At 42.7% G+C, this 1,153,433-nt stretch overlaps 1 protein-coding gene, 2 non-coding genes and 1 pseudogene across 13 annotated transcripts; 1 reads left to right on the top strand and 3 right to left on the bottom strand.

Moving 5' to 3' along the window:
* Positions 1 to 48,860: 48,860 nt before the first annotated feature.
* On the bottom strand, positions 48,861 to 625,208 carry LOC126325899 (protein muscleblind-like). Of its 11 annotated transcripts, XM_049995462.1 has the most exons (12): positions 624,954 to 625,183; positions 397,010 to 398,264; positions 108,681 to 108,851; positions 107,093 to 107,146; positions 103,325 to 103,507; positions 101,723 to 101,938; positions 99,346 to 99,423; positions 97,115 to 97,156; positions 82,085 to 82,211; positions 76,875 to 76,933; positions 76,180 to 76,264; positions 48,861 to 54,077 (listed from the first exon to the last, which is right to left on the bottom strand). In XM_049995462.1, exons 2-12 carry the CDS (start codon positions 397,193 to 397,195, stop codon positions 53,860 to 53,862), a joined length of 1,419 nt encoding a protein of 472 aa, XP_049851419.1. In that variant the 5' UTR covers positions 397,196 to 398,264; positions 624,954 to 625,183; the 3' UTR covers positions 48,861 to 53,859. The 11 variants fall into 11 exon arrangements, with proteins under 11 accessions (XP_049851419.1, XP_049851364.1, XP_049851348.1 ...); XM_049995407.1 differs by lacking the exons at positions 48,861 to 54,077; positions 76,180 to 76,264; positions 76,875 to 76,933 and adding an exon at positions 535,589 to 535,665 and having other exon boundaries at positions 79,740 to 82,211; positions 624,954 to 625,208; XM_049995391.1 differs by lacking the exons at positions 48,861 to 54,077; positions 76,180 to 76,264; positions 76,875 to 76,933 and having other exon boundaries at positions 79,740 to 82,211; positions 624,954 to 625,189.
* Positions 173,822 to 173,939, bottom strand: LOC126337146 (5S ribosomal RNA; annotated as a pseudogene).
* Positions 378,373 to 378,456, top strand: Trnaf-gaa (transfer RNA phenylalanine (anticodon GAA)). Its single transcript is given in 2 exon segments — positions 378,373 to 378,412; positions 378,422 to 378,456. It is a non-coding gene; the product is annotated as a tRNA-Phe (tRNA).
* Positions 625,209 to 1,098,913: 473,705 nt separating the features above from the next.
* Positions 1,098,914 to 1,098,986, bottom strand: Trnat-agu (transfer RNA threonine (anticodon AGU)). Its single transcript has one exon. It is a non-coding gene; the product is annotated as a tRNA-Thr (tRNA).
* Positions 1,098,987 to 1,153,433: the final 54,447 nt, after the last annotated feature.

Consider the following 1,153,433-nt stretch of genomic DNA (forward strand, 5'->3'; position numbering starts at 1 on the left):
GTTCTACAAAATGAATCATGATCCAGGGAGTGAAAACAGTTTCTTTTACAGCCAGCCATACTCTCCAACATCAGGTCATCTGGGATTTTGTTGGGATTAGAATCAGGTAAATTGCCCAAGTCCCTACCAATTTTTCACACATTGGGTCAACTACTGTCGAGAATGTCAACAACAGAATCAAGTTCATCAGTCTGTAAGGACCAATTTCACCTGCAGTTGCTGTGTTTCACCAGACTGGAATTAATCTAATGGAGATATTTCAAAAGCTGACAAATGCGAATAAATGAACTGTAGTGTGCAGTGACTATCTCGCCCACTGTGCTGTTTCCAAGGCTGCACAGACTTACAAAGCTCTGAAAAATGCCAGATTTCTTATCAAAGACATAATTTTGATGCATGGAGCACTATGTGCAGTAATGTATGACCATGGAAAAAATGACTTAGTTTAATTTGGTGTTTTTACAATGTTACATCATCCACAGGATGACTACTGGCTACTACCTGAAGACAGTGGCCACAAGGTATGCCTCAGTGTGTTGATATTGGACAGGGATACTAGGATAAAATACTGCCTGTTTGACTTTCACATACAACTGAGCAAAGCAAGATACTACAAATTGTATGTCATTTTTTGTGATCAGTAGGCTAAAATAACACTGGATATTATGTTCCTGTTTCAATCTGTTAATGCTCATAATGATTCCCTCAAACAGCTCATTAGTAGAACTGAAGAAGCTTGACAGCTGGCACAAACACAGACCTTGGATGCCTATGATAAGGACTGCAAAAGTTATAATGCCAAACACAAATCTGTAAGCTACCACCAAGGTGACCTAGTATGTATTTTTAAACCCATGCAGAAGATCAGGCTGTCAAAAAATTATTAAAAACATTGCTTTAGCCAGTAAAGATTCCTAAGTAGGTTGTCAGGCATCACCTACAAAGTCAAAAATGGTGATCTTAGATCTAGGAAACAAATTTCCTGTGCGTGAAGTTCTATCATAGACCTAAGACACAGGTCAAAGATAAGGGCTTTCAAAACAAGAAACTTGAATATTTGCCCAACAAATGAATTGACATGATGAAAGCAACTCCATTTAACTATCACAGTGACCATAAGAGTGTGACAAAATCACCAAAGCATGATAATCTTCCTATGCCATTATACAAAGGTCAAATGACTAGTTCCAGATCCAGAAAGCTGTAGCTCACTCCAAAACAGTAGGCCGATGTTCTGCCAGGAGGGCAATAATAGTGTGTGCTGTATATCATCCACTGTGGTGTGGTGGTTGTAGTCTCTGGCTGGTGAGTTACTGCCCACAGGTTTGATTCCTGTCTCCACGACTCATGATGGTTTGATTTCTGGAAGATTCTGGGACCTAATGAAAAATTGTAATTTGCTGGCATACTCCATGTATGTATAAATAGGAGCACTCTCTTCTGAAGCAGGTGATGCTGGTCTACATATACCTTGTGTGTGATCTATAAATGTAGTTTCTTTGTGAAATGTTTTTTCTTGTTGATGACTCTGCTGTCATAGCTGGTACTTGATTCAGAATTTTGTGGGACGTAGATACTGTATATTGATATACTTTCCTGTTAAACTTGCTACATTTTCTGTATTGGTTGTGAGCTTGTTTATTTGTACATAACTTATCAGTGAGGTTTCTTGTATAATCTGGATCTACACCTATGTTCTGCAAACCACCGTGAGGTGCATGGCAGAGGGTATGTCCCATTGTACCAATTATTAGGGTTTTTTAACATTATATTCACATATGAAGTGCAGGAAGAATGATTGTTTCAGTACCTCTGTGTGTGCAATAATCATTCTATTTTATCCTCACAATCACTGTATGAACGATATGTAGGGGGTTGTAGAGTCATCATTTAAAGCTGGTTATTGAAATTTCAATACAAGACTTTTTCAGGATAATTTATGTCTATCTTAAAGAGCCTGCCAGTTCAGTTCCTTCAGTATTCTGTGACACTTTCCTATTGGTCAAACAAACATCTGACTGTTCGTGCTGCCTTTCTGTTTGTATGTTCAATATCCCTCCATTAGTTCTATTTGGATCCCACAGTATTGAGCAATATTTTAGAAATGGTCACATGAATGATTTATAAGCAATTTCCTTTGTAGACTGATGGCACTTCCCCAGTATTCTACCAATAAACCGAAATCTACCACCTGCTTTACCCTCCAATGAGCCGAAGTGGTCATTCAATTTCATATCCCTCCAAAGTGTTACAATCAGATATTTGTACGGGTTAGCCGATTTCAACAGTCTCACATTTATATCATAGTCATAGGATACAATGTTCTTTTGCTTTGTAAAGTGCTCAATTTTACATTTTGAAACATTTAAAGCAAGTTGCCAATCTTTGGACCATTTTGAAATCTTATCAAGAGCTGACTGGATATTTATACAGCTTCATTGTAGATAACTGCATCATCTGCAAAAATTCTGAAGTTACTATTAATGTTGTTTGCAAGGTCATTTATATACGACATGAACAGCAAGGGTCCCAACACACTTTCCTGGGACACACCTGAAGTTACTTCTACATCTGACGATGATAAGATAGCATGTTGCGTTGTCCCTACTAAATAGTCCTCAATCCAATCCCAAATTTCACTTGATACCCCATATGATCATACTTTTGACAATAAACATAGATGTCGTATTGAGTAAAATGCTTTTCAGAAGAAAAAAAAAATACTGCATCTATCTGACTGCTTTGATCCAAAGCTTTCAGTATGTCATGTGAGAAAAGTGCAGGCTGGGTTTCACATGTTCAATGTGTTTGGAAACTATGCTGGTTGGCACCGAGGAGGTCATTCTGCTCAGGAAAACTCATTATTTTTTAGCTCAGGATATGTTCTAAGGTAATACAACAAATCAGTGTTAGGGATATTGGGTGGTAGTTCTGTGGATCACTTCTACTACCCTTCATGTAAACGGGCATGACCTGTGCTTTATTCCAAGACCTGGGCAGCCTGGTTTTTGTTCACAGGATCGGCAATAGATTATTGTTGGAAAGTGTGCTAACTCAGATACAAATTTGGTATAAAATATTAGAGGGATTCCATCATGCCCTGGAGCTTTGTTTAATTTTATTGATTTCAGCTTTTTCTCAATACCACTGATGCCAATACCTGAATCATCTTTTCAGTGGTAGGAGAATGAAATTGGGGACATTATTGTTGGTTTTCCTTTGTAAAAAGGTCTATTTGAAAACAGAGTTAAGCATTTCAGCTTTTGTTTTGCTATTCTCAGTTTCAGTTCCTGTCTTATTTGCTAGGGACTATTCTGCTATAGTATCCATTGAAGGCATCGCTCATTACTCACTTGACAGCCAAACACATTTAATTCAGCATGTCACTATCTAGAGCCATATGTTTTGTTTTATACCTATTATGCAGTAATCTCTGTTTTCTTAGAAGTTTCGTTACAGTGACTTTATACCATGGAGGGTCGCATCCCAGTATTGTTCTACTGTGTACATATCTACCCAGTGCATGGTTAACTATTCTTTTAAACTTGAGCCATAGTTCCTCTACATGCACGTGCTGTGCGCTGAAAGTTTCAAGTTTGTCAATGGGATAGGACACTGCTGATTTTTTTATCTATACTTTGGTAATTGTTGCCACAACCTTGTACTGGTTACTGAAACCAGATTTGATGTGGTCATCTTCAAAGAGGTCAGTTCTATTTTTTGCCATTAGATCCAATATATTCTCCTCATGAGTGGGGTTCCTGACTATCTATTGTTGGTAGTTTTCAGAGAAGGCATTTAGTAATTTTCACAGAATGTGTTATCATGCCCACCACTAACAAAACAGTAATTTTACCAGTTAATTGTTGGATAATTTAAGTTTCCACTGATTATTAGAGTATGATTGGGGATCTTACGTACAAGTGAATTGAGATCTTCACTAATGTTTTCAGTCACATCACAAGATGAGTCTGTCAGATGACAAAAGGATCCAGTTATTAGTTTATGCTAACCCCTGATATTAAGTCGTGCCCAAACAGTCTCTCATGCAGCTTCAGTTTCTATCTTGGTGGATTTGAGTTTCTTGTCTACTGTGACAAATACACCAGCTCTATTTCCAGTTTGCCTGTCCATTCGATATACATTCAGAGTGTCCCCAGAAATCTCACTGCTATTGATTTTGGGTTCCAACTAGCTTTCTGTGCCTAATATTATGTGAGCTTCAATACTTTTTAGGAGTGCTTCAAACTCAGGCACTTTGTTGCGAATGCTTTGGCAGTTAACCATTAGGATTTTAATTCTCTGACCTGTGGGAGACCTTTCTTTTGATCTTACACTGATACTTCTGGGTTTCCTACAGCTATTGTTATCTAGATTGAGTGGAGAGCCACATAATCTACAAACACCTTGTGTGCAAACCACATGCTGTCAGCTACCTGAGTAGCAGCCTCTGCTGTATAGTGCACATCTGACCTATTTAGGGGGACCCTGCACTTCTCAACCCTATGGCACGAGTCCAGGAAGTCGCATCCTAGCTTGTCATAGAACCTCCAAAGTCTCTGGTTGAATCCTTCCATTCAACTCAGAACCAAAGGCCATGATCAACTGTGTGGACAGTGAGCAAATTGTGAGCTTCATTGAAACTCCATGCACGAGGCTGGTCTTCTCAACCTCCTCTGCCAGTTGCTGGAATGACCACAGTTTTCAGGTAGTTGTACCCTGTTCCGCCAGTGAGTGCTGGAACAGCCTTGTCAACAAGTTGAATTAGGCTCCCAGTCATACACACCGAGTGCACCAGGCACTCTTTCCTGTCCCTTGCTGCCATATCCTGAAGGAGTACCATCATTTACCATGTTTTTAACTGCTAAAAATTAACAGACCCCTATCCTTTTGTGTTTACCTCCTCTTGACACCAGGCAAAATGGTTTTCCCCAAAACAGGTTAAGTGAGTTCCACTGGCTCAGTTTCAATGAAAGACAGCACCTCAAACTTGTTGGTTACAGAGATCGGTACAACAACCTGAGTCCTCCCTGGTCCCTCTTGACAGTAGTCAGGGCAGTTTCCAGCTGTGTACAAACATCAACCACTTCATCCCATGTTCGAGAACAGTGTTCACAGTGGGCCGCATTTTGGGTGGTGCATTGTATTACAGGGCAGTGAACAATTAACTTCAAATTAAGTCTGCTGATTATCTTTTGAGCTGTTAAGCTAAAAAGTTGCCCATTCCTTATAAGAATGGAAGCAAATATGCAAAATGAGATTTATATTAAGGCAACACAAAAACCTGTGATAAAAAATTACTAGTTTCCTAAAACATTTTAAGGCTAATTATAATTGTTTGCAAACTCGAAAACAGAGTTAATTTACAATAACTGTGAATAAACAGGGTTCTTCCTCTTTAAGGGAAAACTAGATGTAATACAGTATGTTAGAATACCTGCTACAGTAAATCACAAATGCCAATTTACTACATATTGCTCATAGATTATGCAAAGGACAGTGGTAGCTGTGAAAATTCTCAAAAATGCATGTTTATTTTCATTGATATAGAATAAAATTCAGGGTTGATGTTTTCTTTGGCAGTAACTGTGAACCACAAACATTGATTTGCTATGAAATAAATTACGTATCCAAAACACTCATACTGATGAGTTAGGAAAATAAAGTTTTGTAAACATTGCAAAAATTCTCAAAAATAACGTGTTACTCACATAATTTCACAGTGAAATTAGGGAACAATTTTTCTGAACAAGAATAGGCCTACTGTTCTCAAAAATTTTAAAAGATCACAATTAAGTTTAAGCCTACAATTGACAGTAACTGCACAAATTGTTTCCCAGCACTCATGAATGCTCAAAATTTAACAGTATTTCACAATACAAACAGCTGTTAATGCAGAAGTGACGTGAACAGTGAAATTTTGCAAGTCTAGAACTTCAGATCAGTACACGGTTCTCGTACACACAGTCCCACACAAAGGAAAATTCCAAAGTTGGCTTTTATATATAAATAAATGTGTGTATTGCAGAGATTTTTTATGTAACTGTTTCTGTGCACATTTCTGCACTGGAATGACAAAGAAGAACCATTGTTCTTTGCTGTTTTTTTACTGTCATTTGTTCCCGTTGAAGGTTATTCTGTGTGAGGGGGAATGAAAATGCTCTTTGCAACATTGATGTAAAGGCAGAATATTTATGTTTACTTAGGTGATGAGATTTGTTGCATATAGTTGTGTAAGTGGATGGTTACTGTGAATGTAGAGTATGTGTTATTGGTGTTCTTTACTGACTGTCAGAAAATAATTTGGTTGTTGTCTTCATGTGTAACTGGAAATTATTTTTATTTCTTTTAATATGTTGAATTCACAGAGTAACTGCTGTACTTCTTCTTGCTTCCATCAAACAAGAGTATTGTGTCATTAACTTATCTCTTATTACACAATATTGTAAGCAAGTCTGTTATCTTTATTGAAACACTTTTTGAGCAATTTGTGAAGATTTCTGCAAGAAAATGAGGTGTACTACTTCACATGGCTAGACTTTCCTTTTGCTTATAAATTTTATTATCCAAGACTACATAATTGTTCACGTTAAGTTCTGTCATTGTCTTGAGTTTTCAAAAGTCCTTGATATGTTGATATTGATTTTATATTACAATGTATGCTTTTTATTGCAAAATTTATTAATAAAAGGAACGAGCAGACATGTTCCATAATTTATCTTCTTCATTATTCTTTGTATGAAAAACAATTCTTTTAAAGTAGATAGTTCTTTGGCCCAGTTTCTGAGGAAAGAGCCCTTGTGTCAGTTGATTGGGTTTGTGTACTACCTGCTCAGGCTGAAGTATACTGACTTCATACTGTCATACCATGAGTTTTACCGTAATGAGTAAGTAATGTAATTTCTGACAGAGGAAGATGAATCAGAATTATCAAGGTGAGGGTTACTCCTGCTCAGGAAAACATCATGTACAGTGCTTACATTATCTGCTGCTTTTTTAAAATTTATTGAGAAAATGTTAAAGCTCTGGCAGTGCCCTTAAAAAAATCATATTCTGTCTGCACCGTCTTACACTTTGCTGTTTATATATATATATATATATATATATATATATATATATATATATATATATATATATATATATAAGATTCCAAGACTTACCAAGCGGGAAAGCGCCGGTAGACAGTGTAATGTAACGGACTACTGAAAAGTGCGATACCACCCTTATAGTCGCATCTACCTATGCAGGGTCAGTGCTCCAATTTCATTTTTATGATTTTTTTATTTAACATTATTGTATGTAGTATTTAATTTTGCCCAAATCTTTTTTATTTTATTATTCTATAATGTGAACTTTATTTGTTTATTTATGGAGAATATGTTGGCACCAGTGTGAGCCAAAGACATTCATGTGTGAATGGTAGAGAGTCGGACATTGTTAAGGTGAATGAGTTAGTTGGACTGTTGTGGGGAGAGCGTGGTTTTTGTGAGGTGGAGTGTTGATGGGAGTACGGAAGGAAGTCTGTCGTGTTATATAGAGAGTATCTATAAATAGTATGTGATATGAAGATGGAAATTATTGTGAAAAAGTTAAATTAATAAAAATGAAGAATAAATAGTAAAACAAAAAGCGAGTACCAGTTTTCATTAGCACACAAAGACCCGGACCTAATATTAACAATGTTAGATGGATTGAACGCACCCTGGCGAGAATCAAGACAATGAGACCAAATTCAGCATCTAAAGGTAAGGTATTTTAATTAGTTTTAGTATTCTGGGATGTATCATTCTTTTGTCTAAATATTAAGATTAACATCGTCTGTTGTAGATACAGACCACCCAAGCTGGCGGGGTGTCGTCAATTGATCATCATAATCTCAGGGTTTGAAATAGCATTTAAATGAATTGAAATTTTGTCGCTTGATATTTGATTTTCACCCCGGACGAAAGAGGGTACATTACAATTGGGGGCTCTTGTCCGGGATCCATTGCATTATTGGACTGATACTCGTTTTATGTTAACAGGTATGGACTAATAATGTTTTAGAAAGAAGAGGAAAACGATCTAAATGAAAGGAAATATAATCTACTGACAAATGAAAGTAACAACCCAACAAGAATAAGAAAAGTAAATAATAACGGACGTTGGACCACGCGGAAAAACGAGATAAGTACACCTATTAAGTTATTTGTATTGTTGACATTTTGGGCGTTTTGTCGGAGCAAGAGTTTCTTAGTTCGATTAAAAATGACCGTGACAAACGAGTTGGAACAAAATCAGCAGGGAGATAAAAAGTCTATCGAAACTGTTCAAGCAAGTGCTAGTACAGAAATGGCAGGTAAAAAATCGGAAGGAAAGGTTGAAGAATTAGATATGTCCGCTATGTTGCAATTACTGTTAACACAGAATGCTGAACAATTCGATACTTTGAACAAACGGTTTAGTTGTTTGAATAAGCAATGTTCTGAACAATTTAGTTTCTTGAATAATGTAATTACAGAAAACGCGAAAAGTATGGAAAAGAAAGTGTCTGATTTAGAAGATAAGCTTTTAAAAGAAAATAGCCAATTGGCTAAGGAATTCTTTAATGAATTTTCAACCATCAGATCGGAAATGAAAGAGACGAAAACCAGTCTGGAGGAGCGAACAGACGAAATTGAAGAAAGGTTAGACAATGTGGAAGATAAAGTCAAATTAACAATCAAACGGGAAGTGGAAGAAACAGCGAAGTATTTTGGATCATTTTCGAGTGAGAGAAAAATTAAAGATAGGGAAATGATTACCAGAATTGACTTACATACGAAAAATGTCGATGACAAATTGTCATTGTTCGAAAACAAGGTAACAGAAAAAGTGAAAATTATTGAACATAATGTAGATTCTTGTAACAATGTAATTAAAGACAATGAGCATGAGGTAGTTCGACTACAGAAACAATTAAATGAAATTCGGGATAATTTAGCTATAAAATCGGTAGCGACTTCATTCAACGGATTTTGCCCGGGTACAAACGTGCGTAATTTTCCGGCAGACGGAAAATTACACCCATTTGATTTCATTATGAACTGTCGTGACAATTTTTCGTTCGAAATGAGTGACACTGTAAAGATCAAATTTGTTAAAAAATTCTTAGATGGAGAAGCATTGCCGTGGGCTAATCTAACCGCCAGTTCTGATTTAACCTATAGTCAATTCGAAAAAAAGTTTTTTGAACAAATTTTTCTCAGCGTCTGTTCAGGCCAAAATCAAAAGCGATTTTCTTAATGGGGCTAATTATAAAGAATGAGATGGTACAATGAGGGAATTTTGCGAGAAACAGCTAAGAAAGTTGGCGCATTTAGACAGACCTTTTGATGAACTAACGCAAATAGACGCTCTAAAAAGGAGAGTTCAGTGGGACTGGTATGTGGGCCAGATGATTCAGTTGAACAATTTCTGAATTACGTGGAGAAATTGGATCGTGCATTAGAAAGAAGCAAAAGATTTAATGGGCATCATTATGAACAAAATCATGGAGGGTGGAACCAAAATTCTAATAATGGGAATAATGGTAGGCGAAATAATCATAATGGGAATAATCAGCAGGATCATCAAGGTAATTTTCAGGGAGATTTCAATAGAGGAGAGAATAGCAACTGGCGTCAACATGAGAAAAAGGGAGGTAATTATTATGGTGGGAACAGAAATAGACAATGGGAAAATCCAGATAGAAGACAAGATGGGAATGGGCAAGGCCGGTTAAACTAAGAGCCGTCCCAATGAGGGCCTGTCAGTTTGGGACGAACAGATATAATGCTAGAAATCAGGCTAAGTGGAATCAGAATAGGTATGGGCAAAATTATTACAGAAAAAGACATAGTAATAACATGACAAGAGCACCGGAAATTGATAAGAGACCATTTGATAAACAGTTTTGGCAGCAAGTCAGTGAGATGGCTATGAGCACAGATAATTCTAGACACATTAGTAATGAAGATTCAGAGGTTAGTCGGGAGATAATGAATAATTTGTTTAGGCAGGAAGAAAGTGATGTGAGGGGGGATGTAGGTGGTTGTTCCTATGTTAATAATAGTTATGATACCTTCGGAATAAATGCATTAATGTATTCTGATGAAATTGCAGTAAATCGAGATCTGAGTGATGTAAAAACTGTGGGTGAGAATGTCAATCAAGTACTGAATAATAAGGTTGTAGAATTAGAAGAAGTAGAATGTGATGTTGATGTGAGAAGTCGTGCTGAAGTAGCTAATGTTAGGGAAGTTGAGTCAAATGGTGAGATGTTAAATGATGCTGAAGAAGAGGCAGTTGATGATAGTGATGATATGGAATATAGAAGTGAGATAAGAGTATTTGTTGTGATTAAGAATGATGCAGATGTAGTTATGAAGGAGGAGGGTAATAGTGTTAGAGAAAATAATCATTCAGTACAAGAGGATCAGGCTGCAGTCATGTGGGTTAATACATCACCAGTAATCGAGGGGATAGACAGGGATGACATTAATATTGCGAATGAAGAGATGATACATGAAGATGTTGGTGAGCAGGAGAGTGAAATTGTAGGAAGCCCATACATGCATATTTGTATTAATGATTGGACAGGTTATTGTTTGATTGATACTGGAAGCCCGATATCAGGAATCAGTGAAATATTGAGGGATAGGATAAATAAAAACCATGAATTTGCAGAATTACCAGTAGTTGGGGTTAAAATTAGGGGAGCGACAGGAAGATTCAGTAAAACAGTAAAATGTCAAATTCTTTTGTCTTTCAAAGTTGGAGATGTGGTCTTTGATTAGGGTTGTCTTGTCATTCCGTACCTGAGTGAGGACATAATTCTAGGTATGGATTGGATAGTAAAAGTGGATATGGGATTTAATTGGAAAAACAAAACTGTCAAATTTAGGGAACCAAAGATAAAAATAAGTTGTATACAGAGAGCTTCATTGAGAAGAATAGTAATAGTCATAATCAGATCGGAGGGTGGGGGGGGGGGGGGGGGTGGATTATTTAGATGATGGGAGATGCACTGATCCTTTTGAAAACAGACATCTATTGATGACAAAGATTATCAAAGCATAGTAGAAAATAAGATTGCTGAAGCAGAGAGTTTAACTAGGGAACAACAATCTGATCTCATGGAACTTTTATAGGAATATTCTGATGTATTTAGTGACAGACCATTCATAGTGAAAGGGTATGAATGTAAACTTGTACTCAAACCGCATGTTCCATTTTTCATTAAACCGTATGGTATTCCATTAAGCAGGAGGAAAGCTGTAGAGAGGGAGTTGGAAAAGATGCAGACTTGGGGGGTTATTCAGAGGTGTAATAGCGAATATAATAATCCTATCATAGCCATTGCCAAGAAGGATAATAGTGTAAGACTTGTCCTAGATTCTAGGTTCCTCAATAAATTATTATGCAGGGAAACTGATCATCCTGAAAACATTGATGAATTACTACACAAGTTTGAACATGTAAAGTTTATGTCTAGCCTCGATCTGACCTCTGGATTTCATCAAATACCATTAGCAAGGGAATCTCAGAAATACACAGCATTTTTATATAATGGAAAATGTTATACTTTTAGTGTAGTACCATTTGGGCTGAATGTATCTGTTGCAGAGTTTATCAGAGCTTTAGATTATGTGTTGGGAAAGGAATTGTTACATAAATTAACTATATATGTAGATGATATTTTGGTATCCAGTAAAAGTTGGGAAGAACACATAGGGTTACTTAAGGAAATTTGAGAGGAGTGTAGAAAAGGAGGAATGTCACTGAAGTTATCGAAATGTAAATTTGCAGTGAAACAACTAAAATTTTTGGGGCACATTATATCTGACAATGGAATTATGCCAGATGATGAGAAAATTGAAGCAATTGCAAAGTTTCCACCACCTAGGAATAAGAAACAGCTAAAGTCATTTCTCAGACTGTGTGGATTCTATAGGAAGTATTGTGCTACTCAGACTCTTAATGCACCTTGTTTAGGAAATTTGCTTAAAAATAATACTATATGGGATTGGAATAAAGATTGTCAGATTGCTTTTGAAGAGATTAAACACCAGTTGGTAAATAGTAAAATCTTATGTAGGCCAGATTTTGGGTTGCCTTTCTGTATTATGACTGACAGTAGTAACTATGGTTTAGGGGCACACCTTTTCCAAGTGAGAAGTCAGAATGGGGTGGAAGAACATAGATCTATTGCTTTTGCCAGCAGGACATTGCAGAAACACGAGAGGCAGTACACCATTACAGAAAAGGAACTATTAGCCGTTCATTGGGCTTTCTCCAAATTTAAGAATTATTTATTGGGTCACGAGGTGATAGTCTTTTCAGATCATAAAGCACCATCCTACTTACAAGAATGTAAATTATACCATAGCAGACTCATGAGATGGGCACTTTTTCTTCAGCAGTGTAACTACACCATCAAATATATTAAAGGTGATGAAAATTGCATAGCAGATGCTCTTTCAAGGCATCCTTTGGGAGAATCTATTGGTGACAATGGTGATGAAGGAGGGAATGAATTTAAAATTATGTATTTAAAAGGGATAAATGAGGAGAAAGATGTCGTGAAAATCCGCAGTGACATTAGACGGTTTCAGAATCATGATGAAGAGTGGAAACTTGTGAAAAGTTATATTGGAAAGAAGGGAAAAGAAAAAGTAGGGCAGTATTACAAAGTTCATAGGGGAATATTATTTCGGAGGATGAAGGAAGATAGTGAGGTATGGAAGTTATGTTGGCCATATGAAGTTGTCAAATTACTTGTAAAATATACCCATGAAAGTTATGGTCATTGTGGGGCAGCAAAATGTATACAAAAGATTCAAGAAAACATTTACTTTTACAATATGGCGAGGACTGTGAGGAAAATCTTGTCCACTTGTGAATTGTGTCAGAGAGTCAAGGTAACCAATCAAACGAGTAGAGGTCAGATGCAAAATATACTTCCGAAACAGCAACTTGATGTTGTAGCAGTTGACTTGTATGGGTGACTGCCAACCACTAGAGGAGTGTTTATGTATGTTTTTGTAGTGGTGGACTTATTTTTCAAATTTATTAAGTTGTACCCATTGAGGAATGCTACTAGCAAAAAATATTATTTCATGTTTTACCCATGACTATTTTAAATGTGTAGGTGTACCCAAGGTAATTCTTAGTGACAACGGATCACAGTCTACATCCAAAAGTTGGGAAACATTTATATATAGAGAGGAGATCAACCACATACTTATTTCAGCTTATCACCCATCCAGCAACCCAGCCGAAAGATACATGCGTGAAATTGGGAGATTATTTAGGACTTACTGTCATACTGACCACAACACTTGGATACATTACATTAGCAAACTTGAAGATGTGATGAATAGCTTACAGCACAGTTCAACAGGATTCTCTCCACATGAGATACTTTATGATAAAAAGCCACCAAATCTTATTAGTGAATTGATTGAGTTTCCAGCATGTAACAGCTTGTCAAAAGAAGAAAGAGAGGAGATTGTAAGGAACAACATGAAAAAGCAAGGGGAAATTAGGAAAAGTAGACATGATAAGAGAGGGAAAATGTGTGAGTTTGATGTGGGAGATTTAGTCCTAGTGAAAACAGTAGAAAAGTCAAAATCATTGTGTGGGGAACTTAAGAAATTCTTTGATATTTATATAGGACCATTTGTGATATCTGAGAACCCACATCCAAATGCCTATAGGTTGATCTATCCTGAATCTAGAAAACTTTTTGGTCTACATAACATCACGGAGTTGAAGCATTATAAAAGTCCAAGCTAAGTTTACAGTGTCACAATTTTGAAAACTTGGGACTCTGTCTTGATCTGTTTCTTTGCTGTTTAATCTTGCATTTTGCTTTGTATATATTTATGGTTATTACAATGAATATCTTATGCTCTTGCCTTGCACGATGAGTGCAAAACTTAAATGTTTCTTTATACTCATGTGATTTGAAAATATAAATTTTTAATCTTAGTATCATTGTGTTGTGCTCAAAAGAGCTTATTCATTTAGACATTATGCTTAATATCTTTGTTATTGATATTTATTATACACAGTGTAAACTGTTTGTAACATTTTGTTACTGAAGATCCTTTATGAACCACACTTTATGAGTAACTGACCAACAAACTCTTATGCTAAGTATTTGTGTTGGGGAGAGAAGTTTTCATGTTTCTATTCTTGTTTATGCTTATGGAGTTTTAACTTTTGTATTATAATTTTTATTGCATAACTTTGTCTTGTCCAATAACTATGGACTTTTAACGCAGTATTGGGCCATGTTGCTTCAAGACAGATAACTAGTCTTATCTTGTTTGAAAACATGTGCACTGTGCACATAAGTAGTTACCTGGACAGGCATTTACTCTTGAACCAATGAAACAATTATCATTTCTGTGAGAAACTTACCTGAACTATAGTTTTAGAACACTTATATATGCTATACATTGTTTTTCTTGTTGAGGCATAACTCACAGAATATGAGTACTTAAGAATAATAATTTGTACCATTGCCTGTTGTGAGGCTTATCTACTATTACCTCAAGTATATATGGATTTAATAGGATACCATACCCTTTAGAAATGTACACTTTGATTTACTGATACCTAACATAAAAACACAATGATAGGACTGGAGAGAAATAACAGTAGATGAGATTTTTCAGTAGTAAACTTTTATTCGTGAATCCTTTTTATGTAATATTTAAATTTCTTTATGCCTTGCATTATTACTTAGTCAAAATTCCGGAGGTGTGACGTTTGTTCTATACCACTGAGACATCTCATTCGAAACTTATCTTGCCACTGACAATGTTGTGTCTGTAATACACAAACACTTAGGTAATTCTGTTAAGATTTGATTCTGAGATCTATGAAATAACTGTGAAAGCAGTCTATATATGATAAAACTGTACACTCTAAATGACATTAGAAATCTGCAATTAATCACTTACTGAAGATATACATTGAAACTGCAGATATCAAAATGCTGACTATTTCACTTCCTTATGCACAAAGCTATGAAACTTTGGTTTTGTTGTGTGGTCAGCTCAGTAGGGGTTAATGAAATGGGGAGTAGACGTCATGTCTTATGACATAGGCAACTACACTAACCACAAATTTACACTTGTGAAGTGACTTATATGCTACGATATGGATATGTGACTGCGAGAAGTTATGACCAGAGTAACCTGCCTTTACTACAAACTATGTGAGTTGAAGTATGAGGATGAAAAACTGCAATTAATCTTGAGTGAACAGCGTTCATACTCTAATAGTGATGGTGATCCTGTTTTGCCACAGTTGTGTATACTATGTGGTTCTCATGGAGACACTGAGACACCGTGCGCCTTGGTACTGGTTGGTCTTCTGCATACTGTTTAGTCTTGCGTCCTGTGCATATGGCCAAGATTGATTGAAGGCTGAGTATTGGTGGCAGAAGGTGGATGATTCTGCAATATAATTAACTAATCTACATGTTTTATGTGACAAAGGAACTGGGTATGGAGAGAGGACTACACACTGTACATAGATGTACACTTTACATGATTACACATTGCCTATGCCATGAGTAGAGGGAATTTATATATATATATATATATATATGTCTTTATATTTTCTTTGAATTTTAGGATTAGAAGTGTGTTTGCTATTTTATTATCTTATATTGAAAAACTGACCTGACCAAGCAATTGCTAGCTTCTGTTCTGATCAGTTGAGAAAACAACAACACTTTTATGTGGATGGAGCTCTGTATCTCCACAGATTTATGTTTTACTGACTAACTCTGAAAAAAATTGATCTTGTATAGACACAGAATATGAGATAAGGGTAGGGTGAATGAGTGTCAGCATGGAGTGGATTAGGATTAGAGGATAAAGTACATGCAGGAACTGACAAACACAAAACTTTGTGTAATATTTACATGTATTCACTTTATTACTATTTAATTTATATTTGTGAGAAAAGTATTTTCCCACTACATTTGACAGGGTTTACAGATTCCCATTGCAATGCCACCTCTGAATTTGTACATTTGAATTATTTTATACATATGTACAAGTGAAGCATGATACCACTGATGATGGCTGGGTTAACATGATCCCATTGCACTGCCATTTCTAAACTCTCACTTTTTAGCTATTTTACATTATATTATGGAAAACTTATTGATATGAGGACACTGAGACGCTTATTTAACTGAGATTGTTCAAATGATACACTTTACATCAAGAAAAATATTAGCCACATATTTCTCAGTAGATGTCTGAACTAAATTGAAAATAACCTTTTTAGCTGATGTTAAAACCAAGTCGATATAAGACCACATTTATCTATTTTATATCTTACTTTTAGTGTCTAATATATTTGTACAATCATTATATAAATATGTAAGTGAACTCTGGTAATCAAACCCAGTATGGTAGGGAAAGAGGCATCCTGGGTGAGATACCAGTGTATTTATATGTGACTAATTAAGTGTTGTATGATTTCAGGAAAATTACCATGATATAATTTGACAGATGAGGCGATTAAGGGGACAAATTCAAGAGGAGAAGACCAGCAGAAATTGAAGATCACTTGCAAAATACTTTTGCATGAAATCTCGAGGGGTGTGTGTAATGTAACTGACTACTGAAGAGAGCGATACCACCCTTATAGTCGCATCTGCCCTTGCAGGGTCAGTGCTCCAATTTCATTTCTATGATTTTTTTATTTAATATTATTGTATGTAGTATTTAATTTTGCCCAAATCTTTTTTATTATATTATTCTATAATGTGAACTTTATTTGTTTATTTATGGAAAATATGTTGGCACCAGTGTGAGCTAAAGACATTCGTGTGGGAAAGGTAGAGAGTCGGACATTGTTAAGGTGACTGTTGGAGTGAGCTAGTTGGACTGTTGTGGGGAGAGCGTGGTTTTTGTGAGGTGGAGTGTTGATGGGAGTACGGAAGGAAGTCTGTCATCTTATATAGAGAGTATCTATAAATAGTATGTGATATGAAGATGGAAATTATTGTGAAAAAGTTAAATTAATAAAAATGAAGAATCAATAGTAAAACAAAAAGCGAGTACCAGTTTTCATTAGCACACAAAGACCCGGACCTAATGTTAACAATGTTAGATGGATGGAACGCATCCTGGCGAGAATCAAGACAATGAGACCAAATTCAGCATCTAAAGGTAAGGTATTTTAATTAGTTTTAGTATTCTGTGATGTATCATTCTTTTGTCTAAATATTAAGCTTAACATCGTCTGTTGTAGATACAGACCACCCAAGCTGGCGGGGTGTCGTCAATTGATCATCATAATCTCAGGGTTTGAAATAGCATTTAAATGAATTGAAATTTTGTCGTTTGATATTTTATTTTCACTCCGGACAAAATAGGGTACATTACAACAGGCACAATAAATAAAACACACACACAGAATTTCTAGCTTTCGCAACCGACGGCTGCTTCTTCAGAAAAGAGGGAAGGAGAGGGAAAGATGAAAGGATGTGGGTTTTAAGGGAGAGGGTAAGGAGTCATTCCAATGCACATACACAGACACAAGCAGACATTTGTAAAGGCAAAGAGTTTGGGCAGAGATGTCAGTCGAGGCGGAAGTACAGAGGCAAAGAAGTTGTTGAAAGACAGGTGAGGTATGAGCGGTGGCAACTTGAAATTAGCGGAGGTTGAGGCCTGGCTGATATCGAGAAGAGAGGATATACTCAAGGGCAAGTTCCCATCTCCGGAGTTCGGATAGGTTGGTGTTGGTGGGAAGTATCCAGATAACTCGGATGGTGTAACACTGTGCCAAGATGTGCTGGCCGTGCACCAAGGCATGTTTAGCCACAGGGTGATCCTCATTACCAACAAACACTGTCTGCCTGTGTCCATTCATGCGAATGGACAGTTAGTTGCTGGTCATTCCCACATAGAAAGCGTCACAGTGTAGGCGGGTCAGTTGGTAAATCACGTGGGTGCTTTCACACGTGGCTCTGCCTTTGATCGTGTACACCTTCCGGGTTACAGGACTGGAGTAGGTGGTGGTGGGAGGGTGCATAGGACAGGTTTTACACCGGGGACGGTTACAAGGGTAGGAGCCAGAGGGTAGGGAAGGTGGTTTGGGGATTTCATAGGGATGAACCAAGAGGTTTCCCATGTGGAAGTTTCTTTCTATTATATATATAATACACTCCTGGAAATGGAAAAAAGAACACATTGACACCGGTGTGTCAGACCCACCATACTTGCTCCGGACACTGCGAGAGGGCTGTACAAGCAATGATCACACGCACGGCATAGCGGACACACCAGGAACCACGGTGTTGGCCGTTGAATGGCGCTAGCTGCGCAGCATTTGTGCACCGCCGCCGTCAGTGTCAGCCAGTTTGCCGTGGCATACGGAGCTCCATCGCAGTCTTTAACACTGGTAGCATGCCGCGACAGCGTGGACGTGAACCGTATGTGCAGTTGACGGACTTTGAGCGAGGGCGTATAGTGGGCATGCGGGAGGCCGGGTGGACGTACCGCCGAATTGCTCAACACGTGGGGCGTGAGGTCTCCACAGTACATCGATGTTGTCGCCAGTGGTCGGCGGAAGGTGCACGTGCCTGTCGACCTGGGACCGGACCGCAGCGATGCACAGATGCACGCCAAGACCGTAGGATCCTACGCAGTGCCGTAGGGGACCGCACTGCCACTTCCCAGCAAATTAGGGACACTGTTGCTCCTGGGGTATCGGCGAGGACCATTCGCAACCATCTCCATGAAGCTGGGCTACGGTCCCGCACACCGTTAGGCCGTCTTCCGCTCACGCCCCAACATCGTGCAGCCCGCCTCCAGTGGTGTCGTGACAGGCGTGAATGGAGGGACGAATGGAGACGTGTTGTCTTCAGCGATGAGAGTCGCTTCTGCCTTGGTGCCAATGATGGTCGTATGCGTGTTTGGCGCCGTGCAGGTGAGCGCCACAATCAGGACTGCATACGACCGAGGCACACAGGGCCAACACCCGGCATCATGGTGTGGGGAGCGATCTCCTACACTGGCCGAACACCTCTGGTGATCGTCGGGGGGACACTGAATAGTGCACGGTACATCCAAACCGTCATCAAACCCATCGTTCTACCATTCCTAGACCGGCAAGGGAACTTGCTGTTCGAAAAGGACAATGCACGTCCGCATGTATCCCATGCCACCCAACATGCCCTGGAAGGTGTAAGTCAACTACCCTGGCCAGCAAGATCTCCGGATCTGTCCCCCACTGAGCATGTTTGGGACTGGATGAAGCGTCGTCTCACGCGGTCTGCACGTCCAGCACGAACGCTGGTCCAACTGAGGCGCCAGGTGGAAATGGCATGGCAAGCCATTCCACAGGACTACATCCAGCATCTCTACGATCGTCTCCATGGGAGAATAGCAGCCTGCATTACTGCGAAAGGTGGATATACACTGTACTAGTGCCGACATTGTGCATGCTCTGTTGCCTGTGTCTATGTGCCTGTGGTTCTGTCAGTGTGATCATGTGACGTATCTGACCCCAGGAATTCGAAAAAAGGTATTGTTAAGATGATAAATTAATTCAGCAGTAGAGAATGCAGGTGAAAGTACATTGTGAATGAATAACTGACTGGACAGTAAAAAACTGACCAGTTATGACATGCAGGGAATAGTATAATGTTTATTTTATTTCTGTATTTGTTTCACATTCTGGTGATTGATATTGTGATTGTATGAGAGGATATGGAATGTGTCAGTTTTACAAATTTGTTATGGTATTATGTGAGTGGCACAATTATTCATATTTAAATATCTACAGCTTAGGTTCTAGGGCAGAAAAATAAGTTTTACAGTTAAATAAACATTACATAAAATATATTATAGAAAAATAAATATGTTTACAATAATAAACAAACAGTATCACAAATGAAAATCTTGGAATGTATCTGAGGGGTACAGGTACTGTTCATTGTGGTTCAGGAACTTTGGTGTAATATAAAATTGCTGCAGAAACTGCTATGAAGTTGGGTTTTTTAAGAAGAGTCATCTACTAAACTCTTAATTTGTGAAGGGATGGCATTAAATGTCTTACAGCCACTGAAGTTGACCTTGCATACCATACTCAGGTTTGCATGATCATACTGGATACTGGCTTTTCTTCTAGTACATGACTATTGATACACACTATTAAGCTTGAAAAGGGGCTTTTTTCCCTTGTAAAACACAGCAGGGAGAATATGTATATGTATTCTGCAGTGGATGTGAAGAATTTGATTTCTTTAAATGGGGTTCTGTATGTGGCCCTAGGGTGGACTCCACCCATGATTCAGATGGTTCTTTTCTGTGCACAAAGTGCTTTTCTAGAAAGTGGCTGATTTCCACAAAATATGATCCAGTATGCCGTAATAGCATGAAAATAACCATATTAAGCTAATTTAATTTTTTCCATATTGCTATAAGACCAGACAATGCATGAAGTGTAAATTGCAGAATTCAGTCTTTTGCACAGATTCAGGATGTGGTTTGACCACTATAGTTTGCTATCAATTTGTAAGCCAGATGTTTTGAATTGTCCTCCATAGCTATCTGCAGGTCACCTAGTTTTCCTCCTATTTCTTCATCTTATGAGATTGTAAAACTGGATATAGTTTGTTTTGCTGTAGTTAACAAAAAGATTATTTATGTTAAACCAGTTCACAATATCCCTAAAAACCTTTTTAGCTGATCCACCAAGTTTGTCTAATGAATTATCAATAAGAAGCTTAGTGTCATCAGCAAAGATGATGAATTTACAATGATCGGTAAAAGAGGTAGATCAGTAAAAAATAATAATAAAATGTAGGGGGCTCAGATCTGAGTGCTGAGGCCCTCTACATATGTTGGTACCCCATTCCAATGATGCTGAGACATCTTCTCAACTATCCAGTGCAGCTTTGTTTTCTGTTTGAAGGATATGAATAAAGTCACTTCCCTGATGCACCACTTATTCCTACACATTTAGCTTTATGTGAAAGTATTTGGTGACTGGCACAGCAAAACACTTTTGATAGGCCACAAAGTATTCCAATCATCTTCATCTTTCTACTGATAGACCCTAGAATATTGGCGGCAAATGCAAATATTGCATCTCCTGTTAGTAACCCTTTCTGAAATGCAAACTGACTTTAGCTGATGATATTGTTTTCATTGAGGTGGTTAACAATCCTGGCATGCATTAATTTATATAAAACCTTGGAAAAACTTGTTAGTATTGAGATTGGCTGATAGCTTGCAATATCTGCCTTATCTACTTTCTTATAAAGATGTTTCAAAACTGCATACTTAAGCCTTTCGGGAAATGTTCCTTGCTTAAGTGATGCATAAAATTTTTTGGAAAGGATGCCTCTTATATGATTGCAGCAGTATTTTAATAATTTGCTATACAGTTTGTCAATGCCAGTAGAGTTTTTACTTTTCAGAGATTTAATGACTCTTTCTATTTCTCAAATAGTGACTGTTGCTACTTTGATCTGTTGTACTGTGTAGGTACACTGGCTTGCAGAAAATTTGTGGCTTTATTTATGGAGCCTTGTAATCCTATTTGTTCTGTTATTGTTAAAAAGTGTCTGTTGAATACATGAGCAACTGTTTTTGGATCACTAACAACATTATCCTCATTTTTTATTTGGTTATTTTCATTGTAAACTTCACTTTTCCCTGTTTCCTTCTTTAAAAATTTCCAGATAGTCTTTACTTTATTGCTTGCATTACAAATTTATGCCTTCAAGAACATGTCTTTGATGCCCATATGGTTTTGTTAAGAATTTTATTGTACAATTTGTAATGCATAATCTTATTCAGATCATCTGGTCTCTTGGCTACTGCATAGAGCTCCTTTTTTGTTGTATAAGAAATTTTGATGCCATTAGTGAGCCAAAATCTATGACCTGATTTAAACAAATTTTCATTCACTAACTTTTTAGGAAATGTTTCTTCAAACAGAATTGCAGCCTGACTGATAAGTACATTAACTTTAGAGTTTACATCAATAGCATCGCATACAGTAGACCAGTCTACATGCTGTAGTTGTTGATTAAAGTTTTCCATGGTATGTTTGTTTATAATCCTGATTTTTTTTCGACATGAAATTTACCTTTATTTGTATGTTTATTTGGCTTATGGTTAGGAACTTTCCAACATGATCAGATAGGCCACTTATAATATGTTTCACGGTTAAATTATTGTATGCATCCTTATTTATAAATATGTTATCTGTTAAATAATTAGCAATGGCTGACTCTAGTTGGCCTGTCTAGTACTAATATTAAGTTGTCAGAGCATATCAGGTGTTCAGGATCTGTTCTGTTTCTGTTTTCTGTTAAGAAGTCCACATTATAGTCACCCTTTCCAAAGAATGATTTAGTTTTTCTAGACAGGCAAGACAAAAGTAATTCATTATGCCTCAGAAAAACATACAGATTTCCAGCAGGTTTCCTGTCAATTGACAGCACAATAACTGTTGCACTATGTGCTGTTATCTTGATGCGACACACCTCAAAGTGCTGTTCTGTACAGTATTTGCTTAAATGTAGAGGTTTATATACTACATTATTTCTAACAAATATTGCAACACTCCCTTCCTCATACTAGATTTATAATAATGAACTGCTGAACAGAAGTTTTCAATGTATATGTTATGGATCCTGTTCATGACATGATGATCAGAGAAACACAGTATACCTGGTTCACTTCTATATTTTTCATCTTTTAGGTGTGTTAGCGGTTGCTCTTTTTTATTCTTCTATTTTGATGAACTACAAAGCTTGAGACTTCGTCACCACTGCATTTGTGTATTTATTTGGAGCAGTTTTTGCTCAATAGACCATTTAGTCCTGCTTGAGGCACTGGAGGCCTATTTTGAATACATGAGACTGATGTTTCACATTGTTTTGAATGCTTTTCTCTCGTGGGACTCATCATAAAAAATGCTGAGTTACCTTTCTGTTGTATATGGCACAAGTTGCTGCTTCTGCTGTGTATTGTATTGTTTCAACTGCAGGTTTTGGTACTGATGGCACTGCTGTTTCTGAGGATGATGCTGCTTCTGCCAGTGGTGTTGTTGGTCCCACACATGGAATTACATTGTTTATCTTCTCTGTGCATGCAATGATGTCATTTATTATTTTACATATGAAGTTCTTTCTTTCATAATACAAATTCATTCCATGCCTGGTATGCTGGCACCTGTCCAATTTATCTATATTGAGGATGCTGCATTTTCTGAACAAGGAACACATTTATTATTATTATTATTATTATTATTTTAATGTTAGTTTGATGGAATGTACCCCGTCAGTCCAAAAAGTTTCAAGACTAGATTAATATTAACTGGAGAAAAGTTAACGCGATGGCTTTAATGCTTCAGTTGTTCTACATCTTCTCCCCCATTTGAGTATAACACACAGAACATCCATACAGTGGAACAGCCAGAAAAGTCCTTCTCTGGGATGTTCGACATTGGGTTGATAGTCAGTTATTTTGCCAAAGTGTTAATCCTTCATGTGAATTTCTGCACTTTGTCATTCTGTAGTAGGTTCATACTGAGAACACCAACCCACCAAGTCTCATCAACCATGATGATTTTTCCAGAAAAGAGTTGTCCATTTTGCATTTCAGTCACGTTGCAGAAAATATTCACACACTAGTTATTTTGTTCAGGACTCAAGATGTGTGGGACAAACTTTACATTCACTTTTCTCCACTTCAATTTGATTCAGAGATGTTGCTCCATCTGTTCGCTGATAGGACCTCATCAAATGAACAGGAATTTTGACCAAATAATTGCATCAAATTTTGTGTGATTATCATTCTGTTGCTAGATACTTGACCAAGCACTGGATAAATATGTACCTACAACAGCTCATCATGGAAGTGACCCTCCATGGTATAGTATGGTAAATAAACTTCTAAAGAAACAATGGCTACTGCCTAATGGGCTTAAAATGAAGTGTAACACAGTAGCCAGAGAGATACTGAATGAATTGCATTTGCCCATGACACCTTCAATGACTTCCGTAGCAGGATGTTGCTGACAGATCCCTCATGAAACTCAAAGAAATTCTGTCTCTGTGTAAAGCATATCAGTGACATCACACTTATTTTACAGGCCCTCATGGATGACACAGGAACCAAAGTTTTTGGTAACAAATCAAAAGCATAAATACTGAACTCTGTCTTTAAATGTCCTTTACAATGGCAGATACAGGAGTACTGTCAAAGCAGTGTGAAGGAAAAAGGAATAATACAGATGTTAGTATCACTGACACAGATAAATAGCTAAAATCACTAAAATGAAATGAGGCTTCAGGAGCCAATGGAATCCCTGTCAGTTCTATGCAGAATCTGCAGCTGAGTTGGTTCCTGTCATAATCATAATATACCACAGATCACTCAAACAAGAGACCGTGCCCACTGCTTTGAAGAAAGCACAGGTCGCACATGTCCACAATACAGATAGTAGAATTGGCCTGAAAAACTTATCCAATGTAATTGATATCTTTTTGTTGTATAATCTTAGAACTTAGTTTTAGGTCAAAAATAATGAGGCAGCTCAAACAGAATGACATTTTCCATGCCAACCAGCATGTATTACAAAAATGCTAGTCATAGTGTTCAACTTGTGCTGTTCTCAAATGGTTCTGGAAGCTAAGGATTAAAAGTTATTAGGTGGATTCAGTGTTTATTTAGTCCCCAAAAAAATTACACTAGTTCCACACTGACATTTATTAACAAAAATATTACCATGTGGGGTATCAAACAAAATTAGTGGCCAGATTGAGAATTTATTGGTTGGGAAGATGCAGACTCTCTTGGATTGGAGAGTCATTGACAGAAATACAAACAGGGATGCTACAGAGTAGTGTATTAGAACTATTGATGTTTATGTTGTATATTAATGGTGTAGAACATAATATTAATATCACCCTCAGACTTTTTGCAGGTGACACAGTTACCTGTTGTGAAATACTATTTGAAAAAAAGCAGCACAAATTCCCAATCATATCTTGATAAGATTTCAGAGTGGTACAAAGATAGACAATTACTTTAAAAATTCAGGAATGCAAATTTGTGTATTTCACAAAATGCAGAGAAATGGAATCCTTTGAGTACATCATCATTGGGTTACAATATTGGAATGTATGGTAGATTTATCGATCTTGTGAAAGGGATCTCAAGGAAAAACATCCCAAGGGGTTGCCGTACCCAGTACATCCAGGGTCTGACCGGCAGCAGCAAGGTCTTACTTGACAGGTACCAAAAGCTGTTCACTCAGGACCCCTTCAGCGAAGATACGATGGAGGCTGGGGAGGAACTAATGCAGGCTATTGCTGAGAGATCACGGTGGTGCAAACTAGTCGAGAATCTTGACATGAAACAAAACAGCAGACGTGCATGGAAATTACTGAAAAACTTAAGTGGGGACCCAACTGACCACCAGCAGAAGAACAATGGGGTAACAGCAAATCAGATTGCTAGCCAACTTCTGAAGAATGCGAAAACCAAAGGCAAAAGAGAAAGGGAAAGAGTTATACCCCAAGAACAAAAAGAGTGCAGACTCCTCAATGCTTCATTCACAGCAACCGAACTGGAAGACACCATTCAGAGTATGAAACTGAATAAAGCTGCTGGAACTGATGACCTTAGAACGGAGCAGATAAAACAGTTTGGGCCAAAAGCTTGAAACTGGTTACTACAAATGATGAACACCTGTATTAAAGAGCTGAATATTCCAAAACTATGGCGGCAGGAGAGAGTGGTGGCTTTACTAAAACCTGGCAAGGAGATAAAGGACCCCAAAAGTTACAGACAAGTGTCACTTCTATGCCATCTCTATAAGATGCTGGAGCGGATGATTCTCAACCGGGTGGCAGAAACTATAGATGGAAAGCTCATAAATGAACAAGCCAGTTTCAGACCAGGAAGATCTTGTTGTGGGCAAATACTTAATCTGACGCAACATATAGAAGACGGGTTTGAAAAAAAAATTAATAACTGGAGCAGCTTTCATAGATCTTACTGCTGCATATGACACGGTAAACCACAGAAAGCTATTGCGCAAATTATATCACCTCACAGGGGACTGTAGGTTGACAATGGTTATTGGTAGTCTTCTGCAGAATCGAAGATTTTATGTCTCCCTAAATGGTAAGAACAGTAGATGGCGACTGCAGAAGAATGGCTTACCACAAGGAAGTGTACTTTCTCCCATCCTTTATAACGTGTACACTAATGACCAACCTATACCTCAAGATGCAAGACTGTTCGTATATGCTGATGACACAGCTGTGGTGGTCCAGGGGTCCAATTTTGATGCAACATCTGGAAATCTCTTTAGAGTTCTTGAAGAACTGGCTCAATACTATGACGCCAATCACCTCAAGCCAAACCCTGACAAAACCCAAGTATGTGCTTTCCACCAGCACAATAGAGATGCTGGAGTTGAGCTTGATGATACATGGCAAGGTAAGAAGCTAAAGCACTGTCCAACACCTAAATACCTTGGGGTTGTACTTGACAGAACGCTTTCCTTCAAGCAGTATTGCCTAAACACCAAGGCTAAAGTCTGCTCCAGAACAACATCATCCGCAGGCTGACAAACTATGAATGGGGAGCTCAACCATCAGTACTGAGAACATCAGCACTTGCTCTGTTTGTTTCTGCAGCAGACTATGCAGCGCCAGTATGGGAAGCATCTGCACATGCTAAACAGGTTGATGTAAGTGTAAATGAGACAATGCGAATTGCTACAGGCTGTCTCAGACCCACACCAATGAGTAATTTGTACCTACTTGCTGGAATTGCCCCGTCCAAGATCAGAAGGCAGGTGGCAGCAGACGCTGAGAGAACAAAGAAAGAAACAGATTCTCGACACCCACTGAATGAGCACGTCACTCAGGCTCGGAGGCTTAAGTCTAGAAATAGCTTTATTGCAAGAACCAAGATCCTTGACGGTTCACAGGAAGATAATAGAGTCCGTAAATGGGAGAATGAACAAACCGCACTGCAGATAATACCAAAAGAGGAAATGGCACCTGGAAACAAACTTCCCAATACAGTGTGGAGAACACACCAGCCTATTTAGGCTGAGGGCTGGTGTACCCAGATGCAAAACTAATATGTGCAAGTGGGGACTGCTGACTAACGATGACTACGTTCTATGCGGATGTGGAGAGGTACAAGACGAGGCACATCTGCTCATGTGCCGACTACTGCCGGAGCCCTGCAGTTTTAGTGACTTGCTACACGCCAACGACAAAGCCGTAGCGGTGGCTAACTATTGGAAAAATAAAATTTGATCTGGACACGGAAAGTAAGTAAGTAAGTAATATTGGAATCAGTCATCTTATAAAAATTCCTGGGTGTAACAATTTGTGGGAATATGAAATGGAATGACCACATAGACTCAGTTGTAGGCAAAGCAGTTGTAAGACCTTAGATCATTAGTAGGATACCAGGAAAACGCAGTTAGTCTAAATGGAGATCACTGACAAAAAACTCATTCAACACATCCTGGAGTACTGCTCAAGTGTGTGGAATCCATACAAACTAGGACTAGCAGAAGATATTACACATATAGACAGAATGACAGCACAAATAGTGACAGGTTTGTGTGACTCGTAGGAGAGCACAGAAACCCCCCCCCCCCCCCCCCCCCAAAAAAAAATTGACTGATGCTAGAAGAGAGATGACAATTAGCTCACTTTAATTGTTCTCTGGGGTGCTTCTGATCCTGCCAGGCAAGTTATTATTTTGTGGTGAGTACACCTTTACAAACAATAATCTGTGACTTCAATAAAACTTAGTTCTGTGTGTCAAATGTATCAGAGCTGACAATTTTTCATCATGTACTCACTTAAAAACTGCGACAGTCTGAATACCTGCACAGAATCCTAGGATGATACGTGCCATCATAAGGATCAGTTCACACTCAGAAATGGGATGGAAAGTGGTAGGATGGAGGGACAGATCTACAATGTAACGTGCAATCAGAACCACAATGTGACTTTATTTTCTTGATACACAAATCATTGTTTGTTGCAAAGGAGCAGTCAAGCACAAGAAACTAGATAGTGAATGCCAAACTCCTATTAATGTAATGTCAAGTTTAAATATAACATCATCAATAAACTGATAAACACAATCAGTTGGATTTTTATATTCTGAGTAAACATAGTGATAATAAAAACTGGAAAAGTTATTTTGTCAAATTTCAAATTGACCAGGTTTGATTACCTTTGGCATAAGACCAAATGCGTGCTTTGAGTGTATAGACATGAGTGTATAGACATAAAGCAATAATATGATAAAATAACAGTAAAATTGAAATTTCATAGTAATAGTATTTGGATGGTTCCAAAGTAAAACCACTGGGTCTTCTGATGATTTTCATGGCTACATTTTTTTGTGAAATTTTATGAAAAAGTTCTTTGTTTTCGTTAAACACAAATCAACATTGCATATTTCACACATTGATCTTGTGTGATGCAGTACTTTGGCAGTTCCATAGTGTGCACATCTTTGAGATTGTCCTCTTTCTGGCATATGGGATGTATTGTCAAAACACTTAGCTGGTGCAATGAATGGCTTGAATCTGTTCTGCTGGGTCTGAGACCTCTTGCGATGAGGATATGACGAAGATGCTCCAACTAGACTGTCAGCTGCAGAGAATCTGAATTGCTTTGAGTATATTTGCTCATGACTGCAATGTTCCATATAAGTGATGAAGGCATAGTATAACAGTGACATCAAGAAAGTGCCAGAAAATTCTGTGCCACCACTTTTTGCTTTTTCTATCGATCTCGTAGACTGATTTTAACATGTCGGATTTGTCTGCAAGCCTCACGTAGGCTGTGAAACGCATTACAATATCTGGTCATAAAATTTCTACCTGGGAACCATCTTTACACTTCTGAGATGTATTACTTACATATTCAATATTGCGGAAATTTGAGGGAAACTGTATTGGGTTGCGAGCTTTCCATGCAATTTCTGAAATACCTTTGCTGCTACATTAAAACTGGAATTCTCCCCAGTTCTGAAGTAAGGTGTTTTACAACTCAGGAACCAAAGCACTTTTCTCTCCCCTGGCCTATTTTGCCTATAGAGTTGATAGTTGGAAACATAACCAGGCACATACTGCTTGAGGGTTGACCACCAGTGAAATAATCATTGATTCATCCACAGTAAAATGTTCTGTTGGCTTATAACTTTCCGAGTACCTCTTGCTAAGTCAATCCAGCAATTGGCATATCTTGAGCAGCTTATTGTAGCCTTTCTCCTCCTTTTTTGGTTACTGATCATTATCATTTGCATGTGTATGCCATAGAAAACATGAAAAACAGTTTTGAGGCATGAGAACTGAAATGTAGGAATTATGGAGAGCTAGGTCTGAAGACCAGTAATCCCTATGTGAGGATATTTCTTGATACCAATTAATAAATTGATGGCAATTAATTCCTTCATTTATCATTATCAGTTGGTCTGAAAGCTGTGGAAACTCCAAGCTTTTGAGTTGCATACATATTGGTTTGAAATATTAGACGGTCTAGTAAATCATTACCAAATAAGCAACCAATAATGTCATTGGAGTTTGCTTTGTTAAAATGGATATTTGAACCATAATTATCTGAAAATTCAATAGTTTCTTTTGCAAGCATCTCTTGCACCCATTCGATATGCTCCGTTAGTTTAGCATTTACATGACATACATCATCGTCACTTTCAACACAAACATTTTCACAAACATCCCCTCCAAGTTAAACTACACGTTTTCTTCAGGTGGAATAAGTTGTGCTTGTTGATAAATTTCTTCTGATTCACTTTCAGTATGTGAAGCAGCTAATTCTGGATCACTTGGAGTTTCAGTAAGTACGTCCATTAGCATATCTGTGCTGAGGTTACAAGCTCTAAATCTCTGGTCTCCTCTGTGGTTTACCATTCATGCTGACACACTATAAAGAAAAAAAAGTCTGCATGTTGGTTACAAGTATGGGTTCCACACCCTGGCACTCAGCACAACACTACACTGAAAAGGTGGGCAACTTTAAACAACCACTTTTCTGCTGCAAGTAGTTATCAGCACTGATGCTAGGTGCCACCAGCAATCAGTGTGCAATCACTTCAAGATAAAAGTAGTTGGCCACAAACAGAAGCAAAGTAAAAATATGATTTCAGGCTGAAACCACTGGGCCAGAAGGAGTTAAGAGGCTTTATATCCTGTTAATTGTTTTATTTTAGAATAATTATTCATTTAGACAAAATATGATTACTGCACATCAGAAATTACCTGCAGTTACGTCCAGTATTCTGCAAGAGAACATCCTCTGAAATAAAAAATAATAAAAACAGCCTCACACTATGTGTCAAAATGAAAAATTGCCATACACAAGACGTTTCTCCTTGACAGCTCCTTCTGTTCATAATTGGTTATTGTATAGGATCAAGTAAGTAATATGTTTGTTTCACCATAAAAGCCTCAAAACATATAATGTATAGTATGTGCTTGTACAAATTTTTAAATTTCACATTGATGTGTGTAATTGATGTGCAAATGACACGTGTGAATTTATAATGTGTATTGTAAATAAGTCTAGGAGAGATGTAACCAATTAATTAACTGATTTTCCTGGATTTATTTATTGGAGGGGGGGGGGGGGGCAATGAGTACTCAAGGTATTTTTCTCAGATACTTGTCTACATTCAGCACTTGTTTGGATTGTATATATAATTGGAAAGTGATTAATAAAGCATACTATTAGCCTTTTTTGAAATTTTAATTTATTTACATTGCACAGAAACAGTTCACTGTAGATTTTATAAAACAGCTTGTTTTTCTGTTATGCATTGGAAAGGAAATTATACCTTTTGGTCAATGCGAACATAATTTTCTTCAGTATGATATCTTTTTATATATGAAATAAATTTCAATGAAAACAATTTCATATATATGAATGAAAACTGAAATATCTACAGTTTGCGCTCTTCATTCTTAAGCAGTATATCTACATCTACACGAATACTCTGCAATTCACTCATAAGAGCCCAACAGAGGATTCTTAGAAACACCTAACCATTTAATTGTTATCATGTTGACATTAATCAGAATGTAAAGTGATGCAACTGTTTTGGACAATAAAATTGTAGGAATGAACAATATGTTCTGCACATCAGACATAAGTGTAGGCTGTGTATTTCAAACTATTTTCCCAAAATCAGATTACCTCATATATCACCACTCTCTGGGGACCTACTAATGTACTTTTAGGGAGATTGGAAGGATGAAGGATTAACAAACATGTAGTCTCTGTTATACTGATCTGGCTGTATAATGATGTGATTTTAGTGGAAATAGACAGAATAAGATGCAGGCAGATTCACATCAGAATTTAAATATGAAAGCTTACATTTAGATCTAGATGGAGGTTGTGTGCTTCTGAATGTTTTGGAAGTGGGAGCTGTATTTTTCGAAGGATGAGAGGAGAATACTGGCTGAAAGATATGTTTGTTTATATTATTTGTGTAGTAGTTACGGGAAAGGAATATCTGGGAGAGAGGTAGTTGGTGTAGAAGGTAATGGATTCAGTGGTGGAGCAGTTACATCTGCAGACTCAATATCACATAAGGCTGGTGGAAATCCCTCATGAATTTAATCAATTAATTAATTAATCAATTGATTTAAGACTGACTTATCTCAAAAACTTTGTGTTACATGCAAATTTGTGAATGATACATTGCCAGCCTGCCTCTAACAGGATGGCCTCACAGTTTTTCCAGTTTGGTGAAGTTAGATTCTGCTTGACGTGGGCTGACTCAGCTGAGCCAATCACTCAAAGGTATTTCAACAACCCTGGCAGCATTGCAAACTCACCAGAAGACATACTAGGTCATACAACTGCTGATGCGATTCACATTTTGTGACAAGGTGATTTTTAGCATGTGTCCTGGTTCATACAGTAACCGACATTGTTGAGATGCTTCAGAATTAAGAATGAAGTATAAAAATCATTGATTGTAAAAAATTACCGAGTTTTCTGTAGTTATCTAACTGTAAATGAACTGTGCTGGTGCTCAATGTTTGGCAGTTCATCATGAAGAAAATGTTGCTACTCTGTGGGAATCCTCATGCTTATATCAGCTTTTCACGTAGCTATCTGTGGTATTCTAATGTGATGTGTTCTCATGGATTAAGCATAAAAAATGAGACTGGTGTTGTTAGTTCTTAGACACTTTATGGAGCATTGTGCACATTCTTTCAATTGTTTTGCTGCACACATTAGAGAAGGAAACTTTAAGATACAGTACTCCAGGTGTGCCACATGTTCTGAACATATGTAGCAATTTAACTTTGGTTAGAAAGTTTGTCAGATTTACAGAGCCACTGAAGATCTACAAGCCAATAAGCATCTGATGATTGAGTTTATAGCAATGTGTTACGATAAGTCCATATGTCTTACTGATCCAGTAAGTTTTTGTGTGTGATTTAAAGTTTAGGAACAAGATATATTATCTCCATTTTAAAGAAATACATCTTGTGGTGAAATAAGTAAAATCATTCCTGGCAAAGAAACTTGAAACAAAACACAAACATTTGGTTGTGGTGTACCTTGAGCATTAATCTTGGGCATAAAAAAAACAATTGTTAATAAAGGAAACTGAGGTCCAACAATTTATATCTGATCGAAACTCTCAAAGAGACATTATATAAATATCTTCAAAGGAGGAATTTTTTGTGTTGCCAATAGATATTTATAAAAGCAAATAAAATTATCCTAGCTTTTGAAAATAGTAGTTCCTCCCTCAGGGATGAAAGAGGGATAGGTTGGAGAATATTAAAAAGGTCACTCGGATGCCAAGATGAGAAAAGCCCACCTGTTGTCAGGATAAGGAGAGACAAATGTGAAATGGGGGGTGTCAGAGGGAACAGGTGAAAGAAAGTGCATTTGGTAAGTACAGAGCCAGTTTTATCCCAGAGATGATGAGGACAGAGTGACAAGTAACAGTAGACTAAAGTGATGAGAAACGAAATGAATAGAACAATTACAGTGTAAGAGGAAAATGATATTTTGGGGGGAATGAAGATGAAAAGTGAAAAATTAAAAAATAATTAAAAAGGAAGTATAAAATTAAAAAAAAGATGATGATAAAGAAACAGGAAGAGAGGTTTGTATATTAAAGGATGTGTAAGTCCAGAATGGTGTTGGAAATCCAAGAATTTGTTGAAGAAAAAAAAATCTAGTATCAAGTGGGAGGATCCAAATAGCCTCTATGGTGTAGCCAGAGCTCTTGACTAATTAGGTACTGCCTTCAAACCTCTTATCAAATGCATCTCACCTTTGGACCTTTGGCTGACCAGCATCTCCAACTCATCACAAAGTACCTTCTGTCCTACTTATAAGACATCAACCACTTGCTGGAATCTCTCAAATCCATTCCTATTCCTCCACCACCCGGCACCTCCTTGTGGCTATCAATGTGACCTCGCTGTAGACAAATATCCCGCACACATGGACTCACTATCTTTCCCAAGGCCCATTTGAAACTTTCCCTAAAACATTATTTGTTTTCACCACCCTAGCCAATTTTTATCTACTCATAACTGAGGACCAGGACTACAAACAAATCAGAGAGACTGCTATGTAATCTATGATGATCCTGTCAAGTACCAACCTTTTATATGGACCATATGAAAAAAGTATTCCTCACAGCCTACAAAGTGGCCCTCAGACTTCTTGCAGATTTATCAATGACATCTTTGTGGTTTGGACTCATGGTGAAGAAAAAACCCCATTACTCCATGCAACAGCTTTTCCCAACTCAAAGTCTTGTAATCCTTTCCCAGAGACAAAGCCACCTTCCTTGACTTTGACCTCCATCTCATTTAAGCCCACATCAAAATCTCAATCCATACAAAAGCAACCAATAAGAAACTATGTCTCCAATTTGGCAGCTGCTTCTCATTCCATATCAAATGATTCTTTCCCTACAGTTTAGGCACTTGTGGCAAATGTATCTGCTCCACCACTGAATGCCTTAACTTCCGAACCAACCAACTCTCCAAGGTCTTCCTCTCCTGCAACTACCATGTAAACATTATTTGCAGACAATTATTTCAGCCAGTGACTAATACAGCTCCCACTTCCAAAAATCTCAAAAATACATGCCACCATCCAACCCTCTTGTCACCGAGAACTGACCAGGTATCAATACATTACTCAGTTAAGCCCTAAAAAGCAATCCTTTTTCACTGGTTCCCTCCCTACATGACTCATTTTCATCTTCTGTCACCTCCCTAGCCTCCATGACATCCTTGTCAAGACGTATGATGAGATATGACATTCCCAGACCATAATCTCTGCACCAACACTGTTATGCCTGCAGCAGTTCCTGCTGTAAAACCTGTCCCATACACCCACCCACTTCTACGCACCCCAGCTCCATCACTGGTAAATTCCACTATTTAAAATGTAAAGAAACTTGTGAAACAAGGTATGAAGTCTTCCGCAGCACACAATTTTATATAGGAATGACCACCATTAAATTTGCTGAATATAGGAATGGGTACTGAAGTACTGTCTGCCTTGGGGACACCCAGTATCTCATTGGTGAGCATGTTCTACAGTGTGACTCGTGATCCATGTACCTTATTACACCACATGGCCTGTCTGGATCCTATCATCTGATAATGGTTTCCCTGGACTCAGCAAATAAGAACTTGTATTCCATGTATATAAACTGGCATGATTTATTTATTTTCTTTATTGCTTTTTATTTTTTATCTTATTGCTCCATCTCTAACCCCTTTCTGCCTCTCTGATTGCTTTTTATTCCAATCTCCACTTACTTCTACTTCTTAATTGCATTACTGATTTCTCTTCCCCATTAATCTATCTTTCTGCCTCAGTCACTCCTAATCACCTCTGGACCAAAACTGGCAAAGTGCTTAAAATAGCATACTACACACATCAAAAAAAGTTTTGCATCACCTTGGTTCTCAAAGTTCCGGAACCTGTACAGAAAACTGGAATAGAGATCAACATAAACATCATTTCCGCCCTTTTTATTGCTCATGAAAACCACACATTGCACGTTGTACCATCATACAGTGAGACCTTCAGAGGTGTTGGTCCAGATTGCACAAATCGTTACCTCTAATATCCAGCAGCACGTCCTCTTGCATTGATGCATGCCTGTATTCATCGTGGCATACTATCCACAAGTTCATCAACGCACTGTTGGTCCAAATTTTCCCACTCCTAAATGGCAGTTCTGCGTAGATCCCTCAGAGTGGTTGGTGGATCACGTTGTCCATAAACAGCCCTTTTCAATCTACCCCAGGCATGTTTGATAGGGTTCATGTCTGGAGAACGTGCTGGTCACTCTAGTCGGGCAATGTTGTAATCCCGAAGGAAGTCATTCACAAGATGTGCATGATGGTGGCATGAATTGTCATCCATGAAGACGAATGCCTTGCCAATATGCTGTGATAATGTTGCAGTATCAGTCGGCGGATGACATTCATATATTGTACAGCCGTTACGGCGCCTTCCATGACCACCAGCGGCATATGTCAGCCCCACATAATGCCACCCCAAAACAACAGGGAACCTTTACCTTGCTGCACCCGCTGGACAGTGTGTCTAAGGCATGTAGCTGGACCGGGTTGCCTCCAAACACGTCTCCGACAATTGTCTGGTTAAAGAAACATACGACACTCATCAATAAAGAGAACATGATGCCAATCCTGAGCAGTCCCTTGGGTTGTTGGAACCATCTGTACCAAGCTGCATGGTGTTGTGGTTGCTAAGATGGACCTCACTATGGATGTTGGGAGTGAAGTTGTGCTACATGTAGTCTATTGTGCACAATTTGAGCCGTAACATGACTTCCTGTTGCTGCACAAAAAGCATTATTCAACATGATGGCGTCGCTGTCATGGTTCCTCCGAGCCATAATATGTAGGTAGTGGTCATCCACTGCAGCAGTAGCCCTTGGGAGGATTGAGCGAGGAATGTCATTGACAGTTCTTGTCTCTCCGTATCTCCTCCATGTCCGAACAATATCACTTTGGTTCACTCCTTCTGGGCACAAAGTAACAATGTGTACACAGTCAAACTGCAGTATTGACTGGCTAGGTATGGTTGATCTACAGACAACACAAGCCGTGTACCTCCTTCCTGGTGGAATGACTGGAACTGATTGGCTGTCGGACCCCCTCCGTCTAATAGGTGCTGCCCGTGCATGGTTGTTTACGTCTTTATCTCTGAACAGTCAAAGGGACTGTGTCTGTGACAAAGTATCCACAGTCAAGGTCTATCTTCAGGAGTTCTGGGAACTGGGGCTATGCAAAACTTTTTTTGATGTGTGTATCATTGACCATTTACCCACTCTGTCACCTCCCACTTCATCTTTGTTTCCCCTTGTCCTCACCACAGGTGATCCTCTCCCATCCTGGCATCTGAGTGACCTACCCTTCCTTTTTAACCATCCCCAACCTACCACTCTTTCCTCCCTGAGGAAGGAATGAATAGATCCAAAAGTTAGGATAATTTGATATAATGAACAGTGGAAAATCCGTGATGGAATAACAATAATGTTATGAAATATTATGGTGTGTACTAGTTGTACCTGGTGAACGTGTGTATTTGCCCTATTTAGAAGAAAGCCTTTTGGCTGAAAGCTCAGATGTGTAGCACTCTTTTTGTTGTGCATGTCTGTGACTCAACATCTCCTGTGCGTGAGTGTGTATGTGTGTATTTGGTAATTCTTCACATTTCATGTCTTGAAGGCACTTCAGTATTGCTCAGTTATTCTGTCTCATAATTTTCTGAGTTTTCCTTTCGATAAAATTAAGAGCATGCAAATAAACAATTTTATACTTAAAAGTGTGCAAGTAATCCGAAAAACCATTCCAAAATTATTGATACAAAATAAAATATATCTATTTTTGCATACAGTGTAAGTGGACACAAATAATTTGTTACTGTAATTATTAAAATTGATGTAACATGATAATCTGGTGACACAATTGTCATGATAACTGCATAAAACATGTCCCATATTCTTGCAGATCATGTGTCCACAATATTTCACAGTATGTATGAAGAATTACATCAGCATTTACTTGATTGAAATATAAATTTTTTATGGAATTTTATTGTGTGAGATAATTTCAGAATTGCAAAAGGTTAAGAAATAAATGTAAGTCTGTTATTTGTTTTGAATGTTTCAGCCAGTAGATCATGATTAATTGTAATTCAGTCAGCTGGTTTTTAATTTGGATTGCACATCATGAAAAGTAGATTTGGAGATGGAACTTTAAAGGATGGCACATGAGAGAACTTTTATATATACCAAGACTTACCAAGCGGGAAAGCGCCGGCAGACAGGCACATGAACAAAACACACAAACACACACACAGAATTACTAGCTTTCGCAACCGATGGTTGCTTCTTCAGGAAGGAGAGGGAAAGACGAAAGGATGTGGGTTTTAAGGGAGAGGGTAAGGAGTCATTCCAATCCCGGGAGCGGAAAGACTTCCCTTAGGGGAAAAAAAGGACAGGTGTACACTCGCGCACACACACACACACACATATCCATCTGTCTGTGTATGTGCGGATGGATATGTGTGTGTGTGTGTGCGCGAGTGTACACCTGTCCTTTTTTTCCCCTAAGGGAAGTCTTTCCGCTCCCGGGATTGGAATGACTCCTTACCCTCTCCCTTAAAACCCACATCCTTTCGTCTTTCCCTCTCCTTCCTGAAGAAGCAACCATCGGTTGCGAAAGCTAGTAATTCTGTGTGTGTGTTTGTGTGTTTTGTTCATGTGCCTGTCTGCCGGTGCTTTCCCGCTTGGTAAGTCTTGGAATCTTTGTTTTTAATATATTTTTCCCATGTGGAAGTTTCTTTATATATATATATATATATATATATATATATATATATATTCAGTAGTTCAGGAAATGTTTCATATATAAAAGTGTACCATAAATAAGACATCTGTCTTATAAGTTATTATTTGGTAAAAACTTGAGTTTCATGTTCTATGTTCTAGTACTATTAACATGATGTTTATGTAAATTAGATAAATGTTTAGTTACTGATCATTTAATTTCTTGTATGGAAATGTGCCAGTACATATACTGAGATGAAAAAGTCAAGGGATAGTGTTATGCACGTATACTGGTGGTGACACTATTGAGTACATGAGATATAAAAAAGTAGTGCACTTTTTTGTGTGTGGACTGGATACAAACACACCTCTATCACATAGTCTTGTAATCACTACAAGTAGAAGGCTGTGTTGCGGCCTAACTACAGATCTGCAGCTGTACATTAGCCAGGTTTGATGGGTTGCCAGGTCAGACTACCACAAGAGCTCACAACTTGAGAAAGGCTGAAGCCACCCCATAAAAAAAAATAATGCGTCAGTGGCAGGGTGAGAGGGCAAGCAGTCCGTAGTGCATAATTCTGTGACAAGTTGGCACAAACTGGCCTTAAATTACTGTGCAATATTGCATTAGCAGGGCTGTGATTTATGTGAAAAGTTTCCTGGTGTGGGTGTGACCGCACAATGGGAATTAACATCTTTGAATGTGGAATGGTAGTTGGAGCTACATGCATGGGACATTCCATTTTGAAAATTGTTAGGGAATTCGATATCCTGAGATCCACAGTGTCAAGAGTGTGTCGAGAATACTAATTTTCAGGCACTATCTCTCACCATGGGCAGTGCTGTGGTTGATGACATTCACTTAAAGATCAAGAGCATCAATATTTGTGTAGAGTTGTCAATGTCAACAGACAAGCAACACTGCATGAAATAGCTGAAGAAATGAATGTGGAATGTACAACAAATGTATCCCTTAGGAGAGCATGGCAAAATTTGGTATTAATGGGCTATGGCAACATACAACTGATGCGAGTGCCTTTGCTAACAGCACTATATTGTCTGTAGCACCTCTCCTAGACCCGTGGCCATATCAGTTGGACCCTAGACCACATGAAAACTGTAGCCTGGTCAGATGAGTCCCAATTTCAGTTGGTAAGAGATGATGGTAGGACTTGTGTGTGGTTTAGACTCCACGAAGCCATAGATCCAAGTTGTTAACAATGCATTGTGCAACCTGTGGTGGCTCCAAAATGGTGAGGGCCCTGTTTACATGAAATGAACTGGGTCCTCTGGTCCAACTGAACTCATTGACTGGAAGTGGCTATGTTTGGCAACTTGGAGACCATTTGCATCCATTCATAAACCTAATGTTCCCAAACAATGATGGAATTTTTATGGATGAAAAAGTGCCATGCCACCACACCACAGTTGTTCACGATTTGTTTGAAGAACGTTCTGGACAATTCAGGCGAATGATTTGGTCACCGAGATTGCCCAACATGAATCCCATTAAACGTTTGTATGGAACATAATTGTGAGGTCAGCTCGTGCAAAAAATCTTGCACTGGCAACACTTTTGCAATCATGTATGGCTGTAGAGCGAGCATGGCTCAATATTTCTGCAAAGTACTTCCAACAACTTGTTGAGTCAATACCATATGAGTTGCTGCACTGTGCTGGGCAAAAGGGGGTCCATCACAATAAAACTAGGTATCCTGTGACATTTGTCACCTCAGTGTATTATGCTATAGCAAAGTGCTAATGCATCCTTACCCACCCAGATAACGAAGCACGTTGAAGTGCTCACTTCCAGGACCTAGAGTGACACATTGTCTCCAGATTGAATGTGCCATTTGGATTCACAACAGGTTCTAGTGTGCAGGCAAGCCTAGAAATGATGTTTAGGTGGTTTTCCATAACCATTTAGGTAAATAACAGACCAGTTTCCAGGTCTCACCTCAGTTACATAAAGTGCAAACAAAAACACTGTCTCATTTGGCCATGCAATATACACTATATGCAGATGAGCTCCTCCATGTGGAATGGGTAATGAGATGGCAGTAGCTTAAAAACACCTTTGAGAGTAGTAACCCCTTCATAATAATCATCTCTATACAGGTGTGGTTCTCCACAAAACCAGAGAAATACTGTACCAATCCTGACATGACATGGGCTAGATATAGGGCACCATAATGAATGGATGGACTAAAGCATCCTTAGTTTGTGTAATTCACTTGGTAATATTACATAAAATGCTACGGAACTATAAGATGAGGATCAGGTGCCACAGTGCAAACACATATGTATCACGTAGTGTTTTAATCACTACAGGTGAACGGCTGTGTCATGGCTTAACTGCAGCCCAGCAGCTGTACATTCGACCCCCACAAGGACTCATGGGTTGAGAAAGGCTGAAGGCACCCCAGAACAGGACAATGAGTCAGTGGCAGGCTAGGATGGGCAAGCAGTCCATAGTGCATAATTCTGTGATATGTTGGCACTAAGTGGCCTTAAATTAATGTTTCTATCTCAAGGCACATCACAATAATGATTTCAAACATAATTTTAAAAGTGGTTTTGGCTCTCTTCAACTGTTTCCTTTGTATCTCATACATGAGATTTATGAAGACTGTGAAAACTAAATTGCAGTATATGTCAAAAAACCATAAATGTATATTTTCAAATTCTCGATTCATAAATAGAAAGTACATCAGTGTTACCAAATGGTGTTGAATTTTACCCAGCAGTTATTACTGATTTCACAGATGTGCACTTTCAGACAGACTGGATTTACTTTGGTTATTGTTTATATTTTTTATTTTTTCTGTCATTCCAACTCTCCTTGAATCTAAACCCATACTCACTTTCACAATTCTGAGCAGTATATTTGCTGCTTTTTTGTTTGCCTTCCTGCAATCTGATCTATGCGAAAATGAACCACAGCACGTTAATACTCTGTATATTAGACACAATGTGTTTAATACATGGTAGCATGCTTTCTACTTCCTTTGACACTGGGATAATATTGATTAATATTTGTAAATCCCTCTATGGAGTGGAAGGAATCATCAGTTGTTCTTGAATCATTCCTAGTGTGACAATGTTTGTGGGTTTTGGGCACTTTACAATGCTGTCAACAGGACCCTATTTCTATTGTCTATCATAATATTTTATATACTGAAAAAAATTGCCCAGTATTTGTATAGGTACATAATTTGCTCATTTCTGTGTCAGATGTAATCAAGTCATGATAGAGGACTTCACTATTTTACTTAGCATCATAAATTCACTGCTGTTTTCAAATTGTAATGTATTGTGATAGTCCAGCTTAGTGAAGAGTAAATCTAAAGATCCATGTTAGAGCAAATTAAAATCAATATATTATGTATGACATTTTACAGTCTTTATTATTCTCCTCTCTAGAGACAGGGCATGAAAAATATGTAATAAATACATCTTGGGCATACCGTATTGTGTCCCTTTAAGTATGCACTTCACTACAATGGAGAATAATGGCAGACTGCATGAGAGAGTAAGTGTATTGCGAACATTTGTCAGTGTGCTTAGAATCAAAATGGTGTAAATTAAAAGATAAAAGTGATTTACTAAGTTTCAGCAACATACAATATTTACGACACAAATATACTTTCTTATCTAGTTGTTGTGGGAGGTCTAAATATGCTCATCACAAATCAAATTATTATATTGGCTAGTTGCAGATCAAAAATTCACTCTGGAAGAAAGAGTCATTCTGTAAACAATTTCTGGGTCATGGATTATCCACTTCTTCACTAAATCCTTTATTTCCTCAATAGATGCTGGTCCACAAAGGTAGGAAGGCGAGCTTCTTTGAAGTTACTAAAGTAGGAGAGAGGTATTGGTAGGATTGATGTGAAGATGGTTCACAAGGCATGCCTCAGCCAGCAAAAGTACTGTCCACAAAAGGCAAAACTCGCAAGTTCAATCCTGGTATGGCACACATTTTTATTCTGTCAAGAAGTACCATAACATACACCCCACAGCAGTGTGGAATATTACTTCTAGCAGGAAGATTTACACTGAAAAGAAATTTTAGGAGGTGGCTAAGCCATTTGTCAGCCATATAATTTCTTCCATAGGGCTTGAGCAGCAAGGTATGTAGGAGAACTTCTGTGAGTAGGAGAGAGGAACTGGAGCAGCAAGAGTTGGTGCGAGTTGTTCCTGAATAGTTCAACTGGTAGAGTGACATCTGCTAAAGGGAATGTTTTTGGTTTGGTTACAGTCCAGCCCACAGTTTTATTTTGTCAGGAAGTCCCACTACTCTGTCTGTTGTCAGCTCTTAGTTTTCAGTGATCATCTGACTGTTATGGGGCTTATAACCCAAAGAGACTTTATCAACCAATCTTTTGTGTAGGGTTGTGAGTTGTACTGCAGTTATACTCAAGTAACAGTGTGTAAAAAGCTATCAAACATAATAATCTCAGAAAATATTTGCAAGCATACAAACTTGCACTATGCTTCTTCAGCTTCCTCTACCCTCTTGTAACGTATTACAAGGAGCTTGATTTTTCTGTTCTGAAGATGAGTTGGTGGAAAGTCTGACAGTAAACAGCTAATTTTCATTGAAGCTCATATCCAATTTGGTGATGATTTTTAAGAGTTACATTAACCAAAAAACAAATCCTTAATTTTACAGTGTTTACATAGGTGGCTTCTCCCATTTATTCTCTGTCATTGTAATTCAGTTTAGTTGATTATTATGAAAAAAATTGATGCACAAAGAATTTAAACAGTTTCAGCAATATTATGATATCTATGACATAAACTTTTTTTAATCTTTTCTCTAATGGAACACTTGTGTTGTTATACTGAAAATTCTACTATCAGAAGATGCTGTGTTGGTATGCACTAGATACCCTCTGCCAAGCACTTAAATGTGAATTGCAGAGTAGTCATGTAGATGTAGATACAGATAATGCATTTTTGTTGGCTGTGGAAGTAGCATTATCAGATATTGTATCATTTGGATATATTGTACCACATTTTGTTTCACATTTTATCATAACGAACACAAAACTCACTTTATTTGTAACCATCGACAATATGTTGGAATGGCACAAACATCATTGTAGGCATTCTGCAGATTTGTGAAATGATGGAAACTTATAATATTCTCAAACGCATAAAAAATAATCATATTGATTAAATTAATTTTTTTAGAAAAAGAAAATTATATAGGGTACCACTTGCTTGAAGTTGAACAGAAAGTCTTTTTACTTTATCTGATACTGTGTTTCTGAAACAATCCATACCAAACATTTCACTATCTGCCATGCATTTATTTCTAAAGAGAAAGATGAAGCATCTCCTGACTTGGTAGTAGTGTCATGGATAAAAGCATCCATGGTGACAAGTATCAATGGAATACAAGTTGTTATCACATTCTCCTTCCTAACAGTGTAGTTGTCATGATTACTAATGTATAATGCCTCCTGATGTAAAGAGACATAATAGTTAACAGAAAACCTGTGGTATTTTTTAATATTGGTAATGTGGTCGCAGATTTTTTATTACTACTATCTTTAGGAACCTGTCACCTGTGAGCCAAGTATAAATAACTTTTGCTAAAATAGTTTTGTGCTGTATGTTTCCACACACACCTCCACTTTACTATCCTGGCTGACTATATTGTGCCAGTTCCTGGCTGACTATATTGTGCCAGAACTGTAGAACAATTGGTGTGAGGATTTGTGTATGGTGGAATGGGGGAGGGGGGAGGAGAGAAAGGAGGTGTGGAGGGGAAGGCTGTTGGCTGGGAGGGAGAGGCAGCAAGTGGCACCAGTAAGCTCTTTCTGGTCGCTACCAGGGAAAGTTATGCACATTTCACAATGAGGAATGGGGTGGGAAGAGGAGATAGAACAGAGGAAGCAGTCATCTACATCTTCATCCATACTGCACATGTCACTGCGTGGTGCCTTGTGGAGAGCACTTGGGAACCAATCACTACCACCCTCCTCCCCCCTTCTCTTCCTCTCGCCAATGGTCCATGGGAATAACAATTGTTGATAAGTCTCAGTGTGAGCTCTGAACTCTCTAATTTTACCTTCAAGATCTTATTGCAAACAATTTGTAGCAGGAAGCAATATATTGGTTGACTCTTTTAGGAACATACACAGTCATCGTTTTAACAGTAACCCACTTGGTATGCACCAAATCTCTTTTGTAGCATCTGCCAGTAGACTTGGATGAGCATCTCTCTGAAGCTTTCATACTTACTAAATAAACCTCTAATGAAACATGCTGCGTTCCTTTGGTTCTTCTCTATGTCCTCTATCATTTGTATCTGTTGTTGATCTCAGACTGATGAGCAGTATTCAAGTATTGGTGGAATGATGGTTTCATAAACTACTTACTTCACAGTTGGACTGCACTTCCTGAGTATTCTTCCAGTGACCCTTAGTCTAGCATATGTCTTCCCTGTGACTAGTTATGTTTGGTCTTTCCAATTTAAATCACTCCATATGGATACTCCTGTACATTTAATGGATGTGACTGCTTCCAATGATCGTCTACAATAACATAATTACACAACAAGAAATATTTCTGTCTATTTATGTACAATACAAGACATTTGTTTATGTTGAGGCTCAGTTGCCAGTTCCTGGATCAAGCTTTGATTCACTGCAAGTCTTACTGCAATTTGCTACAATTTTCTTGCATTGTGATTTCTCAACAGCACATCTCAAAAAGCTTCATGGAACTTCATATGTTGTCCAGTAGGGTATTTATATATATTATGAAAAGTAATGGTCCAATAAGACTCCCTTGGGGTACTGATGTTACTTTTATGTCTGACTGTACTGAAACAATCTGGGCACCAGTATTTACTGGCTTCTGGGTCTCATGGAGAAACAGAGTTAGCTGGGTTTCATGGAATTCTTGTTTGCAGAATCCATGCTGATTGCTACAGGGGTATTTTTCAGTCTCCGGAAATGTTATGATACACTCTAAGGCAAAAAAAGATGATGCACCGAGAAGAAATTATCCGAAAGGGATGGAAATTAGCAGAAGTGATGTACAGGGTGATTTTAATTAAAGTTAAACTTTCAAAATGCTGTAGAAATAACACCACTGGTCAGAATGATGTCAAATTGCAACAGAATATCATTGGAGAAGGTGGAAAAGTATGACAGAAGAAGAAAAATAGTGTTAAAATTGATCAATAGATAGCGCTGTATGTGTCAGAATACGTATATGAAAACACCTAACATGGGCATGACCCATGGAAGTTGATATAAACATCCCAAGTACATGGCGTTTTCTTCTTTCACGTCTGTGATGTTGGCCATGACTGTCTCAATGCAGGATCGTGCCCTGCTTTTTAAAGCTGTATAACAAGAATGATGACTGTGCGCATGTCACTCTGCAGAAGTTCTGGACACTGAAGGGTTTGAAAAAAAGGCATTGGCTTGATGACTGCAGTGGGTCTTGAGAAAATGATTCGGAAATTCGAAAAGACGGGTTCTTTTGGTGTGCAACCTGGTAGAGGGAGGAAATGAACTGATTTAACATCAGTGGAAGCAGTGACCATAGCAGTGCAGGAGGAGATAAGTGGTGGTGTGCAAACATATAGTGTATGGAGAATTGCGGACATACCCGTGAGCATGGTGCGATCAATCAATGCCAAGCTGAATAACTGCTTGCATAAGGGTCAGAGGTGAGCAATGTATTATTGACTTGCTCAGTTCATGAAGCTCTTTCTCTTGAATGAATCATCTTTTTCTTCTTTTTTAGGATTCAGATGGGTCGGATTGTGAAGCAAATTCAACATGCTATCGTCGGCAGCATATTCCACCAATTGTTAGTCAACTCTGCTCTTGTCCGCAGTTTGACAGTGGCCATTCACTTGGATGGACAGTGGTTGGTGGTCCTGTCTTCATAAAATGTGATGTAGAAATTACTGTGGAGTTGGTATACAATATGAGTGCTTCAGCAGGGCTCCTGCCTCTGATAGGATAGGATAAGCCTACAGTGGGACCGGAGAAGGATGTATTAAGTTTTTGAGTGTAGTGCATGAGTTTTGCACCTAGGTCTTCCACAGGGATACGATCCCTGTGTCAAGGGTTTGTGAGTAGATACGGCATAAAGGTGGACTAAGAAGTTATGTAATGTCCTTCAAATGGGCCTTTTTTTAGCATCATTTCAAGAAATGAGGAACATCCTAACCGCAACCTCTCCTACACCTTCCAGTGTGATATTCCAATGTGAACCCAACCTACAAGATATTTAGTCCATCCTTAGACCACATATACTCCCAAACCCTGGTCTCATGGGTTACATCCCTATGAAAGATCCAAGCCAACTATGACCAAGAGAGAGGTGACCACTCATTGTCAGAACACATTGCTGAACACAACATGCTCATTGTCAATGGCTGCTTCATTACCCATGTCATGTGGATCCTTTTCCCCAACAACAGCTTCTCTGAATTACAAAAACTAGAGTCTGCTTTTTCCTCTGTTTGATCTTTTCCTCCCAGTCCACATATCCATATCACTTGTGTGCTGTGCATGACTTCCCCTACCTGTAACTAGAATAGACTAACTGATGCCAAACTCCTATCCCATGCACACACTCTCCCAGCCATCAGTCACCCTTTCGTAACTTCCTTCCTCCCCTCCCCCAGCTCCTTCCTTGAGTTGATTTGTAGTCACCACGCTGTAATCAGCTAGTGACAATGTATCTGTGATCTCTCTCTCTCTCTCTCTCTCTCTCTCTCTCTCTCTCTCTCTCTCTCTCTCTCTCCCTCTACTGCATGTATGTGTGTGTTTTAAGGATTCATCTGAAAACTAGCAAAGTTCTGAATTCTCAATCATGTTTATGTGCACCTATCAATGAGACAGCACCTCAACTATTCAGTGAAATGCTGCCTGTACTCCTACAATTATTTATAGTGGCCTGTTAATAAGTTTCTGTTTGAGGGCATTGCTGCTGTGTTTATGTAATGTAGCACAACTCCAATGTGAGTATATATGCACTGACATGTAGCTAAGGGATAAATGTGGAACTTGTGTCTTTTTGACGTACATATGGTAAATGTGGAAATGTGAACTGTGGCGGCATGCTGTTATTCTTTTCTTGATTGCCAAAGGACAAAGGCCAGCAGACATCCAGTGGAGAATGAAGAATGTGTATAGGGCAGACTGTCTGCCGAAAAGTGTGTCGAAAACTTTCATTGTCTAATTAGTGTTGCTACTCCATGACTGTGCATGTACCCATATGCAATTGTGTAATGCAGGAACTACGCCAACTCAATTGGAAGATGACACTCGGGCATCTGCCCTAGAATCCTGATATCTCTCCACACAATTATCACAACTTTGGTCCCTTAAGAAAAGGCTGTGATGTTTGACAATTCCTGTCGGATGAGGATGTGCAGCAGGTGGTTACGGACTTCTTCATGCAGCAGGACATGGTGTTTTACCACATATGTATCTTCAACCCGTGCATTGGTGATTTTGCCTGATTGGCATACCAATTCTGGGCTGCACAACCTTCAAACAGAACCTTTCTGTTCATCCCTTATATATTCACTTTATTAAATTAAATAGCAATTATGAAGCATAAATTTGCTAAACAAGCTGTTAATGTTGATCTCAAGAACAGGAACAAAGTAAAATGTTGAACATGTATCATGTGCAATGGATTTACTTTTATATATTATGCAAGAAGTAGCAGAAAAGTAGTACAAATGAATGTGGCGGTTATTTCAGTGGAGGCTTTCTGGTTGGCACATAGTCTACCTACAATAATTTATCCATTGTAAATGAAGTAATTATATGGCAATTCTTAATTTTAGATTGTGTTGTGATAAGAGTAGCCAGTCACAACTACTGTAGCTTCATTTCTGTACATCACTAATTTCAGTCATTTCCAAATGACAGGACTGCATAATGCCAGTCACAGTGTAGAGAAATTCATCTCTTTCAACACATGGCTGCTCCCTGTTATTCCATACAACCAGTCTGCCTCAGTTTTAGTGAAGGAGATTCTGTAGTTTTCTTAAAATTGGACAGGATTTGTTCAAAACCCCAAAAATATATATTCTATCATCAGGGGTACACACAAAAAAGAAACTTAAATCCATATCTCTTAATTCTTCATACATTTCTCCGACACAGAATATGTAAAGCTACCAAGTGTTCTCCAAAAGTGTGAATCTTCTGAATGTCACTATGTAGTAAGAGTGAAAGTACTATATTCCCAAGATAATACTGACAAATTGATGCATAATGTGTCTTAAATGTACATTCACATGGCTTCCCCTGTTGCAACCTTTTGCACTTAGCCCCTTTCTCTTTTGACAGATCCCAATCTAGGAACCATCATCAGCACAGAATAGTGCCTGACCATAATAGTTACATTTATAAAAGTTTTTCATCATATGAGAAGATAGTACCCATTACTGTGACAATCACAGAACTTTTACAATAAAGATAGCAGAAGTATTTATCATAATTAACAATGTACATAGATGAACACTAGTCAAAATTGTATCTTAGAATACTGTACAGAAGTAGGCTTCTTCCTGGTAATGAATAAACTGTCCCATTCTGCATCCTTGAAGGGTTTCCAAGTACATGAATCCAAATTAAATTGATCTAACCTGCTGCTTTAAAATATGAAGACAAGACAATGAAATGTTGGATGTATATTACCGAAAATCACGCTGTGTCATACAAAAACATATGTCTGGTGATAATTCCATTTCAAATGGTTGCAGGACAAAATCACGCTAACATGCTAGTTGGTACTATTTTCTGGTGGAAAGTTTTATTTCTTCAGGTAAACTTACTAATAAAAGAAAGTGATCATGAAGAGGCACAATTAATAAAATCTCAATAGAAGGAAAGTAGTGGTCTTAAATATAATGAAATAAAAATGCAATGGTTCTCTTTATTATTTATTAACTACTGTATTCAGAAAATGGGGAATAGGGATACTTTATATTTACTTTTGTCACTTCCATCACAGTTACATGTGTGTTTAGATGAAAGTGGTTTATACCCGATCATGCATCTGAAGGAGTAATATCTGCCTCATTTCATGGGGTTAGACTGTGTTTACCTATTCAGTAATATGTGAAGACAACTCATGAATAACAATAAAGATTAAATATTAATTTAAGTGAACAAAGACATAATGAGAACAATATATAATGTTACAATTATCATCATAATTTGATGTGGAATGTAAGATTGGCACAGAAAAAACTGATCATTTCTCAATTGAAACTATTACTATTATCAACATTAACAAAAAGTATAATGGGGTCAGAGATGTCTTCACAAAAACCGACTTAAAATTCTTTCAAGATATTTTTGATGTAGGTTAAATGTAGGTCAGTCAAAAGTTTGTGAAAATTGTTAAAATGAGTTCCAGTGTGTTTTATGGCAGGAATGCATTATACCTCAGACTGTGGTATGACCCCTCTAATATTAAGAGGAATTTACAAATTTAGTACAATAGTTGTGTGTCATCAAACACAAGTTTCCACTTCCTTAAAATATACTTAAATCTGAGCAATCTGAAACATTTGTTGTATTCATTATGCCGAAAGTGTCTCCTTTTTTCCTATAATTTCTGCCCATGTGCTGTATGCTTTAAAGAATATTTAAAGAAAACTACACACAAATATTTCTATGTACTAATATGAAAAAAAGCAGTTCACTTCCCACTTCATGCCACGAGTGTTCAATGCTGATTCTTTGGCACAATCAGTACAACAAATTAAATGTTCAGTCTATCCATATTTCACATGCAAAATATCTTGAAAGACATATTCTTTGTATAAATAACCATTTTTTAAAAAATAATCACATTTTGGAACTTTGGTGTGATCAATATTCTATCCACTCATTGCAGATATTAACTTCCACAGAGAATAGGTGCATATGTGTTATACACATTGCAACACCTAATTGTTATACATGTTATTCAGTAATAAGGAGAAAATCAGGTATGGAATGAGAGTCAACACTCAAACTTCTCACCTATTTTTAATGACATTACGTGAACATCTGAGTAATTTCAAAAAATAAAATATTTCTTTTACTGTCCATTTTCTCCTCATTTCTAAATACTGTAATATAAATTGTATAATCTAACAATAACACAACAAGGTACAATTAATGATTATAGTGATACTTAAATAACAACCATACTAAAAATATCACAAAATGATGGATGAAATCAAAAAATAATGAGTCACTGTCACATCCTATATGAGATCCACTTTTCCCAAAAGTGACCCATGTTTTAAATCTTCTTTGATCTTCAAAAATAGATTCAACTAGATACAGTACACTGGACTCAAAGACAATCAGCCTACAAGACAAGTGAAAGAGTGGGAAACAGGCCTTGATTTCTTATAGTCAAGGGGGGAATTATGCTTTTGCTAGTAATGTTCAAACACAAATACAACTGTCCAAGGTGCAACATAAAGAAATTGTATGATGCCTCATATATAATTATTTACATGTTCATTGTTGTTTTTAGTGCATAAACATACAATTTACATTATGATGGTTTCCTTAGATTCAGTGTTTGTTAGCTGAGCCTGGGATAGTTAAAGTAAATAATGCATGACCTAATCAAGCTGCTTGCAGGGTTGCCAAAAAGCCTGATGAAAGCTAAATCTTTACCAAAATTAAAGAGAAAACTTACTCTCTACATTTTCGGTATGTACAAATTATGGTGTACAGTCCTCCTTTCCCCTCTGTAGGATGTGTTTAACCTAAGCTTGTATCATCTATGCTTGTAACAGTGGACTTCTGAGCCCTAGTGGTGAATGGACATTATAAATTTTTGTATTTCAAACAAAAAGGAATCTTTTCAGAATTAAAGTAAGGCATGCAAGTAAAAGCTATGCATATGTGAAAACTGGCTTGATATTAAGTTTGTCTGAATGTGTACTGTGTCCAATCTTAAAATTTATGAAATTAATAGATACATTTTTTAGGCTTAATCTTGAGGTGTAAATGAATGATGAGCAAGTTTAACATGACATTGAAAAGATCCCTTCTATTTGAATCCACTGGAAATTGAAGACAGTTACATTATTTTATAATTTCCTTTATACGTGTAACATATATATATTTATATATATTATATATGAGCCAAAATAATTATGATAAAAATTTATATTTTTAATCTATATAATGGTACACAAAGTATGTATATTACATCTGTCACTTTCCAGTGGAACAACATGCACATTAAAATATATCTCTAAATGTACTGAATATACTGATAGCCTAGGAAGTGTAGTTTTGAATAGCTATGAGATCTCTAGAACATTACAATGAATCATTCTCTGTCCTGAAAAGCAGTCTACACACACACATGTGAACGAATGCGCGCATGCACTGCATTATACAAGGAATAATCCATATAAAGCTCTGTGTGGAATTCTGATCTACATATACCCACGAGAGCTTTTTCGCAGCCAAACTAAATATTTTATTTGTGGCTGGGTCAGTTATTGGATCTAAGCATACAGAAAGAAAGCTAAAACTACATCTTCACACTCAAGTAATAGGTTACATGCTATGTAAAAATGCAAGGGTATATATTGCTTTAAACAAAGCATGTCCATTCTTGAATGAATACACAAGTACTCTTACCTACATAAATAATTACTGAGGGAATACATTATCTACCTTTATCACATTACATTTTATTTTATTACATTACTAATGTATAACTACAGCATAAACTCTATATGATAAAAAATCTTACAACATCTGTGAATGGAGCCATGGGAATCTAATCTGTGGCACTTTGTTTGTTTAGTGTCTATGTGGAATATGGGAATTTATTTAAAGGTAATGGGTAGCAAGAATGGAAGTGCTTTGTTTCCCAGTAAGCCACAGTGAGGTTTGAATTAAGGAGTAGCAGAATGCTCTCGAGTCCCAGGTGCACGACAACAACTGTCTGAATCTGGGAAATACAACCTGCGGACAACAAGCTAGCAATGCTCAGTTTTCCATTGTGTCCTTTATCTTACGCATTTGTGACTGGGATTAAAACAAGTGATCAAAGCCATTATTATGGTAACATCTAGAAGCTAGCAAGCAGCGACTCAAGCTAACCCTGCTCTGCCGGAACTGTTCAGTAAAAATGCTGCCTAGACCCTTGACTACAGTCAATTTTGGAAGCTCACTCTTCTAAACCTTGGTATTAAAGGGAAAGACTCACTTCAACAACATGGCCTAAATTTTCATTAGTCACTACTTCTAACTCCGTAATAAAAGCAACAATCATTTCTCAAAAATTGTTCATTATTAACGTTAGTTCGTGTATTCTTGCACATATACATATATATACATAGAACATTCCCTTGTACAACAACACCAGATCTGTGGCCTATATGTTTATAAGATGTGGATGATTTGTGATGAGGATCAGTTTGTAATACTGAAGGCTACTACAAACAACATAATTAATATAAAAACAAGATGACAGAAGAGTTTCATCCACTAAAGAGAATTTATTATTATCTCAAATACTTCATTATCACATTTCTGTTTCAACAAGGTATGTGACTGTAAAAGATTTTACATATATACAGTAACATCTTGCCCTTTAATACCAAATACCAATTCACTGACATTGGGCAACTTGACTGTTTACCGACAGAATCCAACCAAAACAACACACTATTGAGCCTGCTATGAAGGAAAAATCTTTCGCCCTGATGTAACTCTGATTCTTAAATGCTGTACAGGAACATTTACTTCAGTTTTAAAAAATGTGGCACTTCTTTCATCTGAGAGATATCACGGAGTACAGTAAAGATTTAGTGCAAAGAAGACCTCCAGATTACATACATTCATTCTTGCGAGGCTCTTTGGTCCTGTTTGCACTATGTACAATTTAAGGTAAATATCCAAATATGTTTTTGTCACAGCCTCTAAGGACAGAACACCAGTTAGAGACTGAGTTACAATCACTCATTTGACTAGAACCAATGACTGATTTTTTTTTTCTTTTCATCTGCACGTATGTCCTGGCAGGATATAACAATAGAGAATAGTACAGACACATGACAAATAAAGCAACACTGTGGCAGTGACTTTAGACAGTCTTTTATATCATATTTTAATGAAAAATTACTTATACAGATCTTACACAAATTATTACAAATAAATATCAAAACATTTTATAAAGTCAGTATGTTGATGTTTGCATTATTTAGGTTTCCTGCCAAGTCATACAATCAAATACATTGTAATCTAATAAACAATAAAATTATATTTTATCTGTATATTTCATTCAGATTAATTGAAATGTGGTGACTCAGTCTGTAACCTGCCAGTGCTGATAATCCCCGTCTATCTCACTTACACCTTCATTTCTTCTTTTGTTCTCCCACTGATAATAATATATTTATGTCCAACTTTCACACTCAGTGGGAGACTCTCAGGCCTTAAGCTTCCCCACTAGTTACTTCAAGACCTAGGAGCACATTTGTTAAACTACTATTCTATACAGGGAACGATACAAAACAATATTTTCGTTAACCACCCCTTTAGAAGGGAATTATTTATGTAATACAAAAAGAAACTAGGACAGTGAGTATAAAAACCTTCCCTCTCAGTGTATCTTGTGGACTTGAGCGCTCCTACAGAAGGACAGGCCTCTTCCATCGGCTGCCCACTGTGTATCTGCACACTCCACATTCACAATGCCTCGGCAACCTGTCATGTTAGAACTATATAATGCAAAATTAACGTTATGCATCAAGATATTCTTTGTCATTTTATGACTTTATAATTGTTACAATAATTATAATGATATAAACATTGTAATAAACAAGTTGATTTCTTTGATAAGTAAACAAAACACTCTACAAATCATGTAACAAATATCATCATATTAGTGTAAACTAGGAATTAAACGCAAATACTTGTTGAGAAAGTATGCGATTTGATGGAAGGACATTATCAGATGTAGTTGTATGTCCTTGATCCTCCAGTTGCACCATCTCATTAGCCGGGGGCAGTGGAATAGGGATGTGATAATATTTACACAGTGGGCGAACACATTTCCCCTTCACTGCATCCCGGCAAACAGTAACTTTCATGTCCACAACCTCCACGTGACCTGCAACAAAAATTTCACAATGATAAAACTCTGTGGCTAGTTACAAATATAGCAGGGCAGAAAGACATTCACATTTTCTGTAACTGTTTGGGAGTAATGTCTGCTTGTCGTGCTGTTACACATTACCAACAAATGAAAATTTTGTACATCATGCTGCACACTAGCAGACTAAATATGAGGAGTTATAGATGGTGCCTAGGATTCAACTGTAGCTATTCCTTCACGCAGTTTTGATAAAGTGCATTTACAATAAGAGAGAAATGGAATCCCAACATTACTGTCAAATTATTTTCTTCACCATGACAGCTGCATGTACAGCCAACAAATTTCATCAACTCAAGTCATTTTGGCACTACAGAGATAATGACTACAGTAAACGTGTTCACAAATCTTGCTTTCTAAAATTAGAGAAAAATCACAAAAGCAGCAATAAGCCAAGAAAATCAACTGGTCGAAAATGTAAGTATGGTGTTAACATGGTAATGGTTCTTAATCAAATTCCCTTGAACCATTATTTACTTGATACAATGGAAGGGGGCCATTAACAGTTCGAATGCAAGTGCAACAAATGTAAAGGTAGATAAATATTTGCTGTTCAAAAATGATGACAACAAATTCTCATTTAGGTTTGGACTCCAGAAGGTTCAGACAGAAAAGGTCTGTGATAGGTACCAATTAAAGATATTTTATATCATGCCCTCAAGTAAACAGGACTGTAGCTCTATTGCATTTAGTGTTCCTTTGCTGTAGACACCATAACAGTAATATAATAGAGCACTGAAATCAGAAAGCTTTTTGAAGGTGGTATGTATGTGAGGTGACTAATCACATATTTACAGCTTATCACCTAGCAAAGGGGGGAGAGTATTTGTAACAGGCACTTTAAGATGCTAACTGGACTGCTCACAAATCGAGACCTGCTCCTCAAAGTGACAGCCACCATCTTTCAATTTGACATGATGCTGGAACCTATTATTGTCCATAAAACATGCTTAAATAGATGTGTGTTTGTGTATGTTGGGGGGGGGGGGGGGGGGGGGGAGGGAACTGAGAGCCAATTACAGGGTAAACATCTTCAACAGGACAAAATTTTCCAAAATATGGTCTCACAACCAGAATTTTATAGATCATGTCTGGAATTCTTTTCAGAAGAATTTTGGTGCTCACAGTACTCCTACCTCAATCCTTGCTGAACTGGGTACCACTTTTCAAGGAGAATAGCTTTCACTTCCTGTAGACCTCATAGGCACCATTCAGTTGCACCATCATTTACTAGTTTATGTACTGTGTTGATGCCCATATGAAAATTAGTTGTGCTATATCAAACTGAGACAACCAGCTCTTTATTCCTAATATGTTCTAGGCTCAAATACAAAATCTTTCTCTTGAACTATTTCGTTTAAGCCATACCACATGTTCTAAACTTTCAATCAAGTTCATCCTATTTGATATACAATCTATGAGACACAGTGACCTTTTTGAGTTATTTTTTGCTCTGGAAAGCAGTATAGTACTATGTATGGTACGTGGTCTCATTCTTATAATGAAGCACATGTAATGTGTGTGTTTCAGTTTCACAATAATGCAAAAACTTCATCTACCTTGGTTATTTCCAAATAGAGATAATACACTGTTTTGCACATTGGGATGCGATGGTACTGAAATATGAAACAGAAGTATACATCAACAATCCACTGATAATCATACGATTACTGTAGCCATTCGGCAGAAAGGTTAAACATATCAGTGGACAAGAATAATATTGGAACAGATACAACAAACATATCTCTCAGCTGTAGGATTCTGAAACACCTGTTTGGGATCACTGAAACTTTGTGGCCATTTTGGATGCATTTCAACAAGCAACATTCACAGTTGGACAATCAGGAATCATAAACCTAACATTCTAAATACATATACGTAGTTGAGCCAAAAAATAACAGTGGATGGAGAGGTTCTGGAGACAGGATCTCCATCTAGGTGGCTCTACTACTCACTGATTTAAGTCAGTTGGCCAAATGCTCTCCATGCAGACACGTCAATAAGGTCAGAGAGCTTGTTTTCAACAATGCTCTTTCACATGTTCAGTAATTTTTCAGTGGCAGATGTGATAGAACAAACAGTTAGCATAAGGTATTAATCAAAAGTTGATACAGGTGATGAGACATAGTGTTCTGTTGAGGCCCTTGAAACAAAATGACATTTAAGCCAATACAAGCCATCTTAATTTTCATGACTGAAGTGAACACTCTAGCATGAATTTGATCTACAAAGATATAACAGTTAAATCATCAGCACTTTATTCAAGTACTAAAATGGCTGTATGAGGCTCCTCTAAAGAAACTGCCTATATTGTGGTCAAAGGTTTTACTTCATCACTGTAACCATGATAATGATCACTCATCACTGAGTTTCAAACAGTTTATACTAGGTATGGATGCAAGTGATTCGTTTTGTTCAAAAAAAGTAACTAAAAGGGAAGTATCGAGGACAAAGAAGAAGTGAAACAAAAACTAGCTAATACATAAGACAGCATATACAAGAACTTTGACCCAACTGAAATTTCTACACATACAATATTTGGTCAACAGACCCAAAACAGTTTGGCATCAGAATGCATAGTTAAACCCATCTATCAGCAAAAAAGAAATTCTTGCTACTTTTGTGTCACCCTCTACACTACCTCAATGATGCAATCATGTTTGAAAATAGAGGTCAGACCTGCAGCTGTATGTGTTACTCCTCCAAATCATTAGCTTTTCAAGTACATTTTAATCAATTTGCATTAAGTCACACAGAAATTCTGGTGTTTGAGGGAGAATAAGGAGAAACAATGAAAGTTGGTTGACATCATTTATGTATTATTTCCTGACTCTTTAACCTAAATTTGTCAAATAACTGTTTGTATATCATTCTGGCACTCAGTTATTGGCAATAATATGCATCTAAAATAAAATGTTGTATTCTATGCTTGAGGTGAAAGTAATTCATTAGTCTTCTTCGCTAAACTCAGTCAGATGTGCATAACCTAATGAGCATTTATGATTTGTCTTTATTCATTCATCACTTTTCTTTTTAGTATTACGGTTCCCAGTTTTTAGAAACTCGTAAAGTTATTGGTCCTGGCCCTGAATTTCTGTCTGTTTTATTGATCGAGTCCTTTCTCTTTTTTTTAAAAAAAAACTAAAATATTGAAAAGATTTGCAGTCCTAATCTATCAGGTACTCAAATAAAATGGCTTTAATTCTCCAGTTTGCATTTGAGAGTTCTACGATTTTTCTACAGAGATCTTCATTATTTCTTCATATGTAGTTGACACTTCACATTATTTTCTGCCACACAATTTTTGAAGAGTTTTCTTTTTATCCTTGCTCTGACTTTATTTTTATTGTTTTGAGTGTTGCAGTGTTCCTTGCTATGTTGAGTGCTTGTGATTTTATTACTGATCTTTAGCTAAGGAGATGATTTTTGATTCTGGGTATCCTTGAAGAGTTGTTACAACTTTGTTTTCTTTTTCGGTGTCTCCATCTGTTGTTAAGACTGTTAGTTGAGGTACTACAGATTCAGAAAAGTAATTATAAACATGCTCATGACCAAAGTATTTCAATTATTCTTCTGTTGATAACATTTCTCTCTTCAAGATATGCTGTTTTATACATGGCATGTCAGTGTACTAAAATTCTCTCATAATCTATGAAGTGAAATAATGTAGAATCTCTCAGAAAAGATATTTCAAAATATTATGTGGTCTATATACAATGGATAAGAAAGTCAGACACCACTTTGTTTAAGGAACTATGCTGGCATTTGGCAGAAGTTATTTAGAGAAAAAGTACATCTGGATGGGAAAGTGGTGACAAAAACTGCATTATTGAGATGTTGATTGCCTTCTAGTGTCAATTTGCTCTGCCATTTGTTTCAGTGGTGCTGTTTAATATTTGGAGAATCTGAGGATGATTACTTTTGTTATGTATCTTGCCATGAGTTGTGTATGTACTTATCGTATTGGACACTGAACTGCACACATTTCTCTGCCAGTCTTCCCACAAACTAGTTCCAGCGAAAAGGTATCTTTCAATCACTTAACACTCCAAGTGTTCAAGAATCAAAGTATGCATTAACATGTGGGAAAAATCATTAATTTTTTAATTGTGTTGAAAGTTAATGTTCAATGTGCTTTGAGGTAAAAACCAAAAGTTGAAGTTCCAGCCAATAACTGAAATCTATTTTCTTAGATGATAAGGTGATATTGTCAATATAAGTCAATCTTTTCATGCACTCACTGTAACATTAATGACAATTTGATGCTATAGAGAGAAGTATACTTTTGAAATTCATGTGCATCTGGCATAAGACTGCCTTGAATATTTTAATAGCAATAGTGAGTTGTCATTTAATCATGGCAGGACATGTTTACATTTCACAAGCAGAGAGATCTGATTGTTATGTACGGTCATGCAAATGATAATTCGAATGAAACTGTGAGGCTCTACTAAATGAATTCCAGAGAGAAGACAGCCAAACCAATGAATCCTTGCTGTTGTTTATTTCTATGTCAGTAAGATGGGATCCATAGTACCACAAATTGTGGATCAAGGTAGACCAAGTTTTGCTCATATGGCTGACTGGGACGACTGCATTCTGCAAGATATCAAAGGAGATCTAGATGTCAGCACATGAAGGAAATATCATGTGCAGTTCAAGTAACTGCATCATGTTCAGTGAGTGCAGAGACTTTCAGTTGCCAATCACTAACAATGGGAGAACTTTTGTAGATGGTTTATTGCTTTATCTGTTGAACCATTGCTAATGTCTTCAGTCTTATTTGCATATGAAACAATATTTTGAATAGCATATTTTTCCAACAAACATTTGTGGGTGAATAAAAATCCTCGTGATTCAATTATAGCTATATGCCAGCAGCAATTGAAGATCAAAGGAAAGGGCTGGAATTTAGAAGATTGTCAGGTCTATGTGTTATCCCAGAATGTTTTAAAAGTGATTTCTATAAAGACTTTATTTATAACATATGAGAGGCCTGCTGCAGGATGTGCCCAGCAGACAAGAGGAAACACAGTTTATATGTTACAGTGCTCTGACACATTTCAGCTGCATTGTTTGGAATGCACTGAATGATACTTGCCATGACATATTTAGACATAGGGGAGAACCAATTCAATGACTTGCGTGTTTCTATAGCCTCAAATCTTTTAATAGTTATCTGTGGAGCAACTTAACAACTGGTTTAAGCAGCAAACATTCCTAATGTAAGGAAACTTCACCAACATACCGTGTAAGCATTAAACATCATTATGATGAAGCCATGTGGATGTGTAGAGTGATTCAGTGTGTAAAATGACTCTAAATATGAATCAATCAGTCTTTTATTAACCAAATAAATAAATAGATAACATGAAAACACTACTCACCAATTGGCGTATCCTGTAAATTATTTTATTTGCTAGAGATGTGGTCATTCTTTGTCAGTCATAAAAAAGTCTGACAGATGTGTCAATAAAATAAGCAATTCAGACACAGACATAACCTCTTATTATCACCCCAACTTGAGACTCATTATGAATGTTACATGACTGGCCAAATATCTGGCAGATCAGACCACCACGTTGTTGTAGTCTTGAGTCCAAAGAATGGTGTTGGTTGGTTCATTCAGTGGAAGGGGACCAAAGAGCAAGGTCATCAGTCCCATCAGATTAGGAAAGGATGGAGAACGATGTTGGCCATGCCCTTTCACAGGAACCATCCTGGCATTTACTTGAAGCGATTTAGGGAAATCATGTAAAACCTAAATCAGGATGGCTGGAAGCAGGTTTGATCCATCGTTCTCCCAAACGAGAGTCCAGTGTGCTAACCACTGTACCACCTCACTTGGTAAGAATGGTATTAAGAAGCTCTCCACACTAATCTATCCTCTGCAAGCCTGTTCATCTCTACTAACTATTGCAGCCTACATACATTTGAATCTGCTTACTGTATTTCAATCTTGATCTCTCTCAACCTCCTCACCTTTTCCATAAATCCCTCCATTACTAAACTGACAATACCTTGTTTCTTCCAAATGTGTCTTAAAAAATCTTTTTTCAGTAAGATAGTGCTGCAAATTTATTTGTCCCCAATTTGATTCAGTAGTTATTCAGTTTACTCACCTAAGCTACAGTATTCATGTGTAGCAACACATTTCCAAAGATTCTATTCTTTTCTTGTCTAAACTGTTTATTGTCCATGTTTCAGTTCTGCATAAGGCTATAATTTAACCACATATCTTTAGGATAGACTTCCTAATAATTTAAATTTTATATGTTAATAAACATTCCTTTTTTAAGAAATGTTTTTCTTGCTATTCCCAGTCTGTGTACTATACCACCTGTACTTTGGCATCTGTAGTTTGGCAATCATGTTATTTTGCTCCCAATCTCCTATTTTTACTTTCTCATTTCAAAATCTAATTGCCTCAAAATTGCCTGATTTAATTTGACTATATTCCATTGCCTTGTTTGATTCTTTTTGATGTTCGTCCATAATCTCTTTTCAGGACTACCCATTCCATTCAGCTGCTCCTCCAAGAACTTTGCTGTCTCTGACAGAATTAGAATGTCATCAAAAACCTCAAAGTTTTATCTACAAAATTAGGAATAAAATAGATTGCTTCTCACTGCAGAGATGACCCATTGAGCTGCAGGCAGACACAATGAAAAAATTATAGATGCCAGCCAAAGCCTTCTTCAGCAAAGACAACACACACATATTCACACAGGCAAGCAAACCTCAAGCACATATAACCACTACCCTTGACAACTCAGCAGGTCATCTTTATGATTAGTAGCAATCTATCCTGTTGCTGATACTCCAACCTGGAGTTTCCATTGTTCAAAGTTTTTATTTCTTCTCCCTGAACAATAAATCCCTCTCCAAATTTCTCCCTGGTTTCCTTTACTGCTTGCTCAATGGACAGATTGACTAACATTAGAAATAAGCTACAAGGACACGGAATGTAAGGGACACAGTAGTTGAGACAGGAATGAGACTGTCTTCCACACTGTTTCATTCACTTATCAACTACTGCTTTGCTTCCCTGTCCTTCAGTTCTGCTAACTGCAATCTAGTTTCTGTACAGGCAGTAAATAACCTTTCTCTCTCTTTATTTTATCGCTCCTACCTTCAGAATTTCAAATGATGTATTCCAGTCAACATTGTCAAAAGCTTTCTTTAAATCTACAAATGTGATGAATGTAGATTTGGCGTGTTCTTACATTTCTGTGGAACCCAAACTGATCTTCCCCAAGGTTAGCTTCTACCAGCTTTTCTATTGTTCTGTAAATAATTCATGGCAGTATTTTGCAACAATGACTTATTAAACTGATAGTTTTGTAATATTCACACCAGTCACCCCCTACCTTCTTTTTGGAACAAGAATTATTGTGTTACTGTTGAAGTCTGAAGGTATTTTGCTTGTATTGCACACTAGGTGGAGTAATTCTTTTGTGGCTAGCTCTCCCAAGAATATCAATAATTCAGATGGAATGTCATTTGTTACCGTGACCTTGTTTTGTCTTAAATCATTTATAGCTCTGTCAAATTCTTTTCGCAGTATCATGTCCCCATCTTCTCTTCTTCTAGTTTCTCTTTCTTTTCTATGAAACTGTCTTGCATATCCCATCTATATAATCCATCAATCTTTAAGCTTCCCCCTCTTTTCTTACTAGTGGCTTGCCATTTGAGCTCTTTAATTTTTTCTTGTAGGTGCCATCTATCTTTTCACTTGTCATGCATGCTTAAACAACCTTGTAACATGCATACCCATTTTGCACTTTCTATCAGTTTCATTTTTTGATGCCTGTATTCACTTTTGCACACTTCATCTGCTGCATTTTAACATTTTTTCCACCTTTCATCACTGAAATTCAGTATCTTGTGTGGCATCCAAGGATTATTTCCAGGTCTTGTCATTTTGCCTATTTGATCCTCTGCTCATGAACTAGTTCATCTCTTGAAGTAGCCCATTCATTTTCTACAGTATTCCTTTCCCCTGTTTCTGTCTTTCATTGCCTAATGTTCACTTAGAAACTCTCAAGAACTTCTGTTTCTTTCAGTGAATGCAGATACCATCTTTCTAAAATTTCTTCAGTTCTAATAAGTATCTACAATGGACATTGTACAGGATTTGAGTATAAAATTTTACTTGTGTACCCTACAAATGGAGGCAAAATTATAAATATGCTCCTCACAAAGATAGCCAAATGCGTGCATAGGCTTACTGTATAAAGGGAAAATACACACAAAGTTGGAGACAGTATCAAGTTGAGTTATTAAATATTTGATTTTTAATTATTGCAGTACTCAAGTTTTAGCACTGACCATGTCCAAATGGTGTCTTGAACTTCCTGGGCTCCAGTTTCAGTGGGATCTGGTCATTAAACACACTTACTGCTTTAAATGTTGTAGGAAAGCTCTGGTATAATGTAAATACTTTTGAAGTAAAGGAGGCCACTCACTGAAAAGCAGAATCATTGAGACACACACATTTGCATGTGCCCATCGATGACTCAGCACTTATTGCTTTAGCAATACAAGGCTATACATTCAATGTTAAGAGTCAAGCAAGAGTCAATTAGAAGAATGAGGGATTCAAGTTACTTCAATAAACTGAGATATTCAGGTAATAAGTTACACAACGGAAAAGGAATTATGTTAAAAGAAGTAGGAAAATATTAAAACAGTAACAATCTACATTATAGCAGAAATGGTGGTTTACATGTCAATGAATGTTTCAAGGTATCGATCACTTTCACTAACAAGAAATGATGTCCACCAGTTAAAGTACATAGAGTAAATTGGGAAAAAGAAAACAGTAGAAGCAGACAACTGAAATAAGACTGTCAAACTCTGTAAAAGTACTTCAAGGTGCATATGGGTACTCACTGGTGCTGAAGAGAAGAAATCTTGTTACATTCATGTAGCTGTGATAAGCTTCCAGAAAAGTATCTGTAGAACTAGGGCACCATTTTATGCACTGAGAGATAAAGCTTGCATCACTTATGCCTTAAATGGAAATATCAGTTTTATCCGCTGCTCTCCAATTTCTTTTGCTAGTGAGACCTTTGACTTCATAGAGAGAATGAATACTGTGGCATTCGCACAACCAGATTTGATCATCACCTACTCATTATTTCTAAAGTCACAGAAGTAGTACTCATAAAAGGTGGTCTGGAATAGTGTAAACCCATCAACTTGAATACTGACTGAAATAAAATATTTAGTAATAACAAATGTTATCCCCAGATTCAGTTTCTTCTTAATGGGTATTATAGATTACTTGACTATATGTTCCTTAATTTACAGCTGTTGATCATCATCATCATCATACTGTGCAGTTCCCAGCTGCTTACCAAGTCTGTTTGGCAAATAGGCCTCTACATCATCTTCTGTCTTCCCTCCAACTCTGTGCCTCCACTTTCATCCAGTCTTTTCATTTCTTTCATGCACAGTCCTTCACTCCTTTCAGCTGCTTGGCTCTTGGCTTTCTTCCTGGTCTTTATCCCTTCTCTTTCATCTTGTATATCTTTCTGAGTATCCTCTCCTCCTACATTCATTTGACATGTCCATACCATCTAAGTCTTGATTCCTCTGTCCTATCCTGTAATGGTTCTCCTTTAATTCCCTGACCCTCTCAGTCCTTATCCTGTTTGTCAGACACTTCAGTACTGTTTCTCAAGAATTGCATATGACTAGCTTGTATTTTACTTCTCTCTCTTTCATTTGATATATAAAAAGAAACTTCCACATGGGAAAAACATATTAAAAACAAAGATTCCAAGACTTACCAAGCGGGAAAGCGCTGGTAGACAGGCACAATAAAATAACACACAAACACACACACACAAAATTTCGAGCTTTCACAACCGGCGGCTGCTTTGTCAGGAAATAGGGAAGGAAAAGGAAAGATGAAAGGATGTGGGTTTTAATGGAGAGGGTAAGGAGTCATTCCAATCCTGGGAACGGAAAGACTCACCTTAGGGGGAAGAAAGGATAGGTATATAATCGCGCGCGCGCGCGCGCGCGCACACACACACACACACACACACACACACACACACACATATCCATCCATACATACACAGACACAAGCAGACATAAAATATATAAAAAATATTTTATGTCTGCTTGTGTCTGTGTATGTATGGATGGATATGTTTGTGTGTGTTTGTGCGAGTATATACCTAGCCTTTCTTCCCCCTAGGGTGAGTCTTTCCACTCCCGGGATTGGAATGACTCCTTACCCTCTCCCTTAAAACCCACATCTTTTCATGTTTCCTTTTCCTTCCCTCTTTCCTGACGAAGCAGCCGCCGGTTGCGAAAGCTCGAAATTTTGTGTGTGTGTGTTTGTGTGTTATTTTATTGTGCCTGTCTACTGGCACTTTCCCGCTTGGTAAGTCTTGGAATCTTTGTTTTTAATATATTGAGGGATATCCTTGCTCCATATCAGGTTTCTGACACTCTTCCAGAATGCTTATGCTCTGCTCCTCTGCTTATTTCTTTCTCTGTCAGTTCTTCTTGGTTCTTGTACACATTGTATATATATATTACCCATCTTTCCTTATAGCTTACCCCTATTTTTCTCAGAATTTTTAACTTCTTGCACCATTTTACGTTCTTCATTCACGGCAGCAACTTGAATGCATGAGCTGTTAAGCTAATTGTGCAAAAATTATCACACTTGTCACCTCTTGCTGTCTTCATAACTGTGTTGATGATGTTTTGTCATAAGTCTGATGGTATATCTCCAGTCTTATACAGTCTACACACCAAGGCGAATAGTCATTTTGTTGCCAATTCCCCCAACAACTTTAGAAATTCTGATGGAATGTTATCTATTCGTTCAGCCATATTTTATCTTAATCATCCAAAGATCTTTTAAATCCTAATTCTAATACTGGATTCCCAATCTTTTCCCTATTGACTACCATTTCTTCTTCTATCATATCAGACAAGTCCTCCCCCACATAGAGGATTTCATTATACTGTTTCCACCTTCCACTCTCTCATCTGTATTTAACAGCGGAATATCCACTGCACTCTTGATGTACCTGTCCGTGCTTTTAATTTCACAGAAGGTTCTTTTGATTTTTCTATATGCATAGTCAGTCCTTCTTTTTCGATTTCTTCACATTTTTCATGCAGACATTTTGCCTTGGCTTCCTGCACTTCCTGTTTATTTCATTTCTAACTGACTTGTATAGCTTTATTCCTGAATTTCCCTGTACATTTTTGTACTTCTGTCTTTCGTCAATTAACTGAAGTATTTCTTCTGTTATCCATGATTTCTTCAGAGTTATCTTCCTTGTACCATGTTTTTCTTTCCAACATCTGAGATTGCTCATTTCAGAGAAGTACATTCCTCTTCAGCTGAACTGCTTACTGAGCTATTCATTATCACAGTATCTACAGCCTCTGAGAACTTCAAGCATTATCTCTTCATTCCTTAGTACTTCTGTATTCCTCTTCTTCACACTTCCTTGTCTTCTTTCCATTCCACTTCACTATATCTTGATTAAGTTGCAACATTTCTCTTTTCAAGTTTTCTAGCTTCCCTACCACATTCAAACTTTGACATTCCACACCCTGACTCACAGAACATTACCCTTTCATTGATTACTCAAACTTTTTCTCATGGCTACCTCCCTTTTGGTAGTCCCCTGCTGGAGATCTGAATGGGGGACTTGCCCTGATAGTCCAGAATCTTTTGCCAACTGAGAGATCACCATGACACTTTCTCAATTATGGGCCACAATGTCATGTGGATACACATTATGTGTCTTTAATTCAGTGGTTTCCATCGCCTTCTGCATCCTCACTGTTAATAACTGCTGATTCTTCTGCCTTTTGGGGGCTGTTTCCTAACCCCAGGGCAAGAGAGAACCCTGGCTTGACAAAGCCATTGGCAGATGAAGGGTGACTTCTTATGCCTGAAGTCTTTGGCTGTCATTGTTGATGATTTTCACTCAAGGTTTAAGCAGTGGAGAGGTTTGAACCCAGGACTGAGAATTTTTTAATTACTAGTCAATGACCATACCACCAGTATCCTCCTCCATCATTCTAGTCAACTCTTCTATCCAACTTCATCTCTCCTCTGCCATCACTATTTTTGCCTTTCTTTCTTATCTGGTACTTTTCTCTTGTCTGTATTGCCCTATTCTAGAATCATGATCTACTTTTACTTCTGCACTATGTCTTTGACTTCTTCATTCTATCATTGTGGTTCCTTCCATCTCTTTTTGTTATTTGTCCTCCCACATACTACTTCCATTGCATTTATTAATGTCGTCTTACGTCTACCTCATTCCTCTTCCAATAATGTGAGAAGTATAGTTTGCTATGCACCATATAGAAGAGGCACTGACTCGCAGACAGGCACAATGAAAAAGAATGCTAGAGATAATCAGATTTCGGAATTAGTCCTTCATCAGAAGTTGAACACACACAAGCACAACTCACACACATATGGTCACTGTTGTATCCGGATGCTAGTGCCCCATTGGTTCCATCACCATTTTATTTCTATCTTCATTTGAAACAAGCATTGTGTTTTTCTCTTGTATCGTGTATTCTCAAGCTTATCGTGAGCTACCTTTTTGTAGCCAATCAAAAGGGAAAAATATAGACTACTATCAACATTCTCGCTTAAGTGCCACCTTTAAAAGTTGGCATACCACTTTTCATTTCCATAATATCCCACAAACTAGATACAGTTGTTGTCTTCTCAGGCTTTTTAAATCAATTTCTGCTGCACAACTGTCATGAGATACTTTTTTTTTAATTACAAAATTTAGTCCCTTTATCATTCAAAAACATTCCAAACATACCAGACACATACAGATGACTGCTTCTGATAGGTAGACCTTTCTTTTTTCTGTCCCCTTTTCCTAGGAGCAATATGTTCAACTCTGAGACAAATAAGTAGTAAACCAAAAACTGTTCTGTTCATTTTTAATTTAATCTTTTCAGAGTAAAGTGAAAATATTGAAATATAGTCACCAATTTCTTCTAATTTTTTATGCTGTACACTACATACTTGTTTTTAGTTAATTGTATCTTGCCAGTTTCTGCAGAGTTTCTTTGGCTTAGTGAGAGGAGTTGTGTCGTTATTTCAGGTTCCCCATATTCTAACATGACAGCTTAGAAGCCATTATCAAAGCAGCCACATAGATGCAATACTTCTTAACATCCAAAAAGCATTTGATTCAGTACAATACTAATGCTTATTAATGAAAGTAAGATCATATGGGATATCAAACAAAATTTGTGACTGGATTGAGGATTTATTGGTAGAAAGGAAGTAGCTTGTTAGCTTGGATAGAGAATCATTACCAGAAGTAAAGTCAGGCATTCACATGGGAAGTGTGTTATGACCAATGCAACTGACATAGTACCCCACTGCACAGTGTCAAAGAAGGTACAAGCATAGAGACTAGGTTCCCAGATATGTGAGTGGCTTGAAGACTTCCTAAGCAATAGAACCCAGTATCTTTTCCTCAGCAGTGAGTGTTCATCAGAGACAAGGGTATCATCAGGAATGCCCCACCGAAGTGTGATAGGACAGTTCCTATTCTCTGTATACATAAATGATCTGACAGTCAGAGAGAGCAGCCATCTGCGATTGTTTGCTGATGATGCCGTGGTGTATGGGAAGATGTCACAGAGTGACTGCAGGAGGATAGAAGAAGACTTAGACAAAATTTCCTGTTGATGTGATGAATGACAGCTTGCTCTAAATGTAGAAATATGTTAGTTAATGCAGATAAGTAGTAAAACGGTCCCATAATGTTCTAATACAGCATTAGTGATGCACTGCTCGACAGTCACATTGACTAAATATCTAGGCACAATGCTGTAACGTGATATGAAATGGAACGAACATGTAAGAACAGTAACAGGGAAGGTGAATGCTCAACTTCAGTTTACTGGGAAAATTTTAGGAAAGTGTGGTTCATCTGTGAAGAAGACCATGTACAGAACACTAATGTGACCCATTATCGAGTAATGCTGGAGTGCTTGGGTTCCTCACGAGGTTGGATTAAAACAAGACATTGAAACAATTCAGAGGTGGACTGCTAGATTTGTTTCCAGTAGGTCTGATCAACAGGCAAGTATTACAGAGATGCTTCGTCAATACAAGTGGGAGACCCTGGTGATAAGACAATGTTATTTTCATGGAACATTATTGAGAAAATTTAGAGACCTGGCATTTGAAGCCGACTCCTGAATAATTCTGCTGCTGCTGATGTACATTTCACGTAAGGACCATGAAAGTAAGATAAGAGGGAGTAGGACTTTTATGGAAGCATATAGACGCTCATTTTTCCATTTCTCTATTTGCTAGTGGAACAGTAAAGGAAATTATTTGACTAGTAGTGGTACAAGATATCCTCTGCCATGCACCATGCAATGACATATGGAGAATGTATGTAGATTCCTGTTCCTGTTGTGAATTAATGATCTGGGAGACAACATTGTTAGTAACCTCAGCTTTTGCAGACAAATGTGGTTATCTACTAATGAAGTACTATCTGAAAAAACTACAAAATGTTCAGTCATATCTTGCAGAAATTTTAAAGTGGTGCTAAGGTGGTCAACTCGCTTTTGATGTTCATAAATGTAATGCTATACACTTTATTAGAGAAGAGGGGGGAGGGGGGGCATCCTGTGACTACAGTATCAATGGATCAAAACTGAAATCAGACAATTATTAGCCAAGTGTAACAGTGTGTATGAATATGAAATAGAATGACCACATAAGCTCATTCATAAGTAAATGTAGCGGCAGGCTTTGATTCAGTGGTAGGAATCAGTCTGCAAAGGAGACTGATTACAAAACATTCATATGACTTATCCTAGAAAACAGATCAAGTGGGTGGGTCCTATACCAAATAGGACTATCAGGGGGTGTTTAATGTGTACAAAGGAGGGCATCACATACAATCACAGGTTCATGTGAGCCACAAAAGTGCATCATGGAGATACTAAAGACTTGAAATGACAGATGCTTGAAGATAGATACCCTTCCCTCAAAAGTCTAATTAAAAAGTTTCAGGAAACAGCATAAAATGAGGAATCTGAATATGTGGTACAACCTCCTACTGATCTCAGAGGGAATGAGAGAAGAAAAGTAAATCCAGAAAAAAGCTGCAGAAAGAACTGTCAGAAAATAACAAAATACTCATATGTGCTGACTGCCATGGAAAAGGAGTCTTGGAGTTATTACATAAAAATTTGGATCGGTATATGATTCATCCTGATGCTCTGGATTGTGTTGTGGATAATATTGTACAGTAGTCTGGGGGATTGAGTTAAAAAGACTGTGATCCTTATTGGCAGTGCCACGTAATTTTACTGAAATGTATAGGAAATTGGCAGCAGGGCATTTTACAAAGGCTTTCCACAACTTTTACCATAAGTATCTAATTATTCTTGATGTACTTAAGTGACATGACTTCCCTATTTGGTTCTGGGGCAATGATGAAATAATAAAATTTAGTAATGACCTCTGAAAAATACCTGGTACATAAAAAGTATGGGGTTTAAAAATCTAAGTAATCAGTACAAAGATCTTGGAAGTCACTGCTTCACATCTATCTTATTGGTAAGATGTATATAACTGCGTAAAAAGAACGCTGGGGAACAAAAAGTTTGCTTGGTTGTAGCATGAAATATAAGGAACAGTTCAACCACAAAAGCTGTCAAAAGGAACCTGCTCACTATGTAGTTAGTTCACATTTAACACAAAAACAGTAATTAGAACAGGCACATACAACATATATATTGCTATAATTATATTAATATTTAATTAACTACTAATTATATTACTATTAAGTATATTACTATTAATATACTGTCAATAACAAATAAGCTCCTAGAACTCCAGTACTGGCTGGAACATTTAAATTGTAATGGATCTTTGGTAAAAAAAACATTGGAAGTCAGAAACTAAGCTATGAAACTATAGATGTATATTGGCTCTGTATGGAAATAAATTCTGCAGCTGTGACTATATTGTTTCCAAAACTAAAATAGTAGCTTTCTATCTCTCCTTGAGAATAAAAACTGCAGAGAGCTATTTACCTGAAACATTAAGATCACTAAAATTTTACAGTTTAAATGACAAGTATATGAGGCTGACTCTATAGCTTCATTGATGTATAGGGATTTGTCCTAGGCATTCCTCCTTAAAAAATTAGAAATTCTGACAGCAATATTTCAACATATACACTTACTGATGTGTTTTATTTTTAAGACTTAGTTCCCATACATATCACACAACTCGTGTTGCAACCACAATACAAGGAAAACACTTGGCCTTATATTGTGTACTATAAATCCTTAGTATTTTAAAAAAGAAGTGCATTACACAAGTACAAAAGTCTTCAACGCTCTCTCTCCTTAAAGCAAACCTGCTGCCAGTGAACCTTAAACAGCAACTTAAAAAGAGCCTAACAGAAAAATTATTCTATACTGTAGATGATTATTTATGTCAACACTAACAATTTCTTTAATTGGTTATAATCTGCAGTTCTGTTCCACTTGTAGTAACTTAATTCTCAGGAACTTCGTTTTGTGATAAAAGTGGGTTAAGTAATATTTGTGCTTGTAACATTCTACATTTTAATACATATGTAGTTGATTGGTTATCAGAATCCTTTAGCTATCAGTAAATATCTGTAAACATTGATTAGTCAATGTTTTGCAGATTCTGTAAATATCAATTAATCAGGTTCATTTGCAAAAATATTTCACTGAACTGTTATGACTGGACTATGTTTTACATTTTATTTGGTATATTTCGGTTTACATTGTAATAATCTCTGTGAAATGTATTTCTTTATTCACTTATCCTACATTCAAGCAAGTTCCTCACTAATTAGGTACATAGGATTAAAAATAAATAAAGCTAACACAACATAATTTGTAATTTTAAATTTAACTGAATGAAATTTACTTCAACTGCTAGGTACATCTGATCATGAAGGATCCTGGCTTTGGTTATCTACATACAATAACACAGATGGCTGTTTATTTGAACAGTGAAGAGTAAATAGACACATTAACAAATTAAAGCTAAATCAATTAAAAATCCAGATTAAACGTGTGAATGTAGACTTTCCTGGCACACACTGCTGATGAAATTTTCTCAAGCTTCCAGCCAGGTGGCTGCATTGAAATTCTGTCACATATATATATATATATATATATATATATATATATATATATATATATATATATATATATATATATATATATATATATATATATATATATATATATAAAACAGAAAGAAACTTCCACATGGGAAAAATATATTAAAAACAAAGATTCCAAGACTTACCAAGCGGGAAAGCGCCGGCAGACAGGCACATGAACAAAACACACAAACACACACACAGAATTACGAGCTTTCGCAACTGGCAGTTGCTTCGTCAGGAAAGAGGGAAGGAGAGGGAAAAATGAAAGGATGTGGGTTTTAAGGGAGAGGGTAAGGAGTCATTCCAATCCCGGGAGCGGAAAGACTTCCCTTAGGGGAAAAAAAGGACAGGTGTACACTCGCGCACACACACACACACACACATATCCATCCGCACATACACAGACACAAGCAGATGTGTGTGTGTGTGTGCGCGAGTGTACACCTGTCCTTTTTTTCCCCTAAGGGAAGTCTTTCCGCTCCCGGGATTGGAATGACTCCTTACCCTCTCCCTTAAAACCCACATCCTTTCATTTTTCCCTCTCCTTCCCTCTTTCCTGACGAAGCAACTGCCAGTTGCGAAAGCTCGTAATTCTGTGTGTGTGTTTGTGTGTTTTGTTCATGTGCCTGTCTGCCGGCGCTTTCCCGCTTGGTAAGTCTTGGAAATCTTTGGAGAAATATTTCCCAGACACCACAATTAATGCTGCAGGTGGGGCACCCCACATCCTTTTAAATCAGTAAGTCTAAGTCACTTGTACATAACAGAGGTACATAATATTTACATTGCTAATGCAGTATGATACATTATGAATCTACTATAAATGTAACACAATTCTTAACTGCAGAGAGATACAGTCTTAGCATATTTTTTATAAGAAACTTTTAAGTATCCGTGGGTGGATTCTCAGGATATGATATGTCTTATGCAGCAACTTGATGTCAATGGAATTTGTCATTATTGGAAATTAAATGTCATCTAGTTCTTTATTATATTCTTATTTGCCTTTTGTCATCAGATTGTCAATCCTAGATTCAGTCTGGGGCACATCTGGAATTCACCGTTACAAATTTGCAGTGAAGCTGGGTTTATAAACTTTTGGAGCACATTTAACTGTATTCATCACTCCAATTCTCATTATATTTTTGACACTGCTTCTACTTTGTTTGCTGCCAACTCTACAGATGTCAGTCTACTATGGACAAATAAAGTAATCTTTGTGGTTCCAGACTCTCCTTTCTTTCTAGATTATCTATCACAGACAGTAAAAAATACTGCCATCAAAATTCTTTTTGCAGACGAAATACTAAAACAAACATTCCATCTTTTTACTGTATTTGCTTCACACATGTACAGCTTTTATAAAGATAGATCAGTCAATAAGTGACTGCTGTTCTGATGTGAGTTACAATCTATAACCTGCATATATCTACTACATGGTTCTCTTAGGTCATGCCTTAATATTATGGGTATATAACTCAATATTTTCTACATTTTAAATGTGTTATTACACTTATGAAAAAATACAGATATTTGCTAAACTCTGTACAATAGTGACATATCTTCATACCATGGGCTCAAGATTAGAAAGAGCTCTAAATTTTTCTACATCAGTTTAATTCCTCCTCTTTAGAAAGACTATCTGGAACTATTGTTATTTTTCATGTATAGAAGTTATGAAAGACTGCCCTCAGATTTCAATATGTTTTGCACTCATTGTAATATGAGAGTTATCAATATATATTCCTCTCACAGTCAGCCTGTCTGAATTAAAAATAAGCTGTTTTCATGCAGAAACTCTTTAACAAAAGTGTTGTCAACATCCATAAACCTGACTCAGAAGCATTTATCATTTTCATTCACAACATAATTAATTTTTTGCTCAAACAGCCCAACCAATTAATGAATTATTAAAGTTGGTGAAACTAAAGAACATAATAATTATTATTAAATTATTGAAGTTATTGAATGGTTCTGTTGTTTCCTGATGCAGATGGAAATAACAACACATACTATGTTCAGTTATACACATAATAATTTCATGCAGATATCTGCAATTCCTGTTTCTGTTCTCCCACTAATGACATGACACACTTGGTGAGATACTATAGAGGGTTATTATAATTAAAGTTATAGTTTCAAAGTGCTATAAAAAAATGAATCACTGCTCAGAATGACACCAAATTTGAACATCATAGTACTGACAGAGGGGGAAACATTATGCAAGCAAAAAAAATTTAAGGAAAATTTTACCACTACATGGCACTGTAAGTGGCAGAATATGCAAAATGAAAGATGTGTCATACATGACTGTTCCTCAGCACATGCCTGTGATTCTCAGCTTGATTGTCTCAATGGAAGATCCACATTGCTGAAAAGCCTTTTTACAATGATGGTGACTGTGCACCAGTAGCTCTGCAGACGTTCCCGACCCTCAAGGGCATGAAAAAAGGCATTGGTCTGATGTCTGCCAAGGGTCTGGACAGGTTCTTTTGAAGTGCAACGTGGGAAAGGGAGGAAAACAACTGATCTGACACCAGTAGAAGATAACTTATGTTCAGAGGTTTCTTCGTGCTGACATACCAATAAAATGGCTCTGAGTACTAAGGGACTTAACATCTGTGGTCATCAGTCCCCTAGAACTTAGAACTACTTAAACCTAACTAACCAAAGGACATCACACACATCCATGCCGAAGGCAGGATTCGAACCTGTGACCATAGTGGTCACACGGTTCCAGACTGAAGCGCCTAGAACCGCACGGCCACACCGGCCGGCACATGCCAATAAGACAAATGTTTCCTCTGGAATTTCTTGCTTGAATGGAACTGAACAATGAATGACCATGGAATGTTCTGTGGATGGACAAAGCCCATTTCCATCTTTAAGGACTTATAAATACAAAGAAGTGTAGAATACGGGTCAGGAAAAATCTGCTCACACATCAGTCATTACAGCTTCAATCTGCAAAGGTAATGGTGTGGTGTGGGTTGATAGCATTGTTTATCAAATGACTGTATTTCTTCAAAGAGATGTGTCCTGCTGGTCTTGTTACCTGTACCAACACTTGCTAATGCTGTAACAGTCTTTTGTACATCGATATCATTACAATCCTTCAACAGTGTTGATGTATGAGTAGGATCATTTTTATGTCCAGCTTGCACAATCTTAATTCTTGTGACTTCTGGCTGTGGTGTTATCTGAAAGAAGTTGTGTTCAGTGCTCTGATTACAAATGCAGCTGATTGAAGGCAAGCACTGAGCAATGCAATCTGAACATGACCTGTAAGACACTCTGATCTGCTGCGGAGTAAGTTGTTTCTTGATGTAACTTGCTGCAGCATACTGAACATGTCTTGTGCCAATCTCACAACAATTAAAAAGGACAATCAAATACTGATTTTTTCCATCCAATGTGGTACAACCTTGCCATGGTGGATGGCATTATGTAAATAACAGTGCCGCAACTGTTGAATGCCAAACTTATGCAGTCATACACATTGCACAGTATGGTTTGTTTAATGTACAACTCACATCATAGCTGTTGTATTGTGATTCATCTGTCATTTGTAGCCAAACCCATTTACATTATGACAGTGTTTTGAAACCAGAACTTTAATTATAATCACCCTGTATATTCATATCTTTATGGTATGGCATGTGATGCATTGCTTACTTCAAATCATTTGTTCTCTGAATCTAACAATAGAGTCAACAACACACCAAACCACACAACAGTGCTATCTGTCAAAACAGAAGAAACAGCAACCTGTGACTTCTTATTACACAAGAGAACAGTAAATATTTGAGATTACACTTTTCTTTGGAGTGTGGGGCTTCACTGACATCAAATTGAAATTCAAGTGTCAGTAATTTGATTCTGAAGGAATTTGTCTGGAGGAAGCTTTGTATGGAAGTGAAATGTGGAGAATAAACAATTCAGAAATGGACAGGAGCTTTTGAAATGGAGAAAGCCATAGATTATGTGGGCAGATTAGGTAACTAACAAAGATGTACTGAATCAAACTGTAAGGAATGGTTTGATAAGACACATTCTGAGACATCAAGGAATCACCAATTTGGTAATGGAGAGAGCTTGGGAGGCAAAAAGCACAGAGGGAGACCAAGACTTAACTACAATAAACAGTTTCAATTACATGTAGGTTACAGAAGTCATGCAGAGATGAAGAAGCTTGCACAGGATAAACTACTGTGGAGAGATGCATCAAACAGTCTTCATACTGAAGACCACCATCACAACAACAACAGCTTCTTATAATGGTACTCCTCAATAAACATGACCTACAACATACATCATGTTCTAAGGATTTAAAAAGTGTAAAATTTGCATGTTTTTAAAAGGAAAAAGTATTGTGGTGCTTAATTATTGAATCAGTTCACTATAATTGATCCAGCTTGAAACCACAGTCATAGTGTTCTTATCTGTATTTCTGTTCATAGACTCTCTTACAGTCATGACCAACTCAGTTGTGATAGGTTAAGGTATTAACGATAATCCACATCAGCTTTTCTTTTACCAATATTTGCAGAGTGAACTGAAACAGAACAATTTTGCAGTTCCATGCAAGCAACTTGAAATTCTTGTGCTTGAGCATCTATGCATCTGCCAACTGTTACTGAGGGAAAAAAAAAGGGGGGGGGGGGGGGCTGGAATGTCATGGTGGTGGTGAGTCAGCTTACTTGTCATCATGAAACAAATTTGTTTAGACAATCATTATAGACATATTAAAAACAATGACAACTTGATATTCCATCTTGAAACAGCTTCAAGCTGAAATTTTACTTTAACAAGGAAAAAGCACCATAAAATTTATGGAAGTATTCTGCTTGTACCTTCCTGAAGATGAACAAATCTGCAGGCAGGCCGATTACACAGTTGTCGGTTAAAATCTTGGCACACCGGGAGGGTGTCCAGTAACTGAAACAGGAAATTTATAGTACAGAATGTAACAAGACTCCAATAAAAATTATGCTCTCATTTAGCAATAACAAATTAGATGATAAAAAATGTTTCTTCACTCTGTTATATTATATATGATATTTCATGTGATTCAAGTCACAGCTATATTTGACAGGAATGTTTACCAAGCTACGGAAACATGTAACGTGCATTTCTTAAATTCATGTAACAATTAAAAATGCAGATATGGACATGCGTTACTATATATTTATATACTACTCTGTTTCTGAAAACCTCACCATAACTATTGCTTCTCAGCATTCAACAAGTAACATAGTTTCCTTGAGGGTTAATATAAAGCCAAAACCAGACAAATTACAAAGAAGTATCACATGCATCACTGCTTAATCTGAAATTTGCTGTTCAGATTTTCTAAGAAATGTGCAAAAACAGAGATTCTTAACTGTTCAAAGCGCATGTTAAGTCCTACCATTAAACTAAGGAATGACAGATTTTTTTCTGTAAATATTAAATCTGTTTTTTTATGTCTTTTGATCTCTATATAAAACAATATGAATTTGGATAAAAAACAGTAACATGAAATACGATGAAATAAAAGCTCAACTACCTGTCCTTGATCATCTGTGTAGACCACAAAAGGAGCATTTGCGGGCACTGTGGCTAGAGCTTGGTGCCCGAACCAAACGACATGCAGCGTAACAAGCATGTGGCGGGCGTACGTGAGAAGGCAGCAGTGCAGGCCAAGGGGAAAAGCACAGCCAGATGCGCATCAGCGTTCATTACCATTTTATGTTTCCCCACACCGCAGCAGCACATTCCGAAGATGGTGTACGTATTTCAATAATCCACAGCGGCACGACAATCCGTTGCATTCCATCAAGGCACACCAATGTTTAAACCACCAATACGCACACACATAACACAAGATAACGAAATAAAGAGTTGTTTTATTATGTAATTTTTGAAGGAATGACAGTTAACCGCCACACAGTAACAATGAGAGGATATTAAAAATTTGATATGTCGAGGAAAACGGAACAGTTCCGAGGTGTGGGAGTAGAGCGATTGTTGGCGTGCGATGGGAATCGTTATTCAGCCAAAGTGTAGGAAAGCATGAAAAAAAGAGAAATAGCAGAAAAATTACATAAGGCATGCGAAATATTAAGAAGATAGAAAACTTAATATCAAATACTAGTGTTAATTTGGCTATAGCTGTAAACATATTATCTCTCTCAAAGCTGGTTTATCACAGATAAGAATTACTGCTCAGTCCAAGTGAAAAACACTATTCTTTGCCCAACGTCACATAAAGCTACTACTGTTTTATGTCATGCTCTTTTCCTTAAACAGAAAAAAGTGTTTGGTTTGAAGAAGTTCAGGATCTTTAAAAGGAAAACCGGTTGTTGCAGAATCTTTTGCATATAACGTGAATTTAATAGAAAAAAAATGCTCTAGATATAGGATAGTTAATCTTGTGTAACATGTATGTATACAAATATATTATATATAAACAAGAAGGATCGAATATATTGGCAGGATCATTAGGATACAGTATCATATCTGAAGTACTTCATCTTAAAATTCAGTCTTTATTGACTCAATGTTGACAATTCAGTTCAATTAAGAGTGTTGTGGACACACACAATGTGATGTTTCTTTAAATGACTGTGAGGTACATTACTTACAAATCTCATTATCTGAATGATAGTGGAAAGTGTTAAATACATATGAAAGAACAAATACAAATCTTTACAACAGTAATATCAAACACGAAATTACAATTCAGTGCTCCACAGCAAGCTGTACTACATGGTTAATATGTTTCAATGCGCTTACCAACTAAACACACAACAAAGGTCTGAACAGTACACGCCATGAAGAGAAAATAGCAAAAAACAAACCTACTGCGTGGTACTGCTAGTCATGCTCCAGTCTATAAAACTATTTACCTTGGCAATACTAGTTATAGAATAGTGTTTGCTCAAAAACAGCTATCATGTACAGAATGTATTCATAAGCAGTGAAATAACAGCAATGTAATGATAGAAGAACTGTTATTTATATAAAAATTCACTCAGATATAATTGTTATTTTAAGAAACACACAGTAATGAGGGACTGTTTTGCAGACAATGTATAAATGCTCCAGGCTCGATAACTGACTTGTGTTGTTTCAGCATTTCCTTAAGGAAACTGGCATTGATGTTAATAAGAGGCATGAATGAATTAATAAAATGAATGTGTAGAATGTTAACAATACCATTTGAGTGGTATAACAGATGTATACAAATAACCCATTTTGATTATATATTCATATTTAAATATATGTACATATAAGTCAAACAACAAGCACTGAAACTCTCTGTCAATACATACATGACCAGAGATATGGACATAAATTTATTTCATTGTATGCTGCTGTTCAAGTTTTTGGTATATATTTATTAACTTAAAAAACAGTAGAAATGAGATTGTGGGAGTAATGTTCAGAAAAAACTGCATTATAAATTTTCAGAAGTTTCTGAATATTTTACACTCTTCTCTATTAAATTGCTTTTTTTCCTGACATATTGTATTCTCAGCACATGAAAAACAGTGTTTACTGGAGAGAAAGCATGAAAAGTGTTTCTCAAATTTGCAAAAGCCACAAATGCATTCATTTTTCCAATAGTACGCTTTCCACATTTATAATGTACATAGCAGACAGTGCACTGAAGATGTCAAAAAGCAATATTTATACCCAAAAAGTCAATGAGAATAAATGACCATCTCTGTGATTATAACTTAATCATGCAACCATTACATAAATGTTGATTTCTGTGCTAGCATTCTAGAACTGTAGTTTGTTTCTTTTGTTGTAGACAGCTGTACATGTGACAGATACTTTGTTAACAGATTAGCTGTTACTATGCGTAGTAGCCCATTTCTCACACTGTTCCGCATTTCATTCACCCTTACTCCTTGAAATAAGCAGATTGTTTTACAAAGATGCAACAGATGTAAAGCTACAGGATAACAACAATCATTTAGCAGTTTGATATGAAGTTGTAATGCTACAGGTAGTGTGAAATATGACATCAAGTGCATTCACTACGCAAATAAGGACTTAGAGACAAAGACTGGTAGTAAATTAAAACTTGGACTTATAAATATATTTATATCGTATAGAATGAGTAATATGCAACAAATTATCTCTATAAATTTCAGAACTCTCTACTATTGCTAACTCCTGCAGTTCTGAACATTTGAGGAACAGGAATGAAGGTTAGTATTAGAAAAGGAATCTAACTGCCTTACCTGATGGTGCCGCTCTATAGACATGTAGAGAAAGGAACGGAACACTGGAAAACTAAAAATTTATTTTTATGGTTCTGTAATTAAATACTTTATTTATTTTGTTTCATGTAAAACTAAAATGTAGGAATATGAGGGGATGAGAAGACTGAGAAAAGAAGCATTAATAAAACAAATAATCATGCATTTCCAAGCATTATTATTACAAATACTGGCTGGTGTTTGTTTCTTTACATACAAAGATCAGCAGGATTAGACAATACAATACACATTTGTATGGAATACAGTCAAAACTCAGTGATGGCAATGGCAAATAAGCGTGACAAGTCAGGCAGACTGTAATAAAAACCCAAATCCTTAAAAATCAGTACAGGACAGTAGCAGAAGGCACTTTCTTCGGTATGCCACGAAATGAAGCGAGCATAATAATGCTGCAGTGTGTGACCCAATGCCCACTACAATTGTCTCTGTTGGGTAAGCACTTCCACAAGCATCTGATCAACATTACATTATAAGTATAAACTGGCAGACACTTCAGTGGTTACACAAAACTTTAATAGCACTTGAAATAAGGACAGAAATTAGATTTTTTTGTTATAGCTTAAAACAACATCTTAGAAATGCAAAATGTTTTCATAATTAGTAGAATAAAATTCTCTTTAAATATTATATATTTTTATTTATATATCTTTCTATATCCTACTTTAAAAGAAATTATTTCATTTTAACATTAATACCAAAATATTAAAAACATAGGTCAATGACCATTAAGATACTATACTAACTTGCTAACATAGGAACACTTAAAAAGTAGAACTGTATGAATTCATTACAGCAGCACCATTTTACTTTAAATTTTTTAAAGAAAGAATGCCCCTTTAAGCAATTAATTATTTGTCAAGGTGCTGTACAAATATGAGGAAGCATACAGTTCTTTATGAATTAACTACAAATATAAAAGCTCTCTACATAACAGATTATGTACTGGACAAGATTCCAATAATAAGAAGATTGACTAAAAATAACAAACAGATATACAATAATAAAACTACAACATTAAATAAGTGAATACATAGCCATAAATATGTGGCACATAGTGAACAGGGAACAGCATAACCCAAAAAGCCACCAGATGAGTTTGTATTCTTTAGAAGAGACTGAATATTATTATTCTTTTACAACTTGATATCTTTAATGTTGCTTATATGTACAGATAAATGCGAGTGCTTTGGATAGTAAGAAATGGGTCTTCTTGGGTTAATAACAGACAACTACTGTGGCACTAACTAACAGATTTTAAAAAGTATACAATGTCCATATATCTACCATGCTAAATTTCTACTGGTTTTGTTTATTTTATGCCCCACTGCATGCAAATCAGGGAGACAGGGAAATTTCATTGTCAGAATACAGTTCTCTCTGGCACTTAAAATTCAAAACATTAAACATAGTTAAAACTTTAACTGCCTTTTACACTGTCTGAGTGAAACGGCACAGAAAACTGATACAAGGAACTATGCTGACAGAAGAACTGTTTATTTTCATACAGCACCACTGTCATACATAATTAGTTCTACCTAAAGTTAATTTATCACAGCTCGTTACAATGTCAATGTGACTACGAGCCATAAATGAGAGCCTCCCTTGGGTGCCCTCATGTGGCAGCATTCCTCCCCCAACATATATTAGCCACACACTTTTTGGTCCATTAGTGGCAAATGAATGACTTTGTCATAAGACAGGAGAATTTTTCATTTTCCCCTGTGACCTTTATTCCTCATAATTTCAGCTGAATTTTGACTAGACATTTTAAATGTTTATAATACACAAATGTATACAAAAATTTATGTAGTTTTCATCTTTTTGTATGGTTGAAGTGCTACACTTGTAATGACATTATTATTGTTTGATGGGGTTGTAAGTGTGCCATAATGAGCCATCATATGGCTGAAAATACCATTACTGACCACAGGTGTGGGAGGCTGTGATACAACAGCGTATGGTGAAGGCATCAGTTGTGGCCTCAAAAACTGGTACTGGGGCATAAGGGCAGATGGATTAGGGGCTCTGTTAAAGGTAAACAGCCCAGGTTGTGGTTGTGGATAAGCCACAGGGTGTCCAAGACTAATCCCAGGTACTGTTCCAGGTGACGGAGTTGGAGGAGCAAATCGTGGAGGTGGGGGAGGCATTACAGCTACAGCCTGTTTGTTGAGTGCAACGCCAGTATAATTGAGTGCCATCATGGGGTTTATTCCAGATGCAGCCATCTTCACTGCTTTTGCATAGTTCTGTTGCGCTACTTCCTTTGCAGCAGCGGCAGCAGCAGCCGCGGCGGCTGCTGCTGCTGCAGCTGTCCCCGGATCAGAAGACTGAGATGGGGCAGGAATGCTACTTGCTGAGGGCACCTTCTCTGGTTCGTCCGACTTTGAAGCTTCAGCCACATTCACACTGCTGGTTCCAGGTGAATCAGTAGGGCTGAGGGAGGCACTAGTCACAGTGGCAGTGGGGGTACTCGAGTACTCACATGACACTGGGACAAATGGCTGCTGCAACTGCATCAGCTGCTGGTAAGTTGTGGTGTTGGGCTGGTATACAGGCATTCCAGATTTATCTGCAGCTGGTCGCTTATAGGGGACCATTCCAGGGAAGCCCTGCAAAAAGACTAACTTTTACTCACTTCTTGAATACAAATTGTGCATGTAAAATGTGATTAACAGACACTGACAACACACACTTATTTCTGAATAAATATCTTCATTTCTACAGATTACAAATTAAAGAATGTATGGATCTTACAAATCTGTCAGAGCAAAGACAAAAGACATTTAAATTCAAATTGGCACCATTTACATTCATAGTGATAGTTCTCAGTACTGCAATGATATGCCACACATACCAAAAGTAATCACAAAAATCCGTATGCACTAGCCACACACATTTACTTGAGTGTAACAAGTGAACATTAAATCATCAGCATCAACATATTCCTATGATCACATGTGAAAGTCCATAAATGGAACTTCATTTACAAACAAGACATTCAGAAAAAAATATTCTTGTATATGTTAGCTTAGAAGGCAGTTTGATAAAGTTTTTACCCAAAAAATATGCAGCAAATAACAGTTTTCACTTCAAATGTGCAGTGGATGTAAAAATCTTTGCTACAATTCATACACTTATGTGCAACATTTTAAGAGCGTTGCTTAATTGAAAATGAAGATTGTACACAAGAGCAAAATGACTTTTCAACAAAGTTGTTAAGAGGAAACTGTACGGTGAACCTCAAATTGCGTTAAAGCTGCTGGAAAATAAAAAAGAAGTCAACTTTAGAATTTCAAATGAAAACATAGGACAAAATTATGACTTTCGAATAGAGCTCTCAAAATTGAATTTTTGGCCTAAAAAGGTTTATGGTACTTCATGCCAGTTCACTGTCATCAAAAGCTTACACCATTTCACACCAGCTTAACAAGAAAGTGGGAACTGTTCCTACTAGAAGTGTAACTCAAAGGCTCTCACTTTTGTGTCTTCACTCATGTCTAACAAACAGAGTTTTGATAGTACATTGTCAAAAAGTTCATGTGGTGGTCTTGTCTATGTTTATGTTATTTGTTCAGTAACAGGCATTTGATATGCTTGTAGTAGTCAGACAATGTGACCAGAATTGCCAGGAAGCAAAGCAGGTTTATGCAGAGAGATAGCTAGATTGCAACATGGTTTTGGTGGTTGGAGGCATAAATTCACAATACTGGCTGCACACAATTGACTCCTGATCATAACTAGTGACTCAGAGTATATTTTAGAGATGATAGGGATCCAGAGGTTCTTGCTGCAATAAATCTCAAACCACATCTTTCCACACAAAAATTGACAGTGCATTCTGAAAAGTAATGCCTCTGAATTTTTATAACTCTTAAAGCTTTTTAAAATAAAATAAAAATCTTTAACAAGCTACAGGCTACATATTTATTTCTCAACAAAGTCACCCTGGTAATGAACACATTTCTCACAACAAGAGACCAGTTTGTTGATACTGTCACTGTAAATGTTTGAGACTGTTGATGGCACTATAACGTCGCCTTTGCTTGACCACTTCACCACTATCAAAGTGAAGTCCTCAGAGGTGTTCTTTAAGTTCTGAAAACAGTCAAAAATCAGACTGGGCCAAGTCAGGGCTGCACAGAGGTTGATCGAAGACGGTGAACCCAAGGCAACAGATCGTTGCAGATACAGTGACACTACTGTGTGATCTGGCAATGTCATGCTGAAGGAGAGAATGCTCCATGTGTGGTCCAACTCTTCAAATTTGAAAATCATGCTGTTTCTCATGCACCAATGTAGTTACTTTACACACCTCCATGTCACACACTACAATTCAGAGCCCTCTAGCTGCAGAGGGCTGCAAATATGTAGAAATGAAGAACAAACACGTAGAATGTTAATGTTTGTTTTATTTAAATAGCTTTAAGGGTTTTTTGCATACAAAATTTGGAGGCATTACTTTTCATGATGATTTCAAAGTCACATTCATCAGAGGGGAAATGATTTTGACAAAAGAATCATCCACTCCAACTGATTTACAAATCAAAATTTCGTCTTCCAGACTTCCATTCTTTGGACTACTGAACACACTTCCAAACTCAATAACAATGTAAAAATTCATAAGGTTATACCAGCAAGACAATCAGCATCTCTGGAACACAAATGTCTGGTGTAGCTTCATCCACAATCAAGGTACTGAACCTTCTTTACAGTCAGCTGCATGGTCAGAAATTTTCTAAATTTCTTGTACATACATTGACATATTTGCTAGAAGATGTTCCACTAGCTGTATGAATGTTAATGTGATTGCAGTAATATGGATATCTGGCACATCTGGTCAGATTTTTGATTAACGTAATGGTCATAAGATTTAACTCACCTCGATTATTTATTCTGCCTACGTCCACAGAAAAGAGAATTAAATTGTAACCAGTTGCCAAGATGGAACAGCCTTCTATCATATTCAAGAAATAGCTGATTCTTTATTGATCTTTGCTGTTTTTATTTAAAAACTAAAATAATCAAATTACCTAATGAAAAGAAGGCTTATAATATCCCAATATGATCCTGAATATTGCACAGTGATGTATGTCACATGACATGCTTGTCGAACTAATGGCATTAACTATCTGGTAGTAGCTATTGGTAATCTGAAAAATATCTAATGTGTGTTTAGGTAAACACATACTACAGTCAACAGTCCTATGGAGCTACACAAGTGTACTAGACTGGAATTCAAACCTGGATCTTTCCCTTTTGTAGGCAACACCTCAGAGATTGAGCCTTCAAGTATACCACTTGACTTGATTTTAATCTCTATTCTGACAGTATTTAACCCACACTTTTCCAAACACCATAGTGTGTGTCACCATACCTAGTACCACCTCAGAAAGAAACAATGTGATGTGGAATGTGAAATGTAAATTGGATTCTGGAATTTCGAAGGTTTCAGAGTAATGGTTCACTTCTTAATTTATCATGGAAGATATCTATTTTTCCTATTTCATATGTGACAGAGCGAAGTGAAAATTTCTCAACATGTTTGCCATTATCAAGGAAACTCAGCCTGAGAGAAATTGTGGAAGGTGATTTAACATTCTTTCTACGTGCCAAGTTTGTAAGATGACATCCTACACAATAGAATCCAGTTCTAGAACTACTGACTGATCTTAAGAAAAAGTCAACGTAGAGTATCTCTTAATGTGCTGTTCAATACTAGCTTCAAATATTTCATCCTACTTTTCCATTAGAATTAGAATTTTATGAGATCATACGTGGAAATGAGGAATGTGCTGCCCACTGTTCTCTGACTCTGCTCAGGGAACCATTTGTAGTGTCTGCATTTGAAATTTTCCATCCACTGTCAGTACTTGAGGACTACTAAAAAATGAGCTTGTTATACAGTGTAAACATTATTCAAATCACCTATATGGGAAAAGTTTATCCAAAAGTATTCTAGTCACTGTTTGCAACCTTTCCACCCTACTGCCCATTTCAACCATCATTTCCCCATTTCTTCAATTTATTATTTTTATAATTCACTGGATTTACTTGGTTGAGTGATGCCAAAACTTCAAGAACATAGTCAAGACACCAAAGGTAAAAATTATTAAGTGACAGAAAATCAGTAATTTTTTTAAATTAAAGGGTATGCACATTTAAAAAAACACATTTTATCCTAAATGCTAAAACTGATCTAAACTGTCTTGACAGGAAATGTCCCAATGTTTAAATCTAGAATAACTAAAATACACTAAAATTGTACACATTTATGAAGTGAAAACTGACAAGAAACTTCCTAGTAAAGTGACTTCCAAATGCTTGACATTTTTTGAGAATGTAATTTGCAATGTAAAGCAGCCACTGTTCTCACAGCAGTCTCTCAATAACTTCTCTGGATAGAAAAACATACTACACTCCAAAGTTTTGACAGAGTTAAATGTGGTTTTTGATTGGCCTTGAACCATTGACTTTGGCATAGTGGGGTGGCTTGTGTGTCTCAGTGATAAAGATACCTCTGATGTATGCGCAACTACATGAGAGAGATATATCAGTGGGGAAATCTCACTAGCATATCATTCCTGCAAACGGGCAGCAATCTTTTCAGTAGCTGAAGGGACAACATTCAGAATGATTGATGATCTGTCCTGATAACATTAACCAAATTGCCCTTACAATGTAAGTACTAAGAACAGCAGAAAGTAAGGGGGAAACTGCAGCCGTTATATTCCCCAAGGATATGCAGGTTTACTCTATAGATTAAAATGATGACACCTTATTGGGTCAAATATTCTGGAGGTAAAATAGTCCCCCATTTGAATCTCCAGACTGGGACTACCCAAGAGGATGCTGTTATCAAAACAAATTAATTAGGCAGACAGATTAGAGAATTTAAGGAAAGAAGTGGACAACTGAAGTTGGATAAGTCGGAATTAGTGAAGTGCAGTGACAGAAAGAACAGGACATCAGATCAGGTAATTACAAGGTTATTAACAGAAAATGAAATAATGGTAAAGCATGAGTACATCCTGTATTATATGAAATTAGCTAATTCAGGTGAGCTACTGTGAATGGAACAGAGAAAGCATTATCACCCTACTAGATCCACACATGACGAGGAGACTGAGAGAAGGTATGATGGTGGCATAAAAGAAATTATTCAGATCATTAATGAAGATGAAAATTTAATTGTGATGTGGGGTACCAATGTGATAGCAGGCAAAAGACGAGAAGGTAAAATATTAGGAGAACACTGACTGCAAGAAAGTAGTGGAAGGGGAAGCTATCTGGCAGAATCTTGCACAAAGCACAATTTATCACTGTTACCACTTGGTTTAAGAATCTTGGGAGAAGGTTGCCTGATGGAACAGACCTAGATATACCACAAGGTTTCAGACAAATTATAATGGTAAGACAGAACTTTGCACAGCAGATTTTAAATTGCAAAATATTTTGAGGTGTAGATGTGGACTCTGACCATAATTTATTGGTGACAAACAGCAGATTAAAACTGAAAAAATTATAGATAAGTAAGAACCTATAAATTGAAAGAACCACTGGTTGTTAAGCAGCAAAGGCAGCATTAGGCAACAAATGATTGAAACAATGGAAATGAATACAATAGAACATAAATAAGCAGCTTTGAGACACAAAATAGTCAAGGGAGCAGAGGATCAAATTGGGAAAAGGATAAGGTACAGCAGAAATGATTGGAAACACATGAGACGTTGAATATAACTGGCTAAAAAGAAAATATAAAAATGCACCAAATGAAGCAGGAGAAAAGGGATACAAATAGCTAAATAATGAGACTGACATAAAGTGGAAAATGGGAAACAGGAATGGCTAGAGGAAAAACTCAAAGCTGTTGAAGAGAGAGATGTTGCCAAATTAAAAATTAAAGAAACCTTTGGAGAAAAGTAAGGTAGCTGTGTACCTCACACAGGAAAGAACAGAAGGCTGGAAGGTAGAATTAATACACTGCAGGGCTGCACAAAGGAAATGAACTTTAAGATAATATTGTGGAAAGGGAAGAGGAATTAGATGAAGATGAGATGGAAAGTATTATACTGAGAGAAGAATTTGACACTGCACTGAAAGACCTAAGTTGAAACAAGGCACCAGGAGCCGATCAGTTTCCTTCACAATTACTGAGATCTTGGGAGAACAAACCAGCACAAAGATAAAGGAAACAGACAAAATACTTTCAGACTTCAAGAACAGCATAGTAATGGAATTCTGAAGAAGGTGGGTGTTGACAGGTATGAATCTTACTGAAGCATCAGTTTAATAAGTTATGGTTGCAAAATACTGATACGAATTATTTACAGGAGAATGGAAGATTGATACAAGCCAATCTCATGGAAAATTAGTTTGGGTGCTGAATAAATCTAGGAACATTTGAGACAGTACCAACCCTACAACTTATCTTAGGAAGAGACTGAAGAAAGGCAAACTTATTAAATTTGTTGATTCAGAGAAACTTTCAGCAATGTTGACTGGAATGCACTCTTAGAATTCTAAAGATAAAAGGGAAAAAATACAAGGATTTAAAACTTGTTACAAAACCAGACAGTAGTTATAAGAGATGAAGGATGTGAAAGGAGAGCAGAAGTTAAGAAGGGAATGAGACAGGGTTGCATTCTGTCCCCAATGTTTACTCAGTCTTTGAAGAATGTGAAAGGGAAGCAGGACTGAAGTGGAGAGTGAGACAGGTTTGTAGCCTAACTCCCTTATTATTCAATCTGAATAGTGAGTGGCAGTAAATAAAACCACAGAGAAATTAAAAAAGAGCATTAAATAAGCTTTCCAATAGTATTGGACTTCTTTCAGAGATGCCAAGGAAGTTAGAAGATCAGTTGTACAGAATGTATGCTACTGAAAAGAGGGACTATACACATATATGGGAATGAATGTAGTTAAATGAAAGCAGGAGATGTAGAGAAAATTAGATTAGGAAATAAGACATTAAAGGAAGGACACTTTTTGCTAGGTGCACTACAAAATATCTGATGATGGCCAAAGTGGATGGGATATAAAATGTAGACTGGCAACAGCAAGAAAAGTGTTTCTGAAAAAGAGAAATTTCTTAAAATGGAATGTAAATGTAAGAACTGGAAGTTATTTCTGAAGGTATTTGTGCAGAGTGTAGCCTTGTATGAAAGAGAAATTTGCTTGCTAAAAACTTCAGACAAGAATAGAATACAAGCTTTTGAAATGTGGTGCTGCAGAAGAATGCTGAAGACCATAAGTGTCAATAAGATAACTAATGAAGAGGCACTGAACCAAATTTGGGGAGGGGGGGGAGGTCGATAGGAAATATTCTGAGGCTTCAAATGATTGCCAATTTGGCAACAAGAGGGAAGAATGGGTGATAAAATTGTAGAGGGAGACCAAGGCTTGATCACAGAATGCAGGTTCAAATTCAGCTGTTATGGAGAGATGAAGAGGCTTTCACAGGATAGACTAATGTGGAAAGCTGCACTAAATTACTTTTGCACTAATGACTACAAAAACAGGTCTATTACTTCGGAAACTGTGACACTGTGGTATTAGTGACACACCAAACGCATGGCTGAAGTCTCATTGGATATTTTACCACAATGCAGCAAAAATATGAAACTAAGCTCATAGAAGAGGAAAAATGAAATCTGACTTCCTTCAGTGAGATCATTAGATGCAGCACTTCTATTTCTGATCTACCTAAATTACTTATGAGAACCTTTCAAAGACTATTAACAAATGGCCCAATCTACTACAGTTGAGACAGTTTTAACATGTTCATAATTAAATCAAGGCAAATAGCTTAACTCTTCTATTTTTGAAAAAATTATTCATTCCTCAGAAAAAAAACCTATGTGCAGGCCACAGAATTAAATATGGTTGATCCCTCATAGACTGAAACTCTGTCTGTGAAGCTATTTCATGTTTAAATAGTACAAAATAAATAAATAAATAAATAGTGATCAAAACAATGAAGAAAGCTGGCCAAGAAGTCTGATCAAAATGTACAGTTCAGCATTTCAATCAGTAGTTATAATGTTAATGTCTTCACAACTTTTCTGACAATCTGCTCACAGATGTAAGACAAGGGTTTGGAATCTCCTGTAATTCAAGGCTACACTAATTTAAAAATTCCTCCTAAAATTGTAGGAAAGAGTGTTCACTGTAAATAAGTCTCCATTCCTGTATGATACAATTAATAACAGTGATAGTCAGTTCCCACATCCCTGAGAAGTATATTCTGTGATGGTATCTACTGAGAGCATTTGTATCAGTATACATGGGTGTGTGTGTGTGTGTGTGTGTGTGTGTGTGTGTGTGTGTGTGTATTTCTACCTCCCTTGACCTCAAATTCTGAGTGATCAGTCTCTTTTGCCAAATCAAAGAACCTCAAATTCCAGATGCTACCATTTTTGTCACCTTTTGTTTGTGTGTATGCCTGCAGCTGCCAAGTTCATACAGGTAAGTAAAAATTTCATGTGAAATAATATCAGTTTGCTACATTTATAAAAGGGGCAAAATTAAGTAATCATCTTCACAACTGATAACCAACTGTAATATATAATCACATTGTTTTTACTGGTGCCTTGTAATGATACAAAGTTGTTATGTGATGTACAGTTTGCTGCTCTTCACCGCATCACATTGAGGAGTGGGCTTCCATCCCCATTGGTACAGCAATATTCTGCATTTGCACTGGTCAGTTCTGATGTGATTCAGTATTCACCAGTGTTATTGGGATAGATGAAAACCTGCTGGTTGCTCCCAGGGAGTTTTAATTATTTGGTGATTAACCAAGGAAATCTGCTCCTGCCACTCTCTGATTGATACAGTCATGTTGAAATGAATGTTCTGCAGACTGATTGCTGTGCACAACAATGGTTTTCCAGACCTCATTCCCCAGAGTTCTGATAATGAAAATTCTGAATGAACTGGCAATTCTGGATTTTTTTTAAAAATTATTATTGTCCACACATTTAGAAATTACTGTGGTCTTCTTTGCCTAGTCAGCATTGCGGGTCTCCTGTATCATTCCCTATGCTCCTCAGAGTACGAGACATCATCATCATCATCTTATGGATGGTGGTGGAATATTACTAAGAACTGGTGGTCAGTGCATGTTTGTGGCGTGAATACACCATGTAATGAGGTACAGTGCTTTATTGAACTCTGTGTCAATTATTTTAGAGTGAGCACTGTTTAGCGTTATGGAGCAGTAGTACTCTGCAACTGAGTATGAAAGAGCTAAGGCTGATGATCTGATAACTGTTGCAGTGGCACCCCAGGAGTTCCTGTTAACTGCTGGAATATATTGTTCTGAGTTTTGATTTTAGCTGCCACATTCCAAAGAGGTGTTTTAGTTGTCAGTTATCTACCTATGATCACACCTAAGTTTTTTGGAGAGTATTGGAAGGCCTGATCTCTAAATGTGATGTTATGTCTGTCATTTGATTGTTTATTCCACAGACAGAAAGTTGATACAATGGTCTTTCCACAAGTCAATCAGAGAGAATTATGTTTGATGTATCCATCCAACATATTCAGGTCTGATATTAGTGTTGTTTAATCAAAGTAATATTATCAGTGTAAATAAATTTCCTAGACTTTGTTTCTGGAAGGTTGTATGTATACAAATTAAAAAGGAGTGGACTCAAAACAGAACCTTGTAGGATACCATGATGTATTTTGTGAACTCTACTTTAACTGTTCTATGAGGATGCCTGGAAGTAACTGTTGTTCAGCATGTTGCCAATTAGTGTGGTTAGTTTCCAATATGGAATGACATTTATGACTCTGAGGAGGAGTCACACCAGATGATTTCATCGGCTGCAGTTAGGTCTAAGAATACCTCTACCTTCCAATGTTTATCTTCTGCTTTCAAAGCTGTTATCAATATAGGTTGCTACTGTCAGCACCTCTTCTCATATCTTCTTCCTGGTCAAAGCCCAGCTTGGTTTATAGTGACGTGTTTATTGATGGCACACCAGATTCTGTTACGAATGATCATCTCCAAAAGTGTCAATGTGATACTAGGAAGAGCAATGTAGCAATAGTTTTCAACTTTTGAGGGAATGTTATTTGGCTTTAATCTAGCAATGATCTTAGATTTTTGATGAGTAGAAAATGTCCTATCTCTTAGATGACTGAAAAGAAGTTGTTCAGTCATTTGACAGCAGAAACTCAGGGTAAATACCATAAATGCCTGCTTCCTTTCCAAATATTATGATCACTGTAGCTTCTGTGTTCTCCTATAACTGAAATGAAATGGAAAACTTGATGTTTTTGGAGCTGTCTGTTTACTTAGTTTTAACTTTTAAGGGATGCCTAACTTCTCATTTGATGGGCTTATCTTTTGTTGGCTTGGAGGTGGAGATCACATAGCTGCCCGTACAATCAATATTTACAATGCATTTTTGTCTGGTGATGGTGTTTGCTTTCTGATTAAGGCCCAGGCCTTCCCAATGGAGTAGGTATGGTCCAAGAAAGCTGAAGTTTCTTTCCATCTGCTTTGAGTGCTCCAATTTAGTGATTGTAGAAGATCATAGGCAGTTTCAGGATTAACACTGTCTTTTCTTTCCTTGAGAAGCTTTTTGCTGTCTTCTTTCCAGCCAAAAATATTCTTCATGGTAAACTCTTGGTGTGCATTGTCTTGCTGTTCTTTTCAGTAGTCCAATGAATCTGTTGTTGTTAAAGGTGAGTTTTTATCTCTCTTATGTTGGCATCTGTTTGTTTTAAAAATTAAAAGCTGGCTTTTTTGAAGTTATATCTCAGTTTTGGATAGGAGAGGCTAACAGGAATGAACAATTCTGTCTGAGAATTATTGGACAATGCTGACTGTGGAGAAAATGGTTACAACTCTGCAGCACTCTTGAAGACTGTGTGATAAAGCATAGGTCAAGTCTGCAGCTCGTTTTCCATCAGATGAAAAAAGTTGCCTTGACTTTTGTACTCTAAATCAATTTGAGGATTTCTGTTCATGTCCAGTCAACATGTTTTTGTGCATTTGCATCGCTTTCTTGATATTCACAGCGTATATGGTGACTGTTAAAGTATCCAGAAATGATACATGGTTTCTGTGGTGAGAGCAAAGGTGGAGACTGTCAGTTACATCTTGGTGGTCTATCATCAAGTTCTCCACAGGTTACTAATGGATATTTAGGGTGACTGTCTGCAGTTACTAGCTTAAAGCCTGAGATTCTTCCTCTGCTATGAAGTTATTCATTACCTTCCACTGCATTTCTTGGAGTAAGAAAATGTCAAATTGGTGCTCTTTCAATGTTTTGAATAAACATTTACTACTCTTTGCTTTGCTTATGCCTTCTATGTTCAGTTGGTAAACTGATATTGAATCTTACACACCTGGCGGTCTTGAGAAGATACTCTTTAGATGTATTTCCTTTTTAATCTCTGACTAAGAGGTCATTTAAGGTAGTCCACTCTCATCTTAGGAGTTGTCAGTTGTTAACAAAGCTGTACTAATAAATTCATGGAACTTAAAACACTTTTTATAGGTTCACCCAGTTGGAAACCTGATAACTTTACGTTAAGTGCAATATGTTTTCCAAATATGGTTCTTCTATTTACTATGTTAATGTTTAATTGTCAAATCTTCAAGTATTAAAGGATTCAACTCCAGTTTGCTCATATATAATATTCCACATAAATGTGATTGCTGTTTTAAATTTCAGTAAGGGTCAATAAGTTTTTATAACTGCCATAAGTTGTTCTCCAGACATTGGCATGGAATTCAAACACTTCTGCATGATGGTACTATGGTCAACCAGAACTGTTATAGCATCACAAGGCTTCATTAAATACTTATAAATCGAGTTTATTATTATTATTATTATTATTATTATTATTATTATTATTTTGTTTACACAAAAGCGTATGTTCTGCAATGGCTGATTTGTTCAGTTGGAGCTTCCTTGTGTAGGGCATATGTTTCTCCAGTCTCTCTTACAACACTCCTATTATCTGTCGTTTGTACTTCTTTCCACAGTTGCATGGGATTCAATAATATACTTCTGGTTTTCAAAGTTTGAGGCCATGTTTGACCATGTCAAGGTGCATTCCACAACACAGTTAAAGACTAACTCAAACTCAGAAAACCAGGACTATACCACATTCTGAGCAACATCAGGCACACCATAAGAATAGTGTAAGAGAGACTGGAGGAACACATGTAGCCCAAGAAATCAGTGGAACCTGTGACCAAGAAATATGGAAGGTGTTTTTGTCTGGGGGATCAGGGAAACCCCTCCCTCTATGTTGTACTAGTTGCTGCTCAGATGTTCTTCAGTACTTAGGAGTAAAGATTACATGTTGTTTCCAACAGCACTTGCAACCATCACACTTGATGTTTGTCTACTATGGCACTCCACAACGAAGGCTGCCAGATTTTGGTAACCAAGGTAATGTTTAACTGTCTAATACAATATGGCCATTTCTGTTACTGATGGGTTAAAACAGACTCATAAAAAAGGCTACCTTTGTTACTCGGAATGCCCACTGGCATTTGAGGGCTGTGTGGTTTATGAAAAATGAAACCCAAAAAATGGCATGCATGCCACCAATCTGGCATACAGCAGGCAGCCCTGATCAGTTTGTGTACACAGGTTCACAGTTCTAGATGTGCTCCAATGGAACACTTGCAGTGTTTAGGTATGTTACATACTTGTACATAATATGACACTAATTACATTCTATGGTCATATTTGATGATTGTTGTCTTCACACAATGTAGAATGATCTCCTAGTTGCAGTTTTACACATCCATCATTGTCAAAGCAACAAACCCTGGATGAACTCACAAGTTACAGCATATGAAATCACTTTCCAGGATTCCAGTCATTCCATCCTATTCACAAGCTGATGTGGAAACCTTTGACACTGAGGATATATACAGGAATTTGCTTTCCATTTTCATTTTATTTCACTGAATCAGTTTGGAATAAGCTCACTTCACAGTCACACAAGAGGTGCATTTCTGGGCGCAAGTTTCACCAATGTACTACTTTACAAAACACCTAATGTTCAGATACATTCAGGACATTCATTCAGTGTGTTGGAATTTTTAAAAATGTTGTTTCATTTACTGTAGAAAATGTTTCTTTTACTTTTTAAAGGAAAAATGTGGAATAAATTTTCTTAAGAAGTTGAAGATAGTTTGAGCTGACATCTGATGAGAGAGTGACAAGCCCTGAAGAAGTATTAGTTGTTGAATGAAAGAGAGAACACATTGCAACAATTTAGAAATACCAAAGAGAGACAGCTGTTATTTCAAGAACCACAAATAAAATTATATACAGCAGTAAATTTTCAATACAAAGGTAAACTCAAAAGTTAAAAAAAATGAATAAGTGAACAGAACTTGATGACTTACAAGACATCAGGACTTTGCTTTGTGTGAAATAAAGCAGTGAAGTAAGTCAGACAGTTCACACACTCAAAGGAGATTTTCTGGCCATTTTAGTTAAAGCACTAAATTATTCAGAACATATTTTAGTTAGAATGTGTAATCAGTAGCAATAAAACAAACATACCAAAGGAAATTACTGGTCTATAATACGTAACTATTCATGCATTTAAAGAAAACAAAATGCACAGAGGTCAAGAATGTTATCAAACACAGCTGGGAATTGGTTGCAGTAAAAATAAACAACAGAAGAAATTATAGCATTTGAGGGAAGAGATGCTACTGTGGCAGAATATGTGGCAAATTGAATGACCCACAAACTATACAGAGTATTTCAGCACACTAATCAAACCAGACTATTCTGTTGCAGTAAGCTGCCAGATCATGGTAATACTAGTATAAAATTGAGAAGAAAGACAGAAAAATGTCTCAGGAAATCTTAGAAATCAAAGGAAAATAAAAATTTATAAATCAGAGGAACAGTTTACAGATACAGAGAAGAGAAAATGCACAATGACATTCGATGTCCTGAATTTCCATTTTATATAAACATAGATAAAAGCAAGATAGCTCTCATATGAAAAATAAAGAACTTAAAAGCATCAGATTACAGCATAGCAATAAACCTCTAAAGCTTGTCAAATAATATAAAAATTTGGGGATATTATCACAAAGCAATATGAACTTGAACAAACGTGAAATCAATAGTACAGAATGCCAATGGAGACTTAGTTTTGACAGAGTTTTAAGAAATGGCTGAGCATCTGTTAAGGAAATCACATACATGACCCCAAAGTAATCTCTTCTAGAGTACTGCACTTACTTCAATCAGTCTTAAGGAAGAAATTTAAAAAACAATCAGACTATACTACTAATACTGAAATAAGGTTTGTGTAGCCTATACAAAAAAGTAACAGACAACTTAAATGGAAATCCAAAGAAAGTTGTTCTTGCAGAAATAAGTTGAGTAAATTTAGAGAACTGATACTGAGAACGGTTGTGCAATAATTTTACTGATTTTGTTATGCATCTCACAGAGTTATGAGAATAAGAAAGATTAGAATGTTTACAGAGACATATAGTCAGCATTTCCTTATTCAGTGCTTGACTGGAAGAGGACAGGGAGTAACTACTACTTGTATACAATACTTTCCATTAGGAATCTATTGGGGCTTCCAGAATACACATGCTAATGTAGAAGAAGATCAGAGACATAATGAAGAAGAGCCAGTCAAGGTCAGGGAAGTAATCAAAACTTTTTTTCTTTCAAAGGCCTATATGAAGGATTATCTAAAAGTTGATCACATTTTCCACAATAAGCCATAATACTACATGCAACATTTTGAACATGTTTGAATACAATACAAATAAAGATGCTGTTCAATAGCTAGTGCTGCATTAGGGCTGCTGGAATGTGTTTAACAATGCAATAAGAATAGACTACAGAAGTGAGGGGATATTTGGGATTTAGTTCCCATCCAGCACAATGTTTTGAACTATCATGAATGATCAGCTTATAATTTTTACTCTGAGTCAAAAGAAATTCAGTTCACCAATAATGGTGAGAAACACAAATAAATAAATATCTAAAACTTGTGTTGAGTGCAGGAAGGGGCTAGGGCCGAGGGGGCAGATAGCTGAAGAGGAAAATATACTACTATTATCTTCTGAAAAAATTGAACACAGAGAGAAAAGTAAGATTTAACCACAATAACTGTCTTGCTGCTTAAATAATATGCAGTCAACCATTAAGGAATAAAATAAATAATGCATGTATAAAATGCAAACAAATGATCAAAACAAGGATCAGCACATAATTTTGAAACATTTTCATCTTGCCTTAAAATGAAATATTGAAATAAAAATTAAAAATCTTTGCTCTGACTATGAAACATCCATCAGCTAAAAGAAGACTAACCCGACACCTGAAAAAGTATGTAAGACAATGTGATTTCTTGCATTCATAGCATAACTGTTACTTAGTTGAGCAATTTGTGTAATCTATTAATGTCATGAAATATAATGATGTACTGGAGAACTAAAATCATGATGATACTGAAAGAAGGGAAAAAAATGTTAACATTAACTTACAAAGTTTTCGTAGTAGAATGATCCAACAGTCTTCATATCCATCTGAAAAAGGAAAATAATGTAGTAAATTAAGCATCAGATCACAATAAAATATCACCATTTAACTGATTAAAATACAATGCTGCTTAAGATTCAATATCACTATATGAACATTAAATGCTTATTTGCACAGAATGTAGAGAAACCCTAAATTAAAACTGATTTCCTAATACTCTCATATTAGCTTACAAAGGAGCAATAAAGTAGAGTCTAACATTTGTCTGATCTAAACCCTTTCCAGGTGATGATTTGGATTTGCAAGAGTGCTTCATTCTGGACAACCGAACATAAATATGATTTTTCATTAATTACCTTAAATATAACACATGTTCTTTGAGGTAATTAGTAGAGGACAGTCATCAGTATTCATACTGGTAAAGTAATTATAACTGAAAATGTTCTAAAAGTGAATATTTATGCAGATCAAATTTAGTGTTCTGCTTCTGGCACCAAAATATTTTAGTCCAAAAACATATGCAGCTCTGGCCATTGGGTACCTGCATTTAACCCCCTCCCACCACCAATTTCCCTCTCTTTCCTTGTGGCCATTACCCATTAACAACCAGTTTGTTCCTAAAAATTATCCATTTTGAGAACCAGGAAGAAAGGGAGGGAGGTTGGCAGAAAAAGCAACAGAAGAAGGAGAACAAATGGGAGCATGGAAAGGGTAGGGCCATATGGGTAATTGTTTTAAATTTGATGTGACAATATGCAGTAAAGCAGTACAATTCTAGCAATGTTTTGCAAAGCTTGCTGTTCCATTCCAGCATGAAAACTGATGCACAGGAATAGGACTTGATGTGAATGATTACATGACTTCACTTACCATATGAATAATTAGTAGCAGTTTTATTACTTTAATCTTAAAAACAGGAAATTAAGGTAACAGGTGTATATAAGGACTGAAACAAATCACAAGAACAGAACACAGATCAGAGATTTACATCAGTTTGGTCCAATGACAGTTACTGAATGTTTTGCCTAGATAAATTTATCATCAGTGTTCCACAACAAGGTAAGATGGTGCCAAGGATTGCATTTACTACAGTGCAGCAAAGCGTCACTGGGAGAAGAATCACTTAAAACAGTCAACGAGAAGGAGTCGAACAAATTCAAATCCATCACCATAGGCACTGTTCCCACCATTCTCTGCCAGCAATTACAACTGATTCTTTTTTTTAAAAAAGCTTTACATGCATTTTGAAAATTATCAGATCCTAATTGTCTGATACTCAGATGAAAGTTCCTATATTCCAGGGACAGACTGTATAATTTTTTATTTGGACAGTTAGGAAAAGGCAACAAAAGTTGAAGAAGTTGCTAGAATGTTGTGTCTTACAATGTGATTCTGATTCTAAAGGGAGCAGAAGTAAATTGATAACATGCCAAACACGCGCGGAAAACACTAAGCCATTATTTCAATAAGAAGCGATTTTGTTGGTCTTTGGAAGGATCGGAAGCACACCAGCATTGCAGGCCTTGCACAACATGCTAACAACTTATGTTTCCTCTACTATCTTTTTTATACTACATGTTATAAATTAACATCTGAGCTACATAATTTTGTACTTTGATATATGAAGCGAAGTGATAAGTTTACTGTGCAAAGTACGTAATTAAAAGAGCATGAAGCATGATCACATGACAGTAAAGCAATATAATCTTCTCCTTGCAAACTACAGCAACAAATTTTAGATTAGCATTACAAATTTGAAGAGGCATTTGAAAGAGTGACAGAAAAAAAGGAAAAGAAAAAAGTGACCACAGCTCTATAGTGCTGTATTTGGCATACTGTTGATGTTCAGAACTAAAGCATCAACAAATTAAGAATTGCTCACAATTACAATTAAACAACTACCCATCCATTCAGTCCTTTCATTTCTTCAGCCAGTGTTATATCACAATACAGATGTAACCTGTAATGCAATTCACAGATAAATTTTTATGAAATAGCATGGGAAATCCATAACAAACATACAAATGATTTTTATATGCTTGCGAAAATTTCATCTCTCTTCTGAATGTGTCCACAGATTTTTAAAGGCTTACACATTAGTAAATAGCCTATTCATTTGTCAGATTTAAATTAGAAACTTAGTGTCTTTCGACCGATAGCCATGTGACCCTGCTTACACTCAAGTTGAACTACATCTACTTGGGAAATCAAAGTGACATGCAAAGCATTATGGTACCAGTAGTATGTCATCACTAGGGTCGCGGGCGCGTTTCTTCCCCACTTCCACGCCGCCAACAGTTGCCACGGAAACGGGCTATTAGTAGCAGGCAGACAAGCAGCCAAGCATCGGGGAGGCCCGAGTGGGAAGAAAATGAGCACAACAAATCAGAAAAAAAATAAAAACTTTAGAAAGGCAACCATCAATTAATCAAAGGTAATAATGATAATAATAATAAACTATAATGAACCAGCACAGAAGTGATCACTCAATCACACTGTGTGAAAAAGTGCTGGGCAATAATAAGACATGGATATTGCACAAAATGATAGAAGAGCACATAAAAAGAGATGTAAACGAGTGTCTTTAAGTGAAACAAGCCAACCGTATGTTGGTATACACACATACAGTAGAAGAGGTGTGGTACATGCAGCTCTTTGTTGTTACTGAAACAGAACTGGCTGAGATGAATTCTGACACAAGAGCAGTAAAAGTGAAATCAACATTTACATTCATTTAAGTTAACTACACACGTGACAGTATATGTCTTCTTAGTTTCACAGTTAAAATGTCCCATTACACGGTTAGAATGCGTTAATAAATTTCATTCAGAAATTCATGCTGGAGACTGGTTCTATGTGAAATTAAACAAAAATCTGTAGTCATTTCAATATATTCTGCTACCATACAAAATATATTTCATGCTCTTGTGTTTTAATGCATCTGTCAACAGCAGGGAATATAAGAGACATGACTTGATGTGGCCCATAACCTACAGCACAGTTTAAATTTAAATAATGGTAGCAGCATGCACACCTGTAAAGCAAGGAAACACAACAACAATGACAACAACAATCATTAACAATCAAAGCACCTTTGCCAACTGTTCAGCACTCAAGCATATACTTAATTCAATACAGCGTGTAGGATCTAGCTATTGTGGTGAGCTGGATACAGGGATTGGTGATGAGTTTTAGTTGATGAAAGGAAAGAGAAATGAAGACTGTAGGTGTATATCAAATCTAACTTATAAAGACATAAAACTGTAAAAAAAAAAGTTTACTTTCTTTTAGATTTCAGATGTCCACAATCAGGCACAGTTCTGATGACTGATGTGAAGGCATTCATAAAGTGTGGGTTCTGTGGTATGCTGTCTATCAATGTAAAATAATTATGAAATATATTAATTAGACAAACTTCAGAACCATTATTTATATACTACATGCCTTCACATACCCTGAAAAACAGAAATAATTTAGACCTTAACAAAAATTTAACATAGAGACAGGAATGCCACAATAAAAATAACTACAATATGGAATGTAAGTATAAAAATCATTTATTTTATAGTACAAATAATAATTCTATAAACAAACTCATGAAAATTTGTAGCAGCACCTTTCACTGCTAACAAGCCCTTCGCTGGAGCAACACAGCATCTCTCTACCTTCAGCTTACCTACTGTTGAAAAATTTATGGATGGTGCACTGCCCAACTTCAGAGTGGTTTACTGATGGAGCAGCTTGCAGAGGTGATAGTAAAAATTGGTACCTAGATATTACACATGAATTTTATTTGCTAACTAATCAGGTTCAGGTGGAAGAGATCAGTCTGACCCTCCACTAAAAGATCTGTACTGGGTAATTTTGCAAAGGCCTCTGAAAGTAATAATTTTATACAGTGGCTAACAATTATCTAAGAGGGTGGCACTGACGCAAACTTGATGGGCAAAGAGAGCACTCAATAACTACAGTGGCAACAGCTATACAGAGTGACCAAGAGAGACAGAAAAGAGAGAGACTGCAAAAGTGCACGCGCACACGCACCAAGCTGATGATGGGCTAGGCAAGCCAGGGGTGGGGTGCATTACAAACCAGGTGCAGGACATATGACCACGGCCCCAAAACCTTGTGGTGATCTGAGCGCAGGGCTTGTCAGCACAGAGGAAAAGGACAGTGTGCAGCGCACGAGAGCTCCCGGGGTGAAACGTCTCGTGCCGAGCCTACGGTAAGCTACAGTTAGTTTTACAGGTTGCAGGAACAATTGGGACAGGTAGCACGCTACATTTCACCCCGAGACAGAAAGAGACAACAGGTTTAAAAAAATTCAGAAACATATGGGAAATGGTACTTAAAAACAGTCTTCTGTTGGAACACACCCAGTTATATGCTGGAAAGAAATAGTGTAAGATAGAAGAAAAGAACAGTAGTGATTTGCTACAACTAACATTATAGAGAAGAGGAAAAAAATGATAAAAATGAACATAATTTTCTGCATACTACTTGAAAAATGAAACTAATAAGGCACAAGACACAGAGAAAAATAAAAAGAAAAAAAAAACACATGTGACAGCTAGGCGAGAGCAGAAGAGCGCGGGGGCTCCGTGAATGCCTACCGGGCTGGCCCGAGACTGTGCGGCCTTGATATGGGCTTGGAGGTGCAGAGGGGGGTGGAAATAGCGGCAAGGGTCGCGGTTGCATCGCCCCTTCACTGCGTCCATGCAGACCGTGACAGTGCCGTCTTCGTTGGCCGTCACGGTGTCGGGGGGATGCGCAAAGCGGCACTCACTTTCAGCACGTTTGCACGCCCCTCGTTGATATTCACGACAGACCTATAGCAGAGACGAATGAAGCAAGGCTACAGCTACAGCCAGGTGATAGGAAAGGGCAGAGGGGCAGGTCAAGGCTTCTATTCTACAAGGATAATTGTAGTTGGGCGATTTGTGCAGGCTTGCTTAAAATAGCATTGCGATTGTGATTCAAGCAACATATTTCGATTACTTCAACACAGAGAGATAATGAAATCATGACTTAGCTATTCCTGATATTCTGAGTTGCCAAAGTTATTCCATTTCCAGCATTTTATTGATATTCAGTGAGATATGTCTTGCAGAAAGTGAGCTAACTGAAGTTATCACATTGGCAAACTGTTAAAATACATAAATAGAAATTCATTAAGTTTATTATTTAATTAGTATTTGTGAAGTGATACAGTAAATATTTAAGGATAAGCTTCACAATAACACAATTTAATTTATTAGCATTTCAGTGACTAAAATACAATTGATTTTCAGCATGTTTAATTCCAGTCACTTTCAGATGGATAAAAATTAGTCATTCTGTTAGTTGAAACCGAGTTAGTGTGATAATAATGTGGCTGGAACGTATTTTGGAGATGGATATTTCTAACTAAAGATTTGGAGACTGCTAAGAGCAATGTTGCAAATGGTTAGTTGATAATGAAAGGGTAAGCATATAGGTGCAACTGCAAGAACCCTCGCAGAAATAGAGCACAACAGAAAGTGAAAGTCTAAGCTCAGGTTTACACAAGAAACTACTGTACAACTGCCCTCAGCATTTGCCACCACCATAATATACTGGTCCCTTGGCACACTCAAAGACACGACACAGGAATGAGTTCCACCCAACAGTTAATGTTAATTTCTAGTTCAGATTTCATAACTGTGTTAGACATTTCTTCTCTGTTGATAAGTTATCTTTATCAGTTATAAATTTAAATGCACTTACTAAATATAAATAGTTCAGAAACAACACCAAGATTAGTGTATTTATAATGCCATCTGAAAGAAACAATACACTGAAATAAAACTACCATATAAGAAAGTGCTGTTAAGTACAACCAAAACGAAATTTTATTACAACAAAAAAAAAACCATGCAGCCGAAGAACACAATCACCAAACAAGGGCCCTAAAATAAAAACAAGTGTAAAAAATACTGCTGAAGGCTGGAGGGCGAATCATCTTTGCGGCGATTGAGCTGCACTCGATGAAATAAAATAAAAACATACGAGTCAAAAATTAAAATACTAATTACATACAACATGAAACAGGCTACAAATAATTAAACAAACAAATTACACAAGAAATAAAGTAATAGAAAATAAAGCTTATTAAAAAACCAAATAATGCAACAAATGAAATCTACTGTCCAAAACAAAGCTACAATTAAAGAATGAAGAACAATGTCAGCACATACCTCTAGCCTATCAGAACGGGGCATCTTCTGTTGTGCAACAACTGTTTGTGGCACAACTGAGAGCGGAGAGCCAACTGATGCAGGATCTGGGCCCAGAATTGCAGGCATCACTGGCCCCGGTGTGAAGTATGGACTGAAAGTGCTACCCACCTGAGGCATTCCGGTCAGGTATGGACTGGTGGCCTGCTGGGGCAATCGCACAAGGCACAAAATTTTTAGTGAAAATAAAATGAAAGATATTTACTTTGGAAGTTTAAGCATATAAGTATATATTTTTATTATTCTAAAATAAAGTTCCCACTTGTGAATGAACTGAAGGAACATTGAACAAGAAACTGAAGTGCAGTGTAGCAATCATATAAAACTGGATCAACTTTTTTCTACAGTGCACTGGATAAAGTGTTCTTCTCTAAAGTAGTATTTAAAATAATCTGATAAACACAATAGAGTCCCTGAAATGATATCTCTTGATACACAAAGTGTGTGAAATAGTGATCTTAGTGATATTACATAACAATTTTAAGTTACTGACAAAATCAGGAGTCTAAGATTCATGCATATGATGTAAGCTTATAGAAGTCAGTTTTTACAGATAATCACATTAATATTTTTTGTTGTTTCCTAATATTGCTATTTTGTAATTGTTCTTCTTTACAGAGTAGTTACTGGCCATTCCCTTAGCACTGAAATCATTTCAAATAGTTTTCATTGTTAAAAATCTTAGCCATACAATGGCAATATTTGCACATTACTAAAAACTGGACCAGAACTCTTACCATTAAGAAGCAACTGCCAAAAAAAGCTGTTCATTAAGCATACACTCAATATAAATCTAAGCTATAGTGTGAAAGCCACTACACAGCATGTAAAACAGGTGAGTCTCTCAAACTGAGAAGGCAAAGAAGTTTCATCAGTATTAAATTAATACCAGTAGTGTAGTTTTTCCCTGGGAAATGATTACCCAGCATTAACTTAGCAGCAGGTTTTAATCTCATTTATGTGCCTGCTGAACACACATTGCCTCACTTATATGGTTTGCAGTTACATTTACTCCTTCTATTGTTTGTATGCCACCCAGGACATTCCCCTATGATATTAACATTTACTTTGCTGTTTCAACTGTTCTCATAAAGTATGTTATGGGGAAAAGAGATTATTGGAGTTGTATGGAAAAGAAAAAATTCTGATCAATATTTCCAAAAATACAAATGAAACTCACGTAAATGAGCATTCGCTTAACAATCTACCAGCTCCCCGTATTCTCCAAACTAGTATAATACCAAACAGGCAATCTCTTATTGTTTAAGAAATTCTTCTTTGGCTTCTATAAGTTAATCAAATTTAACAGCTTTTCACATCTATATGTACATATGAAAGAAATTATGGAATATATTTCAATTAAAGCCCATCATATATCATGTGACTTCCACATATACCAAGAGTGAAGAAGGAATGTATAGATGACATGGCAAATATCAGCAAGAGCACCCCACTAGTAACCATATCATACAACAGCTAAGTGATACAACAGTGTATTGATTATATCCTCTGTGGCACAAAGAACATCATAACCATTCATTCAGCTTGCACCATGAGTGAACTGATCCTCTTTATCACAATATGTTGAAGCATACATATATAGATAGGCAATGAAAACCGAGGAACAGCTCAATGATTCACTAAGTAATTCTTAGCATTTTTTCCCCTGAGAGATAATAGTACAGTATATTATTATTTCTGTTGACCCACCTTCCTCACTCTACACAAAACAAAATAAAGCCAAAAGATGTTGCACTGACAATCTAAACAAAATACACGCAGAAGTACATGTTAAAGGTTCCATGGCTCTATTAGTACAGGGCAGTTTTTCTTTTTCTTAAATCAATACCCCTCCCCACCATTAAAGGGAAGGCAATGCTATTTCAGTTTCTTGACTACTTCATTAACATGATACTATAAATGGAGATTACACAAATCTAAACAGACACACTGGAATTTAAGCTTTTCTCCTTCAAAGTGTGCAACAATGTTTTGACCACTATGTTACAGCCATAGTGAGAGAGGAGGTAGGCTGTGCATTTGTAAGCAAACCTGTCTGAAAGAGTTGGTGGTACAATTTACAACCAATCACTTTAAAGAAACTGACAGGCAAATTTTTTATAAACTACTTATAATTAATGGAATGCTTTCTGTTGTTCATCTGAGTTGTTGATTCCATTTTATGCTTAAAATGGAATAAACAGCTCAGCTGAATACTTGAAGGAATACCATTAATCAGTCATGGAGAAAGCCTGAGATGTTACTTATATTTACATTACAGAAAAAAGGAAAATAATGAATCCAGTTATCCACTCCTAAACCATTTTAGGAAAGATAAGCCCCACCACTTGTTCACTTTAAACTAGATTATAAACTCAATCTTCCACCCATAACTGATTTGGCAAGACAACTGGATATGCAGCACAAACATATTATAAATTTCAATATCAACTGTTTTTTCTTGTTATTTGATATTTTGTACTCTTATTTCCTCTGCCAATTATTCCAATATGTTGTTTAAGTAGTATGTTCTCCACAGGCTCTATCAAATGATAATACAATGAATATGTATCATTTACCACTTCCTAATTTTATACTTTCCACTTACCAAAATGATCCTCTACCATGTACTGCAGAATTGTATTATAACCTTTATTATAAGAGTATTCCGCTCGTATTATAATTCTCACCACTAAAAAGCAATGCACCTATGCTGGTACCTATTATCAATGTTCAGACTGCAAACATTCCAGTAACTGAATAACGCAATAACAGCACAGAAATAATAATTTTATTTTAAGGGCACTTATTTCAATTCACATATTGTTAATGAGCTGATCTGCAAATATTTGATCCTTGCTTTGAAGGCTCTACATATGACTTGTGGCCTATGAGTGTGGAACAGAGCTGGGAAACAAATTTTCTAACTTCTCATACCCAATTACTGTGATCTAATTTGTCTACACTGGCATATGTACAATGGAATGCAAAAAAGTCAGTATCTGTGGGCACATACTGCTACAGTCTTCTTGCATAGTAGCCTGACTGGAATAAGTAATGTCCACAATGAAGCAGATGTAGTGAACATGGAAGACGCATGGAGAAGTGAGGCAAAAGGGAGAGGGGGAACAAGGACTATAGAAAGGAACCTTAATCAAGGCTGTCTCCCTCTGCTTATTTATCATTTTTTCTGCCCTTTGATCCCTCAATATTCATCTCATTCCCTCCATACAGTCACACTGACACATGTGTGGATACAGTGTTGAAGTTTTTTTTATGTGCCTATACAAAGTAGAATACTTCCATTTCCTATACAGTGAGTGCATATCTTTACTCATTCCACTGTTAGTTTTCAATCGAGAATTTCCCATTATCACATTCATTTTGTTTGCACTAATTATGATAGTCAGTGCTCCAAGAGCTAGAGCACAGTTTTACAAAAAGAATCTTCAAGAATGTCTAATAAAACACATACTCCATTACTGAAATATATTTCCCAAAGCATATTAATGATCCAATGTTAAACTATATACGACTCTCTGTGAGTGATAAATGGCTGTACATGCATAGTTCATTTGTTAAGAGTTATAGATTAATAATTGTGGCACCAAACTTTATAATAATACATTGTCATTGGTTCTACACATTAAGACACAAGCCACTACAAGCTTTGATAGAAAAGATAAGAGAGCTGACAGTGAGAAGATTACAGAAGCCAAACCATGTTACCATTAAAGGCTGCCCAAGCGTCAGTGGGGTAGCAAACGGCAACTTCCCGCCAACCTCAAAAATAAAGAAAAATGTGAAAACATAGCAAAAATATCACTTAAAGTAATTAGGAGTGCAAGACATGGTGAACTACAGCATTCCACAATACTGTTACACTATTATGAAAAAGAGGGATAACTCTTGTCAAACTAAGCAAAACAAATCATACATATGGGGTATATCAGAACCATGCTATGAAAAGAACTTTCAGGAAAATGTGTTAAATAACATTTTCTATGTCTACAACAGTCTCAGTGTTTCACACTCTGCCATATTATACAACTCATAACATGGCTTGACATGAAAGCTAGGTAACTCAGGCAAACTTAGGCTGCCTGCAGCATTACTTGGATGTTGTTGCAAACTACATTCTTAAAATTACAACTTTTTACCAAGAAGTGGAGTGTTCTAATTGCTAGAAGTACAGTAAGGCTACCTAAACCAACATGAAAATATTAAATTATGGTAACAACTAATATATTTATTGTTGAAACAAGTGTTATACTTAAGCTGCCAAGTACAAGCGAAACACAGTTTTTCTTCTTATTTGCTATTAGTCAGTAACAAATACATGCCATGATAAATCTAAGTATGTACACAAATCTCTGTACTTAATCATTCTTTCGTCATCACTCTGAAGCTGGGCTATTCCTACTGCAACTGACCCTGCAGAGCACCTCAAAATACTAAAAGGAAATATAAAACATATTGCATATTGAAGGACAACATCACTCAATAGTAAGTGAAAGTACAGCTGCTGAAACAGAAAAATAGAAGAAAGGAAAGATGGAAAAAATGTGGCTTGTAAACGGACCTAAACCATGATTCAGATTCATGGTCAGTTATACTGTAAACTGAAATAATTGCATTGTGAAAGTCTTCTTATTTAGCTTAAAAATTTCACAAAATTATTTAACTAGATCTTACTGGTTTTCTTATTGGTTGGAATCACTTCATATGAATTCATACCAAGCCCCATGATAGCACAGTATCATCAGGGAGAGGGAAAAAAAACAATAACTTCCCCATATCCCTTTATTTTATTGTGCTCATTATCAAAATAAAAATTCCTTGTGGATGTCTTATTTCAACAAAAATACAAAGTTATGGTGATTTCTTTTACAGACTAGAGTTCAAAAATTAAATGCAATGTCAAATTTGCTGAGGATTTATCGGACGAGAACTACAATCTTCTTTTTGTGGCTTCTGGGCTCAGCATCAGTTGCAATTCTGTGGCGAATCACATTATTCCGTATAGAACCACAGACAGCCAGGTTGCAGCAAATAGTGCTATTGCTTATGTTACAGGTGAATCATAATATTTTTTCGATATACCTCATGTTATTTAATATGCCAACTCTCTTGACCAAAAAGAGAAAAAGAGAAAATAACTGCAAGTTCAGCTGTGAGTGCTCACAGAAGAGATGTGTCTAAAACAACAATAAAGCAGTAACAGAGTCGGCAATAGGAGGTAACAGAGGGGATGGATCCAAGGATAAACAGAAGCGCAAGCATGCTGGTGAGTCTAGCTATGGTGGTCTGCACTTACCACAGTGACCTGGCCTGGGATAATGGGCTGCCCAGGAGGCGTCAGCCCCATTTGCTGCATCAGAGCGTTCTTTAAGGCCAAGTGATTGCGACCGTTAATCAGCAGCTGATCCTTCAGGTGCTGTGGTGGGTGGAAATACTTGCAAGGAGGCTTCTCTCGGTTACACCGCCCCTGAAACAGTACACACAAATTACAATTAGCTCATTATCAGCAAACCCAGATTCCTTAACGAATTTCACTCCCTTGCATAAAATGGCTTCAAACATCTGATCACTTTACAAGTGAGTTCATGTATTCATTTTTTTTACTTCAAGTGTGTAAGTGAGAAAAAGTTATTTTTTCTCCCAATAGATAATATTTTACAATGATATCAGACACGTCACATTGGCAGTTCTTCAAAATTTGTCACTGGCACATATAGCACCTGCACCAATGATTTTTATGGACTGAATACCACCGCACAAAACTGAGATAAGTGATGTAATAATAATGCCCTTAGGAAATTTGCATGTTAATTTAAAATACAGTAGACAAATAAATTGCAATGACAAGTATCTCTCTGTATACCACCAGAATGTCAGGTCAGTCACAAACAAGATATCATCAGACATTGAGATTTTGCTAAACACTAAACTGCATTTTGTCAATGTTCTATGTTTCTCAGAACGTTAGTTAAAGGCAGATCAGATTGCTTCATTTATAATACCAGGTTACACACTTGCAAACCACTTCTGTAGAGGAAAGTACAAAAATGGAAGTACTGCTATTTTAATTGAAAGTGGGCTGAAATTCAAAACTATTGAACTTTTCAGTACCTCAATACAGAAAGAGACTTTGAAGCAACAACTGTAGAACTCAGTGGTGCAAATACAGTTGTCATGTGTATCTATCGCTCACCGAATTGGAACTTTGAGGTATTTATCAATAAACTTAAACATTACTAAATAGGATACATGTGTGCAAGAAATCAATAGTGCTGTGTGGGGATTTCAACACTGACTTTCTTGCAACAAGCAGGAGAAAAGGACTGTTGCTCAGCCTATCAGATACTTTCAATTTAAAGCAAACAATCACAACCCCAATAAGAATCACAAAAACTTCTGCCCTACTGTGGACCAAATATTTGTTAACACATCCTATACAGCAAAATGTGTAAATACAAATTTTAGTGATCATGAAGCTCACGCGGTAACCCTCTCAGACTGTTTACTATCAAGAGAAAATCATAAAAGTACTGTGACTGCAAGAAGTTTCAACACACATAGCACAGAAATATTCAATCACTTGTTATCAAGACAAAGGTGGGAAAGAAGTTTCTCAGTTGCGTGACACCAACAAAAAGTTTGAAAAATTCTCCGACATCTTCAACTATTATTTTGAAGCAGTATTTTCCTCTCAAATCACGGGTGGTAAGAACACAAACCTAAAAGCAAAGTCATGGACAACAAGAGGCATAAAAGTCTCAAGCTACACAAAAGAAAATTGCTCAGTTACAGAAAAAACCACAACATAGCCCCTCTCCTTAATAGTTATATCACAAAATAATATATGAACTAAATGATAGCAATAGAACATGTTTTTCAGATGCAGGCAAAATAAAAACTGGAGTCCCTTAAGGTGCATTCTTGAGCCTTCTTACAGGGGAAACACAAACACAGTACGAGAAAATATAAATCAAGCTACAGACCAGATAAGTGGTTGGTTTGGAGGGAATAAATTAATAATAAACACTTGCAAAACAATTGTGCTTAATTTCTGTTTGAAAGAGGAAGCCTGAAACACTTCTCTAACAATAAATGCCAATGGAATTACACCCTCACTGGAAACAAAATTTTTAGGCATATGGTTTCAAAATGATTTTAAATTGCAGAGGCATATAACGAAAACAAATACAACAATGAAAAAAGTATGCTACAGCCAATGCTTACTTGCACAAAATACAAGCTTCCACACTGTTAGAATTGCATACTTTGCCCAGTTCCACAGTATTCTACAGTATGGAATTATATTCTGTGGTAGCACAGCTGGCCAAGCGGTTCTAGGCCCTTCAGTCTGGAACCGCACGACAGCTACAGTCGCAGGTTCGAATCCTGCCTCGGGCATGGATGTATGTGATGTCTTTAGGTTAGTTAGGTTTAAGCACTTCTAAGTTCTATGGGACTGATGACCTCAGATGTTAAGTCCCAAAGTGCTCAGAGCCATTTGAATCATTTGGTAGCACAGCTGCTAGCTCAGTAATCTTCCTGGCTCAAAAATGAGCTATAAGAGCAACACACCATGCAAAACAGACTGCCTCATGTAGGTCCCTCTTTCAGAAGTCTTCCATCCTCCCTCTCCCCTGTCTTTATGTTCTAGAAAATTGTAAATATCTGATGAAAAATATCAAAGAGAGTAATAAAAACTGCAATGCACATGAACATAACACGAGGCAAAAAGACAAACTCCATGTTTAGTCAGTAAGGACAACAGTCTTCAAAACCTCCAATACAAATTGTGCAATACAAATGTGTAATATTCTGCCACATAGAATTAATGTTATTTCTTCATTTTCTCTGTTTCTCAAATCCCTAAGGGCATTCCTATTGGATCACTGCTTCTATTCAGTGGCAGAATTCTTAAACCATGTGAAGCACAATATACATGAAGCAAGAATATTAAAAAAACTACTACTGCTGCTACAACAAGATCAAATATAATGAATTTATTGTACTATTAAAATAAATTTTGAAGTTATATGTAACTTGTGTGTGTGATGAGCAAATGACACCCCACAATCTGTAGAGACATACTGGATGAATAAATAAATAGATAAATAAAAAAAATTAATAATAATGTTAATAGATAATCAGTAGTAACCAGCTACTGCAGATATGGTAAAAAAACTGAGAGGAAACTATATTTTTAGTAATACACAGTTATGATAAATACTAATAACCTGCACTAATTTATGTTACAGTCTTGGATAAATAAGCAAAGTCGACTAAGTTATATGTTTTTCCATACTGCAAAAAATACTAATAGGTTTATACAAATTGAAAACTAATTTTTTAGATCATACATATTAGGCATACTGCAGAAAATATTTAGGCATTTTTTATATCTGGAAAACTCTTTAAAATCATATTTGCACTAATACACAGAATCAGGCACAATTTTCAACTTAGTCTGCACGTTCTTTTCTGTATTTGCAGCGCTACAAGGTGTCTTCCATTTTTCCTTCCTTTGGGGAATTTGTTTCCACATAAAAACGAAATGTTTTACTCCATTTCCAACTTCAAATTCACATTTGTCCTGTGGTAGATAACCACCAGCACTGCTTCCCCCTAGACCAACATCTGGGGAAGAAATGTGTCTTCAGTTTTCTTTTGAAGATGCTCGATTCCTTTATGCTATTTATGTTAGCTCTTGGCCTGTTAGAAAATGAGCTCCCTGTATCTGTAGGGTGTTTATTTGTCATTTTCAAACTTTTGCTGCAGATATGTTAATTTTCTCCAGTTCTTGTGTTACTGCTATGAAAATCTCTGTTTAAAGGTTGTAGTGCCTCAAGAATTTCAGGATAAATTCTAGAAACACTCAGCCTTCCATCGTCTTGAACACCTGAGATTTTAGGTACGAGTGCGGGAGAGTGAGAACGTTTCTACCAATCCACCTACCTGTCTCTATGTGCAGGTCGGAAGTTTGTTGTCCATTAATTATTGGATTGTTACAACATATGATATTGTACTTGTGTTTATTGATTCTGACATTTAAAGACACTAGTTGGCTTGCCAGAGTTTACTTAATTATGTGAAAAGGAGAAATGTTGCTTTGTGTTGAGAGATGAAAATCTATCATGAACGAACTAAAAGTGTTCCACAAGTACACAAATTATTTCAAGAATAGAGAAGTATCTTAATAAATTCCTGTACTCACTGTAGTCTTCGGAGAAGAAGCTTTTGGGGGATCGATATAGCTGATTAGCCGGAGAAGAGGATCGGCTCCACACAATACATAAGTCAACTGCGAGAGATGTGTGAGTCTTGCACCCCAGTAACACACTGTCTCATGTTGTCAGAGAAATGTTAGAACATGCTGTGCAATTTACTATTAAAAAAGTATAGTCTGTATACGTACAAAATTGGCACAAATGATATTTAATATTCTTTTCATTTCTTTTCACAAGAGTCCTGTGGTGTTTGTTTTGCTAAGCATCTGATTGTTTTCTTTTAAAGTTTTAAAATTCTCTAAATGTGTAAATCTGCTATTCCTCCCCATATTGTCATACAGTACAATATATATGTCAGAAGATAAACCAATATTACATTTTTAACAATGTTTCTGTATCCACCTTATGGCATTAAAAATGTATTTGTACTTATTTTTAACATATCTTAAAACTGATGTTTCCTCATGTCAGAAATTTGTTAACCTTTATTCCCAGGAACCTATTGCAGTCCATTTCATCTAAGTCAATGATTAGGATAAAATCCTCTGCCCTGTTGGTTTGTTTTAAATTTTGTAGGCTGCCCCCCCCCCCCCCCCCCAAAAAAAAGGCGTTTTTGGCATTTACATGCTGAGAAGTGTTTCTCTTTTCAAAGTCCTTCAGTGAGTGGCTACATACTAGAGTTGAGTCACTGGTATACTTAAATCACTTTTTCGTTTACTGCAATAGGCATATCATTTATATACAAGATAAAGAGTGAAGGTACTAGTAATGAGCCCTAAGCTATCGTATTCCACATGTTACCTGCAGTAAATCTGAATAGACACTTTTCTTTGCATTTCCAGATTTCATTTCAATATACTGTAGTCTATTTTCAATAAAGGTTCTTATAACACCCACAGATTTTACTTTTATGCCTGAGGAGTCCAGTTTCTCTACAACAATTCTATTACAGACAGAGTCAAAAGATTTGGAAAGGTCTAAGTATACACTAGATTATAAGGGCTGATTAAAAAGTTTCTGTCTGAGGACACTGTTACACAAATATGTAACAGGGTACGACTACAATGCACCAACATGTAGGTGTGGGATTGGTGTGGCTTTTGTGTCTTTTGATGTGCATATGAAAGACACAGAAATATGAACTGTGGCAATGTTAGTATCAAATGCTGGGCGCTGTTATTCTGCTGAAGGGTAAACAGTGACAGACATCCAATACAGAATATGTATTGGTCAGCACGTCTGTCGAAAACCACTGTTGTGGAATGGTTGTTGCTGCTTCATGATAATACACACTCCCTTACTGCAAATGTCATAATGCAGATGTTACGCCAACTCAAGTGGGAGACACTCGAGCACCAACCTTAGTCCTGATTGCGTCTCATGTGATTATCATACCTTCAGTCTCTTGAAGGACTTAAAGGGTCAATCATTCCTGTCAGATGAGGATGTGCAGCAGCGAGTTAAGGACTTCTTCACACAGCCAGATGGACAGGGTGCCTTACCAAACAGGTATTTTCAACCTGGTGTGTTGGTAGGCCTGACTGGTATACTAGTTCTGGACTATACGAGCTACAAATGGAAACTTTTTGATCTCCACTTATATTTCCTTTCGATGATACCAGGCCTCAATGATGCATGTTATGAAGTTTTCCAATGCAGTCTTAGTGTTGTGTCTCATTTAACATGTCTTACACTTCTATATTTTATGATTGTTTCTACTACTTTCGATAGAACAGTTGTGACCGTTATGGGTCTATAGTTTCCTGGATCTACTTTACCCCCTCCTTTAAATACTGACAGTACCTTGCAGCTTTTTAATCATTTTAGAATACTACTTCTACCATTACTAAATTTATCAGGAATGTCAGAAGTTTTTTTTAAGATACCTAGCACAGCGTTTTATCACTTTTGTTGATATGCCTTTCAGATCTTCTATATTTTTATTTATATTGATACTGTTTGCAAAATAGGAATTGTGCGACTTAAACGAAAGTTGGTAGGCATGTTTTTTAAAAGATCATGTCTATTCAAGTTTAGCGTCAGTCGTGTAGGATTAGCGCTAGTAGCGCCCTATGTAGACGCAGATCAAGTCTCCTTTCAAATACACAATGTAATGGCCGTGAGCGTTATTTACTAGAGACTGGACGCGGTTTGTTGAAGTTCGTCAAGAATCCCTTTAAGGCGACAAAGACGCCACTATCAACAACTCACTGAATTGAACGAGATCATGTAATAGGGCTACAAAAGCTGAATGTGTGAAATTGCGCCGGCCGCGGTGGTCTCGCGGTTCTAGGCGCGCAGTCCGGAACCGTGCGACTGCTACGGTCGCAGGTTCGAATCCTGCCTCGGGCATGGATGTGTGTGATGTCCTTAGGTTAGTTAGGTTTAAGTAGTTCTAAGTTCTAGGGGACTAATGACCACAGCAGTTGAGTCCCATAGTGCTCAGAGCCATTTGAACCTTTTTTTTTTTATTTATTTATTTATTTATTTTTTTTTTGTGAAATTGCGTAAACACTTGGCAGGAATGTAGTCCTGCATCTGCATCAGCAATTGGCTCCACCGTGATAACAAACTGTTACAAATCGGTTACTTCAAGAACAGCTCCGAGCCAAACGCCCAGTAGATAGCATTCCACTGATCAGAAACCACCGCCATTTGCGACTTCGGTGTTGTCAAGCGAGAACTTATTGGAGGGCAGGGAGGTCTGTTGTGTTTCCTTATGAAAGCTAGTTCTGCCTCGGTGCCAGTGTGTTGGTTAGAAAGAGACCAGTTGAGGGCGTGCAACCAACCTATCTGCGTGATAGAACCACGTACACCTGGACCTACGGTCTGGGGTGCGATTTCATATGACAGCAGGAGCACTCTCGTGGTAAAAAAAATGGTTCACATGGCTCTGAGCGCTATGGGACTTAACTTCGGAGGTCATCAGTCCCCTAGAACTCAGAACTACTTAAACCTAACTAACCTAAGGACATCACACACCTCCATGCCTGAGGCAGGATTCGAACCTGCGACAGTAGCGGTCACGCGGTTCCAGACTGTAGCGCCCAGAACCGCTCGGCCACTCCGGCCGGCCTCTCGTGGTTATCATATGCATCATGACTGCAAATCTGAACGTCAATCTGGTAATTCGACCGGCTGTGCTGTCATATGTTTTCCAACAGGGCACCGCTCGCCCACAAACCGCTGTTGTAACCTAATATGATCTACTGAGTGTCGATATGTCCCTTTGCCTGCTCGATCACCAGATCTATCTCCTGATGGGCCTATATGGGACATCGTCAGACACCCTGGTAACGCTAAATGAACTAACACAACTGGCGGCAGACAGAACGAAGAATTCCTGCTCCACATCACAGTGAAACAGAACGACAGACAAAGCGCTATGCTAGACACATACAACGGTCCCTTTAGGGACCAACTGACTAAGGATCTCGGACCGTGCATCCGAATCTGCCATTTCAACATTGAGGGCATATTGCCTTCGCAAAGTTTGGTCAACTCTTAATCGCATCACAAACTGTGGGAGATGCGCCGATTCCTTACACAGATGGGGTAAACTTCCTTCGGCCGCTTGCGACTGTGGCGCTGAGAGACAGACGGTCAAACACATCGTGCAGGAATGCCCACTAAGAGCATATGAGGGTGACCCGCAGGATTTCCTAATGGCGACCCAAGAGGCAATCGACTATATATTATATAAGCTGGACGTTTGTTTGTTGATTGCTCTTCTGTGAGTGTAAATTTACAATTGGTGGTGTCCTTATATACAAACTGTTATTTATTGTTCTGTTTATACATATGTGATTTTTTTAATCGTGTTGTTTCTGTAATTTTTACTGTGATGTTATGAGCCATACGCTAAATAAATAAAATCCAGCACCATCCACAAATACCATTAACCGCACCTGTATTGATTGACCAAGTGCAACAGGCTTGGAACTCCAACCAACAAACTGACTTCCGACATCTGTAAGACACAATAAATGCCCATTTGCATTCTTGCATTCAACATTCTACCAGTTACAACGGTTAATGTACCTGAAGTTCGCATTTGCAATAGATTATCTTGTGCTTGCATTGACCTGTGATCTTGCAATGTCAATCACTTAATTATGTTACCTAGACAAATGTATTCCCGAAATTCTTTACTCTGCGTTAACTATTTCGCGGAGCTTCGATTTTTTTCCGTCAGAGTATATTTTCACTTCCACTATTGCAGCAGCTCTCGGGTGTGGATTACTCTAAAGCCTAGAAGACACGTCTTCAAATTCAACACGGAGACTGGAAGTATATTTGGTGAATGGAACGGGGATTTTTGCGGTAGCAGTGAATGTATCTGTCATGCGTTTCTCACAACGCCTTATCGGGTTTAATTTTACTTTCTCACCGGAATTTTTTTCAGAAAATCCGTGTAATTTGAACCGGGATGATATAAAGTTGCTTCTGGCAAAACTGAATGAGCCTCTCTACTGCGAAATCATTGGTTTAGCTCTTAAGCTAGCTTCGCGGCCATTTGCTGCCCACCACCACGAAATTCAGTGTTACTGACAAATCTTAAACACCATCTTTCTAAGGATGGACTGAGGAGTATAACTTTCCATGCAATAGTCACTATTTCACTGCTCAATTCCTCAGTATAGTTTTCGAAAACTTTCAATGCTTCACTGGCTTGTATTATACTTACAGTGTCATCTGTGGTCAAATTTGGAAGATCCCGATAAGCGATAGTTATAAGCGACATCAGGAAATTCTTGACATCAGCTGTTCTTTGCAGCATATCAAAGGCTGAATTCTACATTGTAATGGTATTCTGTATTAATGTATTTAAAATTTCAACAATTCCTGAGATTTTTTGATTTTCGTGCTGATCTGCGAATGTTTCTCAAAAACCTGTTTTTTTTTGCTTTATTCAAAATGCGTTGAATGTTCTGAAGGCCATTTTAAACAATTAAATTCAGGCAGTGCGCAAAACAAAGTATGTGTTTCCAATCCAAATATTAGCAGCATTGTCGCTAACTGCACACACGACTTTATTCTCCGAAGCTCCATTACCGTTAATACGTTGCGGTTCTGAAGTGTGCCTTTCATTCTACGAGGGAAGAAGCCAGTTTTAGGTCTTTAACAAAGTGTGCTGTCACCGACAAACAGCTCTCATTTCTGACTGAAGTACACACTGCACTGTTAGTGCGACCGCTTCTGCAGAATTAATTTTGGTTTTCGCCACTTCCTTTGTCATGGTGTACTGTTGTTGGAGAAGTGTGTTGGAAATGCTCTTCCATGCTGACTGCTGACATTTTGTGAGCGCCGTTCAGCTTACCTATGAACTTTTGAAAATGCTTGCTCTCAGCTATGCTGAGGGGCAAATTATCTTTCGCCATAGCCTTTACAAATGCGACATCTCGGCTAACTACTGCTGAAGTGGTACTGCATCGAAAGGTGCAGAAGCAGGCGCTAAACAACTGTCAGACAAAGACTCTATTGGATGCCTCACGCGAACAACACGAACAAGATTATACGTATTTCCTCCTTTTTATGAAAGACTTTGAACAACAGTTGGTTTTGGCTTTCCCATCACCTAACTCGGCGAAGAAACTCAAAATTTCACTTTTCCGCTATCGTGACTTTCTAACTGTAGAATAAAAGCGATCAGATACAACTGCCTACCGAATAAAAGAAAGTGGGATTTTACCTGAAATCATACCAATGGCTCAACGTGACATTTTACTTTTTGAATCTGAAGGATTATTACTATAGATAAAAATAAAATCGACAGGAAAATTAATGAAAAATTAATTAAGATAGGTATATAGATTTAATGACAAAACATATCCATTCTGTTTATGACTGAATTTTAAGACAAACATAACATTATGGCGCATATCGTTGGTGAACCTAATGTTTTTTTGCCAGAGAGTGCAGCAAACAAAGTAAAACTTTTGTTGGGCTATCACACGAAAGTAACGAGTAAGGTTAAACTCATTTCGTTCTTCATATGAAATAGCCCTCTCTGTTTCTCTTTTCCTTGTCCCCTTCATCTGGTGAAATTAGATCAGATGCTGTTAAGTGCGTGAACCATTGGGTGCCCACAGTTACACAGTTCTGACATTATTGGTAATAATGTTAAGTATTCCGATGATTTATTGAGTTAGCGAGGCGTTTTGAACGAAGTCATTGCCGAATGACAAACTGAGCAGTTTCGTCAGGCTTTAGTACTTCATGAACGATCTACTGCAACTGAACGCTTCACAGTAAAGAGTTTGACAAATTTCTGAGCCGTAAGTGACTACAGGAAGATGAAAGACTTTGTATACTTTTAGTTTAGTCTTGATGTTGAGTTAATCACCTTTCAGCAGCGGGTACATTTGATATAAGGATTGAGTACCTTTGCTACAGATGTTAATTTAGAGCCGTTAATGAGATGTAGGTATTGGATATTGTTTTTCCACTGTAGGGTGGTTCAATTTGTAATAATTTGATCATCCTGTGTTATTCGTTTGTTGGTAAACATAATAAACCGAGTTTTGTATTTATTAATTGCAATTTTCCAAAGGAGAGCACCTTTCTGAATTTCTTCAAGGTGTCATTGTAATTTGCGGCGATGGTTTAGGTTTGAGTAGCGTCTATAAATAGCTGTATCGTATGCAAACAACAATAGTCGCTGCCAGGTGTTGCGAAATGTCGTTAGTGCTGACAGAGTAAAGAATAGGGCCGGCCGGAGTGGCCGAGAGGTTCTAGGCGCTACGATATGGAACCGCGCGAGCGCTACGGTCGCAGGTTCGAATCCTGCTTCGGTCATGGATGTGTGCGATGTCCTTAGGTTAGTTAGGTTTAAGTAGTTCTACGTTCTAGGGGACTGATGACCTTGGACGTTAAGTCCCATAGCGCTCAGAGCCATTTGAACCATTTTGAATAAAGGGTAGGGTTAATAACGAATCCTTGGCGTAGAACAGCTTTCTACTATGTACAAATGATGATGCAATTTTACTAAAAGGCAGTTGAGTTGAAGTAATCCACAGATGAATCCTAATGTCACACTTGATTAAATCCTTTTCTTGTCCTGTGGTTTATTTTCTAGGCTATGTAGTTGTGTTCAAAAAGTCTCACTGCTTGATGAATAGTGCTGTGGAATGATGATTCATCTTGAGTTTTGGAAATCGCGGAAAAAATTTAGGATAATTTTTTAGAATTTTTCCAAGACAGCTTAAAAGATAAAATGGTCGATCAGTTTGCAGAAACAGCTGATCCTTCCTGATTTTGGTTGGGTTATAACTTTAGCAAGTTTCCATAGTTTGAGGAAGTAAAAATTGTGAAGTACAGGTGCTGTAAATATTTGTAACGAAGTCGCTACTATTTGGAGGCAGATGCTTCCCAGAGATTTAATTGACCCGCCTGGCATATGACGGATTGTGAGAATACAGTTGTAAGAGGAGGGTAGGGCTCGAAACCGATCTGATGACCGACTGGCTCAGAGTCAGTCGAGGTGCAGTTAAGGCGTGAGGGTGGCCTGCCGCAGCATGCAAGTCTCGAGCTGTTACTATGAAGAGCAAACTATGACTTCAATTGACACAACGTGTGATACACGCGAACGGAGTGACTAATTATAGGAGAAATAAACTAAGGTGACAAAAGTGATGGGATACCTCCTAATATGGTGACGGACCTCCTTTTGCAGATACTGGACATGGCATGGACTCAACAAGTCGTTGGAAACCCCCTGCAGAGATACTGATCCACGCTGTCTCTATAGCCGTCCTTAACTGCGAAAGTGTTGTCGGGGCAGGATTTTGTGCACGAACTGACCTCTCGATTATGACCCATGTCGGGCGATATGTGTGTCCAGATCATTCACTCGAGTTGTCCAGAACGTTCTTCAAACCCGTCGCGAACAACTGTGGTCCAGTGACATGACGCAATGTCATCCATTAAAAAGTTCCATCGTTTTTTTGGAACACGAAGTCTATGAATGGCTGCAGATGGTATTCAAGCAGCCGAACATAATCATTTCCAGTCAACGACCTGTTCAGTGCCATTTAAATAAAAACCACATCATTATGGAGCTACTACCATCTTGCACTGTGCCTTGTTGATAACTTGGGTCCATGGCTTCTTGGGGTCTGCGCCACAGCCGAACTCTACCATCAGACATTACCAACTGAAATTAGTACTCATCTGACCACGCCACGGTTTTCCAGTCGTCTAGGCTGTAACTGGTATGGTCACGAGCCCAGGAGAAGGAGTGTAAGCGAAGTCATACTGTTAGCAAAGGCACTCGCGTCGGTCGTCTGGTACCATTACCCATTAACTCCAGATTTCGACGCGCTGTCCTAACGGATACGTTCGTCGTACGTCACGCATTGATTTCTGCTATTATTTCAGGCAGTGTTACTTGTATGTTAGCACTAACAACTCTACGTAAATGCCGCTGCTCTCCTCGTTAAGTAGAGGCCGTTGGCTATTGCGTTGTGCGTGGTGAAAGGTAATGTCTGTAACTTGTTATTTTCGGTACACCCTTGATACTGTGGATCTCGGAATATTGTATTCCCTAACGATTTTCGAAATAGAATGCACTATGTATCTAGTTGCAACTACCGTTACGCGTTCAAAGTGTGTTAATTCCCGTCGTGCAGTCAAAATTACCTCAGAAACCTTTTTACATCAATCAGTGGAGTACAAATGACAGCTTCACTAAAGCACTGGCATGTTATGTCTTGTATACGCGATACTATCGCCACCTGTAATATGTGCACATCGTTATCCCATGACTTTCGTAACCTCGGTGTATTTACGCACTCATGCAGCACTGAACACTGCCAGTCAAGCGATATGATCAGACAAACAAAAATGACCACATCCGTAGCCGAATGGTCGCCGGAACGTAAAATCAATGTGTTAGGTCAGGGGACGAATCACGCTTGTAATAGAAAAAAAAGAACTTCTCACCGACGAAATTTGAAAGATGTATTGCAGCATCCGCACAGAACCACTGAAGATTAACGACGAAAAAACTGATCTAAAGAAAGACGATAGAAACGGAAGAAAAGTTAGCGTCACTGCCTTTGTTTATGAAGGACCCGGATTCGATGCCTCAGATTTTTCAATGAGATATGGAGGTTTGGTACGGCACCCACTCAGCCCTTTTGAGGCCAAGTGAAAACTGCTTGAATAAAGAATAATCATCATGATTGATCTATTGGCAATAACACATGGAGGGTTTGGCGATATATTGATCACATTTTCCACGATCATAGATGATGCCTCGCTTTGTCTTGTAAGCAGCAGTCGGCCATCGGAACAGGCGTAATTCGTAAATAGTACTTGCTTTTATTTTACAAGCAAGAAATAAGTACTTAAGGATACAGGGTACTTATAAATGGTGGAAAAATCGTATTTTTTATGGCTTTATTAAATTCTATAGTCTTTCCTGATTACATTGATCTATGCATTAAAGAGTTTCAAATGAAAAATGAGCTCTATATACCAAATTTTAAAGTTACAGTCTATTAAAGGAATCAGTATAATTTCGAAAAGAACTGTGAACTTCCTGTTTCCAGCGATTATACGTGTGATACATTGTATGTGCTGGTAACAGTGCAGGTTTCTAGTGTCTGAGGCGCTGCAGTCAGACTGTGCAGCTGGTTCCGGCGGAGGTTCGAGTCCTCCCTCGGGCATGGGTGTGTGTGTTTGTCCTTAGGATAATTTAGGTGAAGTAGTGTGTAAGCTTAGGGACTGATGACCTTAGCATTTAAGTCCCATAGGATGTCACACACATTTGAACATTTTTTTTTTTTTTTTCGGAAGCGGGCTGTTAGATTTGTTAACGGTAGCTTTGATCAGCAAGCAAGTATTACGCAAGTGCTTCCTGCACACAAATGGAAATCCCTGGTGGAACGCTGGCGCTCTTTTCGCGACGCACTATTGCGGAAATTTAGAGAACCAGCATTTGAGGGCGAGTGCAAATCGATTTACTGCCCTCCGCCCCCCCAACGTACATTTCATTTAAAGACCACGAAGATGTGATGAGACAAATTAGGGTTCGTATGGAGGCATATCACTCACTCCGTCTTCAGGCCACAAATGGCCCATCGGGACCATCCGACCGTCGTGTCATCCTCACATGAGGATGCGGATAGGAGGGGCGTGTGGTCAGTACACCACTCTCCCTGTCGTTATGATGGTTTTCTGTGACCAGAGCCGCTACTATTCGGTCGAGTAGCTCCTCAAATGGCATCATGAGGCTGAGTGCACCCCGAAAAATGGCCACAGCGCATGACGGCCCGGATGGTCACCCATCCAAGTGCCGGCCACGCCCGACAGTGCTTCATGGAGGCATATAATAGTCATTTTTCCCTCTCTCTACTTGCGATAGTAAAAGTAAAGGAAACGACTAGTAGTCTGATACCTATTACCCTCCATTATGCTCTGCACGGTGGCTTGTGGAGTATGTGTGTAGATAAGGATGTAGATGATATACACTGAGGTGACAAAAGTCATTGAAACGTCCTTATATCGTGTCGGATCACCTTCTGGCCGGGTGGTGCAGCAGTTCAACGTGGCATGGACTCAACAAAGTCGTTGGAAGTCCACTACAAAACTGTGAGCCACCTTGCCTCTATAGCTGTAAATTGCGAAAGTGTCGGTGCAGGATGTTGAGCACGAGCTGAGTTCTAGACTATGTGCCATAAATGTTCGGTGGCATTCATGTCCAGCGATCTGGGTGGCCAAATTATTTACTCGAATTATCCAAAATAGTCTTCAAAGCAACTGTGAAAAATTGTGGGCCAGTGACATGACATCGTTATCTGTTAACATGAAATCCACGAACAGCTGCAAATGGTCTCCAAATAGCTGAACGTAATTATTTCCAGTCAATGATTGGTTCAATTGGACCAGAGGACCCAGCCCATTCCATGTAAACACAGCCCACACCATTATAGAGCCACCACCATCTTGCACAGTGCCTTGTTGATAACTTGGGTCCATGGCTTCTTGGGGTCTACACCACAATCTAACCCTACCATCAGATCTTACCAACTGAATCGGAACTCATCTAACCTGGCCACGGTTTTTCGGTCTTCCAGGTTCCAATTGATGTGGTTACGAGCCCAGGAGAGGCGCTGCAAGTAATGGCGTGCTGTTAGCAAACAACTCGCGTCGGTCGTCTGCTACCATAGCCCAAATTTCGCCGCTCTGTTCTATATGGATACGTTCGTTGCACGTCACACATTGATTTATGCGGTTTTTTAACCCAGTGTTGCTTGTCTGTTAGCATTGACAACTTCATGCTAATGCCGTTGCTCTGGGTCGTTAAGTGAAGGTTCTCGGCCACTGCATTGTCTGTGGTGGGAAGAAATGCCTGAAATTTGGTATTCCCTCTTGACAATGTGCATCTCGAAATACTGAATTCCCTAACGATTTACGACATTGAATGTCCCATGCGTCTAGCTCAAACTAGAATTCCACTTTCAGTGTCTGTTAATTCCCGTCTTGGGGCCATAGTCACGTCGGAAAACTTTTCACATGAATCACCTGAACATGAATGACAGCTCAGCCAATGTGCTGCCCTTTCATACCTCGTGTATGCGATTCCGCCGCCATTTGTATATGCGCAAATCGCTATCCCATGACGTTTGTCACCTCATTTCATACACATACTGAGAGAAGCAAGTCAAAAGCAGAAATGCTATCCCTATTTTCAAATGTTTCTTCGCGGAAGAAAACCCACTCACACCACTTCAAAGATGAGTGATACACACATAATTATCAGCGGAGTCGACAAACTGTTGCACTGGTTAAAACTGGACGAAACTCCAGAACCGCATTGAGTTGTTGCCAGTTTCAACACAGAATGTGCAACTGAGTTAGCCCCTTTTTTAACCATAATATTCTGTAAATCCCTCGAATAAATACAGTGCCCAGTAGTTGGAAGAAGGCACCGAACACGCAAGTCTACAACAAGCATAGTAGAAGTGAAGCAATAAACTACCATCTATTGTAGACTCTTAGAACATAATTTGAGCTCAAGAGTAATGAAGTATCTGTGCCACTGAATGTTCGCCACGCAATGCGATTTCAGCACGATGGTGGACGACCTCACTTCTCTTGAGCGATTAGGAGATATCTCAACAGATGATATGGTGAAAGATAGACAGGCCGAGGTGGTCCAACGGCGTGGCCGCCGCGATCGGCGGATTTAGCTCCTATGGATGTCCGCCTGCTTAGCTGAGTGGTAACGTGCTTGCCTCCCATGCAGCGGTCCCGGGTTCGATTCCTGGCCATGTTGGAGATTTTCTCCGATTGTGGACTGCGTGTTGTGTTGTCCTCATCATCATTTCATTCTCATCACCGGCACGCAAGTCGCCCAATGTGGCGTCGACTGAAATAAGACTTGCACTTGGCGGCCGAACCCGAATGGGGGGCCTCCTGGCCAACAATGCTATACGATATTTTCATTTTTTCACTCCTATGGACTACTTCTCTTGGGGACCTATGTAACGTTTAATTTACGAGACTCCTGTAGGGACAGGGGAAGATCCGGTAGTGTGAGTTCTGGCTGCCGCGCGGTTTGAGGCGCCGTGTCACGGACTGAGCGGCCCCTCCTGCCGGAGGTTCAAGTCCTCCCTCGGGCGTGTGTGTGTGTGTGTGTGTGTGTGTGTGTGTGTGTGTGTGTGTGTGTGTGTGTGTGTGTGTGTGTGTTATTCTTAGCGTAAGTTAGTTTAAGTAGTGTGTAAGTCTAGGGACCGATGACTTCAGCAGTTTGGTCCCTTAGGAGTTTACGCACATTTGAACATTTGAGTTCTGGCTGCTGCATTAGAAACTGAAGAGATATCAGGTGGGATATAGTGTACCAGAACATGCTTCGTAGATACAACAACGCTGGTGGTCGCCACATCGAGCCGCTGTTGAAATGCACCAGTACTTCTCTATAAGTACAGTAAGCTGGGTTCTTTTACGTTTTGGAATAATATAAACACGCAGTGTAAGTGTTGATACAAACGAATGTGCTTAAGTGATAATTGGATGTTTCGTGACGTTTCCTTTCGAATTTTTACCTAATGACTGTATTGCGCCACGAACTAATTCAATACCTCAAGCGGAAGTCGATCAGCTAAACACCTGAATTGAAACCGTCGTAGAATGGAAAGTCTACATTTCCGGACATGGGTTCCTGCTCAAAATATTATGCATTCACTCTCGCCTACAAGTCCTAGAAGTTTGTAACGTGAATTTCCGAACACCCCGTATAGAGTCCAATCTACAGATTGACTTTTAGTGTAGCTCACAGAGTTAATTTATCGCTGGAACATTATTTGGACAACGCAATTGGTACAGCGCTATCGCAGGTCGCGTAGGATCGTTGGTCGCTGGAGACCGCGTGCAGAACGCAGCTCGGGGGGCCCGCTGTACTGGAGGAACGTGAACTGGCGTGCGAGCAGCAGCTCGTGCTCGGACGGCCCCAATCAGCTAATTGGTCGCATAAATCTATCCAGCGCGGGGGCGCGCCCCATCGCTTCCGCTGCAATCCAATTTATGCCGTGCCGGGATGCCACGGAGACTTCCGCCAAGGGCGGTGACGCACGAGGACTCCATCGCCTGCAGGTCACGTCATCCTACTCTCAAGTGTGTCGTCTCTCCGATATCGATGCCGCTGAAGATACGGCTCTTTTGCCCCGACAGTGGAGGCCTTGGGAAAAGATCCGTGACCACTAATCTCTGACTGATTCGAGAATGTTCGCAAGCTCTCCGGGGGAATTTTTTTGCATTGTATTTAAGTTACCTTGCACTTAAAGTGAGGTTTTTCCCAAGAACGAAACGATTAAAATTACAGAAAATACTAGGTCATTCGCAATGGAAGACGTAAAACTATAGCTGGTTGCATCTTTATGGGATGATATATACGATTTACAATGGCATGCAGTATTAGATAGTTTTCAGAAGGTTGTTGGTCCATCAATTTTTCTACTGTCCATCTAGTTCACGCACTTGCCTCCAGAAGCGCTGCTGTTGTTCATTCGCATATTACATCAGCCTACATGATAGGAACGATGTCTAAGACAGGCGCGGATCCAAAGTTCGGTACTGAGAGGAGGGCTCAGATGTTTACTTCGTAATATCACATACCATCACATCCATATTTAAAGTGGCACAAATGCCTAGGAGTTTAATAATAATAAAAATAAAATATATTAATGTAATCACAGTAATTAGTTTACATTGGAGATTACTCTAATGCTTCTGCTTTTTTCTTTCGGGAGGGGAAAGAAATGACCCCCATTAACCCCTCCCAGAATCGTGCCTGCTCTAAACAGTGGTGTGTTTGGTCCAAATACATCTACATCTATGAGAGTGGTCAAATGGAAACGAGCCAGATGTAAAAAGCACGTAAACTGTTTATTTTTCAAAAGTAATTACCGTAACTGTAGATACATTTACGCACTGTAAGACAGACGCTCAATCCCATCATGGAAAAATATTTGCGGCTGCCTAAAGAAGTGATTGTCCCCAGTCATGCACATCGGCCACAAATATCGTTCTTCATGGCATGAAAAGTGTGAAGATGTGTAAGGGCTTCCCAGCAAAACTACTGCACCGTAGGTCGAAACAACCATCTCAACATGTGGGCGGCCATTTTGAGGGCAGGTTGTTTTGACTACGCTGTAAAAGTTTCCCTGGGAAGCCCTTACACATCTCCCTTGTCTCACAATGTGGTAAATGCATTTTTGGCGATTCCTTCGAAACAGTGTGCTAAACTTACTTAACTGTTTTCCATCTGTCTTGTTTTCTTTTTACTTATACGTCTATAGCATGAACACCACTGTGAAGTAGATGGCAGAAGGTACTTTCCATTATACCAGTTATAAGAACTTCTTCCCCTTCCATACACGTATGGCTTCTTCCCGTTTCGTTCAGGTACTGACCGCCGGGAGAATGATTGCTCGAATCCATCTCTGTGCACTGTATTTGTTCTCATCTTGTGTTCGTGATACCTCTCTCAAAGCTGGTTTTGAAACTTCGTAAGTAGGCTCTCACAGGATAGTTTGCAACTTCCTTCAAGCGTCTTAACGCCTAAAATTTTTGAGCTTCACCTTGACGCTCTCCTATGGGTCGAACAAACCTATGGCCATTCTCGGTGCCCTGCTTTGTGTACTTTCAGAATTCCCTGTTAGTCCTGTCTGATATGGATCCCACACACTTGAACAATACTCTCAGAAAGGGCTGCACGAGTGTTTTGTAAGCAATCTTATTTGTGGGCTGACTGGATTTTCGCAGTAACCTGTTAATGAACCCTAGCCTGCCACCCGTTTTTCGTATGACTAAGCCTATGTGATTGTTCCATTTCATATCTCTACAAATTGTTATCCGAAGTGTTTTTATAAGTTGGCTGATTTTACTCGTCAATCACTGATATCGTAGCCATACGATATTATGTTTTTTTTTTTTTTTTCCTTTTGTGGATGGTACAATTTTACATTTCTAAACATATAAAGTGAACTGCCAATCTCTGAATCACTTTCAGATTTTATCACTATCTGATAAAATATATGTACAGCTTTTTTTGGATGTATTTCATTACAGATAACCTCATCGTCTAATAAAAATCTCAGGTTACTATTAATATTGGCAGTACGAACAGCAAGAGTCTCAACACACTTCCCTTGGACACACCTGACGTTACTTCTACACCTGTCGATAACTGTCCATCGAAGATGACATGCTGCGTCCTCCCTACCAAAAAATACTTAATTCAGATACAAACTTCGTTCCATACACTGTACGACTGCAATTACGATAATAAACATTAGTCAGGTAGTGAGTCAAATACTTTCTGGAAGTCATATCACCGATTATTCGCTCCACTGCACCAGAGATGCTGTTTTTCGAAATTATCCATGTGTACTGTTAAAGGTGCAACACATACAAGATCACTGACATATCTCCACAACGAGAAATCGCCGGGAGGTTAAATTAGCTGGCAGAGCAGCACCGGCGTATGAGATTACCAGCAAAGCCACGCCAGCGTCATGGTAGAATAGCATTCAGGCGATCACGAGGAAAATTAGCTAAATCACCTTCTAGTTGACGTAGTAAATCTGTGTGTGCTAACCGCACCAAAAACACTGATTTTTGCAGAGTCTCTCTCTTGCTTAAAAGTAAATATATAGATTTTTGAGTCTCAGATCCGAAAATTTTCGTCATTCAACTTCCCGCTCAGGTTGAATGTTGTCTCTTTACTGAAAGTTATCTAATCAGGCTTGTTGAATTAATTACTGCTAATCAATACGTACGTAGGAGAGTATTACCGCGTCTTTAACATCACTTTTCCAGTCCATAATCGCATTCTCTGAATTACGCGGAATCTGACTCTAACGAAATTCTTTAAACTAGTGAATAATTATACCAAGTGACGTCACATTGGTTCCAAAATAAGTGCAGTTCAAAGGCAGTCTATTTTATGCCATCGAAGCTAACTCAGAACCAGTCATAGCACTACGAGAAATGCAATGGATATGGTATTCAAGAGTGGGTAGTTCATCATACGCTTTTAGACAAAAGCATTCAGACTATGCTTTTGAGTGAATGGTTTTGTAGGCTATAGTGAAGCTTTCATTTATTTATTTTTACCATTGGCATATTTAAAAATTGGAAATTTGTGGTAAGGTCTTATGGGACAAAACTGCGGAGGTCATCGGTCCCTAAGCTTACGCACTACTTAATCTAACTTACGCTAAGGCCAACACACACAGCCGCTACGGTCGCATGTTCGAATCCTGCCTCGGGCATGGATGTGTGTGATGTCCATAGCTTAGTTAGGTTTAAGTAGTTCTAAGTTCTGGGGGACTGATGGCCTCCGATGTTGGGTCCCATGGTGCTCAGAGCCTTCTGAACCAACAACACAGACACCCTTGCCCGAGGGAGGACTCGAACCTCCGACGGGGCAGCCTCGCGGACCGTGACAAGACGCCTCAGAAGGGCTACCCCGTGCGGCAGTCACTACGACTCAAAGTATGATTGTTTTTGGTAAATAGCTTCTTACTTAGTTTGGAAAAACGCATATTTAATCTGTCCGAGGAAAATATATCATGCACTATGAGAGAAAGGAAATGTGTAAAATTGATTGTTCAAAATTGCTGAGTCTGTGTATAGAACATAACTTATTGTTTGCTGGACCAAAAAAAAAAAAAAAAAACTGCATTTTACTGCATCCAGGTCGGGTCACGTGATGTTCCTGACTTGCTAGTTTGGAGGCCCCTGTATTGGATTTAATCGTATTTTTTTGTTTCTGTATTATAACTTGCTTGTTACAACAGTACGCCGTTTCAAGGCAATGGCACACTGAGGATTTACCACAAACGTCACTGTTGGTACCATTTGTTACAAATAAATGTCTGTTAACGACACATCGGCGGCAAAAAGCCTCTAGGAGATTAGAAGATAAATAACAGCAATGTTCTAAATTGTATGTGGTCTGGGTGGTCTTGCGGTTAGAAACGTCATAGGATATAGGGCCGCGTCCTGTTACATCTTCATATATTTTTTCTTATCTTCGCATTAGTCACAGATTGTGGTTCTTTCTTATTCATACAACAAAAGTATGTTCTATAATATTTGATGTTATTTACGTGTAAGAGCGAGCTCTCTTAGGAAAGAGAACCTTCAATTTTGTGACTTCAGTCTGATTAAAAAACGAAACATGAAACTCCTGTAAGTAAAACGGCCAGAAGTGATATTTGTGTTCTTGATTGTCACAAAAACTTCTTCACAGCCGGCCAGTGTCGCCGAGCGGTTCTAGGCGCTTCAGTCTGGAACCGCGCAACCGCTACGGTCGCAGGTTCGAATCCTGCCTCGGGCATGGATGTGTGTGATGACCTTAGGTCAGTTAGGTTTAAGTAGTTTTAAGTTCTAGGGGAATGATGACCTCAGAAGTTAAGTCGCATAGTGCTGAGAGCCATTTGAACCATTTGAACTTCCTCATATGCGCGATTTCCGAGGATGTGATTTGGCAGGAATCTAAAAGGGCAGCTATAACTGCCGTAAGTGAAATGAGCAGGAATGACATTCATATTCTTGCTTGTCACAAATATATAGCTACGACCGAATCGTTAAGAACGCTTTCGTAAATTCTACGATCAAGACTAAGCGAGCGAGGGCCATCACGTGACCTCAATGCCATCGGAATGCCGGTTGCAGCTTCCGAATTTTAGTACTCGTCCCCACAGAGGCTCCACCGAAACGAAGAAGCTCTATTGGGTTTCGCTACCCTGAAATGTTACTGATTATTGGTGTTTCGGGCCGAGTTTTCACTAGCGATAAGTTTGATCACATTATACAGATCTCCTCGAACGCTGAAGTATAGCAACAGTTGCTCGACATGTAGCTACTGCTGAAAGCATTAGTAAATTTGCGTACTTTGCATTCATCAGTGTCAAATGGAACAATGTTTTGAGGCAAGTCCGCACATAATCACAAAGTATTCACTACACAAAAACGTGCTTCTAGGATAACATCCGGCGTCGATCCTTGCACGATTAATCGTTTGATGTAAGCTCCTTGTTGGTAGTAGTTTATTTTACGAACTAGTTTCTGGCGTTCGCCAATCATAGGCGGTATCTTGTACGTAATGCTTTTTAGAGTATGCCAGTGATGATATTTCGTAATAATCGTGTAATAATACGATTATATGATTTACAAATGTACATATATGCCATCAGAATAAGGCATTTTTTACGAAAGTGCATGCAGTTGTCACTGGCAATTGCCGTACAAGCAATTGCCAATTACAACTTTTTGTACAAGAACTTTTTCCAAGTTTTCACAAAAATTCTTATTTAAAATGACTGTTAATTATTTGTTACAATTTTGCAACTGTTTTTCACTTTCTTTTCATAGAGCGTAATCAGTTTTCTTATACTTCACGTAGCCATTTATAGAGATCGGCGAGAACTAGGAATGGCGGGAACCAGGATCTGCCCTGTGGAACGTCTCATCTTGCCCCGTAACCTGTCTGCAAGAAGCATATTTGGCTTTGCCCTTGGTGGGGAAACACTTGTTTATCGAAATTCCATTTATTTTAAATTTTCACCAGCTTTCGAGTAAATAGCCAGCAGGCAATTTTTTCATTGCACAAACTGACGAGTGACCAGTTACGTGAGATGGTGAATTTTGGCGCTTGAACCACCTTTATCACAAAGGCATCAGCAACTACGAGACACTCCCCAAACTTACGAACGCTAAGCAGTGGATGATCCCCTCCCCCCTCGCTTCATCAATCCCCCCTGTTTCATTCACGGATGCTACATGGATCGAACTGTGGAGGGTACGCTCCTGGATAAGACCCGATTTTCTATGTGGGCGAAACTGATATGCCTTTTAGCTCGTCTTAGCATATTGGCTCACGGAGTTTCCTAGCTATGTTTTTCTGGATGCACAACGCCTGTCTACTCTCGACTACCGCTTGGGTTCGTCAGCATTTCTGTCATGCTTGCGCTGACAATAGAAGCCCTCAACGTAACTCTTTTCTGATATTCCATTAACCCAACATGCTACGAGACCAAGTGAAACGAAGAAAACCTAAAAATTGGTGGGACGAAATACTGTAGACTATCGTTTTCGTACTCGTCTAATGAATATCAGTGTTTTTTCTATAGCTAGGTTTATGTGACCATTTAACTTAAAACTGTTCGGGATCGGGAACTCCAGGTATTTGATGGAAGTGTGATCAATGATCATTGATGGATAGATCAAACTATTTAGAGACTTTTCGTTCGTTGACTGTGTGTCATCACGCTCGTTTCGGTCCTCTCTCGTGCTGGCAGCTGATGTTTCTGGCGCCGTTTCGACTTTCGAAATTACATATTTGTTCTCGAAGACGGCCCCCGAGCCGTGCTGGCTCCGCAGCTAGCGCTCGGTCCTCTCCTGCGACTGAGGAATTCGTTCATTACACGACTGCGCTTTCGTGAGAGGCTGTCGCAGAGGGCTGCCGGCTTATTAATGGTCGTGTTTTTCGCGCGGCGCCCAGAAGTCAAGTATTATTCGTTTCGGCGAGCACCCATTTATCAACGCCTCTCGCCGAGGATGTACTTGTTCCTATACGCAGAGCCCAACCTAATGCGAGTTCTGTGCGGTGACAAATTCGCCCAGCGTATCTTGCGACAGATAGTTCTCCCCTCTTACGCCTTAGAGATACTGGGTGCACATGTCACTAAAGAATGATTGGCTAACAAGGAAAAAAAGTCTTCCTCGTGAAAATATCCATGTTTCAATATAGGATACACTCGATTATAACATGAAGTAGCTGGCCCATGCCACTCAGGACCTGGTTTGTAATTTTCTAATTTATTTTAATAGCTCCACGTAGTGACAGTTTTTCATTCGTGTTAGAAGAATTTTAAGTTGATAATTGAAGAACCAAGCAGTCATAGGATCGGTAAAATGAAGATTTCGTTGAGATATGTAGTTCTTAACGCCAACGAAAGTCGAGTCGGCAGCCATTACGATCGCAGTGAATAGCCTTCAGTGTCACACTTCGACAGAAATGCCTTCAGTGTCACACTTCGACAGAAATTTAAGGGCATACGAATCAACGTTTCGATTGCTTCTAACAGCTATCGTGGAAAATTTTCTGCAGCTTTACTCTTGTCTACTATGGAGATTACTTTGTACGTGAATAAAGATGTTAATTTTGTATATTTTGTTTGCTTTGCCTTATGATGCTCGTACTTTTTAGACGCAGCTGCGATGGCTGGACAAAAACTGTTTCTTTTTTTTCCTTTGTAGGTCAATTTTTCACTAAATTAAAAAAAGAAAAACGCTTCTGGACAGACGTCCCTGCTGGATTTTCATAAGTCTGCGAATAGAAAATTAATTACCTTCATCAAGAAATCGTACAATTCTTAGGTCGGAACCAGACGAAGTGTAACGCTGCCAGTAATATCATACCCTTTTTCTTCTTAACCTAAGTCGACGAGCACGTTCCTTCGCATATGTCTGTAGTATCTGTCTGCCCTGCTGCATAGCATAATGCAAAAATCGATATGTGATTCTATCGGGAAATAAACGTTGTTTAGTATTACGGAATCTCCGCTGCTCTTCTCAGTTGGAAGAGGACAGTTGTGTACTCTACGTGTCCTCTGGTGTTCTCAATGTGTAAACAGATCGCCTTCGATGCAATGTGATAACAGTTTCATCAAGTATCCCTAATATTACGCGCGTCCACCCTCTGATGTGCAGTTATACTCACACCATTAAGGTATCTTCTTTGTATTCAGCTGGTTTACTAGAGCTTTGGCAATGCTGTACCATGGCTGTTTTGTTTATGCAGTCCTCGTCATACTATTTTCTTTGACACTGTACTCTATGCACGTAAATAAAGCTTAGCTGATGCCTTTGTTGCACAAGTCGTCGTATTAGAAAGTGACATTCCTTAGTACTTCCCTCATTTCCGTATCAGGAAGTTTTGTTTTTCTTCCATTACTGTGATTAACAGGCGAAGTTATCAGTTGTTTTCTGCCATGCAGCATCACCACGTACCTCTAGGAAGATGTCCGACTATTTTCATGGATGCATAACGTAAATGGGCATCGACAATTAGTCCTCGCCAAGAGTTCATATTGTTTGTCCAATTCTGAATGAATGCAAAAGTATTGCGAATCTGTTAAAGAAGTATTGTTAGCGTTTGATCTACTCTTATATATATATACAAATACACTAAAAAATAATGGTGTTAATTTAACGCACCGATACCGGATGTAATCTTTGATCCATGACGTAGTGATGATGTGACGCTTGGCGTCATTAGTGTGCATACAGGGTATGAACAGAACACTAACATTATTTAGTTTGAATCTACACTATGGTTCGAAATGTAGGTACTGGCGACAACGGATTTCTATAACAGCCCGTATTATAGGCAAAGCTGAAAACTGATGGTCTGGTTGTGAGCTGGTGTTGTTCACGAGTGCAATGCCCCGAGAATAACTGTAGTTCTTGTGATCCTCGTTGAAGAAACAATATCGCGTAATTGACTCCGTACAATTTGCCACGTAAATACAAAATCGTGATGTTGCTTGTTACGAATTTTTCCTTGCTGGAAAGCAGTTATTGGGTCAACGCTCCAGTTGACCTTTCACAAAACGATATTTTCAACGAGTAACAAATCGTTGCTTACCTGAAAGTAGCGCATGCAAGTGGAGATTTATTTCTGTGTGACTGACAGTGGCCAGCCTATGCTGGTGGCAGACATTGCGAAGCATCAAACTACGACATCTGGATAATCGTGGTGTTGTTTCGTTTCTGTTTCAAACGAAATTTTTTAGAATGAGGAATGAATCTCATATTTTTGTGATCCACTTTCCTGCGGCTAAATAAATAAATAACGTCTTGTTTGCACTTTCTATTTAGAGTTCTACAACTTTTGTTGGCCGCAGTGGTCTAAGCGATTGGCTTCTGATCATTCGTCCGAGATAGGTCAAGGTTCGAATACCAGTGAGGGGCCTGCCAGGTTGGCCGAGCGGTTCTAGGCGCTACAGTCAGGAACCGCGCGACCGCTACGGTCGCAGGTTTGGAATCCTGCCTCGGGCATGGATGTGTGGGATGTCCTTAGGTTAGTTAGGTTTAAGTAGTTCTAAGTTCTAGGGGTCTGATGACCTCAGATGTTGAGTCCCATAGTGCTCAGAGCCATTTGAACCATTTGAACCCAGTGAGGGAAAGACTTTGCGGTTGTCTAAAGGCAGCGGCTCTTTCCGTTGCTAAAGTTTCGAACTTAGTAACGGCTGTTGTAGTACTGAGGTAGGTAGATTCAACGAGTTTACTTTCGTTCAAGTAAGTAAAACTTTATTAAGTACCTGTCCCGTACGCTTTTGGAAACAGTTCGGTGTTTCAGTTTTACATCTTTTCCATTTTTTTCCTCATCTGCTCACTTTTTTTCGCTGACCGATTTGAAATTAAATTTTTTTCCTTCCTTCGCCGCCTCTAAAATTTTTCCGCTCCAGGCGGCCGCCTAGACTTGCCTAGTGGTAGAAACGGTCGTGACCACAGCTATGGGATTTCCCTGACCCATGTCTTTCAGGATGTCATGTGAGAAAAGTGCAATTTGGGTTTCACACGATCGACGTTTTGGATATCCCTACTGGCTGGGGTGTCCTGTTTCGAAATAATGCTGCTCACGTGTGTGAGGAGAACAGCAGCACAGCTGTTCGTGACTGAGGTGGGGCGGCAGTGCGCAGCGGTATTCTGGAGGAAAGCGAGCCGTCTCTGCCGCGTTCGGCCTGGCGGGCAGCAGCGGAGGGCAGCCGGGATGTATTCTGCGCACACGAGGGACGCGGGCGCCTGCCGAGAATCCTAAAGGAAGCCACCGCGCCGCTCCGGTGAATAGAAAATGCCCAACTGATCAATAACGCATCAACGGAGCGCGAATTACCCTCCGTGGTTCTCGGAGGCGGTTTCCGCCCTTACAAATTACCTTCACTAATGGCGTTGTAAAGGATCACGTTAATAATGCCACGTATCCTTCATTGAACGCCAGAGGCTTTGGACCTAAGTTTCGAAAGAACAAATCTCTCGTAATCGGTATCATTTTGATTCTTACTTTGAGTGAAAATTATTTACGATAAGAGCCTGTCCTTAACGAAAGTAACAAAAATATGTACTCTTATAAAGAGGCACTGGGAACTAAAAAGAGATAATTGAAGCAGCAACTGCAACATTATGCAGATTATAGCGTAGGTGTATAGCACGTAGAAGAAATGCGAAGATTTTTTCCCTTAACGGTAGAAAAAAATTTCCTAATGCCACTAGGCGAACTGAGTTACGCCGCAAAATTAGAATATACAATACAAAACCCAGGTGATTCTCCACCAAAAAGGGTTGCACAAAAATATGTAAAATACGTAAACACCGCGAGAAATGCATGCTTGAACGTAAATTCAGATGCTAGCCAAGCCTGCAGTTTGCGCTGTTGTATTTGCCTTACGTCCTCAATACGCTTTTAAGTGTCAGTGGAGCTCAAACAGTGTTCTCTGTAGCTGCGACTACATTACGTCGGAGGCCAGTGCATTCGAAAGTCAGCAAGTTGTTAGCGACCGTATGGTGGGTGCTCCTGTAACCAAAGTACTGGAAGTGTAGGAAAAGCGGAAAACCGTCGACTGCTAAGCCACTAAGCGGAAGAAAATGTGATTGCGACAGACGGTCATTGAAGAGGATTATGACAAAAAAATGCGACCACCGGGCACTGAAGAGGACTATGATGAAAAACAACTGGATAACAGCTGCAAAAGTTGCAGCAGAACTGAATTTCGCACTCGTAGCCATATCGTGGTATTCTAGGGGCCACATGATCGCGTACTTCCAAGCATTATGTGACTATTTTGGATGATCAAGCCCATCCCATGATACAATATTTGTTCCCCAATGGTAATGCTGTGTTCAAAACGACAGTGCATCTGTTCATACAGCTCGCATCGTCCAGGTCTGGTTTTGTGAGCACGAGCATGAATTGTCCCCTCTTCCGCGGCCACTAAAATCACCAGATTACAATATTATTGAGCATGTGTTGTCTACTTGGGAGATCGCTATCCACCTCCATCATTGTTATCTGAAATTGCCACTGTTTTCCAAGAAGAATGGTATAAGATTACCTTGAAAACCTTGCAGAACCTGTATTTATCCATTCAGAGGCGACTGGAAGCTGTTTTCAATACCAACGGTTTCCCTGCAACGCATTAGGAATGGTAATGTGTTGTGCTTTTGGTGTTTCGATATTTTTGTTCATCCCTTTACTGTCTCCACGTGCAACACTACTTTTTTCAGCGTTGTTATGTAGTGTCCGATCGTCGTTCGCTCTAACTTCTGTTATCGTTATCAAACAATTGGCTATCACATCTTCATCTCATCTTAAATTCTGTCACCACTCCCATTTCTTCCTATTATGTATGCCTCTAGGTACTTAAAGTGTGCTACGTTTCAGCGGTGCCTTACAGAGGTTACCAGTCTCCAGGGGTGTTCAGCGTCGTTTCCTTACTATAGGCTATTCTTAGTTCTATATTCTACATCTACATCTACATGGATACTCTGCAAATCACATTTAAGTGCCTGGCAGAGAGTCCATCGAACTACCTTCACAATTCTCTATTATTCCAATCTCGTATAGCGCGCGGAAAGAATGAACATCTGTGTCTTTCCGTACGAGATCTGATTCCCCTTGTTTTATCGTGGTTATCGTTTCTCCCTATGTAGGCCTGTGTCAACAAAATATTTTCGCATTTGGAGGAGAAAGTTGGTGATTGGAATTTCGTGAGAAGATTCCGTCGCAACAAAAAACGCCGTTCTTGTAATGATGTCCAGCCCAAATCCTGTATCATTTCTATGACACTCTCTCCCATATTTCGCGATAGTAAAAAAACGTGCTGCCTTTTTGTGAACTTTTTCGATGTATCCCTTCAGTCCTATCTGGTAAGGATCCCACGCCGTGCAGCAGTATTCTAAAAGAGGACGGACAAGCGTAGTGGCTATATTGTTGAAGTTGTTAATCCACAACTTCTTTTCTCGCACTTACCACGCCTATGTAGTCCTCGAAGGGTAAGCAGTCCACGTGTGCTACCGTAACTATCTTCCCCTGCGGTTTTCTGGAATACCTATTCTCTCTTCTGTTTTATCGCTTCGCCCAGTGTTGTGGCAAAGATCTGTCCCGGCTTGACGATGGATTTTTTCTCAATTTTTTCTGATTCTGCTCTCCTTACCTTTATGTTCGACAACATCACGGTTATAATTTCGCATATACTGCTGTCTAGTCCTATTTTAATTAGTAGATTCCCTGCGTGTATCTGCTAATCGACTATTGCGCCGCGAAGCTGACAAACATGTTTTTCGCTTCTAAGCCCTGTGGAATGTAAGCTGCTTCACGGTAAAGATCTATTCTGCGCACCCCCGTCCTTTCCCAGAGCCAGCGTCGTCATTTCCTAATTACTGCTCTTGTTTTGTTTAGGTGAAGTCTCGACACATATTCTAGCAGGTTTTTAGAAGCAATATTCATCTGTAATTGTTGAATCCCTCGTGCTGTTCTTGATATATACTGATATTATGGTCGCATTCTTGCTGTACTTTACTTTTCAACAAGATCTGGTAAACGTCCTTGGCCATTCTGTCTGCCAAATCCCCGTCTCTCCATTTTTGCCAGACACCCATACCCAGCTACAATATCCTGAGGATACGCAGACTTTGTGAATGGGACCGAAGGCTTTCATATCAGTGTTTCACATCGGCTGACATCGAGAGAGGTGGCGCAGTGGTCAGCAAACTGGACTTACATTCGGGGGAGGACGAAGGTTCAGGTCAGCGTCCGGCCGTCCAGGTTTCGGTTTTCCGTGATTTCCCTAAATCGCTCCACCAGGCATATGCCGGGATGATTCCTTTGAAATGGCAAGGTCGGTTTCCTTCCCCTTCCCTGAAAAGTTCCGAACTAGTGTCTGTTTCTAATGACCTCGATGTCGGTTAAACCATAATATTCCTTCCTTTTCCCAAATGGTTTCGTAGTAGATGGGACGTTAAACACCATCATTCCTTCTTTTAGATATATTGACGTCAAATGACCTATGTACGAAGATCTCGGAACATAGCCCATGATACAAAAAGAATACAAGTAGGAAACAAACACCTGTCCGAAAAGTGCCTAAATAAGAATCGGATGAACACCAAAAATTAATTAATTCCGGGAATACATTTGTCTAGGTAACATATTTAAATGATTAACATTGCACGATCATATGTTAATGTAAGTGCGAGATAAACCATTGCTAGAGTGAAATGTGTAACCGGGAGAAAGTTGAACGCAAGCATGCAAACATGCATGCTTTATGTTATACAGGGCCGGATGTCAGTTTGTGAAATGGAATTCAATGCCTGTTGCACTTGGTAGGTCAATACAGGGACGGTTAATGTTGTTTGTGGGTTTTTTGTCGATGACGCCGGAGTTGATGTCTGATGATGTCCCATATGTGCTCGATTAGAGACGGATCTAGTAATGGAGCGGGCCAAGGGACATGTCGACACTCTGTAGAGGGTGTTCGGTTACAGCAGCGGTATGTGGGCGAGCGTTATCCTGTTGGAAAAAAGCCCCTCGAATGCTGTTCACGAATGGGTAGCACAATAAGTCGAATTACCAGATTCATGTACAGATTTGTAATCAGGGTGCGTGGGATAAGCACGAGAGTGCGCCTGCTGTCATACCGGCCTCCTCCTAACCAACACACGACCATCACTGGCACTGATGCAGATCGACATTTCATCAGAAGACCCAACAGACCTCATTCTTGCCCTCCAACGAGTATCGCTTGATACCGCTGATGTTGAAAATGGCGGTGACAAGGAGTCAGCGGAATACACGTTACAGGGCGTCAGGCTCGGAGCTATGGTTGAAGTGACCGATTTGTAACAGTTCGTTGTGTCACTGTGGTGCCAACTACTGCTCGAATTGCTGCTGCAGATGCAGCGCGATGCGCCAGAGCCATACGCCGAACGTATGGTCTCTTCTTGCGGCCGTATATCCTCGTAATCACAGTTGCTAGTAATAATGTACAGTGGCTACATTCCTGCCAAGTCTTTCTGCAGTATCGGAGGAGGAACATCCAGCTTCTCATAGCTCTATTACATGGACTGGTTCAAACTCAGAGAGGTGGAGGGTGATAACGACGTTTTTGTAGCCTTAAAGTCATTCTTGACTAGCATCTACTCACCACGTCCAGTCTCTTAGGTAACTAACGCTCACGACCGTTATAACGTGTATTTAAAGCAAACCTGATTTGTATTCTCATAGTGGCACTACTAGCGTCCCTGTTAGGCGACTGGCACAAAATCTAAATAGACATCATCTTCCATATGTACAAACACTTCTGGGTGCTGCGACTTTTTTTTCCGTCTGTGAATTTATAGTTGGACTTTCTGCAAAATATAAGGCGCAATCAAAATGTTTCCTTTCGAAGGCCGCACATCCCAGAATTGGTATGCCAAACAGGCAAAATCGCCGTGAGCATTGAGGCAACTATCCCAGTGCCGAAATGGCTTGAAGATACACGTTTGGTAAAACACCGTGTTTCGCTACGTGAAGAAATCCATAACTGCTTGCTATACGTTCTCATTCGACAGGAATCATCGACACTTCAAAGCCTTTTTTGAGGGACCAAAGATGTGATTATCACTTGAAGGAGAGTTCAGGAGTGGGTGCTCCAATATTTCCCACTTGAGTTGGCGCTCTTCTGCTTCACATTTTCGTAGGGGGACGTGCGTTACTATGAAGCAGCAACACCCCTTGTCGTAGTTGGTTTTCGGCAGACATGGTCCCCATACATATTCTTCTTTGTCCGATGGATGTCTACCGGTGTTTGTCCTTCGGCAACCAAGAGAAATGTAACAGCACTTTGGTCCTGTTTGGATGCATTTGATAACAACGTCACCATAGTTCACGTTTCCGCATTTACCGTGCGCACGTCGGAATTACACGAATGCCACACCAGTCCAGTTCCTTCATGTCGGTGCTTTATGGACCCACATTAGAGTCTCGCTACGTTGCATATACACTGCAGCAAAGCCCTCAAACGGAAAGTTTTCGATGGTCCGTTATACCAACCTACACCCCAAAGAGGAAATGAAATTAGGGCAACAATTGCAGTATAGTACAGGGAGAGCACTGAATAGACTAATGACATGAGTCGCTGTAAAGTAAACTTGATTAAATGGGCCTACTCTGTAGATGACCAGTGTAAACACGGAGAAAACCAGACTTGCTCATGTGCCTAAGGATGGAGTGTGCTTGCACAGCAGATCTATTTTTATGCAATGACAAGACTGCTAAGGCACCAGAGTTTTGGAAGAAGGGAATTTAGATGTCCTTGTCCGGACACGGAAAGTAAAATAAAGTAAGTAAGTATGGCGATGTAGAGGGAATTAATTAGAAAATGAGTTTTACTATTTGGGCGGAAAAATTGCTGATGTTGACAGAGGTTGAAGGGGAAAAAACACAACCTGGTAGCATCAAGGAAAACTTCCCTGAGAAACATTAATATTTCTATACTTATTAATAAATTAAGCGCCTGCTGCAGTTTTTTGTCTGTATATTACCGGTAATCTCAGGTATTACTATAAGGATTTTGATACGGTTTCCACTATTAGCTAGACTGTTGACGAGGAAGGATTGTGTAAATAATTTGTTGTCTATAGTAATACTGAGTGTGTAATGTATGTAACGTAATGTGTTCCATACATAACTGTTGTTTGGAGTGACATCGCGTGGCAAAGACGGGGGCAACGGCATGGTTAACAAGAGAGCAGGCGCTGTCTGGCGTGTAAAGCAATCCACAAATGCCTCAATTCCAGAGGGCAGCGAAGCTTGTTACACATACGTATTATTTCTTTATACATCTTGTTTTGTTGACATTTTTAATTTAAACTTGCGCATGAGGGCAATAAAAGAAAAAAGACATTTGTGCACGCTAAGCAAAAGCCGATTACGTTTACAATTGTATCTCTATGTAACCACTACAAACACAGTAGTCTCGTAATGAAAAGGCCAGACAAACAAAATGATTTAATTGATTTTTTACACTGTTAAAACTAACTACGTTTTGTAGCCTAGTTTGAGCTCGTTTCCCTGCTTGATAGACCACAAATGTCCTGTATCAAAAACTGCTTCATTATTCACTTCGCAACAATAAACGAACTAACTGACAGTACAACAGTAATTACGTAATGGGCACTACACTTCCATATGTCTATACTGTATTGTTATTATTGTTGTTGTTATTAGTATCAGTGGCGGTGGTCAGACACAAAGCAGTGGCAGCTTGAAGTATACAGTTTCTGCCACTTCAAAAGTAAGGAGTCGAAGACAGAAGTGACTTACGAATAGTGGACCTAAACATAGAGTACACGTTTTAATTTTAATGAGGATGCATGTTGTGCGAGAAGCGAGCGCCGCTAGAGAGAGGAGTCTTGCAGAGGAAGCATGATCTGTAACAAGTGCCTACCCTGAATGTGGATAATTGGCTTTCTTTTCGGAGGAGGTGGTTTAGGTCACACTCGCAATGCACCGACAATTACTTCTGCTTCATCATTCTATAAAAAAAAGGTCGTTACAAATAAGGGGTTTCAATTGACTCTTTGTTTAATAATGCACCTACCAAAACTACCATTTATCTTCCATTATTTTGAAAACTGATGAAAGACATTTCTTTTTAATTCTTAAGTTTAGTTAGGCGTTGAGCTTCATACGGAGAGAGGAGGAGGAGGAGGAGTAGGAGGAGGAGGAGGAGGAGGAGGGAGGGAGGGAGAGAGAGAGAGAGAGAGAGAGAGAAGACGAGGAGGTGTTAGCTAATATCTGACTGCATTCTGGGGTAGTGGTCTCAGAAAGGTTATCAACCATTGGCCCCAGTAGGGCATAACCAGAGACATCATTGAATCGTCAATTTCGTAATGGAGGGAAGAAGATCTCATAGAGAGGAAGCTTAAAAATTACAGAGGAAGACCGAGGATTGATTACAGTGAGCGGGTTCAAATCGCTGCAAGTCGCAGTTGTTATGCAGGTGCAGAAGCTTGTAAGGGCTAGTCTAACGTGGAGAAACGTACCAAACGAGTTTAGGGGCTGTAGACCACAACAGCAAGAAAGTTGGCCACTGGCCAAGCAGTGTAAGATGCGTGTTTATGAAGTTTCGCCCGTGGCTGGAGCGTGACAAGTTTGAGTTGTCGTCGGCAGCGGCGCGGCCCGCCGCCTTCCGGCATACGCCGTGGCTCGCTCAGCTCTCGTTAGCCTGCCGGCGCGGTAACAAGCACTCCGGGGAGGGCGCCACGTGAGTTACGCGGACACCAACGGCCGGCTGGGGACCTGTTCGCCCGCCAGCGGCGCTGCCTGCCGCCATCCTGATTGGCTGCCACTGCGCCCGCCTCTCATCTCCTCTCTTCCAAGACTCTTTTTTCCATTTTCCGTTACATTGCTATCCGTCTGGTTCTCACAACCAGAAATGTTTTGGATTTTGAGATACTTTCGAGAACACACTTTAGTGGATGAGCGACGCTTTGAACCAGTCTATTAGATCTGTTTGGATATTTCCCTTAGTAGCACAGTCCTCCTCCCTTTAAACCTATTCTCTCTCCATACTTTCGGAAAGCAAATACAATGGTTCAAGTTCCGCGCGTACACAACCAGGCTTCTTGATATCAAGGCTCTGAGCCCAATAAGAACGTAGGATTTCGGGGCTGTTGTCGATGATGTTAGAAGTTATTGCGTATTGATACGGCGTCATCCTTGCATTATTTTCCGATCTAGCTTCTTGGCCTTCTTATTCGGCTGCAGGCCGTATGTAGCCGGTTCCCAGGAAAACGTAGGTTTCGAAGACTCTGCAAGAATGACGCGGTATCAATACCTAATAACATCCAACGCGTTCTCTACCTACTTGCACCCGGCAGTCTATTTCATTTCACTTCTGAGTCCAAATCATATGTTCCCTGTTCCTAGGCTTCTAGTAGCGAGATAATGACGTTGATAGAAGGCTATGTTTGTTGTTAAAGATTGACGGGTGCTTCTGGCAACTTCCACGTGCCATTTGCTTCAGAAAACTAGATTTCAAACTGGGATTCCACAACGTGAAGATCGTTAAGGCCTGAGCACTACTTTACCTGGAAGACGATAGGGAAGCGATATGCCGTTGCTTATCGAAGAGCCAGCCCCATAATTCGCAGTAGTTGATTTAAGAGAAACCACGGGAACTTGTCGCTGCACAAAAATAAACTACATTTAATTTCCTACACAAGCGTTCTAGGACTAATAGGTTGTGCGAAGATAGCACATCATAGGTAGTTGTTGTAGGCCAATTTGAAGTAGTTTCCCGACTCGATAGTCCGTAGTTCTCCAGGATCAAACTGTTCGTCTCAACTTCCTCTACACTGCTGTGGTTACTTAAAACAGCGACAAGGTCTGGATAATACAGAAAACAAATAACAACATACATTAAATGTGTTATATCTCGCCGGCCGCTCTGCCCATGCGGTTCTAGGCGCTTGAGTCTGGAACCGCGTGACCGCTACGGTCGCAGGTTCGAATCCTGCCTCGGGCATGGATGTGTGTGATGTCCTTAGGTTAGTTAGGTTTAAGTAGTTTTAAGTTCTATGGGACTGATGACCGAAGATGTTAAGTCCCATAGTGCTCAGAGCCATTTGAACCATGGTTTTTTTGTTATATCTCGGAAACCATTCAGAACAGGGCACCTGTCCTTGAGAAGTTTTTATTTGTTCAGTATCACCATAATACTATCACCCCTCAAACCATGTACCTTTCCTCCTGACTCACCCTGCATGTAATATTAACATCGCCGGTTTCGGCACCAAGCTGCAATCTTCAGTTGTGATTAATGCACTAAGAAGCATAACCAAGATATTTAACGGTTGTTGTTACATACATTGAACACCGCGACGTTTAAAATACTTCGGTGAATATATATGACGTCGTCACAAGGTAAATTCCATTTTGCAATGTGTCAATTTTTTAAAAGTACTTCGAGGAAATGGGACTTGCGAAGAACACGTCACGAAACAAAAGTTACTCTGACCTGATTTCACACTGAGAGCAACACATTTTTACATGACGCACTCACTGGTACTCGTCAGAATTCCTCAACAAATAATACAAATCGTCACATCGCGTGATGCTGCACCATATATTAAGAGCTCACCGTCGTTGCGTATCACTGTATGTACGACGGGTTTTCATCTGTATGAGATGGTTATTTGGTGTAATCCATGTGTGTTTGTAAGATGTAAATATATCTTTAGGTATGGAGTGTAATACTTGGTCAGTAACCACAAATTTTTCCAAATTTTGTTGATTTTGATGTGACGAACTCAAGAGAGCCGAAAAATTTCAGTATCCAGCAGCAAAATGCTACGTGTGAAGGAAAGACTGACATGCCCTTTTTCTGACAGTGACAGACCGTGGAGTTTTGTGTCGAATGGGCACTAAACGTAACGTCGATGTGAAAACGGTGCTGCTTATGTGTACCACACTATGAGATATGCTGTGCTTTCCCTTGGAAAGGGTCCCTTTGTCATTATGCCATAAATGTCTCATTCTACAGTCGTAGTACTACCAGACAGATGACAGACAGATGAAATACCAGCAAATGGGATTTTTGTTTTACACCTGGTGTAGCCTGCCTAAATCTGATTTAGACAAAACCGTAATCGAATCGTTGCTACGGTTTTCATCCGGTCGCGACAGTAACCTGTGCCGCATGAAGCTATCTCTACAACGCTAAACCCCAGCTGCATTACGTCCGAGTGCACATCATTCACAGAACATCTGAGCATCGATGTTCTCTAGCAGACGGTTTTATTCAACTACGTCACGTTAGTAGCTTGGCGGGCAGTATGGCGACGGATTGCCGTCCTTCACGCCGAACTGAACATCCCACGCATTTCCGATCACATCACATATGTATCGCCTTCAGGGAATCGATGAACTCAGGCCCACTACCCGACACTCGGAATACACTGGCTCTATCGCACCACAACGGTGGCACCGAGTGCGGGTTCCTCGTGCAATCATCGAGACCCCCCAATAACTGGATTCAACGATAACAAGCACCTTTAGTAGGGCAACGGGCTACGAGCCCTCCCCCCTGCTTACCTCTGAATAAAGCTTGAATAAATTCCTGTATCAAGCCATCCCAGAAGTCCAGCCGTAATGCAAGGTAGTACTTCGTTTCATGTCACACACGCAAAAAAAAAGTATGCCGGACACACACCCATTATTGCTCTGAATGTGTAAATATCGACGTAAAAGTAAGTGAAGTTGTCCTCAATCGGAATGTTGGTTTGAACAGCGCGTTGCTTTACTGAGCATCAGCCTAGCGGATGTGTTATAGCGTTGCCTTCTTCCGCCAGGACCTTAGTTTAACGTGTTATTCAAAACACGGCTCAGCTCGGTAGTTTTCACTTTAACAGATCATTACCATAGCTGAAAGAAGCGACAAGTGACAGAAAAAGCCTCAAGACCGACGGGAGATCGAACCGGGACTTCCAGCTTTGCACTTCGATACTCAGCCACTAAGCCCTTTCTTTGTCTCCTTCCTCCCATTCTATCTCATCTTTCACCCTCCATAAATAGCAACCGAGACACACATAACCATGTTAATTGCAAGCAGTGACAGCTTAAAATTACCCAGCCCTCTCTTTATATTTGTTTTTACTTTATTCATTTATTTGTAAAATTATTAATTATTTATGCCATTCACTTCACGTTTCTTTGCTATAACCCTCGCAGCGTTTTTTTTTTCTTTTTTTAAAACTAAGTAATACAAGCCGCGGGAGTATCGATAATGTAGTGAAGTGGTTAGCCCAGGATCAAGTGCTAACCATAATTCCATAAAAAGCGGTGTTGTGGTAGAAAGGACTGAATAAAACTACAGTGCACTTATCACACATAACGGAAACGAATGATGGTAGACTGAGAACTTAATGTACGAAAACAGAACAGATAATTTACAAAATTAATAGAGGACAACCACAAGAAATTATCGACAGTATGTGTTTCGGGCCTCAAATGGAAAACGAACTGTCGACCAGAAAAGTATGTACGAAGCACACAAGACGTAAACAATTATTTAAATGAGGCATAAAATGCAGAGAAACCTCGTGGCAGAAGCATAAATCCTAACGAATGTATCGGGAAGATGGCGGAACACACGAGTAACCGACCCAGTATTCGCTGAAGACAGTGATACTCTCAGTTCTATCACGACAATACTGAGCATATTGCTGCTTCACTACCTGCCAGCGCTCTAAAACCCACTCGATAAATAAAATCATAACACTGCACTCATCTAAAAGTATTCCTCGTAGAGATTTAATATTTAGACGCACCTGCTAAACTGAACACAAATAACGTCGCCCAGCTCATACATGCGTACGGGAGTTCTGAAACGTAGACACTTCGACAACTCGCATGACGAACATTTGTTCTACTGCAAGCAAACACGTGTAGAACATTCCTTGTATGTACTATTTAGTTCCGTACTTCAACTGGTTGGTGCCAAGCTTTCAAGTACTTGCAAAGTCGTCCTATAATAGCGTTAAAAGTTCACTGCTAAAATGATTGCTGAAACCTTATCGACAAAAGACAATATGGGAAAGGTCTGCGAGGGAGTGGACAGCCGTCGTCGGTTCACAAAAGAAGATTGTAGGATCCAGCCATAGGCGGAATGAGCCCTGTTGTTTGTGCTCCTCTCCTGAAACTGGGATCGATCGGAGCAAACAGTAAATTATTCGCGGGCTGTGGGCGTGGCACCGGTCACGCCTCCATCTACCGGTGACGTCAAAAAGTAACAGCCTGCTATGAATAGCCGCAGCAGTTCTCTCGAGCAAAGGTCACCAACTCAGAACGAACAAGCACACGCCCACTCCCTCGAGCCTTTCATACTGCCTCGGTTTGCTTAGCTAATTGTTCTTCCGATCAGACATTAAATGAACCGCTGAGAGAAAGGGCAAATGTGTGGTGGTCTTAGAACATCGATGCCCTGAAATGATTACAAGGGGATTGTCAAACACATAAAACACTGGCTTCGATAACAATATCATGTGAACAATTATCATTGTGAACAGAAATGTAGGCTGTGCGTGGTTGATAGAAAGGATTCTTACAGCACTCATATTACCGATATGAAATCAAAATTTTGCGAGGCTTTTGCGAACTGCAAAGAGCTTCTTTTCGTCATGAAAGGGAGGGGCAATGCTTAGATTCTAGCAGGCTCCAAAGAACACAGATATACCAGCTACTGATCGACCACAATCCGTCCACACCCAACGAGTGATATCTCGCAAAAGACAGGCCAGGTAAGTCGTGACATATGTTGCGACCTGCTGTTAAGACAAACTATTATTGCTAGTAATATTCGCAGCAGATGATACCTAAATGCTTTTGCCATTTGGCATGTTAAGTTACTTGCGTATCGAACTCTCCACAACATCAAATATATGGGTGCTCTCCACTGTATAGACCAAGAGCAACTGAATGATCTGAAAACACGATCTGGTGCCAAGTGCAACACTTCTGTCCGTATTCATGAGTCTTCCCCAAAAGGTGAATACTTTCAGCAGCAACACATACCTCATGGAAGTTGTACAGGAGAAGCCGTCATTCAATTATCTGCTGAAGATATCTCAGGACAACACCACGTCCGAAACACATTGCTCGAAATGTTCAATGGTATTTCCACTACATCGCTAGGATTCAGTCTCTTGGTAATATCTATTTTGCTGACAAACCTGATGTCACAGAATTTGTTTATAGACGTACCCATGATGAAAAACACAAAGAGCAGTCTGAAACTAAAACATCTAAAATGCGAATGTCAGTGCCAGTCAATTCGCTTAATCAAGTACAAGATTATCTGCTAATGGCATGTGTTGATTTTAAAGCATCTCCGCATTGTCTTACGTTGTGAAAGTTGGTACCAGCTTTCACTCACTTTCGTTGTTTCATTCCATTCTCACTCGTAACAACACAAACGTAGCATTAGACTGTACAATCTGTACAGTTGTCACAAAATACATTCGATTATCTGCATCACAATTATTCACATGTAGTACAAGTTCATACTTATCTGGTAGTTTATTAAAAACGTTGCCATTTTTCTTGTGGTTAGAGTATACGATAGCTGTGCCCACGTAAATACACTGGGGAAAAGTAATTTACCTTGACGATACAGCTAAAATATTACCCGTAACTATAGCGCTGCGGGTTCCGCGATTACCAACGTAAGGAGATATATCTCCCTTCTCACCCTCGAACAATTTGACGTCAAGATTGCGTCATCTTAAAGATTACTTTCTGATTCCTGTTTTATATTGTCGTTCTTAATCGACTTTTTAATGACTGTTATTAAATTTTTAATGCTGCTGAAAATATTTTTAGTGTAGTAATATCTTCTAAATTACTTGGCTGGTACTTAAACTCTCTCTCTCTCTCTCTCTCTCTCTCTCTGGGAGGGAGAGAAAGAGAGAGCAAAGAACAACTGAAGCAGTCAAAAGTTCTATAGCGATAAACAGGAATAGATGCATCTTTCGCAAACATAAGCGATAGAAGACGGAAGTTTTATCCTACATATGATGCAAAAAAAATGAAAAAAGGTTAATAACTGATCGTGAGATGGGAATGGGAAGCAATACAAGTTATCAAGCAAAACAAACCATGACGCCAAGATCAGACAGTATCGTTAGCTACACTCTCTTTGTCGTTGACTTCACGAACTTCATGCTTCAGCCGCTGGAATTTTCAAAAAATGGCTCTGAGCACTGTGGGACTTAACATCTGAGGCCATCAATCCCCTAGACTGTAGGTACCTACAAAGTCAGTTTTGTGTTACGTTTGTAATAACAGTTGATGGCACCGTAATTCTGTCAAGACGCCAAACGAGTTGGAACGTAGCTACACCAACTACTATGGTACATGTTATTTCCTATGTTTTGAGGAGAGGAAGTGGATTACCAAATAAAAAATACAGTACTCTGTTTAAAAATGATGTATTGCTATCATACCTCCATAACGAACAAAGTTACAAGAAATGAAATTTTGCTACTGCTGATATGTTTTTTTTTATTTTAATTCCGGGTAAGGAATTATCTGGGGTAGCTAAGTTAAATGGGACAATGTATATACGTTATTGTGAACGGCATTTGATGTAATGCATACTAAAATAGCTATAGCGGACGATCAAAAAGTTTTCGTTTGGGGACGTTGCTGTATTGTATATGCAACGTAGTGCGTCTTACATGCGGGTCTATAAGTACCGACATGTAGGCAACGGATTAGTGTGGCATTCGTGTCTTTCCGACATGCGTGCGGCAAATGCGGAAAAGTGAACAATGGTGACGTTATTACCAAATGAGTACAAACAGGGAAACGTGCTGTTTGTTATTCCTTTCTTCGCTACCGAAGGACAAACACCCGTAGATATCTAACGGAGAATGAAGAATGTGTGTGGGGCAGCATTTCTGTCGAAAGCCACCGTTGTGAAATGGTGGTTCAAATGGCTCTGAGCGCTATGGGACTTAACATCTGAGGTCATCAGTCCCCTAGAACTTAGAACTACTTAAACCTAACTAACCTAAGGACATCACACACTGTAAGTAGGGTGTTTAGGTTTTTTATATTGGTAACGCCACGTAGCGCTCTCTATGAAAATCACTGGCTGTGCTGTGTGCAGTTTGTGGCTGGTTGGCATTGTTGTAATACTCATCATTGTAGTGTTGGGGAGCGGCAGCTGGATAGTAACAGCGCGTAGCGTAGCGCAGTTAGAGGTGAGCCGCCAGCAGTGGTGGATGTGGGGAGAGAGATGGCGGAGTTTTGAAATTTTTAAGACTGGATGTCATGAACTGCTACATACATTATGACTTTTGAACACTACTCAGGTAAATACATTGTTTGTTCTGTATCAAAATCTTTCATTTGCTAACGATGCCTATCAGTAGTTAGTGCCTTCCGTAGTTTGAATCTTTTATTTAGCTGGCAGTAGTGGCGCTCGCTATATTGCAGTAGTTTGAGTAACGAAGATTTTTGTGAGGTAAGTGATTTGTGTGTTAATGTTAGTCAGGGACATTCTTTTGTAGGGATTTTTGAAAGTCAGATTGCGTAAGCTAAGAATATTGTGAGTCAGTTTAAGCACAGTCGTGTATAAATTGTTCTAAGGGGACAAAATTTCAAAACTCCGCCATCTCTCTCCCCACATCCACCACTGCTGGCGGCTCACCTCCAACTGCGCAACGCTACGCGCTGTTAACATCCAGCTGCCCAACACTACAATGGCGAGTATTACAACAATTCCAACCAGCCACAGACAGCACACAGCACAGCCAGTGATATTCATACAGAGCGCTACGTGGCGTTACCAATATAAAAAAACCTAAACAGCCTACTTACAACACATCCATGCCCGAGGCAGGATTCGAACCTGCGACCGTAGCGGTCCTGCAGTTCCAGGCTGAAGCGCCTTTAACCGCTTGGCCACACCGGCCCGGCTGGAATTTTCATTTGACAGCCAAAGGAGCGCCGTTAAAACGACTATAAACCGTTTCTTAGTGGATGAACTTCATTCTGTACACATTGTTAAGAGTATTTTTTTTCAACTGAACATAGGTCAGTAAATAGAGAAGATTATAGGACGGGGTTGTTCATATTTACAATTTCGAGGATGGTTTTGGGTACGTGAAAGTACGTATTGTCATTTTGCCTCTGTGTGGTAAACTGCGTGATGCTAGAAAAAGTGTTGAGGAACACCTCGTGAAAGAAGTGAGACAAGTGAGCGACATTACACTGCTTTGCATCGTGCCCCCTGCATATTGTGTCACCACGTCACAGTCAAATGTCACCTGGGTAAAACTTTAGTTGGCAGTAGAAGACCGAAAAGAAAAACTTGAGGATCCCAAGCCTACAGATGCAATACTGTTCGAGTATCTGTGAATTACAGAGGGTCTTAAAGCTGACGCAGGTACACCACAACGTTGAAGGCACTAGATATCACGAAACCTGTGACTATGACAATTAGTGTGTCTGTGTCCATCGAAATCACGGTTGTTGTTTGGTACTGTACTGGTGCGTTTGAAGATCGGACTTTATAGCTACTCTTTTAGATATATTGACTTCAAGAGATCGTCTTTTAAGATCATTCACATTCACTCATCTGATCTTGTCATGTTACATTTCTGTATGATACTGGAGAGGTTACGATCTGGAATGTAATCGAAATTGGATGTTTGACCTGTTCACACACTACAGAGGACTGTGAGGGGTTAATTAACTATTGTAACTGACAATGGAGGTAGCAGCACAAGAAATGACAACGCAGTAAGAGTTAGTTAACATCCAGGTGTAAGCGGACTCGAGTCTGCGGCTCGCCACAAATAAAATTATGTTACCAATTGCATCCGTCATTTTCTCTAGAATGTCAATGCTTCTGCGACGCTAGCTGCTCGTTCCATCAACTGGGTGTATCCAGAGCCGCGCAGATACATACCTGAAACAAGAAAAACACTGGTTAATCTCACGTGTGTCTTGTAAATAAAAATACAGTGAAAATTTAACAGGCAGGTTCCAGTTACCAATATCGTGACAGAGTTCGAGAGCCTGATATTCAAACTAAATAAGCATACGAGGTACGAACGATATCTTCTACAACGTACCGCTGTGGTGTAGGTCACACTGAGACAAACAGTTTGATACACGACACTTGTGGTCTAGCAAGCCGGGAAACGACCTCAAACTGGGCTACAAAACGCAATTAGTTTTAACAGTGTAAAAAACCAATTAAATCGTTTTGTTTCTCTGGTCTTTTCATTAAGAGACTACTGTGTTTGTAATGGTTACATAGAGATACAATTGTAAACGTAATCGGCTTTCACTTAGCGTGCACAAATGTCGTTTTCCTTTCATTGCCCTCAAGCGCAAATTTAAATTAAAAATGTCAACAAAACAAAATTGTTAAAAAAATCTGATCGATTTAGTTGGTGCTATAAGAGGGCGAGAGGACAATCAAAACCTCACGCGGTGTGTGTGCATTGTAGTTTGGGTGTTTTTTTTTTTTTTTTTTTTTTTTTTTTTTTTTTTTTTTTTTTAGGCCAGTGTGAGGTTGTTTTATAGGCCATGGGTGTCCTATATCAAACTGTCTGTCTCGACTTCCTCTACATCACAGTTGCACGTTGCATGCTTTTATCGTTTACACCTTGGATGTTCTTGTAAGGGCGATATTTTCCGTGGACTTGTTTCATTTACTGTACCGGAATCCACTCGAACCAGGACAGTCAAAGAATTTTGAAAGAATGGTCCTCACTTGTGACATGTTATGGTTTGAGTACGAGGTGTGCTGAAAACGGAACGCAGTAAAGATTCATCGTAAATCTGTTGCTTACGTTAGCAAAAAGAGTCAGTGACAGTATGTATGAGATAACGATGACTGATTTATATATACTTTCAAGTTACTACAGGCCTTAAGGAAAGAACGACGATATTGGAATACATGTACAGTTTCGAGCACACACCACGTCCGAAACACGCGAAAGCAATAGATAGTTCTCGCACTTTAAGAAACGTTACAAATTTTGCTTTTCTTTATCTGTTGCCTTCCTCAAAATCCACGAAGTGGATAGATAGCCTTCTTCCGAAGATGTGAAGTACATCCCTATGCTATTTCTTAAAGCGTTTTGTGAAATTTATGTCTTTAAGCAAATCAGTTATCAACTCGAAGGTTTGTTTAGAGTGTTTTAGTAGAGAAGGAGCTATTTGAAATTGGTGTGTCTTTTTCTTCGGCCGGTCTAAGAAGGTGCTCAATGTGGAAGTTATACGGGGACCTATAGTTCAACGGTGAATGAGGACCATAGTACAACTTGATTTTCCACGTAAATGAAGTATTTTCGGAAGTATCGTTAAGTGTCGTCAACAGTCGTAGCACCAATAGGGGTTTCATGTCTTGAATTGTAGTGTAGTAGTTACCCGCAAACTGAAGACTGAATGGCATTACAAGACTCAAGGCAGAGATGGTGAGTGAGCATTCGTCTGTTGCAAGTGTAAGGTAAAATAACACGACAATGCGGCGCAGCTCATCATCATTTGTTCCTAAAAGGGACAGACAGCTTCCTGTTGTTGAGCAAAGCTGATGGCTTTATCCTTATTTTTTTCGACCTATCTGAAGGATAAGGTCGTTACTGAAATGGGCGAATGACATTCACAGCCGCTCAGCCAAGCGATAATTAGGTGAAGAAAAAGCGTGAAGTAAAATAAAAACGGGAGCCGAAGCATGGAACTCTGCAGGAGGCAGAGCACACGGAGAAACGGCTGCGGGCAATTCGCCGGCAACTTGAAACTTGCATGAAGGCGGGCGGTGTCCGCCCGGCCGGCGCAGCCAGGTGGGGCTCGTTGCAGGCTCCCGCGGGAGCAGTTACTCACCCTGAGAACTTCCAATGCATTTCAGAACACGAGCCCTCCTCCTTTACCAAGTTTCTAATTTCGTAGCGTACGCTGCTGCCGACGCGCAGCGTTGGGGCGAGACGAAACGTTTCTCGCCGTTGTAACTCTCTCAGCTGCCACCTAAGCCAGAGTCTGGTTTACATAAGACTCGTACGCAGTGAGATGCTTAAAAATTCTCTGTTTAGCGAAGCTCTTAAATCCAAGTCTCGTTTCAGTCACGGGACTCAAAGCGTGTGGTATCATTCCCAAGATGTCTGTGCGAATAAAACTTTTGCCCAAAATCTTGACCAACGCAACCGATACGTCTGCTGACAGATCTTCTGAAGTGTCAACATCTTATTCTCCGTACGGCGAAAGAAAGTTCCCGTCAGTTGCCAGCTTACAAGTGCGAAGCGCAAACGGCTTTCGCAACACCGATTGCGACGCCGAGACGTTGAAATAGAAACGTAAACAAAATGCATTACATTTCTTCGGGCTGCTACTAAAATGAAATGGCACTTCCACCATCGACTATAATTACTGTTTATTTCCCACTGTTGCCCAGTTTTGGCTATTACGGCGACGTCCAACGATGGTTGGTGTGCATGCGGGTAGGTCGCCATGCTGTCCGTCCAACAGCATGTGGCGGGAAAACATTAAAACGAGCCACTTTACACATGACTATTGTTATAAGTGTATTGCTGTAGGCATGGGGTCATAGAGATTGGAGTGCGGGTCAGGGGGAAAGTATCGCTTGTCCGGATGAACGTTTCTTGTTGCACCGGGTCGATGGTCGTGTTCGTGTATGTCGTCATCCAGCCAATCGGGTGCTCGGAACGTACCTGCGCCAAGGATGCAGGCCTGTGGGACAGTACTATGCTGTGGGGGACATTCACGCCTGGTCTTCCATAGGACCGGTGGTTAAAGGCCTCATGACAGCTGCCGACTACGCGAATATTATTGCTGACTACCTGTATCCCTTTGTGGTTCATGTGTTCCCTGACGGCGATAGCATTTTCCGGCAGGTTAACTGTCCGTATCAGAAGACCAGAACTGTACCGCATTGGTTTGAGAAGCGCGATAGCGAACTCACGATGATGTTTTTGCCACCAAATTCACCGTATATTAAAACGATGGATTACATATGGGACGCTACCGGGCGCCAGCTTCCCGTTCTGCAACTACCAGCCCGCAATTTATAAGGGGTGCATACATCTAGCGCCCCATATCTCCGGAACTTATCAACGATTTGTCGAATCCATCCTATGCTGCTGTATTGCGCTCCAAGTGTATGTCAGCGCGTTATTAACTAGTTGGTTATAGCGTTTTCGATCATCAGTGTATGTAGGGTGTATCAAAAACAAGGAACAGCTCTTAAGGATAAGATTTCTCAAGTAAAAATAAGAAGAATAGTTGGAATCAATAAGGCCCCGGAAGTTACGAAGTAACGTACAGCAAATCAGTTAATGTAACTTTTCATTACGAATAATTCACAATAGCTCACATGGAGTGTTCAAAGTGGCCACTACCACACGAATACGAGCTGCATGAAGTTCTAACACACTCGGACACCGGCATAGTGTGTAGTGTCTCGACTGGTTTCAAGAGATGTTTATTCATTCAGAGGTGTATCTTAAGGCATCGACCGGACTTAACTAAACACGAAAAGGTCTAATAGCCTTAAGTCAGGTGAGTTTGGAGATTAAGGAATCGCTTGATCTACTAAATTGAACAGCGCTACCTAGCATAAAGTACATCTTTCGATAGATTTCTAATAGTACGTCATCCAAGTTCATCTGTTTATTGAGTTAATGAATACCCTACAGAATAGTGTTTTAAAAGTGCATACAATTAAGTTAATATAAGCTGGATATAATACACTAAGCAGATTCAGAAAGATGTAGGTTGCAGTAAGTACTGGGAGATGAAGAAGCTTGCACAGGATAGAGTAGCATGGAGAGCTGCATCAAACCAGTCTCAGGACTGAAGACAACAACAACAACAACAACAACATAAATACAGATATTTTTATTCGTTACTGGGGACAGTGTACTGAACAACATTACATCAGTATTTACTTTATTTGCAGACTAATAATGATAGTTATTAGGAGTAGTATGTTTTTAGGTTGGTTAGTACCTCCAATGACATGTGGCAAGAGCAAGCCATTAATGTTTATTTTCCCTGGTCAGCACGTCTTGATTGTGTTGATGTGTGGATCAAAATGATTAGCTGTACTGCAGGCGCAGTCCACTTTGTGGTGCAATTATCACCGCGCAGAAAGCATTAGGAAGACAGTTATGTGATGTGTTTGTAGGAAGACAGTTTGAGGCAAAGAAATAACAATCAGCACACTGTAGTGCGTACATATAAAAAATACCTGCCCTTTACCTATTACAACATATATATCGGTTGTATGTTTAGGTAATAATGAAAGCTGTGGAACCAGCACTAACTAAACGAAAATGAAACACAGTCGGACATCCAAAGACTCCAGTCAGTTAATTGCTGCAGGCATTGCGTCTACGAAGTGTTTCCAGGTACTCATGAATTTTGTTTTTGAGCAGTCGTGCAGAATGTGCTACAATGTTAGTTCAGATATTCCGCAGCCGCATTGGTCGTCATCGGTAATTCCCCACTTGTGTAGTGTTGCTTTGGTCACAGTGTGGCCAGTTCTGATATAGTTGAGAGAGCTCCATATTTTTCTTGGTTGGTCAGCTCCCAGGGGTTGGATCTATATTATTTAATTTCTTATGATCATGTGGATCCTTGAGCCAATTTTTTTTTTTTCGGTGCAATTCCCAGTCTGCTTTCCTAAGATTCCAGCGTGGTTCTTGGGCTGTTGTTGTTAAGGGAATTTGTATGCCAATGTATTAAAACTGTTTTGTGTCGGGAATGCAGGAACCTAGGTGGGACTTTCCTTGAGTTACCTACCGGCATCCTGTGGATGTCAGTAGTTACTAGGCAGAGATCAGGGTTTGTTTCGCTATGCTATCTTGCTGGCAGGAACGTTGGAACGTTTTTAGATCTTTAGCAGTGTAGACAATTCGTTTTCTTCCATGCATTTCACTAATACTTCGCTGGTTGTGTCGCTTGAGGTACATCCCCAGTTGGTATGATGACAGTCAAAATCTCAAGTGTAGGTCACTTGGTGCAGCAAAGTTGACAATGGCTGATTTGTTCAGTGTTAGGTAGTTTGTAAATGGACATTACACTTAAACCTTGATCATTCGAGGGAGACAGACTCTATCTTTTGTTATCTGTTAATGTCAATAACTTTATATTATTTAATATTGTTACAAAGATACATTATGGAGCCGTGGCTTTCTGAGGCTATGCTTCCAACAATTTTAATCCAGGAACTTTTGCTCTGGATGACTGTTCCTCGTCCAGTGTGAAGTATAGAGAATCAATGGAACACACAACGAAAGGAGACAGAAAGTATAACTGACTGTATCGTAGCTCGAATATTAAGCACTTCCGAACCCATGTCTACACTGTATTTTCTTCTCATTATCCGATTCGCAAGACCTGCTCAATGTTGTCATTACACCCTCCATATTCAGTTGAGCCAATATATCACATTTAAACATTTATGTTGTACCAATAATATGTGAAACGTCAATTTATATTATACATTATCATGCGGCCGTACACCACAAAAATTTGACTGAATCATTGAGACTCGTTAACAGCGTCTCAGAATGCGATAAAAAATGAAGCAAAACACCTTAATTTTCCAGAGAGCAAGAAATGGTGAAATCTGTCTTTAAGAACTATGCTTCCACTTACTGCTCGCACTCACGTATTTTTTATTCTTCTGTCGGCTGTTATCTATTGCTAACAAGCGTGTAGTAAGACATGAGAATGCAGAGAATGAGGGGGAAAAAAAAGTTGTGTGTGTTGTGCAGACTGGAACGCACGATCCTCCGCGGCACGTGTGTTATGCTAAAGCAGGGCCGCACAAAAGAAACCTGGCTTCTGTTAATTGCTTGTTTTTGCGACAGTGGGATTAGGGTGTACGCTGCCGCGTACCTAGCGCTGCTTCCTTCACAATTAAAAGCCAGCTGGCGTCGGCGTCGTTGTCGCCAATTTAGCCGGACTCGTGCTTTTAGTCCACTGCATTGTCTCCATGATAAGCTCCATCGCGCGCTGCCGTCTACTCATACGCTTGGAAGACGAGTCCCAAGCGGTAAGATACGCATTTACGCTGTCTGAATTTATTTTTCCACAGTAGTTCTCTTAATTTAGAACAGAATATCAAAACCAAAATAAAGATAGCGGTACCGGAAACACTAATATTAACCACACAAAAAGAAACCGCCCAATTTATTATACTATGGCAGTGATTCCACTGACTGCAGGCAGATATTAGCTAGTACCCTTCCTCCTCCCTCAGCCCCCCTTAATTAACATTAATGCTAACCAAGCTTCAGAATGAAAAAGAATCTTCTTTGAACTATTTCTTTTCTGAAATGACGGAAGGTAAATGATATTTAGTTTTTGTAACCTTTAATTAAACCACGAACTAATGAGTCAAAGTGACCAATCGGTGCTGCTTATTTCTAACAATCATTTCTTATTGAATGATGAAGCAATTCTCAGTGCATCGCAAGTGCCACCTACAAATTCTTCTCAGAAAATAGGAACGGAAGGTTCCAAATGATTGGAAAAGAGCACAGGTAGTTCCAGTTTTCAAGAAGCGTTGTCGAGCAGATGCGCAAAACTATAGGCCTATATCTCTGACATCGATCTGTTGTAGAATTTTAGAACAAGTTTTTTGCTCGCGTATCATTTCATTTCTGGAAACCCAGAATCTACTATGTAGGAATCAACATGGATTACGGAAACAGCGATCGTATGAGACCCAACTCGCTTTATTGTTCATGAGACCCAGAAAATATTAGATACAAACTCATAGGTAGATGCCATTTTCCTTGACTTCCGGAAGGTGATACAGTTCCGCACTGTCGCCTGATAAACAAAGTAAGAGCCTACGGAATATCAGACCAGAGCTGTGAGGCTGGATTGAAGAGTTTTTAGCAAACAGAACACATCATGTTGTTCTCAATGGAGAGACGTCTACAGACGTTAAAGTAACCTCTGGCGTGCCACAGGGGAGTGGTATGGGACCACTGCTTTTCACAATATATATAAATGACCTAGTAGATAGTGTCGGAAGTTCCATGCTGCTTTTCGCTGATGATGCTGTAGTATACAGAGAAGTTGTAGCATTAGAAAATTGCAGCGAAATGCAGGAAGATCTGCAGTGGATAGGCACTTGGTGCAGGGAGTGGCAACTGACCCTTAACATAGACAAATGTAATGTATTGCGAATACATAGAAAGATGGTTCCTTTACTGTATGATTATATGGTAGCGGAACAAACACTGGTAGCAGTTACTTCTTTAAAATATCTGGGAGTATGCGTGCGGAACGATTTGAAGTGGAATGATCATATAAAATTAACTGTTGGTAAGGCGGGTGCCAGGTTGAGATTCATTGCGAGAGTCCTTAGAAAATGTAGTCCATCAGAAAAGGAGGTGGCTTACAAAACACTCGTTCAACCTTTACTTGAGAATTGTTCATTCTCCAGGTCGGGTTGGCGGAGGAGATAGAGAAGATCCAAAGAAGAGCGGCGTGTTTCGTCACAGGGTTATTTGGTAAGCGTGATAGCGTTACGGAGATGTTTAGCAAACGCAAGTGGCAGACTCTGCAAGAGAGGCGCTCTGCATCGCAGTGTAGCTTACTGTCCAGGTTTCGAGAGGGTACGTTTCTGGATGAGGTATCGAATATATTGCTTCCCCCTACTTATACGTCCCGAGGAGATGACGAATAAAAAATTAGAGAGATTCAAGCGCGCACTTAGGCTTTCCGGCAGTCGTTGTTCCTGCGAAACATACGCGACTGGAACAGGAAAGGGAGGTAATGACAGTGGCACGTAAGGTGCCCTCCGCCACACACGGTTGGATGGCTTGCGGAGTATAAATGTAGATGTAGATGTAGATTTCTGTACTCCTTACTTTTGAACTGGTGGAGGACTTCAGGCTGCCAATGCCTTGTGTCTGATCATCGGCACTAACAACAACTAAAATAATAATAATGATAATAATACACCGTCCAGTCACATTAATGCGACCACAATTCAAAAGCCTAAATAACCACGTTTTGCATCGTGGACCGCTACGAGACATGCAGGAAGAGTCAACGAAGTTCTGGAAGGTACCGCCACTGATGTGGGGCCATGCCAACTCCAATGGCGTGGCCAGCCGCGTTATGTTTCTCGGTTGAGGATCCATGGCGCGTACAGCCGGTCTAGGTGGTCCCACAGATTCTCGAGTGGCCTTAAATCCGGATAGTTTGGTGGCCAGATGGGTACGGTAAACCATCCTCGTGCTCTTCAAACCAGGCATGTACACTGCGGTTTTTGTGACGCTTCGCATTGTCCTGATCGTTGGTGCCATCGTGCCGACGAAAAACGAACTGCGTGTTGGGGTGGACAGAATCATACTTGCGTTGATCCATTCTGCCTTTCAGAATGATGAGACCACCCAGGGAATGCAAGGAATACATTTCTCAGACCATAACGCCGCCTCCTCCGGTCTGAACACTTCCAACAATTGCTTTCACACGTTTAATACCGTACACACTAACGGCCTTCTGTCGGATGCAGCATAAAACATGATTCTTCTGAAACGGTCACCTGTCGCCACTCAGTGGACGTACAGTTGCAATATTGGCGTGCTCATTCCAGCCTTCGTTGCCAATGAATAGCATGGATGGATGCATGTAACAGGTCCCTCCTGCGGAGGCCCATACGTAGCAACCTTCTTTGGTCGGTCGTCGACGAGACACTATTGGTAAATCCTCGGTTCATCTGGGCAGTCATCTGCTCAACAGTTACGCGTCTACTCGTCCGTACACAGCTCCACAGATTTCTTTCGTCCCTGTCAATTACGGTCCGTGGTGTACCACTGTTGTCTCAGCGCCGGTTTTGGACAGCGCCGTTTTGCCATGCACCACGATATGCTCTAACCACGGCAGCAAGTGAACAGCTTACAATGTTAGCTTTTTCGGAAACGTTTTCACACTTGTCCCGAAATCCAATGATGGTTCAAAATGGTTCAAATGGCTCTGAGCACCATGAGACTTAACATCTATGGTCATCAGTCCCCTAGAACTTAGAACTACTTAAACCTAACTAACCTAAGGACATCACACAACACCCAGCCATCACGAGGCAGAGAAAATCCCTGACCCCGCCGGGAATCGAACCCGGGAACCCGGGCGTGGGAAGCGAGAACGCTACCGCACGACCACGAGATGCGGGCAAAATCCAATGATCATGCCCCTTTGTACGTCAGATACATCACTCTGTTTCCACATTAAGACAACGACTAAACTGTTTTCCGCGTCGCCCCGATACGTTTTATATTCCCTCCAATGCTAGTGCTGCCACCTGCGGTCTGTGAGTGGTTACTGCACGTTGTCCTCGAACATTATTGCGCGGTGGTTACGTTAATGTGACTGGACCGTGCAATACAGTGTAGGCTCTACAGCAGTGTAAAAGCCATTACATGGTTACTATTGTGTTGTGCTGTCAGTTAGTTCGCTTATTATTGCGAAGTGAATAATGAAGCAATTTCTGGTCTGTTTCTGGAGGAGGTATTTTCATGAGATATTTTAGCACACGTGGTGCAAAGTATGTGTGTAGGGGATTGTTTGTTGTGGTCTTCAGTCCATAGACTGGTTTGATACAGCTCTCCATGCTACCCTATCCTGTGCAAGCTTCTTTATCTCCAAATAATTACTGCATCCAACATCCTTCTGAATCTGCTTACTGTATTCATCTCTTGGTCTCCCTCTACGATTTTTATCCTCCACGCTGCTCTCCAATTGGTGATCCCTTGATGCCTCAGAACATGTCCTACCAACCGATCCCTTCTTCTAGTCAAGTTCTGCCACAAACTCCTCTTCTCCCCAATTCTATTCAGTAGCTCCTCATTAGTTACGTGATCTACCCATCTAATCTTCAGCATTCTTTTGTAGCACCATTCTCTTCTTGTTACACTGTTAATCGTCCATGTTTCACTTCCATACATGGCTACACCCCATACAGGTACTTTCATAAAAGACCTCCTGACACTTAAATCTATACTCGATGTTAACAAATTTCTCTTGTTCAGAAACGGTTTCCTTGCCATTACCAGTCTACATTTTATATCCTCTCTACGTCGACCATCATCATTCATTTACTCCCCAAATAGCAAAACTCATGTTCTACTTTAAGTGTCTCATTTACTAATATACACTATCTAGGGGATAGACTATGTGAAAAAGACAACGTTCATACATTCGTGCCACAAGCTGTAACTCCACCATATTGCGTCACACGTTAATGCTAGTGTTTGAAAAAAATGTAATTGTTGGCAAGTTCCCTACTAGCAACATACCTTTACAGAATTATAACAATAAATCACAGCTGTGATGCAGAACGACTCGCTTGTAGAGTCTACCACTGGAGCTGTATGAGCACCTCTGTGACGCTTTTGGCTTTCCAAATGACTCCGTGATAAAGCGCTCCGCTTCTTCTTTGTATCTTCTCCATTTCATCTACGAACCACTGAAAACCGGTGCTCAAGAACCGGTGGAACGAAGGTTTTGTAAGCTAACTTTTTCGTTAGTGGACTAGACTTCCTGAGGATTTTTCAACGAATCTCGATCTGACATCTCTCTTCCTATGATTAGTTTTAAATGATAGTTTCACTTTACATCGCTCCATCGCAAACGTCCAGATATTTAATGGATGTGACTGTTTCCACTGACTGTTCGGAAATCGTTTAATCAACCAATAATATGTCTTTCCGCCTGTTCGTACGCAGTACATTACATTTATGTTGAAGGTCAACTGTCAATCCCAGCACCCTGTGTCGATCCTATGTTGTTTCCCCTATGTTTTGGTACAATTTCTCAACTTTGCGGCATTTCTATGTACAAGATCATCACCCGCGAAGAGCCTCGTGGAGCTACTGACGCTATCCGCTGGGTCATTCACACAAATTGTGAACAATTGTGTTCCTACAATTCTCCTCTGGAAAAGTCCGAAGCTGTTTTTACGTCTTAAGGTTTTTATACATTAGGAACGACGTATAATGTTCTATATGTAAGGAACTCTTCTGTACTTTCATAAAGTTCGTTTGATATTCCAGAGGCTCGTATTTTGTTCATTAGGGCAGAGGAACGCGGCACGAACCTAGATACCGGTATCTACTGCTTTCAGGGTCTAGTGGCCAAACAGAGCGTGCCGGGTTTCACAAGATCCTTGTATGCGGCATTTTACGATAGTATTTATCACTTAAACATAACTTACATTCATTAAAATAATGTGGTACTTTCGTACAGAGTGAATAAACGTATCGCTTTCTGACACATAGAGCAGTAAACAATAACAATAACATTGCTTACAGCTATACAGAACTATGTTCAAAGTGGAGTTGAAAATGATTGTATTGACAACATACTGAAGCTGAACAAGGATATTTATATTCTTTTTGTAAATAAAAACTACCTTTTTCTTGCTACGATGTATTTTATTGGTCCAGACGCTTCTCGCATGTTACTTTAAGGAATCTTCAGTGGAACTGTTATTCGAATTTTTGAGTGGCATCTGCGTTTCCTCTCATCTGGTCGTATGCTGGACGCAGATGTCAGCCATAAACTCGAATAAGCACTGCACTGAATATCCCATAAAGTAAAAGGCGAAACGTGTCTGGAACAAACAAAATACATCGCAGCAAGAAAATGGCGAGTTTTGCTAAAGAAACGAATATTTCTGTGCTTGCTGCTTATAATGGCCACGCAACAAACTTGTAAAGAAAATTACTTGAATTAGTGTAACAACTATCAGCACAGACTGAATGTTTTTCTAACAGTTATCACAAAACATATTACATATATTACGAAATATTCAATTTTATTAAGAATCGGCTTGGGCGTTATACAGATGTTTATGTTTTTACTGAAGCAGTGAATCAGGCACTCAGTTGTGGAAAAGTTATTGAAAATGATCCATATTATTTCTTTCTAGCTTCTCATTCATCAATTTATGAAGATTTCTACTTCTTGGTATAAGTCCACTCGATAAACTTTGATAATATGTCACGTTAAAAAAGATTATGATTGTAACCCACTGAATTTCTCCATAGAACTTCACAACCTAACCTCACTGGCACACACAACAAAAACATCTTAGCCGTGGCGTAAGTAATCACACGAAATAACGTGTAAAAATTAGATGTGCACCTCAAACAAGTCGCTGGGAAGTAAATATTGCTATTAAACGTGACTGGATCAGCAATTGTGTCGCTTGTAAAATTCTTAAGTTAATCGGGGACGTCAACCAAATCCATGTGACATGGATACATTCAAGCTGTTACGGAAAAACACACTGCTCCCTTAAAAAAGTAAATTAAAAATGAAAAATAAAAAAGCGTTGTCGCATTAACATCGTTTTGGAAACCTTCAAACGCATTAATCACACATTAAGTTAATTTCGCTTTCGCGATTACTAAATGATCCTGTAACGAAGCGCGCTGCTCTCCGTTGGATCTTCTCTATCTCTTCTATCAACCCTATCCGGTACGGATCCCACACTGCCGAACAGTATTCAAGCAGTGGGCGAACAAGCGTACTGTAACCTACTTCCTATGTTTTCGGATTGTATTTCCTTAGGATTCTTCCAATGAATCTCAGTCTGGCATCTGCTTTACCGACGATCAACTTTATATGATCATTCCATTTTAAATCACTCCTAATTCGTACTCCCAGATAATTTATGGAATTAACTGCTTCCAGTTGCTGACCTGCTATTTTGTAGCTAAATGATAAGGGATATATCTTTGTATGTATTCGCAGCACATTACACTTGTCTACATTGAGATTCAGTTGCCATTTCCTGCACCATGCGTCAATTCGCTACAGATCCTCCTGCATTTCAGTTCAATTTTCCATTGTAACAACCTCTCGATACACCACAGCATCATCTGAAAAAAGCGTCAGTGAACTTCCGATGTCATCCACAAGGTCATTTATGTATATTGTGAATAGCAACGATCCTATGACACTCTCCTGCGGCACACGTGAAATCACTCTTACTTCGGAAGACTTTTCTCCATTGAGAATGACATACTGCGTTCTGTTATCTAGGAATTCTTCAATCCAATCACACAATTGGTCTGATAGTCCATGTGCTCCTACTTTGTTCATTAAACGACTGTGGGGAACCGTATCGAACGTCTTGTGGAAGTCAAGAAACACGGCATCTACCTGGGAACCCGTGTCTATGGCCCTCTGAGTTTCATGGACGAATAGCGCGAGCTGGGTTTCACACGACCGTCTTTTTCGAAACCCATGTTGATTCCTACAGAGTAGATTTCTAGTCTCCAGAAAAGTCATTATACTCGAACATAATACGTGTTCCAAAATTCTACAACTGATCGACGTTAGAGATATAGGTATATAGTTCTACACATCTGTTCGACGTCCCTTCTTGAAAACGGGGACGACCTGTGCCCTTTTACAATCCTTTGGAACACTACGCTCTTCTAGGGACCTACGGTACACCGCTGCAAGAAGGGGGGGCAAGTTCCTTCGCGTACTCTGTGTAAAATTGAACTGGTATCCCATCAGGTCCAGCTGCCTTTCCTCTTTTGAGCGATTTTAATTGTTTCTCTATCCCTCTGTCGTCTAATTCGATATCTACCATTTTGTCATCTGTGCGACAATCTAGAGAAGGAACTACAGTTCAGTCTTCCTCTGTGAAACAGCTTTGGAAAAAGACATTTAGTATTTCGGCCTTTAGTCTGTCATCCTCTGTTTAAGTACCATTTTGGTCACAGAGTGTCTGGACATTTTGTTTGGATCCAGTTGGTGGTGTTACGATTTAAGTGTCTTACACTGTATACTGCCCGATATGTGTCAACACACGGTGGGAATGCGTCCCATAAAGCTAGAAGGTTTATTTTTACGAACAATCTGGAAGAAAAGTTGAAAAAAAATTGAAATGCTACTACCTGGTGCAAGGAAGTAAAGCAAAGTTGGGTTTGGAAGAGGCGCTGACACGTGGAAGAAGATAACAGGCAATAAGGAAACAACTGCAATTAGCGAGCGGGGGAGGGCGCTGGTGTGGGGGCGGTCCCGGCGCCAGCCGTCTGGGCGCCGCCTCCGGCGCCGCGGCGGCACAAACAGGCGGCAACCTGGCGGCAAGCCCGCCGATGACGTTCGAGCCCCCGAATCGATATCGTGGTCGCCCCTGGCAACGCAACTACACTCCAACTATTGCGAGCGGGGCGCGACATCAGCTGGTCGGCCCTCTCCTCCCCCACTCCCCCACTAGCGCCGCTTTCCGGAAGGGACGCGGGCACGCCCCCGCCAACGTGGCGGTTGCTTTGCAGGCGCCGGCGCCACTTCACGACATCGCGGTGCAATGGATGGCACGTGAGCGTCTTCGTGACACTCCTCTGCGCATACAACGTGTCCCAAAAGCACACAGCTGCTGATTAAAACTGTAATACCAGGAGGGACAGGGTACAACTCATTGCGTGTGTACTTGGCGGGTGGTGGACTTTATCAGACCAGCCAGGAAACTAAATAAAAATAAAGGAAAAACAGTATAAGAGGAAAATTACATGTTTATTTATATGCAGACTGAAGCGACGGATGAAAATTTGCACCAAGGCCGTGGTCTAAACCCGGGTCTCCTGCTCTCTAGGCAGATGCACTAAAAATTACGCCAGCTTGGTACAGTAGCTTGGAACTCCTGCACGGACTAGCCTTAGTGTGCCTCCCTCCTCAACCCGGATTTTATTCATGTGGTTACCGCAAGTGCCTAGTGAGCAGGAGACTTGGGTTCGAATCCTAGCCTTGGCAAAAAACTTTCAATCATCGGTTCAGTCTCGATATATACATCATAGATATTTAAGACTTGAGAAGGCGTCTGACAGCATATCGTTTTGTTTGGTTAAATTTGTAGCTAATTTGATGGTATATGGTGTGCGAAATTTATTACACAGTGCTGTCACCTATGGCAACCTCAACAGCACTAACCCGGATGGGCCTCGAGTCGAAATGAACTTCGGTGGTAGCTGCTTCAACCCCACGTCCGACGTCTTCTATAACAGTGGTTGGCGTTTGGTGGTAAGCCAGTGTTTCTGCAACCCCACGCCGGCCGAAGTGGCCGAGCGGTTCTAGGCGCGTCAATCCGGAACCGCGCGACTGCTACGGTCGCAGGTTCGAATCTTGCCTCGGGCATGGATGGGGCATGGATGTGTCTGATGTCCTTAGGTTAGCTAGGTTTAAGTAGTTCTAAGTTATAGGGGACTGATGACCTCAACGTCTCATAGTGCTCAGAGCCATTTGAACCTTTTTTTTTTTTTTTGTTAATTCGTTGGTGTCGTGGCTAAAGCGCGAATTTACAACTAAGAAATGAATTCAGCTGGAAGTAACCACCTACAATAGCAAGGGAAAAAATGAAAGTGAAAGAGGATCAAATTGATTCACAAAGAAATAATGGCAAATTACTAATTCAGAATTTCATGAAAACTTGTGATGGCCGTGTCCCATAGTCCCATAGTGCTCAGAGCCATTTGAACCATTTGAAAGATAACATCGCGCAGGCTTCAGAGATAGGAAACGACTGATGGGTCTTAACACGTCAGAAATGTAACGCCTGCTGTCCAAATTACCGGCTACGTAAACCAGAAATGATCGTATTGCGTACCCAATCGCTCTCTATACCATCGCGCCAGGTGCTTGGACCATAATTATGACGATTACGCACGCAATCAGTCAACGTTCGTTCTGCGCCTGAGTCTCTAGTCGATGATACGTCCATCGTGATGCGGTAAACAGAACCAGGACTCGTTTGAAAAGACGACATTATGTCACTCCTGTATCAAGTGTTGTCGTATGGCGCGACAAGATCGGTGTACCATCCTCATCTGTCGCACCAAGGGAAAAGGCAACAATGGTCACCGTGCTGATAGTACGTGGTCCTCCAACCGTCGTCGCACTGCCCGTGTGGATACTTTTTCTTGCTGCAAAATTACCTGATTCAATGAACGTGACGTGGCTGGGATGCCAAAGAAATAATATTGCCGTCCTATAGGGCGCTAGACGCGTGGGGTTGAGTACGGCCCTTCTGAATCCCTAGTTTCCATATTGGCATAGCGGTTGTAAGATCCCGACCTAAGTGACCATCAGACATCGCTGAATGATTAACCCCAGTCTAAAAAGACCACTATCATGCGCTTTATGGCACTAATCGTAGCAACTTTGTGAAGTTATTCTAAAATGCTAATCGTTGCATATCCAAGCGTGTACTTTACTACATGCTATCGCCTTCATGGTGTTGTAGTTTTAATAGGCACCGATATTTTATAAATGCACATCAATTGTGTGGAAGAATGAATTGCAATTGATCCAGTGTGAACCACACTAAGACAATAAGCGCAGGAGAAATTAAAGGTGTCTCACATTGCCGTCATGGGCAATGTCCTAACGGAGGTGCTTTCCACTACCTTCCTTCGCACAGATATAAAGCGTGTACTTATTCTCATATAGATGACTGCGATGAGTCACTCTGCAATGCAATGTTGTGTTTGTTGTTACGGACGAATTTGGAATGAGACGAAGAAAGGAAGAATGGGGGAGTGAATGTACATGAAAGGTGCTGCCGAACATGACATGTCCATATGCTCTTATTCCATGACACGCTGCGGGGTTCTTCCGAATTTAAGCATATGACTTCAGTGCAAAGTCTGATGATCGGGAACTTTGCGTAACTACCTCTCTTCACCCTGCGGGTCAAATGTTGGCGACGGAAACAAAACTAGATTTTTAAATTTTTTTATTTCATTTGTTTGATGCAGAGTTCACTTGACTAGATATGTCACAATGTGAATTTAAACACGACATCTGTTGGACTTCCATCGCAAAACATTAGACAAGATTTATAACTTAGAACCAAATTATGTGAAGACATGAATACAATTATGTGAGTTATAATAAAAGCCGTTAAACTTTTAATGATCCCTTTTACAGAGACGAATGAAGTGGCAACTCCATTTAGCCAGAGAACTATTTCAGAAAGTAATAGCTACTCTACTGTAAGAGAAGAATAATCAGTGGTTTTAAAACATTTTACAGTGTAATTGTTTATGGATGATTGTATTTATCTTATTCTATTAAAATATGGACAATGTCCTTTTGAGTGGGGCAGGACTAACAACGCGGGAATTCGTACAAGATAGCAGCATTCGAGCGTCGCCGCTCTACCGTGTGTTATGATGTCTTCATCAGCAGAGTTAATTCATTGTTGACTGGAGCCTTATCAATCATTTTGACAACCGTCTGGTAAATACTGTCTTCTATGGAATCCAAAAAAATCAGTCCAGTGCTGGAAGGTGATGAGGCCTGAGAGACCTGAATTAGGCGACATTTACCATTTTAAGGGGCCAATGCGTTAGTTCATCAGCCTGCTGGGGAAAGACCTGCATTTGATGGTCATCTCACTGAAATACAGCGTACAAATAAAGTACATCAACATAGTTTCTGGCATTAACTGTTCCTTATGTGTGAAAGAGAATCCCAGTAATACTATCAATTACAAGGTATATACTTTTTCGGTGACATGCACCACTACTCACAGAGCATTTGTGTTCGTTGGGTCTTAGAAGTGTATGTATGTTTATTTGCGTTTCCATGCTCGTGAAAAGTTTACTGCAAGGAAAACTTTCCCTACTTTAGGAAATGTTCATCATTTTCAACACCAACTGCGTGCGGCCCAGGTTTCCATCCGGTTTGACTGAAGTCGGTATAGGTAAGGTGTAGATGAAAACGTTTTCCCAGTGCCCTATGATGTGTACTGTCGTACGAGACGTATATATTTTCGGTGATACTCTACGAAAAGGTTTATGTGGCGATTGCTGGGAAGTCAGTCACACGTGTTCGATGTCTTACTATGTCTGTCACTGTGGTGCTTCACGTCAACACTTCCCGTCTCCAGGAACTGGTGGCATCAGTATTGTGTTCCGAAGTTTTCTGGCTGCACATGCTATGAAATGTACTTACAGGCATTTATCTTCCTTCTTATTTCAGTTTTACTTTGTGGGGACTAAAGCATGCTATAAAGTATTATTTAGGATCTAATGCAATTTCTCTCAATCGGTTGCAACATTCGTGACTCGTAGACTTTCGTCTTTCGGACAACAGTTTGCTGCGAAATGAATGAAGCATTGTCCTGAGCTAATCGGGTGCAGCATTCTACACATTCCTTGGCACGAAGCCATCCGTCCTCTGGACATGTCACAACAAACACTTCTTACGCGAAGGCTTGCGTACCTGTTAAATCACCTTCTTTCGCTTTCATTCTTACTAGCAGTTGTTTTAGTCATACGTATTGAAGCTGATCTTATGCACTACATTTTCTCTCTCTGCTGCGGTGGTTAGTTACGTGCACTAAGGCGAGTTATCCGGAACCAAACAGAGGATTACACATCTACAATCACGAACAGTTGTCCAGAGTAATGTGGGAAATGATAAACAATGACTCCCATGCGACTGGACGAGGTTTCTACTCTCCTTCCGTGAGATCTGCTCTCTGAGGATGTCTAATAACTACTGAGGTCGCTGATATGGAGTACCCGGCAGCAGGTGGCAGCACAATGCAACTAATATGAAAAACGTATGACGTAAAAGTAGATATCCTCGGTGTAGCAGAGCAGCTTACATCACTTAATAAAGGCAAGGCTTCTGGTCGAGACTGTATACCATCAGGTTCCTTTCAGAGTATGCAGATGCAATAGCTCCATATTTAGCAATTATATACAACCGGTCGCTCACAGAAATTTCCGTACCAAAGAAGGGAAAGTTGCTCAAGTCACACCAATACCCAAAAATGGAAATAGGAGTAATCCGCTGAATTACAGGCTCATATCACTAACGTCGATTTGCAGTATGGTTTTGGAACATATATTGTATTCGAACATTATGAAGTACCTAGAAGAAAATGATTTACTGACACATAGCACGGTTTCAGAAAATATCGTTCTTGCGGAACACAACTAGCTCTTCCTACACGTGAGGTAATGAGAGCTATTGACAGGGGTATCAGAATGACTCCATATTTTTAGATATTCAGAAGGCATTCGACACCGTTCCTCAGAAGCGTCTTCTCACCATACTGTGTGCCTATGGAATATCACCTCAGTTGTGCGACTGGATTCGTGATTTTCTGTCAGGAAGGTCACAGTTCGTAGTAATAGACGGAAAGTCATCGATTAAAACAGAAGTAATATCCGGCGTCCCCCATGCATGTGTTATAGGCCCTCTATTGTTTCTGATCTATATTAACGGCATAGAAGACAATCTGAGTAGCCCTTTCAGATTATTTGCAGATGATGCCGTCATTTACCGTTTTGAAAAGTCATCAGATGACCTAAACAAATTGCGAAATGATTTAGATAAGATATCTGTATGGTGCTAAAAGTAATTGACCCTGAATAAAGAAAAATGTGAAGTTATTCACATGAGTACGAAAAGAAATCAGATAAATTTAGATTACGCGATAAGTCACACAAAACTGAAGGCTACAAATTCAACTGAATACTTAGGGATTACAGTTAAAAATAACATAAATTGGAACGATCATATACATAATGTTATGGGCAGAGCAAACCAAAGGCTGCGATTCATTGGCAGAATACTTAGAAGGTGCAACAGACCTACTAAAGAGACTGCTAACACTACATTTGTCCGCCCTGTTCTGAAGTACTGCTGAGCGGTGTTTGATCCGTATTAGGTGGGACTGACGGATGATATTGAAAAAGTTCAAGGCAGAGGAGATATTGCCATAGACATGAAGGTGAATTGGAGTGGCAATCATTAAAACAAAGGAGTTTTTCGTTGCGGCGGGATCTTCTCATGAAATTTCGATCACCAGTTTTCTTCTCCGATTGCGGAAACATTCTGTTGGCACCCAAATAAATAGGGATAAATGATCATCACGATAAACTAAGATAAATAAAGGCTCGCACAGAAAAATTTAAGTGCTCGTTTTTCCCGCGTGACGCTTGAGAGTGGAACGGTAGCGAGACAGCTTGAAGGTGGTTCATTGAACCCTCTGCCAGGCACTTAATTGTGAATAGCAGAGTAATCACGTAGATGTAGACAACAGGCCTCTATCCTGTCTTCCAATGAGCTCTCGTTTTATACCATTAAAGTTGAAAATGGCGATGGTTTGCGGTCAGTGGAATGCGCGCTACAGGGCTTCTGGCTCGCAGCTGTGCCTGCAGTAACCGCTTTGTAATAGTTAGTTGTGTCACTGTGATGCCAACTGCTGCACAAATTGCTACTGCGGATGTGGTACAATGCGCCAGAGCCATAAGCCGAACACGGTAGCACTCCCGTCCAAAGTCCAGTTTTCTTGCGAGCGTACCTTCTCGTGACCACCGCTGCCAGCAGACATGTACAGTGATTACATTCCTGCCAAGTCTTTCTGCAATTTCGCAGAAGAAACATCCAGCGTCTCGCACCGCTATTACAAATCCTTGCTGAAATTCGGTGAGGTGTTGATAATGGTGTCTTTGTCGCCTCAAAGGCATTCTTAATTATCAACTAACCACGTCCAATCTCAAACCTAACTAACGTTCACGACCGTTACAGCGTGAATTAAAAGCAAACCTCATTTGCATCCTCCTAGTGGTGCCATTAGCACCACTCTCGTGCGACTGGCGCGAAATTTTAATAGACATCATCTTTAAGATGTAGAAAAACGACTACTGGCTTTCGTGTATGTTGCACAACTCCTTCTTGGTGTTGCGATTTTTTTCCACCACTGTACATATCACTACCGCGACGACTGTAGCGCATTGTCCCGGATTGTAAAACTCACAGAAAGATGGCAGCTACTGGTTGTGAAAAGGAAGATTACAGCTTTGGGTGCCGTTGCATCACATATGGCTTGCAAGGCAGCGGTCAATAAGACAGGGGGATTAGCACTCCGTCATCAGGCCACAAGTGGCCCATCGGGACCATCCGACTGACGTGTCATCCTCAGCTGAGGATGCGGATAGGAGGGGGTCAGTACACCACTCTCCCGGTCGTTATGATTGTTTTCTTTGGCCTGAGACGCTACTATTCGGTCGAGTAGCTCCTCAATTGGCATCACGAGGCTGAGTGCACCTCGAAAAATGGCAACAGTGCATGGCGGCCCGGATGGTCGCCCATCCAAGTGCCGGCCACGACCGACAGCGCTTAACTTCGGTGATCTGACGGGAACCGGTGTATCCACTGCGGCAAGGCCGTTGCCAAGACAGGAGGATTAGCTGTGTCAAAAATACATTAGAGTCTATGGGCTACGCCAGGAGAAAGAAGACCAGGGACCTCCAGTAACATCTATCTGGTACAGATACTGCAATATATTACAGATCTTTCTTCTCTTAATGGAATATCAGCACGATGCGTCTATCTTTAATATACACTGTGTAGGGTAAATGAGAATAAGTGGTCTTCACTTTTAGCAAATCGCAACAATATTTTTCCGAAACGTTTCAATCAGAAAACTGACAACTGTATTATCAATGTAACCGTCTTTCGAAGAGCAATGAAATGTTATTAGAGAAAGTGTTCCTTAAAAATCGTGTAGTTCGTGTAGTTACTACTGTATTTCGTCAAACAAAAATTGTGAGTATGAAACATACAGCAACGAATCGCTTTGCATACTATTACTTCACACGTCATTAGTTTGATATCTTGGTTGCAGTCACATTGCTTTGGTCATACTGTTTACTTGGTAAGTGTCGCAGGTTTGGACTTGCCATAAGGAAAACATTCTTTCCATGTGTACTATAGTATGCAGTTGTTTTATTCTGCTATATTTTGTATGATTTAATGCAAATCTTACCTTTTGAATTTTTATATTTTCCATATTTCTGATTTTTCTATTAGATGGTTTCGAATTGCTGTTAAACTCTACACTTTTGTAACATCAGGGTTTGTATTGAAATGGGAGCTACAACAAAATTCCAAGATCTTGCGATCCGCTATTTTAACCAAGAGAGCAGGTCACACAGTTACTCAGCAAACAGAAAGCTATATTGGTAAACATAATGCATTAAATATAAGTTGATGAATAATCTGCCTTCTGCACACGGGAGTGTGGAAGGTGGGAAAACATTTGTGTACACAGCCAAATTCCTGTGAAGTGAGCGCGCCCATAACTTTTACAGGGCACCGTCAATTAGCTGCCCATCTTTTAACGTCCGAGGTTGAATTCTGTCACTCAGTTTGCCATTCCTAGTAGCATCTTGCACTGTATTTTGCAATCTGACGCGTCGGCCTGTCCAGTACAATCAACTCCATGTCGAGAGCTGTTGAAACTATGCTGTGTGCGCTTACCTGTAACAGCCCCTTTGTTTAGCGCCGGCGCCTCGTTCTCAGCCAGCCAAGCACCGTACAGAGAACATTTTAAAGCATTTACGAGAATAAAGGTACAAACATACAGGCACTATGAAGTGTTGCTGACACTCGCAAGTAATGCGATACGTATAACCTTCAGAAGAAGAGCACAAAGTGCTCGAAACCGATGAAGAAATTAAATTTCTTTTATACAACTGGTTCCTTATTATATCGTTATATACACTACATTCAGTGGAAACAGGGGCGAGGGGGTCAGGAGTAGGAAATGACTCCTTTTACTCTACGCAGGCCCAAAGGCCACAAGTGAACAATTGCGTACATCTGAGTAGACAAAGCAAGGACTTACTCGACATCTGAAAAAATAAATTGAATGTGAGGTATCCTGCTCATATAACGTGTCACTATACGCGCCCTGCATTTTCCAAAATTTTTATTTTAAAAGAAACTATGTTAAACGAATATAGCAAGCTAACATATATACAGAACGCAATAATGACTGTGTAGAGACCTGCTGCTAGCTAACCATTCAATAGAGCTGCACAAGGGTATATACTATGTCAAAACTAGCTGTAATCGGAGCTGCTGAGCGATGTGCAGTTACTGTTTGCCGCTAACGCTACGGGCGCACGAATGATATACTTGCGCCAACATGCAAACACAGCATTTCATGAGTGCGCGAGTATATCTGATTACCGACAGAAGCGAGTGAATCATGTAAGCGTGAGGCCATAATTTGATTCGATCCAGGAGCAATGGTGTAGAGAGCGCTCTGAAGAATGAGCGAGATGCAACGATGTATGGTCCTCTGACGTATTGGCTAATGCTAAGAGCGTTGCATATGTCGCAGCAACTACCCTTTATCGAGCGAACTAGATTATGCAGTTCCGTCTAACTGTTCTTCATAACTCCACAGAACAGTGGCTTCAAAATGAACTGCAAAGGGCAATTCTGCATTCTAAAGGTTGGTTAGCTAATTTTTAGGGTACCACAGTCGTCTCACAGTAATTACGAAATTGGGAAGTAGCCATTAGTCCTAATTTCCATTTTCCTCGTTCGCTTAAACAGCACAGCGTAAAGGCATGATCCAGCTAGACATCGCGCGTCTACAGAACATATCTCTTGGCAAGTCAAGAGAGAGAGAGAGAACGAACGAAAAAATAACACAAAGGGGAAGTAAAGAGACAACTATTAACTAAGAGAAAGAACTATTAACTAAAATACTGGGCGGAATTTGCAGTGGTGGTTTATCTTGTTGGAAAAAAATGTGCCACAGATTCACACGAATTTATCGAAGGTGACTGTTTATCTATACGGATAACGACACTGTAAAACCGGATCATCTCTCTCTCTCTCTCTCTCACTCACTCACTCTGCACATGCTAGCTAATATCCTATTTACATTGGGTTTCCTAGGTACCTTGGCCGTAGCTTGGGGCAACTTACGGGCTGAATTTGATCAAAATCGGACCACGTAAAAAAAAAAAAAAAAAAAAAAAAAAAAAAAAAAAAAAAAAAAAAAAAACCATAAAAAAACATCTTGATTTAAATTTTTATCTAAAATCGTGGTTATTTAACTCAGTGACAGATGTATTTTCGGAAGTTTACGTCGGAGACAAAATTAAGCGCCGAAATATAATCTTTACGAATACAAACTAACAGCGAATTTTCTTGGATAGGATATAGGGATTTATTGATTTCGCTTTACGTATTAAAAACTTAGTGACATTAATTTGCTTCTTTCGATAGATTTTATTTGTATCTGCTTTTTTTTCAAGAAAGGGTTTTTTATAATCTCAGTGACAAAAGTATTTTCGGAAGTTTATGTCAGTGACAGAATAAGGGCTGCAATCTTACCTTCACGAATACAAACTAATAGCGAATCTGCTTGACTAGGATATACGGATTTACTGATATTGCTTCGTGTATTAAAAGCTTAACAACATTGATTTGCTTCTTTCTTATATTCTTTGCTAGGAAAAACGAATTTATTAGGTTTGATTTGTATTTCGCGTGCCAACTTATTATATTTTGATTTAGTTTTGTCAAGTCTATGAATAAAAATGCCAAGGAAATGGCACATCTTTCTGAATACACCAGAACAACTAAAAGACTGAGGACTATGCGATCCCAAGAATCCAGTCAGGTGAGACTTGCCGCGGCTCGAGAACATCATGATTTAAGTCGCCCTTTGGAAACTCCTTCCGAAAGCAAGGCGCGACGTAGCTCTAATCGAGAGCGTCATGCATTATCTCGTTTCCCATAGCATGCACTCACAGAGGCTTAAAGTTACTTCTCTCCAATGTTACATCATAGAAGCAAAAATTTTAATGAGAAAAGGCGCAGCCGAGCGAATTTTTTTCCCGCAAAACCCCCTTATTCCTAACAGTTTACCATACCGCTTTGAACACGTACAATTCCTGGTGAGATTATGTTGTGTCATGACAACAAACAAAGCATAAGGCCAGACGCTGCGTGTTGCCGCCATGGACATAGTGTCAGTGGCTCTCTACCGCGTTAGTCAAGTAAACAAGCTCTTCATTCATATCCCCACTTATACTAATTCAACGGTGTATCCAAAGAAGCTTTATAAGTCAAAAATAAATTCCACACGCACGGAGTCTTGGACACAGCTGTAAATAAATACGCGGGCAACGCCGGGTTTGCTCCCCGCGTCGGATGTTCGAGTCCTCCATCGGGCATGGGTGTATGTGTTTCCTTAGTGTAAGTTAGTTTAAGTTAGATTAAGTAGTTTGTACGCCTAGGGACCGATGACCTCAGCAGTTTGGTCCCATAGGAAGTTACCACAAATTTACAACACCGGTTTTCTCAGCTAGTATTGACAATAAACTGCATGATTTGCGTTTGGTGAAAACAGTCAACACAAAGTGCTTTTGCAAATCTCAGTCTGAAGAATGATACTGGTTCTCATTGTAGAGCTATTGAAAATAACTTTTCATTCAAAACTGATTAGCCTCTAAAGACTTTAGGCGAGTATGGGTTTGTAATAATCTTTACAGTAAAATGATGGTGGTGTTAATTTAATGACTGATTTCATACATTTCGTACGCGTGAATTGCTACCAACACAATTGATTTGCAGTCATAATCTCGATTTGCTTTCTCAGACGGTGTTTGGCACACTCCTTCCCGTGAAATCACAATTTTTATTTATGCCACAGAGCAGTGTGTGACATTACAAAGCGGTGGCGTCGTAAAGGCGCACAGATAACGTTGCAGTTTAAAACATACAGTCTACTGGTCGCTGTGTGAGAGGAAGCTCAGAAATCGCTGCAATAATCCTGCTGAGCATTAACACAGCGAGAGTAGTTACTTCGAGATAAGGCGACAGACGTTTCTTAGTCCAATTTGGTCTGTCTAGTACACGTTTATACAACACAAATTGAGATACATCGTCAGTAAAACAAATTCTTCGGAAATAAAACCCGAAGTTATTTCCGCGATAAAAATTACATATTTGGAAACATTAGAAGAAATATTTTTTCTGATTTAGAATTTAATATATCATCAACAGCGATGCGTAAGTTAAGACTGGGATCAGTATGGCATCCTATTATTGATGGAAACATCCTGTTTTTTTTTCCTGAAGCGCTTACTGAAATTTCAGAAAAAAGAAATTTCACTCTTTAGAACGACTACTCTTTTCGCTTCGCGCACTGAGAAAGGTGTTACTCTCTTCTCGCAATCTACTGTATTTTGGTAATGTATAAAACACTGCAGCAATGACAGTAGTGTTTTTAATTAACCAGTTTCTCTGGCAACGAAGAACAGTTTACTGTAGGCAATATGGCATTAATTTTTAGGGGAAGGAAAAGTAAATAAAACAATGATATTCATAAAGTAACACACTGAGACAAAGAGGAATGGATGATGGTCAGAAATAAATAGAGCAAAGGAAGGTCGGATCTCAGGACAGAGTTCATTGGCTGGGAGAGAGGGATTGTTGCAATTGCGTTGGGAGGGAAAGTGGAGAGTGTGAAGGTGGGACGTTTTGGAACAAACGCGATAGAGTACCAGTATTGCAGTTTGTTTGTGGTGTTGAGACGGGGGGGGGGGGGGGGGGTCAGGGATGGAGGGAAGGGTCGAGTTTGTGAGATGTACACGAGAATTGGCGCTATTCAACGTGGATGAGGAGCAAGTGATTGAATTTTAGTAGAGTCTGAAGCGAGACGAAACTGGAGTACGAGATATCGCATCAAGGCTTTGTAAAGTGTGAAGGTTGGTGGGGTGATGCGAGACTCATGTTTATCCAGCTAGTAGTTTTCCTTATTTTGAGCATTCTATTGAATGGCTAAGAGCCCGGTGTTTGCTGCCACCCCTCAAAAGAGGCTTTACAAATCTCACTACAGTGCAATTGAACGTTAAGAGTTCTGTACAACGGACTCAAACGTAGCCTATATCGAGCCCGTGGTCCTACGACGCAGCGAGTAGCGGGTTATTTCCGGAACACTAACACACCAGCTATCCGCTCAGTGCACGCATCACACGCACGTTATAGCGACAGCCATCCGCACATATTGGTGCGCGCAATAAAACAGCACTGCCGTCGGCTCTTTATTCACGCGGACTCGTGTGTATTCGGAGCCATGCAAATGAGACGCTATTTGCAGTGTACATTGCGTTAGAGCTGTCACAATCCTCTGCGCAATACCTTCTCAATTACGTTCCGGCCGGAAGACACGTGCGTAAACAACGACACAAACATTGCTCCCGTATCAGCTTCCGCAGCCACGCCATGTGATACAAGCGGAGTAAACGTGGTCATGAGATCGTACTTAACAGAGAAGCTCCACCCTCTCCCTATCACAGCGCCGCAGCTGCCACATACAAACGAGCCACCATTCCAGCACGATTTTGTTGGTCACTCGTTCCTTTCCGCATTATTCAAATAGACAAGCTGCAGAAGTTGGGTTCAGATCTCCGTCCGACCATCCAGATATAGGTTCTTTGCGGTTTCCCTAAATCACTTCCATGCGCCATGGAAGAGCACGTCTTAATGCCATAATATGGCACGTGGATTGTAGATGGAGATGTCTAAAAGAATCTGGATGCGATGCTGAACCTCTACCTCCTCTGTATCAGCGCTATGCATCTGTTTCGTAACTTCTCCGAAATTATTGTTTTTTGTGAAACAGCCAAACCCAGGAAGGACTTGTATAAGGAAGGCCTTAGATTCGACACTTACACTGACATCTATAGGTTCAAGCACACAGCTTCTCATTAAGTTCACAGCCTTAACTTTGAGGCACTGTCAACTGATAACCAAGATACGATCATACGAGGGATAGTCAAATGAAGACGAGACAGATGGAAACGAGTGAGCTATGCATTGTTTAAAGAGTAACCTCCAAACTCTTAAAACATTTATCCCACTGCGAGACAAGACGGTCAATACCTTCATAGAAATAAAATAGGTCGGGGAGAGGTGGAGGCTATATGGAGGATGTGTAAGGGCTTATCAGCGAAACTTGTACAGCTTAGTCGAAATACCATGCCAAAAAAATGCCGCCGACATGTTGCCATGGTTGTTTCGAGTACATTGCAGGAGTTTCGCTGCGAAGTCCTTACACATCCTGCATACAGTGTCGATCTCTCGACATGCGATTTCCATATTTTTGGAGCCCTGAAGAATGACATCCGTGGCCTTCGATTTGCTTCCAACGAAGAGGTGCACGCCTGGGTACAATCATGGTTCCGTAGGCAATCGCAAACATTTTTCTATGAAGGCACTGAGCGTTCCATCTCACAGTGGAACGGAGATTACGTTTGATATAATAAGCAGTTTCCAGAAGTTTCATATCAGCGCACACTCCGCTGCAGAGTGAAACTCTCATTCTGGAAACATCCTCAAGGCTGTGGCCAAGCCATGTCTCCGCAATATCCTTTCTTTCAGGAGTGCTAGTTATGCAAGGTTCGCAGGAGAGCTTCTGTAAAGTTTGGAATGTAGGAGACAAGGTACTAGCAGAAGCAAAGCTGTGAGGACGGGGCATGAGGTCGTGCTTGGGTAGCTCAGCTGGTAGAGCACTTACCCGCGAAAGGCAAAGGCCTCGAGTTCGAGTCTCGGTCTGGCGTACAGTTTTAATCTGCCAGGAAGTTTAATACGCAGTTTACTCACTTTTTCCTTCTGACTCGTTTTCATTTGACTGCCCTTTACATAGCACGAGGATGTGCTGAAAAGGAATGCTCTGAATTTTTCATATGAAAACTCTTAAAGCTTTTCAAATGAAACAATCATTATTTTCACTCTAAATCTTTATTGTTCAGAGCTACAAATTTATTTTTCAACATGGTCACCCCGGCGACGAGCATATTTCTCCCGACGAGAAACCAGTTTATTGATACCGTCACTGTTGAATGTTTGACTCTGTTTATCGTACCACAATCTCACGTCGGCTTGGATCGCTTCGTCACTATCAAAGTAAAGTCCACGAAGGTATTCTTTAAGATATGGAAACAGATGAAAATCGGATGGGGCCAAGTTGCGACTGCACGGAGGATAATCGGTAATAGTGAGCCCAAGGCGTAGGACTGTTGCAGATGTCGTGTGTGGTCTGACATTGTCATGGTGAAGGAGAGGGTGCTCCATGTGTGGTCCAACTCTTCAAATTCAAAACTCGATTACAGCACACTGTTTCTCACGCACCTGCATAGTTATGTTACGCACCGCTATGTTACACGCTACAATTCAGAGCCCTCTAGCAGCAGAGGGCTGTAAATATGTAAACATGTAGAATAAATATGTAGAAAGTTAATAACGTTTGTTTTATTTAAAAACGTTTAAGATTTTTCACGTAAAAAATTCGGAGGCCTTACTTATCAGTACCCCCCGTAAATTTCTTATGTTTTTCAGTCTAATTGGTTCACGTGTTTGACTGCTATGCAGAGAACCTAGCTTGAATTCCTGGTAGTGTCAGGCATTTTTTTATTGGTGTTAATATTGGAAAGTGATATACTCAGCCTCGTGTTGGCGATTCAGGAGCACGCCACATGAAAGGCACAGCGGAACGTTGCAGCTGTCCCCGATCCAGACGACTTCTTACCGCCTAATCGCAATGGGCACGTGCGTCATGTGTCAGCATGTCTCCGGGACAGCATAGCAAACAGTGAAAACCTGTGGAATCGCAACCACCGAAAAAGCAGAAGATAGTTTTTGCGTGGAAGGGGGTGGAGGAGGGAGGGAGGGGGAAGGAAGAGGGAGGAAATGTACTTCCACGGTGAGGTGCTAAGAGATTATGCTCCTAAGGGGCAATCCCGTCACAGGAGCATACTATCTAACTCTCCTGAGGAATTTACGGTAGGTCATCAAGAGCATTATTAGGAGGATCGTTTTACTTCACGACAATGCCCCAGCTCATTCTGTATACGACTCACTCACAGATACAGCTTGTTTGGATTCTCAAATTTTGCCTAAGCCGCCCCTCCCTCACCCAGTATTCAGCTGACACGACACCAAGCGTTCCTACCTCTTTCCTCAGATGAAGAAACTGTTGTGATACAGGTACTTCCAGAATGACGACGAGGTGGTTTTCCAGATGGAACGTTTACTAAACGGCCCAAAGGCAGACTTCTACAACCAGTGTTTCCGTCAAGCCATCCATCGTGGAGGAAAATGTATCGCACTGAAGGGTTGTTTGGTAGAGACCATACCGTGTTAGATGGTCGCAGTTTCATTTTTGGGTGATATCTACTCCTCGAATGTGGACGAAAATGTAGGTAAAAATATTTCGGAACAGGAGTGTAAAGACGAAAATGTAAACAATAAGTAAATATTTTGTTGGTAAGATGTAGCATCCAGAGAGTTAACTGAAGCTCTTGTGTGTGTGTGTGTGTGTGTGTGTGTGTGTGTGTGTGTGTGTGTGAGGTATGGTATACACAGTAAAACAGCAACGGCGAAGGCTTACAAAGGCGACACGGCAAGCTTATTTACGACCTGGAGGAGGCAGAGGTCTCTGCCTCGCCCAGGCACACCCTGGAGATCTGCAGTCCCATCGCATCGGGATTATATGATATCTGTGCGCAGCAGAATTGCGGTCTCTTCAAGATCGGGGAGGAACGCCCCCTTTCCTTTTCCCTATCTCTTTTTCGACTCTCATCTCTTCCTCTTTTGCCACTTCTCCTGTTTCTCTTTCACTTATTTCCTCTTTTTTCCCTCACTGCGGAAAAGCCGACGCAGCAGCAACAACGGCGGTGGAGGCGTGCCGCCCAGTGTGAGTGAGAGAGTGAGCGGCGGGGTGAGTGAGTGAGTGAGTGAGGGAGTGTAGGGTCGAGGCGAGACGAGGGCCGCGCAAAAGTTTGAGGCGCCCCAACCCCGGCGGCCGGGGCTGTACGTCCGACGAATACCGAGTGCCCGGTAGCCTGATTAGCGGGAAGGTGCGTCGCGAGCGGTCTCATGAATTTTACATCGCCGCCAGCGTCTCCAGGGCTTAAACGCTGATTGATGCTACTTCCGTCACTACTGGGTCAAAAAACCGCTGCCAACTTGGCCAAAACCAACTACACAGCCAATTTTGTCTTCGATACAGTTCGCTTCGTACTGTTATTCTATAAAAAAAATCCATCACCTTCGTTATATATACTATGCAAGCAATGTTTTTTTATTTATTTAATTGCTTATTTAGCCTGATCACATTAGCGTCTTAAGGCTGTCTCTTCCACTGGACTAAGAATAAAACATGTCAACATATACACTTACAGTAATAAACATACATATGCAATCACAGTAACTGGCTTTAACCTATACAAACGTAAGTATGTGGGTACGTACGCGCGCGCGCGCGCGCGCGCGCGCGCGCGCGCGCGCGCGTGTGTGTGTGTGTGTGTGTGTGTTACACAGTTCCTCCGAAACCACTGAACCAACTTCAAACAAACTTGGTATACGTATCCCATACTGTCAGGTAACAATCGCTGTAGGGTTAAGAACCATCTACCTATTATAGTTCAGGAGATATGACTTCATAAACAATGAGATGCGTGGAGAAGCTGCCGCAACATCAATAAGTTTAAATTTATTCTTTCTGTGCAACTAACTCTATTCGCAAGAAACTTCGCAGGCGGTATGCGCATATGTCACAAAATGAACCTACGAACTTGTATTATCGTACCCGACATAGTGCAGAAGATCTGACGTTATAAAAATTGAAATGCGTGAAAAACTACCGCATTATGCACGACGTTTAAATGTATTGCTTCTTTGCTACTAACTTTATCCGCAACACATTTTTCAGACGGATGCCGCTGGATGTACCTACAAAATTATATAGTTTCATGTCACATAGGTCAGAACATATGTCGGCATAAACACTGAGAAGCACAAAAAAATTCCGCATCATGCGTGAACTTTTAATAAATTCATTCTCTGCTACTAAGACACTCGACAGACGATTCAGCTTAAGGAAATTGCTGGCACCTGAGAGCGCTTTTGACAGCTTCAACTGCAAAGCGCAAACGGCTGTTGGCGAAAAGAATAGCCGTCTACAGAGCTATAAAGAGGCGTTGCCATAGAGACATTTACAATATCGCGTTGAAGTGTCCGGGATCATCTCACATCGAGTCTATTGCACGAGTACTTAAAAGGATGCGTTTGTAACAGAAAACTGGAAAAATGAATACCCCGGATTGTCAGCTAGTAATGCTAATAACTACAGAGCGTTAAGAATAACAATATTATTTTCATAGCATATTTGAAGCAGTGTTTAGTATTTTCATAAACGGAAAGGACAGTGAAAGGGAAGAAGACTAAAAATGGGACTGACAGTAGCTGCTGAGGAAGAGCAGTCTTTCAATAGAGGATTATATGACAAAGGGGGGGGGGGGGGGGGGGGGGAGGGATGAAAAAGTGGAAGGGTAAGGGGTGTTGACAAGAGTGAGATACGAACAGGTACCGCGTCGTTAAAGTGCAGCTGCTGACAGAGGCCTAAGTGTGGGCTGTAATTATCGCATGGCAGCTAAACTTGGTATATATTCTAATGCATCAATGCGGAATCGATTTACGCTGAGAAAAAATTTGTTCGTCTTCAGGTGCAAATCTGTCGCTGTGATTGCAAGAAAGCCGTATAAAAATGTTTCCATACGTAACGGGTTTGGAACTGCATGGGCAGAAAATGTTAAACAAGTAAGGAAGGCATAAAGTTGATTTTATTATTAACCTGGGCCGTCATAAAAACAGTGTATAGCGCCAGATTCGCTCCTGACGGCCAAAGTTGGAACATTTTTTTTTTTAAATCGGTTCCACATTAAAGCATTAGCATACCTACCACGTTTCGCTGGCGTACGACGATTACAGCCCAAATTGGACCTCTGTGAGTAGATACACTTAAATTATAACCACCCGGTATGTGGAGATTTGGCTTTTGTGATAGAAGTTGCACCATTAGCTGTCTGTCGTAGTTTGAAAGGGATATAATTTCTCTGATATTTTGAAGACGACCATCCCAAAGTCGAGTTCGTGGCACATAAAATGATTTTAGGAAGATGGCTGTGTTACGTAGTGGTACAGAGAGAATATTACTGTGTTGAGAACGAGTATTTCTGCGGTGCTGTTCAGATAGTAGTATAAGAGTTGAACGTAAGTAAGAGGGAGTACAATGATTGAGAACACGACAGAGTAAAGTCAGGCTATGACAGTCTCTACACCTATCAGCATTTAGCCATAATAATTGTTTGTAGACACGGGTCATATGACGAAATGGCGAACTTCACAAATGTGTCGCACACAAGCATTCCAGCCGCCGTAAGTTCTCATACGAAAGAACTTGAAGACTATAATCAAGTATGGGGAGTATTAGTGACACTTCGGGTTGCTTGTTAGGTCCGAGAGGAAATACTTTTCCAAGTGGCACCTTCTTGCAGACTGCAGTTGTGTATTCAGTCCAGTCTAAGTGATGGTCCAGAATTATCCCCAAGTTCTTTGCAGAAGGCAAACCTTATTTCTGTGCCATTTATCATTAAGAGTGGAAGAGATTCTCTGAACTGAGGAGTGATTAGGCTTCTGTGAGCAATTTATTGTGTTTCGGACGGATTAAGTTTCAGATGTTTTGCGCACACTCCGGAAAGGGAAGTAAGTCGCCATTAACAGGCTCGATGGCTGTGCACATGTTGGATGGAAGACAGCGGCTGCGACACAAGTTTGGCTATTGGAAATCAATAAATGCCTTAACCTTTCACTCTTCCCGTTTAATTAATCATCGACGACCCTTTTCTAGCAGATCTCTTCTAATCTTCAGGAATTTTCCTGGCAGAAATGTAATTACTTTTAAATATTTGAAACAGATAAAAGAAATCTAATACTAAGTAGCACAAGCTCCGTCTCGGCCTACCGTCCCTGGTCAACTATTCACTGCCAACTGCCAATGGTGTCATTCTGATACGTCATGTGGGGACATGCGGTCGGCACAGCGCTCTTCCGGCCTTCGTCAGCTTCCCAGGCCTTGGAGTCGCTACTTCTACCTCAAGTACCTTTCCCCCCATTTCGCATTGCGAGGCTGGAGACACCATATTCCTGTCTTCTCACCGATGAAACATTCCTACCAGTACCGGGAACTGAACTCGGGTTTTCCGCTTAGTAGGCAGAAGCGCTGACCACTTAGATAAAGAACATAAGCGGTTTATATAATTATAAACTTCAGACCCACGTAACTGATCTAAAGCGAGAAACTCAACACAGACGTCAAAAATAGGACGTAAATAAAATGTTATCCACCCAAAGATTTGGAGATATCTTCTACAACCATGTCGTGGATAGCAGAGGAAACGTCAAAAAGGGAATAGTTGTAATGGTTATTGGCGTGGATAACAGAAGAAATGTCAAAAAGCGAATAGATGTAATTGTTATTGATTTCCAGCGAATAATAGAAAAAACATATTAACCTCAGCTGCTCCATTCCAGCTTTTCAGATTCTCTCCTGTGTAACCGAGGTCGCTGCCGCTAACAAATGCTTGGGTAGTGACCAATTCAGTCGAATTCAGTCGAATAGAATGGTTGCCAGTTTTATACTATTTCCATTAACGATATGTAAGGAGGAGAGTAGTGGCCTAAGATTCCTGATTGCAGGACGTTGCGCCAATGCTCATTATCAACATTGCTCCAGTGTCTCATGTGGTGAAGTCATGTGACATTGTTGTTGATAAATCGTCAGCTGAAGGAAAAGTTAAGCTTTCCGGTTGCCTAAATGCAACATCCTGTTTCAGTCATTCCTGACTCAATGTTAAGCCCCATCTTCATGCATGAATCAAAATAACAAATACCTAGAACCACACATCTGTAACGTTGGACACGTAAGTTGCCAATACGCAGAACAAATGAACCATTTACGCCGGACGATGAAGAACATGGAAGATATGGACCATCTAACATGTGATTGCCTGATAGAAGAAAACCTTAAAATTAAGAAAAAAGTCGTCAACTGTCCGCTGGCTAACATATTATATATATGTCCGCTGCGGACATGCACCTGATCTACTGAAAGAAATCTTTCGATTAATCAGTACTTTCAACGTTCGCCATTAGAGTGGCGAGCATAAACGAAAGTTTGGAGTTGAACGTTTCGTCGTTATTGAAGATTCAACACTAATGCAGCTGCGCGTGGGTGAACCAGATTAAAGGAAGAATCGCGCCATTAGCCTGAAGTTATTTACAGAAATCACGGGAAATCTAAAAGAAAGTATACAAAGAAAATGTAAACAGGCGATGTTAATATTGTCCAGCTATTGTAGTACTGCGTAGCTCACCATTTTATAACCATGCGGATAAAAACTGATTAGCTCAAACCCATTCGCAACAAAATAAATCCTTCTCTCCGAAAATTTAACGTAGGCGCGACCGTCAGAATTATTTCATTTAGTGTTCTATTTTTTCTAAACAGTTATCTCCTGTTTTTATAATGAAACCACGGTCATCTGGAAACCCAACAGCAGGGAGTTTTAAGGGAACAGAACGAAAGGACCCGTTATTGGCGAAATAATTTTTAAGAAGATAACATTCAGAGCTGAAATAAAGTATGTATCATATGGAATCTCTGCAGTGTCAATGAGGGAACGCAACAAACAGCAATAATAATAATAATAATAATAATAATAATAATAATAATAATAATAATAAAAGCAAGGGCGGACATAGTGTCTCTAACTTCTCACCCCAGTCGTGTTTTCTGTTGCCACTTTCGACTTCTCGGAGAGACTGCAAATGGAAACGCCAATAGTATGTGTTACCAAAAAGAATACAACGACGGAATGAAAGAAAACGGAGTAGAAGGCTGCATTCCTATGATGTTCGTCACGAATTTCGATAAAATTTATTCCTCGTCGTAAAATTCCAGTGCGTTGACAAATTTTACGCTAAAAAGTTGTAGAGAATGTCTCACCAAATACTTTGGAAATTGTTCCTTCAGTTCAAGCATTTCCCATACTGTAAAACTTTCTTAAAGAAACAAACAAATAATAAATAAAATAAAATAAAATAAAACTGTTATCTTATCCATTCCACCAAGGAACTTTATCTTGCGTGTCACATGCTTCGCCGTAGTCTCAAAGAATTTTTCCGCCACATTCGCCACGGAGAGGCATTAGCCCGACTTTGCATTCCAATGCAGTTCCACAAAAATCTCGGCGGCCTCCCGCGAATACAAATGCGTTGCGCTTCTGAAGCAAAGCTTGTTTCTGTGTCTCGCGTTCCGCGCATGAATGTATGTATGCTTCTGTCCGAGCCAAAGAAAAATGTAGTAGCGTAGGGACATTAGGCAAATGGTGGAATTGAAGGAAAAGCGGTACGTAACCCTTGGAGGCACTCGCTTAGGGTACTGATGAACCATCGCGAAGATGGATGAGACCAGTTCGCCGAAGTTTCTCCGTGTAAAGACTTCGCACTAATGCACCAGACCACGCGTTTCTATTGAGCAAGTTAGCCACAGCTAGAAAGCTTTTCAAGACAATCAACCGACCAACAAATTCACAATTTCAGAACTGTTTTATCTTTAATTATAATCAGTCCTCAAACATGTGAAAGGCATGACAGCGTATTTTTTCGCGGCAGCATTACTATTGCTTCACGTATTTCTTGCCACGTCAAATTTGAACGCAATCTCAAGTTTCTAACTTCCTCTGTTGTTATCCTCAGTAGTTACGTGTACGATCTGTCGGCAAATTCGGCCAAAAATAAAGTATCACAGACCTTCTGCTTATCCAAAGATTTTTGAATGGTTGCGTTAACATTGTCCTTTCCGATACCCAATCCTACCTTTGTTACCTCGAAGATAGTGGAAAATTTCTTCCCAACACATGTTGTATGATGTTGACCGTTATGAAACTTAGCGGTTTACCTATAAGCACGAGCGGAACTCCCATGTAAAAGACAGCTAAAAACGTATGATGAATTTAAAAATGAGTTAATGTATTAAATGTTGCAAGGGAGATAAAGTTTATAAAAGGTTAGAAATTATCTTTAAAGTTTCTTGGACGTCGCTAAGTGCTCTCATTAGCAAACAATGGATGATTGTATTCCGAGTAATCTGCGCTCCGTTTTAAGCAAAAGCTAGTTATGCAAGCGTCTCAACGTTTCTGACGTCATATTTCCCGCAATATGTTTCGTACGTTGATATAATTTTGCAGCTGCTTTCAGTAGTACATGTGAATACTGTTTGCAAAATGTGCTACTAATGGCGTTTGTAGTAAAGAAGTAATAAATGAAAACGTCAGATCTGATGCTGAAGTGTTACTGCATAATTTTTTTACCATTAGTGTGAGACGTCAGCGAGAGAAAGTTTCACAGAAGTTTCAAATTATGTGTAAAAGTTTCTTCGAAATCACGAAGTGCTCTCTTTCTTAAATACTGGATGAACATATTCTGGGTAATTTCCTCGCACTGAATGACGCTCACTCACGACATTTGACGGGGTGCTACTGCATTAAGTAGCTTTTAGCGTTAAACCTTTAACATAAGATTAGACCTCTAATGAGTAGATTAAGACAGCGTTTGTAATGTTTAAATTCGGGCAATAATTTTATGAAATATCGAAAATCAAATTTTTGTTGCGGCTGGTAGCCGTTAGATGGGTAACTAACAACTGGGTTTTTTGCACCATCAACCACGTAGCGTGTTAGCCGTTTAGTAATGTATATATAAGAACTCTAAGATTACGTGTTGCTCCACCGAGCTACTACAATGACATTCACACACACAATGTCTTACCTATTTAATACAGGGTAGTTTAATTAAAGTGAGAAAGCTATCGTGAAAACCGAGTGACCACAGGACAATGAAACTTTGTGGTAAAATTAATTGTAAGGACATGCGGAAGAGGACTAACGAATAAATCCTTGAAAGAAAAACATTTTAATTTTTACGTGAGAGGGTAACATTTGTTAGCTACCTGGCAATTTACGTTCTAGATTAAAATCGTTGTTCAGTGAGACGACCATCTGCATCCACGAGAGCCTGGAAACGCACTAGAGATACCACTTCGCAATTATTCGCACCAGTTTTCGAACTGAGGGCCATGGAGTGTTCAGCTGTTGTGACTCAGCTCGTGCACTGCCTGAAGTCGCACTTTGCGTCCAGCATTCTCAGCCATAGCAAAACAATTTGTGGCGCAATTTGTCACCGGCCCCTCTGAGGAGTATTTACCAAATCGCCAGCTAATTCGAACTTCCGAATCACGTTCTTCAACACTGGTACGAAAAGAGGACCTCTCCGTATTCCTTTAATGCGGAAAAGGACGCGAATGGCAGCAGCGCTACTACAGTTGTTTCAATAAAACAGCATTAAGAGTAAAGCTCTGCTCACCTCATCCACATCCATGTTGGCTGTCGCAACTATAATTCACACAGATGCTTGTGTTTCAGCCTTACGTCGACGCACCAGTACCGGCGCCTAAGAGAAAGTCATGACACTAACGCTACTAATTACGCAAAACCTGCAGCGCACAGTCTGAACATCATTCCCATAAAGTCGGGTACTGAAAGGGTAAATAGTTTTCCATCTACACTGGCTCAATTAGCGAAAGTTTAATTATAACCGCCTTGTAGACTTCTGCTGGTCAGCTTTTTGTTGCCACAAGTTCTGCTGTGAAAGATTAATTAAGACGACGTCCCTAGACGGATTACAAGCCACAGTCGAACTCGCTGTGCGATTAGGACTGGAAAGAAAGTTGCTTTATCGTGCAAACTGCTTCATCTCTGACAGAACATGAGCAGATACGTGCGACAAAGAACTAGCGTGCAGCAGCAACAAAGATCGCAACTACAAGGGGCGTTCAATAACTAACGCAGCACACTTTTATTCTCGGTCACTTTCGGTTGAAAAAATGCAGAATTTGTTGAGGTACATCAGCGAATATTCTCGCTTCGATCCCTATAGTTTAATAAAGTTCCGATAGTTGGCGACGCTACATGTAACCTTCAAAATTGTGCCTGTAACACACATACGTTCCAAGCAGAGAGCTTTCATCGTGCTTCTTTTGGCGGGAAACCAGTGCATCGGAGATTTTCATATGCGCTTGCAGAATGTGTAGGAGACATGACAGTGAACAAAACCACGGTGAGTCGTTGGGCGAGGCGTCTGTCGTCATCGCAAAAACGTCGCACAATCCTACCCGACCTCCCACGTGCCGGCCGGCCGCACATAGCTGTGACTCCTGCAATGTTGGAACATGCGGACACTCTCATTGGAGGCCATCGACGGATCACAATCAAACACCTCACTGCTCAGCGGACGTCTGTATTGGTAGTGCTGACACACCCAACTGGGATACTCAAAGGTGTGTGCCCGCTGGTTTCCTCGAGGCCTAGCAGAAGATCATAAAGAGTAACGAGGGACCATCTGTGTGGAACTGCTTCCGCGTTACGGGGCTGATGGTGGCAATTTTTTGTCGACACATCGTCTCTGGCGATGAAACATAACTTCATCACTTATAAATCGGAAACAATACGGAAACCCATGGAGTGGCGTCACACCACCCCTCTTCCGAAGAAAAGCTTCAAAGCCGCACCCTCAGCCGACGAAGTCATGGCGACTGTCTTCTGGACTCTGACGGCGTTTTTCTGTTGGTGTCGTCCCTCACAGTGCAACGATCAACTCTGAAATGAGTCCTGCCTTCATGACTATGAAGGTACGACTTCAGCGCGTTCGTCACCACAAAAAATGCAAACAAACTTTCTCCTCCTCCATGACAACGCAAGGCCTCACACAAGTCTGCGCACACGACAAGAGCTCATAAAACTTCATGGGACTGTTCTTCCTCATCCACCCTACGGCCCGGATCTCGAACCTTGCGACTTTCATCTGCTTGGCCCAATGAAGGATGCAATCCGCGGGAGGCAGTACGTGGATGATGGGGAGGTTACTGATGCAGCAAGACGTTAGCTCCGACGTCATCCAGTAGAGTGGCACCACAATGACATAGAGACCCTCCCAGTAAGATGGCGAAAGGCCGTCGCACTGAACGGGGATTATATTGAAAAATAAGGTTTTGTAGCGAAAAGAGTGGGGAGGAATATGGTGTACTGGAATCCTGAATAAAACCAACCTGATTCCAGAAAAATTTCTTTCATTACTTATTGTACGCCCCTCGTACTTTCCACATGCAAGCTCTTGAGTCAACCGACTGCGGTTCGCTGCGGACGAAATGGAGCGTCGAGCGGGCACGGGCTGGCGCTATCTGCGCGGCCGTTCCCTTGTGGTGTTCATTTCTCTAATTAGCGGCGAGCAGAGAGCGGCTACTCGTAAAGTTGGGAAGGCCAGCCTTCTGCGGCTGACGTAATGAATTGCCCTGTGGTTGGACATTTGCGGGCTTTATACTACCGGCCCTCGACGCTGACTCCGTGAATCCCGGAGCGGATGACATGTCAGATAGGCTTGTTGTGCTGTTACTCATTCTGTCGCGCAGACCACTAGCTTCTACAACAGTCAGCGATTGGCTTATTACGTAATAGATTATATTTTGTAGGAGTTTACCAATAGTATACTACGAAATGTTACACAAAAAATTTGGCTGGAAAATACACAAACGTGTTCGGAGTTAGCAGGTTCGAAACGTGATCGTTGAAGAAATTTTCATGGTCAATTCTAGGCGGAACAGGAGATGAAATGGTGGCATAAGTTTCTTCCTCATAAGACTTAATGCCCTTGGGTAAATTTAAAATATAACTACGACGACAATACTCCTCACTGCGGCATTACGCTGTATCTGACACTCGTCAGGCCGATGTTGGGATACGCTGCCGTAGTGAGGGATAAGACTGCTGACACACGGATCAAGAAACTGCAGAGGTTAGAGAACAAAGCCCTCACGTTTGCACTTGCCACGCAACTTTCCAGCCTGGGACTTGCACCAAATTGCCGGAATAGCGAAGCTAAGGCATTGATTCCGGCAAACAGCAACGAGATGCTGCGTTACTTTGCGGGAATCTGACGATCAGTTTGCCAGTGACCTGGGCAACCAGGCGTATTGGCGACCGAGCAAAGGTGTCCGGACCTGCTGCGTGAGAAGCGGAAACTCGCACCAGCAGCGCGAGATGGGAAAACAGCAAGTGAGCAAGAGCTGAAGAACCATAACGAGAGGCCGCAACGAATCATCCAATGGGAGAAGTAGGCAAAACAGTGGAGCTGCTAAACTTGTGAAACACCGAGACTAGGAAGTCTCGAGAAGTCACGGCGACGATGGTGGCGTATATTTCCTGCTCATAGGACTTTGCTTAATGCCCTGGGTTAAATTTCATTTCTGTCTACAATGACCCATGCAATGAAGGCATGTGACAGTCCTGGTTGTGATCCGTGTCAAGTACAAATACATTAAACTCGGCTGTGGTCCTTCTCGAGAGTAAAGGGGACCGGGTTTCACTACCTTCCTTCCTTTTCATCTTCACCAACAAAACAAACACATTCTACATGCCTTCATCACAACTATCGCCATTATACAGTTCAACATCTCACATGCCGAAATGGCGTCTACATCTACATCTACATTTATACTCCGCAAGCCACCCAACGGTGTGTGGCGGAGGGCACTTTACGTGCCACTGTCATTACCTCCCTTTCCTGTTCCAGTCGTGTATGGTTCGCGGGAAGAACGACTGCCGGAAAGCCTAAGTGCGCGCTCGAATCTCTCTAATTTTACATTAGTGATCTCTTCGGGAGGTATAAGTAGGGGGAAGCAATATATTAGATACCTCATCCAGAAACGCACCCTCTCGAAACCTGGACAGCAAGCTACACCGCGATGCAGAGCGCCTCTCTTGCAGAGTCTGCCACTTGAGTTTGCTAAACATCTCCGTAACGCTATCACGCTTACCAAATAACCCTGTGACGAAACGCGCCGCTCTTCTTTGGATCTTCTCTACCTCCTCTGTCAACCCGACCTGTTACGGATCCCACATTGATGAGCAATACTCAAGTATAGGTCGAACGAGCGTTTTGTAAGCCACCTCCTTTGTTGATGGACTAAATTTTCTAAGGAGTCTCCCAATGAATCTTAACCTGGCACCCTCCTTACCGACAATTAATTTTATATGACCATTCCACTTCAAATCGTTCCGTACGCATACTCCCAAATATTTTACAGAAGTAACTGCTACCAGTGTTTGTTCCGCTATCATATAATCATACAATAAATGATCCATCTTTCTATGTATTCGCAATATATTACATTTGTCTACTTGAAGGGTCAGTTGCCACTCCCTGTACCAAGTGTCCATCCGCTGCAGATCTTCCTGCATTTAGCTACAATTTTCTAATGACGCAACTTCTCTGTATACTACAGCATCATCCGCGAAAAGCCGCATGGAACTTCCGACACTATCTACTAGGTCATTTATATATATTGTGAAAAGCAATGGTCCCATAACACTCCCCTGTGGCACGTCAGGGTTACTTTAACGTCTCTAGACGTCTCTCCATTGAAAACAAGATGCTGTGTTCTGTTTGCTAAAAACTCTTCAATCCAGCCACACAGCTGGTCTGGTCTGATATTCCGTAGGCTCTTACTTTGTTTATCAGGTGGCAGTGCGGAACTGTATCGAACGCCTTCCGGAAGTCAAGGAAAATGGCATCTACCTGGAAGCCTGTATCTAATATTTTCTGGGTCTCATGAACAAATAAAGCGAGTTGGGTCTTGCATGATACGCAAGCAAAAAAATATGTTCTAAAATTCTACAACAGATCGATGTCAGAGATATAGTCCTATAGTTTTGCGCATCTGCTCGACGACCCTTCTTGAAAACTGGAACTACCTGTGCTCTTTTCCAATCATTTGGAACCTTCCGTTCCTATAGAGACTTGCGGTACACGGCTGTTAGAAGGGGGCCAAGTTCTTTCGCGTACTCTCTGTAGAATCGAATTGGTATCCCGTCAGGTCCAGTGGACTTTCCTCTGTTGAGTGATTTCATGCTTTTCTATTCCTTGGACACTTATTTCGATGTCAGCCATTTTTTCGTTCGTGCGAGGATTTAGAGAAGGAACTGCAGTGCGGTCTTCCTCTGCGAAATAGCTTTGGAAAAAGGTGTTTAGTATTTCAGCTTTACGCGTGTCATCATCTGTTTCAATGCCATCATCATCCCAGAGTGTCTCGGGGAAAGGTTTGCACCAGTACATTAGCTGCAAGGAAAACAAGAAAAATAACAGTACAACTTCTCCTAGTCCACAAACAGCAGGTATCCTATGGTTCAGTCATTGTCACAAGAGCGTTAAAATTTAAGCAGTGATTCAAACACTAAATTTACGCGATTACGTAGAATGGGTTGTGTTCTTCTGTCCGAAAGCTGGTTTTATGCACCTCTCCATCAACTCTCTTTATCACTGCTGTAGACCCACACAATTTTCGTATCGACATCTCCTTGAACTTGTGCACATTAGCCAAGTCTCTGTCTGTCTCCACAGCCCCCCCCCCCCCCCACCAAAAAAAAGAAATAAACACAGATACATAGAAACACACTTCCCTTCAGTAATAAATCATACGTTGATAAGCAGAAATGTAAAACTGAGGTTTATGAGAAAACCGTCGTCATTCATTCGATATAATCATAGCCAGTTCCTTCTCCTGTAACCATCAACTGCTTTATAGAAGGAACGTTAATGGAGTAAAAAATAAATGAACCGAGATGTAGCAGTGTCACCCACTGCTCAGTACTAAAATCTCGTCAGACTAGTAATATTTCCTCCCGCTGCTCTGTGCTGCCTCTCCAAGCATAATGCACACTACATCCGGCAGATGGATATAGTGGTCGCATATAAATGTGTCATCGGGTTTATTCGCGAGTGGCGAGCGGAGCGGTTTCCAGGGCGGAGAGGTTTACCCCATTTCGTGCACTTGTGCTATTACGAGTATTGCAGCCAAGAGCAAGGCACGTTGGCGTAGAATAATAAAGGAGCAAGATTGCTTTCAGCACGCGAGTATTTTCAGATGCTTCTCGTATATTTTAGCGCAGCTTAAATGGGAGTCCTTGACGCATGAGATATGCGGCACGTGTCGGCCGACGGTCGGCACGCACGGGAATAACACATAACGCGCAATTTCCATGCCAAGTGGCGACAGCCAAGTTAAGAAGTTAGTCAAGCGGCGGCTCCCTCCGCCGGAAGGTTACCGTGGGATCTGCTAGCACGCGCGTGAGTCAACGCTGCCGAGGTGGTCTCTGTCACGTCACATGCCAATTTGCCTTGTTGCGAGTCATTCGACGTACATGAAGGAACTGCCCAAAAGACATTGTTATTTGTTACAACGACATTTCTTAATAAATCGATAGAATTACTGTGTACGAATTACTGTAACATTGCTTTCGAGGCCGAGTTCGCTACCACGCAGCAGTGGCTCTGAGCACTATGGGACTTAACATCTGTGGTTATCAGTCCCCTAGAACTTAGAACTACTTAAACCTAACTAACCTAAGGACATCACACACATCCATGCCCGAGGCAGGATTCGAACCTGCGACCGTAGCAGTCGCGCGGTTCCGGACTGAGCGCCTTAACCGCGAGACCACCGCGGCCGGCACACGCAACAGTGCGGTGGCAGTCTACCGCAGGCGATTCGAGTCTTTGCGGTGCAAGAAATTTCATCACGATTATTTCGACGCCCTGGTGGTGGCGTTAAGAACCTCATCACCGGATCTTACGCCAGTGTCCTTACGAAAACCTCGTTCTGCCTATTCTTGAGTACTGCTCGGCGTTCTGAGGTCGTTACGAGGTAACATTAAAAGAGATGCAAGTGAAGATTCAAAGAAGGGCGGTGCGTTTCGTCACCGGCTCGTTCAGTGCGCGAGAGCGTTGCAAAAAATGGTTCAAATGGCTCTGAGCACTATGGGACTTAACATCTATTCGCGAGGACAACGGTTCAATTCCGCGTCCGGCCATCTTGATTTAGGTTTTCCGTGATTTCCCTAAATCGCTCCAGGTAAATGCCGGGATGGTTCCTTTCAAAGGGCACGGCCGACTTCCTTCCGAGTCCTTCCCTAATCCGATGAGACCGATGACCTCGCTGTCTGTTCTCCTTCCCCAAAACAATCCAACCCAACCCCAACTTAAAATCTGAGGTCATCAGTCCCCTAGAACTTAGAACTTCTTAAACCTAACTAACCTATGGACTCACACACATCCATGCCCGAGGCAGGATTCGAACCTGCGACCGTAGTAGTCACGCGGTTCCAGAGTGAAGCGCCTAGAACCGCTCGGCCACACCGGTCGGCCGAGAGCGTTGCAGAGATGCTCTTTAAACTCCAGAGTGTTAGACTATTAAAGTACGAGATCATGCGTGCCAGAGAAGATTTAGGGAACATATTATGTCGGTCAAGAAACATCTCACGAAGTCAGAGAAATTAAAGCTCTCCTTTCCGCGTACCATCACGAAGAAGGAAAATAACAGTGTTAGTCAAAATATCCCTCCACCACATATGAGGACATGTTTTGCAAGATAAGAGAAATGGTTCCCTTACCAAAGAGATGCAATGCCAATCAGAGTAAAAATATAGGACACTTAGTTTTATAAGCCACGTTACCAAGGCTATGCCGGCCGCGGTGGTCTCGCGGTTCTAGGCGCACAGTCCGGAACCTTGCGACTGCTTCGGTCGCAGGTTCGAATCCTGCCTCGGGCATGGATGTGTGTGATGTCCTTAGGTTAGTTAGGTTTAAGTAGTTCTAAGTTCTAGGGGACTAATGACCACAGCAGTTGAGTTCCATAGTGCTCAGAGCCATTTGAACCATTTTTTTTTACCAAGGCTATGAACAGAATAGTGCTGAGAAGAATAGGAAGGAAAATAGAGGAGAATATAGGACATTATTTAGGAAGTAGAAAAAGGAGAGGGGCCACAGGTGCTAATGGGTGTCTGAGGAAGATGGCAGAAAGATTTCTGGAAGTGAGTAGAGAAATGTGTGTTTGTTTTGTCGACTGGGAAAAAGTATTTGACAGCACTGACTGGTGTTCACTACTGAAAATTCCGAAAGCTACTGGTATAGACTGGAAAGGTCGAAGGTTGTTAAAATAACTCTATATGGGACAGAAAGTGGTAGTTCGAGTACAAGAAGATGAAGCTGAAGAGGTGGGTATTTTAAGAAATGTGGGACAGAGTTGCTGTGTACTACCAGCACTCGTCAATATATATGCTGGAAAACTAAGGCCTTGAAGAAATCAAAAGGACCTGACGATAATGACTGTGCTATCAGAAACGGAGAATGAGCTCCAGGCAATGACAGATAATATTCTAAGTGTGGGTTAAGAATTCAGAATGAAACTTAACACTGGCAAGACCAAAGTGCTAAGAATCGGAAAAGAAGACGACGCGATTAATATGTCACTGGAAAGAATAGTATAGAACAGGTTCAGTCAATACAGTATTTGGGAAGTTTGATACCTTGCAGCGGAAGTTGTTCAGAGGAAGTGAGACGCAGAATCTCCATGGGAAAGAGAGCTTTGAGGAGAGTGAAAGGTTTTAAGAACAACTTCTTTTACACCCTCTTGTCCCTCAACATTTTGTGTTATTTTCTCAGTCACAAACATTTCAGGTAGACGTGGATATAGGAGAGGGTTTGGTGCATCCATATTTCGCATGGGAACATTTCCTCCAAAGATCGCTTCTGTTAGATAGCTTTCTTTTAGCCTACTCTTTACGTGAAGCAATATCCTCAAGTTTGATGGAGCAATTCCAGACTGTGGTGAGCTAACTCAACCATCATCAGCCGAGGACTTCCCAAATTACTGTGCTGTATTTGGAGTCTACTGCTGAAGCGTTGTGCTGCGAAACTGACGTAACTTCTGTTGAGCGTTAATGGTTTTTTCCGAGAACTGGGCAGGTTACGTATAAGGGCGATCAAGAAGTTTTCCGTTCGAAGGCCATACAGTTCAGAATGGATATGAAAATCAGGCAAAATCGCCGTGAGCATTAATACAATCAACCCACCGACGCACCCCAGGTTGAAGACATCCGTTCGGTAAAATATTGTGTCCAGCTGCGTGAAGTAGTCGGTAACTGCCTGCTGCACATTCTTGTCCGACGTGAATCGTTGACCCTTCAAGTCCTTTTTAAGGGAACGAATGCCCGATAATCGCATGGGGAGAGGTCAGGACTATAAGTCGGTTGCTCAAGTTTTTCCCGCTTGAGTTGGCGTAACTTCTGCTTTACATTTGCGACATGGGGACGTGCGTTATCATGCAACAGCAGCACCCTTTGTCTCGCAATATTCTGCAACGCTGGTTATCAACAGACATGCTGTTCCCTATAGATTTTTCAGTCTCTGCTGGAGATCTACCGGTGTTCGGCCTTCTTCAGCCGAGAAAAATGTTAAGGCACGCTGGTCCAGTTTGGACACATTTGGTTAATAATGTCGTTTCGGCATTTGCCGCGCGCACGTTGGAAAGACACAAGTGTTACACTAATCCCTTGCCTACATGTCGGTGCTTACATACCCGCTTCGGAGTCACGCTACGTTGCATACACCCTACGGCAACGCTCTCAAACGCAAACTTTCTGGTCGGCCCTTATACTAAATTAATAAATAGATGTAGCTGCCTTCTACATTCTATGCATGATTCTCACTAAGTTCCACGACAATAAACAGGGGTAGTCTTCTTTTGCTTCCCTCCTCTCACTACCTTATCGTTTGTCATTTCAGCCATCATAGGCTCCTTATCTTCAAGCACTTAGACGTGTTACTGTACCTTAATTTGTCCGCCATAGCCATCAAGCTTATGTCAAACATTTCTCTCACTCACGCATCACACAGAAACACATTCCATGTTGAGTTATACAGGTGTTTCAAAATTAATAGCGACAACTGTCACGGGCGAAATTAAACGATAATAGAAGAAAAAATCGTTAAATATGGCTCCGAACTCGAGCTTTTCCCGAGACAGTTGAAAATGGGTGGTTAGGATTCGCCACTGATTTCAATAGAATATTGTCCTAGTTAGTGCATATGTATTTGAAATGTAAACTTCTCGATTAAGTCCCCATTTAATTGGGCTTGAATTTCGCCTATGGTCCATGGTTGAAGAAAGTGTTACATGCACGACGGATGTGTGACGTCTAACGCGCCAGTATGGTCAAAGCAGAGCCTGCATTTCGTTCACCAAGATCTGAAAAGTGAAGAGTTTAGCGCTCCCTTTGGTACGGTTGAAGAACTTGAACAGCAAACTTCACAATTTTGTCAAGAATTATGAGATGATCTGTGGCTGTTTGATATAATTCATAACTAAATGTACAGAGTGCAAGGACGACACGTGGAACATCTCCTTCCAGTATATTGTGACACATAATGCACTTATGTAGTATGTTACATCTTGCTAAGGTAGGTTATGGCTGAAATTTTGGCCCAATTAACCGAAAAAATTACGTTTAAAAGGACAACACGAAGGCAAATACTCACGTACTACCCGAATAAAAATACCGCGTCTGTTGGATCAATAATAAAACGACTTTCACCATGTACTACCTGCATAAAAATACCGTGTCTGTTGGATCAATAATCAAACGAATTTCAGCTAGCTCGTGCTGGCAGCATTTACTTTCTCTCTAACAAAGAAGTATATTAAATGAGGCTGTTCTTTGAACAGTCTCTGGTCTGAAATTCCCTCTAAGGTGATTGATATAACATGAACATGGTAGTAACGACCGGATCGACGCTCGAACAATTTCTTTTCACTTTTCGACTTTTTGCCAGCGAGCATTTTAGCGCCAGAGCTCCCGCTGCAAAACTTCCCTAGCAGGTTGATGCACGGAAGTGTGCGTGAATGTTGTGCTGAAAGATAAAGTTCCGCGTAGGAAGAAAAAGAGGGCCGGGTCGCAGGTCGATGGCTTGCTGGTGGCGCAGTGCGTGACGGTAGCCATTTCCACGCGGCGCGCCGCGACGCCAGACATCGAGACGCTGCCCTTCCGAGCACTTATACCGGTAATTTACATGCAACGTCGCAGTCGTAGCGCCCGCGAGGGGAGGGCAAGTGCAACGCTGCGCAACGTATTGCCCCCGATGGAAATAAACAGAATGGTAGTGCCTGCGCGCCGCTGCCTAGCAACAAACAAGTTGGCGCCGACGCCTGGTTCGCGCATGCGCAGATCTGTGCACCGCGGTGCGGGGATTAAAGCCGCCAATTTATATTCGCCAGTGCTGCAGCCAGCAGCCCGGTTCCCAACATTTCACGCACGCCTGCAAAACAGTGCCCGCGCGCACGTCGCATCGAATGCAGCCGCAATTAAAACTTGTCCCGTCGAACTGGCAATCGATGGTGTTCGAGACGGAGCGCTCTGACGCGACATGCTAACCATGACGGTGCAATACCTGCTTACTCTCCAATGTGCCAACAGGAGTTACAAGTCACCTTCTTCTTTTCCACTAACAGTCTACCCTATCTTCTGCCAAATGCTAGCTCGGCGGCCGCGCGGTTTAGGGCGCCTTTCACGGTTCGCGCGGCTCCCCCCGTCGGAGGTTCGAGTCCTCCCTCGCGCATGGATGTGTGTGTTATCGTTAGCATAAGTTAGTTTAAGTTAGATTAAGTAGTGTGTAAGGTTAGGGACCGATGACCTCAGCAGTTTGGTTCCCTAAGACCTTACCACAATTTCCAAAAGAACTCTTTTTTATTGGTCTCTGAAGTAAGCGTCCAGGGAATGATTTGGTGCCAGCAGGAGTGGCCGTGCGGTTCTAGGAGCTACAGTCTGGCGCCGAGCGACCGCTACGGTCGCAGGTTCGAATCCTGCCTCGGGCATGGATGTGTGTGATGTCCTTAGGTTAGTTAGGTTTAAGTAGTTCTAAGTTCCAGGGGCCTGATGACCTCAGATGTTAAGACCCATAGCGCTCAGACCATTTGAACCATTTGAACCAATGAGTTGGTCGTAACTGCAGGTCAAACACTTGTTTGTCAGTCAGGAGTACGAGCCAGTCAAGTGTCGTACACCTAGACGTTATTTCCAGGTGGTTAGCAATGGTCTACCTCCCGTTTCCACCCACAATAACATCATGAGAATATTACCACAACTACAAGCCACTAAAATGCGTCCTGAAGTGAGAAAGCTGATCATGAACATAAGATACAACAATTTTATTTACATAGCTAGCTGAGGACCCCGCGTTGTCTATGCTTGTATTTATTGCAATCTTCTATTAGTCCCTCTCCTCTTGCCCCACTCTCTGCTCACCTCCTCCTCTCCCCTCTCTTTGTCCTTCTCCTCCTCCCTCCTCTCTCTATCCAACTCTTCCACTTCCCTCTCTCTGTCCATCTCTTCTTCCTCCCTCAGGCTCTCCATCTTCTCTTCATTCCTTTCTCCGTTCATCTGCTCCTCTCCCCTCTTGCTATGTCCAGCTTTTCAGCATCTCAGTGGTTGTGAAGTTAGATCCCCTGAACCATATGTCGTACAGTGGTATAATTTTGTAGGTATATTCAGTAGCCTACGTAGATAACGTGTGTTGCAAACACAGTTAGTAGTAAATAATTAATAAATTAAAATGTCAAGCTTGATGCGGCAGTTTTACTGCATTAACAGCGAAAACGTAGTAAGCGTCAAACTTTTTTTCTTTCATCTTTTGCGGGGATTGTCAAAGAGAATAAGTTTCGTTAAGGTTTTAAATGATGAAGTTTGCTCCAAGTCACTAAATGTTCTCATTCTCAAATACGGGATGAATAAATTCTGGTTATTCGCGCGTATTGAGCTACACTACTTCTTCACACCCATCCCCATCCCTTGACAGCTATGTTGTTCTTACCACAATAGTGATTCTCTCCACACAGCACGTGTAAGTGTGCCAAATTTGGTTGAAATTGGTCCAGTGATTTAGGAGATATGAAACAAACATCCATCCATCCATTTTGATAATATGTGGGGATTCAGCCATCGTCATTTAGATTTTCCAATGACCTTCCCAAATCATCCCGGGTGAATGCCGTAATGATCTCCACTAAATCGTCAAAACCTTTCTCTTTCCTTGCCAGTTATTAAGAGATATGAAATGAACTAAATACTTACGTATAATCTATTATCATAATCGTCTTGATTTTCAGTGTCATTTCCATTCCGGAATTTCATGATTACACGTTTCATTGCTCTGTTTTGTCGTCTTCCAACAAGTTCTTTGCATTTAATGTAGTAGTACTTTTTCGTGGTGTTCTTCCTCACACAGAGATTTTGTATGCGGTAAGCTTTCTTTATCTGTAACGCAACTTACTTCGCTGATTCGAGTATTCGTCTTGTTCATTTAATCCCATTTTTCTCTGGTCTTTACAAGACTATTGTCAGCTTAGTGGACAGAGGTCTACCTCATCTTTTTTTATTGTGGCTTTGGACAGGAGTTCTTCATACAGAAATCATCTTATGTCCACAGGACGTGGCTGTATCACCTCAATCCAGACTCTGGTTTGATTTTCCTTATCCTTGAGAGTAGTCATGGAAGACCAACGAGCTAAGGATTGGGGCTTGAAAGTGTTGCCCATGACCGAGGAATTCCCAATAAGCGCGAGTCATAAGCTCGCTTCTACCCATTCAATAATTTAGTGAGGTTTTCGGATGGGAAGGCACGAGTGACTCCTTCGTTGCTGACGTTACCAGATATATGGTCAAACTTGATAATTTAGGTGAAGTAATAGTCGTTTCTCATTCCCAACGGCAAAAAAACATAGTGCGCTCTACCAACTTTTACTACGAAAACGTATGGTCTGCACAAACACAACATGTTTTCTCCTAGTAAGATCTCTTTCTCACTTTGTGTTAAGGCGTGTGTAAAGGTGTTACACTATTGCGAGTATAATCATTCAATTCAGTACTTACAGTGGCGTTATGATTTGTTCTGTGCCGGTGCTAATATAGGAAGTGTCTGTGGACTAGTATACGAGTTTGTTAGGTAGCCCCGAAAATATTTATGTGCGAGTACAAAAAAAATTTGAAATGTAAGTGCGAGACTGCTGGACAAATAATATTATTTTGTTCTGGGTAAAGGCTGTCTATTTATTACGTAACTATTCCATATCGGTCAAAAACAAATACAATTTGAAACGGTATTTTATTTCGACCCGTGCGGATCACCAAACACGTGGTGGATAAGTACGAAAATATTAAATAATAAATTAATAGGTACTCATTCACTACATTATAAAATTTATGTAGAGATTTGCGGTATTGCATGGCCTTTAATGGCCGAACGTGGAATTTGTAGCAATGTAGAGCTTTTTACCAGAGCATTAATTTTTAAATAAATGAAATATGAGCTAGCAATCTACTTTAATTCATTTAACATTAATTTGTTTTATACACTAATTTGGACTAGTTCTTGATACGGATTTGGCTCCCGAACTAGATAATGTTGCTAAATCCCGCTTTACAGCTGGTAATTGCTCATCGAGATACAAAATATTAGAGAAGCAAGAGCTGTTTAGAATCAGTTTTGAGAGCGAAAGCGAACCCGCTCCCCCTACTCCACCGTCCGCTTCAGCTGGCGCACTCTCATCTTCCACGCTTCACTTTACTACTCAGTTACTAATATTAAAAATTAATGAAACATATCCACGTGTTTTTTCTTGAAAATGTAAGTACTGAATATTAACCCCCATCAAGCGCATCACTGAAAAATGTTAGTTTCGTCAACTAGATTTTTTTAATAGAAAGTTAACTCGCTTCAGAAGTTCGTAGACAAACTTTGTTTTTAAAATTCATGGGAAAACATCAGCTATTTTTTAAAAGTTTTTTCATAAAATAAAAATTGAGATAGTTAAAAAACACACCCATCAAAAGCGCAAGTTTTTCAAAGTCGATTTTTGATCCTTGCAATTAATAAAATCGTAAAAATTACTTAGTAGCATGATAGCACGACTCTTTTCCGAAGAAAATAACGTAAAACTGTTACTGTACGTTCACCCACTGTGAAGATCTAATTATCGAGTGCGCCTTTTTTTCAAAAATCGATGTAACTCGAAAAACAACTATTATTTATTAATTTTTTAAACGAGTGCTTCTTTAACTTACCTTGGAAAGTAAAAGCAAGTATGGGAACGTGAATATTGACGGTTTATACAGACCCCCACTTTAGCGACTTTTCCGATGTATCTCGAAACGGAAGAAAGGAATCGATACTTATAAAATAAAACATAAAGTAAAATAATCCAACTTTCTCATTTAACAATTTTCTGTCACAGCTATAGCTGTTTACTTTTTTACGAAAAACAGTTTTTTGCAACTTCTCGAATTTTTTTGTTTTTTTGTTTCTGCCATGTTCGCCATCTTGGGTCGAAGTCGCGTAAGCGGTATGCGCTCATTTTAACATAATTTGGATGTTGTATCAGTGCTATAATGGACACTATAAAAATAGATGGAAGCCATAAGTTGTGCAGTGACTACTTTCTTAAATGAAGCATTTCGATTTATACATCACCAGATTAATCAAGGTTAAGGAGAAGACGTCATAGTCACCGCGCAACCTGTGACTTGCATGTATTATTTATAACGCCCATTATAGCAATGGATACAATATCCAAAAATTTCTAATTTTTTGTTTTTAGGTAATAACTAGCTCTGCAGATGATGAAGAAATTGAAGAAATGTACGATGAAATAAAAGAAATTATTCAGATAGTGAAGGGAGACGAAAATTTAATAGTAATGGGTGACTGGAATTCGAGTGTAGGAAAAGGGAGAGAAGGAAACATAGTAGGTGAATATGGATTGGGGCTAAGAAATGAAAGAGGAAGCCGCCTAGTAGAATTTTGCACAGAGCACAACTTAATCATAGCTAACACTTGGTTTAAGAATCATGAAAGAAGGTTGTATACGTGGAAGAACCCTGGAGATACTAAAAGGTATCAGATAGATTATATAATGGTAAGACAGAGATTTAGGAACCAGGTTTTAAGTTGTAAGACATTTCCAGGGGCAGATGTGGACTCGGACCACAATCTATTGGTTATGGCCTGTAGATTAAAACTGAAGAAACTGCAAAAATGTGGGAAATTAAGGAGATGGGACCTGGATAAACTGAAAGAACCAGAGGTTGTACAGAGTTTCAGAGAGAGCATAAGGGAACAATTGACAGGAAAAGGGGAAAGAAATACAGTAGAAGAAGAATGGGTAGCTCTGAGGGATGTAGTAGTGAAAGCAGCAGAGGATAAAGTAGGTACAAAGACGAGGGCTGCTAGAAATCCTTGGGTAACAGAAGAAATATTGAATTTAATTGATGAAAGGAGAAAATATAAAAATGCAGTAAATGAAGCAGGCAAAAAGGAATACAAACGTCTCAAAAATGAGATCGACAGGAAGTGCAAAATGGCTAAACAGGGATGGCTAGAGGACAAATGTAAGGATGTAGAAGCTTATCTCACTAGGGGTAAGATAGATACTGCCTACAGGAAAATTAAAGAGACCTTTGGAGAGAAGAGAACCACGTGTATGAATATCAAGAGCTCAGATGGCAGCCCAGTTCTAAGCAAAGAAGGGAAGGCAGAAAGGTGGAAGGAGTATATAGAAGGTTTATACAAGGGCGATGTACTTGAGGACAATATTATGGAAATAGAAGAGGATGTAGATGAAGACGAAATGGGAGATACGATACTGCGTGAAGAGTTTGACAGAGCACTGAAAGACCTGAGTCGAAACAAGGCCCCCGGAGTAGACAACATTCCATTAGAACTACTGACGGCCTTGGGAGAGCCAATCATGACAAAACTCTACCAGCTGGTGAGCAAGATGTATGAGACAGGCGAAATACCCTCAGACTTCAAGAAGAATATAATAATTCCAATCCCAAAGAAAGCAGGTGCTGACAGATGTGAAAATTACCGAACTATCAGTTTAATAAGCCACGGCTGCAAAATACTAACGCGAATTCTTTACAGACGAATGGAAAAACTGGTAGATGCAGACCTCGGGGAGGATCAGTTTGGATTCCGTCGAAATGTTGGAACACGTGAGGCAATACTGACCTTACGACTTATCTTAGAAGAAAGATTAAGAAAAGGCAAACCTACGTTTCTAGCATTTGTAGACTTAGAGAAAGCTTTTGACAATGTTGACTGGAATACTCTTTTTCAAATTCTAAAGGTGGCAGGGGTAAAATACAGGGAGCGAAAGGCTATTTATAATTTGTACAGAAACCAGATGGCAGTAATAAGAGTCGAGGGGCATGAAAAGGAAGCAGTGGTTGGGAAAGGAGTGAGACAGGGTTGTAGCCTCTCCCCGATGTTATTCAATCTGTATATTGAGCAAGCAGTAAAGGAAACAAAATAAAAATTTGGAGTAGGTATTAAAATTCATGGAGAAGAAGTAAAAACTTTGAGGTTCGCCGATGACATTGTAATTCTGTCAGAGACGGCAAAGGACTTGGAAGAGCAGTTGAACGGAATGGACAGTGTCTTGAAAGTAGGATACAAGATGAACATTAACAAAAGCAAAACGAGGATAATGGAATGTAGTCAAATTAAATCGGGTGATGCTGAGGGAATTAGATTAGGAAATGAGACACTTAAAGTAGTAAAGGAGTTTTGCTATTTAGGAAGTAAAATAACTGATGATGGTCGAAGTAGAGAGGATATAAAATGTAGACTGGCAATGGCAAGGAAAGCGTTTCTGAAGAAGAGAAATTTGTTAACATCGAACATAGGTTTATGTATCAGGAAGTCGTTTCTGAAAGTATTTGTTTGGAGTGTAGCCATGTATGGAAGTGAAACATGGACGATAACTAGTTTGGACAAGAAGAGAATAGAAGCTTTCGAAATGTGGTGCTACAGAAGAATACTGAAGATAAGGTGGATAGATCACGTAACTAATGAGGAGGTATTGAATAGGATTGGGGAGAAGAGAAGTTTGTGGCACAACTTGACTAGAAGAAGGGATCGGTTGGTAGGACATGTTTTGAGGCATCAAGGGATCACAAATTTAGCATTGGAGGGCAGCGTGGAGGGTAAAAATCGTAGAGGGAGACCGAGAGATGAGTACACTAAGCAGATTCAGAAGGATGTAGGTTGCACTAGGTACTGGGAGATGAAGCAGCTTGCACAGGATAGAGTAGCATGGAGAGCTGCATCAAACCAGTCTCAGGACTGAAGACAACAACAACAACAGGTAATAATTTTTACAATCACTTCTCCATAATGCTTGGACTATTAATGAAAGGAGGCAGCACAACGGCCAGCGGTAAGAACAGCACAAGCATCACGCCTTGTAAGTTAGTCTGCACTGTTAGCCTTCTGTGCGCGGGGTTCGCTCCGGCACGCACCGCAGGGAAACCGAGCACTCGGGGGCGCGTCACGGTTTGGGATTCGCGACAGTTTCCCGCGGGCCTCCCGGGACCAGCAGCACGACGGACTGCGCTCATTAAGTGCGAAACTTTCCTCGGGAAACCTCTTCCCGTCCAATCAGGACTGCGACGCGGAGCGACGGGTCGGGGGCTCACCTTGATGAGTCGCGCAGGACAAAAGGCGGCGTAAGCAGCGACTAAATTACGAATGTTATTCGATAAAACTCGAGAGGCCGTAACAAAGGGCTCGGCGTTGATTACGGCGACGAGCGATATGCGGATTCGATTACGTCTCGATTTCATTAGCGCGCTTCGCCTCGTCTCTCCTCGACTGGAGTGACGTCCAGGGACGCGCCGCCGGAATGACAGCTTGCGCCTTATCGCCGGCGAACTAAATGTGGCGCTGCACACGGCGCCAGATGAAATTCTCCCCGTCGCGACAACTTCTTGCTGTACAGCCTCCTGTCACTCCACATTTCTCCGGCACTCACAATTACACGCGTCTCATCATCCTTCTCCCTCTTCCTCTCCTTCGTCGTCTTTCTCTTGGAATGTGGCTGACTGACTGGAATCTTGAATTCAATACTCTGCAGACCACAATGTGTAACGCCTCCAGCGAGCGAGGTGGGGCGGCAGTTAAGAACCTGCACTCGTATTCGAGAGGAACCAAGGTGGGAACTCCTACTTTGATTTACGTTTTTCCCTGCAATACTTCGCACGTTGTTCGGTCCTGTATAGAGGATGTGTTCTTGGTGTACACATTCAGTCAGTGCGTTTCGTCGCTCGACAAACAATAACGCAAATTGTCTGGAGACGTTAAGGTGGCATTCGGCCGCGTCCATAAGCGAACTAAAATTTAGACTGCTGGAGGAGCAGGATGGAAAGAAGCAATCACCCCAAACGAGGCATTCATCCTGACTCCCACTGCTTCGACGACTGTCTCCACAAGGACAGTATCAGCACTTCTATTTACCCGGGGAAGAAACCACCTGAACAGGGAATGAAATTGGACGCCCAGCTACTAAGCGGTTTCAAATTTACTATGGTGACAAATAAAACCCGCCCTTGCAGCTCACAAGACAATGACCTTGTCGCAGTGGCAACACCGTTTCCAGCCCCATCACCGAAGTTAAGTGCTGTGGGCTTGTCTAGCATTTGAATGGGCCACTGTCCGGGCCTGCAGAGTGCTGTTGGGAAGCGGGGTGCACTCATCCTCTGTGAGGCCAATACTAAGGAACTACCTGACTGAGAAGTAGCAGCTCTGGTCACGAAATCCGGCAACGGCCGGAGAGCGGTGTGTTTATCTTATTCGCACCCAGAAAATGACACGGCGGTCGGTCGGTACCGCTGGGCCCTAAGAGGCTTGTTCAAATGGGTTCAAATGGCTCTAAGCACTATGCGACTTAACTTCTGAGGTCATCACTCCCCTAGAACTTAGAACTACTTAAACCTAACTAACCTAACGACATCACACACATCCATGACCGAGGCAGGATTCGAACCTGCGACCGTAGCGCTCGCGCGGTTCCAGACTGTAGCGCCCAGAATCGCACGGCCAGAGGCCTGTTCGGATGGAGAGTTTCCGGCTTACATAGTTCAACGACGGGAGGAAAAGCTTGCTGCACTCGAACCAGAAACACCTCCAAGGGATTTGTGCGTATGTTCACGTTCGCGAGTGCCGCCACTCGACACGCCACAGAGGCTCGTTTACAAACCCACTGACAAGACAAACGCCTTTGCGTGTGTCTCTGAGCGAAACTTCCGGTCAACAGAGCAACCCGTCAACCAGCTTTACAATCAACTGGTTGACGACAGATTCGTGTTCCTACTTGCTGACGAAAACGAAGAAGAAGGTATCACACCTACAAGTGACCGAGAGCTGATTGCACATCAATGTCGACCAAACAACGAAGCAGCAGGACACAATGACACTGATGGCAGGACTCTCAAGCATCTCGTCCTTTATAATCCGGATCTTCAATACCATCATCGCTAAGAAACTACGCTGACGCTTTGAAGCGTGCAATTTTTGTGGCAATCGCGAAGGCAGGCAAAGACTGTGCAGAACCTACAGATTAGCTTCCTATTAGCCTACTTTCGACTAATAAGGTCTTCGAGAGTACTTTTCTTACTTGCCTCAACAGACCGGCTCCAGCCGGCCCCGGTGGCCGAGCGGTTCTAGGCGCTTCAGTCCGGAACCACGCGGCTGCTACGGTCACAGGTTCGAATCCTGCCTCGGGCATGGATGTGTGTGATGTGCTTAGGTTAGTTAGGTTTAAGTACTTCTAAGCTTAGGGGACTGATGACCTCAGCTGTTAAGTCCCATAGTGCTTAGAGGCATTTGAACCATTTTTAGACGGCTCCAAATGGGAGCAACAACAATTTTCTTTCTGTCAACACCCTTCAACCACCCAGCAGATATTCCGCGTTGTAGATGAGGCCACCCTTGCATTCAGTGACAAGGAATACTGTAGCGTCATATTCCTTGATGTTTCGAGGGCTTTTGAGAGTATATTGCGTAGGGGGCTGTGGATCCAGTTATTTGTTCAACGCCCTCCACCAAGCTTCGTCCACCTCATCGCAAGCTACATCCATCGAAGAACGTTCGCAGTCCGTGTTCGTACCGGGCTCTCGACTGTAAGAGAAACCAGACCTGGTGTCTCACAAGAAAGTGTGCTCGGTCGCACTCTCTTTACCACGTACACGACAGACCTATCTACGTCACCAAGTGTTAGCAAGGTCATGCATGCTGACGATACTGCTCTATTTACCAGGAAGAGACAGGCTGAGGCAAGCAGCGGCGACTGCAACAGACTTCCCACGACTTGGAACAGTGGGCTGTAAACTGAAGAGTTGGATTTAACACCTCTAAATCCCCAGGAATGGTGATCACAATGAAGTACCCAGCGGACATTCCAAATATTGAATGGACATTGAATGGACGAGGACGGACATGCAGTTTGGAGTAGTACTCAGGTGTAAACGCACTTGCCGAGAACACATCCACCTCGTGCACAAGAAGACAGCAGAGTGTTCTGTAAACACTCATTAATGAACATTCGCCCTGCTGATAAGCAATGAACTTTTACCATTCTGAATGTGTATAGGAACTGTCATGGACTATGTCTGTGAAGTATGTAACAATGCTATAGCATAATACATTAAAAAACTGCAGGGACTGCAAGATAATATTCTCAGAAGAGTGTTCCACGTTCCCAATATCTTCCCACATCAATATCTTGAGGAAGATGGTGAAGAAAAACTCGTCAATAAGCTGTTTCGATAATGGGCACGAAACTTCTGCTCTCGATCCAGGAAAATGTGTTTGCCGACATAGGGTAACTGAGGCGGAATAAGGGAAACCAGCCCGCATTCGCCGAGGCAGATGGAAAACCGCCTAAAAACCATCCACAGATTGGGCGGCACACCGGACCTCGACACTAATCCGCCGGGGACCGATACGTCTTCCCGTGCGGAAAGCAGTGCGTTAGACCGCACGGATAGACGGCCGTGCTGGCAGAAGGTTACTCTTCAGCGATTTGGTAGGAAACACTGCAATATCCTCCGTACAGCCCGAATCTTTCACCGTGTGATTTTCACATCTTTGACGATCTGCAGAAGCAGATGTGTGGATATCGGTTTCAGTCGGACGAGGAAATGCAAGAATGAGTGAGGTTGTGGATTCGTCAGCGGCCGACCGCGATCTCTGAAACAAGAATTGGTGGTGTCTTCTCCCTGTAGGATAAATGTCTGAACACATGTGGTTATTACTTTCGAATGGAATCATTCGGTGGTCCCGTTATGCACGTGTTCAGTATTCATTTAACTAGCCCTAATAATTGTAAAATACACCAAACTCAGATTATTTCACAGTGGCCGGCCGCTGTAGCCGGACGGTTCTAGACGCTTCAGTCCGGAACCGCGCGACTGCTACGGTCGCAGGTTCGAATCCTGCCTCGGGCATGGGTGTGAGTGATGTCCTTAGGTTAGTTAGGTTTAAGTAGTTCTAAGTTCCAGGGGACTGATGACCTCAGATGTTAAGTCCCATAGTGCTCAGAGCCAGAGCCATTTCACAGTGGCTAAAGTTAACCTTTAAAATTGTTCCGAGAGTTTTCCACCATGTAACAACCTAAATTTCATGAGTTTTTTATTTGAAACAAATTTGTTGGCCGCAGGTTGCGCTGAAAGTAATTTGTGGAGAATAAACAGTGCTTGCATCAAAGACGGATCCATATCCAATATCGGTCTGGGCCGCTGCAGTCATGGACTGTGCGGCTGGTCCCGGCGGAGGTTCGAGTTCTACCACGGGCATAGGTTTGTGTGTTTGTCCTTAGGATAATTTAGGTTACGTAGTGTGCAAGCTTAGGGACTGATAACGTTAGCAATTAAGTCTCATAAGATTTCACACACATTTGATCATTTTGAACTTGCTTTCACAAACACTGCTGCTTTGAAGCATGCAAACGCAATCAGGCTACTGCACATATTGCTTCACTTGTTATCCAAAACTGAATTTCGTGCTACTTTCAGATCGTGCCAGACGTCTCACGGTACACAACCTAATCAGTATGTCCTTAACACAAAAACAATAATTTACTGTATTACTAACGGCTATCCCGGTTCGTGGCTTATAGTTCACTGTCACAGCTGAGGTTGGCTATCTAACGGTTCCCAGGGGCAACGAAAATTATGATTTTCAATATTTCGCATTACTATTTACCGAATTAAAAATATAAAAAGCTGCCATAACCTATTCATACGAGCTGTAATCTTATGTTAAAGATTTAACGCAGTAAGGCAAGTATCACAGCTAGAAACTGTTTACATGTCTTGAGGCAGGGCACGGAGCTCAAATTATCCAGACTAAATTCATGCAGTATTTCCGATCGACAGCAGGGCCCACGGGAAACCAATACGTCAATTAAAAGGTACCCACTAGGGGTCTCAACTGTCTTTCTCGTGGGCCTCGGACACGTGTAAATGAAGTTGCATCGCTCATTACCGTTGAGCAGATTTTCCGATCCGTGCGATAAAACGTAAGTGCAGATCCCGGAAGACAGCGGAAGAGTAGCGAGCACGCACCTAGGACCGGGGGCGACGGGCTGGCGCGTCGCATTGTCCCGCGCCGTAAGCAATTACGCGCCGGCCGGTGGCGTGCGCGCGTGACTTATGGCTGACAGGCAATATCTCATTATCGCTGACGCGGAAGCGGCCGCTGACAGCCGCGGCCACGCACGCCGCTAACACCCCGATTTAAGCCTGCTGCTAGCGCCTCCCTTATGCTAATTTAGCGCCTGCGCGGCTGCGGTGCAGGTGAAGTTTCGCACGAATGCACCATTTATCGTATTCCTTCTACGTATGTAAAGTACCTTAACTCACAACTTCGCGCGAATCTGATGATGGGAATGCAGGTGCGCCTAGCGCGTTAAACAGATGACCACCCAATTCGTGTAGGAGAGCGGCAAGCAGAAGACTGGTGGGTGGTCCGTCCTCACTGTAGCACGACGAGGACGGCGAATTGTAGTGGCGAGTCTCTCTTGACGTAACTATCCGGTGTTAACTATGTGTCAGTGAATCTTCTTCTTCTTTGTAATTTTTCTGTTTCGACTTTGCGTTTTACTAGCGACCCCGGCAATGCTTCGCAATTGCTGAATGTGTATTGAAACTGGATGTACGTCCTAATCTCCTTCTCCCTCCTTACTCTGTCCGTCTGCTTCTCGCACCTCACTCTCTCTGCATCTCCTTCTGCCCCAGCTTTCATCTCCCCACCCCCCCTCCCACTTCGCCGCACTCCACTCTCTCATAACTTGAGCTTTGTTTACTATTGAAGCAAACGAGACCTTCACTGGGAAATGAAATCGCTTAAAAAGAACCGGTAAATCGATTGATATCACTGGTATATCGCCGGCAGCTGTGGCCGAGCGGTTCTAGGCGCTTCAGTCCGGAACCGCGCCCCTGGTATATCCTGAAGATTGACGTTGACTGTGGATATTGTATCACAGACACACTCCCTTTGATTACGCCGAGATGTCACTAAACACGTCCGAAGACAAAAACCATGCATGAACAGCACCTATTAGACGGAGGGATCAGTTCCAGTCATTCCACCAGGAAGGAGGTATACAGCTCGTGTTGTCTGTAGTTCAACCATGCCTAGACTGTCAATACCGCGGTTCGATCGCATTCGCATTGTTACTTTGTACCAGGAAGGGCTCTCAACAAGGGAAGTGTCCAGGAGTCTCGGAGTCAACCAAAGCGATGTTGTTCAGACACGAAGGAGACAGAAGAGACAGGAACTGTCGATGACATACCTCGCTCAGGCCGCCCACGGGCTACTACTGCAGTAGATGACCGCTACCTACGGATTATGGCGCTCCGGCTGAGGTGGCCGAGGGGTTCTAGGCGCTACAGCCCGGAACCGCGCGACCGCTGCGGTCGCAGCTTCGAATCCTGCCTCGGGCATGGATGTGTTTGGTGTCCTTAGGTTTGCTGGGTTTAACTAGTTCTAAGTTCTAGGGGACTGTTGACGTCAGAAGTTAAGTCCCATAGTTCTCAGAGCCATTTGAACCATTTTATTATTATTATTATTATTATGGCGCGGAGGAACCCTGACAGCAACGCCACCATGCTGAGTAATGCTTTTCGTGCAGCCACACAGCGTCGTGTTACGACTCAAACTGTGCGCAGTAGGCTGCACAATGCGCGACTTAACTCCCGACGTCCATGGCGAGCTCCATGTTTGCAGCCACGACACAATGCAGCGCGGTACAGATGGGCCCAACAATATGCCGAATGGACCGCTCAGGATTGGCATCACGTCATCTTCACCGATGAGTGTCGCATATGCCTTCGACCAGACAATCGTCGGAGACGTGTTTGGAGGCAACCCGGTCAGGCTGAATGCCTTAGCCACACCGTCCAGTGAGAGCAGCAAGGATGAGGTTTGCTGCTGTTTTGGGGTAGCATTATGTGGGGCAGACGTACGCCGCTGGTGGTAATGGAAGGCGCCGTAACGGCTATAAGATACGTGAATGTCATCCTTCGACCGATAGTGCAACCACGTCGACAGCATATTGGCGAGGTATTCGTCTTCATTGAGGACAATTCGCGCCCTCGTTGTGCACATCCTTTGAATGACTTCCTTCAGGATAACTACATCGCTCGACTAGAGTGACCAGCGTGCTCTCCAGACATGAACCCTATCGAACATGCCTGGTCATGGACTGTGCGGCTGGTCCTGCCGGAGGTTAGAGTCCTCCCTCGGGCATGGGTGTGTGTGTTTGTCCTTAGGTTAAGTAGTGTGTAAACTTAGGGACTGATGACCTTAGCAGTTAAGTCCCATAAGATTTCACACACATTTGAACATGCTGGGGATAGACTGAAAAGGGCTGTTTTTGGACGACGTGACCCACCAACCACTCTGAGGCATCTACGCCGAATCGTCGTTGAGGAGTGGGACAATCTGGACCAACAGTGTCTTGATGAACTTGTGGATAGTATGCCACGATGAATACAGGCATGCATCAATGCAAGAGGACGTGCTACTAGGTATTAGAGGTACCGGTGTATACAGCAATCTGGACCACTACCTCTGAAGGCCTCTTTGTATGGTGGTACAACATGCAATGTGTGGTTTTCATGAGCAATAAAAAAGACAGAAATGATGTTTATGTTGATATGTAAAATTTTGATGTGTATATATGAACTCATTTCAAAATCCACAAAAGTGTTTACGGAACCTGCGGACTTTCACAGTCAGCGTCTTGAACCGACCTCGGTGAATGTGCACAGGTGCTTCACAAGGATATTGACTTCAGATGCACCACATGATGATGCAACCCGCAAGCCAAAAGCAGATAAAAACCTTACAATAAAGGTAGCAGTCATTCTTTGTGGCAAACAGGCATTGCGACTACTCATTACAGCCAGCGGCAACTTGAGTCTAGCAGCTAGCAGTCACTGGCGTGTGTCTCTTAGTGATTAAAATATGACTCGCGGAAATCTCACACAAAACTTGGGCTACATCTAGACGCACCGTAACAAACGTTAAGTAGAGAGTTCTGAAATGAGATTAGCGACAATTACCAACAGAGAAAGCCACAAGATAGGACGAAATCTGACTTGCTAACGCAGTATCTGGCGTGCGCCGGAACAGAAAAATGCGGCGGACGTAAAATCTCCGGACGGTGAGAATTTAAAACAGTGCCCTGGTAGCCGTGTTTGTTTTTTGAGTTGTGGCGCTGGAGGCGGCGCAGCAGGAATACCTAATGATGTGTACGCCTTCTACTGCTGTGCTCATCCGGCATCCGATATAATTAAGACGCAAGTTTTAACTAATGTAATTTGCCCTGATGAAACTGAGACTAATAAGGAAGTTCTGCGCAACCCTGCCGGCAGGATAGTTAACCAGCACGATGCGCGGACTCAGTGATAGCCGAAATCGAATCACGAAACACGTGACCGACCTCTGGTCGGCAAGTCCCGTGAACACTTACTTGAGCTGAACTGGTCCCACATTAACTTTTTGTATAAGTTCACACGCTCAGAAGAATGTCGGGCGATTCGGGCAGGTAGTAAATAAGTGCGGCAAACACGCTGTAATCTTGCATGAGTAGTGAACCAGGTGCGGATAAATGCAGCACCACGAAAATCAATATATACATACGTGGCTTAAAGGAAGACTTATTAGATATTCTTCGATTAGTAGAAATAGCATGATAATTCGAACCATGTGGTCAACAGATATTTAGGTGTTTGCTTAGAAATTTCAGGCACAAACAGAATATGCAGCAAGGAGAGATGTCGCATAATGAACAGAATTATTGATATAGGACAAAGGAGGTTCCGTTTCCCTCTGAATGTAATTAGACTTTACCAAGGATCTATATCAGTTGGAGTTTTTGGCTATGCTGTCAGTGCTTGGGCGCACAGCCTACGGCTAGTCAGACCTGCTGCTGCGTTCTGGAAGCACAGCCAGGGATGGTAATAAGCCAGTATAGATTCATCAGCAACACATCTACAGACATCTCCACTATATTGGTGGGCGTTTGTCTGTTGGACCTACAAATCAAAAAAAGGGCTGCCATCTATTGGGCAAAGAAACAACAATATGAAAAAATACACGACGTCATTGGTGAACCATCAACGAATTCGTTAGTTAAAAATAATTTAACATTTATACAATGGCAGCAGATATGAAATTTCCCAGATGCAAAAAGGGTAAAAAAAATTCAGTTTCTTTCTGATATAAATTAAACGCTTTAGCTAGCACATTTTGGGTCAAAAACCGGACATGGGCCCTAATAGAAATAGCAGGAGAACGACGATCAGCTGTTATTGTGGTGCAATTAATAAGTGTAAGTCGAAAATCATTCGATGTTAATACTGTTAGGTTCCAATTATAATAACGTCCATGTGCAGGAATTACCGAAACGCTAATCTTTCTTCCGAAGAAATAAACATTTCTTGCTGATAAACTTGGGGGAAAAGAAAAGACGAGCAGAATTTCGGGAAGTCACCGTCAAATAAACAACGCAGCGGCAGCGCGCCTGCCACACGTTACTCCTACTAAAATCTCGAAAGGTACGTTTTCAGCCCTCACTGCTGATTTACAACGCCTCTCCACGTTTTCGAGCGTTAATGGCGGAAGCGGAACGCCATGTTTACGACGGACGATCTGCAAGTGGGACGAAGAATACCTGCCATATCTGCGCGGCGCTCGTAAAACCAGTTAACAAGAGCGTTATCGTCGCAGCCGTAAAAAACACCAAGTTTTCTGGTTACATATCTGGTGACAAAAAATATTTATAGGGGGAATGTGCGCCAATTGCGACAGCAGCCGAAAAAAAGAGCGTAAAAAAGGCGGCGGCGCCGTAAAAATGTCGGCTGGCGGCGGATCTGATAACGGACAGCCGCTCGCTGCGCCCTGCGCTCCGCTCCCACGGCACGGCCTTCGCACTCCGCGTCATTATGGCCAGGGCAGCCTCCGGCTGCTGGTGCGTGGATCCGGGACACACACAGCGCCGTGCCGTTTCGTAAACGGAACTAAAACCGGTGAACGGGAGTCACCGCGATCACTAAGGGGCTTCTAAAGAGAACCTTCTACACTACTGGCCATTAAAATTGCTACACCAAGAAGAAATGCAGATGATAAACGGGTACTCATTGGACAAATATATTATACTAGAACTGACATGTGATTACATTTTCACGCAATTCGGGTGCATAGATCCTGAGAAATCAGTACCAAGAACAACCACCTCTGGCCGTAATAACGGCCTTGATACGACTGGGCATTGAGTCAAACAGAGCTTGGATGGCGTGTACAGGTACAACTGCCCATGCAGTTTCAACACGACACTTTTTTTGTATCCAGAAAGGCTCGTACAGGACCTGTAACATGCGGTCGTGCATTATCCTGCTGAAATGTAGGGTTTCGCAGGGATCGAATGAAGGGTGGAGCCACGGGGCGTGACACATCTGAAATGTAACGTACACTGTTCGAAGTGCTGTCAATGCGAACAAGAGGTGACCGAGACGTGTAACCAATGGCACCCCATACCATCACGCCATGCGATACGCCAGTATGGCGATGACGAATACACGCTTCCAATGTGCGTTCACCGCGATGTCGCCAAACACGGATGCGACCATCATGATGCTGTAAACAGAATCCGGATTCATCTGAAAAAAAGACGTTTTGCCATTCGTGCACCCAGGTTCGTCGTTGAGTACACCATCGCAGGAGCTCCTGTCCGTTATGCAGCGTCAAGGGTAACCGCAGCCATGGTCACCGAACTGATAGTCCATGCTGGCTTCAAACGTCGTCGAACTGTTCGTGCAGATGGTCGTTGTCTTGCAAACGCCCCCATCTGTTGACTCAGGGATCGAGACGTGGCTGCACGATCCGTTACAGCCATGCGGATAAAATGCCTGTCATCTCCACTGCTAGTGATACGAGGCCGTTGGGATCCAGCACGGCGTTCCTTATTACTCTCCTGAACCCACGGATTCCATATTCTGCTAACAGTCATTGGATCTCGACCAAAGCGAGCAGCAATGTCGCGATACGATATACCGCAATCGCGATAGGCTACAATCCGACCTATATCAAAGTCGGAAAAGTGATGGTACGCATTTCTCCTCCTTACACGAGGCACCACAACAACTTTTCACCAGGCAACACTGGTCAACTGCCGTTTATGTACGAGATTTCGGTTGGAAACTTTCTTCATGTCAGCACTTTGTAGGTGTCGCCACCGGCGCCAACATTGTGTGAATGCTCTGAAAAGCTAATCATTTGCATATCAAAGCATCTTCTTCCTGTCGGTTAAATTTCGCGTCTGTAGCACGTTATCTTCGTGGTGTACCAATTTTAATGGCCAGTAGTGTAATAATACTTCGCAATACTTGCGTTACGGCCAGGGTGGGCTTAAGGTTCGAGCGAAACAGGCAATTGTGATTACGAGCAGCCAACGTATTCAGTACGGAATGTTATCGTAGTTAATATAAAATGTGTCTGAAATCGAAATTTTTCTATTAACAACGTTTATAATTGTGCTCAAATTTCACCCAAGTTCCATTTTAACCCCTTGAGCCCCTGTGTTGTCTGCCGCTACCCATCATTTGCAATGGGAAGAAAATAAAAACTTTGAGGTATGCCTATGGCGCTGTAATTCTGTCAACACAGAGAACTAATTGGAACGTACCTTCACCAACGAAGAGAAGGTAGAAATGTTAGTACACTATTTGACATACATGTACCCGTATTGTAAACAAGAAATCATTGTTGAAATTTGAGAATGAATTTTTACTCTGTGGCGAAGTGTGCGCTGGTTTGAATCTTCCTCGCAGATGACAACTAACTAGCAAAGACAGCCAAGGTTTGACTCCCGGTCCGAGACACAGTTTTAATTAGAAAGTTTCAATTATTGCAATTACAGTTCTGCTAACTTATATTGTCCACAGACGAATAGCATTTCTACCATCCTTTCGGCAGATGAGATTGTGCTTATAAAAACGTTCAACTGAATGACAGGTGTACATTTTCCTTGTGTTTCCATTTGTTTGCTGCCAATTACAGCACAAGAACGACTTAGTTTATCCCAGGTACCTACAAAGTCAGTTTTGTGTTACGTTTGTAATAATAGCCGATGGCACCGTAATTCTGTCAAAGACACCAAACGAATTGGAACGTACCTGCACCATCTACTATGGTACATGTTAATTCCTATATTTGAGGAGAGGAAGTGGATTACCAAATAAAAAATACAGTGCTTTGTTTCAAAATAATGTATCACCGTAACGAACAAAGTTACAAGAAATTAAATTTTGTTGGTTAATGTCCCCTTGGTAGCAAAACAACAATTGCTACTGTTGATATGTTCTTTATTTTGATTCCAGGTAAAGAATTATCTTGGGTAGCTAAGTTAAATGAGACAGCGTATATACGTTATTGTGAACGGCATTTGGTATAATGCATATTAAAATAGCTATAGCGGGCGATCTAAAAGTTTTCGTTTGAGGGCGTTGCTGTATTGCATATGCAACGTAGTGCGTCTTCCATGCGGGTATATAAGCACTGACATGTAGGCAAGGGATTAGTGTGGCATTCGTGTCTTTCCGACGTGCGTGCGGCAAATGCGGAAAAATGAACAATGGTGACGTTATTACCAAATGCTTCCAAACAGGGCAACGTGCTGTTTGTTATTCCTTTCTTGGCTGCCGAAGGACAAACACCCGTAGATATCTAACGGAGAATGAAGAATGTGTGGGGGCAGCATTACTGTCGAAAGCCACCGTTGTGAAATGGTGGTTCAAATTGCTCTGAGCATTATGGGACTTAACATCTGAGGTCATCAGTCGCCTAGAACATAGAACTACTTAGACCTAACTAACCTAAGGACAGCACACATACCCATGCCCGAAGCAGGATTCGAACCTGCGACCGTAGCGGTCACGCGGTTCCAGTGAAATGGTGCACCAAGTTCCGTGCTGGTCGCGATTCAACACAAAACGCACGTACCCATGTAGCAGATGCCGTAATGTAGACGTTACGCCAACTTAAATAGGAGACATTCGAGACCCGACCTACAGTCGCGATGTCTCCCCATGCGATTATCACGTCTTCGATTCCTTAAAAAGCTCCTTGAAGGGTCGACGATTCCTGTAGGTTGAGGATGTGCAGCACGTGGTTACAAGACTTTTTCACACAGCATGACACGATGTTTTACCAAAAGTATCTTCAACCTGGTGCGTCAGTGGTACGTTTGACTCAATACTCACGTCGATTTTGCCTGACTGGCATACCGAGTTTGGACTGTATGGCCTTCGAATGGAAACTTTGAGACAGCCCCTTATATTAAGAATTTGAGAGGGGGCGGCAGGATATACATCCCATCCCACGCAAACTGAAACGCAATACTTTGAACGAGTTATATTACTCGTAAGGTTTCCGTCTCTTACTATGCCATTGTTGGGTTTAACTGCAAAATTACCGCTACTAGATTCAGCAGCACTTGTACTCGCTCTTGAGGTGTCCATTGCCATTACGAGACACCAGCGCCATACTTTCCTGAATACAAACAGGGCAGACAGACTACGGACACCGTTGTAAGATACACGGCAGAATATAATTTATGTGCGATAAAAATAGCTAGGGTGGCGTAGGACGAGCCTGAGGGGTTATCGAACAAGGACATGGGAGAAAAAGAGGGGGAGGGGGCAAGGAGGGGTCACCGACTCTGCGGCGGAATGGGATAGTGGAAGCGCGTGCGAAAAAAAAGAGGGAAACGAATATGCAGGAGCGCGTATTTGCGGATGCAGTGTAAGAGGCGAACAGGGGAGGAAAGCGTGGAAGAGGCGGCAAGCTGGCGCGGGGAGAATTACTGCGTTGTCCGGTAAGAGAGGGCGAGGGCGTGACATGGCGCCGGCCATTAATTACGGCGACGCTGGCTGGCGCTCGCAGCGCGGGGGCGACGCGACTGGCGACAAATTAACGCCGCCGCTGATGGTCGCCGCCGCCGCCACCGCTCCAATTTCTGACACAACAATTCCCCGCTGCCTGTATTTATGGCCGCTCCGCGCTAAACCTATACGGCCCGCGGCGATCGGCCTCGGATTTACCTGGCGGCACGCCGTATCTGTCTTCATTCCGCGCTGATCTGCGCCCTAATGGACTACGCGCCACGTGACACAACTGGAATTAAACCCTTATCGCTGCTGGCTCCCTCGTAGTGCAAAGTCCCTGCATCCCGTTTGCCGATGACAGAGGAGCATCGCCGCTCGCTACGCACTAGTAACTAGCTCAACTGCAGAGTAAGACGCGGGCACATTACAGTTCAAAGCAACATCTGACTGCCTTAGCGCTTGACCTGGACGTACCTGGTTCTCCAAGTAATGGAAGAAATCTATAGCACCATTATTTGTCCGGCAGGAAGAGAAGAGGTGAGTATATCCGCTCTGCGCAAAATACCTCAGTGTCTCGTGGAATGAAATCACAGTTGTAGTAATTCGTCCGTCAGACTAAGATGTTAACCTCGTCTGCCCTCTTGGTGTGTAGAAGAAATCGGCTACATAATAGCCTATGCTTCGGAAGACAACCAAAGGGGTCCTGCTATGAGAGGAAATGGTTTTGCAGACTATTATCCTGGTTGTCGGGCAATATGGTGGACAAATTGGTATCCCATCGCCGTCTGGGGCATCTTAGCTGTTCATCGGGGCTCAGATCGAAGCGGAACTCATCACTCGCCATACAGTTCTGCTCCAGTCAATGGTATTCCAGGCAGAATGTGCTCGACGTCACAGCAAACGAGCTTGTTGGTGTACAGAAGTAAATGCTAGCGGCGGAAGAGGCGCCGTGAGCTCAACCCCCTTTCTGTGAGACGCCCATTAATGGTCCTTGTGGTCACTGAAGCACCAGTTTCAAGTCGGATCGGTGGTAATGATGAATCCGCGGCTCTGAGTGCCGCTGTGGCGTCTCTCTAGGTGGGCCGCTTTCTTCTTGACGATTAGTGTGGCCTGGTTCACCTATTCCTGTCAACATCGTCGAATAGTGGTATCCCTCCTACAGAACTGTCGGAGGTTTCGCCGGTTACTCCAATCGGCTTCTTTGAGCCCAACTATACGTCCTCTCTCTAATGCTCTGGCACCTGCGTATATCGTTTACACGCCTGTCTGCCAGGCACAGTTACCGTCCAGCAGAGTACGTGGAAAGAAATTCGCAAAGACTTTATGCCCTGGTAGCCACGTCTCCTCTGTTCACTGTCCATACCAGCGGCGCGGTGAAATTGCGATACAGCGTCACACATTCATTCACGGGCCGGCAAAGTGTACAATTTTGCACTTACCGTCGACATTTGTACGAATATCAGTTTGCGACCAATTTGCACAGTTTTTTTGTCTTAGACAACATTTCTATTTCACATAGAAAACGGACCAACTAACGCCAAAATAACAGTTTTTTAAGAATTTGGCGACATAACCTTTGCAGACCTCTCAGTTGACAAGAAATCATCTACGTTCTTAACGGGAAAACGATACAGTCTTTGTTAATTACTGACATAAAACCATAACCAATGACAAATAGTCGACTGGTTTTATGTACTAACTTCGTTACTGAAGTAAGAATAGCTAGACTGCATTTTGACTTCAAAAGTTTTGAGTCAGTGCTCACACGGTATTGTTTACTGGCAACACCGGTTCCAAACGTCAATCTATTTCAATAGCCCATACTACTTTTTAGCCAGTGGATGTGTCAGAACGCAAGAGCGCACTATGAGTGAGCATCTCCAGGGCTCCTACTAGAGGAGTGTAACAGGAGCCTTGAGGAGACTATAATTCCTACTAAGTTGTGACGCAGCTATCGGCTAACAAGCAAGACTATTGAAAATTACAAACGTGTCGAAACCGATTTACCGATAAATAATATTGTGTGAGCATCACTTCAAAATCGTTGCAGGCAAATTTAGTAGTTCACGGGCGCCTAGGTGTATACTACAGATCATAGTTGGACATGGCGAATCTACGAAGAGAACCTTTAAAATTACGTTTGACGTACTCGTGAAAACTCTTATCAGCAGCATCTTTCCAACGCTCTCTAAATAAAAAGATATAACGAAATCATATATGCACTGAAATTTACGATTCCTTGAGTTGGCGTTGATTTGGGGGAAGAGACCAGGCAACGAGAACATCGGTCTCATCAGATTAGGGAAGGATGAGGAAGGAAGTCGGCCGCGCCCTGTCAGAGGAACCATCCCAGCATTTGCTTGAAGCGATTTAGGGAAATCACCGCAAACCCAAATCAGGATGGCCGGACGCGAGATTGAAACGTCGTCCTCCCGAATGCGAGTCGAATGTGGTAACCACTTCGCCACCTCGCTCGGTCTACGATTCGTTAATTTAGTCACTACGAGAGATACAGATGTTCAGAAAATTGACATGGGGAAGATACACTGCATTCGGGTAAACCGGCACACAACATTTCGAGAGCCAATGTTCGAAATAAATGCTGAAAGGTTTTAAATACAGCAATTTCGTAGATGTACAAAATAGCACTGAAGGCACCATTTAACAGGTATTTAAATTTTCCAATTCTCTCCATTTATAAACACTATGTTTGGATAAAAACATACAATATCTTCATTATTTCAGAATTTAAAGCATTCTTTTAAGTGTCAGAGTAACGCACATGGACTGCTCCGTGATGCAGCAATTGAAGACCACAATTATTCTCCGAAACGCTTCCTGTGGAATAAAATGATCAAAACGGTGCTTGTTTATAGCTTTTTCGTCGTATGCAAACGCATGGTCTGCCGAAATTCTGAGATACGTTGTCGGACATATACTACTCGCAGGTGTTTACAATGAGATGAAATTTTCATCGCCTTTATTTAGTCGGCAAAGGGAGAATAGCTGGCAGCGTGAATTTAGTAATGAGTAGACTCTTCTCAGTGTCCTGGGCTGCATTCCAAGCTAGTCGACAGTGTCTCCATGGTAAGGCCTTGCGACATTGTTGATAGTGACCACTAAGTTGGATGGGAACGTTAAAACTCGCTGGCTTTCTCGGTGCTATTCCAGACGACTATGTTACGTGCCGGGGCCGAGTTCCAGTCCTTTCCCCTTTTTGACATCATCATAAACAACAACACCACCACCACCAACAACAACAACGCCAACGCGACGGTAGACCGTATATTCGTACGCACTCATTATAGTCTCTCACGGAAGACAGCTGCTCTCACGAGACCTGAAACTCAAGTCGACCAAGTGTCGTAAACCAGTAGGACTTCCACCGGGCCAAGAGCAACGTGTGTGTGTGTGTGTGTGTGTGTGTGTGTGTGTGTGTGTGTGTGTGTGTGTGTGTAATGCAATCTGGATAGTCACCTGAGAACAAGCTGAAGTTCGTTACGCGAAGCAACAAATTTAACACAGTAATAACTTGCATGTTGTCTGAGAAATTATATTTTCATCTAATACATGCAATTTAAAACAACGTCAGTGCACTAAACAACTAGTTAAGGTAATTAGGGAGATATCTGAAAAATTAAAGTTTAGAAATAAAAACTTTAATGCTTACACTAATCATTTCAGACACAGTAGTGAGCTTGGAGTTTCTGCTGGATGGAACTGATAGCTTCTTGGTAAGAGTTTATGAGATGAGTATTAATAAAAGTAAAACAGGATAGTAGAATGTAGTTGAATTACGTCAAATAATGCTGACAAAATGAGATTACAATATTAGATAACAAAAGTGGTAGGCGAGTTCTGCTATATCGGCATATAGGAGAAATAAAGAGGGTATAACATATAGACTACCAATATCAAGAAAAACATTCTTGAAAAACAGAAATAAGTTAACATCGAATATCTATTTAAGTATTAGCAAGTCTCTTCTGGCAGTGTTTGCTTCAAGTGAGGCGAGGTATGGAAGTGAAACATGAATGAAAAATTTTGAAAATTTTTGGTAAGGTCTTACGGGACCAAACTGCTTACGTCACCGGTCCCTAACCTCACACACTACGTAATCTAACTTGAACTTACTTACACTAAGGAAAACACACACACCCATGCCCAGGGGAGGACTCGAACCTCCGACGGAGGGAGCAGCGCGGACCGTGGCAAGGCGCCCTAGACCGGACAAGACGCCCCAGACCGCACGGCTACCCCGCGCGGCGAAATATACGGCAAATTTGGGCCAAAACAAGGGGACGGTTGATAGGAGACACTAGAAGACTTCAAGGAATCGTCAATTTGTTCATGGCGGGAATTGTGGGGGATGAAAATCACAGAGCAACACGAAAGCTCGAATACAATAAACAGATACAAATGGATGTAACTTGCACTGTATATGCAGAGATAAAGAGACTCGCATAGGATACTCTAGCACGGAGAGCTAGTTTCGGAACTGATGGCAACAAGTTTTGTTCCCGTATAATTTCTCACCTTTCAACACGGCAGGGTATCGATTATCTGAATACCTATTAATCGAACTATCCCTTAACTGAAAGAGTTGCACTCGGCTGATTTGTATTTGCAAGCGCGCCATGTAGAAGTTCGATGGCGCTGGGTTGACCAGTTTCGCCTCCTGCCAAATGACATTGTTGCTGTTCTATGTAGACGTCTGGAACTTCGTCTCTGAAACTGAAATGGTCCCAATGGCGACTGAACTTAAAACCTATTGCATTAAAGTCAGATGTTAGTTCCGCCATCGTTCGCCGCACGTCCTGTTTTACCAGTCTGTTCACCCTACCTCATCCGACTTCTGTAATGATGTCTCATAAGTGCTCGATTGGAGACAGATCTGGTATTTAGCAAGCCGAGGCAATATACCAATAGTCTGTACAGCATATTGGATTACAATAGCGGTATGTGGGTGAGTGTTATCCTGTTGGGAAACATCTCCTGGAATGCTATTCATGAATCGCAGCACAGCAGGTGTAAATACCAGACTGGCATACAAATTTGCAGTCAGGATGCGTGGTATAACCACTAGAGTGCTCATGCTGTCACACCGAATCCCAGACCATAACTCCAGGTGTAGGTTCACTGCACCTAGCACGCACATTGGTTGCAGGCCCTCAACCAGTCAGCATCTAACCAACTCATGGCCGTCACTGGCAACGAGGCTGAACCAGTTTTAATCAGAAAACACATCAGATCACCATTTTGCCCTCCAGTGAGCTCTCGCTTGAACCATTCATGTCGCAAATGGAAATGGCTTGGCGTCGGCGAAATGCACGCTACAGGGCATCTGGCTCGGAGCTGTCCTTGAAGTAACCAATGTGTAACAGTTCGTTGTGTCATTGTGTCACTGTGCTGCTGAAGTTGTTGCTGCAGATACAGTACGACGGCCCAGAGACCCACGCCGAAGGAGATGGTAATGGCAAGTGGCTGTGCAGAGCCCGCTCGTCGTTCGACTGTACATTCTCGTGACCACCACTGCCACCAAGTCTTTCTGCAGTAGCGCAGAAGGAAGAGCCAGCTTTCCATAGACCTATTACTCGACCTCGTTCAAACTCAGCGAGATGTTGATAATGCCGTCTTTGTCGCCTGAAAGGCATTCTTTACTAACATCAACTCACCACGGCCAATTGCAAATGTAACTAAGGCTCACGACCATTACAGGGTGTATTTGAAGCAAGCCTGATTTGCAGCTCGAAGTCTCGCGGTCGCGTTCTCTTCCCGAGAACGGGGTCCCGGGTTCAATTCCCGGCGGGGCCGGGAATTTTCACCTGCCTCGAGATGACTGGGTATTTATGTTGTCCTCATCATTTTATCATCATTCTTGAAAGTGGCGAGTTTGGGCTGAGCAAAGATTGGGAATTTGTACGAGCGCTGATAAACGCGCAATTGAGCGCCCCACAAACAAACATCATCATCATCATCATCATCATCAAACTTGATTTGCATCCTCATAGAGACACTACTAGTGCCACTCTTAAGCGACTTGCGTGAAATTTGAACAGACGTCATTTTTCAGAAGAAGAAATTCGCCTACCATCTTTCGTCGTTGTCGCACAAGTCCTTCTTGGTAATGCGATGTTTTTCCGTCAGCGTACTTGCTGCTGAGTCCATTTGCAGCATTCGTCTTATTTTAGATGTTTGGGGAAGGAAAAGAGAAGGAATAGAAGTATGCACTTCCCTATATATGCTGTACTGTCAGTGAGTAGCACATCCGGGAAAATGTTGGCACAAGCGAGACTTTCACAATCAAGTAAATCAAGTGGGCGGGTCACATAATAACGGTGGCAGAGTAACGATTTCCTTTGCGCATCATTTAGAAAGTACGTGCGCAGATAGAGAAATATGGTGGCCGGGCTGGCGGCGCGACGGCCGCGAGCAATCCGCAGTTAAGTGTGCAGGCGGGCCTTTGTGGCGTTGGCAACACAATGAGGCCGGATGTGCGCCGATCGCCGCCCACCATTGTCGCTGGCGTGGCGCGCAGGCCTGCTCTCACGGTGCCAATTCACCTTTCGGACGGGTTCTTGCCGAATGCGACAAGCCGGATATTTCGTGACCAGAATCCAACGGCAAAATTTACGCCCACAGCCATTAGTTTTCCAAACGGCAAGCTGACAGCGCGTTACAAAAATGCTCTGTAGTAGAGTACATGCAATTTCGCTGCGGTGGCAGACATTAAAAGTTCAGAATGTCAGGCTCTCTATAACGCAATGTCTACACCTTCACCCTTACTTTACGAGCGTCATTACGAAACTAATCCTTTTTTATATTGAATTTGAACGACCGAGCCAGATTGTGTTGGGTTAGTACAAATTTTTGAATCTTCCCGCTAATGTCTGGTTAGTTTCGTTGTCCCATGGCAGACAGCAACAGCAGGGGCGGGATCTAAAATGTAACTTGGAGACATGTCACTTAATTCTTTACTGGTGAACAAATTACGCCGACTGAAATCCATAGACGCTTGTTACAGCTGTATGGTGAGTTATCTGAGGAGGTGGATACTGCACTTCAGCAGTGGTGCAAACGATGTGCACGACAACCTGAACCCAGACCGATCCTGGTCAGCTGCCACTTCTCGTAATGAACAGCGTCTCGATTAACCCAACCGTCATGATACTAGGGCCAAACAATTATGTGCATAGCTGAACGTCGGCTGCAGTGTCTTAGCCAAGATAAAAGTGGTTCAAATGGCTCTGAGCACTTTGGGACTTAACATGAGGTTATCAGTCCCCTAGAACTTAGAACGAATTAAACCTAACTAACCTAAGGACATCACACACATCTATGCCCGAGGCAGGATTCGAACCTGCGACCGTAGCGGTCGCCGGTTTCAGGCTGAAACGCCAAGAACCGCTCGGTCACCGCGGCCGGCACTAAGCGTATTGGGTGTAAGATGCGAAATGGAAGCAAAGTGCAATGAACAAAGCATGTAGATAGTGACGTAGCTAATTCGGAGGAAGAAGCTAACATTCCGCCACAGCCGCCGGTGCATAAAAAGTGACTGTAACTTTTTCTTGCACTCGTATAATACTGACTCTCGGACTTCTCATAGAAGATAAGTTAAGGAAAGATACACCTATGTTTGTAGCATTTGTAGACTTAGAGAAAGCTTTTGACAATGTCGACTGGAATACTCTCTTTCAAATTCTGAAAGTCGCAGGGGTCAAATATAGGGAGTGATAGGCTATTTACAATTTGTACAGAAACCAGATAGCAGTTATAAGAGTCGGGGGGGGGGGGGGGGCATGGAAGGGAAGCAGCGGTTGGGAAGCGAGTGAAACAGGGTTGTAGCCTATCCCCGATTATATTGAGCAAGCAGTAAAGGAAACAAAATAAAAATTTTGAGTAGGGATTAAAGTCCAGAGAGAAGAACTAAATACTTTGAGGTTTTCCGATGACGTTGTAATGCTCTCAGCGACAGCAATGGACTTGGAAGAGCAGTTGAACGGAATGGACAGTGTCTTGAAAGGAGGATACAAGATGAACATCAACAAAAGCAAAACGAGGATAATGGAGTGTAGTCGTATTAAATCAGGTGACGCTGAGGGTAGATTAGGAAATGACACACTTAAAGTAGTAGAAGTTTTGCTATTTGGGAAGCAAAATAACTGATGATGGTCGAAGTATGGAAGAAATAACATGTAGACTGGAAATGGCAAGAAAAGCGTTTCAGAAGAAGAGAAATTTGCTAACATCGAGTATAGATTTAAATGTCGGAAAGTCCTTTCTGAAAGTATTTGTGTGGAGCGTAGACGTTGGCGCAAGAGACTGCTCAACCGTTGGCTCAGGTTCGATCCTTACTACCACCCCCTTTCCAATTATTGTATCAATCTCTTGTGCGGTTTTAAAAAAAAACAAACGAAGAAAATGTTTGGTGACACCGACTCTGGCTGGACCCTTGAATTCGCGCGCTCAACGGCCTCACTGGCTAACTTTAATGCTAATTAACTTGCAAACGAAGCAACGCAACGAATTTTTTCTTGTCTGTCGTATTGATTTATTCATTTACTATGTCAGAACCATGCAATGTAGATAAAAAAAATACACAGATGAACTAAGGAAAAGAGGGGTTGAAGAGAAGAAATAGTTAAACAACCCTAGACCTAATTTTGCCCAGATAGAATCGTAATGAATATTACTGTCAGTGTATGTGAAAAAAATGGTCAAATGTGTGTGAAATATTATGGGACTTAACTGCTAAGGTCATCAGTTCCTAAGCTTACACACTACTTAACCAAAATTATCCTAAGGACAAACACACACACCCATGCCCGAGGAAGGACTCGAACCTCCGCCGGAACCAGTCACACAGTCCATGACTGCAGCGCCTTAGACCGCTCGGCGTATGTGAAAACATACAGAAAAATGTTATTCGTTGGAGAAAACGGACGAAAACAATTGTGCCAGGCGGTCATTCCACTTAAGCTGTTCTTCTAACTCGAGTTTGTAGCGCAACCATCGTTTCCACACTTTTGAAACTGTGCGTTCTTGTTTATCCGAGCGAACTCAACCGTAAACAAATGTATCATGTGATTTGAGAAAAGCATGCAAGCCGTGTGACAATGAACGAGTAAAGCGGAAACCGGCAACGGTGAGTTTTCAATAAAGAAAACCGAAAACAAACTGTAGCTGGTTGCTGGTGTACGGTATCGACACTCTGTAACACGCAGTGACGCTGTGCCAGGGAGGCACAAAGCAACAGTCCACGGCGGAGCTCGGCCGTGTTTCAATGATTCGCGACTGACGTGCATTCCCCGATCGGCCAATGACCACCAGCAAGGAAGCGCCAACCGCGATGTTTTGGGTGTAAGAGCGATGAGACTGGCCTCGGATGCAGGGTGCGGGGTGCGTGTGCAGCGGGGTCACTGACCCCTGGCCGGGCCGCGGCGCCGTGAATGATTGAAGCGGCGGCTGCCCACGCGGGGCCGGTTTGTTCTCGGCTGGCCTTCAGGCAGCGCTGACTCAGGCGCGCAGCCCGAGAGCTCGTCCCGCCGTTTACACAGGCTGGCCGACGCATGAACGCCCAGCTGACAAATCACATTTCAGTCTAAATTCAGTATTTCACACAGTCTCAGCTGCAAGGTAATTCTGGTGAAAATTATCGCTTTCAGTCTACAGTCGTCATGTACAGATTTATAGTAGACTAGTTGAGAAACCTGGCGTTGTCCAGGTACTTATTTGTAGCAGTGCCGGAGGCTTTGTACGCGTGGAATTTATTTTTTTACTTGTAAAGCTTCTTTCTTTACAGCCGGCCGGAGTGGTCGAGCGGTTCTAGGCGCAGAGGAAACGCTCGAACACTATGGTTGCAGGTTCGAATCCTCCCTCGGGCATGGATGTGTGTGATGTCATTAGGTTAGTTAGGTTTAAGTAGTTATAAGTTCTAGGGGACTGATGACCTCAGATGTTAAGTCCCATGGTGCTCAGAGCCAAATTTTTTCTCTCTTTACACTGAGCTAACAAAACTCATGGAATACCTCCTAATATTGTGTTAGACCTCCTTCTTCCCGGCGATGTTCAGCAGCTCGGCCTGGCATGGACTCAGGAAGTCCCTGCAGAAACATTGAGTCATGCTGCCTCCATAGGCGTCCATATTGCGAAAGTGTTGCCGGTACAGAAGTTGTACACGAACTGACCTCTCGATTATGTTCCATAAATGTTGGATGGGATTCACGTCGCACGATCTGGGGTCGCCAAATCATTCGCTCGAATGGTCCAGAATGTTATTCAAACCAATCACGAACAATTGTGGCCCGCGACAATGCCCCGGTGACATGGCGCATTGTCATTCATAAAAATTCCATCGTTGTTTGGAGACATGAAGTCGTAGAATGACTGCAGATTGTCTCCAGATAACCAAACACAGCCATTTCCAGTCAATTATCAGTTCAACTGGTCAAGACGACCTAGTCCACTGAATGTAAACAGACCCCACATCTTTCTGGAGCCACCACCAGCCTGCACACTGCCTTGTCGACAGCTTGGCCCCTTGGCTTCGTGCGGTTTGTGCCACACCCAAATGCTACCATCAGCTGTTACCATCTGAAATCAGTACTCACCTGACCAGGCCACGGGTTTCCAGTCGTCTAGCGTCCAAACGATGTGGTCACAAGTCCAATAGAGGTGTTACACTCGATGGCTTGCTAGTAGCAAAGGCACTTGCGCGGATCGTCTGCTACCATAGCCCATTAAAGCCAGATTTCACTGCAGTGTCCTAATAGATACGTTTGTCGTATTTCTCACAATGATTTCTATTGTTTTGCGCAGTGTTGCTTGCCTGTCAGCACTTACAATTCTACGCAAACGCCTCTGCTCTCGGTCGTTAAGACAAGGCCGTCGGCCACTGCGTTGTCCGTGGTGAGAGGTAATACCTGAAATTTGGTATTCTCGGCACACTCTTGGCAGTGTGAATCTCGGTATATTGAATCCCCTAACGATTTCCGAAATCGATAGTCCCTCAAAATACCATTACGCGTTCAGAGTCTGTTAATTCCCGCCGTGCGGCCGCAATCGCGTCAGAAAACTTTTTACATGTATACTCAGAGTGCAAATGACAACTCCACCAATGTACTGTCCTTTTATACCTTGCGCACGCGATGCTACCACCATCTGCGTGTGTGCATATCACTACCCCATGAATTCTCATCTCAGAGTACATCTCTACCCGGCAAACTATTGTGAAGTGTATGGCAGAAGCTACGATCATTGTACCAGTTATTTGGACTTTTTCTCGTTCCACCAACGTGTGGAGCGCTGGAACAAAGGTTGGCTAAATGGCTCTGTGAGCGCTATAGTTAGTTTAACGTTGTCTTCGTGATTACTATGGGACTGATACGTAGGGGTTCATTGGTATGTGGAAATACGAAAGCATCTTTCGCATGATATATCACTGCTAAGTAACCTATCTCAATGAAACTTCGATCATAGAAGGAACTGCTACAGTACAGAACAGAAGGTCCTGATGGAAATACACAATCAGATGAACAAAAATGATTCTTTTATTCGAAGACAATAACTACGTGGAAGGTACCGCTATTTACTGTTAATGGTCCCCTAAACATTACAAAAGATGGAGCATTATTCTTAATAGAGTGTTTGATCACCACGGACACTCATACATGCTCTGTAAAGTGCTGCCATGCTGTTAGGTCGCAACATGTCCACATGCACGTCATATTAACTTCGTAGACTGAAGGTTCTTTTTTCGATTGTAATGGATATGCTTGAATGATGGGTCAGGTTCGCGGCTTGTTAGAATGGAGAGACAGAGTAAACAAAAGTTTTGGAATGATAGCTGAAACAACGCAAGGTGGTCTCCGGGAAATTTCAAAGCCATTATCTTTGACCATGAGTCTTTATTGGTTGCAGTCACGCCCGTGGTTATTTGTTCCCTGGTAGGATGAGATCTTTCAGCAAGAGAATGGGAGATTTCGAGGCAGACTAAAAGTATGTGCCGGACCGCGACTCCAATCTGGGACCTTTGTCTTTCGCGGGCAAGTGCTCTACCGATTGAGCTAGCCAATCGCGACTCAACACCCATCTTCAAAACTTTGTTTCTGACAGTAGCCCTCATCTCTTACCTTCCAAACTTTACAGAAGATCTACTGCTTACCTTGCGAAGAGAACTTGCGTGAAGTTTGCATAGAGCAGTCCGCAGAGCACTCTTCCGCGAAAGGTAAATGTTCCAGGTTCGAGCCAGGCACACAGGTTTAATCTACCAAAAAGTTTCAGATCAGCACACACTCTGCTGCAGAATGAAAATCCATTCTGGAAGAAAATGAAAGTTGGCACATACTTTAGAAGAGCTCAATAGAAAAAGAAACACTTCAACGTATCTCCATAATGTCTAAAGTTCTGAAATCTAAATTGAGTAGAACGTATGAGATCACTTCCCTATGTAAGTCCTCCGCCACGCTCCTTTTCTTCGCTCCGGCTGTTTCAGAACTTGTCAGACTGCTCTTTGAAGCCACTTGGGTTTAATGGTTTCTCTCTTTTGCGCCTGTATGTTGGCGGTAGGTGATGAAATTGGGGGAGGGGGGGGGGGGAGTTGATATTCTCCATACTCCACACTCGCCTCCGCCACGCAGTATTGAACTGCCGACAGTATGACGCCGGATCGTCTAGTTCGTGGTAGCTGGACAACAGTGCAGCAGATGGCAGTTTGTTTCGACAGTGTAATGCAACGCTTTGCCTCGCCTGGGAGGCGCAGCACGGTGCCACAGAGGCTACAGTGAAATCGGCGCAGGAAGGAAAGTGTTTGGCTGACAGTGAGACGCAGAACGGAGCGCGGAGCGTGTCGGCAGCGGTTTCCCTCGGCTTCCCACCAGCGCCAGCAGCTGCGCTGCGCTCAGGCCTTTGTTCGGCCAGCGCATCCTTTCACGCCGGGCGCCAAGCAGCACACGGGGCCACCGACAAGCCACCTCTTGTTTAGACTGAGGAAGACAGCTGTACAGATCACCACCGGAAGTCCAGATCCCGACCAACTGCTGCGAGAACGTAAACGTCTTACAACATACTCTGAGCTAAAACGTAATGAAGTCTATCAAACCGAATGACCTCTACCGTGACAACATAACTCGTTTTCCTCACGTGAGGTCATGAAACCCATTGATCAAAGCACTCAGATACATACAATTTTTCTTGATTTTCTAAAAATATTTGACTCTTTACCATGCCAACTCTTACTACCGAAACTACGGTCCTATCGGCTTTCAAACTAAATTCTTGACTGAATTATGGATTTATTGGCAGGAAGGGCGCAGCAAGTTATCTTGGACAGAAGTCATCGATGGATGTAGAAGTACCAGGTAAGTGTATTAGGACACTTGCTGCTGACGTTGTGTATTAATGGCAGGGAAGATATTATGCAGATGATGCGGTTATCTACGAGGTGTCTCAGGGATAATGGTCGAGATTCAAAGATACGACAAAACGATCTTTCGAAGCAAAGTGGTCTAGTAAACATCGGCTTTAAAATGCGCACCTTAAAAGCTGTGAGGACATTTTCATCTTTGATGCTGGAAATCTTGTCTACTGGAAGCTTTTTACCTTCCATATTTTAAGAGGTGGTAGTATGGACAATAAAAGGAAAAATATCCAGTAAACATGGGCTCTAAAGTGCATATTTTATGAGCATTTATTCATCTGCGCTAATTCGAAACATATCTCTTTTACTGAACAGGTACTCTAAGTTCTTAAGGTATGCACTTTAGAGCCTATGTTTACTGGACTTTTTTTTCTTGTTTTGGTCGATACTACCTCCGCTCTAAATATGGAAAGCAAAGAGCTTTGTTTCACAGTATCGAAGATGTGCACTTAGCTCTTAGGGTGTGCATTCTAGAGCCCATGTTAGCTAGACTTTTTTTTGCGTCGAATTATCGTTCCTGTTATAGCCTCGAATACTGACCTTTCGTCGCGCGGGATTAGCCGAGCGGTCTTGGGCGCTGCAGTCATGGACTGTGCGGCTGGTCCCGGCGGAGGTTCGAGAACTCCCTCGGGCATGGGTGTGGGTGTTTGTCCTTAGGATAATTTAGGTTAAGTAGTGTGTAAGCTTAGTGACTCATGACCTTAGCAGTTAAGTCCCATAAGGTTTCACACACATTTCAACATTTTTTTTTGCACTGACCTTTCGTTCTTTGAGACCCTGTATAATGAAGCACTGATTCCAAAAAGCTGCACAAATATTCTACATCTACATCAATACTCCGCAAGCTACTTGACAGTGTGTGGCGGGGGGTGCTTTGGTACCTCTGACTGATAACTGATCTCCCCCCCCCCCCCCCTTTCCCTGTTGCACTCGCGAATGGCACGTGGGAAGAATGATTGTCGATAAGCCCCTATTTGGTTCCAATTTCTGGTTTTTCTCTTCGTTGACATTTCGCGAGATTTATGGGACGAAATAATATGTTGTCTGTCTCTTCCCAGAAAGTAATCTCTCGAAATTTCCATAGTATACATCTCCGTGATGCACAACGCCTCTCTTGTAGCGCCTGCCACTGAATGTTCTTGAGAACCTTTGTAACGCTCTTGTGCTGACTAAGCGATCCTGTGACGGATCTCGCCGCTCTTCTCTCTCTCTCTCTCTCTCTCTCTCTCTCTCTCTCTCTCCCTCTCTCTCTCTCTCTCTCTCTGTCTTCTATCAGTCCTGTCCTACCTGGTAACGATCCCAGACTGGTGTAGAGTGCTCACGAACCGGTCAAACAAGCGCCTTGTAAGCCACCCTTCGTGGGTGAGTTACATTTGCTTATTAAGATTATTCTTATTCATCTCGGTGTGGCATCTGCTTTTCGTACTGTTTGTTTTACGTAGTCATTCCATTTCAGGTCACTCTGGATAATTACTACTGGATATTACGCGGTAGATACTGTCTCCAGCAATTAGTCGCGGGAAGGTTTCATGTGACACATTTCTGTGAGAAGGGTTTCCTCACGCTGCTGTGCATTGTTCTGAAGGAAGGTAGACCTGTTGCCACAGAAGAGATCTTGGAACTCAAGTAGCGTCTCCAAGTTCCTGTGGGCACTTTCTACAGAAATATCTTTATAAAATTGAGATAAGTGGAGGACAGCTGTTTCCAAGATTCACTTCAGCGGGAGCAGGATAGTACACGGAACTCTAACGGATGATTAACAATGATATAACTGACGAACAGCGTTTTCCCCTATTTTTACCCTACACGTCAGATTCTTGTTATCAAAATCTGAGATAACGTCTGCTTCTTTATTTTGATATTATTCTGCCTTTTGTGTCTGCCTTTCTTTTTTATCTGCTCTCCTCTCTCACATTTTTCTTTAAAGACGTGCCTGTTTGGGTTTTACACATACTATTTGAGCTTTACAGAAGATATGGAGTGTCTAACAAAGGTGCCGCCGCCAAAACTCAGAACACGGCTTAAATAGACCCATAGTTGCTCAGTCTTGAGCTGCTGAATATGCATTTTAACTTCCTCGTCACCTCAAATGTTTGTATTTAACAATAGCTACTACTGACTATAGTCAATGGAACCGATAAGCTTTGAAAATTACATTAAAACACTTGTTTTCTTTTGTATTTCTGGAAAGATTCTATTGAAAGAGAGATGCACAGCCGCAGCTGAGACTTGTTACGGTTTGTATCTACACCTACATCTACATGATTACTCTGCAGTTCACAATTAAGTGCCTGGCAGCGGGTTCATGGAACCACCTTTAAGCTACTTCTCTACCGTTCCACTCTCGAACGGCGCGCAGGAAAAGCGAATACTTAAATTTTTCCGGGCGAGCTCTGATTTCTTTAATATTATTATAATGATCACTTCTCCCTATATAACTGGGTGCCAACAAAGTATTTTCATACTGTGAGGAGAGAGCTGGTCATTGCATTTTCGTGAGAAGGCCCTGCCGTAGCGAAAATCGCCTTTGTTTTAATGACTGCCACCCCAGTCCGTGTTGCTTATCAGTGGCGATCTTCCCCATATTTCACTGTAATACAAAACGAGCTGCTCTTCTTTGAACTCTTTCGACGTCATCCATCAGTCCTGTCTAATGCGGATCCCAAACTGCACAGCAGTACTCCAGATGAGGACAGACAAGCGTTGTGTAAGCAATCTCTTTAGTAGAGCTGTTACATTTTCTAAGTAAATGAATCAGTTTAATACAAAATAGTACCAGCAAAAAGAGACAGAAGACATGGGCATGTATTTTGCAAATTTACGTTTCTCTGTCTAACATTCCGTGCAAGCTTCGTACTCGAAACTGGCCCTTAAAATACAGGGCTGTTGGCTTACGTCTCCTTCGCTTTATCCTTGACTTCTAACACTGCTGGACAGACATTCACTTTACGCATTTTTTCACGGCCGCACTAAGAACTAAAGACATTAAAAAAAGAATATAAGAGGTGACTCAATTTAAAGAGTGTCGTCGTTCGTGCTTCTCGCGGGCTTAAAGAGGCACGACTCTACGGCTAGCAGCACCTCTCGGTTCTTTCGAGCGAATCCGTTGCTGCGAAAGCCGCTACCTTTGCAAACTGCACGAGTACAATAAGGTTTAGTCGACACGAGCCAATCTTGCGAGCTACACGGCAGCAAATAATAACTGGCTCACGGGGAAAGAAGACGGGACGGTTTATTTAATTTTCCTCTTTTCACCGCAAGCGTTATTGTGCTCCTCACTTCAATTACGGCGGGTAAACGCCAATTCTGGCCGATTGTGCGCGTCTGCGGGGCGATATTGAATTGTGCCGACTGTGAATAGGCGCGCTCGCCGACGTCTGTGTCAAAGGGGCGCGCCACCTCGAGGGCTCTCCGAGGAAACATACTTACCGGCCTCCGAGATGCCGCCCTGGGGCCGAGGAGCGTCGAACAAGGCACTGGTCCGCTTCTCCGCTCTGTCACACGACAGAAATTAACTACACTGAAGGGCCAAAGAAACTGGTATAGGCATGCGTATTCAAATACAGAGATATGTAAACAGACAGAACACGGCAACGCCTATACAAGACAACAAGTGACTGGCGCAGATATTAGACAAGTTACTGCTGCTACAATAGCAGGTTATCAAGATTTAAGTGAGTTTGAACGCTGTGTTACAGTCGGCGCACGAGCGATGGGACACACCATCTTTGAGGTAGCGATGAAGTGGGGATTTTCTGTGTGTCAATATCACGAGTGTACGATGGATGTCAGGAATCCGGTAAAACATCAGGTCTCCGACACTGCTGCGGTCGGAAAAAAGATTCTGCAAGAATGGTACCAACGACGACTGAAGAGAATCGTTCAACGTGACGGAAGTGCAACCCTTCCGCAAACTGCTACAGGTTTCAATGCTGGGCCTTCAACAAGTGTCAGCTTGAGAACCATTCAACGAAACATAATCGATATGGGCTTTAGGGCCGAAGATCTATTCGTTTACCCTTGACGATTGCACGACACAAGGCTATACGCCTCGCCTGGGCCCGTCAACACCGACATTGGACTGTTGATGACTGGAAACGTGTTGTCTGGCAGGACGAGTCTCTTTTCAAATTGTATCGAGCGGATGGACGTGTATGGAGACAAACTCATGAATCGCTGGACCCTGAATGTCAGCAGGGGACTGTTCAGTGCAGTCCGGAACCGTGCGACTGTTACGGTCGCAGGTTCGAATCCTGCCTCGGGCATTGATATGTGTGATGTCCTTGGATTAGTTAGGTTTGAGTAGTTCTAAGTTCTAGGGGACTGATGACCACAGCAGTTAAGTCACATAGTGATCAGAGCCATTTGAACCATTCACGTCCATTGTGCATTCCGACGGACTTCGGCAATTCCAGCAGGATAATGCGACACCAAAGATGTCCAGAATTGCTACACAGTGGCTCCAGGAATACTATTCTGAGCTTAAACTTTTCTGCTGGCTACCGAACTCCCCAGACATGAACATTATTGAGCATATCAGGGATTCCTTGTAACATGCTGTTCAGAAGAGATCTCTGCCATCTACATCTACATTTATACTCCGCAAGCCACCCAACGGTGTGTGGCGGAGGGCACTTAACGTGCCACTGTCATTACCTCTCTTTTCTGTTCCAGTCGCGTATGGTTCGCGGGAATAGCGACTGTCTGAAAGCCTCCGTGCGCGCTCGAATCTCTCTAATTTTACATTCGTGATCTCCTCTGGAGGTATAAGTAGGGGGAAGCAATATATTCGATATCTCATCCAGAAACGCACCCTCTCGAAACCTGGCGAGCAAGCTACACTGCGATACAGAGCGCCTCTCTTGCAGAGTCTGCCACTTGTGTTTGCTAAACATCTCCGTAACGCTAACCATCTCGTACTCTTACGGATTTATGGATATCCCTGCAGGATTCATGGCGTCAATTCCTCCAGCACTACTTCAGGCATTAGTCGAGTCCATGCCCGTCTTTTTGCGGCATTTCTGCGTGCTCGCGGGGGTCCTACACGATATTAGGCAGGTGTACCAGTTTCTTTGGCTCTTCAGTATATTTCCTAAGTATCAACTAGACACTGGTTCAAAATAAAAAATCAGCACTTTGTTACGTGTGAAATTTATTCACATACTAGCTTATTACCTGACATTTTCCGCTCATTTCTTTATCTGAGTCTTATAGTGATATGAAACGAAACACAATCAGTTTACAGTTCTGCAGTCTGTGAAGTTTCCTCGGCGTGACTGATTAATGGTGTATTTTCGGGTGTGTAGCCCAGTTACTGATTTCATTTTTCTCTATCATATATCGATGACCTACCTAGGCCACTTCTTCAGGTGCTACAAGCGTACTCGCTGCCTGGATTTCAACCAGCCTGCGACGATGATCATTTTTTTTTTCTTTAGAGCCTGGTGAATGGAGTTCGGTTCCGATCATTTTTTCACGCCACCGCCTTCAGATCCCCATCCAAACCCTACTGGTGCTAAGGATATCTTAGCCAAATAATATATCTTTACCAAATGGTAAGCCATACACCTCATCTTAGAAGGTAGGTCGATAAAAGATAAACCTACGTTTACACACTGCCTGATAAAGAAATTGGAGCACTCGAAACATATGGTCGGATGGCAATTTAACGTCATGCAAGAGCACAGCATTGCTGGGTATGTGAATGATTAGAGTTGCAATTCTCTGTAGCAGGTAGAACAGACACCAGAGTGCTCTAGTGCTATTTACCAGGCATGTTAGGGTATAGAAGGGTAGAGTATACAAGGGTCCTCAGTATTGCGAGATGTTGAGTGATCGCTGTAAAGGAGATGTACATCTCATACTTCAGTGAGACGACGTTGGCACCTCCTAACCGACTTTGAAAGGGGCATCACAGTGGGTCTCCATTTGGCCAGCTGGTCGAATTTTGCAATATACAGATTAGTCGGGCTACGAGAGATGTGACAATGGACCGATGTTGGACTTGATGACAAAGTTACGACCGGAATACTCGTCGTCAAGAGTCCGGTGCACCACGTCTGACTACAACAACTGCTCCGGCTGATCATCGTCGGTGAGCGCGGCAGCCAACTGGAGAGAAGTTCCATTCTTCCAATGTTTCATAGAGGCACAGTGGTGTTACTCCTGCCGTCACGGGGCGGGGAGCCATTGGATACGCTTTCAAGTCACGACTGGCACAACGGCATGCCATGGACAACCTTCGCTCTCACGTGTTACCTATCGTAGGCCAGAATTGTTGTGCCACTTTTCGACAGAACAGCTCTTGTCCACGCATGGCACGAGTCTCTATGAATTGTCTACGGGATGGTTAGGTGCTCGCAAGGCCAACAGCATCCCCAGATCTGTTCCCAATAAAACATTAAAGAACATTTGTGGAACCAGCTCTTAAACGTCTTTATGAAACCCTTTGCAACCTAACTAGAGCGTGCATCCATGCCGCAGGAGGTGCAACATCATACTGATAAGTGGGCCCATAGCGCTAAGTTCTTTGTAAGTCTGACTCGATATGGTAGTCAGTGAAATCACATTACATACCGTGAAATTTCAATGCGTTTCGTCCTCCATTTCTGGGGCTTCACTTTTTATGTCAAGCAGTGTAGCGTTTGTACAATTAGAGAAAGCTTTAACAGTACCGAAACTTTTTGAAACTGTGAGGGTATCAGAGACAAAATACAGAGAGCGAAAGGCTATTTACAACTGGTACAGGTAATAGACTGCAGTGATAAGCGTCAAGGAAACGAAGGGGAAGCAGTGGTTGAGTGAGGCAGGTTGTAGCCTATCCCCAACTTCAGTAAGTGCCTTGAGCAAGCAGTAAAAGAAACCAGGCAGAAATTGGGAAACGCAATTAAAGTTTAGGGCGAATAAATAAAAACTTTAAAATTTGCCGAAGACATTAATTCTGTCAGAGTTCATAGCTCTAAGAATGATCTTCGACTGTCGAATCGTTAAGTTCGACTTAGTTGACAATACGACCATTCCAAAAACGGAACAACGCAGCAAATGAATGCGTGATTAATGGAATGGTGTAACTATAGAAGTGAGAAATAAATTGTCGCTGCGCCAAAAACAGGTTTTCCCGTTTGCGAGTGAGGCAGTAAATGTGAGCGTGGTGCGAAGGGATGGGAGCGCGGGTAGCAACATCTCCGGCGAGCTCCTCGGACGCTATTCTAATAACACAAGTCGAGGCGAGCGACGCCAATATAGGCGGCCGTGGCAGTGTTAACATGTGCAGCGGTCAACTTTTTAATTACAGCGGCTCAGCTCCGCGCCGCGCCGCGCCGCGCCCGAAGCAGTAATCCGGCCGGCAGCAGCGAAGGCGCGGGCTGCGGGTTGAGAGCTGCGGGTTGCTAGCAACAAGCAACGGCGCCCATCCTCTGTAGGGGCACCTCCTACCTCCTCCCCGACGTCAGCTGCCCTCTTTCTACACTGTGTCGCAGATACCAAAAATGAAGCGAGTCCACATCTTCGGAAAATTTACCTTGCATCCAAGCCACGGTGCCAACTGCAGTAGACGGCTACATTCTATACAAGAAAAAAAATCGAAGACTATCTGTACTTGAACGCTGCTCCGCCTGTTATGAGGGCACGAAACGTATTATTTAATAGAGACGCGTACACAAAAGAGATGGGTTGGCAAGGTGCACTTATACAGATGGCGGTAGTATTGCATACTCAAGGTATAAAAGGCCAGTACATTGGCGAACTGTCGTTTGTACTCAGGTGATTCATGTGAATAGGTGTCAGATTGATAATGGCCGGAAGATAGGAACTAACGTTGAATGCGGGATGGTAGTTGGAGCTAGACACATGGCACATTTCGTTTTGGATATCGTTAGGGAATTCAATACTGCGAGATCCACAGTGTTAAGAGTGTGCCGAGAATACCTTATTTCAGGCATTAGCTCTCACCACGGCCAACGCAGTGGCCGACGGCCTTGACTTAGCGACCGAGAGCAGCGGCTTTTGTGAGGAGTTGTCAGTGCTGACAGACAAGCAACACTGCGTAAAATAACCGCAGTAGTCATAATGGGAGTGCGACGAACGTATCCGTTAGGACACTGCGGTGAAATCTGCCGTTAATGGGCTATGGCAGCAGACGACCGACGCAAGTGTCTTTGCTAATAGCATGACATCGAATGTAGCGCCTCTATTAGACTTGTGACCGTATCGGTTGGACTATGGACGAGTGGAAAAACGAAGCCTTGTCAGATCAGTCTCGATTTCAGTAGGCAAGAGCTGATGGTAGGGTAGGGGTGTGGCGCACACACCACGAATCCCAAATTGTCAACAATTCACTGTGCAACATTTGTTCGTGATTGGTTTGAAGAACATTCTGGACAGTTCGAGCGAATGACTTGGCCACCCAGATCGTCGGACATGAATCCTATCGAGCATTTACGGGACGTAATCGAAAGGCCTGTTCGTGCACAAAGTCCTAAATTGGCAGCACTTTCATATCTTAAGAATCGATTTTATTGGTGGTTTATTATTGAATACTGCGTGGAAAACTTAGGGCGAATATAATTTTCACATGATGTGTCACTGCGAAGTAACATAGCCCAACGAAACTTGGGCCACACGAGTACAAAGAACTGCTACAGTATAGCACATAAGCTAATTGAAAGAAATTCGCAGTGATACGAACAGAAATGACACTTTTATTTATAAGCAATAATTATACAGAAGTCAGCGCGATTTATTATGTCCCCTGGACATTACAAAAGGCGGAACATGGTTCTTATTATGGTGTGTGATCGCCATGGATGGAAATGCATGCTCTGCAACTTGCTACCAAGCTGCCCGCATGTTTGGTAGGGAGGGCGTTCCATGCCTCCACCAGCGCGTTTGACAATTGATACATGGTCGCTGGTGCTTACAGATGTGCTGCAGTATGTCTCCCGCAAGAGATCGTAGGGATTTACATCGGGGCAACGTCCAGATCAGTCCAATCGACGAGTTCCAAGAGGCCCTCCATCTGGTCTTTCCAATGTATTCGCGCATTGTCATCCATAATAATGAAGTCAGAGCCGAATGCACATGTTGCAGCAGTACAGTGTCACGATAGCATTGATTGGTGAGTGTTCTAAGACATGGGGGTCAGTATGCCGACACAATATTATGCCTTCTCATACCATAACATCTGGACTACCACAACGATATCGCTCGACAGTATTCCTCGGTGCATTATGTGTTCCCACCTCAAGCCATTTAAGCGTGCGTAATACAACCAGGAACAATGTCGACCATCATCGTATTGGTGGTCCAGGTGTTATAGTGTGGGAGGCAAATGTTGCACGGCCATATTGACCTCCAAAACTTCGAACACGGTACACTCATAGCTCAACCTTATTGTGACATTGTACTGCTTTCCCATGTGCCTCTTTTCAGGGCTGAATTCACCTGTGACTTAATTTTCATGGATGACAATGCTCATCGCAAACAACAGCGTAGATGGAGGTGCTCTTAGAACGGGAGGATATTCTGCAAATGGTCTGGTCTGCCCGCTATCCCGTCTTAAATCCCGGCGAGAACGTGTAGGCTGCATTGAGAGAGCTACTACAGCTCGTCCACATGCAGCAACGACGATCCTGCAGTTTTCAACCTCGCTGATGAAGCAATGGAACGCCCCACCAAAAGAACTGCTTATACTTGTCGTCTGTGGTGTCCACACATCCTATTAAGAACTATGTGACAACTTTTAACACCCATGGAACCATCATAAATCGCGGCGAATTAAGTGTAATTATTGTTTTTGAATTAAAGTGTCTTTTATGTTCATGTCATTGCGTATTTATTTTAGTTACCTACTGCATTATAATGTAGCAGTTCTCTCTATGTATGGTCCAAGTTCCATCGATTTCATCGAGCTAGTAGTGGCACATCATACGAAAGTTACTTTCGTCATTAAGTTATCCACACCATTGTATGGTGTTGAATATGTTGTAGTTTCACAGGGATATAATGTCTGTACATGTGAGAGGTGTCTGTGTAGATTACGTATCCGAAATCCAAATTAAAATAAAACTAAAAAGCTGGACGTCTGGATTACTGCTTCCGTACGTAACCAAGTGAGCAAGTCAGCTCTTTGCACCATTTATATGGGATTAAAGAAAAGATGTGAGGTTTTAGCGTTATTGCGTGCACGACTTGTATGTTTTCTGAAACTCTCGAGAGACTGATGCCTCTCAGTGCAAAAAAATCTTTCCTGAGTGGCTTGCTGTTCCAGCAACCTGCAGGTGGAGGGGTGTACAGCGAAATCAACTTGAGTTGTAATCCTACTGTTAAAAGAAAGTGGTGGAAGAGATGCTGAAAAACCATTATTTGTCACTGAATAGAGAAACAGAGATAGGACGGAGGTAGATAAAGATCTAATACGAATAACAAGAAGAAGAAACAAAGAAGAGGCAACTGGTAAATCGACAAATTTTTATTTTATCGGTCCCCCCCCCCTCCCTCTTTAGTCATCGACCTTTCGGCAGGTTTAATGGTCCTTTCCACCTCTTCTTACGTAGCGAAACTGTCTTAGTCTTTTTTATCTTGTAATATCAGCTGCAATGAGGATCCTCAATATTCAATCTAATTCAGTCTGTCTTTTGCTGAATCAGCTGCTTCTTCCTGTGTCTTAGCACATGTTCCATTAACCTCTGCTTTCTTCTGGGAAGGATTCTTCTCTGATTTTAGAACGACCCATGTTTTTCTCCGACAGAATGATGTTTTCAGAAATTCCTTCTTCAGCCGTATGTAAGAATTTGTTAGTAGATCTCTTCTGTTCAAGAAAGTATTAAGTTCTGTCAGTATCAATACTAACACATTTTTCTAATTTTGCATCCAGGTGCTCAGGGGAGCTTATGGGCGCTCAACATCGAGGTCATCAGCGCAGGTGCTCAGTGCTCCCTCTTTTGCAGGAAAGATCTGAAGAGCGCACATAACTGAAAGAATGTTTGCATGAATGTCTAAATTTTTATATTTTGAAACATATCATCTGAAAGCTATCTAGCAAAGTTCCATGAAGTTATCAAAAACTTATCAGATAATTGTCATACACATATGTCTGCATTTCGACAACGCACAACAGTTAGCAGTTAAAAACATGTGCATGAATTTTGTGTAGGACTGAAAGTCTCAAAATATAATCAAAAGTTTCATAGAGGTAGCAGAATGCAAGACGTTTGTCACTGCCCAAATTTTCTATTTTTATTGTTATTTCACCACATTTTCAGAAACTGGACGGAGGGGAAAAAAAAGTGAGGACTGACATTCGTACAACGCTATATGCTCTTCGGCAAGCGCTTCAAAGAGATTTAAAAGGCATTTTAAAAACACAAAAATGTTGATAAAATACTGTATAGAGTTGCATTAGAGTGACTGTGTAGTGTGAGACCGGATAGGAATTTTTAGACGTAAAGCCTGTGTTGATGTTTAGGAATCAGTTCCATTATATAACTCGTATCTAAAATCACACAACGGCCAGCTTGTAATGTCCAAATTTCAGTGTGACCAGGATTCAACAGTAAGAAAGATACACACATGCCACTCATACATAATCGTACACATCACATGCCTCTGGAGCTGGTTATCCATCCTACTCGTTCAGTGCTGTAGATGGGATGTAAGTTACAAAAATGGCATTCGTTTAGGAGAAGGGAGAAGAGGTTTTACTATTTTGCTGTGAGATGAATTTTCATCCATTATCATGGTGCAACGGGCGTATCGTCGTGTGTGTTGCAAACCAAATAATAAATAAATAGAAGCATTATCAAGATAATTTCCAATCACTGAAAAGGTGTATGAAACGCGTGAAGGATGACAGTGTGTCTGTAATGGACAGGTGGACCAAAACTTCTGACGAAGGAAGTCCATTAGCCAGTCTTCGCCCAAACTCGGTTGAACAAAACAACTGTATATCATGTTCTGAAAAAGTGTCAGAAGCCCCTTTGCGAACGAAGGCATTTCCTTTGGAGCCAGTAGCCAACAGACAAGAAACAACGATGCGACCCTTCATATAGTATTTTGAACAACGTTGGCAGAAACAGTTATTTCCTGAAATGATTTTCTGAAAACCATTCCGCCTTCCGAAATACTACGTTAACCATTTTGGGGACAGTTAATAGGAACAAGGTCTGCCTGTTATACAGCATCCCCGCTATTTTCAAGAACACTCGTCCAAGGTAACACCTGATGCGAAATGACGTGCAATGTAGCAACTGAGCCTTTTTTTTGCGCAGAGAGCAATTATAGAATGAGTGCACACAAAAATGCTGACAGAGTACTCTATTCGACAGCTTGCATAACTGCAGCCACAGGTCTAATTGCAGCAGGACGATTTGCCACTTTCGTGGGTGCTGGAAGTGCAGGATGATCCTGATTGACATTCTGATGGGCCTAGTCGTCTACCATAGTGGCCACCGCTTCCTCTGTGAATTACGTCCCTTGATTACTTCTCACAGGGTTACATCAATGATCGGTTCTACCGGACTATAATAGGTGATGGTAAAGAACTCAGCGGCTGGATCGTTAATTACTGGAGATGTATTGTTTAGAAACAATAAACAGCCGATCAGTTGAAAAATGGAAGATTTATTTAAATCCCTTTGCCATGATTTCAACGCTTATAAAAATGTCTTCTTCAGAAGGAAACATTGACAACGGTATTACATGTTGTGGCAGAGGTACGTTAAAATACAGCGGCAAGGTCACAGTAAAATATAAAATTTCACCTTCCTACTAATTAAAACATGTACAACATGGTTGTTGCTGCTCCTGCCATGTACAAAAATTTAAAAGTAGAAGTAATATGTTGGTCATAAGTTACAGCTGCAAAATACTAATGTGAATTCTTTACAGACGAATGGAAAAACTAGAAGAAGCCGACCTCGGGGAAGATCAGTTCGGATTCCGTAGAAATGTTGGAACACGTGACGCAATACTAACCTTACGACTTATCTTAGAAGAAAGCTTAAAGAAAGGCAAACATATGTTTCTAGCATTTGTAGACTTATTTGACAATGTTGATTGGAATATTCTCTTTCAAATTCTGAAGGTGGTAGGGGTAAAATACAGGGAGCGAAAAGCTATTTACAATTTGTACAGAAAGCAGATGGCAGTCATACGAATCGAGGGGTATGAAAGGGAAGCAGTGGTTGGGAAGGGAGTGAGGCAGGGTTGTAACCTATCCCCGATATTATTCAATCTGTATATTGAGCAAGCAGTAAAGGAAACAAAAGAAAAATTTGGAGTAGGTATTAAAATCCAGGGAGAAGAAATAAAAACTTTGAGGTTCGCCGATGACATTGTAATTCTGTCAGGGACAGCAAAGGACTTGGAAGAGCAGTTGAACGGAATGGGCAGTGTCTTGAAAGGAGGATATAAGATGAACATCAACAAAAGCAAAACGAGGATAATGGAATGTAGTCGAATTAAGTCGGGTGATACTGAGGGAATTAGATTAGGAAATGAGACACTTAAAGTAGTAAAAGAGTTTTGCTATTTGGGGAGCAAAGTAACTGATGATGGTCGAAGTAGAGAGGATATAAAATGTAGACTGGCAATGGCAAGGAAAGCGTTTCTGAAAAGAGAAATTTGTTAACATCGAGTATAGATTTAAGTGTATGGAAGGCTTTTCTGAAAGTATTTGTTTGGAGTGTAGCCATTTATGGAAGTGAAACATGGACGATAAATAGTTTGGACAAGAAGAGAATAGAAGCTTTCGAAATGTGGTGCTACAGAAGAATGCTGAAGATTAGACGGGTAGGTCACATAACTAATGAGGAAGTATTGAATAGGATTGGGGAGAAGAGAAGTTTGTGGCACAACTTGACCAGAAGAAGGGATCGGTTGGTGGAACATGTTCTGAGGCATCAAGGGATCACCAATTTAGTATTGGGCGGCAGCGTGGAGTGTAAAAATCGTAGAGGGAGACCAAGAGATGAATACACTAAACAGATACAGAAGGATGTAGGTTGCAGTAGGTACTGGGAGATGAAGAAACTTGCACAGGATAGAGTAGCATGGAGAGCTGCATGAAACCAGTCTCAGGACTGAAGACCACAACAACAACAACATGTTGGTCGAAGGGGGGGGGGGGGGGGGGTGCTGTCGTTGAAGCGTTACGATTGTCGTTGTAAAATAAAGTATAGTAGTATGTGTGAGCTGCATGTCAGTATCTTTATTAGTATGAACACACTGCACACTGCAAGTAGGCCATTGAGAGCCGGACACGCTGTACTACGGCCCGTGCGCTGGAGGCTGACAGCGTGGAAAGACTCACCGCGTGGCTGGGTCCCGCCGTCGAGGGCAGTGGCAACAGATGCAGGCTGCACTCACCTGGAAAAGAGAGAAGGCGACTCGTAAGAGACAATGCAGTTGGGAAGCCGCCAGGAGCGCGGGTCGCGGGTTAAACGCGGAGCCCATTCATCGCCGCGCCGCGCCTCGCGACCTCGCTGTCCGCCTGACGCGGCCGCACCTTGTACAAAGCGCTCAGACGCATTGCGCGCGCACCACAGCGCCCAAAGGCCTGCGCCGCCTTTTTGGAGACGCGGTTCATTCGCCGTGTACGATGGTAAGCAATCGCTTCGCACATCCATCTTACGCTCCGTACAGCGTCCTCTCCCGACAAATGCCCCTACGTCAAACTGTCGATACTTCCCTTAGATGTTCAAGCGCTGTCGGAAATTGTGAACATGTCCCTAATAGGAGGCGTCAAACAGCCACCACCCCTCCCGACGCTCCCCGAACGTTTCCCCCCCCCCCCCTAAAAAAATGTGATTTACTCAAATGAAGTCGCTTTTTCAAATATGAGTACAGTGCGCGCAATTCGCTCTTATTTGGGCAGAGGGGCAGTAGTGTAACCTAAACAGTTTAACTGGACACATATCCTCCTCAAAACTTAAACTCTGTCCGAACAGACCTCGAAAGGCCCAACGGTGCCAGCCGATCACTTATCATCCATAGCCAATAGGCGTCAATAGATGCGGATTTGGAGGGACACGTGGTCAGCACACTGCTCTCCCAGCCGCGACGAGAGTCACCACTTCTCGATCAAGCAGATTCTCGTCTGGCCTCACAAGGGCTGAGTAAACCCGCTTTCCAATAGCGTTCAGCAGACCCGTACGGTCACCTATCGAAGTAATATTGCAACGAGGCTTTTGGCACACATCCTTCTACCTGAACGTTTTTTATGCAGGGTGTCCCCAGAAGGAATGGGTCAATATTCAGGGACACGACAGGAATGCTCATTTGAAGCAAAATACTTCATATAGACGTATGCTACATTCCGAATGTTTCCGAAACAGAAGATATTTGATGTACATGTTGACAAGTCGATTCATTTTAGAAGATCGAGTATCGGGAGACAATTACTTTCTTGGAAAATCGTTTGTCGAACGCATTGAGTACGTTCGTCTGGCAACCCGGACTGCACTGTACTTCTAGCATGACGAATCCCAATCACATTTTAACAGACGTGTGAGGAGATATCTGAATCGCACTTACCCTAATCGCTGGATTGGTCGTGGTGATACAGTCAACTGGCCACCAAGATCGCCTTATCTTATGCCGTGAAATTTTTGTTTATGAGGTGGGATGAAGTCACTGGTGCACAAACAAAAAGTGAGTACACGAGATGAACTGCTTGGTCGCGTCACGGACGCTCCAGCCCTCATCAAGGAACGTGCAGAGGCACTCAGGCAACACAACATGTTACACTGGAAGTGCACAAATGCAATGCATATCCGAATATTTATTTTGAGCAGCCGTCAACTGACATTTACGATATTTCTAAGAGCTCGTTTGTGTTCAAAATACATATTTTTCAATTGATACTTTGTAAAACGCTTGTTGTAATGTCTACTAACTATTGTACATGTGTGAGCCTAGCAATTTACTGAATAATACAGAATATAAATAACAATGTACATTAAATGTGTTCTATCTCAGGAACTACTCGGGATAGGGTACATGTCAATTTGAAACTTTTTGCTTCATATCATCGTTCGTGTCATATCCTCGAATATTGACCATTCCACCTGGGAAATCCTGCAGTTATGAACATAAACCTTAAATCCAAAAAAAGAGCACTCCTGGTTAACACTGACTAAAAAAGACTTTCTTGTTAAAGTGTTAGGATAGTCTCATATCATTCTGCTTAAATAAAGCTGTACTATTCCCCGTAAGAGAGTCATCTTATGGCTTTTTTTCTACTTTTGAAATTATACCTTTCTGTCCTACGAAGGAAGAAAATTTCTTTTCTGGTATGTCGAGTGTGGGGGCGGGTTTCAGGTGCAGAAAGCAGAAGAAGACGCCACCGTGCCACTAAGTTCCTCTTCCCTTACCATGTAGCCATTCAAAGAAGTTGCATACATGGCAACTAACTTTCAGTTATTTCATAAATCACACTCCTAAACAATATTGCTATAAATAAAGTTCCACATAATACTTAATATGTTAAATAACACGTTGATCTAACGCGCTCTGGGTGTTAATATGCTGCAAAACTCATACAGATGCAATGTTTATTTAGCGATTTCAGAGTTTTCGAATTGAGACTGGGGAGTCAAGGTGTCAATAAAAATGTGTGACGAGTATGGCCCAACCAAGGGAAGCTATTGCTACGAATAAAAGGGGTGTATTTTGGTACTGCCTTAGATGTAGTACGTTTAATCTGTAATAGTGCGCAGTTTTAAGGCCTATACTTCGTGTTCCATTTTTTGTCAGCTACCCTAGAACACCATTAGTTTCACCTGTCTCCCGTCCAAAAACGACAAGGTACAGTATTTTCCGCATCGGCAGTCACACAATACACATCATAGCGCCATAGCTTACGTGATTTAATTTGAGCGAAATTTAACACTCATTTAAAAGTACATCTACGAATTATTTTAACTAAGTCAAATTGTTATAAAATAGTTATGTTTGATGTTTACACGAAGCTCCCGACAAAATCACATTATCAACTCTAATCCCACTTACGTACTGCTGCTGACCCTTAGAGCGAATTACGAAATAAAGCTCATTTGCCATTCTTGTATGGTATTCATATACCGTTACGTTTTATTATTGTAAAGTGCACAACATAATCTCTTGTAATTACTAGCTGAGGTAAAAGAAACAAGAAGAAGTAAATACAACGTTAATGTAAAAGTAATATCAGGAATGTTATCCAGTTTCGAGAATAATGTACAAAAAGGCATAGAATTTCTTTACGTTCATTAAATAAATATTGACGGAACAGTGATTTCTTTCAGCGAAAGATAAAGTTTAATTTGAGCAAGTAATCTGTGTACTGATGCAGCGAGCCTCAGAGTAGCGTGCATTAATACTTTCAGTAAATGAAAAGTGCACTCCTCGTCTGCCCACAGGTCGTTTAACAGCCAGATTACCTTATTTTACGTTTTTTGCACTCAGTATTTTTTAAATAACATTGGGCGACAGCCGTGGCGGGTCGCACAGCAACCTACCGGTGAAAAATGTAACTATACGAAGAATAAGTATTTTCATTGTCAAAGTGTCCCACGTATCCCTGTGTATCACTCTGGTGGCAGTACTTTACGAATTATTCTTTTCCCGACTTTTTTCCTCACTCTTGGACCACTCGATATTTTTTACTGATATTGTTGTAAGTATACTGACTTCCTTCTATATTTTAAACATAAAGTTATTTTAATTACTTAAGTATCTATATTATTGGGCAGTTAACCCGATGCATGACACCCGGTCCCAGTCGAAGAATGCGTCTCTAACGGCATCCAGGGCAAACAAAATTTTGCTTTTCAAAATTTCGTTTAGTTACTGACCGAAGCAAAAAATTCAAAATACTGTTATTAGTAATTCATTAAGAGGTATAATCTTACATTACAGATTTAACGTAATAAGACAAGTATTCCAGTTAAAAACTTAGTGAGTTCCAACAGAGGCTCTTACCATATTTACTGAGATGAAAATTACAGAACACATGAAAAGCCTTGGATAAATTTACATCTGAGAAGACAAAGCAATGGTCGCTTATTTTTATTACAATCTTCGCATTAAAAGATCCGAAGTACTAAAGTAGGAACAGAAATGTTAAATGAAGAACGAAACGACACAGTCCTTATGCCCGAAATAAATTAATGAACTAATTTTATTATCATCATAGACCGCTTGTGGTTTGTTACAAACTGCGCATGTCATCCACTGTTTGTCTTTGCATTTGGACTAAGGCCTGACCATTCAGCGAAAGCCTCTAGGTTGATACGTAAAAATGCTTATGTAGTGAAACGTGCTTTAAGATAATGTGCTCAAATACATTTTTGGCATTGAAGACACCGTTAATTTGTGATCTTCGGAGAACAGGAAATCAAAACATATATATTACCTAGTCCCATTTCGGAAAAAAATGTAGCTTGAAACAACGGATTAAATTACCTAAGTGTTCTTCGTTGTTGTTGGTTTATGTTGTAGCATATATTTATTTGCACACTTCGTATAACTACAAAGACTATTAAATCGTTGCGCACATCAGACGAATTGTTAAGTATTGCCAACTAAGGTAAATCTCTCTGAACAGAGCGGCTTTCAGTGATTCGCCATTACTGCATTCCGAAATACTACTACTTTTATTTATGGAAGGCGACAACAAGCTGTTGGAAACAGTGACGATTTTTTTCTGACTTTTTTTAATGTCAAGATGGAGATGAAAGAGAAGGGGGAGAGGAGGCGTACGATAAGGAAGAGGTGAAGACTGGAACTTTTCTTTACTTTGCTTCTTTTGTATCTGTTTCAAATCGGTAAGAATCTCATTAACGGACCAGGAGAAAGCATTTCGCAGATGAAATACTCTGAAGGAAGTTCGATTCGGTTTTACTCGAAAAAGCCATTGCCGTCCAAGTTTTTTTCCTGCGCGGAAAAATGTGAACAGGGAGCAGAAGGGGTGACAATGCGACCGACTCATTAATACACAGCCGATGGTGACTGAGTCAATTTGCTGGCGGCTGAGCGAGCCAGACATAACAACCGACGCCGCTCCCGTCTCCTCATGCAAATTTAATCGCCCACAGCCGCTCCTTACTACCTCGACTGTCGTGCGAAGTATTCCCCGCGGCTTAGCAGTACCGAATTTCTAGAAATAACTTTCTGAATACACTGCCGGAGAGAGCCAGATATCGCAAGTGGATGCGAAATAATGTATTTATTTTTCAAACTGACTACGTGCGGAATACAAGATCAAGTTGTGCGTCTAAAAAAATGTACTACAATTACAAAAAGGTATCTCGTGGAAGAAATCAGTGTTTGGGCGCACTACATCCATAACTGTCCAAAAACGTAGTAAATTCCCATAAGGCATGTTCTTTTCTTATCGTAAGATGTGGCTACATTTTAATGCTCCGCATTTTAAAACCAACATTTTCACGTAATTAACAAGATCACTTGACATTGTGGATAGTATAGTAAGTAACCAAGGAGGGACGGGATGGAGTAGGTGGGGGGGGGGGGGGAGACTGGTTAACACGAGGGCGTGTTGAAAAGTAATGCCTCCGAAATTTTTATTTGACAACTCTTAATACTTTTTAAATCAAGCAAACGTTGTTAACTTTCTGTAACTTTGTTCTTCATATCTACATATTTGAAGCTCTCTGCAGCTAGGGGGCTCAAAATTGTAGCGTGTAACATGGAGGTGTCTAACATAACTATTTCGGTGCGTGAGAAACAGCGTGCTTTAATCGAGTTTCGAATTCAAAGACCCTCTCCTTCAGAATGACAACGCCAGCTCACACACGAGTGCGATGCCATCTGCAACATTCCAGCGTCATGGGTTTACCGCCATCGATCATCCTCCATACAGTCCTGACTTGGCCCCCACTGATTTTCATTTGTTCCCAAACCTTAAAGAACATCTTCGAGGATCTCACTTCGATTGTGATGAAGCGGTGTAAGCAGAAGTGAGGTTGAGGTTCCGTCAACAAAGCCAAACTCTTTTCAGTCCAAACTGAAGAGTTTCCTCATGGCTCACTTCTACTATTCTGTCGAGGAGCTCCTGGAAGAGCTAAAAATTAAGCAAATTTCAGTGTTACATTATTGATTTTCTTTATTTAAACTTACGACTTGTCACCTGAATATGTTTTTTTATTTATATTTCATTTTATCTGTTTCTAATCTCGTGCTATAATTTCATGTATTGACTCGTTCCATGACCATGGAGACTTCTCCTTAATTTGGTCCCACGGAACAATAAATAAATAAATATTCTTCAGTGACGGTATCAAAAAGGAGGCCTCTCGTTGGCAGAAATATGTCCTTCGCCAGGATGACTATGTTGAGAAATAAATACGTAGACTCGAAGAATAAAGATGTAGAATGTTAATAACGTTTGGTTTGTTTTTCACATAAAAAATATGAAAGCATCACTTTTCAGCGCGCCCTCGTATATGGATTGGCAACATGTATTAGTTTAAATTTTTATTCCACTGTTGTGATGGAGACATTTTAATACCGTTCAGTCTTTCTGTACTGATGCGTCCCTCTCCAATCACTGCGCCAAAACCTGGTATTAAATCTTCTAGACGTGTACATTTCTGCCGGGATGCTGCAGCTTTATAGCCAGCAGTGTAGTCCGTATTTAGATCAGGTTATTATTCATTGCTATTATTGGTTTCGAACCAAGAAAAAAAATTTGGAAATTTGTGGTAAGGTCTTAAAGGACCAAACTGCTGAGGTCATCGGACCCTAAGCTTATGCACTACTTAATCGAACTAACTTACACTAAGGACAACACACACACACACACACACACACACACACATGGCCGAGGGAAGACTCGAACCTCCGACGGCGGGAACCGCCCGGACCGTGACAAGAAGCCTTAGACCGCACGGCTCGAACCAAGATATTTCATCTTTTGCTGCAGCTGAAATAAATCCAGTTTTCCGCGAAACTCTGTATAAGTATAGCACTAAATATAAGCAGAGCTCTAGAATGCCGAGTCTCTTCATTTTATTTTCTGTTTTCAGTACCAGACAGCTCCTTGTACTGTTCATTACCAAGATAGTGTTGTTAAATTTTTTACTCGCAAATTATATCCCACGTGGCTTATTAATTGGGGTATCTTACGATTGTTTTACTAGAAGCAGTGAGCACAACGACAGATGACTCAACTTAATATTTTAGTCTTATATGTGAAAAAGAGCTTCACTATTTCTCTGGTACCGCTGAACTAAAACAAATAACAAACTGTTATGCCATGTGGAAATGAACTGTCTTGTTTAGAAAACGCTCGTACCCACGAATAATAAAATAATTTAATACAAGTAGTATGTCTGCGACTGCGGACAAAAGAGGCCGAAAAATAAAGAAGATGATGATTTCAATATTTCGTTTATTTAGTGACTGGTAACTGTTTTATGGTTCAAATGGCCCTGAGCACTATGGGACTTAACATCTGAGGTCATCAGTCACCTAGAACTTAGAACTACTTAAACCTAACTAACCTAAGGACATCACACACATCCATGCCTGAGGCAGGATTCGAAGCTGCGATCGTAGCAGTCGCGCGGTTCCGGACTGAAGCACTTAGAACCGCTCGGCCACCTCGGCCGGCGGTAACTGTTTTACAAATATTTCTGTCCTACTATACCGCCAAGATTATCTACAACAAACCAGATTACAAACATAAATGAATCCCACGTCGATACAACACAAACTCAGATTTATTTTGCGGTGAAAAGCCTTCGACAATTTTATTGCAAAGTTGTTGTGGTGATAGTGAGTAAGCGACAAAATAAATAATTATGGTAATATGAACGTAAAACATAGGGCTCGTTATTTTCTAGGACGAAACATGGAGTACTGTGTCGGAGTTGCATCTGTCCAGTGGCCAGAGTAGACGAAGGAGCAGATATGAACTGACGCATCACGTAATACACTGCTAACGCGAACGAGAATGCCAGTGTTTTGCAATGAAGCACGATGCCATGAAAGCGGGCTAGGGGAGGGCCGGGCTCGGCATTTCTTAGCGACGGGAAAGCCCTAAAGCGCGGCCGGAGCGGGCAGTGGCGGCGCGCGCTGCCTTAATAATGAGGCTTTAGCGTGCGGCCGCCTCGCAGCCGGGCTGCACAGCGCTTCAGCGGATCGCGCATAACGCCGCTGCTTACACAGCGCCAAGCCCCGCAGCTAATAACCTGCCCGCTACCAAAATAAAATGAGCATTTATCCACTTCAGCATCGAGTATTAATATCGCGACTCATTCACCGCGACGTGCGCTATCTTACAAACATTATGACACGGATAGAAGCGAGGCAGGTGAGCCGGCCATTTAGCACACGGAAAACAACTATGCGTTTGTCGTCAAAGATCAAGCAAAAGAAGGTAATCGTGTTCAAAGCTATCAACGAAATAAAAATGAAAGGCAGTCACTGTACAACAACTGAGTGCTTTAAGCCGAAACGCCACAAAATAACATCCATTACAATCCAAAAAAACCTTCATTACACAATGTTAATAAAACGTGCATGTGGACATGCAGCAACATGTCTCTCCAATGCATATCAATCGTGCTTTACGGGATTTAAGATGGCAGTAAGTGCAGGGCAGTCCAGTCGTCGAATTTCCTCTCGTTGCAAGAGGTCCTCCACCTCCGCTGTTCTATGGGGTCGCGCGTCATCCATAAAAATCCGCCAAACGCGAGTAGGGCCCGCATTCTGAAGATTCCGTACAAACATAGTTATCTATATATATATACCGAAGCTCCAAACAGATATGTAAACAGGCAGAATACGGCATCGCGGTCGGCAACGCCTATATAAGATAACAAGTGCCTGGCGCAGTTGTTAGATCGGTTACTGCTGCTACGATGGCAAGTTATCAAGATTTAAGTGAGTTTGAACGCTGTGTTATAGTCGGCGCACAAGCGATGGGACACAGCATGTCCGAGGTAACGATGAATTTTCCCGTACGATCATTTCACGAGTGTAACGCGAATATCAGCAATCCGGTAAAACCTCAAATCTCTGACATCATTGCGGCCGGAAAAAGATCCTGCAAGAAAGGGACCAACGACGACTGAAGAAAATCGTTCAACGTGACATAAGTGCAACCCTTCCTCAAGTTGCTGCAGATTTCAATGCTGGGCCATCAACAAGTGTTATTTAATATGGGCTTTCGGAGCCGAAGGCCCGGTCTTGTACCCTAGATAACTCCACGACATAAAGCTTTACGCCTCGTCTCGGCCCGTCAACACCGCCATTGGACTGTTGAAGACTGGAAAAATGTTGCCTGGTAGAACGAGTCTCTTTTCAAATTATATCGAGCGGATGGACGTGTACAGGTATGGAGACAACCTCATGAATCCATGGACCCTGAATGTCAGCAGGGGACTTTTCAAGCTGGTGGAGGCTCTGTAATGTCAAGAGCGTGTGCAGTTGGAGTGATATGGGACTCCTGATACGTCTATATACGACTCTGGCAGGTAACACATACGTAAGCATTCTGTCTGATTACCTGCATCCATTCACGTCCATTGTGCATTCCGACGGACTTGGGCAATTCCAGCAGGACAATGCGATACCCAAGATGTCCAAAATTGCTACAGAGTGGCTCCAGGAACACTCTTCTGAGTTTAAACACTTCCGCTGACGACCAAACTCCCCAGACATGAACATTATTGAGAATGTATGGGATGCCTTGCAAGGTGCTGTTCAGAAGACATCTCTACCCTCTCGTACTCTTACGGATTTATGGATAGCCCTGCAGGATTCATGGTGTCAGTTCCCTCCAGCACTACTTCAGACACTGGTCGATTCCACGCCGCATCGTGTTGCAGCACTTCTGTGGCTCGCGGGCCCTACACGATATTAGGCAGGTGTACCAGTTCCCTTGTCTCTTCAGTGTATGTAGTTCATCCATCCCGGGAATGAAGAATCCCGTTGACTTTTGTCCGTTATCGATATCCATACTGGCAAAATATCGGTCCCGGGATACCAAAAAGATGGAGAATGTTTTAATTTTAAGTTTCAAGTTTAAATGTTCTGTGCAATTTTTCCATTTTCTATTTAATTCCTGAGGAAAAGGGGTCTTAGGAGACAGACAGACAGACAGACAAAAAGATGAATAACAAATGAAATGCAAAAAAACTTGATGTGACTGAAGTACTAAATAACAATTTTCGGATTCTTTTCCTTTTTCTCTACAGTGAAACCTTGCTGATACTCAAATTACTTGATCCAAGTGAACACGGAGAATGACATAGGTTTCGATGAGTGAATTCGCGAGTATCAAAGTATGTGACATAAATGGCTGTATCTTTTGACTGCACTGACTTAGAAGATCTCAGTAAGAGAACGTAGACCTCAGTATTTGACAACTTGACATGTCTACCCGTTTCTCAGAAAAAAGTTCATCACAGTCGCGCAGATAGAGAGACGGACAAAAAACGATCCTGTAACAGTTCCGTTTATACCGACTGAGTTACCGGATCTTAAAAATTCATTCTCGATGGGATTTAAGTCCGGATGGCGGGCAGACCAGCCCATTTGGAAGATAAACCTCCCCTTCCAAGACCTCCTCCATCTGCGCTGTTGGACGCGGCTGCGCATTGGCATTCATAAAAATGATGCCAGGGCCCAATGAAACTCCAAAAAGACGCACACGTGAACAAGTACAGTGTCACAGTATCGTACACCGGTGAGTGTATTGTATTCAGAGATTTGGAGGCCAGTACGCTCGTGCAGCATTATGCCTCCCCACGAACATAAAACGTGCACCACCAAAACGACCATGTTCGGCAATGTTTCTGGATGCATTACGAGTTCCCACCTCTCGCCATGTGAGGCTACTTTCAGCGGTGTCGAACATGATCGTTTTGGTGTGTCTAAGGCGTTCAGCCTGACAGGGTTGCCTCCAAACACGTCTCCGACGATCGTCTGGTTGAAGGCATATGCGACACTCTTCGGTGAAGAGAACGTGATGCCAGTCCTAAGTGGTGCATTCGGCAATGTTGTTGGGCCCATCTGTGCCGCACTCCATGGTGTCGTGGTCGCAAAGATGTACCTCGCCATGGACATCGGGAGTGAAGTTACGCGTCATGCAGCCTATTGCGCGCAGTTCGAGTCGTTAACACGACGTCCTGTGGCTGTCCAAAAAGCATTATTCAACATGGTGGCGCTGCTGTCAGGGTTCCTCTGAGCCATAATCCGTAGGTAGCGGTCATCCACTGCAGTAGTGGCCCTTGAGTGGCCTGAGCGATGCATGTCATCGACAGTTCCTGTCTCTCTGTATCTCCTCCATATCCGAACAACATCGCTTTGGTTCACTCTGGCACAGAGTAACAATGCGGACGCGATCGAACCGCGGTATTGACCGTCTAGGAATGGTTGAGCTACAGACAACATGAACCGTGTACCTCCTTAGTGGTAGAATGACTGGAACTGATCGGCTGTCGGATCCCCTCCGTCTAATAGATGCTGATGATGCATGGTTGTTTACATCTTTGGGTGGGTTTAGTGACATCTGAACAGTCAAAGGGAATGTGTCTGTGAAACAATATCCACAGTCAACGTCTATCTTCAGGAGTTCTGGGAACTGGGGCGACGCAAAACTTTTTTTGATGTGTGTATATTAACTGAATGTGATGAGTGAAGATGTTACGTAACTAACTGGTAGAGAAAATTGATGAAAAAATTATAAAAACCGGCGTCGAGAATTTTTGGTGGATTTTGGGTTTGTTTTACACGAAATAATGACTGAACAATTAGGGTTGCAACACTAATTCTCTGTGCGTTGAGTTTCATAGCTCTCCGGCAGCACAATTTTATGCAGAGGTAATTCGTCAGTTCATTAAGACATATGTTAATTCTTAAATCGGAATGGTAAATATGTAGATCACAATACAAAGGTGTAGCTTTAATACTGTCTAATAAATTTGCTTTAGTGTTCTGGTATCTGATAACTTGTCTAACGGAGTTTGCTTTCTGGATAACTGTTGTAACTGAAAGCGTTTTATTCAAATTCTGAAAAGAAGAAGCAAACGCTGCTGCCTGCTTGGCAAGATAAGAGTATTCAGTTTTCATGTCTTGGCTAAATTTTCCATGAGACATCACGGACTTTTATTTGCACCGTGTCGTTACATAGTATCTTCGCAAAAACTTAACTGGCTGGAGGAGTATTTGACTAAGAGAACGCAGTATGTTATACAAGACGGCGAGTGTACCACAGAAATGAAAAAAAAACAAGGAAGAGTAAGAGGACCCCTAACATCTATATTGATATTAGATCCGTAAAACTATATTACCTGTCTGTTTGAACACGTTTCCCCAAAAATGCTAGACGAATTTTCATGAGGTTTTCGCAGGTAACTTTATAGTAGCTCGGGGCACCGTATAGGCTTTAGTTCATCAGAATCAGATCACAGAAAAAAAAGACATATCAACTGAAAGTTTTATCTATATTAATGTTATAAACGAGAAAACAATTCTGTCTGTTACGTTTTCACAACCTACCGCTGAACCGATATCAATGAAATCTGATATGGAGATAGCTTGAACCGTGAGGAAGAACATAAGCTGCTTTAGAAATGATGTAGTACGAGATACTTATTTATTTATTTCAAGAATATTACGTGACTTAGGAAAAATGTATTTGCTTTTTGGATTTTTATCATATTTGTGAAAATGCTTTTATAGGTTGATTTGTGCTAGGTGATACGATCCAAAGTAAAGAATACAATGCTTATACAATCTGCAGTGTGTTTAATCCATGCTTCCACACTATTTGTTGCATAATGTGCACGTTATACTGTATAATGTATAGCTATTTCAATAGCACGATGTACAGGGATGCGCACTCCTGCCCATCCTCCTCTGTACACACTGCTCGGCAGCAACAATGCGCAAACCGACTCATTGTGCGTTGGAATAGCTTTGGTGGGAAGAGAGGGGGGGGGGGGGGGGCGCACGTCATGAGCCACACGTAAGGGCAGCTAATATTACTGCACGTACAGTAGCTTACTTACTCACCATCACTCATCATGACAATACTACTGATATGCCAGCGCAGCTGCGGGTAGCAGCTATCTTTCCACTCACACAAACGATTTAACAGACAGGATCAGCAACACTGTAAGATCGTTCACCGACAGTAGAGTCGTATACAGGACAGTATCGTCGTTGGAATTGCAAAAAGAATTGCACAAAATTTCCACTTGCTTTAATGAATGACAACTCTCTTTACATGTGAAAAAAATTAAGATAATATTTATGGCAAAGAGGTAATTACTACTTTAATGATGAAAATTTTGAACACGTCACTTCGTATAAATCGAATCCACCGGCCGGATTAACCATGAGGGTCGGTTTTCACGATTCGCAAACATTTATGAAACTTTCGCTCACTTTCAGACGAAAACACTACACGATGGCAGTTGAGTTAAGATATATTCCGTCCTGGGAGGGAGGAGGGGTGGAGTGGGAGGGGTGAGGAGGGTAACGAGATGGCGACAGAAAGGACAGCCGGCCATCTCCTAACTAACCGTGCCAAATCCGTTAATAAACAGGCTAATCCTGCGGTGATGAAAGCACATAAAAAGGCGAAGATTAAAAAACAAGGTGAAATAGAACAATCACGTAAAAAAACTATATTAGGGAAGGCGAATGGAAGAATTATATTTGCTGACCCCAGGCTGCCTCGCTCAAGAAGGAGCTTCCTTCGAGCGTCAGAACCAATCAGCTTTACCGACGAAGAGCGAACACTTCAGCCATGGAAAGATGCAATACCAACTCCTGTAATGGAGCTAAAGGAAGAACTTGCGGCTGGAAGTAACAAATCTTTCAGAACCTGGAAAGTTCTCAACAGGCTGAGAACTAGAGTTAAGTGAAGTCTTGCCGGACGGGGCTACTTCGATAGGGAATCACTATGTGACTGTGGAATGTCCAAATGAACGGACCACGTACTGCTGTGTCCAAACTCAAGCACAAGCTGTACCCCGTTAGATTTACACGGTAAATAAATAAGTTCGGTACAGCCCATAAGGAAGTGTAACAGAAATGCTTGAGGAACTTAAATGGGAATCCTTGGATGAAGAGTTCTCTCGAAACCTTTTCGGGTAAATTGAGAGAATCTGCACTCGATGAGGACTATTGGACCATTATGCTGCCTCAGAAGCATATTTCGCGTAGGTGTCACGAGAAAAAGATTGGGTATTATGGCGCGCACAAAGGCATAAAGCACTTATTTTTCCCTAGCTCAATACGCGAGATGAGAAGGAAGAGAAACTGATAATATTTATACGATGCACCCTCCGCCATGCACTGTACCGCTTTCGGAGCATCTACGTGGATATTTTGAGAGAGCAACAGTTTTCAGCGCATGTGAAGCTCCCTTTGAAAGACGTACGTGCTCACAGAGCGGCCACTTAGTGCACGGGGATGCTAGGCGCGATCTAACGTACCCCTGACGACCCCTTCTTTGGGCCGCAGGCCAGCTCGTAATTACAATGAGAAGCCGGGTAGAAGGCGGAGGTGTTCTGCCAATTAACGCCCAAATCCGGCGCGTCCTCGGGCTGCGGCTAAGTGGCTCTTCCGGCTCTCTCCGGCTGCTTAACGAGTTGCGCAACGCCGCGCCGAGGACCGCCGCTTAGAGTCGCTGGCTTACATCACCCTGTCGCTGTCGGCCTGGCCAGCGCTCCCTGCATTACGTTACCCCGTGGCGCACCTGCAGGGGTTCGCCGAAATAGTGCCAACACTCTGCCGTAAACACTTCATTTCCCGTCCTTGTTTCCCGACTAACTAGTAAAGCACTGGTCTTCTCTGTTCTATTCTCCTTTTGCCATGACACCCCTGGACGTGTTCTCTACCGGATTCACGTCTGTGATAACTTTTGTGTTCGCTCTCTACCGGATTTATGCCTGTGATAGCCTTCGTGTTTCGCTAGCGCCTTTTCGCACTCTACAACTTCCAGAGAAATACTTTATGAGAAAGGACGGATTTTATGTCCGATCGTTTTAACAAACACATGGTTGTAATTGGGTTTTAGGTATCCACATGGTTGTTTTCTTTCTACACGTACTTAACTGACATGCATGTCGTTGATATAGAGACAAATCATCTAAGTAGACTTATGTTCCTGCTATTAGATAAACAATTATCACATTTTGGAAATTGATGTACACACAGCTGTTTGTTCCTCTGTGTCAGATACCACTGTCGATGGGTTACACACCCGAATGCATCCGAATACGCTGTTGTAATCTGCCAGAACGTTGTGTATCAGCACACACACCGCAGCAGAGTTAAAATTTCATCTGGACTGCTTCAAGTCTGTTTCGGGAGAACATACCCCGCCTGCCGCTGTGGCCGAGCGGTTCTAGGCGTTTCAGTCCGGCACCGAGCTGCTGTTACGGTCGCAGGTTCGAATCCTGTCTTGGGCATAGATGTGAGTGATATCCTTAGGTTAGGTTAGGTTTAAGTAGTTCTAAGTCTAGGGGACTGATGACCTCAGATGTTAAGTCCCATAGTGCTTAGAGCCATTTGAATTTTTTAGAACATGCCCCACATAAACATAATAAGATTCAGTACGTGTCTGTGTATCTGTTCGTGACAGCACAAGAGTAAATGGTCTGACTTGCTGGACGTTTTCAATATGTGAAATTTATTTGTTTTTTTTTTTCCACCTTAAGGGTCAGATGTGGCTGTTCGAGATCCGACTCATTGTAAATATCAGTTCTTTTCACCCAAGCTGAATTACAGGCGTTGCAGGTGGAGATGTGCATAGGGTCCCGATTGTCGATATCTGCGTTTAATAACAACAAAAGCATATCTGAATTATTGTTCAATATCAAAGACAAAATGAACCTTTGGCTCAGAGTGACGTGGAATAGTATCTATTGGTTAGTTAACAGAGCTGTGTTACTTTGGTTATCAGAACATATGAGAAACTTCAGACTACGATCTTTGTGGAACCATCCAAATGATGTACATAGTCTTACATTCAGTTAACAAAAGCTGGAAGCTGACACTACAGGAAATACTTGAAATCGACAAACGTATGACACAGAATGCCAGCTTAATGTTAAATGATCAAACAGTTTGCCTTATACTCACTGTTAAATTAAGTTTCAATTAATCATATGTTACATTTCAATAGCTTATTCAACTTTATTTTTCATTTCTGTCGTCTGACTAAAAATAATAATACTTTCCTTTGCAAACACTCCCGTTATTTCACAGTTCTGTGTATGTTCTCTGTCTGTGTAAGTAATATCTGAATAAGTCGTCAGTCATTTATTTGTGGTTGTTGCGTTCATTTATAATCTGACGATGTTATACGAAATCGAAGGCCAGTTCACGGTCAAACAAATAGTATTTTGCAGAACACCACGAAAGAGCTTCCTTTTTAATATTGGTTTCATGTTCTGTCACGTACCGACCGAAAAGAATCATTAATGTTAACAGTTGCTGCATTTTTCTTGCAACCAAAGGGAACCTTGGTCGGAACCGGGGGCACTGAAGCAAATTTTAATTTATTTCGGGGACAATACGTTCCAGATAAAAATATAAACATGAAACATGGTTGACGATATATGCAAGTTTGGGTCTGGCCGTGAGTCGTGATCGCTTAGCCAAATGGTAAGCCGACCGCTGGAAGTTTTTGGAAGTTTGTCGTAAGGTCTTTTGGGACCAAACTGCTGAGGGGGCCGGCCGAGGTGGCCCAGCGGTTCCAGGCGCCTTCAACTGGAACCGCGCGACCGTTACGGACGCAGGTTCGAATCCTGCCTCGGGCATGGATGTGTGTGATGTCCTTAGGTTAGTTAGGTTTAAGTAGTTCTTAAGTTCTAGGGGTCTGATGACCTCAGATGTTAAGTCCCATAGTGCTCAGAGCCATTTGAACCATTTGAACTGCCGAGGTCATCGGTCCCTAAGCTTACGCACTACTTAATCTAACTTAAACTAACTTACGCTAAGGACAACACACACACACATGTCTGAGGGAGGACTCGAACCTTCGACGAGGGGAGCCGCGCGAACCGTGATAAGGCGCACTAGACCGGATCGCTGGAGATAAGCGGGAAATTCGGGGTCCAGTCCAGGTCCGACACAAATTTTCATTGTCACCATTCCATTATACAGCTGATGATTATCCATATGCGCAATTCCGAATACATTTGATGGAAAAATATAAATGCCCAATACGTGTGTGAGTACTCTTTTATTCGTTTAAGAATGTATGTTTGGTAAATTTGTCGACATGTGCACCGACTACTCGCCTAAGTGACTTACATGGGACAACAGCCGTGAACGAACTCCGGGAAGCTATAGGTACTGTATACCGTCTCACAACAGTACCCATACATCGTGGGAAAACTTCGTTCGGTAAGCTTAAGAGTGCGAGAAAAACCAAAGTCACTGACAGAGCCAAGAAGACATTAAAGAGAATTGTTACATTTACTAATAGGAAAGGAGGGGTAGGATTTAATGCCGACGTCGAGGTCATTAGAGATGGTGCATCAACTTGGGCTAAATAAAGTTATTGCATTGTATTTTCCGATAGAAAGATACTGAATCTGCATTAATCGATTTAGGAAAATCACAGGAAACCTGAGTCTATAAGGCTGGACAGGGATTCGAACTTCACTATCAGCGCCTTAATTACTTCTTGCCGCCCGTCGCGGACACCAGTTTTACGCATTACGTCTCCAGGAAACAAATATTCAGCTATAGTGCGGACGTTCATTATGTTTTTCAGTAGGAACATGAAATTTCAATTACTTCTTTGAAAGATAACAACAAACGGAGTCAAATGGGAAGAGATATTTCAATGAAAATTGTAAACTAAGACGGTAAGGACTGTAAGTGACGTTACATAGTACATTATGTTGGGTACCCCGATTCCCTTGCAAACTCTTTTTCTTCAGTGATTCCTGTAACTTATTTCCTTAACACAAGACACTGCCGATTTCCAGTAGGAAGAAGTGTCCACCGAGGTGCTGCGAACGATTAGCCTTGCTCAAGTGAAAAGCTGGTGTTTCAATTAACTGGTCCGATATCGAGTGTCCATCGTGTCGAATTCCTGGGGAAAGTTTGCGGTACAAGCGACACAGGTCGGATTTGTGCCGTCACGCTTCTCGCCCATTCAACGGAAGCGTGTTTCACGGACGGCAGGGGAAAGTTTACAGGACACCGCTCTTCGCTACGAGCTTAGAAAGTACAATTCTCTCGTCGCAGGTGACGTTGCCAAAGGTGACTGACATGTACGTATTCTCAATAAGATAATTATGTACTTTTGATAATTAATGTGAAGAAAAACGCATTTTTATTACTTGCTGCGAATTGGTGCACAAAATCTCATCATTCTCCTCATCGGTTGGTTTTAAACCTTTAACAGCAGCCGTGCTTATAGAGTAAATTATGGAGCAAGTTTGTCTGCGTGGTCATTAAGTTGCCATTTACGTTAACAAATAAAATAAAATTTCCCGCGTGCGTATAGGACTCGCTCACTGAGGGCTTCGTACAAATTTAATTATGTATATAGACATTTCATACATTCCGGAAATCGAAACTCCCGACCTCTCATACCTATTATCGACTGGCAAGATATCTGTCCCAGAGATTCTACGACTTTCGGGAATGTTTTAATTTCAAGCTTAACGTCGGATAACAAATGATAAAAGAAATATTTTTTCGTGTGATATAGTTACAAATCAACAGTTTTCTTATTTTTTTTCGCTTTACTTGTACTGCGCAATCTTGTTTCTTGCCAAATCTCATGATTCTACCTCAACAGGAAATATCCTATTCGTTTTGATGAGTGAATTTTCGAGTATCAAAATATGTGACCTAAATGGCCGTATCTTTTGATTGCATTGACTTAGAAGCTTGTTATGCATCCCAGGGCAGCATAGATCTTAGTATGTTACATAAATCTGATGCGTTTACCTGTTCCTGACGAAAAGGGGTCTTAACAGACGGATGGAAAGAGAGACAGTTCGATAACAAACGACAATTTTTTTTTTTTTTTTGGTTACATAATTACAAATTTACAGTTTTCGGACTTCTTTCCTTTGGTTGTACTGTGAAACCTTCTTGAGTGCGAAATTTCATGTTTTTAGGCCAACGCTAAGTATCCTGAGTTCTGATGAGTGAGTTTGGGAGAATCGAAATATTATACATGAGTGAGTTTGGGAGAATCGAAATATTATTCATAAACAGCCGTATCGTTTGCACTGACTTAGAAGCTTCAATTTTTTACACCGGCAAGGTCTTAGTATATGACGTACACTGGGTTTGATACGTCTATCCGTTCCTGAGAAAAGGGGTTTTTAACAGACAGATTGACTACTACGTGACTCTATAAGGGTTCCGGTTTTACCAATTGAGGTATGGAATCCTAAAAGGAGGCACGGAGTAGACTTCACTCGATTCTCGCAAGAAAACTCTGCAGTTAGTACCAGACCAGTATAGGTTTTTCATGCTGTTAGCTTACGAAATATGAGAACTACAAAACAAAAAAGAGCGTGAAAATATGTCGATGTTTTGCAAGGAAAGTGACAGTCTGACCTCTAACCTATGATGCGATACGAGGAAACACATATTTCGGACTCAAACATGAATTATTGTAAGTAGTAGTTTATTTACAAAAATTATGACGTGAACTGTTTTTAATCTATAGGTATCGCATATAAAAAATATTGCATTATTCCATATTAAATCGATTGCAGATACCTCAATGTAAAGGTGAAGCGCGTATTGAACATAAATAAATATAAACTGCAGCAAGAAAAAAGGTGTTCTGTATTAAAAACAAAATTAAGGGTCAGCTAATGCTTTTACTACCCAAACAAGTTTCTGCTCATTGTCGCCACCATCTGTGGGTATTTTTATACAAGTCTGCAAAATAATAATAATTACCGGATCGAAAATTGTGGCTGAAACGCGTTATGTCTGTTGTGGATATAACCCTACTCTCTATAATGTTCTTTACATTATTATATAGTTTGCCATTTGCAACGAAATGTTCTTATGAGGTAAAGAGATTTGCTAATCCACTAATCAACTCCACAAAAACATAATTTTGTTACGATGGTAAGCCACATAATCAAATAAAGAAAGTCCTACAGAATATAACTTTCTATACAATAAGGCAACAACTTGAACGGACATAAAACGTTGTACGCCTAATTTTCGTTCCAATAATTATTACTTAAAATATGTTTGTATTTTACAGACCTGAATAAAAGTACCCAATGATGATAGCACAAATGTGCTGAAACATGATTATTTGGTTGCACTGTAAGCGAACCTTTGGTCTCATAATTCCCTCATTCTTTTTGCCGTAATATCCCAGTTGAAAAAGAGCGTAGTCTTCTTTGATACATTTCTGAATCTTTTTCCGTAAAAATCTGTTTGCGACCCACTCCCCCTTCTTTCTTTTTCCCCTAACTACATAGCCGTGCCGCTTCCACCACTCCTGTTTAATCTGAGAACGACTATGTAAGCTCGAATTTATTCTATTTTTACCGTCACTGCTTTTTTGTGGGGTACATGTGTGCGGAAGTAATACGTTGGCGGAATTTTCTACGAACAAGGACTCGGAGAATTCTACCATACTCGAGATGTATGATCCCTTTCCTGCACTAGCAGTCACGCGTTGGGTACGCATCTGCGTGAAGCTGAGCAAACGCTGTATAACTGTTCGTGGTATTGACACTCCACACAGACGTTATTTGCGCTTTACCAAATTCATATTTCCATGACGTCCATTTCAGACGGTTTGTGTATGAACACATTTGACAGTTCGTAAATGCATTTTCGTGTCTTCTTACAGTCGCGACATGAGCTACAAACTGTCACCACGTCCCCCGACACACTTATACGAGTATCGCTATTTTGTAGTTTATCCGTAATTTACCGAAGCATATATCCTAAGGGGCTCGGAAGTGAACAGGAAGTATTTTCACTCTATGGTTTTAGAGTACATTACTCTTTATCTGTAACACTTAGAAAGTTGATGTTTAATGTCAACAATGAATGACATTAAGTGAAGCAGTTTTAGGAAAAGTGTTTATTACAGGAAGTTGTGTACGAGATAAATTATGAAAGCATGCTTAATTTTTGGTACAGGTTTCTGAGGTATCGTGTGTCTCATATCACTGAAACTGTGACAAGCCTTTGCCTACATCCATAGAAATATTTTGTGTCCAACATCTTTTAGTTCGGGGTGTAAGGAGGGATGTGACAAAAAAAGTTTCACTTGATCATTATTTTGTTTAAGAATTACCACTAACAGCGATATGCAGTATATTCACATCAGCATATTTCTCGGAAGTATTAGGCATAATACAAAAATAATATCATAAGCCAAGTCCCAGTGGTGGGACTTACACAACTGGATGTCAACCCACAGCAAAAAAATTAAAATAGCTCTTTGGGACCCTCTGAATAACATGTCAGCATATTTTATCAGCCGAATTAACAGTCTTAGACTTAGTGAGGGTGACATTATGGTCAGTTTTGATGTGGTGGCGCTGTTGACGAATGTACCCATCAGACCTAATATCCCAGTTCTTTGTAAGTGACGTGGTCGAGCTATTTAGGCACACTCTTACGTCTTATTATTTCTTTACAACCGCCAGCATTACGATCAGGCAGCAGGCTTTACAATGGGTAGCCCGATGGCTCCAGCGGTTGCAGACTTTATCCTGGAGAATTCTGAAGATATTGCCGTAGACACGACGTAGCTGCTAAGCTTTGTTGTTTCTTTCGATACGTTGACGACACGTTCGTCATTTGGCCCCAGCGACGCGAGAAACATGACGAGTTCTTTGAATACCTCAACGGCATTAACTGTAACATCCAGTTCACCTCTGAGACAGAAAAAGACAATGCATTGCCCCTCCTGAACGTCCTCGTCCGCTGCAACCGAAATGGATACCTTGGCCACAGCATCTATAAAAAACCCACCCATACTGGTCTGTACTTGCATGCCATCACCCGTCATCAACCAGCACGGAAGTGTACTGTGTTACACACATTGGTGCGTCGTGCAAAAATGATATCAGACGCTGATAACCTGCCTTATAAGCTGAGCCAGCTACGGAAGGTCTTCAGGAACAACGGCTATAACGTTCATCAAATAAATGAAGTGTTTTCAAACAAGATTCACAGTAAAATCACCGACGAAGATGAGGAAAAGAAACTTCCTTTGTTGCCATTCTGTGGATCCATGTCAGGCAAGATATGCCGCCTGCTGAAAAGACACAAGGTCAAATAAATATTCAGGCCTCCGACAATAATCCGTCAATTACTGAGACCACTTAAGGACGCAGCATGTCTTAGGACACCTGTGGTCTACAAGATACCTTGCGAGTGTGGCCACTTATACGTTGGACAAACATAAGCACTGTGAAATAACGCAGGAAGGAGCGTGAGAGGTTTTATCGCCTGCGCAACTCCGAGAAATCTGCTTTATCCGAGGATGCTTTAGAAAACTGTCACCGGATAAAATTTGACGTATCATCCGTTGTGGCTCGCACTAACGGCTTCTGGGTCTGAGTAATTAAAGAATCTATTGAAATAAAACTCAACGATAGCAACCTAAATAGAGAAGGTGGCCTGCAGCTCAACATGGAATGAGATCCAGCTACCGCGTGGCTGAAGCGGACACACCGAAAGCCGAGTTAACGTATGGCAAAATATGACGATTCCTCTCGCACCGGTGAAGTCACAGCCGGCAGCTAGTGTATATAAGGAGCGTACCATCAGCCTACTGGCAGTCGTACCACTTGACGATGGAGAAGGTGAACTTGGCCGAAAGCTGGACGCGGCTGGAAACCATAGATCTTTTTATTCAATGCTACCGCCGCCAGACTCCGCATTCTTACAAAATGTTTTTTTTAACTGTATTAATGGTTATCAACTTTTGAACACATTCGTGGATCCGTTCTGGCAATGTGACACCCAGCGCCCAAGATAATCAATTTCTACACTCGCCATGCATCGTCAATGAGTTGAAAGGAGGCATGGTTTATACAAAGATATTAGGAGATATGCCTTGAGTATTGTCACTTTAGTATATAGTGTCGTGTCTACAGGTACCAGCGACAATATCACTGATGAAACCACTGTCCTCAGTGAATGGTTCAAATGACTCTGAGCACTATAGGACTTAACATCTGAGGTCATCAGTCCCCTAGAACTTAGAACTACTTAAACCTAACTAACCTGAGGACATCACACACATCCATGCCCGAGGCAGGATTCGAACCTGCGACCGTAGCGGTTCCAGGCTGTAGCGCCTAGAACCGCTCGGCCACCACCGCCGGCACACATTGTACCGAGGCAGCACTAAAATCATATCCGCACACTTGAGAAACGCATCTTTTTTTCGTGGTATCAGATTTCTGGGAACCTATGAGTAATTTCCTTCTGGCTGAACGAGATTTCTTCTGTTGTAGAAAATGCTGTTTTCTTTTTCCTCTTCCCTCTGATTTTTCTTCTCCTCCTTATCTTTTTCTTTCTATTCGAGAGTATTTTTCACGGGTAGTGTGGTTAGGATTTCCGACTTTTGGACACTCCAATTCCTCCTGCCAAATGACGACTGTTTTGGCAGAGGGTATGTCATAAATGGGCGGTTGCATGCTTGCCGCTCGCTCTGAACTCTACAACTCCCGTAGAAGTTTCTGGCTGGGTCTCCATTGGTGCACCTCTGTCTCCAGCACGTTCAAGACCAAATAGTGCACATTTTAGTAATTTACAAATTTTTGAAATTATAATAAATTGCTTGTTCTCGTGGGATACAAAAGAAAAATGCGATTTTTGTCTTTTTAACGTCAAGGTCCCAGAAAAGAAGAGGGACCTCCCTAGGCATACGTTGAGTGATTCATCTCGGGTTAGCTCACACCGTTTGCACAGAATGGGTTAGCACCTCGTGAGGCCTTAGGTGCGAACCCCTCCCAAGTCTTGTCCGAGCTTACGACTGACGAGTGAGGAGGACGTTATTGTGGAGAGTTGGAGACGCACGCTCGGTGGCGTCATTGCGAATTGTGGGCGTGCCCGTGGCGGACGCCGTGAAAGCCAGCTAATGAGGTGACGGCTGCCATGTCGAGTGCCATTGTCGACAACACGCCTGTCGCGTCGCAGGGCGGTGATTAATGAGATCAGGCCACGGAATGAGCGCCCGCCGGCCCCAATGGCGAAGCTGCATTATGCTGCGGCGCAGGTGCGCGGAATCCGCCTAAAGCTCGATATCCGTCCGCGCGACACAACTGAATTGCTGCCACCGTGTCCCGCCGATAGCGGCTTGCTTTCATTCCACAAATCTGCAGCTCACACAAAAGAACTGTAGCTCTGAAAGAAAAAAAGAAGTAACCGGCAAAAAACGAGCAATGGGGCGCGTTGCTTAAGGGATGGGATCTGTTATTTACACATAAGGAAATTCCGCCTGAAGTACGCGAGGTATAAGAACATGTTCTACAATTTTATTTGTGTTGGCTGCACTCGGCAGGAAATTAAAATTGGCTAGTCGTTGTAGATCAGATGTTTTCTGTTGCTCCCCTACTCATTCTTAGTAACCAGGTAAAAAGCATTTTTGTTAAAAACGAGACTAAGATACGCATATTGCAATGTAAGCAGTTTTCACCAACAGTCAACGACGTTCAATTTATTACATTGATTGTTAATTAAATCTACATGGTACTGCTTCCTTGCACATACGGTAGCAGCCATGTTTCTGTCATGTAGTGGGATCTAACTACATATTTGTCAACTAATTCTCGCAGGGGGTGGGGGTGGGGGGGGGGCGGGGGGTATTCAGGATAGCTACTGTTGAACAGCAACAGTAGAGAGGAAAGCAAAAGCATTTGAAGTAACGGAAACATGTCGGTTCAGTCCTAATTTTATTCGACGGGGGAGTTTTGTCCTTCTCGTATAATGGCAAGAGATGAAACTACAGTTTATGTCATCGATTATAATAGCCCGACTGGAGACAGAGGTGCACCTATGGAGATCCAGCCAGAAACTTCTACGGGAGTTGTAGAGTTCAGAGCGAGCGGCAAGCATGCAACCGCCCATTTATGACATACCCTCTGCCAAAACAGTCGTCATTTGGCAGGAGGAATTGGAGTGTCCAAAAGTCGGAAATCCTAACCATACTACCCGTGAAAAATACTCTCGAATAGAAAGAAAAAGATAAGGAGGAGAAGAAAAATCAGAGGAAAGAGGGAAAAAGAAAACAGAATTTTCTATAACAGAAGAAATCTCGTTCAGCCAGAAGTAAACTACTCATAGGTTCCCAGAAATCTGATACCACGAAAAAAGATGAGTTTCTCAAGTGTGCGGATATGATTATAGTGCTGCCTCGGTACAATGTGTGCCGGCGGTGGTGGCCGAGCGGTTCTAGGCGCTGCAGTCTGGAACCGCTACGGTCGCAGGTTCGAATCCTGCCTCGGGCATGGATGTGTGTGATGTCCTCAGGTTAGTTAGGTTTAAGTAGTTCTAAGTTCTAGGGGACTGATGACCTCAGATGTTAAGTCCTATAGTGCTCAGAGTCATTTGAACCATTCACTGAGGACAGTGGTTTCATCAGTGATATTGTCGCTGGTACCTGTAGATACGACACTATATACTAAAGTGACAATACTCAAGGGATATCTCCTAATAACGTTTTTCCTGGCGTAGTGCATATGGACTCAACATGTCGTTGGACGTCTCCTGTTGAAATACTGAGCCATTCTGCACTGTAGCCGCCCTAAATTGCAACAATACTGCCGGTACAGGATTTTGTCATGAACTGACCTCTCGATTTTCCCTATAGATGTTCGATAAGATTAAAATCGAGTGAACTTGGTGGCCAAATAATTCGTTCGTATTGTCCACAATGTACATCAACCAATCGCGAATAATTGTGGCCCGCCGACATCGTTCTTTGGGAACATGATGACCAGGAATGCAAATGGTCTCCAAGTAGCTGAAAATAACCATTTCCAGTCAGTCAACCAGGGGACGCAGTCCATTCTGTGTAAACACAGCCCACGCCATTATGGTGACACCACTAGCTTGCGCAGTGCCTTTTTGACAATTTTGGGCCATTGCTTCGGGAGGTCTTTGGCACACTCGAACCCTACAATCAGCTCTTACCAAAAGAAATCGGGACTCATCAAACCAAGCCACAGTTTTCCAGTCGTCTATTGTCCATTTAATAAGGCCACGAGCCCAGGAAAGGCGCTGCAAGCGATGCCGTTCTGTTACCAAATGCACTCGCTTCGGTCGGCTGCTACCGTAGCCAACTGACGTCAAATTTCGCCGTACTGTCCTAACAGGTACGTTCATCGTAAGTCCCACATTAATTTCTGCTATTATTTCACGCATTGTTGCTTGTCTGTTAGCACTGAGGACGCAAACGCCGCTGCTCTCCGTCGTTAAGTGGAGGCCGTCGGCCACTGCGTCATCCGCGATACGAAGTAATGCCTGAAATTTGGTATTGTCGGTACACTCTTGACACTGTAGGTTTCGAAATATTAAACTCCCCAAACATTTCCGAAATGGAATGTCCCATGCGTCTAGCTCCAATCACCATTCCGCGATCAGAGTCTGTTAACACCCGTCGTGCGGCTGCAATCACGTGGGAAACCTTTTCACATGAATCAGGTGAATAAAAATAACAGCTCCGCCAATGCACTGTCCTTTTAGACCCTGTAAACGCGACACTACCGCCATCAGTGTATGCGCATATCGCTGTACCATGGCATTTGTCTCATCAGTGCAAAGAGAACGGCCGTGTTTGGAGGAATGAAGCTGCAGTGCGAGACGGTACTCCCACGTGAAACAGGAAGCTATTACACCGGCCCACTCGGTCAGTGTGGCTGGTGTTGGCAGGCGCTGCGAGCGCACGGCAGCTGCTCGCGCCGGCGTGTGCTTTAATATTCCCGCGAGCCACGGGCCATCGATCAACCCCGCATCCCCGTTGCAGCCCAGCGCGGGCACCTGCTACAGCCAGCCGGTCAACTCTGCCGCTCATATGGCTGACCCGGCTCTCCAGATTAGCCGAGGCCCACACGCGGCAATATCCCGGATGAATGCCTTCATCGCGACGTTCTTCTCTATTCTGCGATAAGAATACGTGCAAGCTAGCTCATTCGCTGATCTCGGACGAAATCACTCTGCTGCACACACGTTGTGAGTGTCGGGTACTCACTCTGACACTTGATAACGTATGATTTCAGCCCAAAGATGATGATTTTTATTATAAAACAGGTGGTTACACCTGTTTTCTCTACTCGCTTCAGTGAGCCATTTGTCGAAATTTTCTGAACTGAGGAAACACGACATAAGGTAGACGAGAAGAAAATTACAGCAGGCCTGAATTTAGCAGTGATTTTTGCGTTATGCAGAGTGTCAGAAAACGGAAAGAAAATCTGGTAAGTTCTAAACAACCCTATGTTGTTCGCAGAATGTCAGATTACATATAAATAATTTTCTTGTTATTAGGATTCACAGTTATGTAGAAATGGTAATGCTAAGCGGTGTTGCTTTTGCCATTTGATTGTTATTTTCTTTCCTTTTCTGGATATATCAGTGAAATTTCAGCCTTTATAGCAATTTTCACATGATAGATTATTGTCCTTTCGAACATATCATTAACTGTCCATGAGAGGTTCTCATGTAAACGCCACTTTTTAAGTGTGCTGCAGTTCTGTAAAAGACACTTATATATTAGGTCACAGTTCGATGTATCAAGAACCAAATAAAATTGCAGTTAAATGGCGAAAGCATTGTCATTTCGACGACAAATATCAGCACCTGTTTTAAAAATGACGAATGGAAATGTAATGTTGTAATGAGAAACGTTTGATACTGTGTTTGTTTTCTGATTCAAGTAATTTAAAATCACGACGCACGTCAATTTCAATAAGAAAAGCAACAGCGAAATGGGTTTCAGAGACAGGCAACAGTGTTTAAAAAAATAAATATTCTGGCAGGAAGAGAGAAACAATTATCAGTCAAGCCATTTACACGGAGTGTAAAAGTAAGTATCTGCCAGGAAATAGAAGGTATATAAAAAGAAGGGAAGTATATATCTGGAAGGGAATGAAATTACCACAAGTTGGAAGAATGAAGGTAGGACTTTACAATGAAGCAATCGAAATAAAAAAATTAAATCAAAATTTAAAAAATTAACAAAATAAAATAAAATACAGAACACTAACAGTTACCATACGGAAACGCAAAACCAGATCATTACATTTATTCAGATACATCAGATTTCAAATTAAGGTATGTGAAGATAATTCTTGATAGACACATGAAAAAAGGGTAAATGCAAGTTGATGTTGAATTTATAACGCAGGTCGCATTGGAATTGCCGCAAATTAAAGAGAGGAGGAGACGGGTTTATTGAACAGGGTCGAATTACTCCCCTAAAGAAGCAATACTTTTTCGGATACTCTTCAAATCAGAGACTCGGCTGTAAACTGCAGTTCCCGTCTTCTGAAAGTATGCTTTGCCTAAATATCTTAATTCTCTTCATCACCAACAGATCAATTTCAAGCGTAGAAACGCTCGACCAATGAGAACCAGGACTTCCATACGTATTAATGTATGTGGTTTACGTGCACTTGTGCTCTTATTACTCTATTTCGTTACTACAGTCTTAATCCAGCACGTTTGAGTAAGTAAAACAAATTGCCATCACTGTTTCGCAGTACACGGTCCTCTGTCGATGGGTGTTAAAATTACTTTGCAAGCATCCGAAACGCTGAAAACAAAAACGTCCTGATTTTTACAACTGTCCCTATATGTATGCAGTGTTATCAAGCGCAGCATCACTGCTGTATTGAAGAGATTTTAGTACATGTAATTTTTGTTCCCACATGATGTATCGTTAAATGTAAAAACATGAAAGAAATATCAAAAATAATAGAAAACGTGTCGCTGAGCAGTTAGAAACCGTCCCGCGATTCGTTGCGAAACGTGATTATCGTCTCTTTTACTGTAAATCACGCTGGCGACATTCAGTATTCTGTTCATAAAGAACGACTCCAACAACGGAAATTTATCGAGAGCAGCGGGAGCTGGTTAGTAATAATTTTGCATCAAAAAATTTTCGAAGTCACTGGAAAGCGGAGAGAAAAAAGGAAAAATAAGTCTATCTGCACATTAGGAAAAAGATCCCAAACTCTGTCGATGAAACGCATAAATCACCGGTCTGTTAAAACTGCGAAAACTTCCTTTTTCTTTTGAGAAGGGTAGAGCTAATGCTCTATAATACATTCTCCTTGCACCGTTACCAACTTGATCACATCGAACGTTGCAGTACGGAAGTTATCTATGCCGTAAAGAAGTGAAATGGCTTCACTAACGAATGGTCGTAGATGCGAACTAGCTGTGCTTCGCACAATGTTCGATTAACTACGTAATAGGGATCCAGCGCCTGTGGCAATTTTCTCCGAGAGAAACGCAGTGCTGTTCGAAGGAGGTCGTTTCCTTGCGGAGTGTACGTCTCTCCGCGATTTTCAAATGTTCGAGAAATTCACCGGGCAGCGAAACTTTAAATAGCGTTTTCCAAGCAAGTGGTACCTTCTGAAGATCGATCTTCGAAAGCTGGCTGTTCCTTTTACTGTCGGCTTTAATAACACGAGAAGGTGGAATGAGATAACGTCACCAGTGCGAGGGCCTGCCCACGCGGCGGTATCTCGAAAGCGACGCTGCGAGAAAATTCCTTAGCTCGGCTCAAGAAACACAGTCGTATTACTGCTTAAGTTCTCCTTATCTTCTTAGCCCGCGAGGATTTACATACATTTACCTTATCCCTTGAACTTAGGCTGCAAAGAAAATAATTTATGTGCGCCCCAGAAGCGGTCCGCAGAGACAAAGGTCGGTGGGGTGGAAGCTGGGGATGCAGTGGTCGTACGGGCGTGCTCTGCGCCACGGCTCGACGCCTCCCAGTTGTGTCCGCTGCAGTAAACAAGAATTAGGACCGCTGCGTGCTCATTACCACAGCTGCGTGTAAGCTATGCGGGCATTCCGTGCTGAAACGGCGCTCCCCATCTTGCTGCCCACCTTCATAAATATTAGTGGCGCTCAAATAAAAATGGGGCAATCTACAAAAGGTGTTACAGTTACAGTTGTAAAACTACCTTTCGCTACCGTAGACTATTACAAGCAACCGCACACTACGATAGTTTTCCTAGTAGCCTCGATCCGTATTACCTGTACGTTAGGTGTGTTGTGTACCCTTCGGGCATTATTTCATTTCGATCAAATGTCGCGTATGCGAACAATGTCGTACTAGATTCCCTTAGAAACCAGAAGCAGTGAATCGTGTGGAAACTGAGTGAGGATGTATATAGGGCCACGTAATCTACAGAACATTTTTGTTCTACATAGTTATCCTCCTGTCTCTTGCCGCGTGGGATTAGCCGAGCGGTCTGAGGTGCTGCAGTCATGGACTGTGCGGCTGGTCCCGGCGGAGGTTCGAGTCCTCCCTCGGGCACGGGTGTATGTGTTTGTCCTTAGAGTAATTTAGGTTACGTAGTGTGTAAGCTTAGGGACTGATGACCTTAGCAGTTAAGTCCCATAAGATTTCACACACATTTTTCCTGTCTCTTACTTAAAAGTAAACAGAATTCATAGTAAAATTGAAATTTGGAAATTTGTGTTAACCAAACTGTTGAAGTCATCTGTCCCTATGCTTACACACTATTTAATCTAACTTAAACTAACTTACGCTAAGGACAACACGCACATCCATGCTCGAGGGAGGACTCTAACCTCCGACGGAGGTAGCCGCGCGAACCGTGACAAGGCGCCCATAGACCACCTGGGTGCTCAGCTCAGCAACAAAATTGAAATTGTCCATGTTTGATCCAGGTTTTATTCGAAGACTGTTGGTTTGTAACATGAAAGGAATGTCATAGTACAAATAAAAGAACGCAATACAGATTTATCATATAGTGCTTGAAAGTGGATTTTTTCTCAAAAGAAGGGTAAAATAATAAAAAACGTAAAATAAAAACATATCGAACATCGCTTCAGAACTGCTTCGACCTTACATAAAACATGTTTGAGTTATTCACAAACAGCTTTCGCAGCCGCGCGGGGTAGCCGTGCGCTCTGAGTGCCTTGTCGCGGTTTGCGCGGCTGCCCCCGTCGGAGGTTCGAGTCCTCCCTCGGGCATGGGTGTGTGTGTGTGTGTGTGTGTGTGTGTGTGTGTGTGTGTGTGTGTGTGTGTGTGTGTGTGTGTATGTGTTGTCCTTAGCGTAAGTCAGCTGAAGTTAGGTTACGTAGTGCGTAAGCCTAGGAACCGATGACCTCAGCAGTTTGGTCGCATAGTCTTTACCACAAATTTTTCCCATTTTCGCACTTATCAGTAATAACGGTAAACTCTTGCCTTTGACCGTGATGAAGAAGATTATACTGAGTACAGAATAGCAACAATACTTATATAGATTTTCTTATGTTTCTGCTTGTACAGTGTACTTGCATCAAATTTAATTGCTTTGGTTGCGTAACAGCGAAGAAGTTACGCGATCAACTAATTTTTGTTACGTACAAAAAGCAATCTTACATTTTGCAAGGCTATAAAATACACAGTGGGCTAACACGGAACGATGTGTGGTTCTGCGTATGTGCAAAATATATATAGAAACAAAAGACGAATCGTCGGCTTCCAGTTTCTCTCACACATATCATTTATATTTCTTTCCCTGCTAGTATTGCCAATACATCCGATAATCCTGCCATTCACTACGTCATTTATGTGCTGTACCAAAACTACAGGACCGCAGTTTTAGTACAGCGCAACTCTAGATACAGTAAATTAAAAGAAAAGCCCTTCACTGCCACGGCAGGTCGCTTCCCGAGAAACCTTCCGGCCCCTCAGGAGTCTATAACCGTAAGGAGTTCCACATATCCGCATCCGGGCCAGACGATGTCCGCCACTGCGTTTACATCTGCGTACATACCCGGAAAGCCATTGTGTAGTGCACTGTGGATAGTGAATTCCTAAATTCACAAATAGAGAGAGAGATTAATTGGTGTACTTGTACCTCCGTTGGTACTCTAATCTCTCTTTTCTGCTGTTATGGCCCTTCTGCTATAACTTATATCGATGGAGGCAGTATGATGTATCTCTAATATTGAATCTTTAAATTCGACCAATGGCGTTTCGCGAGGAAAGAAAATAGTCTGCAAAATTAATTTCTTTTATTTCCGTCAATGGCCACAAAACTGACCTTAGTCTACCGGTTTCGGTCAGCAGCGACCATCTTCAGATCTGCAGCAAAACATATATTCCGTGGTCAATTCAGTCCACAAACATTAGGGATTACAGACTGTAATACACTCGTGATCCTATAAGGAACATAGACCTGGAGCCTGACTCAAAAGATATAAAAAGAAATCCACACTTGGGAGAATCCTGTTCTGAGACAGATTTTTGAACCAGTCAAGGACATAGATGACTGGAGAAAAAGGAAAACCGCAAAATCCAGGAGCCGCACAAATAGCTGGACATTGTGGCAGTGATTAAAGAGAAAAAACAGAAGTGATTTGAACACTTAACTGATCGAGAAGTTCAGATCACCAGGCAGATTGTGGAAGAAGATATCAGGGATAACAGGCCAAGGGGAAGACCACGGCTGAGATGGATTTACGGGATCAGAGAGGATATGAGTATGATAAGACTCTGAAGAAGAATAAATGGACTGATGAATTTGGAGGACGTTAAATGGCGGGGCCAAATACTGACTGCGGTTCGTGTGGTATATCTAGTAAGTAAGTAAGTGGTAAATTCGAAGGAACCGTGTCGTCATTCGTCCAATTTCATTTAGGGAAACCGTGAAAAAGTAAATCGCGACTACTTGACAGGAATTTTTTCAAGATTGTCCTCATTACCCGTCCAGTCTTTTAAACAGTAGGTAAGTTCATGAGTATTCACATTTAACTTGTAAGTTGGATGAAATGGTTTAGAGAGACTACGGAAAACAAGGATTTTGGACTGCTGGACGTGGGTTAGATGTTCAGTCCTTCCATATATAGATCCAATGTCAGCCACATCACTTCACTTAAACTTCGGAGTGTAAGTCTAATGGCATGTCGTCACGAGCAACATCGGAAACCGAGCTTTTAGTTTGCACCGTATCAGGGTATGCTATTGGCAGATAAATTTAACACCAAGAAACTTAATACGTTTTACTGTGAGAAGTATCCTCTTCCACGAGTGCTACAGCGAGTTGCAGAGTAAAGCTATAAATGTATGCAAGTACGAAGGGCAACAAGTTGATAAGGATTCAGGTCGCAGATATACATAAATTTTCTGCGAGGGACACTCAAGGCCAATTTCAAGGTATTTGCTTACTAACTTTATTGAGAAAAGAAACCAGTATGAGATCAACGAAGTGTTACGGATAGGGTTTTCTTTACATTCTCGAGGAGAGAAAGATTACTAAGAGACGTGGCGTAAGCTCTGCTGGTGAAGAATCGGGAAGGATTTTGGCCTTGACCTCTCTGAAGGGACCACCCCAGCGTTCACCCAAAGTGTACTGCAAAACCGCAGAAAATCTGCAGCAGGATTACGATACAGAAATTTCGATTCTGCTACTTCGGCAAATGAAGTTCAGTAGTGACGAACAAGACATTTCGAGCAGATAACTAAATGAAATCACCACCTGGCAGTCAGCAACGGGAGAGAACTAAGTTACCCGATTTCACATTTTAACCAGCTTCTACAAACACGGGAAAATGCTTTTAGAAGCGAGTGAAATTTTTGACAAACGCCACGTGGTAATTCCACACCCGCGTCCGCTGTATTATGTTCTATTGTGTGTTCGACGGGAAGAAAAGAGAACAAAAGCGCACGTGCAGTGCTCGGTTGACGACAGTATGCACAACATGCGGCATAAAAATTCCTCTGTTTCAGCGGCGGTAGGTAGTAAAGAGAGTGCAGGGGCTGCAACCATTAAATCTACGTTTAATGGCCGCTGAGCGTGTGCCAAAAGCGTGCGGGATCGCCGCCCTTGGCGTGCCACTACGGGTCCGCGCATCAAAAGGCCTCTTTTACGCGCTGCTTCAAAACACTCCACCTGCATGTTATTAAAACTTTTGATTAAAATTATTCCTACGGGCTATTCTCATTTCGTACTTCTACGTAAAAAAGGAATACGATCGCGCGGAAGATTTTTCAGGAACTTTGTTCGTTAAGTTTTAACTAGTTCCACGGGTTCCGCGAAGTAGGAAAAAGGTTGTGTGAAGATTCGCCCAGATCTTTGATTCTGATGCCAGGAATCCAACGGACGGTAACAGTATTCATTTCGTGGATGAAAGAGGCTACCCGAGTAGAGCGGATTCGAAGTACAAATAACACAATAGCGGCAGTTTTTGATACAACACGTGCTCTTCGTTGAGACAAAGAACAGGCATAATTTTTTACCGATAGTCTGAAAATAAGGACAGTCCACTGACAGTCTCGATGGAAAACGTTTAAGTTACTGAAGCTGACTTCAGTTCTTTTCATTCCTTTTCTCCTTTGCCTATTCCTTTTTTCTCGTTTCTCTTTTTGGCTGTAATTTTACCTTACTGAAGTCACAAACGGAATACAGACGACGCACAAACGAAGACATCAGAGTAAACTAATGTGGAGTATTTCTTCACACACGGTACAACCGTAATGAGACGTATGATACCTAAACTGTATCGGTCGTTTTCGTGTTTTTTTTAGCTACAATTTTTAAATGCCTAGTCTTAAATACTTAGAACATTATCGTGACACATGTAAGGCATTAAATATTTCGATAAGCAGCAGACATTTCATGTTGCATGTGTCCCTCTGACAAAGATATCCTACAAAAAGCCTTCTAAACAAGAGGATTACTTCAGTTTGCTGCAAGATTCATCACGTGACTGTAATTCATGGGATACGCCTAATCACTTGCTTTTAGGTATCCGGTAATTTAGAATTTTCCAAGAAATCGGTTTTACAGAGCAGCAGGTCTGTGTTGGCTGTGAGGAAAGGCATTTATCACTTTCCTTGTGGTGTTGATGGGAAAGCCAATTTCGTTGCAGCTAACAAAGCATAAGTCAGGATTTGAATCCTTATCCCAAGCAGCTGACCTGAAAGTGCCTTGATCTTTGGCATCAAATACTAGATGAAGATTATTCTCTTCGATACATTCTGCAAGCATGCTCCCATTTTCATCATTTTGAGAGTACTTCCAAAGTTCATGGTGACTATTGAAGTCTCCTATGTAAATTGCAGGATTTTCTGCTGTGTGTAGGACAAAATCGGGCCATGTTGTTTTGGGTGGTTTGTAAACATTTGTAATAGTAATGCCGTGCAATTGTATGACAACTGTATGTATATCTGCCTCCACATTTACAGAAATCAGTGAAGCTTCGTTTATGTTGTTACGGACATACGTAGCAATTCCATACACCTCTCGGTAAGTTACACCAAGTGCAGAATATCCAGGAATTCGACCTCGGCTTCGGAATATTTCTTCGCTGGAAACACGAGTTTCTTGAATGGCGACGACATCGATATTGTTGTCCAGCAAAAATTTTGACAGGTAGTCACACTTTGCCCTGCTAATGCTTTCGATATTCAGTTGAAGGAGTCATAGTTGGTCCAATGTAGACCTGTAATAATACAAATCGGCTGCACTGTTCCTGTCATACGATCAACTCCGCATGCTCGATGGAATTTCCAGAAAACCGACTGGATGAAGTTTTCAACGGAAGTGGATAAGACCATTCGATGGATACCTCCATCACATAATAACTATCAACGCTTCATTGGTGCAGTAACAGCAACAACTAAAAAGTGTATGCCAAGAGGGTACCGAAAAGAATATGTTCCAGGATGGAATGAGGAAAATGAAACACTGTACCAATATTTCCAGCAAAGTGGCGACCCAGAGATAGCTACGGAACTATTGTCCAGCTTGGACATGTCTCGGAGGCAGAAATGGGCAGAAACAGTCACAACTATGGGCTTTACCCACTCGAGCAGGAAATCATGGAGTCTTCTGAGAAAACTGGGAGGAAGTGCACCAGCATGCAGAAAAAATTCCGAAGTAACACCAGACCAAATTGCTTCCCACATCATTACTACCTCAAGAGTACCTCCTGACAATAAACATACAAGACATATCAGACGACAGCTTCGTGACCTGAAAAAGAAGGCATCTCCCTCGTCTGAGTATACCCATCCCTTCAGAGTTTCAGACATTGACTCTGGACTGAAGGACCTCAAACCTCTTAAAGCACCTGAATTCGATGGTATCCATCCAGAATTCCTGATCCATATGGGAGAAAAAGCTAAGAAATGGCTGGCAGAATTCTTCACTGACATCCTGCTGACTGGTCAACTTCCATTTGAGTTTAAAAAGGCGAAGATAATATCTGTACTGAAACCTGGCAAACCCAGCAACAAGGTAGCAAAACTATCGCCCCATTTCCCTACTCAGCTGCTGCTACAAGATTTTTGAAAGGCTAATATATAACAGAATAAGTAGCGCTATCTTAGAGAACGTTCCAGTTGATCAGGCAGGCTTCAGACCAAGGCGTAGCTGCTGCGACCAAGTATTGTCTCTCACATCCTTCATAGAGTCAGGATACCAAATGAAGCAGAAAACATCTGTGGCATTTGTTGATCTAACTGCCGCCTTCGACACTGCGTGGAGGGAAGGCCTTATCTACAAATTTCTCCGCATCATACCCTGCAAAACAATGGCTCGACTCATTAACAGCATGCTAAGTGATCGGAAGTTCCAGGTAATCACTGGAAGCAACATAAGTAAGGAGAGGAAGCTGAACAACGGATTGCCTCAAGGATCAGTTCTCTCACCCTTACTGTTCAACCTATATCTATCTGATCTACCTGACACTTCGTCCAGAAAATACTGCTATGCCGATGACCTGGCTCTAGCTGTCAAACACCAGGAGATGAAGACAACAGAAGAGATTTTAGCCAATGACCTGTCTGCATTAGACAATTACTTCAAAATCTGGAGACTCCAACCCAGTGTGAGTAAAACAGAAGTGTGTTGCTTCCATCTAAATAACCAGTTGGCGAACGTAAAACTAGAAGTAAGTTTCAGAGGCAGAATTCTTCGTCACAGTTGGAACCCAAAATATCTTGGCGTCATCCTGGATCGTACACTATGCTTCAAACAACACCTTCTTAACTTAGCTCAAGAGCTGAGGACTCGAAACAACATCCTCCATAAGCTTTGCGGAACTACCTGGGGATCTTCAGCAACCACCCTGCGAACTTCAGGTCTGGGCTTGGTGTACTCAAGTGCTGAGTATTGTGCACCTGTTCGGATGAATAGTCATCATACAAGGCTTGTTGATACCCAGCTGAATACGACAATGCGCATAATATCTCGCACAATCAGATCTACTCCAGTTTATTGGCTTCCACTGTTAACCGGTATAATGCCTCCTGATCTACGCAGATGTGCTGCCCTTATGAGAGAATTCCACAAGATCTCCAGGAATTCTAACCTACCCGTGCATGGCGACCTGCCACTTTTAAATCGCAAGAGACTGAAATCACGCCATCCAACTCTGTGCGATGCTGCTGACATAGTTGCTAAGAATTTCAAACCTCTTGAAAAATGGAAAGGTCGGTGGGAAGCAGTGACAGTTGTGTACCTGCATAACATCTTCTCAGATGCTAAACTTCCAAGTGGATTCGTCTTACCACGCAAGACCTGGTCTACTCTCAACAGGATCCGTACCAGCCATGGGCGATGCAGGGATGCTCTCTTTAAGTGGAAGAAGCTGCCTGATCCAGCTTGTGAATGCGGGGCTCCATACCAGACTGTTCACCACATTGTCAGTGAATGCAGGATTCGAGCCTATCACGGCGCCAAAGACAACTTCCTACTAGCAACTCCAGATGCAGTGCGCTGGATTGAAGGACTGGATATTCAGTTGTAAAGACAAACTTAAGTTTCTTGTGTGTCAATATGTACATATGTATATGTAATTTCATGATATGTCTGTATTAGCCATACGCTAAATAAATACAGAGCAGCAGTTTTACGACTATAGGAGGATGTTGGTATGCGACTCTCGTGTAATCTAACCACCATGATATTTAATAAAGCGTTAAATATTCCGAACGTAGAGGTAGTCAATACGTAATTTTAGTTTACACGTTAGAGGCGAACACAAGAAACCGTTCCGACTACGTTGGTGGTCGACAGGAGACACAAAATTCTGTAATGGAGTAATGGCACATCATACCCCGCCAGTCCAAAACGTTTCGACGCTGGATTAATAAAAACTAGACAAAACTTAATATGGTGGTTTTAATGCTTCTGCTGTATTACATAGTCTCCCTTACTTTGATAGCACCAAGTCTCGTAATCTGTGATGACTTTTTCCAGAAAAGAATTATCCGCATTTTTTTTTTAATCAAGTCGCGGCAGGCGTCCACGTGTCTCTTTTGTTTGGGAGTCACGGTGTACAGGATAAACATTGCACACACTTTTCTCCTCTTCGAGATATTCTGAAGAATGTCTTGAACACTTGATATAAAGATTTTTCGGTCGTTGCCCCATTGCGATTTGTGGCACAACGAAGGTGACACATCCATTACTTAACAACGTCTGCTCAAAACTGACTGATCCAATGCGTATCTGTTATTTACAGTTGTTAGCTCAAGCTACCACCGTAGTTACTGCGCTGTCGTCGCTTAGACACCAGGATTAAAAGCAGTCTCGGAACTTTCTGGACGGACGGTGTGTATTCCGAAGGCAGTATACCGTTGCAGGTGTTACAAACGCCTTTTAAGCGAAACCCAGAGCAGCAAGTTCAAATCGAAGAAACTCAAGACTGTACTGAAATGGGTTGACTGGATACTGGAACAGGACAGGGAGGTAGGCGGGAAATGTGAAAGAAATTGATATCAGTAAAGCTAGATTGGCACTTAGCCTCGTGAGGCCAGTTGAGGAGCTGCTTGACAGAGTATTAGCGGCTCCAGATCACGAGAACTGTCAACGGTCGGGAGAACTTCCTGTGGCGCCATTGGCACAGGGTAACACGGCGGTCGGTCGGCGTCGATGTTCCGTCGGGACCGGTTGATGAATGCGGATTGTGGTCCCTCTCTCAACAAATTGTGAAAAATTTGTTTCATTTATTATCAGTTTTGTGAAATAGAAGATTCCAGAATTATGGGCAAGATTTGGTGACGGTCTGATGGCGTTACATACATTCAGAGGGTAACTGATATAAAGCGAAACAAATATTATAAGATTATCTGACTAATCGAACATTCAACGGCAGCATGTTACACCAGAATCTGAAATAACAATATGTAGAGCAGTTATTCTGCGTTTTTGTACAACAATGTAATTGCGGGAGTCAATTTAAGAGTCATGTACGTTTTGACTATTTTGTACACGGAATACTTTGTGTACGCAACGAGACGTTAAAACTTAATCATCGTCTTTTTTCCCTCTATTCTTTATAATTTGTCGCTAACAAAGACGCCGCGGAGGCGTTTTCGAAGAATTAGTGTCAAAAGGACGTATGGAGCATCTCATAGTGTCAAACTCGTTAACGGAATTAAGACGTAATTAAGGCCACTTCTACCGCCTGTACTGTCCGAGATCAGTACATGCTATACCAATAAACTGTCCGTTAAATTGTAGACGGGATGTGTTCTGTAAAATGTTGAACGTAGAGAAAAGTCAGCATAGTGACTCATTTATTTCACGTACGTACAAATCCCCGAGAAGTGAGTGCAATACTTTCACGCGATGGTAAAGTATCCATAGGAGCATTATAACATAATGGGCTTGTGGTGCGGAAAAGAATCGTGTCAATGTCCAACGATAAAAACGTAGAATAAGCCGCAGCGTTCGAAGCCACCAACAACCGTTATTGCATGCAAAAGCAATTCACAGCATTAAGTACTAGTGTATAGTCAATAATCAACTACCCTCAAATCGAGTTATCTCCACCTAAGAGGTCACAGAGCTGTGAGTGTTGTTCATTATGTGATGTTCTTTTTTTCCCAACCCATTGGCACTGTGCGTTACGTATTCAAAACAACAGACTAGTTCGCATCTTACAGTAACTACTTCACTATTCGTGGGACTGCATCACTAACACAGAGCTGATTTTATATTTGCTTATTATGCTTCAGATGTGGTGACTGAGGTCCCAAATAATTATGCATTGTGCTTTCTGCGGGACTACTGACAAGTTCGAGGATATTTCTTAACGTTAAACCATGACGTAGAGAGAAGGGTAAATGGAAGGCTGCTAATGCAGGTAATAGCAGCCCGTAACTGCACCATCCTTTAAAATATTTGTCGTTTGGTTCCGACACAATTAATTTCTAATCCTGGGTTTTGTCAAGTTGATATATTCGTACAGGATTATCTTCTGCCACGCAAAGATTCAGCATTTACGTCGTGATCATCTCGTGCGTACATGTATATTGCCAGATATCGCTACCATAATCCAACTCCCGGAATTTATTTTTATAGAGTAACGAGGCGCGTCTGTCGTGGATACTTCCCCTGTACTGAAAGAAGGAAGGAAGGTAGATTTCGATTTAACGTCTCGCCAACGACGAGACTGAGATGAAAGATAATAAGACCACACTGGAAAAAGTTGGAAAATGAATTTAGCCGTGAGAGTAAATCGAACTATTCAGAAATTCGTCTTAACGTATTTAGGGAAGACATGGTAAACTTAAAGAAGAGTGGTCGGACGCGGATTTGAATCATTCTCGTGCCGGAGACGTGTCCAGTGCGTTTGGCAGCTCATTGGTGATGGCTAGGGGTAGGTCACTCTAGTGCCATTAACATGAGATGACTGTAAACACTGTCATCGCCTACAACATAAACAACTATGTAGTGAACGAACGTCTTAATCGTGCAGCACGGAAAATTTGTACGATGAAAATGCTTAAGCGTGTAAATAGGTGTGTTTAATCATACTTAACACAATACGACTTTTGGCTGTAGCAGCGCTTTCTCTTTCTGAGAAAAATAATAATTCTGCGGTCAGGTTCAGAAGTCTACGCTCTGCCGACCGCCAACTGCGCCATTCTCTGCCATGTAGTGTCATCTGGATGCATTATGGAGGAGCCTGATGTCACCACACTGCTATCCCGGCCGTTGTCAGCTTTCGCCACCTTGCTTGGCTCGAAACATCTATTTGTCATTCAGACAGATGCTCAGTTGGCCTCCCGAGGCTGACTGCACCCCGTTGCAATCCTTCCACCAAGGAACAATTCCTGGATGTACCGAGAATTGAACCCATGTCCTCCGCAAGAAACCGCTCGGCTACTGAGCAAGATCTCTGCTGTTATTATGAAAATTAAAACTAAAAATCCAGTGAGATGGGATTACAAATGCCGAGAAAGTCCTCTGAAGTTTGTGTCTGAGACTATGTGGTTCGTTGTCTTGGTCGTCACAATACGTCTCAAAAAGGAGACCAGATAACACCCTTTCGCTGCTAACGATACTAAGGTGGTATTTAGAACTAAAACTGAGGCATCATCACTTCTCAAATCCAAAACACGCACTCAGTTTGAAATTCAAACTGGAAGACCGAGGAAGTGACGCTATACTTGTAGTGAACCCAGGAGAACACCGTGTCACTGAGAAATTGTAGCTGGTCGCGTTGTGGCAACTCCCTAACGCATAGCGTGTCGTTTCCCGGAAGAGCGCAAGTTGCGTGCCAGAAGCCAGTAAAGGGGAGCCGCTTGCTACAGTCTGGTAGTCGGTCGGTAGTCGCCACCACACACTGCATGGGATCCTCAGCTTGTTTATCTGAATCGAGAGACGCGGAACCTTCTTCTGGGAACGTCAGTATTTCTTGCAGATGACGCACAACGCGACATATCAAAGAATTATCAACACCGCCTTTCTCCAAACTCACACATATCTCTTCCGTGAACATGTCCCTCGACATTGATAAGCAGCTGTCAGGAACTACCTACGATTTTAATATAAGACAAAGAATACGTTCTGAATAGGTGGTGTTATAACAAGAATACGGGACAGATAGAGAAAGCGCACTGTCGCATAGCATATACCGATCCCCCAGGTGCTTCTCCGCTACTGCTTCGACATCACTACGTACAAAAGCTATCCCCATCTGGTTACACATTTGAATTTTTGTAAAACACAATGAATCTCCGTCATAGCACCTTACGTTCTCGGGCTCGACAGCGGACATAGTTTACCGGAGCGTCTGTTTCCAAATTGATTCCATTCAAACACGAGGCGTGAAGTACAACAATGACTCAATTAACGATGCGTGTGTACATGTTTAGACGGTCTGTGATGTATAGAGTAACAGCACAACACGTGTAAAACTTTTTGAATCTGTACACGAAATCTGAGTGTTGGTCACGGGAGAGACAAGCGCTGAAATATCCCTGTAAAGCAGAGCAAATGGAAATCAAACGAGAAGCTGTGCCCAAGGATAGAGGCATTGGAGTGTAGCCGTCAGAACGTTTGCTGGTATAGCAATTTTATGTTCCAAGATTGCTAGCGAGAAAGACATTCCACTTCATGCTTCTGTGTTACATCGTGCTAGTTTCAAGTCGTAACACGTCTGACCTCTTTTATACCAATGTGTAACTTACTTTTTGAAGAACTTATCATTGAAAAAAGAGGGGCACGACACCTCCTATAGAAGCATGCCTAGTGAAGTACTGTAGTGTTCAAAACTGCCTTCGAATTATGGACGAATTAACCAATACAATGCACACTACAAAAATGGATGTATGTATGTGTGTGTGTATGGTCCACATCTCCTCCCAAAACACTGGACCGATTTCAACCAAACTTGGTACACATATCCGTTACTGCCAATTAACAATCACCATGGGAGTAAGAACCACATACCTACCAGAGTTCAGGCGGTATGACGTCATAAACAATGAGACGTTTTAAAAACATTTGTGTGACAGGCAGATCAGGAAATAGGACATTATGAACACCGAGGTGCGCAAAAAACTTTTGCATCGTGCATGACGTTTAAATTTATTACTTCTTCGCTTTTATCTCTACATTCGCAACATATGTTGCAGACAGTATTCACACATGCTGCTGAATGTACTGCACAAATATATCATTGTACGACACACGGTCCAAGAGATATGACGTTATAAACACTGAGACGCCTGAAAAATTGCCGCATCATGTATGAAGTAGTAATACATATTTTATTCTGTACTACTATTCTAGAAAATCCTTGGCACCTGACAGCGTTTTTGACAGCAAACGGCTGTAGGTGAGAACAATAGCCGTCTACAGAACTATGAAAAGGTGTTGCCACAGAGAAGTTTACAATATCGTGTTGTAGATACGCGAAGCAGCTGCGCTCAACGTACATAATCTGTTCAGGAACATCTCACGTAGAGTCTACTGCAGGAAAACATATAAGGTGAGAATAAACGAAAAGCCGGCGTCTGCGGCTGAGCAGCTCTAGGCTCTAGGCCTGCCTCGGGTATGGATGTGTGTGATGTCCTTAGGTTAGTTAGGTTTCAGTGGTTCTAAGTCTAGGGGACTTAGATGTTAAGTCCCATAGTGCTTAGAGCCATTTGAGCCAATAAACGAAAGGTAAATGTTCATCTTGATCAGAGGTTCAACATGTATCACTATTGTAGACATGCTGTACTAAACATGTAAAGTTTACATGTCAGCAGCGGAATGTAATGGTGACCTTTCGTGAATTTTGCATAACGTTTTTCTTAATTGAGATACTGTACTTACACATTTCCACATTATGCATATTTCTTTGTATGACCGTTTCATAATTTCAAAGGTGTTTTCACGAATACATGGAAATGAATTTTTTTCGATATTACACTACAAACATATTCATTTTTTGTTTTCGTTTCTAATTGAAAATTGCAAAATGAACAGGGCAGTATGGAGTTTGACAGAAAGGTACTGCATAAAGACCAGATTGCGGTTTATCGATAGTGAAACACGGCAATCGAGCCTGTGGGAGCCACAGTGCTCATGTACATTCAGGCTCTCCTCTTAATCCAGGGAATCAGGAGCTGCCGCCGGTTCATCATTTACTGAAAATGTTTACGTTTCTCAGAAGCGCTGAAGAAAATCCTGTTCACTAACAGCAATATCAAATGTGGTACTTACACCTTACTCATCTTCTTCGCAGAGAAGGAATATAAGCGTTTTAGGAACAAAGACGTCTAGAAAACCCTGAAGGCGATAATTTGCTGATGAGAAATGTCAAAAACATATACGGTAATAGTAACCTTGAAATAAAATTTAGTTTCTTGTTCAAAAAATGTTCAAATGAGTGTGAATTCCTAAGGGACCAAACTGCTGAGGTTATCAGTCCCTAGACTGACACACAAACTAACTTGTGCCAAGAACAATAAACACACACACGCCCGTGGAAGGACTCGAACCTTCGGCCGGAGGGGCCGCGCAACCCGTGGCAGGGCGCCTGAACCCGCGCGACCACTCCGCGCGGCGATTCTGGTTACTGTGCGTCTTTTGCAGTTTTTTGAACACAACTTTAAGAGCAGAAATGTTATCGATAAGTTATCGATCTATTTCTTGAAGCTTTCCGGCGGATCGAATATTACATCAATTTTCGGGCGTGCATGCGGGATATTTTTAATACATGTTCCAATATTTCGGCTGACAGCCTTTCACCTATTCTCAACGTGAGCCGCTTGCAAGGTTTTAAACGGCGTTACACACTGTGGAGTAAACGCGAGCATGCGTCAGAGATAACATTGTTGGTAACAACAGCGTCAGTCACAGATTAAACTCGATGCGTCAAAGAGTAAAATAAAGCGAGCGCAAAATCAGTCTATTCTACTGTGATTCAGTGGGCAAAGAAGCTGTGGAAATACAATTAGAAGACAACCTGCTCAACAGAGACGAGGGTTTCCAGTTCGACGAATTACGAAAACCTCTAATTTCAACTCTTCTCTCTCAAAGGAAATATTTTAAGTCTTCATGCCATCCACAATTATCAACACATTTTGCAAGCACTGCGGATTAGCCGTATCTGTGCTTGCTTTGTTTTACTCTTTGACGCATCAAGTTTAATCTATGACTGAGGCTGTTGTTACCTATAGTGCCATCTCTGACGCATGCGCGTTTACAGTGTGTAAAGTTATTTAAAAATTCGTACTTGACTCACCTTGAGAATGACTGAGAGGTTGTCTGCCGAAATATCGGAACATTAATTAAAAATATCCCGGGTGCAAGCCCGAAAAATGATGGAATAAAATATTGTCGATGTTTTTCATTAGTGTAAAGAAAGTTTCAGAAATGAACACTTTTTCTGCATTTTTCGTGTGTTATGTACTTTGGCTTATATAAAACGACACTATAATTGGAAATTTCAATATGACGTCTACTGTAAGAGGAAACGTATAATACATGATATTACAACTTGTGAAAGTAGGCATTCTGTTATGATTCTATTAAATGAACGATTCTAATACTGTTATCGACATTGTGTCCCAATTACGTCGTTCATTTAGCCTGTAACAAATGTTTAATGTTAACTGCCTTATTGGAAATAATTTTTCCAGTGTTAAAAACTGATGAAACATTTTTACCTAACGTGTTTCCCATTCTTCACACGACTGACATTGTACTATTTTCCTTTTTAAATGACTCCCTCTTTGCATCTCTCATGTACTATTACATGTACGTCTATTTAAAAAAACCTGGAAAATATTTATTATTATTCATGAGACTGCTGCCATCTGCTGAAACTCTCTGTAGTACACTATTAGCCAGACTGGTATTCGGCAGCATGCAAGCGGCAGCCAACCCATACATATGCGGCACTTCTTGATGTACCCCACTTGTATGACTATCTTGCTACGAAGATACAGCTGTATTTTTAATTTTCTACCCTCTTTTTATTGTAAGGTAATGTTATCTTAAGCACATATTGGAATATGTGTATTTACTACAATAATAACTTACGTAATGAAAATTTTGTTTTATTTTAAAATCCATAGGCCATTACGATGGTAAGAAATCAGTGAGGTTTATCGCACACCAAGATTTCTTAACCCGGGTACGTCAAAAAGAAATTACGTAAAATTATTATTTTACAACTACAGCTACAACATTGTAAATATTTGTGTAATTTTTTTAACCTTGCAGATCTGAAGATGGCAGCTTAGTTCTAGCAATCTAGTGTTCATACAAGCAGTCAAGGCAATAAAAAACTTCATTTCAGAAGCTTTCTTTACACTGGATTAACTGATCGCTCTCCATCCGGTAATGTCAGGTACTTATAATATTTTTCATTAGTATTGAAGGATTGTCTCAAGCTGGTTTTTCTCATTGGCATTGTAAGGAACTAATAACAAACATTAATATGGAATTGATAAGGCAGAAGTAAATGAAGAAACGACATAGACACAGTAATTACACATAGTATAAATGGAAGAATGGTTACGTCGACGTTGATTTGCCGTATGCCGCTTCGGCCACATTCGCCAACAGAAACAAAGTGCAGCTATTATTCAGGACGAATCACCGCATTAGGCTTTCTCATGCAATGGTCGTAAAGGATGGATCTTGGAGTTAGTGCGTACAGTCTATCTGTAATAACTGATAATTTTTTGCCAACTAATCATACTTTTAAAAACGCAAAAAAACTACATAACGCAATGAAATAAAGTGATTAATTTCTTTCTTCTGGAAAAAGCTTCTCATACACCAACGGTGCACACAGCATTTTCATTGGAGGATGTCACGCGTAACTTCAAGAGAGAGAGGGAGGGGAGGGGGGGGGGGGGGAGCAATACTTCACGAGAGGTCCCTGAGACATTCGGCTGCGTATCTGTTATTGAAAAGCTGCACGATTCTACCGGCCATCACAAACGAATCACTTCGACACACAGAACTGCGGTCAAGCCCCCCTAGTAAATGATTGCGGGCGGCTTGGTTTCGACAGCAGGAGTATTTAAACCGCGTCGTTAATGGTTACTGTCATTGTTGGCGTGTGACACACGCGTGGTACAGAGCAGATAGTCCCTGTGTGCTACTCGTCGAAAACAGAGCTCCCACATCACACACATTATGACGTCCATGCCGCTATTCGCGTAGATGAGTGTCAAATCTGGATTTTCACAATTTTCAAGAAAAGAAGGAAAACACATTATCGTGTCGTCTGATAATTTGTTTCCAGTGTCGATGGATCAGATTAAAGAGAACGCCACACCCAAGAGGAAAACACGGTCTTGCGACAGCGGTTCTCTTCATCAAGCAGTAACGACAAACCTATTCGGACTTCAGCGTTACGTGACAGCGCAGCTGTTTTGCAAACCCATACGGACACTCACCGGCGACAGGCTTGAGTTCTTTGCGCACGTGGAATGTTGGCCAAGAGCAAGAAAGACAAGATTCGACCAATGTTATAGGCAAGCCTTCACCGTTTTCTTACGGTGCTAGGAAGTTGACAACCAAGACGAATGACATTGGAATGTGTAGACAAATTGTGACTTAACTGTCTCCTGTGCTAAATATAGAAACCTTGCACTTCACAATACTGAAACCAAAGATGACTTCTATACGCTAAACCCTTTGGGCATATCAGCTCATTACGAAGCTTCACAGAACTCTATAGGACACTGCCAAAGAACGCGAATGTGTTATTACGTAGAACCCATCGAATTAAAAAGATGCTTATGTGGTTCGATCAGACACTGCACATAACAACTAATGACTACTGTGCTACCATGCCAGCCATTACTTTTGTGATATTAACATACAGCAAACTTCAGGAATGAAACTCTGTGATTTGTTTCTGTTAGAAATTGTCCATCTAACGAAAGTAACCTCGTACATTCCGTATTCTTACATTAATAAAGCAATACAGTTACATTTTCGATGTCTGAAGTAAGAAATGTGACTGAAACCTAGTAAAACACACACACACCAACTAAGAGTGGGAGGAGAGAAGGGAGGGGAGGGGAGGGAGGGGAGGGGAGGGAGAGAGAGAGAGAGAGAGAGAGAGAGAGAGAGAGAGAGACTATTCACAGCAGTCTTCGCTGAAAACTTTTAAACAACTTTGGATAACTTGTGAGAACACATAATGAATCAAGACTATAACGTTTGCGCATTAAAAACTGAATCATAAAAAAGTCTAACCTACGATTTTTCTCCTCAGGATTGCTGTGTATCTGCGATGATCAGGAAAATCCGTACAAAAAAATATAAACCTCAGGCAATACCGCATTTTTTCGTGCGCTGACTGAGCTGCAAGAAAGATATCATTGGCTCTTCATTAAATTGCATCAAATTTGAAACTCCAATTCTGTTGTCGTATACTGTCCTTGATGCATATCAGTAAAGTTTACTGGGGTTGCTAGCCTGAGCGTGGCGTTTAATTCGATGTACACACGCAACGAAATAATTGCGAAAAACTTTTAATGGTATCCATGAAAACGGCTAAGGATAAACTGAACTCGGCAGACGTCAGCCTGGAAATGAGAACTTTACTTTGGCTTTGCGCCTTGCTCCTGAAAAGTTGTGTCATGAATGTAATTGGCAGAATAAATCAAGCACTAATAAAATCGTACTTCTATCTCTTCTCCTCAGTTACTAGATAGGAGTTTCGTAAGAAAGTCATTTTTAATTTTACACATATAATTGAAGTCTACTGTTTTTATACTGTTCTCAAATCACTACTTGTTTAACTTGCGAAGAAATCATGTTCATAAACTACTCAAAAATTAAAAATTTCCTGAAAGCATCTTCAGAGATGATCGTGAAAAAATTGTATACTGCAAAATACAAAAAAAGTTTAACCCTGTTCACGCCGGAGGGAACAGAGTGATAAAGCGTTTCTAACTACGTAAGAACTGGCGGTTTTGATTAATGGATGACTACTTTGTATGTGAGTAAATGAGGCCTTCCTTTATCTGGTCGTTTAAACTATCCATAAACTTTGCGTGGCGGCCTCTTACTTTCATATTTAATGCATTCGCTCCCATTTTTGTGAAATGTTTCTTTGAGAATTAAAACAAATGGTTTATCAAAGTACTCGTCTTCTAAAGGGCTCTACAATATCACACAGTTAAAATGTGTATTGTTCCATCGGGAAACATAGTTCCCTAAAAGTGTTGACCAATTTAAAAAGTCATGAATTTGACAACACAGAAACATAATAGTCCATTATCGTAATACCATTTGCCAGAACACTTATTTATATATCTTATTTATATATCCATATCTTTGTTGGTACAGGAAATAGCTGAAGTTCTTAAATAAGGTGACTCGGTGGGTGTCAGGCGGAACTTATAACCTGAACCAGAAATTTCGACGTCCCAAAAAAATGTCGGCCGAAACATTAGCTCTTATTCTTGTTACTTTCACAGTTAGACGCATCATTATATCCAAAAGTGATTCCATCATGTTAACTCATTATAACAACGAAGTGCTCAATCATCATCACAGCCAGGGAAAGTAGGCCACGTAGGAATGCGTACAGATATACACTTCGCTTCGCAGATAAGTTGTGGAGGGCACTTGGTACGAAACTTATCTGCGACTCCAAATGGTAGCTTGCAGGGTATGATGTAGGCATGTCACATTTTCCATGATCATTTGTGAACTTAGCCCTCATTAAGCCATCATTACAGGACGTAGGTACATGTGGAAGCTCGACTGTTCCTGGCGTATAAACTGTCGGAAAGGAGAAAAAAAAGCACCCAAAAGAGAAGGGGGAAATGAAATGAAACTTCACGGTTGGGAATGTTTGTGATGTTATTCCAGTGATTACAAAATTGAGTTAAATTTGCAAAGAACTTAGCAATATGAACCGACTTATCAGTGTCATATTAGGCCACATGTTCTTTTGGGAACAGATCTGGAGATCTTGCTGACCACAGGAGCAATTTAATATCACGCAGACAGTTCATAGGAACATGTTTCATCCGTGGACGAGTAATATCCTGTTGAAAATGGTACCACGATACTGTCGTATGAGGAACAGTACATGAAGACGTTGGGTTTCCGCGACGTACCGTTGAGTCGTCTAGTTCCCTTAATCGCTAGCCACCGTGACATGAAGTTATAATCGATGGCTTTCCACACCATGACGAACCGGCTGGAAATCGATCCCAGGACCCGTCACGATCCTGTTGTACCCACACCAACAGAAGGTTTGCGTCACCATCACCATTTATTTCGAAATTAATGGCACAGAAAACAAAAACTGCTCTGAGGTAAGGGCAAGTATTCATTTTCATTGTGTCCAGAGCACTAAATAAAAAAAGAAACAAACATCTGTGTAACGAAGAAGAAGCCTGTTTTCCATGGGAGGGGGAGGGGTGCGCGGTTTCATAAAGCTCTTCAGCAACGTTAATGCGTGGTGGAACGTCCCCTTGCTCGCATGCCGGCTTGAATCGTCGTGCCATACCGTCGACGAGATCACCAAGCCAGCCCGGGTCAAACTGTCAGGCTCTTCAATAGCGATTCTATATAAGTTCCGGAGAACGTAGTCGTTATCGACGTCGGAAAAAGCTCGTTTCAGTCGATGCCATACATGTCCAGGGAACAGGGAGGCCATTCCCTTCTGTTGATCTTAGCATGCTGAAGTAGCGTGTTCACGAGAATAGCACGATGAGCAGGCGAGTTGTCACACATCAAGATGAAATTGTCACCAAAATGTTGGCAATACGTTCTCACTACTGGTTGCAGAACCTCGTCCCTGTACCGAACAGCAGTGAGATTCTCCTCCACAACCACGAAAGGTGTATGGTGGACCCATGTATTGCCATGCCAAAACATCACTCCACCACCACCTTGTTGGCCATACAGGACGCAGTGTTGGAGGCGTTAAGAACCTCGTCCCTGTACAGCAGTGGAATTACCCTCCACAACCACGAAAGGAGTATGGTGGAACATGTATTGCCATCCCAGAACATCACTGCACCACAACCTTGTGGTCCATGTGGGACGCAGTGTTGGAGGCGTTCTGTATTAGCGGGTTGTCTCCGAACAAGTTGTCTGCGATTATCAGAGTTCAAACTGATCCTAGTTTCGTCCGTAAATGGCACAGGAGGGCATCCTGGGACGTCCGTTCTGTGTGATTTTTTGCCCATCTGTAACGGAGTCAGTGGTGATGTGGTATACGTCGTGGTGCTCGTCATTGTCGTCGGTAATGGGAATTCTCATCATGGAATCGTCTCCTAATAGTTTGATGCACTCAGCCCATCGTTTCTTTGACTCAAAACTAGTAGATATCGATCATCATGTGTACCTGTCGAACGTGGACTACTTGTGCGTTGTATGTCCTCAACACTACCTGTCAATTTGAACCATTTCCGTGGTCACAACACATCACTTTGATTCCGGTGCATACCTCGATTAACGTCCCTGGTTGACAAGCCTTCAGCACACAGTGTGATGATGCTGAGCCGACCATTGGTCGCGATTGCCCTTCGTGGAATGATGGATTTTCGTTCTGTTGTTTCACGGAAGCCAATAGTGCGTCGCTCCTGCTGCTTTTCTTAAAATGCGGCAATATATTGGAGTGCGGCGTTCCATGCGTGGGAAGCGCTCACGGTAATTATGTGTATGTTTACAGAAAGTGTTAGGAGTGAGTTTCCAATAGTACAAGAACAGTCACCATAGCAACACACCTGAACGATATATCGGGATAACGCAAGACTTTCGTTGTGTGGATCATGAGGGAAGGGAGAGGATGACACCCAGTGCGGGTACACAGTTTACCCTTCTCGAACAGCACAAAGGCGGCCGCCGAGCATAAGCACCACATCTGGCGGACGGACCACCGTCTACAGTGTCATATGCGCTCACATCATGACACTGCGGAGAACTTTGGAATGTAATACAGGAAATGGCGCTAACTATGCTGATACGTAAGCCACCAACTCTCCTCTCGATGGGGGTCAAATGCTGATGGTAAAAAATTCTTGGCCCATCAGGGTTCGAGCCGTGTCGAGCGCCACCAAAAAGTTGCGTGTTAGTAACCTCAGCTACAGAGACGAATCTGTTACCGCTGATTGTCTGGCAAGCGGCTGGTTCGGCCTTTTGAGCGGAAAGCTGTGGTGTAGAGGATCATTTACCCTTTCGTGCGTCCTGTAACACGCCCCTTCGAACGAGGTGCTCGGAGCGCTCGGCATCATTTACACTGATTTTAATGTGCTGAAATTCTTCTAAAGGAGTCAACAACAAGGGAGTTTCTGAGTAGTCTTCGCGAACGTCGATTTCCTGGCCAGTATAAACAACGACAGAGGTTGGTCGCTTTAATAGGAATCAAAGGCAGACGCCGCTGCCTTCAAAGGTGTGCGTGCACCAACACTTGCGTAGGATTTTCACGGGACTTTCCTAATAACTATCGTGTTCCATCCGAGTAGTATACACTTCTGAAGAAAATCGTGTTTCTAGGATGAAATGAGGGGGCAGACCGGACATGCGGCCCTTCGCTGGCAGGGGAGCATGCACGTGCGAGGGGCCGCTTTATCCGCAGTACGGCAGCGAGTCGCGTGCAAAACAGGCCGGCGCCGGGTCTAATGAGTGCAATCAGAGCGGCGCCTAGCCGCCGTAGTTGCGGGAGCCCCGCCGCCAGCAGCAGCAGCAGCAGAGGGCAGGTAGGCAGGAGGGCAAATTTGATTTGGGGCACGGCGGGCGAGGCGTGGTCTATTCCTGTAATGGTCGCGTGCCGGGCCGGCCGCTGGTACGGCGTGGCTGCGCCTTCCTCCGCGGAGCGATCGATGCTCTGGCGCCAGCAGGGCCGTCGCCGCTGCCCAGTCTAGACTCGCCGGCGCCACCACGCCGCTACTGGGTCACACTGCGCCATCGCCGCTAATGCACACCACCAACGCAAACGACATCCGATACTTAATTTCCCTCCGCGTCCTCGGAACTTGTCCCGCGAGTGGGCGCGGTCCGCTATGCGAGGAGCGCTTGTTCGCTTTGGATCATGCTCTTGTTTCTGAGCTCATATAACCTTTATGTCTGGGCTTTGCCTCGACGCGAACAGCAGAGGCGAGACGAGTACGTCGTATTTCAATGAAGCGCAATAAGTTCTGATATGTGTGTCTTTTCTAATTTAATTTCGTTCTGCATCCAGAATCTTGTTCAAAAATGGTTCAAATAGCTCTGAGCACTATGGGACTTAACTGCTGAGGTCATCAGTCCCCTAGAACTTAGAACTACTTAAACCTAACTAACCTAAGGACATCACACACATCCATTGCCGAGGCAAGATCCGAACCTGCAACCGTAGCGGTCGCGCTTCCAGACTGTAGCGCCTAGAACCGCTCGGCCACCACGGCCGGCGAATCGTGTCTTCGTTGGACTGTAATGTTCCACTGACCAGAGACGTCGACGACACGTCAACCTCAGAATTTCAACATTTCCATCACTCATCTCCTAATCGATACTAGTAAGACACAGGACCTGTCTGCCCAGAGTTATGTCACTCAGAGCAATAGTCTAGCTGCGTCCTTTCTAAAATGCCGTCACATCAACCAGCCGCTCAAGGATCGTCACCACTGCTGGAGCCAATGGTTATTCTGGAACATTGTCTGCGATATCTGCTAGTATTTCTATTGAGCCCATTGACGGTCTGTGTTTCAAATCTGCAAAAAAATTATCAGGTCTCTGTGACAGGTACAACATCCACCAGAGTGCAATAGTGTTGTTACCGGATCAAGAAGGATGTATACAGGGCGTGAAGAGCGTTAGATATTGAGTGATCACCGTGAATGACACGGAAATGACACGACCTCGTGTGAGACAGCATTTAAATGCCTGACGGAGTTTGAAAAGGATCTCATTGTGAGTCTGCATGTCGAATGGTGCAATATCCAGATATTTGGGCACTCGAATGTGGCAGTGGTCGGATGTTGGGCTGTATGGCAACGTGTGTCAAGGTTCCTATCCACCACGTCTGGTCACCAAAAGGCAGTATCGTCGTATTGTGCAACAAACGCCTCGTAACACTTCGTATCCACACCTCCCTCCCTTTTTCTTCACGTAAAAGCCCCTGCAACAGTGTCATCCCGCAGCAATAGTCCGAGTTTAGCACCACTTGACAAAGGAATTACCGTCCCGTGAACAGCCTGCCGTTAATATCACAACACAAATGGCTCCTTTTTTAGTGGTGCTGTGAGCGGGAAACGCAGACAGCTGATCAATGGTGTCGTATTGTGTTCAGCAAAGAGTCGCGGTTTCCATTATACCGGATGGAAATCGTCGGCAAGTATGGCAATGTCCTGGGGATGCGTCCCGTTCTTCCAGTGTTTTGGAAAGGCACAGCTGACACGGCAGTGTTACTCCTGGTGTTATGGTGTCGGAAACCAATCGGTTATGACTTACGGCCACCGCTGGTAGTGACTTAGGGAACTCTGGCGGCAGAACGCAACAGCACGTGCCGCGCTTCTCTATGAACTATCGGTGTGAAGTTGGGGCAGCAAGATTTCCAGATCTGTCACAAAACACGATTTGGAGTAGCTCGGACGTCAACTCCGTCCCAGGCCCAGAATCCAGGATATAAAGGACCAGTTTCAACAGTTGTGGCCATATTGCCTTAGCAGATGATATAACAGCTTTACGACACCTTTCCCAAACGAATCCAGGAGGAGCTGCAACGTCATACTTCCAAATTCTTTGCAAATCTGATTCAAATTTGTAATCACTGCAGTAACATCACATAGCGTCTAAACGCGTGAATTTTTTATTTCGTTTCCTCCTCCCCTTCTAGGTATTCTACTCTTTGTTTCAGGCGGTGTATTTTTATGACACCAACCGCTTGTCTTGGACTTTATCAAGAACAGTCCAAAACTGTTGACAATTATGAAATTGCTTCTGTCAGGATTTGGGAGGAAACAGTAAAGCGTAATATGCCTCCGAATATAAAGTGCGTAGGAATAATCGTAAGACGGACTTCGGCAATGCACAAGATTGAAGCATTCCCCTGAACAGAATCTGTCGCCTTTCAAGCGCTCTCAGTCCTAACAATGGGCTTTTGATCGCAGTTACATGCAATTCCTTTTATCTATGTTCAACTAAGCACGAAATTAGCATAGTGAATGTTGTCTCGATTCTTCGACATCAGATCTCATTCTACTGTTATGAAGAAGTCTGAAACAGGTTCCAATCAGCATCGCTAGGCACAACGTCAAGCTGATTGAATAAATAAGCAGCGACTGAATAAACAAGCAGCGACATTCAAAAATGGCTCTGAGCACTATGTGACTGAACTTCTGTGGTCATCAGTCACCTAGAACGTAGAACTAATTAAACCTAACTAACCTAAGGACATCACACACATCCATTCCCGAGGCAGGATGCGAACCTGCCAGCGACATTTATTGACAAGAAAAAAACGAGCACACCCAAAGAAGGGCGCTGTGCGTTATCACGGGCTAGTTTGACGCGAGTGTAACAGAAATACTGCATAATCTGAACTGGCTGATTGTTGTAGAAGGACGCCCAAAATTGACAGAAAATCGCTTAGAAAATTCCTATACCCGTTTTTCGGGGAGGGGTCAACGATATGTTTCTCCGAGTAAGACAGCAACGGTTACATCAGAAAAGTAACGGCTCGCACAGAGGCATAACAGTTGCTTCTTCCGTCCAATAAAGAAAGAAAATAAAATTCAACGAGCCACAAAATAAAAAATGCTCCAAGCCTAGCACTACACAGTGGTTTGCAGACTACAGGTAGTTATGCAGCTTTAGATAAACGGTAGAAATGTAGATTCAGAGCAGGATTTGACTAAAAATAATTGGGAAAATGCCGGAAAATGACATACTACAATGAAATTCATTCACCCAATACTCGTACATGACTGGCGGCGTTCGCTTACGGTGTGGCACGTTTCTCTTTACAAGGTAAATTTCGTGCGAATGTACCTACAAAGTGTGTGAGTACATAATCGTTCATGACAAAGATTTATGAACAAACCTTCATACCACCGACAGTGGAGCATCAAATATATTTTTATGGGCTAATTACGTGGTACCGTTAGACATTGGCAGCAACTGCTCAAAATAAGTAATATCGAAAGAGACAGAAGAACAGTAACAAAACAGAACAATAATTACAGTTGAATCATTGAAACAGAACTGAAGAGATCATTTATGAACAAAATTAATGTGTATGAAGCATTGCCGTATACCAGCTGCCCGACGAGTGGTATCTTGTCAGCAGCAACGCCGCAGTAGTGCAGTTTAAAAAAATCATTCATGAAAGTGAAATAGCGATTCAACACCCCCTTGCACGCCACTCGCTATCCAAACCAGCTAGTCACCATCTTAAATGAGAGTGTTATAATTTGCCACTTTCGAAATAACGCTTACGTTACATACACGCTGATTCTTTAAAGCAACGTGCGCTAATAAATCTTCACATTAGATATAACGAAAAGAGGCGCCCAGAATATAGAAAAAGATGCACATTATCCGCTGCAGAAGACGTCCAACCTTTCTCTTCACATGACTTGCAGTTGCACTATATCGTTCCTGCAATATAATCATTTTTTTAATGGATTGGGTTATGAACCTAAAATCAAATTCCTCCTATTACTGGGCTTAGAAGATCTTCCTGCTTGTTATCACCAAAAACGCCTAAAGCTGACGAGTAACTAACTTGACGAAACGTAACATCAGATCGACGCTGTCCACCTTAAATACTATACGAGTGGCGTAAGATTCTTTATGCTGCGTTGAACTAGATGAATTTTACCGGAGCGATTGTTAAATAATGGAAATCCATTACATAATGGTTCTAACAGTTACTAAGATTACGTCAACTTCACGATTTCAGACAGTACAATAACGTTTTACTATCTTGCAATACCTTCTCGCTTATTAAGAGAGGAATTTAAACCGTATCACTCTGCAAAAGCCGATAAATAACTTCGAAGGGAGTCGTTGCTTTCAAACTGGAATATCCTGTTGTTCACATTATGTCAAATGTCGCAGAACACGTGATATCTTAGAGAGTTCACGCGTTCAAATGATGTCTCCCTTCTGTCTGCCACAGCAAAGTGTGTAGGTCACTTGCAATAAACTACTATTTTCTTCAGTTTTGTACTTTGTATTTACCTCCTCTTAGATGCATATGCCCTCAAGCCACGGTTTGATATCACTCGTATTTGTTCTTAAAGATGTAGATGCTGCCTCTGGAATAAGCAAGTTTAATACAGAAAGTGAGGAACGCATTGCTATAGAAAGACCATTCACACAACTTGCAGAAGTGTGAGTCCAACACAGCTATTAGTCACGAAGTAGATTCCAACTTACAGTGGATGGGAGGATTTCCTCTATAATATTTTCCGCATACAGATCACTCTGCAGTTCATTGAAACAGCTAATTACCTTACAGGAATTCGCAGTACACTTATATTTGACTCCATTGTCCTACGATTCTGCTTCTTTTTGAAACTTAAAATATATTGCAAGTGAAGGAAGAATTTGAAAGGAATGTCCTCGGATACCATTTAGAGTACCGGTACTCCACGTTATTTTAGACATTCTTAACGCTGCTTTTCTCGACAGGACACGCTTGGCAGTCATGGCGTAGGAGCGTCACAACGACTGTTTTTCCCATTTCAGCTCAAAATTAAAAGAAATAGGCAAGAATACTACACTGCGTTTGATTTACTTTACACAGCAGAAGCGAGAACAGGTAGGCAAGCAGCGCAGACGTACCGTGCGTGGTAGCGTTCCGGCGACCTGGCTGTCTCCAGAGCGGCCTGTGCAGGAGTGAGCGCACGACAAAGTGTGTCCAAAGCGCTTACGTGCCAGTAATTCACTTTGCGCCTCCCCGCCTCCCAACCCTCACCAGTTGTCAGGTTTCCCGAAGCGTCTTCAAAGCGACATCGGCGCCACGGCACAAAAACGCAATAACTCTCTTACTGCAAAGGCAGTACCTGGACCTGACAAAGCACTTCTGGTTTTTATATACTCTTTGACATCATTAAATCGACAAGAAAATTTGATTGCAGCCGATTGCGTCTTTTTCATCGTATTAACTACTACAGAGTTGATCTGCTTCAACGCAGGGCAAGGAATCGATAATGTCTGTTTCTCAGTACGCCATCCGTTTAGGCGTTACTACTGAAAGGAATCTGAAGATTTACTTAACGACTAAAGCTCTCTTAAGGGTCCGTAGAACAACTCAGTTCTCTTTGAGAGTGATGTGAAATATTTTATTCTAACTTGATGCATCCATACTCTGCGCAGTGTACTGATTTATCCATACTTAACGCAGTGTATAGTAGTAATGATGAAACGTGACATTTTCTCTCGGCGAGTTCCAAGACCGAGCAATACAGTGAAATATCACTGCCTTTCACAATACTTTGACGTGGCACATATATAAAATGTGGGAGACTCCAACGAGTATGTCATGGACGCAGTCTGCCCTTGTTATTACAGGTAAGTATGAAAATGAAAGAACGAGAATTGCAAAATCGGAGCCCGCATATGGGGTTCTCTAGAAATGTTGCGACGCAATTCCAAGGATTGTGGGGGATTCTTGAGGAACAAACAGAGGATAGGAACCTGTTATCGGAAACGTCATCCAACGACGCTCGGCAGTAAACGTGACTTTGTACGCTCACGGACTGTAGGCAGAACGTCTCGCAATGTTGGTTGATAGTCAGAGATCGCAAGTGATTGCCACGGCTCGCCAGCTGGGAAGAAGCTAGCTGCTGTGCAGAAAAGCCTTGTCTCCTATGAATGCAATACACTTACGTCGTGGTTGATGACGGCTTCGGACTCGGGTTTCCATCTGCAGTTTATTTTTATCCTGGAACTCTTGAAAATCTCCAGCGTTTTTCAGTATGGAAGAGAAAAATAAACTGCAGATGGAAGCCCGTGTCCCAAACTGCCATCCATCACGGCAACAGAGTACTGCAAGCGTAGGAGATCGGGCCTGTCTGCGCAGCAGCTATCTACATCTTCTCCACTAGCGATCGTGGCAATGAGTCGCGTTCAATGCATAACAAACAACATTTCGAGACGTTCCGCCTACGATTCGTCAGCCTACGAAGTCACCTAGCCTAGTGGCAGGCGCCGGCGCATATAACTTCGACGCTCTGCAGCGTTGTTGGATGCCGTTCCCGATCACGGTTTCCTATCTTCTGTTTGCTTCTCAAGACACCCTCTACAATCCTTGGAATTTTGTCGCAACATTTCTGGGACATCCTGTATAGTGGTAGCAAACAAAAAAATAGAGCGAAAATAATATCCAGTCATAATTTAGTTCACCGATATTGCACGATACCTTTTGGGGTTTGAATGCCTCATCTTTAGGCATGTATAATCTACAATATCTTGGTGACCATCCGCCTGGGTAATATTATTATAGCGTTCTGGCACGACGAAGTGAAGTTACTAAATGCGAGTAAGTTATATTTAGGAAAAGTTACCCTATTTAAACATAGGCTAACAAAAATATACCAGTAAGATCAGCTGCGAATGTATTTACTAGCAGGATTTGTATGGTACAGACACGAAAAAAGCTATACGAATACATAGGAGAAGAGTGGAAGAAGGATTTGAGCTAAGTGGTCCATCGACGCTTAGGCAGTTGGAAACGAAACACTATATTAGTAGGACACAGATGAGCCACATGAAGGAATCATACTGGCATTCGCTTGAAATGATTTGGGGAAACTACGGGCAACTTAAACCTGTGTGGGAATTCAGCTCCTCCTGAATACGAGCAAGGCAATCGAGATCCACTAAGCATATACAGTCAGGACCAGCTGTTATGAAATACCCAAGCTCTCATAAATTATTTCAGCAATTGCATGCGTCCGCAGCTCGTGGTCTAGTGGATAGACGGCACGGTAGCTCAGCGTGTTCGGTCAGGGGGTTAGCAGCCCTCTGTAATAAAAAAAAACCTGAGTTAACCGATCAAAGACGAACTTCAACGGATGTCTTACGACGTCCGCCCCGAGGACATACAACGAACGAAAACGAACAAAATGAGAATTTAAAAAAAAAAAAAAGTGGCTAGGGTTGCTGCCTCTGGATCATAAGGACCCGGGTTCGATTCCCGGCAGGGTGAGGCATTTTCTCCGCCGCGGGACTGGGTGTTTGTGTTGTCCTCATCGTTTCATCGTCATTTGTGACTGTAGCTAGATTGGACTGTGTAAAAATTGGAATTATGTACGGGTGCTGATGACCACGCAGTAGAGCGCCCCACAAACCAAACATCATCGTCGTCAATTACCTACAGATATTTCTTATTTTATCGAGTACGAAAATATAGTAGCATGCTATTATATATTCAGTAAACATTTGAGGAGGCTTTAGGACTCCCTTATTTTGCTTAACTAATCAGAGCAAACGTAAAGAACTACGGATATAGTCTACCGGTTATCTATCAAAGACATTCAAATTGTTATTCAACGACACGTGTGGGTGCTGCTGACAGTGAATAACATTTGACTTAAACTTCTATAACTGTCAGCAATATGTTGGAGTTAAATAAAGGCAGCATGTAGCATGTCCTCTCAATACCAGCACAAAATATACATAAATAAATTTCTTTTGTCTAAATGGTTCAAATGGCTCTGAGCACTATGGGACTTAACATCTAAGGTCGTCAGTCCCCTAGAACGTACAATTACTTAAACCTAAGGACATAACACCCACCCAAGCCCGAGGCAGGATTCGAACCTGCGACCGTGGTGGTCGCGAGGTTCCAGACTGAAGCGCCTAGAACCGCTCGGCCACACAGGCCTGCATGTTTTGTCTAACTTTTGTGGTATTTTCTAAAAATGGAAATATCCATTTTAGAGAATTTCAACAAAAAAAGCTTCTTGTGTGACACACATCAGTGATGACTCTTTAGTTTACACGAAACAGTTCATTTAAGCGTGCCATCTGGTTTCAAACAAGTTATTGCGAGAGTCCCTCTGTGATTTAGCGAATTCACAGCCACAGTACGCCAAAACAATGGTAAATTCGCGCCCGTTGTAACTGAAATTACATTTCCCGTACGACGAAACGCAGAGCAGTAGCCCGTATCGTAGCCAGTGAACAAAGCACACACAAATTAAGTTTGCTGTCAGAATGACAGTTGGACAATCCTCACAGCAACGAAATTAACGGCTGCCGATATCAATTACTATTGGCACCTAAGGCAAAATCGAACAGAATGTCCTGTCTTATTGTTAATGACAGCGATTTAACCAACTCTGCACGCTGAAATAAGTGATCGCGGGAAACAAATTCTCTGTCAGATTTAACCATAAATGATAGGGAATAACGAGACAACATTCTACACCCAAGCACTCTCGTGTAAGACACAAGTGATTGCAAACAGTGGCTGCCAGGTAGTGGATTTGCTTCAACTCAGCTCATAAACAGGAGACAGCATGCGACGGCAGTTCTAGCCACACTGCACAGACATGTGACAGTCGCCATAAATTACTAAAAGCCCGCAGGGGACCTCCCTGCCAACTGCACGTGCCGTGTACATTAGTTTACAACGTTGCCAGGCTGTGACAGAAGACACAGAATCCATTTTTAACAGTTAGTGGGCCACACGAGAGTATTACTCACCAAAATACCGACAGGGCTAACTTAATTTTCTATATACGCACTGTTTCATAACAGGTCACCCGCTTTTCAGTGTAATGACTGAATTCAAATGCAGCCCTGACAATAGATACAAAGAGACATCTGTCATTTTCAGTGGCATAAACAGAAAATCTAAAAAAAAATAAAAAATAGAACAGTCTTTTGGGCTTTTTTCAGTGACGGAACTCCATCAGTTCATTTCGAAGTGAAATTGTTCAATAACGAATACTTTCTGTTGGGTCTGATACTCCGCGAAGAGCGTTAAAGAAAAGTGGCATTATTATGAAGTAAGTCAGCCTTGCAGCCTCAATCGAAGAAATCGTCCTACAATTCGCTTGAAATGTAGAAGAGGTACAGGTCTCCGGAAAAAAAAGACACCATAAGTACCATAATTGACCTACTTCGTTCTAAACAGGAAACTAACGTTTTGCCGATGTGTCACCGCAAGCCACTTGATACATAAACGCAGAAAAGGAGTGCAGTTAATGATTGAAATGGCTCTGAGCACTATGAGACTTAACATCTGAGGTCATCAGTCCCCTAAACTTAGAACTACTTCAACCTAACTAAACTAAGGACAGCACACACATCCATGCTCCAGACAGGATTCGAACCTGCGACCGTAGCAGCAGCGCGGTTCCGGACTGACGCGACTAGAACCGCTCGGCCACAACGGCCGGCGAGTGCAGTTATTAAAGATTTCTTTTACTTTCTCACCGATTTTTATCTTCGCACCTTCCATCTGTAAGTAGGCTGTTTGGGTTTTTACATTGGTAACGCCACGTGGCGCTCTGTTTGAAAATCACTGGCTGTGCTGTGTGCAGTCTGTGGCTGGTTTGTATTGTTGGAATCTGCTATTGTAGTGTTGGGCAGTTGGCTGTTAACAGCGCGTAGCGTTGCGCAGTTGGAGGTGAGCCGCCAGCAGTGGTAGATGTGGGGAAGTGAGGTGGCGGATTTTTGAGAGCGGTTGATCTGGAAGTGTGTCCATCAGAAACAGTACATTAGTAAAAAGGGATGTCATGAACTGCTATATATATTATGACTTTTGAACACTATTAAGGTAAATACATTGTTTGTTCTCTATCAAAATGTTTCATTTGCTAACTATGCCTATCAGTAGTTTGTGCCTTCAGTAGTTTGAATCTTTTATTTAGCTAGCAGTATTGGCGCTCGCTGTATTGCAGTAGTTTGAGTAACGAAGATTTTTGTGAGCTAAGTGATTTGTGAAACGTATAGGTTAATGTTAGTCAGGGCCATTCTCTTGTAGGGATTATTGAAAGCCAGATTGCGCTGAGCTAAACATATTGTGTGTCACTTTAGTGAATGTCTGAGTACGTACAGTTTTGCTCAGCTGTTTGAAAAGCAAATAATGTAAGGGGTTTACCAGAACAGTAATTCACTAATTTTTCTAAGGGGACGTTTCACATTCGTTAGAGGATCAGCCGGTCTGAAGCTTAGAGGCCCAGTCTGTATGACAATTTCTAAATTATTCACGGCGAGGCAGCAGAGGAAAAAGGAAACCAGAGATGAAATACAACGTAGGGGGAAATCATGTTAGGTTTGGATTACGAAAATTATATCCACACAGCAGAAATTTATTTCTGTCCTGGTTTAATACTGATCAAACCGCCAACGCCTAGCAGCCTTAGTGGAAAGCTATAAGCGACTGCTGGCTACGTACTGGGGTAGAAATTCTTACGGTTAGGTACAGTAGCACCATCGTGCGATAAAGAAGATACTATGCATGTGCGTTAGCTCACCGAGGAGGAAGCGCGGCCTGTGGATAAAAATAATCTTGTGTATGACTCCGGATCAGAGCAGTACTACGACACTCATGGTAACATGCAAGGAAATCATTTTTCTACAAGAAAATATTTCATGATTGATATAACAGTAGCATTTGTACGTCACAAACACAGAAACGTATATCTGTCTGTCAGTATAACTATCATCTTTTTGCAATCATAGACAAGCGCGTTACAAAGCAACATAACCATTGTCATCATCGACAGGAGAGAGACAGAGGGAGAGAGAGACTAGAAAAGCTAGAATTAACGCCCCATAAAGTTCGAGGTCATTAGAAGTGGATCATACAGTGTGTCCAACAAAGAACTCTAATTTTAAAATTAAAGAACATGAAAACAAAGATCGATAGAAGAATGCAGCAAACGGTATGTTTTCCGAGAACCTATAATAATTTTAAATGCAAGTTTCGAAACAGAAGTTACAGAAGCTGCTAGCAAGAGGCGCTGTTCCTTGTGACTGAAATTTAAATGGAAACATGTGTAGACTGGTTTACAGTATTGCATGGACGGCTTCAAACGGGTGTCTGTTGCAGCTCTTCGGATGGATTTCTTCGGATGTCGCTAAACAAATCGAGGAAGTGAGGCGACGTGTGCAGCAGTAACTACAGTTGGCGTAGGGCCAACATTCCCCACTAGATCATCAGCCACTCTGCCTATCCATTCGAATTTGCCGAACAGCTTGCGAATGGTTTTCGCATGCGGTCCGACCGGAACACACAAATCGTGTTCGAGAGCTGGCTTTGATGCCGTAATACTATGTTCTAAGCCGTCATATTCCACTACTAGAAACACAGAATGTTCAATGTGATACACGATTTCAACCTTTTGCTTCGATACGCTAACCTGCTTTCACGTATCAACGGAGAAATGATCGTTCTGGACTTCGGAGTACTGTTTATAGGCACTATGTACTGCGATTACAGCACCATATCATAGCAAATTTTGTTGGACGCCCTGTATCAAAACAATACATAAGTTCTGTGTAAGAGGCAGCGATCATTTACGTACTTTAATGAATAAATCTTTATAAATATTTTATGGAGGTGGTGTGGTACAGCTTTAATGAATGTTAAGAACTGCATTACGCAATACACAGCTATAAGGTTATATTCTATTAAAGACGACCGATTCGGTCTAGGATCAGTCTGTCACCGAGTCAAACAACTTTCTCACCTATGCATTTGTGTAATTGGAATAACAGTTATCAGATGTACCTTGTCCCATTATTGGTTCAAATGGCTCTGAGCATGGGACTTAACTTCTGAGGTCACCAGTCCCCTAGAACTTAGAACTACTTAAACCTAACTAACCTAAGGACATCACACACATCCATGCCCGAGGCAGGATTCGAACTTGCGACCATAGCGGTCACGTGGTTCCAGACTGTAGCGCCTAGAACCACTTTGTCCCATTGTTCCATTATTGTGTTCAATTATTGATATTAGCTGTATATACCTAGCATTGCGTCCAATTAACCTCACAGAACTTTTTTTGGGCGACGTGCATGAGTATGGATGATTATAATAACAGAGATGGATCTACGCAAGTGCGTGCCTAGCACTGGATTATACTGTCTATTACACGAGTTAGAAATATTAAGGAGAAGCATTATTAGTTACGTTTTAGGGCAAATAAGTAGCAAAGAAACCGGGAAATTCAAAAGCAGTAATGAAATACATCAAATTATAGCAAAAATAATAGAAACAATAAGGAAAAGAAGACTGATGATTCTGGACATTTATATAGCATTAGTGACAATAGGATGAAAAACAGCTCTTCAAATACCTCTGGGTAAATAAGTTAGCAACAATTTGGAACCGAAAAATTAAAAACAAGATTTAGGAATAGACAACAGCACAAAGAGGTATTGTCATTACGAAGTGGGTGAACTGAGTAGGATTCAAAAGTAGAAGTAATAAAACAACTGATGTGAAATTATCTGAAGAAAGAAAGGCAAGTCGTGCGAGCATGAAAGAGCTTTGAAAAGGAGTTGTTGCGTTGACCAAAACAGCTGATAAAGATAGTAATACATCAACAGATCAACAGCAGTCTTTTCTTGTTTGTGATAACCGCATTATTTTGTGATTGTAACTGGATCTATTACAGAGAGGCTACAGCTCTTGTAGCTTCAACGCTTCCACACCCTTCGTGGAGTAGTGATTTGCTACCGTTTGCTCTTGATGCGGAGTGCGCACCTTTTACTCTTTATAACCTTCTTCGTTTCTTTTCTGCCAGGGAATGGTAGTACCCTCTAAGCACTGAGAGGCCAATGTCTAAATCGAGAAATCGTTGATGTGGCGCCAAACTTAAACACACTCCACGCCGCGAGGTGCACCAAACAGGCGGACGCTCCGTCGCGCGAGGCGGCTTCACCTACTCGGCAACTTTGTCCCGGAATGCGGCCAGAGTCCGGCAAGCTGTGGGCAGAGACCGCAGCCGTATTTCAGACGGCGGGAGTTGTTCCCGCGCGCGCGCTCCTAAGCCGAGATCGGAGCTGCCGGTAAGTGCAGCGCAGGTTGCGGTCTCGCAGCGACCCACCTTCACTTCTGTTTACGAGGGTACTCCGCGCTAATGCAGATTTATCGTCGGACCGCTCTCCCGGGGGACGGGCGCGCTACGCGCCGGCGTGGCCACTATTCTAACTAAATAAGCGGGAAAAAGAAGGGAATCGGAAGGAAGCAACAAGAAGAAAGCCCCAGGGTCTTGCGGCTTTATACGGATTCCAACTCCGCGCGAGAGGGCCCCTCCCGCTACAGCTCAGGACTTGGTGCGAATTAGGAAAGTTCAGAGAGTAGGCGCTGCCGAGGGGGGCGGCTGCGCAAATACACGCCACCTGCCCCTCCCCCCTGCCTCTCACCCTCTTCCTGCGCCGCTGCTTGCTATAAATCCTGCCACGACAAATTACAAACTCCGTACTTTATGCGGGTTCCGGAATTGATCACGATTTAGGAGCCGCACAGTTTCGAACTGCAGCAAGGAAGTTGCAGGTAGTGCGGCATGAAACGAACAGGTATTTGCGCAGATCACTGAGCCGCGGAAACACTGCGAGAAGAACGGGCTTCGGGAGAGCGAAGCTGGATGTGCAGTCGTTGACGCAGTTGGTCACCCGCGCTGCCTCATTTAAACTGCACTCGCAGCGACTGCAAACACCTTCCTGCGTCTTAACTTTACCTATCATAACAGATAGTGCCGCAAGTCCGCAAGTCGCTAAATATAAGTTCAAAAGTTATAAATTACTATATCATTAATTTTTCTCTTCTTTTCTTTTCTTCTTCTGAGTTTCCGAATCGAGGGGTGGTATAATACTTTATTCCTAATCTGTATTGTGAACCATATTTTCAAGAACGTTATCTCTGTGGGCGTGTGTTGATACGCAGATTTTTTTAGCTGAGTGACCTTTTATAATTGCATTACAACTGAGAAAGTTACACAAAATTTAAATGCTGCTTGTACCTACGTGAGAAATTAATGCTGCATGGTAACAAGTTTGTTTACGTGGGCATTATCTGCAGAAAGCACAGAAATATTCGTTTTGTAAATACAAATCGCCTTTGTCTTGCTGCAATGTGTTTTACTTGTTCCAAATGCATTTCGCCTTTTGCTTTAAGGCATCTCCAGTGGAATATAGAATGATACAATTTTGCACTGCTATGCGATATATAATGTGTGTCATTCTAGAATTCACTGAAGATGCCTTAAAGTAAAAGGCGAAACGCGTCCGGAACAAACAAAATACATTACAGAAAGAAAAAGACGGTTTTTATTTTCGAAATGATATGTTTAGTACAAGACTTCATATTGTAGAACTACGAAATGATTATTTCACACAACGTTTTCCACAATGTTAAAATTTTCAAAACTTCTCGGCAGATTAAAACTGTGTGCGAGAACGGGACATAGTCTGAGACCTTTACCTTTCGCAGGCAAACAGTCTACCTACACAAGTCATGCTCAGTCGGTGTATTTTAGAGGACAGAGCTTTTAGTTTGTTTTTGTTGGATAATTGGTGTCGTATATCGACAAAAGTAAAACTCAAATACTTTTTTTTAGTTTTGAGGCACACCATTTGTTTTATTTTTAACACTCAAGGTTTCACTTCTATTACCGATGTCTTCATAAGTGATTACTGCTATACAGATGCGAGTCTACTGGTGAAAAAGACACTGACACGTTCCTACAATAAGAGACATCTCATTTCTGACAGAGGTCATCCATCTGCTGAGACAGATCCCAGCCTAGGTGCGGGAACTGTTGAATGTCACTCGTCTCAGGAGATCGGATTTGCATCGTCCTTATTCCTCTAGTGGGGCCGAAAAATGATTACAGTTTTAGCTATTTACCGTATGCTCATTTGTTGTCTTTTCTTCAGTATTATGCCCTGAAACCAATTTCCGGTACAGTCGATGTGCTTACGATATGCGTTCCAACTGTGAGACACATTAGAATTTAACGTCCCGTCGACAGCGAGGTCATTAGAGACGGAGCAACACTCGAAATAGGGAAGAAAATCGGCCCTATAATATCTAAGGAACCATTCCGGCACTCATCTTAAGCGATTTAGAGAATTCGCGGAAAGTTCAAATTGGGATGGTCAGGCGGGGATTTGAATCCAGCTTGAGTCTACCATCTTAACACTGCCTCCGCCCGCTTCTCTGTGTAAAAGAACGCAAGTATCCATAGCCTGAAAATGAAACGATAGTGATTTACAAAATTAGTTCAAATGGTTCAAAGGGCTCTGAGCACTATGGGACTTAACTTCTGAGGCCATCAGTCCCCTATAACTTAGAACTACTTAAACCCAACTAACCTAAGGACATCACACACATTCATGCCCGAGGCAGGATTCGAACCTGCGACCGTAGCTGTCGCGCGGTTTCAGACTGTAGCGCCTAGAACCGTGCGGTCACCCCGGCCGGCAACAAAATTAGTTCTCCATGGCTTTTTTTCCCAAGGGATTGCGACCTTTGCAATTCTCGTCGCCTATTTATCCGCGTAAATTCCGTTTGCATATTTTTTTTCTTACTGTAGGAATGAGCAGTGTGTTTTCTAGAATACTGTTTACAACAGATACATGTGAAGCTAATTACCATCATTATACTTGTTTTGTATTGTTACTGTAGTAAATCAGTTGTTTGGGAAAAATTTTTAGAAACAAGTTTTTCACTATCAAATGAAGATAAGAACGCACGAAAACAGTAAAACCTATTTTTGCATGAACTACTGCAAATGCTGGGATAGTTATTAAGGAAAAGCTATAGCCATTTCCTTTTTTTAGGGTTGTTAAAGTGGACCTAAAACTTTAGAAATGCAGACCAGGGCCAGAGATTTGTTAATGACAGTACGATTAATTTCATTCACACTCCATTTCAGCAATTAAAAACATCTGAAGTGTAATGCTACTCGCATTGGAGAATGGTGAATTTTCAGTCACTGCTCCTTCCTCCTTCACGTTTAGATAGCTGCACTCTGCCACATGCAGCGTTCATATTATACGTCGCGTGTCGAACTTACTGAACGCGACGGAACAGGTAACTGGCAGATCATCCCTCTAAACAAACAGCCTCTGCTCTGGCAATATTATAAAGGAAAAATTGATTAAATGGCAAAAGGCTACTGTTGGTCGAGCATAATTAGTAAAGTAATGACCAAACACGCAGAGAATAAAATCAGCCTACACAACGGAACATTATTCAAACAGAAGAGGCGACATTTACAGAGCGAAATGGATTTCCATTGATGGGCAGACAGAGGGCAGATTCGGAACATGTGTTCCAAACACAAAGCGCAACTAAAGTGGCGCGCAACGGCTACTCCATTTGTCGCGTTAACACCTGAATGAACGCGTCGCCGGGAACAAAGCCATGTGTTGGATGTCTCTATCAGTACTAAAAACTTAACGGTCGTCTGTGGATCTCTGAAAAAGGCCGCAGATTTTTTTCACTTTTCCCAATATCGATTTTCTCGACATTCCTGTCAACATCACAAACAACTGAAAATCATTTGTTTCAACACCACGACTCACGAGACGACTCACTCGAATTACTACGCTCTTTTTCGTTCCTCAAAAAAATTAGCTCAGGCACACATTTTAGGAAAGGCTTAAAAATACTTGTCAGAAATTTTCAGTTTTTCTGTAGTAGGAAAACTTCCAGGATAAACATTAGCCCTAGAATATCAGCTGTCGTGCGATATTCCAATGTTTTGTGGCAATGTAGTGCAGTAGAAACAAAGAACTGTATCTTTGGTGTCTGCATCTTACCGAGCTCGAGAAAACGAAAGAAAAATGTATGCATATCGCCTTGATAACCCTGAAGGAAAACAGCGAACGCACATTATCCAGAGAAACTATAACTGCAACTGTCTGCGTCCCCAAATAAGGTTCGGTGTAGTCTGTTTTCAACTGGACGTGTATATATCATTTTAGCATAGTGCTGCTTTACACGATAAGATACTATAATATAAACTATAGATTTAAGCGTCAGGAAGTCCTTTCTGAAAGTATTTGTACGGACTGTAACCATGTATGGAAGTGAAATATGGACGACAAGAAGTTTAGGCAAGAAGAGAATAGAAGCTTCAGAAATATGGTGCTACAGAAGAATGCTGAGGATTGGTAGATCACGTAACTAATGAGTAGGTACTGAATAGAATTGGGGAGAAGAGAAATTTGTGGCACAACCTTATTAGGAGAAGGGATCTGTTGGTAGAACACGTTCTGAGGCTTCAAGAGATCACCAATTTAGTATTGGAGAGAAGCGTGAAGGGTAAAAATCGTAGAGGGAGACTACAAAAAGAATACACTAAGCAGATTCAGAAGGATGTAGGTCGCAGTAGTTACTCGGAGATGAAGAATCTTGCACGAGATAGAGTAGCACGGAGAGCTGCGTCAAAGCAGTCCCTGGACTGAAGACCACCACAACAACAACAGTAACTATGGCGAAAGGTGCGACGTGTAATGCACCCAGAAACATTGTCAAACATGATTGTTTTAGTGGTCCAGGTGTTATGGTGTGAGGAGGCGTAATGTTACATGGGCGTACTGACCTCCAAATCTACGAACATCGTACATTTGCCCACGTGCATTTTTTCAGGGGTGCATTCAGTCCTGACTTAATTTTTAGGGGTTCCATTGTGCGAGCGCATCGAACAACGCAAATGGAGGATCTCTTGTAACGGAGGACCTGCGCCGAATTGACTGGCCTCCACGTTCCCAACACAACGTTCCCTGCACAACACTAACGATCACGCACCAATTGTCAACCGCGCTGGTAGAGGAATACACCGCCCTCCCACAGGACCTCCTCACCAACTTTGGGACCAAGGAGGGAGCAGGTTGGAGAGCTTGCACTGCCGTCACTGGTGATCGCACACCATATTTAGAACCATGTCGTGCCAGGGTACCATCACAAATCACGATAACTTCAATGTTATTATTTTCTTTTAATAAAAGTCTAATTCTGATCATCTCTCTGCTTATTTATTCAGTTATCTTGTATACTATACTGCAGCAGTTTTAAACCTCCGGCAGCGTAGTGCTGTGCGGCAGACTTGTGGAACCATGGTCTCCACCAACACGCGTGACGATACAAGGGTTTTATCGTCTATGTGCATTCTACGTATGTGTGTATTTCATTAATTGTGTGCGTTTTATGAACTGGATTTTTATCAAGACATGTAGATGTGGGTAGCGCTTTTTATGAAAGATTAGATGATGACAGCATAAGACTGTTGAAACCAGTCATCCTGGAACAATAAAAGGCCGAAGCTGCCTCCTTCGAGAGTGGAGTACAAGTGAAACCTATATGAGAATGCAGTCACGGAAAAAGTGCGTGCGTGGTTCGTGGTGTTACGAGTGACAAAACAGACAACTTCGGATACTGAGCCCTCACTAGTTTTATCATGCTAGTACCCTACAGGACGCTTATGGAAGTAGTCCAGAATGGAACAGAGAACAAAATCTACTATTATACACTGACGAACCATAACATTATGACCACCTACTTAGTACCTTGTTTGTTCGTCTTTGGAACGAAATACATCGCCGATTCAGTTATCAGGGACCAGACAGTTTGCCGGCCGTTGTGGCCGAGCGTTTCTAGGCGCTTCAGTCTGGAACCGCTACGGTCGCAGGTTCGAATCCTGCCTCGGGCATGGATGTGTGTGATGTCCTTAGGTTAGTTAGGTTTATGTAGTTCTAAGTTCTATGGGACTGATGACCTCAGATGTTAAGTCCCATAGTGCTCAGAGCCATTTGACCCATTTGAACAATAAAGTGCCTACACCACGGGGTTCGAAATGTGTTCATTTTCTATGTGTGATCCAAGATTCATCGAGTTACGTTATTTGGTAGTGACACGTCACACGGAATTTACTTTAGTGATGATGATGTTTGGTTAGTGGGGCGCTCAACTCCGCGGTCAAAGTCCCAATTTCTATACATCCAATTTTTTTTCACAGTCCAATCGAGCCACTGTCACATATGACAATGATTGTAAAATGATGAGGATAACACAATCACCCTGTCTCCGGGCTGAGAAAATCCGCAGCCCGACCGGGAATCGAAGACGGGACCACGTGATCCAGAGGCAGCAACACTAGCCACTAGACCACGAGCTAAGGACGAATTTACTTTCGCTCTTCAGTTTTGGACACCAGTGTATTATAAGAAATATTTGCCTTACGTAATAACGATATCGCCAACGATGGGTGAACGCCCGAAGATAGCCCAGTAAACATAAACTATTATCAAAAAAGCAGCTAACGTCAGTTTCATAATTATCAATAAGAGTAAAAAATAAATGTCGTATGACTAGGGCCTCCCGAAGGGTAAACCGTTCGCCGGTGCAAGTCTTTCGATTTGACGCCACTTCGGCGACTTGCGCGTCGAATTAATACGAGTGACACATCTGTAATCCATAAGTATTTTTGAGTTTCGCTGTGTTCGACAGATGTTTCTTCCCAGGACATAAGTGAAATACCACTTTCTACCTGTTCCTCCCATGTAAGAAATGATGTTCGCTTTTTCATATCGTATGTTTTGAGCTTGTTGCTTTTATAGTGATATGTGGAGCTGCCGACAGTTTCTGCGCACTCAGATATCTTGCCTCAGACAAAGACTCCAGTTACACGAGCACCTGTCTCATTGCGGTAGCTAATTCGGGCAAGTTGTGTGTGCCCCAGACTCGCAGGTCGGGCGTCCGATACGAGGCTGGGCTAAGCGACGCATTCCTGAGCAGCCCAGCCTCCTCTCGGTATCTGGCCAAACTGGCAGCACGGAGCACGGCCGGTTGCGCCCCCCGGGTGCTGGAAATCAGCGCCGAATGTGGACTGTAATCGTCCCGGCCCACAGCTCCGATATCCGCGTCGCTATCTCGCCCGTTACACATTATCGGAATCTGCGGCCAGCGGACGCAGCCGCCGTTGCGCGCCCCTACTGCACCTGCTCGTGCCGCTGATGAATACTGAGTCCAGTTAGCGTTTCCGTGCCCACGCGTCACTAAAGCCGAACGGCCTACTGCGTCAACTTGTGGTTACTATACCAAGCTCAACGGGAAACTGTTTTCAATTATATTAACGAGCGAAGTGGCGCAGTCGACTCGCTTTCGGGAGGACGACGGTTCCAAATCCCGTTCGGACGTCCCGATTTACGTTTTCTGTGATTTCCCTAAATCGATGCATGCAAATTCTGTGATTGTTTCTTTGAAAAGGGGCCGGTCGATATCCTTTCGGAATCTGAGCTTGTGTTCCGTCGCCAGTGATCGTGCTCTCGATGGGTCGTTTATGTTACTCGATACTGCAGTATTTTAATGAAATCAAGAGGCCGCGATTATTAGTGGGATAGACGAATAACAGTTGAGGACGAAATTAAAGCAGTAGCTCTCATTAAAGTCAAGATGTGGATTCGTAAATTATCTTGGTTTGCTGGATTTGGAAGCCAGCCGTGGTGGCCGAGCGGTTCTAGGCGCTTCAGTCCAAAACCACGCGACTGCTACGGTCGCAGGTTTGAATCCTGCCTCGGGCATGGATGTGTGTGATGTCCTTAGGTTAGTTAAGTTTAAGTAGTTCTAAGTTCTAGGGGACTGATGACCTCAGATGTTAAGTCCCATAGTCATCGCTCCCATCGGGTTAGGGAAGGATGGGAAAGGGAAGTCGGCCGTGCCCTTTCATAGGAACCTTCCCGGCATTTGCCTGAAGCGATTTAGGGAAATCATGGAAAACCTATATCAGGATGGCCGGACGTGGGTTTGAACCGCCGTCCTCCCGAATGCGAGTCCAATGTACTATCCATTGCGGCACCTCTCTCTTTGTTATTTCGGTCTTTCTGTTTTAGCTGGCAAATAAATTGACAGAAATCTTTTTTTCCGACTTGCTGCTGGATTCGGGGCTAGTAGTCCCTGTGTCTGGAATTCACTCTTCGGTTTGTTTTATGTACAAGTTTGAGAATATTTTGATAGATTTGGGTGCTCTTTATTTACCACTGTTTCACTAGTACTTATAAAGAAGCTCTTTCACTATTGTTTTCATTTTAAAAATACTAGATTGCAAGCCACTCCACAACCAACTCCTTTCGTAATTGGTTTTGACGGCATGTATTTCTCTATTGCTGATCTTTTCAGCCATTGGCGTAATGTACAAACATATTTTTTCCATAAACAGTCCTTCTGTTCAAATTTTATTATATCTAAATATATTTAATCTTGCAATAACAGGTATCTTCAGTGTGATATTAAATAAAGAGAACGATATTTTAGGTTATGGTTCAAAAATGGTTCAAATGGCTCTGAGCACTATGGGACTTAACATCTGTGGTTATAAGTCCCCTAGAACTTAGAACTACTTAAACCTAACTAACCTAAGGACATCACACACATCCATGCCCGAGGCAGGATTCGAGCCTGCGACCGTAGCGGTCACAAACTGAAGTGCTTAAAACCACACGGTCACACCGACCGGCTTTAGGTTATGAATCCCTATTTAGGCACAGATGTATTTTTTTACCGTTTATAATAGTTTCCAGCAGCAAACAGTCTAGGCCTCTAACTTTATCAACACATATTGCTACTTTCAGTGTGTGCTCACTGTGACTTACTCCACTGCTCAGCGTTTGCTTCTGTTCGCTGGTGTTTCTATAAGACGAACCTAAACATCATGCCACCACCTAATATGATCATGTCTAATAATGCGCTACGGAATTCAAGTCAACTTCCGGACTGTGGAAAGCTTTTTAATGTGTCATAAGTGATCACAGGCAGTGTTTAGTCGTATTAGGAGATAGCACTCTACGCTGCAGGTTTCGAAAAAATTAAAAGGCGCGACGTGGCGGGAAGGTATCGTCGTTGGTGCATCACCCTCCCCTCCCCATCAGCCGTTCACTGGCATCGCAAACGCGGCTGCGTTTTGGAAATGGAGCAAACAGAGGGCTGCTTTGGGCGTACGGCCGTTACGCGCCGAGCCGCGGCCCGGTGGGGGAGTTAATTTCACGTGGTCCGAACTTCCGGTGGAAGGAAGCAGGCGAGGGAATCGAGTTTCCACTGCAGCAGATGGTCGGCCCTTTATGCCGGCCACCCGCGCGGCCCGCAAAAACTGTTTGCGCAAATACGGGTGTGCGCTGAATCACTGTTCCTGCAGGAGGTCTCGCAACCGCGGCGTCTATGTGTTAATTAAAGGCAGCTCCTGCTAATTTCTGAACACACGGGCGCGGGTCGCAGTGCCCCCTTTCAGCTGACGCCAGGCGACTGCTGCCTCCATACGACGCTCTGCTTTCACAGAAATTTTCTGTGGTAATTGTAGTGAAATTATCATTGCGATAGGTGCGCGCCACGCACTTCCTTACCATTTGGACAGTGTGAAAACGTTACAAGTAGGAGTGCCTGGAAGTAAAGGACAACGAGCTGCGATTTGTGAACACTACTCTCCGTCGTAGGAGTGCCTCTCTAACGCATGGGTTTCTTCTCCAACAAAAGGAACCTCGCAATGTATACTGCTAGTGACGTACAGCTACTTATATATGAACATAGCACCCAGTGACTTTTGCGCACAAACAAAAATCTGTGAAATTTGCGCTCAATATAACTGAAAAAGGCCTTTTCACTATGTCAGGGCCAGCCTGAACTCGGAGAGTGCCCGTCCACCGGGTACGTTACCTATGAGTCGCGGTCCATCTGCTCTCCGAAAATCCCCGTCCACGCCGGTGGATGACCACTTGAACAATCACCCTTAGCACGACAACTTGGGTTGGCATTTTGATGTGGAGAAACTCAGCATAAATAACATTGAAGATCAAATGAAAATTATGCATAAAATAGAAAAAGGCAGTCGACTTGGCGCTTTAGAACAACTGGAGATCTTCTCAACATTTTAAAAAGAGAGGAGTCTGCTTAATGTGCAAAATGAATTTCCTACTGCTTTAATTTTTTTAAAATTTATTACCTTTCGGAATGTGCTCATACAGCCATCTCAACACTGCAAAGGTTTTACTACAGATTATAGTTTGTTTTGACAGTACAAAGCACACATTAGTTTAAGTCGTGCCCTGGTACGAAGTCACATAGGCTGTTGGTCGGTACCCGCAGTGAGGCCCTGTGCTACCCCGTCCTAGCAGTGTCGGCGCCGACATGCAAACGACCAGCAACATAAGCGTCCTGCTGCCGTAAGAAGAGCCCGGTTCTACAGTATTCCCTTGTACGTACGCATATTGCAATGGCCTTAGTTCTTTTGACGTTAACATCCTGATTTTTCTATTTTTTATGTTCTACAAGCTGTTCTAACATGAAAGAAACATGTTATTCATTATCAGTTTAAATTTTTTGTAAATTTATTTATACGTTTTCTTGTGGCTTTGTCCCACACCAGCGTAGGGTTATTAAATGGATGTGGCGGTTACTTTATGGGGTGGCCGGATACCGTCCCGTTGTTCGGAGCAGAGGCATGAACCGCGATAAAAACGGTGAAACAATACCTGGAAAGTTTTGAAATATAGTGTTGTAGAAGACCAGAGTAGATCAAGTGGACAGATTGGGTGACAAACAACGATGTACTGAGAAGAGAAGGATCAGAGAAAGATCAACTTGATCGGACACATACTTCGACACGCTGGGCTCATACATGGCGACATCGAAGTGGACATCAGGGGAACTACAGTACGAGGAAAAAGAAGAATTCAACATATTGACTGACGTGAACGGTGGAAGGAGATGCAGCAGACTGAAGGAAGAAGCTGAAGACAGGGAACATCGACGTCAGAAACTCGCCGCACGAAGACACGGACCTGCCATTCGCCAAAATACTACATAATAAACACTGATTTTAAATGTACGTGTACAGATTCACTCTCGGAAGCATGAAACACTAGATTACAAATCGCGTTTCTTTTCGCTCCTACATCTAAAATACATGTTTTGTTGCCAGTCCCATTTCCCTGACATTTTACATTTATTAATCATTTTTCAGTGTACTAAAGTAATTTAACTGGAAAATGCATGTCGTTAAATCGTGCTTTGAATTGCACAATATACAACAGATCAATGTCTGAAAGCGGTTCGTGTGTCGTTGGATGTATGGAGTAATTTTACACAACTTACGACTGCGTAGTGCGAGCAAATACATAACGTCAGAATGGGTTTTAGTACTCAAATGCAAATCCACAACTTCCGATAAGCAAAACACACTGTTTCGGATACTCAAGAGCAAGAGTTGTTACCGATAGCGAAGCGATTAGATTACGAGCAATATAACAGACGTGCCATCTGGTGACAGCAAATCAAGGTTAGAGCGGAACTTCCTTATTACCTACTAATAGGAACCTCTACTTACTCCTCTTGCAGCTGCGCGGTCAGCGCGACGGATTGATAACCGAAAGTGCATTCTTTCGGAAGCGTTATTGGCTACTGGGTTATGCCGGCCGAGTAGTGTGGAGATTTTAGTGAAGGAAGGCCGGCCGCACCTTGACGTTGTTCGTTAAGTCCTGTGGAGAAGCGAAACGCGCCGCTGGGACGGGGGAAGGAAGGCACGCTGGCGGCATGTCGAGGGCTCGCTTGGCTGCACAATGAAACCGGCTTAGGAAGCCCGCCGCGCCGCTCTGACCCCAGCGCGCTGCAGCAATGCCATCGCTCGCGGTCCTCCGTACTCCGGACTGCCTTACATTCCTTCGTCACAACCTACTAACACTTTCAGTCATCAGGCTGGGTAACGGCTGTTATTCTTCACATCATTATGGGATGAAAGTTCTGCCATGACCGAAGTGCATCCAACTGCGGTATAGACCTGAACCATGTGACACTAAGTGTTCACGCAATGATAGACAAGTTTGTCAAGGACTCGATCAGAGTAGGAATGCCGCAACATACATCTACAACGGGACTGTTCCGCCAGCTGTCCACAACGGGCTGTGTCAGAACTACCCGGTTTCTGGAAGAAGCGGATAAGTCGGACACAAATGATCCAGAGTGAGAAGTTGTGACATATGGATTATGCTGAGTGTGTGAATGTACACAGAGTACCGTGAAATTTAACTGAAATTAATGTCATTTCTGCTGTATACATGATATTGTTTACTAAATGTGAAGTTACTCACTTTTCTGGGATTAATGGTTAATATCAAACACTCGTAAATTTAAAAAAGAAGACGAAACAGTTTCAGTCTCCCGTGCACACGAGAGGGAGATTTTAGAGGCGTGCTTCTGGATTGACAGCCATTTGTACACTATGTTTCGACGACCGACCCAGACGTCGTCTTCAGGTTCTACGAGCTGTGTTATTTTGTGTACTCGCTGTGTACTCGCTGCCAGGATTCCAAGCAGGCTGTGAAGTATTGTTGGCGGCCGAGATCTTTAACGAAGTGCCGGACCCCAAACATTGTTCACGTTGAAATCTCTGTCACGATTTATTACGTTTTCCAGCATCCACCAGAGCTTTGAACGCATTTACAGAATACGCATTTCACATAAAAACAAATGTGCCTCAAAAGCGAGAGCAGGGAGTCGATCTCGACAATAAATAGTGGCGCTATATCAACAGCACTTCGCCGGCCGCGGTGGCCGAGCGTTTCTAGGCGCTTCAGTCCGGTACCGCGCGACTGCTACGATCGCTCGTTCGAATCCTGCCTAGGGCGTGGATGTGTCTGATGTCCTTAGGTTAGTTAGGTTTAAGTAGTTCTAAGTTCGAGGGGACTGATGACCTCAGATGTCAAGTCTCATAGGGCTCAGAGCCATTTGAACCAACAGTACTTCATAGTCTGGTTGAAGTCCAGGCAGCGAGTAGGCATAACAACTCGCAGCACCTGGCGAAGACGATTGCATATGTTCTCGAAACAGTGTGCATAATATGGAATCGACAACTCAGTTGTACACCCGCAAGCACACCATTAACACTTAGCGTGCGGCTGACGCAACAGTAACGCGCTTGCGAGAAATGGGAATGGGCGGCGGTCGTAATATTACGTCACGGCAGTTCTGATGATTGTCCGCTGCGTCAGGCGTATATTTACGGCTCCGGAGAACGTCTGTCAAGTCCGCATGATTCGTAGTTTACTTCCAGGTAGTTGTTTTTGAAACCTTTGGTATCTTCTTTTCTTTCGTAGGCGTTAGCTGACATTCAAGTTCTCTCTGTTTCGTTCGTTATGTGTGCTTTTGTGTTGATTTTGTGTTGTAAATGTACAGTGAAGAAGATATACGTCTGGAGAAAATGCTTTACAAAGTCCTTGACGTGTCTGCAGATGATGAAAGCTAAATATTTGATGACGATTAAGATTACATGCTTGTCGCATTTTTTTCGCGGATTATGTTATTATGAAGCATTTTCCTGCAGGTAAATCAGGAAACTAATCCAAGCATATGATTCCGGTGAGCGTAGTCATGGACTGTGGATCTCTCCATGTTCCAATTTGTATCAAACCGTGCTCCACTATGAACGCTAAATTTTGCTTTTTCCTTGTGTTTTTTGTGTTTCTTTAGATTTAAGTCAGCTTTAAAAGAAATTTAAACCGAACGATCACTTGTTTGCTTACCGGAGGTGTGTATCTGAAAACCAGAACTTCTTTTCAATTTTTTTCTATAATAATCATGAGCCTATTAAATTGAAATTTCATCTGTGGATTGTAATTTAACACTAGCAACGCCAAAATAAGTATATTTAAAGCGGAAAGTTCAATAAAACTATTTTTTTTCAAATTCCAACTACATATTTGTACACACGAGTTATAACTTTCAATAAAACACATATTTCAGCCAGTTCGCAGGACATGGCAGTTACATTTAAGACAAGCACTACAAGTCACGTCGAGAAGATCGAGACAAGAATTTTAAAGATCATACATGTGACCATTTGGTTCAGCCACTGTGACTGATACTTTTCGAGTGAGCAGATTTCATTCTTGCAGCGCGAATTTTGATTATCTGGAAAATACACATGTACAGTTGCTGTTGGTCTCCAAAGGCTACGCAACCGCATATTCATCTAGAATTAGAAACAGATAGAAAACAGAAAGCGCCAAACTTGGTGAAATGGGGGCTGTTTTCCCACTATCAAAGCTCCTTTACGGGCCAGTGCTTGGTTTTTATATACAGGTTGTGTTATATCTAATGCAGTAAGCACATATAATTGAAGATACATGGTACTAGAAGCAACAAGAAGCCTCCGTAAATGTGGGCTCTAAAACGCCTATCTCAAGAACTATGGGCATTTCATCATTTTCGATACTGTGAAACAGATCTCTTTCCTTCCCATATTTTGGGAGGAGGCAGTATGGATAAAAAAAAAGGAAAACTGTCCAGTAAATATGTGCTAAAAAGTGCATACCCTAGGGGGGCGTACGAGAAAATACACAGGCATATGTAAGCTAATGCAACTTTTACTGTTTGAGAGATAACTGAACCAAATTTTGCACATGGTGTCATTATGTTATTGGCTGCAATCTGAATTTTACAATTTTTTGTCAAACAATTTGATCAAGACGTTACTGGATACTTTTAGAACACATATTATCATAGAAAATTTTTTAATAGTTACTTTAATTATCGCCAATAAACTATGATATCTTATTCTTAGTAATGAGGTAAACAAATGTGTGTGCCAGTTTTTAATTAAGAAAAAATTTGTGTGTATGATACATAGCAGTTTGTTTTACAGCGCATGTTGATTGATTTTTTTATTTCTAGCACCGTGTACTTTCAACTTCATGCGTTTGCGACAGTATTTATGATACACCCCGTATAGGGTAGGTAAAATGAAACTAGTCCCGCAAGTATTTACAGAGACTAAAGCGGAATTGTGCCTACTAAACCCTTTCGCTGCTGTGGGCGTATATACACGCCCTGCTACGCCGTTCCCCAGGTGTTTTGGACATGTATACGCGCGCCCCTTGGTTTTCCTGCAGTGCTTTGTATGTCTGAATGCATCCTGAGCTGCTACCCTCTCACTGTTGCGGTATAATTACTTCTCTATGTCGGTACAATAAAAAAGTTTCGATTATTTATAAAAACAACATATGTGTCTCATTGCGTGCTATCATTTACAACAAAACCCGTTTCGATATCTTGAATCTTTTATGAGATATGACGATTGTGATGACTACATGATTCGCGATGCACAAACACGTGAATGGGCAACCAAATGACTCGAGAACGAAATGAGATATCCTTCGGTTCTCAATCTAAAATAAAATTTTGGTATCTTATCTACATTTCATTCGCTGCAATGTATGAGCTAAAATCAACCATACACAAATTTACGCAGTGCGTTTTCAGCTCTGCAAACTCTTTAAAATTTCGCGCAATGTTTTACTTAATTCGATGCATCGCAGTAAGTATGATGAGTAACGGAAAGAAATTCAATTCCTTATCGAGAGAAGGCATCAGACTGTAAGGTGTGCTAATCGAATTTTTCCACCAAATAGTATTCGAAAATCGGATGATGACTATTTCATATCGGTCAAAAAGCTGTCTCTCAGCACAGACTCCAGACAGCCATAACAAAAGCAGCCACAACGTGGATTGCATAGAGCTCGTCTATAGCAGCGAAAGAGTTAATGAACAGGACAACTTCGCGTCATAGAAAATGCTGGAAACCGTGATAGGGTTGTTGTCACATTTCTGCGCATGTGCATTCTCCGAATGCTCTGTCCCGAGTGTTCTACTGTGCCATTACATTTGGATGAGTGGCAGGTGCAGACGTGGAAAACCTGTACAGAGCTGTTTGAGCAAGACTTCAAGGCTGGAAATGTTCTGGCAAAACCTCCAGCAAAGTCCCCAATGCAAAATTTATGACAAAATCGGCTAAGTGGGCACTGTAGCGAATAAAGCTGTAACTATTCGAAAGGAATCAAATACCAGGAAACACTTCGGATGAAAGTAAGTCTGGAACAAAGTTTGGCGAAATCTTAACGTTGTTTATCGTCGCAAGTGGAACTAAGAGATCGTCGTCTCGAAACATTATCAAAAAAGTTCTTCATCCGTAACTTCCTACATTTGCTGTTGTAAATGAATTGAAGCGCCCAGACAACCTTCGCTTATTAAGTTTTACCGGTGGTTTCGGAGAAAACTAGAATCAGTACTTTTGGATCCTCAGTTATTTATTTCGTCACCAGAGGGTTGCCTTACCCTGCCGGGGTATGTGAACACATAGAATAAGCGCCACTGTGCATCGAAAATTCCCATCAGTATTTTTAAGATCCGTTGTATAATCTCAAAATCGGTGTTCGGTGCGCAATGTCTGGTATCCCATCGTAATGCTATTCTTTCATTAAATTGTTAGTGCAAACCAGTATATCAAGAAACTATTTAATCCATATGCGGTTCAACACCCACAATATAAACCACTGTATGGATATTTTCAGTAAGACGAAGCAACAGCAAACACCGTCTATATTCTCTGGTCGCGATTGCAGTGATGTGTTTGATGAGGAGAGGACAATGGGCAGAGGCAGTGCAATCTCCTGCTAATCTCTACCTCGTTATTTCTTACCCTGTGATTTTTACATGCAGGGGAAACTGAAGCGACAGGTGTTCTCAAACAATCCTAATACACTGGAAGAGCTAGAGCAGAACGCTGAGAACACGTTTGCTGCTATCCACCAGGTAGAGCTACCTGCTATCCATCAGGTAGAGCTAACACGAGTCTCACAGTTTGATAAATCGAGCAAAGTGCTGCATCGACGTCAAAGGTGACTCTTTCAAGCATCTTCTGTGATGTTCTTAAACAATGACCAGTCACGCGTCAATCTTATTGTAAATTTTTTCCGGACCTGTTTTATTCTCCCCACCCCCGTATAATGTTACCAAGAAAACTTGCGTAGTGTTCTTTGCAAGGAAATCAGCATCCATTTTTCATCTCAGAAAACAATGACCATAACCATTCAAACAGATGAAATCAGTGTTTTACGTAGATCCATCGTATTCCTCAAACTAATTATGCTAGACTGGTGTTACTTTCTAGAAGAAGTGGTGGAATCAAGTACTTGAAAAAGGCCTTAATTAATATTTGCATTTCTTTGTGACCAGTACTCAATAAATGGGAAATCCGTATTTTACAGTTTTGTCATCGTCAGTTCTTCCTGTGAAGAGTACCGTTCTTATGTTTTTGAGTTGCTTATGCTACCACATAATTTTTACACTTGTAATCGCTCATGCTTCTGTGCTATATTTTCATTAATGGTTGTACTTGGCTTCTTTTGACATGAATAACGTTCAAGAAAATAACGTTTAAGACGTTTGAATTCACTAGTCGGTAAGTGTTGCAAATAAAGAAGCTGACTTGTTATAAACCTCTATCAACTTTGGGGGATAATTTTCGTTTGCAATAAACCATAGAGGAGAAAGAATTTCTCGACCGCACATTACTCCAGTTCATTCCTTGAACGAAACAAAACGCGACTGCCTTCAAAAGCCGAATACACAAAGCTCTCCTCCAAGTTGACTATGATGTATCTTTTTATACAGTATATAACAATATAAAAAAGTTAATTTTCATACAAAGAACATAATTTTTAACTTCCATTACTTTGATCTTCACTACCTGTGTACAGTATGTATGTCATTAAAACTTAACGTTACGATAGTTTGACAGATGGAAGCAGGAGCAACTGAGTGGGACATATACATCTAATACCCTAATAATCAATATGCAGTCCAGACTTCAATGTTTGGTAGAGGGTACAAGATCCCACTTTAAAACTATTGCTCTATCGTTCCACGCTAGAATATTACATGGGAAAAATGTACAGCCCAGTCTTTCCATATGTTTTTGTTGTTGTTGTTGTTGTTGTGGTCTTCAGTCCTGAGACTGGTTTGATGCAGCTCTCCATGCTCTTTCCATATGGCCAGTGATTTCTGCTAGTTTATGGCACTGGTCATTTCTCCGTATGTAGTGGCAGCTAATAAACCATTTTGGGATTCATATGAGAAAGATTTTGCCAGAGTGAAAAATGCTTTTGTTTTTATGTTTGTTATCTATATACGCTTATCATATCGATGGCATACTCCCTCCCGTTTCCTGAAAAGCAAACAAAGTCTTCTTTGAAAATTTTCGAAGTCTTTTTTCAATCGTATCTGATAAGCGTCCAGTACTGAGCTGCAATACTCTAGAATATGATAGACAAGTTTAGTGTCATCAGTTTCTGTGGTATATTTGTTGCTCCTTTTAAGTTTCGTATCAAAATTCGGTCTTTGGTTCTCCTCACGTGTAACATTCTCTATATGATCGTTCCAATTACAAGTTGTTGCTAGCTGCAATGCCTAGAAGTTTGGAAAATAAAAAACGATGCTAACAATTTTAATGTTAATACGCCGAAAATGCTCGCAAGTGATTTTCAAGTGCTAATTTCAATCCGCGGACACACAAGGAGAAAATACAAAAGCTGTCAAAACCTCGAGGACCAACTAATTATAAAGAGTGAATATGGTTATTAAATAAAATAATATATGTCAATATTGCAGCAGACAAAATACACTTTGTTTATAAATCAATATTTACGACTGGAAAGAAGTCAAGAATTGACTGATGATGGTACATCATCATCATTTTCTTGTGTCTGTCCGACATAGGCGCAGGGTCGACATGGTTATTAAACGGATGATTTGGCATGGTTAATTTAAGGGGTGGCCGGATGCCGTTTCTGTCACCACCCAGTTGCCGGACGGAAAATGTGCACCCCAACTGTCTGCAACTGAGCGGAAGTTGTTTTCTAAATTTTTGCGAACTGTGTAACTGAGGCGGGACTTGAGCACAAGCCCAGTATTCACCTAGGGGGACGTGGGCAACCGCCTAATAACCACATCGAGGCTGGCTGGCTCACCGAATCTCGTCGTTAATCCGTCGGGCGGATTCGATACGGGGTCGCCGCATTTCCCGTCCTGCAAGTGGCTCTTTAACACCCACGGCTATTCAGGCGTGTTCGCTGATGGTGGTTCATAGTATTTTTAGCTTGGTTTCGGTATTGTTAAAGAAAAATTCTTTTCTCAGCAAAAAAGAAAGTAATTCGACAGTTGAAAAAGACACCAAGGCGGTAGATACAAGTAAGTTTTCCTCTGGAATCGCGTGTCGCGAAAGAAGTAAGCAGCAAGCCGATTTTTAAAGTTTTTGAGCTGCGCTACCTGTTACTTCTTCGACACCTCACCAGCCGTTAGCCTGCGACTGATCGGTAACCGATATTATAAACGTAAATCCGTAGTCTGGAGGGAGCTGCCTAGCCGGTCGACCCAACACGCGTGTGAAAATGCCATTCTCGGCGGAGCCCCCTCCCTGTCGGCTAAGACGGCGCTGGGCGTAGCGGCCGGAAAGAAAAGGCCCTCTCGCAATCGATAGCGGCTGGCAGCGCCTCGGGCCGGGGGCGGGGCCGCGAGGAAGGCGGGGGAGGGGGCGACTACCTGCGACCGAATGCAAAACCGTGCAGAAACCGCATTCCGACGGTCACGTGACCCAAGAGGAGGGACAACACGGGGGCCAGCCAATGGCGAGTCAGGGTTTGTACCCCAGGCCTGCCCTCGCCATACTACCTGCACTCTACGGGAAATTCCTCTGCGCTTTTCTTGGCGGGCCGCCTCCTACCCCACCTGGCTCCTTCCTCTTGTTCCGTCGCCTCCTCCTGCTTACCTCGGCCACCCCGGGGAATAGAGGCATAACTCTTCCGGCGCAAAGGCCGCGCTATAAAACCGAAAACTATCAACACAAATCAGTTTTATGGGATGACGCGGGATTCACCTCTCTGGGCTTCTTTCCCTGAGATGGCTCACAAACCGTGAGGAGCCAGCCGACGATGAGGACTTTTAGAGCGGTCCAGCGTTACTCCGGTGTACAACAACTTTAACAGGAGGCTATAACAACGCCCTCCTTGTTTACTCGAAACGCAATACTGTTCAAACACGAATGGGTGAATTTCAACATCGCTTGCGGGATCGTCGCCTTTATGTTCACAACAATATGAGATTATACGAGACCGAGGCTCTTTACGCGGAAGTCCTTCCACCGATGCGAACGTTGAATCTAGAAGTGCTAGACAAGTGAGAGAGACGGTTTATGCCTGAGAAACATAGACACACGTCGTAAAACGTAGATTCTGGTATTCTGACAGTCTGAGCACTGACTCACGCCAAACTTTGGAGGAGGAGCTTAGTGCGCTCAATACCGAGGTTATCAGGGACGCTTAACGTCTATCACCGTTAATACCATTCTTACAAAATTTTAGCCATTTGCAAATGCATGCAACTTGCTTATAATGTCGATAAAGGGAAAATGGTGCCCTACAACAAATCTTTTATAATAATACTAATAATGATAAAATAATAAACCAGTCGAACTGTCGTGCCTGTCTCTATATTTGAATATAATATGCAAACCACTAGACGAATTTTCATGGGGTTTTCATAGATAATTTTAGCGTAGCTTGGGGCAGCTCACAGGCTTCATTTTGTCAAAATCGGATCACAGAAAAAGAAACATATCTTTATTTCAAGTTTTAGATGTCTGGTCAGCTTAGTAGTTCGTATGATATCTTTATGACAGCACAGTACATCAAAGAATCAATAGATGGCGCTGTTGGTTTCGTAGTACCCCAAAAAACCAGTAGCTGCCGCTGTTAGTTTTATTTTTACCTCAGTGACAGAAGTATTTTCGAAGTTAACTCCACAGTATATCTCAAAACTTTCATTTTATTTTTCACCTTTAGGAAGTTTTAAATTCAGTGTATATATCTCCGCTATCTGTCGCAAACAGTCGCGAAATTATTTACTCCCTTTAATGGCATTTTTTTTTAATTTGCTAACTGGTAGCATAACTTTTTCCTTAAGTACACGAATGAGTTGTGAGCGACATGTATTTTGTCAGCTTCTCCTGTCGTCTCAAAATTAAGTGTTATTTTTTTCCGAGATCGCTCGATTTGCTGGGCCGCAAGTGGCTCGAACCTCAGTACCTCCAAGAGATAACTTTTGTGATGGCGCTTACTCGAGGACAGTAAGTTTCGCAGGTAACATGTCTTTATAAATAACTGTTTAACCGCGGGTAACATCATAAAGCGCAGTTAGTAGCGAGTATAATTATCGGAAGCAGTGAAGTGGAAGAGGAGTAGTGTAACCTGATTGCCAATACCTCCACAGCATAATTAGACGCAGTGAGAAATCCTGTGAGTAGTTTACTTTATTCCATGACTTTGGATGTGCTTGACTTTAATTGGCACCTTTGGGAAAACAAAGAAGCTTTATCTGAAGTTAGCTGAAGCAAGAAAGAATGGCTAGAAATGAACGTCCCTTCGAATATCAAAACAAATCAACGAAAACAAAACATGAGGAAAATGTCAACTGAGTGCTTTATGAAGAAACTATTCCATAGTTCATCTGATGTAAGTTAAACCAAAGAAAACCTAAAGCAGGATGGCCAGATGGAGATTTGAACCCTGTTCCTCTAGAACAAGAGTCCAATATTCACCCAAAGCTGCCGGCTAGTGAGTCTCCGAAGACGATGACGATTTAACGCCTCCCATATCGACGTTGTGCGTCATCTAATGCCTAGAACTTTAGCTAACACTCATGTTCGCTGTCAGTAATTTATCCTTCGACAGGATAACTTATTCATCTGCGAACCTGCCTCTTGTTAACCCTAGAACACTAAGGAGGGGGAGGGCGGGGGGGGGGGGGGACGTTACATTGCTACTGAACCATAGTGGAGCGTACTACTCCACATTTTGTTTAAAGGAGGTCATTGTTTATGTGTTATGCATTAGTCAGCTACAATTATTAGATCTCCAACGGTATGTTACATACCATACTAGGTAAAGAATGTCTTGGTTTACACCCTACTGCTATCGTAAATTTTATGAGGATTGAGTTATCTGGGGTTAAGAGCACACACACTTGCTTGCAAACTCGTTGTTGCGCAAAATTTTTCAGTCGCCCGGTGCGCACTGAAGTCCGCATCTCGGCTCACAAAGCAAAGTTCGAACTTTTAACGCATCACCTTCGACAGCATTTGACTAAAGCGGAGGTGAAGTGTGCGAAGATTCTGGAGCGCTGAAATTCTTTCGCCCCCTCCGCAGAGGGATAAGGCAGTGTCAGCCTGTATTGATTGTATTGGAGGCTCGAGAGGGAGCGAATTTGATGGAACCGGCGAAGAGGGTGGAGAAGAGTGGCGTGGGGAAAGCGGCGGCGCTCACTTTACAGACAAATGCTCTGCTTACGGAGAACATCTGTTCCGGCGCGCTGGCGGCGACTGCGAGTGCCTGCCTGCCTTCGCCGCCGCTCCGGAAGGCAATCTTGCTTTTCCCACATCCTATCGGCCGGCCTCATGCCGCGCTCTTATTGCGTTACCCAAACTCAGTTTTGTGGCTGGAAATGAAAAGGTGATGGAATTAAACGTAATACGGCGAGGACACAATGCTATTGCTTTGTATTGCTCACCGAAGTGGGTACAAACTGACTTATCTCGGGCTAATTCCGGGTCGCGTAGCGCCATCTCCCGAACAATGTTACTAGACGCGTTGCCTCCAGTATTAAGGGGAGTCGACGATGCAGTAATACTACAGACGTCGTGCTGAAAGCCGGTTAGCTACGGGGCTACTTTATGAGCTGCAACAAAAAGCTGTAAGTCGAGATCATTGGGAAACTCTTACAGACGCCTAGTCAGATATAATACCTGGTCATGCACGAAATTGTTGTGTGTATGCTTTGTGAAATGGAAGACACGATGAAAATCTCTGACCTTAACGAAACTCTTGTTGCTGCAACATAACTAATAGTTAATTTAAAAAATTTAATATGCTATAAGACATGATACTATTGTGGTCTTCTATCCAAAGTCTGATTTGATGCAGGCCCCATGCTAGTCTATCCTGTGCAAATATCTTATCCTATGTAACTACCTCACCCTACCTCCACTTGAGCCTGTTTGCTGTAGCCACTTCCTTTTATTATAAAATTAATTATCCTTTCATCTATCAAGAAGTATCCTATCAAGTCTCTCTTCTTTGAGTCGTATTATGCCACCAAGAATTCTACCCAATTCTTTTCAGTGCCACTTCATTAATTATCCGATCTCTCCATCTAACATTCAGTATTCTTTTGTAGTACCAGAGTTCAAAAGCTTCGGAAACGAATTCTTAACATTTACATTCATATTAGAACTTAACATGTTTCTCTCATTTAAATAGCACTTTCGTATTTCTAGGCTTCACTTTTCTTTCTTCCCTCCATAGTCAGTTAGTTTTCTGTCCAAAAGCAAAACTCGTCCACAACTTTTACTGTCTCATTTTGTAATGTAATTTCTTCAGTAACATATGATTTAATTCGACGACACACCTATACCCGTGTCTCCCATTAGCTGATGTTCATCTGTTAACCTACTTCTCTGACAACTGCATTTTCTCTGGCAAATCCTAAAATCATTATTTCTTCTCTCTGAATTTTAACCATCTTCCCAAATTTATCTGTGATTTTCTTCACTACTCTCTCAAAGTACAGGTTGAATATCATCGCCGGCCAGGGTGGCCGAGCGGTTCTAGGCGCTACAGTCTGGAACCGCGCGCCTGCTACGTTCGCAGGTTTGAATCCTGCCTCGGGCATGGATGTGTGTGATATTCTTAGATTAGTTAGATTTAAGTAGTTCTAAGTTCTAGAGGACTGATGACCTCAGAAGTTAAGTCCCATAGTGCTCAGAGGCATTTGAACCATTTTTTGAATATCATCGGGGACAGGCTACCACATTGTTCACTCCCTTGTTAACTACTGCTTCCCTTTCTTTTCCTTTGACTCCTATAGCTGCCATCTGGTTTCCACACAAGTTGTAGATAACATTTCGCTCCCTGTATTTTATACTTGTTAACTAAGAATTTTCAAATAGTATATTCTAATCAAAAGCAGGCAAGACGCGCTGTTTCACAGACAAGGAACGTATCTCAAAGAAGGTTCATCATTCCTCAAAAAACGTTTGCGTTAATAAACCAAATCAACATGAAATGAGAATGTATTCATATATTTTATCGAAATATTTTCCGTACTTTTTGTATTTCTAGTTTCCACTTACTCAAGACGAAAAATATTTAATGTCTTTTTTTTTCCTTCAAGAAGCCTCCCACTTTATTAACCACGTTATAGGTTGATCCTCATCCTTCCAAAACCGCCCATGCTGTTTGTAAGTCCGTAATGAAGAAGCTTCACGATTTACTCACAGTTTCATTCGAATGAAGACAGAGTGCTGGTTTTGCCGGCTGGCAACTAAGTAAGTACGTGTTTACATGTGAAAACAATTACCTATAAGTTGGTCAGGTGACAGCTTGCTGATAAACCCTATTTGCCGCTAAACCGGTAAGCCGGAAATTAACTGGCGAGGGCACTTTCACAGCATACATTCACAGCCTGCTAGTATTGCAGCTCGTGAACTAGCATAGTGAGAACGAAGCTTTAAATTTTTTTTATTTGTGGGAACAAATTCTTCAACACGTTGGTTGAATCCTTCCATGATGTCTGATGCTGTAGTCCGACAGGTTTTAAGATCCCCAATTGGAGGGAATTCAGATTGCTGTTGTTCTGAGCTGATGTTAAACTGTCTCGACGTGTGTAATCATGACATTGTGAGACTTCTGGTGAATATCATGGGTTTTAGTTTCAATTCCTAGCAGGGAGTATAACAGTTCTTGCACTAATAACTTGAGATCTTGAAACTCTGTAACATCTCTCATTACTAATGACTGAAGAGAGTTACTGATCAGGAGTCAAATCTCGCTGATAAAAGAAACGACATATTATACTAACACAGTGTAATAACAAAATAATGTTGGAATTAGCTATTCTACATCAGTTTGAAATCGAACAAATTTATTTTTGTAGAAGCACTGGCTGAATATTATTATATCCAAGGTCTGTAGACAATCATGATATTTGCATGTGTTGAGTAAATGGCAGGAGCTTCTCGCTAAGCGAAGGGACAATTTATGACAACACAAACTGCTTTCTTGCAAGGACCTCATTCCGGCATGTGAAAGGTGTGTTGGGCGACTGATTAATGAGTTTCCCCTGGCGTATATAATTTTCAAACAACTTACGGGAATTCAACCAGGTAATGTTTATATCGACTGCCGATATTTCGGCGGAAGTACACTCCGCCATTTTCAAGCCACAAACTGCAGTTGAAAATGGCGGGGTGTACTCCCGCCGAAATATCTTAGGTCGCCGTAAACATTACCTGGCTGAATTCCTGTAAGTTGTTTGAAGACTGATTACAGGCTGCGCAATTTACGAGTCCACCTGCATTTGTCAAAAGAAGGGAGAGTGTGAATCACAATACAGGAACCCAGACTACTACTCTCAAGTAGTGTCGAAGGGTTTGCTATTCTAGTATCTCCACCTGACAGCAAATAGCCCTCAACAGTGACACATGTCCTCGGTAGGCGATACGCTGCTCAGAGATATCGTATTTAATATTGAACGCTGGGACAATGTATGGCGAACGTAAACTGTACGCTTCAACTTGCTGGTCAAATACTGGTGAAAATAGTTTCTTCTACCGGCGTGATTTGAGCAGGCAGCTTTCTGTTCGAGATCACCAAACAAGCGTCATTAGCTATAACGGATGGAGGCGTGAGTCATAATGGGGAACGACACAGGAGATTTCTTGTACATGTGTGTGAGTTCCTAAGGGACCAAACTGCTGAGGTCATTGGTCCCTAGACTTAGACACTACTTAAACTAATTATGCTAAGAACAACACACACACCTAAGCCCGAGGGAGGTAGAAATGGCTCTGAGCACTATGGGACTTAACATCCGAGGTCATCAGTCCCCAGAACTTAGAACTACTTAAACCTAACTAACCTAAGGACATCAAACACGTCCATGCCCGAGGCAGGATTCGAACCTGCGACCGTAGCGGTCGCGTGGTTCCAGACTGAAGCGCCTAGAAACGCTCGGCCACACCGGCCACTCCCTACGGAGGGCTCGAACCTCCGGCGGGAAGAGCAGCGCAGTCCGTGATATGGCGCCTCAAACCACACGGCCACTGCGCGCGACCCATGTACATGACTGTTCCACTCTCACAGTCAGTGCTTTTTAATATTTATGACTTTCTCGACGAAGGAGACTGAAGCTCAATACCAGCATTATCTGTAGTAGGCTGCTGGCGGAAGAGTGAAAAAAGAAAAGACTGCTACCACTGAAAGTGCCTAAGCTATTTTTCCATAAGGGACGCTGTTCAGTGTTCATCTACGGGAAGGCAATGGTGGAAAGGCGTAATCCTATCTGAGCAGTCGCAAGTCGGCCAGCCACGTCAAACGATATGCAAAATGTTCCCGGGCGAGTTTCAACTGCCATTAGAAGAAAAGAAATGGGGCCACGTGTTTGATGGCGCGATGCAAATTCGGCGCGAAGTTTAGGGCAAACCCTGCAAGCGGCTTGTCTAGATGCCGGGAGAGATAATGCTAATGGACGAACGGACAGCCGCTTTATTACGGCGGCAACACGCGAGCCACGGCGGGAGGCCGCGTGGACTTATAAGTGCAGCGGGGGCGGCCGGCGGCCGTGAGCCACGCTGCACTGCCGAATACTGCGCCACTGTCCGCACCTGCACATACGGTACAGCCGTTTGAACGCCTCAGTCCTGTGATTTGCTTGCAGACTTATCCGAAACGCGAGGTAGTTGTCTTTCGTTTCCTGCTTGTACCATGGCCGCACCGTAAGACGGGTAGTCATAATGTTGTAATTACCATCTCGAAAAAATAGAGTTGCGTAATTAGTTATCTGTCAGTTTGCAGGGACAAGTTTGTAGTCTTACGGTTCAAATGGTTCAAATGGCTCTGAGCACTATGCGACTTAACATCTGTGGTCATCAGTCGCCTAGAACTTAGAACTAATTAAACCTAACTAACCTAAGGACATCACACACATCCATGCCCGAGGCAGGATTCGAACCTGCGACCGTAACAGTCGCACGGTTCCGGACTGCGCGCCTAGAACCGCGAGACCACCGCGGCCGGCTGTAGTCTTACGGCACAGTTAAATATCGGAGCAACAGTATTGCACCAGACTGCATAGGAACTAAAAACTGGCACGGTTCATCTCCTATTCATCAGTACATCATTTTGTTTTGATTCCTCTAGTGCGGTGGTACGGTACTGTGGTGGAGGGATTTCGGTGTGTACCAGGACTGCAAGCATGTACCTGTATAGAACCAAACAATTATGACTGTAAATTTAGCTTTTCGAGGTGATAATTAAATAAACCTACCCCTCGCGCTCCTAGCCGGCCGGTGTGGCCGTGCGGTTCTAGGCGCTTCAGTCTGGACCCGCGTGACCGCTACGGTCGCAGGTTCGAATCCTGCCTCGGGCATGGATGTGTGTGATGTCCTTAGGTTACTTAGGTTTAAGTAGTTCTAAGTTCTAGGGGACTGATGACCACAGATGTTAAGTCCCATAGTGCTCAGATCCATTTTTGAACCTCGCGCTCCGAGCCGCCAGTAGACCAGCGATTGTTGTCTTGCCATGCTCTACTGTCACCTCAAAACTTACTGCGAACAAACGTATACAAAGAAGGGCAGCACGAATGGTCACATGTTTCTTTAGCCCATAGGAGAGCTTCACAGAGATGGCGAAAACCCTGAACTGGCAGCCCTCTGCAGAAAGAGCCCAATCAACCCACCGAAGACAACTTACAAGGTATCGGAAACCAGCACTAAGTCAAGAAACTGAGAATATACTACAATCCCTTACATATCACTCCAAAAGCGATAGTGAAAACAAGGTCAATTACGACGTGCAAAGATGTTTTTAAGTAAGAAATCTTCCCCCGCTCGGCACGGGAATGGAGCGGTAATAGAGACTAAAATGTGGTAAAATGAGAAGTATCTTCTTCCATGCACTTCAGTTGTTTTCAGATTATAGACGTGAATCTGTATTCTTTACTTTTTGCGTCCGTGACAACAGTGGAAAACGCACTAACAACATCTAGAGGTAATGTATCTGATGTCACGAAGTTCATGCGAATACACTGTCCCCTAAACACAACAGAGGGGAAAAAAATCACTAATAGAGGAAGGTACTTAAGAGAAATATTATTGTCAAGATAGTGAATGCTGAATTTAATACGAATCAATAAGACTTTGTCAACGAGAACAGAGACGACACTGCACAGTCAAAACATTCACGATGTAGCTGCTAATGTCGTGCCTCTAAGACTTTGCCCAGAAGATGCTTCAGCAGAGCAAGGAACACCAAATCTGGCCCAACCACCAATGGAAACGTAGAATGCGGTCTGACTTTTAGACTGATCTTTACCATTGGTGAACATCCAGACAAGTGTACAATACAGACTATCTATCCTGTTTCTCACTGTGAACATGGTGGAGGTTTAATGATTTCGTAGTATCGTTGTTGGCAGCAGGTATTACGGTCTCAATGACAAGAAAAATATTACGTAAGGTCTACGCTTCGCAACTACTTTACGTGTCCATGTTTGTTGCGGAGACACTATTCCCAACAGAAGATCCGAGCTATGAAGATGACGAATCTTCTACTCACACTGATGACAATATCCGACATTGATTTAATGAGAGTAAGAATCGTATAAGGCGTCTTTATTGTGTCCAAAATCACCAAATGTTAATGTTCCTGAACAACTGCCATATGTTTCGTAAAAACAATTACGAGTATATCGCACAAATTTTAACAGTTATTTTGGTAAATCACACAAAAATCATTGTCTTTCAGGTCTTAAATATTACGATATCGGTTTGGAAGTCAGAAGTGAACTTACACCACATTACGTGATTTTTTCCCTATTTTAATGCTGCGTTAACAGACGCCTATATCCACAATTAATCAGTTTTGAAAAGTTCGATTCCACATAATTGTTGTTTTGTTAAAATTAGAAAAGCGTAAAGACCGCTCAAAGCGCTGACGCACTAAAAAAAGGATAAACCAAAGCATGTAGATTAATTACTACTTAAAATCAGTGATGGTAACCAATACTAGTTACAGTGTAGTAACAGGGCACAGCAAGTATTTGCTATGATAACTGTTTCTTTTGCTCATTTTTTTAATCGATCGCTTGAAATGGACAGCTAACAGACTGTTACCTTTTTTTTTAATGAAACGTTTTTCGCAAGCACGTTTGCTACTGATAACTGTGGAACAGATAGCACATCACTAATATTATAAGCTGCATGTAGTATCTATATTGAAACGTAACCCCAACTGTTTAATCTTCCACTAAAGCATGGTATTTGTTGCCACGTTTTCTGACCCCTTCGTCAATCAGTAATAATGGTTATAAAATATATGTGAAATTTACTCCCAATTTTTTACTCATAAACCTCTTAAATCTCTCGAACTGTTTGTTATAAATAAAAAGTTACAATTTTAAAAAGGATAACGCGTTTCGATTAGCATTCAAGAGCTGGCCCCAAATGGAGATCTACGATGCAGTCTAACTAAAACAAGTAGTTCCAGGGTCGTGAAATGCCTAAGTAGTGGGGCGTACATCTGGCGGCCTGCCAGCCTTAAAGACCTGGAGTGGGCAGTGAGATAGTGGATCGGTAACTGGAGGTCAATAAGGTGAGTTGAGCTAAGCTGCGCGTTGGCGACAGGAATATCCTCCCACGGAAGTCAGCGGCAGCGTTCTATTGGCGTTACATCAGCCCAGCTAGCGGTGAGTCAGCCGGCATGTATCTGCGCTCCAAGTTGACCTGATTCTGCGCTCCCGTTCCAGGCGGGCACTCCGCAAGGTGCGGTTACTGCTGCACGACCACAACAGTAGGCCTTATGAGACGTCACCTTCCAAGAACCCGCGACAGCAGTGGCACGATTTTATTAGTAAACCCTCCACCCCCGATTGTTCAAAGAATCGAACTCCCATGTATAGGGTGTTTCACAATTCATGTTGCACACTTCTAGAAGTTGTGGGGGGGGTCTCACTAAATGAGGTTTTACATAGGAATCCATGCCCAGAAACGACGTTCAACGACGCTACAGAGCGTCAAAGTTATAGGCGCCGGCCAGGGTGATTCCGTGATGGTATTAGAAATTTTCTAGTATTATGGAGAAGGATAAATGCATCAATTTGATGTAAGGGTCCCTGTACCGGTAACAAACGAGTCGAAAGTTCTAAGCGAAAACGGCTCTGATACCTCTGACAGAAGAGTAAGTGTAATGGTACTGTTGTTGCCCACGTCTGTAGGATAGGCCACTTTCAGAGGTGTTATTATGGACCAAAATGAGGAAAAAATGTCCAGTAAACATGGGCTATAAAATGAATACCTGAGGAGCACTTGTTTATCTTCGCTACTGTGAAACACATCTCCTCTATTGAACAAGTAGTCATAGCTCTTAAGGTATGCATGTTAGAGCTCATATTTACTGGACGTTTTTTCTTGTTTTGGTCCATACTACCACCTCTTAAAGTTGCCTACCCTACAATCTTAGCAACAACAGTACCATTACAAGTATTCCACTGTCAGAGGTATCATAACGGTTTTCGCTTGTAACTTTCTACTCGTCTTTTTCCATTACAGGGACTCTTACCTCAAATTGATATATTTAACCTTCTCCATCTTTCTAGAAAATTTTTAACACCAGCAGGGAATCACCCTGTATATACACACATTTTAGGCGCCGGTGGCTATAAGTTTGACACTTTGTAGTGCCGTTGGATGACATTTCCGAACAAGGGTTCCTATGTAAAACTTGATCTACTAAATCCCCTCTACAACCTCTAGTAGTGTGTAAAATGAATTTTGCACACTACATAAAAAACGTGATATCTCCCGATCTATATGACGTAAAATGGTATAATTTTTCAGGTACATGGAAATGATATATGTGCATAGGTTCTATAAATGTATTGCGAATAGAGTAGGTAGTAAAGAAGTATGAATTATAACGTCGCTCCTGTTGCTGTGGTTTTCTGCATGAACAACGAAAATGTAGCAAGCGAAAACGCTTTTCCTTTTATATTTTGAGGGGTATGTCCGCAAGCAAAAGTATCTAGAAGTTTGAAATTATATCAAAAGTTTGTTGGAAGTCGCTAAGCATTATCAAATACTAGACGAATATAATCTGAGTAATTTGCGTGCAGTGAGTTACGCTGCTTCACGACATATGCATGGTTTCCAACAGTAAAGCTTGTCTTAAAGTTATGAGTAGATTATGACAGCACTTTAAATTTTAGAATTATGTCAATAACTGCATAAAACACTGGAAATCAAATTTATGTAGTCCCTGGAAACCGTTGTGTAGGCAACCTGCAACTGGGACCGTCACCCGGGTTAGCGTTATAGTAACACCGACAGTAGCACCAGTGTATTAGCGAGAACTCGTGTAAAGTAACTTGTAGAGTGCAGGGAGGAGGACTAGCATCGAATCTCATTGTTGTGTTGTGTGAGCGATAGCTATTCAGTGGGGGAAACGAAGAAAAGATGTCGACGACGAGATCATTACAGGCGGAATGATAGCTTAGGTGCAGAAGGGCCTCCCTCGCCTTCTCTTAAAATGGGGAAACAAGGAAAAACAGTAGTCGGTATACATCCTGCTGCTCCCCCTGTCGAATACGTGTAGAGCGCCTAAACCACAGCGACACCTCTCTCTGTCCTTGGCATATCAGGCAGTGCGAGTAAGGCTTGCGCAAATGACAGAGCGGTTACCCAGCCCCACTACGCTTATTCAACAAGCAGACACTTAAACCGTGCAAATACGGAAAGCCGGCCCAGCCCGGGAATTTAGTCACTTGCAGGATATTGCGTGCGGATCCACAAAGGCGGGAACAACGCAGAGTGTTTTAACGTATTACGAAAATTCGCTTCAACAGACGCGGTGAATTATTAAGCGAGTGGAGAGGCGTTTCACATTAACCTCGTCCGACCACCTTGACTTATTAGTTCTCTGCTTTCCCTACATCGCTTAAAGTTCCATCTAAGCTAACGTTCTGTTAAACTTGATAAGTGAAATGACGTTCTCCTTATATGTCCTTCGAGATTTTTCTCTTTTTCGTACGTATTTCGAGGCTACCATGGCGGTTATTTCGCACCTTGATGACCGTTTAAGTCTTAAAAGACGCAAATATTACCTCATTAATATCTGCTAAGTAATTCGTTAAGTGAGAGGAAAGTTCAAAATGATGCGTTCCACTAGTCCTAGCCAATTTTCTTGTCCATCTTAGTGGAAAAACGCATATTTTCCATCTCTAATAAGCATGTCATAGTCGGATATTAAAACTAGAGAATTCTCTCTTACTTGAATAGCAAGTACGAACGATTGCTCTGTTGGACTCTTAACTGCAGCTCTTGAGGTATACCATATTCATAGGATTTGAGCAACAGGCGGGCATACACTTAAGCAATAGCTGTCAGAATTATGATAAGAGAGTGCTAGTTGTGCTAGTTTCTGTGTTCTTCAGCCGGCCGAACTGGCTTGCCACATAAGCGTTAACGTAAGAAAAGCGTAAAGTAACGACTGCAGCAGTAATGTTAGTATTACCGTGACATTTATTATGATTTGCTAACGTGCCACTCGCTAGAGAAACAACCTACAAAATTCACATCTCATTGTATGTCTGATTACGCAGATGAATCAAACAGAAGTAGGTATTTGGACGAATTACTAATTTAAAGAATAAGCATAAAAAACCTTATAGTTACTTTATCGTGGTATTCACTAAGTTCAGCGTCGGGCCTGGTGATCTAGCGGCAAAGCGCGTGTCAGAAAACCGAGGGGTTGCAGGATCGAATCCTGGTCGGGCCTCGAAATCTGCAGTCTGCTTTTAATCGCCGGAAACAACAGTGGTTAGGATTCCAGTTAAACTGTAGGTCCCATTTCAACGGTTAGATAACTGGAGTAGATTAAGCACAAGCAGTTCGACGAAGTGCTGTCCACACGAAATTATTGTTACTCTTACACAAAAATAACAGCCCTCTTAGTGCGTAACACTGAATACACTCTGAAAAAAGTATGCTAGTTAACAGTTTGTTTTCCAAAAGTCCGAAGAATTATTCGCTTTACAAATGAAATTTGTACTTGAGGAGGGGTGCATAAAGATGGAGGCGTCTTTGATCAAAGCTATCGCATGTATCAATGAACAAGCATCTAGTTACAGAAATCCTTAACCGTGTTCATAACTATCAGAGTCACTCAAGTACGACGAGGACTTCTATATCAGTAAAACTGCAGCCACAGTCAGTGTTCAAGAAAAGATACTTTTTTTAAATGTTTAATACCAGAGCTGCTATTTATTTCCTGGCTGACTACGAGATAATATCTTAAGGAATGAATTCCGCGACGTGATTGGCGAATCTATGAATAAGGAATCTGAAACTGTATATGCAATAAGAAAAAATTCAGCAACTTACGAAGATAAGCGCACAGGACATGTCAACCGCATGAGACATTACGACAATAATGCGAGGAAAAGAGGTACAACTTTCAGCAATTAAGCCATAACCAGATGAAGCCAGTAACTGATGATTATATCCCGCAGAGCTACCAAATTTCTGGAATTTCGGTTGCTACACTTCACCCACTGTTCCAAACAGCCCCAGACGTTTTCTAAGAGATTAGGATCGAGTTATTTAACGTGGCAGTCGAGGTGCAGTAGGGCATGTCGAGCGTTCGTCAAACATGTAAAGTATGCGTGCCGGCTTGTGAACACAACTACTGCCATCTGGTAAGACTGGAATGTACACAGCATATTCGCCATGACGATGTTCCACGACTTCCTGAAAGAATGAGTCGAAGTTATGGATCGAAAGAGACTTCCACCACATCACAGAACTACCTCAGGCCTCCACCTCCATTCTCTGCAGGTTAAACGCCTCTTTTGGCCGTCAGTGTATCCGGTGTCTTGCATCACTTGAAACAGAGGAAAAATAGCGACTAGATGGTACTGTCCAGATTCTGTGTTGTTTGCTATTTGTGCCTTTTGCTAGGTAGCCTCACTTACAGGGCCTGGCGGGGCCACTTGTATATATCGACTGACCGTCGTGTCATCCTCCACCATTGGCGTCATTGGACGAAGCACGGAGGGGTGCGGGTTCAGCACACCGCTCTCTCTGCCGCTGTGACTTGGAGCCACTGCTACTCGGTCAAGTAGCTCCTCAATTGGCGCCACGAAGCTGAGTGCACACCGTTCCAGTCATTCCACGAAAGGAAAAATCCCAGGCAGCACTGGGAATCGAACAAGGGTCCTTTGCATGGCAATCAGTCGCACTGACCACTAATCTACGGAGGAAGACACAAACGAATTAGAGATATTAGCTGCCGGTCGGCACTGATTTATATCAATGGGTGAAGTTGAAAATATATGCCGGACCACGATTCGAACTAGGTCTCCTGCTTACAAAGCAATCGCGCTGACCACTACGCCATCCAGACACAGTGGTCAACACAACTGCACGCACTGCCCTAGCACCCATCCCGTTACACTCAAATTCACAACTTATCCACACACTACTGATGTAGTGCCCCTGCTCGCTACCTTCACTACTACCGGCAACTCGTCGATCCCCGTAAGAGTTCGAGCTTATCTGCACTGAAAAGATCATTGGCGGTCATTGCCATAGTCATATACGTGTGGTATCTGTTCTTTAGCACATGTCCGAGAGGACAGACAACACACATACATCATCTACAGAGCCGGACCTTCTGCCAGGTATCTGACACTAGACTTCCATTGCACGCAGTTTCCTTGGCAACGTGGTTGAGATGGACCACCATTCACTGGCATCAGCAATTACTGTCGTTTGTCACTGACAAGGCGTGACTCTCATCTCCGATCGCTGTAGCTTAGAATCTGTTTATGACCGCTGTTCAGCGAATGGTACACCATTCTTTTGTGGACATATGGGACAGCTCGCGCTGGTACAGTAACCAATCGGACAGTTCGTTCACAGTGTGGCTATGGGCTCGTTCAACCGATAGCTGCCACTCTGTCACGTGAGCCATCTCACTAAACTGATTCCGTACCACATATTGGCACGTACAACTTCTCTGCCAGTGCTTACGTCAGCATTGGAAGTTCAACGATCTCCTGCTACTACTTCTACACTGCATACACCGCTCCAAAGCGACCGCTGGGCTCTTTTAACGGAGTGATTAACACTTTGGCTGTGGAGCTTACCACGCGTTCAGATGTTGGTGTTTTCTTTGTGAGTGCTCAGGGCGTGTACCCAGTGAGGTGTCCCTTTATCGAACTGCAGAAGTGAGCGCTGCGTCAGCGGGAGGCGAGTTGAGGGTGTCTCCTGGCGTAGAGTAAAGGAGGGGCAGACGGCCGCACGCAGCTGATTAATGTGCTGACGTCAGAGCGCAGTTCATCACGCGATCTATCAGGCCGAGCCGTGTGGGGCTCCGCTTTCACACCGTCACCTCTGCGCTGCTGCCTGCGAGCCGAGCACGTAGCGCTGCAGTCCGCATTCCTGCCGTCTTGCTCTTCACCCAGGGGACACGCGAGCAGTAAATTCGTCTGACCGAAGGAAAAGATAAAGCACAGACACGGTATAACGTTTATAAATCGCGTTCAGAATAAAAGCTGTGCACAAGGAGTCCGGTGAATGCGCCGGTAACTAACCTGCAATAAGAACGCCCATGCGTTGAAATGTGCATAGAAAGGTATATGGAGAAAAGAACCATGTAGCATTGCAAATCACAGGCAACCCGCCTCTTTACGGGAGATAACATGAAGTAAATTTGCCTATTGCGGACATTCGTAATAAGTATAAAGACCCTTGTCATGGTTACAGATTGCAGAAACGCCTCACGCAATACATTTTTAACTGTACGGACTAACATGCGTGCACACCACTTGTTCGAACTCTTCCTGTTGCCCTACACATAACGAGGGCAACATTAAGAGTTGTTGATTGTGTGTGTGTGTGTGTGTGTGTGTGTGTGTGTGTGTGTGTGTTAGAGAGAGAGATAAGCAGAACGTAATGCTGCAGACTTCACTGATATGTATGACCGAAAGTAAGACTTGGAGCTAGCTGTTCGACCCGGAATAGACAGCCATCACGGCCACATTGCACAGCTGTCTGCATTGTATGTCGACGGATATACACTGCGTGTTGTATCAGTGCTTCATTCGTTAAAAAATTAGCCTTCCCTTACAATTTCCAACAGCTATTTAAGTGATGACAAAAGTGTATGGCTGGCAGTGAAGATATTTCTAATGCGTATTACGGACTTTTGTTTTTATCTTTTGTTGCTCCTCATTACAATATCACACTGCGTCGAGTCGCGTGTCATAACAAAGTGATGCACTGGACTCGCATTCGGGTAGACAACGGTTCAAACCCCCGTCTGGCCATCTTGATTTAGGTTTTCCATGATTTTCTTAAATCGCTTCAGGCAAATGGCGGGGTGGTTCTCTTCAAAGAGCACGGTCGACTTCCTTCCCCATCTTTTCCTAATCTCATGGGACCAACGACCTCGATGTTCAGTCTCCTCCTCCAAATCAACCAATCAACCGAAGTGATGGCGCAATAAATTAGCATGCCGAAGGAGCAGGTCCGTACATTAATCATGCTGTAAGTTTTATTTCGTTACTCTATATCACTTGAAGTTAGTTATACGTGGTTCCCTCAGAAAAGTCCCTAGCTGATACCTTCCCCCATTCTTCTCCAAAACTGCTTATACTCCTCGAACAATAACCTCAATCGCAGCTGACCGTTAACACGGGAGAAGCCATAATTCTCTCATGCAACATATTTCATAAGTAAATCGGTATGAAAAGGTAGAATTCGTTAACTGCAACCAATTGAGGTTTGAATTAGTGCCTAACTTAATTAAACAGCATTCATTTTGGATTTACTCATAAGCTTATGTATGTGGCTGACACGACAGATCAGACATACCTCAACAAGAATGACGATTAAATGATCTAGAAATGTGACGCAAAAAAAAATAAACACGAAGTGTTTTATCTTTCATTTAATTATCTTACAGTGTGAAAACTTTTAGAAAAACGGAAATAACGAAATTGTCGCCACGAGGAGAAGCAAATGACAATAAAAGTTTCCTCGAACAGAAAAAATATTGTTTTCCTTCTAGAACAGCTCCAAATGTATCACGAACAACTAAGTCATTATAAATCAAACCAGCCGACGTGGACAGTCAGCTCTAACTCCACACGGAAGCTAAATATAGACACGCCATCTCTTTCATTCACAGCTCATCCATCGTATGTCTTTAGATGGAAAACAAAAGAAAACAGGGAGAAAGCGTATGAACTATCTTACTGAGCAAATAGTCGAAGAGTCGATGCCCTGTTTGCGCCTGACATTCCCAAACACGCACTGCCGCCAAGAATTAGCACTAATGAGACCAGAATTAGAGACGGGAAAGCGAGAGTTAGGTAATTAGTAGAACGGGACAATGGAAGTGTTACGGGACTCCACAAATGGCGCCAGTACAGCCAAGTTTTAGGGCGAACTTGCTGACAGGCCTACAATCAACGGCGCAGAAGCTGTTCTGAGAAACAAATTAATATATCGACTAGCTTCTACGCTGGTGTTTCCCTTCTCTGAGGTTGTCACTGATACTACTCCATTCGGAGAGATTAAAAATTATTTGCTTTTGTCGTCTTCCCAAGTGTTTTCCACATATTACAAGGCGAGTTATGATTTATATTTTGGGCCAAAAGCAGCAAGTCTGATAACTATCGGAACCGTCAGCTATTTTAACGATTGAGTTATGTTCATTTTAGGCACAAATATTGATGTTAGCCCTATAATTATACATATTACTAAGAACTGTTACAGAACCCACCGACAGTCGCAGGTTACTTATTTAACGGCTTATAGGGTATCAAAGATTTGATTTTCAGTATTTCGCTTAATTATTGAACGATTTCAAAATTTGAAATGCTGTCGTAGTCTACTAACTGAGAGGTATTTTAAGCTCAGGTTAACATTTTAACACAATAAGAGAAGTATTACACTTAGAAACTGTGTCTGTCTTGAGGCTACATAATTGCAAAACTCAGGCTATATTTATCCATTATTTCAGTGTGAGAGCAGTTAGCGACTTACAGAAAACTTTACACATAATTTCAGATCTTTACGAAACTTTTTCTGGATGACACCTCCCTCCCCAAAATGACGAAAGGAAAAAAATTATTGCTTACTACATTTTTGCTGTTTATGCGTAAAACTACATCAGGCATGTCGTATAATTTAATACTTCTTTACTACCAGTTCTGTTCGCAACGCACTTTTCAAGTAGTATCTACATATATGACTGGATGTATCTGCAAAATTATATCCTTGTACAACACCATGTTTAAAAGACATGACGTTTTAAACACTGAAATGCATGAAAAACTAGCTTCTGCTTACAACGCAGAGCAAATTACTCAGACTGTACTCATGTAGCGATTCATAAGGAGAGCACTTAGAGACTTGCAACAAAAATTAAGCTTGATTTCAAACATTTCCTAACTTTTTTCTCGCTTACACAGCCAAATATTTAACACATTAACTCATTTGTAATCACACCTTTGAAGCTGTTTTACACATGGGAGTTTACTGTTTGTTACTGCTTCGATAGAAAGAGTTGCCTAAGAGTTAGTTGATCACAATATTATTAAACCCGGGAGTGAGCGATATTCGGTCGGCTTATCGTGAGCCAGCGCGTAGTTGGGGTTTATAGTATATTCACAACTGACCTGAAATCATTGACAGTGCGATGCATGTTCCTTGCTTTCCTAGTGCTTGTCTACTGTAACGTCGCCGCTTGTTTCCGGCAATGGAGAAGTGCAATAATATCGTGTCTGAGCAGTATCCGTATCATCCTGGGGTACGTTTTTTTTTTTTTTAACTTTTGTGTGTCAGCGCAGGAATCGTTTCGATGTGAAAACAGCGTGTAGACATAATATTTTCACAACAGAAATTGAAATACAAGCAGCGTTACTAGACGGATACAGTCGAGGGAGTGAAAGAGTTAAGTGATATTACTGATTCGGACGATGGTGCATCTACAAAAGCTTGTGACTACACCGAAATGACCAGTCCGCTCATGAGTCTTCATACAGCTTGACGGAAAATGCAGCCAAATGTTGTCCAAAGAAGAAATAGTGTAGTAGCAAAAAAACCTGTCTGGAGAAGACGTCCGTTGCTGACAACATTGTGATCCATATTTCGTTGGTGAATGGCGCAAAAACTCTAATGTATGCGTATAATACTAGGATAAATAATACTGTATCCCTCCCAACAGTGACAATATACTTAAACCTCACTCTGGGGGCCAACTCAATAAATTCTCTTGTGCTTCCGTGAATTTGATTCCTTGTATTCATATATTGAGGAGCACAGTAAATCAGCTCATCTTAGGCCAATGTATGAATAACACTACCAAAAAAATGAAACAATCCCGTTTTATCAGACATTCGTACCTTAAATCTGTGATCGAATTAGTTACGTTTGTGGAGTAGCTATTCTGCTCATCTCGGAAGCACGTGCTGGAAGCGCTATTGTAACAGAGGAAGAGAATCCTACACAACTTCATTAAAATTCAGTGAAATATGATTATTTCGTCTGCTCTTTCATATTGGCACCATATGGTGTAACTTAAGAGTAATGAAAAAAGTCTTAAATTAACAAAAAATTGGGCTCTCGTGACAACGTAAGCGCACACAGAAAGAACCTATTGTAACTGAGTATGAGGAGATACGGGTGAAATATTGAATAGGAATTACGAAAAAAAAGGACTAATTTTGCTTCACCGGTTCGCCTCCATCACTGTGTGTGGCTGTTACATGGAAGACCCCGGTTCGATTCCCAGTACTGACCAAATGTTTCCGTTTGTTAAGGGTCCTGAAAACATTAAACTCTTCTTCGTGACGAGGCTAAGGTGTTACCTGTGTAGCGGCTCCGGAACGGAAAAGCCGAGATTAATGTCTGGAAAGATAGTGTGCTAACTACAAGCCTCTTCAGAATGACGTCCGTCAGAGGATAACACATCAGTCGACATCGCTCCGTGTCCTGCACATGATCGTTGGATTTAGTTCTTAATTTTGCTTCAGCTCCTCGCTGATAACAGATACGTGACAGCGTATGCTCACTTCATATTATACTTTCGTTCTGCTTATATTTTTGGTATCAGTATTGTCCGTGACGAAGACAGTTTTCAAATGGCAGCTATGAGTGTACCTCCGAAACGGCTCTTGTGTTATTACCGCACGTACACTGATGAGCCAAAACGTGACGACCACTGCCCACCACGACGCTGCATGCCGCATGGTGGCGTTGCGGGCACGTGACGAGGTAACAAAAGTATGTAAGCGGAGTAGACACAGGCGCCGGATCATCCTAGCGAAAATATGGGTTGCGGATGGGAAATGCATCGAGATAAGTGAGTTTGACAAAGAGCATATTATTATTACGCAGGGCCTGTGAACGGGTACCTGGAAAACGGCAAAGCTGGTCAAATGTTCACGTGCTACTGTCGTGAGCATCTACGGCAACAGGTAGGACTGTGAAACTACAACTAGGCGCTAAATGGTTGGACGTTCACGACTCCTCACAGACCGTGGGATTCAGAGACTTGTCTGATCTTTAAACTAACACAGATGGGGTTTTTGTGGCATCTCTGCCGAAAGCGGAGATTGCTGGTGCACGCACAAGTGTTTCGCTGCACACCGTTCATCGCAGTTTGTTGAATACGGAGTTCCACAGCAGACCACACCTATGTGTTCCCATGTTGACCCAATGGCATCGACAATAGACATGTCTTCTCTGAGGGTAAATCACATTTTTTCCACACTAGGTCGAAGACCGGATCCACAAACGCTATCATCGAGATGAACGGCGGCTTGAAACGTGCAGCGCGCCACGGACGTCCGCTGGTCGGAGTGGCATTATTCTATGGGAGGCATTCTGTTGCGCTTGCATGGGACCTGTGGTAGTAATCGAAGACACGCTGACAGTTGCGAACCACCTGCATCCCTTCATGCTTCGTGTCTTCCCCGACGGCGACGTCATCTTTCAGCAGTATAACTGTCCTTGTCTCGGAGCCGCTCCTCGCTGCTACAGTGGTTTGAGGAGCATTATAATGAACTCACGCTGATGTATCGGTGATCATATTCGCCTGATGTAAATCCTATGGAACCCATCATGGGCGTTATCTAGCACCATCACCACGTATGCAAGTCAGGAGCCCGTTATTTAGCGAATTACATGACCTGTTCATAGACGTCTCCACAAACCTAACTACAAACTGGCGCATCCCTGATATGCCGAATCACTGGTGTATTTCGTTCCAAAGATGGATAAACAAACTATATGTTTTGGCCCACCAGTGCATAAGAATACATGTGAATGCCCCTGTGTGAACAGCAGAAGATCGTGTTTTGCGCACGGTAACACTATCCCCACTGTGTAGCTTTTGCGGTGCGCTGACCGTTATGCTAATGGACACTGTGAAAAAGTTGCTCGAGGCCGCTGAGTGCTGATGTATAGAGACTGACTGTTGCGAAACACTTGGCAACTGTGCGCACGCAGTATCTTCCACATATTGCCCGTGAGATTACGCAGGCGGTGGCCTTCCTCTCGTCTCCTTTCGCTTCAGTCTGCGCGGCTCAGTCCCGCAGCGGAGAAGTGATCACAAGGCGCAGGCGGTTGAGTGGGCGGAATGCCATTTTAATGGCCAGAAAGGAAACTTTTAGAAAGGACTCTTCAAGCGAGCACAATTTGTGGAATACGCTTAAAGACACTTCGTCCAACTTCCCCACTGCCGCCAGCCGGCAAGGGACACTGCTCAAGTCGTTAAATGAGAGAGAGTGCCGTTGAAACGGGACAAATCCTTTTACATCGAGACCGCCTCTACCACGCCTGGTATCCGGGTGCCACTTAACAAGTGTGTACGTCTCGCCTTGCAAGGCCAGCCGGTTGACAGTTAAACTGAATCGTCGATACAGTTCCACGAAATACGCGATACGTGTAGTATCTATGGCGCCTGAATAACTTTTGTTTTCATTTCTAAGACTTGCGTCATCCACTTGAGTGAATAATTGACGAAGAAAGCTCTACACCACTGTCAAATGATTCATCTAACCCAGCTTCCAGTGAATGCCAGATCTGACAGCTCATTTACTCAATCTTTGTGCTTGTATTTTTAGATATACAAGGGTTGGGCAAAAATATGGAAATACCGCGAGAAATGCATGTCGAAACAAAAAATACAGACGCTTACCAAGCCTGCTGATTGAGCTGTTGCATTTGGCCTCGAATGGTACCTGTGCAATGTCCGCAACACGTTCCAAGTATCAGTCGTGAGTGCATTATGTAGGAATGAATTCTAACGTAGGCAAATGGCTGGTTCTCGTATGTATGGTGTGTGCTTCCGTAACCGGGGGTGATGAAGTTTTTAGTGTTTCAAGAGGCACCGTATCGAAGATTTATACTGCCTACGGGGAAAGCGGGAAAACATCAGTTAAGTCACAACGCGGACGAAAGTGTGTCTTGATTGAAGTTATGGACCATCACTGGAGAGGATCGTGACGAAAAATAAGACAACGCAACAGCAAAAGTCATTGCAGAAGTTAATGGCGAACTCTGTCAACAACGAAACAACACGAAGCAGGAAATCGCAGCGAGAACTGAGATTCCAAACCCAGTCACCAATGATTCTAATGCCCGTAACAGGAAAACGTGGTGCCGATTCTATCAAACATGGACTTTGGAACAATGAAAGAAAGTCATTTGGTCTTTTTTCTCACTTTTTACAACTTCTGGAAGGTGGTCGAGTTTACATCCCAAGAGTGAAACATGGCGGGTATTCGGTGATGACTTGGTCAACGATATCGTGGTGTTCCACGGGCCCCATGGTTACTGTGCAAGGTCGCATTACTGTCAAGTATTATGTGACCACTTTCGCTGATCAAGTTCATCCTATTGTACAATGTTGTTTCTCAGTGGTGATGCTATACTCGAAGACAAGATAACAGGACCCCTGTTCACACAGCTCACATCGCCCAGGACTGTCTTTGTGAGGAGGAGGATGAATTGTCGCACCTAATCCTTACTACGACAGTCACTAGATCTCAATATTATTGAGCCTTTGGGTCTACTTAGGAGAGAAGTGTGCTTGGTCGCTATCACCGTTACCTGAACTCGACACTGTCTTGCATGAAGAATGGTATAATATTCCCCTGAAAAAACTACAGGACTTGTATTCAACCATTCCGAGAGGACTGGAAGCTTTTTTGAATTCCAACAGGACTCCTACGCCATATTACGCATGGCAAAGTGTTGTGTTTCGATGTTTCTGCATTTCTGTCCAACCCCTGTTCCTCTAGTGTTGCATATTAATTTGCAGCTGGACATCCTCTCTGGCAGTCAAGCCTGAACCACATACCTCACACGGTGTACTATCTGGGCCTCGATGTTTCGATTGTATTTTGCTGCTACTTCACCCCAACAAATATTTGGGATAATCTTTTCAGATGATTACTTTTTTAGTTGCGCCTGATGAGAAGCAAATTAGAACTGTCCACAACCAATTAAGGTATTTTACACTTTATATTTTATCTCTATATGTAAAAGGAAATGTCCGACTAATTCACTGACTCATAATCGTCTACCTTAATCCGCTAAGAAAGCAACTGTAGGCATCGTTTAAGAAGGGTTTTTTCGAAATGCCACCCCTAAGGAGTTGAAATAGGGGATGAAACTTTTTATGAAAAAATTTCCTTATATTACAAAAAAGGGGGTATTGATCTTATACTGTAGGCGTATTAAAGAAGGTATTTTTCGAAATTTTACACATAAGGAGTGAAAGGTTTTTTGAAAATATGTCACAATTAAGGAAATTTTGAAGCTAGAATACGAAAATTGGTACTTTGTCTCTCGGTCCGAAATAAAAAAAAATGTGTTTCAGCACTTTTGAAAATTCAATCCCTCAGGTGTTGAAATAGTGGATGAAGATTTTTAAAAAATAAATCATTATTAAAGAACTACTAAAGCACATTTAAAGCTACATCTATGAAAACTGGCGTTTGACTTCTCTGTTAGAAATAAAACAAAAAAAAAAAGAATTTCAATGTGTTTGGAAATTCAACCCCTAAGTGGGTGAAATAGGGGATGAAATGTTCTACGAAAATATTTCGTTACAAAAGCAGAATCGCTTTTGGACAGAAGTACATTCGAAAAGGACCATGCTTTTATAGCCTTAATTACTGTGAAAAGTTTAGAAGGTGTTGCAATTTGTGAACTAAATCAAAAACAGCTATTTTAACAGTCACCACGACAAATCGGCTTTGTCAGAATTACACAGAGAAGAAACATCTTCAATATATTAATTTTTCAGTTTACCTAAATTACGTTTATAAAATTATTTTGGTAGTAATTACTATGCAGACTAATCATTATTGATGACAAAATAGGTACCACATTTAATTACGATTCCATGCACAGGTATATCCGTTTGAGATTACAGAAATCAGTACAGGTTGTGAGACTGGCGCTAATAACTCTAGACCAACTTATCCTCTGCCCCTCTATCTTGATTTAACTTGATGTGTGAAATTAAATTAAATCTGTTGGGCCACTTTAATTATACAAAGGCTGGCAGCCATGTAAAGGGTCACTAAGTCTTTTACAGTGCATAGATTTATACACGAGCAATGGGCGAAACAACAAACAAATTCGATTTAAAAAAATCTGTGCAGTTCTTACAGCGTACGCGGCGGACTTTAAGCTGGTAGGATATAAAATCTGCAAGACACACATGTAATGCTACAATTTTAAACCAATAGGAAACTTATAAAATAGTAACATAAGCAACACAAGAAATATTCATCTGGTTGAAAACAATATAAGTGCTGAATGTAGAAGTAAGTGAGTCATGAAGGACGAAGTGAAGAAATGAGTCACAAAAGGAGCTTGTCGGGGCGAAACGCACATCAGATTAATGAGCCAAAACATTTTATGACTTACTCCTGTACTCTGGGCGTGGATATATGCCTTCTTTTGTCTCTCCCTCCTACCGCTTGGCCCCGAAAGCAACATTAGTATACATTTTGCTTCTGATGAGGAGTTTGATCTTAATAAATTATGTTGTTTTGGCGATGTCGCAAACTTCTAGAGAGATAGAAAGGAAAACAATGTCTGTTTGAGGCAAGGCTATTCGACAAATGTTTTTTATTCCAGTCTCTGATCACAATATCAATTCTTTAGACGATGACCGGTTTCAGTCCGTAATGACCATCCTCAGATCTTTTTTACACCATGTCCTAAAGTGATAAGGCCATAATGGTATCTTCAAAACATTGGTTCACAGAATATAACCTCTGCAATTAATTTGAATGCTAGACCCAAAATCGTCATTGGGAAGCCTCTTTTAGTGAAACTGAGGGTGATAATATTTTTACTACTTTTCTCAGATACGAACGACTAGAAATGAATATAGAACAGCTGTGTCACCTTCATCTTGGAAGCACACTTAGGAAAGGTTATGTATAACTCAGATAAATTTTCTCAAATAACCCTACAGGCGTCTTAGGGAAAAGGCAACAATATCATCTTAATCCTACGTATGTATTTGTTAGATAAGACATTTGCGTGACAGCAGAGAAGGCAGGGAAAAGGCAGATGTAGTGGCAGCTTAAGATAACTATCTGGCAAACACGTATAATATCCTCTTTCTAACCTTTGTTGTTCAATGAAACTTGTTGAGGTTTTTACAAGGTTAAAGTGCGTAAATCTCCTGGTCTCTATCAGCATGGGTAGACTAAAATGGGATGATCTGCTTGTCCCCCACAGTAAGTTTTTCACTTGTGGCTTTAGCTAAAAAGCAACTGAAACGACTGCGATACAAACCACGGACGGATCCGACATTTTTTTCTGACTTGTAATATAATGGCTCTCAAATGATTCAAATGGCTCTGAGCACTATGGGACTCAACTGCTGTGGTCATTAGTCCCCTAGAACTTAGAACTACTTAAACCTAACTAACCTAAGGACATCACACACATCCATGCCCGAGGCAGGTTTCGAACCTGCGACCGTAGCAGTCGCACGGTTCCGGACTGCGCGCCTAGAACCGCGGGACCACCGCGGCCGGCTACCAATTTAAATTGCCTGAGTGGTTGAGTTCATAGGGCGAAGAAAGACAAATGCATACTACCTCTAATATAATAATTGTTGTCCGCACGTACCTTCAGGTAGGTAGAGATTATTTTGATTGTTTTAAAATTTCTAAAAAGCAAGGCTAGGCTGTTGCAACTCTGCTGGATCTGTCTACACTAAATGAAACTCGTTCTCTTCTCGCTCACACTACTAAGTTTTTGACAACGTCTTTGCGATGCCTCACATATGTCCTCGTAAGGCTTTCGAACAGCTATCGTGGGGTGCAACACTCAAATAGTAAAGGGAAATTGCGGACAAGCTACAGAGTACACAAGCAGAGTCGCACGGCACAGCAGCTTCTGGTTAAAATCAACAGGCGAACAGCAGACACTAAGTTTCCCGCAGCTACGGTAGCTCTTAGAACAAGTCTTACGTCACGTGATGATTTTTTTCTAAAACGTGCTTCGTACGCAGGTCTGGAGTAGCAACACGCGCCCCTCCCCGTCTGCTGATACGACTATCAGCAAGGCCTGGTCCCACATCGGCAAGGTTGCCAACTCGCACAGCGGACCGTAGTGCACACACGACACTGTCACTAGCCACTGCGGCCATTATCGTTATAGCCACCGTGTACTGCAAGTGTCTGTTGAACTGTTCTAAGATAAACATCGCTTCTTACATGCAGGATGAGCCAGCAGTTCCCAATTTCTGCCACAATGACATGAGATCGGAGCAAACTGATGCAAGGGAGAAAGTGAGTGTAGGGTTCTTTCACTTTTTTTTCAATTTTTTTTCTTAAAGTGTAGCATACTCGTCTGAATCTAAATTACCCTAAACTTCTTCACAATTTGTCAAGTATAATGCTGCATTTATTCGGTGTTAGTACCTCTGTAATGTTTACTGGAAAAGTGTTTTGCTTTCATGGTTTACTATAACTCTACAAACGTTTGTGGTTAAATGCACCTCGGCTCAACACTTCCTTAGTTCTCGGACTTCTTTTAGTACTTAACGTGACTTTCATCACTTCAAACATCGGACCTAGTGGTCTGGCGGTAAGGCGAGTGCCTGGAAACCGAATGATCACGAAATCGAATCCAAATTGGACCGCGAACATTTTCTGTTTGTCTTAACCTCTCAACGATGTTATGAGTCTCCAGAAACGACATGGAGTTCGGATTCCACAATTATACTGTAACCTCTCCTCTCCCGGTTGCACAACTGGAAGGTAGACAGAGGCGCGCAAATCGGCGAAGTGGCGTCTAGTCGAAAGACTTGAATCCGGCCAATGAGCCACACGACATCATAATATAATCTTACGAAATGCTTTGCGTACGTGTAAAACTCTACTTGCAGCGTGGGTCGACTTCACTGTAGTTTCCGATAACTGTTTAAATGACACAACTCGCAATTCGAGGGACGGCAAGGGCACCCCATTCCCAACAGCGCCGTTTCTGGTGTTGAAATTATCCGTCGAGATGATGAATGCTGACGAAAAGCAAACTTTTCTGAACATTCTGGAACTGACAGGCTAAATATCGTGCCCTCCGGCCTCATTTTTGTTTTCTATTATTTTTTGAAATCTTTCAACGCAAAACTGAGACTGGTCAGTAGTTTACTACCTTCTCCTAATTTTCAAACGAGCAGAAACAAAGTTTTTTACGAAGTGTATTCAGGGATGACTTGTTCTTAACGGAGACTCTAGTTCGGTTTCCCAGTTTCGCAGGAGAGGAAGATAAGACATCGGCACAGTATTGGCGCATTTATAATTTTCATCGTAAACAGTTCTGAAAATCGATACAAGAGGTGAATTCTGGAAGAGAGCAGTTAAAGTGGGATTGTATGTGAATACCACCGTAGGAGTGAAGTACTGCACATTTTAAAATGAATTGTGAATTTGCTTGAACTGACTAAATTGTATGAGGCTCTCGTACGTATCAACCGTGTCCCAACGTATAGTGTTGCCCTCAGACACACAAGAAGTAAGTACCTTAACCCTTCAGTTATTTCATAATGGTATAGTTTTAGGTCTCTTATACCTTCAGGAAAATAAAAACTACAGACTCGAAACATTTTGATAAATTTTATTCAAGTATTCACTCCAATGAACGAAGCCAGATGACAGTCTAGCGTACACTTCATTTCGTGATAATCTCGAATGTAATTAAATTAATTAATTTGGAATTTTTTACTATTAATTCACATTTAATTGGACTTGACAATCCGAACAGATATTTCTGTTTCAAGTTCCATTTTTTCAAAATTATTCATCAGAATGTATTTAAGTTATTGTATAAAACCCCGTTTCTGAAATGTTGCATAAAATAGCTCTTCAAACTCAGATCCCTTGAGCACTTTCGCTAGTTGAATGTATGAACTAATCTCTGCAGTTCCTAACTCAAGATGTAACTGCAAACGACGGACCAAAATGCCATAACTGCTATCTTTAAAGAACTAGCTGAAAAGCATAATAAATCGCGGATTCCCAAAGGAAATGTCACAATAAACGAAATACGAGTGCGTGCTGAATAGCATTAACTCCGAAATTTTTATGTAAAAACTGATAAAGCTCTTAAAAAAATAAACGCTATTAACATTCTAGATCTTTATTGTTCGTGTCTACATATTTATTACTCGACGTAGCCACCATGGCGACGAACACATTTCTCCCAACAAGAAAAAATGGCTCTGAGCACTATGGGACTTAACATCTATGGTCATCAGTCCCCTAGAATTTAGAACTACTTAAACCTAACTAGCCTAAGGACATCACACAACACCCACTCATCACGAGGCAGAGAAAATCCCTGACCCCTCTCCCAACAAGAGACCAGTTTGTTGACACTGTCACTGTAAATTTTGTGAAATTGTTGATGGAGCCACAGCCTTACCTCTGATTACACCGCTTCATCACTATCAAAGTGAAGTACTCCAAGATGTTATTTAAGTTTTGAAAACATGGAAATCGGATCGGTCGAGTTGGTACTGCTTGGAGGATGATCGATGACAGTGAACCCAAGGCGTAGGGCTGTTTCAGATGTCGCACGCTCTTGTGTGGTCTGCCACGCTAAAGGAGAAGGTACTCCACGTGTGGGCGAACTCTACGTGTTCGAAACCCTCTTACAGCAAGCTGTTTCTCACACACCGACATAGTTACTTTACACACCGCCATATGAAACACTATAATTTAGAGCCTTCCAGTGGCAGAGGGCTGCAAATATGTAGGCACGAAGAGTAAAGACGTAGAAAGTAAATAACATTTTCTTTTGTTTAAAAATTTTTAAGAGTATTCACATAAAAACATCAGAGGTATGGCTTTTCAGCAGCACGCCCTCGTAAAAGTGTCATTCAGACAGCAGCTATTCACTTAAAATTATGCTAGGTATCTGTGACCGAAGTTTGGCGACAAAATATACACGCCTTTGAACCAATGGCTGGTGTTCCTTTTTCTGGTAGACTCTTTGGTCTGTTCCTCTTATTGTATACAGGGTGAAAAGTATTTAAACAGACAAACTCTGGGAGGTTCTAGGAGACATCAAAACAAATATTTTTCCCTAATGCCATTTTTTCCTATAAGGAGTATTTAAGTCAGTAGAGGAAGATTTCTCTGGCGGCAAATTAATTAAACCAACAAACACTTTTCTAATTTTTTTTATGACCAAGAGACAATACATTAACACAACCCAATTTCGATTACAGTAGATTTTCAAAAATGCCCCCATTGACACGTAAACAAAGGTTACACCGTCAGATCATGTTCTGTCTGACACGGGCAAAAACCCCAGGAGTATCCTGAATTGATCCTGCTGCTGCTACTATCCGGGCAACCAGATCCTCTTCTGATGCAACAGGAGTTGCGTAAACAAGGTTGCGCATCTCTCGCACACAAAAAAGTCCAGAGGGCACATATCTGGGGATCGAGCATGTCATGGTACAGGACCAGCTCTGCCAACCCACGTTTCTGGGAACCGTCGGTCCAGGAATCGACGCACACGACGACTGAAATGTGCCGGCGCTCCGTCATGGTGGAACCACACGCGTTGTCTTGTAGGGAGCGGCACGTCTTCCAGCAATTATGACAATGCTCTAGCGAGAAAATTGTAATAGTGCCTGCCATTTACTGGCCTAAGTAGCAGATACAGTGCAGTTAAACAACCCCCAACAACACCGTCCCACACGTTAACGAAGAACCGCACTTGATGAGCCCTAGTAGCTGTGGCATGTGGTTTATCCTCACTCCAAACATGCGAATTGTGCATGTTGCAGACTCCATCACTCCCGAATGTTGCTTCGTCGGTAGACAACACAAAGTATTGTAATGTAAGATGCATTTCACACTATTCCAGGTACCATTGCGAAAACTGTGCTCTGGATGGATAAGTAACTGGTTCCATGTTGTGGACACGCTGTAAGTGAAGTGGACCTAACACTTGCTCTCACCGAGCGAGGTGGCGCAGTGGTTAGCACACTGGACTCGCATTCGGGAGGACGACGGTTCAATCCCGTCTCCGGCCATCCTGATTTAGGTTTTCCGTGATTTCCCTAAATCGTTTCAGGCAAATGCCGGGATGGTTCCTTTGAAAGGGCACGGCCGATTTCCTTCCCAATGCTTCCCCAACCCGAGCTTGCGCTCCGTCTCTAATGACCTCGTTGTCGACGGGACGTTAAGCACTAACCACCGCCACCACTTGCTCTCGAAGGACTGTTCTTACATTCGTCTGTTTCGTTCCCGTGTTACGTGTAATTGCACGAGTGCTGATTGAAGGATCCCGCTCCACATGCTGCAAGACAGCTTCCTCAAATTGCAGCGTTCTTACCGTGCGACGGCGTCCCTGTCCAAGTAACCTGCAAAATGACCCGGTATCACGCAGACGTTGATACACAGCAGCAAAGGTCGTATGATGCGGGATACGGCGACTAGGATATTGTTGATAAATCCGCTGTGCAGCTCATCCGTTGTGGTGCGCTACGTAGTGTACTCACTCCAGGTGTATCGCTCCATTAGTAAACAGAGACAATGCACTACTACACTGGTGGACAGCAGTTGCCTACAACTGAAGAGCGTAATACGCCCTATAACAACCGAAGAGCTATTAAGTCCTCCCCCGGTTTAAATAATCCTCATAGGATAAAATGACACTAGGGAAAAATATTTGTTTTGATGTCCCCCACAACCTCCCAGAGTTTGTCTGTTTAAATACTGTAGAATACTGTAGAATCTGATACGCGAATAATCATTATGAATTTACGTACGGTTGCAACTGATGACATTACGAAACGTATACTTGTATAGAGAAATATAACTGATTGTTCTTAAAATTAGATATGATCTTAGAGCGGAGATCAAGTCGAGAATGAGAACCAAAACAACTCGCCGAGGAGACGAGAAGAGCACTGCAAAGGCGGCAGGAACTTAGAGCACAAGCGTCCTCAAGTTACGAGCACAGCTCCGACGGGGAACAGAACAAGGCGAACGCTGTTCTCAAGCGACTGGCAATCTGCCAACACCACTCGTTTTCTGCTTTTTGTCGGAGAGCTCATGAAAGTTACGCGCCACAGTTCGCGCTTGCTGCTTGTGATCAATGGATCAGTAATAAGGTACGATCCCCTCCAGGTTACTGAATTATGTGACTTTGCAGTGTACCAATCTGCAGCAACGCAAGTACTTTATGTAGTTCTGTTGCGCTTTCCGGCAAGAAAAACGAGAGTCTGCAATGAGCAGCGATAAGGCCGACGTCGAATCGAGTGAACTGAGAATGTAGGGCTGCTTCCATAAGTTTTTAAATCTTTATTTATTCCCCAAGGCATTTTACACTACTTCCAGCCTGACGTTTCTAATCTGAACTTACGATAAGCAGATATTGTGTAGCAACACATTCGTCGTTAAGAACTTGCTTTCCCTGGAGCTAGTGTTCCATCAGAGGGAAGTTCAGATTACATAGTTACTGCTACTCATCTGCCAAATACTGAATTTTCAACGCTTTATATTTCCAGCGATAAATCACTTATTCCTCACAAGCAAACGAACATCTTTTAAGATGTTCAAGCGCAGCTTTTAACAGTCCTTCGAACTATCCATAGCACGCCTACGATATCAAATCTATGAACAATCGTCACAAAGGTTTTAGTTTCTTCCTGCTACTGTTGGATATTGAATCTGCTTGCATTATTCTTACGGTTATCTGTTAAGCGGCAAAATTTGTCGTGCAACTTACTTGTTAGTAGTAACGTAATATCTTGTACATTGTGCAGTTGGCATTGGATGCTGTTCCAGGCGAGAACCCTGTCGTAATTTTTTTTCCCCGAGTGTCAAGAAATCGACTAGACCACAGGGGTATCAGAATTAATAAAATAAATTCTCCCATATTATGTGTACTAGTACCGAAAGATCGAAAGCTACCGACAAGTTTTCGTTTCTTACGTTATTCCCCATAGAGGAAAGTTTAGCGTCATCCCAAGCATCGTATGCAGTTTGTAATTTACGAATTATTAACCAAGCCTTCCATTTTCTATCAAAAAATGGTTCAAATGGCTCTGAGCACTATGGGACTCAACATCTGAGGCCATCAGTCCCCTAGACTTAGAACGAGTTAAACCTAAGGACATCACACACATCCATGCCCGAGGCAGGATTCGAACCTGCGACTGTAGCAGCAGCGCGGTTCCGGGCTGGAGCGCCTAGAACCACTCGGCTACCGCGGCATTTTCTATCGCTGGGTGTAAGTGGACTAACGAACCGCCAGCACTAAGGTTTCAGGAAAGAAAAAGTGAATATGGAAATAACATCTACTTCATTCACATACATTTTTCTCAATCATTTTCCTTCTTCTTTGATCTTCCAAATATTCTTTCAATGGAGCACGAATTCATTTAGTCTTCTCAGAGAGAATGCTTTGGTGATTGTATGTGACAAAGTTAAAACAGCTTATCGGCCCAGGATTCGAACTCGGCCGCTGGCTTTCGTTGCCAGCGGACTGCCATTAACCCCATCTAAGCACGTTACACGGCCAACTCAATGCCTCTACTTACCACAGGCAGAGCCCCTTTCCACCCAAACTCGGCCACTTTAATGGGTGAAGAGATTTCAAATCTACGTAAAGTCACGCCCATTGCAAGGTGATATTATTGTGAAGTTGATATTATTATGAAATTAACTGCTACGACCGACATTTTCTAAAGCTAACATTGCTAGGTACTCTTATTGGTTATTTCTTAGTACTCCAATTACATTTTCAAGCTCCGAGATCAGTGACAGAATATGTATCTAGCGGTAATAGGAACCAGGTTTCCAGGATCGTGCTGATATCCAGAAACGACTTATCTCAAGAACGAACGCACGACATCTCTTAGAGTACTAGTATTGCAAACAGGCGCTATTGTTTAGTGAAGCAGTGAAAGATCAAGGCGATGCCAAGCGAACTGTAATTACCTAACTGTGTTGTGGCATTGGTGAAATTCAGTGGAGTTGGTATGATGGCTATGAACTGTTTTACATGCATGGGGTCCGAAAATTAGTTTCGGTCGATGGCTCACTTAAAGCGTCGTCCTGGACGTTTTGCCTTGACTTAGCCTCTTCAGCGTTCTGACTTGGAACTCATGGTATAACTTTAGGGTGGACTAAAGCGTCCGTTAGGTTCCAGAACGTTTTGCTCAAACACAAGGCAACTACTATTTACCAAGTTTCAGTATGGAACTAAAATGTGGACGATAAACACTACATGCAAGCAGAGAGTAGAATCTTGTGAAGTATGGTCCTACGGAGGAATGCTGTAGATTAGATGGATATAGCTAGTAATTAAGAAGTCATAACGATTTGAAAAGTTAGGAAAGAACTATACGACACAATACTAAAATAAGAGGTAAGTTGATAGGACACGTCGTGATGCATCAAGGAATCGTAAATTTAGCAGTAGGAGGAAGATAAAAGTCCTAGGTTTGAATACAGGAAGAAGCTTCAAATGGACGAAGAGCGCAATAGTTATGCAGATATGAAAACTATGACAACAAGATAGACTGGCGGGGAGAGCTGCATCATCGCAGACTTCGGATGGATGAATACAACATCCGTTGTGAGGAACATGGCTTTTATCTCTGGTGCGAAAAGAATTTGTATCCACAGATTTTTGCCCATTCATTGCGCTGTTACGCATCAAATATGAGGGGGTATTCATTTCAGAACATTCGTCAGCAGCAGCATTCTGCCTAATGTAGCTAACTTACGAGAGTTAGTCCTAAAGTTTTAATTGTTGTTGTTGTGGTCTTCAGTCCTAAGACTGGTTTGATGCAGCTCTCGATGCTACTCTATCCTGCGCAAGCTTCTTCATCTTCCAGTATCAACTGCAGCCTACATCCTTCTGAATCTGCTTAGTGTATTCATCTCTTGGTCTCCCTCTACGATTTTTACCCTCTACGCTGCCCTCTAGTACTAAATTGGTGATTCCTTGATGCCTCAGAACATGTCCTACCAACCAATCCCTTCTTCTAGTCAAGTTGTGCCACAAGCTCCTCTTCTCCCAAATTCTATTCAATACCTCATCATTAGTTATGTGATCTACCCATCTAATCTTCAGCACTCTTGTGTAGTTTCTTTTAATTGTCACCTCTAATAAAAAAGCTAATTTTTGTATGTTTGCAGGTACATATCTGAAGTCTCTGAAATTCCTGCTCGACAGTACAGTAGCACGTTACTAAAGGAGCCATCACAAAACATAGTTCGGAACTATTGCACGGAGATTTGAAAATGTACCAATACTGCTGACATATAGCTCCGAAAAAGCAAAAAATTAATTACGCAACTTTATTTCTTTAAAGTTTCTGTAGTTCCATTTCATGTACATTTAAAGGGGCCTGCGACTGATCAAAGACTTGAAAAAATTAATATCGACCAGTGTAATTCTATTAATTATTTCATTTGACTGCCAGTAACGGTGCCTTATTGGCTTTGTTTTCAGGACCCGACACATGTAGCTAGATAAGTCATCAAACAGTCTATGATATTATAGAGACCACTAATTTCAAATGGTTTTTGTAGATTTCTAAAACTCCTCTGTAGTTATAGGCCTGAAGAGTCCACATCTATAGTGCTTAGAGCCATTTGAACCATTTGAAGTCCACGTCTACGGAGAAGTTTTAGAAATCTACGGATACCAGCCGAAATTAGTAATGCGTATTAACATCACAGACGGTTAGATGACTTATCTAGCTACGTGTATAGAGGCCTGATGATGGCGCCAGTGAGGCACCGAAACTGGTAGACCAATAAAATAATCAATAAAATTGCGGCTGTCGGTATTCGCTTTCTTCAATTTTTTTTCAGGTAGGTAGTTAAAACTTTATGACAACCCCTCGCAAGTTACGTGTATTAGAAAGCATATTAAATCACGCTGCTGCTGATGATGATGATGACGATGGTCATGAAATGACCGTCAAACTGTCTCCCGCCTCATAAGTCTACAGTACGGAGCTGGTCGGGTGGCGCGGACGCCAACGGAAGTCAAAGTTGGCGCTGCGTGTCTGAAGAATACGGCGAGCGCTTCGCAACCCATTTCCCGCAAGGATATTATCTGCGGGAGCAGCGGAGCGCAGCAGCCCAGCGGCGCCTGAAATTCGCGCGATTCCTGTCCCATCCCGCGGCCGGCCTGGAAATAATACGCGCCATCTCCCGGGAAACTTTATCAAGACACTGAGCAAACCCTGAGATCTGATACGTTCGTGCGCCGCAGCAGTCGATCGAGATGGAACTTATGAAAGCCCGGAAACCTTAATAAAAAGGGCCACGCACCCTTTTTTTCCAGGAGGAAGTCGACGCAGCTGCTAACCCCGTATCACATCTCTTCGGCATGTTCCACATATACGTAGAAGCGGGGTAACTCCAGAAACTGTCTCCAGGCAACAAGAAGGCTCCGTTTATATGACTTAGAGTTAACGCAAGTCTCTCTCATGAGAGAACTTCGTTGCCAGCCATTGTCTCGTACATTACACGCAATGAGCAAAACAGTATCTAGTGCCTGTGAAATATAGTTCGTGATAGAACCTGCAGCAACAGAAACAATAAAAATTCAATTCTGAACTTATTTTAATTTTAGAGTTGCACATATCTTTATCTGCTCGAGTTTTATTGCATGCCATTGCCAAAAGAACAGAAAAAATCCAAATATATAATAATTTATGTTTCAAACTGGCTCTGAGCATTATGGGACTTACCTTCTGAGGTTATCAGTCCCCTAGAACTTAGAACTACTTAAACCTAACTAACCTAAGGACATCACACACATCCACGCCAGAGGCATGATTCGAACCTGCGACCGTAGCGGTCGCGTGGTTCCAGACTGTAGCGCTTAGAACCGCTCGGACACTCCGGGCGGCAATTTATGTTTGCAACTATGTACATATGTATGTATGTGTCGATATATATGTATGTTGTACAACTCTTCCTAAACCACTGGACCGATTTCGACCAAACTTGGTACACATATCTATTACTGTCACGCAACAATCGCTGTAGAACCGTCTACCTATCATAGTTCAGGACATATTACCTCAAAAACAATGAGATGCGTGAAAAATAGCCGCATTGTGCCTGAAGCTTCAACGTATTTCGTAGATAGTAACCACGTATGCTATTAAATACACCTATAAAATTACATCAAAGTACCAAACGTAATTCAGGACGGGTCCAATGAGTTATATGACCCCCCCCCCCCCCCCAAACCCACAACGAATTTGTGATGTCACACTAGTTCCCTTGTCCACCACATTTCGCGAACGCACGGATTGTTTATAGTAACGATGGGAGTGTAATATGCATATTGTTATCTGTTCTACATTTAATTGGCGTTTGGAGTGACATCTCGTGGCAGTGATGGGAGCTACGAGCTAGTCAACTAGAGAGGAGGCGGTATCTAGCGGGAAGAACAGTAAATAACCGCCGCAGCTCCTAAGAGCAGCGACACTAGACTTGAATCTATCCATATTATAAGGTCAGGCACTACTGCACGGATTTTGATACGCTTTCACTTAGACTGATTAACAAGGAAGGTTTGTGCATCAGTACATACTGTACAATTTGTGTATATTACTATGTATTATGCACAAGTTGTCAGCCCAAAGGTACTTAGTCCTAATATTCATTAAATTACGTAACTCACCCAGGGCTTTGAACCCAGCTAATCCTGACTGTGGATCCTGAGGGAACTGCTGAGCCGACTCGCTTGGTCTACTGGAAGATTCAAGTGAAAAGGACTAAACGTCGAAGTTCAATGTGCGTGTCCATTGTACCGAGAGTCGTGGAGGATTTTCATGCAACTGGTTGAACCCAATGAGAACGCATCGTATTAGAATCAGTGTGAATCAAGTCACCACGCTAAATTCTTTCCTGGTTACGGTTATTTTGATGCCGATAATAGCTACGGCCCGCGTTCGTAAACAGTCGAGCTGAGCAGCGATCTCTGTTTGTTTGTACGACACCTGTTTACGTGTCGCGTGGACGCTTTTCCGAGCTCCGTAATTTTTTCAGCAGCTCACTCTTACGCCTGGGGGTCGTAAAGTGTCGTCGGTGACTCAGGCTGAATAATTTTGACCGGCTCCTGCTGTCTGCACAAAAAAAAAAAAAAAAAAATAGAAAAGAGGGGAAAAAAGTTTCCCTTTCGTTACACCGAACTGGCGTTCCGCTAAAAATACAGGAACGCGGGAGCATGAAAAATAGGTTGACACGTTACAGACGGGGAGATGGGCAGCGGCTAGGCGAGCTAAATCAGGAAGCGTGGACAGTTCCGAAGTTGGCACCACCTCCGGCCCCTGTTGAAATAAACTAATTGCCGCTCAGAAGTCTCAAAGCCCGGCCAGCTTCGCGTTTCCCTTTTCAGCAGCGTGTGTTTACCACGATGTATGCTCTTTTCAGAAAGTGAAAGACGATGTTACCGTCACAGGAGTTGTTGAATCACCGGCGTTTGGAAAGTTCGCGACGCGTGCTAGTGAGATATCGAGCAGTATCAATGCACGGAGAGCGATAAGAGAGCTGCGAAGCAGCCGCCTGCTAGCTGTGTGACTCGTGAGCTGCTCGCTTGACTAACCGCGCGTGACAGCCCAGAGCTAGCGAGCAGCGGGCTGTGATGCAAGCAGCGAATGCTCCGCGCAACACGAGGACAAATTCGTTTTATACAATGGCAGTACGTATAAAGTCAACAACAGTTTTACGAAAAGACATCACCTAGGAGCGAGTGATGCCCTTTTGTGCACACGTGGAGACGAAAAAGGTATGAACTAAATAACTGTAGGCTGACAGAAAAAAAGTCAGACGGAACAAATATTAAGATGTAAGTGTCTAATGGGGTGCAATTCTCCAAATGGTTACCACATTGTTAGAAACGACAAACATTAGAATTCACACTTCTGAAGAAGTTATGAGCTTTGATATGAATAGCCAGTAGGTGTCAGACCTTCCCCCAGCAAACTTTATAGAGAAACCAGGAGATTCGTACGAAATTTGCGAATATTAATAGTTTTAAAAAGATAACAGTATTTGGAATAAGTGCCGTTTGGATAATAAAGGGAAAACGTCTTTAAAAATAAACTGAACGACGTGAAATGATGATAATAAATTTATGATACAGCCCAGTATATGCATTTCCATGTGTCCAAAAATGTGTTTTGATTCGGAATGTATGTCCAGGCTTGTATGGCGCGCAGAAATCAGGGACTGCCACGTAACCTACAACGTTAGCTCGACAAACATTTTCAATTACAGTAACCACGTTAGGCGTTAGCAGCAATAGGTAAAGCACAATTCAAAGCGACAGTGACAAATATGTTCGTCGTTTCGGGAAGTATAATTGTTTAGCGAAGTCAATTTGTACGACGGTGGAGTTAATTGTCTCGGTTACTATCTATGACAACGCTCTACACAAATTATCCAGTTAATAAATACTTTTAAAAATAAGATAGTATTTACAGTAAGATAATGTGTAAAGGAATCTCTTATTCAAGATAATATGAAAAGGAAATCTTTTATTCGCGATAAGTTATCTTCGTACAGTATGGATATTTCATTATCCCCTTTTGGCTACTATAATTAGAAGTCTCTTTTGCGTTAGCATTTTCCACAAACAGCACGTTTTATCGCAAAATCGGTATGCAATGTCAGAAGTTGGTTTAAAAAACCTATATAACGATACCTCATTTATCCCTATACGCCGCGCGGGATTAGCCGAGCGCTCTGACGGGCTGTGCGGCCGGCCGAAGTTGCCGAGCGGTTCTAAACGCTACAGCCTGAAACCGCGCGACCGCTGCGGTCGCAGGTTCGAATCCTGCCTCGGGCATGGATGTGTGTGATGTCCTTCGGTTAGTTAGGTTTAAGTAGTTCTAAGTTCTAGGGGACTGATGACCACAGATGTTAAGTCCCATAGTGCTCGGAGCCAGTTGACCCATTTGACTGTGCGGCTAATCCGGAGGAGGTTCGAGTCCTCCCTCGGGCATGGGTGTGTGTGTTTGTCCTTTGGATAATTTAGGTTAAGTAGTGTGTAAGCTTAGGGAGTGATGACCTTAGCAGTTAAGTCCCATAAGATTCTACACACATTTGAACATTTTTATCCCTATACGATTAGTATGTGTTGGTTTGAAAAATAACATATGTGATAATTTTGATACCATGTTAAATATGCGAATAAAATGAACAATCTCAGTACAGGTGGCAGAAACTACCCTGACTCAGGACAATAAGAAATTGGCTCACTCTCTGTTGTCGTTCATACTTCTCCCAATGGAAAGATACTTTTTCGTTTTATATCCATCTTCTTTGGGTGGTAGTAGTATATTTACATCATTGTATGTTTATATCATTGTACGTGAGTAATACTTAAAAGCAGAATATTTCTGAAACATATGAATCATGAGTGGATTGCTTTCTCATGAAATCAAAAGCCGCTAAAAATATTAAAAAGTCTTATTTGTAATAAGAGTTGTATAGAATGGTGCAAGTTCTTTTTGTTGTTAATATTACTATTGTTATTAATGAGCAGAACAGCTAAAGATGCAGAACAGGTAAAGGAACGTGCTTCAAAGGTGTGAAAGTATCTCCAGATTAAATTAGAGACATCTGCCTGATCACTTACTTTTGCCCTAATGATTAAAGTGACGTGTAGTGGCAGGATTCCACGAGACACCAAAAGCTTCGGGCAAGCAGCATGATCCATGACTGCTCATACGTCGCCTAAAACGCATAGAGATAGCCCCGGAACTGGGTATCAGATTTTCTCAAGAGTGTTGAAGACAAGTGACCTGGGGGACGACACAAGCTCGTTCATATCCGTTGACTGTTCTCCAAACCATACTAACATAATAAGGAGAGTCTTACTGAAAGTGCAGGATACATGAAGGCTGCCACAGACAAACAAATAACTGCACGTATAGGACAGTAGAATCCTCTATCGTTCGCCGGTATATGCAACAAACAGCTAAATATGATCAGACAGTAGGTTTCTGTGTCGTTCGCCGATGTACACAACAGATATATCGTTCACCAGTATACACAACAAATACCTGCACATTATCAGAGAGTAGCTCCTGTATCGTTCGCCGGCATACAAATTTATAACTGCACGTGCTTTGTTTGTAGGTTCCTATATCATTCGTCGGTATACACAACTGATGCATGTGACCGAACATTTTGTTCGTGTGACGTTCACCGGTATACAGAACAAATAACTGCAGGTGATCAGACACTAGGTTCCTGTATCGTTCGCCGATATACACATCAATTAGTTGCACCTATTCTGACAGCAGGTTACTGTATCGTTCTGCAACAGGAAATGCACTTACAGGAGATTATGCAAACGTGTTACGCGGTATTTGTAGTTCCCAAACTGTTGCAGAATAAGGAACTAACATTTTTGTACAGAATGAGCACTGTCGTGTTGCTTCATTCCGTGGACTTACGGTTTCGTAGAGTTACATTTAAGACAAATTTATCGCTTGTACTCGGTTCTGAAGCCGAGCTCACCAAGCACGCCTTTGCGGTGGTGCTCATATCGCAAGTAAGCCGGTTAGAATGCTGGTAGTGGATCAAATTTTCACTGCCAGTAGTTGGTAGACAGGCGTAAAGTTCCTGATGACCAGTCTTTGCGTCATTGTCCTGGATTAAATTCCAAACGTCTCCGCAATGTCTCATAAAATGAGGGCACTCGAAACTGTTGATGGTGATCCGTCCGTCGAATGTGGGCGTTAAGTTTGACGGCTCCCTTGCTGCTATTCGAGAGAAGCAGCCTATGTACTGGCACCGGGTTTCAGCATCTGCCTTCTCTCATCGTCATCGTGCAATACAAAGAGAACACTACGCTATACGCGAATCCATTACGCTCGTCGAAACTCGACAAATACACATACCACACAAATCTTACATATCTGCATGCATAAGGGCAATTGTGCATGGAGAAGAAACACCCTTTCCGAAAGGCGGCTGAACCCACTCATTGGGATTTTCCAACCAACAATGCCATGCAACATTCGCATTGTTCTTTTAAGTGATTACAATAGAAGAAAGTAAGATTAGGGTTAAAGGTTCCGTGGACGTCGAGGTCATTAGGGACGGGCACAAGATCGGATTGGAAAAGGGAACTAGCCGTGTAATACTTCAAAGTAATTATTCCATCTTTTGCCTTAAGTCGATTAGGAAAACGACGAAGAACCTAAATCTGGATGGCCGGACGGAGATTTAAACGGCGGCCTTCCTGAATGCGAGTCCAGGATCTTACACACTGTGCCACCTCCCTCGGTGATCACCGATCAGGACAAGAGCAGGCTGATATTTCCGGCGTACAACTGATTTTGATACGCGATGAACGTGACGAGGTAAGCAGCATGAAGATCAAATGGCAACTCATGCTGAACTACAATAATGTACTGAGAGAGCCTTATGAGAGTAAGTATCATAACGATGTTACGATGAAAAATCTTACTAGTAAAAGCTGTGGTCCAAATTTGTTTACTTTTTGAACCTGCCCAAAAAGAACTAAAAAACAATAAAAGGAAAAAATATTAATTCGAGTTCGCTGTGTAACAGAGCGTCACCCTCGCTAATTGACCAGCGTAGATGATACAGAACTGTAGTGAGTCCACCCACAGAGGCCGTCCTCAGATATGCACAGGGGAAAATGAAGGATATCATAACGGGGAAATTATGCTTGACCAGGTCAGGATTTTCCACATTTTCCCTAAGTAATAAGGGCGCTTCCTTTTCAAGCAGTGACTCCTGTCTTCGGCACGTATGGAGATGTAGAACAAAGTGCACAACATCCGCTCGAATATTTTTTCTTTCGTTTTAGATCAGCAACCGTTGTCACCCTATAAAGGCAGAAACTCTGTTTTTTTTTTTTTTTTTTTTTTATAAATAAGACGTGCTATGCTCTTGATTTCATTAACATGTTAAGAAAACAAGAGCCGGCCTGAGTGGCCGAGCGGTTCTAGGCGCTATAGTCTGAAACCTCTTGGCCGCTACGGTCGCAGGTTCGAATCCTGCCTCAGGCATGGATGTGTGTGATGTCCTTAGGTTAGTTAGGTTTAAGTAGTTCTAAGTTCTAGGGGACTGACGACATCATAAGTTAAGTCCCATAGTGCTTAGAGCCATTTGAACCATTTTTTAAAAAGAAAACAAACAGAGAAGCTGTCGTGACATCTGAAACATTCTTCCGCCGATACTTTTTTTAGCTGAGCAACGAATTTTTGGGATACCTATAGAGGTGACTGGGTGTAGTGTGCTCCTAAGGGCTACTACTTCTGGCATTAAACCGGTCCAGAGAGAGTGCCACGGGTTCGCGGTAGCAGGCCAGTCTATCGGGCAGGAAAGCGAGAATGGAGAGCTGGCGGAATGCGCGCTATAAGAAGCGGATATTGATTGAATGCCTGACGCGGGCCCGCCCCCGTACATTCCTGGTGGGCTTCATAAAACGCGCTCCGGACGCGCGCCGCTGCCGTTTTATGAGACGGACGAGGAGCCACCGCGCCGGCATTCCGGCCGCGCTACCCACTACCCACCACCCACTAGCCGCTCATCTCGCCTGCCCACCCTATAGGTCAACTGCAAGCCGTTCCCTTAACCGCTGCAAGTCTTCGTGTCGACGTCATGACCAGCAAGGTGTGATAACGACGAGATTGTATGGAGCACCAACTTCTTCGGCAGTTATGTAACTCTCGGGACTGCGTTAGGCCATTCTGGCATCTAAAAAACCAGCCAGTGTAGTCTGCCTACGTAGCTGAGTTGTCAGTGCAATTGACTGCCACGCGAAGGACATGGGTTCGACCTCCGGTACTGTCAGAAATTCTTTCTTGGTAGGAGGACTCGATCGCAGTACACATAGCCTCTTGATGCCAAATGAGGAGCTACGTGACCGAGTACTAGCGGCCCCATATCATAAAAACTGACAACGGCCGGGAGAGCTCGTCGGCCGCGTTGGCCGAGCGGTTCTAGGTGCTACAATCCGGAACCGCACGACTGCTACGGTTGCAAGTTCGAATGCTGCCTCGGGCATGGATGTGTGTGATGTCCTTAGGTTAAATGGTTTAAGTAGTTTTAAGTTCTAGGGGACTGATGACCTCAGATGTTAAGTCCCATAGTGCTCAGAGCCACTGGAACCGGGAGAGCTGTGTGCTGATCCCACGCCCCTCCATGCTGCATCCAATAACGCCATTGTCAGAAGATGGAAGGGCGGTCGGTCGGTATCGATAGGCCTGTCAGGGCCTGTGGACGGATTATTTTATTTATGTATATACACTGGTGACCAAAATGAAAGCAACAAACCGCTATTTCCCCTTCTGTATCTACGAGGGTCGGTCAAAAAGTAATGCCTCCCATTTTTTTCTACTTAAAAAAATTAAGGTAAGTGAAAAATTTGAATTTGGCGCCATTCCTCAAACCTTCTTCTGCAATCCACTGCAGTAGTAACTTTCTGTGTCAACAGGTGGCAGCACAGCAGAAGTTTGTAAGATGACCGACATCGATGTTCGTTTGAGACAGCGTTGTGTGATTGAATTCTTGAATGCAGAAGGTGAAACGCCCATACGCATTCATGAAAGACTGAAGAAGGTGTATGGTGTTGTGACAGTGGATGTCCAGCACTGTTAGACGATGGGTTCGTCGTTGTAAGGAAGCTGAAGGGCAAACACCGTTGACTGACGAAAAGCGGAGCGGCAGGCCGGTGAGTGCAGTGACTCCACACAACATTCAGCAAGTTGATGACATCATTCGTGGTGACCGTCAGGTGACTGCAGATGAAGTGTGTCGCATTATTTCTCTTAGTAAAGGCAGTGTGATCACGATTATTAAACAATTGGGGTACTCAAAAGTTTGTGCACGGTGGGTTCCAAGAATGTTAACCGATCAGAATAAAGAGGCAAGGAAAACAATAGCCTCCCAACACTTGCAGCGCTTCCGTTTGGAGGGAGATGAGTTTCTGAAAAAAATTGTGACCGGGGACGAAACATGGGTGCATTTTTTTGAACCCGAATCAAAGAGGCAGTCAATGGAGTGGCGTCACACAAGCTCGCCGAGGAAGAAAAAATTCAAAACTGTGCGATCGGCAGGGAAAGTTATGGCAACAGTTTTCTGGGATACAGAGGGTGTGATTCTGGTTGATTTTTTGGAGCAGGGATGCACAATAAATTCTGTTCAATACGTCACAACCCTCAAAAAACTTAAAGCACGTCTTCAGCGAGTTCGCCCAACAAAATCAATGGCAGATGTTCTTCTTTTGCATGACAATGCAAGACCACACACCAGTCGTCACACCTCTGACGAGATTGTCAAAATTGGATGGGAAGTTTTGCCTCATCCCCCATACAGCCCTGACCTGGCACCATCAGACTTCCATCTGTTCGGGCCACTAAAAGAAGCTCATCGTGGGATTCATTTTGAAGATGAGGAGGCCGTCCAAACATCCGTGCGTCAATGGCTTAGGAAGCAGAGCTGTGATTTTTACCGTGCTGGGATACATGCCCTTGTTCAAAGATGGACCAAAACTGTAGAGATGGGCGGAGATTACATTGAAAAATGACAAAATGATCCTCAATGTTGTGGTTTTCAACCTATGTGATTGCATTTAAATTTCCTGACAATTAAACGTAGAAAAAAAATAGGAGGCATTACTTTTTGACTGACCCTCGTAATTCACTATATAATCATACAAACTGTCACCCAGATGTCCTCATTATCGTGTTCTGCATTGAAGGTGGCATTCCAATCACCGGACAACCGTGCCAACAACGTCAGGGCCCATATGAAACGAGGTAGTCTTTGCCGGGTAGCCCCACATTCACAATCCCTGTGTACACAGTCACAGACGGTGCAATGTGGCACGGAGAAGATGCCTACCAGACTTTCTACGGTGGAGGGCCAGAGAAAGAAAGGAAGCAGGACAGTCGCAAACTGATGTGGCCCGATGGCTTAGGTGAATCGCTCTGTTGTTTCTAGGTTGTGGCGAAAGTGTATAGAGACCTAAACTGTATCCTGAAGACAGGGCAGGACCGTTATTTGGCTGAGGGCACGATAGTACCGCCTTATTGCTTATCACGTGGCAACTGGCATGTGCGCTCGCAGCAATCCACTGAACATGTTGTATCGAGGCAAACGGTGTGTAGAAGGCTTCGCAGAGTGGCCTCAATTTTCGGTGACCTGCTGTGTGTCAACCTCTGTCACGTCTTCACAGAAGGAACGTCTGGAGGAGTTATCAACATGTCACATGGGCGGTCGAACAGCGGCCCAATGTTTCATAGATGAGTCCCGATTTAATGATACTCGGTGGATTCGCTTCTGAAGGGAACGTGGAACACGATTTCGGGACCCAAACTTTGCGGAAAGAGACCGATATCGAGAAGGATCCCTAACGGTGTGGACAGGGATTATGTTGACCGCTCTAACACCTCTTCATGAAGTTGTGTGGGTGAATCAGCAAGTTTTAACTACTTTCAGATATCGTGACGAGATCTGGGACTTCATCTGCGGTTGTTGCGAGGTGCTATGGGCCCGGACGTCGTACTGATGGACGATAATGTTCGACCTCATAGAACATGGGTGGTTGATGTTTTCTTGGAAAAGGAAGATATTGCTCGTGTAGCATGACTTGTTCACTCTTGAGATTTGAATCCCATAGAGCATATCTGGAATGCACAATGGAGACGGCTTGTATCACGTCAGCATTCACCAACCACTCTCCAAGACTGGGCGTAGCTCTGCAGGAAGAATGGGCGTTACTGCCTCATCATGAGACTGATGGAATCATTCAAAGCATACCACGTCGTTGTCAGGCCTGTATTCCTAACAGAGGTGGTCACACCCCATACTGAGCGCATTAACCAGTTGTCAGAGTGTGTGTGCAAATCCGTTAAACTCGAAAAAACGAAGAACATTTCTGTGTACCGTTATGCACGTTGTAGTTGTTTACGTTCTGTATTCGTTACAACTTTACTTTCATATGTTTATATTGTTTTGCCGCAAAATAAATCTTGCAAAATTTCCGTTTGTTGCTTTAATTTTGGACAGCAGTGTATATAAAAAGGAAGCCAGTAATAGAGATTCTAGTCAAGTTTTACCATTATCTAGGTCGTTCTGCAGGCCCATTATCCTAGCACTTTCGTTCCCGTATCTCGATTCTGTCTTTTTCAAATGAACTGTGCAGACAATTGTCTTTAAAAATTTACGGAAACCATGGTAATCGTAAATCTGGACGATCATATGGTTATGTGACCCTGCTGTTTCGGAACGGAATAATTCTTCATCACAAAGAATGATTTTGTTCATCATCATCATTGTTCTCCCTGATTTCGCCTCCCTTTCAGAAACGAACTGAAATATAATATTCTGCATGTGTGTTGAGGATGTGTTTTGCCCATCAGGCAGACCTATCACTGTCAAATCCAGCATTCTCCAGTCCTCTCGCTTTTCCGCCATCGTTTTTGTAGCTACTCCTGATGCATTTATCTTGATGCTGCCAATTATCTGATACGTTCATTTACCTCTGGCTCTTTTCCTAGTACCATTCCTTCCTGTGCGTCCTTTATTTTGCAGATTATTATGCCATGAACTGAAATACAACGTTCTGCATGTATAAGGGAAAAAGTTGACCATGCACCTATCAAATACTTTTGTTTTCCAAATCGATTTCGGAGCGTCTGCTTTCAATGCAGTCGATTATTCCATTCATTTGGAGTTGCACAAATTGTGTAGCACCACCACGTCAGTTCACTGTCATATCGGCAATCAAAAAGAGTACATGCATCCTTGAAAACTGTCAGATGATGATCCAGATACAGACAAGAATATACATATATTTTAAAAAATTGAGATACACATGGCCATTGGCGCACGTACTCTTTTTGATTGCCGATAACACAGTGCTTTAGCATGGTGGGAGTGTACTACTTCTGCACCCCAAATGAATGAAATGAATCGTTTGCGTTGAAAATTGAGCCGCAATGCTCTGAAACGGGTACCGGTGTGCAAATTCGATGTATACGGTAGACACACGGTGAAATTTATTCCCATACGCAAAGAAAGTCGCAACTGAATATCCTGTGCACCTCATCACAATGTGGGAAAGCCCCAAGTTCAGCATGTAGTTTCGGGGAGAAACAGTCGACCACTAACGCAGTCTCTAAAACTATAATACTACTATCAACATAACTGTGACACTACTGCTCATAAACCCTCCTCTGAAAAGAAAAGTCTGAATGATAATTTAAGTCACTTTTAACCCAGTATACAGTCAACATACTTCCTCGAGTTCACGCTTTAAAAACTGGACACATTGTGTCATCTCAAGTTATCATCCACTTCGTGTAATAGAGGCAGAAGATATCTCGTTATTCATAGTAAAATTATGAACTGAACAGACAAAAACTGTCAATAAAGCGTGCTTTGAGTAGCCAAATGCTTTACCAGGTAGGTATCGATCCTTTTGGATGTGACTGCACTTCCCTCCTCCCGACGTACGAACCACATCACGCAACTCATATTGATTTATAATTTAAGGTTCGATAAAACAGCCTACTGATGAGTGATTTTTTGCTGGGATTTCCACATACACGGTGTATTACCGACATTTAATAGGTATTGCTTCGTAGGTTGCCACGTGAAGGGACCTAGGAATCGGGCACCCCCGAATTATCAATTATTAATCTATCGTATTTCCACGTGAGACATCGAATCACACTCATCCGCAGGAGTCAAATATTAGAAGAGAATATTTTTAAAAAAATGTCACAAATGGCTGCTATTTTACAACAAAAGATTGTCAGGCAAGGCAGGAAAATGGGAACGTTCGTTGTGCTGAAAATTTACAGGCGGCAACAGGGAAAAAGTACACAGTGCAATAGGGCCGTCAGCGTTATCGCGTGCAAAGCGGAAGCGGGGACTATCAGCGGAAGGAAGCTGTGGCCACCCTCCGGCGATCGCTGGGGCCGCAGCCATGCACCTCCTAACTCTCCACTTTAAAGAAACGACAAATTCTTCATTTTTCGATCTTATTACATGCACTTTCCCGTCCGCTGCCAATTTTTCACCATTTTATAAGTCGTCATGTTCGTCGAGCACCGGTGCAAACAATAAAGTCAAGCAAAGTAATTAATGAACGATCACGTAATGAACTACTTGGGGCAAGAACGGATTATATACTTTACTACGTTACAGAGATCTCGTAAGACGAGTAGTAACTAAGAATGGCAATTCCTGTTTCCCGTTCCAATTACAGCACGATCTGACGCGTATAGGTAGCTGAAACGTTAAACAGCTGACAGCTCTTTCGCAATGCAGCAGCAATTAAGAGGCCGAAGAATATCCTGTGGTAATTCACCACCTCTTTCTCTTCAGACTCAGTAGTGCAGCCATGTATTGCAACAACTGTTAAGTCGTTGGTGTCGTGGCTAAAGCGTGAATTTGCCACTAACAAATGAATTCAGCTGGAAGTAACCATTTACAACAGCAAGGGAAAAAATGAAAGTGAAAGAGGATCAAACTGATTCACAAAGAAATAATGGGAAATTACTAATTCAGAATATCATGAAAACTTGTGATCGACGTGTTTCATTATAATTATGGTCGACACCACACCTTCTTACGTAAATGCAGAAACTCTAGTGAATAAAAGCCTTAGTATATGAAAACCAAACCACCAGTGTTTTGTGAACTATACACCAAAGTATATTTATGTTTTTTATAGTTTACTGCACGTCGAAATCAAAATAGTATGGTGGGCGGGGGGTGGGGGGGGGGGGGGTGGGGGGGTGCAGGCCTTACTTCACCTGCTTCACCTGGATAAGAAGACACATAATAACTAGACGAAGGCATTCACTAGAAGAGTTTCAGGGATATCAAGACTGGTAAGAAAATTCACCTCCTCTCAAATACTGCATATGTTCACTGTCAGGCCAGTTCTCCCTATGTACAACTGACTCCAAAATTCAGCCTGCAAGTCACCTCTGTGTGAGAGAGGCGTCACAAATGTCTCTCCCCTTCTTTAGCACAATTTGCAGAGCATAAACAGTGATTTACCACACCTGAAGGTAGTTGAAAGAGACAACAGCACTATATTCAGTATACAAACAGCATGAGTCTCACGACAGGTTTCAATATCGTACAAGAAAACTGCTCAGACCATGACTAGCTAGATCTGCAATCTTTTTGATTTGTCAGCGTAACAAGTCTGCATCTTCACTAGCAGACTGAACAGTATTATACACCATTACAGATCCAGCTTTTAATCAAGGAGATCCGAAGCTCAATTTTTATTTATCTTCACCAAAATTTCTAACCTCTAATTCACCACTTACTAGTCAATGAGGTCACGATAGGGATAAAGAATATATTACGACATATTTTTCATTATATATAATGCAGAAATAACTTGCATCAACGTTCAACTTAAATTTTTTAAATAAAAAAATAAAAACAACACCTTCCCAGCACCTGGGGTACTGCACAGGTGGAATGCACCTCAATGATGCTGCTACATCATCCGAGCATTTCCTAGGTGAGGTGGAGGCTTGTCCAGCGCTCCGATCCCTAAGGAAAGCACAGGTGACAATCCACCTCCAAGTTTCCACCTTAACACTCTACTATGCTGTCTTCAGCTCCGCTGACGTTTGAATGCGAGACAGCAGCGATCGCTTACTGTCTTTACTCCACGGATAGGCGGTAGGCACAAGCTATGGTTGGTGTGTGTGTGTGTGTGTGTGATAGATCGGAGGGCCCTATGCAACGCCGCAACCGTGCACGGTAATAACCTTGGTCCAGCCGCTGTCCGGGCAAACCGGTTGCGGAAGGTCAAGCCTTCCCTAGCTCAAAGCACGACTCGGCTGAACCAGTCGCCGGCCTGTGACCAAATCCAAGCTAATTGCTGTCGCTCCCCTCTATGTTCGAAGCCCAAACTAGCTGCCTTATCGTCCCTGTCCCCCGCGTTCTGCCCATCGCTCCGCAATTGGGGCCAAGAAGTAAAAGCTATGTCAACAAGCCTCTTTCTGCTAGTTTACTGAATCTGGAAACTATCATTTCAAGGTAAATCATGCAAACTGACATAGAACCAAATGAAATCAATAAACTTGTTTGTATTGTCGCAGTCAAAAGTTTCCACTGGAGAAGAAATATGCTTGCTGCTCATAATGATTCAATGTAATGATCTCATTAAATCTATAATTTAGTCTTGGCACTGAACTTTTACATAGAGAGTCTGTTCTGTGAGCTGCGACGATGTGGCACAAAAAAAGATCAGGATCTGTTTTTTCTCCTAGAGCTAAAAATCCAACAGAACGAGTGTGCTCATAGGTCTCGCATGTCACAAAGACCAGCACTCGACAATATACCAGAATAACCACCCCAGCCCCCACATGGAGACACCGAAAGCAATGAACACGTACTATTGTACAACGAATGGCATTGGACACTTCGTGTCCGCTGTATTCTCGTGCAGAGCGAAAACACAAATGGTAGTGTGTCACTGAACGTGCCTTAATCTTTTGTATCTTATGCGAAATATAAGACGAAAACGGTAGAACCATTATGGATACTATATCAAACAACTGCTCTCTGAATCAAAGCATTGACGTTGCGCGAGAGGGACACTGCCATTTTACCAAATACTCTAATTTTGAAACGGTGAGCATCTTCGAAACACTTTCATACAGAATGAACCGACTGATACCAATTCTAGTAGCACATCTCTGACTTTTTTTCTAGTCAATACTTCATGTTATCTTGTTGAACAGTATTCAAAAACTGATCGCACAAGTGAATTCCATGCGCAATTTCCTTCCATTTGCCATCAGCAAATCTGTGTACTACATTCAATGAATGGAAACTCCAGTTCGAGGAATACAACCTCCACATCAGGGAAACTAAGACAGTGGTGATGGCAGTCAACCGAGATGAGCATCCCACAATGGTGGAGCTAACGCCAGCTGAAGCATATGAACGCTTTTCCGTACATCGAAAGTATATTCTCCAGGTAAAGTATGATTAGACAGCAGATAACCAACAGGGTGCGGAACAATTCTGGATTCAGCCAAAACGTAAGAGGCTTTAAATGTGCCGACATGATTGCAGAACACGCGAAATCACTGATGTTCAATAGCTACTTCATACCAATATTGACATATGATATCGATCATGCCCCTGATAGAGAAAGATTCATCGAGACTTCAGACATCAGAAATGAAATCCGTTAGATCAGCTACCCAGAAAACAAGATGGATAAATTAAAGACCGAGGAGGTAAGGAAGAAAATGTGAGTCAAAACATCCCTTTTAGAACGAATCAGCACATTCAGACTACAGTGGTACCGCTATCCAAAGAGGTTGGACAATACAACAAAAGCCCGAATAAATTTGGAAAGAGAGGTGGAAGGAAAACGTCCTTTAGGAAGACCCGGAACCCATTGTAAGGATATAACCAAGCATGAACTCACTGCCATGGGAAGTACAATGGATGGTGTCCTTCTCCGTTATAGATGAACGGAAAGAAGTACAAGAGACTCATTAACACCGCCCGGGAAACTGGAACTGTACAATCATGGTTACGTATTTGTAATAATACATACATTTGTAATAATACATGATTTTTTATTCTGTTTTTTGATACATATAAAGCTGCCTATAGGTAATTAAGTACGGGAATGTTAGCTCCTATAGAAAACAATGATACAGTGATTTAAAAAAAGATTAAAGCTACACCATAGTTGCGAACCTCTAAGTACGGGAACAAAGCTTGCATATTTTGAGAAAGTTCAAATCAGAACAATAATTTTTCCGATCTTTCCGAAATTGAAATCCTTTTTTATTATTTCAGTAAGGAATCGTAATAGGGCCTGTTTATGTGGATAAATTATAACAGTTCTTCATTGAGACAAATGGACGAAGACGTGCAAAAGTTTTTTGATGACCGATTTCTCGTCTCAGGTCAGTGGACTGGTCGCAGAGAATCAGTTTCGTTGTCTTCATGTACTCCAGACTGGTCCCATCTCGATTTTTAAAAAAACAAGTCAGGTAGAGACATTGATGCGGAGGAAAGAGGTGGCGTATTTTCCAAAGGAACCATCCCAGTGTTTGTTATTCCATTTACAGATATCAAGAAAACCAAACACCTGTATGGCCAAATGGGAATTTGAAAACCGATTCACTCGAATGCGGATCCACACCTGAAGTACAATGTCACTTCGCTTTGAAATTGCAGCAAATACGGAATGTTTGTTTATCTTCTACAGCCAAACGCGCTGAGCTTAAATGTTGAATTCAGACCGCATATGAAATGACATCTGATTTACAGAATCGATCGTAGTCAGAAAACGACTCAGAAAATATATTTAGTATGTTACAAAAGTTATTTACGTAAGGCAAAAGATAATATTTTATAAAAAATATTTCTGGCTTTGAATGACAGTTCAATAGATACGGGTAATGTAAATCATATGAACGTTTTCATATGCTTTCAAAAAAAAAAAGAAATTCTTATTCATAACTATTATGTGTAGTCTTATAAAAGTCTGCTTTAGTCAAATGTCTTTGTAATAAATAAAATATACTCGACCAACAACAATATCGCGTCATTTTACAGTTTAAATTTTATCCTTCTCTCTTTTAAGGTGGATAGTAAGACTAATACAAATTGTGAGAACAGGACTATGAACTAAATCGAGAAGATTCTGAGTTGTTTTTATTTTTAAATGACATAACACTAGGGACGTCCAGTTTGAATGACATATCTCCAGTGCACTCTCGCTTAGCAATACCTGCCACAACCTGCATTATTTATGTAGGTGCGACTCATTTCTGCGAACCTGTAGCCAGAATGTCGACAGTGTGCTTGTCAGTGCACATGAAAATTATCTCACAACCTAAAAATAATTTAGAATGCGTTAGTATGTAAACTACTGGTTCCTCTGAAAAGGCGTGAGGTTGTGTCTACAACACAGACTTCGATACGCGGATCCAGTTACAACTGCTTGAGCGTAAATCAGCGAATCCTCATTACATAGTAAGTAATCTGCTCCACTCCGACTAGAACAAGAAGTCATCATTTGTTCTTGATGTCCGAGAAATGGAAGACAAAACAACCGTTAATTACAGAGATTAAAATGTCTCATAATGGAAATAGAACCTTTTATTGCTCGTGTGTTATAATGAAGTTTTACGTCATCACGTTAACGCCCTTTCATATATTGTTTGCCGAATGATTCTAACAGCAACGGAACCATGTGAACAGAGAAATACAATGTTATTCTAGGCATACCCTCTCACCTTTCAATTCATAATTCTTCCCTTGTTGGATGGTGAAGAATAAATTTTCCTATCCTAAATGCTACTGCAGTATATAAAACTATCTGAGAGCACAGCGTTTCTTTCAATGACATTGTCTAATTCTCAGAACGATAACGGAAAGGTCATGTAGGATTATATTGAACACGGATTCAAAATATCAGCAAGTGACACCCAACGCGGCTCCCAGAAAACAAGAAAATGGCTGTAATTTTCTCCGAGGGAGTACTATGGTCCCTCTGTTGTTCTTAATATGGATAAACGATTTAGGAGACAATCCGAGCAGCCATCTTAGGTTGACTGCAAATGTTGCTGTTATTTACCGTCTTGTAAAGTCATCAGAAGATCAAAACCAATTACGAAATGTTTTAGACAAGATATACGTATGGTACGAAAAGTAACAATTGACGTTGAGTAACGAAACGTGTGAGGTCATCCATATGAGTACTAAAGAAACCCTTTAAATTTGTTACACGATGAATTGCACACAATTTCAAGGGCTGTCGATTCAGCTAAATACCTTGGAGTTACAATTACGAAAAATTTAAACTTGAACGATGACATAGATAACGTTGTGGGAAAGGTACATCAAAGACTGCTGTTTACTGGCAGAACACTAAGAAAATGCAATATTTCTATTAAAGAGACTGCCAACATTACGCTTTCCCTTCCTCTGCTAGAGTACTGCTGTGCAGTATGGTATTCTTACCGTAGTGGATTGACAGAGAACATCGAAAAAGTTCGAAGAAGAGCAACTCGTTTCGCATTATCGCGAAATAGGGAAGAGAGTGTCACGGGTATGATAAGCGAGTTGGCGCGGCAATCATTTAAACAAAGGCGTTTTTCGTTGTGGCGAGATCTTTTCAAGAAAACCTAGTCACTAACTTTCTCTTCCAAATACGAAAATGTTTTGATGACACCCGCTACTTAGGGGGAAACGAATCAGTGTACTTGTAATAAATTAAGAGATATTTGAGCTCGCACGGTACGACTTAAATGTTCCTTTTCCCGCGCCCTGTTGGAGAGTGGAACAGTGGAGAAATAGAGCGAAAGTCGTTCGATGAACCCTCTGCCAGGCACTTGCATGGGAATTGCAGAGTAGTTACGTAGCTGCAGATGCAATCTGTCTCTGTTCTATTGATGCTTTCTCAGACAGGGATTTCTGAGAATGTGGAAGCTCTTCTACAAAGTCACTAGGTGACTAAAAAAAAAAAAATTAACAAGACTTTTTCACTTGTCCAGGGAGAGAGCGAGTATGATAGTCCTGTAAGTAATGAATAACAAACTCAGGGTCATTGGCATTACTTAAATGATCCTTTACAGAGAAAAGAGTATCTGAAGTTCAATAATTAGAAATTACGAGATGGGCAATGCTAAAAATTGAAACATTTTATCTAACACAGTTGTCATTCGTCTTTAACTTTTACTATACATATGGAACGAGCATCGGGAAACGACAGATAACGCTGCAAGAGAAAGGACGGATGGTTGCAAGACTAAAAGGGGCAAGATAAATTTTGAAGACTATGTTGCTGGTAAAAAGAAATGACTGGATGCAAAGATAAATACATCAATTAATACTGCACCAAAAACTAACGTTTATTTATTATTAACGTGTGCAGAGGAACTTAAGTTCTATAACATCGCATCTCACATATCAGGTGAAGTGCTGGGCTTGTGCAATGACTTAATTTTGCCTTCTGGCAGAAAGTTTTATTAGCATAACACAGGCGTCGCTGCGATCACGAATTTTGTCTCTGGGCAGTTGGCAGCAGTGTAACAGGACGCACACGGCTGCAGAAATGGCTGCCACGGCCAGCCGGAAAGCGCTGAGCAGCGGTCACTTTCTCCAGTGCACTCCCGCTTAGCAAGTAATAGCTTCGTGCCTTCTCGCTCAAATAGGCTACTTTGCTCTTGCGCAAGTACGCATGCCAGCTACGCTGGCGCATAAAAGACTTTGTTATCTTCCTGCGCAGATAACAAGTATGTAGTTCGTTAATTGTCTTTCTCCCTCGAGTGCGTGTGCGCTCGTATGTATGTATGTGTGTGTGTGTGTGTGTGTGTGTGTGTGTGTGTTTGCGCAGAAAGGGAAAGGGGAAGGGGGATTGTGAAGTTGGATGAAAATGTTCGAAGCTGGCCAAACCACGACGAAGATTGTCACGGTGCAATCTGTATATGTAAAAGTAAAGGTATGATTGTATTATAAAAACCGAAATATGCTGGTGGTGGGGAGAGGCGAGAAGGGGGAAATGTAAAAATAAGCGTGACTGAAAAACGCGTTGAACAATTTCAACTAAATTTGGGGACTATCTACCTAAAAATATTTTTTTTTTAACTTTTGAGGGTTAACACACCTTTACCACCGTTAGGAAAATGGGTCTGCGTCGCGATGGGAAGGGGTTAATACCTTACAGAAACGTAATTCAAGAACGTCTGGTACGTTTTCAACCGATTCTGCTATACATCGGATTTACTACATTGAAAAACAAATACTGTTCGGCGTAGGACACACATGACAGCCCTAGGTGGCGGAATTGAGGATAGGAAGGGTATGAAATGTGAAAGTGACCGAAAAAGCCCGATAATAGCGTCGAATTCACAGGTTTTGAGTTTGCTAAGGTGCATCTGCTGATAGTCCTAATGGCATTTACGTACTGGGTATAATAAGACATAAGAAGTATAGTAACACGAATAGAACTCTGTAACACCTCACGGACACATAAGAAACGGACAGACAGATCAGAGCAAGAAATTATCTTTCATTTTCGTTAAGAACAGACATAAAGAAGCTCATATTTTCGTAGTTCAAATGGCTCTGAACACTATGGGACTTAACATCTATGGTCATCAGTCCCCTAGAACTTAGAACTACTTAAACCTAACCAACCTAAGGACATCACACAACACCCAGTCATCACGAGGCAGAGAAAATCCCTGACCCCGTCGGGAATCGAACCCGGGAACCTGATTTTCGTAGTAATGTGGCACACTAAAGCGCCATCTACTAACTTAACGGGTCTATGCTAGTTCTACAAATCACTTGAATCTTACCAATAATTAAAGATATGTGTATAAAAATTTCGATGGGAACGATTACCAAGTTTGGATCCATCTGAAGGGTTGTGGATCATTTTATTGTATTCACTGGTTAGGAAGGCAAATTGCTTTCCATTGCGTCAACGATTTGCTTGAGTGACCATATAAATTCCAAGTCTTCGGAACCAGATATATGGTTTTCTATCTCGGATGAACATCTTTGACTTCAAGAAATCAGAAACTATAAAAAAATGGCAGTAGCCCATTTAACAAACTACTAGATAAATGAAAGGATAATAATAACGGTTAAGGGGGTTACTACTCGAACATATCTTCAGTACACAACACTTTCGACAATTTGCAATATCAATGCAGTGACTTGATTCTGTTTTTCTCATATATATTCGAGGCACACAACTGAAGAAATACAACTTGAGACAAGCTCTCTTCTAATGAATAGCTGCAGGAAGTACAACCGAATGACCGTAGTAGGGTTGTGGCTCAAACCGCTCATCAGGAATTTCAAATCTATTGTTTTAGTCTCACAGTAATAGTCATTTAGTTTATTGACATCGACCCATGACGCATGTTTTAGTTTATTGACATCGACCCATGACGCATGTTCTAATTAACTACAGAAACATTTTACATTTATTCCAGAAGAAACGAGAAGCCATACAGACGACCCAAGACATGACTACCAAAGTGGCGTTGTTGGTTGATTCGGGGGTGGGGACCAAACAGCGAGGTCATCTATCCCACAGGATTGGGGAATGACTGGGAAGGAAGCCGGCCATGCCCTAGCACAAAAGATCCATCCCGGCATTTTCCAGAAGAGATTTAGGGAAATCACGGAAAAACTAAATCAGGATGGCCAGACGCGTATTTGAATCGTCGTCCGCCAGAATGCGAGTCCAGTTGTGGCGTGACACTGCGTTACAATGTTTTTTATACCCTGACACAGCAGCAGTGAAAAATGCTTACGCAAGTTCGCAGAAGTCATGACAAAAGTCATTGAGAAGACGATGGAGAAGAGGGGGAATGAGAAGAAAAAGATGAGGCAGGCACAATTCTGACGTCCTGTGACAGTGGAGATGCTGCATGCCACAACAGCTTCTAACGAAACAACCAGCTACCGGAGTAGTTCCCTCAGTTGCAGTTGTTACCGTTATAAATAACTCGCTGATTTCGTTTTAGGAAATGTCTTCCTGTCCTTAGTTTTGACAGTGATGAGAAAGTGGAAAAAATGTGCTCTGATAAAGACTGATGTACTGTTCGATTCGATTCGTTATCCTGAATCAGCTATTAAAACGAACTTGCGTGTGAGCGCTAACAGTTCAAGGCATTTTGTGCAAATGCGTAGCGTCTTGGCATCAAGCAGTCTACCGTCCATCACTGCTGCCCTTCGTAACTCAGTGTGATCTCGCTTGATACGAACGAATTGCAACTGATTTCAAAATTTTCTAGTATGGTTGTTCGAACTCTCAATTAAGACGATTATTAACTACAAACGGGTACATGTAAAAGGCGAATGAATTTAGAAATCACAAGAATGTGGGTTGAGAAGGATGAGTAATATATTAATGGAAGTTTCTGAAAAACATCGATCCAGCTTACGACGTGGGAGCAAGTGAAACTTTTTTGCAAAAGGAAAGAGAATCATTCCTGAAATTTTTTAAAAAATTATTGGAGTGGGGTTTTGGCTTTACCGGCAGTGCTCAACGCCAAACGGCTTCCAGCAAGGCAATTTATCCACTCAAAGGAACGAGTGCGTTGAACGACAGATAGAAAGTATTATCCTTGAACCCTTTACAAGTGTGTTTGACGTTTCTGCCAACAAGGAAGTGAAGAAAAGAATTCTTTGCTTCAACTAACGGAAAAGATCCATTAAGATCACAGCAAAATTTCTGTCTGGTTCAAAGACTTATTGCTGACTCTTAATGTAGAGAAACTGAAGTTTAGTATTTCAGGGAACGTATAGTAGCATTCAACGGAACCGTTAGTGAGGTGCAATCTCCAGTAGTATCCTACAAGAGCTCGAGAGAAAAGTGTGTTAGAATACCAAGTGGTACGCTGACATACTCAGTTCGAGGTTAACCAAGAAACAGACTTGACTCATTGTTGGGACTCTAAGAAACCGCAGTTTGTCTACGAAAGAAATTGCTTATAAAACACTTACAGTCTTCAGTCATATACTGTTCAGTTTGGTTTGGAGGGGAACCATATCATCTTGTTCTTGTATTAGATGCGTAACATGCCTTGCAATCTTCAGACTTTTTACAGATGGTTCAGTCATAATGATGAAGAAAAACACTTCCTTAAAAAATGGACTACGTGTCGAGACTGTACGTATCGATTTTTAAAGTACTTTTTGACAGACCGCTTTCTTAACGAGAAACGTTCTCAAAAATTACTTACTAAAAATAGTGCGAATACCCAGTAAGATTACGATAAATATCTGCCATTACGTACATTGTCAACAAGTTCCTAATGTAGGGAAAAGAAGTTGTGAGCTTCACGAAATCTAGCAGCCTCTGACCACAAAGTTAATGAGTCAACACTACAGTTGCATAGTAACAGTGTGAATGTAATCAAAAAGAGCAGACAATTGAACATTTAGTCCAACGCTGTCCATTTCATTCATACCCTGGAATTCCCCATGACTTGTTCACTCTCACACCCAGCTTAATTGACTGGTAGAAAACGACAGACTTTAAGGTCTTATATCATATGTATATTGTATAAAATCATTTGCCTTATATCAATTCTATTTTGTATAAAATCACCATACTATTAAATAAATAAACACTACAGTCGGTCATGATATGCAAATATATAAGTGGAACGAGCACGTAAGTTCAGTTGTGGGTGGAGTAAGTAGGGTGCTTTCATTTATTAAAATACCGGGTGATCAAAAAGTCAGTATCAATTTGAAAACTTAATAAGCCACGGAATAATGTAGATAGAGAGGTAAAAATTGACACACATGCTTGGAATGACAGGGGTTTTATTAGAAAAAAAAAGTATTGCTAGACGCGTGAAAGATCTCTTGCGCTCGTCGTTTGGTGATGATCGTGTGCTCAGCCGCTACTTTCGTCATGCTTGGTCTCCCAGGTCCCCAGACCTCAGTCCGTGCGATTATTGGCTTTGGGGTTGCCTGAAGTCGCAAGTGTATTGTGATCGACCGACATCTCTATGTATGCTGAAAGACAACATCCGACGCCAATGCCTCACCATAACTCTGGACATGCTTTACAGTGCTGTTCACAACATTATTCCTCGACTACAGTTATTGTTGAGGAATGATGGCGGACATATTGAGCATTTCCTGTAAAGAACATCATCTTTGCTTTGTCTTACTTTGTTATGCTACTTATTGCCATTCTGATCAGATGAAGCGCCATCTGTCGGACATTTTTTGAACGTTTGTATTTTTTTGTTTCTAATAAAACCCCATGTCATTCCAAGCATGTGTGTCAATTTGTACTTCTGTATCTACATTATTCCGTGATTTATTCAGTTTTCAAATTTGTACTGACTTTTTGACCACCCGGTATATTGTGACCGCCTACAAAAGAGATTGCTCACAAAACACGTATACGGTCAATAGTGTAATATCTCTTTAGATACGTGACATCCATTTCAGGTCGGAGTAACAGAATCTTGAGCGTGAAACAAAGAATGACAAAGCAAATGGCCTTAGACATCCTTGCCTGATGTGACACTGAAATACAAGTGCTGAGAAATGTGAAACGCCAGACCCTTTGAAGAAACGTGTTTTACTATGGCTCGTCAAAACAGTAGCGTCGTGTAAGCCGTCACTTTTCACTGATAAATGGAACATACTGTAGTCTCTAACGAACGTTACAGTTCTTAGGTGAAAGTAGTCGCAGATCTAAAGCTCGAAACACGCGCTGGACGAAGCGAACGAGCGACCAGATCTCGTTACTGCGTACTATTCCGAGCGTGCAAGTGGACAATTTTGGCGCATGCGCAGAAGAGTCAGCGTGCTTATTGGCCAGTTTTACACGTGAGGTAAACTGCATAGTAACGAGATGGTAGTAGCTGATTCGCTCGTAGGCGGTATCGTGTATTTCGAGCTGTACGGCTTTGGCGAGATGGGCTAGGCGGAGGAAGAGAGGGAGGGAGGGGGTAGGGGTAGGGATAGAGAGAGAGAAAGAGAGAGAGAGAGAGAGAGAGAGAGAGAGAGAGAGAGAGAGAGCGGCGCGCAGCTGGGCAGCTGGCTGGTTACCTTGATGCTGTCGTAGCAGGCGGTGACGCGTCCATTCTGCACCTCGACGTTGGCCGGAGGGTGCGCGAACTTGCACTCGGTGTCGGGGCGCGTGCACTTGTTGCGCTGGAACTCGCGGCACACCTCGAGCTGCAGCCAGCGCGAGTCCTTGCCGTTGAGCAGGTTGTTCATGTTGACCATGGCCATGTTGTTGCTGGCGGGGATCTGAGGGGGGAGGGGAGGGCTCGCTAGCCCGCCGGCGAGCCGTGTGGGATCTGCTTGCACTAGGGCTGCCACCTTCGCGGCAATGGCTCGCTCTTTTTGTGAAATCTACACGACACGCACGGATCCGGGTTACAAAAATTTCACTCGCTTCTTTACAAAATTTATACACTTAAAGTCTCTTCTCTGTCGATTATATCAATCACAAAAAATGTCTATACTTTCGATATATATATATATAATATATTTTATATATTTCTTAATATATTTACTTGGAACGTGATTCTTTTTATAATATATATATATATTTGTTAATATATATATATGGCAAACGAAGACTAGTAACGAGAAAAAATGTTAAGATTAATAATTATATATTATTATCACTGGACCATAAATTATCACCGTTTTCTTGAGGACTACCAACTGTCACACAGGGTATCCCCGAAATGTTCCAGCACGATCGTCTTCGACAGTTCTTTTAACAAATTCGAACGACACTACTTCAATCGCCTCCTTCCTGGAAGGAGTTAGATACTAGAATAGATTCCTCTATGTGTCCGTATATATATATATATAAAGTTCAATTTTACACGCCGTTGCTTTGTTTTATATCGATTTCTTTGTACAAATGCGATTTTTTTCTTTTCTTTCAGCTGGGTGCGCAGGAAAAGATGTTTCTTTCAGTCCCGAAAGCTTCAGATGCAGTTCTACGTAGCGACTTGAGGTTTCCGTATTCTCTTTTTTCTTTCCTTTCCTAAGCTGAGCTTTGAAGTGTGTTACTGGGAAGTTATTTCTTGAGTAGGTACTGTTGATGCTTTTTTGTAGTTGTTTCAGCCACACAGAAAAAGAGTTGAGGTAAGCAGAAAGCAGCCCACAAGCTAGTTGTCTAAAAGCAACGCACGCACGCACCTTCTTGAAGTAGGGGGTAGGGCAGAACAGGGGGGTAAAAATCTGAAGCTAGCGCATGTTTGGCTGAGAATGTCTGGGCCGGGTGGATGTAGCAAAGCAAGCTGGCTGGCTGACGGTGTAGCACTCTTCAAGGGTTAGAGGTCTGCAAAAAAACGGAAGAAAAAACACCTATGTTTTAACTGGCATATTAGACCAACCGAGCTCTACATTATAAAAGAAAAACAGCCACAAGCAGACACACACAACATACTCCGCCCTCCGAGCTGTCGCTTCCATACTCCAGCTAAGATGTAAATGCAAGGAACAGAAACACACACATACGCACATACACAGAGCAATTAAAAGGTTTAGTAATCTATTTTATCCTATAAGGTTACTAAACTAGTAAGGCAGCTAACTGTTTAAAATACCCAAGACAGCCACAACTTATGGAAATCAGTCAAGGACAGCATACTGCACATAGGCAAAAAGCTCTAGGAAAAGTTACTAAGTACATGACACTGTGCAATGTGGAGAGAGAGAGAGAGAGGAAAAGATCATAACGGACATTTCTGAAATGGTAAATCGGGAGAAGGTTAATATACGTGTCGTCCACATCTGGCTCGTACTTGGTGCGCGACTGGCGTTTGATCTTGGCGTGAACGCGGTGGCAAGTAAAGTCAGTGCCTGTCGGAGCGTAATCACTCACTGGCAACACATTTAAGAACGTTGTGTTACTGAAATAAAAGCGAGAAGCTCGAAAGTGCGACGGTCATCCCGCGGGCGCTTCCTGGTTACGAATCTGGCAGTACAGCACACAGACGTTCGCCGAGAAGGCCGAAGCTCGCCACCGTGTCCAGGGGCGAGAGCCGGAGCGATTTACCTGAAGGCGCAGGCGGAGTCCCGGTGGTTAGGCGCCGCCGCGGGGCGATGCACTAGGCGCGGCCGTGAGCGCGAGAGGCGGCGGCGAGGCGCCGGCTGGAGTCATGGTATATGGGTTGCGCAGAGGACGCGGGGACGGGCGGCGCACTCTTTGCGGTCTGGAGGCTCGGCTTGGACTGCTCCCCCACCCCGCGGCCGCTCGCGCGCGGCGCCTTGACGCCAGAGACGCCTGGCGGAAAGACGCGGCGCTGCGCCAAACCCGCCACCCGTGGCTGCGGCTGGCTGTTGCAGGCGCCGTACGCTACACTGCTTCACACTATTTCGCGGGAACTGGTTTCTGCGCCTCTATCCCTTTGTCGGCATCGAAACATTTCTGCCCTGAAATGAGAGGGGTGCCGAATCATTTCTGACCCTCGCGGAAGAAACTCGTCACAAATGCGTGTTCGAATCCCATTCGTCTGTATGTAAACGCAATTTTCCGAAATGCAACCGGTGCATGATTCTGCATAAACATCCACTGACAATCTTTTGGTTTGTGAAGACGGGTACTTTCGGTACAACTACCATGTGTCCCCTTCCCTGATTCATTCGCTAATGGTGCGTGGGAATAACGACATTTATGGTACTCTTCCAATTCCCTCCGAGTCTCCAACTTTCTTGTTCCAGTCCAAACTCTTTCTTCATCAACTGGGCTTGATCGAGTCAATTCACCTTGCTCTGGGTCTCCCTCTTGCCCTCAAATTTGGCCTCCGTCATTCGGTTTAGCAGTCTTCCATTTTCCATTGCCTTTACATGTCCAGACCATTTTAATCTGTTCCTCTAAATTCTCTCATTCAACTTTTCTACACCAGTTACCTTCACAACATCACTATTTCTCACTCTGTCTCTCCTCGCTTCCCCTAACGTGCTTCTCATATTTTCATCCCCCTTGTCATTGTCCAGGTTTCGATGCATATGTCAATGTGGGTGTAAAGAACGTGTTGTATTGCATTTCCTTGTGTTTCATTGGCACATCCCTTCCTAAGCCCCTCGTACACCTGTAAACCGCATTGCTCTTTTGCATCATTTTGTTAATTTCTATCACCATCCTTGCATTCTGCCTTATCTCACTTCCAGCCGGCCGGAGTGGCCGAGCGGTTCTAGGCGCTTCAGTCTGGAACCCCGCGACCGCTACGGTCGCAGGTTCGAATCCTACCTCGGGCATGGATGTGTGTGATGTCCTTAGGTTAGTTAGGTTTAAGTAGTTCTAAATTCTAGGGGACTGATGACCTCAGATGTTAAGTCCCATAGTGCTGAGAGCCATTTGAACCATTTGATATCTCACTTCCTAAATATTTGAATTTGTCCATAGTTTCAGTGTTCCACTCTGTAATACTCCTTTGTCTCTGCCCTTCACTTACTCCGCTAGTTACCACAGTATATTATTATCAATAATAACGGTGACACCAAACTTTTTGTGTCAGCTCTGAAACATTCCTAAACTAAACAGTTCTTCCAACTTGGGTCTGTTGATAAATCTCCGTATGAGCTGTAATTTCCCTGATTCACTCGTCGTGATCTCTTTGCGAGGCATAAGTCTATTAAGTAAGATCGTGATCGGGTAAAATACTAGAAAACGTACATCATTTATGGACAAAATAAAAATATAATTACAGTTAATAAAACGTCCAGTCAGCCGCAGCGTCGGTAATTGCTTGAGGCGTTCCTGAGGCGTGCTTGAAGCCAAGTTTTCCACATATTCTCGAGGAGGGGCTGATGACCTCAGAAGTTAAGTCCCATAGGGCTCAGAACCATTTGAACCATTTTTGAACTATTCTCGAAGAAGAAACCTACTTCGTTAGCGGGTGTTTCAAAATGAAGATATTTGTTTCTTGCAACTTCTTTTTGATATAAAACCATACATTTTCAATAATATTAGCGACTGTGAGGGCCAACCAGGGACCTCCACACCTCTCTCCTTTTTCCAGTGGCTGCAATGCCTGCTGCGTTGATAAATTTTAAACACCTTCTGTGCATTTAAATTGACGATAAACACAGGCTAATCTCAGTCAAGAATTCAAAGCGAACTATTGCTTTGTGGATGTTGCATGAATGACAAAGGTTCCGTCTTGTGGGCTGTGAAAGAACTAACGTGATACCTTTTACCATCCATGTACAATTCCGACCATTGTAAGTGGGAAGAAATAATATGTTACCGACTTTTACTGCAACGTAAGCGCTCGAAATTTAAACAGTAAACCTATCCGTGATACACAAAGCCTCTCCTGCAGCGTCTGCTACTGAACTTTGTTGAATATACCCGCAACTCTTTCTCGCCGACTGAACGATCCCCCGACGAAACGCACCGCACTTCCTCTCTAGCTGTGCTGTTTAGGCTACCTAATAAGCAGTCCAGATTTACAAGCAATATTTAAAAAATCTTACGATGTTTTGCGAGCCACCTATTTTATGGATGAATTTCATTTCCTTAACATGCTTCCAAAGAACTTCACCACCGTACTTGTTTTTCCTACAGTTAGTTTCATGTGGTCATTCCACCTTACGTAGCTTCGGACGATTGGTCCTAGGTATTTTGCGGTTGTTACTGTCTCCAGTGGTTTATCGGCAATAGCATATTCGAACTAAACTATGCGCAATCTACCCACAATAGCAATGGAAACATTGGGGACTTTTGCAAGCTGAACAATACGCCAAGCGTAATTTTAATGAATAATGGCATCTTGTTTTTGGAATTACTTTCGCTCAGTCTGCCACTGAAAGGCTGTCCTTCCGAAATGGTAAGTGGCTGGTAATGGGTTCGATAACATGAAATCGTGTTACTATCTAGACGACGGTACGTATAGCTCACTCGTTACTTACAAATGAAAATCTGTGATTGACAGCATTCTCAGGATGGTATCTGGATACGATGCATTGAAACTTGTTTCCGTGTACCTGACGACATTGACGGGCAACAGTAATAGCGCATTGCTGCAGGACCTCTCTTCCCATCATCGATTTGAGATGGTGCTGTGGTTGGCAAACTATTACCGCATTCTGTACGAGTTCGCCACGGATTCCCATTAGGGTATTCACTCTCAAAATTTCCGCTATTTTACTAAATACCTTCAGATCAATAAATGGTAGATTTTCCCCTTTCCCAGCAGAGCTAGTGCTTGAACTCTAAGGACACTGTCGTCCCTTATTTCTGGGTATTAATTTCAATCTTTGCTACACTACGATTTTATTCTGTTCGTGGAACAGAATGAAGTCTCACTTCTCCGGGGTAACTCATGACAAATTCCAGTTTGTGCTTCTCACTTATACCAGGCGAACTATGGTTATGTGAGGAACAGAAATAGCACGGAAAAGAAAAGGAAATTTTTGTGGTCAGTGTCGGACTACCATAAATTTACTGGTTGATTAAGAACATATAAATGTGGAATTTATGTGCACGAGTGCACTACGACCACTGTGGTGATGGCGTTCAAGCAAGCTGTATGGTGTTATGGTTAATCAAACCCAAAGTGCATGCAAGTACCAAAACGAATATTCCTTAAACTTTTAGGGAAAAAAGGTTATGAGATAATTTTCTAAAGTAACATGAATTACCATTAGTGGCATTACTGGTAAAAATAACTTCGGCTACTCTAATTTCACAAAGAAAATTATGTTTTAAAACCACCCAAGACGTTGGAAGAATATTATGAAGTTTACGTTAGTTTATGCCGTCAAAAAAACACATCCTTCCAATTTTTTTATACATCTCTTATACCTTTGTTTTAGCTCCCTTCCAGGAGAGCATAAGGGGCTATTGACTGCGCGAGAGGCTTAGAATTACGAAGTACTAGTAACTGCTGGTCAGTTTAATGTACTACGGAATAAAATGTTCATGTTCATAAATGCAATATTTATGAACATGATATTTTTCAGCAAAAAGTTTCAGTTGGTAGCCAATGGCACCTGCAGCTATGATTAAATAATATTTATTTTGAAGACGGTTAACGTTTACGTAAGATATTTTATTGTAAGGAGTTATGTGTTCCACTGACACGGAGAGCATTATTTACCACCATCATGAGTTCGACCTCCTCTTCTGCATTAGCGAACGCTATACCTCTGATGGAGTCAAGAATTCGTTTAGTTTTGCCATCGATGGAGTTGGTGACACGTTTGTTGAAGGATGTAACCCAATCCTCCGTTTCTCTTGGAAGGCTGGTGCCTGGAATTTCAAAAGAAATTCTTTCTGTCATACTTGAACCATCTATTTTAACCTCTTCCTATGTAACTTGTCGAGTACATGTGTGGCGTTCTTGCTCTGCCTTAAAGAACCTTTGTGGAACCACTCAGCTACTGTCTGAAACTTTCTAAACTCTCCTGTGAATCCTCTTTGATTACGCTTCACTTTTACTAGGAACTCTGCGAATAAACAATAACCTAGTCTGGCTGCTGGCAGCAAATACATTTGTTTGGTTGTTTCATCGGACTTGACCGCCTCCTCACAACTCGTCGTCGTGACGGATTTATAGCAAACTGCGTGTTAGAAAGTATAGGACTTTTCTGTTGTTCTTGTGTGTTGCACTGATTGTGTTTGTACTAAGAGCTAGGTGCAAAACTTCGCACCAAACACTGATAAATCTTACTACACTTCATTACCGAATTTTACTGATATTACCTTATGATCCGGTAGCTCTATAATTACCCGTTTCTGTTCCGTATTTTCATGGTCTTTCTCTTCTCTCTCTCTCTCTCTCTCTCTCTCTCTCTCTCTCTCTCTCTCTCTCTCTCTCTGTAGGAGGACTCTCTACCTGCAACTCATTTTCCGTTGAATTTAAATGTTCACTATATACTACCTTTAGGCACGCAGGACACTAAAGTTGGTTTTTAATGGTGTCGCCCAACGGAAGATAATAATTCCGCCTAATGTTGTAACGCAAAATGCATACGTAGTTAAGTCTAAAATAATATCACACTTCATTTACCTTGAACTATACTAGAATTCGACTGAAATAGATGTCAAATAAAATGTGGGGTATCCGTTCTGGAATAAGTTTGAATATGTGCTGTGTCTCACTCTTAACGTCAATATAATAACGTCAATCTACATGTGAAAATGAAGAAGCCTGTGTTAGAAAAATGGTGCTGTGGAAGAGACATCAGACAAGGAGACGCAATCTCACTTAAGTTATTCACCTTGGCTCTGGAGGATATGTTCAAGTGTCTACCCTGGCGACAGAAAGACATCAACATAGATCAACTTCGCTTTCCGGATGATATCATCCTTTGTACACAAAAAAACTATCAAGAATGAACTTGAAAACTCAAAAATGCTTCCCAAGTTACACGCCTCATAATCAGCCATCAAAAGACGAGAATCATGTGCCGCGTCAACGTCACAGTCTCCATCGAAAACCATGCTCTGGAAGATTAAATGAATACACTTACCAGGGACATAAAATCCAACTTGATAAGATAACCAGACAACAGAGGTCACTCGACGAATTGGCCTCATCTGAATGACATACGAAAAACTTCATTAAATACTTCGTAAACCAGCTATCCCCATAAAGCATATATCCCTATAAGTATTGTGATACATTCATCCTAACAGTAACAGCATAAAGGCTCGAAACAACAAGCAACGCAAATCGACTCCGGGTTGCCAAAGGGCAATAAGAGATCAATGTTTGTAATTCGTCTGGGAGACTGGATCAAGAACGAAGAGATAAGGAGAAGAATGGGAGTCTATAACGTTGCCGAGCTGATAGCGAGGCTGAAGAGGCGGTAGGCAGGACATGCGTCAGGGGTAACTTCAAATGGACCAAAGTACTGATGCAGTGGCGTGAAATGGAATCAAAGAGAAGTGTTGGACGTCCTCTGGAGAAATGGAGAGACTGGGTGTAACGACATAAAAACTGGACCCAGACCATCCAGTAACTGGAAAAAGCCTATGTCCAGGACTCTTGATCTACAGACTGAAGAAGAAGAACGGCATTTTATCAGATGCTGGTGATGATTTCAACTGTCCTTATTACAACGATGATGCGGGTCTTAGAAATCTCTGACGAGGTCATCGTATGAAAGGATGTCATCGCAGAGAACTTGATGGCCCATGTTGTCACTGGACGCTATTTGATTATTCTCATAAAATTCGTTAGGGATAAAACTGACATTATGCCTCCAGCCGGAGCGCGTCACAGGCTTGGGACGCAGATCCTTGTCATTTTGGTTCCAAGATTAGGATAAAGTTGCCGAAGTGGCGTTCACGACGCAACTACGGCGCTGAAAACACGTTAAGACCCAAATTACGGTGGATATTAATATTCAGCGGTGGTCGGCGCTTCGCAGCCGCCCGGCCGCCAAGAAGACACGGTTGTCAGTGCGCCCGGTACCGGCCCTGTGCTTGTACGAGTAAAAATATCTTCCACGCGCCGGCGCTTCTAACAGGCAGGGCGGAGTAATTAGAATTAATGGCACCGAGTAATCAGGCTTTGCTGAGGAAAACGCTATCACGGCCCCCGTACGTAAATCAAGAATTATGCGTGCCGTGATTACAACGTACTACCAAGGAGGGGTGAGCATCCAGACTCGGCCCGACGCTCCCAAGTGCTGCGCACAAACCGCTGGGGAGCGCAGAGTCGCTAACGGCCTCTTTTCGGAAGACAGGATAACGATTCACCCTTCTGAATTAAACACATAGCGCACAGTCGAAGGTCGAGTGGTACTGTGTATCTAGAAGTTCGGCTTCTCATGTACATTTTCTGTAATGTGTTATGAAGTGATGAAGTAGTAAGGAACTGGAATTGCTGTTTCACATGTACACTTTCCGAAATATATTAACAAATAGTTACGCCTAGAGGCAAATAATTATTAGGCCAAAGATTCAAATCTTGTCCATTCTCCGAGCGCATTTCATTTAGTGGCTGCTATATTACAGGACGGATATGCCTATACCTACATCTGTACCTACAGGTACCTGTTTGCTCCGCAAGATACCTTATGGCGAAGGGAACTTGAGTAACATTACTTCTTCCCTTTCATGTTCGAGTAGAGATTGGTTCGCAGAAAAACGATTGCCGCGTGAGTTTGAATCTCCATCGTTTTACCTTAATGGTGTTTTCGCGATAATACACAACGCCTCTTTCGTAACGTCCGCCACTCGAAACACGATGCTCTTCTTTGGATCTTTATGTCAATCGCATCTGGTAAGTGACCGTGACCGACGCGCAAGACTTAACTAACGGTCGAAATAAGGTTGTGTAAGCTGCCTCCTTCGAGAGTGGAGTACATGTGACACCTATATGACAATGCAGTCGCGGAAAAAGTGCGTGGCTGGTGGTGTTACGAGTGACAAAACAGATAACTTCGGATGCTGAGCCATCACTAGTTTTATTATGCTAGTACCTTACAGGACGCTTATGGAAGTAGTCCCGAATGGAACAGAGAACAAAATCTACTATTATGCACTGACGAACCAGAACATTATGACCACCTACTTAGTACCTTGTTTGTTCGTCTTTGGAACGAAATACATCGCCGATTTAGTTATCAGGGACCAGACAGTTTCCTAGCCGTTGTGGCCGAGCGGTTCAAGGCGCTTCAGTCCGGAACCGCGCTGCTACTGCGGTCGCAAGTTCGAATCCTCCCTCGGGCATGGATGTGTGTGGTGTCCTTAGGTTAGTTAGGTTTAAGTAGTTCTAAGTCTAGGGGGCTGATGACCTCAGATGTTAAGTCCCATAGTGCTCAGAGCCATTTGAACCATTTGACCAGACAGTTTGTTGGTAGATTTGCGAATGTATGGGTTCAAATGGCTCTGAGCACAATGGGTCTTAACTTCTGAGGTCATCAGTCCCCTAGAATTTAGAACTACTTAAACTTAACTAACATAAGGACATCACAAACATCCATGCCCGAGGCAGGATTCGAACCTGCGTCCGTAGCGGTAGCGCGGTTCCAGACCGTAGCGCCTAGAACCGCATGGCCACTCCGGCCGGCTGAATGTATGTGTCATTAGATGTTTACGCACAGGTCACATAATCCGCGTAAACAATGGGACGCTGATCTGCGTACGCGGTCATGGCGCCCGATAACGACCCAGATGGGTTCTATCGGGCGAATTTGGTCGCCGACACATCGATGTGTGTAAACTATAATGCTCCTCAAACCACTGTAGTACGGTTCTGGCTCCGATACAAGGACAGTTATACTGCTGAAATATGACGTCGCCCTTGGGAAAGACATCAATCACGATGAGATGCAGGTGGTTCGCAGCTGTCGTCGTGTCTTCGATTACATCACAGGTCCCATGCAAGCGCAGGAGAATATCTCCCGTGGCATAATACTGCTCCCACCTGCCTGCTTCCATGGCGCTCAACACCTTTCGAGCCGCTGTTCACCTCGGTGACACTGTTTGTGAATAAGACCATCGACCTCATGTAGCAAAAATATGGTTCCCCCAAAGAGCCGACACGTTTCCATTGATCGACGATCGAATCCCGATGGCCCCGTACCAACTGTAATCGAAATTGATGATATCGTTGGGTCAACATGTGAACATGTAGGAGAGGTCTGCTGCGGAGCTCCATGTTCAACAACGTACGATGAACGGTGTGCTCCGAAACACTTGTGCGTGCACAAGCATTCTGCTCTTTCGGCAGAGATGCCTCAGATCACCACCTGTCCTGCTTTACAGAGCAGACAAACCTCCGAACCCCATGTTCTGTGAAGGAACGTGGACTTCCAACCACTCATCACCTAGTGGTAGTTTCACTGTTCTTCTACCTCTTACCGTAGATACTCACTATAGTAGCACGTGAACATTCGACCAACTTCGTCGCTTCCGAGATACTCGCTTACAGGCTCTGCGTAGTAAAAATCTGTCCTTTGTCAAAGTCGTTTGTCTCGACGGATTTCCCCATTTGCAGCCCATATCTTCGTTAGGGTGATACCCTGTCCGTCTCTGCTACGCTTACATACTTTTCTTACTGCGTACCTGCAACGCCACCAAGCGGCTTCCAACGTCACCGTATGCAGTGGTCATAATGTTTTGGCTTATCAGTGTTTCTTGTAGTGTAAAAATGGTTGGAGACATACAAGAAGCAAAAAGAAAAGTGACGCTATGGTTTCAGAAAGTTGCTGAAGCCGGCAGTTCAAACGGCAGCGCAGTTAGAGATCTCTGGAATCAAACAACCAAACTGCCTCATTTCTTGCAGAAGATGTAAAAATTCTTTGTTACAGTTTTTTAAGAAGTGGGCGGGTCCGCATGTTGCCAATGTTGTTCGACTTCGCTGCAGAAGTTTCTCTGAGAAGCCCTTACACATACTCCATACAGACCCGATCTTTCCTTTGCGACATCTATATTTTTGGAGTCCTGAAGAAAGACAGTCGTGGCCGTCGATTTGCTTAGGACGAAGAGGTGCATACCTGGGTACAGACACGGTCCCGTAGGCAACAGCAAAATTTTTCCACGAAGGCATTAACCGTAGGAATAAGGGGTGATCAAGAAGTCTTCGTTCGATGGACGTACATTCCAGAACCAGTATAGCAATCACAGTCGCGTTGATGCTGAAGGAGTCATCTCACCTCTGCATCAGGTTGAAGATACCCTTTTCGCAAAACATCCTGTCCTGGTGCTTGAAGAAGTGCGTAACTGCCTACTGCACACTTTCATCCGACAGGAATAGTTGGCGCTTCATGGACTTTTTTGAGAGACCGAAGGCGTGATAATCGCATGGGGAGAGATCAGGTAGGGTGGATGCTCGAGTGTCTCCCACGTGAGGTGGCGTAACTTCTGCGCTATCATGGAGCAGCAGCACACCCCTTCTCCCTCCCCCCCCCCCCCCCCCTCGCCCGACGGAGTTTTCATGCCACAACGGTGGTTCCGATATCCGATGCATGTCTACCGGTGTTTGTCCTCCGGCAGCCAAGAAAAGGATAACAGCCCGTTGATCCTGTTTCGACGTATTTGGTAAAAATGTAACCACAGATCACGTTTTCGCATTTATCGGCACTCACGTCGGAAAGTTTCGAACGCAACACCAACCCCTTGCCTAAATGTGTGTGCTTATATACATGCATCATGGTTTCGCTATGTTGCACAAACGCTCCAGCAACGCTCTCAAACGGAACGGTTTTGGTTGTCCCAAATATTAACTGTTATGGCTATTTCTTTTGGAATAATAAACAGCTTCCCTTTTTTTTCAGCTGTCTCGTTTTCATGTGACTGCCCTTTGTAAAAGGTGTCCCTCGTTACGTGGACATCAATAACATTTTACAAATGGTTCACGATACCTAAACAGTGTTTCAGTGATATCACTCTAATGTGCCAAGAAATTTTTTCCTTGTTGTTAACAATCGTAACTTTTTAGCTAGTGGGATACGAACATAATTGTGTTTGTTTAAATGAAATGTGCATGATAAAACTTTGCAATGAAACGGTAGTAAATCTGAAGGCAACGAAACGAGGGCAGTACAGAAACCACCCTGTTATATGACGTTGCCGTGACAAAATAGGTGGAGCTACGCTGCGTCAGCATTCTTGGGCTTCATAAAGAGCACATTGGTCGTATCTTTCTCCAAATGATTGTCCTCAAATCATCACCAGTAACGCGTTACTTAATATCTGCTGCTCTCCGCGCACTATTAGTTACCGGGAACATTGGATATCTTGAGCCGCATATGAAATAACAGTATTCACCGTACCTGCGAGAGCGAATACGAGTATAGAATTCGAAGAAAGTGAGAAACTTTGACATTAATCGAAAACATATGTAGATCGCAGGGGAAAAGAGGGTAAGTTATTTCTTTGTCAGAGTTAGGTTATCCTCCATTAGTGTGCTTGAGTTCTGTACATTACTTTGAACAAATGATTTTGGGATTTAAGAGGTTAGTTACGAAAATATTGACTATTACTTGTACACGTGAAAAAGCGATAAAAGCCAATGAATATTGGGAGAATAAGAAGGCCTGTTTGCAAATATCTCACTGTGCCGTGCTAACGGAGAAAATTTTTGATTTTGATATAGCCAACCTGCACTTACCTAACAGACACCTGATCTATTCTCCTTTCCTAACCTCGTACCATATGCTCAGCTTTTTGTGTTTGTTATTTTGCTGGCATAATTAGTCATGGACCATGGACAACTTCCCTAACGACATCATAACAACCAAGAACGTCTCTGAAAGCAATGAAGGAAATACTCCGACAAAGCCTACGACTATACTGCTGGTCATTCCCTCGTGAGTATTGTCTTCTCTACATTACCACACGAGCGCCGTAACAGTACTTTCAAAATTTTTAATAATGCAGTTCACTATAAGTAAGGAAATGAATTCTTTTTTGTTGTTGTAAGCATATTCATTCCCACAATGTACAAAATGTGTTTTTGAGCATATGATTTAATACTACCTCTTTTGCCCCTGAGCTGGGTCATGCCACAACAGTCTCTTTTGTGTTTTATTTTTGTTATAAAGATGCTCGTATAAAAACTAAAAGGTGTGCAATTATTCCCAATACGTACTACTAAAAAGGGAGGTCTGAGAAACAGAATGTTGATATATGAATTTCTGCATTTCATTTTCTGAAATGCCTTTCCGGTAAAATGTATTCACATTGTCTTACATGCTTTTCTTTCTCGTGAGCACTACTGAGTTGGAGTACATGAGATCAAATTTCTTGGGCGTTTATCCTGTTAACGTTTGCACACACGTCATTATGTTATTTACACGCAGATTACAGGTTATTATGCCTGAATCTGCACACGAAAATGTACCACCAGTAGTCACTGCTCGTACTTAGCATTCACTCTCCGAGTCGTACTGTTAAAGCTCGGCCGTGCGACCGACTGAGTTTAATTGAGTACAGCACCAGTTCATCCGTTTCGCAGCTATCGACTCCGGAGCCCTTCGTTCCTACAGAACGCGCTCGCGCGAAAGCGTGAAATGTGCGCGGTCGCGGTCAACGAGCTTAAAGGAGAGATCCGGCGGGGACGGAGTAGAGCTGCTCCGGGCAGGCCTGAGTGCGCCAGACAATGGCCGCGCGCGTTCGCAATTTATCTCGCCGTACGCGGGAAAACTGCGCCTGACGAGCACAATCATATGGCGTAAATCCTCTGATGGCGCTCTCCACCGTGTTCTGAATAATATCCTGACCCTCCCCAGGTGTTCCATACAGTATTGAAAAACACGGCGGAATTGATTTATTTTCCTTCTGGCGTAGTCACGGCTGTGTCGTGAAAATGCATAACACACTAATGGAAATGTATCTCTACATAGATGACGTCGACACGTTGAACATAAAAACATATGATTGAGTATCAGAATTAGCAACACGCAGTAGTTTCAGAAGGCTATTTCTGTACCTCCAGACTACGAAGCTCTAATAATGATACCGGATCCTTGAAATCGACTTCTAGTCTTGAAAGCGTTTTGCAACAGTTTTTTCTTTTTAATTCTCTTTTTTTGTTTTGTTTGCGGTATTTATACATACATCACTTCACAACTAGTTTTTCTGTTGCTTTGTTGTCAACATTTGAAAACGGTATACCATTATGTGGAGCATTCAGGATCTTAAATTTATCAAAGTATAAATTTTTGCATGTAAAGCTCAAAGTAAGAAACCCGCCTGTACCACGTCCCGCCCCAGTTACACCACAAGCCAACATTTAGAGAGACAAAAAAATAAAAAAAATATCGTAGGCTTTCACTTGTGTAACGCTACAGGCAGGCACTTGGGGTACTCAAATTCCTTCCCGGTGGAGGGTGGGGAGGGGATAGGTGGGTGGCGATAGGAAGAGCATACAGTCACTCTCTAACATTAACAATACCAAACCGATTAACAACCAGGCCAATCCCTGAAGGTAAGGGATAAAAGAAGAAGAATGTTTAAAATAAGGAGTGGTTAGATGAAGAATGTGTTAAACTGATATACTGATAAACTCACTTTCCCTATTGCGTAGGTTCTTTGCATCTCAGTCTATATTAAACGCAGACTATAAGCCTTTAGTTCTCCGTCTTAGATGTATGTTATAAGACGAGGTGCAGCGGTCATCAACCGGAAGGTTGTTCTGAAGAAACTATTGCTTCTTTAGAAACCACCTTACTCGCAGTGATATCGATCAACTTTCATGCTATTTCCTCTTTCACCATCCAAGCAGAGTCTCACACATCCACCAAAGTAGGGGCCGGCCGCGGTGGTTAGCGGTTCTAGGCGCTCAGTCCGGAACTGTGTGGCTGCTACGGTCGCAGGTTCGAATCCTGCCTCGGGCATGGATGTGTGTGACGTCCTTAGGTTACTTAGGTTTAAGTAGTTCTAAGTTCTAGGCGACTGATGACCACAGATGTTAAGTCCCATAGTGCTCAGAGCCATTTGAACCACCAAAGTACATGAAATTAAACTCTTATACTGCATATAAATGCACCGATACACAACAACCCACAAGTGTGCGTCCACGTCCTCTGTCCCCTCCCCCCTCTCTCCTTCCGTGCCGCCATCACCCTTCTCTCTCTTTCTCACCCCCCCCCTTTCACACACACACACACACACACACACACACACACAAGTTCTTCAAACCCTCTCTTTTATCGCATCACTGCAGTATATAATTTGGATGGCACCATGTCACTGCTTTTATAGGTATTTCCTGCAGAAGCTATGGCTGTCAGCGAGTATGAAGATCTTCAATCATCTGGGACATCAATGCTTTTCGTGCCAGAAGGTAGTGAGCACTACCGCTTTTATTTCGGCATAATTCCTTATTTTGTATCTGGAATACTGTATGTCATTATCACATCTATTTGTTTGGATAAAACACCTTTAAAATGTTATGTAGCTAGTACTGCTATAGTGCTCTTTCTCCATATCAAGCGATTATTTAACTACCATTTCGGCTGCTTCATCTCCTGGAATGCCGTAAAGAGCTTTCACCTAGTGTAATATAATTCCCTGAAACCTACTTGTCAATTTTAATATCACACTAATGGTTTCGACTTAGACTGAATGATTCTTTTTCTGCTGTAGGGATACCTTAGTAATTTAAATGCTGATCTGCAGCCGGGAAGGACTCAGGGTTTCTACCCGAGGTCTTAGATATCATACTTCTAATCCAGGAAGCACAACCTTATAGAATTATCGTACAAGAACGACAAGTATTCAGCTGAGAGTCCCTCGAATTAGAATTTTTACAAACAGGACAAGTCGTATGTCATTGCGATTCGCTAGTGCTTTGGGTTTAGTCGAATTAAGTCGTGTTCAGACATGTTAGCTTTCTTCACTGCATAATCTACATCAGTTAAAGCTGTAATATGAGTACCTGTATGTACGTAAGTATCTCAGAATGAATATTTTCAATAAAAACATGTTTACAAATTTTTGCTATGAATTCTGACAGACATTATGTCTAAAATTCAGAGTTACGATGTGCTATGATCTGCTACTTAACCTTTCGACCACGGGGTAAAATGTAAAAATTTCAATCGTGTAGAAAATCTGATATCAATCGGTATTATATTTCGCAAAGGATTGCTAATGCATGACTTAATGTTCAACGCTAACAGTGTAATTAACACTAGATGGTGAACCCTCAAAAAATTTACGGTTGCATTAGGATGTAAAACAGGCCATTCTGTACTTAATTTAGTTTGTAACAGACCATTGGAGATCTAATAAAGGTAATTAACAAATGGAGAACCTATTAATAATGCATCCTTTCAATAAATTTTGCAGTAGTACGATTTACGATGGTTTAGTATAAATCTAACATTTCTCTCTCTCTGATATTCTAAGTTTAATATGAATGTGCGTTTTTACTCGTTGTGATATTTGTTCTTAGGGACAACAGTACCATCAAGAAACTAGTACTTTCTTAAAAAAGATGAGGAGCAGAACAACCATGAAAATGAAAAACTTATTATCAAGAGCCCTCATACAATCAATGCTAAGCAGTGCTTACTATCGCTGTTATACGAAAAACAACGGAAATGTGTGCAGCTCGATCTAACAACAGGATTCATCAGTTAGGTCACAACGATAACTGTCTCAAGGCATATTTTCATTACATATTGTGCTACTTATGATGATAAAGTTATAAATCAATGGACAACCACAAAGAAACCACAGTCCCATGCTTTTGGTTCTACTTGTGAATCAGGATGTACGAAGGGGTCAGATTTGTCACAGATAGCCGGCGGGGGTAGCCGAGCGGTTCTAGGAGCTACAGTCTGGAATCGCGCGACCGCTACGGTCGCAAGTTCGAATCCTGCCACGGGCATGGATGTGTGTGATGTCCTTAGGTTAGTTAGGTTTAAGTAGTTCTAAGTTGTCGGGGACTGATGACCTCAGAAGTTAAGTCCCGTAGTGCTGAGAGCCTTACAGCGTTTTTCTTTGACTTGAGTTAAGGAAAACAGTTTCTCCGTACGACAAAATCAAAACGATTCAGTTAACAACTGTAACTGAAAATAGCAGAACCAGTTCTTCATGTGTTTTGTTTCCCCTGTATGTTTAATAAAAGATAGTGGCGTACTGCATAAGCGAGCATCGTTACAAAATTCATCCTCCGGTTCGTTAACGAAGCATGCACGCTCGCGTGACGCACACTGAGGCAGGCAAAATGTCGGACGTACTGCGAGTCATGCGCCATTTATCAAGAGGAATGGCTCCATGTTGCGTCCGCTGGAGCGGTGTCAGGCGCACAGTACAGTATATGTAGGAGGCTGGGCTGCCCGTTAATGACTCGTGCCTGCCTTGGCATCATATTCTCCCAAGCCCCAGCCTGAATGTCACGATACAGTCCTTCCTGAAAAGCAAATGAGAACTTATCTGGAGAGACGATCAAGATCTGCTGTAATTGCTCTAAGGGAAATAAATAGTTTAAACAACAGCAGAGTTAGATCCATCTTCGCCTCAGGAACGTAATAAAACAACATTTAAACATTAAAACACAGTTAAAAGTTTACGCTGTTTGCAGACAGATGGTGCATACGATCTTCCGTTTGGATTAAGGCGATGTGGTCGTTGTAGCAATACCCACTGACATATACAAACGGAAAATTCATGACAGGCAAGTGCGGAGCAAGCAAATCTGGGTAATACTAAGGGAAATAAAATCGTATTTGTTCATCCTTATCGTGAATGTGGGCGCTCCCGGTCCAGAAACAAAACTAGGAAATTTGCTGGTAAACCAGGTCTTTGTTAGATCTCTTCCCTCAAAATATACGATCTTCCAGAAGCGTTCGCCGGAACCTGGTCAGCTGAACTATATTTTCGTCATAATGTTGATATTCATTGATGCTTATCGAAATTTAAATCTGAAATTCAACTATACTGTAATAAATTTAGATGTAATGCCTAAAACGACATACGAAAATTTGTGCCGGATCGGGACTGTGCTCGGATAACCTAAGTGGTAAGGTGACCGCTCGCGGTTAGAGGGAAATCCAGGTTGGAGTCCTAGCCTGTCACAAATTTTCATATGAATTTCAGGAATAAAAGCCGGCCGCGGTGGCCGAGCGGCTCTAGGCGCTTCAATCCGGAACCGCACGACTGCTACGGTCGCAGGTTCGAATCCTGCCTTGCTTGTGGATGTAGGTAATGTCCTTAGGTTAGTTAGGTTTAAGTAGTTCTAAGTTCTAGGGGACTGATGACCTCAGATGTTAAGTCCCATAGTGCTTAGAGCCATTTGAACCAGGAATAAAAAAAAATGGTTCAAATGGCTCTGAGCACTATGGGACTTAACATCTGTGGTCATCAGTCCCCTAGAACTTAGAACTACTTAAACCTAGCTAACCTAAGGACATCACACACATCCATGCCCGAGGCAGGATTCGAACCTGCGACCATAGCAGTCGCGCGGTTCCGGACTGAGCGCCTAGAACCGCTAGACCACCGCGGCCGGCACCAGGAATAAAAATGACAAATACGTATGACAGAACGTTTCTCTGATTGATGTTACGAAACATTTCTAAGTCGTATTTGCTAAGCTTTCTGCACTGGACATTCCAAGAAAAGTCACAGTTCAGGTATATTTGAAAATGATTATCGAGAGGATAATGTTGTTGTCAGATAAGCAGCTATTTGCACATGTCGTTCTTACTGCGTGAGCCACCGAAACTTCCTAGAAAGGGATGTGTGTAAAACAATGAATTAATCTGCGTGCCTGTTTAGCGTTCAATGATGCAGTAAATAGGTCAGCAAGGGCGTTATTTTTATGCGACTTTCTAAGCGTGTTTACATGAATGCTTCTGATTTTCGCCTCGAACAAACAATATGAAAAGATTTAAAAGGGAAACGCGCAAGACAATGTGTTCAGCGATGCACGGAAGCGCAGCGTGCACAACACTTTCTCCGAAAGCTATTGCGCAAGTCTTAGCCCCCCACGGGGGCTCTGCGCCAGATGCGGGTGTTGTCCATATCCGGGGAATGGGTGGCGACCTGCAGGCGCCATACCTCTTCTGCGATTCCACTGTGCAGCGCTTTTGAGAAGTGCGATAAGCAAGGCTATCTTTATACAAGGTACGGCTTAAGCGTTCGGCGAACTGACAGCATCTTAAACTGGAAGCGTTTTGAAAATGTGTACGTGTGCATACACAAGCACAAACAGGTCGATAAGCCCCACGCAGCATACAAAATATCAACCTGAAGTGGTCTTTTATATTGATACTATCGAAAGTATGGATCTTCGTGTTGTAGTGCAATGAGACAGCTCACAAGCAACAACTAATTTTACAGATTGTGATAAATGGAGACGGAGATGCATGCACTGATGTTAAAAGTGTACAGCTTAGGACCCGCGAAGAAAAAGGTGTTTTTCGGAAAAGTAGGAAATTTTCGAAAGGCAACTGTTAAGGAGGTATGACGCTCACCCAGGCCAAATTTTAACTCGAGCAAATACGACAGACATTGGCGCGAAATCGTTCAAAATCTCTGAGACTGGTAGCGGAGGAACTCACGATTATCAATGACATTATTCACACCGGAATCTTAATAGTCTGGCAGGCGAAATATTTATTTTTCATTGGTGCCTCAGTAATTGACTGACGAAAAGGAGGCAACATCGACGAAATCACTGGAGATATCATTGATACGTGTGATCCATACCCAGTCTTGACGTAAGCCATGATCACACAGTGTGAGACATAATTGGCTACCACTTCGATTCATATTTCGAGGGGCATCCAAAGAGAAGTTTCAAGAAGATACTTAGTTTCTACGGGGGCGTGCTGAAAACTAATGTTTACAATTTTTTACGTGAAAACACTTGAAGATTTTTAAATAAAACAAACTTTGTTAACATTCTACATTTTTATTCTTCATGTCTGTGTATTTGCAACCTTCTGCCGTCAGAGGGCACCGAATTGTAGCGTGTAACATGGCGCGCTGTGTAACGTAACTATGTAGGTGCGTGAGCGACAGTGTGTTGAACCGAATTTCGGATTCGAAAAGTACGTCCATACATAGAACAGCCTCTCCTTCAGAATGACAACGTCAGGTCACATATCTGCAACAATCCGACGCCTTGGGTCCACCATCATTGATCATCCTCCATTACAGTCCCGACCTGGCCCCATCCGATTTTCAACTGTTTCCAAAACTTAAAGAACATCTTTAAGGATTCACTTTGATAGTGATGAAGCGATGCAAGCAGAGGTAAGATTGTTGCTCCGTCAACAAAGTCAAACATTCTACGATGACAGTATCAATAAACTGGTCTCTCGTCGGGAGAAGTGTAGTCGTAGCCAGGGTATCATCAAAAATAATTAAGTAGACATGAAGAATAAAGATGTAGAATGTTAATAATGTTTGTTTCATTTGAAAAGCTTTAAGAGTTTTCATACAAAAAATCGGAGGTGTTTTTAGTTTTCCAGAAGCTTTTTGTTTCAATATGTCATTTAGTTTCAAGACGTTTCTGTGTTGAAAGAGCATTTTTAAATTTCAACCAGTTTTTTTATTTAGAATTTGATTTTCAGCTCTCAGGATAAGTTCAGTTTAGAAAGTGAGTTTTAATTTTGTTTTCATTGTTTTGAGGTTCTTCTCAGACAGAGTCGCAAGGGCCTTTAATGGGTTAAGTTACGCATTACATTTCATTAGAAAGAACACAGGCTGGGCAGCGCGGGTAAAAATATGTGAATTGTCGAGTTCAATGACAGATTATGAAAAGTATATTGTACTAATACAGAAGCCCTAAAACGGATGTATGTAGTTTATCTGTGTCCTCTGTTTTCTTCGTTTTACGATACCATGAAGCGACCTATTCCTGTGAACCTCACACGTCACGACTGCAGCAGTTGTGTTTGTACAGCAATACCAACACTTACAACACGAATGCGCCAATTCAGCAAGCGGTGGACAGGATGCGGGCGGCCACCCAAAAGGGCGAGCACTGGCCTGCCGAAAGGCGCTTTCACCTGTGCGGTAACAATGCTCTTACGTCACGAAACGCTCTCTGGCCGTCCGTGTACTTACCGTCACGAGAACAGCCAGCACAATCAGATAACTTAGGTGGAAGATACGCCCAACAGCTAAAGGTATCAGAATGTGAAATCCTTGCAGAATCGAAAACCTGCCGATGAAAATACTGAAACATTTTGGATTTAAAGAGTATCGGATGCAAATACAAGAAATTCACGTCGTCTTCATTTCATATATATATTGGTTTCAAATAATGCGACCTGTCGTATTGCCTGAGTTCGTGAAGAAATCAGAAGCACAGTACGAATAGAAAATTTTAAGCATTTCTTCGCTCGTATCCATAGCTCTCTGGTGAAAAGCATTCCGCATTGCAGAAATTTCTTCTCGTAGGGTAGTAATGCAGCTTTTAGTTCGTTCTCAATACAGCGCAGGCTACGAAACCTCTTTACAGTATTTTGCAAAGACAACATGTAATGAAGCAATGGCAGAGGCACAAAACCAGTATCACTAGACATTCATTTCACTCGTGACTTGTCAATGCCAAGGTTGTGTTGTTCATCTCATCGGTTTGCAAGCTGGAAGGTAAAAGTGATTCTAAGTTGACGAGAAGCCGTCCACGGGCTATAAAAAAGGCTACATCAACATTAGTGAAGACAGTCAGTTGCTCCTGACGATGATGATGCAGGTAGTCGTCGAAAGCTTAGATTTTATCCCGAATGACGCGCCAAGAAAACCGAGAATGTTTTACATATAAGTGCCATCGCGAAAGACTTCGTTCCCATATTAAATAACCTGATAGTAATTATATGGCCACTGAAATGCCCTGTGATGCGTAAAATAAATGAGTGAAGCATAAATCGCATGGTTTTTATTTATGTTAAAGGTCCTACAATGAGAAAGGTACATTCAACTGCCAAAAAACCAAGAGTTTCTGACAACTTAGCACTCGCGACAGCAATGGTGAATGCAAAGAACGTTAGAACTCAATGGCTCGTTGACACTGAAATCATTAGAGACGAATGGATGGATAAGTATGATGGATGAATAAGGCTGGGGAAAGAAACCACAGTTAAGCCGACTGAACGGGTCGGAGAGGTATTAGCGCCCCACACTTTCCGAATACGAGTCCCATTTCTTCAGAATTGCACCACAGTGAAGATCCGAGTTCACTACATGTGGGGAAAACCGGCACGAGATTAATTTTCACCAAATACCTTTTTACAGCGACTATGACAAGTGCATTAGAGATATGATGGAAAAATACGCTTGCATTATTCTGGTAAGTGCAAAGATAGAACTACATTGTAAAAGTATTTCACGAACTTAGGAACCGCTCGACCACTACGGTTGCAGGTTCGAATCTTGCCTCGGGCATGGATGTGTGTGATGTCCTTAGGTTTGTTAGCTTTAAGTAGTTCTAAGCTCTAGGAGACTGATGACCTCAGATCTTAAGTCCCATGGTGCTCAGAGCCATTTGAACCATTTTGACAATAAAGGAGGAATATGTCCATATTCGTTTACTTCATTCTGTAGGTCATTAGCAATAACAAAGAGCTTGCAGTAGAAGACATGCGTTTCACGCATCTCTATAGCGAAGGTGAACAAGTGCCCAAGACTCTAATTACTTGCGTTAATTGGACTTTTTTCTTGGTTTGGACCATGCTACCATCCCTTAAACCCTATATGTTGTCAACATACTGATGTTATGCAATATTCAGTTTTAAACTGCAGATTAATTTCCTTGCAGTTTTAAAAATGTATATCTGTTAATTATACACTATCGAGTCACATTAACGTGACCACCTGTCAAAACCCTGAATAACCACCTTCTGCAGCGCAAACCGCTGCGTGTCGTACAGGAAATCAGTCAATGAGATTCTGGAAGGTACCGACAGGGATGTGAAGTCATGCCGACTCCAGTGCCGCGACCAGCTACACTAGGCTTCTCAGTTGATAATCCATTGCACGAACGCCCCTATCGAGGTTCAAATGGCTCTGAGCACTATGGGACTTAACATCTGAGGCCAGCAGTGCCCTAGACTTAGAACGAGTTAAACCTAAGGACATCACACACATCCATGCCCGAGGCAGGATTCGAGCCTGCGACTGTAGCAGCAGTGCCGGCAGGAGTGGCCGAGCGGTTCTAGTCGCTACGGTCTGGAACCGCGCGACTGCTACGGTCGCAGGTTCGAATCCTTCCTCGGGGATGGAAGTGTGTGATGTCCTTAGGTTAGTTAGGTTTAAGTAGTTCAAAGTTCTAGGGGGCTGATGACCTCAGAAGTAAAGTCCCATAGTGCCCAGAGCCATTTGAATCATTTATAGCAGCAGCGCGTATCCGAACTGAAGAGGAGGAGGAGAGGATATTAGTGCCATTTGCCTGAAGCGATTTAGGGAAATCACGGAAAACCTAAATCAGGATGGCCGGAGACGGGAGTGAACCGTCGTCCTCCCGAATGCGAGTCCAGTGTGCTAACCACTGCGCCACCTCGCTCGGTCCCGAACTGAAGCGTCGAGAACCGTTCGGTCACAGCGGCCGGTCCCTTTCGAGGTGGTTCCACAATTAACGATTGGCTTAAATCCGGGCAGTTTGGGTGGTAAGTGGAGTAAGGTAAACTCGTCCTGGTGCTCTTCGAACCACGCACATATGCTGCGGGCTGGGTGACACATTGCATTGTCCTGCTGGTAGATGCCATCGTGCCGAAGAAAACCAAACTTCATATAGTGGTGGACTTGCGGACTTGTGTTGGTCCACTGCGCTTCCGGAATGACGAGATCACCCAGGGAATGTCACGAAAACATTCTCCAGATCATAACGCTCTCTCCTCCAGCCTGGACCCTTGTGGCAATTGTTGCAGCGTGTTTGCTACATGTCCGATTGAGTATAAAATGTGATTCATCTGAAAAGGCCAGTTTCAGCCACACTTTCCGCCACTCAGTGAACATCCAGTTGCGATTCTGATGTGCTAGTTCCAGCCTTTGCCGCGGATGAACGGCAGTAAGAATGGATGCATGAACAAGGTGCCTGCTGGCTGAGGAGGGAGTTTAGGTAGCGCCATATTGCCATGCACGATATGCTTCCGTCACGGCAGCATGGGAACAGTTTACAGACGTAACCGTTTCGCAAATGCTTCCTCTCTTGATCCCTAAGCCAGTGATCTTTCCCCACTGGACATCAGATATTCGCACCGTTTCAGCATTACGACAACGACTGCACTGTTTTCCGCGTCCCCCGACTTGCTTCACATACCCTGCAATGTTACTGCACGTTGTAGTCGAACATAGCCGGTTGTCACGTTAATGCGACTAGACCGTGTACCAGCGCAGCTCCACGCCTTCATTTCACGTCGACTAATGTACAAAACACCCTAAAACCACAAAAATCTGACAGTGTAATTGTGAGTGGATTTCTGGCCAGAATGCCGCTTGTGCGCCACCTTTGCCTTGCACCGCGGCGCAGTGCGTGCTCACCGACAGCCGGCGCGCGGCTGATTGTATAAACTGTAGGCCAGGTAGCGCGGATGTGACACGGTGTGATCATAAGAGCGGCCAGACGCGTGACCGTCGTGCGCTCGCATACGTAATGCGCCAGCCTCCATCCGCCGCGCGACTCGCCGGAAGGCTCGCAACAACACCAGGCGGCGCATTTACATGTCACACGTGCTGCGCCAAATGAGCGACGCGTCCTGAAAGGAGTTGCAGCTTACGAGATTCTTATGCAAATCCCCACCCAGTTACGTCATAATTAATATTTCAAATCACAATTCCATCCCATTTCAGCACACAGCCACATGCCGTACTGAGAGATAAATCGTTCTTCCTCGAACCAATTGTCTACAGTCGACTAAACGTTCTTTCGGATTTTTTTAAAAATAAAGCTGTACAAAGTCGGAAACAGTTGGGTGCGAAATGATGAAGGGAACTGATGTTTCGAAAAAGAAAGACAATGAAAAAATCTGCAAAGCTCTTACGAAATGCGAGGTTTTCATGGCGTGGCGCGCGCTATTAAAATTCCTATTGAGCATCATATATTATGATGACGTGTGTTTTACTTGAACAACAAGTGAGACGCTGTTTTAATGGTAACAAGTTGTTCTTGTGGACAATAGCCAGCTTTGTGGATGGATCTACAGGGTGTCTCTCCTATTGGTCGTCAGGCGCATTTTCTCTGGTGTTTCGGCAGATATTTGCAATTTTGCTCTTTCAGTGTGTAGCTGGAGTGAGCCGAAACAAATATTGCTCATCAAGTCAGTCGTATGACACCAGTGGCGATAGAATGTGTCAGTTTGTTCCCGTTACAAGCAAAACTGTTCTTTAAAGCGGAATCTTACATGTCCATTCGACTGAGCGGTCCCAAATCAGTTTAGCAAGATATTCTTTTAATCGATGTGTATTAACAGGGACAGTGAAATACGAAGAATAGCAGCGATAGCACGCCCTAGCCCACGCTGACCGCTACCGTGATGCAGCAGCACTGCTCGATAACTGCTGGTGGACAACTCATTATAACTGTCCCTATCAAAACATATCGATAAAACAAATGTCGCACTAGACTAATGTGGGACTGATCAATCGAATGGGCATGCAAAGTTCCGATATAAAAAACAGTTTTGCTCCTAACGGGAAAGAAACCGAGTCTTTCCGTCCGTACTGGGCGTCGCATGAAAAACTTGTTGAGCAGTATTTGTGTGGGCTGCCTCTAGCTACAGCTTGTAAAAAAGAAATTGCGAATACCTGACGAAACACCTGCGAAAATGCGCCTGATGGCAGTTAGGAGAGATACCATGTATATCAAGCATATGTCGTATGCGGTAAGAAGACTGGGAACTAGGTGCACTTTACTTCGACGCATTACAAGCACTGAAAAAGCATCATGCGCTCTATGTTCGTCAAATATATCCTAGTACAGATATTCCATAGAAGGCCGTGTGTGTCTAACGGCGATAAAGTGGCAAAGTGATAAGCAGTATCCTAAAAAAGAAGAGAAACGTCTAGCATTTTCTGTTTCGAGAGCGGAAAATTTTTACGTCTTTTATCAAACTTGTAGATCTGAGACCTGTTAGTGATCTACGAGTAACCCCCCCCCCCCCCCCCTCCACCGATTCCTTGAGGAATCCCGTGTATAAAACAGCTTCAATCGTTTGATTGCTTTGGAAATGAGATAATGTGTTAAATACGAGGGTTGGAACTTTGATAGTGACAACTATTTATTTACAGCTCGTACAAAATAGATACGTGTTTCAAAGTTTCACTGACCTTCAAAGTAGTCACCAGTATTGTGTATAGCGTAATGCCAGCGATGTGGAAGTTCTAGGATACTGTTAGCCGTGCCAGTTGTGTTGACAGTTCGAGCGGCGCGGTTTATTGCCAGGCGAATTTGTACCAGTTCTGAAGCGAATGACGTGAAGTGTTTCCTTCAGTTTAGAAATCAAATCAAACTCAACGAGAGCTTAAGTCAGGGGAGTGCAGTAGGTGGTTTTGCACTTAGCAACCCCATCAGTCAAACAAATCAGTAACAGCTTGCACTGCACGTGCTTGATCATTGTCCTGCAAAATGATGGTCAGGTCCTGCAGAAAGTGTCATCACTTCCGTCTCTATGCTGTTCATATTTGGAACACAACCTATGACCAGCTTAGAGACAGAAGTGATGACAGAGGTGCTCACATCCCATACTGAGCAGTTGTCGGAATGTGTGTGCAAATCAGTTAAGCTGGAAGAAACGAAGAGCATTTTTGTCTACCGTTGTGCACGTTGCAGTTGTTTACGTTATTTATTTTTTACATGTTTCTACTTTACTATCACCTGTATATACTGTTCTGTGGCAAAATAAATGCAACCTTACAAAATTTACGTTTCTTACTTTAATTTTGGACTCCACTGTAGCTTTGCAGGTACAGTCAATTGTGTGTGTGACGACTGTCTAGAAAATGTGTTGCTAAAAAATTAGTAGGAAAGAGGTAATAAAAACGTCATGCTTCATGCAAAAGAGTGAAAATGCATAAGCGATAAAGTTTCCTCTTTCATCATATGGGGGAGGGGGGGGGGTTGCTAGAAAAAGTCTCGTAAATGTTTGAAACTATGATAAAGTTCGTTGCAAAAGTCACTAAATGTTCTAATTCTCAAACACTAGATGAATACAGTCTGGCTATTTGCGTGTTGTGAGCTATGCTTCTTTTTCACCCCTACCTTTTTGAGAGGTAGGTGGTTTTCACCCCTACAGTTGTTCTTTCCAGACAGTTAGTGGCATGTGTGCCAAGTTTGGTTGAAATCGATCGAGTGCTTTAGGAGGAGACATACATACAAACATCTTCTTTCATAATATGTGTGGATAGAATTGTTTTTGTCTTTTCCATTTACCGGAGACAAGTTTCTCGTACCACAGAAATTTTCTCGCGTTTATAATTTGGCATCGATTTGTGGAACAGAACCCCATCCTAAGCGCGGAGCACATTTTCCTGACTGTTTCGACCGTTAGTATCGACGAATTTGCTCCTCGTTGCCGAGGAAACAACTTTCAGTACCATGTCACGCCCGCGCTAGCAATAGACGCGGAATACAATTTTCTGGACGACTTAACAAAATACCCCGGCGCTATAAAGTAATGCGTAGAAGAGATACAGCTGAGAAGATTGATTCCGAGATTCCAAAAGGGTTCGGAACTGAACGTGAAATGCAGTTATACAGTGGAGATTAAAAAGCTCCAGACACAGAAGTGTGAGGTGGACGTGCGAGTCCGGAGGCGAGCGCGCCTCGTGCCGGGTGAGCAGACAGACAGTGGGAATTTAATATGATAGGGGCGCAGGGCGGCGCAACGCTGGCGCCATGTCCTTCGTTTGCCTATCGATTGCGGAAGCCAAACACGCGATACAACCGCCGAGCCGAGCCCGCCAGCCTTTCATCGCATGAATCATGCAACGGCCGGCAGCCGCCCAGCCGGGAAAGCGAAAAGGGGCTGCGCCGCCGCCACTGGCGCCAGCGCGCCCGCGGCTAATCCGGAAACCTGCTACGCCTCCCACAAAGACACGGATTACTGCGGCCGCGTCCGTCTCGCCCTCGAACTCCCAGAAGTGACGTTTCTGCTCTGATTTGGCCTGCACGCGGGGAGAAAAGTGGTCAGGAAAAACACAGCCAGTATCCGTCAGGTCTGAACGGCACCCAGGTGCAGCACCTTACTCCGGATTCATCCTCGTAGGCAAGGGAAGAGGCAAAAACATAAAGCACCTCATAAAGCGATTCAGTGCTACACACAACTACGCTCAAGCTCATGTGTAAACCCCTTTTATCCGATGATCTTTTCTGCCACTCTCTGCAGGAGAAGCTGTTCAGGCTGCGTCCCCTCTAACAACTCGTCCTCTTGCGACCGCCGTCTCTGGTTCAAATGGTTCAAATGGCTCTGAGCACTATGGGACTTAACATCTGTGGTCATCAGTCCCCTAGAACTTAGAACTACTTAAACCTAACTAACCTAAGGACATCACACACATCCATGCCCGAGGCAGGATTCGAACCTGCGACCGTAGCAGTCGCGCGGTTCCGGACTGAGCGCCTAGAACCGCGAGACCACCGCGGCCGGCTCCGTCTCTGGTCTTCCACGTTTGTAACATACAGGGTATTACAAAAAGGTACGGCCAAACTTTCAGGAAACATTCCTCACACACAAATAAAGAAAAGATGTTATGTGGACATGTGTCCGGAAACCCTTAATTTCCATATTAGAACTCATTTTAGTTTTGTCAGTATGTACTGTACTTCCTTGATTCACCGCCATGATTTCATACAGGATACTCTACCTGTGCTGCTAGAACATGTGCCTTTACAAGTACGAAACAACATGTGGTTCATGCACGATGGAGCTCCTGCACATTTCAGTCGAAGTGTTCGTACGCTTCTCAACAACAGATTCTGTGACTGATGGATTGTTAGAGGCGGACCAATTCCATGACCTCAAAGCTATCCAGACCTCAACCCTCTTGACTTTCATTTACGGGGGCATTTGAAACCTCTTGTCTACGCAACCCCGGCACCAAATGTAGAGACTCTTCATGCTCGTATTGTGGACGGCTGTGATACAATACGCTATTCTCCAGGGCTGCATCAGCGCATCAGGGATTCCATGCGACGGAGGGTGGATGCATGTATCCTCGCTAACGGAGGACATTTTGAACATTTCCTGTAACAAAGTGTTTGAAGTCATCCTGGTACATTCTGTTGCTGTGTGTTTGCATTCCATGATTAATGTGATTTGAAGAGAAGTTATAAAATGAGCTCTGACATGGAAAGTAAGCGTTTCCGGACACATGTCCACATAATATATTTTCTTTCTTTGTGTGTGAGGAATGTTTCCTGAAAGTTTGGCCGTACCTATTTGTAAGACCCTGTATACCATTTCCGTGCATCACCTGTGTAGTCGTAGGGATGCCACTGCACCCGTCGGAGACAGTATCCGGGGGAATGGGACGTTCTCCATCCTGGAGGTGATCAGCTGTTCTTTACCCAATCCTCCCAGATGGGTTGTGGCCGGAGCCTACAAGGTTGCGGGGTTGGGGTTGCTATGGGGAAGTAGACCAGACAGCGAGGTCATCGGTCTCATCAGAGTAGGGAAGGACGGGGAAGGAAGTCGGCCGTGCCCTTTCAAAGGAACCATCAGGGCATTTGCCTGGAGCGATTTAGGGAAATCACGGAAAACCTAAATCAGGATGGCCGGACTGGGGATTGAACCGTCGTCCTCCCGAATACCAGTCCAGTCCTACAAGGTTGGCTTAAAGATATGTTATCTCCCATGATGACCGTTTTTTTTTTTTTTTTTTTTTTCAATACTCGCTGTAGGAAATGTCCTAACAACCTAAGGTGAAGCAGCACCTTTCCGAGAGCAGGATACGGCCAATAAAAATGCCTACATTCTGCTCCTGTTTCAGATTGGCTGGAAGATGTAATTCCACACGTACTACAAAAACAGATGTGTTTGTGTGTGTATGTGTTTTCCAAATCGAGTACTAACCACTGGAGTGATTTCAACCAAACTGGTACACATATTCTTTACTGTCGGGCAACAATTGCTGAAGAGGTAAGAACCACCTACCTAACGTAGTTCATGAGGTATGACGTCATAAGCATTGAGATGGGTGAAAAATCGCCACAACATGACTGAATTTTTAATTCTTTTATTCTAAGACAGACGTACAGAAAAGTCAAATGAAGGAAATCCCTGACACCTGGCAGCGCTTTTGGCACTTTTCAACTGCGAAACACAAACGACTGTAGGCCAAGGCACTAGCTATGTATAAAGCTATGAAGAGACGTTGGCACAGAGACGTTTACAAAATCGCGTTGTAGGCACACGAAGCAACTGGGCTCAGAGAACAAAAACTGCCCGCCGTCATGTTTCCTAATACGAACGCTGTAGTTACACGTTTGTACAATGTGCATTCTTTGTACGACTGTTTCGTAATTTCATAGGTGTTTTCACGAATACTTGGGAATGAAATTTTTTCGATACTTCACTACAAACACAGTTCATTTTTTTCCCATAGAAAATTGGCAAAATGAATACCCAGGCCGAGGTTTGTCAGATAGTGTTCTGTAATTTCGTGGCGGTTTGGCTCTCGCGAAGTCGGGTGGCAGCCCTCATCAGGTGTAGAGGTTGTGTGTCTTCTGGGGCAGAATTGGTGTTTTCGTAGTTAACTCGTATTTCAGAAATCGGGAAAGGCGATCGTTCGTGACCAACCGAGTTCTTTCTAGAAGTAGAGAAATTAGAGATTTCGAAAGTGCGGTCCGGTGCACGGGCGTGAATTTCGGGTTGTATTTTCCAGTGTTCCACAGCCTGCCTTTAGGTGAACATGCACGTGCCCATTAAGCAGAGACCTAACAGAAGATCGCAGAGCCAGCAGCTAGCCACATGGTAGTGTTTTATTGAACAGATGGAGTTAGCAAGCTTTGACAGGAGCGCGTGCTGAGAAGTTCAAAATGTTCAAATGTGTGTGACATCTTATGGGACTTAACTGCTAAGGTCATCAGTCCCTAAGCTTACACACTACTTAACCTAAATTATCCTAAGGACAAACAAACACACCCATGGCCGACGGAGGACTCGAACCACGGCCGGGACCAACCGCACAGTCCATGAATGCAGCGCCTGAGACCGCTCGGCTAATCCCGCGCGGCTGAGAAGTAGTCCTTCGGAATTTTATATGTGAAAACTCATAAAGCTTTTTAAATAAAAGAAACGTTATTAACCTTTTGAAGGTAATCCACCATAATTACCCCTTGTGCATCCCAGAAAAGCGATCCATCACCTTACCGGCTAATTTTTGCACCGGGAACTTTTTTGGGTAAGGGATGAAGGATGTTCCCATTGTTGTGACTCTTGTTTTGTCTCAGGATCAAAGTGGTTAACCCAAGTTTTGTCCGTTGGCACATACCTCGCACGAAAGGCATCTTCGTCCGCTTGAAGTAGGCGGACGATTTCTTCACAGCACTGCACACGCTCCCGTCTCTGACTTCCATTCAAGTCTTTCGGGACCCACCGAGATGAAACTTTTCGCATGCCCAAAATATCCACAACAATGTCATGAGCACGCGCATGGGAGATTCCAAATGTGGTTTCAATGTGCTGCAACAACGTTGTTCGACAATCCTGCAAAATCGTATAGTGAATTGCAGTCACTGTTACATCAGTGGCAACGATGAAAGACCTTCCGCTTCTTGACGCATCTCCCACACTCATTCTTCCACTTTGATCTCGGACACCCAGTTTTTCAGATGGAGCATTGTGTCCTTAAGTGTATTTCGCATGTCCTCCGCTATTTCCTTGGGCCTCATTCCCTTCAAATGAAGTTATTCAATCACAGCACTGTTCTTGATTCTCTCGATATTCACCATTCTGCTTACACTACGGTATACAACGCATCCTAGCGGCAAAACTAACGAAGCTGGAGCGCGAAATCTGACTTGCATACCCATCAAGGGTCACCATAAAAGTAGGTGGCGGTGTTTGTGCGAGACATGACGGTAACTATTTCAAGCTTGAAACTTTTTGACGGCCCTCGTATTTTATCCCCACTACCTTCGGAATTTCAGAGAATGGTAGATAACCTTGAATAATTGACACATAAGTGTCAGAACACGGTAGTACGCTCGGTTTCTTGTCGATCGAATATATTGATTTGCAGTCTGGAACTCGCGGCGTCGGCTGACTCAACGGGGCTATTGGCCGCACGCAAGGCGTTTACAGACAGGAAAGCGGACGGCAATCAATGGTGACCCAGGGGCAATTCGCCATCAGCACCCGCCAACTTCGCTGCAGGCCGAATGTGGGTCGCCGGCTTGTCCCTTCCGACAGCGCTATTCCATTTCTTTGTCTGTTTACCGCACTCGATCGTGTTCAAACAGTCCATCGAAAATTTCTCTTGATGTTAACGCCTGTTCCGTTTCTCAGCTTTCTTTCTTCTTCGAGTGACGGAAAAACTCACTTTGTATTGAACCGTGAGGCGCATCGAATACAGCCTACGTCGAAAAAGAAGAGATATAATTTTGCCCAATTGTTCCCACGGAACGTTCTACAGGCACAGCTAGATACATATATATTCCATATCCACTGCAAAATACATCGCGCAGGGTTTACTGTCCCAATATTATCGAATTTCTGACCTATTCTATTCCATGACGTCGCGCGAGATTAGCCGAGCGGTTTAGGGCGCTGCAGTCATGGACTGTGCGGCTGGTCCCGGCGGATGTTCGAGTCCTTCCTCGGGCATGGGTGTGTATGTTTGTCCTTAGGATAATTTAGGATAAGTAGTGTGTAAGCTAAGGGACTGATGACCTTAGCAGTTAAGTTCCATAAGATTTCGCACACATTTGAACATGTCTCTGTATGTCTCTGGACTTACCATAATTTTTCTTTGGTCTTCCCACCCAGGTCGTTTTCAAGTGGACCTGAAGTTATAACACCTGTCGACAATGTTATACGCTGACGATGCTATTCTTGCGGCGGACACCACGGAAGAACTTGATACTAAAGACCAAGAATACTAAACCCGGGCAAAATCTATGACTAGCACTGCGACAGGCCAAGAATACCACAATTTGTGTGAAGGCGTCTGCTGTTTCCAGTGGCCCCTAGTAGGCGTAGGAGGTACACAGTAGACCAGACGTCCTGTCAGCCAGATGGCTGCGGGCAGCAGAGACGAGCGTGACCCAGTTGCCGGCGTTTATATTCCGTGCCGACTAGATTTAGGCGCTGACAGACAGCTGGGCGGGCCGCTCACGGAAAGCTCAGCAACAGTGGCGCCCTGTTCACGAGCCTAGATACGTCTGAGCATACGTACGGACAACAGCTCACGAGACGTAAGCGGTTTACGTCTTGTTGTTCAACACCCCGTATCGAGTCCTCAGACATTAATCATAATCATTTCGACAGCACAGAAAATACAGAATTATGAAAAGAAAAAAGAACTTCTTCTATTTTTGGTGATGATCGTTTTATGGGCGTGAGGCCCTTGTGTAAGGCATGTTTCTGTGACTGAAGTTTCGTCTCGTCCTGCGTGAGACATCGTCGATGACACTTGGTTTATTTTCAAACTTGAGCTTTTTTAGTTAGCTGAAACTGCCAAACTGTTTCTTGATATACCACAAAGGTAGACCTGTGTCGCCATCCGACCGCTGCAAATGATCGCGAAGTCATGTAGACGTATAATATGGGTCTTGTAAGGCATGTACATGGTGTTAACAAAAAATATTCCATAATTTGGGGGTTGGTATTATGGATGAAAACAAGAAAAAAGTCCAGTAAACACGTTCTGTAAAATGCATACCTTAAGAGCTATGAGCACTCGTTCATCTTCGCTACTGTGAGACACACTTCTTCTACTACAAGCTCAAAGGCTATTACGAACGACGCACGGAATGCTGTAAACAAATGAGAACCAACTACTCTATTACTGTGAAACAGCACAGCTTCTAATGCAGTCTTATGAGCCATCGTTAAACGAGGTGCTCAATATGGTGTCCATTCATAATAAAGCATGCTTCTGTTCGACGCCTTAGAGAATCAAGCAGTCTGTTTAAGACGGCTGAACAACTGTGCAGATGGCACCCTGCGTTCACAGGAAACGAGCACGACAGTTGCTTTCATTTTCCAGACCATAACATTAAAGCATGTATGCCATTTCAGGTATGGGATAATAGGAGTGCAAAGATAAAACTACGACGTAAAAGCATTTATTGAACTTACCAAAACACAAATCGGTTACATTAGAACTAATGTATTCGCTGCAGTTACCCGGAACTGGAAGCATGGTTTACGGTAACAGCACTAACAGATGTTTATTGCAGGCTCTATGCATGGACCATAAAAGAGGAATGTGTCCTCATTTGTTTACTACATTCTGTGAAGTTGTTCGTAATAGCATAGTGCTTGTAGTAGAAGAGACGTATTTCACAATAGTGAGGATGAACAAGCTTCTTGTTTTGGTCTGTAGTACCACCGCTCATAATATCAAATACTTTTTTAACACCCTGTATATAGGTTTATAAAAAATCAAAAGGTAATGTAGCTTAAGAAGGAAGATACTCGTTTTCAAAAAAGGTGTGTGAAATCTTATGGGACTTACGTTGGTTCTGAGCACTATGGGACTTAACATCTATGGTCATCAGTCCCCTAGAACTTAGAACTACTTAAACCTAACTAACCTAAGGACATCACACAACACGCAGTCATCACGAGGCAGAGAAAATCCCTGATCCCGCCGGGAATCAATACTTAAACTACTAAACTACTTAAACTAAAGTATCCTAAGGACAAACACACACACCCATGCCCGACGGAGGACTCGAACCTCCGCCGGGGTCAGCCGCACAGTCCATGACTGCAGCGCCTTAGACCGATACTCGTTTTGAGGAACGCCATGTCTTCTTGACTACCGGCCCGGGGTGGCCGAGTGGTTCGAGGCTCTACAGTCTGGAACCGCGTGACCGCTACGGTCGGAGGTTGGAATCCTGCCTCTGGCGTGTGTGTGTTTGATGTCCTTAGGTTAGTTACGTTTAAGTAGTTCTAATTTCTAGGGGACTGATGACCTAAGAAGTTAAGTCCCATAGTGCTCAGAGCCATTTGAACGAATTTTTTCTTGACTAATTTTGTTACATTTGATAATTTTTCTTCATTATTTGTTTAAATTGTTGTTTTAAAACGCATCTGGAAGCATTAACATATGTATTTTCACCATAAGCTAACATTTCACAACGATTACCCGCAGAATTCCAGTGTGCTGACACATGTAGCAAACTAGTCCTACGTAAGTACAAACTTGGTATGTTACTTTCTTCCAGATCGCGAACCAGAACCGCATTTCTTCTCACTGAATACGGGTGCAGGTCCAAAACTCCGAGCTATCTCGTTGGTTCATAGGCTCGAGACACTAGAGAAAAGCGACAGTGAGTAGTCTGTAATACATCCATTTTTATTTCTGTGGCTCAGAGAAAGATCCAGTTTCATCCACCGCACGAGGAAAACCGAGAACGTAGCTCGAGGAAGCGGAAAGTGATGTCCCTGTTGCACAATGCATGACGGCAGCTTCTGCGCCGCTGGCTTCCGACAGACCTCTTTCTGCAATCATCAGTGGTGAGTGGAGAGACACGAGTGCTGTTGGCGTTCCCCGTGGAGTGGCAGAGAGCTCCCAACAGGCGGGCCGTACCCCGCGCTCCACAGCCACGTCTCGCGTCTGATGTGCGAGACGGCGCTCGCGGTCCGGCGGGCGGACGCGGGGCAGAACAGCCCGGCGGGGCCGCTTCGCCGCAGCCAGCCTGCCCGTCACAATCGGATTACGGCGCCTGCCGAGCGTGCAGTTCCCGTCTTCCCCGCAGCCGGCCGGCCCGTAATTACACGACGCGCAGGTTGCAGAAAAACTCGCCCTGCGAGCGTCGCATTCCGGCCCGTGGCCAGCCGCCGGCGCGCTCCCCTTCCTCTCACAGGCACACTCGCGACGCAGCTTCCACACACAGGCTGAAATGTGCGACTCCGAACAGTCTCTCTTCACCTGCTGGGCGTCGCCACTTGCGCGGACATTCCGCTCCCTGATATGATTGTTTAACGTGCTGTTTGAGATGAGACCCGCGTGTTATGGTCTTCAGTCCGGAGACTCGTTTGATGTAGCTCTCCACGCTAGTCTACCACTTAAAAGGCCTTTTCGTCTCTGCATAACTACCGCAACGTACATCTCCTTGAAACTGCTTTCTGTGTTCAAGCTTTCGCCTCCCTCTATCGCGCCCCCTACTAGCGCAAACGCTACCCTCCATCTGTAAATTGTCATTCCGTTGGTGCACAGGATATGTCGAATGAGTCTACTGCTTCTAAAGCCTAAAATACGAGGGTCAGTCAAAAAGTAATGCCTCCTATTTTTTTTTCTACGTTTAATTGTCAGGAAATTTAAATGCAATTACATAGGTTGAAAACCACAACATTGGGGATCATTTTGTCATTTTTCAATGTAATCTCCGCCCATCTCTACAGTTTTGGTCCATCTTTGAACAAGGGCATGTATCCCAGCACGGTAAAAATCACAGCTCTGCTTCCTAAGCCATTGACGCACGGATGTTTTGACGGCCTCCTCATCTTCAAAATGAATCCCACGATGAGCTTCTTTTAGTGGCCCGAACAGATGGAAGTCTGATGGTGCCAGGTCAGGGCTGTATGGGGGATGAGGCAAAACTTCCCATCCAATTTTGACAATCTCGTCAGAGGTGTGACGACTGGTGTGCGGTCTTGCATTGTCATGCAAAAGAAGAACATCTGCCATTGATTTTGTTGGGCGAACTCGCTGAAGACGTGCTTTAAGTTTTTTGAGGGTTGTGACGTATTGAACAGAATTTATTGTGCATCCCTGCTCCAAAAAATCAACCAGAATCACACCCTCTGTATCCCAGAAAACTGTTGCCATAACTTTCCCTGCCGATCGCACAGTTTTGAATTTTTTCTTCCTCGCCGAGCTTGTGTGACGCCACTCCATTGACTGCCTCTTTGATTCGGGTTCAAAAAAATGCACCCATGTTTCGTCCCCGGTCACAATTTTTTTCAGAAACTCATCTCCCTCCAAACGGAAGCGCTGCAAGTGTTGGGAGGCTATTGTTTTCCTTGCCTCTTTATTCTGATCGGTTAACATTCTTGGAACCCACCGTGCACAAACTTTTGAGTACCCCAATTGTTTAATAATCGTGATCACACTGCCTTTACTAAGAGAAATAATGCGACACACTTCATCTGCAGTCACCCGACGGTCACCACGAATGTTGTCATCAACTTGCTGAATGTTGTGTGGAGTCACTGCACTCACCGGCCTGCCGCTCCGCTTTTCGTCAGTCAACGGTGTTCGCCCTTCAGCTTCCTTACAACGACGAACCCATCGTCTAACAGTGCTGACATCCACTGTCACAACACCATACACCTTCTTCAGTCTTTCATGAATGCGTATGGGCGTTTCACCTTCTGCATTCAAGAATTCAATCACACAACGCTGTCTCAAACGAACATCGATGTCGGCCATCTTACAAACTTCTGCTGTGCTGCCACCTGTTGACACAGAAAGTTACTACTGCAGTGGATTGCAGAAGAAGGTTTGAGGAATGTCGCCAAATTCAAATTTTTCACTTAACTTAATTTTTTTAAGTAGAAAAAAAATGGGAGGCATTACTTTTTGACCGACCCTCGTATTATAAAACTGTATTACGTACGTATTTATGTTTGTGCGCGCGCGCTCGTGCGCGTGTGTGTGTTCCACTTCTCCTCCTAAAGCTACGGTCGCAGGTTCGAACCCTGCCTCAGGCATGGATGTGTGTGATGTCCTTAGGTTAGTTAGATTTAAGTAGTTCTAAGTTCTAGGGGACTGATGACCTCAAATGTTAAGTCCCGTAGTGCTCAGAGCCATTTGAACCAGTTTCTCCTCCTAAACCACTTAACCGAGTTCAACCAGACTTGGCATACATATCCCTTACTGTCAGGCAACAACAGCTGTCGGGGTAAGAATCACCTACCTATGACAGTTAAGGAGATTGTTGTGTACATAGTTCTGCGTAGTCAGCGCGTACACAAGTTTCCCACTAGAGCGCGCCCCGCTAAGCACAACAGCGCAGGCGCAGCGTTCGTCCGTCTCCGCACTACGAGATGGCGCTGCCTTAGAGACGGACCAAATTCTGCTTCCGCCGATCCGCGTATTAATATGTAACGCAGCCAATGAGATTGCTGCTAACGTAGAAGTTTTTCTCCTCGCGGATCACACTCGCGCAGTGATACATGAACTCGCGAGGTATTAAAACGAGTGTATAGACCTCCGATCAGCCAGTCTGTATTTGTCTGCATCAGTCTGTACCGCTCTGCATTAGTCTGTACCAGTCTATAGTCAAGTATCAGTCTGCGCCTAATAAGATTACCATATTCCTGTACATAGCCATGAAGATAAATGTATAGACACTTTGTCAAGTATCAGAGATATGTAAGAATAAGATTAACGTACCAAGACCAAAGGAACTTCAGACTGTCAATTGTAAACAGCATCCAGAATCAAGTTACGTAATGTCTATGCTTTTTTATTATTTTAATAAATGTGTGTGAAAATTAATCAAGTTCTGTTTAAAGTTGGTCACCGTCAATCTGCTACTCTAAGCGTGCAATTGGCATTTCTATCGTCTGACCTAATGGCAGAAGATAAACAGGCCACGATAAGACCACGAGACATATTGCTGACACTCGCCTACTTCGTTAGAGCGACAAGTCAAATAATCTGATGGTGTTTGTACCGTAGGGCTTACAGTACGCACACCACAGAAATATGACGTCATAAACAATGAGATGCGTGAAAAGCTGCGCATCTAGCACGACGTTTAAATTTATTTCTTCTGTGCTACTAATTCTATTCGCAATAAATTTTGCAGACATCATCCACATATGCCGCTAAATGCACCTACAAAACTATATCCTAGTGCCACACATAGTTTAGAGGATATGACGTCATAAACAATTAGATGCGTGAAAAACTACCGCATCTAGCATGAAGTTTAAATTTATTACTTCTGTGCTACTACCTCTGATCGCAACTTATTTCGCAGGCAGTATCCACGTATGCCACTGAATGTGCCTTCACAAATATATCACTGTACGACATACAGCTCAGGACGGGGCCCACGAGAAATACGCCCCCCCCCCCCCCCCCCCGCAACGAACTTGTGACGTCCAATAGTCGGCTCGAGGCGTACGAGAAAGACAGGCCGCGGCGCGTACGTCACGAAGGTAGTCCTGCGCTCGCTCGCTCCCTTAAATTAGTGACCAACTACGTTTCTACACCTGCTAACTCATAACTAGGCGTGTACGTACAAACGAAATCTGAGTCTTCTACTGGAATCCGCTATTATGGAATCTTACTGTTATTAGTCCTACAATGACGAGAAGTCCACGAGCCTACTTGTAATTTGTTACGGCTGTACTGGCGTATAAAATAAAATCATGCTAAAAAGATAATCAGTTGCATACGGAACACTTCCAGATGTAATGAGTACTGTTAAGCAGAAGAGATAAATGCTATACGCCGTTATACCATTTATATCGAGTATTGATCTTAAATTAAAATTTGCTGTAGTACAGTTAATCAGTAAGATTTCATAATAGCAGATTGCAGTGGAAGATGCAATTTTCGTTACTACTTACACGCCCAGCTGCGAGTTAACAGGTTTAGAAACGCATTTTGTCTGCTGAGCTGAGCGAGCGAGTGAGTTCAGGACTACCTTAGTGACATACGAGCCGCGGCCTGTCTTTCTCGTGGGCGTCGAGTCTCGGCTCCGTGCAAGGGAAATCAGGACGTAATTGATTAGGTACCCACTAAAACTCTATCGATAGTTTGTATGCATTTAAAAGCGCCATCAAGAATTATTAATCTCATCTGAAATCGTTACTTTCTTCCCGCCGGAGATGGCTGCTGGCACTCGTAAGACCAGCAGTGTCACGTGCCGTGACGTACGCACCACACGGCCTGTCTTTCTTGTGGGCCTCGGTTCAAGAGATATGAAGTCATAAACACTGAGATGTGTGGAAAAATGCTTCATCATGCATAAAGTTTTAATATATTTGAGATGTGTGGAAAAATGCTTCATCATGCATAAAGTTTTAATATATTTGAACTTCATTGCTGAGACACTCCTGCAATCGAGTCAACTCAAGGAAATCCCCGACAGCTAGCTGCGCTTTTGACAGCTTTCAATTGTGAAGCGCAAATGGCTAGAGGAAAAAAATCGCCGTCTATAGATCTATGAAGAGGCGTTGCCACACATACGTTTACAAAACCGTGTTTTAGACAAGCGAACCAGCTGCGCCCAGCGCACAGGAACTGTCTGAGATATTACACTACACAGTTCTTTTGTTTTCGTTTTAACAGAACATTCGGAAAATGAATGCCCGGGCAATGGCTAGTTTGTCAACTAGTATGCAATAACGCCCACTGACAAACGCGAAGTGGTCAATTCTACCCTCCTATCCCCATCCCAACCCAGGAACCGAAAGGTAAGTATACCGAGTGATTTTTCTAGACGGGGCAAACTGCGAGAAATGATCCATTACAGCATGAAAAACAAAAAAGTTCATATGGACATAGAAAACTAATGTGTTCTAGTGGAAGTAAACCCACTTGAAGGTGGAGATAAAAGTGACCCCAGTACAGCACCAGACATGTGGCCCTTCAGCACTGGGTAAGACGGATGGCCGTGTGGAACATTCTCCACGACCTACAGACTTGTCTCCGTAGAAACGGGTTTTTCGCTGGTTCGTCGCACAGGCTACCATCGTGCTGGGATTTCTGTCCTCCATCCTATTCACAGATGAGGGTATCTTTACAAGAGGCGATATCATCAGTCTTCGTAACATCTACCTGTGGCATACGCAGAATCCCCTTGGGATGACGGCAGCGAACCGTCAGCACTGGTTCAGCCTCAATGCATGGGCGGCTATTACTGGCGACCGCCTCATGGGACTGGTCATCCTTCCACAATGCCTCATAGGCGAGTCATATCAGTACTTCCTATGGATGACGCTGCCTCCCCTGCTAGAAGACGTGCTTTTGCTGGTATGAAGGGTAATATGGTTGCTCCATGATGGTGCTCTGACTCACTACCCATTGAGTGTGGTGCTGAAATACTAGTACAGAGAAAAAATTCCCACTTGTATGATGTCTTCTCATGCGTACTTTCAATCACTGAAAATTGCATTGTCCGAGACCTTTTATCTACCTTTGAACGCGTTTACAGACAATTTCTGTGTGTTGTCCTTTTTTGCTTCTTATCATCTTAGCGATCGTTTCCTGCAGTTTGTCCCTGTTTATCAAAATCACCCTATGTACTACCGTAGATCTCATTACTCTTTGCTACAGAGACCTCTTCTGATTACTTACTTTCTGAAGGTGAAATTACCACACTGTCTGCTTGGTACCCCCCAATTCTTTGTAATCGGAACCTAATCTATTTGTCTTTGCATACAGCTTTGCTTTACGTACTGGACATTCCGTTTTTATGTTCCAAATTACTTTCAGCCAACAAACTTATTCCAATTGTCTTTCTATGACGTAAGCACTCGACTACGAAGCAATCTGATATGTAACATCCAGGAGGGTGTACATTATTCTCGTTTCATAAATAAAATAACGACTTGTCTCTTAATAATGATAGCACTGCTTTTGCTTCTCACGAAGTGCACTTTGATCTCAGTTAGCTATATCAAGATCGTTGCCCAAAATCAGAAAAGCTTTAGCTAGTTGCACCCGTTCCTTTTCTTTCAATTTCTTCTACCTTCCCATGGAAAGTTTTGAATATATATATATATATATATATATATATATATATATATATATATATATATATATATGGTGTAAGAGCGAACCCTAAGTATGTAATCTGGCCAAGATAAACAACGAAATAAATAAATACTAAAACATGCCTGTTCCTTCTTTAATTATTGCTGATTTCACCGACGCCTATGATTATCTCTCCCCACTCTGGATTTACCATTTGTTGCTTTCTGTAACCTTATGCCATTTCCGTCAATTTTTAGGGTTCTGTATTTCGATCAGTAAAAAAAAAAAAAAAAATTAAAAGAAAAACATTGGAAATTTGTGGTAAGTTGTTATGGGACCAAACTGCTGAGGTCATCGGTCCCTAAGCTTACACACTACTCAATCTAACTTACTGTAAGGACAACACATACACCCATGCCCGAGGGAGGACTCGAACCTCCAATGGCGAAGCCGCGCGAGCCGTGACAAGTGCCCAAGACCGCGCAGCTATGACAAGTGCCCAAGACCGCGCAGCTACCCCGCGGGGCATCGGTAAAAACGGAAGCCTTATAGGATCACTATGTTCTTCATCTCTCTGTCAGCCTGTCCGACTATTAAAAACCCTTCTTCTCAGGAACAGGTGGACGTATCAAGCTGAAATTTCTGTCAGGTACTAAGTACGGCACCTTGGCGGTGTAAAAACTTTAAGCTTCCAAATCAGCGCAATCAAAAGACACGACCATTTATGTAATGTACTTTGGTACTAGCAAACTCATTCATCAAAACCTATAGGATACTTCCCATTGACTCAGAATATAAAATTTGGCAAGAAGCAAGGCTTTGTAGCACACGTTAAGGAAAAAAAAATCAAAAGAACTGTTGAAATGTAATTATATCACCTAAAAAAATTATTTGTCTTGTTATCCGACTGTCTGTCTGTCTGTTAAGAATCGTTCTGCTCAAGAACGTGTAGACGTATTAAGTTGAAATTTATGTCATGTAATAAGGTCTACGGACGCTCTTCGGTGTAAAATATTTAAGCTTCTACGTCAACGCGATCAAAAGATACTTCCATTTATGGCATATATTTTGATATCTTGGCAGTATCAGTATCGATAACAGACAAAAATCGCCGAAATTCTCGATATCGGGGATGGATGAACTATCTACATACATAATTAAGTTTGTGCGGGACCCTCGGCGCTCGACTCGTACTCACACTTATTCGGACAGTAACCTAAATTGTGTGCTTGCAAATCTTGTAAATTTTCCTCAGCATAGTTTTTAACTGTTAGTGTGTTGTTTTTCCGTGGTAGTAATCGGGAACCAAGCTGGAAATTGGCTGGAAGCATTTGGGAAACTGCCTAAAGACCACACACCCCGCTGCACCACACCAGCGGCCGATGGATTGCCGTGCGCATTGGGCACAACTCTTCCTCAACTCTTCCTCACCTTCCTGTTTACCGAGCCGAAGAGTTATAAATTACTCCGCATAAACAAGTATATTTCTCACATTCTGTAGGTACACAATTAATAGCGATTAGTTAGAGCTTAGTATTACAGTAAGTACAGTCGCCGGCCGCGGTGGTCTCGCGGTTCTAGGCGCGCAGTCCGGAACCGTGCGGCTGCTACGGTCGCAGGTTCGAATCCTGCCTCGGTCATGGATGTGTGTGATGTCCTTAGGTTAGTTAGGTTTAAGTAGTTCTAAATTCTAGGGGACTGATGACCTAAGCAGTTGAGTCCCATAGTGCTCACAGCCATTTGAAGTTCAGTCATCCTGGCAACTTAGCGCAAACAGCAAAGGGTTTGAGCTGCTTTGAATATTGTGTTATTCTTATACAATTTACGAATTTTGTATTCAGGAGACATACTCTGGTGTATGATAAAAACCGCTAAGGGAAACGTAACCACTGAAAGTTTTATATGGAGTAAAACGATGCTCATGTAGTGACGAAGAACGCATTTTTGTTCTGTGCAGGTGCTTTTGTTAACAGAATGTTTGTCATGGCATCTGCGGGTCGATTTACCTTCGTGTCATACTGAAGCAGCATACCTGCAATTGAGCAAAATAACATCAGACGTGCGGTTTAAAAAGGGAGGAAGAAGTACGCTCTATTTGTCACAGAAAGTCAGCTTTGTAGCTCAGGTAACAGACATTTTTAGCCCTTCACTCTTTCGTTGCGAACGTTAACATCTCTCTGGAAATCGGCAATAGAACTTATCCAAGCAGTTGCTGCCAGAATCAATCAGACATAAGAAAGAAACAGTCTCACGGAGTACAGAGAAGCTCTGAAAGCGAGGAATGGTTCTGACTTCTCGCGGTGTAAACAAGCACTGTGGGAGGTGCTGTGCCAATATAAACAAGTATTTCAGCGCGCAGATTTGGGTGACGTAAAAATAACGGCGTAATGTTTAAACTGGAAGCCGTTTACAAGGTAGGTATCGTGGTACAGTCCCCGCTGGCAATTCACAACTGCAGAACCCCCTTTGGCTTCCATCCTAGAAAATTCTAAATATACTCTTTTAAAAACAAGCTAGGAACATAGAGGACTGTTCATTGCACTGCAGATTTGTTCTAAGGTCGTCTGTGGGTCCTTATCAAGATGTTCGTTTCGTTGCTTTATTAATAGGGAAGAATAACGTCCATTTTCGGTCCTTGTGTTTTCAAGATCGTCGATTACTTCTCGAGACGCCAAGGCCTATAAAGACGCGAACCGGACACTGTGTAAAAATGAAGAAAGATCCTAGTTTACTGTCCAGTTGAGGTTAGGCCAGTTGTGATGGACTGGTACCTCAGGAGAAGGAAGGGGACAGGAATCAGTCCCCACGTTGCTAAAGGAAAATGTGTGAGTATGTGGATGGATGAACGAATATCTGAGTTTCTCCCAATAATACGTCTCTGATTAACTGCTGCGCCACCACGGGCATCAGGCTGCGGAAAACGGATCCAAACAGGAGAGGCTAGTAGTGTCGAAATTTGTGGCGTTGAACGTTGTTTATGTGTCTTCATTATTCAAACGCAGCTTATCATTCGTTATAAACGAATGCAAGAACAAATGTATTTATCAGATAATATGTATACAACTGTCATATTAAGAGCAGACAATTGAAGGAATGCAAATAATTACTCTAAATGAAGGGCCTTCTATGCTGTTTACAATAATTTATTGCGCTGGATGATGTTTTGATGGAATATCTTTTCCAACGAAGCCCAGAGAGGTTTCGAAAGTAAATACGGAGTTCTAATACCCGTCAAACCAAATAAATCACGTTCTGAGTTATAATCGTTAAACTCTTGTATACGTGATGTCTGATTCATTGTATCACCTACTGTATGAGCGATATGTCTCTGACAAATTCGTTATCGATACGATGTTAAAACCTAATCTCGCATCCTTTATATCAAGTACTAAATTGAGTTAACGTGCACAGAGGGTAGCGATGCATCCAGGATGAAACATCTGCCACTTTGGATGATACTCACCCGTTGAGTATTATGAGAAAGTTTGCATTTCATTTTAGAATGAACATGCACAAGTTGACAGAAAAAAATTAACTGACAACACATCATTGTCATTTATAAAATTGAGCTGCCATTTTAATGACAAAATTCTATAGAAACAGGCTGACGAGAGTGGGGTATCGTTGTGAAACTGTGTGATTGCACAGCACCTCTGAGATAGTCATACATATAAGTCACGTTTTTATCTTGACGTACGGCTTATAACATCGTGAGTACGATTTAATTGTGGAGTGACTGAGTGTGCATGGAGTTCATTTCATCATAGATTCACTATCACACTAAACAAAATTATTAACTTATGACAACATACCACAAGCGACAGCACAATTTTCACACAGGGCATACATTTACTGTCAGTCTGCAACGTAGTTCATTTTAAATGCCAATTTCAGCCGTAGCTGAGATCGTAAACAAATGCTTGTGCGTTGTCCGGGGTAAATGGTTCGAATCTTGGTGGTGGAAATCACGAGAATATAGCCAGAAAGGACAGATGATTTGGTGGTGTAACGCTTTCGACCACTGGACTTTGCACAAATGCACAAGATTGAGCTCAGAACGTTTCTGGTGTGTCTCACGAGCTAAGGAGCCGGACGGAGTGGCCGTGCGGTTCTAGGTGCTTCAGTATGCAACCGCGCGGCCGCTATGGTCGCAGGTTCGAATCCTGCCTCGGGCATGGATGTGTGTGATGTCCTTAGGTTAGTTAGGTTTAAGTACTTCTAAGTTCTATGGGACTGATGACCTCAGATGTTAAGTCCCGTAGTGCTCAAAGCCATTTGAACTATTTCTGAACGAAGTATGGGCGTCCGTTACTGTTGACAGTGATACGCCCATCGAATGAGGGCGTCACGTTTTGTAGCTTGGTTGCTGCGACTGGAAAGGTATAGGTTATGTATGTATCTGGTTTCACACTCTCCTTCTTCTCATCATCGTCTTCATCATCACTACCACCACCACCAACATCACTAGCAAAAACATTACTACTCTAACAAAAAAAAAAAAAAAAACGATCCTACGCTCTACACGTATTCAACAAAGTAGCCTAAACAGGTAAGGCTCAAGACAGGTCGCGCCACACGTGAATAAATATATGAAACTTAAAAAAATTGCAAGAATAATGTGCCCTCTCTTGGAGGCTTAAATGTAGTGGCAGTTGGTTCCAATCTGTTACTTACGAGAACATTGAGGGTGTGTCACAAAGGAATAAGTGAAACGCCCTGTGCGTGTGACGGTGAGCACAGAGGTTGGGCGGAGAGGCTGAAGACGTTAAAAAGCGCGGCGCGTCGCGTCCCCGCTCAGGGTCGGAACACAATGCGGTCGCTCAGAGCGCGCTGCGCTGGTGTCATAACGCGCTGACATCACTCAGCTGAGTCAGAAGCAAGTGGCCTGGCCGCTCTATTCCCACTGAGCCATGCTTAAATATTCATGGAGTCCTCTCAATCTGCCATCTGGCGAAACATACACTGTCCGCTCCAGATTTTGTCGTGTTATTCATTAGTGGACTATATCATCAATGGAACATTCCACTGTGAGTCACGTGGTTTTGCCAGTGTTTGCGGTCTCTTCCAACACATCCAATTTGTGGCTGACATCGTACGATTTTGGGTTCGATCTGACGCCTCGCCGTATGTAGTCCAATAGAGTGCAGAGAGCTTAACGACATTCCTACCAACGTACATTCTGAAGGCACAAATGAAGGATGATTGGGATTTAACACTCCGTTGGCAACGAAGTCGTTAGAGATGGAGCAAACGCGCAAATTGGCTAAGCGGGAACGTGGCAGCGAGCCGGCCTTTTCAAGGATGTAAACTCCGTCCACAGGCCCTGGTAGGGCCATCGAAACCGACCGACCGCCGTGTCATCCTTCACCAATGACCTCGCTTGACGCCGTTCGCATGGGCGTGGAATCAGCACACCTCTATCCCGCCTGTTGTCAGTTTCGTGACCTACAGGTGCCACTATTCGGTCAAAGAGTCCCTCAGTCGGCCTCAAGATGCTGAGTGCACTCCCTTCCCGTCCTCCTACCGAGGAGAAAACCCTGGCAATACCGGGAATCGAGTTCAGGTCCTCGCTTCGCAATTGCAATACCACACCAGTTTGCGTCGCAAGAGATTTAAGGTAAGGATAGAAAATCTGAATCATGATGTTCGCACAGATGTTTAAACGCCACATCTCTCGAATGAAAGTGCAATGCCTTAACCACAGCGACACATGGCTCGGTGCAAATTCTGCCTATTGACTTCAGTGAAGTAACGAGACCGCTTCCTACATTGCCAGTCACTGAGTGACACGTGTCCTATCGGTTATCACCAATGAAAACATATTTGTTACTGAGCGAATGTACAGCCACGACAGTTGAGTGAGAATTGCCGCCCGTTTCTATAGCTGACACGTCTGTATATACGGGCGGGTGATAAAGAACCCAACCAGATACAGATACGCCATACCTCCCACTGTACATTCGCTCTCCGCACACAGCTGTCAGGGGCTACCGTTTCTGGTCCCTTGACATTTCATGAACAGGTTTCTCCTTGTTGGCAAGATCCGCTTCAGCAAGTAAGCAGTATGATGCAACATTAAATGAATATGGAGAAAAATTACACTGACTGCACCAAATGTGAGGGCTACTTTTTTCTTAGGTGCAAAATGCGAAATGGAAACCACAGTGAGAATCTATAACGTTTTATTTGCGACGTTTATCTATACCTTCCAGCTGCTTCTCTAGCTAGTCACCGATCCGACTTAAGACATTTGTCCTAGTGAGACAAAAACTTTCCAATGTCCTCATAGATGACAGCCGTGCGTTTTTTTTCCATCAGTTCTCTATGTCGGTCTGCATCTCGTTGTCTGTGTCAAAATGCCGTCCTTGTAACAAACGGTTCATGTGAGCAAAGAGGGGAAAACTAGAAGGAACCAAGTCCGGGCTGTACGGTGGTTGATAAAACACTTACCATCATAAATGCGTCAGGAGCGTCTTTGTTGCGGCTGAACATTGTCACTTAGGACAACGCATGATGACAATACTACTCTTCGCATTTTCTGAACTGCCCTTCGTAGACGATTTTCTCGAAAGGCCTAATCCACTCGCTCAAGAAGGTCATCGTTTGACACCTCGCTTCCTTCCCTGATTGCCTGCAACACGAACGTCTGTATGTTGTGCCTCAAGGTTCCAGCACCACTGCCACGCTTCGCTGTCACGCATGACAGCTACATTACGTGGGCTGCATGAAATCAGGTGTAACCACTCAACATAAAGGAATCAAATGATAGCACGATTTTCACATTTGGCAGGAGACTCTATTGTCCTGGGCATCTTTGTGCGCTCACTATGCGCTCAGAACTATAAAGTGCGACGTGGTGCGATCGACGGGCTTACGAGAAACATTGCGCAAAACATCTGCACAAAGCTTCATTGGATTTTCACTGTGGTTTTAACTTCGTGACCGATCAGACCGTGAAAAAAGGATATCCCTCGTATACCCTCTGTGGCAGAAAGTGAACTGTGTGGCTATTTTTAGCTTAAGACATTATATTACGCGCTCCTAACCAGAGTAAGACAGATGGCGTACCTCAATGAGGCGCAGACCTATTTCCTTTACTCTGCAATCACCTCACAAGAAACTTTCCTCGCTAAGGGGTACGCTCTAGCGGCAACCTGTCTCTACAATTAAGACGCGGGTGGGTCGTAGGCATCACGGCCACAATTTTGCCATGTATCATATTCACGGAAAATGTTGCGCAATGCTATTGAAATATTTTCACCTCACTTCCAGCTAGACTTTCACCGACGTACAGTGAAACATAGTTCTTTGAGATGCGCACCGCTCATGCTTTAACGTTCTAAAGTACAGCACACATTTACCTAAAGCAATAAGGGTGAATTCACGGAGACTCGGAAAGTAAATTACACACATCGTCTCATTCTAAGTCAACTGCGCACCACAAGTACCTTTTGTCAGAATAGAAAGCATGTTACGAGTTTCCTGCAGACATAGTTTTGATACGGTACGGATAACAGGTGCGTTATAGTGCGCGACCGGACTGGAGTAGCAACTGGAAACATTCTCCGCAGCTGAAGTACGCGTGACAAGAAGATTCTTCTGCGCAAAATGTCTAAATTCCACGCATATTTACCGTGAAATTCTGGTGGTGTATTGACCGAATTAATTGTCCCGTCTAGCCTTAGTGAAATGGTTCAAATGGCTCTGAGCACTATGGCACTTAACATCTGAGGTCATCCGTCCCCTAGACTTAGAACTTCTTAAACCTAACTAACCTACGGACATCACACACATCAATGCCCGAGGCAGGATTCGAGCCTGCGGCCGTAGCGGTCGCGCGGTTCCAGACTGTAGCGCACAGAACCGCTCGGCCACCGCGGCCGGCTAGTGAAATGGTCCCAACAGTTGTACGGACGTGGGCCGTGTTGATCGGGAAGTCCAGATTTTGCAACATACGATCTCTGTCTTTTCCGTAAGTTGAAAGAAAGTACGAGAGGGAAGAGATTTTCCAACAATGAGGGCGTTCACACAGCGGTTCTCGAATTGCTGCGTGATGAAGGCACGGATTTCTATCACGAGGGCTTGAATTACTGGTAGAAAAATTAGAGATTCGAGCCCACACGGAGTCTTACCAGCAATAGCTGTTTCCGCGAACAATGAGCGACTGGAACAGGGGACGAGGGAAATGACAGTGGTAACACAGAGTAGCTTCCGACACACAACGCGAAGTGGCTTCAGGAGTTAAACGTAGATGTAGAACGTTTAGATCATTGATAACAGAGACTTGGTGACTATGCTGAAAAGTAGTATCATGTATCTTTGTCACTTGCCATAATAACGTGAAACTTACTTTTTGAAATCGCCTCGTATTTGCAGTGGTATCTTAACGGAGGCTCGGAAATCTAACGTTTATAAACCTTTCATTACGGGAGTTCTCTCCTGTGTCAGGAATGAAGGGACAACAGGAGGAAAGATCATCGGTCGCGTTCCTCTCGCAAGAATGTGGGTATTAATAAACATGTGCGGTAGGTGCTTGGTGCAAAGTTATTAACCCCTTAAGAAGGCAGGGCAAGTCCGTGGGGAACGGTAATTCAGTGCGACTTACATTCCTTGCTAACTCCATCGCTCGTAACGCACACACGCACGCCCTCCTCTCTCTCTTTACCCCACGCCGCAGTCTATCATCAGACTCGTTAATAAACATAGACCGACAGAAGGTTCCAGTACTCCAGTCGCACTATCGTTATTCAAACGGAGATTATTTTCTTTGTCGACGCTTTTTTTAGAACTTTGTATTTGTTAAACAGTCTCAGTACACATTCTTGAAAACCATTATAAATCTTCCCACGGAATTAACACCGTATTTCAAGATTAACTCCTATGCAATCAGTTAATGTTTAATAACTGGACAACGGTACTGAGAAATTCACTTTCTCAACTTTAACTGCTAGTTACACAGATTTAATAAGTTTCAGTATATGCTTTCCTTCTGCTCAGCATCTATTCACTCACCGTCTAAAGTTATAATTGTCCTAAATAGTATTCACGTGAATTCAAAGTAATTGCTTTAGAGACTGTGATCCACGAACTAACTGTATAAATATGAGCTGCAACCATTTATGTTACTCGGTGGCTTCTAATGAAATGGCATTCGATATCAGAACAGAGATGGAAAAATTCTTTGTCAGAATTGCAGTGGCTGTTACGAATGTAACTGATTTATAACGTTGCCAAAATACACATCTATAGCTTCGGAGATTGATCCCTGAACGATCAGGGACTTAACATGACTTTCATCTCTAGCAATAATTTGTGATTATAAAAAAATCGAAATGTTCCCCGATAAAAACTGTTGAACTTACATGTGGCAGTCCAATTCTTACATCAGATAAAGACTAAGATTACATGTGGCAGTCCAATTCTTACATCAGATAAAGACTAAGACGTTCTGAATCTGTTAGGAACAAGCCAGTCTTTAAATTGACCACTGTGTTATTACTTATCCCTCTATTCGTATCTGGGAATTAATTCAGAGGAATATTGGGACGGCTCCTATTCTGTATCTAAATGAAAATTGCATGCTTCACCTCGATGCAACTTTATCGCTGAATACAAAAAAATCTGTAATGTTTCTGTTGCTTTCTCTAAGCATGGGCATTGCTTCTGTGTTTAGACATGAGAAGAGTATTATTAAGTATGTACTACTGGAGAAAAAAAACAAGCGTGATATCTCGTTACTCCTGCCTCGGACAAGAATATGTGGGTATTAATTGTGCCGTTACTATGGCTGCACTCTCCACATACTGGATTAAACACAATTATTCCGAATCTAAATGAAAATGTTATAATGTTGTACTAAGCACAAAGAAGGTTGGTTTCAAAGTGATTGGGTTGGCTGTATTTCCTAGTAGCCAAATGGCATTTTAAATTACGTGAATAAAAATTCCTTTATGAATGTGAGGAAACTTCATCAGCAACATATATGCTGATCAAAAGAAATCGGCTGATGAAGAAGTAAGTTACGTGCACTAAAATAAATCGCATTTGAATGAAAATGTTACAAAGGACCCAAAAATCGCAATGTCAAACACTCCTTTTAGACCATTGAAACATTAACTCTAGTGGTCTTTCTTGACACCCAAAATGCGCAAACGCCCTTGTTAAACGCCCGGCACGATCTGAAAATAACGCATGTGAATGACGTGTTATTGACAGATGCCTCACAATAAATCCATCTGCTACTTGCTTCGCTAATCAATCAGATGCCTGAAAACTCATTAATATTTGATCGGACGTGGTGAATCCCTCGGCACGTATATCATACGTCTATCACAATACATCTCTGCTCTGTAACAAAATTGTCTCCTCCTTCACCCAATAAAATTTTACGTGTCTATAACAGATGAATTTAGAAATATGACAATCATTTCACGAATACTGATTGTTAGATTGAGGCAAGTGGACATCTCGCAGAGTTTTTATTATTATTATTATTATTATTATTATTATTATTTTACAAGCACTTGGTAGGACATTCTGTTGGTAAAGGCGCATTTATTGCAGGTAGTGGAAATACAGGTATATTGCTGTTTTCAGACAAAAAAAAATGGCTCTGAGCACTATGGGACTCAACTGCTGTGGTCATTAGTCCCCTAGAACTTAGAACTACTTAAACCTAACTAACCTAATGACATCACACACATCCATGCCCGAGGCAGGATTCGAACCTGCGACCGTAGCAGTGTTTTCAGACAGACTTTGTTCTTGATAATAACTAGTTTGTATCTTACGTTGATGTTCTTACAATTCTTTTCTCTACGGACTTCGGGTATTGTAAAGCTTTAAACGCTTGATGATAACGATCGAACGAATCGGGTCATATTAAGAAATGCGAACGTCCCTTAATTGTACAGGGCGGGGCAAATAAAAGTGGCTCGTACGAGTTAACACTGTTGGACGTGAATCTGTGGCAGCATTAAGGGAGGAAGGAACACCTACAATTAATTTCAACAGAATGGAACAACTGCCAATATAGCCGGGCGAACCTTGGAGTACATTTATATGGTCTTCACCCCTGACAGCGTTGATAGCAAAAGTCAGTATAGTCGCGGCAATAGCTGGCGATCCAGGTCACCTGATCTCTCTGTTCAAATGGCTCTGAGCACTATGGGACTTAAACGTCTGAGGTCATCAGTCCCCTTGAACTTAGAACTACTTAAACCTAACTAGCCTAATGACGTCACACACATCCATGCCCGAGGCAGCATTCGAACCTGCGACCGTAGCGGTCGCGCGTTTCCAGACTGTAGCGCCTGGAACCGCTCGGCCACGGCGGCCGGCGATCTGTCTGTGTGCAACTACATTGTGTGGAGAGCCCTCTTGTCTCAGATGTATCGATAGAGCCCTCTTAGTCTTTTAGAAGTGCAGCAAAACATTTCGGATACGAATGCAACAATTCCAGTAGTCAAGATTCGGCCGGTCTTCAGCAGCTTGCTGACCATGGCCCAAAGGAGCCAAGAGATGAATGATTCTGTTATAGTCACATTTAGTACTATATTTCCTTTCCTCTACTGTATTTCTTTGTACCCTGTAACTCTGTTCTCCGGGCCATTTTTATTTGCCTCACATTGTATATGGTAGCATCCCTACAATCATTTAGACAAAAGAAAAAGGAAAATTATGGTTTTAACGCCCGTCGACAACGATGCGATTAGAGACAGAGAACAAGCTCGGATTGAGAAAGGAAAACGCCGGTGTCCTTTCGAAGGAACAATCGCTTTATGTGATTAAGGGAAATCACGGAATACTTTAATCAGGAAGACCGGATGGGGATTTGGACCGCCGTCGTCTCCAGTATGATAGCCGTGTCATACCACATCTCCTGCGGTTCCTTTCAGACGGAAGCTCACGTCCATTTTCTTCTTCATATTGGTTCCGATCTTTGCGAACCGCTCTAAATACCCACAAGGTCTGAAAGCCATGACTATGCCGTATCACAGCTTCCTTATAGCACTTCAGAATAACTTGTACTTTCAACGCCGCATTCTATAAATAACTTCACATTTCTTGCATTTCTCATTCGTTTTGTTGTGGCTTTGTTAGATAAATCCTGAAAACGTCTAATGCCTACAAGCTGACGAATGGGACGCTGTTTTCCATGTTTTCCTTATATTTCCATAGTTTACAAGATAAACGTATATCACTTGCTTTCTTTGTTTGGCCGTTTGTTACACCAGTATCCTGCGTGAGTGAGAGCAAATGAAAACCTGATTGGTGGAATATTATTTTGTATGCAGAAATCATGCATTCTCGCTCGCTAGCTTCACAGAGAAAAAAGCGCAGGAGAAAAACCTAGCGCATGACATGCACACTACTAACAGCAAACTAGACGTTATAAAAGAGAGCCCGCTTTTGGCACTTGAAGAATGAATAGATGCAGCCTTACTCTTTCTGGTCAGTGAAAGGAAATGGCTGAGATACAACGCGAGTTAATGTTGCGCTTGTGAGTCATCAAAATCGGCTCAACTTTAAGAACAAGGAAAACGACCGCAACTAAATAAACCACTATATAGGCTTGTTGTTTAGGCATATAATAGATAAGCTAATCTATAAGAATATACTGCCAAGTTTTATCACCGAGCGACGGGTGGAGCTATCAGCATAACGCCAATATACGCTTAATATGACTCCAACCTAGAATCTGGGATATGAAATGTTAGCAGCCAATAAACGTTCCTGAGGACTTATTAGTGTGAGGTAGCCCGCCAACAAGCAATAACATCCTTTACGACCTGAAGCTATAAAAATGTTTATGGCGCTGCACTATTGAATGTTCTCCACAAATATCATGTTCTTTGTTTGTGAAACAGCTGTTCGTCGCTGACAAAGGATTTGGCAGTTGATAAAACAGAAAGTGTGAAAATAATGAAGCGTAAGTAGACTCAGTCAAAAAGGGAGCTTTCTAGATCAATATTGAGAGCAGTGTTGTAAAATTCCTTTCGTAACGGCACGAAAAGGCTTACTTACCGCTTTAACGCATTCAGCAAGTGCAATTTGTCAAAAAGATGCACTACTAGAGAAATTAAACTATCCTGTGAGGAGTAGAAAGATATATAGGGTGTGCAAAAAAAAATTGTTGGAAAATTTTTTCATGCACCGTAAGATAGCCGACCCAACTTAGACAGTCCGCCTCAGATGTGGATGATGTAAGGTTGGTTGCTTATCTTAAGGTATATAAAGTATTTTTCCAGGCAAGTTTTATGTTGCCAATCCTGTATTAAGGAAACGTTCCTGTGTTCAAGGCAATGACGAAACATCCATTTATTGCGGCAAAAACGTGAAGAAAAATACCGGATGGTCAAAGATTTATTGATGTTTACGACTGTAAAATTAGTTTCGACTTTTTAATAGATGCTGGCGAATTTCGCAGTTGAGAAGGCTAGCGTTGATGTGTCTTCTGACGAAAAATTTGAGAATAGCACACCATTTCCGCTCAAGTACAGGCGGCTCTGATAAAGGCTTGAAATGTTTTGTACTGACGAAGCTCGAAAATCAGGCGTTTATTGTTTTGTTTTTAAGGGCGTCGTACCGCTTTAGGGCACTGATGTGCAGGCACTGACCCTCACATCCTCGCTGATAGTACTACGCATGTACTATCTCCAGACTTGTTTTCTGTTGGCAGCATAGATGTTAAGCTACATCTGTATCACATCTTCCTGAAATTATTTTCAACATACGTCTCATCAATTCCTAGAGAAGCCAGTAAGTATCTCCGTTGGCTGCGCATTTAATCCCGAAAACACGACGGCGCTGTTCGCACGGAGCGCCCGCCCTTGCGCCCCTCTGCTCTGTGTCTCCACCCGCCTAGCGCCCGCTATCCGCGCCAGCCAGAATCAGATTTAGTGCCGATCATTTACAACGTGCTGGGAAACTGGATTTTAAATTCGATTTGCAAGCGCGTCGGCTCAGAGCCGGCTCGCAATAAAGAAGGCACGTTCGAAACGTGCTCCGTACGTGATCGGGGACGCCGGCAATCAGTGAACAATGCGCCAATTTGTTCAATTCGGCGTAAACTTGGTGGGGTGTGCAACCGTGATTGTGAAAAGCTTTCCTCGGTTAGTGAGCGGCCTGCGCGTAGCCGAGTCCAAGCCGTACTCGAATCCCACCGTAAAGCTTGCAACGTGACATAGATTTCACACTGCCTACGTAAAAATGATTCATGTTAGAAAAATGTAACTCGTTCTTCGCACACTGAATGTGTAGCGTAAATTTCGGCATCTCTGGCAGAAAAATTTTGGAAATCTTTGTTAAAAATCATGTCATAAGCAAATCCCTTACTCTGAAGGGTCGGTATTTCTTTGGTATACTTGACTTTGAAAGTGAGACAGATTAGGGTCGTGGAAATCTCCTGAAAGGTGTTGAATCCCTGTCTGAAATTTCTGGGGGCAGTACCGCTAATTTTATATTTCAAAAGTGTCTCAAGACTGAATCGCCATGACGTATTATGAGTGGCATGTCACTTTCGAGCCGGCCGCTGTGGTCGAGCGGTTCTAAGCGCTTTTGTCCGGAACCACGCTGCTGCTACGGTCGCAGGTTCGAATCCTGCCTCGGGTATGGATGTGTGTGATGTTCTTAGGTTAGTTAGGTTTACGTAGTTCTAAGTCTAGGGGACTGATGACCTCAGATGTTAAATCCCATAGTGCTTAGGGCTAATTGAACTGTTTTTATCACTTTCGAGATATAATCAACGCCATGAGTTCAAAATTACCGTCAATAGAAGCGAGAGTCCGTACTTCAGAAAACATTCACTACTACAAATGAAAATTCAATAAGACACTTGGTGGATTAAAACTGTGTGCCGGACACGGACTCGAACTCATAGCTTTGACTTGGTGGGCTATGCTGTTACCGCATTAGCTATCCCGGCCAGACTTGTGACCCGTCTTCATAACTTCAGTTCTGTAGTAGGAATAATGAACACGAATGATTTTGGGTTCGAGTTCCGGTCCAGTACACAGTTTTATTGTGCTACGCAGCTTCAAAACAGTGCACCTACTGAGCTGCTACTGAGTGGAAACATTTAACATTCTCGTGCCTGTTATCTACACCGTCTATGGAATGCAAGACACTGACCAAGAGATCACTATATCGCACGTTCCTCATCATCGGCAGCACTTCCCCAAGAACTAGTATGAAATGTGACAGAAGCCGAAGCACAAAGCCCCTTGCCGGTTTATGTTCCAATCGTTTCTGGTTTGTTTACTGGCACTGTTATCAGTATTGTACTTTACATTGTGTTAACGAACAGAAATCTGCTTTTTATCGATTAGTAGTCCTGTGTTCGCTATTTCATTCATTTTATATTTCTAAACTACGCCTTGGTTGTCTCTGACTTCGTAAACAAAATAAAATATTTTTTATTCATTCCGGAACGATCTGTTTTAGTTTAGTGATTTGCTCTTTATAAAATCTTGAATAATACTCTTAGATACAATAAGACGTTATTGCTTGCACTGTCTCACTTGGTGCGATTCATATAAGGCCGCAATGACACAAAAATATCCAATTTTATGATTTTCGTAATCTTGTAGAAAAAAACACTTTCGTGTTTATTATATCCCATCGTTTCCTTTATGATTCGGAAATCTTTTTTGTTAGTGTTTAACGTTCAAAGACATCAGAGTCAGTGACAGAGTAATGCTAGCTCCGTACGGAGTGGACGAAGAAGAGCATCATTGGTGATTTAGCTGAACCAACCATCCGGTGTTTGCAAGGAGTGTGCCAGAAAAAAGACATAGAATACATTACGAGAACTGTAGCGAGAATTCAATACCAAATCCACGTGAAAAGAGTCTACGATTTTTCACTGCTTCAGTTACATCGATATGCGGGAAACACAAGCTGTAAGTGTGTAAAATAGATTGGTGATGACCTTCATGAGTTTGGTCTGGTGAAATTGGACAGACAGAGAACTAATGAATACCGACTAATGGTACTATTACACTGAAAATGAAAATGACATCACAGGTATGCATGGTTTTGTTCATCTCAGAAACTATGAGTGTCCCAACTAATGCGAACACTTAGTATCACATAAGCCGTTCAAGATACCGAATTGATTTTTAGCATGTACTAATACGACAAATAAGCTAGTGTTTTGATCTATGGTTAATATTTGTAAGTTTTTAACTACTGAGAAATCGTAGGAATTATAGAATAACATTTTGTCCAGTTCGAGAGCTTTTGAAAAGAGAGGAATAGAATATGACAAGAATACTGCTGTCCAACTTATCGCCCATAAGGTGGGAAATGTGGTACCTACTAGAGTCAAGAGGCCCGGTACATCACTGTTTCGCATCCACTAATACATAAATGTCGCATGACTGGGAGAAAACATCGATGTGGCAAGCCTAGCCATCAATTTATTACATTTTCCGTTTTTCGTAAAAATGCTCTGTACGAACTTCATGAAATATTATATTACCGTATCTCTCTTTTTCGAGAGCTTTCGAATGCAACTCGGGAACAGTACATCTTACCGTCTAGAAGGAAAGTCACTGCCGTAGGAATAATAATCACATGGCAAAATACTGCGTGCATTTGCTACTATCATTTGAAGATCACTTGCTTAGGCGTCTTGAAATATTTGTATAGCATTAAACGTTCCAGTCCATACTTAGGAAATGAGCGTTGCAATTCCAATATTTACAGCAATATTTATATTCGCATGAGGTATCATTCAAGAAACAATAGATTCGTCGGAAGTTGGTGGCAATTACAGAAGGATTATTTCGTAAACTACGTTCAATTGCACTGTTCTATCAGTGTCAAAAATGGATGAATTTAGAAGAAATTTATTAAAATAACAACGACCATAGTATACAATTTGTTCTATGTATTGACATATTATGTCTAAATTAAACAGTTTTTCCAGGTGGTTCAGTAAATAATGTTTCTGGAACTGCTGTCGTCTGCCATTGATTATAAATGGCTTGAAATGGTGCTATCTCTCAGGTTTTTTCGGAGTTTTTGATTAATAAGATGCTTCTGGGTGTTCAACTGAACTGTTTTCATTTTATGTACAATACAGCGACAACTCATCTAGCCGTCTTCTCGAGTTTGTGCGAATTGTGCTTTTATGTGTACTCGCTGTCAGTTTGGTTGAAGTCCTGGCAGTAAGTACAAATAACACCACAACTCGCACCAGCTGAAGAAGGCGGATGGGTGAACGTCGAAAACATTGGGCATAAAATGGAAGCAACTTGGCTGAACAGCCAGAAGTACCCACTAGTGGCGACGTCAGCTCTTGGAAGAATAAATATTACAGAAGAATATGAAAATCGCGTTTGGTTGTTGTTATGTCCATGTCATCCCATATTGACGTTCTCAGCGTCATTCGCATGGTAGCGTCAGAAAATGTTGGCAGAGGCAAGTGGACGATAACACCTTTTGCAGACAAAGAAGATTTGAAAATGAAACTGAATTACTTAATTGTCAGTAATGTATATGTAAGACTTCTGGCAGATTAAAACTGTGTACTGGACCGAGACTCTAGCTCGGGACCTTTGCCTTTTGCAGGCAAGTGCTCTACCGACATTTTTCCGACCTTAGGCCAATTTGGATACCCGTTCCCTACGACACTGCCTCGAGTCATTTTTTTTTCCATTTTGTTCATTATTGTTTGTTGCATTTCTTCTGCACGAACGTCATATGACACCGGTTTCTGTTCATTGTTGATTCCTGCACTTAAGTTTTTTAAATTATTATTGTTATTATTAACATAGTTTGGACAAGAAGAGAATAGAAGCTTTCGAAATGTGGTGCTACAGAAGAATGCTGAAGATTAGATGGGTAGATCACATAACTAAAGAGAAGGTATTGAATAGAATTGGGGAGAAGAGGAGTTTGTGGCACAACTTGACTAGAAGAATGGATCGGTTGGTAGGACATGTTCTGAGGCATCAAGGGATCACAAATTTAGTGATGGAGGGGAGCGTGGAGGGTAAAAATCGTAGAGGGAGACCAAGAGATGAATACACTAAGCAGGTTCAGAAGGATGTAGGTTGCAGTAGGTACTGGGAGATGAAGAAGCTTTTACAGGATAGAGTAGCATGGAGAGCTGCATCAAACCAGTCTCTGGACTGAAGACCACAACAACAACAGCAACATTATTACAGAGGGCCGCCAGCCCTCTGACCGAACACGCTGAGCTACCGTGGCGGCGCCGACTCAGCTATCCAAGCACGACTCACGACTTGTCCTCATAACTTCACTTCTGCCAGTGCCTTATGTCGCCTACCGTCCAAACTTCACAGAAGCTATCCTACGAAACTTGCAGGACTAGCACTCCTGGAAGAAACGGTATTCGAGAGTCATGGCTTAGTAACAGCCTGGCAATGTCCAGAATGAAGTCCGCAGCACGTGGTCGTGCGGTAGCTTTCTCGCTTCCCGTGCCCGAGTTCCCGGGTTCGATTCCCGGCGGGGTCAGGGATTTTCTCTGCCTTTTGATGACTGGGTGTTGTGTGATGTCCTTAGGTTAGTTAGGTTTAAGTAGTTCTAAGTTCTAGGGGACTGATGACCATAGATGTTGAGTCCCATAGTGCTCAGAGCCATTTGAACGATTTGAATACAGAATGAAATTTTCATTCTGCAGCGGAGTGTGCGCTGATATGAAACCTCCTGGGAGTTTTAAGCTATGTGCCGGAACAAGACTCGAACTCGGAACCTTTGTCTTTCGAGGGCAAGTGCTCTACTGACTGAGCTACCCAAGCACGACTGACAACCCGTCCTCACAGCTTTACTTCCGCCAGTATCTTATCTCTTACACAATTTTAATCTGCCTTGAAGTTTCATATCGGCACACACTCCACTGCCGAGTGAAAATTTCAGTCTGAATGTAAGTGTAAGCCAGAAATTGGTTTCCAATATACGTAAAAGAAACGCCGGAGTTTAAACGACCACAAAATTTTTATAACCGCGTCTGTCACTTTACGCCGTGTAGAGAGGCACCACAGGACTGGCACGTTCGGTTTCCATTACGGCCACACCGAGCTCGCAGTTGACGGCGCAGATAATCTGTTCGGCGGAAGACACTTTCCTCTTGAGTTTGGAATCCTGTTTCTCAAACGGGGGTTGCGGCGAGGAAGCGGCGACGAGCTGAGCCGCACGCCTAGCAGCTGTTTCCGGCAAAGTGAGCAAATAAGGCGGCAGGCGAGCGACGGGCTCCGCAGAGTTCCCGACAGACGGCGATCGGCCGGAAAATGGCCCGCCGCGCCAGCCGCTGCGCCGGCGCGCCTTCTTAACCGCACCGAAATAAACGGTGACAAAACGTGGCAGGCGCAGCCGCCCACTTTCGCAGCTACGTTCATTCTCTCCGCGAGACGGCGTCCCCGCAAACTGTGTCGCCGTATCTGTGACTGGAGTGAAAGTGATCCTCAGAGATTACTCTTTTTGGTATCCTTAGGCTTGAGGAAAGAAGAACACTGACATACTGCAGACTGCCGTTGGCGCGAAATACACTGAAGCGCCAAAGAAACTGGTACAGGCATGCCTATTCACATACAGAGATAAGTAAACAGACAAATACGGAGCTGTGGTCGGAACGCCTATATAAGACAAGTGTCTGGCGCAGTTGTTACATCGGTTACTGCTGCAACTGTAGCAGGTTATCAAAATTTAAATGAGTTTGAACGTGATGTTATAGTCGGCGTACGAGCAACGGGACACAGCAACTCCGAGTTAGCGATGAAGTGGGGATTTTCTCGTACGACCATTTCACGAATGTATTTTGAGTATCAAGAATCCGATAAAACATCAAATCGCCGATATCACTGCGGCCGGAAAAAGATCCTGCAAGAACGGGACCATCGACGACTGAAGAGAATCGTTCATTGTGACAGAAGTGCAACCCTACAGCAAATTGCTGGAGATTTTAATGCTAGGCCCTCAATAAGTGTCAGCATGCGAACCATTCAACGGAACATCATCGATATGGGCTTTGGAGGCCGAAGGCCCACCCGTCTACCATTGATGACAGCACGACACTAAGCTTTACGCCTGGCCAGGGCCCGTCAACACCGACATTGGACTGTCGATGACTGTAAACATGTTGTCTTGTCAGACGAGTCTCGTTTCAAATTGTATCGAGCGGATAGACGTGCACGGGTATGGAGACAACCTCATGAATCCATGGACCCTGCATGTCAGCAGGGGACTGTTCAAGCTGATGGAGGCTCTGTAATGGTATGTGGCGTCTGCAGTTGGAGTAATATGGGATCCCTGACAATGTAGACATGACTTTGACAGGTGACACGTACGTAAGCATCCTGTCTGATTACCTGCATCCATCTATGTCCGTTGTGCATTCCGATTGACTTGGGCAATTCCAGCAGGACAATTCTAAACCCCACACGCCGATAATTGCTACCGAGTGTCTCCAGGAACATTCTTCTGAGTTTAAACACTTCCGCTGGCCACCAAACTCCCCAGACATGAACATTAGTGAGCATATCTGGGATCTACATCTACATCTACATTTATACTCCGCAAGCCACCCAACGGTGTGTGGCGGATGCACCTTACGTGCCACTGTCATTACATCCGTTTCTTGTTCCAGTCGCAAATGGTTGGCGGGAAGAACAACTGCCGGAAAGCCTCCGTTCGAGCTCGAATCTCTCTAATTTTACATTCGTGATCTCCTCGGGAGGTATAAGTAGGGGGAAGCAATATATTCGATACCTCATTAAGAAACGCACCATTTAGAAGCTACACCGCGATGCAGAGCACCTCTCTTGCAGAGACTGCCACTTGAGTTTGCTAAACATCTCCGTAACGCTATCACGCTTACCACATAACCCTGTGACGAAACGCGCCGCTCGTCTTTGGATCTTCTCTATCTCCTCCATCAACCCGACCTGGTACGGATCCCACACTGATGAGCAATACTCAAGTATAGGTCGAACGAGTGTTTTGCAAGCCACCTTCTTTGTGGATGGACTACATTTTCTAAGGACTCTGGCACCCGCCTTACCAACAATTAATTTTTATATGATCATTCCACTTCAAATCGTTCCGTACGCATACTCTTAGATATTTTACAGAAGTAACTGCTACCGGTGTTTGTTCCGCTATCATATAACCATACAATAAAGGATCCATATTTCTTTGTATTCGCAATACATGCATGCCTCTCAACATACTGTTCAGAAATTCTCTTACGTATTTATGGACAGCCCTCGCCGAATGCCCTTCCTGTAGCTACCCCTTCGCCGCACCCCGCCCCATCACCGCCAGGGACGAAATTTGTGAACCACTCTGTCTGCACCAAATGTCTGCATCTAAAGTTATTCCATGTGAATAACGCACGAACGTTCCCCTTGGTAACGATATTTTATACTAGCAATCTAAGTTCTGTTTTGCTAAACTAGATCGTTCCAGTTTATATCGCCTTGAATGGATGTGATAAACGTTTGACGACTGAAACTGATTGATTAGCGTTGGTCTTCTAACACAGGATCGCGCCTGTTTCTTATTTACGCGTATTATTTTGTACAGAGTGATCAAAAAGTTTCCGTTCGAAGACCGTACGGTCCATGACTGGCAAATTCGCAGTGAGTGCTGAGGCCATTATCCCACGGAGGCACCAGGTACAAAATACCCATTTGATAAAACACCGTGTTCTACTACGTGAGGAAGTCCGTAACTGTCTGCTGCACATCCTCGTCCGGCAGAAGTCGTTGACTCTTCTAGGCCTGTTTTAGGGAGTCGACGGTGTCATAATCGCTTGGGAAGATATCACGACTATTGAGCGGATGCTTGAGTATCTCGTACTTGAGTTGGCGTAACTTCTTTGTTACATTTGCGATAAGAGGACGTGCATTATCATGAAGCAGCAGCCCCCCCCCCCCCCCCCCCTTGTCACAGGTTTCCCGGACGCTTCGCATTAATTACACGCCAAAATTTCTCCGGTGTTGCGCAGTACCGGTGTCCCCAGTGATTTGAAATCATTCATGGATGTGGCTGGGCTCCAAGATCGAGCGGCGTCTCGTGTCGAATAGCGACCAGTGCGGAACTTGACGCACATTCCACAACGGTGGTTTTCGACAAACATGCTGCCCCTTACCCATTCTTCATTCTCCGATGGATGTATACCGGAGTTTGTCCTTCGGCAGCCAAGAAAATAATAACACATTGGTCCTGTTCGGTTTCATTTGGTAATGATGTCGCCACAGTTCCCCTTTCGTCATTTACCGCACGTGCGTCAAAAGACAGGCCCGATCTTTCGAAGTATAAAATAAAAACTATTGAAGTTTTTATCGTCAGTCTGCCTCGCAAGTCAGAAACAGCAGTCCGTTAACTGCTGGAATAGTTATCTCAAGAAATACACTACGTCACCTGGAGTAATATTTATTTATGACTAGCGCTACAACTAAATAAATTGTTTAATTATTGACCACTTACAATTATAATTCTAAACTGTCGCTCACTGATCTACCAGTCATGAAGAGGACGCTGTCTACGAAGTTTCGGTACATGTAAAAAGGAAAAAAAAACATAAATTAATCTTGATAATTGCATTATATCTAAAGTTTTAAGGGTACAATCTGTGCACTATTGAATTTTTGGAATCCAGTTTTGAAAACAATTTTTTCCACTGGTTTTTTCACAGCAGTAAATTTCTCAGGCGTTAGAAGCTTTTGCAGAACTGCAGAATTTTCTCACATGATGCAATTTTTCGTTGTTTTCACCAATCGTGATAGGATTGTTGTGACAATGAGTAGTAAGTTTGACTTCTGTGGACTCCAGAAGCTAAAAGGCGATATTAGTTGTATGGGTGAGAGTACCGTGTGGACGCATGGCGTCTTCTCAAAGCCCTGTGTTTGGTCGCTGTTCTCAAGGTTACTCAAAAAATTAATTATGCGTAAGATTTTGTATCACTGAGCAGCAACAGTTGTTTGTCGCTCCAGAGATCCAGTTAGAACACGATCACTTTTCGAGTAGAAAGCTGTCTCTGACTTGTTTTACTAACTTTCATCGGTGAATCTTCGCGGGGAAAAACTGAATGACCTTAAGTTTCTAGATCGAATTGGTAAACACAGGTTTGCTCATAATAACAACGCGAATACCTTGCATTCACGGATTCTGAGCAGAGTTTGTTTGCACAACTAATTAGATATCCTTTTACTCATGTCAAAGAAAGGAGCAGCCATAACGACAATTTGTTTTAATTGGAAGGCAATAGTACAGGGTTTTGAACAGTTCCGACGTCCTTACATTTCCTCAGACAGGCAGCGATATTCTCGACAACGACTTCTCTTCTTGTTTTCCAGCGATGTTTTACTTGTTTCAGATACGAGAAACAACAAAGCTGTTGTTGGAAAGGAAAGAGGAAGCTTCGCAAAATACTCTAGCAAACTTTCAGTCTCACTTCATACACTTCTGATATCGTAAACTCTTTTTCTACCAGAGTGCTCCCTGAGCGTTCCACTTGCGGAAACAGTCACAGGCGTTCTAGAAAGATTAACACGGTGCACTAGGTGAGTCTTCCATGTATTAAATGTGCCGTATCACTACATGAGCACGACAATGCCTGGCCAAAGACGTTCACATTAACTGTTGTAAATTAATTTACTTCCAGATAGTGAGTTTCAGCAGAGTTACGGAACTTCCTTTGCCGTCCAAAACAGTGAATCTGTCTGGCATAAGTTCAATGTCGCTTATATAAGTGGAAATACACTATCTAATTCAAAGTATCTGGATACATGTTAGTGAAATTTTAGTAAGAGATTTATCGACACTTTGCCTTTTTGCTGTCTTGAACCCTGCTAGGGCACTTTTATTAAGGTACGCCAATGTCTGTGGAGAAATGGCAGCCCATTCTTCCTCAAGACCCGAAACCTGAGAAGGTTTACGCTGCGGTCTGAAGCAAAGTCGTCCTAACTCATTCGAAAGACATTCCGTTAGGTTCAGATAGGGACTCTGGGCAGGCCAATCTGTTTGAGCAATGTTATTATCCACAAATCATTTCCTTACAGATGCTGTTTATGACAGGGTGCATTGTCATGTTTATACAATCATTGTCTCCGAATTTTTTCTCTACTGTACGCAGTGGAGAATGCTGTAACATGCGTTCGTTTCCAGCATTTAACATTTTATTGAACGCAATAAGAGGAACACACCCTAACCACGGAAAACAACCCCTTACCGCGACACCACTTCCTCCTTACTTCACTGTAGACTCTAGACATGATGGTAGGTACGGTTCTCTAGCCATTCGCGAAACCCAAACATATCCATGGAATTGCCCCAGGATGCAGTTTGATTCATCACTCCGAGTCTCCAGTCTCCCGCTGTACTGGGACGTCGCTCTTTACATCACCTCTTTGTGTCGCTCAGCACTGCCCACAGAAATGTGTGACTTATGAGGAGCTGCTCGACCATTGTACGCCGACCTTTTTAACTCCCTAAGCACGGTCACGGTGCTAGTTGGACTACTGGCTGCAATTTGAAACTCACGAGTGATTCCTTCCGCAGATTTCAAGCCATTTTTTACACCATGGTCGGCTGTCCCTGTCTGTAAGTATACGAAGTCTGTCTGGTCGTGAGAATTAACTTAGCCGTGGTAGTTCATTCCCATTTCCACTTCACACTCGCATTACCAACAGAGACATGGGCAAGTTTAGAAGAATTGAAATGTCCCTGGTGGACAAGTTACTCAGGTGACATCCAGTGACTAGGCTACGTTCGAAGCCACTGAATTCTCATGATCGACCCATTTTGCTGTTAGTGCTTCTGTATTGTCAACACAATACTCCCCGCCTGCTTTCACACTATCGCGTCTACCTTTCGTTACATCTAGTGGAGAATTCCACATTACATGTGGATAAAAAAAAATGGCTCTGAGCACTATGGGACTTAACTTCTGAGGTCATCAGTCCCCTAGAACTTAGAACTACTTAAACCTAACTAACCTAAAGACATCACACAAAGCCATGCCCGAGGCAGGATTCGAACCTGCGACCGTACCAGTAGTGAGGTTCCGGACTGAAGCGTCTGAAGAGTCTCGGCCACTCACGCCGGCACATGTGCATATCTGGATAATTTTGATTAAGTGGTATATTTCGCGTTTGCTCTGTTAGTAACAGTATTTGATGCACACCTGGTGGTCAGTGACTAGCACTGGGGACTAGCACACGTTTTGCCAAAATGACGACTCGCCGTCGCCGAGGCAGCGTCAGGCTGAATGTAAGCAGCGGTATGCGAGCGCCGTAAGCTATCTGCAGGAGGCAGGAGAGCTGAACGGGGTGCGTGCCCACCTCGCCGCGCCGCCGCGCGGGCTGCCAAAGCAAGCGCCGGTATTCTTAGCCCGCGCCGGCCGATGCCAGCGTGGGCGTAACTTGGCCCACCAATTCTCGGCCTCGGTTTACTCGCGTGCGGCCGTTATCTGGGATGGGATCCCTCCGACGTGGGATGCGAGGCGGCTTTCATTCTGCGGCCGCAGGTTCTCTCCCACGACCCGCCAGAGCTTACAAACTCACCGTGTATGCCGCCACAAACAATGAGCCTATTAACCTTTGTCAATTTGCATAATGATACGGCACACAGCTCGGCAATCTAAGTTCCCGGGATGGATACGTAAGAACAGACGGAACCTAATAGTAGAAATTAATTTCTTAATTTATTTTCCATTCAGTAACAACACATTCAGCGAATTCCAGAATGAGGCTAGGTCGGTACGTGGAACTTCATTCAAAATAGCGGACATCGGCAACGCAGTGAAATGACTGCGCTGAAAGACAGTGACATCTCGTTTCCCTAGGATCTAGTAGTTCATAAGCTTTCCAACTATCGAACAATGTCCCACCAAAAGATAGAACAACAAGGGACGAGCAGTGTTAATACTCCTAACTACTTCATCTACAGATGTATAAAACCACCTACTTTCTTAAATAATTTCTTGGTCGTTCCTGCTACACTTCTTGCACTTCACCACCTCCACGTCTCAATCAAAGCATTTTTTCCATTTTTACCTATATGAGTGGTGTCTGTTCTTTCGAGCATGTCCGAAAGAACTGACACTACTCATATAGCTATGTATTAGCCGTGAAGGCTAACACGATCTCGTGCGGAACTTCACATTATGTGACGAGCGTAAAGAGAAAAAATGACTAAGGGAGCTATTTTGATAGTATGTGACAAATGGGAATATGGATTGAGAGGGGAGGCGTCCTTGAGTTGTACGTGCAGTTGTGTCTAACCAGTGGGTCCAGGTGGATGACGGCACGGTAGCTCAGCGTGTTCGGTCAGAGAGTTAACTGCACTCTGTAATAAATATAAAAAAAAGCTAGTGAACAAATACAACGAACAATAACAAACAAAATGAGTGGAAAAGAAGGTGGCGGATCTCGCTAACACATCTGCCTAGTGAGCAAAAGACCTGGGTTCGAATGCTGGCGTTAGTACACATTTTCATTTGTCACCAATGAATCTTTCGTTGCCCAAATGCGGTAGAGACTATAATTTCTTCTTCTGAACATTTCCATTTTAAAAAGAAGATATTAGATGATATTTGTCAGACACTCAATCGGAAGAAAGCGCAATAAAGGTTACTTTTCTGTACGCACACATCGTAATTTAGCTGACTGAAGAGATCCCTAGCAAGATCTCAGATGCGTTGGCGAAGAGAAAAAAATGACGTAGCTTAACAACCTAGAAAATTTTACTGTTTTCTCTGTGAATGAACCGATGTCTTTTACCGGCGTTTGAGAGCCTTTGAATAATCGAATATGGTGATAAACTTCATATTAGTGTTAGCGATGGAGTGACTGACAAGTTTGATGAATGTGAGAAATAATGTGTCACAACAAAGCTTCTTGACACCTATTGCTATAAAGCGATGGAATCATGTCTCACCCCTCTACAAATTATATTTCCGAAAGAGTTCGTTTACCGAGTTTTATACCGTCGTAATCATCTGTTCAAGGGCTTTCAAATTCTTTTAATCTAAGTACATTGTTCCATTAAAAATATAGCTGCTTCAATAGGTAAAATAGTTTATAGTAACAATCGTACAACCATATACTCGCACATTCCCGAGCTATCAGCTTGTCTCGACATTTATATCACATTTTGGTTCACGTTACGTGCAACATCCAGTGCAATAGCAACAATAGTAATAACGTTGTGTGCGTCATAAATTACAGATTTCAGCCAGATAAGTATACTTGAATCGGTAGCCCCAATAACAGTTTGTAAAAATTAAAAACAAATGAGGATAGAAATAATGCAAAAACTATAATATAAATCTGATATAGGAACCTACGGCCGGCCGGGGTGGCCGAGCGGTTCTAGGCGCTACAGTCTGGAACCGCGCGACCGCTACGGTCGCAGGTTCGAATCCTGCCTCGGGCATTGATGTGTGTGATGTCCTTAGGTTAGTTAGGTTTAAGTAGTTCTAAGTTTTAGGGGACTGATGACCTCGGAAGTTAAGTCGCATAGTGCTCAGAGCCATTTGAACCTACGACCAGGATAAACTAAAACAGGAAAGCCAAAATGTAAAAGGAAATTCAGCTGATTTTCGCTTCAATCAGGGTTCGGCACTTAATTTGTACTCTTTTTGATTCCCTAAATGGCCATTATCGAATTAAATTAGAAGATAATTTTATTTTATAAAATAAAACAAAGCAATATGATCTAACACGTAAGAAAGGAGCTTCGTCGCAACGTGCACATTGACGGCCAATGATCCAAATAATATCGATAATTCCGCAGATTTTCAATTTTCCACCCCTGCGGACGTCTTAGTTAGTTAAGAGTTCTAGGTTATCATTTTTCGCAACGGAAAGATTTCGTCTAGCAGCTAAACTGCAGATTTTGATATCGACCATTTCAATCCTTCGTTTTATCAGGTTACGTGGTGTTGTTTCTGTCAAGAACAAAAATATGAGCATGAACTATGAAAAGATAAAATGTATGTGAATGGCGATGTTATTACTGTAACAATCACATTTCCTTATCACACTTTGGACCGTAATTTCGCGTTTTGAGTGAGTATGTTCACCGTTACATGCCTTTACTGTAAATTGGTGTCTGATTTGTTTCCAGGTGTTAATGAAGAAAGGTCAGTCACATTTTGAAGACGAAACGAAGGGGGAAGAGAAATAAAGAGAGAGAGAAAGACTAAATAAAAATAGCTGAACTTTATTTAAACGTGCAATGAAGACGTTCATAGGTCCAGTAACTGAGCAGTTTCCCAATCAAAATGACGCTGCATTTTTGTAATGGTACATAAGTAGGAAAACGGACGTCTTGTGAATTTTAAAAGTATACACTAAGCAGATTCAGAAGGATGTAGGCTGCAGTACGTACTGGGAGATGAAGCAGCTTGCACAGGATAGAGTAGCATGGAGAGCTGCATCAAACCAGTCTCAGGACTGAAGACCACAACAACAACAACGCACTGTGTGGGCCGAAGAAATGTGTTATCCCATTTAAAAAATGTGCTATAATACTGAATGACACAGTAAATGCATATTCATTCACTTGAATATACCATCAAGGAGTTTTGAGCTCGCATACACGCGATAGAGAAGTTAGGAAAATCACATACCGAAAGAGTAGAGCGGATGTATGACAGTATTTCTGAACATTGATAATCACTGATATACATTGTGGCATACAGAAAGACAGGGTTACCGATAGGCGGTGACTGGGAAAGCGAGATACTCATCCGTCAAACGTACTTGAAGCGATCTATAGTGCGGTTTTATTGGGAGTGCGAAACTTTCTGCGGCGGATACTGTTTACCGAGCCATCCATTTCTTCTCGCGGAAGACGCCTCTGCCACTGGCTCTGACGAGCGAGCTGATAAAACCTTTTCTGACAAAGGGAGTCGGTTTGAAGCCGCAAGAAAAAGAACAAAGGACGCGGCCCGGACGACGTCACTCATCTCCGCAGCCGCTGCCGTGGGGGCCGCCTGTGTGGACGCCTCACTACACTCCGCAGCCTTTGCCGCAAAAATTTGAGCGTCGATCTCCACCGGTCCCTCGGGCACTTCTGAGAGGCCAAGTCAGTAGCTTCCCAGGTGCAAGCAACCTGCCCGCCTCGCGGGGAAGCCCTTTGTCTGTTCCACTTCTTAAAGGAAAAGGCAGAAAAGTATTTCATCTAGACTGGATACAGTTGCATGGAAGCTCCACTGATCTGCTCCTGTTCACTGAGGTGGCCCACCTACCCGACGGAGTTGCACACATCAATAATGAGAAAGTACAAAGCATAATGCAGGCCAAAGGAGAAACGTGTTCGTAGTTTCACAGGTCTAAATTAACTTATTCGTCTGCCATTAAAGTATTAGTTATTAATTTTTGCTAAGGAAAGCGACTTGGGATCGCGTTGGATTCTCGTTACTTTTAAGCTGCTTGCGTTACAAAATTAGCATCTTCCTCTTGCATTGGGACCGATCCTATGTCTTTGCAAGAAACGTCTGGCCGTTCCCATAAATAAGACAGAATATAGCACTCGGTTAATACTACTAGACATAATTCTACATTCAAAGTAGACACGAAGAGTAAGACATTTACTAAAAAACCATCACGCGTTCAATTACCATATTTTATGGTTAAACATCGCCATATTTCTTCAAATACGAAATTCTGTAGGTTACCAGAATAACTTTAAAAATACTGTGATTCGATGCAGACTCGCTATGCACCGACAGTAATCCATGAACAAGCATTTAAAAAGATTGGAAATTCCTTGGTAAGTTCATCAGCGCATTTTATCATGTACTATGAATGCTCGTCGTCACCTTAAGATAAGTTGTACAAGCCACAAGGACACGTGAGGACCTTTCAAATTAACAATCTGTTCATAAGGTTTGCAATGCATGGACGGCTAGAACCATAGCTAGTTAATTAGTTTCATGTTCCATGGGTCAATTGCACGATTAATCTTAATTGTGTGGAACGAGTCATTTTACATTCACATTACACCTACACTTGTCAACTACATGCTAACCATTTACAAGATGTTTTTTCCTACCCGCCACTTTCTACAGACTACAAAAATAATTCTCCTATGGAATAAAAAGAGTTCTCAAGGCAGAAATGTTTCCGTTAGTTTTCAGATTTAACTTCAATGTGTGTCGGACAGTTTACATCAATGGGAAAGTGACCAAAGTTTTGTTTGAAGTACTGTCACCCCTTTTTGTGCTAAAGACAGTGAATGAAAGGACGTCATTTTTTCCTGGCATTGCAATTACATACATCGTTGTTCCTTTTGAACTGCAGCGATTTATTTGCAAGAAACTTCATGAAGGAATAAATATACTGTGTAGCAGTAGTCAAAATGTCGAACTCCTTAAACAAATATCTACGCGATAATCGTGGATCAACAGCACATTCTTACAGTACATTTTTGGGCAATGAAAACTTCTTTTCTGCAATATGGGTTACGCCAGAACATTATTTCATATGACATTACCCGACGAAAATACGCGAAGTATGTCAGCTTACTGATTTTTCTCTCCCCAAGATTTGCATTGATTTTGAACTGCTAATGTGACTGTACTAAGCTATTTTAGGAGTTCCAAAACGCATTTTTTTCGGTTTCAATCCTCATCAATATGGATACCTAAGAATTTTAACGTTTCCACCCGAGTCATTATGTCCTTGCTATATGTTACGCTTATTGCTGGTACAGAAATCTAGCTCTGCAGAACTAAAGATGTTGCTTTTTCTTCTTCTTCTTCTTCTTCTTCTTCTTCTTCCAACTGAGAGTGTGACGATTCATAGAAAACCACTCAAGTGTACTTTTAAGAACATTGTCTACCATTTGTTCTGCCGCTGTCTGTTTGGAATGATTACAATACTAATATCACCCAAAAAATTTTACAGTTAATTATCTCAATTTTTACCACCGTTTTTAATAGATTTGAAAAAATCTAGAGTTTTTCATTAAGTAGTTTGTGCTTAATAAGGATACCAAGTTTGAAAGTATTAGGATATTTACTTTGGATGCTACCTAAGTACAGAAATTTGTGTTTTGCGGAAAATGGCAGTTAAAGTTTCTGCTTACATTTGACATTCTTTTAGAACTGTCCAGCACCATAAACAAGTTCTTTTCAATTTTCTAAATCAGTTTTCTTTTTTTCTCAAATTCCTATGATGCACTCTTCTTGATTTTATCACCTCCAAAAATTATTTATCTGATTTCACTACATGCTCCCTATCTATCGCACACAAAGCTTTGTGTGGTTCACTCCGAGCTTAATTCCCATTTTCTGTAAAACATATTTCCTGCTTTGCACACCATCATTAAAACATGAAACTGCATCATAAACTGGTTTTTGGCGATCTTTCATATATACATTCGTTAAGTTTCATTTGGGTTTTGGGTACCGTCATGAAGACATTTCTTCAGAGAAAGTATTGCCATCAATAGTCCTTTGTTTTGCTTATGACAGTCTCTGTTTATCTTTTTTTTTTAATTTAATCGTATGGGTAGGGCCCCAGACAGTTCGCCGGGTGCCGCTCTTTCAATTTGACGCCACTTCGGCGACTTGCAGTCGATGGGGATGACAGGATGATGATGAGGACAGCACGACACCCAGTCCCTGGGCAGAGAAAATTCCCCAACCCAGCCGGGAATCGAACGCGGGCCCAGAATATTGATAATCCGTCACGCTGACCATTCAGCTACCGGGGGCGGACACAGTCTCTGGTACAAATACAAATATTCGAATTCTACAGAGGGAAATACACTTACGTATGACAGAAGAATGCTCTGGAAAGGGGTGAGGAGCTGCATCTGGGTACACTTAAGACCAAATAATGCGCCGTAAAATATCTCAAATATATATGTTTTATACATCAAATTATTGAGGAAGAGGTCCGCTACAAAATAGGCATATTTTTGAAAAATTGATTTTTTTAAAATTTTTGACATCGTACTCCCCCGTAACATATATAATTGTCTTTGCACAATACATATAAGGAACCGCGTGACCGCTACGGTCGCAGGTTCGAATCCTGCCTCGGGCATGGATGTGTGTGATGTCCTTAGGTTAGTTAGGTTTAAGTACTTCTAAGGTCTAGGTGACTGATGACCACAGATGTTAATTCCCATAGTATTCAGCGTCATCTGAACCATTTGATTCATTATTACAGGCATCTAAAGTTAGTTAATCAGAAACAGACGATTACCTTAAAGTGATTCACAATTTTCAACTTAAATGCCTCTGCAATGTATGCCCAAAGATAGCGCTGGCCAGAATTTCACTACACTTTCTCTTTGCTGTATCACTGTAGTACAACAAAATGCAGGATTATAGAAAGTAAAGCAGTGGCTATAACGAAGGATAGGAATACAGCAATCAGTCGAAATCTCGTTGTTTTATTTTTATATTATTATTATTCTTGCATACGCAGATAGCTATACATAGCCATTTTCAGTGCATTTGAATGAGTTATAATCCAATAAAAAGTCCCTGTGTACATATCACTACAGAGTTTATTGGAATACACACAGCAGGAAACTCAAGCAGTTAAACAAGATTAATAAAAACCCAGTGGGACTGTGACTGATTGCTGTGTTCCTATCCTTCCTTACAATAAGCTATAGTCGCTGTGCACAACGACTCCGTGTGGAGTCAAAGTTGATAAAGCTGTGGCTGTTACAATGCATGGAAGACAACAGATGCATAGGGACACATCTGCGTCTATGTTCCGAAAACGCCTGAGTGAGAATGTACGCTCCTCGCTGCCGACACTCTTCCCCGAGGACCGTTGAAAAGAAAAGACGAGCATAAACGAAGAACTTGTCTGTTTTAGCGTGCTTTCAGTGAGTTCATGAATTCCGCAAAAAATTGGCCGAAAAAGCTAGACGGAGAAACAGTAGCGGGCAGGCTGGCGTTGCGGCGAAAAGTGTTCCTCCTCGTAATTAACATTCCTTTCCCAGGAGACACCGAATGTAATAACAAGAGTGCGCGCGTCCTATGTTTCATACATACAAATTGGGCGGTGTTCGTGCAGAAAGGGCGGCAGCCAGCCACGCGATGTTAACTCGCAAAACAGGGCGGGTCGCTAGAAGGGTCCGCGTGTGCACGGCAGCTCGCTGTCTCGCCAGCGCTCATCTCCCGGAATAACATCTACCTGGCTCACTATTAGCAATTCGCAAATGCGCAGGTTACCGCCAAACCATTTTCAGATACATGGTGACCAAGAGTCCTGCGTAGTATAAAACCATTTTTATTCTCCTTCGTCCAGTTACTCTCGATTGCATTATTAAGTACGAGGGTCATCAGATTAGTCATATGGTACAGGGAAGACAGAAAATACGTCTGAAACGTTCAGGGAACGGGCCGACATATAAATGTAAAAATATGTTGAAAACGAGCTGTTGCGGTTGGACAGATAAGTCGAGAATGCCACCAAACATCAAACACAATGAGCTGTAGCAGTCTGTTGCCTGTTGTGCTCATCGTATATAACAAATGTCGCACTTCACCGGAGCAACGAATAAAGGACGTATTTTGTTACACATTGTGGGAACAGCGACGGAGACCGCTTTGGGCGATGGGACAAGTACACTGAAGAGCCAAAGAAAGTGGTACACCTGCGTAATACCGTGTAGGCCCCCCTGAGCATGCAGAAGTGCCGCAACACGACCTGATATGGACCCGACTAATGTCTGGAGTAGTGCTGGATGGAACTGACGTCATGAATCCTGCAGTGCTGTCCATAAATCCGTAAGAGCACGAGGGGGTGGAGATCTCTTCTGAACAGCGCGTTGCAAGGTATCCCATATATGCTCAATAATGTTCATGTCTGGGGAGTTTGGTGGCCATCGGAAGTGTTTAAACTAAAAAGAGTGTTCCTGGAGCGACTCTGTACCAATTCTGGACGTGTGGGGTGTCGCATTATCCTGCTGGAGTTGCCCGTCGGAATGCGCAATGGACATGGATGGATGCAGGTGGACAGGCAGTATGCTCACGTTCGTGTCACCTGTCAGAGTCGTATCTAGACGTATCAGGTGTCCCATATCATTCCAACTGCACGCGCCACACACCATTAGAGCCTCCACCATCTTGAAAAGTCCCCTGCTGACATGCAGTGTCCATGGATTCATGAGGTTGTCTCCATACCCGTACTCGATACAACTTGAAACGAGACTCTTCCGACCAGACAACATGTTTCCAGTCACCAACAGTCCAATGTCGGTGTTGACGGGCCCAGGCGAGTCGTAAAGCCTTGTGGTGTGCAGTTATCAATGCTACACGAGTGGGCCTTTGGCTCCGAAAGTCCATATCGATGATGTTTGGTTGAATGGTTCTCACGCTGACACTTGTTGATGCCCTAGCATTGAAATCTGCAGCAATTTGGGGAAGAGTTACACTTCGGTCACGTTGAACGATTCTCTTCAGTCGTCGTTGGTCCCGGTCTTGCAGGATCTTTTTCCGGCCGCATCTTGATAACCTGCCATTGTAGCAGCAGTCACCGACCTAATAACTGCGTCAGAAAGTTATTATCTTATATAGCCGTTGCCGACGCAGCGCCGAATTCTATCGGTTTAGATGTCTCCGTATCTGAACACGCATACCCATAGTAGTTTCTTTGGAGCTTCATTGTATATGGAACAGAAGTCGTGAGCAGTCGTAATGCTAGAAAATTGTGACGATATACAGCAATCTACGCTTGGTACAGGGATTACGAGTTGAACATCAACATAAACAAATGCAATATATTGTGCATAAATAGGCGGAAACCCCATTTATTGCCAGACTCTTTGCAAGGTTCCTTACCGAACAGTCACTGGAAACAGTAACATTCATTAGATATGTATCTGACAGTATTCGTACCGAACAATTTAAGGTGGAACGACCACATAAAATGAATCTAGGGAAGGTTGAGGCCAGAATGAGATGTGTTGGAAGAATCCTCAGGAAATGCAGTCCTTCCACGGGAGGTAGCTTAGATAACCATCCTTCGACCGATATTCGAGTATTGTTCGAAAGTCAGTGACCCTTATCAGATAGGATTGGTAGAGGAAGATACAAATGACAGCAGACAGATTCGTCACAGGTTCGATTAGCAAACGTGGAAGCTTCACGGAGATGTTCGGCTAACTCGATTGGCAGACACTACAAGAGTGGCTTAGCGCATCACGGCATAGTTTATTGTCAAAACTCCGAGAACAAATTCCTGGAAGAGTCAATCAATATATTGATTTTTCCTATGTATAGCTCATGAAAAAAGCACAAAGGGGAAACAGGCAGACCCGAGCTCACACGGAAGCTTAATGACAATCGTTTTCCTCTACCGTCATTCGCGCTGAGAAGTGACAATTGTAGACAAAGTATTCTCGCCATACAGTACAAAATGGCTCGCCGAGTATAGATGTAGATGCAAGTGTAGAACAAAAAAGAAGTTCGTAAGTGTTTGAAATGCTTTCAGGGCGGAAGCCGGTGATGATGAGTCACGTTTGCGTTGATCATCTACAACGGCAAGCTGCAACGACTATGTATGATAGACGTTGGCACAAAATCAGCGGTTGTCTCTGATACTGGTAGAAGAAGAACTTGGTATTAGGAAAGATAGTGCTTAATGACCTCTGTGGCAGCGGCGTAGCGTAGCTGTTCGTGTTCCACCTTGAACAGTCATGCAGTTGTGATGCTGTATGTACTGTGAGTGAGTGCGGCATCTGTACTTGAAGAATCAAATGAAAGAGGATTTCAAAAATGAAATAATACAGCAATCTTGTCTAACATAGTAATGTAACATTAATGTGTGATACTTCAAAACAGTTCATATGATAGATGTATGGTCTAGTAACAAAAACCACATTAAAAATATAAGGGCAATGTTGAGTCCATTAAATACAAAGGTCTGGCTGAGCGGAAGATCTGTTCCCTACATAAACAGTTCAAACTGGTTGATGAGCAAAAGGCAAAACGCTTGGGAAATGCTTCTGATACCACTAAGACGTGCGGCGGATTTACACAAACTACCATCATACAAGATGGCACCCACTTCAATCCCTAGAAGGCTAGGCAACCATCAACGTCGCAAAACATAGCTGTCTGCTTCACACGCCGATGGACATCCACAGGCAAGTGATTTCAACGCTTGGACTGATTCCAGATGAAACGTTCGAGGACAGGTTCCAGCATCTTTTTAAAACGTTGCCGGTGATCTATTGTGGACAATAGAGATAACTTTGAAAGCAACAAAAAAAGGTATTTAGTACTTATCTTCTGCTTTCTTTTTAAAATGCCACTCACTTAAATTTTAGGCACATCGTGTACGAATCTGTATGAATCTGCAGAAATGCAACACTGACGTAAGCTAGATAAGGTTGTGGATATAGAAGACATCAACGTTCAACAGATTTTGCACAAAAAATATAATATGGCTACTAACATACATTCACAGAAGTTTGTCGAACTGTTCATAACGATCCTTCCAGTTTTCAACTTACTTAGTTAGGGTGAATCACCTGAATAAACCGATACTGAGGTTCGTAGCAAATGTCCATCACGTCATACACAGTTAATGCTCGGTCTTGAGTGTTTTCATTTTGGAAGAAGGAGATACGACTTAATTCGTTACTGAGATGGGCGGTTTTCAGACTGCCAGAATTTGACGTTATCTTCTGAAATAGAAGCGCAATCACAGAGTCTTTCAAAACTGTTTGACAACTGCAAAACGTTATAATATCACTTAATGTAGAAGAATCAATTACAACCTGTAAGTTTGAGGAAGCACAAGAAAAAGCGCAATCGATGAAGTGCTATATTTAAACCAGATCAGACTCAATCACGCACGGAAATACCATACTGAAAACACAGCACAGGACCATCATTTCTGTTGACGATACGCAAGTGGTACAATGGTTGTATGGAATTGGGTAGCGTAGATATGAAGGCCTCTAATGCTAGAAACATGTGGAAGACATCTAACTTCCCAAGCACTCCAAGGCACAAAATGTATCGTATCGATTGAAGAAAACTGAGCCGTACGATAGGGCGAAAAGAAGGTAATTTGCTGAGAAGATTATTTCACATTTGAAAAATGTTAAATTTCCAAAATGATGTGACTATTTCCAACAAATAAACGCTTCAGACTTGTAGAATAGTGAACAAAATTAACGTCCGTGCAAGTAGCTCTGTTTCAAAAGTTAATGTGATACTGTAAAAGTTAATGCAGGGTGTGGTTTAGTGAATGAGACAGAAGTTTTTAAGTTGTTGGTGCATCTAAACACCCACTGATGATTCTACTACATGAATTATGCGTCATATCAACGAGACGTCAATCTGTAAAACATCTCTCGCTGCACTCCAAAAACTGCAAACTGAAGCTTAGAAACGAGAAACTAAGATCAATATTTAATGTCATTTCTACGATGAAGTCATTGGAGAAAGAACAAGAGCTCAGTCTTGGCTAAGGACAGATCCCAGAAATGACTTTAACTGGTTTAATGAAACCGAGGAAATTACAAATCTGAATGACTGAACGGAGATCTGGAATCCCTCTTCCTAAATTCTCAATCAGAATATAATTTGTTCTCAGACAACACTCTGCCTATCTCTGTGTTAGAGAGCTAGTGCTTCGTCCACAATGAGACGAGAAGCTTAACAAGTAACGAGACATTTCGATTACCGTCATTTGGTAACTGTGCCGCAAGAGTTTTCACGTTGATTCACTGTTCTTTGACATTGGCAAAAGATAGATCTCGTACATAAAACAATGGCTAAACGGAAATGCTTTCACTAAGCGTTTGGTCTCTACATGTCACGGTGTGTATGTATGAGTGTCATTCGAAAAATAAAGAATGTTTCATTTTGACACGTGACCGCAGCCCCCCACCACCACCGCCGCCGACCGTCCGCTGACCTTGGTACTCATCCGCTCCAGTTTGGCGGCAGATATGAACCAGTACGGTTGCATACTGCTTCGCTGTGCGACTTCAACATTTGTGACGAAACTGGCGACCCCACCAAGCGTGAGGTGCGCAGTGTTATCCGCTTTTTAAAGGCACACAGAAATTTATTACCAGGTAACTGAGGTTTACGGTAATGTGATGAACTAAGCGTCAGTTCGGAAGTGATGTATCACGTTTAATGGCGCGTGGAAGAATGTGCATGATGAATATAGCACGGCCGATCCTTAGTGGCGACTGACGAACTCAAAGCAAGGATTAAAACAAAAATCCAAGAAGATGGGCGTTTTACAATTAGTGGAATGTACTCATTTTTTTCCAGACAGTTCAGGAACTATGTTGTACGAGACTGTAAGGGCAGATTTGGACTGTAGAAAGCGTGTGGCAGATGGGCTCCTCGAATTTTGTCAGATGAACACAAAACCAAACGAATGGGAGTTTCACTGATATTTCTTAGTCGCTAGGAAAAAGATCGTGATGAGACTTGGATATCACATCACTCAGTGGTATGGCATCATTCGTAATCCCCGACGAAACCGAAAAACAAGAAATTTTGGCCATCACAAAAATTGTGGCTACGGTGTTTTGTCATCGTAATGGTGTTCAAAATGGTTCAAATGGCTCTAAGCATTATGGGTCTTAACATCTGACGTCATCAGTCTCCTAGACTTGGAATAGTTAAACCTAACTAACCTAAGGACATCACACACATCCAAGCCCGAGGCAGGATTCGAGCCTGCGACCGTAGCAGGCGCGCGGTTCCGGACTAAAGCGCCTAGAACCGCTCGGCCACAGTAGTCGGCCGCAAGGTGGTCACGCTCATCGACTAGATGCCTAGAGGTGAGACTATAAATGCAGTGGCCTATGGTCAGACGCTTCAGCGACTTCGCCTCGCCAATAAAACAAGTGGCACGAAATGCTAACCAGTGGAATGATCGTCCTTTACGATAATGCACGTCCGCATGCAGCGGGATTGACGCAGGACTTGGTTCAGCGGTTTCAGTGGGAAATGTATCAACATCTGCCATACTTAGCCCCAGGTGATTATCATTTATTCCCCAAATATAAATATTTTTTGAGTGGACGAAGCTACAGAAGTGATGATGAACTTAAAGAAGTGGCTCAATAACTTGAGAGCAACTGACTATGCAGAAGGCACAGAAAATCTGATGAAACGGCACGAAAAGTGCATAAATTTGAACAGTTGCTACGTAGAAAAGTAGTTTGGGAGTCAAGTTGTATGTAGAGTATTGTTTCGTTTAATTGTACCAAATAAAGATTCCGTAGGGAAAAAAGTTTTCTTTACTTTCCGAACGATCTAGGAAGGACACAACTGTTTTCAATCTTAATTCATTGTACTGGAACGTTCCGAACGCTACTCATAGTGTAACATTGCACTTACTAAGCCTTTATTGCATTCTGCAAAAGGACTCCGCTTGTAGAGAAAAGACTGACGGTATCGAGAAAGTTAGAACTGCGCGGCAAATACAGCCAGGCTCGCAGACTAATGGCTTCTTTAGGGCACCGTAATGGCTCATGGACAGGTAATTGTCGAATATTTGGCCGCTTTAATTTGCTGCTGCGCAAACAGGAATAATTGCAGCGCATTAGGCGCAAGTCGGAGCCCGTGCGCGGACACGGCTGGGCTTGTTTCCATGCAAATAGGGCCGGCTCGATAGCTCCGTCCCTGCTGCAGCCGCTCCGCCAAATCTTCTTAGGGCGGCTCGCTGCAGGTGGCTGACCCGCAACAACGTCACTGCCCTCCCCCTGCAAGCGTAGCCCAGCATACAGCCTGTGCAGGCTGCCCTCTACCAACGTGCATTGATATCCCACTTTGAAAATATACCATTTCTGTGGAGGCAAATGTACATAAATGTGACTCGTTTACTGTACATTACCAATCTGTCAATCCGTGTTTGTAATAACCATACGCAAGATGTACATATTTGGACTTGCACTGGCGTTATGCTTCTGTTCTGAAGATACTAACATCTGCTAAATATATACTAACGCGGACACATTAATCTGTTGAAACCGGTAAAGCGAAGTGAAAATATGCGTGCAAAGAAAGACTGAATTTTATTCTGAAACATAGCGTTTCTCTTTCAAAATAAGGAACAGAATCATTTAATACGCTTATTCGACTGATTTCCAACACTTGTTGCTCTATGATATCCTCTATTGTTTATCGACTGTGGATGCGGTACATGTATCCATTTATTCCGAATATCGGTTCAAATGGATCTGAGCACTAGGTCATCAGTCCCCTAGAACTTAGAAGTACTTAAACCTAACTAACTTAAGGACATCACACACATCCATGCCCGAGGCATGATTCGAACCTGCGACCGTAGCGGTCGCGCGGTTCCAGAATGTTGCGTCTAGAACCGCTTGGCCACCCCGGCCTAACCTAAGGACCTAAGAACATTACACACATCCATGCCCGAGGCAGGATTCGAACCTGCGACCGTAGCGGTCGCGCGGTCCCAGACTGTAGCGATTAGAACCGCTCGGTCACCCCGGCGGTCTATTCCGAATATTAAGCGGATGTATGTCGAGAAACATATTTCCGAACTTTACACGTTTTAATTTATTCCCTTCAGGTAATACCAAACACAGTAATTATACGAGTACATTACACCTCGCATCAAGTTATATTATAAACAACTCAAGAAAAACATTTTTAATACAAGGCACTGAAATTAATAAAACGCAAATTCATTTCATCTGAGACAGTTTCTAGTGTCAAGGTAGTTAATATTGATGGTTTATTTCTTTGTCGATGAATAAGTCTGATCGGCTGCAGGATGACGTACAAAGGAGACTGAGGACATAGGCCTGCTAATTTCGAATAATCTAAAGCGATGCCGCGAACACTCAAAGTAGATTGCAGACCTTCTTTTCCAAGCTGCTCGCGAGAATCTTATAACGAAAACCGACTCTTAACGCACTTTTGTTTGGATCTGGACGCACAGCAAAGGCACTGCAGAACCTTGGCTATAAACTCCGCTCCCTTCAACCCTGCAATACGGCCGACAAGCTCACTTTACCGCTCCGGGTAGACCACGTGTAGGTCGCAGCAGCTTAATGTATTCCACGCGGATGCTTAATTTATTCCACCTAAGCCCAAGGGAGTCCCAGCAGTACATCCGCCGGTTCTGATCTCCGACCGGGAATTGTGATACATTCAGTACAAGGTCCCTAGCGTCGCTCGCTATGGTTTACAGCTATGGACGAGTATAAAGAAACAGAAGTCGCTCACAAGAAAAAAGGTGGCTGTTTTTAATCTCTCCGCGTTGTTGACGATGGTATCTCGGAGGCACGTAACGGCAATGTATTTTATTATATAAAGGATTACAGACTACCTAAGGCTGTACTTTACTGTTTTTGACTATTCGTTCAACGAACTTAATTGATATAGGAATAACTATTACATTATCAGATGTACTTGGGAAATCAGTCACATCTATATCCATTTAGAAGAGTACGCCTATCCATGGATAGCCTATAACAGCCGGTAACTTGGCATGCCAATTTAACCACTTTCCTACGTGGGAAAATCACGTAAATTTATGTTAAAACTTTTTAATTTATTTTACAACATACATGAAACCAAGACTAACAGTCGAGTGTACCAACAAAACTTAGGTCTACCGGTAGGCGAACGTGCCCAGCGTGGCATATCAGAGGGAACACGGTTTAATCTTTCCCGTATCTTGGAGATTCGGTGCATCTACGAAACTAAATGAAAAGTCTGCTTGTTTTGCGCCATACGCGTTTCTCTTCTTTTTATTTATAGTGCACAGTAGGTGGCCCGTAATATATTTTGCTTTACGTGTATAACAACTGCGTTGTATAATTATTCCAGATATGTTACTATATTACAGTTTTTTAGTTGTTCTCTTGTTGTTAGGTAATTATGTACATAAAACAAACAAGAATTACAGGCCACATATAATGATTCAAAAATAAAAGGATGCCGAACTCGTGTACCACAAAACAAATAGCGTTCCTTTGATTGCATAGATAGACCACTTCTGTAAAAATAGAGAAGCAACTAGGAACCGACGGAAAACACGAATAAATGCTATTATGTATGTTGCATCAACAATCAATATCAAGAAAGTGCATTCTGAGGGAATCTGAAATGTCTTACGTAATAAGTAGATGGGTCTTTTGACTGTCATGATCTCAGGAGATAATATTTTACACGACATGGTGAAACTTGGGAGGGACTATATGATTTTTGTTCTGGAAATTGTTAATACGGAACTAGAATTGTAAGGTACAATGCATACTCATAAATAACTTCTGAGAGACACTATTCACCGCTCGTTAACTACTAGACTACCACTGAGACTGTCAGACTCTCAAATACGACAAAAAAAAGCCCCACAACGTAACACGTATGTCATGGTAATGTTAACTTACCAGAAGTAGCAATTACACTTACGAGGGAGAAACCTTTGGGTTAAACGGAAAAGTTCTGCAGCTTTTAACCTATTAAAGAGGTCGTTTATAGGGTAGGATGCGGAAGAAGAGTCTGTCAGGAAACATGCAAACGTGTATAACAAATACAGATGACAATAAAAAAAAAAACGCAGGACGAGTGCGACTAGGAATCGTGGTCTGAGGGTCTGTGCAAACTTAATTATGATTATAGACAGTTCATCTACAGGTTTTGATGAGTGAGTTTACGACTGCCAAAATATGTGACATAGATGGACGTGTCTTTTGATTGCCTTGACTTAGAAGCTTAAATTTTTTACATCACCAGGGGAACTCAGACCTTAGTGTTTGACGAATTTCAGATTGATGCCTCTAACCGTTCCTAAGAAAAAGGGATCTTAACATGCGGACGGACAACGACATGGTCATACAATGGATCCGTTTCTACCGATTCAGGCACGCAAGCTTCGAATATAGTGGTATAAACTGTGTCCTACGTAAATTCTAGCGAAGAGAAGATGAGCAAATATGTACGTAATACTAAGAAATAAGAATAATGAGGAGGAGAGGAAAGAGGAGATTAGTGCTTAACGTCCCGTCGACAACGAGGTCATTAGAGACGGAGCACAAGTTCGGATTAGGGAAGCTTGGGCAAGGAAATCGGCTGTGTCCCTTCAAAGGTACCATACCAGCATTTGCCTGAAACGATTTAGGAAAATCAGAGGAAACCTAAATCAGGACGGCCGGACGCGTGTTTGAGCCGTCGTCCTCCCTCCAGATTGCTAGCCACTTCGCCATGTCGCTCGATAATAAGGATGATCAGTGAGATATGTATTCCTGTGCAGTATGAAATGTCAGGTCGAGTATTTGAGAGGGAGGAAGGATAGTTGATGATTAATGTTATTCCGCGATTGATGTCATTAGCGACGGAAGACTATTTCAGTAGGATGATGGGAAAAGGATGTAACCGTTATTTGAACACACAGCAAGCATCTAAGCATTCACTTCAAGTGCTTCTGGGGAAACTAAGGAATACCTAACTATAAATGGCCAGGCGGAGACGTGAACCCGGAGTGCATCGCCCTAGTTCAGCTCTCTCCCGCTCCATGGTGCGAATGGAGTCGGACTTTTGTAGAACACATGCACAAGGACACAGCATTGGGCCTCTTTCACCTAGACGTTACCTTCTAGCGGAGTTCGGTGTTGAAAGCTGGTTTCGTAACCTCGCTGTCTGGAAAGGCAATTCAAGGACCACCGTGTGGTTGCAGATTCGTAGAATGTCTGTGACGTTGCGTATTTTAATTTATCTTACGCGCAACACAAACAAAATCGCAACCCTCTCGTGCTCCCTCACACTTACTCACCCACCCACAGAGAGAGAGAGAGAGAGAGAGAGAGAGAGAGAGAGAGAGAAGGGGGGAGGGGGGGAGAAACAAAGAAAACTGGTTTTCTGTGAGGTTGCGCGAATGTACATATCCGCGCGTACATACACGTACGTACGATACACACAACGATAGTCAAGATAACGTTAAATTAACTGCTCCATGCACCGTTGTACATGAACAATTATTCTTCCACTGCCTTCTCTGTTAAGTGGTATGGAAAAAAATTGCGTACTACCATACAATGACAAGTACTTTCTCACATGCAGTTTGCATTGATTTATAGGCTACTGGCGTACAAGTAGAAAGTGAAGAAGAGAGAGAAAATTGCCTTGAAGCTCGGTGCAACGTGAATGTAAATACGTCTGAAATGAAAGTGAGTACAAAAAGGTGGGGGGGGGGGGGGGCTGGGAGAATAGGGGAGCAAACAAGGTTAAGTCCCGCTGCTGAACGCGAAGAGTCCTGCAAGTGTTGAAGAGCACATAATCGTACGTAGGTGACTAATGTTTGACGAACAAAGTGGAAAGGGTTTAGAGAGCGCATAAAAAAAGTAGTAGCATCGTTCTATGAAAGGAAAGTACAGTTATCTTCCATAATGTTAGTCACTGAGTTTCATCTTGATCATTCTCCTATACGGGAGAAAGAAGTGGAATACTGAAGCGCCAGAGATGAGACAAACAAAAGGTTATGAAATGCGTTGTTTATAAAATAGGCACAAGATTAATTGGAAAGAAATTACGACAGATGAATTGATCTACTGAATGTTGGTCGTCACTGAGGCTGTGGAATGCCATTCTAAAAAAAAAAAGAGTGATACATGGATGGCAAACAAGTCGACGCATGAATGTCTACTACACACCTGATTGGAAACTTTGCAGAAGGAAAAAATGTGAGAATTCTACCAAGTAACGTGTGTATGTAATACTAGTCACGAATCCCGAAAGGAAGGAAGATTAGGATTTACGCCTTGTCGATGGCGATGTCATTAGAAACGGAGCGCAACCTTTGATTGGTAAAGGATCGGCCGTGCCCTTTCGAATAGGTCATCCTGCCCTTCATCATAAGCGGTTTTTGAGTATCACGGAAAACCTGAGTCTGGATGATCGAATATGGATTTGAAATGCCGTCCTGCCGAATCACACTTCGGGGTGTTAAACACTGCACCATCTCAGTCGCCCCATGGCTTAACAGTGAAACGACTTGGCGCACCTCAAGATACTAGCGGAGCATTGCAATAGGCTAGAAAACTGAGACAAATGAATTAATGGATTATTAACCAGGGCAGCAGTAGTAACTGTAGACTTGGGAGTACAGAGATTCGGCAAAGTAATACGAACCCTCCCCCCCCCCCCCCAATAAATCCCCCCCTGCCGTCGGTGGGGTGGATTGGGTGCGACACACATAGCCGTACTGTAGGTGCAACTACAACGGAGGGGTATCGGTTGAGAGGCCAGGCAAACGTGTGGCTCCTGAAGAGGGGCAGCAGCCTTTTCGGTAGCTGCAAAGGCAACAGTCTGGACGATTGATCTTGCCTTGCAACATCAACCAAAACGGCCTTGCTGTGCTGGAACTGCGAACGGCTGAAAGTAAGGGGGAACAATGGTCATAATTTCTTCCGAGGGCACGCAGCTCTTCTGTATGGTTAAATGATGATGGCGTCCTCTTGGGTAAAATATTCCGGACATAAAATAGTCGGATCTCCGGGCGCAGATGACTCAAGAGGATGTCGTCATCAGAAGAAACAAAACTGACATTTTATGGGTCGGACCGTGAAATGACAGACACCTTAATCTGGCAGGTAGGTTAGAAAATTTAAAAAGGGAAAAGGGTAGATTGAAGTTAAATAAAGTGGAAATTGGTGAAGTTCGGTGTCTGGAGGAATAGGACTTCTGGTGATGTGAATACAGGGTTATAAATACAAAATCAAGTACGGACAATGCAGGAGTGGGTTTAATAATGAATAAGAAAATAGGAATGCGGATAAGCTTCTATGAACAGCGTACTGAACGCATTAACGCATTTAAGACAGACACGAAGCTCACGCCCGCCACAGTAGTACATATTTATATGTCAACTAGCTCCGCAGATAATGAAGAGATTGAAGAAATGTATGGTGAGATAAAAGAGACTATTTGGGTAATTAAAAGAGACGCAAATTTAACTGTGATGGCAGACTGGAATTCGATAGTAGGAAAAAGGAAGAGAAGGAAAATGAGTAGGTGAATATGGAGTGGGGGGGGGGGGGGGGGGGAGATTGAAAGAGCAAGCCACTTGGTAGTATTTTGCACAGAGCATAATTTAATAATGGCTAACAATTGATTTAAGAGTCATAAAAGACGATTGTTAAACGTGGAAGAGACCTGGAGACACCGGAAGGTTTCAGATTGATTATATAGTGGTCATACAGAGATTTAGGAACCAGATTTTAAATTGTGAGACGTTTCGAGGAGCGGATCTGTACTCTGACCACAATTTATTGGTAATGAACTGTAGATTAAAACTGAAGAAACTTCAAAAAGGTAGGAAATTAAGAAGCCGGAACCTAGATACGTTGAAAGAACCAGAGGTTGCTGAAAGTTTCAGAGGGAGCATTGGTTGACAGATACCTAGAACAGGGGAAATGAATACAGCAGAAGAGGGATAGGCAGCTTTAAGAGATGAAATAATGAAGGCAGCAGAAGATCAAATACGTAAAAAGACAAGGCCTGCTAGATATCCTTGGATAACATAAGATATATTGAATTTAACCGCTTCGGCTATCCGTGCACGAATCACGGCCACACTGAAACTTCTATATTTTGTCGTCCATTTGTCACAACGTGCACTCGTACGTTACCTATTTGGTCCAGGAAGCCCATATTTATAGCGAATCGAGAGGCTGGTATTAGTGAATAAATACGAAACAGTAGTGCTTGTCTTATTAGGAAGTACAATGCATGCCTATCCGAAGGAGCACTGCTATTTCGTAGTTATAGAGGGACCTATAGTTTAACGCACATCCAGAACTATGGTGCAACTCGGCATTTTTCACTACAAAAACAACCAGAAATAAGAAGTGAGGGGTGAAAGTCGTAGGATCAACCGAGGCGCGAACCGAGACCATTGAGAAGTGAGGAGGGGGGGAGGTGGGGAGACGGCGACCACTGAGCCACCGAGAACTGTCGAAACCGCAACTTGGAGGACAAGAGGACGCTAGAGAAGGTAATAAGACGAGAGTGGGGCAGGAGGCGTGGGCCAGGCAGGACGGCAGAAGGCGCTGCTGCTGCGGCCCCAAGGCTAACCGCTGTCGCTGGCCGGCAATATCGCCTGGCCCTGCGCGCCCGCCTCGGCTCGGCTCGCCTCGCCTCGGCCAAATTAATTCGGCGAGGCGGGCGGGCGAGACGCGCTGCAGCCGGCAGCCGGCCACGCCGCGCTGTCCCGGCGTTGCCAGCTCTCGCGCCGCCAGCGCCGCCGCGCTGCAGCCCCGCGAAGCGCAGCGCCGGCTCTCGCGCTCGGTGCTGGCGGTATTCGCTCGTGGTTGCGCCTCATTAGCATCGCCACTGGTCGGTCGCCTGGCCGCTTTCGCTGCCAAAAGCCCTCAGCCTGCTTAAAGTATCCGCCACTGTCGTCAGTCAGTACTCTTACGAAACACCGCCGAGATTTAACTGCAGTAGTGACGTCACGTTGACGCTGTTCCGTCGTTGCAGAGTAACAATCGACACTGTGGCCATATCGTTACCGCCTTACATTGTGGCGACAAGTCACCGGATAGCGAGGTGCACATTTGCAGATGGCGGCAGTATCGCATACACAGTGCTTTGCCGGAGTTGCCATCTGCACACAGGTGATTCACAAAGAAAAGATGTCCAACATGATTGCGGCCACATGACGGGAATTAACAGAATTTCAGCGTGGAAGATAGACGCGTCGGGTATTCCATTTCGGAAATCGTTAGAGAATTCAATATTCCGAGATCGACAGTGTCGAGAGTGTGCCGAGAATACCAAATTCCAGGCATTACTTCTCACCATAGATAACGGAGTGGTCGACGGCCTTCACTTAACTACCGACAGCAGCGGCGTTCGCGTAGAGTTGTCAGTGCTAACAGACAGGCAACACTGCGCCAAATAACCGCAGAAATCGATGTGGGACGTACGACGAACGTATCCGTTAGCACAAAGCGTGGAAATTTGGCGTTACTTGTCTACTTCAGCAGACGTGCCTTTGCTAATTGCACGACATCGCCTGCTGCGCCTCTCTTGGGCTCGTGACTGTATCGGTTGGATTCTAGACGACTGGAAAACCGTGGCCTGATCAGATGAGTACAGATTTTAGTTAGTAAGAGCTGATGATGGTAGGGTTCGAGTGTGGCGTAGATCCTACGAAGTCATAGACCCAAGTTGTCAATAAGGCACTTTGCTAGCTGCTCCTGGTGGATCCATAATCGTGTGGGCTGTGTTTACATGGAATGGATTGAATCCTCTGGCCCAACTGCACCGGAATCCTCTGGTCCAACTAAACCGGTCACGGAATGGAAATGGTTATGTTCTGTTACATACATGGACTCCATATTCCCAAACAACGATGGAATTTCTATGGGTGACAATGCGCTAAGTCAATGGGCGACAATTTTCCGCGACTGGTTTGATGAACTTCCTGGCTAATTCGAGAGATTGAGTTGACCACCAGACAGTACGACATGAAACCCATCGAACATTTACGGGACATAATTGCGAGGTCAAAATCCTGCAGCGGCAACGCTTTGGCAATTATGGATGGCTGTAGAGGCAGCATGGATCAGTATTTCTGTTGGGAACTTCCAATGACTTGTCGAGTACATGACACGTCGATTGTTTCACTACGCCGAGCAAAGATGGTCCGACACGGTATTAGGAGGTATCGCACACCTTTTGTCACCTCACTCGTCGTTGAATAACAATGCCGAGTAACTTACTCAATGTCGATATGCCGCAGAAATGCAATAGCGCGCGCGTCTGCACCACGTTGTTACTGTTTGTTATGTTTCTGTCCGTGTTTCAAGGGTAGTTCCTTAGTCTTCAATAGAACTGGACTGAGGTTCAGTTGGCATTCTTTTCACCGAGAAAGGAATCTTTGCAGACTTGAAAGTAGTGTGTGAAAGTGGAGATTTATTTTTTGAGAGTAACTGACAGCTGTGGCCATTGCACTAATCGTCGACCCTCCGAAACCTTCGCTACAATTTCTGGCGTTGCAGCTTCCCTCTGGGCAACACTTTCGTCAGCGGTCAGCGCTCGGAGCTTCCGTCGCTCCCGTTATATGGCACTTCGTTCTTTTGCAGATAAACGGAATTCATATTTTTTTACTTTGTGTGACGTGCAAGGTATTCTTAGAGTTCATTTTCACTGTAATGAACTGAAAAGTCGTTATTCCCACGGTAAAAGCCAGTGCGCGAGTCAAGTATGTTAACTGACCGAAATTTCAAAAAGTCAGCTTCGCGGTAGTGTTTCTTCAAGGGCGAAATTGTGATTAAAATGGGCGTATGTTTTAAAGTTATTTTAAACAAAGTGCAAGAGTCAGCAGCATTTCCTGCACGTCACTGGAAATTCAGAAGTTACATCCACTCTACCTTCTTGTAATTTAGCAGTGCGGAAGAGCTTACTTCGAATACCCGTAGAACCATCATACTTTTTTCATTGTTTCTCCCATCACCCCGAAAGGGTACAGGCGATTTCTGCTCTCGATTCTTCTTCAATTATGACGCGATGAGTAGTTAACACACATTGCGGTAGGATTCCGAGTTTATTCGTGTTTCTCGCGCCATCCGTTACAGAGGGATCTCGAGATAACTCGTATTTTCTACTCGCTATCTACAGATGCCATTTACCGTGAAATATTTTAACTATTTCCTCTGTTTAGGTGTATACCTTAGTAATCAATGTATCAAACTCGACTGCCTTCGTGTGCTCGTTCCTTACTTAGCATTTTGATTGTACGTCGATACTTGAAGTAGCTACTATTTTCTTCTTGAAGTGCCTCCTACTTTTTCAGAAAACAGAAGGAAGTAAACGAATAAGAAATACCTTTGGAGGGACGATGATTATTCAGACGTTCCTAATGACAATGAAAAGCCGGATGACTGTGTAAATGAATGTTTTTATGGTTCTGGGGCGATGCCAGTGGCAGTGACATCATTAGAGCTGCAAAGAAGAGTAAGGTGGTAGTATTTCCAATTGATTTCGACAATAACGATGAAGGTGATTCTGTTCTTGTGAATGATTCGCTTAGTCAGACTATTAAAATCCATCCCTTTTATCAGGCACCATGGGTTGAGCTGAACGACAGGCATCAAATAACATTCTGAATCGCCGGCCGCTGTGGTCGAACGTTTCTAGGCCCTTCAGTCCGTAACTGCGAACTGCTACGGTCGCTGGTTCGAATCCTGCCTCGGGCATGGATGTGTGTGGTGTCCTTAGCTTAGTTGGGTTTAAGTAGTTCTAAGTCTAGGGGACTGATGGCCTCAGATGTTAAGTCCCACAATGCTTAGAGCCATTTGAACCGTTTTTTAATATTCTGATTCTTGTTGGACTCAAGCCTACAGTCCGTAACGCACCGAATGCACAGGATGTTTGAGATCTTGCTTAGCGCTAGATTAACTACTTTTTTAAGTGGGCTTCGAGATAAAAATCAGATTATATAAAGAGAGTCAGGAACCGGTCTGCTCAGTTTCGCGAGATCAGCTTTGGAGGAACTGGAGCGAGGAAACTACAAGGAGAGTGGTGACTTTGCTGTCTAGCCGTCCAGTGAAGCCTGAGGCAAAGCGTGTGAAGCAATCAGTGGGCACAGTCAGCTCCACCTGATAGCGGACCTAGCTAGTCTTTACAGACACATAACCTGCGGGAATACAGGTTAACGAACAAGACATGTCTGTCCACATTCCACACCTTGGTGTCATCTTGCGTAAAGCAAAGTCATGCCAATCTATTACAACTTGTGTTTTCATTTTCAATATGTGTGTAGACGAAAATTAATCATAAAACGTTCTCTTAAATGAGGACAGCCTTTGCCCTCCAATGCTAAATTTGTGATCCCTTGATGCCTCAGAACATGTACTACCAACCGATCCCTCCTTCTAGACAAGTTGTGCCACAAGCTCCTCTTCTCCCCAATTCTATTCAATACCCCTCCTCATTAGCTATGTGATCAACCCATCTAATCTTGAGCATTCTTCTGTAGCATCACATTTCTAAAGCTTCTATTTTCTTCTTGTCTAAAATATTTATCGACCATGTTTCACTTCCCTACACGGCTACACTCCATACAAATACTTTTAGAAACGACATCCTGACAATTAAATCTATACTCGATGTTAACAAATTTCTATTCTTCAGAAACGCTTTCCTTGCCATTGCTAGTCTACAGGTCCGCGGCTCGTGGTCGTGCGGTAGCGTTCTCGGTTCCCACGCCCGGGTTCCCGGCTTCGATTCCCGGCGGGGTCAGGAATTTTCTCTGCCTCGTGAGGACTGGGTGTTGTGTGATGTCCTTAAGTTAGTTAGATTTAAGTAGTTCTAAGTTCTAGGGAACTGATAACCATAGATGTTAAGTCCCATTGTGCTCAGAGCCATTTGAACCATTTTTGTTAGTCTACATTTTATATCCTCTCTACTTCGACCATCATCAGTTATTTTGCTCCCCAAATAGCTAAACTCCTTTACTACTTTAAGTGCCTTATTTACTAATCTAATTCCCTCAGCATCATCCGACTTAATTCGACTACACTCCATTATCCTCGTTTTGCTTTTATTGATGTTCATATTATATCCTCCTTTCAAGACACTATCCATTCCTTTCAACTGCTCTTCCAAGTCCTTTGCTGTCTCTGACAGAATTACAATGTCATCGGCGAACCTCAAAGTTTTTATTTCTTCTCCATGGATTTTAATACCTACTCCGAATTTTTCTTATGTTTTCTTTACTGCTTGTTCAACATACAGATTAAATAACATCGGGGAGAGACTACAACCCTGTCTCACTCCCTTCCCAACCACTGCTTCCCTTTCATGCCCCTCGACTCTTATAACTACCATCTGGTTTCTGTACAAATTGTAAATAACCTTTCGCTCCCTGTATTTTACCCCTGCCACCTTCAGAATTTGAAAGAGGGTATTCCAGTCAACATTGTCACAAGCTTTCTCTATGTCTACAAATGCTAGAAACGAAGGTTTGCCTTCATAATCATCGTAATCAAGCTCTTAACATGCAGTGCTGGACAAAGACATTCAGCTTTACTTATGCATAGTTCCTCTGTTTGTTTACTAATGTCACCTACCCATTGCCCATTAACCAGTCGTCTCCATCTTTCCTTGCCTGCCGTAACCTTTTAGAGAACTTCCTTAGTGCAGTAACCATCAATTTCCCTGGCTGCACTCCTAAACCAGGTATTTTTTTCATACATCTCCTATTAACTTCCTACATGAAACTATCCACTGTTCGCTCTGCGAATTTCTGTTTTTGAATGATTTTTTCAAATTAAAAGTCCATGTCTAACTTTCATAAGTCAAAACTAGTAACACGTATTCTACTATTTATCAAAGTATATAATTCATACAGAAAAAGTACTATTACCTTTCACTGTGTGCCTTGTTCCGCTAAATGCAAATGTTTTTTTTGTTTGGCAAAGCTCACATAATGCTTGATGTGCAGATTGTATACGTGATCATAACCAGATCAATTTTTAGGCCTGAAAGATGTCCGTGCAATTCAATATTCACTCTAAACTTCCTGAAAGATTAAAGTTGTGTATCAAGAAGGAGCTCGAACGACGTTCAACGTTCATTACTAATTTTTTGCATAACTGCTACCAATAATTTAAGCTTAGGCGGAAAATATGCGTTTAATCGACTTTCAAACTGTAGATTATCAAAGTTACTTGGGAAAAAAAAACAAAAACAAACTGTTGCAAAGACGCTCTGAAAGTTTTATCCTGCCACTTTTACCAATAATACAACGTCTATAACTCTCTTTTACAGTTTCTTTGGAATAAGGATTACAAAAATATAAAAATGAAGTGGAGGGATACTTCGCAGTTTTAAAGACGTACAAAAATGAGATTTTAAGAGTTTGAATCATGATTTAAGAATTGTTTCTTGTTTTTGAATGCTCATCAGTAAGAAGTCATCAGTATATAACTGTATCCTGCTTCTTCTGTGATTCTTAATAATTTATGTAGTTTCAGTCTCCGGTATCAGATAGCATTGAACGTTATGCAAAATTCTGTGCCACAAAAAAGATGAGTATTCCTTCCAATTTAATGCTTTATTATTGCATTAGTAACACAGTCAAGGAAGAAACACTGCAAAAAATGGATAAAATTAAGTTACATGCTAATCTGCTGTATTGAAGATGCACGAATTACTAAGTTAGCAGCAGCAGGCAGTTTGTTTGTAGGATCCATTTGCACCATATGGCCCACTTGTTACCTTTCAGTATCTTTCCCCTACGCATTCGTTCAAGAAAAAGAGCTTTGAATCGCACAAGAGCCATGCTCACACTGCGCAAACGCTATATCGCCCTCCAAAAAGGGCAAAATTCGGCTTCTGGTTTGAGTCCGGCATAGAGATTTGGTCTCCCACAATAAGTTCTATTCTAGATGACTTGCTTATTCAAAGGACGCAACGAGTCTGAATAAGTATGTAGTGACGGGCGAGCACGTAATACCTTACCAGTACGTTTACTGCAAATACTGTTAGGCCTCCGGCGCATGATTCGGACCGTTTCGCGTCGACAGCCAAAACCGTAGTGACCGGCGAAGAGAAAATGCCTTGTCGACCAGTACACTTGCTGAAAATACTGTTCGGCCTCCGGCGTATTGTTCACGGACCGTTTCGCGTCAACAGCCCGTGTCTGAATAGCGCCGGTGGCATGCCGCGACCTTCCTATGTCAGTTAAGACATCTATCTGGTCTGCCTGTGAAGGTCCTTCCGGTGCCGACTAAGCATTCAGAGACGCAATACATTTGTCTGCAACAACGTATCTGAATCCTTCACGAGCTACCCGTCTCTCTACAAACTACTGCTACCACTTAGGGACAGTCATATCTGTAAATCCCGGATGGGTTGACAACACTTACCAAACTTTTAGCGAGTCCTGGGCAGTGACGCCTTTATAAAAACGGAGCACTAGGGTCAGACTGGAAACGCTCTGAGCGAGGCACATAAGTTAATCCACTAAAAATTTCATAAAATCTATTGTAGTATAGGATGAGGAGGGTCGGTGAGACTGGAGCAAATACAATCAAAAAAAGTGTTGCATCACCTTGCTTCCACGCTCTCCTGAACAGTGACGTTGAATACGTATATTGCATCAATAACCAAGTCCCTTAGGTTGTTACAAAGATGTAATCAACTATGCGTGCGCAGTATTTATCAGACGGAGTGGGTGAGGCAGCCGATCAGTTCCAGTCGTAACACGAGGAAGGAAGTACAGTACTTGTGTTGTCTGTAGTTCCGGCATGTCTGGAAGGTCAATTCCGAAGTTTAATTAGTACCCAAATTGTTCCGTTATGTCAGGAAGGGCTTCCGTTCAAGGGAAGTTTCCAGAGGTCTCAGAATGAACCAAGGCGGTGTTGTTCGGACATGGAGGAGGTAGAGAGAAACAGGAACGGTCAATGATTTGCCCAAAGGCTGCTGCTGCAACTGATTACCTTTACTTGCGGATTTCAGTTCGGAGGATCCCTGAATGGAACGCTACCATGCTGAATAATGATTTTCGTGTAGCACAGGACTCAAACTGTACGAAATAGATTTCATGAGTTGTGAGTTCCCTCCCGACGTCCACGGCGAGATCCAGCTTTGACACCTAGGTACTATGCAGGGCAGTACAGATGCGCCCAACAACATGCTGATTGGACTAGTCTGAATTGGCATCAGGCTCTGTTCACAAACGAGACTCCATATACCTTCAATCAGACAGCGTCGGAGACATTTTTGGAGGCAGTCTGGTCAGCCCGAATGCATTACACACACTGCCCAGAGAGTGCAGCAAGATGGGGGTTCCCTGATGTCTTGGGGTGGTTTTATGTGGGACCAACGTACGCCACTGGTACGCCAAGATATAACATGATACAACAGACTAGGGTATGTATAAGAAGATACAATCAGTTTCCATCGCTCAATACCCGCACTCACTAGGGTAGACGTTGACTAATACTGATAAGAACCCCCATATATGACTGTACAGTGTCTTGCGGGGTACACTATCTGATCAGAAGTATCCGGACTCATATTAGTGGACATTAACGAGGTGTGTCCACTCTTTGCCTTTATGACAGCTTGACCTCTGCTGAGGACACTTTCATTGACGTGTCTGAAAGTTGGTGGAGGATGGTAGCCCATTTTACTTCAAGCACCGAAGCCAGAGATGCTAGACGCTGGAGGATGGGGGCGAAGTCTGCGATCTAACCCATCCAAAAGGTTCAAAAATGGCTCTGAGCACTATGGAACTTAGCTTCTGAGGTCATCAGTCCCCTAGAACTTAGAACTACTTAAACCTAACTAACCTACAGGCATCACAAACATCCATGCCAGAGGTAGGATTCGAACCTGCGGTCGTAGCGGTCGCGCGGTTCCAGATTGTAGCGCCTAGGACCGCTCGGTCACCCTGGCCGGCCATCCCAAAGGTGTTCCACTGGGTTCAGGTAGGGACTCTGGGCAGGCCAGTCAATTTTAGGAATGTTATTGTTGATAAACTAGAATCTCACAGATACTGTTTTATAACAGGGTGCTCTGCCATGCTGATACATTCATCGTCTCTGAGCTACTCCTCTACTGTGCACAGTGTACAATGCTTTAAAATGTGTTCAGATCCATTCCGCATTTAGCGTTTTCTCAAACGTAATGAGGAGAGAACACCCTAACCACGGAAATAACCTCATACCCTAATACCGTTCCTCCGTGGTTCACTGTTGGCACTAGAGTGGCAGGTATACATCTACATCAACGTGATTACTTTGCTATTCACAATAAAGTGCCTGGCAGAGGGTGCAATGAACCACCTTCAAGCTGTCTCTCTACCGTTCCACTTTCGAATGGCACGCGGGAAAAACGATCACTTAAATATTTCTGTGCGAGCTCTGATTTCTCTTATTTTATCGTGATGATCATTTCTCCCTCCGTACGTGGCTGCCAACAGAATGTTTTCGCAATCGGAGGAGAAAACTGAAATTTCACGAGAAGATCCCGTCGCAACGAAAAACGCCTTTGTTTTAATGATTGCCACTCCAATTTACGTATCATGTCTGTGACACGTAACGTTCTCTAGGCATTTGCCAGACTCACGCGCTTCCATCGGATTGGTAAAAGCTATAACGTGATTCAGTACTCCGTATCTTCTTTTCCACTGGTGTTGCTCTTTACAACGCCTCAGGCGTCGCTTGGCATTGACTGCTGACATCTGTGGTTTATGAAGAGCTGCATCCCGCACTTTTAACCCCCTACGCACAGTCACTGTGTTAGCTGGACAGCTGACAACAATATGGAGATCACGAGTGATACCTTTCGCTGATTTCATGTGATTTTTCACAATCAATCCCCGCAGTGCTCGAAGGTCCCTCTCCGTCAATAGATAAGGTCTCCTTGGTCTTGGTTCAGTCATGGTTGTTCCCTCTCCTTTGCACTTCACAATCGCATCACCGACAGTTGACTTGGGCATCTTTAGAAGGATTGAAATGTCCCTGGCTAATTGTTACTCAGGTGATATCCAACGACTACTCCACGCTCGAAGTCAATGAGCTCTCCTAACCGGCCCATTTTGCTGCTTCTCTGCTGATAACACATTTCCCACCTCGTTGTTTTGCTGGTGAACAATTCCACTCTACATTGGGGTGTCCAATTACTTTTGATCAGAAAGTTTACACATGTACATTGATAAGTAGTATTGATGAAATTGTGACAGTTCCAATGGCGAATTATGGTATTTGCAAGGGGAGGAAACATAGAAATAACAGGAGAAACGGGAAACCAGAAAGAAGAGAAACTGAAACGAAATGAAAGAATTTATCATATCGTCCTGGTAGATTGAAAGGATGCACTGGAATATTGGACTGGCTCACTCTACGCTTTAATGCGAATTCCTCTGGGTGGGCTAGTGGTTTGGATCAGAAGCTCTACCTTATAAACTAGCTTCTCTGAACATTGACAGTTTTATTGTAAATTTGGGAAACTTTCTTGATTTAACAGTCCGCAGCTCGTGGTCGTGCGGTAGCGTTCCCGCTTCCCACGCACGGGTTCCCGGGTTCGATTCCCGGCGGGCCAGGGATTTTCTCTGCCTCGTGATGACTGGGTGTTGTGTGATGTTCTTAGGTTAGTTAGGTTTAAGTAGTTCTAAGTTCTAGGGGACTGATGACCATAGATGTTAAGTCCCATAGTGCTCAGAGCCATTTGAACCATTTTTTTTTTATTTATTTAACAAGCCTGTCTGACTAGTAACGTCAGTAACAAAATATATGTGGAGTGCTGTAGTACTGTGCCCAGTGCATCAGAATAGCTCGCACTAATGTTTCTTTTACAGATGCAAAGACGTTTCTCAGAACTATCCCAACAGGTTGTCTAGTGATTCCAGTATGCGTTTCAACCATACGTAGATTTATGGGAACACAGGAAGGAATCTCCAGAACAGTGGTTTATGGAAAAGATATTGGAGAATCCTACAGCTACACAACCATAGTTATCTTATTTTAAGTATGTAAACAAACACGTATCAGGTTTTCTTTATTGCATTCTGAGCACACCAATGAATAATTGCCCGCTAATGGACGAATAACTGTGTTTAGAAACGGAGAACCAGCTTCTATATAACTGCAAACAGCAGCCTATAGATTCTACGAATCTCGGCAAGTTTTTGGTTAGAGGTATCGAATTCACAGGCGTATAAATCAGACCAGCCATAATTCTGTTGAGGTTGGATCCAAGCACCGTAATGAACGATGGTAGCTTGACCTTTCACTGTGTCACCCCATTCATCAAGAAAGTAGATTGGAAAAATTGATTCCACGTTCAGTGCTGTGCTTCCAGCAACTAGTCATCTCAATAACAATATCGGGAGTGACACACAGAAAAATATGACGCTTTACTTCGACTGATCCAATTCACTCATAACGAGAGAAAAACTTATGAGACAGCTTGAAAGAAACTTCTAGCACTGTGCATTATACTGTAAAATAACGAAAAATACACAGGAACATACTTATAAGAAATTATGAAAGTAAATTAATTCATGCACGTAGACAATACTGGAATAGCTGTTTTATTACGTAGTTCAACCGTGTTGACCGGAATCTCCCTTTCGAATGTCATCAGCTATTACTATTAGTGTCGTTACTGTCGTTTAACTGGTACCTGTTTTACAAACGTCACCTGAATTTGTATTACGATTTTCAGTGTCCACTACAATCTGTGAGTTTTGTTATTTACTGCAGCAACAAAATAAGGAATAAAATATGGGCAGCAGAGAAACGTTGTCCCCGAAGGTAACACCTATAACGCTTAACAAAATGTATTCTATATTGCAGTGCTTACTTACGTACATTATTCTCGACAAAAGTTAGTGTTGCAAGAAACAAAATTATGATAGTAGCTCTTGCTTGCTGAAGTGGTTTTTAATCTTTGAAAGCGAGTAATTAAGAACATTTGTCAACGTACGCAAGTCTGTTTATTGCAAACATTTAGTAAGCTTTAGTTAAGCTCATGACAGAAGAACCCACTACGCTGTTGAGCCGGCACTGCTATCCAAGGGCAATACATTGAAGAAAATTAAATCATATTCCATGTACGACGATTACCTTGTATCTAATAAAATTATCCATCGTATTTTTGATCACACCTGGTACACGTTGTCTAGCGAAGGTGGCGAAACGTGTGTGTTCAAACGAAAAACATCAGTTTTTGTAGCACCAAATAAGGCTGCGATAGAGATGTGGTTACTAGTCTTCAAAATCCTGACAGAAACAAATAGTACGCTAACTCCTGAAAGCCGTACTCCTGCATGTGGGCCCATCGCCGAAGCGGCGCTGTAGGCGTGAGAGGAAAAAAAAAATCACGATTCCAGACTGCAGATTTTACAGACGACTCGGAGAAAGTGTTTTCGTAAAATCAGCATCGGAGTGGCTTTGGATGAAAGCAACTTCTCATCTCCCGAATTCCCTCTATTATCACCTTCCCCTACCGAAACGAGAAAAAGAGGAATACAGAAAACAGAGTATGGCGTCGGAATCACACGGAAACGGTAAAAAAGAAGAAAAAGGAACTAAGAGGGAGAAAAAACGGGGGGGAGGGGGGGGGGGGGGGAATCGCGTGGCATCCAGCTGTTAAGAGCTCGGCGCCTCAGCTCCGATTCGACGGCGCGCCTAAGTGGAGAGCGTCAGTTTTAAATGAGAGTGTACAGGAGGAGCAAGTGCGTATCTGCTCGGCGGCAGGCACGCTCGGGTATTAGCGCCGCTCCGCTCCGCTCTTTAACAGCTCGCTATTAATTTGCGATGCGCCGTCTTGTCTTGCGCCGCGATGCACTGTTTTCTCATCTCGCCCGCCGCGCACATTACGGCGCCCCTGTTTAGGCGCGAACGCCCCCTCCGCAGTCTGTACGGCGCCGAATATATCGCGATTTCTTTTTTTCTCTCTCTCTCTTTTTTTTTTTTTTTATTACCTGTCGCTAAGCAGCCACCGAGGAAATACGCTCACTCTTTTCCGTGGTGATGAAGAGTTATCGGGTGACCCGTGGGAGTGCTGTTGCTGAAGTTACTATGGCAGGGGAGTGGTAGGGTTGTGTGTGAAAAAAAGCAAGCAAATAACAAGGCCCAGAAAACAGTGGCGGAGGTTTTCGTGGAACGAGTGCCGGAGAGCAGAGGAGCGAGATGCGTCAGGCGCCGCGAACGGCCGCCGCTTTCATCTGGCTCTGCCCCTCCCTCGCCCACTTGTTCGCACTCTTGCTACAAGCATCTCTTCATCCCTGCGCCGTCTGTTAAACCATGCGGCAACAGGCTATGGCCGCCGTACTTCCTCTCAGTTGCCGTCATTTACTTTCTCGTGGCGTTCAGTCCCGTTACAACCAGGGAGCGTACTATCTGACGGTCAAAGTCTCGATTAAAATAAGTTGGCAACTGTCTGAAAAGTTAGGGAAAGATACACGGGGAGGCAAAGCAAAAGATTTTCGACAGTTTTCGTGGAATTTGGCTAGCATTTCGTTACAGTTCTGAACAAATCTCTCTCTCTCTCTCTCTCTCTCTCTCTCTCTCTCTCTCTCTCTCTCTCTCTCACACACACACACATACACACACACACAAACACACGCGCGCTCACAACAACTACAAAGCAGAATGCTTAGAAAACTTCTGTTCGTTAGAAACTTTGATCAATCTTAAAAGAATGGCAGAGAAAACTTTTGACGGCCTTTGAGAATAGATGCGAACTGTTAAACCCTTGGTTCCGGAAAGGCGACAAAAAGTCAAGGTGAATTTCTCAACAAATTTAGATTCACATCCTCGGATTGTGAAGGGTCGTAAAGGTTTCTCCACAAAATTAGATTCACGTCCTTAGATTGTGAAGGTATGTTAAAAGAACCCGATTCCAATCGCGTACTAGAATAAAGAACCGAATTTCCACGATAATAAAGGGGGTGCATCTTTTAAGACTATCATGGCAGTTTCGCCTGTGATTCTTGTCAATCGACGATAAATAGTTGTGGTTTCGCCTGAGATTCTTGTAAATCTGCGAGAAACTGTTGTGGAGGTACCAGGCTGTCACCAGCAGTACAGAAAACACTAAATGGAAGCAGTACTTACATCTACAAAATGTCGCCTAATCGACGTTAGGCGAAGGTTGTAGTTCGAAATTATAGTCGCAATTTCAAGGTATGTTGCGCTGTGCTAGAAAGACTTCAAAAACGGCTTACTTACTGTGTTCGTTTATGAATTATCGTGTCAAAGTTTGCTCTAGTGTCAGATAAAATTCTAATCAGTTCTCTAGCCTCTTCCCTCCTCAGTACTTTGGAATGTGATTTCAGTCCATTAAGTTCTACACAGAGGTAGACTCGTTTCATAGTACGTTCCGTCAACCATTCAGAAGAAATTAAGGAGGATAGTTTGATAATAGGCGTCTCCGAGACAGGATCTGAAATTAAGTACGTGCAGCTGTCAAATAAGGAAGGAGAATGTAGAGGTGATTCAAAAATGGTCCAGTATATAGTTATTAACACATAGTAAGGAATATCTGCCGAGATGCAAAATGTTAGTATGGACGCACTGGGAAACGGAGAATGCAGTAACGCAAGGTGTATAGCGTCTAATGCAGATTATTCAGAAGGCTATTTATTGTGCAATGTGTCAGCCTCCGTAGCTGAGCGTTCAGGGAACTGATTGCCAAGCAGAGGACGCATGTTCAAAAGCTGGTTCAACCAGGGATTTTTCGTTGGTGGAGGTATTGGAAGTTCGTGCTCTCTGCTTCGTGATGCTAATTGAGGAGCCGCTCGAACGAGAAGCAGCGTCTTCAAGCTCTGAAAAGTTGACGACGGCGGTGAGATCGATGTTCTGGCCATATGACACATCCAAACGTCGCCATTGGTGGAGGATGACACGACGGCCGGTCCACACAGTATGGTCGTCAGGGAAGGAACGTGGAGTGTGTAGCCATGATAAACAGAAAATGATATGAAGAAAAAATGTAAAATTGTTGCAGAGAGTCAACACAAAGCTGGAAACATTAGTGCAGATGAAGCAAGCTTTAGAATGGGCAAATGGTTGGCGGAATTTGGCAAAAATGTGATCTCCCACGGGTGCACGTTGATTTTTTCTAACATTGTTTCACAGAGGAAGATCGCACTGTAGTGCCTCCTTTAAACCGACGCACGAACTACAGAATGGCTGTTATCGAAATAAGTGACCATCGGATAGAAAAGCAACAAAATCGCTCAATGGACGGAAGGCCACCGAACCTGAGGGGATACCAACACGATTCTACACAGACTATGCGAAAGAACTTGCCCCTCCTCTAGCAGTTCACTGTAGGTCTTTTGAGGAGCGAAATATTCCTGGTGATTGGATAAATGCACAAGTCATTTCCTTATTCAACATGAGTTCTCGAACAGACGCACAAAACAACAGGCCTATGCTTCTGACGTCTGTAAGCTGTAGAATTTTGGAACATGTTTCATACCTACGCACTATGACGTTTCTGGATACCGAAAAGCTCCTCTGTAGGAATTAACACGGATTCTGAAAATAACAATCGTGCGAAGCCTCGCTCGCTCTACGCTAGAAAAGTGTAGCAAATTGCAGGAAGACCTGCAGAAGATCGAGGCTTGACGCGGGGAGTAGCAATTGACCCCTAATATAAACAAATATGACGTATTGTGTACACTTAGGCTGAAAAACCCATAAATGTATGATTACAAGATTGTAGCACAATCACTGGAAGCTGTTACTTCCATAAAATATTTGGGATATGCATACGGAGCGATTTAAAGTACAACGACCACATAAAACTGATCGCAGGAAAGCATATGCCAGAATGAGATTCATGGACGAGTCCTAAAGAAAATGTAGTCGATCAACAAAGGAGGCAGCTTACAAAACACTGTTAAACCAATACTTGAAAACTGCTCGTCAATAAGGGATCCGTACCAGATAGGACCGACAGAGGAAATAGAGAAGGTCCAAAGAAGAGCAGCGCGTTTCCTTGAAGGTTCATCCGGTAAGCGCGAAAGCATGAAGGACATGATCAATCCTCTGCAAGAGAGGCGCTCTGCATCGCGGTCCAGGTTTCGGGAGGGTGCGTTTCTGGATGAGGTATCGAATACATTGCTTCCCCCTACTTATACCTCCCGAGGAGATCACGAATGTAAAATTAGAGAGATTCGAGCGCGCACGGAGGCTTTCCGGCAGTCCTTCCCGCGAACCATGCGCGACTGGACCAGGAAAGAAAGGTAATGACAGTGGCACGTAAACTGCCCTCCGCCACACACCGTTGGGTGGCTTGCGGAGTATAAATGTAGATGTAGATGTAGACGCTGCAAGAAAGGCCATTTTCATCACGGTGTGGTTTATTGTTTAATTTCGAAGAACGTGCGTTCCTAGAAGAGTACCCTCAGCCACACACCGCAAGGATACTTGTGGAGTATAAATGTAGACGTGTTGCGACGTCCTTGTCCTGTGGTCCTGAAAGTAGTTTGTTAGACAGTTGTGGTCAGCGATTGCGAATATCCGCTTAAATCATTTCCAGTGAGGATGCAGACTCATTTTTGAGCCGGAGTCATTTAGGGATAAAGTTAACAAGCCGAGGCCTGTCCCTAACACGGATGGCTAACTGAGCTGAACGCAATGCATGAGAAACAGCTCGTTAGCAGCGTCATTACGGCCAGCAATCAGTGCAAGCGGCAATTCATTTCAGGGACAAGCTTAACAAATCACTGGGCATCTCTTCTGCTACCCCCCCCCCCCCCCCCCCCTCTTTTTGTAATGTAGACCTTTGCACGAGTTTCCCGTCCCAGCAACAGCGTCTGCAACAGGCTGCCACTGAAATACATCATCTGGGTTATCTAGAGATTTTTTTATCTTTTACAGTCGTGGCTCTCCTAGTAACCACACGAAACTAATATCCACTCATTTACCGTATATAGTAGCACCATCTATCACATCAATAACGCAATGTGTGGTCAATTTTCCGCACACAACAAAGACAGTGTTTAACAGGTTAAAGCCGTATTTGTTGCTATTCAATCGTGACTGATGTTTACAAACACGTTTCTAGGGAGTTCACAGTGTTGCTGATTATAAAAAATGTTCAAATGTGTGTGAAATCTTATGGGACTTAACTGCTAAGGTCATCAGTCCCTAAGCTTACACACTGCTTAACCTAAATTATCCTAAGGACAAACACACACACCCATGTCCAAGGAAGGACTCGAACCTCCGCCGGGACCAGCAGCATAGTCCATGACTGCAGCCCCTAGACCGCTCGGCTAGTCCCGCGCGGCAGCTGATTATAATAGATTGCGAGTTGTTTGTGTGCTTTGTGGATTGACAAACAGTGAACAACAACAAAAAATTTAGAATTCCACAGGGATGGAAGAAAAAGAATAAGCTCCAAGTGATCAGCCATTATGATGAACAGAGCAATTATCAACACAAGCCAAGACTGAAAACTATTACGCTAAGCATCTGAATATACGGTTTCGGCATCCTCAGCTTAGATAAATGACGGAAATATTTTTGAAAAAACTATTGACGTCTCCTAGAAAGCTTTAGGTAGCCGAATTAGCTGTTAGTGGTTCCTTTATTGTAGGATCATACACATCCGATAATTTAGCATTGGTTCGTAAAATATACACGTTCGCAGAACGTTCGGATGGTGATCGAATAGACAGAGCCGCCTAAATTGGATGGTTACAAGAACACACATAAAAAATTCCAATGAGTAGCAGGCGCAGGCGATGAACATGAGCAGTGAGAACCTCAGGTGTGGACCAGTGATGAAAAATCAACAAATGACCGCAAAAACCACATTTTTATTCTTCGTCATCGGTCCATACCCGCGGCTCCCAGTGCTCGTGTACACTGCCTACGCTTGCTTCCTATTGGAATTTTTGAGGTTTCTTCTTTTAACCACCCAATTTACGCGGTTCCGTCTATTGGAACGCCATCTGAACGTTCGGCGACAGTGTATTTTTAACGAACCAATGCTAAATTATTTATACGTACCGAGGAGGCGATTAAATCATCACGAAACGGGTCGTGTGTGATCCTGAAATAAAAGAACTGCTAATAGCTATTGCTTCTACCAAAAGTTTTTTAGAAGATTTTTATTGAGTTTTTTTTTAATTTTTAAAATATACTTCTGCTACATTAAGATCTATTTTTAATCACGTCACATGTTTTGGTACTGGCATTTTTGCCTGATGATGAAGCCATGTTAACAAATACTTGCGACTTGCAGTGATCTCAAGCTACACGTTTTGAAAAGAGTTCATGACGTTAGCCATTACCGTCTCGTTTCATTTATTTTCGGAACATCCCCAGTGGTTCGTAACACACGATTAACATTTGTCATAGAGAACTCCAGAAGCGCTAAACTGTATTTCTGGGCAGCTTTCTTACTCCTGGATTTTGACGTTATGCTCTGTTTATATGTTGTAAACAACTTTCGATGCAAAATGTTCAGTTGTTACACCCTGTCAATTTCATTTACAATTTTCAGCGATCATTTGTGTTGTATAAACTTGCTCGTATGAACGCAGCAGTAGACTGTTTTTACATCACCTGTATGCTCATTTACTAGTTTTATAGCTTCAAATGCCACTAGTTACGCCAGCGTCCTGTCATTTGAAACCGATTATCTAATTTTACACAGTGCACGGAGATTAAGGTGTTACAAATTCTCCTTGTAAATGCTCGAGCCTTTTTCCAGTTATAAAAATGTTAGAGTGTAAAACATGAAAGGACAGTTAATGAGTTACCTTGTTACCAATAGGGGTGAAAACCGGTTAAGGCTATACACACGGATCCCTACGTTCGTAAGCGATCTCTTTCGAGTCACAGGCTAGTTAGGCCCGGAATGGTTGTGCGTGTCCCACAGTTCGTGAATGAAGAGACGTCATTTTCCGCACGCAAAGAAACTGTGGCGTGCAAAGAATCTATTTACTCGGAAACTTCTTCACTACTTGTCTAACTCGAGCAGCAGACACCACAGGTTCCGACTGATATATTGACATACAACTGCTAAGAGCAGGTGTGACCCTCAGTACTGTGAAATTCACATTCACATTTGATTTTTCATTGCTTCTGGGGATTTCTAGTGAACATTAATTTAAATAATTATTTGGAGTTTTCGTATTATTAAGTTGGAAACCAGTTTCCATAGCTCTGTGATTATTCAAGCGTACCAGTTATTACGCCTGTTTATCCACATGTTTCTGCTTTCTTCATTCTGTATTCAATAATGGACCGTTATTTGAGATTATTCGATAAGTTTTGTATGAGAAACTGTCGCAGTGTATCTGTATATTACGCCCGTTATCTTTCTGAAGAGGTTTCTGGTATTCTTGCATGCATTCGGCAGAATCTGGATACTCATGATTTCTATTGCGCACAGTAGTGGACTGATGTTCGCTTCTCAAGTAAGACATGTCAGACAATATTAGCAAAAATAGTATTTCAAAATCTTTCCATCTGCGGCGGATTCCACGTACGTATGACACTTTCTGATAGATCAAACTTGTCTTATCCACAGTTTCCCAGCGCTTAGAGATAGGAGCGCTGCAGGGGAAAGGCAAGAGTTCAGGACTAACTTCTGTTACGGCACGTAATACTAATTTATAAGGAAATTTCTTAAATTGGTTGCATCTTCGAACACGAGAAACGTGACAGACCAGATGAACTTCTAAACAATTGCACCACTGTTCGCTTCCATTAAAAATGAGCATTTACGTAGTATGTAGGATACAGCACCGGTCTCTTCCTAATAGAGCATAGTGCAAATCATTAACCTGGATTAATAAGCACGTGACTAAGTACTAATCTCTTGTCCCAGCAAGAACCAGATTTTAATTTACGCCACGTTTGCTTATCGTTGTTTCGCATACCAAAACTTTCAGATTTTGTTTCTCATGGTGAGCCGTATACTTCGGAATACAGCATAAGGAGAGTAGAACAGGGAATCAAAACTTACAAAATAATTTATCGTGGAATTCAATCTTTCAACAAGTTCTTTAAAAGAACTAACTGATGCTTATCTCAGTTCAGTCGTCTCGATTCCAAAGATTACATTTCTGTTATATTCCACTGAGTTAAGTGTGGCATGGTTTTTAAGACAGTTTACTTACGCATCGGAGGACTGGAATTGAAGTCCCCAAGTGTCATCCTGATTTAGGATTACCATGGTTCCCTACGATTTCTTCAAGTAGCAGACGACAATGTTGCTTTCCTCCCCCAATAGGATCTTGTGCTCCGTCGTCGATGGGACGCCAAACCGTTCGTTATTATATTTCATTTAATCTTACGCGCTCCGTATTTTATTTTTATTACGGCCTTGACTCATTTCAGATCCAACAGTAGACGTACAGCGCTGCGTCTGATTCACTGTCGAGAATTATTCTTAAATTTTTCATCACTATTACTTGTGGAATGAAGGAAGCACCAAATGCTCACTACGTTTCGTGTCTTACAACGGCAGGAAACAATGTCTCCGAAATTGAGGTGACGAAGGTTCTACCATTCTCCTATTATATTAACCGAGTTCGTATGAAGTTTTGACGTCTAGTACTGATCTCAAATGCAACACAATATAGCTGAATAAAAGAAAGCGTATTTGTACGTCTATATACTGTCCTTTTACAGATTTGCAATTGGCTACTTATTTCTACTCAATAATTTCTCTGTAGTTCGGTTTCACGAGAAACAACCTTAATTTGCATTTTAAACCTCTGTTTCTTCTGGTCAAACTTGCATTTCTGCGGATAGACTGTCAAAAGACCTTCATACATCGTGAAATTCTTTTCCTTGTAAGTCAAAGCTAGACACATTTGAGATCAGTTTACTTTCTTATTTTATATTTATCTGTACGTGTCTGTAGTACTCTGAGACTCAAACGGTCGAGAACAAACATCACAAGTGACCAAGCATGTTGTCAAGCTGCAGTGAATATTTCCAGCTTCTAAAATACCTACCTACACAATATACATATACGACGATGTGATATAGCGCCAATTATTAAATTCTGTACAACGAACACTTTTATCTAGGATATGTAACTTACTGATTCCTGACCCGTCCAGAACTTCCGGGATTCGGGGAGGTGAGCCTGCCCCGTATCGAATCGGCCTCATGGATTGACGAGGGCTAGTGAGCCGGCCAACCTGGATGTGGTTCTTAGGCGGTTTCCCACAGCCGACAAGGTAAATATGGGGCTGGTGCTCAGGTCAGATACACACAACGCAAACGTTTAGAATAATGTTCTCAGACTTCAGCATGTGACAACTCTCGACGCAGACAGGTGGGATGCATAAGTTCCGACGCAGGGGGAGTGGTGGTGTCAGTAAGGGCGTTTGGCCACGAACTGCCACTAACGTTGCCACAACCCGTAAAACAATGCCGACCCCGCAAGAGAAATGGCAGGTGGTAAAAGAAGAAGAAGAAGAAGAAGACTAGGCGGAGGACGAAGAATACGTTAAATTGTTTCTGTTTCCTCAACAGCTGGGGGAGTTATCTTTGCGGGAAAATAGGATACCTAAAGTTTCGCATATCTGCTACATGGTTTTATAAGTTATGCTTTCGTCTATGTGTACAGACAAGAACTTAGAATTTTATACCATTTTTCCTGTCTTTTACAGGCCTTTAGAGTAGCCGGGCCTGGTGGTCTAGCGGTAAAGAGCACGCATTTACTCTAACCACCAGCTCTCAACGATGTGACGATTAGCCAGGAACGACAGTTGGTTCGGATTCCAAGTTAAACTGTAGGTCCCCTGTCCCCGGCTGGATAATAGGGTAGACTGTGCACACACGTTGCCGAAGTCGCGTCAAATTGATGCCACATGCGATTATTATTACGTGGGACAAAGTCTTTAAATGAAGCCATGTCTCGCTTTTGGCTGCAACTATTTTTATTTTTATTGTACTACTACAATTTCGGCTTTCGTACCACTGTCAAGTATTTACAAAAGTACAATACAACGGACTAGAAAAACATAGGAGAACTACCGTACGTATAACAGAATTAATTTTAGCAGACTGCAAGTTTTGTTGTACATAGTGTTGTTCTCCTCTTACATTTTCCTACGGCGTACCGCTATATGTTTGTAGGAGCTTGACATTGTCGCATAGGCCGCAACTGCGAAAACACGATTAAACAGCCAAGAGAGGAAAATGGCGTCATTTAAAGAATTTATACAGGCTACGACCCTGTAATACGAGATATCATATTATGTTAACTGAAGGTGTATTTTTGATGCTAGAATTCGGGATAAGCTGTGGTTTTCCAGAACTGAAATCAAAGCCATTGTTAAAAATTAGTTATAAATTGCATATAAATGTCATTCATTTTACTCCTGTAAATATTCCTTTTTTGGGTTAATAGCAATGTGGATGTCACCACCCTACCGATTAAAATGAAACAATAGATGATTCAAACAGAGCAAGAATCGTACAAACACACCGTCATTTGACCATCGGACAGAGTTCCGTATGGACGACAAAGTATAAGCACCCCTGGCTTAGAGAAATAACTGGAAGATTTAAAAGTAAATAAGTCACCAGATCTGGATGGAATCCCAGTTCGGTTTTACAAAGAGCACACTATTGCAATGGCCCCTCACCTGGCTTGCATATGTCGTGAATCTCACGTCCAGCACAAAGGCCCAATCGACTGGAGAAAGCCGCAGGTGAGTCCAGTATATAAGAAGGGTAAAAGAACGGACCCGCAAAATTACGGAGCAATATCCCTAACTTCTGTCTGCTGCAGAATCTTTGAACATATTCTCAGTTCGAATGTAATAAATTTACTTGTGACTGAGAAGTTTATGTCCACTAATAGGTATGGTTTCATGCGAAACTCAGCTTGCCATTTTCTCACATAGCATACTGCGACGTGAGGATGAAGGGTAACAGGCAGATTCCATCTTTCTAGATTACCGGTAAGGGTTTGATGCGGTGCCTCATTGCGGGCTGTTAACGAAGTTACGAGTGTATGCAATAAGTTCACAGCTACGTGAGTGGCTCGAAGACTTCTTAAATAATAGTATCCAGTATTTTATCATCCACGGTGAGTGTTCATCAGAGACAAGGTTATCGTCAGGAGGAGTGCGGCAGGACTATTGCAGTTCTCTACATACATAAATGATTTGGCGGACAGGGTGGGCAGGAATCTGCGGTTGTTTGCTGATGATGCAGTGGTGTACGGTAAGGTGTCAAAGTTGAGACACAAGACGACAAAATTTGTAGTTGGTATGATGAATGGCAGCTAGCTCTAAATGTGTAAAAATGTAAGTTAATGCGGATGGGTAGGAAGATCAAACCTGTAATGTTCGGATACAGTATTACTAGTGTACTGCTTGACACAGTCAGTTCGTTTAAATACCTGGACTTAACCTTGCAGTGCGGTATGAGATGGAACGAGCACGTGAGAACTGTGGTAGGGAAGGCGAATGGTCGACTTCGGTTTATTGGGAGAATTTTAGGAAAGAGTGGTTCACCTCTAAAGGAGACCTATTCTTGGGCACTGCTCGAGCGTTTGGTCGGATTGAAGGAAGACATCGAAGTAATTCCGAGGCGGCCTGGTAGACTTAGTACCTGTAGGTTCTAAAAACACGTAAGTATTGCGGATATACTTCGGAAACTGAAATGGGAACCCCTGGAGGGAGGGCGACGTTCTTTTCGAGAAGTACTACTGAGAAAATTTAAAGAATCGGCGTTTGAAGCTGATTGTCGAGCGATTGTACTGCCGCCAAGATGAATTGCGCGCAAGGACCACGCAGACAAGATAAGAGAAATTAGGGCTCATATGGAGGCATTTAGACAACCGTTTTTCCTATTGATACAGGATGCCGTCCACCACGCACCGTACGGTGGCTTGCGAAGTACCTATGTGGATGTAGATGCAGATGAAGAACAGCAAAGGATGTGGGACAAGCCCTGCAAGATACCCATTGTCATTTCTCTGCACGAAGACGTCATAATGGCGTGTTTAGGTGCTATCGTGCATCGCCGACTTAAGCTACGTGCCGCGTCACAATCGGTTCAACAAGTTGTACATCATACCAGCAGCCGAGTTCTTACGGAAACGTCGCTACCAAAATGCGTGAGTGATCGCTACACGGAGACCCAGGGACGGTCCATTCTAATTTGGAGGGCGGCGGCAGAGGCGGGAGCGGCCAGAGTAATGCGCGGGACAGCACATTTATGACGGCCGTCGGGTCAAGCAAGAATGCACACCGCCTATAAATAGGTGCGGAGGCGGCCGGTCGGATTCCTTAACGCTTTTAGCCGCCCCAGCGGACGTCACGCGCGCTCACAGTCGGATTTCCCGCGCCGCCTGCGCCGGAAAGCGAAAACTACAAAACTGCGTGTCCGGCGCTACTCTCCCTCCTCCTCTCCTGCTACGCCGGTCGCGCTCTGATTCCCTCCCACCCTTTTTGCTCCTTTTCAAAGGGGACTGGAAAATATCAGGTACGCCACGTCCAGCGGAAGCCGACGTGATGTTTACAGTGACATTCTCTTTCCGCTGAAAGAGGAGTTCTCATTGGGACGAAATCAGGTTAGACCACTACAGTGTTTCATTAGACAGCGGGAGAAAGCGGACGTGTCTGTCTCGCTGTGAACCGACAGCCGGCTCGCGCGGACGGTTGTTAGGGGACGGCACGGGCGTCGCCGAAGCAAAGTGCGACATGACATATCGTGTACCCACTGGCATCTGAGTTCTCCATTCAACGACGGATCTCTTCAAATTTACTCGACCCACCCACCTAACACCACAGGTTCAAATACGCCGGCTACCATCCTCATTTAGGTCTTGCGAGGTTTCCCTAATTCAGGAAGACATAGTTGATAATGTCGTTTGATATAATCATCTCGAGGCTGAAGCTTTTCTGTTCGCCGGCCGCGGTGGTCTCGCGGTTCTAGGCGCTCAGTCCGGAACCGCGCGACTGCTACGGTCTCAGGTTCGAATGCTGCCTCGGGCATGGATGTGTGTGATGTCCTTAGGTTAATTAGGTTTAAGTAGTTCTAAGTTCTAGGGGACTGATGACCACAGATGTTAAGTCCCATAGTTCTCAGAGCCATTTGAACCATTTCAACTTTTCTGTTCGTGTTTGCTTACAGAAAGGATTGTTTTTCTACAGGATTCGCCTTGACCAAAACACAATTTTTTTCTTTTCCTTTTAGTCTCCAGACATGTTTCGCTGAAGTCTCAGCATCACATGTGGCTTTCTGTTATCTTTTATAAAACAGGAAAAAATACTTTCTGGAACCGGTACACATATAAACTTCATTTTTCGAAGAAATTATTTACATATATGAAAAACAGAAGATTTTTTGTGTATATATACCTTGTTATCACATGCTGCGGATTTCCTAGATTTTGTGTAAAATAATTCAATTTCCTTGCTTCACAGTTTGTCATCTGCGACCATATAGAGCTTAATGTGGAACAGTTACAATTATCTGTATCGAAAATTTACGACTGGACATGTTATGATTGTGCCTACCATTAACTAATATTCTGTGGAGGATTGTATGTGTGTGTTTTTACAATATGTTTTACTTACTTTTACTGAAGATAATGGGGAAAAACAGCACAAGTAACAGAAACATATTGTAAAAATACACACACACATAAAGACACAATCTTCCACAAGTATTAGTTAATGGTAGGCAAAAACCATAAATGGCTAGTCGTACATTTTCGATGTAAATAACTGTTCTAAATTAAGTTCTATATGCTTGCAGATGACAACAAAGCAACTGCATTAAATTACGTAAATTCTAGGAAATGGTAACAAGGTACATACACACAATTTTTTTGTTTTTGATATATGTAAATATTGCATTTAAAAACTGAAATTTATATGTGTACCAGCAATACAAAGCATTTTTCCAGTTTCATAGCAGATAACAAAAACCCACTGATGATGTTGGAACTTCAGCAAAACATGTCTCGGGAATAAATAGAAAAATAAAATATTGTGCTTGGCTCAAAGCGGATCTTCTCCAAAAACAAATGTATGTTAAGAAATAATCTGACAGCAGTATCAAGGTTTCGATATTTTTTGTGTGTGTGTGGGGGGGGGGGGGGCACAATTTGTTAACGCCCCCCTCCAATATTGTCTTTCCACAGTTTCTGCATCTTCTTAATTTATAAGGAATAGAATCGTAATGTGCACTCGTCATGGACATTGTTTGATTGAGCTCTAAGACTATGAACTTTGGTCGGCGCTATATGACTATGAGAGTGTGTAAATTGGGAGAATGTTGTAGGTTTCCGTCGTTTCCAGCAACATTTGGGAAAGTCTTGCTGTTGTTTTTACTGAGTGGAGCATCTTTCGCCTTCTGCCTTGCCTTCTCCCACCTTTCTGTGGTTTGCCAGTCCCACCTGTGGATTTACGAACCGTGTCAGATTTGTTGTTGGCAGCTCGTACGATCAGCATTTTACTGGCTAGTATGATTTTTACGGCCAATCTGGCCACTAAACAGCCCCGTGAGCTATCTCTCAAGAGTGCAACTGAAAATCATCCCGTATTAAAGAAACCTCGTCTTTTTTAGGGTTCCGTATTACAATTGTTACAATCGGCACCCTTATTGGATCAGTTTGTTGTCCGTCCGTCTATCTGAGTGACCGACTGTCCGACAGCTAAAAACCCTCCTTTCTCAGGAATGGGCAGACGTATCAAGTTGAAATTTATGTCGCATACCAAGGTCTATGGTCCACTGGCGATGTAATCAAAGGATACGATCATTCATGTCACGTATCTTGGTATCCTGCCAGTATCGGTATCGATAACAGGCAAAACTAATCGAAATTCTCGGTACCCGGAATGGATGAACTATTTATATGCACAACCAAGTTTCTACGGAGACCTACTCGCACTTGATTTCTTTTATTTTTTTTTTTTTTTAGTTTATTGCCGATATCGAGTATCGCGTACACTTGACAGTATTCCGCGAAAGTTAGCTAGAAAATTTGACAATTAATATGTGTGAAAATATAACGAAAGTCAGTGCGAGGAACAACACTATTAGGAAAAAGACCGGCAACAACTGGGGAGCACACCCACTGGTCCTCCGCACAACTGCCCTCGCTTTGTGCTTCTCCGCTGCTGAATATGCAGCACCTGTATGGCAGAACTCAAGCCATGCCAAACAGGTAAATATTGCCCTAAATGAAACAGGACGAATTGTAACCGGCTGCTTGCGGGCAACCCCTGTTGGCAAAATCTACCACCTCATGGGCGTAGCACTTCCAGACATTCGAAGGAGAACAGCAGCTGAAGTGGAAAGAAAGAAACAGAAGACGGATCAGAGCATGCGAACACCAAACACCAAGACTCAAGTCGAGAAAAAGTTTTCTCTGGACAACGCAACCAATCCAGACATCACCTGCAGACCATAGGATACAACTCTGGCGCAGCTCATCATCAGAGGAATACTGGGACAACCCCAAGTAGGAACTTGCTACTGGTCATCATCTCCCATACACGACATGGGAGGTTCTCAATAGACTGAGAACTGGAGTATCTCGGTGCAAGGAGAACCTGAAGAAATGGGGATACATCTCAGGGGACTAACTATGTGAGTGTAGTGAACCCCAAGACCCTCAGCACCTACTCAGCTGCAAGAAACTGTCGGAACCTGTGTCCATGGACGATCTGGTTATCGCCAATGGTAAGGCAGTCAGTGCAGCGCTATTTTGGGCAGCACATGGAATATAAATATGCACATATTCTCTGTAATACTTGAAATGTATATGTATGATATGCTATGTATGGTAAACTATATTTAATGTGTTATGTTCTGGACACGTATAAATAAAAAACGCTTTTAGTCAGATGTTGTTTGACTTGTCATGACCCCTACGACTCAATCCATCTCACTTCTTGGAAACCCGTCTGTATCAGCGAACGACCTTTTATCGGGAAGAACGACTAAGAATGCGTTACAATAAAAACATAGCCTTGTGCAACTAGGTCACAATCTTCCAAACAAATTTATACGGTCATATAGATAGAAAAGGGTAAACTAATAGTGTTATACTCTACTTATCTATGAAATGTGCTCTAATTAACATTTGAGAGTAGTTAAAAAATTCTAAACTCTTTCCGTACAGGCCTCGGAAGGCCCAGCACTACCGACCGATCGCTCGCCTTGTCATCCTAATCCGATAGACGTCACTGGATGCGGATATGGAGGTGCATGTGGTCAGCACACCGCTCTCCCAGCCGTTGTCAATTTTCATGACCGGAGTCGCTACTCCTGAATCAAGTAGCTGCTCAATTGGCCGCACAAGGGCTGAGTGCACCCTGCTTCCCAACAGCATCCAGCAGACCTGGACGGTCGCCCACACACGTGTCAGCCAAGCCCGACAGCGCTTAAGTTCGGAGATCTGACGACAACCGGTGTTACCACTGCGGCAAGGCCTCTGGCTAAGAGTAATTCAAAGGCCGCAGAAATGGACAGAGGTTGAACAGCAAGTAACGCCTCGATCCATTAGGACGTAACGGATGCAGTGTATTGTTGCCTATCTGCGGGTAACTGTCCTCTTGTACAATTTAACGGAGGTGGTCAAATGGAGCATAAAACTAGCCTGAACAGTATCTCAGAAGTTCTTACGCCACTAAAACGACAGGGCACTGGAGACAATCTCGGATTTAATAAGGATGGGACTGGAAATCGGCCGTTGCAGTACGTCTGCACAGGGATCTTGAATGCCTGAAGAACATGGGAGGAAGGTCTCTATAAGGAAGGAGACTGCGTGACTAGAAAGAAGTGCAATGTGGCAAGCGAGTAGTGGCGACAACGGTGAATAACACTCGCGATATGATAAATAAATTCTGCTCTTTATAAGGATACTTCTCTAAGGAATGACGTGGCACTATTTTCTAAGTCACCGATGTTGCTTTCAAAATTAATACTGCTACGGTCGCTTGTAATGTTACCTATCTGTGAAGAGTTTTACCCTCTTCCCAAGTATGTTATCAATTATTAACCCTAAAAAAATTCTATAAGCGAGGAAGCGACATCACGCTAATGTCAGATTACGTACACACTGTGGTATGACATACCTAACAGTTATATATGAAACTGTAATAAACAGAAATGTGATTCCTCCACACAAAGTACGGATGTAACAAACATGTTTGTCAACTTCCTACTGCAAATAAAGACTATCAGTACTGAACGTAAGTCGTCAATAGTAATGATGGATTTAAGAAGTCAGAGGACCACCTAAAGGGACTAACCTATCTGTACATTCTGAAATTTTTACTAAACAAACGATTATGCTAAATATATCTGGTAATGTCATTAATGTTATTAAAATATCTCATTATCGGTCATTGCCCGGCCTGTGACATGTGTCACAGAACGTGTAAAGAATGGTCTTACGAAAGACGATTGAACTTAGACAACTGCCTTCTCTAGTGCACTGCCGGCCAGAGTGGCAGAGCGGTTCTGGGCGCTTCAGTCTGGAACCGCGCGACCGCTACGGTCGCAGGTTCGAATCCTGCCTCGGGCATGCATGTGTGTGATGTCCTTAGGTTAGTTAGGTTTAAGTAGTTCTAAGTTCTAGGGGACTAATGACCACAGCAGTTGAGTCCCATAGTGCTCAGAGCCATTTGAACCATTTTTGAGGACACGAACTCCTTATTATACCTGGACGCAATAATATTTATAAACCACAGAAGGCGGAGAAACTGAAAAACTGGGACGCACTTCGTTAAGAATAAGTGTAAACATCCTCTTCGCGTTTTCCCACAACAGTTACTGTAAAATGACGCTCGGTTGAGGTCAGAAACCAGAATTCTACACAGATCCGCGACTGACTAGTAAAAGAGAAAGGGAATTCAACAGTCCCGTTACAAAGATGAATGACACCCACAAGCGAGCAACTGTTCGGAGTTGTCGGTTTTCGTGAAACAGGTAGCGCTAATGAGTCAGCTTTTATTTTAGAAGTGATGCAGGCAGACGAGTTCCCAGGCAGGGACTTAAAAAGCGTGCAGATTATTCATGCTGCGGGAACTGAGTCACAGGGTCACGCAAGCTTCCTGTGGCCTCGCAGAGCCCCGGCCGCCAGGGGCTCACCACAGCATGTGCCTTCACACACTTACTGCTGCCGCAAGTCCCTCCAGACACACAACGGTGTCAAGAATATTTAACAAGAAAAGTTACGTCATTCGTTTCAATAGTTGTCTCAAACATAACCACGTTGTGCAAGTATTCTCGATGACTTTGACTTTACGCATATCGGAAAATACTAAAAGATTTGTGAAAAACATGAAATGTATTCGCAATTTCAAACGCACTTGTGTGTTTTGTAACGGCTGTAGTCGCCTGTTCCACTGGACTGGCATGTCCAAAGAAACACTGCACCTTAATTCGGAATAACACAGGCACTACAGTATTGTAGAAAGATTTCTATTGATCCTCTAATAGTTTGGCATGTATTTTCGTGAACAACTTCCATCATCACGTGATACCTCGATCTTAGATCAGTCAGTGTGCCATCCCAAGCACATCGATGTGCTATACGCTCATTATCCAAAATTTTACGACCACTGCTCACCATGAGACTAAATACTGCCTAGTGGAATGGCGGCTACATGACGATAAGGGAAGTATGTAAGCATTTCAGAGGTGAATGACGAATCATTCTAGTGATGGTATGGGCCCCAAATGGAGAAATCCACTGATATAAGTGATTATGAAGAAGGGCAGATTGCTATGGCCTGGAGCGTGGGAACGAGCATTTCATAAACAGTGAATCTGCTCAGCTGTTCGTACGCTACAGTTGTGAACATATGTGGAAAGTGTTTGAAGGACGGTGAAACCACAAGTAGGCGACATGTTGTTCAGTATCCATGTCGCATCACAGAACGTGGAGTTTGGTGGTTGTCCCCCTCTGTAAAGCATGATAAGCGGCAATATTTGGCAGATTTTATAACGGAATACAATGCTGGAGTAAGCACAAGTCTTTCTCTGAATACCATTCAGCACATATTGTTTAACTTGGGGATCTTCAGGTGGCGACTTTTCTGTCTTACAATGTTGATCATATTGAGACTAGAGTTGGCTCTGGATCATTGAGATTGGACCGTGGATCAATGGAATAATAATGCATAGTCAGAGGCATCACATTTCTTCTTTCACCAGCTCGATAGTCGTGGCTGGATGTGCTGTTACTCAGGCAAATGGCTGCTCGAATCATGCACCGCACATGGTTGCCTGCTGGTGGAGGCCGTATTATACCGTGGGTGAACATTCACCTTTGATTCCATGGCACCCGTGGTAATAATCGGAGGCATCAAGATAGCTGCGGACTGTGTGAACGTTACTGCGGACCACCAGCATCCCATCATGTTTGATGTTGTCACTGATAGTAATAGCATCATCCAGAAGGATAACTGTCCTTGTTCTACGATCAGAATTGTCCTACAGTGGTTTGAAGTGCATGATAGTGAATTCATGCCTTGGCCAACTTGTGGGATGCTTTCGGGCAACAGTTCCACGCCCACAAACAACCTGCCGTAATTTACGGAAAATGCATAACTTGTGTGAAGCCATCTGGTGCCACATACTTTGAAAAGCATACCAAAAACCTGTCGAATTCATGCCAAGCACAATCGCAGTATTATTGTGTTCCAAATGTCAACCATGTTGCCATCATGCTATTAAGCAGATGTTCATAATGTTTTGGCTCGCCAGTGTTCATTCTGAAGGACTAAAGATACTGGGAGTAAGTTTTTAGACAGAAGGTTGGCTCTGTGCACTATGGGACTTAACATCTGAGGTCATCAGTCCCCTAGAACTTAGAACTACTTAAACCTAACTAACATAAGGACATCACATACATCCATGCCCAAGGCAGGATTCGAACCTGCGACCGTAGCGGTCGCGCGGTTGCAGACTGTAGCGCGTAGAACCGCTCGGCCACACCGGCCGGCCTTAGACAGCAGGAAATCTTACGCATGTACAGAAGGGAACACTATTTTAAGACACGTGAAATCAATATTTTCGTAACTAAAGGTCTACACAGAAATAAACTGCATCTGTTTTTCACAGATGACAATTATTTTCCATCAGCTGTAAAATTTGTACTGAACAGACAGGCACGGAAGACATTGATCTAATACAAACGTGGTGAGAAACGGAAGTAACAGCATTGAAAGCCAGTGCGCGAATACTAGGCTAAAGTGAAGGCGCAGGTGCACGGAAAACGAAAAGAGTGCAGTTGAAAATGTGTGGTTCGGAGGTGGCCAATACGAGAGTAATAATAATAATAATAATAATAATAATGGCATCAGTACGAAGGATCACCAGGGGCAAGAGGTTGGTTGGAGGTGGCAGACAGGCACACCTGCGGCCTGGCCAGAGTGAACCCTGGGACGCGGTGCTGGTGACAGTAGCGACAAAATGCGGCCGTGTTCGGGCGCGGCGCGGCGCGGCGCGGCGCGCAGGACAGGGGCAACTAGCGACAGCGGCGCTGATAACCGCAGCCCAGCCGCCTGTGCAAACACAGGCCCAGCCGGCAATACGAGCGGCGCGCGCAAACACCATTACACGACTGCATTATTTCCGTAACGCAATCTGCACTGCGCAACCTGATAGTAATTGCCGGGGAAGCACGCGCCACTGCGCGTTTCTCACGACGGCGGGAGGGCGCTTGATTTAGAAGGTGTGTCCGCAGCGGCCGCGATCATCAACACACCCGTGCAAATATGACTGCGTCGGCGTGACGTGTTTCAGCCACAGCAGCGCTTTCCATCATATGTACAGCGGATGCCAGAGAAAGCGTGAATAAACTCTGATGGGTGTGTCCTTTTTCTTTAAAAAAAAATCTATTCAATATCAGCCTCCATACTACTCATTTCAAGCAGACTTGTTTTACAGGCTAACCATGCAGTTCACAGAACCAGATTTACATCCACAACTAAACAATCCACACATGCAAACGACGTAGATATGGACTTGCTTATGTTCAGATATATTGACAAAGGTACAGCTAAACGAGAGGAAGTCGTAATTCTTTGCGTTCTTTCAAAGCACACACTGGTATGACTCAAACGAAATTCTATGAGTCCGTTACAGACACAAAATGGACAGTATACCTAAATTAAAAATACCGTGGCGTTTTATCGCGCTAGTATGAGCCATAACACGTTTAAGAACATTTAGATGCAATACCGGGTTCATCGGCATATAAAAGTCGTAATCACAATAGACGGGAAGAGCAAAAAAATGGTTCACATAGCTGACCGATATGGGACTTAACATCTGAGGCCATTAGTCCCCTAGAACTTAGAACTACTTAAACCTAACTAACATAAAGACATCGCACACATCTATGCCCGAGGCAGGATTCGAACCTGCGACCGTAGCAGGTTCTGAAGCGCCTAGAACCGCTTGGCCACCGTCGCCGGCTCGTCAAGAGCTTTCTGAACAGTGGCGGAGCAGTGCGGCCGAATTAAATTGGCCACCGTTGACAGAGACTAGAAACCGGCCTTGGCCTAGAGACCTTCAGACACCAGGAAACTTCGTCACGTAACATGACAACTGGGAATTATTTATTGGCCAATGAATTGTGAATGTATTCACCGCAACACGATGCGCAAGTCTATTAGGGCAACACCGACACAGTAATAATTTTTTTGTGTCACAGAAGGCTCCAGAACGACAACGCGAGGGTCTAAATGACGTACAGATCTCCAGGCGCCGAATCAACAGTATGACTGTGGGAAACGAGGAAGCAGATAGACGTGGTGTACAGAATGGCAGACCTCTTTGAATGTGGATAAATGTAATATAATGCCTACAAGAAGAGAAAGAATCCGACAGAATCCGATTACAAGGCTAATCGAAGGAGCTTGCCACGTTTTTTAAATACTAGGTAGTAATACTATGAAGTTGCTTGGAATGAAACGAACACGTGAAATCATAAATGGATGGAGAATTTTGGAAAGTGCGGTACCCCAGTGAAGGAAACTGCATATGACGCTTTTCTGGACTATCTTTCGGTCCTTATCTAGATTGTTTAGCAGCAAACGTTGAATGTAATCAGAGATGTGCTGTAAATAATGTAGGTATAGCCCACACAAAGGTGCAATACATGGTACCATAGAATTTAAATGGAAGCGTTAACAAGAAATAAGGCACTGTTCTCTTTAAACACTGCAGAATAAATTTGGAGGACAAGCATTCGTAGTAGACAGTTCAGCAGCTCTGCTGTCTCCACAGAATATCTCTCGCGGGGATTATGGGACTAAGTCATGAGATATTATGTCGCTTACAGAGGCATACAGACTGCCATCGTCTGTGAGGGTGTGGCACTCTTTAAAAAAATACCCCTATCTCATCCCCGGATGCAATAGGACAGTGGGTGGATAATATTCTCTACAGTACCTTGCGGAGCATAATGAGTAGGTTTAAAAGATGCAAATTACTAATCAGATCGTCACGACTATGCAGGAACTCGAGACATTCGAATAACCTCTTTTCTCAGTATCTGGGAAATTATGGTCACATCCTTAGGTGGAAACATAACCGACAAAAATACTCTTTTCTAGGGAGGACATAACCACCTACGTTGAGTTCGAACATAACTCAAACAACATGATGTCGGCAAGACACTGACTCTCATAAAACTTGATTGGCTCTGCCATATATATTCATGCAGCCCAGCACCCGGCTGCAACAGAGAAGCCGGATAATACGAAAATCATAAATAACACACACACACCAATCTGCACTGAGAGGCCGATTTTGTAATCGAACTGAGTCTTTTGAAGACGACTTTGGCATGTCACCGGAATGAGAACGCTGTGGTCGGCCCTGCAGACACCGTATGTGCCCAGTAACAACGGTAACTTCCTAATTATTAACAGATCCATGCACCAATGCATTAACTGTCGGTGCTGACAAGAATAACAGACCAGCAATCCTAATAGCCGAATAAACTGGCGCAGAAGTCTTTCCCCCGCCTTGGGACCCTTCGCAATCTTCCTATCTACAGTTTGCCATAGGGGGCCTTCTTAACACGCATACACACCCAGATGAGGGGACAGCGTGACAGGAGCACAGTGGCGTTGGGAAGAATTGTGGTGAAATGTGGTGCCAATGTGACATCATTAATCCGTCTTACACATCACATGAACTTCTGAGCTCTGTTCTTTTTCCGCATCTGTCAACACCCTTTTGTTTGAAGCGTTGCCGAGCCCGAGTGTGACATCACAGGGCGCTAGGCCTTTGCACTCTTACAGAGGGAGGTTTTAGAATAAATTTCAAACTTCTGCGTCACGATGGAAGGCAATTACGGGGTTATGAAAAAGTGACCCTTTAGTTCTATTTCGCAGTGTATTTGCTCCTGCTGGAACTGTTTTATTGCACAATGGATGACGCTACTAACTAAACACTCAAACCTTCATTAACGGTAAGTGAAAAAAGAAAAGAATACAGAAATGTGGTTTACCTCTAACTGAATGTAATGGTGTGGCGATGTTTCGTGGACAAACTAGCGACTTCCTCTCTACCTCCAACACACTTTAAGTTTGCCGCCCCACGGGCAGCAATGACAGCACAGTTTCCGACAGGGAAGGCAGCGCATTGCTGGGAAGCCCACCCAATTACGGCAAGTGTTTGCTCTTTCTATCGGAGGACGCGCCAAGTTGTCCGCCGCCGCGATGGCGGCTGCGGAGCTGCCGGCCGACGCTCCTAACTCCTACTCCGGGCGCGCAGATCTCTCTAGCGGCGAGAGGGAGGCAAAAATATGCCTGCGAGGTAAGCGAAGCTTTGTGGAGGCCCGCGCTGCGCCATCAATTTGGCGAAGCCGCCCCCGCTCCCGCTCTGCCGCTGGGAGTATAGCGCGGGAGGCCCCTCCCTTTTCATTACCGCCGGCGACCAACAGCACAGCAAAGACTGCGGCGTTCCGCGCCGCAAGCTGTAAGCTGTACTGAAAGCGCTCCCGCTGCCGGAAACAAACTGAGGGCTCTCGTCATAATGCGGCAGCCCTCCTCAGTCCTTGTGTCGAGCAACTTCCCAGCAAACCCTAACGCTCTTCCTTGCTATCGTCTAAACACAAAGATTTTTCAGCCTCGTTTTTATACGTACGCAACTGAACTATTCACACACACAGCCACAGTAGATATGCACTTTATTTATGTTCATATATACGGACAAAGGTCACACAAAATCCGAAAAAAGGCATTCCTTATTTGGAATTCTATGAGAAAGGAAGACGCCATGTTCCGTAATGACATGTGATGATAGAAATAAGAATCTAGCATTGTTTAATTGCTAAAACATACGAGGAGGGGTACCACCAAATCTAAATCTTATTCTAGCAAATAAATGTCTTCACATTCTCATATTTCCAGAAATAATACTGTTTATTGATGATCTCTCTGGAATTTAAGGCACTCACTGCCACATTTCTGGACCACGTCATATCTCCAGACTCCTGGAGACTCTGCTCCATAAAGTCCAACACATGACCTTCTTATGTCCTTTCACACGCCGGCCGGAGTGGCCGTGCGGTTCTAGGCGCTACAGACTGGAACCGAGCGACCGCTACGGTCGCAGGTTCGAATCCTGCCTCGGGCATGGATGTGTGTGATGTCCTTAGGTTAGTTAGGTTTAATTAGTTCTAAGTTCTAGGTGACTGATGACCTCACAAGGTAAGTCGCATAGTGCTCAGAGCCATTTGAACCATTTCCTTTCACACGTTATCTTCTAGTAGGCAATCAAACTGTGGTGCACTGAGATACCACACAAGAAGAGTTTGCGACAGTACCGTGGCCGTCCGTCCGCAACAGGAACAATGATGCGCGCAAACCAATCACGTCGCCTGCGAGAATTACGCTCCCTGGAGCGGCAGCACCGCCAAGATGAGAGACGCGCGCCTAAGTAACAGTGCACGAGCAGTTGTCAGTTGCACGCTCTAAAACAGCCCGAGTCTTGCTAGGGAGTTCTTTCAGAACGTTCGTCGTGTCTCAAGTCTGCAAGTAGTGGAGTGAAATCGAAACAGTGGCCCATAGATAGACAGAGATTAGTCTCCAGTAGAAACAGAACAGTGAATAGAATTATCGTGTATAGGCAGAGACTGTCGGCCTAGATATTTAACTGAATAATGTTAGTTTGGAACTGTTCTTCGAATAGTATATCAAGACAAAACATTAGTTTACCTCCGACTTTAGCTCAGAGAACATTATTTAGTTTGTGTTTGTGGACCTGTAGTCAACGCAAGACAGATAGACTAAACCTGGCATCTATTTTATTTATTTATTTACACGTCAAGTTCCGTAGGACCAAATTGAGGAGCAAATCTCCAAGGTCATGGAACGTGTCAGTACATGAGCTTACAACATAAAAGTAATAACAGATAAAAATAAATGTTCATGAACCTGAAAAAAAGGTCAGTCCATAAGTTTAAGTAAAAGCTATGACCAATACAATAAGAATCAGCTTAATTTTTCAAGGAATTCCTCGACAGAATAGAAGGAGTGACCCATGAGGAAACTCTACAATTGCTGTAACACCGTTAAGAAAGTTAAGTAATATATTTTACTATTCCCTATTCTGGGTTACTTTCATTGTGTGTGTGTGCCCTAGAGCTCATCAACAGGCATATTAGAACATCTTTATTAGTCTTTTCTCAGTGGCAAAGAGATTTTCATCAAACTGGACGCCCCCAGGCCACAATACGGATTACATCATTTCCTCAAATTCCTTTTACATCGCAGAAGGTCGAATTCCTCCCAAAACTAGAATACCAAAATCCTACTGCTTCCGTAATTCTCTCAACACTATCGAAGCCTCACTCCAATCCCCACCTGAAATCCTGCACTGACTTCTATCAGCCACAGTTTCAATCCCATGTATCAGCTTTTAAGCAAAGGTGCGATAACTGAATCCTAATTCCATATTCCAGCTCCGATATGCTGCCCACATACATTTCAGTGTTCAACAACTAATCCCAGATGTCAAATATAGAGATCCCTCCATATCTTCCTTCACCCCTCCAGACACATTTCCCATTTTTCTCATTCATACATGGTTCTAACCATTAAGTACAACACAACGTCTACTGCCTACCTGTAAGAAGGAACACAGCAGCACCAGCCAAGTCACTGCTGTATCTGTATAAAAATGTCATCAGGAGGAATCATCTTTCACTGTATTTTAAACTCATCACTTTGTTTTTATTATGAACATCTACGTGTACACATCAAATGCCGTTAGGCTGAAGAGCCATCGCAGTAGGTGTGAAGCTGTGACGAGTCTTGTTTGAACCAGCCAACAGGCAAGGGTCTCGATTCAATTTCCAATTCCGTACACAGTTTTAATCTCTCAGGGAGTTCGAAAGCGCCTCACTTTACATTGCATAGCGAACGATTCAAAAATGGTTCAAATGGCTCTAAGCACTATGGGACTTAACTGCTGAGGTCATCAATCCCCTAGAACTTAGAACTACATAACCTAACTAACCTAAGGACACCAAACACATCCATGCCCGAGGCAGGATTCGAACCTGCGACTGCAGCAGCAGCTCGGTTCCGGACTGAAGCGCATAGAGACGCTCGGCCACAGCGGCCGGTCGCGAACGATTCATTCTGGTAAGCAGTATGTCTTCGACTTGGAATCTTACTGAATGAAGTGGAATTGTCTTCAGTGATTCCTGCTTCGAACTAATCTCTGATGACCAGCGAAGACGTAGCTCGAGAGGTCTCGGACTGCGATGCGATACCACCCTGACTGTCGTCTGCAGTACGGCCCGACAACCAGGAATCATGGTCTCGGGTGCTACTTCTTTTCAGAGAAGGACCCCTTTGGTTGTCATCCGCGGCACCCTTTCTGCACAGCGGTACTTCGGTGATATTCTACTCCCCATTTTGTTGGCCTTTATGGCAAGTCATCTTGGACTTACATTTCAGCAAGATAATGCTCGTCTACACAAGGTGAGAGTTTCTTCTGTTCGTCTTCGTGCTTGCCAACCCCTACCTTGGCCAGCAAGGTCGCCGGATCTCTACCCAAATAAGAACGTTTGGAGCATTGTGGGCAGGTCCCTCCAACCACCTAGGAATTTCGACGATCTAATGCGCCAGTTGGACTGAATTTGGCACGATATCCCCCAGGGGAGTATCCAACAACTCTGTCAGTTAAAGCCAAGCCGAATAACTGCTTGGGAAGCATAAGGGCTAGAGGTGGACCATCGCGTTATTGACTTACTCAATTTGTGAAGCTCTTTCTCTTGAATAACTCAGCCAATTTTTTCTGAAACTGTAATCATCTATTTGTCTGTGCATGTACGTGACATCTACCGATTTATTGATTAGCGACTCCATGAAGTGCTGCGTGCACAACGACCATATATGTTAAATTAAAAGGAAGGTCAGTGTTGGCCGTAATATTGATGTTTTATTGATAGCAGAATCGATTTTCGATCACGTTGTAATCATCTTCAGTGCTGTACAAATTAAACTCAGACACTGGTATCAAGTTATCAAAAACCAGTGTCTGAGTTTAATTTGTACAGCGCTGAAGATGATCACTACGTGATATAAAATCGATTCTGCTATCAATAAAACATCAATATTACGGCCAACGCTGACGTTCCTTTTAATCTACCGATTTCCTTCCCATTTAGTGGTGCGTCGTTTGTTTTGTCTTAAAGTGTATTTCTTACCGCGCACCAACCGCTAATGTAAGAGGAGGTGCGCTAAATATCATTGGCACAGTCGATATATCATGAATGAAAATAAAAGGTAAACGATGGAGAAGAGGAACTTGGTGTTGCACTGAAGTGATGAGAAAGAGAGAGAGAGGGGAGAAAGCAGACTGAACAACGATTATTTCGTTCGCTGAAGTGGCATTCTGTGGCTGTATCAAGAAAGATCAACCGAAGGGGATTCATACTCTAAAAAGAAATACGTCTGTGTAAAGTACATCCACTAAATACAGCAGCTTTAACAGAGTGCCACAGGGGAAGAATGAATACAAATGAACACATTAAGCGAATATAGGATAAGGGTGCAGGTCGGGCAGATAAATTCGTGAAAGCGGAATATAGAATTAGTTTCTCTCCGGCGCTACTTCGTAAAATGGCAGTATTGATTTCGAGAACCAGTCCCGACGTCTGGAAGGAAGAAAGAGGCCGCGCAGTAATTACTGGATCGTCTCGCAAGAAAGGACAGGCGGCCGCGATGTTTGTCATTCTGTACTCCAAAAGAGATGCCAAATTAAACGCTTTAAAACCCAGATGCTGAGCGAGAATGAAGCGGCCCTTTAATTGCATTGTACACTTTCTTTGGTATCGGCGGCCGGTGGGCAGGGCGCGCGGAGGACGCAGTGAGGGCGCCGGCGCTTAATCACCAATTAAGGAAGGACCAGAGGCCGCTCGGGCCGGCCCGGACCGGGACGCCGGGGCTGCAGCCTGCAGCCCGACTCGTTAGGCGCAAGTGGGGGCAGTAACGAGCTGCGCGACCAGCCGACAGCTTTGGCAAATTATACAATTCCTCCGCGAGGAACCGCCGCCGCCGCCGGCAGCCGAACCCTTTGACGTGAACCGCCCCCATTGTTGTTATGACGGTACTTCTCCGGCTCGCGGACACAACGGAACTTTGAGGGCACCACTAAATAAGGCACACGAGCTCGCAAATATAGTTGTGGCATCGAGAGTAAGGTGAACGGTGGTTCGCTAGGATTACTGCAAATCCCGAGGAAAGTGAATTCCAAGAGACAGGGAATTACCGATCCGGTGATCCATAAAGCGTTTCGTAACTGTCGTGATAGTGTTCCAATAGGTTGCTCTCGTCTGGTCGAATCGGTGTCGGCTCAGACTACCGAATACCACGAGCTCCCTATGACTCTGCTGGATACGTTTTAATACTTTCACTTACGGGTGTGGTCTGTACGAACAGTATCGATACTCTGCTCGTGAGTAGTATCGTAAGAAAACTGGCCAACTAGTAAAAGTATCGATACTTTCAGGAACACTTTATTAAAATATTAAAGCAGATTCTTCTGGCTAATCAAACTTATCATGGCATTAGCATTGCTAAGACGTGATTTTCTAAGAGAGCTAGTTAATGCCGTAATTTCTGAAACTCGATCGTTTACAAACTACATTTTTTTTTATCTCTGCCCTTCTTCCATCCACTTCGTCACGACTTTGTTCTAAGAAATATGTAGCACTCTATTCACTCTCTTAATATTGTTTTAAGCAAATAAACTGTGTGACAAAAAATTATGGAGCACCCAGATACAGGTGGTCGGTTATGAACTTCAAAGATCAAAATAAATTGCAAAACGATTTAGAAAAGATATCTGAATGGAGCGAAAATTGGCAGTTGACCCTAAGTAACGAAAAGTGTGAGGTCATCCACATGAGTGCTAAAAGGAACTCGTTAAACTTCGGCTACATGATAAATCAGTCTAATCTAAAATCCGTAAATTCAACTAAATACCAAGGTATTACAGGGGAAGGCTAGCCAAAGACTACGTTTTATTGGCAGGACTCTTATAAAATACAACAGATCTACTAAGGAGAGTGCCTACACTACCCTTGTCCGTCCTCTTTTAGAATACTGCTGCGCGGTGTGAGATCCTTACCAGATACGACTGACTGAGTGCATCGTAAAATTCAAACAAGGGCAGCACGTTTTGTATTATCGCTAAATACGGGAGAGAGTGTCACTGAAATGATACGGACTTGGGCTGGACATCACTAAAAGATAGGCGTTTTTCGTTGCGACGGAATCTTCTCACGAAATTCCAGTCACCAACTTTCTCCTCTGAATGTGAAAATATTTTGACAACGACCTACATAGGGAGAAACGATCACCACGATTAAATAAAGGAAATAAGTGTTCGTTCTTTACGCGAGCTGTACGAGAATGGAATAATAGAGAATTGTGCAAGTGGTTCGATGAACCCTCTGCCAGGAACTTAAATGTGATCCATGTAGATGTAGATGAGCAGGAACATATCATCGGTCGGTTTGTATGTGATTACAGTAGCAACTCTCTGTGTCAGGTACAACGGCTAGCAGAGTGCTTTAGCGTTGTTCATGTTTAAAGCTGCTACGGGCCTGGCAGGGTGTATGAGGGGCGTGAATAGCATCAGATGCGTTATCAGCACCTGACAGTTTGAAAGGAGCTCCATTGTGTCTCCAGTCGGCCGACTGGTCGAATCTTGCAATATCCAGACTTGTCAGGCATTCGGCATCTCGATTCTGATCGACCACGTTTGATTACCCCAAAGAAGCATTGCCGTATTGTGCACCAAGCACTTCGTGCGCCCTTCGCAACTACGCCTGCCATTCTAGAATTAGTAATGTACTCCCTGCAACATTCTGTGTTAGAGCGCACTTTTAGTCGGAGACTAGCAGCATTTGGACTACGAAATTAGCGTCTCAGTCTGTTAACACCTCGTCCGCAGCTCGTGGTCATGCGGTAGCGTTCTCGCTTCCCGCGCCCGGGTTCGATTCCCGGTGGGGTCAGGGATTTTCTCTGCCCCGTGATGACTGGGTGTTGTGTGATGTCCTTAGGTTAGTTAGGTTTAAGTAGTTCAAAGTTCTAGGGGGCTGATGACCATAGATGTTAAGTCCCATAGTGCTCAGAGCCATTTGAACCATTTTTGTTAACACCTCAACACAAACGTTTGCGTTAGGAGTGTTGACGTGCCCGAACACGTGGACTGCAGATGAATGGCGTCGCGTGGTGTGCGACGATGAATTGCGGTTGTGCACTGCCTCACATGACTATCGTCTGTGAGCATGGTAGCCGCCTCGGGAGAGGCTCTATTATTCCAATGTTTCGAAAAGGCACGGCGGTGTTATTGCTGGCGTCATGGTATGAGGAGCCGTCGGGTGAGACTACAGGTCACGTACGGTGGTGACTGCGGGAACTCTAACTATGCAACGTCACAGATATCTGCATCCTCATTTGTGATTTCTCCTGTGAAAGTATTTTGGAGTCATTTTTCAATAGGGCGATATTCGTCCACACGTGGCACATGTCTCTATGAACTGTCTGTGTGGCGTTGAGGTAGGCCAGTGACCAGCTAGTTTGTATATATGTCCCCTAGGCCTATGCCGGTGTGGCAGCAGCTCGGACATCAAGTACGTCTCCTTGCCAGTATCTAGGATATCGAGAGCCAGTCTCAATAGTTGGGGGCCAGCTTGCTTCAGAAGACGATAGAACAGCTTTGTGACAGCCTTGCGAACTGAGTCAGAGCATGCATCCGGGTCAGAGACTGTACAACGTCCTACTGATAAATGGGCTCGTACCGCAATTTACTTAATAAGTTCGACTCGATTTTCTAATCACTGAAATAACATCACACCCTCTCTACGCGTGAAGTTTCATTTAATTGATTCATCGCCTTGTGACTGTTTCTCTTATTTTTATCAGGCACTGTAATTTTACCTTCTGTTGCGGTGGGCATTTTCTCATATGCTTTTTTAAAGTTTGAAGAATGAGGTTCATTCAAATGAAACCTGGGCAGTGCGTATACCTTCGCCTTATACACACATCAAAAAAGTTTTGCATCACCTCGGTTCCGAGACTTCCGGAACCTGCACATAAAATTGGAATAGAGATCAACGTAAACATCATTTCCGCTCTTTTTATTGCTCATGAAAACCACACATTGCATGTTGTACCGCCATACAGCGAGACGCGCTGATTTTAGAAGTGGAACGTATTCTGAGCAGCCAAAATCCAGATTTCCACAACCACGGTCTCCGTGAATGCCCATCGTTATAACAAATGTGTTTCACTGAACGCAAATATTTAGAGGAGGACTAAAATCATTCCAATGTTTCTAGGGCGCAACTTCCTTTTTCGAGATGGTAATTAAAATTTTATGACCTACCTTTTCTCGCTGTGATCGTACCTAACCATCGAATTTAGACGGCGAATTGTAGATTACTGTATAAATTGGTGCTGCTAACGATTTAATCGGGGAATTTATTACTGGTATATTACAAAAAGCAACGATGCTCAACAGTAATCATAAGAAGTGTGATCAAAAATACCCTGAATAATTTTATTAGAAAAGAGTAATAAGCTCACATGGAATCTGATTTAATCTCCCTCAAGGTACTGTACTTGACTAGCAACGTTGAATCCGTGACTGGAAGCATTTCTGGAAGCCTTTTTTTGGAATGGCGTTCAGCTGCTCTGCCTTGGCCTTCTCAATGCCAGGAATGGTGTCAAAACGTTTTCCTTAAAGCATGGTTTTAATTCTTGGGAGGAGCCAGGAGTCTAAGTGATGCTAAATCCGGTGAGTAAGGCGAATGTGAAGAGACAGGAACACTTTTCCCGGCCACAACCTCGCGAATCACAAAGAAGGCGTGATGAAGAAGGAAACTACAGGCTAATTATTCTGGTCTCTTTCTTCGTACTTCGTTTCACAAGCGTTGCAGTATATCCATGTAAAGTCCCAAATTTCACCTTCAGTTACAGTTTTGGACATGAAGTCTGAATCCGAATGAAGACGATCCTTCAACTCCGTGCAAACTGACACGCCGCTTTTGTTCTGTTCATCATTCAAAAACCTGGAAGTAAATTTTACATTCACTCGTATCATTTGCAACTTATCGTTTAAAATACTTTACACGGACTCGTACGAGATGCTAAGTTCTTCGGTAAGCTCTCGGATAATTATTCGCATGTCCGAACGAGAGATTTTTTACACTTTTTGCATTTCTTGATCTGTTTTTAGGATAACAGACGTCCCGAACGTTGCTCATATTCTACCGACTCATTTTCGCTTTTAAATCGCTCAGACTACCTGTAAACGGTCTTTAGAGTTACAGCATATCGGTATACACCGATTTGAACAAGAGTTTCTTTGCCAGTTTTCAAACTTGAAACAGAAATTAATGTTCTCGTGTTGTTCGGAATCCACAATGCGCGTCACTGAATGCTGACTGATAAGTCTGAAAGATGTTTCAACTTGACGTTGCCTGTTTCAACGGATCAGGCTATCGGACGAATTACACGGAACGGTTGTATCGTCAGCAGTTGCTGCTAAAAAAAAAATTCATTCGCCGTATTTTTTTATCACACCTCATAAACGTATAGCTGTCCTGGACTCTAAGGTTGATTTATTCCCCACAGTGCCTTACTAGGACGATCCTATTGGAAATAGTACGCTGTGGACCTCCCACCTATACAGTGACATTTTCGGCGAGTTGTAAGAGGCCCTGCAGTTTCTGAGTTACTTAAATCACGGGTATGTTTGACAATGACAAATCATAGCAAGAGGTGAAAAACGTATACGTGATAGAAAAAAATCATACGACTGACCGATTCCCGGACGTTTGGATTGGCAGAGTGGCATTTAACCACTCACCCACTGAGCGACACTGTCTAGTACAATTACAATTGAGGTCTCATCATGAATGTGTAATAATATACGCTGTATATACAAACATCTTCTTTTAAATTTCTTCGCCAGTCGTCTCACACACATCTGTGGGTGCGGTAACTGAAGCTAATAAGCAGGAACTGACGAAGGCGTGAGCCATGCAGTGTGAGCGACGCGTGTATTGCCGGACTTCGTATAGCACACCAGAAATGTGATTTAAAAAGAGGGTTACTGTTTCTGCACGATTTACGAGCGCGTGTTACGCTCAATAAAATTTTACATTACTTATTTGCGTAGCTAAGTTACGTATGCAGATAATAAAAAAAAGATCGTTCATTTTTGTCTCTTATGTGAATAGGTAGGCCGGTAGAGAGCAAGATCTTTTCAGTCATAGATGTTGTTATACTTAAGGGTCACAGATTACATTATAAAATAGGAAACTGTTTTGTTTAACTTGTTTCTCTGTTTCTGGCATCTGATAGTTAACGAATATGACCGTTGCCTAACGGGTGACGAAAACTAGTCTAAAGTCTCACCTAAGAGGACGTATATTTTTGTTTATTTTTGTTTCACTTATAATCCCGATTTCTTAATAACTTTCTAAATCTTCTTTCTTTTTTCTCTTCCAGTAGCTCTTAGCAATACGTGACCTGTCACACTTGGTGGACCTGTTGGCATTTGATTTGCGCCGTCGTCTAAAAATTGTCTGAAGTACTGCGCAACTCAGCGAGCTTAGCAAAGGAATACCTGCGGTCATGCTGATCAATGGTAACGTCCTGCCAGATTCGTTATGCGTGATGCGGATTGGTGACGAAAGCAAGTACGTGTTGGGCAGTGCTGAACGCACACGGTTCAGAACTTAGCCGCTATCCTCACGACCCTATCGTTCATCTACTCAGTGGCAGAGTGCAGTGACAAGGCGTCCATACCGCACTTAGGGTGCTGTGTGAAGCTAACCAGGCGTGTAAGTACATAGTGTGGCCTTCGCAAAGTGCTTGTGAAGGGCGGAGCGGTGTTTGTGTTGTTACGGATGAGATGGCAGGAAGGGGGAGGGTGAACTCACTGCCGGCATTCAGTAAGTCATTTCGAGGGGAGTCAGAAAAACACGCCAGACTTCTGCGATGGGCGCTAAACTGTGAGTTATCTTGGAAGACATATATTCACGACCTCCCACATAAACTGAATGCAACAACTTCTTGGAGAAATACAAAAACCAGTCACTTTTGCATGGCTTTAGCAACATGCGTTTTGGGTTTCACACATCATCAGTTGGTACAATAAGTCTATTTCGTCGTCAGTGCAAAGTTTTTATCGACTGCGTTTTGAAAGCTGCACCTGCCCTGCGAAAAGAGTTTTTATTTTTATTTTTGTAAGGTCGTCAGTCTTCTGGCTGGTTTGATACGGCCTTCCACGACTCTCTCTCCTGTTCCAGCCTTCCTCATCGTAGCAATTACATCCAACGTTGTCAATTACCTGTTGGACGTATGCCAATCTCTGTCTTCCCCTACAGTTCTCACCCTCTATAGCTTCTTCTAGTACAATGGAAGGTAATTCCTGTTGTCTTAACAGGTGACCTATCTCGGTATCGGGTTGTCGTGGAACCGATTAATGAGACATTCCACGTGGAACAGCAACCTGTCTTCAAGACATCATTTGAGTGTTTACGACATGGACGAGCAGTGGGACGGTTCGAAGCCGGTCAAGGTGTCTCTACTGTGGCCACAATAACGAGTAAGTTCGAAAGCATCATCTCGCCGTTAAAAAAAAGGCCTGAAGGAGGAAATGATATGTCGTTTGTCGTAGACAGACCACCACACCGCAAGAGGGCCGATAAGCAGACCAAGTAGGCAGATTGCTGCAGACCTTGCAACCGCTACCGGTACACGTGTCTCTGCCAGAAACATTCCGCGGCCATTAAATCAGGCTGGTTTGTACGCTCGGAAGCCTGTTAGATGCATCCAACTTCAGCGACCTCATCTTGGAGAAAAAGTTCGTCGGTGAAGACAGCATGTTGCTTGGGGTTACAAACAGTGGACCTGCATGATGTTCGCCGACGAATCCTGATTCACTGTGACTTGTGATTCTGGCCACTAGTTAGTGTGGAGAAACAGAGGGGGAGGGGGGGTGGACACGTTTAACACCACAGAATGTTCACGTACGTCCTTGGTATGCCTAGGTGTTATGGCGTGGGCAAGCACTATGCACATTGGCCGAACACTGCAGTATACCTTTGCGCGAGGTAGTGTTACAGCACTGCGGTAATGCAGGGAGTTTGTTCTGGATCACGCTCGTCTGTTTAGGTGTGCAGTATGTCCTGACTTTCTATTTATCGACGACAATGCCCTCCCACATAGGAGGACTGAGGTATCAGACCCAATGCAAAAATGATATTGAATGTATGGAATTGCGTGCGTATTTCCCGGACCTAAACTTTATAGCGCATGTCTGGGATGCTCTTTGCAGATGTTTCTCAATGAACACCCTCTCCCCGAACCGTGCAAGAACTGAAAACTGCCTTGGGAGGATAATGGGACAAAATCCCCCAAAGACTGCTCAACAGTTTGAAGCCAGCATGGATAAGAGGCGCATTAGTGCCTAAGGGGATCACATTCCTTACTGTGACTCCGATATCTACCTTTACACTGGGAATAAGGCCGGTGTCAAACATGAAAGGTATTTATGGCCGTCATCCAGCTTTTCCATGTGACGAAATCTGTACCATTTTTCGTTATAAATATACCACTCCACATTTATTAAGTATGCACTGTGTTTCAGTTTGTCCATCATTCCCTGTGGTTATTCCTGTCTAACAATGTCTCTGTTTCTTAGCAATTCTAGAGCAGTTTATATGCTAGATAACTGTATGGAAGTGAATAATCTGACCGTCGAATGAGGTTTTAGATTGCGTGTGATAACACGATAGAGATGCCGAGACTGATCGACGGTGCCGGATATAATGTTTCTTACCCTGGGATATGCGCACGTTGCCATGGTAACACGTGACACAGGCGACAAGCAAGCGGCATTAGGGTATCGATCACCAAGCACGCATCACGTGTAAGCCACGCAGCGGTTGCTGGCGACGCACTGCACGAGGGACATGTAACAACATACGTATCGAAATGAAGAAAGCGGTTACGAATTTGTCGGAGAGATATCTTAAATCGGCGCATTCATTCACTGCATTCAAATACCAAAAGAAGAAAAAAAAACGTATTTCCAAAGCCGAGTAACGTAGTCATTTCCGTAAAATGTTGTGTGGTAACCAGGTACATTCGGAGAACCAAAGAAAACGGAAAAAACAGGCGCTTGTCCTCAACAGCATTGTAGTGGAATTATTTGTCACCATCTTATACTAAAGTATTATCTTATGCCTGGCATTCTTCAGAGAGTAGTGCGTGCAAGGTAGGAACAAAGAAAGCATAAAGGAGCCCTTTGCAGTCACGATAGATTTTGTAATTGGGACCGTGTTGCAGCTCCGCAACATGTTATATAAATGTCATAACGGCGCAGAATTACCTTTACGTTCACTAAATAAGGAAAGGTTTTCTCTTCTCCACACAGACGTAGGCGGCTGAAGCCTCCTATTGTTTATAGAAGCTTAGGAGAAGCAACACTTAGAGCAGTGACCTTTCACCCCTGATCTTAGGATTACTGATCCATAAGTTTTTTGATTATGCGAGCAGCTTTTTATATTCACAAACTCCATTTAATCAACGAGAAAAATATAAAACAAAGTAGGAATATTAAAAGAAACTGTAAACCTGTCATTAAGAAATTTTTGCAAGAAAAGGCAGAAAAAGCTCCATATACAATCAAGGTTACTTAAAGATAACATGAAGATCTGCCGGTGCACCTGGAGAGGATGACCCACCACCGACCTTCGTCTTACATATAATTTACAATTTACTGCAAGAAATCAATGTGATTATTAGCAAATTCCAGCCACAGATGTTACAGTGAACTGCAATCGCTGGCGAGAGCTCCTCTGTAGATATTTTCAAAGGTTACAGCAGGTACAAGTATTTGTGTTACAATAGAATTTAATAACTAGTTCAGTATAATATTCCTTATACTAACTTTGTCTTAATTCTTCTACTTAGAAATTAACATAACATAGCAGAAACTGGAGTATGGTCTAACGAAGCGCTTCTGTAAGCAAGTATGTTTCATTGCGCAGAAATAGCACTACAGCAGCCCCAAATGGCTGCGTCCGAGATAACAATACTTACATGAATGTCTGTAGATAACAGATTTCTAGATAATGGATTTCTTTTTAAAGAACATTTCCTTTCCATGGCGTTCTCATTAAAAAGTCATTTTAAAATATAATTAATATGGCGCCTTCCTCCTTCATCAAGTTCAGAACGTCGATGTGAGGTACCTACCCACTAAGTAATTTGTTAACTGCTTACTCTCATTTACCTTATACAGATCCACAACAGTAAAAGGCAAATAGATTTCCACCCGTCGTAAATAATAAGAATATTGGTACGCAAGTCGTTACAAGGGCGTGCAAACGGCCTTATCTGAACAGATTGTTACAGTTTCTGCTTTGTTACGTTTACTGTTAGGTATTTTCCACTCACAAGTTTCAAACTCGTACTCTAGGATGCTCGCTTGAAACTGCTTCCAGTAACAGAAGGACGATGGCTTGGAAACCAACCTGCAACAGAAGAAATGATTATTTATTATTTTTATCCAGGCGCAATCAGTATTCTTCACATACTTAAAACTATATAACTAAACGGCTTAACCGACGCCAATATAAGTAGCATAGTTTCACGGGCAACAAAATTTTATTTTACATCTTTCGCATAATTATTGACCGAATTTAAAAACTCATTGTCGCACGGGGTAGCCGACAGGTCTACGGCACCTTGTCACAGTTCGCGCGACTCCCCACGTCGGAGGTTCGAGGCCTCCCTCGGGCATGGGTGTGTGTGTTGTCCTTAGCGCAAGTTAGATTAAGTTAGATTAAGTAGTGTGTAAACTTAGGGACCGATGACCTCAGCAGTTTGGTCCCATAAGACCTTGCCACAAATTAAAAAAAAATTAAAAACTCATTAAGAGGTATCAAATTATGTGAAAAGCAGTATTACAGCTAAAATCTGTGTGTTTGGCTAGAGATAGCGTAACTGAGGGCACGCAAATACCAGGACTTCATTCATCCAGTATTTGATAATGAGAGTCCATAGCGACTTCCAACAGACTTTACATACTCGTATAATTTCAAATATCTTTTCGATACTTTTTCTCTCTGGCACCACCCGCAACATACCGAAAGGAAAACGTTTGTCACTTACTATATATTTTAGGTGCTTATGCCTTAGAACTTCAGCATCCGACGTTAAATTTTAATATATTACTTTTCTAACTGTTATTAATAATTAAAGTGCAGGTACTCACGGAGGTTCCGTGTCGGCTGCAATTATCGTAGACATGTTAACGCATTAATGCGGAACCGACTTGCGTTGGAACAAAATTAGTCCCAATTTTGGCCAACAGGTGAAAATCTGGCACTGAATAGTTTCTCGTCGACGTCAACGGTGCCCTTATTGAACAAACCGTGTAGAGGCAGCGGTTAATAATAAAATCAGCGTTATACCTTTCTCATTTGTTCGAACTTTTCTGTTCACGTCCTAATCCTAATCCAATATATATGGAAGCATTTCTATACGTCTTTTTCTTTTTACATTCACAACTTCAGATTTGCACATGGTGGTTAAAACTGCAACTTTTTTTAAAGCGTAAATCGGTTCTCCATTAACACATTAGCATACTAATGTTACATTAGCTACTACACAATAATTATAGCCCACACAGGGCCTCTTTGAGTTGCTGCGTTTTGATTATAACCACCTGGTACTTCCAGCTCTACTCGCTACACATTTTGTAGATAGTATCCACATACACCACGGAACGTACCAGTAAAATTACAGCACTATAAGACACATAGTTCAGGAGGTATGATATTTTACACATGACAATTCGATTCTTTAAATAACTGGAAGTGATAGGGATACTAATGTGATACTACTCCTGCTGTGTAAAAACCTAAGTAACATCACAAGTAGACAAAATTGTTGTGTTTTCTGGAAAAATTTTGATACGTAATGTGCAGGTATTTTTAATGCGACTGGTTCTGGTGGTATAATACTAATAATGCTTCAAGCCCAGGAGTATTACTAACTCGGGAAGGCACCTACCAGAGAGCATCTGCAGGCATTTTAGGACCCACCGATAGCATCACGTGAGTCGCAACCCAAGCAGTTCTCAATTATCTCGAGCGATATCCCCGCCCCCTGTCGCCAACTTAAAATTCTGCGACTGCTTTTCGCCGGCCGTTGTACGCCGAGCACGAATTAGGGGCGCTAATCTCATGAAGTTGCCGCACGTGGCGGCTGCTAGCCGCCGGCGCCAACAAATACGACTCCGGGTCTTACTCTTGTTCACTTCTGCCTTCTGCGCCAGACAATATACTCTGCTGCAATGTTCTCTCGAATTGCAATAAAGCCCTTTATATCTTCAACGCGCCTCATTTGTTTAGCCTCGCGCTCTATCGTTTGTTGTGTGCGCGCTGGTGAACACGTTCCACTTCAACGCGCTCGCATTTGTCATATCGCCAGAACATACTGTGCAAGTGGCACATTAGAAGACCGACACGCTCAGAGACGTATATTAATGAATAAAAAAGGTAGAAAAGGAAGGGCAACAGAAACAAAAATAAAAAAAAGCGAGTATGAGGTCCAAAGTATAAAATCGCCCATATCTTGGACGCTGATCTGTCTTTAGCCTTACATCTTTTTACAACAGGTGACGTTTCGCTTCTAAGAAAATGTTCTTCTTTTTCTTCTTCTTCGGGGTTTCCCGCTAGGTGTTAGCAGCTTTCGACCACCAAGGACTCTTTCGTTCCAGTCATCCAGTCCTAAATTTTTGTATTCCGTTGCTTCTCTGTGTATTTTTCCCATCTTACCACTGCCCAACCTCTCCTTCTTCCGGGTCGCTCTCGGTGTAAAACCTTCGTTCGCCACCTATGGTTGGGCATTCTCTCTCCGAAGCTTTTGCTACGAGCATGTTATCTCCATTAGCCTTCTTATCTCCTCATTTCGTACCCTGTCTCGCCTTGTTAACTGTCGACATCTTCTCAATAGTCTGTTTTCACTGTTCTAATTTTCCCCCTAACCCTTCTTCTTCGAGGCCACATCTCAGCTCCGCATTGAACTATGTTCTTCAGCACAAGGTGAAACATTCTTTTATTGGTGTCCTTCCGTATATTATTATTTCTTTTTACCCCATGCGAAGCTTTAGTAGCTCTCTTCCCTACTGCTCTGTATTGTTTGTGAAATCTTATGGGACTTAACTGCTAAGGTCATCAGTCCCTAAGCTTACACACTACTTAACCTAAATTATCCTAATGACGAACACACACACCCATGCCCGAGGGAGGACTCGAACCTTCGCCGGGACCAGCCGCACAGTCCATGACTGCAGCGCCCAAGACCGCTCGGCTAATCCCGCGCGGCCCCCTACTGCTCTTATGAAGCTTATATCCTTTTCACGTGTACCAAAGTTACTATCGTTGTTCCCAAATATTTGCATCTTGTGTAGGATTTTATTTCTCCTCCCTCTGAGCAAATTCTTTCCCATACACAAAAATACTCAAACAAATACACCACACACACACACACACACAAAATATCTTATCCAGATTTATAGCCAAATACCATTTGCTGTACTCATCTTTACGCTTTCACAGTATTTTCCACATCTTCAACTTTAGAAAATTTTACCTGGCCATACGCAAATAAAAGAGTGTGAAGAGTATCGCCCCTGATCATTATTCCAGTGCCTGTTCATTTCCTGTTCCAAATAAAAGTTAAACAAAATAGGTGACATTCTTCAACCCTGTTTTAGGCCTTCGTCAACGAAAATACTACGGATAAACTTGTTTCCCATTTTAATCATTACCTTTGTGTTTTTGTATAACTTCTTAACGAGTTTAATTAATATTTCTCTCACATTAACTCTTCTCATTGCGTCCCATAATTTTATTCTCGGGACATTGTCATGCGCTTTCTACAAGTCTACAGAGGTCATATACATGCCTTATTTCCAATGTTGCATTTTTATAGTAACTCTCTTATAGAGTGAATGTTTTCAAGATGTTTATGAAACCGGTAATCTGTTAATAAAACGTTTGTGACCATAGACGTAAATTAAAGGAAAGTTATTGTATATACGGGTCACTGTTTTATTCATGACAATGTCGCAGCTTGTGAAACGTGTCATCTTTTTTATACATCGAGGAGTTATATCATAAATTTCACTCTATACGTGTATATCCTCCCGCTGTGTTTTCCCAAACGTTTTCTGAAAATATCTACATTTCCTTCACATTTCAGAAGTTCCCACATATTTCTGAGGAATCTCAAAATTCGCCTTCCCTAAAAGAAATGCCAAAATGGCAGTCATACACAAGGAAAGAGAGAGAGAGAGAGAGAGAGAGAGAGAGAGAGAGAGAGAGAGAGGCAAGAAGAAAAGAGACAAACAGAGATCGGGTGAGAGAAAGACAAGCAGCATGAACATCGGTTCTTCGATCGTGCATGATCCTAAACGGTGCATTAAGTCAACAAGTCCTCATATGATGTACCGACTCGACGAGTCCTCTACAATCGTTTACGAGGGCAGCCGAAAGAAAGACTATGTGTACTTTGGAATACTGTATCCTGAGAAGTTTCAACAGAGCAAAGGAGCTACATCAACTAATTTATCTACAATGTTTGCACTAGGCGGAATGGACGTGTGGGCCAAGTGGTGAAAATGATGCAGAGCGTCTAGTTCGTAACGAAGTAACACACAATGATAATCGCCAATCAAGCAAAAATGTAATGGGATATGTTAGTGGGCTTGGACTGTAACGTCAAAGGCACGTAGCACTGGGCAGCTGAGCAACAGATTCCTTGCTGTGCTTGGTTTCTCAATTCGGCGCTCATGAGAAAAGCAGCTGTTATTATTAACAGACTAAGAGCAGGTTGAATTAATACTGATAAAACAAGACATTTGTTAAAATTAATACCCTACCTAAAGTACGATGACTGCATCATTGAAGAGAAGGACATGGTGCTTATGTTAATAGAATATGGAACCTACAATCATACAATAATGAAAGTACTCGGAAGAACACTTCCGACGTTGTCGGGTGGTATACTGGGATAATGTTAATTTCTTTTGTACTTTTTTTTTAGATTTGGTCTGGCAATTCGCAGAAAATACCATGCCATCATTATAAAAATGGATGTAGAGGTGAAGACACATCAATGCACTGCAAGAGGATGTGTTCCGTCAACCTAGCATTCGTACATTTTCACTTCCGCCACAGAGAAGTCATATTAGCAACCTGTTTCGCTGGAAGTACCTCCCACTAACATGTGGCAGCCCGCAGCAACCATTACTGCGCTGGTGAGAGAGGGTAATCTTTGCGCCTCGGTGTAAATTACGCTTGCTCCACGGCCCGAATGCAAACATGAGCGCAGTACACTGGCGGGTAAATTCTAATTTTCGTAGGTGCGTCTCGGGCTATAAAATTCCGTCGGCCTTTTCATAATTACACAATAGGGCGGAAAGGCGCGCCGTCGCAGATAAGGAATATATTATTTCGCGCGAGCGATAGCCGGCTCCGCCGTAACAAGGCGTATTTCACGTCTCTTAACGCGATCCTAGCGCAGATACGCGCCGCGCGGTGTAATTAACAAGACGCGGTGCGCATACCAACTGTCTGCTTCGTGGTCCACCTAAGCCCGACTGCATTACGGCGGAGATCTCAGGGGCTTCATATCCTCGCAAACATCTCGCCGCTCAAAACAGTTGGCCTACCGCCCACAATCGTGCAGATAAAGTGGTAAGTCAGTTCACGGTATAAGGAAGAATGGAAGGTAAGTAAGTTACATCTCGTCATTGCCGAGATAATTCCGAACAAGGTGAAAATTTCTAGGCCTGACTCAGTAAGAATGAAAGGCATTTGTTTTTCAACATATACCCCTTTTAGTGCAACACATACTGTCCAAGGTCTCTGCTTTAGTGACTAGATTCGAGCCCTGAAATACGATTTTAGATATTTTGCAAATAACCGCTGCTGCCGCAAGTCTTCACTGAGATCAGAATATTTTTAAAAATAATCCCTTAGATATGAAAATAAGTGAAAGTCAGAGACAACTAAATTTGTTAAATAGGATGTTTGCGTCAATAATTCGTAATTCAAATTCTTCAGTTTCCCAGTTATCCGGAGTAAAGATGATTTATTTGTTTTACATTATAGACCATCTCTTATTACTTTTTCGTGCCATCGGTCAGGTACACTCGTGTAGTGTCTATCAGATACTGTTTTGACTTTGGAAGGTAATCAGTAATACGTGCCCTTTTTATGTATTAAAAATATTAGGCATATCTTTTTCTCGACATATGAAAATATTTCGCCTCTATCGGTGCAGTCCACCAGCTTTCATCATTTGATTGTTGTTTTATTTCTGGAGTCTCTGTTCATGTTGTACCGCCAGTGAAAACTCGGCGCACGGAAATCATTTGGATTCCTTTTCCCACGGCACATTTATGAGGAGAAATTGTATTTGCATTTCGCTTTTGAATTGTTCAACTTTGGGATTTCTTTTCAGTGAATTACCCTCACATAAGTAAAAGATAACTCGTCGTTTTCTTGCAATTTTCTACAACATATTTGAGTGAAGGTGTATTTGTTATTATTATTAATATAAAATCAATTAAACATTAAAGTTTGAGGAAATGCTTATGAATTTGTCTTTCATCAGAGCTAATAAAAGACAGGCTTGTCCACTTGACTCATTGAATTCAGGATAGTGTTGAAAAATTTGTATCTATGTATAGGTTTTAATGTATGATTATACGTACTTAGAAATGAAATACAAAAATGAATAGCTTTTTAAAGTGCCATATTTTACAACAGAAACTCTGTTACTAATATTAGTGAAGTGGTGTCTTGTGAGACTGAACGGTATGTATTAGAAGGATGTCGCCGTGAGGGAAAGTTCGAAAAGCTCTACCCTAAATACAGTCTTTTCTTCTCGAGTCAGTTTTTATAGACCTTTCTCTCCGCCTATTCTGTGCATAATCTGTTTATAGTTTCATAATTCAGGAACCCCTTTTCCCTGCTTTTCTTCAGTCTACACTTAACATCGATACGAGTAATGTGTTTAGCTTAAACAGCAAAAGCTTGTTTTCAATCAATAGTCCCTTACGTGACAATTGTGGATTTATTTTGTTTGGAAAAGCTTTTTCCCTTGTGACAGTCAGCCCTTTGCCATTTTCCTGTATCGAATACGTTAATTTCCACACATCGTTTTTTTTAAATAATGTATTCTTTTGTATAATCCCGAAATATTCTCCATCCTGCTGTTGAATATAATTTTTGCTCTAATTCTTCTTATATTTAACATGGTGTCTGTGCTAAGACCTCTGCTCATTCCTGTCAATTATGAACCTCGAATTTGTTCTCTGTGTGCATGTATGTCTATTGTGAAATTTTCTTTTAGTTTCTCCACTCCATTGAGACATGCGGGCTAAACAGCAGAAATAATGATTTGCAATTTACATTATTTTCAGCTCTAGTATCTTACTTGACAACACACTGGTACAATACAAGTAATTAATTATTCGATTGCCTATGTTCTTATCCTTACTCTGTTTCGTAAATAGAACAAAGTAATCACTTCGCAAAGGATACAGTCAAGTTCACAACCGGAAAAACTTCAAGAACCTACGAAAAATCTAACTCAGGAATTCTGAATATGAAAATCGACGCATACTAGTGCAGTTATCAAGTATGCTCTTCTTCATGGCATTAGTAGCGTCTAATTTGATTTTGTTGAACTACCGAATGAGAGGTTTTGTCGTATTTTCTGCTAAAATACGTAAACTGGAAAACTAATGGGATAGTGAATAATATTTTGAGTCTTAACATGACGTCTTATTTTCAGAATATGATTGTATTAGGAAGCTGACTATATCGTTCTGCTAAACGAGCAATTCAGAGGTAAAAGGTGTATGAAATAACTGATGCCGTGAACATGTACCGTGCGAGAGTACGGTACTTTTTACATGAAGAATTAACTATGTCAAAGGGTTTGTGGAAGGTGGGTTCCACATTTGATGGATGATATTCAAAAGCGAAATCTCGTCTTTCAATTACACTAACTGGTCATGCCTCGATGGTTGGAAGGAAGTGAGAAAAGGAAGACTAGTTTTAACGCCCTTCGACATCGAAGTCTCTAGGAGCGGATTGTGTCAAGCATGGAGAAGGAAATCGGTCGTGCCCTTGCAAAGGAACCATCCTGGCATTTGCCAGGAGCGATTTAGTGAAAAACAGAAAACCTCAATCTGGATGATTGAGGGTTTGAACCATCGTCCGACCGAATGCGAGTCCAGTGTGCTAACCACTACACCACCTCACTCGGTAATCAATGGTTGTATTTTGTTTTTAACTGCACATTTAGATGTCAATGAAAAAAATTCAAAATTGCTTTCTTTTGTTTTTCTCAGCCATATCTTGACTTTGTCTCTTAAGGCTCCAATTTTTTGCGTGACGGCAAGAGGATTTGAAACCATACCTTGTAGACTAGCATTTGTATTGTTGATTTTTTTTTTGTTACATCAGAAAGGAAAATTAGCTTTGTGCTCCAGAGTTCGTCTATTAATGCACCAACAAACTCAATTTTCTTTTCCTGTTCAAATAACTGCAGCATTTCCATCTTAAGTACATATCCACAGTTATTCTCCCTGTGGATATTCAGCGGACTTCTGTATGAGGGGGGGGTTACAGTGCTGTGTTCCTTACTAGTCACATTTTTGATCGAACATTCTTGACTTGAGAGGCTTGTTCCAAACATAATTTATCATTTTAACAGTCTTGTCCAAAGTTGATTTCAAGCCCTATCGAATAGTTTTTTGTAACGCAAATACCGTTCAGCTACGTTCCATTCGTCAATGAAACGAATAAAAAACGAACTGAGCTAGCCCACTTACATCGGTAGGTCCTCCCAGCTGAACTGCAAATATTAAATTTGTTTAATCGAATCGAGTTTTAACAGAGGGTCCATTGTTTTGAAACATATACTGACAAAGTCACCCATCTGTACTTTCGCCCTAGCGAATTTTTTTCGCGTCACGTTAATACTCAGGGTCAAAAAATGTTTTCACTTTAGCGCAGCAAGCGCGAATGATAACTTTCTCCGCAACTACTGAGATAATATTACTTTTTTTGCGGTAGTTTCAGATAACTAGCGTATCAGACGTCTTAAATTTGTTACTAAACAAAGAACTCTGATTATTCTTCTGGCTTAGATTATCTTAAAAATAGAATCAACTTTTTCTTTGTAAATGTTTGCGTTTTGTTGAAATACGGGGTCAATTTATTCTGTACCATGCTTGTACTGGGAAATTTCTCTCCACACATCGCATTCTCTGGTGTAGATATAATTCATCTCCACACAATGTGATCCCTACATTTAAATATTCTTCAATATATGGCCTCACTTTGTATTATTGTTACTGCATAATGGCGCAAAATAAACGGCAGTTTGAGAAGCAGTATTTCATTGTTGTTCTGTTTCTACTGGAGTTCCAGACACACTGTTTAACTGTTGCTCTGCACCTGGTGTTTCACAAATTGAGGAGGGTCTCTTTCAGACAGTAAATTCATCCCTTTTTGATGACTTCTGTAAATTATATCAATTTTAAACAAGTAAAATGATGACATCACGAATTAAACAAAGAAACATACTTAGGGGAACGTCTACAATATCACACTATCGCTCATCGAAATGCCTGTTAACACAGATCGGGAGAGAGAGCTACAACGTACAGCGGCACAAAAGTGCCATAACTGGAAGCTATAATGTGGTGCTACAGAAGAATACTGAGGATTAGAGGGGTAGATCACGTAACTAATGAGGAGGTACTGAAAATAATTGGGAAGAAGAGGAATTTGTGGTAAAACTTGATTAGAAGAAGGGATCGGTTTGTAGGATACGTTCTGAGGCATCAAGGGATCACCAATTTAGTATTTCAGGGCAGCGTGGAAGGTACAAATCGTAGAGGGAGACCAAGAGATGAATACACTAAGTAGATTCAGAAGGATGTAGGTTGCACTAGGTACTTGGAGATGAAGAAGCTTGCACAGGATAGAGTAGCATGGAGAGCTGCATCAAACCAGTCTCAGGACTGAAGATCATAACAACAACAACATCATGAAGAACCTACTGGAATTCAACATACCGAACACTCATTATATATATAATCTATGGTTACAATAAACGAAGAGACGGATGATTTGTATTTTTTATAGCAAGGTTTTCATTTGTTTTACACTGTGAATTTACTAGTCTGCCGACGAGCTTGATGCTACCACTCGACACCTCGGTGTGTCGAGGCACACTCCTTGGAGAGGCCTAACCTAGAGAAAGGTAATACGAAAACAAATCTGTCAAAAGAATCGTAAATCCAAAATAATAATACGTAATAAAATTAATGAGAAAGCTTGGAAGTGTGACACATTAAAATGAGAAATTAACGTAAGCAATGTTCACAGTTTCTAAAAATCGTAAACTTTCACGTTTAACGTCGAAAGGATGGCCCCTACAGAGAAAGCACAGGAACTTGGGTCGTAGTAAATTTTTTGTGTCTTTTGCAAGAGACATCAAAATTTCTTTTCGTGCTTAGTAGGGCGTTTTTTCCGCATTTTTTTTTATGTCAGGCTTGCTGATTATATAAAATAACTTATTTTCTTACTTATTGTATTGTGCAGTTTGTTATGCTTCGCGTGAAAGGGTCAGCTTATATTCAAATGCCACTGTTCAGCCCAGGCAACAAGTCGATACAACACTCGTCGCGAAGTACGAGCTTTGGACGGAACTGGGCTACAACTACATCAGTAACAATACTGATGCAGCGGTTGGGGTAACAACAACAATAGCTAACATTTTAGTGCTTCGTTTTGGCACTGTGGTGGCGTTGTTCGCGCACGCCTCCCGCCTCCCGCCTTCCGCCGCCGTGTCCGGAGCAGCTCCGATCGGACGGTGACGACAGCTCGTGGCATTACCTCACAGGCGAGAGTGGCCGCAAATGCTACTAGCCTGCCTTGACGGCGGGGCAGACAGCTCACCCAGGACCCACGTGACTGTCGCACAGGGCCTCGTAATGCTGCAAAGGCCGCCGTCTCGGCTAACGGTCTCTGTGCTGTCGTAGGGAGTCGCTCCATGCAAATCGGGTGGAGTCACATTACGAGACCGCGCAAAGTAACACTGACCGGATCCACGTGAACCACAATGAAAGTACATCTTAAAACAGTCTTATATATTAGTTCACCGTATTTCAAGGTCATCACGTTCTACATGTTGTGCTTGTTGATGTAGTCACTCTTTTTTTGTCCTTTGCGATTTATGTCAGCTCGTTGCAGTTGTGACATGTAACTCCACTGGTCATACTTCGTAGGGCAGTGGTGTGTGTCTAACCCTTGAATTTTTGCCTAGATAAGCTACAGGAAACCGTAATAGTAATTTAAGTGTGCTGCTGGTATTAATTCTTTTTCTATTTTACGGCGATAAACTACACCCTTTCTTCACTAATTTAGTCAAGTGTTTTCTCCATTTAGAATACTCTTGTTTTATTATTCCAAATCTCTGTTATTTCCTTTCGATTACCTTTCAGCTTGATTTAAACGCACAGCTTTCGACAAGAACACAACGTGTTTTAACAAATGTTTTTCTTGGCCGTATAGCAAAGTGACTGCTTTTCAGTAGATTTCTTTGTTTTTAACTGGTTGCCTGGTCAGTGCAGCTCATTTTTCTATACCCATTATGGTCCTGTTGTCGCTGGTTGTTTTGTTAGCAAAATAACAGATTTCATTTACAGGACTTGGGGGAACGTTTCCTACTTTGACATATGGTTCTTTCAACAAACTAACGGACGCTTCCTTAAGCATATGTTTCCACGCCAGTCTATAAATGTATATCAGTAAGTTCGTTTACACGAATTCTTTGACCAGTTTCAGCACAATGAAAGAAATATTAGCTGTATCATTGCTCTTGTATATGCACTGAAGTCTAAGCTCAATTTCTGCATTTACATTTCACATTTAGTCCTTGTAAATAACAGTCCATAATGTGTATAGGTCGAAAACGATTGTTTAGAAATTCAAAAAAAATGTGTGTGAAATCTTATGGGACTTAACTGCTAAGGTCATCAGTGCCTAAACTTACACACTACTTAACCTAAATTATCCTAAGGACAAACACACACACCCATGCCCGAGGGTGTACTCGAACCTCCGCCGGGACTAGCCGCCCAGTCCACGACTGCAGAGCCTTAGACCGCTCGGCTAATCCCGCGCGGCATTAAAAATACAACTGGGCCATTAATGCTGAGAAGTGAGAAAGAGTGAAAGCCTTGGAAATTAACGAGTCTAGAATAATTACAGCCAATTAATTTCGAAGTCGTCAGTTGGCTGCAATTCACATGGATGAACATAAGGGAAAGCGGCTAATCACAATTTATCGTACAACAATTGAAACAAATCATCTTGATTGTCGAAGAAGTTGAATCGGGTAATAGAAATCTTAATAGGGTCCTTCTCTTTGCCAGATGACAATAACTTACAATCTTTTCTCTATAATTCATTTCTCGCACTCGAGTATGAGCATCCGTAATGAGCCCTGCAGATACATAAAAGCCTACACGGGAGAATATTTGTAAACCGAAAGCAAAACAATCAATATAAGTTTAATCGCAGTCACCCTTAGGCAAATCAATACGTGTAACTCTGTTACAGTAAGCTAATAGTACGTCCCGTAGTCAAATAGAGGCTATATGGCAAAAGGAGGAGGAGACAGTAACCGAAGAAGCACGGCTGTAGATATTCTGCCGACAGCTTTCATTCGATATTCAGTAAACGATTCTCGTGGAAAGTTTCAATTAAAGTGCAACTCCCCCGAACGGCAGAAAGAAACAAAGTTCAATAAGAAATTTTGAAGAGCAGCAGCTGCTGCTACTGCTTCGCAGTGAGGGAGCAGCGCTCCCCAAATGAGGAAATGATATTGGAGGAGGAAGAAAGTTCTGATGGATGTATGACGCCTGCTCTGAAACTTCTGAGAAGGACAGGAGGTAAGGACAACAGGCAATAGCCGTAGCAGAGATCACACTGCACCTCAGTCGGGTCCGGCATTTCAGGTGCAGGCGAGTCGCTGGTTTTCTTAACGTCCTCTCAATACGAACAGTATTTATGCAGCTATCGACTAATAATTAAGTACTGTAAGGATTTACAAACGGCAGAATACACACACCGAAGAATAAGAGCAAGTTTCCGTTAGCTTCTCTACGGAAAATCTACATCAGGTACTGAAATAAAGAGACTAAGAATTCCAGTAATCGTCTTCATTTTCTATTTCTACGAGTTTCTTATCCTAGAACTCCAATCTTAGATGAAACCTCTTTTTGTGGAAAATAACTGTTAACAACCTATACAGGAAACCCAAACGAAATTTAGTAAGGAGATTATAGTTCAAGGATTAGCGACGAAATATTAATTATACCGGGGACGGCAAATGACTTGGAAGTTCAGCAGAACAGGATGGATATTCTTTTGAAATATGGTTATAAGATAAACATCAAAAAGCAAAACAACTCGAATTAAATCACGCAATGCAGAGGGAATTAGATTAGGAAATGAGACACAGACATTACTAGACTATTTTTGCTATTTGGGCGGAAATATAACTAATAGAAAAAGTAAAGAGGAAATGAATACAGACTAGCAATAGCAAGAAAAGATCTTCTAGAAAAGAGAAATGCAGAAATATCTAATATAGTCTAAGTTTAGGTGTTATGTAGACACTTGTCTGGAGTATACCCTTATATGGAAGTGAGTAAAGGCTTTGTCAGAGAAGCTCTTTTTAAGGGATGCAATCGCTCACAGAGTAATGTAAGTAATCACATGTAATTGTGATAGTTTAGAGACAGAATTATCCGCCAAAAATGCGAGGAGGACATTTCGTGTTTGCTCTGTTTATCTTTTCAGTAGATATAAATAAAAAAACTGATTTCGGAGAACTATAATTTTCTCTTCTTATTATAATAAGAAATGATATTCAATACCGTACCCACAAAAAAGACAATTTTTTGGACGCGTGTGAAGAAGAAAACTGATGAATTTAGCTACACATGTTCCCTAGTAATTTCCCTGCAGCCGTGTTGTTTCAGATAGTTCTGCTATTTCCCAAGGTGCTATTAATTTATAAAAGACGAAGAATAGCCTTGAAACAATATACAGTATTTGGTTGTCTTCTGGATACCTCAGTGCGCCAACTTGAAATATATATTTATAAATAATAACTTTAGAAAATATCTCATAGCGGTACGTGGACGAACCCCTGATACTAGCAGTTTCAACGACGGTTTTCGACACACCAGAACGTAGACCTAAATCCGTAAGGTTGTGGAAAGGTATATACCCAGCTGGATACGAATTTGGGAATAGCACTGTTCTTATCCTCGTTCAGCCATTCTGCTTTAGGCTTCCCGTGAGGCCTGTAAATCTCCACAGGCTAGTTCTGGGATGGTTCCTCCGATAATGCCTCAGTCGATTTGCCCCGACCATCTACGCATCACCCCCCCCCCCCCCCCTCCTCTCCTCCTACACCTCCACCATCTCGCTGACCAATAGAGCTAATGATCAACACAAACGCTCATACAGCGCAAGCTCAACAATAGTTACAAACACGAAAATAAAATGGATGTGTGTGGTCATCAACATATACCGTAAAACAGACTCCTGCAGTCGTGTTAAGTATTGGGATCCCCTCCCTGTTCGGGCTCCGCCAAAGTGAAGTCTTGCACTGATTTGGGGAAGCACCATTCTAATGCTACAAATAATGAAAGGGAAGAGAGGTGAATATAAAGGAGCGGAAATCGGAAGTACGAGAGAAAACTAAAATGAACAGCTGATAGTGTGTGACTTTAAACTCGCGAAATTGAAGTAACTGATTGGAGTCGTTGCTTTGCACAGGCTTGCTGCAGCATCCAAACTGCTGTCGAGATTGTACTACTGTAGTAACTGAAGATCCATGTAATTTGCCAGCTGAAGATGGGTGCAAACCCGAAATGCATATTGGCGTAAATAAAAAACGCATTAAAAAGTGGCTGGTTGCTGTATTTTTTCAGTGAAATACTATTATCCACGGCCACGGAGCTCAACAGTCCAAATAAAATGGACAAATTGGTATTAAAACTAACCACGATGGCAGGGTAGCGCGTGCGCTTCTTGAATGAGCAACGTCGCTTACTCGCTGGAAAAAAAGAACTCCGGCATTCGCAGTATGCTAGCAAAAAGTCGACTACCTCGAATGACTGGCTCAGTGCAGTAACGGAGCAAAAATAGGTGCGTCGGCCTCAATCTTGCTGCGTATTTTTATGCGCGCGGAATGTGTGCGCAGGCAAGGACGAATGCCACGATTCTCTGCTGCCACAGCTGGCACGCCAGCTGCTGAGACACACGTCACATTTACTCAGCAGGCGAAAGTCGGTTAGCCGGAGTTCACAAGTGTCACAGAATTTCTTGATTACCCTTGCTCGGTTGACCTGCCGAGGAAAGTCATGGAGGGCGTATTGTCACAATGACACGACAGGCGTACTAAGCACACTTAGAAAATTAACACCACTATTATGTAAAAGGTATGTCTCGTGAAAACATTACAAGCGTTTGCAGAAAGAAAAAGCGAACTGAAAAGGGTCTTAGCCACGTTCTCGGCAACATCAGCGGAACGTTATCTTTCGCCACGCTGTTGGTCAGTGCCGCCTTGCGTCACTACTTAGTTTGGAATTGAATTTATTAAGAGACGACAAAATATGGAGAGGTCTAAACAATTATTTTTAACCGGGCAGGATTAGCCGAGCGGTCTAGGCGCTGCAGTCATGGACTGTGCGGCTGGTCCCGGCGGAGGTTCGAGTTCTCCCTCGGGTATGGGTGTGTGTGTTTGTCGTTAGGATAATTTAGGTTAAGCAATGTGTAAGCTTAGGGACTGATGACCTTAGTAGTTAAGTCCCACAAGATTTCACACACATTTTTGATTTATTTTTAGCATGGTATACTCGCAGATAAGAATATTAACAGCCAGTATTTTAAAATCAAATTGTTTATATCTTACTTCCAGTCTACATCTAACTAATCAAACCTGAATCAAAATTTTCTCGGGGATTCGGCCTTCTGTTGCTGAAAGTATGCTTGTTAGGTGTATTTAATTCCACTTTTACTTTTCGTGTAGATAACAGGATAATACGCATAAATCTCCACACAATGCAGCTCAAATACCTAATGAGCAGATGATAATTGCAATTTTCATCCGTTATATTAATATCTAGAAGAAGGGATAACGTTTGCTACGTATATAATGAAGAATGGGTAATAAACCTGGATAGGATGAATCTTATGTCTCATCTTTGATTTTTATTTGTGCGTTTGGAAACGAGACACAGAAAACGTACTTTTTTATATGAAAGAATCTTAAGCTGACTCGTCTATGTTTCATTTAGCTCGAGAAAGTGCAGTACTGCAAGCCTGATCAAAGTCAAATGAAATTTCTTCTCATATAGGATAGTCTACCAAACTGAAGACATACACATTCGAAATGCAAGGCCTAGTAGCAACAACGTCACCGTAAGGCTCTTTAGAAATCCACCGTGACGTATGAACCTAATCACGAAGGTATCCAATTCTGTTCGTAATCAGGATACTCAGACCGCTGTTTATGATTAAATAATAACAACGGAATATTGTAACTAATATTGACGTAAGATTTGACATGAATAATGATTTCAAAGGTGCACATAATAATAATTTGTGTCAGAAAAATTCCCCACCTGTATTCCCCGCCGATGAAAGACAACAGTAAGCATCAAACTGAAATCTGTCTTCCTGTCATTGCATAAAAATACTATCACGATGCTGTGAGTCTATCAGTATTACATTACAGTTCATTCACACGGATTAAAAGATATCAGATTGCGTCACATTCCACAAGGTTTACCTAGCTATTTGCACTTAACACTTCTTTGTTGAAAAAAAAAAAAAAGAAGCGCGGCCACATAATGGAACTTCGTCGAAAACAGTGTTCACTACAAGCAGCTCTTAATTCGCCCGCTACAGTGAAGGCTGTAGAACTCGTCTTGAGCGTTATTATGTCGCAGGGCAATGGACTGCTTTCTAAAATGCAACAGCTCTTGGCGAGAGGGTCGTTTAAGTATTTGAAGAAATGGAAGTTCGCATGAATGAGCTTGCGCGTGCTTTGGATCGACGGAGAAGGATATTAAAATCCTTCTCCTCTTCGCTATTTATTTTTGTAATCTCCCCTGGCACAGAGCCCTGGCTACACTAGTCTCTACACCTGTTTCGTTCTAAAACAAAATAAGACTTTTGTAGCTAATGGAGGTGGGTACTTACGAGCCGTTACATATCCTGAATCTTTATTTTGGGGTAAAAGTGTTCGGTCCATAGTGTCTAAAACTCGACGCAGTGCTTACTCGGAATGGACAGTTCTGTACATGTAACGTTATCAATGAAAGGTAGTATATACACTTAACTTTCGATACAAATATAGGTAAGGATCGATGAACATAAGTGCTCCAACGGTACTAATTCTTCAACACGTCCGAATAAATACATCCCGTGTTTGCTGCTACTAAGCATGCAATTAAACAATACTTTATTGGACGAAAAATTAAATGAAGGTAAAAATACAGCACTAAACTGGAGGTGGTAGATTGCTTTAGAACTCAGGTCTGGTAGAGAGATTCATCCAAGAGTGAAGGTCATATGGTTGATGATGGTGAAAATACATTTACTGACATCGTCTCCGGTAGGCAGTAGCTCGTTTAAGTTATCGTAGTATCACACAGAAGGGTACAGTCGGTTTTCATCATTCGGAAAAGTGGACAAACATTTCTTCTTCCATCCAAACCACAAGGCTCTTATTTCTTCCATGCACGTAAAGAAGCGTAGACGCTGCTGTGATTGTCGTTACCAAATGACTGACAAAGAAACGTTATAACCTGTTCAGCACTCATGCTACAAAAATACATCGATTGTGCAAAGCAACAAAGTCACCCGAATGTCCCACTGATTTTATCTGAAATCGTAAACTAATGATTTTCTGTGCCTTTATAAGATCTCGGAGTATTTCATCATAAAACAGTTTCGAGGCAAAGTTCATGTTTGCACACGTATGACAACAAGACATGGAAGTTAACACTCACTTCCATTTGGAAACAGAAGGAGTAAAGGTTCTCATAGCGTTAGTTAAGAGTGCAGAAAATTATCACAGAAACAGCAGATGTGCCACTTTTGTTGTTTTATCTGACTCTTTCTTCGACGTCCATGGTACAGAAGTATTTCGGAGTACATTTACTTTATTCTGCCTTCCTTCTAGTACGAATAGTGCTTTCCCACAGCAACTTCTCAGGGTTGATTTGATTAAAAGTCTAACAAAGCATTTGTGTACTATACGCACAGTATAACTATTTTGAAAATGATGTCACACACCACGTTGGAAAGATAATTGCAATAACATAATAAACATGACAAGTCCACCGCAAACCTTTTCATATTCTGGACTTTTTACTTTTTCACATGCACATTTCAGGTTGCAGCTATGAAAATTATAAACCAGCATAAATTATGGAAACATAACGTTTATTCTGAGGGAACAGGAGAAACATCGAACCAGAGATGTGTATAACTGCACTCCCTAGTCGTGTCGGAAGCACAAATATTGACTTTAACGTTTCCTTAGATTCATGACATGCAGGATATGCCATACATGAATTCCTTTTTATGCGCTGTACAGTATAACATTACAAGATGGTTCCTAAGTCAAGTGTCGAAATAAAACAATGGAAAACAGCCTCCACAGCTTCCGCAGTGCTGCGTACAAAATGTGTAAAGCTCTGCGGGTGTAACTGTTGGACGATAGCCATACGAGGAACAGCGCCATTTTAGGAAAATGGTGCCAAATGCAAGGCTGAAGTGCCAACGCCATTCGGTCACGTTCCGTCCCAAATAATGACGTGTTGGCTGCAGCTTTTTGCGACAGTATTTTCTATTTACCTGTGTACGGGTTTGTGTTTACGAGCACAGCCGCTGTAATCAGCATTCGTACGCTGCACGACAAACACAGAGCCAGGAAGCTTCACACGGCATATCTAGCGAGTTTGCGACCACTCTCAAAACTAGTTTCCATGATTAGCGTGTGGAGTAGCGACGTCTTTTTTCACTTAGTCTGGAACAGTCGGAATTATTTTAAAAGATCTTTCATTCTTGGAATTGCATGCGAAAAAAGTTAGTGTAGTGAATAAAAGAGAAATGGTCATCGTGCGACAGCGGAAGTACCTCAAGAGCAGCTTGTGTACCTGTTACTAGCACACCTTTAAAGTGAAATATTACAATGCAGTTCTGCAGAGTAAGTAAGTTTCCTTTTGAAAAATAGTCAGCATAGAAGAACTCGTAAACTACATTTAACTTAAGAGGCACTGAAAATCGGAACACTTTCCATTTCTATTTTCGTTACTACTGTGAAGAACATTCTCCGCACTTCAATACCGAACGCAAACGCAGAAAACTACAATTCCGGAAAGACAAAAAGTTAGTTTTTTATTTTTATAACGAAACATGTTGTCTTGTTGTATGTAAGTATTGGTCACAGCCGCGCGGAGTAGCCGTGCTGTCTCAGGCGCCTTGTCACGGTTCGCGCCGCTCTCCCCTGTCGGAGGTTCGAGTCCTCCCTCGGGCATGGATGTGTGTGTTGTCCTTAGCGTACGTTAGTTTAAGTTAGATTAAGTACTGTGTAAGCCTAGGGACCGATGACCTCAGCAGTTTGGTCCCATAGTCCTCACCACAAATTTCCAATCTTTATTGGTCACAGCTTTCATATTTTTCCTTATCGAATAAAATGCTTGTTGTAGTTCTCCTGCGTCATCTGATGTCTATTAATGACACAGAAATACCCCGATCTAGGATTACTGAGTAACATAATATGGCGGGGAAAAAACGCAAAATAATGAAAATGTCTCACAAGACGACTGCCAAATATAGTCCTCTACACTCTTCGTTCACTCTTCATACGCCAGGAGTCTGGTGTATGATTTACTTATCCTTAGAGAAAATTGTTGCCATAATGTGTGAAGTCCTTACGAAGCTTTCCAGTTTCCCCTTTGGACTACAAACTGTAGCTCCAACGCAGAACAAGTTGTCCACGGACATATGAGGAAATCGTCCGAATTGGACTGTTGATGAAAAGAGATGCATACATATCTTATCTTAGAGAATGTGATTTCAAGCAGCTGAGAAAATAACCCGCTCGTGGACGTAACAGAGATATTTCTTGGAACACGCAGCGTTATCTTATCAAAGAAACGCAAAGCAAACATTTACCGGAACTACACAATGAATCTGCTGAGGCCAGTGAAGAATCATCACAACCCGTCCTTTACGTACTTCGCCAGACTCGTAACCGTGGTAACCTAGAGCCCTAAGGAATTTAAAGACACTGATCTTTACTTCTATCGATAATATAAAGTAACCTATATGATTTCTTCAGTAGCGAGCGAAGAAGTGCAACGGTTAAGACATTGTGCTCATCTTGGAGTAAGAGACATCAAATCGTCGTCTGATCACCCTGGTTTAGGTATATCTTAGTTTACAATGATAATTCGAGTAGGTAACTGTCAATTTCTACGGCAGTCCTCAAACTAAGCTGTTGCTTCAGCTGTAATGAGAGGTATATTCTAACTTGCCTTTCCTTCTTTTAAATGTGGATATACCTCACAAATGACGCAACCACATCAACAGTACATAGGATCTCTAAGAGGCCCCGTCCTAATTGCTGGCCACCAGCTTGAACTACACGATTTCGAGTTTTCATAAGCAACTACTAGAAATCCATCCAGTGCCGTTGTCCGTCTCAGTGTACATGTAGTTGTTCGGTATTTTAGTTATGAGTATCTCATCCTACTGCAATGCTACCGCATTACTGCTTTGTTGAACAACATCTGTAGGGCAATGCTCTGCGAACGAAGGCAGCAATCTGATCTTTATTGATTGAGTAACTCTGTGCGATAACATCACCACTCAAGGCAGTTATCTGCTTCGTGTGTAGATGATCTGAAACTTTTCATTAAGTGACAGATACACGTCTCTACCGCGGCATTACATATGTATGATTTAGGTAGTACTATATTCATAAGTTAAGTATAGGTGGGCTCTCGTATCTACATCGATTTACAGAGCTGTATCAAGTAAAACACTCTGATCGCTCTAGCCCAGTTTCAGCTGCATCACTCCTGCCAAAAAGCAATGAGAACTACATTAAAACTGAAATTTAATACTTTCCCGGCGCCTAGACTGTTCCGTGAAATTTCGGGCATAATGCCGGATGTCAGTAACTTGCTGCACGATATTTCGGTACAGAGTCTTCTGCCCATATTCAGATGTAAAATGGCGGACTTATCCTTACTTCCCCTATTTAAGGCCCCGCCGGAGCATGCATAGTATACCCAGTTGTTATTCGATAATGTGCGGAATCCTGGTCTGCGTGGCCGACATCGTTCTGCAATTTTACCATGTGAAGATGATCGATCTGATATCGATGTGAGTTTTAGCCATGGAGAGTTTTCACCATGGAGAGCCCTCTCAGCAGCCCACAGACTTGAGGCGGAAGGTCAAGCACCCTTGCGACGAATGCGAAGCGAGAATTGAAGTGATTAGTATCGTGAGGGGGCGATCAGGTACTTGATTAGATAAATGATTGGATTTAATTTGATATGACCTGTTCAAGATGTACCCATCGCATGGATACCGACAGCTAGTCACAAGGCGTCAAATAAGCTTTTAATGGCTCAAATGGTTCAAATGGCTCTGAGCACTATGGGACTTAACATCTGAGGTCATCAGTCCCCTAGAACTTAGAACTACTAAACCTAACTAACCTAAGGACATCACACACATCCATGCCCGAGGCAGGAATCGAACCTGCGACCGTAGCAGTCGAGCGGTTCCTGACTGAGCGCCTAGAACCGATAGACCACCGCGGCCGGCAAGCTTTTAATGTGACAGTTTTCTTTTCAGTTACCAAAAATTCAACAGCAGCCGTCGTTCATTATATCAGAAAAATTTTCTGTAAATCGGCAAGGAAAAGTAGTTGCATTATTTATTAATGTTACACACGAAGTGGAAGTTTTAAGAGTCTCCAGAAAAGAGTAGTTTATACAATGAGTTCCTTAGAGATACTAGCTCTTATACTCAGTTTATGGTCTCGAACCGGACCGTTTCGAAACAGGACTGTAAACGAATAGTTTGATTCCGTAATTAAAATCTACCCTTATCTTCTTCATACGCAGCAGAAAAACCAAAGAAGACAGCAGCAGTTTTCAATTTCCTTTCAAAATTGTTTTCAGTGTGTTAAGTCAGATTTAGTGCTTAACTACAACGTGCTTTCCCTGTTTTGACTGGCTGTTGTTATGGTAGTGTCCTGTAAACGAATATACATTCACTTGCTATTGTTCCCACGGCATTACTGACACGTTATGCGGTATGACGAGCGAGCCTCTCCCTTAACAGAATTAGATTATACGAAAGAGCAAGTCTCAGATAGATGGACGCAGACATGCAGGGAGCACGTGCATCAAGCTAAGAATCTTAGTGGCAAATGAGTTTTTGAGATAGAGAGCGGCCGGTCTAAATACGCAGTAAAAGCTTATGCGAGCCGGGAAGCGGGCGGGGAGCGCAGAACAAATGTCAGCCGCGAGATAATCTTGCGAGGGCCGGAACGGAACGCCGAGATGATAGAAGCCCTGCGGGCCGCGGCCTGCAATGGCCCGGTCGCCCGGCCGCGACGTGCAATAACAGTTTGCGAAGAAAGGCACAGTGGCCGTTGTGGCGCACGGCTGCGGCGGATATCGCGCGCCTGCAGGAAGCGCCGGGGCATTCAGATAACTCGCGTGGGGAGGCGCGGCCCGCTGTGCGCGTTATCTGCGCGCCGCGAGGGCGACACACTGTTTCTCCACTTGCAGAGGCCAGCCCACGCCCGCCGGACGCCCAAATTGCGGGGAACCCACAACCCAGCCAGACTGCCAGAACATAGCGCGGCCACGAGCGCGTTGTTCGACCTGAGTTCTGTTGTTACACCGAGGTGCCAAAGGTCATGCGATAGTGGCATAAATACATACGGCGGTCTTAACGCGTACACAAGGTATGAAAGGGAAGTGATTGGCGGAGCTGTCACATGTACTCAGGTGATTCATGCGAAAATGTTTCCGACGCGATTGTGTACGAAAATGTTTCCGACGCGATTGTGGCCCCACGACGGGAATTAACAGACTTTGAACGCGGGGTAGTAGTAGGAGCTAGACGCATGGGAAATTCCATTTCGGAAATAGTTGTTGTTGTTGTGGTCTTTAGTCCTGAGACTGGTTTGATGCAGCTCTCCATGCTACTCTTTCCCGTGCACGCTTCTTCGTCTGCCAGTACCTACTGCAGCCTACATTCTTCTGAATATGCTTAGTGTATTCATCTCTTGGTCTCCCTCTACGATTTTTTTCAATCCACGCTGCCCTCCAGTACTAAAATGGTGATCCCTTGATGCTTCAGAACATGTCCTACCATCCCATCCCTTCTTATAGTCAAGTTGTGCCACAAACTCCTCCCCAATTCAGTTCAATACCTCCTCATTAGTTACGTGATCTACCCATCTAATCTCCCTCATTCTTCTGTAGCACCACATTTCGAAAGCTTCTATTCTCTTCTTGTCTAAACTATTTATCGTTCATGTTTCACTTCCATACATGGCTACATCCATACAAATACTTTGAGAAACGACATCCTGACACTTAAATCTATACTTGATGTTAACAAATTTCTCTTCTTCAGAAACGCTTTCCTTGCCATTGCCAGTCTACATTTTATATCCTCTCTACTTCGAACATCATCAGTTATTTTGCTCCCCAAATAGCAAAACTCCTTTACTACTTTAAGTGTCTCATTTCCTAATCTAATTCCCTCAGCATCACCCGACTTAATGCGACTAAATTCCACTATCCTTGTTTCGCTTTTGTTGATGTTCATCTTATACCCCCCTTTCAAGACACTGTCCATTCCATTCAACTGCTCTTCCAAGTCCTTTGCTGTCTCTGACAGAATTACAATGTCATCGGCGAACCTCAAAGTTTTTATTTCTTCTCCATGGATCTTAATACCTACTCCGAACTTTTCTTCTGTTTACTTTACTGCTTGCTCAATATACAGATTGAACAGCATCGGGGAGAGGCTACAACACTGTCTCGCTTCCCTCCCAACCATTGCTTCCCTTTCATATCCCTCGACTCTTATAACTGGCATCTGGTTTCTGTACAAATTGTAAATAACCTTTCGCTCCCTGTATTTTACCCCTGCCACCTGCAGAATTTTAAAGAGAGTATTCCAGTCTACATTGTCAAAAGCTTTCTCTAAGTCTACAAGCTGGCCGTAGTGGTGAGCTGTTCTAGGCGCTACAGTCTGGAACCGCGTGACCGCTACGGTCGCAGGTTCGAATCCTGCCTCGGGCATGTATGTGTGTGACGTCCTTAGGTTTAAGTAGCTCCAAGTTCTAGGGGACTGATGACCTCAGATGTCAAGTTCCATAGTGCTCAGAGCCATTTGAACCATTTTTTTATAAGTCTACAAATGCTGGATACGTAGGTTTGCCTTTCCTTAATCTTCCTTCTAAGAAAAGTCGTAGGGTCAGTATTGCCTCACGTGTTCCAATATTTCTACGGAATCCAAACTGATCTTCCCCGAGGTCGGCTTCTACCAGTTTTTCCATTCGTCTGTAAAGAATTCGCGTTAGTATTTTGCAGCTGTGACTTATGAAACTGATAGTTCGGTAATTTTCACATCTGTTCATCGTTAGGGAGTTCAAATACCAGATTTCAGACATTACCTCTCACCTCAGACAACGCAGTGGCCGACGGTTTTCACTAAACGACCGAGAGCAGCGGCGTTCGCATAGAGATCTGAGTGCCGACAGACATACAACACTGCGTGAAATAACCGAAGAAATCAATATGAGACGTACGATAAATGTGTTCGTTAGGACAACGCAGCGAAATTTCGCGGTTATGGATTATGGCAGCAGTGCAAGTGTCTTTGCTAACCGCACAACATCGCTTGCAGCACCTCTCCTGGGATGTCGGTTGGACCCTACAAGACTGGAAAACCATAGCATGGTCATATGAGTCCCGATTTCAGTTGGTAAGAGTTGACGGTGGGGTACGAATGTGGCGCAGGCCTCACGAAGAAATGGGTCCAAGTTGTCTCAACGCACTGTGAGAGCTGTTAGTGGCCTTATAATAACGTTTTGGGCTGTGTTTACATGGAATGGACTGGGTCCCCTGGTTCGACGGATCCGATCATTTACTGGGAATGGTTATGTTCGGCTACTTGGAGACTATTGCAGCCATTCATGGACTTTATGTTCCCATACAACGATGGAATTTTTATGGGTGACAATGCTCCGTGTCAGCGGGGCACAAGTGTTCGCGATTGGTTTGAAAAACATCTGGGCAATTCGACAGAATGATTTGGCCACTTAGATCGCCCGACATGAGTCCCATCGAACATTTGTGGGACAAAATCGAGAGGTTAGTTGTCCACAAAATTACGCACCGGCAACACTTTCACAGTTATGGACGACTATAGAGGCAGCATAGATCAGTATTTCTGCAGAGGATCTCCAAAGACATGTTGAGTCCATGTCACGCCGAGTGGCTGCATCTACGCCGTACGAAATGAGGTCCGACACAGTATTAGGAGGTATCCCATTACCTTCGTCACATCAGTGTGTTGTGCAGATAGATTCAGTGGTACTGCGGATCCTATCTGCCAAAAGGTGTTGTGAATGGAGTTACTTTCAAATAAGTAATAAATTTATACCTTACGCCTGATGGTGAAGTTTTAGTACATGACTGTAGCGCCCGCAGACCGCTCGGCTAATCCCGCGCGGCAGGAATATGTGTGCCCCATGTGTCTACATTTATAGTAAATCTGTGCTCAATAGTGCGAATATTGCTTAAATGTTTGCGTAACGTGTATCGATGGCGGTACTTGGATATCAGACCGGTATTTACCACATCCACACTGGCCGACTCGCCAGCCTTCGCCGTTAATCTGCGAGGTGGATAATAATCTCAGAATCTCTCCCCATGCGGCACTCGAATGCACTCGGCTATCCAAATTACCCAGCACATGTTCATGCATTATTTGATAATGAAGACAGTGACTTGCAACAAACTTTCCACATAACTTCACCTTTTTCTCGCTGACACCACACACAAAACGATGCAATGCAAAAAGTTTTTCCCTTACATTTTCACAACAACACATCCCCTCCAAAAAAATAAAAAAAAATGATATAAAACTGCTTCGAGCAGTTAGTGATGCAATGCAAGATCGATCCGCCCACGCCTCACGACGATCCATCGTTTCAATGGCGTACTCTAGACGGAAATTACCCCTCACAGGTGTAACTGAACTGGAGAAATTGAAACGGAGAGTTGAAAATGCCTTTTGCTGCTGTGTCATCGCTGTCTTGACTCGACGCACACGGGCAATTGGGCGAGCGAGCGAACCAGCAGCAGAGAGACCTCTACCGGCAACCACATGAACCAGCAACTCAATGTACCTCAGGTTTCTGTCTTCACTCGTGTGCAAGATACAGTCTTGTGAGATCGAATGAAGCTCGTTGATATACCCTTCATAATTTATTATCACTGGACAATGCTATCAAGCACATCATAGCGAACTGCCGCAACAAATCATTCAGCGGCACCCAGGCGACTTCCTGTTTGCGGCTTTGGAGTCCTTAGCCTTTAATTTGCTCTCAAGCAACACTGATTTTCAAGTGGCCATCGTACGAGCACTAAGAGCCCTTAATGCATTTTAACAGACAGCGTTCCTTACGGTCATCCACTGGCAATGCATAGCCGACAGCGCCTAGTTTTATAGTGTGGTATTTTGTCACAAGGTAGTGCACATATACGATATTTAATGTTTTCTTTTGATGAATGTGAAGATGTGAGGTTCGCGTTTGAGGGAAGACTTCCACGCAAGGTTATCAGTCCCTAAGCTTACACACTACTTAACCTAAATTATCCTGAGGACAAACACATACACCCATGCCCGAGGGAGGACTCGAACCTCCGCTGGGACCAGCCGCACAGTCCATGACTGCAGCGCCCTAGACCGCTCGGCTAATCCCGCGCGGCTTTGCCAGTTCACTTTTAGAAAACATATACATATACATTCACATAGATTTACATAACAATAAAGTAATATTTTTTGGCCTAAACTCACTTAATTGCTTATGAGCAACATCCCACAATCTTTAAAATAAAATCGTTACATTCTCTAAGTCCCATTTCCTGGAAAACTAAAATTATAAAAAAAAACTATAAAACAATTCTCAAAATTTATAGCGGTGCCAAATACAGTTTGGTAGCATTTTATTTTTAAATTTAGTGTTACTGTCAGTGTATTAGGTTGTGTTCCAATTTTGTAACCAAATGTGCTGAATAAGCGATAAGTTACATTAACAATGTTGACAATGTCCCCTCAATAATGAAAAAGTCAAAATACCTCTAAGGTCATCATGGACAGATCGTGCAACGAGCTAAACATAAAGGTAACAGGTTCAAAATTCGTCGGTGAATCGTCATTTGGTCAGGAAATGGACGAATAGAGAATAGGAGTGCACAGCTTCCAATCCTCAGAGACTGGGCACATGTGCACATAAATGTCGTAATGCTGCGATGTCAGTGTAAGCTTTCTTTTCAGCGTCACTTTCGCAGCTAGTGTGTCTTATTTCATATATCAGCTTCTCATTTGGCCTCATGAGACTGAGTGAACACCCAAGCAAACATTCTCACCCCAGAAAATCCGAAGTGTTCACGGAAATCAAAACAGGTACGTTCAAGTCAGTAGCCAGCAAGATGCCGTATAACAGTGGCCACAAACTAAGTGTAATATGAATATTTAAAACATTGACAAACGAAATATCAAGAACGGTAAGACGTCCTCAAATAACTGCAAGATATCGTACTACAGCAAGTTATATTAATGACTCTTTTTAAACAAAATTTCATGGTCAGATGATAAAAATAATGGGGCCAGTAAAAGATGTGGCGACTCAATCTGATAATTACGGTGGTCAGATGGTTCCGTTGGCAGCTGGTACGATGACTCCCGTATTAGATAAACCGTCAATGGTGAAGGCAAACATCTACGAGGCCGTGCTGAAAAGTAATTTCTCCGAATTTTTCATGTGAAAATGTTTAAACCGTTTTAAGTGAAAGAAACGTTATTAACATTCTGCATCTATATTCTTCATGCCTACCTAATTAATATTAAAGTGAATCCTCTAAGGTCTTCTTTAAGTTTTGGAAATAGATGAAAATCAGATGGAGCCAAGAAGGGAAAGTATGGATGACAGAGGACAGTAAATACAGGGGGTCAGATTGTTCAAATGTCACAGCAGTTGTGTGTGCACTGGCATTGTTATGCTGAAGAACGGATGGGGGAGGGGGGGGGGGGGGGAGTGAGTGGGGTGCTCCACGTGTGGACGAACTCTTCGAATTCGAAACTCGATTTCAGCTCGCTGTTTCTCATGTACCGAAACAGTTAATAAAGATGTAGAAAGTTAATGACATTTGTTTTATTTAAAACAAACACTACTAGCTTTCATTTAAGAAATTCGCAGGCATTAATTTTCAGCACTACTTCATAAAAACATATCACTAGCAGTCCGCAAGATTTACGTCTGCCTTCATTTTCGAAGCCCATTCATTCAGGTTTCTGCGCTCTGCGCAAGCATTACCGCCCAGAAAGACGACTGCTAGTCTTGTGAGTTTTTTTCCTCTCTGTCCTTCCGCACAGTACTAATAATTTTCATATCGAATAAATACAGCGTTGCTTCTGACAGCACGAACTGATCCTATCCTTCTAAGTTCATGTTTTAAAACTGAAATAGAAATGATACCAGGAAAGAACTCCCTCTTTACATTCGATGATAAACTCTATTCTAAGATTAGAAGTAACTTATAGTTGTGTCGACTCAGATTCTGCCTGAAACGATTTTCCTGGACGACCACTTGCGAGACTATGATGAAAATCTCCTGTCTCGAAACAGTCGCTACATCGGGCAATAGCACACTGTGGCACATAATCCTAGTCATCCGGTGTTTCCAAGGGACTGTTCCACAGACCTACACCCTTGTACAGCAGCCACGACTTTGGGAGTGGCAGCTGGCACTGCGAACAGATATTTATATGAGAATGTAGTTAATTATTATGTAATATTTTTTTGGAATCTTTTTATCCATTCGTCATCGAACTATTTGGAAATGTTGTTGTTGTTGTCTTCAGTCCTGAGACTGGTTTGATGCAGCTCTCCATGCTACTCTATCCTGTGCAAGCTGCTTCATCTCCCAGTACCTACTGCAACCTACATCCTTCTGAATCTGCTTAGTGTACTCATCTCTCGGTCTCCCTCTACGATTTTTACCCTCCACGCTGCCCTCCAATGCTAAATTTGTGATCCCTTGATGCCTCAAAACATGTCCTACCAACCGATCCCTTCTTCTAGTCAAGTTGTGCCACAAACTTCTCTTCTCCCCAATCCTATTCAATACCTCCTCATTAGTTACGTGATCTATCCACCTTATCTTCAGTATTCTTCTGTGGCACCACATTTCGAAAGCTTCTATTCTCTTCTTGTCCAAACTAGTTATCGTCCATGTTTCACTTCCATACATGGCTACACTCCAGACAAATACTTTCAGAAACGACTTCCTGATACATAAATCTATATTCGATGTCAACAAATTTCTCTTCTTCAGAAACGCTTTCCTTGCCATTGCCAGTCTACATTTTATATCCTCTCTACTTCGACCATCATCAGTTATTTTACTTCCTAAATAGCAAAACTCCTTTACTACTTTAAGTGTCTCATTTCCTAGTCTAATTCCCTCAGCATCACCCGATTTAATTTGACTACATTCCATTATCCTCGTTTTGCTTTTGTTAATGTTCATCTTATATCCTCCTTTCAAGACACTGTCCATTCCGTTCAACTGCTCTTCCAAGTCCTTTGCCGTCTCTGACAGAATTACAATGTCATCGGCGAACCTCAAAGTTTTTACTTCGTGTCCATGAATTTTAATACCTACTCCAAATTTTTCTTTTGTTTCCTTTACTGCTTGCTCAATATACAGATTGAATAACATCGGGGAGAGGCTACAACCCTGTCTCACTCCTTTCCCAACCACTGCTTCCCTTTCATGCCCCCCGACTCTTATGACTGCCATCTGGTTTCTGTACAAATTATAAATAGCCTTTCGCTCCCTGTATTTTACCCCTGCCCCCTTTAGAATTTGAAAAAGAGTATTCCAGTCAACATTGTCAAAAGCTTTCTCTAAGTCTACAAATGCTAGAAACGTACGTTTGCCTTTTCTTAATCTTTCTTCTAAGATAAGTCGTAAGGTCAGTATTGCCTCACGTGTTCCAACATTTCGACGGAATCCAAACTGATCCTCCCCGAGGTCTGCATCTACCAGTTTTTCCATTCGACTGTAAAGAATTCGCGTTAGTATTTTGCAGCCGTGGCTTATTAAACTGATAGTTCGGTAATTTTCACATCTGTCAGCACCTGCTTTCTTTGGGATTGGAATTATTATATTATTCTTGAAGTCTGAGGGTATTTCGCCTGTCTCATACATCTTGCTCACCAGCTGGTAGAGTTTTCTCAGGACTGGTTGTCCCAAGGCCGTCAGTAGTTCTAATGGAATGTTGTCTACTCCGGGGGCCTTGTTTCGACTCAGGTCTTTCAGTGCTCTGTCAAACTCTTCACGCAGTATCTTATCTCCCATTTCGTCTTCATCTACATCCTCTTCCATTTCCATAATATTGTCCTCAAGTACATCACCCTTGTATAAACCTTCTATATACTCCCTCCACCTTTCTGCCTTCCCTTCTTTGCTTAGAACTGGGCTGCCATCTGAGCTCTTGATATTCATACACTTGGTTCTCTTCTCTCCAAAGGTCTCTTTAATTTTCCTGTAGGCAGTATCTATCTTACCCCTAGTGAGATAAGCTTCTACATCCTTACATTTGTCCTCTAGCCATCCCTGTTTAGCCATTTTGCACTTCCTGTCGATCTCATTTTTAAGACGTTTGTATTCCTTTTTGCCTGCTTCATTTACTGCATTTTTATATTTTCTCCTTTCATCAATTAAATTCAATATTTCTTCTGTTACCCAAGGATTTCTAGCAGCCCTCGTCTTTGTACCTACTTTATCCTCTGCTGCCTTCACTACTACATCCCTCAGAGCTACCCATTCTTCTTCTACTGTATTTCTTTCCCCTATTCCTGTCAATTGATCCCTTATGCTCTCCCTGAAACTCTGTACAACCTCTGGTTCTTTCAGTTTATCCAGGTCCCATCTCCTTAATTTCCCACATTTTTGCAGTTTCTTCAGTTTTAATCTACACGTCATAACCAATAGATTGCGGTCAGAGTCCACATCTGCCCCTGGAAATGTCTTACAACTTAAAACCTGGTTCCTAAATCTCTGTCTTACCATTATATAATCTATCTGATACCTTTTAGTATCTCCAGGGTTCTTCCACGTATACAACCTTCTTTCATGATTCTTAAACCAAGTGTTAGCTATGATTAAGTTGTGCTCTGTGCAAAATTCTACTAGGCGGCTTCCTCTTTCATTTCTTAGCCCCAATCCATATTCACCTACTATGTTTCCTTCTCTCCCTTTTCCTACACTCGAATTTCAGTCACCCATTACTATTAAATTTTCGTCTCCCTTCACTATCTGAATAATTTCTTTTATTTCATCGTACATTTCTTCAATTTCTTCATCATCTGCAGAGCTAGTTGGCATATAAACTTGTACTACTGTAGTAGGTGTGGGCTTCGTATCTATCTTGGCCACAATAATGCGTTCACTATGCTGTTTGTAGTAGCTTACCCGCATTCCTATTTTCCTATTCATTATTAAACCTACTCCTGCATTACCCCTATTTGATTGTGTGTTTATAACCCTGTAGTCACCTGACCAGAAGTCTTGTTCCTCCTGCCACCGAACTTCACTAATTCCCACTATATCTAACTTTAACCTATCCATTTCCCTTTTTAAATTTTCTAACCTACCTGCCCGATTAAGGGATCTGACATTCCACGCTCCGATCCGTAGAACGCCAGTTTTCTTTCTCCTGATAACGACATCCTCCTGAGTAGTCCCCGCCCGGAGATCCGAATGGGGGACTATTTTACCTCCGGAATATTTTACCCAAGAGGATGCCATTATCATTTAATCATACAGTAAATCTGCATGTCCTCGGGAAAAATTACGGCTGTAGTTTCCCCTTGCTTTCAGCCGTTCGCAGTACCAGCACAGCAAGGCCGTTTTGGTTAATGTTGCATGGGCCAGATCAGTCAATCATCCAGACTGTTGCCCCTGCAACTACTGAGAAGGCTGCTGCCCCTTTTCAGGAACCACACGTTTGTCTGGCCTCACAACAGATACCCCTCCGTTGTGGTTGCACCTACGGTACGGCCATCTGTATCGCTGAGGCACGCAAGCCTCCCCACCAACGGCAAGGTCCATGGTTCATGGGGGGGGGGGGGGGGGTATTTGGAAATACCTTTGCAAAATTACTCGATATTAAAACACCACAGAAAAAATGTTTGTAGTCTCAGAACACTGGCCAAGCCCTCAGTATTCGTTGCTAGAGTGCACACAGAGAAGAATGAGAGCCGTAATGAGAGGTCAGCTCGTTGCTAGTTGCAAGAGTGTCCGGTTGCAAGTGGCGAGACACAGTCAGGACGAGATATTCAGTCACGCGGCGATTGCACCCAGAATCTGGCGCAGCAGCTCATTACCGCCCGTCCTGCGCGGGAGGCACTCACAGGAAGTATCCGGCTTCCGGTTCCGCCAGCAGTTACAAAACCGGAAACCGAGCACAATATACACTGTCGTCAAGGTTGCGTCACTTCGCCCGGAACGTTCCGCTTCCTCGTCTGTTTCTGCGCTTTTCCCCTTTCAAGCTGGTATATACCACGCAGCACAATACGCCGTGGAAACAGGTGGTCCCGCAGTCATTTTGCGAGATGACACTTTCCAGCTTTAGGGAACAAGTGAAAATACTCGAGACATTATACACTGTCGTCAAGGTTGCGTCACTTCGCCCGGAACGTTCCGCTTCCTCGTCTGTTTCTGCGCTTTTCCCCTTTCAAGCTGGTATATACCACGCAGCACAATACGCCGTGGAAACAGGTGGTCCCGCAGTCATTTTGCGAGATGACACTTTCCAGCTTTAGGGAACAAGTGAAAATACTCGAGACATTAGAAGGCTTATCGCTTATGATTTTGCGGATTCATTTCCGGCTATCAACAGGTTTTTCCAGTGCTAGTAATTCTTTAATTGTTTCGTTATTATACAACACGGGTGCCTATTAGGCTTGTCGTGGATTCAGTTTTCCCGTGCCCAAAAACGTCTCTACATTGTTAATGGCCAAAGAGCTTATAGAATACTTGGCTCATTTCATGGCAAACGACTGCTAGCATGAGGAGTTACTCTTAGTTTTTAAAGGATAAGTAAATAAGTTGCGATAAAAAAGCAATGAGAAAGTGAATGAGGAAAAGCCATTACATAATAATTGTGAAAAGAAAAGTAACAAGCGGCATAATTCTCTTGAACTGGATTGAACAGCGAAAACAATATAAACCTGTCTACTGTGCACTTTCATTGTTTAATGTTCCTAGGAATAAAGGAACAGCCAGTGAATGTTTGCTTGCAAGGCATTTTTTCTTTCCAAAAAGCAAACGCTTTCGTGCAAGGGTAGTAGCGTTATTGAATCCCGACCAGTTACATCTGTGCCTAGAGCATACCATTGATTACAGTAGGAGACATAAGGGGTGGGGGACAGAGCTCATGATCATTTCGTAGAAAGAGGAGGGTGGAGGAAACTAAGCACTATTTCTTACATAATAAAAGTCAAAGTTACTGCAAAATTTGGCTTACTACTCGCAAAATACGCCAACGGCCTTGCCGCATTGGTCACAGCGGTTCCCGTCGGATCACCGAAGTTAAGCGCTGTCGAGCTGGAATAGCATTTGGATGGGTGACCATCCGGTCTTCCGAGCGCTCTTGGCAAGTGGGGTGCACTCAGCCCTTGTGAGGCAAACTGGGGAGCTACTTGATTGAGAAGTAGCGGCTCCGGACTCGGAAACTGACATACGGCTGGGAGAACGGTGTGCTGACCACATGCCCCTCCACATCCGCATCCAGTGACGCCTGTGGGCTGAGGATGACACGGCGGCCGGTCGGTCACGTTGGGTCTTCATGGCCTGTTCGGGAGGAGTTTCTTTTTTTTGAAAGTTTAATCGCCAAGTACGCTAATACCACCACTTCGCAATAGGTTCATGCTATTTACAATGCGCTTCACTGAGATAATTTGTCTGAATGAGATCTGTACATAACATTTTAATGTCAGACAGGTATCTTTCCCATAAATATGAGTGCTTCCTTTATTTATATTTCAGTATTTTTTTATATTTAACACTAATATGGGGGAAAACGTTCTGCCACAGAGATGTTCTAGTGTAACTCACAAGGAATTAAAATATATTCAAGCTTCACTTCCTTCCAAAGAGCGCGACTTAAGCCTTTGCTACTGTAAATCAGAGGGTCGTGACGAAGTCCATGTGGTAGCCATTAACATATCTCTCAACCGATAAGGAATTAGTTGCATGAGCATATTAAAGGAAATAATTCAATTTTTATTTTGTTTAATTTTTATTTATTTAGATGGCTTATTTTCATGCACAAACATGCAGAGACTAATTTCATTTATCAAGTCAGTTGTTAATTCGAAGGCAGTGAAACAAACAAAATACTCATTTCTGTCTTCATTGATTTTATTTCGGCATCGACGCAGATTGACACGTAGTAACGACACATTTAAAACCCAGACACTATGACTGAGGTGAAATTTGAACCCTAACTCCGCTTTAAGCGGTAGCAAAGCTATCCCGAGATCATAAGTGCCAACAGAAAATCAGGGTTTAGTGTCACATTAATGACGGGGTTTTTGGGAACAAAGCACAAGCTCTTTCAAGGGGGACATCCAGGTATTGACAGATCAGTTGGTGGACGGGACTGTCACAACTGTAGAAATCTGTTTGGATAAAAAATAACAGATACACTGCCGTGAGAAGATTTATTGACCTGCTTTAGGAGTGATTTACTATTCAAATCCAGGAATTCGACTGAAGCGATTCACATGAGCTACAGAAACTAAGGCTTGGTGGACGGTGGGGGATTTAAATCGTGCATGCTACGCCAGTGTCCACCTGCGATCGGCGTATTTATCATTACATTATGCGTTCAACTATTTTCTTATGTACGGATTTGAACGTTATTCAACCAGAAGGAGATGAAAACAGGTTTCTCTGCTGCGCATCAGTCCCCTAAAGTACTCTAATTTGGCATGTTGCTCTTTGGTCGCTCACATATTTTTTACCAGTGAACGATGTGGACACAGTTCACAAGCAGGCGATGGACTCGTCGGGAGTGACGGGGTTCAAATTCTTATCCAGTTGTCCGACTTTAGTTATTCTCTTATTTTGCTAAATCATTTAGTGTGCCTGAAAGAATATATTAGGCGAATTATTTCTCGCAGAATCTCAGCTAAATAATACACAGAAATCTTGAGAACCCAGATCAGTGGCCGAAGAAATCGGTTCAAGAGGAATCTAAACCACCTTGCAGCTAATGGTTGTCTGGTAAAACCGCCAGAAGTACATCATTCGTTTGCTATAATTCTAGCGCTGAAGGTGAATAAAAGACCCATACCTGCCGCTAACTAATCTGATAGCCTATTGAGTCAAAACTGTTTGCTATCGATAGTTCACTGTACGCTCCTATGTGTGTTTCCTCTTCATGAAATAGCTAAAACGAGAACAACAATGCTATATTTCAAATAGCAATTATATAAGGTACGACAGTGACAGCATGAATAGGGGAAGCTGTGTTAAAATGCATGGACAGAGGATAAAAAAAAAAGAAAAATCAGAGCGATGGAACTCGCCAGAATCAAATCGCTAGAGAGAATTACGAAAAGGACGAGTTGTGCAGTTTTTTGGGGAAACGCGAGATAACATATATCTGTGTGACAATTAACGTAGACAGGTGATGTGAAAACAGTAACACTGAGTGACACCTGGCTGTCAAAAAATGCGATGTCTGTAGGAAACATACATGGTGTCTAATCTGTTAAGATTAGGTAGAAATCGGAGACAAGCATTAGCCATCCACTGCAGCTGCAAAAATGGCACCAGAGACGATCGTTTGAAATAATCACTGATAGTGCAGCATAAAAATAAGAAGAATAATGAAAGCTTTCGGTGAAATTGAAATGTGACGGGGCTATTTTCGAATGAAGTCTGGCACGTACTCGTAACGCGTACCCCGACCGCTACAAAAGAGCCATCGTGTGATAATGAATGGCAATGACGTAAAGCAATTGGTGTCTAATTTGAACCAGTGACCAGCGAGTATAATCCGTTCAGAATTAGAGTTATTAAGTGAAATGAAACTGATGGCCACACTCGAGCAGTTTTACTGCCGTGTTTTAGCCGTCTTAATCTTCGGCTTCAATTAAGAACAGTTGCGTTCATCAGCTGGCGTTGTTACAACAGCAACAAAACTCGACGACCACAACTAAAACATATAGTACTGCGTGACGAAAATAATCTTCGACGGATCGTGAATTTCGGAGCACAAAGACGGAGCCGCGAAATTAGTAATTACGTCATAGCCCCATATCAGGTCCATATTGTTTGCTTTCCCCTGCGCTGCCATGGGAGAGGCCTGCTCCCCTACTTCGCCGTAAACAATGTTGGGCAAACAGATATAACGTTTTAACTGGCCAGCACCCTGCGGCACGCACAATGAAGCCTTGCGATCGGGTCGCTAAATTTTAGCCCGCAACGCTGTCCTATATGTGGTCGATGGTCTCTAACACAACTCAGCGACGCCTGTGGGGCTGGCTCTACACGGTACTCTCATTATACAGCCACGAAGTATTTAGTGTCAAATTTACAGAATTAAACCAGTTCTAGCAAATGATGTTACGTCACTACCGAAGTATAGCATGTGAGGACAACACGTCCTCCAGTCAAAATATACCGCATGTATCGTTTCCAATTTAGATTCGTCGACACTTAAGATTATGGGAGCCCAATAATACATCTGCGTCTCATACAATATGATGTCATTTAAGCTGTTTGTTCCAAATGAAAATTAATTTATCTTTAAAAAAAAGCTTGCCAAAAACGTGACTGAAGAGTTTTGTTTATACCTGTCTCTTTTAGTAAAAGTAATCTTATGATTTATGAAACATAGAGGTGTATTTTATTTGTTTTTTTTATTACACCTGTGGTCCAACCGTGGGTTCATGATACTCTATGGTTTCTAGTGTGGTGCGAGTTACTCAATAACAACCCATTCGTTACATTTATAGAATGATCCTACTGCGGCATAATTGATCCTTCACTGAATAATTATAGATTTTATACCCGTATACTGGATTGCAGAGAAAGGTTAAACGACAGTGGACAGTTCACGTTAAAAATAGAAGATGAGCTAAACAAGTTTGTCAATTTAGTTCCGATATCTGGGACCTGGGTCGACCTTAGAAATACTGCACGCAGAAGCAGACCATTAATCAATCAAGCCGAGAAATTCTGAGAGCTCACAGTACGTCAAGTACCATTCACCATCTTTTCGCCGGCCGCTGTGACTAAGCTGTTCTAGGTGCTTCAGTCCGGAACCGCTCGCCAGCTACGGTTGCAGGTTCGAATCCTGCCTCGGGCATGGATGTGTGTGCTGTCCTTAGGTTAGTTAGTCTAGGTGACTGATGACCTCAGATGTTAAGTCCCATAGGGCTTAAGAGTCGTTTAAATCATTTGAACTATCTTTTCCTTCTTTCATCTTCGACGGCGTATGTGAAGAACGATCGTTGGTAAAGTTCCATCTGCGCTTTAAATTATCTGAAATTCTCGCAGCTCCACGTCATCTAAACGATCCCGTGACGAAACGCGCCGCTCTTCGATATACCTCGTGTACCTCTTCCATTAAACCTACTTCGTAAGGGTCGCAGATTGATGCAGAGTACTCACGAATCGGTAGAATGAATGGTTTGTAAGCAATTTCTTTCGTGGATGAATTAAATTACCTCAAGATTTTCCGTACGAAGCTCAGCCTGGATTCTGCTTTTTCTGCAATTTGTTTTATGTGGTCACTTCATATTTCAGATTCAGTCTTTTTACTAGTGTCGCGACACGTATATTCAGTGAAATATGTTAAATTACACCATGAAGTGCAAAGTGTTTAAATATGCTAGTTTATACAGGGTGTCTCAGAAGAAACACAGCCAGTATTCAGGGATATGACAGAAACCATCATTCGAAGCAAAAAAGTCTAGTAAACATGGGCTCCATAATGCTTACCTTAAGAGTCATCAGCACTTCTTTTTCGATAGTGTGAAATAAATCTCTTCTACACCAAGGGCTTTACTTTTCGTATTTTGGGAGGAGGAGGTAGTACGGATGAAAAGAAAACAAAATTAAGATGTACGAGCACTTCTTCATTTTTGATACTGTGAAGCGAATCTTTTTGCTGCAAGAACTTCGCTTTTCATATTTTTGCAGAATGCAGTATGGACCAAAATAAGAAAAAAATGTTAAATAAACATGGTTTCTAAACTGTATACCATTTGTTCAATAGCAGAGATGTGTCGTACAGTAGCGAAGATAAACAAATGCACATAGCTCTTCAGGTATGCCCTTTAGTGTCAATGTTTATTGGACCTTTCTTCCTTATTTTTGTCCATACCACCACCTCACAGAATATGGAAAGCAATGAGTCTGTAGTAGAAGAAATTTGTTTCACAGTACCGAAGACAGCATTATGCAGCCCATATTTACTAGACCTTTTTGCTTCGAATGATGGTTTCTGTAATATCCCTGAATACTGGCTGTGTTTCTTGTGAGACACTCTGTATAAGCTAGTATATTTAAACACTCTGCACTTCATAGTGTAATTTAACATAGGTATGGACTTTAGAGCCCATGTCTGCTGCACTTTTTTTCTTCGAATGATCGCTCCTGCCATATCCCTGAAAATGGACCTTTCCTCTGTTGACATCCTGTACATCTCTACGAACTTTTTTAAGCGAACTAAGCACATCGAAAGATGACAATTATGCCGCATCGATAGATGACAATTATGCCGAAACCGGTTAGGTGATTGTTAGTTGTAATTATCGTATGATATCCAAACTTGGTAGATATGCTAGCGCGTTAACGGGGAACTGATTTACGTGCAAAAAGTAGTTCCAGTTTCGGCCACCAGGTGCAAATCCAGCGCTGTGCAGTATATCGTCGACGTCTCCTGTGGTCATATTGAACAATTTGTGTGGCGGCAGCGCTTAATAATAAAATCAACATTATGCCTTTCTCATTTGGTTCAAATGACTCTGAGCACTATGGTACTTAACTTCTGAGGTCATCAGTCCGCTAGAACTTAGAGCTACTTAAACCTAACTAAACCAAGGATATCACACACATCCATGCCCGAGGCAGGATTCGAACACTTCGACCGTAGCGGTCAGTCTGGCCCTTCTATATTTGTTTTAACCTTTTCTGCCCGCGTCCTGTTGCTAATCTATTACATATCGAACGACTTCTATGCGTCTCTCTTGCATTCATAACGTCAGATTTGCACCTAGTGACCAAAACTGGTACTCATTTTTTTCCAGCGTAAATCGATTTCGCATTAACGCATTAGAATACGTATCAAGTTTCGCTGCCACACGATTATTACAGCGCATAATGTACCTCTGTGACTAGCTGCACTTCTTCAGTTGTAACCAACCGGTACATAAGCGATCGTGACTAAATAAACTTTTATATTGTCATTTCAGTGTAGATTGCTACGGATGGCTACTCCTAGGTATTCTGTTTCCAGAGATTTGTCGCGAATAGTTAGCTTTCCTCTGGAATCCGCGTCGCTGTAATTTGCGCGACGCTGCGCCGTGGCGGACAGAACAGGACTCCACGTGGCCAGGAGCCGGCGGAGTCACGTGGCAGCCATCTGAACGGCGCCGGCGGGCCCGGTTGGCTGGCTGCACTCGCGACAAGGTGTGTGGCATTGAGCGCCGGGGCGCCATTGTGCGCATCTGTCAGCCGCAGACGCTCGTTTAAGTGGCTGCCAGCGCCGCCGGCCGCCTCGCTCTGTATACAAGATGTTCACGACACTAACTTAATGAATTCCTCCTCCCTTCCAGTTCATATACATCCCGGAGGGGGCCACGATAAGACTCTGCATTTTCGCCGGGATCCAGTAGTAACGATCGATTTTCGACGAGTAAACAATGCGCTCCTGACACTTTACTTCACCTACGGATCGCGAAATTCCCGGTAATTGCTACGTAACAATAGGTGCTCTTCCGGCCTCCTGCCGATGGGGAGGGCAGACAGCTTCAGAGCGAAACGAGGTTCAGCACCGACGTCCCCTCAGTCTCCTCTGCGGAGAAATACCGGGGCTAACCAATTCCCAAGAGGGCCGCGGAAAGAATGCGGCGAATGCGCAAGAAAATGCCTGGCACAAGTAATGCCTCCTCCCACTGCCTCCCCAGAGGAGGCCTTTGTGTGCGACGGCAGTGGGGGCGGCCGGCATTTGATCCGCCAATCTCAACTCATCCTCCCGACTGCCACCCTGCCCACATAATCAACTTCCGCCCACCTTCGGTTCTGTCCGGTCGACGTCGATTCGTCCAGTCCCCCCGATGGACAATACTGGAGACGCTCTTAGAGGACGCTGAAGCGGATTTTGTTAACAGTATATATAGGAAACGTAATTCATCCACCAAATTTGTGGCTTATAAAATACTTTATACGTATTTATCATCAGACTGGGACCCTTACAAGTTGGATTAATAGAAGATATACAGGGTGTTACAAAAAGGTACGGCCAAACTTTCAAGAAGCATTCCTCACACACAAATAAAGAAAAGATGTTATGTGGACATGAGTCCGGAAACGCTTAATTTCCATGTTAGAGCTCATTTTAGTTTCGTCATTATGTACCGTACTTCTTCGATTCACCGCCATGATTTCATACGGGATACTCTACCTGTGCTGCTAGAACATGTGCCTTTACAAGTACGAAACAACATGTGGTTCATGCACGATGGAGCTCCTGCACATTTCAGTCGAAGTGTTCGTACGCTTCTCAACAACAGATTCGGTGACCGATGGATTGGCAGAGGCGGACCAATTCCATGGCCTCCACGCTCTCCTGACCGCAATCCTCTTGACTTTTATTTATGGAGGCATTTGAAAGCTCTTGTCTACGCAACCCCGGTACCAAATGTAGAGACTCTTCGTGCTCGTATTGTGGACGGCTGTGATACAATACGCCATTGTCCAGGGCTGCATCAGCGCGTCAGGGATTTCATGCGACGGAGGGTGGATGCATGTATCCTCGCTAAAGGAGGACATTTTGAACATTTCCTGTAACAAAGTGTTTGAAGTCACCCTGGTACGTTCTGTTGCTGTGTGTTTCCATTCCATGATTAATGTGATTTGAAGAGAAGTAATAAAATGAGCTATAACATGGAAAGTAAGCGTTCCCGGACACATGTCCACATAACATATTTTCTTTCTTTATGTGTGAGGAATGTTTCCTGAAAGTTTGGCCGTACCTTTTTGTAACATCCTGCATATAGCCTCTCACTCGTAATTGTCTAGCGCAGTCTACTGTGATAAATGGAAATGTGTTATGCCATTAATGGTTGGCAAATCCTCTGGGATTTTACCAATCTAAACTGGATTGTTGTTAATTAACTGCACCCACGAAATGTATCTGTTTTCTGTACCAACCCGAGGTGTATAGGTTACCTTTGCTGCCTCTAGATTCTGCAGTTCTGGGATCGATTCCAGGCCGGCTCGGAGATTTTCTCTGCACGGGACCAAGGTATTTGTGTTGTCGTCGACGTTTCATTTCATCATCATCGACACACGGGTTGTCGCAGTGGCATCAAACAGAAAGACTAGCACTAAGCGGATGGATTACTCCAGCCGGCGGCTCCCGGTCATTAATGACATTCGATCATTTCTTTTACTTGTTTTCTGAACGTGGTTATTTGGAGTGTACTGTGAAGTTTGTGTTCTTGGGACAAAACAGAGGAATAGGTTGCAACCCTTTACTGTCATGAAGGAGGTTACGAAACTTAACGACCCTAATGTAGGAATATAACCATACCCTCCTTCCATGAACCACCGCGGAGTTTTGAGACAGGACTCAATAAATTACTCTACAGTCTAGTGTGAACGAATTTTGAACTGCAATCTTTGATCGCCGCATCGAGTACAAACTAGAGAATCACAAATCTTCCAACGCCAAGAGTCGAAATGCACATATTCGGGTTCAGCTCCACGTTATCGCTGCGCATTTACGATCTCGGCGAGAAAGAGGAGTGTAACGAATGGGTACCAATCGTGGTGCTATGCTTCTTACAGGGGAGATGCAAACGAAAGTAAGACAGATAATAAAGCGCCGGCAGGTTCCTACCCCTGCAAAGTACAGTCAAACGAGGAGCTACGTCTAATAATACCTTCCTATCACGAATACCTCTAGTGTTCCACGTCCTCTCTGTTAAATAGAGATGAGATTAGGGGCTGGAAGGACACCAATATCGCACTTTTATTAGAGGCTATGCTAGTTTACTTGAACGAGAATGAGAAGAAGGGTACGAAACAATTTTAGGTGAAGAACTGTTGCAGTAATGACTTACATATGTTAAAGAAATCCTAAACGGGGAATAGTGGCAAGTAACCTCCAACTCTCGGTATGTATCCCTCCTCCGCAGCCGAAATCGATCATCGACGTTAGTGCTGTTCGACCGGAGGTAGTCGGTTCAAATCCAGGTAGTGTAACTTTTCCATCATTTCCACGATCATCGACAACGTCACATACGAAACATTAAATTGCAGAAGCGGTCAGCTGAGCCAACTATGTGATACACATCTAACACCGCATCCACAGATGGCAGGAATGCAATGCTTAAATCAAAATCTTGTAAACTGGCAATGGAAAATGTCTCATATTGTCACCATCATACTAACGAAGACTTAGCAATGTCATACCCTCCTCAACAGGGCACCATTCTTTTTTTTTGCCAACTGCGACATCTAGACCTAAAACGGAGTTGATGTATAGGATGCAGGCTTAAATTCACGATTCTGGAGCACGGTCTTGTGAAAGGGAATTGTATATCCAAGGATGACAAGTGAGGAAACGAGATTTAGCAGATAAGACCATAAAGGAAGTTTTAAAGAACAGAAGAAACCTGAAACTCATTTACTAAAAACCACACTAATGCCTGTGAGTGATGTTTGCTTTCTCATGAATCAATGTCTGTGTTTCCTTCTTCCAAGCAAAGCTTCTGAGGAACAGATCACTTAATCTATTATAATTTACCTTACGATACAGATTCAAGAAAATACACTCCTGGAAATGGAAAAAAGAACACATTGACACCGGTGTGTCAGACCCACCATACTTGCTCCGGACACTGCGAGAGGGCTGTACAAGCAATGATCACACGCACGGCACAGCGGACACACCAGGAACCGCGGTGTTGGCCGTCGAATGGCGCTAGCTGCGCAGCATTTGTGCACCGCCGCCGTCAGTGTCAGCCCCAGTTTGCCGTGGCATACGGAGCTCCATCGCAGTCTTTAACACTGGTAGCATGCCGCGATAGCGTGGACGTGAACCGTATGTCCAGTTGACGGACTTTGAGCGAGGGCGTATAGTGGGCATGCGGGAGGCCGGGTGGACGTACCGCCGAATTGCTCAACACGTGGGGCGTGAGGTCTCCACAGTACATCGATGTTGTCGCCAGTGGTCGGCGGAAGGTGCACGTGCCCGTCGACCTGGGACCGGACCGCAGCGACGCACGGATGCACGCCAAGACCGTAGGATCCTACGCAGTGCCGTAGGAGACCGCACCGCCACTTCCCAGCAAATTAGGGACACTGTTGCTCCTGGGGTATCGGCGAGGACCATTTGCAACCGTCTCCATGATTCTGGCTACGGTCCCGCACACCTTTAGGCCGTCTTCCGCTCACGCCCCAACATCGTGCAGCCCGCCTCCAGTGGTGTCGCGACAGGCGTGAATGGAGGGACGAATGGAGACGTGTCGTCTTCAGCGATGAGAGTCGCTTCTGCCTTGGTGCCAATGATGGTCGTATGCGTGTTTGGCGCCGTGCAGGTGAGCGCCACAATCAGGACTGCGTATGACCGAATCACACAGGGCCAACACCCGGCATCATGGTGTGGGGAGCGATCTCCTACACTGGCCGTACACCTCAGGTGATCGTCGAGGGGACACTGAATAGTGCACGGTACATCCAAACCGTCATCGAACCCATCGTTCTATCATTCCTAGACTGGCAAGGGAACTTGCTGTTCCAACAGGACAATGCACGTCCGCATGTATCCCGTGCCACCCAACGTGCTCTAGAAGGTGTAAGTCAACTACCCTGGCCAGCAAGATCTCCGGATCTGTCCCCCATTGAGCATGTTTGGGACTGGATGAAGCGTCGTCTCACGCGGTCTGCACGTCCAGCATGAACGCTGGTCCAACTGAGGCACCAGGTGGAAATGGCATGGCAAGCCGTTCCACAGGACTACATCCAGCATCTCTACGATCGTCTCCATGAGAGAATAGCAGCGTGTATTGCTGCGAAAGGTTTATATACACTGTACTAGCGCCGACATTGTGCATGCTCTGTTGCCTGTGTCTATGTGCCTGTGGTTCTGTCAGTGTGATCATGTGATGTATCTGACCCCAGGAATGTGTCAATAAAGTTTCCCCTTCCTGGGACAATGAATTCACGGTGTTCTTATTTCAATTTCCAGGAGTGTAGATCTAGTAATTTCTGTCACGTGGCCGAAAAGGAAGAAAGCGCACTCTTTGGCTCTTGCTATTACTCTTCGAAGTTAATCCCAAATCGGCTTCCATATTTCTGTAGCCATTGTAATATGGAAAATACCGGTTACCGATAAACCAAGTTGGCGAACAGGCTGTTAGATACACGTAAAGTGCAGATCACATGTAACTGCTGTGTTCACTGATACGTGTGGACTCATATGCTCAGTCTAACAGAAAAAATCGTACATTCTATTATTTGGGCGCTCTCTAAGGATATCGAGCGTCTTCTGTAAGAATCCAGGAACGGTACCTTTTTAATGGATATATGTCGGAAAGAAGTAGTACCTCAGGCCATTTCTGAGTTCGCTCATTGCAGAAACAGTCAAGATCAGAACATAGTACGTCTTATTTTCTTAGATATTTACTTTGTAAGTTGACAGAATTTTTTTGCGCAACGTTCGACTAATTTCTGTTTCGGCACTCACCATTAGAAGAATCAAAGCAATCTTCCTCTTAAACACAGAATGTCCATTCTAGAGTTAGCGTTGAAGGCCGTTTACTGGTCCTTAAACTCCAAGGCTACGAACACGACACCTTCACTAAGTTCAGTGAGGTCAGTGTCGCTGAAAGGCGCTCAGCAGTAAACACTTTACCGCTGTAATACTACGCACGTAATTAGAAGTTACACAAGCGCGACTAAACTACACCGCTATAACTGTTGTACGTAATCAACAGGCATACCAGCCATTATATGCCACGTTGTCGTTACTTTCGACAAATGTCATAATGTCTGTTCGAATTATACAATTTTGAGTATTACTTGGTGTCGTGAGTAACCGAAGCTTCTGCAAACACAGAAATTAAGACAAACGATCGTTTGTTAGAGCAGTGCAAAAAATGATGACGCAGTGTGGCTCGGAGAGAGAGAGAGCGAGAGAGAGAGAGAGAGAGAGAGAGGGAGTTTGTGGTTGTGAGAATTAATGGTGCCGCGTCTGCTGCGACGAAACACAATCAGTTCCGCCGCGCGCAAACATTCTACCTTAAATAAAAATAAAAATACTCGTAAAGTATAACAAATACCGCGAAATTTGTTCGTGTAACACGCGGGCAATGTATAAATTACAGCATTCGGGCCGGCGCGAATTTATATATAAGCTGATAACTCCGCGGCGTGCATTAGGGGCTGCTGCTCGCATTCCGAGCGCGCAGTATAAATCTTGCCCTCATGCGCGGCCACCTAATTTAAATTTTAATTATAACTGTTAGAATTTAAGCTGATGACACAACAGCTTAATATATCAGAGAGAGCGTCGCATGGGCGGGCGTGGGCGGACGAGCGAGAGAGTCGCAAGCGTTGCTCTTTTCATTTCCTGCAAGAAATGCCGCGGCAGGTACACATTGCAGCTTCCCTGTGAGCTGAGCGCCGCCGTGTTCCTACTACAGCACTTACAGTTCTGGACTGGCATAGCGCGGATATTCAGGACAGTGTACCAGACACCGAGAACCAAAATACTTTTGGAGTACCTCTTCTGTCGTCCTCAGCTCTCTGATTTTCTCAGTTTCATCTAATACTAATTGAGAAACCCGCCATTGTCCGGCCACTCATTTTGTCAATTTTCTATTACAAGCGAAAACAAAACATGAATTGTGTTTCTAACGTAATATGCCGCACATTTTTTGTGAGCCGGGCGCAGCTGCTTCTCGTGTATACAACGCGTTTTTGTAAACATCCCTATGGCAATGTCTCCTCATAGCACCACAGACGGCGACTGTATTCGACTACAGCCGCTTGCGCTGTCATGTGTCAAAGATTTCCTTAAGCTGACTCGACTGTAGGAGTGTCTTAGTAGTAAAGAATAAATGTATTAAAACTTCATACATGATGCGGCATTTTTTACGCGTTTCATTGTTTAAGGCGTCGTATTTCTGGAACTATGAGTGGTACAATAATATATTTGTGTAGATACATTCAACACCATAGGTGGCCGGCCGATGTGGCCGTGCGGTCTAGGCGCTTCAGTCTGGAACCGCGTGACCACTCCAGTCGCAGGTTCGAATACTGCATCGGGCATGGATGTGTGTGATGTCCTTAGGTTAGTTAGGTTTAAGTAGTTCTAAGTTCTAGGGGACTGATGATCACAGATGTTAAGTCCCATAGTGCTCAAAGCCATTTGAACCATTTGAACAGCATAGGTAGGTACTGTCAGGAAAATGAGTTGCAAATAGTTAGCAGCTAGCAATGAAGCAATAAATTTGAATGTGATGCACGAAGTGGCAGTTTTTCACGCATCTCAATGTTTATGACGTCATATCTCCTAAACTATCTATGGTGCCATTATATAACTTTGTAGGTGCGTTTAGCGCCATGTATGGTTACTGCCTGCGAAATTTATTGGGAATAGAGTTAGTAATACAGAAGTAATACATTTTAAACGTCATGCGTAATGTGGTAGTTTTTCACACGTTTCATTGTTTGTGACGTCATACCTCTTGAACTTTGATAGGTAGGTGGTTTTTACCCCACAGAGACTGTTGCCTGACAGTAAGGAATATGTGTGCCTCAAATGGCTCTGAGCACTATGGGACTTAACATCTATGGTCATCAGTCCCCTAGAACTTAGAAATACTTAAACCTAACTAACCTAAGGACATCACACAACACCCAGCCATCACGAGGCAGAGAAAATCCCTGACCCCGCCGGGAATCGAACCCGGGAACCCGGGCGTGGAGAACGCTACCGCACGACCACGAGATGCGGGCATCATGTGTGCCAAGCTTGCTTGAAATAGGTGAAGTGGTCTAGGAGGAGATGTGGAAAACACACACACACACACACACACACACACACACACACACACACACACACACACACACACACACACGTACGTCCATTTTTGTACTATGTATGGTTAGTTTTAACCTGCCCTGTACGGTTCCTGGTGTTAAGTATTAACTTTGGCTTAAATCAGATCCAGTATGACCCTAGTAATCCTGATTTTCCTCTTGCAAATACCAATGATGGAAATTAACGCAACCGCTACGGTCGCAGGGTCGAATCCTGCCTCGGGCATAGCTGTGTGTGATGTCCTTAGGTTAGTTACGTTTAAGTAGTTCCACGTTCTAGGGGACTGATGACCTCAGAAGTTAAGTCCCATAGTGCTCAGAGCCATTTGAACCATTTTTGAAATTCAGGATTTTCCAAATTTCTGAATTGTTTACCCATTGATTGAGAAACCCCCAAACAACCCTCGCATTCCCTAGATTTGCTGGGTTCCTCCAGTCTCTTGTCCTCGTGGACCCTCTGCCAGGGTCAAGGGTGGCAGCGTGTACTACTACCACCAAGTGGTGGTGAGATGCAGTGGTAAGATACTGGATTTTGTATCCGGAATGATCCGGCTTCAGTTATTAGTAAAACCAGTAAACTTTGAAGTCTTATTATTTCCCTTAAATTTATTTATATTTTGAGTATTTCAGCATCACAAAAGCATGTACTAATCACACAACGTATAAAATATGCCATTAAAAATAAATGTAAAAGTCGCCTAACTCCAAATAACTGCACTAATTTTTTTCGGCCAGTTCAGCGTTCGTCTTGCGAAACTGTGCAAATCTGTTACGTCTCTCTCCAGACTACAGATGTCGTCCTCCAGGAGGTGTTTCATAAATTGCACGTATCCACAGTCACGGTGACGGCCACCTTTAGGGTCACAATTTCACCATCTTCCTACATCTATGTTTGGTGGAGCTCATATCTTCCATTCCCCTTGTGGACGAAAGTTTACTTTGCGTGTCTATCATAACGGCTGTCCGAATAGGAGAGTAGTGCCTATGTGACACTGAAGTACGAATATCGGAATGACCCTTGACGTTCTGTTTTCCTAGAAATGCCAAATGCGTAAGTCGTGACCTCAGAGCGAAATACCTGGGAGTCACACTAGAGTGAATGCTGTGGTATAGAAGCAGAACTTGACAACTGTAATCTGTTTTGGCCACACTGTCGGGTACGTTACAGGACTGTGTTGGATATAAATTAAGGAACTTGGCTCTGGTACTGCGTATCTGGCTGGTACACCTGTTTCTATACAGACGGAGAAGACGTCTAATGGATACCAGGAGAATAGTATCAGATGTACTTAGAGCCGGACAGCTCCAATCAGTTCTGTCCCGGTGCACGTCAGACTTCCCCAAGTTAGCATCCGGACAACTAAAACGTACAACAAAGTACCCCATAACCATTCTAGATGAATGAGAGAACCGTTCCTGTAATAAAGACACAGTCGATTTATTCATCGGGTACCCCGCCGCAATAACTAACAATCTTGATCGACTGAGAAATTTTAATTAACTAAGAAATGTCCGAATATTTTTGCAGCTGCATAATTTGACCTTATTTTTTGCAAGAGCAAATAGTGGTGGTCATTTTATTTCTACTTTTATATTCATGAGCGAACTGTTGTTTTCAAATTCTAGCTCGAAGTAAAATAATGAACAGTCCTGTTCATTTTACGTAATATTCCTCCGAGGTTGCAACAACGCTCGTTTCTGATACTACGTGGATACCCAAAGTTGAATTTTGCGGTCAGCTGTAAAAAGAAGAAAAGAAAAATGTGGTAGATAGATTAAGATTTAATTTCCCGCCTACGACGACGTAATTTTGCTCAGTGGTATCATTATAAACACTATGTGAAACAACTTTTAACGGCAGCGTTATTCTGTTGATAATTTACTTAAAATGCTACATATAGGGTAACAATAGTCCCATATTCACTTCATTTTTCCATTTTGTGTTCATTCTGAGGGCCAAAATGAAAAGAAGTTATTTCCGACAACACTGGAAACAAAGCAGGCAGGAGGGTACACACCTCTGTCGTGCCCGTGGCTCCTGACAGTCTACAGCTGGCTGCCGTGAAAGCTAACAGCCTGCGACCCGACGCCCGTCTGACCCCATTAGTAAAAGAAGCACCAGAGAAAGTCTACAAGGCCCTCACTTGCTTCACACTCAACATGCAACGTGTATTGGCGTGCGGTGCGGTCGCTATATGAGTGTTAATATATACCACGAGGCGCCTGGTTGGACAAGAAACATCACCAAGTTACGCGAACATGTCGCGGAAACAGAATATAAAAATTTCCAGCCCGATATACTTTTAGAAGTTTGTTATACGTCATTTTATTACCTTGGGAACGGAATTCCGAACTGCTTATGGATGTCTTTGATATTTTTGTGATTGTATTACGTTAACATCAGTCGCAGTATTTCTGGAGAAACTAATTGCTTCGCTCCGACCATGATGCCACTACTATGTTTATGAAGTTTTTAATTTCTTTTACCTATACCTTTTTCCATATCTCGTTTAGGTTGGGTATTTTCTCAGCTCGGGGACTGGGTGTTTGTGTTGTCCTCATCATTTCATCGTCATCATCATCATCATTCGTTACAATGGCTCTAGTGGACTGTGTACAAACTGGACGGTGTAAAAATTGGGACTTTGTATGGGCACTGATGACCGCGCATCTGAGCGCCCACAAATCAAACATCATCATCATCAGCAGCAGCAGCAGCAGCAGCATATCTTGTTGTGCAGTAGGCAACTCGTTCCGGTGATAGAGAAGATAAACTTCTTGATTGTAAATAAAATACATTCTCTGACACGATGCGATCACTGTCCTACACGAAGCCAGTAAAAATTAATTTGTACAGTTTGCGGATGACTAGGGATATTCCACACTACTGTAATATGTGGAATGGTAGAAAAATCACATTACTTTTACTATTTACAGAGAATACCACTCAAATTACCCGCCTCCGTATCCAAAATTGCTAACTCACAACTGTACGGTAAAGCTCGACACTGACACTGGTAGTGGAAAGCTTTCGCTGCCAGTATTTGGCCGGCAAAGCGTGCAGAGTTGGTGGCGTAAAGTTCTTAATCACCAATCTTTGCGCCAAGGCATTAGCTTAAATTCCAAACATCTCCGCCGTGCCTCATGAAGTGAGGACCTGTGGGTCTGCTGATGGTGATCCGGATGAACACGGCGACCCACTTGCTACTGTTCGCAAGGCACAAGGTTTCACCCTCTCCCTTCCCTTTATCCATAACAACACATACTCACCACACACTCATCCACACGAGATCACCTGACACTACATAATAGGCAATGACAAACCACCTCCACTAGACTCTTGTCCAGGACGGCGATGCAGTATTCCTGGACCTTCTCCCCAACTCTCTCCCTGAGCATAAGATTTTATGCTATGTATTTAGAACAAATGTAATAATACGTTGTGAACTGAAGTAGAACATTATAAGGAAACCATGAAAGCAGTATAGAATAAAATGTTGGAAGTCATCAGTATGCGATTTTCTAATATATTAGAAAGTTACAACTAAAGCAAGTACAACGCAGGAGCGAATTTCTATGAGCATTAACAATATTGCTGATGTACGATGATTGACAATATTGCTGCAAGGATACCACACATTAGATGATGAACTACAAGCTTAACGCCAATATTATTTGAGTAAACACACTGAAGGTCTTACTCATCAGGAATTATACGAACTAGAAGATGATAACAGATAGTCACCTAATGGTAGCAAATGTTTTAGAAGTCGATAACAGCACATTATTAAGAAAACCATTAAAGCAAAGGTAACGACACTGCTGAAACTTCCTGGCAGATAAAAACTGTGTGCCGAACCGAGACTCGAACTCGGGACCTTTGCCTTTCGCGGGCAAGTGCTCTACCATCTGAGCTACCCAAGCACCACGACTCACGCCCCGTCCTCACAGCTTTGCTTCTGCCAGTATCTCGTCTCCTACCTTGCAAATTTCATAGAAGCTCTCCTGCGAACCTTGCAGAATTAATACCCCTGGAAGAAAGGATATTGCGGAGACATGGCATAGCCACAGCCTGGCTGATGTTTCCAGAATGAGATTTTCACTCTGCAGCGGAGTGTGCGGTGATATGAAAGTTCCTGGAAGACTAAAACTGTGTGCCGGACCGAGACTCGAACTCGGGGCCTTTGCCTTTCAAAAGTGCTCTACCATCTGCACTACCCAAGCACGGCTCATGACCCCTCCTCACAGATTTGCTTCTGCCAGTATCTCGTCTCTTACCTTCCAAACTGCAGAGTGAAAATCTCTTTCAGAGAACGATACTGTTGTTTTCTCTTCATCAAACAATGTATGTTGCGCATTGTTTCCTTTGAGATGTGTTGTTTTGCCAGACCACTAAGTTAAATCTACATTTTATGTCTTTGTGTGTTGAGAATTAGATGCTTTGTCATTAAAGAGCACACGACTTACTTGAATTAACGGCAACAACAGAGACAGTGAAAACAGAGCTGTTAGCATACACTGGCGTAAATAACTTCAAAAGATCGTTTAAAAGATGTAGATAATATCTGAGGTAGCTGCTTATGTTGCTGAGTGGTTACAGACTTAAAAAATGGCGAACTGCTTGTAGAACTCGAGCTCTGATGGTTCCGTACAAAACTGATTCTAGATGTAGAGAGTTCATCCATCACGACATCGAGAATCTCGACGATATTTGCTCGTTATTGATAACGATAATGGCAAGGTATCAGTCCCGGGAATTCCATGACTTTCGAGAATGTTTGAAGTTTAAATTTTTGTGTAATTTCGCGTTTGCTATTGTAATTTTTCATTTACTTTATAAATTCTAGAGTTATATTAACATGCTATCCTAATTAAAAAAACCAGTTCTTTAAACTTTTAAAAAAAATTCCTTACTGAATAGGGTTTGAGTTAGCTGAATCAAAGTAACTTTTTTTGCCATCCTATGCCCACAGTCATCATTTAAGTTTTAAATTATAATAATTAAAATAACGTAATTATGACAGATACTGACAGATACTTCAAACCACAGAGAATATCGCCTAGAACCGCTCGGCCACAACGGCTGGCAATACACAAATCAAAAAAAGTTTTGCATCACCTGGGTTCCGAGAGTTAAGGAACAGGTGCAGAAAATTGGAACATTTTACATTTTGAGAGCCCTTCCTGGCACAGAGTAACAATGCGGACGCAATCGATCCTCAATACTGACAGTCTAGGCATGGTTGAACTACAGACAACGCGAACCGTGTACTTCCTTCCTGTTGGAACGACTGGAACTGATCGGTCGGCTGTCTCTTTCTAATAGGCGGGGCTCATCGCATGGTTGTTTACATCTTTGGGTGGGTTTAGTGACTTTTCTGAACAGTCAAAAGGACTGTGTCTGTGATACAACACCCACAGTCAATATCTATGTTCAGGAGTTCTGGGAACCGGGATGATGTAGAACTTTTTTTGATGTGTGTATTTTGAAAGAACTGATCTGCTATTCTTCTTTAGTTTATGTCTTGTGGCTCTGATTGGCTATAACCTAAAGTCATAGGACAAATTGTACGTATTTATACTTATTAGCTTCAAAATTACTGCCAAGAACATTTAAGATACAGTAATAAAGAAACGTAGCAATCAGTAAATAAGAGAGTAAGTGTGCCGTAGGTGTCAAAGCATTTACTTTAGAGAAGAGTGGCAGTTCATTACTTGATTTCATTCTCGTTAATTCAACAATTTTGTGAGCACGGAAGGAAATGTAGTACGAGTATACTGTTGAAAAGTGTAATATAAGGGTGGAAGGTGCATTAGCAGTCGGATCTGTAAATAGGTGTACTTCTTAATCACATTTTACGTTATTGTCATCAAGGGAAATATTCTACAATCTTTACCGCAAACTAAATTTACGTCCAATGCATGAGTTCTGAAATGTCTAAAAAAATTTGTCCGTGTTGTTTAAGCATAAGTACGTCATTTTCTGACACCAACAGTCATGTTCATCAGAGAAGTCATTATTATCTGGCAATATTTCCTCCAAGGGATCGTAGTCAAAGTGTGAGGGAAGGTGAATCATTGATTCGTCGTAAAAATAAGACTGTTCTGAATAATAAGGTCAGTCTGAAGACTACAGTACATTACCGGACATGGTCCTACTGCATTTGCTATGCCCTTATCTTCTTCCGAGCTGCGAACTATCTTATTCAAAAAACTTCACTTGGAATTGGAGTCACAGTCCAAGTTGGCCTTTCATGCAACACAAATCGCCTCCATTGATGAAGAATGCGATAAAAGACAGAAAAAACCTAGGATACTAAACTTGAGATTTGAAATCTTGACACCCTTTCAGTCAAACCCTACACTGATGAACGCGAAAAGCTATATGGTGGTGCAGCATTGTATAAATTAAGTTAATAGTAGAAGTTATTCTAATGTAATCATGTTTCAGCATTATTATTCTCTGAGCTGGTAAGATATTTTTTTCATCCACGTCTGAATGAATGCCTCATTCACACTGATACCTACATTATGTTCTCTGGTTATATGCATTCAAGTTTATTCTCCCTGTTTACTGAAACTGCATATGCTTCCGCCGTAACTTCATTATATAGAAAGTGTGCTATAAAAACGGATCCAACAAAGACGTCTCTTACTACATCGTCGGTTAGTTCATCCAACTAATGCATGATGAAGTGTGATTGTCATTCAATGACATTAATGGGGAAGTCCTCAAACCCTATCTATTTTCTTTATCTGTTTGTCTTTCTGCTCTTCCTGTTATTCTCAAAATATATCTTTCCATTTTTTTGCCTAGCTCCCAGTTCGAGGATAATTAGCACAACTAATTTTTGTGATAACTGATACAGTTCGCAATCCGTACTGTCTCACAAAATTAATAATTATTGTGCTTTCCTCTTTTTCTGGCGTTATAAGTATGGCACTGTACAACGCTTAGTGCGGAAACTCTCGGTATCGTTAACACAGCAGCATATATTCTTCTCGATCCTGTGAACCATGAACCTTGCCGAGGTAGGGTGGTTTGCGTGCCTCAGCGATACAGACGGTCGTACCGTAGGTGCATCCACAACGAAAGGTGTCTGTGGAAAGGCCAGACTAAACCGTGGTTCCTGAAGATTGGCAGCAGCCTCTTCAGTTGCAGCGGCAGCCATTGACTGATCTGGCCTTTGTAACATCGGCCAACATGATCTTGCTATGTTGGTACTGCGAAGCAAAAGGAAAATACAGCAGTTACTTTTTCGAAGATATTCCACTCTACTGTATGCCTTAAAGAAGAGGGCATCCACTTGGATAAAATATTCCGGAGGTACAATAGTAGTCGCCGACTTGGATCCCCGAGCGGGGACTACTCACGTAGACTGTGCGGCTGGTCCCGGCGGAGGTTTGAGTCCTCCCTCGGGCATGGGTATGTGAGTTTGTCCTTAGGATAATTTAGGCTAAGTTGTGTGTAAGCTTAGGGACTGATGACCTTATCAGTTAAGTGCCATAACATTTCACACACATTTGAACATTTGACTACTCACGAGGATGCTGTCAACAGGAAAAACAAAACTGGCATTCCACGGCTCTGTGTGGGTGGGTTGGTTAGATAACTTAAAAATGAAAATGAATAGGTTGAAGTTAGATATAATGGGAATTAGTAAAGTTCGGTGGCAGGAATAACAGGGCTTCTGGTCAGATCAGTTCAGGGTTATCAACACAAAGTCAAATAGGGGTAATGCAGTAGTAGGTCTCATAAGAAAATAGCAAGGCTGGTAAAGTACTATGAACAGCACAGTGAGAATATTATTGTAGGCAAGACAGACAAAAAGCCTACACTAACCAAGTAGCTCCACAGATAATGAAGTTACTGAAAAATGTATGACGAGATAAAAGACATTATGCAGATAGCTAAGGAAAAGGAAAGTTTAACTGTGATGGGGTACTAGAAAGAGAAGGAAGAGAAGGAAAAATAGTAAGTGATATGGATCTGGCGAATACAATGAAAGAGGAAGCCGAAAGGTAGAATTTTGCACATAGCATAATTTAATCATTACTAATACTTGGTTTAAGAATCTTGTAAGACAGGGATTTACGCGGAAAAAATCTTGACGAACTGTAAGATTTCATATTGATTACGAAATGATAAGACAGAGATTTCGAAACCAGATTTTAAATTTTAAGACGACTCCAGAAGCCGTTGTGGTCTCAGACAGTAATCTATTGATTATGAAGAGAAGATTAAAACCGTAGAAATTATAAAAATGTGGCAATTTAAGGAAATGAGACTTGGATAACTTGAAAGGACCAGAGGTTGTTACAAGTTTTAGTGGGAGAATTAGGCAATGTTTGACTGAAGCAGGGAAAGGAGTACAATGGAAGACGAATGGACAGCTTTCAGAGAAATAGTGAAGGGAGCAGATTACCACATAGGTAAATTGACAATGCCGAGTAAAAACCCCTGAATAACACAGGAGATACTGAATTTAACTGACGAAAGGAGGAGATATAAAAATGCAGCAAATGAAGCAGGCGAAAGAGAGTAAAGACGTCTCAAAATGAAACTGACAGGAAATGCAAAATGGCTAAGCAGGAGTGGTTAGAGGACAAACGCAAGCTGTAGAAACATACGTGACTGGGATTAAAGTGGATGCCACCATCCGAAAATTAAAAACGCATTTGGAGATAAAAGAAGCAGCTGTGTAAATATCTAGAGCTCAGATGGCAAACCAGTACTAAGCAAAGAAAGGAAAGCTGAAGGGCGATGGAATATACAGAGAGTCTATATAGCGGAATTAAACTGAGGGCATAGTGTAGAAACAGAATATAGTGTAGGTGAAAATAAGGTTCGAGATACGATACTGCGATAAGACTTTGACAGAGCACTGAAAGGTCTAAATGGAAGGAAGGCCCCTGGTATAGGCGGCATTCCCTCAGCGATACTGAGATCCTTGGGAAAGGCGAAGATGACAAAACGTCTCAATCAGGTGTTTAAGATATGGATGTAAGTTGCAGCTGTTTTTCAGAGATGACGAGGATTACGTAGAATAGAGTAGCACTGAGAGCTGCATCAAACCATTCCTCGGATTGCAGGCCACAACAACAACAACCGTTCTTAGTCGGGGAGTGCAGTGCACTGCACAGCTATTCTATGAGGGAAAAACTGTCCAATGCAGCTGTTTCTTTCGACATGTGAAAGAGACGTCTGCACATGTTAACTAAGTGGCTAGACATTGAGTTAACGGCACACGCAGTGCACAAAAGTTCACACGAGCGACGAAACGGCGAAACCCCGAGCGGAAGAATCTGTGAATTGAGCAATGAGACAACTGGGGGACAAACACGAACTGATTGCAGGTAATGACTCTAAATTACGGTGGTGGTAGAGCAATTGTAGCTGTGCAGTGCTGTGAGCGCTGCTGAAGGCTACACAGTGATACGTTGAGTTCGCTCACCTGCAAGGCACGAACTGGAGCGCCGCTTCGACGGAGCTATGCAAATTGCATTACCGCTGTCGCACCTCGCCGGCCAGACCTGCGCCGGTCGCACACAAAAGAGAGCACACAGTTCCAGCAGCTCCTGCACGTCGCAGGCGACATTGGATGCGGCTTGGTTCATTTACAAACCGCGACAACATTCAGAAAAGAACTGCACTTTGTCAATCTCTACTCACAATTCGACGCATTATCAACGGTACATTGCACTCATCGTAGCTTTACAGTAAAGTAAAGTAAAGTTACACAATTTACAATTGCAATAAACGTCCTGTTACTAAAAAGATACCGAGCGAGGTGGCGCAGTGGTTAGCACACTGGACTCGCATTCGGGAGGACGACGGTTCAATCCTGTCTCCGGCCATCCTGATTTAGGTTTTCCGTGATTTCCCTAAATCGTTTCAGGCAAATGCCGGGATGGTTCCTTTGAAAGGGCACGGCCGATTTCCTTCCCAATCCTTCCCTAACTCGAGCTTGCGCTCCGTCTCTAATGACCTCGTTGTCGATGGGACGTTAAACGCTAACCACCACCACCACCACCACCACCACTAAAAAGATACTCATTCACCACAGACATAACACAATCATCACAGCTGCAGTGCGCTTATGCCAAAGTTGTCTGTGGCAATGAAAGTACTTAGTCAATGAATCCGTAAACAAACCAGCCAACTCACATTTAGAAACGATAGTCAATATCCCATCTGATTTATGAGATTATAGCACAGGCCAACAATGAAATACTTTATTCAGTGAAAATGGTGTAATGTTGAGGATTTTAGTGTGCTGAATCCCATACGATACAAAAAAAACTGCCTCACCCACAATTTTTTAAATATCGACACTCAATATTTCATAAATTATTTTTTTCTCACGAGTTTTGAAGATATAAATTACAAACACTATTTCAAATACCAATAATATGAAGTTGCTGTTTTGGTGACAGTGGTTGAACTTGTTAGTAAATGTGACAGCTACTATGAGTTCGGCTCTCGTTCTTGCCTAAAACCATTGTGGATCAACGATACTTGTGTTTATTGTACTGGCCACCAATACAAAGAGTGCAGATTAATAAAAAAGAAAAATTTGGATCATATGCTGGCCTAGATGATCGAGCGTGACGTGTATTCGACTACTGCACTTCACTGATGTACTTTCTTCAGTACAGTCAGCTCATTAACCATCTTTCCCTCGTGTATGTTCCGCATTCCGCGATTCAGTGGACGTAAAACAACGAAGTAGCTGTGTAGGCACTCTATCTACACAGGTAATCTTTCCGCTAGGTAAGGCTATCAACTCTTTCCGTGTTTCACCACGGTATACAAAAAAATGATAGAAGCGCTACGTCGAAACGCTAGAGACCGCAGACGTAGTCTTCCACCTGTCAGTGAAACTTGAGCGTGCAGAATGAATGGACATCGAAAGGCAGAGGTTCCGTGGAATACAGTACACAGTAGCCTTTTTGCCGATGGGCTGCTTCGACGAAATCATAAAGAAGTGACTGTGTCATTCTGATTTGAAAGAAACAGACTAGTGTCCAATGACACAACGCTTGGTGAATCAGCTTAGTAGGCATTAGCCTACTTGGCATCGGCATTGACTTAAAATCTGAGGAATTCCAGTTTGTGTAAAAATTCCCATTTGAATAAAACTCTCTTTTAGTCCATTGAAATTCTAAGCAACTAATAGAAGTGAATTGCATTAACTGGTGCTGTTTTCAACCCCTATGACTTGTTCTGTAGTTTAGTAGTTCCATTATTACGAGGGCAGTTCAAAAAGTAAGTAACAAATTATCATGGCAGACGAAGTAACTTGTAATAGATGCTGCGCTATCTTGGATGTGATACAGATACATGAAACTATTTTTTAACATAGTCACCAGGTATTTGTAAAGAATGGTCGGAATGTTCTGCCAATCGTTCAGTTCCTCGACAGTAGAAATCCGCTCTTTGGGTCACGAAAGCATTCAAGAAACGTGTGAACGCCCCCTTCGTCGGAAACACTGCAATTACTGCGAATCGGTTCCTCGATTGCTTCGACATTGACGTCTGTATCAATGTCGATGGCCTTCCTTCCGGATCATTATCACTGACGTCTATGGCCTTTTGGTCAAATATTGGCACCATTTCACTACGTCTTGACGCGAAATTTCACTTAGTCCATAAACAGCCAGAATTTCAGTGTGAACCTGTGAGCAGTTTAGACGTTTTGCCAACAACAATCGTACTCTCCCGCGTACTTCAACTTTGAAGTACGTTTCCAGTTGCCGCGCCTCGCACTATGGGGCACCTGTTACACATGATCCAGTCACACTAATGTGACCACCTGTCAAAAGCCTGAATAACTACCTTTTGCAGCGCGGTCGTGCAGAAAGAGAGTCGCTGAGACTGTGGAAGGTACCGACAAGGTTGTGGAGCCACGCCGACTCCAGCCCCGTGGCCTACGATATGTTTTCGGTTGAGGATCCACGGCACGAAAAGTCCAATCGAGATGGTCAAATAACACCATATAGCGGCGGAATTGGTCCGTACGGATAGATGCATAACTGTGTTGATCGTGGCCGGCCGCTGTCTCCGAGCATTTCTAGGAACTTCAGTCCGGAACCGCGCTGCTGCTACGGTCGCAGGTTCGAATTGTGCCTGGGGCATGACTGTTTGTGATGTACTTAGGTTAGTTAGGTTTATGTAGTTCTTTAAGTCTAGGGGACTGATGACCTCAGATGTTTATACCATAGTGCTCAGGGACATTTGACCCATTTGTGTTGATCGTCTGTGCTTTCCAGAACGCCGAAATCAACCAGGGAATGTCACGAAAACGTTCCCTAGACCCTAACTCATGCAAGGTGTTTGATTTCAGACGTTTCACGCCGGACACGCCAACGGCCATCTGTTAGATGGAGCAATGAACGCGATTCATATAAAAAGGCCCTTGTCGCCACTCAGTGGCGTGCAAATTCCAGCCATCGTCGCTGATGAACAGCAGAGAGCATGGATGGATGAAATGGGTGCCTGTTGCAGAATCCCTTACGCAGCAATGTTAACTGAACAGTCGTTGGGGGACACTAGTGGTATCCCCTTCGTTCATCTGGGCTATCATTTGCTCAGCAGTTGCACGTCTGTTCGCTCGTACACATCTCCGCTACCGTCGTTTACCCCTGTCATCTATGGCCCGTGGTGCATCACAGTTGCCGCGCGGGATTAGCCGAGCGGTCTAGGACGCTGCAGTCATGGACTGTGCGACTGTTCCCGGCGAAGGTTCGAGTCCTCCCTCGCGCATGGGTGGATGTGTTTGTCCTTAGAGTAATTTAGGTTAAGTAGTGTGTAAGCTTGGGGACTGATGACCTTAGCAGTTAAATCCCATAAGATTTTACACACTTTTTTTTATTTTTTGCAGTTGCTTCGGTGCGGCTTTTGGATAGCGTCACTTTGATATCCACGGTATACTTTAATCACGGCGGCACTCGAAGTTTACAAACCTACCCGTTTCGGAAATTCTTCCACTCTTGGCCCGAACGCTAATATCATGCCCTTTTGGACGTCAAATAAATCGCTCCTTTTCCGCATTTCGACAACAGCTGCACTGTTTTCCGCGTCCCCCTGACAAGCTTTATAGACCTTCCTCTGCTAGTGCTGCCACTTGCCGTCTGTGAGTGGTTATTGTACGTTAACGTTGAGTATATATCGCAGCAGTAGTGCGCCTGCAGGAACACAGAAGATGTTACTGACAATGCGCTGTTCTTGTTGTGCAGTTGTGTTAGCGTGGGACGAAATGTGCACCAGTTCGTATACAAATACGTCGTTTCAGACTTTTTCAGGTCTGGAGATTATCTTTCGACGTTGCTTGGCTGGCTCTGAGCACTATGCGACTTAATTTCTGAGGTCATCAGTCGCCTAGAGCTTAGAACTAATTAAACCTAACTAACCTAAGGACATCACACACATCCATGCCCGAGGCAGGATTCGAACTTGCGACCGTAGCGGTCGCTCGGCTCCAGACTGCAGCTTTCGACGTTGCTACTTCTCCAGTGAATCAAGCAGTTTGGAGTACATGGTGACCGTTCTGGTTCCAAAATCACAAGCGATTATTAACTTCGGTGGACAAAAGATTAGTTGAATAGCCATTCCCGTCGACTGCGAGAGGGGTCGATTTACGCAAGTCTTTCACCTGATCGTGCATCTCGATACGTAGCACACTAGCGAGCCACAGCTAAAATGATTTCGAACGTCGAATTAACTACCTTTGTTTTAAATGCATTTAACACCAGTGTGGTCTTTAGGCGGTATCCCACATTCGTCCAAGTAGTTGCTAGGTCTGTTGTCCCATGTCACCTTATAAACCTTATACAAAGAACATTTAAAGAAACACGAAAACTCATACAATGATGTTTGCACGATTGACATACAGTGTGTAGGACCATACGGTGAATAATGATATCACCAACTGCATCCTATCCCAAAAGCACAATACTTGCCAAGACAATTTGCGATCTGAACGAGACGGCTTAATGGTTGCGCATTCGACAGGACGGCAGTTCCAAATTCACGGCAAGCCACCCAGACTTTGATATCCCGTAGTTTTCCTAAATCACTTAAGGCAAATGCGGGAAGTAGCTGGTTTCATTCCCCAGCCCGAGCTTATGCTCTAACGACCTCGTCGTCAAACCCAAATCTTCCTTCCTATGGGGAATATTTATTAATGTTTCATTCCAACTGCTCCATCCTGCAACAACAAATCGACTCCCGGGCGTGCACACGAGACAGCCACAGCGCAGATGACAGCTTGCATATTCCTAGTTGACAGGCTAGCAGGAACACGCCCAGAGGTCGGCAGAGAGGCGGCGACGAGGTCAGACGTGGCGCGGGGCTGGGCAATGTCAACAGAGTTGGCTTTAACCTTTCTAAGGTTGAAGGGGATTACAGCGGCCATAAAGCATAAACGAGCAGGCGCTTATAAAAGGGCCACCAAGCGACGCCGCTGCCGCGAGGCTCGATATCTGGCGGCGTGCAGGCGCGATACACCGCTGCACTCCGTAAAAACAACGGCGCGTGAGAATGGCCAGACACGCTCTTACCTGCTGCCTCAGGGCGCTATGCTGGGTTGCTGTATTGTATAGCTCTGAACGATCAAGGCATGTTGGTAACGTAAAAATATCTCAGTCTGCCAGTCAAAAAGGGTTTCTACGTCAAAACGGCTCATTTCACTTTTAGATCGATGCCCTCTGTCAATGTTTTTCCGGTAAGCAGACTCCATTCCCGAAGATCTACACTTCAAAATATAGTACCACTAACTAAAACAAACATTAGTGGGTAAAAAGTATATTCTGTCATTTTTCACGTCAAGAAAGTGTACTGCTGCAAGTCAACGCAAAATAAGGCGGAAAACGTCAGTGGTTGGGTTAGGTTAGGTTAGTTAAGGTTAGGGTAGTGCAGGAAAACCTGGGAAGCGGGCACGCAGACGACATTTCCAGATGTAAGCGCAAGTTGGATCAAAATTGCTGTAAATAAAAATGTCTTGTGTAACGAACCGTTTTTAGGTCTCGAAATCAAATCAAAATTGCAAATTTGTTCCATTCCAGACCACTGACATTGTTTTAACTGAATAAAACGTAAATCAAATTGTAATATAAAAAATAATATAATAATATATAAAATATAAAAAATATTTTTTCGTAGCTGGAAAAACGGATTTTAAATACCACTGATAGGTCTACAGAATACCAACACCGCAAGCATTAAAGAGGAATTACTCGCTGTGGCTTATTAGTACGTGTATGTGTTTCTATCTTGAAATTTGCCTTCTGCTGTGACAAGTTTAAGCAAAATCGAAGTATTCAATAACATTGGGCGAGCTAATAATTAAAAACCTCTTATTCCACTTCACCAAAACTAAAATGAGTGATACTGAAATTTTTTCCCTTCTAAATATGTTCAATTAGTGGTTGTCGCTTTCAGAGTAGGCCAGTTTGAGTAATTTATGACGTTCTCAGGGCAGGAGAAAGTAATCTTACGTGATTTGTTAAAATCAGAAAGATATTGTTTCAACAATCTTTTAATTACCTACACCGCATGCATGTACAACAATGAAAATATGATGAATAGACTAGTTTCAGTTGCCAATGCAACCATCCTAGGATCATGCTCGTATTAGACGCACATTGAATAAAAACTAGATGTACCAGTAGAAACCACATCTTGCAGTAACTCGCATTAGTATACGATCCAAGTTCATTAAAACAATGTTGGTTGTAACAGCACAATAAAAATAAGACCGGTTATACACCACGGATAATAAAATCGAAGTGAAAGGTAAAATAAGAACAGGCCATCGTTGCATCACTTAACTTGTCCACAGCAGTATAAAATGTTTGTTGTCGAATCGCATAATATATGGCTTACGGGTTTGCATGGGTATTAGTCAAGTTAGTCCGATTGGACTTGTCTTTCATACAAGCACAGGTTGTTGCATGATATCGTTATTACCGGTAAATCCAGTTTTTGTTCAACTTGCGTCCTATACGAGTATGATCTGACAGTTGCACTGAAACTAGTCTATTCATCATATTTTCATTGTAATGTATGTACGCATTCTAGGCAATTAAATGATTATTTTACATTTTAGCGGACAAATTTGAGTCTACACACCACTGCGCTCATTCCTTCTACTGCTCAAAACATTTCTGCGTGTCGTTGGCCGTAAGCAGCGTAGCAGCTCCGTCTTTTTTTATGTGTGTGTGTTTCGAGGAGACTAAAAACACGTTTGTAGTAAACTGCTTGCCCACTGTCACTGATTCTATCGTTTTTGATAATACTTATCACCGAATAAAGACACAGTTAAGAGATCTGAAAATAGTCGCCTGCTAATAAGTCGCAATAAACTGTTCCTTGGAAATGATATCAGTTTCACTTTTTTAAAAAAAGGAGACAATGTATGCCAATATAAGACAACCATAACCCCTTCATTCGACGCAATACTTTTGACGTTAAAGTCACAGGAAGCCAAATGAGTCAACCGCCACTTGTTCTCTGCTGTTAACATGTCACTGCGAAAGAGGGATGTCTATTTTACGTGTTCTTAGCGATGAATGAAAGTCAACGAACTAAAAAAATAGCTGTGAAGTAACTATTATACAGGAGAGCATAACTATTGGGCGGACTTGTTGTTTTATTTACATGTGAACAACAATGCTAGGAGCTATGCTTTGCATATCGCAGAAACTTCGCGACAGGAAATATCTGCACAGGTCAATGTAAGAGCTCCTTGAATCGCTGGCGTACAGGGAGAAGCGTGAAGTTCCCGGAATAAATGCTTGAAACGATGACAGTGGAAACACTGATATTAGAATGGACTTTTTCTTGATCGTTGATTCTGAATCCATCGTTCTACTTAAAGACTTGATGTAATGGTTTCTAGTTGTGTGTTATGACTGTACTCTGGAGTTATATGAAGAATGTTATACATGTTTGTGGATCAAAAGTACCTGAATAATCGTCCAAGAGAAGTAAATATAGTTATATTACTTTTATCTCCAGCGAGAATTGGTCAATCAGGAGAAGAAATCTTTTATCGCCATATCGGAGGCAACAGCCAACTAAAAACACGAAGGAAAGCAGAATGACATTAATTTTCCACTAACTGAAGTATATCAAACCTAAATCGGTACTACTACAGTTCACATCGTACCTACAATAAATATCCCGCTATTCCTTTATTCCTAAGCAGATTTGTAACTGCTACACCGTGCCCAAAAACTAGAGTTCTTCTGGTTTTGAAATATCGGACATTTCTCAAGTATTTTTTAATACAGTGGACCCAGAATAATTCCGTAGTTTTCACTAGCTATTGTTTATTTAATCAATAAGAAAAATCCCTATCACGCCTCAGACATCATTAGCCATAATATCCCTAGCTAATTATATCTAATTGTTTTAGGGCCATGTTAATGCATTAGTTTCTTTGGTTACTGTTTCTCTCTGGCGTGAAGCGGTGCACCAACCTCCTGTCCACAGCAGCAAACTGGAACATAAACTCACTTTGAATCTTTTTAAGGCAGTCTGAAAATTTCAGAGGATTTAGTTTTAGGTTTCGGCTAATATTCAGCAAATGTAATCTGAAGCTTGCAGTTTTTTTCGTAATTAAATCTTAATACAACCAACCGTAGTGAGTTTGTTATTATTTATGTATACTTTCAAACGGCGATTAAGCAGTACCATATTGAACACTTTTTCGATGCTTTCATCTGTGTTTAGAGTTTTTGGACGAGCTTCACAGGGATCATCTTCGAGAGAAGTAAGGTACGTTCAGAATCAGTCACCTATGTCTTAACTGCTGATAGCTTATAAACTTTTATGGCGAGTTTCCATTAGCGCTAAACCGTTCAGACCAGTGAAATTTATGACGTTTAGGTACTCCAGCTGATACATAAGAATGAAACAAATTCAACACGACTATTTTGAAAAGTCATTCAAACAAACATTTTCTGCAGATCACCCTGAGATTTTACTCACGTCTTTGCGCATCGTGTACCAACCTATGTATATCAACGTGATGTGTGGCATAGGCCTACGCATATTCCAAAATGCTGGGTGTGCATGAATGAGTTGATGAAAGCAAGCACTCATTTCTGTTTATATCGGTAGGCTCGATATTACCTGGATGCAGAACTGTAGTCTCGAACGTAGAACTTCACCATACCTGCAGATTCGTAACGTCTTCCTTGTCTGCCCTATCAAAGGTAGGCAAACACGTTCTATCGGCTAGCAATTAAATATTATTTACTTATTTCTTGTCATAAAAATATGTCATTGGTTTGTGTCCTCGGAGTCTTTCGCGGTGGCATACGTGAATAAAATCTTCACTGAGTGTCACAATATTTGAAGTAGGTAAGTGTTAAGCCAGTACAATACTGCACTTCGTCATGAGATGATTCCTACACAATCACAATAATTCTCTTCTTCGTATAAGCTAAGTTTTTTCAGTCCCTCACATGCTTTTGCTCCTGCAAATCATAATAGATAATTATGGCCAATATATTACAGCAAAAATAAAAACTGTGAAGGTGAATGTAGCGTGTACATCATGCACGAAACTGACAGCACTATTCATGAAATCCATAACCTGTCGCCATGTTGCACATATTCCTCCGTTGTCAAAAAAGACACATGTACTGATCGGAATTGCAGATTATATTCCTGAAAAGTCGACGTTTAGCGTCCTGTTGTGCAAAATACATAGTCATATTTGCAGTGCTTTACTCTGTGGCAAATGAAATGCAGACCCTCCACTTCAGATACCCAGTAAGTAAAAATGCATTTTGCTGTAGTTCGAGAAGTAGTTACCCTTGCAGAAATATCAGTTGATCAGTATACTAGCTTAGTTTATACGTAATTTTTATCATCAGTAGTGGCACGTCTGAACAAACTACGTCAACTTTGTTCAACAGGCGTCTGCATTATTTCAGACCCTTGATTTTACATGATTCATCGCGGACGGCAGCGTCTTTAGTCTAGACGACTAAGTGGCGGACGGCTACTTCTGAAAGAAACCTGACCATTTCTATGAGCCTTGCGGCACAAAAAACCACCGGACACAGCTAGGCTTTCTTCACTCTAGGGTAAATCTTCGATAAGAGCAGTCGATAGATAATTGAAAGTAAATGCAAACAGAAATCAGACGAAGAAAATTATATTTAATAATCTAATAATTAAAACTCTGCCAAAGTGCAAACAATTGTTTTCACACTTTCATATATTAGACGAAAAGGAGTTGTATTTGTTCATTAGAGTTCCATCAAAAGGGCATGAAAGAGCTTGTCTCTTTGCTGTAAAACTGTATGGTCTACACAGCTGTTTTGTTTTCATTTAATCGGATTTTTATGTAGTTCACAAATTGCAGCACCTTCTGAACTTTTCACAATAATTTAGCCCATAGAAGCATTGTCTTTTCCGAATGTATTTCTGGTCAAAAAGCGATTCTGGTAACAGGAGTCTTAAGGTTTTTATTAATCGTGCCTTTTGCGTTCTTGCGGTGATCCTGCCATAGAAACTTTCATCTCCTAACACATATTTCTTTATATCTAACCAAGAAGTGAAACACCAGTTTTCATAGATTTAGCTTAAATTTTTTTGTAATATAACGAAATATTTTCTTAAAAATTTTCATCCCCTACTTCACCCTCTTAAGTGTTGAATTTCCAAAGACAGTGAATAACGAATTTTTGTTATTTCTAACCGAGAAGCCAAATTCAAATTCTTACAGATTTAGTTTTGAAATAGCTCCACAAAACATTTCATCCTGTATTTCACCAGCTTAGGAGTTGAACTTTCAAAAACAATGGAACATTTATTTCTTTATTCGTAACCGAGATGTCATATACCAATTTTCATAGATGTAACTTTAAAATACTTCAGTAGTTCTTTAATAACGATTTATTTTTAAAGAAACTTTTACACACTACTTCAGCCCCAAAAAGGTTAAATTCCCAAATATGGTGAAACACGTTTCTTTATTTCTGACAGAGGAACAAAATAGTAGATAGTTTTCGTAGGTCTAGCTTCAAAATTGCCCTGATAGCGACCTTTTTCAGAAAAACCTGTCACCCCTATTTCACTCCCTTATAGGTGGAATTTCCTGAAGTCCTCTCTTAAACGACACCTGCAGTATAAGATCTACACTCTCGGCAAATTCCAAGTTTCTATCCTTATTGGTTTGGTCTGGACGATGCTGAGTTTGTGAGTCAATAAGTCGGGACATTGCCTTTTATACATAGAGATTTAGTCACAGGATGGGAACCTGTTATTAACCACGGGAAAGAGCCAAAAAAGACGGCGCCTGTAATTAAAATACGATGACAATTTCCATTATGCTATGGAACACGCCACCACCTGGTCGAAAAAAAAACAAAGAAAAACAATAACACCGTTGTTAGAAATACGTTAAAGTAGAACAGACGACTAATCAGAGGTGCTAAATCCACCGACAGGGCAGCTCCTCTGGGTCGGGTCTCCTTGCAGAGGAAGAGTAGAAGTTTTCTGCAAAATCTCCATCTTCGTAACAGCTGTGCCTAATAAAACTCTGCTCTTGTGCCAGCGACACGGCAGGTCGGCTGATGATAAAAGTTCAGCACCGCCGCAGTGCCGCCACGTTGCTTAGAATATTCTGCACCATTCGCCAAAATTGGCCGGGAGGGACGGTCTTTGCAATTTTACTACGCGCCTTGTAGTCAACGCCACGAATCTGCAAAAAAAGCCACTGCGGGAAAAAGAGACATCTCGCTCCGTTAGTAGCCGTGCTCACGTTCTCTCATTTTCCAAAGTAATTTCACGTTCGTACCGCTCAGCATGATTACTGGGTGACAAATACCATTCCATTCATTAAAAGGAGTCGTGCGTCAAATTCACATTATCTCCTCTTTCCTCAAAGCGCTGAAAATTACGTCGTTCATTACTACTACTTGTTGCCATAATAGAAGCAGAAGGACAATGAGAGCTTCGGAAGCAGCATTGCAGGAAATAACTGCCCGACAAACGTTCCGTCTCACTAACAGTTATATACTTATAGTTTATAAACTTCGAAACACTCTTTTCTGCAGCGTTATTAATATATGAACAATTTATTTACGATCTTTTTGTTTCACTTCTGCCAATTAAAGAGAATCTTGGGATAACATAATGTTCCCTCCAATATTTAACTGTTCTCCGTAACTAAATTTACAATTCAACATATTTTCCACGTAAAACAGAATGGGTTTCAGCATATTCTTATTCTAGATGACTTAAAATATTTGCACCTTTCCTGAATTTTTAGAGCTTTTAAGCATTTCTTTATCTTAAAGCACAATCATACCTCACCTGCTGCTTCTAGCTAACACAAACGAATTTTCTGACTCTATGGCCTCAAAAACACTCTGAGGTTCCCCGTAGTCCACTTTGTCTACGAAAGGTTTCTTGGTCTCATTCGCGTTACTACAATTCATATTACAGCTACAGCGTGGAATCGCCTTCTCGCGCACTGGGTAACGCACTCAGTCTGGCAGTACCATCTCTGTGTTAGTTTAAGTCGTCTCTTCACTCTGGTACTTCTGATGCTGCCTGACCTTGCCGAAATACATGTAACGCAAATTGCACCTCGACAGCAGCGTTTATTTTACTTCTTGGTCAGATGTATTCGGCTTGGTCAAATGTATTCGGCTTTTCATACAGAACACAATGCACTGCGATAAAAGTCTGTTTTCGTACTTGGATTCGAAGGTAATGAAAACAAGGTAAATGAACACTGATGCGCCTTTGGATAGCTGTCCTATTTATTACCAGATTTCCAGTGAACCTTTTTTCTTTTTAATAAACGCTTGTTGTGTAAACGTAGCGTCACATTCTTATAACTAGTTTGTGTAAGCCAATCGCCTCTTATTTATTTGGGTAACGCAGTACGTTCCAGATACATTTTGTAGTTCTTGAAGGAGCGATGTGGCGAGGTTGGAAGACAATGGTTCAAACACCCTCCGGATAGGCAGATGTAAGTTTTCTGTGATTTCCCCAAATCACTCACGGAAAGTGCTAGCATGGTTTCTTTGACAAGAACAGGCCAATTACTTTGCTATCCTCGTTCAGTCCAAACTTTAATGACTACGTGTTTGTGATACTTATCGGATACGGAGTACTATGATGTTAACTCGCGTCCAGTTCTTATTTTTTACTACCAAGCGAGAACGAAGTCACTTGTCTTCAGTTGCATATCTTGATTCACAAAATGTCTCATTTCCGAAAATCCGATATTCCTTGCATAGCTTTTCTACAACATTTATTAAGTTTCACTTCAAATTTTGTGATGACATATTCAAGGAAAATCAAAACTTAATTTCTATTTGGTGTCTATTTTCATCTCCAAATTACTTTGAAATCGAAAAATTCGGATGAACCACTCTCAAAAAACTTTAATTACCCCATGAAATAAAGGATGCGAGTTTCCAAGCAAGGTGTTACTGCAGGTCAACCATACCGGTTTCTTCTAAAGTATTTAACTTCGGGTTCCCCCAACGTGCAAGAATCGTTCTCTACATCGACAGAAGAAGGGAAAGAAGAAAAGCGATTAAAAGAAGAGAGGCAGAAATACGTACTGCAATTGGTAAAATGAGAGGATTTTATTTGATGTTTACCGTAGCTGTTTTAAAGCACGATGTGTGTGTGTGTGTGTGTGTGTGTTGTGACATTTTCTCGGTTGTGAGTCTCTACTACACTATCTTCGAAATTTCTTAACCTCAGGCAGAGATGAAGAAGATCAATTGCGCCTTGATGGATGTTATCTACATAAGACGCAGTAATTACTCGACAGCACCACACAATTTGCCGTCTTAACATAAAGAAATATTCTAGCTCCTACAAGCAATAGAATTTATGTTTTTCGTAGGATTCCCTTGTGCACCAATCTTGGAATTTTTGTAAGTAACTATAGGCTTACTGAGCCAAGCTGAGCGAGGCGGAGCAGTGGTTAGCATAATGGACTCGCATTCGGAAAGACGACGGCACAAGCCCGCATCCAACCACCCAGTTTTAAGTTTTCAGTGGTATCCGTAAATCGCTTCAGGAAAATGCCGGGATGGTCCCTTTCGAAGGGTACGGCCCATTTCCTTTCCCATTCTTTCCTAATCCGAGCGTTTGCTCCATCTCTAATTACCCCTTGTCGACTTGACATTAATTACTAATCTCCTCTTCCTCCTTGACTGCGTCAAGGGTTTTTTTTCCAACATGTATCACACACAACAATACACATTCTCCATCGCAGTAGCGGCAAAAAAATTTATATGAACACAAGAACATTGCCTTCTCACTTTTGTTGGCAAATGTTCGTTTGGAAAGGATATTAGAAGTAGTAAAAGAAAAATCTAGTGGCGATGTGCATCTGGTATGTCAATCATTACGAGAATTACAGACATACAAGGATAAAGAAAATACTTTATGAGGAACAGGTATAAAATGTTGATGGAATGAAATAAAAGCATAACAAGAAGAAACTGCTCTTGAAGAGAAACAATATCGTCGATGTTAAGTCTGCAAGCGAGCAACATTTCATCACACTTCCATGTTAATAATTCATTTAACTGTTAGAAATAGACCGAAGCTCTCACAAAAGTGTTTGACAGGCAAATATCTAGTTAACAGAAATTGATTTGTCTCTGTAAGGATTGCTTATGTCTGTGTACCATGTACTATAGAAATACAAACACGCCATACTGGATCTGTGACACAGAAACTGGGAGATTCCTACTCGTAAGTTTAGCTCTAGTGAGTAACGTTTCTCCGAAACTAAACGGCATTAGTTACAGGTCAGCGACGTGACAGCATCTCCAGAAAAGAAAAAAGTGTATGCAAGTCGTGGAGAATGCGTTCTCGGTTACAACTGATTCGGCGACTCAACGCAAGAAAGGCACGTCGGATACAGTTTTGTCCTCTTTTCTACGCTGGGACGGCAATGAAAATAAAGCGTCAGGCAACCGTGACGAACAGGGGAAGCTGGGAGAGCCACGGAACGAAAACGAACACCGAGCCTACGCCAGAACTTAAGGTATTTTTTCCTTTTAGCTACATTTTGAAGTCGAAGATCTGAGCTCGAGCTTGTTGATCGCTGACGATGCTCTGTATTCAGTGTAGTAACTAATAACTCCTTAACGGCAAAAGTGACAGCTCAATCAACGTAAGGCCAAAGCAGTGGTGAAAGTTACTATCCAAACATTGCGCAAACAGTAATGAAAGACATTACAACGTTTTTCCTGCGTACTATTAGTTTCAAAAGTTGTAATGCACCAGTATAAGTGCTGGTGCGCGGAAACACTTTGATTCAAATAGACACCAATAACGTCCAACTGAGTACCGACTTCAGCACAAAATTCTTGAAAGAAATTAGTTTCCTGAATTGACTGTTCTTACATCCATTTTATTTTTATTTTGTATACTACAACATTTCGTCTGTGTAGCCGTTTTCAAGCAAAATGTTTAACCTGTTCAACAGTCATAACTTTTGAATTCCAGTCATACAAGTTCATGGTTGAGATTGAGAGCTGTACCATGATGTCCGGTTCAGTACAAACAGTACCACATATCCAAGGTATTTACTGGTGTGAGGGAACACTGGACTGTGTGCAGCAACATCTCTTGGCAAACAGGTTAAATGAAACTAATTTCTTTCCAGAAGTTTATCTTGGCTGGGGATCCGTCGCAACTTAAATCTAGTATGAAACACTAAGTTGGGGCAATCCGGAAAGTATCTAAAAGACAATCGCCAGTATTTATTTATTTTCTGCACTTTGGGATCTAATGGTTTTCTTTATTAGTGTTTCTACCTTCTATTTTATTGTGTCCTACTTCTTGTTACTTCTAATTACGTGTTCAGAAAGCTCTACATTTCTAAACACCACAAGTAAGTTGCAGTGATGCCTTTGAGCACAGCTGGAAGTTGCACTTTGTACACACAATGTTGTTTGGAAAGGGTGTTTTGATTGGCGCCCACTATATTCAATGCAAGTACCCCACTAGCGTACAAAAGCGCGGTGCATTTCTAAGTGCATTATGTAGCGCACGAAACGTCTCACGTACTGTGAGTATCCTTGGGCAGTGTGTTCTGGGTCTAACATTAACGTTACGTTCACAAATCTTCAAGCATGCACCAACAAGACCACATGCAGAACACAGGAGCAATAATCTAGTTTTATGGAAACTCGTGTACCGAGTCTACGACGGAAATATGTCCGTGCGATTTAGTATGTTACCTCCCGGGAAGCCACATGTTCAGCGTGTATTTCCTGTGTCGCGCTTAGGGGGATGAAATTTCGCACCGTTTCAGCACAATCACAGGCAGATCCACAGTCGAAGTCTCTCCAGTTTCTTCGCTTAACTGTTCAGGTCATAACGACAAACGTAGACATATGGGAAACTCAGTGCGCTTTGTTACCACGATTGGACTCAGAGCATACTACTGGACTTGGCGTCGGATCGAACTCGCACTTGGTGCTATCCACCATTTCGCTCTGTGGTATTTGTGCCTTTACATGTGATGATGACGAGTCCAATAAAGACTGTTTTCACGAGCCAAAACAACGTCACGATCTGCGACAGAACATCTCGCCCCATTCAACTGTGGTGTCAAAAGGGTCCCTTTCGCTTTAGGGTTTACATTCCTTGTGCTAAGTGGTTGTAGCTGCGCCGCACGATCTCCGGCTTACAACTCTACACCTGCATGTACATAGCTACTCTGCAATTCACACTTATGTGCCTGGAAGAGAGTTCGTCGAATCCCTTTCTCACCATTTCTCTACCGTTCAACTCTCGAACAGCACGCGGGAAAAACGAACACTCAAATCTCTCCGTGCCAGCTCTGATTAATCATATTTTATTGCAATGACTAGTTCTACATGTGAAGGTGGGCGTCAACTGAATATTTTTGAATTCGGAGGAGAAAGCTGGAGACTGAAATTTCGTGAAAAAATCTCGCAGCACCGAAAACTTTCTTGTTTTAAAGATTGGCCCCGCAACTCGCGTATCACACCCGTGGCTTCTCTCCGCTGTTTCACGATGGCACAAAATGACTGCCCTTCTTTGATCTTTTTCAGTACCCTTCGTCAATTCTATCTGGTAATAATCCCATACCGCATTGTAATACTCTAGAATACTACGGGAAAGTGTAGTGTAGGCAGTATCTTTAGTGAATTTGTTCTATCTCCCTTGTGTCCAGCCACCAAAACACAGACTCTAGTTTGCTTCCCCACATCAGCTACGTGATCTTCCAGTTTAAGTTGTTCGTAATTGTTGTTCGTATTTAGCTTAATTGACAGTCTTTAGATTTAAGTGATTTATTGTGTAACAATCTAAAAGAATCTTTAATAATCGTGTACAGAACCAGACCTTTTGTATTATTTAGGATCGATTGCTACTTTTCGCACCATACAGATGTTTAATATGAACCATTTTGCAATTGTTTTTACCTTATGATGACTTTACTAGACAGCAAACGAGATCATAATATGCAAGCAATCTAATGGCTGCTCAGATTGTCTCCTAAATCGTTTATGGAGATTAGGAACAGCAGAAGGCCTATAACGCTTCCTCGAGATCGCCGGGTATCTGTTACGTTTTATTCGATGACTCCGTTAGTTACTACGAACTGTGACCTTTTCGATAGGAAATCACGAATCCAGTCATACAACTGAGACGATACGCTGTAGTCAAGCGCTTTCGTTAGAAGAAACTTGTGAGGAACGGTATCAAAAGACTTCTGGAAATTAAGAAATATGGAATCAATTTGAGATCCTCTGTCGGTCTTGTGAATCACACTATACATATCAATGCAGTGAATGACTTTCTACACCACCTATCATTTTCGTACATTGTCTTATTATAGGTACGCATTTACACGTGTAAAAAGGGACATGACTCATCTACGTTAGCAGTGGCGAAGCAGGATACTGTGTTTCATGGAGGCGATACGTTGCGTCAGTTTTTCGTACTCATCGAACACCGAAAGATAATTGTACCTGTATCATCACCTTTCTCAGCAGTAAAACAAGAGACACGTGTGACACTGGAGAAGTTTATTAAAGGAAAATGCCAAGAAAAGTGGCGCAGGCATTAAGACACTGCACTCACATTTGAGAAGATCGGGGTTCAAATCCTCGACTGGCCATGCAGATTAGGTTTTGCCCGGTATCCCCAAATTGCCAAAGGCAAATGCTGTTAGTGTTCCCTTGAAACAACCACGGTCGAATTTTTACACTGCATTTTCCCAATCCGAAGGTGAGCTACGGTTTCTAACGACCGTGTCGGGAATGGGAGATTAAATCCTAGTCTTCCGTCCTTCCTCTCTTCCCGCAAAAAATAATTAATTATTTGAGTCAGACGACGAGTTCACGTTAGTAGGTTACCAGTAACGTGCCCTTTAATGAGATGAGTACTCTACTTAAAATCTTGTTACGGGGAAGCCAGCAGGTACATCGGTCACCGACGCAGTCTTGCGTGCACGGCGCACTTGGCGACAGGAATGCAAACAATTTCCGCGAGAGAAGCAAATGCAAGCAAACCATCTATCAGAGAGAAGGGGTCAGGCGACAGGCCAATCAATGTGCGGGTGGGCGCCGCGGTGACGTGGCCAGGAAACCCTGGGGGCAGACACGGCCGGCGCTGTCCGACTGCCCGGCCGTCCATTTCCCTCTCGCCACGTCTCGCCGTCCCGCGCCACAATTAAAAGCGCGCACGTTGTTAAACACGGCTGTATCCGCCTGAATGGCTTTATGCGCCGTCGAAGCAGTGATTGCACGGTTCTGCGACGTTTGTTCGATCAGCAGCTCTGTATGTCCCTGCGTGTTGGCATTGCCAGCCATAAAATATACGTTGGGCAAAAGGCACAAACGAAAGAAACACAGGTTCGTAGCGAATAATACCACCTGAAATAAATGACGACCTGATAAGCGAAAACGAAAATGTCTCATTTGCCAGAACAACAAAGAGATTCGTCGGCTCTCTGTTTCTCCCGTATACATTCATTTGCGTTTCTTTTCCTATCAATTCTACCAATACTGCCGGTAATCCTACCGTTTACTACATCATTTATATGGTTTACACGACTGTAATTTTGGTAGAGAGAAAGTCTAGTTGTTATCATTATTAGTGTCATCACTTGCCGTTAGGCGCCGTTACTGATCCGGCGACGCAGGGTTGAAAAACAAAGATCAGTATGCATTACAGTTGCAGACAGTCAACATGGGTCTGGCCAAGGTGAGCAGGACTTTACTCGTAAAGCTGGTCTAATTAAGCATTAAAGTATCGATGCATTAAAGAAATACGGAGAGGTCCTCTTTCTGCACAGGGTTGAAGAACATGATTCGGAAGTTCGAATTAACTGGCGATTTGGGAATCGCCCCAGGGAGAGGTCGCCAATCAATTGCGTTACAAACTGTCGAAGAAATTACTGTTGACACGGGTGAAAATGCTGGACGCAATGTGCGGTCTTCAAAGAGTGCATTAGCTGTATTCTGTCGTTTCAGCTGAATATTCCATGGCCCACCGCTCGAAAAGTACTGCGAACGATTGTGAAATGGTATCTCCAGTGCGATTCCAGATTGTCGTGAATGTAGGAGGTCGTCATGTTGAGCAACGTTTGTAACATGCAACGTAAACTTGGTTCGCAATTGACAAACATTACTCTTTCATGTGGAAATTAAAATATGTTTCTTTCAATGGTGTATTCGTTATTTCTCTTTCGCATGTACTTACAAATGTTTCTGCAAAGTTTGACTGTACTACGGTCGCACTTTTTTCGTGTGTGTGTGTGGGGGGGGGGGGGGGGGCAGAGGGGCTCATATAGTAAAAGTTTAATGCAACCACCCTGTACGTACATTTAGAGGTACAGTGTAAAATGGTCAGGATTTTGCAACTTGTCACATTTTGAAAACTGGTATCTCTGAGCATACGCTCCTCCAACATATGTATAGTTAATAATGCAGGGTCATTACGAAGGACTACTTCATTAACAATAATTTAAAAAATTATGCTTTGTGCTTTCTGAAGAAGAGAAATTTGTTAACATCGAGTATTGATTTAAGTGTCAGGAAGTCGTTTCTGAAAGTATTTGTGTGGAGTGTAGCCATGTATGGAAGTGAAACATGGACGATAAATAGTTTGGACAAGAAGAGAATAGAAACTTTCGAAATGTGGTGCTACAAGAGAATGCTGAAGATTAGATGGACAGATCACATAACTAATGAGGAGGTATTGAATAGGATTGGGGAGAAGAGGAGTTTGTGGCACAACTTGACTAGAAGGAGGGATCGGTTGGTAGGACATGTTCTGAGGCATCTGGGGATCACCAACTTAGTACTGGAGGGCAGGGTGGAGGGTAAAAATCGTAGAGGGGGACCAAGAGATGAATACAAAAAGCAGATTCAGAAGGATGTAGGCTGCAGTAGGTACTGGGAGATGAAAAAGCTTGCACAGGATAGAGTAGCATGGAGAGCTGCATCAAACCAGTCTCAGGACTGAAGACCACAACAACAACATGCTTTATTCTGCAAGATTATTAAAAATTTTAGGCTTTATTCTGCATGTTCTTTTTCAATAAAGATTCAGTTGAATTGAAAAAAAAAATTAGGGGCTAAGTACCGGTTTTTGAATCTAAAGTAAAATGTTCCCGTGCTGCTATTCCTCCCAGTTTGGCGTAAACCCATCGTACTTATTTTATGAACGGCCTCCGTAGCTGAGAGGCCAGAGTAGATGCTTATCTTGTGGAAGAAACGGGCTCGATTCCCGGTACATTTTTCCTTGATGGGAGGGCTGGTACGGAGAATACTCAGCCTTGAGACGCCAACTGAGGAGCCGCCTGACCGAGTAGTAGCGCCTTAACGGTCTGGAAAGTCTGCAAAATGGCCGGGAGAGCGGTGTGCTGACCACATGCCTCTCCATACCGCATCCGCTTAACAGTGCAAGGCAGAGTATGAAAGGCGGCCACTCTACATCCCTTAGGTCCTAAAGGCCTGGACGAGGAGCTTGTCATTTACTTTCACAGAATCTTCATTTCGGATTTTTATATTTCTTTTTTAATTAATTTCGTTATTCTTGTTTCTAGACAGGGTGGAGAAAATCAACCTGCTAATAACGTCAAACTGATAATGATCTCAAGGGAGAGTAGGAGAAATCGGATCGAGCGAAAATTCCCAAATGTCCTTATGTCGTAAATACATCGCCGTGGAGCTACGGTCATAACACGGTAACCAACCAGCGACGAATGTTAGCATGTAAACTCAATGACTGAAAAGAAAACTGAAAGTAAATTGCAAAATTTTTGAACTCAGATCACATATTTTACAGCAAATGTTCGAAATTCCTGCCTCCAATATCACTACCAAGTTGACAACAACCACAATATAAGACAGTGGCAAGTTGGACAAAACCGCAGCACTGCCAGACCAGACAAAACCGAACACGTTCGCTTACCGGAAAAACTTCCGCGCGCGTGTCGGTGGTTTTGTGTCGTTTGATGGCGTGTGCATTTCACACCTATGAATGGAAAATGTTGCTCGAGTAGACGTCTTCTATCCTGCTGTGTTCTTATTGTCGACTGTTTTTACACAACCTGTATATGCCACCTCTTTCCATGACCTCTTTGGATCGTGCGCTATCATGGAATATGAGGGAGTAATTAAATAAAAACAACTCCTTTTGAAGTCAGGAGGTAATAATCGCCTCTTCTGAAGCAAGTGGTCCTCGTGACCTTGCATCTGTAAATCAGATTGTCAACATTTCATCTAAAATTAATATCTGAAGTCAATACAGGGTAATAGCGAATTCAGAAAGCACGCATATGTAGTGAACTCTAGTGTACTGATTGTTTCCCCGCAACTGATCTTTAGTAATCACTGCATTTCGTAAATTCCCGAACTGTAGGCACAGCGTTATCGTAAACATAAGGATTTGAGAATTATATTAAAATCAAATGAAAGAAACACTCATTTCATAAGAAATAAGCTTCATAATGTTGAGCACCACAGTTGACAATCTTATTGATTAATAGAAACCACCACAGATGTTAGTATTGCCCAAATATTGTGTTATGACCAGAAGCTGTCGAACGAGGTGTAGTAATACGGATGAAATGATTTTAATCCGTCATTATCATTTCATAAGTACGAACACAAGCAATATTTCCAGCATTCTGAACAAAGCCATATGAAACAACACATAGTTAACAGAAAGACATACAGCATCAATATGACCACACATTTAATACGTTACAGTTTTTCGTCTACGCAGAACCCTCCAGAAAACAACATTTGTTGGGGATTTGACGTTATCATGTATCTACTGAGATAACATGGATCAAAGGAGTTATCTTACACAGTATAGAACTGCCTCACCTGAAAAGCGTGCAACGTACAATTTTAACACATAATTCTACAAGTTTAATTGCCATTGCAAGTCGAAGAGGCAACCACAAGAAAACAAGAACACCATTAAATGTTTAGTTTACATATGTACAAAGTGCTGACGTAAACATTTCGTAATTTTCTGTATTTAAACGGTAACTATTCATTTACTGCATTTGTCTTTCATTCGTATGTACGTTACTAATCATATAGAAAAATTATGTTTTAAATTTATTGAACAAATTCATACAACAACGCCTATTAACATTTTTTCAAACGGGATGAATTTGACTTACAATCTATATGTCATCTTCATATGGTTGCACCAGAACTCAACAAAAATACTCCAAATATCATCGAAATACTTTGTACTGCTGTCCAAATGTTCACACGTATTGCTGAGTACGAAAATATAAATTAAATTTTGTATTAAGACGATATATTTTTATGTCAAGTTTTTAAAGTCGTTCTGTCGACATATTTCTGGGTCACAACATAAAATAAGACGGTACAATCAGTTCATTACAGTCGTGATTATTTAGTAATGATACTTTCTGATAAATATTGCTCCGATACAATCTCAGTCTGTGCTTCATTGTCATGCTGAGAAACGCAAAACAAGAAAAGTCACACAAGTGTGCTACAAGTTATTTAAATCATCAAGGAAACGAAACCTACTCCAATAGACCGCAGTAAGGGGACATTTTCCCCGCGAGTTTAATTTGCGACCAGTGCACGGGAAGGAAGATTGTCGGTACCCCTCCGTAAATGCCCGGATTTCTCTAAGCATACCTTAGAGGTCAGTACGCGAGATATAAGTTGGATGAAGCAGTACGTTTTAGACTCGTACAGGAACACGACCTCGGGAAATTCTGACTAAAGTTCTCCGAACGCACCCTATTCTTACTGTGGAGTATCCTAAGACAATTCGTTGGGCAGTGTGCAATTTTATAACATTCTCTTGCTGACAAAACGAACCGCTGAACAACAGCACAAGTCTTCTTTGAATGTTGTCCATTTTTATGGTTCCACAACTAATTCGGAAAGAACGAAAGCATTATAGGTTGTCCCTTAGTCTGTCTGTCCATCTGTTAAGACCCCTTGTTTTCAGGAACGGATAGAGATATTAGGTTGAAATTTGTGTAAAATACTAAGCTCGAAGGTCTCTTGCGGTGAAAAAATTAAACTACTAAGTCAATGCATTCAAAAGATATCGCCATATACACCACGTCACACGGAAACACAGTCATCAAAATCAGTAGACGAACCGCCTACGTAGATGCTAGGGCTTGGTGGCCGAGCGGTAAAACGTGTGCTTGGAACCGAGAAATCGAGGGATCGTATCTCGGTCGGACCACGGATTTTTCAGTCTTCGGTTAATCTAGCCTTCCCACCCCAACGATGTGAAGAGTCACCGGAAACAACACTATGTTAGAATTCGGCGTCAAACTGTAAGCCCCCTTTCTTCCGTTGGGTAACGGGTAGGTTATGGACACAAATAAACAGTGACTGGTAACAGTAAACTTATTGTTTCATTTAATGTCAATAACAGTCACGGTAAAGCCTAACCTAAAAATGTTCGCATTTAAAGACACCCAAATCGCCGAAGTGGCGTCCTGTAGAAAGTCTTGCACCATGCCATTGAACCACACGAAATTCATTATCATCTATATACACAATTAAGTTGGTTCGGAACCCTAAGAGCGCGAGTCTTCCATATATGTTGTTTAGTCAGTTCAACTAGGTAAGAGTTTTCGACCTAAGAACTGTTTTTGTGAACTATATCCCTTACCAGTGACCATTTATTTGTCGTTTGTACAGAGCTAAGAGGAAGGTAATGGCGCAAAATGATAATTTCCTTCAATCGTTTAGGAACATATTACTTTCTAAACAGGTGGAAATGAGGACGTTATATCTTATATCAAGTGACACGGGAACTGAAATGAAAAATATTGTGGCCAGTAAGACCTGTTGAAGACACAATGTGCTATCTTCCATCGTTTTAGATCAGTCTCCGAAACATATTGACCTGTGCAGGAGAGATGACCACACATTTAATACGTTCGTCTATGCAGAACCCTCCAGAAAACAACATATGTTGGGGATTTGACGTTATCATGTATCTACTGAGATACAAGGATCAAAGGAGTTATCTTACTCAGTACAGTGCTTTATAACCCACGGTAGTGCGGTGAAGTAGTGAATAGTACACTCACCGCAATAATCGTATAATTTAAAAGACTTCATTTGTATTCTGACAAGAGGGTAGCTAGAATGTTTCTTGACGAGTAGTCCCTCCACTATAGCCGCCGATTTCCTAATTTTCGCCAAGTTTTCTGAGGGAAAAGTTGAGGGAGGAGAATTCATGGTGTTTCTGGAATACATTCCCGAGGAATTTTTGGAAACTATACAAAGGGATATTACCTGCCATTGTTTCAGTCTATAGTCCGCGTTTACTTTTATTATAGCATTGCAGTCTGACTGATAGAGGCTAGTTAATTCAAGTGATCACACATTCAAGTCCATCCTAGATTGTTTTAGGTTTTGTTTAATAATTAACATTGTACTTTCAACAATAGGGCCTATCTCTTATGCGAGCATGGTTCATTCACTTTTTAAAATTACGAACAATTCGAAGTTAGCCGAAGCAATATTGTCTAGTTTTGTTCGGTAATTTTTACTGTACTTTTATGATGTATTTAACGCAGAGTACGAGCATTCATTCCTGTAGGCAATTAACTAGACACATTTGTCGGGTGAACTGATTGAATTCTGCTGAGATACTTTCATAACGCAACACAATATGTTTTATGCAAACCTAGTTTCATTTATTTTGCTTTAGTGCTGCTTGGGGGTGCCCGTTTGTATGATTTTGCTGTCGTGATTACCATTAATATTTATCAACTGCTAATTTTAGTTGTTACTCTAAAAACTTACAATTCTTCTGGCAACCATTTGTCTTACTTTTGTACGAGTAGAAATTGCTGCTCTATAACGTGCTTGAGGTGCTCAGTAATGTATCAGATAAACACCCTTCATCATTTTGAGTTACGCAACTGATTCTTTTTAGTACTGTGGAGGATTTTTTTTATCAAGGTTGTTGGTAGTGTGTGAGTTGCATATCATTTGTTATGTGTAAATTAATAGCTTTTAACCTGACTTTTGTTTTTCCAACTGCAGATCACTTAATGATGTTCGTAGAACGAAACCATTCATGACATATTAAATATACATTAGTACAATTTTGATGGTTCCTATTAGCATTAAGTATCAAATCAACCACCAATTTACGAGAAGTAATCCTACTACTCACATTAATTGTGTACTCTCTTTCAGTCACCTCGCTTAAATTTACCTGTCAGCTACTTGCTTTACTACGCTAGTCTTTGATAATGACGATAGAAGGCAGTGGAGTAATTAAAGCAATGATTTCGTATTAGTCGGTGGTCTCCCTTCTGATTTCCCCGGTACAGATTTTCGATGTATATTTCCTTACATGAATTCCAGAATAGTTTCTTTAACTAAAGGCCGATTTCATTCAAACCTTCTTGTACAACAGAACCAGTGTTCTGCATTTTATCAGACAGATATCGACAGAAATATATGCTTCAATCTTTCCATCCTTGGCTATCCAAAACCATATCACGCACTATGAATTAAATTGTACGATTAAGAAGTAACACATAATATATCACTAAAGGAGCTGGAAATGGATGCGGGAACGGAAAAAAAACTGAGAGTTGAATTACAATTTGTTTCGGTTCGTCACCGACCTGCATGCAACGCAGAAAGCGTTCAAGAGTTAACTACGCTCATACGAAAGTATTTACGTGCTTTCCAATTCGTTCACTGTCTTGTTTGCATATTTTCTGTCCCACAATTAAAATGAGGAAGATTCGCGTGAAAATGTGGACCACGGATGTTGAGTGAACGACACTTCAGCGTCTTTCACATATTTTCTGTCAGCGTGATCGGTGAAACGTCACTTTCTGTATGTCTACTCTGTGATACAACTAGGAATCGAAATCTATGTAGATGCCTTGAAGTTTTAATTTATTTTTGATCTGTTTTATATTTACTGTCACGTGAATGGTTAAATCAATACGCACGTAAAAACCGAAAAACACTCAGTCCATGCAGCGTCTACATGCATTACGAAGTGACTCTGAATTACCTTACAGTAAAATTAAAACGATTCAACTATGACGATGAACACAAACAAAACAAAAAAGATTTGAAAGCACCTTATGCAACAGCCATTTCGAGAGTTCGGGTGCGCTTCAAGATATTTCACATCGAAAGTCGTCTACCGTAGAAGATTCGGTCTTGTGCACTATAAAATGGTTCCGATGATTATAAACTGAATAACATCGCGTTATGTCTGTTAAAATATTTTCAGTGTCAACACTGAAGAACTTCCACTTTTCTCTCTGTGATATCTGATCCTGATAATACAAGTGTGTACGCTTTTTGGACGTACGTTTCCACTTCTAGTCACTTGAGAGGTGTATTTGAATCATTCTTCTTTTGTCAGTGAAACTTTGGATCTGTGTATTAACCTTATTTTCTTGGATAAATGTTGTCATAACAGGACAATTTTATTCCGTATAAACTGAAATACTATACTGCCCAAAGCCCAAAGCCCAAAAATTACGGAATATTTGATATTATTAATTTACCAATTTTCGAATGTCACGGGCGTCAGTAATTGCAGGAATAATTAAATACAATTTTTAAATTCATTCTGCAGTATTTTTGACATGAATGGTTACGATTCATCACATTTTTGTACAATTAACCGACATACTTGATATGATACGCACTACCCAGTTAATTTTTCAATTCTATATTTGTGCTGTCATCTCGCGTTATTCTGATGCACGCAGAACCGTGAATAGTACACAAAAACGATCAAATGGAGTTATCGATGAGGACTCGCCTAACGACGTAAACAGACGTCGAAAAGAGGTAGTTTTATTTTACTGAACACACGCAGTGAGGTTTCTAGTGAACCGTGATTGTTACCGCCTACTCAGTTGGTGACGGCAGAAGACTGTGTGGAGGATTTACACTATGGAGCTCTGAATTACAGTCATAATGGACTTTCACCGTCGTTTGGAGTCCACTTAAACAGTAGCTCCCCCTAGAACTGGCTACATAAGTCAGTTAAAAGGTCGGAGGAAGGCAACGGCATATCACCAATTAGACCATGCCAAGTAAAGCACTGTGCTGCTCACAACAGACTTTCAGGATAATTGCAGCTTTAGCTTTGCCTTTACCTTAATGAATATGCCACGAGGGAGACGGCGAAATAAGGATCTACTATATAAACTTCAGGGAACTCGAGAGGTTAATGGTAAAATATGCTTACCTCCTATTCGTTGTGTATAGTTGTAATAATCAGGTCAAGACCTCGCAATTTACCTCTCTAATTTCTGTGGAGGTTGTTATTTAGACTGGTAGACCATTAATGTGATGGCGTGTAACGTCACAAATGTTTGTAGCGTTTAGTCGTATATTGTAAGCTACCTTCGACGCCGAATGAATCAGAGCAGTTTGTCCCACCTGCGTGCTCCGTAGATCGAACTATCATTCGATCGATTCGGCGGCGGCTGGTTTGCGAGCGGGCGCAGAGGGAAGGCCCGGGGACGGGCACGGCAGAAATCGATCTGGAGGTTAAATGTCACGCGGCAAGAGCTTGGGGCTCCCCGTAGGTTGCAAGCCAGCGGCAGCACGTGAGCGGAGCCCACCACTAGCCCACATAGGCTGCGAGCCGCCTCGCCCACGCGCTTTCTAACTCGCAACAACGCGTTCATGGTCGACAGCGCTGCCAACCTTGCAGCGGCGAACAGGACGCGCAGTCGGCGCGACATCCGCGGCATGACATCACCTTGCGCCTACGTCACTGGCTGTGTCCACGCAACAACTGCGCATTATGCGCTGCTTATGGGACCAGTAAGAAATTAAAATTAAGGAGCCCCTCGTCGAATATGGCACTAAAGCAATTCACATAGCTCTGAAAGTTAGATACGACCAGTGAATCAAGATATACATGGCTGTAAAACTGTTAATGTTGTCTCTCTTCAACTGTGGCTGAGAGATGGTGCAAAACAGTTACCAATAAAACGGGCTTCCCTACAATTAACTCCTTTAAAGCATTGCTGCACGTATAGCTGTTTGTTATCTTTGGAAACGAACCGAAAACTGCAACCTAAAGATGAGATAGCGGAGGCAGACACGCATTTCGACAAATTCAGTCCATCCTTCATTAAGATACTCTACAAAGATATTGTAGTCCTATACAAGCACAAAAATTCTAGACACATTCTTTATTCCAGATACAATAAAGGGCAGAGTCATCATTTCGTCTGTAATGTGAACATGGTAAGTGACACTGTAGGTTTACTTTGTAATGTCTTTTCCTTACAATAACAATTACGATTAATGAAAACAGTGACGCAAAAACTTCCTTTTGTATTAAGAAATGCAAAATAATGTTTGACAGTAGTGATGAATTTTGTTACGTGCATTCGTATCGCATAAAATAATGATTTTTTTACGCTGTTACATCTGCTCAAAACAGTTTCGTAGACATGTGAATCGATACTGTACCAGCTAAGAGCCACCGAAGTAAAAACACAACCTGTACTCCAGCGCCAAGGCCAGCTTTTCCAATGATTTTCTACAGTGTGAGAGCAGTTTCTGAAATACGGAGTTAAATATTTTATTCATAAATGACTTCGTAGCGAACCTTATCTATCGAGTAGGACGCACAAACTGTCACACTAAATTCAACCGAAATCCGTGGCTCAGATTAGATGAAGCAATCTACATGGACAAATGGGTCTATGACCACAACAGGGAAAATTTTACTGAAATTGTCATGGTATTCGTAAGTATGGACGTAGTTAAGAAACATTCTGGGCAAAAATGCTTAATTCCAAATTCATACGCAATAACGACGTTGTATTCTAGAAAAAAACGAGTAAACCCAATAACATAACAAATTATGCCAAAACATTTCGTCTGTAAGGAGAAAAGGTGGTTGTGCTGCCGAATTAAGTTGCTTAGGATCAACGACTATATATTTATAGTTCAATGTTTGTCTGTACGAGTACGCCAATTACAGCTTTTTTCTTTTCTTTTTTTTAACTAACAGGACACTGTTAAAAGTCGAGGTCGTGTAAATATTGTTGAACATTTATCTGTCTTGTGTACCACAATTCAGGAAGTAAATTATTATGAGATAAAGTCAAACCAACCCATGATAATTAGGTTGTTTAAAAGTAATCAGCCAGCCTATCGTAAGAAAGGGATTTAAACATCTGTAAACATTTTTTTGTATTATCAGCGAGCTATCCTGTTGATGATGCATGCTCGATATGATACACTGATTTCAGTAAGGCAGTTAACAGCTGCAAATCACAAAATCCGAAAGACTCCAAATACCAATAAAGAACAAACTAAGAAGTCTGAGAGACTCGGTTTTGGACAACAGAATGCACTCTTTAAAAGACAAAGACTGATAGTTGTTTTCATGAATGCCTTGCCTGCCTTCATACGCATATTCACCTGTTTTTCGTACCAATCACTCATTTCGTAATACGTATTCGGTGATGAGAGCAATAGTAAATGTTGCACTCGCAGTTACAAACTAGTTTACACACAAGTGATGACAAATGGAGTTAACATTGAACGCTACTGCAGTTATTTCACACACTGATAGTTATGAACAGCTTTTCAAAGACATAGTATTGTGTTCAATAAAATTACAGATTATATAAAGTTATGTTTTCTAAGTTGAACCTGAGTTGTGCAAAACGCAGTTACGTTTACATACATACATACACGTTTAGCAGTTGGTGGTGCAATTTCTTTTTTATTCAGAAATTATCATTATTTGACAAACCAGGTGCATTATTTGTTTTTATACTTGTATAAGAGTCTTATATTTTTGTCCCTACTGCACGGCGCCATGAGTATTTCGTCCGTGATGGTAATATCTATAATACTCTACGGCAGAAGACATGAATTGGGACAGTTAAGGTAAACATAAAGAAAAACATGGAAGTTTACATCAACATGATTAAAATTTGTTGATAATTTCAGAATAGAGAGTAGTACTCTTCCATGATGAGACAAGAAGTGAAAAGGCTGAAGTGAATATGAACATAGTTGTGTTTCGACAATGCAACACCAAAGAGTAGAAAATATTGTTATATGCAATATGCAGAAACAGTGCTGAAATTCAGTTACAACATCTCTCGTTGATTATAATGTCTACAACTAGCAATTCCACACGCATAGCTATCCCTATAAATCTGAAGTTATCTCACGTGCTCCTGATGTACGTAAAGGTACGTTTACACGTTTCCAATACACTTTTTGAAACGGAAACCAGTAATGAAAATATGTAGTTGATTTTAAAACATGCAGTACAAAAAATTTGACGAAACATACTCAGTCGCAGTGACATACTGTCAGAAACGACACTGTCACAGTAAACTAAAAAATTAATTACAATCATTTATCTTTCTGTCATTATAAAAATAACAAGTTGTCTTACTTCCCTCGACATTAAAAATCAATAGTGATAACACACGTGGGTTGATATTGTTTATTACAAAAGGAAATTGGCTAGACTGAAGAAGACTTAACTACATTATGCGTTGTTTTGGAGATTCGAAACAATTTATTTTGAAACCTTACAACCCATAATAAAACAAAGAATACACATCTATGAATCGAATACGTGATTATTATGTATGTGTTTTACATGAAATGCGGATTTAGTAAATGTTAATATATTTCGCCAGAATTGCCAAGCAGTGATAAGTCTCATCAAAAGTCTTACTAAAGCGTTGCACTCTTACAATAAAATCATTGCAGAATGATGCGCATCATTTTAATGAGCCAGTACGTCATATTCTAATCAAACGGACAAACATGCAACGATTACGATTTATATTTTTATCCTGACACATCCTAAAACCAGTTTTTTTTTAAATTTCTATTTGCTTGTCTGCAGAGAAAGCAGCAATGAAAAGTAGTAGGCTGATTTTAAAAATTTAAAAGGAAAATTCGCTATGAAATTAATGTGCACTTCAGAATCAAATCATTTCTGAACGATGCGCATGGTTTTAATGAACTAGAGAGTCATTTTCTAATCAAACAGAATCCTCAGAAACAGAAGAGTTCAAATGATTTCCGATATGCGATTCTCTCCGTAACAATTCCACACGCATAGCATATGTTGTACTTCGAAATGTTTAGAGCCTTTACTGATGACATTTCTCGTGTACTGTAGAAAATAAGATGTGGATGACAAATCTTATTCAAACAAGAAAATTCTAAAGTATTTCAAAGTTAGAACCATACGACACATAATGAAGAGTTGATGGAAGAAGAAAAATATTTCGCCTTTAATTTACTTCTGTTGTATCTTGCTTTTTTATTAGTGTGTGTGTCCTGATTTTATGACAATCAAAGCAGGTAAAGACACTTTATCTTCATTTTAACATCTGGCGTTTGACCTTTATCCCGGCCTGAGCATTTTGTATCAGAAGTTACAGTATTTCTTAGTGGGATTCATTTTATGAAGTCTTCAGAGCTTGCCCAAAAAATTAAAAAAAAAAAATAGAAAACGGAGCTGCCAGCAAATTTTACACATACACCACGCAGCATCGATAGCACTACAGTTCGCAAAAATTAATTTCATTCAATGGCTTAAGCAAAAAATATTCATGCAATCAAACTTAAGACATTTATCAGTTCAATTACTGATATGAATGTGAATTAAAGGTGAACATCCGATGCCTGCTACGCTACACCCAAGTGAAAAAAGCAAATTACAATCACTGTTACGTATGGAGTTCATGATGGAGAGCCAAACTTCCGAAAAGATTAAAGAATATACGTAGAATACTAAAAGCACAAATAATTTCTTTCAACTGCTGCATATCGTTTAGTCTGGCGAATTACTATAGTTGTGAACGTTGTCACTTTCCGACGCCAAAAGTGAAAGTACTAACGTCTCACATCACAGCTGGGAATCACCGTGGCCGTATCCTTTCTGTTTCGATAGATGGCGTTGTTTCCATTCACTTTCTTGAGAAGGAAAACAGAGAGCAATTTTGGCGTTGCGTAAACTTCATTATATAATCTCCTTCATTGCATCATCACATCAGCATTACGTGGATCACACGTCTGCACGAAACGTCATCACTGAAACGTCGCATAGTATGCTGACAACACATTTCACTCGGACACACCACATCCTTCTTTACTGTAAAATTCACTTAATCACTTTCACGAAGGACGGAATATATTTCGTTGATAGCTCTCTTTAAATAATTGTCTCTGTTTCGTCAACGCACTGTATTCTCACACACGAAATTTTAATTGACGCTCCGTCGAGAAAAGCTACAGTCGGCTGAAAGAAGGCGAAAAACGCAAAATTTCTGTTTGATACTGTAATCTTCTTCCACAAGCACCTGAAAAAAACTGAAAACACGTAGGAAACAAGTAGGTACTCGCACAACTAACCTGTACAAAAATGCCGCATAGGTTCAGAATGATAGCACAAGCTTAAAAGGCTTCTCCATTGGCGTTGCAGCAGCAGCACAAGCGGCGGTGAAGATAAAACACAGTAAATTTGATGAATACAACACGCACAACGGGGACAAAGTTCCAACCAGCCAGCCACCTAGCAAGCACGAACCTACTGCTACGGCACTCCGCTGGGCAGAGTCAAATCCCCAAGCCTTTGCTTCGGGCGACATCGGCTGCTCCGTTCGGATTAATTCGGCGTATAGCGTTGAATGCGGAGGAAGAAGGGAAACTGCCGAAGTGGTGGGGAGCGCCGCGCGCTGGAGGGGAGGGCGAAGCGGAGGGACGGCAGGAGAGGACGAACGCTGAAAAAAAAAGGAAAAAAGAAGTCGTTCCATGCGCGACTGCTTCACCATCCAACAACAAAATGAACGACCAGCGAGATTCATTAGGTAGGGAAGTTGGGAACAGAAAAGATTAATTTTTGTCGAGCTGCACCACTCGATGCCGTGCCGTGCAACGTTATCCGCGGATCGGCTGAACAGTTATTATTGAGCCCATTTCAACAGCTCACCCCTCTAAGTACGTTTCCCATCTATCATCATTTTTTCCGAACTCCTCGAGGCAATATCTCCTCTATTCTGCATCAGTTCTAATATTCAGCTTCTTTCTTATTCGACTTCCCGAACACTGAATCGAAGCCTAGGATGCATTTATTTCAAATTTGTTCGTTTGTCTTCGTGTCTCCCCCTTCCTGGGGACACTCTCCGGTCATTAGAGAATGCATGGAGAACGCGAATGATAAATTATTGTGAATGGAACGGTGTAATAAAATCGGCTGTGATAAAATCGATGGAAACGAATGCCCTCTCCCAGCCGAAGTTAGAGGACACAGTCTACTGACCGTCCGGGTTTCCTTCCAGCGTTGCATTTAGGACCTGTTACGCAATAAATTTATGAAAGGTCCATTTGTTTTACTAACGTAGCCCAGAAATGTCAAAACAGGAATCTAAAGAAAAATCTGTTCCAACACAACAGAAAACGCCCGAAATGACAGTATCAGCTAAGTGCAATGACGGTGAAAGTGACTATTGCTGAATTTGAATTGTCTGGCCATCACTACGGCCAGTGATTCTGCTGTGCAGTATTGCCTATATTGCGACTTTTCTATGCCACATATGGAACCTCTAACACTGCGCGGCACGCATGCTAAGTTGCCGGTTTATGGAAAACAAGAGCAGAAAAGTGTGACCGTCAGCGCACTGTCTCCCCTTAGTAGCAGGAACTTTTGTCGGTCTTCGCACTTTATTGCCAAGCATTTCGCTGTTCTTCACTTCGGTATATTTCATTACCACTTAAACAAGTGTTAAAGGAAAAGGGAGGAAGATTGGGTTTAACGTCCCGTCGACACCGAGGCCATTGGAGAAGGAGCACAAGCTCGGATTGCGTCAAGGATGGGGAAGGAAATCGGCTATGCCCTTTTCAAAGGTACCATCCCGGCATTTGCCGGGAGGAGCAAGTGTTCTTGCTTGCAGACAGATTACGAATGGCGCCGCTGACAGGACGTGTCTTGCGTTGCTGATAATCTAGGCAGCAAACAATTAACGCAAGGGAGTTTTTTTTTAATTATCTGCCTAGGTTCGGGCACGCATGTCAACTGAACTGCTCCCTAAGATCGAGATAAAAAGACAACAGGATGTATCGAATTTCACCGAATGCCATCGAGACAGTACTTATTATTACCTCAGCATTTAAAACAGCGCCATTGCACCTCAATAAAGAAATCTGTTTACAGAAAACCAGCAATTTTAATTAACATAAATACAGAATTAATCGAATAAGAGGAAATAAAGTTAAATTAGTCTATTTAATAATTGAGCGCTGTAACTATTGAAGTGCCCATGAATCACATACTGTAAACGTAATAATCTATTTAAGAAATGAAATCGAAACTCGAGCGAAAATCACAGAGGCATCGGTCTTTTAAGCACATATGACCTAAATGATATTCAGGAAAGATAGGATGGTCAGAAAAACTTCATAAAAATAACAGAATCTAAAATCTTGGATAAGGCTGATAATTATGATATAGTTTTTCTCTGGATAAAAATAAATATTTCTCGGGTAATTATGGAAAGACGAGGTTTCCCATGTAGATAACAATGTAGTTAAAGGTTATTTTTAAAAATGTCAATTATTATGATTTATATGCGAATAGAAAAAAAGAAGTTTAAAACTACATAGTTAATAGAGGAAAAGAAAAGAGGGCAGTTTACCAACTCTTTTATTTACTGTATATTGACGCTTCATGACAATGAAATGTATAAACAGATTTATCCCAAGAGAGTATAATGATGATGATGAGGTCCCATACTCCGAGGAGCGTAGGGGACGATGCGGTAGACCCGTACCGCTGTACTAGGCAAGGTCCTAGTGGAGGTGGTTTGCCATTGACTTCCTCCGACCGTAATGGGGATGAAGGATGAGGAAAACCCAGAAAAACTGCAAAACTCAGATTGTTGCTGATGACAATCAAATAATACAAAAATATATGCTAGATTACCTACAGTGTTTAATGCATGACTCAAGCCAAACATGTGTGAACTGTAACTTAAATACTTCAAATGTATTCGCTGTTGCTAATTTAGACGACCATTAACCGTATAATGGAATTACGACAGTGAAAATTTGTGCCAGGCCGAGGCTAGAACGCAGATTTTCCGCTTATCGCAACATGTTGGAAGGAACATTCCACCGTAATTTGGAATAACACCGGCACTGCAATATCATACTTATCCACCAACATCGGGCGAGCGACTTGGAAATAAAATGTCTTCCCTGAACGGGAATGTACGTAATGGTTGTACGAGTACAGGCTGGCATATGGAAGTTTGGGTATTCTGCCCTAAACGTCATCGAACGCCGCCTTGTTTCACTTTTGGCATGTAAACTCAGCCTATTGGCTTCGGCACCCTGTTTTACGGGCCTATGGCGCTGGACAGCAAATCTGCTACCGTGACGGGTGAGAGGTTACGCCTATTTGTTAAAGAATCGCATCATCCCCAGCCTGGCTGATAAACACCTGCTGGAACGTACGATGTTTATGCAGGATGGCGCTCCGCCCCATAGTGAAAGATCTCTTGCGCGCGTCGTTTGGTGATGATCGTGTGCTCAGCCGCCACTTTCGTCATGCTTGGCCTCCCAGTTCCCCAAACCTGAGTCCGTGCGATTATTGGCTCTGGGGTTACCGGAAGTCGCAAGTGTATCGTGATCGACCGACATCTCTAGGGAAGCTGAAAGACAACATCCGACGCCAATGCTTCACCATAACTCGGGTCATGCTTTACAGTGCTGTTCACAGCATTATTCCTCGACTACAGCTGTTGTTGACGAATGATGGTGGACATATTGAGCATTTCCTGTAAAGAACATCATCTTTGCTTTGTCCTACTTTGTTATGGTAATTATTATGATCAGACGAAAAAATGAAATGAAATGTCGTGTGGCTAGTGCCTCCCGTCGGGTAGACCGTTCGCCTGGTGCAGGTCTTTCGAGTTGACGCCACTTCGGCGACCTGCGTGTCGATGGGGATGAAATGATGATGATTAGGACAACACAATACCCAGTCCCTGAGCGGAGAAAATCTCCGACCAAGCCGGGAATCGAACCCGGACACTTAAGATTGACATTCCGTCACGCTGACCACTCAGCTACTGGGAGCGGATGAAGCGCCATCCGTCTGACATTTTTTGAACTTTTGTATTTTTTTTTGATCTAATAAAAACCCCTTGTCGTTCCAAGCATGTGTGTCAATTTGTACCTCTCTATCTACATTATTCCTTGATTTATTCAGTTTTCAAATTTATACTGACTTTTTGATCACCCAGTATTTTGGCACTGACAAGGTTCGCAAATGTGTCATTCAGTTTTGCAGTGACATTAGCAGCTGTTGCCCTTTTATTTTTATCTCAGTCCCACTCAATGACCCCCGTCACGATCACTCAACGCACACTTTCGTCCGCTTTCTCACTTAACTGTTTTTCCGCTTTCCCTGTATACTGTATAAACCTTCAGTACGGTGTCTCTTGAAACACCAAACACTTTGGCTCGCTTGGTAACGGAAGCATCCACCATACGAGCTCCAACCATCTTGTCCATTATGTTGGAATTCACTTAGCTCGGACATAATGCACTCACAACTACACAGCTCACTGTTCTGGTTTCGACTGTCACTTGCAACGTATTGAAGACATTGCACAGGTGCCGTTCATGATCAAATACAACAGCGTAAGCTACAGATTTGGATAGATACTTAATTTTTATATTCAAACATGTATTTCTCGCAGTCTTTCCATATTTTCGTCCAACTCCTGTAAATAACAATTGTACTGTGTATTGCGCTTAAGACCACACAGACAATTATATAAATTCTGAATTAGTTATACAGCATTTTTTCCATAGATTGGTGAAAAAAACGTTACCACAAAACGTCGCTCGACAGAAGCATTAATATACATCTACATCTACAAGGATACTTTGCAAATCACATTTAAGTGCCTGGCAGAGGGTTCATCGAACCACCTTCACAATTCTCTGTTATTCCAATCGCGTATAGCTCGCGGAAAGAATGAACACCTGTATCTTTCCGTATGAGCTCTGATTTCCCTTATTTTTTAGTGGTGATTGTTCCTCCCTAAGTAGGTCGGTGTCAACAAAATATTTTCGCATTCGGAGGAGGAAGTTGGTGATTGGAATTTCGTGAGGAGATTCCGTCGCAACGAAAACCGCCTTTCTTTTAATGACTTCCAGCCCAAAACCTGTATCATTTCTGTGACACTCACTCCCATATTTCGCAATAATACAAAACGTGCTGCCTTCCTTTGAACTTTTTCGATGTATTCCGTCAGTCCTATCTGGTAAGGATCCCACACCGCGCAGGAGTATTCTATAAGAGGACGGACAAGCGTAGGTCTGTTATTTTCTATGTGTCGTACCAATAAAACGCAGTCTTTGGTTAGGCTTCCCCACAACATTTTCTGTGTGTTCCTTCCAAATTAAATTATTCGTAATTGTAGTTCCTAGGGATTTAATTGAATTAACGATTTTCAGATTAGACTGATTTATCGTGTAAGCGAAGTTTAACAAGTTCCTTGTAGCACTCATGTGGATCACCTCACACTTTTCGTTATTTAAGGTCAACTGCCACTTTTCGCACCATTCAGATATTTTTCCTAAATAGTTTTGCAGTTTGTTTTGATCTTCTGATGACTTTATGAGTCGAGAAACGACTGCGTCATCTGCAAACAACTGAAGACGGCTTCTCAGATTGTCTCCAAAATCGTTTATATAGATAAGGAACACCAAAGAGCCTATAACACTACCTTGGGGAACGCCAGAAATCACATCTGTTTTACTCGATGACTTTCCGTCAATTACTACGAACTGTGACCTCTCTGACAGGAAATCACAAATCCAGTCACATAACTAAGACGATATTCCATAAGAACGCAATTTCCCTACGAGCCGCTTGTGTGGTACAGTGTCAAAAGCCTTCCGGAAATCCAGAAATGAGGAATCGATCCGAAATCCCTTGTCAATAGCACTCAATAATTCATGTGAATAAAGAGATAGTTGCGTTTCACAGGAACGATGTTTTCTAAACCCATGCTGACTGTTTCTCAATAGACCGTTTTCTTCGAGGTAATTCACAATGTTCGAATTGGAAGATAAACTGTATTATCATACAAACAGTGCTATTTATAGAATGTTAATATTATGATTTCGTGATGCAGTGTTCAACTACATCGCCCTGTTTGTGGAACAATGATTCCCGGCTTTGGTTTATCGTGTTAACAGATCCATTGGAATCAAATGGAGTATCACAAATGTAATCTTTTCCCAATAACTACTCATAAACTCTTCATGCGATGTTGAAATAAGAGCAGGATTACTTTGCATCTCGATTGTATTTATCGCATTTTATGACTATGAAACAGTTTTGTCACGACCTGCTCTTCAAGCTATTAGCATAGCGACCAAAGTTCGTCTGATAGCGGTAATTGAATTTCACGAAGTGAAATAATTATTTAGCAATTCAGCTTCATTTTAACTTTTAAATAAATGTAGGTGATGTAGCCTTTCAACCTAGTGTTCGAGAACATATTAACCGAGGATAAAAAAAAACGATGTGCGAATTATATTTATCTCTTGAATCACAAATAGCGTGAATGTTGTTCTCTGTAGCATACACGGGACCGCAATGCGGGCTATTGCTCCCAAATGGGTTATTCCGTTATATATACGTTTATAGCTGAAAGATCATTCTACGGCCCACTGGAAATGTTTACAAAGTTTAAATGGACGTGCCGATCATTTGCGGTCGAAAGTTGGACCACAGTAGAGCTATTTCCACGGCGGTGAGTTATTAACAATAAGCTGTCAATGCACGGAGACAGTTATTTGTGGGCTATGCTTAAACTTTTATTTGATGTTCCAGACGCGCTTATAGTCACTCTAATAAGTTGTAAATGAGACATTATCAAAATGTACTTTGGTAAGAGAAAAGTAATATACTTTCAGTGTCCTCTGTCTTTTCTCCAGTATTAGTATGCAAAATGAAGACGATAGGAGCCTGTTTTCGATTCAACTGACACTCAGTATGAGCACAGTTTGGCTACTGGTGTTCTAAGTCAGTGTAGAACTATTTGCTCAAGAATTTTCTAGCTCAGTAAAACGGTAGAAGAGGGGCTTACTTAAGATACAGAAATAAATAAAATGTAAGAGTGTATATTGAGAAAGTCTCAATAGTTAACTGTGATACTAAGCGATTTTTCATCATAGGGACTTCATCCTCAAGACAGAGAAGTTGTCATGTTATCGGAAAAGTAACTTTCGTCTATCTTTGTAAAATTCGCATTCTGTCATGGAGTGATCATTTGCTCGTGGTAGGACGAAACTTTCTTTGCACAGCCTTAATTTTGAAGCAAGGGAGTAGGAATAAAATATATACAAGAACGTAGAACTATTTCTAATCCTAGTTGATGTAGTTCCACCACTGGCTACTGGAATCTTGGCTGGATATTTGTCCCGATGAAAGAGCAAGGTCTTGGATGTTAGTCTTTTTCAGTCAACTCTAGTTTCCAATGGGCCAAAAACTGTGACCTAAAAATAGACTTTTTCTAGTTCTGGATAATTACATTGTGATTATATCCGTACTGCAAACGCTGAATTCCAATCGATTTTTAAGTTTTTTACCTTGGAAGTAATCACACTTTTGGTTTTATGTTTCTGATACAGTCCATGACACACTAAATGTAATTCGAGAATCGCTTCGGCCTTTTTATGATGTCACTGAGTTTATAGTGTATAGGGAGGTCGGAAGCTAACACATAGCACAATATTCTCACAGTATTCGCTTTATTCTGAATTAATATTTTATAGAAAATTGGTAAATAAGTAGCCCCGTAAAGTAATACTGCTTAGTTTTTCTGTCTTTCTTGTCTCGAATCATACTCCAAAGCCAATCCGCCAGCACAGCAGATACTTAATTTCCTTCATATCACCTTTATATAGTAGAAACGTCTTTCGGAGTCTTCAACAGGTTAATTTGATGCTTCATTACAACTCTCTGCAAAGCAGTCCTGGTGAGATACACGTTGTACCTTATACCTCGGAATACTTCGATAATATCATGCACCATCGCTTTATAGTTGGTAGCTCTTCCTCTTCCGAATACCCATGCCCTGTTTTCTTTTGGTATTACCTGTGCTTCAAAACGTGCATCTCTCTACATCACCTTTATTTCCAATCCCATCGACACCTTCCTTTATCTTTACGTCTGAGAGCAGAGGAAACCTTTCGTTTAGATATGCAAAACCTCGCCAGTTGAATCCATGTTCTTTACAATTTATTTCATTACAAATAGAGGGTGTGAAGTGTTGGTAGCTAACAAAGTTTCACATTGTAAATTTTTTCCGCCCTCTTTCCAACCCCGCTCAGGTCGTATGTCCTTAATGTCACGAGATTTTCGGTCACGAGATGTCACATGCAAAGAAAGCATGTGAACTTCGTGTGGTTTGCATTTCTACCAAGAAAATTTCTACTTTGCAGTAAAAATGTAAATGTCATGTGACTATGGCCTCCCGTCGGGTAGACCGTCCGTCTGGTGCAAGTCTTTCGATTTGACGCCACTTGCGCGTCGATGGGGATGAAATGATGATGATTAGGACAACACAACACCCAGTCCCTGAGCGGAGAAAGTCTCCGACCCAGCTGGGAGCCGAATCCGGGCCCGTAGGATTGACATTCTGTCACGTTGACCACTCAGCTAACGAGGGCGGACTCTACTTTGCAGTAACAGCATATTTTCTATTAGTCTTCATTATACTATAGTGCATTTCGCACGCTGGACCAATGCTCGGGCCGTCTATAATAATTCACCACTCCCATAAAGTAAATTAAGAATATGCCTGATGATGAAAATATGTTTCCTGATATGATTTTTCCTGGTACGTTTATTTCGAATCATCCACTTAAATACCAAAAATAGGACTCTTATAAAACAGTGAATGAAGCGCATTAGGAACCATTCATCCAAACCGTTTTAGAATTCTTTGATGAAGCCTCACGAGACTTTATCAGTAATACTTCGACTGCACAATCCAAGTTTCAGTCATGGATTGTGACGAAATGTTGCCAGATTCTGGATTGAAATGCACTTCTGCGTCACCTTATCTTCAATGGTCAGAAAATGTGACACGACATGCACACTTTATGATGTCATATCTTGGAGACTGTAACTTACTCGCTCACTTGGGACGTCGTCCCAACATCTGTGTTTGTCCGACAACATTTTAATTATTTCATCCATAGGTAACTAATTTAACACACCAGTGCAAAAGCCACAGGACCGAGCGAGGTAGCGCAGTGGTTACCGCACTGGACTCGCATTCAGGAGAACGACGGTTCAAATCCGCGTCCGGTCATCCTGAATTAGGTTTTCCGTGATTTTCCTAGATCGCTTCAGACAAATACCGGGACGGTTCCTTTGAAAGGGCATGGCTGACTTCCTTCCCCATCCTTTCCGAATTCGATGGGACCGATGACCTCGCTGTTTGGTCCCCTCCCCCAAATAAACCAACCAACCAATCCACAAGAATTCAACACAGTTTGTTTCATGTGCACAGCAGCCGAACGTTACAAATAAAAAAATTTAATCACAACTTTGAAATGGTTTTTCCTCGTCTTCTACGCTGCACATTCCATTAATAATTCAGATGGATATTAACATAGAACTGCAAGTATATTCACTTGAAAATTTCAGTAAAAGCGATGAGAAAATTACTTTTACCAACAACGGCACTATTTTCAAAATATCTTTCCCTCATAGAAACTAACCAAGATTATCAATTTACTTCAGCTTAGAAATTGATATCCTGCGTTTATATAAGGAGAGATAGTAGGTAGCCTGTTGTTGAAATATTCGCATCTCCAATTTTGTAACGGTAATGTGAGCGAGGGCAATGGAATAATATGAGTGGCCGGCCGCTGTGGCCGAGCAGTTCTAGGCGCTTCAGTCCGGAACCACGCTGCTGCTACGGTCGCAGGTTCGAATCCTGCATCGGGCATGGATGTGTGTGATGTCCTTAGGTTAGTTAGGTTTAAGTAGTTCTAAGTCTAGGGGACTGATGACCTCAGATATTAAGTCTCATAGTGCTTAAAAGCATTTGAATAATACGAGTGTGTTTGAGTGTAAAGTGACACGAGTGGGTGTAATGTATATTTATAGTAAGTCCGTTGTGCAAAATATACCTCTCAAGAATATGACATACAGGCGACTTTAGTAACAGTGTGGGATTAAAAATTCTGTTTTTCAAACACGTAGTAGCAGCAACAAGCGATTCGCAGCAATCTGGAACGTGAACATTGAGGTACAGACGGTTAAAGGCACTCAGTAATCATGGAGCAGGGAACAGGCACGATTACGCTTTCACCACAAAAATGTTTTTAAAAAACAACGGCTGTTTGGAAGTTGTGCAGAAACAGTGCCGAAGTGTTTCTCGGCAGGGGCGTCAAGGTCTGGTGCCCTCAAAGCAGGTATAAAAAAAGTGGATTGCTAACTTTGGAGTGACTGAATCGGCTCTGAGAAAGAAAGCTGCTTCAAAGAATGACGAGGCAGTACGTGTTTCATTCTTACGGAGCACTCAGCGTCTATTCCGTAAGCAAGCAACTGCCTTAAGTTTATCTCTAAGCTAGTGTTTGTATATTTCAATATTATGATTTAAATTTCTATCTGTAACAGTTACAAAACGTACAACAAATAAATAAGAAAAATAACCAGCTGCGGTCTGAACGCTGACAACAAACGATGACAAACGTAAACGGTGAATCTATGTTAGTGGCGATTATTTTTAAAATAATAAACAGTTTACTTCCTTTTTTTCCATCTGTCTTATTCTCGTTTGACAGAAGACGTTCAGTGCTCTCATTCCCAAATAGTAGTTGAATATATTCCGAGTATTCGCTCGTCGTCTATTGCGGCAAACACGATGTAAGATAATATCTGTTAATCGATATAGTATGGCAGCATATTTTTACTCGGTTAATAATTACGCGTTATACTGGATATCAAATTTTTGTTACCACTCAAATCCTTTAGATAGGCACCAGCAAATAGTTTGGATTCCGAATTAGTCGGATCGCTCTTGAAATATCTACACAAAAGTGTAAATGTAAACGGTGTATTATTTAGAAACAAACTTCTTTTATTAGAACAAATGTTGTACAATTTTTTAAAAACCTTACAAAACTTTTTCCCCGCTGACAGCTCCCACAGAAAGATGAAAGAAAAACAGTTTATCCCTTACTATGTTGTCGATTTCATAAAGTCAAACTTCAACATCAGGTACGATGTATTTAGTACTTCTTTACTATTAGCTCTATTTATAAAACGCTTTGCAAACAGTATCTACAAATATCCCTGAATGATAATGCATTGATCGCTCTGCGAGACAAGAGGGTAGGTGCCTCCATCGAAAAATATTCGCGATTGCCTATTGAACCATGATTGTACCCAAAAGTGCACCTCTTTGTCTGAAGCAAATCGACGGCCACGAATATCTTTCTACACATGTTGGCAAGGTTGTTTCGCCTACGCGGCAGAAGTTCCGTTGAGAATCCCTTGCACAGCCTCCACATGGACCAGTTCTCTCCCCACGCAATTTCCACATTTTTGGTGCCCTGAAGAAAGACATTTGTGGCCGCTGACTTGCTTCGGACGAAGATGTGTACTCCTAGGTACAATCATTTTTCTGTAGGCAACAGAAAATATTTTTACATGAAGGCATTCACCGTCTTTTCTCACGGTAGCATAAATATTTCCACAGTTATGACGGTTACTTTGAAATAATAAACAGTCTACTTACTATTTTCCATGTGTCTCCTTTTCATTGGACTGTCACTTACACACGCAAAATTATTTCATTGTACGATACATGGTTCAAAAGACATGACATCATAAACACTGAGTGAGTAAAAAATTAGCTTTTTTTTTAAATGGAGCACAAATTATCCAGACTATATTTATCCAGTGTTAGATAATGCCAGCACTTACCGACTTCCTACAAACTTTAAGCATAGAGTTGTAAAACTACTCTAGGCTACCATAAATAAGCGTAGACTACGGTAGGTTTTCCTAGTTCTTTGATCTTCAGTTAAGGTCTTGCCCATGTTACCTGTATGTTGGGTGTGTTGCATACCTATTGGGCGTTACCCCATAACGATCGATTTCTTTACTTATGCGATCAGCGTCTTACTAGTTTCCTCTAAAAATAGTTTACAGACTGAGAGAGGGTATATCAAATGCCGCGTAACCTATGGAAATATATCAAACATCGCTTCAATAGTTCGTTGAACTAATATAAAATATGTTATGTTTGTGCATGTCAATTTTACTTGCATCAAAATCAAATGGCTCTAAGCACTATGGGACTTAACATCTGAAGTCATCAGTCCCCTAGACTTAGAACTATTTAAATCTAAGTAACCTAAGGACATGACACATATCCATGTCCGAGGCAGGATTCGAACCTACGGCCGTAGCACCAGCGCGCTTCAGGACTGAAGCGCCTAGAACCGCTTACTTGCATCAAAAATAAATGCTTTGGTAACGTTATAGTGTAGAAGTTAGCAATCAACTAATTTTTATTACTTATAAAATGTAATTTACATTTTGTAAGGATATAAAATACACAATAAACTAACACTGAATGATGTGCGGCTACAATTACGTGCAAAAAAAAAAAAAAGAGAAAAAGCAAAGAGAAGTCGTCGGCTCCCAGTTTGTCTCTTACACATTCATTTATATTTCTTTCCCCATTTACGCAGTGAACAAGAACTACCAAACCACAATTTTGGTGGAACATAACTGTATTTAAGAATAATTTCAAACCTTTGCTGAACTTATTCTCTCATGCATGCTTAACGGCAAATACACTGAAGAGCCAAAGAAATTGATGCACCTATCTAATATCGTGTACAGCCCCTGCGAGCACGCAGAAGTGCCGCAACAAGACTTGGCATGGAATCGGCTGATGTCTGAAATAGTGCTGGAGGGAACTGACACCATGAATCCTGCAGAGCTATCCATAAATGCGTAAGAGTATGAGGGGGTGGAGATCACTTCTGAACACCACGTTGCAAGGCGTCCCAGACATGTTCAATAATGTTCATGTCTGGGGAATTTGTTTTCCAGCTGATGTGCGTAAACTCTGAGGAGTGTTCCTGGAGTCACTCTGTAGTAATTATTGACGTGTGGGGTGTCGCATTGTCCTGATGAAATTGTCCAAGTCCGTCGGAATCCACAATGGACATGAATGGTTGCAAGTGATCAGACAGGATGCTTACGTTGGTGTCACATGTCTGAGTCGTATCTTGGCGTGTCAGTGGTCCCATACAATCCAACTGCACACGCTCCACACCATAACAGAGCCTCCACCAGTCTGTAGAGTTCCCTGCTAACAGGCAGGATCCGTGGATTCATGAGGTTGTCTCCATACCCGTACAGGACCATCAGCTCGATACAATTTGAAACGAGTCTCGTTCGACCGGACAACATGTTTCCAGTCATCAACCGTCCCAAGTCGGTGTTGACGAGCCCAGGCGAGGAGTGAAGCTTTGTGCTGTGCAGTCGTCAAGGGTACGCGAGTGGGCCTTCGGCTCCGAAAGCACATATCGATGATGTTTCGTTGAATGGTTCTCACGCTGACACTTGTTGATGGCCCAGCATTGAAAACTGGCAATTAGAGGAAGGGGTGCGCTTCTGTAAATTTGAACGATTCTCTTTGGTCGTCGTTGGTCCCGTTCTTGCATCATCTTTTTCCGGCCGCATCGCTGTCGCCGGCCGCATCGCTGTCGGAGATTTCACTGCACAATCGTGAAATGGTCGTACGGGAAAATCCCCACTTCACCGCTACCTCAGAGATGTTATGTCCCATCGGTCGTGCGCTGACTATAACACCTCGTTCAAGCTCACTTAAATCCTGATAACCTGCCATTGTAGCAGCAGTAACCAATCTAACTTGTTGTCTTATGTAGGCGTTGCCGACCGCAGCGCCATATTCTCCCGTTTACAAATGTCTGTATTTGAATACGCATGCCTATACCAGTTTCTTTGGCGCTTTAGTGTATTTAACATGCTAACACATTTTTAAAGTAATCAAATACTTGAAGCTGTTTCATACTTTGGAGTTCGATTCCTTAAAGAATTGAGGGTTTACTGGCATAAAGGTAAAAGGCATGAGAACTCAATCAAATGCAGTTACTCTGTAACGAGTCACTGGAGAGCACTGGTCCATTGTTCCAAAATACTCATGAAATATTCTCGAAGAACGTCCGAAATTTTGTCGACGGAGTTCGGGTTCACCCGGTAGATGGACCGCATAGCTGGAAGGCGCTGATTATTCTTGGCGCGGGTAGAGTCGCAGCTCGAGCATAATGTGGCGGCGAGCAGCAGCCCGTGGTCTAGACTGAGCCGAGCACGGCCGGACGGAGGTGCAATTACGCACGCCGTCCGGGGATCTGCGCTGAATGGAGCGCCTCGCCGTCCTTTGTAAGGAGTAAGGCAAGACAGCGCCCGGCGCACATCAAAGACGCGCGTCCGGTGTTCCCTCATAAGATATACGCCAGCATGGACCTTACCTTCTCGTTTGTCGTCCAACCGTTGTCTCCCGCTTTGTATCCGATACTTAGTGAAAATCCGGTGCGTACATCGTCAAGTCAAATTCCGTCCGTGTGACGATCCGATCCGTGCGCCTACAAAGAAGCGAATGTTTCGCATTTTTTCTGCTATGGAGCGAATCGGTCCACGGTCAGCGAACAGGAGGAAGATAATGTAATATATCAACCGCTTGAAGCTAAGGGCACAAAGGAAACAATCCCCTACTTTCTAAATATTTAAACAAGTTGCCAGTTCTTCTAAAAAAACGATACAAGAAGCAGCATATTGTCGACAATGAGAAGACTAGGTTGGCTTTCGAAGTGAGAGGTACTGCTCCAAACAAATTTTGTTCTGCGAAACGTAATAGAGCAATACATACAGTACATACAATGTAACTGTCCACTCCATCGTTGATATTAAAAAAAGGTTTTGACGGTATACACCGAGAATCAAGTGGTACATTGTAAGCCTGTATGGATTTCCTGTTCATCTCGTCTGTCCTTTCAAATACCTGTATCTAGAATCGATTTGCTGTATACGAACGGAAGATGGAAACAGCCCTTTCTTTAGCATTCTGACAGAGGTCACACAAGGATGCATTTTGTCAGAATTCATTTTCTTATTAGTTGTAGATTTCATAATGAGAAAAACTATGGACAATACCTACATGGACATAAGAATGAGCAACCTACTTTAACGAATCTGGATTTTGCTGATGACATCTTTCTTCTGGCAGAAACGCCACAAAGCTTGGGCATCGAACTGGATGAAAATACCTGTTCTGTAGGGCTAAAAGTAAATAGTGATAAAACAAAAACAATCTGCATAAAAAGAGGAAATTTTTCTACTCAAATTATAGGGCAAGAGAAAGTACTACAAGGCGTGGAGTGATTTCCATACCTCGGCAACCTTATATACGATAAGGAAGACGCAGACGTAGAACACCAGCAGAAATGGGAAAGCTTTTGCAGTCTTTCAACGAATGCGATCCATATGGCATTTAGACGCTGTAACTATGTCCACAAAGATTCGTCTCTACTCCCAGATCATCCTACATAAGGCCACGTAAGCATGTGAAACCTTAAAAATGTCAGTAAAATCAGCATATAAGCACAGTGTCTTGTAGCAACATTGCCTGAGACGAACCTCGAAAATCAGTTATCTCGACTACGGTTCAAATGATGTAGTGCTGAGAAGAAGAACAAAAGCATTCCCGAAAGAAGGTGCCGGATTGCTCCACGCATGAAAGCTGGAATAATCCCCAAATCTCCACTGTTGTGGAAACCGAAGGATGTATAGAGTAGTAGAGCAAGATCTCGACACCTGGAAACGTACTTTTGCAAAGGATTTTCAGTGCATGGTCATATACTGGGAGGAAGTTCAAAACCTGGCAGCTGATTGAGTTCGCTGAAGAAAATCTGGTACCGATACACATCTTAGCACCGGAGGAACTAAGAGAGTCAGGAACGTATTCGTTTTCCCAATCCACTACATGAATTCTAGTTTCACTGTAAAGAAATATTCGAATACTTTTCGTGTAGTCTCACTATTTGTATTAAGCAGCGCTATCAGCCATCCTGAAAGACTGGAAGAAGTGTTTACGTACCTTGGATGTCTGTTTTATTTTCTTCATACTGTTGTTTCTAACGTCACTTCATCCACCTGTCCTAATACTTTTTAGGCATGACCAGATTCCAGTACTCGTGTGCTACCCTAAAGTATTTAAATTTTTGACAAAGTGAAGACGGCGTAGCTAAATTAATTTGCACTTAGCTTTTTGGCGTTGCTGAAGTTTTGGGCTATGTCTCCCAGGCTGCCGCTGATTCTTGTGCAAGTTTATAAAAAAAGGTTCTGGTAAGAGGTTTGAGGTTTGTCTTTAAATAGAAGACCTGATACCATTTTCCACCACACAGATTAATTCCAATTCCTGATTACACTTTCACCACTGGCTACAATATTCACAAATATTAGTGATAACAACAGTTTTTAGCGGCCCTCAAAACACGTCCACTAACTACCCTCCCTGACAAGCAAGTGCCTCGTGTGCGTCGAGACGTCAAGGACCTTGTAAAACCTCCAGTTTCAGGCTGGAGTTGTTATTCTGATTTTTGTTTACATGCTTTTGGGACAGGTTAATATCCTTACATAAACTAGAAAAAGAATGCTTACAGTAACTATTGGTAATTTTTTACGGAAATATGTTGTTTATATCGTGTTGACAATGATATAATTAATTCGATTTTGGCGTGTTTTCCACTCTGATAGTCAAACAGGTGTTTTGCAGTTTTGTGTGTTCTACGAATAGATTACATCTCTTTTACGTTTCCTATCAGGATATACAAATAATAAAAGTAATTTTGGTATGAACAGTTTTGTGAATCAATGATGCTTTTTAATTCAAAGTTACGATGCAATTTTCGTATTTCAAATTTAGCTATTTTCTATTTGGGATAGAACTGACAAAAACTAGGAAGCATTTCAGTGACGCTATCTTCTAAGTTTTCGGATGAGACATAAAGTTCCAAAAGATAATATAATCAATAATTTGACAATATGGCACGATTTATAATTTTCGTCTCTTGGTTTGTTACTGAAATTAACAAGGTTATTTCTATGATGTCACTGGTCAGAGATTTATTTACATGTACTATGCATTTCGTCTGTTCCAAAAACTTTTGTTTTCTTGATAACTGTATGGTTGTAAAACTTCGTTGTAAGTTTACATCGAAGATAATTTTCGATAAGCTGTGAAATCTATCCAGTATTTCTCGCCTACAGAACTTACAGAGTATCTACAAATGCTATTTGTCGAAATACTCTGTGAACAGTTTGAACAGATTTTAAAGATGAACCAGAAAGTTTTTCTGAATCTACCGATACCATCTCCAAAATGTTACAAGTTATTATTTCATTTTCGGAACTTTTTTTGACGTAGTATAGTGAACATTCTTATTGTGAAACGTATCAGGTTGCCCCTCTGCTATGAGTCACTGCATCCACTTTGACGGAGAGCCACTTTCAAAACACTGTGTCATGAGCTGCCGAGGTGGTCAGACGTGGCATGTGTCACGTGTTAAGGTACGGCGTATATTGCGTGTTTGAGCAGGGACTGTACGATTACTGGTGTGCAGAATGCTAGAGAGTGCTTCTCGATCAATGTTTCGCACATGTCATTAGATGCCGACCGGAGTGACCGTGCGGTTCTAGGCGCTACAGTCCGGAACCGAGCGACCGCTACGGTCGCAGGTTCGAATCCTGCCTCCGGCATGGATGTGTGTGTTGGTCTTAGGTTAGTTAGGTTTAATTAGTTCTAAGTTCTAGGCGACTGATGACCTCAGAAGTTAAGTCGCATAGTGCTCAGAGCCATTTGAACCATTTTGTCATTAGATGCGGTAGGTAAAATAAAGTTGGCTGGGAAAATATTTCGTGAACCTAAAGGTAGGCAACCCAACTTACCTTATTCGTACATGGGGCAGATGAAGTAATTTGGCTTGCCTACCTTAAGGTTCACGATGTGTCTTACGAGCCAGTCTTATTTTGCCCACCCTGCGTACAGGGTGTCCGAGAAAGGTTGCGACAAACTTTGAGGGGTTGCACAGGGTTCTTGAGGAAAAAGTCGAGGATAGGAACCAGTGCCTGGAAACGTCAACCAGCGACGCTACGGGGTGTAGAAGATATAGGCGCCGGTGCCAGCCAATAGTATACCCTTCGACAGCAAACGTTACTTTGTACGCTGACGGAACGAAACCAGAATTTCTTGCAATGTTGTTTGTTATTCAATGATCGCGACTGATTGCCACGATCACCAGTGGAGACGATGAAGCTAGCTGCTGCGTAGAAAGGCCCTGTCTCCTATGAATGTGATGCTGTGTTGCTTCGGTGGACGAGTTTCGGACTAGAGTTTCCATCCGCATTTTATTTTTCTCTTGTATGTCGACAAACACTGGAGATTTTAGAGGGTTCCAAGAGAAAAATAAACTGTGGACGCAAACTCATGCCCCAATTCGTCAGACACCGACGCAACAGAGAATGTCATTCATAGGAGACAGGACCTTTATACACGGGAGCTAGATCCATTTTCTCCACTGACGATTACTGAATAACAAAAAACATTGCCAGACGTTTCATATACGGTCCATCACCACAAAGTCACGTTTGCTGCCAATGGGGTAGCCTATTAGCAGCACCAGCGCCTATAACTTCGACACTCGTTAGCGTCGTTGGACTACGTTTCTGAATAGGGGTTCGTATTCTTGATTTGTTCTTCAGGACACCCTCTACAACCTCTCGAAGTTTGTCGCAACATTTCTGTGACAACCGGTATATATGTTTTGAAGTGCATGCAGTGTTTATCTTTTATCCTTTGTCAAGGGGGCTATGTAAGGTATGAGACGCCAGTGACAGTGTGTAACATTGTGCGATTTTAGGGACAGTGAAAGATAGATAACAGGCAGACAAAGTGGCTTAGTCAACCGACCTCAGATAGCAAATGCAAGAATGGTAACATCGAGATAATAAAGTTCAAATTCATTAGTGGAAATGGCACACTTAATAAAATATTTCCTGCCATTATGCCTGACTCAGTTGCGAGCCAGTGTGTGCACTGGATCTTCGAAAAAGCTCCAAGCACCCATGAAGCTATTCTCTAGAGATGGGCGTAAAAGCTGGATTTCAACAAGAAATACATCCGATCACGGCACAATAGCCCCATATATTTTATTAAGTGTGATAAGGGAATTAGTGTGCACTTAACGCACTAATCTACAGCTACACTTCACTGTTGTTGTTGAGTGAGCTGTAAAGTTGTTGTTGGTGTTGTGGTCTTCAGTTCTGAGACTGGTTTGATGCAGCTCTCCATGCTACTCTATCCTGTGCAAGCTTTTTCATCTCCCAGTACCTACTGCAGCCTACATCCTTCTGAATCTGCTTAGTGTATTCATCTCTTGGTCTCCCTCTACGATTTTTACCCTCCGCGCTGCCCTCAAGTACTAAATTGGTGATCCCTTGATGCCTCAGAACATGTCCTACCAACAGATCCCTTCTTCTTGTCAAGTTGTGTCACAAACTCCTCTTCTCTCCAATTCTAATCAATACCTCCTCATCGTTAGTTAATTATCTAAATTCTCGTCTACTATATGTTTCACAAGATCAAGCTGCAGATTCTGGATTCTCTAAGGCTTTAAACTAGTTCGTGATTTTTGTTAGTACTGTTCTTCTATTATTCTTAGATTTTCAAAACAAATTAATTTAGATATGTATTTAATTAGTTTTATTCTTGTTTCTTACAGTATTATTCATTCTTAACTGGTTGGATATAGAAATGCCCTACGTCATTCTTTCCAAAATACTCCACAAAAGCCGAGATATCGACAGTCCAGGAGCTGGCACGCTGCAGTAACTCGCCAGACAACCTATCCGTGATATGCCAACTGCAAGGCCATTTGATTTACGTGAGACTCATGACTAGTACTGCCTCTCGACAGAATGTCTCCCACTGTATCTTACTGATACGCTAATAGCTTTCCACAAACAGTACATACATTGGCTGTTTACGGGCAAAGCATTATTTTTTTATGTTAGTAAGGAAAAGGACATTGTAATTTTGGCAGGCACAGCAAAGGAATTGGAAGTGCAGTGGAATGGGGTGGACAGTGTCTTGAAAGGAAGATATAAGATGAATGCTAGTAAAAGCAAAGTAAAGGTAATGGAATGAATTGGAATTGAATCAAGTCATGCTGAGGGAATTAGATTAGGAAGTGAGACAATAAAAGTAGTAGGTGAGTGTTGTTGTTTGGGTAGTAAAATAACTTACGGTGGGCGGAACAGAGAAGATATCAAATGTATACTGGTAATGGCAAGAACAGTGTTGCTGAAACAGAAAAATCTGTGTCAGGAAATCTTTTCTGAAGACATTTGTCTGGAGTGTAGTCTTGTATGGAAGTGAAAAATGGAAGATAAGCATCCCAGCTCAGGCAAGAAGAGAGTAGAAGCTTTTTAAATGTGATATTACAGAAGAATGCTGAATGTTATATGGATATACCCAGTAACTGATGAGGGGGTAATGAACAGAACTGGGGAGAAAAGAAATTTGCGGCGAAACTTGACTAAAAGAAGGGATCGGTTGATAGCACACATTCTGAGACATCAAGGAATCTTCAATTTAGTATCACAGGGAAGTGTGAAGCGCAAAAATTACAGAGGGAGCCCAAGGGACGAGTACTGCAAGCAGATTCAAATGGATGTGGGCTGCCGTAGTTACTCGGATATGAAATGGCTTGCAAAGGATATAGTAGTGTGAAGAAATGGATGAAATCAATATTCAGAATGAAGATCACAAAAACAATAATAACAAGAAAAAGACAGTTTTCTTTGACAGACGTAAGCGTAATCTGTATGAAAGACTGCAAATGTTTACCTCCTTTTATAAGTAAAATGTGTGCGGCTTAGGAGGCTACACCGTTAGTTACGTTGCTAATAGCTCTCAGCTTAGGGTCAGCACGCACGCCTCTCCAATCTCACTGAAAGTAGCATGTTTAGGGAGTGCGAGGCCCATCGCACAGCGACAGTTCACATAGTTATCATCCGTCGATACCGACGACGTGGGAGGGTGCGGAATAAGCGAACAACGTAGATTTCAATTATCTTAACGTACGATTCATGTGTGCTGTGGTATTTCTGTTGTATGATGTTAAATTAACTACGGCAAACATTCGGCTCGTTTATGTGTTTTGCCAGAGAATTTTCGTCATGCACAGCTGTATCTGTTTCAATAGTAATCAGTGCCGTAAAATAGCGGAACAGTGATTGCGTACTGCACCCAGCGCAATCAACTAACATTTCAGCTGCCGAAGCGCAGGAACGCTACTGAGATATGTACAGTCGCTTCTGAACAGTCAAAACGATGGCCACATTTGGTTCATTTCCATTTTGCGAAGAGAGAGGAATCACATGTAGCCAGATACGGGCTATAAGGTGGATACGAAAGGGTTTCCCGCTATCCAAGGATGAGCGTAATCGTGGTGGAACAAGATTCCAAGTAATACCAGCTTTGATAGCGTTTGTTCAGTGTTTGAGAAAGCTTAATACGGAGTTGGCCATTTGCAACTGAATGACCTATCTTCGCCAAACGTGAATCTGACAACGCGTTGACAATGAAGACAGTACACATCATTTGTCCACACCGCTTGACGTCTTCATTTATATTAGGTGAGCATCGCAATGGGAGATCAGAAGGCGTGAGTGGGGCTTTCTTTCTAGATTAAAAATAGTATAGACACGTTTCATTGCCACGTATATTGTTGAATATAGATTTTAAATCGTCGGAGTTAAATAAATTAAACATCTATTTAAGGAACAGCAAACGTTAAGACGGCGTGGTATCCACCGACTACAAACTTCAGTGTCACGAAGACTCTCTCGTTTAGAGGTTATGAGACAACGCTGATCCAATCTCCAGAGCACGCTGATTGTGCTGGTACATGCAGCGAGAGTCCTCTGCAATCATTTTGCGAACATGAAACGCAGTTTATTCGATAATGGCTGTCGTAAGGCACAAAAATCGACTTCAAGAGATCATTTTCGTGCATAAGTTCTTTGAAGCAGCAAATGAGCGAAGACACTGTGTAACTTAGAGACTTTTCGAAGATTGGTTCAAATGGCTCTAAGCAGTACGGGACTTAACATCTGAGATCATCAGTCCCCTAGATTTAGAACTACTTAAACCTAACTAACCTAAGGACATCACACACATCCACGCCCGAGGCAGGATTTGAACCTGCGACCGTAGCTGCAGTGCGGTTCGGTACTGAAGTGCCTAGAACCGCTCGGCCAGAGAGGCCGGCCTTTTCGAAGACAAGTGTAACATTTGGCGAACTCTCAGCGGGCGCCCAGTCTGGTCCTGTTACAGTGAGAGAGAAAGGGAGAGTAAAACAAAAATATAAAAGTGTTTACAATCCCAAATTCGGTCTACTCATATAGTTACAAATTAAATGGTATGAGATATGGGTCTGTGCGACAATTAATTGAAAAGTCGGCGAATTTAATCAGATTATTTACACATTAAAATTAATTTTCTCAAGTCAGTTGAAGTCACCGATAGCTTGCCCAAGTAGACGACAATGGAAAGATGGAGGAGGAGCAATTTCGAGATCACCCATCATTTAATTCATAAAATATTCAAGATGGCGTAAATTTGCAGAAGTTCTAGTGGCCATTAGTATCACATTCAAGCCAAGGCAAGGCGCTGCGAAGGGACAGCAACTCTTTCCGCTGTCAGGGTGTTGGCGCCACCCCAGGATCACCAGCCTGAGCGTGGGCGCGACGAACTGCCCCTCGCCAGAAAGCATAGCTAGCGAACATCTTCACGACTAAGCTATAGGAGCCATTTGCTCTAGGAAAAAGCACACGCTTGTGCGGCGTCCGAGGTAACAAAACTAGTGAGAGACCTCCTCTTCGTCTCAGTTCGTTGCTGCTCTTGGCTAGTATCGCTTCGTTCCCGACTTTTTGGCGATAAGGGAACAATTGGCAAGAATGGGGGAAAGAAATACAGTAGAAGAAGAATGGGTAGCTTTGAGAGATGAAGTGGTGAAGGCAGCAGAGGATCAAGTAGGTAAAAAGACGAGGGCTAGTAGAAATCCTTGGGTAACAGAAGAAATATTGAATTTAATTGATGAAAGGAGAAAATATAAAACTGCAGTAAATGAAGCAGGCAAAAAGGAATACAAACGTCTCAAAAATGAGATCGACAGGAAGTGCAAAATGGCTAAGCAGGGATGGCTAGAGGACAAATGTAAGGATATAGAGGCTTATCTCACTAGGGGTAAGATAGATACTGCCTACAGGAAAATTAAAGAGACCTTTTGAGAAAAGAGAACCACTTGTATGAATATCAAGAGCTAAGATGGAAAACCAGTTCTAAGCAAAGAAGGGAAAGAAGAAAGGTGGAAGCAGTATATAGAGGGTCTATACAAGGGCGATATACTTGAGGACAATATTATGGAAATGGAAGAGGACGTAGATGAAGATGAAATGGGAGATATGATACAACGAGACGAGTTTGACAGAGCACTGAAAGACCTCAGTCGAAACAAAGCTCCGGAAGTAGACAACTTTCCATTAGAACTACTGATAGCCTTGGGAGAGCCAGTCCTGACAAAACTTTACCATCTGGTGAGCAAGATGTATGAGACAGGTGAAATACCCTCAGACTTCAAGAAGAATATAATAATTCCAATCCCAAAGAAAGCAGATGTTGACAGATGTGAAAATTACCGAACTATCAGTTTAATAAGTCATGGCTGCAAAATAGTAACACGAATTCTTTACAGACGAATGGAAAAACTGGCAGAAGCCGACTTCGGGGAAGATCAATTTGGAATCCGTAGAAATATCGGAACACGTGAGGCAATACTGACCCTACGACTTATCTTAGAACCCAGATTAAGGAAAGGCAAACCTACGTTCCTAGCATTTGTAAACTTAGAGAAAGCTTTTGACAATGTTGACTGGAATACCCTCTTTCAAATTCTGAAGGTGGCAGGGGTAAAGTACAGGGAGCGAAAAGCTATTTACACTTTGTACAGAGACCACATGGCAGTTATAAGAGTCGAGGGACATGAAAGGGAAGCAGTGGTTGGGAAGGGAGTGCGACAGGGTTGTAGCCTCTCCCCGATGTTATTCAATCTCTATACTGAGCAAGCAGTGAAGGAAACAAAAGAAAAATTCGGAGTAGATATTAAAATCCATGGAGAATAAATAAAAACTTTGAGGTTCGCCGATGGCATTGTAATTCTGTCAGAGACAGCAAAGGACTTGGAACAGCAGTTGAACGGAATGGATAGTGTCTTGAAAGGAGGATATAAGATGAACATCAACAAAAGCAAAACAAGGATAATGGAATGTAGTCGAATTAAGTCGGGTGATGCTGAGGGAATTAGATTAGGAAATGAGACACTTAAAGTAGTAAAGGAGTTTTGCTATTTGGGGAGCAAAATAATTGATGATGGTAGAAGTAGAGAGGATATAAAATGTAGACTGGCAATGGCAAGGAAAGCATTTCTGAAGAAGATAAATTTGTTAACATTGAGTATAGGCTTAAGTGTCAGGAAGTCGTTTCTGAAAGTATTTGTATAGAGTGTAGCAATGTATGGAAGTGAAACATAGACGATAAATAGTTTGGACAAGAAGAGAATAGAAACTTTCGAAATGTGGTGCTACAGAAGAATGCTGAAGATTAGATGGGTAGATCACATAACTAATGAGGAAGTATTGAATAGGATTGGGGAGAAGAGAAGTTTGTGGCACAACTTGACAAGAAGAAGGGATCGGTTGGTAGGACATGTTCTGAGGCATCAAGGGATCACCAGTTTAGTATTGGAGGGCAGCGTGGAGGGTAAAAATCGTAGAGGGAGACCAAGAGATGAATACACTAAGCAGATTCAGAAGGATGTAGGTTGCAGTAGGTACTGGGAGATGAAGAAGCTTGCACAGGATAGAGCAGCATGGAGAGCTGCATCAAGCCAGTCTCAGGACTGAAGACCACAACGACAACAACAACACGCTTGTTTCCACCTCCACGGAAGCAATCAGCTCAGTGTCATACAACATTAGCTTACACCTTTGCAGTCGAATACTCGTAGCACATCCGTCCGCGATTAAGGTGCAACTTCGCGCTTCGCACATCGATGAGTGTTTCACGTATCTACAGCGACAGAATGACAGTGATAGATCGGTAATCTTCGTCCCGCTTCCCCGTCTGCGTGCTCGCAATTCGTGATTGCTCATGCTTCATTACTTTCGTTCATGATTCTAAATTCTCCACGTTCTTGTCTGATTTTCTGATCGATGCTGTCTCTAGGGACTGGAGTATTCATCATTATTCCCATTGTGTTTCTGCTCCTTTTAATGTACATGGGCTTGATCCACAGCAAGCCTGCGGATCGTCGTAAAGTCCAAAATTTTCGGCTAGCGAATTCCCAATTTGTGTAATGAGACTGCCAAGAATTACTGTGCTGTATCATGAATACATCAAATTTAATTACCTTTGTCCGTATGTTAACAGTCTGTAGTCTGCCCTCGTTCCTCTCATTAACCAATTTATTTATTTATCACGGCAACTGAATCCTCTGCAGGAAGAGATCCGCTGCCTTCACAAATCGGAGATCAATGGTATGGGAACCATTGACATGCAGAGCTCATTTATTTCTCGCAGTTCAGATCCGACAAATTTGAAACATGTACAACTGGAAGTCTTTCTGTAGTCTTGTTTAACCTAATTCTGCGTGACCTGGTTCATTTAATAGGCAAGAGAGACACAATAGTAATAAATCTAGCCAGTCCTGTGCACATCACGACGTCATTGCAATTCTGACAAGAGGAATAAATAACCTCAAAAATATATGAACTAATGTGGCAAAATCAGCGAAAACTGGACTCCGAAGTAAGCTGAAGTACATAAATCTATAATTCTAACAACAGAACATCACACGATATGAACATACCCAACAGAAGTAGTTTTCTTCTATGAAAATAGTATACGACAAAGTAGCAGACAAAGGATACAAGAAACAAACGGAGACAATTTTGCAAAGGCCAATTGTGTGACCAACTGCTACGTATTGTTCCTGGCCATGCAAAGCGCCGTCAGGGATCTGAACGTAACACCCTGCATAAAATCGTTGGGTCAATTTCAGGAGAGGAATAGTAAAATGTAGCCACAAATTACAGAAACTGATAAATATGAAAGACATAGTAAATGTTATCAAATCATGGTTAATGCATTGGTTAAAAAACCTGAGGTCACTCTCAGATCACCGGATGCAGAGAAGAATGATGAAAGTAAGAGTGTATTCCACCAGAATCAAGAGACGGAGACGAGCAAGAGAAGTGAGCAGTTTGTTGGCAGGCCTTGCTAAGAGAAAGATCTGAGACGAGAAAAAAGCTGAACGCATGGACGTAGACTGTTGTCAATAACTGAACAGCCGAAGAAGAAGAAGAAAAGAAGAAATGACTGTGGACACTTAAAGTGAAGAAAACGAAAACACCAAGTATAACAGCTAAATCACCGAGTCCATCTCAAATCCAGTATGACTATATTTCGAAGAATTTTCTTGCTTCGACTTCACAGCTGACAGCGATTGAATAGCTTGCAGGACACGACATGCCATTAGAAACAGAGCACTTATTTTGTTGGAGAAGGATTAAGCGTGGAAGTGACAGCGGTATTTTTTTAAGGAACCGCTCTGACATTCCCCTGTTGCAATTTAGGGTAACGACGTAAGCCGTGATGGCCGTACGTGCATTTGAGTGCTGCTCCTCTCGTTACTAATTGAAAGTGCTAACGAGGTGAATGGCGCAGAATGCAGTCATTTTTCAATATTTCAGAGTGATCCCTGTGTGTACTCACAAGAGGAGGCAGAATTAGCGAAGCATCTCTTTTCATATAGCAGTGCCGGATAATTCTCTTCATAAACGTTCGGAAAGTTATACTCTTAAGTAGAAAATATCGAATTCGGTGCTTTCTGAACAGAGAGGTCATTATTTAACGTATACTGCAATATGAGAAGGTCAAATGGCAAGAAATATCATAGTATTTCTGCATCAGCTGAAACGGAAACATCGTCATATCTGCTAGTGTCATTTCGATGGCAAAACGCTGCCTTCTGCAGACACTAGGCCGTGTTAATGTTTAGTATGGTTCCATGGCAGTGCTTAGTTTCCAACTTCAGGTTACAGAAACGCGTGTAAGAGTTACTAAAGTTAAGACAGGTATTTCATTGTAGCGCCTACTGCTCTCACCAAAACTAAAGGGGGAAACGTTCAGAAACTAATCTACCGCAATATCAGTATCACATGAGCCACGATCTGAGGACTCTGTTATACATAGCACTATATATAATCATCCTACTGAAGTGTTTAACTTTTCTGATTTAACTTTAACACCTTTTCTCTGGCCCTGTCTGTGTTTATAATGAACGACATATCCGCTGCCACTGATCCTGCGTTCCCAACAGAAGTACAAACTGAGTACTGGAATAAGATGAATCGACTAGAAACAACTGGTCTCTGTTAATGCCGGTGGGGAAACACAAGAAGCAACATGTAATGGCTACAACTGTAATCTCCCTTACTCAAAGGAAATAAATTGGAGCAGAAATGTAAAAGAAAATAAATAACATGATAAATAAATACAGTAAAAAAGCAAAGAAAAAATATAACAAAAAGACGCGGAACGAAATGGTGAAAATTAACCAGCGCCGATAAGCAGTAAGAGGTAGCAGTAAACATATCGATACGATAACACAAAGAGAGAGCTGGGGCGTAAGCGGTACTCAACCTCGAAACAGAGAAAACAAGACAAGCCTGTCTACTACAGTTGTCGCCTGTATCTAACTGACATATTTCGTCTCATGTTTTGTAAGTGTCTAATCATACTCAACACCTAGGGCTGGGTGGAAAGGAAGCTAATTCTGAATTGACAGCTTACGGAAAGGGCATTCAAAACTTTAGGTTAGCAATCAGCTTACAGCACTGTATGATTATTCGACGGTAATGTCTAACGTGAAAAAGATTCACTCTCGAACCAAATAATGCGATTTGTGGGTGAGACATTGTGCTGGCGTTAATTTTATTGAGAACGATGACATGCCACTGTTAGAGGAAAACGACAAAACCGGGAGCAAAAAAATTAGCCGTAAATAATTAAAAAGGAAAAAAAGGCAATTACCGTTTGTTTATTGGAAGGGTTCTGTGATATAAAATTGCTGGAGATAATGAAACCGCGCAAATATGTGTTACAAAATGAATATGAAGTCAATTCTTTTTCGATTTTTGTTAGGATTCCCTGCCGATTATTAAAATTCTTTGTAATTAACTCAAGCATTCAATTTTTACAAACAACAATGATATGATTCACGTTGCCAATCTCCTCAATGCCACAAAATAAATCTGTGCCATATAAATAAACAACAAATTCGTAGAGATAACTGTCTGACATGCGTATAACTTTTTCTCGTTAAATTTTACAATCTACTGGTCAATGGGTGTAATTATTTTTCTTTCGTTTATGGCACAATCTTTCGTGATTTTCTCGTTTACTGTTAATAGGTTCTTGTGAGTATTATATTTTCTGTTAGTTTAAAACATTGTGTTATATAACAATTTTTTTCTGATGAGTCAGCTATTAACATTTTCCTACCAAACTGGTTGCAACGTAGAATGAAGTTTCAGCTGAACTATCAACTACTTGCTAACGTGCTATAGGTAATTACTATAATTAACTTTTCGTTGTTATTCGCATCAAACTCCAGTAAATTGCGTTATTTAGTTACCAGTTTTCATTTCACAAAAAAATTTTGCTTTGAGAAGAAACAGTATTTATAAGTATCAACTGACATGTGTGTTTCTTGGAAATGCACATCTTTAGGTCCAAACAGAAATAGTATTTTTTTGAGTCACACACCAACACACGCGCTCGCACATACACACTCACACACCCACATCCATCCATAAACAAACAAACACACACACACACACACACACACACACACACACACACACACACACACACACACAAACACACACACACACACACATGCACACGCACGCACGCGAACACAATGCTCCAATATGTGGGCTACGCCTTGCGGTACAGAGACGCATGCGAGTGTTTCTATAGTAACAAAGAAATTGATGCAACATGCAGCTGAAACGTAGCAGAGTGAATCGTGATAGAGTGTTCTCAGTTATGTCTGAACTAGTGACCAATTTATTGTAATAACTGTGATCACTATTTCTCAAAATTCGCTTCTTGAAGTCGACATCTGGAAGATCTCCGCTACTTTCCCTTCAATTAACAAACATGTAAATTTGAAATTTTTGGTAAGGTCTTATGGCACAAAACTGCTGAGGTCATCGGTCCCTAAGCTTACACACTAGATAATCTAACTTAAACTAACTTACGCTAAGGTAGACACACACACATCCATGCCCGAGGGAAGATTCTAACCTCCGACGAGGGGAGCCGCGCAGACCGTGACAAGACGCCTCGACCGCTCGGCTACCCCGCGCTGCTTCACAAACATGTCTTACTAGGTGTAAATGAGCCCATGAAGATTCATTTCCCACACCTGTTAAGTTCCCCTTTGTTAAAAGATTAAAGGTAAACGCTTTTCTAGTCTGCGACAGTTCTGATTCTTGCCTCCTTATTTTCAAATTTTATAATACGTATTCTAAAATAAAAGATATCGGTGTTGCGGCTATTTCCTCGTAAATTCCCACTTATTTTTATCCATATATAACGTCTTCATATATGCAAACCTATTAGAGACAATATTCTTAATCATCTTTGGCCCACGTTCCTACCTTTCATTTCCTACAATTACTGTACTTCATAACCTCCTCTGTCAGCGTATTACACGATCCGAAAGTGCCCGTTCCGACGGCCTACCACCTATTTTGGGTAAGTAATTAAATAATGTTCTTCTCTCACCTCTCAATAACAACTCTTGTTTTGTTTTCAATTCATTCACTTCATTTCTACCATTTACCTATAAGACCACATTTCTAGTGTTATTATTCTACTATTCTCTTCTCGATGTTTCCATAAAGATCTGTTTGGAAACGTAACTGCAGAAATTTCTGTATCAGTCGTAGAATATTCGTCAACAACATGTTACCATTGATAGAGAAAGCGTTGTATACCGATATGAGTCCATTTCTCACACCTTAGTTCTGCCTATTGGTCTGAGTCATTCTGGTTCCTCATCTCCCATTTTTTTCTGTTGTATTTCTCGTAAGTCTTATTTTGTTAATTTCGTATCCACTATATTTCATTACTTTTACTATTGTTTCACTTAAACTGAATGTAACCTCTTAACCGTGTAATATGTTAATTTTACTCAATAATTTGACATCATTACCATCATTAAGGCTATCTTTAATATCAAAGCTGACCCAGCACTGCAGTTCTGAATGTATCTTCCGATCTATCGGTTATTTTCATTGAAAAAGTAAAAGAGAGTTGTGAGAAACTTCGTCATTTAAATGTAATGTCTTTTCCCACATTTCGTTAGCTCCTAAAATGTATCATACGTATACTTTTTATCTTCTACTAGCGGAGAAACCCAGCGTTGACCAGGTATTTATTTGTATAAAATTAGTAAAAACCAGTCTAGATCGCAATGGTTATTTTATTTGAAATGACTGGTTTCAGCCTAGTCTTAAGCCATATTCAGAATAGCACCATCAGCTGAAGTTGACGATGTCCAGAACCGTCAGTATACCTCAGTCACTGAAATTTGAGTAGTTTCAGCGACTGAGATCTACTGACTGTTCTGGAAATCGTGTACTTCAGCTATTCTGAAGATGGTTAAAGACTAGGCCGAAATAACCATGGCGATCTAGACTGCTTTTTACTAATTTTATCTAGCTTACAAGATCTCTGTTCTCCGTAAAAGTTACCAAAATTTTTTAAGTATTTATAGTTATGCGTCCACACTCGTACCACGCAGCGTCTGCCCTTGTGCTTAATGTTTATGACGACATATCTACCGAACTATGTGTCGTACAATGATATCATTTCGTAAGTATATTCAGCGGCATGTCTTGTGAATGTAGTTAGAAGCCCGTCATGCACGACGCTGAAGGTTTTCACGTATCGCGTTGTTTATGACGTCAAATGTTGTACATTGATATAATTTTGTACTGACATTCAGTAGTGTATATGCATAGTAGACACTACCAAGTTCGGTTGAAATAGGTCCAATGGTTTAGGGGGAAACGTGGAACACACACACACATACACACACACACACACACACACACACACACACACACACACACACACACACATTCTCTCGCTCTCTCTCTCTCTCTCTCTCTCTCTCCCACGTACACACACACACACACACACACACACACACACACACACACACACATACACACACACATTTTTGTAATATGTGTGGATTTCAGAGGCGAGGTAGTGAACCTCATCAACAAACAATTCTGTTTTGGGAAATATTCTACCACCAAGTTGTCTGTTAATATACTCAGTACCTCATTCCCTTATTCATGATCACTTAATTTTGGTTACATCGCTCACTGATAATGCAATCATTGACTTACAGCGGTCTTTCCAAAATATTTCCCCCATGTCCATTTATCTTGGAGAATTCCAACCACATCTGGTTTCGCCCACTCTAAAAAGTAAGTAAATTTTCGTAGGACACTTCTTGTACTTTACGTAAATGTGTGACCAAATTTTTATCATTTATATTTTATCATTTATATTTTCATGTCGATACAAGTGTAAAAGGTAACTGCAGGATACTCTAGCTACTCTAGAAACGAAAGTGTAACAAAACCAGCTATCAATGTGAGTTAGTTTGATCTGGCACGTAGTCGACATTGGAGAGTACCTGTCGACGTTTGTTTGACTTCCCATCATAATCTGAGAGGGGCGCTTCATAGATGGTTTGTCAGATCATTTCCTTTATAAACAACGCTGTTTAAATATTACGATACCACAATGTTGTTTATGCAAGTGTTGTTCGCAGATGGGCATTTATACCCGATCAGGAGAGCGTTGTAGCATCTTTGCTGTAGCAAAGGCATGGGCGCGCAGCAGCCCCACTCCCACCCTTCATCACAACAACGCTCCAGATGCCGAACTGTCGTAGTGCGCCGGCCGTAGTGGCCGAGCGGTTCTAGGCGCTACAGTCTGGAACCACGCGATCGCTACGGTCGCAGGTTCGAATCCGGCCTCGGGCATGGATATGTGTGATATTCTTAGGTTAGTTAGGTTTAAGTAGTTCTAAGTTCTAGGGGACTGATGACCTTGGACGTTAAGTCCCACAGTGCTCAAAGCCATTTTTATTTGTCGTGGTGTTACAAGAATGCACCGACGCAGTGTGGCGTTTTCAGTGAGAATGGCGAATTAAGATTGCCCATTGAAATCGCCAATTTATATTTGTGAGATTAGCAACGATCTACAGAATTTGAAGGTAAAAGACCCAAGGTCTTTTTGGACACTTTGGCCTACAAATGTTTCACGATTTTCCATTGCACTATGTCACTGAAAAGTGAGAAACAGAAAAAAATAAGATACAGTAAATAAAATAAATCAGAGAATTAAAACACACTTGTCCAAAAGATTGCTACACAGGTTCTCGCTACCGACTTTTGACGTTTAAGGTAGTTCAATTGACTTTTCGATCAAGCTAAATATGTAGGCCTATGCGCAGGCCCTCCGAAAAGATTCTGAGACTGATTTTATTCCGGGCGTAAAAGCGACCTCAGTGCCGTTACTACGGCGGCAGCAACTCTAAACTACAGATGTTGATTCACTATTCGTTTGTGAGCACGCGATATTAAGTAGTAAACGTACGGCGGTTGTGTGTGAACGCCGTAGTGTTGCAAATAGTAAAGGATCAACATCTCTAAATCAAGTGTTCAAGACATTCTCCAGAATGCTCTGAAGAAGAGAAAAGTGCGTGCGATGTTTGTCCCTAACATCTTGAAACCAGAACAAAAATATCGACGCGTGGGCTCCTGCCGCAGCTTGATTCAAGTGCGAAACGCGGGAAATTCTTTACGGAAGAAAATCATCACTTGGCGTTAACAATACGAGCCTACCACACCACGAAACGACAAAGCGCAGAAGTTCACATAAAGGTTCTAACCTGTTACGACATAACCGACGCCCGAGCCAGTGTGAGAAGCGAACTGCACAACATCGCAAACAAGGACACTATTTTATAATTTCAGGTGGCTGTATGAACGTTCTGAGCGTTGACCCAAGTGGAGGGAGAGTATGTAGAACACCTGAAGCATTAAAATCACCGCCCTACCGTTTATCTACTTTTTTTAATCTAGTCTCGAAACTTTTTGAACTGACGGGGTTAAGTCTATGCGGATTATGCTCTAGTTGTAACAACAATCGAAGTAATGACTGCCAGTGTGATATAGCACATAAATTAATTATACTCGTTGCTACTAGGAAGCGGATTAAGAGACATGATGCGAAGTAAATAAATGAATCGCAATTAGTTTCTTTTATAATTCAGTGAGAGCTGGCGGGCGCTTATGTTACCCAGTATTATAACGCAACACTAATTTCATGACACGTTCATATGCAGTAATTCTGCGCACATCCGTTATGGCAACATATCAGCAGATACAACAGGCTAGAATATAGCGTGAGTTTGTGCTGTTTTCATTAATTATGAGGGGAAAAATAATCTTAATTACGGATACTGATACAGTTAGGAAAGAGATAAACTACTGCAATTTATTTCCAAATTGAGTAAAGGGAGTTTCGTACAGCATTTTTAAAGTATTTGCGACCCCTAGCGGATCATTTTTCTTCTGAGATTATCTTGCAGCAGTTTCATCAAGCGCTCGAGTGAACTGCCCGTATGTGTTTTCATCCACATGTTATTCCACTTACTAACGCAGTCGGCAGATTCTAAAACAATTATTATTTCACTGAACATTGCATCACGTAGAAAGTTTCAAGGAGAGTAACAGCGATATTTTTCAAGTAACTTCATGCGAGGGACAATGTGAAAATTTTTCTGTCTTTCAGTAAAGATTGAATTTTTTTAGTTAAAATGCTCTCATTTATAGACTTGGTTGGTTTTTAGGTCAATATATGTTGTCTAACATTTTGCCAGTGAATATACGCCATCCCTGGGGTGATGTGGCTCTGAGCACTATGGGACTTAACATCTGTGGTCATCAGTCCCCTAGAACTGTTTTGTTTAAACCTAACTAGCCTAAGGACATCACACACATCCATGCCTCTCTCCAGCCTCAGTTGTCTTTAGGCTTGGTAAAATAGGTGGAAGTCAAATGGTCCGAACTCGGGGACTTGGATTTTCCAATAATTCGTAGCTCAGATCTCTCACTTTTCCCACTGTCAAAAGATTTCGTGGAGAGGTGCATTATCGTAACAGGACTTCATTAATTGCTGTTTTGTCTTTGAAGTGAACTTGAGTGTACACATTACATATACAGTAATAAATCAACGCATCATGTCTGTCGGATTCTTTTTTAAAAAAAAATTTCAAACACTTTTGAGATATTCATTTCAGCAACTGCTTATAGTCATCATTCAACAAATGGGGAATCCTTGCACAAAGCTTTCCCGTAACTGTGTATAATGTACCGTACTCTTTTCTCTAGCGAAAGTATGGCGTCCTCTCTTTCATGTCTTTAATCGCCGATGTTTTTATCTTTGGACGGAGTTTTAGAATGAACGTCATTTGGTTAGTTTTCAAGAGAAGTGCGACCACGTTTCAATTCAGCTGACTGTTTCTTAACTGTTAAAAATGGAAAAGCACGTTCGTTATAAGCCTTTACTAATACTTGGATGAATTTTCATCGACATTTAAATACAAGGAAAGCATTTTTTAGGATGTGTCCATTTGAACGAAATATACACAGCATGACTCTTTCAATAAGCAACAATAACATAACTATTCTGCGCTCCCTAATGGCAGGTTTACAGTTGAAGAAAAATGAAGAGCGAATAACGAAAAAGGAAAAAAAATGTTACTATGCCTTTATAAATCCTAAGGGCCTCTGCCAGCCTAGAAAGCTGTTTAGTACGAACCACATATTCGGAGTTACAAGCAAGAACCCAGCTAGAAGTCTGGATTGTGGTACATATGCTAAATGAAGGTAGTTCGGGCGAGGGTTGTTGTGGAAGAAATATTCAGCACAAGTGACTGCTAACGATGACGATGATAGCTATTCTGGTACCTTCATGTGCGAGTTGTGTAAAGGCTACAAGTAGTAAGATCATCACCAGCAGCTTTCGAAAATCTGAAAAAAGTGGCGTACATCGACGTACCAGAATTTCAAGTATTAGCTATTTTAGGAGTATCTGGCCTAAGAGGTGTCCGTAAAAGTTACACGCAGCAAGTGAAATCCTTCACATAGTGCGATATTATTGCCTCTGGTGCTTTTCTTCTTCCATGTGAAGGTATTAGTTAATATTAGTTAACGTTATACGAAAGACTTTTTCAAATTAGGGCGGTACGCGTCTGGGGTAATAAATATCAATAATTTAGCATGTAAACGGTGTTTAATTTGTAAAAAAACTTTTATTAGTCACTACAAAATATTGCTTCTCGAACAAATTTGTTAAAAGCACGTTCATTCAAAGGATTAGGAAGGAAGGTGAAAGAAAGTATGTATAGTCAAAGTTCAGGAAGGTATAAGGAAATTCGAAGAAAAATAATCACTGTGCTACTTACACGACGTGTTTCATTAATGCAGCAGGGCAGTGTCTCAAATGACTAGGCACGGGTGCACAATCAGGCTGCATGATAGGCGATTTCATTACTGGTACTGGCGTTCGATCTGGTTTTTAAGTTAACCTTCACGTCAACAGAATCGCCGTTCAAATTATCATACGTTTCTTATCTCCTTCCTAAAAACCTCAAATAACTCCCTGTTATAGTTGTGCTTGACCTACGAGCGTAACGACATTTCATTATCATCCTGCTACTTCATACTACAAACACTACATTTTACAACATCCCCTAAAGTTATGCAAGCATTGTGGTGTCACCGCCTGACACCAAACTTGTTAGGTGGTAGCCTTCAAATCGGCCGCGGCCCTTTAGTATACGTCGGACCCGCGTGTTGCCACTATCAGTGATTGCAGACCGAGCGCCGCCACACGGCAGGTCTAGTCTAGAGAGATCCACTAGCGCTCTCCCCAGTTGTATAGCCGACTTTGCTAGCAATGGTTCACGGTCTCCACACGCTCTCATTTGCATAGACGACAGTTTAGCATAGCCTACAGCTACGTCATTTGCTACGACCTAGCAAGGCGCCATATTCAGTTACTATGTATCCTGAACAGATAACATTGTGAATCATGTACCGTCAAGAGCGACGTTCATCATTAATGGATTAAAGTTAAGTATCAAACTAATTACGTCCGCTTTTTGAATTCTAATTCCTTGTCACGTTCCAGACCTCACGTCAGTATAGTTCTTCGCTCCTCACGCCAGCCTCCGTGAGCTAAAACGCGTGTATATCGGCTGCCTCTAGTAACACGGTGTTGGCTCTTCTGCCAACACTACAAGCATTCTGTCGCTATTTTGTACGACATTCTTACGGGATAGTGCGATAAACGGATTGTTTTCTGTACAAGGATTCCTATATAAAATTTCGTTACTTCTGCTATTATGTTGCAGATGGAACACAGTTAATACTAAGTGATAAAAGACGTTTTCCTGTCTTTATAAGTACTCACGGCACCTTTAACTGAGAATATACTCCAATTCCTACTCGTAAACAAACGTTCAAATGGTTGAGGATTATTCACAATAGTTTAGTTCATGTATTGTTTCTGCATGCTTGTAAGCCATTGGGTATTTCAGGAGATCTACATGACAAAGCTAAAAAAATTAATAAATTAAATAGCGATGTTACTCGAACTCAAGTGTATAGTGGATAAATGACTGCATTTTTGCCAGCTTATCTGTCCGATAAATTCTTCGTCAATGAAGATGACTGAATCTGGTGCTCATTACTCTCTCGATTTCTTTGAATTGCAATGTTATTCATTTGTAGCGTTAAAATAAACCACAAAACTAATTAGTAACAGTCAGGCATGCCCCTCTTCTGACAGCGCTTCGCCACTGGAGGCTGTCACCGAGCTATAAGTGGTAGCAAGCCAGTGCCGCCTACACGTAATGAACCTTGCTTCTGGAAATAAGACTTCCGTCATACCACGTGGGACGCATGAATATGACACGGAGAGGTCGAGATACGGCTCCAGATAAAACAGGCGACTTCCACAAATCGAAATGTGAAACTGAGACACTCCGTAAGAGTGGAAAGAGGGAGAACGAATATAATTACCAGGCAATCAATGTGCTGTTTAAGCCATTAGTGTGCAAATTAAAATGTGGAGATAGTCACTGTGGAAATCAACGCAGCCGCGCAACGTGTCGGGAAGTCAGAATAAGCACTGTGATGGTAAATGCCGTTTGCGGTAGTTATCAAGTATAGATTTCATTTCTCGTTACGGTTATAATCAAATTATACAAAAAACGTGGTCCTGTGCTAAAACATACGCGATGTTAGAGTTAAGCTGAGGTTGTGAGTATCATGTAGAACACGAAGCACATAGTACTCAGAACTGAGAATGTTACGCACCCAGTTGTCACGTGTTTAATATATTTACCACAACATGTTTCGGTACTATATTATCCCATTATGAAGTGGTATAAAAAAAGGAAACAAATTAATACATCGCATTACTACGGAGGCTGACATCTAAAGATGAAAATACATATTTATGATGAACCTCAGGGTTCTTTCTACTGGAACATATGCGAATTGAAACTCAAAATAGGCAACAGGCTGCATCTATCAAACAAAAATTTAATGTAATCCACTAATCAATCTGAAGATGACTGTGTAAGCTCTCGAAAAGCGACATGGGAGAGAATAATAAAAATGACTGACACAGATAATTACTTTATTTTATCTTTTATTGTCATCAACAGTCGTATTTTCCAACATAGACGACACAAGGCCATTAACTTTACTGCGAAGGTTACAGGAAAAGGGACGAAAGGCTGACGGGTGGTTAACTTCTTACCTTGCATTATGTGAATTTCCGATTTGGGTCTCTGCAAGTCCATAAGCCCAAGTAACATGAATTATGGGAACCCCGCGCAACTAAGAAAATGCAAAACGTAACAACTGGGAAAAAACCGCTGGTTAAAAGCGATAATTAGCTGCATTAAAGCAACGAGTGGAACTACGTTATTGGTTAACGTGGTACGAACTTTTATGTATTTATAGCAGACAGTGACTTTCAAGTATTATTTAATATATTTAAGAAGATAAAGCTGCACGAGTTTTCATTATATTCATATACGTTAACGCCTTGTGATTACCGAAACGTAAGTGCTTTTGAACTTCTACGTTCAGAAGGTCTTCCCTATTAAACAGACACTGTACGTAATGTCTATTATCAACGAAAATAGTAATTATGGGCGTTCGTCGCTTCATGACAGTGTGCCACCAAGTTCGTTACAGTTTAAAACGAGTTTTCGTTCATATGATTCCGGCAGAAGGACGCTTCTTTCATCGGCAACATACACTTAAGTTTATTGTTCCAATTCCATTTGCCGTTTGAAGAATACAATAATCATTGTGACAATTGGATTTTTCTTCTTTATATTTTTAGAGTGTAGAAGAAGTGAGGTGATCTGCGTCATATATCCAAAGAAGTAGAACTTCGACTTTGTTGACAGCATAAATATTGTAGTAAGTATTATAATAATGACGAGTGGAGAAACTTCAAGAATTGAAAAATGTAATAAAAATTTCATGAAAATTAAAAACCCGTTTCTCTGAAAATGAACTCTCATTGAAGAAGATAAAACACAAAAATTGCAATTATATACTAGAGAAGACCTTCCCGCACCATTAGAAACACTGCAGGAGGGAAAACCAGAAAATGAAACAGAATATTCTATACCCGTAGATGTTTACATTGATAAGAGTCTGATTGTTACAGACTTTCTTAAATGACTGAGCTATTCACTTTTGCAGTGCGGATAATATCTAATTTTGGAGATGAAAATAGGAAAAGTTGGTCTCATTTTGACTTTTTCGTTCACTAAGATGTCTGATGGCATGCTATACAGGAGTAAGTGATCATTGAGTGGCAAAGATAACATGTGGCACCCGCTGTAGAGCCTCTTATAGGAATCTCTTTAAACAGTTGGACATACAGACAACAGCCTCCCCCTTCCTCTACTCCTGTATGAAGTTTGTTCGCAACAATCAATCACAGCACTCAGTCTTAGTGTGTCACAGAAAGTAGTAAGGAATTCAGCCACAAAAAACATCTACGCGGTGATGTAAAGAACTTAACAGATAATAAAATTAAGTTTAAACAGAAACTGAAATCAGGTGTGCTTAAGAGCTCCTTCTATTCCATAGAAAAATTTCTGAATTTATAGTAACATGTTGTGTGTGTGCGTGTATTCAGAGAGGGAGATACCTTAAGAGAAATATGTAAATGGTTAGCACGTTGTTATATCTTTTATAGAGAACGTGTACTATGAATGTACAGAAGGAGGTGTTTTATCATGGAACATGTGAAAGTTTCAAATTAACTGAGTTTCGTTTCTGTGTGATCAATTTTACCTGTTTTGAAAATGGAAATTTGTGTTAGTGTCCAATACCTTCAGTCTCAAAATGTATTGATAAAACTTCTTTTCTTAACTTCAATTACTGATTATCATACAACAGACCTGCGACTAAATACAGTACTGACAGGATTTTCTCGATACCAACGCTTGTAAATCCCAAATGAATATTTGTTCCCAGGTACATGGCCATTTTGCACTTTGAAACATTTTTCATATTTCGAAAAACCTGGAATTACCGGAGTAATTTTTATGATTTCAGAAAAAGTTTTCAGCGCATAAAATCGAATGCCGCCATTTAAAAATGTAAAAAGAAAATATATTAAATTTCAGTTACAGGGCTGGCTAATCGTGACGTCTGGAGAGGGTTCCATGGTACAACACTTTCTCCTATTACAGCAGTTACTAAAACATCTACCTCTACGTAACACCTGTACTCCACTGTTGTTGCTGTTGGATTAAGGGCGCATGACGCAATAAATCCACTTTGAATTAGAACAATATAAAATTACGTTAGTAAAGACTTCGAATTGAAGCGTATGTGTAAAAACAGCCAGTTTGAAATGACGTTACGTCCTCCTCTCTGCTACATTAGATACAATACATATTTCCCTTGCAAACTGTTGATTGTACGACTCTTCCAGTATCATCGTCTGAAATAGAAACCAAGTCATCAGGTTGAGAGGAAGATGTCCTGAATAATACTTCTCCATTGGTTATATTTCCTGAACTGTCTAAAAATAACGCAGATATCCGGAACAGATGAGGTACTTAAATGTATGCTGATATAGTATATGCAACTTATTAAATCCCCATGGTGAGATTCACCAGTGTTTCCCACTGAAAAATTAAGTACATGTTTCATATATTCCGGACTATTTGTCAATAGGTACGGACTGCAGTTTTCACCTTGAAAGTAAATAATTCAAAATTAAGACTGCTCCTGGTGAAAGGTGACTGCTTGAATCAATACTACGAAAGGAGCCTCATCCGATTTACGACGCATTCGTTCGTTGAAGGCCAACGATTTTGCAGCGCTTGGGTGAGAAACATAAATCATCGGAGGGGTGGCAGTTGGTGACATTTGTGTGTAATGACACTTGGTTGGGGTCGGAATATATTGACATTTCTGCGGAGCACACACTCTTCAGGCAGTTTTTTGATTTCTCTTTCGTTGACATCGCCAACTCATAACCAAAATGATACAGTCAAACATAACCTACACCTCGGGTTAAGCTACAGATTGGTATGTCACCACAACGAGGTTTCTTGTTTTTCGCATACTCTGGGTTCGCCAGCTCCCAACCAAACTTCCACATTATAACCCAACTAAGCTACAGATTAGTCTCTCACCACAACCACGTTTTTTGCTTTCCGCATTCTCTGGCTTCACTAACTCACAACCAAACTGACACGTTGAAACATAACCTAGACCTCAAGCTAAGCTGCAGATTAGTCTGACACCACAACCAGAATTTTTGCTTTCACATTCACTGACTTCGCCAACTCACAACCAAACTCTCACATTCCAGCCTAACCCAGATCTCAAGCTAGGCTATAGATTAGTCTGTCATCAAAACCAGGTTCTTTTTGCTTCCATAATCGTCAGTATCGTCAAAGCGCTACCGAATTCTCACATTCCAACCTAACCCAGATCTCAAGCTAGGTTATAGATTAGTCTGTCATCAAAACCAGGTTCTTTTTGCTTCCATAATCGTCAGTATCGTCAAAGCGCTACCGAATTCTCACATTCCAACCTAACATAGACATCGAGCTAAGTTACGGTCTAGTCTGTCACCAAAACCAGGTTTCTTGCTTTTCATATACATTGGCTTCGCCAGCTCGCAACCAGACTCTCACATTCCAACCTAAACTAGATTTGTGACCAAGCTACAAATTAACTGTCCCAACAACCTCGTTTTTTGCTTTCACTTTCATTAGCTTCACCAACTCCCAACCAAACTGACACGTCCAAACTTAACCTAGCTGGCTTCAGATTGGTCTCTCACCACAACCAGGTTTTTGCTTTCACACTCGCTGGCTCCACCATCTCAGAACCAAACTCACACGTTACAACCTAACCTAGACCTCGGGCTAAGCTACACATTAGTCTGTCACCAAAATTGGGTTTTTTTCTTTCACATTTGTTGGCTACAACAACTCACAACCAAACTCTCACCTTCCAACCTAGTCTAGAACTCGAGCTAGGCTACAAATTAGTTTGTCACCTCAACCACGTTTGTTGCTTCCACTTTCGTTGGCTTCACCAACTCAAACAGAACACCTGCTGAAAGCCGCTTATCCCAGCAACAGCCCCAGGCTCCAGACAAATATCACTCCACGAAAGTGTCGCTCCGTACTAGTGTTCCAGTATGGTGGTGGTAATGGTGGTCGATGGGTAGGGATATGCAGCGCACTAGTATAATTTTCTCCATTTCTATTCCATCTGCAAACAGCAGGCTGCAACAGCGACTATTATACACCTCAGTACGATTCTGAATGTCTCTAATTTGCTAAAAAGGTCGCTATGTTAAGCGATAAATCAGTCTAATCTGAAAGCCGTAAATACAACAAAATACCTAGTAATTACAATTACGAACAATTTAAATTGGAAGGAACACGTAGAAAATGTTGTGGGGAAGGCTAACTAAAGACTGCAGTTCACTGGCAGTACACTTAGAAAATGTAACAGACCTACTAAGGAGACTGCCCACACTACGCTTGTCCGTCCTCTTTTAGAATACTGTTGCGCAGTATGGGATCCTTACCAGATAGGACTGACTGAATTCATCGAAAAAGTTCAAAGAAAGGCAGCACGTTTTGTACTGTCGCGAAATATGGGAGAGAGTGCCACACAAATGATACAGAATTTGGGATGGACATCACTAAAAGAAAGGCGTTTTTCGATGCGACGGAATCTTCCCACATAGTTCCAATCACCAATTTTCTCCTCCGAATGCGAAAATATTTTGTTGACACCGAGTTACAGAGGGATGACACCGAGTTACAGAGGGAGGAACGATCACAAAGATAAAACAAGGGAAATTAGAGCTCGTACGGAAAGAAATAGGTCTTCATTCTTCCCGCACGCTATACGAGATTGGAATAATAGAGAATTGTGAAGGTGGTTTGATGAACCCTGTGCCAGGCGCTTAAATGTGATTTGCAGAGTATCCATGTAGACGTAGATGTATATGTATCTGGGAGGATTCACACTGGAACACGTGTCCCAGAATTCCAAGAGTAAAGTTCTCCATGATGCGAAATAACATTTCCTGGTCCCGGAATTTCGACTATCCTTGTCTCTCGGAATCACATGCATATAAGAAAGCAAATGAAAACGAATAACACAAATCCAGTAAGGCGACTGTTATAGGTAGTCGTGCGAAAAGGACTGGTGAAGTGGATAAACGCCGAACTTGGCGAGCAGTGCGCGGTGCATAGAGCTTCAAAGTTAGGCGGCAGTATTTTAAACAGCGGCAAGTTCGGATCGCGTGACAAGTGCGCGTCGGGAAATTCCTGCTCTGCGGAATTCGTGCGGAGGCTGGCTGTCACGTGACTTCCGGGAGTGGAGCCGTCAAACTGTCTCTCACAGCGCTCCGACCGCAGTGCGGCGTTCTCACGTTTATCTCCTTTGTTTCTCCTCTTTCTCGAAACGAAACACCGAAAAAGATACCGAAACTGGAAGGCGGCGCGCAGCCGAGGGTGAGGTAAACGGCGAGGCGGGTTTCGGCGCGCAGTTTGTCTCCTAATGTGAATAACGATGAAATATTCAGGCGGCGCGCAGCCGCCAGCGCCGTCGCCTTGTCCGCCGGTCGAACTGCATAAGCAGACCAGTATTGTGCATTAGCGGCTGATGACATTTCATTAGCGGCCGTCCTGCCCCCCGTGTTTGCGCAGCGAGCACACCGCCCATATTTCACCCCGCTCTGCGAAACTGGTTATTGTTAGCTCTAATGTCTTCCGGGATGACTCGAGTTTTTAGGCCGTGCGACGTCAGCCCGGCCTCGTATTACCTCGGCCATCCGTCTTCGTAATTACGCTGACCGGTGGGCGTCGCAGGCAGTTTCGGGGTCATGTCGCCGAATATAAGCGCGGGCTCCGCAGTGTAGAATGACTCTGCACAAGCCACAATCCTGCGAGCGTCGGCACGATTACATCGCGCTGTAGCCGGGAGTGGCACGCCGGGGAACTATAAAATGAAATAGACTCCGGTCGACTTTTTATAGCTCGACAAATTGGAAAAGCTCGTTTCAACAGCCATCAGTTCGTAGCTTGGTGCTATACTACACGACAACAGTAATAATTACTCTTCTCTGGCTTGAATACCGGCTGGTGTTCTCGACTTCAGCCTTTTCGTTGACTATCAGTGAAATGTGTTGCTGCAGCAGAACGCTGAAGATCAGATGACCAGATCGGATGTACTGCATCGAATCGGGGAGAAAAGTAGTTTATGGCAAAATCTGATTAAAAGAGACCATAGGTTATTAGTACAAATCCTGAGGCACCAAGGTATAATCAATTTGGCAGCAGAGTAGAGCAGCGGGATGGTGGTGATCGGGGAGGATATGCAATGGGAGGCTCAGGTTTGGCTATTGTAAGCAGTTTCAAATGGATGTAAGTAAGAGCAGTTACACATAACTAGGATAGACTAACCTTCAGTGGTGCATTAAATCAATCTTTCAACTCGCAACAACAATATCATATGTGGCTCCATCGAAAGTAAAGCAAAAGTGGTTGGTATCTCTTTATTAAGCGATGTATGCACATATAGTTCGAGTGACTCTTTCTCTATAGAGATGCTTCAGACTTTTTTCAGTTTTTCCTTTCAGTATAAACATGTATCACAACCAGCAGTATTGTGCTGTCATAAAATTTCTGACCAGGATCGGGTATCCGCTGTCCGATGTCTAAAAAAGGCTACAAGACATCTACGGAGTTCCCACCATTATCAGGAGGAAAGTGCACAGATGGAAGAAAATAAGCCGGCCGGAGTGTCCGAGCGGTTCTAGGCTCTACAGGTTCCTGCCTCGGGCTTGGATGTGTGTGATGTCCTTAGGTTAGTTAGGTTTAAGTAGTTCTAAGTTCTAGGGGACTGATGACTTCAGAAGTTGAGTCCCATAGTGCTCAGAGCCATTTGAACCATTCGAAGAAAATAATTTAGAGCACAAACTAGCACTAAAGATCAAGAATGAAAAGGAGAACTACGACCACTGACATGAATCGTCAAACAAGCGTACGAGTTCATTGGAGAGTGTTCACCGCGCGCATGAATCTTGCCACGCAATGGAATACAGGGTACACAGTATTGGAAAGTGAGTGTGAAGTCTGTATCTTGGCAGCTGACACCCAAATTGGAGGAGACGAGTGTGTATGACTCCTATGGTCCGCTTGAAAAGTTCTAAGCCAATAACACATCTTTTTTATCTGGTTACGGGACAGAACACTTGACGAATTTTTATGATCCAGTAGCGAATAATTAGTTCACTGAATGGTGTTACATTTACTCTCAAACACTTAAGAATTTAGCAGCCACCGATTAGCACAGAGTATTGAAATCATGGTGATGACAAAAGCGTCATCCTTTTTCATGTATCAGAACTCACCCGCATCATTGGCTCCCAGTAATACATTAAAACTTTCCAGCAGTCTAGAGAAGCCATTAACAAGAAGGTATTGTACACGAAATTGAAAAGAAAGTAAATTTGTAGTGATAACACGCGACCACACTTTGCTGACTAATCAGGTGATTAGCAAACTGATGCGACATTACGTACTTTACTTGTTGCGAGGAAAATTAGAGAACACACAAATGTATTGTTTCTTTCTCAGTCTTCTCAGGTCAGTATCGGGTTGGTATCTAAAAGAGAGCAATGGCCAATTTCCTTCTCATACGTTTTTAAATAAAATATTGCCGCATCTCCAATGACCTCGTCGTTGACAGGATATAAAACTTCAATCAACCTCTGTTTATAGCTGCTGTTGATAGTGTTCTAGGTACCCGAAAGTGGGGATGAATTTAGCTACTAGGGTATTATGTCTACAGCAGTAATCGTTATTCATAGGTTGCTTTTTTATGGTTCGTTGATCTATGTAGACTTTTTCATTAGCACAATAATTTCGATTTTCCTACAAGTCTCTGTATATAACAGGGGACGTAATGTATTTATGACTTTTCATTTCAGAATAGCAGCGCAGAAAACTTTTCTGTAATTTAGCTACGTTTGTGAGCAACGAAGCGGCTACTAGCAAATTACATTCTTTAATATAGCTTTCCATATACCGTTCCTTACGTGCTGGAGTATGTCATATGGTTCGACCACAGTTTTCTTTACAGCTCCCGAGTACATACACTCATCTCTCTTTTGTTATCAATGAAAACTGGCATTTTTTCTTTAGAGTCATGCGTGCTTAAAATTCAAATGACCTGAAAATCTTAGTCTCTTCAGAAATATGAGTTAACAGCTACAACTTTGTGACTGAGCGAGGTGGTGCACTGGTTAGCCCACTGCACTCGCATTCGAAAGGACGACGTTTCAAACTCGTGCCCGTTCATCCTGATTTAGATTTTCCGTTATTTCCCTAAATCGCTTCCAGGGAGGTTCCTTTGAAAAATCGACGGCCGATTTCCGTCCTCGTCATTCACTAATCCGATAGAACCGATGACCTCGCTGTTAGGTCCCCTCAATCAACCAACAGACAATTTTCTGTGCCTCTGAGAAATATTAATTTCCATCCAGTCACGAACTTCTTAAGAAAATTCTGATATCTTAGCATTCTCCAAATAAACTTTCTGCCAGTTCGAGATGGTACCTAGCCTGGATATCTGTGCTCACATCGATGACCACTGCTGGTACGTTATCTGATGAAAAGTATCTACATACGCCTACGTAACGAGAACTGACCATCCCAGATGTCACGAGTGGTGGATCCGCCAGTATAAAAAGAGACGGGGATTATTTTGTTGCCAGTAGGAAAGCAGAAACAGCAGAATGGGGCCGTCAGGAGTGCTCAGTGACTTCGGACGTGAGCTCTGCATTGGAGGTCAACAGAGTAAACCAGGAGCAGTTCTAGGCTTCTAGGGTTGCCCAAGTCGACTATTGACTGTGAAGTGGAAACGCGAAGGAATAACTACAGCTAGACGAAGACCTGGCAGAGAATTTTCGTAGGGTGGTTGCAAAAAATCGCATGAAATCAGCAGAAGGAATCACTGGTGAGTTCTAAAGTGATACCAGCAGAACCGAGCTAACACAGTGACTGTACTTAGGGAGCACCTTCTCATAAGCTACACATTACTGCAGTCAGTGTTAAGCAACACTTGGAGGTGATGTAAACAGCGACGATACTGAATCGTGGATGAGCGGAAAGGAGTGATTTTGAGTGATGATTCACGTTATACCCTTCCGATGAAAGAGTTTGGGTTTGGCGAATGCCTGGTGAACATTAGCTGCCATCATGTGTAGTGCCAATAATGAAGAACGGAGGAGGTGGTGTTACGCAAGGGCGTACTCTTCGTGGTTAGGTTGTTCCGGCGTAACATCAAGCACCGGCCTGGAACTTAACAGCAAAGAGGGCCATGAGACGGCTTCAGCCAATAGTAGGCTGATTAGGACGTCGCCACGACAGGAACGGTCCCTATACGAAGAGAATATAAGCACCGCTCCGCCTAGGCACGGCCGCGCTAGAGGGCGAGCCGTCATCCAAACGCTTAAGCTATGATTTATGAACAGTTGTGTTTTGCTTGCATTGATATTGTGTATACCAAAGGACATTGATTAACTGCAGGTCGCCGATTGCTTGTGACACCTCTGTGTGAAAACGCAAAGTATTGTTAATTTAACTTACTGTAATAAACTCTACTAATAAGATTTTCTTGAATTGTTGTCTGCCTATACGAGGAAACAGCTTCCTAGGCACTCTATGCTAGACGAGTGGCAATGACACAACATAGGTCGTGGTGCCCTTGCTGCGCTTCAAAAAATGCTAAAACCAGAAGGATATGAACAAATTTTGCGGCATTGTGTACTGCGTACTGTAGAGGAACAATTCGAAGACGATGACTGATTGCATAAACTTGACAGCGCTCCACGCCACAAAACAGCATCCAGTAACATTCCTGAGATGAACTGGCCTGTCCATAGTCCCGATCTGAACTCGTGCAGCACCTGTGCGATGAGTCAGAACATCGACGTGGCTCCAGAACCAACGTTCAGCACCACTACCTTCTCTCGTTTCGGTTCTCGACAAAGAATGAGCTACCATTCCGCCTCAGGTATTCAGATCCCTCATGGAAAGTGTCCCCAGCGTATCTCAAGCCGTCATAAAGGCGAAGTGTTAACACAACCCATATTCATATCTTTAATAGATATCGGTACACTTTTTATCATTTACTATATCTACTAATAAGTTATCCTTCGTCTACTGTTTATTGCATTCGTCGTAACACGCGAAAAGTGAACAAATTGCCAACGTGTTCGCCCGTTTGAGGATGTATTTTACCCCGCGTCGTCAGTCGTTAACTTCGTATATCTAACTAGATAAATGGTTTCAGGCATGGTCGCTTTAATGCAAAACACGTAGTAATTTACTAAATAATGGAAATATTTTGTATGGAACCATGTATCATGAAAGATATCTCTCAGCAATTTGTTGGCATCTGAGAAAATAAAGTAATTTAAAGCTGAAACTGGTTCGCGTAAGAGAATGAAGTTGTTTGCATCAGGGCTAATAACAAATCGGGAAAAACAGCAGGAAATATTCAAAATATGCCGCCTTTTTGTTTTTGAGGTCTGTCGTCGCAGCCACAGTGTTACAAATAATATAAGAGTTATGTCGTCTTCGGCGACAGTGTAAACTATTATTTGGAAAAAAAAGCGTTACGGTTTATTTAAAAGTGTCATCAGTGTTCAGTATTGGTTCCTTTAGTATTCCCACGTGTTCTCCCATACAGAGGCAGCCAATATTTAACATAATGCTCTGCATTTGTCACGGTATTATATTTTTTGCATATATTTGTAAATCCACATTAACCTCGTGGTCACGTGTATTTTGTTTCAAATGTGTCTTTGGTCCAAATAAGATCTTATACACTCGCCAAAGACGGCTTGACTATTACATTATTTCTAAATATTTGAGGATTTGACATTAATGCTTACCTGTACATATCTTTTGTGTTTGGTTTCAGGAGCATGGACTGAGAGGTCAACGTTGGACAATATGAAACGTAACGGATTCCTCAGAAAATATTTAATGTACAGCAAACTTCTTATGAGGCGAGTAATTAATTTTATAATGATGTACCTCCTAAAATTTTTCTGCACCTATGCGATATTCCTGAAAGTCAACGTTTCTGACTCGGGTCTCTCATTCCGGTAGTTGTGCTCTCCAGCTCAGAAATAATCCAAACTAAGCGGAGTCTATTTCTAGGAGAGGAACTGTGCTTTTTGGAACTACTTGAGGTGCACTATGCACAGAGCTTATTTGCTCTGCGTTCTTTTGTATTCTTTCTCCAGAACGGAGAATAATGCGGATTATAAAAAAACATCTTACTCAGCATTCCATTTTTCGTTTACCCTGAGTACACGAATAGTTCCAGCTCTTTTCACCTGAAGCAGAAAATGGCTGCGCTCTGCCTTGATCGCCGTGCACACATCACGCTGCCCTGTGCACTACTGGCGGCAGCGCGTTTATTAAATATCCGTTGATAGCTCCCCTTTTTATTTTGTCGCTAGCACAGCTATTGTGTCTTCATTTCCATGCCCCATTTCTTTCGCACGGAACAGATTTGTTATGCGGAATATACATTTATGGGCCCAGCGTTCAGTCTGTGAAGAATATTTTGGAAATCGTCATCGTCGAAATGCCACGTGGCGGGGCGCTATTTATGAGTGTTTTTTTTCCGACAGACAAGCTATGTCCCGTGATCCTCTTTCAGAGCGCCTAATTTCCAGTCAGAGTCTAGTAAGGAACACATACACATGCATGGATATCTACCAGAAGTGCGTGTGTTTTGAATTGACTTATACGGACGGATGTTAAAATGAAGAAACAAAGATTTTCCGTAATTTAACTACTTTCTCTTGTTGTGTGATGATTGAGCTGATCAGAAACGGAATACTGCATGTGCGTTCAAGGATGGGATGGCCCTGGACATCCCAGCATTCATTTAGACAGGGTAATGGTGGATTTAATTAAGGTCCCACGTTGTGAAACTAATTATTTTACTATGATATTGCAGTGATGTGTTATTCACATTTACAGCGCAGAATTCCTTCGGACATGCATGTATATCCAAAGAAACTTGGCATTGCAGCTCGGAATAAGAAGATTATAACAGGCCTATGGTGTTGAGATTTCACTGGCAATTTTCTGCGTTTAGTTATCAATGAAACCCCGCCCTCGATTCTTTAGAGAATCGAGATCCCATATATGGAACGGCTTCAAACTCGTGATTACTTTACAAGTAAGTTAACCTGGTATATATCTGTCCTTAAGCGTGTAATCGAGAAAAAGCTTAAAATGTTTGAAATTAAGTTCGAAGTTTGTTGGAAATCGTTAAGCGCTCTCATTACCAAACATTAGATAAGCAAACTATGGGTTGCGCCCCGTTTTAAACACCAGCTAGCTTTTGACGCAGGTCAATGCAAATGACGCCATGTCTCCTGATAATTTCCGTACAATGATATAATTTTGCAGCTACCATCAGCGGCTTATATTTGGATGCACTCTGCAAAATGAGTTGCGACCAGAGTCAGTAATAAAGAAGTAATAAATTAAATCGCCTTGAAGTTTTAGTGCATGGACAGTGAAAATGTAGTAAACAATAAACTTTTTTTCTTTCGATATTATCAACGAAAAAATGGTTTATAGAAGATTTGAAATCATGTGTAAAGTTTGTTGCAAATTACTGTTGGCGTTATTTGGGGCCATAAGGGACTCGTTTATTTTTTAAGATAGGTAACTTCTGTCAACGCTACGACTCACGTTATCTTACATCGGAATGCCTGCATCCTGGAGGAGCTTTGTGCAAGCTCACCTACCACGAAAACTGCAAGATGTTGCAAATCTGAAGCAACTAACTTTTGTGGCGACCTGAATAACGACGAATATTTTTTACATATATCATTCCGCCGAGACGGGACTTTTATTGCATTAATGTTTTCTGACCTAAAATCATCTTTGTGTATCCGAATTTTGCTTTTCTAATGGAAAATTTCTCACAAATTATTTTTATACCTAAAATTGCAGATTATTTTATCTGTCACGATGGAAAAACTAATTACTGATTCGACAGGATTTTCTGCAACAATTACTTAGTGTTGATGGCTCTGTTTTCTATTCCTTCTTGCGGAATGTTTTACGTTATTCGGGTACCAAGATTCTGATAGTAATTTTTGGTCCTGTAACAGTTTTGGCAACAGTATTTTTTTTGTCTGTTCCAGATCTGCCTTTCACTGTGCCATCATAAAATGAATAGATCATTATTTGATTTGCCTCTTCCATACTCTAAACAGTGCCAGATATACTCCCGACAGATGATGGATTAGTTTTTCATTTGTATCTAGAAGAACTTGCCTACTATCTAAATTATGCTTTTTGTGCCTTCTACAATATACCAAATAAACAATTTTTTCAGATCTTTAAGCATATGTATTATGTTGATAATAATGAACATGAATATTTCATTATACAAAAGTGTGTCAGCTGTAACGAAGTTTCCAGTGACTTTTTCAGACATACTCTTAGTGACATTGCTTCCATTATGCGTCCACCCTACTCCCCTTCCTTCCCACTGCCTGACTCGCAATGCTTTCCTGCATACAAACTCTGTTCTGTATATTTTCTTGATTAAGTCTTTTGTGTACTGTATTTAAGGTGCAGATGAGGAATCAACCTGGAATTTTCATACAATTTTGTAAAAGATTCAGAGAAACTTTTTGATCCTCTTTTAATGCCATCTTCGCGAAAAAAGCACTGACCGAAACTACAGGAGCATACTCAAGAAAACGTTCATCAGTAGTACATATAACTTCATTACAATAACCAGAAATATGAAAAATTTAGAACTGAACGGTGACTTATGAAAAGACGTTCCATATCACCACATCAAAGCAATCACAGAAGATATCTTCAGATCCTTGCTCAGTACGAATGAAGAAGAAATATGTGCGAATGTAAAGGACCTGTACAACCTTTGTTTTATTGAAGACACTGTACTATTTACCCCTAGTAAAGATAAACTGCAACAACGAATGGAGAAAGTTAGTGGAGAAATTTTGAAAGTAGGTCTGGCATTTAATTACAATAAATCAGGATGTTTGAGGAAGGGAAAATTCTGCACTGAACATATTTTTAACTTAAATCAATAATTCGCCATAGAATGTTAACTAGCAAACCTATAATAGTACCATTTATTATTTCAGACAACAATTGATAACATTAACAAATCAAAGAATCTAAGCATTAAAGAAAAGGAAGATATGATTTCTTTGTTATGTGGACATACAAAAGTATTTTCAACATGCACAGGTGTTATTAAAGACTCCGTTTGTAGATTGAAGATTAAACCACACAATCGATTTTCCATCAGACCCTACAACATACTAGTATGCCATTAGTTCAAAAAGAAATTGAAATAATGTTACAATGAAATATTGTAGAAATGTCCAATAGCTGTTAAGACAATCGATCAGCTGTTGTTTGGAAACCAGATGGTAATATACATATAGCGTTGATGCACGAACGGTAAATAGAGTAACAGAGCCAGAGAGAGAGATAGATCCCCTATTATATAGGAACTGCTTGCTAAGTTTGAAGGAGTGAAATACATCAGCATAATGGATCTGATATCAGGTTATTGGCAGATAGACCTGCACAAAGGTTCATAGAAGTATACAGCATTCTTGTTTGAAGGAAGGTCATATCAATTCCAAGTGCTAAATGTATCAGTCTCAGTTGTCACAAGAGCTTTGGATAAAGCATTAGGAAACGAGTTAAGAAGCAAAGTGTTGTTACATGTTGATGACACAGTTGTAATATCCACAAAATGGGAAGAATACCTGAACACACAAGATGATTTTTTTATGAGATTAGGTTCCCAAGGTGCCACCATTTTATTGTCAAAATCGTAATTTCGTAGAAAAGAGGTGGAATTATTGGCATATATTGTAAATACTATGGGTATTCATCCAGATACACACAGATCAGATGTGATCATGAAGTGCCCAGAACTTACCAATAAAAAAACTCAAATCAATTTTAGGTATGGTAGGATTCCACAGAAAATTCATTGCCAATTAAATGCTTAAAGCAACAAGTTTGATGAGCTTATTAAAAGAGAACACAATGTAGAAAGGGAGTACAAACTGTAATGACGGATTTTCAAAAATAAAAGAAGCATTGACAACATGTCAACTATTGATTCACCCGAATTTTGCCATTCCTTTTCATATGGCAGTCGATGCATCAGATTATGGATTAGAGTGAAAAATATGGAAAATTATAAACAAATTTCACACTTTATATGAGGGACCAACCATAATAGCTAAGATGCCACACTCAAATACGGCCATTTTAACTGACTGGAAGCAGGGAAGCTTAAAGCCAGTCATCAGTGAATAAGAGAAGAATAATAACAACATAAATGGTCTCAAAGTTGTCTGCTGTAATTAGTAGAATATACAACCTCAGAAATTTGTTAATCCAGGGAGAATGTATTCACCATTTAGTTGAGTCGATAGATTGGGAAAGGTCATAAATATTAGCAGGTTGTATACTATGGAAGCTTTGGAAGAAAGATAACCATAAGGAAGAGACAATATGTGATTTCAGTATGACAGTAGGGCAGTGAAGTAGCAGTAGTTCTGAAAGAGGGCTCTGAAAAATGAGTGGCAATAGGCGTGTGCTTACAATATTAAAGGTGTTAGTGTGGTTGTTGGGAATCAACTTTCAAATGTTTTGTTGTGTTGTGTTGGGAAGTGAACAAATGGAATTGACTTTACAGTGTGGTTTAAAAGGGTAGCTCAATCCAAAAGGTGTTGACTGCATATAGGTCGAAGTGTACACGGAGACAGCAAAATTTGGGAAAGAGGCTGTCCGTGCTGTAGAAAATGTTCCAATCTGTAATCCTTGCATGAAGAGTACTAAAGATGTATATAGTATCGATCCTGGTAACAAAGAATGACAAAACGATTGTAAGAACCTTTCTATGCTTTCTGATCTATACAAATCTTGTCCTAAATGGCCAAATAATATGGAATATTAAGCTAGACCTATTACTGGATCACCAGAAAAGATAAAATTTTGTGTAATTTTGAAGTTTGTAAAATTTTGTGGTTTAGAGGGAATCTTTATGCTCTTTCTCAAATGCTGGGGGAGGATTCTATGTTTTTATGGGAAAGTAGAGGCAGCTTGAACCATTATTGTGGGGAAAGGCATTATATCTTGTGCCTTTTTTGAATAAAATGGTATGGGTAGTACGAGGTTTTGTTTGGTAAGGGTAGTTGTTAAGTCGAACCCATTCCTGTTCTACATAAATGAGCAATTGTCTCTGAAAGCTTTGAAGACGCAGGCGTATGATTTAGTACAATTGTCTCAAGTTTCATTATTCCCTTGTTTTTCTCCGGAAATCGTACTAGGTAACTGCACTATACTTTCCATCAGCATTCCATAGTGGAGGGTAGGGACCACTTTTCAGGGCCTGGGATGGTGAAGCTGGTGGTGTTCATTCTGTAGAATCGACGAACACCACTATTCTCGGGACCATCAGCGAAGAACCTCCCCTAGGAGGGCAGCCGGGGAAGGGGAGATGTGAGTGGGTGGGAGGAGTGGATAGGGTACCAGGGAATAGTAAGTTACACATTATTGTGGCATGCCACATGAGATTGACTGAATGCTGCAGCACACTTCAAAGTGACACAGATACATGTCACAATTTTGCAGCATCGTAATCAAGTCTCTGAAAACGACGGTCGGAACATTCCACCAATCGTTCAGTTCCTCAACGATAGAAAAACGCTAATTGGTCACGTAGCCTTTCAGGAACCGCTGTGTGAATGTCCTCATCGTTGGAAGACAGTGATTGCTGCGGATGAGTTCCTCGATTGTCTAGACATGGTTGTCTGTGGTCCATATCGATAGCCTTCCTGTCAATCGGCGTCACCTCGATCAAATTGTTGGCGCAGTTTCACTACGGCTGGACGGTACATTGCATTTGCTCCATTTATAGCCAGAATTTCACAGTGAATGTACGTGCACTTTCGTTGTTTTGTACGTAAGTATAATGCTACAGCTTCGAATCCTGCCTCGGGCATGGATGTGTGTGATGTTCTTAGGTTAGTTAGGTTTAAGTAGTTCTAACTTCTAGGGGACTGATGATCTCAGCAGTTAAGTCCCATAGTGCTCAGAGCCATCTGAACCATTTTTTTTTATAATGCTACACCGCGTACTTCAACTTTGAAGTAAGTTTCCAGTTGCCTCGTCACTTCAGTCCCACACTGTAATGCAACTGTTGTCAGTACCGCTACGTAAATGTGTCTACAGGAAACCCAGAACATGTATTGAAACCCCTCGTAGACCTCGATAAACAATCAGCCTGTTGTAATGCTTAGTAATAACCTTTTACTGTAGAGAAATACCAACTTGTGGTCTTCACGTAAGGTAAAAATATACTAGTCTCTGACAACACAATCAGTATCAAGCGGTTAGTGGAACCATACATGTCATCCAAATACGTTGGTGTAACTGTATCTATCATACGACCAAGTTTACTTTGATGGTAGAGAAAATAGGAGGCTCCATTTTTTGTTGTCGTTTTTTTTTAATGCTGTGAAACTGCAGCATTGTTGACGGCGGAAGAAAGTAATAGAAATTCTTTAAAAAAATAAGTAGCAGACGTTCAAAGAATGACGCAATTTATCACGCAAAAACTTGCATGGAAATTTTCAAGCAACGGCTTCCAGGACAGAAAAATTTAAAGCTGTCCAGTCCATTCATAAGAATCCCACAGAGTGAGTGAATACATATTTATATTATTAACAGTTCGTGCAGGGAGTGCATGCTATTAAGTCTTCCGAGATTCTAACAGTGAATGCAAAACGTAGAAATCTCTATGCATGTAACAGTAAAAAGTACCGTCTGCCGTAAACTTTGCAGTAGATGCAGACGTAAACAAACGGTGCTTAGCGTAACATATTCAACCTAGGGATGGCTCCTGTCATTCGTAAGGTAATACAGAAGAAAGAATGCTAAACAGAAGAAAGTTGACCAGCTCTGTAGGCAGAAAAAACCTGTCCAGCAGGTCGAGAAATGGAACATCGGCAATAGGTATTGCAGAGCCTGGTTCGATTTGCGGTTTGAAAGTAAAGGCAAAGGTTTTCCCAACCAAACAGTGATTCACTGCACATGATAAGACTGGAGGCAGTATGCTCTTGGCTTCCTTCGTTCTATGAACTGACTTACCAGTCAGTTATAGGAAGACATGCACTTTAACATGTAATCTCATCCATGAGAGCCGGCCGCGGTGGTCTCGCGGTTCTAGGCGCGCAGTCCGGAACCGTGCGACTGCTACGGTCGCAGGTTCGAATCCTGCCTCGGGCATGGATGTGTGTGATGTCCTTAGGTTAGTTAGGTTTAAGTAGTTCTAAGTTCTAGGGGACTGATGACCACAGCAGTTGAGTCCCATAGTGCTCAGAGCCATTTGAACCATTTGAATCATCCATGAGAATTATTTTACTTGCCCCCGAAAGGTGTTAGATAGGCAACATGCAACTGGGAATGTGGAACCGTGAACCGAGACGCTGTTTAGAAATGTAGATACTTACGGGAAAGTCATTATTTGGTGAGTTTGGACATCGATAAACACTAGACTAGTACATGGTTTTCCCATTCGTAAAGTTGCACTAGACGCCAAGAGCATTTTCAAGTGGACTGCGCAAAAAAGAATGAGTCGTTTTTCGGAGCTCGTAATCCAGCGGATAGCGATGCTGGTGCTAGATCAGGGGGTCGCCGGTTCGATTCCTGACCGACTCTGATATTTTATTCGCTCGGGGATTGGGCGTCGTGTTGTCCTCGTCATCATTTCATCGGCGCAAGAAGCCGAAGTGCCCTCAAATAAAAAGACTTGCACTCTACCGCCGAACAACTCAAGATGGAGTCTCTTGGCCAATAACGTCATGCGATCATTTCATTTCCAATGAGGCATTCACGCTAAACTAGTCTTCCACAGCAGCACTGGTCGTTCGCAGTTACTCTTGACCTCTTCCCTTTGTATTTTCCTCTTTTTTCCAACATCACTAATTTTTGGGCACTAGTGTAGCGTGGAGAGATTAATGCGCCTGAATTTTCTTGTTCTAGCTCTGACTTCGCTGTCTGAGTTCCGCTCTTTGTTTTAAACAAATGTAAATTTCAAAGAAACGCTTAATTTACAACGAAACCATTAATTCATGGCGAAAGGTCTTTTTCATTATAACATGAATTTTCGCTTAATAAGAGTTGAATCTAATATACGAAACTACTTCCGTTATTACAAGATATTAGTTGAAACTATCCGTCACTTTCCAAATAGATCTTTACTTATACTTGCTTTTTAATTTATTGATCTGCGAGTTCGTGGTGAAACATTGCATATTGTATTAACTAAACGAAACACTTTTTTAGGCTTATTTCACCAACTTTATTATTACTGTGCGACCTAAGTTTCTTGATATAAGGTCATTTTCTGGTACATCACTGATCCCAAAGATGAGAATCAAGCAAAACCAAAAAAAATTAAAGTATAGATTCAGGTGTAGAAGTCATCTCTGATAACACTTTTGACAAAATTACATAAGGATGTACAAAATTCATAAAAGCATTTACAATAACTATGACAAAATATGTGGCTCTGTAATCATCATATGACAAAACATATTTACAAATTTCTTTGGGTTAGCATTTACGCTAACCATGACTAAACATTCATTGGAGTAGAGATGTGCACAGGAATGTAGTTTTGTCAAGTGAATGAAGGCACCAACGTTTTTCTTCCATGTATGGATTACAATATTTTCCAAATGAGGCGAATAACTGAACGGAATTTGCTCACTCAGTAACACATGTGTGGATAGATACACTTATTTCTTAATTTCTAAAACTTCTGAGTGAGCTTTGCACCCTTTCGCTTTGTGCGTCAAAATTGTCAACAGAAATAACTTGTACAGTTTAAGTCAGGAATCGATACTTTAAGAGTTAACATGTTTATCTTGGGTTGATTCTCATCTTTTGGATCCTTTATGTACTAGAAAACGGGGATAAAACCAGAAACCTAGGTCGTACAGTAATCACAAAGTCTGGGAAACAAGGCTAAAAAAAGTGTTTCCTTTATATTTATCAACTTTCTAGTCATTCAGGTCTTCGTACTTGGCTTCCATCCTAGAAATTATCCCCATTATTATAAAAACATTCATTAAACATCAAAAAACTTATTATTCGCAATGACATAACAGATTTTGTGGTTGGTAGCTTGTAAGAACTAATCCCTGAATCTCTGTACGAGAGAACTGCTTAACTTACTTTTCGTCACTTTTTTAGACAAGCATTCGGAAGAATTTGAGATACCACAGTCGATTTACAAGGTCGAAATGCATCGATGCAAATGATTTATTTCATACAGATGATGATGTTTCAATTTATATTAATCAGTTAAAATATCGATAATTTATGAAATATTTTGCCGAGTCTACATTTGTAATTAATGTATTTTGACCCTTTCAATATGGGACAAATACGATTTGCACGTGAACAGAAACGGCAATCTTTCACTGTCCCCGCATTTTAGTTTGATCTACTGAATCATACCGAAAATTGTTTTCATTGTCGTTGACAGTTGTACAAATGATCATTTGATAAACAAAACACTTCCTAATTCTAACGTGGGACTAGGCTGATGCCATAAGAATGACGTCGCAAGCCACCATAAAAAAAAAGAAGGCGACCCAGCAAAAGATGGACAGGTGTGGGCAGTTCTAGAGAGTTTTCATTGAGTTAGACTAGTTACTAGCGGTGATTGGGAGGCATTAGTTTCAGAAGATTCATTTCTAGTAAACAGTCTGACAATGCCAAACTCAAGTGAAGCAATATGTTTTATTTCGTTCAGAAAAATTTAGATATCACGTAGTTTTTTCGTTTGTTATTTATAAGTTTCAGACCACATTAAACATTGTATGAAGCTTCGACAATCTACGTATGAGTGTTCGCTGATTAGGCCAAAATACGAGTAATATACGTAGGTAGATCACAACGGTCAACACGGTTTCTGTGTACAGATGTTGTATGTTGGTACGCCTTCTCGAAGGAGGCGTGCTGGGGGGCATGGCACAAACACGGGCGGAGGGTGGACTCCCCACCCTAGCAGAAGCTGGCTCGCGATTGCCAATCGCCGAGAAGTGTGCACGCCACTCCCGCCTTTGTCCGCAGAGCGGCAGGGCGGCCAAGGAATCTGCCCGCAGTAACACAGAAACGCCCCTTACGTCGTTTACTTCTGATTGTCTCTCTGGATATACTCACTCTCTTGCGTATACCGTGGATGTTGAAAATATAACGTGGTGAGTTCTTTCATCGGAAGAAAAAGCAGAAATAACTGCTACAAATTATAATACACTGCTTGACGCTGCTAAGGAGCATAGTCTTTGTTGGACACGGATAATCACAGGCAATGATGGGCGACATGAAAAACGGGACATTTTTATTTATTGGCCACGATATCTTGGTAGATGATTGTTGCAGTTCTGCGTGTTTATGGGTTGCATTTTTTCATATGACTTGTTCAGCCAATGGCAGCACGGCATCTCTTGCCGGCATTTGTCACAAGTGTATCTGGCTGCTGCAGGAGCAGTGGTAGCACTGCGAAGCTTTTTCTGCCTTAATCTGTCTAACAAGCCTTCATCATGCTTCGACATTCCAGATGATATATCATCACGCCACTCTGGTCTCATGCTAAACCGTGCCTCCCATCTGTTCGTGTCGATTCCAAAGCTCTCCATATCTCGTATACAGGAGTCCTTGAACCTCAATAAAGGACGCCCTACAGCTCTTTTGGCTATAGAGATCTCTCCAAGCCACTGTAAAGCCAGCGGAGTCGTCTCTGTTTCAAGACAGCTGAAATACTGTTGCAGTTAGTTTTAGATAGCGGTGCTTCGTTGGTCACTCGGTCCTTCCACGTTACTCCGAGGACGGATCTCAGGCACCGCATGTGGAAAGCATTAAGGCGACGTTTACATAGGAAGTCCATGTTTCCGATGCATACAAAAAGATGCTGAGGACGCAAGTTTGATATACAAGAATTTTGATGGTCAAAGAGAGTTTGTTGTTTTTCCAAACACGTGTAGAGAGTTTGCCAAAATTTGCCGCAGCTCTTCCAATTCGAGCATCAATTTCCTTGTCAACAGACATGTTTGATTCTATAATAGATCCAAGATACATACCTAACAAAGATTGAGTGTTACAGGATGTTTCACAATTCATGTTATACACTCCTTGAGGATGTTGGGGAGGGGGGGGGGGGGTCTTACTTGATGAGGTTTTACATAGGAAGCCATGTCCGGAAACACCATCCGACTACGCTACAGAGCGTCAAAGTTGTAGGTACCAAAGCTGCAAATGTATGTACATACAGGCTGATTCCGTGATCATATTAGAAACTTTCTAGGATGATGGAGACAATAAATGTATCAATTTGAGGTAAGTGTCCCTGTACCGGAAACGAACGAGCCGAAAGTCATAAGCGAATACCGTTCTGATATCTCTGACAGTGGAGTACATGTACCGGTATTCTTGTTGCTAAGAATGTTGGTTAGGTAATTTCCAGAGATGATAGTTTGGACCAAAATAAGAAAAAATGTCACGTAAACATGGGCTCTAAAACGCATAACTGTGCAGCTATGAGCACTTGTTCATCTTCGCTGTTGTGAAACACATCTCCTCTATTGAACAAATTCTCATAGCTTCTCAGGTATACATGTTAACTGGACGTTTTTTTCTTGTTTTGCTCCATCTTACCACCTCTGAAAATTACTTACACTACAATCTCATTAAAGACACTACCAGTACATGCATTGCACTGTCAGAGACTCAGAGGTATCAGAACGGTTTTCGCACATAACTTTCCACTCGTCCGTTTCTGGTTCAGGGACACTTACCTCAAATTGATACGTTTGTCCTTTTCCATTATCCTTGAAAGTTTGTAACGTCATAGCAGAATGAGAGGCGTTAGCGTGTGACGCTCTGTAGCGTCTTTAGATGACGTTTCCTGACACGGGTTTCCTACGTATAACTTCATCTGCTAAGTTCCTTTACAACCTCTAGAAGCGTGTGATATGAATTGTAAAACACCCTGCATATTTATAACGAAAAATGGTACAGATTTCGTCACATGGGAAAGCTGGATAACAGACATAAATAAACCTAAAGGTCAATAGCGGACTCTCAGGCTCTAATGCATATTTTGCACCTGTTTTCATGCCGTCAATCACACTGCTGAGTAGTCCTTGCTGGATAGTGTGTCACTTCTCTCTCACGACGATTTTCCATTCTTGCGGGTTCGGGAGGCGGTGTTCGTTGAGAAACACGTCTGCCAAGAGTATCCCCGGCTTTCTCTATAAGGTTTAGGTCCAGAGAGTACGCAGGCCATTCTCACTTCGCTTTCTAGTGTGGTCGACAGCTGAGCGGTCATAAGTGGGTGGGCATAGTTGTCCTTACCCTCTCGCTACGGTGAACTTCTGTAGAAGTCGAGAGCGAATTTGCCGCTCTGTCGGTGGACTGCTGTTGCAGTTCCGCTTCCCGTCACTTTCTCCGCTTCACTACGATCGACTTGTGTGGAAGTTAGACCTATGCACCATCTAGCGGATTTGCTTGAGTTGCACTGCTCATTTCCCGCCTTTCTTCTAATCTGAAGTGACGTGTTGTTAATCTCAGTTAGTTTTCTACAAGTGATATGGCAGATAAGCGATGTACTGTGGAGGAAGCTTTTTCTCTCATACTGGGAGGTGACTTCGAAGATGAAAACGAATCATTGTCCGAATCTGACGATGAACATGAACCACCTATTGTACTTGCTTCTATATCAGGTACGCGCGCTACTCTAGCTGTTCCAATTACAGCCCCAGACTCGGATTTGTTCACAGAAGATGAATCTACAGATAGTGAGGTAGATGAAGAGGCATCAGAACCGCCGAACAAGAAAAAAATAGCGTGGGAAAATCACAACTTGAATCCGAAGAAACACGTGCGTGAAGCAGCTACTTCTGGACTGAAAGGTATCGTAAACAATGACAGCATGCTCAGTTTCTTCTAGTTGTTCTTTAGCACGGATATCATAAACATTTTGTGTGAGGAAACTAACAGATACTTTTCTCAAATGGTGGCTGCTGGTTGCTTTCCAGAGAGGACCCAAGGAGTATGGAGTGGCCTGAGTGTAAACGATATTTACATATTTATTGGCACTACGTTTATCATGATAAGGGTAAAGAAATTGAGCCTGTCTGAATACTGCTCTGAGAATCCAGTTATTCATACACTGTACGTTTTAAATAATAAAACACCCACCCCACCAGAGCTGAATCCAAAACACGGATCTTATAGGATGTAAGAAAAAATTAAGAGAATTATCTGAAAGATCCAAGAAAACTATTTTTATTCAAAATGAATATAAAAAACATGTCTGATTTGTATAAATCTTTTCCTGAATAAATATGAAGTCCAATAATTGCGATAACACTATGAGTGTGAAAGCAGGACAGAGTAGCACCGCGAGGAACTCGAAAACTTTGCCGTACAGGGGGGACTGCCGCTCGCCCACAGCGCTCCACGCAACAATCACGGCGCCGGCGTGAAAGGGTTAAACAGAAAGGTGGGACCTACTGCACCCCTAAACAGACGGACATAACCCACAGTAATTTTCCTGCAATACTGCTATGTTGTACCGGTATCTCGCACGAATATATGCATTGGTATTCGGCCATTGTGCATAGTGCTTGCCCACACCTTCCTAGGCATACCGATGACGCTCATGAACATTCTGTGATGTGTAACGTGCTCCCCTTTCACACTAACACTTTTACCGGCTTCGAGTAGCTCAACTGTTCATCACGACCATAAGTTCTCAAATAATGCTTTGACCAACCATGTTGCCGTACCACTAGGAAAGTGGCACTTATCGGTACCACAACAATATTTGTCAAACGCCATACTGCATGAACTTTGCAATGCATACGGAGCGTTCATACACCGACTGTGCTCCAGTTAAGACATTCCACTCTCTATATTTCCTATTACTATTATTGGCCGGAGTGCAGCAAGTGTCAGTTGTTCCTTAGTATTTGTCAAGAGTACTTAATCGTACAAACGCCAACGATATTAATCCAAAACGAAATCAATGGGCGAAATACCTGACCGTTGTGTAACACAGCGACAGTCCGTCTCCATTCTCTTAACATCGTTCTGGATAGAAAAACAATTGAAAATTTAAAACTTTCTGTAACCCATATAACTTAGAAAGATGTTATCAAAATATTATGCCTAGCCTTTCCAGACGAACTGGCAACTGACGAAACAGAAACCTTCAAAGAAAGCGGAAACTCGATTCATGTGTTCAGAACTCGGCATCCAAAAACTGTCCACAACGCAGGGTCAGATCTAATGAATCCCGCAGTCAAATATCTATGCGAGATCGTTTAAACCTACTGGGAAGGAAAAATATTATAGCTGAGAAATCATCTACAGAAACACATGAGGATCTACAAAAGAACTCGCGATAGCTACAGCAAATAAAATATCTCCATACTTAACAACTATCAGCCACTACAACACAGTTATCCAAGCAAAAACCCCACCTGCGAGCGAAACTCTCACACTTCATGCAAAAGGAGCCATGGGGAACGTTCTGTAAGAGGAAAGCAAAATGATTCATTGCTCTAACAGAACGGAAAAGGGCTACAGGCTAAAATCCCGGGAAACAAAAGAAAAATTATCCAACACCACTGCGAAAAAATTATAAAAATTTTTGGACATATCCACAGGCTCATAGCAGCAGGATTTACCCACAAAATTTAAGTATAAGCAGATCGTTGAAAACTGTACCCTCGGTTCAACAAGAAAAATAGGGGATCTAAATGAGCCCAAAGAAATTCCTCGGAAGTTTTAGACAAACATTCAGAAACAAAAACTGAGAGCTGGAACGTGTATCGGAGAACAGAACTGTGAAGGGAAAAGAGACAACATGGAGTAAAGGAAGAAACAGAATTCATGGAGAAGTAAATGAGAGCAGCTTGGAAACTCAGAAAATTGATTTATAAAACTTTGTAAGCCAATAGTGTCCCATTACATTTAATAACAATACTAAAATAAAGAAAGATTCAGTACTCGGAGAATATTATGAGAGGCGAGAAATATCACGTATTACAACTAATTATTGACGTAATACACGTGGCAAAAGATCCATTTGCAGACGGAGAATCTGGTGGCTGAAGTACATTCGAAGGCTGCGCGGTTGTTCATCAGAAGAATCTTTCCATGCATCATTACTGACGTAGCGGTTAAATATAAATGCTTTTTCGTTAATTTAGCAAATTGTGCATATAACTGTACGGGTGAATGCGTTATTTAAGTGTGTTTCTCTTACCAGAACGGATTTTTCTTTTCCGCATACTGACGACCAGGCAACGTGGCTGTACTGGTGTGAATGATTAACTGTTGAAGTTGCGAGACTTGGACTCGTAATTATATAAAAACAAATCCAACAGAGACATTTCAGCCCTGCCGAAGCTTCCCCATTCGACTGCTGTTGATGTAACTGTGAAGTGGAAGCCGACCGCGGTGGCCAAGCGGTTCTAGGCGCGTCAATCCGGAACCGCGCGATTGCCACGGTCGCAGGTTCCAATCCTGCCTCGGGCATGGATGTGTGTGATGTCCTTAGGTTAGTTAGGTTTAAGTAGTTCTAAGTTCTAGGGGACTGATGACCTCAGATGTTGAGTACCATAGTGCTCAGAGCCATTTGAACCAATTTTGAAGTGGAAACGCGAAGGAACAAACACATTTGAACCGACACCAGGCAGACCTCACGGACGGCAACCGTCGAGTGTAAAAAATCGCACGAAATCAGCAGAACGAATCACTCGTGATTTCAAAATTTCGGCCAGCAGCCCAGCTTGCACAATGACTCTGCCTAAGAAGTTAAAAACAATGAGTTACAGTGGTCGAGCAGCTCCTCATAAGGCACACATCTCTGATGTCAATACTAAGCGACCCTTGCGGTGGTGTAAAGAGTGACTCCATTGGACAGTGGATGACTGGAAACAACTGGTCTCAAGTGGTGAGTCACCCTATATCTTGTGGGCGTCCGGTGGAAAGGGTTGGGTTGGTCGTTTGGCTGGGGAACGTTACCTGCCATGATGTGTAGTGCCAACAGTCAAGTACGGATGAAGTGGTGTTACTTTAAGGGGGAGGGGAGGGTGATGTTATGTCTAGGGTGTGGTCCCCTCACAGCACTTAAGAAAACGCACTGCGTAGGGGAACAGATACGACGACTGCTTGCATCAGCATGACAAGCAGCCTGTCCTAAGGCACCATCTGTGAAGAAATGGTTTGGGGACAGTAACATCTACATCTACATGACTACTCTGCAATTCACATTTAAGTGCTTGGCAGAGGGTTCATCGAACCACAATCATACTATCTCTCTACTATTCCACTCCCGAACAGATACGACGACTGCTTGCATCAGCATGACAAGCAGCCTGTCCTAAGGCACCATCTGTGAAGAAATGGTTTGGGGACAGTAACATCTACATCTACATGACTACTCTGCAATTCACATTTAAGTGCTTGGCAGAGGGTTCAGCGAACCACAATCATACTATCTCTCTACTATTCCACTCCCGAACAGCGAGCGGGAAAAACGAACACCTAAACTTTTCTGTTCGAGCTCTGATTTCTCGTATTTTATTTTGATGATCATTCCTACCTATGTAGGTTGGGCCCAACAAAATATTTTCGCATTCGGAAGAGAAAGTTGGTGACTGAAATTTCGTAAAAAGGTCTCGCCGCGACGAAAAACGTCTATGCTGTAATGACTTCCATCCCAACTCGTGTATCATATCTGCCACACTCTCTCCCCTATAACGTGATAATAAAAAACGAGCTGCCCTTTTTTTGCACCCTTTCGATGTCCTCCGTCAATCCCACCTAGTAAGGATCCCACACCGCGCAGCAATATTCTAACAGAGGACGAACGAGTGTAGTGTAAGCTGTCTCTTTAGTGGACTTGTTGCATCTTCTAAGTGTCCTGCCAATGAAACGCAACCTTTGGCTCGCCTTCCCGACAATATTATCTATGTGGTCCTTCCAACTGAAGTTATTCGTAATTTTAACACCCAGGTACTTAGTTGAATTGACAGCCTTGAGAATTGTACTATTTATCGAGTAATCGAATTCAAACGGATTTCTTTTGGAACTCATGTGGATCATCTCACACTTTTCGTTATTTAGCGTCAACTGCCACCTGACACACCATACAGCAATCTTTTCTAAATCGCTTTGCAACTGATACTGGTCTTCGGATGACCTTACTATACGGTAAATTACAGCATCATCTGCGAACAGTCTAAGAGAACTGCTCAGATTGTCACCCAGGTCATTTATATAGATCAGGAACAGCAGAGGTCCCAGGACGCTTCCCTGGGGAACACCTGATATCACTTCAGTTTTACTCGATGATTTTCCGTCTATTACTACGAACTGCGACCTTCCTGACAGGAAATCACGAATCCAGTCGCACAACTGAGACGATACCCCATAGCTCCGCAGCTTGATTAGAAGTCGCTTGTGAGGAACGGTGTCAAAAGCTTTCCGGAAATCTAGAAATACGGAATCAACTTGAGATCCCCTGTCGATAGCGGCCATTACTTCGTGCGAATAAAGATATGGACCGGCCCGTCCAAATTCCACACCTGAATCTAATGGAACAACCTTAGATTGAGTCAGTACTTCGACTTTGCTCCATACCCAGCGTACAACACCACTGCCTTCCCTAGTTTCGGGTCCTGAGGAGTAATGGCCTGCCATTCCTCTACAGACTATCTCACACCTCACTATCCCCAGCAGAGTTCAGGCCACCATAAAGGCAAAGGCTGGAAACGTCCCACGTTAATGTCCATTAATAGGTATCCGGATGCTTTTGATCAAATAGTGTATGCCCCTACAGGCAGAGCCGGCCGGTGTGGCTGAGCGGTTCTAGGCGCTTCAGTTTGGAACCGCGCTGCTGCTACGGTCGCAGGTTAGAATCCTGCCTCGGGCATGGTTGTGTGTGTGTCCTTATGTTAGTTAGGTTTAAGTAGTTCTAAGTTCTAGGGGACTGATGACCTCAGATGTTACTTCCCATAGTGCTCAGAGCCATTTTGAACGTACAGCCAGACTCGGCAATTCTGTCGCCCGAGTACGGCCTCTGCCAGTTGTAAGGCACGGCGACACACGAATACCGCACGGCAGTAGCTGTTCCGACTGCTTGCCATAACAGTTTTAAGAACCCCGTTGGTGACTGCCGAAAAGTCGGCGATTTTCCATACGGCGGAGACAGTAAAAATAATTGGACAATTACGAATACCACCGACTCTGCCCGAGTCGGTTACGAAGTGATGTGTGGCAGAAAACAGGGCGAGTGAGAAAATGAATTTAGTATTCAGTGTCATCAACGACTTACTTCTTTGAGTAGAAACTGGCGAACTATCGAAGCTATTGAGTCGGCTGAAACGTGCCGGAAAGAAGACGGGCGATTAACAATAGGTTTCTGTTGCTCCCAGTCTGCCTTGGGCAACGAATTTGAGAAACACGGAAACTATCGACTTGACCCGAGTCGGGCTTGAACAACGGGGTGGTTATTATTCAAGTGCAGCTACTCACTGAGTTCCAGTAGGGGTTGTAAGTACGGTATTGCAGCGAAACTTGGTAGATATCCTAAGGCGTTAATGCGGAATCAATTTACATTGGAAAAAATAGTTCCAATCTTGGACACCAGGTGCAAATCTGGTGCTGATGGCCTTTCCCGGAAGCACTCTACCGTACAGAGACACCAAGAACCAATTTCACGTCTAACAAAGTGGTGAATCGGGCGTTGATTTACTTACTGTTACTTTCAACTCGTGTGAGTTTCTTGTGCAGGTTCATTAGTTACGTATTTCTGTATTCTGAATATTGTCAATGTATTTAATATGTGTGCACTACAAAAGGGTCAATATAGTCTGTATGTCCTTCTTGTGAAATAGTTGCGCGAAAGGAGTGACGACTCGGTTGCTCGCTCTTCAGTTTGAAGACAGAGGATAAGGGTGAATGACAATTTTGCTTCAGAACCTGCAATTAGACAGAACCCACCTGTATGTATGTGTGTGTGTGGAGGGGGAGTGGGTGGGTGGATGTGTGGGTGTGTGACAGGTATTTCCCAGCAGTTTGATTATAAATTCCTAGACAATTTCAGTGAATTACATTTTCTGCGAAAATGAATGTAAATACCTCATCTCCCACTTCTGCTTTATGATGGCCACATATGTAACTGCAAGATCGACAAGCATGAATGATCAAGCATTTTCTGAAAGTATGCACAAATCTCCAAATCTCTCTTCCTCTTCACAGAACAAGCATGTTAGTTAAAACATCAGTTTCTATTTCGAATATGTCGAGCTTGGAAGACGACGGTACTTTGTTTTGTTCTTGTTGGACGATAAAAAGTAGAACCTGAAGAGGAAACACCGATATGTGGTATAAACCCACTGATTGACATGAAGATGATATCTACGTGTTAGCAAGATTTTTCTCGTTTTGACAAAACCAGAGGTCCTAATAATGAAGACCCGGCATGCCAATGCGCTGGAACTCGACATCGAACCACGGTCTTGGGAAAATGATTATCCAAACTCGATCCACATCCGAAATGTTGTGTACTGAGGTTCCATCATGCATGAACCCTAAGTGGGTGCATTTTTCAGGTTTACAGGTAGGGCAATCTACAAGAAAGTCAAGTATGTTGACCAGTTAACTCCTTGAGTAACATGCACGGGCCAGTCGGGTTATCATAAGTAATACTACACAACACAGTGAATACAAATAAGAATTGACGTGTGAGTATGACGCCATGTCCTCCGAAAACGATCGTGTCGGAGAACACAATAATACCACAGTGATGCATCTATCAGTTTTGTGCAATATCTGTATTTCTGTAGCAACACAATGTAGGGTATGAACAATGGAAATTTTGTACGGTCTTAATCCTAGAGTTTAACGCCCTCTCCACCGAAGTTTGTTACAAATGTTTTAATTTATTAGAAACATATTAACTTTTTCAAATTTTTGAAAACACAATATTGTACCTGAAAGTATATCGTCCCTTGTCAGAGATGTGAGCAAAGTAGAAGTTTATATTCAAAATGCGTTTCATACGTGCTCTTAGGCAATCGTTTCGGAATCCGTGCTGGCCACATATCTTCGTTCACATTACTGAGCTGGCATTTCGTTCAACGTATATTCCAAAAAGCAATTTATTTCGGCCTAAAATTGTATGTGTTCCTGAGAACGCTGAGAGTATTCAACAGCTAAACTTATTTTTTCAGTGCAGTTTAGCAACATTTATTCTTTGTGCTGGGGAATGTTTTTCTTATTTTTCCTTATTTCAGTAAACGCCAACGTTCAGCTCTGTGGTTGACGTAGTGTCCAAATGAGGATGGCTAAATATGTTTTTTTTTTTTTTGAATAAATGATTAGAGAGTGTAACATGCTACAATCGTCTCCGGACAGTAGGAGAAACGCATTCACTGGCCCCTGAGTTAACGATCTGTTTTCACCAGAACTTGTGAGGGATGGAAACGTTATTTTAACTGGAGAGCATTTTCTTAATAAGCCCCGTTGCAGGCCCTTAGCGTGCTCTAAAGCCGTACTCCAAAGATAACATTCGTCACTCCCGTGCCTGTGCTGGCGTGATGGATCAATTTCTAACCGTTGATTGTATAGTTTAGTGAGCCGCAGGCATCGCTTTAACCCTCAGATGTGATACAGCGATAAAACCGCGCAATTATTCCAGTGGGTCCGTTACACAGGGCGCAGATAGAACAAGCGTACAATCGCGTGAAATGTGCGAGAATTTTCTCATCAACTGTAAAACTGGGAAATTCGTTGTAATGAAGTAATGTTGAAAATGCCATGAAAGCAAACAGTCCGTGAAAAGTACCAAATGTCCACCGTAAATTGCTAACAAGTAATGAGGCATTCCAATTTAGCATCACCTCGTTACAACGCGTTACTCGGTTTCACAACTGAAGTTATTTGTTCACACATTTTTTAGCGCCTGTACGCATGTTCCCGTCTGCGGTTGCAAATTTTTCTCTTTTCTCACTGAAAGGGGTGGACCCTATGAAGGCGTATGACCTTAAGGCACAGTAGATTTATTAATCGCCGTGTGTTACCACTGGGAAAATCATGGACGGAAAATGAGCTCACACTGTAAACAGAGAAATAATTTTATTACAGCTCTTTCTCCCAAAGTTAAGTCCAAAAACATTCTAAAGCCAAAATCGTTTAACTATATCTTTATTTAAAACAACCGGTTTCGACAGACTGTGCTCTCATTTTCAGGTTTATCATAACTAAAATACTTAAAAACGTGTGTAATTTGCCATGTTCATGTATACACTGCTCACAGATGATTGTTGCGTAACAAAAAAACAGTACACAGTAGCACATCTGTTTACATAAGCTGGACGTATTCTAAACATTACGTTTCATAACAAAAAGATTTTTGACGACCTGACTATGACAGCAAAGTCTGCCGAAACAGGTTGTTTTAAATAAAGAAATATTGATGCTATCTTTGCTTAAGAGGGTTTTTAGGAAGTAAAACAGATCGCTCCTTCGTCTTCTCAAAATGAGAAAATTCAATCAGCTAAGACCAAAATACTTGACTAATGAAGCACTAACGTATGCAGATCTATAACGGTACATTAAACCGTACATTATATCTGGAAAGTAGCCACCCAATAAGAAATCAGCCCAGAAATTTCGCAAACAGTGGAAACTCTTAAGGCTTTTTAAATAAAACAAACGTTATTTACATTCTAGATTTTTATTCTCTATGTTTATGTATCCGCAGCCCTCTGCCGCTAGAGAACTCCGAATTGTAGCGTGAACGTGGTGGTTCAAAAATGGTTCAAATGGCTCTGAGCACTATGGGATGAGGTCATCAGTCCCCTAGAACTTAGAACTACTTAAACCTAACTAACCTAAGGACATCACACACATCCATGCCCGAGGCAGGTTCGAACCTGCGACCGTAGCGGTCGCGCGGTTCCAGACTGAAGCGCCTAGAACCGCTCGGCCACAGCGGCCTGCGAACGTGGTGGTGTATAGCGTAACTATATCGGTTCGTGAGCAACAGTGTACTGTAATCGAGTTTCGAATTCGAAGAATTCATTCTCTCCTTCAGTAAGACAATGCAGACCACACACGAGAGCTGCGACATGCACAACAATCCGACGCCTTGGGTTCACTGTCACTGATCATCTGCCATACAGTCCCGACTTCGCCCCATTCGATATTCAGTTGTTCCCAAAATATAAACAACGCCTTTGAGTAGTTCACTTTGATGATGATGAAGCGCTGCAAGCAGAGGTGACGTTGTGGCTCCGACAACAAAGTCAAATATTCTACAGTGATGGTCTCAACAAACTGGTCTTTCGTTGGGAGAAATGTGTGTCGTCAGGGTGATTATGTTGAGAAATAAGTATGTAGACATGAACTATAAATATGTAGAATGTTAATAATCTTTGTTTTATTTAAAGAGCGTTAAGAGTTTTCACATAAAAAAACTGGAGGTATTACTTCAACACGCCGTCGTATATCTGACTGCAAGCCACTTTGAAATGATAGGCAGAGTGTTGCCTTATCGCATGCGGACTGCAAAGACAGAGTGTTTTCTTATCGTATGCTGACAGCAACATAAACTGTGTGGCCTTCGAAGGCAATGAATCAGACGGAGGAACGGACATTACGACTAACGACAGCTTCTATGGCACACTGAAGCACGGGACAAAACTAGAAGGGTAGAAATTACATCTGAAAATGATATACCCTGCATTCATGATCCTCCCGCTTCAACTACGTTCCCTCTTCACGACAGACAATAGTATACCTTCGTATAAATAAACATTTAAAAAAAAACTAATTGACATAAAAACGTTCAAACTAAATTTCGTGATTTATTCCCGCAGTACACACTGAAGCTTATTCCGACAGTAAGTATGAATGATCAGATACGTGGATCCAGGAATTGTTTGTTAAACTCATTATGATGGTAACAACAGACTATCTCAGGGCGTATGCGCATTCCGACACAAGAAGAGGTGCATCAGAAGTACTCTTCTGATTTTCCGCCCTATTAGTTTTGCTTATAATCCAGTCCACAGATTTTGTGAGTAGACAGTCGCGTTCTGTCTCTAATGTCTGCTTCAGGGTATTGGCAAGAAATTTTACGTTGCTCTTAAAGATCGTACTCATTCATATTATTCTAGTTTACAAGTTGTCTGCGTTACTTAAATAAGTAAAATGATGTTCTTGACACTGTTAATCGTAATAATGTGTCCAAACATGTGAAATGAACATGTGTGTTAATCGTTCGTTTACATATTAGCCAATTCAATAAATTGATGTAAAATACATAAAATAACAGTACCAAGAATTGCAGTCCGAAAACAAATGATCCGGATAGCAGCGATGTGATAAGTGCTATTATTCTTCAGTAATATGATGTCTCCCGAGTGGAGCCAGTTATTTGTGACAAATAATGACACGTTCTCGCGTTCAACAATTAAAGACTATTGTTTCATGACAGATGTCAGTCTCTCAAATCGTGTTTAATAATTCGTTTAAATGTTGAGAAGACGTTGCTCTTTTGAATTTATGGGCAAGGGCTGTTTAGATGAAACTGAAATTTATGTCACTACTATGACAGAACGACAAGCGAACCCTATTTCCGTTTCATGTCCCGACAGACACACAACCACATACACCATTCGAACTGTTTGTTTATGAGGTCATAAACTGAACTTTTTATAAGAATACCTGTGATAAATGTGTGAACACATAAACGCTAGCTACAGCTGATTAATAACACGCCTTGCTAACAAGTTTGTCAACCATCAACAGTTGAACAATATATAATGTGGCGACCGTAGAGTTGTAACCATTCAATCCATTTCACATTCCATCACTTAATATTGCTATTGTTTTTAATGAGCCCTTAATAAACGTACGGAACCAATCAGACACAGGCATTGCAATAGAATTTGATCACAGATATTTCAAAATGTGAACGCTCGGAAGGCTGTAACACTCCAACCCTCCAGCCAACAAAAAATGTTCTTGCAGTTGCCAGCATTTATAGGTTAGAGTTTTCTTTCTAATGACAACTTCTGTCAAATGGTATGGTTCACAGCTAGAGTGGACACTTTTTTTTAAGAAGTGAAGCGCGCTACACTGGTTGTTACAGGTAGGAAAAAAGTACCGGAATTATTTATACATTTTGCCTAATTGTTTCGTTTCAAATATATTATTGATTGCTTTTATCAATATTCAACGAATAACAGCCACTGCTTCACAGCATATTTTCAGTCTATAATTAAGATAAATAAATAATTGATTTTCATCACATTCAGAGACACTTTGTTTCTTTCGTTTCGTAGGTGCAAAGGGAAAACTCAGTTTACTAAATTTCACTTTAGCAATGATTTCTATTACATAAAGCTATAAAACTGAATAATCGAACTATAATGGAGTCAGTCTGCCTCATACAATAGAAAGCAGTCAAGGCTTTGCCACGCTACCATAGTGCCATAATTGTTGGATCACTGAGGTTTGTAGCAGTTGTCTCATAAGGGCACCAAATGTTGTGACTGTAGTCCGATTAAAATTACTCCATAGTTGATGGCGTCAGTTGGTGCTGCTCATGTAATGCGGAGCAATGTTGAAAGCGGCTGCCGCCAGGTATAGCGGGAATGCGACATGCTCCGTCCACGACCGATTTTAATTGATAATGAGTAAACTGCGGTAGACGATGCGTTTTATAGCCTTAAATTTACACTCACGTCGTAACCTAACAACAACAGTGTGATGGCAACGTATCAGAGAGAGCAACGTTCGACAAATTGCGGCAGATTTGTTATCATGCTCGCTTTGTTCACGGCGATTAGAGTTGAACTCTATGAGCAAACTCAGGGCAGAAAAAAATCTTTTTCATCATTAAAAGTGAACTGTAGCTTCGCGCTTTCATATACTACCTGAAAACTATCCTCACACCGGCTACACGAGCTGACGCGATACCAACGGATAAGCTATCTTGGTTGGCACTTGGTTACAGGTTACGGGGCACAGGCAGATTACAAGAAAAAAATGAGTGACAGGAAGAAAATATAGGAGCAAATTAAGTCAGTACGATGATTAAAATGATGTGACAAAAGATTACATATTAAATAATTAATTTTTAACCAATTAATTGAAAATAATAATAATAAGGATCATTTCGACAAAGATTTACAAATGAAAAGAAAGATTGTGTCACGTGACAAGGTAAGAACCCACGCTCTTCTGCATGTCAAAATTCTAACTTAGCCACTGCACTACGGCATGTCTTCGCTAGGTAGTGTTACATTTACTCTTACATGCAACCAGCTGCAACGATGATTTGCTGCCTGCTAAGAGTTCGGCCGCATTCAATGGCTTATGAAGATTACCGGCTGGAAGACCGGTCTCTGTGGTGGTAATAATCGAATATGTGACGCCGAATCGCGTCTTGCGCGAAAGGGTACAGTTGTGTTGGGCTATCTCTGTGTACAAAACATGCCTATTTCGATACTATCATTTTGTCTTTGTTGTTTTTGGTGTGGTTATCATGTTCAATGAAATGCGAAATAAAAATGCAAGACCTAGGATTCGGGGTCCAAACATGTAGAAAAAAGCCAGACAAGGAATTAGAAGCGAAGTGTAGCAGTCCGATATGGCTGGAGACGGTAGTGCCGATATGTAATGAACAGTACTTTGTAGGCCATCACCTAACTTTTAGTGAAATAAATAATTCATTATCCAATCTAGCAAACTCGAATGATGTAGTGTAAACTTATGGTGTTCTCCATCTTTCTTCGTTGCAACTCTGACCATGACAATATCGAAATTTGAGGTTAGGTTGCATTCAAAAACGAGGCCTCTGTTCATTGTTCCTATCTACAACACAGACTACTGAGTGACTAAGCATTTCCCAACAGCGCGGGAATCCGAACTGCTGTTTGCATGTCTGTCATGTCCTCGCTGCTGACTGCACTTTGCGCCGTAGTGCTAATTGCGGATGAAAATAACACGCTCTGTGTTAATCAAACATTTCACCTTCGTTAACACCTAAAGTGCATTTTATACCTTTCGTAACCGCAAGAAAGTGAAACTTGAGACCAACCCAGCATACCTCTTGACGTGCGCAGATGACCGTATAATGAAATCTTGGTATCATAAAGACCGAATCGACCAGTATCCGAGCAACGTTACAGAATCGAATAGCGCTGTGAACACAAAACAGAGAAGAAATAATAAATGCGCGGCTAAACAGGAATGTGAAATCGATTACAAAAACTTCATAATTATCTGCGACGCGTTACGTATTAAAGGTTTACGTGACTTGGATGGCTGCGTTATTCGCATTATTTGTTTAATTTTATTCTCTCTCCCTCTCTCTCTATGCGGCTTTTTATCGTTTGGATTGAACGTGACAACGAGCTTACAAACACTAACGCGCTTTCGACAATAGTGGGAAGAATTGGCTGCAGCCTCGGTGAAGCAACAAAATGCGCGTTTATCGAAACCATACAAAACTCGTTTGAGGCCGGTTCTATTTGTCTTTGGTCTCATTCATTCGAAAACTGTTTTATCAATGTTCATGTTACTACGTTATGTTTCTGTAGTTAACTATTATCGAATTATGTTTTTCAAGTTCTCTTTAGCCATTCTTTTCTTCCTTGGGTAACTGATATTGGTAATAGTCACGGAGACTTTTACACGACACGTGACGTTTAGACGGACATATTTTGTCTTCCTTAATTTGAAACACAAATGCAAATATGGATTTAGTTTTCTCTGGAAAAAGAAAATAATTTTTTTTCTTTCGTCATGGATCATTTCGGTTCGCAACACTATGCAGTGTGGCCAGGTGTCAGTGAGTTATCACCGAAAATATGTTTAAAATTTAAGCACTGTGCTTGCTAACTCGTGAGAACATAATCATATCCAGTTGTGATACTTTGAGTCCTATCTAGAGCTAACTAAAGACTACGGTGAGACTATATGCCACTGGTTTGTGTATGTCCTGATTAAACTAATACAAAAAGACAGGAAGCGAAAATTTTTTTTTACTGTCAAATACGGCACTAAGGAAGAATGGACTCACTCGAACGCTACTTGTAAACGTTGCCGAAAGTCGAAATAAGCTTTGTGTGAAGAACAGTAACATGATGTTACTGACGACGGTGGAGGATGCAATATTTATATCCACGACATAAGAACTGAATAAACATACATTCACAATTTTACTTTCTCAAAGTGACATGAGTATCTACGTGTGATTATTGACAGACTTTTTTAGAAAAACATAAATAACCCTGTTCAGTTCCAAATAGTATCGTACCGGTTTACCTCTCCCTTCCGAAAGTTTCTTAAACCACATAACGAATAAAGGCAGATGTTGTCAAATGTAAACATTTGAATCACATCATATAGAAGATGTTGTAACATGACTTACAAAATTTATACCCAGTTTACGAAAGTCGCAGTTCATAAACGTGGCAGGGAAAATTAATCGGCGTGGATGAACATGAATAAGTTTCGCTGTAATCGCGTAATAGCGTCTACTATTCATGCTCATCGTTAGCACATGCATGAAGTTTAGAATGATAAATATTGAGAGAAAGTTGCTTAGATTCTGGAGAATATCTGGCACGCTCTTTTATAACAAAGAGATAGTGGTCATAATGACATAGTACAAAAATGCTCTGATGAGTGGGTGTCTGTCACGTGCTGTGGATTGTATAGCGCATTGTCGAAGTTCTTGAGTACAGAAATTGATCCTTCTCTGAACAGAATTATGATTCAGTTTCATTCTGATATTCTAACCGTACCCATTGGAACAGGATAGATACTATAAAATTGGAAAGGTTATGTATGTTCACGACACACGGCTACGTTCACTAATTCGTAGTCAATTGCCTTATTATACTCAATTCAACATTTACTGTTAAGATGGATTCTTAATTGATAAAGGTTAATATGTTTTTCACATGTACTCACACAAAAGTCAATCCACGCAAAGTCTCCTAGACGCTGCATAACATTAACTGCGATCTCGAACAACAAAACATTGCAACAAATTACAGATCGATACGTCTAAGATTAACTCATTTGCGCACTGAGGGGGAGAGAGTAGAGATATCTTTGGATTGAGCTGTCGGATGCGCACATCAGAATTTTGTACGCGACATACGTTGCCACTGAGGTTACGTCATTTCGAGAGGGCGTAGACTTCCCCGTAAAGGACGCAACACATTTTGTAAGTCATTACATTGCTTTACAGACAGATCCCCTCCAAAAGTACCATGGATTTTTTACACGTTGCGTAAGCACTTTAACAAGTTGAATTTGATATTTAGAATGAGCTTCGTTTAAAGGTCTGAAGAGCAAAACAAAGGGGAGATCGGGCTGAATGCAACAAGTTCCACAGTTCGAATTTTGCTTTTTTGTATTATTACGGTAAAGAAAGGGTAGCCAGCGCTATTTTTTAGGTTTGGGTTTGGATATATGTCGCAGAAAATTACCAATTTATACCATAAGATTGTTCGTTATTTTACTCCGTTTTCCTTTATTGATTTTTCACCTTTTTATAAGAAAGTGCACAACAATACTGATCATTTTAATGCACTTATTTAGGGAATTTTATGCACAAGTGCCCACTACACTATCCGTATAATAACACATGGAAAAATTTAGAAAGCTGAAGAAACCTGCAATAAAGTCAACTACCATAAAGATACATTTCACGTTCCCATAGCGACGCTCTCATATAGAAATGAAACTTACACGAACATTTTATCGTGTACTTGTACATTCCAAAGTTTTACTTTACAAGTGTTACCTGTTAAGAGGACAGTTACTGTGGCAACCACGAAGGGAAGTGAGTAGAGTGACACTCATGAAGAAGCCAGGTGAAGTATTATAAACCAATATATTGTGCATATTAACACATGGTGAGGACCATAAACCTCCACAAAGATTATGTCTGATTGTTGTTCCTCATTATCACAATTTGGATTCAGTATGTTTACTTTCTACTGACTCCCCCCCCCCCCCCCCCCCGCCTCTCTCTCTCTCTCTCTCTCTCAAACACACACACACACACACACACACAAACACACACACACACACACATACATACACAAATGCGACGTAATACTTCCATTTTTATTTCCTGGTACCGTATATTCATATTCGTTTATACTGAACTGACGTATTAACCACAGTTATTATTAAGTCTCAGGAGCTGACAGTGCAGTTACCTATTCCGATTACTATAAAATAAATGTAATCGATTGAAAATCTGCATGAAACAAAGATGGCAGAGGGTTCATTGAACCACTTTCAGGCTATTTCTCTACCGCGCGAGAGAATCGAACACTTACACATTTCTATGCGAGCTCTAATTTATCTTGTTTTATTGCAGTGATCGTTTCTGCTACATAGGTTGGCATGAACAAAATATATTCGCACTCAGAAGAGACGGATGGTGACTGAAATTTCGGAAAGATCTCGGCGCAACGAAACACGCCTGTTTTAATTATGGTGACTCCAGCTCTCATATCATTTATCTGTGACAATTTCTCCCCTATTTCGCGACAATAGAAACGACCTGCCCTTCTTTGAACTTTTGCGATGTCCTCCGTCAATCCTATCCGGTTGGGACCTTACACCGCGCAGCAGTATTCTAGAAGAGGACGGACAAGGGAAGTATAGGCAGTCCATTTAGTAAACCTGTTGCATTCTATCAACGAAACACAGTCTTAAGTTCGCCTCCCCCACAATATTTTCTATGTGATCATTCCAGTTTCTTTACAATTATTTTTAATATTCACTGGACTCACATCGCATACTTCCATGCTTCTTAGTTTATATCTCTTGTCATGGGTACACAATCACAAAAACCATCTTTATGATATTAAGACTTTTTCGATATTTTTCAAAAGTTAAAGTGCCTATCATTAGTATTTCCCCAGGGAAATTAACAGTTCATGCTTTCACATTCCACGAATTTCTCTTTTCATCCATAGTAGCTACAGTAATACACCATCGTAGTTACAAATAAAAAAAACTGCCTAACACAGGGAAAGTGTGTATACTATTAAACTTGTGGTCTTTGCGTAACGGATAAACTAATAGCGCTATCCTGTAGTCACACAGCAGTCCCAGTTTTATATTGATAACACCTGCCTTCGGCAAAGATATTTCATTTATCTGTAATCAAGAACTCTGAACTTCGTTTAAGAAGGCAGTTGTTCCTTGGTTGAGTAGAATCCGTTGAGTCGTGGCGAAGCCATTGTTTACAGGCTGTTCGGAAACATAGCATGGTTGCCAGCTCTTGTTCAACTGAAGTTTCTGCTGCAAAATCTGAAACATGCGCTTCTCGTCAACACTCAGCGCTGCGTTACCAGTTTTCGTGAGTAGGAAGCTTCTTCGCTGGACGTGCAGTGCACTACGATAAAAGTTTGTTTTGTAATTCCACACAAAAGAAAGTACAATAATTAGTACTTTTGACGTAGGAAGCATAGATATTTAGCGTTTGTATGTTCCAAAAGTTTGTTCGCGGTCCATATGAGCTGTGTCGTAGTGACACCAACGACCATTCTTGCGTAGATAAAAATCTTTTGTAAGTTTCATAATTTATGTCACTCTCATTTGATTTATGTACACTGCCGTAAAATAATTTGCACTTATTATTTTTCTATAGTTTCTACTTTCATTGTTGGATTTCAGCTCTTTTCTTAAAAAGTGTATAAATGTAGATTTCACACATGGCTTATTCCTGTACGTTGTCCGAACATTGAGATACATCTTATTAGTATTTTCCTCGTCTGCACTACTGAGAGGAAAGAAAACAATCATTTTCAGCAAAATAGGTACTGTCTTTCGCCTATAGGCCCCTATACTGCATGAGCATGTGTTGCTAAATAAATCACACAGCATTGTCTTCAATTTACACATTCATTAAATGCCCTAAGTCAACCAAAAATTATCTGATCAGAATAATCCGAACTCGTACTATATATTAACACTATTCTAGTACAGAGAACGTTTCTCGTAGTTTCAGTGGCAGCTGTGCCAGGTACATTTAATTGAAACAAAATACACTTTTGATAACATATGGACTACTTATTATGTACTGTAATAGACTACCGGTGTCTATAAATTGCAATGATACGTCATACAAATCACGCGAAGCATTTTACGTACAACTTATGTGCGTATGAGGGTAGTGGTGTTTTGTACTCGCAACGTTTGTATTGCTTTTATGCTCATATCACTAACAATCTGCATTTTTGCCTATAAAATGATAAAACAACAAGAATATCCCTCAGTTCTTCACACGTTTAACGCTGCCGATAATGGAACGTGGAATCTTATAAGTTACACGGTTATCACTCAGTGTCGACCAGAGACAAAGTCTGTACAATACTTCTCTATTCCTTCCGTTAACTGCATTGATGTTTCTGTGTCTGTTTTATTGTTCACTAAATGTACGGTTCTCTCTGTTTTCATCTGTTTTTTTCGATTAATGGTTCACTGCAGCTGTAGCTTTTTAATTACCATTACATCCTCCTTGTCTCCCTCAACAGTTTATATTTGTATATGATTCGAGTCCTAGTGTTTGAAGTAATATCTGTCACCATTTTAGACCAGAAAAAGAGATATGGTGTTCGTGGGCAGCACTTGATCGGCAGAGGGACCAAAATCTGGAAAAAAAACTGAAGGGAGGGAAGCGACACTGTTTATCCTTGACTTAATGTTGACTGGATAAGGACGCTTAGCTCGGCGGCCAACTCGTGCTATTCAATAGAAGCAGTCTGTAAGTTAAAACTAAATCCACACTTTTCTTTCATCATCATCAGTAATGTAAACACGACACTTAACTCTTAACTGCCTCACCACAGTTAGACTGAACACTAAAACGCTACACAGAACGCGTGTCACTTAAGTCTTTAATCATCATTTGATGAATTAACTGAACAGTTTTCTTCGTTCAGGCGTTTAGCTGACCAACAAATTAAAGGTGTAGGCAGCTAGAAATTCACAGCAATGATTGGACAAGTCTGACAACAGCATCTACTTTTAAACCCCCACAAACTTCATTACCGTGTGTGGTGACAGGTACATCTTGTACGGCCATACGTCTCCCTCATGTTACCATTCGTGAATACTGGGCAGGAAGATCCAGTCTCAAGAAACCCTTACAGATATGCTCGAATTTATAGGAGTCTACTATCACTTTCATTTCGTGGGTTAGATGTAGAAGAAAGTAATGCGCCATTTTATTCCTCTTGGAATGTGTCTCACAGTTTAGCAAAAAGTCTGCCCGCGACAAGAACGTTTTTCTAGTAGCGTCTGTTACAGGAGGTGCGTAAGCATTTTCATGCCTGTGTCGCGCTAAATAAATAAGCCACTGACGAATCGCGAAACTCTTCTTTTAATCATTACTTTATTCATTTTACGAGCAGCGGGCGTTGATCCTGTTTAGGTTTTCTGGCATTTCACTGCAACTTTTCGTCGATGATATTTTCCTACACACAACAATATTTTTTTTCAAAAACAGCAAACAGCGGTTTCTTTGAACTTTCCGACCGTGGTGTGTTCGACCCTTTCTTATATGCCGCAAGTACCGTGGCATTTCCAACCAAAACGTTTTCCGCCGTGGCATAATTCCGACTACAGCTGCCCCCCCCCCCCCCCCGCCCCCCCTCTGTTTTGCAACTGAGGCGTGTACCGTCACTGCTGTTCATTTCACTCGCAGCAATTAGGTTCCTGCCTAGCCACATCCTCGGAAATCACGACATATTCAGAAATGTGCAGTCAAATATTTGTGACAAGCAAGAATACAAATATCATTGCTGCTCGTATCAAATAGTTCAGATATGTGTGAAATCTTATGAGACTTAACTGCTAAGGTCATCAGTCCCTAAGCTTACACACTACTTAACCTAAATTATCCTAAGGACAAACACACACATCCACGCCCAAGGGAGGACTCGAACCTCCGCCGGGACCAGCCGCACAGTTCATGACTGCAGCGCCTCAGACCGCTCGGCTCTTCCCGCGCGGTGCTGCTCGTATCACTCGCAACAATTTAACCATCTGTATTTTAATAAGACTACAAATAAAACTCATTTAAACATGCCTCTGTACTACGTGCTCTACTACACTGAGGTGAGAAGGTCATGAGATATCTCCTAATGTCGTACCGGGCCTCCTTTTGCCCGGCGTACTACAGTGTCTCGACGTGGCGTGAACTCAACAAGTCGTTTGAAAACCCCTGCAGAAATATTGAGCCATACTGCATCTATAGCCGTCCATACTTGCGAAAATGTCGCCCATGCAGGATTTTGTGCACGAACTGGCCTATGGATTACACCCCATAAATTTGCGATTGGATTCATGTCGGGGGATCTGGGTGGCAAAACCATTCGCTCGGACTGTCCAGAACTTTCTTCAAACCAATCGCGAGTAACTGTGACCCGGCGACATGGCACATTGTCATCATAAAAATTCCATCGTTTTTTGGGAATATGATGTCCATGACTGACTGAAAATGGTCTCGGTTCTAGGCGCTCGGTCCGGAACCGCACGACTGCTACGGTCGCAGGTTCGAATCCTGCCTCGGGCAGGGTTAGTTAGGTTTAAGTAGTTCTAAGTTCTAGGGGACTGATGACCACAGATGTCAAGTCCCATAGTGCTCAGAGCCATTTGAACCATTTGAAAATGATCTCCAATTAGCCAAATATAGTCATTTTCAGTCAATGATAGGTTCAGATGGGCCAGAAGACCCAGCCCATTCCAGGTGAACACAGCCCACATCATTACGGAGCCATCATAAGCTTGCACGGTGCCTTGTTAACAACTTGGGCCCATGGCTTCGTGGAGTCTGCGCCACACTCGAATCCTACCGACAGCTCTTGCCAACTGAAACTGACAACTCTACGCAAACACCGCTGCTCTTGCTGGTTAAGTGAAGGTCGTAGGCCACTGTGTTGTCCTTGGTGAGAGTTATTGCATGAAATTCGGTATTTTCGACACACCCTAGATTCTGTGGACCGCGGAATATCGAATTCCCTTACAATTTCCGAATCGGAATTTTCAATGAGTCTAGCTCCAACTGTCATTTCGCGTTCAAAATCTGTTAATTCCCGTTGTGTGGGCATTATCACATCGGAAACCTTTTCACGTGAATCACCTGAGTACAAATGAAGGCACCGGCTATGCACTGCCCTTTCATACCTTGTGTACGCGGTCCTACCACCATATGTATACGTGCATATCGCTATCCTATGACTTTCGTTACGTCAGTGTAGTCCTAACCATGGATAAAATGTGAAGGGATGTTTCTATATAAAAAAAAACTGTCGGAAAAGCCCTGTCTAACACTACTCGGTTTTCCACCGTGGTATTTACGACCAGAGGTTGTCCCACGATTACTACTTCCTTTGGCGATGGGAAAAGTCAAGGCTGAAATATTTGTAGTCGGAAACACAGTGTTGATGTCACGGGCGGGAAATCCATGACGCCAAACAGCAAAGACCAAAGACAAGGCTCTAAAGGGGTATATTAAAACAGATTTTCACATTCTGCGATTTCTCCCCGCCGATACACTACGCTAGTTAAAGAGAAGTTTTTCTTTCTTTTTACATCTTTGTTTTAGAAGTTTGTCGAATTTTAGCCTATTTGTCATTTTCTTTATTCGATATTTCGGCAAGTTCCCTAAGTGTCTTGCTCAGGTGCCGACCGCGATATTGTTGCTTGCAGTTTAGACTCCACTAACACTGAACGAACACGCCGCGTGACGTCTTGTTGAAAACAGATGTAAATAAGACAGGCGGTACACCCTGCTGAAACTGACAACTAGATGAGCTGTCAGCGAACACTGCCTCATCTTTAAACATGAGAAGGTATAGGGAGATACCAACATTGTGACGACCTTCTAGGGCAGTGTAGACGTTAGAGTGGTGAATAATTTATCTGCCAAAGATGTAAGCTCTAGTTTCAGTAAAGCGATGCTTCTCATTTTTTGTAAGACCAATACTACTGAATGAAATCGGATGTTAATCTATACACCCAAGGCTACTGAAGCACCTAAGTAAGCATCGGAACCGTGAAGTCTGACGGTCGTACTTTTAAAACAAGGAAAGATAAATAATGCTCAGTTAAGGTTCAAATGGCTCTGAGCACTATGGGACTTAACTTCTGAGGTCATCAATCCCCTACAACTTAGAACTACTTAAACCTAACTAACCTAAGGACATCACACACAACCATGCCCGAGGCAGGATTCGAACCTGCGACCGTAGCGGTCGCGCGGTTCCAGACTGTAGAGCCTAGAACCGTTTGGCCACACCGGCCGGCGCTTAGTTAAGGTTCAAAAACTAAAAATTCCCATATTTTTGTAATGTTTTACTAATCAAGGGTATATCGAATCAATGAAACGGTCAGTACTCCTTATTTTCAAACATTTCTTTTGTATTCGTCTTGGTTTCGGCCACACAACATCAGTCGAAAGTCAACTTTCTGTATCTAAAAATATTCCTTTACTTTTTGAAAATGTGCTTGAAGTCCAGGCATTAGATGTCGAAAAATGGTTGCTAGTAGAATTCACTGCTGGTGACAACTGCTCACTTACTTCGTAATTGAGTGAACATTTTCCATGGCTTATGTCAAGCATCGTTGTTAGGTCTGAGAATACCGAAAACCCTCGACTGCAGTCCTGTGTCGATAAAACACCAGGTCGTCAGTAAAACTGGAAACACGGTGCTGTGCTCTTAAAATATTCACCATATCTCCTCGCAAGCTGAGATAAAGGAATTAAATGTCGGCGAGCTAACAACTGACTGGCTTAACAATGAATGGCATGAGAGGCGACAATTTGGTGGAGCTACTGGACGAGCAGTATGACGAACTGCTGATCGCGCACTTTTATTTGACCCCTCTGTGATCGGCGGACTTGGTGCCGGTCTGGAATGTTTACGGTCGCTGCCAACTTTAGCTACGTAACAGTCTTGTGGGCCTTAACAATAAGCAGCCGTTATGAATATGGTGTTAATCCGTGTGCGGTGTTGTGCTTAGTGGCTGTCAATATCATTTACAAAAGAGAAGGAAGAGGCTGTACCTAGTCCTTGTAGAGTCTCACCGTTAACGTTCGTTTCACTTCTGTAATGCGTTAACCTATTAAACGTCCACTCCTTTTATAAACTGTCAGATGGCTGCTCTCGGAAAGGAGGAGGGGCTTGTCTCAGCAGCCATTGTGCTACGAGACTATCGCAAACTCCCCCATCCAGCATCCTCTGTTCAGGGCAAAAGTCAAGTGTTCTGTCAGTAGTGACAAAAGACTTGATGTTGTTAAAATTATTTTAGTCTAGTGATTGAGTAGGGAGTAATTACCCGCAGTCTGAAAACCATTGAAGTAAAGAGTAGGACCCGATGTTCAGTTTCTTAAATCAAGATGGGAAACATCTTCATATTCCCTCTCTCTTGTGACAGTTAAGTGTCTTTCCTCCATGTCTGCCGATTGGCATAAACTTTCGGTTCGTCGTTAATTTCTGCGAGACTTTTATTCTCTGATGGTGCCGGGAAATATCAGCTGAATCGGCGAGCCCACAATGTAACGACCAGGAATACCAACACCGAGCAACCAAATCTGCGCTAGGCAACTGTGAAAGACAACTAGCAATAGTTTGTCAACTAAAGTAAAGTCATATTAGGTATCAAACGAAATTTTTGACTGAACTGAAATTTCTTGAAATGAGGAAACATATTGTTATTTTGGATGGGGAGTTATCAACGTATGTAGAAATAACTTCAGGCATACCCAGGGAAGTGTGTTGGGATCTTCGCTTTTTTGTGATCTGTATTAGTAAGCTGGTAGGCAATATTAATATTAAGCTCAGACCTTTTACAGATAATGCAATTGTCTTACTCAAGCACTATCTGAAAAAAAGCTGCAGAAATATCCAGGCAGATTCTATTAAGATTTCAGTGTGCTAGAAAGACTCGCAACTTGCCTTAAACGCACATGAATGTAAATCTGTGGATTTAAAAACGGAAATATAGCATCAAATGTCTACAATATCAACGAGCCACAGTTGGTATCAGGCAACTCATAAAAATACTTTGGTGTAACAATTTGTCAGGATATGAAGTGGAATGATCAGAGACTCAATCACAGGTAGAGCAAGTGACAGACTTCGCCTCGGTGGTAGGGTACTGGGAAAATTCAACCAGTCTACACAGGAAATCACTTACGAAACTATAGTGCTGCCCAGTGTAGAATATTGTTAATGTGTGTGGGAGCCCATACTGAATAGCACTAACAGGAGATATGGAATGTATAGAAAGAAGGGTAGCATGAATGTTCAAAGGTTTGAATAACGGGAGAGCGTCATGAAACTGCAGAAAAAGTTAAATAGCAGACGCTAACTACTTCTTGCAATACTACTTTCAGACTTCCAAGAACCACAATTAAGTGAGGAATTTAGAAACATACCATAGCCCCTTATTTATCGGGCTCATAGGGAACGCGAAAGCAAGACAGATTAATTACAGACCGCACAGACATACCGAGGCAGTGTTTTTTCCGTGGTTCATTCGCGAATGGAAATACATGATAATATAAGAAGTATCCTCCGCTACGAATTTCGCAGTGGTTTGCAGAGTATGCACGTTGATGTCGAAATATCGAAAAAAAACGACAGCATTAAAGCTCCAAATCCAAAAAAGTCCTTACAACCTATTCCAGCGAGGAAGCTTGAAATATCGCATCTGGGTTCTTTGGTTAATAAATCTTGTACCTATCACATACTAAACACAAAGCTGTACCTATTATACTATGCTGATGACAGTCTTAATATTTCGTACCGTTCTCGATCGTGTAGTGCGATCGAAAAGATGCACACGTGAAAATAAATGTGTCTGTAAATACGAGTTCCATTCGTTCTATCAGTCGCTGCAAGATGGGATTACAGGTATTATCGATAACAAACGGAGACGCCAATGCAACGGGCGCAAGTTACGCGACGCCTGTAGTTTTGCGCATTTCATTCCTTGGTAGAAATGTCATTGTCCCATGAACAACGAATTATCATTGTCCACCAGCATATTTCCAGCCGTAATTGTGTGCACGAGTTGTAGACGAATTTCGTGAGAAATATCCAGATAATGCAGCGCCGAACAATTGCACAATAACATGATTAATCTATCATTTCCGGGAATTCTGATCGGCTGCAGACATGAAGAGAACTTGGAGACGGACCACTTTGACGAACGATAAATTAGCTGAGATGAGGAATGCTTTTGCTTTCAAAACGCTTTGGTGTACTATCTGTCAGATCTCTGATTTCGTACGGTAGAGCTCACAAAGCAAAGCAGAAATTAAAATTTCGTGCATATCATGTTCCTAGTGTGCAGGAATTGAAGGCACCTAATAAAGAAGAGCGTCTAGACTACTGCATATGGCTTCGGTCACTGGTTCACGGAATCGCAGTGAATACGTGAATATACAAATGACAAGAATTTGGTCAACCGGAAATCCATTTGTCTGTCACGGAACCACCTTGCGCTGTCAGAAAATTGGAGTATGGCGTGCTGTATCACGTCGTCGAGTGGTGAGCCCTTTTTTGATTGAAACTATAGTGAACAGTGTTGTGTCCAAGATCTCATTACAAGTTTATTTCGCGTCCTGGAGCTGATGTGCGCGACCTTTCGGTCACCTGTAGCAGGGATGGTATTTTCAGTCCCGGTTAGGAGTTTACTCAAACTACGCCTTTTAGCAAGATCGGTTGCCACTCATTTCATTGCGTTGTGTGAACAGGCCCATTTTGTCCGACTGCTCGTTGCTGCTAATGTCCAACGGGACGGCGTACAGCGAATGTTGCTTTTGGGCAGCGTTGGCAGAAGCGCCCTGTGTGAGCTATCTGACCTCCGGCGACGGCTGTTGCTGTCCTCTCGCAAGGCTGCGGTTAATTGGACCTCATCCCAGTCCAATAACCGCAACCATGTGGCGACCGCGACTCCTCCTGCCCAGCGCGCCGCTCCGCCCCGACAATCGATAAGCTTCTCGACGTCTGCTTACACAGCACCGCCCCCGCTGCACTCCCAAAATTGGAAACTTTCCCAGCCGCCTGACAACTAATAGTCTTTCTGAGCGCCTACTGATGGCTACTAAATTGAGGGAACAGTAAAGAAACTATTCTCTTCTCCTGTCAGCTTACTAACGGCGAGTCGAATCACAGCCCTGCCATCCACCTCTCACCTCTACGTTTTCAGTGATTTCCCTAAGTCGCCTCTATTTCTACATGTACGTACAGGGGTGGACAAATATATGGAAACAACGCGAGAAATTCATGCGTGAATATAAATGCAGTGGCTAGAGAAGTCTGCAGCTTATGCAGTTCTATTTGACCACGAACAGCACCTGTGCAATTTTCTACATCTATATCTACATTTATACTCCGCAAGCCACCCCACAGTGTGTGGCGGAGGGCACTTTACGTGCCACTGCCATTACCTCCCTTTTCTGTTCCAGTCGCGTATGGTTCGCGGGAAGAACGACTGTCTGAAAGCCTCCGTGCGCGCTCGATCTCTCTAATGTTGTATTTGTGATCTACTCGGGAGGTATAAGTAGGGGGAAGCAATATATTCGATACCTCATCCAGAAACGCACCCTCTCCAAACCTGGCGAGCAAGCTACACCGCGATGCAGAGCGCCTCTCTTGCAGAGGCTGACACTTGAGTTTGCTAAACATCTTAACGCTATCACGGTTACCAAATAACGCTGTGACGAAACACGCCGCTCTTCTTTGGATCTTCTCTATCTCCTCCGTCAACCCGATCTGGTACGGATCGCACACTGATGAGCAATACTGAAATATAGGTCGAACGAGTGTTTTGTAAGCCACCTCCTTTGTTGATGGACTATATTTTCTAAGGACTCTCCCAATGAATCTCAACCTGGTACCCGCCTTACCAACAATTAATTTTATATGATAATTCCACTTCAAATCGTTCCGCACCCATACTCCCAGATATTTTACAGTATAACTGCTACCAGTGTTTGTTCCGCTATAATATAATCATACAATAAAGGATCCTTCTTTCTATGTATTCGCAATACATTACATTTGTCTGTGTTAAGGATCAGTTGCCACTCCCTGCACCAAATGCCTATCCGCTGCAGATCTTTCTGCATTTCGCTACAATTTCCTAATGCTGCAACTTCTCTGTATACTACATCATCATCCGCGAAAAGTCGCATGGAACTTCCGACACTATCTAATAGGTCATTTATACACTCCTGGAAATGGAAAAAAGAACACATTGACACCGGTGTGTCAGACCCACCATACTTGCTCCGGACACTGCGAGAGGGCTGTACAAGCAATGATCACACGCACGGCACAGCGGACACACCAGGAACCGCGGTGTTGGCCGTCGAATGGCGCTAGCTGCGCAGCATTTGTGCACCGCCGCCGTCAGTGTCAGCCAGTTTGCCGTGGCATACGTAGCTCCATCGCAGTCTTTAACACTGATAGCATGCCGCGACAGCGTGGACGTGAACCGTATGTGCAGTTGACGGACTTTGAGCGAGGGCGTGTAGTGGGCATGCGGGAGGCGGGGGGACGTACCGCCGAATTGCTCAACACGTGGGGCGTGAGGTCTCCACAGTACATCGATGTTGTCGCCAGTGGTCGGCGGAAGGTGCACGTGCCCGTCGACCTGGGACCGGACCGCAGCGACGCACGGATGCACGCCAAGACCGTAGGATCCTACGCAGTGCCGTAGGGGACCGCACCGCCACTTCCCAGCAAATTAGGGACACTGTTGCTCCTGGGGTATCGGCGAGGACCATTCGCAACCGTCTCCATGAAGCTGGGCTACGGTCCCGCACACCGTTAGGCCGTCTTCCGCTCACGCCCCAACATCGTGCAGCCCGCCTCCAGTGGTGTCGCGACAGGCGTGAATGGAGGGACGAATGGAGACGTGTCGTCTTCAGCGATGAGAGTCGCTTCTGCCTTGGTGCCAATGATGGTCGTATGCGTGTTTGGCGCCGTGCAGGTGAGCGCCACAATCAGGACTGCATAAGACCGAGGCACACAGGGCCAACACCCGGCGTCATGGTGTGGGGAGCGATCTCTTTCACTGGCCGTACACCTTTGGTGATCGTCGAGGGGACACTGAATAGTGTACGGTACATCGAAACCGTCATCGAACCCATCGTTCTACCATTCCTAGACCGGCAAGGGAACTTGCTGTTCCAACAGGACAATGCACGACCGCATGTATCCCGTGCCACCCAACGTGCTCTAGAAGGTGTAAGTCAACTACCCTGGCCAGCAAGATCTCCGGATCTGTCCCTCATTGAGCATGTTTGGGACTGGATGAAGAGTCGTCTCACGCGGTCTGCACGTCCAGCACGAACGCTGGTCCAACTGAGGGGCCAGGTGGAAATGGCTTGGCAAGCCGTTCCACAGGACTACATCCAGCATCTCTACGATCGTCTCCATGGGAGAATAGCAGCCTGCATTGCTGCGAAAGGTGGATATACACTGTACTAGTGCCGACATTGTGCATGCTCTGTTGCCTGTGTCTATGTGCCTGTGATTCTGTCAGTGTGATCATGTGATGTATGTGACCCCAGGAATGTGTCAATAAAGTTTCCTTTTCCTGGGACAACGAATTCACGGTGTTCTTATTTCAATTTCCAGGAGTGTATATATTGTGAAAAGCAATGGCCCCATAACACTCCCCTGTGGCACGCCAGAGGTTACTTTAACGTCTGTAGACGTCTCTCCATTGATAACAACATGCTGTGTTCTTTTTGCTAATAACTCTTCAATCCAGCCACACAGCTGGTCTGATATTCCGTAGGCTCTGACTTTGTTTATCAGGCGACATTGCGGAACTGTATCGAACGCCTTCCGAAAGTCAAGGAAAATAGCATCTACCTGGGAGGTTGTATCTAATATTTTCTGGGTCTCATGAACAAATAAAGCGCGTTGGGTCTCACACGATTGCTGTTTCCGGAATCCATGTTCATTCCTACAGAGTAGATTTTGGGTTTCCAAAAACGACATGATACGCGAGCAAAAAACATGTTATAAAATTCTACAACAGATCGACGTCAGAGATATAGATCTATAGTTTTGCGCATCTACTCGACGACCCTTCTTGAAGACTGGGACTACCTGTGCTCTTTTCCAATCATTTGGAACCTTCCGTTCCTCTAGAGACTTGCGGTACACGGCTGTTAGAAGGGGGGCAAGTTCTTTCACGTACTCTGTTAGAATCGAATTGGTATTCCGTCAGGTCCAGTGGACTTTCCTCTGTTGAGTGATTCCAGTTGCTTTTCTATTTCTTGGACATTTATTTCGATGTCAGTCATTTTTTCGTTTGTGCGAGGATTTAGAGAAGGATCTGCAGTGCGGTCTTCCTCTGTGAAACCAGCTTTGGAAAAAGGTGTTTAGTATTTCAGCTTTAAGCGTGTCATCCTCTGTTTCAATGCCATCATCATCCCGGAGCGTCTGGATATGCTGTTTCGAGCCACTTACTGATTTAACGTAAGACCAGAACTTCCTAGGATTTTCTGTCAAGTCGGTACATAGAATTTTACTTTCGAATTCACTGAACGCTTCACGCATAGCCCTCCTTACGCTAACTTTGACATCGCTTAGCTTCTGTTTGTCTGAGAGGTTTTGGCTGCGTTTAAACTTGGAGTGAAGCTCTCTTTGCTTTCGCAGTAGCTTCCTAACTTTGTTGTTGAACCACGGTGGGTTTTTCCCGTCCCTCACAGTTTTACTCTGCACGTACCTGTCTAAAACGCATTTTACGATTGCCTTGAACTTTTTCCATAAACACACAACATTGTCAGTGTCGGAACAGAAATTTTCGTTTTGATCTGTTAGGCAGTCTGAAATCTGCCTTCTATTACTCTTGCTAAACAGATACATTGCAAGTATCAGCCGCATTCAGTACAGTATTCTGTGTAGTTGTGAGTGCCTTATATGAATTCGAACGTGGGCATATTGTTGGTGATCATACTGTTTCTGCTTCTGTAGCCAAGAACTCCGAAGTGTTTGGTGTTTCAAGACAAACTGTATCGAAAGATTATGCCGCATACAGGGAAAGCAGGAAAACATCCTCTGTTAAGCCACAACGTGGACGAAAAAGTGTGTTGAGTGATAGTGACAGACGCTTGTCCCGGCGGAGGTTCGAGTCCTCCCTCGGGCATGGGTGTGTGTGTTTGTCCTAAGGATAATTTAGGTTAAGTAGTGTGTAAGTTTAGGGACTCATGACCTTAGGAGTTTAGACCCATAAGATTTCACACACATCTGAACGTTCTTTGATAGCGACAGACTTTCACTGAAGAAGACTGTGACGAAAAATAACAATACTCCATCTGCAAAAGTCATTGCAGAAGACAGCACAAAAACAACACGAAAGGGGCTCCAGAAGAACGGAATTGCAGGGCGAACTGGAATTCCACAACCACTCAACAGAGATGCAGATGTTCCTAACAGGAAAACATCGTGCCGACGCCATAAAACCTTGGCTATGGAACAGCGGAAGAGTGTCATTTGGCGGTATGATTTCCTTCTCTTTTTTTCCAAGGCGCGATTCTGTTCCGTCTATAAGGACCTCAACTTCGGTGGAAAATAACAATAAACATCTTTAATTGTCACAAGGTATGCTCCATTCGAGCTCATACTTGTGTTGTGAGAGTCCAGTCCCATTTAGAGGCAAATGCCGATTCAGTACATTATATGCCCAAGAAACTTGCTAAATATGGCATAAAGGCCATATGTCTCACAGATACCAATTCATCACATTTACATAATGCTTATATTTATGTGGGAAAAGATAGCGATGGAGCATCACTACCGCCAGAAGAGAAAAAGTTCCAAAAGCCGAAACAGTTTGTGATTTGTCTTTTCAAATCTCTATATGGAACAAACAGGAATATCACAGCAAACAGTTGGTAGTCCGTCATTGAACTGTGTAAGGAGTACCTGAAAAACAAATTGACATATGTTGAAACTGTAAAATCCAACAAAAGAGAAGTTCAGAAGAGTTTCCTCCCGACCCAAAGGAAGAAGTGGGCTCCAGTGTTTATAGTTTCAGTTAAGATCTTACGCTATTGTCTTTTGTTCCAAAAAACTCTAAGGCAGCTATAATGCTTAGTTCATAACACCACCCTGTGTATACCGATGAAAAGAAGCAACAAAACAGAAATTATTGGTTTCTATAATACCACGAAATCTGGCGTATGTGCTCTAGACGTGGGGTGCAGGAGCTACTCAGCTAACCGGCGAAAGCTTTGGTGGACGCTGGCAATATTTTACTTTCTAAATATCAGTGAGCTGCGCAAAAGCCTCTGTTATGTATTTACATAAGGGTACAATGTCAAGATTTGAGTTCATGAAGAGCATAGGAATAAACTTAATCAGAAGACATAAACAGAGAAGGCTCCAGATTCCAAACTTACTGGATGAAATTGCGAAAACTATTCCAAATGTTTTGACTGAAGAGCAGCGAGATGGTGATCCAACAAAAAGAGAAAAAACTGTCGTTACTGTCCCTACTCACTGGACAGAATGACGTCATACAAGTGCGTGAAATGTGATAAACCCAACTGCTTACAGTTTTACATGAAAATACGTACAAAAAGTTTGTGATTTTTTTCTTTACTTCGATAATAGCGTGAAATGTGATATACCCAATTGCTTACAGTGCTCCATGACAATACGTGAAATATGTTCAGAAAGTCGTAATTAGTTTCTTTACTTCTATATATTCAACATGTATGAGAAAGCACGTCAACTTTACTAATTATTTCATTGGAAACAGTAATATATATTTTTTTGAATTTTACAAAAGAATGATCAAATTTATTAATTATTTCATGAAGATACATGATTTTTGCGTATTGTAACGGAAATTATGATTTAAACACAATAAAATTATTTGTATTTGTATTTCATTACGCTTTTAAGCTTACTTTTTCTCGATATTCACTAAAGTGGGCATAAATTGCAAAATTTAGTTATCTTAGTCCCGCAGACGGATGTTACCATTAGCGCACATTTTTTACATGTTAACAACTAAAGGTTCACTACAATTTTCTTCGTCGCCGCAGCTACACAGTTTTTGTATGGCAGTATTAGTCGATTGTGATATCAAGACATATTTGATGTGACCGCCCAGCGCGACTAAAAGATTCTAGGCAATGTTGAAAACGACTGTCTCTGCGGTGAACGAAATTCACATTGTCTCATCATAAAATACTTACTTGTGACCCTTCTAGATGCGCTTATACTACATGAGTCTTGTACAAACAAAATCTCATGTTTCGGCAGTTTCACGAAGAAAACCGCAAGTCATTTGAAGCATTGTGTGGATTCGTGCACGTCTATTTGGCTACGAGGAGAGTCAGTCAGCTCATTTATTGTGAGGAATCAGACTGCGAACATATTTGCGACATAGATTAGCAGTACTGTGTAAAGAGAACTTAGTGACCGTCTTGTAGAAGAAATTTGTCTTACTGTATTTTCCAGTCTCGGCCCGTACAAAACCGTGCTTGGTTTTGACTTCACACACATACACACACACACACACACACACACACACACACACACACACTTGAAACGTTACGTAGGAAGTCGTTAAAGTGCGACTGAACAGGCGTTCAACAATGTTAACATAGCTATGCTATTGGGTGTTGAAAGTTTAGACTGCAGTTAACTACGAACAGCGTGAAGTTGGTGACTGTAAGACCCAAAGATAAGATCAAAAATATTCACAGTATACAACTTATTGTGAGATACATGCTGCTCAAAGTGAAAACTAATGAAAAATTACGTAACTGCTGGGGTACGTAAGCGAAGACGTACTTTTGAAGCAGTTTGAAAAGCACCCGCCTAGAGATGGCCTACTTCAGTGGAAACTGGTCATCGGCGGTCGAAGGTGTACACGAAACAGCCATTATGAAGCAACTGATAACTTAAGCTACCACTGAAAAAGTGCGATCCGGCGGAAAATGAAAGCCCTACTAAAGCAGGCAAAAACAGTGGGAAGAAACATCATACTTCTAACAACTGCAAACAAAAAGATAAGGAGAATATAATGTGACAAAAAGATGGCTCTAAGCACTATAGGACTTAACAGCTGAGGTTATCAGTCCCCTAAACATAGAACTACTTAAACCTGACTAACCTAAGGACATCACACACATCCATGCCCGAGGCACGATTCGAATCTGCGACCGTAGCAGCCGCGTGGTTCCGGACTAAAGTCTCCAGAACCACTCGGCCACGCGGCTGGCTATAATATGACAATTAAAACATTTGTCATCCACAACTGTGACATTATAACTACATCCTTGTTTTGTGTTGCTGAGATTTTTATTATATAAGCGCTTAACGTGCTGCATCTTCCTACTTCCTTTTGTTGTAGAAGTTGAAACTCATGAAAGTTCTTTCCGCGGAGATACGCGGCATTTGTAATTCTTAGCAAATAAACACGCTGGACCGATAGTGTTTCTATTATCTAAAGATGTATCTTTTAATTTTGTGCAGAAACCTAATTCCATCACAAGACTACGAGAGACATTTATAGGAACTGTGACATGTCTTCTCTGACGAATTTTTTTTTAAGTTCAAGTCGGACCTGCTTTGATTTGGTGCCGTCCGTGTAATCGGCGAGTGCCGGCCGGTGTGGACGAGCGGTTCTAGGCGCTACATCTGGAACCGCGCGACCGCTACGGTCGTAGGTTCGAATCCTGCCTCAGGCATGGATGTGTGTGACGTTCTTAGGTTAGTTACGTTTAAGTAGTTCTAAGTTCTAGGGGACTGATGACCTCAGAAGTCAAGTCCCATAGTGCTCAGAGCCATTTTTTAATCGGCGAGTGTCAATAAATACTAATTATTTACGTAAATAAGTCTTGCCTGTAGGAACCCCCACACGTAATTCTTTCACGCAATATCTGTATTTTCACTGACTCTAGAAGAAAGCTGTAAATAAATATTTTCTGTTACTTATTTCATTTAAAAGGAATCCAGTGCCCCCTTAAAATGACTAATTCAGAAAGATTTGAGAGAAAAAAATAGTCGATTAACAAAATGCAAGTTCATAATCCTAAATTTACTTACAAAGAACAGAGGGAATAATTATTAATCCTTGGGATACTTCAACATCACACTTTAATGCGGGGTCTTGGTATACACAAAGAATATCGCCCTTCTCAGCAACGTGATGTATTGTATGTGGAGGACAATGATGAGACCTTTAACAGTTTAGTTTTTTTTTTTTTTTTTTTTTTTTTTTTTTTTTTTTTTTTTTTTTTTGCAGTTGCTTGTGTAATTGAAAGCAAGGAGAGGTCCAAAAGAGGCAGCGGTATATAACCTACTCACTACTCATACAGAACAGCAACATCCCTCCTTTCTGGCCACGTTCTGATGATGAAAATTTCGCCTACCATCAGTATGGGACTGGCTACTTACAAGTGAATGATTCACAGAGTAACTGTGATACCACATTCTCAGTCCAGCAATGACATTCAGCACTACGGGACGTGTAGAATCTCGCCATGCAAATGGTACGTCCTGAAATTATATTTCCTGCACAGGAAAAGGGCTAGAGCAATCAGAAGAATGCACGTAAACCACTTAAACCACCGTACGAGGTCGTAAGCCTTGCAGACCCAATTTCTTTAGAAATTGTGGCACGTGCGTTGCGATCTCCGTTAAGACACATGAATCATTTCGTGCCCCATTTATTCATTACTAGTAGTTTGGTGCAGAAGTTAATATCGTTTCTGTTTTGCATCTGGGTCTTCCGGTAGCTACGGGTTTATTTCTAGATTATCATTTTTATTCGTGTTTCACTGTTTTGATTTGAGTTCACAAAGACATTTTGTCATCTGAAGGCAGTGAGTGAAGCTACGGACGCAAGAAAATAGAGTGCTAAGTGGAGAAATCGGAACATTCTTCTGGTTGATTTCAATAGCGGAGTGACAGCAGCGAAGATAGCCAGAAAAAATTGTTTCGTTTATGGGGGCAACGTCAATGAATAGAGCACGGCAAGAAAATGGTTTTCTCGTTTTAAGGAGGATAGTTTTGATGTTAGTGATTCTTCGCGTTCAGGAAGACCTTCGGGATTTGATGAAGACCGTTTAAACACATTAATCCGTAATAATCCTCTTCAGTGTACTCGAGAACTGGCAAATGTGATCAACTGTGATCATTGCACCACCGTCCGACATTTGTACGCTGTGGGGAAGGTTAAGAATGAGGTGTGTGGGTACAGTATGCTCTAAGCCAGACTCACAAAAATCAGCTCGTCATAAATTGGCTCCTCTTCAGCGACCATTCCTATCCCGTATCACTACTGCTGACGAGATTTGGTATCTTTATGCTAATGTAAAGAGAGGAAAGGAAAGGCTGAGTCAAAAAAAGCAGCAAATCCCTGTACAAAACCTGCGCGCATCCACAAAAGATATTGCTATGCATGTGGTGAAACGGCAACGGTACGGTGTACTACGAATTGCGTCCCCGAGGTGTAACCATCCCTGCTGATATTCATTGTCAACAAATCAGACGTCTTGCAGACACAATCCAAGAACAAAGACCAGAAAGACTGTGTGAAGTGATGCTTCTCCACCATAACACCCTCCCGCATTCTGCTGAACTGACAAAAAAACACTACACAGGCGTTGGGTTAGGAAGTCATTCCGCACCCACCCTATTCACCTGATCTTGCGCCCTCAGGTTTTCACCTTTTTCGTTCTCTATCGAAGAGCCTTCAAGGAGCTTACTTTCCTGATGAATGCGTTCCGAACACGGCTCGACGAGTTCATCACCTCAAAACCACGTGATTTCTTAGTTGCGGAATCGGAAAGTTGCCCCAGTGTTGGCAGACTGTTGTAAATAATGACGGAGAATACATTATTAATTACTAATGTCTGTGTTATGTGTTGTGTTTATTACAGTAATGGAAAAACGCTACTAACTTATGCAAGACCCCAATATGAAATCACAGTGAACTGTTCTACTGACGAGCGTAAGCGTCTGCTCTATTTGCTCATGTTGGGTTCTAATAACCAGTGACGTGCCTAACTACGTTGCATATTAAGAAAAAAGTTACACTAATTATCAGCTTGGTAAATGTGTGACAGGTTGCAGTAAGTGTGGAGAAGTAAATGTTAACGTAAACTGCAGTGTGGTGGACTTGATTTACTTTTGCCGTAGATCTGAAACTAACGAGTGGGAAGTGTCTCGGAATGATCTGCAAAAACGGTAGAGAGATTGTCAATGATACTGCAAAAGTACTGGGTATCGGTTAAGGATCTACATAATTCTTCGATGACGAGCATGTTCAGAATCATTATGCGCCGGACACTTGGCCCGTTATCGCCAAAATCAATGAAGCATCGAAGATAATGCCAGTGTTCCAGATCAGCTTGGGATCAGTGAAGCAAAGAACAACAGAGCAGGGGAAGAAAATAGTTCCACTGCGACTGGTCGTGGGCAAGTCTGATGGTCACAGTCTTCTTTGAGCGATATGTCTATTTTAAACTGTTTACAAACTGCAAAAAAAAAAAAAAACAACAACTCTGGGGACGTTACAACATTTGATTTGCTTTTGCTTTAATAGGTACAACAATTCTACTGGATAGAAATTTTTTGTATAGGAAACTTGGAAGCGGTATCCACTAAAACCAAGAGCACATTACTCAGACATCAATATTCACTCAACAGAACGTTGGGGAAAAATGATATGTGGATCAGGATGAATATATAGGCCAGTTGTTATGTGGAGTTCTTCGCTAAGTATTTTCTGATTTAAAATAGACCATCATTGTTTTTTGTGTACAGTGCGCTGAAATTTTGACAATAAAGGCGAATTATTCACTATTTATCGCTATTAACATCAGAGCTGTGGAAGTACAGACATCTTTTCGTTCGTTAATCTTTAAATTTTTCAGACAAGTCATCTGTTGAAAATAGAGGAACATGTAAAACCATTTCCGTCATTTTTTTCGTCCAGCTACACGGTCTCTAATGACCTGGAAGATGACGGATGATATACCTTTAAGCTTTATTCATTTCTTTTTCGGCTTCATTGCATTTTGAAACTCTGCAGTCACCCTTGGTAAAGATAATTGCAAGATTGTATCCGTGACTGCTCTTAAGGCGGATGGAATGTTCGGTGCGTGGCTAGATATGATCCGAATGCTCAGCTGTACTTGCCAGCGAGGATATGAGTGTTAGGTTCAAATTCATTAAGAAAATTCTGCGTATATGCTTCATATACGCTGTACATGAATTTTCAGAACTGAAAGGAATGCAGATATAGTCCCCTAAGATGCACATGTATCAAATTCATTTATATACAGTGTACAGGGTGTTCGGAAATTCCCGTTACAAACTTCCAGGCCTTGTAGAAATGGGAGTGAGTGCATAACATTTTGAGTGGGAACCCGTGTCCGGAAGAGTACCGTTTAAGTGCTACCACCATTTGAAATACTTCAAATGGCTCTGAGCACTATGGGACTTAAGATCTGAGGTCATCAGTCCCCTAAAATTACTTAAACCTAACTAACCTAAGGACATCACACACATCCATGCCCGAGGTAGGATTCGAACCTGCGACCGTATCGGTCGCACGGTTCCAGACTGAAGAACGTAGAACCGTTCGGGCACAAAGGCCGGCACAACCATTTGAAAACGCGTTGGTAACTAGACCACTTTCGCAATTAATTTATTGGCCGTGACCCAGTACATCGCTAGATTTACATTTCCACTCACTAACAACCGGAGAAACAGAAATGGAATTTAACCAGTTTTCGGAAACAGTTCCAATTCCAGTTCGGGCGTGTGCCCACTTCTTGGAGCACAATAGTCACTTCTGCTTACGGTGATGGTAGCTTTCCCAGAAACCGTTGTGTAATTGTGGGTGCTATCGAGTCGAACGTTGTGGCTAATGATCTTGATGAAGGCGACGAGCAGCTCTTCCATTACCATGAACTTCGCCGTACAGAAGCATCATGTCGGTGTATTTCGCAAACGCACACTCAGCCCGTCTACCAAAACTTAGCCGCTGACAGGTGGTTTTGGTGTTTCTGTGAGGCGTTCATACATTGCTCATATGACAAGAAACGGCAGATGGGCCACGCTCTGGATTTCTTCATATTCCCTCAGCATGCACTCCGTAGTGCAGCCCCACTTTATGAGATCGACTCTGTACTGTAGAACCTGCGTTCAGGAGTAAGGATCTCGTCCGACATCCAACAATGATTTATGTTCAGTGGTTTTTAACTCTATCTTGCTGCAAATGTCGGTTTGGCCTTAAGAAACTGTTCCTTGATTTGTGACGTTGGCGTGCTGGCTGATGAAAATGATGTTTGTGCCTTGGCCCTTTTTGTGCTGGCTGCTGGCCTCTCCCCCCCCCCCCCCCCCCCCCGCCATCCCAACGCCTCCCCACCCCCGTGTCAGATAATGCTGTGCCAAACTGAGCACAGCTGCTTCTCCACTGATCTGAATACAGAAATCTGATACAGCTATCGTCCCAAAGGTGACCTGAGTTTTAAACTATCTCTTTTCGGGGAGCTACGATCCTGACAATTACGCAGTAATTAGGGAAGAGTAAGTAGTTACAAGAGAGCATACGGTTCTTGTACACATAGTCGAGAAAAAATGTGAAAGTAAAATTCCTTTTCAAGAAGTCTCGAATTTGGACTCACCGTGTTAGGGATGCGGATCTCGCTTTCAGACTTGGGACAGGGAAATGTAGGCCAGTTTCGCCGCCGTACGGAATGTTACAAGGAGAGAAAATTTATTCCGGCGTTTTGCCTCATTACGGGTTTGTGTGAGGCGGCGCTGGAGGCCGGGGAGCGCCGGAGCCGAAGCCTAACGAGCGCCGAGAGGGCGCGCTGCTGATCATTACGGCGCGAGGAGGCGCCGAACAAAACATGCGGCCGGATTGTGCCAATGTCGCAGGCAGGCTGCGAACCGTCGGCGCGTCGCCTCCCATGCAAATTCCTCGCCAGCCAAAGGAGTTCGCCCGTATTTCCAGGTGTGACTACGGACAGGCGAAGACGGCTTCCGGCAACACTTCCAAACTGAGATAACTGGCATATTATCGAGGGTGAGGTTGGTCGCTGGATTCGACGACGTTACTCATCGTCATCTTCAAGTGTCGTGAGACATTTTGAAGTCGAGAATGGAACAGCTAAGTAGCACGTATCCGTACCTGACGAATTAATACTGCGAACATTTACCATTAACCAATATACATTTACCACTAACAAGAAAAGGCAACACTCGGTCACCGAGAGTGTTGAAATAAAAATTCTGCTTCATGTTCACGCTGAACTAAAAGAGTGTATCGAAGTCGTGATACGGAAAATACCCCCTGAAAATCACCGAACCACCTCCGACTTCAACTACACCTTTCACACTCTGCAGATCATGGATGCACTCGACACCATGCGTAATTGGAAGTGAGACAGAAGTGTGGCTTCCAGTGGGTTCCAGTCATCCAGTTTCTGTGCTGTTTGGCTCACTAAAGACGTACAAAATTATGCGTTGCTGTGAGCAATGTCAGATTCCCGACTCCAAATTTGCACTCCGCTCCTATTCCAGGCAGAGCGCGATGTAGCTGTTCATTTAATTTGAAGTGGGCGGATCAGAAAAACCAGAAAATTGAAACAAGACCATTGAAAAATGATTTCGTCCACAAAGAAAGAAAGATCTTTCATCATTTAGCTACAACATAGCAGGTCAGCAACTAGAAGCAGTTAATTCCATAAATTATCTGGGAGTAGGCATTAGGAGTGATTTAAAATGGAATGACCATATAAAATTAATCGTCGGTAAAGCAGATCCCAGACTGAGATTCATTGGAAGAGTCCTAAGGAAATGCAATCCGAAAACAAAGGAAGTAGGTTGCAGTACATTTGTTCGCCCACTGCTTGTATACTGCTCACCGGTGTGGGATCCGTACCAGATGGGGTTGATAGAAGAGATAGAGAAGATACAACGGAGAGCAGCGCGCTTCATTACAGGATCATTTAGTAATCGCAAAAGCGATAGAGATAGTAGATAAACTCCATTGGGAGCCTCTGCAAGAGAGACGCTCAGTAGCTCGGTATGGGCTTTTGTTGAAGTTTCGAGAAAATACCTTCACCGAGGAGTCGAGCAGTATATTGCTCCCTCCTACGTATATCTCGCGAAGGGACCATGAGGTTAAAATCAGAGAGATTAGAGCCCACACCGAGGCACACCGACAATCTTTCTTTCCACGAACAATACGAGACTGGAATAGAAGGGAGAACCGATGGAGGTACTCAAAGTACCCTCCGCCACACACCGTCGGGTGCTTGCGGAGTATGGATGTAGATGTAAATGTAGATGTAGAGAATCCGACGATCACAGTACGATGCCGGCGACAATATCATTCGTAAGATAGAAAAAGAGCACGCAATGGTGCCGTCGACAATATAGTCGTCAAGAAATCTGGCAATTACGCTACCGTAACAACGACAATATCGTTTGCAAGAAAAGATCACGGTATTGTGCTGAACGACAATGGCGTCCACATCGTCGACAACAAATGATGACGTCTAGTGCCAGCGGCAATATTGTCTGCTAGAAATCCTGCATCACGCTATGGTGTTAGTCCCAAAAGAACGACCACGGTGCGGTGCCAGCAACAATATCGGCCGCAAGAAATCCGACAATCAAAATACTATAGTATGGTGTTGGCGACATTATCGTCAGCAGGAAATGATCACGGACAGTGCCGGCGCTAATATCATCCGCAAGAAAGAATCTTATGCAAGAAATCCGACGATCACGGTACTGTGCAGGCGACAGTATAATCCTCAAGAAACGATCATGGTACGGTGTGGCGACACTATCGCACTCAAGAAATTTGGTGATCAAGCTGTGGTGCCAACAACAATGTCGTCCGAAAGAAACTATCATAAGTTTGTGTCAGTAGCTGGTGCAGCATGAACTACGTCGAAATGCAATGTTACAAGATTCCAGTACTTCCAATGTAATATTTATTTGCTTGTAGTGCGCAACAAGCTTGCCCTTTTTATTTTACAATGCCATTCTCAAATGCACGTGTGGGTGTTGTGGATAATAAATCTTATTTACGTCTTACTTATGATGAAGAACGTAATTTTTATACATTACATTTCTACTTAAAACTGGTTGGCGTTGACGATCGTACGGCATCCATGGGCCAACTGTGAGCTTACTGGTATGAGATATTATAATCACGTAATTATTATAATATGAAATTTTTCGCGATAATAATTGTTCGATGCTGTACGTTTCCAGATTTTTTTGTGTTTGGGACTCAGGGATAGTGGGTTTGTTACATAGATATTATATGGTTAAGTAACTGGCCTATCAGATAAACTTCTAATCCTGTCGACGGTGCGTTGATAAAAGCCCCATCATCCATTAATTCCTCGTTCCTCTGTTGTTCGAATTTTCCGTGCTGAATTCCCATATCCAATTTTTTTGACTTATTTCGATTTGTTTTTCATTCAAAATAAGAACCATCTCCAAGAGTTCATCATCCAAAATTATCTTCATTGTGACCACTGTCCAAAGAAGGAATGTGTTAAGTCAGGAACAGTGATGTCATTCCGCTGTCTCTTTTTTTTATACTGGTATCGTGGCAGTGAAATCCCCTGTTCCATCCTTATACGACGTGACATATTTCCTTATTTGAGTATGAAATCACCACATCAGATAGCAATAGTTTTCATGTTAAAAACATTTATATCCTTAGTTCTAAATATTGTAATTCCTCGGAAACTAGTGATCGGATTTTTACGAGTGAAACGCCATTAAATTCATATCGCTTAGAAGTACGATACTAGCGGCAGAAATTGCTATAGTTTCATTTGAAAAAGTGAGACTGATACCGATATCTCTGTAATTAATATAGGTATGAAATAACACTACACATAGGTCTGTGAGGATTGTCTCACAATTCATCTGGATGAAAACATTGTTATAATATCCTAAACGGTTCAGCAGCTACGTAAGGTAAAACGATTAGCTGAGTCACCACGTATGATTATGCACACTGACAGGGAATCTTATACACGACGGTTTTCGGAGGAACGATTGAAATACATTTGACGAGTGATTATGGTTTTAAACTTAGTAAAAGGTAAAATGCGGCACTGGCAGAAGTTTCCTCCCATATTAATAGCTCTGCTCCGCTGTCGCCTAGAATTTGTGACACAACACCCTTCGCAGAGGTTGTTAAGAGTACCGTATACGAGTATCTCCGCTGCCCGTGTGGTAATTCTTCCACAAGGATCCTCCGTGTACACATGCACAGTTTTGTCTCCCTCTACCGGTACGGTAGGTAAACGGGAGCACTTTACCGTCCTTCTACGTAACATACGATTCTATGACATCATGCAAACACCAGTTACGAAAAGTAGCAGCAGGAGCCCCTGAAGGCTCCATCATGGGTCGATCATTCTACTCTATCTAGAAGAATGACATTCTGCATTATCTAGGAGGGTGTTTACCTACCTTTGCTGATGGTATAGTAGTTTACAGGAGTAGCTCCAGCCTAAAATATATTGCGCAAAAACTGCTGGAGAACATGGATGAAATACAACATAGGGTACTCCTCCAGAAAATAACCATCAACGCAGCCAAAACTCTAGCCATATTCTTCACCTTCAAATATATTTCCCAATATGCCTCACTAGCAACAAATGGATTTGTTTTTCCGTGGAGTACGTCATAGCAACAAAGGAATAGGACTTTTATACGAAGAGTCTGGATGAAAATCAGACCTCAACACATACCTGTTCCCCGTCATGACATACGGATCGGAAATCTGGGCATTAGCTGCTGACAACAACATCACGCAGGCCCAAAAGCTCGAAAATCGATTTTTCGGTATAGCAGCAAATCTTCATTTCCATCCAAACAATTACATATACAGTTAACTTCACAAAATATCCCACAACATACCACTATTCAAGCTCTAACCGAAATCCAGGACCAAATTTCACCGCATGATCATCGATCGATACTTCTACTTCTGACATCTTAATGCACACAGAAACGTATTCAACACGATCCTCATATGACCGATCCCATTACTCACAACTCATTTTAGATACAAGGAAAGGAACTAAGTTAGTCGCTTGCCATGAAGTCTTAGGGGACCAGTACCCATCGGCAACAGCGGTCGGTCAGTACTGTCAGTTTTTACGGCTCGCTCCGAAGATGGCCCAGCGGCTGACAGCAGAAATATTAGCAGAAGACTAAGTTTATTTTGCAATTTAATGGAACCTTGTAGTTGTTTCTTGCATCCTACCTTCCAAATTCTCCTATCTTTCGAATGTTAAGTCTGAAAAATCTCTTCGACATAAGTCTTCTGAGTCCCTCTTGACAAGTTGTGTTCGGGTTTCCTCTTCTGCTGCCGGCCTGGGTGGCTGAGCGGTTCTAGGCGCTACAGTCTGGAACCGCGCGACCGCTACGGTCGCAGGTTCGAATCCTGCCTCGGGCATGGATGTGTGTGATGTCCTTAGGTTAGTTAGGTTTAAGTGGTTCTAAGTTCTAGGGGGACTGATGACTTCAGCAGTTATGTCCCATAGTGCTCAGAGCCATTGGAACCTCTTCTGCTTTAGTTGTAATCCATTCCACCATCTTCTTAGACCACATATCCTGACCCAGACGGCACACAAGCCCATACCATCTCATTGATTTTGTTTCGATTGTATCCGTAACAGTGGTGCCCAAGTTCTTCTCTCACGTATGCCTTTGTTTTTAATTTTATCCCGTAGCGTAAAGCTACTGCAAGACCTCCAAAATCCCATCTCCATCAACATTAAGCTTCTCTTAATTCTCCCCCTTTTTTCTCCACACGTTGCTATACTTTCGACAGTAGTCTTAAAAATCCTGACTTTCGCTTTTGATCTAACACTTGTTGCTCCAATAAAACTCCAGGTAATTGTTTGGTAGTCAGTCTACCTTGTCCAATGCAGTTCTTAATTGGGCTTTTAATGGATCCACCTTTCTTAATAATGAGTCCAAAATATTAATGAGAGTCCACAGACTTTACTATCCCCGAATATAACGTCAATTTTACTGGCTGGGCGAGTTTTCCAGAGATGCAGGTAGGACTGAACTGGCCGACTGAAAATAGACGGAAACTGTCCCGAGAAAGCCTATTTACGAAGTTTAAAGAACAGTTTTCAGATGATGACTCTAAGAATACGCTTCAGTCTGCTACGTTTTGCTCCCGTACTAATTGCGAGGAAAAGATTAGATTAATTACAGCTCGCGGACAGGCATTTAAATAGCCATTCTTCCCGCGATTCATCCGTGAATGGAATCGGAAGGAACCCTAACATGAGGGCGTGCTGAAAAGTAATGCCTCCAAATTTTTTATGCGATAACTGTTAAATGGTTTTAAATAAAGAAAAAGTTATTAACAGTCTACATCTTTATTCTACATACACTCCTGGAAATGGAAAAAAGAACACATTGACACCGGTGTGTCAGACCCACCATACTTGCTCCGGACACTGCGAGAGGGCTGTACAAGCAATGATCTCACGCACGGCACAGCGGACACACCAGGAAACGCGGTGTTGGCCGTCGAATGGCGCTAGCTGCGCAGCATTTGTGCACCGCCGCCGTCAGTGTCAGCCAGTTTGCCGTGGCATACGGAGCTCCATCGCAGTCTTTAACACTGGATATCATGCCGCGACAGCGTGGACGTGAACCGTATGTGCAGCTGACGGACTTTGAGCGAGGGCGTATAGTGGGCATGCGGGAGGCCGGGTGGACGTACCGACGAATTGCTCAACACGTGGGGCGTGAGGTCTCCACAGTACATCGATGTTGTCGCCAGTGGTCGGCGATAGGTGCACGTGTCCGTCGACCTGGGACCGGACCGCAGCGACGCACGGATGCACGCCAAGACCGTAGGATCCTACGCAGTGCCGTAGGGGACCGCACCGCCACTTCCCAGCTAATTAGGGACACTGTTGCTCCTGAGATATCGGCGAGGACCATTCGCAACCGTCTCCATGAAGCTGGGCTACGGTCCCGCACACCGTTAGGACGTCTTCCACTCACGCCCTGACATCGTGCAGCCCGCCTCCAGTGGTGTCGCGACAGGCGTGAATGGAGGGACGAATGGAGACGTGTCGTCTTCAGCGATGAGAGTCGCTTCTGCCTTGGTGCCAATGATGGTCGTATGCGTGTTTGGCGCCGTGCAGGTGAGCGCCACAATCAGGACTGCATACGACCGAGGCACACAGGGCCAACACCCGACATCATGGTGTGGGGAGCGATCTCCTACACTGGCCGTACACCTCTGGTGATCATCGAGGGGACACTGAATAGTGCACGGTACATCCAAACCGTCATCGAACCTATCGTTCTACCATTCCTAGACCGGCAAGGGAACTTGCTGTTCCAACAGGACAATGCACGTCCGCATGTATCCCGTGCCACCCAACGTGCTCTAGAAGGTGTAAGTCAACTACCCTGGCCAGCAAGATCTCCGGATGTGTCCCCCATTGAGCATGTTTGGGACTGGATGAAGCGTCGTCTCACGCGGTCTGCACGTCCAGCACGAACGCTGGTCCAAGTGAGGCGCCAGGTGGAAATGGCATGGCAAGCCGTTCCACAGGACTATATCCAGCATCTCTACGATCGTCTCCATGGGAGAATAGCAGCGTGCATTGCTGCGAAAGGTGGATATACACTGTACTAGTGCCGACATTGTGCATGCTCTGTTGCCTGTGTCTATGTGCCTGTGGTTCTGTCATTGTGATCATGTGATGTATCTGACCCCAGGAATGTGTCAATAAAGTTTCCCCTTCCTGGGACAAGGAATTCACGGTGTTCTTATTTCAATTTCCAGGAGTGTATTTATTTCTCGACATAGTGACCCTGACAACGAAAACATTCATCCCAACTAAAGATCAGTTTGTTAATACCGTTACTGTAACATGTTTGACTCTGCTGACGGAGCCACACTTTCACCTCTGCTTGCACGGCTTCAACACTAGCAAAGTGCAGTTCTCGAAGTCGGAACAATATGGAGGATGATCGATGACAGTGAATCCAAGACGTCGGAATGATGCAGATGTCGTACCGCTCTTGTGTGGTTTGCCATTGCCACGCTGAAGGAGAGGGTACTCTATGTGTGGACGAACTCCTAGAATTCGGCACTCGATTGCAAGCACCCTGTACCTCACGCACCGACATTGTTAAGTTACACATCGCCAAGTACACTCTACAATTCGGAGGCCTTTAGCGGAAGAGACCTGAAAATATGTAGACATGTACAGTGCTAATAACGTTTGTTTTGTTTGAAAAGTTTTGAGAGTATTCGCACGGAAAATACGGAGATATTACTTTCCAGCACGCCCTCGTAACTGGTACAATGGGACTTACCTTATGCACTGCACTTCACAGCGATTTGCAGAGCATACATGTAGATGTAGATCACAATAAAGGACATTGTAACGCATCCAATGGCAGATGGCAGAATGTTATCATTCAGACCGTTTCGGGCGACTGCTGGCGCTGTCAACTACTAGATCGAACCTCGTACGAGCCACTCTGTAAGGGTTTATGGCATTAAAAGAGAGACTCTAAAAGCTAGCATTTGAGACGCGCAGGTGGTATCTTTAGCAGGCGGGACCCGCGATAGGTAAAATGCAGAGGCGAGGTGCAGGCGGGACTGGAACGCCGTGTCAGGGATAGGGAGGCGTCGCCTAGGGCTGCAGGGAGCAGGGCAGGATATTGCCGGCGCGGATTATCTGCTCTGCGCCGCGCAACACCGCTCCGCGCCCTATCGCTATCGCCGCTCCACCCACAGCGCCCTCTGCGTGTCCCGGGGCGCGATCCGCCAGTTACCGTGCACCACCCGCCGCCGTCTTTTACTCCTCTACGCTACACTCACTTTGCAGCTGCGCTATTTCGAAACGCGCCTCCGCTCGAGGAAGCTATTTTCTCAACGTGCTCAGATGCGCAGCATATGCAGCGCTGTAGGGAACTATAGCAAAATGAAGGAAGATCTGCAGAGGGACAATGCTTCGTGTAGGGAATGGCAACTGATCCTCGACATAAATAAATGTAACGTATATTGTGCATAAACAAGCGGGAAAGCCCGTTATCGTTTGGAAGGGACCTGCAGAGATGTGGAGCCGTGTCCATTACAGTGACGCCTCCAGCTGCGCTAGGTTTCTCGGTTGACGACTCATTGTGCGAACAGCTCGACAGAGGCAGTCACAACGATCATCGACTAGATCCAAATCCGGGGAGTTTGGCGGTTCAACCTGGTGTTCTTCTAATGATGCACGTACACTGCGAGGCGTATGAAACGTTGCATTGTCCTGCTGGCAGGTGCCACCGTACCGAGGAAAAATAAACTGCATGTAGGAGTGGACAAGTTCCCCAGAGGCATACTATGTGATCAAAAGTAACCGGACATCTCCAAAAACATACGTTTTTCATATTAGGTGCATTGTGCTGCCACTTACTGCCAGATCTGCGCCCTCAGTAGTAATCAGACATCGTGAGAGAGCAAAATGAGGCGCTCCGCGAAACTCACGGACTTCGAACGTGGTCAGGTGATTGGGTGTCACTTGTGTCATGCCTCTGTACGCGAGATTTCCACGCTCCTAAACATCGCTAGGTCCATTGTTTCCGATGTGATAGTGAAGGGGAAACGTGATGGGACACTTACAGCACAAAAGCGTAGTGGCTGACCTCATCTGTTGACTGACAGTTTCCTCACCTCCCGCCTGTCATAGTACTTGCAATGGATCCTGATGCAGTTTCGAATTCCTGTCTGACCGGCCGGATAAATGTCTGCCTGTTACACATTACGACCCTCTTCAACTGTCGGCGAGCTGCAAGACCTTGTCGTGTCAGTCCGGGTACTCGAACAGGACATCTGTTCCAGTGGCCCTTCGGAAGCAGTCTTGCATTTCTTTGACGGTATCCGTACGACGCCGCAACACAGCGATGGTTACATATAGGTTTTCACGTGGGGTTGTAATGCTCCGCGACCTTGCGCAATTCGCCTTTTGTACTGACCTGTCTCCCTGCAGGATGTCCACAATCTATGGATGGCTACTGTAACAGTACGACCGAAAGTCCATCATTTTTGCATAAAACAGACCGCCCTTGCAACTTGCACTGCATTAAGATACCGCATAGCATGAAAGCGAAAATCTCAAGACACAATAAAACCACAAGAACCGCCTGTATAAAAATAGATTTAACATACCGGACGCTGATACATGTGTTCCTCTAATGTTTTTTGAAGAGTGTTTATGGCTGAATTGTTATGATGAAATATATTATTCGGTTGTGTAGGGTATATTAGCATATTATAGCTCGTTCTAAACGACTTCTATTGCAAAAAAGAACAGAAATTAATTCTCGTAGACATGCTAACAATGCGATGAACAGATTTCTTAACGCAGATGGGAACAAGCAGAAGCAAAAACAACTGCCACACTGAAAGCACATGGTGTGGAGTATTAGCTGCAATCACGCACAACGAGTTTACATTGAGATGACAAAAGTCATGGGATATTGATATGCGCGTGTACAGATGAAGGTAGTATCGCTTACACGAGGTACACTGGCGGAATTGTCATCTGTGATCAGGTGATTCATTGAAAAAGTTTCCGACGTGATTACGGCCGCACAGTGGGATTTAACAGAGTTTTAACGCTGAATGCTAGTTGGAGCTAGACCCATGGGACTTTAAGTTTCGGAAATCGTTAAGGAATTCAATATTCCGAGATCCTCAGCGTCAAGAGTGTCCCGCGAATACCACATCTCAGGCATTACCTCTCACCATGGACAAAGAAGTGGCTGACTGCCACCACTTAACGACCGAGAGCAGCGGCGTTTGCGTAGAGTTGTCAGTGCTAACAGGCAAGCAGCAACGGGTGAAATTACCGCAGGAATCAACGTGGGACTTACGGCGAACGTATTCGTTAGGACAGTGCGGCGAAATGTGGTGTTAACGAGCTATGGCAGCAGACGATCGACGCGAGTACCTTTGGTAAGAACGCAACATCCTTGTAGCGCCTCTCCTGGGCTCGTGACCATATCGGTTGGACCCCAGACGACTAGCGAACCGTGATCTGGCCAGACGAGTCACGATTTCAGTTGGTAAGAGCTGGGTGTGGCGCAGACTCCGCGAAGCGATGGATCCAAGTTGTCATGAAGGCACTGTGCAAACTGATGGTGGCTGCATAATGGCCTAGGCTGTGTTTACATGGAATGGACTGGGTTCTCAGGTCCAACTGAACCGACCAGTGACCGGAAATGGTTATGTTCTGCTACTTGGAGACCATTTGCAGCCATCCATGGAATTAATTTTCCCAAAAACCGATGTCATGTCACGAGGCCACAACTGTTCGCGATTGGTTTGATGCTTATTCTGGACAGTTCAAAAGAATGATTTGGCCACCCAGATCGCCCAACGTGAATCCCATCGAGCATATATGGGAAATAATCGAGAGATCATTTCGTGCACAAAATCACACATCGGAAACACTTGCGCAATTATGGGCGACTGTAGAAAAAGCAGGTCTCAATATTTCTGCAGGGGACTTACAACGATGTGTAGAGTCCGTGCCCGCTAGATTGCTATTGCGTCTCCTTAACGTGTAATTTCCATCTTACTAAAACCCCTTGTTAAAAGGGAGGAAGAAAAAAAATCTTTAGAAATACCTTCTGTTTGCATTAACTATCTTACCTGTCGCTTAAGTAAATATCTGCTCAGTGATTAAGCTAATGGGAGCACCTATCCTAAAAGCAACTAGCGCACTTCTGTTATGGTGGCCCTCGTGCCTATTTTGGTCCGAAAGATTGTATAAACAGGCTTACATGCTCTGTATCGAACTTCTGATGTTATTTTTTGAGTGATTGTGGATTATTAAAATTGATTATAGATCAAACGTTTGTATTTTACCAACCGTGCTTATAAGTTATTAATGTGATTGTCTGGAATGTAATACGAAAGTTGTAGGACCATAGGTTGTCCAGGTAGAAATTTTGAAACCATGCTGTGTTGTGAATTCATGTATTTATGTTTTATATTGCAATGAGAATTTAAATGTGGTAAACACACGCTTTGTGATTAATAATGAAAGATTTAAGAATGCGTTCACTTAGCGCTTACTTATGTGTTGTGTTATTATTATTTTTTTAAAATTATAATAGGCGTTTTAGTTTCTTAAATTAAAGCCTTTCCAATTCGAAAGTGGTGGCCTTCCCATTTTGGGCAATTGTAAGCACCGAAGCAGGATTTACGTAGTTTGTATTATGAATAAATTATTTATGTGTTAAATCACGTCTGATATGTCAATTCCTTGGCCCCGTCCACACCTTGGTCGTAGTCTTTAATATTAAATGATCAGACCACCGTACGCCGGGCAAAATGAGGTACCTCATGACTTTTGTCACCTTACTGTAGTTTATTCCCTGAACTCGAAGACTAATAAAATTTGGATGTAGCGTTTATGCTATTTAAGGACTGGGGAGGATAAACATCAGTCTAATGGACATTAGCTGAGCCAGAAGCGACATGACGAACCCATTCTAGGTCGGTGACTCCGTCGCTATGCTGCTCGGCCCGCAGGAAGACCGCGGGTGTTCAGCGGAGTGTCGTCCCCGTAGCTGCCGCGGGGCTCATCCTGCGCAGCGTTTTTATCGGCAGGGTGGCGGGGGTGACTGCCCCTTCCCTTCCCGTCCCGCCCTCACCTTTCAGCCGTTTAATGTCGCCGCACAGCGCTGGCGGCGGCGGCGGTAGGGAGACAGCAGGCTTCCCGCGCAGGTCCGCGGGCAGATTAGAAGGGCAAACGGACGGCCAAGGAAGCGGAAGGCGGGGCAGAGAGGAGGAGAAGCCACTTTGTACATCAAAGTACCCCTGTTGTAACATATATTGATCGTGAAAATTTTCCGCCAGAACAAGCGTTTGAATGGCACCAGTAAAGTTTTTCTTTTCCTTTTTGCTCTGTTATTCTCCTTCCCCCTTCCCTGCGCGCGCTGCGGCCTCGCGTCGTGTCGGTCCTCCCCACCGCCACCGCAAACAGTTCCTTCCGCCGATATGAATAGCGCAGAGATGGGCCGTGGCAATCGGAAAGGATGAGGCAGTCTCGCAAAGAAGAAGCTAAGGAAAGGGCCGCCGCTGTGGACTGCTTCCTCGGGAAAAAAAGAGGCAAGGGGAGCGAGGAGAAAGTCTGTGTGAAGAGCAGATTGTACGTAATTAACTATACAAATTTTACTTTTTCCTTTAACCGGAAGTTGTGGAGAGGGGTGGGGGTGAGGGGCGAGACCGGTCCGCGATACCACGGCACATGGGCCTGGAGGCTTCGTGGAAGTGGCGGAAGTCCAAGACACGAGTCACGTCTCTAGTTGTCTTGTTAGATGACTGCCAGTTTTTGTAATACCGGATGACCGCAATTAAAGTGTAGTTACTTACAGGGATCCGGTGTGGACTGTGATTATCGTATGGTAACAAAACTTTGTAGATGTTCTAATGGGTTAATGTGGAAAATTGTTTCAGTTTTGGCCACCAGATGTACAGCTGGCGCTGTGAATGCAAGAGCCGGCCAGAGTGGCCGAGCGGTTCTAGGCGCTGCAATCTGGCGCCGCGCGACCGCTACGGTCGCAGGTTCGAATCCTGCCTCGGGCATGGGTGTGTGTGATGTCATTGGATTAGGGTTTAAGTAGTTCTAAGTTCTAGGGGACTGATGACCTCAGACGTTAAGTCCGATAGTGCTCAGAGCCATTTGGATTTTTGAATGCAAGAAAGACAAATAGAAATGTTTTTATGTCTAATGGATGTCCGCCGCGGTAGCTGAGTGCCGGCTCCGTAGCTCAGCGTGTTCGGTCAGAGGGCTGCTCGCCCTCTGTAATTAAAAAAAAGAAAACTGAGTAAAGGAATCAACGATCAACTTGAACGGGTGTATTGTGACGTCCGCCCAGACCAAACGCAACGAGCAATACCGAACAAAAAAGAAAAAAAGAAGAAAAAGAAGTGGTCAGGCGACAGAATGTCATTGCTAAGGGCCCGGGTTCTATTCCCAGCGAGGTCGGAGATTTTCTCCGCTCAGCGACTGTGTGAGTATTGTGTTGTCCTAATCATCATCATTTCATCCCCATCGACGTGCAAGTCGACGAAGTGGCGTCAAGTCGAAAGACTTGAACCGTCGAACGGTCAACCGACGGGAGGCCCTAGTCACACGACATTTACATTTTATGCCTAATGGATTAGGAACGGGAAGTGGGCAGAAATGGTCGAAGAAATGAGAAAGGCATAATGTTGGTTTATTATTAATCATTCCTTACACAATTTGTTCAATATAACCAAAAAAATCGACGAGCTGCTGCATCCTCAGAACGGCGTGATCAACAATTGCTCTCAGCACTTCCGGTGAACTCTGGGCAATTTTTTCCTGTATACTGGCCTTCAGATCACGTAGAGACCGAACGTGTAGCTGGTAAACTCATTCGTTTACGTGTAGCATAAAATGAAAAAATGAAATGAGCGTATGGCATTGTTGGCCGGGAGGTCCCATGCGGGGGAGTTTGGCCGCCGTACTGCATGTCCTTTTTAGTTGACGCCACTTCGCCGACTTGCGGGTCAATGATGATGAAACACACAACACCCAGTCCCCTGACAGTAATCGAACCAGGGCCCCCTGCGTTACAAGCGGAATCGCTACCTCTACGCTACAGAGTCGGACACATGTAGCATAGAGTCACATGGATTCAGATCAGGTGATACTGCAAGCCATGCATGTAAAAAGCCTCTGGAGGTAACACGTTTGTGGAACTTGCATTTAGCAGATCTGTCACTGCGCAAGCGGCATGAGATGTTTCCTCATCTTGCATGAAAACAGGGGTTTCCACACAGCTGCGCCCTTCCAAAGCAGGAATCACATGCTGTACAAGAAGGTCTTGATAACGCGCAGACGTCACAGTATACCTGGCATGTCCTCTGGGTGTATTCTCTTCAAAGAAGAACGGACCGAGAGTTGCTTGTGAATCCACACAACACAGTCAGATATGGCTAGTGCAATGGTTCTTCGTGCACAATACGCGGTTTAAAATGGTTTAAAATGTGCCTCGTCACTCCATAGAATATTGCCCGACCACATGTCATCAATTGCGAACCGTCTCAGAAACCGAAGAACAAATTCAGAATGTTGCTGAGGATCACGAGGATTCAGTTGCTACAACGTCTGGATCTTATACAGGTAACAGAGTAAAATAGACCGCAAAAATTTCCGTACTGTAGACCGTGGGACGGACAATTCTTATGGTACTGCATGAGCAGTACCAGTACCGGAGGCACGTGCTGAATTGTCAGTCACAGCAACACCAACCTAGTCGATACCTTCCACCGTGATACGACGTCTCCCTCTTCCAACTACCGTCCCAAGCTCACCTGCGTTTTGGAATTTAATTATCTCCTTCTTTAAACATTTTAATGACATCAAACTACTCTTCAGACCTTTCAGTTGACGATACTCTCTCCAACCAACCCTATAATTACTGCAGTTCATTACTTCAAATTGGCTTCCGCTTAAATATCAGTATACGACGACTCGAACAATGAACATTTCTTCTTCTTCTTCTGCGCTTCAAGTATTGCGCCTTTACCTGTTACGGTGCCTACTCTTTCTCATCCTTCCAAGACTGTACATGTGTATTTAGTGTGCGCTGCAGTAGAAAGCAGTGCCTGCAGAGCCGATTGAATGTACTGAGAATAGTTTCCCATTGGGCATCTCCCTGAATAGAAGTGTCTCACCGTGGACAGAAACAAGGGAAAAAGTCTGTTGTTGAACGCACAGAGAGCTGATCAAGGGTCTCGACAAATAATTATTCACACAGCAGACTTTGAAGACACGGTGCTGGATCATGTGGCAGGGGACTTGTCAAGAAGCATCCTTCAACTTGTCCCTGAAATGCACGCTGCGAAGACTACACTGTAGAGGGTGTAGGCGGAGTATGTTATAATGTGCATAACCAACGATTTTTAACTTAGTGTTGTGTGAATGGAATACGCTACTACCATTGCATCCGACTTTGAACTTTTGTTATGAGGTTAAGTTGTTGTATAAATGATTGACTAAATATTAATTTCCAGAAATTGCTATCTTGAGTATTAAGTTTGGGATCGTGTCAAATTGGTATAATTTTGAGCATAAATGTATGTATATTGTTGTTAATGCGGAGGGATTGAAAGATTGGTACTATTATAGATGGCGTAATCCTTCGTCATTTGTGCAAAAGGTAAAAGCATAACATTATTCATGGTTCGGGTTCTCTATTACAAATGTCGCTCGAAGAACTCATCAGAATTATGCATTTCGTTTTGTGACAGCCTAAAACTGGAAAATTTATGTATTTCTGGGTTTCAGTTAGCTTATGACGATAAATGTGGGATGTCTGTCGATGAGTAAATCGTTTGTATTTTTCAGCTAATTTGGGAACAGTAAGATTTCCTTCGAAGGGAATATAACTTGATAATACTTGAGTTCCGTGGAACCTATTTGGGAATTGTGCTAGCAGATAAATGTTAGTGTGGGAGTTACCTGATATTTTAGTGTACAAATTCTTTCGCCTGGATGTTGTAATTAACCATTCATATTATTGCTTGGACCAAAACAAATACTCATCCTAAGCCGTTCATGTTGCTGCAAAAACCTTGTTTCTTTGCATCTGAGGATCTGACACCTTAATGCATGAACACCCTGAGTCTAGAACTGGAACAGGAAAGGAGGGAGGTAACAATGGTGCACGAAGTACCCTTCGCAAAACACCATAAGATGACTTAAGGAGTATGATATAGTAGATTGGTCATCCTATCAGCGACAAAATAGGAGTCGTCCTACATTTATATCGACCAAAGAAAATGAACCAATGGACTTAAAAGTGTGCAGTTGCACACGAGTATACGAGCTGTCTTATTGCATCCAAACCGATGGGTAAAAATTTAATTTGACCTCTTACAGCAGTTTTGTGATGCGTTCTACAGTACTCTGCCGTACTGCTACATAAAAATGGAAGTAAGTTTTATGAGCAACATAAAGAATACTATGTGTGCCTTCCTCGATGTGAGAATGGGGTGTATCGTTCTCCTCAGTGTGTCGCAGCGAGGAGGGCGAACGCTACGTGGACACTTAATGACGCCGTACTTCCGTTGCAGGGCAGTAAATGGAGCATTATCACGTACTATTGGTGCGTAACCTAACACGACGGTCTTGCATCGGCACTTAACGTTACTGCGCTGGTTCGTGAACGTAAAGCGCGGATTGGGGCTGGACGGTCGCCCGTACCGGTCCCTCTCCATCCCAACAACCTAGAGATATCCTCGACAGGCATGTTTCGCTGCTCCATGAAGGAGAACGCTTTCATTTTGTCAGTAACAACTTATTTCGCAGAAAACTGAGGGCTTGCAACGTGATCCGAACAAATGCATTCATATTCTTTATACATCTGCATCTACATCTATACTCCGCAAGCCACCTTTGGAATGAGGCGTACGGAACTTTGTGTATCATTGTGAACTTCCTCCCATTCCTGCTCGAGTTGTGCATACCGCACGGTCAGAATGATTACTGACAAGCCTCCGGACGATCGCGAGTATCTCTAATTTTGTATGTATGAGGAAGCAATAGATGGTGATTCAAAAAGAAGGAATAGGTTTCAATTGTTTATTAGAGAAACTATTAAAGAACATTGCGAATGTCACTGAATAGAGGAGGTTTCAAAATTTTATATTTGCACAGACACTACAGCATTCACTCAGCATGAGCATCATGCGTAACTCGAGGAACATTGAAACGGTAGTCCATTTCATCCCACACACGAATCAACAGGTTCCTGTTTCTTGAATCGGCAGCTTCAAAAAATCGATTTCTCAGCTCTTGAAGAATAACTGCCATAGGTGAGACAAAGACTGTCTTTTAAGAACCTCCACACCAAAAAATGGTAAGATGTGAGGTCTGGTGGCCTGGGAAGCCGAAAGTAATGAACAAATCTTTTTGTCCACCTCTTCCAGTCAAACGCTATGCGATGGTGTTGTTAAGATAAAGCCGCACCTTAAGGTGAAATTGAGGTGGGGCGCCGTCATCCATAAATTTGAAACCAATGGAATCTTCGTGAAGTTGAGGAAACAACCAGTTTTGTAGCATGTCCAGGTATGATAGCTTCCTCCGCAAAAACGAAAGGTCCATAAATTTTGTGAAGAGAAACGGCACAAAACACATTCAGTTTTCTAGAGTCTTTTTCATGTTCGACGACGATGCCAGGATTTTGTGACCTCAAATTCTTACGTTATGGCGGTTTGCTTTACCCAATCGGTGGAACAACGAATTGCCAGGAAAGATGAGTCGTTCGGAAAAAAAGCGTCCTTGCCATATCCTGGAGAACTGAAATGCAAAATTCGAACCATCTGTTACGGTCGTCGGGATGCAATTGCTGCAGTGACTGCAATTTGTAAGGCTTCATGTGCAGGTGTCGTTTCAGAATACGCCACATCGTTCTCTGAGGAAGTTGCGGTTCCTGGTCTGCCCGTCTTCTACACTCCCGAAGGCTCCGTGCGAACACATCTCGGATACGCTCGACATTTGCTTCAGACATGCGCGGCCGACCATTGTTTTTCCCTTGGACATGCAACCATGTTCCAAGAATTTTGTATGCCAATCATAAATGTATTTGTGCAGAGGCGCCTTCTTGCTGAATCGATGGTGGAATGCACGTTGCACTTGAACGGTGGATTGCCTTCGCGCAGATTCCAACAAACAAAATGATTTATCTTGTGCAGTATTCGCCATGCTGCTACAGACAAACAGCGCAGCTGTGTCAAAACTTTGAGCCCCCTCTATTGAGTGAGATGTGCAGTGAGTTTCTATCTGTTATAGTTTGTCTGTAATAAACAACTGAAATCTATTCTTTCTTCTTGGATCACCTCGTATATTGCTGCCTCTTCCGGGAACGTACGAATCCGGGATTTTAACAGTAAACCAAACTATGATGCACAACGCTTCCCTTGTAGCGTGTGGCCGGCCGTTGGTGGCCGAGCGGTTCTAGGCGCTTCAGTCTGGAACCGCACGAGTGCTACGGTCGCAGATTGGAATCCTGCCTCGGACATGGGTGTGTGTGATGTCCTTAGGTTAGTTAGGTTGAAGTAGTTCTAAGTTCTAGGGGACTGATGACCTTTTTGTAGCGTGTGGCACTGGTCCTTGATGAACATTGCCCTGAGGCTTTTGGTACTTACTAAAATAATGAACCTGCAATGAGAGGCTTTATTGTTCTTTTTTGTATCTTCTATATTCCTGCAATCAATCCCTTCTAGTAAGCGTGCCAGGCAGATGAGGAAACTGAAGTATCGTTCGAACTAGGGTTCTGTAAACTACCATCTTTGCGGGTGTACTGCTCTTGTTGAGGAAACTTCCAGTAAATCTCAGTCTGGTATATACCTTTCCCGACAATGAGTCGCTCAGACAACGCGGAGTAAACACTCATTGGCCTTACTATTATTCCACGGGGAACTAGTGTGTTTCCCTTCCTCCGCACGTGGTTTTCGTTTGATCTGTCTCTGTTCTTCCAAAAGACTACGTGTTTGTGTGTCTTTCGTGACTACATCTCGACCCTGTTAATGTGACTATTCTAATTCATTGCCAAGAAAAAGCTCTGAAGTTTGGTTTGTATACGAGAGGTTTGTCATCAGTTTTTGCCGACCATTGCTGAAATGCTTTAGAGTAGATCATCGATCACTTTTCTGGCCGATGGGCGAGGTCGTTTCTCTTTCTCGTGTTTGCAGCTGTTCCTTTCAAAACGAATGCATGTTTTCTGCAACAAATCTCCTCTGTGTACAAGTCCCCAGTTGCTGTTTGATACCGTTCCCACTAATGTCACTGCCGTCACATTATTCACTCGGAGTGTCCAAGTGGTGAATATACTGAAACGAGCTGTCTCTAAATTATTTTGTTCTATATTCCTTCTTGGAACTGATGTGAAAGTTATATCCATTTACGCCCCTTTCTCTTCTTAATATCGAGGATCTACAAGTCTTCTGAATGCGTGTAAGAGATGACAGTTTACAGTGGAATCTAATCCCCTGGAACTTGATGGGGATTATCATTACCGGTGATATTCCTATTCTCAATTAAACTTTGACAAAGGAGCTCCAACTTCCTTCTCACTTACGTAACCAGGTTAAGTATTTGTTTCTTTCGTTGAATTTTTGTTGTTCCGGATTATCCGCGACGGTTTCGAGAGCCAACTCCCGGCAAATATTGTTAAAAAAAATTCATTCAGAATAACAGGTTCATCAGTTAATATACTTAAAATAAAAGACATGCACGCGAACAACAATTAGGATATCGTCTTTCTTTCTTCCTCTGTGTACAAGTATTAAAAAAATTGTAAGCACTGTTTCACAATTTATGTCTGCGTCTCCCTGTTTCCGAAGAGCTATTACCAATACTGTTCCCAGACATCAGATTGCAAATGTACCTTGAGAATTCCCAATAACCTTAAATAACCTGGATTTTATAGTTGTATTTACAAATTGAAATCATTGTGCTTGAAAAAAAAAACTTCTTTGACGTGGGCAGCGTTTGGCGTGAGTTATATTTTTTCCATTGCTCTTGTGAATCTTTCACGACAATAGTATCTTGTGTTTCTTTTTCGTTTTCGTTTCCCTTACATACTTCGTTGACATTATTCAATGGATGTGTGTGACTTTTGCGTGACATGGTAAGTCGATTATTCTGTTGCTCCAAGCCGCATTTCCATCTCCCCTCTGCGGTAAAATGCGCTCTCACTGATTCGCGCTTTGAAGCCCATTTGGAAACTCTTAACGGTCGCATAAATTTGTTTTCAGGCCGAAAGTATTTAAAATTAAGTCATGAAAAGCGCATACGGATAACCAAATTAAAAGAACACACTTGTTTTAAGAAAAAAAGCGGAGTATAATGGACATCAAATGAAACATTTCCGGACCCACGGAAGGATTTTTTTCCTTACGTATTAAATTATATTTAATAATTTCTCAGTTTCCTTCCAGATAAACCACAGTTTGTGAACCACATTAAGAATTCATTATTAACAGATATTTGGCCAGGGGTGTTTGTGGCTACATTGCGGATATTTTTACCATAAGCGACAGTCAAATAAAAACAAGACAGATGTAAATAAAACTAGCAAACTGTTCATTACGTCAAAAGAAAGTGCCATAACTGTAGATAAATTTATCTCACTGTGAGACAAGGCGGTCAATGCCTTCATGGAAAATGTTTGCGGTTGCCTATTATGAACGTGTCGTAGTATTTCGACTCTTCAGTGTGTGTGTGTGTGTGTGTGTGTGTGTATCACGTGTGTATTCTAAGGATCTTTAGATATGTAAATGGAGTCGGTTCAAGTAAACAGAAATAGTGGCCGTCACGTTACTGATGCGACGTCCAGAGTAAATTATATTACCGGTGACGTCTCGTGTTGGTGACAAATATTTTCCTCCTGTTTTCTTACAATAAATGGACGCTGATCTTAATTCTGAGGAAATTTTCTGAAAGTGATGCAGTGCTGATTCGATCCGTTGTTGAAATCGTACTGGGAGGGAACAGCTAGGGCAGTGGGAGCGAACGGAATGGCAGCTCGCAGGCTCCACCAAATAAGGGCCCCTGCTTGTTTTACGGGGCACGCCTTATTTTGGCGGCGCCAGCGCTGGCGGCAGTAAACATGGCCATCCGTCTGGTCGGCCCTCCTCTCAATTAGTGGGCTCGAGACGTGGACGCCTGGATGGATGTGCGCTGCGCACCTCCCGCTTCCCTCCTCCTTGAAGGAATGGCCATGGCTGCAGCCACGTGAACGTGTCTCCGCCACGCGCACGATGTTCCACAGAGAACCAACGTAGGCCATGTCTTAATCTCGTAGGACAATTTTGTCCACATTATAAGCTCACCGGGCAAAAAATTAGTTATCCCTAGCAAAATCATTACAAGTATATACACTGAGACAACAAAAGTCATGGGACAGCGATATGCACGCATTCAGATGACAGTAGTATAGCGTACACAAGGTATAAAACAGCAGTACATTGGAGGAGCTGCCATCTGTCTTCAGGTGATTCATGTGAAAAAGTTTCCGACGTGATTATGGCCGCACAGTGGGGACTAACAGATTTTTAACACTGAGTGGTAGTGGAACTACACCTATGGGACATTCCGTTTCGGTAATCGCTAGGGAATTCAATATTCCGAGATCCACAGTGCCAAGACTGTCCCGAGAATACCACATTTCAGGCATTACCTCTCACCACGAACAAAGCTGTGGCTGACAGCCACCACTTATGAAACGTCCCCTTAGAAAAATTAGTGAATTGCTGTGCTGATAAACCCCTTACGTTATTTGATTTTTAAACAGCTGAGCAGAACTGAACGTACTCACAAGGGGAGGCCGCCAATTGTGAAATTCAGATTCGATTCATACTGCGCATAAATGCACCAAAATGCGCTTCTCAGCCGTTGTCGAGAAAATCACAGTTAAAAGAAACCGTTGCGGTGAAATACTCTCTACGACTAATAATTTTCTACAGCGTCGTGGCGCAGCGGTAAGCGCTCGCGTTCCTAATCCGAAGGTCGCCGGATCGAATCTCGCGCCATGCAACCTTTTTTTTATTATTTGTTTTTTGTAATTCGAATGTATACACACACACACACACACACACACACACACACAGATATACAGATCATCCGCTCTCAAAACTCCGCCATCTCACTCCCCACATCCACCACTGCTGGCGGCTCACCTCCAACTGCGCAACGCTACACGCTATTAACAGCCAACTGCCCAACACTACAATAGGAAATTCCAACAATGCAAACCAGCCACAGACTGCACACAGCACAGTCGGTGATTTTCATATAGAGCGCTACATGGCGTTACCAACATAAAAAACTAAACAGCCTACTTACACACTTAACGACAGAGAGCAGCGGCGTTTGCGTAGAGTTTCCAGTGCTAACAGAAAGTGCAGTGCATAAAGTAACGCAGAAGTTAATGTGGAACGTACGACGAACTTATCCGTTAAGACAGAGCGCCGAAATTAGCTGTTGATGTGCAATAGCATCAGACGACCGTGTTTAAATGCAATACACTGGGTTCTCTGGACCAACTAAAGCGATCATTGACCGGAAATGGTTATATTCGGCTACTTGGAGACCATTTGCAGCCAGTCATGGACTTTATCTTCTCAAACAACGATGGAATTTTTATGGCTTACAAAGCACCATCGGGCCACAATTGTTCGCTATTGATTTGAAGAACATTCTGGACATTTTGGGCGAATGATTTGGCCACCTAGAAAGGCCAACATTAGTTTCATCGATAATTGTTGCGATATCGAGAGGTCAGTTCGTGCAAACAAACCTCCACCGGTAATACTTTCGCAATTACGGACGCCTATAGAGGCAGCATGGTTTAATATTCCGGAAGGGGCTTCCAACGACTTTTTTAGTCCATGCCACGTCGAGTTACTGCACTACGCTGGGCAAAAGGAGGTCCGACACAAGATTAGGATATGTCTCACGAGTTTTTCATCTCAGTGTAACTTAACACCGTTTAATTCGGCCCCTGGACTTGATAATAGCCTGGATTCGGTTAGGAAGTGAATCCACAAGACTGTGCTGGTACGACGCGTCCAATCACTCGCTGATTATTTCATCACGTAATTCCACAAAATTTTGGGGATGCTCAAGTCGGCCTTTTACCCGCTGTTCCAACATGTCACACGGTCGCAGGTTCGAATCCTGACTCGGGCATGGGTGTGTGTGATGTCCTTAGGTTAGTTAGGTTTAAGTAGTTCTAAGTTCTAGGGGACTGATGACCTCAGAAGTTAAGTCCCATAGTGCTCAGAGCCATTTATGAACATCACAGATTCACCTCCAGCTTGTATCTAACCTTGCACTCATTCGGGATGAAATGGTCCATTTGGTCTTCGGTGCACTCGACGAAGTGCGTCACTTGGATATTACGTTCCGGCAGTCAGAAACTGTCGACGTTAGATGATTTCTAATTTACTGAAGGCGCGCAACCTTATGTGCCTATGTAAGCAATGGTCTCTTGAGAGGTGACCAAATGTTCATTGCAAGAAGTTCCCGTCGCCTTCATTGACTGTCTTTAGTCGAGTCTGCGAGCAATTTTGATTCATAAGCCGTGAACGCGTTTCCGATCCGTCTCAGTCAGGATCTTTTCCGACCACAGTTCTGACGTCGTGTTTCGTGGCCACGTGTGTTGCACCACCGCTTGTGCGGTGGATGGTCCACCACGAAGCACCAACTTCACAAACCGTATGGCTACGGGTAAGGCCAAGTAAGATTGCCCCTTTTTACCACGTTCTTAAATTTACCCATGTTTACGTACAGTGTCAGCTTGAAACGTAAACGTATCACTCATAACTGCTTCCTTACGCTCACCTAGTGGCAGTGTGTGCGCGGTTCGAGCACGTGAATCAATTGCTGCGCCATCTTTTAAGGCTTAACGATTTATCTGTGCATGCGGTCTGGGGTGACAAAGTTTTTGTCTTTTGGGTTGATGATTTTTGTGTTAGGACCAACTACATGTAGCTGAATACCAACAATATTTGTTATGCCAAACGCGTTTCACACCAAGCTACATCAGCGACTGCGTGTGTCAATATTGTTCTACATTTGCTCATGTTGTTGTTCTGGCGGAGCTGTTACTCTGCCTGTAGCACTGAACACCATTCTTTCTAGCACACTCACTGTTTCACCGTGTTAACTTGTCTGTGCAGCTGTTATAAATAAGTTAACTGTTAGTATGTGAACTCCTTTATGTACTTCTTTTGAACAGATTAACACGGTGGATGAATGTGTGCGCAATTTTCATCCTGTGCCAAAAATAGTATTCAGTGCTACAGACAGAGTAATAGCTTCACCAGCAGATCAGCAAAAGCACATGTAGAACGGTATCAACAGAAGCAGTTGTTGATGATATGTGGCAAAATAAATGCGGCATTTCCACAAGTAAGTGTTTATGGATGTGATCTGTAACTATGCATTACGAGATGATGGTCTCTGACGATCGTGCTATGCGAGACGAGGACGATGTTCCACATCCGTTATAGGTGAACTTGAAAATCGGCCATATCCAAAACTAGTAGTGCTGAATAAAATATTTTAAAATAAAGTCCTGTGGAATGAGATCAGATCAGTTTTATCGATGCTGTGATGTTCACACGGAAGAAAATGAAAATGTATATCGACTTTATTCAGTTGTATACAGAAGGCCCTATCTTAAAATCAGTCATATAATGTTGATAGAAACTGAGGACTGACAGATCAACATTTAAATGTTACTACAGCCTTGTCAATAATTTTGTCCACGTTTTTTTAATCCTCCTGCTGTTCTAAAACTAGTTTGACACGGTTTAAGTTCAGGAAGACTTCGTCGCAAAGAGTCCTCCTATTGAAACTGAGTGTAAATGGTTCAAATGGCTCAGAGCACTACGGGACTTAACATCTATGGTCATCAGTCCCCTAGAACTTAGAACTTCTTAAACCTAACTAACCTAAGGATATCACACAACACCCAGTCGTCACAAGGCAGAGAAAATCCCTGACCCCGCCGGGAATCGAACCCGGGAACCCGGGCGCGGGAAGCGAGAACGCTACCGCATGACCACGAGCTGTGGACAAACTGAGTGTAATGTAGATCGATTTGCCCTACTTGTCTAGGAGTGAAGTTTGTTGGTCTCAAAGTTCTGGTAACGTATGTGTAAATTGGACGAGCAAGCAAGACACACACGACTCCAATCTCGTGTATACCACAGGTGGTAGGTTGGGAGGAGGGGGGTGAGGGGACAGATCAGTTGTTAGATACCTAGAATGAAAATTTTCTTAGATCTTCTCGTTTATCATTCGCTGTCTACATGATCTCCTGAGTGGCGTGATTTCCGCTACTTGTTTCATGTCCTATGAAGCGATATGATAAAGATGTCGATGAGAATCATGCCACGATCTCATTTTGCATAATATGGTAATTAATCGTAGATAATTACGGCATAATTCTGCGGTCATATCTAGGGGACCACTTGATTCTGCTGACAAGCTACAGTTTCGGTATGAACCTAACACGTCACTGAACTACAGTAGTGGAGGGAAATATGGTTAGTGCACCATCCTGCCGGCCACTGACGCAGTATTTCGAAAGAGGAGCCGCTACGTCTCAGCAAGTGTAACGTCAGCTGCCTCCAAGATACGGTTCTGTCAATTTCCTGCCAGCCGGTGTGGCCGAGCGGTTCTAGGCGCTTTAGTCTGGAACCGCGCGACCGCTACGGTCGCAGGTTCGAATACTGCCTCGGGCATGGATGTGTGTGTTGTCCTTAGCTTAGTTAGGTTTAAGTAGTTCTAAGTGCTAGGGGACTGATGACCTCAGATGTTAAGTCCCATAGCGCTGAGAGCCATTTGAACCATTTTTTCTGTCAATTTCCTTTATATCCTACCATAAAAGATTCTTGTCAGTCGCTGCAATCGAGTCCAGGCGCTCCTTTCACTCCCATGACAACTCAGGTACGACGTCAAACGTTAATTCCTGAAGTGAATGAAAATCTTTGAATAGTTTTCATTTACTTACTGCTGCCACCATGGGTTCCCGAGTGAAATTGTGCCTCTGATTATGTGTTTCATTATTTCAGACGAAATCTTCTAAAGTGGGTTGTATAAGGAAACAGCTAATAGAATGAGATGGTACACTGGTTAATATGCGGGCTCTCCTTCGGGAGGATAGGAGCTGAAATCTACATCAGACAATTCTTATTCAATGTTAAAAAGGTATCAGGAAAATGTGAGGTTGGTTTGTTTTCGACGACCACGGTCGTTTAGTTACCTGTACTGTCGTAATCCAGTCAGAGGTTGTGCTCCGTCGCTTGTGAGATCGTCGACCACAGGGCGTTGTAACCTCCCAAGTGAAACAACCCAACAGCTGACCAGATGTTTACTGGTACATCTTCTACAGTCTAGAATCCAGACAGTTTACGATTTTGGGTAGTTTCCCATGCTTGCGTCACACAGTACTGCACTGCTTCACTGCTCTTCTGCAGCAGAAACACCACACTTTATCAGTAGTCAAAAGAAAGTGCGACACGAGTTTTTTAAAAATAAGAGCATACGTCTTCAAAATGGACCTGTCCTGTTATTTTCGGGTAGATTTATGGCACATGTGCTAACATCATCGTCAAAAACAAGTAGACAACCAGCTGATATCCTATTTCAGACTTTGGCTCCTCAGCTGAATCACAGTTTCAGCCTCTGGTGACACCGGTAATTGCAAATTACATATCCGCAAGCACGTGACCTTTTCGCATTAGTATTTTTCATCAGCAAAGAAAGGAAAAAGGAAAAGATGTAGATCGCCCTATTGTTACGACTAATTTCACCAGTACAATTTGCAGGTTGTACATACTGAAAATTTCCGTCGAAACCCTAGCTTCTTAGCAGCATTCGCACAACAGTGGTGGGTGGGAGTCAAACGAAGTATATGGCATGGGCTCAACTCAGACACTTTTCCGATTTCTTCTCCTGTTCATTTTCCGAAATGCTATTTCTTTAAGATTTCGCAAATATTTATGACGGTAGTTTCTGCTTCACCCATAAGGAGGTCCAATGTCGCTGTTTTAAGTTGAAAAGTGCTTTGTGTCAGCCTCAATTTCTGTCGCTTGTTGTCCACAACGATCACGCTGTAATTATAATACTTAGTAGTATCTCGTAATTTGCAAGTATTTGCTTTTAATACAGACGTTTCGCATCTCTTGTTTACATCTGAATTCCATATGTGATAAATATTTACGTGAAGCCAGTAATTTTACAGGGAATAAATCATCAACACCGCTTCTTAATACTTTGACTGTGTGATAATAAGCTCGCTCACTGTCATCAAAATTACGAATGTATTGTTCATTTCAGTGGCAGTTTCTGTATTCACAGTTTCATTCTACTAGGACACATCATTATGTAGTGCCTTATGCATTCGTGGCACTCAGCTTATAAACACTACAACAGGAAGCGCTGCATACAGATATTTTCAAAACGTTTCCCGCTGTTCCCAGTACTGTGCCAAAACCTGCAGGGATGCCGGAAGAATCAGCAAAACGTCATAATTTAGAGCAGCCTTGATAAAATATCACTGTGCTCCGTATTGGCTATCAACATAAATTAATATTAGCTCACCCTATGTCACTTGCGTTTCATGAAGTCATTTGCATCAAGCCTTTATGAAGCATTGAATATCTTATTCCACGACGACCAAAAAAGCCATTATTTTCGTGTTGGATTTTCAATTAGAGTAGGTGGGTTGTTGTTTATCCATTTATCCAATAATTCAATTTGTTGCGTAAACATGTAAGCATTTGCAGCTGCTGCTGTCAGTTTATTTGCGCTTGCACGTTGCAGTAAATGAACGAAGTTTTTGTTACAGATGAACATTCAGTGTCGCAGGTATTGATAGTGCCGCGTTCTCTATCAGAGGCAAGAGCGTTACAAGTTAACTTCCGTTTATAACGAACAACTATAATAATCTGTCTCCCTGTTTTGCGATTTGCAAGCGTTTTTGTTCTGTTGCTTTTCCATTGCAGAAACTCTGATGGGACGTTAATATGTGAATGAGAGGTAATGCAGTGGGTGCCATAAAAAAACCATAAACAACTCCACCAAAATGATACGAAAGTTGAGTATGTTGTAACTAGAGCTGGACTGTGCAGAACTACTTCACGAAAACTAGCGGAACTGAAATAAATTTGCATTTCTGAACAGTAACAAATGAAAAGACATGTTTATGCGTAGGACGGCAGTTGGTGCTCTATGAGAGTGTGGGAGAAAAGACAACTGGGATAACCCATTTGGACGAATAGCATGATTTTCAGGATATGTGCGATATGTGGTTATTAGCAGATTGAGGCATCTCGGGCACAATCAGATGGGATGAGGTGGAAATGTGTTAACGTTTCTGCATTTCCAGGCTGTAGCAGCTATTTAAAAGCATGGCTTCGGCACTCAGATGGCATAATAAACGCTGATTACTGTTACTGGTACTTAGACATTCAGAGGAATAGGTGAACCATGTCAAGAAATTACGTGCGTCCTTAGGTCGGTGAAGTATGTGATGACTTTCTGCTTATAAGAAAGGTGTGATAGAACACACATAAATATTTGTGCAGCACATCAATATTTGTGCAGCAGACATTTCAGAAAATGAACTGGTTATCTCCATCTCCCGATCTCAATCATAGTGCATGTTTGGGATTCTCACGGGAGACGAATTGATGCTCGAATCCTTTGCAAACGCGCATGTCACACTACATTCGGCTTTGAAAGAATAATATCACTTCTTTTTTTTCACACGGAGTTCTGCTCACCAACTTTAACGTCTAATATAGTTTCTAACATTTATAAGTAAGGACGCAAGTTTTTTATACGGAACTGTATTTTCATAAGTTGTGTCAGTGGGGCCTCATTTGACAACATTTACAGTTTACACATTCTTGGCTACAATACCTGTTCACCCGCATAATTCGTTAGAACTTTTCAAGTTTTATCATGAAAGTACCTCAAGCTCAGCGCTCTCGATGTCGACACAACTTGTCACAACAGTTTGGTAGTGTCGTGTATTCTCTCTAGATCACAGTGCTCTCTCATTATAACGGCTAGACAGCGGCAGTCTGCATATATACTAACGTTGTTAAGTTACTCTCTCAACCACGCGTTGTCTCTCACCGTTTCTCATGTTTTCTTTCATAACTGTCTGTAAATGAAGAGTGGAAGTGTAAGACGTTGTAAGGGTCATTCTCCCACAATGTGTTCTCTCTACTCTGTTTAAGCTTCTCTATTTCTGGTACTTGTTTCAAGTGGCAAATCACGGAGGGAATGTTTCAACCATTCATTACTATATGGCCCATGGCCTCTGTACCAAGCAGCACTTCCCTCTGGAATTCCAAATGCACCTCAAGGTCTTCTATACTCAGTCAATGCGCAGTCTGGGATGGTTTGAAGGGATAACACAAGTTTTTAGTGAGTGAGCACAGCTTTTTTAGTTACGACAGACATTTTTCAATAGTATAGAACCGAAGAAAAGTAAACAAGTCCTTTGCTCCGTAAGATTTACACAAAACTGTTGCGTCAAATAAAGTTATGAACCCATTCCATGCGATTCTAATGCATACAACTACCGTCTTTGATTTTAGAGATGCTCCTAAAACATCGTCAATGCAAGCATCTAAAGTCTCCCAAAAACAGGACGATCAAAGTATCTCATACCTATCCATCCAAAATAGCAATTAGAAATTCTTAATCTGAAACAGAAGAGTAGAAAAATGCCAGTTTACTAAAAAAAGAGAAAACCGTGGCTGATGGATGTTATGCCGTACTTCATCTCAATGATCAGGCAAGTTTATTACCCGCGAAATAGAAATACCTTGACAGTTGCTTCCTGGTGTTCTCCTGAGTTGTTGTTCCCATTTTATGCATAATAATTCGACAGTCGACCCAGCCAGACTTTTGGAGTCCGAGTACGTACAACAGCAGAACTCGCAACACCTGAGTCAGTCGTCGAAACAATGTGCAGAAAACGAAAACAACATCTCGACAGGTCATCCGGAAACATAATATTTATCAGTCGCACCGATAAAACCTGAGAGATCACAGAAAGACCTGTGGGCGATGTTCTACGGTAAGCTATGCAACATCTCATCCCAAGAAAAGAATTGTATGAAAAACGCAAGTATGTAGTGAGGGACTTTTTCTCGAATTTAATTTTGTTTTTCTCTTGTAAGAAATTCAAGATGTTAGAAATGGCTTTTGTTGACAGCTGCTCTGCTAGTTACTGTCGTATTTTTGTACTTGTTTTATTACAAATAGAACATAATGCCTCTGTATTAATGGCACTTGAAACGAAAACTATCTTATTGGCACTTGGAACTAGGTAGCTCCTTGGTGTGGCGCGTAGAACGTTCTAAATAAATTATTGATTCTCTATTTGTCTCATTATTTTTTGCAGTGAGAGATGAGCAGCATAATTGTCTCGTATCAGAATACCTTCTCAATTTCTTGGTTACAAGTAAGTTATGTAAAAAAAGAGACACTGCAAATGGTTTTTTGATTTTCAGGACAATTGGGAGATTTGGCACTTTGATATAGCCACTCTTCAAGTACCCTTTTGAGTTATTGTTGCCTTTGAGGGTTTCTCGTGACGCATGGATATCATCGCATATTTTCTTACTTCGTGAAAGGGAAATGCCGCCGCAGTTCTCGCGACGCAAATGGACGAAGTCCCTATTCGTGACAGAAAATGTTCATGTCGGCTCGTCAAGGTGTTGTTGCTGAAGTAGCCATAGAACTTTGCCAGCTCGTTGGCTTCGCAGCGAAGGTGCGCGCGCACACACACACACAAACACACACACACACACACACTCCTACGTAACGGCTGATGGCTTCGCCGCCTCTCAAGGCCGCATCACCATAAACGGCGGCGCCGCCGATCCTATCCATTGCAGACGCCTCCGCCCCCGTTGCCTCCCCGATAAGGAGGGGCGGCGCGTCGCTATGGTAACCAGATCAGGAATGCCCTTTGTCACCTCGTCGTGCCACCGTAATGACATCGGATCCCGGCTCGTTTGCGAGGCGCCGCCCTCGCCTTTGCCGCGGCTGCGACCGTCTGCAAAAATATGCCGGGCCAGCCCAGAGGACGCTACCCGTAATCCCTGCCGCTTTTATACAGCGACATCTCTGGAGATTCTCGGTCCATGCCTATCCTTCACGCTGTTTTTTACCGAGTAGTTTGGTCTGGAACAGGTGGAGAGGGTTTTTTCTCATCATAAAGTGAAGTAAAACGTTGACATTTCAGTGAAGAAATTTACGAGTGGGCATGGAGACGGCCGAATAATCGGCAGTATCACTCAAGTCCAAATAGTGTAAACCATCCCTCAATGGCAGCGCCTGTACAAGTCCAGTTGCTACTGTGTACGCTCTGGCCGGTTTCCAGTGGCCGGGGGAAGGAGGCTTTATTCAGCCTAGAAGTGATGGACTGTTCTTTTGCTAATCCTCCTTAACGGTTTGTGGCCGGAGTCCCATTGGATAGCCCAAGCACTAGTGATCTCACCATGCCGCCAGATGTTTTCCGTCAGCTGTTTTAAATAAAGTTTGAAAAGCTCTGGCAGGAAGCTCCGTTTCGTGTGAAGTGTCATGAGCGCGAGCCGAAATTATTTTTTTATTTTATTTTTGTAATTTATTGGCTGTCGGAACGTGCCCATACAGCCGGAAATGTTACAAAACAGTTAGTTTTGACAATTTGTAGTGTACGTATGTTTAAATCGTATTCTGGTACTTAGGATTAACATAGGACAGATTTTGACGTAAAACAAATTTTCACATGCACAGTACACTGAAACGAGTAAGCAAGATGAAATGTAACATAGGATACACAGAGCTAGTTTTCTATAGAATTCGTGCCGGTAACACTATAAGAAATGATAAGTCGCTGTTGGAACACATTTGGAATATTTCCGATGCCATCCATATTAATGACTGTGTATCTAAATTAACAATAAAGTGTTCTTTTGTATACAGTGTAAGAATTGTTTCGAAAGGTCCAGAAAGAGAATCGCATATTTGTGCAGGTCTAAAAGTGTCAACGAGGCAGAACGTGAGAACAGTATACAAGAACCATATATGTTTATTACAGCCATATGTATAGATTAACCAGTATTCAGACACATACTTGTAGTAGGTACATAGTGACAGACATTTAACTGAGTAGCGCAGGAGAATATAGTCAGTTAATTGTGCTTTGGTTTTCCTCTTTCATTCCAAACACCAAGAGCATTAGATTAGCAGCACAGGGAACTATATTCTGATGTTGATGTTGGTGCTGATGACCATCATGTACAGGATTTTATACATTGCTATATTGTTGAACACTAACAAGATTTATAGGCTGCTTGGGAACTGATGACCAGGAGCCTGAAGATAACTTTCAAGTACGTTTATGTGAAACTTGTTTGCAGGACACTGTATGAATATATGGTTTGGATCTTCTACCTCTCCGCAAACGCAGATTAGAGTGATGCTTGGTCGAGCCGGTAGAAGTGTCTATTTTAACCATGCCATGTCTGTCGTGAAGCTCGTCGGTGTTTGTACCGTATTATAAAATGGTACTCTTGGAACCGTGGGATGATTTCTGTGCGTAGGGGATGCCTTTGATTTTAGATGTCCTTAGCCATTCCTCTTGCCAGTCCGATAACAACCGCTTTCTGAGCGTGGGTGTCATATGAGTGAGAGGGAGTTTATCATATTTAATAGCTCCATGTAGAGATGTTTGCTTTGCTAGAACATCTACTTGTTCATTTCCGGGTATCCCAGAGTGGCCTGTCAGCACGTTGCGATAGTTCCGCCACACCAGAAACACAGCGTCGACAGCTGCTGCAACTATGGGTTTGGCAGAACTGTTGCGATGTTTCTGATCAGTATCAGAGATGACGACAACTTTGTGTGTGCTGTGGTCGTCTGTGGAACAGCAGAGCTTCCAAAATAGCAATTACCTCGGTTGTCGCAAGAGCGGAGTGTGGATTCAGCATGTATAGGTCTTGTCGTTTCTTTCACGGTATCCAATAAGCACTACCAACAGCGTCACTTGGACCCTTCCTTATACATTATTCAAGCACCGTGTTGATGAAACAGGAATCCCACTGCCGGTGTGTTAGTTGGGTCCTAGTTTTGAAACGTTAAGCTGGTCCCAGTAAATCTACAGAGACAACGTTTCTTATAGCCTGCTGCAGTGCAATTTTTTCCACATCTTGTTCCTTACTGCCTGCATCTCCATATATTCAGCTGCGACGAGTGAAAGTTGTTTATTCAGCCTATACATTCCGCACTCACTCTAGGGTGTTAATTCACGGATTTTTTCATCAGTGGGCCCATACTCGTCGAAAAAGAGCTGAAAATAGCCAGTGAAATTACCTGCATACAGCTACTGAGTCTGATACGCTGAAAGACACGGATATTAAAACGGTTTCGTGCAGGGAAACGGAGGAATCGACCTCTAGCACTTCACGAGTGTAAGAAGCGAGTGGTGGTCTCTGTGGGAGCGGTGATGCTATTTTAAATGTTGATTGTACGCAGGCACTTTAGAAAGTAGGTTACGCACGTTGTCCTCTATGATCAGAAGGGAGTGCAAGTTCCGGGTTCTCTGCAGATGCAGTTTTGTTGTGGTGTAGGTAACAGGTGCATCACAGTCCGCGAGTGCGTTGGCCTGGTTACTGAAAACGTACTGAAAAACTGAAGTACGTCGGACAATACGATTCCTGGGTCCGAAATGTCTGAATTGCACACAGGTTCGCAGTGACATTCAGGTGTTATATGGACTGTCGAGTCCAGCTGTCGTGAAATGGGGCTCACAGTTTGACCAAGGCCCGACAGACGTAGGTTATGCTTATCGGGATGGAAGTCTAGTGGGAAGAGATTTTCCAACGATGAGGGCGTTCACACAGCGGTTCTCGACGGCTCCGTGACCAAAGAGCACTTTTCTGCACCGTCCAGTCACATGAATGTGGGTCCTCAAGGATAGATGCATACTTGCCTTGATTCATTGTCTCTTCCAGGATGACGAGATCGCCCAGGAAATGCCGCGAAAACATTATCCAGACCACAACGCTCCGGCCTGGGCCGACGATGGTCGCAGGGTGTTTGCTTTCAGACGGCATCTGACCGACGGAGCATAAAACGTGATTTATCTGAAAAGACCACCTATCGCCACTCAATGGATGCCCAGTTACGGTACTGGCGTAAAAATTCCAGCCTCAGTCGCCGATGATCAGCAGTCAGCATGGCTGCAAGAATTAAGCACCTGCTGCAGAGGCCCACAAGCGGCAGAGTTTGCTGAACGGTCGTTGAGGAGACATTGCTGGTAGCTCCTTCATTCCTCTGGACAGACAGTTGCTAAGCAGTTGCACATCTATCCGCCCGCACACATCTCCACAGCTGTTGTTCACACCTATCACCTCCTGGTGCACCACCTCGGCGGGTTTTGAACAGCGCCATTTTGCCATTGAAAAGTTTCTGTGAAGTCGTTTTATACGATGCCTGTCGAATTCGGTACAACTTATTCACTGTACTGCCTGATTTTAGCTGAATTCATGATCTCTTCCAGAAAGACTGAGCACACAAATAAGGCCTATTGAATATTAAATGTGTGTTTTAATGCGGGGTTTCGGTTTTGTTTTGTGGGAAACACCGAGTTGGTCATCGTCTGCTTGTTCGAAGGAGAGTACAGGATGACCAACTTAGGTTTCCAAAACCTGAACAGAGAGGTTTACCCATCTTAGTTGAAGGCTGTGTCGAAGGCTGTTTTTGTATGTGAGGGTGGTGACGGTAACTTCCGCTGCACGGGGAGCTAGGTAACCTGAAAAGAGAAAATGGCACTCTTCGGTGAATGCTTGGAGAGTACGGATCATAGCTCTTAAGGGGGGTTTCAGGTGATAGGAAGCAGGTTGAGTTAGGACTTCGTTATGTTTAACTGTTGAAATACTGAAGAACTTCAGCTTAACTGAAGCGTATGAAGCGAGTTATTTTTCTGAATGTGCCATAATTATATTGCTTTAAATAGGCGATTTTTGGTTGTTTAAGTTACTTTGTTCATTTTGGACAACGATGAAGTTGAATTTCAAACGGTTAATCTGATTAGGAAAAGCTGGTTAGGATCACTTCAACCGTACGTGAGTGTAATACTGTGTCGAAACGAGTATGCTTTTTAATGATTTTTAATCTTACATTTTGTGGAAGTTGCTTTTGTCTTTGTGTGTCGATTTTGTGCCTCATGTTTGGTAACCAATGACCCTTCTGGTCCACCGCCGCACCGCAAGAGGCTTTATTTTAACAGTCTGCTTGTTTAATGAGCTATTATTTCTGCAAGAATATCTGTTCTTTCGTGCGCTTTCTAAAAAGCAGCACAACAGTTTTATTCGGAATGCACCACGTGCACTAGTTCGGCCGTTTGCAAGCAGCAGACGCAGTTAGTATGTTGAATAATTATCGCACAACCTCGTGCATTGGTTAAACCTCTGTCCAGAATAGTGCACGCGTAGAATCGTAATGCGAGTCTCACTGAGATATTTTTATGGTATGAATGCAAAGGAGATGATAGTATCACTGTCTTCCATCCCCGTTTTCTCTGTTTCTTCTTGTTGTAGTTAAATTGTGCTCTGTTACATTCTAACGTAATTATTACTTAAATATTTCTAGTCAGGCACCAGTTATGTGTAGTTAGGATGTGCAACAAAATACTTAGATACAATAAATAATCCACGTGAAAGGTAAATTCTGTGGTGTTGATCTTAGCAACTTACTCCGATTTCCAATCCTGAATTAATAATGTTGTTTCATGCACGACATGGAGTGCTATTTATCTGGCTACTTAAAGAAATTTGCATTCTTGTAATTAAATTATTGAAGCAATTAAACTAATAATTTTCCAGCTCCGTTTTTCTCTAAGTGGTTACGAAGGGTTTGCGCTGGTGGCGACCCTGCTTCTTGGGCTGGTGGCGACTCTGAATTTCTGAAAAATTGTTCAAATGGCTCTGAGCCACAAACTCCTCCCCAATCCTATTCTATACTTCCTCATCAGTTATGTGATTTACCCATCTAATCTTCAGCATTCTTCTGTAGCACCACATTTCAAAAGTTTCTATTCTCTTCTTGTCCAAACTATTTATCGTCCATGTTTCACTTCCATACATGGCTACACTCCATACAAATACTTTCAGAAATGACTTCCTGATACTTAAATCTATACTCGATGTTAACAAATTCCTCTTCTTCAAAAACGCTTTCCTTGCCATTGCTAGTCTACATTTTATATCCTCCCTACTTCGACCATCGTCAGTTATTTTGCTCCCCAGATAGCAAAACTCCTTTACTACTTTAAGTGTCTCATTTCCTAATCTAATTCCCTCGGCATCACCCGATTTAATTCGACTACATTCCATTATCCTCGTTTTGCTTTTTTTGATGTTCATCTTATATCCTCCTTTCAAGACACTATCCATTCCATTCAACTGCTTCTCCAAGTCCTTTGCTGTCTCTGACAGAATTACGATGTCATCGGCGAACCTCAAAGTTTTATTTCTTCTCCATGGATTTTAATACCTACTCCGAATTTTTGTTTTGTTTCCTTCACTGCTTGCTCAATATACAGATAGAATAACCCTGTCTTACTCCCTTCCCAACCACTGCTTCCCTTTCATGTCTTTCGACTCTTATAACTGCCATCTGGTTTCTGTACAAATTGTAAATAGCTTTTCGCTCCCTGTATTTTACCCCTGCCACCTTCAGAATTTGAAAGAGAGTATTCCAGTCAACATTGTCAAAAGCTTTCTCTAAGATCTGTGTCAATTTGAAGTGTACTGCAACATTCAATAATCGTTACTTGGCCTGCCACAATAATGTGCAACCTGCTTTTTGAGTCCCCTCGTATGAAGTCGGGAATGAGCGGTTCTCATTGATTCGTAGAGGTCTCTCCCTATAAAGGAGGCTGTCAACAAAATGTTTTCGCATTCGGAGGAGAACGTCGGAGACTGAAATTTCTGAAAAATATCTCGCTGCAACGAAAAACGCCTTTGTTCCAATGATTGCCATCCAACTAGCGTATCATATCCGTCACACACTCCCCTTTTTCGATCTCATCCACCAATCCATTCTGGTGGGGATCACATTCTGCGCAGCAGTACTCCACGGACAAACGAAGTGTCTCTTTAATCGCCCTCTCTTAAGTATTCTGACAATAAAACGCTGTCTCTGGTTTGCCTTTCCCACGAAATTACTGTGAGATCGTCCAGTTTAAACTGATAATAATTCTAATTCATAGGTATTTATTTAAACTGACAGCCTTTAGATTTATGAGATTTATCACGTAGCGTAAATTTAGTGCATTCCTTTTAGTACTCATGCGGATGGCCTCACACTGTTCTTATTTAGAGACAATTGCCACTTTTCGTACCATATAGATATCCCGACTAAGTCATTTTAAAACTGGTTCTGATCTTCTTCCTGTAGATATTATCCGCGAAAGCTGCTAGAAGCCATTGGGAGGCGCTGTGTGAACTGTCAGCGCTGAACATATTCCAGTCCTGTGGTCGGACCTCGGAATATCCCTGAGAGCAGTTAGATAACTACAGGGCTTATAATTAACATTGGAGTAGCGAGAAGCTTAACCCTGTCTGGCGGGTATAAGTGAGGCTGCCGAGCCATATTTAGATCGATTTCTTAAGTGCGCCGAGCGCAAAGAACTGAGCCCGGTCAGCCAATTAACGCTTCCGAGTAAATCTGCAGAGCTGTGCCGTAATTTGCTTAGCAACCCGCTCAGCTCAGAAGGTGGGAAATTATGTGAGGGGCGTGACTCAGACCTCGGTTGACGCCACAGAAACTGCGAGGGCGGACCGAAGGAGCTGTACAGTTGAAATAAATAAAGGTCGCAAATACGAACGCAAACAAAGAATCTATCAAAAACATTTGAGATTCGTAGTTGTAATTAGTCCTTTCATGGTTAAAATTTATTTTGCATATACCTGAAAAATAAAACGTCAAAAACTGTCTTCCAATGTGATAAATAGCATACTTCCACTACAAAAAAATTAAGCCGACGAATTTTGAAAATCGCTGAATTGTGATACATGTGTCCCATGATTCACATTTTTAATTGAACCTAGGATTTTCAAGGTTAAATTTTCAATTTTAAAATGATTTTAGCGCGATAGCAGTTATGGAAAAAAGTGTAACAAATTAGTACCAAAAAGCGTTTACTCTACTGACAATGAAAAACATGTTTTCAACATAGCATTGAACATCTCTTTTACATACCACACACCAACGTTTTCTACACTCCATAAAGTTTTCTTGGGCAAATAGTCCCACTTTATACGAATTATGTACAATCCAGCAGAAATTCTGAGCTGTGTAGTAATGTTTCGAAACAGTGTCTATGACATATAAGAAATTTAGACAGATATGACATACAAACGTCCCAACGCTCAAAGCTTCAGATTAATTTAGTGGGACATATTTATTGCGTCAACCAAGGAAACGTTAATCATCCATCGTATATAATGTTCTTAAAGGCTTCCTTGGTGATACGGGTTTTTGATCTTAAGTCATGGTGTTAAGCATACTATATTTTTCTTCTTAATGTTCCGGTTCGTGCTGCTGGAGTCACTGTCAAAGACTACTGAGGTAAAACGGAAATTCCCTGACGTTAACTGCCTCATACGCCTAAGCGTACAAATACTTTGTTGGTAACAATAACAAGAACTGCTGAAATGTTTGTTCGAATTCAGGCGTCGGTTACCACGTCGAGAGGGTGTCTGAATGCACTATCGTAATTTTTCAGCAGAGAATTCCTTTTAAGAACAAACAAGACATGAACTACAGTAATGAGACGAAACAGAAATGAGAATAGTTCCCTTTGAAAATAAAACTCGGAGGAAAGAGGTTGAAAAAAAAAGATAATCAGTCTTTTACAAAGTAGAACAACAATTATTTTTGTTGCAAGGATCATATGCAAAGCAGACGATCGTAAGGAAATCTTTTGTGAAAAAGGGTGTTTGTAAGAAACAGTAGCAAAGTTAGAACGAAATTCCCTAACGGTAAGTTTGAACGATACCGTACTATGAAAATGTAGAAAAGGAAGCAGAGGTAAGGCTACGACATGGGACGATATAAAAATAAATACTGAAAACAAAATGGAAACATAAATTACGAACATCAGATGTAATCAAAGGTTTGTTCATCCCTAGATGCTATGATTTAATTTTAAAAATAAAGGCAAGGGTCTGGACAAAGTTCCATGGAATGCACTTCACAGAAAAGGCTTAACACGTGTACAGTGTTGCTAAGGTATGGAAAATTATCTAATTTAACAGTAGAGGGAGAGACTGAGTATAAAAATATTAGGGGAATTGGGACTTGAATAAGTTGTGTGGTACGGGGTACCGATGAATTTGATTGTGGAGGTGAGAAGTTTGGCGTACAATTCAAAGAGACTGAGTAGTATGTAGTAGATGAGGAGAGTTTTCAAAATAAGCGTTCAGTGACAGTGAATACTTTTCTGAGTCCGCAGTTTTCTCTCCGTCTCTGTCTCATAAAACAGTCTAACTGATCTCTGTCACGGCATCCGGCAACGCTAGTTAATGCTACACTTAAGGAGAGGGTTTCTGTTCCTAATGCTCTCTCGAAAGCTCACGGAACGCCATCGTTCTTGCTCGTCCGTGTAACATATGTTGCGTTTCCATTGACATCGCTTCATAGGCAAAACAGCCGTGCACTCACTTGAAATTCAGGGCTAAGTGCTCAACACATACCCCAAAACGGCTGGAACAGCCAGAATCGGCAGAATGATTCTGTTGTCGGGTGCGTTATGTGCCACCCTGTCCCCGTTACTGACTTCACCCCACCCCTGCCGTGCTAGTTTTACACTTATGGGTGTAGTAGAAATACCGGAAGGTATCTTTCGCCTTATCTGTCACAGTATGGCAATGCCACTGGAACCAGCTACTTCCATGTTTTAACCGGAATGTTGAAGACAGATTTCCAGTTACGTACCTTAGTAAACAGTACCTTTTCTGAGAGGCTGACCAGGAGAGCACAGCTATTAAATGTAAATTGTATTCTGGAAGAATCAAGTCCGTACCTGAGAAGTAAAGCGTAATTTCAGCTTTGACTTAAGACCGTATTTGTAACACCCGCTACCTGCTTCATTTGTGTAGAAAAAGTGACAGTCCAGCTCAAGATAAATTTTGATATAGACGGTGATAAGAGGATGCATGTACATTAAGGCTGCCTCAATCGGCAAAGCGCTGGATGATGACTTTTTTTTTTACACAAAAGAAGTAATGTGTATGTATGTGTGTGTGTGTGTGTGTGTGTGTGTGTGTGTGTGTGCGCTCACGTTTACTAATATGGCTTACAGTCGAAATTAGAATTAAGTCCGTTTACCTTAGAAATTCGGATTTTCAAATCGTGATCATGTTATCTTGAGTGCTACTGTGTTGGAATTTCCTCAAAGACTTTGAGCGACTGCTGGAATTAGGTATTTTATATTCGTGTAACATATGTTACGTTTCCTTTAAGACATCACTTCATAGACAAAACAGTCGTGGACTCGCATGAAATTCAGAGCTAAGTGCTCAACACATACCCCAAAATGCCTGCGACAATAAGACTTAAGAACAAATATGCAACTGGCTAGCATATGAAGACAGAAATATTTGAAGGGTATATTAACTGTGATCAGAAAGTTTCCGTTTGAGGGCGTTGCTGCAGCGTATATGCAACATAGTGGGACTCCGATGCGGGTATATAAGCATCAACGTGTAGGCAAGGGATTAGTATGGAGTTTGTGTCTTTCCAACGTGCGTGCGCTAAATGCAGAAACGTAAACTGTGCTATATTATTACCAAATGCAGCCAAACAGCACCAACGTGCTGTTATTCTTTTGTTGGCTGCCGAAGGATAAATACGATAAATATCCACCGGGGAATGAAGAATTTTTATGTGGCAGCACATCTGTGGGAAAAACCATTGTGGAATTCTGCGCCAAGTTCCTTGCTGGTCACGATTAGACACAAACGGCGGTCGATTTGGGAGGCCAGCCTCATCCATTACGCCAATTCATGTGGGAGACAGCCGAGCTCCCGCCTTTCAGTCCTGGTCTCTCCGCTTGCAATAACCACCCCACCGGTACCTTAAGAAAAAGTCTTGAAGGGTCGACGATTCCTGTCGGACGAGATGTACAGCAGGTAATTACGGATCTCTTCAGGAAACAGGGCAGGATGTTTTACCAAAGGGGTATCTTCAGCTTGATGCGACGCTCGGATGATTGCCTCAAAGCTCACGGCGATTTTATCTGATTGGCATGCCGATTCTGGACTGTACGGAGTTCGAAAGGAAACTTTTTGATCGCCCTTTGTATTACATAATAATAAATCATGTATGTAGCGCATGGAAAGAGCAACCTATTACAATACACCAAATTCACTTTCCGGTCTTTCCTTTTAACCGCGAGGGGATCTTCAGAGTTTTTCGTCTAAGTTCTAGGGCTTTCTTACAGCTCACTCATTTAATTACGTATAACAGTTCTTCGGTGTTGCTTACAGACTTCCATTGCAGTGTGGTGCTAATGCAGATGCAATAAAAAATATGCGAATTGTACCGTGTTTCCAGTAAGCTACTTTTGTAGTTTCACATACGATTAACTTTGGCTCAAATGCGGACACAATACGTCAGAAAAGTGAGTGAGCCAGCGCTGGAAAACGTTAACGAAACTTGTGCTCTAGTACAAATTGGATTTAACACGATGACAATTTGACTACAGTCCCACCACTGCAGAAAATGAAAGAACTCGGACTGCGAGGTTCAGAAACACCAGGCATCAGCAAGACAACAGGGTCTGTGAGGAGTCAGGCCACGCCTCTTAGAGGAATTCAGTACGTCGTGCTGTCAGCCAAATCCGAGTCAGTTCTCCGAAAGAAATGCAGTGCAGCATTCCCGCAACCACACGCTTCCGGACAGGACCCAGCGGCCGGTCGACGCCTCAGGTGTCACGCCTGTTCCCAGAACTACTTCACTCTCACCACGGGTCGGCCGCGATATTTCAGTTGGACAAATACGATAGCGCTGGCGGTCGGTCGCCTTCCAGGAATATTTGGGAGTGTGCGCTTGTCTCATCTGTCACTGGCAGCTCAACTAAGCGGGTCCTTCCTGGTTGCACTGGCATCCTACATGCTTTCTCGCCTATGGCGGCATTATTCGTCTCATGTTCATGCGTCGTTTCTATCTGAAATGAATTTTTTATGTGGTTTCCCAGAAGCATCTCTAAGAAGGCTGGAACGCGGAGCGAGGACTACGGGAAACGCTACACTCACCGATAGCTGATAAAACTAGCTTGTTTCTTTTCTCTTCAGCCTGTTTCACACCCTTTCGTTAAACACACACAAATTTTTAGTTCAGTTTCTGTCTGTCTGGAACAGGTCAAACATCGACCACTGTCGGCTGAAGATCTTTGGCAACAGTGTGGCAAGGTAAACTACGGCCCATTTCCCCAAGTATGCTTGACAACTTTACCGACCGTATTTTCATTCTGCCTGTTTCTTGCGTCGACCAAATTGAGCGAATCGTTGGAGTCCGCTACTTGGCGAGTGTCGCTGAAACGCGTTGATCCATGAGTTATTCGTATCCATTGCTCTTGCTGCTTCCAGATTTATTCACTCTCGCGACCAAATACTGATGTTTATAAACTGGTGGGTAATTGTTCATTAGTGAATGTTAATAATACTCCATATAGACTGGTTTCACGTGTGCACCTGAGAATAGTATATGGCGCATATTTGCCTTTTTGTCTTATTTCTCTTTAAGTATGAGAGGGGTTCATAGGCTATAGCTCTCGGGAGAAACGTTATCGTTTTCCTTTATCATTTTCTGGTTATGAATTTGCTGACTTTGATCGAATAACCACATGATTCATTCTGTAATAGAAGGAGAAAGAAGAGAAAAACAGGGGGAGAGTGTCTGTTTGCCAAACTGAACGAGTACGTGGTCAGGAGATTAGGATTCCGTCTAATTTAATACCTGTTTCGTATAACTGTTATAATATGATCTTGCTTCTCATGTAGAATTTTCGTCCTTTTCATGCTCTCGTTATTCAAATAATCCATTTGTAATTTCCTGACGCTTTCTGAACTTGGTGCGGGCACGTTGCTCCATAATGTATATCCCCATATAAACAATACGAAATACAATAAATTTAAATTTTGTATTTAAAAGCACCCTATCCAGCTTTCACTATGATCTCCTGCCTTCCTCTTCCTACGAGATAAATGTTTTTTGTGTTTGAAACTCATTCACCGCATGAGATGCAAATTAAAGTGCCATACAGTATCCCGAAACTAAGGCGTTCAAGTAAGCACAAGTAATGACCGTAGGGTCTACTGGTTCCCTATCATTCTCAACAGCAGCACTCATTTGACCAAACACCAGTAGAGAAACATAAGGATGAAGGGGACGAAGGAGCTAATTAAGTGGTCGCGGGAAGTGCGGACTCGAAATTTAGAGCTACTTTACTGGCCGTACCCAACGGATGTATTACTTGTACATTGCAAGGAGTATAAAAAATACTGCTTTGCAGTGCCAGTCCTACGATTTCAGCTGTTCCTTAAAGCAAGGTGGGGAATTCATTTTCTCTCAATCCTTTTTTTATTTTGGGACAAAATAAACTTAGCAGAACCCCTATATGTGATTTTTTCTCATTGATGTAAAAAAGCAAACACATAATGTGCATACAGTGCATTCTTTTTTGTTGAACAACTATACGATGCAAATTTTACAAATTTAATATGTTAGACTCTTAAATAGGAACATATGAACGTAAACATAAGAGATGGAACAAAAGGAAGTTCTTAAATAAAGATAATGGTAGCCCTGCAGGCAAAGGATGAAAGGAACCTGCCCGCCGCAAAAAGAGAGGACTTTCTTGGTGAAGATTATTTATGAAATGAAGGATCGTTCATTTTAAAGTTGAATGCAAAAAATATGTAATGTTATGATAAAATACATGTTTAAATGCGTGTAATCACGTATAATGATGGGTGATTTCTTGCGAACTGGGCTACTCCAAAAAACGATTTGGTGTTAAATTTTTTGTGTTCTAGATATTCTACTTGCGGCGGGTCAGAAGACATTAAAAATCTCAGGACACACATGACATGGATTCGCGACACGGCAGTTGAGAGACGCTGGTCTAGGGTATAAAATTATCTGAGTTCTTCAAGATGCAAAGACTTTTTTGAGGATTTTTTGTGGGTTTGCTTTCCTGTAACAGCTTTTTAATTATGATGCCGAATTTTTTCACTGCACAGACGTGGTTCGTTAAATTGAGCTAGTGAGTGGTTACGGGGACATGACAAGCAGCGGATAAACCAGGTTTAAATAAGATTTCTAAAGGCGAGGGAATAGAGAAAGGGGGTCGACCCACAGGTAGAGTAACAAAAGACACTTTAATGTGGTGCTCTTGGGTGGGATGGTGTTTTGATCTATGGATGCTTCAGAGACCAATAGACATCAGTCCTATACTGCCTCGTTTAGGGCACCCCAAGCTCAGCGAGCAATTGTGCGGTTGTCCGCCACGGTAGCCGGGCGGTCAGCGCAGCGGATTTTCTAAACAAATGACCACAGGTTTGATTCCCGAGAGGGTTGGAGTGAATGTTGTGCTGTTATTACGTTCGTATTGCCAGAACTGACATTCCACCGTTGAGACGACTGCACGGGCAAGTCCCGAAAGCCAATAAACGGAAAAAAAATACGCAGTAGCCATTACTGAATGCTTTGTGTTCTTCGCTTTGATTTGTACAATGCGTTGCTCGTACTTTTCTTTTCTTCATTTGAAATGAACGAGGAGAGTAGTTGTGGTCCACCACAGATCTGAAGAAAGACTCCCACCTGCGGACATGTATTCTCCAAGAAACAAAAATCGAGGGTGCAGACCGCTCCACTACCCTTGCGAGATGGAGGCGGGTCTTGTTCCGCCGCATCTTCCTCTCCGTTCTCGGTGATTTACTCTCGCGGCCAACTGCCACATTAAATTGACGGCACTCTAGCAGTGTGCCTTGCAGGGAAGAGCAAGTCTTGCGATACTAAGAAAGACTGCTTATTTAATATAGCAGTCTAGACAATCAAGAGCTTATGCGGCTGGTATCAAATCTACGCTGTGCAGATCAAGGTCCCACAATCCCGTAAGTGGTGTACTTCGAACAGGGGACAATTTGAAAGGGAGATCAGCGGCCATTGTGGTGCTAAACTTACGCAGCTTTGGTGATAACGCACTTTCCTTTCAGGTGTATCACACACGCGCATTATATCTCATATAAGTTTGTAACTACAAGATGGGAACGTAATTTGTGAACAAATCGCAACCTGTCACTATTTACCGATTTTCTTTACGTGTACAAGAAATTAGCCATATGTGTTTGTTCACACCTAACTACAGTTTATTACGTTAGCAAGAGTAATAACGCTTTTTAGTTCCGCCAATTTTGGAAATCACATGATTTTTCCGGTGTCTGGTACATTACATTATTACCGTTTCGCGCCATATGCTGTATGCGGGCGATTCCTATGACATGTTCTTACCAAAATCTGAGCTATTTTATAGCATCAGAAAAGAAAAAGTTTTGAGCCTTGACGTCCACCAGTAGTCAAAAATAACTGTTACTGCCAAAATAACAGCTACTGAAAAAAAGACTACACATCCCTTCACCAATATCTTCACGCAGTCTGGAATGCGTAGACAGTACAGTTGCGACTAGCAAATAGTGTATGTGTCCACCAATAAATATATAATATTGATCTCTACCCTTACAGGTCAAAATACACGACAATTTACCCTTGTACTTACCACCACAATGGAGTCCTTCCGAAGGTTCAAATTTTCCCGTGCTTGTCTCTCCTCGGCAATTCTAGTTATTTTTACAAGGTTTTTGGTGCATATAAGCACATGCACACGCGAACGTGCGTCATACACACACACACACACACACAGACACAAACACACACACACACACACACACACACACACACACACACACGACGGCCGTACGCCATTTTACTGGGAGGGCTTGTATGACCGCATGATAACACTCTACTGGTCTTCATCAGAGCCAACGTCTTACTGCAACAATAACTTTCTCATCATAGTCACGATCAGCCTTGTACCGCGCAAGCAATGCCGCACAAATGATCCTCCGTTACTCTTTACGGTGCTCTATGAGGTGGGGAGAAAGCCAGCAGGCACACACATTCGAGTACCCCATCTGTTGAACGAGTGTGTCAGCCCTAACAGCACAGACGTCCAGTTGTGCAGCCAGGTGTTTCATTGCGATCGGTCGCGCACCTCGTATGAGAGTATCCACACGTTGTAACATTGCAGGAGTCTCAGCTGTGTGCGGCCGTCCGGCACTCGGGAGTTCGGACACGTTTGCACGACTTTGTTGTGATGATGACAGACGCCTCGCCCAATGATTCACCGTGCTTTTGTTCCTGCCAGTTCTCCGTAGACGTTCTGCAAGCGCCTGTGAGTGTCTTCGATGATCTGGTTTTCCAACAAAAGAAACTCCATGACAGCTTTCTGCTTGGATCGCACTTCCGTTGCAGATGCCGTTTCGTAGGCTATGCATAGTTCGGCCACTTATCGGAACTTCATGTAACTGTAGAGTGTAAGCGGGAATATTTCCGATGTACCACTGCAAATTTCACATTTTTTTTCATGCGAAATTCACCGACGAAGTGTTGCAGTAAGTATGGAACGCCCCTCGTAGTTGTAAACGATGTTGACCTGGAACCCCAAACAACTGTGGGGTGAATATTTCGTGTAACAAAATCCTAACGTCGCATAATATCTGGGAGACGGCAGCGAACGTTTGTGCAAGCTGAACATCGGAAATTTGCAATGTAGCAAAGCAGTTTAGCATTAATGCCATGCTGCTTTACTGAAACTCGCCACCAACTGTGAGCTAGGGGATAAAAAGCAAATGGTTCACGGTGTAATTAACGTGGCTAATACAAGAAACACAGCATAACATAACGCCAATTAGTTGCTGAAAAGTTAAGGCCCCGTGTGTTTCTTCGCACGGTGCTGGGGTTGCCTGGCCCTGTCTGCGGGCAGAATGCAGGCTCGCTGCGTTATTGACGATGTGCGCCGAGTGTCGGCTCTGGCAGACAGGCGCGGGTAGACGGTGCATAATGCATGAGGCGGAGCTAGCCTCAGATTACGCGCGTAATTTAGCGACCGGATCACCGCCAGCCGCGAGCCGCCATTGCGCTCGCCATGTTAAGAAAGCGAACTTCTTCCGCCCTGCGTGGCGTGAGAATGTTTGCCGCCGGTAAACATCGCTCGTGAGTGCAAAGTTCTGTTTTGCAGCCAGCCAGCCAGCCACTTAAACGGCGCGGGGCGCCTCTCCCTGCGCGCGCTCCCCCCGGCGCCGTATTGACGCCTCCTTGTACGCTACTGTATTTGGATATTAGTCGACGCAGTAAGACTTCTCGCCGCTGTGTGTTAGAATACGCCAATGAACGAAACCTTTGTGAACTACGAGGGCGTGCTGAAAAGTAATACCTCCCAGTTTTCAATGTGAAACCTCTTCAGGCTTTTTAAATAAAACAACCGTTACTAACATTCTATATGAAAGGCATAGGTCCCGAGTTCGAGTCTCGGTCAAGGCACACAGTTTTAATATGTCAGGAAGTTTCATACCAGCGCACACTCCGCTGCAGAGTGAAAATCTCATTCTGGATACATCCTCCACGCTGTGGCTAAGCTGTGTCTCCGCAATATCCTTTCTTCCAGGTGTGCTAGTTCTGCGAGAGTCGCAAGAGAGCTCTCTGTGAAGTTCGGAAAGTAGGAGACTAGGTACTGGCGGAAGTAAAGCTGTGAGGACGGGGTGTGAGTCATGCTTGAGTAGCTCAGTCGGTAGAGCACTTGCCCGCATAGGTCTCGAGTTCCAGTCTCGGTCCGGTTCACAGCTTTAATCTGCAAGGAAGTTTCTACATCCTATGTGTTTATTCTTCATGCGTACATATTTACAATGAGGTGACTAAAGTCATGGGATAGCGATATACACACATATAGAGATGACGGTACTATCGTGCGCACACAAGGTGCAAAAGGGCAACGCATTGGCGGAGTTGACATTTGCACTCAGGTGATTCTTGCAATAAGATTTCCTGCGGAATTATGGCCGCATGAAGGGAATCGTCGGGCTCTGAACGCACAATTGTTGTTGGCGTAAGACGCATGAGGCATTTCATTTTGAAAATCGTTAGAAAATTCAATATTACTAGATCCACAGTGTCAAGAGTGTGTCGAGAATACCAAATTTCAGGCTTTACCTCTCACCAAGGACAACGCAGTAACCGATGGCCTTCACGTGACGACAGAGGGGAGCGGCGTTTGCCTAGAGTTTTCAGCGCTAACAGACCAGCAACAATGCGTAAAATAACCACAGAAATCAATGTGGAACGTACGACGAACGTATCCGTTAGGAAAGTGCGTCGAAATTTGGTGTTAATAGGCTATGGCAGCAGACGACTGACGCGAGTGTCTTTGCGAACAGCACGACATCGCCTCCAGCGCCTCTCCGGGGCTCGTGACCTATCGTTGGTTCAAATGTGTGTGAAATTTTATGGGGCTTAACTGTTAAGGTCATCAGTTCCTAAGCTTACGCCCCACTTAACCTAAATTATCCTAAGGACAAACACACAGACCCATGACCCATGCCCGAAGGAGGACTCGAACCTCCGCCGGGACCTATCGTTGGATCCTCGAAAACTGGGAGACCGTGACATGGTCCCGATGTTAGACGGTAAGAGCTGATGGTGAGGTCCGAATGTGCGCAAACTTCACGAAGCGATGGGGCCAAGTTGTCAAGAAGGCACTGCGCAAGCTCATGGTGGCTCCATAACGGTGTGGGCTGTGTTTATAAGGAATGGACTGTGTACTCTGATCTAACCGATCCGATCGTTGATTGGAAATGGTTACATTCGGCTACTTGGGGAACATGGACTACATGTTCCTATGGACTACATGTTCCCAAACAAAAATTTAATTTTTGTGGATGACAGTGCGTCTCATCACCGATTCAAAATTATTTACGACTGGTTTGAAGAACATTCCGAACAATTTGAACTAATGATTTGACCACCTAGATCCTGACACGAATCTCATTGAATATTTATTGGACTTAATCGAGAGGTCTGTTCGTGCACAAAAGTCACTTTTGCAATTACGACGGCTATAGTGGCAGCATGGCTCAGTTTTATGCAAGGAACTTCCAACGACTTGTTGAGTCCATGCCACGTCGTGTTGCTGCAGTACACCTGACAAAAGCAGTTCCAACACGATATTATGAGGTATCCCGTGACTTTTGTCATTTCAGTGTATTTCTCAATATTTCACCTGATGACGAATACATTTCTCCCAATAAGAGACGAGTTGTTGATACCGACACTAGAATGTTTGAGTTTGTTGACGGAACTATCAAACTGAAGTCCTCGAGTGCGTTATTTAAGTTCTGGAAACATATGAAAATCAGATGGGGCCTAGTCGGGACTGTGTGGAGGATGATCCATGACAATGAACCAAAAGCGTCGGCTTTTTATAGATGTCGCAGCGCTCGTGTGTGGTCTGGCTTTGTCACGCTGCAGGAGAGGGTGTTCCATGTGTGGACGAACTCTTGGTATTCGGAACTCGATTACAGCACGCTGTTTCTCGCGCACCGACATGTCACGTTACACACCGCCGTGGTACACGCTACAATTTGTAGCGCTCTATCGGCAGAGGGCTGCAAATATATTCACATGCAGAATAAAGGCGTATAATATAAGTAACGTTTGTTTTATTTAAAACGTTTGAAGAGTTTTCACATAAAAAATTCCAAGACATTACTTTTCAGCACGCCTTCGTCTATAATGTGATACGCGTTGCAGAACCCTAAAATTCATCAAACTTAATGCAAAACATTTTTGTCTTGGGTATATATTGCATGAGCGCAAAATGAGATGCACGGACATGGTAACACCTTATAATTTAAGTATATGTTTTCCTGTACCACGAACAGTTTCTTAATTTCCTGATGCATTTCGACCTCTGACCGCCTTCAAAAGAACATGAATTGCATTGAAGTTTCGTCAAACACCATCTTCGAAGAACTCGTGATTGCTTCTTGCAGTAAAAGAGTATTTACCAAACACTGGGACCACAATACAACCTTTGAGGGTTACTGGTTTTCGGTTCCTTACAAACCATATTCACATCAGACTCTACGTCTTAGAAAAAAGAAAAAAAGCATTTTATAATTGACGTATTACACATACTTTTTTTTAGTTTAGACGCACTCACAAATTACGACTGCATTCTTTATCGTGCGTTGGTCACCTTCGGAATCTGTAACAGACGGCACTTTCGAACAAAGTATTCTTGACATGCTTTGTCATAATGTGAGTGTTCTTTTGTGTTCCTTAACAGAACTTTTTCCACTAACTATCGCTGATGACGCATAGATTCTAAATATGGCTAGTGTGAAAGTGTTTCGGCTAAGAATACTGAGTGAAGAAAAAAGAGGGACAGCTATTTAATGTTTTATTGTATTTTACTTATACATCTGTTTTCGATTAAAGATCCTAGAGCTTGATCACTATAAAACTATATGCATATTTACTCTTAAGACAGACACAATAAAAGCGGAGGTACAAAATCGGTAGCTGCGTACATGGCGAAGGATAGTTCGTTTCGTGTCCGGGAAGAGATCGCACGTGAAATTCTTCAGCAATGGTCACAGAGGTAGTCCTGAATATTTATAATCAGTGCAATCCTTATGCCACCATTCTTTAAATTTTTCACACTGCATACAGTCCTCATCAAAATCATATCCATATCATGGACAAATGTGCTCTTTTACGGAATCGGTTTTGCGAGGAACTGTGAGTAACTTCCTTTAGGCAGAATGCGTTTTTTTGTCATCTAGATCATGTACTGCTTTTATCTGTTGTCTCTGGTTTTCCTGGTCCTCCTGCTCCTTCTTTTTCTATCGGAGGGCGTTCCCCATAGGTGATATGGGGTGGATTCCTAATTTTTTTGGCCCTCTGCCTCTTTCTGTCTACTGGCAACAATTTGGGCAAAGGGCAGATGTCAGAAAAAGGCGTATGAGCCTGTACGCTTGATTCACAGAATTCTAGCACTCCAGTGGAAGCTGCTTAATGGGTTTCCATCGCTGGACAACTATCTCCCGTCGTGATATTAGATTATATGATCTGAATTGCAGTTTCCTTTCTTGTCTTTACGCGATAAGGAGCAAAAGCATCCGCCGAATAAACGTTAGAATTGTACGACCACGTTCCAATTACTTCAGATGCGTTTTTTGTATTCTGCACTGTCGCTACTTCTGAATAAACCGCTGCAGTGCTGAGTATTATTTTCTTAAATTCACTAACTGATAAATACATCCTACTAAATGATAAACGGACAGCCGCTTTCACGTGGACAAGGGGTCAATACAGTGTAGGCTAATACGATAAATTAAATATGCAACGAATATTTGGTTGAAACCGCTTAAATTACGAGATCTTACTTTCCATCTTCACAGAAAGGCTTTCCTATCCGAATACACGATTGCAAAATGACTTTACTCCCTGATGTTCTTCTCAATAAACACATAAGATATAACGAAATGATTGTTGTCGCTTCATGTGATGAAGTATGTTATTTAAAAAAGAAAAGGTATGTGCTGTTAGGTTTATATTGAGCTTATACAATTTCATTTGTAACAGAACATCTGTTACGGAACCTATGGGACCGTATATTGTTTGTTTAGTAGCAGCAAGGTTTCCTGGAACGGGTCTTGCGTACGCTGCAGAAATTGTTTAGAAATGTGCGATTTTTCTTTATCACGGTCTTTTAATTCACAGACTATAGAGACACGGTTCACTCTGAAACCACTTTTTGTTGCACCGCTGTACCCAGTGTTCATGGGAATCACGGTTAATGTACGATTTGCAACTGTAACTTTTAGTACGACACCGTGGTCTCTACGTTGTCGAGCGTTTCTAATGACGTTTTTGGATACACTTCTGTATTCTGCTTCTGTGAAGACATTTGGCCTTGGCACTCATTCAACAGTCATCTTGAATAATAATAGCTTGGCGGCTCTCGTAAATAATTTATTTGACGAGCGGCTTCGTTGCCTAGAGGTCACACCATCAGGTTAAATACGTTGTATTACGAGATCAAAGTTGCAACAAGGACGAGACCGAACATTCTTTGTGTTGTCCTTGAATGTTCGGTTAAGCCCATGATGCAACTTTAATGGGTTAAGCTAATCCATTATGGATATTTTAGAACCCTTGTCTGTTTATTCAAAGTAAATACTTAAAACTGCAACCTGTCACCTTTTTGAAAAAAAAAACGGTTGTTGAATTAATTTATTTAGAACAGCTGCCAAGAGTTTATTATTCAAGACGTCTGCTTATGGCTACGGTTGACCCTCATACCGGATAGTTTGTCACTCAGCAGTGTCAAAAAGTTGTATTTACAAGGTGAATGCGTGACTCCGATCGTCTCTACGTATTTCTGCGACTCTGTGGATTCTGTTTCCCCTAAAATGCAGCGCCGCAGACTGCAATAATATACTTCCCAGTTATTCTATACGCACATATGCAAAGTGAAATTTCCGAACAGCGGCAAAATATCTGCATGGTCGAACTAGGCAGCGGAAAGGCTGACCATAAATTCTGGCTGACAGGTGGGTCCGTGTTCAGTGTCATAGAAACGCGTATCGACAGTATATGTTACACTTTATCCTGTTACCATTTAGTTGCAATACCTCCGCGAGTGAATGTTAATAAAATTCATCTGAATTGATAAAGAGTCGCTACAATAATGTGATACGGTCACAATAAGTCTCAATTTTGTTTGACCCACGGGAGAGCGTCACAGAAATGATTAATTAACAGACGGCTGAAGATAAATGACATTATACCGTGAAATACTACTTACCAAGTTTGAAAAACCGGCATTAGGCGAAGAAGCTCAAAATATGCAAAGGGGGTTCAATAAGTAGCGAAACACATTTTTTTCTGAAAGCAGGCTGGTTTTATACAGGATCCCAATACATCTTATTATCCTCCACGGTTTTGGCTAGAAATCCTTATTTTTCAAAATAATCCCCGTTAAAAGCGACGGCCTTACGCCATCTTACTGGGAGGGTCAGTGGGTAAGAATAATACTACTACACAGGTCGATCCCGGAGCCAACATCTTGCTGCATCAATAACCTCTCCAATATCCGCGTACTGCTTCTCGCGGAGTGCATCCTTCATTGGGCCCAATAGATGGAAGTCGGCATGTGTGAGATATGCACTGTACGGCAGATAAGGAAGAAAGTACAATGAAGTTTTGTGAGCTCCCTTCGGTTGCGCAAACTTGTGTGAGGTCTAGCATTGTCATCAGGGAGGAGAGGTTGTTTGAATTTTTGCAGCGACGAACACGCTGATGACGTTACTTCACTTTCCTGAGGGTAGCACAGTACCCTATGGAGCTGATAGGTGCACCATGAGGGATGACATCAAAAAGAATGACCCCTTCAGAGTCCCAGAAGACCTTCACCATGACTTGATCTGCTGAGAGTGAGACTCTGAACTTTTTCTTCGTTTTCTTCGCGGGACAGGTGGTGTGGCGGCCCTCCACGGATTGCCCTTTGTTTCCGGTTCGAAGTGATGAACCCGCGTTTCTTTACCTGTGGCGACGTTCGACAGAAAATTTTCTCGATCAGCCTCGTAAAGCGCTTACAATTCCGCACATATGGTACTCCGTTGCGCTTTATGGTCTTATGTTAGGGGGCGAGGAATCTGGCGGGAACACTCCTTTGAGTATCCCAAATGGTGAACGAGGTTTGCCGCGACCTTGTTGCGATGATGACAGATGCTTCGTCCAACGAATCACTGTGCTTTTGTTCACTGCCAGGTTTCCGTAGACATTCTTCAAGCTCCTGTGAATATCTGAGATGCTCTGGTCTTCCGCCAAAAGAACCTAAATGTCAGTCCTCTGCTTGAAACGCACCTCTGTTACTTTGACATTTTGAAGCCTACATATAGAGTCACAACTTATCGGAACTTCACGGAACTATAGGGGCTGAAGCTGGAATATTTCACGATGTACCACAACCAATTCCGCATTTTTCAACCGAAACTGGCCGAGAAAAAAACTGTTGCATTACTTATTGAACGCCCCTCTTTCTTCCCCTCTTCCGTATCGCCCAAACAGAGTGCGATGACGAGGTTAGACTAGTTACAGCGCGCACAGAGAAGCACAGTCTTTCTTCCCGCGCTTCATAAACAATTACGACAGGAAGAAACTCTAAGATAAGGTATATGAGTGCACCCTCTGCCACGTTGTTCAGTTGTTTGCAGATTATGTATGTCGACGTCGATATGCGTTATTTAATATGTTTTGTTTTCTTTCGCTCTTCCCTAGATTAGCAACATTAAACAGCAGGGCTATACAACAACTGGGAGGCTGTCGGGTACTGTACAAAACTTTTATCTCCTAATCTTGAATTGCTATTTGCATTTCCCTTGAGTTCCCTCAAGGGAACTAGGGCAGTGGTAGTTCTGCTTCCTTTCATAAGAAAATATGAAATGGGAAGATTCCTACCTGTTATATCACGTTCCTCTCCCTTCCCTCGCCTTAAACATACACAATCGAATTTAGAGGATGTTGAAATCTTGATCAGCGTTGTATGAGAATGTGTACGAGCATCTATGGCCAAGAGAAAATAACAGTTAAGCGGAGCAGCGGAGACTGCAGGCGGAATATGTCGGAGATTGAATGCAATGGCGTTTGTATGTAAATCAAATCGCTAAACTCGGGCAGTACGGCTGACCTCGAAATTGTTCGAGGTGGAGGCCGCTCCAACACCGCGTTAGAGACTACCGCTTGCTTAATGGGTGTTTTATGTTTGTTGTGCAGTTACAGTCGTGCTCACTGTGCTGGAAATGTACTACCGTTGTTTACACACTTGCACACAAACGGTCTAGACGTAACTGTCAGCAGTCTCTAAGCTCCTACTCTCGAGCGGTTTACGCTTGTCCAAAAATGGACTTCGTACTTTCTCTTTAATAATTTGTCAGTGTTAATCAACACGAATTGATATTTTACAGCGGGATATATTTCTCAAGACAGTCCGCGTACAGCACCGCTTCACACTTCACGGTAAAAGGATAACTTTCTAAATGTGATGACTGCCGTGTGTAACTTAATACTAATTTCTCTTTCAGTATTATATTAATTCACTTACATGTCGTCTGTGCGCGATGCTGCCGTAATTATCACAGGTAACTGAAGATATTCATCCGAGCGACTAATGGCAATAATCTACGTAGCTACATGCGTATGTCGAACATCTGTTTACCTTTGCTCACTTAAACAAATATAGTGGCGGAAAAAGGAAATCACTTCACCAAAACCTAAATTAATGTAGATTAATGAAATTTCGAGAATACGTCTGTCTAGGCAATACATGTAAGCGATTAACATTGCAGGATCACAGGTTAATGGATGCGGGAGACAAGCCATTGAAAATATGAAATGCTGGTACATTAATAACCGGTGTAACAGTCAGAATGTTGAATGCCAGCACGAAAACGTGCACGCATTGAATTGTACACGTGCCGGATGTCAGTTCGTGGGACAGAGTTCTAATCCTCTTACACTTGGTACGTCCACAGAGGGACGGTTAATGCTATTTGTAGATGACGTTGGAGTTGTTGTTCGATGATGCTCGATTGGAGTCGGATCGGGCCAAGGGAACGTATCGAAACACTGTAGAGCATGTTCGGTTGCAACAGCATGTGGGCGACCATTATCTTGTTGGAAGACATCACCTGGAATGCTGTCAATGAATGGCAGCACAACATGTCGAATCATCAGATTGACATACAAAATTTGCAGTTAGGATGCGTGGGACAACTAAGAGAGCTCTCCTGTGTCATACGAAATCGCCCCCTAGACCATTTGGTTCAAAAAATGGTTAAAATGGCTCTGAGGACTATGGGACTTAACATCTATGGCCATCAGTCCCCTAGAACTTAGAAATACTTAAACCTAACCAACCCAAGGACGTCACACACATCCATACCCGAGGCAGGATTCGAACCTGCGATCGTAGCGGTGACGCGGTTCCAGACTGAAGCGCCTAGAACCGCACGGCCACAGCGGCCGGCCAGACCATTTGGATCGAGCGTGTCTACACAGACACTTTGGTTGCAGCCCCAACTGGCTTCCTTCTAACAGACATACGGTCATCACTGGCACTGAGGCAGAACCATCTTTCATCATAAAACATAACAGATCTCCGCACTGTCCTCCAGTAAGCTCTCATTTGTCACGACTGAAGTCGCAAGAGGCGGTCGTTTGGAATCAGTGGAATGCACGCTAATGGGCGTCTGTCTCGGAGCTGTCCGTGAAGTAACTGATTTGTAACAGTTCTTTGTGTCACTGTAATGCCAACTGCTGCTCAAATTGCAGCTGCAGATGCAGTACGATGTGCCACAGCAATACACCGAACACGATGGTCTCCGCTTTCGTTAGTGGTACGTGGGCGTCCTGTGCCCGGTCTTCTTGACACCTAGCATTCTCGTAAAGTTGCTCCACTCCTGCCAAGCCTTTCAGCAATATCGCAGAAGGAAGATCCAGGTTCTCGTAGCCCTAGGACACGACGTCGTTCAGACCGAGTGAGATGTTGATAATGGTGTCCCTGTCGACTTAAAGGCATTCTTGACTAATATCAGTACATCACGTCGTCTCAAAGGTAACTAAAGGGCGGACCGTATTTAAAACTAACCTGATTCGCATCCTCACAGTGGCACTACTGGCGCCACTCTTATGCGATGGCTCGAAATTTTAATAGATCTCATTTTTCAGATCTAGAAACACGCCTACCAACTTTCGTTTACGTGGCACAATACATGTTTAGTGTTGCGATTTCTTTCCGTCAGTGTAGTTACACAAAGAGATACTAGACATGCATATTTTTATTTCCCAAGAATAAATAAAAATTATTTCAGTTCTCCTGGTAAAGAGAGAGGTTTCTGGAGGTTTGCTTTAGCTGTAAGGCAATTGCCCTCCCAAATATTCCCAATTGAGATGCCTTGTTATCTGTTCACCTGGTATTTGGATGAAAAGAACTGAGCGTTACAATCGATCAGATCACATAAGCCCTGTCCCTGCTTCGTTCATAAAATGAAAAGGAAAAAATGCAATGATAATTAATCATCAGCTCTCGGGCCGAGGGATACAATATATCTGTTGATGAACAGCGGTTTTGTCTATACAGTGATAGCGTATAATGATTTAACTGATGGTGCCACTGTGAATGAACGACATGGAGACTGTTGAGCCGTACCTGCCACTGAAGTCACATGAGAAGATGGGCTACTTCACGAACCAAATATGCCAGGTGGCAACCATCTCGCGCCAACCACGACATCTGGTAGGATCCTGCACTCTGTGGGCGTCGAAAACAGACGTGTTTTATTTACACTCACAAGTATTCATAGGAAGGAAAAAAAGGCAAATCGCTCGACGAGGTCAGGACTCTCATTTTCTGTTTCGTTCTTCTGTGACCAGTCGTAAATCTTAGTGTGGAGAGTTTAACTTAAATTCTGCAAATAATTGCAATTTCTCAGAGGTTCACATTTCAGGTGAGCATTAACATCATCTTAGCATTAGCAAATGTGTACAGTCTTGAAAATTATTACGTTAACGAACCACTACAACTCCACTCAGTCTTCATTGTACATGAAGTCGACAATGTCACAAACATATGTCAATGTTAAACATCATAACTATCGCAATGCGTTTGTATTAAATGTTTTTATCGCCACAGTGGGTGATAGAAGAGATAGTCAAACCGGTATGGTGTTGTGGATCAAATATATAGACGGTAAGAGCAGTGACTGGTTGGGGTTCATTTTGTTCAACTGAACTAGTGCTCCAAATCAAATGACCTTAGTGTTGACGTGAACAAGTACTCTGACGACCAATTCTTCCTTCTTTGTAGTGATGCAGTGTTACATGTGATGGCCCATTTGTGGATGTTTCAGACTTCAGAGACATTGTCAACCTGTACCTGCGTGGCGATATGGAATATTTGTCACTTAGATACAAATGGTAAATGTGTTGTATGCTCTACCCGACAGTAATAGAAATAAAAAAGGAACGTGTCCCGCTATTTAGAAATTGGTAAAATTAGCAGGACAAGCCTATACCAAAGATGTAACGTCCTACTTAACCAGAAGAGGAAAAAAGCTGAACGCCAAGAAGCGAACAAAAACATGAAAAAACTACGACGTATTGTCCCAATTGTCCAGAATCACCTGAATATGTATAACGTGCTTTAACGAACATTTTGATACGTAGTATAGCGTAATATATTATCCTAAATATAAATTAATAAGGCTTATAGTATTATGTATACATTGTTTATATGTTTATGTTCTATATCCTATAGGTACATTTCAGTGCTCATGCCATTGAATTCCTTTGAAAATTCCAATTGCAAATCCTGCTAACTTGAACAAGACGGCACCCCCACCGATGCTTATTCGTCATCCAGATATGGACGACGTGGCAACGAACGGGCTAAACACATTGTGATAGAAAAATTTTAAAAGCTTTTTGGCGGCCGCTTGGGTATGCACCAGAAGACAAATCAATGAGTTCGTAGTTCAATATCTGGTCTTAGAATTTTGATCTGTCATCTAAAATGGCCTTACATTTAACAATGGTGACCAGTTCAACCCAGATTCCGCGGAAAGATTGGCAGTGAGTTTCTCACTAACTTAACTGTGGCATAACTCAGGCAGGAGATAGGAGATTATAACAAATTTGTGAATCAGGTAGCATTAAATTATGTATCCATGAGGTATAGTTGTAGACCGGTGTAATGTTTCTTCACATCATCATATACATTAATATTACGCAAATCGTGTGTCACGTATACTATTAAACTGGTGGAACGTACATCAGTATAATTTAAAACATTTCTTCAAGTCAGATTGCTCTGAGAACTATGGGATTTAACATCTGAGGTCATCAGTCCCCTAGAGCTTAGATCTAGTTAAACCTAACTAACCCAACGACATCACACACATCCATGCCCGAGGCAGGATTCGAACCTGCGACCGTAGCAGTCGCGCTGTTCCGAACTGAAGCGCCTAGAACCGCTCGGCCACCGCGGCCGGCTAAAGCTTTTCTAAAAGAAAAAATTCGCAATGCAGATGAAGCACATCTTCCTCCTCCATTGGCCATGTCCGGCGGCGAAATAATCGTTACATTCGCTTAACAGCTTCAGATTGAATGTGCAATTGTTGCTATTGTTACTGCAGTATCCTCACAAACTGGGTGCACTCTAACTTGCAGGGAAACTGAGGAGCTACGAATGGCATTCAATAAGTAATGCAATACATTTATTTTCTCAGTTAATTTCGGCTGAAAAAATGTGAAATTCGCTATGGGTCATGGTGGAATATTCCTGCTTGAGCCCGTATACTTACATGAAGTTATAATTCGCGGCGGCGCTACACGTAGCCTTCAGAATTTCTGTAAGGGAACTGCGTTCCAAGCAGAAAGCTGTGATTGAGTTTCCTTTCGCGGGCAGCCATTCAACAGACATTAATAGGCATTGCAGAATATCTTCTAAGACCTGGTAGTGAACAAAGCACGGCGAATCGTTTGGCGAGACGTCTGTCATCCGATTTCCCAAGTGCCGGTGAGACGCACACAGCTGTGACTCCTGCAACGTGGGAACGTGTGGACACTCTCATTCGAGGGAATCGATTGATCACAATCAGATCTCTCGCTGCTCCACTGGACGTCTCTGTTGGTGGTGCTGTTTGATCTCTTCCCTCAAGGTACAACGATCAATTCTCAAGCGTATTGTGTTACCACCAGGGAATTGGAGAAACGACTTCAGTATGTTCGTCTTCACAAAAATGCAAACGAACTTCCTCCATGACAATGAAAGGTCTCACGCAAGTATGTGCACCAGAGAGCAGCTCACAAAACTTTATTGGACTATTCTTTTTCATCTACCCTAGAACCCGGACCTCCCACCATCCGTCTTGCATCTGTTTGGCCCAATGAAGGATGCACTCCACGGAAAGCAGTATGTGGATGATGGGGAGGTTATTGACGCAGCGAGACGTTGGCTCCGACATTGACCAGTAGAGTGGTGCCATGCGGGCATACAGGCCATCCGAGTAAGGTGGCGAAAGGCCACCAGATTGAATGGAGATTATGTTGAAAAATAGAGTTTTGAAGCCAGAAGGGTTGGGAATAATATGGTCTATTGGAATCATGAAAAAAAAAGAAGAAGAAGAAGAACATCCATTGCTTAATGAACGCCCCTCGCACTTTGGTACTTTGTACTTTAAAGAAAAGTAGCGGATTCTATTTCATAATTTGAGATTGAAAGCAAAGAGAAGAGGAGGTGCCTACATGCTCCTCGAACACTACCGTTCAGCGAAATCGTAGGAAGGTGACGAAGCAGCTCGGTCCTTGGGACTTGAAAAGAGAGAAGTGGATTACGAACCCTGCATCGAAGCAGAGACGCCGAGTAAGCAGATAGATGCCGATAAAGGACTTTTATGTGTATCAACACAAAATATTTTGGTAGTAGATCGTTAATGTACGGTACTGCATCCTCAGAATAGGAGCGTTTGATAGGATAGAGACTTACGGATGAAGGAGGGTGCCAAATCTGCGGCTGGCGGAGGTGGCGGGAGCGCTACACGGGGGAGGGCGCCGGACGTGACGAATTTGTTGCGTCGGTGGAATTTACTGGCTGCCGCTGCCGCATCCGGCAGACGTGATCGGATTATTGTTGCGGCAGATGAAGGGACAGGGGAGCAAGAAGTTGGACAGATCAGCGCCAAGTTAGAATTTGACGCGCGTAATCAAATTGATGGCGGGCGAGTCCACGAGGGACGGGCCTGCGAATTACGGCTCCGCGTCGTGCAGTCCGAAGCGAGGTCGACTGTTTCCTACAAATTTTATCAGACCACATGCAAGGCCAGCCCGGAAACGGCCACTCTCAGCGAAGGAAAGGGAGACCGCTGCTGGTTAGAAGTTTGTTTTGATAGTTTTGCTGCATAACGGGGGTTCATCAGGGCGGAATCGGTCTACTTCTTTCCTTAGAAAGCAAGGGTGAAAGGAGGAGAGGCGAGGGGAGGGACTTTGGGCTCCTACACGCCGTGCGATTACTCGTCGCTTGATATCAGGCAGCCAGAGTGGTTGTAAAACAAGTCGAAAACGAATCGAGTAACTGACAGTCTGCAATACAATTCTAAATTATAACTTTAGTATTCTGTTCCCTGACCACTTGAACTCCGATTCGGGTACTTACGTCTCTTTACCATTGCTGTTTAATAATATCGGATACAGGGTCGGATTAAAATTGAAGTAACCCAACATCACAGTTCGTTTCTATGTTTCCGAAAGTAAGCGAAAGACAAATGTGTTATCATTTGTTATTAATCTTAATGTAACATTCCAAGAACCTGACTTACTAGCGTCCACGAACTAGTCACTAATGGACCGCAGTGTATTTCCGTTCTCCTCAAATAGTATTCTCCAACTGGCACGGAGACCGTAAGACAGCCAACTTAATCAAAACTGTACGTACACGTCACTCCCAAGTGACAGGGAGACGCTTCGGCCAATAATGGGCAGACAGGTCTCATTAATGGACATATATCTAGGTTCCCTACGCTTTAAAAGAGTAAATACGAGATATAAGCAGAGTAATGACTGAAATTTGGTACACTGCAGGCTTGTTTCCCCAGTCCCAGTTAGCGCATTCAGTTTGCAACCTTTCGTTACCCCACCAATTTGTAAAGGATCTTCGTCACTGTGGATACACACTGAGAACACTGACTGAATATGTCATCTAGCTCTCTCTAGCTACCTGCATGGGCGAGAAAGTTTACGAGGGAGGAAGCTTCTCGTGCTTCCTGGGAGGTTTGATCTGCCGCTGCTGGCGAGAGTGACTCCTGTATCACGAGTTATTTATACTTCGACACCGGTCAAATGTTAATTGTGGTATCCATAGCTACGATGCCACAGCGTAGGTTCACATACTTAGGTTGGCACTATGAGAGCGGACGATCCACAACGATGACAGCGCTCTCTAGCCGACGCTGTGCAGCTCTACGAGCGCCGCTCTTTTTCGCCCAGTTCATGAAGAGCAGACGGCCGAGAACCATCGCTTTAGCTTAACTAGCTATTGAGATTTTCTTATCTGGACCACGGCTTCGCACGTACGTGCTCACCTGCACCAAGTTATGTATACAAGTGTATAATTTGTGTTGAGCTATAGTAAAACCACTTTACTATACTTGCAGTGCCTCACCTGCTCGTACACGCTTCCTACATTCTGCCTGTGTTACAGATTTCAGGAGCAGACCCACCCACCGTCTTCCAGGAGGAATACAAAATTAATGACGTTGCCGATTCTTACATGAATTAGCAGAAGTAATGATAGAAACTATCCAGGACTCGAACCCAGGTCTCCTGCTTACTAGGCAGCTGTACTAGCCATTACACCGCCACAACAGTATGGCTAACCGACTTGCACGGGCCACCCTAGTCCGATGCCCTCCATAAGAACAGGAGGTTCAAACATGTACTCACTCTATACTTTTAAATACCTCTGGAATAAAATGAAATGACGTTTCCGTTCATACCTGGTTGTTAAATAACTGTAGATACCTGAAATGAGTAACACCACCTACTAATGTCTAAGTGGCCGAATTGCTGAGCTCACAACAGCTGTCAGTAAGTCTAATGCGATGGATGCACACGACGCGTAAATACTTTCTCGGTGGGCCTTTGGTGTAAATAGGATTTCTCGATAAATTTCACCCTAAAACCCCTTTCTCTCACCAACCCTCCCACTTCCCCTCACAGTGAAGGTAGCGCTGTGGTGAGACACTGGATTTGCGTTCGGGAGGGTGGCGGTTCGAATCCCCGTCTGCTAATGCAGAATTAGATTTATCGTGGTTTGCAAAGGTCGCTTAAGGCGAATGCCAGGATGATTCCTTGAAAAATGTCAGAGTCGATTTCCTTTCACAGTCAGAGGTTCTGCACCGTCTCCAACGACATCATCGTCGATAAGTCGAGAGATGCTGGACTGGCATGCAGTGATGGGTAATTCAGCCTATCCAAGTAGATAGTCCTACATTCCAAATACACCTAAAAAGTCAAGCTACCCAGAGAGCTGGGCAGAAGTCCAACAGCGCGATTACAGACTACGTCACACAGTAATATCGGGTACACTGATGCCATCGTGAGCGTGTAGGCTTGGAGTAGTCCAGAACATATACTTTTGACTACTCACACTACCCTTTAGTCCGAATTTCGCTACTTCAGTTAACTTTCCACAAAAAGTACCCATCCTCGCAAACCACTCGCAGTACTGGAACCGTCGAACTGGTTCGTCTTCTTTCATAATAGCAGAGGTCTTCAAATGTTGAGTATCTACACCGAAACGTTCGAAACTCACGATACACTTTATCGACATTCTCAATTTCGGCGTGTACAAAGTTCCATGGATTTTTCTGATACAGCAAATGTAATCTAAGAGAGACAAATGTTAGGAACGTGACAGAAAAATGTCTCTCGCACTGTGATAGTTATCTATAAAGTCGAATATCCGATCGAATATCCGACCACAAACACCTGTCACTGGCCGCTAATCCAGACCTTGGCCTTTGCGCATTCCAGTCCCGTCAGCTCCAAGATTTATCTCGAACGGAGTTTAAGTGTTCAAACTGCTGGTGTCATTAATATTATGGTTTCATTTTAGGTGTTTTCTCACACCTGCAGCTAGTTCAATAAGGCCTTGCGGTGATTATGCGAAAACAATTCAGCAATATTTGTTGTTAAGCTGCTGTCTTTGTCGCACTAAGCACGTAAATCATTCATCATCGGTTGCAAACATAGTGCATCACCATCGTAGATGAATCACTAATGGCCTTTTTCTGCTGTTTTCGCAATTTTTTGCAATCGAAGAATGCGTAAGTTTTTTGAAGTAACATCAAGACATACGGCGACTTACTGATTTTTTTGTTTATTTTGTTTATATTTTTTTGCGTGGGGGGGGGGGGGGGCTGACATGTCCAGTGAGACGTATTCGATCTGTGTTCTCTGTTCAAATTCCATATTCAGCATTGAACAAATTATTGACAGGTGTTACTAATTATCAAAATTTAAGATGACAATTTACACGACTTGTTACTAGAGCAGGCTCTGTTCGTCAGATAAAATAATAAGGATCTTTAGTAAAAAAGGGGCTAGTACTTTAACAATGTAAAACACAGTAAAATATTGAAGTGTTGACTTTTTAAAAATATTTTTGTATATTCTATCAGGAGATAGAGCCTGCTTCGAATGCGTCTTGTGACTTGTAATATTATCACGAAATTTATGTGGTTGAACCAAATTTTCATAATTTACTAATATTTTACAACCATAACCTCCCTTCCAGTTAAAATGCAAGATACTAAAGCACGAAGTGTGTCATAACAGCTTTGCTGTAGACTTAGATATCATTTATCCACTCTTTCTGATAGAGCAAATGTAATCTAAGAGAGACGAATGTTAGGAACTTGACAGAAAAATGTCTCTCCCACTGTGATAGTTATCTATAAAGTCGAACTTATTAACATAATGAACAAAATTTAAATATGAGGTCGTATGGGTTGAAGATTAGTACAGTTCGGTATGTTACACCCAACAGTAGGTCTAAGTAATATCAGATTCCAAGATTACGAGTCATGAAAATGCAAAAGTTTTTCTGCAGCAGCTTCACTACTGCAGTGCCTCCAACCGGCTGGCACACTGAAAAACGAATGTGTATTGTGTACGATTATATGGGGTGGAGAAGCGCATTCAAAATGCAAATGCGGTCGTATTTCGGAGTTAATGGCAGCGCTATAAATTGTAACAGCAATCAAAAACATAATCCGACAGTTATTGTTTATCAAGGACAGAAAATTAGCATTATACGATTAATTGATGATGCAGCAGTGGTAGCTGAAAGTAGGGTTACGTTTTGTGCTAAATGTAATGGAAAATGTACTAGTTGTAGGCTGTGCACATAAACAAGAAGAAAGCGACACATGTGCTTATGCTGGAAGGCTAAATGTTAAAGCCAGGAAAGAGAATCTTGCATATACATTATGACACCTGGAAGTCAGAATAGATAAACATGACAAGTACACGCAAAAATGGCTGTAAGCACTATGGGACTTAACATCTGAGGTCATCATTCGCCTAGACTTAGAACTACTTAAACATAACTAACCTAAGGACATCATACACATCCATGTCCGAGGCAGGATTCGAACCTGCGACCGTAGCAGCAGCGCGGTTCTGGACTGAAGCGCCTAGAACCGCCCACACGGGCCGGCTAAGTACACGCAAGACACAGAAGCAAAGACAAGGCGAAAAGGGCTTTCATAAGAAGCAGCAGAGGATAACCAACAAGAATGTAAAAATTGTGCCTAGTTTTGAATGTATTAAAATTAGTCTGAAAGAAAACTCATGAAAGGAACTAGAATCGGAGCTAAGCATCAGGAAGTACGTGTCAAGCACGCAGAAATACTCCTGATCAATTCCTTTTGAATTTGAACACATCATCTACATCCTCATCTACATACATACTCCGCAATCCACCATACGGTGTGTGGCGGAGGGTACCTCGTACCACAACTAGCATCTTCTCTCCCTGTTCCACTCCATAACAGAACGAGGGGCAAATGACTGCCTATATGCCTCTGTACGAGCCCTAATCTCTCTTATCTTATTTTTGTTGTCTTTCCGCGAAATGTAAGTTGGCGGCAGTAAAACTGTACTGTAGTCAGCCTCAAATGCTGGTTCTCTAAATTTCCTCAGTAGCGATTCACGAAAAGAATGCCTCATTTCCTCTAGAGACTCCCACCCGAGTTCCTGAAGCATTTCCGTAACACTCGCGTGATGATCAAACCTACCAGTAAGAAATCTAGCAACCCGCCTCTGAATTGCTTCTATGTCCTCCCTCAATGCGACCTGATAGGGATCCCAAAACCTCGATCAGTACTCAATCGTATTAGTGTTTTGTAAGCGGTCTCCTTTACAGATGAACCACATTTTCCCAAAATTCTACCAATGAGCCGAAGACGACTATCGGCCTTCCCCACAACTGCCATTACATTCTTGTCCCACTTCATATCGCTCTGCAATGTTATGCCCAAATATTTAATCGACGTGACTGTGTCAAGCACTACACTACTAATGGAGTATTCAAACATTACTGGATTCTTTTTCCTATTCATCTGCATTAATTTACATTTATCTGTATTTAGAGTTAGCTGCCATTCTTTACACCAATCACACATCCCGTCCAAGTCATCTTGTATCCTCCTACAGTCACTCAACGACGACACTTTCCCGTACACCACAGCATCATCAGCAAACAGCCGCACATTGCTATCCACCCTATCCAAAAGATCATTTATGTAGATAGAAAATAACAGCGGACCTACCACACTTCCCTGGGGCACTCCAGATGATATCCCCACCTGCGGTGAACACTTACCATCGAGGACATCGTACTGGGTTCTATTAATACAATTATTAACCACCAATTATGTATATTACATAGCAAATTAAGTTCAAAATATTCTGTTTTGTTCTCTACTGCAATCGTAAATTTAACGATGATTTAGTAATCTAGTGTTAATAACATTTCCCTATGCGTACTGGAAAAATCACCGTCACGTTTAGAGACGTGGAAATATGAAACGAACAGCATTAAAATAAGCTATTTCTCAGTCTGTACTAGCCATTCTTGTGTTACAACATGCTTGGCGCTTGGGACGCTAGCATCGCTTCAGCTGTAATAACACCGATTTTTCCCCCTACAGAGTTACGCGGTTGTTTGTCGTAGACTGTGGTAAGACCCAGTGCCATGGTTGCAGAATAAAATCACAGGAACAGCAACAGGCGTGAGGATACGTCGCACAGGCCCCAGGGCCTGCCAGAAGCTGCAGCAGAGAGGCGATAGGCTGCCGCAGCGCCCGGTCACACCGGGCGGGCCAAGCGGAAACGTAATTTGCAGAAAGTGCTTTCGCGGGGCGAGCTAATCAGAGCTGGCTCGTAAACAACGCTCCACTTGAGCTTTCCGGGACGAGCTGGAAAGATCGGCGCCGGCGTTTCTGCAGACGGGAGGGCGGGCCTCGAACAGTTGGCCGCCTGGCCGGTAATTCCCCGTTTTACGACGAACTCTTCCACCGGCGGAAAATTCCTCCGTTGTCGCTGCGAGGCTGTGCAGGCGTAGCAACAGTGTCCGAATTAAAACTGGGTCACACTGCAAGATCAAAACTATCCAGTGATGTGCCCGAGATCAGTAGAACCAACAGTGGTTTAGCCCCTTTCTGTGCCTTTGTCGTAGTTCCTACTTTCGCTGTGTCTAAGCGGAAATATCAGGCGGTATCGATATGGGGCTTTGAGATCTGTCGCGAATTGTGCCACAAAAATTCACTCTGGCTCTCATTGACTCAGTTCAGTTTAAAATTACTCGTAATTCAGGCGCAAGAGGTTGTGTAAATATAACGATACATGGACCACTTGGAGCGTTTAATGTCAGTAACCATGCAAACCACTTCCTCATAAGCAAGTCAATAAGCTAAGGATTGTGAGCAGGTGACACCAAATTGATATGTACCTTTTTTATGTAATCACTCATCTGTAAACCATTTCGCATGGGCAGCTGAGACATTAGTGGAAAAATAAGTAACTAAATAAATAAAACAGACAAGTGCGAGGAGGACGCGCTCTGAAAGTTAATTACATGTATAGAAATTTCATCTACAGGTTTTGATGATTGAGTTTGCAAGTATCAAAATATATTATATAAATGGCGCATCTTTTGATAGCATTGTCTTAAAAGCTTTAGTTTTTTACACCGCCGAGGAACCGTAGACCGTTGTTTCTGACCTAAATTTAAGCTTGAAACCTCTATCCGTTTCTGCGAAAAGGGTTCTTAACAAAGGACATGAAGGCAGACAGACAGACTACAAAGTGATTCTATAAGGATTTGAGGTACGAAACCTTAAAAATGAATATTATGAAAAGGAAGGCTTGACTTTATAATGTTTTAGTGACTTATTACAAATGTTTCAGAAGAAGAATGATAATGATCACCGCTCATTGATAAGGAAAGTTATGGTTCAAATGGCTCTGAGCACTATGCGACTTAACTTCTCAGGTCATCAGTCGCCTAGAACTTTGAACTAATTAAACCTAACTAACCTAGGACATCACACACACCCATGCCCGAGGCAGGATTCGAACCTGTGACCGTAGCGGTCGCTCGGTTCCGGACTGAAGCGCCTAGAACCGCTTGGCCACTCCCATGCGGAGGACGCGGGTTCGAATTCCAGTATTGCAAAGGGTTTTTTCCTTGGTGGGAAGACTGGCACGATGTACATTGGGCCTCATGATCCCAAATGAGGTCAACAGATATCCCTTGGGCCTTCACGGCCTGGACGAAGAGCTCATCCACTGTCTCTGATGAAACCTGTCACTCCGCATGAAAACAATCCACGAAAGAAGAAAATAATCGGCACTAAAACGCGACGACAAATAGTTCCCTAACAAAGTCGGCAGTTTCGTTGCTGTCGTGTGGCAGTACCATCCCACACACTACCAAAGCCGATTACTGCAGAAATGGTCCTCGCTTATCTCAAGAAAAGCGCCAGTTGCTGCAACACAGCAGCGTAGACCGGAGATTACGGACTTCAAGCATGATGAGATGATAGCCATCGATGTACAGGATCGTGTCAGCGGTTCCAGCTTTCTTAAATTTCGTATCAGCTGTTTTCGATTTGTTGGTGTTGTCACGTGTATGGATCAAATGTGACAAATCGACTCTCACGCTTATTACCATTATAGCAGACCGAACTTTAAGGAAGATTTTAAGCAAAATCGTAAACGTTTAATTGTCACTCTCATCAAAGTTCACCTATCTACCCACATCTCTTTGGTGCGCCAGGAATATCGTTTGCGTTGCTGAGCGCTTCACTACAAGACTGGCAGAACAGGTGCATGTCAGCTTCACACCATACTGGAAAGTACTTGGCGCTGCGTCGCGTATTGTGAGGAGCGGTGCCAAGTGTACATGGAACAGCGTGAAGATCTTCCCTATTGTGATGAAGTACCGTGTGCCACTTGATGTTCCATTGATGGGGCGAAGATTTGGGGACTGGTGACCGCCAGTTACCCACTTGTGCTGCGCCAAGTGAATTTGGCAGACTCTCCCGAAACGGTCTGAGAATAGTGTTGCTGTATTTCCCAGCCTCATAGCAGATGGCTACAAGCTATTTGCATCGCATACTTGCTATCACCCAAGAACAGTTTGTGTATAAACTCCATTTTTCATGATGTATCTCTGACGGAGAGTTGTATAGCCACTGAGTGATTGACGGTGTAGAAACCATCTACTGAGCATGTAAATGTCGACTCCCCAACAACTACATTCGACTTGCCGAAACAGTAACCTATAGTTCTGGGCTAGTAAACATAATAAACGTACACAATATGCGCAGTTAACTGCTGAAAAATATTAAGGCTGGTACTGTTGGAAGATGGATAGTCCTTCCAACAATTGCCCAATACGTTGGGTGGGAGGTGTAGCCCGAACTTCGTCGTTGGTGATGCTGGTCGAAGAGGAGTGCACATACTCGTCGTTCTAAACCCATGTAACAGTAGCATATAAATTCACACAACAAAACTACTACATCAAAGGAGCTTCAATAGACGGTCGCCCGGCAGTCGCACCCATTATTAGAATAAATATTTCAAGAATTGTCTGCTACGGCCATTGGAAAAGAAGATATGGAACTCTCTGATAGCAACCGTCTGCTTTAACCCACGATATCATCATTAAAATTAGTGGACTTCGCAGCTCATAACCAGGCTACCACCTTCTAAGATCGGTTAGACCTTGAGCTACGCTACAACCTACAGTCCATAAAGTAATAAAATAGCAAAATAAATACTGCCACTGTTGCATTCTCCTTCCGCTTGCGCACGCATGGCATCACACGTCACAGATGCATTGCCTAATGGTTTAACGTCATCAGACACCGGTGGCTTCAACCAACCCGTGCCTTCGATGAAGCAGCGAATGACGATTAAACGAATGAGGTTAGTTAGGTTTAAGTAGCTCTAAGTTCTAGAGACTGATGACCTCAGATGTTAAGTCCCATAGTGCTCAGAGCCATTTGAATCATTTTTTCCTCCGCATGGCAGCCAACAACGCTGACCTCTCAGTTACGGAGGCCGAGTATGAGAGGACGAGCAAATCACGAAATAGGTGATGTTGCGCTCCGCTGTAAAATGTTGTGTAAGTTGTGTTGTTTATGATATATCCCTACACGTTTAATACATTTTATTGCTACATTTTTATGCTCAATATAGGAAGATATTGTTACGTTAGGCTAGCGAGTAGACAGGATCACAAAGTAGACTCATCGAACGACGTGCCAGATGGTCACGCAATATGAGAACGGCCGGGCGACCAAGATCCATATAGTACTGGAACAGTAAGGGACAATGAGGATTCACCTACCACGCTAGCGCGAAGAAGCCATCTATATTTACTGTTTAATATTAATATACAGCTCCAAACTTGCTGGTGGCGTTGCTTGAACTAAGAACTTGATAATAATAATTGAAATATCACTCAGTTCATTAGGATATGATAATTACAAATTTTCGTTATTGTCAGTGTTTATTGATGGAAAGGACGGACCAATCACAAATGCACCGTGAGACGGCAGGCACCAAACTGCTAAGATAGTTCACTTCTAACCTACGACCGGTTTCCGGGTAGGTAATACATGAATCCATGTATGAAATTGGACGTCATGTAAAGACTGAACAGTTTCTTGAAAAATTGGCTCGGATGACATTTTTGTACCAGCTTATGTTAGTTTTGCCTGAATTGTGAGATAGCCTGGAGATTTTTACTTTGTCTTCTGCGGTGCTCTAGAAATGATTATCATATAACATATATTGTGTTCCAACATTATGAATTATCTCGAAGAAAACGGTCTATTGACACAAAGTCAACATGGGTTTAGAAAATATCGTTTCTGTGAAACACAACTAGCTCTTTATTCACATGAAGTGTTGATTGCTATTGACAGGTGATTTCAGATCGACTCCTTATTTCTGGATTTCCGGAAGGCTTTTGACACTGTACCACATAAGCTGCTCGTAGGGAAATGGCGTGCTTATGGAATATCGTCTCAGTTATATGACTGGATTTGTGGTTTCCTGTCAGAGAGGTCACAGTTCGTAGTAACTGACGGAAAGTCATCGAGTAAAACAGAAGTGATTTCTGGCGTTCCCCGAGGTAGTGTTATAGGCACTTTGCTGTTCCTTATCTATTTAAACGATTTGGGAGACAATCTGAGCAGCGGTCGTCGGTTTTTTGCAGATGGCACTGTCGTTTATCGACTAATAAAGTCATCAGAAGATTAAAAAACTGAAAAACGATTTAGAAAAGATATCTGAATGGTGCGAAAAGAGATAGTTGAGCCTAAATAACGAAAAGTTTGAGGTCATCCACATGAGTGCAAAAAGGAACTCGTTAAACTTCGGTTACATTGTCCACTCCGTTCAGCTGCCCTTCCAGGTCCTTTGTTGTCTCTGACAGAATTAGAATGTCATCGGCGAACCTCAAAGTTTTTATTTCTTCTCCATGTATTTTAATTCGTACTCGAAATTTTTCTTTTGTTTCCTTTACTGCTTGCTCAGTATACAGATTGAATAACATCGGGGATATGCTACAGCCCTACATCACACCCTTCCCAACCACTGCTTCCCTTTCATGCCCCTCAACTCTCATAACTGCCATCTGGTTTCTGTATAAATTGTAAATAGCCTTTCGCTCCCTGTATTTTACCCCTGCCACCTTCAGAATTTGAAAGAGAGTATTCCAGTCAACATTCTCTAAGTCTACAAATGCTAGAAACGTTTGTTCACCTTTCCTTAATCTATTTTCTAAGATAAGTCGTGGGGTCAGTATTGCCTCACGTGTTCCAACATTTCTACGGAATCCAAACTGACCTTCCCCGAGGTCGGCTTCTACCAGTTTCTCCATTCGTGTGTAAAGAATTCGTGTTAGTATTTTGCAGCCGTGGCTTATTAAACTGATAGTTCGGTAATTATCACATATGTCAATACCTGCTTTCTTTGGGATTGGAATTATTATATTCTTCTTGAGGTCTGAGGGTATTTCACCTGTCTCATACATCTTGATGATTATGATAAAGTTGAAGACAACACAAACACCCAGTCCCCGGGCAGAGAAAATCTCCAACCCGGCCGGGAATCGAACCCGGGACCCATTGATCCAGAGGCAGATAGGCTAGCCATCAGACCAAGAGAGAGCAGAGGAATACTGCTGCTGTTGGCTGGTGTAAACGCGGGCACGCGCTCTGGCGCGGAAGGAGGGCAGCCAGAGCCTGGCGGCCGGCCAGGGGCCGCGTGTCGCAAGCGCGGCGGGCGTCTGTATTTCACACCAGTCGCGGGATTCCTCTGGCCGGCCGTACAAATTATCACACTACCCTGCTGCTCTTCACACTGCCAGATGTTACCGTGCCACGTGGCTGTTGCAACGGGGTTTACTCGAGACTCAAAAGAGACTTGAGATAAATAGCACTCGGGTGATTCACTGATTGCAATAATACTAGCAAGCCAAGAACCCCGTCTAACAACCGACAAATAATTTAAAGCCATGTGGCTGCCATTATTAGATAAATGTTTACGTGATGCAAAAAAGGAAGTATGTTTCCGGTATGAATACGTCACTCTGCAGGCGCGCATGTGTTGCTCAGAAAATTTAGCAAATTAAAGCTATGTGCTAGCTTTGAATTGAACTTGGCCTTTCTTAAGTTCAGCCCCACGTCTGCACAACCCCAAACCCGACCCTCACTTCATCTAAATCATACACTACATGCCTTTCGAGAGCTGTGCTCTGCTGAACTGCGCTATCGATGAACGTCTTACGACTCACCCTCACAACTTTAATTATCATAGTACACCAGCCACCTTCACCCATCCCCACAATTTTCCTGTTCCTTACACTCGTTCTCCAGCAGACTCTGACGGACTAGCACTGTCCTCTTCTAGGAGCGCTACACTGCTAGGTATGCGGAACTGGTTCTGTTAAGTTTTTGAAAGTAGCAGAGGGGTACTGGTAAAATTGAGGCTATGAGATTCTGTCGCGTCTGCTCAGTGGGTAAGATAATGGTCCGCCAGATGCATAGTTCGGTTTCGAATACCGGCTTACCATCCAGTTTTCATCTGGCAGGAAATTTAAAATGTCTGTTGTTTAGGAATGGAGGACTACTATACAAACAAAGAAAGGTCTTAGACATACTGTTTGGTAAAAACCGAAAAAGGACGTTAACAGGCTTATTTATGGGCTCATAAACCTTTCCGCATTGTCAAAGTTGGTAATTAGACATAAAGCACAGTAGACTCTTGTAATATGGTTCAAATGGCTCTGAGCACTATTGGACTTAACAGCTGAGGTCATCAGTCCCCTAGAACTTAGAACAACTTAAACCTAACTAACCTGAGGACATCACACACATCCATGCCCGAGGCAGGATTCGAACCTGCGACCGTATCGGTCGCGCAGTTCCTGACTGAAGCGTCTAGAACTGCTCGGCCACACTTTATTAAGATATGTGCGTCGGTAGTTTGGCAGAGCACTGTTTGTAGTTTGTTATGGTACCTATCCAGTGACAGTAGAAGTAGTAGTAGTAGACCAATGCGCAGTTGCGTGTTATGTTTCTAGTTAAGTCTAAAAGTTGTTTTGACATCTTACTTTTTACTGCTGAAGTTGTCAAAGATATTAAGACTGATTATGGCCGAGGGCCAACCATTGTTGTTCGTTAAAACTTTGCCCAGTGTGTACTAGTATAATAAGGCAATGACGGATTTTAATTCTTTTAGGCCATATTTAATGGAAAACTTTTTATATTGACTTTGAGGGCCCTACTTTAAAGATAACAGAATATTTAGTTTTATGGAAAGTGTATCTCCATCATGTTATCAGAACTATTTTGACGATGAATAAGGTAATTCTTAAGTTGAGCCCCACATCTGCACAACCGCCAGCCCGAACCCCACTTCATCTAGATCCTACTCTACATCACAGAACCCATAAGTTAAGATGACTGGACAGGAATCTGACCCGCTGTCCTTGCGAATGCACCATCTCGTTCGGTTCCTGTCACGAAGTCGCGTCAGATGAACGGATGGCGGGAACCATTCACCAGACTAAAACACATCTCGTCTGAAAACGGGACACATCCCCATTTGTTGGACCCTCATTCGACCGGTTGAAAGAAACACTTTCTCTGAGCCCCGGGGTATGAGACTGGTGGGTCGCTGAGCAACCCGATTAATGTCTACAAGGTGATGTCACACAGAGTGAGATATCCAGTCAGGAAAGCTGCACTGCTGATGACATGTCTTCGCGCACTTAGAGGAAGATCTTGGGCCGTAGCACGCATGGTATTGTCCGTACTGTAATCCTGTTCGTTTCATTCGTTCTATAATTCACTTAAGAACTGTATAAAATGACGCTATGGGCGGCATCAGTTCCAGGCTCATCTCTGATTGTGGCTACTCTCTGCTATGCCACTTACCAAGCAAGTGCGCTTAGTATTGTTGGTTGCAACGAGTCGAATACCGTGTGCTAATCACACATAACGTGCACTCTGTATCACTAAAACCAACACCTCTGCCTATTCTGTTGTTGACACAAACAGCGGTACACACTGATTAGTTTTAAACAACACACATTTTCGCATTGTCCCACCGCAGTTAGGTCATTCCAATGTCACCATGACTAATTTCAGCGTCGATTGCCTCTTACCTTAACTAAAGGGCATAAGTGCGCGGATGTTCCTTAACAAATGTGAAGCAGTGTCGGAGACTGGAAGACATTGATTCGGTATCGGAAGCTGAGCCGGCGCAGGCAGTTCGAGCTGAGGGGGCTCCAGGTGTAGGCAGGATGGAGGCTCCGATTTGTTGCCGGGAGAGAGGCTCGGCAGGGAGTGAGATAGCGAACGGGCCGCCCTCGCCGGCGATGTTATTTAAGATACGGCCGCATTTGCATGTAAGCAGTCGGGAAGCTCGGAGCCGCGGAGCAATCACGGCACGCCGCCTTGTGCCTGGCTGAGCTCTGCAGCGGCTGCTGCTGCGGCTGCGCCCGTAACGACCATCGGAAGGCAGCGGCGGGGGCGCCGGGATCGCTGGAGCGCGTCTGCTGCAGGCGGCTGCCGAAGGGGTCGACACAGGGCGCGGCGAAGGCGGAGCGGACCGATCGACAGTACGGCCGGTGCTCATGCTTAACACGTAAGACAGAGATTTAAGAACCAGGTTTTAATCTGTAAGACATTTCCAGGGGCCAGATGTGGACTCTGACCACAATCTATTGGTTATGAACTGTACATTAAAAGTGAAGAAACTGCAAAAAGGAGGGAACTTAAGGCGATATGACCTGGATAAACTGAAAGAAACAGAGGTTGCACAGAGTTTCAGGGAGAGCGTAAGGGAACAATTGACAGGAATGGGGGAAAGAAATACAGTTTAGGAAGAATGGGGAGCTTTGAGGGATGAAGCTGTGAAGGCAGCAGAGGGTCAAGTAGTTAAAAAGACGAGGGCTAGTAGAAATCCTTGGGTAACAGAAGAAATATTGAATTTAATTGATGAAAGGAGAAAATATAAACATGCAGTAAATGAAGCAGGCAAAAAGGAATACAAACGTCTCAAAAATGAGATCGATGAGGAGTGCAAAATGGCTAAGCTGGGATGGCTAATGGACAAATGTAAGGATGTAGAGGCTTATCTCACTAGGGGTAAAATAGATATTGCCTACATGAAAATTAAAGAGACCTTTGGAGAAAAGAGAACCACTTGTGTGAATATCAAGAGCTCAGATGGAAACCCAGTTCCAAGCAAAGAAGGGAAAGCAGAAAGGTGGAAGGAGTATATAGAGGGTCTATACAAGGGCGATGTTCTTGAGCACAATATCATCGAAATGGAAGAGTATGTAGATGAAGATGAAATGGGAGATACAATACTGTGTGAAGAGTTTGACAGAGCACTGAAAGACCTGAGTCGAAACAAGGCCCCGGGAGTAGACAACAGTCAACTACTGACGGCCTTGGGAGAGCCAGTCCTGATAAAACTCTACCATCTGGTGAGCAAGATGTATGAGACAGACTTCAAGAAGAATATAATAATGCCAATCATAAAGAATGCAGGTGTTGACAGATGTGAAAATTACTGAACTATCAGTTTAATAAGTCACGGCTGCAAAATACTAACGCCGATCCTTTAGAGACGAATGGAAAAACTGGAAGACCAGTTTGGATTCCGTGGAAATATTGGAACACGTGAGGCTATACTGACCCTACACTTATCTTAGAAAATAGATTTAAGAAAGGCAAACCTACGTTTATAGCATTTGTAGACTTAAACAGAGCTTTGGACAATGTTGACTGGAATACTCTCTTTCAAATTCTGAAGGTGGCAGGGGTAAAACACAGGAAGCGAAAGGATATTTACAATTTGTACAGAAATCAGATGTCAGTTATAAGAGTCGAGGGGCATCAAAGGGAAGCAGTGGTTAGGAAGGGAGTGAGGCAGGGTTGAAGCCTATCCCCGATGTTATTCAATTTGTATATTGAGCAAGCAGTAAAGGAAACAAAACAAAAATTCAGAGTAGGTATTAATACCGACGGAGAAGAAATAAAAACTTTGAGGTTCGCCGATGACATTTTAATTCTGTCAGAGACAGCAAAGGACTTGGAAGAGCAGTTGAACGGAATTGACAGTGTCTTGAAAGGAGGGTATAAGATGAACATCAACAAAAGCAAAACGAGGATAATGGAATGTAGTCGAATTAAGTCAGGTGATGCTGAGAGAATTAGATTAGGAAATGAGACGCTTGATGTAGTAAAGGAGTTTTGCTTTTTGGGGAGCAAAATAACTGATGATGGTCAAAGTAGAGAGGTTATAAAATGTAGACTGGCAATGGGAATGACAGCGTTTCTGAAGTAGAGAAATTTGTTAACATCGAGTACAGATTTAAGTGTCAGGAATTCGTTTCTGAAAGTATTTGTATGGAGTGTAGCAATGTATGGAAGTGAAACATAGACGATAAATAGTTTGGACAAGAAGCGAACGGAAGCTTTCGAAATGTGGTGCTACTGAAGAAGGCTGAAGATTAGATGGGTAGATCACTTAACTAATGAGGAAGTATTGAATAGGATTAGGGAGAAGAGAAGTTTGTGGCACAACTTGCCTAGAAGAAGGGACCGGTTGGCAGGGCATGTTCTGAGGCATCAAGGGATCACAAATTTAGCATTGGAGGGCAGCGTGGAGGGTAAAAATCATAGAGGGAGACCAAGAGATGAATACACTAAGCAGATTCAGAAGGATGTAGGTTGCTGTAAGTACTGGAAGATGAAAAAGCTTGCACAGAATAGAGTGGCATGGAGAGCTGCATCAAACCAGTCTCAGGACTGAAGACCACAACAACAACAACGCCGTATTTCCTTACCGACTTGTAATCTCACCGGACAAAAAATTAATCACTTCACGAGACATAAAGCGTATTCCGTTTAACATCTCTGGCTTTGACGAGATTTTACACGTATCTTCAGATGTACCATATCCAGACGGAACCACTCATTCATGATTAGTTAACGTAAACAAATTTTCGGGATATTTGCTATACTGCACCCGCTGTTCCAAATAGCCTCAGACACATGAGACTGATATGGCGTTATTTAGTGGGCAACTAGAGGTGAGATAGGGTGCTGAGTTCTGGTCATACCAGAAACGCATGCGTGCAATCAGTCCTGTGGTGTCGGAGCTCATCTTGGAGGACGGGAGTATCCACAGTATGCTCACCACGGAGATGTAGAAGAAAGAACAACATGTGGTCAACTGGAGTGTTAAAATAAGTATCCTGGTACAACTTCATGATGTCCTGAAAGAGTGGCCCCAAGTCATAGTAAGATTTCATCTTAAAAACACTCGCCCACATCCGTAGACACTATGTTTCTGATTACTGCGCACCCACGCAGTCGTGTTTCTTCAGATTTTCGGGTGAGTTTCTACAGACATCCTGAAATCCAGCAATAAGCCGGGGACTTTGACTGCGTCTGTTGAGTTGAATGGTCGCCTCTGTTGTTCCTGCCCTCTGTTGCAGGATAGTTGGCATTAGGGTGTTACCCTTCTCAGGTACCATGTCACTTATTCCAACAAGGTAAATGGTTGCTTCTAGCTTAGGAGACTCACTAAGCCTATCAAATTGGCGAATGAGAGAGTTTTAAGATCGCATGTGTCAATAGTAGAAGTTGCTGAGTGTTGGAGCCCCTCAGTGATGAGTTTTTCTGCAGGAGTGTTATGCATACACTGCTACGATAAGTTCTTCTGAATATGGAACACTCTTCAAAGAATCTTGTTTTGAAGACCATAGTGTGTTTTTATGTACAAGGCGGGAGTATTGCCTCATAGCTCTTAGACTTAATTAGTGAGTACAGAGCAACTGCACGTTGAATGTCTTGTTGCGCTCGAGTTTACGGTCAAGTTCAACTCCTAGATACCTGGCCGTCCTTGTCCATTCAGTCTGTTGCCCAAAGAGTACGATATTTAAAGTCTGCAGTGGGTACTTTCTAATAATCACCATTTCTTGGAATTGAGAGGCGTTAAATCCAACTCTCCATTCCGCGGTTCACATTCCAACTCGTGACAATCCTGCTCTAGTCGCCCATGTACGGCCTCAGTCCATCTGCGCTAGTGAGAGGTGCAGATTCCCAGCGTAAACAACCTTGCTAACCGTAGGGAACGTGGGGAGGTTGGCTGTGTACGTGATGTAGAAAATGCGACCAACATACTTGTGTGTCTCCGGCTCTCATATTGCAATCGAGATCCGGTACGAGCTCAAACTGCGAAGGTTGTTCAGTGAAGGTAACTTGCGATGAGGCGGGTGAAGCTTTGTGGAAAGCCTTGAACGAATAATTTGTACAACAGTCCCCTGTACCATACATTATCGAAGCTTTCGACCCATCAAGGGATAATCCTTATTATTCAGTGCGAGGTTGGACCCTTCCACGACGTGGATTGGTAGATGGGTAACTGAGTGGCACTGGTGAAAATCATATTGTTCTTCCAGTAGTATTACACACATCTGGAGATGCCTGTTTAGTAAGTAAAGTCGTCTCAAAGAGCTCTTTGGCTGATAGCATGCTAATTATACGGTAATTTGTTGCTTTTGTACGGTCTTTGTCTGCCTTCGTGACTGCTACCAGTATGGCATGCTTCCAGGCATCCGCATGTTGTTTCTTCGCGATGATGGTGTTGAAGATCCATGTTATGTAGCGGACAGCTTCTCGGGTAAGCTGCTTGATGGCCCTGCCACCATCGTTGTCGTGTCCTGCAGCTTTTTTGGTTGGCAGTTGTATATGCGCAGCCACCTCTCAGTTATTTATCAGCTTAGTATCTTCTTCTTTGTTTTTGTCAGCAAGAAAGACCGCAAGTCTGTCCTGGACCGGTTGCGGGTGCCGCTGGTTGACAGGTTGCTCTGTTGGCCGGAAGTTTCCTCAAAGACATCTGTAAGCTCTCTTGCCCTGTCGGCGAGTGTATAAACAGATCCTTGTGGCGTTTTGAATGGTGGCATTCATGGATGTTGTCGAGTGAAGGCACGTACCACATCCCTAGGAGGCGCTTGTGGCTCTATCGTAGTAAGCTTTTCCTCCCATCACTGAATTTTGTGTATTGCAATGGCGGCTCTTATTTGTCGACGTAGTAAGATGAGGCGCCGCTTGGTAGCTGGGTGTCTAGTATCGTACCATTCCCTCTTTATCCTGATTTTGCTCCTTTATTTCCGGCGAAGTCTTGCCAATTGTCGCCGGTCAGGAGTTTTCCCCGACAAGCTGCAACTACTGTCAGAACAGGTAGCAATTGGGTCGACGTGGACAGGATGGAAATCGTCCTTATTGTGGATAAGGGTGTAAAACTACCTTTAAGTGGAAGGAATATGAGGAGGATGACGAGACGCGTGTGTAGAGATGACTAGGGAAACAAGTATTGAAATATTCGTGCCATTGGTATTGAAAACGTGTACAGAGACAATGAAGCTGAAGTGAAGACAGGAGAAGAAGCAGTAGGCTTTTTAGCTCCCCCCGACTTTAAAAGCTGGAGTAAAGAATTCGCAGTCGTGATTACTGGTGGTTTATCTCCGTGTGACTGTTGTTATGAGAGGGACTAACTCGGACGTAGATCTTGTTTCCAAGTTTACTAAGTAGACACACATCCTTTTTTTGTTTTTAATTTTAATTTCGCAGAATGATTCCCCAACAGAACGACTGAAAATCGAAGCGTTCCAGCAGGAGAGCATCCGTATAGCAGGGAGAAATGATATTTAGTCTCCCTCCCCCCAACGGACACAGGTTTTCAGTGAAACCACAAAACAGATACGATCCCGTCGATATCCATTCCCTTCTTCCGCAGAACGTGCTGGCGGCACTTTGATCTGTAACTGATTAATCTTGTCTGTTACACAATCCCCTTATTGTCCTTTTCCCTTCCTCTCCGGAAATAAATAGTTGAGTTTCATTCGTTTTGATGTTCCCAACTCAACGATTCTGCAGAATTTGGACTGAAGAATAAAGCCTAGTGTATAAAAGAATGTCAGATTGTTTTATAATTTTTTTGTCCGGTGATTCTAATAGATTTATGAGGCGAGTCGTTCAAAGTATGAATTTTCAGTACGACACTGATATTACTGTTAGCGACTCATCGCAGGTACACGGGAAATATTGACTGAGGCATTAAAATGGATGTTGCAAAACAAATGTGAAGTGTGGAATGGATCATTCCTTATAAAGTCTGCCGGAACTGAATTCGAATTCGCATCCTTGCCTTTCGCTCTTAGCTTTCATCTGTTACGACGTTTCACAATTGGAATAATACCTTCCAGTGGAAAACTTATCAAACGAAGCAGATAGTTTCTCAGGGGAAAATTCCAGTCTTTTGTACCATTCCACATTCTTTCATTGGAGACGTTGCATGCAAGGCAATAATTCTTACTTGTAACTGACATTAAAGCTCAGAGAAGGAGAAGTGCGGTCGTTTTCGCTAACTTTGTAGCATCGAACTCTTTCTAGCTATAGTAGTCGTTATGAGTAGAAAGCTCGGACATTATTAGTATCACCTGGATTTAAACTACTGTAAAATGAGACTGGAGATAGAAAAGTGCGAGAGCGCCTCCCCGAACAGGCCTTGAAGTACCGTTGGAACTGTAAGGTTAGTTCGGGCGGTGTTTGTTTGGTTTTTTATTTTATGTATATTGATTTAAATGTATGTATGTTTATGACTGTTTCTACCCACATGCGAGACAATGAAGTGTTCTATCACGTTAAAATATCGTAATAAGGAAATAGGAGATTATTTTGGGCGGAATTCGCCGACTCAAGAATCAAAGAACTGAAAGCACAGGCAAACATATTGCAAGCTGGTACATGTACACTCCTGGAAATGGAAAAAAGAACACATTGACACCGGTGTGTCAGACCCACCATACTTGCTCCGGACACTGCGAGAGCAATGATCTCACGCACGGCACAGCGGTCACACCAGGAACCGCGGTGTTGGCCGTCGAATGGCGCTAGCTGCGCAGCATTTGTGCACCGCCGCCGTCAGTGTCAGCCAGTTTGCCGTGGCATACGGAGCTCCATCGCAGTCTTTAACATTGGTAGCATGCCGCGACAGCGTGGACATGAACCGTATGTGCAGTTGACGGACTTTGAGCGAGGGCGTATAGTGGGCATGCGGGAGGCCGGGTGGACGTACCGCCGAATTGCTCAACACGTGGGGCGTGAGGTCTCCACAGTACATCGATGTTGTCGCCAGTGGTCGGCGGAAGGTGCACGTGCCCGTCGACCTGGGACCGGACCGCAGCGACGCACGGATGCACACCAAGACCGTAGGATCCTACGCAGTGCCGTAGGGGATCACACCGCCACTTCCCAGCAAATTAGGGACACTGTTGCTCCTGGGGTATCGGCGAGGACCATTCGCAACCGTCTCCATGAAGCTGGGCTACGGTCCCGCACACCGTTAGGCCGTCTTCCGCTCACGCCCCAACATCGTGCAGCCCGCCTCCAGTGGTGTCGCGACAGGCGTGAATGGAGGGACGAATGGAGACGTGTCGTCTTCAGCGATGAGAGTCGCTTCTGCCTTGGTGCCAATGATGGTCGTATGCGTGTTTGGCGCCGTGCAGGTGAGCGCCACGATCAGGACTGCATACGACCGAGGCACACAGGGCCAACACCCGGCATCATGGTGTGGGGAGCGATCTCCTACACTGGCCGTACACCTCTGGTGATCGTCGAGGGGACACTGAATAGTGCACGGTACATCCAAACCGTCATCGAACCCATCGTTCTACCATTCCTAGACCGGCAAGGGAACTTGCTGTTCCAACAGGACAATGCACGTCCGCATGTATCCCGTGCCACCCAACGTGCTCTAGAAGGTGTAAGTCAACCACCCTGGCCAGCAAGATCTCCAGATCTGTCCCCCATTGAGCATGTTTGGGACTGGATGAAGCGTCGTCTCACGCGGTCTGCACGTCCAGCACGAACGCTGGTCCAGCTGAGGCGCCAGGTGGAAATGGCATGGCAAGCCGTTCCACAGGACTACATACAGCATCTCTACGATCGTCTCCATGGGAGAATAGCAGCATACATTGCTGCGAAAGGTGGATATACACTGTACTAGTGCCGACATTGTGCATGCTCTGTTGCCTGTGTCTATGTGCCTGTGGTTCTGTCAGTGTGATCATGTGATGTATCTGACCCCAGGAATGTGTCAATAAAGTTTCTCCTTCCTGGGACAATGAATTCACGGTGTTCTTATTTCAATTTCCAGGAGTGTATTTGATTCATGAGCATGTTAAGACGCTACCTTTGGGTCTTCATTCTTCTGTACTCTGTGGAGACGGGTTTGATATGCATCCATTGCACCTTCTTACAGTTCTTCGAGTTTTACTTGTTTATATGTGGGTGATGAGATGGGTTGTCCGCTGTGATCCGTGTCAGGTGATGATGATCCGCTAGTGATCATTTTCCTGAAAAACTAATTCTAAGCTATACCGTTTGCATTACTACAAGAGTGTGGACCTTCGACGAACTATACAGAAATTCATTATGTAGTCGCTATTGCTTCCAAGAAAACGTGCAGCTGTCGGTAGGAACCTGGCCGCGGTGATTCCTGGCAGCGCATTTCGCGGAAAAGTTGAGTGCTGCCGTAGTCGTGGAGAAGAGAAGTACCCCAATGTGAAAGCGGACTAGCTCATGTCAACGTGGTTCAGTAGAAAGGGTAATGTAGTATAAAAATTTTCGAACTCTTTGACGGGCACCATAATACCAGCCTCTGGAACAGTATGAACAGGGTTCTAGGTAGGTGGATTTGGAACTTGGAATATATTCTTGAGCAGTAACGTTTACTTTGCTTCATTGACAACTATTATAAAATATAATAATAAAAATGGTCAGGTGCGAGAAGGATTCGTGTTCTGAAGGTTCTGGGCAATCTTAACTGTGTCTGTAGAGAGTTCGTCCAACCTGAGAATAGAGAATCTTGACGATTTTTGACTGTAATCGACACTGGCATTGGCAAGATACCAATCCTGGGAATTTCAAGACTTTCGAGAGTGTTTTAATTTTAAGTCTGTTGCGGGATAACATTGATTCCTTTTTGCCTGCTTTTATATTTTCTCCTTTCATCAATTAAATTCAATATCTCTTCTGTTACCCAAAGATTTCCACTGGCCCTCGTTTTTTTACGTACGTGTAGGTGTGGACGATAAATAATTTAGAGAAGAAGAGAACAGAAGCCTTCGAAATGTGGTGCTACAGAAGAATGCTGATGATTAGATGGGCAGATCACGTAACTAATGAGGAGATACTGAATGGAATTGGGGAGAAGAGGAATTTGTGGCACAACTTGACTAGAAGAAGAGGTCGGTTGATAGGACATGTTCTGAGGCATCAAGGGATCACCAGTTTAATATTGGAGGGTAGCGTGGAGGGTAAGAATCGTAGAGGGAGACCAAGAGATGAATACACTAAGCAGTTTCAGAAGGATGTAGGGTGCAGTAGTTACTTGGAAATGAAGAAGCTTTCACAAGATAAAGTAGCATGGAGATCTGCATCAAACCAGTCTCTGGACTGAAGACCACAACAGAAACAGCGGGATAGCAAATGATAAAATAAATATTTTTTCAGTGATATAAATTAACAATTTACTTATTTTTTCCATTGTTTGAACTGTGAAACATTGCCTCTTGCCAAATTTCATAATTCTAGGTCAACTGGAAGTACCTACAAGTTTTAATTAGTGAATCTGGGCGTTTCAAAATATGTGACATAAATGGCCGTACTTTTGATCGCATTTATTTAGAAGCTCAAATTTCTTACAGCGCCAAGGACTATAGACCTTAGTGTGCAACAAAAATTTCAACTTGATTCGTCTATGCTTTCGGAAGAAAAATGTTTTTTAACACCTGGACAGACATACGGCTAGTAAAATTATCCTACAAGGGTTCCACGTGCAGATGGGGAAACTCTCTGATATAACTGACTTTGACAAAGGGCATGCTGCTATGGCCCAGCTGCAAGTATTTGTCAGTTGAGGTACGGAACCCCGGAAAAACAATCAGGTTTACTTTAAGCCTTACGTCACCGTCAGTCTAAACTGTGCAATCTTTTTGTGCCTCTTTAAAGTTTTCCATGAAGCAAAAAATGGAGCTTTAGTTACTGTTAATACCTGTATTTCTTGAACTCTAGCAGATTTTTATGATACGTGGTCTTCTCTCAAAACTTGACCTGGACTTCTCTGATGGTCATTATCTAAGTGGGCTATAACTAGGCATTTTCAATGCAATAGGCTGTCTATTGCAATGTCTGAAGAGCCTGAGGTTTCCTGTTGCTTTCTTCATACGAATGGTCACTATCGGGCCCATCCCCTCTCCCTCACACACACACCCACAAAGCCGCAAATGATCTTTGCTTATTTGTTTTAGTGTAAAAAATGGTGAGTATATTATCATATAGTCAAGGGTTTAAAATGCATTTGTCAGCGAAGCTAATTTTAAAACGTAAGTCAAAATGTTTCTTATTGGCAACTTCATTTAAGACGTGGAAGCATATTGATTGTAAACTCGAGACATGTACGTAGCGCGAAACAAAAATCCCTGTTACCAAACCAAAGGCTGCTATACGTTAAGAAGCTTCCCTACGGATTTCCTTATTGGAGGAAGTATAGCACTGTTTTTTCGGACCTGAGAGCAAGCTCACTGTGCTTGATACAGGAGAATTATAGTACAGTGTGGAATACGAACCACTCCATAATTTAATTTTCTCGTGCACAAAGAAAGGCTAGAGGTGGAAGTTACGATATTTGCCAGAATGAAGTGTTCAGCCGTCGGCACACAGATCGAGTTAGCTAGCTGACGTGGCGCTCTATGAGTTTTGTGACATCACTTCCTGCTATTTCCCCTTGAAGTACCATCTCGTCACGTGAAACTCAGAATAAGTTCTGCGACATTTGGGCAACGTGCCACGTAAAGTAGAACGAACAGTAAGCAAGAACTGTCCCTACGCCACGAGCAGAAAGCAAGACGCCATTCTGTATTTGTCGTACTCAGTACAAGTCCATATTTGGTGGGTTTCATGTTATATGTTACACAGTATGAATATATGCTGTTTCCAAGTATCTGCACAATGAATGTCTCGAGAAAGATTCGTTATTCATACGATTTGTTATAATAAAATGACAGGAAACGTCATATTGGTAGTTAAAGAACTTTCGAATTTAGTTATTTTCGCACTATATGCTATTACTAAAGTGTTATGAGAGTGAAATGTTTTAATGTAACGACCCATTGAAGGTTCATGGAAACTGTAACAGCTGTAAATAAATATTTTACTGCAGTCGACACCTTTTTAACTCATTTTTAAACTATTTTAATCACGTTTAAATAACGCGTCCGTCCTGGTTTGGAAATTTGCAAACCCTCACTGGTTGTCTCAGGATATTTGAACTTTACTCACAAATCAAAACAGTGAGTCACGTGGTTCGAGGATTCCCGCGGGTAAAGCGACGTGCAGTGTGGAACACGGAGATGCGTTCGGGTAGCGGCGAAGTCGCCCTGAAAGAGCGCGGCCGCTGTCGCCGGACGAAAACGGCGAGCAACCTGACGAGATGAGGCGAGACGGCGTGTAATTGGATTCGGCGTCGCAATTTGCGTTGATTGCGCCTGGGACGGCGCCTTGCTGCGCACTTTGCGCTTGCTTAACGGGGTTCTTCGCGAAGCAGGGCGGACGCGCCCTGTGGCCCCGAGCGCAGGGCGACCAGCGTCGTGTCTGATGGAGCAGTGGGTGGACGTGCTGGAGGATACCAGGCATTGGTGGGCGTCGGGCCGGCTCAGGTGTCTGTGCCGCGGTCTCTCCAGCTACCATCTTCAGTACTGTTATATCTTCGTGTCAGCGAAATACGCAATTTTCTCGTTATCTTCCGTGTTATACTGACAGCATTGTAATTCTGTCAGAGACAGCAAAGGACTTGGAAGACCAGTTGAACGGAATGGAAAGTGTCTTGAAAGGAGGATATAAGATGAACATGAACAAAAGCAAAACGAGGATAATGGAATGTAGTCGAATTAAATCAGTTGATGCTTAGGGAATTAGATTAGGAAATGAGACACTTAAAGTAGTAAAGGAGTTTGCTATTTGGTGAGCAAAATAACTGATGATGGTCGAAGTAGAGAGGATATAAAATGTAGACTGGCAATGACAAGGAAAGCGTTTGTAAAGAAGAGAAATTTGTTGCCATCGAGTATAGATTTAAGTATCAGGAAGTCGTTTGTGAAAGTATTTGTATGGAGTGTAGCCATGTATGGAACTGAAACATGGACGATAAATAGTTTGGACAAGAAGAGAATAGAAGCTTTCGAAATTTGGTGCTACAGAAGAATGCTGAAAATTAGATGGGTAGATCACATAACTGATGAGGAGGTATTGAATAGAATTGGGGAGAAGAGGAGTTTGTGGCACAACTTGACTAGAAGAAGGGATCGGTTGATAGGACATATTCTGAGGCATCAAGCGATCACCAATTTAGTATTGGAGGGCAGCGTGGAGGGTAAAAATCGTAGAGGGAGACCAAGAGATGAATACACTAAGCAGATTCAGAGGGATGTAGATTGCAGTAGGTACGGGGAGATGAAGAAGCTTGCACAGGATAGAGTAGCATGGAGAGCTGCATCAAACCGGTCTCAGGACTGTAGACCACAACAACAACAAGAACCATTACAGTCTCGGAATGTGATGGCTTTGTATCACTCCTCAAGAACACAACCAACCAACAGGATTATAAGTAGTAGTACGATCTTAAGCCTTTCGAAACTGAAATAATTTTTACGTGCCATGTTGTTGTTTGTTGCCATCTTCAGACCAAAAACTTGTTTAGTGTAGGAATCTACTCAAGTCAATCCACCGCAAGCATCCATATATCCATATCTCTGCATAACTGCTGCAACCTACTTCCGAATTTCCGCTAAGCCTGTGGGATATGCTGATTAAAACGCAATCCTTATACGATCTTAGTTTCAGTAGAGGAAACTCATTCGCAACGCTGAAGAACGGTGTAAGTGGATGGCGGCTATTGCATACGTCTAACGTCAATCGTACTTTTCATGCGAGGACGGCATCGCATCGCAACATGTTCAGAGGGCGTGCACGTCCACTTTGAGAAAAGTTGAATCCTTGGTATGAAAGATGTAGGAGAATTATACCGACAGGCTCCACAGACTATCGGCTGTAGTGCAGTGACTGAGGAATTAGTGTTGACGAGATAGACTCAGGACAACAATGTGGCAAAATGAAAATGAACGAGACACTCCAGAAGAGCTACATTACGAGAAGACCGTAGTTGTAGGATTGTTCGGCTCCTTCTGACGAATAGATGCATTACATCAGTTGAAATCCGGGCAGAGGTTACAGACAGACACCTGGAACATTCAGGAACAGATTCCTGGAGGCTGGGTTGAAATCTCAAGTTGCCATGAGTCGTTTATCGCTGACACTACATCACAGAAAAACGGATTGCATGGTGTTGTACTAGAGGCAACTGGGACATTGTGTAGGATTCCGTGGCGTTCAACTTTGAGTCTCGTTACTATTTTGAAGACGTGGGATTGACGTCAACATGTCCAGAGATGACCAGGAAAAAGGTCAAGGAAGCAGCGATGCTGGAGACCAATACCTCTGTAACTAATGGAGTCATAGTGTGAGAAGTCTTAATTTTGTAATTGCTAACGACTAGCTAGAATCTGGCAGGCTTGGTAGTGAGACCCTTAATGACTAGGGTTCCTAATGACATGTACCAGCAAGTCAGTGCGAGAGACCACAATGCAGTTCCCATCACAAACTGTTTGAGAAATGTACAGATCCTTAACTGTCCTGCCTGGTCTCTTGGTTTGTCACCCCTGCCTGGGAAGCTTTTATACCAGCCTGCAGCCCGCAGTGAACTGACACTGCATCTATTTTATTTCAGGCTTGTCAATAAATCTCACAAGATGACATTCGGACACTGTTCGCTTCCACGCCACAAACAATACAAGAATGTAATCGTGGCCGTGTGGGACCACACCTTATGCCGATGTTGATGACAGAAATGAGTTTTAAGTGGAATCGAAAGTTTAGTTATTTAATACACGTTACATGTTGAGCATAACCACAAAGCTCATTAAATATTTCGGATCTGTTGTTGATGTCTATTCTTCCGCAGAATAGAGCCAAATCTTTTCAGACTGTCGTGGCTATTTCAGAACAATTCGTTAGGTAGTTCAGTCTTCTATCGTCTCTTCCTCACATGAATTTTTCGGCTATGTTTAAATTCAACTTAAACGAGTGGCTCATAGTCCACTTAGAAGTTTCATCGCTGTTATATAGTGCTACACCTCACTGCTCGGTACCTAGAGAAGAAAATGTGACTTAGTGTAAAATAGCACTTCGTGCATTTTATGGTTGAGCGAGTTGGGACAGAGTTAGCACTTCGACTCAAGTATCCGTTTTCCGATATCGGCATATCAGAGATTTAAAGGAGCGCAGGTAACTGTGCATGCGTATTGGGGTCTTGAAATCTCGTATGAATGTGGTATAAATATCTCAGCTATAAGAATAAAAATCAAATCAGGTTGAACGATTTTGGGGAGAGATGGGGGAGGATTCTGAAGCTTCCTTGTGAAACTGCTAGCCGCAAACGCAGCCGTTCCAGTCTGAAGGCTACTGAGCTTTTTGAAGGAAAGTGTTCAGTTACGGAAGTCTCCATTTAATCCCAAAGGCGCTATCCTCCTGTTCTTTTGCTGCGCTGTTAGAATAGAGACACTAGCTTCGGTATTTGTGTATGCAGTATTCAGACCCAAGTTTGAAATTGTTCTGTGCTTATTGCGTTGATACACAGGACAAGTTACTAAAAATGGGAAAGAGTCATCTCACCGAAAAGTATGTCATATCGATATTATATACATACATATGATCTGAAAACTTATAGGACTCCTAACAATAGTTTCTGTGATATGGATACTTGTTACCTAACTGCGCTTTTTATTCTGAATTAATTTCTATCCTGATGAAGTGTAATGGAAGCTGTGGCATCCACGTATATATTCTCCAGTGTACACAAATAGCTAGAATCAATGCTTTTTCTCTAGGGCTGTTCTTATAGGTGCCGTTGGAGTTGAGTCACAGGAAAGCAATATTTATGAATCTCAGACTAACAAGGGGCCGTGCCTACTCTTCAGCACTGATTTCGTCCAAATTCATGGTACATACAAGGCTTCGCCAGAAATGAAAGATACAGAAGTGGGAGTTCCAGACGGCCAAGCGTTTTAAAAAAAAATCATCAGCATTTTTGGAGCGGGTCGGGCTAGACATGAGCCATATATGTTAGTGCAGTTTGAGGCAGTGGTTAGCACCGCGTGAACAGTACGAAAAGCGACGGTCGTCGGGTTCAGCCTCTTGTAAAAATATCTTTTTCTTCTCAACTTTTACGTTACTTGTGTTGTATATAAGCCGAAATAATGCCCAGTATATTGTGTTTATTAATATTTTCATTAAAAAAACATTAAAAAGAAAGGCAAAGGAAAATTTGGGATTGCAAGTAAATTACCAGGAAGGGACTTACACGAGAAGTTCGTATATAACATGAGATTCTTTTATTACTTGAAGATAATTTACACGTGCTGGGGGAAAAAACGTACAAAAAAGGAAACTTATGGTTTACCTCCTGCTGGCGAGCGTTCCTCGAAGGTCAAAATGAAACTAACGGAAGTCCTGTACACTTTAATTACAATCCCTTCTCCGAAAGTTATTTACAGAGTCCTCGTGGACAAAGTAAGTGAAATCATTTCTTGGAAATTACTTGCAGTTGTAAACATTCTGTTTCCTTTTCTTTTCATGCCTTTTATGAAGATATTAATAAAAACTGTATATTCGTATTCAGGTTTATTTCGATTTTTTTGCAGTGAAAGTAGCAAACATGCACCCGTGGTCTAGGGGACTGCCAGCACGATAGCTCAGCGTGTTCAGTCGGAGGGTTATCTGCTCTCTGTAATGAAAACTCTGAGTGAATGGATCAATGATGAACTTCAAGTAGCGTCATGGGACGTCCGTCCCGAACAAATACTACGATCAGTAACGAACAAAATGAGATTTAAAAAGAAATGAGATACCGTCTTTGATTAGTACCAAAACGTCCTCGGTCCCGGATTAATGATCAGCATTAGCGGCCGATGGCTTCCGGCATGAAAAGTCAACCTCCCTCTGTCAACGGCCTTGTCAAAGACGGCGGTGGAACGCAAAGAGGTACAAGGTACTCACTTGTCCTAGGGGTGGGAAACTACCCCTAAAGGCGGAAGAATCACCAATGGTCAGCGGCTTGAGGATGCAGAAGGCAATGTAAACAACTGCATTCAAATGCAGAACGTCTTTCCACAGGATATTGAAAAAGTGTCATGATGATCTCTCCATTGGAAAAAGATTCCGAAATAGTCCTCTATTCGGATCTCCGAGAGGGGACTCCCATGGGGGAGGTAACCATGTGAAAAAGATTGAATGACCAACGAAAGGATAATGCTCTACGAGTCGGGGCATGGAATGTCAGAAACGTGAACGTGGTAGGGAAGCTAGAAAATCTGAAAAGGGAATTGCAAAGGCTCAATCTAGATATAGTAGAGGGCAGTGAATTGAAATAGATAGAACGTAAGGATTTCTGGGCAGTTGTGTATAGGGTAATGTCAACAGCAGCAGAAAATGGTATCACGGGAGCATGATTCGTTAGGAATAGGAAGGTAGGGTAGAGAGTGTGTTACTGTGAACGGTTCAGTGATGGTGTTGTTCTTATCTGAATCGACAGCAAACCGACAGCTAAAGTCCAGGCATACACGCCGACGTCGCAAGCTGAAGATGAAGAGATAAAGAAAGTATATGAGGCTACTGAAAGGGTAATACAGTACGTAAATGGAGATGAAACTCTAATAATCATTGGGGACCGGAATGCAGTTGTGGGGGAAGGAGTAGAAGAAAAGGTTACAGGAGCATATTGGCTTGGGATGAGCAGTGAGAGAGGAGAAAGACTAATTGAGTTCCGTCATAAATTTCAGCTAGTAATAGCGAATACTCTGTTCAAGGATCACAAGCGGAGGAGGTATACTTGGAAAATGCCTGGGGATACGGGAAGATTTCAGTTAGACTACATCATGGTCAGACAGAGATTCCGTATATCATATACTGGATTGTAAGGCGTACCCAAGAGCAGATACAGACTCAGATCGCAACATAGTAGTGACGAAGAATAGGCTGAAGTTTAAGACGTTAGTCAGGAAGAATCAATACGCAAAGATGTGGGATGTGGAAGTACTAAGGAACGACGAGATACGCTTGAGGCCATAGATACAGCAGTAAGGAATACTTAAGTAGGCAGTACAATTGAAGAGGAATGGACATTCCTAAAAAGGGCGATAGCAGGAATTGGGAAGGAAAACGTAGGTACAGAGAAGGTAACTGCGAAGAAACCATGGGTAACAGAAGAAATATTTCAGCTGATCGATGAAAGAAGGAAATAGAAAATTGTTCTGGAAAATTCAGGAATACAAGTAGCTGGGGAATGAAATAAATAGAAAGTGCACGGAAGGTAAGACTAAATGGCTCCATAAAAATGCGAAGAAATAAAAAAAAAAAGAAATAATTGGCGGAAGGACTGAGTCGGCGTATAAGAAAGTCAAAACAAACAATTAAAAGATAGGATGACAGCATTAAGAGTGGAGTGGGAATTCCACTGCTAAATGCAGAGGAGAGAGGTGGAAGGAGTACATTTAAGGCGTCTATGAGGGCGAAGATTTGTCTTATGTGATAGAAGAGATAGGGTATCTAGTATTAGAATCAGAATTTAAGAGAGCTTTGGAGGACTTAAGATCAAATAAGGCAGAAGGGATAGATGTCATTCCATCAGAATTTCTAAAATCGTTGGGGGAGCGGCAACAAAACCACTATTCACGTTGGTGTGTAGAATGTATGAGTCTGGCGACATATCATCTGAATTTCCTAAAAATATCATCCACACAACTCCGCAGACTGCGAGAGCTGACAAGTACTAGAATTATCGCACAATCAGCTTTACAGCTCATGCATCCTGACAAGAATAATATACAGAAGGATGGAAAGGAAAATGGAGAATGTGATAGATGACAATCAGTTTGTCTTTAAGAAAGGTAATGGAAAGGTACAGGCACCTGAGAGGCAATTTTAACGTTGCGGTTGATAATGAAAGCAAGACACTTTCATAAGTTTTGTCGACCTGGGAAAAGCGTTCGACAATGTAAAATGGTGCAAGATGTTCGAAATTCTGAGAAAAATAGCGGTAAGCTATAGGGAGAAACGGGTAATGTACAATATCTACAAGAGCCAAGAGGGAATAGTAAGAGTGGACGATCACGAACGAAGCACTCGGATTGACAAGCGTGTAAGAAAGGGATGTTACCTTTCGCCCCTACTATTCAGTCTGTACATCGAAGAAGAAATGATGGAAATAAAAGAAAGGTTCAGGAGTGGAGTTAAAAATCAAGTTGAAAGGACATAAGTGATGCGATTTGTTGATGACATTGCTATCTTGAGTGAAAGTGAAGAAGAATTACATGATCTGCTGAATGTAATGAACAAACTAATGAGTACAGAATAGGATTGAGAATAAATCGAAGAAAGACGAACGTAACGAAAAGTAACAGAAATCAGAACAGCGAAAAACTTACCATCAGGGTTGATGGTCATGAAGTAGATGAAGTTAAGGAATTCTGCTACCTAGGCAGCAAAATAACCAATGACGGACGGAGCAAAGAGGACATCAAAGGCAGACTAGAACTGGAAGAAAGAGCATTCCTGGCCAAGAGAAGTCAGCTAGTATCAATAATAGGCCTTAATTTGAAGAAGAAATTTCAGAGAATGTGCGTTTCGAGCACAGTGTTGAATGTTAGTGAAACATGGACTGTGGGAAAACCGGAAAAGAAGAGAATCGAAGAACTTGAGATATGGTGTTGTAGACGAATGTTGAATATTAGGTGGACTGATAAGGTAAGGAATGAGGACGTTCTGTTTAGAATGAGAGAATAAAGGAATATGTGAGAAACACTGGCAAGGAGAAGGGACAGGTTGATAGGGCATCTGTTAAGACAACAAGGAATGACTTCCCCGGCACTATTGGGAGCTGTGGAGGGCAAAAACTGTAGAGGAATACAGATATTGGAACACAGCCAGCAAATAATTGAGGACGTGGGCTGCAAGTGTTACTGTGAGATGAAGAGCTTGGCACAGGAGAGGAATTCGTGGCGGGCTGAAAAAAAAAAAAAAGAAAAGCACGGAAAAATTGAAAATAAAATAGAGGAAAAAATTCTGAATAGGGACTCGAAACGACTACCTCGTATAACCGTTCTGTACTCTCTTTTCTACGCCAACCGCAGCGTGGAAACTACGCAAACATAAATGTCTCATATCTCGCCCTACCCGAACCAAAAAGCTATCTTTTTCTAAATGCTTAGTCATTTGAAGCTACTACTTCTGTCAATTTCATTTGTGGACAAGCCCTACATATAGCATAAATTTGGACCAAATCGTTGATGACAAGTAGACGCGATTCCTTTGTAAGTGTAATTGCTGCGCGTAGATCCATTCTAAACTCTCGTTCATAAACTGAAAAGCGTCTCCCGTGCTGTGCCTAATTCTAAAGCTAGGTAGTTTCTTTGCCGATTACAATTTAATAATATAACTATGAAATTGCTGATAATTTTGGAGAACACCTTATTAAGTGCGGATAATAGTTTGATGGCTTTACAGTTTGTCTGTGTCTTGTCTGTCTCATTTCTTGTAAGGTTAATAATTACGGAGTTGTTTCAGTTTTCAGAACTGGTATACCGTAGACATTCTGTAAAAAGTTCTGCAAGTTCCTTTCGTGTTACTTCGTTTACAGCGTTAACCGTTCCAATGGAAACACGGCCACTTCTAGATGCCATTTCTCTCTAGGTACATCTAATGGGTTTCACACATGGAGTTATTCTATAGTGTCATTAATTCCATTATTAACTGTTTACGGTTAATTTTTCGAACAATAAAACACTTAAAAAGTCTTACAATGTTTTTAAAAATTTCTCTTTGCAGTTACTTAATGTGCAGTCTACCATCTTAGGTTATGACACAAGTGTCCGACTTAAGCTTCTTGTATTATTTTCTGTATTCTCATATTGCTTTCAACTGTTTCTCTTATTATCCGATCGGAAATATTTGTGAAATAGTTTGTACAGTTCAACATATTATATCAAGGCCCTCTTATAGTTTGTTGAAAACTTTCTGTCTTTAACGATTGGACCGTTCCATTCGAGATTTTCATTCATTTTCATTTATTTTTCTGTCTTCGCACCTGCAGCATGTTTTACTGCTCAGCCTAATATCTTTCCTGAATAATTGCACGTTTCATCAAACGCAGTGTAATTCATTTTTTTCCAATGTTGAACTTTTTGCTTACTTTAATGCTTCATATCAAACTATTCCAGAAAGAATTCTCATAATCGCATTTGTAACATCCCGATTATATTTATTTCTAACATTTGTATCTATTTTGTGCGTTACATACCTTATAAGTAAGCATCCATACACATTTCATCTGAAATGAGATTTCTCTTTAACGGCGAGATTTAGCGTTTGCTGTAGGGCGCCACTTTTCACTGTTTTATGCATTCTGCTTCAAAACACATGTATAGTTGGTCCAGTTTCACATTTGTAAAGTTCTAACCAATTTCATGGAGAAGAACGTTGTTTATTGCATAAAGGGGTACAGACCCTGTAACGCCGTGTTGTGTGTTAACGTGTCTTGTGAAAGTTTGCCTGTATCCCAATTTCGGTCACAGTCAATGGTGGAATGTCAAATTTCAAGTTACCACCTTTCAAATACAGCTTCAGCCCCTGTGCTGTACATAAATTGCTCTATTGGCTTATACCAATCAATATGCTCGCTCTGGGTTACCTGTCGTAGAGCAACACAGATAAAGACAGTACTAGTTTGAGTGATTCGTATGTTCTCATAGTCTTAAACTAGAAAAAAGAAATGGATGTTACTGAGTACACAAACTTAAAATTAAGGGCTCTATACTCCTGTATTTTTTCATCTTCAAAGACACCCACCGGTATTCCATCAAGACCAGTGTCAGGCTAGACATTTCATTGCGTTTTGAACAATTTCGCTGCAATGTTTCACACCGTGTCTGGCGGATTTAAAACAAAAAAGAATCGAGGTTGAAAGTGAATAGCATCCGGACACAGAAAAATTGAAAATTAAAAAGATAAACATTTATCGATTACAAGTATCGATTTCACAAAAAAGCCACAACGATCATTAAATAATTACGTAAAAATGTTATTAGTTAGGTAGCCGCCTATCTTTAGAAACAACTTCATGAAAGATCTCCATCTAAGGCAAAATGTTATGCATCATATACCCGAGTTGATTTGTCTACATACAATAACTAAAGACAGTGGAACCTTGGATATTATGCTAATGTCGTTAAACATTCAGCGCTTACTTATTAGATAATCGCTATGGACTTAAGTAGTGCTATGTGTGGCTGAATTGGATTTGCAAATATAGAACTAACATTATGTGGAACTAATCTCATGGTATTTTTGTGGTTTACTTACGCTCTTTATCTCAACAGGCCATCATAATCATTTTCCAATACGTACCTGCAACAGAAGAAAGAAAAACACTTCAGAAAACTGTCTATATTTGTGTAAGCATTTATAGTGAAAATATATTGCTGATTTATGCCCACAGTGATGCTGATATGGTTTTGGTCCTCAGCCTGAAGACTGATGTGCTGCCGCTCTCCATGCTAATCTCTGCTGTGCAAGCCTCTACATTTCCGCTTAATTACTGCAACCTACATCCATTTGAACCTGTCTGCTGTATCAAGCCTTGGTCGCCTCCAAAATTTCTCCCTCCCCCTCCATACTCAATACACTTCATTCCAGTACCAAATGGATAGGATGCATCCTATAAACTGATTTCTTCTTTTATTCAGGTTGTTCCATACATTTCTTTCCTTCTCATTTTATTTCAGTATCTCCTAGTTTCTTATTCGATCTTTCCACCTAATCTTCAGCATTCTCCTATAGCACCACATTTCAAAAGTTTCTGTTTTCTTCTTGTCTGAACTACTTATCATCCCCGTTTCACTTTCCTTCAGAAAATAGATCGTAACAGAATTGATTTTCCTGCTACTGCCATTGGGTATTTTATATCCTCCCAACTTCGGCCATAATCGGTTATTTTGCTGACAGAATAGAAAAACTCGTATATTAACTTTAATGTCCCATTTCCTAATCTAATTCCCTGAACAACACGTGGTTTGATTAGATTACATTCCATTACCTTCTTTCATTCCTGTTGATGTCAATCTGATAAGTTCTTTTCAAGACAATATTTCCCGTTCAACTGCTTTTCAAAGTGCCACGGAAATGGAAATGAGCGTTTGGCGTCATTGGCCGGGAGGCCCCTTACGGGGCTAGCCCGGCCGCCTTGGTGCAGGTCTTATTACATTCGACGCCACACTGGGCGACCTGCACTCCAGATGGGGATGAAATGATCATGAAGACAACACAGCACCCAGTCCCTGAGTGGGGAAAATCCCCGACCCAGCCGGGAATCTAATCTGGGCCCCTAAGACGGGCAGTCCGTCACGCTGACCATTCAGCTATAGGGGCGGACAAAGTGCCAATGATAATATTAATATTTCTATTTCTTCCCCCTGAATCGTTGCCCTCTTTCCAAATTCTACCTTCGTTTCCTTCACAACTTTCTCAATGTTAAGAGAAAACAACATCGGGTATGGGCAACAATTCTGTCTCCCTCCTTTATCAAGCTTTGCTTCCCTTTAATGCCTTTCGACTCGAGTGCAGCGGCGTTTGTATAGAGTTGTCAGTTCTAACAAGTAAAGACCACTGCGTGAAATAACCAGATAAATCAATGCAGGACGCACGATGAACGTACCCGTTAGGACCGTGCGGCGATATGTGGCGTTAAGGACGTATGGCAGCAGACAACAGGCGTGGGTGCCTTTGTTAACAGCACAACGTCGCACGCAGCGCGTACCCTGGGCTCGTGATGAACTCTGTTTGACCCTAGACGACTGGAGAACTGTGGCCTAATCAAATGAGTCCCGATTTCAGTTGGTAAGAGCTGATGGTAGGCTTCGAGTGTAGCACGGACCCCACGAAGCCGTGGAACCCAAGTTATCAACAAGGCACAGTGTAATCTGGTTGTGACTCCATAATGGTATGGGCAATGTTTACGTGGGCTATGTTTGCTGGATCCTCTGGTCCAACAGAATCGATCATTGACTGGAAATTGTTATGTTCGGCTATCTGGAGACCATTTTCAGACATTCATGGACTTCATGTTCCCAAACAACGATGGAATTTCAAAGGATGCCAATGCACCATGCCACTGGGGCACATTTGTTCGTGGTTGGTTTGAAGAACATTCTGGACAATTCGAGCGAATGCTTTGGCTATCCATACCGCCCAACGTGAATCCCACCGAACATTTATGGGACATAATCGAAAGGTCAGTTTTTGCACAAAATTCTGCACCGGCAACCGTTTCGCAATTATGGTCGGCTATAGAGGCAGCGTGGGTCAGTATTTATGCAGGGACTGTCAACGACTTATTGAGTCCATGCCATGTCAAATTGCTGCACTACGCCGGGAAAAAGGAGGTCTGACACTATATTAGGAGGTATCCCATGTTGCTTGTCACCTCAGTGTATTCTTGCAGTATCATATCTTTCATCTCCTCTTCATCTACTTCTTCTTCTCGTGAAAAGAAGAGTGAAGCATAACGGCACAAAACCAGTTATGCAACAAATATTTTTAGTTTTATTTGTAGACGTTGATGATGTAACCTCTAACTACAGACGCATGTTGAAAATTATGGGGAATGATAAGGTAAGGAATTAGAACGTTCTGCGCAGAGTCAGAGAGGAAAGGAATATGTGGAAAAAAATGACAAGGACAAGAGACAGGATGATAGGACATCTATTGAGACATCAGGGAATGACTTCCATGGTACTAGAGGGAGCTGCAGAGGGCAAAAACTGTAGAGGAAGACAGAGATTAGAATACATCGAGCAAATAGTTGAGGACGTAGGTTGCAAGTGCTACTCTAAGGAGAAGAGGTTGACACAGGAGAGGAATTTGTGGCGTTCTGCATTAAACCAGTCAGAAGTCTGATGACTCAAAAAAATACTTGTCGCAGGTTCATCTACGGAAATTTTGTTGCGACTTGTACTTCCTTTAAGTGATCGAGTTTTTTCACACTTCCGTTAGGATCAACAACGATGGAGTCGTTGCCACTCCGAACACCTTATTAAATCTCAGTAAATCATTTATTCGGCAGTAGCGACGGGCTGTGTGTACAAAGGGCAAGGGACGTAATCAACGCGAGTTTATGACTCGCGATTACTGGGAATTCCTCGTTCCTGGAGAACAATTGTAAGCCCCGGTCCCTAGCACTAAGGAGTTTCAGCGAGTAACTCCGACCTTTCGGCCTAGGAAGCCACGTTAATTGCCTCAGTGTAGCGCGCGTGCCGCCCAGATTATCTAAGAGCATCACAGACGGTACTGCTACACCTCGTGCGTCTAGAAGCCATCTGTCTCTCTGAAAACAAAACGCGATAACACGAAGGATGTCACGCGACTAGTTAGCAGACTAGAGTCGCGTTCGTTACTGGAATTAACCAGATAAGTGGTACCACCAACCAGGAAGAGTCATGCACTCCTACCCGCTGTATCAAGAAAGAGCTACTCAAAGTGTCAACCCTTCCAATGTCGGGGTCTAGTGAGATTTGCCGTGTTGAGTCACATTAAGCTGTAGGCCCCTTTCCTGGTGGTGTCCTTCCGCCATTTCCTTTGTTTCATCTTTGAAACCATACATCATCTGACCAAAAGTATCAGGACAAGATGGTTAATAGTGACTTTGAACCAGGAGTAGTCATTGGATGTTAACTGTGTAACAAATCCATCAGGGACATTTCTAACCTTTTAATGATACCCAAGTCGACTGTCGGTGATATGAAGGAAGAACCACATCTGAACCAAGCCCAGGCAGCCGTCATGTACTGACGGATAAGGACCGTCGAGCATTGCGGAGGGCTGTTGTAATGGACGGAAACAATCACTCGTGAGTTTCAATGTGGTACGAGCAGTCCAGCTAGCACAAATATAGTGTGTGGGAGTTAAAAACAAGGGGGTACAATGACCGAACCGCTCTTCATAAGCAACAAATGTCTGTAGTCAGCGCTAACCTGTGCTTGAGGTGGTGTAAAAAGTGACACCACTGGACACTGGAAGACTGGAAACGAATTATTTGGACTGATGAATCATGCTATGCCCGTGGCAATCCGACACATAGGATTGGGTTTGGTGAAAGCCTGGAGAAAGTTACGTGCCATATTGTGTAGTGTCAACAGTAAAGTAAGGAGGAGAATGTATTACGGTTGACGTTGGTTGTCGTGGTTAGGTTGTGGTCCTCTTATTGATATTAAGAAACTGCTGAATGCGGAAGAATATGAACACAATTTACAGCATTGTGTACTGCGTCCAATAGAGGGACAATTCGAAAACGATGACTGTAATAGCAAGACAATGCAGCCTGTCGTAAAGGAGTATCAGTGAGGCAATGGTTTGTGGACAATAATACTCCGACTTGATCGCGATGGAACAAGTTTAGGATGAAACAGAACGTCAAATTTGCTCCGGTTCTCAGCGTCCAACACCACTACCTTCTCTGGTTTCAGCTCTTGAGGAAGAATGGGCTGTCATTCTTCCACAGACATTGAGATACCTCACTGAAACTGTCCCCAGCAGATTTCAAGGTACCATAAAAGCATAGGGAGGACATATCCCATATTAATGTTCACTGATAGGTATCCGGGTACTTTTGATCAGGTAGCATATTTTGCACGGTACCGTAAAGCTTGGGTGTCCCGGAGGTTTCTAGCCTAGTCATCGGAGGAACAGCGTCAGATCGCTGGCTGGCACCATTTATGGCAAGGACTAAGCCGGTATGTGAACGCCTTCCATCCTATAACTATCATTGTTGATTAATGAAAATATATTTGGAAAATGATGCCGATTCTGTTTCTCTTGCGATGTATTCTCCAACGTCGCAAATGTGATAAACATTCTGTTATGTATTGCTCGTAAGTTGTTAGGTAAAAGTACATATGCTTACGTCGTAAAATGTGTCTGGTTGCTTATGGGAATGCCTGAATACACTGTGTCAAAGCCGAATGAAAAAATAAACATAACTGTTAGCGAAAAATAAACATAGCTGTTGGTAAACTATTTACGTGGTCAGTCTTTGGGCTAAATGATGCATTCTGCCATACAGCGAAGCATGCTTACCCATTGAGGGCTCATGAGGTGGACCATGTTGTGCTACCTTAGAAAAAGGCCGTCGTGTGGCTGCGAGGGAGCTGCTGCCCTGACTTTGCGCCGCGCCTTTGCTTTGTGGTGAGGCTTTGCGCAGATGGGCGCGCTCCGGTTTCCCGCCGGTGTAACCCAGTATGCGTTTCTTGTGCGCGCGAATGTGACATCGCCGTGAAAGAGGATACCCTTTCTGCTGACGTGATCGATACCACGCACGCACGTGTTGAATCAATTTTCGTCTGAAGCAGCACTCGAGCGAGAAGTGAGGCTCGCGGCGCCCTGTGTAATGCAGGCGAAATCCCTAACGGCGATGGTATCCCTTTCAGTAGGGGACCGCATCACTCACTGTCGACGTCTGCGTCAGTCTTTCAGTTCACCGGCCGTAAGACACCGCACGGCGTACACCGAGACTTCGAGTGAGAGAGCTGATGTGCCAATTTCGTCGAAACTCCTTCGAGCTTGATGTCCATCGTTAGGGGTTTACACTACACTCATGAGCAATTCAATGAGATACCTACCTACTGATGTGAAGCACTCCCTTTCGCAATGGTAACGGTGACAACGCGCGCGCGGCATACAAGGATACAGTTCGGACCTGCGACCACGGTACGGACATTTTAGATTGCGTCATGGATGTGCTCTCATTGATTGGGGTAAGATGACTTAAGGAGCAGGGGAGGAGCAGGGGCAGGGGGGGGGGGGGAGTATTGACTCTCTCTCTCTCTCTCTCTCTCTCTCTCTCTCTCTCTCTCTCTGCCTCTTTCTCTCCCTTTCTCTCTCTTCTTGTTCTGCAGCACATATACTCCTCAAGCTGCCGTACGGAGCATGGTGCAGCGTACCACGGACCAGTGCTAGTCATGTCCTTTCCTGTTCCACTCGCAAATAGAACGAGGAAAAAAAGACTGCCTAAAAACCACCGCACGACCACTAATTTCACGCATCTTATCTTCGTGCTACTTATGCGAAATGTACGTTTGCGCCAGCAGAATCGTTCAGCAGTCTGCCTCAAATTCCGGTTTTCCAAATTTCCGCATACGTGCCTCCCCATTCTTCACGAAGCAACTCTGTAATACCTGTACGATGATGGAACCTTCCGGTAACGAATATAGCTGCACGTCTTTGAATTACTTCCATGTCTTCCTTTAATCCGAACTGGTGAGGATCTCAATCGTGCTCAATAAACGGTCGCACAAGCGTTCTATACGCCGTCTCCTCTATGAATGAGTTACACTGTCCCAAAATTCTCCCAATAAAACGACGTCGAACATTCACTTTCCCTACTTCCAACTTGGCGTGCTCGTTCCATTTCATATCGGTGTGCGACGAGACGCCTAGGTATCTAATCGATGTTACTGTGTGAAGCAGCATATTACTAATGGTGTATTCGAACTCGTCCGCGTTAACTTACATTTTTCTAAATTTGCGGCAAGGTGTCGTTCATCACACCAACTAGAAATTCTATCTAAGTCATCTTGTATACTCTTACAGTCACTCAACGACGACACCTTATCGTACACCACAGCGTCATCGGCAAGGTTGCCTATGGAATTCAATAGCGGAATATACGGAAATATGTCAACAACTTGCCTAGACGATATTCTCATATAAGTGAGAACACGTCGTCTCATGTAGTTTCGGGTTGTACGTACGCTGTCACCGGCGTGATCCAACGTATATCATGACTTAGTCTAGACGATCTTTTTCTATTCGTCGAGCTTCGAGTGGAGCTGTTTCTGTGCGCTTGTTAATCTCTGTTGTTTGAGTTGTGGGATGATCTGTGTTGCATAACGAGGAGACCCTAAGAGCGATTGACGATTACCCATGGCATTTGACCGTAGAATCTACCGATTTCTCTGAACCAGAATACTCATGGTACACTCTTGACACGATATTACTGTAGTCTTTAGTCCGAAGTCTGGGTTGATGCAACCACCCACGCTAGTCTATCCTATGCAAGCCTCTTCAACTCTGCATAACTACTGCAACCTACATCCATCTGAACCTGATTACAGTATTCGAGCCATGCCTTGGTCTACCTCTACAATTCCCCCCCCCCCCTCCTCCCCCACCACCACCACACTTTTTCCCCTTCGCTTCGCCCCATTACCCTGTTAACGATTCCTTCTGCCTCAAGATATGCACTACAACAGATTCCTTCACTCAGTCAAGTTGTACCATAAATTATTTTTTCTCATTACGATCCAGTAGCTTCTCATTAGTTATTTGGTCTTGCCAGTTCATATTTATCACTCTTCTGTTACACCACATTTAGAAAGTTTCTATTCTTTTCTTATCTAAACTGTTCATCGGCAAGTTCCAGTTCCGCAAAAAGCTACAAAAAATGGTTCAAATGGCTCTGAGCACTATGGGACTTAACATCTGAGGTCATCAGTCCCCTAGAAGTTAGAACTACTTAAACCTAACTAACCTAAGGACATCACACACATCCATGCCCGAGGCAGGATTTGAACCTGCGACCGTAGCGGTCGCGCGGGTCCAGACTGACGCTCCTAGAACCACTCGGCCACACTGGCCGGCGCAAAAAGCTACGCTCAATACGAATACATTCAGAAAGGACCTCCTAACACTTTAAATTCAGTACTACCAAATTTCTTTATTTCGAATTGCATGTGTCCCAGTTGCCAGTCAGCGTTTCATATCGTCTGTACTTCTGCTATCATAACTTATTTCGCTTCCCAATCAACGAAATTCATCTTCTACTGGGGCGTGTGAAAAGTAATGCTTCCGAATATTTATTTGTGAAAACTCTTAAAGTTTTTTTAAAAAATAGGACAGGTGATCTTAACATTCTACATCTTTATTCTCCATGTCTAAATATTTGCAGCGCTCTGCCGCTTGAGGGCTCCGAATTGTAGCGTGTAGCATGGAGCTGTGTAATGTAACTTTGTCGGTGCGTGAGACACAGAGGGCTGTAATCGAGTTTCGGATTCGATGAGTTCGTCCACACATGAAGCACCCTCTCCTTCTGAATGACAGTACCTGATCATACACTAGCGCTGCGACATCTACAAAAATCCGATTCTCTGGGTTCTTTGTCATCGATTATCCTCCATACAGTCCCGACTTGGCCCCATCCCTTTTTTGTATTTTTTTGAGAACTTAAGCAACATCAAAAATGGTTCAAATGCCTCTAAGCACTATGGGACTTAACATCTGAAGTCATCAGTCCCCTAGAATTTTAACTAATTAAACGTAACTAACCTAAAGACATCACACACAACCATGCCCGAGGCAGGATTCGAACCTGCGACCGCAGCAGCCGCGTGGTTGCAGACTGAATCGCCTAGAACCTAGTCGTCGAAGACTTCATTTTGATAGAGATGAAGCAGTGCAAACAGTAGTGAGGTTGTGGCTCCGTCAATGAAGTCAATAATTCTATAGTGACAGTCTCAACAAACTGGCCTCTCCTTGGGAGAAATATGTTCGTCGCCTGCGTGACAACGTTGAGAAATAAATACAAAACATTATGACCACTATCCACCGCGACTTTGCGGGGGCATGACATGGTTACAAGTGTGTGTAAGCGGAGCAGACGAGGACGGAGAATCACCCTAGCAAAGATATGGACTGTAAATGGGGAAATCCATTGAGATAAGTGACGTAGACAAAGGGCAGATTATTATTACGGAGAGCCTGCGGTCAAGTACCTCGAAAACGGCGAAGCTGGTCGAATGTTCACCGCTCTTGTCGTGAACATCTACTGAAAGAGGTAGAAGGGTAGTGAAACTGCCACTGGGCTGCCACAACTGGTTGGACGTCCACGACTCTGCGCAGAACGTGGGGTTCGGAGGCCTGTCTTCTTTCTAAACTTGGACAAATGGTGGTCTGTGGCATCTCAGCCGAAAGAGCACAATGCCGGTGCCCGCGCTAGTGTTTCGGAGCACACCGTTCATCCTACATTGTTGAACATGGAATTCCGCAGCACACCAGCCTTGCATATTACATGTTGACCCAACGACATCGTCAATTACGATTTCAGTGGGCGCGGGACCATCGGGATTCGACCGCAGATCAATGGAAACGTGTCGGCTCTTCACGTGAATCATATTTCTGCTACACTAGGTCGATGGTCGTCACCACAAACACCGTCACAGAGGTGAAGGGCGGCTCGAAACGTGCAGCGCACCACGGACGCAGGCTCGCTCCTGCGCTTCGGACCTGTCGTAGTAACCGAAGACACGCTGACAGCTGCGAACCACTTGCATCCCTTCATGCTTAATGTCTTTCCCGACGGTGACGTCATCTTTCAGCAATATAATTCTCCGCGTCTCATAGCCAGAACCGCGCTACAGTGGTTTGAGAAGCTTTATAATGAACTCACATTGATGTCCCGGCGATCAGATTCACCTGATGTAAATTATGTGGAACCCATCTGGGTCGCTATCAGGCGCCATCACCGCTTGCGAAAGTTAGCGGTCCGTTCTTTATGCGAATTGCATGACCAGTGGGTAAACAGCTAATGCCATATATATTCACAAATCTACCATCAAACTGTCGGACCCCTGATGCGCAGAATGAGTGATATGCTTCGTTCCAAAGACGGCCAAACAAGCTATTAAATAGGTGGTCATAATGCTTTGGCTAACCAGTGTGTGTAGCGATGAAAAATCAAGATGTAGAATCCTAATGACGGGCATTACTTTTGAGCACGCTCTCATAACAACGAAATGTTTTAACGTGCAATGTCAATCGGGTAATATGAGCCACCCCAGAGTCCGATCGTATGAGCCGTAAAAGTAATTTTTTGTTTTTAGGTGCATGATTCCAAGGTTCAAAAAGAAGCCTGCCGGGGACAGTCAACGGGACTAGCCTCAGACTCCAATGATGCATGCCGTTTCAAGTGTTTTGAGAGGCGAAATGACCGAAAGGGTTGCTGCCCATCGTTTTAATGTTCTTAGAAATACGATATTAAAGTTAGTTGAAGACAATGACCAGACTTCAAAATGGTTTAAATGGCTCTGAGCACTATGGGACTTAACTTCTGACGTCATCAGTCCCCTTGAACTTAGAACTACTTAAACCTAACGAACCTAAGGACATCACACACATCCCTGCCCGAGGCAGGATTCGAACCTGCGAACGTGGCGGATGAGCGGTTCCAGACTGAAGCGCCTAGAACCGCACGGGCACAGCGGCCGGCAGCAGACTTCAGTGACATCTCACTCATTTCCAAACCAACTGTTGAAGAAAATTACGAAGAATTGCTTGAAGCACACTTGTGAGATTTAGATTATAGGTTAATGCTGCAGCGGCCGTTAATAGTTGCCGTTCCCCATATCGTTGGTTACGCGACATGTGGAATGTAGGTTTTACTGTCCCTAGACCTCCATTTCTCCCCACGCAGCACTCCATTACGGTTGTTACGCGATAATACCAGACAACAATCTGTTCTGCGGTTCAGTGTGATTTGCTCTGCTTGTTGCGGCATCTGCAATTCGTAACAGTCCTGCTTAGCTGCGTTCTTGGTGAGCGAGCTCCACTCGACAAGTGCAGTAAAAACGCGACGCCAACAGCATCTATTTTTACCTTCTTCCATCGACTGCGCTTTGATGGCATTAGAGACGGTTGGGAAACTCTCTTATTACGGCGTTCCTTTATAAAACGATCCATTATTTATTAATAAAAGCTCTCTTCATAGCTCAACGTTAATAAAATACCCTTTGACTTAATGACTTAAAAGACCACTCCAGTTATTTGGAGATCAAGTCCAATTTCCACAAGCTGTTGTTACTGTTTCATAAGAGGCGTGGAACTTGTGCGTTTCTTCGTAGTCCTTTTCTAGCACGACACATGAACCCGAAATGCGTCCTTGCAACAGAAAATTTTTATGTCACTAAATACATTTACCTTATGGTTTGAATAAGACATAAAGAAGCAGTATACATTTCAACTTCCACACCGATATGAAAATGATATTCCCTGAAATCATCACTATCCGAATCTGAAAAAAACCTTAATGAATTAAAAGCTATAGAAAAAAGAGGAATTTGAATTATTGGTTGCCTGGAACGCAAGTACTATACCTTGAAAAATATGTTGATATTAGGCTTGAAGCTAGTGTAATATTAATAGCTGACAGAGGTGTCGGACAAAGAGATTCTGAATTACCAACAATATTCTGGGCATATATGCGATGTTCCAATGGCTGTGTTGTTCCAAATTACGATGCTATGTTCCTTTCGACATGTGTGAGTGTTGGACATGCGTGTGGTTGACAACATATAGAAGCTTGGGTCTGGCCGTGTGTCGTACACGGGTAGCCAAATAGTAAGGCGATCGCTCGCGATAAGCGGGAAACCCGGGTTCGAGTCACGGTCCAGCACAAATTTTCACTGCCGTCATTCCATTACTGTATACGGTTAATGGCTGTCTATATTCGCAACTGCGAATACATTTCATGCATTTCACGTATATTCTCGGCGCTTCAGGAGAAAGTTTTGTGGCATTTAAACTGAGACAACGGAGAAGTAATACGTCTTAATGGAAGATAGGTAAATTATCTCAGTTTTACGGATGAAATAGTGTCCGTTGCGCCCAGGAAATATGGTGGAATTTGTACAACCCGATCCGGCGGCAAACCCGTCAATACCATTTATAACATATGCGCCGGGAAAGCTTGAAGAGTCACAACTTAAGACGTGTCTGAAAAGGAAAATTTATTATAAGCGTTTTTTTTATTTTTTTAGTTTACTGGCTTTTATGGCGTGTGTATACACCAATCTTAACAGTGGAATGTTACTTATGACGATACGAACGTAAGCTCCCTAGCAGAGAAAATCTCCGGCCCGACCGAAAATCAAACCCGGGCCCTTTCGTTTAGCAATCAGCCGCGCTGAGCGTGCAGCTACAGAGGCGAACTACGATCAATCTTCATTACCGATTTTGACGTTTGACGCTGAGACATGTACTATTAATGCGAAAGCCATTCAAAAGCTGACATTTGTTGTGTCACACAGCAAAAACAAACAAATGCATCACTGAACAGAATGGCGTGAAGCCGTATACTGCTGCGGACGTCAAATTGGGTGAACGTAAACCTAACATGCTAAGCTAGTATTTAGAGCCAATGAAAACAAATGCACGATAAAGCAGCTTCAGTAGGAATACAAGGTGTATTTGTGCCTACGCTACGCTAAAAATCACCCTTGACGGAACATGCTGTAGATACACCGCGGTGTAGACGCAGATGCAGAGGTCTCAAAATGAAATTAATACTGTGGTAAGAGCTACGCCCGCCCCCCCACCAACTGAGCTACCGAAGCACGACTCACGTCCGGTACTCACAGCTTTACTTCTGCCAGTATCCGTCTCCTACCTTACAAACTTCACAAACGTTCCTCTGCGAACCTTGCAGAACTAGCACTCCTGGAAGAAGGGTATTGCGGAGATTATGGCTTAGCCACAGCCTGGGGGATGTTTCCAGAATGAGATTTTCACTCTGCAGCGGAGTGTGCGCTGATATGAAACTTCCTGGTAGAGCACTTGGCCGCGAAAGGCAAAGGTCCCGAGTTCGAGTCTCGGACCGGCACACAGTTTTAATCTACCAGGAAGTTTCATATCAGCGCACACTCCGCTGCAGAGTGAAAATCTCATTCTGAAAACAATGAAAGTCCATTTGCTTTTACTAAATGTTTGTCAAGGAAATTGAGCAATTTTTTTGTGAGAAGTGGTACAGAATCGAGTTGAACATTATTCGGGCTTTGTATGTATCGTCCCTCATGCTGTTTTGGATTTTATTACAGGCCGTAAATCATACTGAGTCTTGTCTTTGTTTACTCCCGCCCCTGTACATCATCAGCTGTGCCCAACAGGACAGAAAAAAAGCTGTACTATAAGACATAATTCAATTAAAGTAATCTTTATTAACACTGGGAACAGCAGCGATCGCAATGAACTAGTAGTGAAGTATTATATACAGCAGTCTTGATCGCATAAAAACTCTTTTATTCACAAGTAATGAACGAATTCGACCCGATGTGGATCATCTTCGACGCATATTCCAGTGATGACGTGTGGAGACGATTACATAGCAGATATCTTCATTCAGAGTAATTAACGACGAAGTTGGATAACAAGGTTCAAATGGTTCAAATGCCTCTGAGCACTGTGGGGCTCAACATCTGAGGTCATCAGTCCCCTAGAACTTAGAACTACTGAAACCTAACTAACCTAAGGACATCACACACATCCATGCCCGAGGGAGGGTTCGGACCTGCGACCGCAGCAGTCCGCGGTTCCGGACTGAAGAGCCTAGAACCGCTCGGCCACCGCGGGCGCCGGATAACAAAGGTGAAACACAACTGAATTAGTTACAGTACTGGAGTAACAGGGGCCATCTCTCAGTGGGTAATGGAGTAATTAGGCGCGTCACGTAACTTGGATGTCGTCAGATCTTATACCCGGTGCTGGCACGACAGTCGATCGCAGGATGGACAGCACGCACGATATCAATGCGGACGATCGCAGCCAGATTGTGGTTGCATGACGAATGGGAAAATCCATCTCCGCGTTCGTGCAGACACTCGGCTATTCGCGTGACACAGCGTCAAGGGTGCAAAGTAAGCACCAAGATCCGGGGAATATCACAGCCACCAGAGGCAATTTCCGTAGGCAAGATGGCGGCGGGTGTCGTCATCGACTGTCGTGGATTATAAAAGCGAATAAATGTTGCAGAATGTAACAAATCACTCGCAGCATCACTATGGGAAGTTATACAAAGCAGAGCTTCGTTAAGAGGTACAAAGCTGCAGTCCCGACGTGCTCCTCTGCTCACCTCACCCCACCTCACGTCACACGACTCAGAGAGTCTGAACTCGATCACCGTTAGTGAGCACTACTGAATGCTTGAGAGGTACGCCCGCGCTGACGACACCCTTGTCGGAGGATATGACAACTACTTGCCACCAGGGCAATTTTCATGCAGGTTGTGGAGGTAGTCGCGTTTGGTGGAGGCTGATGAGCCCGTCCTCATATTTCTCCAATGAACATACAAAAATCGGTTGTCCTGTGACGTCATCGAGAGAGAATGCGCGTCTCGGTCCCGTCTCCTACCATTCTTTGCGATGTGTGGGGGTATGTTTTTCTCTCATGTAATATGGCTAACCAACACTGTCGGTTTGTTGTGGACTTGTAGATTCACAAAATTGTTGATAACCATACTCATATTTCTAACATTCACTCAATCACAGGTAATGTCACATTTATACACTCCTGGAAATTGAAATAAGAACACCGTGAATTCATTGTCCCAGGAAGGGGAAACTTTATTGACACATTCCTGGGGTCAGATACATCACATGATCACACTGACAGAACCACAGGCACATAGACACAGGCAACAGAGCATGCACAATGTCGGCACTAGTACAGTGTATATCCACCTTTCGCAGCAATGCAGGCTGCTATTCTCCCATGGAGACGGTCGTACAGATGCTGGATGTAGTCCTGCGGAACGGCTTGCCATGCCATTTCCACCTGGCGCTTCAGTTGGACCAGCGTTCGTGCTGGACGTGCAGACCACATGAGACGACGCTTCATCCAGTCCCAAACATGCTCAATGGGGGACAGATCCGGAGATCTTGCTGGCCAGGGTAGTTGACTTACACCTTCTAGAGCACGTTGGGTGGCACGGGATACATGCGGACGTGCATTGTCCTGTTGGAACAGCAAGTTCCCTTGCCAGTCTAGGAATGGTAGAACGATGGGTTCGATGACGGTTTGGATGTACCGTGCTCTATTCAGTGTCCCCTCGACGATCACCAGAGGTGTACGGCCAGTGTAGGAGATCGCTCCCCACACCATGATGCCGGGTGTTGACCCTGTGTGCCTCGGTCGTATGCAGTCCTGATTGTGGCGCTCACCTGCACGGCGCCAAAAACGCATACGACCATCATTGGCACCAAGGCAGAAGCGACTCTCATCGCTGAAGACGACACGTCTCCATTCGTCCCTCCATTCACGCCTGTCGCGACACCACTGGTGGCGGGCTGCACGATGTTGGGGCGTGAGCGGAAGACGGCCTAACGGTGTGCGGGACCGTAGCCCAGCTTCATGGAGACGGTTGCGAATGGTCCTCGCCGATACCCCAGGAGCAACAGTGTCCCTAATTTGCTGGGAAGTGGCGGTGCGGTCCCCTACGGCACTGCGTAGGATCCTACGGTCTTGGCGTGCATCCGTGCGTCGCTGCGGTCCAGTCCCAGGTCGACGGGCACATGCACCTTCCGCCGACCACTGGCGACAACATCGATGTACTGTGGAGACCTCACGCCCCACGTGTTGAGCAATTGGGCGGTACGTCCACCCGGCCTCCCGCATGCCCACTATACGCCCTCGCTCATAGTCCGTCAACTGCACATACGGTTCACGTCCACGCTGTCGCGGCATGCTACCAGTGTTAAAGACTGCGATGGAGCTCCGTATGCCACGGAAAACTGGCTGACACTGACGGCGGCGGTGCACAAATGCTGCGCAGCTAGCGCCATTCGACGGCCAACACCGCGGTTCCTGGTGTGTCCGCTGTGCCGTGCGTGTGATCATTGCTTGTACAGCCCTCTCGCAGTGTCCGGAGCAAGTATGGTGTGTCTGACACACCGGTGTCAATGTGTTCTTTTTTCCATTTCCAGGAGTGTATTTTCTAATTCATATTATTATGGAGTTAATACATTTTGCACTTTAACGCACTACAATTTCAATATATTGAATTTTTATTTTCATAAGGATGCGGCCCTCTGAAATTCGTTTGCTATGGCTCGTACACAGGCCAGTATTACGGCTGCCGAAAAGCAATTGGTTTATCCCGGACCAACGGGCATTTATATACCCATTCAGACCTGTCTTACTGTACCTGCGTTACTGTATTTTAAGCAAAGTTTCAACGATGAGCCGGAGTTGGCGTTCAGGCAAATTGGGCGAATCGATTAATTCCTCCTATAAAAGATTTTAATTGGGCTCAAATTATCGCTCAGCTAATGGCACCATTTGTATGTGGATCATTCGGATTTTACGTGCAAAAGAAGTCACCGTTAAATAACTCCGAAATGGAGTGAGACTCTTGGTTCTAATTTCGTCCACCTATTCATCGGATTTTGGACTAAGATAGGTTTTAACCGTTTGAAAAAAACTTTGATTGGTTTGGATTTTGCGTGACAAAAGCTCGTTTTTATGGGAGGATTTTGAAGCGTGCCACTTCTGTACTTTAAACTTGTAAGCGCTGACTGAAAGTTTGTGCGAAGGTAGCTAAATGGGTAAAGTCAAAAGCAAATTTTATATCCAGTAATCTTTATCCGTTGTCGAGATACGTTGGTTTAAAGTCAAGCTAAATATAGCACTGAATACGCTGAAAGCAAATAAATAAAAAGTTAATTCTTATGATAAAACTGAAAGCTCGCTTTCTAAAATGTAGCTTCATTTGGATTTTATGCGCAGAAAACTTGTTTTTCGTGAACTTTTTCATGCGCGCCACTTCTTTGTTTCAAACCAGTGCGAATAAGTTCAAATTTTGTAAGAAGGTACAAAAATACATGCAATTAATGGGCGCCCTGCTGTTTTGTGAAAGCTTTATCCTTTGTCACAATATAAGCAACAAGGTTGTAACAACAACAACAACAACAAAATCTATGCCAGACAGTCGTCGCCCGTGTCAACAAAAATCTACAACGGCTGCCATGCTATGGCGGCATAACGTCAAAACTTTGGCAAAGTGAAAGTTGGAAAGCAGAATGAAAAATGCTCCTATCGCAGCACAGAAAGGGACCGATGACCGTGGCAGTCTGGTCCCTTTCATCCCACAAACCAACCAACCAACAGCACAGAAAAAGTCAGGGTAGAGTTATGAATGTAAAAGAAGAGAACTCGCTTTTCGACTTATGTGACAGCTTCAAAGACATTTAAATTAAAATATCTTGGCATATTTGCGCTTTTTACAAGTTAACCCTACTTCCCCAGCGCAGTGACTTCTCTTATCTGCAGATTGTTGGCACACTTGCATCTTGCATTTTATAGATCAAAGACCCCGATACTGTGCCCAAAATCCAGTAGATTCGCCAGCCAAAGTAAACAATATATATAATAGCATCATGTGGGTGAAGAGCATAATCTAATAGCTAAAACAGTTCTTCTGGGGGGAATATAATTTATGAGAGTGGATTTGATCCTGGAGGAACGCTAAATAATTTTCTAATAGTTGCTGGGGGGGGGGGGGGGGAGGGCAGGCGTTTATTTTTCCCCGGGTGGGACCATTTCTCTCCCAAACCCACCTACCCGTGTACGGTAAGGGGCGTAACAATGAACAGGCTCAAATACATGTGTTTATAAAAAGTTGAATCTACAATAGGAAGCATCCGAGAGTGGGGATGCATATATAATAGGAGGTATCCCACAGTGGGGACGCAAGCATCCTAAATTTTAATGATACGTTGGCATATTTCAAGACACCACATTAGCCGTGTTGGTGACATGATATCATGTATCATGTTACACGCCATGAGATCATGTACCATGTTACTTTATTTGACGCTATTGATTATGACATGGGTGCTGATACTAACAAGTAAACAAGCATTAATATGTCAGGATGTTTTGATTTAAATGTCTTTGAAACAGATAAATGGGAAAGATAGTTCTCTTCTTTTGCATCCCTAACTCTGTCCAGGACATATTCGCCTTTTTTGTGCAATGGTGGGAGCATTTTTCATGCTGGTAATAATATATCGCCAAAATTATTTTGGAGTGCGTTTCCCGTCGCAAAAAAAGTCGTTTATCCAGATGTATGCGTTTTTATAAATACAGTCGCTGAACATGAAATTTTAAGAAAAGTGAGAGATACACCGCTAACTCCTTGCCGCTATGTGACGTAGACGTCATCTGTGCAAAACTTGATGCTATGCACTTGGAGACAGGTGTCTCTAAGCGTGTTCATGAGTATACACCCAGTAGAAGATATACTTGCAAACCAGGACACGACGTGTATTCTCTGAGCATTGTCTTGGTGGAATGTACCTTTTAGACTTGAAGCTGTTGAAGGAAGAGTATTAACATGACTTCTAAATCTTTTGTGTGGTAGTGGCTGCGATTGGGGCTATCTCTATGTAGGAGGTGGTCATAGTAGCACGATTTGAGTGTGTATAGAAATATACTGCCGCTAAAGTTAGTGAGCAGATCGGTATAGTGATGAAGATTTAGGAGCAGAGCGAGAGGTGTAGGTAGTGGCGTTGTGGCCAGGGTGGCGTTGTTGAGCAGAGCAGAGGAGAGGAGAGCATCTGGATGATAAGGAGGCCGGCTGCGGCGGTGGCGGTGGCGGCGGCGGCCTATCGATCGCTGGCGCTGCGGAAGGAAGCGGCCGGCGCCGATTCGCGCCCTGGCGCCCCACGCAGCGCGCCGCGGTGCCGGCCTGGGGCGAAGCGACGCACCGCGCGCCCAGCGCCAGCCCCAGCCAGACACCAGCCACACGCAGCGGCCGGCGCTCGCCCTCCCTCACTCACTTAAACCAGTCAGTACGAGACGGACGAGATTCGAAGGTGAGACGCTGTCGCGACAGTTTTTATCTGCAGCGATGGTCTCTCCGCGCCCACAGAAAATCGCTTTTAAAACAAAATCGCTTTTAAAGTGTATAGCCCCTTCAAAGATTGTGTAACAAAATAAATGAAATCCACTTAAGGTATAAGCCGCTATAGGGTATCCAAGCATATCAGCTAAGGATCTGTTAGTTGACGGATCAGTTTGCCTTCGAGAAAAGTAAGGGCACCAGAGAGGAAGTCCTCACGTTGCGCTTGATAACGGAAGCAAGCCTGAAGAGAAATGAATACATTTTCATACGATTTGTCGACATGGAAAAAAACTTTCTATAGTGTAAAATGATGCAAAGTGTTCGAAATTCTGACAGAAATAGGAGTAAGCTATAGGGAAGGGCGGGTAATGTACAATATGTACAAGGACCAAGAGCGAACAATAACATTGGAAAATCAAAAACGAGGTGCTCGGAGGAAAAAAGGTATTGGACAGGGATGACGCCTATCGCTCCTGCTGTTTTATTTACACATCGAAGAAGCAACGACGGAACGAATAGAAAGGTTCAAGAGTGGCATTAAAATCCAGGGTGAAAGGTTTCAATCATAAGTTTCTCTGATGACATTGCTGTCCTCAGTGAAGACGAAGAAGAATATAGGATCTACTGAATGGGATAAACACTCTGAGTGCAGCAAATGCAATGAGACTTGATCGAAGAAAGAAAAAAGTGATGAGAAATAGGAGAAATGAGAGTAGCGAAAAACTTAACATGAAAACTGGCGATCACGAACTAGACGAACTTAAGTAACTCTTCTACTTCGGAAAAAAAACAAAAAAAAATAAACATCCAAGACAGACGAAGGAAGCAGAACATAAAACCCCTTCTGGCACAGGCAAAAAGAGCATTCCCGACGAAGAGAATCAAACGCGGCAGCAATTAGAGGATGAAATTTCTGACAATGTACAGTTTTTTGTGGTAGTGAATCAAGGGCTATTGGGAAATGGGGACACATGACGTTTCCCTCGCGGTTCTTTCTCCTACTTCTCACGTGTATATCCCTTTTGATACAAACATTGGCGACGTTGTATTAACTTCCGCCAGAGTGTGGGCAATGTACGGCCCCTAACTTTCACCGTGGCTCCCTATCACCGATAGTGGGTGGCCGTACACCGTCGTTCTATAGCCCAACAACACAACATAATAATGTTTATACCAAGACTTTATACGAGCAGTGAGACATTAGTGAATAATTTAATAAAAGATATACTCAGGTTGGATCTGTTGGTTGAAATTCTGAAAGATAATGACATGGCCGGCCGGTATGGCGCTTCAGTCTGGAACCGCGCGGCCGCTGCGGTCGCAGGTTCGAATCCTGCCTCGGGCATGGCTGTGTGTGATGTCCTTAGGTTAGTTAGGTTTAAGTAGTTCTAAGTTCTAGGGGACTGATGTTAAGTCCTATAGCGCTCCGAGCCATTTGAACCATTTTTTTTTGATAATGATATTACTCAAAACAGATTGATTTTAACTTTGATGTAAATCACTTTTAGTTTTTAGAAAAGCACAACGTATTCGAGTGGTGGCCACATACAAATAACTCACTGAACAGCTGTCCAGTATCTATCTGGCATTGCATTTACACCCAGCAGCATGCGCTGAACAGTACAGTGCAAGTCCCTCTGTTCGAAAATAACAGTCTTGGCGTACACCCCGCTCATAACTTTACTGACTCCAGACTAAACCGAGACGAAAAATACCTCACCAAAACTCCAAACGCAAGACGACAGAGGAAGGACCAAAGACGAAAAGACCACGAGCTGTGTCCTGCACGCTTATTTAAAGGTTAGGTCACATGACGACTCCTCGACTGACTGCAGACATTCTCATCCCGACCACAATTCGTAATTTTCACAATAACTCCATCTAAATAATAATGACAAAACATGTACAAATCTTTGCAGTCATTTTGCAACCTCTTAATAAACTCACTTATGCACTGTTTCAACAATTTTAAATAAATCTCAAGCGTGTAAATCGCTACATCTGGCACTCGAGTCAAAATTCTAATTTGATCTATCTTGTAATTAAAGTGATTGGAATATTAAAGAAGGCTACTCATGCTGATAAGATCATTTGTGTCTCCGTAGATGATTCGGTATTATTGGCACTATTTACGCAAACAAAGTGAACGATTTATAGCATTTTATACTTGTTTAAATAGAAAAATAATCTGTTCATTATATTGCAGGCATTTCTTTCATCTGGTGCATCACAAGTGTGCCTTTCGTGATAGTTTCAATCGTTGCAGTTTATTATAAACGATGATGTTACTAATATTAGTAACTTTTTAATTATTAAAGGTTAGGACCTACATTTATGTTCAATGAGTTCGCCTCATTGCTGCGGTTACAAAACTGGCATCGGCTTTTCTCTAGCATACTTGTAACGAATTTTACGTTTTTTAATCAAAAATATATCAGTGACTATTTCCGAGTCACAGGTCTCTCTATCTTAACTCGTCCCGCGACTATGCCGCCGGAACTACTCTTAAGCCGTGGTACATGGTTGCAGTTTCTTTGCAGAAATTTGTGGCAGTCTGCATTGATACCCCAACAAATCGAGCAAGAACTTTGACGGTAGGATCAAGGAACGTCCAAACAGGATAGCCCCCTTCTTCATTCTGCCACGTCTCCACATCGCCCTGGTTCCATGCAAACGATTGTCACATACATGTCACTCCGCTGTCGCCGGCCGGTGTGGCCGAGCGTTTCTAGGCGCGTCAGTCTGGAACCGCGCGACCACCACGTCGCAGGTTCGACTCCTGCCTCGGGCATGGATGTGTGTGATGTCCTTAGGATGGTTAAGTAGTTCTAAGTTATAGGCGGCTGGTGACCTCAGATGTTAAGTGCCACAGTGCTCAGAGCCATTTGAACCATTCGGAACACACCCCTGTTCTGCCTTGTAAAACCCCAGTGAGCGCTAGGCCTTGTGGTTTGCTAGCCACTTTTACTTCTGATCAGCTCACCTGTCACTCTCTGTCTGACAGCTGTCAACACCAATAAACAATTCACGCAGATCCACAGCCGACCTGCCAGATTCAGCAGCTCAGTCCGTCCCGCTGCAGTCGAACCACGTGCTTGTAACGTCACAAACAGTAGAAAATCGGAACATTTTACATGTTATGCTACAGAAGAATTTTGATGGACTGACAAGGTAACGAACCAGGGGATTCTCTGCAGAATCAGCAGATAAATGAACATACAAAAAGCATTGCAAGAAAAAGAATGGCAGCATGATAGGGCTTGGGTTAAGACATTAGCGAATAACGTCTATGGTACTAGAGGGAGCTGTAGAGGGCAAAATCTGTAGACAAAGACAGTGGCATATAAGTAGCCGAGGACGTACGCTACAAGTGTTGCTCTGAAGTGAAGAGGCACAGGAGAGGTATTAGTGACGGGCCGCAGCAAACCAGTCAGGAAAGAAAAAAGAAAATAAAAAATCTGTTCTTTATTTTATTTTGGGCCAGAACTGCGCTGATTTTTTTGAATCCCGTTAGAGAAAAAGCGTTAAACAACTAATATCTCGAAAACTTTTATGTCATTGATTATCATAATAGCTTTCTCTCGGCAATGTATCTTTCAAACATGCATACTGCATTCCGCTTAATACGTATAAGCTTCGGAAAATTACCTTATTTGCACTTTAATCAGCATTGAACTCATAATAAGTATTAAGTTTAAAGTTGATCACCCACAAAAACCCCTAAAAATTCTGGAATTCATTCGTGGCTTACGAGTAGATCTCTATAGTTTCTCCCCTGTGATCCTTTTTCGACTACTTTCATCGCACATTGTAAGACAAGCGAAAGTAGAGTTACGCTAATATCCTACTGCCACGGCGCACTAAAATCTGGCAGACACAATGCTTTGCTCAGCGTGAATAGCGACACGACAGAAACCGTCAAGGTCCGTCTGCCATTGACGTATTGGTGCGGGAGGAATCTAGATCGTCAGCTATCAAACGCCAAATAGTTAAAATCCGACTTCGTAAAAATTGTTACAAAATCGCATCAACAGAGTGGTAAGATGAAGATACTGACATAGTGTTTAAACCGAAAAAGAAAGATACTTGGACTTTTTAATGCTGCAGAGGATCTAAGGCAGCCGCTTCTGTCTGCAGAACTATACAAAATGCCTTGCACATGCAATCAATTCTACATAGGGATTAATAAGAAACATCAAAATCTGGTCACAAGAGGAACTGCCGACTGGACAAAACGGGTAAATCGGCAGTAGCAGATCACGCGCTGGCACCAGGAAATCACCAAATTCGACCTCCTCTGCTAAAATTTAACCGATGTCCAGTATTAATAAGCAAAGAGTTCACTGAAATTCAGAAACACAAAAATTAGAAGCACTGATGTTAAACAAGAAATGAGCCTTAGAGCAGAATGAAGCTCTGCCGTACAAGAACCGTAGATTATTGACCTATTACAACATGTGCATCGTAATGAATGTAATGTAAAATACTTAGAGCGCCTCGTTAGATGTAAGGAAAAGGAAAGCTCCGCTGTTTTGACCTCAGACGGGCCAATCGGGACCGACCGACCGCCGTGCTATCCTCAGCGTCATTTGGATGCGGTATGAAGTGGCAAGGGTTCACACTGCTTTTTCGGCCGTTGTCAGGTTTGCAGACCGTGGATCCGCTACTTCTCAAGCAAGTAGCTCCTCAGCCGAGTGAACTCTGTTGCAGATCATCCAGCAAAGAAAAGTCGCTGGCTGTACTAGGAATTGAACCCCGGTCTTCCGCATTGCAGATAGCCAAGCTTATCACTCGGTTACGGAGGGGGACATCGTAGGATGCAAGAGACTGTTTTAGTCGTGCAAGGGTGAAAAGACACATTACGTAAAACAACGCATGACGTCAGGGTAATTGGCAAGGGTCGTTTGACGTCACGGCTCGAACATTGCTCGATTACGGATAAACAATTGTGCGGTTTCGCTACTTAAGCGAGTACAGAGTGTATTCATTCGTTGTAAAGGAATTTACTTTGAGTAATCAAATACCTACATCTTCACTGCCTGTGAGAATATCCCCCGCAGGAGAGATGAAAATATATGCACAAAAAATATGCTCTTATTTTTTTATGACACACTCACAAAGTAAAGAATTAAAATACATAAGCACTTAATCTCCAAGAACGGTATGTAATTGTTTACAAGTCAATGCCTAAGTCCGAGAAAACCGAGATCACAATGAATTGTACTACTGCTCTGTTATCTTCGCTTTTCAAAGTATAACGCACGTTGTCTAAAAATAAACATCCACTGGGTTTTCGAACAGCAAGACTGAAAATATTTGGCTTGTAAGAGGAAGACAAACGTAATCTGCCTGGGATTGGCGACAATTTTACAGATAGTCAAACGGTTTGTTACTTTTTTCTTCTCTCTTTCCCCCCCCCCCCCCCCCCCCCCCCCCCCGCACGAATTTCGTCATCTATGGTCTTTAATTGTCGTAAGTGTCTTCCACTTTTATGGTAATCCTGTTGTTACTTAAACACCCTGAGGGTGTCAGTTTGGTACAAGTTCACGGTTTGCGAGTCAGTGTGTTTATGTTCTGAAGTAGATTCTCATTTGGTACTAAAGGCTATGTGCAGCTTTACACAACGAAGGCAGTGGATATCATGGGCAATGTAACACGGTGTAACCCCCTTCCCCTTGTTTATTGTTACATTTATTTCATTAATATCAGTTCACTCAATTTTAGAGCCAAGCGGACGAAAGAAAGGGATGGCGTTTGCACTAGGTATGTAGGCGACTATTGAATTTTAGCGTTTGCCTAAATCGATCGACACTCTGCTTCGCTTGCATATAGGGATCTATGCTTTGCGACAGTACTAGAAGTCACTCAGTTTTAAAACCATTGAATTATACTTGAAACAAGTATATGTTCTATTCAGTATCAAAGGCACTCATTCCATCAAGCCACAACGAAAGATTTAGCATGTGATTTACGTTCGGGAAGATTTAACTGTCTCTCTAGCTTCCTCAATAAATTATGTGGTCTCTCCTGTATTTAGTTGTATCGACGGCCACCTTTACTATATTCTGATTGCCATACGCCATTAATGGCTGTCACTTACTTATTCACTAGCCTCTTTTTTGTTCTTACATCTTTCGATGCTTCACTTATATGAGAGCCAGTCAAATGAAAATGAAATAGATGGAACAAAATTAAGTAATTGTTTATTATTTCTAAAGTATTCGTCATAACATTTTACAGGCATTTTCCTTACTCTAAGACAAGATGATCATTGCTTCCATGGAAAAGTGTTTGCGTTTGCCTACGAAACCATGATTGCACCTAAGCGAGCACTTCTTTGTACGAAGCAAATCGATGGGCACAACTGTCTTTCTCTAGGACACAAAAATATGAAATTTCGTTGGGAGCGATCGGGATTGTTTGGAGGATGTGTCAGGGCTTCCCAGCGAAACTTCTGCTGTGTATTCGGAACAACCCTGGCAACATGCAGCAAAGTGCTGTTTTGTTTTCTTCCTCGGATACGGTTTTAACAGATAAAAGGAAAGTGATTAGATTACTACTACGGATGTGAATAGTCGGACACTTTGTAATCATACCCGTTCACAGATTACAACTATGCGGAATACTGTCATTGAAGTTACTATCCTCACAGATCTAGTAGCTGTAGAGGTCTCTCACATCCTGGATACTAATTATCCCAACCGATTTATCCATTCGTAGAGGTCTCTCACATCCCGGATACCAATTATCCCAACCGATTTATCCATTCGTTTTGAACGACTTCAATTCCTAATCAAGGGTTAGTTTGCAATACCAGTAAACAACGCTCAAAGTGAAGAGAAGGGGAAGAGAAGGTGAAGAAAGAGGGGAGGGAAGGAGATGGACAGAGAGAGAGAGAAGGTGGAGAGACGGTGGACAGTGACAGGAGAGGGGGTAGGGGGGGGGGGCGAGATAGACAGCGAGAAGTGAGGGTAGAAAATATTAGGACCTACAGCAATTTCCGACCGAGAGATGTGGAGCAGTCGTTAGCTCACTGGACTCGCATTCGGGAGGACGATGGTTCAAACCCGCGTCCTGCAATCCTAATTTATGTTTTCCGTGATTTCCCTAAATCGATTCAGGTAAATGCCTGGATGGTTCCTTTGACAGGGCACGGCCAATTTCCTTCCCTAAAGCGAGCTCCTAATCCGTCTCTAATGATCTTGTTATCGGTGGGACGTTAAACACTAATTACTCTTCCTCCTCAAATTGCGATATTTATATTTAGCAACCGCGAAGCGTTGCCGGGTTCGCTAGAAAATTAACAGACTTAATCCACATATACATGCGCACATTCTCCGTTCACAATTCTTTTCATAATTTCAATCGAATTAATATTTTCTGAACAATAGTAAGTATTTCGGCTTCTAGGCGACACTGTGACCGTCACCTTCGACCAGTCGTTGCCCACTGAACTGCTTCGCCAGCGTCTCCCAAGCGTGCGCAATTTAGTTGCAGGGTCCCAGATCGTTAGCGCGAAATTGGCCCATATGAAACCTTCTAGAAAGCTAACGTACTATTAGCGAAGCCAGGTGGTTGGCATCGATTATTAGTTAGCCTATTGTTAATGATACCCTTAAACGGGATCACAGATTCCTCGACATTTGTAGGTGTGGGACCTTGTGAACTCCGCGGCACTAAATGACAGTTGGTAAATGACGTATCCAGCCACAGATACTTTTTATAATGTTTTAGTTCAGTGCCATAATCGGTTTCGGACTATCATTCCCATCTTCAAATGGTTAATATTTTGAGTTACTCCAACTCACTGTACCAAGAAGGAGCTATGGTATCCCCACTGTAAATTGCTTCTTCCAGTGCTTTGCCAAGCAATCCCGGACGCTGAAGTACATGTCCCACTAATTCATTCCTTTTTCTGGCAAGAACTGCTATTCTTGTCATCATCCCACATACCATAGCGCCATCTGTGTCAGTCTTTTGAACTTAGCCGACATCCTCAGGAAAAGTAAAGAAAGTGTCACTTGGAACAAAAAAAAAACCGTTTGTTATTGTAAATCGTTTCAACTAGTGCGTCGTTGCTTCCGTCACGATGGCACGACCACGTCGAAAGAAAGAACGACGCTAATAATGACACCAACGTCGATGAGTCGAGGATGTCACTGCCTAAGAAAAGAAACAATGTTGTATATTTACATTGAAAAATAAGGGTGACTTTAAAATATTTGTATCAAAAAAGCCATTGAATTCCATGAGGTAGAGTTGAAACTCCGAAAGTTTGAAAAAATAAAGCCGAAAGAAAGACTATACATTTTTACAAAACTGTGGTTATTAATTTATAATAATTTGGAAATGAGGTATGGATGCTATATAATGTGAAAAAATAAGAGCTCCCTAAAGAAACTTAGAAAGAAGGTAAGAAAAAAAATGTAAAGTAAGAAATTACATACTAGAGTACAGTACGAAATGCATAATGGAGCACAAAGGAATTTTCGCACAAGTCAGCCACGGGACTAAAGATAACCACTACTCTAATGTTCTGCGCTGTGATGCAGTGTTGAATGAAGATACTTGTCGTACATGCCTAAAGTGTGCCAAACTGCCATTCGTTGACGTCATTTACAAAAAGTATGCACATTTTTCATAGCTAGTGTGCAAGGCGGCGCTGTGAAGTCAGAGTGCCTGAATTTTTCTTCACCGTATGTGACCACCTGAAGATCAGTAAGAATGTCAGGAATCTTTAATGGTATTACTTATAAAGTCAAAGGGAATTTAAAATCTGAATATTAAAAAGTAATCTTGAAAACGTCCAAGTTGCTTTTCATTTGTTATTAGCGAAAGGTCTCGGTTAAGCCATCTTAAATGCACGATGAGGTGGCATTAATGACGTAGTACCTCATAGTTAATTTATAAAATAGACAGTTGTTGATTTTAAACAAGTGAGTGATATCTAGTGTAAAATATCATAGTATATCCGAGATAAAAGGGCGCCGCGTCAATAATACACAATTAAGTCAAAGAAAAATATTTTTCATTTAAAATTAGAAAATAGTTTTTAAAATTACGGCGTTTACTATAATTTAAAATTTTTAACAAAGCAGAAAATGGTCGCCCTGCACCTGTATGCACGTCTGTGGTCATGACCTCACATCCATATTAACGCATAACTGCAACATCGATTGCTACAATGCTCAGACGTCTGTGTTCAGTTGTTCTAGCATCTTTGGATTATCTGCATACAGTTCTTCTTTTAACTTTAAATGCGAACATTTTAGATTAGGGTTTACCTTGACTAATAGTGATATCGAATGGAACAACACGTTTTCTGTGACTGGTAATAGCAAACTTGTGACTGGTAATAGCAAACTTGTTGCTTTGCTTTTAGATAATCCCACAGAGAAAACTGACAACCAGCCAAGTCCGGCGAACTAAGCGGCCACGCTCCTTTCCTTATTGTGCGTTATTCTGTGATGGCTTCATGAATACAAGACAGTGACTGATGAAACGTGTGGTACGTAGCTCCATGCTGCTGAAGAAGGAAAAGAAAAGACAGTACTGTCTTTCACGAAAGTTCACTACACTGAGAGTAATAATGTCGTGTCACGTGCAAGTCTTTCAATTGGATGCAATTTAGGCGACTTGCTTGTTCGTAATCTACCCTCCTTATCCAAGTGGGGAAAGGTACCGTACAGTTGAACATGGAATGGTTCAAATGGCTCTGAGCACTATGGGACTTAACATCTGTGGTCATCAGTCCCCTAGAACTTAGAACTACTTAAACCTAACTAACCTAAGGACATCACACAACACCCAGTCATCACGAGGCAAAGAAAATCCCTGACTCCGCCGGGAATCGAACCCGGGAACCCGGGTGTGGGAAGCGAGAACGCTACCGCACGACCGAACATGGAATCCGAACCTTGTGTTTTTGATGACGACTCCTCATATCCATGAGAGGTAAAGATTGAATGACAGGCAAACTGAAAACTTCTGTGGTCAGAGTAGGATTCGATCACCCGACCTTCGATTTCCAGACACACGCTTTACCGCTAGACCACATGACTCGACAATAGAGAGTTGTGAATCTCGAAGATTCGTTATAAACGTCTGTATTGACAGTGGTTTCGAAAAACATCAGGCCGACAATTCGCCTACCAAACTCTGCGCACCACACATCATTTTCTCTATCCTGAAGAGCAATTTGATCCTTATTGCTTTCGCTGGATCAGTAGTGATTACTCTGGGTACTTACATGGCCAGAACAGTAAAGTCAAGCTTCATTAGTAGCAAAATACAATGCCGAGTCAAGTTCGCGATCCGGAATGTTTTTAGGCAACCACTCGCCATACGTTACCGTCTTTTATTTAACAGCTGGAAGTAATAACTTAACACATGAGACGCGGTAAGGTTTGAACTGTAAAGATTTAAGGACAGGCTGAGGAGATTTAAGCCTACGTTAACGATTGTATGTTGCGAACGCTGCATCGATTTTTTTTTCAGGCTACCAGTAATATCCTCCAAAATGTCTGCAACCGCTTCCGGAATTCAAACTAAAGGCACACGGCTACGTGTGATACATATCCACTGCTAGGGATGTTCTGTTATCTACTTCAGAATACTTGTAACAATAATACTGGAGATGGGGAATACTTCGTGTAAAAATTTCACTAGAATTATTAAATAAACTGGTAAGGATGATACAATACGCAGTACTGTTATTTGAACAACTAACAGACCGACGTAAAGACACGGCACTTGCAAATAAAGCACTGTAGGTGTAATTTACCACGTTCGTCCCATGCTCGGAGAAAAATCACAGTGCACAATAGGCTGTTTATAGAGAGGGGTCGCTTGTATCTTTGGGCATACTGTATGTAAACTATGCTCTACAGCAACGATGGATATTGTTGTCTCTGTTTAACGAGAACAAATAAACAGCAGTTTTGTACTGCTTGAAGAATACATTTTTATGCTATAATGCACTACTGTCCATTAAAATTGCTACACCAAGAAGAAATGCAGATGATAAACGGGTATTCATTGGACAAATATATTATACTAGAACTGACATGTGATGACATTTTCACGCAATTGGGTGCATAGATCCTGAGAAATCAGTACCCAGAACAACCACATCTGGCCGTAATAACGGCCTTGATACGCCTGGGCATTGAGTCAAACAGAGCTTGGATGGCGTGTACAGGTACAGCTGCCCATGCAGCATCAACACGATACCACAGTTCATCAAGAGTAGTGACTAGCGTATTGTGACGAGCCAGTTGCTCGGCCACCATTGACCAGGCGTTTTCAGTTGGTAAGAGATATGGAAAATGTGCTGGCCAGGGCACAGTTGAACATTTTGTCTATCCAGAAAGGCCAGTACAGGACCTGCAAAATGCTGTCGTGCATTATCCTGCTGAAATATAGGGTTGCGCAGGGATCGAATGAAGGGTAGGGCCACGGACGGGTTGTAACACATCTGAAATGTAACGTCCACTGTTCAAAGTTCCGTCAATGCGAACAAGAGGTAACCGAGACGTGTAACCAATGGTACCCCATACCATCAGGCCGGGTATGTATGGGGATGACGGATACACGCTTCCCATGTGCGTTCACCGCGATGTCGCCAAACACGGATGCGACCATCATAATGCTGTAAACAGAACCTGGATTCATCCGAAAAATGACGTTTTGCCACTCGTGCACCCAGGTTCGTCGTTGAGTGCACCACTGCAGGCGCCCCTGTCTGTGATGCACCGTCAAGGGTAACCGCAGCCGTGGTCTCCGAGCTGATAGTCCATGTTGCTGCAAACGTCGTCGAACTGTTCGTGCAGATGGTTGTTGTCTTGCAAACGTCCCCATCTGTTGACTCAGGGATCGAGACGTGGCTGCGTGATCCGTTACTGCCATGCGGATAAGATGCCTGTCATCTCGACTGCTAGTGATACGAGGCCGTTGGGATCCAGCACGGCATTCCGTATTAACCTCCTGAACCCACCGAGTCCATATTTTGCTAACAGTTATGGATCTCGACCAACGCGAGCAGCAGTGTAGCGATACGATAAACCGCATTCGCGATAGGCTACAATCCCATCTATATCAAAGTCGGAAACGTGATGGTACGCATTTCTCCTCCTTACACGAGGCATCACAACAACGTTTCACCAGGCAACGCCGGTCAACTGCTGTTTGTGTATGAGAAATCGGTTGTAAACTTTCCTTATGTCAGCACGTTGTAGGTGTCGGCACCGGCGTCAACCTTGTGAGAATGCTCTGAAAAGCGAATCATTTGCATATCGCAGCATCTTCCTGTCGGTCAAATTTCGCGTCTCTAGCACGTCATCTTCGTGGTGTAGCAATTGTAATGGCCAGTAGTGAATTAAAAAAAAAATGCTACCAATTACGCTACTGACTGCTTGGACCCTAAAAGAATAACACATATTGAGTTATATATTCTACACGACTTGACAGACAGGTGAGATGCGAATGTTGGAACGGCAGAGCAGCGAAAGCTCCTGGCTGGCTTCTAGCGCGGCTCCTGGCGGAGCTTCATCTCGCAGGCGAGTGAGCGGGACGTGAGGCAAGCCGCATGGCCCGAGGCCGCCTCAGTCGTGAGGTCATCCCGGCTGCGGCAATCTCGGCGGATCCTTTTCTCCAGGGAAAGGTCGGCCCGCGCCACGAGGTGCCGTTAACGGCTCCGTGACTGCAGCCACGGCGACCCCCTGCTGCTGCCGGCCTCGCTCTGCGTGCACGCCAGCGACGAGCCGAGTCTAGCTAGCATAGGCGAAATGTCACCGATCTAAATGCGGAACTTGCATCAAAGGAAAGTACACGGCGTGGACAAATTATTGCTCTTCCAGCGCTGAAAACACAGGGTGGCTGTAATTAATCTTTCGCTACTTGAGAGGGTCTCCGTGAAAAACGAGTAATGGTACGACAGTGGGACTTTATGGAAACAATTGTAGGGACGTGCGTGAGAGAATTAACGAATAAACCGTTGAAAACACACACTGGAATTTTTACATGAAAGGGTAACATTTGTTAAGCGACTAATACGTTTACGATCCAGGTTACAAATGTAGCGCAGTGTGGCGACTTCCTGCATCCACAACAGCCTGGAGCCGCACTACAGACACCATTTCACAGTTGTTCTCAGCATTTTTCGAACGGTGGGCCTTGGAGTGTTCAGCTGTCGTGACACAGCTAGTGCACTGCTTAAAGATCGCACACTGCGTCCAGCATTCTCAGCCAAGACAACAGTAACTTTTTCAACAATTTATGAGGCAATTGGCCGTCGGCTTCTCCAAGGAGTAGTTCCCAAGTAGCCAGTTAGCTCGCACTTCCTAGTCATATTCTTCAAACACCGATGCAGAAAGAGGACCTTTCCGGATTCCTTTGATGCCGATACTCGCTAATAGAAGCTTTACAAGTAAAGCCCTTCTCACCTTGCCTAGACCCATGTTGGCTGTCTCCAATTGTAATGCGGACTGAAGCTTGTGTTTCGACCCTATGTCGCCGTATCAGTACCGGCACCTAACGGCAAGTCGTGACACTAACAACGCAAATCCTGCAGCGCACAATATGAACATCATTCCTACATCTGCGTCTACATCATACACCGCAAGCCACATAATGGAGTGTGGTGGGGGGTACTTTCGGTACAGTGTCGTGCACGCTTCTTACAAGAGTAAATGTAAATAAGAAAATGTGAAACACAGACTGCGTTTGTGCCTGGACGATACATCTAAAGGGAATGGTGGACTACATTGCTGGACATGTTCCCTGCCCATCCACCTATGTTGAATCGGGAGACGGGCAACAGCTCCCTGTGGCCGGCCGCGGTGGCCGTGCGGTTCTAGGCGCTTCAGTCCGGAACCGCGTGACTGCTACGGTCGCAGGTTCGAATCCTGCCTCAGGCATGGATGTGTGTGATGTGCTTTGGTTAGTTAGGTTTAAGTAGTTCTAAGTTGTAGGAGACTTATGACCTCAGATGTTAAGTCCCATAGTGCTCAGAGCCGAGCCGAGCTCCCTGAGACTGCGGAGAAATAGGGATGCTTTAACTTGTGGTGCTTCAGTGTACTTTATACCAGACAGAAAGGGGAAACGGGCGGGATGATTATAACTTGGACAGAATTGGTTAAGATATCGAAAAGTGGAAGTTACTTAACTCTGCTGCCAATTATAATACCGAGAGTAGTGCAGTATGGGTTTTACAGTAGGGAGCATAGGGATGTCGAAGCACGAGCCAACACACATGGTAACCAAATGGATCAAGACCAAAGAGATTAGGATCGTATGTGTGCAAGAGCAGCAGCAGCATCCACCTGTAGGTTCAAAATGTCTCTGAGCACTATGGGACTTAACATCGGAGGTCATTAGTCACCTAGAACATAGAGCTACTTAAACCTAACTAACCTAAGGACATCACAGACATCCATGCCCGAGGCAGGGTACGAAACTGCGACCGTAGCAGTCGCGCGGTTCCGCACTGAAGCGCCTAGAACCGCTCGGCCACCGCGGCCGGCGGATAACAAGGGATAAACACAACTGAATTAGTTACAGTGCTGGAGTAACAGGGTCCATCTCGCCGTAGCTGTAGGAATTCAACAAGCGAACAATGAGGTGGAAAGCTCTTCGAGCATTCTAAATTCTGATGGATGGTTATGATGATCAGTAGGCTAATTACTGATGTACTTAGTTCATTTCGAGTACACAACTGTTTAAATTGCACATTAAAAAAGTTTAGGCGGTGGAATGCGAAGAATCGAATACTGCCGAGCCTCGCAGGATCTTTAGGATACACTTTATTGGAGGTATAAAAACAGGTACAGAGAACTATGTAGTCATCAGTCTTGAATAGATCCTAGATTGATGATTACCACCAAAACAGAGGGCCATGTGATTATGGGCTTCCTTTCACTTCTGCTTCACTCTTTTCGCTTTCTTTGATTTCTACATATTCTTCCTGCTAATAAGACTGTAAAATTTAACTGTAGTTTAATATTTTATATTGTAACTTTTTCTGCGATTTATGGGGCAAATGGCCGTCGGCTTCTCGCAGAAGCAGTTTGCAAGTAGCGACTTCCGAGTCATATTCTTCAACTCCGATGCGGAAAGAGGACCTCTCAGGATTTCTTTAATGCCGAACTCGCGAAGAATAGCTTTACAAGTAAGCCCTGCTCACCTTGCCTAGAACCATGTTAGCTGTCTGCAATTGCAATTCGGACTGATGCTTGTGTTTCGACCGTATGTCGGACTGAGTTTAAACACAGAATGTCTAGAATATAACGACCCACATTAGAAGCCCAACACTGCCGAGTCAGTTGTAACAACAATAAATAAAATAAAAAGTGCATGTTGTGCTCTCACAGGGGACGAACTACCACGTATCGTCGACGACTAATTATTTATTAGATGTAGCCGATGTGAGTGCTGTGAATGTTGGAAAACAGGTGCATTTCCAGTATAGGTAGCTATCGCAGTACCGCACATATTTCACTAATACTGGGGATGTAGTCTTTGACCTTGTGCTACGTGTCTTATTCACGCTACGCAATGAGTAACAAGAAACCACTGTGGTGCTTTAGTGCGCTAGAGTGGGAGAGCTTTTCTCAAATGATGTAAAAAGGGAAGAATTAAGAAGTTTTAGAACATGGTGTAAAACCCGGAAATTTCATTTTTAAAACCGCAGTTTCGAAAACTCCCTGGTAGATTTTGAACCCATAGTATCTGCGACGGTAAGACGTCGAGACGGAGCCAGCTTCCGTTTCCTGCCGTCGGATAATTTCCTCCAATCTCTGCTCGCGGGAATTTGGTAAGAGATTAGCGCGGGAGGCGGAGATAACGACTTTTGTAGAGGTGTGGGGGCGACGTCCCGGCCAGACGCGCCCTGCCCGACTTGTCGGGATTCGTCCGCGGGCGAAGCCGCAAAGTGGCAGCGCTGAGGCAGCGCGACAAATGGCATTAGCCTCTCGCTGTGGCCGCTATCCATCCCGATGCTCTGCCGGAGACGTCTGCGACTGACGGGAAACAAAGGACAAGAGGCTTCCGGCAGTAATCAACGGCCAACGGGAGAGCGGCAGCACTCTCTCGTAAGGTTCATGCGAAAAGAATAATTCCACAGTGTAATAAGTGGTCGTTACAGAATACTGACACGAATTATTTGCAGATGAGTGGGAAGACTATTAGAAGTCTAACATCGGTTTGCTACAGTGTCTTCGAACATATCTTCAATTCGAATTGGATTGCCCTTTTCTCACATAATATACTGCGAACTACGGATGACCATATTTTTTGATTACCGGAAAGCATTTGTCATGGTGCTCCACTGTACACTGTAACGAAGGTACGAGCATATGGAATAGTTTCTTTCACTGGTGTATGAACGAGATTGATATTCGTGTTGTTCCTGATTCGATATGCGGTCCGGTACACTTAATCTGTCAGAAAGCTAGAACTAACGATGAAAAATCCTAAACTGACCGGGTACAGAGAAGAACAGACACTTCACTAAAACTTCCTGGGAGATTAAAACTGTATGCCGGACTGAGGCTCGAAAACCAGGACCTTTGTCTTTCGTGGGAAAATGCTCTATTAGTTTTAATCTGCCACGAAGTTTCATGTCAGCGCACACTCAGCTGAGAGTGGAAGTCTCATTCTGGACACTACGTTATTTTTAATTTAGCCCTAGACTACTATTACGAACCAGCGAAGAGGATACACAAAAATTCGTCCCGAGAGATTGAAGTAGAATGTTTAACGACAAAACAAAATTTAGAACCTAATACACTGAATAAAAAGAGAAGAATAATCGAACACCCATATGGTGTCTGGCCGAGAGTAATTCGCAGCGTGTCAAAGCGTTGATGGTTAACAGGTCAGAATCTCCCACACCCGCAATTTACAGCTGTGGATCAACTTGCCATTTCCCATTAAAGAAACAGTGATTGCAGGCAGCATTGCTTGGAAATGACCACATTACTGTGTGTGCTAGAGGAGTGATGAATTTGAATCCCTGTGATGTTGTCTTGGAGTCAAGACAGACAACTAGATTTGTGTCTGGTGAAGTGTGGCTGACTCACAGCCGATCGCGCATGCTGGTCGCTTTAGAGGCAAAATTAGACTACTTTCGGATTTAAGATAATGCCTTCCTTCGTCCTCAATTTCAGGGCGTCGCAAATGCAGGTCAACTCACGAGCGGGCGTGTTTTAACATGAATGGCACCTTTCCCGAAAGCTTGCTTAATCTTGTGTGTGATTTAACCTGTTGGCACATTTTTATGCAACGTGGCTGCTCCATTTCGTAATACACTCCTGGAAATTGAAATAAGAACACCGTGAATTCATTGTCCCAGGAAGGGGAAACTTTATTGACACATTCCTGGGGTCAGATACATCACATGATCACACTGACAGAACCACAGGCACATAGACACAGGCAACAGAGCATGCACAATGTCGGCACTAGTGCAGTGTATATCCACCTTTCGCAGCAATGCAGGCTGCTATTCTCCCATGGAGACGATCGTAGAGATGCTGGATGTAGTCCTGTGGAACGGCTTGCCATGCCATTTCCACCTGGCGCCTCAGTTGGACCAGCGTTCGTGCTGGACGCGCAGACCGCGTGAGACGATGCTTCATCCAGTCCCAAACATGCTCAATGGGGGACAGATCCGGAGATCTTACTGGCCAGGGTAGTTGACTTGAACCTTCTAGAGCACGTTGGGTGGCACGGGATACATGCGGACGTGCATTGTCCTGTTGGAACAGCAAGTTCCCTTGCCGGTCTAGGAATGGTAGAACGATGGGTTCGATGACGGTTTGGATGTACCGTGCACTATTCAGTGTCCCCTCGACGATCATCAGAGGTGTACGGCCAGTGTAGGAGATCGCTCCCCACACCATGATGCCGGGTGTTGGCCCTGTGTGCCTCGGTCGTATGCAGTCCTGATTGTGGCGCTCACCTGCACTACGCCAAACACGCATACGACCATCATTTGCACCAAGGCAGAAGCGACTCTCATCGCTGAAGACGACACGTCTCCATTCGTCCCTCCATTCACGCCTGTCGCGACACCACTGGAGGCGGGCTGCACGATGTTGGGGCGTGAGCGGAAGACGGCCTAACGGTGTGCGGGACCGTAGCCCAGCTTCATGGAGACGGTTGCGAATGGTCCTCGCCGATACCCCAGGAGCAACAGTGTCCCTAATTTACTGGGAAGTGGCGGTGCGGTCCCCTACGGCACTGCATAGGATCCTACGGTCTTGGCGTGCATCCGTGCGTCGCTGCGGTCCGGTCCCAGGTCGACGGGCACGTGCACCTTCCGCCGACCACTGGCGACAACATCGATGTACTGTGGAGACCTCACACCCCACGTGTTGAGCAATTCGGCGGTACGTCCACCCGGCCTCCCGCATGCCCACTATACGCCCTCGCTCAAAGTCCGTCAACTGCACATACGGTTCACGTCCACGCTGTCGCGGCATGCTACCAGTGTTAAAGACTGCGATGGAGCTCCGTATGCCACGGCAAACTGGCTGACACTGACGGCGGCGGTGCACAAATGCTGCGCAGCTAGCGCCATTCGACGGCCAACACCGCGGTTCCTGGTGTGTCCGCTGTGCCGTGCGTGTGATCATTGCTCGTACAGCCCTCTCGCAGTGTTCGGAACAAGAATGGTGGGTCTGACACACCGGTGTCAATGTGTTCTTTTTTCCATTTCCAGGAGTGTAATTGTCAGTCGAGGGGGAGTTCACTGTGCAGCCCATTCATTAGCCTCACTGACAATCTGAATATTAGTGCATGAATTTTTCCGGGGGCAGAAACAAAATACGGATGAGTATGGGCGACCTATAAGTATACACTCCAGGCCACTGCAACACCAGAAAGAATAGTACATAACAACATTTCAGTCATTGCTCATATACAGAGCAGTAAAAACAACACGATTACATTTATAGGTGACTAGCGACTCTCTAGGTATGTTCTTACTCCAATCTTCTGTTATTCCATCCCCCACTTTCCCTCTCTCTGTCCATCCCCCCCCCCCCTCCCTTGCTCTGTCCATTACTCCACCTCCTCTTTCTGTCCATGTCCACCTCCTCCAATCCCCACTCTCTGTCCATTCCCTCCTTCCCCTCTCTCGGTCCACATGCTACTCCCCCCGTTTGTCCATTTTTTCCTAGCCTCCCTCTGATCGTCTGCTCCTTCCCCTTCTGTCCATATTCTCCTCTCCCATATAATTTCATCTTCTCCTCTATTAGTTCACCTCTTCCTCCCACCTGTCTCTGTCCATCTCCTCTTTCCTTTCGGTGTCTGTCTCCTCTTCTCCCATCTCACTGTTTATTTCTCCCTTCCCCTCTCTGGCCATCTCCGCCTTCTCTATCTGTTTCCATCTCCTCCTTTTCCCTCTCTATCTGTCCATCTCCTCCTTTCCCCTTCTCTCTTCACGTTATCAGCGCCAATCCAATAGAAGGCTAGTGACTCTTACCCCACAGTATTTGTTTCCAAGTCGTAACTTATACGTATGTGTACCAAATTTGGTTGAAATAATTCCATGGGTTTGGAATGAGATTTTTTCGTGTGGTTTTGCCCATGTACGCGAGTATAAAATATATTTCACACATAGTTGACGTATTTCACATGTATTTTTACACATTTTTCACCTGCATCTCTAGTGAATTTCACTCTGAAGTTTCATTTTCACATTGATCAATGTTTGCGATGTCGTATCTGCTGAACTATGAGTCGCAGAATGATGTAATTTTGCCGGTATATGTCGTGAATGATATAATTATGCCGATACATTCAGTGGTATATGTGAAACTGCAAAATATGTCACGAAAACTGTTAATAGTAAGGAAGTAATAAATTAAATTGTCACACTTCATATGGTAGTTTTACAGGAAGCACATAGAGACTGAATTTAGCGATAAACTTTTTTTTCTTTTCATATTTTGTGAGGACTGTCAGCAAGAAAAAGTTTCGTAAAAGTTTGAAACTATGTGAAAAGTTTGTTTAAAGTCACTAAGGCTCTCATTCTCAAATATTAGATGAATAATACATGGATATTCGCGCCTTGAGGGGTTCACTGCTTTTTCACCATCACCCCACACCTTTGATAGGTAGGTTGTTCTTATCCATGGAACGATTCTTTCCAGAGAGCAAGTTATATGCGTACGAAGTTTGCTTGAAATCGACCCAATGGTATAGGAGGAGTTGTGGAAGCCACAGATTAATACATACATACATACATACAATACATACATGCATATACACAAACATACATAGTAAATCCGTTTTTTTAGTATGTATGGATGTGCGGATATACAGGGTGCAGAATTGAGTAGACAGGGCTGCTACCTCTGGCAGCAACTACTGTTCTGGCTAGGTTGGGCATTGAGTCGAACAGAGTTCGGTTGACCAATGCGTTTTTCAATGCTGTCTAGACTCTTTGTCAGAGTTCTTTGATCGTTGTGGCTGGTGAGAGGTGACATGCGAGTCTCGAGCAACGTATGGACAGTGGGTGTGAGATCTGGAGAACGTGCTGGCTGTGGAAACGGTTGAATCCCCTCCGAAGCGAGGTAACTCAGAGCAGCATGCGCATGATGCGGTATTGCGTAACCCTGTTGAAAGATAACGTCACAAAGATTTCGAAGATGATTACAGCCACCGGGTAAGAAATGTAACTGTCGCTTTCCAAATCACCAGCTATGTGAAACAGAGGTGATCATATTGCATGCTCAATAGAATCCTATACCGTCGCCCCTGGTGATAGGCCCTTGTGTGGTTGACAAATGAAACCCGGTAACATTTGTTGTCCTCGGAGACAAACGCATACGGCAACCGGGATCGTCTGAAAAGACAACGTGTTGCCACTCACGTGTCACGTGTCCCTGGGCGCACCACTGTCGATGCCTATCTCTTTTGCCGCATAAAGGGAAGCCGCAGCGATAGTCACCATGCTGGCGGTCCGTGGTGCTCCAGACTCAGATACGTGTATGACTGCAAAGATACTCATTTCCGGGCTCAAGGCACTTGACTGGCTATACGATGGTGCACGGCCTAGCGAACAATGCGACTGTCCTCTTAGGCGCTAGCCAAGCGGGTCTGCTGCGATCCTGCATGGAGCTGAGTATGGTCGTCCCGAGTCCATCGATTCCATATTAGCGTACGTCGTGGGTCCCTATAAACGCGAGCAGCAATATCGCGGGTGTATAAAACTGCAATCCTGATAGGCCACGAGCCTACTGATGTCGAATTCGGACAAGTAGTGGTGGACGTCGCTCCTTATTATACGAGGGATGACATAATTATCTCGCTAACAACCAAAATTTAAATGCGATTTCTGAGTGATAAACCTGCAGCGTAATCCTTATAGGTAGACGGTCCGAAAACTCGTCAAACTAGAACACATGAAATATTAGTTCACTTTATCACATAAATGAATAAAAGAAATACCTAACTTTGAGAAACTTTTTTGCCATAGGATTGTACAATAATTTACAATTGTCATTGAGTATGAAAGCACCACTTGATGCACAATTAACATACTATTCTCTTGCAGTACCAAATGCAACATTTTTGAAAGTTCATGTCATCAGAAACTATAAGAACTGCCACTGTTGTACATGATGGTGTTGGCTGCTGTAGCTGAGGTCATGCACTATTTCAGAGCTCTTCCATGTCAGACGCTATGTTGACCTCAGAGTGAGGGCACTGTTATACTGGGAGGGAGGGCGTGTCTCCTGGAGTGTTTCCAGATGGTTATTGCGGATTGCAGCGAGCTCTCACTAATGTCTGTGGCATCGATTGACGTTGCCGACTTTGATGTGCCACAGCGATCTCTGGACGATATCATACTTATCACTGGCATAGCCGAGCATGCGGTACACTTCAAGAGAATTGGCGTTTTCCGCTGTCTGCCTTGATGCGGCCGATATTTCACTGGCCAGCAGCACGTAAGCCAGTGGGCGATTCTTTCGCTTTATTTAAAAATGAATTTTTTTTTTAGAAATTGACTCCTTCACTTTGAATAGCAGCATTTGGGATATTAGCGCAAGTCATTATGAGACAGTAAAACAAAGTGGTTCAGTGCTTCATAAAGACGCCGCCTGATACCCAAAATCATGTTATTCAAATTGCCATTGGCCGTGGAAGACAACACAACATAAAGCTCCTCCAACAGCTCCGTTCCGAGAGCCTTCCATGAAAACTTCGCTACATCTCTTTGCTCCTGTGTAAACCTTAAAGCGAATAACTCTGGTACAAGGATTGACTAATTTTCTCTCATGAATTCCCGTGAAGTAACGAGGTGTCAGTCCATTCTGTGCAAATACTAGTACGCCTAGGCCCTCTGCAGCCCTTTACAGAGGCCGAGAGACAAGTGCAAAGTCTGGGTCACAGCTTATTTCCACAAAGGTATGTGTGTAGAAAGCAGAGACCACATTACGTATACTTTTATACCATGACCCCGATATTAAGGGAAAGAATCACTTTCTCGCTTGGTCCTTTACATTTATTCTCTGTTCTTAATCAACGGGGCCTGACTGCTCCGGAATAGCCAGAAAAGCAAAATCCTCGAATTTATTTTGCTTGCGGAAGACATTAATTTCTGACCATATACGGCAACTAAATCTCTACAGGTTTATTTATTTCTTGCAACTATAAGTATTTTCTGCACCCGTGTCACTGGGCTACCACTGTGACTTCTTTTTAACGAGAATTCGAAATACAGTGGCCAGCTGTTAGGAATTTACGAATTAACCACTTATAACACCTATAAATGGTGGAATATTGGTTGTAGGAATTGAACCAATACAAATGACAAGAAAGTTTTACGATCGCTCACGACTTATCATATGCTTCTTGACTCTTACTGCGTATCATCAAAATAGATTTCATTCATACATGTACATATTTTTCCGGAAGCTGATTAGTTTTCCTATTTTTCGTGTAACATTGTACGAGCTTCCGAAGTTTTACATGCAGAACTTCTTGCAAGTCACGAAACTTCGTAAATGCTTCTAGTTCCGCAGTATAAGCAACGTCTCTTGAGAGAGACCTTCTAAGGAGGTTAAAGTTAGCGCCTTCCTATAAACTACGCGTGTTAACTGGAGAACCAAGTTGTTTCGTGTTCGCAAGACACGTTTTCAAGATTACAATAAATCTCATGCAGTAACGTCTCAAAATTCGAGCGAGCTCTAAAACGCAAGGTGGGATTCTGATCCAGAAGGATCACGAGACGAAGGTGGCCAGGCATAAAAATACAACGCCCGCGTAAGTGACTCATGTGTTAAATCCCACTACGCAATTACGTAAACGAAATACAGATGGGCGAGCAATGAATGGACGAGTCAGTTGTACATCAAGAGGAGGAGACAGTGCAACGCGTATATTTAATTGACTTACGACCAATGGTTACCCATCGTCTAACACGGCAACTTTTTTTCCCAAGCAGCGTTTGGTTACTGGGTCACACTGCCAATTCGTGAGATTTTTGAAAGTCATGATCTTCATCATTTTAAGCACACACCAAACATTACTCTTCTTTGTCCTGATGTACTTCTTTGATCGCTTACAGGTATACAGCAAACAGACATCGTAAACTACAGCAAAGCCACAGGTGGAACATCATCCTCACGAACGCTGATTAACAAGGCGGTGACCACATGGACGACGGCTTAACCTATCCGCCACTCTTATTTGGGAGCACTTGTCAAGCGTGCATGGGGAACCAACAGATGGTATTCGGACTGTTTCAAAAATTCATATGGTTCTGAGCACTATGGGACTTAACATCTATGGCCATCAGTCCCCTAGAACTTAGAATTACTTAAACCTAACTAACCTAAGGACATCACACAACACCCAGTCATCACGAGGCAGAGAAAATCCCTGACCCCGCCGGGAATCGAACCCGGGAACCCGGGGGCGGGAAGCGAGAACGCTACCGCACGACCACGAGCTGCGGACTCGGGCTGTTTGATACCAACTTTATACTCCGATGAACAACTGTCGTAATTTGGCCAATAATACTGTAACATTCTGTTTCCGTCGCGACTGCTTAAGATCGAATCATTTTCAAGGATTATATCGACATTTTAAGTAACTGCATGGTGCAAACAGCATCCGTCAGGTCACATCTTTCACCAAGACGATGTACCCCAATGACCACTAGTAGTGTTGTTTGTACATAGGCTGCAGAGCATGCAGACGATCTTTAGACCTCTGATCGCTAGAATCACCCAGTTCCAATAGACTCTGTTATTCATCCTTTGCACGGGAAACTTGAGCTGGCCCAGAAACTGCTCACCAAACACGAATCTTACTACTACGCAAAGGCTACTCAACGTACTAATTAGACTCTTTGGTGTATAAATGGCACGTGTTCTAGAAATTCACGTACCCGTACATGCAGTATCAGACGTCTCGAAAATCAAGGATCCAGATGTCCCGATACAACTTCTTCCAGAAACCATGAACAGAAGAGAATAAGCAGACGTTTATCTGGTAGTTTTATCTCATAGTCAATAGAAAATCTGTAAGAACTAAGATGCTGGTCCTTCCTTACACTTTTCTGACACAGCGAGAAGTTAATTCTCACCTTCATAGCTAACCGTTTTTGTTGGTCGTTTTCCAGGTTCTCATTCATCTGAGCAATGTTTACCGTTTTTTTCTGTACAGGTTAAAAGTGCATATTATTTCTGCGGTTTGTGTCGTTGAATTGCTTACAAAGACTGTATTCACAGAAGGAAAACCTACTGCGAAATATATTGCAATGTCAGGCGATGAAATGTAACTGAGTCAGCGGCGGAAAAGTAAGCATGACATAGTTATGTCACTGTGAAGCGACAGGGAAGATGATATTAAAATAGAAGGAAGCCGATGGCGGTAGTAACCAGCTAGTTCCTCGCACTGAAATAGGACTGAGTGAACGAAGACGGTAAACAAAGACGTCATTCCAGCTAAGGGCGCACTAGTATACGGACGCACTTTGTGTATTATAGAAGATTTACCCAAAGCATACTCGTATGGTTTCGTGTTTGGCTTACGAACGTGAACAAATAAAAGATTGGATAGCCGTAAGAGAGCAGCTTAATGTAGCTACAAACGGACGAAGAGATAAACACTTCCAGGAAAGGCAACCGACTCCATGTCTGCAGCTTTCAGTTAATAACGTGGCTGCAGTACGTCACAAATAATGCTTTTGATTTTAAACGGACGAAGTGGAAAGTCGCCATTTCCCAGCTCGGTCTTATCTTTCCTTGCAATCGACATTCTCTTGACAAGGCGTGTGATAACGCAACAAAAGTAACTGACTTGAACGGCTGACGGTCATCATAATCAAAGTAATGAAATCACAGGCAGAAGTTAGTGTCTCAAACCTAATATATAGCTGGAAATGAGAAATGATTAAGTACACACCTCACTTCTCTGTTTGAGACGGTAGGCGGAAAAATTGTATCTTTAAGACTAAAAAATTCTTAATAAACAATTTTGTAGAAAACAATTAAATATTTTAATTTGATTAGCAGCAAAAGTAAATATCTAATAATTTGTCAATTCATTTGGCTGTCTGGTGTAGTGATACACCATCAGTTCGTCCAGAGACCTGGCAATAACTATTCATAGTCCTTCGTGAAGACTGGAAACGTGTTTCACCTCCGCTTTCGCAGAACTGGTGGAAGGATTTCCCCAGTGATTACACGCTGTAACAGTAGCAAAAAGAGGTTCTTCTCGCTATTAATAACATCAGTGGCGTGGTTGGAACGAACCGCAATGGGTTTCTGAAGACTGTTGGCACCGTGTTATATCTATGTGTATCCAAAATTATGGGGCAGACGTATTAACGGACGCAGAAAATTCCAAGAATAACGACTCTACTCGGCCTCACACGAGACCTCGTTAATTTTATCGCCTACCTTTATTAGCAGTAGCGACTTTACTTTTTTACCCTCAGTAACCTGATCAGTTTCCTTCTCAGTAGCACTTACCGAGTTGAGTCTAATTACGCATTGTATTGATTTTAGCTCCCCCCCCCCTCCTCGTCAACGGTCACTAATTAGCCTTTTTCAGCCTTTTCCTTTCCCGTTTTCCTTATTCTACTACGTTGCTTGAAATATTGTTTGTTTGTTTATAAATTAGTGCTTGTTGCAAATGTGCAAAATTAGTTCACATTTTCTGGAATACTCAAATTTAGCACGTCCATATCCTTATCTTTGTTCTTCTAATTATCATTTTTCCGTGCAGCCCTTTTCATTTTTGAGTAATAAAATACTCCTAATTCTCCTTTTCTACGGTGAAAAATATATTTTTATATATCCGGTCTCAATATAATAAAATTATTTCAGTGGAATCATTGGTTCTGATTTCTGTTAATGCACTCTTTACCACCATTTCCAGTCATCGAATGCGTTTCCAGCTCTTGTGTGGGACATCATTCAAGGGAAATATAGCATAACGAGGTCACCATCATTTTTATGCGACTTTAATTGAAAAATCTGCGGCGAACACAACCGCTTTGGTATCTAGAGAAATGTCAGCGTAAAGAAACGGGCTTAATGAAAATGAAACAGTGAGACTTAGCAAAGGAGCTAAACGCATTCACGCTGGTAAAATTTTAGAGCTGTCTGATGAATTGTCATCCTAAAATTTTCTGATGTCAGCATACGTGATACGTGATTCATTCTGTTACTGCAATCGTGGTATCCACGCAACAAATTATATCCAGTGAGTACATGAAATGAACACGACATCAAAAAGTACATATTCAATCGCGTAACGACAATGCGAAGTAGCAATCTGGCCAGTAGAGACAATCCAGTCTTGGTTTGAGAAACACTTAGTTGAGCCTCAAATCTTTTGCTTCCCCAATTAAAGAACACTTAACATTTTTGACCAATTTTAGAGAAGAGAATAAGTATATCTTCTCTTCCAACACTGTCGAAGGAGATAGGACTGTTCCACATCTTTCCGAACTGATATTAAGGAGAGAAAAACAGCGTTAATTGCTCAGAGCCTGTGTAAATGGAAATTAAAAACTTTATTCAAGTATCTTTTATTTAATCGAAAATATAGTTACCTGAGAGGTAACAGACAATTATTACTAAATAAAGTATACCAACAACTGATATAACCTCCTAGTTATTAATATTTCGAGGAGGTACCGACGTCAGCCGTAATTGGGCATTGAAATAATTCAGTGGCGAAAGTCGAAAATTTGTGCTGGACCGGGACTAGAACCCAGATTTCCCACTTTCCGCTTACCGTCGCCTTAACGGCTTCGAGCATGCTTCCCATCCGACCCAAATTTTTAACTTATAGCACACTATTAAGTAACGTCGCTGTACATTTACCTCATTTTCTCGCAGAGTTTTCTGAATCCCCGCAAGAAGTTTGGATCCTATTGTGCATCTGCACTGAGGCTACCATAGCAGTCAAGCTCACAGATGTACTGTACACAGTGATTCGGTTCCCATATTGGCATCTTTTATGCAAACCGCAATACCTTCAAAAACTGCACACGAGATTTTCATATTGTCTTTCCTGCTATGCACTAGCTATTAGTCCTATGTAAAAAATAAACAGGACCTTTTTGTAGGTAATTTAATGCAGTACATTTTCGTACTGGGATACGTTTTCGCTGGAGGCCACGGTTTTCGGACTATCCAGTACAAATGGTGTAGGTAGGCTGTATAGGTTTTTTATGTTGGTAACGCCACGTAGCTCTCTATATGAAAATCACTGACTGTGCTGTGTGAAATCTGTGGCTGGTTGACATTGTTGGAATATTCGCTATTGTAGTGTTGGGCAGCTGGATGTTAACAGAGTGTTGTGCAGTTGGAGGTGAGCCGCCAGCAGTGGTGGATGTGGGGAGTGAGATGGCGGAGTTTTGAGAGCGGATGACCTGGACGTGTGTCCATCAGAGAGAGTAAATTTGTAAGACTGGATGTCATGATAGTTCATGACATCCAGTCTTACAAATTATATATATATAGTTAGGGCCTTCTGTAGTTAGCTGGCAGTATTGGCGCTCGCTGTATTGAAGTAGTTTGAGTAACGAAGATTTTTGTGAGGTAAGTGATTCATGAAAGGTATAGGTTATTGCTAGTCAGGGCCATTCTTTTGTAGGGATTATTGAAAGTCAGATTGCGTTATGCTAAAAATATTGTGTATCAGTTTAGAGATGATCAGAATACGTAAAGAGATAAATGTCTGAGTACGTTCAGTTTTGCTCAGCTGTTTAAAAATCAAATAACGTAAGAGGTTTACCAGCACAGTAATTCATATTTTTCTAAGGGGACCTTTCAATGAGTTTTAAGGTCACTTTTGGACGTTTGTCTTAAGTAATTCGAAAACTATGGTCTCTAGCGAAAACGTATCCCAGCACAAAATTTAACTACATTAGATTTCCCTCAAAAAGGCCTTGTTCATTTTTTCTGTGGGACTAACAGTTAGTGTGTAACGAACAAGAGTTTATGAAAATCTTACACATGATATTTGAAAGCATTGTGGGTTGCATAAAACCTGTTGGTAGGGGTAGCTGAATCTCGCTGTATTTGTGTGGTGTCTGACATGTCGGACATGTCCTACGTAACCGACACGTTAACAGTATATCCTGTTTATTCTTTTTCTTGTCCGAGTTCGGTGATAATCTATAAATAAACATTATAGGACACTCACAGTTTGCGCTTTGTATTAAAAACGTGATCGTGATGCAAGGTTCACGCGGTGTTTTCCTCCTCTTGCCGAAGGAACCGCGTGAATTGGTGTATACTACACAAGACTCTGGGAGCCGCCTTTACCTTTGATCGCCCACGAGTGATTCCTCTGCTGCATCAGCGGCGGCTAATTTTTGCCCCCTTCGAACTGAGTGATGGGAAGCGCACGGCCTGCTCGCTGCCGAGAATAGAACTGCGGACAGTTTTCTGCGTCTGCCGAGCCATGCGACGGCGCGGCAGCGGCGGTTGAGGCCAATCTTTACGGCGCGAAGCTTTCAAGGCGGGGCCCTAACTAGTGAAGCAGAGCAGGCCTGCTGGCGCCTGAGTGGGCCGCACATCACGTGACGTCACGCCACATGACGTCACACGCCTGCCGATCAGGCCCGTCTCACGCCCCGACTGGGACGAAAGTGCCTGCGCCGCGGTCTCAGTGTTTCTCTGAAGGGCGTCTGAAAAGTCACTCCGTGTTTTTAAACAGTTATTCTTTATTAATGAATCAGTTTTCTTAGAACTACTTTTGTTAAAAACAGCACTCCTTGAGATTGTGTTTAACGTCTTTTTTTCTTTGGTTTCGCTTGGAAAATGCCGCCTGTGTTGACTGTGGAAGAACGGCCAAAACAGCAGCTCGTTATGAGATCTGGGGATCTATGGCGCGAGTAAAAAGATGGTAGAGGGCTGAACGAGGGATCCATGCAACACTAGATGCAAAAACAGTTAAAAATTTCCATTCCAAATTAATAAGAACAAGAAGTGTTGCCGATGAAGAAGACCAAATGTTCACGGGTAGTCCTAAGAAGTCACTGCGTCAAGGATCTCGTGAAAGTAGTCTTTCAAGCTATGCAGTTGTAACAATTCTTAAGAAAGATCTCACTTTTACGCCGTGGAAGCCACTTCATTTTGCAGCAAGTGTTTGCTGATGACTGTGATGGAAGAATGGAGTTGCGAGCAATTTTTTTGCGTTTGACTGATGACTGGCCCAAACTTTTTGAGAGCGTTCTGTGGACTGATCAAGCAGTTTTCTATATTGGAGGATTTGTAAATAGGCATAACTGCCATTATTGGACAGCCGAAAACCCACACGAATGTGTCGAAAAAGCACAGAAGTATCCAAAGGTGACATTATGATGTAATATTACGTCATCTGAAGTTTCTGTTCCTTTCTTCTGCGGAACACAATGAATGTCGAAAAATACCTGGAAATGCTGCAAAATTGTCAGTAATTTCGCAATGGAACAACCCACAACTTCACTTCATGCAGGACGCAGCACCTGGACATTTTGCAGATGACGTTCGCGAATGGCTTCATCATCATTTCCCAGGTCGTTGGATTGGCATACGTGGTGCACATGGTGCCTTCAGCCCGTAGCCCTGAAAGTGGGCTAAGAAGGGGGTTTACAAGAGAAAACCACGGAACCTGGATGCACTGAAAGCAGTAGTGTCTGATGTGTTAGCCAATGTTCCATCTGACATGATGCAGGCTGTAGTATCGGCTGTACCAATTCCTTGAAAAAAAAATGCGTAGAGAATGCTGGATCTTATGTGGAGGTTTAAAATGATGCTAAATTAAACTCCAAGGAGTTCTGTTATTAACAAAAGTAGTTCTAAGAGAAATGGTTCATAAATAAAAAATTAAAACAGTTTAAAAATAGGGAGTGACTTATCAGAAGTCTGTACATCTACATCTGTAGTCCGCAAGTCATCTTCCGTGTGTAGCGGACAATATTTTGTGTTGGGTACAAGTGCCATTTCCCCCTATTCCTATTCCAGTTCGCGGGAATAATGGTTACTGGTAAGGCTCTGCGTGGGCTCCAGTTGCTCTAATTTTATCTTCATAACTTCATCGAGATATACGTAGGAGGAATCAATATGCGGTTGGCTCTTCTAGGAACGCACGCTTTGCATACCGTGATGCTGAACGCCTCTGCTGCAGCATCTGCCCCTGGAGAGGGCTGAGCGTCTTCCTGACACTTTCGTGCTTATCAAATGAACCCTTAACGAAACGTGCTGCTCTTCTTTGGATCTTCCCTATTTCCTCCATCAGTCCTTTGTGGTTCCGACTGCATACTGAAGAGCAATATTCGAGTATTGGTCGAACGTGTCTTTTGTAAGCGACTTCCTTTGCTGGTGGACTACATTTTCAGAGGAATCTCTCTACTAAATCTTAGTATGGCATCTGTCTCACTAGTAATTTTATGTACTCGTTCCACTTCAAATCGTTTCGTGCGCATACTTGTAGACATTTTACGTAGGTAACTGCTTCTAGTGATCGTCCTGCAATTGCATAATCATACAATAACGGATCTTTCTGTCTATATATTCCCTGTACGTTACATTTGTTTATGTTGACAGTCAGTTGCCACTGCCTACGCCAAGAGTCGATACTCTGCATGTCCCCCTGCATTTCGCTACCGTTTTCTAGCATTGTAACTTCCCTGTATTTAACAGCATTGTCTGCGTTAATCGTCGTGGAACTACCAACGTTATCTACTATTTCAGTTATGTATGATGTGAAAAGTAATGGTCCCTTAACTCCCCCGCGAGCCCCCCTGTAGTTACTTATTCCCGTTCAGAACGACACTTATGTTCTGTTTGCTAGAAACTCTTCAGTACAGTTACACAGTTAATCTGATATTCTATACGATCATATTTTATTCACTAGACGGCAATGCAGAACTGCATCGAATACCTTCCGGAAGCCATGGAACACGGCATATACCTATGCGCCTATATCTACTGTTTTCTGGGTTTGTGGACGAACAGTTTGATTTCATACGATCGTTGTTTTCGGAACCCATGTTGGTTTCGGTCTCCAGAAACTTCATAATCCCCGAGTATAAATCATGTTTCAAAACTCTACAACAGACCAACGTCACAGATTCAGGCCTATAGTTTCGTGAGTCTGTTCGACGACCATTCTTCAAAACGGGAATGTCCTATGCTTTTTCCGATCATTAGAAACGCTTCATTCCTCTAGAGACTGCTGCTAGAAGAACAGCAATTTCTTTCGCGAAATCTGCATCGAATTGGTATCCCGTCAGGTGCAGTGGCGCTTCCTCTCCCGAGGGTAACCTTCAAACCTACGCTGTCAATTCCGGAAAACACGTCTGTTAAGTACTTAAATGTTCTTGCTCTCAGCCGGAATCTAATTGGCGGAGCTCTTGCGTCGCCTCAGGTAGAAAGGCACGACAGAATCACGTAAGAACGAAAGGTTGGAATCCGCGGTCGATGATTTTAACAGTTATTGGGTATTGGTACCGCTTCATTCCTGTATAATTTTCTAATCTGACGTTTCGTCTCCTTTCTGACGCATCCTTCCGGCTCTACTAGTGCAGCCAATTCCCGGAAAGAGGCTGAAACGTCGGATCAGAAAATTCTGAAAGAATACTCTATGATTATTTACACCACATGGAGCTATCTTTTGAACTGCGAGAGAACGACTTCAGTGACTCTTTTCTGGTATGTCTATAAACGAAAATAAAAGGCGGCAAAATGTTTCATGAATAAACTTTGTGAACAGGTTGAAATGCAGAGTGGATGTTACGTGTACTGGTGCGGGGAGATGAGGAGGTTGTTGCATCCCACTTATGACAACGACGTACTGGAGGTCAGGACTCATCAGGTGGGCGTCCAGGGCTGGTTTTAAATGATAGAACAGGACATTATGTCAAACAATGTATTTCAGTGTTCGAGATGTAAGTGGCGCACATAGGACAGGAACGTACCTGGTGTAGGCTAGTCTAGAAGGTCGAACAACTAAATAAAGTGGGCAACGGCAGGGGAGGTGGTTCATGTTAAGTTCTGTTGGTGGCCGTTCATGGGTCTTGGAGCCAGAGGCTCTGCCTCCCAAGACAGACGTCTGTTCTACTCGAAGTCTCGATCACAAGACAGCGAAGCAACTGTGTTCTGATCTATAGAACCCTCCAGCGTTCACACACGTGATCTGCCTTCCATGCACGCTACTGGCTAAACGATGGCATAAATTCACTAGCTGTTTCAGCAGAGGGCTGAAGGCTTCTATTGTCAGCAGCTAACTGGACAGTAATGCCTCGGCTCTGAAAGGCAGGCAGCGTTTGCCACGTAAGCACAGCCGAAGTTTCTCTGTGAGAAATCTTGTAAAGATATGACTGGAGCCTTTGAAATAAAAGTTTTTTAACCAGTTCCCTAAAATATACCTTCACTGGCTGTCACCTTGCACGCAAGAAATCGAGACTACCACTTTTACGGGAAAACCATTAACAGTTACTCATGCCAAAACCATGTAGGCTTTTAGCATGTTAAGGAACGTGATGACTTAATCCGCGTGTCGAATCAGTCCTAACTGACGTTGGTTCGGTAACCACAATCTATTTACACACAAGAGACATGAGAAGTCTCACATCACTAAGTATCAGGATTCTGTGTCACATTTGTGACAAAGTTTTATTTCTCTGTGCTTAACCTCCGTCGCGTCAACATCGTAGTACAGGCAGTGTTCATTGAGGAGTCACTATGTGAGAAGAATAAACTTCGTTAGTGGAAATATAATAGCATTCAAATACTCTAAGGAAACAGTATGAAATTCTGACGGTATTTCCGCCCTGACAAATGCTTGCACAGGACAATATATTGTCAACAACTGGTAACATTATATTGAATGCATTGAAAACATATCAGGACAATACAGGACTAGGATATGTCAGTGCAGGAACAGATATGGACAAAAAAAGTGAACTTGCGGAGAACCATTTGCGAACAATTACAAAGAAACGAGTGGGCCTGAAAGTGGATATCAAAAAGATATCTATCCACTCTGAGTTTAAAAAAAAAGCATTCAAAACCGCCATGAAAAGTAAGCATGTAGTGGTCAACAATAAGTCCGAACTTAATGTACGCAAAAGGGGAGCATATTAAGACCGATGTAGCATGCGGAGACCCACTGAACAATTTAGTCGGTCTCAAAGCAACTTTTAACATCGATGGTAGAAAGGATCGAGGCAACTCCGGTAATAAGGACGAGATGGCATCGCTGTCTGTAGACATCAGCGCACCCAACCCAGGGATTGCTTAGGAGACGGCACAGCAACCTACCGCAAGAGTAGACAAAATAAGGGAAACAGGGATCAACACGGCGCCCATCAAATCGTATTAGATGACTGAGGTCCGTTCGCTGTATACGCCGACGGTATGTCTCAGCCTATGAGCATTTCTAAACGCAACGTTGGTGACTACACCCCATCTCAGCAGGCAGACTGATCCGCGAGTCTATGCCCGGAGTAAACGATGCCGGTGTCAACGAAAGGTAAGAACAGCGTGCATACTGAGCTCAGATCGGCGCAGTGGACGAACACGTTGCACCTATTGCATGCTGCAATTCAGCGCAATTTTACTTACCTCGTTTCTTTGTTGTCAAGGGGGGTCTGATACGAGACGTAGGCAGTAATATCACCTCTCAAGGAGTTGCGGAGGAACCAGTTTCAAAAGTGAAAGTTCTTGATCTTCACCGTATCTTGAAAGAAGGTTCCAGACGTGGGGAATCTAAGTGTGTCTCATCTTATCCAGTTAAAATTACTTTCACTGGTCAGACGCTTTCAATATTGGTCTACATTATGAATACAAGGTGCGCTGAAAATCCTTGTGCTCAGAATGACATGCAGTGCTATAAATGCCTTATATATGGCCATACTCAGGAACAGTGTCGCAATTGTGTATGATTTGTAATATGTGATAACCGCAGAATGTAACTGCATACAATTGCGACGGAGTTACTCATTGTATCCACTCATTGTGTCTACTGCGGAGGCCCCACGCGGCCACGGACGAAAATCGTGCCGAATTTTTAAAGCAGAAGCATATTAAGTATAACATGGCGTATTGTAATATGACCACGGAACACACACTACATCTGAAAAATGGGATTGCGAGAGTGATTTGACACGCACGTCGTTAACCTCATGCAAAATACTGGATTGTAAACATTCGGACAGTTGAAACTTCCTGGAAGACGAAAACAGTGTACCGGACGGAGACGCGAACTCGGGACCTTTCCCTTTCTCGGGAAAGAGCTCTACCGACTGAGCTACCCAAGCACGACTCACGCCCCGTCCTCACAGCTTTACTTCTGCCAGTACCTCGTCTCCTACCTTCCGATTCGGACAGTTATTTTTTGGAACATCTGGTCTACCCGTTCTAACAGTGAAAGTCGGTTCTGTTTCTTGAAGGAACATAAAAGTTCATATTACAGGATTGACAGAAACTTGGCTGAGGAAGGAAGAGAAATTATGTAAGGCAGGATATAATGCGATTCGTAAAGACGCAGTGGACATATTTATGGCTGTTGGTATTCCAATCAAACATGGAGAAGGGGCGTTGGTAGATCATCTCCTGTGGATACCATTGGCGGTCATTGTCACTGGATAGAAAGGCACTGTTCCATACTTATGGTGGAGAAGGGTTATTGGTTGAAACGCCTGCTACCGCTATTGGTTGGTCGTCATCAGTGGCTGTATTAGCCTATGACTATGGCCCACCAATGATAGCCACATGTATTTTAACCAATATTATCACTTCTCCAGCACGAACGCCAGAAAATTCCCCCTTTATAAGTGGACGCGACACTCGTCTCTGACAGTGTTCTAGCAGCAGTGGACACCAAAAGTTCCTGAGGAAGATCCCAGCACAGGGGTCGAAACGTCGAACATTTTAGAAGAAACATGACGCGGCCTAATAACCCAGATGATTTTAACTTCAGTGACAACGACCACGAAAGTCTGCAGACTTACATGGAGTGTATAGATATTGAAAATGATTACTTTGACGCATGTTATATTAGAATGCGAATAAAAGAACAGGAAACGTCCATAGTGGTAGTATACCGAGCCCCACAGCTATGCCTCCCCTAGCCTACGGGATAACGTCACCTACCCGGCAATTGTCATGGGGTATTTCAATGGCCATACTACGGCATGAGGAAGCGGCAGAATGGACGAAGTGGGCACGCTTGTGGTTGATGCGGTGCATGGCAATAATCTCGGATGACGGTTCTGCCACAAGGATGTCAAGACCAGCCGAAACCACGTCGGCGGTAGATGTGGTTCTAGCGTCGCCTTAGCTGGTACAGTGGGAGGTTCTGCAAGACACTGAGGGTTCTGACTACCTTCCAATGCATATACAGTATGGCTATGGTAGGAATTACTGTCATAGTCACAGTCCACATTTGGAATATTAACAGTTACAACTAGGTGAAATACTACGAGGCAGCAGAAGAAGAGTTATCGTTATGCCTTCAATCCGAAGACACAGAGAAAGACTACAGAGGATTGGTACAGATTATTGGGAAGTACGCGGCAACATCGATACCGCGCGTAACACACACCAAGTGAAGGACGGAGAAGGTAGACAGACCCATGGCGGGACGAGGAACGCCAAGCAGCGATTTCAGAAAGGAAAGAAGCACTAAGAGCACACAAAATATTTTGTACGGAGGGAAACTTCATGCTCCTTAAAGCTTGTCAGGTACTGATGGAAGTGAAGAGTTTAAGGTTAGAAAGTAATACACCGCAACCAGTACTTCGTCTGTATTGCGAGCAGTCTATTTTATTGTTAACTAGCTGTGACACGCGGCTGCGCTCGCTTATGAGAAATTTTGTTATTAGGGGTGATGGTGAGTAAGTAAGCCCTTAATTTTTAAATGTCTGCGCATATAGTGTTGTTGAGACGTATGGTATAAAGGTGTATGCAGTACCGGTACATAGGTACATAATGAGCGTGTTTGTTATTTTGCTGTATGTCGAATCTGAAAGCATGCATTATATTTTCTAATCATGTTTAAAAGATGTCTCGATTCATTACATTCGTTCAGAAGTAAACTTTTTAGGGCTTTCTCTGGCACACCTGGTGCTGGATATGAGGTTTTTCCACAAGAGCAACGCTTACCAACCGTCTCTTCCTTCCGTTTCCGTGCATTATATATTTTAAATCCCTTCCCGTAAGATGGCTAATTTGTGACTCACATAGTCAGTTAAGAAATCGTAATCAAATTCAGCCTCACTAAAAGCTTCCCACGTTTCACATGGAAAGGTACGACGTGTATCTGCTTGTCGCACAGCCTTTCACATGACTCCGTCGCTGTGAGTCTTCAAGCAACTGGGAAGCTGTCAGAGCGCGCGGCGCTCAGTGGCTAGTATGCGACGGGCTTGTTACTGATATTAGTGTAGAAGTATGGGTTAAGCACGTAGAGGATTGCACATGCACTGTATTCAGTACGTTGAATCGTATTACGTAGAACATAACAAACAATAAAAGCATTTTAACAAAAACGATTAAGTTCCAAACTCAAAGAATAAATAGAGTTTCAAAGAGTAATTAAGGTTACCCTCCTGAAATCAATAAATTTGTTCTACTACAAATTTTCTGAAGTAGCTTATGTTATATTTCAGCGTTCAAGCTATCTCCATACCAAATCATAGAAAACATCAGCGGTTTCGTCGTGAAAGCGTAACAGAGTTACTTTCAGATTTATAATTTCATTATGGATATTTGTCGTCATTCTTGCTCAGCTGCTACTACAATTCTACTGATCATGTAGATAATGAAAGCTAAATCTTTTGCAACTGTATTTTTATTTTGTTTGTAACAACACATGTTTCGCCTATTCATACTAAGCATCATCGGTTGTTTTCTACTTTTATGTGATGTGAGTAGTACCAGGGAATAAGATTCTGGCAAATTTTACATATATATAGCTAAACGCTTTCAGTTTTATATTTCAGATGCTGAATAAAGTACATGCCACCAACTGAAATTAAAAATTCACCCTATTGTTGATGAAAAGACTACAAAAAATCTATATTACCCTTCATCCAGAATTCATATTTTAAGTTACAGATAACAGTGCTGTTATTCTTTCAATTTCTCTGATTATTGTTTCAGATTGGCTTGAAAGCGAACGTGCGGCAGTATACAAAACTTGCACGAAGTAATGAGCACGCTTGCGGGTGGCACTATGGCGACCACGGCACCGCGTTTTGCCTTTTCTGTTTGAACGCCTGCCATTATGACGCTGAACACAACCTCTCCCGTTTCTGTAGTCATAGCTGACGTCACAGAAGCCCTCGCTAACATCATTGTCCCTTGTTTCCTTGTGGCCGACAGTTTGTAGTTATGCAAACAGCCTCTTTGTGTTAAGGGGCAGTTGTCTATCCGGTCCTAAGCCTCAGTGCAGTCCTCTTGCTATCCTTCCGGACAGCATTCTGTTGACTACCTACTTCCCAGTACGATCTCAAACGAATACATATTCTTAGCGATCTTTTCCAGATAGTTTCTCTTGCTGTTTCTTTTAATTAGTCGAACATTTTACGTTTGTTTGTGCTACTTTCGTCTTCTGATCTCTTGAAACAAGTAATTGTTCTACATTTGTCTGCTTCTCGTTACAAACAAATAATAAATTTCATTGGCAATTACATAATTTAGCTCCATTCGGCATTATCAAGCAACATCACACATGAAAATGTTAAAACGGTCAGTTTATCAGTAACATGTTAAGATACAAAAATAAATGTGGAATATGGTTCGATGAACCCTCTGTCAGGCACTTAAACTTGTTTTGCAAGTATTCATGTAGATGTAGATATCATCGTGTAATAGTGTGTTCCATATTTTCGTTGAATGGCGTAATGACGCACATATTCACACTCACCAGCCTCTATATACAAAACGGAAATTGCATCCCACGTTGTCTTAAAATTTTAAAAATGACGCAACAATATAGTAATGTCATTTTTTATTGTAAAAAACACAAATTCGACAGAGACACCTCCCAGCAGGATAAATCTTGTCAGTTTACTGGAATGCCCTCTGGATCAGAGCAGATATTCTTTCGCGGTTCATCGGAAAACTTGAGGGAAAAAATTATAATTCCCTGTTTAAAAATGTATGGCTAAAACAGTTCAATAAAAAGTGTATAAAATGTTTTTTGTTCTGTCCTAGAGTACATACATCACAAGATATTACACTATTAATCGACTACACTGTTATTTTCTTTCTCTAGAGGACTGATGACCTCAGATGTTAAGTCCCATAGTGCTCGTTATTCCATTGCTCCACAGTCCAGCTTTTAAGGCTTCTGCACCATGTTTTCTTGTTACAGGCCTTTGCATTAACGATGTCTGGATTTGGGATTCCAATTCGCCTTGCAGCTCCCAGCTTCTGGAGCTCCCTTCGCGTTGTGTTGGTACTAATAGCGTTCCCGAGTACGACATTCAGTTCTGCAGTGATTTTTGCAGCTGTTGCCTTGTTAATCTTGGTCATGGTCCTCATATGCGATCGTTCGTCACGATCACTAAACACACACTTTTGTGCACGTTTTGGATGATGGATGATATTTTTCCGTTTTCCCTGTATGTGGTATAAATCTTCGATATGATGCCTCCAGAAACACTCGACTCTTCGTCTACCTTGTTTATGGAAGTTTCGACCATTTGATCACCAACAATTTTCCCACGTTCAAATTCACTTAGCTTCGACACAATGCATTCACAACTAGACAGAATAGTGTTCTCACCACGACTGATACCTGCAATGTATTCAGCGCACTGTACGGATTTCGTTCGTGGCGGAATATTTGTACAACGGCACCACCTGCAGGCTGGACGAGCCTCTGCATTTATGTTCAGATATGAATTTCTTGCAATGTGTCCAACCCATGTATTTGTAGTTCTTCGTTCGTATACTGTTGTCCACTGTGTGATGAGGGATACTATTTAGATTCATTAACATATGTGGTTGAAAGAATGAAACGTGTCTGTTTATTTCGTTTAATATTGATCTGTTACTATGTTACAGACAAATATCAGGGACTTACGAGCAGTAAATTAAATATTTATGTCAAAAACAGTGCATTCTTGTATCTGCACCAAATCAAGTTGCAACAGTGGTTAGGTCTTCTTTAGATTAAAGCATTATCGAAGCACAACCTCTGAACATTTTTTCTTGGGTTTATTAACGTTTTATGTCAAGGAGAAATAACTTGTGGAGCATTTAAAAGAGATGGAAGTCCAGGTAAAAGAGGTTCCAGAGGGGAGAATAAGAGTAGCACGATAGCTGGCATCTGGCATTCAGCTGCTCTGGGGGAGCCGTCGAGCGCCGTGAGCCACACAGTGTCTGCTGACTCGACGGCATTAAGCGTAATGGAGCTAACTCGGCAGCCGATTAGTATTACGGTAATGTAAGACGAGGAGACGTGGGGCCGGCGTCCTTCAGAGATAAGGGCCGCCGCAGGTGGAGAGGAATGAAGAGAGGGCGGTTGGGTGTTTGGGATTCATGGGCCGGCGCCTCCCGCGCCAGGTGGCAGCGCCAAGCCAGCCAGATATCGAGCGTCGCCACAGATTGCGTGCGCCGCGCCGCGCTCCGCGGTCGATGCGATATTTAAAACATTTGGTCGCAGCCCGCTCCACGACTGGCCCCCTTCCGTGGCAGCCCGCTCCCTTCTCCCTAATACCCGCTGTCGTCCACGGCTGAAAAACTCGCGTTTCTACTGCGACCGGCAGCGGCTATGGCACTGTTGGCTGCAAGACCACTTCCTCCCTAACACGTACCGTCGTCCTGGCGACGCCGACGCGACACTGGGTGAGGGTGACATTGTTGGCTGAAAGGCCTATCCTCCCTAATAGGCGTTGTCTTCCTGACTAGAACAACTTGCACTTCTCTTGTAACTGACTGCGGTTGCCTGTAGCATTGTTGACTGGAAGACACGAAGCCTATATTTGTTCACCTAAGGCCGGCCGGTGTGGCCGACCGGTTTTAGGCGCTTCAGTCTGGTACCGCGCGACCGCTACGGTCGCAGGTTCGAATCCTGCCTCGGGCGTGGATGTGTGTGATGTCCTTAGGTTAGTTAGGTTTAAGTAGTTCTAAGCTATAAGGACTGCTAAGAGCCATTTGAACCTCCTAAGCACACTACTGGCCATTAAAATTGCTACTCCAAGACTAAATGCAGATGATAAACGGGTATTCATTGGACAAACATATTATACTGGAACTGACATGTGATTACATTTTCTCGCAATTTGGGTGCATAGATCCTGAGAAATCAGCACCCTGGACAACCAACTCTGGCCGTAATAACGGCCTTGATATGCCTGGGCATTGATTCAGAGCTTGGATGGCGTGTACAGGTACTGCTGCCCATGCAGCTTCAACACGATACCACAGGTCATCAAGAGTAGTGACTGGCGTATTGCGACGAACCAGTTGCTCGGCCACCATTGACCAGACGTTTTCAATTGGTGAGAGATCTGGAGAATGTGCTGGCCAGGGCAGCAGTCGAAAATTTTTTGTATCCAGGAAGGCCCGTACAGGACCTGCAACATGCGGTCGTGCATTATCTTGCTGAAATGTAGGGTTTCGGAGGGATCGAATGGAGGGTACAGCCACGGGTTGTAACACATCTGAAATGTAACGTCCACTGTTCAAAGTTCCATCAATGCGAACAAGAGGTAACCGAGACGTGTAACCAATGGTACCCTATACCATCACGCCGGGTATGTATAGGGATGACGGATACACGCTTCCTATGGGCGTTCACCGCGATGTCTCCAAACACGGATGCGACCATCATGATGCTGTAAACAGAACCTGGATTCATCCGAAAAATGACGTTTTTCCATACTTGCACCCATATTCGTCGTTGAGTACACCATCGCTGGCGCTCCTGTCTGTGATGCAGCGTCAAGGGTAACCGCAGCCATGGTCTCCGAGCTGATAGTCCATTCTGCTGCAAACGTCGTCGAACTGTTTGTACAAATGGTTGTTGTCTTGCAAATGTCACCATCTGTTGCCTCAGGGATCGAGACGTGGCTGCCCGATACGTTACAACCATGCGGATAAGATGCCTGTCATCTCGACTGTTAGTGATACGAGGCCGTTGGGATCCAGCACGGCGTTCCGTATCACCCTCCTGAACCCACCGATTCCATATTCTGCAACAGTCATTGGATCTCGACCAACGCGAGCAGCAATGTCGCGATACGATAAACCGCAATCGCGATAGGCTTCAATCCGACCTTTATCAAAGTCGGATACATGATGGTACGCATTTTTCCTCCTTAACGAGCCATCACATCAGCGTTTCACCAGGCAACGGCGGTCAACTGCTGTTTGTGTATGAGAAATCGGTTGGAAACTTTCCTCGTGACAGCACGTTGTAGGTGTCGCCACCGGCGCCAACCTTGTGTGAATGCTCTGAAAAGCTAATCATTTGCATATCACAGCATCTTCTTCCTGTCGGTTAAATTTCACGTCTGTAGCACGTCATCTTCGTGGTGTCGCAGTTGTAATGGCCAGTAGTGTATAAAACAGCTTTAAATATCTGATTACAAACGAATTAATGTGTTCGATTTTTACGTTGAGCATGCAAGCGAGATAATTTTTATAAATTGTTTTCAGATTATTTTTAAAGTTTCCTGGAATTCGATAACCACTCTCATTATCGAACACTGGACCATGATCATAATGTCTAACGTTATAATCACATTTTAAATTTTTAAATTTGGTCAACAATTATAAGAAATATTGAAAATCGTATGTTTGTTGCCCCTAGAAGCCGTTAGATGGGCAGCCTGTTACTGGGACCATACAGTGTACACTTGATTAGCCGTATGGTAGTACAGATATTTGTGTCTGGAACATATTGTCCCGAAAATAAATTAAAAATAACTTCAGTCTTCAGGTTCTAACTAATGCTTGTCTGTGTTTGAGGCAACTGCTGGTACTGGAAGTCGGTTCGCAAATATTCCCCAATTTCTCAACCCTACCATGTTAATTGACTGGTGTTAGAAAGCGCGGAGCCAGGCTAGTCAAGAGCTCAGGAAGAAAACTGGAAAAAGTCATGTGACCCACACAGTGAAGAGAGATGTATAAATTGTAAGAACTTGTTTACAAGGGCAGATGAAAACTGTGCGGCCCATGTACTGAAACTGGTTTTACTTAGACACATTCTTCCACATAAATGAAACATTAGCCCCTCAGTATTATTTACGGAACAGCTTTTATCATTCGCATTCTACTTAAAACAGCACACAAGGTTGTAGTAAACTAAAAAGTGCTTCATCACATATGATTATATTGTATGTCAATCATTTCTCCTTTTAACCCAAAATTCAATTCAGCCACCTATTGTAAGTGGAAACCTCGATGCAATTTGATCTGTTCCATTACACGAGTATTAACCATTGTCAGAGATAAGTATCACGTTAACTAAAAGTATAAAAATAGGAATATAATGATGAAACGTGTATGACTGACAGTCTTCCAAGGAGACTTTCGAACAGCTTCTTCGATGAGCGCTTCAATTGCAAACCGGCCTCGACCGTCAGCAGAGAAGGTGGTGCACGTGCGATAATCATTCGTCAGGAGCCCGAAGAAATTGGCCACACATGCGAGCAGAGCAGAAACTGCACATACTAGAGTCAACTGTCTTGTGTATTCTGCACAAACATCTGTGTGTAAAGCCACACCAGATGCAGCTGTTGCCCGCAATTACTACTTGGGACAGCGAGCTTCGTCCAGACTTTCGCAGTGACTGGCAGAGGCTACTGGAAGAGGACGGTTTCTCATAAACTTGGTTTGCAGTGGCGAAGCCGCGTTTCATGTCTCCGGAAGCGTGAATGTTTTGAGTGCACAGCACCCACACGAGATTGTGGAAAACACCCGTGTTTTATCTAAGGTTAACATCTTGTGTGCTACTCCTCTTCAAAAGGTCAAGAACCATCTTTCTTTGTGCAGAAAAACCGTCTGGTTTCGTGGACCTGGACATGCTGCAACAACGCACAATTACAGCAAGACACTGCAACAAAACGGGGTTCCACCACTCTTTCTTTCCGACGTTCGTTGTTCCCTCAGTGCCGACATGCCTCAGTGTTCGATTGGACTTGCTTCCCGTCACGACTCTCCTGTTCTTTAGTGGCTCCATATGATTTATTCTTATAGGGTTATGTCAAACATCGTACTTTTCTCCCTCTACTGCCTCTAAATTTCGAAGAGTTGCAAGGAAGGATAATTAATGTGGTGGCTTATATCGACTATGAGGCGTTGAGATGTGCACGGAAAGAGTCTATCGATTGACATTTGCTGCGTTACAGACGGGGTCCATATCAAGCAACAGTTAGATAATTTAAAAACTTCGAAAGATACTCCGTCCACTGATACGCCTCTATTTTACGTGTGTCTTGTAGTCTTCATGCAGTCGTCTTCTGAAAACATGGAGGTACGACACAGACCCAACACAGTCAGTAATCTGTTCTACTTGTAATATTTGGCAAACCACTTCAAACCTAAGATCGAGTTCAAATATTTATTTTGCACCGATGACCGGGTTAAACAGAATTGGGATCCGAAGATGTTAGCAAAGTACTACCAATATTACAATCTGCAGGTCACCTCCTGATCAGAACGTCTATAATATTCTAATTGTGGTTGCGCAGATATAGTGTCATCCATTGCGTCATCATTACGTCATGGATCAAAGCCACGTCTGGTATCGGTAGGTTCAACTCAGCCCCTACATAGCACAAAGAACAGTCTTTGTTTGTTCTGTTGTTTAGGGGTTGTTTAAATACGGAGGAAATCTGCGACTGCGCGTCGGGCACAGCGGTCTCAGAGCTGTGAGCATGTCGGAGCCGCAGCACAGAACTGCAGCCAGCGCACCTGGTTTTAAACGGTGAGGCCGGATGGAAGTGGACGGCAGGGAACAAAGAGACGGGCGCGTCTCGCTAGCCGGACCTGGGGTCGCCTGCTGCTTGACGGCTCCACTCGATGAAAGAGACTCGAAGCCGATCTAATTGCTGTCATTTGTTTCTGTGCTTAGGATAATGGAAAAGCAGAGTCACCCTATATTTCGGTGACAATCATTATTTTCTGACAATGCGCTTGAGACACATTGATGGAGCAACGTCCTCCCGCTGGCGCTAAGCGTAGCGTAGGCAAAACCAGACGTACACCGATTTTTCCTAGGTAGCTTCAAGAGAATATATTATCTTTGAAAAGACAGCCTCAAGCGTTTGCTTGCTCTTCATGGAACTGATTCAGTGTTTGGTCAGTAATGAATCTTTATTTCCGGGACACTAAGCAGACAATAGGAAGTACATCTTTCAGTGACAGACGTACGCAGAGGTGTCATCAAGAGACCTTAAAGACATTGGGGGAGATTTGTATACCCTATCAAATTGTGATTTATTGTCGTGATGTAATTTTAGGCATGTCACTGTCAGGAAAACGGCAAGATGTCCCATTTCACAGATCCTGGTCACCTTCGAGGAAAACACAGCAAGCACCATCACCCGATTTCCCAGAAAGAAGATGTGTCAAAATAAGCGAATACGTTTGTCTAATTATTAATTATTTGTAGATACTGGGCCGACCCTAAAAAAAAAACGGTCTACGTTTTCGAGGTACTTTTCAAAAGGCCTTTGCTCACAGCTGGGCTAAGCAATACAGGAACCGGACAGTAACCGATAGATCAGCCGGAGGTGGTTATGTGATGTTTCGGGGGAATTCAGGGCCCACATACCCAGCTTATCGTGAACATAGACCAGGATGATTATTTCAGCGTTTTCGGTGACCAGATGTTGCCCTTTCTTAACTTAATGATGAGTGTGACGTGGGCACTTCTGTCTTCTAAAACGACAACAGCCGTGCTCGTACTGTTGCACGCATACGTTATTGGTTTGGCAAATATTCAGCTACCTTATCTCTTCTTGGCTGGCCAGAAAATGTCTGGGGCAATTTCGAAAATAGGGTGAAATATTGGAACCAACATCCCTCAGTTTGGTAGCTCTCTGATTATCATCAGTGAGATGTTCTATGTTGGATATGCTTTACCTGAAGAAACTTATGGACTAGCTTTCTTCGCAGTACTGACGTGATTATCAAAGCTAGATACAGTATTGCTCCATATTAACGTCTTTTGCTATCACCACTGAAATACACTCTGAGACAGGCAGACATACTTTCCCTCCTATTCTAACACCTCGTGAATAAATACACTGTAGCACAAACAAAAGAGGAAAGAACGAGACAGAAAGAAAGACGTACCACGAAAGAATCATCCGAATGAGACGAAATCGGTAGATGTGATGTACACGTACAGACAAACAAATGACTACGACTTCAGAAAAATTGGATGATTTATTCAAGAGAAAGAGTTTTATAAATTCAGCAAGTCAATAACGCGATGGTCCACCTCTGGTCCTGGAAACAATTATTCGGCGTGGAATTCATTGATAGAATTGTTGGATGTAATACTGAGGGATATCGTGCCAAATTCTGTGCAACTGGCGCGTTGGATGATCAAAATCCCGAGCTGGTTGGAAGGTCCTATCCGTAATGCTCCAAACACTCTCAATTGGGGAGGGATCCGACAAGCTTATTGGCCGAAGTAGTGTTTAGCAAGCATGAAGACAAGCAGTAGTAACTCTCACCATCTGCCTTGTTATCCCTCCCCTCCTTCATTCTTCCGTCTGTTGTCCACATTAAACAATGCCCAGTTCAAGTAATTAACAAGGAGAGTCTTTTATGAAGATTTGAAAGCAGCGAAGATTACAATAAACTTTCAAGTTTATTTAGCTTGTCATGCTGAGATGGCTCCAGTTCTTCTTGTCTAAGGATCTGACTCTTGAAGCTGAAAATCTAACATCAGATCATCAAGGTTGGTTTGTGTGTTGTGCGTACTGTAAGACCTTCGGTACACAAACCATCAGATTATTTGACTTGTCGCTCTAACGAAGTAGGCGAGTGTCAGAAATATGTCTCGTGGTCTTATTGTTGCGCGTTTATCTTCTGCCGTTAGGTCAGACGATAGAAAAGCCACTTGCACGCTTAGAGTAGCAGATTGACGGTGACCAACTTGAAACAGAACTTTATTAATTTTCACACTCATTTATTGAAATAATAAAAACCATAGATATTACGTAACTTGATTCTCGATGCTGTTTACAATTGACACTCTGAGCTTCCTTTGGTCTTGGTACGTTATTCTTTTTCTCACATATCTCTGATACCTGACAAAGTGTCTATACATTTATCTTCATGGCTATGTACAGGAATATGGTAATCTTATTAGGCGCAAACTGAAACTTGACTACAGACTAATGCAGACTGATGCAGACAGACTAATCGGAGGTCTGTACACTCGTTATAATACCTCGCGCGTTCAGGTATCACTGCGTGAGTGTGATCCGCGAGGAGAAAAGGTTCTACGTTAGCAGCAATCTCATTGGCTGCGTTACATATTAATACGCGGATCGGCGGAAGCAGAATTTGGTCCGTCTCTAAGACAGCGCCATCTCGTAGTCCGGAGACGACGAGCGCTGCGCCTGCGCTGTTGTGCTTAGCGGGATGCGTTCTATTGGGAAAGTTGTGTATGCTGACTACGGGGAACTATGTACACAACAGTTTGAGATAAATAAATTGGAAAATCGTTGTTGCAGAAATTTTTACTTAAATATGTTTTCCACAGATTTTCTCACATTTTAATACATCGTACAGTATTTTGATTTTTCACATTAGTAAAGCCGAAATTACATTGTTCGCACCTATTATACAAAAATACGTCCGATCACGTCAGAGGCAAGCTTACGACTGTCACATTCTGCGGAAATAACAATATTCCAAATGGTTTACAATTTTTTTAACAAATAGATTCCTACTAGTTTTCGTGACATTATTAATTTCGATTATTATTTAATAAATGAGTTCAGAAATAAACATATAAACAGTACAGGATGATTGCTTAATAAAAGAAATTTTAAGTGCGAAAATAATTCGTAATTTTCATATGTTTCTAAAAAAAGTAACTTTAAGTGTTCATTCAGAATTTGCACTTGTCGATTATAACATCGAAACTAAAATATTTTATAAAGTAATTCCTTTTCATAAATTTAAGCTTGAAATATAACATACTGCGTATAAAATTACGTGAAAGTTTTCAGAAAAGCAACAGAGATAATATTGACCTGTCCAAAATTCGAAAAATAATACTGGTATCGACAACAACCGTTAAGGAAAAGTTAAAGTAGAGGAGGATGTCCCTTTACAGCCTGCTGGCTTTATACTGCTGAAATGGCAACCCAGGGCGGCTTGCCACAAAGGGCGACAAAACAAGACGTAAAATATCACTGACGTAGCGCTGTGCTCTAAGCGTGCCGCGGGTGACAACCAAGGAGGTCCTGCTATGAAAAGCAATTTCACCCCAGGCCACAACTCCTGGTTCTCGAGCCATATTTTGGGGGACAGTCCGCTTGGTATACAATCGCTGTCTGAGGCATCTCCAGACACGTTTTCGCTGGTTCAAATGTTCAAATGTGTGTGAATTCTTAAGGGACCAAACTACTGAGGTCATCGGTTCCTAGACTTACACACTACTTAACCTAACTTAAGCGAACCTATGCTAAGAACAAGACACGCACACATGCCCGAGGGAGGACTCGAACCTCCGGCGGGAGGTGCCGTGCAATCCGTGGCATGGCGCCCCCTCCGCGCTGCTCTTCGCTGGTCATCGGGACTCATTTCGAAGCGGGACTCATCACTGAAGACAATTCTACTCGAGTCAGTGCGATTCCAGTGCTCGATGATCAGCGAAGACGTGTCTAGAGGCACCAAGCTGACTATCGTCCAACATATGGCTCGAGAATCAGGAGTGATGTTCCAGGGTGCCATTTCTTTTCACAGCAGGACACCTTTGGCTGTCATCCGCGGCACCATTAAAGCGCAGCAGCACGTCGACGACATTTTACGCTCCGTTTCAAATGGTTCAAATGAGTGTGAGCACTATGGGGCTTAACATCTGTGATCATCAGTCCCCTAGAACTTACAACTACTTAAACCTAACTAACATAACGCACATCCATGCCCGAGGTAGGATTCGAACCTGCGACCGTAGCGGTCGCGCGGTTCCAGACTGAAGCGCCTAGAACCGCTCGGCCACAAAGCGGCTGGCTTACGATCCGTTTAGTTGCCACTCCTAGCAAGCCATCCTGAGCCTTCGTTTGAGAAAAATGATGCCTGCCCGCACACGGCGAGAGCTTCTCCTCGTGGTTCTGAACTCTGCCTTGGGCAACAAGGTTGCAGTATCTCTTTCCAACAGAGAAAATTTGAAGCTTCAAGGACAGGTTCTTCCAATCATCTCGGGATTCTGACGATCTAACGCGCCATTTGGATAGTGCGTTACTGACTCGCTCAATTTGTGAAGGTCTTTATCTTGAATAAGTCATCCAATTTTTTCTGAAATAGCAATCATCTGTTTGTCTGTACATCAAACCTAGCGAATTCTGGCCCATTCGGAAAATTCCCTCGTGATATGTCGATTTTTATGTCTTAGATCGCACTTAATACAGCTGTGTCCCATTGCATTCTGCATTACCGTAAAATTCTGCTAGCACGTCGTACCTAATGACTCTGATGTCGACGACACTTTACACTCCAGCCTGCTTTCTGTTTTTCCTCGGAACATTCTGTCTGTCTGTTACAAACGTCATTCCTGAAACAGCGATTAGCATACACAGAGGGAGAGAGAGAGAGAGAGAGAGAGAGAGAGAGAGAGGACAATAGCTGGTCCTCCACGTTTCATCAGCTGTCGGCTGCATTCCGGCGCACTCGCGGCCGTTTGCTTTGGTGTGTCGCAGCTACTCGCACGCCACGCCGCCGGGAAGGACAAAAAGCCCGCCGGAGACAAGGGGAAACATCGTTACGCGGCTCTCGACGTCTGCCCTTCCCCTCGTGGCTGAATTGTTCTGCGGGACGAGAGCGCAGCGCTGCTGAAAGCGGCACACAAAAATTCTCGATGAAACACTTGCCACCCGGGATTTCAATTCATTCAGCTCCTTACCTGCCCGCCCGCCCGTTCGCCCTGGCGGCGGCTCCTAAGCCTCTTTCGCTAATTGCTTGTAATAATGGCGACGATTACGGCGTTAATTAGCCTTCATTTGTAGCCGCTCTCTGTGGTGCCATCGCCCGACAGAGTGCGTTCGAGTCTGAGGGGAGAAAATAACATCCGTTAACTTCGCTGTCAGGAGCGGGGCAGGAACGAGATGAAACGGACCGCTCACCGGAATTGGACGTAGGGCCCACTTTCAAGCAAAATCATTGTAAGCAAACTACGGGTTAATCCATATTATTTCGATCAGACTGATAATACGTCTCGTTAATCGTCAGCTTTATGGCAAAGCACTGATATCTTCGCTACGAATAGAAAATTATGTTACTGGTGACGACTCGTTAACTAATTTATTTCTATTTTTGATAGAGAAAAACTCAGAAACTATGGAAGCTCAACTTGTTACATTTTTCCGGGATCTTACGCCGCGCTACTATCCTCTTGAAACTTCCAACGTTTCCACCCCAGTACGAGAGAACATCCTACAGAGAGAGACGTCGCGGCTTCGATGTTCGTGCGATGTATGTTGTGCTTGCTCAGAATAAGCAGTTATCATTCACTGTAGTCACAGTCCCTACCCTGAAGACGTCCTGCATAGACGGTATCGAAACGTAGGGATTTTAAATTGAACCCTTGGGACCACAGCATAACTGTATGAAAAATTTAAATAGGTTCTAAACTTTCAGCCACAAACGTTTGATTTTTGCATTTATAAAAGTTGTATTTGCTGAAGGCGAGAACCACATTGTGAGTTAGCATCAGGGGAAAACTAACTGCTCCTTTCCAAGATGATAGTAAGTAAGAAAAACAGTATTTGAAAAATATATTATAATGTATCTACATCTACATCCATACTCCGCAAGCCACCTGACATTGTGTGGCGGAGCGTACTTTGAGTGCCTCTATCGGTTCTCCCTTCTGTTCCAGGCTCGTATTGTTCGTGGAAAGAAATACTGTCGGTATGCCTCTGTGAGGGCTCTTTCTCTCTCTGATTTTATCCTCATGGTCTCTTCGCGAGATATACGTAGGAGGGAGCAATATACTGCTTGACTCCTCGGTGAAGGTATGTTCTCGAAACTTTAACAAAAGCCCTTACCGAGCTACTGAGCGTCTCTCCTTCAGAGTCTTCCACTGGAGTTTATCTATCATCCCCGTAACGCTTTCGCGATTACTAAATGATCATGTAGCGAAGCGCGTTGCTCTCCGTTGGATCTTCTCTATCTCCTCTATCAACCCCACATGGTACGGATCTCAAACTGGCCAGCAGTATTCAACCAGTGGGCGAACAAGTATGCTGTAGCGTACTTTCTTTATTTTCGGATTGTATTTCCTTAGGATTCTTCCAATGAATCCCAGTCTGGCATCTGCTTTACCGACGATCAACTTTATATGATCATTACATTTTAAATCAGTCCTAATGCCTACTGACAGATAATATATGGGATTAACTGCTTCCAGTTGCTGACCTGCTATATTGCAGCTAAATGATAAAGGATCTTTCTTTCTATGCATTCGCAGAACGTTACATTTGTCTACATTGACATTCAATTGCCATTCCCAACACCATGCCTCAATTCGTTGCAGATCCTCCTGCATTTCAGTACAATTTTCCATTGTTACAACAGAAACTGATATTAAACAGGTAGGATGTACACTAACTACATACTTTGTGAAAGTGGACAATAGTGTAGCTGAATTCACATTGCCACATAAGATACTGCATCACCGTTACGATTGAAAGTAACGGGAGGACAGTTCACAGGCAGCGAGAATTCTTGCCAGGAACCCGTCTTCGGTATCAACTGGCATTAAGTACGCAAGACTTTTCACATAACCTCACAAGAAGAAATCAAGTGGGTCAGTCCAATGTGAGGTGGGGTGCCATCTCGTAGGAACCACATCCTTTGACGAATAATGAGTGGGATATGTTCCAGAAATCTGGGTAGTCTGTCCCTGTTAAACACTGTGTGCACTGGTGCATTTAAGGAGTAGGAAGTAGAATCGGGCCTAGTACGTAATCATTGACTATGCTAGTCCAAGCGATGACTGATAATTTGTTTTGATGGCTCTTCGCAGCTGTGACGTGAGTATTCTCATGGGTCCAAACATAACTATTGTCACTATTTAGCATTCCGTCTTACGTAAAAAACGCTTCATCCGTGAAAGATTGATACGCAGCAACGTGAGGATCAACTGTATGGCAACGCAAGAACCACTGACTGAATACGACACGAAGTCTGAAGTCAGCAGGAGTCAAAGTACGCACTTCTTGTGTATAGTAGAGGTGTAGCTGCACTTCCCGTAATACTCGCGACATTGCACTCTACGAAACATTCATTTCATGTGCAACTGATCGAGTGCTGATTGTGGCTGCCTCATCCACTCGAGAAACGCTCTGCACTTTTTAAGTCGGGAAATGGTGTAGTTCATCCTCCTTCTCGGTCAGTGTGTTGTGGTAACAGTTGTCCTGTTTCGCTTAATCTTTGGAACAGTCTTATGGTTTGAGTGGGGCAGTGCACAAATGGTTTAATTCATACTTAACTGGAAGAATGCAGAAAGTTGAAATAAGTGGTTCGTGTAATGTTAAAACAACAGCTGATTCCTCAAACTGGGGTGCTATCAAGCACGGGGTCCCACAGGGTTCGGTCTTAGGTCCTTTACTGTTCTTGATATACATTAATGACTTACCATTCCACATTGATGAAGATGCAAAGTTAGTTCTTTTTGCTGATGATACAAGTATAGTAATAACATCCAAAAACCAAGAACTAAGTGATGTAATTGTAAATGATGTTTTTCACAAAATTATTAAGTGGTTCTCAGCAAACGGTCTCTCTTTAAATTTTGATAAAACACAGTATATACAGTTCCGTACAGTAAATGGCACAACTCCAGCAATAAATATAGAATTTGAACAGAAGTCTGTAGCTAAGGTAGAATTTTCAAAATTTTTAGGTGTGTCCATTGATGAGAGGTTAAACTGGAAGCAACACATTGATGGTCTGCTGAAACGTCTGAGTTTAGCTACTTATGCTATTAGGGTTATTGCAAATTTTGGTGATAAGAATCTCAGTAAATTAGCTTACTATGCCTACTTTCATTCACTGCTTTCGTATGGCATCATATTCTGGGGTAATTCATCGTTGAGTAGAAAAGTATTCATTGCACAAAAACGTGTAATAAGAATAATTGCTGGAGCCCACCCACGGTCATCCTGCAGACATCTATTTAAGGATCTAGGGATCCTCACAGTAACCTCACAGTATATATATTTCCTTATGAAATTTGTTGATAATAATCCAACCCAATTCAAAAGTAATAGCAGTGTGCATACCTATAACACCAGGAGAAAGGATGATCTTCACTACGCAGGGTTAAATCTGACTTTGGCACAGAAAGGAGTAAATTATGCTGCCACAAAAGTCTTTGGGCACCTACCAAACAGCATCAAAAGCCTGACAGATAGCCAACTAACATTTAAAAATAAATTAAAAGAATTTCTAGATGACAACTCCTTCTACTCATTGGCTGAATTTTTAGATATAAACTAAGTAAAAAAAAAACTTAATCATTAGTGTCATGCAATATTTTGTGTAATGTAATTTCTTGTACAGACATCTTTTATTAACCTGACACGTTCCACATCATTACGAAGTGTCGTATTCATGATCTATGGAACAAGTATTAATCTAATCTAATCTAATCTAATCTTGGAAAAGTGGAGAGAGCCAGATGTCTCCTACGCTTATATTTGGTCCTGTGCAATCTTTACACTTCTCTGTTGTTTCCAGTTGCTTGCCCATACACGAAAATCATGTCTACGTGTTCCGTCACTAGGTACAACTGCATTTGGCTAGGACTGATCGGCGTTAGTAATTCATATTGCAAGTACAGACTGCAATCTATTACAGTACGTACTCCGTACACCAGAAATGTTCATTTCAGTATACAGTACGCCATCTGCGTTGGATTAGTTAAGTTACTATCCCAGCCCCTACACCTAAGTGCTCGTTGAGATTGCTTACCATACAGTTCTAGCACCAACAGTACCATAATGTAAACCCAATGTCAGAGGTATCAGAGCGACTTTCGCTTATAACTTTCGAGTCATTCGTTGCCGGACCATGGTTCCTTACCTCAAACTGAAATATTTATCCTTCCCCGTCATTCCTGGAGTTCGTAACATCATCACCCTGTACGGGAATACGTTGGTAAACGGTAAGATGGCTTAAATTTTCATCTCGAATATGTGGCCCATAAAATGAGGAGAGTTTGTAGCATAAATTTTTCGATCGATGGGACATGCAACAATGTTATGAGTTACAGTCTCTCTGGAGTGTCTCGTGGAGTAAGGGTGTGTGAAAACGTTGATGGTTCGAAAGGAGTAATGTTTATGATGACACCTGCTTACACCCTTCCATGTGACCCATCAACAAAACAAACACGATGCTACATTTTGTGTGAAGTCATGCACAACCATCACCGTGGAAGCTACGAGACTCATATTATCTGATGAAATGATTAACAACTTAAGCATCCCCGTTTGTGTGGTTGAACCACTAGAGAACTTAAAAGCCAAAAATGCCACACGAAAATCACTCCTGTTTATTGGTTCCAATGTATTATAACGTCAACTGTGGACGCGAGACACTTGCGTTGACTGTAACTTCTTCACAAGCTCACAAATCACCAGTCGAAGATCACTGGACCTCATTCTGACATCTTGATGAACTATTTCCAGTCCTCCCACTGCACGCAAAATATTAAAGTTGGACACCTTAAAACCTTAAATGATTGTTGACACTCATTAACACTGCACTTAAATTTCTGAAAAATGAAAATATGGTTTTTGGTTGTTGCTAAAATATGATGTAGACTGTAACGAAAATCAAGTAACACCTTCATGTCTAAAACATTTGATGTATTCTAACTCAAAAACATTGAAGCAATAAAAACATGGTCTTATGAGCTACAGGCAATAGAATAATTGTACTGAGTGCACAATGATAAATCAAAGTGTTGCCTGTGGAAGCATAAAGTGCTTGTATTGTACACTAGGTATATTACGTATATATGCGCGTACACCTAACAATTTAGTAAAGTGGCTATAAAACATAGGAAATGTACTCAGGAGGAACGGGGCTCAAAGCTCCGTTTGTCATACAGATTTATGGTTTTCGTGGTTCCCCTTATCGTCTCAGGATAATACCGTTACACTGCTTTGACTGACCACGACCGTCTCCTTTGCTCATCCTCATTCAGTTGAGCTCCTGTTCCACCTCTAAACATTTCGATGCCGACTTGTCTGACCACATGCTTTTTCCTCGTGCACATAAACGTATTTTAGGGCCGTAACTGCTATATTTAATTCCAGTAATTTAACACAGGGAAAGAAGTCTCGTAACGGTTTCGACGCTGCGTATACCCCACATCGCAAGGACGTTGTAATGCAAGAGAAGACGAAATTTGCGTCGTGGTTTAATGAAACGACATCAGATGCTCAGACTCGAAGAAACTGCAGGACTAAGTAGGCGATAAAAGTACAGGAACGTCCATAGATTCGTGTATGACACAAGAATTCCACAGAGATACGGTCAGTATTAGATAAAGCATGATGTTTCCTAACTAAGGTATAACAGTGACACGCTGATAACTCTTGGTTCGTTCTCCGACAAAATTCGTTCGCACTATTCCAAAATTCACATTGTACAAGGCTGTACACAAGAGCCTGTGATTATACGCTAGTAAACGGCTACTGTTAAGTTCTCTACACCCAGATGATAAAGCAAAACGAAACACTAGCGCATTGGAAATGATGAATCTGATGAAGGAGGATGAAACGTTTCTCAACCAAACGAAATACCTGTAACTCCTCGCAGCTAATTTCTACGCCGTCCTCAGGTAGTATTTACAATACCACAAAGACAGAAAGAAGCTAAACACGGACAAAAGGATGCGCCGAGCGAAAATCCAGGAGTATGAGAACCCACATTATAGACTTTGAAACCTTTACATGGTAGCTCAAAGGTGAATGTCTGATGAATGATGATTTTCAGTCGAATAATAGATCAATTATTATTCGTCGAGAAAGTAATTACTACGTAGATGTTCGTTGATGCATTTAGTGAATTTACGGGGCAACAACTGTCTGACTTTCAGCTAATAGTTACTCACTATCTTGATGGTGCACCACCAAACTGGATTTTATGCGTTGGTCTCATAACCGCATCGCTTGTTTGCACGGTAATGCAAAATTACCTGGCCACGTTGTTCGCCAGACTCAACGCCATTATATTTCTTTACGTTCTAGCTACATTATGGACACTGTTTAATGATTAATCAGCTGTCCGTGGTTTCTGGTCACGGCAACACTCCAAAGGCAACTGTTTGTGTTGTGGTGTGAAGGGCAGCATACCCATGGCATAGTAATGCATTAGTCTGTCTGCTGCTAGTCTTGAACCTGTGATGACACAGAATGCTTTAGAGAGGCCATTGTTCTCTGGTATCAGGCGCAGATGTGAAGGGGTTTACGATGTGCTTGGTGCACAATACGGAGGTCCTCCATTTCGGTGGTCAGGCGTGGTTGAGTAACACCTTGACGACGAGTATATCTGCCCCCGCTTTCTCATGCAGTTCAACATCGGGCCACTGTCGCATCCGAGTGCCCTAGAGATCAAGATGCTGCACGAGTCGACCAGTCTGTCGAATGGAGATCAACAATGAGGCCCTTTCCGAACTCTGTCAGATGCTGATAGCTCTGTCTGCCACGAGCATGCGACATCTGCGTGTTCTTCACAGAGATAACTCAGAATGTGACGCTGTTGCCGTCCCTCTATACAGGCTACCCTATCAGGACTGGTAACAATAATAAACACTAACAACACTAATACGCTATGGTTGCCATTCTACCTGTCACAGAGAATTGCAACTCTGATTATTTACCTACATGACAATGGTAAGTGCATTTACGAAGCTATATTGCCATGCGACAATTTCGTGTGGATACTTCAGTTATTTTGCAAGACACTGTACTTCTTGGCCGATGACTGCATCAGGGCATGCTATGAGTCAACTTTTCTACGAGGCTCCCACTAGTAGTTGACTCATAGCACGCTCTGGCGCAGTCATAAGCCAACAAGTATTTACGGGTTATTGATAATGATTAGTCAGTGGGAACCAGTGTAGCCAACGGAACAAGTTATGTGAACACGGACTGTAACAAACTTAATAGTTACAATTTATATGTTTATCTGTTTATTTGTTTCTGTAATATAGCTAGTTTTGTTGAGACTTCGAACACCATTTTAATACGAACGGGGGTAAAGAACTTGGTTCAAAATGGCTCTGAGCACTATGCGACTTAACTTCTGAGGTCATCAGTCGCCTAGAACTTAGAACTAATTAAACCTAACTAAGCTAAGGACATCACACACATCCATACCCGAGGCAGGATACGACCTGCGAACCGAGCGAGGTGGCGCAGTGGTTAGCACACTAGACTCGCATTTGGGAGGACGACGGTTCAATCCCGTCCCCAGCCATCCTGATTTAGGTTTTCCGTGATTTCCCTAAATCGTTTCAGGCAAATGCCGGGATGGTTCCTTTGAAAGGGCACGGCCGATTTCCTTATCTAACCCGTGCTTGCGCTCCGTCTCTAATGGTGCGACTGCTACGGTCGCAGGTTCGAATCCTGCCTCGGGCATGGATGTGTGTGATGTCCTTAGGTTAGTTAGGTTTAAGTAGTTCTAAGTTCTAGGGGACTGATGACCACAGCAGTTGAGTCCCATAGTGCTCAGAGCCATTTGAACCATTTCGTCCCTAATGACCTCGTTGTCGACGGGACGTTAAACACTAACCACCACCACCACCACGAACCTGCGACCGTAGCGGTCGCTCGGTTCCAGGCTGCAGCGCCTAGAACCGCACGGCCACTCCAGCCCGCGGTAAAGAACTGTTACAATTCCTATACCATAGCTGTATGGAACTCAATACGTTAGAAAACAATTTTGTTTGCTTGTTTCAGATCATACCAATTCGGTGCAACTTTTAATTTGTGGCTGGAGGTGCTATAATTTCCCTTTTACAATCGAACTGCTGCCTGCAGATTCGTGAAAACCGCAGCAGACGTAAGTAACCCTGGGGTAATCAGCTACACTCTGCAGTATTGTGGGCCGGACTGCCGTTGCCTCGTGACAGCACGGGAAGCCGTCCAATGGGCTGGCTCATCGCGATCGCCCAATCCGAGAATCGGATCTGCTGCCTGCGTGCCCGGCTGCCTCGCGTCCCTTTTTGCGTAGAGCTGGCCGAGTGTGCTGGCTGCCACGGAGAGCGGAAAACGCCGTTGCTGTGCAGCAGTGTAAGCCAGCTCCATTAAATAACAATTGGCCAATCTTTCCGCACGTTTCAGCGGACAAACGGAACGTGTTATTGGAAGTCAACTTTCCCCTGGCACTAAATCTCGCTGATTAGTGCGCACGTAGTCTCTGGATAAATACTGCATCCCATACTCTTTGTGTCATTTGCTCACCCGCGTCGCATATAATTCCTGCGGCAGTGGTCCACAGCAGTTATAATACCACACCGATGAAAAAAACCTAAATGTACGACTATCGTATATTCGATATCGTAGTTGCTTCTGTCAAAGCAGCGTACAGGGTTCTTAAATAACGACGCTACGATTTGGCGGTTGTATATAAATTTATTCTGAAGCTCGCATGAGGTGGGTGGGATTGTAACATGGCCTTTAAGACGAATCTTCAACGGGTCGACAGGCTAATTTCTGGATTTGGCAGTGTCAGTGGTAAAGAGTGGCTGGATGTCCTTCCTGTCACCACACCTTCCCCCCCCCCCCCCCCCCCCCTACCCGATCCTCACCACATCCGCCAGACGATGTTTGTGCATCTCTCTGCGTTTAGTGTCATTCCATGTAGGAGTGTACGAACGTTTTCTAAATGTGTAACTGAGGCCTGTCGTGGGCGATAGTTCGGTATTCACCTAGTCAGATGTGGAAAATCACCTAAAATCACATTCAGGCTGGCCGACACACCGGCTCTCGACCTTAATCCGCCGGGCGGATTCGAGCCAGTGGCAGAGCGCCTCCCCGAATCCAGAAGCAGCGTGCTGCTAACGGGCGCGGTTATCCGGGCAGGTCCGTTAAATTACAAGGTATCGCATATAACGTAGATGTATATATAATTCTGTTAATACTGTTCAGTTTTTTTAGCTGATACATAACTCATGTGGATTTGTGTGAAAACACTTCTTTTTTATATTTTTAAGCTACGTGCATGATTTTAGGATGATTTGTGCACAAATTCATTAAAATTATAATTCTGCACAATTTTATTCAAAACTTCGTCAGTTATTATAGATATACTCGACCATGTCGTTAGCTTTGGTCAAATTACGTACTTGAAAAATCATTACAGACATAACTAAACCGTAATTGAAAATAATTACAAACGTGTTTGAACAGTTTGAGCTTAGAAAATTGATGCATAATTGTAAAATTCAAGCAACAATTCACATTTTCTATGACTTTTTCTTTCTTCGGCGTGATTATTTCCCAGGCCTATCCGTGTACAAGTTAGTTCTAAAGAAGAGCCTGTTATGAGAAGCGGTATCGTAAAGCTCAGGCACTACAATATTTAGTCAGAACTCATGAAATGAAATGATTTTGTGCGATTATAACAACGAGAAGCCTGGCGTAAAAATTAGCAGGCCTTTGCGCGCAAGAAGCTGTAAACAGTTGTTGTTGTAAGTAGTGGACGGCTTGCTGAAGAATTTAATACATAGAACAGGCAAGCAATTTGGTTGAGGCAGGCGGCCGGAGCAGCCGTGGCCAAGCCCGGTGCAACTGTCTTCTTGTCAGTAATGGAAACAAAAGTAAGGAGTCTTTATCCATTGCCGGACAGAGATGAAAAATATTGTCATTCAGACAATTTGAGGCGAGTGAGGACTCTTCTGAAATGAAAACTGCATTTAACATTTTAAAAGAAGTTGTTAATTGTTGCGGGCTAATATTTTTACGGTCATGCAAGGATATTGTCGCCAGGCACAATTGATGCATAGCCTATAGTGTATTTCGGGCATGCTGTGCAGTGGATTTGTTGAAAGCTCGATGATCCTTCCAAATAACTTACTGACCCATTGGACGTGAGATGTCAGACGACGCGAGGATATTACTTTGTGTTGCCCTACCGAACGCGAATAAACGGGCACGGCGTCGCGGCGGCCTCTGAACGTTCAGTCAGATACCTTAACTATCCCATCAGTTACGAAGAAAAGCTGAGGCATAAGATAATTTTCTCATACTAACTATCTTCTGCCGTGAAGTGGAACGCCAAATATTACTTTGGGACACTATTAATTAATTACTCGACTGTAGGCATGCCACTGCCCGTCGAAGGAATTTCTGCTTCTGAATACCATTCCCTGGGAAGTGGCTACACAGAACACAGTCCAAAGGATAACTTTACGTAATTACGGCGAATTTGCGACCTGTTGCGTCCAGTGTAGTCAGTTTGCGAGTATCGCTCAATTATAGTGCCAGAGTGAGTCGCTTTTAACAGCCTGTTAATGAGCTTACTAAACTTCGTCAGTTCGATGTTCTTCGACTGGTGTGCCCCCGCAGCACAATGAAAACAGCGCGAGCCCTTCCTACACTGAAGCTCCACCATTTCGGATGTGTGTTAATAGAAAAATTAGGACTAGTTTAAGGGTTCATACCTTCTCAAATAAGAACTCTGAAATTATTTTGTAGTCTATAAGTTTATTGTGATGATAGATAAAGTCGGGCTTGGTGTCATTCTTCAGCAGGATACATCAAATTTTGACTCACTGGAAAGATCGTACCAACAGAATGAACGAAGAGATATTTGAAGAATTTTGAAAAGATGGGACCGCCTCTCTGGCTGCACCCTGCTCTGTGAAGTGAAGAAGAAGAAAAAGATGAAAAAGTCACACCTCCCTAACAGTTAGCGTGAGATCCTTCAAGATGTGGTTCCATTGTATGTTTCAATCCAAAGCAGCCACAATTTTTTTAAACAAGCGTGTCCTTAGCAGGATAGTGAATGGAGCCCGGGTTCTACACATGGCAGCCATCTGTGTTGACCACGCAGCTACAGGGGTGGACTATTAATACCTAGTTTTCATGTTGCAGGATTATTTTATGGTAATGATACTGCACCATATTGTAGCTAATAACTCATAACATTTAATGGAACACAGCATATTGAAAAAATGTTACGATGAAGCCATTAACAATTTTCCACGAAGTGCCAACATTTTAGTCAACGAACGGTGTCCGTGTGGTGTTTTGTTTGCGCTTTCTTATTTCAGTCGTCTGACATTGTGTATGGTAATCGGGAGTAAGGAATTACTGGAGCAGAGCTTAGCAACTCCCCGATTTTGAGCATTTGCGCCTGCTCACGATCTTGCTCGCGAGCGGAGCAGTGGCGGTGTAATGGGGTGTGGGGGAAATGTGCGCGCACACTTCGGTAGTGACAGCACAGAAAAAGCGCCGACTGTGAAATGGGAGAGGGCCAGTTTTGATAGCTGTGCCATCTAATAGCTGTAACGGCGAGTCTGCTCTGCGTAACACCAACAAAGTCTTCGCATTTCAATACGCACTGCGAGCAATTCTTTCTTTTTATACAAGAAGATGGCTTCACAAAATGTTTAGTATCTCATAAATAAGAGCGGGAAACTAAAAAGGGATAAATCGTACTTAAAGGCGTAAAGGGGCTGAACAAGACATTCACAGAAAGAAATAGGGGCCGAAGAGGACTTGCGCAGAGGAAAAAAAAGATTTTTAAACAGATTTTCTGAAAATATACCAAGGAATGTCAATAATTTGAATTTGCACATTTTAAAAAGAGGAAATAATAAATAAATTGTGCACAGCACTGAAATCGAGAATGTGCATGACGCAATGGTGACTTACTATCTAACGGTCGTGTTTTAATGTTCTTCCCTCGGATTTTCAAATCAAAATTTACAACTGGTCTATTGACATGCATATGCGATTCAACTGCATTTGGCATTTTATGTAATCACTTTCTTACTTTTAGTCACTGCCATCTTGTTTACGCTCGTTTCTTTTATTTCAGGTAAACCATGATAAAAAAAGGTCACTTTTCCTTCAAATCAAGCGGGCCGGAGTAGCCGAGCGGTTCTAGGCGCTACAGTCTGGAACCGCACGACCGCTAGGGGACTGATGACCTCAGCAGTTAAGTATCATAGTGCTCAGAGCCATTTGAGCCTTCAAATCAAAGATACCGCAACTCACGTGACAACCATTGCTAAAAGGACAAACAACAGACTGAACCATTAATTTCCTCTGTGAGAGGTAGTGAATGTACATCTTAAATCTAGACTTGCGTGAGGCTTTCTTTGGGCTAATGTGACACGGAACATGCTAAAGAAGACCACCTTCCTGGGAAGTAACAGTGAGCTGAGTATATCAGATGAGTGGACATTACGCAAAATTTGTTTAAAACATGTTTATGAACAACGTATTGCTGATATAAAGGAGGTATTCAGAAATGGTTCAAATGGCTCTGAGCACTATGGGACTTATCATCTGAGGTCATCAGTCCCCTAGACTTAGAACTACTTAAACCTAACTAACCTAAGGACATCACACACATCCATGCCCGAGACAGGATTCGAACCTGCGACTGTAGCGGTCGCGAGGTTCAGGACTGTAGCGCCTAGAACCGCTCGGCCACCCGGCCGGCTGGGGCGTGTGCAGTTGGAGAATATGGGACCGCTGGCATGTCTAGATACGACTCTGACACGCGACATGTACGTAAACGTCCTATTTGACCACCTGCATCCATTCATGTCCATTGTGCATTCCAACGGGCGTGGGCAATTCCAGCAGAACAATCCGACACCCCACACGTCCAGAACGCTACAGAGTGCCTCCAGAAACATTATTCTCAGTTTAAAATATTCCGCTGGCCGCCAGACTCCCCAGACACGAACATTATCCTTGAATATCTGGGATGCCTTGGAACGTGTTACTCAGGAGAGCTCTCCACCCCCTCGTACTCTTACAGATTTATGGACAGCTTTGCAGGAGTCATAATGTCAGTTCCATCCAGCACGATTTCAGACATTAGTTGTGTCCATGCCAATTTCTGTTGTGGCACTTCCGCGTGGTCACGGGGGCCATACAGGATATTAGGCAGATGTACTAGTTTCTTTGGCTCTTCAGTGTATTATGCCGAACACATCCAAAATGTCAAAGAGGTAGGAGACACATTTGACACTACTCAATCAGCTTTTATTGAAAAAGGCAAGATGGCTCTTAAGAATAAGAAGAGTGTTGCATCCTTTGGATTTTTAAGAGCTCACTTCCAACTCTACCCGTTGCAATTCAATTCGCGGACTCGGCATTTCTATCACTGAAAGATGCTGTAGACGTGATTTCCGAGATACAGATGTACCTGGAGGAAATATCTGGTTCAATGGATACAGCATACGTCACTAGATTCAGGAATTTTCTTCTGAGGAATTCCGGATATGAAAGAAGTGTCCATCATCATTCACGGAGCGAAATTCGAAGGTTGGTTGTATTGGGAGCCACGAACAGCTGCATCCATAAAATATGCACCGTTGACCTCTTGTGCTGGAACGAGAAATTTATGATCCTACAAAAATTTACTGAGAGACAATTGAAAAAGTTGCGTTCCATTTTGCCTAGTAACAAAATGTTTTCGATAGCAGTGGTACATCAGTATATTCTTTTAGCTCATGTCTATGGCACGTTATTCCTTGTCGTCATATGTGCTCCCACTAAATTTAAATTTGCATATGACTCATAGAAAATTTAAAAAAATCGCTGTGTTGTACGGTTTATGCACAATCCTTAAGTCGCTGGTTTCCATTTAGGAATTTTAATACAGTTCTGTGCTTCAACTGTTTCAATATTCATAATGTACTCTTAACGGCCAGACAGGGTGGCCGAGCGGTTCTAGGCGCTACAGTCTAGAACCGCGCTACCGCTACGTTGCAGGTTCGAATCCTGCCTCGGGCATGGATGTGTGTGAAGTCCTTAGATTAATTAGGTTTAAGTAGTTCTACGTTCTATGGGACTGAGGACCTCAGAAGTTAAGTCCCATAGTGCTCAGAGTCATTTGAACCATTTGAACTCTTAATGCTTCTCATGCAACTTTTTATAGTGTTTTTTTTTCCTTTTACATGTAAATCCTAATTCAAATTGTGAACGGCTGAGCTAGTTGGTCCCGCGTTATTTTTCCCGTCAACAAATGGTACTGCTTTTGCCAATCTGATTTACCAGTTTATTCCCTCATTCGTGTACACTACTCCGTGCTCTACGCTCGCTGGTGGTACACCACGTCCTGTACTCTCTGTCGCCTCTCTCGGGAACACAGCACGAATTGTGAATGTCCTGGTGCTCATTCTGTAGTTCTTTACCCAGGCGGTCGTCGGTTCCATCTAGTGTCGCTTTGGCCTTAACTTATTACTTATCGCACCTAGCCCGACCGCTGTTTTCTAGAAGTATTATATGGAACTTCTTATTTGGTTTCTCACGTGTACTACTGCGTGCAAAAATTATTATTAGTGTACATCCCTTGTTTATTTTCAGTATAATAGGTATGTAATAGCCCGAAACTGGTCGTGGTCTAACCATTGAAAAATAAAAAAATAAAAATAAAAAGAAAACTCTTACGACTGAAGTGGTATATTTAATCTCTACTAGGAATTCTTCCACTGTACAAAACTTATAAATGTGGTTATTTTGTAACTCAGTACGAAAATATAATATAAAGTTTCTTGTAGCTTTAGCGTTAGGCCGCAGATTGTGGACATACGTAGGTAGACATCTTAATTGCGTGCTTTTATGTAAGTGACAGTGAAAGACTTCTCATTAAAATATTATAAAAATTCAAAATAATTGTAGCACTGTTAAATACGAGGGCTGTCCAGAAAGTAAGTTACGATGGATCGCGAAATGAAAATCACAGTGAAAATCAGTAATGTTTCATTTGTAACAGTTAGCTACACCTTTCAATTAGTTCTCTACGTAGTCGCCGTTCTGACTCAGACATTCGTCGTAGCGTTGTCCCAACTTTCCAATACCCTCATCATAGAAGGCATCCGCCAGTGTTGTCCGCCAATTCTCTACGCTGGCCGAAAGCTCGCTGTCTGTGCCAAAATGTTGTCTTCATAGCCAGCGGTTCGTTTGGGCAGAGAGGAAACTCAGTGGGAGACAATTACGGGCTGTATTGTGGATAACCAAACATTTCCAATTGAAACGCTGCAGGAACATCTTCATTGCCCCTGCAGAATGACGCTGAGAATTGTCTTGAAGAAGAAACCGCACGACAGTTATGTAATGTTGGTTGCATAGCTTCAGGGGAAAATTCTCACCAGGTCCTCGCACTTGGCGGGAGACGCTATTTTCTATAACATCTTTACGCGCTCACTAAGAGCTCAGGAATGAAAAGAGCGACATAATTCAACCTAGAGTCATACTAGAGACACTGCCCAACACATCTTTGCAAAGCTTTATAGGATTTTCATAATCGTTTCCATTTCGCGATCAATCGTAACTTACTTTCTGGACAGTCCTCGTATCTCCGTTGCTTCTACTTCTTTTTCTAGGACCTGCACAAGGAATAGTTAACTGTTTACTTTCCACGAAGAACTAGAATAACTGTTGCAAAATTATAACCAAATTTTCTGTGCAAAAAGGCTAAAATAGTTTGTTTAAACCTAAGACGAGCTATTTCAAGACTGTAAAAACCTAAAACCAATTTTACAGAAACTTAAAAATCCGGAACTTAATGACGAGACGTTGAATATTTTAGGAAGTTCAATTTAGAAATGCACTACATGCCGTATCACGTCAGAGATTACGGAAACAGAAAATACAAAGGATCTGAACGTGTACAAGAAGTGTTAAAAGGTATCTCTGTTTGAAAGAGGAGGAAGAAAAATCAAATGATTGTGCCGCCCCGATAAACTGCAAAATTACACTACTTTTAGCATAGTCTTTATATTCTTCGACGATTGTGATTTAATAAAATAATGCTTCGTAGTTTCAGCTGAACATTTATGTCCATGTCAGGTGCAACAGTTTCAAGGGGTGCAGTTATCAAACATGACAATCTTGTTCAAAAGTGTGTGAATTCGTAAGGGACCAAACTGCTGAGAACATCGGTCCCTAGAGTTACAAGTGTGTAAGTAACTTAAGGCTAAGGACAACATTCACACCCATGCTCGATGGAGGACTCGAACCTCTGGCGGGAGACAATCTTGTGTCTCACGCAGTTTGCCGCAGACGACGCTCTAAGCCAGCTTGCAAAATTCGTGTAAAGAGTTGGTTGCATTTTCTTTAGCTCCTATGAAAGTCTAGATATCGCAGGTAACGAGTTAGCAGCGGCGAAGAAAGTGTAGGAAATGTAGGTTTCTCATTGAATTTGTTAGTTACCAACGCTGTTAGTAAATAAATCAGGAAGCTTAGCGCAATTGAATGGCAAACTGAAAAGCTTCCAGCGCCAATTTGCGCTGATTTGTAGCTTGAAGTAACTTATATGCAATGCAACAGGGAATATAAAGGTATTCTAGATCTCTCCAATGATTTCCCTTGGGATCGTTTTCCTCCTTTACGTAAGCTTCCACACGGATCCCCACGCTGTTCCTTGTGCCGACGGAGTTGGAGGGGGTACAATACTTGCTGCTCACAGGTCTGTGTTCGCCGTCTGTTCGTGGCGTGCGTTTACTGTGAAGTCCTGAACTAGAACTTCCTCCTAGTAGGTACAGAAAGGGGCGGAGAGCCGCGTACTGGTTGGCCCGCAGAGCAAACTCGGCCCTGATGTGCTTGCTTCCTAGACAATCAAGCAAGCACAGTGTCTAGGAAGCTTGTTCTCAGGCATAATGCTACCCGAACAGGAAGATAAGTGGTGCGGAACGGCGTTGTGCAGTTCGCGCAAGGTAACATTGCCTTACGCAGAAATGCATTCTCAGCCAGGCCGCTGGACGAGTCTATTTCTTTTTCCTGAAGGGCGGCCGCCTCAGTAGCGCTGAGCCGTACGCTTCTTCTTTGTACCACGCTCAGAGATTTGGATGTCAGTATGACCGCGCAACCCACACAATTACACCTGGATCCTCAAAAGGTTCATGTTTGATAATTTTCCTGGCCCATTACGTGTTCTCGTATCACGCTGTATGAGGTCGCGTTCAGCATCGTCGAGCACGATCGTTTCGAGTATGTGTGGAATGCGTCTGTGAGATGTATTGCAGCACATCCAAATGCACCAACGGCCGTCCAGCAGTTCCAACAGCGCTGCTGCAGGAATGGAACGCCCCGCGAGAAGAACTCCTTACTAACCTTGTGGCCAGCATACGAGCACGTTGTGGAGCATGCATACGTGGTGATCACGCACCCTGTTAAGAAGCGTGTCCCACCGTTTGTAATGCCGAGGGTATCAATAAAATTCGCGGTTACTTAACTGTGATTTTTTCTCTTGGTCTCATTGCGTATTTATTCCTGTTACCATCGGTACTACGCTGCAGCAGGTGTTTCTGTGTATGGGCCAAATTTCATCGAGCTACGTTCCTTGGCAATGACGCATCACGTCAAAGTTACTTTCATTCTTAACTTTGGCGTAACGGAATAGGTAAACGCTTCTCCTACAGTAGGAAAATCTAGTTTTGTTCCAAATCCGATTTTGATGTTCAAGTCAGGAAATAAACCGGCAGATTAGCATGAAGAGGTGATTGCTGTAAATTTTTATGGTGATTATTTGAGCTATTACTATTCATTTCAAATATATGCATAAAGCAGTATTGCGGTACATACATAAATTAATCCTTGTTCCATAGATCAGGAATAAGACATTTCGTATTGCTGTGGAACGTGTCACTTTAACGTAAGTTTTCTTTACACAAATTAATTAATTAATTAATTAATTAATTTTTTTCAGTTACTACTTCATGTCTAAGAATTTATTGAGTAGAAGGAGTTGTCATTCAGAAATTCTTTTAATTTGAAACCCAATTCAATTATCATGTCTTTTAGATGGTATCGCATCTACAGGATAAAAGTAAAACTTCGGACTTCATTCCATCAGTAGATAAGAAGTTTACGGCTGATGCATAATTTTAATCCAGTCATGTTAGTGTAACTGCTGAATTGTGTAGTTCCATATGTAATTGTTAAAAATGGCCATTGAAGTAATTTACACTAAGCTATGGATCTATTCATTAAGAAGTTGAGACAACTATCTTTGCCTTGTCACTTTTATCTCTGATTCATCATCTTTGGCAATCAGTAATGTACTTGAAAATGGGGTTATAACCCGAAAACTACGTTGTGCAGTAACATTAATACTAAAATTTGTGAAACGAGGCAAAAAACGATGTTTGTTTACTTAATATACAATGTTTCACCAAGAACACACAGTTTATTCAATTAAAACAATGAAACTTAGTTAATGATAAAATAATGTCAATAATGTTAAGTTTCATCTAACTATCGTGAAGCGATAAACTGCCGCATTTTCACTCCTACTTGTAATTAACGAACCCTACATTGTTGAATAAATGTCTGTAATTTCCCATCGTTTGAGGTAGACGTAATACAGAATACTAGCATCTACATTCATCTGAGACAAACTTGATTACTCAGTAAAAGGTATGTAGTAAATATATATATATATATATATATATATATATATATATATATATTGGTTCTTCCGTTTCTCTTTGTTGTTTGTCGTACCCTTCAGATCACTTGGCCAACAATCATATTCGTCCCTCAAATGACGGATTCAGTTCGGTAAGAGCTGCCTCATTTCTCCGCTGCGGTGTGGTAGGGGCTTGCCTGCACAAGTCTGGGAGCCACCCGGCACTTGTTTGTTTACTAGACTGCACTGCACACGGCCTCCTAATAAATGACGCGGTGACGGCAGGTGTCTGTACCCGCAGACAGAGTGGCGCAGGAGCGTCCAGAGGCGGTGATCGGCCTTGGCGGGCGGCGTCACTTTCACCAGTCCAGTCCAGCTCCAGGAATAGCTGTGGCGCGGCCCACGCGGAGCTAAAGGTTGCAGCCTCTGACACGGCGGCGCACCGACCAAGTGGGCCACGCCGGGGTGCAGACCCTAATCACGCCACGACGGACAAAGGTCAACTCTCGGATGTCGCAAGCTCTCGCCCTGATGGCAATGGAACGTCGTTTCAAATCTGCTACAGAGAACCGTAGTGGGCTCTTTTTTCTTTCTGGATCGTCACTCTTCCGACCAGACTGCTGCGGCCGGCCACGGTTTCCTCTATTGTCGCACTCGTTATAATTAAAATGCAGCTCCTCGCAGAAGTAGTCCGCCCCCGTAGTCGAATGGCCAACGTAAATGGCTGCCAAGCAGAGAATCCTGTTTCGATTCCCGGTACTGCCAAGGATTTTTCCTTGGTGGGAGGACCGGTACGGGGTGTACTCAGCTTTGTCCTGTCGCTTGAGGAGCTACTTGACCGAGTAGTACCGGCTCCACAGTTGGAAAGTCCGCAAAACCGCCTGGGAATGGTTTGCGGGCCACATGCAATACTCATCCCCAAGGGGGAGGATGACATGGGGGCCTTCACGGCCTAGCGAGAAGCTCGTTACTTACAGAATACCTGTGTGGGCTGTAATTATCGTATGGCAGCGAAACTTGGTAGATTTTCTAATACGTTAATCTTGATCCGATTTACGCTGGAAAAGAATGAGTTCCAATTTTGATCACCACATGCAAATCGAGCGCAACCGCCCCTAACACAATTTGTTCAGCATGAGCAACGGACACGTCGATGAGATACATCCGTAAAACGACTTGATCAACAGTTGCTCGCAGCAGTTCCTGGAAACTGAGGAACCTGTTTTTCTATATTGGCCTGCAGATCAGGTTAAGACCGAAGTTGTTCCTGGTAAACTAGTACTTTTAGATATCCCCAGAGCCAAAAGTCACATGGATTCAAATAGAGCGAGTTTGCATGCCATCTATCTGGAAAACTTCTGGAGATAACACCTTCGTGGAAGGTTGCATTAAGATCGTTCACTGGGCGAGCGACAGGAGATGTTGCCCCATCTTGCATGAAAACAGTGGTTTCCACACAGTTGCGCTCTTCCAAAGCAAATGGTACAAATGGCTCTGAGGACTATGGGACGTCATCACTACCCTAGAACTTAGAACTACTTAAACCGAACTAACCTAAAGATGTCACACACGTCCATGCCTGCGGCTGGATTCGAACCTGCGACCGTAGCGGTAGCCCGGTTCCAGACTGAAGTGCCTAGAACCACTCGGTCACAGCGTCCGGCTCTTCCAAAGCAAGAATGACACGCTGTATAAGGAGGTCTCGATAACGTGCAGTCATCATGGCACACCTCAAGGGCCCTCTGAGTGTATTTTTTTCTAGAACAATGGGTCGAGGATAAAGGAGCTTCTGTATCCACCCCAAACAGTTACATACGGCGAGTGGGATGGCTCTTCGTGCACAACACGCAGTTTAACAGTACCGAAAATTCGGCAGTTCTGTGTATTCACTGCGCCATATAGTGTAAACTGTACCTCCTCAGTCCATAGAATATTGCCTGGCCACTTGCATCAACTTTGACCCGCACTAGAAACCGAAGAGCAAACTCAGAACGTTGACGCGAATCATGAGGCTTCAGTAGCTGCCCCTTCTGGATCTCGTACGAGAACCAGTGCAAAATAGTCCGCAAAATCTTCCGAGCTGTTGAGCATGGGACGGTCAATTCTCATACCAGTGCATGAGCACTAGCACTACACAGGGCCCTTGCTACATATTATGTTACAGCAACAGTAACCTCGTCAGTAACTTCCACTGAGATAGGACGCCTTCTTGTTCCAGTTCCCACAAGAGGCTCGTCCATGTTTTTGAATTTCGTTATCTTTTTAAACCATTTAATGACTGGGGCCTCTCCTTTCATTGGGCGATACTCTCTCAATGCAGCACTATAACTGCTGTTGTTCACATCCAACAGTTTCACAAACAGCGGACACTCTCTCTTCTCGATAGCCGTACTGTTCACTCACCTTATGACTTCCCAAATGACAGTATGGACGTCACACCGTCTTCAAAACGGTGTACAGAGCCAGATGTGCACTTGGTAGGCACCACGAGAATTAACTGTTTTTCCAGGGTAAATCGGTTCCTCGTTAATGCATTAGGATATCTACTAGCACTGGACTTTAATTATAACCACCCGGTATATACTCTGCCCGCTGTCTTCACCTACAGTTTTTTCCCTCTGTGGCTTCATCTAGTGTCGTTTTTATCAAAACCAGCAGCGTTTCATAGACGAAGTTAACGAATTCTGCTACCTAAAGAGAAAAATAACATATGACGGACGAAATTGGTTAGTCTTTTCCCATTTATTCCTTTCCTCTACGATTACGTTAAGAAAGTCTTTATTTATTATCATTCGTTTAATTTTCGTCATCCTGTAGCACCATACCCCAATTTTTCGATACTCTTTTTTTCTAGTTTTACCAAAGTCTGCAATTCAGTTTTTTGTAATGATGTATTTTTTTCAAAAATTTGTTTCTTAAATTAAGACTTATCTTTGACACAAGTAGAATTCTTTTGGCTAGCAGTGCACTCTTTGCTTTGTTAGTCTGTGCTTTGCCCTTAATGCTTCCAATGTTGCAGAAATTATTAACTTCGTCTGCTTCATACGCCCAATTTAGATGTTTCGTTTTTCGGTAATCTCGTTTCTGTTGTCCGCGTGCTTAGCTGGGTCGTAATGTGCTCGCCTCCCATGCAAGCAGGCCCGGGTTCGATTCCCGGCTGGGTTGGAGATTTTCTCCGTTCGGAGACTGGGTGTTGTGTTGTTTACATCATCATTTAATCCTCATTACCGACGCGCAAGTCGCCCAATGTGGCGTCGAACGAAATAAGACTTGCACCTGGCGGCCGAACTTCCCCGATAGGGGCCTCCCGCCCAACGATTCCATACGCTCACTTCCATTTCTGTTACTCTTTAATACCTTAATCTGTCTTTGGTTTACTCTAAATCTATATTCTGTGCTCAATGAACTGTTCATACCATTCAATAGTTCCTGTAACACATCATCATTTTCACTTAGAACACAAATGTCATTAGCCATTCTTATTGTAGATATTACTTTATCCAGAATTTTAATCCCACTCACGAACTTTTTTTATTTTTGTATTTGATTTTTCGATACAAAGGTTGAATTTGTAGAGAAGAAAGGTTGAACCCTTACCTTACACCCTTTTTAATCCGAGCATTTTCCCCTTCTTTTCTTACTGCCATTTCTTGATTCCGATACATGTTGTCTTACCAGTCCATTCTGGTAGCCTAGACCTATGGTTCAGAAGACTTCGGACATGTTTGGCCACTTTATGTGGTTGAACGCATTTCCACGTCAGTAAATGTAATAGAAGTGTCTTGTTTCTTTATTATATCTATTAGTATTGCTTCCATAATCAGACGCAAGTAAGAATCGTCTCACTGGTGCACTTAGCTTATCTGAAGCCTAGCTGATATTAAACTAACAGATGCTCAGTATACTATTCCACGCTGATAATTATTGAACAGAAGAGCCGCTTTAGTATCGACAGTGATTATTCAATGAAGCTGAGGCTTGGCCTGATATATAACCAAACTGTCATCAACCCGCAGATTGGTCTGAATACCACAGTGGTTTACCTATTGGAGGTAGTACGTCTTTGGACTGAAGGGCCTAGCCAGTTATAGGGGACCTATCGTTTAAGCTGAAATTCGAACCATGGTACAACTCTACATTTTTCTCATACACAAATCAGTACCATAGGTAAAGAAGCGACAAGTGGCAGAAAAATTCTACGACTGACTGAGGGTTCAAATGTGAACCTTCGGTTTTATAGTCTGATACTGACCCAGTTGTCCACCGAGCACACATGATCTTATATTAATTAACGATAATCGTCATATGTATACAGCATCAGTCCATTCTCCATCACAAGAATATGTACTTACATAAAGCAAAAGAGCTATTATCAGCCTTGCTGCTAGTTTGAGACATCTCTAGTTCCCCTTTGTCCTGTTCCAATATTTTATAACTTGCCTACCGTCTACATCCAAATCTTGAAACTGTCTGTTTTACATGTTGACATTTATCTCTACAATATTTAATCTGTTAGTTATCCTTCAAGTGCCAAATCCTATGATGTCTTATAAAATGTCCCACTAACTCGCGTCCCTGCCCTCTCCCCCAATCTTTTTTTGGTAAGGTTTTTCCATGTATTTCTTTCCTCACCATACAATGTTTAAGATGCTCCTGTAGCATCATGTCAGAGGTGGTGCAATGCTTATGATACTGGACTCACATCTAGGAGGAGCGAGGTAATCCTGGTCTAGTTTCCGAAGATTAACACAGATCGCTTTAGATTAATCCTGATAAACCCATTTTGGGTCCAATTGACCTATCACTATGTATTTAATGATCATCTTGTTGAAATGCACAACTGTTCAGTAAGAATATCGTTAGGGTACTCTCGAGTCCTTGGAGCGTCCATGGAAACACTTTCGATAAAATAAGAAACATTTAAGGTAAAATAATGTTTGTGTGATTCAGTGGCCAAATGTAAGTCTTACAACTGGAAACCACCTCGGCGACTTGCGTATCCGTAAACTATCCCAGTTATCCAGCCGGGAAAAGGAGACGTACAGTTTAACTTGGATTCCGAACCACGAGTCGTTCCTGGCGACCCTTCACATTCCTGAGAAGTAAAGGTTAGGTTAAAGCCAGACTGAAAATTCCCCTCGTCCGACCAGGATTTTATTCTGCAACTTTTCTGTTTCCAGCCACTTGAGTTACCTCTCCGCCACCAGCCCCAACACCCTCAGACTGATGCATAGTTCAGCATGCTGATTGCAGCCGGATGCTATATTGTAACAAATGGGCACACTTCATCTGTCACAGTACGGCATCTTTCGCCTGCGAGCGACTATGACGGATGCACAGCAAATCCAATTTTATGTACTTTAACTTTTCTGGCCCTGCATTGAAACTTACTTTTCACTGTACCTGAACGCGGCTATTGGGAAGCTTTTTAAATTCTTCCCCTGTCTAGTTTGATGGGGCTCGCTAATATTTCTCCATCTACGCCAATATCATCATACTAGAGGAGCTCTTACAGTCAGCTGCTTCGTTATTTGTTAAATACTCTATGTGATCAAAAGTATCCGGACAACTAGTTGAAAATGACTTGAAAGTTCATGGCATCCTTCGTCGGTAATTCTGGAATTCAGTATGGTGTTGGCCCACTCTTAGAGTTGATGACAGCTTCCAATCTCGCAGGCATACGTTCAGTCAGGTCCTGGAAGGTTTCTTACGGAATGGCAGCCCATTCTTCCATTCTTCACGCACTACTGGACTGAGGAGAGATATCGATGTCGATGGGTAGGCCTGGCACGAAGTCGGCGTTCCAAATCATCCCAAAGGTGTTCTATAAGATTCAGGTCAGGACTCTGTGCAGGCCAGTCCATTACAGGGATATTATTGTCGTATAACCACTCCGCCACAGGCCGTGCGTTCTGAACAGGGGCTCGATCGTGTTAAAAGATGCAGTCGCCATCCCCTAATTGCTCTGCTACAGCGGGAAGCGCGAAGGTGCTTAAAACATCAATGTAGGTTTGTGCTGTGATAGTGCCACGCAAAACAACACGGTGTGCAAGCCCCCTCCATGAAAAACACGGCCGCACCATAGCACCACAGCCTCCGAACTTTACTGTTGGCACTACACACGCTGGCAGATGACGTTCGCTGGGAATTCATCATACCCACGCCTTGCCATAGGATCGCCACAGTGTACCGTGATTCATCACTCCACGAACGTTTTTCCACAGTTCAGTCGTCCAATGTTTACGCTCCTTACATCAAGCGAGGCGTCGTTTGGCATTTACCGGCGTGATGTGTGGCTTATGAGCAGCCACTCGACCATGAAATCCAAGTTTTCTCACCTCCGGCCTAGCTGCTGTTACAGTTGCAGTGGATCCTGATGCAGTTCGGAATTCCTGTGTGATGGTCTGGATAGATGTCTGCCTATTACACATTACGACCCTCTCCAACAGTCGGCGGTCTCTGTCAGTTAACAGATGAGGTCGGCCTGTACGCTTTTGTGCTGTACGTGTCCCTTCACGTTTCCCCTTCACTATAACATCGGAAACAGTGGAGCTAGGGATGTTTAGGAGTGTGGAAATCTCGCGTACAGACGTACGACACAAGTGACACCCAGTCACCTGGCCACTTTCGAAGTCCCTGAGTTCCGCGGAGTGCCCCATTCTGCTTTCTCAGGATGTCTAATGACTACTGAGGTCGCTGATATGGAGTACCTGGCAGCAGGTGGCAGCACAATGCACCTAATATGAAACACGTATGTTTTTTGGGTTTTCCGGATACTTTTGATCACATAGTGTATGTACAAGCTACGTCTTCGGGTTCAGTTTTTAGCCTCTACGCCTACCACTAGCGAATACGGACAAATATTATGACACGGTGATATAGACGACATATTCCTAGGTTTCAAGTTACTAATAGCGATTTTCCTATGGTAACTGCTGTGCTCGCCAATGTGGAGGTAACACAGTTATATTTGTGGGATGGTTTCTTTAGCACCGCGCATCAGGAGGGGGACCTGAATGGTACGGCTGATCGGTGGTGACAACAGTAGACACGGTGAGGTCGCACCTTGTCTCGGCTCAGGTCCATGTAGTCTCCAAGGCTGGTTGCTTTTGACTACTTCTTTTCTGTCTGTGCTCCGCAGTTGTCAAACAAAGGGTTAACATCATGGTGTCTTTCTGGAATGGTTGTTTCCTTATAGTACTTTAAAATGTTCACTTACGATATTATTGTGGTTATAGTAAAGATTTTTTTCAACTAAGAATGAAATTAATTTTTAGGGTAAAGTTGTTTTCTGAATAATTACGGCAAAATATGATGTCGTGTGATGTAACTTTTTGGGAGATCCTGAAGCAGAGCATTTTGGCACATTTGTTGCACAAAGTGTAGTTTTGTTTCCTTCGTTTGTGTTTGTTTGAAGTGGCTGTGATGAGTGTACGTTTGTGTTTACGTTGTTGATAACGATTACAACGCGAAGGAACAGATAAATGACGCAGAAAAATTATCTACCACTCACGAAAAGTAGTGAAAAGACAAACGAGCTTAACGTACGCTTCCAACAGATCACCGCGTATAGTTCACATAAACTTACTCCACGAGACACTGTGGAGGGATCTGGAATCTAGCAAAAGGCACAGGTGTGAATTCTAATGATCAGGAACTTAACAGCACCACCTCTTCTCTCAATGTTGATCACCTCACTAGAATGCTTTAATGACCTCGAATACTGCGTTGCGTAACAAGTGAGGTGATGCTGACAAGAAGATGGAGAACGCTCACCTTATATCCGCGCGTATGCGCAACTAATTTAACGGGACGTTGCATCTCACGAGGCTCTTGCCAAGATTTATCTTCCCAGGGTCACGCGTAACTCCTTATTGCTTAGTACGGGTCCCGTATAGTTCACGAGGACATGCTGTCGTTCTTCACCATTTTCTGTGTTGGTTACAAGTGGAACGTCATCTTTTGGTATACAAAGGCCACGTCTGTTCTGTAAAGAACATTGTGATCCAAGGTCTTACTGAGATTGTGTCACGAAACACCGACTGAGGTGGCGCAGAATTAAGACTCTTCACTCGCTTCCATCGTTAAGGTACATCGCTTTCATCGTTAAGGGACATAAAAACCTTAAGCTTCCTTCTTTTCTACCGAATTGTGATGCGTTGGTTTTTCTGCTATTCTTAAGGCCCCTGTAAACGATTCAACTTCCTTGTCAAATTCGCTGTTGCCTTCTAAGAGTCTGTCAAACAAGCGCGCAGAAATCCCAACAAAGTTTGTCAAACTGTACGTCACTGCTCTCGCGCTTTGTGTATCGTGTTGCAGAGTATTTGTACATTTACGGACAATGTACTAGGTGAAATGGAAGCTATTAAACCATCAAATAGTTCCAGCAGTCCTCAGTGCTGCAGATAGCAGACAGGTGGGTAACTGGCCATTGTTTCCCAAATGCATGCGTAAACGACCAAATATGTTTATCAAAATAGTCATCAGTCAAAATTTCTCTCGAAAAGGCAATCTATGTTGGACAAACACATCTAACAAAGTTGCACACTGCCATATAGTTTGCAAAACACATGAAGTTTGACAAATTGTATATCTTCTACAGGACCGTTTACAGAAGGAAGACGTTTTGAGCTCAGGGCCTTGATATCAAGGTGAAACGCTGAAGGAAAACTGGTTTCGGATGAACAAGTATGGTGTAGGCTTTCTTGTACTTGTCAATTTCTCCCAGTACAGGGGAATGGGGGGGTGGGGTCTGGCAATAGCCGTGTTGCCTCTCTGTAGTCTTTGAATAAGAAACAATTGTGAACATGTAAGAATAGATTTACGTGAATAACATCGATTATGTTAAGCGTGATGAGAAGTTGGTGATGCATATAGTCTTGAACCTATAATTGTTATGATGCTGTGGGTTTCTATTAACACTTTCCCATCGATGGATTTGCATGCAGATTGGTCTGAAGCGCAAGTAATAAGTGGATGCGGAATGAATACTGGGAAAAGGTCAAGAGATGGGATGGAGATGGTAGCAGACGAATAGAACTGCAGTTGGATTTGACCCTCGTTTTGAAATGGAAGAGGTAGGGCAGTTTACAGCTGACACGGCGCTGAGATCATTGTGTCAGAGGGGAAGGAGATTCAAATCACCACGGGGAAGAACAGGGGGATTATATAGATATAAGGAAAGTAAGGTGTTTAGAAAGAGGCTTTGACCCAGAGTTCTCAATGATGGGGATTCCGTGGAGCGTTGGAATTAGATTTGTAGAGAGAGGTATCTGTGGCAACGAGGAGATGTTGGAACTATACCCGGCGGTACAGGATACGGGCAACAGGAGGGGAGACAGATTTGGAAAGCGAGACGTTTATGAATGTGAAGGTAATAGCGAAACTTAGATAGGGGGAGATTCTTGCAACATTGGCTTAGGTGAGGATAGGAACCTCTCCAGCGTTCGCCTGGCATGTTCAAAGAAAACTGCGATGCACTTAAAATAGAATGTCAGGATGGCGTAATTAGTCATGTGAGTGTCTTTCAGCATCCAGCGGTCCTGATGATAACTCATTTTGTCATCAAAATACACTGATCGAAAGGATCAGGGGAACATGACTTTAGGCATCTACCGTACACCATTGAACAACAATTGAGGTTTAGGAGTGTTACCAACGTAGACATTTATCTTTCACAAATTACGCACATAACAAAACAAAATTACATTCTCGCTGATTTACATAAGATGAACAGAAAAGTCCGACAGGTGTCGAAAACACCCTGTGGTACCCGTTCCCATTCTTCAATGAGAGCTCTTGAGATTTCTTGGAGATTCTGTGATGGAACAAGACGACAACGAAAACGTCTGTCACACATGTCCCGCATAGGATCGATGAAATTTAGGTCTGGACTCACTGCTGGCAATTTCACTACTTCAACGTCCAGGCTTCGCAAGACATCGCTGGTGGTACCTGCCGTATGGGCTCTGGCATTATCGTGCATGAGAAAGGATTCAGGGCCCCCACGGTGTGCAGCAGCCACTACATGGTCCAACGGGGTCTGTTCGATGTACTATTTGGCAGTAGGGAGGCAATGGGCAACAAGATCCGTACGGTTGTCAACAGTGATGCCTTCCCACACCATCATAGAACCATGGCCGAATCTGTCGATATGCTGGACGACATTTGAAAGGTACTGCTCACCATGGCGTCTCCACACATGAAGACAGCCATCAACTTGCGTCAGTGGAAATCTGGACTCGTCTGTGACGCCAGTGACAAAGTTGCCACCTGACAGGGAGCGGTAGAACTGAACGAGAGCTGCGATGTGTTTCAGTATTAACCTGGGTACTCGAAAAGGACGTCTGGGTCGTAAGGTTCTGTCTCGCAACTTCTTCCTTACAATCTGATCAGACACAGCGGCTCCAGAGGATCTCCTGAGATCGACTTGCAGTGCTCTGGCGATAGCTGTACGACGCCGCTACGCATAGATGGCCAGATATCGGTCTTCACGTGGGGCTATAATGCATTGCCGACCCTGTCCAACTAACTTGTGTACTGACCTGTCTCCCTGTAGCGTAACCACAAACTCTGGATGAAAAAACATTGTCGTGTGCACCAACACGACGGAAAGTTCATCCTGTTTGGATGCTTTTGAAACTTTAGCTGCTGTAAGTCGTCGCATTTCATACGCTTGACTGAAAGCAACTTCCGCAAACGAGAACTGCCGTCTGTGTACCTCACTAGAAAACACTGGGACACCGGTTCTTACTTTCTTCTTAGAGGTCTCCTGAGTCTATAATGCACAACATAGAAGATGGAAAATGACTTTAGTTGTTGCGTACATTAAAACTGAAGATCAACAGTTATTATTAAAATAGATTTAGCATACCGGACGTTGATATACGCGGTCCCCAAATTTTTTTTTTTTTTTTTTTTTGAGCATTTAAGTGTTTACGACCTTCACGACAATCTGGTCGTCCGTCTCGGAGCTCTTCCGCCTTTGCTGGGACGCAGCAGGTGCTGGAATGTTCTCCAGTACACCCAACAGATGGCTACAGTGGTGCCTTGGAAGCTGCTATGGCATTCTGGCGTGACAAGGGTCTAAGTTGGCGCCCTGGGTTAGTGCACAGTGGGACGGCTCGGCGCGGTGGCACAAGTAACAGCCAGGTGAGGGCGGACGTGGCGGGCGGCAGCGGGAGGCGGGGGCGGAGGGGGCGGCCCGCTGTCTCCCTAATTGCAGGCGGAACAGCTCTAACGAAGCAGCGCGCCGAGTGGCCGCCCTCTCCCGGCGCTAAGCGCGCCCTCTGCCCGCAGCTAGCCAGAAATTAAACCACACAACTGCAACTAAGCCACACAACTCTCCGCCGTATAATTACTTACTTATTCGCTTCACCCTTCACCTTCTTTCTAAAATGTCGCATCTTTAACTACGTCAGATATTACCTATTTCAGAAACATATTCAAACACTAGACAATTTAAAAGTATAAACAATAATAAAAAGAAACGCGGAGGTTGATTGTGCTCTACGAACAGACACCTAGACTGCTTGACAGAAAAAAGTGAGGCATCCAGAAGACATAATAAGATGTCACTGTAACTTCGCAGATGTACACACAATCGGCGGGTATGTAAATGATTATGAGTTGCCGGTCCCTGTGACAAGTAGAACGGCAACCCTAGTGGCGTAGTGTTGTTCCTGTTTAATGTTGTTAGCAGGCTTGGTTGTGTGTACAGGATGGTCGGAAGCAGTTTGACAAGCCTGTAAGAGTATTACAGGGAGATTGTGTTGATAAATAATTTTTCAGAAAAAATTCGATACGTTGCACCGTTTCCGAGTTATTGTGGTGGGACGTGAAATTGAAGCGTCACCCATCCACCAGTGTCAGCCCAGTTTGCAGGTGAATGTAAGTTTGATTTAGTGTTTTGTTGAGGTATTTTGTAATATTTATAATTGTTGTGAATTATCTAAAGTTTTTGTATTTATTTTTACGTTTCATGTACGGAGAGGGCGGCGCAACGAACGGAGACAGCATCTTCGCTGCCGGACCAGAGAGAAAATTGCTGGCCACTACACGTCGCGGGACGACAGCCAAACAGCAACAGAAGATCCTGAAACCGAGTTGTTGCGTCGTGCTTCTAAAACCTGAAAAAATAAGAATTTGTAATGTTTCTACAACAATGACGTCATAGAAAGTTTAATCATGTTGTAAATGTTCAGTCCTATCTTGTCAAGGCTCAGGTTCACGTTTATATGTAGTATATAGGAAGATAATAAACTAGTGGATACTACAAAAGTTTAAATACGTGTTCCGAGAATTTCTTTATGAAGAATTATGTTAAGGAAGAGGTATTACTAATTTATTTGACAAGATTATTGATTTTTGACAACGTTCATCGCGAGTTTGAATCTTGAAAGTTTATTCAATGTGGTTCTAATATTTATTAAACCAGATAACTTGCATTAATATAATTTCTGAGAAGAAACAAAACACCTAAATTGAAAAAAGTTTGCGCAAACCAATTCGACTGAGTGACGTAATTCTGCGCATACGTCTCAAATGATGATGTTTTAATTACAGTTTCGTTCAAGAACCATTCAGCGACCACTTATAAAAAGAGTTTAAATAATGCTGAAGTGTTTTGTAACTGACGTTGGTGACGAAGTCTGCACATGGTCATATGTCAAAGGAAAATCCTTTATACAAAACTTACGTCGTTACACTACATTATTTAGCACTGAATGTAGACAATCAGGACGTTGCGCACCCAAATTCAAGTAGCCTGTAAGAGGCGGTGTCGCCTAACGTGTTCTTAGTTTGGTTTCCTCAGACAGAAAAAAACGTAGCTTTTTCTCGAATAGCTTAAATTTATCACTTCAGAAAAACTGGTGAAGAGCATTTCAACAAGTGGTAAATCACGGACCTACCGAAGTCTGTGCATTACAGCGTTTTAGCGCGTAAAAGTGCTTGAATTTGCACATGCTAAGACCCGATTGCCTAACTTCAATGCCAAGTAACTCGGAAACGGTGCAGCGTACCGAATCTTTTTCGTAACAGTTTTTCTCAGCGCATCCTCCCGTGAAAAACCAAGCTTTTCAGACTATTCAAAAAATGGTTCAAATGGCTCTAAGCACTATGGGACTTAACATCTGAGGTCATCAGTCCCCTAGACTTAGAACTACTTAAACCTAACTAACCTAAGGACAGCAAAAACACGTCCATGCCCGAGGCAGGATTCGAACCTGCGACCGTAGCAGCAGTGAGGTTCCAGACTGAAGCGCCTAGAGCCGCTCGGCCACAACGGCCCGCTTTTCAGACTATTTCTGACTACTGTGTATAAGGGGTGTGAAGAGTGTCAGGTGTTGAGCGATCATTGTGAAGGACGTGGAGATGTCACGTACTCATGCGAGACAGTGTTATCAGCACCTATGAGAATTAGGTAGGGGCATCATTGTCGGTCTCCATTCGGCGGGCTAGTCGAATCGTGCAAATATCCATATTTGGAGGACATTCGAATGTGATTGTGGCACGAAGTTGGACTGCACGAAACGAGAGGTCAGCCATACTCGCCAAAGTTCCGGTAGATCATATGTGACCACCACAAGGGAGGATAGCCGTACTGTGCACCACACACGTCGTAACCCATTTACATCCACTCCTGCGCAATTTCGAGAACAAGTAATGGACTCGCTTTATCATTCCATGTCGTCCCGCACGATTGGTCGGAGACTAATAGCAGTGAGGCTAATTAACTACCGTTCCAAGCGTAGGCTGCCGTTAAAGCACAACACGAACGGGTGTATGTGGAGTGGTGGCATGACCGGCTAATGTCGGCACATTGTGTTCAGCGATGAATCGCAGTTCTGAACTACCATCTTCGGCGAGTATGGTGGCGACATGGGGAGAGGTGTCATTCTCCATTCTTCTAGTATTCTGCAGAGACACAGCGGTGTTACTCTTGCAGTCGTGGTGTTGGGAGCCATCGGGTATCGGTAGCTATTGAGAGAACAATGGAACTTCGCGGATATTCTGTGTCCTCATGTGTTGTCCCTAATGCGACGATATCATGATGTCATTTTCCTACAGGACAATGCCCATTCTCACATGGCAAGTGTTTCTGTGAACTGTTTGCATGAACAGAACCAGTATCCAAGATATCAGAGACCATATAAAACAATCGTGAGTTAGCTTGCCACAGGAGAGGTTACAACGGCTTTATGACACTGTTCCGAACCGAATTAGTATACACATCCAGACCAGAGTGGGTTCCAGGGTTCGTACTGCCTGGATCTTTGTAATAATGACTCGCTTTTGTAATCACTGAAATAAGAACACGTATCCTGTCAACCCGTGAAGTTTCATTTGGTTCGTCCTCCCATTCTGGGTGCTCTTTTGTCAGGTAGTGTATATTAGAGAGCAGTTCAATTAGTCAAGAATCGTGCATACATATAAAACCCCAATACATCCCATCTTTATGAATACCAAAGTACCATTCATCTCTGCTACTCCCAAGTTTTATCGCTTCCTTCAAATCCTCGAAAGACATGTACCCTCCCTCACTTCCCGCACGCGACTGCTTCTTCCCTCTCGTGTACTGCGCAAGCTCAAAAATTCTCACACCTTCTCAAACACTTATAACATCTTTCCTCTTCTACATCCTCTGTGAACTTGAATCCCAACACCTTCAAGCCTCCCCTATATTTGAGAACACTGCTGCTGCACCTCTAACAACATATTCCACCTTTTCATCAGGAAGAGTACATATTGTTGCTGTCTCCAGATATATTCAAGATTTTAAACATTCCACCTTCCTTTCATTTCGGAACACTCCATGTCCTTTTTCAATGTAACTTACAGAGCCTTCCTCTCTCAGACTATGAGTTCATCCCTGAAACCTTCCCCTCCTATCCATCGGACCCCTTCGCACACTTCTCTCGCCAAGCGGGCATCCTGCTTATCTAGCAACACGCACATCCCTCCTTTCAGTTCCTCAAAAACATTACCACCTATTTTACTTTCTTAAATTTCTTTTACGTTAAAATAGTAATTTTTTTAGAGCAATTGCCGAAGAGTGGCAAACTGGCTGCTTCCAGCTAGCCACCATTAGAGGGAGGAAAATAAGTTCCCTTCCAATCATGGCATTATATCCCTGGTTTTATTAATCTTACAACGTCAACTACTTACAAGAGGCGGTCCAATTCATGATTCGTTAGAGATATTCAGAAACCATAGTTATCCTGAACTGAGAACTTTCAGCACTGCAACGCGTCAGCAATCGTAAGTATCGAAATAATTATGAAAAATCCGCCTCGATTGCACAAACTACCAGGTGCTTACCTACGTTTCAGCGTGGGTAACCACGCCTTCTTCAGAACAAATATAAAACAGCTTGCCTAAATAGGCATAGTCAAAGGCAAAAATCAACACCTACAGTGGCAAGACCCCATAAAAAGTTTTTACAAATACACGGTACATATGCACTAAGTTAATAATATTACTTATCTCAACCCTGTGTGTGCTGCCTCGTCCCAGCCAACGTACGATGGTCACAGCTCTCCACCGAACTGGGGCACGACTTTTTACGGTGTCTTGCCGCTGTAGGTGTTGATTTTTGCCTTTGACTATGACTATTTAGGCAAGCTGTTTTATATTTGTTCTGAAGAAGGCGTGGTTACCCACGCTGAAACCTAGGTAAACACCAGGTAGTTTGTGCAATTGAGGCGGATTTTTCATAATTATTTATCCTGAACTGCCCCAAAGATATTGTGCAGAACCCTGTGTTCAAACATCCTGAGCTAATGCTCATCAGTACTCGTTAATATTGTAAATAGCAGTGAAATAAAGGAGAATATACGAGTGCAGAGTGTCAAAAGCCTCCCTTTGCAACCTACACCATACTAACCTACAGAACGTGTAATTTTCCTTCATGTTTCATTTCGCACTAGAGATTCATCCACCTTCAGAGAATGTGCAACCTTTCTAGTTTAAGATCTTCATTTTGCTGCAGCGTATTTTCACTTTTTGGCTCCTTGTTAACGTGGAGGATTTGTGAGTGAGCTAATCTTAAGTTGAAGAGATTTGGACATACGCCAAAGTTCCATGTTTTCATTAGTTGACAAATTTATTTTGTTTAAGTTTGTGACAAGATGCCTTTCCTATCGCCGTAGTTATCAAAAAACCTAAGGAAGGCAAGAACTTTGAACCATCTATATGTGAACTTTGTTAAGTTTATCATATTTTAACTGTTTGTGTTTCGTATTTTCTTAGGTGAAGATTTGGGTGCCATTCGATCATTTGGAAAACAGCATAAAGCTACGCTCAGGCTAGCCGTTGTAACAGGCCAGTCGTCGTTAATTCGACGTGCTGTTGCAAGCTGCGTCTGACTCAGCTTCCTGTCTCGTGAATTAGCGCGCTGCGAGTTAAGCTCCGCTTTCAACAGTAAGCGAAAACTTTTGTTAGTTTTCTGTTACGGCATTTATTTCCTAGCGGGGTTTTGGGAGAAATAACTGGCTAAAAGAGGGAGCCATACTACTGGAGAATGTCGCATTGCCCTCGAGGAAGAAAACAGCTGGACATTATCACTTCAGTGGGCAGTTTTTTGTCCGGAGCAAGAAGAAGAGTAGGTCTGACTTGCTTTTATGATCCAGGTCATGACCTATCTGAGAGTCTTAGCATATTTTTTTGGAGAGAGCAGAATGAAGATTAAGGTTGGAAAAAGACAGCAAAAAACCTACACCAGCACTGTAGGACGTGGATTTTGACAGTCTGAGAGTTCGTCAATATACCATCCAACGTAACACCGGCGTAGTTCGGGTTCTGTATGTAGTCTGAAATACTGAAACCGAAGTTCCTTGGCGTGAAGCAGTTAATGAGTCCTACTGAGTCAGAGAAGCAGTTTAATGAAATAATGGACATCATTCGGATGCTGAAGATTCACGAATGTCTGTGGACAGGAAATTAACAAGCTGATAAGGTAAAGGAAGGTGTACACGTTTGTGTCTCGGATACCCGTTGCCACATTCAAGTAGTGTATAGTAAAAACCATAGGTACCTTTTTATTTCATAGATTCTTACCCAAAGTTCACACAAAATTTACTTTTCGTGGATGCAGCACTATCATATAAAACTTTTTGAAAGCCTTCATAGTCGTCTTTGACATTTAAAACTGCTTCTTTGCAAAACTCATTATTTATTTTTGGCCATTTGGCAATTTTCCAATAGGAGTTTTAAAAATGTGGGAACCTTTTGCATAACCAAAAACAGCTCGTGCTGATACACAAAATGCACAATATGACCACCTTATTACATTTGAAAATGGCTAAACGGTTGGAATTACTACAGTCGATTTTATCGGTCGTGTGCACGTTGCTCGGTACCAGTGTGTTCCTAAAAGACGCGATCGAAAATGCGATTTTTTAGGGGGTCATATCTCGGGTTCTATTGATCACAGACAGAAGGGATCTGTGTTCTGGATAGTCCTTGGCCTAGGGACCATTTGTAGGCCTATCGCTAGGACGGATGTACTGAAACTATCCTACAGTACAATTCAAACATTACACACATCCAATAACCCAGGCAAATTGGTGGAATCGGTTGCTCTTTTGCTTTAGGTGTGGTCAGGGTGGACCTTAGAAGGCCATTTGTTCATAGGCGAATCGTGAGAAAATCCCGAAGAACCATGATTTTTGTGTATCAGAGGTACCTATTTTGGGGATAACCAATTCTGTAATTTCTATTCATCGTGATCGTCGAAATGTTTACCATGTCTTCTTAAGATGGTATTCTCGGGGAACCTTGATGTCATTATCCAGAGGCTCAAAGTTATCGTGCTTTCGCGTGTAAGATATGCACGTGACATCTGGTTTGAGGCGTAGGTGTAGTTTTAACTGACGTAGTGGACACATGGCAAGGGTTCCAGTGTCATCGCAAGGGTTCTGAAGTCATCAAATTATATGTTAGTCAGCATTTTTCACCAATAAAACTGTAGAGTGCGTTGTCTCTGTGTAATAGGCATTTCACGGCTATACAAATATGCTCAAAGTGATACTACAGGTGACAGAAAATTGGATAAAGGGTTTTAACATGCTTGAAATAGAACTTAAAAAAGTGACTGCCAAAAACTATGTAAGACTGGAAAGACTGCAAATTCAGTAACTTATTTACTTTTGAAGATACAAATCATGAGCTGGGGTGGGGCGGCGGGGGGGGGGGGGGGTGGGGGGTGGGGGTTGATGAATTGTGATCGATGAGCAAAGTATCCAGAAAAAGTGTAAGGCGAACGATTTTGTGTTAATCTTATATTATGCCTAATTATATGCTCAATGTTTCAAAGTACATAAATACGCCAAATATATAAATAAACTGTCAAAACTTTACTGACTTATAGAACTTGTTTTATGTAAGTGGCACATCGTGCTGTAGCAGGGAAAAGAAGGGAACCAGAGGAAAAATATTGTTGTCGAAGCGCAAAAGGACGAATAAGTTCCTATTAAGACTCTGACAGAGAAATGGGGAACCAGCTGAGTCAGTCCTCATTCCCTCATTCCGCCATCCTCACCAAAAATTTTGGCATGCGCTGGTAAATAAATACTTATAAAACTCAGAAGCGCATGTAATGTATTTTAAAAGTTTTATACGACTGTGACAGCACATTAAAAATTAACCTTTTGGTATTCTTCGTAGGACAACCTCACATGTCTCAGTGGGAGGAGATTGAAGTATACCGGTACTGCCAGAGGCTGGATAATGTGTAAGACGTCGAAACCCAGAATAACTGGGAGCAGCGTTCGTGATCGGAACGGCGGCGCGCCACCAGGGCTTCTATACACAGCTGGCGCGGCTCTGCGGGCGCCGCGGTCGGGTTCTGGGTGGCTGTACTCGTGGGCATCGGAACGTGATATCTAACACGGCGGCGCCGGCCCCGTCGCCGTCCGAATTAGCCCTGATTTGCAGCCTTGCCAGAACACGAGCTACGGTTTGAGATTGCCGCCCGAATCCAATTACGTCCACTGGGAGTCTGGCCGTGTCTGTTCGAGATTATCCCGCTCTTAGCACGGGCCGGCGCGAAGCCACGCGAAATGCGCTGATTGGATCTCGGCTAGCAAGTCACGGCGTGTGGGTGAATAGTTCCAGAGCACGCGTCATATACAACGCCGAATCTCTAACACTCTCGGGTATGCACGGGCAGATTTGTGATTTCTGATTCCGTCTTTTACGACTAATTTCAAAGCAAAAACTGTTTTTAATACAAGGAAGAGCCGCTGTGGATGGCAGACATGTGGGAAAATGAAAAGGAAGATTATCAAAACATTATGTAGTGATGCAAATATTTTGATCATCAGCAGACAGACGTGTGCTAATGAGGCAATGATATATATACATACACACACTGAAAAGCCATAAAAAATGGTAAACTTGCCTAATATGGTGTAGGTCTCCCGTGAGCGCACAGAAGTGCCGCCACATGACGTGACATGGAATCAACTAATGTCTGAAGAACTGCTGGACGAAATTGACACCATGAATCCTTCAGGGCTGTCCATAAATCCGTAAGAATACAGGGGGGGGGGGGAGGGGGGGAGGGGAGGGTGGAGATCTCTTCTGAACAGCATGTTGCAAGGCATACAAGATATGCTCAATAACGTTCGTGTCTGAGGAGTTTGGTGGTCAACGGAAGTGTTTAAACTCAGAGGAGTGTTCCTGTAGTCACTCTGTAGCAGTTCCGGACGTGTGAGGTATCGCATTGTCCTGCTGGAATTGCTCAAGTCCGTCCGAATGCACAATGGACTTGAATGGTTGCAGGTGATCAAACAGGATGCTTACGTACGTATCAGCTGCCAGAGTTGTGCATGGACGTATCACGGGTCGCATATCAATCCATCTGCACACGCCCCTCTTCATTACCGAGCATCCACCAGCTTTACAGTACCCTGCTGACATTCAGGGTCTATGGATCCATGATGTTGCCTCCATACCAGTACACGTTCATTCGTTCGATTAAATTTGAAACGAGACTTGTCCGACCAGGTAACATGTTTCCACTCATCAACAGTCCAATGGCGGTGTTGACGGGCTTTGGCGAGGTGTAAATCTTTGTGTGGTGCAGTCATGAAGAGTACACGAGTGGGCCTTTGGCTCCGAAAGCGCATACCGATGATGTTTCGTTGAACGGTTCGCACGCTGACACTCGTTGACGGCCCGGCATTGAAATCTACAGTTATTTTACGGAAGGATTGCACTTCTGTTGTGTTGAACAATTCTCTTCAGTCGTCGTTGGTCCCGTTTTTGCATGATTTTTTCCCGGCCGCAGTGATTTCGAAGATTTGATGTTTTACTGGATGTCTGATATTCACGGTGCACTCATAAATGGTCGTACTAGAAAATCCTATTTCATCGCTACCTCGGACATGCTGTGTCCCATAGCTCGTGCGCCGACTATAGCACCACGCTGAAACTCTCTTAAATGTCGATAACCTGCCATTGTAGCAGCAGTAACTACTGCGCCAGACACTTTTTGTCTTATACAGGCGTTGCCGAAAATGGCGCAAATGCCTCTGAGCACTATGGGACTTAACATCTGAGGTCATCAGTCGCCTAGAATTTAGAACTACTTAAACCTAACTAACCTAAGGACATCACACACATCCCTGTCCGAGGCAGGATTTGAACCTGCGACCGTAACGGTCGAGCGGTTCCAGACTGAAGCGCCTAGAACCGCTCGGCCACACCAGTCGTTGCCGATCGCAGCGTCGTATGCTGCCTGTTTACACATCTCTTTATTTGAATACGGATGCCTACGGATGCCAATACCATTTTCTTTGGCGCTCCAATAAAATCAGTTAGTGCGATAAGAGAGGAAAGGTGTGGTGCACTTTCGGGGACACGCGGCTCTTCTTCGTGTGTCCGGAGGGGGAGTGGCGGGGGGGGGGGGGGGTGGGGTGGGGGGTGCTTTTCTTCCATTGGCCGTCTCTTGAACAGGAAGTGAGAGCGGGGCCGTCGTCATCAACCCATCTCGAGAAAGACTGGGGCCAGTAAAAGCCTTCGTGAGAATTAGATCTTGACAGGCACTGCCATAAGCACATCGACGGAGAAGATAGAATACTTGCCTTACAACACGTATCTTTCGCGGCTATGAAGGCGCTTTTCATTTGTATAGAGCATGACAAAATTTATAGATAGGTTTTCATGGGTCTTCCTAGTTACCTTCTAAACCTCGTTTCAGTACGCCAACACACTGAAACTTTACTACAAGGGAAGCTAGAGACGTACCCCCGTATACGGTACTTAATTTACGTAGTGTTGTCTGTGAACACAAAACTTTGCACTTTCGAAGTGCTTAACGTTTTTGTTGCGGGAGGGGGAGAAACTATCCCACCGCATCCGGGTCTCGGCACAAGGGCCACCCAAGACTTAAGAGCAAGATCCATCACGAAGCTAACTATCAAACTGTGCTCAAAGCTACTATATAACTAATTTTATTTTGCATATAAACGTATTCAACAGATCCGTTTTATGTGAGTGATAAGGTTACGAACACTTATCATTCACATGTTTAATTGGGCCCTGTTTTAAGTTGAATTGAAATTAGTGACATTGTCAGAGATTTTGCAAATACCAACGCTGTAAAAGAAGGCTTTCTGTAAATACTGTTGTTAGTCTTAAAAAGGAATAACTAGCCGTTCTGTGCGCCGATATTTTCTCCCATTGCGACTTAGAAGTTTAAAATTTTGCTCAAAGGTGCCGTACAACATTCGGCTATAATAATGGAAAAGTTTGGCGGCCTGCGACGCTACCACGGGCTCAACAACGATTCAAACAGCGAGGTATTGAGGAACGCGAAAAAAAAGTCATATCTCAGAAGTTCACGTGAGGCATAAGGTGGGCTAAAGATGTCACGTTGGCACCAAATTTTCCCACAATTCAGCCCGGCGCCACTGTGGACGTGTCAAACGATGGGAACGTTGTCACACTCCTCTTACCCACATTTCACGTCTTCTTTGACGCCTCTGCGATGGAGATCAGAACTACGACGCCCAGCGTTGAATGCATGCTGTTTTCTTGTGAGTGGTCGGGGGAAACACTTCACACTGCCTCTCCGAATCAACGCGAAATGGCCTCGGGGGGTGACATAATGACCGTCAGTTAAACCACCGCTTTCCTTGGGGTGTTGATTCTCAAAATTTCACGGTCGGATACGGCAATTCGCAGTGCGATGAGCAACAGGGCATTCTTGACAGCTTCCGACACTGCAGACACCCCACAGACGATTTAACTCTTCAGCAACACCAAAGATCATGATCGCACCCCTTTGTAGTGCACCGCGACCACAACTTTCGCTCTGGTGTGCAGACCCTTAAAAACTGTCCATAGAAAACTGATTCTGATCGGAAGCACCAAGGGGTATTTATTCCTTTTCAGCCCTCTTCAGCGCGATCACTGAGTCCCGGGGGGAGGGGTGGTGGAGGAGAGATGCGAGATCGACACATACATGAATAAAACGGCGAAGGATACCTCTAGAACCATCCAGTTCGACCACTCTTTTGGCTATGACGACTTTCCCACCGCGTGACACGTGCATGGTGGGTTTGGGCAGAATTGTTGTGACGTTTGGTGCCAATGAGGCATCATTAACTCACCTTATACGTCACATGAACTTCTCAGCTGTGGCCTTTTTTTCGCATTTCTCGACACCTTGCTGTTTGAAACTTCGCCGAGCCGGAGTGTGACGCAGCAGGGCGCACCGTGACAGTGGAACGTTGTAGGCACCCTTCAGCGTAATTTCGAACTTACACGTCGCAATGAGAGACAGTTAATGGGTTTCACAAAACTGATCTTTTAATCATGTTGCACTGTGTATATATTTTACTCTTGTGTGTATGATAGGTGAAGACTCTACAAAGTGTGTTTTTTTGTAAAACTAAAAAGAAATTTAATATCTCAGTTCATTTTTGAATACTAGGGCAGCATTTGCTAATCAGCCTTTCTTCAATATCACCTACGGGTACTAAATTAGCTCACGCTCTTCGGTGACGGATTCTAAGGCAGTGTGTTTGTATGTACTTTTTAGTGGTTTAGTAGTTCCCGACATGGTAGCTCAGTGTGTTCGGTCAGGGGACTGACCACCCTCTGTACTTAAGAAAAAACTGAGTGAAATTTTCATCGATAGAATAAAAGAGGTATCATGTGATATCTGCACAGAACTGCTAACGAAGGAACAGGTAGACTAGAACGAAAAAAAGTGATCACGTGTAGGCTGCAAACCGTGAGGTCGCGAGATCGAATCCCAGAATTTTTCAGTCTCCCTTTATGGTAGCCTTTATGTCTCAGTGATGTGAATATATGCCAAGAATGTTACGTGGTTCGGATTCCTCCTTATAATGTAGGTCCCTTCGCCTGGCAGGATTTCTGTAATAGTTTAGCGGTGCCCAAGTCATCTAAGTGGTTTCCAATTGAAAGAATTTGCAAACAGGTTGATAAACATCCCTCTTGAGGGTCTCCCAACCGGTCATGAGATAGTCAATTTGTTTTCGCTTTTATACCTGTCGAACTAGTAGGGAGGTACTATTTAGAAAGTCATACTTACGATGCATAGGTCAGCCTTTCTTCAAATGACAGATGCGTGGGCCTTTGATATTGCAGTTGTGACTCATATACGAAAACCGAACCATAGAAGTGGAAAATGAAGGAGGATAAGATCCGAGCTCATGAACCATCCATACGAGAGCAGCGGTCTTAGGCGCAAAGCCAAGCTGCAGATGAAAAGATGAACGGCTGGTCTGTTTCTGGATCGGTGGCGCGTGGCGTTCTTGGCTGGTGTGGGACAAGGTGACTAGTTTTTGTAGCAACCTTGAGTCCCAACACGCACTCAGCAAATGCGTCATTGCCTGTCCTGTGAATCACAGCCACGCCTCAGCTGTGGAGATGAGGAGATGACGTGATTCCAAGCTTTTACGTTCAGCTGTTAGCCCTTCCATACATCCACCCCACCCTCCTGCCGCCATGACACTGATGCATGTGTGTCAGTGGGCGCGCGCATGTGTTATGTGTGTGTTTCCGTTCGTATGTGAAGCGTGGTGGGGAAGAGGATGAGGTAGGATATGCGCATTGTAAAGGGTGGATGGAGAGTTTGAGTGACAATAATGCTAATGTAAATTATATAGGCAACATGTACAGTAAATCTCACACCGTCCCCCGCGAATGATAAATTGTCAAAGTCAAATAAGGAGTGGCATCAGTAGAATCTCATTTGTTAGGTTTTTATTAATTTTGATACCCAGCTGACAGCGCTCTCATTAGGCATTGCTGCGAGACAATTATATCTGCACGAAAAATAATAATGCCATCACCTACCAACGCCATAAAACAAAAATGTGAGTTTTGAGTTAATGTAAAGATGCTGAGTAACTCTTACGTACGCTGAATAAAATCACTGTCACGATGCACTTGGTTTTTCCGCACGTTGAAAATTTGTGATGTTGCTTGAAAAAATTACAGAATTCGCGTGAAGTAGATTTTTTTTTGGGGTACTCATAGGCAATCACATTTGTTGGTGGATTAAGAACTGTCATGTCACCAATGTGCGTTGTGGTGTGCTTGGTAATAGGACTGCTTGTGATAATTCAACCCGCAAAGGTAGGCTGTTAAAGTCGAAACACTCCAGTCCCTAGTATAAAACATGTATACTACGAAAGAAAAAAGATGACTTACTACGGAACGTATACAATTAAGTTGGTCAGAAAGGCTGATTAATTACTGGCATAGTCTTTTGTGTGTGAGTTTAAGAATTTGGTGATGCACAGAGAATGAGTTATGTAAATGTCTTGGAATACATGGAACATATTTCCCACAAATTTGACTTGCCTTATTACGTCTGAAACGAGAACGAAGGTCCCCCTCATATGCATGTAGGAACTAGACATAATTTGAAATCAAACATTGCTACGTTAAGTGCTAAAGCAAGAATCACATGCTGTTCGTTTGATATTATATTTCATTTTTGCTTTATTAGCAGCGAAATTTGAAAACTTTCAGCTGTATCGTTGTGGAGCAGCTCTACTAAAAGTGTCGGTCTTCCACTTTCTAATGTTTCAGTATATGAAAAATTCCACACTTCTAAATTTTATTATTTTTTCTGACTTTTTCTTAGAGGCATGATATTCATGGTGTGCTATGTATCCTGTACGCCTCTAACATTTCGTACACGATTTAAGACATCGTAACAAAATTATGAGGTAATTCACAAACATTATGTGTGATCTGCGCAGTGATTAATAATTCGTTTAATCTAGCTAATGTTAATAATTAACTATAGTTTTATTAATGGAGCAACGAACCTTTTTTTGAACTGTAGAATTCTGTGATAAATGTTTAACATTCGTAATAAAATATTTTTAAGAAAATGCCAGTTCGATGTAGAACCGGCCAGAATTGCAACTTTTGCTGTTTCTGTATTGAACTGGTTAACACCTATTGCTGACATGTAATTAATCCAGCATGCTGAAAATCCGTCTAAGAAAATAACTGAAGAGAAAAGAGCAAAATGTGAGGGCAAAACACATCGTCATATTGCAGTTTCCGACCTGTTATGCGACTTTTACACGCAAAATAAGGCAAACCTAGCCTTCACTTTTAGCATATCGGCCGGCTGTTTCTGGGAATAATTCAGTTCTAGTTGTTGATTGCCCCTATGTCGTTGGACTCTTTACCAGAGCTCATGAATACCGTCACAGAGATTGTACATCATCTTTAGATGACTGATGATACCAGTGTGCGAAAGGTACCCAATGTTTTTATTTGTCACTGCCCCGTGTAGGATTAATTCGTGTAGTATTGGCAATGGACTACGGATTCTCTGATTCTCATATTAAAGTTTGCTTAGGTGAAGTACATGTAACTCACTGCTGCCTCAGATATTGTTTTCGGAACATAAATAGTTATCTAAAATTCAAAATTAGATAATTACGTATGCCTATGCGGTGAGTACAGTCTTAAAATATGAAACATTTACAAAGACTCACGGCTCTTACTGCCGCTTGATACACGTTGTCAGTTCATTGGGAATCACAAAATGTGGACAAACAAGTACTGTAACTTATAAAAATGGTGACAGATGTAAGTTTTTACACATCTAGGTTTCAGGGAGGTACTCGATGATAGAGAACAGCGCTACGACTCGGAAGTGGTTGGGAGACTAGTTTGAACACCTGACGACTTCGAGAGTAATGGTGCTAAGGAATTGGGATGTATTCGTCCCTTCGTCGTACCTGTGGATCGGATTGCTCAGTCAAGTATGGGTAAGTTGAACGACGATAATGCTCGAATGTTTTCACACATATGACACGTTGCATCGTGCGCCGTCCTCACGTTTGCCTGCTGGGCAGCTACGTCAGCGGAGTTCAAATCACTTTTAGCAACCCTCGTTTACGTAGCACACGGATTCTGTAACTAGCTTTAGCTGATAGTTCCACAACAAGCCCAGAGCCTACACCACGCTTAGTCACTGTCTAGCATTATGTCTGCTCCAAAGACGTCAACGTTAGTGAGGCGTAACATTCATATCGTTCGTTCTTCTCTTGTTTCCTCGTGGGAGGATACTTTCATTCAGCAGCGGTCGATCGGTAAAATAAACGTCCGAGATAATTATGGACTGTGCTCATTTTAGGTGGCCTAACTTGTTGAGAATGAATGGTACCAAAGTTCGTAATTTTGGTTCAACCATAACTAGGCTTATTTCAGCTCACGATAGGATTAGTACCTTATCTTACAGTTTATGATGGGGAAATTAATTTAAAAAGTCTTCTCAAGTTGTTGACTGCAACGCAGTTGTGAAAAATTGCGTCATATTTAAACAGTCTTATTGGGACACTCGACTTTAATTTGTATTTCTTTGGAAATAACCACACAGAACTTAGACATTGTGTCCTGTCAAAAGCAATCCTTGAGTGATTTCGCTAAACAATTTCACACGTATGTGGCGACTATAACTTCGATGAGATTACAGGAGATATAGTTCCTCATTTCTCTCAAACTAACCTAATGCGATAATGAGATTGATATCGACGGGTCGTAAAATCGTAACGCCCATTTGTTAGTTATCTTTGACCTGAAGCTATAACACATCCAGCTGCTATCATACCTGTACACAGTCCGTCCGAAACGATTTGAGACTGATTTTAGTCCTGGCTTATAAACGACATCAGTGCTGTAACTACGGTGACAGCTTGAACTAAAGACAAAACAACAAATGTGATCCGACCAGGCGGTTGTGAGCAGGCAGTGTTAAGTAGTGAACATGCTACCGTTCTTGTGTCACAAATCGAAACTGAGCAACATTCTCCAGAATGTTTTCGAGAAGGGGAAAGCTGTGTGCGAAGTTTGGCCCTCACACCTAGACTTCGAACAAAAAGAGCGAAATATGGAAGCCTGTTACTACTTGACTGAAAAAAAGTTCTGGAAATAATCGACACTTGGGACGAGACTTGGTGTCATCAATATGAAGGTACCACAAAACAACAGCGTGGTTGTATGGAAGGTCTGTGCGTTGTACTCAATTGTGTGTGTGTATGTGTGTGTGTGTGTATGTGTGTGTGTGTGTGTGTGTGTGTGTGTGGGAGGAGGACGGTGGAGGGAGACTTTGTAGAGTACCTAAAATATTAAAATCACATCTTAACTTTTCTCTGTTTGTATTAATCCAATCACCGCGTGGTCCGAGGCGCCTTGTCACAGCCCGCGCGGCTCCCCACGTCGGAGGTTCGAGTCCTCCCTCGGGCATGGGTGTGTGTGTGTTGTCCTCAGCGTAAGATAGTTTAAGTTAGATTAAGTAGTGCGTAAGCTTAGGGACCGATGACCTCCACAGTTTGGTCCCACAACATCTTACCACAAATTTCCAAATTTATTAGTCCAATCTCTAAGGTTTTTGGGATGATGAGATACTCTCGACCTATTATTTTACAGAGCCCTTAAGGTCGCCTCGCGGCAAATTTCTCCGAGGTCGGTCACACAACAGCGCCTCTGGTTGGGGTGCGGGAATCCACACGACGAGCTCTGACACTCTTCGTCTGAGACGGCAGCTGTAGGAATCTGTCCAAATACATCTTTACATGTATGAATGATGGTTAATAATGAGAGGCTCAACGTTTCACTATATGGACGGCTAAACTTTCATATTAAGAAGGAAGAAAAAACTATGGTTGATGTAGACGTCTAAAAAAGTGTGTGCATATATGCCGACCTCCTCATCTCACAGCAGCACTTACCGCCAACCACCTCAGTTATTTGACGGATATATTGATATATACCCATCGCTGTCTTACATGGCAGTTTTCGTCCTCTATAGCTTTCTCTAATACAATGGAAGCTATTTCTCAGAGTCTTAAAAGATGGACTATCGTCCTGTCTCATGGTGTTATCTGGGATTTCCAAACATTTCTGTCCTCGCCGATTCTGCGGAGAACCTCCTTATTCTTTATCAGTTCTTTTAATTTTCAACGTCCTCCTACAGAACCACATCTCAAACGCTTCGATTCGCTGGCCCTTGTGACCGAGTGGTTCTAGGCGCTTCATTCAGGAACCGCACGACCGCTACGGTCGCAGGTTCGAATCCTGCCTCCGGCATGGATGTGTGTGAGTCCTTAGGTTAGTTAGGTTTAAGTAGTTGTAAGTTCTAGGGGACTGAAGACTTCAGAAGTTAAGTCCCTTAGTGCTCAGAGCCATTTGGAACGCTTAGATTCCCATGATTCACTTGTATACAAATGCTGTGCCCCACCGAACATTCTGTCAGAAATTTCTTCCTCAAACTAATGCCGATGTTTGGCACTAGCAGAACCCTCTTGGCCAGGAATGCCCACTTTGGCTGTGCCAATCTGCTTTTTATGTCCTCCTTGCTTCGCCCATCATGTCTTATTTTGCTTCCAAGGTAGCAGAACTCCTTCATTTCGTCTACTTCGTTATCACCAATTTTGATGTTAAGCTTCTCGCTTTCTCCTTTCTCTAGTTCACTTTCAATCCATATTCTGTCCCCAGTACACTGTTCATTCCATTAAACATGTCCTGTAGTTCTTCTTCAGTTTCATTGAGGGCAGAAATGTCATCAGTGGGTTTTATCATTGATATCCTTTCACCCTGTATTTTAATCTCACTCCTGATAGTCTCATTTCCGCCATTGCCTCTTGGGTGTGCAGACAGTGCCGTAGGAAAAAAAGACTACTCCCTGTCTATCACACTTCCTAATCAGAGCATGTTATTCTTCCATTACTATTGTTCCATCTTGGTTCTCATGCATATTGTACATTACCCGACAGCCCTTACAGCTTACTTCTGTTTTCCGGAGAATTTCGAACGTCTTGCAGCATTTTCTATTAAGGGACACTTTTTCGAGGCCCACAAACCCTGTGAAGATGTCTGAATTTTCTTTACGCCTTCCTTCTGTTGTCAAGTGCGACATCACAACTGCCTCTCTGGTGCCTTTACAGTTCCTAAAACCACACTAACTGTCGCGTGAGAGACCTTCAATTTTGTTTTCATTTCTTCTATATGTCAATCTCGTCAGCAACTCGGATCATCAAATGTTAGGTCGATTGTGCGATGATTCTTGAATTTACCTGCCGTTGTTATTCTCGGAATTGTGTGGATGACATTTTCTCGAAAGCTTGATGGTATGTCTGCAGACCTATAGATTCTAAACATCACATTAGATAGCGTTTTGGTTGTCAACCCCCCCCCCCCCCCCCCCGATTTAAAAAACTCCAAAGGATGTAGGTTGCAGTAGGTACTGCAATAAATGAGTATTCATTGGACAAATATATTATACTAGAAGTGACATGTGATCACATTTTCACGCAATTTGGGTTCATAGATTCTGAGAAGTCATTACCCAGAACAACCACCTCTGGCCGTAATAACGGCCTTCATACGCCTGGGCATTGAATCAAACAGAGCTTGGATGGCGTGTACAAGTACAGCTGCCCATGCAGCTTCAACACGATACCACATTTCATCAAGAGTAGTGACTGGCGTATTGTGAGCCAGTTGCCCGGCCACCATTGACCCGACGTTTTCAATTGGTGAGAGATCTGGAGAATGTGCCACGTCAGGGCAGCAGTCGAACATTTTCTGTATCCAGAAAGGCCCGTACAGGACCTAGAGCATGCAGTCGTGCATTATCCTGCTAAAATGTAGGGTTTCGCAGGGATCGAATGAAGGGTAGAGCTACGGGTCGTAACACATTTGAAACGTAACATCCACTGTTCAAAGTGCCGTCAATGCGAACAAGAGGTGACCGAGACGTGTAACCAATTGCACCCCATGCCACCACGCCGCGTCCAATGTGCGTTCACCGCTTAGTCGCCAAACACGGATGCGACCATCATGATGGTGTAAACAGAACCTGGATTCATCCGAAAAATTGACGTTTTGCCATTCGTGCACCCAGGTTCGTCGTTGAGTACACCATCACAGGCGCTCCTGTCTGTGAAGCAGCGTCAAGGGTAAGGCCGCCATGGTCTCGGAGCTGATAGCCCATGCTGCTGCAAACGTTGTCGAACTGTTCGTGCAGATGGTTGTTGTCTTGCAAACGTCCCCATCTGTTGACTCAGGGTTGGAGACGTGGCTGCACGATCCGTTACAGCCATGCGTATAAGATACCTGTCATGTCGACTGCTAGTGATACGAGGCCGTTTGGATACAGCACGGCGTTCTGTGTTACCCTCCTGAACCTACCGATTCCATATTCTGCTAACAGTCATTGGATCTCTACCAACGCGAGCAGCAGTTTGGCGATACGATAAAACGCAACCACGATATTCTGCAAACCGACCTTTATCAAAGTCGGAAACGTGATGGTACGTATTTCTCCTCCTTACACGAGGCATGACAACAACTTTCACAAGGCAACGCCGGTCAACTGCTGTTTGTGTGTGAGAAATCGTTTGGAAACATCCCTCATGTCAGCACGTTGTAGTTGTCGGCACCGGCGCCAAGCTTCTGTGAATGCTCTGAAAAGCTAATCATTTCACAGCATCTACTTCCTGTCGGTTAAATTTGGCGTCTGTAGCACGTCATCTTCGTGGTGTAGGAATTTTTATGGCCAGTAGTGTATGAACGGAGGAAGATGTGAAAAAAAGGAAGTGCCCATGATCCCTCCAAGATACCCTCTCAGATATTGCACCATTGAAAAAAAAAAAAGAAAATACAAAACTATGTGTTACCCGGAACACTGGCTGGTCAGGTATCTGAACCGCGCTACACTTGAGTACAAGTCCATATTCTTACCTTCTGTGCACGCCTCCTAGCAGTTCTTATACAGAGAGGGACATGAGTGTCTCCTAGTGTTGTGCCTTCTTCTCAACAAATAGTGACTCTTCTTTCAAACTTTTCAACTGTAATGTTCGGTGGCTGTTTATACATGTCGTTATACTGAAGCTAAAGCAGATACGATGCAATTTGCCAGGAAATGGCAGCCATATTGCACCCGTGTCAAATACGCAAATAACACATCAGCCGTGTTATGCAGCGACCACTGAGTGATTCGGTAACGGCCAGGGGAGAGCTAAGCGGCAATTATGCAGTAATCGGGCAGGCCACGTGTCGTCCCATGGGTCGCGGCCTACTGGGTGCACAGCGGCAGCGGCCGTGGCGGGACGCCGCGCCGCACAGTGCAACAGGAGAGTAGTCGTGCGGCCTCCACAGCCGAAGCACGTGAAAAGCGCAAATAACAAGATGCATAAATCTGGCGCCTCGGTTAGAACTCAAGTAATTGCCTTAACGACAATAACAAACAAGAAAAATACTGAGAGTTTGTCAAAATTCAACAGTGAAATTTCGAGTTTCACGCACTATACAGGGTATACATAAAATAAAGTCCCACTTTCAACCGTATATTTTAGTTTAATCCAAATTTTTTACAACAAATCATACGTCACACTCAAAGTAAACTACACACGGTTTTTTACAAATGTTCAACATGTGCTCCTTTAGTTACACGGCACACATCAAATCTAAAATCCAATTCTTCTCACACTTTCACACTTTGTTTAGCAAGTTCGGAGTAATAAAAGGAATAACCTTTTCAATTCTGTGTCTCAACTCTGACAAATTGTTAACTTGTGGCGAAACGTAGACATGATCTTTAATAAATCCCAGATGGAAAGAATCGCGCGACGTAAGTTCAAGTGATGACTGAGGCAAACAGAAAAGAGCTCTCTTGTATTGACCAATCCTACTGGCAGGGACTTCGACGTTCAACCACTCTCACGCAAAGAAATTCCAGTGGGGAGAAGCTCCTTCTTGTTGTCAAATAACGTTTTACGGTTCACCTTTTAACTGGGGCAGGCCGGTGTAGTCGAGCGGTTCTAGGCGCTTCAGTTTGGAACCGCGCGACCGCTACGGTATCAGGTTTGAACCCTACCTCGGGCATGGATGTGTGTGATGTCCTTAGGTTGGTTAGGTGTAAGTAGTTATAAGTTCTAGGGGACTGATGACCTCAGATGTTATGTCCCATAGTGCTCAGAGCCATTTGAACCACTCTATTTGGGGAAAGAGCCATTCTGCAACATATCCAGTTATGCCAGTCCTGTTGTGGTAGCATCTTCGGAAAAAAACCTGTCAAACGCTTCACGTCGGGACACAGCGCAGAAATAGTTTAATTTTGGGGAACCTCTCCGGTATTTTACAAGTTGACGAGGATGTTCTGATTCTCTGATACAATCATTACGAGTATTTATCTTCCCACTTAGATCAAAAGTTGCCACATCACTGAACACTTGCAAGGGAAAGTTATAAGATACACCAGCGTTTCAGTGTTTGAGACCCATGAGCATTTTGAAGCTAAATCTACAAAGTTACAAACTTTACAAATTACCGAGAATAAATAAATTTCTTGCTGTATCACAACATCAATGAACTACATTGACAAAGCGAGAATCGATGGCCCACTGTTGCTCTCTGTCTGACAGGTAGCACGCGAAAATAAGCCCTCCTTCGAAAACCTTTGGTCTGCATGTCAGGCCCAAGGGGTTTATAAATAATTTATTTGCTTTTAAATTATACGTATCAAGTCGATTATTCAATGGATTGTGCGGTACTGATAACTCCTTTTTAGAAACGCATTGCATCACTATAAATGTAAATTTTAATTTTTATCATGTCGGAATGTATTTGTCTATGCTTTTATTTCCGTTAACTGATCAATTTTCTAGTCATATTTTTTTGCTTTTCGGTAATCTCAGGCCACCCCTCCCCCCTTCCCCTGCCACGTAAAGTTCTTACGTCACCCTACGGAGGCGCGCTGCAGGTTGAGAATCCGCTGAGATACACGATAGTCATCTGGTTTTACAGCATGTACCATATACAACCGGTATGGAAGCATGTGTAAACGGTTTCTTAAAACCTTCCACACTGTCGTCTTTGACAAATAGACTTGAAGACTCGCTTTCGAACGGATTTCTTAGGACTACGTAGATGCTCTTACGCGATCAATAACCTTGTCAAACACTTCTGGTCGTCCATTGCTTTATCCTTTGCCCACACACCCGGTCGTTTCGAATTGACTATACCGTCGGCGCATGTTTTTTGCCATTTGGGGCATCGCAATCAAACTATAAACGAACTTTGAACTGGAATTCCAGATTCGCAGATTCGCTCTTAGCAGACTCCTGTGGCAAAGGATCGTATCGTGGAAATCTTTTTATAATTCATGCAATAAAATAAACTAATACTTCATATTATCTTGTAGTTACTATGAGCTATGCCCCCGAGCAAAGAAACCACAGTTACGGCAGGACGGTTGTAGTTCCATCTGATCAAAACAGTTTGAGGTATTCTTCCATTGTGATCTTGGCCAAACAGTCTACAACACTTACAATTGATACTACTAAATTTTGTTACTGGGACATACTTTAATGGTCACTCTGTATAAAGAAGACAACAAAAAGTAAATGCTGGTCATTAATATTCCAACACAATGAAGGCGGCATGCAACAAACCTCAAATTGAGATGAAGATCCTTACTCGAATGAGGAAATGGTTGGATTTTCAGCGCAAAATATACAGCAGTAATGCTTTCGACATTCCGCATGTAAGAAAAGATTGTGCAGCAGGTGTCACATTCTGAAATCGTATTTGAATGTTGGTCGTTTGTTAGATGAATCTGCTACGCCTCGCGTTAGAGGGAGAAACGTCTAGCAGCACATTTCGGAATTCCTCTGGGAGCAGAACTGTGGCCTATCGAAACGGCGGTTTACCTTTCCGGGATTTTCTTGCTCGCATCCGACGGGATCCTTCTGGCTGACATGTCAGTACGGAATCAATGGGTTCTGGAGTATCATAGTCGACATGACGGAGCTCAAAGGCCCCACATGAGCAGTGCTCAAGAGGATATACACTATGTGATCAAAAGTATCCGGATACCCCCCAAAACATACGTTTTTCATATTAGGTGCATTGTGCTGACACCTACTGCCAGGTACTCCATATCAGCGACCTCAGTAGTCATTAGAGAAAGCAGAATGGGGCGCTCCACGGAACTCACGGACCTCGAACGCGGTCAGGTGATTGTGTGTCACTTGGGTCATACGTCTGTATGCGAGAGTTCCACACTCCTATTCATCCCTAGCTCCACTGTTTCCGATGTGACAGTGAAGTGGAAACGTGAAGGGACACATAGAGCACAAAAGCGTACAGGCCGACCTCGTCTGCTGACTGACAGAGACCGCCGACAGTTGAAGAGGGTCGTAAGGTGTAATAGGCAGACATCTACCCAGACCATCACACAGGAATCACAAACTGCATCAGGATCCACTGCAAGTACTATGACAGTTAGGCAGGAGGTGAGAAAACTTGGATTTCATGGTCGAGCGGTTGCTCATAAGCCACACATCACGCCGGTAAATGCCAAAAGATGCCTCGCTTGATGTACGGTGCGTAAACATTGGACGATTGAACAGTGGAAAACGTAGTGTGGAGTGATGAATCACGGTCCACAATGTGACGATCCGATGGCAGGGTGCGGGTATGGTGAAAGCCCGGTGATCGTCATCTGCCAGCGTGTGTAGTGCCAACAGTAAAATTCAATGGCGGTGGTGTATGGTGTGGTCGTGTTTGCGTGGCACTATCATAGCACAGGCCTACGCTGATATTTTAAGCACCTTCTTCCTCCCGACTGTTCAAGAGCAATTTGGGGATAGCGATTGCATCTTTCAACACGGTCGAGCACCTGTTCATAACGCACGGCCTCTGGTGGAGTTTTTACACGATACTAATATCCACAGAGCCCGGATCTTAATTCTATAGAACACCTTTGGGATGTTTTGGAACGCTGACTTCGTGCCAGACCTGACCGACCGACATCGATACCTCCCCTCAGTGCAGCATTCCGTGAAGAATGGGCTGCCGTTCCACAAGAAACCTTCCAGCACCTGATTGAACGTGTGCCTGCGCGAGTGGAAGCTGTCATCAGGGCTAAGGGTGGGTCAATACCGTACTTAATTACAGTATTACCGATGGAGGGCGCCACGAACTTGTAAGTCATTTTCAGCCAGGTGCCCGGATACTTTTGATCAATAGTGTATGATAAACTTCACAGACAAAGGAAGAATTAAGTTTATCAAGCCCAAACCTGTTTTGAATTTTCAATTGCCGTCATGAACTGGAAGTTAATAAAAATGTATGAAGTATTTTTTCGACACCTATCTCGATATATACTTTGTTATTTGCCTAGACGCAATTGTATTCGATATCTTGAAGGCAATTCTTCGACTTGGAAAAGCCGTAAATTCTTTCTTGCCAATATCGTCAAGAAATCTTGCATTTTGCCCAGTCGTGCAAAATGTTGTCGCTGACACTAAATGACTTTCAACTGGCTTCAGAAAACAGCTAAGAAATCAATTGTTTCCAGCGGACTCTTATTTCGTTCTGCAGTTCCGTATTCAAACCTAGACAGTTCGCGATGAAAAGGGAGTTAAGTGAAGTTTCCTTTTGACAGCACTGACATGAAGTCTTCCTTGCCATCTTAGTTTAGCAAATACATCACCGCGTTTTCCTTGTCTAAAAAGCTATTTTTAGTTTCTGATTTTATTTTCGGAGCTACGTGATATTGAAATGTGACACTAACACTCCAGGTGCTTCATGAGTGGTAACTGTTTCACGTTTCTTCACCGGCGGTGGACTGCAATTTGCTGTACCTAGGTCCCAGTTGTCTCCACAATTTACGTTCGTCTGGAAGTTCAGCCATCAATTCACACATCAAATAATCTTCACTCGTTTTCTGTCGGTTGTTTCGGTTGATGTATGTTGTATAACTCCAAAGCAAGAAGCAAAACATCCACAGGATTCCACCATCACCTACGTTGCGAGACTGAAAGTATAGTATATTTTTTAAAGTTTTAACTATGACAGAACAATGTGCTTATAAAAACTTACCATAAACGAAAACAATAATTCCATAATAAATTATCAGCTTCCGTGTTTAAGAAAGCCTCTGAGAAAGGTAATTCCACTTCCACGATCATGCTCATTACGTTCCCAGTTAACATCGATATCCATTTCTCAGTTTCAAGCGCCGGGTCTGGAAATACCCTTTTCAGTAATTTTTTTAAGGTAAGATCTGGTGTGCATTGGCAGCTGAAATTTTGGAATGTCGATTTTAAATGAATTTAACTACGAGAGGCAGAAAAAGAGCATGTTTTGACATGCCAAGTCGGACCATTTTCTTATTTATGCAACACATCGACTCAGTTACTTGTTTGGGAAGGAGTGTTACTAGATATGGAAGAAACAAAGCAGAAGCAAGAATCGAAATTACCCAAGGAAAAATTGCCTGCAATAAAAGGAAGATACTAATCTCAAAGTAACAGCCTACATTCAAGCGTGTATTTCCTCTAGGGACTGAGGAGACGAAAAGGAAATTTTTTGAGATGTGGTGCTACAAGGGCATCTTGAAAACCAAATGAACTAACAACATTAAGGCTATAAGATAATTGGACAGAACGTGATCTACGATACGCTTTCGTAGAAAAAATAGTTGAGATTATTGAGCATCTATTGTGACACGAGGAACTACTAAAACAATAATAGAAGGGTAAGTCAATAGAAAACGAGCTGAAAACGGCCATGGCTAAAGTGCTCCTCGGCTGTAACTTCTGCACTGAAGTGCAGAAAAATCCGAAAAGTCGGAGGACTGGAGATCTTGTGATATCGATGCATCTACCGATCAGTCCTCGGCGAGAACAGGAGGGAAGGAAGGTAGAAACCTGGCGAGTGACACTAGCTTCTATTGGACACACAGTGACTCGAATCCCGTTGCTGATCTGATCTGTCAGTGCCATACTTATAAAACCACATCCAACAGAAAGAAGAGGACGTCTCTAGAACTGCCCTGGGTACCCTCCTCCAGAACAAAACGATGACCTAGTAGTATCTTGCACAACATATTAAACCGTGAAAATCACATGACGAAGGATAGCTGTGCACGATCTGTGCTAGTAGAATTTACCACCAGATGTTCTCTTGTGCTGCTGTTGCCACACCCGCAACGAAATCTGTGGAATCACAAGCTGTGCAATCGAGTCCAAGACTGTCTCGGCAGCTTCCACGAGCACGCTAGGAATATCTTCCGACGACATCGATGCGAACTTCAGTGGTCGCTCCAGACAGCAGTCGCAGCAGTAAACCACGTTTTGCGACATATCCATGTCGCTAACAAATCTCCCCACAGGAGCAATGCTTATAACTTGATTTACGAAAGTGACAGTGTCACCTGGAGTAAGCTGAGTTTGAAATGAATTACGATATATTAAAACACACAATGTAATCGTGACTGGTAGGCGTCTAACTACCTAATATTAGATGCAGCTTTGCTCAATGGGATTGTCTGATGTTAGCTGACGCAGGCGTAGCCGCAACAACAAGGCTGAAGACTGAACTTCTCAGTGAAGCGAACCGCAGAGACGGCATGCGCAGCAGCTGCAGGAAAAAAAAAAGAGAGCGTGTCGGCAATCCCCCTAGCAATCCACGAGAGGAACGCGGAAAAGATAAGCGGCAGCTGCGAAGAAAGGCTTAAAGAGCTGGCTGGCGTGGCCGAGCAGCAAAAAGATACACGCTATCAGTGCTAGGTCGACACTATTTTCACTAACGTTTCACCCTAGCGTTTCCACCGTGACGGAATCAATCTCTTTCCTGTCACCAGTTTGTCATGAAAGTAGCAACGCTTCTAATAAGAAACGACGTACAATAGGACGAAACAAATTATACGCAAGAATGTCTCGTCTGTTTTTATTTACTGATTTATCTTACCTCTTACATCTGACCATGCATCTTCTGTATATTACATCTACATCTACATCTCCATGGATACTCTGCAAATCACATTCAAGTGCCTGGCAGAGGGTTCATCGAACCACCTTCACAATTCTCTACTACTCCAATTTCGTATAGCTCGCGGAAAGAACGAACAACTATGTCATTCCGTTCGACATCTGATTTCCCTTATTTTATCGTGGTGATCGTTCCTCCCTATGTAGGTCGGTGTCAACAAAATATTTTCGTATTCGGAGGAGGAAGTTGGTGATTGGAATTTCGTGAGGAGATTCCGTCGCAACGAAAACCGCCTTTCTTTTAATGACTTCCAGCCCAAAACCTGTAACATTTCTGTGACACTCACTCCCATATTTCGCAATAATACAAAACGTGCTGCCTTCCTTTGAACTTTTTCGATGTATTCCGTCAGTCCTATCTGGTAAGGATCCCACACCGCGCAGCAGTATTCTATAAGAGGACGGACAAGCGTAGGTCTGTTATTTTCTATGTGTCGTACCAATAAAACGCAGTCTTCGGTTAGGCTTCCCCACAACATTTTCTACGTGTTCCTTCCAATTTAAATTAATCGTAATTGTAGTACCTAGGGATTTAATTGAATTAACGATTTTTAGATTAGACTGATTTATCGTGTAAGCGAAGTTTAACGATTCCTTGTAGCACTCATGTGGATCACCTCACACTTTTCATTATTTAAGGTCAACTGCCACTTTTCGCACCATTCAGATATCTTTTCTAAATCGTTTTGCAGTTTCTTTTGATCTTCTAATGACTTTATTAGTCGATAAACGACAGCGTCATCTGAAAACAACCGAAGACGGCTGCTCAGATTGTCTCCCAAATCGTTTATATAGATAAGGAACGGCAAAGGGCCTATAACACTATCGTGGAGAACGTCAGAAATCACTTCTGTTTTACTCGATGACTTTCCGTCAATCACTACGAACTGCGACCTCTCTGACAGGAAATCACAGATCCAGTCACATAACTGAGACGATATTCCATAAGCAACTACTATCCGGAACCCGGTCCATTGTATCGAGAACCATTGCAGGCTGGTCGTCTAACGGGTTTCATGGACAACAAAAATTTGATTTTCAGTACTTAGAGTAATTATTGGCCCAATTTAAAAATTAAAATTAAAAATTCAAAATGCTCTCATGATCTACTCATTCAGAGATATAATCTAACGTTGTCATTTTAACAAAGTAACGCAAGTATTACATTTAGAAACTGTTCTCCTCGGGACAATGTAACCGACGGCGCGTAAACGCGTGGGCTTAATTCATCCAGCATTTGAGAATGGGAATAAGTAGCGACTTAAACAAATTTTTCACATAATTTCAAAACATTCCGGAACTTTTACTCGCTGAAACCTGCCCCCCCCCCCCCCCCCAAATGATGAATTTATTACTTCTTTACTACTAACTGTATTCTTGACACATTTTACAGTGAGTATCCACATATACCTTCGAATTCAACTGCGAAGGTACATCATTGTGCGACACATAATTCAGGAGATATGAAATCACAAACATTTAGACGCATGAAAAATGAGCGTTTGTTTGAAATGGCGCACAGTAAAATTTCGTCACCGTGCCTGACAATCTAAGTTATTACTTCTCTGTTACTAACGGTATTCGCAACCTCCTTCCCAGACAATATCTTTTCTGAATGTACCTGGTATCAGTAGAGGACACACAGTTGCACTACATGAGGGCATAAACGTTTATATCCGTGAAAAACTAGCTTTTTTTTGATCGGAGCTCAAATTGCTGTGTTTATATTTATGCAATGTTTCATAATAAGAGCTCTTAGAGACTTCAAACAAACTTTAAGCATAATTTCGTATCTTTTCTAAATTTCTTCTCTCGTACGTGCTTGAAGGCAAACGTTTAATACAAGGTGTGTTCAAAAAGTAAGATGACTTTACATTTTTATGAAAAAATATTTATTTATTCATCAATATTCATGTTGTCCCCTTCAAAATAATCCGCCTCAGATACAACACACTTCTGCCAACGCTTCTTCCAGTCCTCGAAGCACTTCTCATAAGCACTTTTTGGAACAGCCCTGAGTACTTCCAGTTTTTGTTTACACAGTCGTTGAAAATCTGTGTCCTTAATAGGTCTCTTCAGCTTTGGGAACAGGAATATGGTGGCTGAGGCTTGATTGTCATGTTGTTTTTGGCCAAAAAGTCTCTCACAAGCATCGACAAATGGGCAGGTGCATTGTTATGATGCAAAAGCCATGAACTGTTTTCCCACAATTCCGGACGTTTTTTTGCGTATTGCTTCTCGCGAAAGGCGTATAACGTCAAGGTAATACTTCCTATTGACCGAACGGCCCTGAGACAAAAATTCATGATGATCTACGTCACGGCAATGGAAAAAAAATTCAGTGGGAAAAGCTTTGACATTTCATCGAACTTGGCGTGCTTTATTCGGTCTTGGCTCTCCGGGATTCTTACATTGGGACGACTGCGCTTTCGTTTCGACGTCATAACCGTAAACCGATATTTCGTCACCAGTTACGACCCTTGTGAGCAAATAAGGATCATCATTGACGTCATTCGAGAGCTCCTAAGCTATGCTCATGCGACGGTTCTTCTGATCAAAATTGAGAACTTTTGGAACAAACTTCTCTGACACACATCTCATGCCCAAAACATCCAAAAAAACTGCATGACACGAGTCGACCGATATGCCAATATTCTCAGCAACTTCTCTTACGGTAATTCGATGAGTTTTCAAAACAATTTTATTCACAGCTTCGACGTTATCTTCTGTTGTTGATGTGCTTTCTTCGTCCACCTTGGAAGAGCTTGTAACACTTGTAAACTTTTTTTTTTTTTTTTTTGCTTAGTGCAGACTCACCTTATTCCACTGTCAACATTTCAAGTGTTTGAGAGCAATTGATTGCATTTTTCACGTAAAATTTGATGCAAATTCTTTGTTCTATTTTTTTATAATATTCGAAAATCGCCGAGCACACTACAACACGTCTAACCTTTCTATCTGTCAAAAATGAATGAAATATGCTGTACACTTGAAATTGTGAACATATGGTCGGGACATGTGTACCAACATAACAAAAAAAAGATCGATAGTTAAATGTACGTTGCCCGCGCAATTTGAAAGTCACCTTACTTTTGAACAGTCCTCGGACACTAACTCATTGTAAAGTAATCAGACGTCAGAAGCTCCTTCATACATGGGATTTCGGTTCTTTAAGGAATGGGGCTTTTACTGGTTCTACAAAATTAGCATTATATGTGTTACGACAAGCGTAAGTCACATCTGGTATACAACGCTATAAAACATTCAGTAATTATTATAGTGATGAAAAAGAAAAGTTTCTCTTTGCCCAGTAAGGGTCCGAGCATTAGATTTTGCTTGAAAAGAACAAGACGGGAAAATGAGAGAAGATGGGAACTTTTGCTTTATTATTTGGAAGATGATAAAACTGACCATACGATTTAATTTTTGGAGAACTGTTGTGAAGGAGACGGAGGAAGTGTTGCAGCTTCTTCTCAAAATCAATCGATCATTTAATTGTGCGCAGAGTGCAGGATAACTCACTTCAGAGGCACACAGCAGCAACAGAGAAGGAGTTTCCGAGTATTTCTGCTTCATGGATGGCAAGGGTACTATCTAGATAAGTGAGACATTGTCTCGATTATAGTAAGGCAGGTAGTTAATATGTGACACAAAGTACTGCGTCACTTGCGCACGGAGGAGCTGTTGAAATAAACATAGCGTGTGGTAGGTACATAACTTGCCTGGCCGCAACGAACCGAATGTGTCATATGAAGCACTGATACACTCATTTAAGAGGGAAACCATTACGCAGAAAAATATTTGAGTTCTCAGTGATTTAGTAGCAACACAAAAATGCGAAATAGAACGAAAAAAAGAAGGAAGGTTAGTGTCTAACACCTCATCGACAACTCGGTGCCGGCCGCTGTGGCCGAGCGGCTCTAGGCCGTCAGTCAAGAACCGCGCTGCTGCTACGGTCGCAGGTTCGAATCCTGCCTCGGACATGGATGTGTGTTATGTCCTTAGATTAGTTATGTTTGAGTAGTTGTACGACTAGGGGACTGATGACGTCAGATGCTAAGTCCCATAGTGCTTAGAGCCATTTGAACCATTTGACAACTCGGTCGTTAGAGACGGAGCACAAGCTCGGATTACGGGAGGATGGGGTAGGAAACCGGTGAGCCCTTTCAAAGGAACCATCCCGGCATTTACCGTAAATCACTTAGGGAAATCAGGGGAAACCTAAATGTGGCTCTCACCGAGAGGGGTAGCGCAGTGGTTAGCGCACTGGACTCACGTGGTTCCTTCGAAAGGGCACGGCCTCTTTTCTTCTCCATCCTCATCTAATCCGAGCTTACGCTCCGTCTTTAATGACCTAGTTGTCTCCTCCTTCTCCTGCTCCTAAATGTGATGGCCGGTCGAGTATCTGAACCGCCGTTCTACCGAATGCGAGTCCAGTGTGCTAACCACTGCACCGCCATGCTCGATAAATAAAGGGCGAAATGACAGCAAGGGAGGTTACTTCGTGGTTCAGACCATATGGCGAAACAAGAAGCTACCAAAAGTATCAGTTCTGTAGCAGTGAAGTATAGAACGCTACCAATACCAACAAGGAAAACACTGCGTAGTTAGCAGCAGCTCATGGAAACAACCTATTTCCTATGTCACAATGGCCACCAGAGGATACGTGAAACACGACACGTGGTCAGTATGAAATAGAGAAACATAAAAACATTATGGAGACTCCCATTCAACAGATCTTATCAGCGGGGATATTTTCCCAGAGGAAGTCGGCAATTATTTGCGCTGGAGAGGAAAGAACCAGACAATAAGTAAGAAGTACGCAATAAGTAAAGCACTCGAAATAGAAGAAAAGTTGCACATATAATAGGATTATCCACTAGGGAAATTACATTGACATGTACAAGACTTTTTTATTACTAAGGAAGAAGGCATGGTGGTAGTAACAGAAGAATAAGAATAAAAGGGAGAAGAGGTAAATAAGAAGTAATTCTTTTATGGTAAATTCGATAGGATTTACATCAATGTGGTGCTCGAAGGTCCGACTAGACGCCTACTGAACATCTCTGCAATGACCTAGATCATTAATTTCGTGACGTATCAATTCGCGCGAATACCGGCGACAGCTATACACCATGGTTCAGGATGACTAAAAACTACGAGTAGTAATCGAGTAGTACCAGTTTCGGTACATCAGAGTTTAGCGGACTAGCTTTCCGTTAAGCACACACAGATATAGAAGTCATACTTACATAACTTTTCATGGAACATCAGTGGAGTCTCTGCTGGAAACCTAGTATGCATTTTGGTTCCTATAAATTGATTATGCTCAAATATGTGGAATCCCTATTCCACTGGATTAAGTGTAGGTACCGCAAAGTGCTTACAATGACACCACGGATGGTGATAGGTTTGTCCGCAAGTCAGAAGAAAGTCGCAAAAACATTAAAAATCTGAGCCCACACATGCTCAAAGATGGCGATTTCCCATAGAAAATATTCTTGTCAAGAAGTGGATTCTACGGAAAAAAATGGCAAAACTGTATATAACTTTTTGTCGAGTAGTTTTTCAGTCACCTAAGTGTAAAGCCTTTCTTTTCTCGCAAGTAACGGCACCTTTTCGAGTTTTGTGTCTTCAATGTTTCGCGATTATTCGTTTAGTGCTTTAGAGTGAGTTTCACCTGGCGCCCGTACGTAACCTACTCGCATTGGGTATCATCAAGGGGGTCTTCGAAAGAGTCACCATCAACACTGACATATGCCCTCAATTCAGGAGGCACTGCAGAGACGTTGGGAAAAGTACACCACTAGTTCTGCCCGTCTTACCTGCCAAATACAGGTGCTGAAACTTGCTTTCAGCACGAGGCTTAGAATCGATTGCCTCTGAACCGAGCGCCACTACACATTCATACGTACTTCAACGACTTCGGGCTACGGCGGTGGCTGTTTTCTGGTGAAGAAGCTCCGCTAAAAACCTAAGCCTCGATCAGATGAATTTTTATTCTTGGTGTATCATATAAGCCGCCATTCTTCTCGCACTGCAGCATTCAACCGATATGACAGAGTATGTAATGCACAACATTGCGTAATGCAAAATCAAGTACGCATCGCAAACATCTACGAAGTACGATTTCAGTTGAACGTGAAGGAAATCATATCGATGGAGATTGTGAAACGATGAAAGTGGACTGTAAAACATAATCACGAAAGGAAACGAAATCAGACTTCTTACTCGCTTATAGATGCGTCAAGTAGTGAACACGGGAGACAGCACTGTATACGTCTGTAACATCACTGTACGGTTTTAACAGATACACGGGCTAGAGATGGTACAGTCTGGAATGTAACCGGCGTCGCAAAATCTTCCGCGAACTTTGCTGCGCTTTTCCAAGTTCGTGGCTTGCGCGTGCCCTTATTTTCTTGAACTGCATACAAACATTTCCCCGCCCTCACCACGGTTGCATCTGGCACTCTCGATCGACCGACAGTTTTCTGTCTATAGAGACAACCAGTGTCTCTAAACTATCGATACCAACTCACAATGCTATGTTTAAATGGCGGTTCTTTTCCGTAGTTACTTCTGAATGTACTCTGTACTGGTGTAACAGATAAACATCTCGCATATTCCAACACACAAAACCTCTCTTCTTGCTTTGCTGCGATTTAGTCGATGCACTGCACTCTTAACGTCAATTGGCGCGTACAATGGAAACTCGGTGAGTTTACGGTTCTACTCATGAATCATTCATGAACACTGAGGCGAAAAAATTCATGGCATACCTCATGATATTGGGATGCACCTCCTTATTCGCGGCGTAGTGCAGCACCTCGACGTAGCATGGACTAAATAAGTCGTTGGAAATCCCCTACAGAAATGGTGAGCCGCACTGCCTCTACAGCCATCCATATTGCGAAATCGTTGCCGGTGCAATATTTTGTGCACGAGCTATCCTGTCTATTATGTCCCATAAATGTTGAGTGGGATTGATATGGGGCAATCTGGATGGCCAAATCATTCGCTCGAATTGCCCAGAATGTTCTTCAAACCAATCGCGAACAGTTGTTGCCCGGTGACATAGTGCACTGTCATCCATAAAAGTTTCATCGTTGTTTGGGAACTTGAAATCCATGAACAGCTTCAAACAGTCTCTAAGTACCGGACCATCACCACTTCCAGTCAATGATCGGTTCAGTTGAACCAGAGGTCGCAGCCCATTCCATATAAACACAGTCTACACCATTATGGAGTAACCACTAGCTTGCACAATGCTTTGTTGAAAACTTGGATCCATGGCTTCGTGGGATATGCGCAACAATCGAACCCTACCATCAGCCCTAACCTACTGAAATCGGGTCTCATCTCACCAGACCATGATTTCCAGTCATCTGAAGCCCAACCTATATGGTCAAGAGCCCAGGAGAGGCATTGCAGGCGAAGTCGTGCTGTTAATAAAAGCACTCGCGTCGGTAGTCTGCTGTTACACCCCATTAACGCCAAATTTCACCGCACTTTCCTGACGGATACGCTCAGCGACGTCCCGCACTGATTTCTGCAGTTACTTCACGTAGCTTTGCTTGCCTGTTAGCACTGACAACTGTACGCAAATGCCGCTGCTCTCGGTCGTTATGTGCAGAACGTCGGCCACTGCATTGGACCTAGTGAGAGGTAATTTCTGAAATTTGGTACTCGCGGCACATTCTTGACACTGTGGATCTCGGAACACTGAGTTTCCCTAAGGATTTCCGAAATGGAATGTCCCATGCGTATAGCTCCAAGTATCATTCCGCGTTCAAAGCCTATTAATTCGCATCGTGCTGCCATAATCAAGTCGGAAACCTTTACACGTGAATCATCGAAGAACAAAGACAGCTGCTGCGCGGGATTAGCCGAGCGGTCTTGGGCGCTGCAGTCATGGACTGTGCGGCTGGTCCCGGTGGAGGTTCGAGTCCTCCCTCGGGCATGTGTGTGTGTGTTTGTCCTTAGGATGCTTTAGGTTAAGTAGTGTGTAAGCTTATGGACTGATGACCTTAGCATTTAAGTCCCATAAGATTTCACACACATTTGAACATTTCTGAACAAAGACAGCTATGCTAATGCACTGTCCTGTACTTTGTGTACGCGATATTACTGCCATTTGTGTATGTGCGTATCGCTGTCGTATGACTTAAGTCACTTCAGTGTAAGTAGGTGTGCTACAATGGTATCACTACAACTGCTAACAAGAGAAGAAAAGACGAGCAGAAGAGAGAGCAGTGGAAAGAGATGAATCACAAAGCAACACAGAAAGAAAGAAGAGCTGATTACTAGCTGTCCGCCCCCCGTAGCTGAGTGGTCAGCACGACAGAATGTCAATCGTAAGGGCCCGGGTTCGATTCCCGGCTAGGTCGGAGATTTTCTCCGCTCAGGGACTGGTTGTTGTCTTGTCCTAATGATCATCATTTCATCCCCATCGACGCGCGAGTTTCCGAAGTGGCGTCAAATCCAAAGACTTGCACCGGACGATGATCTACCCGACGGGTGGTCCTAGTCACACGACATTTACATTTATTACTAGCTGCAGCGCCAAACACTGAACATGCGCCTCATATAAAATATGTAAAAAAAAAGGAGCTCAATAAATGCAAAAGTAACGAGCTGTATTGGTGCAAAGCACACGCGGTAGCGTCTTGAATTCCTGAGAGGCAGTCTAGAGAGATTCTCACGAATGAGTTTCTATTTGCATACGGGCAGTAGTGATTGGTTTTGCAGATGCACAGGGTGTGTGGAAATGCGCTTCCGCATAGCGGCAGTGGCGGCGGGGACGGTGTCGGTGCCGACTCGGTGAGCAGATACAATTTAATCATCGGCGCGAGGAAATCCCTGCTCCAATGGGCCATTTGGGGCGATCGGCTGCGGCCCGCGCTACTTCAAACTATAGCCTAAATTTAATCTCCGAGCTTCATTTTTCCTGAGGCTGCACTCCGCATTAACGAGTCGTATGGTCCATTGAATAATTTAATTCGAACTCGGATTGAGAGAGAGGATTAGGGCTTAATGGGAACGGCACGCGCGATTAAATTCCCGGCTACACTCTTCCGTTCGTAATAAGTTGCCCTGAATTTTTGTCGCAACAAGGGGAGCCTGCAGACGTCAGAATATGGAACCACGCATTCCAGTGGCCGCAGAGCGTAGGAGGAGGTAGCACGGAGGCAATTTTCTATAGGATCGCGTCGTGGCGCGGAGGCAATTTTCTATAGGGTCGCGTCGTAGCGTGAGGAAACGAGACGTGCTTGAGCACGTCACTCCTATTGGTCTAACATTCAGTTTAAAGACACGAAATTTCAAATATGCACATTCGTTCATGGAGAATTACGTTACGTGAATATCTGATCATCTTAACTGCACGTTTCAGAAGCCAAACTGGCGCTAATGAGTAACTTTCTCCACGTTCTTAATTCCAAGCAGCGTCTGAGTTTGAACATTATCGGGTGCTACAAATCCATTGTTACTCGACATGTTGTGTGAAGAATTTTTTTCTCGTACTTTCAACGCAATATCGTATTGCTATTTTCTTTTGGTTTCAGCTCCTTGCTTTTACCAGTTTTTTTCTTCTCCGTTTCGCATGTCCTTTCAGTACTGTAAAATGTTTTGGAAACTGTGCAGTATACCTTTTAATCAATATTTCTTTACGCTGCCTAAGTTGTGAAGCATCATTGCACTTGTCATGCAACACGTGGGTCAGTGTGATATACAGTGTGTTTCATCCGTATTTATCCGCTTGCGACAATGTGTCTATGCTCTGGTTTTGCAACTGAAATACTTGAAAAGTGTAAATACCTACTTACAACGAAAAGGTTTGATTGATGTAACAGCTATTTTATCCTGCTTCCATTAAAATTTGAGCAGCGACATTTCTGTAGGGGTGCGCCATAACTGATAAAGTTGTACATTTTTCTCGAATGCTTAGCAACCAGAGTCAGACATTTGTGGAAGTAGAGCTGTAGGATTTACACTACAGGTGTGGGAGTCCGACGGACCCACTCTCTAAGATAAATTACTATTCTCCATAACTCTAACGACGAGAAGGCCTCTTTGCTTCAATTACGATTCAAATCGAGGTATTATTTGATTTGTTCTTCTCCGTGACATTTATGGTCATTACTGAATGGAGACATTATTTACAATTCTTAGCACAGTTACAAAAACGTAATCATTTTTGTAGTCAATATTTCATTACACTTATACCACATGGAAGTCATTATTAAAAACTGTGACCTCAAAATAACAGATACCCTCAGTATTCTTGTGTTCCGTGCTTGGACAAACAATCCAAAGCACAACAAGTGTTATTTGGGTTCCTAAAAGGATCAAGCGCTGCATTGCAGTTGCTCACCGCAAAGTCACTGCGTCATTTTTGATGTCATCGCATCCACTGTTACGTGATGCTGGGTACCGTGGCTTTGGTAAGCTGCAGTTTAACGACAGCACTGCTCAATATCTCTCGTGGACGTATAGCTATTTTTAAATGAAATTTTGACAAATATATACTTTTTGAAAATGAAGGAAATCAAGGGCCATCTTAGAAAATTGGTCGTGTCTTCGTAAAAACAAACAGTCCCGCAGAAGTGAATCTTCAGGTTTTGGCGGCGCAAAGACTGTTCCACTAAGTTTCGGGTGTGCAGCCGCAAGAAATCTCCTTCTTCTTCTTCTAATATTTCGGCTGTGTAACGTTCAGCCATCTCCAGAGTGAGCCCCAAGACTGCCGCTCCAGTGCTCGCTTCGTCCCTTTATGGCTGAACGTTACACAGCCGCAATATTATAAGAAGTAGGAGATTTCCTGCTGCTGCACACCCTAAACGTAATGGAACAGTCTTTGCGCCGCCAAAACCTGAAGATTCACATCAAATACCTGTGCGGGGAGGAGATGGGTTTATGTGTTCGACGATTGGATATGCTTCGACACTTGAGAGCGAGATTACTGAGCTCTTTAAGTTTTTTACTAAGGTGCCGTAACAAGGGCATAATTCCGAAGTTTGCCAGATTAGTACATTTTATAAAAACGACGTCTATGAATAAGGTTTTAACAAAAGCTGGCTCTGCTATTGTTAAGGAGAGGATCCACTTTACTCGCCGAAAATTAGACCTGGTTTCTGAAGAACTTTATAGCCTGCACCTGAAGATGTCTATGGAGATACCCTATGATTCTTGGAATTGGATTGATGGTACAACTTGGGCCAAATCAGACAGGATTCGTGAGGTGGACACATCCCGACAGACTGCAAAATTCAGTCGACTGAAGACGACATCGCAGCGAGAAACTGTTATTGGACGCACTGTTATTAATATGACAGGTAGAGATTTGGACGATGCTACGATTATAGTTTTGAGTAAGGGACTGAACTTTGCACCTACGCCACAGGTTCTGCCATTACCTTCGTTTATCAGCGCCATTGAAGAAGCTGTTCGACCACTTCCCTCTGATTCAGCAGAGGAAATAAGACGTGAAACATGCCTTGCAATTAAGAAGGCTCGCCCACAAAGGAGCAATATATCTGTGGCAGACAGGGCTGCTCTATGCAAGCTTCGCCTGGATACTCAGACGGTGGTACTCCCAGCAGATAAAGGTAATGCTACTGTTTTATTGTCTCGGGACGAATACCATGATAAAATGTATAATTTACTGAGTGATAGCATGTACCGGAAGATCAGCAGGGATCCCACTAATCGAGTGGCGAAGAAAACTGTTTCGCTTCTGAATGATTCTCCCTTTCCACCAGAAGTTGTTCGGAGATTGAAACCAAGTGGTCCGGTGCCTCCTAGACTTTATGGACTACCAAAGGTCCACAAGAAAGATGTCCCTCAACGCCTCATAGTGAGTAACATAGGCTCTCCGACCTAAGACGTTGCCAAACATCTGGCATCATTGTTGAGGCCTCTTGTGGGAAAATGGGCTGACTTCATTAGTAAACTGAAATAATTGAAGATGAACGCGTCTGATATATTAGTTAGTTTTGATGTGGTGGCTTTATTTACAAAGGTTCCAGAATCTCTACAACTTATTGAAAGAAGTTTTGACAAAGAGATTTCAGCTTTATTTAAGCATGTTCTGACCTCCACATATTTCTTATTTAACAACGAATTTTTTGAACAGACGGACGGAGTCGCCATGGGTAGTCCCTTATCCCCTCTGGTGGCCAGTTTATTTATGGAGGACTTCGAGGAGAAGGCGCTTGAATCTGCTGACTTGAAAGCCACGGTATTCTGGAGGTATGTTGATGACACTTTTGTAGTTTGACCCCATGGTGAAGACAACTTGCAAGACTTCTTAAGACATCTGAACTCCCTCCACGATCAAATAAAGTTCACAATGGAAATTGAAAAGGAGGGATGCCTTCCATTTTTGGATGTCTTGGTTCGGCGCAGAGAGGATGGCACTTTGGGACATGAAGTTTATAGGAAGCCGACGCACACCGATCTGTATTTACGTGCAAATAGCTGCCACCATCCTGCCCAGACAATGAGTGTTCTCCGAACTTTGACTCACAGAGCGAATATTATTTCTGACAAAAGCTGTCTGCAAGATGAACTTTCCCACTTACAAAGAGTGTTTGAAGACAATGGGTACTCTCCACAACAAATACAGAGGGCACTGAAATTGAAACTGAAAGAGGCCACAAAGAAAGCAGAAGAAGATGAAGAAACCTTTAAATCGATGGCCTTCCTGCCATATCTTGGTAGCCTCTCATCAAAAATAGGACGCATTCTCGGCAGACACAAAGTAAAAGTGAGTTTTCGTCCTCCACCCAAGACAATTGCACTCGTGGGCTCCGTCAAACATGATTTGCTGCTCCGAAAATCTGGAGTTTACAAAATTCCATGTGAATGTGGCCTTTCTTACATCGGACAAACAACTCGTACTGTCCAAGAAAGATGTACAGAACACCGGGGGTACACACGACTTTTACAGCCTAACAAGTCGGCAGTGGCAGAGCACTGTATTGATAATGGTCACAGTATGTTGTATCACAACGTCGAAATTTTGGCAACTACATCATCCTTTTGGGACTCGATAGTGAAGGAGGCAATTGAAATTCGCTTGACGACGAATTTAATTAATAGAGGTAGTGGTTTCAATCTTGATAAATCCCGGAATCCGGCACCTGCTGTAATAAACTCGCAAAGACGTCGTCACAGTGCAGCTCACAATGGTATATCGATATGCCAACACAGATCGACTGCGGAGTCATAGATGCAACTCCCGCATTATGCACGTCTCTGCCGCCGACCAACGACTCTGGCGCATTTGCTTCTGTGGCCGCATGCGCAGTCGCGCGGTAAAACAGTATAAAGGGACGAAGCGAGCACTGGAGCGGCAGTCTTGCGGCTCACTCTGAAGATGGCTGAACGTTACACAGCCGAAATATTAGAAGAAGAAGGAGATTTCTTGCGGCTGCACATCCGAAACTTAATGGAACAGTCCCGGAGAATTTTAGCAGTATACCGTCAGTTTTATCACTTTTTCAAAATAATTTCCGCTGGACGCATTGACAGCATCACTCGCCAATTAACCTTTTTTTTCGAAATGTATTCTGGTAGGGAGCACATCATTGCCTCGAGCCTGCAGGAGCTCTTACATGGCTGAAGAAAGTCACCATAATAGCAGTGCAGACATGTAACTGTGCTACGAGATGTTGTCGTGTTTGAAATTATATGTCAAGTTTCAACTTTTCACAGACGATTTTTATCCCCTGTCGAGCATATTATATTTATAGGTAAGCGCTTTTGTCATTTTAAGAATAGAAATATTCTGCACAAATTTTTATTAATTTAACTTCTTGACTAATTGCGGCAAAGTAGTTTGCTAACCTCAGGAGATCATACAATTAAGCTTTTGTCATTTTGCTAATTCTGTGTCATTTTCGTGGTTCGCTGCTAACGGAATCCGAGAGGGTGCTTAACATAGGATGTTGTTGACTGTAGACAACAGATATTTGGTACAATTGTTTACATTGCTCACTGTGGTGAGCCGTGGCCGGCATAGAGGACCATGTTCAGCAACTCTTTGCACGTTCTGTTTGTTTGTAAGAGCGTTTCGATATCTCTCCTAACTTTCGTGTTGAGAAGGTCCTACTCGGCGATAGCAGCAGTCAGTAAAAGCTTTCCCAGCCAAGTCACGGCTTTTGCAGTTTCTTCGTAACACCTAGCGTGAATGGACAGAAGGTAGGATAAGGAGTAGGTTAATGCTGGCGACGTGCAGTCCGTCGCAGACGGGCCAGCTGCTCAGCTGCACGAAAAGGGGCAACGAATCTGCCATGGCTTGGTCCAGACATATAATAAAAATCTGTGTCCGTATGCATGTATGTATGTTCTACATATCGTCTTAAACCATTTCAATCAAACTTGGTCACATAGCACTTACTATTTGAAGAGAATCACTGTTACAGTAGGAACCACTTACCTGTGATAGGGGTGTGAGTGGAGATAAAAAAAATCTATAAGACCCCGACGATCGTATATCCATAATTTATTCATTCATTGTGACGAAATGAAAGGATTTAGTGACTTGCAACAAACTTTACACATGATTAAAACCTATACGAAACATTTGTTCGCAACAATCTCTACAAAATTATGAAAGGAAAAAGTTTATCACTTGCTACATTTTCGCAGTTCATGCAGTAATACTGCAGCATGAAGAATGGCTTTTTATTTTATTACTTCTTTACTACTAACGATATTCGCGAAATATGTTACAGACAGTATTTACTTATACACTGAATGTACCAGCAAAAATATGTCATTGTAGAACACATAGTTCAGTAGCTATGATATCATAAACACTGAGACACATGAAAAACTGCCGTCTCATGCATTACTTTTACATTTTTACTTCTTTGCTAGTAACTTCATTCGCAACGCATTTCGCAGGCAGTATCCACATATCCGCTGAATTTACCTGCAAAACTACCTATAACATTGTACGACACGTATTAACGAGACTTGATGTCAAATACTGAGATGCGTGAAAAACTGCTGCGTTATGCGCGACATAGCAAATTTTTATTCCTTTACTACAACTCTATTTAAAATACATCTCGCAGGCAGTAGCCACACTTACCGCTGTATGTGGCTGCAAAATTATATCATTGTACGACACATAGTTCAGGAGATACGTCGTCATAAACATTGAGCTGCATGAAAATGAAACTGAAGGGCGAAATTCGCTGGTCTAGAGATACAGGTGAACTATGTGTACAAAAAAATGTGAAATATATTTCACATGGGCGTACGGGGGCAAAGCCACGTGTAAAAAGATCGTCATAAACCAATGGAACGATTTCAACCAAATTTGGTACACATACGAGTAAAAAGAGATAGAAAGGGGTGGGGGATGGACAGAAAAAGAGGGAGATGAAGGAGATGGACACAGATAAGGGGAAGGGGGAGACGGACGAGATGAACAGAGGAAGAGAGCAGTTAGGAGGAGAGTGAATTAGATGGAGGTAGGAGGGGATGGTCAGAGGAGGAAGGAGCAGATGAACAGAGGGATGAGGAGCAGGTGGACAGAGTAGACGGAGGGGGTGGGTGGGTGGGGAGGAGATGGACTAATAGACGATTGTAATAAATACATACAAGAGCAACAGCAGGTACTCAGCTAGTTTTGAAGTAAAGCTGAATAGATTAGGGAAGTAATATAAAAAATAAGTAACGGTAGTCATGTGGGAATTTGAAGCCTATCTTTTCCGTGTAAGATATAAAGCGTAAACGTCTGCTCCACTTCTAGGAGGAAACACGTTTGCAGGACGCATCGTCATAGAAGTCATGGGAGGGAAAACACTTGCTTGGTTTCACATCGTACAGGAAGGAAGCATTGCAGCATTCGTTTGCCTCCACAGCTCAGATTTCAGACGGCTTCACTGCCATGCAGATTACTTAGGTTCGATTCTCACTGACAATTAGGCATTTGTGTAAAGACAAATAGTGTGCATTTGCATTCACAAAATTTTACGATCTTTGATTTTTTTAGTGAACTTTGAGACGTTCGATGACGCATCCGTTGTGCAAAGGAAGATGTCATAGTTGTACCATCGTAAAAAAATGTTACGTGGTGTACTGAATAGAAGCACTCTTTATATGCGAACAAGCTTAAGATAAGACCTAAAACAGAGAGAAAGAACCCGACAGTGGAATGACAACATAGAACATGTAGTATGAAAACCAAACGCCAGACTGTTGTTCATAGGAAGAACGCAACTTATCCAAGAAGGAAGTGGCTTACAAGGCGCCTGTTAGACCAGTTCTTTACCAGGTCGGACTGATAGAATAAACAGAGAAGATACAACGAAGAGCGGAGCGTTTCGCCACGTGATCACTTATTTGACGCGAGAGCGTTATAGACATGCTCAACATAATGCCGTGGCAGACGCTACAAAAGAAGAGTTGTGTATCACTACTGAAATTTCGAGAGAATACTTTTCGAGAACAGTCATACAACATATTACTTCCTTCCCACATTCATCTCGAGAAACGACCACGAGGAGAAAATTTGAGAAATTAAACCTAATACAGAAGCTTACACCCACAATCGTTCTTCTCAAGCGCCCCTTTCGGGTGGAACAAAGAAAGGGAGATCAGTTAATGATTCCAAAAGTAGCCCCCCCCCCCCCCCCCACACACATACACACACACACAGACACCACACCATCTGGTGGATTGCGGAGTACTGATGTAGACGGAGACAGTATCCGATTACAAGGGTAGTGGTGAACGTCTTGAGCACCTGACACCATATAACTACTCAGGGGTAATGCTCGGAAGCGATATAATGAAATGTGAATCTGACTAGGGCCTCCCGTCGGGAACTCCAGTCGCATGGAGCATGTCTGTTTAGTTGACGCCTTCCGTCTCGATGAGGATGAAGTGAAGATGAAGACAACACAACAACCAGGACCCGAGCACAGAAAAATCTCCGAGCCGGCTGGGAATCGGATCTAGGCCCCTCGCATGACATTCTGCCACGCTGACCTCTCAGCTATAAAAGCAGACAGAAGTAATGTGAAATGGAACAATCACATAAAATTAGTGCTGTAAAAGGAAAATGGAAGGGTTTTGATAAAATGCATTTAATATACAAGGGAAATCCCGTGCAAACAACGAACGAATTCAGATAAGTGCTGCTAGGGTTAATCAGATCAGTACATCTCACAGGACAGTGTAGCAGAAATGCTCGGGGAAATTCAATGGGAATCTTAGCAAGGAAGATGTTGGAGTTCTTGCAAAGCCCTGCTAGCTGATTTTAGAACAATTGCATCAATACAGTGTGATCATTATGCTGCCACCATCATCCGTCTCGAATACGAGTAATGAGAGTAGTAAGATGAGAGAGATTAGGTCCCGCACAGAGACATACAGAGAATCATTTTTCCCTCGCTTGCCGTGCAAATGGATTAGGATAGAGAATCGACAATATTGGTGTGATGTACCGCCGTGAACTGTACAGCTACTTGCAGAGTGTATATATAGATGTGACCTATCTGAATACCCCAACATAATGATGTCTGATTGCGCCTTTTCAGAGGATGGTACAGTGGTCAGTTAGTATCATATGGATCAGTGGGCTTGATTACAGAGCTATTTCTGTAACCATCTACAAATTATCTTGAAGTGACCTGTGAAAGCTACAAGTAAAACGGAGCAATTATACTGACACAAGTTCGCTTATTATATTTTATTTTCTATCTGCTCTATTCGGATCTATTATCTCGAGATCAGAATGATATTTAGGTGGCAGCGCAGGCATCTTAGAAGAGGTAGTGCCCTATACTGGGCACTGCTCATAAGTGAAAGCGAAAGCGAAACAACCAACAAAAAGTAACTTAACTAGAAAATCTGTTGTGTGCATAAAGCAGAGTGTATATGTTATGTCCAAGATCTCCTCCAAAACGGCTGGCTCGATTTTAACAAAATCTGGCACAGGTAGAGCAGGTATCAGGTAGCTGAGTGGTCAGCGCGACCGAATGTCAATCCGAAGGGCCCGGGTTCGGTTCCCGGCTGGGTCGGAGATTTTCTCCGCTCAGGGACTGGGTGTTGTGTTGTCCGTATCATCATCACTTCATTCCCATTTACGCGCAAGTCGCCGAAGTTGCGTCAAATCGAAAGACTTGCACCAGGCGAACAGTCTACCCGACGGGAGGCTCTAGTCACATGACATTATTATACCTACAGTACTAGCAGAGTTATGGACAAAAACGTGTTTTTCCAACCGCAGGCAATACATGCTGCCTAGTGTGACAGGCATGTTGTTTGGGAACAGTATTGGCACGCCAAATCATTCTATTTTCCAGGGCAGCCTACATGTCATGGCAAGAAACAGTTTTTCTGGGACCTGACATGTATGCTGCCATGTATGAAAGATGTGTAGTATTGGAATAGTATCAGTCTGCTTTATCGACATGATTTGCCATTCATAAATTTTGATGAAAGCAATGACCTAATTTGCTATTTTCAGGCTGCTGAAGAGTAGCATGCCCTGCATGACAGGTCTGTTGTGGGAGAGTATCGGTTTGCTTTATTGAACTATATTGGAGGGTCTACATGTGGTGATGAACATGGCTGGGACCAGGCTGAGGTATGTGGACAGACTGAAGGGAGGAGGAAACAGAGGGGAGACGGGGGAGATGCATGAGGTGAATGGAAAGTGTAGATGGGTGGCGGGCAGATGGATAAAGAGGAGCGGAAGGTGAAGATGGGAAAAGAAGGATGTGGTCAGAGGGAGGGGGAGGAAGATATGGTCAGAGAGAGCAGATGGAGAAAATGGACAAATAAAGGGGGTGGAGGAGATCAAATAACCAGAGAGAGTGGAGAGGAGGAAACAGATTAAGTTGGAAGAGTTAACTGGACAGATAGGGGGAGGAAGAGGTGGACACAGAGAACGTGTGTGGAATATATACGGCAAATTCATATACAGGCACAGCTGTGGGGAAAAGGCTAGTAAAATAATAAATTGACTTGGACGCTCTGAGGATTAGTGTTTCATGACCATTCGCCCCAAATACTTTATGTATTAAGTTTGATAATGTGGATGTCTAGGAGGAGATCTGAGTACGACACCTCAAGGATATGAGTTCAGGGGCACCACCACGTCACCAGACAAGCAGGCAGCAGCGCCAGCCAAACCTGCGGCGGCACTCCGGTACAGACGAGGTGGCGCGTCGTTTGTTGACAGGCACCGCGTCACTCAGCGTGCTCCGCGGGGGAGACGCCGGGAGAATCCGGCGCACGCTCGGGCGCGCGGCGACGACCCTCGACCCTCGCCTCTGGCGGCGGTCCAGCCGGCCGCCGGTATTCCAGGCCCACAGGGCAGGCTACGGCCGGCTGGCACGCGGCCCCACCGCCACCGCGCTCCGCTACACGTGCGCGCCTGTCCCTCAGCCGCCAAGACGAGTCGAGCATTGCCGCTCCTTTATTAGCCACTTGTTGCTGAGGTCCACTGCCGGAGACCCTCCACTGCAGATACAATCAGTTCGTAACTTTCATTGCTCTACATCGCTTCACCGAAACTACGGTAGGTCTCTGTGCGATGATTTTGTCCACAAAGCAGTCCAGTGCAACAAGTCCTCCTGTGACAAAAGTGCCAAGATGATTCTGCAGAGAAGACATTGGAAGATATAGTTTCCTAGCTACCCAGTATACTAACATTTTGTAGGCACCTCGGCCAGCTTTCGCTCGAAGGGGGAAGGGGTTTTTGTTCGGCGAAAGCTGATGGGTGAGGGTTTCTCTAAACCTGCTAAATGATGGTGGCTACAACCTACTTTTCAGGCTTGGCGAGAAATTTCCCCATGACGGCGGTTGCAGAAAGTATTCTTAACTTCCTGCCGTGTGGTAGCATCTGCCAGAAGTGCTCCAAAAAGGAGCAAGGAAGCGGTCAATGTAAGTGCCAACTTTTTGCTCTGCTTTTCTGGCTAGCTGAAAGGCCCACATTTAAAAAAAAATTGTGAGTTGTGGAGAACTCATGAAGTCGCAGCAGCTCTCTGGGCGATGATTCTGTCCACAGAACAATCCAGTGACAACAAGTACAGAATGCGATCCTCCTCCTGTGACAAAAGTGCCCTAACGGGTGCCATAGAAGTCCTTAGAATTATGGGTTTCGTGATCCATCGTGATCAAGGAGCGCACTGAATGCGATATAGAAGACTGACAGTACCCGTAGTGGATTGTAGTGCGCGGCCAGAGGTTTCTACGAGGGTCGGTCAAAAAGTAATGCCTCCCATTTTTTTCTACTTAAAAAAATTAAGTTAAGTGAAAAATTTGAATTTGGCGCCATTCCTCAAACCTTCTGCAATCCACTGCAGTAGTAACTTTCTGCGTCAACAGGTGGCAGCACAGCAGAAGTTTGTAAGATGGCCGACATCGATGTTCGTTTGAGACAGCGTTGTGTGATTGAATTCTTGAATGCAGAAGGTGAAACGCCCATACGCATTCATGAAAGACTGAAGAAGGTGTATGGTGTTGTGACAGTGGATGTCAGCACTGTTAGACGATGGGTTCGTCGTTGTAAGGAAGCTGAAGGGCAAACACCGTTGACTGACGAAAAGCGTAGCGGCCTGCCGGTGAGTGCAGTGACTCCACACAACATTCAACAAGTTGATGACATCATTCGTGGTGACCGTCGGGTGACTGCAGATGAAGTGTGTCGCATTATTTCTCTTAGTAAAGGCAGTGTGATCACGATTATTAAACAATTGGGGTACTCAAAAGTTTGTGCACGGTGGGTTCCAAGAATGAAAACAATAGCCTCCCAACACTTGCAGCGCTTCCGTTTGGAGGGAGATGAGTTTCTGAAAAAAATTGTGACCGGGGACGAAACATGGGTGCATTTTTTTGAACCCGAATCAAAGAGGCAGTCAATGGAGTGGCGTCACACAAGCTCGCCGAGGAAGAAAAAATTCAAAACTGTGCGATCGGCAGGGAAAGTTATGGCAACAGTTTTCTGGGATACAGAGGGTGTGATTCTGGTTGATTTTTTGGAGCAGGGATGCACAATAAATTCTGTTCAATACGTCACAACCCTCAAAAAACTTAAAGCACGTCTTCAGCGAGTTCGCCCAACAAAATCAATGGCAGATGTTCTTCTTTTGCATGACAATGCAAGACCACACACCAGTCGTCACACCTCTGACGAGATTGTCAAAATTGGATGGTAAGTTTTGCCTCATCCCCCATACAGCCCTGACCTGGCACCATCAGACTTCCATCTGTTCGGGCCACTAAAAGAAGCTCATCGTGGGATTCATTTTGAAGATGAGGAGGCCGTCAAAACATCCGTGCGTCAATGCCTTAGGAAGCAGAGCTGTGATTTTTACCGTGCTGGGATACATGCCCTTGTTCAAAGATGGACCAAAACTGTAGAGATGGGCGGAGATTACATTGAAAAATGACAAAATGATCCTCAATGTTGTGGTTTTCAACCTATGTAATTGCATTTAAATTTCCTGACAATTAAACGTAGAAAAAAAAATAGGAGGCATTACTTTTTGACTGACCCTCGTACTTAGGCATTTTCCAGTTGTGCTCTGTGAGTGGCGAGAAGTAATAACTGTGGGCTTGTACGGTAAGATAACGGCCCCATGGAAACGTTTCAGCTCTTCCCAACCATTTACGGCAAGTGAACTCCTTAAGAAAAATAATGTTCAAATGTGTGTGAAATCTTATGGGACTTAACTGCTGAGGTCATCAGTCCCTATGCTTACACACTACTTAACCTAAATTACCCTAAGGACAAACACGCACACCCATGCCCGAGGTGGACTCGAACCTCCGCCGGGACCAGCCGCACAGTCCATGACTGCAGCGCCTCAAACCGATCGGCTAATCCCGAGCGGCGAACTCCATAAGAAGTCTGATGCACATTCTGGGAGACGGTGGTCTTTAACGTCAACTACTTGTGCCATTTCCAAAGAAAGACAAACAAACGAAAGTCTCTGCAGATACGAAAGCACTCCAGATCACGGTTATGGGCTCAGCACAGAACGCCAAATGTGAAGGAAGTTTCGTACCACGAGTAAAGCTGGAAATTCATCGACCATATCGCTGATCACAGAAACTCTTGAGAGGCACGTCATTTTATGATCAGACACGGCTTGTTATCTTAGATGACAGCGCCAGAAGTAGGGGTAGCTACATGAGTGCCCCAGAGGAATGTGTTGGGAAATCTTGCTATTCATGTTAGTATAATAGCTTGAAACCTCACAGTTTTTGCACATGACGCAGTTATTTTTAATGAAGAGCTACCTAAACAAAGCTATACAAATATCAAATGTTAAGATTTGAAATCGGTGCAAAGCCTGGCTAGATGATATGTCTCCGGAAACACACTATTGGCCATTAAAATTGCTACACCACCAAGATGACGTGCTACAGACCCGAAATTTAGCTGACAGAAAGAAGATGCTGTGATATGCAAATAATTAGCTTTTCAGAGCATTCACTCTAGATTGTCGCCGGTGGTGGAACCTAAAACGGGCTGACATGAGGAAAGTTTCCAACCGATTTCTCATACACAAACAGCAGTTGACCGGGGTTGCCTGGTGAAATTTTGTTGTGATGCCTCGTGTAAGGAGAACAAATGCGTACCATCGAGTTTCCGACTATGGTAAATGTCGGATTGTAGCCTATCGCGATTGCTGTTTATCGTAACGCGACATTGCTGCTCGCGTTGGTCGAGACCCAATGACTGTTAGCAGAATATGGAATCGGTGGGTTCAGAAGGGTAATACAGAACGCCGTGCTGGATCCCAACGGCCTCGTATCACTAGCAGTCGAGATGACAGGCATCTTATCCGCATGGCTGTAACGGATCGTGCAGCCACGTATCGATCCCTGAGTCAACAGATGGGGACGTTTGCAAGACAACAACCATCTGCACGAACAGTTCGCCGATGTTTGCTGCAGCATGGACTATCAGCTCGGAGACCATGGCTGCGGTTACCCTTGACACTGCATCACAGGCAGGAGCGCCTGCGATGGTGTACTCAAAGACGAACCTGGGTGCACGAATGGCAAAACGTCATTTTTTTGGATGAATCCAGCTTCTGTGTACAGCATCATGATGGTCGCATCCGTGTTTGGCGACATCGCAGTGAACGCACTTTGCTAGCGTGTATTCGTCATCGCCGTACTGGCGTATCACTCGGCACAGAAGTGCAATCCTTCCGCAAATTCTCAGGATCTATGCACCCAAATTGCGTGAAAATGTGATCACATGCCAGTTCCAGTATAATATATTTGTCCAATGAATACCCGTTTATCATCTGCATTTCTTCTTGGTGTAGCAATTTTAATGGGGTGCCATTGGTTACACGTCTCGGTCACCTCCAGTTCGCATTGACGGCACTTTGAACAGTGGACGTTACATTTCAGATGTGTTACGACCCGTGGCTCTACCCTTCATTCGATCCCTGCGAAACCCTACATATCAGCATGATAGTGCACGGACGCATGTTGCAGGTCCTGTACGGGCCTTTCTGGATACAGAAAATGTTCGACTGCTGCCCTGGCCAGCCCATTCTCCAGATCTCTCACCAATTGAAAACGTCTGGTCAATGGTGACCGAGCAAACTGGATCGTCACAATACGCCAGTCACTACTGTTGATGAACTGTGGTATCGTGTTGAAGCTGCATGGGGAGCTGTACCTGTACTCGTCATCCAAGCTCTGTTTGACTCAATGCCCAGGCGCATCAAGGCCGTTATTACGGCCAGATTTGGTTGTTCTGGGTACTGATTTCTCAGCATCTATGCACCCAAATTGCGTGAAAATGTAATCACATGTCAGTTCTAGTATAATAGATTTGTCCAATGAATACCCATTTATCATCTGCATTTCTTCTTGGTGTAGCAATTTTAATGGGCAGTAGTGTATATCATGTAACTACAGTATCCTATAACTACAGTAATATCATACAACACAGTAAGAGACGCACAAAACCTAAACTTTTTCAGAAAACCTACGCTGACGTGTGGATCTATCAGAGATGAGAGACGGACAACTGGTGATAAATGGTTGCATCCCTCTTCTTTTACAGCAATTTACCGTTTTCTGACGTCTCATGTGAAGCAACCTGACAGTACTGATTAACAGAGTTCGCTATAAAAGTATAATTTACAGTGATACACTGAGGGCTTTGCTACAGAATTCCACATGGGTCGTTGCTAATTCTCTTGCTGTGGAAACCAATGAAAGTAACGAAACGCAGTGCTCTCTACCACAGTTCGCTTGGGGGGATGGAGGCAGTGGGTATCTCGGTGTGCCACATCTGCTCTGCAGGCTCGCCGGGAGTGAAAGGAGAGGACGATTTGCAGAAAGGTCATGGGGGTGGCTGCAGCCTTGCCTCAGCGCGCTCAACATTTCAGCAGGCATCTCCGACATCGGTGCGTCAACAACGCGGAGGCCTCTCACCTGAAGAATGTAAACCAGAGTACTGGAACGATGACATGCACCGTCTCTGCATAACTACTGCGGAAAGGAATATCTTGGAGCGGTGGGGTCTGTCGACAGAGGAATGTTAATCTGGGCCTCGTTCCCCTCGAATACGAGACGAGAACCTCAACCAATGCAGTATTCGTGCGGTGATCTTCAAGAAAAGTGCTGTAAATCTCAGTCATCATGGACTGATCAGAAGATATTCGTGACTACACTTGAGGTCGAAGATCTGTACCACATGCAGGGAAAGCCGAAAAAACATCATCCCCTAAGTCACAACGCGGACAAAGTAGCGTGTTGAGTGATCTTGATTGACAGTCATTGAAGACGATTTTGAGGAAAAATAAAGAGGACGACAGCCGTAAAAAAGTCATTGCAGAAATGAACGTAGCACTCGCGAATCCTGTGAGCGCTAAAACAGCGCGAAGGGAGCTCCAGAACGTGGAAACTGCCCGAGACAGGAAAACCTAGTGCTGCGGCCATAAAACGTGTACTACCGAGCAATGGAAGAAAGTTATTTAGTTGGATGAGTCTTGTTGCACAGTTCCCAACTTCTGGCGGCGTTTACGTTCCGAAAGTGAAACATGACGGGGGTTCGGTGACGATTTGGACAGTCATATCGTGGTATTCGATATTGCTCTCCAAGGTTGCACTACTTCGAAGGATTTTGTGGGCATTTTGTGTGATCAAGTCCATCCTGTGATACATTGTTTGGTCCCAAATGATGGTAATCTGTTCCAAGATAACGAGGCTCCTGTTCACTCAGCTGGCTGGTTTCGTGAGGTCAAGGATGAACTGTCGCATCTGCCCTGGCCGCCACAGCCACCAGATCTCCACATTATTTAGCCTTTTTCGTCTACTTTGGAGAGAAGGCAGCATATCGCTATACACTTCCATCATCGTAACCTAAACTTGGCATTATTTTGCAGGACTAATACTAGATTCCCTTGAAAACTATACTGGATCTGTATTCATAGATTACGAGACGACCGTAAGCTGTTTTGGATGCCAACCATTTTCCTACACCGTATGAGGCATAGTAATGTGTCGTGGCTTTGGTGTTTCGGTTTTTTGTCCACTGTAAAAAACTGCTGGCCCTATAACACTTCTTTGTAGTACTTCTGTCTGTCCATTTAATCCAGTTAAGAACAACTTGTTGACTTCTGCTGCTGCGAAGTCCTGAATCTTCTCACAGATCTGGTCCGATATTTGGTAGCCTCTTATTTTATTCGCTAAACGACAGTGCGAATCTCTACCGAATGCTAGTACGTGAGAACGAGGCGTAAAAGTGTCTAGGTGCAACGTGTTCGGAACACGTTGGGAAAATCCAATGCATATCGGAATCCACGGCTCTGGTTGTATCAGTTTATTTAGGATGTACGAACCGATTGACAAAAACAGTGTCGTGAGAGGTAGGTGGCAGACGTATCACTTATTATTTATGGTGTTTCAGGCGCAGGATGCGCTGACCGAGTGCCGAAGCAGTTAGCTTGATACGCTGCTTCCATTTGCAGAAAGAGAGAAACTTGCAATTAGTAATGCCATTTCACATATACGGAATGTTATCTATATTTGATAAATGTTAAATTTTGGTCATCTATATTTCTTTTCTTGGCTAGTTGGAGTTTTTGTACTACGAAGCTATGTTAACCAAATGTAGCTATTTTTATGTACTTCCTGATACATGCCACATACTTGCTTTTAGACGGAGGTTGAACAGGTGGGTCGCTGCGTTCGCACTTGTGCTCATACGAGCGTTCCTAAGGAAATACCTTTAACTTCCTTCGGAAAAGCCGATAAACAGCCACCGCTTCCGTCAGTTTTTCGTGGTATTCCGTTCGCGGCTCCAGCTCTCGGAAGATATTCGCGACAGCACGTCGTAACTGCCTCCATTCCGATAGCTTTTTTGCTTACAGGCTGAACCGACAGGAAATCGTTGAGCTATTGAAAGATCAGATTGAGCAAGAAGCCACCCGCGCTTTTTCTTTCTTATATGCAGTTCAGTATTTCTGAGGTGAGCGAAAGTCAACGTGTAAGATATATAAGATCAGTGACTCGCAATTTGTAATCTGTTGCTCTTAAATGACCGAATAATCTTCTAATCTTCCATCCCTTACAGCCCATCATTATTTTAGATAATATAGCTTTACTGCTTTGGCTTACAGTGTGCTTTCTTTAGGTCCAGGAAAGGAATTAACTTGCGTTCTCAAAAAAACAGGAACCAATGATACTGCTCATCAAGAGCTCCTCTTTGTGAAGGAAAGTAAGGAAGACTTAGCACTATTATGCAACAAAATTAAAGAGACTGCAACTTTAAGTAGTAGGATAAGTGTTAGCAAAAGAAAGATGAGCAGTGAGAAACAACTGACAAAGGAAGAAAACCCTGATTTAAAAAAATAAAAAATGCGAATTATACTACTTGACCGAGCGTTAGACCGGGTGGTTAGCACACTGGACTCTCTTTCTCTAGGAGTACGGTTCAAATCCGAATCGGGCCATTCTGATTTAGTTTTTCCGTGACTCGCTTTGGGCAGATGCAGGGATGGTTCCTTCGAAAGGACGCGGCAGCACCCTTCTCAATCCTTCCGTAACCCGAGCTCGTCCTCCGTCTCTAAAGATCTCGTTGTCCACGGGAAGCTAAACACTAATCTTCTTCACCCTGTACAGCTTGATAAGAGGAGGAACTGAGCTTCATGGGATGCTGAAGTACAGAAGATGGGACAACCGAGTAAGAGACATTCATAAAAAAGTAGAGCATTGAAGATGATGGAAACACTCTGCAACAATGTTGACTGTAGTGTAATAAACAAAACGGCGGACACAACTTCCGTCATGGACAAGTTGCTCCGGAAATCCTCATTTCCCTTCTCACTAGATTCCTTCTCAGTTTTCCACTCATTTTTCCCCTTTTTTTTTTTTAAACTGTCATTCTTTTACAGTTACCTTTCTTCTCTGCTTGTTTGTATTCTTGCATCCTCGTGTTTCACCGAGCGAGGTAGCATACTCATTAGCACACTGGACTCTTATTCAGGAGGAACATGGTTTAAATCCGCGTCTGGCCATTATGATTTAGGTTTCCCGTGATTATCCTTAACCTCTCCTGGCAGATATTGGGATGGTTCCTCTGAAAGAGCACGGCCGATGTCCCTCTCCTTTCCTTCCCCAGTCCCGGCTCGTGCTCCGTCTCCAATGACCTCGATATTGACGGGCGTTAAACCTTAATGGTCCTTCGTTTTTTTCTAGTGTGAAAGACATAATAACTCATTCATAGTGTACAAAGGACAGATTTAGCCACTGGACTGCTACAGTGAAGGCAGGAGAAATGCAGAAGAAAGTGAAAAAGTGAGAAAGCTTCACTTTCTTCTGCATTTCTACTGCCTTCACTGTAGCAGTCCTGTGTCTAAATCTGTCCTTTGTATACTATGAATGAATTATGTATCTATGAATTATTATCACTATTATTAGTCCCAGCCTTCCAAGTAAGTGTTAACTAGAGTCGCCTATAAAATGTCTTTATGTCATTGTTATTGCAGTTACTACCTTTCTAGCTGGGTAAGTGTCTGACGCAGTTTCAATCGTCGGTCGCTCCTAGAATTTTATCTGTAACATGGCTGACTTCATCTCGGAAAAGAATTATTAATTTGAAAAATTCTAAGCTTCAGCGTGATTCGGGGTCCAATTTAAACTGTAGGTCCAGCGGTAACTGGTTGCATAGGTCACTTCAAAGGTTGGAGGAAAGCACGAGAGACCACCTCTAATAGCACCACGAGTAGTCAGATCTTGAAGAAAAAATGAGTGCAAATTGTTGACGGTAGGCATAAAACGCATATGCAACAATACATCTGAAACTGAGACGTGCACAAAATGAGGAATGTTAAATATTAATTAAGCAGTTATAAGTGTAAACTGAAGATATCAAGTAGATTAAAACAGAAAGACATTTGGTATTCTTGGCTAGAAGACGCTAGGAGTTATTCAACTGCCTAACTGAAATGCAAATCTTCCTTCGCACACTCTAGGACATTTTCTTAGCGACGTGTGACCGTTGTGTCTTACTCCCATACATTCAGATTACTACTGTTTGGACGTGTTAGTTGCTGCTGACGGTGAAACCTACAGCCATCGCATAGCGTACTTCTCTCGAACATTCCGAATGAGATGAAGAGGTAATTGACTCTGGAATCGTGTTCATGAGTAGCGGTGTCCAAATCCTATCCAGCTGCCGCGATTTAAATTTCCCAGGCTTTCCTATTTCAGGTAAATAGCAGGTTAGTTTCTCCGACAAGGCCACTGCCAGTTCCTTCTCCGTCTTCGTCCCTTCCCCTCTAGTGCTCGGTTTCTGTTGACCTAGCCTTCGACAGGATGTCAAACACAACACTCGTTCCTTCCTCTCGACTGGTTTGGATGGGGGTGTCGCATTTAACGTCCCTGTGCAAAGGGCAAAGTGTTCCACAGCGTCAGATGTTCACATTCCTCGAAACTTGTAGAGAGAGTTTGTAACTTCGACGTATAGTGTGGCATACACGAATTGCATGCCACCAGTAGTATCCCCCTTTTCCGTACTAATCACGATAGTGTAAAGCTTCGGCACTCTCGGGGCTGTAACAAATTATCAATCATCTGCTAGCGACAGCATTAGTTGACAGGAGAAAGAAGGTACTAACCCTGATAAAACCAACTACTGGAGATGTTGTAACGAATTAGTGGCTGGCTAGGAGTTGAAAGCTGACGGGATTGGGTGGAGATGAAATAAGGGGCGCTAACATGTTAAAAGGAAGACTTTTTTTAGTCGTAAAAATGTTAACGGATGTCTGGTAGGGAACAGGTGCCAGTCATAAATATGTACTCACATACACTGTTACACGCAAGTGGTTATCGGTCATTAATGGATAATGGTGGCATTAGAGAAATCAGTCAAGATGGGCATAATCAAAACACTGCCCACAGTCAAAACCGCCCAGTGATCATAAATCTTGGGACACTTCACTGAACGCTGCTGCGTGTCTCTGGGCCGTGCACCAGGCAGCACACACATTAAAACGCGTTCACATTGTAGAAAAGTCTGTCAACAGAGAGAAAATTCTAACAAGTCATGATCGTTTCATGTGGAAGTTCGCACAATCCATAAAAGAAATCTTACATGATTTGCGTCTACTGATGTTCGCTACTGTATAATGAGGTCGAAACGGTGGCGATCAGTGAACCCGATTATCTATCTCTGAGGCTTTCAAAATTTAATTTTATACTGATAAGGGCAGTTGGATTCTAAAGCAGATGGGAACACATGTTAGATATTCTTGTCATCTATTAGAAATTCAAATACAGAGATCAGTGCTATTGGTCCAAGTAACAGATGTGTATCGTCAGTCGGTGTGCAATCGATACCATCATTCATCTGTGAACTAGTGGAGAAACATTTTATCACGTGATGTACGTAACGCTGGAGGCAGGTGATTGTCTGCCTCTAGCTGGTGCCAGACATACAACTTTTACGTGAGGGTGTTGTGACGACAACGTGAATCGTCGAGGTGAAGCGATGGCCTGGAACCGTTTTTTCCTGGTTGGTTTGGGCCATCGGTTTTGTTCAACTGTAATATGTTCACAGATATTTTTGAAACGTTTACAGTAATAATATGCTTCCCGTAGTATGGAATCAATCATTGCATCGTAGTACCAAGAAAATCGGAACGATGTGGTAAACGGGTATGCTCGAATCCCCACATGACTCCTATAACGGTAATGACATTCACTGTTGTTTTCTTTATCTTAAGTTCAAAAGTGAACTGTAATCTACTACTTTAACAGAGAACGTATAGGGAAACGATAATTTATCCTTGATGTCACGACTAGTGAAAAAATGAAACCTAAACAACTCGAAGCAGTTTTTAAGAAATGGCTCTGAGCACAATGGGACTTAACATCTATGGTCATCAGTCTCCTAGAACATAGAACTATTTAAACCTAACTAACCTAAGGACATCACACAACACCCAGTCATCACTAGGCAGAGAAAACCCCTGACCCCGCCGGGAATCGAACCCGGGAACCCGGGCGCGGGAAGCGAGAACGCTACCGCACGACCACGAGCTGCGGACTTTTAAGAAATGATGGCAAATTTTCAGTTGAAAGGAAAGATATAAACGAGGATGTAGTACAACGAAATTATGTTTTTTTCTACTCTTTCTTTCAAAATAATAAAGCCTAACTTACTTTAGGAGCAAACAATACGCAAACAACACTGAATATCGTTCACTGTTAGTTATTTTCTATAATGCGATTCGGTCTCACGGCCACTGATCATTTTCTTTCTGTTTATCTCCTAAGTTATTCGGAAGCAAATGGAAGCTTGCAGTAAGTGTTTCCTGTTACTACAAATACTTTTAGCACACATAGCGATAATATATCAAAGCGCAGCGTGTTGAGTTGTGTCTACAAGAAAGTCTTGAATCAAGCATAAGGCCTGCTCTGATACTCCGTAAGCTCGTATTTTTTCATTAAACGGCAATGCGGGACTGTGTCAAATGTCTTTCTGAAATCAAGGAACACGGTACCAATCTCAGCGCCGTTGTGCACTGCGCTGTGGAATCTCATGGAGGAACAGAGCGAGCTGAGTTTCGCAGGATCTCTCTTTGCGAAATCCATGTGGATTTTTATAGATGGGATGTTCATTTTCAAAACCGTCATAATTCTTGAGCATAAAACATGTCCCATAATTCTACAACAGTCGGACGTCAACGATATGGGTCTATAACTGTGTGGACTTGTCTTACGGCCTTTCTTAGAAACGGGAATGGCCTGTGCTTTTTTCCAGTCGTTAGGTACCTTTCGTTCCTCAAGCGATCTACGATAAATTACTGCCAGAATGGGAACAATTTCTTTCTCATAATCTTTATAGAATCTTATAGGTATCTCATCTGGTCCTGACGCTTCCACTATTAAGCGATTGTAGCTGCTTATCAGTTCCACTGTCGGTTATCTCAATATCTACATTTCGATGTTCGTACGACGATTGAAAGGAGGGACAGTGCTACGATCTTCCTCGGCGAAACAACTACGGAAGACCGAATTCTCGGACTTCTCTCTGTTATCTTCGGTATCGGTGCCGGTGTGGTCGCCGAGACAATGAATAGATGATTCTGACTTCGTGTAAAACTCCCTATTACCATTGACGTAGCGGGAGAACATAGCATTCAACCTTCAAGCTTCGCAGCTAACAGCATTTTGCTGTAGATACAAGGAGTGCACAGAAATGTGGAAACACCAAATACAGAACACATTACGATGCATAATTCGGTGTAGGACACCCGTTTGCGGCGGCGCGGTTCTTTCCGTCCCTTTACGACGGACCTGCACCTACTTGTGAAAATTGTCTCAGCAGATCATCAGCAGGAAAGCCGAGTGAAACCTACTGTACTTCGACGTGCACCAGGCTGCAATTTAAGTCACTAATCTACGTTTAGGGAGAAAGTTTTCATAGGAAATGAAAGGTTGGAAACTTTGTCCTCAATTAATATATTCTGAAACTTAGGTGAACAAGTATCACTGCCAAGCCCGTGCTAGTCTTAACACAGTCACTCACAACCCCCTTTCACTCACGTTAGCAAGTTTATGGTGTTGCATTTCCTGAAAACGTAGTAGCTACAAAAATACTGATTGTTTTAGATCGATAATGCTCGCCAAATATTAAGTCTGTCGGTACCTAATGCAGTCACAGTTTTTAGCCACCGACCTGCTCAATACGCCACGCGGAATATATGTCTTATGTCATCACAAAATCCACTTAAAAATTCCGAAATTTCTACACGCCCATCGGAATAATTATGCCGTCACTTTACCACACTTTTGATGTATGAAACACTGCTAGATCGGGCAACTTAACGTTTCCATCGGAACTACTACTACACACGTCCGAACTGTTTCATGGCTAGGCACCCACTCTTCCCTAGAACACTCTAATTCTTCTCTACCAGCAGAGAAAAGCGCGCGAAGAATATTGCTTTAGCATTGGTCAGATTACTCAACAGCCAATAGCAAAACAACATTCGCCCGCATCAGTCTTCGCTTTTCATCAATAACCAAAGGCAAAATAGTAAACCTAACGACTGCTTTTACCGATGTAGTTACCTAATATACTGAAGTTTTGCTTATGCATAAAGTTATTTACAATTGTTATTTATACCTGAATTAACGTTCCCTTTACCATAAACTTAATTTACAAATCTATTCTACAAAAATCCCCTTTGTTCATATCCATACTTCTTCGAAATGTTTCCACACTAAACCCTATTACATAACTCGTCAAAACAATTATCTTCATATTAACATTAATCCACACTCACGCATCATTCATACTGCTAAAACGCATTTATAACAAAATATCCACGGGTGTACTGCCGGTCTACAGTGTCCAACGGGCACAATATTTCGGCGATCAAACATGTCGCCATCATCAGGTGAACTGACGGACTGAGCTCCTGTGAACGCGCCGGCATGGAGATCCGTACGCTATGGCTGCTCAGGGGGAACTGGGTTTGGTCGCGGCGGCGGCCGCTTTAAATACCCTCCGCCCGCGGCGCGCCCCCTCCGCCGTCCGCGCCCCGCGCTACGGTAGCGCGGTGGAACAGATTGCGACGGCGTCCGAGATGACGTCGGTGTGATGGCTCTGTCCGCCGTGGTCGTCACAACTATGCGTTTGCTCGATTTACTCTTGATTAACCCAATCGCTGGTTCCCAGGCCTTGCTAAGATTATAGCCACAGTCACGGTTTATGAGGTCGTCATTGGTGCGAATTTCGATGGCCTCTCTAACAACGCTGTCCCAGTATCTCGACGTCTGTACCAGAATCCTCGTGCGGTCATACTCCGATTTTCCGACAAACAATGTTCAGCGACCGCCGACTTGCTCGGATACATCAATCGAGTGTGCCTCTGGTGTTCACTGCATCGATCCTCGACGGTACGCATCGTCTGACCAATATACGACTTGCCACATTGACACGGAATCTGGTACACGCCGGCTTTCCTCAAACCGAGGTCATCTTTGACGCTCCCCACCAGTGCACGAGTTTTATTCGGAGGACAAAACACAGTTCCCACCCGGTGTTTCATCAGAATGCGGGCGATTTTCCCCGAGAGTGCGCCTGGAATAAATGCAGTGCCTACTTCCTCCCTCGTGACTTCATCCATCTCAACAGGTTGTGATGCAGTGGTTGGGCGGAGAGCACGTTGGATCTGCCACTCTGAGTACCCATTTTTTCGAAACACAGTTCTCAGATGTTCCAATTCCTGGGGTAGACTCTCTGTGTCAGAGATAATGCGCGCCCTATGTACAAGAGTTTTAAGTACCCCATTCCTCTGTGAAGGGTGGTGGCAGCTGTCTGCGTGCAAATACAGATCAGTGTATGTTGTCTTTCGATACACCCCATGACCTAGGGTGCCGTCTGCCCTTCTCCTGACCAAGACGTCAAGGAAAGGTAATTTACCCTCCGTTTCAGTCTCCATAGTGAATTTGATGTTGGGGTGTATGGAGTTTAGATGTGTAAGGAAGTCAAGGAGTTTATCCATACCATGTGGCCAGATGACGAACGTGTCGTCCACGTAACGGAAAAAGCAAGTAGGTTTCCATTCGGATGACGACAGGGCTTCCTCCTCGAAGTTCTCCATGTACAAATTCGCTACCACCGGTGAGAGTGGGCTACCCATGGCGACTCCTTCCGTTTGTTCGTAGTATTCTCCATTAAAAAGAAAATACGTGGAAGTCAAGACATGCCTAAAAAGTTCAGTGGTATTCTCGTCAAACCTCTGACCAATCGACTCTAGCGACTTTCGCAGGGGTACCCTAGTAAACAAGGAAACGACGTCAAAACTCACCATGATATCTGACTCATCCAACCTGAAGCTATCAAGGCGTTTAACAAAATCCACGGAATTACGGATGTGATGAGGGTATTTACCCACATAAGGACTTAATATTCCCGTCAGGTATTCGGCCAACAAATACGTAGGTGCCCTGATGTTGCTGAGAATGGGGCGTAATGGTACCCCCTCTTTGTGAACCTTCGAGAGTCCATATATAGTCTAGGCGGTACCGGACCTTGGGGTAACAATTTCTTAGCGTCATCCTCCGGTAAATCTGCGTCCTTTTGATTATCAAATACGCCGGGAGAAACTCAAGAATCACACATTTATAACATTTTGCATATACAAAAAGACATAATAACACTTTATGAAAATACTAGAACAGTTTATGAAAAACATTCTATTACTTTAGTGCACTCTAGTGGGCACAATCGAAACTAAAATCACAGTCCCCCTATCCAATATTGTCCTCTATCGGCTGATACATAAACTACGCGCGCGTCCAGTCTTGCGTCACCATATGCCACGATCCAGCTCTGAGACACATCTCCCACTTAACCGAGTCCAAGGCAGGATCGTTATACGGCGCTACGCCTCACGTTGACATTCAGATCAGCTTCCAGTCGTCCCGGAATCGATAAATGCAGGTTCTGTGTAATTTTCGAGGGAATCTTCTACCGTTATTCCTTGAAAAGAGTGGCAGGTTCAGGCAACGATGGTGGATGTGGATAGCGATCACGCACGCTTCTCTCCAAAGTTGACGACAAAGGCTAAATAATATTTTTTTGTGGTTTTTGGGCTCACAACTACAGTGGTCATTAGGGCCCAGACCAAATCATGAATGCACTGCGAGGCACAATGTTAAAAACGCCACTAAAAAGGACAACACCATAAAAGGCACATTAACAGGCAAGGGATTAAAAGAAAACAGCATAATCAAATGACCTTAGACAGGTCTGTCAAGTGGATAAAACGAAGAACGCGAGCAGCTACTCCTGGGTCATCCGCTAAAATGTCATCCAGAGTACATGGCAGGCCAAGATCAATGCGCAATGTATTAAAATTCGGACAGGACGTTGAAATGTGGCGTACCATCAGCAATTGCCCACATGGGCAGAATGTTGCTGGCATAGTCGTCAGCAGATCGCGATGGATGAACCGGCAGTGTCCAATCCGTAACCCGGCCAAAAGACCTCCTCCCGCCGAGAGGGGCGCGAAGAGGTCGTCCAAGCCGTGGGGAGAGGTTTCAAGGCCCGAAGCTTGTTTTCAGTAAGTGTAGACCAATCGGCATGCCAGAGCAATAAAATGCGCTGACAAATGACCCTGCTAAAATCAGATGAAGGCACACAACAAGAAGTTGTCCGAGGCTGGAGGACAGCAGCCTTGGCCGCGGCACCTGTACCTTCGTTCCCAGGAATACCGACATGACCAGGAACCCACATAAAGGTAACGGGAGAACCGTCGTCCGCCAGCTGCTGAAGAGAGCGTTGGATCCGGTGCACGAAAGGGTGAACCGGATACGGGTCACTGAGGCTCTGGGTGGCGCTCAGGGGATCAGAGCAGATGACATAAGGAGAATGTTGGTAGCGGCGGATGTAAAGAACAGCCTGATAGAGGGCAAATAGCTCAGCTGTGAAGACCGAACAATGGCCATAGAGCCGGTATTTGAAACTGTGTGCCCCGACAATAAAAGAACGCCCGCCACCGCCATTGGTCTTAGAGCCATCTGTATAAATGATGAACGTATCAATGAACTTCGAACGAAGTTCGACAAACCGCGAGCGGTATACCGAAGCTGGGATAACCTCCTGTGAGAGCGAGCTAAGGTCAAGATGAACGCGAACCTGAGCATGGAGCCAAGGTGGCGTTTGGCTCTCGCCCACTCTAAAAGTTGCAGGGAGTGGAAAATCAAGTTACTGAAGGAGGCGACGAAAGTGAACTCCAGGGGGTAGCAGGGCAGATACAGACAACCGGTATTGACGGTCGAGAGAGTCGTCAAAAAAGGAAAGATAAGAGGGGTAGTCGGGCATGCCGACAAAGCATACCGACAAAGCAGCATATCGCGCCGGTAGGTTAGTGGCAATTCACCGGCTTCAGCATGAAGACTTTCGACGGGACTAGTATAGAACACTTCGATCGCAAGACGTAACCTCCAATGTTGTATAGAGTTGAGGCGGCGTAAGATGGACGGCCGTGCAGAGGAGTATACAAAGCTCCCATAATCCAGCTTGGAGCGGCCGATCGGCCGATATACGCGAAGTTGGTCGGTTCGATCCGCTCCCCACGACGTAACACTGAGAACACGGAGGACATTTAAGGAAAGGGTACAACGGGCAGACAGATATGACACTTGTGGAGACTAGATATGTTTTCTGTCAAATGAAAGACCTAAAAGTTTAGTTGCCTCCACGAATGGGAGAGCAAAGGGACCGAGATGTAAGGACGGTGGGAGAAACTTTTTGTAGCGCCAGAAGTTAATACAGACCGCCTTGAGATCTGGTGACTGTGGTGAGCAGGGGACATTCGATACTCCACCCTCGTGTTCACGAAACGAGTCCTGGACGATGCGAGCTGTGTCAACAGGCACTCTACCGTCTTGGAGAAGAGCATCATCATTAGGAAACAAACACTGTACTGTGGGATGGAACCGACAAGCCAAAATAGTCATGAAATCATTGGCGGTAATGCGATCTTGCAGAGTAACCATGGGGCCTATGGATTACCGCGATATGGCTGCTAGAATGATCATCGAGCCCCCGCCATGTTTCACTTTTCAGGCGTAAACTAGTCCGGAGGTTGAAAACAGTGTGAAACCAGACTCATCCGGCCAAATGACATTCTTCCAATGCTTTATATTCCAGATTTTATAACTTCGCCACCAAGATGTCCTGCTACGAGGATTTGCATCACTGACGATTGTTTTTCGAATTCCAGTTCACCCTGCAAATCGCTACTTATGGAGCATCCTTCGTGTTGTTTTGGAGCTGACAGGGTTCGCAAGGGCGACATTCATTTCTGCAGTGACTTCTACAACTGTCGTGCACTTCTTTTTCGTCACAATCCTCTTCAGTGATCGTATCTCATGATCATTCAAACACTTTCATCCGCGTTGTGGCTTAGCGGATGATGTTTTTCCTCTTTCCATGTACGCAGTACAAATCTTGGATACGGCGCCTCTTGGAACACCATACACTTGGGCCACTTTGCTTTAGGAAGCACCCACTGTACAAACACAAATAATTTGTTCACCTTCGAATTCACTGAGCTCCGATATAATGCACATACAACTACGCAGAACACTGTTCTAACCACGGCTGCCACCTGCAAAGTATTGAGGACATCGCACAGGTGCCGCAGTAGTCAAATACAACAGCGTTACCAGCACATTTGGTTGCCAAACGCATTTATGTTCAAACATGCAGTTCTGGCGGTGTTTCATAATTTTCGTCCAACCTCTGCAGGACCCCTTTACCTTAGTGAAAATGGCCAATGATTGGCAATGTAACCAATTTCTGTTTACCTGCTGCGTACAGTTTGCGTTTCTCAGAGAAAGAGTAGCTATCTGTGTGACGTTGTAAATACTTCACATTGTTTTATATGAAGATTACAAGTCTTTTCCTTAGCATCAACAAATGGTTCGACACACACCATTTACCTCCACACACTAGAAACACAAATTCGAAAAGACGCAGGTGCTGTAAATTACCGGGGTAGACCGAACGTTTACTCTAGACTTCCGAGTCTTGTCGGCTAATATTTTCCGAGAGCGTCGTGCAGCAGTACCGTGCCATAAATACGGGCGGAGATGTACTGTTTGGCCGTGCGGCGGCGACAGACGAACAAAAGCACACGGTCCTATAAATACTGGCAGGTCCTGGGCGCAGAGTGCGGGTGGCTGGAACGAGGTGCACGCCATCTCCGGGGACAGCGCTTGCCAAACGCTCCGTCCAGCTCGCAGGCGGCAACAAACAGACCTGCGTTCCCTTGTGCAAGCAAACTTGCCGAAAGGCTCTTCGATTAGCCAGCGGCCTGTGGCGAACCTTCGCGTACGACGCTGGTGGTCAAGGGGAGAGGGAAACATACATGCATTATTTTCAGTATCAGAGATACTAGACGTGTTATTTATTACTACAAGGGACATTCAATTAGTAATGAAACACATTTTTTTCTCGACCAGTTTCGGTTGAAAAAATTCGGAATTTTTTATGGAGCTTTGTGGAATAATCGTCCCCTATAGTTTCATGAATCTCTGATTGGTGGCGGCGCTGAACGTTACCTTGTGGCGTTCACAATGGCGTGTATAACGGAGGAGGTGCGTTCCAAGCAGAGAGCTCATGTTGAGTTTCTTCTGGTGGAAGACCAGAGCGTAGCAGGTATTCATATGTCCTTGCAGACTGTCTACGGAGACCTGACAGTGAACAAAAGCACGATGAGTCGTTGGGCGAGGCGCCTGTCGTCATCGCAGTAAGGTCGCGCGAACATGTCCTATCTCCCGAGTGCCTGCCGGCTTCACACAGCTGTGATTCCTGCAATGTTGGAACATTCTCAATCGAGGTGACTGACGGATCACAATCAATCACCTCGCTGCCCAACATGAGGCCTCTGTTGGTAGTGCTGACACACTTGTCCACCAGTTGGGTTATTGTATTGTATTGTATGTTAACCGGGGACCTAGAAACGACGGAGAGGCTCCGTCCCTGCCGCAGCCGCAGTGGTCCACAACCCCATGACGACTACCGCAGTCCACTTCACCAATCCACTGCCCCACACCGAACCCAGGGTTATTGAGTGTAACCCCTATATTTGCGTGGTAGACTCGTACGTGCGTGGTGTACTCGTACGTGGAGAATTTGTTTGCTCAGCAATTGCCGACATACGGTAGCTGAGGCGGAATAAGGGGAACCAGCCCGCATTCGCCGAGGCAGATGGAAAACCGCCTAAAAGCTATCCACAGACTGGCCGGATCTCCGGCCCTCGACACAAGTTCGCCGGGCGGATTCGTGCCGGGAACCAGGCGCTCCTTTCCAATCCGAAAAGCCGTGAGTTAACGGCTCGGTTAACCGGGCGGGTGCCAGTTGGGGTACTGAAAGGTGTGTGCCCGCTAGATTCCTCGTTACCTAATAGAAGACCATAAAGATCAACGAAGGACCAAATGCGTATGGAATTGCTGGCGCGTCACAAGGCTGATCGTGACAATTTTTTGTTGAACAACGTCACAGGCGATGAGACATGAGTTAAGCGTTTCGAACCGGAAACAAAATGGCAATCCATGGAGCGGCGCACACCACCTCTCTTCCAAAGAAAAAGTTCAAAGCCGCACCCTGAGCCGGTAATATCATGGTGACGGTCTTCTGGGACTCTGAAGGAGGCATTCTGTCTGATGTCATCCCTCATGGTGCAACGGTCAACTCTAAGCGTATTGCGCTAGCCTTAGGAAATTGAAGAAACAACTTCAGCTTGTTCGGTGCCATAAAAACGCAGCAAACAAACACCTCCCTCTCCATGACAACGCAAGGCATCACCCAAGTCTGGGCACTCGAGTTGAGATCATGAAACTTCATTGGACAGTTCTTCCTCACCCACACTACAGCCCAAATCGCCAGATCTGGCACCTTCCAACTTCCGTCTTTTTGGCCCAATTAAGGATGCACTCCATGGAAAGCAGTACGCGAGTGACTGGGAGACTATTGATCCAACTAGATGTTGTCTCCGACATCGATCAGTGGAGGCTCTCCCAGGAAGGTGGCGTTAGGCCTTCATATTGAGCGGAGATTATGTTGGAAAAGGTTTTATAGCCAAAAGAGTGGGTAATAATGTGTTGCATTGGAATCCTGAATAAAACCAAACTGCTTTCATAAAAAAATCATGTTGCATTACACACTGAACGGTCCTCGTTTTATATACTATTCAGTAACTGATAAAGACGGCCCACTTTGTCCTTATACACTAAAGTCAGTTTGTTTCCATTTCTTCCGCATTGTGACGAACAGTACGCACTGAGTTTACTGGGCAATTTTATTAATGCGCTTCTGACTTTGTAGTTAACCGCCGTAAAGTCGTGCTACCGCTAAGACACGATAGATAACCTGCTAAAACCAGAGTCCAGGCGTTTCACTATTGTAATTTGACCATAAAAGGCACGAAATAGTGGTTGCGTGTTGCCAGAGCGTGCGTTGATGTTGGAAGCCGTCTCTACAGCATCTCGAGGAATGAGGTTTTGTGACATTGTTGAGTATTGCGAGTGATCCGCCCTTCGAATGTGGACGCTTGGGCGCTAAGTTTAGCGTCCCTAATGGAAGTAATCGCAACGAAAGGAGTGTTGCAGTTTAACGTCCCATCGAAGTTTCGGTCAGATTACTTTGGTTTATACGTGCGAAAATTAGTATTTGTTGCTGATGACGGTGAAACCCACAGCGTATCTCTCTCCAAGGTATCGAATAAGTTGGGAAAGTAGTTTGATCTCTATTCGTGCTCGGGAGCAGAGGGGCCATCATTATTTAAGACTCACATACTTCTACAAATAATTTCATGTGAATGAAAGGTTGTTTACTCTCACAAGGCAAAGGCTTATTTCCTCCTCCATCGCTTGCCTATCTCCATCAAGTGCTCCGTGTCTGTTATTCATTCTACATCTCTATTCCTTGTGAAACTGTATAGTACTTCATATGCCATAATTATTTGCATCCTTGAGAATGAGGCAGGAAATAAGAGGAGGAGGGAGAACGACTATTGATTACAGTATATTCGAATTTCACTGAGTTTAGCTTCTCGGCCGTTTCGCGATCTGTATGTAGGAGGAAGTATTATGTTGCTTGACTATTTTTGGCACGCACACTCTGAAAACTTTTGCTGCAAACTTGTCCTTGATGCACAACGATTCTTTTGTAGCGCTTCCCACTGTTTACCTCGTCATGAAAATATCGCGATTACATAAACGCACCTCAGACGAAATGTGCTCCTCTTCCCTGAATTCCCTCGGAGACTTCTGTTTATCCTACCTTTCGGTAATCTACTGATTACCGTACTGGGTGAAAGTTACATGTGCCATCTGCTCGAGAATCGCATAAACATGTTTCTGGGTGTATATGAAATGTCTGTGTGCTGTCCTTCTGAGACGGAGCACACAACATGGTAAAGCTGGTGAACGTTAGTGCTTATCAACCAACACACGAATCGACCTAAGTCAATATAACTTCCGTGTAAACTATTGACTACAATTTTATATATGTTGGACGTAGCAGAAGTGGCAGTGTGCCGAATCATTCGTTGTATAACAACGGGAGTAACTTCACCGTAATGTGAACATCAATGAGTCTCGGTAGTTACATTGGTACGAAGCTGGACGTTGACTGCGAGAAAAGCGTGCTCAAATAAGTGCATATGTCGACGGCGTGGTGGACATATATGTAGCAAGGCTTTGGACATACCGTCTGTGGCCCACGATGGAAGAAGCTTCAGGAAAATGTTTGAGGTAAGGGTAGTGTGTAAGCACCAGTGTCACAGAAGTATTTACTGAGCGATATAGAGCATGCACAAAACTTCAAACCTAACCCTATGTTAATCATTTACCCAAGTCATTATTACCATAAACTCCTTATCGAAGATAAAGTTTAGACTCGTATGTCTCCAGCGAAATGAAATTCCATCAGATCAATTTATAGTTATCTGTTATGTTTTCTGGCAACGAACTGTGATCATTTGAAAGAAGTGGTTTGTTATATTCAGTGACAATGAATATTAGTGTAAGGTTACGCTTCTTAATTATTATCTCGTGACGTGAGACACTAAGTCCGTCAGTTTTAACTTCAAACGATTCCAAATTGTATAATAATAACTATATAAAATTTTTGACAGAATGCAAAATTCAGTTAAGCTCCCGGTTGTCGCCCACTTACACATCATTCAGTCGAACACAGTCAGTATTAAAATTTTTGCCCACTTTAGGACTGGCGATCGTATTATTTCGCTTAGTATTTAGTTCTCCACAAAATTTGCAGTTTCGTAATTAGTAACAAATTCGGCTAACTAATCAAAATTAATCTTCATATTTATACTTGATTGTATACGATCGTAATTATTGCAAAATATTCCCGATTCAGAGTAACTGCCTGTTGTGCACTTTTCTTGATTCTTTCGGTTTACATTCTTCAGAAATGATACGTTATCCGATATTTGGTTTCACTTAACCACTGCGATTGCTAACATACCAGAAGGTATAGTGAGGTAACACACTCTAGGCACTCAAACTCACTCAATTTTTACTCATCCGCAGCATAGTCTGCCCTGTCGAACCTTTTCTAGTTTTATTTGATCAATTCGCTTAAACGATCGTGGTGGCTTCCCATTGCCTGTGGACTCGGGTAGGTACTGGACTACCATATTAGAGGACTTCATTTTTGCATAGAAGGTACAACGAATTAGCTTTGGATCGTCCTGGTTAAACTTTATTGTTGTGTTTTGGGTTCGTAGTTATTGACGGGAAGTCATCAGGTAAAACTGAAGTAATATATGTCGTTCCCCAAGGAAGTATTATAGGTCCTCTGCTGTTCCTGATCTATATAAACGATTTAAGAGACATCTGAACAGCCCTCTTAGATAGCTTGCAGGTGATGCTGTGATTCACCGCCTTGTACAGTCATAAGACGACGAAAACAATTGCAAAATGATTTAGACGAGATATCTCTACGGTGCGAAAAGCGACAAATTGACTGTAAACAATGACAAGTGTGCAGTCGTCCACATGAGTACTGAAAATAATCCGCGAAATTTCGGTTACACGGTAAATCACACATATCTGAAGGCTGTGAATCCAGCTAAATACTTATGGATTACACTGCCTAATAACTTAAACTGGAACGATCACATAGAGAATGTTACTGGGAAATCAGGTCAAAGACTGCGATTTATTGCCAGAGCACTTAGAAAACGCAGCAGGTTTACTTAAAAGAGACCGCGTACACTACAGTTTTCTGTTCTCTTCTGGGGTACTGCTGCGCGGTGTGGGATCTGCATCAGATCGAAAAGGCTCAAAGAAGTGCAGCTCGTTTTAAATTATCGCGGAATAGAGCAGAGAGTGCGACGGGTATGATACACGAATTGAGGTGGCAGTCTTTAAACTCAGGCATTTTTCGTTACGACAGAATCTTCTCATGAAATTTCAACCCCCAACTTTCTCCTCCGAGTACGAATACTGTGCTGGCGCCCACCTACACAGAGAGAAATAATCATCATAATAAAATAAAAGAAATCAGAGCTCATGCGGAGAGATTTAATTGTTCGTTTTTATCACGCGCTGTTCGAAAGTGGAACAGTAGAGAAACAACTTGAAGATGGTTCGATGAATCTTCTGCCAGACTCTTAATTGTGATACAAGAAACGTATTCGCAGTTGCGTCTACGAACAACCATCAGCCGTATAGGGGAACGACACAATTGAAAATCTGTGCCGGACCGGGACTTTTACGACAAGTGAAAAGAGTCTCAGGCTCTTTATTGTGTTATAAGAACTGTATTCGCAGTTGCGTATACGAACAACCATCAGCTGCATAAGGCAATGACGACACTGAAAATTTATGCTGGTCCGGGACTTTTACGGCAAGTGAAAAGAGACAGAGAGAGAGAGAGAGAAAGAGAGAGAGAGAGAAAGAGAGAGAGAGAGAGATCTACGTCTGTATAATAAATTGGTTCGCCTGAAAGTTTCCTTCCTTCATACCGCCTCTGTGTTACCACAGATGACGTTTCACCGACTTCATTTGTACCACTAAGACTGCAGTACACGCGAGGTACCTAATTGCTTCCACCGCCCCGAGTGGAATGAATAAATTGTGAATAACGTTAACCAACCTGCCGTCATCTATATCTGTTGTTTCGTGCCCAGAAAAGAGCACGTAGGCCGTGAATCCGTTATCTTGAGGCTGTAATAAACTGTCAGCCAGGAACTAGTATTGTATAAGTAGCTGAATGTAGAACTAGTTTGGTCAAACGGGATGGCACTCGCTTTTTACTAGCGTGAGAAACTGCACACTTATAGTCCACTTTATGAATCACAAATAATTTACATTCTTAACACTTTCGCAGAGAATGAACAAAATAATGAACTGCATGTTTGCGTAATTACTATCAAACTTGTTCCCAATTACCTGCCCAAAAACCAGAGATTGCTAACTAAATTCTTAACCGATAGCGACCGCGGCCGTCAACATGCATGTCCTCCGAGTCTGCTGATCGAGCTCTGATATTACAGCCGAACCACTTCGCGCGCCATCCAAGTTAGGCGCGACCTGAAGATCTCCGAAGTGTTTCGTCTGCCTTTTCGTTTAGCAATTGTTTATTATTCTGCTAGTAATTACCGTTTTTGAAATATTGCAATGATGGCTTGCTATTGAGAGATGCTTTTATGTGAGATTCAAGTAAATTCACTGTTTCTAATAATAACATCAGAAGTTTATCGTTTTGCCTCGCTACTTCCAAACACAGCTGTCAATCGCAAAGAACGAGCACAATTGAGGGGTCTTTCTCACGATATACATGCCGACTAAACCTTCTGTCATCGGTACCTCGCACCTCGTTACGTCGTCTTCCCACTGCTGCCTTCTCAGCTGCTCATAGAAGAGCTTCTCGTAGCTGAGTATGATGGCTTTCTTTTTTTTGGGGTCATCATTCTACTGACTGGTTTGCTGCGGTCCGCCACGAATTCCTCCCCTGTGCTAACCTCTTCATCTCAGAGTAGCACTTGCAACCTACATCCTCAATTATTTGCTCGACGTATTCCAATCTCTGTCTTCCTCTACAGTTTTTGCCCTCTACAGCTCCCTCTAGTACCATGGAAGTCATTCCCTCATGTCTTAGCAGATGTCCTATCATCCTGTCCCTTCTCCTTATCAGTGTTTTCCACATATTCCTTTCCTCTCCGATTCTGAGTAGAACCTCCTCATTCCTTACCTTATCAGTCCACCTAATTTTCAACATTCGTCTATAGCACCACATCTCAAATGCCTCGATTCGCTTCTGTTCCGGTTTTCCCACAGTCCATGTTTCACTACCATAGAATGCTGTACAACAGACGTACATCCTCAGAAATTTCTTCCTCAAATTAAGACCGGTATTTGATATTAGTAGACTTCTCTTAGCCAGAAATGCCTTTTTTGCCATAGCCAGTCTGCTTTTGATGTCCTCCTTGCTCCGTCCGTCATTGGTTATTTTACTCCCTAGGTAGTAGAATTCCTTAACTTCATTGACTTCGTGACCATCAATCCTGATGTTAAGTTTCTCGCTGTTCTCATTTCTACTACTTCTCATTAACTTCGTATTTCTCCGGTTTACTCTCAAACCATACTGTGTACTCTTTAGACTGTTCATTCCGTTCAGCAGATCTTTTAATTCTTCTTCACTTTCACTCAGGATAGCAATGTCATCAGCGAATCGTATCATTGATATCCTTTCACCTTGTATTTTAATTCCACTCCTGAACCTTTCTTTTATTTCCATCATTGCTTCCTCGATGTACAGATTGAAGAGTAGGGGCGAAAGGCTACAGCCTTGTCTTACTCCCTTCTTAATACGAGCACTTCGTTCTTGATCGTCCACTCTTATTATTCCCTCTTGGTTGTTGTACATATTGTATATGACCCGTCTCTCCCTATAGCTTACCCCTACTTTTTTCAGAATCTCGAACAGCTTGCACCATTTTATATTGTCGAACGCTTTTTCCAGGTCGACAAATGCTATGAACGTGTCTTGATTTTTCTTCAGCCTTGCTTCCATTATTAGCCGTAACGTCAGAATTGCCTCTCTCGTGCCTTTACTTTTCCTAAAGTCAAACTGATCGTCACCTAGCGCATTCTCAATTTTCTTTTCCATTCTTCTGTATATTATTCTTGTAAGCAGCTTCGATGCATGAGCTGTTCAGCTGATTGTGCGATAATTCTCGCACTTGTCAGCTCTTGCCGTCTTCGGAATTGTGTGGATGATGCTTTTCCGAAAGTCAGATGGTATGTCGCCAGACTCATATATTCTACACACCAACGTGAATAGTCGTTTTGTTGCCACTTCCCCTAATGATTTTAGAAATTCTGATGGAATGTTATCTATCCCTTCTGCCTTATTTGACCGTAGGTCCTCCAAAGCTAATTCCGATTCTAATACTGGATCCCCTATCTCTTCTAAATCGACTCCTGTTTCTTCTTCTATCACATCAGATAAATCTTCACCCTCATAGAGGCTTTCAATGTACTCTTTCCACCTATCTGCTCTCTCCTCTGCATTTAACAGTGGAATTCCCGTTGCACTCTTAATGTTACCACCGTTGCTTTTAATGTCACCAAAGGTTGTTTTGACTTTCTTGTATGCTGAGTCTGTCCTTCCGACAATCATATCTTTTTCGATGTCTTCACATTTTTCCTGCAGCCATTTCGTCTTAGCTTCCCTGCACTTCCTATTTATATCATTCCTCAGCGACTTGTATTTCTGTATTCCTGATTTTCCCGGAAAATGGCTATAAAACCAGAAAGATTGCAGTCTAATCCGGGTTTCACGATCTACGCGAACGATCGGCTTCACCGCTTTGGCTATAAGTGCGCGGCCAGACAGAAACTTCCACATGTCCTCATTCCCTTATACAGCCGATGGTTATTGCTATTCGCAACTGCGTACACGTTCCGTGTATTTCATAACGGATGCAGTCGCCGCAGTCCGAAGGACTTACAACAAAGGGAATGCAATGTCGTACTTATTGTAGAATGTACTAGGTCTACAACTTTGCATCCGCCGTTTTTCCTCGAAGTTTGGGGCTTTATCGTGAAAAACTTACAAAAAAAATGATTCATAGTATTGCTGGCCATTACATTCTCCCATCTTTCGGATAGCATACGAATCTCGTGGCGGAAGAATTGGGCGTCTTTTGTGGGAATCCATGAATGAATTCAATTTTGCACTTGTTTATATGATCGGAAGTGCTGGTCAGCCAGACTGTATGCCACTGATCGAAAAAGGTGGTAGTCAGAGAGAGAGCAACGTATGGGGAATACGGCGGGAGGGACAGGACTTCTCAGTTCAACGTTTCCATGTGTATTTTGATGGGTTTTGCGACAGGGGTCGAACACTGACCGGCTGCAAAATTACCTTTACTTGTCTATCGCCAAATTGTGGCCGTTGGTATTTCAGTGCTGGACTCGAACGCATGAATTGCATTCGATAATGGTGTCCTGTGACATTCTCTGCACGTTCTTCCACTAATAATACCCTCACCATTGGTCTTACCAGCATTTTAAGGGGCACAGCAGCACATTTCTTCATGTTAAAGGAGAAAATTAAAACTTAGCTCAGATGGCGAGAAATGGATACGTAAGTTGACGTTCTTACACCTATGACCAACCACCTGAACCCCACATGCCGCTACTTCCGTCTATTGTAAAACGGCGGAAGCAAAGTTGTAGACCTAATAGAGTAGGCATGTAGATGCAGATGTAGATCTAAGTAGACTGCAGTGGTCCTTGTCTTGGCAAGGACAGATTGCGAACTACACTACTGGCCATTAAAATTGCTACACCAAGAAAAAAAGCTGACGATAAACGGCTATTCATTGGACAAATATATTATACTAGAACTGACGTGTGATTACATTTTCACGCAATTTGGGTGCATAGTTCCTGAGAAATCAGCACCCAGAACAAACACCTCTGGCCGTAATAACGGCCTTGATACGCCTGGGCTTTGAGTCAAACAGAGCTTGTATGGCGTGTACAGGTACAGCTGCCCCTGCAGCTTCAACACGATACCACGGTTCATCAAGAGTAGTGACTGGCGCATTGTGAAGAGCCAGTTGCTCGGCCACTATTGACCTGACATTTTCAGTTGGTGAGAGATCTGGATAATGTGCTGGCGAGAGTAGCAGTCGAACATTTGATGTATCCAGAAAGGCCCGTACAGGACCTGCAATATTCGGTCGTGCATTATCCTGCTCAAATGTAGGGTTTCGCAGCGATCGAATGAAGGGTAGAGCGACGGGTCGTACCACATCTGAAATATAACGTCCACTGTTCAAAGTGCCGTCAATGCCAACAAGAGGTGACCGAGACGTGTAACCAATGGCACCCCATACTATCAGACCCGGTGATACGCCAGTATGGTGATGACGAATACACGCTTCCAATGTGCGTTCACCGCTACGTCGCCAAACACGGATGCGATTATCATGATGATGTAAACAGAACCTGGATTCATCCAAAAATAATGACGTTTTGCCGTTCGTGCACCCAGGTTCGTCTTTGAAAACACCAACGCAGGCGCTCCTGTCTGTGATGCAGCGTCAAGGTTAACCGCAGCCATGGTCTCCGAGCTGATAGTCCATGCTGCTGCAAACTTCGTCGAACTGTCCGTGCAGATGTGGTTGTTGTCTTGCAAACGTCCCCATCTGTTGACTCAGAGATCGATACGTGGCTGCACGATGCGTTACAGCCATGCGGATAAGTTGCCCGTTATCTCGACTGCTAGTGATACAAGGCCGTTGGGATCCAGCACGGCGTTCCGTATTACCCTCGTGAACACACCGATTCCATATTTGCTAACAATCATTGGACCTCGACCAACGCGAGCAGCAATGTCGCGATACGATAAACCGCAATCGCGATAGGCTACGATCCGACCTTTATTAAAGTCGGAAAGGTGATGGTACGCATTTGTCCTCCTTACACCAGGCATCAGAACAACGTTTCACCAGGCAAAGCCGGTCAACTGCCGTTTGTGTATGAGAAATCGGTTGGAAATTTTCCTCCTGTCAGCGCGTTGTAGGTGTCGCCACCGGCGCCAATCTAGTGTGAATGCTCTGAAAAGCTGATCATTTGCATATCAACAGCATCTTCTTCCTGTCGGTTACATTTCGCGTCTGTAGCACGTCATCTTCGTGGTGTAGCAATTTTAATGGCCAGTAGCGTAGTTCATTGTGTTGTGAATATTATTTGAGCGTCTTGAATGAATGAGGATACTCGTGACTTTGAGTTGAATACTTCAGTGACAGTTCGTCCCTCTGCGCGGCTCTCAAATCGTCTGCTGCCTCTGTACGAGTGCGTGATTCATCGTCCGTATTGACAGCTGCAGGCCGGCTCAGATAGCGTTGTTTAAAATGCATAATGCGCGGTGACAGCGTGTGACGGATGGAAAGTGTGGCGTCCACAGCGGAGGCCGCGGCGCCACGTGTCGCAGCTCCGCCTCGCCGTATATTAACACGGCCGTGATTAGCCGACGCCGGCTGGCGCCCACGAGCACCCTATTAATGAAGTTCTGGGCGGCCGCGCTGCGGAGAAAGTGCGGCGAGCTGGGCGGCCGCTCCTGGCCGCATATTGCCGCGGCGCGGCGGCGGTGCCGCGCCTCGCTCCGCCGCACGAATGTTTTACGATTGGGCGCTCCTAAGCCTGATATTGCGACTGAAAGCCCGAGTCATTTCCCGTGCCTCGCGCAGTTTACGACCGCAGCCCGCAGCCCGCCGGGGGCGGCGCGGTCGCGCGCGATCGCATCACGGGATATATTGCGTCGCGGATCGATGCCGGAGCCTGTCCTCCTTCATAAATACACGGATACGTTTACAGAACGAGAGCCGCGGCGAATTACGGCGAGTGCGCGCCCTAGCTGCTGGCGCGGCTGAGTGTAGGGCTGAAGCTGGCGACCTGCGATGCCGAGGGACCTCGTTAGCGGAGAACGTGCCGCTTCACGCCGCTCCCATGGAGAAGAGTCTCTCATACTTAGTCAGTCGTCTGCTTTGATGTCGTTCTCGGTATCTGCCTATTTGTATTAATAATTTCATCTCTACCTACCCAACGCGACCTGCATTACCTGTTTCTTTTTATTTTACACACTGTCCGAGAACTTGATTTCAATCATTACCGGTTTTGGCTATGAATTGGCCACGTCCAGAACAAGCATTATCGTAACCCACATACACTGAGGTGACAAAGTTATGGAATAACGATATGGACGAATACAGAAGGCGGTAGTGTCGCGTACACAAGATAAACTCCTGGAAATTGAAATAAGAACACCGTGAATTCATTGTCCCAGGAAGGGGAAACTTTATTGACACATTCCTGGGGTCAGATACATCACATGGTCACACTGACAGAACCACAGACACAGGCAACAGAGCATGCACAATGTCGGCACTAGTACAGTGTATATCCACCTTTCGCAGCAATGCAGGCTGCTATTCTCCCATGGAGACGATCGTAGAGATGCTGGATGTAGTCCTGTGGAACGGCTTGCCATGCCATTTCCACCTGGCGCCTCAGTTGGACCAGCGTTCGTGCTGGACGTGCAGACCGCGTGAGACGACGCTTCATCCAGTCCCAAACATGCTCAATGGGGGACAGATCCGGAGATCTTGCTGGCCAGGGTAGTTGACTTACACCTTCTAGAGCACGTTGGGTGGCACGGGATACATGCGGACGTGCATTGTCCTGTTGGAACAGCAAGTTCCCTTGCCGGTCTAGGAATGGTAGAACGATGGGTTCGATGACGGTTTGGATGTACCGTGCACTATTCAGTGTCCCCTCGACGATCACCAGAGGTGTACGGCCAGTGTAGGAGATCGCTCCCCACACCATGATGCCGGGTGTTGGCCCTGTGTGCCTCGGTCGTATGCAGTCCTGATTGTGGCGCTCACCTGCACGGCGCCAAACACGCATACGACCATCATTGGCACCAAGGCAGAAGCGACTCTCATCGCTGAAGACGACACGTCTCCATTCGTCCCTCCATTCACGCCTGTCGCGACACCACTGGAGGCGGGCTGCACGATGTTGGGGCGTGAGCGGAAGACGGCCTAACGGTGTGCGGGACCGTAGCCCAGCTTCATGGAGACGGTTGCGAATGGTCCTCGCCGATACCCCAGGAGCAACAGTGTCCCTAATTTGCTGGGAAGTGGCGGTGCGGTCCCCTACGGCACTGCGTAGGATCCTACGGTCTTGGCGTGCATCCGTGCGTCGCTGCGGTCGGGTCCCATGTCGACGGGCACGTGCACCTTCCGCCGACCACTGGCGACAACATCGATGTACTGTGGAGACCTCACGCCCCACGTGTTGAACAATTCAGCGGTACGTCCACCCGGCCTCCCGCATGCTCACTATACGCCCTCGCTCAAAGTCCGTCAACTGCACATACGGTTCACGTCCACGCTGTCGCGGCATGCTACTAGTGTTAAAGACTGCGATGGAGCTCCATATGCCACGGCAAACTGGCTGACACTGACGGCGGCGGTGCACAAATGCTGCGCAGCTAGCGCCATTCGACGGCCAACACCGCGGTTCCTGGTGTGTCCGCTGTGCCGTGCGTGTGATCATTGCTTATACAGCCCTCTCGCAGTGTCCGGAGCAAGTATGGTGGGTCTGACACACCGGTGTCAATGTGTTCTTTTTTCCATTTCCAGGAGTGTATAAAGGGACAGTGTGAAACACCCACGTTATGTCCATTATTGGGTTTTGTGTGATTTACCAAAGCCACCAAACAGTTAATTATTATGATTATATGATCGTGTTCTTAATGGATGAGAGGCTATCGGTTTTCCTGCTGTGGTATCGGGGGTATTTCAACCGAGTGCGGCTGTTCTGAGACAGAATAGTTAGTGATTGAAAGTTTGTCTATTATTAAAGACCATAAAGGTTGCGATGTACAAACTGATATATATTTGCTACCGACACACAAATTCTGAGGCAGTTGCTACCTTCGCCTTACACGTCTAATTACGGTTATATCTTTTATTAGTTGCTGATTAACAGTACTTCGTCACACGCAATGCTGATGGTTAATATTCACAACAATACTCACTGCAATCCATGGTTGTTGCTGGCCGACGTGGTTGACGCGAAACACGTAATTCGGCACTTATCACTTTTGGTTTCATATCACTCGCAAATCGGTATCGATGACGATCCACCCCACGACAATCAGGGAGAGGCGCTCATTTGTCACATTCCAGTGAAGTTACCGTTTACTGCTCACTCGACCACCATTCTTGCCCGCCTCTCCAGTACTACTACTCACTTGAGTCTCATTGCCTCCTGCAGCGCTCGTCAATTAACTCCTGTCTGCTATCGACCTGGGTGTCGGATACTAATATATATGTTCATGGGATCACGGATCCCTTACAAGTGCACTGGCGGAGCTGTCATTGTGCTCAGCTGATTCGTGTGAAAACTTTTCCGACGTGATTATGGCCGCACGACGGTAATTAACAGATTTTGAACACGGAATGGTAGTTGGAGCTAGACGCAAGGGACATTCCGTTTCGGAATTCGTTAGGAAATTCAATATTCCGGTATCCACAGTGTGAACAGTGTGGCGAGAATACCTAACTTCAGACATTGCCTCCCACCACGGACAACGCAGTGCCTGACGGCCTCCACTTAACGACTGACAGCAGCGGCTTTTGCATAGAATTTTCAGTGCTGACAGACAAGCAATCCTGCTGTAAATAACCACAGAAATCAATGTAGGACGTACAACGATCGTATATGTTAGGACAGTGACTCGAAATCTGGATTTAATTGGCTGCGGCAACAACCGACCGACGCGAATGCCTTTGCTAATATCGCGACATCGCCTGCAGCGTTCGTTCGATCCTAGACGACTGGAAAACCGTAGCCTGCTGAGACAAGTCCCGATTTCAGTTGGCAAGAACTGATAGTAGGGTTCTAGTGTGGTGCAGAACCCATGAAGCCTTGGATATAAGCCGGCCGCGGTGGCCGAGCGGTTCTAGGCTCTTCCGTCCGGAACCACGCGGCTGCTACGGACGTGCCGCGCGGGATTAGCCGAGCGGTCAAGGCGCTGCAGTCATTGACTATGCGGCTGCCGTCCAATCGGAGGTTCGAATCCTCCATCGGGCATAGGTATGTGTGTTTGTCCTTAGGATAAGTTAGGTTGAGTAGTGTGTAAGCTTAGGGACTGATGACCTTAGCAGTAAAGTCCCATAAGATTTCACATACATTTCAACATTTGCTACAGGCGCAGGTTCGAATCCTGCCTCGGACATGCATGTGTGTTATGTCCTTAGGTTAGCTACGTTTAAGTAGTTCTACGTTTAGAGGACTGATGACCTCAGCTGTTAAGTCCTATAGTGCTTAGAGCCATTTGAACCATGGACCCAAGTTGTCAAGAATGCAATGTGTGGGCTGGTGGTTGCTCCATAATTGTGTGGGCTGTGATTACGTGAAATGACTGTGTCCTCTGGTCCAGTTGAACTGATAATTGACTGGAAATGTTTACGTTCGGCTACTTGGAGAAATTTGCAGCCGTTCATGGACATTATGTTCCCAAACAACAATGAGTTTTTTGGATGCTATCACCAGGCCACAATTGTTCCCGATTGGTTTGAGAACATTCTCGACAGGTCGACCGAACGATTTCGCGACCCAGATCGCCCAATATGAATCCCATCGAATATTTGTGGGTCAAAATCGAGAAGTCAGTACGTGCACAAAATCGTACACTGGCAACGCTTCCGCAATTAGGGACGGCAATAGAGGCAGCATGGCTTAATATTTCTGCAGGGGACTTCCAAGCCGCGGCAGTACACCGGGCAAACCGAAGTCCGACACGTTATTTGGAGGTATCCTATGACTTCCGTCACCTCAGTGTATCCACTCATATGTCATATGCCACCACTGAAGTGGTGGCCATTGTCCTGGCCAGCGTTAGTAAAATAATAGATTATCATGAAAATTCACGCACATGTAATTCTATACGTAACAGATCATTGTTATAATCGATAAACTGGACTGAAATAAATAAATAAGTGGCCATCAGAATGTTTCCGTTCGTAAGCAGTTAATTCCAGAATCAGAAAGTCGCCATCAGCATTGAGGCAATCGTTCCACCAACAAACCAGTTGAAGGTACCCGTTTGGTAAAACATTGTGTCCAGCTGTGTGAAGATTTCCGTAACTGCTGCTGTACATCCTTGTGCGACAGGAATTATTGACCATTCAATGCGTGTTTCAGGGGCCCCAGGGCGTGAAAATCGCATGGGGAGATATCAGGGGTACAGGGCGCATGCTAAAGTGTCTCCGACTTCAGTTGGTGCAAATTCTGCGTGACGACATTTCGGATATGGGAACCTGAGTTATCGTGAAACAGCAGAACCACTTCTTCCAGTTTTCCGGGAATTTTCGCCTTAATTGCATGCCGTAATTTCGCCAGCCTTGTGCAATACCATTCCCCAGTGATGGAGACATCAGCTTAAGCAGTGGGCCCCTGTAATGAAAGAAGATGGGTGGCTCTTGAACATTTTGGGACGAAGGAACACTCGAGAGCCCGCCCTACAGTCATAATCTGCGATTAACACGTCTTCGGTGCCGTATGCGCCTTTCAACTTAAAATATTCTCCAAAGTCTTGGAAATCGCTGGATCGATGTCTTGCCAGTATCAATGTCGCTAAGAGGCAAAAATCGTTGAGGTACTCGATACCCGGGTTGGGTGACCGTGTATATACACTATTGGCCATTAAAATTGCTACACCACGAAGATGACGTAGTACAGACGGAAATTTAACTAACAGGAAGAAGATGCTGTGATAAGCCAATGATCAGCTTTTCAGAGCATTCGCACAAGGTTGGCGCCGGTGGCGACACCTACTACGTGCTGACATGAGGAAAGTTTCCAACCGATTTCTCATACACAAACAGCAGTTGACCGGCATTGCCTGGTGAAACGTTGTTGTGATGCCTCGTGTAAGGAGGACAAATGCGTAGCATCACGTTTCCGACTTCGTTAAAGGTCGGATTGTAGCCTATCGCGATTGCGGATAATCCTATCGCGACATTCCTGCTCGCATTGGTCGAGACCCAATAACTGTTAACAGATTATGTAATCGGTGGGTTCAGGAGGGTAATATGGAACGCCGTGCTGGATCCCAACGGCCTCGTAGCACTAGCAGTCGAGATGACAGGCATCTTACCCGCATGGCTGTAACGGATCGTGCAGCCAAGTCTCGATCTCTGAGTCAACAGATAGGGACGTTTGCAAGACAACAACCATCTGCACGAACAGTTCGACGATGTTTGCTGCAGCATGTACTATCAGCTCGGAGACCATGGCTGCGGTTACCATTGACGCTGCATCACAGACAGGAGCGCCTGTGATAGTGCACTCAACGACGAACCTGGATGCACGAATGGCAAAACGTCATTTTTTCGGATGAATCCAGGTTCTGTTTACAGCATCATGATGGTCGCTTCCGTGTTTGGCGACATCGCGGTGAACGCATATTGGAAGCATGTATTCGTCAACGCCATAGTGCCGTATCACACGGTGTGATTGTATGGGGTGCCATTGGTCACATGTCTCGGTCACCTCTTGTTGGCATTGACGGCACTTTGAACAGTGGAAGTTACATTTCAGATGTGGTGCTACCCGTGGCTCTACCCTTCATTCGATCGCTCCAAAACCCTACATTTCAGCAGGATTATGTACGACCGCATGTTGCAGGTCCTGTACGGGCCTTTCTGTATACAGAAAATGTTCGACTGCTGCCCTGGTCAGCACATTCTCCAGATCTCTCACCAATTGAAAACGTCTGGTCAATAGTGGCCGAGCAACTGGCTCGTCAGAATACGCAAGTCACTACTCTTGATGAACTGTGGTATCATGCTGAACCTGCATGGTCAGCCTTACCTGTACACGCCATCCAAGCTGTGTTTGACCCACATGTTTGCCCAGGCGTATCAAGGCCGTTATTACGGCCAGAGGTGGTTGTTCTGGGTACTGATTTCTCAGGTTCTATGGAGCCAAACTGCGTGAGGTTGTAATCACATGTCAGTTCTAGTATAATATATTTGTCCAATGAATACCCGTTTATCATCTGCATTTCTTTTTGGTGTAGCAATTTTAATGGCCAGCAGTGTATATAATTAAGTTTGCACGGAACGCTCACAGCGCGAATCCTATTCCTAACTGGCCATTTATTTATTTATTTTAAGGCCGTTGGCGCTGGTCCGTGCAAATCGTGAAATGGCAGCAGGCGAGGGTCTTCACGGCGGACGGAGGAGACGCAACTGCAGAGGCACGAGGCGCGCTTCCAGCGGCTTCTCCCTTCCGCCCCCCTGCTCTCCTCCTACGCTCAATTAGCGGATCGAGGCGAGTCGTGGCAGCGTTCCAGGCTGACGCCAGCGCAAACAGCGGGCCGGATGAATGGCTGGACGCTAAAGCCCCAGCGCGGCCTCAGCCCGAGCGCGCGCCCACATACAGGCCGGGCTTCTTCCTAGCGACGGAAATAAAGAGCAATCTCGCCGACATCTGCGATTTCCGCCGCCACTGACGACACACTAAAATAACGCGCAGGGTCTCCGACAGATGCGACGGATTTATAGCTTCCCAGCGGGCGGAGCGCGATTGTCCTGAGAGCTGCGTCACGAGTTCCAAACGTAAACATTATTTGGAGAACGACGACAGTCACAGCAGAAACCGCCACCAAGGTAGTAGCTTGTTTCCTTAGTTCTCTTTCAATCCAATTTAATAGAGAGACCTTACAGTATTGGATCACGCTGCAAACCCGACACGACTGATGGAGAGGCTCTAGGGTCGACCCTACGGATGCGTCGCACTGTGTTACGTTTCGATTTTTTCTTTCCTCCTTTTATTTCCAGTCTGCTATACAATGCTTCTGCTCCAATTTCTTTCAAACAGGTTCATCTTTATCTCCATTTCCGTCCACAGGTGAACGTCTGCAGAGACATGCCTTCCTACATCGCGGAAGATCGTAACACGGTCCCTCCTTCCAGTCATCGTACGAACGTCGTAATGGCAGATATTGAGATAATCGATCGCAGAATAGAAAATCGACTACAATTGTTTAGTACAGGAAATGCACCAGGACCAGATGAGTTACTAGTAAAGTTCTGCGAAGATCATACGAAACAACTTGCTCCCATCTACCAGCAATTTACTATAGACTGCTGGAGGAATGAAGGGCACTTAGCAACTGGAAAAAAACGCATCTCATTCCCATTTTCAAGAAGGGCCGTAGGTCAGATGCATATAATTATATCCCCAAATCGTTGACATCAGTCTGTTGTAGAATTATGGGACATGTTTTATTTCCGAGAATTATGATATTTTTGAAAAATGAGAATCCCGCTACATACATCTACCTGGTCTTTTGAATCTCAGCTTGCCCTGTTCCTCCATGAGATCCACAGTGTTGTAGGCAACGGCGTTCAGCTTGATGCCGCGTTCCTCGACTTCCGGAAGGAGACACCGTCCCGCACTGGCGCTTAGTGAAAAAAATACGAGTTTACTAAATATCGGACCAGATTCGCAACTAGATCCAAGACTTCCCTTCAACACGTCGCTCTTAACGGAACGCAATCGACAGCTGTGAAGGTAATTTTCAGAATACATAAGGGAGTGTGAAAGGATCGATACTATTTACCATGTATAAAAGTGATCTAGTAGAAAGCAAAGAAAGCTCTTTAAGACTACTTACAGATGATACGGTTGGCTGTTGCCGAGCGGTTGTAGGCGCTTCAGTCCGGAACTACGCGGCTACTACGGATGCAAGTTCGAATCCTCTCTCGGGCATGGATGTGTGTGATGTCCTTAGGTTAATTAAGTTTGAGTAGTTCTAAGTCTAGGGGACTGATGACCTCAGGTGCAAAGCCCCATAGTACTTAGAGCCATTTGAACACTTTGATACGGTTGTCTATAATAACGCCAAAAGGCAGTAACAATTTGGAGAATGATTTGCAGAGGCTTGGTGTATGGTGCAGACTCTGGCAGGTGACCCTGAACTTAAATAAATGTAACACATTGCGTATACATAGGAAAAGAAAGCCACTTCTATATAACTACACTATTGATAACAAGTTGCTGGAAACAGTATCTACCGTAAAATATCTATGAGTAAGTATCCAAACGATGCCCTCCCGGCTAGCCGCTCTGTCTAATGCGCTGCTTCCGGAGCAGGAAGGCGTGCCCCGGCACTAATCCGCCGGGCGGATTAGTGTCGAGATCCGGTGTGCTAGCCAGCCTGTGGATGATTTTTAAGGCGGTTTTCCATCTGCCTCGGCGAATTCAGGCTGGTTCCCCATGTTCCGTCTCAGTTACACTATGTCGGACACTGCTACGCAAACACTGTCTCCACGTACGCGTACACCATGATTACCACGCAAACATTTGGGGTTACACTCGTCTGGTATGAGACGGGGTGTCAACTGGGGGCCGAACCGCACAATATCCGTAGGTTCATTGTGGGGCGGTGGGGCCGATGGACTTCTGTGGCCTGTGGCGGGGTTGTGAACCACTGAGGGCTACGGCGGGACGAGTCCTCTCCGTCTTTTCTAGGTCCCCGGTTCAATATAATACAACTATTCTGACTACATAAAACAAATAGTAAGAAAAGCAAATGCTAGACTTAGATTCATTGGAAGAATCATTAGGAAATGTAACTTATACATGAAGAAATGGGACGCAAGGTGGCTGTTCAATAGGTTCTTGAGTACTGTTCATGTATCTGGAATCCTTACCAGGTAGGACTGATGGAAGAGGTAGAGAAGAACCAACGAAGAGCACGGGTTCGATTAGTTGACGCGAAACGTTATCGAGATGCTAGACAAATTCTACTGGGAGACGTTAAGAGTGACGCGCTGTGCATCACGGAGAGGTTTTCTATTCAAATTTCGAGTTTCTGAGAAGAGTCATACAAATGTTACTACTTCTCGAATACATCTCATGAAATGACCGCGACGAGGAAATTCGAGAAATTAGAGCTAATACAGAGGCTTACCCACTATCATTCTTCCCACGCGCCATTCTCGAGTGGAACAGGGAAAGGAGGAGCAGTTAGAGGTACCAAAAGTACCTTCCGCCACACGTCGTTGGGTGGCTTGCGGAATATAATGTAGATATAGAACAGCTAACTTCTTCAAATGAGGTTTACGCTTAAATCTCAGAATCGAAATCAACACCTATGGCAGAGTGCATCTCTTCTATTTACATACAGTGGCAAACACAACTCTTAAGTTATGCACACAAAATTCGTGTTGGAATAGATGGATATATTCACTGCTAAACAAAAACTTAACTTCTGTTAAATAAAGATAACATGGCCGATCGCTTAGCTGATGTGCTTCATAGTATATTATACAAAAACAATGCACGAGATTTAAAAAGCAGTTTCACAAAATACTAGAAAGCAGGAACTACAAGGCGAATAAAAATAAAAGATTTCAATAATGGGCAGCGTACATACCTGAACTTCTGAAAAGAAAAGTAGAAACAAACTAAAACGGAATCCTGATAATGAGTGTTAATGGTAAAGAAAATTAGAGGTAGTTTTATTTTTCCGCACATTTGGTAAAATTAGTTACTTTGTTTAAAGGAATATGCACGGAGACCATAATAGCATGAGAACTGACTAGAAGTCTATTTAGCTATCAAGGGCTGTGTCTTACATTCTAATTTACTTGTAAACGATTTAGCAGACGACTGGAGTGAATAATTTTTGTGACATACGTGCGGGTACACAAAAATATAGCTTCGCACCCTGCGCACGATTGCCAAGTAATTGTTTTAAAAGTAGAAACTTAGTTTCACAGTCACATTACTGAATTTAGAGCTGGGGCTTATAATGAGAGGAAAAAAAGAATGGGACTAAAGGTGACAGCACGAAGATAGCCAGTGCAGGACTCATAAACCTCACCCCCACCTCTACAGTAGATTGTGTTTTACAAACTGGACGTGAATTGGATGGCACCTAATGTCCATTGGAAGAATGCGTTCCCACCTCCGCTTAGAACAGTAGTCAAGTGACTGAAAACACACATTCCTTTCTCGCCAGTGGTATAGCGATCAGCAAGTCACTTGGTTCAAAATACTAGGGAAGGTGAAAAACGACACAATAGTAGCGTCACTGTCGTAACAACATAAAATATAACATTTTTCATGAACGTTGTCTTCTTTTTAACAGACTGCAACTTGCACGTACGACTGAGTATATTTTCAGGGAGAGCTCCCGTAGCGTGTGCTCTGTATGCTGTTATCCTAAATACTTCCTTAAATCGTGAAATACACCAGTTATGTAACATGATGCTGGTTGCATGATGTGTGCATCAAACACCAAAAATAAAAAAAAGTATCTTGGACACAGTGGGCAGTGAAAAGTGCGGTGTCCACGCGATCTCGGAGATAGCGTGTCCCATGCATCGGGCGCTCTCGATACGACTGCGATCAAATGCGCTGATACGGGTTGCAGTACTGCGCTACAACGTTACACGGGCGGCCATTACAACGGATGACGACAACCCAGTCACATGACACGCTGGACTACTCCATTGTATCGTTACTGGAGTGGTACAGTCTTTACCTCTCATCCAGATGGTCATAATGTACTTATGTTTCGCATGGAGAGGGCCTGTAAGACACGCGTAAAAATTACAGATTACCCTCTTTGGGGACGTGATATGATCACGTATTTAGGTTCGGCGTTAGTGTAAATACAATCTTATGAAATCGTCCAGCAATTTATAATCAGTCTATATGTAACAAATGCGATACGAAAGCTGCTTTGGATTTATCGTTTAATGTTTTTCGATGATTTTCTAGCGTTATGCTAACAATACATGTCGGGTGGATACAGACTTAACAAAGTACTTGAAAGCTATGATATGAAAAGCATACGGCAATACACACCGGCGTGGGATATTATGACAGTGAGTCATCTAATGCAACCTATCCCCATTATTTAAATTAAGGCAGGGAGAAGATAAAGTAAGAAAAAAATAGCCACACAACGAAGAAATAGGTGACAAAACTTGTATAGGTGAGCTAGACAATGGAAGAAGATTTGTTTTTTGCAGAAGGCGGATTTACGTAACCAGTTTCATTTCCTGAACATAGGTAAAATAAGAACTTGAATATTCAGTGACGTGAAAAGATTTGGCTCATTGAAATTCATAGATTACCAATTGCAAATTTGAGGCCAAAACGGAAATATACTGATAAGTGGTTGTAAACTACCTCGGTGGAGCTAATGCAGTTATTGAATTACGGAAGAGGGAAAGAACTCTGACTTTACACCATCTTTAACTTCTAGCAGATTGCACCGCCAGAGAATCTGAAGATTTCAAGGAGATTAGATGCGCATGTCTCAGTTTTTACAACGGATGTTCTGAGCTTTTAGAGATCGTGAGCGTAACTGCAATTTTGGAAAGTTCTCCTCTATGAGCAGAACAGAATATTTATATTTCATCAAAAGAACTAAATTTAGTGGCTATGATTAATCTCAGAATGCCAGAATGTGTGAAATTTCTGCATTTACTGTATCTGATGGATAACTACTATCTGTACTTTCTGTGGCGGAAGCAGGGCATTTTGGAGATGACTAGACCCGTGCTGCTCGAGGTCTTTCCGCTGGTAACATTGATAGTAGCAGTAAACTGAAGGATTTACTATGACTGTATCTTTTGCTCAACTAGTTGCCTAGAGTTTAAAATGCACGAAGTAAGGTGATAAATGGCAGTGTATCATCTCTTACATCGGACAAAATGAATTTGAACTGGTAAACACTGAAAATTTTCTATTATGTGAACATTTGATAGATAGCAAATGCTAGGTAGCGTTACAACCCTGATATCCAAGTAATAGCTCTTGGTGTGTCGTAAGTAGCCTGATAGTGACACAGATAGCCCGCCAGAAGTATGCCTTGAAGATAGCGCCTCTTCTGCAGACACGACCCCAGAGGATGTGAATAAACGTCGTTCTTTTGGCTATGGCTCTATTCCTATAGACGTGGGTAACTATGAATACTTCCTCTCGCTACGTAGTGGGCGTATCTACACTAAGGAAAGACAGTGGAGACTCTTCAATGTATTACTGAAACCTAGCTCTCGAAGTTAAGTGTGATTCTCGATTTATACTGTCCCCGACTGCAACGGCTATGTAGAAGAATCGCAGCCACAGCTGTGATTATTCTACATATTCGATCACAGCTTACATATATTTATTGCGCGTGTCTGTTACTAAATCGTTCTTACAATTACTTATCAGTCCCTTAGTGTTCAAAATGCATTGGTAAAGACATACTGCAATGTTCCCATGAGTAATGAAAAACGTATCAAAATTTTCAGGTTGCTTGGCACTTTGATTACTACATATAAGGACCTTTATTAGAATAAAGATTGACTCATCAATGAATGTTTATTATTCACTAGAAATATAGCTTTTAAAATATCATCTGGTAACGACGTATATAAACCTAGGATACAGTTTTTCTTTAATTAACATTACCAGTCATTAATAATTTACAATCAAAAGATACTTCTCTTTTCGGACCAAAATACATCTACAGTATATCGTTCTACATAAAAACTCAGCCTTGCGTTGCTCTGTGAAAATCTTTCTTTTTCTTTTCTTGTTTAATAACTCCTCTTTGAACATTAATTGCATCTGGATATCGTGCTGCTCTCTGTTAGCGATTTTATAGTCCGCCTGCTTCGTCTGGTAGATGCATCTCACGACAGTGCTCACGCAGTTACAGATTTAAAAGAAAACAAACTTTAGAATCTTATTGATAGTATCATCACATAGATTCGCACTTATTCCTACTGCGTTATTAATAAGTTTGAAAAGAGAAAAATGCAAAGAAAACATACCATGTAACAGCTACGTATATCAAGCCAAGTATGGCCCCAGGCACCCACGAGCATCACAAATGATGGTCAGATGGTGTTGACCCATCACAGATGTACGCCGCTTCCACCGCTCTTTCAAATCCTTTGAAAGGTCACTTTTTTTGTTCTACTACTCTTTCTTCGACAGCGGTCGAAATGTGTGTTGAAGCAGAGGTATCTTATTACTATAGATATATCTGAGGCAGTACTATAGATATATATTCGGTGAAACTTGTCAGGAAACGTGACATCAATTTCAGTTGACCGAAACGCTGATAGAATTCTTTTTGTGAATAGGAACTTTGCTAGTGGCCATGATAGAGAGGACACCTGTTCCGAGCGCATTTGACAGGCTCCGCTGGGAGCAGAGTAGTTGGCAGCAAAAGCCTTCGTTGTTCATTACGAAATGACATTCATCCTAAACCTCGTTTAATAGGAGGGTGTAGATACTGCATTTTCTCGCGAGACGAACTCTCAGGTATTAAAGTGACATTCTAGTCGTTGCACAACAAGTACGAGGTACATTGATGAATTAGTAAATGTGTCGTGCGCTCTCAGTCTTTTGATTCTTCAGGTCATTCCAACGTTATGAATGTAAAATTTGTGCATTTACACTGAGGTATCAACGTGGAAAAAAAAGCAAAAGCAGATAGACCCGAATGTGACACTAGATGCAGCGAAAGTGCGGACTGTGTAGATTCGCCACTAAACAACAGTACATGAAATTTTAGAGATGCAACAAAACCTTCAATTTTAATGGACTGACACCTTTGTGTTGATTATCGATTGGGACTGAGTCACAAAGTAGCCGTACTATGGTTGCACTTAGTTGGCGTCCACGAGCCCTCTACTTGAATCACAAGTTGTTTAACGCCTGAGTCTTACTTCATAGCTTGTTTAGGCCCATATGGAAATCATTGCTTCTCGTGATCTTTGTTCATAACATCTTGAACTGTCTCCCAGTATTTCTTTCAGAGCTTTTGTATCTATCATATGTGTGTAATTTTATGTAATCTCTTCATCAGTCCTATGTGGTCAAATTTGTGTGCCTTCAGCTTCTGGTCATGTCTATGTATACATTGTCTGTAATTGGGAACCCTATTTATTTTCGTAATTTGGTTCACTTTATAACGGTTTACACAATATTTTTATTGGTATCTTCAAGGCAAGCCAATAATTTTCCGCATTTTCTCAAAATCTTAATTACACACACGTCTGAAACGACTAACATTACGTACGCCACACATGGAAATGTAAATGTATTCTCTTATAGTGTACAATTCAAGCTCGTCGCCTCACAAATCCACGAGATCAATTGGTAAATTCATATTAACGTTAGGGCTAAATTTTTTTCATCAAGAAACACGCTCAGTGCATATATATAATGTCTAGTTAGTCAAATTAGAGTATAACTTACAAAGTTTTAAATCCAAGTAATGAGTCACGTTGTCTTCGATGGCTGCCGCATGTTTGTTCGATGAACCCTCTGCCAGGCACTTAAATATGATGTGCAGAGTATCCATGTAGACATAGATGTAGATGTAGATGCTAAGTGCTGTGGTACTAGTGAAAATGAGCTCAACTGCGAACTTTGCTTGAGGAGATCTGCTACTCACTAACTGTATTGCTTCTTACAACGACTATGTCCTCAACTCCTGAACTACTGTGTTCTGTCCTCTTCAGTTCAATTAGGACAGCCCTTCAGATCTGTATTGTTTACGACGATCCTACGCCCCTTGGAGGACTGTCCCAGTAAGCCTGTGACAGTGTCTAATGTGTGGGTTAGCGGTGGTGAAATAAATCCTCAACACAGAGAGAAAACCATTGTCGTGTCCCTTTGGGCTGAGTGGGAGGGCTTGTCCTGCCGCGTGTAATAAAGTTGGAAGGCGGCTCAGAGGAGGAGAGCCTTGCCAGCGGCGTGTCCGGTGTCTGCTGCAGCGACGGAAATACCCGCTGTCCGGCCCCAGTCGTACGGCGCAGCGCGTGGGCGTCGGCATGGGCGTCGCCGGCGGTGGCGGACGCCATATCCAGCGGCGCGGCCCTCCCGGGACCTGCTGGTGGTCGCGCTTGTCGCACACCTGCCGCCTAACATCACGAACCTCACTGAAAGCGCCAAGCGAAAGTGCAAATTGGCATTACATGAATGTGCAAATGGTAAGTATTTCACCACAATTGCACAAAGTATGCAGGAATAGCACCACCTGTACTCTGAATATAAGGAAAGACTACGCAGCAGACTTCTCATTCAGAAATCGAAAGTTTCGGGAAGGCCATACTCGACACCCCCTGCGAGTAGCGCACGAGAGGACAGATATATTTTTAACTCGGTCGTGCAGGATCATACAGCCATGTCGTGATCCTTGGGTCGGGAAATGAGTACCTGTACAGTAAGACAAGTATCAATGAGGACAGTACAACGAAGTCCGGAGTAATCTGGACTGCCAATAGGGTGATCACTATTGCTGTTTCCCTTTATGCAGCAGCAAAAAGACGTGAGCCGACAGTGGTGATGCACTCGATGACTACAGTGGACACAGGAGTGGCAACTGCCACGTCTTCTTTTCATACAAGTGCTGGAACTGCGTACAATCTCAGGATGGACGATCCATCTGTTTAAGCTCTGAGAGATCACGGTCACATCGCATTCGGCATCGTCGTATGGTTCCTGCTCTTGGCACAACGCTACACAAAACCATCACTAGCGGTTCCCTTCAGCCGGTAATTAGGACAACAAGCATTAAATTTGTAACGTCTAAAGGCTGATAAATATGCCCTGTCAGGAAGTCTCGGTGACGTTAACTTTCAACAAGACGACGTCTGGCCTACCTTGATACTCGTACAGAGGGAGTTTGACTGTTCTCGTGTCCAGCATGTTGCAAGGCTTCTGAATCAAAATCGGTTCCGAACCCGACAGGAATTGCTGCAAACTGTTAATGAAGGTCCTTCCCAACGTTTTAGTGAGAGGGCATACCGACAGGACTTGCATCTATGAACGTTTGAAGTCGATCATCTCGCAAAAGCCCATTGCTAACACAGACGCGTAAAGACAACAGCAAAGTAAATTAGGCTGAAGCAATATGTGACTTGTTTTCTGAACACTCCTCCGTCTCATTAAATGGCAATTTGCCTGCACAGTCACATACCCTGAACCTCTCAGAAAATCTGTGGAGCATGGTGGAAAGGCAGGTAAAACGTAGACGTCTGCATCCCCTCAGTTTGGTGGAATTGCGCGATCAAATCTTCAGGGAGTGGCGTGACCTAGAAACTACGTACCTGCACAGCTTTGTCTACACAAGGCAGTTATCAAGGCCATGGGCGAAATTACACTGTGTTAAAATATGCTTGTAATGATTTCTCTAATACGCTTGTAATGATTTCTTTGGGGGTGAATTTTTTTTGTCCGGAGAGCTTATGACACAGTGATAGACCTACGGATGCAAGGTATAGAGCAAGAACAGCCGTACATATTCAGTCCAATTTAATGCCGGGAAGCGAAGCGTCCATTCTAGATGTGTGATGTGCGCGTGTCGCAGATACACGGCCAGCAGACATGCCCAGCGATCACAGATAATAAACACAGTAGTGTATGTGCTATTACTATGACGACCTGCTACTTGAGAACACTGGCGTAACCATACCGGTTCCTCTCTAAATTAAATGGCGTCGTCGTAACATGTCCCAGGGGGCACTACGTGAGCAGTTCGCGAGAATCATTCTCCAGGAAAAACTGGGACTCAACAGAACACACTGTCCCTGGGTCTACTCTCCTTGGGCAAAACGCTGCCTTTGCTGTTTCACGCGGTACTCTTCTGTGAAGAGAGTATAAGCACCAGCACTCGAACCTGCCGATGCACAGTGTCACAGCAGACACGTGACTCGCTGCTACCCAGGGCAGCTACTGTGTCGGTTGGCTGTCTTTGTATATATAGGCCGAGGAATCGGACCCTGCGCTGGGATGGAAGACGTGGTCGATCCTGCGTATTCTGTAATTGAATATTTCCTCCATCCTTCTGTAGCGGAAAGTATCGGTCGAGTGCCGGGGTTCTTACTGGACGAGACTGAAGGAACGATGGGAGTCTTACAGAGACATCATTAGAGATGAGCTAGAGCGCACTTTGACAAAGATAAGAAGGGAACCAGTTGTGGCCTTACCGGAGGTCCAATGACAACATTTGCCCGAAGTGATTCAGAGAAACCATGCAAGGCTTAAGTTGGGACGGGGAGATGGACAGCTGAACGTCGAACCTCCAGTGAGCAGTCTCATGAGTTCCGACTGTGGATAGAGAGTAAATCGAAGGAAGACGAAAGTAATCAGAAGCAGCAGAAACGATAACACCGAGAAACGTAACATCAGAATTGGAGATCACCAAGAAGATAAAGCTAAGGAATTGTGGTATATAGGCAACCAAATAACCCACGGCGGACGAGCAAGGCGGATATAAAAAGGAGATTAGAAATGGTAAAAAGAGCATTACTGATATCAAACTTAGGTATCAATTTAAGAAAGAAATTTCTGAGAATGTACACTTGGAGCACAGTTTCGTACGGCAGTGAAACATGACCTGTGGGAAAACCGGAACGGGAGAGAAACGAAGCATTTGAATGTGGTGCTTCAGAAGAATGTTGTAAATTAGATGGACTGATAAGCTAAGGAATGAGGCTGATAAGGTAAGGAATGAAGTGTTCCGCAGAATCGGCGAGAAAAAGAATATATGGAAAACACTGACAAGAAGAAGGTACATGATGCTAGGACTTCTGTTGAGACATCACGGAATAATTTCCATTCTACTAGAGGGAACTACGGAGGGCAGAAACTGTAGAGGAAGACACAGATTGGAATACATGCAGAAAATAATTGACAACGTAGGTTGCAACTCCCAATATGAGATGAAAAGGTTGGCGCATTAGAGGAATTCGGGGCGAACCGCGTCATACCACTTCGAAGACTGACGGATTTTTTGTTTAAAAAAAAGAAAAAAAATCTTCTGTTCTCTACAGCTGGATTTATTCGAATGTGTCAAACGTGTTTCGTCTGTTCATCCTAGGTACTTCAGTGGTCTATAATACAGAGGAAATAATTTAGTTAGACGTATCCCGACATGAGAACTGTAGTGGTGCTTGGCAGCTCATTTAAATCTAGCTGTTTCTGTTTACAACTAGATGCTAATCCTTTTAATTAAATTGATTTTATGTCCTACTCAAACATCCATGTGTTGTTTTGTATGTACTAAGTGCAAACAGTACAGCTTTCTTCCAGTTAGTGTGTCATATTTAAACATTTCTCTGCACATGATTATACTGCTCCACATTGGACATGTTCTTGCTCAAATGCGTTAGGGCTGAGCGAAAGCTGCAGGGGGTGAGATTGGAGTGGGGTGTTGGGGAGGGAATGGAGGAAGGGTGGATTTATTTTTTATAGTAAACTGTGAGTTAGTTTGAATATTGTTTTTCTGTTATTGGTCTTTTGGCGTTTAGCATACTTCATTTTTATTTATGGCCTTCTGTATGAAATATTACTTTTGTAGAAGGAGAATTCTCCTTTTTTTTGTATGGCACAAGATTGACATGTCTGTTTTTATCTAGTGTGATGGTGATTTTCTTTTGTTAGAGGTTCTGCTTATGTGGAACGCCTATATTCACTGTTCAGTCCCCTTATATATTCTTTGAATCTCATGTTAAAATTTATTGCATCCCAATATTTTTACATGTTAATTCGTGTATGCCTGAACTTTTGTATTTATCTATGTCTTCTGTCAGAGAGTTTAGTTTATTTTGTACTGCGCTACTTGTCTTGAAGCGAATATTTACCTTATGTTTTTCGAAGATGTTAGTAGGAGAAACAAACGTGTAATTTTGGATACTGCATTCAAATTGTCCTGCTTGATAGAGTCAAGTTGTTTAAATATCTGGGTGTTACGCTGCTAAGCGATACGAATGTAGGACTGTGGTAGGGAAGGCGAATGGTCGACTTCTGTTTATTGGGAGAATTGTAGGGAAGTGTAGTATATCTGTAAAAGATGCACGTAGGACGTTAGTTGACTTATTTTTGAGTACTGCTCGAGTGCTTGGGATCCACACCAGGCCGTATTAAAGGAAAACATCGCAGCATTTTGGAGGCGAGTACTAGATTTGTTACCAATAATTTCAAGGAATACGCAAGGAGATGCTTCGGGAACGCAGATTGGAATCCCCGGAGAGAAGCGATGTTTTTTCGAGGAACACTGTTGAGAAAATTTTGAGAACGGCAATTTGAAGTTGACTGCCGAACTATTCTAATGACGTCAACATACATTTCGCGTAAGGAGAAATTGGGGCTCACAGGGAGGCATATAGATAGACATTTTTCCGTAGCTCTTTTTGTGAACCGTAGTGGTTCAGGGTACCCTCCGCTAAGCACCGTATGGTAGCTTGCGGAATATATATGTAGATGAAGAATGAGTGAGTGGTTGTTGTACGTTATGGCGTTTCATTTTGTGTTTGTGTTGACGGATGTGTTTTCTGGTGTGAGTGTACAGTATGTGTTATTGTTATGTATTGATATATCTGGGTTGTTTTTAATTTTACTGCCTTCTGTCTCAATTTTTGTTATAATGGTGTAATGTAGTTTGTCTACTGTATTAATGTCGTATTCATTGCTTTGTGCTATGTTGATTATCATGTTTAGTTTCTTCTTGATAGTCTTTTTTGCTTAGACTTAATTCTGTACAGTGCGTTCACAGTACTTCTGATGGCTGCCATTTGTTGAGAATTTGGGTGTCTGTTGTTAGATTTTGTGTTTTGGAGGTCGAGGTAATGCCTTACCTCTTCTGTTTGTTTCCACAGTGAACTGAGTGTTGTGGTGTATATTACTTATCTGTCTATGCAAACTGTTTATACGTTCGTATGGTTCATCTATGGGGCATAAGGCATCGTCTACATATCTATGTCCGCACAATAATTTATATTTTGTTATTTCTATTGTTTCCGCAAAAACGAGCTGCCAAGAATCGCCACATATCTCCTATTAAAATGTGTGTAGCTAGTTCATTGATCAGCATGGACTGTAAAAGAAAAACAAACCTCTGTCTTATAAAATGCAAGGGACGGCTTTTCATGAAGACGCAAGACCTGCATAAAGTCAAAGCTACCATTGGATGATGAGCTCAGTCCCGAAACTAGTAATGGTACAATACGAGGTGCATTCAAGTTCTAAGGCCTCCGATTTTTTTTCTCCGGACTGGAAGAGATAGAAACATGCGCATTGTTTTAAAATGAAGCCACGTTCATTGTTAATATGTCTCAGAGATGGCAGCACCGTATGGCAGATGGAATTTTACCGCCAGCGGCGAGAATGAGAACTGTTTTAAATACTTAAAATGGTGTAGTTTTCCTTACTTGAACAGCGCGCAATCATTCATTTTCTGAATTTGCGTGGTGTGAAACCAATTGAAATTCATCGACAGTTGAAGGAGACATGTGGTGATGGAGTTTTGGATGTGTAGAAAGTGCGTTCGTGGGTGCGACAGTTTAATGAAGGCAGAACATCGTGTGACAATAAACCGAAACAACCTCCGGCTCGCATAAGCCGGTCTGACAACATGATCGAGAAAGTGGAGAGAATTGTTTTGGGGGATCGCCGAATGACTGTTGAACAGATCGCCTCCGGAGTTGGCATTTCTGTGCACAGAATCGTGCATGACGACCTGAAAATGCGAAAAGTGTCATCCAGGTGGGTGCCACGAATGCTGACGGACGACCACATAGCTGCCTGTGTGGCATGTTGCCAAGCAATGTTGACGCGCAACGACAGCATGAATGGGACTTTCTTTTCGTCGGTTGCGACAATGGATGAGACGTGGATGCCATTTTTCGATCCAGAAACAAAGCGCCAGTCAGCTCAATGGAAGTACACAGATTCACCGACACCAAAAAAATTTCGGGTAACGGCCAGTGCTGAAAAATGATGGCGTCCCTGTTCTGGGACAGCGAGGGCGTAATCCTTACCCATTGCGTTCCAAAGGGCACTACGGTAACAGGTGCATCTTACGAAAATGTTTTGAAGAACAAATTCCTTCTTGCACTGCAACAAAAACGTTCGGGAAGGGCTGCGCGTGTGCTGTTTCACCAAGACAACGCACCCACACATCGAGCTAACGTTACGCAACAGTTTCTTCGTGATAACAACTTTGAAATGATTCCTCATGCTGCTTACTCACCTGACCTGGCTCCTAGTGACTTTTGGCTTTTTCCAACAATGAAAGACACTCTCGGTGACCGCACATTCACCAGCCGTGCTGCTATTGCCTCAGCGATTTTCCAGTGGTCAAAATAGACTCCTAAAGAAGCGTTCGCCGCTGCCATGGAATCATGGCGTCAGCGTTGTGAAAAATGTGTACGTCTGCAGGGCGATTACGTCGAGAAGTAACGCCAGTTTCATCGATTTCGGGTGAGTAGTTAATTAGAAAAAAAATCGGAGGCCTTAGAACTTAGATGCACCTCGTAAAATAATTTCAGAAAAAGCTAGTGGCTGGCTGCAGTATTTCCTAGAGTTTTCTGTAACCAAAATGAATAAAATAAATGTTTTTCTTTGTATTACAGACCACTGAAGGCGTCTAGCTTGAATAGGCGACACATGTTTGGTACATAAAAAAATATTTAGGTACACCATGTTCATTGAGTCAGTCATATTGAAGAGTGGCAGTAGCACATTGAGAGGAAACGTGTCGCGTAGGAACGTGGTTACTCACGTTATTAGTCGCGCTTGCACCTAGGGAGTAAGCTGTCCTGTAATGTTGTCCATAATAAATTCGACGGCGAGTCAGTATAACAGCAAAAACACTTCAGAAGTCGGACTGATCAAATGAACAGTTTATTATATCGCCAAACAACAGGACAATTTGCAGGCCACAACCTACTTAAGAGGATTACAGAAAGACCAGCGCGTCATCCCCAAACTGGACAAAGCCGAGTTCCTCCAGTTGCCGGAAACTGGCTCTGGTGTCCACAACAGTCAGAATGCTGACCCAAGGGCGAGGAGGGAATGATACGTTACAGGCATCGCCAACAGCTTCAAGTTTACAGAAAAAGACTCCGTTACACTTGCTATTTTTGGTCAGCAAATTAAATGACATAGACGTGAAAATACAATGGGCGTTAAAAAGTTTTCCACAGTCGTAAGTAATTTTATTTTTTGCAGGAGGAGAATGAAATTTTTTGTGATTATATTTGGTGTATAAAAGTATTCTCTTTTATTTACAGGTGAGCCATAATGAACTGTGAAGTAGATGTCAGGTTGCGACAACGGACGGTTCAAATGGCTCTGAGCACTATGGGACTTAACTTCTGAGGTCATCAATCCCCTATAACTTAGAACTACTTAAACCTAACTAACTTAAGGACATCACACACATCCGTGCCCGAGGCAGGATTCGAACCTGCGACCGTAGCGGTCTCGTGGTTCCAGACTGTAGCGCGTAGAGCCGCTCGGCCACTCCGGCCGGCCACAACGATCGGTGATGGAGTTCCTCTTCAAGACCGGCGTTGACTGCCACATCGATTCACAGGAAGTTGCTCCCTGTTTATGGGGAGGACACAGTGGATCGCAGCAGTGTCCAGCGGTGGTTGCAGAGGTTTAAAGAAGGTGATTTCTCTCTACTGGACAATCCACAATGCGGTAGACCATCGACGGCAGTGAGCGCTTTGAATAAGGACACCATTGGTCATTGACGACACGACAGCTTGCTGAAATGGCTCGTTTGTCATTGGGTACTGTGGTATCACTGGTACAGTCACTAGGGTACAGAAAAATCTGTGTACCTTGGGTGCTTAGATTATTGACAAGAGAAATGAAAACGACGAGGAAGAATGTGTGCGAGGGTATCATGAAGACCTTTACTGAAGAGTGGAAACAGTGTTTTGACGGCGTCATTACCCAGGATGAAACATGGTTGTTTTTGTTCGAATCTGAGAGCAAAACGCAGTCCATGGAGTGGCGTCATCCACGTTCGCCTCGGAAGAAGAAACCAAGAGTTTCACCAACAGAAGGCCGAAAGGAGATGGCCTCCATCTTCTGGGTTCAGTGTGGTGTCGTTTTGACTGACCTTTTGGAACCTGGCTTCACAATTAACAGGGACCGTTACTGTTTGTCATTGGACAAGCTGCGACGTGCCATCATGTAAAATTAGAGAGATTCGAGCGCACACGGAGGCTTTCCGGCAGTCGTTCTTGCCGCGAACCATACGCGACTGGAACAGAAAAGGGAGGTAATGACAGTGGCACGTAAAGTGCCCTCCGCCACACACCGTTGGGTGGCTTGCGGAGTGTAAATTTAGATGTAGAACGTACGAAATGTAGACCCACAGCTTCAGGGTCAGCTCATCAGACTACACCATGACAATGCCAAACCCCATACAGCAGTTATGACGCAGGATAAAATCAGGAAAATGGGTTGGAAAATTGTTCCGCATCCTCCCTACAGTGCGGACTTGGCTCCGTCTGATATTTACCTCTTTGGTCGTCTGAAGGCCCACCTGCGCCGTAAATCATTTGATAGTGAGAAAGACCTAATTTCCTGTGACCTAATTTCCCAGAACATTACCAAAGTGCGTTTACATCATGGAAAAAAACGTTGGGGCAGATGCGTAACAAATGTTCCAAGAATGTTCACAAAAAATTTGATTCTCCTCTTGCAAAAAGTAAAACAGTTAGAGACGACAGTGCAAAAATTTTTGAACGCCATTAGTAACTTGGGGGACGGAATGATGTAGTGTCCACTTGGGTGTGCCGCCGTGTGGCTACTTTCGCAGTTTCATGTTGGGTGTAGTCCAGACCTGACGCTTCGCAGTCGCTTGGAAGTGAAGGGTACAGACAAAGAGCACAGAGGAGACGACAGGGTTGCGAGCGGCGACAGCGGGTGCTTTTTACGGTGGGCTGCCACAATGAATTAGTCACGTAGCGCACACTTGGAAGAGTGCCGGCTTGCGTCAGCCGGTTAATCTGCCGTAATAGAGAGACGGGGGCACAGCGTCTTTCATCCCGCAAGACGCGGCGGGTAGGGCGAGGTACTCACGGCCCCCGCTCAATGGCTCGCGGCCGGGTCCCGCCACAGCCTCATTACACTGGCAAGTGTCAAAGCGGCGCCACACACCGCAGCACCTGCAGCGGGCACACACAGCTGCGCCAACCTGCTGTGCACACCATACACGTATCGTACCAAGGCTGGAGCGATCTGACACATTTCCACAAATCAATGGGCAACTTTATTAAACGGTTTGATTAAATTTGTAAAACTACAGGAGGCTGCCGTAGACTACCGTAAGTAAGCGTAGACTACATCTGCATCTACATCTACAGCCATACTCCGCAAGCCACCTGACGGTGTGTGGCGGAGGATACCTGGAGCGCCGTCCGGAGTGGCCGAGTGGTTCTAGGCGCTTCAGTCCGGAACCGCGCTGCTGCTACGTCGCAGGTTCGAATCCTCGGGCATGGATGTGTGTGATGTCCTTAGGTTTGTTAGGTTTAAGCAGAAGTTCTCGGGGACTGACGACCTCAGATGTTAAGTCCCATAGTGCTAAGAGCCATTTTTGATACCTTGAGTACCTCTATCGGTTCTCCCTTCTATTCCAGTCTCGTACTGTTCGTGGAAAGAAGGATTGTCGGTATGCCTCTGTGTGGGCTCTAATCTCTCTGATTTTATCCTCATGGTCTCTTCGCGAGATATACGTAGAAGGGAGCAATATACTGCTTGACGCCTCGGTGAAGGTATGTTCCCGAAACTTCAACAAAAGCCCGTACCGAGCTACTGAGCGTCTCTCCTGCAGAGTCTTCCACTGGAGTTTATCTGTCATCACCGTAACGCTTTCGTGATTACTAAACGATCCTGTAACGAAGCGCGCTGCTCTCCGTTGGATCTTCTCTATCTGGTACGGATCCCACACCGATGAGCACTATTCAAGCAGTGGGTGAACAAGTGTACTGTAACCTACTTCCTTTGTTTTCGGATTGCATTTCCTTAGGATTCTTCCAATGAATCTCAGTCTGGCATCTGCTTTACCGACGATCAACTTTATATGATCATTCCATTTTAAATCACTCCTAATGCGTACTCCCAGATAATTTATGGAATTAACTGCTTCCAGTTACTGACCTGCTATTTTGTAGCTAAATGATAAGGGATCTTTCTTTCTATGTATTCGCAGCGCATTACACTTGTCTACATTGAGATTCAATTGCCATTCCCTGCACCATGCGTCGATTCGCTGTAGATCGTCCTGCATTTCAGCACAATTTTCCATTGTTACAACCTCTCGATATACCACAGCATCATCCGCAAAAAGCCTCAGTGAACTTCCGATGTCATCCACAAGGTCATTTATGTATAATGTGAATAGCAACGGTCCTACGACACTCCCCTGCGGCAGACGTGAAATCATTCTTACTTCGGAAGACTTCTCTTTATTGAGAATGACATGCTGGATACTGTTATCTAGGAACTCTTCAATCCAATCACACAATTGGTCTGATAGTCCATGTGCTCTTACTTTGTTCATTAAACGACTATGGGGGAACTGTATCGAACGCCTTGCGGAAGTCAAGAAACACGGCATCTAACTGGAACCCGTGTCTATGGCCCTCTGAGTTTCGTGGACGAATAGCGCGAGCTGGGTTTCACACAATCGTCTTTTTCGAAACCCATGCTGATTCCTACAGAGTAGATTTCTAGTCTCCAGGAAAGTCATTATACTCGAACATAATACGTGTTCCAAAATTCTACAACTGATCGACGTTAGAGATATAGGTTTATAGTTCTGCACATCTGTTCGATGCCCCTTCTTGAAAACGGGGATGACCTGTTTCCTTTTCCAATCCTTTGGAACGCTACGCTCTTGTAGAGACCTACGGTACACCGTTTCAAGAAGAGGGGCATGTTCTTTCGCGTACTCTGTGTAAAATAGAACTGGTATCCCATCAGCTCCAGCGGCCTTTCCTCTTTTGAGCGATTTTAATTGTTTCTCTATCCCTCTGTCGTCTATTTCGATATCTACCATTTTGTCATCTGTGCGACAATCTAGAGGAGGAACTACAGTGCAGCCTTCCTACGGTAGTTTTCCTAATAGTTTTCGTGAGTTAATGTGTGTGTGAAATATTATGGGAGTTAACTGCTAAGGTCATCAGTTCCTAAGATTACGCACTACTTAACCTAAATTATCGTAGGGACAAACACACACACCAATGCCCGAGGGAGCACTCGAACCTCCGCCGGGATCAGCCACACAGTCAATGACTGCAGCGCCCTAGACCGCTCGGCTAATCCCGCGCGGCGGTAAGTTAATGTCGTATCCGTGTTACCTGTACGTTAGACGTGTGGCATACCTACCGGGCGTTACCTTACCTGACTGTTACTTAAGAATAAACAGTATTTATATCAAAATTGAAATTATCTGTGTTTAATTCAGGTTTTATCAGAAAATTGCTCATCTATAACTTGAATCAGAGGGATATTGTAGGGAAAATAAAGCGAAGAATACAGATTTATCATGTAGCCCTAGAAAACGTAGTTTCCTCAACAAAAAGGTAATTTAAAAATGTAAAACTAAAAAAAAATCAGTCATCGTCCCAATACGTCGTCCAACTTCTATAAGACATGTAGCTGTTATACATAAACAACTGCCGCATTTATCAATAATAACAGGAATCTCTTGCCTTTAATTAAGATGAAGAATGTTCTATTGTGTACGAAATAACAACAATATTTTTATGCTTGTGGATGTAAACTGTACTTGCATCAGAATTAATTGCTTTGATTACATAAAAGCGTAGAAGTGACGTGATCAACTCATTCTCATTATTTATGAAATGCAATTTATATTCTGTAAGTATACAAAAAACACAATGGTCTCAGGATTGATAAACAGAAAAGATCCTAAGCGGGGCAGCAAATTTCATTAGAGGCTCGTTTAGTGAGAGCGAAATGTTAAGGAGACACTCAGTGGCAGGCGCTGCAAGACAGTCGTTGTTCATCGGTTGTGGCTCGCTATAAAAATTCTGAGAACGTACGTTCATTGGAGAGCCAACCAACATATTGCTTCGTTCGGAGATGCTTCCCTACTGTCAGTCAGTCTCTAGGATTAAATCACTATGTCGTGCACAGATGAGTGGTTCGAAGTGTACTACCGAGATCCTCGCATTTGTCTTCTTTTTTCCCCCTTCCTAATGAAATAATCTTCTAATTTCTCAATCTAATGTTCTTTTTTAAGTTTTTATTTGGTTGTAAAATCGTAAGTATGTGCTATGGTACCATAAAAATGCTTTTTGTACAACTTGTAAAAAATATGCAATGCAAAAAACGTACATTTAGTTAACTAGGTCATGTATACAACGCAAAAATATTATGGAGGTAGGAAACTTCCTAGCAGATTTAAAATGTGTGCCGGAACGTGACTCGAACCCAGAATCTAACGCGCCACATTATGTTAACACGGAACGTTGCTTACTGGGTCGCTGCGCGTCGTTAACAGCACGGCGTTCAGTCTTCTAGAGCGGCCGATAGCCCTGCTCATTAACCGCAGCTCAGTGAACGCGGCTCCGATAATATGGAGCGCCGCGTTAACATATGTCTGCACGTTTCCGCCGCCACACGGCTGATACCGGGAAGAGGTCGGGGTGAAGAGACCCCGCAAGGTGCAGCGGGTGAATTCCTCCTGTTTTGCATTTCCGCTCCTTCCCCTACCCCTGCTGCTTCCCCAGCCCTCGTTGAAACTCTGTTTCCGTCTCCACAACGCGTCTCTCTCATCCCTGTTGGACGCTTCTCTCTCGCGAGAAGAAAGCTTTGTTTTTCAAACTGGATGCGGAGCCGCTTTCTCGAAGTTGGTACTGCACCTTGCAGCATTCTTCTTCAAGAATGCCTTACGAATTATCTGAACACCTTTGTTTGCAGAAAAACGACAGAAGTTCTTATCTCCTTTGAGCTGGCGTCCTAGAAGTTTAGTTCGCTTTAAATAGTGCCCAGTAAAACCCTCCACTGTAGATGGACGAGAACAGACCTCCCTTTAGTGGCAGAGGCGCAAGCTTTTCCTAGCTCTACTAGTGCGGCTTCTGCAGCGAACACCTCGTCGCTGGTTTGTGTGAATATTTGGAACAGCCGAAGGTATATTCGTCTATGGGTACAGGCGTGCGAAACTCGTGCAGGAGAAATCAGCTGAAAGCATACCCTTGCTCTAAATCTCGTTTTCGACTGACGATTCTTTATCAGTACAGGTGGGATGCGGATATATCACTTTTAAATATTTCAGAGGGTAATACAATACCAGAAAACGACTTACATAGATAAGAAAGAAGTCACTGGCTACTCCCATACGGACCTAAACGCTGCTGTTAAATTTGAGTAGTTTTCACAACTATCACATGGTGACATCAGTGATAATAATACCAATCCATCAATAGATATAAAAAGGAAACGAAACTATATTGTTAATATTTTCAGCCATTTCTCCTTAGCTGCTACTACAATACACTTTATCGTATGAATAACAAAAAAATGGAAAGGGATCTTAACGCTGGGTTTATTATGTCTTGAGTTCACGAAAATGTCCGTAAATCGATTGAAGTCACTCATAGTACCTGAACACGCAAAATATCGACATTTTTACGTGAGTTAGTCACTGCTGTTTTTGATTTCATTCGGTCGCTGTCAAGCAAAATATTCTGTTCCATATTGCGCATTTATAATCTGTATCTATACCAATAATAAAACAACAAACCGTCGTGTCTGTCGGCCTGTTTGAACAATCTTATTCCCAAAAATACTGACGAATTTTCGTTTGGTTGTGAAAGGGGATTTGAGCGTAGCTTGGGGAAAGATATAGGCTTTGTTTTATCAACATGATGGTAGAAACGATACCGTAATTAAAATTTTTACGTAAAATGGTCATGTCTGCCTGTTTGTTTGAATAAGCAAATCTCCAAGACAATTAGACGAGTTTTCGTAGGGTTTCCACAGACAACTGGACCCTAGCTTGTGGCAACATACGGACTTCATTTCATCAAAATTGGAACACGAAAAAAATATCGTAATTTGAAATTTTATCTAAAATTGTCTGTTAAGCTTAGTAATTCGGATGTTTGATCATGCAATGGTTCACTAAATAACCCAAAAATGGCACTGTTACGTTTGTAGTACACAAAAGAAACAAGAGATAGCGTCGTTAGTGTTTTTTAATTCAGCAACAGATGTATTTTCGGTAGTTTATGTTTAATGACTGTCTTAAACTCCATAATATTAACTTTACGAATACAAACTGAGAGTGAATTTATTTTCTTGAATATACAGGTTTAGTGATTTCGCTTTGTGTGTAAAGGAAGTTACCGATATTGCTTTACTCCGCTCGATCGGTTTTATTTTTACGTAAAACGAATTTATTAAGTTTCCTTTGTGATTTTGATGCCTACTCATTCTATTTTTATTTCAGTTTTTGTTTACAAATAGAAATGCCTAGGAAACGGTCGAATCTTCCTGAACACACTAAACGATCGAGGACCACACGGTGTCAAGGGTCCAATGAATATCATGAAGCGAGACTTGCTGCTGCTCGAGAACATCAGGCTTTAACTCGCTCTTTGGAAACTTCTTCCGAAGGCGAGGCGCGACTTAACTCTGATCGAGAACGTCATGAATTATCTCTCTCCTCAGAACCATTCGTCCACACAGGTTTAAACTTAATTGTCACCAACGTATCATCATAGACGCGGAAACTTTGCTCGAGAGTGGTGTAGCTGAACGAGTTTTTATACCCTATATTCTGCTTATTCCTAACAATTTACCATTTCGCTTTCATCGTATACAGGTCCCGCTGAACTTAAGTTATGCCATAGCCACAAACAAAGCACAAGGTCGGACGATGCATTTTGCGTGCGTGGACCTTACTGTCAGTTGTCTTTTACACGACCAACTCTACGAGGCTCTCTACCGCGTTAGTGAAGCAAACAAGATCGTCGTTCACGTCCCCAGTCTTACTACTACAAACATTGTATATAAGAAGGTTTATAATTCAAAAATAAATTCCAGGTGTACGAAGTCTCGGGCAATACCGGGTTTCTCAATCTAGTCACAGAAAAAATACTTCGCCTTCCTATTTGGGCCGTCGTTCCCGCGCCCCGACCTGTACTTGTTCACTCCGTGTGGCGACCACTCAGATTAACTGCCTACGCTCCTTCTCTGCAGGCACCAAAATCTCACCTCACTCCGTAGCTGACAAGGCATCCTTGCGCCATGTGCGATGTTGGCTCGAGCAGAAGTGGGTAAGCATAAGATTCGATCGGTATCAAAATGTGTACCCTTACAGGTGAAATACTGCCCAAACAGACAGTGTACAAAATTATCGAGAACATCGAATTTGCTACAACATCTGGAGACAAGAAGAATCGTATACCAGTCAAGTCTGTCGCTGCTCAAGCCTTGCTGGACGGACCTTCTGTTTTCTGTGGCTGCCGACTTAATTTTAGCTTAGATATTAATGATTCATTTGGTCATGGTAACGGATGGTTCACTGTAGCCATTGTTCGTGGAGGTTCTGGAGTACCAAATGTTCCTGGACTCGAAAGTTTTGTTGACAGAGACATTATTGCATTTCGCACCTACCATATGGCCGAACTTGCTAATAAAGACTTTGCTAAATCCGCTTATATGTCCACTTCTGCTTTGTCTTTGTATACACCTGTTCGAAACAAAGTTCTCAAAAGGACTGGCAGGGCTGTTATTAGCGCTAGTGGGAAATGGCCAATGAAACTGTATTCTTGCTGCCCCTGGATCTGATGGGCGGACAGGCCCGGATGTAAAACAGTTTCGTGGATCTTGCAGCAGCAGTAGGTTACTCCAGTGAGTACAGAAAACAGGTCGCGGACCTTAGGGGAGGGGCAAAGGGAGGTGATGCTTAAAGAGTGTTGAATCTTATAAGTCGCTAGCAACTGATCGTCAACAATATTGTTGATCTGCCAGTAGGGAAAGTGCGCGCCCGAATGCGGACATGGAATTCTACTTAACGTGCAGGTTTTCCGGGCGAGTGTTCCAATTTATTGAGCATATAAGATCTGGGTAGGAAGAGACCGTATAGCAGGGTTTGGAGTTAGCAGGTAGCTCGATATAGTGTTTAATGAACGAGGAGGATTTGGTGAGGCCCAATAGAAAGTAATAAATCTCGTTTGTCCCTGTGGAAACATGAAGGGTGGTGTATTTGTGTGTCTCTCTTTACTTTTTGGCTTTCAGCTGTTGTCGGGGGGGGGGGGGGGGGGGTTTCTAGAAACCAGTTGTAGTGTACTGACTGCTGGTGGCGCGTAGGTTTAATCTAGTGATTAGATCTGAGAGCATTTTGTAAGTAGTTTACTCTGAGCATTTATTTCTGGTATAGGAATAGCGATAATTTCAACCCTATTAAAGCGAGGGTGGCGAACTTTTTACATCAACTTAATATCCTAACAGTGCAGAACATTGCTCCGGATCGTGGAAAAATCGTTTCCAAGTAAGTGGGTGATGCAAAAGACGAGATGGAAGGAACATTTCAAGCCTTGTTGCTCTCTTTGTGGTGTAGCGAAAACGAACTCAAAATAGCAGCAAATAAAACAATGCATCTATTGAAACTTCCTGTCAGATTAAAACTGTGTGCCCGACCGAGACTCGAACTCAGGACCTTTGCCTTTCGGATCAAGATGCGTTTAATCCTGGGATCGGTGTGTCACCGTATGATACAGAAGATCCTCATGGGAGCTATAAAGCAACCGTATTAACGGTATTAGCAATATCTCATCTTAAATACAGATTCGTCGTGGAGTCTTATGCGGTGAGGGCAAAGGACAGCTTTAACGATGACCCATCTATCATGGGATTCGCTATTAAGAATCGCCAGTGTCGCGCTTTAGGCAGTATCTTTAATGTAACATCTTTACCTTTGGGTCTGTTGTGGGTAGAAGGAAGATTTAGAGTTCAAAGTTCTGACGTCGTGTCGAGAATTAGTATTTACATATTGAATAATGGTTATTGCTTTAGAGGAGCAGTCGCAAGGGGAAAGAGGCATTTGCGAAGCACTGTGCGTGACTTCTGGTAGGCCATCGGGGAAATTCCCGCAAGTCACACTGGTTCACAAATGTCGTGCGACTTCGTGCTGTTGTCGCAATCGGCACGGTCGTAACTCCGATCTTTGTCTCTCCCGCTGATTCTCATTTTCTAAAGGTTCTCTTACTTTCTCCTTTAATTAACTGATTGCTCTAAGTGGACAGCTTTGTCGGGACCATCTTAATCACTACTGGAAGCTTCTTGTTTACTTTTCTGTTGTCAAAGTTGCGCCTCATTGGCTCAGTTATTCATTCAGTCAATCGCGCTGTTCGAATACTACACGTTTCGGCCGTATTCCTGAGTTATACGGTTTAATTACTTAAAAATACGGAGTGTCTACGAAAGAGAGCGTAGATAGTACTTCTGCCAGACCTGTTTCTCTTGTACAAAATACATCGAATGAACTGATGCGGGGGTTAATAGTCACATTGTAAGGTGTCAGGCATATCCAACACCTTCCATGAAAACCCTGACATGATAAGCAAATCCAGTAGTGTGTCACATAGCTCCGAATAAATCGTGACATTAAATTAACCAAAGTAATACGAGAAACGAGTGAGCAAATGGAATACCACAGACTAACACAAGAATGCCTAAATGCGTGTCATACTTTCCCACCGTGAGACAGACGCAGTTCCGAGGGGAGAAACGAGAACAGAAGCCGAGAGTAGAACCGTGTTAAGCTGAAGGCCCTACGATAAGGGACGGACACCCACGTCGCCAGCTAACCGCTAGGTCCAACCCCCAGCACATGTTAAAAGCTAGAGTCCTCCAGAAGAACAGTATAGATCTTACGATAACACAAAAAGGGCCACACCACCCGCAAGTTTTGGCGAGAGACTTTTTCGCGTCTCTGTTACGTTGCACGTCTCTGTTACGTTAGGACCACCCCCCCCCCCCCCCCCAGCCCATGTTAAAAGATAGAGCCCTCCAGAAGAACAGTATAGATCTTACGATAACGCTAAAAGGACCACACCAGCTGCAAGTTTTGGCGAGAGACTTTTTCGCGTCTCTGTTACGTTGCAAACTTTAAAAAACATTGCCCCACCACGAAAAGTATAACGTTTCTCATTGGATAGACAGAATTTTTGTAGGTGGAGCTTAAGGTTAACATTGAGACCCTGACTGGTCAGATGAAAACACAGCCAGATAGTTTTTTTTAAACCAAATTCGGTAAATTGTGGTAAGGAGAAGTTAGGAGGAGAGTTGCTTGCGACACGGTGAGGTGAGCGGAGCTGTGCTGTCCGCCGCCCCCTGACGAACACCGACAAGGTAATGAACGCACGCGATGCCGCATAAGAGCGCATAAAGCTTCACTCAGAACTGCAGAAGTCTCATCTGTTACACCCCTTTTTGCGTAATACTAGTGTCGATCGTCAATTAAAGCTCATAGTGTTCACATTTGCCACTTGAAGTAAAAATCTGAAATGCGATGATTTTTCTGTTGTGTAGTTATTGAGAAGCCACATCAGCCACTGTAATTTACGAAAGTTAGATAAGTAATTAAAGATAATTGAGGGTCACTATAGACCATTTTGATAGTTTTCTCTTTTATGAAACTTAATTTAAACCTAGCTTATAGATGTGATATGGCATAAGTCATCCTTCGATCCATTGTAGAACTTGGAAACCCATCCAGGGAATATTCGTTCACATTTTTGTTGGACGTAGTTGGTTTCTATCATCCTGTATTAAAACATTTCCTTTTATAAATAGTGCAATTTGTAAACAATGTTTGTGAGCAGAATAAAATTTCCAATGGTAAACTTAACTGCTTTTTCGACGTTATTTTACCAGCTGACTAAAAATAGGAAAGCCTTGAACCCCTTCCACTAAATTTAGTTAGTATTAAGATTCTTTTACAGGGAGTGCAGCGGAGCTGACGCTGAAATCATTAAGTATTTGGTTATATCATCGCTAGTCTCACTGAACTCTTCTGAATTCTACATGTCATGTGTGATCTGGCGTCTCCTTACCAGCAACAGGTCCCAGGTTCAAACTTGTCAATTCCCTAAAAACACGCTCAGAGCGTCGTTGCGCGAAAGTGGTAGGGAGACACGATATAGAACAAACAGACACCACGCAGAATGTTAGAGCATGAACGGAAAACAGCAACTGGGTTTTTGAGGTATCGTCTTAGTTCACAGGCAGGTGTAATCATCTGTAACAGTGATGTCACACCTTTCCTACGTAAGTCATTGATCCAATTTTGTATGCTAGTTCCGTGTTTCTCAACTTTTTTTCCCCTTTGGGTCACACAAAGTCCGTTTAAAACGTTCGCGACGAAAGTAAATAGAGTACATACAATATCCTTTTTATTATGGAGCGCAATGAGATAAAAATTTTACAAATTTATTGCTTCAAGAAAAGATTAGGCGATAAATTCTTTATGTTCTAGATGTTTTATCTGCGGAAGAATAGAATATATTAAAAATCTCACGACACATCTTACATGTATTCGCGACATACCAATGTGTCGCGAGATTGCTATTGAGAAACGCTGATGGCTACAATATTGAATGTCCCTTAAAATTTGTAATGGTCCTACACCGTTCGCAGATCATATCTTTGCAAGGACTGTTGAATACATTTTCTCTTAGTTGCTAATTGTATACATACTAGAGTGTTCAAAGCTTGTCACAAAGTCTTTCGCCTATGATGCCACATAAAGAGAGTCTCCACTTTTCCCTCAATCCTCTTTCGAAGCAGTGCCTGAACATCCGTTCGTGAGATGGGTTTCTGACTGTTGTGTTGCTCCACTTACTCCTCTGTTGTGGAGTATCAGTCTGCATTGTTTACCTGACAACATGTACCTTGGGCAACATGGATTTTCTGTAAAGTGCAGGGTGGCAACGCTTGGGAGCAGCAGTCTGCCAGTTTTCATTCCACACTAAACTGATTGTGTCTGATCATCTGATTGTATTGTCTGATCAGAAAGGTGTTCTGCTCATTAATCGCAGTTTGGTTGAATATTTACTGTGTACGAAATTGGCAAACGCTGGAAGCCTTGAAAGAGGCGGGGTGGGGGAGGCAGCAGTTAAATCATCAAATCTTGCATCCCCTCCCGAAGATGTGACTTCTGTTTTAGCATGCAGGGAGGAATATGAAACCGAGAATCAGGAGCTGGTCTTAGTGTGCCTACTACGGTAATAGTTGTCTCAGACAGCCTAGATGCGATCCGTGTATTGTGTCGGTATCATCTCACCATAACAAGCTGTCCAGTATCCTGAGACAATGTTGCATGGTTTTTGCACCCCCTCCCCTCCATATCCCAACAAGACTGTTTTCCAAACCTGTTTCGTAATTCAAATCGCCATTACTAGCTATGGCCACACAAATAGAATAGTAGTTTTCTGTCAGAAATTGTCAAATCGACTATTTCTTGCGTGCCCATTTTACTAGAAGTCTGGACGAGCATCCTTTACTTATAATAAGATTCTGAGCTTTATATGCTGTTTATACATTTTTTCAGTTTTTGTGATATGTGAAATGTTTTAGACGAGCCTAAAGAGTAGCAAAGTTTACGGGCTACAATTTCAAAAATGTAGTCCTTTAGAAATTGAAAAATAATGGAGCTAAACCTGCCTCTCGTTAAGGTCAGTTCTTTCTGGTCTGTGGCGCCCAGAACTCATCTCCCTCGCATATTCTAAAAAAAAACGGGAATTTAATCTGTTGGGTACCTCGTTTCACGCGCTGATGATTTTATTTTGAGGGTCAGTACGTCGACCATACGATGTTGTAGGCAGCAGTTAAATCATCAAATCTTGCATCCAGTATGAATATTCAGTTCGATCTTCATGTTACCGACGCTGCTAGAAACAAGTTATATGTAATAAAACACCTTCCGTCTGCTGCCTGTAGCGCTATCGTGAAACATAATGCACTAAAAGTCGCGTTTACAGTCAGCGAAGCAGTGATCGGTCCACCAATTACAGTGGGTGGTTATAATTAAACTTTCGCTACTTGAGATGACCCCCATGAAAGACGAGTGATCGTTGGAGAATAAAACTTTATGGAACCGCTTGTAAGGACATGTGGACGAGAAATTACGAATAAACGGTTGAAACATACGTATTTTAATTTATTCATGGGAGGGAAATATTTGTTAATAATGAATACTTCATAAAAAGCCAACTCTTGTCGAAAATTTGCATTTTTCAAGAGAGGTTAAAGTCGTTCTAGTAGATGTATAATGTCTTGCCGTCAGTTACATTTTTATGTGACTTCTTGGGAACGCCTAAATTATTTTTATGACGCTGCACTGATCTACATTTCAGTGTAGCAAATAAGATATTTTGATTTCAGGTGACAGTACTTACTGACATAGACTGTTTTTGTCGGAAAATATAGTTGAGAGTATGAAGGAATGACTCGATGGGCGCACTAATTATACTTTATAAACCTCATGAAATACTAATTTTTTGCAGAACAAAAGATTAAGTTACATTAAAAATGCAGAGAATAAACGTCAACTGGTCCTCTCCACTACTGCCGTCAGATTCAGTTATATCCGAGTCCGGCACATCTTCTTCCTCTCTATAGGTAGTCTGTGGCTGTCGCTCGGCAAATAAGGAAGAAGCGCCTTGAGGTCATGAGCTTAGGGCTTCTTAATCTTGAGTACATTGTTGTAAATATTAGTGACAGTTAACTCATGTGGAAACTTCACATTGTTCCGAAGTGCAACCGTACACTAAGGTCCTGTACAACTGTCGCGCACAAAAATTTAGCTCATGGATGTCTCAGGTTTTTATCATTAGCCCTTTCAAATTTTTTTACCGATGGTCTTAAGTGCTGATCAATAACTTCTTTCAAGATGAGTATCAATGACTGATCTACTTTTCAGATGCGGAGTGGTGTTGGATGTTTTCGAGATTCGAGAAGAGATGATGACTGTGACCCAATCATCATGTACTGTCCGCCCCCGGTAGCTGAGTGGTCAGCGCGACGAACTGTCAATCCTAAGGGCCCGGGTTCGATTCCCGGCTGGGTTGGAGATTTGCTCCGCTCAGGGACTGGGTGTTGTGTTGTCCTCATCATTATCATTTCATCCCCATCGACGCGCAAGTCGCCGAAGTGGCGTCAAATCGAAAGACTTGCACCAGGCGAACGGTCTACCCGACGGAAGGCCCCAGCCACACGACCTTTCATTTCATCAGGTACTTCGCCAATTTGATTCTGTTTTTATGTGAAATTAAGGAGAAATCTTGATCGTCGGGAAAAAAGGAATAAATTCTCATGATAAATATGTAAGTTATTTTGTTGAATATTTTGAGGCTGTGCACTAACATACACAGAAAATACTTCACGAGCAAATTTTTTTTTTCTGACCAGCGGATCCGTCTGAAATCAAAACTAAATCTTTCTTCAGAAGTTGCCTACTTTTCAAGTAATGAAACAATAAAGAGGTCACTTCATTCTGCACCCTCTTGGCAATTACTTCATGATATGTAAACATTACTGCTTCATCACTGGCAAGGTCGTGAACGCCAAGAACATAATACCCTACCTGTATCGCATAAAATATTGCGTTAGTTGTTAAATGAGATACAGGAAGGTTTTGCATGTAACCGAAGGGTACAACTGTCACTAAACACTGTCGAGTATTCTGTTTGAAGCGTCTTTTTAGCACATAAAAACCGACTTTCTTAAGTGAACTTCTTTTTTTGAACAGTCAATCCGAATTTGTCACTGGCGCTAGCAGAAGATATCTGCTTCTCTAAAGCGTCACAGTTAGAACAAGTGTCAGACCGAGGACACCAAAATGATATATTGAAGGTATTGAACACTTCCCAGTAGAGTCTGTAGGGCACATTAATTTGATATTCGTCCAGAAAAACTTCGTGCATTTTCTTCACATTTAGAGTTTCGGGCAGATATCTTTTGGACAAATTCTTGCGGCATTGTATGATGTTCAATAAAGTTTCTGAGTTGCCGACGAACTGCAAGAGATCCGTTGTTGTGCCTGTCTCTCATTTCCTTTGGTATTAGATGCTGTTGGACAGTGGTTATTCGACGTCGAAAGATTACGCCAAAAGCCATGACGTAGAAGCAGGTAACTCTTGTTGTAGTAGCATCAGAAGTCACGTGGATTTCATAACAAAAAGAAATCTGTGCAAAAGGAATACTGTACGGCGAACCGATGCTGTTACCATCACTTGTTTCCTCTATACGCACTACTTTGGCCGACTTTCTTTGTTTCACATCACCAACAGCGTTAAGACCAACCAAATAGGAGTCTCGTTCATTTTTTGACTCCCTTATATTCAACAATGAGAAAACCTGTTGCCTTTGTTCAGCTGTTGCTGTTTGAAAGCACCTCAGTCTTTCGCATCTGCAACCAAAGGGGGCCGAGGTCAAGTCACCAACCTACCTGCCCATCAAGAAAAGCAGATGGAAAGTTACTAGTGGAAATAAGGAGTGTAAACAGTGCTTGCCTGCAGTCATCTCTAATATACACTCCTGGAAATTGAAATAAGAACACCGTGAATTCATTGTCCCAGGAAGGGGAAACTTCATTGACACATTCCTGGGGTCAGATACATCACATGATCACACTGACAGAACCACAGGCACATAGACACAGGCAACAGAGCATGCACAATGTCGGCACTAGTACAGTGTATATCCACCTTTTGCAGCAATGCAGGCTGCTAGTCTCCCATGGAGACGATCGTAGAGATGCTGGATGTAGTCCTGTGGAACGGCTTGCCATGCCATTTCCACCTGGCGGCTCAGTTGGACCAGCGTTCGTGCTGGACGTGCAGACCGCGTGAGACGACGCTTCATCCAGTCCCAAACATGCTCAATGGGGGACAGATCCGGAGATCTTGCTGGCCAGGGTAGTTGACTTACACCTTCTAGAACACGTTGGGTGGCACGGGATACATGCGGACGTGCATTGTCCTGTTGGAACAGCAAGTTCCCTTGCTGGTCTAGGAATGGTAGAACGATGGGTTCGATGACGATTTGGATGTACCGTGCACTGTTCAGTGTCCCCTCGACGATCACCAGAGGTGTACGGCCAGTGTAGGAGATCGCTTCCCACATCATGATGCCGGGTGTTGGCCCCGTGTGCCTCGGTCGTATGCAGTCCTGATTGTGGCGCTCACCTGCACGGCGCCAAACACGCATACGACCATCATTGGCGCCGAGGCAGAAGCGACTCTCATCGCTGAAGACAACACGTCTCCATTCGTCCCTCCATTCACGCCTGTCGCGACACCACTGGAGGCGGGCTGCACGATGTTGGGGCGTGAGCGGAAGACGGCCTAACGGTGTGCGGGACCGTAGCCCAGCTTCATGGAGACGGTTGCGAATGGTCCTCGCCGATACCCCAGGAGCAACAGTGTCCCTAATTTGCTGGGAAGTGGCGGTGCGGTCCCCTACGGCACTGCGTAGGATCCTACGGTCTTGGCGTGCATCCGTGCGTCGCTGCGCTCCGGTCCCAGGTCGACGGGCACGTACACCTTCAGCCGACCACTGGCGACAACATCGATGTACTGTGGAGACCTCACGCCGCACGTGTTGAGCAATTCGGCGGTACGTCCGCCTGGCCTCCCGCATGCCCACTATACGCCCTCGCTCAAAGTCCGTCAACTGCACATACGGTTCACGTCCACGGTGTCGCGGCATGCTACCAGTGTTAAAGACTGCGATGGAGCTCCGTATGCCACGGCAAACTGGCTGACACTGACGGCGGCGGTGCACAAATGCTGCGCAGCTAGCGCCATTCGACGGCCAACACTGCGGTTCCTGGTGTGTCCGCTGTGCCGTGCGTGTGGTCACTGCTTGTACAGCCCTCTCGCAGTGTCCGGAGCAAGTATGGTGGGTCTGACACACCGGTGTCAATGTGTTCTTTTTTCCATTTCCAGGAGTGTATTTCGCGGGAACACTTTTGCCGATCTAATCAGATTCCTCTTCTTTATTACATTTCCCTTCATTTCTTGACGTTTCTGCTTTTTAGATCGCTGGACACTGTTTGAAGAATTCGCTACAGAACCACAGACATTGATTCGTCACTTGCCAAAGAGTGCACTTTAATCCAACAAGTACTATGAAGAAGACCATAAACATTACTGCTTACACAAAAAAACAGCCCTCGTCAAATGACAAAGGCTGTTTGGCAGGAACGATTTCTGGCAAAGGCTGATTTCGTAGAATCATCACATTTTTGAACTACAGTAACTAAGGTCAAATAATGTTTCTGCCATTTCTGATTAGAGCAACCCATGAGTCTCGGGGATAGTAAAAAGACTGCGCTCAAATCGGGAGAACGAAAAAAAGACAAGGTTTGCTTTTATTGCGAAGTCTTATTCCGTACCATGTTTACATTCCATGTTACAAAAACTGCTCATTGTGAGGACCATCTCCATTCACGACAACCTGGAAATCTGTACGGATACCATTTCACAATTGTTCGCAGTACTTTATGAACACTGGATGATGCAAAGTTCAGCTGACGTGACACAGGTCGTGCACTGCTTGAATATCGCTCATTGCGGCCAGCATTTTCAGCCATGGCAACAATAGATTTTTCACCAATTTGTGGCGTAATTGGCCCTTGGCCTCTCCCAGGACAATTCCCAAAAGGTCATTTAATTCGAACTTCTGAATGATGTTTTCAACTTCGCTACAGAAAGAGGACCTCTCCGTATTTGTTTATGCGTCGATACTCGCGACAGTTTTACGCGTAAAGCCCTGCTCCACCTTGTCCACACCCATGTTGAGTGTATGCAACTGTATTACACACTGATACCTACGTCGCCGTATCAGTACCGGCGCCTAACAGGAAGTCATGACACTAATGCTATTAACAATGAAAATCCTGCAGCATGGAGTCCGAACATCGTTCCTACAAAGTTGGGTACCTATACGGTAACTTTTCTATTTTTTAAAGGAACACACCGCCTTTTTTGTCTCTGTTGTTGTTTATTTAAGTAAAACGCAGGTTTCAGCCTTTTATCCAATTTTTAAGTATTTGATTTTATGTCTGTAGCATATATTGCAGGATGCTTAATATGATGTCAAGTTCAAAGTTGACCATAAAGTATAGCCAACTTGAGCTTGACAACATGTTAAGCGACCTGCAATAAATGTTACATACATAAAACCAAATACTTAAAAATGGCGTAAAAGACAGAAACCTGGGTTATATTTCAATAAACAATTAAAAAGGCAAATGGCTGTGTCTTCCTTTAGACACTACAGTGGGAACGTGATGCCAGTCCTGAGCGGTCCATTCGGCATGTTGTTGAGCCCATCTGTATCGCGTTACATTGTGTCATGGTTGCAAAGATGGACCTCGCCATGGACATCGGGAGTGAAGTTGCGCGTCATGCAGCCTATTGCGCACAGTTTCAGTCGTAACACGACGTCCTGTTGCTGCACGAAAAGCGTTATTCAACATGGTGGCGTTGCTGTCAGGGTTTCTCCGAGCCATAGTATGTAGGTAGTGGTCATCCATAGCAGTAGCAGCCCTTGGGCAGCCTGAGCGGGGCATGTCATCGACAGTTCTTGTCTCTCTGTATCTCCTCCATGGCCGAACTACATCGCTTTGGTTCACTCCGAGACACCTGGACACTTCCCTTATGAGAGTCTTTCCTGGCACAAAGTAACAATGCGGACGCGATCGAACGACGGTAGTGACCGTCTAGGCATGGTTAAACAACGGACAACACGAGCCATGTACCTCCTCCCTGGTGGAATGACTGGAAGTGATCGGCTGTCGGACCCCCTCCGTCTAATAGGCGCTGCTCATGCGTGGTTGTTGGCATCTTTGGGCGGGTTTAGTGACATCTCTGAACAGTCAAAGGTACTGTGTCTGTGATACAGCATCCACAATCAACGTCTATCTTCAGGAGTTCTGGGAATCAGGGTGATGCAAAACTTTTTTTGATGTGTGTATTATCAAGAACTATACAGTCAGAAGCGAACTTAAACAATAGCGCAGAACAAAATTCCATAAATAATAATGCGTTTCACGTTGAACACTTGGTGTGGAGACAATGTAAACTGTGAAAGAGAACTTGATTTTCTACTGTCTTTCTTTTCAGTCTACTATATAGGAACAGAAAGCTAATGGTACCTATATGAATCAGCACGTGTTCCTAATACAGTGGTTACCTCGCTTTTGTAAAGTGTAGGTTAAAGCAAAATGTTATGTATATACACATATGAGAATAACCGGTTTCACGTAGTTTGCAACCGTGCTGGCTATTCCACCGCTGCTGTGTCAACGTTTATATTACTTCAAATGTGCACTTCTGGATTCTATCCGCATCGCGTTCGTTCCGGAACGCCCTGGCAATCGGCACATCGTTCTTGCATTTCTGATGCGGCACTCGTCCCTTTTTCCGATAGAGTGAGACCGTTCACCGGCCCAGTAATAAACGCGCACGTGTATTCCATTTCCGGAGACCACATGCTGCACTGACTAACCGAAACTATCCGAAACAGGTGAATTTCGCAGGCTAACAGCGCGCATTAGGTTTTGATTATTTCCTCATTTTGAACTTCGTGCGCAGAATTAACACTGTGCCAGTAACAAAGGGAGCTTGTTCACTGCAACGACGTTATTAACTGTGACGTAAAATATGACATTTCCAGCTAAGCAAACTAGGAACGATATTTCAGAGAAGTCAGAGGGGAGGCAATAAAAGGTCGAACCTGTGAGTCGTCCGTCAGCCATGAGAGATTGGGGCTGACTCAGAGCCAGAGAGAGGACTGTATTCCAGCATTTAGTTTCACTCTTTAAGGAGCTTCATCGAAGTTTCAATTAATTCTATTTAATGTGTTGGTAATTTTCGTATCAGAAATACTCCCTACATGGAAAGCGTCTGTTTCAACTCGACCAAATTACGGTTTAATTATTTTTAAACTAGAACTGACATTGTCATGATGACTGGTTTTATTTTTGAGATGAGTAGGCCAAAATCGTAAACAAAATTTGACTTATTACTTTTTGCAGACGGTATTCCTTGCTCTGTGGGAGATCTGCTACGAAACGCAGTGACAATGTAACTTTGCTTTTGCGCTGGTTTTCACTTGTTAAGCACAACTAGGAACCATCTCCAGCGAGGGGCAGAGGAAGTTACTCTGCCAGCCCCCTAGAACTGAACTGGCATCCTGACCCGCTAACATTTCAGTATCAGTTTGATAACCATGTACTGAATATTGACGTGTAGCAAGTGTACCTGCGACAATTTGTTGTAAAACATCAAAACCGTGAGGGTTATACAAAAGTTCCAATTTGAGGACGTTGCTGTAGCGTATGTGCAACGTAGCGCGAATGGACCGACATGTTTTACGGGTCTAGTGAGGTATCTGTGTCTTTCCAACGTGCGTGTGGTAAGTGCTGAAACGTGAAATATGCGTTCAAATGCGTCCAAAAGGTGCTGTCAGCCTTTTTGTGGCTGCCAAAGGACGAACATCGGTAGTTATCCATCGGAGAATAAAGAATGTGTATGGGGGCAGGATGTCTGTGGAAAGCCACCGTTGTGAAACAGTGCGCCAAGTTTCGCGCTGTCCGTGATTCGACAGAATGCGCTGGTCGCTTCTTAACGGACAAAGACAAGCGGGCAGCTGATGATGCCACTAGGGCCGGCAGTCGCAAAACCATTCGTTCGCTAGCAAAGGATCTCGACATCAGGTTAGACAGCGTGCGACGCGTTATACGTCAGGAGTTAGGCTAACGTAAAGTCTGCAGACACTGGATACCTCGGACTTTGAATGCCGAAGAAAAGGCAAACCGGATGGCTGTTTGCCTGAAGCACTTGATGCGTTTCAGTACTGGAGGCAATACGTTCCTGAGCGCATTGTTACACTGACGGAAGCTGGTGCCACCACTGGGAACCAGAGTCGAAAGCGTCGACAGTGCAAAGATTTCATCCATCGTCCTCTCGTCGCAAGAAATTAAAGAGCCAGCCATCTGCTGGGAAAGTGGTGCTCTCCCTCTTCTTTGAATACTGAGGCCCACTGCTTATTGATTTCAAGGAACTTGGTGTCGCCATCGCTTGGGAACGGTACTGTGCAACGCTGGAGAAATTACGGCTGCAATCAAGGCGAAAAACTTTTGGGAAAAACTGCGACGAGGGGTGCTGGTGCTTTATGATAACGCACGAACCCATATCGAAAATGTCGTAACACCAACTCAAGTGTGAGAAACTCGAGCACCTTCCTCCATGTGATTAACAAGAATGGTCTCTTAAAAAAGGCCTCGGGAGAACGACGATTCGTGTCGGCCGAGGATACGCAACAGGCAGTTACGGACTTATTCACACAACAGGACACGGTATTCTACCAAACTGGGATCTTCACCCTGCTGCGTTCGCGGGACGATTGCCTCTGTTTCACGGCGATAATGCCTAATTGGCATTCCGATTTGGACTGTGCGGTCTTCGAATGGAAACTTTTTTCTCGTTCACCGCTACTGTTTCTTGTAGTTGAAAATGGTGAACCCCTCGAGATTCTACAAGCTTCCAATAGTAACTAAAAATGTGGATACAGAAAGTGTTCGCACGTGTCCGAATTTTCAGTTCGCGGCATGTCTTGTTGCTTGCCCCCAGCCGGCTGCGTTATCACAGCTCTCGCACTTGAATAGGGGGCACGTTCAGCGGCGTTTATGGCACTGGTGGCGCCATTCCGAGTCTGGGTGGTGCAGAGTGAGATGGGTGGAGAGAGTCTTTGGCCAGCACTTGAGCCGGAGTCACTGACAGACCGGTGGATTAGCCAGACAGAGCGGTTGAACACAGGGCGGTGACGCGCGGTACACTTGAATCCAGTTGCGGCAAGGTGCGGTCTCAGGAGCTGTCTTGCGGACAGCAGGGGGTGCTGCTCTTGATGTCGTGCATTCCGTCAATACGGCCGTCCATGCGGGGTGGTGGTTGCCAGTGAAGCAGTTGGAGCGGTGTGTTTGTGACGAGCGAAGAATAGGAGGCTGACTCCGAATTGGTACACCAAGAAGCTGTTGACGGAATCTCACAACGGTCAGTGCGGAGCATGGCCGCTGTGTTAACCCAAACCACCCAGCGGGGCGATTGGAGTCTTTTCCCCGAGCGAGAGGACGGCGATTCCAGCGGAGACGCAAGCAAGGGATTTCACTTCGCAAGAGGAACACTTACTGGGGGCTTTAATAGCTGACAGCAGTAGTTCGGTCGGCCGAGTGTTGCAACACAATGTACAGTGAAGTGTATATGCTGTGCATTGAGTGTATCCGATTATCAGTAATATCACACATGGAAGGTCCGTGGGTGCAGTGCCATGTGTTATGGTGGTTGTGTGTGGCACACTCGGTACGTCGATGTTTTCTAAAAAAGCTAGAGCCATATTGTTTTTGTTATTTACACACCGTGAGCGTGATTTATTTTGTATTTGACATTTAATAGAATGTGATCTTGTTGTCATTACGTTGTGATTTTGGTTATACCATTTAACGAAGACTGTCTTGTTACTTTATCTTGTGAAAGTCAGCTACTTTGTGTGTCATATTGTAAAGAAAACTACACTCCTGGAAATGGAAAAAAGAACACATTGACACCGGTGTGTCACCCCCACCATACTTGCTCCGGACACTGCGAGAGGGCTGTACAAGCAATGATCACACGCACGGCACAGCGGACACACCAGGAACCGCGGTGTTGACCGTCGAATGGCGCTAGCTGCGCAGCATTTGTGCACCGCCGCCGTCAGTGTCAGCCAGTTTGCCGTGGCATACGGAGCTCCATCGCAGTCTTTAACACTGATAGCATGCCGCGACAGCGTGGACGTGAACCGTATGTGCAGTTGACGGACTTTGAGCGAGGGCGTATAGTGGGCATGCGGGAGGCCGGGTGGACGTACCGCCAAATTGCTCAACACGTGGGGCGTGAGGTCTGCACAGTACATCGATGTTGTCGCCAGTGGTCGGCGGAAGGTGCACGTGCCCGTCGACCTGGGACCGGACCGCAGCGACGCACGGATGCACGCCAAGACCGTAGGATCCTACGCAGTGCCGTAGGGGACCGCACCGCCACTTCCCAGCAAATTAGGGACACTGTTGCTCCTGGGGTATCGACGAGGACCATTCGCAACCGTCTCCATGAAGCTGGGCTACGATCCCGCACACCATTAGGCCGTCTTCCGCTCACGCCCCAACATCGTGCAGCCCGCCTCCAGTGGTGTCGCGACAGGCGTGAATGGAGGGACGAATGGAGACGTGTCGTCTTCAGCGATGAGATTCGCTTCTGCCTTGGTGCCAATGATGGTCGTATGCGTGTTTGTCGCCGAGCAGGTGAGCGCCACTATCAGGACTGCATACGACCGAGGCACACAGGGCCAACACCCGGCATCATGGTGTGGGGAGCGATCTCCTACACTGGCCGTACACCTCTGGTGATCGTCGAGAGGACACTGAATAGTGCACGGTACATCCAAACCGTCATCGAACCCATCGTTCTACCATTCCTAGACCGGCAAGGGAACTTGCTGTTCCAACAGGACAATGCACGTCCGCATGTATCCCGTGCCACCCAACGTGCTCTAGAAGGTGTAAGTCAACTACCCTGGCCAGCAAGATCTCCGGATCTGTCCCCCATTGAGCATGTTTGGGACTGGATGAAGCGTCGTCTCACGCGGTCTGCACGTCCAGCACGAACGCTGGTCCAACTGAGGCGCCAGGTGGAAATGGCATGGCAAGCCGTTCCACAAGACTACATCCAGCATCTCTACGATCGTCTCCATGGGAGAATAGCAGCCTGCATTGCTGCGAAAGGTGGATATACACTGTACTAGTGGCGACATTGTGCATGCTCTGTTGCCTGTGTCTATGTGCCTGTGGTTCTGTCAGTGTGATCATGTGATGTATCTGACCCCAGGAATGTGTCAATAAAGTTTCCCCTTCCTGGGACAATGAATTCACGGTGTTCTTATTTCAATTTCCAGGAGTGTATATTGAGAAATTTGCGTCTTGCAGTTTGTTGGATAGTAGCTTTGCTTTAGTGACTAGTTGGTAATGGGAATGGTCGTGGATGTATACTTACTGAGTGCTATTCGAGTATCCTCAATTAAGCCAGAGAGTTGTCTTCTAGTTTGTACTTCAGCGATTAATTGCAGAAGCTAATTTTACTGTTGCCTTTGTGCCTGTGGATCAGGGGGTATATTTCGTAAACTGTTATTGTTGTGGCCCGATTCTGCCTGGTAGAATGAAGGCTGTTTGGGCTGTTTGAATTCTGTTTTCATTTTGTTGAAAGTAATTTGTTAGTCTCTTGTTGAGCCCTGCCTTCAAGAACTGAACTGGGATATAAAATAAGTAATGTTTTCTTATCTTTCGTCTATTGTGAAGAAGGCTATTAATAAGTTATTTGTAATATTAAACGCACGTCTGAAAAGCCCCAACCCGAACCCCAGTCCACTGAAACCATCCGCTACAACTAGTACAAAAGCCATACAATCATATCCTCTCAGTTCAGTGCACTGTAGGTATTAACTACCCCTATTATACAGTGACGGAATGAGCACGTTTAGTTATTGGTAATTATAGTCTTCCTGAGGTTTTCAGGTTTATTATGTAGAGAAGTTTGTTTCGTTTCCAGCACCCAACCATCTTCCACGAGACTAATATGAGTTGTCCCCTCTCCCCTTCCCTCCTTATCTCTGATCTGGGGTACACGCTTTGCAGGAACAGAGAGAAATGGAAAGAAAAAGATAAAGGTAAAAGTGAACAATTTATAAGAATGCCCACCAGGATTGCCCTACAAATCGATGGTCTGTGTATAGGAAATAAATATCGCCGTTCCCCAAAATAGGTACATGATTCAGCGATAACGAAAATCAATGCATCCGATACATCTTGTGTAAGTTCTGTTTGCAATTTCATTGTGAGTAGTTCGTTGAGGAGTTCAGAACTTAATGACTAAAGGATGTCATCCGGACCCAATATTGAAGGGATGCGTCCTAAGATATCTTACACAGACCCCAGTTTAGACAGCACTGAATATATTGCGAAGCGCCATTTGAGATATGGCGACGATTCACATAGACAGGTAATGTTCATCGTAACCTCGTACATCGTCGACTAAAATTAACTAATCAACAACACGGTCGACATCTGGCCTTAACCGAACGATGAAATCCTGTCACATCTCCAAGTCAGTTGTCTGTCGAGCTTGCCTCAGGAATTGCAGTTCGCGACAAACAATGTATCGGAGCAGGTGTCTGTACGTCAGAGGGCCGGTGGTGCAGGAACGGACCCGTCTGTTATGGAGTCAGCAATGTGTTATGAAGCAATGGAAGAAAGCGCTCTTCACACACGAATCCTGCTTCTGTCTGAAGAATTACACTCTTCTAGATCAGTCGCTTTCAACCGTCAGGGTAATTATCGTTTGGGAGGGGGGGGGGAGGGGGTAAGATATAATTTGCTGTCAGATTCAATAAAGTTTAAAAAAAAATTCTTTAATCACAATTTAGTTAGCCAAAATTCTTCACATCATCATCACCCATTTGACATTTTCTGTCCAATAATTTTTCATATATTACAGTCTTCAGCCATACGCATCCATGCTGCTACTGAACATTTTCTAATACCATATACCCATCTTCCAGTAGGACATTCTCTCTGGTTTTTCTTATATCTTTGAATCCAGCAGGGAAGCTCCTTTCTTCGTGTGCCATCCATTCGCCTGTCTCTCCCACCTCCATTTCACTTTCATTAAAGTCATAAGTATGTCTAGCGCTCTTCGCGGATCCATTTACTTCTTACCCTGTGTCTCCTTCCGATTTCCAATGTGAATCTCTCAATTAATTTGTTGTGCAATCCCTCGGTTTTGAGTGATTTTCGAATTATAAGTCCATGTCTACATCTACATCTACATGGTTACTCTGCAATTCACACTTAAGTGCCTGGCACAGGGTTCATCGAACCATTTTCATACAACTTCTCTACCATTCCACTCTCGAATGGCGCGTGGGAAAAAGGAACACCTAAATCTTTCCGTTCGAGCTCTGATTTCTCTTATTTTATTATGATGATCATCTCTCCCTACGTAGGTGGGTGTCAACAAAATATTTTCGCATTCGGAAGAGAAAGTTGGCTTCTCAGCCGACTTAAGATGTATAGGCCTATTGATTGTCACAAAACTAGAGATAAAAGAAGTTATTAGAAATAAACGTCTCCTTATTTCTTGGCCTGATAAAAGACTGATAATACACGCAAGTTGTGTTTATTTGAGTCTTAATTATTCACTGTTTATCTATCGGGGTCAAGGGCCTTGGCGCAGTGGTAACACCGGTTCCCGTCATATCTCCGAAGTTAAGTGTGTCGGGCTTAGCTAGCATGTGGATGGGTGACCATCCGGTCGGCCGAGCTCTGTTGGCAAGTGGGGTGCACTCAGCCCTTGTAAGGCAAATTGAGGAGCTACTTGATTGTGAACTAGCGGCTCCGGTCACAAAAACTGACATCGGCCGGGAGAGCGGTGTGCTGGCCACACGGCGCTACAGCCTGGATCCGCGCGACCGCTACGCTCGCAGGTTCGAATCCTGCCTCGGGCATGGATGTGTGTGATGTCCTTAGGTTGGTTAGGTTTAAGTAGTTGTAAGTTCTAGGGGACTGATGACCTCAGAAGTTAAGGTCCATAGTGCTCAGAGCCATTTGAACCCCCCCCCCCCCCTTATTTTGTGATGTCACACGCCCCTCCACATCCGCCTCCAGTGACTTCTGTGGGCTGAGGATGACACAGCGGGCGGTCAGTACCATTGGGTCTTCCGAGGCCTGTCCGGACGGAGTTTAGCTTTTTAGTTACCTTTCGAGACTTTCGAACTAGGATGGTTCATGAATTTTTCAATCCAGATTTTAGTTAGGTGGTTAACTTTTTTGGTCCCTCTCGGAGGTAATGGTGGAGAGAGGATGGAACCGACGCTGCAGAGGGAAAGTGCTCGTCGGTGCCGTGTCAGAATAAAGAGTGCAGTTTGGTGGAAACGGGATCCACTATGACAATGCCTCTTGTTCTGTGGGCATGCGGAGCTTCGTACTCCGTAGGTACTGGTAACACCCGGAGGAATGTCCGTGAAAAAATTCTGACGAGGATAGTGCGGCTCGGTGAGACACCGGTGAAGATCTCCAAAAAGATACATCATCATATTCCGAGTCGCAACAAAATTAGCAATACGTGCCTCATTCGATTAGTGTCAAATATGTTTCAGAAAATATGCTCGGATGTGCGTGGCACTTGTGCGTCTGCGCTTTTTAACCGAATTAAAAATGGAAACAACATAGACAAAGGTACCGGTCTGTAAAAGTCATTTTACAACTGCAGTTTCCGAAGATGAAAAATATTGACGCTATTTCGTGTGGTTGTGGAGCAATTTTTGAAATTTCTGTGTAGGCTCCAGAGCGTAGAATAATTCCGTCGTACGGCGCATCGGCCTGGTGCAAGTCTTACAGCTGGGCGCCGCTTCAGCGAGTTGCGCGTTCCTAATCCAAGGGCAGCCGTTTTCTAGGGCCTCCTACCTCTTCTTACAGCCCCTACTTTCGCTCACTATAAATCGAACAAGCGATCGGGCAAGAAGATTTATAGCCAACGTGGCAAGGCCATTGTCCTTACAGTGAAACAGTATCGCCTAGTAAACAATGCCATCATGGAAGACATTAAGCAAATTCATAGACTGAGAATATATATATCAGTACCGTATCAGTAAGTGATTATTTGTTATTGAGGCTGTGTAATTGGAAGTTTTGTTCCAGCACTGTTATGTACATGAACTTATTGATGTAGTTAAAAGAAGTAGTGTTCAGAGGATAAAAAAGCAGAGTTCAGACGCAATATATTGAAGTTTAGAACTCTCCCCGCGATTCTTTAAATCGCGTAGACTGACAGTATTATTGTCCATTAATTCTGTGCATATTACTGATGATCTCGCTAAACTGTTCAATAAAAACGTGCAATAATATTGTGTAATATGTAGCCTGGTTTGAAATGTTGCACGATCACACGTTGCTGCTGTAGTTACTGCTCTACTTTGTTAGAAGCAGAAGAAAGAGAGAAGCTCGATGAAAAATCGAGTTTTGATCCTAAATAATATCGAAAAAGTTCTTCTCTCTTATCTGGAAGATGTCGCTCTCTGTATTTAGTGATGAACATCTCGGAAGAATAATTCTTAATTTTCCGGGTCTGATATCTTTCTTTTTGTCTTGAGCGTTTATTAGTAGACAAACGCAATAACGAACATAAAGGAACTCAGAGCGTCAGCGACTGGCAAGGGTATTGTGAATGCTGTCCACAGACGGCACGACATTTCTCAGGTAGGACAATATATTTAAAAAGTTTTTGATATGCAGAATATTATTGCACAACTTCCCAATGTAACCGATACACTTTCAGCGCTGTTGCACATGCAGATATAATGAGCAGTAATAATTTGGACCGCCGAGAGGTCGTTTTAGTTCGTCCTTTCGACCCGTGGCACTGCATTCTTGCTGTGGAGGGAAAGGCACGTGATGATGAAGTGCAGACGGGCAAGCTGGGAGAGGAATTGCGCGCTAATGCACTGAACGTCTGTGGAGATCGTGAAGCGTGACTCGAGAGTCACGCGGGCGTGTCGCAAGGTCCTCCCACGGCGTAGGCTATGGACGGCTCTAATTCAAGGAAGACAATCACTACCGGCAACGAAAGCTGTGGCGAAATGGCAGCAGTGACCGCACGACAGCAACACGTAGCCTGCGTTAGCCCCTCTGTTGTAAAATGGAAATGATCTCACTACCAACACATCAACTGTCGTGTACGTGACCGCAAGTCGGACAAGATAAGAATTTACTGTCTCCATAAAAGCTTTTCCCAAGACATTGGACACAGCGTGAGGCACTTTGCACTAGAACAGTTGACAGCAAATAGCAGGCACAGTTCTAGTAATATCACCGGAAAAAATTAGTCACTTCAGTGCGCATGCACAGATGAATCGTTAAGCCTTTATAGATGGCACAGTTATAGGGTTACGTGTTCCTGACGCATGCGCTCTGCCCATGTTTGAGCATAAGGCAGTACGATCAGTGACGCATTTACGTTTAGAGCAGTGATTGCACGTAAATCTGGGTAAACGTAAGGACGTGACAGAGTGGCAAAAGGGGCAGTCGTATTTGACCGTGCCTATGGTCACACGGTGTGTGAAGTTGCTGGACTTATTGGTGTTTCGCGGTGGAATGTTCATCGTGTGTATAAGCAGTGGTGTTATACAGGGTAGCGCACGAAATGTGTTACCAATTGTTTCTTTCACAATTTACGAAGCACATTAGATATCCCGCTGGGATCTTTACAGCAGTACCAGCAGAGCTTGGAAAAACAAATGAGTTACGAAATGACGTGTAATTCACGATTCTGCCGCTAGGAGACTAGTAAGCAGCAATGGCTGACAATGGAAGGCTGACGACACAGCAACGATCGGCAATTGTGTTACTTTTTCATGAAACGAAAAGCCTTGTTGTGACTCAGAGGCGCCGACACGAGTGGCCGAGCGGTTCTAGGCGCTACAGTCTGGAACCGCGCGACCGCTACGGTGGCAGGTTTGAGTCCTGCCTCGGGCATGGATGTGTGTGATGTCCTTAGGTTAGTTAGGTTTAAGTAGTTCTAAGTTCTAGGGGACTGATGACCATTGCATTTAAGTCCCATAGTGCTCAGTGCCATTCGACTCAGAGGCGTTTCCGACAACAGTTTAACACACGATAGGTTCCTTGCAATATGACCATCCACAGGTTGTACGATTAATTTGTACAGGAAGGAACAGTATTGGAAGCGAAGCGACCTTGGCCTAAGCCTGTTTGTTCGCCGGAGAATACAGAAACGGTACGAGTTGCTGTACAGAGAAGTCCCGGGAAATCGTGTAGAAGGCAGCAGTACAACTGGGAATATCCAGACACTCCGTTCAACGCATTATTAAAAGTGACCTCCATATGTATCCATACAAGATGACCTGTGCACAGAAGCTCACTGAAGAACACAAGCGGCAGAGACTACTGTTTGCTCAGTGGGCGGAGGATAGGGTAGAAACTCTCAACAACGTTTGGTTTTCAGACGAGGCGCATTTTTATTTAGACGGTGTAGTTAACAAACAAAATGTTTGAAAACCCACAAGTGCTTCATGAACGACAACATTATGCTCCGAGGATTACAGCGTGGGCAGTAAATTCCAGTCACTGACTTATTGGACCCTTTTTATTTGAAGAAACTGTGAACAGCGAGCGTTATTTGAGCATGCTTCCCAGTAGCTTCATTCCACAGCTTCTTGCCACTGACTTGCCCTTCAACACGCAGTGGTTCATGCAAGATGGAGCAAGGCCACAGGCTGCAAACACTGTGTTGGAGTTTTTACACGAGCTTTTCGACATGCGGATCATTTCACTCAGGTTTCCAGCTCGCTTCAATGACGGACAAAATTTGCCCCCCCCCCCCCCCCAATAGTCCAGACCTCAATCTATGTGACGTTTTTCTTTGGGGGTACCTAAAGGAAAAAATTTTCCCGAAACGTCCACCTGATTTAATGGAGCGCAGAAGACTTATTCTTCCAGCTTGCAGTGAAATTACGGAAGATTTGTGCCGTAGGGTAATCACTAAATTCAGTGTTCGTTTGAAGGAAGTTCGGAAACGAAATGGTGGACATATAGAGCATGTGCTGAGTTAGAACAAATCTCCATGGACGGCTCTTAATTGTAGTATATGTTGTTTCAGATTGTAATGACAATAAAGTTTATATTAAAAAGCAAAATGGTAACACATTTCGTGCGCCACCCTGTTTATTGCCACGAAACACGTTAGAACTGTTGTGGGAAAAAGATCTTGACAGAGAGGGACAGGAGACGCGTTTCGCGGACTGTGAATCAGATCCGCTTCCAGACCCGACAGGAACTGGTGCTGACAGTGAATGAAGGCCCATACGCAACTGTTAGCGAGAGGTATTTGCGACGGGAACTGCATGCAATGAACATTTGGAGTTGTTACCTTGCAGGAGGTCGCTGCTCACACAGCCACATAGAGACCACAGCAGCAAAGTTCATCGGGCTGTAAGAAAATGTGACGGGTTTGCTGAATACTTCCCCACCCTGTTACATCTCGACTGACCCGCAAAGACATCTGCCTTGAGTCAAACGCCGATAACAGCATCCCCGCCGTTTGATGGAACTGCACGCTCAAATTCTCAGCGAACGGCTTAACCCGGGTATGACGTACCTGCACATATTGTGGACTCACTTCCTAACGGAATTCAGGCGGTTGTCAAGTCCAGGAGCGGAATAACACGGTACTAAGTGATTCCTTAATCATTTATTTAAGGATGACTAGTTTTTTTCCGGTGAGATTAGTTTCTTTAATGCACTGCATCCATGAGCACAGCGAAGATATTCCCGTACTACGAAGTACTTGAACCGTAAATGCCACAGAAATGGATAGAAATGTGCTCCGTTGAACTGCCAAATGGAGCTAGAAACCACTGAGACCGGTAATTCAGTTTTCCAGTACTACAGTGGAGCAGCGAGCTTTAGAAGAGTAAGGCAGCCATCAGTCGGAATGTAAGTTTCGGCTTCACAGTGCACTATTCGGGGAATAACCTTTTCTTGTTCTAACCTGAGAACTATCCTATTCAGTAAGCTTCAGAGGGGCTATGGTCTAACGTGGACTTCGAGCTACAAAACAACTTGATATCTCTGCAGAAACGCAATTTCGTCCTCAGCGCTGGTCGATAACATCCCGTTGTCCTGAAGGGGTGGCTGCCTCCGTTGAGTCTAGCCTGGCGAGACCTGCGCACTTCGAGCGTTCTCGTTCCTACCTCTATACTACACAGCGTGGCGCGGCAGTCTCTTCGCAACAGAAGTGCAGAAAGAGTTCTTCATAATCAGGCATGCGTGACGATACGGAATACTATTAATCTTATGTCAGAAAGGGAAAATGACGTATTAAAAATCTCATTGAAAAGTATGCTTGAGAGAACAAAGACTATAAAGAGGGAGGGAGATAAACAGCTACAAGTATTTCCTCAGGCTTCACTGCTTCAGGAATGGTTCAAATGGCTCTGAGCACTATGGGACTTAACATCTTAGGTCATCAGTCTCCTAGAACTTAGAATTACTTAAACCTAACTAACCTAAGGACATCACACACATCCATGCTCGAGGCAGGATTCGAACCTGCGACCGTAGCACCTGCTTCAGGAAATACGCGAAGTAAAGTGTATACAGAGTAAAGTTGGTGACATGTTCCACATATGTAGGGTTCCTGTGTCTCTGCTTATCGCAAACGTCACGATCGATGGCGACTTCGCTGAGAGAACTCACACTGATTTTGAGACACTTTTCATTAACTTTCAATGTCGTCATTCCCACAACGAGAGAGAAGATCAAACTTGTTACCGGCGTGCGCGTTTACTCCATAGTGTAAACTGCTTTAAAAATTTTGCAGCGATTCGCCTTGAGAATGGCAGAAAGGTTGTCAGCCGAAATATCGGTACAAGAGTTAATAATATCCCGTCTGCATCCCCGAAAAATGGTCGAATATTAAACAGTTTTTTTGTAGCCTGCGGTGTAGAGGACCGTCTTAGATTTACTTCAGTATATTTGTGTTGAAAAAGTTAGCTTGTATCGTTTGTCAGAAATTCATTATAAAAATTCAGACACTATTGTAGCTTTGGGAACAAGGACTCTGCGTGTTTTAACCACGAGAAGCAAAACTGAATTCCCTTATCTGCTCACGGCCCACGCAGGCGTTGTTCTGAGGAGTAACGAGCATCCCGATAACCATTCCCTTTCGACAGATAATGAAAGTCGTTGCCGACTGCTACCTCGACGGTGTTTCAGGCGGAGTTAGCTGCAAACTAAGAAACACAAGAAGCGGCGCGGGCACTGCAAACAGCTGGCGTGCTCGTTGTTTAACATGAGTCGAAATAGCGCGCAGGCGCTCGTGTAAATATTTGCTGCCGGTTATTGAGGGATGCCTCTTTGAGGTTTCTTTGCACAACACGCCGTTCGTTCCGCAGAAAAAAGGAACAGATTGCCACGCAAGACCAAAAGCAATAAATATACCCTGTGGGAGGGAGGGGCTTCGGAATCTGGAAGCAAGCAGCCGAGCTAAAACATCAACATTCTTCCCGATCGCACGGTCGTTTATTGCAAATGCCTGATTCTGGCCGTGAAGAAAAGCAAGGTAGTTTCTGCCCGTGTCAAGGAAAACGCAACAAGAAGCGGGCACTCTATCTTGTGAACGTAGCAAAACACCTGCCGTTCTGCTAGCTTCTCGGTGGAAAAGCTTCTTTTATGACTGTGGTCCACTTTCTAACTTACAAAAGCTATACTGACAAGGTGTTACAGCTACACATTGTAGTTTACTTGTGATGAACCGACCGTAATGCTGAACGCTTAACCAACTTAACTCAATCACTTACCTCCAAAATTTTATTTTATTTTATTTTTTTGCCTCTTCCTGTGATCTTTATTGCATATGCTTCTAATATTTGCCTGAAACGTCTATTTAATTATTTTTATATTTCAAAAGTGAGTGAAGTTTTGTGATCTTTACTTCGTGAATTCAATTTAATTTCCCATTTGAATCAGATAGAATTTTAGTGATACATCATCAGCATCGTCACCGTATTTGCCAACGTCACTCCTTTCACATTATACACGTATCACAATCTGGCTTGTCATCTCAGCGCTTGATTTTCATACAGCTGCTTCTCTTTTCTTAAAATTTTCCAGTAGGCGGCATCTATATTTCCTCTAGTCACTCATGCTTCAACAGCAATCGCATTTGTCCTTTAGCCGTTCCTCCTTAGCCATTTTGCACTTTCAGCCAGTCTCTTTTTTTAGATGACTGTATTTCATTTGCCTGCTTCGTGTGCTGCATCTTTATATATTACGGTTTCTTAAATCAAATTCAGTACCTCTTGTATGATCGAGGAATTTTTCGTCGGCTTTGTCTTTTAGCAGTGTGCTGCTGCCTTCACTATTTTATCTTTCAAAACTACTCATTCGTTTTCTATTGAATTCCTTTCCCCTGTTTCAGTCAAACGTTGCATAGTGCTTCCACTGAAACTCTCAACAACCCATGGTTCCTTCATTTTATCAAGGCCAGATCTCGTTAACTTGCAAACACATAGCTAGTTTCTTGAGTGTTAATCTGCAACACATAACCCATGAATTATGGCTAGAATTCACAGTACTAGTATTAATAAGGTATATGTACAGAAACAACTGACCTATGTTATTCAGTGCAGGAAATAGAATGACAATTTAATATATTCACATCACTCTTAACCTCATCAGCTCAGTCACAGTTACTATGACGTAACTGCATTCGTGAACTTTTTTTTGCAGTGACGAGTGCTATTATGCTCTCGTGCACTTCACAGTGCACACCCAGCTTCTTGTCATTCTTATACGAGGTGCATTCAGGTTCTAAGGCCTCCTATTTTTTTTCTAATTAGCTACTCACCCGAAATCGATGAAACTGGCGTTACTTCTCGACGTAATCGCCCTGGAGACGTACACATTTTTCACAACGCTGACGCCATGATTCCATGGCAGCAGCGAAGGCTTCTTCAGGAGTCTGTTTTGACGACTGGAAAATCGCTGAGGCAATAGCAGCACGGCTGGTAAACGTGCGGCCACGGAAAGTGTCTTTCATTGTTAGAAAAAGCCAAAAGTCACTAGTAGGGAACATGAGGAATCACTTCAAAGTTGTTATCACGAAGAAATTGTTGCGTAACGTTAGCTCGATGTGCGGGTGCGTTGTCTTTGTGAAACAGCACACGTGCAGCCCTTCCTGGACGTTTTGTTTCAGTGCATGAAGGAATTTGTTCTTCAGAACATTTTCGTAGGTCGCACCTATTACCCTAGTGCCCTTTGGAACGCAATGGGTAAGGATTACGCCCTCGCTGTCCCAGAACATGGACACCATCATTTTTTAAGCACTGGCGGTTACCCGAAATTTTTTTAGTGGCGGTGAATCTGTGTGCTTCCATTGAGCTGACTGGCGCTTTGTTTCTGGATTGAAAAATGGCATCCACGTCTCATCCATTGTCGCAACCGACGAAAAGAAAGTCCCATTCATGCTGTCGTTGCGCGTCAACATTGCTTGGCAACATGCCACACGGGCAGCCATGTGGTCGTCCGTCAGCATTCGTGAAACCCACCTGGATGACACTTTTCGCATTTTCAGGTCGTCATGCAGGATTGTGTGCTCAGAACCCACTGAAATGCCAACTCTGGAGGCCATCTGTTCAACAGTCATTCGGCGATCCCCCCAAACAATTTTCTCCACTTTCTCGATCATGTCGTCAGACTGGTTTGTGCGAGCCCGAGGTTGTTTCGGTTTGTTGTCACACGATGTTCTGCCTTCATTAAACTGTCGCACCCACGAACGCACTTTCGACACATCCATAACTCCATCACCACATGTCTCCTTCAACTGTCGATGAATTTCAATTGGTTTCACACCACGCAAATTCAGAAAACGAATGATTGCACACTGTTCAAGTAAGGAAAACGTCGCCATTTTAAGTATTTTAAACAGTTCTCGTTCTCGCCGCTGGCAGTAAAATTCCATCTGCCGTACGGTGCTGCCATCTATGGGACGTATTGACAATGAACGCAGCCTCATTTTAAAACAATGCGCACGTTTCTATCTCTTACAAGTCCGGAGAAAAAAAATCGGAGGCCTTAGAACTTGAATGCACCTCGTAGTGTGCAGTCTTCTCAGTAATGGACTGTACTGTGTTTCTAGCTACCTGTGATGGATAATCCAGTGACCAGGAAAAGAACTGCATCGCTTCGTATTCTCAGCTTTTCTGCTTCATTGCGTCTGCTATTTTAGAAATTCATCTGGATGAATCATTGACAACAATAATGAATAGCAACCGCTTAGGCCAAACTTCCAGTAACTACCAGCTGTTGAAAGATTACGCCTGGCGGTATCCATCGTCTTTCAATTATGTCTTCGATGCGCCCATAAATTCTTGAAAAATCTCTTATAATATTACGTGCTCTGCTTACTTAGCATCAAAATTAATAACTTAACCATTGATCTAATTGACAGCTGAAGAGCACATGAACTAAATCTCTAGTGTTGTTACAGCAGGTATTTATAGGGCGGCCCGTGAGAGCTACTTTCCTCTATTATGGGAGCTGTGAAAGCAGAGTGAGCAGGTCACGGTTGTTCTCTCTGCGGCCAGAGTATCATTTCAATGGAGCGTTGTCTCAGCGCCGCGAGAGGGCGGCTGATGCGGGCTCGTGATGGCCGCGAACGCCATCGCTGCCGGACTGAACGCAAGGTGGTCAGCTGCTGAACGGAGAGGACCGAGCCGGGAGCGACAGCCTCCCCAAGTGGTGCCCTGCGGGGCTGCCGACCGGACATCGCTAACGATCAGCGCGTGGCTTGGCCGCTATGTGGACATAACAGCGTGGCGGTGCGGTTGTTGTCTTTTCCCAGGCGAGAGGACAGTGATTCCAGTGTGGGCAGTGAAAGGGGCTTCTGCTTGTCAAGAGGGGCACTACCTGAGCGCTTTTAGCGTCTGACAGTTGCACTCTGCTGGTTTAGTGTTTCGATGCAGTGGTCTGTTTTGTGTACGAATGGTGCATTGGGTTATCAGCTAGCAAACAACATTACACGAGGAACTAGCTGGCTGTCGCATGACAAGTCGTGGTTGCTGACTGACGACACACTGCGCATGCGAGTATGTTCTCTGTGAGTGAGAGACGTTTTATTTGCTGACTTACTTGCTGATTTTGTTTGAAATACGCGGTGAGTGTAACTGATTTGTTGATGCAGTTTGTGCTTAGAAAATCACCTTGTTATTTGTTCTGCGTGAGTGATCCATTTGTATAGGAGTTTGGTGAGATGTAGAAATATGCATAGGTAGTTTGGTAGAGTGTTCATGATAGCTTATTGTAGCAGCTGCTTGGTGAATACTTGGTGGTGGCAGTAGCATTCGACCAACATACGGTTATGTGCTACGTAGATAATATTAATGAAACCTGAGAGTATTTTTGATACCTTATGCTTCCTTACAGAAGTTTTGTCTCTTATAATGCCTGTCTACGGCCAAGGGCCACATAATGTGACTGTTGCTGTTGTTCGCAACACAATTCTCAGCCTGAACCCCATTCCACCAAAATCCGACGATACAAGAACAAATAACCGTTTGGTTCATTGTTTAAGAACCAATTAGAAGTTGAATGACCTGAATGAGTGTTCCTGTCTCTTATTGTGACTTCCTGTACGTGAAAAACGTATAGTTGCAGAGTATGAGGGAGGGATGTTTCGCTTCTTTATAAGGCAAATGCTGAAAATGTAAGTCCACTACAAAATATTCTCATTTTAGTGTCCCTCTCTCCCACAACTAACTAGCCTGATACTGGAAAAGTCTCTGGCTCCATAATGGGGAGGACGTGAGCAGCCCGCTTAACCTTTAGGTTGTAAAAGAAAGGTAAACGTTTAAGTTACGGATTATTAGCTTCTGAAATTTCGTAACAGAATGGTCAACATCTTCAACGAACAATACACCTTGCTGTGGGGGGATGGGTTGAAGGTATCACCAACACAGATGCCGTACGGTAGCTGTAACCACTATAAAGGGGATAAAGGGGTTTCTGTGGAGAGGCCAGACTAACCTCTGGTTCCTGATGAGGGTCAGCAGCCTTTTCAGTAGTTTTAGCGGCAATTGTATGGATCATTGACTGATCCGGCCTTGTAACATCAGCAAACATGGTCTTGCTGGTAAGAGGGGGAAACAACAGCCATTATTATTTTCACGAAGGTTTTCATCTCTTCCGTATGGCTTATGATTATGAAATCCTCTTGGAGTAAAATATTGTGGAGGTAAAATAGTTCCCCATTCTTATCTCCGGGCCGGGACTACTCAGGAGGGTGTCGTAACCAGGAAAAAGAAACTGGTATCCTGTAGGTCGAAGCATGGAATGTTAGTTTCCTTAATCGGATAGGTAAGTTGAAGACTTTTAAAAAGGATATGGATAGGATGAAATTAGATATAGTGGGAATCAGAAAAGTGCGGTGTTAGGGAGAATAGGATTTCTGGTCACGTGAGTACAGGATTACGAATACAAAATGAGAGTGAGGTTTGCGGAAATAGATCTAATAATGAATAAGGAAATAAAATTTCAGGTAAATTATTACGACCAGCATAGTGCACGCATTACTACAGGCAAGGCAGACATAAAGCCAACACACACCACAGTCCTACAAGTTTCCATGCCTACAAGCTTCGCAAATGACGAAGAGACTTAAATGATGTACGATGAACTAAGCGAAAATTTAATTGTGATTGCGGACTAGAATTCGATAATAGCAAGAGGATGAGAGGGAAAAATAACATGGACTGGGAGAAAATAATGAAAGAAAAAGCTAGCTGTTAGAATTTTGCACAGAGCGTAATTTGATAATCGCTAACACTTCGTTTAAGAATCACATAAGAAGATTGTATGTGTCGAAGAGACTTGGGCACGCTAAAAGTTTGAGATTGTTTATCCAAGATGTTTATAAATTGGGTGTCCATGAGTATATGGATGTGTTCCTCACACCTAAGGGCCCGAAAGTCCTTCGTTAGCGAGCTACGAAAGAAAACCCTGTAGTGACCTATGATTGTGCAGTGCTCTTCAGCCGTGCATTTGTACCTACATTCTCGTTTACAGATGTCTTTGCAGTTGTTTTCAATTTGTCTGGTTGTCTTTTGTTCAGCATCAACGTGTAGGGTAGAATTACTTGTAATAGCCATATAGGTTCTCTCTCTTCCCACAATGTCTTAATGGAAAAACTTACCTATGGTCTCTCAGAACTTAGATTCTTTGTTTACTTGATTATGTACTTCTTGATGTCTTCTGACGGTTGCGCTTTATGCGCTATGGTGTTGCTCACTTTTCTCTAAAAGTTCGCCGGTGTTACGATTACCAGTTTTCGAACTGATGTATTGGCCGAAATGAGTGCATTTCATGGTCGGTTCCATCGCCAGATTGGAATCCGATGATTGGTAATATTTAAGATCCATTGTGTATTCAACACTTGTACATACTGTCGATGTTCTGAGGGAAAGTATGCAAAATGATTGTGACCAAATTCGACACACTGCAGTAATTTTGAAGCAAAGGATGGAACCCATCCTCAGCACATCCATCGAAGTAGGAGAAGGTCGATTCGAGCAGATTTTGTAAATCTACGATGTCGTCTAAAGACATGAAGCAGAACGACCATATTTTTACATGGAATATAAGTATAGGATAATGTAGACAGTTACTCAAAACCGCCTTGCTGAGCAGGCCATATGGCCGAGCGGTTCTAGGCGCTTCAGTCCGGAACCGCGCTGTTGCTACGGTTTCAGGTTCGAATCCTGCCTCGGACATGGATGTGTGTGATGTCTTTAAGTTAGTTAGGTTTCAGTAGTTCTAAGTTCTAGGAGACGGATGACCTCAGATGTTCAGGTCCATAGTGTTTAGAGCAATTTTCTTCGCCTTGCTCAGGTCAGCGTACGAAGTAGGTAACACATTTCTTTTACTATGGAGGGATCGTGTTTCGAACATCGTATCAGCCTAGTAAACACTGTCGAGAACAGAGTCTAGACGAAGAGCTTAGTTCGTTGCAGTTAACCGACGTGTAAAATAAGGTCCTATTGTGGGCGGGCTTGCAGGAGGATAAATGTACGTTTCTGGTACACTGGAGTTGAAGTTCAGCCGTGTATTAAATCTGATGTCGGAGAGCATGTCGTTTCTTCTTTTCTTCAAGTATTGTTTCACACTTTCGAGGGATACATTGCTACCGTAGACATTAGAGAGGACATGAGAAGGTTGAAGGCTCTAACTCAGAGCAGAATTTAATTCTGCCAGTTTGGAGACCATATCGCAGCATCCTGTAGATGACAGTATTTATATGAGACGGACCGGATTCCCTGTGCCGATACGAATTTATTCTAAAAATGTCCCAAGAAAAGTCTAATGCTGGAATCGCAAATTTGTGCTAGATATAGTGCAGTTCAAAACGAATATAACAATAAATGGCTATAAATATTTAATGCATTGCGACGCGTCGACTGGAATTACAATAATACAATACAAGGTTCAAATTTTTGGCTGCTGGGCAAGCGCAGTAAACCGGAAGCTGGCACATGCGGGAAATCATGGAGGAAGAAACATTTGCTTCACGTCTCATTTTTAGCGATGAGGTCGGGTTCCACATAAACGGTGAGGTTAACCGGCATAAAATTCTGATATGGCGTACACAGAAGCCTTAATGTGTAATTGAATACCAGCGTGACTCACTGGAAGTTACTATCTGGTGGTTATTATTAAACTGACGGTGTTCCGAGTGCTGCAGAGCAGGCTGTGCGCGACGTTGGACGATGGAACATCGTAGGTATGAAAAGTAATCTTCCCGCGCGCGGAGTATGCTGAAAAAATAACCACTTCCTGCCACCAGGTGAAAATATGGCCCTGTAAGCGGTTAGAATGTTAAATGTTTCGTATTTTGACGTCAGGATGCTGTTTGTCGCTTGGCCACACGTGGTGATTTTTTTTGTGAGGTGACTGTTGGTGTAAAGGACTAAGAAACTTCAGTTTTCCGTGTCGAAACGCTATGGCTACTGACAAGAAGGATCGTGCACTGCAAGTAAAGCTGTTTTATCAGAACGGGAGCAGTAGAAGCGCTGCACTGCGGGAATATCGCCAACAGAAACAGCTGCGAAGAGATGTCAATAAATAGTCTAAAGAATGTTATCAAGAAATTTGATGAGACAGCTGAATTAGGCAGCGTAGCAAGGAGAGGGAGGCGCCTTATTCCCATGGCAGTTGGTGATGAAGTTGCTCTAGCTATAACCGATAGTGTAGGATAGGCCTCAAATATTCCAGGCAATGCTCGAGCTGTACCACGGGAATTGTCTCTACCATGGACAACAGTTCAAAACATTTTGCGGCGCATTTTACTCTGGTATCCCTACAAGATTTAGAATATGCATAAAATGAAGCCCCAAGATAAGCTACAACGCCTTGACTATGCCCTTCTTTTTTCGCACACATGGAAGTGGATTATACGTTTCCGTGCAATATTCTTTGGACGGACGAGGCACATTTTACTGTGCATGGTGCATGGTGCATGGTGCCACGAATGCACAGAACTTCGGCATTTGGGGTTCTACTCTGCCACATGTTGCGCAGCAACAGATCTGTGTTCATTTTACGTGACTGTATGGTGTGTTTTCACAAGCTCCTTCATTCTCAGTCCGTTTTTCTTCGAGGAGATTTCACCTCGCGGGTCTGCTGGGTGTGCAGTGGCATCTGGACTTTCCTGTCTGGATTGCAGCTGTGCTCACTCCACTATTTTCATGCAATATGGGGCGGCACCAAATGTCGGTTGGCAGCTGAAAGATTTGCTTCGAGAAACCTTCGCTAACCACTGCATCATCTGCAGGCAATTTAAAGATGTGTGGACTTCCAGATGCCGCGACCTAAATCCATGTGACTACTGGTTGTGGGTATATCTGAAAGATCGAGTATATCAGAGATGTATCTGGTCTCTTCCTGACCTCAAGTATAGTGAACGACGATAGACACTGGGTATCTGAATGGTGGGCTCCATATGGTTCCCAAGTTGTGCAGCGACCGTAAACCATAAATTACCAAATAAGCAGCAACCAGTCTCAAAATCATGTTTTCTTTATTTACTTTTGCAAATCGGTTCAACTGATTAACAGCCATCATCGGTGCTTTCAACGTATATGTTCCCTGAGTAGTAACACTGTCTTAAGCAGAAGTTGGTCGAGGTGGTATGTGGTATCACAATTTTAAGTCGACATCGTATAAAATCCTCTAATAACACGAGATCTGAATATTCTAGGGAAGAAGATATGGAAAGCTCACTTGAGCTAGATAGAACCATAGAGAGAAATAACTCAGGTCTCACGTAAAATAATTTCAGTATCATTTACCTTTTTGTAACGTAGGCTAGCGAAAAAAGGCGAAACGGAAACGACTTGAGCTAGCCCTCCTCGTGAACACGAGTCCAGCATAAAGTCGCTCACCAGCTCCCTCAGGCGCCCCAGTCCAACAGAGCTGCCAGAGAACTGCAGTTTGCGTACCTGAAACAAAACAGGGAGACACGCTTTGAGTACGCCAAGATCATTCGACATACAATCGTAGTAGACAGGGACCTAATGAAATTACGAAACACTCAAGATTCTTTCGAGGTCATATAATTCTGTATATTGACTGCGAGCACTTGCTGAGTAGGAAAAAAGAACAACGTTCCGTCTCTCGTCAGAAGAAAGCAGAAGTCAGCCATAAAAAATATGAAAAGTAATTTGTTAAACATATAAAACGTTGTTGTTGTTGTTGTCTTCAGTCCTGAGACTGGTTTGATGCAGTTCTCCATGCTACTCTATCCTGTGCAAGCTTCTTCATCTCCCAGTACCTACTGCAACCTACATCCTTCAGAATCTGCTTAGTGTATTCATCTCTTGGTCTCCCTCTACGATTTTTACCCTCCACGCTGCCCTCCAATGCTAAATTTGTGATCGCTTGATGCTTCAAAACATGTCCTACCAACCGATCCCTTCTTCTAGGCAAGTTGTGCCACAAACTTCTCTTCTCCCCAATCCTATTCAGTACCTCGTCATTAGTTACGTGATCTATCCACCTTATCTTCAGCATTCTTCTGTAGCACCAAATTTCGAAAGCTTCTATTCTCTTCTTGTCCAAACTATTTATCGTCCATGTTTCACTTCCATACATAGCTACACTCCAAACAAATACTTTCAGAAACGACTTCCTGCCACTTAAATCTATACTCGATGTTAACAAATTTCTCTTCTTCAGAAACGCTTTCCTTCCCATTGCCAGTCTACATTTTATGTCCTCTCTACTTCGACCATCATCAGTTATTTTACTCCCTAAATAGCAAAACTCCTTTACTACTTTAAGTGTCTCGTTTCCTAATGTAATTCCCTCAGCATCACCCGATTTAATTTGACTAAATTCCATTATCCTCGTTTTGTTTTTGTTGATGTTCATCTTTATCCTCCTTTCAAGACACTGTCCATTCCGTTCAACTGCTCTTCCAAGTCCTTTGCTGTCTCTGACAGAATTACAATGTCATCTGCGAACCTCAAAGTTTTTACTTCTTCTCCATGAATTTTAATACCTACTCCGAATTTTTCTTTTGTTTCCTTTACTGCTTGCTCAATATACAGATATAAAACGTTATATGAAAGAAATTTTGGCATTTCAAATCAACGTTTTTCACTTATCGAGAAAAATACAAATATTATAGTCGAAAGAAACACAGTCAGCTTAACAGAAACTGGAATGTAACTACCATACAGTGGTGCTAGCGACCGATGGACGTCATTTCATATTGTGTTAAATTATTTTGCCCATTCTCTTACTAACGAATAAAAGCCGCCAAAAAAAGTAGTTAACCAACTGTAGTACGTGATACATATTAAGGAACTCGAGAGACACTTAGATTAGAAAACTCTACTAGCTAGTTCCTATCTAAATAGCTTTAAAGTGGCAGCGGCAACGGTGCGAAAATATAAATGACTGAGCCTATCTAGAATTGGAGCATCTTTACTATCATAACAGACCTCCTAACGCGCAAAAGAACTTTCTATAGGTTGAACGTGTTCGCAGTGCATAAGATAGACTCCTTAGTTCCGTATGCTGGCAGATACCGATATGTTTTTTAAAACGCTCTAAGATATATATACGACGACACAGGACGATTATCCGAATGGGACGGAAATCGGTAGATGCGATGTCCGTGTACAGACAAAGAAATGATTACAACTCTGTCCTGCTATGAAAAGAAATGGCACCCCGGACCGTCACTCCTGATTGTCAGGCCGTTTGGGGGGCAAAAGTCAGGCTGGTATCCACAGCGCCGTCCGGCGCATCTCCCGACACCGCTGGACGTCGGGTCTCAGTTCTAAGCGGGACCCATCACTGAAGGCAACACTACTCCAGTCAATGAAACTCTAGGCCGAGTTTATCTTACGTTTATCAGGAGCATGCAACTGTGTCGGCCGAAGACTTCCGGCATAAGACGTTGCTCTCATTCAGCCAACGGCCGTGTCAAAGAGGGCGAAAGAGCGGACAGTGGTTTAGGACACTCTCTTGTCCTAGGGACGGGGAACTGCCCTTAAGGCGGAAGAATCAGCAATGATCAAGGACATGTAGATTCAGAAGCCAGTGGAATCCACTCCATTAAAGACAAATAACTTGCCGCGCGGGATTAGCCCAGCGCTTTAAGGCGCTGCAGTAATGGACTCTGTGGCTGGTCCCGGCGGAAGTTCGAGTCCTTCCTCGAGCATGGGTGTGTGTGTTTGTCCTTAGGATAATTTAGGTTAAGTAGTGTGTAAGCTTAGGGACTGATGACCTTACCAGTTAAGTCCCCTTAAGATTTCACACACATTTTTTGAACAAATAACTTGTGTCGACAGGATATGTGATATGGTGATCTCTCTATTGCTGAAAGATTCCGGAATAGTCCCCAGGAGGGGACAACATGGGGAATGTGACCACGAGAAAAAGAGTGAATAACCAACGAAAGGGTAACGTTCTACGAGTCGGGGCGTGGAATGTCAGAAGTCTGAACATGGTTCGGAAGCTAGAAAATCTGAAAAGGGAAATGCCAAGGCTCAGTCAGGATATGGTGAGGGTCAGTGAAGTGAAGTGAACTGAGGTGAGGTGTAAGGAAGGCAAGGATTTGTGGTCAGGTGAGTATAGAGTAATACCAGCAGCAGCATAAAATGGTATAACTGGGGTAGTATTCGTTATGAACAGGAAGGCAGGGTGGAGAGTGAGTTATTGTGATCAGTTCAGTGATGTCGTTGTTCTCATCAGAATTAACAGCAAGCTAACACCGACAACGGTAGTTCAGGTATACATGCCTATGTCGCAAACCGAAGATTAAGAGGCAGAGAAAGTAAGTGAAGATATGGAACGAGTAATTCAGTACGTAAAGGGAGATGAAAAACTACAGAAGAATGATGCAAATGAGATGGAGTGATAAAGTAAGGGATGAGGTGGTTCTCCGCAGAATCGGTTAGGAAAGGAGTGTATGGAAAACACTGAGAAGAAGAAGGGACAGGATGGTACTACATCAGTTAAGATATCAGGTAATAGCTGTCATGTTACTAGAGGGAGTTGTAGAGGGTAAAAACTGTAGAGGAAGACAGAGAGTGTAATACATCCAGCGAATCATTGAGGACGTATGTTACATGTGCTACTCCGCGATGAAGAGGTCGACACCAGGGAAAAGACCGAAGAAGTGTCTAGAGACGGACACCGACAGCGGTGGGACACCAACCGACTGTGGCCCGAATATGGTCCGACAAACTAAGAGTGATGGTCTGCGCTCACATTTCTTTTCATAGCAAGACGCCTTGGTTGTCATCCGCCGCATCCTGACACCACAGCAATACATCTACGCTATTCTGCGCCTGTTTTGTCCCCCTTCATGGCAAGCCGTACTGGGCTAACGTTTCAGCAACAAATGCCCTCCCCCACACGGCGAGAGTTTCTACTGCTTGTCTTCGTCTTGCTGAACCTTACCTTGGCCAGCAGGGTCGCCATATCTCCCTAATTCAGAAAGTTTGGAGCTTTATGGGCAGGGCCTTCCAACGATCTCGGGATTTTATCGTGGATTTCATTTGATTTGATGTATTGGACATTTAGAGACCTGTTGCCTTACACTTTATAACAGGTCGTATTTAAAATGGAAGTAATAATACATTAAAAATGAGAGAGAGAGAGAGAGAGAGAGAGAGAGAGAGAGAGAGAGAGAGATGGTCCTGCGTAGGCTAGGGTGTATCTCACAGTATACGTCATTGCAAATGGTTCTTCCGTGCCCGAGGAATTCGAAAAAGACAGCATCACCTTGCCTATTGAGGACAAGATTTTGAAATTTTAGGGGGAGGTGACGACACATTTTTCGAAGTTCTCTAGATGTCTCATTAGCGGCACATGTAAATTTCAACCGGTTTGATTTTTCGACATTTCGTACTTCTTTCATTCGACCACTCCTTATACGTAATGGGTTAGTAGATGCACTGAGGTGGTGCAATTTTTTATACAGATTTTTACACTTACCCCGATCATTATTTATTTTTTCGTTAGGGTTCTTAGGGCCCTTAGTTGTAATTTGAATACTGTAGCCATATTTTGTGCACATTATCTCTAAGATCCGCCGAGCCTGCATCGAGTACTCTGGGCACATTAACGATGAGGGCCGGTATGCAAACAAGCCTGGGTGTGGTTTTCAAGAGGTTTCCCACATCGCACTACCTGAATACCACACTGTTACCCACGTCCCGCCTAAGTTACAACATTCGCATGCATTTAGAATACCTTCGTACACTTTAGCATAGGGAAACACTAGACCAAGACAGCAGAGCTCCACAAATTCTTTCGGTGCAAGGACGGGAGAGTGGGGAGTACCAAATCCAGTAATTAAAATGCCGGACCCGTGAAGATACGGGATAAATGCCAGGAAAAATTTAGAAATTTGTTGTAAGTTCCTATGGGACCAAACTGCTGAGGTCATCGGTCCCTAGGCTTACACCCTACTTAATCTAACTTAAACTTACGCTAAGGACATCACACACACCCATACCAGAGGGAGGAATCGAACCACCGACGGAGGGAGCCGCGCGAGTGCGCTTTATTACCAAAAAATGATCACGTAGCTAAGGACTGTGTGTATAACTGACTAGTTTTTGTCTACTAGGCGCTGGCCGTTGCACAACGATGACTGGGCGCCCGGACGTTTCCGTATTTGAGGCAACGCCCTTGAAGCGTTAGTACGTCTCGGCTTGCTGTGGTGAGGTTAAGTGCGGAGCGCTGGCAAGTGTGTTAGCGTGGGCTTTAGCAGAGCCTTCACGAAGGTCGTGGGTGTCAGTCTGCGCATTGCGAAAAGAGGAGCGAGAGGACGTGTCACGCGCCGCGGCACTTGAGGCCCGTGACTCACGCTGGAAGCACGGCTGCGCGAACGCACGTGCCTGTCGTCGCCTGCAGAGTGGCCGCAGACAACGCGCCGTCCGGGCAGCCCAGCCACTGACAGACTGTTGCTTCATCCTCGTCGTGCCTCCGGGCGAGTGCGGGGCGTGAATGTCCTTGGTACCAAGAAGAGTCATTCTTCAAGCACCGTGAATGAAATGAGGTTAGGAACCAACGACTGGGGACTTCATCTGACAATGCTACTGAGTGCAGATGCTGCAGGTGTGAACGCCTACTACCAAGCCTCCTATTGGGTAGTCTACACTACTCTCCTCTTGGGTAGTCTACATTACTCTCCTCTTGGGTAGTCTACACTACTCTCCTCTTGGGTAGTCTACACTACTCTACTGTTTCATAGTCTATACTACTCTCCTGTTGGGTAGCCTACACTACTCTCCTGTTGGGTAGTCTACATTACTCTCCTCTTGGGTAGTCTACACTACTCTCCTCTTGGGTAGTCTACACCACTCTCCTCTTGGGTAGTCTACACCACTCTCCTCTTGGGTAGTCTACACTACTCTCCTCTTGGGTAGTCTACACCACTCTTCTCTTAGGTAGTCTACACTACTCTCCTCTTGGGTAGTCTACACTGCTCTACTGTTTCGTAGTCTATACTACTCTCCTGTTGGGTAGTCTACACTACTCTCCTCTTGGGTAGTCTACACTCCTCTCCTCTTGGGTAGTCTACACTACTCTACTGTTTCATAGTCTATACTACTCTCCTGTTGGGTAGCCTACACTACTCTCCTGTTGGGTAGTCTACATTACTCTCCTCTTGGGTAGTCTACACTACTCTCCTCTTGGGTAGTCTACATCACTCTCCTCTTGGGTAGTCTACACTACTCTCCTCTTGGGTAGTCTACACCACTCTTCTCTTAGGTAGTCTACACTACTCTCCTCTTGGGTAGTCTACACTGCTCTACTGTTTCGTAGTCTATACTACTCTCCTGTTGGGTAGTCTACACTACTCTCCTCTTGGGTAGTCTACACTCCTCTCCTCTTGGGTAGTCTACACTACTCTCCTGTTGGGTAGTCTACACTACTCTCCTATTGGGTGGTTACACTACTCTCCTGTTGGGTAGTCTAATTACTCTCCTGTTGGGTAGTCTACGCTACTCTCCTATTGGGTGGTTACACTACTCTCCTGGTGGGTTGTCTACAATACTCTCCTGTTGGGTAGTCTACACTACTCTCCTGTTGGTTAGTCTACACTACTCTGCTATTGGTAAGTCTACACTACTCTCCAGTTAGGTAGTCTACACTACTTTGTCAAGAGTACCCAGGCACCATTATGAAATGCGGAGTCAACCTCCAGAAGTCACGAGTATAAAACAAAGCAGGAGGTATGGTATTGTTACTAGTGAATGAGTAACTGGAGAGTGGACCGATCAAGAGAGCTCAGTGACTTCGAACGTGGACCAGTCACTGGATGCCACCTGAGTAACAAATCCACCAGGGACATTTCAGTCCTACTAAAGCCTCCGAGGTTGAGTGTTGGTGATATGATGGTAAAGGGGAAACGCGAAGAACTATTACAGCTAAACCAAAGCCAGATAGACCTCATGTACTGACGGACAGGGACCGTCGAGTTTTGCGGACAATAGATGCAAAAATTCGAGTCAGATATGCGGAAGGAATTACTCGTGAATTCTAAATTGCTACCAGCAATCCATCTAGTACAATGACTGTGGGTAAGGAGTTAATAAGGAAGGGGTACAATAGTCGACTGAAGTGAATCCGTTGTATAATTCTGGAATGTGTTTCATGCTGCCGTATTATGGATTCCGTGCTCACAGAAATTCTCATCCCCATGGATTCCGGAAACAACTGTCTTGTGAAGTCCAGCTCTCACATTTCGTCCACGTGACCCAAAAGGCAGTAGATGTCGGCGCACCGGTTGATAGCGTGTTCCTTGCCGTCCGGAAGGCCTTTAGAATTATTCAGAACTGTCGCCTAACGATTAAAACAATAATGTGCAGAAAATCGAACTAGCTTTGTGTTTAGATCCAAAAGTTCTTTGCAAATAGAAAACAGGATGTCATTCTTCGCGTACATATTTCTTTCTTTTGCTACTGCCTTTATCCCGCATTGTGCGCAGGGTCGGCAGGGTTAAGGACAGAATTTTCCTGGTTAATTTTAAGGGGTGGCCGGATGCTCTTCCTGCCGCCACCCCATTCCCCTCAGGAAGGAATAAGTGTACCCCAGCTGTCTGCGTCTAGTGTGAAATAGTGTGAATGTTTTTCAAATGTCTGCGAGTCATGGAACTGAGGCGGGACGTGGGGACCAGCCCGGTATTCACCTAGTAGGATGTGGCAAACCTCCTAAAAACCACATCCAGGCTGGCCGGCACACCGGCCGTCGTCGTTAATCCGCTGGACGGATTCGATCCGGGGCCGGCGCGCCTACCCGAGTCCAGGAAGACCAAATTCTGAAATATTGTTTTGTTTTCTCCACTAGACAGTGTCACAACTTCCTCCAAAGAAATCGTAACACAACACAAACACACAAATGCCATATTAACTGATGTATATCCACCTGATGATGGAGGTTTAAACCTTCGAAACGCGTCGTGGAAACAAATAAACAGTGACTGGTAACAGTAAACTTATTGTTTCATTTAATAAAGTGATTCATTACTTCGATTTAAAGAGGAAGATGTAAAATGCGATAGTAGTCAGTACAAAAATGGAGAAAGAAAACTGAAATTTCTACGGATGTCCGAAGTGAGCTTCATAATTCAGGAAAAGCGATCTAGTTAGGTGTATTAATTGACTGAATACTTCGGTTGAAAGAGGAACGTCTAAGGATATAGAGTACAAATTCCTGTGTGGTCCAATGGACCTAAAAAGCGATCGTAAACGGTATAACAATGGAGAAGGAAAACTGTTTTCGGATGTTAGGAGTGTTAGGGAGCGCTACTTAAGTGAACACTCTGTCCTTGGACAGTGAACTGGTATTCAATCTGTGAGAGTCCGAAAGATGTTTACCCTATATTTGTGGTTTCTTACGGACAACGTCGGAATGGCATATGTCATGTCCGCACTAAAAGCAGGAAAATGTGAGCCAAATGTTGGAGGTGTGGAACTCGCTAGCTCCAGACAGATACCTTGGTGCGAACCGCGTCACCACACAAGACCTCACATCCATTACCTACAGCAAACCCCGCTCCCCGATGGTATTGCAGGCAGTTCCAAATCCAGATTAATCGTTTGCCACTTTATTAAAGCCAATGTCATTAGCGGATTTAGCGCCTAATGAGGCCAATTAACTGTAGTGAGCGTAGAAAACAAGTCCGGCTCTCGCGGGCTCTGCTTTCAAACCCATTTGCTCTTTAGAGTAATTTGAGCCGGCGCGGGCTTGCGTCGACTGCAACACACGGCTGGCGCTACGCCGGGCTCGCACTGTCGAGTATATATTTTGTGTGTGGATAAAGCGCACTTGCGTTCGTTGTTGAAACTGAGCGAACACGTAAGCCACGTAATGTGATGAGTCCCTAAATTTCAGGAATTTCTGTCCCTGATTCGCCAAGTGCTCTCGTGTATTTGTTATGTGACTGGTATGTCGCAGATACTTTCACAGTTGGTGCTGCGCATTTGTAAATATGGACGTTATCTGCGTGGAGGCAAGCCATTCCTGTAATACCACCATGTGTATCAACGTTTGTTATTACAGATCCAGGCCTACCACGGGCAGTACAATCGATCTGGGATAGTGGCGAGTGGCGATGGGATACAAGGCGTTAACATTTTCTTTTTTCGGATCATCAGAAAATTCTGTCATAAAACACAACTTTATCGTTTCCACTAATTTTGTCCAGCTTCGTTCTGGAACCGACTTCTTCGTTTTCTCCTTCCGAAATAATAGAATTTACGATCTCTCATACTACATATGTCTTTGTGGTCTGTTTCCCATCTCAGACAACAATAAGAAAAATGTGAAAACGCATTTAAAGTTTTAAGTAGTGCGATTATATAAAAGTTTACCGTAGGCCCTCTCTTCTCATGTACGTAGTGTTTGCACTCTTAAAGGCCTAGGTAGCTTATGTCTAAGAACAAAAATCCTAATCATAATACACTGTCTTGGTTGCAGTTAATCACCTTGAAAGTAATAGAAGTTCTTTGTTGACAAGTTACATAACATCAGCGTGACATCACCAGCACTCTTAAATAGAAAAAGCATTCCAAGCTACACATTTGTCACGGACTGAAGCCGGCCGCTGTGGTCTCGCGGTTCTAGGCGTGCAGTCCGGAACCGTGCGGCTGCTACGGTCGCAGGTTCGAATCCTGCCTCGGGCATGGATGTGTGTGATGTCCTTAGGTTAGCTAGGTTTAAGTAGTTCTAAATTCTAGGGGACTGATGACCTAAGCAGTTGAGTCCCATAGTGCTCACATCCATTTGAAGCCATTCACGGACTGAAAGGATACTTTAGCATCGAGACTTTAGCATGTATCGTTATCTGCTGTGGTTATGCTCTTTATTAGAGCAATGAGGTTCTCTATACAAGCCCATTTGGAGTTAAAGTCAGCATCTCCAAGAATTCAGAGACATTTCCAGCAAATGCGTAACGCCAGTTCACTTGAAGAATACGGCTGTTCTGATGTGCTGCTGCTCTGCTAAGAGTTTTCTTCCTAGTCATTAATTGTATTCGCAGCTGCGAATATGGACAACCATCAGCTGTAGAATGGAATTACGAAAATGGTTCAAGTGAATCTGAGCACTATGGGATTTAACATCTGGGATCATCAGTCCGCTAGAACTTAGAACAACTTAAACCTAAATAACCTAAGGACATCACACACATCCATGCCCGAGGCAGGATTCTAACTTGCGACGTAACGCTCGTGCGGTTCCAGACTGAAGCGGCTAGAACCGCTCGGCCACAGCGGCCGGCTGGAATTGCGACAGTTAATATCTGTGCACGACCGGGACTCGAACCCAGATTTCTCGTTTATCACGAGCGGTCACGTGACAATTGACTTTCCGAGCACGACTCACCGTCAGACCCAAACTTCCACATGTCGTCAACCATGTCGGGCTTGGATAGCTATATGGTTTGGCGAGCGCTCGTGATAAGTGAGAAATGCAAATTCGAGTCCCGGTACGCACAGATTTTAAGTGTCGTCATTCCACTCTACAGGTAGTGGTTATACATATTACCAATTGCGACTACATTTAATGTATTTTATAACGGATGTAGTCGCGGCAGCGCCTGTTCCTTTGCACCTGCATGTACATCCAAAGGAACATTGCATCGTATTCGGAATAATGCAGGCACTTCAATATCGTATTCTTCTTAGTCATCCAAACACTGTAACACTGTAATTTAGGATAACTCAGGACTGCAATTTAGGCCATTTATGTGGCGTGAAACAATTGCGATTTGGACATCCTCTTGAGGACTGTAGGTATCTGCCCCTACCAGACGGAACCACAAACAGAACCATCGTACCACCGAACGGCACCATTACTGGAAACGAGACTTACCGAGAGGGCCATTTAGAGGAAGCGTGTCACCAGGGCTGAGTGAGTTAACTATCCAGCCGCTGACGGAATGCGGCAGGCTCCTCGGTTCATTTACCTCTGTAACGATCAACAAGTCTGTGAATGGCTGGTCCTTTGGACTCCGCCAGCGTGAATGTTACTCTGTTACATTGTGCTGCTAACGAACTTGGCTATTAAGTCACAGTGTGAATCGATCTGCCCCCCCCCCCCCCCCTCTGGTGGAGTTAAACACTCGCCCACTACTCCTGTCCCTCCTGTTACTTGTGCTATTTACTGTGACTGTGCACAAGACAAGATAACGTGTCGAGATAAATATACTGAAGCTCAGTTAGGATTCCAGAGACGCACAGTAACCCTGGAAGAGATACTGATCTATCGATCTTATAAGACAGATTGAAAGAAGACGAAGCTAACTTTATAGAATTCCAAATTTTCACAATGCTGTCTGGAAAACACACCTACAAATTTTGAAGGTAACGTAGATAAAATACAGGCAGCGAAAAGCTGTTTGCAACTGCGACAGAAATTATACTACAGTTAGAAGAATCGAAGGATATGAAAGAGAAACAGCTGTTATGGAAGGAAGGAGAGATGATTGCAGCCCGTTCCTCTACGTTGAGCAAGAAGTCAAGGACGAATTTTGAAAGAGAATTGAAGTTTACGGAGAAGAGGTTCAAACTTTAAGATATTTCGTTGGCATGATAATTCTGTCAGATATGGCAACTGTTTTGCAAGACCAGTTGAATGGAATGGTCAGTGTCTTGAAAAGATATCAACAATAGTAGAACAATGGAATATAGTCGAACTAAGTCAGGAGATGATGAGGGATAAGAAGTGAGACCCTAAAAGTACTAGAAGTGTTTTGCTATTTGAGATAACTGACGATGGTCGAAGTAGAAAGCATAAAATGTAGACGGACAGTAGCATGAAAAGCATTTTTGAAACAAAACAAAAAACAGAACTTTTAACGTCCAACATAAACTAAAGGGTTAAGAAGTCTTTTCCGAAAGTATCTGTACGCTTTTATCGAAGTGAAACGTGGAAGTTAAACAGTACACACAAGAGGAGGAAAGAACTTTTTAAATGTGGCGCTGTAGAAGAATGCTAAAGATTAGATGGGTAGATTGAATAACTGATCTAGAGGTACTGAGTATAAATGGGGAGAACTAAATTTATGCCACATCTCGACTAAAAGAAGAGAGATAGGTTGATAGGACATATAGTTCTTTTGGCAATGGAGAAAAATTTGTGGAGTAAAAATTGTAGCGGTAGACCACAGCTTGACCACAGTAAGCAAATTCAAATGTTGTAGTAGTTATGCAGAGCTGAAGAGGTTTGTACAGGTGAGACTGTTTCGCAGAACTGCATCAAACCAGGCTTCGGACTAAAGAGCACAGCAATAACATAGCGGCTTCATCGTAGAATGTCTCGTATGATGGCACAGCTCTTGGTCACGCTGAAAAATGATTATTTATGCAATTTTTACTTTATTTAACAAAACAGTCCTTCTTACAGTTATCGCAATAATTTTCCTACAGTCAGCGTATAGGATCTCTCTTAGCGTTTCAGTTCCATTTACAAGGCGCAAGTTAGGTAGTTTTCTACAGTCATTATTATCTAGCGGTTTCCTGTGCAGCTCTTAGAGTTTCTCCCCTCAAAGGTCATACTAACATAATCAATGTGTAGCAATAATGGCATGGGTTTTTTCTTTTCGACCGGTTTTAACTTCTCGAAGTATTCCCTGGGGTGGATGAAAACATACCAACACAGCTGAAGGAGGATCTATCGACGGCTCTGCAAAATACATACATCTATATGTGCATAATTGCTCTGCAAATCACACTTAAGTATCTGGCAGACGGTTCATTGAACCACCTTTACAATCCTAGGTATTTAGTTGAATTTACGGCCTTTAGATAGTATTGATTTATCGTGTAACCGAAGTCTAACGAATTCCTTTTAGCAGTCATGCGGATGACCTCACACTTTCCATTATCTATAGTCAACTGCATATTTTCACACCATAAAGGTTTTTTTTCTAGATCGTTTTACAATTTGTTTTGATCTTCTGAGGTCTTTACTAGACGATAAACGACATCATCATCTGCAAACAACCTAAGACGGCTGCTGAGATTGTCTCCTAAACCGTTTACGTAGATAAGGGGAGAATGTAAGAATTCGTATCTATTTTACTCGATTACTTGCCGTCAATTATAACGAACTGTGATCTCTCTGACAGGGAATCACGACTCCATCGCATAAGTGAAACGATATTCGATAAGCATGTGGTTTGATTACAACCCACTAGGGGGATACAGTGTCAAAGGCTTCTGGAAATCTGGAAAAACGGAATCAATCTGAAATCCCTTGTCAATAGGAATCAACACTTCGTGTGAGTATGAGCTAGTTCTGTTTAACAAGAACGATGTTTCCTAAATCCGTATTGGCTATGTGTCAATAGACAGCGGTTGTATATGATGGTTAAGTATGGAGCTATTGCATTAGCATATTCTGAAAGGAACCTAAGTGGTATACAGTCTGGACCGAAAGACTTGATTCTATTAAGTGACTTAAGCTGCTTCACTACTCCGAGGATATCTACTTCTGAGTTACTCATATTGGTAGCTGTTGTTGACGCGAATGCTAAGATATTTACTTTGTCTTCTTTTGCAAATTCTAAGATATTTACTTTGTCTTCTTTCGCCAAGGTATTTCCGATGGCCGTGTTTAGTAAATCTGCTTTGGCAGCAATGTCTTCGATAGTATTTTCATTGCTTTCTCGCAGAGAAAGCATTGATTATGTCTTGCCGGTAACATACTTTACATACGTCCGGAATCTCTTTGGATTTGCTGCCAGGTATTGAGACAAGTTTCGTTGTGGAAACTATTATAAGCATCTCGCATAGAAATCTGCACTAAATTTCGAGCTTCTGTAATTGTTTTATTTACATGAGTTTACTTTCTACACTTTGATGATGTTCTGTGTGATTTTTTCTTAATTCTACATTAGCAGAGGAATCAATCTGAAATCAAACCATAAGTTTAACCAGCAATGAAACACCATAGTCAGATCTGCGTTTGCTTAGCAACTCCTGGCACGGAGATGTTGTAAAAACCGAAGTTCTTCGGGTTGTTCTCGTTTTGCCTCGTTTTACAACCGCTATTACACTGACTTCTGTACAGACGGTAGAAATAATCATTTTTTTTAATATAAACAACTTTTACAGTACTGCTAGTCATTTTTTCCTGCCTTAACTCAGACTGGTCAGAAGTTCTGGCACTGTTCCATGTGGACCACAGCTGTCCTTGATTTAATCTGTTTCAGGCTGATGATTACTTCTTTTATTTCTACAAGCTCATAAAGCCATGCCAGAGCAACTGCATTATCGCAGTTCATCTCATACTAAGTGTTCGCCTGTTTAGCTGTGTTTGCCTACTATGCAGCGGGCCCGGATTCGGTTCCCGGCCGGATCGGAGATTTCTTTCGCCCGTGGAGTGGGTGTTAGCTGTCATCATCATCATCATCATCATCATCATCATCATCATCATCATCACCTACACGCTAGTCGCCCAATGTGACGTCACCTGAAATAAGACTTACAACCCGGCGGCCTAACTTCCTCGGATGGGGCCTCCCGGCCAACATTGCCATACGATCATTTCGTTTCAAACTCAGTAAGATTCTATGTAAACGTAACACAGTGACAATTTCGTCCTAACAAAAAAACCGTACTGAGATCTATAGCAATCACTGGAAGGCAAGTAGAGAGCTTAGATTTCTTCCTAGTGGACGACACACACAGAACGGGGACAGACGGATATACGGGGCGGTACGCTATCACACGGATACGACCTGCAAGTATAATCATGCTCATAAATTAAGGATAATGCTGATAGGTGGTGAAACGACGCTCTGATGGGCGGTTTGCGGGTTTAAATCACCTCGGGGTATGACCATGTTGCGCATTTACCTGTCGTAGCACGGCGGCACTGGCAGCAGTCCACAAACGCAGATGTGTGTTGGTGCATGTCAGAGTACGGTGCAGCGAGTAAGTGTGCAGACGTTTTCAGACGTACTAATGCTGACTGTGTGTTGAAAATGGCTCAAAGAACACATATTGATGACGTTATGCGGGGTAGAATACTAAGGTGACTGGAGGCTTGTCAAACACAGCAGGTCGTAGCACGGCCCCTCCGTGTGCCACAAAGTGTGATCTCAAGATTATGGCAACGATTCCAGCAAGCACGAAACGTGTGCAGGCTCTACAGTACGGGACGTTCACAGTGTACAACACCACAAGAAGACCGATATCTCACCATTAGTGCGTGCAGACGGCCACGGAGTACTCCAGGTAGCCTTGCTCGGGATCTTACCGCAGCCACTGGGACAGTTGTCTCCAGACACACAGTCTACAGACGACTGAACATACATGGTTTATTCGCCCGGAGACCTGCAAGGTGCATTCCACTGACCCCTGGTCACAGGAGAGCCCGTAAAGCCTGGTGTCAAGAACACAGTACGTGGTCACTGGAACAGTGATCCCAGGTTATGTTCACGGACGAGTCCAGGTATAGTCTGGACAGTGATTCCCGTCGGGTTTTCATCTGGCGTGAACCAGGAACCAGATACCAACCCCTTAATGTCCTTGAAAGGGACCTGTATGGACGTCGTGGTTTGATGGTGTAGGGTAAGATTACGATTGGTGCATGAACACCCCTGCAAGTCTTTGACAGAGGAACTGTAACAGGTCAGGTGTATATTTTTGTGTAGTGCCACGTTCTGTGGCAACACATTCTGCAATTATCCTTAATTTAAGAGCATGAGTGCAGATATGAAGAGCTTAAGGACCTAAAATGTGGCGCTGGCGTACAGTGTTGTGAAATATTGTGCGTTTGTGTGGTACGGGACTGCTCATATGGCTGAACAGTTGACGATGTAAGAGAGGCAACGACAATAATCTCGAGAGCACTACCGCCCACAAAGAGCAGCTGAGCCCAGATCCTCACATACATCGGAGCTGTTGAACTTAAAAGAGCCATCAGGCAGCCAAAGAGTATGAGATGGTCAAGCATGCAACCGATCTTCCCAAACACCAAACTCGTAGAGGCACTTCCACTTTCCCTCTACAGGAAACGTGCAAAGCACCAGAGAACACTGACACAGGCCTACGCAGACAGTGTCGTGACTAACTTTACTCATAAGGCGGAAAGCTTTAACTTCAGGAAACAATGAGTGGCGTCGATCCAAGTGAGACCGCTATTGGGCAGGTATAAGAAGACGTCAGTGTGACATCTACAAGACTGTGAGACTGTGAACAGGTACAATCTTTGTAACAGTTACTACCGCGGGACGTGTATGGTCTGAACATAGACCTAACAGATTTGCACAGTTTATCAGGTGCATTGAGAAGAATGTCAGTGCTGTATTGTAGAACTGAAAGACAGGCTTATTCCACTTATTCTTATTTCGAAATTATGTATTTCATGCTCTGTGAAATGTATGTATGTTTTTGTTATACCACTGAGTGAATAATAATAAATAACTAGAGTCCATATAAACAGTATTCAGCAAAGTTGTGTTTTCGTATTTTTTTAGCGCCCGTCAAGACTACTGAGGCATCCACTGAAAGTGAGTAAAGTACTGGGGCACGAACAAGGCCCTTGGCTTGTTGGCAAAGCTCTTACTAACTGAGATGTTCAGTTAAGCCTCAAGTGCTCGCTCAAAACTCCTGTCTGTTACAAGGTCCCACCTGTTTAAATACATTATGAATAATCCGCCTCGATTGCGAAAATTCCCGGTGTTTACCCAGGTTTCAACGTGGATAACCACGCCTTCTTCAGAACAAAATAGAAACAGCTTGCCTAAATGGGCATAGTCAATTTCTAAAATGAACACCCACACGGCAGGTCCCCATAAAATTTATTAACATTACACGGTACATCCGTACCAGGTCAATAACACTACTTAACTGTGTGTGCTGCCTCGCCCCAGCCAACGTGCGATGGGTCACAGGCTCTCCACTGCAGTGCGAGGCAGCACACACAGTTAAGTAGTGTTATTGACTTGGTACGGATGTACCGTGTAATGTTAATAAATTTTATGGGGATCTGCCGTTGTGGGTGTTCATTTTAGAAATTGACTATGCCCATTTAGGCAAGCTGTTTTTTATTTTGTTCTGAAGAAGGCATTGTTATCCACGTCGAAACCTGGGTAAACACCGGGAATTTTCGCAATCGAGGCGGATTATTCATAATTTATTTAGATATTTACGATTGCTGACGCGCTGCAATGCTGAAAGTTCTCCCACCTGTTTGTCAAATTCTATAGAGACTTTCCTATTTGTCTCCGCGGTATGACATCTGGGACAATAAATGTGCCAAAAGACGCTTTTTCTCTGTATTTGTCATTTTTATTCCACCTGTTGGAGGTGGTCTGGCAGAGGCCGGGTTCTTCATACTTCGATTTATACTTAAATTGAATTCAACTTAAAGTTTATGGTATGAAAGTAGCGACATTACAAGTGATGTTATATTTTTGACTTATGTTTTTCCAGTCTCTCGTGATGACAGCTCCTAGTTGAGCGTAGGCGGAAACTGCATCTGAGGTAAGTCGGGGGAAGGGGGTGACGGGTACAAATGGCTGTCAGTACTATGGGACTTAACTGCTGAGGTCATCAGTCCCCTAGAACTTAGAACTACTTAAACCTAACTAACCTAAGGACATCACACACATCCATGCCCGAGGCAGGATTCGAATCTGCGACCGTAGCGGTCCTGCGGTTCCAGACTGTAGCGCCTGGAACCGCTCCGCCACAGCGGCCGGCTGGGGTGACGTGGGAAAGGTTGCGCATTATTTGAAGGTGAGAGGAAGGCTAGGTGTTACATAGCGAGTCGAGACAGTAGGAAGCAAAGGTTATCAAGGTTGGCAATAGAATTAGGGGTAAGGACTCAGATTTTCAGGAGACATAGAGCAGAAAGATGTCAAGGGGAAGAAAATGGAGGATCTGTTATATGACGATCAGATTGGCTGGAGGAAAGAAAAGGCATTTTTCATGTTGCACTTGCTAATGGATGCAAATTGTAAAATAAAGTTAAGATTGCTTCTTGGGATTTGTCGACATGAAAAAAAGTTAGATAGTACAAAATGGCGCAAAATACACTACTGTTTGTGATAATTACAACTCCCGGAAATAATTATGTGAATGACTCCAAAATCGGAGGATGTGAAAAAAAGTGGAATCATGAAAGTGATTAACCCTAGATGACTAAACCCTCGTAAAATTTACGATTATAGTAAGGTATGAAACAGGACACTTTGTACTTAATTTGTACTGGAGATATAATAATTGTAGTTAACTAATGCATAACCTATAAATTAGGACTTCGTGTGAATAAATCTGGAATATTACGGTGTTTTAACAGCAACGAAACATTTTCCTTCCTTTATTGTTCTAGAATTAAGACTGCAGAGAGACGCCATGTTCAGAGGCCCAGCGGTGCCCTCGCTTGAGTGTCCAGACATACCAGTGTTACGCCACGCTCATTCGGCGCAGAGCTGTCAAAGTGGGAACGTGCGAATGCCGGTATGCTTCGACGGTGGCAGAGGTTGCGGTATCAGCATGCGAGTGAGTTCGAATGGGTCAGAGCGATTGGTCTATCGTACCGTGACATTCCGACTTGCACAAGGCTCGCTGCTACGACAGTGCGACAGTGAAGTTTGTGTGAAACCAGTGGATAGAAGGGGTTTGTACACAGCGACGAGCGGATACTGGGCCGCATAATGTGACCGCAGCACTGAATGACCGGCAGTTTTTGCTCATGGTCTTAACCAACCGAACAGCGTTGTCAACAGTTTTAGCTCGATGTTGGAGTACAGCAACGTGTGTGGACACGTCTGCATCTACGGTTCGATGCCGTTCTCTGAGGGCTGGACTGGTGGCATGCAGGCCATTGCGTCGGCTTCCACTGACTAGAAACTACATAGGTCTTTTGTAGGAGCCCCTGTTCAGCTTGTTCTGTAGCGATGGCCGCGTACGAGTTACATGCTGTCGTGGTGGACTCATTGGGGCAGACTTCATGGTTAAGGACCACAGCGGACAAAGAACAGGTGTGATGATTTTGGAGTTCAATTAACTATAACATGCAACCTTGCCTCCTACTTACTGGTGGTAATCTGAATAGAAACCACTACATCAGGCAGTTTTTAGAGCCTGAGGTACTGTCCCTTCTGCAGATGGCTCCACATATCGTACTTCATCGGGACACTCTCTGGTCACATGACGTGAAGAACGTGCAAGCCTGGCCTGCACGTTCGCCTGACGAGTTGTTCCTCAAACATGCCTGGGATATGATCGTTCGGCAAGTTGTTCATTCTGGTGCTCCTGCAACCAATGTCAATAGTTTATGGACGCGCCTGAAAACCACGTCGCAGTGTGCTCCCCATGTCTAACATACGATATGTATAAGAACCGGGAGGGCATAAGGAAAACAGAAGACCAAAAGAGAAGTGCTGGGACTTTATATCCGAGCAGCAATGGCAAAGATAAAAAAGTTCACAAGTGGTACTAAGATTCAAGGTGAAGGGATATCAATGATAATATTCACGGATGGCGTTGCTATCCTCAGTGAATGTTCGGAAGAATCACAGGTTCAGCTGAATGGTACGAACAGTCTGATGCGTAAATGAGATGAACTAAGAGTAAACCACAGGAAGATTAAAGTAATGGGGAATACTAGATATAAGATAAGTGATAAATTTGGAATAAAAATTCGGGGCCACGTCGTGGTCAAAGTGAAGACATTATGCTTACTCCGTAGGAAAATAACTAATGATGAACGGAACCAGGAATATGTAAAAAGGAGACTAGCACAGGCAAAAATTGCATTCCTGGTCCATAAAAGTCAACTGGTAGCAGACACAGACTTTAATATGAGGGAGAAATTTCTGAGAATATAGTCGGGAGCACGGCGCTGTATAAAAGTGGACCATGGGCTATGAAAAAAACAGAACAAAAAGATAATCGAAGCTTTTGAGACTAGTGTTACGGAAGGATACTCAAAATTAAGTGCACAGGTGAGATAATAAATGGTTCAGATGGCTCTGAGCACTATGGAACTTAACTTCTGAGGTCACCAGTCCCCTAGAACTTAGAACTACTGAAACCTAACTAACCTAAGGACATCACACACATCCATGCCCGAGGCAGGGGTCGAACCTGCGACCGTAGCAGTCGCACTGTTCCGGACTGCGCGCCTAGAGGTGCAGATTGTTCGAGGTGCTCGAGCACAGACAGCTTGGGCAGGTGTGGATGGGAAGGCTGATGGTCTTGTATGTAATAATGACGAATATGTGATGTGGTCCTCGCGTTTAGCTGGTTGGAAGCTAAATGGAGTGCACATCGTTCAAGGTCTGGGACGTAATGGTGGAACAGGAGGGGAGTAGAGGGCCGTACAACATTTGGACAGGTGAGGATGGAACGCGTGATGAACTTGTATGTGTGCATGATGAAAATGAGATGTGGTACTCACATTTAACTGGTTGGAAGGTTAAGTAATTTTAATGTGTTGCGGATTTCCATCTGGTTAAAAAGTAAGTGGAGATTCTCTATTTTTTTGGTCAGGTTTCAGTCAAATGTGAAATGCTCTCATTATGTATGTGTTCCTTGCCTGGAGTGTAATGCTTATGACTAGCTGAGAAACCAAGCATTTTCTGGGTATTTGCTGGCCTGTGTGGCCGAGTGCTTCTAGGCGCTTCAGTCTGGAACCGCGCGAGCGCTACGGTCGCAGGTTCGAATCCTGCCTCGGGCATGGATGTGTATGCTGTCGTTAGGTTAGTTAGGTTTGAGTAGTTCTAAGTTCTAGGGGACTGATGACCTCAGATGTTAAGTCCCATCGTGCTTAAAGCCATTTGAACCATTTTTTTCTGGGTATTTATATACAGCTGCGAGACTTCACATGCAAAGAATTTAATTTTTACTAATGAAGCTTGTTTGCATACATCATTTGAAACAGTTTGATTGGAGACATGAACGAAGAGCTTGTTTGCTTTACTTACTCGGGAGAGACCGTGAATCAGCTTTGCGATTACGCTGAGAACTTCGCTGATTTCCTCTGTGCTTGTATGGTTCTGAGGAACGAGGTGATGCACGATGCTCTTGACCAGATTTACGACGTGCATGGCTTCCGCAAGGGGTTTACAAAGAGCGAATGATCCTGAGGTTCTCGAGCCGCAGCAAGTTCCACCTCACGATCTTGGGTGGGGTCTTCAGACCGTGCAGTCCTCAGTCTTCCAGCCGTTCTGTCTTATTCAGAACGACTCGACTGTTTTCTAGGCATGTTTATTCGAAAACAATACAAAATCAAAATGTAGTGGGTAAGCCCGCAAATTGCAAAGCAACTACAATAAATTCGTGTTTCCTAGCAAAGTACACGGTCTCGTAAACTGACATACGGCCGCGAGAGTGGTGTGCTGACCACATGCCCCTCCATATCCGCATCCAGTGATGCCTGTGGGCAGAGGATGACACGGCGGCCGGTCGGTGCCCTTGGGCCTTCATGGCCTGTTTGGTTGGAGCTTTTTAGCAAAGGTACACAAATAAAGCTTATCGAAAGAAGCAGAGCAATCTCGTTAAGTTTATAGTACACAAAGCGAAATCAGTAAATCCGTATGTCCTAGACAAGTAAATTCGCTGTTAGTGTGTATTCGTAAAGGTAAGATTCCGGAGTTCAATTCCGTCACTGACGTTAACTTCCGAAAATACATCTGTCACGGAATTTAAAGAAAAAATAAAAAACTAACAGCAACATCTACAGGTCCTTCGGTGCACTACAAAAGTAACAGCCTCATCTATTGGTTCTCTCATGTACCATGCCTCGATGATCGTGTCACAACGTACAAGTGAGCGGAGCTACAGATTTCAGGTAAAACTGTAAATTACGATATCATTTTTCCTTGTTGAAGTTTTGGTGAAAGGAGCCTACATATTGCCCCAAGCTACGCTCAACTCTCCTAAATACCTTCATGGTGTGACTTTGGAAATTAGCCTTTTCAAACAGACAAATATAAAAACGCTACGGTTTCATAATTTTCTTGTCAGTGTATATTGGGCCCATTGATTTGCAACTCAGCTGCTTAGCTGTAATTATGTTTTGACCGCGACTGTGCAGCTCTTTCGTCTTCTTTCCTTCAACCCCCTTGAGTTAATCTGGAAGCAAGATTCTACTACATAACATTACATTCTCATAAATAAATGCGAAGTAGTTGTTGGACAACATTCTCTGTATATTCTCCAGTAAATAAACATTCAGTAGCAATGTTGACAGTTACCCATGAGGAGAAACTGTTGAGGTGGTGTTGGTATGGAGAATGTTCCGAGTGTGAATCTTTTACTCTCCAGTAGCGTGTATGATGTTGTGACACTTCCTTGCACATTAAGGGGGGTAGGACGTCAAACGGGCCGACTTGGAGCAGGAGAGGTATCACAGGACATTTTAATTACCATTGTCTATACTTTTACAAATAAATTCATAACACTTTGTCAGCAGGAGCAGGAAGGATTCAGACACAGCCCGCATCTCGTGGTCGTGCGGTAGCGTTCTCGCTTCCCACGCCTGGGTTCGATTCCCGGCGGGGTCAGGGATTTTCTCTGCCCTGTGATGGCTGGGTGTTGTGTTATGTCCTTAGGTTAGTTAGGTTTAAGTAGTTCTACGTTCTAGGGGACTGATGACCATTGATGTTAAGTTCCATAGTGCTCAGAGCCATTTGAATTATTTTTTTACTTACTAATGGCAGTACTTGTTGCTACAGGTACACTTTTCTTCATAAGTAAGAAAGATTCTTCGATGAATTTTGCAAAGCATACAAACCATACTTAAAGGTGTATGAAACTCTAGAATTTTCCAAATCTATTAAAAACTGTGGTAAAAATTGAGGTAATTAACTATAAAATTTGTGTTTCTTCTAAACATGAAGTTTAAAATATAACAGTTCATTCGTTTTTTCATAAATTAAATAAATTCTAGAATTTCATATACCTGTGTGTATGGTATGTATGCTGTGTAAAATTCATCGAAGTATCTCTCTAACTTATGAAGAAAAGTGTACCTATAGCAACAAATGCAGCCATTAGTAAGAGAAAAAATGATGAAATTTCGACGTAAAAAAATTTATTTTGTTATGTTTTCGAACTTCCACTGCAATGAGTGTTAATCTTGAATCCTTCATGGTGTTGCTGACAAAGTTTTATGAATTTATTTGTAAAATTGTAGACACTGGAAATTAAAATGTCCTGTGATGCCTCTCCTGCTCCAAGTCGGCCCGTTTGACGTCCTACCTCCCTTAAGCAAAGCGAAGCTCCGCGTTGTGACTCTGATACTACAATCGGGACCGACCGACCACCGTGTCATCCTCTATCCAGTCGCGTCATTGGTAGGGGTGTGGGGTGAGCACATCGGTGCCCAGCTGTTGTCGGGTTTCTTGCCTTTGTCGGCTCCCGTTCCAGTCCTCTCACCAAGGAAAATTCCTGTTAGTGCCGTAAATCGACCCCCGGGTCATTCGGATGGCACGCAAACAGACTGATCTCTGAGCTACGGAGGCGGAACATGACACGTTAAATTCGTTTCAGTCTTCTGAGCAAGCTTCATAGCAGCTTATACTCCGCTTCAAAGTAGAAGACTCATTCTGGTTTCAAGACGGCCGAGTACTTGTAAGGTTCCGGTGTCACGGGAGAGGTAGCGGCTGGGGCCTGGAGCGCGCCGTGTGTGGCTCCAGCGGCGGCGGCCGGGCGCGGCTTGGCTTGGCGGCGTCGCCATTAATTAACATTCTGCGCGCACCGCGGCCCATAATTGGCCGCACTTTGTGGGTCATTCGGGTTAACTGCGCCGGCCCCTCAGTGGGCCCTCCGCGCCGGCCTGCGCTCCTGCGCGGCTGCGCCCGCCGCCCGTGCCGTCCCGGCCGCCTCTCCTTTCACGGCGTCTCCCGAAGCAATCCCTACCCTCGAGATTGCGAAATAAAAAAGAAAAACACGCGAATAAAAAAAAAGGAGGGGAGAGCGCACGGATAGACAGCGCGGGATTGGGAACGGGCGAGGGAGCGGCCAGGGGTGGGCGGCGGGCGCTCCTGGCAGACTTTAAAAGATTTCGAGCGCGAAGAAGGCCAGGAGGCGGAGGTAAAGGTCGCGGAAGCAGACCGGAGGGAAGAGAAAGGGCGGATCCGCGTAAGGCGAGCCAGCGGCGCGGCGCCGGCACTGTAGGGAAGGGAGCGGCGGCGGCGGCGGCACAGTGAGCCGGGGCCGGTGCCCGGCGGGTGCCTAGCACAGCACCGCGCCGCGCCGCGCCGCGCGACCCATCGATTCTCACGGCGAAACAAGGCGGGGCGGGCCGGGCTGGCCCGTGGAATGAGTGGTGTTCCGCCCCCGGCACACCACGGCACAGGGGGAGAGAGGAGGAGAAGTTTGCCCATTTCCCGGCGCGCCGCGGCCCGGGACGCGCTCAACAAGATCAAACTGTCCGGGAAACCAGAATTTACACTCGGGCTGTGCTAGCGGGGCGATATGCTGCCGAGTCCCGCCTCTCTCTCGGCCGCCCCACGCAGCCTCCCTCCCTCCGGTCTTACTGGAGAGTGCGACGTGGCAGGCCTGCGCCACTCCTCCCCGTTCCTTAAGGCTCTCTACGTTTATAGGGACCTTCCATCACGCTTTCAGGTGGAGCTGCAGCCAGCAGAATGTCGCGTCTTTGCAGTTCCGCTGCACTGGGCGGAAGCGTGGGCACAGAAAGAGACCGCGCCTTTGTGCTGCACACCGACAGTCGCATACGCAGGTGCTTCTAAGAGGGTGATTGATTTGGGCGCAAGATATCTACTTACGTACTCCGTAAGCCACCACAACGTGCATGGTGGAGGGTACCTTTATCACATCCTGTCATTCCCTTATCTGTTCCACTCGCATATGGAATGATGGAAAAACTGTTGTCTCTCTGCATCCGTAGGAGGCCTGATTTCTCTCATTTTGTCTCGGCTGTCCACACACGAGATGTACGTTGGTGACAATAGGATCATTCTGCAGCCTGTCGCAGGTGCTGATTCTCAGAATTTTCTCAATAGTGTTTCGTGAATAAAACGTCTTTTTTCCTTCCAGAGATTTTCATCTTAGTTCACGAAGCATTTCCGTAGTACTCGCGTGTTGCTCGAACCTACGGGTAACAAACCTAGAAAAAAACTTTTGAATTACTTCGATGCCTACCTTTAATCCTGTCTGGTGCGGATCCCAAACACTCGATGAGTAGTCAAGAATTAGTAGCTCTAATGTTGTAGAAATGGTGTTTTTAAAATTCTCCCACTAACCCGAAGCTCACCATTCACCTTCCCTACTATAGTTCTCACATGTTTGTTCCATTTCATATCGCTTTAAAATCGTTACGCCCATATATTTAATCGACGTGACTCTGCCAGGCAGCAAACCACTAATACCGTTTTCTAATATTAAAGGATTGTTTACCTACTCATCTGCATTGTCTTACATTTTTCTTCATTTGAAGCAAAATCACATTCATCTCTAAGTCATCCTGTCTGACCCTACCGTAACATAACGACGACACTTTCCCGTAAAATGCGGCGTCATTTGCAAACAGTCGCAGTCTGCTGTACACCTTGTCCGTCAGATTGTTTGCGAGTATGTATATACAGAACAACACTTCTGTGCGGCACAGCTGACATACCCTTGTGTCTAATGAACATTCGCCGCCTAGGACAACGTACTATGTTCTATTATTTAAGAAGTTTCGAAACACTCAGATGCGTGGGAACTTATTCCGTGTGCTCTGACTTTAGTTAACAGTGTCAGTCGTGCGTTGTCTCGAGCACTCTCCGGAAATACAGGCATATGGAATTTACCTGTTGCCCTTCATCCATGGTTCACAGTACACTATGTGTCAATGCGGCACGCTGACTTGTGAGCGATGATGTCTAAATCAGTGTTTTTTTGTGGATGAAAGCTTTTATGTCTCAAGGAAATTTATTATATTCGAAATGAGAATATGCCCAAGAATTCTGCAACATCCTACATTATGTTACGGATGCTGTTCACACACACACACACACACACACACATTACAACAAATCAATGTGGCTGACAGATCACGAGGCAAAAGTAATGTGAGTCAGCCACTGTGCAACACTCTGATACTTCCAGCCCAAATCTCTAGGCTGCAGTCTGGCATTACGCAAAATGCCAAAAGTTTTATCACACTCGTCTCTTTGTTAGGTAATATGAACAGCAGTTCTCCACTTAAATTCGCTCGTTCCCTTTCGTTTGCATATGAAATACAATGAGCGAAAACGAGCCTGCGATCTCCAGCACCCAACTGTCGAACGTAAAATAGTTGATAGAAGTGGGCGTAGAGAATACAGACTAATGACTTAGAAATTTAGGATCATGTTTTGATAGTCGTACCAGCAACTGATGTAGCACTTGAACAGCAGTCAGAAAATAGTGTTTAATGCTCCAAATTTTTTTGGTGTACACATCGATGAAAACTTGGATTGGAAGAAGCAGATTTATTGAGCTACTTAAACAATTAAGATCAGCTACTTTTGTTCTTCGCCTAATTGCTAGTCTTGGAAACAAGCGAATTAACTTCACGACACATTTTGCATATTTTACTCAATAATGTCTAAGGAACAATTCCCTGATGTAGCTCATAATTTAGAAAGAAACTACTGATAGCACAAAACCGAACAGTAAGAATAATATGCGGTGTTTACCCATGGTCGCCATGTATGTTCTTCTCAAAGGTGTTAGACATTTTAACTGCACCATTCTAATACATATATTCGCTAATGAAATTTGTCATAAAGAAGCCATACAATTTGAGGAAAATAGTACATGTTATTATAAACGACTGATGCGATTCCATGAATTCATTGTAGTTACACTGACATTTTGTTACAAAACTCAACACTCATATAGAAGAACTTAAAAAGTTTTGTGCTGTTGCAGCCGCGCTTCAGATTTCTGCCGCTAGAGCGCCAGAGTGAGCAATTGGGCAAGATGCGAGAGCTGCAGAGAAACCGTATGTTGTGCTTGAAATGCATTCACATCAGTCTGCCGTAACAGAGAATACACACGCTACAGTGTAGCATATTCGAGGTTCACCAAAAGTCACTGTGTTCTGTGGGGTCTCACGGCTTAATGTTTAGGGCCTCCTATTACGGAATACGTGTGTCTGGACAGCGTGAAAAACTAGCTCATGCCATAACTGGAAACTGGCAGAGTGAACTTCATCTAGCAACAGAATGGTGCTCCACCCCGCTTCCATCATGATGATAATGAATTTTTAAACAGGATGCTGAGATACAAATGGATCGGCTGTGGTGGCCTCCACGCTCTCCCGACTGGAGGACAAGCGATTTTTTGTTTTGTTTTGTTTGTGGTTATGTCAAAGATTCAGTGTTTACGCCTCCTCTGCCAACAAACCTCGCATCAGCGGTAGTTCTGAACAGATTGATTGGGACATGCTGCGCCGAACGTGGGAATAACCTGATTATTGGCTCAAATGGCTCTGAGCACTACGGGACTTAACTTCTAAGGTCATCAGTCCCCTAGAACTTAGAACTACTTAAACCTAACTAACCCACGGACATCACACACATCCATGCCCGAGGACTTTAAAAACAAATCAAACTTTTTGAGTGATTATCCCCTATTAGAGCTGGCAGTGGCTCAGAATGGAGTTCAATATGCAGCAACAAAAACTTTTGATCATTTGCTTAGTAACATAAAATGTTTGACAGGTAGCAAAGCAAGTTTTAAATGTAACCTAAAATCTTTTCTCCTGGAAATCTCCTTCTATTCCATAGACAAACTTTTGTTTAAAAACAAGTATTCTATAAAAAGCCGTAGTTTTTAAGTGTAGTTGGATGAGTAACACCAGTATGTACTAAATATAATATTCATTAAGATTAACACTAATCATGTATAAGTATACTGCAGAGTGACTCGTTCCACAATATTTTGGTGAAATACTCGTTTATGTGCAGTCCTAAATCATCGGCTGCGCGAAACAGCATCAAGAAGGCGCTGACCCGCGTGCCAATGGAAAGAGCAAGCAGTGCGACACCTTTATGAAGAGGGCACTCAGCGACCCCTGTCAAAGCTGACTTAATGTATTCTTTTCGTAACTAAAATTTCCTATTGGCATTCGAAGATTAACACTCCAGTAAGCCGCCTCAGATTTTTTTGCGGTCATCTCTTTCTAAATTTCCTTAAATATCTTACACATCCATTGTTACTTAATCTTCTTGCACTGCCTGTTAACAATAATGAACCACGTCCATTGTGAATCGTGCTACAGCAACTGTCAAGCATGCGTTTCATTTCTTGCAAATGGCTTCATTCCAGGCGAGGTACATACGGTAGTGAAAGAGCGATTCATTGAGAGATAATAGGAAAAAATTGTGGATGGTTCCAGCTTAGAAACTAAAGTCTCCTTTTCTTCCTCGTTATTAAGATTTATAAATACAGTAACTACTATACTGTATGTTTTATTATGACGACGATGACTATTATTATTATTGATACTGTTTTCAGTTGTACTTTCATTTGACATTTCATACTCCCCTGTTTTATTAAACCACTTTTTTTTCTTCAGTACTATCTGAGTGTCGTATGACGTGTATTTCGATACTGTGTTACGGAAGCAGATGTCTGAACAGCGTAAAAGTGTAATCTTACGGATCAGCTACTGATAGAAAGCACCGATCATGAAATCGATTCTACGACGTCGCTTGATACCGAACAAATAATGCCGTCCTTGGTTATGTTGCTGTGATGATGATGATGTTTGGTTTGTGGGGCGTTCAACTGTGTGGTCATCGGCGCCCGTACAAAGTCCCAACATTTTCGAAGTCCAATTTTTTCACAGTCCAATCTAGCCACTGTCGCGAATAATGATGACAGTACAAACACTCAGTCCTCGGGCAGAGAAAATCCCTAGCCCTGCCGGGAATCTAACCCCAGCCCCCGTGATCCAGAGGCAGCAACCCTAGCCACTAGACCACGAGCTGCTCACTTATGTTGCTGTGAAAGGAGGTGTTAAGGACTGATGAGTCATGCAAACATGATGTGTGTCTAACCTGGACTTGTGGGAACCTGGCGGCCTCGTGAACGATATTTACCTGAGTGCGCTGTGGTAATGATAAAATTCGGGGGAGGGGGTGTGAATATGAGGAGCTGTTTCTCATAATTTGGGTTTCAACACTAGCTTTGGTCAGTGGCGAAAGGAACGCAGGTGTTAACATGCTACAGTTTGGAATGACATCATTCCAGTTTCAGCCATTTTTCTTTCCTTTCCGCAAGCTAAAAAACCAATCAATTATGGTTCGACTGAAAGTTAATCCGCAGGACTGGGCAGCTAAAAATCTCGACCTTATCCCCACCGACATCTTCGGAGTGAGCCTGAGGTTATTTTGTGTGCCACAGCAACTCGTCCAGAATCTCTGCGTTAGTTATTCATCACGCTTCAGAATCGTATTAGCTGTTACTGACATAGTTGATGTGTTAGTATCAGCAGCTTAAAATGTGAATATCTGCCCATGTATCAATCACTTCTCAGCTCAACTGAATGACCACCGACAAACTCACAGGAACTAACTCTTGGCTTTCTGACGGATCGGCGCGTTTCTCTAACCGCAGTAGAGAATTATGCCGTCAATTCAAAAACAGTACGTAGTGTAAGATGGTACACAGAAATCTAGACACAGACACAGAGAAACTGTAAAAAACATTAAGACACAGCTCCACCTCCTTTTTTGTCACTTCGAGCAAATTTGTGCCTGGCGAAGACAATGAATTCGCAGGCGGTCGGTGCGAGGTTTCACTCTAGTCCAGCGATCCAGATTCCGATTTTTTAAAATTGAAATTTGATACGATAGAAGTATGCTGGAGATTACATTGGTAGACAGCGAAGCCAATACAGAGGTACTGCATGCATTATACTGGGGATAAAGGAGCTTTGTAGCTTAACTTGATGTAAAGAAGAGACATGTTGATAGAATACATACGGAGCTGTCAAGAAATAATTTGTTATTACAGGGAAGTGCCGGCTGAATACAGTAAGCAGGTCATATGGATGTGCTGCGCAGTAGTTAGACAGAAATGAAGAGATATGATAGGGATAGACTAGCGTGGACAGTTTCAACTAACAAGTCTTAGGACTGACAATAACAGTAACTCGTTGCTGGTATGAAACCTTTAAAAACGAAACAGCCTGTTTCCTTCTCCTGTTCAAACCGAGCTCCTGCTCGGTATCTGATAGCCTCGTTGTCAACAGAAGTATAAAACTAGCCGTCCTTTTCCTGTATTCTCAACCGCCAACACGAAATACGTAGAGAAACTTAGTAGAGACAAGCAGTGTAGACGTGAAGTATTGTACCGACCGACCTAGAAAAACGGATGACGTGGTACGTGCACTAGTGGGTTCCTAGCACTTTGTTCAAAGAATCTAGCAGGAAATGCGATGCAGAAGTGACTCGGTATCGTATCAAATTACCGTGAAAAACTAAATCAAATGACAGGCCTAACACCGTGTATTTTATCAATGAGCCAATTCCACTTCTGAAGGGGCCTAACCATTTCTAAACAATATGTAATTTTATTATGAATCAGTTTCTTGAGTGTGAAGAAAAATTATATACTCACAGCGTCACAATATAACTTTCAGTACGAGAATGTCGCTTCATAGGTAATATGTAGAGTTGTATCATGATTCGTCGAATTAATGGACATTCGTTTTTCCGAAAGACGCATTTAGTGTATCAAAGTAATTTCAACTGTGTTTCATATCACAACCGAGTGAGTTTTTCCAACAAGACAGCGAACCATCGAAACGGTTTTTGTAATTGGGTACTTCCTACACAGGACCTTTCTTGTAATTTGAATTAATGGAATGAATCGATTACCTGTTATTCCAGGCCCCTGAAAATACGCCATATGATGGTATTGTTATAACCTTTTCTGCCAAAGTCTTGATTTTATTTTCATTTACCTTTTGCAAGATGCTTTTCGGGAAATGGTTCCTATTGCCTTTTTCGTCTGTTATGACATTTATTGGACATTCTATGTGTGAGGTGATGCATTGTTCTGTTGTCTTATCAAGCGCAATTTTGTAATTAATGATCGATCTTTATATAGAGTTTCACACTATATTTCTACTTACGGTTTCCTTGTAGTCCATTTATGCAGAAACTCAGACTTATTACATTTCACTCACAACTTTCTGTGCACAGTACGCGTTTATAACATCAAACGTGCAAAAGCAAAAGTCAGGAAGATATTTTTACACACAGTCTGCAAAGATAACACTATGGATCGTTCACAGAGGATGAAATATTGTTCTTTTGTACAGAGGATATTATTATTAACAATCTGAATCGTAATTTGCTTATACTAAGGTGAGCAAAGACATGGGATAGCGATATGCATAAATGCAGAAGGCGGTGCATTGGCGGAGTTGCGACTTGTACTCAGGTGATTCATGTGACAGGGTTTCCAACTTGATTTTGGCCGCACGACGGGTATTAACAAACTTCGAACGCGGAATGGTAGTTGGAGCTAGACGTATGGGACATTACATTTAACAGATCGTTAGGAATTCAATATCCAGAAATCTACAGTGTCAAGAGTGTGCCGAGAATACCAAATTTCAGACATTACCTCTCACCTCGGATGACCTAGTAGCCGGCGGCCTTCGATTAACAACCGAGAGCAGCGGCGTTTGCGTAGAACTGTCAGTGCTAAGAGACAAGCAGCACTGTGTGAAATAACAACGGAAATCAGTGTGTGACGTGCGACCAACGTATCCGTTAGGACAGTGCGGCGAAATATGGTGTTAACAGGTTATCGCAGCAGACGACCGGCGCGAGTCCGTTCGCTGACAGCACGACATTGTCTGCAGCACCGCTCCTGGGCTCTTGACCAAATCGTTCGACCCTAGACGACTGGAAAACCGTGACCTGGTCAGACGAGCCCCGATTTCTCTTGGTAAGAGCTGATGGTAGCGTTAGAGTGTGGCGCAGACCCAACGAAGCCATGGACGCAAGTTGTCAACTAGGCACTGTGTAAGCCGGTGGTGACTGCATAATGGTGTGGGCTGTGTTTACATGGGATAGACTGGGTTCTCTGGTTCAACTGAAACGATCATGGGCTGGAAATGGTTTTGTTCGGCTACTTGGAGACCAGTTTCATGCATTCATGGACTTCAGTTATGGGTGACAATGCATCCTGTCACCGCGTTGCAATTGGTTTGAAGAATATTTTGTACAGTTCGTGCGAATGATTTCACCATCCATATCGCCCGATATGAATCCCATCGAACGTTTATGGGACATAATCGAGAGGTCAGTTCGTGCAGAAATTCTGGACAGCTATAGAGGCAACATGGCAAAATATTTGTGCTGGGGACTTCCAATGTCTTTTCGAGTAGATGGCACGTGGAGTTGCAAAAGGAGCTGCGAGATGATTTTAGAAGGGAACCCCGTGACTTTTGTCAATTCATATATACTCGCACTTGTTTCTAAGTATTAGTATTTCTTTTTTGCTCGTTTATATTGAAGCAGCTGAAAAAATTCACCGCCAGTTTCCAGTTTCTTATGTAATTTTTTGTATTCATGTGTTTTGTGACTTGAATGTATCTCCATTTCTTCCAGAAGATCCATTTTATGACCTTCATTTGGTCGGTGGACTACTTTGAGGTTTCACTCTACGTTTCTAATACGGTCTCACGTATTAGTATGTAAGTAGCTACTGTTGATGCGTGTCTGTTGTGTGTGTAGTATCTAATTTGCTCTGTATACCTAGTCTGGAAGGCTCAGCCTGTTTGTCCTAGACAGTACACGGAGAATTTCTAGGATATTTTGTATATTCCAGAATCTGCATATGCCTCATGATTTCTCTTTATATTATGTATCACTATCTATTGTAGTTTATTATATGTACATAATCCATTTTCTACCTTGTGGTTTTCTTATACATTGTCAGTATGTAGGGTTGCTAGACAGACATATGTTTTTATCTTTTTCTTTTGTAATGTAATCAGTATCTGGATCTTTCTTTACTTTGCCTAGTACTGAGTCAGCGGTGGGAATAGTATAGTCATTGTCAACTGCAATCTGTTTCACTGTTTACGTTCTGTTGCATGTTGTTTCTGGTTCAACGGTATTTATTGGGTCTGTGTAGTGATACATACAAATAAGTATCTTTGCAACATACGTAAGCAAATAGTAATTCACATTATTAAGAAAAAAACCCTTTGTTCTCATGATAGTATACCCTTTGTGGATGATCTATAATATTATCTCTGTTGACTATACTATGTAAAACTATCTTTATGACTGATCATTTTTGGACTTTTGGTGTTTTTAACGAGTACTCAGCGCAGGAAGTTGAGTGTAGTGTTTAACATACTTGAGTTTCTACAAAAGTGGACTACAAGGAAACTGTAGGTAGAAATTTCTTCCAATTTCACTATTAATTACCCGTGTTTATGTATTACAGTAAACACAAAACATCATTTCCCGAAAAGCGTCTTCCAAAAGACAAATAAAAATCAAAACATCAGTGCTAGCAATAAGTTACTTCATAAAATAAGTCGTTGTTTTTACGGCCGTAGGCTTTCACCAACCGTTTCTAGTGTAAAAAGTAACATAAAAATATAGTACATTACTTGTTTCTTCGGGGGTATGCTCACAACTGTCTTTATAACACTTCTGTCAATGTGATAAGTCAACTTAAGACATTATTCAACATTGTCTCTGCCTCTTCTAAGAAATACTTTGATAGATTCTACACACATTCGTACATCGAAATATACAGTGAAGCTAATTGGCTGTACTTAACTACTAGTTTAAAGTAATTTATTTGGTCTTAATTATGGCGGCGGCGCGTTATGGTATGGATTTCGCAGGACCCCAATGTCCATTATAATGTTCGACAGTTAGCTCTGTATGGTTCAGAACACAACGTGTGCCCAAATGTGGATACATTTAGCTGAATTCAAAGAAATGTAAACAAATTTACGAGGACTATCACATCTACAGAGTAACATCGGAATGGGTTACAAGAAGGGTTGTCACCTTTGGCAAGTCAAAAGTCGGGAACTGTCACCATTGGATACTTTCAAACAAAAAGTAGCACTTAATATATTAGTGGTCCAATTCTTACCAAAGTTCGCAAGTATTATCCTCACGCCAAAACTACATTACAAATGACATACTTGAACCTAAAAATATTTGAAGTCAACAGTGTTTGCCTTTTACAGTCGAGAAAATGAAGAGGCCTATGCCTGGAACTTATTCTTGTCTGATGTTGCAATCTTTAGAAGTTTCTTCTCATGTGGAACATGCTGACAGAACTCTGAGCAGCTTATATCGTAGCATCTTCAACACTAAGTAATATGAAAACGAAACGGCGAAATAATTGGTTTTTGAACCCATTGTTTGGTTGCCCACTCGTGTATTTTACACATATTGACCTTGACTAACGAGAATAAGATGATAAACTTAATAATGTGAAATTATAAAACGCAGTGTGATACAAAAAAAAAAAACTGTAACGGGAAACCGCAAAAGTAGAGACTTGAGGGTGTCCCGTCATATCGTGTGGGAACACGGGACAGTACTATAGAAAAATGCGAACGATCCCTGCAAAATAGGGACATGTGGCGCCCTAGTTAAAGGTGATTGTAAAGGGGCCAAGCAACAATACATTTATGTTTAGGTACACGCATAAATTCCGACGTCGACCACACGCTATCATAGTTCCTCCACAAATTAACTATAGCACCTGTAACAACTGCTTGTCCATAGCGGTGACAATTGAAATGCGAAACTTGTGATGGGTGTACTGTATAATGAATGCGTAATGGACATTTAATGAATGCATGACGCTAATTCAGATGTCTAAATGTCGGTGTTGGAAGTACGCTCCTCGAATGTAAAGTTCACCTGCGCCTATCACCAGCATATTAATGATGGTCTGCTGTAGAACACGTCCTGTAGTTGAAATATTATCCGTCAAATGAGGTGTCTAAATGCAAACTTAACCTTTACAACAGCAAATACTTTCGCTCGAAGTGGAGCAAAATTTCAGAAACACTTTAATTGCTAGTAGCAAATATTTTTCCGAATCCACAATACGGGTCTGAAATGACACCCAGGGAAGCACATTGGTGAAAACTAAGCAGTGGATGAGAGATGAAACAAATTTACTAAAGGAAATGAAGCCACGAGCTTTCAAATATTCGGATGAAAGGACAAACGGGAAAGAGGCAAGTTAAAATTGCAATCCAGTGTTTTCTGACATCAGCAGTGTTACCTCATTTCGTAGCCAACGCAGATGAACAATCCTGGTGAGAAGTAAATTTTTTCATCATAATTAGTAGAATTACCGTCACCGTCACTTCGCCGCTTATGGGCCAGCCATAACCCTGTGCCTCACGTTTAACTTAGATTCAAAATTTTCGTAACGTTAAAATCGTTACTGGCCATAAACAAATAACCAAATAACCTATCATCTTAAAACGCATCCACCATTACGCTGTGACGAAATCTTTGGATAGAAGATTCTAAGTGATTCAGTGTGTAAGAGAATAAAACATGACTGCGGCAGCCCGACAGTAGTTAGTAAGGATGACGTAATGAAGTGGGACGAAACTTCTGGAATAAATTTCTTACATGGAGCAAAAAAAAAAAAAAAAAAAAAAAAAAAAAAAAAAAAAAAAAAAAATGTATGGGCCCAGAAATGCTTCAAATCTTGCACCACATTTCAAGATCAGATTTCTGAGGTGCAAATTTATTCATGATTCAAGACGAAGGTGTTCGGATCGGGTATCATTAGCAATATTCTCGGATTTAATTCCATAAAAACAATAAATGCAGATAGGTGGACATTGAAATAATCACTACAGAAGTAAGTATCGACGTAAGATAGTTAAGTTACAATTCAGAAATTAGTTGTACTCGTGAGTATGGAGACTACCGTTTTATGTTTTGTCCTGAATATTTGCTACGCACAGTATATCATTTTGTGTAGTATAGCTGACTTGAAATAAAAACAGCAGTTTCTGCTATGTGTCGGTAAGAAATAGTCATAAAGTTTTGACAGACATTTTGTTTGTTATTTAAGTGGGCTGTCTGCTAAAAAATAACCAAATCAAACCGAAGATTATGGAAAATAACTGGTATGAAGGGTATTTTATTGATTACATTTCCCACTAAACTGTTTTGTCTGGACTGGATTTAATCAGACTCTCTGATTATATGCGGAATAAGCAAAAAGCATTAAATTCGTATAAGTACACTGTAGAGATGTGCGACACTGGTAGACAGGCCAAAGGATAGAAGATGATGCTAACAAGTGATATGAAACTTCCGAGACGACGGGCTGAAGGAAGATTGGTAAATGGCATTATAAATCTTGCAGCAACAACGTGGACACGATTATGTGTGGCCTGTAATGCATGGAGACGTCTAGAGGAGACGTTTAGCCGTCAGAGGTTGATGAATATGATGAGTCACAATACGCAACGAAAATGTAAGTTTTGAAAAACACATTTCTTGGCATTTGTATCATTAATTATGTACTTTTGCAACCCAGATTTCGAGTTCTAAAAAATATGGATTGCGCAAACTGTAATCTTTGGCAGTAACGAGTAGCTGAAATCTGTCTCTTCAATCAGCTTGGCTTCAGGATGGCCATTGCAGAACCTGCTGATATTCATTATTGCAACCGAAGCCACTATGTGTGCACTTTGTCCAACTATTAATGGATTTGATACTAATTTATTTTAGTGTACCACGCTCTTGAGTGCGTTATTTTTTATATTTAGTAGCGGCAATTGATTTCTTTGATGACTTGGATTTCTTTGCTGTTGATGATTGTACTCTTACGCACAACATGTGTGCCAGTAACGCTACACTATGGCCTACTAACCCGCAACCTGGGTCGCAAAAATTAAGTACTGAAATAAGGTGCAGAAAAGTCGATTTCTCCATGCTCGTCTTTTCGATACGAAATATCAGTCATCATCATAATCGTCATCACCGTCATCATTATTGACAACTGGTCGATCACTGTTTGATAAGGGTCTCCTCTTTACATCTGCAAACATTATAGATCTCAGATAACCGTGTACATGTTGCTCTTGTCAGTTTCTAATGCCTTCTACCAATCTTCCATTAGCCTGTCGTCTCAGAACTTTCATAGCAGTTCCTAGGTGCGTCTAGTGCACTCGCCTGTCTAAATTTCCCGCCCCTCTCTATAGTAACGTACTGACTTTCGAACATGTGCGAAAGAACTGACACCACGAAGAACAGCTGTGATACATTATATGTAAATCGAAGGTAGAATGGGCAAGGAAAAAAGGAAAGAGAGGGGATCACTGCTGTCAGCTGCTTCGGGACACTACGCGGAATCAGCGACGACAGCTGAAAATGTGTACCGAACCGGGATTCGAACCCAGGACCTCCTCCTTACTAGACAGGTGCGTTAACCACTGCGCCATCCGGCACACAGTGTTACTCCAACTGTGCAGACTTTCTCAGCACACCTCACGGCCGATTCACCCTCCCATCGAACACCACTTATCCGCAGTTCCTGTCCATTTCCTCCATGTTCCTTAGCCTGATATTCCCACAGGTGGTCGGACGTATTTGCGCATCCGCACTGAAGAAGGTGCGTCCATTGCTCAGCTAGGCAAGTCAATTATATGAATGCGTGTTGTCTGTTCTTTCAGACCGACCATCTGTGGGAATCTCAGAATAGCGAACATTGAGGGAATGGATAGGGGCTGCGGATAAGTGGCGTTCGATGGTAGGGTGAATCGGCCGTGAGGTATGCTGAGAAAGTCTGCACAGTTGCAGTAACACTGTGTGCCGATGGCGCAGTGGGTAACGCACCTGTCTAGTAAAGGTCCTGGGTTAGAATCCGGGGCCGGTACTCATTTTCAGTTGTCATCGCTGATTCTGTGTAATGTCCCGATGCAACTGACAGTAGTGAGTAGTGGTACCCTTCCTCTCCATTCCTTTCCTTTCTTCCCCTCTCCACCTTTAATTTACATATGGTGTCCTGTAAACTGCGCCCGGTGAAATCAGGGGCCAGAATAGCTCGAGGATAAGTCCACTATTTCCCCCCATCTGAGCTCCACAACTTTCGCGGAAGGTAGAATACCCGAGAGCTCCTACGTGGGGTACTGATGAAGAGGACTGGAGACGCTCGAACAAGAACTGTCATCCAGGTTTTTTTTACGCAGACGGAAGTGATCATAACTTATTTTATTTTCTGTAGCAGTCAGTCACAAAACTTTTATTTATAATCGGATCTACAGAAACGACAACAGAAAACAAAAGAAGCGAAGCATAATTTAAAATAAATAGGAAATAAAATATAAACCAGACCCATGCACACTCACAGCATATGGTGCATAATTATAATGTGCATAATTATAAAGTCATAAGGTGAATTGTCACACTAATTGCTTTGAAATTAACTCACTGACTGCGAATCCGTTGACATTAGCTGCATTAGGTGTAGATCTACTGCCCAATAGTGTCGTAAGAATGTTTGTGCCGGCCTGGACTGGAACCCGACTTGTCCGTTTATCGCGAGAACAAATGTCAAGGGATTCGCAGTGAGCAAATTAATGTCGAAGTATGTCGTACAGCTGTGAATTATCAGCATTGTCTGTTCTTCGAGACTTGCATGGAAGATGTAAATCGAACTAAAAGGCTAGGAATTTCCACGTATAGAGTTGACGTGATATATACATAGCTTCCTTCGCGCTCCTAGTGCTAGATGCGCTCGGCCTCTATATGTTCCTTCAAAACACGAAAAAACCTTTGTTTTTAATCATAATGCTGCATATGATTGACATTATAGTCAATCCGAAGATTTATGGGAATTATAAAACTGTATATCAAATGAGGTGTACCAGGTAATTAGAATTAAAGTCACAGAGTTCCAGTGTGGGCAGTAATAATCGTGTGGCAGTAAATCTTGGTAGATGTTGTAATGGGTAAATGCGGAACGGATTTACACGGGTAAAAGGTGCCAATTTTGGCCACCAGGTACAAATACGGCGCTGTGAATGCAAGAAAGACATATAGACAGGTTTCCCTACGTAATGTATTAGGAACGGGACGTGGACGGAAAAGGTCAAACAAGTCACGGTACACCTCAGTGGCCTTTGGTGTGTTGTACTCAAAGAAAAACGGACCGAGAATATAGATGCTTGTGAATCGACATCACACAGTCACATACGGCGAGTACAGTGGCTTTTCGTGCACATAACGCTGTTTAGCAGTACACCAAATGACGCAGTTCTGTATATTCACTGTACTCTGTAGCTCAAGTGTGCATCGTCACTCTGTAGATACTGCTCGGCCATACGTCATTAACTTCTATTCGTGACAGAAACTGAATAGCAAATGCAGCACGTTGCTGCGGATGATGAGATTTCAGCTGTTGCACCTTCTGGGTGTTGCACGGCACCAGTGTAAAATAGACCGCAAAACTTTCCACACTGTTGTTAACATTTTCTTCAAACCATTTAATGACATCAACCTTCTCCTCAGACAGCTCAGTCAGCGGGAGACACTGTGTACAGCGCCAGATTCGCATCCGGTGGCCGAAATCGGAAATAATTTTTTTCCAGCGAGCATCGGTTCCGCGTTAACGCATTAGCATGTCTACGAAGTTTCGCTGTCATATGAAAATTATAACGCAGACGGTACCTCAGTGAGTTGCTGCAATTTAATTATGGCCAGCCGGCACTTCAAAAGTGTCCGCCCCCGATAGCTGAGTGGTCAGCGCGACAGAATGTCAATCCTAAGATCCCGGGTTCGATTCCTGGGTCGGAAATTTTCTCCGCTAACGGAGGGGGTGTTGTGTGGTCCTAATCATAATCATTTCATCTCCATCGACGCCCTAGTCGCCGAGGTGGCGTCAAATCGAAAGACTTGCACCCGGCGAACGGTCTACCCGACGGGAGGCCCTAGTCACACGACATTTCCTACTTCAAAAGTACAGAATATGTATCATAAAATAATTTACATAGAAACAAATTTTAAGGTGACAAGCATACCATGATCTTACACAATGGGGCAGAAGTAAAAGCAGGATTTAAGCGTTAAAACAATTACAGACAGTGCAAAAGGCGTGTATAATGAGGTTTATCGTGGAAAATTTGGCGACTACTGGTGGCGGTGTTCTTCTCGCAGGAGGATGTTCACCGTGCTGGTCATGTAAATGGCGGCATCGGAACTCCTCGGACAGGCAGACACAGCGCCTCATTGCGGGCTTAGGGGGCGATTGCTGTGCATAAGGACTGCCAGGGGCGCTGCAGTCATGGGCTGTGCTGGCTGGTCCCGGCGGAGGTTCGAGTCCTCCCTCGGGCATGGGTGTGTGTGTTTGTCCTTAGCATAATTTAGGTTAAGTAGTGTGTAAGCTTAGGGACTGATAACCTCAGCAGTTAAGTCTCATAAGATTTCACACACACCGGCCGAGGTGGCCGAGCGGTTCTAGGCGCTACAGTCTGGAACCGCGGGACAGCTACGGTCGCACGTTCGAAACCTGCCTCGGGCATGGATGTGTGTGATGTCAGGTTAGTTAGGTTTAAGTAATTCTAAGTTCTAGGGGACTAATGACCTCAGAAGTTAAGTCCCATAGTGCTCAGAACCATTTGAACCATTTCACACACATTTGAACATTTTGTCTCCCAGGGTGCAGGTAGTCCGTGCCGTGGCTTAGCGAGCAGGTTGTTACCGGGAATACAGGGAGCAAATTTCACACCTCTTTGTGCGGGCGCAAATTTCAGTGGACGGATTTTTCACATATCCACGCGCTCTCCGTCGTGTCCGGAAGTCTTTGTTTGTACACCCGACACGGAGACATCATCTGGAAACGGACTACTGGTGTACCGGGTTGCCCGCGCTCCTCAGCACAGCGCCGTCGCCAGTGCATCCGCGGGAAGCCCGACTCGAAATGTAATAAGGCGCGCGGGGCAGGCGCTGACCGCCCGAGGCGCGGCCGGGGCGAAGACGGGAATGCGACGAGGAATGTGGAGGCAGACTGGGGACGGGCAGCCGCCATCCAGCTCCCCACTCATCGCCGGCAGCCCCAGTCAGCATCACTGCCTTCACGACCGTGGGGGCGGCGGCTGCAGAAGGAAAAAATTAAATAATTGGCCTTGCGGGTAGCGTCAAGACGCGCGCACTCCAGACGCTGCAGCAGTGCTCGCATGAAAAGGCGGGGGGCGCTGCGGCTGCTGCTGGGGCTGGCCGTAACGAAGCGCTTTGTGACCGCGGGCATCCGCACTCTGCACCAGCCGTAGACTAAATGCGAGCGCGCTCGTTATGCCCGGTCGCCCATGTCGCGCAGCCGTGCGACCCAAGACGGCCGACAACGCAGTGTGTACGACGTTTCTCTGTCACACTATTGGTGCGCCCTTTCGTGCACAGACTTTCATCCATTTATATATGTAAAAGCTGTAGGTCGGACGGACTGTACCAAGATTTCCAGAATGAGATTTTCACTCTGCATCGGAGTGTGCGCTAATATGAAACTTACTGGCAGATTAAAACTGCGTGCCGGACCGAGACTATAACTCTACCAACTGAGCTACCCAAGCACGACTCACTCCCGTCCTCACAGCTTTACTTCCGTCAGTACCTCGTCTCCTACCTTCCCAACTTTAGAGAAGCTCTCTTGCAAACCTAGCAGAACTAGCACTCCTGGAAGAAAGGATATTGCGGAGACATTATTTGCAACACTCTCAGCGACTGTGTTTGTATATTGAAAACTGAAATGACTCGTGTTATTCTGGAAATGGACTAAATTGCTCATGACGAGTTCACGTTGCATAGTACACTGGTACATCGTGTAGGGACCCCACGACCACGCAGAAGTGCCGCATTACGACGTTGCATGGACTCCACTAATATCTGTAGAAGTGCTGGAGGGAAGGACACCATGAATCCGGCACGGCTGTCCAAAAACACGTAAGAGTACGAGGGAGTGGAGATATCAAATGGACACTAGGTCACAAGGCACCGTAGATATCCTCAGTAACGTTCATGTCTAGGGAGTTTGGTGGCCAGCGGAAGTGTTTAAACGCAGAAGAATGTTCTTGGAGCCCCTCTGTAGCAATTATGGACTTGTGGGGTGTCGCATTGTCCTGCTAAAATTGCCAAAGTCCGTCGGAATGCACAATGGACATGAATGGGTTGCAGGTGATCGGACAGGATGCTTACGTACGTATCAGCAGTCTCATATCACTCACTGCACGCGCCTCACACCATCACAGAGCCTCCACCAGCTTGAATAGTCCCCTGCTGATATGCAGGGCCCATGGATTCGTGAGGTTATCTCCATACTCGTACACGTAACCCCGCTTGATAGAATTTGAAACGTGACTCGTCCGAATAGACAACATGTTTCCAGTCATCGACAGTCCAATGTCGGTATTGACGCGCCCAGGCGAGACGCAGTTGTTTTGTCGGGGCAGATATGGTAATCTTGCTGGTCCCGGGAATATCTCAGTGTCACGTAGACTGTTCGTAGAAACACGCGACATGCATGGACAAGCACCACGATGCAGTCGCACGAAGGAATTACACTACGCAAGATGTACACGATGTACTGTTGTGCCATCAAAGTTCCTTCAATCATCCTTCAGTGCGAATGAGGTAGAACGTTGTAAAAAGAAAAACTTGAGGGTCTCTTGCTGAAGACGCAAGAGGAGTAGCGCAATGCCGAATGGGACCCCGCGCTGCGCTATGCTCCATCTCGTCTCCACATTTCGCAAACTGGCCGTTCTTCTGCGAGACGCTCCTCAGCAGCTGGGATGTAGCCAGACGGAGGCATAAGCAGCGGCGGCGGCGCCGGCAGCGCCTCGGCCCGCCTTTACGACAGGCGGGATAAAAGCAGCGCGGACGCAGGTGCCGCTGCCTTTACGTCTGATTAAGGCATTACCGGTATGGCGCTGGGAGCGGTACCGTCTGCCCACCGGCGCCGAGGCGGGGGAACGGCCTTCAATAAGGGGAAACTGCTACTAGTCGCGAAATCAAACGATTTGCGCGGAATGCAGTGTTTTAGGGATGTCAGACGAAGGCACTAAAAGGGAAACAAGCACAGGCGACCATATGTGTCTTACTCTTAGTGGTTACCCTCTCTCTCTCTCTCTCTCTCTCTCTCTCTCTCTCTCTCTCTCTCCCTCACACAGACACACACCCATATACTGCAACGTTCCCGATTTAATTAGTATTGAAGTTTGCCAGTCAGGTTGTACGAAGCGTAAATGCAAGAAACCAGACAAGGACATTATTACAATGAAATGAATACCCCTAGCTGCATACAGACGTTGATATAAGTCAACGGGGACAGTTGAAAGTGTGTGCCCCGACCAGGACTCGAAACCGGGGTCTCCTGCTTACATGGCAGACGCTCTATCCATCTGAGCCACCGAGGACACAGAGGATAGTGTGACTGCAGGGACTTACCTCTGGCACGCCTCCTGTGAGACCCACATTCTCAACTTACTGTCCCACACTATATTGACAGTGCCGCTGCCCATTATACTCATTTCTCGCGGCTTTTTGCCGATTCCCGTAAGAGTTCGGGCACTGTTTGTTCATCCGCACAGAAGAAGATGGTCAAATGACCGGTGAACCATACATATGTTCTTCATTTGATTTCTTAAAACCGGATAAGAGAGCGGTACAAAATTTGTACATTCGACGGTAGCAAGGATCGAACTCGCTACCGTCAAAACTTTCACAGTGTTTTTTGTTCCGTCTCAGCTAAACAAACGAAGAACAAGTTTGGCAACACGGTCGCTCGCGGGCTACTTGAGATCTGCGCTCGCAGCCGCCTGAATGGCTGACATCAGTGCCAATTAAATAGCAAAATTCCTAACAATCTCGAAATTCCGAACAATTATTTTTCGTCACAGCCTATCCTGTAACACGCTTACAAGCTTTCCAGACTGTTTCTGACCACCTTGTATCCATACAGTGTGTTATGAAACGATACCGACAAACTTCGAGGGGTTGTAGAGGATGTCGTGAGGGATAAATTTTTCGATAGGAGACCGTGTCCGAAACCGTCATCCACCGGCGCAGCAAAGCATCCCGTGCATAGGAGGCATGGCCTGTCAACGCAGAAGCTAGCGTGATCTTCTGCAATGGCGATCGTGGCAATAGGTCGCCATCGCTTAATAACAGCAAAAATTTCGAGACGTTCCGCCAACGATTCGTCAGCGTATAAAGTAACGTCTGCTGCCGAAGGGGTGGCCTACAGGCCGGCGCCGCAACCTATTACTTCGACGCTCGGTAACGTCGTTGGATTACGTTCCGGACACGAGTTCATACCCTCGCATTGCTCCTCAAGACACCCTCTACAATCCCGCGAAGATCGTCGGTACCATTTCGTAACACCCTGTGCATACAAAGTTTTTCAGTCTTTGTATCAAATGTCTAGGGCTGATAGATCACATAATGAGGAACAACTTGAGTTAAAGACAAAACATTCGCTGATGCTTTCCGGCGACGCTAGCAGTCTGTTACTACCGTTTGTGCCACTGAGAGGCGGTAGGGTGTAAGATTTCTGCGGCGGGCGTATGGATTGTGTGTCTCTATAATCCGGCAATCTGCTCTTCGTGAAAGGGGTAGGCTCAGCTATTTAAAAGTTTCTAAAACATCTAACTCCGCTTAGAGCCACTAATTCTTAAGCTCTCTTGTTGAAAACTCACTGCGCGTCTGGTTAACAGATGCGTCTGGTTAATAGACCCTACTATTTAGGTGAAATCTCTTCGTTGCTGGACCGGCAAATACTAAACGATAGCCGCGCGGGGTAGCCACGCGGTCTACGGCGCCTTGTCGCGATCCGTCGGAGGTTCAAGTCCTCCCTCGGACATGGGTGTGTGTTTTGTCCTTAGCGTAAGTTAGTTTAAGCTAGATTAAGTAGTGTGTAAGTTTAGGGACCGATTGACCTAAGTAATTTGGTCCCATAAGATCGTACCACAAATTTCCAATTTACTAAACGACACCTAACTTTTCTTCGTGGAGACAGCGAAGTCCATGAGGTCTTGCTGTCTAATCCTTTGTTTTCTTTCGACCTGGGACAAAATTAACGTCTGTGCACAGTCACGGGCGACACAATCTGCAGCTTACTTAATTTAAATGTAACGTTAGAGTAAACTTGTAGGTAATCTGCTATTGTAATTTCCACATCTCCTTCCCTTGGCTCATTGGTGACAGCGTTTCATACAATGAACGGGTGGGGGAGTGGGGGGGGGGGGAAGCTAGTGGATGCAAAGGTAGTGATACATCAGTATATTTTGTTACGCCTGCAGTAATTTCTGTCAGACTTTGCACTTGGCACCAGTATGACTTGCTATATGGCGAAATGTTTCTAAGACAGTAGGAAAACCCTAGCATCCCTATGACTGAGGGTGAGTGTGAAAAGGGGTGCATAAAAGCATAGCTCTTCCAAGCACGGAGCAGTCTGAACCAATTTTATATGCATAAAAATAGTACTTGATTAAAATACCTCTACTACCCCAAGGGTAAAGGACATATTGTTATTTCTTTCCTTTATTTAATTGACTTCAAGTATTTTAAAAGTATGCAGCGCAATCTGTGTCTTGTTTGTGACGTTCATGTGATAAGTGAAATTAAAGAAAATTAAAAAAGAAAGAAGAGTTGTGAAGAAATGAGACGAAATTACAAATGTAAAAAGTGTTTTATTGCATTTTCTCACCTAAAATATTGAACCATTGTAAACAACTTTTTGCATACTTCTTAACCAGCAGGAGTTAAAAGTTGCCTCCAAATTTAAATGGAACTGTAAGGCGAAATTATCTACAGACATAGATGAGATATGTTTGCAGATAGGTATGAAACATGTTAAATATACAGGATGCTAGGGATATTCGTGCAGATATTGCGATAACTGATACCTTAATAGGTACTCAGTTAGGTGCGTTAGTTGTTTTTTTTTCTCTGCGTTTAATAGTCTTCCTGCAAACGCTTCACGTAATTTACTTCATGATGTTTTCTACACAGTCTCTAATGCGCCACTAAGCTGATCGCGCCTGTCAGTATAGACTAACCTTTTTGCTTCCATGTGCCACACTTCAACAGGGGAAAATAAGCCTGGACTCTAAATGACTGGAGTAGAATTGTCTTCAGTTATGAGTCCCGCTTCGAATTGAGCGCCGATAAACAGCGAAGACGTGTCTGTAGATGCTCCAGACAACGATGGGATCCAATTTGAGTGTCGCCCGCCATACGATACATAAACCAGGAATGATGGTCTGAGGCGCCACTTCCTTCCATCCAACAACTCTATCAGTCAACGCCTAGGCGAATAATTGCTTGCATAATGGCCAGAGGTAGACCAACGCATTGTTGATTCGCTCCATTTGAGAAGCTCTTTCTCATGAATACGTCATCCAATTTCTCTGAAATTATAATCATTCGTGTGCAGACCTGCGTCCACGTGGCGTCTACCGATTTCCGTCCTACTCTGGTAATTGCTTCGTGGTGTTTTTTTTTTTTTTTTTTTTTTTTTTTTTTTTTTTTTTTGAACGTACCTGTAACATTAGCGTACGTGGGCGAAGCTGTAGGCGAATAGCTAGTGCATAAATAATTATTTTCGCTATTCCATTAACGAGTAAATACGAGACTGATTTTTCCTTGCGCCGTCTCCTCACCTTTGCACAACATTTAAAGGCCACAATGAAAAAACTTGTTTTTACCCTTAGTAAGACAGAAATGAAAATGTTTAAAAAATGAGAACAATTAGAAAATCTGTTGCAAGGGCTTCGGCCTAGGCATTATCGCATTGGGCAAAGCCTTTTTTGAAGTACTTTCTGATCTGATATGATGCGTCTTCTCACCGTATTTTGCCTTCTCCTTTGTTGCGGCGTTTCCTATATTTGCGGAAAATGGCAGTTTGATCTAACAGTATGCTCATTTAGAGTACCAACACCCACGACCGTCAGCCATCAGTATGCTACCAGCGGATCACATCTGCTGGCGGGCGTCTTCCATTGTTCTTGTAGTGAATGTCTATCTTATTTACGCCAGTAGTTTTTTCACTGGTTTTTTATTTTGAGAAAGAGTTCTGTCACAACTAATTTTCAATCTGAACATTTTTAATATTGCATCTGCTATTTTTCAAGTTACCATCTTCGTACAACCACGTAGTTAACTGTTGCCTTCAGTTAAAGTATTAAGTACACAAATTTGTTTACATTGTGAACACCTTTCTGAGCCAGTTCAGTTGATCATTCAGCATGTGACGTATTCAAGTGCGTGCTGCTGTGTAAAGAAGTTAGTTTGATTTGTAATTTAGTTCCCTAGTATTTGCTACCCATCTCTTTTTTTTTCTTTTTATGCAAGCCACCTGTTAATGGCTAGTTAATCAGTCCAGGCCGGTAATGAAAGCATTTGTGTGACCTTGTTGCGACTCACCTAACGATGAGCTTTGATTTATCTTGAATGGCTAGTTCTTAATTCACCAACAGCCCTTATGAACTTGGATGCACCTATGTGGAGTCACAGATCCAAGTGGGTGCCATACAAAACGGCATAAAAACACAAATGCCTATTAATTTGTTATGTATTTTAGTTAACCAGCCGTGGATACTCTTTCAAATTAACTGAATTCGTATTCAATGCGAGAAGAAATCAGAACTATCGCGACTGCTAAAAATTTTCGCTTCCGTAGAACCTACAGCTTTTTCGACGAAAAAAAGTCTGACATTTTGATGTAAATATTTTTTCACAAATTAGATTGTTTCTTGCCAATATAAAACTTCAACGAAGCAAGGACCTTAGTGAACACATTCGATAAAGTCCACTATCAATCACAAGTCAAGAATTTCAGTAAATCAATAGCGGTATAGTCTTCTTATTCTTGTACAGTATTTCCCTAGCTTTCAGTAATATTTAAATTCAGATTCGGATCAAGTAAATCTAATCTGGTGCATACAGGCAACACAAGACATCTCTCTTAGAAAGATAATACAACACTGGTTTTTCACAATATTTTCGAATATTTTCAGACGATCGTAGGCGTAGTTCGTAACTACTGCTGCATTATCGCCTCGCTGTCGCACAGTTCGCTGCCGACCACCAGCTGTTGCTATTCCACCGGTCGCGTGAGTAGCAGCGTAGCTCGAGTACTTAGAATTTTATGGAACACCTTTAACCTGAAAACGGAAGTGATGTCAGGTGTTCCCCATGGAAGCGTCCTGGGACCTCTGCTGTTCCTGATCTATATAAATGAACTGGGTGACAATCTGAGCATTTCTCTTAGGTTGTTCGCAGATTATGCTGTAATTTACCGGCTAGTAAGGACATCCGAAGACCAGCATCAGTTGCAAAGCGATTTAGAAAAGATTGCTGTATGGTGTAGCAGGTGGCAGTTGACGCTAAATAACGAAAAGTGTGAGGTGATCCACATGAGTTCCAAAAGAAATCCGTTGGAATTCGATTACTCGATAAATAGTACAATTGTCAAGGCTGTCAATTCAACTAAGTACCTGGTTGTTAAAATTACGAACAACTTCAGTTGGAAAGACCACATAGATAACATTGTGGGGAAGGTGAGCCAAAGGTTGCGTTTCATTGGCAGGACACTTAGGAGATGCAACAAGTCCACTAAAGAGACAGCTTACACTACACTCGTTCGTCCTCTGTTAGAATATTGCTGCGCGGTGTGGGATCCTTACCAGGTGGGATTAACGGAGGACATCGAAAGGGTGCAAAAAATGGCAGCTCGTTTTGTATTATCACGTAATAGGGGAGAGAGTGTGGCAGATATGATACGCGAATTGGGATGGAAGTCGTTACAGCAAAGACGTTTTTTCGTCGCGGCGAGATCTTTTTACGAAATTTCAGTCACCAACTTTCTTTTCCGAATGCGAAAATTTTTTGTTGAGCCCAACCTACATAGGTAGGAATTATCATCAAAATAAAATACGAGAAATCAGAGCTCGAACAGAAAGCTTTAGGTGTTCGTTTTTCCCGCGCGCTGTTAGGGAGTGGAATGGTAGAGAGATAGTATGATTGTGGTTCTATGAACCCTCTACCAAGCACTTAAATGTGAATTGCAGAGTAGTCATGTAGATGTAGATGGGTAGATGTAAGTCTTTTAGCACGCAAGAAATCCCCCATGCCGATAGTTTGTCGCCCTCTCTGAAGTCGTTTTATTAAAAATCTGGGAACTAGATCGCGTGTTATAACATTAAAAATAAGTCACGACAGTCGATATAGGCGAACCGTGACATCCTGAAGTTGAAATACATAACAAAATGTGATGTGACTTCACGGTTTTAGACAAGTCTTTTAAAGCTGAAACATTACGAACGAAATTTCGCTTTCAGTGAACTGACTAAACATCTGTGTGGTGAGAATCTCGCAGCATCGCTATTGCTTCTATTGTACGCACCTGCAGTGGAATCAACACTGGGCCTCAGCGAGTATTCTCACGGAGAGGCAGTTAATTCTGCTCAAGGTAGACGCCGGCTAGCTCCGCGGCAACGCTTCTGCCTCTGAGCGTGAGTGATGGAGGAATGAAAACTGGGAAAAATGGCGCCCACCGGTGCGTCGGTAATGCCGCGGTCTTCGGGGTTGCGGGGGGCAGGGGGCGGCGTGTTGTCGTAATTGAGTGGCGGCCGCGGGGGCGAGGGGCGGCCGGCGATAAATTAGGCCGCTAACGAGCTGCGCTGCAAGAATAGCCAATTGGGACGAGCGGCGGGCAGCCACTTGCCAACTCGTAACTGATGGCGACGGCTTTTATTACTTTCCATTAGACTGACATCCATTTATGAAGGTTACCGGATACTCTCGTGAGGGGAGGCGTGCTGCGCGGCCGGGCGGACGGCGTCCTCTCCTCACTCCACGGCTGCGAACTTTCCTCACGGAACTCCGAGGGCGACTCTCCCCGCCGCAGACAAGTGGCTCGATCAAGTGGACCGAACATGGCCGAACATTATCTCATCTCACTCACTAAGCATTTCCTCGCTCATCTACTTGCTCATCACAACCGATCCGCAATATCTGCGACTAAATACCACCACTAGGACGGGAGTAATCGTACAGTATGACACAGATAAGAGCTTACTCCTACTCTCCCGTGTTCTTACTCTTGAGTAACGACGGCTATGGTATCGATTTTAGCGCTGTGTAGGGTGTATAGCAATTTTTAACGGAAACTGTTGTGTGTGAAAGTATGCGGTAACAGAAACAAAAGTAAACTGTGAGTCGTGTAACAGTTAATGACGTCAGTAACTAACTGCTCGTCGAGGACAACACACAGTCGTTGTGTAGACATGAACGAGAACAGATCCTGAACGTGCACTTGATTGCTGACGTTATTACCTCTTAGAGGATTCGCGGTACTATGAAAGTTTATTTTATTACAATTGACCCGCACTCGGCACTATTCCCGCTTCAGTTACTACTTTTAAAATCTTTTTATAACGGTTGTACACGTTACCACTTATCGCCGCGTCTACACCAACACATCCTAACGTCCGTACACCTAAATAAACTACATAATCTAATCGAACTCAACTTTCACCGACTCCCCCTCCAGAGCAGTCAATTTAGTCCAGATATTTATACCTCTTCGTCACCTGTCCCACTCATCATTAGAGTTCACCCCCTTCCCTCTTCTCTCTACATCTTTCTCTGCCCTTCCTCCTCTTAGTATTACGGCTGCATGAACTCCCGGTCACTTACTGCCTTCCCACTACCTATCAGCATAAATTAACCGTTTTGCGTAAACGTGTGCACGCTCCAAACCTGACCAGTTGTCCAGGGCAAAATAAGCATTGATATCTTTCTCTCGCCACATGTACTTCGACGTATTTACTAACCAAACTAAAAACACACTATTCCCAACAGCTATAATTCTTAGTCTACAAATACAGTAAATTCTGATGTACTGACGTTCAGTACACCGTATTCAGTCACTAATACAAGTACTTATACCCGCTACACCCCCTGTATAAATACCTCATTCATACCGGGAATCGAGAATCTCTACAATTCTTGCCTGTTATCTATCGTTGTCGATACTGGCAAGATAATGGTTTTGGACATTCCAAGACTCTCGACAATGTTCTCATTTTTGAGTTTAAATTTTTCGTATAAATTCGCTATTACTGTTGTATCTTCCGAGAAAAAGTGTCTTAACAGAACGACTCAGAAATGACTGTATAACAAGTGACAAAAAATATTTTTGTTGTGATGTAATTACAAATTAAGAACGTTTTTAAAAACATTTTCGAATTTTTTTTCTTTATTTGTACTGTGAAACTTTGCTTCTTTCCAAATTTCGTGGTTTAGGTCAAAGGGAAATACCGTATAGGTTCTGGTGAGCGGGTTCGCAAATATCAAAATGTGTGACAAATGGCTATATCTTTTGACTGTATCAACTTAAAAGCTTACATCGTTTTCACCTGCAAGGAACAATATTGCTGTTCCGAACGAACAAGGCCCAGCCAAGGAAAAAGCACCACAGGCGCAAAGATGCGAGTTGGTGCCATTGCCATACAGACTCGCCGTCTCTGTATTCCACCAACGCCACGGGCGGCGCTGAAGATGAACATATCGACTTCGTCTGGGCTAATTGCCGACCGAGTACAATCCGCCAATGACCAGATGACAACGGACGAAGAGTAGCTCTCGCCCACTTGGATATTGATCATCGTCCGGGCGTGACCTAGACAGGGAGCGTTGTTTAGTGAACTGTTAGAAGTGAACAGACAGTTATTGTAAATTTTTAACTCATTTGTGTGACTTTGTTACTAATTTTTTGGAGTGCTGCAGAACCTTCGTTCACCTATCCAGTTACCTGACCCTGGGACATAGCTGTGTAGTAGTGGCAGGGAGAAATGGTCTTACCGGTGTACTGCGCCAGAAGCCATTTCACGAACTCACAACTCCGTCCAGCGTAACAACAGTTGCAACTCGGCCTCCACAGCGAAAGCAGACAGACGGACAACAGAGGGAAAAATAAGGATTTCTTTTTGCCGATTTAGGTACGGAATCGTAAAAAAAACACCTGTCATAAATTTCATACTTACCCACTGGTGACTGGGCAGCCTGGTGGCTTGTGCTCATGCGCGGCAGCTACCGCTTGAAAATGGCATAATAGGCCTAACTGGCCTTTAATGGAAGTTCAACAGTGATAACACTCGACGACGTAAATGTCACTTGAGAAACTTAACAACACTGTGCCCAAAGAAAAGTAATGCGCATATTCAAATACCGCCTCCCCCCCCCCCCCCCCCCCCCAGGACTTATGCCGACGGCACTGAAAGTTTACGTGGGACGTCGATAGAAGTCGTGCAGGATCCAGCAGACCCAATGGAGCACTCCTGCTGAGCCGCGCCCCTAGCGGCTCCGTACCAAAATCGCCCGCCCCCTGCCGTCGCAGTACAGAATGGTCCGCGGCAGTCGCTCAGCCCCACTCACGCTCGGAGCCTTCTCGCTGCGATAACTCCGTTGGTGCGTCATCCTTCTGGATACTGCAGCAGCTGGACTCTGTTTTTTGCTGTATTACTTGTAATGACTCTTCGTACATTTGGAGAAGTACAAGCTAAGTAAATCCTCTGTTTATTGCATTAACTTGTTCGTTAATCATTTCTGTTCCCTTCCCCCCTTCCCCCCACCTCCCCGCCCTCCCCCCCTCCAAGCAGTTGCTGCACCATTGTGTTGCCCAATTCTCATTGCTGTAAAAAACAAGTAATGAGACGGTTGCTGCCCAATCACTGAACTAACCGTATGTAGCTCCGTGTGACATCTTCGTCTGCCCCGCAACGAAAATTCAGTAGAAGGGTCGAAGGTGTGGTACAATGGATGAGATTCGAGTGGAATTGCAGAGGATAAGCAGTCCAACAATTCATCAAATAAAGATTTCCAGGACTGTTAGAAACCCATGAGATAGCTGTATTCGCTCACAATCGCGCTGTTATAAAGGTGATGATGTAGGATAAGATCTAGGTAAGACACCGTGATTTTAATTAGTATATTCCGACAACTTCTCTATACCAGCCGGTAGTGTTCACGTGGCCCCTCGCAGTAGTCTTCCGCAGTTTGCCCGGCCTCGCTACGAGCGCTGTCGAGTACATGCGAAACGGCTGAGACGCCACCGCGGCTGGGCGGGTCCCCGGAAGGGCGGGGTCGCGACCCCATTAGCACGCGGCCGCTCGCGACACGCCCACCAGGGCAGGCGTCCGCGTGGCGTGGCGTGGCGCGGCACCAGCCAGTGGCGAGCCCCACCTCGTTAGCGGCCGCTGCCTCTGCACGCGACTGTAATCTGCGACCGACCTTGTGAAGGTCGCACGTCTCGCGTGTTCTCCACTCCACCTCCTGCGACAATGGCTTCCTGACGGGTAGTCGGAGGAACTACTACCAGTAAAAAAACAACAGGCACACTTATTCATCAGAGTTGTCAGATTTTCGCGGAAGTCAGCAACGCTTTTTTAGAGGGAGAGAGAGAGAGATTCAATTGATTTCAGAAGACTACACGCTAATGAGCCAGAACAAAGTAACCACTGCTCACCGCAAGACTCAGCACCGCCCGGTGGCCTTGCTGTCACGGAATGCAATAAGGCAAGTACTGGGTGCTTCAAAACGAGTGACTGTTTTTAAGACTCCATATTTATTGATAAAAACCTACTACAGATACGGATTGCAAAACACTCAACAAATCTTAAAGTTGTAGCTATGCTATTAAAAATGCTCTATGTACCCACCACCAACAGCACGAACAAGATGTAGACGATAACTTCATTCGTCATAACTTTACACATCAGATTTTACAGAAGTAATCGCAGCTGTGTTTCTGTTCTTTTCTTTATACGTGGGCTGTCCAGAAAGTAAGTTACGATTGATCGCGAAATGGAAACGACTATGAAAATCCGATAAAGCTTTGCAAAGATGTGTTGGGCATTGTCTCTAGTATGACTCTAGGTAGAATTATGTCGCTCTTTTCATTCCTGAGCTATTAGTGAGCGCGTAAAGATGTTATAGAAAATAGTGTCTCCCGCCAAGTACGAGGACCTGTTGAGAGTTTTCCCCTGAAGCTATACAACCAACATTACACAACTCTCGTGCGGTTTCTTCTTCAAGACAATTCTCAGCCTCATTCTGCAGGGGCAATGAAGATGTTCCTGCATCGTTTCAATTAGAAATGTTTGGTTACCCACAATACAGCCCGTAATTGTCTCCCACTGAGTTTCCTCTTTGCTCAAACGAACCGCTGGCTATGAAGACAACATTTTGGCACAGCCAACGAGCTTTAGGCCAACATAGAGAATTGGCGGACAACAATGGCGGCTGCCTTCTATGATGAGGGTATTGTAAAGTTGGTACAAGGCTACGACGAATGTCTGATACAGAACGGCGACTACTTAGAGAACTAGTTGAAAGGTGTAGCTAACTGTTACAAAGGAAACATTTCTGATTTTCACTGTGATTTTCATTTCGCGATCAATCGTAACTTACTTTCTGGACAGCCCTCGTATATGTCACAGATGAACACAGTTTCCTACACAAATCCCCACAAGAAAGAAACTCACGTAAAGTGGACGTTTTTTGTGCTATTTCCCGTGAAAAACTGTAGCTACCTTCCTTTTTCAGGAAAGCACAGTGACTGGAATGACCTATCTTCGGATGCTGCAGAACTAATTTTTCCTTAACTTCAGGAGGACTCTGATCACTTTATTTTCCAACAGGATAGAGCTCCTCCACATGGGCATAACAACGTACCACAGTTTCTCAATGACACACTGTCTCAACGCTGATTAGAGCGCAAGGGACCCCGAGACACAGTCCTCCATCGTTCTAGGCCTCCGTGATCACCAGACTTGATCCCATGTAATTTTTTTCTTGTGGGGATATGTGGAAGAAAGTGTGTTCATGTCCCCTTTTCTTCGTGACATAGAAGAAATGCAGAACAGAATTATATAGCCACCGCTACTTCTGTAAAAGCAGATGCAGTGTCTAAACTTTATGAGGAATTTAGCTATGGTTTAGATGTTCGTGCTGCTGCTGGTGGATACACAGAGCATTTGTAATAGCGTAGCTAACAGGTGAGTATTTTTTACTCCATCGCATGTTTATAGCATGTTTTTTCAGTAACTATGGAGTTTTGAAATCAGGTCATTCTTTTTTAAACACCCTGTAAATGAGCGGTACAGAGACGAATTTGCAATCATTCTAGCGACGTTACGGCCCACAAATGTCGAGAACCGCTGACGTAAGCCGCTTTGACAAAAGAAGGACTTTTATGGTTCAACGTCTGGGAACGGACATCTCGGGAACGGCGAAGCTGGTCGGCCGTTGGCATGCTACTATCGTGCGCGTCTATGGAAAGTGGCTGAAGGACGGTGACACTACGAGCAGGCTCGACAAGGTGCTGGACGCCCACGGAACGTGCAGTCGGACGCTTTCCCCCTCTGTAAGGCAGGATAGGCGGCGATCTGTGATCGATCTGATGACAGAAAACAATGTCGGTGCAGGCACAAGTGTTACGGACCACACTGACCGGGGCACTTTAATGAACGTGGCGCTGCGCGGCAGACCACCCCCACCTGAGCAATGTAGACCTAACGAACTCGTCAACTACGATTGAAATGTTTACGGGATCATCGAGATTGGATCGTGGTTTAATGGAAACGTGTCGCCCGGTTGGACGAATCACGTTTGCTGTTACACGAGGTCGACGGCTGTAGCGGATACACTGACATCCAGGCAAACGGGTGCTCGAAACATTCATCGCACCACTGACGCAGGCTATGAACGACTTTACCGTAGTATTCCTTGGGATATGTGAATAGCAATCGAAAGTGTTACGAAATGAAATGATGCACTCATGTTCAGAGAAAACAGAACACCTTGAACGACTAGAGATAGGACGTTCACATTCACAGGGAATGTAAATTAGCATGTTCGGCAGAAACGATTAGAATCTGAACCATGTCGGCCCACGGGCTAAAGGTCAATATTGACAGAGCGGCGCAACACCACTTACCGATAAAATGCACCTGCGACACTCGTTGTCACTATAAACTGAAGATAATGGATCAGTGTGCCTTGAGCAGAAGTATATGATGACGTTTGCTCGAACCGTACCGCCAACTCAGTGAGGCTGAAAGACGGCGCATTATTTGTATCAGAGAATATGATTCATCCATCCGGGAAACTGCTGCTCGTGTGTGACAAAGTGTCTCAGCAGTGCAACGGGTGTGTGCAGAGTGTTCAAAGAAGGTCGTAGAATATGAGAAGATGGATCAAGTCGCACCACTCAGACCCCCTCCCCACCCCTCCCTCCAAGAATATCGGCACCTCATACCAATGGCATTGAGGGACAGATCCGCGCCCCCTCGGCACTGACACAACATGAGAACAGTGTAAATTACCGAATACTATCAGAGGTGACAGTTCGTCACCGTTTATTACGGTAAGGGTTATGTGTACGTTCTTCACTTCTCCCCCTACATTTGAAGTATGCACAGAAACATGCTAGGTGGCAATAGTGAATGGGGTAACGTCACTGGGGACAGGACTGCCATCAGATAGGGTTTTCAGACGAATCCAGGTTCTTTTTGTTTGAAAATGATGGCCGCATTTTGGTTTGCTGCAGACAGGGCGAGTGGCATCACCAGTGACTGCATACAAGACATACAAAGCCAACTCAAGGGCTTATGGTGCCGGGTGCGATATTGCGTACAAAAACAAATCACAGCCGCGCGGAGTGGCCACGTGGTTTGAGGCGCCATGTAACGGAGGGGGCCCCTCCCGCCGGAGGTTCGAGTCTTCCCTCGGGCATGGGTGTATGTGTTGTTCTTAGCGTAAGTTAGTTTAAGTAGTGTGTAAGTCTAGGGACCGATGACTTCAGCAGTTTGGTCCATTAGGAATTCACACACACACACAACTTGTGCGTGTCCAGGGCATTGTGATCAGTGTGGCCTACGTGAGTGCCACCCTGCGACCCGTAGCCATACCCTTTCTGCGCAACACCCCAGAAGCCATTTTTCAGCCACACATATTGGTTGACATCAATCGAAAATGTGTGGAATATGGTGGAACGACGGGTGAAGTACTATCACCCAATGCCAACCACTACAGATGAACTTTGCAATCAGCTAAATGCAGCAAGGATGACTATAGTACAGGACGCTATCCGCGCCTCATACACGTCGACGCTATCATGAATGGGACAATCACATAAGCATGTGATATGATCGTATGACGTTATTGGCCTGGAGATCCCATCTGGGGCTCGGCAGCCTCGTGCACGTCTTTCTATTTGACACTACTTAGGCGGCTCGTGCAGCTTTCTATGGACTGCGTGTACATCGTCGCGTACCATCTGCAGCCCTTCATGCTTGATGTCCTTGACGGTGACAGTCTTCCAGCAGGATAATCATCCATGTCATAAGACCAGTGTTTCAGTGGCCTGAGGAGCAGTGTAGTAAACTAACATTGGAGTCTTGGCCAGCAAATTCCCCGGTCTGAACTTTTTGGAATACAACTGGGACACTATCGGGCACCAGCTCCGAGCTCACAAACCACCATCCCGTAACTTACGATTATCACGTGACTTGTATGTCGACATCTGGTACCACACACCTTCCTAACCTGTCGAAAGCATGCGGCGCAGAATAGCTGCAGTAGTGCCGTTACGAAGGTGAACCAGTACGATATAATGCAGCTTCTTGTAATATTTTGTTTCATCATGTTCTACAAGAATTATGTTAGTAAGTTGGATGAAATTTTAACTTACGTGTAGTATTATAGAGATTTTATTTTTCAACAAAACGATTTTGCGAGGACATATCTTCCACAAGAATACAGTATTACCTCGGAGGACTTTCTACTATTACATTTAGGATGAAAGTTTTCACTGGACTACGACAAATGCTCTATTTTCCGTCCAGCGACCGCACGACAAATATCCAGGTGACAGTGGAACATATTCCATACTTTTGCGAGTAAATGTTGTGCTACCGTACGGACAGGTATGCCATGAGGTGTCACGGTTCACTCAAAGTTGTTGAAAGCGAAGCACGTAGAGGGAATCTTTCACAAACTCCCCTGGAAATGTGTCAGGTAGATCGGGACTTAGAGATATGGAAAACAACAACATACGCCTCTGATATTCGTTGCGGGAATACTAAGCAAAGCTCAAGCCGTACCCAGGAAGTCACCCACCTCATTCTGGGCAGCGCACCGCCAGACCTGTCCGTCGCACAAATTGTGCGTAAAATTCTGGGATGCGGTATCGTCGGATGTGCGTTAGCGGCAAATCGACTGAACAGCTGTGCGAACTCCTAAGTGTAATGGGGTGTAATGTGCGGCACTGTTTCCCAATGTGACATCGACATCTCTTAATCGTCCCATGCATAACAGCACTGTTGCTTGTGCCTAGGGGAGGCTTAAACTGATGTCAAAAACAGCCTTCCGTAGGCGTATCATTCTTTGATTATGAGTATTAACAATGTACAACCTATGCCATAGGCGAACAAAGTCTCTTCGCGAGGAACCGTTGTTGCTGGGTGCACAAGTTTCTCTAGATTTTCTAACCTCCGTTGAGGTTTTCCTGCGACCAATGCTAACGCGAACGCTCCAAGATCTTAGGATGTCGCAGAGGTTAGATTCGTCTCCCACTGCTACAATATATTTCTTCTAGCAACTAAATTAAATTGAGTGTGTGGTTTATGGGCTTTAATCGACAAGGTTATCAGCGACTAAATGAATAAGCTAATTTCATTAAGTTCTGTGGTGACCGAGCGAAATGTTACTTAGGAGTGTAACGGTTCTATCAATTATTTTTGTGCGTTAAAACGAGCGGAGGGCTATTGCTATACAGTTAAAACGCAAACAGCAAAGTACTTCGGCAGAATTCGTCTAATACACGACATTCTACAAGTCTTCAAAGTAGATTCCTGTTAGGCGACGTTCGCTTTCTAGTCTCCTAAGAGTTTTAACATACGAATGCCGAGGGAGGAATCAAACCTCCGCCGGGACCAGCCGCACAGGCCATGATTGCAGCGCCGCAGACCGCTTGGCTAACCCCGCGCGGCTTCCTCGCTCGTGCGCCAACTATAACACCACGTTCAAACTCACTTAAAAATCTTGATAACCTACCATTATAGCAGCAGTAACCGATCTAAGTGCTCCAGATAATTGTTGACTTATATATCCGTTGCCGACCGCGGCGCCGTATTCTGCCTACTTGCCTATCTCTGTATTTGAATACGCATACCTATACCAGTTTCTTTGGAGCTTGAGTGTAATACCAGCTCAGGCTTTCGCTCAAATGTTCAAATGTGTGTGAAATCTTATGGGACTTAACTGCTAAGGTCATCAGTCCCTAAGCTTACACACTCGTTAACCTAAATTGTCCTAGGGACAAACACACACACACACACACACACACACACACACACACATGCCCGAGGGAGGACTCGAACCTCCGCGGGGATCAGCCGCACAGTACATGACTGCAGCGCCTTAGACCGGTTGCCTAATCCCGCCTGGCCTTTCGCCCATCTTCAATTGGAATACTACATCTTCTGTTAGCAAATGATCAAAAACGTCACTGGAGCCGGGATGCTCCAGCTGTTTGTGCAAAATAACGATTTGTTTAACTACTACTCTTCAAGAGTTGTATATTTATAATGTACTACTCGTTAAATGCAGTTACTTTGTATTCTGTTTGTTGTTGCTCCATTTTTCCGTGTCTGTAAACGTGGCACAAGCACTTTTACTTTGTATATTGCACTAAAACAGCAGAGTAAACGGGTCAGTGGGCAACATGGCGGATACAGTGTTGTGGTATAGATAAAAATACATAAATAAGTCGCCGGTTGCTGTATTTCTTGAAGCGATATTTATGCGGGTGCAGGAGACACGGTGAGACCGCTGGAGAGCCGGTCTGCAGTGCAGTGTTCCGCAGTATCGGGGCGGGCATCTGGGCGTCAGAGCTATTAGGATCGCTGACTCAGCAGCCGCCGGTCGCCGTGCGCTCCTAACGCCCCGACGGCCGCGAGAAAGCGCGGAGCCGAGACGCTATCGGCCGAGCAGCGCCCACGTAGCTGTGGCGGCCGTCTAGCCGGGCTCCTAGCCGCTCCCACCAGAAGCGGCGCACACGGCTTGCTGCGCCGATGTATCTGACGCCGCGTCGCGCTGGGCGGGTCTGCAGCAGGTGGGCGCGACCTCACCCCGTGCGTTCAGCTGCATGCGCGACCGCGCCCTTGCAGACGAGGTTGGATAGTCATGATCTCTTCACTGCCTTTAATCGATGAGCAGCTGAAGAGTTTAACAGACTGGTAACAAACTGGCTGTGGTGTTCATAAAACCACATACATACCAGGTGGTTGTAATTAAAGTGCAGCTATCCAATGTGGGCTGTAATTATCGTATGGTAGCTAAACTTGGTAGATATGCTAATGCATTAATGCAGAACCGATTTGCAACAGAAAAAAATAGTTCCAATTTTGGTCACCAGGTACATATCTAGCGCTGTACAGCATCTCGTCGACGTCTTTGGTGCTCATATTGAACAAATTGTGTGTCGTTTAATAATAAAGTCAACATGCCTTTCTCACTTATTTGACCTTTTCTGCTCACGTACCACTCCTAATCCATTACATACAGAAACATTTCTGTGCGCCTTCCTTGCATTCACACCGTCATATCTGTCCCTGGTGGTCAAAATGGGAACCAATTTTTTCAATGTAAATCGGTTCCGCATTAACGCTTTAGAATGTGTACTAACTGTAACTGCCATTTGATAACTGTAGCCGACATTTGACTTCCGTGTGTAAATGCACTTTAATTATAACTACTCAATACGTCTGAACGGATGACCTTCTCTGGCCAGAAATCGTTCCCTCTGGCTTGACAGAATGTCTATAAAACACAGCTACCGAGCGAGGTGTCGCAGTGGCTAGAAAATTGGACTTGCATTCGGGAGGACGATGGTTCAAACTCGCATCCGGCCATCCTGATTTAGATTTTCCGTGATTTCCCTAAATCGCTTCAGGTAAATACCGGGATGGATCCTTTGAAATGGCGCGGTCGACTTCCTTCCCCATTCTTCTCTAATCCGATGGCACCGATGACCTCCCTCTTTGGTCTCATCCCGTGAATCAACCAACGAATATAAAACACAGCATTGTTTGCAGGTATCTAGGCATTCTTGTAGACGACAGAAGGAGCTTTCTAGAGCACGTTACTCAGAGAGCAACTAAATTCATGCATAAGACTGCCCGTACTGGCGCTGCCGCTTATAAAAAATTACCGCTGCGTGTTATGCTACTGTATCAACACGCTACTTCAACGCTATTGTGGGCTTCGCTACCGGCGTCTGCGCGCATCGCCTTCGATTGGAGACGTACAGCCGGCCAGAGTGGCCTAGCGGTTCTAGGCGCTACAGTCTGGAACCGAGCGACCGCTACGGTCGCAGGTTCGAATCCTGCCTCGGGCATGAATGTGTGTGGTGTCCTTAGGTTAGTTAAGTTTCAGTAGTTCTAAGTTCTAGGGGACTAATGACCTCCGATGTTAAGTCCCATTGTGCTCAGAGCCATCCCGAACCATTTGGAACCGAATGGGAGAGTGACTGGGACACTAAAAACACTGCAAGGTGGGTGTAAACCATATTCCTAAGCATTAGGAATAGGCTCAGTATGCGCTAGATGGCACCTGCTCGAGATGTGGGTCCATGTCCCAAACATCAACGAGGAGTGGCATGGGGAGGAAGGTTCTGCTGGTCATGCCATTTGCAGCTGCCTCCTTTTCGGTGTAAAAGAGAACGTATGAAATTAGACCGCGATCTGCAAAATATTATAAACAACCAAAACTTTAAGACTACAGCTAAAATGATTGCGTCCGCAGCTCGTGGTCGTGTGGTAGCGTTCTCGTTCCCTGCGCCCGGGTTCCCGCGTTCGATTCCCGGCGGGGTCAGGGATTTTCTCTGCCTCGTGATGACTGGGTGTTGTGTGATGTCCTTAGGTTAGGGAGGTTTAAGTGGTCCTAAGTTCTAGGGTACTGATGACGATAGCTGTTAAGTCCCATAGTGCTCAGAGCCATTTAGAACCAAAATGATTGCACACGGACGTCTAAAATGCAAATGTTCAACGTTCAGTCTTTAAGATTCCGCGGAAGCTGTGGATATAATAACAGCGACAACAGACCAAAAGAACAAAGTAGAAGTGTTTCCTCCATAACGGAGAATGACAGCCACGAACAATTATAATTATGTGAAACTGTCGGAAAATGAAAACAAAATAAAGTATTAAGAAACGGCATTGACCACAGAAGTGGGTATGCGTAGACTCGAGGATTGCCACGTACGTTCGTACCAGTGACGGGAATGTACACCAGCGTAGTAACAATATGTCTAGATCTACATGTAGTTCGTCGACAAATCTCGAGATCTTCCGAGGTTGCCAGCAAACGACATAGTAATACATGTTGGAAGATGTTCACTAACAACTGAAATTAAATTCCTTTTATTTTGTCATTTTTATTTTTTACAGTAGTGTCAACTTTATGTTTTATTTCTTAATTAATACTAACAATAATTGCTATTAACATAATTTATAACTATATCCATATTATAAAGCATTGTGTCTTATCATATACATTCTATATGTATTGTACAACCCGTTTTAGAGTGGCAGGATAACATTCATAACAATAAAAAGAAATGAATACAACTCTAACAGACGCATATATCGCATGTGCACAATGTGCCGACTTCTTCGTATCAGAGTAGCTCCTACACCCAACGTGCCCAATTACTTGTTGCGTATTTTCTAATTTCTGGGTTCCCCAACAGTTTATGCCGTGTAAAGCTCTCTCTAGTAGCACAGCAGCTACTCTCTGATGTCCCACCAGTCCGTTCCCTCTTCTAGTCACTACTTTCCACATACTCCTTCTCTCGCTGATCCTTCGGATAACCTCCTCATTTACCATTGTAAAATCCCCCAAAATTTTTGGCAGTCTTCTGTAGCACCAGACGAAGAGGTCGATGTGGTACGGAGGATTAGGTATGATAATCCTATAATTCCATTATACACTATTGTAGTTAAGCAGTTGAATGCAGAAATTTATTAGATGGGAGGTGCTGCTTGCTCTGTTGCTTGTTTTTCATGATCGCTCTGATGAGAAACAAAACAGAAGCTTTAGGTTAGTCTTGCTGATAATTACCTCCCACTCTGAAGTGAGAAAACTAAGCGCTGTTATCGAATTTTCGAAGTCGTCCACTGCGATATGATGAAATAACTAACAGAAAGAGAGACCAGTATAGAGAAACCCATGTCTTCTCCTCTTATCTTTCAACAAAGGATGTTGCCGCCACATGCAAAGTGTTGTGTTCTCTGTTTTCCGGCGTACGCGAATTATGTGGTACGTGTAAAGACAATCGGCTCCGATTTATTGAAACGTGTCGTTGCAATCCTAGAACCTTTGCCATAAGACTAACAAGCTGTATACACCATCATTATAGCCCACATGAAAAAGAAGTTAAAATAAGTATACACCAAAGTGACGAAGGTCTGTGTTGTTCTCAAAAAGAGAGGGCCATGATTTGCACTTCACACAGACAGTAGACCAGTTTCTCGATGAGTCTGCATAGATCATGAGCTCGATCTACTGCTCACTGCGCGGGCGTTTTTAAAGTTTACAGAATCCTTTCTGTCTGTGTTCTCTACACCATACTATATACCTAACTGCAGAAGAGTGTTATCACGATTCTGAGTGCCGGTCTACTCAGCCATGGTCGCAGATGCAAGGTTGCGCAGTGTCACTAAAACAGGAAGGAGGTGTTTCATGGCAAATTAGGTCGGCAGCTTTATGCTACTATAGAGGAATTTCGCTCTTCTCTCTCTCAGTCTGTCTCTTTCTCTCTCTCTCTCTCTCTCTCTCTCTCACACACACACACACACACACACACAACAACTCAATCACAAAAAGCGGTAGTGTACACCCTTTCGTCACTGGTATCTGACATAAATACGTACTACTTCTGCTCGCATACTGCCTAGAACGCCTTCCAATACAACCTGCACAGCATTTCGGCCTTTAAGGGCCGCCGGGATGTCTGACGTTTGTTACGTTTTTCACCTCCCCCCACTCCTCCCCAACAGACCGACAATAAAGCGAGTTAATATTTCATTGCATACTGTGCAAATACGCGATTACATCAGGAGCAAAAAAGCAGGATCGTCCGGCTTCCTAACTATATTTTTCATTTGTTCCAATTAATTACGAATGGACAAATACTGAAATAGCTCTTTAAACAATGCCGTGACGGTTTACCTTTCTCGTCATAACTTAGTCCAATATTTTACTTAGTCACAAATTACTCTTACTTTTCCTTCGCTTAGATCGTAGTTACACTTACGATTCAACATAAAGGGAATGTGTCAACTTGAGTGCCAATAGAAAACCTTTGCGATACTGCCACTGAAACTACATCTATGGATGGAATGGGACTCCCTTAGTTTACGTTAATGTAGCTATCTCCTTCGAACGGAAAATTACATATTGACAGTTAATTGACGATATATTTAAAAAGGAAATTTGAAACTGTCAGTAAGACTGATGAAAAACTCTGAACCATAGTAACTGAGGAAAAAACTCTGAAGCGTAGTACAAGTGGAGTAATTGTGAACTGAGGACATTTTCTCAAGTAAGGAAATGTTACATGGAATAAATATTTAAATAATAATGAAATTTCTAACTTATTACAATTTTAAATCGGAATAAAAAGTATAAAATCATTTCTCCTCATCCAATACAGAATCCTAATCCCGTATAGAGCATGCTGAAGATTTATGATTGTGAGTATTTAATAGCCATGAACAGAGTTGTAAGATTTAAAACGAAAAACGTGGGGCGCACGCAGTAGATGGAAAGTGGAAATGAGCGTTTGGCGTCATTGGCCGGGAGGCCCTTGCGGGCAGGTCCGGCCACCTTGGTGCAGGTCTTATTACATTCGACGCCACTTTGGGCGACCTGCGCTCCGGATGGGGATGAAATGATGATGAAGACAGCACAACACCCAGTTCCTGAGCGGAGAAAATCCTCGGCCCGGCCGGGAATCGCACCCGGGCCCGTAGGACGGCAATCCGTCACGCTGACTACTCAGCTTTTTTTTTTGTCTATATTGTTCGTTGAATTTGTTCGCGGCGGACGTCCGATGACACTCGTTCTGGTTGTTCGTTGATCCGTTCACTCATTTTTTTTTATTACAGAGGGTAGCTAAGCCCTCTGACCGAAAGCGCTGAGCGAATGTGCCGGCAATCGCGGCGGACCATACAGTAGATAATAGTAAGGAGGTGAACTATAAATTCATCTATTTATATTTCAAGTGCGTTTTTCGTTTTAAATCTTACAAGTATTTTCACACTTGTTAAAAATTCACAATCAAAGGTTTAGGAGACTGTCGGTAGGTGATTAGGAAACTGTATGGTGCTAGTAGAAATTATATTATACTTATTAAACCTATTTAAAAATGTGGTATATTAAAAATTCATTTTTTTAATAATTATTTTCTGTTTTTTGGTCTTGTGTGCGAGAAATTGTTCAATGGACTTCAAACATTTTGATGAGATTACAGCGTGGTAAATTACAGGTATATTTCAGTTTCTCTTCACCTGAGTCAGCATATATTGCTTTATCGTATGTTTATCCCACGAAAAGAAGATAAGGGTAAAAACGAGAGAGATTCGAGCTCACCTGGAGGTATACCAGCAATCCTTCTGCTATTCAAACGGGGAATAGGGGAAACGTACCCTCCACCACGAAACAGACAAGAAAGCGAGTAAATATTGAATTATCATCCAGTCCTGAGCTAGGTTTAAAATTTCAAGTCTGTAACTCATCGGAATGTTAGTTTAAAAATCAACTACGAGATTTGTACCAAACAGAAAGACAACTGTCTTCCCCCTCTCTCTCTGCTCACCCGTGGCCATCTGCTTGCATACTGCCTGGAAGGCATTCAGATACAACGTACACAACACACCAAGTCTTTGAGGACATCCGACATATCAGACGTTAGCTACCTTCTTCACCCCTACGGCACCCTTGCCGAAGAGACCTATAATAAAGCGAATTAATATTGCATTGTTCTCCAGTTCTCAGCTATGTCTAAAATTCCAAGGCTCTAGCTCAGGGGTTCCCAAATTTCTCCTCTGACGGAACACTTTGAGAATTATGGTACTTTGAGGGAACATATTGTTAATTTTGAAAGTTAATAATTTTTTTTTAAAATGAGGTCAACTTCTTTTATTCAGTTGCATACTTCAGTTTTAAAACATAAATGATAATACAGAAATCATGATACAATTTTAAAAAGACAATTAGTATCGTCGAAGTGTCGGAAGAAAGACATGTTATTGATAGTTTCACTTGGAGTACTTACTCATTTTTGGGAACCGATCTCTGTCTCATCGGGATGTTAGTGTAAAATCAGTTGCAAAGTTTGTACCGAATAGACATACAGACAAGAAAGCGACCTAATAAAAACATGGTAAAATGAGTGGAGATAGTCATTTTGCAGGTAGTATAGGAATGTCATAAAAATAAATACGAAGGGGTATATCATGCTTGACTCGTTCTTACAGCGAGAACCCTGGGCTATGACAATGAAGAAGATCTGGCAGATATAGACGCTCGTTGGGTGTCATTTTCGACATATTTCCGGGAATCCATTACTTATGAAGGAGTGTAGAGAGTTGCACTTAAGTGGAAGAATCCCTTATGTTAGGTCTGTAAACTTCTGGAAGAAATTATATGAGAGGCGGGCGAGGAGAACCGGGGGAATGCCGTGATGGGAGGTGCGGCGCCAGCCAGCCAGCCTAACGGTGCGGTGCGTTCCAGTAAAGTGTTATCAGTGTGGCAGCAGGCGGGCGCAGAGTGCCTGCCGGCAGATTGGCGGCATCTGGGGACACTCCACAGACAGCGGCCGTAATCTTGTTTTGGCAGGCAGCCGCGGCGACAGCGACAGCGGCAGCGCGTGTGGCGCACCACGCTTCCGGCCACGAGCACTCCGAGGGCGCGAGGCGGGCCGAAGGCGGCAACTTTGCACCACCCGGATCAGAGTCTGATCCATGGTTTTCGGCCTCCAGTGTCCTACGTCGAGCATCTTCACCATGACTCACCGTGGTTGTACTACTGAGGCTATTAGAATCTCTATCTTAGTACGCGCGCTCTCGTGTGTGTGTGTGTGTGTGTGTGTGTCTAGGTGGGCGGAGGAGGTGGGGGGAAGTGCGTAAACCACAGTAGTTTCATGCGAGTGAGTCTTTATTACCTGTTTTGGCTTTCTTCAAGTCAATACTGAATTGATACGCCTCTCTGTTTTGTAAGTCAGGATGCGAGTTCGGTTTGCAAGAAATTTTTGCTCGGGGTGAGGCGTAGGACGGGGTCCAAAGGGAGGACGTGCCCTCCTCTGTTCCTTTGTGGGTACACTCTTGAAAAGTGCACTAACAACTACGGTATGGGAAGTGACATCATTAATCGCAACAGCGCGATACAAAGATGCTGGACAAAAAGTTTTTCCATCAGAAGGAAAACAGGTGTAGCTTGCATACCATTTCGGATGACTACATCTGCCAGCTATCAGTCCAGAAAGTTTCCTAAATTAGCGTGCCGAAACGAACAGAATACTTACATCAAATACAGCGGGTGGACGAAAATATGTAAACAGCAAAACCACAACACATTACCAGACCTATTACAGTGTAGGAAAACCGTTCGCATTCAAAAGAGCTCCCAGTCGTTTCGGAATCGATAAATAAAGGTGTTGACAGATGTGAAAATTACCGAACTATAAGTTTAATAAGACACTGCTGTAAAATACTAACACGAATTCTTTACAGATGAATGGAAAAACTGGTAGAAGCCGACCTCGGGCAAGATCAGTTTGGATTCCGCAGAAATGTTGGAACACGTGAGGCAATACTGACCCTACGACTTACCTTAGAAAATAGGGTAAGGAAAGGCAGACCTACGTTTCTAGCATTTGTAGACTTAGAGAAAGCTTTTGACAATGTTGACGGGAATACTCTCATTCAAATTTACAGGGAGCGAAAGGCTACTTACAACTTGTACAGAAACCAGATGGCAGTTATAAGAGTCGAGGGACGTGAAATGGAAGTAGTGGTTGTGAAGGGAGTGAGACAGGGTTGTAGCCTCTCCCCGATGTTATTCAATCTGTATATTGAGCAAGCAGTAAAGGAAACAAAAGAAAAATTTTGGGTAGGAATTAAAATCCATGGAGAAGAAATAAAAACTTTGAGGTTCGCCGATGACATTGTAATTCTGTCGGAGACAGCAAAGGACCTGGAAGAGGAGCTGAATGGAATGGACAGGGTCTTGAAAGGAGGATAAAAGATGAACATCAACAAAAGCAAAGCGAGAATAATGGAATGTAGTCGAGTTAACTCGGGTGAATCTGAGGGAATTAGATTAGGAAATGAGACGCTTAAGGTAGTAAATGAGTTTTGCTATTTGGGGAGCAAAATAACTGATGATGGCCGAAGTAGAGAGGATATAAAATGTAGACTGGCAATGGCAAGGAAAGCATTTCTGAAGAAGAGAAATTTGTTAACATCGAGTATAGATTTGAGCGTCAGGAAGTCGTTTCTGAAAGTATTTGTATGGAGTGTAGCCATGTACGGATGTGAAACATAGACGATAAATAGTTTCTACAAGAAGAGAATAGAAGCTTCCGAAATGTGGTGCTACAGAAGAATGCTGAAGATTAGATGGGTAGATCACATAACTAATGAGGAGGTATTGAATTGGAGAGAAGAGAAATTTGTGGCACAACTTGACAAGGGAAGGGATCGGTTCGTAGGGCATATTCTGAGGCATCAAGGGATCACCAATTTAGTACTGGAGGGCAGCGTGGAGGGTACAAATCGTAGAGAGAGACCAAGAGATGACTACACTAAGCAGATTCAGAAGGATGCAGGTTGCAGTGGGTACTTGGGGATGAAGAACCTTGAATAAGATAGAGTAGCATGGAGAGCTGCATCAAACCAGTCTCTGTACTGAAGACCACAACAACAACATGGTTTTCAAGACAGTCTTATACCATTCTTCCTTCAAAACAGTGGCAAGTGGAGGTGGACAGTGATCACGCACTCTTCTCTCCAAAGCAGACAACAAACGATCAATAATATTGAGATCTGTTACTGTTGTGACCAGGGGAGATGCGACGGTTCACCCTTAAGTTCACAAAACCAGTCCTGGACGACGCGAGTTGTGTGAACTGGGGCCTTGTCGTAGGACACATCTCCATTAGTTAACAAATATTATACTGTAAAATTGACTTAATAAGCAAAATAGTCACGTAATATTTGGCAGTAATGCGACCTTATGGAGTAACCATGGGACTCATGGAGTAATATGATGTGGCTGCCCAAATCATGGCCGAACCCCTGTCATGTTTTGCTCTTGGGAGGTAAACTTGGTCAAAAGTTGGAAACAGCATGCAACAAGACTCATGCGCCCAAATGACTCTCTCATTGCGCCTTAGTCCGGGTTTTATGGCTTCGGCACCACGTTTTCCTGTTGCGCACATTTACATCACTGATGACTGGTTTGGGATTCCAGATCACCTTGCAGTTCCCTGATTATGGGACTCCCTTCGTGCTGTTTTGATCCTGACATGGTTCGTGAGTGTGACACTCAGTTTTGCAATGACTTTTGCAGCTGTCGTCCTCTTATTTTTCGTTACAATCCTCTTCACTGACCGTCCATCACGTTAGCGGATGATGGTTTTCCGGTTTCCCTGTAAGCGGTGTAAATCTTCGATGTGGTGCCTCTCAAACCACCAAACACTCGGCTGCTTTTTGTATGTCCATTCTTATGGTTGGAGGTCTAAGGGACTACGGCCGTTCACTTATGTAATAAAATGTAACACCTACAGCCGTCCTTATGATGGCATTTATTTTTTGGCTGCCGGTTTCTTCAGGCCTTAGCTGACGCTAATGAGATGAACACCATCAGTGTAGACGTAACACCTGTAACTGTTTTCACAGTCTGCCTTTAACGGTGATGTTGTCTCTCCAACCATGGTTGGTCACAGAGGCAGTGGAACATACTTGACAGTGACAGAACAGTGCTTTGAAAAGAGTGGAAATCGGTCCGAGCCAGTGATAATGAGAAAAAGAGTTTATGACAATGACAACGAGGAAACGAGAGGTAATGACAATCAGAAGCAGCAGTAAGAAGGAATGAGATATGAGTATTAGCAGTAAGAGAGGGCAAGAGGAAGATAGTGTCTGTGAGACGAGACTGTATTAGCAGAACAGAACGCAGGAGACTGTGCCTGTGACACAGGAGACAATCTCAGAGAGATACAAAGAGAGAATGAGAATGAGCTGAGCTAAATGAATGAGTGAGAGAGGGCAACTGGAAGTGCAAGGGTGTGTGCAGCTCACAGTGATGGACTAGTGAGTGTGAGTGAGCTACAGTTAGGGGTGCTTGCGAATGTTTGAGGTGAGTTCCATGTTAAAAAAAGCACGAATATGTTCGTGTGGCAAAATGTTTGGGAAAAATTTTAAAGGTGCTGAGGAAGGTGGAATGAGGCAGCTGGTATCCCAGCTTTCAGACAGAGCCTTTTAAATAAACAGGAACATATTCGCGGTTTTTGTGCTCAAAGAGGAGCATTTCTTCGCTGGTGTATAATTACTCGTTATTTAAGTGAACTGTGGACATTGTAGTATTACTTATTGAGTCTGAGAACCAGAGCAGGGCCTTTACCTCTCTACTACGCGAAGTGTGTGGGCAGGACCAAAACGCCTTGTGAAGCTAGTGGAGGTACCGTGCGGTCATGGTGTTCTGCTCCTTGTCGTGTTTATTCCCCCTCCGGAGAAAACTGTCTTTCTAGGCGACACTGCTAACAAACATTTACGTGGTAGTGCCCAACTAGCCCAACTACCAGGTAGCTGGTTCTAATCTTGGGATGGAAGAAATTTTCGTCGACATGTCAGGAGGAGGGAAAGTCGTTGCGTACTGTTTTTGATTACCAGACGTTGCACCAGTGTCCTGTGTCACATTCAAAACTTTTCCTCGTGTGTCGTAGAGCGAGGCCATGTCACACTGTTGATGGTTATGTGACCTCCCGGTGATATCAGAGACCAGTAGGCTATGTGCCGGCATCGAGTTTCGCCATGTACCTTCCGTCGTCGTAATTAACAATACAAAGACCCTACTCTGTATACCTACACGAGACAGCTGCCATCAGTCGACTGGAGATGCAAACCATTCAACTGGTATCTGTTGAAAATAAAACGTCATCAAGGTGCCGAGCCACTCGAGTATCGGTTCAGCAAAAGTAAATAACAATAGAAAGTAAATAACTTGCTTCAGAGTGAGTAGCCTGCAGCAATCGAGACGCTGAATTCGTGCTCTGGAGCACCTGAGCTCATGTTCCCTTTCGATCACGCCTACATAACTTTTGAATGCATTCTTGGTTGGTTCCTTGGAACAGGCCGATTCACTCCTCCTATACTGTCGACCCAAAGTAATGCCTAGTTTATAACGAGGCCAACGGCACACTGAATTGTGATCAAGAATTTTATTTTTCACTGGGTTTAGTGTTGTGAGGTCATAATGAGTAACTACTAACTAGTTGCGAAGACTTTAAATAAAGCCATGTGTGTAAACAAATTTTGAGAGTTCAGAAATGGCAAAACTAGGGAACTAATCTCAAAGCGCCTACGAAGGACTGTGGTCTACGCGCAGACACTTCGCAATTTGTGTAAGACAATATAATGATTAAAATGTACTTACACTGGGTTTAACTGGTAGTAGGAATCTGCAAGGAATGTAATTAGTTAGCAAGTCAACAGAGATAATGTTAAACATAAGAGTGTGTTTACTTCTCTATTTAATCGCATACGAAGAATCTATTCATACTTTTCAGTGTTTCGTTCTAAATTAAAGATATATACCTCCAGATGGTTTCTCCTGGTTCGAGAGTAACCAGTCTTAACAGAACTATCTGTTTAACTGTCACATACAGACTGCACTGTAATTACGAGAAATATTCTGAAGATAAGCAACATTGCTCGAAACATGTCAGTTTGAAATAATAAAAACAAAGGACGACAGACTGAAAATAAGGTCTATTTAAACAATCTTTGATTCTACGTCGCGATGTGTAGATGTAGTTCACATAGTTTCAGAAGACTGTCATTGATTGGGAGATAATTAAATCTACGTTTGCCTGCACCACTTATGTAATAAATCTTATCAGCTTACAACGTGTAGCTGAAGTCAGTGCAAACAAATACTGCTTATGCCGTGTGCCATGTGATGGCCAGCATTTACGGAAAGCATCGGTTTCCAAAAAAATGGTTCAAATGGCTCTGAGCACTATGGGACTTAACATCTATGGTCATCAGTCCCCTAGAACTTAGAACTACTTAAACCTAACTAACCTAAGGACAGCACACAACACCCAGTCATCACGAGGCAGAGAAAATGCCTGACCCCACCGGGAATCGAAGCCGGGAACCCGGGCGTGGGAAGAGAGAACGCTAACGCACGACCACGAGCTGCGGACAAGCATCGGTTTGATCCCCATTAAACATCAAGTGGTTTTTAAAGCGGAATTTTATGTCTCCATTCGGTATAGCTTTCCCAAATAAATGTAGCTCGTCTTATCGGCATGTATTAAAAATACCATTAAAAAACTATGAGTAACTAGGACTCCAGCAGCTACTGAGTACCGCTGCTGCTTGGTGGTAGCAGTCAGCACTGGCCAAAGCGGCACACAAGTCGTTCTTAGAGTATTGAGTATTCATCGAGTTTTAATGTTAATACATACCAATAAAATGAAGGTCTCACTCGACTAATTTTGGACCGCTCTTTAAAAATAATTTATTTGGTAACAGGAAACAAACAGACTTAGGGTGTCACATGAGAGACGTGATGAGCAATATTTGTTTGGGCTGAGTAAAGCTACACAGTGCAAAAAAGGAAATTGGAAATATCTGTCGAAACAATGGAAAAAAAATGAGACTGACGACAGTTGGGAGGAACATACGATTATTCCGTACTTCGCACAGGAACGGAAATTTCAGGATCCTAATGTTAACACATTTTTTGTTCATCGCCGCACAAATGTTACGAAGGAAACTAACCCATTCTGTTCACAGCTCTAGAAAAGAACATAGTGAACTGGTGTAGAATGTGTTTTATGGGTACTGTGTTGTATTTTGGTTGTTTCCATCCCCCCCTCTTCCTGTCCCCTCCCCCGTTCTTTCTCCAATGATCTTCCGTATCTTTCGTATAAGGGTTTTATCATGAATAGAATATTGAGTAGGAGACGGTGGGGAAGAAAATAGCGGTACTTCGCTGCGCGTCATTCTTGCGACACCAGTTGGCAAATGAGCAAGCTTGAAGGCACCGGTGAAAGACACACAGCCTCATTTGGCCTTTTATTTCGCGTCTGATCGGCGCATACATCGGCCGACGTCTGGTGTAAAAGTCACAAGTGAAGGCCGGTGACGTCACCCGCGAGAGGCCGAGCCGTGTGCCATCACCGCCACCTCTCGCCAAACGCCTAACGGCCGACGCGAGGTTGCGTGAGCGCGGCTGAGCAAAGGTTGCTGCACTGGAAAGCCAAGAACACTTACGACTAGCTAATTCTTGAATTAAGTCTGAGGTGGTCATATAAGTCAGCTGGAGAGCACCAGTGACTGATATACCATCGATGCTAGCGTATGGTGATCTTGATGTAGTCTGCTAAAGGCTTTCCGTCTCTCACCTTTTTCTTTTGCTATATAACACAACATTACAGCTGTTTCTCGAAATCCTAGATTCCAAAGTCTAACCTTTCTTATCTTGCACCTGCACGGACATGGCTTTTCTAATTCTCTCGTCCTATGTTTTTTTTCGGGCGTCTTCTTCTTCTTCTCCTATTAGCAGCAATTCATTCCATCATCTTATTTGGCCATTTGTTTTCATCCAAGCAGCTTGTCAATTCTTTCGCTTCGGTTGTATCCATTACAAAATGGTTCAAATGGCTCTGAGCGCTATGCGACTTAACTTCTGAGGTCATCAGTCGCCTAGAACTTAGAACTAATTAAACCTAACTAACCTAAGGACATCACAAACATCGATGCCCGAGGCAGGATTTGAACCTGCGACCGTAGTGGTCGCTCGGTTCCAGACTGTAGCACCTAGAACCGGACGGCCACTCCGGCCGGCTGTATCCATTAGTGATACCCAGGTTCATTCTCTTATGTCCGAGTCTTCATTCTTAATTTGTGACACACCTCCAAAAGCCTAGGTGCCATCTTTCTCACCTACAGGCGGTTGTTCATTCAAATTTTCACATTTTGTGGTAGTTGTTAATTTCGTAGTCGTCAAATATACCTTATCTCATCTGCGGTCCTATTCTGACGCAGTGAAGTTTACATGAAAAAGCGGTTTGGATGTGATGTCGGGGAACAGGCGGTGAAAGAGATCGCAGTTGAGTGTTCACTCTTTAAGGATGGTTACCCCAAGCGCTTTCATTTGTAATACTTGCGTAACCAGTCTGCAACATTACGGCGCATAAGTGGTGTCTAAAGATCAGGAGGTCAAGTTGTAAAAGAGAATGAGTGACACTTTATTTACGATGTTGCCATCGTCTTTATGACATGTAGTTTTCCTGCGGCGTTATTGTTTGATGATAACTGCATAGTAACAGGAAGAGCACACGGAATATGAACCCTTCAGTACAATACATTTTGTGCAGGTGGTGTTCAAACAATTCATAGATATTTATAGAAAGTCATGTTTGTATACTATTAAGAGCTGACTACCAGATTCAATCGAAACCGACATCATCAAAGACCATGTATATCACAGGAGCTACTGCCTACTGAAGAAAGATTCAATGCACTGGCTACAAAAATGTGATTCACCCAGACGACATGATTCGAAATCAATATAACTTCGTAGACTTAACACACCAGCGACGGGTATGCAATGGTTAAAGCTGCAAATCTCAATGACAGATAGAACGCCTGCCAGTGTATTACTGTTGGTTGTGTTTAACATTACTATGAGGCTTGAGAGAGCGTATAAGGGGGCGTGAACATCGTCAGATGCTGCGTGCTCGTTGCCAAGGACACAGAGACGTCACGTATCTGTGTGAGACAGCATCATCAGCACCTGATGGTGGGTTAGAGAGGCTCATTGTGGGCCCCCATTTCGCTGGCTGATCGAATCGTGCAATATCCAGATTTATGGGTCATTCGCGTGTGACAGTGGCCCGGTGTTGTACTCCATGGGAACGTGAGGGCAGGCGCACTCGTCATCAAGTTTCTGGTCGGACACACCTGGGCACCAATAGGGGAGCGGGGAGGGGAGAGCGCCGCACTGTGCATCAGACACATCGTAACCACTTCATACCGGTGTTTGCTACCCGAGAACCAGTAATGAACTACCTGCGACATCCTATGTTATCCGGCGCCATTGGCCAGACACTGACAACAGCTGGACTAGGGAATTATCGCCTCATGAGTAGGCTGGCTGTAACACTTCAACACAAGGGGCTGCGTTTGGAGTGGTGGCTTTACTGAGAAACATGGACAAGCTGATGAAGGATGTCGTATTGTGTTTATCGTTGAATCGCGATTCTGCACTTCGCCGGATGACCATCGGTGCCCAGTGTGGCGGGAAACTCGGGAGGTGTCCCATTCTCTGGAGAGGCACAACGATCTTAGTCATGGTGCCATGCTGTAGGAGTTCATCGCATATGACGTCACGTCACCGCTGTTAGTGACTGAGGGAACTCTGACGGCACAACGTTGAGATACGGACATCCTACGCCCTCCTCTATTCTCTCTCATGCAGCAGTATCGTGGTGCTATTTTTCAACAGGACAATGCTTCTCCACACATGACACGTAAATCTATGAACTGTCTGGATGCTGTTGAGGTACTTCCACAGACAGAAATATCCCCCACATGCGACCCCGATTGAAGACGTATGGGACCATCCCAGACGACAACTCCGTCGCAGAGCCAGTGTCCAACATTTCAAAAACCAGTTACAGCACTTGTGGGTCATATTAGTTAAGGAGAGGATACAAGAGCTTCATGACACCTTTTTTAACCGAATTACTGCATAAATCCAGGCCAGACGGAGTGCAATGTCATAGTGATGAGTGGGTTCATGTTGCCAAGTTGTAAATTTAACTCGATATTGTTATTAGTGAAATAACATTACATAACCATTCATCCATAAATAGTCATTTCGTTTACTCCTCTACTTCTAGGTGCTTCGCTTTCTTGCCAGGCACTGTAATTGTATCGCACTGCAAAGAGGCTAATATATGATTTACAGTGTTTGCGCACTACAAGTTGTAAAAAAGGAATTCGTAAATAGATCTCACTCACAAAACCCTCCGTTATCTGCCCAAAAATCTTTGAAAACTTTGAACAACGGGGACATTACGAAAAGGCACAGAAAAACATTAAATGGCTCGGAGAGCAGGTGGTAGTAGTACAAGACGTATATATGAATATATCAAAAAACGAAATGAATGTGGGAATAACGGGAGGCGATGAAAAATGGCATTAGAAGCAATAAAATTATGTTTAACCTCCCGTCGGCGGCGAAGTCATTCGAGACTATGTACAAGCTAGAATTGGGCAGGTATATAGGCCGTGCCCTTTCACAGGAACCGTTCTGGCGCTCACATAAGTATATTAAGGAAATCACAGAAAAACTGAATCTTCATGGACAGATGAAGACATGAACCTTCATCCACCCGTATACGAGTCCTGTACCTTACCACTTCACCATCTTGCACTGCGGGCGGTAGATGGATGAGGGAAATTCTTTGCTGGATTCCAGAGGAGAAGAAATACAGAGATGGTAACCTTATTGAACGTCATTACGTGGCATTATATTATACGCACGGACATATTTCTACACGTGAGGCTGTTACCGAGATGTGAGAAGAAATCTGAAGTGTGCCTTTATCCTACAGTCAATGCTGAGAGGATGATGCTGATGATATATTCATAACAGGGCTTCTCAACAAACCCCATCAGATGTCAAGAACAAATACAGGCAACTGTATTTGTCACAAATTTTGTGTAGTCAGAGCAAAACTCTTCTGAGATTGTGGTCGCAACAAGTATTTCCCAGGACGCCAACGTATTGTTATAAAATACCGCCATTAAGATGTAGCGGAGAAGGAAATTGTGTAGTTAGGATGTAACACGAAAGCCTTTGCGAATAGGAAAATCGAGTAGCTTTCTTAAAGTGTGAACACAGACGCCTTTCGCAGTCAGACGAAATTTTTAAAAGGAGAAGGGCAAGTTCCCCTATAAACGGGGATGAGCTTGGTTGTGGGATTGCCCGTCTAATGACATTGCATCAGACATCTAACGGGACTCTTCACCTGTAGTGTGTTCGGGCGATCACTGTGTATTTGTTAGACGCTGTGAATTAACGGCAGATAAGTGGTATTAATTTGCTACTTCATCGCCATGTCTGGGCTTATTGTGTCAATCGAAGCTAAGCTTATTCGCTGATAATAACACATTTTCAATGATCAAAAGTCAGATAAACGTTTAGAAATAAATTTTCAAAATGGAATATATGTTCGGCCTTCTTTGGAAATATTCAGCTAAGGTAGGATATATCACTAAGAGGTAAGAAATTTAAATAACTTTCATCTGTGTTTAATGAACAAGGCTGTAGGACATAGAAGATCGAGTTAACCAGGAACAAAGGACTATAGGAAAACTCAATTGTATCTACTGGCTTAAGTTCACGGGAAGCAGCAACAAATAAAGAGTACATAGTTGTGTTGTTGATGAAAACGCTCTGCTAAATGGGAAGAATGATGATTTAATAAAAATGAAGATAACCAAAACCTGGATATGAAAGTGGTGATAAAATATAGCAGCTCCTCAAAAAAAAAAAAAAAAAAAAAAAACGATACTGCAGACAGTAGAGATAGGAATACGTGGTTTGTTACTGGCACCTAGAAGATAAGAAGATGGAAGACTTCGGGATTCTCAGACGCCAGAGGAAAAAAGATCACCAATGTACAGGTAGTACAGGCAGCCAGGTATCGCAGGTGTTATAACCACACAGATCCTGACGTGATAATTATGAGAAAGGCGAATGCCGTAAAACATCTGCCTAAAGAAAAAAATTCAGTGAAATCGATACAGCAACTGAGCAAATCAATTAGTTGAAAGACACGACTGAAAAAGCTGGATTGCAAATTTCTTTCTAGAAGACAAAATTCATAATGAATATTAAAAATGCTTCATAATTCCTAAGCACAAGATGCTTGAGAATCAACTGAGTGAACAAGTATTTACGGGAAGTAATACAACCAAAGATTTAGATAAAGAACCAAACTCAGGAAATGGGTAATCGGTTAATGAATTACTTTTACTATAAGAAATCATTCTCAGTAAAAACAAAAATCCATCACTACACACTGGCATAAAACCCCAGTGCCTTCATACAACGGAATGCTAAGTGTTCAACAAAGAGGGAGTAATTGAAGAACTGGAAAGAAGGAAAGGAAGGCACCGCAGGAAATACTCGGTCCAAGAAAAATTGGGGGTGCGTCGGAGAATTGACGAACTGAAAAAGTATCTGATGTGGAGAATTTCGTTATATGAATTTCTAATGAACCCGTGAAGACTGACTAAAAAAATGTAAGGTGTAGCAGAAAGAAGCAACCGATTTGGTACGTCTATATTTCTGAAGCCGATAAACACATACAATGAATTTTGTTTTTTGGTGATCGGTAAACTCAAAAAGATGTTTTCCATACCTTTGCATACGAGTACAATATGCCCCCCTTGAGATGCACGACATATGTAAATGCGGTATTCAACTTGTTCCCACACTGCAGCGAGCTTGTCTTGAGTTACAGCTTCCACAGCTGCTGTTATGCAATGTCTCACTTCATTCAGTGTTATTGGTAACGGAAGCACATAAACAGTGTCTTTTATAAACCCCCACAAGAAATAATGACAGTAAATCAGGTCCGGTGATCTCGGAGGCCAGTAATGTAAAGCTGAATCATTAGTTCCAGTGCGACCGATCCTTTGATTTAAAAATTTCCGCACTTCCAGATGCCAGGGTGGCGGTCCCCCATCCTGTTTGTAAATGAAGTCTTTCGAATCAGTCTCCAACTGTGCCAAAAGAAAGTTCTGAAGCATATCGAGATTTGTGCTTCCTGTAACAGTGTTCTCTGCAAAGAAAACTAGGCCATACACCTTTTCCCGTGAAATTGTACAAAACACATTAAATTTTGGAGAGTCCCTCTCATGTTGTACAACTTCTTGTGGTTGTTTCGTATCCCATATTCTTACATTATGATGGTTCACCATTCCATTTAATGGAATGTTGCTTCGTCACTAAACACTAAGCGTGGAAGAAAACTGTCATCCGCCATCTTGCCAAGAACGAAATTACACAACTCCGCACGCTGTGTTTGTCGCCTTTACGACGAGCTTGCAGTAGCTGAATTTTGTATGGTTTCATGTGTAAACGTCTGCGCAATACACGCCAGACGGACATCGGGGACATGTGGGGCCGTCGAACTGCACGGCGGACGGATTTCTGCGGACTCCTTGTGAAACTATGGCGGATACGTTCGACGTCTATGTCAGACATTCGGGGACGGCCCTGCGATTTGCCTATACACAAACAACCTGTTTCTCGGAATTATTCTTGCCATCGTCTAATTCTCTGTGCTGTAGGAGGATCCGCACCATACCTCGTACGAAAGTCACGCTGAACAGTTATTCCTGACCCGCACTGAGCGAAACGTAGTACACTAAGCGCTTTCGGTTGTCCCGACACTGCTTTTACTAGAACTGAGCCGCACGGCATTAGCCGAGCGGTCAGGGGCGCTGCAGTCATGGACCGTGCGGCTGGTCCCGGCGGAGGTTCGGGATCTCCCTGGGGCAATTTAGGTTACGTAGTGTGTGAGCTTAGGGACTTATGACCTTAGCAGTTAAGTCCAATAAGATTTCACACATTTGAGCATTTGAACTAGAACTGAATCAGGCGCACACTGCTGCTACCTACCGGGAACCAACAGTAAGTTGTTTACGCACATATCTCAAATAAACCAATAGTTACGATTTTTTAAAAATGTTTCTTTTTGATATACCCTGTATTTTAGCATTTAGACAAAAGTTGGGAAACGCAGATCAGTTGGTTAAGGAGAGTTCAGAAAGTAGAAGTTCTAGACAAGTCAGATTTTCGAAACAAAATTAGGAAGGCGGGGGATTTTTATGGAAAGGCCAGAAAGCGCACCACTATAGGGACAGACGAAAGAAGGAAAATCACAGTGAATGAATAAATACTGGAAATCAGGGAAAAAGACAAAATCATGAAGCTACTTGATGTGTTTCATAATAAGCAAATGGTTCAAATGGCTCTGAGCACTATGGGACTTAACAGCTGTGGTATCAGTCCCCTAGAACTTAGAACTACTTAAACCTAACTAACCGAAGGACATCACACACATCCATGCCCGAGGCAGGAATCGAACCTGCCACCGTAGGATTCACGCGGTTCCGGACTGAGCGCCTTAACCGTAATAAGCCGAAACTAGGTATTATTATTATTACTGTTTAGTTTTTATTCGATAGAAAATCCAGTTTTTTATTTTCAAAAAGTTTATGTTCTTAGTCCCTGTTCTCTTTGAATCTAAACTCACACGGGGGTACAGGAGGGATCCCGAAAGTGTTTCGTGGTGAGACAGGTGCTCCAGGTGGAGAACTAGACTGCCTCTTGCGACGGGTGTTACCATTCGGAGCCGAATCGAGGCTAGTGAAGGCCGCAGTGTGCAGCGCCTTGCAGTGCTGTGCCCCCGACTGCGAGGCCTCCGAGTGACAGCGCGCAATCCGGAGCCGGCTGGCCGCGCAGCGCTGGTTAATCCCGCGCCGGCCGCAGCCGCAGTCGCTTCAGTGTATGTTTTGTGCACGCCGCTAGCCGCTTGCCGCCAGCTGTGCGCTGTGCGCCGTGCGCCGCAAACCGTGGCTCACGGCTCACGCAGCGCGGAGCTTCACTACAGCCAGCCACTGTGCAAATGTCAAAGCAGGTAGGCGAGGGAGGGGGAAAGAGATGGGAGGGGGTGAGGGAGGCGAGAGGAGAGGAGAAAAGGGGAGAGGGGACGGCACCTGAGTAGCTCAAGGCCTATAGCAGGCCTCATAAGAATTTAATTACACCAGCACTCATATTTGTATGGCACATATCACTTCACCGTGATTGTTATTTTGTATAATGTGATTTTTCTGCATTTATGGGTACGTCACTTAACAGCAAGTTGACGACAGGTGCACAGAACCGCCAGCACGCGATTAGCTTTCAAGGAATGTTGAGTAAAAAGCTCACTTTCGGGTTTCCGAGGTAAGGGTTTTTGCGTTTAAGTAAAAGACCGGCTATTCGGCGAATTCCACTACACTCTGAATAGTTTTACCCGTCCCCCATCTCTAATTCCATTTCTTACTCTCGCAATGCCGAATAATTATTCCTTTCTGAGAGACATGAATCAGTTTCTCATTGCGCTTGCGTAGGTTAGCTATTCTCGACGCAGAAGTTATAGTCAGATGCGTCTTTCACTAGGTTCAAATGGTTCAAATGGCTCTGAGCACTATGGGACTTAACAGCGGAGGTCATCAGTCCTCCAGAACTTAGAACTACTTAAACCTAACTAACATAAGGACATCACACACACCCAAGTGGATTGTCTAACTACGCTACTGGCTACCGAAACAAGTAGTGGTTCAACAAAATAAAAATGCGACTATAGAATGAAGCAAATTATAAAAACTATTGTTTGAGACACTGTTACAATCGACAATACGTGCGGAATGTTTGCACTAATTTAATGTTATGCCACACTATCTTCATTATTTACTTCCTCATCGATTCACTCTATTCATTTCAGAGCATTCATTAAATGAAATAAGTTTATTGTTACCAGCCACCGTTTTACTTATTTCCCCGACGCGTTTCAAAGGTTTAAACCTCCATCATCGGGTGGATTTACATTAGTTAATATGACATTTGTGTGTATGTTGTGTTACGGTTTTTTGGAGGAACTTGTGGCACTGCCTAGAGGAGAAACAAAACACTATTTCAGAACATGGTTTTGGTTTTCTTCTGACAAAAAATTTTAAACAGATATCTAATGGTAAACATAAAATAAGATATCAGTTTAAAAAAAATTGTCAGAAGAAATCCAAAACCATGTTCTGAAATACTGTCTTGTTTCTCCACCAGGCAGTGCCACAAGTTCCTCCAAACAATCGTAACACAACACACACACACAAATGTCGTAATAACTAATGTAATGATGGAGGTTTAAACCTTTGAAACGCGTCGTGGAAATAAATAAAACGGTGACTGGTAACAATAAGCTTGTTTCATTTAATGTCAATAACAGTTACGGTAAAGCCTAACCTAAAAATGTTGTCATTTAAAGTCAGAGCATTCACTTCATTCCATATACATTGAGGCGACAAAAGTCATGGAATACGTCCTAATATCGTGTCGGACCTGGTTTTGCTCGGTGTAATGCAGCAACTCGACGTGATGTAGAAGTCTCCTGCAGAAATACTGAGCCACGCTGCCTCTATAGCCGTCCCTAATTGCGAAAATGTCGCCGGTGCAGCATTTTGTGCATAAACTGACGTCTCGATTATGTCCTATAAATGTTCAATAGGATTTATGTTGGGCGATCCGGGTGGCCAAATCATTCGCTCAAATTGTCCAGAAGGTTCTTCAACCCAATCGCAAAGAGTTGTGGCCCGGTGAGTCGTTTGAGGAGATGGAGGCCATGAATGGCTGCAACTGGTCTGCAAGTAGCCAAAAACAACCATTTCCAGTCAATTATAGATTCAGTTCGACCAGAGGACCAAGTCCATTTAACTTAAGCACAGCCCACACCATAATGGAACCACCACCAACCTGCACAGTGCCTTGTTGACAACTTAGGTCCATGGCTTCATGGGGTCTGCGCCACACTCGAACCCCCACCATCAATTTTCACCAACTGACCAGGCGTCCGCAGCTCGTGGTCGTGCGGTAGCGTTCTCGCTTCCCACGCCCGGGTTCCCGGGTTCGATTCCCGGCGGGGTCAGGGATTTTCTCTGCCTCGTGATGACTGGGTGTTGTGTGATGTCCTTAGCGTAGTTAGGTTTAAGTAGTTCTAAGTTCTAGGGGACTGATGACCATAGCTGTTAAGTCCCATAGTGCTCAGAGCCATTTGACGAGGCCACGATTCTACAGTTATGTAGGATCCAACAGCTATGATCACGAGCCCGGGAGACGCGCTGATCGCGATGTTGTGCTGTTACAAAGGGCACTCGTGTCGGTCATCTGTTTCCATTACACGCTTTGTTGCTTGTCTGTTCACTATAACAACTCTACGCAAACGCACCGATGGAGGTGGTGCAGTCATTAGCACACTGGTCTCGCATTTGGGAGGTCAGCTGTTCATAGCCACGTCTATCCATGCAGATTTAGGTTTATCTTTATTTCCTTAAACCTCTACAGCAAAATTCCAGGATAGTTCCTTGAAATGGAACGGCCGATATCCTTCCCCATACCTGACACAATCCACGCTTGTGGTCCGTCTCTAATGATCTCGATGTCGACGTGGCGTTAAAGAAAATATCCCTTCCTTCTTCCTTCTACACAAACGCCGCTGCTCTCGGTCGTTATGTGAAGGGCGTCGGCGACGGCGTTGTCCGTGTTGAGAGTTAATGCCTGAAATTTGGTATTCACTATCGACACTGTCGATCTCGGAATATTGAATTCCCTAATTATTTCCTAAATGGAATGTCAAAAATGGTTCAAATGGCTCTAAGCACTATGGGACTTAACATCTGAGGTCATCTGTCCCCTAGACTTAGAAAACTTTAACTTAACTAACCTAAGGACATCACACACTTCCATGCCCGAGACAGGATTCGAACAGGCGACCGTAACAGCAGCGCGGTTCCGGACTGAAGCGCCTAGAACAGCTTGGCCACAGCGGCCGCCAAATGGAATATCCCAAGTGTCCGGTTCCAGTTACAATTCCCCATTCAAAGTCAGTTAATTCCCGTCGTTCGATCACAATGACGTAGGAAACCTTTTCGCATGAATCACATGAATACAAATGATAGCTCCGCTAACACACTGCCCTTTTATGACCTGTGTACGCGATACTACCACCATCTGTATGTGTGCATATCATTATTCCATGAGTTTTGTCATCTTGTCGTACGTCAGATGTTTCAGGGAAAGCCACAGGCTTCCACCGGATCTGTTCCTCCTCCCTCAAAACCTACTTATTCTACCGCTCCCCCACATTTAATGGCGCTACTTTCGAGTATCCATTGGAGAAACCTATGACAGTAGTTTTCACAAATCGTATGTGGAAAAATGAGTGGCAGTGAAAGTTTGGATGGCCTGAAGGTTTGTTTAAGGCTAGGGAAAAGCAAGATATCCGGGTGCTTGTCCCGGACTGGCATAAATTTTCCGTTGTGAGACATTCGTTACGATAGACATGCGGTACCTTAGAGTGCGGCGGTAGCGAGCGGCACTTGCCTCAGTGGAAGATGTGGAGACTGGTTCCTTGCGATGTAATGGGCGGCAGTCAGACCTAGAGGTGCGAAGGAGACAAGAGCCCAGCTGTGCGACGTTACGGGGTGGCAGGCGGCCAGTAAATTTGCCGGCCCGGCGCGTCCGATGCCGCGGCTCAGTCGCCGGCTGCACTCCGGGCTTAGCGCCGTAATGGACTGCCGGCGGTGCGCGGCCGACGAGCGTGGCGCATCCTAATGAGATTCTCCTGATTCGTTATCACCCACGCTGCCCGCACCTCGTCTGCCTGCAGCTTCCTCACCGTGGTGCCGATGTGGTTCCCGGCTTTATTGGCCTTTTCCTGAGCGCTTTTAAACCGTCACTACATGATTGTCCACCTTGAAACGGACGGAGGAAGCGACGGAGAAAGGCGTAGTGAAAGCGAAGCGATAAGTGCCTCAGAAACTAACGAACAAAAAGCAAACGAAAAATGAATCTGGACAATGACATTACCCCTCAGCCTACAGTATCAGATCAAAAGTATCCAGAACCGCTAAATAACGCCGAATTGGCTAGATGTGTCACGAGAAGCTATCCCACAAGTGTAGCAGGAGGTGGGGAAGATTGTGTTGTCAGCAGTGATGCAGTAACTGCAGACTGTGTTGGTCAGTGAGCACAGTGACTTCAGACGTGAGCTAGTCATTGGGTGGAGAGTAACAGATCTATCAGGGATATTTCAACCGTTCTCAAGCTACCCAATTAACCTGTTCTGATTGTGAAGTGTAAATGAGAAGGGACAACCACAGCTAATCAAGACCAGTCATGTGCCGGCATAAGCTGTCGGCGAAAATGTAGCGCGAAGATCGATAGTAGGGGCTGGATCAAGCGCGACTATCTCGAGAGAGGCCAGAGACACACCGACAAGCAACACGCCGCCAACGCCCTCTCGACAGCAAGTATTTAGTTCACCACCGCTGAGCGGAGGGTCTCACTGACTCATTCATCACAGACTACGACTGCAGATAGCGATCACAGTAGTAACCACAGCAGGAGTTGTACTTCACCAGCAGTGAGGCTAAAGTTTGTAATAGCAAGTTTACCGATACTCTCTGCAAGAGGTCTATTACTGATGAGCTTGTATAACAATATATGGACTCTATTAAAGTTAAGTGAATGTACTTGCAAATAAAGAAGCGTATTAATCTACGTGTGGACTCGCACACGCTAAGTGGACATTCGCGCGCCGGAGATCATCGCCATCAGTTTTGTGTCTGTGCCGTCGTGATTGTGATTTCGTGTTTTCACCGCCACGCCCCTCGTTCACTTGTACCGTCTCATTCGTCAGTGTTTGTGTGCAGTGCCGACAGTTTTTCGTGTGTTTTCGTCGACTGTCAACGGCTTCGTGTTTTTATTTATTGTATCTCCTGTTTTTTTAACCACCGATTTGTTAATTTTCTGTCTCCTTTTTCTCTATTATTGTAATGCTTCTGGCTGAAGAGCGGAGTAGATGTATCCGCTACCAGCCCGCCTTTGTATAAGGTGAACAAATGACAATAAAGGAAAAAAATCTACGTGTGCACTTGTGTTGTAGAATGACGATACCAGCCACCCATAACAGTATCCTCTCCCTTGCTTCCTTGCAGTACAAGACTCAGTACAAGTCAGACCCCATGTAACGACAGACAGGGTCCGTCGAACATTTCGGACGTGGTCGTGGAGGTACAACAATCGCATCAGATCACGGGAGAAACCACTTGTGGTGTGCGATCAGCAGTTCAACTAGCACGATGAGTGTATGCAAGCGTTAAAAATGATGGGGTACAATGGTGTAGCAGCTTGTCATGAGCCACACGTTTATGTACTCAATGAGAAACGACGTTTGAGTCCGTGTAAAGACTGACGACACTGGCAAGTGGACAACTGAAAACGAATGATTTGGAGTGATGTATGACACTATGCTCTGTCGCAAACCGGTGGAAGGGTTTGGGTTTGGCGATACATGGAGAACTGTACCTGCCATCATGTATAGTGCCAGCTATGAAGTCCGGATGATGTAGTGTTACGGCACTAGAGTGTTTCTCACAGGCTGTGGTCTCCTTCTTGCTCTTAAGAAAACGCTAAATGCGATGGGGGAATACATTTTTACAACATTTTCTACTCTGTATAATAGAGGATCAGTCGGGAGACGATGATAGTATCAACACGAGAATGGTTCCTGTCATAAACCATTTCTGGAAATGTAGTGACCTGCACAGAGTTCCGACCTGAATGCAATTGAATATCTATTGGATGAGCTAGAACATTAAATCCGCTCTATACCCAAGGTCCAAGATCACTATCTTCGCTGGGATTGGCTCTTGAGGCAGAATGGTCTCCCATGCATCCAGAGGCATTGAGACACGTCACAGAACGTATCCCCTGTACCACACACGCCGCCATGAAGGCGAACGGAGTGGACAACCCATATTACTGTCAACTAGTAAGTGTCCCTATACTTTTAGGTTAGTTAGGTTTAAGTAGTTCTAAGGTCTAGGATTGGAATTATTATACTCTTCTTGAAGTCTGAGGGTATTTCGCCTGTCTCATACATCTTGCTCACCAGCTGGTAGAGTTTTGTCATGACTGGCTCTCCCAAGGCCGTCAGTAGTTCTAATGGAATGTTGTCTACTCCGGGGGCCTTGTTTCGACTCAGGTCTTTCAGTGCTCTGTCAAACTCTTCACGCAGTATCGTATCACCCATTTCGTCTTCATCTACATCCTCTTCCATTTCCATAACATTGTCCTCAAGTACATCACCCTTGTATAAACCTTCTATATACTCCTTCCACCTTTCTGCCTTCCCTTCTTTGCTTAGAACTGGGTTGCCATCTGAGCTCTTGATATTCATACACGTGGTTCTCTTCTCTCCAATTCCAATCCCAAAGAAAGCAGGTGCTGACAGATGTGAAAATTACCGAACTATCAGTTTAATAAGTCACAGCTGCAAAATACTAACGCGAATTCTTTACAGACGAATGGAAAAACTGGTAGATGCGGACCTCGGGGAGGATCAGTTTGGATTCCGTCGAAATGTTGGAACACGTGAGGCAATACTGACCTTACGACTTATCTTAGAAGAAAGATTAAGAAAAGGCAAACCTACGTTTGTAGCATTTGTAGACTTAGAGAAAGCTTTTGACAATGTTGACTGGAATACTCTTTTTCAAATTCTAAAGGTGGCAGGGGTAAAATACAGGGAGCGAAAGGCTATTTACAATTTGTACAGATACCAGATGGCAGTCATAAGAGTCGAGGGGCATGAAAGGGAAGCAGTGGTTGGGAAAGGAGTGAGACAGGGTTGTAGCCTCTCCCCAATGTTATTCAATCTGTATATTGAGCAAGCAGTAAAGGAAACAAAAGAAAAATTTGGAGTAGGTATTAAAATTCATGGAGATGAAGTAAAAACTTTGAGGTTCGCCGATGACATTGTAATTCTGTCAGAGACGGCAAAGGACTTGGAAGAGCAGTTGAACGGAATGGACAGTGTCTTGAAAGGAGGATATAAGATGAACATCAACAAAAGCAAAACGAGGATAATGGAATGTAGTCCGATTAAATCGGATGATGCTGAGGGAATTAGATTAGGAAATGAGACACTTAAAGTAGTAAAGGAGTTTTGCTATTTAGGAAGTAAAATAACTGATGATGGTCGAAGTAGAGAGGATATAAAATGTAGACTGGCAATGGAAAGGAAAGCGTTTCTGAAGAAGAGAAATTTGTTAACATCGAATATAGATTTAAGTGTCAGGAAGTCATTTCTGAAAATATTTGTTTGGAGTGTAGCCATGTATGGAAGTGAAACATGGACGATAACTAGTTTGGACAAGAAGAGAATAGAAGCTTTCGAAATGTGGTGCTACAGAAGAATACTGAAGATAAGGTGGATAGATCACGTAACTAATGAGGAGGTATTGAATAGGATTGGGGAGAAGAGAAGTTTGTGGCACAACTTGACTAGAAGAAGGGATCGGTTGGTAGGACATGTTTTGAGGCATCAAGGGATCACAAATTTAGCATTGGAGGGCAGTGTGGAGGGTAAAAATCGTAGAGGGAGACCGAGAGATGAGTACACTAAGCAGATTCAGAAGGATGTAGGTTGCAGTAGGTACTGGGAGATGAAGAAGCTTGCACAGGATAGAGTAGCATGGAGAGCTGCATCAAACCAGTCTCAGGACTGAAGACCACAACAACAACAACAAGGTCTAGGAGACTGATGACCACAGCAGTTGAGTCCCATAGTGCTGAGAGCCATTTGAATCATATTTTCTCTCTCTCTCTCTCTCTCTCTCTCTCTCTCTCTCTCTCTCTCTCTGCTTGTGTGGATGCTATGACGCTGACGCCAATTATTCTCGTCGCCTTCTTTCTATTCTCTCAAGTTTCTCCTAGAATTTTAAGAGATGGACGAACGCAAGACGATGACAAAAACAATCAGATACAGCTTTATTAAATAAGACATAATGTTTTTGGCGCAGATATTTGTAGCGATTGATGTTAACTTTTTAGAAGCAATTAAGTATGTGTCTCAGTCGGACACACAGCTTTTCCTTCAACTAACGTTTTTCTTTTGGCTTTTAGACGCTATCAGTTAAGAAACCAGGTAGCTTTCATCTTCAGGCACCTTGATACGACGCAAGAATCAATCGAGATCCACAAACTGTGAACCTGAGATATAAAATCTCGGTCTGTATGTGTCAACTCTAAGTAAAAAATGATGCTGCTATAAAACGACCGGCAAACCTTGTACAAATGACGAGCGATGACGATGCGACGGAAAACTAAAGTAGCAAAGTGATCCTTCCAAGAGGTAACAAAAGGAAATGCCATCAGCAACGTTAGATCCGGAAACAGACGTCAATCTGTTTGTAAACGCAGAACCAATTGACTTAATATCTAAATGTTAAAAGTGCGTGTGAGAACTATTCTTGATTTGTGAGCGTGGATGGTCGGGCGCCAGTCTACACTGAGTGAAGTGGAACACTATTTATTTATTTACAGTGGTGAGGTGAAAATTTTGACGTATTTGCTTATGTTTCAAGTAGAGTCTGTGTGTGTGTGTGTGTGTGTGTGTGTGTGTGTGTGTGTGTGTGTGTGTGTGTGAGTGTAAAATTTTCTCTCGAGGCACTTCTGTACAGACTTGCTCGCACTTTAGTCCGGTTACTGGACCTCGTTTCGACTCCTGACTCCTACCATTATGACAGACGTATGTTGGTGCCACATTATAAAATAATTAGTGACCCTTTATATGGCTGCCGGCTTTTGCGTAATTAAAGTGTTCCACCAGGTTTAACGTAATTTCATGTAGCGAATTACAAAAAGGAAAAAGACAAATCGGTTAAGTGGTTCTGCTGTTATAATCGTCAGTCTTACAGCCGGTTCTGAATTCTCTCAGCAAAGAAGAATGTTCTCGTACATGGAATCACATTTAAACGTGGTATCTGTTTTGTCACGAATAATTATTTTGTTTCGTAACTAAAACAAAATAATTTTGTAAACATATTTTAGGCCTACTGAAAAATTACTGTATTAAAGGTGCGTTTCTTTTCCTATGCAGTTTTAACAAAGCCGATTTTTCATTTTTACCGTTAAATAGCTTTCCTAGTTTTAATTCACAGATTGCAACGCCTTCTAAAGTTTTCACGCTGATGAAGGCCATTTGAGCATGGTCTTTTCCGAATGTACTGCTGACCAAAAAGCGATTCTGCCTTCATAATGAAACTTCCCATCCCCTATTTCATCCACCCAGAGACTGACTTTCCAAAAACACTGAAACATCTATTTTTTATTTCTAACGAAAAAGTCAAATACCAATTTTCATAAATGTAGCTCCAAAAATACTTTGTTAAAAAGAACTTTCAACAACCGTTTCGTCCCATTAGAGGTTGAATTTTCAAATATGCTCAAACACGTGTTTTTTTATTTCTGACCGCAGAACTGAACACTAATTTTCGTTGTTCTAGATTCAGAATTGCCACAACAGTGACATTTTGAAAAAAAAAAGAATCATACCCTATTTCACTCCGCTAGGGGTGGAATTTCGAAAAATCCCTTCTCAAGCAAAGCCTATAGTGTAAATCAACACCTTCCCATATTTGAAGTTTCTATCCTTAGCGGGTTGGGCTGGGCGATGAGTAGTCAATCAGACGGTCAGAACATTTCCTTTTATATATAGAGGAGATGTCGTCACTACATTTACCACTTCACAGCTTGTAAATTGCAAGTCTTCGAGGTTCTTTTTAGCATATCTGTCTGTAACGAATGAAAATATTTGCCTCATACAGACACACCATAGACACACTCGCTTACTTACATTGACAACATGCGCTTTTTGTGTGTCCATTCAACAACACCTCTTCAGCGGTCTGCTGACTATATCGCTACGTGTGAACTGTTCTAGGACGCAGAGGCAGACGTCGTAATTTCTGGTGCCGTCGATAAAGTGGTCGTCAAGGAGAGTGTAGGCTATCGCAGGGCAGGAGATGACTGTCGCCCTGTGTGGAGGGCAATGCTGGATGTTGACCTGAAGTAGTACAGGGAAACGTTATGCTACATATTTAGGAAGAACTGAATGCAATTCGAGCGTGGAATGGAGTCAGATTTTCCGGCTTATAGTACATCATAACATAAGGTAACACATTCTCATATTGCTAGCTTAACTCCAATTTTCTTTAGGTGTCAACAAGTCATCAAAAACTACAGGCAACGTTACGACCCACGATCATTGGTTGCGCGTTAATGGACACACCAGAATGCAAATACGAGGTTTGGAACTTTAATAGTGGAAACTATTTATTTAGAGCTCGTACAAAATAGATACGTGTTTCAAAGTTTTACTGGCCGTCAGAGTAGTCACCAGCATTGTGTATAACCCGCTGGCATCGATGTGAAAGTCGTAGGGTACTCTTAGCAGTGCCAATTGTGTTGACGGTTCGAGCGGCGCGGTCTATTGCCAGACGAATTTTTAGCAGTTCTGAGGCGAATGCCGTGAAGTGCTTCCTTCAGTTTAGAAACCGAGTTGAACTTACGAGTGCTTCACTCAGGGGAGTGCAGTAGGTGGTATAGCACTTAGCAGTCCCTCAGTCAAACAAATTAGAAACAGCTTGCACTGTACGTGCTTGAGCAATGTCGTGCAGTATGATGGTCAGGTCCTGCAGAAAGTATCATCACTTCTGTCTCTGTACTGTTCATTTTTGGAACACAACCTACGACCAGCTTAGAGACAGAAGTGATGACACTATCTGCATTACCTGACCATAATTTTGCAGGACAATGCTCAAGCACGTACAGTGCAAGCTGGTACTGATTTGTTCGAC

This window comes from Schistocerca gregaria, chromosome 2, assembly GCF_023897955.1.
Source record: "Schistocerca gregaria isolate iqSchGreg1 chromosome 2, iqSchGreg1.2, whole genome shotgun sequence".
NCBI lineage: Eukaryota > Metazoa > Arthropoda > Insecta > Orthoptera > Acrididae > Schistocerca > Schistocerca gregaria.

Coding starts and splice junctions, on each gene's coding strand:
- LOC126325899 (XM_049995407.1), bottom strand. CDS start 397,195: ATGGCCATGGTCAACATGAACAACCTGCTCAACGGCAAGGACTCGCGC. Junction 103,508..107,092: donor CGCTTGGGCAGCCTTTAATG/GTAACATGGTTT, acceptor TTGCCCCAGCAG/GCCACCAGTCCATACCTGAC. Junction 97,157..99,345: donor CTAGTGATGACATACTACTG/GTACCATAATGC, acceptor TTCCTTTTTCAG/ATGGATATGAAGACTGTTGG.